The 1,110,906-nt window shown below is 43.0% G+C and overlaps 3 protein-coding genes, 2 long non-coding RNA genes, 1 other non-coding gene and 1 pseudogene across 10 annotated transcripts; 4 read left to right on the top strand and 3 right to left on the bottom strand.

Annotated features, from left to right (window-relative positions):
• The first annotated feature begins 18,144 nt into the window (after window positions 1-18,144).
• LOC132663345 (proteasome subunit alpha type-7-like) lies at window positions 18,145-24,995 on the top strand (annotated as a pseudogene).
• A 49,817-nt stretch (window positions 24,996-74,812) lies between these two features.
• LOC132675658 (AP-2 complex subunit beta) lies at window positions 74,813-78,075 on the bottom strand. Its single transcript, XM_060627940.3, is given in 2 exon segments — window positions 74,813-77,788; window positions 77,791-78,075. Coding segments are annotated over 2 exon segments (2,808 nt in total). The 5' UTR covers window positions 77,999-78,075; the 3' UTR covers window positions 74,813-75,188.
• A 127,048-nt stretch (window positions 78,076-205,123) lies between these two features.
• On the top strand, window positions 205,124-720,059 carry LOC132663107 (uncharacterized). 3 transcript variants are annotated; one of them, XM_078436607.1, is made up of 7 exons: window positions 205,124-205,338; window positions 349,074-349,129; window positions 370,738-370,835; window positions 541,679-541,775; window positions 641,518-641,701; window positions 675,318-675,408; window positions 719,846-720,059. In XM_078436607.1, the coding sequence occupies exons 2-5, from the start codon at window positions 349,100-349,102 to the stop codon at window positions 641,554-641,556; spliced, it is 264 nt and encodes an 87-aa protein (XP_078292733.1). In that variant the 5' UTR covers window positions 205,124-205,338; window positions 349,074-349,099; the 3' UTR covers window positions 641,557-641,701; window positions 675,318-675,408; window positions 719,846-720,059. The 3 variants fall into 3 exon arrangements, with proteins under 3 accessions (XP_078292733.1, XP_078292731.1, XP_078292732.1); XM_078436605.1 differs by lacking the exons at window positions 205,124-205,338; window positions 349,074-349,129; window positions 370,738-370,835 and adding exons at window positions 475,886-476,264; window positions 481,334-481,433; XM_078436606.1 differs by lacking the exons at window positions 205,124-205,338; window positions 349,074-349,129; window positions 370,738-370,835 and adding an exon at window positions 480,931-481,433.
• On the bottom strand, window positions 382,343-404,693 carry LOC132663106 (uncharacterized). 2 transcript variants are annotated; one of them, XR_009602899.3, is made up of 4 exons: window positions 404,293-404,693; window positions 388,704-388,889; window positions 383,958-383,999; window positions 382,343-382,442 (listed from the first exon to the last, which is right to left on the bottom strand). It is a non-coding gene; the product is annotated as an uncharacterized LOC132663106 (long non-coding RNA). The 2 variants fall into 2 exon arrangements; XR_009602898.3 differs by lacking the exon at window positions 388,704-388,889 and having other exon boundaries at window positions 404,293-404,687.
• Window positions 720,060-1,043,596: 323,537 nt separating the features above from the next.
• LOC144614140 (uncharacterized) lies at window positions 1,043,597-1,047,315 on the bottom strand. Its single transcript, XR_013551704.2, has 2 exons — window positions 1,047,152-1,047,315; window positions 1,043,597-1,044,377 (listed from the first exon to the last, which is right to left on the bottom strand). It is a non-coding gene; the product is annotated as an uncharacterized LOC144614140 (long non-coding RNA).
• Window positions 1,047,316-1,047,506: 191 nt separating this feature from the next.
• Window positions 1,047,507-1,052,828, top strand: KLF4 (KLF transcription factor 4). 2 transcript variants are annotated; one of them, XM_060609110.3, is made up of 5 exons: window positions 1,047,513-1,048,175; window positions 1,048,293-1,048,413; window positions 1,049,085-1,050,075; window positions 1,050,175-1,050,339; window positions 1,051,752-1,052,828. In XM_060609110.3, the coding sequence occupies exons 1-5, from the start codon at window positions 1,048,171-1,048,173 to the stop codon at window positions 1,051,925-1,051,927; spliced, it is 1,458 nt and encodes a 485-aa protein (XP_060465093.1). In that variant the 5' UTR covers window positions 1,047,513-1,048,170; the 3' UTR covers window positions 1,051,928-1,052,828. The 2 variants fall into 2 exon arrangements, with proteins under 2 accessions (XP_060465091.1, XP_060465093.1); XM_060609108.3 differs by having other exon boundaries at window positions 1,047,507-1,048,175; window positions 1,049,085-1,050,339.
• Window positions 1,052,829-1,059,501: 6,673 nt separating this feature from the next.
• On the top strand, window positions 1,059,502-1,059,608 carry LOC132663936 (U6 spliceosomal RNA). Its single transcript, XR_009603327.1, has one exon. It is a non-coding gene; the product is annotated as a U6 spliceosomal RNA (small nuclear RNA).
• Window positions 1,059,609-1,110,906: the final 51,298 nt, after the last annotated feature.

The following is a 1,110,906-nucleotide window of genomic DNA, read 5'->3' as shown; positions in this document are numbered from 1 at the left end:
GTGCTCTCGGAAGAAAATCCTGTAAGGAGGTGAGGCTAACGGAATAAGGCAGAGATGGAGCCAATCAAAGAGGGTCTTTCACCTGAATTCTTGCCTCGGTCTGATCCCACAGGCAGCTCTGGGCATGAAGAGCACCCCTGAAGCAAGGGGCCAGCCTTTTCTACTTTGAATCAGGCATTGACTGGGGGTTGGTGCTGGTTTTTGGGGGGGGGGGGGAGGGGCTCTGTCTCAGGCTCTGTCAGGCCACGCGACTTCTGTCTGCTGCAGGTAGTTCTCTGGAGAGTGTGAGCCTGTGAGTCCTTACCAGCTAACACAGCAGCTGGAGGGTGGGCATGTGGATCAGGCCAAGGTTTGCTGGGCTGGAGGCTCCAACAGCGTCACCTCTAAAGACTAAGCTCAAATATCGTCTCCTTTGTGACTCACTGGGCAGGGCTTTAAAAATTACTGCTTTTTACTGTTACAAATACAGAACTTGCTGCCTTGTTCAACATGTGAGTTACTTACCGGTCATGGAATAAACTGAGGCTTTGGAGTCAGACACATCCGGGATTCAAATCTAGCTCTGCCCCTTGCTTCTTGGGCATCTTGAACATTGCTTTACCTGTTTGAATTGTTTCAACCTCAGAGAATTGTTGCAGCTCCACATGAGCAATGAACACATAGCACCAGACCCACAGGAGGCTCAAAAGCGTGGACCCAATCATTATGTGAATGAGCAGACTTGGAATGAATTTTATGCCTTTCAAAGAGCCGTCAGTCCCCACCACTGTTATTATCCCCACTACATGGATGAAGAAACAGAGTTGAGAGATCTGGTCAATTGCAGAAGGTAGCAGTCAATAAATGGCTGGGCTGGGTCTTATATTAGAGCTCCATTAAGCAGCACAAGTGAGTTTTGCTGTATTTTTCCATATAGCTGTTACTTTTAGCTCTGAGGAAACCCTTGTATAATTAGACTGATGGGGAAGGTAGATTGAAAATAGAACTAATATTTATAAGATACTTACTATCTGCCAAGCACTGTGGAATGAATTTTTCTCCCTAAACTCTTTTCATTCTTATAACCAGGTGGGAAATTTTACCCCCCATTTAATAGATGAGGAAAGTGCGCTAGTTGTTCAAGTATTTATTATGTGGAGCATCACACTCTCTTTAGACCTGGGCTGCCTTCTTCCAGGAAGAAGTGCTGACTCCTGCGTTTGTCCTCTGCTGTGGTTTGGTCTGACAGTGGTGTCTTATTCAACCCTCATCACGTGCCACCTCCTCCCTTGGTGTATCTCCAGCCCTGCCCACTGTGGCTGGGGATGGTATTTTTATTGCTGTGGGCACAGAGCTAGAATTTTCCCGGGCCAGTGCCATTTGTCTGCCCAGTGGACACTGGAGGCTCTTTCTAGCACATGCTGTCCAGGGGCACATTCCACACAGTGCTGAAAGGCACCATTGTGTGGGTCCACGTGTGTGTACTTGCCCAGGCATCTCAGTCCCCAGGTGAGGCCCCTGGGATCAGACAGTCTCTCAGTATGCCTCTCAGGAAAGACGTTGGCAGGATTGCCCCTGTTGTCTGTCCACAAATGTCCCTGGTGCTTGGAACCTGGGTGCTCCCTCAGTGTGCATGGAGATGGGGAAGCTTCAGTATTACAGCCATTGCCATTCGTTCATTGGTCTGTCTACTCATGCATTCCACCCCCACTTACTGAGCATCTACTGTGTGTCACTCAATCAGTGGGGAAACACAGAAGGTAAAAGACCATTATAATTTGTACAGAGATGAAAAGTTGTCCAAAATTTACTGTAGAGGCTGCTGCCTTCTCAGGAAAGCAGAGTAATCCTTATCAGGGAAACCCCTTATGTTCCAGCCTTTCCTTTTTCATGGATTCTTCCCTGATGGGTTCAAGCAAGATTAGCCACTCACTCTTCTGTGCACAGCCCCTTGTAGTCACACCCCTGGTCGCCCCAGTGTCACTTCTTCTGTCTACTTGTTGCTGTGAACTCCTTGAGAGGTTAAATATTGTCTGGTCCTTTTTGGCTTTGGAAGTATGGCTTTGGAATCAGAGAAACCTGGATTTGAATCTCAAAGCTGCTGGTTACTAATTTAGGGTCAGGACAAGAGTGAGGAGAGTGAGGCACTCACCTTAGGTTTAAATTTAAAGGGGCATCAACAAACTCAGTAATCAGGATAAATAATATTTTAATGCAATATTTAAAAAAATCAACATTAATGCAAAAAATCCATGATGTACAAAATTTGAAATAAAGACAGGATCTGACTCAGAACTTGCATGACTTACTTCAACTGCCTCTCTCTGATACTGGCCCTGTCATACTAAGTTTTCATTAATTTGGCTTAATTTCAGCATTAATTTTGACTTAAAAAATATTGCCCTTAAGGAGCTCACATTCTTCTTGGAGAGGCAGATATGTACACAAATAACCATAACACAGTACATAACGGCCCAGTCCATCTCCCAGGGTTGCTGCTGCTGGTTAGTGGGATGGGTGTTGGGAAATTGTAGGAGAAGTGGTGACCTTTGACTGGGGTCTTGAAGGGTAAGAGAGTTCAACAGCTGGTTGGCAGGTAGATGGTGGAAGGGAAGCAGAGGGGGATTTGCCTGAGAAGCAGAAAAGCATGAGAGTGCTGACATGTCTGGGGCATGCATACAGGTTGGGTGTTAGGTTTAGTGAGAACTATTTAGCTGATAAGAGCAATGGTTATTTCCATTGTTGGTGTGTTTCTGAGAATATTCAAGTGAAGTTTCCCTGCAGGAGGTTAGAGATGCTGGAAGTGAGGCTCTGAAGAGGGATTTTGAAGTCAGAGGTAGTTAGAGGTAGGATGTAAAGGCATAAAAGAATGTTTCTCAAGGGAATGATGTGGGCTATCTGGCTCTGTACAGAAAAAGTTAGCTGACCCCTCGTCTATTACAGAGCAGGTGTGCATCCAGTTGCTTATATAATTATGTCATTCAATTCTCACAACAATCCTGTGTGACAGATTTTATTAGCTTATCTCTCTCTCTCTCTCTCTCTCTTTTTTTTTAAACTAAGCTCTGCCCAATGTGGGGCTTGGACTCATGACCCTGAGATCAAGAGTTGCATGCTCTACCAACCGAGCAAGCCAGGCACACCTATTATCTCTCATTTTAAAGATGAAGGCCTTAGTGAGGTTAAGTAACTTGTCCTAGATTACACAGTATGAGAGTCACTAGAATGTAGCAAAGAGTTTAAGTCATGGGAAATTGTCAAGGGAGACAGTATAGAGGCTGGAGTGTTTATCCTAAACCGCTTTCAAAAAGGTCCCAAGCGTCTTTGGAAATATGATGAAAGCTAAGGACACCCTCCCATCCTGCTCCAAGTATGTATATTATACAATATTCTGCACACAACTTCAGGGAGTTAATGGAACCCCTGAAGTCCCCCGTGATACTGTGATTTACAATAAAAAATATGTATGTGGTCTTTGTCCATGTCTGTGGCATCACCATGCCCATGGTCATCTAGATTTTTTTCCCATGTTACCTTCTAGGAGTTTTATAGTTTTTCATTTTACCTTTAAGTCTATGGTCCATTTTCAGTTGGTTTTTGTGAAGGGTGTACAGGTCTCCTTGTGATTTTAATTTGTATTTATCTGATAACTAACTGTATTAAGTTTCTTTTTTTATGCTTATTTGCCATTTGTATATTTGTTTTTGTGAAATATTTAAGTTTTTTGCTCATTTTAATTGTTTTTTTTTTTTAAGTTTATTTTTAGAGAGAGCGAGAGTGTGAATGCAAGCTGGGAGGGACAGAGAGAAAAGGAGAGAAAGAGAATCCCAAGCGGGCTCAGCGGGTGTGTAGCCTGTGGGGCTCGAACCCATGAACCGTGAGATAATGACCTGAGCCGAAACCAAGAGTCAGATGCTTAGCAGACTGAGCTACCCAGGGCCCCTTTGGGTTGTTTTCTTATTGTTACATTGTAAGGGCTCTTTATATACTCATTTTTTCCTGCATGGATATCCAGTGTGTCAGCACCATTTGTTGAAAAAGACTTTTCTCATTGAATTGATCTGGTACCTTGGTAAAAAAATCAGTTGAGACTCTGTGTGGGTCTATTTCTGAATTCTTTATTTTGTTCCATTGATCTACTTGTTTAATGCCAGTACTACACTATTTTGATTGCGATAACTTTCTAGTGAGCCCTGAAATCAGATAGTGGGAACCTTCCCACTTTGCTTCAGTTTTTAAAGATTGTTTTGGCCATTCTTAGGACTTCTGCCTTCCATATACATTTTATAAAGTTTATTTATTTATTTTGAGAGAGAGAGAGAGAGAGAGAGCGAGTGAGCATGAGCAGGGGAGGGGCAGAGAGAGAAGACAGAGAGAATCCCAAGCAGGCTCTGGGCTGTTAGCACAGAGCACGATGTGGGGCTTGACCTCCCAAACCGTGAGATCATGACCTGAGCCGAAATCAAGAGTGAGATGCTTAACCGACTGAGCCATCCAAGCGCCCCTCCGGATACATTTTAGAATCACCTTGACAGCTAGGATTTTGGTTGGGATTTCTTTTTATTTATACATCAGTTTGGAGGTATGGATACCCAACACAATTGCCTCTTTAAATCCGTGAATCTGATATTCACATATTTAAGGCTTCAGTTATTCTAAGCAGTGCTTTGTAGTTTTCAGTGTGGAGATCTTGTGCGTTTTTCACTAGATTCATTCCTAGATATTTTGACTGCCTCCATTTTTTTGGAAGGCCACTGCTGAGCACTTGGTGAAGTTCTAGAGTGGCTGTGAGGAATGTTCCTCACTTCTTCTGGTCCCACCCTCAGCTGTCAGTAGGTCCCTGCCTTGTACTAGGCAAGTCTCTCTGCTGCTCGAAGGGATCTTTCTCAGAAATTCTGCTATACTTCAAGCCGTTAGAAGCCATCCCCATGCACGTGGGGAAGACTTGGGGCAAGGAACTGGTTGATGGGGTCGGACTTCTCCTGTGACTGACACCCCTGGAATTCTGATCCACTATTGTACTGTACACCTAGACATTAACAGTTCATTAATGTTCAGCTGCTGTCTCTTCTTACCTATAGTAGATCTCTCTCTTCTCCCCCAGGGAAAGTTTGCCACTTTCTGGAATTTAGTTCATTTGGGTTTCTTTATATCATTGGCCCTCTGATGTGTTTCTAAGAAACCATGATTTTGTAGTATACCTGGTTTGGTCTTGTTGTTACGCTGGGTCTGATAGCCTCTTTAGTCTCTCTGCATTCTAACTGGAACTGCTTCAAACTTTTAAACAAATACCCAGAACCTGAGTATTATTATTTTGGTTTGAGATCTGGCTGCAAAGCCTTGCTAAACTTTCAACACCCGTGAGTTCTCACTTATCATCCTCCGCGTCCCCCTCCCCACCCCATCAGTCATGTGGTTGCTGAGTCTTAAATGCTCATAGAACGTGCCAGACTCAGCTTTTGTGTTGGATTCAAAGAGTTCTCTCCTCAGGAAAAATAGCTTGGTTATTAAAGAAAAGAGTTCAGGGAAGCGGATGCTGACGTGATGGTCAGGGCTGGGTGCCCTCTAATTTGTGGGCTTCGTGTTTTGAGAAAGCATGAAAACTTCTAGCCTGTGACACACCCTGCCCAGGACTTGTTACAGCAGCTAATGTTTATCGGCCATAATATTTTTCATGTTCTGTTTTAGGCTGCCTGCAATCTTGTCCCCAATAAGAGGATGGGTCACAGCAGAAGTGGGTAGAATAGGAATAAAACCTATCCTACATGGCTGGTAATGAGGGAATGAGGTAATGTCTATGACATGGATGGCATGTAGCAGGTACTTAAGAAATACAGCCTCTTAATACCTTTAGTTAGAAGAAAAGGGCTCTCAGAATTGAGGATGAGTTTCCTGTTTTCATGTACAGACTGTATGGGGCTGTTCAGAACTTGTGTGGCAAGTAACCCACTAGATCCAAAGCTGGATAGAGAGTTGGGGGGTGTGCGCCACAGTCATCTATTTTCATTATCTACCATGGAGCCTCCTGTATAAAGTTCATCCAAGGGGAGAAGGAGTCAGGTTCATAGCTTGGTCCAGGCCTTGAGGGCAGGGGCGACTCTTATCCTGCTCTCAGTTAGATTTCTCTTCAGCATCAGCCCTTGTGGATTCCTGTAGTGGTCCTGAGAAGAGAGTGCTATGTGTAAGAGTAGTTCTTTTCTCTTTGGTATAAAAATCATTTTGTGTTGGAATCAGGGTCTCAAAGAGACATCCACACTCTCATGTTCACTGCAGCATTATTTATAATAGCCAAGGTATGGAAACAACCCAAATGTCCATTGATGGATGGATAAAGAAGATACGGTGTACCTTTTTAGGTTGAATCCGATAATTCCATTTATGTTAACTGCTGCTTCAGGAGGAATAATGCCACCATTTTCAGGAGAATTGAATAAACCCATCGCAAGAGGGTTCTCTTACAAGTGAAAATAATTCCTACTTACCCCAGGCAAAATTGTCTTGGTCTCCACAGGACCACTGATGTTCACATAAAAGGTGGAGGCTCCAGGTTCTGTCCCACGACTCCATGGGATCTGTAGAATCCTGACTTTCATGCAGAGTAGTCAGTCATGGTATATGCACTGGTGTGTATTAAAACTGATGGTAATTGAACGTTAGGTGAATGAGAAGAATTTACCTTAAGATTTGTAAGCTAGTAACCAGTGCTAAGATTGGGAAACTGGTGGCCATCAGATAACCTCTTAAGTGTGAGGATAAAAAATTAAAATTTTCTTTGATCATAACTGAAGAAAGAAGATGTGGTGAATATATACAATATTATTCAGCCTTAAAAAAGAAGGGAATCCTACCATTTGTGACAAATGGATAAACCCGGAGGACATTATGCTAGGTGAAATGAGCCAGTTCCAGAAGGACAAATACTGTGTGATTCCACTTATATGAGTTATCTACATTAGTCAAAGTCATAGAAGCAGAGAGAAGCAGAGGTGAGTCATTGCTCAATAGGTATAAAGTTTCAGCTCTGCAAGATGAGTAAGTTCTAGAAATCTGTACAGCTTAGTGCCTATACTTTACTGTACCACTTGAACATTTGTTAAGAGGGTAGATCTCATGGTAAGCATTCTTACCACACCCACAGAAAGGAACACAAAGAAACTTTTGGAGGTGATGAATATATTTATTACCTTGATTATGATGATAGCATCACAGGTGTATGCACATGCCCAAACTTATCAAATTATATACATTAAGCATGCAGGTTTTTTAGCATATCAATTATATTTCAGTAAGTCAGTTAAAATAAAATAATTCTATGATGCTAAGTCCAAGGCCATGTAACTTGAGGATCAATGCAATAGTATGTGGCATGAGAGTAGGAGAGAGAGATTCTTTCACTTGGCAGTGGGCAGCACAGGTTGCTGGTTATCTTAGTAAGGGTCTTGGCTCAGTGACTGACATCAGTGGGTAGAGGTAGAGTCTTAAGCTGGAGCACTGTGGTGTCTTTTTAGGGTCTTCCCAACGCAGGGATACCCCTTTTCTCTGGGCCTGACTCTTGTGTTTTGCTGAATGTGGATGGGATGGAAATTTTGGGCCACTGAAGATAGGTTGGTAAAGAGTCTCACTCAGGTTTAATTCACTATCAAATTCAATGCTCAAGCAATACCCTGCTTGACAGTGGAGGGTCTTCAATTGCCTGAGTGGTCCCAGGCCCCAGAGCTGAGCAAGAGAAAGGGGCTGTCCTCATTGCCAAGTCTCTCCTGGCCAAGGCTGCCCTCCAGCAGCAAAGAGAGGGGCCTCCTCTGATCCCCCTCCCTCATTTTAAGTTTATTTATTTATTTTGAGAGAGAGAGAGAGCATGAGCAGGGGTGGGGCAGAGAGAGAGAGAGAGAATCCCAAGCAGGCTCTGCTTTTCCAGCACGGAGCCCGATGAGGGGCTTGAACTCACAGACTGTGAGATCATGACCTGACCCGAAACCAGTCAGATGCTTAACCAGCTGAGCCACCCAGGCACTCCTCTGATGCTTTTTATTATTTGCTTTGGTGTGGAATTTGCAGACTCAAGGTGAAATTCAATTAGACTGTTTTGCCTCATTTGGGACATGGGGACCTGTTTCTCTTTCATCTATTTTGGGAGACTAACATTTCAGAAGAGCAAACAGCATTCTTCTGACACCAGAAGATGTCTTTGTGTGGATTTAGTGGATGGCATCCCCTTTCCTTTTATGTAGACATGCAGATATCTTAAAAGAAGGGGGCTTACCTTGGACTTATTAGTTTCCCCTGTGCCCCTAGGGAGGAAGAATCCTGTTGAGGCTGATACCAGGTGTTCAGGCACCATTGGGTGATTTTCCCGAGGCTCTCCCATGGTAGGTGGCACCAGCAGCTTTGTTAGGTGTCAGCATCAGGGGCTTTAATGGGGGATCACAGTTGCAGAAGTATTTGCAACAGCATTAAGCAGGGCTGGTGGCTTTGGGAGCATCAAGGGACAAAGCCTTTGCCATGATTCACCAGGCCCTTGCTGGTGGATGCTGGCAGTGAGGTGGTAGGAGGCACAGTTATGTGAGTTGCCACTCAACAGAGGCCCAAGCACTGATAGAGGGTGACACAACAGGAGAAGAGGAAACTGGTGGACACTCTATGGTGGTCAGAGTGAAGAACTTGCTTGTGTGCCCTTGTGTGGTCACCCTGCCCTACTGGAACAGAGCGGAAACTTTGAACAGAGTTCCTAGGACTGATGTAACAAATTACCAAACAACTGGATGGCTTAAAGCAATAGAAATGTACTCCCTTACCATTCTGTGAGCCAGAAGTCTGAAATTCAAGTGTTGGCAGGGTTACGCTTCCTCCAAAGGCTCTAGGGACAATTTCTTCTTTGCTGCTTCCAGCTTCTGGTGGCTGTTGTCATACCTTGTAGCTGCCTTACTACAGTCTCTGCCTCTGCCTTCACATTGCCTTCTCTTCTTTATGTTTCAAATCTCCCTTTGCCTTTTTAAAAAAAATATCTATTTATTTTTGAGAGAGAGAGAGAGAGAGGGAGAACAAACATGAGGGGGGAGGGCCAGAGAGAGAGGGGAACAGAGGATCTGAAGCGGGCTCCATGCTGACAGCAGAGAGCCCGATGTGGTGTTGGAACTCACGAACCTTGAGATCATGACCTGAGCTGAAGTTGGATGCTTAACCAACTGAGCCACCCAGGTGGCCCCCGGTCTTTGCGTTTTTCTTATAAGGATACTTGTCATTGGATTTCAGGCCCAGCCACATAATTCAGGATTCTTAGTGTACTTATATCTGCAAAGACCCTTTTCTCAAATAAGACAACATTCACAAGTTTTAGGGAGTTAATGTGGATGTATCTTTTTGGAGACCCAATCCAACACACTGAAGAGGTTCAGGGTCAGAGGCCTAATAATGATCTGGCTGATGGAGTGTAGCTAGAGAGAGTAGAGTCATTGAGACTCCTTCTTTCACCTCATGCTGCTGCATATGGCCTCATGAATTATCCCCATGTTTAGCCATACATGCACTTTGATCCTGAATGCCAGAGCCCCTTCTTGGTCCTGCCCCTTGCACTCCTGCAATCATACACCATCTTCTAAAGCCTTCACATTTTGGTTAAAGAACAATTTGCTGATTTTCACAAAGCCTGAGGCCCCTTCTTTACCAGATGATTAACATATAATGTGTGTGTGTGTGTGTGTGTGTGTGTTCAAAGATTATCCTTTTGCAGCAAATGATTTAGGGGACCAGCACTTTACTCATGTCTATGGGCTCATTGGCATTCTTTTTTTTTTTTTAAATATTTATTGAGAGAGAGAGAGAGAGAGAGAGAGAGAGAGAGAGAGAGAGGATCCCAAGCAGGCTCCATGCCCAGCATAGAGCCTGATGTGAGGCTCGATCTCATGACCTGAGCTGAAATCAAGAGTCATACATTTAACTAAGTTACCCACGTGACCCTGGGCTCATTGGCATTCTTTGCCCAGGCATAATCTGGCAACATTTGCATTTTTGGGTCTAGACTAGTGATCTGGTGATAGAAGGAAAAGAGGACAGCTTTGGAGTCAGACCTGAGTTGAATGCTGGCCTGGCCACTTGGCTCTGCTCTGGGACTCTTGGGCATGTCACTGAGTCTCCATCACTTGTCTAGAGAAAGGGGTTTATAATTCCTATTTTTAGGATTGTGGTGGGGATTAAAGGAAAAACTACACTTGTGGCGCCTGGCACAAGGGAGGTGCTTAATAGGTTAGTACCTTTTATCCTTTATTTCCTCTCATTTGGGTGTCTTGAGAAATCACCTTCCTGTCCCCCAAAGACATAACTCACTTCTAGTACTTCAGCTCTAAAGACAAACACACAACTCGTTCAGCAGCGACCAATTTTGTGCCATGGCAACCTGCTGTTTTTAATTATCCATCTATAGTCTGTAACAGCTGTGGGGCACTTGGCCTGGCCAAATGTAATTGAGTCTTGTGACGTGCTCCAGATGTGGAGGTGTTCTGCCAGGTGTTTATTTTGAGTATATAATGTGGCATTTTAGCACACACAGTCTTTCTTTCCCCCACCCCCTTGTTCCACCCCAAGTGTTCTTTCAGGAAAGGTCCAGGCTCTGGCCCCGAGCTCTAGGCCTGGGCCTTTGAACCAGTGTTGTGAGTTTGGATCTTTTTAACTGGTCTTCCTACCTCTTCTGGAAGTGGGGGCAGGGGAGTTCCTGAGCTCCCCGGAGACTTGCTCTGTTAATTAGGAAAGTCACTGCTACTGCTTTGAGAAGGAGCCACACAGGGCCTTGGGCCTTGCCACCTTCCTTGGTGGTCTGGGTCAAGTCTCCTGGGCTTTCACTTGGCTGAGCCAGGCCTTGCTTAGCAGCTTCCTTTTTTGAGTAGAGGCTTATCTTCCTACATGGGAGGCAGCACTCCCCTTTTGGAATGTGGCTTAAACAATTAAAAATATATGTTATTTAGAATCGAGGAGGCCAGTCTTGAACTTAGTATACTGAGTGGCTCCAGCAGTGCTGGACTGAGAGTGTGTGTTTTCTCACGCTGCAGCTGCCCTGGAGCCCTGCCTGGACCTGGGGTCTGGCTGTCACAGAGCAGAAATGGGGCAGCTGTTGTTAAAGTGCTGCTTTTGGAAGTGGAAATGTGTTTTTGGATTTTTTCCCCCTTTTTCATAATCTTTGTAACTTTGGGAGCAGTCCTTTGTGTTGCTGAAGGTTTTCCCCCGCTTTTGCATTTGACCAAAACCTTTGGGGTAATTTGTTGGCAGTATTGAACAAATCTGGGTGATGGTGGCTGGTACGAAACTGGGTTTAGGTTGTCATTTAATTCAGTTTCACTGTTAATCCAATCTAATCCACTTCATTTATACATTCAACAATTATTTTTTAAGCACCTACCATATGTCAGGCACTCTTCTAAACACTGAGTAAACAACTGTAAGCAAAACAAAGCCCCTGCCCTCAGGGAGCTTATAATCTAGTACAGAACAAAAATAATAAATAAAAGATATATGTTATTATGTTAGGTATGTTAAGTGTTCAATAAAAATAAAGCAGGAGGAGAGGATAGAGAAGGAGGATTTGTCCTTTTAGAAACCCCCTAAAACAATAGATTGAACAAGGTAGAAGTATACAATTTTTTTTTCTCGTGCAAAATCAAAGAGTCCAGCTCTTTATCCCCTTGTTCCACCATCCTCAATATATAGCTTGCACATCGTGGCTTTACATGGCCGCTTCAGCTCCAGCCGTCACATCTGGAGGGAAGGGAAAGAGAAGGACATGGCCCTGTCTTGAAGGTATTTCCTGGAAGTTGTGCACATTATCTCTATTTTCGTTATTTTGGTCAGATATTAGTCACATGGCCACACGTAGCTGCAAGAAAGGCCGAGCAGATGTTTTCTTTATTCCAGACTTCATTCCATGCCTGGATAATACTCAGAGGTCTTTTTCATAGAAAAAATAGAGAGTGGATAATGGGGGATAACCATAGGTTGTGAGCGAAGACCTCTCTGAGGGGCCATCATCTGAATAGAGACCAGGACGACATGCTTTTCATCTAATCCATTTAATTAATCAACTTACCTGAGTGCCTCCTCTGTGCTTGGTATTAGAGATGTAAAGATGAATAATAATGCAAGGTCTTGTCCTCAAAGGCTTGCAATCCAGAGCAGAGGTGGCAAACTGGCAACACAAGGGCAGTATCTAGCCAGCATGTGTGTAATTTGTTTGGCTGACACATGTTTTAACAATTAGGAAATTTCAGATTAGAAATTACACTAACAATTAGAAAAAGTCAGATTTCTAGGTTCTCATAGAACTTGAGAAGATCTGGTAATATAAAATCTGCCTTCCCACACGGCTGAAGTTGAGTAGCAGCTGACCTTTATAAGTTGGTCATGAGCTCTGCAGTTTGCTCCAGTCTCCACCATTCCCAACTGTAACACACTGGTTTGTTTTACTCTTTTCTCTTTACCAGCCTGGTCCTTTAGGCAGTTGAATTTGCAGTTCAAGAGGTAAACGGAAATGATTAAAATAAAACCAGCTTCATGATTTTGCTTCTTTCGCCATTGAGGATCCACATCTACTTGTCTCTTCCTTGAGTGGCCAAGAGAATTACAGGAGTTCTAGTAAAATTTACTCTCAATTTCTGTTTTTCTTGATCACATGATATAGTGGGAAAAACACCACACTTTGAGTCAGAAGACCTGAGTTCAAATTCTGTCCTTTATAGCTGGCTGGATTAGTAATCTTAGAAAACTTCCCTCCCCTCTTTGGGCCTTAGTTTCCCTAACTGCAAAAGAAGAGTGAGGGTAATCATTCCTGGTCTCCTGGTCTTCCGGGATTTGAGGAAGGGCAAACAAGATAATATAGGTGGAAAAGATTTGTAAGGTGAAGGTGCATCATTGTGGCAAGGAGCAAAAAGCTATTCAGACTCTAAGCCCTGAATGAGTCCTGAAGCATGACACAGGAATGGAGCATAGCCTTGCCTGTGAAAATTGGAGCTGGGAACTGGGAAGCTATTAAAAATTGAGGTGGCTTATGCTCTGTTGGTAGGAGTGGAAATTGGTGAAGTCCCTGTGGTATGGAGGCTCCCCCCAAAATGAAAACTAGAACTACCATATGATCCAGCAATTCTACTTCTGGGTATTTATCTGAGGAAAACAAAAACATTAATTGAAAAGGTATATGTGCTCCTATGTTCATTGCAGTATTATTTATGATAGCCAAGATATGGAAGCAATCTAAGTGTCCATGAATAGAATAGATTTAAAAAAAGTTGTACACACACACATACATACAGACACACACACATACACACAATGGAATATTTCTCAGCCATAAAGAAGAATGAAATCTTGTCATTTGTGACAATGTGGATGGACCTAGAGTTATTAGGCTGAGTGAAATAATGCAAAGAAAGACAGATACTATGTGATTTCACTTATAATGGGTATCTAAAAAACAGAACAAATGAATAAACAAAATGAAACAGAAACAGGCGCATAAATACAGAGAACAAACTGGTGATTGCCAGCAGTGGTGGAGGTGGGGGATGGAGTGACAAGTAGACTAGATGACAGGGGTTAAGAGGTACAAACTTCCACTTATAAAATAAGTCACAGGGATATTATGTAAGGTGATATTATGTAGGGGTAGGGTGTATAGTCAATAATATTGTAATAATTTTGAATAGGGACAGGTGGTAACTGGACTTCTCAAGGTGATCATTTCATAATATATAAAAACATAAAATCACTATGTTGTACACCTGAAATTAATACAATGTATGTCAATTATAAGTCAATGAAAGAAGAAGGAATTGAAGTGGCTACTTTCTTTTTCTGGGGCCACATGAGTTATTTTCCTTTTTTTTTTTTCTACCTAAGCCTATCTCCCTCTTCTTTGTAGACTGTTTCTTTTTTCTTCTTCTTATGTACTAGGCAAGAAGTGTAGTTCCAGCTCTAAAGCTACATAACCTTTTAATTTAACTGCTCCTGATCAATTAATGCCAGTCTCTGCATCTTTAATTACAAGTTCTCAAGAGAAAGATTCTTTTTTTAAATTTTTAAATGTTTGTTTATTCTTGAGAGAGAGACAGAGTGCAAGTGGGGGAGGGGTAGAGAGCGAGGGAGACACAGAATCTGAAGCAGGCTCTAGGCTCTGAGCTCTCAGCACAGACCCCAGTGCAGGGATTGAACTTATGAACTGTGAGATCATGACCTGAGCTGAAGTCAGATGCTTAACTGACTGTGTCACCCAGGCGCCCCTCAAGAGAAAGATTCTTAACTAATACATTGGCTTCCCCAGGGTCAAGGGACAAGCTTGAGACCATGGACGCAGGAAGCAGGAATCACACAGTTCAAATATGGCAGCTTAGGCCCAGTCCTTCAGCAGGTACTGAGCATAGCCAGTCCTGGAGCAAGGGATGTTTCTGGACAAGGATGTTAAGCATGTCTTCTGCAACATAAAATACTTAACATTACACCTACAATGATTCTGTCTTGAATGGCTCTGTTGACAGTTCTTCTGGCAAGTGGGGTGGAAGGCTCTTTCTAAAGAGACAAGCCATCTGAGACAACTCTGTAATGAAAACATGATCATTTCCAGGTTATGGACATGTGTACCAAAGTTCTTTGAAAAATTATGCCACCTTGGTCCTCTGTGAAACATATTTAATCTATAGCTGCTGCTAACTTCTGGGCTCCAAAAGAGGGAATGGTGCTCAAAGAGCCTGAGGAAATGAAATGAGGGTTTCCATGGCTACCGGCTTGAGTGTGCATAAGACAAAAGTGTTTGAACTGCAAATCATCAATTCGTCCAAAATATTTTCCCTCTTCTATTTCACTTGTTTACTTGGTAAGCAGAGAAACAGAGCAGAGAATGTTCTGGTACAAATACATAGCCTGAGGGAAATCAGAACCTTTCCAGCTGCCAGGAACATCCCAAACAGAGCTTTGAGTGTTCAACAAATTTTGGGGACACTCAGAACCAGCTTGGGTAAATGTAGAGACCAGGAGTTTGGGTCTCATTCCTGTCAGTCTCTAGCTGGGTGATGTTGGGTGAAAACTTTACCTTTCTGAGTTTAGATGTTCCTCTTTAAAAGATGTATATTCTGGTTGAATGTGGACCCTTAATTGAGGTTAGTGCTAGCTCAACCTAGCTCAGATGAGATTACACTCACCTGCATGTGAAAAAAAAAAAACAAAAACAAAAAACAAACACAAACCCTCAAGTCAAGAATGGCTTCAACACTTAAAGTTTTATCTCTTGAGTAAGAGGCAATGATGATGTGGTGAAGTCATCAGGGACTCAGGCTTCTCCTTCCTGTTTTCTGATCCACCATCTCTAGGGTGTGGCCCTCATCCTCACCAGCCAAGGTGACTGGCAGAATCTAGCTATTATATCTATGTTCCAGGCAAGAGGATGGAGGGTGGTGCATTTCTGTAATTCCCTTCCCTTTAGTATGGGCTGGATCTACTGAATAGAATACTGCAAAAGTGATATGAGGTCATTCCTCAGATTAGGTTATAAACAGACTTGGGGTGCCTGAATGGCTCAGTCTGTTGAGCATCTGACTCTTGATTTCAGCTCAGAACGTGATCCCAGAGTCATAGGATCGAGCTCCACATTGGGCTCTGAGCTGACTGAGGAGCCTGCTTAAGAGTCTCTCTCTTTCCCTCTGTCACCTGCTCGTCTCTCACTTCACTCTCTTTCTCTAAAACAAAAATAAAAAACAAAAAAACAAAACAAAAAAAACCCAACCCAAACCCAAAAAGACCGTATCCACTCTTCTCTCCCTCCCACCCCCCTCCCTTTTCTCCTTTTTCCCTCTCCTGTCCCGCACCCCGCTGCCAGCTTCCCTGGTGCTGGGGGAAGTGAGCTGCCATGTTATGAGGCAGCCCAATGGAGAGGCCCATTTGGCAAAGAACCGAAGCATGCCAACAGCCATGTGGGTGAACTTAAAAGCAGATTCTCTAGTCCCAGTTACACTCTGAGACAACTGCAGCCCTGGCTGACAGCTTAGCAGCAACTTCATGAGCAACCTTGAACTCCAAGTGTCCTGCTAAAGCTGTGCTCAAGATTCCTGACCCACAGAAACTTTGAGATATGAAATGCTTGTCATTTTTAGCTGCTAAATTTTTGGGTAACTTATTGTGCTGTAATAGAAAATGAATTCACCCTGCAACTGCTTTAGTTCAGTGAACTTTGGATAAATATAGAGACCACCAGAGACAGCCTAAAGGGAAACTGGACTCAGAGCCTCCTGGTTCTCCCAGGTGGTACATGAACAAGCATTTGGGCTGAGGCTTTGCTCAATTTCCTATCATTTGGATATTTTCCTAAAATTTGTTTAGAGGAAAAGAATGAAACCACTGTGAGCACTCCATCCATAGAGCAGAACTGACTTAGCACCCATTCTCAGAGCCTGTTCTTCGCATGCTGTGGTTTGACCCTGTGCTCTGGGGCATGGGGCATAGATCTGGCACAGACGGGGCAGATGGATGGCGCCGACTGTGCTTGCCCTTGCTGGCTCCAGTGTTGTCAGAAGCAGGCTCTCTGGATCCAGGGTCTGCATGGCTAGAGTCAACCCTACACAGACACCAGCGCACGCAGTGCCATTATGGAAATCACACAAGGGCCCCCTTCCCTGGATGTTGTAGCTGTGCCAGGGGGCTCGCCTGGAGCAGGTGATTGAAGCTCTCATGTGTTCCCCTGGCCTCTGGATTGGAGCAGGCTGGCTTGCAGCTCTCATGTGTTCCCCTGGCCTCTGTGCAGGACCAAGGGCCCTATGGGTGATGATGCTGCCTCTGAGGACCAGTTGCATAAGCCATCAAGAGGATGATAAGTAAACCACCTGGTTCTTCTCACAGGGCTGATCTAAGCTCAGAAGAATGGCCTCCTGAAAATAAAATTCTCTTGATTTTTCACCAGGTATAACTTGAGTGAAAAGAATAGATCACAAGACAGCATGAAGAGTATGATCCCATTTATTAATAATTATATGCACACATATAAACACAAACAGATTTCTTGTATTAGCATTAAGGTGCTAATCTCTGGATAATGGAATGGATAATGTTTATTTTCCTCATGTTTTTCTTTCTGTAGTATTTTATTATTTTTTAACATAAGAATGTCTTTTAAGTAGAAAATAACAATAAATCCTCTTTTCACTTTGTAAAAACACCCTTTTCTCTTTCATTTGCATAGTGCTTTGCAGTTAAGAAAATTATCTTCAATTCACAGATTTAGTAACTGAAACTCAGAGAGGAGAAGTTGATTGGCTTACTCATGGAGACCATCCTCCACTCACCTTTTCTCTCTGTCTCCCTGCCCATCCCCCAGGGGTCACCCATCTAGAATTTCATCTGATATCATCAAGCTTATATAACTTGGATTAGTCCTTTCCCCTTTCAGTTTTCTCATGAGGCTAGTAATAAATAGCACCTACCTCAGAGGGACATTGTGAGATTAAATGTGCTAATGTGTGTGAAGCACTTAGCATAGCCCCTAGCATTAATATCTGTTAGTGTTGGTTATTCTTGTGTGACTTTAGAAAAGTCATTTCCCCTGTCTGGGTCTATTTCTTCAAATTCAAAATGCATGGATTGGACTTGATAACTATTGAAAATTCTGCATTTCAATTCTCTGGTTCCAAAATTTCGTTGCTAACATATGAAACAAAGTTGATTTCAAGAAGATGGATTGCAGGAAGAAGTTGTTATTCATTACTCTGTTGAATTAGCTCAAAAATGATTTGAATTTATGAACACCTAAAAAGAATCTGGGGGAAGGGTGTTCCTGGCAGAGGAATAGCATGTGTATACACCCTGGCAAGGGCTAGGCAACCTGGTGGGAATGATAGGAGAAGCCTGGTGCCAGGGGTGTGGGCTGACAGCTCTTTCCAGAACCAGGTTCATAGCTACAGTCAAGGGAGTGGTGTCCTGCTTCCCAGTGAGCCCTCCACAGCAGGTTGCCAGACAGCTGAGGTGTTTTTAAAGGTGTAGCATATTCTCTTAGCACCAGCTTTACATATCTGCTTTTGCTCATTTGTGTTGGACTCAAGAACATGAGAAGAGTGTTCAGTTCATGCCACATCGTAAATCAGAGGCCTGGATATGGCTTTTCTGTCTTCAACAAGCCCACTAGGACATCTGTGGGGATTCCCTGCCCTGATGGAGCAGATGGTGGGAGCAGATATGGTGAGCTAGGAAGCTGCTGGGACAGAGACATTCTGGAAGTCCCTCTTCAAAGCTGATTCGGGATGTGCAGCTGCATAGCTGGGAGCTTGGGAGCATGTGGGTCATGGGGAAGTTGAACAAGGTGCCAACCATTGACATGATCTGGCTGGGGAACAGTGTCCTGGCCTTTGTTAAGTAGCTGAAGATGACACGCCCCTTACCATGGTGTCATTGTGCTCATCTCGTGTAAGGGGATTGGTCAGTAACATTGTTGGCAAGCGAAAAGAGTCATTTTTACTCAGCTTTTTGAGGATGGGAATGGAGTTAGAAGACAAACAAAAAAACCCCAAACAGGATGGAGGATGCTGGCCTCTGTCCCATCCATTTTTCTTTCCTATTTTTCACCTCTCTGATAAAACACTGATGAACTACTTTCTGTTTGGACGGTGTTGGAACACTGCCAACCAACTTTCAGTGCATACTCCGCTCATCCAAGTCTTCAGGGCACTCTGCGAACATAGTGACCTGGTCGTATTGTTCCCCTTTCATGGCTCCCCACTGGGTGGAGCAAAAATGCCCTAGCATGGTGTGCAAGGCTCTTTGTGATCTCATGTCAACCCTCCATTCCAGCCTCTTCGTGAAGCAATCCCGTTCCCTCCATCTGAAACCATAGACTGTTAGAACTAGAATGGGTTTGGAAATCACGTAGTTTTTTTTTTTTCTTAAGAAACATGAAAGATTTTTCTTAACAGAATCTTATCTGGATCATCAAAAGGGCAGAGATTGTCTAGCTGAAGGCATTATAATGGTAGTGGTGGGAACTCGAGGCTCAGTCTTACTTGCACTCCTTATCTTTCCTCCCAAACCTGCAACGGCTTCTGAATTTATAGAGGGACTGTAGGGCCAGGTGGCGAAACTTGAAAATCATTGATCTGATTCAGTTCTCCCCAGTTACATAGAGGGTGGGTTACTTGCCCAGGGTTTCTGAGCTGGTATATTGAAGAGTCTGTTCTCCAAGATCCAGGGCAGTGGCCTGGCCTATGTGTCTTCCCATTCTCACCTGCACTGTTCCTGCTCTGATGTAGACTGTAAGCTCCTTTGAGATGTTATACAATTGCATTTGCAGGCAAAGTTCTTTCCACAAGGTGCAACTAAAAGTAAGGTGCTAAGTATCTTTGGCCATGTATTCCTTTCCCAATTATTGGGTCTTTAGGATCTTGAGGGTGTGGCCACACCATATTGCTTTGCAAAGTCATCCAGACTCACAAAGTCCCAACAAGGAGCCTCTTTTTTTGAAGGTTTACTGATGAGCCCTTTGAAACATCCTTCGGCTCTTAGGGAATATTTTCCTCCCAAATAAACTTCTTGGCACTGGATCAGATTACCTTAAAAATTTCATCTTTGCTGATTATTTAGTTTCACATCATTCTGAGGAATCCTGTTCTAGCATCCAGGAATTCATAAAGCTGGAGAATGTGCTTCTTTTTCCTCATCTCACATGATGTCCTTCTACTCTTTGGCCTATCCAGTTTCTGGTAAAATTTGGTCAGAACTGACTTTATCTGTTCCATTTACCATGCTGGATGGGAAGACTCATATCCTGGGTAGTAATTGCAAGCATTTGAATTCATGACCAGCTGATTATTTTTGGTGTAATAAATAGGACGGGGAGGCTGAAGTTGACTGGGAGTAAATTTAATGTTCAACTTGAAACTCTGAAAATGGCCTTCCTGACTCGATGATGGTGATGATGTAGTGATGATGGGGATAATAGCATCTGATGTTAATTTTGCATTGACTTTGTGCCACGCTCCATGCTGAGTAGTTTACATATGTGATCTTTTTTCTTTTAAATCCCCATGAAAATCTCATGGGGCAGATTCATTTTAAAGGTGAAAAAAAAAAAAAAAAAAAAAAAGGAAGGTCAGAGGGGCTAGGTCATTGCTTGTGGTTATATACCAGAAAACGGTGCAGCCACCAAGGAAAGGCACTTATTACAACTCTGTGTATGATACCACTTCCATGTTAAAGTCAAGAGAATAGCACACACAATGAAAGAGCATGACAGCTGAAGGTTAAGTTGCTTCAGAGCCTGTTAAAGAATGTGGTTTTCTGAGAACCCTACTTCACCTCCATTCTTTGGGAATGGCCTCTGGGGACAGACTGGACAGCCATATTAGTACAAGATAACCCTTACCCCTGGCCAGAGCTGATTGGTCCAGGGATAGATACCTGACTATCAGGCAGTCAATTCATCGCCTAATCAGCAACTTATCAGACTCTCCATGCAAATATAAATGAGACATGGGAACTAGAGTAAGTTGGTATTGGGCCTTTGGCCCAAATGATGAGTCAGAGTGGAAAAGAAAACTGAAGTTGGCTTCCCTATGTGCTTATTTTCACTTATCCAGAGTGTTCTCTTGTTATGAGAGCTGTATGGTAGATGCAAAGTGGAACAGGCTTTGAAACAGAGAAGAGAGATTGGTGAACTTGTACCCCATCCAAGGGTCGCAGTGGTTTTGCGGGGCGGCCTCAGAGAGACTAAGAAATCCAAAGCCAGGGAAGCTGTGTATTGGCTTCCCAACCAGTGGGTGGCAGCAGTGGGCCTTAAGAGGTTCCCAGCCAGGGGAGAGGGAAGCTAGGAAAGGAGAGGGAAGGTTGTGTTTCACATTTGCATCAGGCATTTAGAAAGGAACAATCTGCTTCAAAGAGATAAGCCTGGATTATGTATTGCCCTGATCACATAAAAAAAACTTATTAAATCCACTCTAAATGCGAGTATTTCATAGTAATCATTACATTTCTGTCCTTTTTACCCATAGGGGTAGGGATATGCATGTTTGGGTTTATAAGCAAATGTATCATGTTTCTTAGGAGTTCAGGAAGGTATCTCTCTCTGAAAACTGGGGTGGAAAAGAAAAAAAAGGACACAAGGATAAAACAATGATTTCAAGCTGAGCTGAGATTCCCTCCATGGGTTGGTGGTTTTGCTTTGTTTTGTTTTTGGCATGAGATGCACATAAACCCTGAGAAATGTACTTTGTCCAGTTAGAAGTTATTTTTCTCCGTCATTGATGATGTTGGATACTAGCAACTCTGTTTATAATGCACTGTGGGATTAGTTACTCTCTCTCTGTAACACAATCATCATTAAACAAGGGCTTCAGGAAAGCTGGAATCCTTGTTTTGATTGTGGTTACCGTGGCGACCAGTGGCCCATTGGTCCTGAGTCTCTCCTGTGACGCTCACAGTGTTTCCTTGTTCTTTTGTTACATCGTTACATGCAAGTAGCAAGTTACGTTTCCAGTAACTCACGTCAGAGTTTTAACATGCCCAGGCATAAGCAGGGAAAGGCTATGAGGGAGAGGAGAGCCTCCTCAAGGAGAGGGAAAGGGGTGAGGTTGGATGGCTGCTGTCATCAGGCCTAGAAAGTCCTGTGAGGCCAAATAGACCCTGTCCCTGCCTTGCCTCTGCTTTGTTACCTTCTCCCACGCTATACTCATTGACTTTCCTTCTTTCAACTGGCCTCTGCCCAGGCCTTAGATCCCTTTGGACCCGAGTAAACACCCTCAGCCCCTTGGATATTCTTTTTGTGTTGTATATTCTGGATCAAATGAGCTGTCTGGTCATATAAGCCTGTTGCAAGGTCTAGAGCCTTGATCTGGCCTGGGACCCAGTTGCCTCCTGGGGACAGGGATGTGATGACCTCTCATTGCCACTTCTGCCATATAGTATCAACCACTAAAGCCTGGGCTTTCAAGTGTCCCCTGACCCTTGTCACACTCTGCCTCTTCCTAACCATACCATATGTATGTTCCTCTAGGACTCCCACCGTTTACTGAGCCTTACTCCTTTGGACCCTATGCTTATGCCTTACCTACCTGCTAGAATGCCCATTGTCGTATTAGCTTTACCCTCCAGAATTTTCCCTTGTCTTTATAGACTTGGCTGGAACCCAGCTCTGGCTTTTCTCTGCCACTGGTCTTTCATCCAGCTTCACATACAACTTGTTCATCTTTTCTGAAATATGACAATAGGCGAGTGGAACAACTTTTATGTAACTTTCTGGCCTGGGGGGTAGCTGTGAAAATTTGTTTCATTGGAACTTTTTGCTGGATTTTAAAAGACGTACAAATAATGCAGGCCCAGCCACGAGTGAGAGCCACAGAGAGGCACATCCCTGTTCCTCTTCTGTCTTAGGGTCCTGTGATCCTTTCTCTGATTTTGGAGAATCAAGCCTTTGCTCAGAAAGCATTACTGCTTCCTTTTGGTTTGCAAAATGAAGTTCAACACCTACACAGATGTATCCTCAGCTTGCCTCTGCAGCCTGTGGAACTGGTTTATAGGATGACTGAATGCAGTAGGGTACTATCAGGTTTTATTTATCTCTCTCACCAGTGCCTCTGAAGGTGCTCCATCACACCCCTTCTCCGACCCCGTGTACCAACTCGGAACAGATCCTGTCACTTGCTTGTCACTTCTATCAGTGAAAGAGATCTAATTTTCAATTAACAGCCCATTCCAAACCTAAATCTTAATCCACATTCAGTTCAAAACTCTGTTCCCACCGTCACCAGCTCAGGCTTGGCCTGTGGCTTGGGGACCCACTTTGTGGCGTTCTGGCCACATGACCATAGATTCAGGAACTCACCAGCCAAGTTTCCTTTCAGAGCCTGTTCTTAGCTGTCTCTGCCCGGACTGATCCTCAGAGCTCGTCGTGTGGGTGGCTGTGTCTCAGGCTTTGGCTCTCAGCTTCAGTGTCCCACCTTAAAAGGACTGATCCTGTCTGAGCTGTGCCCTTGCTCCACTTCCTAGCACGTAATTCCTCTCAGCTTTTTCACTATTTTAATTGGTTCGTTAATTTTTTTTTTTTTTTTGGTTAGCTGAACTATATCTGCTTTTTCCCATAGTAATATTAACTCCAAGATGGCAGAAACTGTGTTTGTCTCGCTTAGAGTTACATCCCCACGGCTTAATTCCATGTCTGTCACACTGAAGGCACTCAAAAATTTTTGTTTAATCAATATGAATTCCTATTTGAAATTCACCAAATGGCCAAATAATAGATTGAAAGATAGGAAATTGCTGACACTTGATTTTTGGGGGGGGTGGAATGGGGGCTGGAAAATGGCAATTTCATATGCTTTATCCTAATATTTGAAGCATTCCTATTAACATTAACAGCAAGGTATTAAGATGGTTGCTGTCACTAATATATTACATTTTCCTGAAAATTCAATTCTGTTCAACATAATAAAATGGGAAAAAACCAGACATAATATTGGAAATACTAGTTGCAAAGGATCAGATTACCTACCTGCAGAGTCAATAACAATCACCTGAAAAATTAAGAGTCTTAGAAAAATCAAGAGTCCTAATGAGTTTAGTTAAGTTGGACATACAAAATACAGCCAACTAGAAAATAATTATGAATAAGATGATAGAAAATATCTTATAATAACAACAATAAGACTATAATAATACTATAAGACTACCCCTTACCCCCAAGCCCTGGAAATTAAGAAATACATGTATATGTATATGTATATGTATATGTATATGTATATGTATATCATATGAAGAAAACTATAAAACTTCACAGGGAATTCCTAAAGACAACTAGATAAATGGGTTGATGAAGATGTTTCAGGGTGGAAAGACTCAATATTATAAAAATTCCATTTCTCTCCATAATTAATGTCAACATTTATTTCTATTACAACCAAACCACAGTTTGGGGGGAGGGCAGCCTGACAAAAACAAAGGCAAAGATCATCTGAGAGAAAAAAATTCCAATCAGCCAAGAGTCTTCTCAGAGGCATTGTGAACCTCGGGCCGTGTGGCCGTGAGTGTGCGCTTTGCCCAGGCCCGCCTCCAAGCCGCCAACCTGAGCTACGACCATGTCATCACCGTCTTCTCATCCCACTGTCACCTCTTCCAAGTGGAGTATGCACAGGAGGCCATGAAGAGGGGCTCGACTGCGGTTGGCCTGTGAGGAAAGGACGTTGTTGTTCTGGGCATGGAGAAGAAATCAGTGGCCAAAGTGTAGGATGAGAGAACCATGTGCAAGATCTGTGCGTTGGATGACAGCGTCTGCGTGGTACTTGCAGGGTTCACTGCCGATCTGAGGATGGTCATCAACAGGGCCGGGGTGGAATGCCAGAGTCACCGGCTGACTGACCATGGAGGACCCAGTCACCGTGGAGTACAATGACCTGCTACATGGCCAGCCTGAAGCAACACTGCACACAGAGCAATGGGCACAGGCCTTTTGGCATCTCTGCTCTTATTGTGGGTTTCAACTTTGGTGGCATCTTCAGGCTGTATCAGACTGACCCGCAGGGACATACCATGCCTGGAAAGCCAATGCCATAGGTTGGGGTTCCAAGTCCATATGTGAGTTTCTTTTTCTTTTTTAAATGTTTATTTATTTATTTTGAGAGAGAAAGAGAGAAAGAGAGAAAGAGAATGAATCCCAAGTAGGATCTGTACTGACAGCAGAGAGCCTGAAGGGGGTGGGGGGGGGCTTGAACCTAGGAACTGTGAGATAAGGACCTGACTGGAAATCAAGAGTCCAATAGTTAACCGACTGAGCCACCCAGGTGCCCCCTGCGTGAGTTTCTAGAGACCAATTACACTGATGAAGCCATAGAGAGGGATGACCTGATCATTATATTGGTTATCAGGGCTTTCCTGAAAGTGGTTCAGTCTGGTGACAAAAACATTGAACTGGTTGTCATGAGATGAGATCAACCCTCAAGATTTTAAATCCTGAAGAAATTGAGAAGTATGAAATTGAAAAAGAGAAAAAAAAAACAAAAAGAAGAAATAAAAAGAAAGCATGATGGGGTGCCTGGGTGGCTCAGTTGGTTGAGTGTCCAACTTTGGCTCAGGTCATGATCTTGCTGTTTGTGGGTTCCAGTCCCGTGTCAGGCTCTATGCTGACAGCTCAGAACCTGGAGCCTTCTTGGGATTCTGTGTTTCTCTCTCTCTCTCTCTCTCTCTCTCTCTCTCTCTCTGTGTGTGGCTCCCCCACTTGTGCTCTCTCTCTTTCTCTCAAAAATAAATGTTAAAAAAAATTAAAAAAAAAGAGAGAAAGCATCATGATGTTGACAATCTTGTAGTGATTTTTAAATTCAGATCATGGATGATGATTCTCAAAATGATATGTAGGTATTTCTATTCCATTCATCTAATGTCTCAGTGTCCTACAGTAAGCTTCTATATTTGTTAACCTTTTTTTTTTTTTTTTTTTTTTTAAAGAGTCTTCTCAAAAAGAAGAGATATGTGTAGGGAATTTCCATGCCTTGTAGCAAACAAACTATCATGCTACAACAATGAAAATAGTGACAGTGGCCCATGAATAGGCTGACAGATGAAAGAAATGGAATGGGAGCTCAAGAGGCTAAATTCACTGGGGCGCCTGGGTGGCTCAGTCAGTTAAGTGTCTGACTTTGGCTCAGGTTGTGATCTCGTGCTCTGTGAGTTTGGGCCCCGAGTCAGGCTCTGTGCTGACAGATTGGAGCCTGGATGGAGCCTGCTTTGGATTCTGTGTCTCCCTCTCTCTCTGCCCCTCCCCTGCTCAGGCTCTGTCTCTCTCTTTTTCTCTCTCAAAAATAAATAAAAAGATTTAAAAAACTAAAAAAAAAAAAAAAAAAAGAGGCTAAACACTTTACATAGTAATTTAGTGTATATATTGGTGACCATGAATTCCAGAGGAGAAAGGGAATGTACCCTAAAAGGTGTTTTGGGATAACTAGCTACCGTTTAGGAAATAAATAAATAAATAAATTCCTGTCTTACACTTAGCACCAAAATAAATTTCAGATGGACTTAAATATTTCTATGTTATTAAACCATGAATATTTTAGAAGAAAATATAAGAGTTATTCAGTCTTAGGAAAGGGCTTTCTAAACAAATAAACTAAATATACAACTCTGACGAAAACAGATTGATAACTTTATAATATATGAACAAAAGTATGAACTTCTGTATATCAAAAATATCACAAAGTTGAAAAGGAGCTATCAAAGTGGGAAAATGTTTTCAACATGTGTGATAGCAAAAATAGTTGAAATTCTTAATATATAAAGGACTTTTACAAATCAAAAGAAAAAGTCAAATATCACAATTGAATGGATACAGGACATAAATAGGCAAGTGATGAACTGAGAAAGATAGATGATGAGCCTGTATATAAATGTCAAATTAACCAATAAAGGAGTTGCTTCAACTCAGTTATTCTTGCTGTGTGAAATAATGCACATTTAAGTTATTTTGAGTGGCGCTCTTCTTTTGTTTTTGTTTTTATTGTTGTTGTTATTTGCAACCCTTTCTGATCCATAATTTGGTACCAGGAGTGGACTGTAAGTGACTTAAAATGTAGAAATGGCCAAATCATGGAGAAAGAGTCTTGGGCTAAGATGACCCAATTTTTTCTGGTTGAGAAGTTGGTGACTCTTGTTATATCACCACAAAGCTTTTTCTTAACCTCTTAACCTCTCACTTTAGAATCTTGACTGTATGCCTTCAGAGATATAGTACGGGGCAGGGGCGGTGTGATAGGAGTAACTCAGGTGTTAACATGGGTGGCATAATTCTGTCTTCAGTAGGATTCTACAAGAAAGGGACAAGTTGAGCTGAAGGTGGCCCATCTGAATGCAGAAAGGGAGGAAAATATAGCTTTGTTAAGAGAAGTTCTTTTTGCCTGTGGCCTTTGATATAGCCCCATTATTTGGAGTCTTTGCAATTAAAAAAGTTGAATGTTGTATTCCAAGGGTAATATAATCCATACAGGGAGGTGGGAGAATTAACAGGAGACAATTGACAAGATTTGTTCCTTTTTCCACTGAAGCGTTCTTTTTTCCCCAACCTATTTCCTTTATTTAAAAAAAATATTTTGATTTGGATTGTTTATGTCCCTTGGAGTTGAAAATATCCTAAATGATTTAAAAAAACAGCAAAATAGTGGAAACAAGATGTCTAAAAATGGAGGATTGGTTAAACTATGGAAACTTCAGAGTGCCTGGACGGCTCAGTCAGTTGAGTGTCTGACTTTGGCTCAGGAGCTATGGAACCTACACACAATGGGATACCATGCAATGCTCTTGATACTTAAAATGAAAAAATTTGGTGACAAAATTGTTACTAGAATGGGGTGGGGATTGGAGAATGATCTTTTGGTATAATCAATGTCATGGTCGCTGCCCTTTAATGAATAGTAGCTAAATATTAGTTATGGTGCTAGGGGATTTACTGGCATTATTTTTATTCCATCTGCCCAACTGCATTCTGAGGCACTGCTCTTACTCCTTTTACAGATGAGGGAACTGAAACTGAAATTTTATAACTTGCTCAGTAAATGTTGGAACAAATAATTCAAACTCAGGTCTGCTTCATTCCAAAGTGTGTACTTAAAACTCTGAGTTATTTTTTGTTTTCTCTGTCTCCCTTGCCATGGTATCTAAGTCAATTTTCAAAGTCTGTCAGTTCTTCTCTTTAAAGTTTATTTATGGGGTATCAGGGTGGCTCAGTCAGCTGAGTGTCCGACTCTTGGTTTCAGCTAGGGTCATGATTTCACGGTTCCTGAGACTGAGCACTGCGTTGGGCTCTGTGCTGGCAGTGTAGAGCCTGCTTGGGATTCTCTCTCTCTCTCTCTCTCTCTCTCTCTCTCTCTCACTCTCACAATACATAAATAGACCTTAAAAAAATTAAGTTTATTTTATTTCCATTCTTTCCTCTTATGTCCAATTACACCAGCCCCATTCAGGCCCTTTTTATTCTTAGCTTGGACTTTTGCAGTAGTCACTTAACTTCTTTCCTTCTTCCATTTTTCCCGTTCTCACACCTTGAATTAATTTTATCTGTCATTACCAGATTAATCTTCCAAGCATTTCACTCTGATTGTGATTAAAATGTTCCTCTCTCCGTCAAATACCTGCTCAAAAAAATCTCTGGGAACTTCTGAATGTTCACCAAAGAAAGTCTAAATTCATTGACATTTTGGATTATTACAATCCCAACCTGCCTTTTCAACTATACCTTCCATGATTCCTCTAAATAGAGATCAACAAACTAAGTCCTGGGCCTGTTTTTGTAAATAAAGTTTTACTGGAACCGAGTCATTCTCATTCATTTACGTGTTATCTATGGTGACTTTTGTGCAGCAGAACTGAATAGTTGTTACAGAGACTGTATGGTCCACAAAATTCGAAATATTTACTGTTTGACCTTTTATGAAACATTTGCTAACCTCTGCTTTAGATGAACCCCTTCTTCTAACCAAATGGATCTACTCTTTGTCCCTGTCTTAAATAATTTTTGGAACAAGATAGAATAAGTTTAAAAATGTTCATTGTTTCCTGAATACTACTCGAACTCTCTTACCATCCATGTCTTTTAAAAAATTTTCAAATTTTTAATTGAAATATAATAAGATACACTGTATTAGTTTCAGGTGTACAATATGATGATTCAACAATTCTATACATCACTCAGTGCTCATCACATTGAGTGTACTCTTAATGCTCTGTATCTATTTCACCCATCCTCCTACCCATCTCCCCACTGTCAACCTCCAATTTGTTTTCAGTATTTAAGAGGCTGTTTTTTTTTTGTTTTTTTTTGTTTTTTTTTGCCTGTCTCTTTTTTCCTTTGTTTTGTTTTGTTTGGTTTTTTAAATTCCACATGTGAGTGAAACTTGACATCAACATACAAAAGAATGAAACTAGACCACTTTGTTACACTATACACAAAAATTAACTCAAAATGGATTAAAGACCTGAATATGAGACCTAAAGCCATGTTTAAAAAAAATGGTGTCTCATGCAATGAGCAAATGGTTAAATTCCATGGCACATTTATCTATACTGTGAATAATATTTAACAATAAAAAGAAACAAACGAACACATCAGTGGCTAAAATTGTATGTCTATGTGCTCATGTATGAAAACCTTTTTGGTTAATGTGGAGAAATTCATCTTTGAACTCTTCCTCTGAATTTCTAGGATATAGACATTTGTAGGTCATTTTTCCATTACATTCCCCTAGCAAACCAGTGAGGGTAGGCAGTGATGGGCTTATAATTGCCATTTTTTGATGGAAGAAGCTAAGTTCCTGAGGTTCTTTGATTGGCCAGTTGTCACAAGGCTGGTCTTCGGAATCTAAATCTAGTGTTGGTCCTCTTTGCCATCTCCCTGAGAAGAGCAGTCAGGCAGCGTGCACATTTATATTGCTAGTACAGTTGTGGCATTGGGAAGTTGTCAGTGACCCATGGATCAGTAGTTGTCCAAGTGTGTTGCCTGGACCAGCAGCACCATCATCCCTTGGGAACTGCTAGAAATGCAGATTCTTAGGCCCACCCAAGACCTACCCAGTCACTTTAGGGTGGGGCCTAGCAACACATGTTTTTGACAAGCCCTCCAGGTAATTTTGATGCCCGTTCAAGCTTGAGAAGCTGTGGTCTTCATCGTCATGAGACATACGTCCTGCTGCTCTTCACTCAGTCTGACTTTGGTATTGAATGGTGGGGAGGCAGGGATACACCCGATCCTCTTCTTGATGATGGTCTCTCGTGCACTTAACTGGCGACAAGGATAGCAAGGGAGGTCAGTTCACTAAAATGCTGCAATTGCATGTGCTATACCTGAAATTAAGTTAATGAAGCCTGTGTCTTTCAACATAGGATCAAAGACTAGAAATGCCTTCTTATGTTACCTTGTTTTTACCCCCCAATTAAATAACCTTTACCTTCCCACAGAAGAATGAGGGAATTAGGACCTCAGTAGTGGTGAAATGCATATTATGCTTTTCCACAGATGAAATGAGTGAATGAATGAATGAATTTATCCACTTAAACATCAGCTGTGTCTAGTACTGAGAAGCCACTGGAACAGTCTTTATTAATAGAGGACATAAGCAGGTAGAGTCTTACAATATAATATAATATGGACAGTAGCAGAATCAAGCACAAGATATGAAGTTACATGGAGAAGGGAATAGTGCCCTTATTTGTGTGTGTTTTTGTACATGTGTGCATGCACATGCATGCATATGTGTGTATGCCTGTTGCATGCAGGTGTACATGTTTGCATATGTGCATGTGTCTTGTGGAAGGCAGGGTGGGTTCAGGGAGAGATGTTGTTCGGGACTTTACAAACAAGGACAGTGTTGAGCTGGATTTTAAGATCTATTAGTTCAGCAGGTAGACAAGAAAGATGAGAACTTTCCAGTCATGTTGAACAGAGCATGTAAATGTAAGGAGGCATGAAACAGCATGGTATCCATAGGAAACAATAAGTGTTTTGGTGTTGGTAGAGTCTAGAGTGTTTAGGTACAGCTGACAATGAGGACAGAGAAGGAGTCAGGAGGCAGATCATGGCTGTGAATGTGCTGCTAAGGTCTGCTTTTGACTCATTGCCTGGTGCTTCCCAAAGTGTATCTATCACAGAACATTGGGTCCAGGGGGTTGTGTTTGGTGTTCTTTGGAGAAGAGACTTCTCTGATCAAGCAAATGTGAATGTGAAAAGTTTCATAAAATTAAGTGGATTTTTTTTTTTTTTTTTTTTTTTTTTTGGTGAGAACTCTGAGAGCTTTTAACATGTATATTGAAAATATCCAGGATGGAGATTCAGAGGACACGGGAAGCTTTCTGATGACCCTCCTCAACGTCTTCAGTTCCTCAAGAACAGACTTGGGACAGTGCCACAGTACACAATGGGGAAGGGTTATTTTGTCCTATCCCTGGTAGGATAAAATCCAAGCCCTTATCATGGCCTCGAAGGCCCTGCAAAATCCAGTCCTGCTTACGTTTCTGTCCTTGCCTCCTGCCAACTTTTTTGGGAACATGGTCCACATTCGTTCATTTGCATATTGTCTATGATTGCTCTTAGTCTATATCTACAGAGTAGTTTCTATAGAGCCTAGAATATTTACATTTTGCTCTTAACAGAAAAAAAAACCTTACTGATCCTAGAATTGTAATATTTCTGCAATATTTCCTGTCTGCTCCTCTAGATTTAGAGCTCTTAGATGCTAGGGTTTTATTTGTTATTTTTAACGTATTCGTCATTGTGTCACTGGCACCAAGCATAAGGCTTAGCATATAGAAGGCACCCAGTGAATAATTAATGAAAGAGCAAGTGAAACTGTCATAGTAATCATAATGACTGGTATTTATTTTGCCTGTGGTTTCATTTATACCATCTAATTTAATCTTCATTCCAACCCTCTGAGACGAACAAACAATATCCCTGTTTTACATAAGAGGAAGCAGAGGCTCCGAGAAGCTAAGTGATTTTTCCAAAGTACCACAGCCAAGTTTGAATTGCGGGATGGTCTGCTGCTGCCATATCCCACGTTTGTCCCCTGCCCTTGGATGTCTCACACTGTTGCCCTTACTACCAGATCTTTAGTAGCAGTTTCACAGTGACTCATTTGTCCATTTCATGGTATCCTTCTGTCAGAGGATCTTCCTGTGATGTCCCTTCTCCCTGTCCCAGCTGCCTTCCTCTCCTTCTATTCTCTTATCTCCCTCTCCTTGCTTGCTTCTGCTCTCTCTGCAATCTCTGATTCAGTCACTGAGGGTTTGTATTTCCTAGGAAGTCCATGCACAATGCAGTATGTGGTCATCCATATTTTGGCTAGTTTTTCGCACAATTAGAAGCCAAAGGTCCAGGAGAAGAGATTGATCTTCAGACCATGCCTCACTAGGATGGACAGTATCTTATTCTGTTTAGACTGCTATTGCAGAACACAATAGACTGGGTGGCTTATAAACAACAGAAGTTTTATTTCTCATGGTTCTGGAGGCTGTAAGTCAAGATCAAGGCACCAATAGATTCAGTGTCTGGTGAGAGCCTGCTTCCTGGTTCATAGATGGCTGTCATCTCGCTGTGTTTTAACATGGCAGAAGGGCCAAGGATGTTCTCTGTAGTCTCTTTTATAACGGCACTAATCCAGTTCATGAGGGCTCCACCCTCATAAACTGGTCACCTCCAAAAGGCCTCATCTCCAAGTACTAACACATTGGGTGTTAGGATTTAACATACGGATTTTGGGGGGACACAAACATTCAGTCTGTGGCAGACTGCTCTGCCAACAGATAGGGCGTTGCACTTCAGGGCACTGGGCATTTGCTGCTCTGCTCACAGCGCAGTGCTTGAGGTCTGCAGAGAGATGCATTCTGGCCTCTCCTGTAAGACTCTTGTGAGCTCGCCTAAGGGTACTGTTTGCAGGAAAAATATTATGCTGAGCACCCCCGAGAGAAAATGAAGTCATTGCTTGCCTGAGAGTGATTTATTCGTTCATTAATAACATATTTGCTATCTTTTCCAATGATAAATTAGGTCCTTATGGCAAATGCTTTTGTTCCTAACCTGGCTCAAAGGAGAGGCCTGTGCATCACTAACAGGCTGTCAGTTTTCCTGGTGTTCATGTTTGGTCAACTGACAAATCCCTCAAACTCATCACTAGCTGAATTATGTTTGAACTTTATTCTTGAGCTGTCTAATTGTCACATGATATGAGGCAAACCTCTAGAAGGGGTTACTTTATAACTAGCTATTTGGCCTTTGAAGGAGGTACAATATGCAAAAGAAATTACGTGAGAAAAAAAAATCTAACACCTTCTCTATCGAAGTTACTATACAAGGTCCAGATATAAGTCTTGTAAAATGAAATCTGAGGTCATAAACATGCTTTGCACATCTGGAATCTTGCCTGTGGCAGATATTCTAAAATTGGAGATGCTATATTAAAGCAAGGAAAAGAGCTTTTATTGAATACCTACTACGTGTTAAGCTTTTTCACACTTCACCTTTTTACAGCAGCCTTGTGAGCTGAGGCCATTATTATCATTAGTTTACATGGTAGATAACTTAAAGTTAAAATTTGAATTCAATAATTTGCTGAATGCATCTTCCTGCAACTCCAAGCCAAGTATATTGAACAGTTTACCAGAAGCACCAAATAGTTTCACCTGGGGGAGAGGAAGGATTCTGGTTCCTCAACATCCATGAGTAAAACTATTTGCCCTGTGTGGGTGGAGTGGTGTAGCACTGTGTGCTGAATATGGGGGCTGGTTTTAGAATAATGCTCTGTATGCAGTGGATGCTTTTAAAATGAACATTGACTGACTGGCTGTTTACAACTCAGTTACTGATTTGTTTTCGACCCTCAGTTCTCTTCTGATATCCTTCCTCACTTTTGTGCTAGAAGATGAAGAACCAGGATTTTATTATTTTAAGTCCTGCCATTTAGCAAAGAGAAGCAACCTTCTTTCAAAAAAAAAATTTTTTTTTTATTTTTTAACGTTTATTCATTTTTTTGGTAGAGACAGAGCGTGAGTGGGGGAGGGGCAGAGAGAGAGGGAGACACAGAATCCAAAGCAGGTTCCAGACTCTGAACTGACAGCGCAGAGCCTGACGCGAGGCTCACACTCATGGACTGTGAGATCATGACCTGAGCTGAAGTTGGACGCCCAACCGACTGAGCCATCCAGGCGCCCCTCAAAAAACATTTTTTTTAACGTTTATTTATTTTTGAGACAGAGAGAGACAGAGCATGAGCGGGGGAGGGGCAGAGAGAGGGAGACACAGAATCCGAAACAGGCTCCAGGCCCTGAGCTGCCAGCACAGAGCCCGACACAGGGCTTGAACTCACGGACTGTAAGATCATGACCTGAGCCGAAGTCAGATGCTTAACCGACTGAGCCACCCAGGTGCCCCAAGAGGCAATCTTCTTTCAAATTATTTCACTAATTTGTATTGTTATTAGAAATCAATAAAATGGTCTCTTCTTAGATAGACTTTCCCATTTCTGCCTGCCTTTATCTGTCAAGGTCCTCATTGGGATACCCTTGAGCTCAATAAATTGTGGCACTTTTCCTGTTGTTGAGCACAGGTGTTTTGTAGCCCTGCTGTTCATGAGTGCTGCTCACCATGTCTTTGTGGTTCTCCAGATTCCTGGCCCTGTGGCTGGGTGGGGCATGTGGCCACTTCTGGCCAATGGGTTGCAGCCAGGAGTGATGCATGTCACTTCTATCTCAAAGCACTTAATTGTTGGTGTTTTTTCTTCCTTCTGGAGCAATGACTGAAGATGCTGGCTTCTTGCTGAGCTTCCTGGGCTCAGGTTTCCTGAGTGATTTTTGTTGAGCAGAGAGCTTTTCTGACATCCTCTGATCAACTTGTACTATGAACCAGAAAGAAACATTTATTGTTTTAAGACACTGAGATCCTGAGTTTTTTTTATCATATTATAATCTAGACTACCCTGACAGATTTGAGGATTGTTTATAGAATGAATAAATCCATTCCTACTTTCTATTCTCACCACTGTAAGTCCTGGTAAATCCTACTACATTGTAAAGCCTAAGTCTTTTTAGTTCTTACTCATTTGTATAATTACACTCTCTTTGGTGCCTGCTAACTTTTAGAGCCCTATTTTGTCCACCTTTCACATTTTTTTTTTTTTGCAAATTCATATGCTTATGTAATTTCAACTACTCCCTATATTTATAGCAAAACAGCATGATGTATGTGAAAGAATAATGGATTTGAAGACAGGCTGGTCCTGATTCTACCAGTTCACAGAGGCTTGGGTAAACTGATTAAGACAGTCTCCACTCACTCGTCTGTACAATTGGAGTGATGACTGTCATGTCTGTCTCACCAGGTCACCTGTGGGAATCAGATGAGAGAGCAGCTTTTGTAAATGGTAAAGAATTATTCACGTGGGAAGAAGTGTTTTAGAGAAACTCTGAGCCTCTATCTCAGCAAAGCTTCTGCCCTGAACTTCCTCATGTTCAGGATCTACCTTGTATGGTTGTGTCCTCATTAAGATGACCCACCTCTACATCCATGCACATCTACTTTACTGTGGCTATATTTGCATCACCAGCCTTTTGTCCTTAGGGCCCACCCCACCCTCTCTCCCCACAGGTGACCACATCTTTATTTCTGTGTCACTTTTTCCTGGTGATTCACTTCCAATGGGCTTCCTCAAATTTCACCTGTTCCAACCTGGTAACCATCTGCAGGCTGTGCCCTCAAGATCTTACCCTGCAGTTGACAGCCAAGTTCAGATGAACATCGCCCTCTTTTCAAGTTCTCAATCCTCTGAGCTAACTCACTCTCAGCAGTGAAAACAAATTTCCCTAAGCCTCACTTAGCCTGTGTCACTCCACTTCTTAGAATTAAACACTGGCTTCCAGTTGCCTCTGTAATATACATACAAAATACTTCACACACGATTTTTGTGGTTATTACAAAAGCAACTCATGCTTGATGTGCCTGAATAGCAAAATACAGAAAAGCAAATGGAGAAAAAAACAGATCACCTATTATCCAATCACTTTAAGATAATCACTGTAAGCATATCCATTTTTTTTTCTGTGCTTCTGTATTTTATAAAAATGTTGTCAAACAATGTATACTATTTTGTACCTAGCTTTTTCCTTTAGTAATATATTCTGAACATTTTGTCAGGTAATTATGTAGACTGATTTAATGAATCAGTAGCTTCATTATAGCCCATTGAATACATTTACCATAATTGACTTAATTCCCTATTGTAAAGCACTGATTATTTTCTATTATAAATAATGTTATAAAATATATTCCTGTGCATATGTCCTCTGAGCATGTATTTTATACTTTTTTAGGGGAAAGGAGGAATGAATCTGTACAGGTAGAATTGCTTGGTTGAAGATTAAAGAGTACACCCATTTGAAGATTTCTGATATATATTGCTATTTGCCTCTAAAAGTGTGTATTAATTTGTGTTCTGAGCAGTGTAGAAGAGTGTGAATATCCAAACACCCTCAGTGAGTTATAGTCTTTGATAACTTTATGTGAGGTGTACCCCATCTTGAACTTGTGAGTGGTTTTGAATAATAGTAAAGTTGAACATTTGTTCATATATTTATCAATTGTACTTCTGTTGGAAACTGACTCATATTGTTTCCCCATTTTTATAATGAGGGCTAGTCTTTATATCATTGTGTTATAAAATCTCTTTAATGTATTAAAGTTATTCCTTACCTAACATATATATTTTAAGTTTTGTATTGTATCATTTGATTTTTTTCCCCACTCTATAGTATGAAAGTTCTTTATTTTCAGATGGTTCAATATATCCATATCTCCCTTTAAATTTTCTGACTTTGTTGTTATATTTAAGAGGAATATATGTATATATACATACATATATTTTTCTCTTTATTTTATGATTTAAACACATTAACTCTGGAGTCCAACTCTAGTTTATTTTGGACTATGATGTAAGTAAAATTGTGACTTAATTTGCCTTTACAGAGTTAATGCATTAGTTCAACCAAATATCCCATGGAACATAAATGCTATCTTTGTCATTTAATAAATTCTCGTATAGTTATACTTGGAACCATTCCTGAACTTTCTATTCTGCTTCTTTGATCTATCTTTCTTTTTTGGCACCTGTACAGCAATATTTTATTTGTTGTAGGTTTATAGTATATTTTAAAAGCTGGTAGAGCAAGTTAAGCCACGTTATTCTTCTTTTTCAATATTTTCTCGATGGTTCTCATGCATTTATTTTTCTAGCTGAATTAGAAATTACTTTCTCAAGTTCCAAGAATACCATTGTAATTTTGATTGAAAAAGTAGTAAGTTTGTAAATTAATGTGAAGGCTTACTACCTTTATAAAGTCTGACTTCCCATCTAGGCGTAGGAGATTTCTCTCCATTTACCTGAATCTTTGTCTATGTGTGCCTGATTATAAAATTCTTAAGTTTAAGGAATAACTACTTAAGTGTGTTAGTGATATTTTAATTTTTTTGGTTCCTTATATTGATTGAGATCTTTTTAAAAATCCTCTTTTCTACCTGGTTATTGCTGATCCCTCTGAACTTCTTTTAGTGGTTCTAAAATAAATTTTCTTGATTTTTTCTGGGAGGAAAATCTTAGCATCTGAAAATAATTATAACCTGATTTTCTCCGTCCAACTATTTCTACCTCTTATTTATTTTTCCTGTCTTATTCCATTGATTAAAACTTCTAAAACAAGGTTAAAAATAGGAGTGAGGGTTGGCAGTTATATCTCATTCTGAGTGTTTCCCAGTTAAGTAGATTACTGGCTGGTAGTTTCAGCCAGTTAAAAAAGTAAGTTTTCTCATGTTAAAAAAGTAAGTTTCATTCCCAGTTGGTTGTTGTTGTTGTTGTTGTTGTTTTAAAAATCTTGAATGACTGTTGAATTTTATTAAATGTCTTTTTGGCATCTTTTACAATGATCATATGGTTTTTCTCCTTTGACCTAGAGATGTGATGAATTATGTTAATAGATTTCTTCATATTAAACTATCCTACATTCCTGGAATAAACTCTACTTACTCATTCTGTATTCTTCTTCAAATGCACGGCTGGATTTGATTTGATAATATTTTATTTAGGAGTTTTGCTTCTATGTTTTTGAGATTGGTTTATAGAGTTTTTGAGAGGAGTGTCTGCCAGGTTTTGATTTGAGGGTTTTTTCTAGCTTTCAAAAATATAATGGGATGGTCTTCATCTTGAATCAATTAAGTGACATTCCTAACGTGGACATGTAGGCTCTCAGGATGGTGTGATGGAAAGAACACAAGACTGAGAATTAAAAGATCATGGTTTAATTCCTGCCTCTGTCCCATTCACTCTGTAAGTTTAGGCAAATTAATTTCAACTCCCTAAACTTCGGTTTCCTTGTCCTTGAAATGAGGATTACACCCAGTTTCTGCCCCAACTACTTTGCAAGATTGTTGGGACAATCCTGTGACCTAATGAGAATAGAAACACTTTGCAGAGGAGAGAAACACTTGTTGAGTACCTATTCCATGTAAGGTGCCTTGTGGCATTAAGAAAAATTTTTTTTAATGTTTACTCATTTTTGAGATAGAGAAAGAGAGAGACAGAAGATGAGTGGGGGAGAGGCAGAGAGAGACAGAGATGCAGAATCCAAAGCAGACTTCAGGCTCAGAGTTGTCAGCACAGAGCCTGACACAGGGCTTGAACTCACAGACCACGAGATCGTGACCTGAGCCGAAGTCCGGCGCTTAACCGACTAAGCCACCCAGGTGCCCTGTGGCATTTTACATAAATGATGTCATTACTAAGAATCCTCACTATAATCCTTATATGCTCCAGGCACAATGAGGACTCCTGGGAGCCTTGCAGCAGTGGTCCAGGGAACAACATCACCAGCATTACTTGGGGGCATGGTAGAACTACCAAATCCCCAGTCTCACCCTGTGAACCAGAATGCATTTTCATAAGATATTCAGGGTGATTTACATTCGCCTTAAAGTTTGAGAAGCACTGATGGCTCCCATATCACAGTGGTGCAGGTTCCACAGCATCAGAACAGAAATATAAATGTGGCATTTAGAAATAATTCCAATGATAACTCTCTTTTGTTCATGCTTCTGATATTCTGGATGAGATGGTGGCACTGTTGAGACTATAAATGTCCTTTACAGCAAATATCATGAATATGCACACTAATTTCCAATCCAAAGTTAACTGTCTTTGGAATCTTAGTTGAAATGACCCATCAATTGTGAGTTATTCTCTAACAAGTCCAAAATTAAAAAGTAGTTTTAGTGCCTGCAGATGTACTCTCCTCTAGGGAGACCCAGTCATAGTGTATTCCCATCAGTCAGTCTGAAGGAATTTTTCAGCTGATCCTGTGAGCAACCACAGACCTTTTACTGGGGTAAGGATTACTATGTCATTTTCATCACAAAGATTACACTAGTCACTCCTCAAGCGTGTTTTGGCTTCCACCAAGAGCAAAGGGCAGTATGCATTAAGCTTCATTACACACATTAATATATATACATGCATGCACACACATGCTTAGAGAACACCTAATATCATGGTGAGAACTGAAACCATGGTGACCAAGACATCAACAAAAATTACCTCTGTGGGAGTTCTGCAGGGATGTGTAATGCAATCGAGGTAACTGTTTGTAGGCTGTAGCTGGCAGTTGCCATGGAGACTGGCAGTTTGGTGAGGGAAACCTCCTCAGTGACGTGGTCAACAGCTGTTTTATTCCTCTGGGTGTTGAGCACAAGCAATTCTTTCACACCCTATGTGGGAGGGAGGCACAGGTGTGTCTTTTGCTAAGCTAGGGAAGTATATAGGAGAAAGTCCAATATAAAAATATTCCTAATCATGGCATTCTTCCATGATGGAGAAGCTACTTCTCTTAGAGTTTAAATGGCCATTAAAAAAAAGAGAACATCCATCATGTCAAAGATGCTATCCTTTTAACCCAAAGTGTAGAATTTTCTGTGAATGTGAAACAATTTCACTGTGTTAGAACGTACTTCAGAGTTCAGATGTTGTATTTATAAGGCTTTCTCTAGCTTTCTAGGGCAGAAATAATTGCTTCTATAACTGAACACACTCAGAAATCTGTTTATAGGTCTATTATGACATTTTGCAAATTATATTGTATTTTAGGTATAACCATTATGTTTGTTTAGTTCACTTCCCACTGTCACCACCTAGGACTGGGCCTAATCAAGCTGTTAGGACAACTGTGCCTAGAACAGTGCCTAACTTAAAAGTACGTTTATGACTGTATTAATTAGGTCCTGCTGTGTCACAAATTACCACAAACTTAGTGGTTTAAAAAACATACATTTATTATCTCAAGTGTATGTGGCTTACCTGTCTGACTCTGGCTTATCCAGTTCAGAGTTTTATAAAACTGCAGTCAGAGTTTTTATTGGACTGCATTCTCATTTGGAAGCCCAACTGGGGAAGAATTTGGTAACGAGATCAAGTTGTTGACACAGTTCATTTCCTTGTGGCCTGTAGGAGCTGAGGGCCTTGGTTCTATAGGCTGCCTACAGTTCCCTACCACATGGCCTATTTGGGAGTTTACAACATAGCAGCTTATTTGTTCAGGGCCAGTAGGACAAAAGAGACTCTGGAGAGACAGTTTTATGTAATGCAGTGTAATTGTGGGAGTGACATCTTATCTTTGCTATATTCTATTGGTGAGAAGCAAGTCACAGATCCTGCTCATACTCATGAAGGGGATTATGTATGAGTGTGAACACTAGGAATTGGAGATCACTTTAGGGTCTGTCGGCCATTATGAACCTTTGTAATTTGTCTATTGGCCTGGCCTTTCAAGTGCCTCACAAAACAAGTGTTTCAAAAGATCTCTAAATGTTTTCACTTGATTCTGTACAAAATTACCATGGCAGTTATGAGAATGTACCTCTCTGACTGTAGGGAGTATGACTGATCAGTCCCCCAGCTGCTCTGAAGTTTATCACTGTATTCGGGCCAAAGCCGCTCTTCTCACAGTTACTCTTGGCAAGTGAGGAGCCTGGTAGAGATACTGACAGAGGCCTGTTCCTGTGCAATAGGGTACTCTCTGATAGGCACTTGGCCTGAGGAGTTCCCCCAGTGGCATGATCAAACTTTCCTTAGGGCCGAGTGGCAGTCTGAGATACTTCTATCCCGCTTTCCTTCTTTCCTTCTTTCCCTATCTTCTCCACTCAGGGTCAGGCCGATATCATGGTTAGACAGCTCTCCCTGCCTCCTTGGACTCCCTTGCCATCTTTTTTCCACAGCTGTTTCTCATAATACATTTCTGGGGCATTTGATCCCATCTTGGAACCTACTTCTCAGATGACCCAGACCAATACAATCATTATCATTTACATAAGTCTGTAGCATGAGACAGTGTTATACCTTTGAATAAGGTCCTTTTCTCTCAGCTGACTCCAGGAAAGCCACAGTGATATTGGAAAGGATATTAGACCTGCAAGACCCAAAGTAGAGTTTTTGTATTACTTGGAGGACCTCAGGTGAGTCACAGTCTCTAAGGTGCATTTATCTCATCTGTAAAAGGAGAATAACACTACTACTACTAATACATTTATGACAGGGTTAAAATGAAATTGTGCCTAAAAACATAATGCCTGGAATAGAGCTGGTGCTTAGAAAGTACTGTGTGGAAGTTTTGCAAGACATAGTAAAACAGTGATAACTTTTTACAAACTGGGAGGATGCATTACCAAGAGATGTATCTTTTCATGAATCCCATTAGAGGTAATCTCTCAGAGGTACAAGGGATACAGGGAGCACAGGATGCTTTCCAGGGCATCTCTGTGGATGAAAACATTATAAAAGACCAACTAAATCAACCTCTTCTTGTAACACATGCCCTTGGAAGGCTGGGCCGGGAGGAGGGCAGACAGTGAGTTTTACATTCAAGGTAGTGGGAAGGAGGGCAGATCCTGAGCAAATCTAGCAGGGTGGGGCTTGCTGGCCATTGTCCCCCACTTCTGCTCAGCAGCAGGAGTTGCAGTAGGAGTGATGAGTATGCTTCTCAGAGGGGCTGGAGACAAGCCGCTCCTCGGGTCTTTTCTTTATCCCTTCTTCAGTTTAATCTCTACTGTTCCTTCTACATGGTATTTATGTCTTGATCTAGTGAGATTTCTGTGGTTTCCTTGACCTCTCTCATCCTTTCTCCTCCCCAGTTCTTAATTTACCTAAACTACCTTTACCAGGAAACAGAGTCCTTCCTTCTGCCCTTAGGTATAACCAGCTAAAAATGGAGAGGCCTTTGGGGAAAGCACCTAACCCAGGTCACAGAACCAGTGTGCATCCGTGTGCTGCAGCTGAAAGCTTAAGTTTTGGACTCAAGTTTGGCTTCTACTTCTGCGTCCCTCTCCCTGTGAGACTCTGGGCAAGCTTCTCTGAGTGATTCTCCTCATCTGTAAAATGGGGTAATGGTCTCTTTCTCTAATGTTGTGAGGATGGATGGCCTCTTACAGGGATGGCTTCTTACAGGGGATGGGGCTCAGTAAATTGGCTCCTTCCTTTCCTTATGAACAGCATTGTTTAAAACGGCCTTTCCAGTGATCCTAGTAGCAATTTTGGTTCCCGATAGCAATATAAAAAATTGATGAGGGTTTATGAGTTTTTTGCCCAGGTTGTGGCCATTGAGTTTTGGAAAGTGAGAAGTATAGACGAATCATGTGTCTGACAGCGAAGAGTAAAATGGCCTTGGGCCTAGCTTCAGAAGTTGGTCTAAAGAGAAACACACCACTCTTAAAAAAAACAAGTAGGAAGCAAAAAGCTTTCATATGTATAAATGTTAGGGCCATTCTGCCAGTGTAGGCCAAAAAGCTGTTTTAAGTGGTCACAAGAAAAAAAATTAAGGGGGAAGAGCAAGCAGAAACCTTCTAGCTAGAACCATCCCCTTCCTTCCCTCTCTTACTTTTCCTGGGAAGGGAAGCAAAGTGCTAGGTGTGTGGGATCCCCCACCTCAAGTGAGGGTGGCTTTTGGAAGCAGAGCTAGGGCAGGTGTCTGCAGTATGGCCCTCTGGGTGGTGTCAGAGGAAGAGTGGGAAAGTGGAAAGTTACCAGACACAGAATCTAAAAACCTAGGCTTCCATCTGCAATCTGTTACTTACTACCTGTGTGACTTGGAGCAAGTCACTTCATCTCTCTGAATTTGTTTCATTACTTGTAAAATGGGCGTAACAAAATAAAACATAACATGACGCTGTTATGAGGTTCAAGTGGGATAATGAATGCATGTGGAAGTTCTGGTAAATGACTACGTTGATGTTAGCTATTTATTGGAATGCTATATCCTATTATAACCCACCTGAGTTACAACCTCCCTGTGGCTATTATTGAAAGGTGTCTTTACATCACAAAGTCATGAGAGTCCAGAACAATTGTGTGCATCATACAGTGGATGGTGATGATGAAGAGGAGGAGGATGATTATGACAACATTTGCATAACTCAAAGTGGCAGCTGCTATATATAAGGAATTGAGGAAAGTAATTGGGCTGAAAGTAGATGGTAAGAGACTTGTCTGAAAGCTGTCCTTGCATCACAGAACACTGTTTTTACCTGTATCATGCACTTGTTTGTGTGGAGCAGCTGGGGAAATGTTGGTGAAGGTAGTGGAGAGGGAGGTGGGGCCAAAGGAGGGTTGAGTCTAAATGCTTATATAACTTTTTAATGAGAAATTTTGATCCCCTGTTTAATTTGAGACTTACACCTACTCTTCTGTTTCTTTCCCTATTTTACAAGGAAACTGAAATTCAGAGAGGTTAGTTAACTTGTCTGAGGCCACATAGCTCACAAGTTTGAGCAGGGATTCCATGCCAGGCCTGACTTGATGCCCCTGAGACCATGCATATAGCAGGACTTTGTAAGCAGTACAGGCCCACAGAGATGGACATCATCACTTTTGTTGCATTTAAACAAAGGAGGCAACTGAAGGCTAGAGAAGTGCAATGGGTGGCTTGAGCTCACTCAGCTTAGGAGTGATAGAGGGGCCTAGAAGCTAGGTTTCCTCATTCCCAGAGCATGGCCTGTTTCACTCTGGCTGCTGCCTTAAGTGCTCTTTAGTCTTTCCCCCTGCCCCCTTTTCTTTTTAAAAAATTAATAAAAGGCAGCCAAGCAATGGCTAATGGGCTCATGAGAGGTTAGGAAGCATACTTGTGAGGCAATCACAAGATCGCTTTCAGCGAAACACATGATCTTGGTAACAAAAGGAATACAGAAATAAATTTCTTTGAATGCTCTTCAACCTAATCAGCCCTGATGCTGCTAAACTGTTCCTGACATTCTCTGGTCCCCCCCTCCTTTAAAGCCCCAAATAAAGCATAATGAAATAAGCTATAAGCATTTGGGGGTTATTCAACTCTCTGAAGTGCTTGAGGATGCAATTTGTAGGCAAGATGTTAAGGAATTAAAAAAAAAAACAAAACTGGCTGGTGCCAAGCCGCATTGTACCAATTTCTCCATGGCCCTGTTGCATGTTAGGTATGCATATGGTCCACACATTTCTCAAAAACATACCCCCAGGTGTCAGGGCCTGTTCTTTAGAGCATATCAACTAAATGTGGAGAGACGGGTGTGCTGAGGAAATAAAAAATAAAACCACAGCTGCTCCTTAGAACATTGCTGTAATTTGGAGGCTTGGTATAGGCTGTAGTGTTCTTGTCTAGAGTACTACAAATTCACCCTAAAAGGTGAGTGCCTGGAGGGCAGGATGGACGGCACTGCCTCATTGTCCTTTGGCCCAGCATGGGGCCCAGCACAAAATAGGGGCTTAGAGAGTTTGAGGCAAATAAATGAATAAGTGAGGGAAGCTAGCAATGAAATTGGTACAAGGACAGGAAAGTCCCTTCCAATCAAGCTAATTAAAATAAGACATGATCCCCAGCCCCATTTCCCTCTTAGCCAATTCCTGCCTAAAAACCCACTCCCATTTTAAAGAACGGGCTGCATGTGTGGTGAAAAAGAGACAAGGAATGGTACTGGAAGACATGGGTGTATGACCAACAGGATTGCATTTGAACCCCTTTAAAAAAATTTTTTTTTTAACATTTATTTACTTTTGAGACAGAGACAGAGCATGAGCTGGGGAGGGGCAGAGAGAGAGAGGGGTCAGGGGGAAGGAGGGAGACACAGAATCCGAAGCAGGCCTCAGGCTCCGAGCTGTCAGCACAGAGCCAGATGTCAGGCTCAAACTCATGGACTGTGAAATCATGACCTGAGCTGAAGGTGGACACTTAACCGACTGACCCACCCAGGTGCTCCTGAACCTCTTTCTTTTTAATGAGATAGTTGTACAGCATCTAGGGCAATGTTTGGCACACAAGAGGCATGCATTTCATTCATTCAAAATTTATGCAGTATCCTATAATGTGCCAGAACTAATGTCACAAGCTAGTGGTGGAAAAGTCACTAGGAGCTCAAAATTGAGTGGATGTGAGGGACTTTATTATCATTATTGAATTCTTCACATAAACCCTTTGAATTATTTTTTTCATTGAGTGATAAGGAAGTCAAACTTCAGAGAAGCTCCATGGCCAGCCCCCCTGCAGCCCAAAGAGCTGGCACCTTAAGTGGAACTCAGCACCAGCAATCACCAGTGGGCAGCTCACAGATCGGTTCTGCCTCAACACATGTTTTGTTTGGGCTGCCTATTTTTTGTCAAGAAAGAAGATAGGGAGTGGGAATGCCTGTAGATGGGACATGTGCTTCCCAGTTCACTAGAGTCTCTCTACTCTCAAGGTTTAACCCATGGCCGCTGAGTACGTGATCCTGGTTCAGATTCACTGTTTCCATACCCAGTGCTGTTTCCAGCGGGCTTATAGATATATTGCCTGCCTCTGACAGGGCTGAGACTCACATTACTGATCCCTCTGGGTCTTTTCTGACCCAGTGCTGATGGTCACCACTATCCCTGTTACAGTTAATTCAATCCCAGCGGCTGACTGTCAGTTTGGGATTAAATAGACAGCAAGTACAGATTCTGGTACAGTTTCTGGACTTTTTTTGGGGCGGGGATGATTATGGTGGTGGTGATGGTAGTGGGGACATTATATAGCACAGACTTGGCACGTACTAGACGCTTGGTCAGTGTATCCCAAATAAAAGGAAGATATTCTGAAGCTAGCCTCTTATAAGAACTCCAATTAAAAAGGTGGGTTTTTCCTTCTTTTTAAAGTAAAGAGCATTCCTAGGGCTATATTCTGTTCACTTCTCTCAGTTCTCTAACGGAAAGGGTGGGTAGCTGGCATTATAGCCTCTAAAATGTTTCCATGCTGAGGTCATCTCTTCCATTTAGTGTAGTGTGGGAGCTTTGGGGTCTCCATCAATCACTGGGAAGTGAGCTGGAGAAAACGTAAATCTCCCTCCAGAAAAATCACATTGGCCTTGGATGTCCATGCTAGGCCGCCTGACTTGTACTGCTTTGGGCATGGGCAGAAGGGGAATCTGGTCCAGAAGTGTCCTTGGAGGGGGCAGGGTTTCCCTGGGATCATTAAGAAGTAAAGCCCACTGACTGCTGTAATTGATAGCACAACCGGTTTGTCCTGTTCCCACTTGGGTAACTTAATAAGGAGCTGAGTGAGTTCCAACACTTGTCCAGAACTCACCGAATACAGAAGATGCCCAATGGGCTAAAATCAATCAAGTTGAGGTGGAGTTGTTTGATATGTAAGAATGAGAGTTTAAAGTCTGACTGCCTGAGTTAGAATCCAGTTTCACTGCTTCTGAGCTCTGTGACTTTGGGCATCTAAATGTCTCTGTGCCTCCATTTCCTTACCTGTAAAATGGAGATAATAATAGCACCTACTGCATAGGGTGTTTTGAGGATTTAGTTAGCTATTACACATAGTGGCCTCAAACAGTGCACATTATAAGCACTCGATATGTGTAGCGATTGTTGATCTTTTAAGATCCCCTCAAGCCTACCTCTCAATTAGGTCTGATCCACAGAGAGCAACCAACTTTCACTGACTCGTCTTTGATGTGATTCCTTTAGTTGTTAGCAGCTGATGCAAGAATAGCATTTCTATTCTTTTACACATGGCAGTTGGAGATGGCTTCATTACCCATATAGTGCATTCCCAGAAAAAACACCTACCTCTGTCCGTGGATATGTTTGCTTTCTGTTGCCAAAAAAATGAGTGATGTCTCTGTGTTTTCTTTCTGCCTAAACTGTCAAGAAATCTAGAACATTGCCCAGTGCCTATCTTGAGTGCTCCAAAGCATCTATTTCTTCCATTTTCTTCAAATGGAATATTTATGCTAAGCTAGCGCTTCTTAATTTTTTTTTTCCACAGAACCCCTAAAAATGGCTAAGTATAGTGACTGAGGGGAATTTGGAGATTGTAGTCTTAAGAATCCAGAAGCCTGAATTCCCTTCCAAATTTGTATTTTAACTTGAAAATTTGTACATGTTTTGAACTTCAGCCCATTACATATCTATGTCTGTTTTAATGTTCAGTCAGTGTTTTGAATGATCAGTCTTTCAGTAGAACTGATGTTCTGGGAAGGTGCAGTGCGCCTCTGAATTTATGACTCTTGATGATAGCTACCAGTGCTGTTCATCAACTATTTCTGGTTCTTCTCCCTTCAAGGCATATAGTAGGACTGCACGTCCCTGTCGGAAGTGTGACCAACCATGTGACTAGCTTGACCAAGGACATCTATCAGTAGTGGCCAAGTGTGCAGTTTGCCACATTGCTTTGCTGTGGAGAGGTAGAAGCGTGGGCAAGAAGGAAGGCCTCCATCAGCTAGCTGGGTCACCATATGACTGGTGAGCCAAGTTCTTCTACTGGACTGGGCTGGACAAGCTGGGTAAACAAGAAATAAATCCTGTTGTTAATAGCCAATGAGAGTCATGGCTGTTTGTCATTGTAGCTGTATGACTCAGCCCATCCCAGTTGACATTCTCCTCCTCCCTTTCCGTGCCCATCATGTTTCTGGAGGGGAGCCCACCCTCCATTTTGAAAGTGTGGCCTTGAGCATCTTGTTTAGAATCACACTTTTTGAAAGATGAGGAACACGAGAACTGGAACATTTCAAATACTGGCTCCCTGCCCTCCACTTTCTCAAAAAGATTATTCTTCTTAATCTTTAAAATGCAACAGATAGTATGAGATTTGTGAGTCATTCTCAGATTTAGAATCTCAACAGAGAGATACAAATCAACTTGTCATTTGTTAATTTTTGGAATATCTCACCCTTTTCACAGCTCTTTGTTTACTAAATGCCCAGGACCTCATACTGTTCTGAAAGTGTGAATTGCAAGTTTACCTTGGGTCATCACCCTCTGACTGCTGGATTTTGGTGGCAGTGTTGTGCCTAGAATATAGTGGGTGCTTGGCAAACGGTGAGGTGCATGAGTGTCCCTTCATTAAAATAGTAGTGTAAACCCATAGTCCCTTCACCTGCTGGCACCTCGCTTGAACATTGATTTTGTTTTGTCATTAAAAAAATTTTTTTTAATGTTTATGTACTTTTTGAGAGAGAGAAACAGAGCGTGAGCGGGGAGGGGCAGAGAGAGAGAGACAGACAGACAGACAGACAGGCAGACAGAAAGAGAGAATCTGAAGCAGGCTCCAGGCTCTGAACTATCAGCACAGAGCCCAACATGGGGCTCGAACTCATGAACCATGAGATCATGACCCGAGCCGAAGTTGGACACTTAACCGACTCAGCCACCCAGGTACCCCTGTCATTTTGTTTTAGAGCTTGCTGTTGATATGTTAGTCCCTTTGACTGAAATATTAACCCCTTTATGTGGGAACTAGATCATTATCTCTGAATCTTCCAATGGGAGTAAGCTTAATTTCTGCACACAGCAGGTATTTAACAAATGCTTGCTGAATTGAATTGAATTGAATTGGGTGGTAGATTAGTGTGGTTTGGAAGCCAAGGACACCAGCGTGTGTCCTTATATTATACACAGATTCCCCTTATACTGACTCTAATTCTCAGCCAGAGCTCGCTCTTGTTTCTCCGGCAGAATCTTCGCACCTTGGTCAGTGCTGTCCCTGAGACCTGTCATGTGAGCAGCCTGACTTTTCCTGTCTCCTTTTTCCCAGGGAGAATGTTCCCAGTAAAACAAAAATGGCCCCAGCTCCTCATTTACAAAGTGCTACAGGATTCCCACTGCCCCAAATGGTAGGATCTAAGCAACTAGCAGGGTATCTCTAAAGCATCTGAGGAAACAGCTGACTGACTTTTGTGAGAAGACTTGCCATCCCAGACTTCGGAATAGGAGGAAGAGGAGTGAGAGATGTGGGAAAGGCAGGAGCCACAGAAACATCAGAGTCCAGGTGCTTTCGTGACTTTTGCTGTGCAACAAACCACCCCCTGCCCCCCAAAAACAATATGTTACTGTGTTTCAGTGTGTGGCCTGCCTTTCATTTGGGGTGTCTCATGTGGCTGTCCCCTGAAAGTGGCTGGGGCTGGACTCAACTGAGAGTGGGACTGGGACTTGAGTGGGTTGGCCCTTCAGATTACTTCTGGTACCTGTGCTACATGGCTGGAGTAGTTAGAGGCTGTCGGGATCGCACTCTGTCTACACTAGTTGGGACTTCTGGCGTGGCGGTCTGAGGGGATAGAACTTCTTACACGGCATCTGGCTTCCCTTAGAGCAGGATTTCTCTGACTTGGCACTACTCATTTTGGGCCATTTTGTTGTGGGGTGTTTTCTTCACACTGTAGGATGGTTAGCAACATTCCCAGCCCCTATCCATTAGATGCTAGTAGCAACCCTTCTTCCCCCTGCCAATTTGTGACAATGAAGAATGTCTCTAGACATTGCCAGTTGTCATCTGGGAAGCAAAACTGCCGTGGGCTGAGAACCACTGGCCTAGAGTGAGTATTGTAAGAAACCCACGTGGAAGTTGCCAGGCTTCTTATGACCTAGCCTCGGAAGTTAGACAGAGGTACTGTCTCTGTATTCTGCTAGTCCAAAGTGAGACCCAGGGCCAGCCCAGATTCAAGGGGAAAGGACTATATAAGGGCACGAATACAGGGAGATATGGTTTACTGGGGGAGAAAGGGGAGTCACCTTTGGAAGCTAGAGGTTAGTTAATAGGGCACTCAAGGAAGCGATGTTCCAAGACTCCTTTTATGCTTATTGCCAGCTCCTTTTAATGACTCTCTGCAGTATGGTCACTCTGTCCCCATTTCTGTGAGATGCGCTGATAAAATGAAATGTAAGTCATGGCTTCTGTTTTGGAGGGTCTTGAAGGTTATTTGGGGAGACAGACTCAAAACAAGAGATTTTTCAGTGTGTTGGGGTGTGTGATGGGTTAGAGAACATAAGGTGTGAAAGGAGCATGGGGAAGGGGGTCTTGTTTTGATCTAGGAGCTCACATGATGCTTCTTAAGGAGACGACACCTGAGTTGAGATTTGAGTGATGAGGATCCAGTCCGGCAGGGGCAATGTGGGAAGGGCGTTCCCAGGTGAAAGCACCATGCAAGGAACAGCGGGGCACATATGTACATGCAGTGTCTACAGCCCTAGGAGTGTAAGTGTGGGCTGGGTGAGGTGGGAGCTGATGCTCCCAAAGGGAGCGTTACAAAGGGGGTTACAAAGGGGAGAGAAAGAATACGGCGGCCCTGTGCACCCAGCTAAAGAGCACAGACTTGACGTGTATCATTTTCCTGGTTATCGATACACCAGTCCCCGGTCACTAGGAAATGACACATCACTATCTGGTAAAGCAAATAGTAGTGAGATTTTCCTTTTTTTTTCTTTTTAAATATATATATTTTTAACGTTTATTCCCTTTCTGAGAGACAGAGACAGAGTGTGAGCAGGGCAGGAGCAGAGAGAGAGGGAGGCACAGAATTCAAAGCAGGCTCCAGGTTCTGAGCTGTGTCAGCACAGAGCCCGATGCGGGGCTTGAACTCATGAACCATGAGATCATGACCTGAACCAAAGTCCAGCGCTTAACCGACTGAGCCACCCAGGTGCCCCGAGGTTTTCCTTTTAGGGTTCCTGCAGCCTGAGGTTATGAGAGAAGCAACACCGAGCCCTGTAAATCTGGCATAATGTACTTCTCTACTGGGAGGAGTAGGGAGTCCGAGAGAGGCGTGAAATGTGTTGGTATGTCCTAAGCATCAGACCCCTTGACAGAGGCTTTAGAGATTTCTTGTCTGTCAGTCCCCTAGTAACTATGAGAGTGCATTATTATCATTCATAGATGATGTCACTGAGAGTCATAGACTTTAAGTGACTTGATTGATGTCTCATAGTGAGCTGGAGAGCTAGGATTGTACCCAGGTTTTCTGGTGGCACTCTCTCTCTCCCCCCACATATATACACACATGCACATACACAGATGAGTTTTGTCTAAAAAGTAAAAAGAGAAAAGGGAAACTGAGCATCCTTGCATTTTGTTTTGTTTTGGTTTATGGCTGAAGTGTTAGAGAACACTGATTTGTAATTAATGCCTCAGTGTACTTACTGGGGCTCTTACTGGGACGCCTGGGAGCATTCACATGTCTCTCTGGCTCTTGCTCTCCATCTCTGCTGCTCGCTCTGATTCAGAGGAGCAGCAGCCAGTCAGCAGGGACACTTTTGATACATTTGAAGGATAAGGTGGAGGATTTGGGCCCTCGGTGTAAAGGGGGCCTCTGGGTAAGAGAGATCAGGATGATGGACAGACACTGGGCAGACTTGGATTGAAATCCTGAAGCATTTGCTCCCTGGGCTAGGCCACAAGTTACCAAATGAACGCTTTCGTTGTTAAAGAAAAGCCCCTGCAATTTATTGGAGTCCAAGACATAGTGTTTTTAATTGCGAAAGTATGTCCACATGGATCTACCATGGTGAGCCCACACCAATAAATGTACCCCTTGTTCCTTTGGTGAAGTTCTAGCTGCTTTGCATGGCATACTGAGCATTTCCCAGTTTGAGCCCAGCTTCCTTCTCCAGCCTCATCTTTTGCTGTTAGCAATGCCACACCCATACTGAAATACTTGTCCTTCCCCCAAAGGCCCATGCATTGAGCCTTTTCATCATGGTTCCCTCCTCCTGTAATGCACCTCCTTTCTCTTTTTTTTGTCTAGTGACTCCTACTCATTCTTTGAGATCTTGATTATTTATTTGGCACACATCTATGAGCACCTCTGATGAGCAAAACCCTGTGCTATGCCTGGGGGCTGGGGGGGCACAGTGATGAGTAGGACACAGTCCTTGACCTCAAAGAGACCGCAGATATTACTTTCTCTGTGAAAATATCTTTAATCCCTTTGGTAATTCACAACGCATGCTCTTAGGGTCTCTATTACACCACTGATTACAATATGTTGCAGTTATTTGTGCATTTAACTTCCTCGTCATTGTATGAGGACAGAGACCACACCTGATTTGTTCATTGTTGCTTATGTTCACAATATCTAGTTCATGTCTGGATCACAGTCAATACATATTTTTAAAATAAATGAATAAATGAACGAGTGAATGAGTTAAGTAAATGCAGCTTCTTGGTGCTTAAGCCTATGGGTCTTCACCAGCATGGGTGGGATCCTCACAACGCTGGGTGGGGAGAATAGAATGATTTTCCTACTATGTGGAAGTTTTCTGAAGATTTCTATATGCACATTTCACCTTTGAGATCTCTGAGTGGAAGAACAGGTTTTTGACACACAGCCAGTAAACCCAACAGTCAAGTTGCTTTCTTTAAGAAGATTAATGAACAAGGACTTAAGAGAAGGGATGGGTGGACTGGTTACTAACAAGTAGGAACCAGCCATAAGCTCAACCCTATTTTGGGAACAAACCAAACCAGGATCTTCAAGGTTGAGCTTGGCTTGATTCAATTAATCCTTCTCCTTCTCTTTGTGCCTTCACTGCTCCCACACCCACCACAGCCTCTCACTCATCTCTGTTGAATCATGAATCACGAGCCAGTAGCACCTCCACACTCTGTTCTCTGTTGGGTCTAGCATTTTCCTCACTTTGCTGTCCTATGAGGACAGAGGACTGGGGGTGGAGGAAGAGACTTACATGAAGAAGCCATTTTGAGTCTTTTGGAGGGAAAGAAGATCTGAGTGGGCCTTGTGATTCATGGTGAAAGCAAGATGTGGAGGAGGGAGGAGGCATAGGTTGGATTGGAATCAGAGGGGAAGAAAGGGGGGTGGGGCCATTTTAGGGGATGGGTGGGAAATGTGAGCCAACAGGGTCAGATAAGGAGTGGAAGTTTTGCAGCTGGTGGGGGCGAAGGATTGCAGGCAGAGCGCGGGTGCAGATGGGTACATTTTTACCTCTTCTCCACAGGTGAATTCCTAGTCAACTTTCAGGATCCAAGCTGAATGCCCCTTCCTTCTGAAGCCTTCTCTGACTTTTCCAGTGTGCTCTGAATTGCTGACATCCCTCAGTTCCCTTCCCCACAGCGTTATTTCACACACTGGTCTTTTCTTTCTCTATGTTCTTTCTTCTAGACTGTGAGCACCCAGAGGGCTGCGGTCTGGCATACACTGACACTGACCATTTTTTTCTAACCCCAGATTGAGTCATGTGGCCTGGCACAGTGTGCACCACGTGGTCTGAGCAAGGTACAGAGCATCTGAAATAAGGACCATCTTGGAAAGTCTGGGACACATGGTAAAAATATGCTTAAGACACCCTGTGCACCAAGTCAGTGGAATTTAATAGTATCCATTTTTTGCCTTTCCCCCAAGATTCCTGGGTTTCTGCCTTCCCTAATATGAAGATGCATTTTGCTGAAATGATTCATTTTATAAAGTTCCTGCAGGCCAAACAAGAAAAGGCATGCATTTAGTTCAAATGGAAATGTGTGATCTGGAAATTGGGTTTCGGTTCTAGTCTAGTTTATAGGTTTAGCTAGTTGTTTCCCACCGCTTTTTCTAACCAGAATCTCAGGTAGAAAAGGAGTGCCAACAGACCCAGCATGCAGTTCTTGTGTCTCTATTGTATACCCGACTTTTTGCTTATGTTAGTCCATTTAGAACCATCCTAGGAGACAGGTAGATATCGGTCACATATATTAAGCAGATGTGGAAATTTCTTGGCTCTTTGAGGGGCAGAAGTGAGCTATGGCAGAATCATTCTGAGGCTAACCACCCACATCACAATCCGGATAGTGCATAAAAACTAAAAAGGGCCCTTTTTTGTTGAGAATGTAAGAATGGCAGTTGCTCTTGTTGCCTTTGTAGATGGTCTAGAATCTCTCTTCTGGGACACTGGAGGGCAGTGTGGTATAGTGATTTGAGTTTCGGATTTGGAGTAAGAGGATTTGGGTGTGGGTTTGAAAGCTGTGTGGCCTTGAGTAAATTAAGCAACCTTTCTGTGCCTCAATTTCCTTTTCCCAAAATGGGGATAATCACCGTAACCCATACCTTGTCAGGCTGTTGTAAGTATTGGATGAAAAATGGATGTGGAAAATGCTTTCTGAACTGAAGAGCTGAATGCATGATTCTAATGTCATTTTAAGCACATAATTGGGAGGAGAGGCGGTCCTAAGGCTGTTTCTGACTAAAAATCATTGCCTTCAAAACTGCCTTAATGATCACTCTTCTTGGCTCAGAAGTTTTTTCTCAGGATTCAAATACACCCTGTAGGACACCGTTGCTAAAATAAACCTGTATTCCCTGACATGGAAGTGGGGAGGGGTAGCCCAGGTATAAATGAGGGGCCCAAATATCAGTTTCATCTAGTCTTATAATAAGGAAGCAGGTTGTTCAGGATCCAGGACAGGTTTATTTGGCTGGGTAGGAGGAAGGGAAGGGTGCCAAGACTGGATGTTCTGGGAGGCCAGATGAACACAAGGGATCTGGAGAATCCAGCCTTGGGGCCTGCACTTTGCTGGAAGGAGAAAGGCAGAAATCAAAAGTGATCCCTGGTTGGAGGGTGAGTATGGAATATCAGAGAATCTTGAGGCAGGGAAGAGTTTTCTTGGTCTTTCATCATCAACATTGTTTTCTTGTCTTTAGTCATTCAAAAATTTCGCCGTGCCTTTGTGTTCCCCCTACTGTATTTTGCTTGATGAATTTCTTTACATTAACTAACTTAAGTAAATCCAGCCTCATCCAAATCAAAGATACCTGTGAGATCACCTTGTAACTATTAAAATGAAAAATACCGGTTCATGTACCACCTAAAGTTACCCTGTGGACCACACGTCGTCTATGCACCGACTTTGTTAGAAACTTGAGTTTCACATGACCCATCCTTCTGAAGACAGTCTGTTCTGCAGCATCTTCAACACGCAGTCAGCCCTCATGTGTCTGCATGTCTCTAGTAACAGGGAGCTCCCTCTCTTGGGGCAGCAATGGCAGAACGTTCTTCTGTAGACTGTACCCAAATTTTCTTCCTTGTAATTCCACCCATTGGCTTTAACTCTCGCGTCACATAGACTGTGTCTGTTTTCACTTCGCTGCACGGCTTGTAAGAAATATGAAGCCAGTTCTCAGGTACCCCACACTCCAGCCGGGCTGGACACCCGTAGTTCTACCCAGTGACACGATTTCCATCCAGTTCCATCCAGATAACATGGTTTCAAGTGTTCTTGACATATTCTGTCACTGTTCTTTGACAGGACTCTAATTTTGGAGTTATTATTATTTTTTTTTAAATATAACTTCCAACATGGAACACAGTCCTCCAGGTATAGTCTGGACAAGTAAGGTTGAATGTGACTGTCCCCCTCCCTCATTCTAGATGTGCTACTACTATTAATGCAACTTAAATAACGCCCTCTTAATAATGTACCTATCAAAAGTCAGCAGGTCCTGTGCAGAATAACTTGTTTTTACAACAGTGCAGATGACTTGCTGTGAGTAGCCATACTCTCATCTGCCCACCCCGAAGCCAGTAGAAGGCATTTGTGTGCCAACTGACTGTCATCCGGAGCAGCATTCTTTTTTTTTTTTTTTTATTTTTTTATTTTTATTTAAAAAAAAAAATTTTTTTTTTCAATGTTTTTTATTTATTTTTTTGGGACAGAGAGAGACAGACCATGAACGGGGGAGGGGCAGAGAGAGAGGGAGACACAGAATCGGAAACAGGCTCCAGGCTCCGAGCCATCAGCCCAGAGCCTGATGCGGGGCTCGAACTCACGGACCGCGAGATCGTGACCTGGCTGAAGTCAGACGCTTAACCGACTGCGCCACCCAGGCGCCCCCGGAGCAGCATTCTTTAAACCTTTTTGATTATGTGAGTGCCTCAGTAAAAATATATTGAGCATGCATCTCTGATATGTATGTATTTATTTACTTATAAATTATATAACATATAATTTAGCACATGCAAAAATCAGAAATTTTAAAGCATGAGATAAATCAATCAGAAATAAAAAATTCTTATTTGGATCGTCTTGCACACTACCTGGGGATGTTTACCCCCAGAATTGAGAACACTCTGTGTCCTTCTGCTAAACAAAGCAAATCTCTGTATGAAAGAGCTGAACTCCCAGTTATGATCACCCCCGCACCATGCTTAAATTCACCGTTTTTGAAACTTCCCAGAGAATGACAGTGACATGCTGGGTGTGCACTCAAAAGCAGACTGGAGAAAAAGGGGATCATCTCTACCCACCAGCCCCATTTGTCACCCTTATTTTGCTTTCTCCACACATTTACCCCAACTTTCCTTTTTTCCCCATGGCTGCCTCTGTCTTCTAATCTGTATCCTTTGTGCATTTTATATTAAAAGACCAGAGATGTCTTCGGAATGCACAGAGGTGTGGTGACATGCTGAAGAGGTAATTGTGATTTTCGGTGCCGGAGAAGTAAGGAGAACTCTTTGAAATAAGATTCCTTCCAATGTAAAAACCTCAAGTGATAAACTGGAAGTGATCTGGCCTTGGCATGAGTTCAGAGGAGCATGAACAGAGTGAGGGTGGATATAAAGTCACTCCGTGGGGGGAGGCTAGAGCCACTGCATGGCTTTAACCAGGAGAAGGGGGGTAGGGTATGAGTGCTATCTTCAGATGCTTGAAGAGAGTCCAGCAGAAGTAGCACTAAGTCTTTCTCCTGGGGCACTCAGGGGTAGATTAAGGAAGGTCTCATGGGCTCAAAATAAGGGAGACTTTTTAAGGATCACAGCTGTCTAAAGATTGAATGGATTGTGAGAGCCAGTCTTTCCCATTATTGTAGGATTTTAAGTATGAGCTGGGCAAGCAGCTGATGGAAGGCTGTAGAGGCCTACTAGGCTAGAAGGCTGCCAAGTCCCCCTTGAATCCCAAGATTCTGAGCTCCAAGATAAAGTGGGATATGACTAGGAGGACTCCAGTTCCACCTGATCTGCTGTGACTCCCTCATGGGCCTGGCTCCCCTGCTTGGAGTTCTGACATCGCACTTCTTTCTGCAGGCGTGGGGCTGCCTCCTTTTATGAGGCCCGGCACTGACAGGGTAGATTGATCTGGAGAACCTTTGGATGGCAGAGAGCCCTTGGTGGAGCACCACCTGCCATAGATGAGGCAGATCTAGCTGGGTGTGCACGAGCTTTGAAGGTGAACAGAACTCACGTTATCTTTTGCCTTCTGGGGGCTCCTCAAATCTGGACGTTTTCCTTATGAGTTTCTTCCTCGAATAATTAAGAAAGGGGTGGTATCTGACAACCTGTGGGCACCTCTCTCTTTCGTGAAGGTAGGAAGAAGGCAATGGGCACCGTCCCTCATGGGCCAGTGTCACCTGCTATTGGCAGCCTTATATCCTGTGGAGCCTAGGTCGACACAGTCTGCTAATTTGGCCTGGGGATCCATTCATCCCCTCTGCAGTTTCTCTGTCACCAAGACGGTGATAAGAGCCTCTCATTGTTTGCTCTCCTGGCCTCTAGACTCCTTCCTCAAAGTGAACATCCTGAAAACTGGTCTGATTACATCACCGCCCTGCTTAAGGCCCCAGTGTTCTCTCTGTACAGGGTAATACCCCAAGCTCAGCCATTTGTGATGGACAGCCCCCTCTGCCTCCTCTTCATGTAGGAGCCCCTTCTAGCCACACCCTCCAGATACTCCTGCTGTGGGGACTCCACATCTTTGCTTGTGGGGTTTTGGTTTTTCAGAATGCCCTTATCCATCTTTTCTGCTTGGGAAACTCCTCAAGACCTTTTCAAATGTCACATTTCAGTGAAATCTTCCCTGACTTTCCTAGATAGAGTGAAAGTGGTTTTTTGTTTTTTTGTTTTTTTACCTGGCTGCTTGGAATCCTCTGAGCCAGACAGGGCTGTGTTTCAGTCGCCTGGTGTGAGTCCACCTCCGTGGCTCATGTGTGTGCTCACCAACTGCAAGGACAGAGCTGTGCTTATGGTGGCACTTTGTGTGTGCTCAGGAAATATTAGTCACATGAATGAATAGTCAAATCTCTAGCCTGTAATTCGTTGACCTTCTGTCTCACAAAGAAGCATGATATTAGGCTTGCCCATTGAAAGTCAGCTGAATGGCCTCCCATTTTCTTCAGAACTATTGATCTGTAGCAGAGAGAGCACTGTATTACTTTGCTAAGGGCTATTGTAACAGTATCACCCACTGAGTGGCTTAAGCAACAGAAATGTATTGTCTCACCGTTCTGGAGACTGGAAGTCTGAGATGAAGGTGTCACAAGGTTGGTTTCCCCTAAGGACCGTGAGAGAGAATCTATTGCATGCTCTTACCCGGCTTCTGGTGGTTTGCTGACAACCTTTGGCGTTCTTTGGCCTGTAGAAGCCAATCTCTGACTTTATCTCTACATGGTGTTCTTCCTGTGCTTGGGTCCAAAGTTTCTTTTTTCAGTAGGGCTCTATGCTAGTCATATTCGATTAGGGCCCACCCTAATGATCTCATTTTAACTTGATTAAAATGTGCTCTGTAAAGAACCAAGTGCAGTTGCACTGAGGAAGTGGGGGTTAGGACTTCAATATATGACTTTTTGGGGGTGCAATTCAACTTGTAATAAGTGTCATTTCGTTGGGAACATGACCGTGCCTCTCTGAGTGTCCCTTTCCATGCCTGCAGAATGGGAGACTGGACTAGCTAGATAAACCCTAAGGCCCCATTTCTTTCTTTCTTTCTTTCTTTCTTTCTTTCTTTCTTTCTTTCTTTCTTTCTTTCTTCTTTCTTGCTCTTTCTTTTTCTTTCTTTCTTTTCTTTCTTTCTTTCTTTCTTTCTTTCTTTCTTTCTTTCTTCTTTCTTGCTCTTTCTTTCTTTCTTTCTTTCTCCCTCCCTCCCTCCCTCCCTCCCTCCCTCCCTCCCTCTCTCTCTCCCTCTCTCCCTCCCTCCCTCTCTCTTTCTTTCTTTCTTTCTTTCTTTCTTTCTTTCTTTCTTTCACGTTCATTTTTTTTTTTTTCCAACGTTTTTTATTTATTTTTGGGACAGAGAGAGACAGAGCATGAATTGGGGAGGGGCAGAGAGAGAGGGAGACACAGAATCGGAAACAGGCTCCAGGCTCCGAGCCATCAGCCCAGAGCCTGACGCGGGGCTCGAACTCACAGACCGCGAGATCGTGACCTGGCTGAAGTCGGACACTTAACCGACTGCGCCACCCAGGCGCCCCACGTTCATTTATTTTTGAGAGACAGAACACAAGCAGGGGAGGGACAGAGAGAGGGGGAGACACAGAATCTGAAGCAGGCTGCAGGCTCTGGGCTGTCAGCACAGAGCCCAACATGGGGCTCGAACCCACGAACTGTGCTCTCATGACCTGAGCCAAACTTGGATGCTTAACCGACTGAGTCACCCAGGTGCCCCCCTAAGTCCCCATTTCTAGTACATTCTCTTTCACTTTGGAAAATCCAGTGGTAACTTTATTTTCATTCATTCATTTAACATATACTTATCCAGTGCCTACTCTGTGCCAGGCACAATTTGTGCTCTGTAAGCAGAGTTCTCTCCAATGGTTTGTGCCCTTCCCTGCTGAATGAGACAGAGTGAAGTGCCTGTGATATATCTATGGTCGGCATCTTCAATGGGACCTGTGTCATTTGATTGGGAATCTGCCTCATCAGCTATGTGAATATTGGTTTCACAATCTGAAGAATAGACCTGTGGTTGCCAAGTTTAAATCTTAGGCATAATCTGGTTATGAAATCTGTTTGGAAACACTATGAGTGAGTTACTTTGCTCAGTCACTCTCCAATCCCATATTTCTGGCTTCAGGAGGCTCAGGAACCCTCTATTCATAAAGAAAGTATGGGCCTACTTTGTACAGAACTGATTCTAAATGTGCATAATATTGCCAGGTAGACACAGAGCTGGGATCTGGGACTGGGTGCCTCCAGGGGTGGTAGGTGAGCTTGTTTCCCTGGATCATTCCCTGCAGCCTCCCTCTTCCCTTACCAGAACTGTGTTCATTGTTTAAAAAGCTTCTGTGGGGCCACTGCTCACCTTGTGCTCGGGGCTCTGTTCTAAGCTCCTTGAGTACTTTTTTTCTCTATCTTTCCTACAGCCTTGTGAAGTAGGAACTGTAGCTATGACCATTTTATAATGAGAAAGTGAATTGCTACTTCTTAAACCAACATGCCTGAGGTCTTACGGTTCGTAACGGACAGAGCAGGGGCTCAAATCCAGGTGTGTTTGATCCTAAAATAGGAGCTTTTACTTTCTGTACTCTTGTCATCTCTTAATACATGGATCTGATCATATTGCTGTCTTGCTAAAAGCAATCTACAGCTCCCTATTGTCTACAGCAAGGGTATCTAACCCAAGATGTGAGAACACTGTGATGCTGAATGTAAAATTTTATATTTGTATGTGAGTGTCTTTTCTGGAGAAAGGATTCAGTTTGGCCAGATTCTCAAAGGGTCTCTGACTTCAAAGGCTAATGTACTTAGAGAGGCAGTTAAGACTCATCATTGTTAGACCTCCACATTTGTCACTGGGGTTATTCCCTGCCACTTCCTCCCTGTGTAGTTTTGTTGTCCTGAACTTTTTACAGTTTTCTGGAAGGTTCCTTGCACTCTCATACCTCCAGGCCTGTGTTTATGTGGTTTCCTCTACTGGTACTGCCTGATGTCCTCTTCCCCACCAGGGAAACTCCAGCTCATCTTTCAAGGTCTAGCACAAATGCCACTTACATGAAGCTTTCCTCAACCCTCTCAGGCAACATAGTTTGTTCTCTGCTCTGTGCTAATGTGGGCTTTACTCCAAGTATACATAGAGGGCTCACTGCATCAACTGTGGAAGCAATTGTTGAGCCCCTGAAGAGCCCAGAGTCCTCTTCATTCTTCTGTCCTGCCTGATAGGGGGCCTGACCCAGGCCTGACACAGCAACCATCTTTTGAGCGGAACTTAAAAACCTTTGAGCCATTTATCTTGCTCCGAGTGCAATAATCGAAGGAACACATTTTCAGACTCTAGCCTTGGAGGGTAGTACTAACTCCCACCTTGTAGGTTATACGTGTTCTGCCAGTTCCTACTTTTTGGAAATGTTTGATTTGGGGGAGTGAAATTTGTGAAGTAATAGACTCTGGACAGAATAGAAAGAGAGCTCGACAAACCTGGGAGCAGCCCTGTGCAGTGACTGGTAGTTTTCAGAGTCACACTGGTCAGATTAAACAGTGAGATGTTGGGCTTGCTGCACTTCTCTGTCTGTTTCCTGGCATCCGTCCATCCATCCACCGCATGAAGCGTCTTCCATGTTAAGATTTTCTTTCTTTTTCTTTCCCTTTTCTTTCTCCCATTCTTGTCCCTTCCTATCTTCTTTTTCCTTTTCATATTCTGGAACTAAACTGTTTAGGTTTGAATCTTGGTTCATTTATTAGCTCTAAAACTCGATTTCTTCACGTATAAAATAGGGGACAATAATAATACCTGCACTAGAGGATGTTGTAAGGAGTTAATTAAATGAGTTAAGATATGTGACACTCTTGAAACAGCGTTCAGTCAACCTCAGTGACTCTTGTTTTTACTTTTCTTTTGCCGTTTATCTCCTTTCTTTGGGTCTCATTAACTCTCTTTTTCTCAATCTCAGTCTTTTTTCCTTTTCCTCTCCCTTGGGGTCCCGGTTCTAGGAGTTCACTGTCCCTCCCTGAGTCACTGTATGGGAGGCTGGTGCTGGACAGGCAGAAGCGTCTTAAGTACTTGCTCTGGGCCCATGAGGCCTCTAGGTTGCCTTAGGAGACCCAAGTCCCCCGAGCCTGTAGGAGCTGCCTGGGCCTTGGTGTCATCTCTAGCCTGGCCCGGTGGTTCTTTCTCCCAGAGCGCTCCTGAGCATCCCTGCTGTGAACTCAGACCTGGGACTCCTGTTCCGGGTAGTAGTTAAGGGGGCGGGGGTGGGCTGGGGGACCCTTCCGCCTTTCCTTTCCTCTCCTCATCTTCCATTCTTTCCCTTCCATAAAGCGTTTGCTCATGCTTTGTCTTAGAAACTTCTGCACACTGAGGGTAAGAGTAGGCCTTGCTTGGGCCCCCTGTCATCACACCTGAGCCGTGAGCAAGACTTGTATTAACTTCCGGCCTACTCTTTTAAGCCAGAGGAGAATCCTGCTGTGGCACAAGATGGAAAGCAGAAAGCCCCCTCCATTCAACTGCAGCTCATGGGTGGCATCCACTTTGGAGGCTCTGTCAGCTCTTGGCACCCTCTTATTCTTCTCTCAGAACCCTCCTGTAGCCCCTGAGTATCTTTGCTTTCATTAGGTTTGAAAGCTCCCACTTTCATGTATCATGTTCTTCTTCTAAGAAAGTGGATGATCCAAACCTAAACACACATCCACATACTCAGAGGGGATTTTATTCCTGGAGAGCTGAAAAATGATATGAAACTCTGTTTTTTATCTTGCTTTTGGATAATGCAATTTCAGTGTGAAGAGTATGTTTGAATGTTTTATTCTTCTTCTTCCTAAGTAAATACACAGTTTGGCTTAAGTCCATCAAGTGTCCAAATGAGGCAAAAATCTGCCACTATGAGCTTGCCTAAGGGTATCCAGTTGAATGGAATCTCTGAGATCTGAGCTCCTTACTGTTAGTGTTAACTGGTTTTTGTTCCTGTTTTCCAGGAAGGCTGGGTAGGGAACAGCACTTCTCTGTGTCTTACCCCCCACCCAGGCTTATTTCTAATTTTGCCCTTGGAGCAGCTCCCCAGGGAGACCCATCTCTCCAGCCCTCCCTTTTCAGTCTCCCTTGCAGCTTTCCAGCATAGAGTCAGATGCTTCCAGAGAGATTTGACTTCCTTGAAGGAAGCTCTGCTCCACAACCCTCTAGGTGGGGATCTAGCTTTTAAATAGAATTAGGGTCCTGCTTGCAGAATTTTTGTAGACTTGCAAGTCACTGGTGAGCAAGGGGGCCCTTTCCTAGCTTGGAGGGCAGGCTGCAGGCTGTCTTGGGAGTTCCTAGGGCACAGAGGGCACTGGGCAACCTCCCAGGCTAATTGGGGTTTATTCCTTTCCTCATTCATTCAGCAAATATTGAGTGAGTTCCAGGTACTGTGCTGAGTCCTGGGGAAACCAGAGCGAGTGGCACATTGGCCCATTCTCGAGGGGCTCAGACTCATGTAGGAGAAATAGGAATGTAATAGGCAATGGAGTGCAGAGTAGGCAAGGGGGCTGTAAAAAGGGACAGTAGGGATCACCTAATTCTCATTCGTTGTTTTTGTCATTGTTTTTCATCCAGCATAACTCTGATGCCTACTACATATTTGTTCTGGGTTAGCCTGCTTACGTTTATGATGTGATATGACTACACTTGGATATCTGTCAGGAATAAGAGTTTGTTTTTAATTTCCTTATTGGTTTCTCATCAAAAGTAGCCACCAACTCCCATTGTTCCCCAGGAGAGAATTTAAATTCTGCAAGTGCAAAAACCATTCCAATTTTATTCAGTACTATATACCCAGCATCTAGTTGCAAGGTTATTAAAGGGTAGATATTCAATAAATACTTGTTGAATAAATTAATAAAGGGGCAGGTGAAGGGAAGATGGTCTGTGACATGGGTTCTCAAACTTTGACATAAGAATCATGTAAAGAGCTTGTTGAGATATAGATTCCTACCCCCAAAGACTCTGATTCAGTAGGTCTGGGGTGGAGCCTGAGAATGTACATCTCTAAGAAGCTCCCAGTTGGTTTTGTTGCTGCTGCCGCTGTAAAGACCACACTTTGCATAGCACTGGCCAGTGGGGTCTTTTTCCTATCAGAGATCGATGATAAGAAATGGCTTTGGATCCTGTTCTCATAGGTCTGCCATGGGACTTGGCTCTCCCTACCTTCTTAGTAGGGGCTCAGGGCTATCACACGGGACAGGTCTAAGTGAATAGGGTTCTATACAGGTGTACAATAACATAGCCCTGATACAAGTGTTTAAGCCAACGAGTGGAAGTATGAATGTGTGCCTTTAGCAGTCAGCTCGTTAAGTGAAATATAGGGCTATTAAAATATCTCTGCTTGTGAAACCCTTTTGTCTATCACAAGGATCATGGTTCCTTCTTATGCAATCAGCTTCTTTAAGGAAAAGGACTTGCTCTCGTGCAATTTGGGTTTTTACTTATTCATCATCACTACCCATTCATGCTGAGTAAGTTTTAATTGTCTTTGAAATTGAGCAAAGAGCCCAGTGCAGGTGACTGGGATGTGCTAACGTCTCTTACCAAGCTGCTCAAGAATGCACTGACTCCAGGTAAGGGGCAGCTTTCAACGGACTCACTCTGCAATTCTGAATGAAGAGATCTGACTCAGTCTCAGCAAGACTCTGTGCTTCTTTCCTTTTCCACAAATATTTGGAGGCTGGTGTCCCTGCCTAGACTTACTGCAGACTTTACCCTTCAGAAGTATATCTGCAGTCTCTCTAGAAAGCTGTCTATCATCTGATGAAATAAGCAGTGTGGAGAAGTGGAAAGAGTTTTAGAGGCTTTCAGAATCCCTTTGAATGTCACCTCCCCCACGACCTGAGCTGAGTCGGGTGCCTCACCTCTGCACAAGAACAACTCCTGCACTTTCCTGCCCTTCTACCATGGCCTACAATAGGCATTAGTGAAATTGCCTGTCTCTTTTGCTGGATTTGGAGTTTCTTGAACGCAGGGATCATCTCTTATTTGTGCTTTATCTACAGAGCCCAGAACAGGACCCGCTGTATGGTAGCAGCCCGCTTGATGGCTACTGAGCTTGTGAAGAATCACATGGTTCTGTGTTGGCATCCCAGCTGGGCTGCTTGCTGGCTGTGTGATCTCTCAGTCACTTCTCTGAGCCTCACTCCCCTTTTCTGAAAAATGAGGATGATAAATGTGTATCTTAATGTTGGCTTTCTCTGTGCCAGGCCTGATTATACAAGCTTCATGTGGGACGTCTCATTTAATCTTCTTGACCACTATGTGTGGGTATTAATGCCAACTGTCTTTTTGGTTAAGAACACTGAGGGACATGGGGCACCTGGGTGGCTCAGTCGGTTAAGCATCCGACTTTGGCTCGGGTCATGATCTCACGGTTCGTGGGTTCAAGCCCCACATCGGGCTCGGTGCTGACAGCTCAGAGCCTGGAGTCTGCTTTGGATTCTGTGTCTCCCTCTCTCTCTGCCCCTTCCCTGCTCATGCTCTGTCTCTCTCTGTCTCAAAAATAAATAAACATTAAAAAAAAATTTAAAAAAACACTGAGGGACAGAGAAGCTATGGAATTTTCTCAGGTTACCTGATAAACAGGGAAAGAGTGTTAGGATTTGGATTCTGGCTGTCTGATTCCACAGTGAACAGAATTAGCTACTGTAGTAGTGGTTCTTAACCTTGGGGTGACTGTGCCTCTGAGGGGATGTTTGGCAATGCCTGGAGACAATCTGGGTTGTCACAAGTGGCGAGAAGAAGTGCTACTGGCACCTAGTGCATGGAGGGCACGGATGCTGCTGAGCATCCCAGAGTGCATGAGACAGCCCCCACAACAAAGAATGATCTGGTTCAAAATGCTAGTAGTGTCTTGGTTGAAACACCTTGTACTATACTGTCCGGCCTCAGTGAGTCAAGTGTGCTAAGAGCCAGGCCCAGAGCAGATCCACAACAAACGGCACGTCATTTTTTTTTTAAATGTTTATTTATTTTTGAGACAGAGGGAGACAGAGCGTGAGTGGGGGAGGGGCAGAGAGAGAGGGAGACACAGAATCCGAAACAGGCTCCAGGCACAGAGCTCGATGCGGGGCTTGAACCCACGAACCATGAGATCTTGACCTGAGCTGAAGTCAGATGCTTAACCGACTGAGCCACCCAGGCGCCCCAAATGGGACATCATTCTTAAAGTCTGCAGGTTGCAACCTGGAGAAGAGGAATCACGTAGTTTCCAGTTTCCTTCGGCAGCTCAAGTTTTATTCTTAATGGTTCCCGGCTGCTTGGCATCTGTGTCTCAGGAGTTCCTGTCTCTGTGAGATGTGCTGACAGTTATCAAGAGTCAGGGCAAAACTCTCCTTGGTAGAAGTCCAGCTTCCCTGAGAACCGGCAAGTTCAGGCATTCCACACAGAACACACACTTTCCTGAGAACACTCCTGGCCTCTGACCTCCCGGCATGCACAACTCTGGGGATAGCTGAGTTTTGTGCAATAAGTTTCTCCTTTCTTGGGAACTGACATTTCTCACCCTTTGCATGGAAGGACTTGTGTGGGTGTGGGTGTGTGCCTGCGTGCGCACGTGTGTGTGTTTTGCCACTGTCAATGAGGTCTCAACATGAGCACTGGTGTAGTTCTGGGCCTTGAAAGTGAATGAGCCAAGGAGAAACATGACAGATAACCTGTCAGCTGCAGCAGTGAAAACACCCAGCACCCTGGGCACTTTGGATGGTGAACAGCGAGATCATGACTTTACCACTTACCTTCCAGGTGACCTCGGGCAAGTGCTGGAGCTGACTTCCTTCACTGTCAGTGTGACGGCCTCATTCCTGCCTTATGAAGCTCCTGGGGATGACCTAGGGAAAATGGCACCAGGGATCTTTTTATGTATAAAAGAGAAATAGAAACAGGAAGGGAATGGCAAATTGAAAGGGTGCTGCTATGCATGCCAGAGGCTGCAGTGGTTTAGCATTTGGGGTTTTGTTTCTTTGTAAACTCACAGTATTTCATGCTTCAGCAATATAGAGTGGATTCAATCAGAATAGTGTTTTCAGCAGTAAAGGCTGTTGAATCTTTGTTGAAATCTTGCCCATAGCCTTGCCTGGGTCCTGATACCCAGTACAGTATTTTCTAGCAATGAGCTCAAGGAAGTTTTACTTACAATGTTGGCCAACAGTAGGCAACATAAATCGAATCTGGAGAACCAATGGCAAACAATGAGCTATTATATCTATCCTGGCGTAGGAGCAGATACAATTGGCTTCTCTGCAGTCTAAAGAAAAAATTAATTTCAGTTAGGATGTTACCTGAGATTTATGAGCTGAGGAGAATTTGTTCCTTCTAAAGGCTTACATCATGCGTTTATACTTATCTCCAAACTCATCAAGTTGTATATGTTAAATATGTATGACTTTTTATATGTCAATCATACCTTAATAAAGTGGTTAAAAAAATAAAGCCTGATAGACATAGGGTTCTAGATGGCAGAGTCTGCTACTTCTGTGGGAGTGGGTGAATGAGGGAGTCCTTGAGAGGACTTTTTACTGCTCATGCTTCACACAATATGAGCATACTTGAAGAACTCTGAGGAATTGGCAGTTTTTCATTTCTCCTCGGCACTGACATGGTTCAGAGATTTAATTTCATGAATGGAATTAACAGCTTGGCCAGGGTGTGCTACTAGTGTTGCAGGGTATAATTGCTGCCTCCATGCTGCAAATCTGGAAACTCCTTCAATAAAATGCAAGAAGGTAGTAGAGCCAATGATAAAGTCCTTCCATGGGTCTCCTTTTGACCCAAGTTTACCGCTTCAGCTGGTCTCAAAAAGCCATATTGGTGAGATGGAATCAGTCATGCCCTAGAGATGAAAGGAGCAGCTTCTCACTAAAACACTGACTGTGGGCAGGGAGTGCCTGCCTACCTGCAGGGGTTCAGTAAATGTGGACCCACTGTCTACTTCTCAGTTGCAAAGCCTGCCCCTCACATTCTAGTTACTGAGTTGACATCCAAAGTGCCAAGCTGAAAGGCTGTAGATGTTCAGAAGTAGGATGAAGTGCAGGGCCAGCTAATTGAATTCCTATCATGTTCCATCAGATGAACTTGACTGTTCACAGGATATTGGAGCCTGAGAATGCTAAGGTATTTGGAAGGTTCCAAGTTGGATGCCTCAGGGCACTGTGGGATTTGCAACAGGCCTTATCAGTGTCCTAAAATAAGATAATAAAAGTAGTAGCAATGATAGCACTCATTGTGTACCAGAATCTTACAAAGTCCTTTATTTATAATAGTCTGAGAATTTGATATCATTTGCGTGCTTTTAATGTGAGAAAAATGAGATCTAGGGTGATTAACTGACTGTAGATGATTAATTAGTGGTAAAGCTAGAATTAGGACCTAGATTTGTATGTCTTATAAAAACACACATGCTTTCTGTTTATACCTTCAGGTGAAACCTGTGTAGTTAAGGAAAGGCTAAGCTGTATCACAGTAACCCAAATACACAGTGGATTAAATAAATATGTATTATTTATTTATACTGTCAATATGCTATATTAATTTTAAAAATATTCATATACTGTATTATACTATTAATGCATTATATTTTATTGTATATAGTATGTATAATGTTAATATATTAAATATACTATTAAAATATGTAATATATATTATTAACATACTGTTAAATAAAATAGAAGCTTATTTCTCTTTCATGTAACAGGTCTATTATAGATGGATGGCCCAGGATGGCTAGACAGCTCCATGAGGTCATTCAGAGACCTGGGTTCCTTTTTAATTGTTATTCCACCATCTCCTAGAATGCTGTCTTTATCTTCATAGTCGATTTTTTGCCAACAGCACGTCCATGTTTTAACCTTTGGGAAGGGTGAAAGAATGACAGGAAGGCAAGAAATTTACTGACCTACACACTATTAGGGAAACACAGTCACATGCGTGTACCTAGCTGCAAGGGAGTCTGGGAAATACATTTCTGGTGGATTGTGTATGTATTCTGCTAAACCTCAGAGTAGAGGTGTGTGTGGCATGTATGTGCATGTTCTAATACTAAATAGAAGAAGAAAAGAATGGATTTGGGGGAACATTTGCCAGTTGCTGATACATACTCCTACATAAAATTAAAGACATAACTTTCTGTGGATAAAGTGAAGTGCTTAAAAATTTAATCTAACTGACAAAGCACCCTTGAACTAGTCACGTCTACCCACTGAGTTTGTGCTAGTGCTAATTGTGAGATGAGACTTTGGGGCAATGGCCTGGACTGAGTGAATAAGGCATTAAACATTGCTTCTTGCTGATCTTGCCTGGTAGACGGTCTCAGTAAATCCTGACCTTGGCCAGACTTGTCAGGAGTTGGTCACTGATCACTCTCAGCAAATACTTGGATCATGACCCAAGGATCACTCTAAGTTGAGCACTCTCTTTTTGGAATTCCTACTGTCCCTGGAAAATCCCTTGCTCTGTGGATTGTAGGGTTGGGATGGTAGGATCACCTAAGGAAAATGGTGCTGAGAGTTGACAGGATGTTTTGCTCATGTCATTCTCTCTGCTTTCTCAGTGAAGACAAAGGCATTAAACAATTTCAGTGTCATTCTCTAATGCCTGAATTTAGATATGGGCTCTCTTTAATAATGGAATGACCTGGAATCTCTTCTGGCATTCTATTCTAGGGACAAGCATGCCTGAAGTTGGGGCAGCATATTTGCCATTTACACCCCCTCCTGTTGTACTTTTGTCCTTAACTGTACTGCATAAAAAACGACCTTTGGTTCCAAAATATCTGAATTTGTTTCATGCCACTTTTTCTTTCCATAGGTTGTTCCATATCCTTGGGGACTGTTAACTCACAGAGCCCCTACCCTAGGTTCTCACACACCTTCCAACTTATCTATTAAATCTGATTACAGCCCCTCTTCTTCTGGGGTGCCTTTCCTCACTTCCCAGTCCAATTCAGGAACTTCTTGTCTGTGATCCTTGAGAACCTTTGTACTTCTTTCTCTCTTTGTTATATAGAGCAGTTCTCAAAAATCAAGTCTGAGTCAGGGTTCTCCCCCTTATTAGCTGTACAACTTTGCAGGTTTCTTCCTCTTGCTAGGTCTCAGTTTATCAGTAAAGTTTGATCGTAAAGTACCTGTCTTATAGGACAACTGTGAGGATTAAATGAGGTGTTGCATGTAAGTGGCTTAACCCAGTATCTGGCACATTGGAAGTTCTCAGTAAACATTTGGCTGCCTGGCATCTGAAACCCATCCTTACATTAGGAGGATTTTCTCAGGATGAGTCTCAGGAAGTCTTGCAGATGTATCCATCTGCATCCACCTTTAAAGCTGAAAAGCCAACTGCTGCTTTTTCCTCTCCATTGGGACCCAGGACCTGGGCTTGGTTCGTCAGGTTCCCTAGCCTGATGAGTAGAGTTAGTGCACTGCCTGAGAATTTATCCTGTTGAACTTGGCAGCAGCGTTTTCCAGAGTGGCTGTGGAAACAGGACCAGCCACTGTGTCCTCAGTGGATCTTTCCTATGGTGGGATTTTGGCTGTGGTCCCATTGTGTAGCCTCTCTTAGTTCCTGCTCATTTTCAGCATCTGGTTCTCCAAGTTTCTCAAAAATTCTGTGAGTTAATTCCCCTCCTCCCTCCCAATAAATCATTTTTCTACTTAAATAAGGCAGAGTTGGTATTTGCTGCTTACAATCAGAAGCCTGATCAACAGAGTTAACCATATATATATATATATATATATATATATATATATATATATATAGTGTCAAATTGGATGGAAACCAATTTGACTATATATATATAGTCAAATTGGTTTCCATACGACACCCAGTGTTCATCCCAACAGGTGCCCTCCTCAATGCCCATCACCCACTTTCCCCTCTCTCCCACCCCCCATCAACCCTCAGTTTGTTCTCAGTATTTAAGAGTTTCTTAGGGTTTACCTTCCTCCCTCTAACCTTTTTTTTCCCCCCTTCCACTCCCCCATGGTCTTCTGTTAAGTTTCTCAGGATCCACATTTGAGTGAAAACATATGGTGTCTGTCTTTCTCTGCCATATTTCACTTAGCATAATACCCTCCAGTTCCATCCACATTGCTACAAATAGCCAGATTTCATTCTTTCTCATTGTCAAGTAGTATTCCATTGTATATATAAACCACATCTTTATCCATTCATCAATTGATGGACATTTAGGCTCTTTCCATAATTTGGCTATTGTTGAAAGTGCTGCTATAAACATTGGGGTACAAGTGCCCCTATGCGTCAGCACTCCTGTATCCCTTGGGTAAATTCCTAGCAGTGCTATTGCTGGGTCACAGGGTAGATCTATTTTTAATTTTTTGAGGAACCTCCACACTGTTTTCCAGAATGGCTGCACCAGTTTGTATTCCCACCAATAGTGCAAGAGGGTTCCCGTTTCTCCACATCCTCGCCAGCATCTGTAGTCTCCTGATTTGTTCATTTTAGCCACAGAGTTAACTTTTACAGTTGTTGTTATAGTTGCTATTGCCCTCATCACAGTACAGTGGGATCACTGACTGATCTACTTCCTGCACTGTGAACCCAGCCATTGAACAGTTTCCAGCACAGTACTGGGCTCACAGTAGACTTGTTGAATGAATGTATGATGTCTAATGATGGATGGGAAATTAATGAAAGAATTAGGAGATAAATGAAATATTTGCTCAGTGCTTATGATGATTGTTATAGCACCTAACTTGGCATTGAGGTGCCCAGAGTAGCAGTGCCATAGCAGAGCTCAGATAAGGCATTCCCATTTCTGCTACACATTTTAATATTAGAAGGCCTAAATCATCTGTTTTCTCATGATGAAAAAAATTTATAAATAATTGCTCAGGCTCCCAGATTGACACATATCTTATCCGGGTTGTAGCAGGGCTCCCCAGGAATACTCATGACCCCATATATGATGTTTTGCCCTTTATAATGTGTGTGGATACACATTCTTTTACTTAATCCTTACAAAAATGTTGATTGATAGGTCTTACTATTCTCATTTTACAGATGAGGAAACAGAGTCTCAGAGAGCATAAGTAGCTTATAGAAGATGACTCACCCAGGAAGTAGCAGAGATATGTCTTAAACTAGGTACTAATCTCCAAATATTATGCTTTTGCTGTTTTACTTCTCCACCCAGGGAGTAGTAAACTGTCAATGAGGGTTACTTATTGAGAGTGCTTTTTAAAATGAGGAAGTTGAATTATTTTTGTTGAAGGCACTAATCACATTATCTTGGGCAATATACCAGAAAGATTTGCATATGTCATACCCCAGGAGCTATGCTTGATGTTTTGGAGTTTATTCTGATCATTAGAAAGTCATAGGATTGTAGTACATATTTTGGTTACAATGTAATTAACCAATCCAGAATAAATTTTGATGGTAATAAACTAAGAATCATTAGCCAAGAATCCATATGGGTTTTGTAGGACACTTCCTCAAGATGTTCATGAATAGTGTTTGTCTCCCTCTCATATTGGGAGCTTTTGTCTTGGCCCATGGATCATTTGTCTTTGGCAGGAGAATAAGATGGATGGCAGTATACAGACTCCATTTTATGGCTTTTGTTGTTGGGGATAATATAAAATTTTTTAATATGAAATTTATTGTCAAATCAGTTTCCATACAACGCCCAGTGCTAATCCCAACAGGTGCCCTCCTCAGTGCCCATCACCCACTTTCCCTTCCCTCCCATCTTCCATCAAGCCTCAGTTTATTCTCAGTTTTTAAGAGTCTCTTATGGTTTGGCTCCCTCCCTAACTTTTTTTTTCCTTCCCCTCCCCCATGGTCTTCTGTTAAGTTTCTCAGGATCCACATAAGAGTGAAAACATATGGTATCTGTATTAAAATTTTTAATAGAGTAAATGACAGTTTTGTTTGTTCACTTAGTCGTTGTTCAAATGTCCATTTAAATGTTTTTCAGAGCACCTGTCAATATGTGATAACAGTATTGATGTATGTGTTTAGTTATTTATCAGCTGTCTTCTTCATCTAGAATATGATCTGTGGAAAAAGCAGAGTTCTTCTCTTTTCTGTTTAACACAGTAACTGCAGTACCTGGGACAATCCCTGACATCTGGTAGGGATTCTATAAATGTTACCTAAATGAGCCAATGAAATAAAGTAGATTATTGATTGGGGCTAGGCTATTGATACCCAAACTCGACTTTCTGGTGGAAATATGCTGAAAGAAATACTAAAACAGACTAAGAAAATTATGGAAAGATGATTAGATAGCGAAACAAATTCTAAATCTATTATCATCTTCATCAGATCATGTTTTCTTTTCTGTAAATTGATAATAATGGTAGTTACCTGGCAGGTTTTTAGAAGGATTAAAGTTACTTCATGTACATGTGGGTGGCATGTAGGTAGATGTGTAATGAATGTTAACATAGAGTTCACAGGACAGGTGTGAGGATTATCAATCCATAGACTGAACATGACATTTTCATGGGAATTCTGCTTCCAAGCTTCAGACTGTATTCTAGTTTATATTTGCTTATTTCTTCATAATTCATGGAGCTCTTTCTCTGTACTTTATCTCACCTAATTCTCAGTCACCACAATCTTGCCTCGTGGTTAAAGTTAGTTCTGTTTTATGGATGGGAGTCAGATAGGGCTGGGTTCAAGTTTGGGGAATTCCACACTTTCAGGGGCAGACCCTGGGCTTCCTGAATGTTGTTTTCCCAGTCATGGACACCTCCTCTTGTTTACCTGGCCAGGCTTGCCTCTCGAACCCACTTTTAGTTAATTAATTAGTTACTTAAATTTTTTTAAATGTGAGTATAGTTGACACACAGTGTTACATCAGTGTCAGGTGTACAACATCGTGATTTCACATCTCTATCCATTATGCTCTACTCACCACAAGTGTAATGATCTGTCTTCATGCCATGCTATTACAATGCCACTGACTATATTTTCTAGGATGTACCTTTTATTCTTGTGACTTATTTATTCCATAACTAGAAGCCTGTATCTCCCACTCCCTTTCACCCATTTTTTCCCTCTCCCACCCCCTTGCTTCTGGAAGCCATCAGTTTTTTCTCTATATTTATAGGTCTTCTGCTTTTTATTTATTTATTTTGTTTTTAAGTTTCCACATATGAATGAAATCATATGGTATTTGTCTTTTTCAGTATGGCTTATTTCACTTAGCATAATATCTTCTAGGTCCATCCGTTCTGTCACAAATGGTAAGATCTCATACTTTTTTATGGCTGCGTAATATTCCTCTGTGTGTGTGTGTGTGTGTGTGTGTGTGTGTGTGTGTGTGTGTGTGTCTGTCTGTGTCTGTTTACACACACATATACCACATCTTCTTCATTCATTCATTTATTGATGAACACTTAAGTTTGTCTCCATATCCTGGCAGGTATAAATTATGCTCTCTAGTCCAGGTTTGCACTATTTTTGTATAATTCAGAGCAGGACCCCCTTGAGGGCAAGAACTGTCTCTGTTGTACTATTATTTTGCAGGATCCCACATGCAATCTGACTGCTTATGAATTTATTAGCAACAGGGTTATGCAAAGATATTGCATACCTGGTTTATGTTTGGCTTAAGCAAATACACAGGCATTTTCATTTCCTGCTCCCCCTACTCCATTCCCTGGCCTGCTTCCCTCGCAGTCTGAACACCCTCTGCCTCAGCCATTGGATTCTTCAGGAAAGGAAAGAAGGTAGGGGAGCCTGAGTGGCTCAGTCGTTTAAGCGTCCGACTTTGGCTCAGGTCATGATCTCGTGGTTCGTGGGTTTGAGCCCCGTGTCGGGCTCTGTGCTGACAGCTTGGAGCCTGGAGTTTCTTCAGATTCTGTGTCTCCCTGTGTCTCTGCTCCTCCCCCGCTCATGCTCTGTCTCTCAAAAATAAATAAACATTAAAAAATAAATAAAAAAAAGAAAGCAGGTAGAAGTGAGCTTAAAGGTAGGATGGGAATGTGCTCCATGTCCCCATCTTCTGCCCCTCACCTGGCTTTGTATATCTTCTCTGATCTGTTTCAAAACACCAGATTTAACACCTTGCTTGTGACATGTACAGTTATCAAAAAAACTCAGTACTGTTAATTGTAGATTGAAAATACATGTAGCAATGACTAGGGAAACTTTAGATTGAAAGGGACCAAAGGGGTCCAAAGAGTTGGAACTTCCACTTTTTGTCAGTTTAACCAGAGTTTATTGAACCCTGTAATATGTGAAATACTTGTCCTGCTATTCCCTCTCTCATTTATTGGACTGATGGTCATTCCTGTCATTTCTGGATACTTCTGGTGAGTGGCAGTTTACCCAGGAAGAGAATTTGGGATGGTGGTAAGAGTATGGGTTTTATTTTTTTTTTTATTTTTTTATTCTTTTTATGTTTCAGTGACACTTTTCCTTGCTTTAATATTTTTTGTCTTTTTCTGCTTTTGAAATGAGCTCTCAATTACAAAATATCAAACTACACTCAAAAATGCCAGCCACTGGCACACTATGGAGAAGCTCACAAGTAAGGACAGATAGTGGCGGCGAGTGGCAAGAGGAGGGAAGTGATCGAAGCAGTGGTTACAAATGTTCACAGGAAGCTACAACTATCCAACAGGTTGTGCCCTAATGTTAGCACAGGTTAGACTAGTCACTACCTTGGTGGGTGGCCTCAGTGTGTTTGGGTTCAGATTCTACACGGCAACACAATTTCTTCCAGTTAAGAGTTCTTGGCTTGCACCAATCACAGGATGGCCGGAGGGCGCCGGACCAGTCTATTAGTTTTTCAAAATGCTGTCGTAGACCTGATAGATGTACTGAGAGACTTCAGGAGCTCTACACTTCAGCGACAGCGTATAATTTGGGTTTCCTGGCTGGATACGTAGCTCAGCCAAAATCCAAATGCCATTAGTGAGCTTCAGGGATTGGTACAGCATGTCCTGCCCTTCCACATTCCTCTTGGCGATAGTATAAACGTTGTTGTTTTGCAATTTGCTGGAAACAGTGTCAGCATTTAGATGACATTCCTTAATCTGAAACTGAAGTTCATTTTCGTTGGGAATATCCTTCCATGTTGCGAGGAAGACCTGGCGCTCCATTTTGCCATCTTCTACAAAAAGCACATTGAGTGGGATGAGGCAGCTGAAGTAGAAGACATCAATATTGTTTTTCACAGCCACCTGGAGGTTATTCAGAGGCTCCATTTTCATGACTGGGCCCAAGGTGTTGAGAGGCAGGGAGACATCAATGCTCTGGTTTGGCATCAGTGGTGTATGGATGGCCAGAGGAGTGCTGGGGATGACACCAAAGCTATTCTTGTTAAACTGGATTGCAAATTCTGTCATATGCTGCAGAGCTTTGTTGGTGAAGTTCATTTCCATATAGATGTGTCCTTGGCGGTGAGTAAATGTTCCAGAAATCTCCAACCCTTTAGCTTTTACTGCAGGCAGCCAGACAGCCTTAGGAGCCACATATCCACCAGGTGCCATGCCTATCCCTGTGGAGAGTTCAAACAGGTCATTCAAACCACTGCTGACCACAGCAGGAGTAGGTGAAGGAGCGAAGGTTGCAGGCACTGATGATGGGATGAACGACTGTCCCACCAGACTATCTAGACCTCCTCCCAAGAGATCCACTGCTCCCATCTGCATGGAGGACACCTGTGGCACATTGATGGGGGGACCAAGGTCAAGGTTTAAAAGGTCTCCTAGAAGGTCACCTTGAGAGGGGATAACCTGAGGCTGTTCCAGGTTGGTGGCAGTGGTGGTGCCAACAGGGCTGTCACCCGCATCAGTGCTCCCATGATGTATTGGCAAGTGTTTGCGATGGATTCCATGACTTCCTTCCACAAAAGCATTGGGAGGCTTATGGTATACCGAGGCCAAAGATCCAATGTGGCATATTAGCTCATCCAGCAGAGTTGGCTCAATAAGATCTGTCTCCTCAGAGATCAGTGGCTTCTCAGACAAGACTACTTCTTTGGCTGTGACAGGGTCCGTTGAGAGAAGGCGCCAATAAATATAGCCCCGGTCTCGAAGGTCAGGATTATCAGAATCCTGTGTTGCCAAACTCAAGACTTGCTGTACCAGCTCCTGTGTTTCTGATGGTTTCTTGAGAAACAGCTTCACTATGGCAGTAAGCAGAGTGAGCTGCACCTGGGTGCTTTCATCATGAAAACCTTCCAGGAAGCTCTCCAGTAACTCATCTGCATTGTCAATTCTCTCAGCATATTCTCCCACAATCCAAATCATAGCTGCTCGAGCATCTGGTTCATCCAGCGAGTCTAAGTTCTCACAAAGAGTGGCAATGATGCTTTCATACTTGTTGGGGTATTTCCGAAAGATGTCCCTGATGACAACAATTGCCTCTTGGACCACATAATTTACTTTGGTCTGGATGAGATCAAGCAATGTGCTCACACAGCGCTCTGCAGATTGCTCCACTTTGATGGCACACCGCCCAATGGCCCGCACAGCTTTGCGAACAAAGTCAACATCCACCTCTGTGGCATATTCCTTTAATTCTGCCAGAACCTGAGCAATGTTGGCTTGGGATGCCAAACGAATCATGATGTCCAATTTCTCTAGTTTAACATAGATGGGATCATTGTACTTCACAAAGAAGACTTTGATTTCCTGCTTCAAGATTTCAGGCCTTTTCTGGACAATTAGATTGATATTCCTCAGGGCGACGTACTGCACCTCTGGCTCCCCAGACAGCAAAGTGACAAGCGGAGGGGCCAACTTCTTCAGCAGCATATTGTAGTAGTCAGAGTCCTTGGGTAACAACTCCAGAAACTTCATCAGGACTTTTACTGCTGAAAGCACCACTGCCGAGTTGGCATGAGATAGCCGGGGAGTCACACGCTCACAGATGCTCTGAGCTTCCCGGTCATCTTTAGGGTTGTAATTAGAAAGGCAGTCCAAGATGAAAATCTGGCCCCATTCAGTGCATTCATTCAGGGCTGTCAGCAGCTTATTAATGTTCTGTGGGTTCAGATCGAGTAGGTTGCTGTTTGGGTGAGATTCACTGATTTCAGATAATGCTGCTACAGCATTAGCCACCACCATTGGATTTGAATCTGCTATGAGATCCCGCAAAGAATCCAGAAATCCCTGATCCTCTACCATTTGGGCATTGATATCATGGAGTTTTGCCACACAGACTGCTGCTGTTTTCCGAACATAGGGATCTTCATCCTTCAAACACTTGCGGAGGGGCTCACACAGATATTCTGTAATCTTGTCCACCCGGATGCACCCCATGGTCCTGACTGCCAAGGCCCGAATGAGAGGATTAGGATCTTCACAGTCCTTCACAAAGCTGTTGACAGCCATGATGGCCATGTCTGGCTGACTCTTGGCATAGTTCATCAAAGGTACACGAGCTTCTTTAATTCCAGATTGTCGGTTTGCATACAGTTCACTACATCTGGAAAGAGAGAGCTAACATCCTTCCCCACGGTCATGGCAGCAATCACCTTCTTCACAGCCTCCTTCCTCTTTTCTTTCTTTTCATTGTTGAGTTCAGCCTTCAATTCAAAGATTTCTCCTTTTTTATTGGTTGTGAAGTACTTGGAGTCAGTCATGGTTTTGGATCTTTAATGTGCACCGGAGGCAAGGGCGGGGGTGGCGGCAGCAGCCAGAGAGCACGGCCCGAGTGGTGTTGTCAAGAGTATGGGTTTTAAATACATGGGCTGTGTGACATAGGATGAATGGTCAACCACAGCTAAAGTTACAAAGATAGGGAGTCTGTTCCTCCAAACCATATAATCTGAGATTACAGATTGCACTGAGAAAAAAAATCTCATGTCATATAGATTATTACCTCAAGTGATTAAAGAGTAAATGCTATGTAGTATCCATAGGTGTATATACTTAAACATAAATAAAACTTATTTTGATGACAGGAGAGCATTTAGAAACCAAACCAAACCAAAAGTAAGTTCCTAGTAGAATTAGGAGGATGGTGTAGGTATGTTTCAAAAAATGAAGTACTTTTTGTCAAGAGACTTAATAGAGACTGAGGAAAATTGCAAAATTTTCAAATAATCCAAGGAGGGAATTCACATAATATAAACAATCATTATCAGAGTTATTGATATGAAGGTAACACTGGAGCTGCCACTGCTAATGAGGTAGCTTCAGTTGAAAGTACCTGCTGTCAGCATCTTTTATACGCAAAGAAGTGCTAAAACAGCTCCCACATAATCCATGAGGGAAATTTCTGTTTTAATGCTCAGAAAGGGTCATGGTGATCTGAAGCTGTCAGAAACCTACTTCAACCTGGACAGCTTTGAGAGAATATTTAGTTCAGATGAACTAAATATTTTACAGATGAACAAATTGAGGTTCAGAGAACATGTGTTTTAATGCCAGAAAGATTTGGGTTCAAACCCTCAATCTCTAAATTGATGATACCGTCTCTCGCTGTTTCTAGCTAAATGACCTTGGACAGATTGCATAATTTCTGTAAGCCTCATTCCTACCATCAGGATAAAGCAAAGCCTTCCTTTTTAGTTCCACTGAGGGTTAAACTGAAGTCTCTTCTTAAATTCCTCAGAGGGTTATGTGCATACTGGACGCCCAGTAAAGGATAGATATTCTTACCTCATAGGACTAACGAGTCCATGAAAAAAAAAAGTTTTCATTGTCAGACTATTTTTTGAGCCATAAAATGCTTACGTCTTTTGGTCTAGTAATCTGTAAATGGAGACAATGATACTTCGTCTAAGGGATGACAAAGCTATTAGCATTAAGAAGTTTGTGGCATTGTTGTTTGTAATAAAAATATTTTGGAAATCACTTAAAATGTATTATAACAGAGAATGAGTTAAGTAAATTACTATCTATACTGAGAGATATACTCATTATAATGATACAAGGTGCATCATTACAATAACAAGACCATGAAGTGATATGAATGAAACTTATGTTAGATTTAACATGCTGGATCCAAAATTGAATTTACACCATGCTTATGAAAATGTAAATATATTTATGCATGTGGGCAAGAATTGGTGGGCAAAATAGAAAAGTGAAAAGGAATTTTTGGTGATTGATGAAATTCTAGGTATATTTATTCATTTTCATTTTCATTTTCATTTTCATTACCATTACTCTAAGATTATTTATTCTATAAATAGTCACATAAAATGTTTTTTTTAAGGAAAGAAAATTCTTCCCTTCTCATTAGTAAGGCAGTGACCTCTGACTAGAGTTCCACCCTTTACTATCTGAGGAGCCACATTATATTTTATGCTCTGCAGGACATTGTCTAAATCAGTGGATCTTAACCACAAGATCACTTTAGTTGCTAGAAAACAGATTTGAAAGTTGGCATGGTTGGAATGATTTAGAGCAGAAAGTTTATGATGTCATGTGTTTTCTTCACTTCTGAGTAAAGAAACAAAGAGCAAGGATGAATGAGCAAAGTCCAGTTTTACAGGAGATATGCCTGTGGCCACAAAGGCTTCCCTCCTGTATGGACAAGTTAGTACAAGGCAGCTGACTTGGGTTGTGAGAGGGCTTGAGACCACGTCCCACAAGGACTGGTTGAACTGGATCAGTCGACTGTGAAATGCTTGTGGCCTTAATATTTTTGAAGGTAGGTCAAGCAGAAGAGAGAGTAGACCTGTTCAACCTTAGAACAATGAGTAGTAGATATCAGGTGATAAAGTTCAGCTCAATACGAGGAAGAATTTTTTAATAGTCACAGGTGTCTCAAAGTAGGAGGGTTCAACTCAGGAGGTGGTGAGCTCACTGTTCTTGGAGGTATTGATAACTTCAGAGAGGCTGAAGGCTCAAGTGGGGACACAGTATTGGCTGAGGCTGGTGTCACAAAGGTCGGAGATGGTCTTTGAGGTACCTTCCACCCCTGAGATTCCGTAACTCTTCTTGGAGCTTTATTCCTAGTTGGTGACAGCAAGTCTCTGGGATCCACCCTCACCTCCTTTCTTGTCACCCACCCTGAGGCATTCAAGGGAGTTATTCACTGTCACCATGTCTCAATATCACCATTACCAAAATAAGGAAGTTAATGACCCATTATTAACTATCTCACTTTATTATAGGGATTAACAAAGATTAGTAAAGAAGAATTGTCAAGAGATTAAATTTCCCTGAGGACAAATAATTTGGCTGCAGTTTAGGTGAATCATTTTAGGAGATATAGCCACAGATGACAAAATATTCTAACTCAGTATAAATGATAGCTATTTTACAAACTCATTCATTCTGAAATATTTATTGAAATCATATAAACACTAAGAATTTTTTCTAACGTATGTGGCATATATAAATAACACTGTACAAATACACAAAAAGTAATTAAGCAAAATGTTTTTTTTTTCCATAAAATATTTTGGACTTAATCAGAATTATTCTAAATCTCTTATTCCCCTCCCTCAATTTATAGTCCATTTGGTGTTTTATTTCAGGCTCTCTTTTCAGAGGGATTCTTGGATATGTTCAGAAATTGGAAAGGGACATTAAAGATTATGATCTTGTTTTTACCAAATAAACAGTGACTGTAATGATTTTGCCACTTTTCCAGATTGTGCTAGTTTATGCACATAATTTACAAGTAAGAGGGCGTGAACAGACAGCAGGACACTGACAAATACAGGAAAGAAGGCAGTTTGTCACTTTAGTGGCTGCAAGGGGGCAGTTTTTTCTAAGTGGTGCAGTGGAAGCAATGCAACAGGGAGCTTTACTGAATAACAGGTGGGTCTTGAAGAAAGCTGGGACTAGGAGCTCTTCTTTTCTTCTAAAAGCAGGGAGGTCTTCGTGGGGTTCTGTGTTGAAGAAGAACTGGTTTTCCTACCCTGCAGAGATTTGCATGGATTTAAAGGATGAATAGGAAAGAGCATAATTGAACTCCAGTAATACATAGTGAGTATAAAGGTGACTGGGAGACAGAGAGCAATTTTGGGGAGTGGCTTACTAAGGTAGGTGGCACTGGGAGGGGTCAGCCTCAGAAGCAGGTGACTTGAGGTGTATTACCTATAGAGAATTTTAAAATAGCGATGGGATACTTGGGTGGGCTCAGTTGGTAGAGTGATTCTTGATTCCGGCTCAGGTCATGATCTTATGATTTATGAGATCGAGCCCCACGTTGGGCTCTGGGCTGAATGTGGAGCCTGGTTGAGATTCTTCTGTCTTTCTCTCTCTCTCTTTCTGCCTCTCCCCCTGCCCCCCACCTCTTAAAATAATAACTAAATAAACATTTAAAAAAAACCCAATGATGGAAAGCACTAAAAGTGGGTTTGCTTTTAATCATTACATACTCTCGTGATTGTCAATGATGCCCGTGATAAAATACACTTCGAAAAAATCTTTTGTTCTAAGTTTTAGAATAATTACTAGGGTAACTATTACTAATATACATGTAAGCTTCCCAGAGCTCATTTTTATATTTTATCTTTTAATGAGCATTGTCTTCTACATGGAAGTTAATTCAGAAAACTCCAAGTTATATAAATGGTGCTCACTGAGAACATGTGGACTCAGCTACATGTGTTGGTTCTGAGAATCAGTTCATAGTTGTTTGGAATTTTTACTGCTCCTTTCATGTGCACTTTGCATCTCCAGTGTAGCACATCTAGTCCTGTATTTAAACTGAAGATTTGAAATTAACAGTGATGGCACAGTGATTATGAAGATGAAGAAACAGGATTTAAGTTACATTATTCTGTAGCTTATATGACCACTTAGGGATTTTATATGTGCTTAAAATTTAAAACAGACCACATATGAACTGCGAGGTAAAATATTTTGTTTGGTAAGTGCAAGTTCTTTTTATTAACTTTTTTTTTTATGTTTTTAGTTTTGAGAGAGAGAGACAGACACAGAATGTGAGTGGGGGAGAGGCAGAGAGAGAGGGAGACACAGAATCTGAAGCAGGCTCCAGGCTTTGAGCTGTCAGCACAGAGCTGGACGCGGGGCTTGAACTCACAAACCGTGAGATCATGACCGGAGCTGAAGTGGGACACTTAACTGACTGAGCCACCCAGGCGACCCTGGCAAGTGCAAGTTCTAATGCATATGTGAAATATCCTACAGACCTTGAATAATAAGGTCTAAAATCGAAATGTATTCTTTTGAATGAATTGTTTTAAAACCAAAGACCGAAGAAAATGGTGATTCTTTTGTGGTAATTATTGGAAATAATTTTGTTGTATAGAAGTGGAAGTTTTAAAACATTATCTGCTTTAGATGTTACAACTTCTCAGTCCCCTGCTGGTCTTTGGATTGGGCAGTTTTGGGTCAAGTCCTGTTGAATACTGAATCATTTAACAATTTTTTTAATGTTTATTGATTTCTGAGAGAGAGAGAGAGAGAGAGAGAGACAGACAGATAGACAGATGGACGGAGTGTGAGCGGGGGGAGGGGCAAAGAGAGAGGGAGACAAAGAACCCGAAGCAGGCTCCGGGCTCTGAGCTGCCAGCACAGAGCCAGACGCATGGCTAGAACCCATGAACCGTGAGATCATGACCTGAGCTAAAGTTGGACCCTTAACCAACTGAGCCACCCAGGCGCCCCTGAGTTACTGAATTATTTTAAACCTAAACTTTCTCATGAATGAAAAAGGCATATCCTTTGTAGAGTTATTGTGAGATTAAATGGGATAATGCATGTAAGTAGCTAGAACAATAACAGGAACATAGCAAATGTTCAATAAATGACAGTTTGATGATAATAGAAATAGTTATTGAATTTTATGAAATTCATTGCAGAAAGTCTTCTCATATTAAAGAGATCCAAGCTGAGATACATACAATTATAGGTAAAGACACTGAGACTTCTCTAGATATAGTATGCTATTCTTGTTATGAGGAACTGAATAGTCTCATTTATTCATTTTAAAAAAACACCTTTTGAGGGGAGGTTACAGGCACCATTTTAAGTGACGTGACGTAGATAGCAGTAAATGAGATAGATAAGGTCTTTATTCTCATAGAGCCTATTAGCAAAATTCTGGTGGAATTAAAATTCCCTTTTAGGTGCCACTACATGAACTGGGTAGACTGAAGCCCCATTTCTGATTAACATTGTGGTGCCTAGAGTAAGTGGGGAATAAATGGAATCTCAGATCAGCAGTGTGGTTTATTTGGAAGAGCTTGTATTGTGCAGTCAGACTGGGTTGAACTTCAGCTTCTCTGTGCATGAATTATGTGACATTGAGCAGATCATTTCACATGTCTCTGATTCAGGTTCTTTATCTCTAAGATGATGATAGTAATCCCTACCTCACAGCCTACTTGTGAGAAATAAATATAAACACAAAGCAAAGGATATAGTAGTATCCCTGGCACAAAGAGGTACTCAACAGACGTTAGCCCTTTTCTTTCTTCCCTTATCCAATTGTGCTTGAAGAGAACCTAGCTCTGGGGGACTCATCATTCTTTACACACACATATACATATGTATGTCCATATGGACACATCACATTTGAGGAAATCATAGCTGGAAGGACATTGACTGATGCTTAAGGCATATTATTCAGGGCTGACAATGGCTGTTTGTTCTAGTAATCAGAGTATACTTAGAAGCATGCCAACTGGTAGTTTGTAGTCCCCTGCATCTTTAATAGGGCAACCACCTACTCATTCCAGACTATAGACCTATATGTTTACCAACCAGATGTCCATAATACCTGTTTGCTTCTGACAAAGTGTACATGTGATGTCTTTGACCAGTCTATTACCTGAGGAGTGGGTCAGCTTTAAACACTGTTGACAACATTATATTCTTTACTACCTTGTGGAGAAAATTAGAACAAACTAAGAGTTTTACCTTTCATTGAATTTTTCTTACACTTTTACCTCATGGAGAAAGAATTGCTTGTGGGAGAAAAATCTATGTCCCCAGTGGACTAATACTCCTATAGAATCTAAACCTTAATACTACCATGTAAGTCAGCAGAGATAGGAACTGAAGGAGGAGATGATTTTTCATGGGTAAGTGATATATCCTGCTGCCCCATTTTATTTAAAAAAATTTTTATGTCGGGGCGCCTGGGTGGCTCAGTTGGCTGAGCGTCTGACTTCAGCTCAGGTCATGATCTCATGGCTTGTGAGTTTGAGCCCTGCGTTGGGCTCTGTGCTTGGAGCCTGGAGCCTGCTTCCGATTCTGTGTCTCCCTCTCTCTCTGCCCCTCCCCCGCTCATGCTCTGTCTCTCTCTCTCTCTCAAAAATAAATAATAAACGTTCAAAAAAATTTTTTTAAATTTTTTATGTTTATTTTTAAGACAGAGAGAAACAGAGCATGAGTAGGGGAGGGGCAGAGAGCGAGGGAGACACAGTATCTGAAGCAGGCTGCAGGCTCCAAGCTGTCAGCACAGAGCCCGATGAGGGACTCGAACCCACAAACCATGAGATCATGACCTGAGCCCAAGTTGGATGCTTAACCAACGGAGTCACCCAGGAACCCCTGCTGCCCCATTTTTATAAACCTTATGGTGATAATGTGACATCCCACTTGGGTGACAGGACATATGCTTTCTACTTCCCTTGACAGAGAGAATAACAATATCCTGATTGCATCATGGATTTTTATTCTTTCAAAGTAAGAAAACCTCAACAAGGCAAACTGATGTGTCATCTACAGCTTGCTAGGAAAAGATCACTGAATATCAACTATTCCAAAACCAATTTCCTGAATTTTGATTAAAGTTCTCTGGCATTTGACCACCTTAGAGTTAAGAATTCTATACAATTGTCATCTTATTGTTTACCTTCACTTACCTTGTAATTGGTAAATTGCATCTAGTTTACCTTGGAGGTAGTGAGCAAGGAAATGACATTTCTTAGTACCTGATATATACAGAGGCCCTGTTGATTCTTTTATGATCATAGTTGGCATTTAGAAACAACTTTGAATTTTTTCCTGGATAAAATGAGCATAATCATGTATGTGATGTAGAACTTTGGGGTCTCAATCCTTCATTGTCTGTGTACTGGACAGAACACGTGAATGCAGAAAACTTGAATCTGTAATAGGTGTCTATCTGTATTTTCCTCTGACAAGTAGTACACTGGCCTTTAATGCAGGGATAATTTTCTTTAAGCAGATGTGAATTCCCTTTGCAGAATTATATGGTTTCCCTTATCCACTCTTCCATTCTTCCTGGAAGTAATATTATTCTCCTTGAGTTTTAGGCAGATATGAGTCTGCCCAAGGAAATTTCACTCCCAGTCTCCTTTGCACCTAGGTTTGTCCATATCACTAAATTTTGGTCAATGGGATGCAAACAGAATTGATATGTGGAACTTTTAGATCACATTTTTATAGGGAAGCTGCTAGCCTTCTACTCTCTTCATTTCTTTCCTTTGGCTTTAAAATGGTGACAACCAGAGAAGCAGCCCTGGATTAAGAGAAAGCTGCTTGTTGAAGATGGTAGGGGCATACTCCCAGCCTGGGTCTCTACATAACTCTGTGGAGCAAAGCTGCCCACTTACCTTGGATGATCCCTCTGTACCTAGACTACTGTTACCTCACAGAGAAATAAACTTTAGTATTATCTAAGTCACTGTATATTGGAGCCTCTTTGTTACAGCAGCTGAACCTACACTCTAGCTAATATATACTTCCAAAGGTCATCTGACTGATAAATCCTATGGAACTCTCCATAGTTCCACAATGTTGACTGCGATCTGGATGCTTGTCACTTCCAATTCACTATTACTTATTATTTATTAGAAGTTTTCCCATGAGAAGTAAAATTCAAAGAACCCAGCATATGAAGAGTGTGTAGTTAAATGATTCCTCCAGAATCTCCAGATGTCCTTTTTGGATTAAGACCATTGGAGAATTGCACACCTGGCCTGTCTTGATTTGGCTTCTTGGAGAATTGCTGCATGGATCTGAGCTTTGGCCTTGTGCCATCAGCCCACACTGAGAAATGCTAGCAAACAACCTTGTGAGCCCCACTGCTGTATGTCAAAGAGGATGTATTTGAGGATGTGGTTTGCTACCCTTTGTGAGGACTCAAGGGAGAAGTTTCTTTCAGTCCTTATACCAGAAATAGTTGTGCTTTGCCTGAGCAACTGGCTTGTTTTGTTTTTGTGGACACTCTAAATTGTGTAACTCTATGTGTCTTTCAAAGCCATCTCAAATCCTTTGGGAACGAGACAGGGTATAAAATAAAGATAGTTGGAGTTAAGACCAATATCCTTGTTTAACTCATTATATTGCTTTTGGAAAAGTCACTTTACTTGGCTTTATTTCCTTTGCTTATAAGTTAGAGATAATGAGTTCTTCCTGTGAATAAAGTATAAGTTAATATTTATAAAACACTTAGGGCTCCCGCAACATAAGTAATTATGGAAACTAACAGTAATATTTCATTTTTTATAAATCTCTCCTATTTTTAAAAAATATTTAATTTTTTTATGTAATCTCTACACCCAGTGTGGGGCTTGAACCCACAATCCCGAGATCAAGAGTCACATGCTCCACCGACTGAACCAGTCAGGTACCCCAAAACTCTGCTATTTTGTAAATCCCTGTCCTTTTATGTGCTTTCTGAACTTTTCCTATTCATTCATTTATTCAACAACTTTGAAGATATACTAGTGCACCTAACGTCCTGGAAGGATACAATTTAATAAGCCTGGATCCTTGCTCTCAAGTAGCCTGAGGAGTTGAGGATGTGATTTCACCAAATTCAAGATTTAAATAAGAAACAAATCAATGAATAAATAAATACCCTTAATTATAAAATTCTGAAATAGCAATGAAGAAAATGATTAGGAAACAGTGGGAGAAGATAATGATAATTCTAGAGGTAGAGATGGAAAGTACCTGTAAGAAGGCAGCATTCAAACAAAGATTGGGAGGATAAAAAGGAACAACTCTGCTGGCACTGAGGAAATAAGTGTGAATGCATGAAAGAATTTGGTACAGTAATGGATCTGAACACAGATGGTGGTATGACAGCAAACAAGGGCAAGAGGGGGAGTTAGGAGAGGTCAGGACCATGCCATATGGTGGCTGAGCTGAGTTGTTGAAGAATGAGTAAGAGTTAGCTGGAGAAAGAGTAGGAAGGGTGAACTAGACAGTGAACTGCATGGCCGAATGTACAGAGGTGTGTAACTGCATGCTTTGGAGGCTGTTGTAGTTAAGGGTCAAGTGAAAGAGAGTATGAGGGGAGATGAAGCCGGAGAAGAGGCTAAGAATTGGATCATGGAGAACTTGAGTGACTAATGCTTTCTTCCCCATCAAATGGCTGGTAGGTGGGAAGGAGCTGGGTTCAATCTCCTAATGATTTTAGGATAGTTACTTGGGAAAATATTTGCTAGCAGTTTCTTGAATAAAAACTTGCTCCCTGCTCCATACTTTCTTTGAAATAGGGCCCTTGAGTAGAGATGGTCAGAAATGACTGTTTTGAAACCTGAGATAAAGCTGTTGAGAGAAGGTTAATCATCCTCACCTTTGCCTGTACCTTGTCAGCTCCTATCACCACCTGCTCCTTTCCTAGCTCTTGTCTTGTCTAGACCTCTGCAGGGAGAATTACCACTGGGTGCCCATCCCACTTCCTAATGCATATAGATGTACTTAGTAAAATGCTCCACAGATATGAGGTATTATTATTTGTGCTAATAGCACTAGATTTAGATTCAGGGGCTCGTCCTGGGTCCTCTACTAAATAGGTGAGTGACACTGAGCAGAGATTACTTCCTGGAGCTGTTTCCTCACATGTGTAAAGGGAAAAGTACCTACCTCCTTGAGTTGTAAGGATTAAATGAATAGTGGAATATGTGTGAAACACTTACATAATATCTGCTTAATAAATTATGGGTGCTTTTGTTTAAGTAGGAAAATAATCAAAAGGGAAAGCAAATTCCAAATCCTTTTCTGAAAGTCCTTTCTTTTCAGCAAATAGAGAATCTACTGAAAAAAATGAGGTAATTGATCTTGGTCAAGTCACTTAACCCATTTCTTCATCCAAACAGTGGGGACTACAATTTCCCTTTTGTGTAATTTATTGGATGTTTATAAGGAATAGATGTGATTTAGATGCAAAAGTTCTCTGAAAACTATTGTTTTGTTTTGTTTACAATGCTAGTCTGGAGCCTCTAAGAAAGATTCCAAGGGCTTTATTAGGTAAAAAACTTGTGAGACAAAATGGGGTGGGAGCTATAGAAGTGGACAGAGCTGTCAGATGGCGATGGAGGTCTGACGTGAGGGAAGTAGAGAGGTGGGGTCATTTGGTGGAAGCTGTGCCATTCAAGGAAGGTTTGGCAATGGGGGACAACCTTGAACCAAAGTCGGTCAATTAGAGGAATCCTGCATGTCTGTCTTTTTTTTTTTTTTTTTTTTTTTTTTTTTAAGTCAGATACTGTGTTTATAAAAAACAATGAGGTATTGTTTTTTTTTTTTATTTTTTAATATATGAAATTTACTGTCAAATTGGTTTCCATACAACACCCAGTGCTCATCCCAAAAGGTGCCCTCCTCAATACCCATCACCCACCCCCCATCAACCCTCAGTTTGTTCTCAGTTTTTAACAGTCACAATGAGGTATTGTTATGTTAGTTATGATGTTGGTTCCAGGGCACTGTCACAAATAAAAAGCATTGACTTTAAATAACTAGGTAGGTATAATCAGCTGATTGTTGAAAATAAAATCTTAAAATTGAAGTACTTTTAAGACTATCTGTACTCATATGCCAACATTACACCATTGTTAGTAATCTTTGGAAAAATACCTTATTCTTTTCTGTTCAACTCCAACCAGATTTCATTAAATTAAACAAAGCAATTTTTAGAAAAAAAGTATACTGCCTACACTAACTTTCTGGCCTTTCTATTTCTTTTTTTTTTTCCTCTATGCTTAATGCTTATTTTATTTTTTATTTATTTTATTTTTTAAATTTACATCCTAATTAGTTAACATATAGTGCAACAATGATTTCAGGAGTAGATTCCTTAGTGCCCCTTACCCATTTACCATTTAGCCCATCCCCCCTCCTGCACCCCCTCCAGTAACCCTCTGTTTGTTCTCCATATTTATGAGTATCTTATGTTTTGTCCCCCTCCCTGTTTTTATATTATTTTTGTTTCCCTTCCCTTATGTTCATCTGTTTTGTCTCTTAAAGCCCTCATATGAATGAATCTCAAGATATTTGTCTTTCTCTGACTAATTTCACTTAGCATAATACCCTCCAGTTCCATCCACATAGTTGCAAATGGCAAGATTTCATTCTTTTTGATTGCTGAGTAATACTCCATTGTATATATATACCACATCTTCTTTATCCATTCATCCATCAATGGACATTTGGGCTCTTTCCATACTTTGGCTATTGTTGATAGTGCTGCTATAAACATGGGGGGTGCAGGTGTCCCTTTGAAACAGCACACCTGTATCCCTTGGATAAGTACCTGGTAGTGCAATTGCTGGTTGTAAGGTAGTTCTGTTTTTAGTTTTTTGAGGACCCTCCATCCTGTTTTCCAGAGTGGCTGCACCAGCTTGCATTCCTACCAACAATGCAAAAGAGATCCTCTTTCTCTGCATCCTTGCCAACATCTGTTGTTGCCTGAGTTGCTAATGTTAGCCATTCTGACAGGTGTGAGGTGGTATCTCATTGTGGTTTTGATGTGTATTTCCCTGATGTTGAGTGATGTTGAGCATGTTTTCATGTGTCGGTTGGCCATCTGGATGTCTTCTTTGGAGAAGTGTCTATGCATGTCTTTGCCCATTTCTTCACTGGATTATTTGTTTTTTGGGTGTTGAGTTTGATAAGTTCTTTATAGATTTTGGATACTAACCCTTTATCTGATATGTCGTTTGCAAATATCTTCTCCCATTCTGTCAGTTGCCTTTTAGTTTTGCTGATTGTTTCCTTCACTGTGCAGAAGCTTTTTATTTTGATGAGGTCCCAGTAGTTTATTTTTGCTTTTGTTTCCCTTGTCTCTGGAGACGTGTTGAGTAAGAAGTTGCTGCGGCCAAAATCAAAGAGATTTCTGCCTACTTTCTCCTCAAGGATTGATGGCTTCCTGCTTTACATTTAGGTTTTTCATCCATTTTGAGTTTATGTTTGTGTATGGTGTAAGAAACTGGTCCAGGTTCATTCTTCTGCGTGTCGCTGTCCAGTTTTCCCAGCACCACTTGCTGAAGAGACTGTCTTTATTCCATTGGATATTCTTTCCCGCTTTGTCAAAGATTAGTTGGCCATACGTTTGTGGGTCTATGTCTGGGTTCATTTTTGTGTTCCATTGATCTGAGTGTCTGTTCTTGTGCCAGTACCATACTGTCTTGATGACTACAGCTTTGTAGTATAGCTTGAAATCTGGGATTGTGATGCCTCCTGCTTAGTTTTTCTTTTTCAAGATCGCTTTGGCCATTCCAGGTCTTTTCTGGTTCCATACTAATTTTAGGATTGTTTGATCTGGCTCTGTGAAGAATGCTGGGGTTATTTTGATAGGGATTGCATTGAATATGTAGATTGCTTTGGGTAGTATTGACATTTTAACAATATTTGTTCTTCCTATCCAGGAGCATGGAATCTTTTTCCATTTTTTTGTGTCTTCCTCAGTTTCTTTCATAAGCTTCCTATAGTTTTCAGTGTATAGATTTTTCACCTCTTTGGTTAGATTTATTCCTAGGTATTTTATGGTTTTTGGTGCAATTGTAAATGGGATCGATTCCTTGATTTCTCTTTCTGTTGCTTCATTGTTGGTGTATAGGAACTGCCTGTCTTTCTGAATGCGGTAGCCAAGCTCTCCCTGTTGAGCTCAGTGATTGCCTGGGAGGAGCTTGTGGGACGTGTGGCCTTAGCACAAAGAAGTGATGGATTTCAGTGTGGAGCTGAGGCCGTTAGTCATTCTTTTCCCTGTAGCTGGTACATTCTCACAGCCAAAGCATTTGCCATGATGAAGAATGTGTTTTCTAAATAGGAGAATAGACTGTTTGCAAATAAAACTGTTTATTCTGATACTTCTTAATATGTAAGAGAACTCTTTCTAACAAGTCCCATGCAGCTGGTCTTTCAGTGAAAGTAAAAAATAGCATGTGGCACTCTGATAATGAACTAAAGGAACTTGTGAGCATGGATACTGGTTTTATCTTAAGTGGATCCTTGAAAGAGCTAATGGGGATGAGGTTAGTGTTCTCTCTTAGAGCCGGTACCTTTTCTTTCTTGATATACAATAGAATTTATTGATAGCAACCTCTGCATCCATTGACTTTAGAGAGAAATGAAAACGTTCTTTTTTAAAGAATTTAAAAAAATATTTTAAAAATGTTTATTTTTGAGAGAGGAGAGAGAGAGAAAGAGAGAGAGTGCATGTGGGGGAGGGGTAGAGAGAGGGGGAGACAGAAGATCTGAAGCAGGCTTTGCGCTGTTAGCACAGAGCTGGATGTTGGGCTCGAGCCCAAGAACAATGAGATCATGACCTGAGCTGAAGTTGGACCCTTAACCGATTGAGCCAGCCAGGTGCTCCATGCACTCTGTCTTTGAACAATTGCTTATGCTTGTGAAGCACTTCACATTTTACACACTTAATATGTTCATCTTCTCATGTGATTGTCACAAAAATCTTGAAGAGTAAGAATCCCAGTTTAGAGGGATCAAAATAGGGATCAGAAAGGTTAAACAATGTGTGTAAAGCATAGGGCTTATAAGTGGCTAAGTGGGGACTTGAACCCGTGCCATAGTTATTTCCAGATTTTGTCACTGCAGGGCAGAGTTTGCACACACCTCTAATTTGATGAAGAAGAAACATTCAAAGTTTGTCTTATCATTGCTCCCAGTTTGAATGTCCTCATTTTATAAATAATAGGAAAAATCTGGTGAGGCTCCACAGAATAGCATCAGACATTTTTAAATGGGCCCTTGGAGGAGCACTGAAGGGAGTTGGAGTCACTCATTTTGGAAAAGAGAAAGCTGAGGATTGATTTCATTACTCGCTTTACAGCCACGAGGGGTTATTATGAGGTAGGGATGGACAAATTGCTCTCCGTCTCCAGAAACATCAGAATGTCAGGAAATAGGGCTTAATGTGGAGGCAGAAGAACTTTCTGGGTTGTCAGGGTAATTAAACAAATAAACCTCCAAGACCATGAGGAAAGGTTTGAATAGGTTTACAAATAAGAATAAATACAACTGTCTGGCTCGTTTCCTACTTGCCTACATGGAGAAGGGAAGGAACTGGTGACCTTCTCTGTACCTTGTGGAACCTGTAATTCTTTGACCTCAGAAGAGACACTTCTGCATCTACTGGTTAGCATCATAACGTGATGACTTCAGTCATGTGATAACCCTGACCTAGCTCAGCCCTTATGTTGGTGTTACAGAAAGCTTACTGTCATTTTGTTTATTCATTCATACAACAAATATTTATTGAGTGACTACTACTACTTTTCAGGCTCTATTCTAGGTGCTAAGGATCTAGGTAGTGGTGAGTAGACAAGGCCCCTGCCTTTATTGCTTTTATGTCATAGTGAGTGGGAGACCACTTAATTAATAAACAAATAAATAACAAATTCCTTTAGTCATAAGTGCTGTGGAAACAATAGAAGAGTGTCATGTGATGGGGAGACTCTGGCTACTTTAGACTCAGTGGTCTGGGGAAGTTTCTCTAAAGAAACCATTTGATCTGAGGCCTCAGAAATGAGAAGGACTAAGCCCTGCAAACATTTAGAGGAAGAACATTCCTGGCAGAGGTAACATCAGTGTAAGGTAATGTTTGGGCTGAACCTTGAATATAGAGATATAGTGGAAGGAGTTTAGCGGGGAGACAGAAAACCAAGAGTGAAGATTTATTGGGAAGCACTTTGTGCAAATGGTGTAGATTTATTGGGAAGCACTTTGTGCAAATGGTGGGTGCACTTTGTGCAAATGGTGTAGCTGGAGGTAGAGATGGTGTAGAGCCATCATTCTCAAACTTGAGTATGCTTCAAAATCACCAGTAGAGCATGTTAAGACTCAGCCGCTGGACCCCACACCCAGAGTTTCTGATTTAGTTGGTCTGCTGTGAATCCTGAACATTTGCATTTCTGTAAGTTACCAGGTGATACTCATGCTGCTGGTTTGGGGACCATGCTTAGAGAACCCCTGGAAAGATTGATTACCATCTAATTAACATATTCATATTAGCAAGAAAAACTAACATTTGCTAAGCCATCACTTTATGTAAGGTACTGCATGGACTTTCTTACGGAATCTATATAACTGCTCCACAAAATAGGAATGATGACTGTCCATTTTACAGTAGTGGAAATAAGCATGGAGAGATCAAATAATTTTCTAAAGCTTATAAAGCTTCACGAAGGAAGAAAGAGGCAGAACCAGAGGGTGAACCATGACCTTGGGATTCCAGAGTTGTTCACCACCATACTATAATTCAACTATAAAACCCAGAAAGGTAGAGAGTCAGCAGCTGACTGGGTAATTTACTCAACATGGAATGAAGGGATCATGTAAGGAAAATGCAGCATGGGTATATTAGATCCAGTTGGTTTGTGCCTCTTGTTTTTCAGAGAATCCTGATTTTGTTTAGTTTCCACTTTCCCAGCTCAGGGGGTAAAACAATTACTCTGAGTCTAGGTCTATCAGCACACAGCATTTTCCCGGCAACTGTTATTGGTTCTGGGTAGAATGTGTGTCTTAAATTGGCCACAACAGACTAAATGGAAGCTTTCTATTCCATGACTGGGAGACCAACCCTCTCCTTCTCTTTCTTTGGGTATGCACATGGAAATGTGCCTGGTTGCTGTTGGCAGCCAGTTTTCAACCATGCAGTCAGGCAATCTCTGCACAAATTTGATATGCTGAGGCTCCAGAGTAGGGAGACGAAGGAAGCTTTTGATGGCACAGACCTGGCATTGAATCATGGAGCCCAGAAGTCTGCATGACTTCTGGACTTTGTTATGTGAGATACCCAATTTCCATATTGCTTGAGCCAGTTTGAGTCAGGGTACAGGCAGCTAAAAGCTTCATAACTTATCAAATGGGTACTGCCATATAAAGGAGAATGTTTGGGATATGTAAACTTTTAATATAAAAATGAGAAGTAGATGTTCTAAGTCTTTAGGGTGTTGGGGGACAGAATGTTGTCCGTTTAAATTGGGATGCTGTCTGGAAAGGGGTGGGTGGAGGTGGGGGGTGTGAGATTGTGGAAACTTCTCTGTAATGGCCATGGTCCCTCACATCCTCAGTAAATTCAGATGGCTTTAAAGAAACAGTCATCTCAACACATCTCTATTCTTTCCCTCTCTGAGCCCTTTGTCCAGTCTCCAGTTTCCTCCTCAAAATGAGTGTGTAACTCATACTTCAGAATTCTGGATGATATAGTTAAAAACATTTTGCCAAATCAGTTTGGTGTAGAAGACTTTGCCAGTATGATGAGGTAGCTGCAATGATGATTTAATAAAAAATGAAAATTTTACAATCATAATTTTTTCAAAGAAGTCTAATATTGGTGCACAAGGAGATGATTTTGTACTTCCCATGCTTCTCTGTGACAAAGAAGAGCTGAAATAACCTGTGTGTATGATAATAGGTGGTTCATTGGAAAAATGAAGTAACCAGTAATAGAGGATTAGTTGGAAGAACGTAAGTGGCAAAAATAGGTTAGTTGAAATGAATTAAACACACTTTACACTGTTCAAAAAATAAAATCATAGCCAAACATAGATCTTTTCTGGAGAAAAATACCAACAAGTACATAAATGTTATTTGGAAAACTTCTAACATACAAACATATGTACATACAAGTATATAAACACTTTTCTAAGTAATATATGTGTACATGTTGGTATTTTTCTCCACAAAGGATTTATGCTATGTTTGGCACAAAGCAAAAAATGTTTGGAATTTGGATGATAAGTTTTTAAGTGTTTCATCACATTGGCCATTAAAGTGGCTCCAAAATTTCTCTCCTAAATCTTGGAAGGAAAGGTGTAATATTTAAAAATGAAATGGAATAAACCTGTGGGATATTTCAAAAAAAAAAAAAAGATAAATATGCTTAAAGACATTTGAAATGTTTGCCAAACTGTCATATTATGCATTCAAGTAGCAATACTTGGAGAATCAGTGATTGGGGATATTCAGTTTGAACATGATTGTGATTAATCTTTTGCCTTGATCATCTTTTTAAATCCTCTCATAGCTGGGGCTAATTGTTAGGGTGAACCAGAAGTGACATGGCATTCAACCAGAAAGTGCTAGATAGACTAACATCCTCATGTACATGAGACTGTCTAGTGTGTGTGTGTGTGTGTGTGTGTATGTATATATTTATAAACATTTTAGAGAGTGAGAGAGAGCATGAGTAGGGGAGAGGGGCAAAGGGAGAGAGAGAATCCTAAACAGGCTCTAAGCTGAGGCTCAACATGGGGCTTGATCCCATGACCCTGGGATCATGACCTGAGCTGAAATCAACACTCAACAGACTGAGCCACCCAGGCACCCCAAGGGACTGTCTAGTTTTAAAACTAAAAGTCCTGTAGCAGGAGTATAGACTAATTTAAATGTTGAACTTTGGGTGACTCAAAGTAGAACAACAAAGGCCCAGCCTTTTGTTACAGCTCTACTCCTATGTCCTTGGTTCTCTACTCTTTTTGAGCCCATTTACCGTCTTGGGGATTTAGAGGTTTCCTGAGCCGTCCTAGAGCCAAGAAGCTCAGAAATCAACCGGAGGTCGATAAGGACAATTAGCTGGAGAAGGAAGCAGTATAAGACCTCTGAAGGAGTAGGGTGCAGGAAAAGGAGAGCTGAGATCATAGGATTAATAGAGTGGCCGATATTTCCACTCCTCTGTGCAAAAGAGATTTCATATTAATACAATTAAGACATCATTATTGGGGTGCTAGGGTGGTTCATTTGGTTGAGCGTCCAGATCTTGATTTCAGCTCAGGTGATGATCTCATGGTTTGTGGGATCAAGTCCCTCCTCAGGCTTCATGCTGACATCGAGGGAGCCTGCATGGGATTCCTCTGTCTTTCTGTCTCTCTCTCTCTGCCCCTCCCCTGCTCATGTGTGCATGCTCTTTCCCAAAATAAATAAAATTAAAAAAAAAAAAACAACACATCATTACTGTTCAAATAGAGCCAGAACACAAGCAAAGGTAGGACAATAAAAAAATATTTTCTGAGTAAAAACCTGAAAGGAAAAACAGAACAAAACCAAAAACCAAGGAGCACAAAACTCACCCTTACAATCAGTCTTAGAAATGGTTATTCTCTGCCAAGGAGAGGGAACACCCAGGAGAAGCACAAAAAGCATCTCAAAGAATGAGGAGGAGGCGGAGGAGGGATAGGTTAGATAATCACACAGTGTGTGATTACATTTTGGACTTGGTGAGGATGTTTGTGACTTTCTTTGGTTGGAAAAGATGGTTGAATGTTGGCTGTCAGCTGGAGCACAACAGACTTAAGGATGATTTACTTTGTTAAACAAGTGATGCTTTGTTGTGTTTAAGAAGGAAGTTGTTTTCAAGCAAGAAAGGACCTAGTAGTTATTTGCCCAAATTAATATCAAAATATGTTCTAAAGATATCTTGGCAAGTTTATCTGATCTCAGTTCTATCTGTCCGCTCGTCCGTCTGTCAATCAATCAAACGTGTAGTTTATTTGTTTAGTTTTATCTTGTTTGAGATTTGATTTTTAAAGTAAACACAGGACTTTTGCTTCTCATCAAGGTGGAGGAAAAAGTCTAGCTACATCTTCCCTAAATAACCATCCCAAACCAGATTTGTCTGAAACAACAAATGTCTGAAACAACAGTTTCAAGATACTGGACATTAGGCAATGAAGTATCTTTGATCCCTAAGAGATGAGGAACAAATGAGGTGAACCCTGTGAATGTCCCAGTTTACTGCCTGGAGAAATTTCCAGGCTGTGGTTCGGGGAGGGATTGATATAGAGGAGCCCAGAAAATGTTATGACAGAATTACTGAGTTACTAAAAAGAAAGAAGGAAAGAGAGCACATGCACGAGAGAAAGACTAAACCGCATACCACTGCAGACAGGAGACAGAGTTTTCTGTAAGGTCTCTGTCAGCTCTCCTGTAAGGAGGTAGACTCTCTGGAAGTATACCAGCATGGGGCAAAGAGGGAGGTCAGCAGATGAAAAGGTGCAGAACTCAACAGAAGTGGAGGAGCAAAGCCAGGGCTAGATAAGGACTCCATCAATTTTTTAATAAGGAGAGATTGATAGTTAATACTAGAGCCACAGTGTGGCTTGCCTGGTAAATTATTTGCAGCTTGTTTTCTGGTATATATGCTTAAGGACATAATGAACAGTCCACAATTTATTTTATAGGATGAGGTGCCTTTCTCTTGAGTTCCCATTTGTTTTTAAAAGTCCTAAGTAAAGTCTTCCTTAACTTATGAGGAAGGAGTCTGAGTGTGACACAATCATCATTTGTCGCCCCTTATCCCCGGTACCCTCCTGCCCTCTCTAGGGAAGGAGCCTAAGGAGGACTCATTCTTATTTGAGTGTAGCTTGACCTCCACATTTCTACTGATAAGAGTTAAGGAAGCAAAAGTGAGTTTGTGAAAGAGAAAATGTTAAAAAAAAAAAAAGATAAAATGAAATTCATAGAAGGGTGTGTGTGCGTGTGTGTGTGTGTGTGTGTGTGTGTGTGTGTGTGTGTGTGTGTGTGTGTTCTTTCCTCAAATGAGGTGGGATTTTCTGGAAGATTTTATATCAGAGGTTTCCTAGCACTTTAGATTAATTTTATATTTATATGTAATAAAAATACGGTATATGTAATCTTCTAACTAGGTTAACTTTTTAATCTTTATATTATTTCTCAAGTAAAAAACTTATAAGCAAATAATGTGAGTTGAACTCCTACTGTGCACATATCATAGAGATGGCAAAAGGTGACTTCCTCCTCTGAGGGCTCTTGTGGTCTGAGAGTGTGGGGTTGGGGCAGAACGGTGGGTGGGGACAGAGCGGAGGGAAGCCAACAGGCAGGTAAACGCATACCAGATGGAATGTGGTAACTAGAGTCAGAATTGTTCTTTAGAGATTCTGTGAGTGAGACAGTTTTCTGACTTTTAGAAAGCAAAGAAGACCTTATATGGATTTATACTCAAGTGAAAAAGCATACCCACAAATCACATGGGAGTCTGTAGGTATGTGAGCTGCCCAGCACATGAAATGTCTTCTGCAGCTTCAGTTTAAAAACAAAGTCAAACACGAAGGTGTAGGACAGACATTTTGTGAAATGTCACTTACTACACCTCACCATAAATAGCTGGGAACATCATAAAATTATTTTGGTGTCTTATGTGTGATGTTAGTGATTAGGCCTGAGTAAAAAGTCACGTTCCTGGAGTTGGTACGTCAGACCAACACCCCAAATTCCCATCAAGTTTGGTCCTGTGGCAGGAGAAGTTTGCTTTAGAATTTGGATTGAGTCACTCTCATGATGACTCTCCATCCAAGAACTGTGGCATTTTCTGGGGGGAGCCCCAGAATCAGAAGCAAGTGTCAACTGGTTATTTGTGAGATTTTCCAACTAGAAACAGTGCTGAGGTGGGTAAATAGAGAAGGGAGGGGATTTGAACTAGAGATAGCATTGAATGTGATGGCAAACACCTTGCTAAGCTGTGTTCTGAAAGTAAAATGGCAGCCCTTGAATAGGGGTCAGAAGAGGGTTAATGGGTAGGTTTTGTTAGAGAAAAATATTTAAAAAACTGTAAAAGTCAAAAGGTAGCCTTGCAGAAAGCGTCAGCTTTGTGATTAAGGTATCAAGGTACTAATTATTCATGGGAAGTTTGTCTGTTTGTCCAGACTTACGTGTTAGAGGCAGCTCTGTGAGTCACAGGATATTTGGTTGTTACAACCCGAAAAACTAGAATGGGCTTAGGAGCAGGATCCTTTAGGATTAGCAGAGACCCTATGAAATATTTCAAACATCCAAGGTTTTTTTTTTAAATGTTTATTTATTTTTGAGAGAGAGAGAGAGCGAGAGAGCGAGAGCATGAGTGGGGGAGGGGCAGAGAGAGAGGGAGACACAGAATCCAAAGCAGTCTCCAGGCTCTGAGCTGTCAGCACAGAGCCCAACACAGGGCTGGAATTCATGAACCGCGAGATCATAACCTGAGCCCAAGTCAGATGCTTAACTGACTGAGCCCCCCAGGCGCCCCTTAAGTTTTATTTTAATGTTTATTTATTTTTGAGAGGCAGAGAGAGACAGAGCATGAGTGGGGGAGGGGCAGAGAGCGAGAAAGACACAAAATCTGAAGCAGGTTCCAGGCTGTCAGCACAGAGTCTGACGCAGGCCTCAAACCCACAAACTGCGAGATCATGGCCTGAGCCAAAGTCGGACGCTTACTGACTGAGCCACCCAGGTGCCCCGTTAAGGGTTTATTTTCTTGCATAAATGAAGTCTGGGAGTATGTTGCCCAGTGATGGTATGGCAGCCGCACAGAGTCCTCAGGAGTTTGGACTATTCCAGCTTACAGCATGTCCATCCCAACCCTTGTATTTACAGTCCAAGATTGTGGCTGGAGCTCCACCTGTTATATTCCAAAAGCGGGAAGGAGGGAGGACAGAAGGACTTTTCTTCTTCCTTTTGAGGAAACTTGCTGAAGTACCACACAGTTCTTAAGTTTTATTGGTCAGCCTTAGTCACAAGGCCATATCTACCTTTAAGGAAGTCTGGGAAATAAATTCTTTAACGGACTCTATGGTTGCTCTGAATAAGTTCAGGAATTCAGGGTTTTGCATTTACTGAGGAGATGGGAGGAGAACAGATTTTAGGAAGTGATTGCCATCTTTGCCAAGGAAGTTGCAATTGATTTTGAAAATGGACAGAAGTAGGGGCACCTGGCTGGCTTAGTTGGTTAAGTGCCCGATTCTCGGTTTCGGCTCAGGGCTTCATCTCACAGTTCACGAGTTTGAGCCCTGCGTCCAGCTCTGTGCTGACAGTACGAGTCTGCTTGGGATTCTCAATCTCGCACAGATTCCTAGAGATCTTTGTCTCTCTTGAAAGGCAAAAGCATGCCCTTTAATTAGAACAGTCTTTTGTGAAGCATTTGGGAAAGAGACCATCTGCATGCAGGCTTATACTGTGTCTTTGCATTGATTCTTAGTGCCTCTTATGCTTGCAGAAGAGTTTTAAGTTTTCCTTTTGAAGTAATCAGATTTTTCTGTTAATGCTAATGAACAAAATTACTCATAAGGTCATAACTTGTAGATGAAGGATGATTTTTCTCAGAAAACTTTCAGGGCAGCTGAATACCAGGAAGTCCTCTGTTACAGTGAGTCACCTTTTATATCACCCTCATCCTTACTCTCAACCCCAACCCCGAACTTTTATCCATCCAATTTTAGTTGTCTTTTGAGAACTACCTAAAACTATTCCTGTTCTATCCTCTCCTCTGCTTGCCATCTTTCTGTTCTTTTCTGAGGATTCATTTTTCCGGACTGAAAAGCCCTTATACTACTTCAGCTGTTTCCCAAATAACATGATTTGGGGAAAGAAATAAGGAGGAAAATAACATTTTTGTGGGGGCTTATTATGTGCTGGATACAATGCTAGGAATTTTATATGCATTATCTTATTTCAACCTTCACAACAACCCTGTGTGGAGGCTGATATGCTTTATATTCTGCAAGTAAGGAATCAGGTTTATGGAGGTCGCCTATACAGGTCATCTCTCTAAGTTCCTACTTTGAACCAAAGTGCAGGCAGAATTTGGTCTTGGTATGTTGGGGGACAAGACTGTACTCTTCCACCATACCTTGCTGGTCAATCTTCTTGGTCACTCCATTCTGAAGATGCTTGGTTTCCTCAGCTACAAAATAGGACTCATTCCCTAACTACCTCAGGAAGAGACTTCAGGTAAGAGTGATGTACCTGAAATTGACCTTCCCCTACCCCAGACTTAGGGTAGGTGGGCTGGTTTTGCCAATTCTCTGCATGGGTGAGCAGGCAGACGTGGAGCCAGAGTCTGCAGAACAGTAGAGAGGGCCATAGTGGGTCTTAGCCCATGAATAGGAATGCCAGTGGGAATATCTTGAAGGGCGGTTCAGTCAAGTACTATTACCAGCAGCTTTATGGAGACTTGAAGGCTGGGGAAACTCTTCTTCCAGTGGGGATGATGAAACTGAGCTTCCTGCATCATACAGCTGCCTTCACATAGCTGGGTTATTGTATTCTTTGTTGACACTAATGGAACTTATGCCCCTTGCCTGTGTCTGTACTATTTCTGTTGTTGTTGTTGATCATCATTGCACTTTTCAAAATGCTCTCTCTACTGACCAAGTAGTTCATAAGAATTAATAGCAATTAATAGGAAATATGTAGGAAACTTCTTCATTAGCATGATGAAGCTAGATGGCAATGTTATTGGTTTGTATGATTTAATCTTCAAAAACCAGTCTACCACAGGGACGCCTGGGTGGCTCAGTCGGTTAAGCATCTGACTTCGGCTCATGTCATGATCTCACGGCTTGTGAGTTTGAGCCCCACGTTGGGCTCTGTGCTGACAGCTCGGAGCCTGGAGCCCACTTTGGATTCTGTGTTTCCCTCTCTCTCTGCCCCTCCCCAGCTCACGCTGTGTCTCTCTCTCTCTCCTTCAAAAATAAATAAAACATCAAAAAAAAAAAAAAAACAAACAAACCCCAAACCAAACCAAAACCAGTAACAAACCAGCATGCCACAGGCAGAAGCAGTTAACATTTCTCTGGAATTTTATAGAAGAAGGAAATTGAGGCGTAGAAGAGGACCATGTAGCTAGCTTTCAGATCCTTTGGGGGAAATTTGCTTCGGAGCCCCAAATTTGAACATTTCACTGTAGGCACAGTGTGGGTTTTAGAGACAGTTCAGTTATCAGTAAAGCATAGTATGTAAGAGTGCCCACCATCCATACAACCTTGGGTGAGTTATTTTTAGATTCTTTATTATTAAAAAACCCTTTTAAAAAATGTTTATTTTTGAGAGAGAAAGTATGAGCAGGAGAGGGGCAGAGAGAAAGGGAGACAGAGAATCCAAAGCAGGTTCCATGCTGTCAGTGCAGAGCCTGATGTGAGGCTCGAACTCATGAACTGTGAGATCATGTCCTGAGTTGAAATCAAGAGTCGAATGCTTAACCAACTGAGCCACCCAGGTGTCCCCTTAGCTTCTTCAAGGTTCTGTTTCTTCATCTCAAAATGGAGATGGTAAAAGGACCTACCCTCAAAGGTTTATTTTGAAGACCAGAGAGATTATTATTATGAGCCACTAGGATGATGACTGGCACATGTTGACTGGCATATGAATGTTTGTTTAGAAAATAAAAATTAGCTTTTGCTACAAGAGAAAATGACCCATGAGACTGTGAGATTGGAATTTCCTTATTCCTTACCCTATTTTTGTCCCCAATGACAGCATTTTATAGGGCCTTGATATTTTATAGCTTATTGTATAATTTCATGTGCATTATATAATTTTGCCTGCACAGAATTCTGTGGGCTAGGTTCTGTTAGCTCCTTTTGAAGTTAAACATGCTGAGGGTAGGAGACGCAGAGTAATTTGTTTCATCTCATACACCTAGAAAGTGACTACTTTCCTACTAGTACTATTGATTGTTATCATTTGTATGGCACTTCCCTTGTGCCAAGAAGCCTGTTTTTTTTTTTTTTTTTTTTTTGTAATGTTAACTCTAACTCTCTTAACAAGCCTGTAAGGTATTAAACCCATTTTACAGGTGGCAAAAGTGAGGTGTAGAGGGGTTAAATAACTTGCTTCAACACCCATGACTAAGTAATGGAGTTATCAGAATTCAGAACCAGGTCTGCTTGAGACCAAAACCCTTGTTGCTCCAATGTACTGACTCTTACCTGCCAAAAGAAAAGATGGATTTTTGGTTCTTTGGCTGTAAAGGCTCTGGTAACAAGGATTATGTCTTTTCATCTTTATATTCCCCAATCACAGTGCCTGATACCAAGCCCAGTGTCTGGTGTGATGAATACAAGCTGATCTAAATGGAGTTGGTTGGCCCCATGTTCGCCATCTCTCCTCCTTCTAGCTAGGTAAGATAAGTGGCTAGAAACCTGGACCTTGGTTCAGCTGCAGCTTGGTGCCAGGTCTTGACTGAATGTAGTTTCTGAAGTTCTTTAGTTTCTTCTCAATCACTGGATGTCATCAGATATTACTTCCTTTGCCTTTTTTTTTGGCTCTTCATTGGGAAACTGCTCAATGTTATGATTTCCCTCATCCATAGCAGAACAAGGGCTCAGTAATGCAACGATAATTGAATTGTTAAAGAAAACATGCTTTGATGAAATGGAAACCTTAGTTCTTAGCCAATTGAGAACATTCAGAACTGGGGCTGTGGGGAGCACAATGGGTGGATTCAGCTGTGCTATCAATAATTAAAAAGAATTGTAGGGAGAAGTGAGATGGACAGTGTTTAGAGGGGAATGAGGCTCCAAAGTAAACAGTCCTTGGACACTCAGTAGGCAAATTGGTCCTCAAAGGCCATGACTCAGGTGGATTGTACCCAAAGGTTGGGTTGAACTTACTCCCTCTTAATTCTCACTTGCACAGTGGAGGATTCTGAGACTTGGATATGGCAGTGGCTAATAAAATCATAAATTGGTAGCAAGTCCTAGGCTGGGACCCAGACTCTTTCATTCTCCTTGAGGGGTTCTTTTCATACAAGATTTGTGATTGATGGCTGTGGGGGGTGATGAGAACACTCTAAGGATAACCCCCATGCCTCTGACTGTAATGCTGAAGGAAGGAGAAAAAGAAGTAAGTGAGAGTATTGTATTTGACAAGTTTATTCATGCTGCTAGTGAGGTATTGGTTTTTATTGTCAAACTGTGTTTCAATGATGATGTTTCAGTGGAGTCTTTAAGGTAGCCATATTGTAATGCTTTGGAGATGAATGATAATTGAGCTAGTAGACAGAACTAATGTAAATTACAATGTCAATAGATTTGGTGAAGGGAATAATCAAGAGGCAAGATGGGTACCAGAAGGAGCAAATGAGAGTTTGTTTGTTTGTTTTTAGGGATCTCTAAGACATATGCTTATTTGTAGGCTGAGGAGAAGAAGCCAGAGTGGAAGTAATTGAGAACAGGTATTAGAGGGGATGGCAGATGGAGCACAGTCCTGGAAGAATTCTGGTCCAGAGGGCAATGGGCTAGCTCTGGAGGTGAGGAGATGGACAAACAGGCAAAGGAAATAAGAAAGCATGAGTACTTTGTTTTCTATTTTTATTTTGGAGAGAGAGAGTGCACACATGCACTTGTATGAGTGGGAGGAGGGGGACAGAGAGAGAGAGAGAGAGAGAGAATCTTAAACAGCCTCCACACTCAGTGTGTGAGCCTGGTGCAGGGCTCAATCCCACAACTCTGAGATCATGACCTGAGCGAAATCAACAGTCCAACACTCAGTCAACTGAGCCACCAGGCACCCCAGCATGAGTACTCTTATATTTAAATTTAGAGGAGGAGGGGCATATGGCACTAGTGTTGAAAGTCTTTCCTCTTCTCTGTGAAGTAGGAAATATTCATTGATAAATTGGGTTGGACTTTAATAAGGTTTGTACCACTCATGGGAATTAAGATCAGACAAATGTTCACATAAGAACATAAAGATAAGGAATAATATATGAGTTAGACAAATTCTCATTTGTCTTTTGGAAGTGAAGTGTGAACAGAAGGGATAATACCTGGCTTTTCTAATTGTTTTGTCTCATTTGGGAACAGAAGTGAGCAGTTGGTCTTGAGCCAGGATGCTTATGGATGTGTACACGTAACTGATGTTTTTGCATGCTTGTTAAACCTACCAGAAAACTGCCTCCTGCCAAATTATTACCATTCTCTGATCAATCTTGGGCTCCTAATCTGTCTAGACCAGTGGGGGTGTATTCCCACCCTCTGCTACAATGCAGCCACCTCTGAGATGTAGCGTGACATCTTATGACAGAGCCAGGAAATTCTCCTTCTGGAAAGGATGAGGCTGATGAAACCAGTGTTTCTGGGCTGGAATCTCGGTCTCCCCTAGGACTGAGAAGAGTGTGGATATCTGGTTGTCCTTTTCTGAGCCCTCTGCCCATTGTGCCTTGATTTCAGCCACATGTCACAAGGTGCCCAGTCAGATTTGATCTGTGACGCTTATAAAGCCTGAGTGTTGCAGTAGAAAGAGTTTCAGTTTGGAGACAGATATGCCTGGGTGTAAGTCCTGGCTGCATCGTGAAAGACCTGAGGCTCTAGTGGAGACTCATTTGACCTGTGTGTCAGCATGCTTCCCAGTGAAAGGTGATGATGGTGTCTCCTTTGGTTAGTACAAAGGTTCATTGAGCAGATTATATAGGTCCGTGAATAGAAAAAATGATATGTAAGATAAAGTGCTTTTATTAAGAAGTGGGGGAGGGAGCAGTTGTTTCCCGACTGCCATTTGTGTGCCAGACGTCACACTATGTGCTTCACTTTCATGGTCACATTTCATCTTGTGGGAAAAACTCTGAGTTAGTTTTATTATCCCAACTTCATAGGCGATGAAACATACCCAAGTGTGGGGTGATCCTTTGTCCTTTTTGCTTGGGACAGTCCCGGGTCATACCTATTGTCTCAGAATAATCATTAATAAACCTTTCTTTCACTGTCAGAAACTTGGGATACAGATTATATGGTCACCCTGTGTGAGGGTGAGGTCCTGAGGTCAGATAAAATCCTGCTTTTCTTCCTTTGCAGGTGTAGGTGGGAAGGATTTCCTTGGCACAACTTTGTGTTCTCGCTCTGCCCTGCAGTCAGGCTGTACTCCTCTGCCTCAAGGGCAGGAGAGAGAGTTTCTCCTAATCTGCTTAGCCCTGCCTTGTATACTCTTAGCAAGGTCAGTTCATCCAAGAGTAAACGTCAAGAAATGAAGCTATAGTAGGAGAGAACCATTAGTTAGACATTTGTTGGATTGATTGATTGATTGGTTGATTGAATTGATTCATTCATTCATTTTCTCATTTACTGACTGCTTACTATTTGTAAGACCCAGTGGCAGATACAACAGAAGATAAGAAGCTGAACACCACACAAATCCTGTCCTCAAGAAGCTTGCAGGGTGTGTGTGTGTGTGTGTGTGTGTGTACGTGCATGTGCACCTGTCTGGCTTAGTTGGTGGAGCATGTGACTCTTTTTTTTTTTTTTTAAGTTTATTTATTTATTTTGGGAGAGAGAGTGTGCACACAAGTGGGGGAGGGGCAGAGAGAGGAGAGAGAGCATCCCAAGCAGGCTCTGCAATGTCAGTGTGGAGTTCGATGCGGGGCTCGAACTCACAAGCCGATGAGATCATGACCTGAGCCGAAGTCAGATGCTTAGCTTAACTGACTGAGCCACCCAGGCACCCCTGGAGCATGTGACTCAGTCCCAGGATCATGAGCTGAAGTCCTACATTGGGCGTAGAGCCTACTTTAAAAAAATAAATAAATAAAAAACAACAAAGATATTTGTATGTTAACTAACTGGAATTCAAATAAAAACTTGAACAAAAATTAAAAGAAGCTTGCAGTCCAAAGGACAGATGCAGTGAATTGAGATGCCAGGCTAAAAGTGCAGAGTTTAGGGGACTGGTCAGGGATTGCATCATTAGGAGTTGACAAGAAAGACTACTTCCTGCTTACAATAATTTGGATAAGTTTCTTATAGGAGTTAGCCTTAAGACTAACTTTGAAGATTTGGTAGGATGGGAGCCCACACACAACAGGGGAAAGGGCTCTCAGATGGATCACCAAAAGCAAGGCAGGAAGGACATCTTAAAATCAGGTGCTAGGAGCAGTTCAATTTTATTAAAATAAAGATAATTATTATTTTATTAAAATTTATAATTTTATTAAAATTAATATAAGTAGTCTTTATTTACTTTCCCTAGTAAAGTGAGTAAAGTGAGATTAGTAAAGTAAGAATGGGGAAAGTTAAGTGAGAATATTTGATTGGGTTTACATCATGGATGCATGAATTCTGGACTAAAAAAACTTAAACTTTAATCTGTTTATAGCAGATACACATATAAAATACATTACTTAACTTATCTATTTCTATTGTTTTAAGTTTATTTATTTTGAGAGAGACAGACAGAGTGAGCGAGTGAGCAGAGAGAAAGGGAGAGAGACAGAATCCCAGGTAGCCTCCGCACTTTCAGTGCCGAGGCCAATGTGGGGTTTGAACTCATGAACTGTGAAATCTGAGCCGAAGTTGAGTGCTTAACTGATTGACCCACCCAGGAACCCCTTATCTACTTCTATTTGTAGCAGGAGAGCGAAATGATCAAATATGGTAGTTTAGTGGGGATGGTCTCAGGTCAAAGGAGACTAAAGGCGTGGAGAGTATTGCTGAGTGTGTTGTTTCAATAAGAAAATCTGTCTATGAAAAGACAATAGTAAAATTAATCTCAATTAAAAATTTTTCAGGGTATGGCAATTTTTGTTTATATACACACAGACCATGAGATACAGAGTATGGTGTTCTTAAGTGTAATGGCTGTTGAAGAGATATTTAATGGTGTGACCCAGGAAATATTATGGAGCTGTAAATGAGGATTTTTTTTAAAATTTAGACTCTGAGTAGGAAAGGAATTTTTGAAGCAAAAGAGGATTGAGCTCCCACACCATCCACAGTGTAGAGAACACTGGTGAGGACGGAGAGATGGCAGCTGCTAAAAGGACAAGAATATAGAATTCCCAGGTCAGAGAGACACAGAGCTGGCTATAGCTTCCCTCAGCCATTCTGATTAACAAGCTTAGCAGTGGTCCTCAAAAACTTTGCTTGACATCAACAGTAAATCTTCATGAAAATAGTCAAAATGGTAACAGTGCAATCGGTTTCTCAAGAACCTAACAGCGGAAATAAAACCTAATAGCCGTTCTATACATCTGTTAGTTAGAATAAGAGCAGAGGGAACTGAAGACCATATTTGACCTAAGACCCCAATGATAAAGCTTTGGGAACAATGCATTCTTTCTGAAAATTGCTAGAATTCCAGTCATTGGAGATTGTACACAGACAATAAGAGCTTTGTATTTTGTGGAAATAGCCAGACTTCTTTGGTAACCGCTGAACTGAAGAGTTCAGTAATGTATTAATTTAGTAACGTATTAATTAGTAATGTATTAATTTAAAGCCCAATTTTAGTAATCTTTCATAGCTCAGTAAGTAACTAGGACGTAGTCCTTAGATATGTGTGGATATGAAAACCTATGGAATAGTTTAATATTTGCCAAGTAGAAACAGTTCATTCATTGCTCATTAGGGGCCACTTTGGAGTGAAACATGCTGCCAGCATTTCTTACAGCAATTTAGAGGGAACTGCTGCCATCATAGAAATCAATTGTAAAGAATCAGTAATTTGATCAAGAGTATTAGCAATAAGATTTAGAAATGATGGTCCTAGAGATTAAAAAAAAAAAAAAAAAACAACACTTCTCCAACCTAGGTCAAATCAAGTGAAAGAAACAATCAATGTCAGCCAGAGAGCTGACACCAAAGAGCATCTAGACCTGCAGGGCACAGTGATCTAGACACTGTGATGTCCCTGGAGCCAGTCTGGGTGGGGATTTTCCCCAGCCACATGCAAGGGCCTTGGGGACTGAAATCAGGACCTATTATATGTCCCATAATAGAGCAACCAAATGTAGCTCATTTCAGAGCATAGGCTTGGCCATACTCAACAAAAATCTTGCCTCTTCATAAAACTATAATCTGAAAAAACAAAATGAAACAAAACAGCTCTGCTCTTGTAATACAGTAGAAGCCCTCTTATCAGATGTGATTGGGACCAGCAGTTGATTGGTGTTTTTGACAAGTTGGTTAAAGTGGGGATAAAATGATACATGTATACCATAAACACTTTATTTTAATGTAGACAACATACATGTACATGCCTTTGCCAGTCTTTTGATGTTGGGCCAGAACTTTTTTTGGGGGGGGGGGTGGTTCACTGACTGTAGTCATTTTTCTTCCATAAACCATAGCCATGATGCACAATCTATAATTGGACTTCTGCTTTCTTTAATGTGGAGTAAGAACTTAAAAACATTTGTGAAGCAACTTGGGTGTAATACCTTTCTAGACTTTATGATTTTTACTCCAATTATTGTTATCTTCCCCACACCTATTTCCAAAGCCATTTACTTAGTGACTCATCCATATTGAGTCTTTTCAAAGTATTCAAATAGTTTTTCATAAAAGTAGCTCTTTTTCAAAGTTTTATTTAAATTCTAGTTAACATACAGTGCAATATTGGTTTCAGTAGAATTTAGTGATTCATCACTTACATATAGCACCCAGTGCTCATCATAACAAGTGCCCTCCTTAATACCCATCACCCATCTAGCCACCCACCTCCCTCCATCAACCCTCAGTTTATTCTCTATCTGTAAGAGTCTCTCTTGGTTTGTTTCCCTCTCTCTTTTTCCCCATCCCATATGTTCATCTGTTTGGTTTCTTAAATTCCAGATATGAGTGAAATCATATGGTATTTGTCTTTCTCTGCTGACTTATTTCACTTAACATAATACACTCTAGCTCCATCCATGTCATTGCAAATAGCAAGACTTTGTTTTTTTTGAGGGCTGAGTAATATTCCAATGTATATGTATACCATATCTTCTTTATCTATTCATCAATCAATGGATATTTGGGCTCCTCTATAGCTTGGCTATTGTTGATAGCGCTGCTATAAACATTGGGTTGCATGTGCCCCTTCGAATCTGTATTTTTGTATCTATTGGGTAAATACCTAGCAGTGCAATTGCTGGATCATGGAGTAGTTCCATTTTTAACTTTTTGAGGAACCTCTATGCTGTTCTCCAGAGTGGCTGCACCAGTTTGCATTCCCACCAATAGTGCAAGAGGGTTCCCCTTTCTCTGCATCCTTGCCAACACCTCTTGTTTCTTGTGTTGTTAATTTTAGCCATTCTGACAGGTGTGAGGTGGTATCTCATTGTGGTTTTGATTTGCATTTCCCTGATGATGACTGTTGTTGGGCATTTTTTCATGTGTCAGCCACCTGGATGTCTTCTTTGGAAAAGTGTCTATTCAGGTCTTCTGCCAATTTTTCACCAGGATTATTTGTTTTTTTTGGTATTGAGTTTGGTAAGTTCTTTATAGATTTTGGAAACTAACTTTTTATCCAGTATGTCATTTGTAAATATCTTCTCCCATTCCTCAGGCTGCCTTTTAGTTTTGTTGATAGTTTCCTTCAATAAAAGCAACTCTTTATACATTCAGATTTTATTAGATTCCAAAAATAATTAAATTATGTCATTTTACTGGTAAGTACAATTGGCATAAACGCACTTGGATGCATATCCAGATGACTCTTTGTAAGCCAACATCAGACTGGTGGAGGGCTTGGGGGAGTAGTCTGCTGTCTATTCTGTGTGCTTTAGGTGTCTGTCCATATGTTTTACAGAAAGATTGGATAGTATGATTAACTTAGCAAGGAGGCTAAATGGAGGGCATCAGACAAGTATAGGTCCCTGTACTTGTTATGTGTCTCTGCCTAAAACCTTAAAGATCCTAGTGCCAGGAGTGGGCAACCTGGATGAGTACCCCTTACTGCTTTACTGAAGTTTGGGAAAGACTATTATTCCTGTCTGGGTGAGTGGCATGTTATAAACGTTGTGATTTTTAACTGCTAAGTGGAAAGTTTCTTGAGGTCTTCATATTCCTTTAATATCCTTAGGTCTTGGCTGAGGGCTCTGTAAATTATAAGTGCTTGGCATGTGTTGTTTTGATGATTGAGTGACTTCCAAATACCTCCCACTTAAAAGTAAATTTTCAGAACTTTTTTTTTTTTAATACCTTTAAGAATTGAAGTGATGATCTCATTATCCCCATGTTATGGGTGAAATAACAGAGGCCAAAATGTCAAGGGATTTAGCCATGATCACCAGGCAGGGTAAGTGGAGGAGGTGGGAATGCCTTCAGTTTGACTTGCCTCACCAGTTATGTAACAGCAGTGCCTCTCAGTAGCAGAAGTCACACATGGCCTACCCTGGGTTTGAGCCTGACATTGTCGGTTACTTGCTGTGTGACTGTGGACAAATAACATGATATCCAGTGTTTCTGAGCTTCACCTTATTTACAGATGAGCTAGGGATAAGAAGACTTAGCTTGCAGAGTATTAGGAGGACTACATGGGATACTGTAGGCAAAGTACTCGGCATACTGCCTTGACACAGAGTTGATGCTTAATAAAGGGTGGTAGGTTTTTTTTGTTGTTTGTTTTTGTAATTGATAAATAACAATGTTTCAGTGCTGATCTAAAAGTGACTATCCAGTCTTCCTGAGACTTCAGTGGATCATAGACCATTGTCCTGTTCCCTTACTTTCCCAGGTCATTCCAGAGTTGTGCTATTTTTGACTGAACCTTGCATAAATTTCTTTAATTTCTACACATTGCAAAGAGCTGGAACACTTTATTTCTCAGCAGCTGGAGCCTTTTTGGTGGCTCCTGGCAGGTCTGCAAGCATGATAGTGCCTACTGGAAAAATGAGGTTCATGCGTAGCCTGGAAAGGATAGGTTGAAGTAGTTGTTTGTGACAAGTAAAGAGACTACAGCTGAATTAAACTTAACTTTGCTATTTATGTTTTTCTGGGGCATTGTGAAAATAGAAACCAAAAATGTTGTGCAATGAGAAAATACAAGCATGAAGCCCAAGCAGGAAGTTAAAGACAATGAAAACACCAGTTCTTGTTCCATCCCTGGGAAAACAAACAAGCAACAAGCAAATCAACCACCACTGGAAAGCTTTAGAGTATACCCAAGAGAAATGTTTGCTTATGGACAAAGCCCACACTCCTCGGAACTATACATCATGCCCTTTGTGATTTGGCCCCATCCCAGTCATATCCCATGATTAGCCCTCCCTTCTCACTCTCTCTTCCCCAAGTATGTGGTGATTCAACCAAAGCAAGCCATTATCCTAAAAACCCATTGTATGCTTTCAAGCTTCTATGAGGTTGTGACTTCTATCCCAAAGGCTCCTCCTTTTTTTTTTTTTAAGGCTCCTTCTCCTTATTTCTATCTGGTGAACACCCCTTACTCTTCAAATGAAATCTTCACTCTTCATCTTCTTCTAAACACCTTCACTCCTACCCTCAAATATTTCAGTGAAAAGTTAGTCATCCCATGATTGATAATCAGTAGCCTATTATACTCTTATACTCTGCATACTCTATTCTTTATCATTTTCCTCCTCCTTCTCCTCCTCTTTCTTTCTCCTCTCCTTCTTCTTCTTTTTCTTCTTCTAGTATCTGTTTTTATTCTAGAACTGGTAGCTACCAGACATATGTGACTCTTTACATTTAAAACTAAATTAATTAAAATTCAATAAAATTTCCATTCCCCAGCCACATTTTAAATGTTCAATAACTACATTTGGCTATAATGTTTACTGTGTTGGATAGTGCAGATATTGAATATTTCCGTTATTGCACAAAGTTCCAATGAGTGAAGCTGTGCTAGAGTATAAGCTCCTTGAAGTTTGGGGCCATGTCAAAATTACTTCTCCACCTGTAGAAACGAACCACATGTCTTGAGGTTAATGAAAGCTTGGGAGAATGAATGAAACTTAGCTAAGATTGTGGACTCTGATAGGAGGCTTGAATTCCCAATGTCTACGCTTTTCGAGAAAAGTGCCAACTATTCCCTTCAAATGTTCCAAAGCGTATCAAATGTAAAAATTTCCAGGATAGAAGCAGAAAAAGATGATTTTGGTAGGCTCTTGCATTCCTACTTTAATAATACTTTTCAAATGCATTTTCCAAAGGTGGTAGTGTCTTGAACAAAATAAGAGCGAATGGAAGGGAAAACAAAGGCAGGTTTTTACCTTAGATGGATGTCATTTATAATCCCACATCTGTTCTAAGAGGCTCATTTGTGGGGAGAAGCTTTTGAAATCCTGAAACCTTGTTTTGACAGTTGGTCACTGAGGTGGCTGAATTTATCTTTGCCAAAATTCTCATAATTTTTGAGGGAAGCAAAATATGCCTCCATTCTATGAAGGAGACAAAACATTAAATGGATTCATTCTAAGGTTTTGAGACAAGGGCTTTTGAATCCTTTGCAGAGGTAGTGAAATTAGGATCAATATAGCATATGATATCATTAAGAATCAGCTTCCATGCCAATTCATGTTAGGCCATTTAAAAATATCGCTCCTCTTTCCAAGATGATACTAATGTCATGGGACCTAGAAAGATCACATGGGTCCTAGAGCTAATTAGCCATCAACTCTGACTAGAACCTCAGTTTTCTAACTTCAAGCTCAGAGCTCTTTTCATTATGCAAGAATTTTCTTACTTACCTGAATCACTTGGATGCTCTTATTAAAAATAGCCAGACTTGATGAATCAAAATCTACAGATTGGGAGTCTGAGAATTTGTATTTTTACCAAGTGTCCAAGGTGGTTTACTATATATTAAGATAAAAGGTTAAAAATTAAATTCCCTTTGGGGTTAAAAATCTCATTTTAATATATGTGGATCTTGCATATAAAATATCTTACCATTCAGTCACCTGGTTGGTTATATAATTTTATTATTTAATCTTAAAGATCTTACTGTTTAATCACCTGGGATTTAGAGTTGGGTCTGATTATTTCACACAGGTACAAAGTCACAGGCTCTGAGTTAAAAGAGATGTTGAAATCATTTCCTCTCATTCTCACTGGACACAGGACTTATTACTATACCATCCCTGGCAGAGGGTCAAGTAACTATTAATTGATTAGCTTCATTCCTCTATGCAGAAACTTCTTGCATTGCTGGGTTGTTTCTCTTATTAGAAAGCACTTTGTTCTGTTGAGCTAAAATCTACCTCCATCTTGGTCTGATTAGGACTTCCAGCACAATAAGGAATGTGATTTAGTGTCCTAAGAAGTTGGCTCTCCTGGCTGGAGGGAACTTAGAGATCACATGGTTGAATCTTCTCATTGTTCAGATAAGGAAACTGACATACATTTTTTTCAACGTTCATTTAACAAATAATTTGTTGTGTGCTTATTCTTTGGCAAGCCCCAGACCATGGGGACCCAGGAATAAAAGTGGACTTGGACGTTGCTGTCCTGGAGGTTACAGCCTGTGAGGAAGACAGACAGATACTGGTTAAATTATCACAGCAGTATGTCATTTAGCAACACCCTGATAAATGCTATGGAGGAAATAAAGAGTAGACAGTGAAGATATCTAATGGGGGCCTGTCTGATTTGGGGGTCAGGGAAAGCATCCCGAGTGAAGCTATCCCTAAGATGGTCAAAAGAGTGGAGAGCGGATGAGGGCAGGGAGGAGCCTTTTAGGTTGAGGAACAGCATCTGCAAAGGCTGTGAATAAGGAGGGCAGGAGTTTGAGACAATGAAAGGCTGGAGCTCAGGGAACAGTGGGGAGATAGGTGGGATGAAACTTGAGTAGGGGCCAGAGTCTTTTGTGCCATGGTAAGGATTTGGTCTTTATCTGAGGGCTAAATGGGGAGCCATGATAAGCTTGTGTTTTTAAGGGTCAATTGGGCTATAGTGCAATTCTTGAATTGGAGGCCAGTCTGAGTGGGTGTGGACACCAGTGATGAATGAAGAACTTACTGCACACATTTAGGTGAGAGACAAGGGTGAGAGGATTAAGGTTTTGGTAGTGGATGGAGAGGAGTGGTCAGATTTGAGACACACTCAGGAGGTAGAAGTAAAACTTGTGATAGATTGCATTTCTGCGGTAAGAGAGGGTTTTTATTTTTATTTTATTTTTTTATTTTTATTTTTTTAAAATATAATTTATTGTCAAATTGGTTTCCATACAACACCCAGTGCTCATCCCAACAAGTGCCCTCCTCAATGCCCATCACCCACTCTCCCCTCTCCCACACCCCGACCAACCCTCAGTCCGTTCTCAAGGAGAGGGTTTTAAGAAAGGAGGGGTCAAGAGATCCAGATAGAGGGGAAATGACTTATCTAAGACCAGCTAATTACAAAGCAGAAAAAAGGGGTGAAGACTAATGATCTTAACATCAGGATGTGGGTCAGGATGCTACATAGTGTGAAGGGATTGGACTTTGGCAGTAGGCACCCAGCTTTGAATGCTGGCCATGCTACTGGTAAACTGATTTTGAGTAATTTCTTCTACCTCTCTGAGATGGGGATGAGGTTGATAAACATATTGCTTTCACAAGGGACTTGTAGAATATTAAATGAGATGTTCCTGAAGTAGCTAGTATGGTGCCCAACACATACCAGACACCCAAATAAATGGTAACCTACCTGAGGTTATTGTTTGTATTACTAATAGCTTTTATATCTTCCTTGAGTGTTCTTTAGGCCCACTTTCTTTGCCTCTTTTTTATATGTCATATTTCCAAAATCCTTTCACTTCCCCAAATACTAATGGAATGTAGTATTTGTATCAGGCATTCCACAGGCCTTCAGTTACACAATATTAAAAACTGTGGCACTTACAACAAACAGAATAAATACAATACTGAATTGTGTAATAGTTGCGTATCGTGTAGATTTTGCCTCCGATGACCAGGAAGGACTTCCTAAGCTGATGTTTAGGTCAGCCTTGAAGGATGAATATATATTTTTCAGTTCGAGAAGAAGCAGAAGATGGTAGTGGTGTAGGAGGTGATGGTGAGGCATTTTATTGAGAAGGAACACCAAGTAGAAAAACACAGAGGCATGAGAAAGCCTCTTCTTTCCTGAAGCCCTGCAAGATCAGCATGGCTGAAGATTTCTTATGGCTGAGTGGCAGAATGTGTCATTGAAAAGATAGACAGGGATTTGACTGTAGAAGAATTTGTAGGTCAAGTTAATATCTTGAACTGTATTCTGTAGATACTCGAGAGACACTGAAGCTTTTTAAGCTGAGTGGCATAATCAGAGTTGTGTTTAAAGGAGGTCATTCAAGAGATTATTTGTGTTTTTGTTTTTTTCCCCTGTAGTGAGTCATTGTGAGTAGTCTCTCTAGAAGGGTTGATACTACAATTACTAGAGAAATACGACTTAGAGATAGGTAGCCTTCCTCACAAGGCTGTCTAGGAATAAGGAATGTAATATGATTTTGTGTGGTTTTTGAGTGTTTACATGAAAAGCCTGCCCAGTCTTCTGGGGTTGATCACTGGGAAAGAAAGGGAATGATGGGTATGGATCCCTATGGTGGTAGGTGTGGGACTAGTACTAACCAGTGCAGATGGAGCTCAAACAATTAACTGGGGACATAAACATGTGATCACACTTGTGCCCAGGTTTGTGGATAAGTGCACATAGGGGTACTTGTATTTGTCAAGACCAAGATCATCTGGTTGTATTTCCCGGCAATCTAGAAAGAATAGAGGAGAGAATGTGTTCTTCTAACTGCTCATAGCATCTGGAAGAAGGGATGTTTATCTCTTGATTTTCCCTCTTGAAACAGAATTTATTTAACTAATTTACAAATAAGAGTCTTAAGAGATTTATAATGAGTGTTCTTTATCTGGTTTTACTCTTTTCTGAGCACCGGAATCTCAGTGATCTTAGCCAGGTGTGTCCTGCTCAAGTATCTGTATATAAAAGATACTCAGAGTGGTGCTTTATGAAGAAGACAAAAAGGCTTGTTGACAGTGCTTTAACTTTCATTCTAAAATAAGGACAGTACATAAATACCCAGTACAACCAATATACTTCAAAGAACCCAGAGGTTCCAATATGCATTTGATTCTTTTGCCCTGAAGTTGCTTAGGAGATCATTCTGGTTTCATCTGAATTTTCCTCCAACATGTCCCAGATTGATTAGTTTCACCAACCTAGTCTGTACCATTTGGGTTCAGAGTCATTTTATCTTTTTTTAAAAAAGTTTTTATTTAAATTCCAGTTAGTTAACATACAGTGTAATATTAATTTCAGGTGTACAAAATAGTGATTCAGCACTTCCGTACAGCTTTCCATGCTCCTCACAACAAGTGCTCTCCTTAATCCCCATCGTCTGTGTAATCCACCCCCTCAACCCCCTCCCTTTCATCTTGTTAACCTTGAATGTCTTCATGAAGTTTGCTTTTGCCTTTCCACCCTCAATTTTTTTCCCCCTTTGGTGGCTGGATTCTCTCTGTTCTGATCACATTGACGTCTTAAAATTCCTTTGGTTAAACTTTCTTTCTGTGATGTTGGAACTGAATATGCATTTTCCTATTTGCACAACACCCTGACAGTTCCCTCATAATGCTTTAAGCATCCCCCAGACAATGTGAATTTACCATCACTATTTTTAAATTACTTCATTCCCAGTTTAGGGTAGGGTATACTTTTGTTCATGTTTAGTATTGATTCAGGGGTCTGTCTCATTGAACTCAGTAAATTATTGTCATAAATTGGGTATAACCATCCTTGCTATCCAACCTTCAAATGCTGGAGCTAATAATCTCCATCACTGCCTCATCTCTTTAGGAACTTACCAAAAGTTTCTTTCAATGGTAGTTAAACATTTCTTTTTAAGCAACAATGCTGGAATTGGCATTTCCTAAATAAAGTATAGTGGTAAAGGGCATTGCCTAACAATGCCTTTTGTGAGAAAAGGGTTGTTTCTCAGTACATTCGGCAAGCCTGAGTTTTGTTGTTGTTTGTACAAGTTGACCTTTGAGAAGCATCCTGGGAAGGATGGTCAAATACCCATCAGTGTTTGGAGCGATATTTTGGAGTCCTTTTTGCTGTCATTTCCATTTGCTTTCTCTATGATCCATTGTCTTTGGCCTTAAACTCTTGCTATTTCTTTATAATCTTAGTCATACACTTTTAGATTTGATGTTTATATATGGTCTATGATTATCAGGTTTGATTCACAAGTTTGGGCATATATTCTTTCTGGGGCCCTCCCTTGTTTGCATCTCTTCTATAGTTTACTTTCCTCAACCAGTCCCCATGGAGCCTAATTTCTGGGAATTTAATCCCAATTTTGGGAGCAGAAGGGACCAAAATAGGATTTTTTAAAATGTTTGTTTATTTTTGACAGAGAGAGAGAGACAGACAGACTGTGAGCGGGGGAGGGGCAGAAAGAGAGGGAGACACAGAATCTGAAGCAGGCTCCAGGCTCTGAGCTGTCGGCACAGAGCCTGACGCAGGGCTTGAACTCATGAACCATGAGATCGTGACCCGAGCCAAAGTCGGACACCCAACCGACTGAGCCACCCAGGTGCCCCAAAATAGGATTTAAGAAAGAGAGAAATTTGGGAATTTGGTCAGTGGAGGATGGGTAGCTGAAACAAACAGGAGCAATATTTGAAGTGAGATGAAATGAAACACAAAAATCTAAAAATATTGGCTGACAATAACCTTCAGTTAACTGAAAGATCAATTAACCAGACTTTCCATCCCTCAAACATTTCCATTAACTTTGAAAAAATTCTAAACAAAATCATTAAAAAAAACAAAACAGATGGATGAGGTCTGGGACTTCAAAAGAGGCGAAGTTTAATACAAGATTTTAATGGGACCCACCTGACAAAACAAAGACAGGACTTGAACGTGTACTGTTGGAAATAAAGAGACAAAGAAATAGAGGCACACAGTACAATGTCTGTTGGGCTGCAAGAGCTTAAACTAACCTCTAATGCAATTTATAAAGTACCAAACCATGCACAGGACCTAGAAGACCTGCTTGGAATTAACTTCTGATGTTGCTGACTTCAAAGGCAATCAGGATGTAGACCCCAAGGAGGCAAATCTTCCTATAATAATATAGGAGGCATATTTCATGGCCAAGGAACCAGGAAAAGAGTTCATTGCTGTAGATCAGACAAGAAAAATGAAGTATTTTTCTGCATTGGGGAAGATAGTTTTCCAAATTACTTGCCAGGTCCTAAAGCAGAACCTTCAAACCCCATTTGCTGAACCTGAGGGTTAGAGGCCATATAAGGGAGGTGATGTCATTACCAAAAGTCAGCAGCCAAAACCTGGATTTTTACTGTCTTTTCTCACAGTAAACCTTAGGGTTTAACCAGTTATTGCACAATCAACTACAAGACATAATGGGACCTCAGTGGGAAGAAGATTCAGGCTCTGTTGGGCTATGTCTAGAATCATAACCAGACTGTAGGACTGACCCCAAACACATTACCTAAAAATAATTTAAACTTGCTTCCATCTGGGCTAAACTTACAGCCAAAGGTATTCAATCTGACAGCAGAGCGTGACAGCAAGTATTTGTAGCAAGTAGTGATTTTACTCAGTTCATGGGCACAGCTATGGTTATAGATGGTCTGTTGATTTTGGGACAGGACATCAGCCAACTGCTTAGAAAGGAAGCAGGCACCAGCCTCCAGGAAGATGATGCTGGCCAAAATTAGGCAGAACGTCAAGGCCACAGACCAGTAGCCAGTGTTTTGTTTTTTCTTTATTCCAAAAATTTTTAATATAATTTATTGTCAAATTGGTTTCCATATAACACCCAGTGCTCATCCCAACAAGTGCCCTCCTCAATGCCCATCACCCACTTTCCCCTCTCCGCCCCCCCCCATCAACCCTCAGTTTGTTCTCTGTATTCAAGAATCTCTTATGGTTTGCCTCCCTCCTTCTCTGTTTGTAACTTTTTTTCCCTTCCCCTCCCCCATGGTCTTCTGTTAAGTTACTCAGGATCCACATAAGAGTAAAAACATATGGTATCTGTCTTTCTCTGACTGACTTATTTCATTTAGCATAATACCCTCCAGTTCCATCCACGTTGCTGCAAATGCCAGATTTCATTCTTTCTCATTGCCAAGTAGTATTCCATTGTATATATAAACCACATCTTCTTTACCCATTCGTCAGTTGATGGACATTTAGGTTCTTTCCATAATTTGGCTATTGTTGAAAATGCTGCTGTAAACATTGGGGTACATGTGCACCTATGCACCAGCACTCCTGTATTCCTTAGGTAAATTCCTAGCAATGCTATTGCTGGGTCATAGGGTAGTTCCGTTTTTAATTTTTTGAGGAACTTCCACACTGTTTTCCAGAGCCCCGTAGCCAGTGTTAAGAGAAGGGCTCCACTCTGTAACAGAATATTAACTAAAAATTGGGACCCAGGCAAGAAGCTCAGTCATATCAACTTATTAATTGTGTAATAATTGTGTAATTGTGATAGGGATCGCCCATAGATGCATTGTATAAATGACGTAGGCAGCAAGCTTAATTCCAGAACTTCCTGAATGTGCTAATATACTGGCTGTCCCAGTAAACTCTGGCTCAGGGACCAAGTAGTAGAAGGCTCCTCAGAGGTAAGGGGCACTAAGGAATCTACTCCTGAAATCATTGTTGCACTATATGCTAACTAATTTGAATGTAAGTTAAAAAAAAAAAAGTAAAATTAAAAATACATAACGAACTAACCAACTAACTAACTCACTGGAAACTTCCCCTGGACTTTACCTCCCCCAACTCCACAGTATATAGTCTCTCCTCATGGTTCCGAGGTTGCTCTCCCTGCCCACGATCCCATTCCCCTGCTTCAATAAAAACACCTTTTTGCACACACAAAAAAAGGCTCCTCAGAGGATGCAGCAGAATAAAGTTTGGAGGAGGGGTTGACCCAGTCCTAGACTTGACACAAACATAGACAAGCTGGGCTGCTCTGTAGCCATCTGGAACTCAGAGAGTGAAACTTCAGAGGTACTGGCCACATAGCCTCTATTTTAAACCTTCATAGGACTCATGTCTCTAACTTAGAAAGGGATAAGCAAAAATGTTTAGCTGGATATTCTCTGTTTGTCTCTCTGATTACGTCCAACACCTTTCTCACCCTGCTCTCTGCCCAGGGAGGTTGAACTCAATGGATGACATCAACTCAGCTCCTTAGCCCTCTGTCTGCTTGCTGGATTCTGCTCTTGGGAAGCCAAGGCAGTCAGAGAGCAAGTGGAAAGAGGGTAGTAGGCTACCCTCCGTGTTCCATCCCTCCTGGGACATGGTTTGGGAGTGGCTGCCTTCCTCACCCAAGGCAACATCCCCTGTCCTGTGGCTCTTCATCCTGCTGCAGACCTAACTGGGTTCTAGTAGCTCCAGAACACCCTCTCCCGTCTTTGCTTATTTAAGCCTGACTAGTGGTGGCTTCCCCATTGTGTCTTGGCTCTGTGCCTTTTTGCCTCACCATCTTTGTTGGTTTCCCTTAAACCCACCAATTACTTTATAAATATTCTTGTCATAAAACTCCCTTTGCATCTGCCATCATGTCTGCATCCAACCAATACAGGAGCATAACCATATTTAAGGAGGAGGATTTTTTAAATTTTGTTATTTATACCAACAAAAAACTGGAAACAAACCAAATTTCCATTCCTGAAAAGTCGGTTACATTAGTTATGATATACTCCTATCATAAGGTGTTATTTAGCCAATAAAAATCATGTTATTAAAATATTTACTATCATGGGATAATATTCAATATATAATGCTAAGAAGAAAAAATGGTATAAAATGTTATGTACAGAATGGTGTCATATACCCCCAAGTACATATGTTTATAATGAGTAGAAATCAACAGGGAGGAAATACAGCCAATTCTTAAAAGTGGTTATCTCTGGTATGGTTGAAGGTGATTTTTGTTTTCTTGTTGTTCTTTTTACATTTGCCAAACATGACACAATGGACATATATTACTTTATAATCAGAAGAAACATCATAAAAAGCAAAATAGAACCATCTGTGATCTGGAAAGATATTCATCACTTGTGGGCATTCTGTTGTATTTTCAGGGTTGTCCTGGTATACTTGGTGTATATTCAGGTGAGTTGTCATGGTTGGTAAAGGTCATTGGTCCTTTATACAAAGTAACTGAATGGATGTCCCTTATCCTACCAAATCCCATGGAGATGTGTTACCTTTTTATAATATTTACTTTGTTTAGCCCTTTAAGGACAAGGTGAGTCTGTGTCACATGCCTAAAATTTTCCAGGGAGGACGCTTGCTCCAACTCAGAAGTCTTTGTGCTGCAATCCAAAGGAGTAAACTTACTACATCTGATGACAAATGACACATATAACAGCAAGGAAGCAGGAATCAAGTAGCACATTCACACATGAAAGCAGAGAGAAGTTTGTCATCTCTAATTTTTGACTGTGTTCTTTGTGTTTCTACTGTTTAAAATGTTGGTAATCAGTTGTCTATGGGATTGGGATGCGTCCCACCTGGAAATGTCTTGTAGGTGTCTCAGGTTCAGCAGGTCTTATATTAAACTCATTAATTTTTGTTTCCCCCTCTCCTTTTTACTCTTTATCTTGGTGAGTGTTACTATTATCAACAAAGTCACAGTGTTTACAGGATGATATGTAGAGTTAAAGATTCAAATCTGGTTATTTAAAATTCCAGGATCAGCTAATGATATGATCTATTGAGCTATTGCAGTAGAGCTTCTAAGACTGAAATTCATGTCTGTGCACTTCTTGGGTGGCTAGCAGCCTTGACATATCATGAAGACATCTACGATGAGAAGATGGTACCCCAAATCTTGTGGGTTAAGGATATCAATGTGGTCTTCTGACATGCCATTAAATCCCATGTGAATTGCATTTTCCTTAAATTACATTGTTATCCATCCGATCAGTTCTTTCTAACAGGTCTCGACTTTGGTCCAAGAAGAGTCCCAAGTGATTAAATAAACACTGAGTAAAACTGACAAGTGCATTTTCCTTCATTGCAATGGACATAAATAATCTCATGTTTACTTACGAATTTGTGTTTTCATTAAATAGAAGGTAGTAAAATGGCAGGCATCTATTGATGTTCATATGAATGATATCTGTTCTTCCTTGTATCTTTCTTCTCACTGTGGTCACAGTATTGTCTCTGAGAAGATTGTTGGGCTGTCTTGAAACTTTCTGCTAGGACTTCCTTGGGCCCTTTTAAACCTCCTCCAGGTCCTCCACTGGAATTCACACTTTGTTGCTTTCCAAGTGAGGCTCATCTATAACATTTTAATGAGTGGGGCAATTACTCATGTGCATGAGAAAATCTCTTATAATGCTCACTTGAGCCCTGTCCAAGTTTGAGGTAAGAGATAATTGTGCCTCTGGTTGGGAACTCCATACTCTGTTTATGGTATTTGGGCTTTGTTTGTCTTTCAGTAACTGTGCGATTTCCCTCCCTCCTTGCTGGCTTTTATGGAAATGATCTTCCTGCTGCCTGAAGTGTGTCATTCTGCATCTTGCCAAGAAGAAAACGTCTCCATAGAGAAAATGACCCATCTCTTCCCCTCTGCAACCAGCTGACTTAATTGTGCACTGCACTTGGCCCCTGGAGAGCCCAGTGAAGAACATGAGGAAGTCCTGGCTTGATCGCCAAGCCCTAGGGTCTTTGTCAATTATCATCTGGCACCCACGAGTCTGGCCAAATTTACAGGCATGTCTGTCTCTCAAAACATGTCAGGCCTGAAGAGTGAATCATTTTTTTTTGGAGCCGCTATAAGTAGAACAATCTTTTCCATTAAAACTCACTTTACTGTCTTCTCAACACCCCAGAGCCTCTTGAACACACCTTCCACTCCACGTGTGATGCCTAGGAGACTGTAGTTGAATAACATTACTCCTTTCCCAGGACTCATGGCACGCATGGAGGCGTTGCAGTCTAGAGGACAGGACATGGGCTGACAGAGGTGAATTTGAGAGAACCATTCTTCTTTCGGCTACCTGCGAGCCCTTAAGAGAGCCACTTAACCTCTCTGACCCTCCATTTTCTTACCAGTGCAATGGAAATAATAAGATCTGTCTCTTAGGGTTGTTGTAAGGCAAAGTTAAGATAATGAATTCAAAAGTAATTTGAAAATTAAAACAATAAAATATTAATGAATGTAATGAATAAGAGCAGCATAACTTATCAACCATAGTCTTTATCCTTTCCCACTCTGCTCTCTAAAGGAAAAAGAAAATAGCTTTGTTCTCATCTCTTTTTTATTAGGATTTTTGTACCATAGAATATTTAAGGATCCTATCAAAGGCATGTTTTCCTAACAAGTTTTGAGGCCCAGAGTTGCAGTGTTGTGCACAAATATCATACCTTCCAAGATGCTTCTTTTGATGCTGACCTCCAATGTTTCAAACAAACAAATGATTTCCCCACACTGTATTGAATGTTTCTGTCTTTTTGAAGGGGCAGTAGCACAACTCTCTTCATCCCAGTGCTTGTCATACTCCCTTGGGAATATTTGCCAGTCTTTTCCACTAGGTTTTAAGACAAGACAGGGTGTGAGTTTTATTCCTCTCAGTACCCCCAGTTCCCAGCATAGGGGCTAGTGCAAAGGAGGAGGTCAGGATGTGACTGTTGGGGGAGGAAAGAAGGAAGGAAGGAAAGCAAGAGAAAAAGGAAAGGAAGGAAGAAATCCAGACTCGATATTCTTAGAAGTATAATCAAGGGGCACTTGTAACTCTCTATGGAAGCAGTCTTACTAGGAAAACCTATTATTACACCCTGGCTTCAAGTGTTTTTTTCAACATATTTGGGACGAAATACATTATTTGTGTTTTGGATTAGCCCCATCAATCTGGTCTGTCTCTTCCTGTCCCAGACTTCCTCTGGAGTTGTGTGGGCAGAATGAGGAGGTCCCTGGTTTGAATTGGTAACTAAAAGCTAATGAATGTTTTCCTGCTCAGAGCCAGCGACTTGTAGTTGTTGATGAGGAGATCGGGGTAGAGGAAAAGCCCTCCAAGTCGGAATTCTTGGGCTTCTGCCTTCCTCAGCACTGCATGTAGCTGCCTGTATTATGGGAAGACTGGGAGTCTGAAGATGACAGCCAACAACGCTCTGAGTTCAGATATTTACAAAAATATTATGTCAATCAGGAGTTATGTTGATTTGATGTCAAATATCTGTTTTTGATGCATTTCCCCATTGAAGTGAAAGAGTTGAGCTGTTTATCTTAATTTTCATACATGTCACAAAGGCCGCTTCTTCCTGTCTTAAATAATCTTAGCTAAAATCTGCAACTGGACCAGACACATGACAATGTCAGGAAAAGAACATTGGTTTTAGTGTCAGAGGAACTAGGTTTTAATTCCAGCTCTGCCACTTACTGGCTATGCTACTCTAAGCAACCTACTAAACCTCTCTGAGGCTCAGTCCTTTTCTAAAGTGGGGACAACAGTACCTACTTTTCTAGCTTGTTGTAAGGTTTAAATGATTTGATGTACATAAATCATAGTGTCTGGCCCACGCCAAATCCTCAGTCTGAGTTGGGGATGGGGTGGGAGGAATGATGACTTCTTTGCCATCTTTTAAGGGCTATAGGTGGCCTTGAGAATTGGCATGGGCTGCAGGTTTCTAATCCTTTAGAAGGGACAATAATGCCAGCTATACCAGAAACATGTGGAGCTTCTCCAGATGGCTAAAGACCACGAGCAGCTTCAGGTGGACTCTAGATTAATTGGCTAATGGATATAGTCATCTCATGTTTTGTAAATGCATGCACATCAATAGTGATGGTTTTTCTTTTCCCCTCAAATGGAAATAAACAAACAAAATAAGCTTAAAATCTCTCCATCCTGGTAAATAACCTGACCGCATGTTTTTAAGTTCCCTCCCAACCCTGATCCACATGCAGACACTTATATACATTGGTAGAACCAGAATTCAGAAGCTTTTAAACATTCTTCTTTCTAAAGTAACTTGTCTGCTGAACTGAGTGATAGCCTAAAGTCTAGCAGAGCAGGTGCCAGGGGGCTGGCTACTCTTAGAGCTGGACCCTCCATGCATTGTTCATGGAGTAAGAGCTGAGGCAGCGAATGTCTCTCTAGAGCAGTAGTTCTCAATTGGGACAGTTTTGCCCCCTACCCTGCCCCCCCACCCCCCCCAGGGAACATTTAACATTGTCTGGAGACGTTTTTGGTTGTCACAACTGGTGGGGTGTAGGCTACTTGCATATAGTGTGTAGAGGCTGGGGACACTGCTAAGCATCCTAGAATAGACAGGACAGATCCCCAAACAGAGCTTTACTTAATCTAAAGTGCTAGTATTGCTGAGGTTGACAAGCCCTGCTCTAGGGAAAAAGAACTGAAGGTGATGCAGTCAAAGAACCCCCTGAAAGCATATACAAAATTTGTATGTACAGTAAAAGCTTGGTTTGCAAGCATAATTCGTTCAGGAAAATGCTTGTAATCCAAAGCACTCGTATATCAAAGCGAATTTCAAGAACCATTGGCTCAGTTGTGATCACGTGACATCCTCTGTCACATACTACTTGTATTGCAAGACAACGCTCATTTATCAAGTTAAAATATATTTGCTTGTCTTATGGAACACTCGCAGAAGGAGTTACTTGCAATCCAAGGTTTTACTGTATATGGATGTCAGAGAGAGTCTGAAGCTTTTATGAGATTCTCAAAGAGCAAGAATGGTTCAGAAGTCTGCCCCAGTGTGAGTGAACGTCTCTGAGGTCTGTTGAACCTGATCGTAACCAAATGAATGGCATATTGCATTTACGTGCCCCTCAGAAGAGGTGGTGGTCAGCGTGGGACATAGAAAAACTGAGTCGGGGATGGAAACGGGCTCTCTCTCCAGAGGAGTCTGTGCTCTGACAAACAACTCTGTACAGTCTCCCTGCCAGATCTGTATCTATGGTTAGAGACCAATATCTGTATCTGTCAGAGCCTCATGTTATTATGTGTTCAAATCATGTTAACTAGACTGGCTGTGGGTCTGTGCTCAATAAGAATTTTAATTTCTTTTCAATCTATATTTGTCTATGGTGTTACCATAAATTCATCACCAGGCCCCTATGGGGAGGGGCTGGGTATTATTAATTTGTATCCATATTGCTTAACTGCCATGCGTGTTAATAGTCAATAATTGTGTGCTATAGTGAGCAAAAGAATTGAACTAATTTTGTCAATACAAGCATGCTGCTGCTCCACATTACAGGGATATTCTTATATATAGGCGTATTAGTTTTTAGGTTTATGCTTCAAGCTTCTATAAGCTTGGTTAGTGTGAGTTGTCCTCCTGAAATCGGACTACTTTTAGTAAGATGATGCAAGATTGAATTTCAGAGTCTGCAGGGCTGGAAGGCAGATATAGGTATGTTGTGTATACATTGTCGTGTAGGACACTTTGGGAGAGAGTCATTTAGCATTTTCTTGGTAACACCCTTACAATTCTGTATGCCTTTATTCAGCCTTAATACTGGGTACCAAAGGGAGCCTCAATGAGGCTGAAATGCCAATCCTTGGATTGTTTGCTCTCACATCTACTCCTTGCCCTTCCCTGCTTTGCTCCATATTATAGGGTGGCTGACCCTAAAGTCTGTGTTTCCCAGGCTTGCATGCAAGTTGGCTCGTGGCTGAGTTTGGCCAATGGGAAGTACTGGCAGGATATTGGAAAGTGGACAGAAAGGAAAATCTAGGGGGTTTCTCCCCATCTCAGCCTTGGGCAGCATCTCTAGTGGTGGTAATATTTCCCCCATGGTTTGTGGAGGATCTAGGTTTTGTGAAGACTGAAGTTTATACAATTTGGGGGACCCTTTTAAGGAAAAAGAATACAAAATTAGATCTAGAGCCTTAGAAGGGATGCAGGAGGGCAAGAAGTCCCAAAGCATAAGCCTCGTTAGCTTCATGATAAATCTGCACCTGCCAAGGCTCCAGCTTCTGCTAGATGACTGGCCCCAGTTCCCCTTTGTTAGTCTAGCCTGGAAGTGGTAGCAACTTCTTGCTTCCTGGCTCACCTCACCTCATCTGCTTAAATGTCTCAATTTCTCCATCATTTGGATTATTAAAGAATCAATTACTTTAATTGGATTCTGTCTGTAGAGTGTAGAGTAAGTAGAGTGATTTCTTATTTCTTCAGTTTGGACCCTGGCTGTTGAAACAAGTTAAAGTAAAAAAAAAAATTTTTTTTTCATGAAAATTATTTTTATTTTCCACAATACACAATGAGAAGAGTTTTTCTTTTTTCCTGATATGGATAAATAACCAATTCTAAGCAGCTCAATGCTATAGAAAGTTAAGGTAGGGCATTCAGCACTCCTAAAAAATTTGGGATACTTGGGTATACTTTACATAACTTCTCGGAAGGAATTCTTAATCCTAAAAGAATCAGAGAAGGATATTTTGATTTTAGAGAGCAAGGCTGGATAAGCCGGGAATACTGACAGCCTGACAATTCATTCATTTCTCCTAGTGTGTATTGAGCATCTACTGTGGCTCAGGCTGTTTGGCACTCAACCACGAAGGAGCACTTGTGGCCATTGAGGAATTTATGATCTAGTAGGAGAGAGAAACCCCAAATGTATGTTCTTACTATATTGTGGAGGCGTGTTGGGTCCCATGCTAAGGAGATGGTGTGGCAGTGGGTGCAGTGAGGGTTTTTGCCCCGAAGGTAATATTCTCTGTGCTTTATAAAGATGGCAGTGAGGAGGAACCTCTGGACAGGAAGAAGAAGGAAGCAGGAAGACTGGTTATGAAGTGAAGGCAAAAGCCCAGACAGGAGTTCTTGGCCAGGGGCTGGGGCAGTTAGGAAGGAGGGAAAGGACTGATGCAGCTCAGTAACAGTGGAATAAAATAGAAGGAGAAGTCAAGAGTGCCTGAGCTTTCTTTCTTGGCTGGAGAGGATGGTGGTGCCATCAACAAGGCCACAAGCATCAGCAGATGAGGGAAGTTTCGATTTGGACAGCAATATTTGAGGCCAATGTAGGACAAACAGGTCCTACAGGGATTCCATGATGGGGTTGGCTTTGCTGTTTTTGACTCAGGAGAGAGAGAGTTGAGCTAGAGTCAAAGAAGATTCTGTATTCTATCGAAGTAGGAAGCATCTGGAACCATGGTGGGCTGCTGTGGTATCTCCTAGGAGGAGGGGGATATGGAAAGAGAAGGGGCCCTGGGAAAAAACTCAGAAAGCCCGCACTCAGAGTTGGGCAGAGGAAGAAGAGTCAGCCAATGTGAGCTGGGGGGTGGGTGGTGGGAGGGAGGGAGTGGCGTGGGGGTGGGCAGGAGAGTGGGAGGAGTGCTAGGTAGCCAAAAGAGGGACAGCTTTTCACAAGTGTCCAGTGGTTACAGTGGAGAATGCTGAAGTGGGCCAAGTAGAATGAGATCCTGTTGGATTTGTAAAGGTCACTAGTGACTTGCCCAGAACATTTCAGTTTCATGGGGAAGGCAGAAAGGCGTTTCCAGAGGCTGAAGGGTGACTACCAGGTGAGATGCAGCAGTGGGTGTGGGGTACTTTGAGCAACATACAGTGGTAGATGGAAGGAGACAGTTCAGAAATGGGAGCATGCAAAGTTTCCAGAGTGTTTGCAAGTGAGAAGACAAGAGTCAAAGGATAGGAGAGATCATAATTGACAATGAGCAATATCTTCATCCATGAATGCCCTTATTTTCCAAGCAAGAGGTTTGGAGCAGGAATCTCAGTACTGTCTGAACTGGGAATATCAGAATATCTGCAACCATGAGCCATAATTCTAGAACCAAAACTGTTCCTGGATGGTAAATTAGCTGTGCTAATTGTGGAAGCTATGTTCAGAGCTTTGGGCCATGAAGGTGGTGCTTTTGCTCTCTAGAAGAAGTAATTTAGCCTCTAGGTGAGATAGGAAATCAAGGAATGATGCATATGTGCTTAAAACAAATACTGATGCCTCCATTCTGCACCATAACTACCCTCTTAGAGAGAGAGAGATTATCGAATAATCCCTGGGCCTGGTAGATTCTGACTGCAAGCTGGGCACTGGGCCAGTACAGCTTGTCAAACCAGGTTACACGGGAATGTGCCCAGGGCTGCTGAGAATAGGCAGCTCTGATCAGTGTGTATGGGCTTGTTAGACTCAGGCTGGTTTTTGCTTTCCTTTGAAAGGGACACCTGAGCCTCTTGTGTAGGTAAGAACTCTGTGTTCGTCCCCACTGCTCTGTTTGCTTTGGTTACTGGTGCTCAGCAGAAGAAGCCTCTGTCTTGGTGAATGGATCTTTTCTGAGAATAATCTTGGGCAAAGGCTTTTCCACTGTAATAATGGCAGCTACTACTTACAGAAGACCTGCTCTGTGCCTGATGCTCTGCCAGGGACCTTGTGTGCATCTAGCTCACAACCGACTGGCCAGGTTGGTATTATGATTGCCGTCTTACACATGAGGAACCTTTGGCTCCATGAAGTTTGCTGAGTTTCCCAGTGTTTTACAACTGATAAGTTGTAGAACTGGGTTTTTTATTGGATCTTTCTCCCTCTAACACCACCATTCTGTACTGCTGGCCTCCCACATGCTACTGTGTCCTGACTCTTCAATGTGTCTGCTCATCTGGTGCTAAACAGCCCTCACAGTAGCCCACGTGGAAAGTTATTAAGCCACATGACTTAGTCCTCTATTGTTGCTTTCAGAACAGATGTTCCACACAAAAATAGCAATAAAACTCCTCCTAACTTGCCTCCTTGCCTTTAGTATCTCCCCCAACAATCTGTCTTTACAGTATCCCAGAAGGAGCTCTGTTAAAGCCCATGTCTGAAAGCTCTCAATGGCTCCCCATGGCTATTGGACAAAGGCCAAGCTCCTTGCCTTGGCACACAGGGTGGCCCTTTATGACTTGGATCTTGCCAACATCTCTAGTTGCATCCTCCACAGTCTTTGCCTCCAGACGACTCACTGTTTTTTCAAGCAAGAAACTGAACAGGTTCCCATGCTCCTTTACCCCTCTGAGCCTTTGCTCAAGATATTCCTTTTGTTTGAGATGTTCTTACTCCCTTCTCTGCTTGATATCCCAAATGGCACCCCTTCTGTAACCCTGTCTCTGACTGCTTCAGATGGAATTGTTCTAGAATATTCCTTACTGAATTTTCCTTAATTGTATATCTGACTTCTCTAAAGTTGGTGAGCACAGGTGTGGATACCATGCTCTGCTTGAGTTCAGCTTTGGGCCTGACGTGCAGCTTGGAACTCAGTAAATGTAGTTCCACTGGGACTCAGTGTATTTGCATTTGGCATTGAGCTTGATGATCTTGGAGGCTCATGAGTCCCAGTGGGTTTCCCATCTTCATCATGGTGTTTAAAACAGAAACTGGTTGGAAATAGAGGTGGTGAGAGGGCGTCTGTCTAACCTTTAAGCTAGACTAGATTTAACCTATTCATGAAGAACTACAATACCTTTTCTATTTCTCTTCTAATTCCAAAGATGCCTTAGGAATCATATTGAGAAAGTTTATACAGGGAGCATTTTATGGTCCCCTGAAGAAAGACTGCAGGCACTTAATTATATGACCTTAATTAAGTCTCTGTAATTTTAGGGTTGATCATTGTCCTCATGGAAATGGGGCCCCTATATCATTTATCCCTTCACCCTTGGATTTTATCATGATGTTATACATGTATCACATCAAAAAGCATACTCTGCATTTCAGGGAGATGCTTCCTAAAACTTAATTCAACTAAAAAGCTCTATTACCATGAAACAGGGAGTATCCTTATTCCCAGTTTACAGATGAAGAAACTGAAGTTCAATTCAATTTTTGAAGATTTTATCCTTTGTAAATAAAAAAGCATTCTTCATTTTTCCGCACTGACTTTTATCATAGCCAGAGGTCCATAAGAAAATGACCATTTTTAGGTCTACTCTACTGTGTCACTTTTAATACCTTCATGAAGGATGAATGGCCTCCTTCTTATTCTTTATGATCTCTGACCTTTATCTTAGGGACTATGTACCTATCTGTGGGAGCTGGGGGTTGTGTTGATTCCTCTTGGTTTCCATTTATGAGTGTCAACATTTGGTGCTTGATGCTGTGACCCTTTTTTCCAGAGATGCTTTACCTGCTCCTTTGTTGGATTTCTAATTAAAAAAATTTTTTTGGAGGGGAGAGCCTGGCTGGTTCAGTCAATAGAGCATGAGCCTCCTGATCTCAGGGTTGTGAGTTCAAGCCCCATGTTAGGCAAAGAGCTTACTTAAAACACATTCCCCCCACCCCCCTCCAAATTTAGCTTCTGGGATTTTAAATATGTTCATGACTGGGCTTAGAAAAATCTTTCAATTAGGCATTCTGATAGCTATTTTGAACAAGGAGGAGAAAGCACATTCCGTAGTGAATAAAACATTCCAAAGTGGCAATGCGCTCCTAGTGGTTCCAATGCCTCCTGTTCTCCTTTCTCACTATTATGCAAATTGGGGAGATATACTGTTACTTCTTGGCCCATCCACTACCGTACTGATGATCTCCACATGGATGGTCTTTTGGCACCATCTGACTTGTCAGCACTGCTCAGCTCCCAGAGTCCTGTGGTGGACATCAAGTTGTTTCATCCACTCACAGAGTATCAGATCTAAGAGGGCCCCTAGAGCCCATCTGGTCCACTGCTCCCTCATTTTCCAGAGATCACTCGGTGAGGTCTAGTGGGGAGGAGACTCTGACAAGGTACACGGGACTTAGAGCACAGCCATGAGTGGACACCCCAACCCTTAACTGATGCTGTTAGTATTCTTTTTACTTTCCTTAAATTTAGGTTTGTTACTCTTCCTTTGTTAATGTCAACCCACAGTTAGCAAGTATCCCTATCAGAGTTTTATCAGTTCATTTTCTGGAGCACACAAGAGCTGGAATTCTTGTGTATGTCCAGCTCCCTCATTAACATCTCTTCGTGTCTTTGATTCTGCCAACGAGAAAATGTGATTTCCTTCAGGCATGGGGCCTGGGGAAGGGATACTGGTGTGATGGGAGAGGGTGATCTCCTCTTCTAAATGGTAAGGAAATTAAACTGCAGATACACGGTTTGTTTGAGGGATGTTGAAAAATCTTGATGCTTATTGCAGTATATATTCAGATGGCTGCCTCTTTCACGTGGTTGTGTTGGTACCAACATTAAAGCAGAGGACATTGATGAAAACCAAAAACTTTGTTTTTTCTCAGCTCTAGCAAGACTTGTATGGATATATCTTTCCAAAGAACATAACCAGATAATTAGTCACAAGAATCACTGTGATGATAAGATATTACCTGCAAAAGGAGCTCTTGGGTTTCAAAAATGTGGCCAGCATGGGGCAGGAGGAGCCCCTACTAAATCAAAGCATGGGAAAAAGGTTTGCAGAGCTAAAACTTGATCCCAAGCTTTGACTGAAAGATTTTTTTTTTAAATCCTACTAAAGGAATAAGAAAAAATGAAAAGATTTGATTGACTCTTGTTTTTCATTATTTTTCCATTTTACTCATTTCTATACTTCTGGCTTCCAACTGTGACTAGGGAAGGTGCCAAAGTATCAGACGAGGTAGTCCCCCTGGAATTTAAGTCTGACCAAAGGCTGAAAATATGAAAACTCCACCAAATGAAAGAATCTAAATTCCAGGCCTGTTGTGTATGCCATGAGTTTAGGGGCATTTTCCTCAGACTTTTTAGGACTATTACATTTTTATGTTTTACAAAACTAGTGTTTGAACATTTTCTAGTTCACTGACAAGTCTTAAAGTAGAGAAATTGGCAATCAAAAGAAGAGGTGTGGGGAGGTATAAGGAATGACCACTTTTTTAGCCCTTATTATATTCTACATATATTATTTCATAGAATTCATATAAAAGTTCTATGAGAATTCATTTTACAAGTGGGGAAATTGAGTGTAAGTTTACTTAGTGAGTGTGAGTTTCCTATGGTTATATAGCTATTTGGAGGCAGGATTGGGATTCAAAATGGTTTGATTCCAAAACCCATGCCCTTATCCACTTCCTATTTTCTGGTCACCTTTTTGAAAAGAACACAAAATGGCAGTCCTCTTTCTGTCTGTTTTTGCTGATTTTGGTAATCCCAGATCTCTGGTTGACTGAGTTTGTTTTCTTAAAGTAGTAGTAATTAATTTACTCTAGTAAACTGGAAACATTGGCCAAGACATGAGATTGTTAAGGATATTTAGATGCTAAACTGGGGCCAGGACTATACTATTTATGTCTTTATGAATTAACAGTGATTTATGGTACCATGACTTCTCTTTAAGATCATGATGTCAGACATTCTGGAACCACCTTAACCTAGGCAGACTGTTGTGAGTGGGTAAACACTAAATGTATTTACGGTCAGGAAATTGATGCTTAAATTTCAGTTTGGCTACTAACTTGTTTGGTGATCTTGGGGGGAATTTCTTTCTCCTGTCTGGATCTGAATTTCCATATCTAAACAATGAAAGAGTTGAACTGTATTATCTGTAAGGTAATTTCTGACTCTAACATTATGGAATTTTGTCACACCTGACTTAAATGAAAGTTTCATGAAGGTGGGGGCTTTGTTTACTCACTGAAGTATCCCCAGGACCCAGAACATGTGCTAGCACATAGTTGGCATTTAGTATACACTTACTAAGTACATGAATGAATCTGCTTCCTTTATAAACTCAGTGCCAAATAGTCAACTGTTATTTGTTGAGTACCTCTTATGTGCCAGGCACTGTGCAGGGCACCAGACAACCTTGAGTCTGTTGCTAACATCATATACTAGTAAGCATAACTTCCCCTCCCCCCCCCCCCATTTTCTGCAGTTTTTTGGGGGGTCATAAAATGGTCTTAAAATTTTCACTGCTCAGATTCAGTATTGAGCATCTACTAAGGATAAGTCAGGGATGTAGTTAGTCAGTTTTAGTAAATCATGCTCCCAGGGTTTACTTCCCAAGAGCTCTCCAGTACTGTCCTCACCTACATTTGAAAGTCCTAGAAAAGTAAGCCAAATGGTGGATGTCTCCAGTATTACCGCCTCTATTAGGTTTCAAAGCCAGGAAGAGGTGAAATTAGTGAAAGTGGTAGTGGAAGCAAACTCCACACTGCTAAGATAGTTCTAATATTGTCACTACTTTTCAAGATGTTCTGATGATTTCTTTTGGTAAGATGAAGGAGAGGCAAAGACTAATAAATGGCTTACTCTCAGTTCCACTGGGGAGGGTCACACAAGAAGCTCCCATCAAACTCTTTCCCCTTGAGTGGTACTTCTAAAACATAAATATGACCATGTTCCTCTCCTGTTTACATTCTTCTTTGTCTCTCCATCGTCAGGGTAAAATTTATACTCCCTCTGTAGAAAGAAAAACAGGAAGGCATATATGATATATATACATACATACACACACACATATATATCACAGGCATTGCATAAGAATATATATATATATATATATATATGTAAGAACATGTGTGTGTGTGTGTGTGTGTATATATATATATATATATATATGTATATATATATATATATATATACACACATATATATATATTCTTATGCATTGCCTGTGAGTGATAACAAGGTATGGTGCCATTTGCTAGGGGGAAGCCATTGCTACTTGAATCATGGCACAATGGAGGGCCAGCCTTCTCATTTACTTATGTACTTATTAATTTTTCTGATTCTTCATTTGTTCTTTTACTCTTTCACCTCATCTATTCCCTTCTTTTATCATCTACCCATTCATCCACTCATTTGTTCATTCAGTGATTGGCTAGAGTAGGTCCTCAGTGAAGTCACCCAGCCCAGACCTATCCTATTTGCATACCAAGGGGTCAGTAAGGAGTGGCCATGGCAAGAAGTGGGAGGTGGAAGAGCTGGATCTTTATCTAGAACCTGAGTTTCTTTTCTAAACTTGAAAGGATAGACTAAATTAGCTTTTATCAAATTGGCCTTATACTGAATATTCTCTGAGATTTATAGATATTCAGCACAAAAGTTCTGTAGTAACAACAATTAAAAACTTGGAAAACATTGGGCTAATTAAAAATAAACATCTGATTAATAATTTTAAAAGTTGTCTGAACTGTGAGCCTCTTCTTAGAGCCTCTAATATGCTAATACAAATGATTGTCTCTAAGGAGCTGCAGCATGAAAAGGCTTAGACATCTTGAGAGTCTATGAGCATTCAGAGCAGTTGGGTGTCCTTCAATTTATATAGCTCTTAAAGTTTTCAAAGAATGAGAGGTCCCTGGGTGGCTCAGTCGGTTAAGTGGCCAACTTCGGCTCAGGTCATGATCTCACGGTTTAAGCCCCTCATCGAGCTCTGTGCTAACAGCTCAGAACCTGGAGCTGCTTTGAATTCTCTGTGTCGCCCTCTGTCTCTTCCTCTCCCCTGCTCATGCTCTGTCTCGCTCAAAAATAAATAAACAAAAAAAAAAAGTTTTCAAAGAATGAGCTGGGCGGTAGACTTGGTCCTTCTAGATCTGAAACTGTTGAATTCAGTAAAACGCAGTGGTTCTACTGGAGAATAAATGATGTCATTAAACCTTTAAATTTCTGTGGTATGAAATTTGATATACTGAAACCCAGCAGTGTCAGTGGAGGGGTGGTTGGGTAGGCCTTGGTGATTGAGTTGAAGGGGTCACTAAGCCTTTGACCATCCCCTTTGCATCATTTGCCTCTTACAAATTACAAGAAATTTATGATGTGGAGCCACATATTTCTAGAGGGCAAGTCACCTACCTACTCAGTCTCTCCATCTGCAAAGTGGATAAGAGGAGTCCACAATTATTTTCCAGCTCAAATGGTTGGTGATTTTGTGATTTTCTCTCTGGTTACTCATCAAGAGCAGGCCCAACCTTGAAGCATATGGGAATTAATCATGTCATGGGGAAATGAAACAATATTTGTTTTGATTATGCCACTAATTAGGTAAGGTTCACCCTGACCCTGACTGAATGGTGCGGGCAGGGGCTTGTAACGTGAGAAATGGATCCAAATGAGAACGCGTTACTTGAGCAGGGAGTAGGAAGCACTTACGTTCAGATCTCTTGAATTGGGATGTGATGAGGATGGCTTCGGGAAGGGTGAGACCAACTCTGGTGAAGTACATGTCTGCTAAGCTGGTACTTGTATATTCTTATTTATATCATGGTCTTTGCTGTCCACTTTTATTTAATGCAATGCAAATAATAAAACTAATATAACTGCTGTCACTTAGGGAACACCTACTAAGTGCCATGTGTTCTCCCAAGAATTTTACAAATAGTACTTTATTTACACTTCACAACAATCCAGTAGAGAGCTATCATTTCTGTTGAAGATGTGAGGAAAGTAAGGCTCAGAGAAGTTAAGTAATTTTCTTGAGATCCCACTTGATTGCATGAGGATTCAGACTCACGCCTATCTGACTTCAAAGCAGTGATGTGCAGGCAAATGTTTAACGACCAGCTCTCTGTGGGGAAAAACAAAGCCTTGATTTCTTGTGTTTGCTGACTTTTGTGGTGTGAGCATCCCCGTCGTGGCCAGTTTCCAGCTACCAAGGTAATTACAGAGTTGGGAAGAGATGTGCACAAGTGGTTCTATGGAGCTAATACGCCCCACTGACAACATATCACTGCAACGGCTCTGCTTTTACCCATCTGCTCATATTCAGGGTCACTGAGGAGTTCTGCTCAGTTTCTGGGTTTATAACTGAACAGGTAGGGACATCCTGCCAACTTTGGACTTATCAGAGGCAGGAGTCTGGAGTTTTCTTCTATGGACAAGAAAATAGTGCCTAGACATTAACATGATAATGAGAATGTTGTTCATGAGGATCATGATGATGATACATAGCCTTAGCAGTAGTTAAAATAGTAATTTTTTTTTTTGAAGAGTGTACTATGTGCTAGATAGTGCTCTAAGCATGCAGAGAAGCGATAGAATGGAGTGTTTAAGGGCTTAGCTCTGGAGTTAGGTCTGCCTGTGTTTAAATCCCACTCCATTTGTACTTGTTAGCTCTGTGATTTGGGGCACGGGATAGTATTAGTACCTACCTAATAAGATTGGTGGTGTTTAGAACAGAAGATTTTATGAGATCAGGAATGTAATATAATGGTAACTAAATGTTCCATAAGTGCTAGCTACCATTATGTTACATTTCTGATCTCGTATGATCCTCATGCTAGCTTTCTGAAAATGTCTTGTTCCCATTTCACCTAAGAGAAAACTAAGAAGTTGAGTGGTTAAGGAAGAGTTTGGGCAAGACTGAAACTGTGGTCAGTGTAACTATAAAACCCATGCTTTTATCTTGTAGGCCACATGGGATGTGTTTTACAGATGAAGAAGGTGAGGCTCACAAGGATTGTTTGTTAAAGGTCAAATAGCTATAAGGAGCAACGTCAGGGTTTGAACACAGGAGACCTCAGAACTGTACTTTTTAAAAAAAGTATTACAGTATCATCTTTTGTGGAGGTCTCATTGGAGACAGACCCTGACACTGAACTTTTCTCAGTCTTTCCCACAAATTGCCTAGGCCTCCAACACCTGCTAGGAATCTATATTTGTCTCTGTGAATATATAGCAAACATGCATTTGAATTTGGACTGTCTTATATGCAGGTAGCAACTCATGTTTATGCATAGTGACATTTTCACCTCAGGTTGACTGAGGCAATGGACAGAAATTTATAATAGCCCCAGTAGCAAAGGCCCAAAAGAAAGAGGAACATCTGGGTCAGAATTTGCAAAGAAGTAGACCTCCTCCTCCTCCTTCTTCTTAATGTTTATTTATCTTTGAAGGAGAGTGAGACAGAGTGTGAGTGGGTGAGGGGCAGAGAGAGAGGGAGACACAGGATCTGAGCAGGCTCTAGGCTCCAAGCTGTCAGCACAGAGCCCAATGCAGGACTCAAACTCACGGACTGCGAGATCATGACCTGAGCCAAAGTCGGTTGCCCGACCGACTGAGCACCCAGGCGCCCTAGAAATAGACCTTCTTTACGTGATTGCCTCTTTGTCTCCTCCCTGACCCTACATTTTTTTCTTTTCTTCTTTTCTCTGCATACTAGTGTAATGCAGAGGAAGTGCTTCGCCTATGGAATATCACTTATTCATTTAACCAATGTATATTAAATACCTAGGATATACCAGGAAGTGCTCCAGGCAGTGAAAGAAAGAGCTACAAGTGAAAACTGGCAGTCTCACTGTTCTTGCAAATTTTTCATTTTGTTAGTAGGAGACAAATAATAAATGAGTCTAAAATATGTTAGGTGGTGGTAAATGCTTAGAAGAAAAACAAAGCTTGGTAAGAGACAGCAATGGGGTGCTATTTTAAATAAATTCATCAGGGAAGCTCTCTCTGATGTTTGAGCAGAGCTTTAAATCCATGTGGATATCCAGAGGAAGTACATGCCACATACAGGGAAAGCAGGTGTGAAGAACCACAGGTAGTAATGTGTTTGGCATGTCAGAAGAATAGTAAGTAGGTCTGTGTGACTGGAGTGGAGAGAGCAAGGGAGGGAATGGTAGGAAAGTATGTTCCCGGTAGCTATGGCTGTGCAGCAAGCTATACCATGGTGGGCTAAAACAATCGTTACTATCTGTGATCATTCCGTAGGTTGACTGGGTGTTTTTTCCTTAGAGTCGCTCATGTGGTTACACTCAAATAGCATTTGGGGATGAAAACATATGAAGGCTTGACTGGGCTGGGAGAACAAGATGGCTTGCTTACATAGCTGCAGTTGATGTTGTTTCCCAGGATCTCAGTTGCAGGTGTTGACTACAGTGCCTACCCAGAGCCTTGCTGCTATCATATTGTCTGGGTTTCCAACAGCATGGTGGCCTGAGGGCAATGAACTTCTAACATGGTGGCTCAGGACTTTCAGATGCCTTGCAGGCAGTCAAAGCTACTAGTCCTCATAAAGACTGGGCCTGGAACTGATATAGGGTCACTTCCATTATGCTCTTTGTCTTAATGTACTCTGATTCAAGGGGAGGGACAATAGATTCTACCTTCTCAATGACAAGTGGCCAATTTTCATCCATCACGGAGGAGATTAGAAAAGTAGTGAGGCGTCAGGTCCTATGGGGCATTTCAAGGCATGGAGAAAACTTTGGAGTATGTTTTTCCGAGTACAATAAGAAGTCATTGAAGGGTTTTGAATGACGAATGGCATGACTTAGTTTATGTTTTACAAAGGTCACATTGACTACAATGCAGAGAGAGAGAGATCAGACTATAGAGTGATGAAGGTGGAAACAGAGACCAGTTAGGGGGCTTTTGTAAAAGTTCAGTGAGAGATGATGATGGCTTGGGCCAGTGTATAGTGGGATCATGAGATGTGTTCCAATTCAGCATATAATCTGAAGGGAGGAACCTCAGGATCTGCTGATGGATGAGATGTGAGCTGTGAGATAAGTAGAGGAAGTAAAAAATACCTCCTCTCCGATTATTTTGGTCTTTATGCAGGAAGGCATAGAACTGCTATTTCCTAAGATTAAGAAGGCACATGAAGGATTAGTGTTTTTGGGGGGGTGGGTGTAGAGATCAGGGTTCAATACTCGACATAGTAGGTTCAGGTTGCTTATTGAATTTCCAAGTGAAGGAGGCAAGTACTTGGTTAGATGTGCTAGTCTGGAGTTCAGAGGAGAGGTTGGACCTGGAGATATACATTTTGGAATCATCAGGGGCACCTGGGTGGCTCAGTTGGTTAAGCGTCCGACTCTTGATTTCAGCACAAGTCATGATCTCATGGTTTGTGAGATCGAGCCCCGCATCAGGCTCTGCACTGTCAGTGCTCAATTCTCTCTCTCCTACTCTCCTTAACCCTCCCTGTCACGCTCTTTCTCTCTCTCTCAAAATAAATAAAAAACATTTAAAAAATCTTTAAAAAATTGAGAATCATTAGTAATTAGCTGGTATTTAAAAACTCAAGGACAGAATACAATAATCTAGGAAGTGAGTGTATAAAGAAGAGAGTGGGTCTGAGGCGGAAGCTCTGGACCCATTGCATGTTTACAGGTTGGGAAGATGAGATTCCAGCCAGTATGTGGCTGGTGAGATAGGAGATAGCAAAGAGAGACCAAAGGAAGAAACTATTTCAACGAGGAGGGAGTGATCTGCTGTGTCCATTACTACTGAGAATTGACCATTAGTTTTTGTCAACATGGTCCCAGAGCTTGTCTGCATCCCAACTCTGTATGGCCTTGGGCAAGTTATTTCTCTTCCTCTGCTCCTTAGCTTTCTCTTCTGAAAATGAAAATAATAAACTACTCTTACAGAGTTGTGATAATCATTAAATTAAATGAGATAGCATATATATGTGTTATATGTATGTGCATGTGTATTTTTTTTTACTTAGCATGGTTCCACATAATAGTGGTTACGAAGTGTCAATCAGTGTCCGTATCATCCTCCCTTTTTATAAAATGCCTAAATGGCATTTGATTAGGCCACAGGAAATTGCCAATTTTGAACCATTTAAAATATTTATTTATTTATTTTGAGAGTGGGGGGTAGGAGGGAGAGAGAGAGAGAGAGAGAGAGAGAGAGAGAGAAGGAGGGAGAGAGAGAAAGAATTCCAAGCATGTTCCTTGCTCACCGCAGAGTCTGACTCGGGGCTTGATCTCACCACTGTGAGATTGTGACCTGAGCTAGTAACAGGAGCAGGACGCTAACTGACTGAGCCACCCAGGTGCCCCTGAACCATTTTTAACCTATGAAATGGCAATTTTGTATGGTTCACTTTAGTAACTGAATTCCAAAACGGGCATGCTTTTACTAGCCTCTTCTCTCATATTAAGATTTCTAATTGCACATTTCCCACTTAATAAATTCTCCAGAAGAAAGTTAGTTTCTAAACTGCTCTTCAGTTCTGTCCTTGTTGCATATGCATTTTCATGTTGGCACTGCATCAAGGCCCTCCACAAGGACCCAACTTCATCCACATATACCACTCAGCGTTTAGAACACAGATGCATGAACTCAATTCTTCTGATCTACTTCCTGAGGGCTTGCTGTGATGCTCCTACTTTCTGGGAAGCTCTGGTCATTCCCTATCAATTACTCTGCCTGCAATTTGGGGAAGCTGCCACCAAGTGGGCTGTGGTGTCAACTCAAGCAAGGGGTAACCACATGCACCAAACTTTTATTCTATGGAAGTGTTTTCTTCTTCGACATCCATGGGCTTCCCTAGTTATTAACACTCACAGATCTGACTAACTATCTGCCCAGTTTCTTTCCACATCTTAGCTCAGGGGAAACATAGCCAACCAAAATATAACAAAATGAAATTATCTTCTATTATCCAAAATTTGGCAGAAACTGGAAGAGAAAGTGATTAAGGTCTATCAACAGCATGATTTCCCAATGATGTGCTTTTTCCAGAGGCATTTTTAAACCACCTGGCTACCTCTCTTTAGCTTAGCTCCTTGCCCTGGAAACTTGAATTTACTAATTAGCTTACATACTTAAGCTAACTCATTAAGGCCTGAGTTGGCCCCTGGCCTTTCCTCTCACTCTGAAAGACCCCCTTTAAATGGGCTATACTCCCATTTCCACAAAACAGCATGTGAATCCATTTTAAAAACAAGCCCAAGGGGTTCAGTGAAAAAACAAGTTTTCTTATTTTTTTTCTCCACCATTCTGGCAATAGGAAAGATTTTTAAGATGTCAGTAAGTAAGAGTGAAGAATTTTAAATAAAATTGTCCTATTTGGTGTATATGTTTACCTAGAATTCTGGGAAGGAATATATTTTGAAAAAGAAGACCTTGCAAATGCATTCTGAGCTTCCTATTCTTCATGGGAGAGGAGGGAAAAACAGCTAATAATTACTGCACATTTTCTATGAACCAGCCTGTGACCCTGTTTATGTCTCAGGCAATCCAGAGGGCAGGTAACAGCTACAGCTTACAGATAAAGAAGGTGAGGCTCACAAGGGTTAACTGTCTCGTTAAGTCAAACAGCTGGTAAGTAGCAAAGTCAGAATTCAAATACAGGTCTGTGGGACCCCAGAACCCTGCTACTTTCTTGAAAGTCTCAAAACAATGAAAATCTGAAGAAAGATTCTAGTGGTTCTTTGGACACCTCCCCCCCCCCCACCCCTTTTTAAAATAAGAGCTGCATTGTGATGAAAGAAGTGTTTTGATTTTCAAGAACCTGCCTGCAAATGACACAAGTCTCCAAGAGAGCCAGAGAGAAGCAACATTTGTCACTGTCTACCTAAGACAGAATAGCACAATATTTAAGAGCATAGACTCTGAAATGGAGCTGAATTTCTATCCAGAGTACACTTGAATAAATCATTTAACTTCTCTGATTTTCAGTTTCCTCATCTGTGAAATGAGGGATGCCAATTAGTACCTACTTCATAGGGTTGGTTTTGAGTATTAACTGAATGTGTAGGACATTTGATTCTAGTACCAGGCAGTAGTCAGCCTGTTATTGGTGTGGTCTGTAGTTAAGATACTACCATCGCCTAGCTCTGATTATGCATAGGGAGCAAGGGAGAGAGCATTGTCTCCTACACAATTGTTAGACAAGTTTTAATGTTGACATGTGTCTTTTGGTCTCCTTTTGCTTCAGGAATGCAGGGTAAGTAAGTGCTTTAGGAAGCAAATCTTTTAAGTAACTTTTAGCCTACTCAGCTTAACACACCTAATAGGAAAATCCCCATATATCCATAGACTCTCCAATTCATCTCCAATGCTACAAAATATATCAGGACATCTGTCTTTACTGTCCACTTTATCTTCCTTACCAGTGCGCATTAATGAGAAAAGCCCTAGACCAGGGTAGTGGGCGTTTGTTGATTTGCCTCTTCAGCTTCTGTTGTCCCCTTATTCCTTCTCAAGGGCTCCTGGTTTCCCACAGGGTTTCATATAGTTCCATAGAAGCTGCCTGAATCTCTTCCCTTGGCCTCTATGATTGGTTTGGGGAGATATATAACCTAAGTTATTCAGTGAATAACTATTCAGGGTGAATCTAGGGATTTTTCCAGGGGCTTTGGGGCAAAAACTTTCTTGCTGGTTATGGATGAAGAAACACAAGACTTTTAGAATTATAGACATCTGTCTGGCAACTATGATGGGGGGTGGTTTAGGGTAAAGTGGACCTGGCACAAGGCAGAGGGAAAAGAGGGGGAAAAGTCAGGTTCTTGGCCATATCATTGACCTGATCAAGCTTCTTTGAATCTGGCACCATTTCTTGACTTTTCTGTTACAAAGTCAAAAACTTACTTTTAATGTTAAAGCTTCGCAGTTGAGAAAGTCCCAACTAACATAATCAGAGGCAGGCAGCCTGTGTTGCTGGGCTGGTTCTACAAGATTTAACATCTCAACTTCCAAATCTGTAAATTGGAAGTTAAATGAGTTTATGGAAGTGAAAGCATTTTTTGTTTACACTCTAAAGTAATTGTAAATGTAAGTCATTATTATGATAATTAGTATTATATGTTGACATCCTAATAGATTATTCTGTGTTTCTCTCATATCAAAGCCTTGCACTGGCAGCTATAGGCAGGCTCCCATGACTGGCATTTGTTGCATTTCATCCTTGCAGATTTTGGTTGGTGATATGGGTTTCACAGAGAACCTGATGGTTTGTCAAGTCACCATGAAGAGGTTTACTCTAGATAATAAATGTGATAATCATCAAGCAGGTGGTTTCCTATCCTTTAATTTTCCTTCATCTAGATTTTGAGTTTTTAAGTCAAAGCTCTCTTTACCAGAGGGTTAAGGCAATGTAATGACAGCAATGATAAGGTTACAAAGCATCCAAATAACTCAGAAGAACACAAAATATATCATATATAGGATTATTTCTCCAAAGCTTCAATCATCCCTGCTAAGAATATTCCCAATTTGAACATACATGGTGTTATTAGGATGTAGTAAGTTACATGGAATATTGTGACATGTTATAACACATTAGTTAGATGAAAAGATACATGTACCTATGGACGCAAGAGATATGAGTTTATTTCATTTATTTATAAAACTACACTCATGCCAAGCCTTTGGGAAGTTTGAAAAATAAAAGAAAACATAAAACAACAACAGAATACAGAAAGGCAAAACTTAGATTTTGTTAGTGGTAAGAACTTCTAATCCTGATACCAGACTAATTAAATGGCTACTCCTTCAATTATGTGCTCTTATTCTAGGATAATTTCCAAAGAGTTGGGACTTTTCATTCTAGTGTTCTAGATCAGTGAAATGCAAAAGAAATACAATGCAAGCCACAAACATAACTTAAAAATTTCCAGTAGCCACATTAAAACAAAACAAAACAAAACAAAACGGGTGCTTGGGTGGCTCAGTCAGTTGAGCGTCCAACTTCAGCTCAGTTCATGATCTCACAGTTCGTGGGTTCAAGCCCCACGTCGGGCTCTGTGCTGACAGCTCAGAGCCTGAAGCCTGTTTTAGATTCTGTGTCTCCCTCTCTCTCTGCCCCTCCCCTGCTCATGCTCTGGCTCTCTGTCTCTCTCTCTCTCTCTCTCTCTCTCTCTCTCTCTCTCAAAAACAAACAAAAACAACAACAAAAAAACCCAAACAGGTGAAACTAACATTTTACTTACCTGAATGTACCAAAAATGTTATCATTTTAGCATGTAGTCAACATGAAACTTTTAATGAAATACTTTGCATTCTTTTTTTTAACTAAGCATTCAAAATCTGGTGTGTATTTTTACCTTCACATCACATGTCAATTCAAACAGCCACATTTCACATGTACAATAGGTGATGTGGCAAATGCCTCTTGTGTTCAACAGTACAGCTCTGGATTTCAATGAGGGTGATTTTTGGAATTAGGAAGGCCTGGGTTTGAATGCCTACTCTATTATTTCTTTCCTTTGAGCAAATTACTATCTTAGAGTGTGGCCATGAGACTTCTGAGATGAGTCACATGAAAACACACCTCTCTCAGGATATGGCCCGTAGTAGGTAGTCAATATATGTTAGTTCTCTTCCTACCTTTCCAAAATGGAGGTGCAGGATGGAGTAGGAGAAACCCAGAGGCATTAGCAGCAGGAAACCTGGATGAATCTTCCCACACGAGGAAAAGCTAAGCATGGATGCACAGACTGAGAGGTCAGAGATGGGGTGGAGGTGCTGGACTGAGGAAACAGATGGAGACCAGACAGGCATTTCCAGATTAGTGCTACATGATTTCTACACAGCTACTCTAAAAGCTGAAGCACCTGTCTTCTCTATGCTGGTTTAGAATAAATCATGTAACCCTGTTCAAAGGAGAGCTATCAGGGATGATGAAATGACTCAAAATCATGCCCTAGAAGGACTGATTGAAGAGAGTGATTGATATGTTTCCTTTAGAGAGTATGAGCATGATTGAGAGAGCGTGGGGGAGGACGCCATTTTTATGTTCAAATGAACCAGCTTTGTGTGACCCTAAGAGGAAGAACTAATGTGGAAGCTACAGGAAGAAAGATTCTAGCTCAGCAAGAAAGGACTTTTTAACAGAGATGTTTTGGGGAGGGGTGCTTTTCCTGTATCCCCCCCCCCCCCCCCCGTCTCCGTCCTCCCTCCGCCTGCAAAAGTGGCTCCCTGCCCACCACTGGGTTCTCTCTTCCTAAGTTCACCTCTCCGTGCCAGGTACCTGCTGAATTCTGTGGTTCAGGTTGTGCAGATTGTTGTGTTAGTCTTCCAATCAGTTTTCTAGGTGTGTAGGATGGTTTAGTGTTGGTCTGGCTATATTTCATGGACATGAGATACACAAAAAACTTCCATGCTGTTTCGCCATCTTGGTTCCTCTGAACAGAGATGTTTTGAAGATGGAATGGGTTGTCTTATGGCATGGAGGGAGAAAAGCCTAGAAAATCTTTGGATTTCTAGCTTCTAGGCTTTTCTCCTTCCATGCCATTATTCCAAACACACAACAGAAATTTTTCTAAAATTAAAATGTAGGGGCGCCTGGGTGGCTCAGTCGGTTAAGCGGCCCACTTCGGCTCAGGTCATGATCTCTTAGTCTGTGAGTTCGAGCCCTGTGGCGGGCTCTGTGCTGACAGCTCAGAGCCTGGAGCCTGTTTCAGATTTTGTGTCTCCCTCTCTCTGACCCTCCCCTGTTCATGCTCTGTCTCTCCCTGTCTCAAAAATAAATAAAACGTTAAAAAAAAATAAAATAAAAATGTAATCATGTCATTTCAAAGTTAAAAATGTTTCTCTTTTTTCAGTTTCTTTTATTTATTTAAAAAAAATTTTTTTTTAAAGTTTATTTGTTTTGAGACACAGAGAGACAGAGCATGAATGGGGGAGGGTCAGAGAGAAGGAGACACAGAATCTGAAACAGGCTCCAGGCTTCGAGCTGTCAGCACAGAGCCCGACGCGGGGCTCGAACTCACAGACTGAGAGATCATGACCTGAGCCGAAGTGGGCCGCTTAACCGACTGAGCCACCCAGCCGCCCCTATTTATTTTTTTAATATGAAATTTATTGTCAAATTGGTTTCCATACAACACCCAGTGCTCATCCCAACAGGTGCCCTCCTCAATGCCCATCACCCACTTTCTCCTCCCTCCCACCCTCCATCAACCCTCAGTTTATTCTCAGTTTTTAAGAGTCTCTTATGGTTTGCCTCCCTCCCTCTCTAACTTTTTTTTCCCCCCTTCCCCTCCCCCATGGTCTTCTGTTAAGTTTCTCAGGATCCACATAAGAGTAAAAACATATGGTATCCGTTTTTCTCTGTATGACTTATTTCACTTAGCATCACACTCTCCAGTTCCATCCACGTTGCTACAAAAGGCCATATTTCATTCTTTCTCATTGCCAAGTAGTATTCCATTGTGTATATAAACCATAATTTCTTTATCCATTCATCAGTTGATGGACATTTAGGCTTTTTCCATAGTTTGGCTATTGTTGAAAGTGCTGCTATAAACATTGGGGTACAAGTGCCCCTACGCATCTGCACTCCTGTATCCCTTGGGTAAATTCCTAGCAGTTCTATTGCTGGGTCATAGGGTAGATCTATTTTTGATTTTTTGAGGAACCTCCACACTGTTTTTCAGAGTGGCTGCACCAGTTTACATTCCCACCAACAGTGCAAGAAACCCCCGTTTCTCCACATCCTCGCCAGCATCTGTAGTCTCCTGATTTGTTCATAAAATGTTTCTTGAATCCCCATTGCCTACAGGATAAATGTCAGCTTCCGTATTGGGGCTTTCATGATATGATCCTTGCCTGTCCCTTTACCTTTCTCTACTACTGTCCCCTTCCTCTCATAGTCCGATGATTTTCCCATTCTCCCAAGAAAACTCAAGCCTTTGATCTCACAGCTTCCTCTCTGGGTATTCATCCCAGCTGCCAGCTCTCTGGTAAATGCCAACTTCTGTTTCTCTTTTTTCTTTTTCTCTTTCTATTTATTACTATTATTTATGTTTTTACTTTAACCACCCAGTGCTCATCACTATAAGTGCCCTCCTTAATCCCCATCACCTATTTTAATCTCTCTGGTAACCCCCTGGTAACCATCAGTTTGTTCTCTTGTTTGTATATAGTTAAGAGTCTGTTTCTTGGTTTGTTTCTTTCTATTTTCCTTTTCTTGTTTTATTTCTTAAATTCTACATATGTGTGAAATCATATGGTATTTGTCTTTTTCTCTGACTTATTTCACTTAGCTAGCTTATTTTTTTTTAATATTTTTTAATTTTTTTTAACGTTTATTTTTGAGAGAGCACCAGTGGGGGAGAGGCAGACAGAGAGGGAGACAGAATCTGAAGCAGGTTTCAGACTCTGTGCTGTCAGCACAGAGCCTGATGTGGGGCTCGAACTCACAAACCATGAGATCACGACCTGAGCTGAAGTCAGATGTTCAACCGACTGAGCCACCCAGGCACCCCTGGCTAGCTTCTTTTTTAATGTTTATTTATTTTTGAGAGGGAGACTGAGACACAGTGTGAGTGGGGGAGGGGCAGAGAGAGAGGGAGACACAGAATACTAAGCAAGCTCCAGGCTCTGAGCTGTCAGCACAGAGCCCAAAGCAGGGCTCAAACTCATGAACTGTGAGATGATGACCTGAGCTGAAGTTGGACACTTAATCAACTAAGCCACCCAGGCGTCCCATAACCAGTTTCTCTTTTAAGACTTGGTTTAAGAATCATCTCTCTCTGAAGCTTTCCTGATTACACGCAGAAATAGCTGTTTCTATCTTCTGTTCCCATTCTCCATATTGCATACAAGTACCTGTAATGTGTAGTACTCTGGATGCTTTACTTGTCTCTCTCCCCCGTTGCATCATGAACAGGAAACATGGCTATCTTGGTTATATTTGTATGCCTAGTGGCCAGCAAAGTATTTGGCTTGTAGTAGGTGTTCAGTAAATATTGACTAAAAGAAAATTGGAACCTAAGGTTTAGTTACATCATAGGAGTGAAACTGCACAGATGGGCTAGCGCTAAGTCCCTTGTGGGAGGCTATAAGTGACATTTTTCCATAATCTTTTTCGTTTTAGAAATATAATGTATGGCCACCAGTGAATATTCTGATGGCTCTGCGTTAGTTTATAAATGCATTTTTTTCTGCAAACCTAATACAGTCAAGTCAGCTTCTGTCTAGTCTCTTTGGATTTGATTTTTGTATAACATCTTTTATACATAATGATGATAAAAAGGTTACTTTTTAAAATTTTATTTTTTATTTTTTAAAATTTACATCCAAATTAGTTAGCATATAGTGCAACAATGATTTCAGGAGTAGATTCCTTAGTGCCCCTTACTCATTTAGCCCATTCCCCCTCCCACAACCTCTCCAGTAACCCTCAGTTCTCCATATTTATGAGTCTCTTCTGTTTTGTCTCCCTCCCTGTTTTTATATTATTTTTGTTTCCCTTCCCTTATGTTCATCTGTTTTGTGTCTTAAAGTCCTCATATGAGTGAGGTCATATGATTTTTTGTCTTTCTCTGACTGACTAATTTCACTTAGCATAATACCCTCCAGTTCCATCCACGTAGTTGCAAATGGTAAGATTTCATTCTTTTTGATTGCCAAATAATACTCTATTTTTTATATATATATATATATATATATATATATATATATATATATATATATGTATGTATATATATACATGTATTTATATATATATACACATATATATATATATGTATATATATACATACACACACACACATACACACACATACACACACACACACCCCATACCTTCTTTATCCATTCATCCATCAATGGATATTTGGGCTCTTTCCATACTTTGGCTATTGTTGATAGTGCTGTTATAAACATGGGGGTGCAGGTGTCCCTTCGAAACAGCATACCTGTATCCCTTGGATAAATGCCTATAGTGCAATTGCTGGGTTGTAGGGTATTTCTGTTTTTAGTTTTTTGAGGAGTCTCCATCCTGTTTTCCAGAGTGGCTGCACCAGCTTGCATTCCCAACAACAATGCAAAAGAGATCCTCTTTCTCTGCATCCTTGCCAACATCTGTTGTTGCCTGAGTTGCTAATGTTAGCCATTCTGACAGGTGTGAGGTGGTATCTCATTGTGGTTTTGATGTGTATTTCCCTGATGATGAGTGATGTGGAGCATATTTTCATGTGTCGGTTGGCCATCTGGATGTCTTCTTTGGAGAAGTGTCTATTCATGTCTTTTGCCCATTTCTTCACTGGATTATTTGTTTTTTGGGTATTGAGTTTGATAAGTTCTTTATAGATTTTGGATACTAACCCTTTATCTGATATGTCGTTTGCAAATATCTTCTCCCATTCTGTCAGTTTCCTTTTAGTTTTGCCGATTGTCTCGTTATGCAGAAGCTTTTTATTTTGATGAGGTCCCGGTAGTTCATTTTTGCTTTTGTTTCCCTTGTCTCTGGAGACGTGTTGAGTAAGAAGTTGCTGTGGCCAAGATCAAAGAGGTTTTTGCCTGCTTTTTACTCGAGGATTTTGATGGCTTCCTCCCTTACATTGGGGTCTTTCATCCATTTTGAGTTTATGTTTGTGTATGATGTAAAAAAAAGTGGTCCAGGTTCATTTTTCTGCATGTCACTGTCCAGTTTTCCCAGCACCACTTGCTGAAGAGACTGTCTTTATTCCATTGGATATTCTTTCCTGCTTTGTCAAAGATTAGTTGGCCATACGTTTGTGGGTTCATTTCTGGGTTCTCTATTCTGTTCCATTGATCTGAGTGTCTGTTCTTGTGCCAGTACCATACTGTCTTGATGACTACAGCTTTGTAGTATAGCTTGAAGTCTGGGATTGTGATGCCTCCTGCTTTGTTTTTCTTTTTCAAGATCACTTTGGCTATTCTAGGTCTTTTCTGGTTCCATACAAATTTTAGGATTATTTGTTCTAGCTCTGTGAAGAATGCTGGTGTTATTTTGATAAGGATTGCATTGAATGTGTAGTTTGCTTTGAGTAGTATTGACATTTTAACAATATTTGTTCTTCCTATCCAGGAGCATGAAATCTTTTTCCATTTTTTTGCGTCTTCTTCAATTTCTTTCATAAGGTTTCTATAGTTTTCAGTGTATAGATTTTTTACCTCTTTGGTTAGATTTATTCCTAGGTATTTTATGGTTTTTGGTGCAATTGTAAATGGGATCGATTCTTTGATTTCTCTTTCTGTTGCTTCATTGTTGGTGTATAGGAATGCAACTGATTTCTGTGCATTGATTTTATATCCTGCAACTTTGCTGAATGCATGAATCAATTCTAGCAGTTTTTTGGTGGAATCTTTTGGGTTTTCCATATAGAGTATCATGTCATCTGTGAAGAGTGAAAGTTTGACTTCCTCCTGGCCAATTTGGATGACTTTCATTTTTTTGTGTTGTCTGATTGCAGAGGCTAAGACTCCATACTGTATTGAATAACAGTGGCGGGAGTGGACATCCCTGTCTTGTCGCTGACCTTAGGGGAAAAGCTCTCAGTTTTTCCCTATTGAGGATGATATTAGCATTGGGTCGTTTGTATATGGCTTTTATGATCTCGAGGTATGTTCCTTCTATCCCTACATTCTTGAGGGTTTTTTTCAAGAAAGGATGCTGTATTTTGTCAAATGCTTTCTCCACATCTATTGAGAGGATCATATAGTTCTTGTCCTTTCTTTTACTGATGTGATGAATCACGTTGTTTTGTGGATATTGAACTAGCCCTGCATCCCAGGTATAAATCCCACTTGGTCATGGTGAATAATTTTTTTAATGTATTGTTGGAGCCAGTTGGCTAATATCTTGTTGAGGATTTTTGCATCCATGTTCATCAGGGAAATTGGTCTGAAGTTCTCCTTTTTAGTGGGGTCTCTGTCTGGTTTTGGAATCAAGATAATGCTGGCTTCATAGAAAGAGTTTGGAAGTTTTCCTTCCATTTCTTTTTTTTGGAACACCTTCAAGAGAATAGGTGTTAACTCTTCCTTAAATGTTTGGTAGAATTCCCCTCGAAAGCTATCTGGCCCTGGACTCTTGTTTTTTTGGCCGATTTTTGATTACTAATTTGATTTCGTTGCTGGTTATAGTCCTGTTCAAATTTTCTATTTCTTCCTGTTTCAGTTTTGGTAGTGTATATGTTTCTAGCAATTTGTCCATTTCTTCCAGATTGCCCATTTTATTGGCATATAATTGCTGATAATATTCTCTTGTTTTTATTTCTGCTGAGTTGGTTGTGATCTCTTTCACTCTTGATTTTATTTATTTGAGTCCTTTCCTTTTTCTTTTTGATCAAACTGGCTAGTGGTTTATCAATTTTGTTAATTCTTTCAAAGAACCAACTTCTGGTTTCATTGGTTTGTTCTACTGTGTTTTTTTTGGTTTTGATTGCATTAATTTCTGTTCTAATTTTTTATTATAATTAAATTATATTTATTATAAATTATTTATATTCATATAAATATATTTATATTATTATTTATTATAAATTAATTTATTATAATTAAATTATTATAATTAAAATTTAAATTATAATGTTTTATTATTTCCTGTCTTCTGCTGGTTTTGGGTTTTACTAGCTGTTATTTTTCTAGCTCCTTAAGGTATAAGGTTAGGTTGTGTATCTGAGATCTTTCTTCCTTCTTTAGGAAAGCCTGGATTGCTATATACTTTTCCTTTTATGACCACCTTTGCTGTGTCCCAGAGGTTTTGGGCTGTGGTGTTATCATTTTCATTGACTTCCATTTACTTTTTAATTTCCTCTTTAACTGCTTGGTTAGCCCATTCATTCTTTAGTAGGATGTTCTTTAGTCTCCAAGTATTTGTTACTTTCCAAATTTTTTCTTGTGGTTGATTTTGAGTTTCATAGTGTTGTGGTCTGAAAATATGCACGGTATGATCTTGATCTTTTTGTACTTACTTAGGGCTGATTTGTGTCCCAGTATATGGTCTCTTCTGGAGAACGTTCCATATGCACTGGAGAAGAATGTATATTCTGCTGCTTTAGGATGAAATGTTCTGAATATGTCTGTTAAGTCCATCTGGTCCAGTGTGTCATTCAAAGACACTGTTTCCTTGTTGATTTTTTGAGTAGATGATCTGTCTATTGCTGAGAGTGGGGTGTTGAAGTCTCCTATTATGGTATTGCTATCGATGAGTTTCTTTATGTTTGTGATTAATTGATTTATATATTTAGGTGCTCTCACATTTGGTGCATAAATGTTTACAATTGTTAGGTCTTCTTGGTGGATAGACCCCTTGATTATGATATAATGTCCTTCTGCATCTCTTGATACAGTCTTTATTTTAAAGTCTAGATTGTCTGATATAAGTATGGCTACTCTGGCTTTCTTTTGTTGACCATTAGCATGATAGATGGTTCTCTATCCCCTTATTTTTAATCTGACGGTGTCTTTAGGTCTAAAGTGGGTCTCTTGTAAACAGCATATAGATGTTTTCTTTTCCATTCTGTTACCCTGTGTCTTTCGATTGGAATATTGAGTCCATTGACGTTTAGAGTGAGTACTGAAAGATATGAATTTATTGCCATTATGATGCTTATAGAGTTGGAGTTTCTGATGGTGTTCTCTGGTCCTTTCTAATCTTTGTTGCTTTTGGTATGTGTGTGTTTATGTATATGTATATGTGTATGTGTATGTATGTGTGTGTATATATATATATATTTTTTTTTTTCATCTTTTCTCCCCTCAGAGAGTCCCCCTTAAAATTTCTTGCAGGGCTGTTTCAGTGGTCACAAACTCCTTTAATTTTTGTTTGTCTGGGAAACTTTTCATCTCTCCTTCTATTTTGAATGACAGCCTTGCTGGATAAAGAATTCTTGGCTGCATATTTTTCTGATTCAGCACACTGAATATATCCTGCCACTCCTCTCTGGCCTGCCAAGTTTCTGTGGATAGGTCTGCTGCAAACCTGATCTGTCTTCCCTTGTAGGTCAAGGACTTTTTTTCCCTTGCTGCTTTCATGATTCTCTCCTTGCCTGAGTATTTTTTGAATTTGACTATGATATGCCTTGTTGATGGTTGGTTTTTGTTGAATCTAACGGGAGTCCTCTGTGCTTCCTGGATTTTGATGTCTGTGTCTTTCCCCAGGTTAGGAAAGTTTTCTGCTATGATTTGCTCACATAACCCTTTTACCCCTGTTTCTCTCTCTTCCTCTTCTGGGACCCCTATGATTCTGATGTTGTTCCTTTTTAATGAATCACTGATTTCTCTAATTCTTAAATCGTGCTCCTTTGCCTTAATCTTCCTCTTTTTTTCTGCTTCATTATTCTCTATAATTTTGTCCTCTATATCGCTGATTTTCTGTTCTGCCTCATCCATCCTTGACGCCGCTGCATCCATCTGTGATTGCAGCTCAGTTATAGTATTTTTAATTTCATTCTGGCTATTTTTTCTTCTTTTATCTCCGCAGAAAGGGATTCTAATCTATTTTCGACTCCAGCTAGTATTATTATTATCGTGATTCTAAATTCTGATTCAGACATCTTGCTTGTATCTGTGTTGGTTAAATCCCTGGCTGTCGTTTCTTCATGCTCTTTCTTTTGGGGTGAATTCCTGCTGAATTCTGTGGTTCAGGTTGTGCATATTGTTGTGTTAATCCTCCAGTTAGTTTTCTAGGTGTTGAGGATGGTTTAGTGTTGGTCTGGCTTTATTTCATGGATGCGAGACACACAAAAAACTTCCATGTTGTTCCACCATCTTGGCTCCTCCCTAAAAAGGTTATTTGTACTAAACTTTGTAGTTAACAAACTGTTTTACTTCCATTATCTTATGTGATAGTGAAGACAACTCCCTCAGTTGAGCAGGATAGATATCACTCCCATTTTATAGACAAATGGAACCAGGTGCTCAGATATCACATGACTTGCCCAAAGTCACACAGCTGATAGTTAATAGAGCCAGATGTTAAAGTCTTTTTATTTCAAGGTCAGTTGATTATTCGTATCTATTTAAGGGTCCCACTGTCACTAAACGAATACCCTCTTATTTCCTTGAACATAATAAATAGGTCATTGGGGTAAAAAAAAAAAAAATCCTTGTTGACACACTTGTCTAAGAGTTGGTCATGCAGAGAATGGGGTTTTCCACCATCTTATTTAGTTGCTCCCCCATTCTTTCCCTCAAGGCTTCCCCATGTCAGGTTGCCAAGTCTCTGCAATGGCCACCACAATTTGTTGACAAATAACAAAGATGCTCCTTGTCTTACTGTCAATTTTACATCCTCTGGGCTTGCCAAGTGAGCCTGACATGCCAGGAAGGGCTTTGTTGTGGTCTGTGACTCACTTACTTCACTCACTCCTCTGCCGCTCCCTGGGTGCAGGCGATTACAATCTGCCTATTGCACAACTTCAGAACATCTCTGGGTGAATCGTCAGAGGATGAAAAAAAAAATCCAGCAGACCAAGGATTCAGTCACTACTACATGAATCAAAAAGCATACTACCATAGGAGAGTTACTCTAATCTCATCTGCAAATTGCTTCTGTCATCATCCAGAGATTTAGTGGAGGCATTTACTACTGGAGGGAAATGCTTTCTCCTAGGTGGTTCTATCAGCAAATTCTTGGATTGTCCTTTGGAATAAAGGATGTCAGTAAGCGAAAGAGCCCTTCTCACTTATTTAGAAGTAGTTCAGTTCACATCCTGTTGATGAGAAGTGTTGTTTGTATGGCTTGTTCAGAGATTACCCCATGCACTTATGGTTCAGGTTCTTCTTAAGAGCACCTCAGAGTGTCATTTTATTTTTTAGAGGGTCACTTTATTGAACTAAAATGAAATAGTCCAGTTTCCCCATGGAAATGTGTTTGTAATAAATCACAAGTTGTATATAGGTAGGACTAGAGTTTACTTCAGTTGAAAATTTTAATTGCTATTTTGCCTTCAAAAGGTCTCCTGTAAAACTCTTAGGCTGGAGAGGTAAAGGAAGTTGGTGTCTGGGTCTGGTGGGTATCCTCTCCTTCTGTTGTCATCTGTTTCATGAATTTACAACTCTTTAGGCATTGGCTAAGGTCTTGCCCTATGCCATACTCTGTGGTGGATGCCTGGGGTCCACAGTGATGAATATAGTCCATGTTTGCTTCTTGAGACCTAGGAAAAGATAATTTTACATAATACACTGGGCTAAATGCAGAGTTTGATATACCCACAACACAAGGCACTTTGAAAATAGGGAGGGACAGTTCCTAGCTTGGAGAATCTGGGTAAGCTTCTTAGAGGAGATGATGATACTTGAAATGAGTCTTAAGCAGAAATTCCCTTAGATTTGCAGAAGGAGGATGCTTGCCCTGAGTTCCAAGCTTTGGAGGGCCTCATTCTGCCTCTTTTTCAGCTCTCCATGGATACACTGAACACAATTTTTTCTGCTCAAATAACTCAGAGCCTGCTTCCAGATCCTGCCTAGGCCTCTTTGCCAGGTCTGTCTTCCTTGGGCTCACTGCATCAAGAGGTAAACTCCTCAGGTTGAAGGGTGGTCAAAGAGTGGTTGTTTGGGGATCGTGTAGATGGTGTTTGAACAACCACTTGTGCTCATGGGAGGGCCCTCAAACTGCAAATAATAACTGATTCAGGGAAGGAGGTGTGCTGGGGGCTTGGTCAAGAGTCTATTTTCCCTCAGTCTCCCAGTTCTAGTGCTGATCTCTGAGTAGTCCTAGAAGTCTATACTTGAACCTGACCTTCCAGAATGTTGAGGGTATATATTTCAAGGTAGGAAGAAGAGCATATTTTATTTAACAGGGGGCTGGCTTGACTTGTAACTTTCTAGTAGTTGAGATACCTGCTATTTGGACCTCTGTTTGAATTCTTGATCTGGGACATGCAAATGTTAGGTGCTGGTCTGATCTTCATTTGAGTGTGGTATCTCTAGGCTCTGCATTGATTTAGGTTCTTAGGGATGAATGAGACCCTAAGCCTCAAAGGGCTCTGTTTATTGGGGCCACAAGCAAATGTCCAATCACAGTAATATATGTACTGAAAATTATAATAACCAATGCTGAAAGTGAGGTCTGTACAGGGCATATAGAGAAAAGAGAGATCTGCTCTATTAGAGGGATGGGAAAGAGGAACATTGTGATCTGAGCCTTAAAAGATAAATATATGAGTCTGGTGTGAGAGTGAGAGAAGAAATTTTGGATAGAAGAAACAGAGACCTAATATAGCATGATGCTTTAGGGAGAAATATATAGTTCAGCTCAGTGAGAGTATAGAGTATAAGCAGGAAGAGGAAGGCAAGGGCTGGATCATGAGAGGTCTTATAAGTTAGGCTAAGGAGGCTTTTATTCTATAGGCCATGGGGACCAAGAGTTCTATACAGGGAGTGTGGTGATGAAAATTTCCCTTTTAGAAAGACCCCTCCAGCAACTAAGTGGAAGTGGATTAGAGGGTCCAAACTTGGGTGTTAGCCTCTCTGTGCAAAGATGCCCAAAGCCTGTTCTTTTTCTATGCACAGATTTCATCCATCAGACTTTGTTGCACCCGCACAGTGGTTCGTATCCCAGCTATTCATTAGAATCACTTGGGAGGATCTTTGAAAAAAACACCAATTCCCAGTTGTGGTCTTCAGCCAGTTAAATTAAAATATTTGGAGCTTGGTTGTCTATAATTTTGAGATGCATCTCAGGTGATTCTGATGCACCCTAAGGACTGATAACCACTGTGAACTATTTCTGTGTATCACCACACAGATTGGTGAACTAATTATATTTAGGAGGTAAGCGCTAACCCCATCATTCTCCCAATATGCAAATTCTTTGTTCCTTATTTCTTGCACTTTGGTGATTGGAGGGATATTACAAATATCCCTGACTTTATTGGAGGAAAACCAACTTCTGGTTTGAGGACTACATGGGATACCCTCCATCACAGCCCAGAAGCTCTTTTCTTAATGGTTACTTCCTGTCTCTTACTTGCAAATGTCTCCTTGGGCTGGAGAAGCTGGGAGTGAAAATTACCTACTTGGTATCCTTTCGGGATTTTGCAATTTAACTGTTTCATGCCCACACAGATAGGTTCCCTTTAAAATTGGTTGCCTCCTTTCTCAAAGGACTCCTTTGCCCTTTGGGCTTAATGGAATGTCTTTGCGTGCCAAAGCCCATGGAAACACTGTGGTGGCCAACTCTCTTCCACCTACCTGTGCAGGAGTGAGTAATGTGTGAGGTTGGTCACTAGGGAGTGTCCCAATCCCATCTGAACTAAGCTGGAACTTAAAGGAAGTTGAATGGTTTCCCGCACACAACCAGGGTGTCATGGGCTTGACTGCTGTGTCAGATGCTCCCATGGGCACTGTGGTCCTCTATAGAATACACTTGTATCATAATTGCCCTTAGGTCCTAAGTTGTGGGAGAAGGCTCTCCTAGACAAACTTCCTACTCTCTCCCACACCTGAGTAGAAATAAGTACTGTGGAGGGGAAACAGAGGAGCCAGAGTTTGGAGAAGATGAAGGTAGGGACTGAGTTCACCATATCTAATACTTTTGTGTATTATTAGAAAGGTAAATGATTGGAAGACATATCCAGGGAACTGGGCCCCCTCAAAGGAACAGGCAGTCCCATTAGTGCACAACACCATCTACTTTCCCTTCCTATCCTAAAGGATATTGACCAGTGAAGGACCGGGTCAGCATTTCTCATGTAGCTGGAGTAACAGGGGCCTCTGCAAGATCAGAGTTCAACTAAAGGATTTAATTACGTAACCTAGAAAATCTCTTCCTGTTTCAAGATTCTAGAGCTCTCTGAGTATGCATCAGGCTCCTACACCTCCCCTCCCACTTTTATTGAATGTCACTGTGCCCAAGGAGACTATGACATGTGCTCTTGTCTATTAATGCCAAGAGTCTTCTCCTTGTGTCCTCTCCGCTCTGTTGAATCTACTTCTTCCAACATGGGGATGGGCTAATTCCTTTTTTATTTCAAACATGTTTCTTTCAAAACATGTAATTTTATGATTATAAACTAGTGAATATTGAATATGGAAAACAGTAGTTAACAAGGAAAGTATGAAGAAGAAAGTAAAAATCATCTATTAAACCCATCAACAGATAATTCCATTATTTACACTTCCTTCCAGTCATTTTCTATGCATATTTAAATATATACTAAAAATAAAAATTCACATGAAATTTAAATTTACTATAATGTCCTATGCCATATTTTCCCATGTCATCAGTTATTTTTTTTTAATGTTTATTTATTCATTTTGAGAGAGAGAGTGTGCGCATGCAGAGAGAGAGGGAAAGAGAGAATCCCAACCAGGCCCCACACTGTCAGCACAGAGCCCAACTCAGAACTATCCCAGGACCATGATATCATGACCTGAGCTGAAATCAAGAGTCAGATGATTGAGCCACCAGGTGCCCCTCATCAGTTATTTTTGAAGTGATTAAAATATATTAATTCCATAATTAATGCATGTTAACCATAGAAAACTAGGGAAATATATAAAATCATGGTCTCAATAGCCAGTGGTAATTGCTGTTAGCTTTTTGGGCTCTATCCTTATATATGTATACATACATACATATACATATTATATATATATATATATATATATATATATATATATATATACGCGCTATATATATATATATATATATATACACACATACACATACTATATATATATACACACACATACTGTATACATACTATATATAATATATATATATATATAATATGGTAGTATATGTATAGTAATAAAAACATAGTAACAATTGCATATAGGAGAAATTAAAGCACTACAGAAAGTTAGAAATGATGAGTCTCCCTTTCCATTCCTCTGAGCTAGGCTTCCACCTCTGTAATTAACCATTGTTTATAGATTTTGATATCCTTTGAAGATATATCTATATCATCTATATCTGTATCTCTATGTCTATCTCTATATGAACATATATCTATGTATCTATATCTATACATATGTATACATATAGACACATATATATACATGTATATACATATATCTATGTATAAAATCTATATGTAGATGATATATAATCATAGTATGTCTGTAACTAAGTCTTTTTGTTTCTATAAATGAGAGCATATTCTTCATGCTGTATTCTACCTTTTTTTTTTTTTTCCTAAATATCTCAGAAATCTTTCCCTATCAGCATATATAGATATACCCCTTTCTTTTTAGTGCTTGTATGGTATAGCTATATCATAGGTCACTTAATCAGTCTGCTGTGTTTGAAATATGGGTTTCAAGTTTTAGTTTTTGCTATTATCACAATGCAATAATAGAAATCCTGTACACATATTTGTATATGGGATTACTTTGAAAATGATCTTTTCAGGGTTTTTTTTTTTTTTTTTTACATCAGTAATACATGACCATTTTTTCTTGTATAAATTTACTTCTATAATGTCTTTTAAGTGATTACATTGTATCGCATTACAGACATACCATAATTTATTCAACCAATTCCCTATTGTTGGACATTTGGATGTATCTCTTCCTCCATCCTTGCCTTTCTTCCCTGTCTTTCTTCCTTAATTTACTTACTTTCCTTCCTCCTTCCCTCTGTCCTTCCCTTCTCTTGCCTTCCCTACCCTTCCCTTCCCTTCCCTTCCTACATTTATTTTCACAAGTTCAATTTCTGAAACTAGATTTTCCAGGTCAAACTATTTTTAATTAAAAAAAAATAATTGCATTTGAGAAAAATCATACTAACTTAAATGTCTGCCATTGGTATCTAAGGATACCAATTTCTCTATATCCTCACAGATCCAGGTTTATTGCTCTTTATTTTTATCATTTATTTATCTACATATCTATTTTTATTTTTGACAGAGAGAACATGTGCACCTGTGAGCGAGTTGGGGTGGGGAGAGGGAGACACACATACAGAGAGAGAGAGAGAGGGAGAGAGGGAGGGAGGGAGAGGATCTTAAGTAGGCTCTATGCTCAGCTCACAGCCTGATGTGGGGCTCGATCCCACAACTCTGCTGGGATCATGACTTGAGCCAAAATCAAGAGTTGGATGCTTAACCTACTAAGCCACCCATGTGCCCCTAATGCTCTTTAATATTTTCTAATTTATAGCTGATAAAGTGTTTATATTGTATTTGTTTAATTAATAGTGATAAGCTTTTTTTGTGTATTTCTTGTTTTAGTCTTGTTTGCTCTTCTCTGCCCATCTTAAAACTTAGAAGGTTTATTTTCCTACTGATTTGTAAGATTTATATTGTGTGGATATTTATGATGTCATGTATATTGTGTGTATTTTATCTGAGGCATCAATTATCATTTAAGTTTGTAGAGGTTGGGATGCACCAGAAATTTAAAAATTTTAGATCAGTTTTATTCTTCAGGTTGTGTTTTAAGTGCTGTGTTTAGGGGTATCCTCCCCTCTCTAAAATAATACACATTAATATAGGTTTTATTCACATTTAAATCTTTTATCTATCCATTAATTATTTGTGTACATTTTCCCCATGTATTTTCCAATTAATGCCATTAAATTTTTTCCACTTTTGATTTTAAAGGCTACTTGATAGTCATGATCGAAAATAAACTTGAATTTGGTTTTGAACTGTCTTTTTCTTTCTATTAATCTGCTTTTTTTTTTTTTTCTGCATCAGTACCATCCATTTGTTTTCTCGGTGGAGAACAATTTAATGTCTCATTGGGCAAGTTCCCTTCTCAGTTCTTTTCTGTATGTGGACCTAAGAGGTGAAATTATAATCCATGAGTGGGAGCTGCAGGAAGATAGCTTAGGCTCATTATGAAAATAACTGAATTGTTGAAAGAGAGAGTCTAGTTGCAAAGGGGAAAATAGGAGGGGTGATTGTAAAAAATTTAAAGAGCCATGAAAGACACACTAGCACCAAACTGTGACTTCTTGAATAATTAAAAGCACTGAAAGGATTTGAAAAGGAGTAATATTCTCCCTCTGTAAGAAAATGGTATGCAATTTAAAGGTTCTGCCTAGAATTGTCTCACACTGCTGGTGCTACCTGCTCCTCACCTTGGTAGACTGTGTGCCTCATAGAGTTATTGTGAAGATTAATGAAGATTAATTACTTATGTGACCTTCTGGCTCATTACTAGTGCTCAGTATATGGTAATTATTAAAAATGAATAAGCAAATTCAGAGGGAAACAATTTTTCTTCCCTGGTGATGTAACAAGAGCATAGTAGGGGAGTTCTTTCTCAGACTTGGACATGCCCAGAAATCACCTGGGGTTCTTGTTAAAGCAGGTTTTTTTTAAAAAAAAAATATTTTTAATGTTTATTAATTTTTGAGAGAGAGAGAGAGAATGCGAGCAGAGAAGGGGCAGAGAGAGAGGGAGACATAGAATCTGAAGCGGACTCCAGGCTCTGAGCTGTTAGCACAGAGCCTGAGGTGGGGCTTGAACCCATGAACCATGAGATCATGACCTGAGCCAAAGTTGGACACTTAACTGACTGAGCCACCCAGGTGCTCCATTAAAGCAGTTTTTGATTCAGTAGATCTAGGGTGGGGCCTGGGGTTCTGCATTTCGAACAAGCTCCCAGGTGATACTGCTGCTGCTGGTCTGCAGACCACATTTTTAGTTACATGATTGTGGGGGAAATTTAAGAGTTTTAGTGGAGGTTGGGCTAGATGATATGGTGTGGGACCCCTGTAGTCTCCAGAGTTTTGTTTTGTTTTGTTTTGTTTTTCCTTCAGTCTCCAGATCTTTTGAATCTGTGCCTGGACAGATCATTCACAATTCCACAAATTGGAAGCATACCAGTTGGGGGGGTGGGTAGGGTTAGGGTGGGTGGTACATATTTTAAAAGTTACACTGGTACTTTTTTTTAAATTGGTTGTGCTTATGCTACAAAATTTAAAAGTCACATAAGGGTACTCAATGAAAAATAAATTTTCCTCTCACTCTTGTGTCCTAAGCCACCCTGATCCTTTCTATAGAAATACTATTACCTGTTTTTATGTGTGTGTATATTTTATGCATGTACAAACACGTGTTTTATTATTTTATTATTTTGTATACCTTGCTTTTTTCACCTGAAAATATATCCTATAAATGATTTTATATTAGTACAACTAAAACAACTGCATATAGATATATTATAATTTAATATAGTTATATATGGTATAATTATGCTATGCTATCAATTGGTAATCATTTCCAAAATTTTGCTAGCACAAGAAAAACATTGCTGTGAAATGCTTCATTTCAAACATGTAGGATAAATTTTTAGAAACAGAATGGCAGGATCACAAGACATAGATTTAAAGTTCTGGCAGATAGTACATTATTCTCCATAGGTGTTGTGGCAGTCTGAAGTCCCACGAGCCACATATGGGATGCTGTTTTTCCCCCGACACTGGTCCATATCCTATGTTACCAAACACTTTGATCTTAGCCAAAATGATAGGTGATAAATGATAGCTCATTGTGGTTTTAATTTGCATTTTGTATTATGAGTGATACTGAGATATCTTAGTCATTGTTTAGGAGGCAGGCACATTTCCTCTCCAAGAACTATTTGTTCATCTTCTTTCTTATTGATTGGTAGTTCTTTATAAATTAAAGGAAATTAGTCATGTGTCTGTGATGTGAGTTGCAAGCCTCTTCCCCACATTGTTTTACTTTTGTCTTAAAATGTCAGACAATCATTTTTATGTAGTTACATTTATCAGTGTTTTTGTGTGTGTGTTTTCTGTTATACGTAGAATCACCTGGTCCCCCACTTTGAAATATAAAGAAGAGTTCCCTTCTATTTACTTCTAGTATTTTTTCATTTTTATTTTTCATGGTGAAATCTTTGGCATATCTAGAATTTATCTTCATGTAAGATGTGAGGTATAAATCCAGCTTTTCTTTCTGAATGGCTACCCAGTTGACAAAACATCATTTATTAAATAATTCTCCTCCTACCCATTGACTTAAAATGCTACCTGTTCCTACATATATTCTAGCATATAATTGTGTCTATTTCTGGACTTGCTACTCTGTTCCATTGGTCTAGCTGTTCTTGAGCATCTCTAACAGTATTTTAACTTCTAATAGCTTTTAAAACATTAAATACCTGGTAGGGCTGGTCCCCACTGATTATTCTTCTCTCTTTTTTCCCCTCAGACATTTTTTTTTTTTGGATTACTCTTGTTTATTTCATATCTGAACCTTAGAATGTGCTTCTCTATGCTTGCCTGAGTAAAGAAAACCCCATTGGTATTTTTATTGGAAGTGTGCTAAATTTATAGATTGATTTAAGATAACTGATTTTTTAATGATATGGAGTGTTCTTATCAAAGAACACAGCATGCCCTCCATTTGTTTGCTTCCTTTTGTCTCTGAGTAGCATTTTAAAGTTTTCTTTATGTAGATCTTGCTTATTCCTAGGTGTTTTATCTTTTTTGTCACTATTGTAAATGAGATTTTCCCTTTTATTATACCTTCTAATTGACTAGTGTTTGCATATATTAAAGCTATTTGTTTCAGTATATTAATTTTGTATCTATCAACCTTAATGAATTCTCTCCTTGTTTTTAAAACATTTGCCATTTGCTTTTCTTGAATTTTCTAAGGAAATAATATTTTCAGGTATTCATAGCTTTATATATCTTTTCCAGTTTTTATGTTTCTTACTTCTTTGTGTTATCTATTTTGTTGGTTAGTAGCTTCAGAATAAGTGTAAGTATTATTGGTGGCAAAGAACTTTGTTGTCTTCTGACTTTAATAAAATGCTTTTTCTAGTGTTTTCCTGATAAGCATGATGGGTTTTGGTTGAGATATATATTTTCTAGTGTTGAATCAGCAGCCCTCTGTACTTACTTTTACGTATTTTTTTTTTTAAATCAGGAATGAGTTTTGAATTTTTCAACTTCTCCAGTGTTTATTGGGATCAGCATATGATCTTTCTCTTTGAGCTATTATTGTGATGAATTATATTAAACTGAATATTTGAAATCATCTTCTGATATCTATCTAGTATGCGAAGGATTTCCTCTATAATCCTCAGTGTCATTTTCATTACACTACCAGCTAAAGGCCCAGGAGGCAGATTATTCAGGGTATTATGCATTTGTGGTTTTGTTTTGTTTTTTTTCTCTTTCTTTTCTGAGATTCTCTAAAGCCCCTAAATAGGGCCCTTAGTTCAAGCCACCTGAGTAGTTTTTCCATTCAAGTCTGATTTCTCCTTCTAGAGAAACTCATTTTCTGCAGCCCTTGGCAAACCTTTTACTCTTTAATGCTCAGCTAGAAAGAGGTGGAGGGTGAAGAGCCATTTCTTGAATTTGTATTTCTGACAACCCAGCACTGCTGAGTTCCTTCCTGACTTTCCTTCTTATCAGTCTTTTAGTTGCTTCGCCATTGAGCAGTCATTAGCAGACAGCCTCCCCACACTGCCCAGGGCATGACTGGCACTCATTGATTCACCGAACCACAGCCTGGAGGTGTGGGTTCAGCCAGGCTGGTCTGACATGCATCCTCAGCAATTTCCCCAAGCGCCAAGTCAGCCCAGGTGTTGGTCACATGAGGCCTGTGATCCTCTACTATGGAGTCGTGTCTCCTCAAGATCTCTATCTCCCCATCTCCTGCAGAGCTTGGAGCCATGATGCTTTTCCAGAGGCAGCAAAGATTTCACTCTGGAGAATGTCATTCTTGCAGTGCGAGGAAGTGTCAATTCAGTATAATTCAGCAAATAGTCATTAGCTTCTTTTTTAAAAAAAATTTTTTTTAACGTTTATTTATTTTTGAGACAGAGAGAGAACAGAGCATGAACGGGGAAGGGTCAGAGAGACAGAGACACAGAATCTGAAACAGGCTCCAGGCTCTGAGCTGTCAGCACAGAGCCCGACGCAGGGCTCAAACTCATGGACTGTGAGATCATGACCTGAGCTGAAGTCGGCCGCTTAACCGACTGAGCCACCCAGGCGCCCCAGTCATTAGCTTCTGTATATCAGCTCAGTGTTGGGTGCAGAGGAGAGAACAGAAAGATGAATATGGCCACCATTACTTTTGAGGAGTTCTCAGTTAAAAGGGAGATGTGATTATATAACTGGAACAAACAAGTATGTGGTAAATACTATGGACTAACCTTCCTGCCAATCAGTCTCCCCCTTTAATCCTTTCTTCACCCACCTTTGAGAGAGATCTTTCTAACAGAAACCGAATAATGCTAATGCTGTGAAATATCTCCTCTTTGCTCTCCGGATATAATTCAGAGTTAACCTGACACACAGGGCCCTTCAGAGTCTGGTTTCAATCACATGGACCTGCTTCATCTTCCTCTGTCCCTCTTTTATAAATAACAATACCCTATTTATTTGAACACAGCATGCTGTCTCTCACCTCTGTGTCTTTGGACAAGCTGTCTTCCTTGTATAGAATGCCCTCTCCTCTTTCTTTGCCTGATGATCTCCTACTCCTTTTTCAAGACTCAGATCAAATATCTTTCCTCTAATATCCCCTTCTTGCATTTGGTCCCTCTTTTCTCTCTCAGCCATGTTCACTTTTCGTCTTAACGCTTTCTTCAACATCCTATAAACCTTCTAGTCCAGTAGTTTCCAGAGATGGATATGGGAAAAATGAAATAGAACTTCCATCTTTTTTTTTTTTTTGGTGTGCCATATGCCTAATATGTAGGTACAGTGGTACATATATATACTTCATGATTAATAAATATGCCTGTCTTGTGATTATGTGTTCACAAGTTGTTTTACTGATAGGGATTAATAATCTGAAAAGTTGGAGGGTCATTGCTCTAGTAGTTACATCCTGGAAGGCATGAACCCTATCTTATTTGTAAGAACTTAATAAAAATTAGTTGGATAAGTGAATGGCCTCTATATGAATAAAATTATAACAGATACTTTAAATGAGATAGAAACAAGATGCCAAGAGTTGAAACAGGATTATGCATTAGTTCAGGAGTCAGAGAACCTGGCTTCAAATTATTTTTTTTAGGAAGGATTCGAAATGCCTGCTGGACTGTCTTAGGTGTGTTACTCATCTTTCTAAACCCGGGTCAGCAAACTTTTTCTGTAAAGAGGCAGGTAGTAAATATTCAGTTTTCCAGGCCATATAGTTTCTGCAGTTATTCAACTACTCAACTCTGCTGCAGCCAAAGACAATATGTAAAAAGTTAGGTGTGCCTGTGTTCCAATAAAACTTTATTTACAAAAACAGGTGCCTGTCTGGTTGGCCTGGGGGCTATATTGTGCCAACTTCTGTTCTAGATGATGATTCCTAGCTTGTGCAATCATTGTATTATATAAGGTACCTTTGCAACATAACTAGTCCATGACTAGTTGTTAAAAAATTACTTAAAAATCTCAACAATTGTTCTTATTTGGTCTTATAAGAAAATAGATGTTTGAGTTTAGTCCTTAGATCTGAGTCTCACAGACAGTGGAAGCAGGTGGGGTTGGAGACTAGAAGGGGAATACTCGGTCTAGGAAAGAACATATGTGAAGGTCTTGATGATCTGTTGAGGGGACCACGGAAACTGCTGCAGCATTCCTTGGGTAGCTGCATTGCAGGAATAGCAAGGGGTAAACTCTTTCTACCTTAATGGTGAAATGGAGACAATAGCAACCTTCCATCCCATAGTGAGAATCAGAGAAATTACGTGTCAAACATCCAGTGCTAGACTGTGTCCTGTGACCTGCTGGTTGACATCTTTTGATACTGACCTTCACCTACTGTCTGATGTCTAAACTATTGGCTACTCTGTTTTGCTGAGCTGGATTTTCTTCTAGTCTACATGTTTAGGGCAATTTGCTTCCCATTCTGAGTTTAACCTACTTCTTGCCCCACTTCACTGGCTAAAAATCAGTGGCCCTCTAATACCTGGAGCCTGGAAGAAAAGGAGCTTCTTGACTGGGATTTCTCAGGGTACAGTCTATGGAGCACCTGGACAGAATCACCTGGAAGTATCTGTTAAAAATGGATATTCCTGGCTCCCATCCAGAATTCTGGAGTTAGGATCTCTTCTGTGAGGCCCATTTTAAACTAGCTTTCAGGTGTTCTTACAAATTCCAGAGTCGAAGAGTTGCTGCTGTTCCAACTAAAGCATTGAAACAGTTTTTTTTTTTCATGTCTCCCCCTTGAGTTGCCTTAAGCAGACTCTTATCTCTTAGAATCCACTGTAATCGCTCAAAGATGGACAATTAGGCCAACCACTAACTTGTCACAAAAATAATAAATTGTGCAATGAATAAGTTTGCATTCCTGTGGGTCTCAAAATTGCAGGACTTTGCTGAGGTGCCCCTGATCAAGCAGCCCAGTGTCCAGGTAGAACCAGCACACAGAAATTCCCTGGTTAGAATGCTCTTGCAGGACTTCTCTCTTGGGATGAAGATTTCACCTTGGCTTTTCCTCATTAGAATTGTCCCACCCGGGTTTCCTGATTCACGTCCTCTCACAGGTCTTCCCCAGTAATCTCCCTAAATTGACAATGGGGTTACGGAGCCTCTGATGGATGACCTCATCTCAGGGGTTCTCTGCTTTGGTGATATTTCAGTCAAGCAAATATGGCTTCACTAAAATTCAATGGCATGTGAATTTTATCCAATATATAAAAAAAGTAATAGTCACCCATTGGAAAGATAATTTTGTCATTCTCAAGATCATAAGATTAGCTCCCAGATATTTAATCAATAAATTGTTATTGATTGTGTTTTCATATGTGTCAAAACCTGCATAACAATTATCTACTTATCAGTGTGTGTGTGCGCATTTATTTATTTTAATGATTATGGATATTTGCAACAAATTTATGGATTAGTGACCTCATTAATTGTAAAATGTTTTTGGCCATGTAGAAAGAAGAGTTATTCTTTCTGTCTTTCAAATGAGCAAACTGAAGCATAGAGAATGAAATGATGTTTCCAAGGCCACATGACCTGCACATTGTTGAGCCAGGGCTCAGCTATAGATTCTTGAACTTGCAAAGCTCTCATCCTGCTTCTTAGTTTAACAATTCCAGCCTGGGCTTTCTATCCAAATACAACAAAGGACATCTCCTATGAGAAGATATCATGGAACACTTTGAAAACAAAAAGTGTTCAAATAATAAAATGGCTTGGGGTTCTGGCACCCCATGAAATGTCTCAGTTACAGCTGAGGCATCATTATGTCTTTTTGAGACACAGAAAAGCCAAAGAAACCACTAGATGGCAGTGTGTGAACATTAACAGAGAAAAGGATCCTTCTCTTGATTTTGAGTACCTTGGGACTGAGTGCCATGGTAAAAGCCTTGGCAAGGACATCCCATTGGAGCTAACCTTCCAAGGACAGTGAATTTGGAAATCATTGTGACTTTGAGCTCCAGCATGAAGCAGGATGGCTATGCTTTGGTTCTCTGAGAAGTTCGAGCATTGGTTCTCAGCCCCAATTGACAGAGTCATTTGGTATTCTAACTTCACTTGGTCTGGGGTGAGGTCCAGGCATCAGTATTTTTTGTTAAAGCTTCCCAGGAGCTCCAGTGTACTCCCAGTGTCAATAATCTGTGCTAGGTGGAGGCCATCAGCCCCCAGGGTTGCAAGAACCCACTCAAAACAACACAACGTGAGTTCCTAAAGATGTTCCAGGCACTGAGGCTGCAGAAATGAATGAGACATTAAGACATGATCTCTGTACTCCAGAAGTCACAGTTTCAAGGGAGCTGAGATTTAAAATTCCAAACGGGGTCCTAGTTATGCTGTGAAGTATTCCTGTAGTGCAGTCCCTGATCTACCTTGCATGATTTCGAGTAAGTTGCGTGACCACTCCATGACATACTTTCTTCAGTGGGTTTTGATGGAATTCTTCACTGGAAAAACAAGGACGTTGAGCTAGATGTCTCCAATGATCCATTTAGCTGTGTGTGTTCCTAAGAGCAGCATCTTTCCTCAGTCAAGTTCCTTGTGTACCCAGGAGCAATCTGGCTGTTTGGGGAAGGGATGGACTCTCTTGGGCTGGCATTGGCTCAGCACTTCAGGCAGGACACAGGGGTCCTTGCTGCTCCTTTGAGGTCTGGCTCTCCTCATTTGCCAATGGTAGCATTTAGTTCGTTATAGAGAAAATTAGTTGTTGGTGGTTCAGCCTTTAAGAACACACACAAATTCCATGTGCTTATTTTCCAGATATGTATTCCAGAGTAGCAGTGACTGGAGATAGAGTAGGGCATCTCCAGACCACAGATAACCCTCCTCCCCCTCAAGCCCCATTCCTACTTCCATCTCTCCATTCCTAGCTGCAACACAATGTTGGATTTTTTCCTAGGCTAGGATGACCTCTAGAAGGTTGTTTTCGTAATCTCTCCCTTTAATGTGGGGGTTGATGGGGCATATTCTGGAATAGGGAAGTATCAACAATGATATCTTGCGAGTCCTGATCTATAGTTTATGCTTAAGAAAGAACCTTAATAGCACAGACTAGATCTTACTCATTTCACTCATTTTAATACCTGCCACAAGTCCTGGTAGAGAGTAGGTGTGAGTAAATGTTTGTTGAATTAAGGTTTCTGTAGTTTGAGGTATTCAACTATGTCAAGCCAATTTTAAGTATTCAGGTTTCAGCATCAGAAATAGTTTTGATGCTACCTGTGTCTTATAGACATAGAAAATTATGAAATAGATTGTGTCTCCTTCTTTGCATTGGCTGCTAGGAAGCTCAGAGATAACATAGTGGCCCATCTGTAGCAAATAACTAAGAAAGATCTTATGCTAAATATGTCATTATATAATCAAATGATTATATGTGATTGTGTATAATCAATTGAATGATTATATGTGATAATTAAATGATTTTATGCTTGATTTTACTTTATTTTTCTCAGATTTTATATTTATTGTACCGAATTATTATTGCAAGCTGCTTCAAGTTCTCTTTGTAACAAGGAACGGAAAAACATTAAATCTGAGGCAATGTCTGGGACAGTTCCTAGTACATAGTAGGAGCTTATAATAATTTTGAGTAAATGAGTAAATGGTATTTTTATCTAAATCATAAGATTGAATTTGATGTTTAAACAAATCTATCAGTCAACCTGAAAGTTATAGTCTCTTAAAACACACTGGAATCAATGAAAAGATCTTCTGAGACATAGACTCAGAGAAGCAGAGTGACCTGTCCAGGATGGCATAAAGATCCAGTGGCTTTCAGGTAAGCCCAGTTACGTTTTACTCTTGATCTACAGTACATTCTATCATTCCAAAACCACTTCTTTTGATCTTCCAAGAGAGGGAACTGTCCTCAAATACTTTCAAAAGTGAAATATAAAGAAAAGTACACTTGTCCAGTTGCCTGTCAGGTGAAGTTGGTGATAAAATGAGAGCAGTGCCCCCTGTGTTTGATGGAATTGATTGTTCTGTTTATCATTTTCCCCTTGACCAAGTCAATGACAGCTCATTTGGTGACCTGTGATGTAATTTCCTTTCTTAAGGAGAAAAAGTTGGGGAATTCTGGTCGCCCCATTCAGCAATCTCCTGGGAGGTTGGAAAGGGATAGTTTTACTGACAGTGTTCATCCTGCATAGAAGCCAGTGGGCCTGTCAGCTTAAAGCATGAGCCGCTTAAAGCAAGATGCATGAGCATCTTGTCAAACATCTTTGTCCAAAATGTGGTCAAAGAAGAAGTGAGGCAGCTGAATTTTGATGGAAATTTATCTTTCATGTATTTATTTAGTGTTCCTGTAGAGAGCAAAAGAAGTCATATTCCTGTTTAATAGCCTGACTTGTCTACTTTTCTAGCATTTTCTAAACCACTCCTCTTCAACTCCACTATTTTACTTCTTTACATCCAAAGTGAAAGTCTCTGTCCAACAAGCATTTTTTTTAAATATTACATAACCAAGAGAATAAGGTTTATCCTTTCTTATTCACTTCCCTTGTGTATTTTTATGGTTGTGGATAAATATATATAATTTGCTCTAAAGTCAAATTTACATGTTCTTCAGGCCAGTCTGTTTTCACTGGTATTCCATCAATGGAAGGCATTAGGTCTACTTATCAAAAACACTTAAAAAAAAAAAACAAACACTTTTTAGTTTTGGGATCATCATCTGTGGAAGTTTTATTTTTATTTAGTTCCATAAATGAACTTCAAGTCCCTTATTACTCGGTAACAAATGTCTTGCCTCCATGTCTTTCTTTATGTTTTTCCCTTTGACTAGCATACTTTTTCTTTTTGGACCAACCTGGGAGCTCTAGCTCAGATGACATAATGTCCATGAGAACTCCCCATGAATAATACACTGCTCTCTTATCTGTGTTCCTGCAATGGACTCACCCTCATGATGGCATCACCACCTTATGTTACTCTAATGAGATTATCTGCTTTTTTGAATGGACTGTGGTCTTCTCAAGGGTAGCGGCCATCACTCCTTCATCTGTGAGTCTCCTGAGCCTACTGAGTGTCAAGGGTGTAGTAGGTGCGCATGTGCATATTTACTCATCCTATTGTTGATTCATTGTGGTTGCTGCTGCTGTCTTACTCAGATTTCTTGCCTTCCCTGCGAGGAGCGAACTCTGCAGAAATCCTGGCCAGAAAGCAATCTGATGTGCTAGTCAGAGCAGCTCACCTGTTGGCTCACTATATGAATGTGATGCGTTGATCATGCAGCCCAGAGGTCTGGGCTTTGTTCACAGGCACAGAAATGTCTTCTGAGTCATGCTCAGCCAGCTATTGCCTGAGTCTTAGTCCAGGGATGGAGAAGACCTGGCTCCTGCCTGAAGTCTCTTCTGGAGATTTCAGCTTCTGTTTTTAACTCCTGACCTTAGCCTTCTTTGGGGATATTTTGAATTGGGTTTGGTTGAGATGAGATTGTTGAGGTAGATACCTTAAGGGAAGAATTTGTCCTTTGGGAGTCTGTATTTAAGCCAAGGTGAGATTATGAATGCTCAGCTGCAGCCCAGACCTACCAGGCAAGCCTAAGATCTTTCTCAGATCAGAAGTATAGTGGATTATGGAAACATAACTCGTCACCATGGAGGAGACAAATTGTGTCTGGGACTAAGTCCTAAGACAGGGGAATCAGAGAAGCAAGCTAGGGATAGTTACCATTTGCTTATTTTTCTTTCAAGAGAACAGAGAGGAATATTTTTGATTTAGTAAAAGTGAATGCCTTCCAATGACTCTATTTGGAAAAATGCCATTGGCATTTGAAGGTTGGCATTGGGCATCTATTGTTCTTAAAGTTTTGGGCTCTTTAAAATTCAGATACATCCCCTCAGCACCTTTATACTAATCTTTATATTTATTAGTGGACTCATTAAACCCAGGGCCATCCCCTGGCTCCCTCTTACTTGAATTTTCCCAGTGAAGTGGTTCTCCAGACTGTTTGGACACTTTTTTTGACAGGCAACCCCCAACCTCTCCCACCTCCCCTTTCCAGTCTAGGAAGCCCATTCTTTTTTACACAACACTGTTAGTTAAAAAAAAACAAAAACATTTTTTCCCTAATATTGAGCAGATTTTGGTCCCTGCTGTCGTTTCTACAGATTGTTTCAATTCTGCCTCTCAGGGCCACATATAACAAAAAAGTCCCTTTAGCCCCTATTCCCAAGGCTATGCTCTTTTCACTAAATAGTCCATTTCTTTAAGCTTTCCTTCCCACAACACCATTTCAGGACTTTTACCAGTTGAGCCATTCTTCTTTGAACACTTTCCAGTTCGCCCTCTTGAAATACGTGTAACCCAGTTAGAGCAGGAGGGCTCATGTCACACTCAAAGAAGCACTTGTCACCAACCAGAAGTGATTGAGAAGAAATTGAGATCTTTAATGAAATTATTTGAAAACCCCAAAAGGTTCATTTCCTGACTCACCACCAGATATGAAATTCACATTTTCCATCTCTTTCTATTTTTCTCTGCTTCCACTTTAGTCTTTTTTCTTCCTCTGTTGAAATTCTGAGAGCTTCCTAAACCAGCCCAACCAGACTCTCTTAATGTCTCCTCTTCTCTCCCATCTTAGGCTCAATTCTTTGTTATTGGGGCAGAGGGAAGGTGAGGTGGGTAGGAGGGATTGCAGACACATAATTAAAAAAAAATCTTTGTTTTGTATGGATTTATAATTCATCAGAGTGAATGACTGGAAGTGAAGCCTGATCCATGCAAAGCAGAGCAAACCCATTTACCTCCCTTCTTCTTAGCATGACTTCTAGTAACAGAGTTTCAAATATCATTGACGATTGGTCAGACCAATTTCCTGGTATCTCCTATTAAACTTTCCACAAACTCAAAAGCATTATGGAACTTATCCAGGATCTGGGGTTGAGGTGGGCACAGATTCTACGATTCGCAGATTCCATGGATTCCTGACTGAAGCTTTTTGGAAAAGGTATCAGGGAAAACGGAAGAAAAGGTTAGATTCTTATTGTTCTCTTATGTTAAATCTGAGGTCCAGTTACTTGGAAGTTGAAAGATAACTTTTTTGCTTAGTGTTTTTGTCTTTCTTGTGTGTGGTTGAAGGGCAGAAATAACTCTGGTGACTCCCAACAGACCTCCTCCAACCCCCCAAACTCAGTCCCAACCCACCTGGGCTATTCCCACAAGTCAGTTTTGGGTTTGAGGTTGGCCCTTAAATCCATTCTGCATCCTAACCTACTGGGGGGTCTCCTGCCCCTGTTGCCCAGCGTGTGGGACTGCCTTGGGGGTGCTGTTATAGGCCCTATGGTCTCCTTTACTTGTTTCAGGTGGTGGGCTGATCAGCAGTTTCCTCAAATGGCCCTATGTGCCCTACATTTGGCAGTAATTCCTCTTATAATTTGATCAATTAATGGCACGATTTCTGTGATATTTTCTTTCTGTTTAAAATGTCTTTGGTCGTTTTAAGCAGGAGTTTGGGAATGAGAAGAATTAAATCCACGGACACAAATGCATATCTTGAACTAGAGCTCAAGAAAGCAAAATTTTAACCACCCTGGGTGAAGCAGGATGGAAAGGAGTCGTGTGCTGTGTTGGGGCTGGTTGTTTGATGGTCAGTGTTGGTTTCTGCACGTCCAGAGCATTTCCACACACATTATTTAATTTGAGTTTTACAACAGATTTGATCGGAAGAGTTGTAATTATTACCTGTGCCGTGCTAATTCATAGCACAATATTCAAAGAAGTTTAGTAACTTACTTAAAAGTAGAGGACTCATGAACCCCCAGATCTTATGCCATCTAGGACCATCCTCTCTAGATAGCTAGGTATTGGATGCCATCATCTCTTTTGCAATACTCAGAAGTACCTGTAATAATATTTCCTTCTTGTGTTTTTGGAAACTCATTTGTTAACTTAAGTAAATATATTTAACAAGGAAATTTTATATCACTACATTAAATTAAAAACAAACACCATTTTCTATAATTGGAAAGTAACTGTTAAAAGAAAAAAAATGTGAATGAAGCAATGTCCTTATATTTTAGCTAAATTTTGATTCCCGTTGAAGTCTCTAAGCCTAAGTTCTGCTCTCTCTTTTAAAAAGGGAAATTTTAGCATATTTTTAGAGAGGTGTTGAAGTCCTATGGCATCAAACTGAGACTTTCTCCTATATGTCATCCGAAGGACTAAAACAGAATTGGAAAAGGAATAACTTTTCCAACATGCAAATCAGTTTTACTCAATATTGTGTCCGTGTAGAATTCTTTCACACATAATTTAAAAATTCTTAGGTTCTTTCTCTGGGAAACACTATAGAATCCCATAGTTACATAACTAAGGAGTAAACATTGACTGTAAGTTGGGTAGTTCTGGTGGACTACATAGATGTCAGTAGTAGTTGGGCTAGCTAGTTCTGTTCCATAAATCAATATGTATCTGTTCGGCTACTCAGTGACATTTAATGAATACCTACTATGTGCTGGCCATGCAAAGATGAATACGACACTTCCTGAAGGGAGTTTGTGGTCTCATTAATATCATCAATGGTGTGAACTTCTAAGTTGCCCACTGTGAGGTATATATCATCAACCTTGCTTGAGGATGAAGGAGGGAAATGCTCCAAATATGTGGTGCTGCCCTGGCTGGCTATTAAAGGATAAGGGTTTATAATTGTGGATCTCCCAGGATGAGTACAGCTTCTACAAAGTAACGATGGTAGGAAAAGGCATGGTTCTCTTGAGGAACAACTAGTTTTTTGATTTGGCTAAAGTGTAGAGCCAAAAGGGAGAGAGATGGTTAGGGTAGGGAGGTGTCAGAAAAGGAGGCAGAGGTGGTAGACCCACGCCAGTTTGAGAAGAGTTTTGAATCCCTTGCCAGGGAGTTTGGACGGATCCTGTAGACAGTAGGGAGCCATCCAGAATATATAAGCGGGGGAATGACATGCTCAGACATGCCTTTTAGAGAGGTCACTCTGGTAATAGTGAGAAGAGATGAGAGGAGAGAGTAAGATGTCAACACAGATGTCTGCTTGGGATGCCAATATTAGCTTAAGTTATTCCATGCAAATTCTATTCATTAGCTCTCCTTGCCCATGTAAAGAGTTTTGGTAGCTGCCACTCTGGCCAGAGTGGATGAGGTCTGAATGGAGAGGCTTTGCTTTGGCCTTGGCGGAGTTGCTGTGAGATTTTTACTGTTGTAAAACTGCTTTCTAAAAGTGGTCTAGTCCATGTGGGCTGTTTTAAGGCAACTTAGAAAAAAACAACAACATCCATTTCACAACCAAACATTAATAAGGAATTTAGCCTCCTTTTGACTGAATAACTTGAATGATTAGGGACTGTGTGTGTATGTGTGTGTGTTTACGTGTTTGCAATTCCCTGTACTCGCTGATGCTCAGATGCTTTGAGGATAGGTGGTACTATTTCCCCCATACCATTTACCCTGTGATTTAACAATTTAGCTTTCCTTTAGTATATTACATTATTCCTTTCCTTGTATTTTATTTTTTTTAATGTTTATTTTTTTAAATTTTTTTACATTTATTTATTTTTGAGAAGCAGTGAGACAAAGCGTGAGTGGGAGAGGGGCCAAGAGAGAGGGAGACACAGAATCCGAAGCAGGCTCCAGGCTCTGAGCCATCAGCACAGAGCCCCACATAGGGCTTGAGCACACGAACCATGAGATCATGACCTGAGCCGAAGCTGGACGCTTAACCGACTGAGCCACCCAGGCGCCCCCTGTGTATTTTAAAAAGAAATATAATTTTAACTGAATAGATTGCAAAGTAAACTCATTCTAAAGTCTACTACATTCTAGAGTCTTTGTAACATAGAGTGCTATACGTTGGTAATGAGTGGTACATTTTAAAGTGAACCGGGCACTTAATTAGAAATCAGAATTCAAGACTTGGCTTGGCCAATTGTTACACGTGTCACCTGGGACAATTCATTTTATCTGTCTGAGACTCATTTTCCCCATCAGTGAAACGGATGGGGTTGACAGAGATTGCCCAGAGTGATAGTTCTTGGCCTCATAAGGAGTCTTTTGAGGCTCTTTCTTCCTAGTTACCCCATCCCCATACAATTCTAATGCTACACATATACTGTATATCTGTTTATGTACTGTGACCCTTTGGAAGGCAACAAACCATTGTAATATCTAAAAAAATTTTTTTTTCCTAGAACCAGGTTTTGGCTTCTTGGTTGCTGTATTGCCTGGTTGAAAATGTATGGTCCAGAAGACTCTGCTGATAGGGATTGTGCTGCTATGCTACAGTCATGTTTAGCAAGAAAGAGGGATGAATGATTGTCTGCCACAGTCATGGGAAAGGGGATCATCAGGGTGTGAGCTTTGTATTGAGCTAGATGGTCTGTGTAACTTTTACCACTTGAACATTCTGAGACTGTCTGTTTAGTATGTATACAAACTGTATCTATCAAGCTGAAAGTAATTATTGTTTTTAATAGTTAATCTATTGGGTGTTAATTACATGTTGATATGACTCCCAAATCTGCAAAAAATCTCAAACGTAATCAATTAAACAGTAGTAAGAAGATAGGCTGTATTTGTGGAATATTTTATTTGTAATCCTTAATACCTTCTGGGTAATTAAGATGTCCTAAGATATGCTTATATGCCATTTGATGCATTAGAAATTATTCACTTTTAATCTTACAGATTTCTAAGATAAGTTTTGGAGGCAGAAGTATCTGTTTCACAACAGAATACCTATCAGATGGTTTGTCCAAAGAACTTCCAGTGCTTACATAAGCCCCTGAGCTTGATTGAGCGGGGGCTGCTTTGTAATGCGAATGCTTGGGAATAACCCTCACATCTTTCTGTTGGAAAAATTTTTTGTATTCAAATCCTACCTTGAGTCAGGAATTGTAATGGTGGGGTGCGTTCTTGAGGAGCTTGCATTTGTGTGGAGGCTGTCAGCAGAAGTAACTAGTGCAATCGAGCCACATCAACCTGGCTGTAAAATGAGGTCACATCCCTTTAACACCTGTTGCTATTGGTTTGAACCTTTGTCAGCTTTGATGGCCAACACGTCTCTCTTCCTTGAAACAGTCTCAGTTGGTTCTCACAACTCTTTTGGACACTTAGACCCGTTATGACCTTTTTGCTCTTTGCTGTGGAACTTCTGTTGTTGCCACTCACTGCTCTGTTGGGCATGGCCATCTCAGCTCTTCACTGGTCTCAGGAGAGGGTCCTACTCTCCTCTTTATCATTTCACCCATGTATGCAGTAATTTCTTCTCCTAATTTATTTCCACACATTTGAACCTAGGTTGTAAATTTTGAATACAATTTTATTGAATGTTGGGGATTCTAGGAGATAAGTACAAGCAGAAAATACACAAAAATTGTTGCTATGTCTGCTTTCAAGGACCATAGGTCTAGACTCACCCCCATAGGCCTCTGAATGATCATTGCCCATCCTACCTATCTCAGAGAGACCCTTTTACTTTCTCTATGGGAGTCTCTCTGGCCTACAATAGATTTCCATCTTCAGATTCTAGACTTCAATTTATGAAGGCCCAGAGTGAGAAAAGAGTTTTATTCCCCTGTCCCCCTCTCACCAGTATTGCCTCCTTAGTCCTCATATCTTGTCCTTCTTTAGAGGATAACGTGCCACCAGGACATCCAGTCTTTTACAGAGGAACTCTGCCCTTGGGCTTGTGGTCCTTAAAAGACCATCATATCAAAATGCAACATTTCATCATTATTTCACAATGCCTAGGCTATTGTTTATTTATTTTATTTTATTTTATTTTATTTTTTATTTTATTTATTTTAATTCACATCCAAGTTAGTTAGCATATAGTACAATAATGATTTCAGGAGTAGATTCCTTAATGCCCTTTACCCATTTAGCTCATCCCATCTCCCACAGCCCCTCCAGTAACCTTCTGTTTGTTCTCCACATTTTATGTTTTTGTCCATGTTTTTATATTATTTTTGCTTCTCTTCCCTTATGTTCATCTGTTTTGTATCTTAAAGTCCTCATATGAGTGAAGTCATATGATATTTGTCTTTCCCTGACTAATTTCACTTAGCATACTACCCTCTAGTTCCATCCATGTAGTTGCAAATGGCAAGATTTCATTCTTTTTGATTTAGGCTATTGTTTATCTTGAATAACATCACATTCAAGTTCAAGATTACTTAAACATAGCCAACTAATCTCAACTGTGGCTTAAAATAAAGACAATGTCTTCCCCATTTTTCCTGCAGTTTTTTTAGGTCTGTATACCCAATCTCATGTGAAAAAATTCCAGAACACACACACACACACACACACACACACACACACACACACACTCTCACACACATTCTCTCTCTCTCTCCGAGAATAAGCAATAATATACAATCATAGGAAAGATTAAAACTAAAGAAATGTTTTCTCTAAAGAAGCTATGGAGTCTGCAGAGATACAGCTATGTTAAAATAAACATCTAACTTATATACCAAAGAGAATTCTTTACTTCTTAGTGTAAACATTTACATTCAGATTAATGGTGACTTCATTTTTCCTCAAATATAATAGCAGGGTATATTGCTTTACATCTGGGTAATTAAAGGGCCCACTGGATTCATTTGTAAAGAACAAACGACAAAGGGGAGTGTGACCCAAAGGTAAATTCAATCCTTTAGCTCCTAAAAGATAAAAACTACTGAGAACTTTTAGGAGATTTTGTTTTTTCAGCAGCAAGACCTATAAAAAAATCCTAGTGTTCAGTTCAGCAAGAGAATCCCATTACCTTAGAGCAGGTGTTGACAAACATTTTCTGTAAAGGGCCAGATAGTAAATATTTTAGGTTTTGCAGGTCATATAGTCCCTGCCAAAATGACTCAGCTCTGCCATGGTGGTGCAAAAGTGACCATAGACGAATAAATGGCCATAGAAAAATAAATGAACATGGCTATATTCTAAAAAAAAATTATTTAGAAACACTGAAATTTGAATTTTTTATAGTTCTCACATAGTACAAAATAGTGTTATTATTTCCATTTTTAAAACTATTTAAAAATGTAAAAACCAGTTTTAACTTGCAGGTCATACATCAGTAGGTGGCCAGTCAGATTTGGTCCTCAGGCTCTGGTTTGCTGACCCGTGCACTAGGGCCCTGTATCCCATTATGAAATGATATATTCACACTACAGTAAATATTAAATGGAGGAAAACACAGAGCACTTTGGGACCATGCAGAACGAATAAACCCAACTTGGAAGAATCTCCAACTTTTTTAGACTATGTGTGTGAATCTAAACACATCTAGTTCCTTCCAATAGCATCCCGGAATCTTTTGTGATTTCAGTGTGTTTCCCCTTGGAAAAGGACAACTTCCTACACACCCAAAGGAGAAAAAAAAAAAAAGATGTTGGAAGGCTTCTGGATATCTGAACTCAAATGTAAAATATAATTTTGGTGAACTAGGCAGAAATAAGGCAGAATGGGTGTCTCCATATAGTTTAAATTGTATTCAACAGAGACCTGTGTTTCAGTCTTGCTGTTTTGAGAAGTGTGACCAGTTGTCCTAATGTCTAGTGGGAACTTCTGGGGCTGAGCCCACAGAAACCTAGTTGAGTTAGTGCGTGTGTGTGCAAAAGGACATTCTGAATATGATAACCTGTGTGTGTATGTGTGTGTGTGTGTGCGTGCACACTCACGTACATATATGTGCATGCCATGGTGAGACAACAAACTCTCGTTAATCATTGACTTTTGGCTAAATATTTTTCCTTCACTTTCATCTGTTGAAGCTCATTTCTTCCTGAAAGTTTAAATCAAATGCCATGTCCTTTGAGAAACCAGCCTCAGTGTCCAGCTATCTTCCTCCTTTCCCATTCCTTTGTCAGAATTAACACTTTCTTTGTTCTCTCCTACAAGTCCAACTTGGATGATAGATGAATCTCACAAGATTGTCAGCTCTTGAGGCAAGAATAATTTATTTTTTCTCCTTTATAGTCTCTTTGCCTCATCATGTCCTTGGTACAGGGCGGGCACTAAAAAACAATTTGCTGAATGTAGCAAAATGACCTGAATTCATTAGTGACCATGACTAAATGATAATACTTTAATTTTAAATACCTAAGCTGTGCCCAAGAAGGTTCCTTTGACATTTGCACATTTCCCTGTTTGAGGGGTGGGTTCCCCTTGAGTTCACAAAGTCTTATCCTTCCCATTTGAGAGCTTAAAGAGAACCCTGGTTCCTGGTTGTGCTAACTGTTCTTCCCTTTGGTAGACAGTCCCCAGGCTTGTGTTTTTAGCAGTAACTCATGTGTACACCTACCTACCCGCCTAGCTTGACATATGACTCACCGGGGCTCAGGCCAAGGTGCTGTCAGGCTAAGGGCCCATTTCTGTAAATACAGATTCACGTTTGGGGTGGGAAATGGGGACGTAGAAAGCCTTCCAATGCAGGCTTTGGAGGCTGGCTGGCTAGATGAACTGGGGGCAAGACCCTGAATCAGATATCATCAGAGATCATCTGGTCCAACCTTTTCATTGTTCAAGTGAGAAGGCCAAGGCCCAGGGGGAAGTACCTGGCTCAAGTCCATGTGCTTATTACTATAAGAGCCGGCTTCCAACTAGCCCCTTTGTTCCCAGTCTAAGATTCTTTAAAATTATCCAATTAATTGATTAATTAACTAACTAACCAACCAAAGATCACTGAGGCCATCCATGCATCCGGGCTTCTGCTGGCCACTGGGGGACCCAGATGACTCAGGCATGCTCTCTGTCTTCTTAGATCCTACAATCTAGGATCCTGAGGCAGAATGTAGCAGTAATGGTGCTAGCTTGATTTAGGTGTGAGCTGCATTTCTGTCCCTTTCTGATTGTGGAACTAGAAAAAGGAAATGCATATGTCTACCTCATAAAGCTGTTGTGAAGATTTAATAAGACAGTTCATGTAAAACCCTAAACATGATGCATACTACCTGGAAAATGCTCAGTAATTTTCAGCTGTTAGTATTCTAATGGAGACATTTAGCCCTTAGACAAATCAGCTGCCTCAGTAAGCATATTTGAAAATTGCAGGAGTTCAGGCAAAATATTTGGAGAAAATTTGACCTCAAAAAAAAAAAAAAATAGTGCAAGATTAGTGCCCTTGCCTCAGATAAGGTTGATTCTAGTGTTTCTACTGAAAAGGCCATTTTCTGCCTCTATGTAGAACTGGGGGCGAGGATACAAGAGAGATTGCCAGGATCAGATGAAAAAGAATTTCATCCATGTGGAGATAGTTGTGTTCATTGTTTCCCTGGCAGGTTTAGGCTGTGTGTAAATCCTGCCACATTTGCTTCTTACTTTTCACACTGAGACATCATTTCTTTCATAAATAGAGACTGGATTCACGTGACCCAGCTCACTGCTGTCCCAGCCCTGCCCTGGATTGGCCACCTCTGGGGCTCCCCCAGTGCTGGGCAACGGCTCCAGGCTGCTCACTGTTGACTGGCTGGCAGAAGCGGGTCACTGCCTCGGAGGCGCTTTTCCGATCTCGTTTGTGGCCGGAGTCCCATGGGGTGCAACTCACCCTGGTTTCATGTGGTGTTGCAATCGAAACTATTGAATCTCAAAATGGAATATAATTAAGGCTGGGTTAATAAAGCGTGTTCCACTCGTAGCCAGTAAAGGGTGTCATGTTTCTCCTTGCAGCTTTAGGCAAGGAAACTTAATCTCCAGCTTTGTCAGGGCAGACTGAATCAGAGGTGTGTCATCGAGTGGAAAGCCTCTTGTTTTACTTGTTGCAGTCACTACATGGCCAGCCTCATCTGGGTAGATTTGTACTGAGCACACAGAACCCAGCCCATGGCGGGTGTCCTGAAGGAGAGGCCCTTGGATAGGAGAAATTAGGGGACTTTTGCTCTATGCTGGGCCCTGGAAAAGATCCAGGAGAAGGCACGTCTGAAGCACAGGAGTCTTCAGGGGAACAAAAATGGAGGATAATGTTTTATAACACCAGGTCTCCAGAGAAGCTTCCAGTGAAGGCTTCTCGGCCTTGGTCCCATCTTTCTTGCTGATTTGAGTCCTTTTCCTTTCCTTGTCTCCTCTAGCAACATTCTACTCCTCATTCTTCAGGACTTAGTACCACAGGCCTCCCTGATGTCCCCAGCAGGGATTATAATGCTAATTCATGCTTCCTTAGCACCAGAGACTACTGTAATCAGCAATATTTAGCAATTATAGCCATTTACTTTGTTTATTATGATCTAGGTTCCATGCTGAGCACTTGTGTCTGTTATCTAGTCCAATTCTCTTAACAGCTCCTACATTATAGATGAGGAAACTGAGGCTTAGAGAGGGTAATAAGAACATTTCCCAGGCATATAGAGTGAATTCATTCATTCAGAAGATATTTTTTTAACACCTATTATATGCAGACACTGTTTTAGGTCCTGAGACACATTTCTGAATAAGCAGCCAAAAAATCCCTGTCCTCATAAAATTTATATTCTAGTGTTGTGTGTGTGTGTGTGTGTGTGTGTGTGTGTGTATGCACACAAGCAAGGTAAATTATATAATACGTTAGAAGGAGATAAGTGCTATGGAAAAAATGCAAATGTAAGGCTGAGCAGGAATTTGAGCCCAGATCTCCCTTAGGCCTGGCATGTTCTTAACCATTTACTTATGTTGCCTGTAGTTCTGGGATCTTGGAATTATCTCTTTACTTCTCAGACTCTTCTCCTAGACTGTAAGTTTCTCTGGGGCAGGACTTTTCCTTAATTGGCTCCCTCCCCTGGCACATAGCTTAGCACCTGGCATGGAGTCAGCATTCAATGAATGTTTGCCCAGCATGTGAACAAGTGAGTGACCATATGATGACACAAGAGCCTACCGGAAGCACTAATTTCCCAGGAGGCTGGCCAGTCCTGGAGGCTGAGCTCTGCCACAAATGGGTCCTTTTACAAGTGTTGGATCCCATAAAATCTGCAGAATGGGAAAAAAATAATGACTGTTTTTGACTTCCTTACAGATATGTCATGAGGATTAATGAGACAGTATGTGCTAAAAGACTTTAGTTTCTTTGAAGACAGAGACTTATATTTTTCTCAGTAGTATGCTCATGGTTCAAAATTCCAGTAAGGATCTGGCATGGTGTTTTCATGGTATTTCCCAGAGAAATAAAGTTTGTTTAAGTGACAAGGTTTCTAAGCAGGTTTTACAAGCTGCCTCTTTTAGGCTGTGGGCCTGTGTCAGGGTTTGCTACCATTCGGAGCAATTGTGAAAACACATTTTCCCCCTTTGCCAAAGTGGGCTCTCAATCAGTTCAAACCCAAGTTTACATGGATGCTTGTCTCTCATTGTGGAAGTAAATATTCTGATTTTTATTTGACTGAAATCCCATTTGTTGGTTCTAAAAGAGCAGTTATCAGAATGCTTGTTGGCCAAATGCCAAATACAAGCCACCAAGAAAAGTATGCTTAGATCCATGTTCCCTGGGAGAGAAGGGCTTTGCCATTGGCTGGTGGAATAGAAAATGGGAAATCTCGTGTCAAAATAGCATGAAGGCTAAAAAAGAAGGCTTGGTTGTATTCTCTTTTGTTGCTGACAAGTCAGCATCCAAACCTGTTCTGTGTCACTCCCACACACAGAATGCAAGAGGAGGCCCTCTTGGTATTTTCCTGTTCACCTGACACTGTGTCCTTAAGCATAATGAACTCGGTTAACTGAAAGCATTGCCAAGATTCTATTTGACATTGGCACATAGATCATCACTGTAGCGTTTGCTTGATATGGACAATATGCATTCTCAGGAGAGCTGTTTCCTGGTAGGGAAAATACCCTAGTATTACTCAGCAAAGGGAGGTGATAATAGTTTGGATTTCACGAGTGTCTCTTGTCTAAGAGTTCAAAGGTCTCTCATCTACTTTATCTTGGTTATCTCTAGAACTCTGTTGTGAAAGCAGAAGCAGGTGTTATCATCCCTATTGGGGAAAGGAAAGCCGAGGCACATTTTGGTGAGTTGACCCACTTGATGTTGATGTTGCTTGGCTCAAGTTGAAATCTCCTACCTGATAACAATACTCGTTAACCAATTTAGAGTAGGCACTGCAGACCTATTATCTACCAAGCAGGCTCATGCTAGGTGCTACATATGTAGTAGATAATGTATTTCACCCAACAAATAATCCTACAAGAAAAGCATTATTATTGCCATTTACTAGTTTAAAGAGATTATATTCAAATTGGCTTGCCATGTCACTACTTACACAATGTTGTATCCAAATTCAGTGTCTTTGTTTACATCAAAATGCCTCCTTTTACCTGTGCAAGGACAGAATTGGTTCTGATTCTGTCATTGTGCCCAAGCTTGTGTTGAGATGTGGGTGCGTCAGGCAATTAATTTGTCATTTGCTTGTGTCAGTGTTTAAAATACATTTGCTCGTTATTTGTTTTAGGGGGAGAGGAGAGAAACTGATTTTCTATTAAGTTGAATTCCTTTTTCCTTATGTTTAAATGTAAAACGAGGAATTCATTACATGCATTGACGCTAATGTAATGTTTTAATGTCTTTGGCCTAGCCGTCCAGTTCACAGTTTTCCCATCACTCATAATTGGCTGTGTAAGTCACTCACACTCAGAAGGATCAAGGTAACTTCCAAGAATATAGTTGCACAGTCCCAATTAAAAAGGAGTTTAAAAATTGCTTTTCCTGGTTTGCTTTTGGCAAAAGTTTCCTGCTTTTCTGTTTCTCCTTTTCATTCTGTCTTCAGCTTTTTTTGCATGATTTTCTGAACCAGACCTCTTCTTGGGAAGCCCATTAGAGGGATTAAAATTTAAACATTACACAAAGTCACTTGTTGCCAGTAAATGGCATGACCCCAGGTATTTTTTGGTTGCAGATTTTCTTCTGGCTTCCAGGAACTGTCAGCTGGCTGGTCTCAAACTTGATGCCCGGACTGTTGTTATGCTGAACAACCTCCATAATAAAGCTAGCCAATAAAGATAGGGTGACCCTGGTGAGCAGTGGTTATAAATTTCCAATTGAGGGTGTTCTTTTTCAATGAGGGTAGAACTAAGTTCATTTGTATCAGTCTGTGTAAGTGGAAACCTGAGGTAAAGGCCACTATATTTTGACTTACCCCGTGATGTTTAAAATTTTGTGGTGGAGACTTCTGGTGGTATTTACTCTCATCTTCTGTCCGTCATGAGCAACACAGAGGGCCTCACACCCCAGTTTTCTTGCAGTTAGAGGGATTACTGACTAGTTCTGGCCAATGGGCACTGAGTGTAAGTGATACATGTCATTTCTGGCCAAGGGGTTTAAAAGCGAATTCTCCCTCCCTCCCCTGGCAGTGCTGAACCCTGAAGCCCTGAGTTCACATAGTAGTGTTATAACATGATGGCCTGCTCTACTGCTAGACTGGGTCCCTGAACGACTAGATGGAGATGGAGTCTCTGCCAACCTGCATTAGACATGTGCCATGACCAAGAAGGAATCTTTTGTGGTGTTCTGTCCCTGAGATTTGGGAGATCTATTTGGCATCCTAACACCATACAGTTGGTGTCCTGGGAACTACCTGGCTGGGCCATTCCTTTCTCTGACTGGATCTTGTATCCCTTTTATGACTTAATCCCATGTTCCTCTGTTCTCTGTTCGTAACCTAAGGCGCTTCATGGCCAGTCTCGGTTTGGCTCAGTTCTCACTGAACTCTCCAGAGGGATGCTGTGAGAATTCTGGGCTGATGAGTGCTGCCAACAACCCATATAATATTCGTCTCCCTTGCTGATCTTCCAGTTTGGGGCTTTGAGGATAGGAAGTAGAGGGGGAAGTAAAGGTTAAAAAGAGGAGTGGGAAGGAGAGGACAGAATAGGACACTGTGGGAATGACAAATGTTCTAAAGTAATTGTTTTCCACTCTGGTCTTAGCAAACATGGTCATTCGTAGGATCAATCAACCATATCTTCATTGATTCACTCCTGTCTCCCTGCTAATGTCATTTGTCCATTCCATATACAATAAGATCTGTTCTGGGCCAGATCCTGGGCTATAGAGAAAAGGAAGGGCACATGCATTGGCCACCAATAGTTGATATTCTCATAGGGGTAGCGTTCACAGAGAAGGACATTTGCAGTTCATGGGAGCCAAGAAAGCAATGTAGAACTTGCAAAGGCCAATTGACTGGGAATGAGGGGCTGTGTGGTGGGGTGGAAGTTACTGCTAGGATAGTAATGTCACTGGGGACTGACCCAAGGCCTCAGGGTCCAAGAACATTATCTAGTCACTGTCCCTAGACCTTAGCAAGTTCACTCTGATGCTGAGTGATCTCTTACCTCTCATAGTCATATAGAAGCTAAATGTCAACAACTGAATTTATAAGATAGAAAAAATAACTTCCAGATGCTGTATCAGGGAAGTAACAATAGAAATACATCACTGATAATAATTGCTGTCTCTTGAAGGCTAGTACATGTCACGCACTGTGCACTTCTTGTGCACTATGCCATCTAATCTCAAATCTCACAACCACCTCGGGATGTTGGTAATTACCTCCGTGTTACAATTTCAGAGATGAGGAAACTGGGCCTCCAAGAGCTTCTATTAGTTGTCTAAGGTCTTTAAGGAAATGGTGATGTTGGGTTTGAATCCTGCAGATTTTGATATCATAGGCCATGCTTCTTCTCACTCTCTTGTTCTGCTAGTCTAGCAAGGAGAGGAAATTAATCCTCAAAGTACATTGGTGAACATGGAAGCAAAGCAGGTGGAGTTGAATGATTTGGAGCCATGGTAACCCCTGCTCCACAGTAGAGCTTCCTCTCCAGTGACCAGAAGGCTATTGTCACCTAGGGTCAGTGTTGGCTACCTGGGCAGTGATGCACAAGCTCTGACGAATTCTTCTTTTAGGGTTGTCTTTGCTAGACTCATACAGGTTCTTCAGATATGAGTACTGGTTCAGATTCAGAGTGTCAGAATGTTAACTTACAATACTGACATGGAACTATAGCAATTATACTTTCACAGACTTGAGGGTGAATGATACGGCATGGGATGCTTTGAATTACAAAAGAATACAGACCCCCTCCTTCTCTTAACCAGCTTCTCTTCCACAATGATTACTTACATGGATTGGTGTATATCTTTCCTCATCATTGCATCGTTGTGTTCTGTTCCCCCAGCTTTGAGTTGGAAGGTAAGTTAAATTGACTTGGGAAGATGGCAGTCTCTTCATGCTGTAGGGACTTTTCCTGATTCTTCCCCCACCCCCGCCCCCCAAGGATAGGGCTCTGAATAATGAGCTCCTCTACATAGACTGCAGAGCACAGAGCCAAAGCAGAGGCCAGGGCACTACAAGGAGGGACTCAGAGGGGCTTTGCAGCCATACTGTCCCTGGGGGTCCTGGGCCATCCTATACCTGAGATGAGCCATATGGCTGGACTTGCAAAATTGAGCAAGAATTTTCCAGGGTAAGAACATGGGGAAGAGGTTTCTCAGGGGAGGGAATGGCATGCACAAAGGATGGCACCCTGAGAGACTCAAATGATCAGGGAAATAGTTAGCAGATTCATGTGGCTGGAAGTCAGGATGCTGGGGGAGAGCAGAAGCTGCCAGAGGCCAAAGGCTCCGTCCTCTCTGTGGGAGCCAGCAAGGGCTGAACCCAAGTGAACGTTCAGTCATAATTTGTTGCAAAATTTGTTGGTGGTAGGATGAATGAAGGAAAGCAAGCAAGCATGGAAAGTCTTAATGCCCTGAATAGCTCACTTTAATCAGTTCTCTGTTAGATTGTAATGGGGCTGGGGCTACTGATGCCAGCTCTTTGCTTTTCATCTGTTGACTTAGACATATTCTTAATAGAGAAGGACCTTTTCCTTCACTTTCTCTCCTTTTTGTAGTTCTTTCTGTTTATAATTCCAACATAATCCACCCTTCTTTTTTCCTTTTGGTTTCTTTGTCTCTCTGGTTTTAATGGAAGAAGATCTAGCTTAGGAGTTGGAAGCCTAGGGCTCTAATCCAACCTTCCACTATTTCCTGGTGAGGTGAACTTTTGCAACTCACTTGATCCATTGATGCTTTGATTTCATCATCTATAAAATGAGAATCATAATGCTTATCTCACAGGGATACTATGAGGCTCAAATGTACCATGCTAGTGTTTCTCACTGTATATTCTATAGATTTTTGATACGTGTTATTAGAAGGTGAGAGAAACATCTATCCTGTGGCTACATGAGTGTAGGAAAGTTTAGGTTGGGCATAATATATGAAATTCTCAAACCTTCAATATGTTAAAATATCTTATGATCACCCAAAAGGGAGGGTTGTGGGTAGAGTGTATAAGATGCAGGATTTTGGTGGCAGGCACTGTTTATTGCCTACCTATAAGAACCTCCTCTTCTTGTGGCATCACATATGCCCAGCCACTTGGCAGCTAATCTCTGGCATTTCAGGGCTTGGTGTTGTAGCTTAGGTAGCTTGGTTTATGTGGACTGCATGACAGGAAGTGCTGTTTGAGGGGGGCCTTGTGGTCTGAGTAGGAGCTTCCATGAAGCCCAGAAGCGGAGGTAGGGCCCTCTACACAGAATGCACAAGACCCAAAACAGCTCATCATGTCATGGCTTGTGTGTGAGTGGGGCCCCAGCTTTCTTAGACCTTTGTCTTGGGTCTGAGTAATGGGGCTCTGTGAAAGTACAGGGTTAGAGGGAAATGACATAAATCATTAGCTTCCCATTCTCCATTGACAGCGTTATTTGCTCACAAGATCATGCCCTGTGACCTCCCTCTGTTATAATTGCGTGCTGTGTTTGGGGAAATGGGGCATTCCCCAGGCCGACCTTAAGGCACACCCTAATCCTCTTTGCCCAACTGACACAGGGAGCAGCTGGGAGGAGAAGCTCTCCAACAATAGCGGAGGCGTTCTTTGGACTTGACTCTTTCACTCAGACACTCCTAGGTACCTCCCCTGGGACGTGGCATGAGTATCTCCTAGTTAGTGTCTCCCTGGGAGCTCAAGCCTGATGTTAGCCACCACCTCCACTGCCTTCAATCCCTGTAGCTAAAACCTGACTGCCTTGCAGAAAAAATACCAACACAGTAAGCAAGTGGGGATGACAAGTGTCCCTGTGAAGACAAGATTATGCCAAATAGTTCTCACAGGCTGCTGGCTCCTGGGGTGGAAAGGAAAGGTGAACTTGGGCACTGTGGAGCAAATGAAAGGTGATTCACTCTGCTTCTGTGGGGTGTATCAGATTCCAGTCATCAGATCTTTTTTGGAGGGAATTTGTCCTGGATCACCCCAATCTGGGTCAGGTGTCCTCCCCTAGGTTTAACCCATATTGTAGCACATGCTGTTGTCACCTCTTGCTCCATTCTTCAGGTCCCTTTACACTAGGGCCTCAGTTTCCATTTACCACCCCAAAGAAGTGCCAGATGAATGAAGGATGGCATTTACCTAAAACAGTTCAGCAGAATTGAGGCTCAACTTCCTAGGTTTGGCATCATCATCACACTTATTACTTTACCTTGTTGTTCGTGTCTGTCAGGCCCTACATTGGAGAAGGTATACTACAAAGGCATTTCACTTACCAGGTTCCCACGTGGTCCTCACAATAATCCTCAGGCCAAGAAGAGACCATCATTCTGTTTTTAGACAAGGTACCTGAGGCCTATGGAGCCTGGCCACCTGCTCTGCTCAGCATTACAGGTGCGTGGACCGCTGAAACTTGCCTTCTCCCTTTCCTAAGGCCGGTTCAGTTGGCTCCATTTTGCTGCCGCACCCAAGCCCAGGGTAGTTACTGCACATTTATTCATTTAACAATAAATGTGACTAATTCCTAATTTTCCCTTTCTTGATGGTTATTATTCTTTAACAGGCAAATAAGCTGCTTTACAGAAATGCACCAAAAGGAAAGTTATTGCTATCCTTTAAACTAAAGAGGAAGTGATTATTATAGTAATGGTGGTGATGTGGTCAGGCTCTCTTCCATTCCCTCAGTGATGCTTGATGCCTCACTGTTCTTATGTCTTCAAATGTTCTTCCCAAGTCTTCCTGCATTAGGTAATGCTGCTGACAGCCTTGGAATCTCAGCGGGAGGATATGGTATGAAAATAACATTTAAAAGTATTTCCTTCTCAAAATTCAGAAGATTGGGAGGAAGGAAAGATCAAATACTTGAGTAAACATGGCAGAGCAAAATAGTTATAACACATTATAATTCCGGGATTTTTTTTTTCTTTCAGCATTTGTCAGATTCCTTATTTCATGCTCATGCTTGTTACTGAACATTATTGCCTCTGAATGTCCTGATCACATGCTGAAACCGTCCTGACCACCCAGCATGAAATTTTTACCTGGGATTCAAGACATGAGGTGAAGCCCCTTTCAGAGTTCCTTGCCAATTTCTGCACTGGCTTTGGGGTGACAAATATGGAAGCAGCAGTTAATAAGCCATTTCCCATTTTCACTCCCCTCAAGGACTAGCCTCCACCTTTATCTCAAGGGGTCGAGAAGCTTTAGAGATGGCCTCTGATGCTATTTTTTATATGCTGTTTTCTGGGTGAAACCAGGGGTAAGCACTTTCTAAATCCCATAGAAGCTGTAGGGTCCCCTATTCCTCCTCAGGACTCTGGACTGTCAGCTCCTAAGTGAGAGCTCAAAGGAATATGCAGGTTGAGGTCATTTCTGCTTTCAAGCCTGATTTCTGTTGAAGGAGAGGAGAAAGAAGTCCTCTTGGGCCCAAGCTGACAGCCAAGCTGGGGAACAATGAGGCCCCTCTCCCCTCAGGCAGCCTCTTGTGGATGGAGGGCCTGAGCCCCACCACGGAGCCGGCAGTCACTCCCCAGACCTCCCTGGCAGTTCAAGGCATCCGTCAGCAGCCAAGCACAGAGTGCAGTGGGAACCCTCCCAGCAGCTTTGATCCTAAACCATGTGTGTTCTTGGACTGGCTTGCAGTGGAAGGAACAGAATAAAAGTAGCAAGGCCCAAAGCATCCAGGGGGAATGGGAATCCTTTATCTCTTGGAGCCAAGGGTGAGAAATCTCAAGGCCGAGAGAAGCCTTGATGGCTGTCCAGTCTGGCCTCCCCTAGCCTGCCATGTGGCATCTGGCTTACATACCTCTAGTGCTCTGCTTGATCCTTCCAGGCTTACCCATCCTAGCCTATCAGCAGCCTGATTTTCTGAAAGCTCTCCATGCAATTCAATGAAATCCAACAGACTTGTACTGACTATCTACTCTGGGCCAGGCAATGTGCTAAGCACTGAGAACATGGCACTGTACTTCCAAGACATCTACCCATTGGTGTCCCGAATGCAACCATTCTATTTCCTCCTCCCTTCTATAGCTATGCTAATATTTGAAAACAGGGATCATGCCCATTGGCCCAGGTCATCTTTGCTGGAGACTTAACATCCTATGTCTGGTGCTCTGTTCATGTTCCTCTTTGTCCATATTGCTTCCAGAAGGCAACACACATGAGTAGCCCGTTATGAAAGAGGTGTTATTGAACTTCATAGTGTAACTTTACAGTGAGACCGTGCCTTGGCCTAACATAGCTCAGAATGTGGATCACAGTATTGATTAGAGATGGAACTGGATTTGGGGTACATGTGGAAAATATCAGAAAGAAATTTTTGGAATGCTTGGGTGACTCGGTTAAGTGTCCACCTTTGGCTCAGGTCATGATCTCATGGATTGTGAGTTTGAGCCCCGGGTTGAGCTCTGTGCTGATGGCTAAGAGCCTGGAGCCTGCTTCGGATTCTGTGTCTCCCTGTCTCTCTGCCCCTCTCCTGCTTGCACGCACTCTTTCTCTCAAATAAACAAACAAACATTAAAAGAAAACAAAACAATTTTTACCCCCTCCCACCAGTCTGACACCTCACAATTCCCAACTCCTTTGAGACCTTTTATGATTTATGTAGTAGAAAAGTCAGTGATCAGTCTCCAAGGGAATTTTTGAGCATGCTCTGGGTTCCTACTGGGACTTTCTCCCCAGGCTAGGATCATGAGTTACAGATTTCTTTGCTATAGGCCCCAAATGCCTCATCCACAATGTTCTCCAATTTACCTTGCCCTAGTATCTGGTCTGTCTTCCTAACAAGCACCTCCTAAGTGCATGCAGGGTTGGGACTGCAGGGAGGGGTGAATGGAGTGGCATTTGTTCCATCTCTCTCTCCAGATAGAGGATTCCTGAGCACCTGAACACTCCTACCCTTCCTGGCTGCAGCTGTACCAAGCATTCACTGGACTAATAGCTCTGTTCTTTGGCTTCCTGCCTCTATAGAGGGAGAGGATTCTTTCTGAGACTTTTCTCTGCCTTGGGTGGTCTGGCAAGGAGTGGGATGGTATACGTAGTGTGGTGGGGTGTTGTTGTCAAGGTTCCATATCTAATTCCTCCCAAGCATAAAATACAGTGCTCAGCACACAGTAGGTGCTCAGTAGATCTTAGCTAAACAAATGAATGAGGAATGAACAAGTATTAAGCAACTGATATTGACCCTGAGGAAGCTGGCATTCTCTCTTAGGTCTCTCTGGTCACTCCATTTTTTTTAAAAATCAATATCCTGCTTTGATATTTTTTTTAAAAATTGAAGTATTGTCGACACACAATGTTACATTAGTTTCAGATGTACAATATAGTGATTTGACATGTTCCCTGGTCACCTCTCATCTTCTGGTCTGGACCAAGTGTTAGAGGAGAGCCTTTCTTCCTCAGCAGGGAAGGGAATGTGAGGATATTTATCGGACATTTGCTGTGTGCCAGGCACTTTACATATATTACTGTAGGCAGTCCTCGTATAAACCCTATGAAGGAAGTATGAGGAATTTTACAGATGAGGAAACTAAGGTTCTTATTGATAAATCACTTGCCCAAGGACATAAGCTGGTGGGTGGCATGGAGGGATTTGGAACAGTTCAGTCCACCTGGCTCCGAAGACTTGGTCATCTGTATGCTGCACCAAGGTGGCCTCTTGACAGGGTTATGGTGAGAACTGACTCAGGCTTCTGTGCCGGGCCTACAGTTCTCCCCAGGGACACACACCTGAGCAGCTTCTTGGTGCCTGGTCCTTAGCACCCACTTAGTACCAGGTCATCTGCCTGGGCTGTCTTAAACGTGTGGAGACCTGAGAGCTGTTGCTTATCATGGTCTAGGCAGCAGATCAACCTTGGCCAGTCATATTCTGGTCCTCTGGGTGTTCAGTTTGATTTTCCAGGCTGGTGACTGTGTGAATGAGAATGGGCATCAGGTCCTTGGCATGGAGACCTATCTATCCTTCTGTGACTGTAGAAGGCAGGTAAAAACATCTTCTGAATGCTCCTGAGGACATCTGTCTTCCACAACTGAGTGACCTGGGGACACTCCTTGCCCTTCTCACTTCTCACTTTAGAGCGGTTTGAAGATCAAAGAATTCTGGAAACACTTTAGGCACATATTGTCCCAGTTTACCTGTGTGTACTCAGGCATCTTTGTGCTGAAATTCCTGGCTTTTCTGGGAGGTGCTCAGCATTGAATCCTGGATATGGCCTGTAGAACCCAAGTAGACTTGCGTTCAGATGCTCCAGAGAGATGCTAGTACCAGTGTTTACCAGCTGCCTCAATTTCCTCTTCTGAAAAGTAGGAGTTAAGATACCAGATTTATAGTTTTGGATCACATTAAGTGGTTAATAAATGTGATAATGTTGAATTGGAGCTGGAAGGTCCTTTAGACGTCAGTTTATGATCTGACTAAAGTGTTTTCCAGCTCATCTTGATGTACTATTTCTTTTCTTTAAATATGTATTTGTTCTTTAAATTTATTTTAGAGAGAGAGTACATGAGGTGGGAGAGAGGCAGAGGAAGGGGGAGAGAGAATCTCAGGGAGGCTCCATGCTCAGCAAAGAGCCCAACACGGGGCTGGAGCTCATGACCCTGGAATCATGACTTGAGTTGAAATCAAGAGTCGGACGCTCAACTGACTGAGCCACCCAGGCGCCCCTATAGCATTTCTTTATAATAGAGTTAAAGAAACACTTCTGAGTCTAATATCTCACTTAATCTTTTCAATAATCTCATAAGGTGGGTATTATTGGTATTATTGTTAATTGTATATCTTATGGGAAAATAAAGTCTTAACAGAGGTTCAGTGAGTTACTCACCATCTTCCCTGTGGTGCAGAAGAGCAGAGTGGTAAGGAATGGTAAGACTCTGCAGTCCCTTCTGCTTACCTTGAACAAGTTGCCATCTCTGTGCCTCAGTTTATTCACCTGTAAAATGGGATAATTCTCCCCATGAAGCATTTGGAATAGGTGCAAAGTGAGCACTCAGTCAAGCCTAACTTGGAAGGACAGATAGTTGGTAAGTAGAAGGCTGGGACTCAAAGCCAGATTTAAGTCCACACACCATGCACTTTCTGCTGTCCCAGACCATCCCTCACCCAAATGCTAGTTTCATAATGAAAAATTGGCATATTCCAGACACTGTGGGCCTCCTATCATTCTCCTTTCTACCCTCGTTCTCTACTCCCCCCACTTTATTTGTTTTTAACAGATGAGGAAACCCAGAAAGGTTAAGTAACTAAGTCTTAAGCTAGTTTGTGGCAACCCAGGATTACCATCTAGGGCTCCTGACTGCTAGACTGTTACTCCTTTGGTGAACCCAATATCTAAAAATTAAGAAAGGCATGAGATAAACCCACACTCAGAGAAAAACAGCATATCTTGAGTTTCATTCTGGCCTCCAGCTAACACTCACAACTCTTGTGATCAGTAATTCATTCCAACAGTTCTGATTTCTCCAAGTGCGGTTCAACATATATTAATAGTGGCAAGTAGACAGAGTCTGGAGTCTCCATGGGAGAAGCACTTTTTTAGAAGTTCTGCATGACTGAGCTGCTGCATATTGCTCCTCCTAGATGGTGCCCAGAATTCCGGATTACATTCGTTCAGTTTCACATCCTCTTCTCTGCCTCCCAAAGGGTAGGACAAGTGCACGCTGGGGTGGAGAGATCCACGTGTCAGATAGAGTCCCAATGGCTCCCTGGAGGGTGTGCTGAAGAGGGCTGGCTCATGTGCTGGAATTCTCGAATAAAAACAAACAAACAAAAGCTATCATCACATTGGTGTAGAGTTCTTGTTTCTCAAGAATTGGATTTCCTGGAGCCTGTCTCCTCCTGCTACAGCACACAGTGTTCCCATGAGTAGGAATTCCAAGTGCCAAGAGAAGCCATATGGATAAGCTTGGGAACTAACTTTGGCAATTAATATGGCCCCCTAGTATTTAACCTCAGCCTACCTTTGTGATTTTCCTTGGATGATGTCCCTTTATGCACCCGGTGTTCCAGCCAAAGCGAACTGCTCATCCCATCTGGGTTCCGGTGGCCTCCCTGCCTTTGCTCAAACAGGTCTCTTTCCCTGGAATATTTCTCTGGAATACTTGAACTCTTCATCTCCACTAGTCTGCTCCTATCTGCTCTTCAAAGATGCAACTCACATGCTACCTCCTGACATCATATCTGATCTCTGGAAGTGATGCTCCTTCTTATGGCCTCTCAAAGGCCTGTCTCATTATTCACTGAACAAATATTAATTGAGTTCTTCCCATGAATGAGGCACTATTATAGATATTTGGGGTACCTAAGTGGACAAAGATCCCTGACTTTGGAGAGTTTACTTTCTGGTGTCTCCCATAGTTTATTACTAATGCTGGACATATCTAGTTCTCCTGACAGATATCATGCTACTCAAGGTCAGACTGATGTCATGTCTGATACCTCTATTCACCCTTTCAGTGGCTTCTGATTGCTTTTGGTATAAGGACATTAATGCTGAGCATTCCCTATTGGATTTTCTATGGATCTCATCTCCCTTCATATCATTTTCCTCCTAGCATTCTCTGTTCAGCTTTCTTTCCTCTACTTATCCTGCTACAATGCCTTTGCATATGCTTTCCTTCTGCAAGGAATGCTGTCCCTGCCTGTTTCCACTTGGTTACCTTCAAATTTCAGCTGGAGCATTACTTCCTTGACCTCCCTGACTAAATTAAATACCTTGACACTTCATGATATCATAGCTGCCATGTCACTTGTCACAGTTGCCAATTTACTTGTGTCTGTGTCTGTTTTCCAATCCAGATGGTAAGTAAATCAAGGGCAGGAGTGGTGTCTATTTTCATCATTTGAAGCCCTAGCACATAGTAGGGAATCAATAAATATTTGTTGAATGAATCAATGAAGAAATGTCTCCTAGCCATCATGTATGTCAGATTATCCTCAATGGGCTTTATTTCATGCATTCTGGTTTTGCTTATACATTTTTAGTTGTCTGGACATTTGTCCTAATTTGAGTTTCAGAAAATACAGGCACCTGACTGTAGCAATGTTCTGTGCATAGAGAAGGCACTCAATCAATTTCTCGTTTGCTAACTGAATAAATAAATGAATTCAAAGTTTGGTAGAATGGGCAATTTGGATGGAAGTGAGAATCACGTATCAGAGGAAATTTTGTTCTAACCAAAGCTGACAGTGGTATGTCTCTAATAATACTAATGTACACATTTCAGAAAGGCTCATCAAAGGAGGCTTAGGCTGCTGGTGGTCTGTTCATGTTGTGTCAGCAAAGGATAAGGTGATTCTTCCTTGAATTGTCACTCAAGGTATACAGAGTTTTGTCTAAGGACCTTGTGGGCAGTGTAGAAGACTAGTCAAAATGGAAAACAAGGTTTTCTTTTAAGTGAAAGAAAAAAGTAGCATTGGGTAGTGATTCTTTCGTCTTTTGCTATTTGCTCTATTTTAAAAAAGAAATATTACCTTGAGTTTACTGAATAAAGAAAATCAACTGTTAGTTTACAAAGCGAGTTTACATATACTAGTTTATTTTAATTGTTATATTACTCCAGAGAGGAGAGTGGTATCATTTTTCCTGCCTTTTTTTTTTTTTTTTTTTTTTTTTTTTTTTACAGATGAGGAAATTGAGGCTTGCATTTCTATGCCCAAGGACACATGGCTATTATATCAACCAAGATTGTCTAGATTATACTGCAGTAGTAAGAATTACCAAATTCTCTGTGCACAACAAAGCTTTATTTCTTGCTCATGCGATTTGTCCATGGTGCATTTACTAGAGGACTCTGCACCATGCCTCATTCAAACATACAATGTTTTCTGCTACCTGTGAGCTTTTCCACATGCTGTTCCCTTTACCTGTCATTCTAGTCTTCCTTCTCTATCTGGTAAGCTTCTGCTTGTTCTTCAAGACTTAGATCAAACTTCACCTTTTCTTAAAAACCTTTCCCCAATTTGGCAGAAGATGGTTCTGAGCCTGATGTCCACAGATTCTCTGAATTTACACCATCAGACTACCCTGGAGTTGATGGTTTTCTTGATTGTACCCCAAGCAGACTTTGTGCTTCTTGGAGGAAAGGACAGTGCCTTGGTTATTTCTGGGTTCTCAGTGCCATTCATGGAGTCTGACTCCAAACAAGTGCTAATTGCCCAGAGAAGAATGACCGAAGCATGGTTGAGAGTTTATCTTGGGAAAAAGCTGGGAGTGATGGGTTATCCACCACATTCATTCAAATGTAGCACTGTGGTTCCAGTATGGTGTTTAATTTTGAGAAACCGGACCCTGTGAGGCAAGTCAGGTTGATTTCTCTACAAATCGTATTCCAGGGTAGGTGAGGCATATTAAGTATATTAAGACTGATCATTTAAACCCTGATGAAAACTTACCAAGTATAACAACTGTTTTTCAGACTAATTCATACAAAGCTTCTTGCCCCTGGCAATAGTGGATCATCAGAACTAACCACATCTCAAGACCATTCCATCTAAATAAATCTCAGTAAAATTTAGCCTGTCAATTTTCTCAAAAGTTAGTTGTATCTTTTTTGTTGCTTTTGGATGGCCAGCTAAATTGTTATTTTTCTTTCCTGTCATAGCTCTGGATTTTGACAGGTCATTGTTTATACTTTGGCAAGTCTCATTGGTAATATACCTGTCGAATGATTAATTACAAAGGTTTAAAATATGAACTCTCAGCGAATGGGGAGCAGGGATTGTTCTATGAATTTTCTCATTGCTTCTCATTAGCATCATATCCAGAATTGGAGCAGTTGTTACAAAAACAATAGACATATGTTCCAGGCTCTCTCCAAAACTTGTGTGGGCATTTGGAGTTTAGAGAGGCCTCTGTGTGATTTAAGTGGGGAACTGCAGGTATGGTGGAGCTGGACACTCTTGTGTGGACACACCCAGAATACGAAATGTGTTCAGAGAAGCAGGCCTTCCCTTTTGAACCACAGACTGAATAGAGCTGTAGGGTACTAGAATATCCACAGTGTTTAGAGGTCCTGTCATTCTGTCTCAGGTTGCTGGAGTAGGACAAAGAGTCTGATCTTGGGGTTAGAACACCAGAGTCCACATACCGTTGCTGATTTGTCTTGTTCAAAGATAGATCATGCGAGAGGCACCTTTGCTTTCCTGTTGGCCAACAGCCTGAAGGAATGGTTTTCAACTGAAGTGAATTTTGCCGTGCAAATGTTCCTGCTGTGTCGTCCTCTGTGATTCCGGGCTGGTTGCTTACATCCTCTGAAAATTCGGCTCCTCATTTGGTAAAAGGAAGCGGATAACGTTTACCTTACCGGGAGCAGCGTTTGGAAAGCATCTGGTTGTAACGGTGCTCACTGGTGGTCAGCTCCCTTGCAGTTAGTTCTTCTCCAGCATTTGGCTTTTTGATTACAAAACCACAGGATTATGAAAATCAGTGTTTAAACACATTTGAGAATCTTTTGAAAGAAACTGGTAATGGAGTATGAGGGCAAAATCACTCTCAAAAACTTGAAAAATTAAATACCCCTTTCTTAAAAATGAAGTTTGAAAAAAAGCAGTGATAACTTTGTTACGAGAAATTTGTGAAGATTCAAAGCTTGATAGCTTTTTAGAAGCTAGCTCTTGTAAGAGGCTCATCTCTGCCAGAATTGCGCAGTGAACAGAGACAGTGTTCAAAATATGAATTCCTGGCCCCAGTCTGAGATTTACTAAGATTCCTCAGGGGATACATCTCCTCAGGTTGTGTGTGTGTGTGTTGGGGGAGGGGGTGAACTTTAACATGCTCCCAAGGACTTTGGATGTGGCTTTGAGTCTCAGAATTACTCGTGGGGGGAGATCATGGTATGGACGGGGATCTCAGGTCTGCCTCAAGCCAGTACCTTTGCTGATTCTGTTGTAGAAGGCTTCTCATGCTGGCATCTCTCAGGCACCATTGTGCATCTTTTAGAACCGTATGATCCTTTTATAAAATTACTCCATTGAGGGGAAGTGAGCTGCACGATTATCCCAGGGGCCCAATGTTGGCTGTGTCTGAATTAAACCTCCTCATTTTTTTAAACTGCTTGTGTGCTTGTCTACCCTCCAGGGAACTCTCACTACGGGGAGTAAAAACCACTAACTAACAAGTACAAACTTTCTGGGAAACAAGCTGGCTTTGCAGGATAAAAGACCTTAAAACTAATCAAATCCTTTGAGTCCCTTTTTTCCAGTTTTTTTTTTTCAATCTGATCTAACAAAAACCAATAATCAGAACTGTGTATGGGCGCCTGGGTGGCTCAGTCCATTGAGTGTCCGACTCTTGGATTTTGGCTCAGGCCATGATCTCAGGGTTGTGGGATCGAGCCCTGAGTCTGGGCTCTGCACTGAGTGTGGAGCCTGCTTCAGATTTTCTCTGTCTCTCTGTCTCTCTCTCTCTCCCCTCTGTCTCTCTCTCTGCCCACCCCCTGCTTATGCACCATCTCTCTCTCTCTCTCTCTCTAAAAAAAAAAAAAGAAAAAAGAAAAAGAAACTCTGTATACTCATTTTTTTTTTACAAAATTATTCTTGGCAGTGTTTGTTAAAATTGTTTTTTTAAAGCAACATAAATATTAAAAAATAGGGGAATGATTCAATGTTAGTAATATCAATAGGATGAAGTCCTTATGGTATCTACAATGTTTAATGATGTAGGAATATAATTACTGGGTGCTCACTTTGTTCCAGGAGTTTCTTGTCTTCTTTTTCAAATTTTCTATGATGAACATTTATTAACTTTATGATCATAGAAGTCCCATAAATTTTTATCTTTTGAAGTTTTTCTGTTTTCTACAAAAAGCGTATTAACTATATCTTGAGGGTTAACCAGGTGACCGTGACTGATGTTTGACTAAGAGACCAATTCTGTTAAGAAATTTAGCACCTACCATTTACAGGTCATCTGACAATTTGCTAAATGCAAATGAGAAAGCTTTTTATTATTTCATAGGTCTGACCTCTGCCTGGCAATGCTTTAGCGGTTCTGATTACTTTATTCATTTTGAAACTAGAGACTTATTTTTCAGTTGTAAATTCAAATTATGCTCCTTTTTACTTCCCTTCAGTCTCCTTCACCTAATCTGTCTCTATCAATAATGCTTTAATTTCTTTTACCTGCATGTAACATGTTTTCAAGAGCTAACCAATTTATTAGCTGGAGGGAATTTCCACACCAGAGAGAATTTCTTCGGGGGTCCAATTCCCACAACCATACATTCTCACAAATGTAGAGAGTTTGTGCTGATGGCTTTACCCAACACTGCAGACCAGGGTTGGAGTTTTTCCAGGGGAGTTTGATGGAGAGAGGCAAGGGAGTATAAGGGACAAGGGGGCAATTATGAAATACATCATAGAAATTCACCTGGAGGTGAAAAAAGTGAGAATATGATGGAGGTGAAGGATGGTGACAAATTTGTGGACCCAGTGGATTAAAGTTCTAAATTAGGCCAAAGAATTATCGATGTGGATGTGGTAGAGGATGTGAACTAGTAGGATAGAAGGTGGGCGTCTAAGAGTAGAGTGTTCAGAAGAGAAATTTCAGCCTGGTATGTATTGGTTGATAAGGTGTAATTAAGGATGACGGTGAGAAGTCAGGCAATGGATGAGTGATCTACATGGATGATGAAGTTACCAGGACAGATGCTAAGGGAAGTGGTGGGAAAAAAAGAGTCACCATGTTCTAAACTCTTGTGAATGAGGACACCGACAGTGAGGGAGTTCTAATGGCACACCCTTCGGTGAAGCTGGGATTTTGTTTGTTTTGGAGTGGGAATTCAGGAGTAGGGAGGAGAAATGATGTGGAAACAACAAAGTGGATCAAGGAGGACATTACCCCATGAGATAAAACATAACTTGGGGCACCTGGGTGTCTTAGTCGGTTAAGTGTCTGACTCTTGATTTCGGCTCAGGTCATGATCCCAGAGTTGTGGGTTCAAGCCCCGCGTTGGGCAAGTTTTCTCCTTAGGTCTCATTTATACTTCTTATCTTTCCACTCTACTTAGTTTACAGCTGGACCTTTTTTGTGTACATGTCTGTGTGTCTGTTTCTCCCCTGGATTCTAAATTCCCCTATGCACAAGGCCCCTATGTCTGCCTAGCATAAATGCTTAATGAAGGTCAGATATAGAAGTCATTTGATTGAAATTTGCTTGGGGAGCTTTTAGGATTTTGGTTCTCCACAAATTGGTGTACCAATTTTCTTTAGAGACCTATGCCCTGGGAACCTCAAATGGCCTCATCAAAAACGTCTGGACTTTGAGTCTTATACTAAGTTTGACTTGGAATTCCTCATGTGGACACCTACCTTTCTATGAACATTTTCTTTTCCTAAAACAACTTCTCTCATATACCCTCCACCAATACCTGGTTTCTGGTATTCTTCAGGGAAAGGTTCAGGCTTCCTCTTCTGTACCAGCTCACTCTCCACTTGTGTAGGCTCACTCATCTTCTGAAATGCACACGCAAGTGATGTGTAACAGGCTTCTGTCCGATGGAATCTGATTTTGAGTCCTGGCTCTGTCAGGACCTAGCTGTGAGATTTATAGAAACTCATTAATACATGAAGAAATTACAGATCAAAAAAGTTGAATAACTGGCTCAAGATCTTATAACTCAGTAAGTATTAAATCGCCGGGTATTGGGATTATAGAATTTGGGCTTTCTCCATTATCCTAAATACTTCTCAAATGTTTTCTTTCAACTGGTTTTTCTTGGTGGGAAGGGAAATTTTCTCTTAATTTTAACAAAGTAAGTGTGGGCCTCAGTTCATTATTTCCATTTTTTTCAACTCAAATGGAACTTGGGTAAGAATGACAGTTGAAATCAACCCCTGTGCATCAGTAACCTGCACATCTTCCTGTTAATAGAACGTGACTTTAAATTATATGACTGCTGTTTTATCTTGGGCCAGCCCCTCACATTATTTCCATCATAAACAATGTTCCAAATAATCAGTATTTGTGAGGAAACACCTTTCCTGTATGGCTTGGTCATGAGATGATGGGCGATTAGGATAACTGTGACTTCACCACAATCATGAGTTAGGCAACTAGAAGGTCATATGTGGGGCATAGGGTGACCTGTCTAGTACAAACCATTTTCCATAAGCTACTCCTCTGTAGAAACTAGGGATTTTCAAGTAGTAAACCTATACTGTATGTCACAGCACTACCCAGTGGGGCAGAAAAAGGGAGGTAGCTCATTTAAAGCAGAAAGGGCATGAATCTTGGAATAAAAAACAAGGGTTGGAATCCCGGCCCTGAAAGTGTCTGCCTATGGAGCATTGGGCAGATCACCTCATCACCCTTAGCTTCAGAATCCTCTTCAATAAAACATGGTTCTGATATTCCTTTCATAGGTCAACAGTGGAAAACATATGGAAGCGCTCATATGTAGACTCCAAAAATATTACTTGTATAAAAAAAATTTTAGGACTTAAAATTTGTCTCAGCAGTGGCTTCGTGCAGATACCATTTTGAATTATAACTTACTTTCTGATACAATATGTTTAATATATGAAGAAAAGACTGATCTGGCTAGTTGAATGAAGATGTTTTCCCTCCTATTTTAATAACGTGTTTTTGTAGGGTTCTAGGTGTTGAGTTCAGTTTTTCAACAAAGGAAAACAATCATGTTCCTAACATGGTTTTGTGTATCTTAACACAGCAGGCAAGAACAGGCCTTTGGAGTAAGTAAGTGTTCTTAAGAAATTAGAGAATAATTACACATTGTTTTCTTACTGTTACTCATATAACAATAACAACTCCTTACAAGAGGCATAAAGGACTCTCGGGTCCATTAACTACTTAGAATGAAATCTGAAACACTCCTGAGAGGCATGAGGATTAGTGTTTAGTATTGGCCTAAACTTTGACCTGAGATGTGAAGTACTAATCTCTAATTAAAATGTATTTTAAAATGTATTCTCTTTTCACCAATTCGTTTTAAAATCCAATTTTTGGCCTATTTTGTAGACAAAATGGATCACATTTATTTGTATCTTCATTATAATTCTGTTTCTCCTTGCTAATTTTCAACTTGCCCTCTGCATATGTATTTATAAATCGCATCCATCAACTCGAAATAATAGTGTGTATGCTGCTTGGAGTGGGCGGTGTGTTTAGATGGAGAGCTAACAAGTGCCCTGTCATCCTCTGCAATGCCACCAAACAACTGTCAAAATAACAGTATTGCTCAGCCTGGGACGTCCAAAGGCAAGTTCTTGTTTTGTGAAAGGGGAACTACAACAAAAAGAAAACAAGCTATGGCGTTCACCTGTTCCAGGCTGCGCCCATCCTGTTTATTATTTGCAGAGTGCTCATGTTATTTCAGCCATGTTGTCCTTTTGAATGTGCTGCTGCAGTGATGATGCTGTGGCCATCAAAATCCTTGCCATTGCTTTGGGACTGATAATGTCCCAGGAATGGGCTTCCTGGCTGTTGCTGGTGACATATATCTAGGAGATGAAGAGCCTCCTGATTAGTGGTATGTGTGCATGTGTGTGTGTATGCATGTATGTGGTTGGTTGGTTACAGGGAGGGGAGGCCATGGCATTAGTTATTTATAGTTTCAGGTAATCAGTTTCACAGTCTCGTTGTTGGAGGAGTATTTAAATGCCACCAAGACCAATCAACCTGTATTCATTTATTTTAGCCTCAAAATATTATATAAACTATATGTTGACTTTTAAAAATATATATATACACATATACATATATAAACAATATACACATATAAACAAAACGGAAACAACTATAATTTCGCCAGTCAGGAATAAGTATAGTTAGGAATTAGGTACATAACTGTTCAGTCTCTTCTCTGAATGAGATTGTATTATACTTGTTTTTACTTAGCAAAATATTATGAACTTTTTTCCATATATTTTTATTAAAAAAATTTTTTTTAACGTTTATTTATTTTTGAGACAGAGAGAGACAGAGCATGAACGGGGGAGGGTCAGAGAGAGGGAGACACAGAATCCGAAACAGGCTCCAGGCTCCGAGCTGTCAGCACAGAGCCCAATGCGGGGCTCGAACTCACAGACCGCGAGATCTGAAGATCCGAAGTCGGCCACTCAACCGACTGAGCCACCCAGGCACCCCCATATATTTTTATTTTTTATTAAATTTTTTTTTGAGAGAGAGAGAGCACACATGAGTGAATGTGAGTGGGGGAGGGGCAGCGGGAGAGAATTGCAAGCAGGCTTCACACCCAGCGTGGAGCCCCACGCAGGGCTTGATCTCACGACCATGAGGTCCCGACTGTGAGATCGTGACCTGAGCCAAAATCAAGAGTCAGATGCTTAACCGACTGAGCCATGCAGGAACCCTGAACATTTATTCCATATAAATAAATACATAGCTACGTCTGATTTTTATAGTGTTCCATTGTGTGAGTTTACCATAGTTTTTGTAACTGATTCCCTATTGTTGGATTTCAGTTTATTTGTATCTTTCCTATAATAAATGGTGTTAAGGAGCATCCTTATATATACATCTTTCCCCACCTGACTGATGTTTGAAAACTTCCAGTATTGGGAAACAGCCCCCTGCCCCTGACCAACCTACAGCAAATCTCACTAGGGCATGGTTTCTGGAAATGAGACCCTTAATCTGTATGATATAGGGTCTCTGTAGCATGGTTCCTGTCATATGTGTTGCCATGGCTCTTCTGTTCCCTTTATATTCTCTAAAGTCACCAACCACATGGTTCCAGTTATGGCTTCCTCCATCAGACTGCGGTTACTTAGTCCTCCCAGGCTGCAGGATCATTTGTGATGTTAACAATGCCACACAGTATCAAAGGTCTTCCACCAATCTCTAATTGACAGCTTGCCATCTTTTTCCCAACCACAAATTTATTGCTTTTATCAATGATTATGTCCATGTAAGTGAAAATAAAAAGCAATGCAAAAAAAAAAAAAAAAAAAAGCTTACTTATAAACTTAACTATGTAAGAAAAAGCACTAAGCCACTGATAGGTAGATGCTCCCAGCAGGTGGCAAGCTGAACATAGCCTTTGAGAACTTCTCTGAACATTCAGAAGATGCCTTGCCAAGGAAGTCAGGGGGCAGGATCTTGAGTGAGAGCTAGAAAATGTAAGGAGTTCCCATAGCTGGGCTATCTGGCAGGGCTATGGTATAGGTAAGATTCTGGACATTTGGCCGGAAAGTGGTCAGAGCAGTGAACTACTCTGTATTTCCTGTGTCTGAGTTCACCCTGGACACCTTCCAGCTTGGAAGAGTTGGCCCACATAGATCACTTCTCTGGGACAAAAGGAGTGACCTTGGCTGAATCAAGTAGTAAGGCATGGAGAGGAGAGCAGGAATTTCCTCAATCAGCATGTAGCACAGGCAAACTAAATACAGAGATAATTTGGTAAGCCCTCCTGATTATCTGCTTATCTTCATCTTTGGTTTTGTCATCCATTTTTTAAAAGAAATCTTAAGATGTGGTAAAATTTACAATTTAGTTGTCGTAACAACCAACACGAAAAGTAAATCTGCAAAGTCCAGATCTGTTGTTAAATAGCTTTTGAATTCCACTGTGGGTCAAAATTTTTGTCAGTGTGCACATGTGTGGGCACACATACATAGAAGCATTAAAAAAGGCCACGATGGATAAACGATACCCATTACAGAGTGCACTCATTTCAAGATTGACAGTAGAGTTCCCTTTGATACAGCCTGCCTTGATAGCTCGTGTTGGCTGAAAACATATAACAGCACGTAGAGCATATTAAGAAAATACATACACCCAGGGCACTTTTAGATAGTTACACATTTATTTTTAGAAAATATGTCAGAGACAAAAAGTTTTATTACATTGGCACCGTTTAGGAATAGCATAAAATGGACTGGTATGTGTTATGTTAAAACTATTCTCCTGCAACTAATTGGTCCTAGTTCTCTCTGCTTGGGGCTACTCAGAATATGTCTCCATGATTGATTGTCAAGGATTAGAAATGGTTCCTAGGTCTTCTCATGTACCAGGCAATAGCTGCATTTTAGTTTCAGTCAATAATGTATTTCAAATGTCATATGTAAGTGTGTAGTTCTCTATATCCTGGTTTTGATAAGGGCAGCATAGAGGGGACTGACATTCTGAAATGGTTCGTGTGGGGGTGGGAGGTGGTATAAAAAGAACAATGAAGAAGGAAGGTATTTGACAAGAGGAAACTGTCCTAAGCTGGGACCCTCAATTAGCTGTTTTTTTTCATTTCATCTGCTTCGGGAATGGTCCAAAGAAGAGGAAGGAGGAAGCCAAGTCATCTGTCATTTGGTGGCATTTTGGTGCCCATACTTGGGCAGCCCAGCCTTTCTCGTTACAGGATTTCACACGCAGGTATGTTAGGAAGCCCACAAGCCAAACTCAATAGCTAGAATGAGAGATTTATCATTAACAATGATGGTATCTCTGGATCATTCATTTTATAGATGAGAAATCTGAGCCCCAGAGAGGAGATGGGATGTGCTTGAGGCCATTCGGTGAAGTAAGTGCAGAACTGAGAGTAGCACTCACTTCCCGCGTTTACCAGGTTGATGCCCCTCTCAAGGTAACACGGTTGGGAACAATGTTAAATGAAGCAATTCATGTTAGCAGCTGCCTTTTTTGACTAGTGTAATTCCAAAAATCATCCTAAACAAGAAACAGCTTAGATAATTGTACAGAAGATGTATGGCACATTGAAATTTCATTATTCTAAAAAACTCCACATTGTTTTTTTGTGGCTTTGCCATTTAAATTTATGGTTTGTTACTGGTCTGGCAGGCAGCATGATGTATGGTTGTTTTACTAGGTTGTTAAATATGTCTTTTACTTCCTTCTGAAGAGATTTTTCTGCTATTTCTCTGTGGGTTTTTTTTTTTTTTTTTTTTGTCATTTGTTACCAAAAGCAGGTACACAAAATCATAGAATTGCAAGCAAACCTTCTGGTCCCATCGACATTTGAGTAACAACGCCTTTACATTCCTGTAAGTCATGGCTTACCAGGGGATTTCACGCTGCTCCTATTATGCTGTAGGAAATGGTTCTTATGATCCCCACTTCAAGGCTATGGAAACTACAGCTCAGGAAGGGAATTCTGTGTAAGTCAAGTTTCAGAGAGGCAGCAATAGGACTGGGGACTCCCACCTTCCTCCACCTACTATGTTCTCATCTGGAGCCCCCATTTTGGGCCCATCCAGGTTTTCCTTTGTCTCCTTCAGTTTGGCAAACCTAATCACTTCACCTTCCCCTGCACTCAACAATAGTTGTCCAGATATGTTGAGACCTTAGGTTTTCTCCAGGTTTGATCACCCTCATTTCATATTTTCATAAGATAAATGCAGGTAATTAGGGCCTTAGTATTCTGTGGTTTGTATCATCTGTTAGAAGAGTTTATTTTGTTGGTTATTTGTTCCTTATTTACTTTTGAGAGAGCATGAGGAGGGGAGGGGCAGAAAGAGAGAGGGAGAGAGAGGATCTGAAGCGGGCTCTGCACTGACAGCGGAGAGCGCCATGTGGGACTCAAACTCATGAACCATGATGTCATGACCTGTGTCAAAGTTGGATGCTTAGCTGACTGAGCAACCCAGGGGCCCCCTTGTTCGTTATTTGTACTTTCCCCATTAGTATTTGAGTTGAATTTTTCTCCTATTTTATTCCCATTTTATTACACTTTCATTATTCTGTCACTTAAGAAATAAAACTGTTTGAGTCAGTGTTTAAGACATGATATCTGAGATTGAAAGACATGATTTAGTTCCCAGTTCTTCTTCTCTACAGATTTGTGACATTGGTTAAGCCTAGTCCCCCTCTGGGCTTCAATTTATTCACCTGTAATATTAGGGTGTCAGACTAGATGACGTGTAAGGGCTCTTCCTGGTCTGAAATGCTCTCCTTGCATTTTGGTCTAGGAATGTTTAGCAGGATTTGATTATCTTGTTTCAGATAAGGGACTGTGGGAACCAGGAGGGTCTGGCCAAGATGATCTCAGTTTGGGATAGTTTTTATATGGTGTCCGGGTTTCTCAGAAATTGTCCAGGCAAAACCCTCTCCACTCCAGATCCCTGTAGACATTGTGTCAGTTGCTGTGGCTCTTACATTGCTCAGTGTATGATTTGACAGGCTGGGAATATGGATGCTTTCAGTGTATCAAACCCTTAGCAAACTGTCAACAGGTAGACTTGCAGACTCTAACTGGTTGTTTCTTAAAATCAACAACAACAACAAAACATAAAAACATGCCTCATGGCTTCATAGATGGTGAACTCTGAGGAAAGCTTCATATCCTTGGATGGTCTTGAGGTCCAGAGAATGAGTGTGAGAGCTCTGATGGCTTGATTCCATCCCCATTTGAAACCTGCCATTTTAGCATAAGTTTATGGAGTTAATGCCAAGACTCTGTAAACCACATGGGTGTCTCCCCCCTGTGTTAGAGTCAGAGGCAGAATTCAAATTAAGTTCCTGTTAATCCAAGAAGTGCCATTGCTCTTCTCAGACATTCTTGCTTCACACCAGGCTCCATTTGAGGGAAGCCACTTTACCTCAGGTGCCATAGAGTCATTTTGCCATTGTCCCACAGAAGAATATCCAATATCCAAATCCATAGCATGGCATTCAAGGCTGTTCAAACTTTAGTTATAACCTGTTTGCTTTAAACTTGTTTAAGCCTGTTTGGCTTATGCTTGTAAGTCTTCCAGTCTGTTCTTGATCTGCTGTGATTTACTCTGGTATCCAAATGACACTTGACTCTGTGTCCAGTAATTAATCCCACCCTAACATCTCATACTCAACATGAGTACTCAATATCCCCAGTTTGGACTGTTTATTACCTTTGTCTCAAGGACTTGATGGGGTTTACTTCATGTTCTTTAGCTTCTCTCCTGGAGACAGATACCGTGTCAGCCTCTTGGAACTTACTCTCTGGTTCCAGGTTGCTCATCTGGAACTGTGTGGCTGCCCTTCCATTTTACCTGTTGGGACAGGTCAGGAGAAGGGAATTCAGGACAAATACGGTGTATTCCCTGAGTGGCTCCACTGTGCCATGCCTTGGGTTAAGCTGGGAATGTGCAGACGGATTCGATACTCTCCTGCCCTAAAGGAACCTATGATCTAGTGGAGAAGAAAATTGTCTAAATAAATAAAGGTAGTACTGTATTGTGGGTACACTGAAAGAAATTCATAGGGAGTGAGAGAAGGGCATAGAGAGGAGACAATTCATTTGCACCAGGGTTGTGGGGATTGTTGGGGAAGGCTTCAGAGATAAGTTGCTGAGTCTTCACATCCTATGTGAAGAAAGTATGTCTCCTACAGAACCAAATGTCCTCCCTGAGACTGGGAAATAGATTCTCTGAAAAGGAGAGGTCAATGGTTTTTTAATTATGCCTTTGCAGACAGAGTAATGTGAAAAAGATATCAGAGCGTTGTGGGTGGAAATCTTTGACATTTGGGATCCAGAGTGCTCCGTGGTCAGGCAGCCTGGCTGAGGATCTAATTTGGTCTTCAGAGAGGGGAAATTCCCAGCAGCGGCTGCAGTGGAAATGCTAAATGTAGAAGGCCAACAGAACAGACTCTTATTTTATGTGACTGAAATGAGGGGGGAAATGGTTCTTGATATGACCTTTCTTCCATGGAGGGTTGCCTTTCAGACTTGGAAAAACTGGCTCAGAAACAAAATTCCAGTTGAACTGATGTGTCCAGAACATCAGTGGATAGTAGTTTCCCCAAGACCATTCTTCTTCATGTGTGTTATATGAGAGAGGCATGGTCATGTTTCCAGCCCTCGGCAATGATGCACACGATGATCTGGGTGTGAGATGAGTGGGGACTGTTTGGTACCCTTCAGCTTGTTGCAGAGCTGGGAAGGAGAGGCACAGAGCAGAGAAGAGAGGGATGGGGCTGCGTGCTGGTCCTGTCCCACCCCTACAGATGCAGAGGATGTTGAATTCCCTGGATCATTGAGAGAGGTGTTTCACCGGACACATTTTTCCATGGTGACATTGACAGTAGTGCCCAGTGTCCCTGCAGGAAGTGGAGTGGTGAGAGGAATGGAAAAAACAATGTTTTCAGCAGGACCATTACATTATGGAAACCCTGACACTGATTTGCAAATGTCTCTTTTCTCTGACTACCTGGGGCTTTTATTAACATTGGACACCATGGTATTTATGATTCAGAGTTGATGAAATAACTCTACCTTCAATTAAAATACACATGGGTTAACCTCAGGATCACACTGTTGAGTGGAAAAACAAAGCCAGGGAAGAATACAGACAGTATGATTTCATTTATACAAAACTCAAAAAATATACAACTAAATCACACACACACACATACACACACACACACACACACACACACACACACGTGTGTAGTATAAAGATGAAAACATGTATATTTGTATGCAATTAAGCAAGGAAATGAAAAACACAAAATTTGAGAAGATAATTACTAATTTTGAGAGGGAGGGAATGTTTGAGATAGGTTGGGACACCCACAGGGGATTTCAAAGTAATGATAATGTTCTTTTTTTTTTTTTTTTTACTTTTTTTAATGTTTTTATTTTATTTTTGAGAGAGAGAGAGACACAGTGAGAGTGGGGGTGGGGCAGAGAGAGATGGAGACAGAATCTGAAGCAGGCTCCAGACTCTGAGCTGTCAGTGTAGAGCCTGACGTGAGGCTTGAACTCACAGATTGCAAGATCATGACCTGAGCCGAAGTCAGACGCCCAAATGACTGAGCCACCCAGGCGCCCCGATAATGTTCTCTTTTAAAAAATGGGCAGTGAGAACAGAGGTATTCATTTTATGGTAATCATTTATATGTTACAAGTATTTTATGAATATTACTTATATCTACTATGTTTAATAAAACAAACTGAACTCTTCTAACTAGCAGGGGTAGGATTTGTGTAGGGAGGGAAGTGTATGTCTGATGCTTATACATTTGAAGGAAGGACATTTGATTGCCACCTTACTGTCAGTCACTATGACTCTGGTCTCCTTGTATCAGCAATTGATTTATATTTTGTGATTAAACTCAGGTGTGCAAATTGACCCCACCTGCCACTGTTGAATCAAATGGTTATTTCTCTTCCTGACATGGGAAATAGGAATGAAATAATGTAAAGTGAAAAAAAATTAAGACATTCTGATATTCATATTCATTCTGATATTGTTAAAACATTTTGTTTATGTGCATACATTAAAAAGATTTGAGAAGTGTCTATTACAGTATTTAAAAGGGGTTATCTCTTGAATCATTTGTTTTCAGAAGAGAATATAGGTTTTACAAGCCACTGTCCTGTTGGTTTATTTCATTTCCCCCCATTTCTGGCAAGGTTGATTCATCCTCTGTTACTCTGTGCTGCCCTGTGAGAGCACCGCTTTCTTCTCTTTGTGTCTTAGTTGTCTCTGGAAGACTCTCCTTTCTGTTTTCCAAAAAATGATGAAAATTTAATTCGGTCACTGGAGCATTTTGGTAAATCCAGAAGCCAGGAGACCAGCCAGGAGTTAGGGAAAACACAGGAAATATGTGGCCCGATGGGTCTACAACTGGGCAGAGGATTTTCACGGAAAGTCCGAGCTGTGTGGTCCCAGCAGGCACAGCACAAGCCAAAAGGATCTCACCCCCTGCTTCTTTTCTCTTTCCTTTTCAATCGACTTCACTGTCCTAGGTTAGGTTTCCTGGAAGGCAGACTGAGACTTCGGTTAGTGTACAAGAGGTGTACTGAAGAGTGTTCTTGGGACCACCGTTTGGGGAAGGGAAGGGAAGGAAGAGAAGGGGGAAAGAGTGGAGGAAAGAGGAGGGGAGGAAAGGAAGAACTAGGGAGAACTGGGTCTAGGGAGAACTCAGGCTGGGATGCAGGCTCAGTAGAAGCCTCAGCAGACCTGCAGAGAGTTGTCAAGATGAGAGAATAACCCTTCAGAGCTGTTCCAAGTTAGGGTGATAGGGCTGGACCTTTATACCGTACATCACTCAGATGCTGGAAGCTGGCCACCTCAGGGAAAGGGCATGACTATGGGTGAGGGGATATCTTTTCACCTGAGTTGTCCCAGAAAGGAGCTGATAGTATTCCCAGAAATTTCTCTCTCTCTCTCTCTGTCTCTCTCTCTTGAGCATGCTTGAGAGAGCGAGTGTGAGCAGGGGAGGTGGAGATGGAGGGAGAGACAGAATCTTGAGCAGACTCCACACCCAACGTGGAGCCCGACATGGGGCTGGGTCTCACTACCGCGAGATCATGACCTGAGCTGAGATCAAGAATCAAATGCCCAACTGACTGAACCACCCAGGCGCCCCTCAAGTCCTTCACTCTTAAAGTGGGATCTGGGTGGCACATTACCTCCATTCTACAGTCAGATTATTTTTTATTAAAAAATGAATTTAAGAATGTCACTTGCTTCTGAAAACCCTTCTGTGGCTCTCCACTGCCTATAGGAAAAGGATCAAACCCTTACTTTGGCATTCAAGGCCTTTTGCTATCTGATCCCCATTTTCATTCTTTCTTTCTGGCAATGTTTCTCACGTTTGTCCATGACCTAATAAAACACACTATATTCCAGCTATACCCAAACATTTTCCATGACAAATGTACACCTTTCTATCCTGTTTACTCTGTTTGGAATATCTTACTCTCTCAAACTTCCACTCAGACTTCAAAACAAAGCTCAAATAATGATGACACCCGGTGATGTATGAAAGCACTGAATCACTATATTGTACACCTGAAACTAATATAACACTGTATGCTAACTAACTGGAATTAAAATAAAAAAGATGAAACAAAACCAAGCTCAGGTGTCCCCTCGTCGGTAATGTCTCTAGGCACAGTATATCCTTTCTGTGGGTTCTCCCGTCCCATTTTTCTTGCATTCTTCTTACTCCTCTCATACTATTTTCCCTTTCCTTCTCTTCGCTCTTTACTCCTAACCAAATCTCCCCCACCCCCATTTTCTCTGATTCTCTTTTTTCTCTTTGTGGCACATTTTCTTTTCAGGCAGTCTCCCATGAAAAGCTGGAGGCTGGGGCTCTGCTTGTGTTGGCTGTTGTGAGGAAACTCTGTGCTGGTGGCAGGTTAGTGGACACTGCTCCCACAGCTCTTTCTGCTGTATTCTGCTGCTTATCCTGACATGCTCTAATTGCTTGACTAAGAGCTGGCACGTCAACATCAGCGTCCCAGGACTTCCTGCTTATCAGGCAAGTTATGCAGCCTCTCTTGGAAGTACTATCAGAGTTGCTCCAAACAGCTTCCACCCCAAGTAAGAGGTGACTTCCTTGTAGCTATTGGCATATGTATCTGACTCCTCCAGTAGACTGAGAGCAGTTTAAGGCCAGAGGCTCTGTCTGCCATCTGGGTGGACCCTATGCCTAGCACAGGCCAGCTGTAAGGGAGGGCTTCATTCAGTGTCTTGTTGAATGAATAAATATTGCTACATGTTTTGTTTTTCATTTGAGAAAAGGGTTGAGGGCAAAATGAAAGTGAATTCCTCTGTAAGAGAATCAGCAAAGTAATGATAATAAGTGACCACATTCCTTCCTAATGTGCTCAGCTTTTCATTGCTGAGTTGGTGCCACTCATGAATTAATTTGTAATGGATTATTAATTGCAGCTGTGAAGACTTCCGCTTATTTCCATCTGTCCCTTTACACATCAGTAGTAGACACTGACTGAGGTCCTACCATGTGCCATGCTCTGCATTCATTTTTTTCTAATCCTCAGAATAATTTCATGAGATACGTATTGATATACCCATTTTGCTGGTGGAGCAAGCAAGGCTTAGAAGGCTTAAACTAAGTTATCTTAGGTGATACACTTTCACATGACAGACCAGGATTTGCACCTGAGCAGCCTCATTCCAGAGCTCTCCCTCTTCCTATTACTCCCTACTGCTGAAAGTCAGTGTACTAATACTTTCTACACATACAGGTGATGGGAGATACTTACCTGTTAGAAGTGGAGGACATTTTTGGAAGCAGTTATATTATCTTTTGAAAGAAAGGCCATGTAATTCATCTGTTAAAACAAGAAGAATCACTAGTTTCATGTTGACATTCTGTCTAGAAGTGGCAACCTCAACTGTGTTTTCTGTATAATTTCTTCAACTAGGGAACAGAGAGAGAGTGGGTGAGCGATTGTGAAAAAGAATAGTCTTGAAGTACTCTGAAACATGAGAATGTGATGAAACAGTCCTATGTTATCACTCTATGTTATTATTACCAGGAAAATCCATTCGATAGTGGTGCTGCTAACTCATTACACCGATTTCTCCATGCCAGGCACTATGCCAATTACTTTCTATGTATCATCCCATTTAATCCCCACAACAACGTTGTGAGGTAGATGTGATTATCGAAGATACTGTGTGACCCAGCACTCTTGCTCTTACATATTTCCATGAGGGAAATCAAACATACTTGCATAAGAGTATTAGCTTCATTCATAATAGCAAAACTGAAAACATTCCCGATATCCATTGATAGGAGAGTAGATAAATAAACTATGGCATATTGGAATATTACTGAGCAATAAAAAGGTAGGAGCCCTTATATGTGCAACAACGTGGATGAATCTCTAAATCATGCTGAATGAAGAGTGTATACTTTCATAAGAGTACATACTCTGTTATTCCATTAAATGGAGCTCTAGAACAGGCTTGTGTTGGTAGAAAAACATAAGAACGGTGGTTACCTTTGGGATTGATGACTTGAAAAGCATAAGGGGATTTTCTGGGGTGATAGAAATGTTCTATGTCATGATAGGGGCTTAAGCTACACAGGGAAATGCATTTGTCAAAACTCATTGAAAACTGCATTTAAGGCTTGTACATTTCATTGTGTGTAAATTTTACCTAAGAATTGCAAACAGATATTGAACTCTGGTTAATTATATGCCCGTTGAAGTGTTTAGAAGTAAAATGTACTTACCTGTACTTTTCTTAAAAAGTCTGTAAGTTTTCTTAAAATGCATCAGAAATAAAAGACTTGATGGATAGACAGGCATAGGTGGTTAGGTATGTAAGGAAGCTAGTGTAGTAAAAGCCAGTGGAGAATCTGAGTAGTGGATATCATGGGTACGTGTGATGGATCTCTTTCAAGTTTCATGTACAGTTCAAAAATTTCATTAAAAATATTGGGAAGTGAATAGACACACAAAGAGGGGATGTAATTAGAACAGAATAAACAGAAGTGCCCTTATTTAGTCCTTGTTCTGATACAAAATAAGCTCTTTCACCAAAAAGGCTCAGAGGAATCTCTTTTGCCTATACCCTGGAGTCAACTTTATCCGGTTTGAGCCTATTACTTCTTGGTCCTACCTGATGCGCCAATTCATTTCCTGCCACTCTTGGACAGATCTTACCCACTATGACTTCTTGAAGCGAAGTGGCTTATTCCTCCCTGCATTCTCCATGTACTTATAGGCTTCTGTACCTTTGCTTTATCTGATTTCCTGTGCATGAAAAGTCTCCATCCCTGTAAAATCTTTCCTTAGCCTCGTGGGTCCACTCATGTGTTCCTCATTGCCAATTTCCTATTACGTCACTGATCACATGAAGGTTGTTTCCTTCTTTCTCCCCCTCATGACTTAAAGGCCCTCTAGGACAAGCAGAGTCCGCATTGTACCTAAGTCTTCTGTGCTCAGGGCCTGGCACAGAGCATGGTGCAGAAAACACACTCAAGAAATATTGGCACAGGCAGCAAGGATAAGAGATGTTGGGTAGATGAATTAGAAAAGAACTGACATTGAGAAGTTCTAGTACTATTCATTTGCCACTTTGGTCTCAGATCTTTTTCTCATTCTTTCTTTGCTCTGTTGTGTGTAACTGAGGCCCAACCCCTGCAAACAACATTTCTCAAGAACCCTTACCATCTGGTTTCTGGTTAGATCAGCCACTAAGAGGCACTGGTGAGAGATTGGAGGGAGGGGAAGGAGGGAAGCCAGGGTGTGTCTCTCCCCCCTTCTCTGCTTCTGGAAGTGTCGCCAACAGGAAGTAGCCAAGTCTCCTGCATAGTTCTCGCTGCCATCAGATAACCTCTCCATATCATGGTCCCCACTTTCGCCAAGCAGCTCTGCCTTTTTTGCAACCTTTTTTTTTTTTTTTTTGCCTCCGTCTCCTTCCTTTGTTTCTCTAGCTCTTGGGATGGTGGGGGGCTTTTAGCTATTGATAATCTTTAGCTTGACTTTTTATCCTGTACTTGGCTTTTAGGCTCTTCTGAAAACTTTGTGACTGATTTCTTGTAGAGCTACACTAGGCTTTATTTTCCTGACTAGATCCTGACAGATGCAGTCCCTTATTTTGTACCCCAGTTTCTGTAATTTCAAAACGAGGTGAGTGAGATACAAGATCACCAATTTTCTCCTTGCTAAAATTCAGATTAAGGGGAAGAGAGTGTTTAGAATGCCATCAACTGTTGGCCCAGTTTGAATCTCAAAAAGAGAGAGAGAGAAAGAACTCCTAACACTTCCACCTAGTACCTTCTATGCTTCCTAATGCAGTAATCACTTTGTTCAGCCAGGGCTCATCACCAGGGGAGAGACGTGAGAGTCCTGCCTGGCTTGGTGACTGAAATGCTGCCAAGAGGCAGTGATCACATAGTGGCCAGAGTCAATGAGAAGCAGAGCCTGGTGTGGCAATGAGAAAGGATCAGTGCTCACCCCCCACCAGCTCTGGTACTTCTTTGAAGACAAACCTGGGACCCTGGGCTTAGTGTGGGGCTGGAAGGAAACCCAGAAAGGATGAGCCACTTCTCTGCTAGTTCATGTTCATCAGTCATCAGCTAACATTTTATCTACCCATCTACTAATTCCTACCTTATCAGGCTGTATATTGCATCATGCATTATTTTATATGTGAAAAAAAAGACGAAAGCAGATAATATCAAATCCCTTTTTTCCATGCACTCGCAATCAAGTGGGGGATATTAGACACATGTGTGACTTTCATTCATAAAAATAATTCTAACACAGCACGGTTTGTAGTATATACTATGATGAGTGCAAATAACATATTTGGGAAAACCATGAGGAAGAAAGGATTACAAGAGGAGTGTTTTGGAAAGAATTGATGGAAGGGTGTTATTTTGAACTAGGCCCTGGCAAACGATGGCCAGATTTAAGCATGAGGGAAAAGACATTGTTGGCAGAGGTAAGAGCCTGAGCAGAGGCAGAGGGCAAGAAAGTGCAGGACCCATGAGGAATACCTGAAATGATGGCAGTGGTTGGGAACAGAAGGGAAGAAGGCAGGGGTCATGTTCTGAATCAATATGGTATGAGAAGTGTGGAATGTATTCTTATGCAACTAGGAGTCACTAAAGGTTTCTGAGCAGGGATATCAGATCAGATCTGAATGGGCAAAGAGAAGGAATGAAAAGAGCCCATTTAGGAAGCAATTGCAGTAACCAATTCTACAAACTGCTTAGCTGCCCCCTCAGAGGCCATGGCCTCCTTCGGGCAATCAAGACAGAACAAACTATTTGAGCATCATCTTAGGACTGTTTACAGACCTCAAGAAGATTGGGAAGAATGACCAATATCTGGGCTTACATTTGCCAGGGCTCATGGAGTGGCTGTGGGGGTCAAGCAATTGGAGAAGTCACGAGAGTGCAGCTGAAATCCGGGACCATGAAGCCCGTAAAACCAGAGAGGGGTTAGCTAGAGGTCGTATAGAAGAAGCAGCTGTCCCAATGCAAGCAGCCCTCAGCTATAGCATCTGTGAGGGGGTAAGGACAGACTATGTGATTAGTGGCACCGAAAAGGAGTTCATAGGTGCCCAGTAATCACTTCTTATACTCTTATCTCCTGCATCAGTAATGGGAATTGGTCTTCACTATTTTGTCCTTCCAAACACACCTGGAGGCCAAGGGGATAACATAAAGTCTAGAATAGATAGGTAGGGTGAGTCGCAGATCTATACTTACTAATCCTGTCACCTCTGAAGCAGCTCTTAACCACACTGTGCCCCCTTCTGCTACTCCTAGAAAAGCAATCTGGTAAGTGGTTGACACGGAGGGTCTGGAGCTGGTGCAGCCTTGTGTAGGGCCTTATGCAAGTGACTTAACTTTTCAGTGTCTCAGTTTCCTCCTTGGTTAAGCAGATATACTAGCTTTGCCCACCACTAGGAGTTAGGAGAATTAAATGAGATAATGCAAGCTAAGCTTTTAGCACAAGGCATGGAATATAGGAACTAATTAATAATTTAATGTAATTGCCATATTGTATTGTTAATGCATAGTCATAATTATTACTAACAACTGTAAAATGGGGGTAAAAATCTGTAGCTCTGAGAGCTTCTGTGACGATCCAATAATGCACACAAAAGTGTTTTAAAACTGGAAAACATTGTACAGATGTAAGATATTAATTATGATGATAACAATGACCCATTCAAAACTGAGATGCTCCCCAGGCACGCATATATAGCCAGTGTTGCGTGATTGCTGAGGGAGCAGCTCATTCCTCTGAGATGGTTGGCCTGATCTGTCTGTTCTGGCTTCTCTCACTGCCTGGAATTAGCTGATAAATGCTCTTCCTCCCCTGCTGCCCCAAGTGGGGCATTTGGTCTGCTCTCTTGGCAGTTGATGACAAAGATGATGTTGCAATAAGCATGCAATGGATGAAGCCATCGCTCACTGTGAAGGCAATCTTGGGTAGTCACAGAAGCCGTCACTACCCGGCCTCTTATGATGGAGAATACAAAGCCCATTTGCATTTAGAGTCTTAGCATCCACAGACCCATTAAGAAACTTGCCCAAGGTCATGAAGCTGAGAGGTGAAGGCTTGGTTTTGGAGTCCTGTACTATCTGATTCAAAGCTTTTGTTCTTTTTGTTTTGCATTCTTTGTGCCTCTCATTGCTTTCTTTGGGGCTGAAGGAAAGGGGTTAGTTATGTTGGGATGGGGTAAGATGGCAGAAATATGGTGATAAGCTTGACAGCCCCTTGGCTACTGATATTAGAGCTGGTCAGTGAAGGAATTGGTAACAGACCTATCCTAAGAGCAGTCCTAAGTATTATCTATTTGGAAAAAAAAAAAAAAAAAGTCGGTTACCATTCCCAGCAGTCATAGCAAAATCTGATGTTCAGCTCTGGTAATCTATCCAAGTAATGATGAGCCCCAGGCCAGAATGACCCAAAGAAAAATGATCTTTCCCCTCCCAATTTTTTTTGCTTCCAATTTTAATAAGAAGTACAAAATTCCTTCTATTCACTGTTCTAAAGCTCAGAGTCATCCTGATTCTTCCTTATACTTCTTCTTCCATTGCCAGTCAATTGTTAACTCTGTTGATTTTTTCCTTCTTAAAGTATCTGTCTTGCAGTCCTTCTATCCCCATCTTGGTCAGGGTCCCTCAGGTCTTCTCAGAATATGGTGGCAGCTCCCTAACCAGCCTTCCTGCTCCATCTCTCTGTGTCCCATTCACCCTGTGCATAGGCACCAGTGTGAGCTTTCAGAAGCAAAGCTCTTTTCACATCATATCCCTTCTCAAAGTACTTGACAATGTGTCCACAGTGTATGGAATGAGGCCCAAGTTCGTGAGCATGGTGTTCCAGAACCTTCAAGTCAGGCACCTTTGTCGTCACTCATGCTGGCCAGCAACAGCTTCCTCACTTTCTCATATATACCCTTCTAGGCTGGGCTTAAAAATCACCTTTGTCACAAATGTTTTCTTGACTCTCTTAATCAGGAAGAGTCAGTCCTTTCTTTGCATTCCTACAGTCCTGGTGTGGGAGTACTTATTTCATGCTGTTTTATTTTCTGACTTACCCAAGTGTCCATCTTCCTGCCAAGATAACAGGCTGCATATTAGCACTGCCCAGGCTGTGTGCACCTCAGTATCCCTGAGAGCACCCATTGTTGACCCCGGCGGTAGGCCACTGAAGAGACTGAAGGGTAAGTTAACACTTACCTTTGCCCCTGTCTGACTATAAGTTGACATGGTCTTCTTTCCATGGTCAAAAGGCACATGAAAAGATGCTCAACATCACTAATCATCAAGGAAATGAAAATTAAAACCATAACGAGATATCATTATGCACCTATCAGAATGGCTAGAATCAGAGAGACAATAATAACAAGTCCTGGTGAGGATGTGGAGAAAAAGGAACCCTTGTGCACTGCTATGGAAAACAGTATGGAGGTTCCTTAAAAAATTAAGAATAGAATTATCATATGGTCCAACAATTCCCCTACTGGATATTTACCAAAAGAAAATGAAAACACTACTTGAAAAATATGTATGTGCCCCTATGTTTACTGCAGCATTATTTACAATAGCCGAGATAAATGGAAGCAACACAAGTGTCCATCCGTAGATGAATCGATAAAGAAGATATGATATATGTATACAATGGAATATTCCTCAGCCATAAAAAAAATAATTTTTTCCATCTGCAATAACATAGATGGATCTAGAGGATATAACGCTAAGTGCAATGAGTCAGACAGAGAAAGACAAAACCATATGATTTCACTCCTATGTGGAGTTTAATAAATAAAGGAACAAAGAAAATAGAGACAAACAAACAAAATCCAAACTCTTTTTTTTTCCAATATATGAAATTTACTGTCAAATTGGTTTCCATACAACACCCAGTGCTCATCCCAAAAGGTGCCCTCCTCAATACCCATCCACCACCCTCCCCTCCCTCCCACCCCCCATCAACCCTCAGTTTGTTCTCAGTTTTTAAGAGTCTCTTATGCTTTGACTCTCTTCCACTCTAACCTCTTTTTTTTTTCTTCCCCTCCCCCATGGGTTCCTGTTAAGTTTCTCAGGATCCACATAAGAGTGAAACCATATGGTATCTGTCTTTCTCTGTATGGCTTATTTCACTTAGCATCACACTCTCCAGTTCCATCCACGTTGCTACAAAGGGCCATATCTCATTCTTTCTCATTGCCACGTAGTATTCCATTGTGTATATAAACCACAATTTCTTTATCCATTCATCAGTTGATGGCCATTTAGGCTCTTTCCATAATTTGGCTATTGTTGAGAGTGCTGCTATAAACATTGGGGTACAAGTGCCCCTATGCATCAGTACTCCTGTATCCCTTGGGTAAATTCCTAGCAGTGCTATTGCTGGGTCGTAGGGTAGGTCTATTTTTAATTTTCTGAAGAACCTCCACACTGCTTTCCAGAGCGGCTGCACCAATTTGCATTCCCACCAACAGTGCAAGAGGGAGAGGATGTGGAGAAAAATCCAAACTCTTAAATTCAGAGAATAGACTGGTGGCTGCCAGAGGGGAGGTCGATGGTGGGGGGTGGGGGATAAGTGAAATAGATAAAGGGGATTAAGAATACACCTATCATGATGAACACTAAGTAATCTATAGAATTGCTTAAAATCATTATATTGTGCACATGAAAGTAATATAACACTGTATGTTAATTATACTTTAATTATAAAAAAAGGCAGCACTTCAATTTCAGAGTTAAGAAGATACCTTTTATTTACTATTTTCCTGAGATTTTTCTCTAAAGATCAACATTTTCCTCTTTTTATTCCACCTCTCAGTATGGAGAGGATTAGTTCCTGTGCACTAATGTCGTTACGGGGAAGAATTTCCCATCAATAGAAGCAAACTCTTCTACCTTGCAATATTTGGGGATTGAAAGGTAACCAAGCCAGCTGTGGTTTGAACATGTGGCCAGAAACCAAGTACCTTAAATGTCATTTAAGTTTTAATTTTTCCAGGAATTTCCTAATTTTCCATTCAAGAAATTACTCCCCTGCTTCCCAATGCCTGGTCTGGAAGGGATCACTTTACTGTAATATGGTATTTATAAACACATCAAGGTATTTCATTGCAAAAGAATTTTCAAATTGCAGAATCTAAGAAAAGTCTTTTGAGATCTTTAAGGCATTTAATGCCTCTTGCTCTCCATGTAAGATTACAGGTACTATGATAAAATCAATGTAATTGCTCAACCCTCCTGTTTCAGTTGCTTATAAATTTTCAAGATTCAGTCAGCAATCCTTGAATGTGCTGACAGATTCTTCAGGTTTTGGTTTCTGCGGTTAGAAAACATCTAGGAAGCTGTAAATAATTGTCTCCCTGCCTTTGCTGAAACTGTTTCCCTCCTCCTGAAAAATCTTCCCCTTTCCTCATTGTCATATCTATCCTGCCTCCTCTAATCCTTCCTAATACTGTTTCAAGGCCTCACTCCTGGGGAAAATCCCTCCTTTTTATTGTATTCATAATGAGGTAGAGATATTCGGAGAACCCTAGGCATTCCCCGCCCCATGCCAACATGGCCAGCTGTGACCCCATTCTTCTCTGACCTCCTGCCCATTGCATTTTCTGTACCTTTCTCAGCATATTGGATGGACACATGTCTGCCTTGAGTGCTATAGTTTCCCTTGCCTTGTTCCTTTCTTCCTTCTTAGTATCTTAATCTATACTCTGTTCACTTCTGCATTCCATCAGCACAGCCTCACACAGTGAGGAGTGCAAAGGGTCCGTGTGCACAGATGGATGCATGCATGCTTATAGACACAGACTGTCTATGAGTTTTGAAGTGACTCTTCCTTTGCTCACATGCTTGCCTTTGCAGTATGCACCAGGTGCCACAGAGATGAAACATTTTGGTATCGAGTCTTGTTCTTCACCTTAGCTTCTGAACCGCCAGTTTGGCTCTTCTTCCTAACTTCTCAATTCTTTCTCTCTGATCCATCTTACTGCTTAGTCCCCCATTAAAACTTGCCCCCAATACTCACAACTGATTTTTCCTGGATAATAATTCAGCTTGTCTCTTGACCATGACTTCTTCTAACCGTGGCTTCTCTGTTGTGACCACAGACTCTTGGCTTACCTTGGAAAGACACTTAGGAGCTCAATCCATTCTCCAGAACTCTCCTTCCCATTTCCCACTGATGGGCCTGTCTTGCTTTTATTAACTTTTTACCTTATTGACAGTAACTCAGGAAAGAACTAAATGCCAGAAACATTATAATCCCTCTCAAGAGACACAGATTTAGAGAAAGGTACATGGCAGCCCCAGTTTATTTACCCATCAGGTTTCATGGAAACTTCGTTTTAGGGTGTAGAACAAGTACCTGTGCTTTGTAGGCTCATTTCCTAAATATTCATAGTTTTGGGAACCCCAGATCCATTTTTGTACAGTAACATCTGTCTCACATTGATAATTTTGTTGATGATATAATTTAAAAGACATCACTATAATAATCTAGATTACTGAATGTCAGAGTTCAAAGGCCCTTAAAGACCAGCTAACTAGTCTGGTGTTTTCCTAAGTGAGGGATTGTATCCCTGGTGGCACCTGGGTCATTTTGGTCAGGCATACAGTGCTAAGTACTAGGACTCTTGTTGTGAGAGGCATTCCCTTTTTTAATTCTTCAGACTTCTGATTAGCCAAGAAGGCTACAATTTTGAGCCAAAATGTCCTTATCACCCCTCCATTTCTTACTGATCATCTTTATTCATTTGTTTATAAATGAAGCAAAAGCAAAGCCAAGACAAAAAAAAGCAACTCTTCTGTAGATAACCCTATGAAATTAATTTCATAATGCCTCTATTGTCACTGTGTTTATTTTTCATGGTTCACGTCTACACATGGCAGGGATATTTATTTTCTTTTTTTAAAGTTTATTCATTTTTGAAAGAGAGGGAGAGAGAGAGAGAATGCAGGGGGAGGGCAGAAAGGGAGGGAGAGAGAGAATCCCAAACAGTCTCCACGCTGTCAGTGCAGGGCCTGACGTGGGGCTCGAACTCACAAATTGTGAGATCATGACCTACGCTGAAATCAAGAGTCGGACGCTTAACCGACTGAGTCACCTAGGGTCCCCGAAGGGTATTTATTTTCTATTTAAGACGGTACTATAAGGTTTTCATGTGTAAACACTTATATAAGTAAAAGTATGAATTAATTAAAAGGAAAATGATAAATAACATTTGTTGAGACCCAAAGATTCTCAGGACCTGGGAAATCCATGGTGAAAAATAAAGAGGCAGTCCTTACTCTCTTCATAATTAAGTCAGTTTTATTGAACCTCATAGTCTTTGTGTCTCACCTTTGTGTCTCTAATTTGAAGCTTCCAGAATTATTTCTACCAAGTATCTGACATAATTTTCCTTGTGGCAAGGAACTCCTCAAGAACAGTGTATGTGATGCAGTGGGACGCCATTGAGGTGGGGGTGTGTCAAGGCATTCCAGGTTGGGGTCACTCCTGCAGGCAACAGGCCTCATACAAGATTCTCTCCATCTCATAAGGCAATTTAGCGCATGGCTAATCGGGGAAAGAGTTAATGAACCAAATGCTTCCGTGGCTTCTGTCAGAAGATGGCTGGATGTTGCTCTTGAAACCTCTCAGGATGTCATGTAATCCCCTTCCCCCAGCAGAAGGTGGACTGTTGCCACATCTGAAAAGTGATTGGTGATGTTGTCTTCAGGAGACACTTCCCCTCAGTTGTCATCTTAGCCTTCACTTCTCCAAATCAAGTTGGGGGGGGAAAAGATATTGGGGTCTGGTGAACATCTGGGTAGCATATTGGTCAAAGGAATCTGTTTCTCTTTTCCTCTTATAGCAAGAAAACTATCCTCCATTCCTAGGAAAAATGATTAATGATAGCACACAGAAGCCAAAAGCATATGAGGTTTTACTTTACTTTCTTTTGTTTCCTCCTACCTGTGGACAGATAGGCTTTTCCTGTGCGTTTTGCCTTGAGTCATTCAAAATTCCAGGAATCTCCCCGGCTCTGTTTCTTGAAGGGGCTGTGGATTTTGCTGATTACTTCTTTTTTGGTGTTCTTGAGCAATTACCTGCTGTATGTGGCCCAGAAATTTCTGAAGCGTGAGATCCTGCTGCCTTTGTCTTCCACTTCAGTTTCTCTCAATCTCTGTCAAGTGAAGGCAAACTATAGCCCAGACAGACAGGAAGGCGCGTTCACAAGTGTGTGGTGACCTGAAAGAGTTGGCTGACTCATGATTGCGGTCAGGGTCACCTCCTGTGGCCACCTGACTTTAGACACCACAGAGAGAAGACAGACGTGGCCCCAAGCCCCCAGTTCACCCTTTCCTGCAGTGGCTTGAGGTCTCACAGCTCCCTCTAAAGGTCACAAGAGCTGGGAAGCATAGTCTGATTCTCCGCATATGTAGGAATGTAGGAAATAGGGGTCCTTGTGCCTTTTGCAGCCTCATGACACCAATGCAGGATCTTCTGTCTCCTGTAAGGCCCTCCCTCTAGAATCCTCAATCCTACCTTTATTTTTCACAACTTGAAACATCGCTCAGATTCCAGGTTTCTCCATAGTTCTTCCTGTTTTTCACTCCTGAGCACACAGGCAGCCTCTCTGTGTGATCGGTGTCTGTAAGGCCATTTCTTTTCTGTCCTTATGCCTCCAGATTTGTCCCCTCACAGTGGCTGTTAACCCCTCATGCCACTTCTTTTCATGTTTCCTTCACACACTGAGGCCAGGACAGGTCTGTGGAGGGGCCTCAAACTGCCACCAGCACCGAGTCATGCTTTTCACCGGGAGGGCCTTCCCCCCCTCCAGCCAGCTTCCCGCCCACCCTTGGATCTTTGGGGACTTGGTCTTAATTGTGGCCCATTCGTCCCCCTCACAGGTCTGTACATTGAGGCTAAATAAAGGAGACCTGAGAACCTGACACTTTTTGAAACCCATCTGTGCCTCCCTCCTCACCCTTGGCCTCTGTTTATGGCTCCCAGGTCTGTTCTTTCATTCACTCTAGGTCCAGCTCTTCAAGCCTCTGCTCTCATACCTAACGGCCTGTTTCCTGGCTGTGTTAGTGCTCACCTCAGAGCACAGGGCCTTTGCTCACCTCTTTCATCCTCTCTCTTACTGATGTATCTGTGAGTCCCTTGAAGGCAGAGAGCATGCCTGACTCACGTTTGTTTTCTCCCTCATTCACAGTCCATGGCCCCCAGCACATAGAAATCATTCCATGTGCTGACTGAAAGTGGAAAGAGATGGTTAGGACATGCCTCCATGGTATGATGTAGGGATACAAAAGAGCCTCGCTTATATGATCCTGAACATCACTTTCCCCTAAGGACACCTGAAATGAAAGCAGAAACCAGTGAGTAGGAGACACACAACACCATTTTTTCCACTCCAGTCTCTATATTCAGAGTGCTTTTTCTATGCTGAGCTGAGGAGGCGAGAAAGATAAGATATTCTGAGCTTGTTTCCTAGAGGAATAGATAGATGTATGCCTTATGTAAACTAGTTTAACTTATTAAAAATGAGTTCCAGTTATGAATATTGAATTAGAAATGGGAACAGAAAATTACATAACATGTAGGAATGACAGAAATGATAAAATTCAGGGAAATTTAGCAAGAGAGTTGCATAATATGTATGAAGAAAATAATTCAGTTTTATTTTAGTGTATTTTTATTCGAAAAAACGAATGGTGCCCCATCCTTCCAAGACCTCATAACCTAGGAGCGATCTGATTACATCTGTAGCACAGTGGTCATTCCATATTGTGGCAATGTGCCTCTCCATCTGTGATGCCTGGTCATTACACTACATGTCTCTAGATTGCTCGTATCCTTACATGAGCCTGTGTTATTTACATGACTAAGTAAAGCGCTTATAATAAAAAAGAAACATTTAATCAATAGCATAAAATATCTGTAATGGAAAGTGGTTAACAAGCTTATTAACAAAGTTAATAAGCCCATTAATAAAGTCAGTATGTTTATGTTCATCAGGTTAACCACTTGATGACATTAGCAGTGTTTGTTCTAGAGCAGAAGGGCATCTAGTGATTAGATCCAAGTATACTCTGAATTATTAGTTTCTTTTCATTTCAGAGACATAGAGATCTATTTTGAACTAGAAAAAAACCTGTCTCTCAGATGAGAATTATTGAGAAATAAAGTACATGCCATTTCAGTGTCTCTGTATGTGTCCCTTATTAGCTTATAAAGAGGCTATAAAAATAAAATGACCTATTTTATATTACTGCTGTTATGGCATTTGTATAATTTCTTTCTTTTTTAAATATATTTTTAAATTTATTTATTTATTTTGAGAGAGAATGTGGCAGGGGAGGGGCAGAGAGAGAGAGAATCCCAGGTGGGCTCCACACTGTCAGTGCAGAGCCCGATGCAGGGCTGGAACCCACAAACTGTGAGATCATGACCTAAACTGAAATCAAGAGTCAGACACTTAGCCAGTTGAGCCACGCAGGTGCCCCTATGATTTCTTTTTTAAATCTTTATGAATAAAAATGATATATATTTAAGTTGTGCAACACGATGATTTGAGGTACATACACATAGTGAAATGATTTCTAAAGTCAAACTAATTAACATATCTTCTCACATAATTACCATTTTTTGTGTGTGTGTGTGTGTAATTAGAATGCCTGAAATCTACACTCAGCAAACTTCCAGTATTCCATATGGTATTATTTAGTACTATGGTAAGGTATTTTCCACTTTCATCTGTACAGTTAAGTAGAGCATTATTAAAATAGAATTTATAAGTATGAAAATTTACTATAAATTAACTGATACATAGTTAAATATCAGTAACATGCTGCTTTAGATCTTAATATCAACATATCCCAAAGATCATATCTTTTCCCATTAGTTAGTTTTATCTATAATCTACCAATAACAGTAATAACAAAATAGCCTAATAATGCCTGCTTGAGGACCTATCACAGAACCATACATTCTGAAGTATCCATTTCTTTTGTGTATATATATATATATATATATATATATATATATATATATATGTATTTTAAATGTTTATTTATTTTTGAGAGAGAGAACACGCACACATGTGAGTGGAGGAGGGGCAGCAAGAGAGGGAGACCGAGGATCTGAAGTGGGCTCTGTGCCAACAGCAGCAAGTCCGTCGCAGGGCTTGAACTCACGAACCGTGAGATCATGATCTGAGCTGAAATAAGATGCTCAACTGACTGAGTCACCCAGGTCCCCCTCAGCCTTCAAAATACATTGATGAGAAGTCCAAATTGTTTCAGAAATGTCTAGTGACTTCTAAATTATTTTAGACATGGTCTGTGGATTAGAACTTTGAACATAGGCCATCCATTTTTCTGGACTTTGGAACAGACCAAAAAACATTTTTCAAGGAGAATCCTGGCCCAGTCCCTAGGCAGCCGTCTCTTGAGAGGTGGGGTGGGTATGTGTGTGTGTTGGGGGATGGCGACTGACCTTATGCATTGGTACTTGTCAGGAATCCAGAGACCACTAAGAACAGTGATTTTCAAATGGGTTTGCAACTCATTAGTAGATCATAAAATTAGTTTACTGCCCTGTTGTCTAGTAGAAATATAATGCAAGCCACATATGTAATTTAAAATTTTCTGTTAGCTATAGTAACAAAACAATTGATGTTAATTTTAATAATTTATTTGATCCATTATATAAAATCTTTGTGATGTGTAATTAATATAAAATTATTAATGAGATCATGCACGTTCATTTTTTTTTTTGTACCGAGTTTTCAAAATCTGGTATTTATTTTACACTTTAGCATACCTCCATTTGGAGTAGCCACATTTCACATGTGGCTAGTGGCTACTGTATTAAACAGTCAAGTTTAGTGCTTACAAGTTTTATACATTGAAATAGAATAGAATAGAATAGATTGGAAAATTTCAGAGGGTGTAGCTAATAGTAAATAATTTTTCAGGGGATATAAAATATGTTTCTGGGTAGGGATCATGGTTAAAAAAAAGTTTGAAAGTTGATGTGTTAAAGCATGTGGACCCTTACCCCCATTTAAGTGCCTATAGAGATGTCCTGAAGATTGCTCTCTTAGCAACATAAAAGAGTTCCAAGAGCACTTGCCAGACCACACACTGACCCTTAGGCTCACCACTTCTTGGTATCTATTCAAGGCTTAGATATCCATCAAGTAAGACAATGGACGGTTGCTTGGAGGGCATGCAGCTTATCAGTCTGCATATATGCTAAAACCTTTCTCAGCCAAGCAAGATTAGCAGAGAGATGGGGGCCCTAGACCCTAATCAGGTTGGTTTTTTTTCTTTTCTTTTCTTTTCTTTTCTTTTCTTTTCTCTTTTCTTTTGGTTTTTCTTTTCTTCTCTTTTGGTTTTTCTTTTCTTTTCTTTTGGTTTTTCTTTTCTTTTCTTTTCTTTTCTTTTCTTTTCTTTAATGTTTATTTTTGAGACAGAGTGAGAGACAGAGTGCAAGCAGGGGAGGGGGAGACAGAGGGAGACACAGAATCTGAAGCAGGCTCCAGGCTCTGAGCTGTCAGCACAGAGCCCGATGCGGGGCTTGAACTCATGAACTGTGAGATCATGACCTGAGCTGAAGCCGGACGCTTAACTGACTGAGCCACTCAGGTGCCCCAGGTTGGTTTTTTCTATTTGACTTTGGTGTGACATTATCATAATAGGGTTCAAAGTTGCTTTAAAAAATAGTGTTACCAGCATGAAGTGGGCATTCTAATGCATCGCTGGGGGAATGCGTGTTGGTACAATATTTCTGGTGGGTAATTTAGTGATACATATCAAAGAATTTAAAAATGTGTCTGCCCTGAGACCCAGTACCTCCAGTAGTTTATTTTTCCACTTCCAGGCATAAATGGGAGTGATAAATATGTGCATAAAAATTCAGCTATGCTAAATGCAATGTGTTATGTTGGATTGGATCCTGGAACAGAAAAAGGACATTGGTGGAAAACTAATAAAATCTGAATAAACTGTGGCGCTTAGTTAATAATAATGTACCAACGTTGGTTTCTTAGTTACGAAAAGTGTACCATGGTAATCTAAGATGTTCACTGGGTGTGGAGTACATGGAAACTCTCTGTGCTGTTTTCTGTAAACATAAAATTATTCTAAAATAAAATGTGTATTAAAATATTTTAATTGAAAGTGTAAACATTTATTAAAATGTAATTTTTACTAATAATAAGGATTTTTATTACAGTACTACTGTGAAATCAAAAGTTGGAAACAGCCCAAATATCCAACTGTTGAGGATTGCTTAAATGATTTTGATGCCTCATAGAATGAAATATCAGGCAGTCACTTGTGGTATTTTAGAATTAAATTTATTAACACATAAAGATGTTGACAATATATTTAATGAAAAAGTAACTTCCAAAATATTGTTTTATTAAGATATGTGTGTAAAGAGAATTGGCAGAATGCTCACCAAAATATGGTTATCTCTAAGCCAATGGGATTAGAGAAGATTTAAGAAATATATATATTATTGCGTATATGCGTCTTCTAGTTTTTCCATATGGTGCTTATATTATTTTTTTTTAATAAGAAATTTTTAAAGGTTTTTTGTTTCTTTTTTCTTTTTTTTTTTTGTAAGAGCAGATTGGATGAGTCAGAGTGCCCTGACATGGGGTGATAGTGATGAGTGTGCTCTCACCACAGACTTGGAAACAAGGGAATCAGATTGCCCTCTGAGAATTATACTCAGGAATCAACATTGAAAGTGTTAGTGTTGAGTGGGGTGAAGTGTCTTTAAAGTATCAGGATGATTCACAGGCAAGAATTAGTCCTGGCTACAACCAAACTTGACATTGAGAAATACAATTCAGAAGTGCATCAGTCACAAAGGAGTTGGCTGAGATGGGATGTATCTAGAGGAAATCACAGAGGTGGCCAGTGCCCATCTCAGCAGGCCAAGAATGGTGTGCCCTGTCAGGCTTGCCTCCATTTTTCTTTCTCCATCATAGGTCCACCCCATGGTGAACTGGAAGCGTTGTCCTGTTATCCTGGCCCAACACCGTTAAGCATTTAGATCCCTGGTCAGTTCCCTGACTCTCATCAGGGTTAGGCCCATGAAAGAGCCTGCCAGTCACCTGGTTCTCTATGTAGCCTGTCCATAGCTAGGCAGGCTGACACAAGCATCCTATCCACTTGACAATGAGTTTCCTCATTGTGAATTAGCAGACTTGGCAGCTAATTTGATGAATGTGTCTGTAAGCATTGTTACAGTGAGTCAGTGCTCTGGGTCCAGTCAAATCTGTGGCTTTGACAGTAAGAATTTATGAACATGAGCAGGGAAGGGCTAGACCATGGACCCTGTGAATTGACCAAGATAACGGTCCTCTTGGGGCCTCATCAGGAATCCTCTCAGCCTCTTCTTCTTGATGCTATGAGTCACATTTCCCCTGGCATGTGGCAGCTCACTTACTTCTTTTTCAGAGCCTTGCCCATCCATCTGGCATTGAGCAAACCAGTCTCATCCCCTCGGGTAGGGAGGCAGAGCCCAGCAAGGCAAGCACTGTAGGCATGTGGCCAAAGAACTCTGAGAGACACAGGAAGTTGACAAATTTGTACTGAAGAGTGGAGTAGTTCCAGGCGTCAGCCCGAGCTTGGTGGAGGTCACTCATGTCATTGCACCATGGCTCTGTTGTGGAAAGAGGAACGTAGGTATACTAGAGTTAGCAAGCTCTGCCTCTGTGGTTTTGGGCTAACTATCTGGGTGATCTTGTACAAGCCCTTTTTGGGTCTTTGACCATAAAATTAAGGATGACAATACCTACCACATGGCATTGTTATAAGTTTAGTTATGATGGATGGGAAAGCATACTACAAACCAGAAAGAACTTTACAAAGTGATGTTATTTCTTTACTTGTGAGCCATGTTGGAATTTTTGTATGAGAGTGATTTTTGAAAAAAAATTGAAATATTTTATGTCCTAGAAAGTTGAGAGCCAATTCATGTAATGTATGGAAACCCATCAATTACAAAAGAGAAAGCCAGCAATGCCCTAGCTTGCTCAAAGCTTCAAAAGTGAATATTTAGCTCCTATTAAAAATCCAGTAACTGGGTTTTGTTCTAAATGATTGCTTTGCATCTAGATTAGGTTTCTATTTACTATTTTTTAAGATACAGTTTCATAAAGAAGATTCCTTTGCTGCCAAAATTCCAAAACCCTGGTGGAACTTCTGTAACCTAGAAGCCCCTGGAATTCTTAGGGGTAATTTTCTGTGAACTTACAGTCCCACCACCCTGATTTTCTTGTCTGGCCTGTGCCCTACTTCTTAGATGAAGTTCACTTGTAGCCTTTTGTAGCTACACAGGGTACAGCTGGGGAAAGACCCCTGAACTACATTCAGAAGATATTCATGGTGTGGCTTCCGGCTATGTCAGTTTACCTCTCAGTGCCTCAGAGTCCTTTAATAAAATGGGGAAAGACCATGAAAGGTGTAGTTTCAGTGGAACACTGAAGGTGGAATTGCTTTGTAAACTATTTGAAGTCCTATGATTGTTATTATTTTGTTTGTTCAGTAAAACAGTAATGTTGAACATTCTCAACTTACTTTTGAGACTGGGACATAGACACATAGAGCAGGGCAGGCTGACCTCCTCACCCAGACCACTTGATGGTTGGAAACCATCCTGCTGGATCTTCAGGGCTTGGCTATGTCCATTGATAGAATACTTCCTACTGGTTGAAGTCAACTACTCTTCTAGGAGAGCTCTACTTCAGTAATTCTTTCTATAAATAGAAATCTGCCTATTTCCCATTGTTCTTAGTTCTTCCTACTGCAGTGACAATAGAACAAACTTATGCCCTTTTCTGTCATAATACAGATTTCAAAGACAGCTGCCATGTTCCCCACACCATATTTCTCTTTTCTATACTCTGTCCTCTCTGCTGTTTTTTGTCTGAAATATTTTCTAAACTCTTCAACATCTTGGCTGAGCTTCCCCAGATATATGGCACTGGTCACCCAAATCTGTCACTTGAATTGTAGATATAAATGGCTAATACTGATGGAACACTTACTCTGTCGTAGCACTAATATATTTGATATATATATCCATATATAAGCTCATTTAATCATCATAACAACCCTATGAAGAAGGTACTCTTATTCTCCTCCTTTTTAGAGAAAAGAAAACAGAGGCATAGATAGTAATGCACTCACCCAGGTAATAAGTGGAAAATCTGGGGTATGAACATTGGCCTCTGCTGGTACCATATGGCCCTGTATGAAAAAGAACATTTGTCCCTGTGTTTAGACTATGAGCATAGGAGAATGTTAAACGTCATCCATTCATTAGTAGGCCCTGTTATTGGCTCATCTACTGCACCAGCCCAATGGTTTCTTCCTAGATCTTGGTTTTCTCACATGTCATCTGAAAGGGTTTGATGAGGTGGTTTCAAAGACACCTTTGCAGTAGTGATATTCAATAATTTCATGGATCAGGAATTTACAGCAATGGCAACTTAAAATATCTGGCCTAGTTCCTGTGCCAGAATATATGCTAATTTACTCATGATTTAGACTTTCTAAAGTTAGTTGAAAGCAATCTTCTAAGAAAATACTTTTCTGATCTTGGTAATTGTTTCTATACAGTGGGAATATTTTATTTTATTTTATTTTATTTTTTTTTTTTTTTTAATTTTTTTTTCAACGTTTTTTATTTATTTTTGGGACAGAGAGAGACAGAGCATGAACGGGGGAGGGGCAGAGAGAGAGGGAGACACAGAATCGGAAACAGGCTCCAGGCTCCGAGCCATCAGCCCAGAGCCTGACGCGGGGCTCGAACTCACAGACCGCGAGATCGTGACCTGGCTGAAGTCGGACGCTTAACCGACTGCGCCACCCAGGCGCCCCTACAGTGGGAATATTTTAAAGAAAACTGATTCTGATGAAAACTGGTCAGATTTGTTTTAAATCTGGTCTGTAGTTCTCTCTATTCTCATCTAGCCCACAGGACACTGACATCTGATTGATCTTCTTTAAAGCCCAGATCTGGTAGTTTAGGCCACTAGTCCAAAATTATGACACCCCAGGGTTTACTGAATGGGGGGTTGAACTTGGTAGCATACTATTGACCCTCGATTCATGTTCTAGTCTTTTTCTCCATTGTGAATCTTTTTTTTAGTTTATTTATTTATTTATTTTTGTTTATTTTGAGAGAGAAGGTATGAGCAGGGGAGGGGCAGAGAGAGAGGGAGAGACAGAGAATCCCAAGCAGGTTCCACACTGGAGCCAGATGTGGGGCTCAAACTCACAAACTGTGAAATCATGACCAGAGCCAAAATCAAGAGTTGCGTTAACTGAGCCATCCAGGCTTCTCTTTCCATTGTGTATCTTTACCCATAATTGGCTTATTTGGCTGATACTTCTCTCTTAATTTGGAATTTGTTTAACCCCTTTGTCCTGTTGAAATTCTACCTGTTTTCAGGGTCAGCATAGATGACCCTTTTGTTTGAAGCCATCCATTCTTAGTCCGAAGACCTACCGACTCCCAAATCCTACAGCGTGTAAACTGTGCTTCTCTCACTGCATTTACTCTAATTTAATTGTCATTACAGTTACTTCTGTATAGGCAAAATGTTCCTATTCATGTAATAGAGCTTTCTTTTTGAGAAGTATGAAGATGCATAAAAGTTTGTGTAGGTATTTGCTCTGGTGACCCTGGATTATTTTTGAATGAGACAATCATAAGAAAATAGATATCTATAAAGAAAGTCTATTTGAAGGAGAGACTGAGCTGTTAAAACTATTTTAGCAATGATAAAGTAGGATCCATCCTAGGAAGTCTGCCTCAGGAAGAAAATTTGAGGCCCATTTCTTTTTTCCAGGTTATTAGCTTTCTAGAATGTGGACAAAGCACATGTTGAAGATACAGCTTTGTTGAGCCATTTTGTTTTCTATAGGTGGCAATAGGATACTGTGGCTAGAAGATAGTTTTTGGAGCTTGGCTTCGGTGAACTGTGGCTCCACCTCTTAAATTTCTGCCCCTACATGTCTTATTTGTTATGATGAATAAAAGGGAATTTGCCTCATTTGTAAGTGCTCAGCAACTTTGAATACACTTCTTATGTTTGGGGAACATTTTATGCTACAAATTCTCCTTCCTCAAGGTAGAAACTAGAATTTTCAGGGCATGGGCATGTGACCATGGGCTGCACCAATCAGAACTATTGATCTGAGACTTCATTTCAGTTGGAGCCACCCGAGAATCAGCTGCCATGAGTACTCTATCTTTTGGTGAGAATGCTGGTGCAGCACCTGTTTTGGGGGTCAACTATAGCTGACCCTCTGCATCCAGGCCCCAAGGTTGGTGACACAAACCATGATGTCTATGTGCAGAAGCAGGGACTGAGGTAGTTTTACTGGAGCATTTGGGCGGTTGGGCTTGGTTTTCATTATCTTTCTGACGTTCTACATTGACAAAGTTCCCCGTAGGTGTTATTGTAGATAGTGATCTAGAATGAATGGATCCCAAGTCTTGCTGTAAAAATTTTGGTATCTGAATGAGAGAAATAATGGAACTACTTTCCCTTTTCCCCTGTTATCCTCCCTGATGCTACACTCCCCCCGCCCCCAAACATGCACGCATTGACTTTGGAAATTCTGAGGAAATCAGGCAAGTATCTGTCTGTGTTTGTCCTGAGTTCTTGACTCCCCTAACTCAGTGCCTGGCATATGGTAAATGCTACTTTCCTCGAAAACACCCATTGTGTTTGATATCAGTTTTTGTATCAGTAGCTGACAGCATTTTAGCAGTCTAAAATGATTAATGCTCGTGACTGTCTGGCGTCCAGTAATGTTATACCCCATTTTCACTGAGGCTGGCAAGGACAGAGATATTACATTTGTCTTACAAATTTGCTGGAGCAGAGCCAGAGTAAACATTTTGACTGGAGTTTCCATTTAAGGACAACTCATTTGAATTTGAAACAATTTGTAAGAATAATCTCAATTAGCACAGCTCATTAGACTCTAATTAGTCTTTAAGCCCTTCTTTTAACCTGGTAGCCTTGGTGGGACTCCCGAGGATGTGTTGCCGGGGGTGGATGTCTACATGGTTGTGTACCTGTGGATGTGCCAAAGAGTTAATTTTCCCACAGCAGGGTGGAGTAATCCAAAGAAAACAAACAAGGAATCACAGTGGCTTGACAGAAGCACTATATGATTGTAACAGGAAACAAGACCCAGCCTTTGCGAGAGTGAGAGAGAGAGAGAGAGAGAGAGAGAGACTGACTTCTTTTTCTCTCTCTTATCACAGCCCAAAGATGCTGCAGTTGCTAATCTCTGCTCAAGATGGGTTGAGAAAAATGTTTTTAGAGAACAGCCACCACTGTCTCTTTCCAGGCCAGCCTTAGGTAACCTTAGGATGATTTACTTCATGTTAAGCCAAAAATCTGTCCTGGCCTTAGTCCTAGCTAGTACCTGTCATGCGCCAGCAGCGGTGTCTTGGGTGACTGTTCATTCAGGAAGGCATTTGTAAAATGTTCAACCTGTGTTCTTCCAGTTAACTCTTTGTAGATGCCGGTGCTCCCCCACCCTCTTACCATCCTTGAAGTTGGGAAACCTTTGAAATATGTTGATTCTGGTTGTGAAATATATCACATCAAGACTCAAGACACCCACTATATCTTCATGTGTTTGATTTCAGGAGTTCTTGGACTTGGAAGAGAACCCAGGAGTCCCACCCAGCAGAATTCTCAATTTGCAATAGCATGCATACATGTACCTTGCTTCCACTTCCAGTGACAGGGGCCCGTCCTGTCTTCCTGTCTTCCACCCACCTAAGTCTCTTGATATCCAGAGCCACACTGACTATGCTGAATCCAGCTCCCACATGACGGCCTTTCCAATATGAATCCCTGAGTCTGCTCTTCAGGCAAGGAATTAGGTCCTCCCTCATTTCCTCAAGTGGTACCATTTTGAGATCTTTCTTCTTCATGGCCTAGAACCGTCCTCAGCTTGTTCCCTTTTTCACTTACAGTGGAGAGCTTAAAACAAAGAACATCCTTTCCCCTGTGTCCTACCCTCAACATTGGCATAGAATGAATTTCATCTTCTTTGTTGAGGCCTTTATACTTCTGTTGATATAGCCAGCACATGGTAGCTTTAACTTTATTTGGTGATCTTATCAGAACTGTGGCTCATACCAAACGTCACGTCCACTAACCTCTCACACCCTGGCTTTTCCATGTGGCACCTCAGTTGTGTCTGTCAGTGCTCTGACACCACCCCCAACTCACATCCCCACCAAAACCAAGAGTTGTATTGACCCCATTTAACTTTGTCTTGTTGGATCTGGATAGTCTTTCTGACTAGTCCACTCAAGAATCAAGAAATATGGACTCTCCTAAGCTGTTCTTGAGGTCAGGTACAGTCCCTCTTATCCACCTATTGCAGCATATTGACTTATACCTAAAAAAATCCAATATATGATTTTTTTAAACCAAAAATTACCAACCCACTAAATTCCATATTCTGACCTATTTTCTGCTCACACAAGCAGTGGCTTGGAAGTGAAGACCATGGTGGAGAGGGTCAGAAACAGAGGAATTCTTCAGTTCCTTTTCTTTCTTTTTAGGAGTTTAATAATTTTTTCTCAGGAATCTAGTTATAGTCTTTAAAATTTAAAATGTAATTTATTTTTCTTTTTAATTATTTTTGAGAGAGAGAGAGACGGAGAGAGAGAAAGAGAAAATCTTAAGCTAGCTCCATGCTCAGTGCAGAGCCTGACGTGGGGCTTGATCCCACAACCCTAGAATCATGACCTGAGCCGAAATCAAGAGTTGAACACTTAACGACTGAGCCACTCAGGTGCCCCATAATTTATTTTTCTATCACTTACTATCTAATGGAAGCTGAGAATGCAGAAGAGGAGCAGGAAGTCAGTGTGTAATATAGGGCATTGGATTAGAAGCTAGGCTGGCTTTATGGGCATGCTACCTGTGCAGATATACTGGGCCCTGTGCCTGGATTAATGTTTTGTTGTTGCCATCTTGAAATTCTTAGTTTTTGAACAAGGGGACTCACATTTCTGTGTTGCAGTGGACCTAACCAATCTTGCAGTTGATCCATCCTGACTAGAAGTATCTTTCCTCCCCCTTCTCCTCAATCTTGGCATATTGCTTCACCTCATATCCCCTGTAAGTAAAATGAGGGTGTTTCCATCTCAGGAAGTCTATGAGTCTAAAACAAAAAAAGGTAGAAAAAGGGACCAATGAGCTCTGTCAAGAATTATGGATGGAACCGAAGCTTCACATAAGGTCTTTATAAGCTTTCTGGCCCAGGTCTCTCATTTTATATTGGAGGAAACTCAGTTCTTAAAAGGGAAGTGGTCTCCTCAAGTCCCATAACACATTGAATAGAGTTGTCTATGGGTGAATCTCCTCCCTAGAGGAGCCCACCAGGAAGGTGATGGCTGTAGGTAAGGAAGTGGCCAATGATGGGGCGGGGAGAGTGAAATCAGACGATTTCTTCCTGACTCTAGCGCCTGCCTTCTCCTACTCCCTGAAACACACATACTTATTTGGTATAGAATTAAGTGTTTTTGGTGCGAAGTTCCAGTGATAAATCCAAGCCATCCAGAGTCCTAGGTAGAAAATTGAGCACAGTGTTATAGAGGAGCATGCAGACCGCTGCCCAGGCTGCACATGCTTTGGGGACTCCCAGGGCCATCCTGCCCTTTGAAAAAGTATCATGTGGGCCCTCTCTCCTCTTAATGCTGTTTCTGTCTTCCACCTCCTGGTAGTCCTCTGCCTTTCCCATGATTCTCAAATGCCTATCTCCATCTGTCTCCTTCTTTTCCCATGATGACTCTTCCTTTGGAAACTTAAAGCCCCCACTCCTCTCTAGTGTCATGAAAATATTCGTGGCTCTTGGCCTCTGCTCTGAGTGCAAGCTTTTCCTCAACCAACTTTCTCTGCTGCGGGGGTGACATGTGGGGCTAAGGTCAAAGGGAAGAAAGATATGAAGGTATGAGGAGGGGACCACTCCACAGTTTACTTTTTCCTCCAGCTATCTTGAAAATACAATTTCACATAGCAAAGCCTTGTTTCCTGCTTGAAACCCTCCTTAGATCTACCAGTTTCACATTCCTCCTGCTAGAGAGATTTGACTATGTAATTCTAAAAGACCCTTCTCCCTTCCCACAAACCCTTAGTCATCCTCCTTCATTCCATCACTGGGCCCTCATCAAGGCATGCGAGCTGACCTCTTCCCTTGGACCAGGCTCCTCAACTCTTATTGGAGGTGCTCCAACTTAGCTGCTCTTCTAGTTTCTGGAATGTACCCTGCATTTTCAGCATAAGGCTTATGCACCGAACAATTCCCACCTCACCTTTTCCCCAATGCAGTTCCTCATTGAAGGCTTCTTTGACCATCAGATTAATTTAAGTGTCCCTGGTGTTTATTCTCACTGTTGTACTACTTATGGCTCACTTCTAATCATGCTTGTGTCCAATATAATTGTGACTGTTTTGTCTGATGTTTATGTTCCTCACAAAACTCAAACACAACGGGCTAAAATTTACTGAGAGTTTACTATATCCCAGGGGCTTTAGGTATGTTATTTAATGTTTAAAATAACTGTAAGAAGTAGATAATATTATCATTTCCACTCACAGATGAGAACACCGAGGCATAGAAAGATTAATTCATTTATTCAAAGTGATGTGACTAGGTGTCATATTGGCAGTCACATCAGACAGGTGGTTTGGCTCTGGAGCTGACACTCTTTATCACTGGTTATCTGCCGTGTCAGTAGGGGATGCAGTTGTGCTGCTTACTGTGGTACCCTCCATGCCTAACTCCTGGCATACAGCACGTCTTCAATAAACACATGTTGACTTGTGGAAGTTGACCAATTACTTTTTCTTAATTTTAGGGCTTCTCAGTTCCTTGTTGGAGGGAGAAAGGAAGGGGACAGATACACATACACAATAATGCCAGTGGTCAAAACTCTGCCTTCAGAGTATCCGGTGCCTTGATTGGCAGGCCACAGGAGCATTGGAAGAATAGAGCTGACGACAGGACTGTGAATTCAGACCTGGTGCTGTAGCCTTACTGCTTGCCTTCTAGTTATTGTGGATTGTCCTGACTATGCTCCACTTCTGTGTCAATGGAAAACAGCCCCACAATGCTTCCGGTGAAACCTGGCCCAAAAATCATGGAAAGAGATGATGGGTGGAGAGCCCAGTGGACATTCTCCATTTAAGATGTGGTTAAGGGCAGAGTTCCTTCTCAGTGTGTCCTGAGCTCAGGCCCTATGGTGTGACTAAGGAGGATGAATCATCAGCCATCATCCTATTTTCACTATTAAAACAATTCTAAACCAAACCAGTTTCCATTTCATGGAGGACAAACCTCAGCCACATTCAGTTTGTTAATGTTTAAAGCAGAGGTTGGAGGGGATGGAGAACATAAAGGTAGTCAGTCCCTCAGCGAACACACAGCATGATTTATGGTCCAATGCAGCAGTTAGGACAGAGGGTTCTAATCACACCCTGTTTTATTTCATTCAATTACATAAAAAGTGTCCGAGGCCAGGCTCTATGGTAGTTTCTGTGGATACAGAGAAGAATAAGACAAAGTCACCTTCCTGTGTGCATGTGGAGAGTGTACATTTACATCCACTGTAATACCCAACTGACTGTGTTGGATTAATCCAGTTATCTGTGTCAAAATCCAGGAAGATTCTTTTTTTTAAATTTTTTTTTTTAACGTTTATTTATTTTTGACACAGAGAGAGACAGAGCATGAACGGGGGAAGGGCAGAGAGAGAGGGAGACACAGAATTGGAAGCAGGCTCCAGGCTCTGAGCCATCAGCCCAGAGCCTGACGTGGGGCTCGAACTCCCGGACCGCGAGATCGTGACCTGAGCTGAAGTCAGCCGCTCAACCGACTGAGCCACCCAGGCGCCCCTCAAAATCCAGGAAGATTCTTAAAAGAAATGCCAATGATCTTTGCTTAGGAGTATCTAGAAGACTGACAAGAAGAGATGGTGGAAGGATATTCCCTATGAGTGGGGTGGAATCAATAGGGGTCTGAAAGATGAAGGTGTTTTTGAGGCACCGGAAGCTGTGGGTTTGGATGGACGGATGACCTATCAGGTATTCATGAGGTGGAGAAAGCACACCATAGAGAGATGTCATACTTTAGCTAATGGAGGAGAAGTGGTAGCAGCGGAATGGAGGAAAGGTCTTCTATCCACCTCTCCTTTCTCCCATCTCTCATAACCCACGGTGAAAATTCAGCTTTCAGATAAGAAGACTGAAGGTGGAGAAGCCACTGTCCAGATGGCTCCTTCTTAAAAAGACCTGATCCCGTCTCCTTCCTGAGGGTTTAATCAACAAATGCTTATTCTGTATCATCCTTCCAACACCTTCTACCTGTTCGTCCACCAGTCTATATATCAATGCTTTATCGAACCATAACTGAACTCCTCCCATTTCAAGGCATGCTGTTAGATGTTGAGAAGAGACACAAAGTGAATAGGCAAGTAGGCTTTCTGTGCCAAGTTTCTACTATGTGTTGACAATAATTCTATGAGTTTGGTATAGATGATAAACTCAGGCTTTAAAAGGTTGAGTAGCTTGTCCACCATCATGTAGATAGTGAGTAGTTGAGCTAGAGTCAAACCCTGGAGGATCCCTGTACCTCAGTTTCCTAGTTTGTTATGCAAGGAGACTATAATGTCAATGCCTCCTGAAAGGGCTGACGATTAAATGAGATAATGTAAGTAAAGCCCCATCCCAGTGCATCAAGCTACTGTTATTTATTGCTTTCCACATGTTCTTTTTGTATCTCCGAACTATCTCCCTGCAAGATGATACAGCTTCTCAGTGTAAAACCTGAAAGTATAAATAGACTAGAGAAGAAAGTGGCAGCAAAGCCATGCTGGAAAAGTGATTAACAAAGTAGATGACTAGCCTGATGTACGTGTCATTCCGCCATTCTTCAGAATTCACTAAGCTGTAGCCAAGGATCGAGTCCAGTTCCAGTGAAAACTGTCATCCAGTGACTGTCTGGCTTTAGCTCCGGTGGCCTGCCTTCAGATGACAGCAGCATGACTTTGTGCTCTTTGCTTCTATAGCACTTGCCACATCCAAAAAGTCTTTGGAACTTGGCAGACTTAGCTTTACATCCCAGTTCCAACACTTGTGTGCTCTCTGATCACGGGCTAGCTACTTAACTTCTTTCAGTTTCAATTTCCTCCACTGTCAAGTGGGAATAATAATACCTAGAAACAGCGTTATTGTAAGGTTATGTGAAAATAAAAATTATATATAGCACTTAGCACTGCATCTGACTAACAGAAGCTCTCAATGAGTGGTAGCTTTTATTACAAGAAAGTTTTACATCTTTTGTAAGAAGGTTGTTGATGAGTCTTGGATAATAATCCACGAGATAGATATACTTTTATAAATGCTTCTTTGGAAGAGAGAGGCATTTTTCCCAGTCTGGCCCTTTCTGTGACACTATACACACAAATGTGCACGAAGCCAGAGGGAAGCCCAGGAGGGATTTGCTGCCAGCCCAAATTTCATTTTAAACAAACCCACTGTGTGGAAGCCTGCACTTACATGAAGATAAATCACAAAGCAGTTACTCCTGTCATGAGGGACTTGGAAAGAGTACATGAAATCTCTCTGAAAGCAGTTTGGAAAGGCTTAGATGTAAAATAAAGAATAAATTTTATATTAGGAATTTGGGTGATTATTTAGAGTTTATTTTTCACTTTATCACATTGTTTTCTAGGAAAAGATATAAAACAAGTAAAAAATTGTAAAGGAGATTAAATATTTTTAAAATGGTCTTTCCCCCCAGATTTCTGGGAGCATGTAATTTTTTTAAGTGCAGCACATATATATTCCATTTCTCCTATTGTCTCCTTTTTTCTGCCCATTTTTAATGTCCATTGTTATATTTTCACCTCACCTCCACTATTCCTTATTCTCTTTCTGCCCTCTCCTTTTGTATTTTTAGGTTATGTCTTTTGGAGGCAAAACAGCTGCTTCATCTGGTCAGGTAGTCAAATAATTGTTAATTCAATTATAGGGGAAAAAATTCAAAACCACAAAACAAAACCTAAACAAACAAACAAAAAACCCAGCCCATCACCACCACTAACCACAACCATGAAACTTAACATCCAGACTTTGTCTTAGGCACCGAGCAGATAACTTCAAAGAGCTGACGGTGCCGTTCAGTTTTTGTTGGCACTGGTGGTGAAGCCACTCTTTTTTTGCTTACAGAGTCAGCTAAACCAATCCCTCATTTATTTATTTCCCTGTATAGTTTGGAGTTGAGTGTATTTTCATGGTATTTGTTTATTCCCCAGTTGTTTCTTTCAAACAGTGAAGAATTGATTTTTTAATCCTAACCTCATCATTTAGGATCTAGTCACGGTGTCAGTCTAGGATTCTGTTTCCTTATCTGTAAAATGGGGAACTACTATGAGGGGCAAATTAGGTAAGAGGTACGTGAGCCCTTTTTTAAGGGCAATATGATATACACATGCAGGGGATTTTTATCCCTTGTTGAAATCCGACCGTAAAATTATTTTTCCCAAAGAGGTGAAAAGTTACCTTTAAGAGTCCATGGCAGTCGTTCGAGACTGGAAATATAAATATCAACTTCTACTTATTTAGAGATATTCTAATCCTTTATTTAAAAAAAAATGTTTATTTTGAGAGAGAGAGCATGTGCAAGAGAGCACGGGGGGGTGGGGGGGTGGGAGGGGCAGAGAGAGAGGGAGAGAGAGAATCTCAAGCATGCTCCACGCCTAGTATAGAGCCCACTGTGGGACTCCATCCCATGAACCCTGAGATCATGACCTGTGCCGAAATGAAGAGTTAGACACTTAACTGACTGAGCCACCCAGGTGCCCCTTATTCTTTCTTAAATGGTAAATTATGTCTGAAAAACATTTTTAAAATTCTCACTTAACTGGATTTAAAAGCATAGATTCTATAGATTTCCTGAAAACTCTTAGCCTCCAAAATTCTTATTCTTGAAACAGTTTGGAGCCACTTCCTCTGTTCTTACAAGTTACATATCTGAGCTCCCAGAATTTAAAGACTTGGAACATCATACTACCATATCTATTGCTTTTACAAATTTGTGTGAAAGAATATCAATCCAGTCTGATTTAATCCACCCCAATTCAATGAACGTCGGTAGCCTTCCATTGGGTGCTGGGTACCAGGGAAGAGACTGGAGAATAAAAAGTTGAACATGGGTTGTAGAGGATAATGTAAAACTATGTAAGTTAGCTTGCTTGAAATATTTTTCTCCTAATGTCATGAGAAAACAATAATTTAACATTTGTGTTACAAAACTTCATGGTTTATAAAGTGCCTCACTTAGCTGTTATTTTGTTAATAATAATCATATGCAATAGATATTCACTGTTTCTTTATTATAGGTGAGAACCCTGAGATTTAGGATGGTTAAATTCACTTAAGAGTGAATCCCCCAACTAGTTTTTGGCAAAGCCAAGATTCATACACAAAGCCTCCATCTAAATTCCGTGTTTTCTTTCCTTCTTACACCAGACTGCATTCATCCTATAAAAGATAATACATTCATCAAAAAAATTATAGTCTCATTTTTGTGTTTTAATTTGGCCCAAATAACACCTTTTTCTTCTTGCCAAGTTCACTACTACTCATCTGTCTGTTCTTATGACATCCTAGAGCTTTGAACTTCTTGGAAGAAAGGGACTGTCTAAATTCAAGGTATTATTATTGCTGTTACTATTAGCCAAGACAAATGAAAAGCGAATAGAGCATCTCTTGTCTTACTACAACCCTTTAATTAAGGAAATTGGTTATTTTCATTCCCTGTAGCTATGTAATGATTAATGCAACATGGCACAATACATTCAGAATGTAAGACATATCTCACTGAGACCAATCAACAAGTATACTTCTCTAAAGAAAAAAGAATGGAGGCCAGATTGGACCCAGTGCTGACATCTGATTTCTGTAGTGAAATATCATACCAGGGTTGCAAATTCGAGAGAACTATTTTTTTTTTTCAGTCTAGGGACCATGAAATTATCTAGTGGAGCTAATTTTGAATAAATTTATTTTACTGGTAGAAGTAAAAAAGTGAAAAAAAATTGGAAATAATCATTTTGGCCTCCTAGAGCAGTGAGAAGATACTATAGGGTAGAAAAATAATTAATGCTTTACCATACAACATTTCTTATAGGGATATAAAAAGGACAGTGCATAGTTTTCAATATAATGTAGACAAAGTAGAATTGCAATAAGAACAGTTAAATAATTTACTTTGTCTCAGTTACCAACCTTACAGCAGCTGGTGGGTGCTGGGGTGGATATATTCAATTAACTACCTTCGTGCCTCAGAGAGACTAGGCTGCTATTTAATACGCTGTGTGATCTTGGACAATTTATCTAAAATCTCAGAGGTTCAGTCTCCTCATCTGCAAAATGGAAGAAACAATACCCGTTTCATAGGTTTCTGTGTATGAAGCATGTCTTTGAGTGCAAGGCCCAGATTGAGTAAGTGAATAATGAATTTTAGTAAAGATGCTGATGCGGACAAAGGTACTCTGGCACAAGCTTTCACCACCTTCCTGACTAGGCCAAGAAAGCATTTCTCAACCACTTGCCTTTGGATTCCCCTGGCAGGCGTTGGGTCTCAGCCACACCTCTGGCTCACTTCTTAGGAATTTGGCTATGGCCTATCGTCTCACATCCACTCATTTTCTTCTGCCCCAAGTCTCTAGCATGGCCTATGCTGGGCAAGAGACAATGAGAGCACTTGAAGAAGGCATCCTGTTGTTCTCTGTCCTTTGGGCATTTGAATGCCAATCACCCGGTCTTTGGGCACACAGCGTCTCAGGCCTCTTGTTCTCTTTGGTTCCTGGTAGAGTGTGTGTGAAACTATCACCATCTGTGGCACCACAGCTGGCAGTATGAGAGTCAGGGTCTTGATTAAACTCACTTCTGTGCTGCTGAGTTTTGATCGTCAGCCCTGGGCTAAGGACTTCTCTTGAGCTCTAGATAGCATCATGGGAAGAATCACTGATGATTGTGGATCCCTACAGAGCATAGCAGTCTTACATCACAGTTAATGAGACTTCACTGTATCTTCCCCGCTGTCTAGAGCTTAGGTCTCTCAAGGCAGTATGTGCATTTCACTCTTTGCTTTGTCCCAGTGCCTGACCCATTGTGCCCATTGTGGTATAGCTTCTCAGTGAACTTTTGGTGAATTAAACTTTCTGATTTTGGTCTTCAGCACTGTACTCAAAGCTAATATTGCTGAAGATGAATATGATAAGGATAATAGTAGTGGTAGAGAAAGAGAAATGGCAGAATTAGAATTTGTGTAGCTTATAGGACAGAAGCTATACTTCAGCTGTTGGATGTTCAGGAGGGACAGAGTATATTATACTGTCAACTAGAGAAAATGACAAGAGACTTGAATCAGAAGACTTTACTTCCATGATCCATACAACAGCATGAAATTCATAAGAGTTAACATTTGTTGGGTACTTATAGTGTGCTAGTCACTATTCTAAGTACCTTCATCTATTATCTCATTTAAGCCTTCTAACAATATTATGAAGAAGTACTAATGTTATTATCTCCAATTTATGGATGAGAAAACAAAGCATAGCAATGTTAAGCAGTTTGCTCAAGATCACACAGCTTGTAATCAGCAGAACCAGGAGTTGAATCCAGGCATTGTGACTCTAGAGCTATCTTCTTAACCACTACGATTGCCCTTGGACACAAGGCAGTAAAGTTATAGGGTTCTAGCTGCAAGGTGAAGTGTAATCATTTTGGAAAACTGGACATTACAAACTCGACTTTGATTGTATTCTCTATTCTTTGACCAATTAAAATTAAAAAATCAATATTCAGCTAAAGCCAAAAATCAGTGGATCAAAAAATCCAGAGGGGAAAGGTAGAATAAGATTATGCTTAAAGCAGATTGACAGATGCACAGAGTTAAGATGTTTCCCAGAAGCAAGGAGCCAGATAAAGACACAACATCTCCTGAGTGACTAGGAAGACTGAGGCTTCAAGGCTGGAACCAGAGAATGACTGCCCTCCCAGATACAATTATTATTTAAACTTAAATAAAACTTAAAGGGCCAAGTGGTGGCACCAATACTCAGTGGACTAGTAAACAGAAACAAAGATTTGACTTTTAAAATGTTTATTCATTTATTTTTGAGAGTGGTGGAGGGACAGACAGAGAGTGAGAGACAAAGAATCCAAAGTAGGCTCCAGCCTCCGAGCTGTCAACACAGAGCCCGATGTAGGGCTTGAACCCACTAACTGTGAGATCATGACCTGAGCCAAAGTTGGACGCCTAACTGATTGAGCCACCCAGGTGCCTCCAAAGACTTGATTTTGGGTCTCTCTCTCATATGACCCCAATACCCATGTCCTTCCTTTTTGTGTAGACTTAACTAAGATGTTCTTTCTTGAATATCTTCATTCTTTTATAGGACAAGTTTTGTTTCTTTTTTCTGCATAAGAAGGTAACATACTTTCTCAGTAAGGCACAGTACCCTACAGAAATTTATTATTAATCATTAGTTGTGAACACAATCATTTAATATTATTGCATAGTGGTTCTCTACATCTTGAAAGGTTAAGGATAGGTAGGTGTTAATATATGTTAGTCACATTTATAAAATTATGTGAAATTCACATGAAGGCTTTTGATCTTGAAAGTTGTGTAGTGCGGTCTTAAACTCAGTATTAAAAACACTTTGAGGCCAAAAGATAATAAAAAAAAAATATTCCCTTATCTCCCCCCTGCTTTAGAGGGGCACTTAGAAATCCCGTTAACTTTGATGCCTCTCCATGCTTCCCTTTAATCACCTCTGCCTTCCACCACCAGGGTCTCGGCTCAGTCTTACCACTGCCCTTTGTAGCCACGCCTAGAGACAACCTGATGCTTTCCTGGCTCTATATATACATACATACATATATTTTTTTAAATTATTTTTTTTAGCACAGGGCCTTTATAGGCAAACTTTCCTTGTAGTATTGATACCTTCTCAGAACAAAACTCTGACATGTTATTATTTCCTTACTGTAGGGGAGGGTGTTAGAAAGGAGCTCACAGAGTATGAAAAGTTCCTATAATGGACAGAAGCTCCATCATGCTGCAGTCTTTTGAAATAGTGTCCTAATGTTATGACTCTGGGCATTTAAACACCTTATTAGTAGGCAACATGACCTGTTGGACAGTTCTTGAACAAGAGATGGGGAGGCACTTATTGGAGACCAGGCACTGTTACCCACCCCCTATATGATCTTTGGCAACTCATGCGTGTTTTTGAGTTTCAGTATTTTCATTCGTAACGTGAGAGAGTTGGACTGATTCAATTATTTGAAACCCTTTTTAAAAAAAAAATACTTATAAATGTTTTCTTTAAATACATTTTCTTGGGATCATAAGTCAAACATTAAAGTTCTGGGGTTCAGAGTCTTGCCTATGTATACACCTTCCTGCAGCCCATGGTGACCCCCTGGGGTCCTGTGGTTAACAGTTCTAACACCACTGAAATAGATGATATTTCTGGCTCTAAAATTCTATATGGCAATCTCAAGCAAAGGCAATAACTTAACAGAGTCAGTATATTCACACAATCCATGTTAATCTTTTTTTTAAAAATAATTTCTTGAAAAAATGAGAACAAAAGCTAATAGTTCCTTAATATGTTTCAGCCCAAAGTAGGATTATTCTTTAGGTACAGCTAAACAACTTGGAGTAATGTTAGAGACAATAGACTTCAAAGGAAGTCAGTAGTTGAGTTTGGCAACAGAAATCATATTTCATTCCTATTTTCCATATCTCTTGTGAAGCATCGATGCTTGTAAATCAGTTGATTGAACATCATTGGATTTGTGATTCTGAAAAGCAGTCACACCATATGCATATCTCACAGTGTAGTATTTCCATGTAATTCTGTTCCCCTCAGCAGATTTATATCAGATCCCTAAGTGCTTTGGTATATTGAATATATGGTAGCCTTGAGGGTTTGGGGTTATTCTGCCAGAACTATGAGTGGCTCTGGTTTGCCATCTATTTGGTTAATTGGTATTCTGCATTACCTGATTCATAGTTGGACCTCAAAAATATCTCTTGAGTGAATGGTGAATTCAGTAAGATGAATTGGGTCGCTGAAGGGTCTTGGTGGCCACTCAAGCCAAGACTTAATGAGACATAGCCCAACAGTTGACACAGACGTTTAAAGACTTGGCCAGTTATTGTTCTGACACACATGTGAACATGGGAACATAAGCCTATAGAAATGTTTTATGAGCTTAGATCATAACTCCACAAAATGAGAGGGGAGTACTCAGGGCCTTTGTTTGATGTCCACAGGAAGAAATAATAGCTGGAAATCAGGTGCTCAAGGATGTTTTTCAAAATAAATCGATAATCTGATTCATTAAATGAGAAGTAGAAATATGTTTATCAGATGTCATGCTGCGTAGGCATCCTTGCTGGTGTTTAGAAACCCTCTAGTTTAGAATTGACAATAAATTATATTAAAAACAAACAAATAAATAAAACATTTCCAAAAAATTGACTAATCCACTGTATCTACTTTGAATCAGGGTTTTGGCTTACCATATATAGGCAAAGGCAGGAAAAAAATATCCCATTGACAGAATCCTAATTTTTTTTCTCTATTTTTCTCTAGTTTTCCTAGTTTTTATACTCACTGGGTTAAACCAGTTTCTCCCCCCTTTTTTTTTTTTTTTTTTTTTTTTTTTGGTGATTTCAAACAACATGGAATATATTTATAATCTGAATCCAGTTTTTGAGTTAGGAATGTTTGCTAAATTCTTGTACTACAGTATTGTAAAGTTTATGGAGCACCAAGGGCAGCATTTCTCTTGTGTGTTCAAAGGAAGATTTGACTTCTGAGATGCTCCCTGACAAAAGGGTTTTGAGGTCAAATAAATTTTACTTAAATGATGCATCAGAATCAATACTGGGTTAAAGATTATTTTTAGATACTTTTATTTAAAAAAAATTTTTTTAAACGTTTATTTATTTTTGAGACAGAGAGAGACAGAGCATGAACGGGGGAGGGTCAGAGAGAGAGGGAGACACAGAATCTGAAACAGGCCCCAGGCTCTGAGCGGTCAGCACAGAGCCCGACGCGGGGCTCGAACTCACAGACTGCGAGATCATGACCTGAGCCGAAGTCGGACACTTAACCGACTGAGCCACCCAGGCGCCCCATATTTTTAGCTACTTTTAAAAATTTCATCATTAAAAAAATGTTTTTATTTATTTTTGAGAGAGAGAGAGGGAGAGAGAGATAACGAGTGGAGGAGGGGCAAAGAGAGAGGGAAACAGGATCTGAAGTAGGCTCTGCGTTGACAGCCGAGAGCCTGATGCAGGACTCAGACTCACAAATTGTGAGATCATGATCTCAGCCGAAGTCAGACGCTTAACCAAACAAGCCACCCAGGCACCCCTTTAGCTATTTATAAATGAGCATGAAAGATATCTAAGACTTTGTATTACTTAAAATCTTATTCCAATTAAATATAATCTTTAAATAGTACTGGTTAATATTGAAGAAAGTACCTTCTCTGACAATTGAAGAAATGAGCAGCTTAAATAAAATTCTACAAAAAACATTTACATTTAAAGTGAAAAATAATTTTAGTGTACATATTTGATGGAAAATGATCAAAACAAATTAATTCTATGCTTTCTTGAGGAGTAGATAGTAAATACAGTAGTTTTCCCCTCATACCTCAGGGCTCTCACTGTGAATATTGGGCAGTATTGGGCCCCTGGGTAGCTCAGTCGGTTGAATGTCCAAATCTTGATTTTGGCTCAGGTCATGATCCCAGGGTCCTGGGATTGAGACCCACATTGGGCTGCACTGAGTGGAGCCCCCTTGCTGTCTCTCTCTCTAAAATAAAAAGAAAATATATTGTGCAGTATTGTAGAACCCTGAGGCCTTCACAACTATATGTGTGGTTTCTTTGTCCCCCAACCTTTGAATTCTTTGAGTTCTTTTTCATGCTTTTTACTGACAGTGTTCATCATCCCCTTCTCTGAAATTCTTACCTGTCACTTGTTATTTCTCTCTGCACTCTGATGTCCATCAAATTTTTTCTGATGCGTCAACTAAGCTAATGCAGTTTTTAGAACTATGTGTAAAATAAATACATTCTAAGAGGTATAACTTTAGCAAAGTGTATGAGTATTTAATAATTTTAGGGGACATTTATTTTTACTGTTCTTTCATTTTTGCTTATTCCTGGATATGAATAATTGCTATTTCAATGTACCGTATTTCTACTTCTTAACATATATAGTTTTTTTTAATGTTTATTTATTTCTGAGAGAGAGACAGAGCACAGGTGGGGGAGGGCACAGAATCCGAAGTAGGCTCCAGGCTCTGAGCTGTCTGCACAGAGTTTGATGTGGGGCTCAAACTCATGAACCATGAGATCATGACCTGAAAACTTTCTTTTATTTAAAAAAAAAAATTCACGTATTAAACTATAAAAGAGCATTGATCTCATTCTCAATTAACCATCTGTAGATTGCCTGACAATCCTATCTATCACTAAGGTACTTCCATTCACCCAGTAGCAGTGTATTATAATTGCAAGCAAATTAAATAGGGATGGAAGGCTTATTAAGTTTCGTGATTACAAGCACAAATTTTATAAAAGAAATGAATGCCATAACACATAGACATCTCAATCACACCAAATGGAAGATTTCCAAATGACCCTGAAGTGACCAAATAAGAAATCTATCACTTTCACTGAAAGCCACTGGTTCAGTGGTATTTCTACTATTGATAAAACTGAGCTGCCTGGTCACACTGTACCAGACTTCTGCATTTGTTCACATCTCTATGGAAAGGAGTCACATAAAAATCTTTGAAATTGCATTTTTCCTGGAAATCAACTTCCTTTCAGATGCTCCCATAATGTTCATAAGTAATATAGAGAATAAAGCAAGTCTTTTTATACCTAAAGCTCTAGCTATTGAAATATATCAGAAACAATCTAGTTTGCTAGGCCTCATATTAGGCTAGAAATAATAATAATAAAAAAAATCCCTACAAAGTCTAAATGCCTGAAGCAGCATGATACAAGGAATAGAACTCTGGACTTGATATCTGGAGGCCCACAGGAGTCTAGATCCAGAAGAATGTGTGTCTTACCATGAACTAGCCTTGAGCCCATGGACAAGTCCCTTGTTCTCTCAGAACTCTACTTACCCTGTAAAAAATGAGGAGTTTGAATGACATGCCCCAAAGTCTTTACCAGCTCTGAAACTGGTTGTATCATCTCAACACAGTAGGGGAATAATGATGTCCTACTTTGCAAAGGGAGTGGAGAGAGGGCCCACCATGGCTACTTTATTCATGAGGCATGGAATGTGGTGCCAGGGCTATTCTCCCCTTTTCTCTTTCCTAGGCTCAAGGCTACTTCTGCCTTTTCAGAGCCCCCCTCAACGGTGGGTATTTTTTCAAGCAAGAAATTAACCATGAGAAGCTTTTTGAGTTTTCCTCTTTCTTCCTCATAAATAATTATGTACACCTTGACCTAGTAATATCTGGCTCTCTGCCTCTTGGGGTGCAAGAGTTACCTCTTCTGACTGATGTTCTGTGTCCAAAAAGTTGGAACTGATAAGGCCCTTCCCTGGTCCATCTGTCATCTGCTCTCTTGGCAATACTCTGAACTGTGTCTCTTTCTTATTTATGATACTGTCAGGGCAAGAATACCAAAATCCGAAAGAGATGATAAATTACAAATAGTGGGCACAGTGAGTAACTATAAAAACTATATATATAATACATAAGCATTTTATGTAAATAATATAGTTATATAATTATATACTACATTTTTTTATGTATATTATATATTATGTATATTATATATTATATATAACCATAAATGTTATATGTATTATATATTATATAATTATATAAATACATAACTATATAATAAATTTATATAATATATAACGTATAATATATAAATTATATGCATTTGCATATATGTATGTATATATGTATATATAACTGATCTCTTTATATATAAGTAATAATTAGAAAATATTCTAAGAAGAAACATTTAATTTGTAATAACAGGAAAAAGGTATAAACTAGCTAACTTATAAAGAATATTATAGGATCTCTGTGAAGAAACCTGGAGATCTCTGTGAAGAACCTCTTGACAAAGGAATACTTGAATAAATGAAGAAACACACCTATTTCTGGTTAGGAAAATTCAATTTTAGAAAATATAGATTCTCCCTAAATTAATGCATAATACCAATGAATTGCCAGTTAATATCACAACCAAATTTTGGGAAATGAATAAAATTATTCTAAAAATTAACCTAGATGAATAAAGAGGTAATTGATAGAAAATTAGGAAAAAAGGTCTAATAAGAAAAACCATATCAGTTATTAAAATATTTTAGGGAGTGACAAAAATTAAAACAATGTGATATTACTGGTGGAGAAACTAGTTAATAGGTGAGGAGATCAGTATAGAAGCAGTCTTAGGTTTGTGGAAAATTCTGTATGTGATGAAGGTAGCTTTTATATTAGTTGGGAGAAATTTTTGATAAATAATATTGGGAGATAGGGATACAATGCTGTGGCTCTATCTTGCTTCTTGTCCCAAAGTCATCTTAAATGGATCAAATGTTTAAATTATAAATAAGTTTAAAAAATAATTGGACGTTGGGGCGCCTGGGTGGCTCAGTCGGTTAAGTGTCCGACTTCGGCTCATGTCATGATCTCCTGGTTTGTGAGTTCGAGCCCTGAGTCGGGCTCTGTGCTGGTAGCTTAGAGCCTGGAGCCTGCTTCAGATTCTGTGTCTCCTCCTCTCTTTGCCCCTCCCATGCTCATTCTCTGTCTCTCAATAATAAATAAACGTTACATTTTTTTTAATTTGACCTTGAGAATGACTTGAATATATCACAAAAATAGAAACCACAAGTGAAAAATATGGTAAATTTGATGACATTAAAGAAAAACCTCTAAGACCTTTATCTTTTAGAAATACATAATGAAGTATTTGTAGGTGAAATAATAGGATGTCTGGGATTTGCTGCAAAAGAATACAGGGTTGGAGGAAAGAGGGTTTAAAACTGAAACAAGGCTGTCTGTGAATTAATTATTGAAGCTGGGTGACAAGCACATGGGGTTCATTTATACTTTTCTCTTTTTCCCCATCTCTCTTTTTTTGTGATGTTTGAAACTTTTAATAATAAAAAATATTTTATGTGGCTAAAAACAATCATAAAAGGTTGAAAACTCCACACTGGAAAAACATTTGTTGCTCCTATAGATAGCACAAGAGGTAATATTTCTCAAATACAAAGAACTATTAACCAATGTGGGAAAAAATGTTTATACAAACAAAAAAGAAATGTCAAAGAACATGAACAATTTGCAAATGGAGAAATACTAATAGTCAGTAAATATATATGAAGAATTTTAACCTCATTGATAGAGAAAAGTTAATGAAAACAAAACTCACCTATCCAATTGGCAAAGAGTAAATAGGTTCAGGAAAAAAAAGAAAAAAGGATGTAAATTCCTATATGGTCTCTGGAATGGTGAACTGGCACAAACTTTAGGAATGTAGCTTGACAATATGTTTCAAAATATAGTATGAACACGTAGATTGACATCTGCATTCTACTTATGGAAATTTATTTGAAGGAGATATTGGCACAAATGAAAAAAAGTGAGCATTAGGGTATTCTTATTAATGTAGAAAAATAGAATACAATGCTCATCAATAAGAAGCTGGTTAAGTTTATTATAGTACAGAGAAATAATAGAAAGTTTTACAGCAATTAAAATGATGATATAAATTCATATTTATTGCCGAGAGGGAGATCCATGAAATTCTTTTGTGGAAAAAAGCAGTATTTAAATGTCTGTATTTTCCAATTTACAGAAAATACATGGAGTTTATGTAGATGCATAGAGGAATGTTTGGAAGAATATTCACCAACTTGTTAAGTATGATAGTCTCTGGTCAGTTGGATTTCTGGTGAGTTTTGTGTTCATTGTATTTTTGTGTGTTGTATAAATTGGTACTAATTAAGAAGTACAATTTATTAAGAGCCAACTTGTTAAAAATAATTCATTTCATACGCTTGCCTTGCCCACTAATTATTGAGATGTTAAGGGGTTGTAAGAGTGTAGTTTCATTTTTGTGTTTCTAACTCCTACTGCTGCCTAGTAGGTGCTCAGTGAATATTATTGGGATTAAATTGAACTTTATCTACTGTCTTTCTTAGACATCCATTCAGGTAGATGTTCAGAGCAAATCATCCATTCCTGTGTGTGTGTGTGTGTGTGTGTGTGTGTGTGTATTCTGCCTATATTTACTCAGCATTTTTAGAGAAGCACAGAGTGTTAGGACTGGATGAAACCTCTTTCTCTTTACACCAAAATTCTTATTTTGTAGATGAGGAAAATGAAACTCAGAAAGTTAAAATGACTTATTCAGGATCATACAGCTATTAGTTTTCTAAATGTGGGCTCCATGAGAGCAAGTGTTTTCATCTGTTTTGTTTATTTCTATACCCCCTACACTTAGAATCTGGCACATATTCAGCAGCAAGTAAGTATTTCCTGAATGAATGAATTTTCTCACCACTCTGGGTTGGACAGTTTGTCCATTTTTTTTCCTCTATGAGTCTTTTTTTGCTTGAGGTAGCTTTTCAAAGTTCTTAGTGTAAAAAAAAATAAAAAATCCTTCCCTTCATCATTGAAAATAAAGATTATCTTTTGAGGGGCTTATGATTGACCAAAATGCTGAATATCATAATTTTTGGCAGTGAAATAAAGCAATGAAAACAATTATAAGGAAGGCTTGTTTCCTTCATCATTGATAATTCACCATTGTAGGTCAGGATGGCTCAGACCTGATGCATTATGGGTCAAGCTTGGTGACACAAGGCAATGGAGAAGGGAAGGAGCCAGAGGTGGACAAAGACACAGTCTTCAGGGCTGAAGGTAGACTGAGGTGTTTAGCTGGCTTTAGAGAGGTCAGTGAACAGTCCTGGAAGAATGCCTCTGTATTCCAGTATCCCAGGGATATTTCTGGAAGCATTTGATACTGGATCATCTCATCTGGGTCATCCAGGGCCTGGGAATCCAGGAAGTGACCATCATTTAGGGGTAAGGCTGGAGAGTAGCAAAATAACAGCTCCTTAAAGTTTGGGGAACCCAGACAGGGATACAGTCCCATGAAAATGACCCAAGCAGGATCATGTAGGGGCCCAGCGTCTCACCAGATGGAGTGAGACCTGGGTTGGGCAACTCTGGCTCCATCGGGTCAAACCATATGACCACAGATGGATGACAAGAAATGAATGAGCAGTCCTTAGGATGGGGCTAACCTAAAGTGATGGATACTGAGAGTGAGAATATAGAGCACACAGGAGCTCTGGAATGAGGGAGCTGGAACTTCAATTTCATTAGAAACCCACATTTATCAACTCAAGTTGGAAGTGTGGCCTAATTCCAAATCCCCAAAGACTGTGATAAAGTGGGAGGTGTGATAGGGAAGCAGCTGATATGTTGACTACTTAGCTGGTGCTAGCTTAGACAACGAGGGCAGGAATAACTGTTCAGGAAGAGAACACTTCTGGGAAGTTCTAGGGCAATCCGTGGTAGAGGCTGACATCATCTATTTTCCATCACTTATAATGAGGTTGGTTCATGCTACTCATTTGTTGCTTCGTGTAGTTTCAGTGTATCTAGTTCGTGTTTACGTCTAATCAACTAACCCTCGCATAATCCTTCGGACAAGAAATACTGGCAGATAGTCAAAGGAAAATATTGTGACACGGTTTTAAATATATAGGACAGATAATTTTCATGCAATCTAAACATAGCCTAAAAGTCTTGTTCCTTCATCTCAGGTTTTTGCATCTATTCAAAGTAAGGCTAACATTTCTTTTGAAATTTCTGTTCCTGAGCAATACTATAATCTGTTTATCGAGGACAATAAAATAAAGTCAATGAAAGGTGTGTATGAGGGAGGAGACTGGAAATATTGCTTCATTTTATGACATTCTTAAAGGCAAGTTTTGATCCTGTTTTGTTTCTAGGACTTCTTCTTTCCCTGTTGTGGGATCCCCTGGGGCTTTTTAACTTTTCCTGATATGGAGTCAGCTAGTGCCTGGACAAAGGCGCTGAAATGTGGTTCAGTATGATTTCACAGAACTCTGGGTAATGACTTTAAGTGAATTCTGCCCACACTGTGGGCACTGAAATTGGGGACTGTCAGAAAAGCAGATAAGTCAATTTTAAGGATTCTCTAGGGGAGCTGCGAAGAGTTCCTCTCACTGTTGATGGCATGTCCTGTTCACAGCTTCAGCCTCTAGAAATGCTTTGATTCAGCAGCAACTTGGGGCTTTTAAACACTCCAATGGGCCTTTGTTGGCAACTGCTCTGCCTGCATGCACAGAGGGCTCATTCTTCCGTGAAGGGCCAGACGGCCTGCTGATGGGCCAAACCAGTTTACACTGATGTTGCTCGTGGGAGGGAGAAGAAAGCAAGCAAGCATGGATCAGCGTGGCCTATAAAGGCACCATTTATTCCTTTCCAGCTCAGTATTCTCTTCCCCAAGTGCATGCCACCTTCAGTATGCCTCTTATTTTATAGCCTTTGAGCTGCAATTCCTACAGACTGAATACCTCTGACACTCCCCTAAAATAAATTCCTGAATATACAACAGAGGCTGTTACAAGGTGCCGTCCCCAGTGTCCCTTGGGGGAAATGCTTTGTGGAGAAAGTAATGTCATCACACGCCCCTACACACGCCCACCTTTCCCTTTGATCTTAGTGTTTACCTGTGGCTTATTGGTACCGAGGCAAACTGGGTATTGAGCATTTGACTTTGAAATAGGTCTCGTTCTCCAATAGGCATTCTTTGAAGTCAGATCCATTATGCATTGTTTATTGCCCTTTCAAACATACCCACATGTATTTCTAAGACCAAGGCTCTTCTTTACTCATTCAAAAGGAGCACTGGAGTTTGTTGCCATGTTGGCTATCCTTTGATATTTTTAAAATGAGAGAAATAATATCTCTGGAGTCCATTTTGTCCACTTACAAATTATTTTAACGATATATGTTAAGGGCAATTTTACATTCTCTCTATCCCATTACTATCTTCCAAAACACAATTATGTGTCAATTGAATGACTCAGAACTTCTTCTGCCCAAGTAATAAATCATAAGTGTAATGGGTAAAAAGAATTTGTCATTGTTCAGCATGTATACAGAGTTATGTGGCATATAACCTCAAATTTCTTTCAGATCATATATAAATACATAATAAAATAATAATACTCATTAGTCAACACCAAATATAAGTTCCAGATGTCTGAACATCAAAGTATTTATAGGCCTATAGGAACCGCCTTGAGACAGGAACAGTTCTTCAGAAATGGTACTGCAAGAAAGCAGGCTACAAAAACCTCCCAAATTCTCTGAAACAAAAGCTATTCTTGTTTATACATAAATTATGAATGACTTTTTAAAGGCTGACTCATTGGCCTGTGCATGTGCCTACAAATCCGGTTTCACAAGAGAATGGGAGCTGACTGGACTAACAGGAATTCTACAACAAATCATTTTTCCCAGCTTGCCTCTAAAGCGAGTCGGTTTGTCCGGGTTTCAGCCACCGCTCTTGTCCAGGCACAGTGGGGCCTGTTGCTCCTACCGGGAGTTGTGGCTCTCCTCCATTGCCACTCACATCACCTAGCAGAAGCTGCCTGCTTCAAGCAACTGTGGAGTGGCCCTCGTCTGCCAAGAAGCTTTTGGAGCCCTGGTACTCTCACAACTATTCCTTAGAAGGAGGGACTTAACAGCCCCCTCAAGTTGTAGGGTTCATGTGGCAGCACGTGGACCCCTTGCCCAAAGCCACTCACCGCAAGTAACTGCAATGCCCAAGTCTTTCTCAGGATGTTGGCCTCGTGTCCAGAGATACTGCCCTGGTAGTCAAGAGTGTCAGTTCTACTCCCAACTGTGTCGTTTATTCACAGCCTGGCTTTAAAGGAGTGAGTTGACTTTCCTCAGGTTTTCTCATCCATAAAATGAGATATCATTCAGAATAACCTTTCAGGTCCTGTACAGCTCTGATGAGTTATGATTTGGTTTTCCTCTACACAAAATGAAATAAGTGAATGTATTACTTAGTTCATCAATGTGATGTATTGGATCCAGATGACCAGGATTGCTAATAAATGGCTTAATTAATTGTGACTCAACGTAAGATTTCACCAGTAACCCAGGCCTTCCAAGACTTGAAACATTTCTCTTCTTGCATGGAGGAGAGGAAGCAGGATATTATTTTTTTCCTGAGAGTTTAAGTATGAAAAGGTAAAGTCCAGACAACTTGTTGGCAACATGAAAAAAAAGTTCTGTTATCGTTTTCTTCTTCAGAGCTTCCTCTTACAGAAATTTCTTACAGGAAGAATGGAAAAGAAAGAATACACCTTTGAATGCACTTTTGAATTCAAACACTCCAATGACCAATAGTGTATGAATGTCAAGAATTTTGAACATGAGTTTTCCACCCTAATGTTTCTACCCCAAATGCTTTTGGTTGATTTCTTTAACCATGAAACAAATGTCTCTAAGAAAGAAGTATTTGATTGTTGAAGTATTGAATAGGGAGATGAGTATTTGGATTTGAGCTCCTTTGGACCTCTCTGGGAAGCTGTTTTAAGTGGAGGTAACCACATTTCTTTTCCTCCTTCTCCCAGAAGGAATTTGTTTTTAATGGCACACTTGTCCATATAAGGATAAGTCCTCCTCTGATAACAAAATTTGATCATGACAAGGTGGTAATGGTGTTCACTGATCAGTTTTCATTAATAAATAAATGACTGTAAACTTTACAGTCACCATGGAATAAAAGTCAACATGGAAGAGAGATTACTTAAAACTTGAAGCTTCAGTGTTGCACAATTAACAATAAATCCATTATTACTTGATGTATTTTCTCAAACAAAAAACACATGTAACGGGGAATTTAAAAACTGAACAGGCATTGGCAAATGTTTTCCAAATATAATACACCATCCTGACAGCTAATGCATCAGCAATGTTTACTTCAGCAAATGTTTCCAATTTGGAGGGAGAAAAAATGAGTGTCTAATAATAATCTTTTACATTTAAACATATGTATGGTGCTTTACAGTTTACAAAGCACTTTCAATATATACATCCATTCAATGAATCCTTGAAACCACCATGGGAGGCAGACAGGACACATGGTATCTTCCAACAATTTGTACTTGGCCACTTTTGTCATGCTGTTTCATGTCTTTGTGATTTCACACGTGCTCTTCCGGAGTCCTGGAACACCCTCTTCCCCCTCCTCCGTCCCATTTTTCATCTAGTTAATTCCCAATCAACTTTAAAAATTGATGCAATTGCCGCCTTTTTTTTTTTTTTTTCAAATCCTCTGCAGTCCTCCATTCTGACTTAGATGTCTCCCTTCTGTACTTCTTCTGTACCATATGCAGTGTAGCAGTGATCACGTTTTACTGTAGTTGTTTGCTTTCCTGTCTGTCACTAGGCTGTGCACTAACTCGCTTGCATGGATCTCATTTACTTGACACTGCCCCTGTCACATAATAAGGACTCGGTCAATATCTATTGAAAAAGTGAATGCTCAGGAATTTAAGTGTCTTGTTCAAGGTCACAGAGCTAGTGAGGGGCACAGGTTGAACTTTAACTTGTGATGTTGGTCTCCAAGTCCAGTAGTCTTTCCTGGATATCATGCAGCTCGGTGTTACTGAAACACATTAAACAATCACGGACATAGCGTAACAGCATCTCCAGGGGATTTCTGCAGCACAAATAAGAAACCATTGGAAAGGAAATATGCTAACTTCCTTTCTTAGCTCTTTATGCATTTATTATTTTTTGGTTCTCTATTTACTTCCTATTTTCTTCCAACAAGAACTTGAGTTAGCTTAAAATAAAGTTTATGTAAAACAAGGAAAAAAAGACAGAGAAAGTAAGGAGGCAACATGTTATATTAGAAATATTAGGGTAAGGAGAATGAATAAATGAGCTTAAAACTTGTTTTGAACTTTCTAGAATCTAGGTAAACAAGGGAAACATAATGTGCTATGTTGTTGTTGTTATTATGTAAAGAGAGAGAGAACATCATGGGAATGAATTTTTTTTCTTAGCACTAAAGTCTAAGAGGAATTTATTGCATAGATGTTTATATGAGCCTACGAAAAACTTAATGGAAGATGCCTTCATATGCAGCTCACAAAAGAGAAATTTCTTCAGCAGTTATTGAACATCTTCTATATGTTAGGCACTATATTGGGACAAAGATTTAAAGATGAGTAAAATATGATCCTGCCTTCAAAAGACCTCAGAGTCGGCTAGCAGACAAAAGTAAGATACAAATAACTAGACATAGAGGGCAAAAACCTTTGAAAGAATATAAATATTTAGGCATATTGTCAATGTTTGATGAGTGGAAGGATTAATACCTTATTTGTTTCTATTTGTATTTTTCTTTGTAAAATTGCTGTTCAGTATAAGAATGTATTACTTTAAAAGCTTATAAACTGAATCCTTACATGGAGGCATCTTTTTCAACAGTAGCCCACTGGGAAGTAAACCTAATAATAAATTGTCTGGACTCTGAAAACATGGTTAGAGTGAAAAGTCCACATTTTGTTCCTGTAATTTGTAACGCTCTCTGAGAATCCTGAGGCTGGCTCAGAACCAGCTGACGACCGACCCCTCCAGCTCTGGGCTCATAATGGGGAGCCTATTTTTCTTTTATTACTGGTAACTGGAAAAGCCTAGCAACTATTTTCCATTGACATTCCCTCCAGGATGGAGAGCTTGTTTTTCCTAGATTTTCGTATATTTTTAGGCGGTCATCTTGGGCAGTCTGGCTTTGTATCAAAAGTGTTTTTAATTGAAGAGGTTCTCCCTTGGGCTATGGGTAGAAAAATACATTCTCTGTATCTCCATGTCTATTTTGGGGGTCACGGCTGGGTTCCAGTTCCCCATCTTTTCCAAAGTGGCTGCTGTTTCATCTTATCTCCACAGTGTGCCTGGAAAAAGGAAAAGGGAAGGAAGGAAGGAAGGAACAGAGTCTGTGATCAGTCTTCTAAATGGCTGGCTTAGAAGTGGCAAAAAATGGGTCATGTACTCCATTTTCTCAAACTTAGGAAAATGTAAAAAATGTTGATGGAGAAGTAGGAGTGTTGATTACTGGGTGATAGGAAGATGGTGGTCTCCACCTCCAGAATTGCTGTTGGAGGGGCTTATGGGAGTTTGTTTGTTTGTTTGTTCGTTCGTTCGTTCCATCCTTCCAGAGAGAGAGAGAGAGAAAGTGCAAGTGAGTGAGGGACAGAGAGGGAGAGAATCCCATGAAGGGCAGAGAGAGAGAGAAGAAGAGAGAGAGAGGGCAAGAGAGAGAAAAGCAGGAATCACCTGAAGAGGGGCTCGTGCTCACCTGAAGTAGGGTGCGAACTCATGAACTGTGAGATCATGACCTGAGCCAAAGTCAGATGCTGAACTGACTGAGCCACCCAGGGGCCCTGGGAGTTTCTACTTACACTGAACTCCGCCTCCATCTCGAATTGTCCACTTGCATAGTGCTCATTTTCTTAGAGACAGAACATGCTTAAGCTCAGTTTTGGGTTCATGAAACATTTTTTAAAGTCCTGTGGCACACATGTGGCTTTTGCTTCACTTGCTTCCTGTTTGGTATGAAGCACACTTAGTTATTGAGGAGTGTCATGCTTGGTATTTTATCATTTTGGAACACTGTTTAGCAATCTGGAAAGTACCAGGCAAGAAGCCTGGCTTCCCACTTGTGTCTAGTACAGGGAAGGTGGGAAGTGAAATAACAGGGATCCATAGGCTTTAGGTCACTGGTTTTATGGTATTTTAGTACATTATCTCATGTAGTTCTCCCAGCCAGGGTGTAAGGAAGGAATGCTTATCCCATTTTGTAAATTGCAGAATTACAGATTTCAGAGGTTGGCTAACTTGTGAAAGTCACACAGTTGGTAGTGGTGGAACAGGGATGGCTTGAAGTTGATATGACTCCAAAATCATTGTTTCTTTGTGTTGATCAGGCAGCTCCCATGGATGCCCTGTGTACCCAGCACAGCATGATACATCTTTAGGAGAATTAGGGATATTGACACGTTCCCTTAACGGTTTTCCTTAAAGGACTTTTTCCACAGGGTAGGATTATCCGTAGAGCAGTTTTAGGCTGTAACCCCACATGCATCTTCTGAGGAAAACACTGATTCACCCAATTATATTATTCAGAGGAGACAAAAAATATGAAGCGTCAACATACAGTGAAATTCCTTTCCAGTGAAGCCAGAGATATCAGAGAAAAAGCAATGAATGACATTTCATAATACTTTATATACAGTGTGCTTATCTGATTCTCAGGTTCCCTTGCCCTGGTTAAGAGGACAGGAAAAAGGGTGCAACACCCACACAGTTTCGCTTGAAAGAGAGGGACACATGCTAAAGTCAAACCTTTGAAGTATTCACTGATATGGTTTGTTAGGAGCTATTTTTCTTTTCATTAGAGGCCATTGTGGTCCAGGTATGGAATCTAGAGGCCTAAAATTGGCTTCTGAGGGTTTCACTGTTGCACTCTATAGAAAGTCCTTTTACTGAAAGGTGTTCCACTTGATGCTGGTTGTTGTTGTTGTTTTTCTGTGATAACTTGCTTTCATTGATAATAAAAAAAAAATCCTGAAACTCTAATCATAACTAAAATTTTGTTTTTTGTTAAGCTTCTAGGGTATCCTGAATTATTAAACCAGCATGTATATATTCTGGGGTTATGTTCAAAATATTTAACTTCTGTCTTGGTGTGGTCACTGGCCAGTAGTGTGGATTCAGGCTCAGATTTGGGGCTGGGTCAGGGAGGAGTCCTCATTGTAGGCTCTAACCTTTCAGAAGCTGGATTATAACAAGGTCTGGGTTGGAGGGAGGGTCCCAAGGGAGACACCAAGAACAGCAGGGAGGGTCTTGGGCTATTTACCAACTGATAGAAAACTAACGTTTTAATGATGTTTACTGCCATGCCAGTGTGTTTGAGCTGAGTATTAGGTCTGTGTGCATTACGATCAATCTAAAATAGTAATTAAAGTTTTACATACACTAAGTGCTATGGGGCTAACTAAGGGAAACCCTAAAGCCAATGTGAAACTCCTTTTATGGAGTCTTTTCTAGGATTCTTGACATCTAACACTGGATGAAGGATATAATTGAATATTTAAGACCTGGAGTCAGGCTTCCTGGATGTAATAGTTTCCTATTGCTACTGTAGCAAGTTATCACAAATTTAGTGGCTTAAAATAATGGACATTTTTTCTCTTACAGTTCTGGAGGTGAGAAGTGTAATATCAAGGTGTTAGTAGGGCTGCATTCCTTCTGGAGGCTTCAGGGAAGAATTAGTTTTCTTAACTTTTTGGCTTCTAGAGGCCATCTGCATTCCTTGGCTCATGGTCCTTTCCTTATACCAATCCAACCCCTTGCTTCCAACATTGGGCCCACTTGGATAATCTTGGAAATCTTCCCATCTCAAGATCCTTAATTTAATCCTATTAGGAAAGTCCCTTTTGCCATGCAAGGTAACGTATTCACAGGTTCTGGGGATTAGGTCAGGGACATCTTGGGAGGAGGGGGGGATCATTATTCTGTTTACTATAATGGAGTCCCATGCTAGCTCGGCCACTTCCTAACTTTGTGACCTAGTGACTAGCTATGAAGCTCTGTGCCTCAGTTTCCTAGTCTGGAAAATGGGGATAATAGTAGTACTTTCTTTCTGTGAAGAATAAATGAGTTATTATAGGTAAAAGGCTTGGAACCATTCCTAGCCCCTAGCATGAGTGCCACCTATTGTGACAAGGATATCAGGGCTCTTCTGGTGAATCTACTCCTCAACGGACTGCAGAGCTGATGTCCTTGTCAGGCCTTCTAAAGGAGTCAGTGCCTTTTGTCCTTCATGAATCTATCATGGTACAGCGACCTGTTCTCCTGTCTCTGCAACCACTCCTTCACTTTAGTCAGGGAGCTTCTTGAATTCTTCCTGCAGCATAAACCTGGCTATAATTCTGGGACAGGAGAAGAAGAAGGAGAGACTAGCTTTAAGAAATTGTAGCTCAATATTCCAGAACTTACCACAAATCCATGCCCCTAGTCTACCAATTCCTTGTTTCAGTGGCCATCCTTGTAGAATTTTCCAAAATGGAGTTTCATCCTGCTCTGAACCGTCCTCCTAGCACAGGGTTGCTCCCTCCCACCTGACGGAGCCCCCAACATTACCATCTCCTGATCTTTCAGCCTCACTGTCCCCACATCCTCCAAAGCTTGTGGCAACCTAGCCTCAGCATGTGCTTCCCTCTGGAAGGGGTTTCAATCCTGCCTTCATATCCAACGTGGGGAATGAAAGTCTGTTCCTTTTATAGAGTAAATTGGATTTGGACTTGCAGGCACCTGCTGTCTGAAGGTTGTCATGAAAGAAGGAAGTGCCATGTGTATCAGAGGGTAAAACAGATGGGCCTTTCTAACTTGGGGGATCTATGAATTCAGTGGAAACACTATAGGGAAAATTCTAAGATACTCTCCTGGCATGATCAAATCCAGAGGGACTGTATTTCTCCAGAGTATTATTACAATTTATTCCATTTCTGTAGTGTCCAGGTTTGCCTTTTTTTTTTTTTTTTTTTTTTTACATCCCCACTTGTGGAAATTTCCCATCTGCAAAAACATATGCAGATAAGTAAAATATATTCTCTGACACTAAAAATCTATCTGTTTAAACCACTGATTTCTTCTACTCCCCCCTCCCCCGCCCCATTACTACCACTTTGTTTTTCTTTAAAGAATTTCATTTTGTGGCATTACTTTGGAACTTCTATTGCTTCTAAACTAGACTGTACTATTTTGAAAAACAAAAAAGTATTTTACCCAGACCTATTTTCTTTGTCAACTGCCTTTGCCACAAAAGACTAAATTCGTCTCTATTATAAATAGAGCTCAGTCGCAGAGAAGTTTTACTGGCTACCATAAAAGAAGCATGGTTATTTTAATGAGCAGAATAATCTTCAAGTGTTGTTGTCTTCATTTTCTAGTGTTGTTTATAAAATTAAAAAAATCCTTCATTAAAAGAAAAAAATTCTTCATTTCTATAACATAAAAACTTTATGGCTCTTCAATATTACACATCCAACAAGTAAGATACGGACACCCAAATAAGCTTTTAGTCTGATTTAGTGGAAAGAGCGCTTGATTGGAAGTCAGAAAGCCTGGGTACTAGTTCTTAGTTACTAGTTATTAAGTTAAGACTTGCATTCTTTGTGCCTCAGCTCTTCATATGTAAAACATGGATAGTAATTCTTCACCTCATAAACTTGTAACAGGGCTCAAGGGAAATAATCTGACAAATTGCATTGGGTAGTACAAACAGACATTTTAAAATGTGAAATGCCAGCAGAATATAGTAGAAAAAGCACAGGTTTGCAGTCACACAGTGCAGTAAACATGGGTTCTGTTGAGTAACAAGCTGTGTGACTTGCCCAAGTTAGCTAACCTCTCTGAGCTTTGAATTTCTCATCTGTAAACATAAAACCCTTCTGGATGATTGTAAGGATGGAAAGAGACCACAAAACAAGAGTTCAAGGGTAGTAGGCCTTATTTTCTCCACTGAGCAAGGCATTCCTGTCTGTATGTCCAAGTTATAAATATACTTAGAGGTTTCCCAGGACCAGATGCTCTTGGAACATTTGACTCAATAGCTTCTCTCTCTCTCTCTCTCTCTCTCTCCCTCCCTCTCTCTCCCCCCCTCTCTATTTTTTAATGAAAAGTTGATAGTGTGGACAAACCTGTGGTTCTCCATGCCATTAAATTCAGAAATAAGTGTGCTCGAACATAAGCTCCCATCTTGTCTCAGGTTTTCTGTCTGCATGTGGGTCAAGTGTGTCCTTGCCTGTGAGGAGCATCCCTGTTCCTTGGGACGGGGCTCAGCCCAGGTGGCTCAGGCGTGAATGGCTTTCAGTGTACTGTATCTAAGAATTTTCTCACTTTCCCAGAAAGGCCCAGTGTTGTTTGTGGCTCCATGTAGCACAGTCTTAATCATGGAGTGCAGACTTGAGCGAGGGCAGGATTAATCTCTGTAGACAATACAGTTGGCCCACAGACCAACAGGGCATGTCCTCTGTATGTAGTGCCAGCGTGTGGTCCTCTAGTAATGCTGTGGGTCAAGGAGATATTACCTTTGTCCATGCAAACTTCGGTCACTTAGAATCATAATCACCTTTAAATCACCTTTGAAGATTTTAGTTCTGAAATTATCCAGTATCTTTTCTGTTTTATTTTTGATGTTTATTTATTTATTTTGAGAATGAGAGTGAGTGGGGGATGAGCAGAGAGAGAATCCCAAGCAGGCTCTGCGCTGACAGCTTGATCTCACAAACCAAAACGTGAGATCATGACCTGAGCTGAAATCAAGATTTGGATGCTTAACCAACTGAGCAACCCAGGTGCTCCATCTTTTCTGTTTTTGACTGAATAATTAAAAAAAAAAAAAAAAAAAAAAAACTTAAGAAAATGTAGTCCTCTTTGACCATTATCTCTTCGTAAAAATTACAGTTTTCAAACCATAATCAAATAAGACCAGAGTACTTCAGAATAGGATGGGTACCCCATCTATGCATCCAGACTCCCAGAACCAGTCAATTTTTGGAATGGGACCGAGAGGTCTTAGCCCAGACTTGATTTCCATCAGCAGCAAGTTCTTTTGACTTAAAGACCCATCTAAGAACAACAATTTACACGTTGCAAATCCCTTTGGAGTAGAGCCCTGGGGCATCTATGGAAAGAAGCAGCTTTCTTACTACGCTCCCTCCACCCCCTTAGCTTCGGCAGAAGGGAGGAGGCTCACTCCTCTAGAATATTGGGGGGTTGGGTGGGGAGAAGTGCAGCTCACAGCCAACTCCTTGTTTAGAACACCATTGCTGGAAGGGAAATTGGACTCCTGGAAATACTCTAATTCAATGGCTTTCACACTGTGCAGTGAGGTCTTCAGAGGAGCTTGGGGATCTTCCAGAGGCCTTTTAAATGACACTGTAAAGCTTACTATAGAGTATTGGTATTGTATGTTAGAGATTATTTGAGAGAAGGGTTCTATTAATTAAAGTAAGAATACCCCACTGGTCTCATTTGGACGTTTAGTTGGAGAACCAGCCTGGTGTCTAAATTTCCCAAGGATATGCCACTGATGGAATTTAAGCCAGTCCAGCCCCTCACTCTGTAGTGTCTAAGCCCTTTCCTGCACTCAGCATTCACATCATCTACCTCTTTTAGCACCTGAACTATCTCTTTTCAAAGGGGCTGGAGACATTTTCAACTGATTCCTAAAAGATAAAGTAGTTTGAACTGTTTTTTTTTTAAATAAATTTGGGCAATTTTGACATTTTTGACAAAGGCCGAGCTGCCATCAGTTAGCACACCAGCCATATACCATTTAGACTCAGATTTCTTCGGCTGATGGGACCCTGGTCACCACCAGTCTTTGTTCCTGGCCTCAATCCATGAGGACTGTGGTCAGTTGGAAGGATTGGAGGTTAGTATATTCTAGTAGCATGCTGATAAATGTGAAAGTACTATGCTTCCTGGGGATGGGTAGCCTTGATTCGTAGCATTTCCCAATTTCCCTTGTTAAACACTCCCACCACAGCCAATTCCAAGTTACGAAATGAGATATCACTGAGAAAGGAGTTGGGAAGATACGCACACAATTGGCTGTCCAGTGGTACCAGCTGGCTCGGGATGCTACTGCGCTGTCTCTTTCCAGTTAGGAATTCTTTGGCCCTTAACTTAGCACCAGTTTGCGCCTTCACAGCCAGTCTTTGTCAGTCTTCCTTCACTCCAACATTTCTCTCCCTATGATGCCAAACCAACACCTTGCGATTGTCACTGCATCAAATGACTGACGGAATCAAAAGCATTCTGCATTCTCTAGGAGTTACTGAATGGATTTCAGGTAAAACTATAGGCAATTTTTTTCTCATTCCATCTTTTAAAAATCTCCACATCTTTCACTGATTTATGTTTTTAACCATTTCTCAGTTTTGTTTTTCAAAAACCTAAGCATTCTAAGTTATTTCACTAGATGGTGCTGTATATAGTTCAGAGTTAGGACAATTGTCAACTCAAGAATCTGCATCCTCTGAAGAAAGTATTTCTTCTTATGACCAGAAGTTGTCATCAAATTGAAATTGGGATATTCCAACTGACTTTATTTTTTTTCCTTTCCTTTGTCTATGGGAGTGGTGAAAGCTACTCACCAGGACAAATGGTCAGTTGTCACTTACTTTAAGCATTATTTTCCCCAGTGGTAGAAGGTGCTTTAAATTTTCTCTGGTGATAGAGATCTAGCCATGTCTTTTGCACCCGGGAGCTCTGTGACAGATCACACTTTACTTGGAAGGTGTCTCTATCCTCTACCCTGTGACTACTTCATAGTCTTTCTCTTTGGATGCCAACATTCTTTGTCACTATAGCCTCATTTCTGAGCTGCAGGGTATGTTGCTGAATCATTGTCAAGATGGTTCATATTGGTTTGTGTTCTATAAATTTCCTTCAGTACTTATAATTTGTTGGAAAATATTCATTAGCTCTGCTACATATTTCATTTTGTTTTATTCATTAAGTACAGGAATTTAATTTTTTAACCCAATTTTTACTGTCTTTCCATTCTCCATTGTCAAGAGACACAGAAAGGTAAAGAATCTCTCTAAAGATAAAACCCTTAATTCATCTGCATTGCACCACCTATGAAATAATCATTATTTAACCATGATGCTATATAGATTGCATTATTAATTTAAAAATTTTAAATTCCGTCTTAAGAAAAGAAATGACTAATAGACTCTTTTTTTTTTTTTTTAAGAGAGAGAGGGCACAAGTACGGGAGAGGGGCAGAAGTAGAGAGAGAGAATCTTTTAAGTTTATTTATTTTGAGAGAAAGAGAGAGTGCACACATGTGCATGGGGGAGACAGTGCAGAGAGAGAAGGAGAGAAAGAATCCCAAGCAGGTTCCATGCTGAGAATGTGGAGCCTGATGCCAGGCTCAATCTCATGAACTGTGAGATCATGGCCTGAGCCGAAATAAAGAGTAGGATGCTTAACTGACTGAGCCACCCAGGTACCCCAACAGACTACTAATCATTGTTGAAAGTGTCTTTCCAACAACTCTGTTACCTCCATGAAGGAGTTATGTTTTGCTTACAATCGTATCCTGAGTAGAGTACTAGGTATACAGTCAGTGATCAATAAATACCCACTACATTGATGCCTAGTCTATACGCTTTGGGATGCTATCTAAATAATTCCTTGCAATACTAGAAGAAAGTAATATTATTCCCATAGCATCTCACAGAATGAAAAAGTGGATTCTCAGAGACTTGTCCAAGTTCCCACAGGTAATGTAAACAAAAGAGCTGGAACTTTCTCCTAGGCCTGATTCCAAAAGCCACCATTTTATTGATTTTGTGAAGATGAAGTGTTAGGTAAGCTAGAATTCTTTCAGATCCTGAAACCTGGGAGAGAATTACAAAATACTTACTGGCTTTTTTGCGGGTAGTGGGAGAACAAAATAAACAAATGTATAGCAATTAGGAACAGTATAGGACTTAATTTTGATGCCCATATCTTTGTGTGTTTCACATAAATATTCTCCCTACCTAGAAGGGCAAAGCATTTTATATCATATCTTGGAAATCTTAACAACTGACCATAGAAGAATTCTTAAAAAGGGAAATATTGAGGAGTATTTGATAAATCAGATATACTGATTTAGTTAATAATTCTTTTCTTTTTACATGCTGTAAGTTCATATAATCTATTCTTTTTCTTTTTAATGTTTATTTTTTGAGAGAGAGACAGCACGAGTGGGGGAGGGGCAGAGAGTGAGGGAGACACAGGATCCAAAGTAGGCTCCAGGCTCTGAGCTGTCAGCACAGAGCTCGACATGGGGCTTGAACCCACATACTGTGAGATCATGACCTGAGCCAAAGTCGGACGCTTAACTGACTGAGCCACCCAGGCACTCTGAGATATCTCTTTATTCTTGAGCCAGTTTTGATAGTTATGTTTTTTCCTAGGAATTTGACCATTTCATGTAGATTATCTCATTTGTTGGCATGTTGTTGTTTATAGTATTCCTTTATAATCCTTTTATTTCTTTAAATTCAGTAGTAATCCTCTCTTTCATTCCTGATTTTAGTAATTTGAGTCATCTTTTTTTTCTTGGTCACTCTGGCTTAAGATTTGTCAGTTTTGTTCATCTTTTCAAGGAACCAAATTTTGATTTCATTAATTTTCTCTATTTTACTTATCTTGGCTTTAATATTTATTGTATTCTTTCTTCTGCTTGATTTGGGTTTAGTTTGCTTATCTTATCTTTAGTTTCCTAAGATAGAAAATTAAGTTATTGATTTGAGAACTTTCTTCTTCCTCTTCTTCTTTTCCTTTTTGAAGTATCCATGGGGCACCTGGATGGCTCAGTTGGTAAAGTGCCCGACTTTGGCTCAGGTCATGATCTCGTGGTTTGTGGGTTTGAGCCCCACCTCAGGCTCTGTGCTGACAGCTCAGAGCCTGGAGCCTGCTTCAGATTCTGGGTCTCCCTCTGTCTCTGCCCCTCCCCTGCTTGTGCGCCCACTCTCTCTCTCTCTCTCTCTCTCTCTCTCTCAAAAATAAATAATAAAACATTAAAAAAATAAAACAATAATAAAGCTAGGTGATCCAGCTATAAGTTTCTCTCTAAGCACAGATTTCATGGCATCATTGCTATGCTGTGTTTTAGTATTCTTTCATTCCTTCATCTCAAAGTATTGTTTGACTTATCTTTTGATTTCTTCTTCAACCCACTGGCTAAAGGTGATATGCACATAGCAAGTTAAGTATATAAAGGGATGCTCAACATCATATGTCATTAGGAAATTACAGATTAAAACAACTAAATGCCACTGTACACCTACTAGAATGGCTAAAATCCAAAACACTGACAGCCCCAAATGCTGGTAAGGATATGGTACAACAGGAACTCTTGTTCATTGCTGATGGGAATGCAAATGGTAAAGACATTTTGGAAGATACTTTGGCAGTTTCTTATACATCTAAATACACTCTTAACATATAATCCAGCAGTCATCCTCCTAGGTATTTACCAAAATGAAATGAAAACTGAAATCCGCAGAAAAACCTGCACATAAATTTTTATAGCAGCTTTATTCATTATTTCCGGAAATTAAAAGCAATAAAAATGTCCTAAAAATGAACGATGATACATCCAGAAAATAGAATATTATTCAGCAATGAGAAGTGAGATAGCAAGCCCTGAAAAGACATGGAGAACCTTACATACACATTGCTAAGAGAAGTCAGTTTGAACTTTACAACACACCCTAAAATAAACTGGAACATTGTTAGTAGTGATGTATCAATATCAGTTCATCATTTGTAACAAATGTACCATACAAATGCAAGATGTTAATAACAGGAGGGGCTGTGGGAGGGGGAGCAGGGTAATCTGGGAAATTCTGTACTTTCTGCTCAATTTTCCTACCTAGAAGGGCAAACCCAAAACTGCAGTGAGAAGTAAAGTGCATCAATTTTAATTCTAAAAAAAGGATGTAAGCTTGTGTGTCACATACATAAACTAGCCATATTTTGAATTTTCAATGAAAAACATTTTAGATGATTTTATGTACTGGAAGTTTTAGGAAGAAGGGGATTCATATGAGACTTTATTTCTTATATTTTTAAAATTATTATTACAATTGAGAAGGAGAAAAAAAGGGGGAGGGAGGGGGGAGAGAGAGAGAGGGAGGGAGGGAGGGAGGGAGGGAGGGGGAGAGAGAGAGACTCTTAAGCAGGCCCCACATTCAGCACAGAGCCCAGTGCAGGGGCTTGATCCCAGGAAACTGGGATCATGATCTGAGCTGAATTGAAGAGTCAGACACTTAACTGACTGAGCCACCATGTGCCCTGAGACATTTTTTCTTGAAGCACATGAGGGAACAAGTATGTAGAATTGTTCTTTCTGTTATAATTTGGCCTGGAAAAAAGGTTAAACTTTGCAACTTTTATTTTTTGTGACTGGGTGCAAATAACATGCTTCCAAAGGCCAATCTTAAAGTCATAATAGTACACTTGTCTATGAATGCCTGAATAGTTCCCTAATCTCAACCCTTTTGAGCATCCTCTCACCTTTGCTGCCAGGGAAAGCAAAGGTAACAAAACAAGTAACAACAAAGAAAAACTGTACTCACAATCATTTAGTAGATTCCCTTTCTCCATAGGAGAAAATAAAATACATTAGCCTAGCATATAAAGCTATGCATAATCACCTTTAAATTACCTTTGAAGATTTTAGTTCTGAAATTATCCAGTATCTTTTCTGTTTTATTTTTGATGTTTATTTATTTTGAGAATGAGAGTGAGTGGGGGATGAGCAGAGAGAGAATCCCAAGCAGGCTCTGCGCTGACAGCTTGATCTCACAAACCAAAACGTGAGATCATGACCTGTAGTCTCATTTCTTGCTTAAGAATGAATGGACCAATAAGCATATTTAATGAGCACCTGCTTAAAAAGGTCTTTCTGCAGCATAGGAGGGGCCGGACATCAGGAACACAGATGTATTTTCTACTGCCATTTTTTATAGCTAAGAGTCTAGCACTTTGTATCCTGCAACAGAATACATTTTAGACTATCCAAACCCTCTGTGCTCTTTCCCACTTCCATGCCTCTGTGACCACTAGTCCTTCTGGCTAGAATGCCCTCACCAAATCCTCCCTCCACCTTTGTCCTTCTGCACAGTGTCTGCTCACCGCTGCCTCCCCCTGCCGCCCCCCGTTCAGTTTACTTTAACTCCTTTGTGGCACTTCCTCCCATTGCATAACTTACCTGCCTCCTTTGTAGCAACTTTCTGCTTGTAGAAACCAGAAACTTGCTTTTATTATTTAGAACAATTTTTTTTTAATTTTTTTTAACGTTTATTTATTTTTGAGACAGAGAGAGACAGAGCATGAACAGGGGAGGAGCAGAGAGAGAGGGAGACACAGAATTGGAAGCAGGCTCCAGGCTCTGAGCCGTCGGCCCAGAGCCCGATGCGGGGCTCGAACTCACGGACCGCGAGATCGTGACCTGAGCTGAAGTCGGATGCTTAACGACTGAGCCACCCAGGCGCCCCAGAACAATTTTTTAAAACCTATATCCCTACTGGACTGTGAGCCCTGTGAGGGCTGTAGTATCCACCTCTAAATCCCTAGCACCTGGAACACAGCCTTACAAGAAAACATGGGTGAATGAGTGGATTTCTTCATGTATTCAGCAAATATTTACTGATTGCTTTCTCTAAGGCTGGCTGGGTGTTGGGTGCTGAGGACTCACATTCCAGCAAGGGGAGAGAAATAACAAAATGACTTGAAAAAGTCCTTAGTGCTCTGCGGAAAATGAGCAAGAAGAGGTGGTGATAGAGAATGAATGGATGCATGAAGAGGGCAGGGTTCACTTTAGGCAGGTGTTTGGGGAAGGTGACATTCAAGGTAATCAGGAAGAAAGACAACGGGCTACTGGAAGGGATCTGAGAAAGATGAAGTAACAGGGCTGAGGGATGTTAACATGAAAAAGGCTTGCTATATTCAAGGGAGAGAAACTTGGGAGATAGTGCTGGAGGGTGGAAGGTACAGATGAGGTTGAAGAGTTAGTGGGGCCAATTAAGTAAAGTCTGAAGATGAGGACCCTGGGTTTTATCGTCAGTGCAAAGTTTGGAGTGTTTAAAAAATGTGAGTAACATCATCTGATACGTTTCAAAAATGTCAGTCTGACTACTATGAGAGGATGAATTTAAAGGGGCGAGAGGAGTCCGGTTAGAAGGCTACTGTAATTGTTCACCAGAGAGATCGTGGTGGCTTGGCCCAGGAGAGGGTAGTGGTGGAAGCAGGGATTGTCTACAGCGCCTGGTTTCCAATGAGAGCTCTCTCCCTATTACTAAAAAGGCTACCTGCTGAGGTCAGAGGGCAGGTTGGCTTTAGATCAATATGGCACGGGGAAGGAGGGAGGGATGGATAGATAGGTGGAAGGAGGGTGAGTTGGTGGGCAGGTGTGCTCCATGCCTTATACTTTCATATTATTACTCTTTTTGTCATGGGATTTTAGAATGGCATGGCAAAATGCCCAGATTTGCATTTTGGTGAACTTTGGTGCTCCAGGGGATTATATTACCACCATATTGTACCTACATTATGCACAAGTAGCCCAAGAATTTATGTCCGTGCATTTGTGTGGCTTGTTTTAGACTTTGTTTTTAAACTGAATGCTATTGTAAAATGGTCTGAGGACATTATCTTGCTACTGATTTTTCATCAGGATGCCTTGCATATAGTATAGTATTCCATAAATATTTGTTGAATTTTAAGTAATTGGATCTGGTAGAAAACTAGCTTCACCTGGTGTGCTTTGAAACACAAAGTGATTAATGCCTTTTTTTTCTTACCTCTCTCTCCCTCCCACCCCCCCCTTCTTCTCTCCCTCTTTTCTTTCTTCCCTCCCTCCTTCTCTTTCCTTCCTTGCTTCCTTGCTTGCTTTGTTCTTCCCTCCTTGCTTTCCTTCCTCTCTTTCATATTTCTTTGACTTCCTCTTTCTTCTTTCTTCCCGGTATTAGCAGTCTAGCATCTAACTGATATTCCAGTGTTTTGTTAGCTGTTGGTGAGTCAGGAGACCTTTAAGTTTTGGGCAAGGAATATTTTTACAAGAACCTATAAATATGTAAAAATCCTCAGAGTTACATACTCAGCTATTCTCTGCTATGTTGAGATGTCATCATGCAGGCTACTGTTGGGTTGAAGAGATCCACAAACGAATTAAACTTTTTTCCCCCAATGCTCTTGAAATAGAAAAAAACCATCAGTCCAGGTGCTAGTGGAGAATATACCACTTGTATATGATTTCAGAATTCTTAAATGAGTCTCCGAGCTATGACATAAATCTTTTTGAAAAATAAATATAGTTTTTAATTTGAAGTGGAACCCTTTCAATCATAGGCTCAATTTGATCCTGAAGAGGTTTCTGAGCATCAGTTTGTACATTTTAATGTCCAGACTTCAAATCCAACTTAGAAATGAGACCATTGCTGTGACTGTTACCACACACACAGAAGGGTCTCCAGCTGACAAGCTCCAGAGACATCATTTGCACTTTGAACATGCCCTCGCCCCCTGCATACAGACACAGGTCTCTCCTGATCTTTCCTAAAAAAAGTGATGTGAAGAATTTGAAGGAAAGTCCAGGGTCCCTTCTCACCTATATTTCCCATTTAAATTATAGTGCTGCTAAACATGTGAGACTGGGCCTGGGGCAGGTGTCAGATTGGGCCTGCCCAGTATCAGACTTGGACCTGACCAGGGGTTGGGAGGACTCTGGCTTCCTTGCGCACGTCTGAGTAGGCAGCATCTTTATGAACCGGGGCAAGGGCATGCGAGTTCAGTGAGCAAAGGTAATTTGGGGCCCCCTTCCTATCCTTACCTCACATATCACTTACATAGGGAGGAGGAAACGCTTTTTTTTTTTTAATTTTCTGGTAATGAGGAATTGTTGACCTATCCTAATGAGTTATATGAAGTGTTTCGGATAATAAAGGAAGGTGGAGGAAATGAGATAAGATTTACCTAAATATGGGAAAACAGTTATTGTCCCTTTATTCATTTTGGCAACAGTACTTTACAATTGTCCATCTCTTCATAACGGAAACATTTCAAGGCTCATTGTAAATTGCTTGGAAAATGCCCTACAAGATAACCAGGCAAAGGTAAAACAAACAAACATACATACACAAGTTAGAAGGGCATTAAAGATTGTGTTTCTCTCCAGAGAGCTAAAGAAAGAGAATGATGGTGATTAAGAGAGATGTTTAAAACCAAAACAATACTTAAGTTACCTGGATGCTTCATCCTAAAGGATCTGGGTCATGCCTCGCATTCCCCCAAGTGCACAGCATGGGATGTGCACTTAAACTTGGTGGGGCCTTTCAAGAGGAGCTCTCCAAGGATGTCCTCTTGGTCCAGGCCAGAAGCGGGTTATAAGGCTCCCCTCCTCTCCCATGTTCGTTTCTCCCCTGCAATGCCAGCTCCCCCCATCAAGAGCATTTCGCAGCACACAGAGGGAGGTGTGCCAACAAAGCCCTCACAGTGTTTATGATGCCAGCTGCTTCCTTGGCATCCAACGAAGTTTCATCAGCTTTTGTTTGGGATTTTCTTGGAGCTCATGCTAATTTCTTTAAGATCGTAAAAGGATGAGGTATTTCCACATCTGCAACCACCAATGCTTGCTCAGTGGAAAATGATGAGAAATTGTTTGGTTGCCTCTGTAGGAAGCCAAAGGCATGGGTCTATAGCACTTTACAATGTGTTCTCACACCCCATGTTTCACTGCAGTCTCTTGGCAAGCCTGAGACGTAAATATCACTTGTACCAGCAGTTTACAAGGCCTAATAAGTTGACTAGCCCAGGGCATCTTAACTAGTAAGTAGCAGAGTCAGAACTAAAACATAGGATTTTTTTTTTAATTAATAAACTTTATTTCTTAGAGTAATTTTGGGCTCATAGCAAAATTGAACAGAAAATACAGAAATTTCTCATATTGTCCCTCTTCTCACACATGCACAGTGTCCCCCACTGTCGGCATCCTTGGTTGTATCAGAGTGGCACATTTGTTACAATTGATGAACCTCCCTTGACACATCATTATCACCCAAAGTCCACAGTTTACATTAGGGTTCGCTCTTGGTGTTGTACATTCTTTGGTTTTGGCAAGTACCTGATATGTATCCATCATTGTAATAGCATACAGAATAGTCTTGCTGCTCAAAGAAATCCTGTGTTCTGCCTATTCATTCTTCCCTCTCCCCTCAACCCTGGAAGCCACTAATACTTTTGCTATTTCCATAGTTTTTTCTTTCCCAGAATGTCATAACTTGCAAACCATATAGTATGTAGCCTTTTCAGATCTGCGTCTTTCACTTAGTAATATGCATTTAAGTTTCCTATATGTCTTTTTAAAGAGTTGGATAGCTCATTTGTTTTTAATGCTGAATAATATTCACTTGTCAGGATGTACCAGTTTATTTATCCACTAAACAATAATCTCGGTTGCTTCCAAGTTTTGGCAATTATGAATGTAGCTGCTATAAGCGTTCTTGGGCTTCTTTCAACTTCTTTGGGTAAATACCAAAAAATATGATTGCTGCATCATGGGGTAAGAATATGTTGAGTTTTTAAAGAAACCACCAAACTGCTTTCCAGAGTGGCTGTGCCATTTTGCATTACCACCAGCAATGAGTGAGAGTTCCTGTTGCTCCGTATTCTTACCAGCCTTTGATGGTACCAGTGTTACAGATTTTAGCCATTCTAATAGGCCTGTAATGGTATCTCTTGTTGTTTTAATTTGCTGTTTCCTAATAACTCATAATATTGCACATCTTTTGATATGCTTGCTTGCCATCTGTATATCTCCTTTGTTGAGGTGTCCAGATCTTTTGCCCTGTTTTTAGTCAGGCTGTTCATTTTCTTATTAAGTTCTAATAGTTGTTTGTATATTTTGGGTAACAGTCCTTTATCAGATGTGTCCTTAGTAACTATTTTATCTCAGTTTGTGGCTTATCTGCTCGTTCACTTGACATTGTCTTTTGTGTGGCAGAAGTCTAGCCTGTCAATTTTTTCTTTCACGGATTGTGCCTCTGGTGTTGTATCTAAAAAGTCATTGCCATACCTGAGGCCATCTAGGTTTTCTCCTTTGGTATCTTCTAGGAATTTATACTTTTGCATTTTATATTTAGGCCTATGCTCCATTTTGCATTGATTGCTATGAAAGGTATAAAGTCTGTATCTAGATTCAGTTTTTTTTACATGCTCATACCCGGTTGTTCCAGTACCATTTGTTGAAAAGGTTATTTTTGCTCCATTGTGTTGCCTTTGCTCCTTTGTCAAAGATAACTTGACTGTATTTATGAAGGTCTATTTCTGGGCTCTCTAATCTATTCCCTTTATCTGTCCCATCTTTCACCAATACCACAGTGTCTTCATTACTGTAACTTTATAGTAAGTGTTAAAGTCAGAATAATGCCAGTCTTCCAATTGTTCTTCAATATTGAGTTGCATATTCTGGGGTTTTTCCTTCTGTATATAAGCTTTAGAATTCATTTGTTGACATCCACAAAATAACTTGCTAGGATTTTAATCGGAGTGCATTAAATCTATAGATCACATTGGGAAGACCTGACATCTTCACAATATTGAATCTTCCTATCCACAAATATGAAATGTCTCTCCATTTATTTAGTTCTCCTCTGATACCTATCACTAGAGTTTTATAGTTTTCCTCATATAGATCTTGTACATATTTTGTTATGGTTATACCTAAGTATATCCTTTTTCATGCTGTAAATGTTAATGTGTTTTTAATTTCAAATCCGCTTGTTCATTGCTGTTATATGGAAAGGGATTGACTTTTGTATATTAACCTTGCATTCTGCAAACTTGTTATAACTTGTTAATTCCAAGAGGTTTTTTTTTGGTAAATTCTTTTTGATTTTTTTACATAGATGATCATGTTGCTTGTGAACAAATATAGTTTTCTTTTATTTATTTATTCATTCATTCATTCATTCATTTTAATGTTTATTTATTTTTGAGTGACACAGAGAGACAGAGCATGAACAGGGGAGGGGCAGAGAGAGGGAGACACAGAATCTGAAGCAGGCTCTAGGCTCTGAGCTGTCAGTACAGAGTCTGACGTGGGGCTTGAACTCACAAACCATGAGATCATGACCTGAGCCTAAGTCGGATTCTTAACTGACTGAGCCACCCAGGCACCCCATATAGTTTTATTTTTTTCCTTCCCACTTGTATACCTTTTATTTTTCCTTATAGTCTCATTGCATTAGCTAAAACTTCTAGTATCATGTTGAAAAGCAGTGGTAAGAGAAGATATCCTTGCCTTATTTTTGTTCTTTGTGGGAAAGCTCACCATTAAGTACAATGTTAGTTGTATGTTATTGTAGATGCTCTTTACCAAGTTGAGGAGGTTCCATTCCTTTCTTTTTTTAAAAATTTATTTATTTATTTTGAGAGAGAGAGAGAGAGCACGCACAAGTGGGGAGGGTCAGAGAGAGAGGGAGAGAATCCCTGGCAGGCTCCACGCTGTTAGCACAGAGCCCAAAGTGGGGCTCAATCCCATGAATCGTGAGATCATGACCTGAGCTGAAATCAAGTCAGACACTTAACTGACTGAGCCACCCAGGTGCCTCGAGGAAGTTGCCTTCTATTCTTAGTTTGCTGAGATTTTTTTTTTTTTTTTAATATTGGGTGAGTATTAGATTTTTTTCAAATGCTTTGCCTGCATCTACTGGTATGATCATGTGACTTTTTTTTTTTTAGCCTGTTGATGTGATGGATTATATTAATTGATTTTCAAATGTTGAACCAGCCTTGCATGCTTAGGTTGAATCCCACTTGATTATGGTGTATAGCTCTTTTTATAAAATATTTGGTTTTGATTTGCTAATATTTCTTTGAGGATTTTTGCATTTATGTTTATGAGAATTATAGGTCTATCATTTCTTTTCTTGTAATGTCTTTGTCTGGTTTTGGTACTAGAATAGTGCTGTCCTTATAGAATGAGTTAAAAAGTATTACCTCTGCTTCTATTTTCTGGAAGAGATTGTAGAGAATTGTTATATTTTCCTTAAGTGTTTGGTAGAATTCACCAGTGGACACATATGGGCCTAAGAGCTATCATTTTGAGGAGATTATGAATTATTCATTCAGTTTCTTTAATAGATACAAGATTATTCAGATTTTCTATATTTTTTTTTGCATGAATTTTAGCTGTTTGTATCTTTAAACAAATTGGTCCATTTCCCCTCTTTCTGCCAGAGTCATGAGTAGATTTTTCTCTAATATTCACTGTGAAACCTGGTAGATCTCCAGGAGGTAAAACTCACTAAAGTGTTGAGGCCTCCCTGTGACTATGTCTTCTTGGTGTTTTAACTCTCAGAGTTGTCCTCACTGAGCCTCCAGCAATTCCTCAATTCATCAGATCTTCCTACCCTGGCACTGGTTTCTGAGCAGGTTTCTGTTCATAAGGTTCTGTTCTGGTAAGCTGTGGGATACTCTGTCTCCGTCTGGCTGTCTCTAATTTTGGGGACAGTAGTTTGCTCTGCCACCTCTCCTTTCTGATTGATCTCAGAAGAGTTGATGGGTTTTCAGTTTTTCAGCTCTTTACTTGTTAGGATAGAGTGGCAACTTTCAAGCTCCTTATGTGCTAGACCAGAAACTGGAAGGAACCTACGGCTTTTGATCTGAAGTTGGCGTCTTTCCTCCATACTACAGTGTCTCATATGAGCTGAATTTTGTAGAGTATAACTGTGACTCTGCCCTATTTTATATTATCATTCGTCTTGTGTGGGCTAGTAGCCTTACTCAGTACTTTGGGATTAGTACTCATGAACAGTCTTGTTACATGTCATCTCACTGTTTCCTGCCTTGTTTAAACAACATGTGGAGCTATGCTAATTTCTTTAAACTCATAATAGAATGATATGCATGCAGTTTTAAACAAAAGTTTTAGTTTTCGACAAAAACAGAATGTGTGTGTGTGTATGTGTATGTGTGTATATACACATATGTAGTCTGCTTAGGAAGAGACTATGGATTATTCTTTACCAGGTGAGTTATTCACCTTTCACATTTTAATAAAAAGTACAAGCTTTGTATAGTTTTTTTTTCTGATCATAAAAATACACATCAATTTGCTCAATACATTTGTTTATAAAATGCTGTGTACACAGCATTATTTTACAAATATATATTGAGTGAAAAGCATATCTCTTTTAGGGAAACCCAAGGAGAATAGTAATTAAGAATGTGGGCAACATGGGAATTTTTGTTACGAGCAAGAATCCAAATTGACAACTAAATGTTAGAATCTGCAAAGAGATGAAAATAGGATAATGTAAACAATAGGTATTTATTTTCCAAGTATTGTGGGTCAACCGAATAGTATTTATTTGTGATTAAACAACCCAATGAAACTGCCTGGGATAATGCAAAATAATTGAGCATAAAATAAAGATTCTTAGAGGCCCAGGAGACATAATTCTGCAGGCCCACTCCCAAAACTGTTCTTAGCAATTTAGGAAGGAAATGATAATGTGGCCCATTCTTCTCAAATATTTCCTGAGTGCAGATTGGGTGTGTGACATCATGATGCGGTCCCGGGAGTAGTGCCTATGGGTTAAACAAGGAGACAAACTCTCAGCCTCCTGGAAGTTTAATCTGAGAGGAGGCAGTGAAACAGGTATGCAAGGTGGGGACATTAAGAATGAAGTCAACCAAGGCTCAAATTGAAAGTGTCACTACCTTGTCTAGGGAGAGGGGAGATGCCTCCTAGAAGGCTGGGAAAAGATGGGGCTCCCTTTCCTAGTTGGGTTCAAAGACTCTTCCTTGGATCCAGTTCACCCCCAAATTAATGTAACCACTAGTGAATGGCACTGGCCCCCTGACATGTGGGCTTTGTTAGCAAGTAATTCTCAGCATGGGCTCAATTCTCAGCCCTCCCTCAACTCTGTTTATTTTAAGCTCAAGCTTATTTATTTTTCCACTTGTGCTTTCAGGTCTCTTAAGGCAGGTAGAGTCCCTTAAGCTTGCTCAACTCCGCTCCCCCTTTTCCAAGTACGCCTGGAAACATGTTCCAACTCACATAGGTTAGTAGGCTATTTTCTTTAGGAAAAAAAATCTTTTTGTGTGTTTAAGCATTTCAAGTTGTGGCCTGTCACATTTATCTGTGAGACAATGCTTGATACAATTAACAGTTTTAAAACTTACCATTTTAAAATAAGTTTCATTTCGAGCTCTCCCCCTCCCCCCTTGTTTAAGTGTAAAAGCATTTCTGAAGAAATCAACATGCATATTAACTTGACAACATCTGGGCTAATTCAATATTCTCAATTTGCCTTTTAAATTTTAATTTAGATGCACATGAACAAAAATGTTTTCCAGCCATGCCTCCAAGTACCAACTTTAGTACGCACTGTCACAGGCTGTGTGCACAAAAGGAATGAGAGGGTTAGGTGCAGAGCATATTCATTCTATACGTACGTAAATTGCCCCACACCAGAAACCCAAACCTGCATCCCAGAATGCACTTGGATACACAGAAGCTTCAAAGGGAAATCTTTCCCTGGAGGGAATTGGTAAAATTGGACTTGGGTGAACCTCAAAGGAGTCTCGATTCGCAAACATTGCTTATGTTTGGATTTGGAATTGAATTTGGCTCCGGCGGTTGGCATCTCCACACTGTGCTGTGAACTACCCCAGCCACAGAGAAGGGGGAGGAAGAGGAGGAGAGGAAGACTGGAATTGCAGGAGTAGAATTTCCAAAACACACAATAGTGCAATGTTGATGCAATTAAGAAAATTAGAAAATGGAGTTTAAATTGAAAAAGTCCGTCTTTATCTTTTGCTTCCTTTGTGATACCCTTTCAGCCCCATATCCTCTGTCTTCTTTGATCTCATTTGCCTTCCACTTTTCCTTCCTTTTCTTTTTCTTGTAAGATTGCTATTCAAGCCCGGTCCTCCCTTTCTTCCAGAGTTTGCCTCAAGGGCCTAAGTTATGAATTTCAGAGCTTAAAAAGTCCTGGCAGGTTACTCAACAGTATGTTCAGTATGAGCTAACTTTTGAAAAGGGAAACTGCATTTATTTACATGCATGTATGTGTGCACACAGACAAGAGATTAGAGGAGTACTTATAAAATTTCAACAGTGCTTTTTCCCTCAGCTGTGGGAGGTTTTCACATTCTTCTTACTTTTTTTTTTCATTTTTGCTTTTCATATTCTTTGTAATGTAATGTATTTTCTCTTTTTTCTGCAAAGAACACGTATACTCTAGTGAGTGCAAAACATGGTCTTATTACTGGTTTTTAGGAACCTATGTTCTTTCCTGTGTCCTTTTATTTTATTTATGATCACAATTTAGTTTTAGGAAAATTCTTATCTTCTGCCTGTTGCATTTCAGTTCTAAGAGGATATTTCACTTGTTGTTTGAACGTATGTGTGAATAAATGGTATACTCACTTTTAGACTGAGGAGGGTTTCTGATATGCTCTATGTAAATGATGGTTTAACAAATAAATTCTATTTAGAAGGCTTTAAAGAAACATGCTCTTCTTGCAAAAACAACAAAAACAATTCCTTTGGGAAAGGAAATAATGTCACAACAATATACTTCTTGTAAGTTTCATAGACCAGCTTTTCACTATAAAATAGGTAGAAATATGGCTCAAGTAAATAAAGAATAATCAAAGAGAACAGAAAGATAGAAATCACATATAATTTGGTCAAAGAAATGAATTATTTAGCTATCTGTGAACACATAATGTGTGTCCATATATACATTTGAATAGAAAGGATTGTAAAAAGTAGACCTTAGATACTTCAGAAAAGACTCAAAGTAATCTATGTTAAAAATACTGCTAAATAAGAATTATTGAAAGGATTGAGCATCCTCACAAAGCTAAATCAGATGTGTAAACTGGTAAAGATCTTGACGGTCTTTAGCTGTGTTCTCTACTAAAAACTAGAGTGAATCATTGTTAAAGGGAAATAGAAACATAGCTCTTCTCTAAATCGTGGTTAATACCTGCATTTTAGATCTTCAGTAAATCACTGTCCTTGGGGTCTTAGCTGGGAGATTTCCTTTAAGAAGACAACATTCTCTTATCTGGAAATAGTTTTGTATTTTACTCTCTTTGTTGGAGTCCAAGAGATATGCTTTCACCTAATTATTATGATATATGTGTATCTTGATAGGTTCTGGGAAGATCACTTATTAATTAATTTTCCTACTTATCTAAGAAACACTCATTAAACTCCTTTTATGGGCCAGGCATCATGCTAGAGGCCAGGAATGAGAGCCACTATGCCTTCTGTTGAGGTAGATTAGAGTTTATAGATGGGAAAACATTTTAGTCATTTCATTTAATTTTCAGTGTAGGGAATCCCCTGAAGAATGCCTGTGAGGGCCGCTCCCTTCCGGATGGGCTGAATGGCACAGGAGAACTGAATGCTTGGCTACTTCAGTTGGTGTCTGGGTTCTCAGCAAACAGCTCAGATCTAGAGAAGAGCCACAGGGAGCCATTACTGCTCCAAACTGACATTATTGCACTTGGAGGGAGGGCCTTATCAGGGCGACCTAGGTCATGAAGAAACACTGACTCAGACCTTTTCAACTTCCTAAACGCAAAATCTTCAGTGAAACTCCGTTTTCACGGGCCATAACATAAAGCAAAGCTTCTTTAAATATAGCTTCTTTAAATGTTTCAAGAATCTGAAAGGAAGAGCAGTCTTGATTGATAAAAGTCTGCATTATAGAATATGCCTGAAAGGATGAGAGTTTGAGTATCTAAAAAAGATGGGAGTAAATGGCCCATTTACTGTAACTAGCCACAGGGTTTTCAAGGAGAGATGCCATAAATTCTGCTTTGCAGAGACTTATTTTATCATGCATTCTCCCATGGTGGGTGGGAGAATGAGCTCTTGGGCCAGTCTGGATTCAGTCACAGCTCGACATCTTACTAGGTAAGCCTGAGGCTTTGGAATCATTACTTAGCTTCTTTGTGCTTCAGTTTGCTCATTTGTAGAACAAAATACTACTTCTTCCTTCATACAGTTGCTGTGAGAATTTAGTTAGTACATGTCCATGTTTTTAGAAGAGGGCCCAGCCATATCCAGTTAGCTATCATATAAGTAGCTTTTATTACTATTTCAGTGGGGGCAGTTTGATACACGAAGATGGCTATTGGAATGGCGGCACCATGTGATAGTTAAGATGGTAGGTTTCAGAGCCTGACTGTCTGGGTTTAAATTCCCATGTATCTCTTATGGGATGAGCATCTTTGGCCAAGTTACTTAACCATGCCGTGCCTCAGTCTCCTCATATGTAGGACTGCTGATTGTAGTAGCTACCTCACAGGGTTTTTATAAAGATGTAAAGGTTATTGTACATAATTAACACATGTAAGACACTTAGAACCCTTTATGGCACATGGCATTTGATTAATATTGTTGGCATGATTATTACCAGCTATTTAACCCAGTTTCAGAACTCACTTATTCGATCCTGCTTTTTGAGTTTTGGGGGTAAAGTGAAAATGAGAACTTTCAGGCAGCCCAGTCATCCTCCAAAACTGCTTTATATATCAGAGGACCGGTTATTGTCTCTCACCTTCAAACCCACCCTTCCGTGCTTCACTCTCTGCAACTGGGGGAGGGTACTGGGGGAGGTGGTGGGAAGGGGGACTGCAAACTCATTTCTGCTTATTAGCCAGCTGGCTCCATGACCGATTCTGCCCACAGGGAGCGCTAATGGAGAGGGTCTCCCTCCTTGCTGTCTATCTCCAGCTCCTGTGAGCCTTGAGGGTCTTCACCCCTGCAGTGACTGTGCCTCACGCAGAGCTGGTCACAGACACCAACAGTGGTGACAGAAACCTCTCCTCAGGAGCACATCTCCATGGGGCTTCAACGTTGTAATCTTCCAAACTCGTCCGTTGTTTCCTCAGCCTGAGGAGTGCTTGCTGCTTCCTGAAATTGCTACCTCTGTGACACCTTTGACTCGTCTTTTTACTCTTTTCACTTACCTGGTTAACAGCTTTGTGCCTATTTAATTTGTGTTAAATTATCTCTGTTCAAACAACTGGTATGGTGTTTGTCTCCTAATTGGATTGAGGGATAAATTAGGAAATTTCACACTTGTTCAGGAAGCAGAGCACCTGGAGATTATTGTAGGTGAAGCAGACTCTTCGGAAAGATTGACATGTTTCACCTCCATCATACTCTCTTCAGCAGCTGGTATCATCTTAACTTACTACCAACAATTAATAACAGGCCAAAGATGTGATCTACGTTCATGGGAGAAAAAATGGAAAATTGGGAAACTTTCCTCTACCACCTTTTTTTCTCAAGTACCCAGTTGCTGCAATTTCATTTTGGCAGTGAATCATTTTGATTCAGCTCCGAAGAAATCAGTGTACCTCAGTAGCAAAGTTAAGACCCTTTATCCTATCCTCTTTATTCTTCTGTTTTAAGAGATCATAATCCACCCACTGCCTCTACCGCACACATAATGGGAAGGTAAACTGCAACTCAAACAATTATCTCAGATTCTGTGCCTTCCACTTGTGAAGTTTAAATTTAAAAGAGCTTGCTGTGTTCCGAAACATCTTGGAAAAACAAGAAGGCTGCTTGGAGAGAGGCGATAGTGTGTTCTGAGACCAATGTGGAACTGAATTCAAACCTTGTTTTCCGGCTCAATCTTTTTAATTGTGGCAAATTGTGACTTCCTGTTTTTTTCCGGGGCAGGGACATGGCTAATGAAAAGGCCCCATAAGGATACTTGGACATCAAATGACTCTTACAAAAGAGCATTTTGATGATTTAAGTATAAATAAATTCAAAACATACTGCAGTATTTGATGTCTTTTAAAATCCCCAGGAGGTTAAAAATGGAGAGCCAGCAAAGAACTTGAGAAAATGAGAAACTTAGTGACATGAATTGTCTGACATGAATAGTCTTAGATTATTTGATGGGTTCCCAAATACAGGCTGATGTGCATATTCTTAACTTGATAGTGAAAGTATCTCAGGTTAATCCTGACCATCACATAAAGCAAGTGCAATTACTTGCTAATTAGAATCTGATTGGAATTAATTAGAATCTGTTTCAGCAAATGAGAATGTATGTCTTTTCATAAGTAAGTCATCCTATGCTAATTAATAACTTTTAAGTTATAGGTAATGTTTCCTATAATTCCTAAAGGAAGTGTCTTGGGGGAAAAGTGAAAGCATTTTTCTGTAATATGAGGCTTGGACAAGAGGAAGGGGAAAAGAAAAAAGAAGTGATTATATTTGCTGGTTCCCAAAAGTTTTTGGATAGTGGAAGCATTTGTTTCAATGGATCCACTTCTAAGTTAAAACAAAGTAAATTATGAAGAACATTTCCTGTTACATTTGTTAGCTTTGACGTCAGTATTTCTCATTCTATTAACACTTCTTCCCTGATTTCATAGAGATCAATAAAAGCAAGTCTCTTATTCTCTTCTTCTCCAGAAATCCTGTCAATAAAATTCTTTGGCTCTACACTGAAGGTGGAAAATTAAGAGAGCACTGTATTTTCACAACACCTGGAGAAGATTTATGACATTGGCCATTTTCTTTCCCTTTCTGCATCTTTGTGTCCTGTTCTGTAAGATGGCAGCCTGGGAGTCCCTCAACTTTGAGACCCCCAACCTCTAGCATCTTGGGAGTTAAACATTTTACACTAAGAATTTAACACCCTTTACTTTCTCCGTAATTTCCTTTCCTCCCCATACATGGACTTTATTAATAGAATCATAGGCTTGGTTACCAGATTAAAAGTATTAATAGTTTTGCCTTGTACTTGTTATCTTTAAACAACTTTTACAGCTGATTTGTTTTATAGCCATATTTACAACCTTTAACTGAGCTCTGTGTTTGCCAGATTTCAGTAGTTAGGACTGGTCCTTTTATATACCCTGATGTCTTCACTCTTGGGTTCTTATTTTTCTGTTGGTTGGTGTAGATCTTCAGCAAATATTTTGAAAAGTACATATTTTCTGAGAATGTACAACATCTATCTCTCATCTGTTCACAAATGGATGAAATTTTGACTTGGTGTAAAAATTCTTGATCTAAATTTTTGGCCTCTCAGTGTACTTGTAGACATTTTCTATTGTTTTCTGTAATTTAATGATGTGTAGAAGTCTGAGATAAGCTTATATATTTATCAATCTAAGTATTTTTTTACTTTAACCTATTAATTCTACCTGACTGTTTGAGTATTTTCTTTGTAGTTAGAATTTTAAAACAGCTGTCAGAGTGTCTAGAAACAAGTGCCTTAATTTTACTTTGGCCTAATATGAGGCAACTGGCTTGATTTCTACTCAGAATAAATGTGTGTTTGTGTGTGTGTGTGGGGTGTGTGTGTGTGTGTGTGGTGGGGGGGGAGAGAGAGAGAGAGAGAGAGAGAGAGAATGTGTTTTAATTGTTTTCTCTGATTATTCTAGTGTCCTTTTGAGGAAAACCTAAACTCCTTAGTGTAGATCCTATGTTCTTCATATCTTTTGCCTAATATCTTACTATTTTTCTTTTTTAATTTGTAGTTTTACTTTTCTCATGTTTTTCTCCACAAGACAGATTATGTACAATGTGCATACGTGTCCAAGTTATGACCTCTTTTTGCTCCTAGTGTGTTTGTTAAAAAATTCTGTCTTATTTCTTTGGCTCATCCTCTTCTTCTTTCATCTTGTTCTTTTCTCTTTTCATCTCATCCTGTTCTCTACTTATAGGCTTCACCCTCCTGCCCCCCCACCCCCTTCCCATTTTAAAACAATCTTTTTTTTATTCCTATAAAAGATACCAAGTAGCTTTTAAAATTCTTCTGGTTCCTGTCATAAATCATTTTAAGGAAGCAATCTATTTTCTGAGTTACATGGTTAATATTCTTTTGGAGTTGTTCTGTAGAATTTTTCAATAGGACTAGGTTGACTTTTCCTTTGAATTCTCATAAGGAAGCCTCCACATGGATACAGCCTCTAATGAGAGTGATTCTGCTGGGCTGGGGTATAACGCTCTCCTCCCTCACCTCCTGGTCATTTGGCACTTGGAACTGATGGGTGACCTGGCATTCTAGGGCCCAGCATGCATTGCTGTCTGGCTCTTCCTCTTGCCGACCCTGCCCACAGCACCCACTGTCTTGGCGAGGGCACTTCACCTCCCAGGTGCACCATGCCACTAATAGACCCGCTCTCATGTTCTGACATATCTGATTGCTTAGATTTTTAGTCCTCAAATAGGTACAACCAGCATTTTGATTACTTCAAAAAGCAACACCCATGCTACAGAGTGGGATTTCCAAGTCTTCTGGATGTTCCTGTCAGGCTTAATTTTCAGTGTTGATGGAGGTTTTCCTCTTTTTCTCTGACTTCATGTGCATTTTAATGGCAGCAGCTCTGGCTGCGGCTGCTAGCCAGATGCCATTACAAAGCAGAAATAAAATTATTGGGCCAAAGACTCTGTACACTTAAAACTCTCCACACATATTGCTGAAGAGCATTCCAGAAATGTTGTACTGGTCTGCTCCTCTGTCAGCCAGAAGTGATTTTTCCCAGGGTTGCTTCTGGATCTATATGACTAATATTTCACAGAAATCACTCTTTTGGGCAAGCACTTTTATTATCATCTGCCTATAGTTAATCATGGTTGGTATTTGTGTCTTTATTTTATTTATTTATTTTTTTTTTTAATTTTTCTTTTTCAACGTTTTTTATTTATTTTTGGGACAGAGAGAGACAGAGCATGAACGGGGGAAGGGCAGAGAGAGAGGGAGACACAGAATCGGAAACAGGCTCCAGGCTCCGAGCCATCAGCCCGGAGCCTGACGCGGGGCTCGAACTCACGGACCGCGAGATCGTGACCTGGCTGAAGTCGGACGCTTAACCGACTGCGTCACCCAGGCGCCCCGGTATTTGTGTCTTTAAAGCATCTAACTAACAAACTTGTCTTTTGTCTTTCTTAAATATAGCATCAGTAAAACAACAACAAACAAACAAACAACAACAACAACAACAAAACCAGGGTTTGTTGTCGGGAGTTTAAGCCTTGGTTTCCCCATTTACCTGCTGTGTGATCGGGACAAGTTGTTCAAGTTTTCTGTGCCTGTTTACAAAGTGCTGACTGACATTCCCACATGTACCCTTGTGAGGAGCACATGAATAGAGGGCTGGGAAGGTGCCTTGTACCTGTAAATTCTGTAGGAATGTCTGCAGAGTGGTTGAATGAGCAGATTCTCCACTCAGAAAGGTTATCATCACCTCGGCAGATTTCTAACCATCCTGAGGTATGTTCTCTTCATCTGTAAAAAAGGTGAATAAAGCATGTGCATGGTGATAAGAACGTGATAAAATGGTTTTAAAAACATATCCATGCCCGTGGAGCTGCTGTATGAATTGTTAAATTAATTAAACAAAAAGACCATTAGACTGATGTGGCCCTAATGCCTTGGTGGCCTATGTAAGCAAACCAAAATCTAAGCCAGTAAATGCCTCGGGGATACAAATTCAGAACACTAAGGACAACCAGTCACAAACCGCCAGCTGGGCTCAAAGCTGTAGCCATTCAAATTATTGCCTTTCTTTGGTTCCTGAACTAAATATAAGTTTTTCCCCTGGCTCCTGCCTGAGGAGAGCTCCTAACTACTTCCAGTTTGGCTCTGCCCGAGTCCAAATTTTTGCTCAAATAAACTCTTAAAATTTTTAATATACCTCAGTTTATTTTCTAACAGGATTAAATGAGGAAATGAACGTAAAGGTCTCAGCAGAGTAAATGGCACAAAATAAGTGCTCAGTAATGTTAGTCATTGTAATAATCATTAAATTCGATGGCAAGACACGGTACACGTCACCCACATGCACATACATCTGCGGGGTCAGAAATCTAAGTAAAATGGTGTTTAGCCATTTTATGTACTTATTTCTTTTCTGCCTTAACTATAGCTCCAAAGCTATTCTGAAACACTGCCTCGGTTCCTTTTCTTTTTTCTTTCTTGTCTTTTTCCCCCCTTTTGTTCTATTTTGTTTTGTTTCAGGGAAAGCCATCTGACACTTTGCAGCCATTTATTTGCAAAAGGTTTGCTTCGTTTTCCTCCTCTTGCTCTCACAAACAGTAAAACCAAAAAATTCCCCCAAGAAAAACCCAAAACCTCCCACCCCCTTTCTTCTACACAAGATTCAAAATCATTCTTTAAAAAATTATCCCACAACATTGTTTTTGTTGGGTTCTCTCTTTTTATCCTTTTGTCATGTGGTCACAGCAAGATTGTTTCTTACTGATTTTACGAATTTACTTCTCAAGTCATTAAGAATCTGGTGTGTTGAATGGAAATGATATATGGGATTTTGGGGGGCTGGATTAAACAAAGCACAGTATGAAACATGTCTTAACAGACATGGAGGGAGCTTACCCTGGTATGTGGCTTTGCTTTGTATGTATCCATGAACAGAGCACAGGTGATGTGTCGCTCTGGACACCAAGGAATCAGCTAAAGCCTTTGTTGTGATGTCATTGCAGCCCACGTTTTCCCCCTGCTCAGTGCTACTTCCTCTCCTCCACCATGGGCATTGAGCATTCTGGCATTCTCCAGTAATCTCCCTGCATATAAATCTCTGTCCCTGAGCTGGCTTTCAGGGAACCCCACCCACAATACAATACCCTCCTACATAAAATCCTAGATAGACTTTCTCTTGATTCCATGTATGAAGTTCAAGTTCTTTAGCATGTCTTTCAAGGCCCTTCTCAAGTCGAATCCCAAACTGCAGTAAAACCTTGGATTAAGAGTAACTTGTTCTGTGAGTGTTCCGCAAGATTGGCAAACATTTCTAATAAATTTTAACTTGATAAATGAGCCATGTCTTGTAATATGAGTAGTACGTGACACTGAATGTCATGTGATCACACCTGAACCAATGGTTCTCTCTCTCTCTCTCTCTCTCTCTCTCTCACACACACATGTGAGCTGCGTGATTGTGGGTGATCTTCATTGCAGTGTCAAAGTTCTGTGAGATCTTTAAGAGGAGGCAAAAGCAAGTGTCATTAGACAGGTTCCTTGTTAAAATTGCACAAAAAGAAAAAGATTCCACTGAGCCATTAGATAGCAGTGATTCTGTTTGTGAGAGTAAAAGTCGTCCTACACAATAACCCTCCCCTCTCTTGTCTCCCTCAAACCAGCCACGAAGGTTTAAAGGTAAGCACAGGTTAATTTGTTAATTTGTTTATTTTTATATTATAGTATTGTAGTCATTTTTATATAAATATCTTTGGGTTGTGGAACATCATCTGAGTTTCCATTATTTCTTATGGGGAAATTCACTTTGATATACAAGTGCTTTGAATTACAAGCATGTGTCCGGAACGAATTATGCTCGCAAACCAAGGTTTTACTGGTTTCTTCTTCCCAAATTGAATACCCTGTCCTGTCTCTTTGCCTAATTACATACTTTTCTTCTGCTGCTAGCTGTTCATCTTTTATCTACCTGATAAATTCTTAATTGAAGTATCACTTTTGAACTTCAGGCTTTACCATTGTTCCACTAGAGTATTGTATACTCGCTTAATGCCAGGGGATGGACTCAGAGAACCATGACCATAATCTACCAGTAACTTGCCCACCTTGCTGTGTAAGCCAAAGAAATACTGTCCATGGAATTTAGTAATTGCTTATCTAACATCGTCATTCCCTTGTCCTAGTCCTCGCCAGTCCTGCCAGTTCTGATCATGAAATTGTCCTAGGCTTTTGGTTTCTCTTGGCCTGTGCTTAGTCAGTCTTGAGGATTCTTTTATCTCAGATTCGGTCCTTGACCTTCATTCATTCACAGCAACTGCTTGACTCAAGGTTTTAGTTTCTTTCTACCTCTTTAGTATCTATGACTTTTCTTTATAATTTTTAGCTTTCCCAACTTTACTCTGTCTTTACTGACAGACAATTGAAATAAACCCCATCGCCATTCTGTGTCTCTTATTGAGAATAAGGGGCATTTTTATTGTCTTGATTTCCATGTGGTTGTAGACTCCCTGAGTGGAAGGACTCTGATATATCTTTGAATCCCCATTTCCTAGCTCAGGGCCTGCACTGAGGAGGTGCCAGTATGACATGTTTGTGGGGTGGAAGATCATCAGATTGTGGAAGCTCTTCATTAGCTGTGCTAAAGTGAGAACCTGACATAAAGACATTTATGGTGCTCACATAACTGAATTGTTTGGAATCTGATATTCTCTCTACAAGGTGGGCTAGTGTCATTGTTATGATGCAAGGGATGTTCAGGGAAATTGGCAGTAAATGGTTCTGTGAGAAGGATGTCCTGTATTTCAGACACTGGGCCGAGTGCTGTGATGATTTAACAATAACACCTACAGGGCTTATATGCCCAGTATGCTCACAATCTTATGGGGCTGACAAGAAATACCCAGGAAACTGGTTAGAAACCTGTAAGTTTTGAGAGAAAGCTATTGGTCATAGAACCTGGGAGCTGCAAGAAAGGAGAAAAGATGGGGATCCAGGAGGAAATGGGATCAGGACTGAATTTTAGTTCATCACCAGACTCACTGCACTGTGCTTCTCCAAGGCAAAACATGTCTTATTTATATTTATACTGGCAGTGCCCACTTGCACACCTCCAGCTAATCCCTAGTAGAAAGCCTGCCGTATGGTCAAGTTATCATAGATATTGGATGAAGGACCATTCAAAGGCTAGAGAATCAAGCTCAGAGGATGGGCAGAAGTGCTGGAGGACTGCCATTGGGAACAGCCATGGGAGTAGTCTCCTTAGGCCTCTATTACTGGCACGAGTGGCCCTGGAATTTCAGGTCTGTGCCTCTGGTTTATTGGTGCTCTTGCCTCCCTTGTGAATAATTTCCCAAGTGATGCTGCATGTTTGCATCACCTCCCTGAGATTCAGACTCCTAGAGAGGCGTATTTCATCCTCTGGTTGGCAAGGGCAAGCCTAGGTCACTGTTGATGTCCCAGAATGTGGGGATGGCAGATAGGAAGCGATGTTGATTTCATAGTGGAAGGAAATTCCTGCCTCTTCTGGGGACTCACCCTACGATGATTCCCTCCCCTACTCCTCACACCTATATAGAAAGGTTATGTAGATGCTGCCTAGCCAAAGATGACAAGTATTCATCGAGGGATGACAAGTTATGAGCTTAGGCTTTTGGGCAACTTGTGTAAATTTGCTAATTCTGCCAGTCGACAATGGGCTGCACCCACAGAAAAAGGCTTAGAAGTGGATAATTAGTCTCTCACATCTTCACCAGGGCTCTGACAGTTGGCAATATTTAACCACTCTTAAAAGAATGATCCATGAAACTTGTCTGGATCTTTTTCAGATATGAAAACTAAATCCAGCTTTCTCCTGTTTGCCTGCACATCTGTGATATGTATTGTACAACCACAGAGATACCTTTGTAGTATGAGGAGGTTTCCTCAAGGGAGAAACACACACATGGGAAACAAGTGAAATAGCCAACACTGAGTGGGCAAGACAGTTGAAATTTGGCTTCATGACCACCCTACACCTTCTGAATCATTGAAAGAGTCAGCTTGTAGTGGTAACAGACATGGTAAGCTGGTTATATCAGCCATATAATGTACCTTTTGTATGGGATTAAGCATTTCTTCATGTTAATGCTTATGCCATGTTTTTTTTGGAGTACAAACTAAGCCTGGTGGATTTTTGTGTCTCAAGTGAAACACGAACCATTTTCAAAGATCAGGAAATGGGTTATTTCTCTGGGAGCTGATCACTGTGTGCAAAGATTCATTAATGAGCATTATGGACAATTTCAGATTTTGCTCATTATTTTGTAAATCCTCCTGAGCAAGGACTGTATTTTTATTTTAACTTCTCATACTGGCTCACATAGTGAGGTTGGCTCATTTTGTCGTTCACATCTGAAGAGAGTCCTACTATTTATTCATCTCTAACAGCCATTTATTTGGTTCTCATGATGAAGCCCTGAAGCAGGGGAAGTGCTATCCCATTTTACAGGTGGTGAAACTAAGCCTCATAGAACTTAAAGGTTTCATTAAGGTCACACTGTTGGTAAGGGATGGGTTTAGGTCTAAATCCTAGATTTCTTATCTTCAAGTTCATAGCTTTTATAACTAACGTTGTAATGAAGCCAAATGAAGCAAATGGTCATAAAATGATGTTTGAATTGACACCTCCTATTTTACATTCTTAAAAGGACTTAATGGTATCTTTTAACAAAGGGTATTTTTTGAGAGCTCTTGGTGGAGTTTCAACAGAAATAGACTGGATAACTCTACTCCTTCCCTTTGATGAATAGTGGAATTGGTCAAGTTTAAGACTTTTCATACTCCATCACTAGGATGTAGCAAGAAAGAACTTGGTTTTATCTTGTTTTACTATAGAGGAAGCAGAGGCATGTTGGTGATCCTAGTATCAGGTATGCAAAGAAAGTTTAGGAGGCCCCTAAACCACCCCTAAACCCCTGGATTAATATTTATATAATTTCACACTTAATAATGGAATATTAAACACATCTTACCATATAGGTCACTTGAGATACAAAGAATAATCTCATTAATTCATTCTTCTGTTGTTCTTGACAAAGTCACAAATATTATTCCATGACTGATATAAATTTAATTAACCATGAACAGATTCAGCCAAGTTAGTTCTTTTGACTAACTCAGACTTACATAAAATTGTAATAAGTACATTTATGCACTGAATTACAATAAAAATATATGACATATATCTGTTACCTGCTGTAGAAACTGAAACTTATTCTTTTTTTTTTTTTTTTTTTTTTTATTTATTTTTAATTTTTTTATTTTTTAATATATGAAATTTACTGTCAAATTGGTTTCCATACAACACCCAGTGCTCATCCCAAAAGGTGCCCTCCTCAATACCCATCACCCACCCTGCCCTCCCTCCCACCCCCCATCAACCCTCAATTTGTTCTCAGTTTTTAACAGTCTCTTATGCTTTGGCTCTCTCCCACTCTAACCTCTTTTTTTTTTTTTTTTTTTTTTTTTCCTTCCCCTCCCCCATGGGTTTCTGTTATGTTTCTCAGGATCCACATAAGAGTGAAACCATATGGTATCTGTCTTTCTCTGTATGGCTTATTTCACTTAGCATCACACTCTCCAGTTCCATCCATGTTGCTACAAAAGGCCATATTTCATTTTTTCTCATTGCCACGTAGTATTCCATTGTGTATATAAACCACAATTTCTTTATCCATTCATCAGTTGATGGACATTTAGGCTCTTTCCATAATTTGGCTATTGTTGAGAGTGCCGCTATAAACATTGGGGTACAGGTGCCCCTATGCATCAGTACTCCTGTATCCCTTGGATAAATTCCTAGCAGTGCTATTGCTGGGTCATAGGGTAGGTCTATTTTTAATTTTCTGAGGAACCTCCACACTGCTTTCCAGAGCGGCTGCACCAATTTGCATTCCCACCAACAGTGCAAGAGGGTTCCTGTTTCTCCACATCCTCTCCAGCATCTATAGTCTCCTGATTTCTTCATTTTGGCCACTCTGACTGGCGTGAGGTGATATCTGAGTGTGGTTTTGATTTGTATTTCCCTGATAAGGAGCGATGTTGAACATCTTTTCATGTGCCTGTTGGCCATCCGGATGTCTTCTTTAGAGAAGTGTCTATTCATGTTTTCTGCCCATTTCTTCACTGGGTTATTTGTTTTTCGGGTGTGGAGTTTGATGAGCTCTTTATAGATTTTGGATACTAGCCCTTTGTCCGATGTGTCATTTGCAAATATCTTTTCCCATTCCGTTGGTTGCCTTTTAGTTTTGTTGGTTGTTTCCTTTGCTGTGCAGAAGCTTTTTATCTTCATAAGGTCCCAGTAATTCACTTTTGCTTTTAATTCCCTTGCCTTTGGGGATGTGCCGAGTAAGAGATTGCTACGGCTGAGGTCAGAGAGGTCTTTTCCTGCTTTCTCCTCTAAGGTTTTGATGGTTTCCTGTCTCACATTCAGGTCCTTTATCCATTTTGAGTTTATTTTTGTGAATGGTGTGAGAAAGTGGTCTAGTTTCAACCTTCTGCATGTTGCTGTCCAGTTCTCCCAGCACCATTTGTTAAAGAGACTGTCTTTTTTCCATTGGATGTTCTTTCCTGCTTTGTCAAAGATGAGTTGGCCATACGTTTGTGGGTCTAGTTCTGGGGTTTCTATTCTATTCCATTGGTCTATGTGTCTGTTTTTATGCCAATACCATGCTGACTTGATGATGACAGCTTTGTAGTAGAGGCTAAAGTCTGGGATTGTGATGCCTCCTGCTTTGGTCTTCTTCTTCAAAATTACTTTGGCTATTCGGGGCCTTTTGTGGTTCCATATGAATTTTAGGATTGCTTGTTCTAGTTTCGAGAAGAATGCTGGTGCAATTTTGATTGGGATTGCATTGAATGTGTAGATAGCTTTGGGTAGTATTGACATTTTGACAATATTTATTCTTCCAATCCATGAGCAGGGAATGTCTTTCCATTTCTTTATATCTTCTTCAATTACCTGCATAAGCTTTCTATAGTTTTCAGCATACAGATCTTTTACATCTTTGGTTAGATTTATTCCTAGGTATTTTATGCTTCTTGGTGCAATTGTGAATGCAATCAGTTTCTTCATTTGTCTTTCTGTTGCTTCATTGTTAGTGTATAAGAATGCAACTGATTTCTGCACATTGATTTTGTATCCTGCAACTTTGCTGAATTCATGTATCAGTTCTAGCAGACTTTTGGTGGAGTCTATCAGATTTTCCATGTATAATATCATGTCATCTGCAAAAAGCGAAAGCTTGACTTCATCTTTGCCAATTTTGATGCCTTTGATTTCCTTTTGTTGTCTGATTGCTGATGCTAGAACTTCCAGCACTATATTAAACAACAGCGGTGACAGTGGGCATCCCTGTCGTGTTCCTGATCTCAGGGAAAAAGCTCTCAGTTTTTCCCCGTTGAGGATGATGTTAGCTGTGGGCTTTTCATAAATGGCCTTTATGATCTTTAAGTATGTTCCTTCTATCCCGACTTTCTCAAGGGTTTTTATTAAGAAAGGGTGCTGGATTTTGTCAAAGGCCTTTTCTGCATCGATTGACAGGATCATATGGTTCTTCTCTTTTTTTTTGTTAATGTGATGTATCACGTTGATCGATTTGCGAATGTTGAACCAGCCCTGCATCCCAGGAATGAATCCCACTTGATCATGGTGAATAATTTTTTTTATATGCTGTTGAATTCGATTTGCTAGTATCTTATTAAGAATTTTTGCATCCATATTCATCAGGGATATTGGCCTGTAGTTCTCTTTTTTTACTGGGTCTCTGTCTGGTTTAGGAATCAAAGTAATACTGGCTTCATAGAATGAGTCTGGAAGTTTTCCTTCCCTTTCTATTTCTTGGAATAGCTTGAGAAGGATAGGTATTATCTCTGCTTTAAATGTCTGGTAGAACTCCCCTGGGAAGCCATCTGGTCCTGGACTCTTATTTGTTGGGAGATTTTTGATAACCGATTCAATTTCTTCGCTGGTTATGGGTCTGTTCAAGCTTTCTATTTCCTCCTGATTGAGTTTTGGAAGAGTGTGGGTGTTTAGAAATTTGTCCATTTCTTCCAGGTTGTCCAATTTGCTGGCATATAATTTTTCATAGTATTCCCTGATAATTGTTTGTATCTCTGAGGGATTGGTTGTAATCATTCCATTTTCATTCATGATTTTATCTATTTGGGTCATCTCCCTTTTCTTTTTGAGAAGCCTGGCTAGAGGTTTGTCAATTTTGTTTATTTTTTCAAAAAACCAACTCTTGGTTTCGTTGATCTGCTCTACAGTTTTTTTAGATTCTATATTGTTTATTTCTGCTCTGATCTTTATTATTTCTCTTCTTCTGCTGGGTTTAGGCTGCCTTTGCTGTTCTGCTTCTATTTCCTTTAGGTGTGCTGTTAGATTTTGTATTTGGGATTTTTCTTGTTTCTTGAGATAGGCCTGGATTGCAATGTATTTTCCTCTCAGGACTGCCTTCGCTGCGTCCCAAAGCGTTTGGGTTGTTGTATTTTCATTTTCGTTTGTTTCCATGTATATTTTAATTTCTTCTCTAATTGCCTGGTTGACCCACTCATTCGTTAGTAGGGTGTTCTTTAACCTCCATGCTTTTGGAGGTTTTCCAGACTTTTTCCTGTGGTTGATTTCAAGCTTCATAGCATTGTGGTCTGAAAGTATGCATGGTATAATTTCAATTCTTGTAAACTTATGAAGGGCTGTTTTGTGACCCAGTATATGATCTATCTTGGAGAATGTTCCATGTGCACTCGAGAAGAAAGTATATTCTGTTGCTTTGGGATGCAGAGTTCTAAATATATCTGTCAAGTCCATCTGATCCAATGTATCATTCAGGGCCCTTGTTTCTTTATTGACTGTGTGTCTAGATGATCTATCCATTTCTGTAAGTGGGGTGTTAAAGTCCCCTGCAATGACCACATTCTTATCAATAAGGTTGCTTATGTTTATGAGTAATTGTTTTATATATCTGGGGGCTCGGGTATTTGGCGCATAGACATTTATAATAGTTAGCTCTTCCTGGTGGATAGACCCTGTGATTATTATATAATGCCCTTCTTCATCTCTTGTTACAGCCTTTATTTATTTTTTTTTTTTTTTTACATTTTTTATTTATTTTTGGGACAGAGAGAGACAGAGCATGAACGGGGGAGGGGCAGAGAGAGAGGGAGACACAGAATCGGAAACAGGCTCCAGGCTCCGAGCCATCGGCCCAGAGCCCGACGCGGGGCTCGAACCCACGGACCGCGAGATCGTGACCTGGCTGAAGTCGGACGCTTAACCGACTGCGCCACCCAGGCGCCCCTCTTGTTACAGCCTTTAATTTAAAGTCTAGTTTGTCTGATATAAGTATGGCTACTCCAGCTTTCTTTTGGCTTCCAGGAGCATGATAAATAGTTCTCCATCCCCTCACTCTCAATCTAAAGGTGTCCTCAGATCTAAAATGAGTCTCTTGTAGACAGCAAATAGATGGGTCTTGTTTTTTTATCCATTCTGATACCCTATGTCTTTTAGTTGGCGCATTTAATCCATTTACATTCAGTGTTATTATAGAAAGATATGGGTTTAGAGTCATTGTGATGTCTGTATGTTTTATGCTTGTAGTGATGTCTCTGGTACTTTGTCTCACAGGATCCCCCTTAGGATCTCTTGTAGGGCTGGTTTCGTGGTGACAAATTCCTTCAGTTTTTGTTTGTTTGGGAAGACCTTTATCTCTCCTTCTATTCTAAATGACAGACTTGCTGGATAAAGGATTCTCGGCTGCATATTTTTTCTGTTTAGCACACTGTAGATATCGTGCCAAGCCTTTCTGGCCTGCCAAGTTTCAAAGGAGAGATCAGTCACGAGTCTTATAGGTCTCCCTTTATATGTGAGGGCACGTTTATCCCTTGCTGCTTTCAGAATTTTTCTCTTTATCCTTGTATTTTGCCAGTTTCACTATGATATGTCGTGCAGAAGATCGATTCAAGTTACATCTGAAGGGAGTTCTCTGTGCCTCTTGGATTTCAATGCCTTTTTCCTTCCCCAGTTCAGGGAAGTTCTCAGCTATAATTTGTTCAAGTACCCCTTCAGCACCCTTCCCTCTCTCTTCCTCCTCTGGGATACCAATTATGCGTATATTATTTTTTTTTAGTGTATCACTTAGTTCTCTAATTTTCCCCTCATACTCCTGGATTTTTTTATCTCTCTTTCTCTCAGCTTCCTCTTTTTCCATAACTTTATCTTCTAGTTCACCTATTCTCTCCTCTGCCTCTTCAATCCGAGCTGTCGTCGTTTCCATTTTGTTTTGCATTTCATTTAAAGCGCTTTTCAGCTCCTCGTGACTGTTCCTTAGTCCCTTGATCTCTGTAGCAAGAGATTCTCTGCTGTCCTCTGTACTGTTTTCAAGCCCAGCGATTAATTTTATGACTATTATTCTAAATTCACTTTCTGTTATATTATTTAAATCCTTTTTGATCAGTTCATTAGCTGTTGTTATTTCCTGGAGATTCTTCTGAGGGGAATTCTTCCGTTTGGTCATTTTGGAGAGTCCCTGGCGTGGTGAGGACCTGCAGGGCACTTCCCCTGTGCTGTGGTGTATAACTGGAGTTAGTGGGCGGGGCCGCAGTCCGACCCGATGTCTGCCCCCAGCCCACTGCTGGGGCCACAGTCAGACTGGTGTGTGCCTTCTCTTCCCCTCTCCTAGGGGCGGGATTCACTGTGGGGTGGCGTGTCCCATCTGGGCTACTTGCACACTGCCAGGCTTGTGTTGCTGGGGATCTGGCGTATTAGCTGGGTGGGTAGGCAAGGTGCACGGGGGCTGGAGGGGCAGGCTTAGCTCGCTTCTCCTTAGGTGATCCACTTCAGGAGGAGCCCTGTGGCAGCGGGAGGGAGTCAGATCCGCTGCCGGAGGTTTGGCTCCGCAGAAGCACAGAGTTGGGTGTTTGCGCGGAGCGAGCAAGTTCCCTGGCAGGAACTGGTTCCCTTTGGGATTTTGGCTGGGGGATGGGCGGGGGAGATGACGCTGGCGCCTTTGTTCCCCGCCAAGCTGAGCTCTGCCGTCCGGGGGCTCAGCAGCTCTCCCTCCCTTTGTCCTCCAGCCTTCCCGCTTTCCGAGCAGAGCTGTTAACTTATGACCTCCCAGACGCTAAGTCGCGCTTGCTGTCGGAACACAGTCTGTCCGGCCCCTCCGCTTTTGCCAGCCAGACTCGGGGGCTCTGCTTGGCCGGCGAGCCGCCCCTCCGCCCCGGCTCCCTCCCGCCGGTCCGTGGAGCGCGCACCGCCTCGCCGCCCTTCCTACCCTCTTCCGTGGGCCTCTAGTCTGCGCTTGACTCCGGAGACTCCCTTCTGCTAATCCTCTGGCGGTTTTCTGGGTTCTTTAGGCAGGTGTAGGTGGAATCTAAGTGATCGGCAGGACGCGTTGTGAGCCCCGTGTCCTCCTACGCCGCCATCTTCCGGAACCCCCCTGAAACTTATTCTTAAAAATTAAGTTACTATTCAGAAATTATACAGTGCATACAGTTATCATGACCTGCCTGTCACCTGTCATTGTAAGCATTTATAAATCAACAGATATGTATTTTTTCCTCTGATCAGTAAATGTTTGTGTGCTCATTAACTGAAGTGATTCTGTGAAGCTACATTCAGCTGAACCTTAGCTGCTGAACACAAAGACTGGAAAACTCAACTTAGAAGGAATCCTTCTCAAGCATTTTATATAAAGAGAGGCCCTGCTTTAAATATGAAAACATTTAAATTGTTAGAAATATGAGTGTCTCCTTCCTTCCTTCCTTCCTTCCTTCCTTCCTTTTTAAGAGAGATGGACAGAGTGCAAGTGGGGGAGGGGCAGAAAGAGAGGAAGACACAGAATCTTAAAGCAGGTTCCAGGCTCTGAACCGTCAGCACAGAGCCCAATGCAGGGCTTGAACACACGAACCGTGAGATCATGACCTGAGCTGAAGTTGGACGCTCAATGGACTGAGCCACCCAGGAGCCCTTCTTCTTCCTTTCTTTAAAACATCATCACTTTTTTTCAATAGCTATTAGATATAGAAATAGATTTTCATAGATATATAGATAGATGATATGCAAATCTTAGTACACTGCTGGTAGACTACTAGATTTTTTTTATGAGATTTTCCTGGCTCTGTAGGAGTATGACTTGATTTGGAACTTTATGGCTGTCCCTCAAAACACAAAACAACCAAAAATCCGTGGATTAGTCACTGATGTGAATGATTTGGGTTTTATTTCCTACCCAGGTTCTCCTAGTGCTCAGTAACACTGATTCAGGTGATTACAACATATGTTGCTTTCCAGCTGTCTTAGATGATTGATCATTCATTGACTAAAAAAGTATTTGAGTGCTTACCATGTTCACTGTGTTGGAGGCACTGGGAACATGACAAGGCCTCTACCCTCAATAGAATATATATTCCTTTTAGTTGGAAAATATCTTAAAATACAGTTAATATATCAGGGGGTGAAAATTCCATGGGGGAAAGTAAATCAGTATAAGGAGTGCCAGATAGAAGAAGGTGAAGTGACCAGGGGTGAAAATGTCAGGAAGATGCTGCTTGTCATGGGCCTGAAGGATATGAGAGAATGAGCAAAAGTGAGTATCTGGGGGAGGAGTGTTCCAGGCAGAGGGAATACCCAGTATAAAAGACCTTGAGGTAACATTTTTTTTTTCTTGGTTCTTCAAGGAATATAGAAAACAGGCTAGAGTGGCACTACAGACAAATAAGGTTATGCACACCAACAGCATGGTTCAAATTTTAGTTACCAAGATATATTAATTGCTAGTAATTGCATGAAGTGTAGACTTTACTGCTAGCTTTTCATTCCACAAATCTCTACATAAGTAACAGATTAATGTCATGATCAGCAACCAATCACATCACTTCTTTCAAAGGCTGTCCATGATTGGACGCCATGAATATGTTATTTAGTTCACATGCAGACAACAAGGTGTGCAGTTATGCTGTTTTCTTGTTTCCCAGTGATAAAACCACCCACATCCTACCATAAAAATTTCATGAAAATACAGGAAAATGCACAAATACTCAGTAGCATTGGAAGTTAAGGGTATTAATCTTCAATGTAGATGGGTGGTTTTGGGAAATGATCTGGGGCTGATTCATGTCTAGAAATAGAACAACTCCACCAGGCAGAAAGGAACTAGAAATTTTCCACCCACTTGAGTTGTATACCTCAGATGTGGAGACAGTGTCAGATTGGAAAATCTCACAGTCACTCCCAGATTTGGAGGGAGTTGACTTTTGGGGCAGCCACAGTTAATATCCCCTTCCCTACCCTGCTGGCTGCTAAGGGAATTACTGTAGTTGGTCAACCCTCCTTAATCTATGCTACAACCACAACCCTGAGATAAATGTCATTAATCCTTTTAAATTCAGAGTTTATGGGGCACCTGGGTGGCCTACTTGGTTAAGCGTCCAACTCGATTTTGGCTCAGGTCATGAACTCTCGGTTTGTGAGATTGAGCCCTCTGTTGGGCTCTGTGCTGACAGTGTGGAGCCTGGTTGGGATCCTCTTTCTCTCCCTCTCCCTCTCCCTCTCCCTCTCCCTCTCCCTCTCCCTCTCCCTCTCCCTCTCCCTCTCCCTCTCCCTCTCCCTCTCCCTCTCCCTCTCCCTCTCCCCCTGCCCTGTGTTCTCTCTCTCTCTCAAAATAAATAAATAAACTTTTAAAAAAGTTTAGAGGGTTTGGGAACAAACTTAGTAAACCTTTTCATTTCTTTGTTCATTTTAAAATCTTTAACCCCCTAAAATCTTTAACCCCCTATATGTTATGAAAATAAGTGTTAGTATTTTATTTTTCCTCAACATTAAAATGAAAAATGTTATATAAAAAGTTGAAACAATAATATAATAGATACCCATATATTCTTTATCATGGCCATTCTGTTAACATGCCATTCTATTTACTCTCTCTTTCTTGCTCCATAAAATTTTCTGTACCATTTGAAAGTACATCATGACATTTTCATCTCTAAATACTTCGAAACAGACATCTGAAGATATGGACAATTTCCTACATAATCATAATACTATTATGAGTCATAAGAAAATTAATAATAATTTCATAGTATCATCTAATATCCAGGCCAGATTTAAATTTTTCCAATTGTTTCAAAAAATTTTTTTGGAGCTTTTAAAATTGTTTTTGGAAACAGAATCCAATTTAGGATCCCACAGTGCTCTTGGTTGTTATTTCTCTTAGACCCTTTTAATCTGGAATAATCACACTCCACACCCCACCTCCCCACACTGTCTTTTTTCTTTTTCTTTTCTTTTCTTTTCTTTCTTTTCTTTTGTTTTTTTAACTCCCTGACATTTTACATTATGGTGAGCCCAGGCTAGTTGTCTTATAGACTCTATTGCATTCTGGATTTCGCTGATTATTTTCAATTGATATCATTTAACTCCTTCCTGTATACCTTTTATTTCCTATAAATTGGAAACTATGTCTAAAGGTTTAATTAGATGCAGGGCAAACATTTTTAACAAGAGTAGAACATTAAGTAATGTTGTATATGTCATACTGCATCACATCAGGGGGCACAAAATACCAGCTTGTCTCACTATTAGTGGTGCTAATTTTGATTAATTGATTAGGTTGATCACTGCCAGATCAGACCAATGCTAAAGTTGAAAATATAGTACAAAGAATTCTCATATACCCTTCACTTGGATTCCCCAAATGTTGATATTTTAAAATATTTGCTTTATCATTTTATTCTCTCTTTATGTCTCTGTCTATATATGTAATTTATAGATATAAAAAATAGATAATTTTTTTCCAAACCATTTGAGATAAGTTACAGACAACAGTGCCCCTTTATTGCTATATGCTTCAATGTGTGTTTCCTAAATTCAAAGGCATTATTTTACATAACCACAGTATAATGGTCACAATTAGAAAACTAACATTGATAGAGTATTATTATCTAGCCTACAAACCTTGTAATTTTACCAATTGTCCTACTAATATCCATTAGAACAAAAGCATGTATTTTTTTGGTCTAGGATCCAATCTTGAATCACACTGAGTTTGGTTGTCATGACTCTATAGTCTCCTTTAATCTGAAACAGTTGTACAGTGTTTCTTTTTAGGGATGGCCTTGACATTTTTTTTTGAAGTTTAGTTATTTATTTTGACAGAGGGGGGCAAAGAGAGAGGGAGAGAGAGAATTCCAAGCAGGTTCTGTGCTGTGAGCGTGGATCTCAATCTGGGGTGTGATGTGGGAGCTTGACCCCACAAACCATGAGATCATGACCTGAGCCAAAATCAAGAGCTGGATGCTTAACTAGCCCAGGTGCCCTGACCTTGATATTTTTGAAGAGACCTGGTCAGTTGTTTTGTAGAAGGCCCCTCAATTTGAGTTTCTCTATTATTTCTTCATTATGGGATTCAGGTTATGCATTTTTGATAGGAGCACCACAGAAGATATTTTCGTGTCCTTCTCAGGAAGTGCCTCATTATCAGGAGGCATATGCTATCTACTCTTCCAATTACTAGAAATGTTGTCTGTGATCCCTTGATTAATGAAAGCAGATTCTGTTAGCCTTCTTCAGTGTAAAAATCCTGCAGCCAGAGTACAGTCATGCACTGATTGGCTAAGGCCTAGCATACATTCTCTTTCCCAAAAGCGGGTATTGATTCAGCTCTTTCCAACTAATTATTTTATTTATTTATTTATTTATTCATTCATTCATTCATTCATTCATTCTTTTTATTAGCACATTTTTTTTAACGTTTATTCATTTTTGAGAGACAGAGACAGAGCGTGAGCAGGGGAGGGGCAGAGAGAGAGGGAGACACAGAATCCGAAGCAGGCTCCAGGCTCTGAGCTGTCAGCACAGAGCCCCATGCGGGGCTCGAACTCACGGATCACGAGATCATGACCTGAGCTGAAGTTGGATGCTTAGCCAGCTGAGCCACCCAGGCACCCCCCAACTAATTATTTTAAATTAATATGCATCTTGTGGGGAAAGTACTTGAGACTATATAAATATATTGTTTCTCTTCAAACTGTCACCTACCAGTTTTAGCATTCATCGATGATTTTTGTGTGAACAATTATTACCTTGGTGTTTGTGAAGTCCTGATTTTATAATTCACTTTTTCCTTTCTGTATATGTTTTTAATTTTAGATAAATAGAGAGAGAGAGAGAGAGCATGCGCATGAGAGGGGCAGGGGCAAAGGGGGAGAGAGAAAGAATCTTAAGCATGTGGGGCTCAATCCCATGACCTTGGGATAATGACTTGAGTGGAAATCAAGAGCTGGATGCCCAACCCACTGAGCCACCCAGGAGCTCCAATTATCTTTTTCCTTTTAAAGTTTTATTTCATCATGCACTTTATGTAAAAAAAACAAAAAACAAAAAACAAAAAAAACCTTTTCTGTTGTTATTGTAATGTGAAAAGGCCCAAAGTGTTATTTTTATAAGAAGCAAATTGCTGGAGTAATGTCAAAATTTGTGCTTTACTAACTTATTTTAATATAGTCTCCCTAAACTGTAAGCTCAGTCAGGGCAGAAATTTTTGTCTTACTCACTGCTGGATTCTCAAGGGGTCAAACATAGAGCAGGTGCTCAATAAATGTTTTTAAATGTAATTTTATAATTAAGGAACTGGAGACTTAAGGTGATAAAGTAACTGTAAAAAAGAAATAAAATTAAAAAAAAATGGCAGATCCAGGATTCCAACCAAGCTGGCACGCTTTCCTTGACCTCATTACTACAACAAATGGGTGATGTTTATTTTTCATGTGTTTTCTGAGTTTGAAGAAGCCATTACCTTGCGTTTTGTTTTAAATGGCTTTCTGGTTCTTCTAGACTACACCGGGAATAAAAATTAATGAGATAGAGTCGGTGGTAGTACTGTATGACCACCTCTATTCAATCATGTCACTAAAAAATGAAAGCAAGACTCTTATGTAATCCAGTGGTGTATTATCCCCATTGTATTTCATGATGCCTGTAAAAGCAGCTACTACAGGGGGCTTCTGCGTGGCGGAGACCCTTCAGAGCTGGGGTGTGCTTTCTGAGCACTAAATGTGCCTTATTGAAGAAACAAACTCATGAGTGCAACATATTCCTGATTTCTTTCTCAGTACAGTTGAGGCATTGCTGTGATCTAAGGCAAAAGAAAGAAGATCTGAAGAAATCGGGGGGATCCACAGAGTATATCTATAGCATTTACCAGTGGTGTGCACTGAGTTGAAATGGTTTCAGCTTAAATGATGTGACCTCAGAGGAAACTCCTTGCTTATATTCACTTAAATCTGTGTTGGGAAGGGCACAGCTCTCATGGACAGATGCCCATGTTCTAGGGCAAGACACAGTGACTGACTGAAGAGTGGATTTCAGGTGGATGTGACAGCCTGTCCATTGACTTGGACATCTTGGTTCTCTGCCTCCCATTGGTCTTCAGAGGAATGAGAATTAAGTTTGGGACATAAGAACAGTCTTTAAATTTAGAATCTTGAGGCCATAATAAAATACTTTGGGAGTCGTAGTATTCAGAAGCTGGTTAAATTTACACATGTTTTATGCCTCCAGCCACAAAACAATAGTTGGCCAAATTACAATCTATTTTTACTGCTTTAAAAAAATGAAAAATCAAGCCATAGAAGTATTTTTTGTGAATTATTTTTTTCAGGGCACTAAAGCTTATTGCTATACATGACAAAACATTTCTGATTTTAAATACTCTTGATGGAAATTTTTTTCTAAAGGGTGTTATATCGAATAGTTCATGGGATACACAGAATAATTTTGGCTAGCAATGTGAGGACACACAATTTATCAGTCTGTTTGCTTTTTCTTACCATAGGTAGATCCAACTTTTGCTCTTTCAAACCTCGCTAATTAAGATATATTCTCTAGGGGAGCTCCTGGGTGGCTCAGTCTGACTCTTGGTTTTAGCTCAGGTCACCATCTCATAGTTTTGTGAGTTTGAGCCCCACGTTGAGCACAGAGTCTGCTTGGGATCCTCTCTCTTTGCCCGTCCCCCGCTTGTGCCTTTATGTCTCTCTGAAAATAAATAAAAGAACTTAAAAAAATATTTAATATTTTTAAATATTTAAAATTTAAAAATTGACAGCCTCCTTAATAAGTATTTGCTTGCTGTGCAAGGAATTTGAGATAGAACTTGGACTTGTGTGGAACACATCAAGCGTAGGATTTATATCAGTTAGGACTTTTTAGTTGCAAATGATAGAAAAATTTCGTTAAACTGGACAGAGCAAAAAAGGAAATTTATTTATTCACATAATGGAGAAACCTAAGAGTACATGTAGCCTTAGACAAGACTAGATATAGGAACTCAAGGATATTGCAAACCAGTCTCTCCCTATCTTTCCTCTGGCTTTCCTGTGCTGATTTCATTCCCAGTATCTCCCTCGTAGTGACAAAATGGCTGCCACGATCTCTCAGCCTGTATCTATAAAATTCTGAATCTTCAGAAGATGAATCCTTTTCTAAAATAGTTTGAAGGAAAATTTCTGGGCCTGGTTTTCACTGGCTCATATTTGGTAACATTTTTATTCTTGAACCAATTCCTGTGTCCAGAGTCCTGTAATACACTGATCGGCTAAGGCCTGTGATACCTTCCCTTTCCTGAAAAATGGGTATTGATTCAGTTCTTTCCAAATCACATTATGTAAGAATGGGAGAGGAGCTGATTCCCCCAAGTAAAACAGGTCAACAAAAGAAAGAGGGATAGATGAGGGATGGCCAATAAACATTAAATATCTGTATCAGGTTGAACCCAAATAATAACACAAATAATTGTTTGGTATGAAACTTCACATTTTTTGGAAATGCTTTTACAGACATTATTTCATTTAACCTTCAAGAAAATTTCATAGGGGAAGTAGGAGGGATTGTTAGTCCCATTGTACAGAAAAATGGTTTGTTTGGGAGCATGTAAGGGTCCCTTCCTGCCTGCAGCTGCCCAGTTAAGCCAAATTAAGATCTCCTCTGATTAAATCCCTCCCTGTCTGCCAGAAGGCAGTGCTGTTTAGAGCAAAGCTTCTGCTGGTTCTATTTTGGTAAGAGGGCATTTGCAATCTTTGGCCTCCTCAGTGAGCCTGAACTTCTGGTTTCAGTTTTTGTAACAACCACAATACCTCAAAGAGGAATTTTTACTGGAATATGGGAAAGGGAAGAAATTCTCATTTGTGTTATTGTTTTATTATTCCTCCATGGATTAAGAGCAGCAAAACTGTCTTTATTAAATTAAGTAAATACGATGAATACCATAGAACTGCTGAAGGCTCTAGCAGAAGGAATCATTAAAAATCATTTAGCCCTCCCACTCCCATTTTGCAGATGTGGAGACTGAGGACCTCAGGGAAGGTCCTGAGGACATAATTCAGGACATAAATGGCCTATTTCCACAGATCTAGTTAGAAATAGTGCTGGCACTAAAGTTAGACTTTCTGGACTCCAAACCATTGTTTTCCCTCCTATTTAACACTGCTTCTCTTACCAGGTATGTACCATGTGGAAAAATTATCGTTCATTTATAGGACTAACCTGTTTCATTCTATTCGCAATGATATATACAACAAAACGAAAAACAAAACAAATAAAAGAATGTGAAATATTTTACCTCCTGAATTTAGCCCCATCCTGCTGACCCCCAGCAACTCTCAAAAGACCAAGCTTTCTAGCCCTTGCTCCCTCACTTTAGGGTGGGATTGTCAAATCTAGTAAAAAGATAGAAGGCCCAATTCAATTTGAACTTCAGATAAACAATGATAAGTTTTTTAGTATGTCCCCTCTAATATTTAGAACATACCTCTGCTAAAAAATTATTTGTTGTTTATCTGAAACTCAAATTGAATGTGGCATCCTGTATTTTATCCAGCAAGATACTTTGGGGACCTACCAGAAGAACTTGACTTTGTTGGGAGAGGAGAACAGTTAATAATTGTTGATTGATGATTGGAAAGAAAGAAAGAAAGGATGGATTGGGCTCAGGAAGACTCTCCTCTGCTCTCTCTCAAGCTTAAAGCTTTGAAGGAGAGTCCAAATTACCAGAAAACCAGGAGTGGGGTTAAGTCATGATCTTTCAAAAGGAAGTGCAAATTGCAATCTGAGTCAAGATAAACTGACTCAGGCAGTGAGCATTCACCATATTTGGGGGCGGGAGGATGGGGGCAGCCAGGTCTCCTTGCTCTGCTGTGATGATCATATTCTAGAGCACAGCTGGTGTCTACAGAATGTTGGTGAGTACATTCGTCCATCTGCTCACCCACAAGCTCACCTTGTCTTATTAAAATCAGTGGTTGCACAGTTTATTAATTTATTTCTTTAACCATTTTTCTGATTAAGAAAATCCCTCAGAATCAGGGATTCAGGACAAAGAAGGAAGGGGTTAGTTCATAAATCTGACACCTAAGAAATACTGACTATGTGCCAGATGGTCATGCCAGCTGCTTGAAAGTTAAACCCCTCCTTTCTTTTTTCCCTTTCCTCCTTCAGCCTCTCATTTCTCTCTCCCTCTTTTCCTTCTTTCCTTCCTTCCTCCACTCTCCTTTTTCTCCTCTCCCATAAGAATCCATCCAAATGTGCTTTTTGTGTATCCTTTTGTCTATGTTTTTGTAAAATGCTCATTATATTTTTGTATGTATGCTTTTAAAATTTACACAAATACCAGTGCTCTATACACCTCATTCTTTTTAAATTAACTCCCTGACATGTATTTTAAGATCTGTTTATGTTGCTGTGCCTACACTGGTGAGGAAATTGGTTGGTTACTTTTAACTGCTTTTTTTCTTTTCTTTTTCTTTTTCTTTTTTTTTTTTTACTTTATCTACAGTATGTACCTTGAAAGCCAAACCCATTATTAATATTAGAATCTACAATGCCAAGTTTAGAGGCTCCCACTTAAAAAGCGCTTAAGCAATTTGTATTGAGGATTGAAAATATGATTATGAATAGTGGTGCTCAATTAAAATTTTGTTGACTTGAGAGGAATGAGATGCCAATGAAGAAAGCAGCCACTTTTATAGATACTTAGGATTCTCTGAGGAAGAGTTTCCATGTTGTCAAAATCTTTGACAATCATTAGTTAGCGTTTCTAACTTCAACTTAATACCAATGAGCCATAGTCATAAGAACGATTACCTTGGGACTTCTGAGTATAGTTGAAAAGGTTTTAACATAGTCTTATGTAAAAGCACAGCTTTAGGAAAACAAAAGTGATACACCCAGAGTGTAAATTCCAACTCAACTCACAACTGGGGTAGAATTCGCCTTTAATGGAAATCAGGTAATAGCATTGCTCAGGTCCTGTCAGTTCTTACGAAATGCAGATCCTTGCCTGCCTCGAATCAAATGAAATGTAGAAAATTCTACTTTCATTTCCCTCAAGTAGGGTACCTGAAAAAAATTTTTTTGAGGTGAAAAATACCAACAATATTAGTGGATTCACGTCTTATTCTTCTACTTTCAAATGCTCTTTACTGAGGGAGCCCCAACATCCATTTGGCTGGGAAGCCATTTGAGCTGTGTGTTGCGGAAAAAACCCACAATGTGACTGAACAGGGCTCAGTGGGACCTCTTGGAAGCAGGGCCCTGGAAGCCAGTCGCTCTCCCACCATCCCCCGCTTCCACCTCAAGAGAGGACATATATTCAAAGGCCCTTAGCTTGTGCTCTGGCATTCAGGGCACTGGCTGGGGGCTGTTGAAGCGACACGCAGCAGCTGGTATGTAGGGATTCCAGGGCAAGTTTTCTCTTGGGCTTCTGTGCTTTCAGAAAGAAGCCGTCTTATGAAAAAAAGATTATCATAAATTCCTTCTCAACTTTACAGTATTGTGCAATCATTGAAATCATGGCTTTTGGAGCCAGACCACCCTGGTTTTGCAGACCAGGTCTTCCACAGAGGAGCTGAAGGACCTCGGCCAAGTGGCAGAACCTCCAGGAGCCTCAGTTTTGTCATCCAAACAACAAGGCTACACAGGTGCCTTTCCAGCAGAACTTCTTAGGGGCTTTCGTACGGCAATGTCCACTGTGAGTCTCCAACGGATTGTCAGAGTAATGTAGGACTTCCCATAAGTGTTCGCCATGGAGTACTTCTTTCACAAAACATCTCAGAGGGCTAACTTTGTGAGCCACACGTTTGGCGAATGCTGCTCTATGAGGATGTTCTAGATACTTTTTAGGTCGTGACTAAACAGTAACTATTGATTAATAGATTGCTGAGAACTTACTACAGCTCAGGCACCATTCTACGCACTTTGCATGTATTATATTTATTTCTATACCTCACCCGTATAAGATAGGTGCTATTATTATCCCTCTTTTGCAAATGACAACACCAAGGCACAGAGAGTTAATTAACTAGCCCAGGGTCACCCGGCTCTCCTCAACTGTCTAATTTGCCTCCAACCTAGATCTCGAGTTTTTTGTTTCAAATGACCACATTTTTCATTTGTACAAGTTCTATTTGGTTCTTTTTCAGATCCATCCATTCTTTTTATCACTGTCCTGTTTTTTTCATTATAGTTTCCATTCCTTTTTTTTAGCTCTTCAATGATTTAAAGCATTTATTTTGTAGTATCTGAGTTTGCTGTATAATTTCTGATTCTTGGAGTGCAAATTATTCCATTTGCTGCATCTATTATCTATCACAGTGGCTCATTTCCTTGGGTAATTTAAACGTTTTTGCCAGTGAGTTTATGTCCAGGATACATGGTTGTTTGCTAATTGCTGCTGTTTCTCTCTGGGGCTGCGGTGTTGCCAAATTTAGCAAATAAAATACAGAATACCCAGTTAAATTTGAATTTCAGAAAAATAATGACTATACCTTTAGTATAAGTATGCCCTCAAATTTCAACTTAAAAAATTATTTAACTTAAATTCAACTTTAACTGGACGAACTGCATTTTATCTGACAACTCTGTCTGGGGGAGTCCTCAGTACCCTGCTTTTTGGAAGTCTGTCTGTACAGTGATTGTACCATTGAGTACAGTTGAATCCATAGGTATTGCCAAGGGTCAAACCAGTTTTTGCACACTTTCTTGGCTTGGGGTTGCTATAAATGTGGGTTATGTAAATTTGGTTGCTGGATGGTCATACTTGCAGGTTGACCTTGGACAGAAGGATTGTCTGAGATATAGGATGTTCAGGGCTAAAACCAGAAGAGTTTAGCAAACGGATGAGCCAGTCATCTAATGCACACCCGTGTGTAGTATGGACTGGGAGTCTCGACTTCTTACAGAGACTACCCCTCTTTCCTTTTATTCCTTTTCTACTTTCTGGGCCTATCTATCTGAGGACTATTGCTCAGGATTTATCTAATTCTCTTTTCATATAAAGGGCAGCCTTTTGAGGGTCCAAGTTAATACCTGTACATACCTCTTCAACTGGCCATGTCCCCTGTCCTAATATGGATGTTAAATTTCCAATCTCTTGGCCCATCTGGCCTATCTTTGGGCTTAATACTCGTGGGATATCAAGTTGCTCACTGAACTTTACTGGTCAGGCTTTGAGTTTCCCTTTTGTTTCTTGGATTTTCTTTCTTTTTTTCTCCGAAACTTGGCTGTTTGTGTTTTTGTTTTTGTTTTTAGTTGTTATATTTAATGCAACATGTTTATGCATTTGTAGAGAGAGAGAGAACCTCATTAGCTGGCCACCATCTTGGCAGGGTGATAAACATCTCCGTATTAATTGTATTTTCTCTAACATGCATATAAATAAAGAATTAATAATATGAACAATGGAATGATGCTGAAACACTCATCTGATGGAGGGTATGTCAATAGGCACAGCCTTTTGAGAACATAACATGAGAAGAATTACCAAGAGCCTTAAAAATGTTTATGTGTCCTAACACAGGAGTCAATACTAAGGAAATAATCCAAAATACAGGAAAAGTTTGAAGCAAAAATATACTTTTTATAATGTTGTTTATGATAAACAACAGTTGGAAACAACCTGAACATCCATAAGTAGGAGAATGGTATGTTATAGTACTTTCATATCCTGGAATCTCATATAAAATTTTGTTTACAAACATTTTTACTGAAATGGAAAATTGTGTTCTGTATTTGTAGTGCGTATTATATGTGCCAGAAACTGTGCTGAATACTTTATACTAATATAATCTCCATAATTTCTGAAGTAGATATTATTATCTCCATCATACAAACTGAGTGTCAAGTTTTCTGACCCAGGTTACCTGACTCCAAAGCTTATTTTCAGAACCACCAAACTCAGAACAATTGTGTTTAAGTTTTAGAGTAAGAGGCCCCTGGGTGGCTCAGTCGGTTGAATGACCCACTTCATCTCAGGTCATGATCTCCTGGTTCGTGAGTCCGATCTCCAAATTAGGCTCCCTACGTCAGCACGGAGCCTGCTTCAGATCCTCTGCCCCCTCTCTCTCTGTGCCTTCCCCAATCTCTCTTTCTCAAAAATGAGGAAACATTTTAAAAAAGAAAATAAAAATTAATTTAGCGTAAAAATCAAAAGTAAATAAAGCAAAATATTAATGGTGGTTGCCTCTGGTAGAGTGAAACTGTAGAAATTCTGCTTTCTTTTTTATCCTTTTTCACAGTTTCAACATTTTCTTCATTAACATGTTCTTACTATCAGAAAATAAGTTCTAAATTAAAGAAAAAAGTATGTTGATTCCATGTTTCTTTCTTAGACAAGTTCCAACTAATTACAATGGTTTCCTTTTTATACTTATTTGACAGGAGTTTCAAAAAAGCCAAACAATATTTAAAAAGATAACTCTCACCAGGGGTGTCTGGGTGGCTCAGTAGGTTGAGCACTAGACTCTTGATTTTGGCTCAGGTCATGACCCCAGGGTTGTGGTATTGAGTCCCATGTAGGGCTCTGTGCGGAGTTTGGAGCCTGCTTAATATTCTGTCTCCCTCCACTAGGTGTGCTTTGATTTGTTCCTTGAAGTAGCCCTGGAAAAGAAAACAAACAAACAAACAAACAAACAAAACAAACAAAAACAAAAACAAAAAATCCCCAAACTCCCTACCCCTCGCCCCTGCTCACACTTTCTCTCCCTTAAAAAAAAGAAAAAAAGATAACTCTTCCCTTAAGAACCTTTATAACTTGAAACATTTTTTAAAGGTATGATTCATCTTTTTTTTTTTTTATTGTACACTTCTACTAGTTTTGAAAAATGTGTATAGTATATAACCACCATGTTAATCAAAATGTAGTGAGGCTCCATCACCCTGCCTAAATTCTCTCTTGTCCTTTTGTGGTCGTCTCTTCCCCTGACCTCCAGCCCCTGGTTACCCCTGATCTGACTTGTGTTCCTGTAAGTTTTCCTTTCCCTGAGTGTCATATAAATGGAATCATAGAGAGTAAATTGCCTTTTTTTAAACTACCTTTTGAGTCTGGCTTCTTTAACTTGGAATAATACACTTGTGATTCACCATATTGTTGCATGTATCAGTATTTTTTTTTTTTTTCTGAGAGGTATTCCACCTAGGAATGTGCCACAGTTTATTTATCCAGTCATTGGTTTAAGGACTTTAAGGTTGCTTACAGTTTTTGAGTGCTTATAAATAAATCTACCATCACCATTAATGCTCAGGTTTTTTTGTGAACATAGTTTTCATTTGTCTTGGATAAACACCAAGGAGTGGGATTACTGGGTTGTACAAGAATTGTACAAAGTTTTTAACTTTGTAAGAAACTGCCAAATTGTTTTTCAAAGCGACTGTTAGAAATTTGCATTCTCACCAGCGAAGTATGAGGATTCCCACTGTTTGCATTTGTATCAGCACTTCCAGCAGTTGGTATTGTCTGAGTAGGGTCTTTGTTTTCTTTCTTCCTATTCTTCCTTCCTTCTCTTCCCACTTCCCTCCTGCTCCTCCTCCTCCTTCACTCTAATAATTGTACAATGGCTAGCTCACTGTGATTTTAACTTTCATTTTCCTTGTGACATTGAGTGTCTTTTTATATTTTTGCCATTTGTCTTTCTTGTTCGACAAAGTATCTTCACGTTTTTGCTTATTTTTTAAAAGTTGGGTTGCCTATTTGTTATTGTTAAAGTTTGAAAGTTCTTTATATATTCTGGAAACAAGTACTTTACCAGCTGGGTGTTTTGCCAATATTTTCTCTCAGTCTGTGGTTTGTCGTTTCATTTTCCTAATAGTGTTTTTTGAAGAAAAGAAGTTTTTGATTTTATTGGGGTCCAGTTTACTGATCTTTTCTGGATTATGTTTTGTTATTGTCTGTAAGATATCTTTGCCTAACAAAAGGTCACAAAGATTTTGTCCTATTTTCTTTCAGAATTTTTATAGTTTTAGGCTTTACTTTTATTTTTTTTAGTTCTGTGATTCATTTTGAATTAACTTCCAACTTTTATATGTTGTGCATAGTATGTGTTCTGGTTTACTTTATACATGTGAATTTCCAAGTTTTCTATATTCTTTGTTGAAAAGGTACTTTCATGTTTGCTAGAAGTCAGATGTATGAGTCTACTTCTGGACTCTATTTTGTTCCATTGATCTGTGTCTCTGTCCTTTTGCTAGTGCTACACTGTCATGATTAGTATAACTTTCTATAGTCAGTCTGCAAATCTGGTCGTGTGAGTCCTCTAACATTGTTCTTCTTTTCCAAGTTGTTTTGGTTATTCTTATTCCTTTGCTTTTCCACTGCATTGAATCTATAGACCAATTCAAGTAGAATGATCATCCTAACTATATAGAGTTTTCCAATGAACGTACTGTCTCCATTTACTTAGCCTTTCTTTGATTTTTTAATATGCATTTTGTTTTAATCTATATCTATATCTACATATATAGATAGATATGTATAGATCTTATTTGTTAAACTTCTAAATACTTTGTGTTTTAATTTATAATTGTTCATTGCTAATATATAAAAATAAATTGATTTCTGTTATATTAACCTTATATCCTGTAATCTTACTAAACTCACTTATTAGTTCTAGTAGCTTCTTAAAAGATTCCTTGGGACTTTTTACATAGACAAACATGTAGTCTATGAAGAGAATCAGTTTTATTTATTTTTTAATAATCTGTATTCCTTTTGTTTCTTTTTCTTTATTGCGCTGACTGGGACCTCCAATACAACGCTGCATAGGAGTAGAGACAGTGGACTATACAGTGGGTTTTATGGAATTACAACGTTTGAAATTAGAATAAAATTCATATGTGTGTCATATGGGTGTGTGTTAGGGTAACTAAATGATTTTTGGTTTTCTCAAGACTTTCCGAGTCTTATCAATGGAAGTCTTGTGTCTGGAGAACCCTCTCTGTCTTTGCCAGGTGCTTAGTCATGCTAGCTTGTGCTGTGTGTTTGTGACAGTGCATGTGTGTGGGAGTGTGTGTGTTAGAGCGGGTGATTTAAAGGTGGAGAATAGGGGATAAAATGACTTATTCTCTTTCTAGACCCACCTTTAAATTACATAGTTACTTGTATTAATACTTTATTTTATTATAAGAGATATGCATATAAGAAGAGGATGAGGCTGGGGGAAAAAAAGAGAAAGATTTAACTATCATTCAGTGTGTTTGGGCACTAACCAGTAATTATAATCAAACAAAAATAAATATTATCTATGAGTGTGTGTTCTGAATTGGGCACTGCTTAATTGAGAGTAAGATTAATGAAGATTTAGAAAAAAATTTTCTCTGACTGCACCTTATATTTCATAAATAAATAAACTCTGCTTTTCCAATTTGGTTAAAATGCATTTTTATCTTTATGTTTTCTGAACAAGTAGTCATAAGAGGAAAATTCATGTAGCCACGTATGGCTTATGCCAAAAAGAAAAAAAAAACACCCAACCAATCCTGTAAACTTTTCCAATTTAGAATTTTGTGTTTCCAATTTAAAATTATGTCCCAATGAATAAAATTCATAATTATTCATCCTAATATATGCTTTAGTACCTTGTCACATGCAAAAAAAAAAAAGTAGTTTTGGCATAATCTTCCATAATAATCCTTAAGACGTTCATGAGAAACATACTGAAGTATTGTCTGAGTCATTTAGGTTTTGAATATGATTTGTGGAGTGGAGTTAAAATAAATCTTAAATGAAGAAGCCCTTAGTTATATTGACTGCAAACATTATCATAGTAATTCATCTTTCTTTCTTTCTTTTTTTTTTTTTTTTTTTGGTCTTTGCATGAATCATGGGAAGTCATGCAAGCATCCAAGGAGAGCAGACACAAATGTGGCTAAGCAAGAGTAGTTTAATCCACCCAGTTTTTCTGAGTCTAAAAAGCAGACTCTGATATATTTTATAGTATCTCTAATAGAGCCTCAGTCCTCTTGTTCACACCATTTGGCCAGGTGTTTCCTACCTTTTCCTCCCTATGCCAGCAACCCACTCTCTACCATCAACTTTACAGTGTTCTTCTGACCGTCATTTTAATAACATGTCCATACTAAATATGGCAGTCATGCATTGTTATTTTTCAATGACACAGATACATCTCATATGTAATATGCAATTACGGTTGGTTTGGAGAAATGAAATTGAGAGTTGTCCAGGTCTTCCTGTTCTTTTGAAATATTCAACTTTATACTTTGGCTTCCAGATTATGAGTCAGGAGTGCCTTCTCTGAGCCAGAGATTGTTTTATAAACTATACCACACCACCTCATAATTTGCAGGATTTAAAGAAGTTTCTTTTCCTTCCCTCACCTCCTTTCCTATTTCCTTCCCTTCCCTGTGCTTGCCTGCTCTGAATCCTTCCTTCCTTCCTTCCTTCCTTCCTTCCTTCCTTCCTTCCTTCCTTCCTTCTTCCTTCCTTCCTTCCATTTCTAATGCACATAGAGAAAGTCTAATAGCCTACCCATCTTATTTTTAATGCAAAGCTTGAAGAACAATAAACTATATTAATTTCATTTTTAAAGTATGACTTCCTCTTTCCTCATCATCTCTTCCTTGTATAGTCACAGTTTCATTTAATGACCCAGACAGAAACCACAAAACCATCTTTGATGTTCTTGTCTTATTTCCTCCTCAATCAACAAGTGACTATTTTCTGTCCATTTTCACTTTACTTCATTTCTTCAGTCTGGCCTCTCCTCCCTGTCCATGTGGCTTCATCTTAATTCAGGAGATGTTTTCTCTCCTAGACCAGAGTAGTAACCACTTGATTAATCTCCCTGTGTGTTTCTTTGGGCCATGATAACAAACGATCACAAACTTGTTGGCTTACAACAACAGAATTTTTTTTTCAGTTTATTTATTTATTTGGGGGTGGGGGGTTGTGAGAGTTGGGGAGGGGCAGAGACAGAGGGAGAGAGAGAATCCCAAGCAGGCTCCACGCTGTCAGTGCAGAGCCCGACGCAGGGCTTGAACTCACAAACTGTGAGATCATGACCTGAGCCAAAATCAGGAGTTGGTTTCTTAACCTACTGAGCCACCCAGCTACCCCAAAACAATAGAATTTTTTAATCTCACTGTTCAGGAGGCCAGAAGTCTGAAATCAAGGTGTCATCAGGGTTAGTTCCTTCTGGAGGCTCCGAAGGAAAAGCCATTCCATGCCTCTCTCCTAGCTTTTGGCTTTGCCAGCAATTGTTGGCGTTACTTGTCTTGTAGGTGCATTGCTCCAATCTCTTCCTTCATGTTCATGTCACCTTGTTCTTTCTGTCCTTTTCTGTCTTTTATAAAGAGCTTCTCATTAGATTTCGGGACCACTCTAATCCAATATGATCTCATCTCAGTCCTTACCTTAATTACATATGCCAAGACCTCATTTCCAAATAAGATCATATTCTGAAGTTCCAGGTAGACCTGAATTTTTGGCAGGTACTGTTCAACTACTTTATACACCCTGATCTCATGTCTCTTTACTCCATGGTTTTTACTCCACACAACACAGGAGAATTTTTTTTTTTTTAAACACAAATTTTATCATGCCATAATCCATGCCTGAAACTCTTCTTTAATTGCCTATCAGCCAAAGAGTAATCCTTTAACTTGGAAATTGAGGATCTTCATGATCTGGATGCAAACTGCCTTTAAAGTTTTGTTTCTTTCTACCCCCTTCCAACTTTAAGCGTCATACACTTTTGCCACATGGGAACACTTTATGTGCCTTGGCTCCTGGTAATCCATCTGCTTAACTCTCTGCAGAATTCCCCTTCTCCTTGCACAAAAGTACCTCAGCCATCTTCCAGGCACAGATCAAATGCCACCTTCTGGATGAAATCCCCCAAGCTTTCCTTTCTGTTCCACCCCCTTTACCAGCATTTTGTGCATCTCCACTATATGTCACACTAGACATTGTAATGAGATTACTCGTTTATTATATGATGAGGTTTTAATGACTGTCCTCATTCTTCTCTTCCCACTGAGGGAAATCACAGTTGACATGTAGGAGTTGCTCTAGCATAGTGATTGAGTGCTTGGGCTGTAGACCAAAATCATCTGGGTCTGAGCTTCTGCTCTACTGCTCTCTCTGTGACTTTGACAAGTTACTTATTTAAGTTTCCATTTTCTCATCTATGCAATGGGTGGAATCAGAGTGCACACCTAACTGGGTTGTTATGGAGATTTAATGAGTTACTTCATCAAAAGTGCGTAGCACAATCTTTCACATGTAAATATTCAACAAATGCTATCTCTTATTGTAAGAGTTGATCAGGTTGTTTTCATTAAGGGAGGATGAGGTGAGTGGAGGGGATAAATGAGGGAATGGATGAGGGGAATGAATAAATGAATGAATACACACAGGTTGATTTCTCCTTTTCTGACTTTATTTCTGTTAGTAGTTAGTAGTTTGTTAGCTTCTTCCATTTTTTCCAGGCTTCAGAGATCAGGCGTCTCCTCCTTCCCTTGCCACTCATATTCATCTGTATCTGCATGAATGCCTCCAAACATGTGTTCATTTATTGATTCATTCTGCAAGTATTAGTGACTGACTAAAAGTTCTTGGAAACATCTTAGCCTCTCCTCTGGAAATTAAAGGGCCAATTCTCATCTCACAGCTTCTTAGTCTAGCAGATAAGGGTATGCTTGATCAAAATAGAAGGTATGGAAATGAGATAAGGGCAAATAAAGTACCATCAGCCTCTGGGGAAGAAGGTAGATATAGAGAGTATCTTCATGTGGGAATGTCTGGAAAGGCTAGTGGGGGAAGGTGGAATGTGAGGTTTACTTCTTCATCTCATAAAGTTTAAAATGGGTGTTCCTGGTCACTGTGTGGCTCTCTCATGGCAGACCATCAGGGATTTAGTCCCATCTTGTGACTTTACCACCTTCATTATGTGACTTCTAAGGTTGCCAAGCATGTCTGCTTCAAGAGGGCAGGAGGGAAAGCACATAGAAGATTGATTACATGTGAGAGATTTTGCTGAGTTATATTTGGAAATGGCATCCATCACTTCTACTCATATTACATTGTCTCTAACCCAGTCTCATGTCCATGTCTAACTGCAAGGGAGGCTAGGAATGGTAATCTCACAGTGTGCCCTCCCCAGTCTCTGTCTTAGTGCATGAAGAATACAGAATGGCCTGTGTGTGCCATTCATATTCTGCGTGAGAATATGCATGTAATAGTTCAAAATAGCCAGCCTCTTGCTAAACAGGAGCTGTTGTCATCAGGAAAATGCTGTTGCAGAAACACCCATGAGGAACAGAAAAAAGTGGGGTTTACTCAGAGGCAAGCACCAATGTTAAAGGGATAATTCACTTTGTGTGTCAGTTCTAGGCAGTGTATTTTCAAAAAGACAGCAAGAACAAGCTCCCTTTTTATTTTCATGAAGCTCTCATACAAATCTTTCTTCCTTTTTTTAAAAGCTTGCTTGTTTGTTTGTTTGTTTATTTATTTATTTATTTATTTATTTATTTATTTAGAGCAAGCAAGTTGGGGAGGGGTGGAGAGAGAGGGAGAGATAGGATCCCAAGCAGGGAGCCCTATGCATGGCTTGATCCCATGAAGTGTGAGCCAAAATCAAGGGTTGGACGCTTAACCGACCTAGCTACCCTGGCACTCCTACAAATTTTTCTTCTGAGCAACCAATTCATTTAATTAAATGTCTATTAGATACTGTTACTTTGGCATTTCAAACACATCTCAAATTCATAATACCAAAAATTGAACTCATTATTCTTTCCTTCCATTGTTTCCCATACATAAGATTCTTCGTTTCATTTATCAAAATACAGGCAAGAAAAATCTAGCTATAAATCCCAGCTATAGATTTTTAAAATCTTTTTCTTGAATCTTAATATACACATATTACCAGTACCTAGCTCAATGACTTTTCACAAATGACACATACTCATGTAACCAGCACTCATGTCAAGAAGGAGAACCTGAGAAGCATTCTAGAAGCTACCCCACATCTGACTTCCAGTCACTATTTTCTAGGTCCTCCCCAGTCTCCTAGTTACTATCCTTACTTTTAACAGCTTACTTTTTTTAACTTTTAGGATTAGATTGACTTGTTTTTTATACTTCATATAAATGGAATAGTGCAGGATATACTCATTTGTGTCTGACTTCTTTTGCTTCACATTATGATTGTGAGATTTATCCATATTGTTTTGTGTAATTGCAGATCATTCATCTGTTGATCCATTATATTTCTGATAGATATTTGGGTAATTTCCTGCTTTTGGCTTTACTAATAATACTGCTATGAACACGCTAGTACATGCCTTTTGGTGACCACCAATGTGCTTTTCTTTTAAGGATCTACCTGAGAATGAAGTTGCTGGTCATAAGGTATTAGGCAATCTTTTTAATCTACAGAACCAGTTTCAGATAATTTTATGTATCTGGTTTTGTTCTCTGCATCATCTGACCTCCCCCAATCTTCCCACCCGTTGTCTTACAGTTCTATCATATTTATGGATAGGAGAAACTAGTTGTTTCTCAGCCTCCTTGGCTTGGGGTGATAGACTTTCAGGTATCTCTGGAGTATCTTCTCACTCAGTCGGGAACAAGAATTGGGAAGGAGAAGATACATGACTAGCTGATGATAGTGAGGTCCCAGTGAGGAATGGGATGTAATAAACTCTTTAGAGGACTAATAGCTTTTCAAAAGCATCCATCCATTGGTTTCCCAGGTCCAAAGTCAATAATTGTTTAATATATGAGTATACATCATGGAAGAGAAAGTTGTTGGGGGCATATTTAGAGGTTCAGGAAGGGGACAGGTTATTCCAGTCTCTTCTCAAGACCAAGCATCTTTCCTTGAATACTCATCCCAGCAAAGCCTGGCCAAGCTAAAAATGCTGGAAAGGTGCCAATCCCCCACCGGGAAGATGTTTAATCCTAGGATGTTCCATCTCCATTTGCACCTTTCAACCTCACTGGTCCATCAATCGCAAACTTTCTATGCATGAGTGAGTCTGTGGAAAGAGTGGGAGTTTTCTATCTCTGTAGCTTATGGTGTAATACAATAATTAATAGAATAAAGAGTTTATTTAAGTGGGAAGTCAGGGGATCATGGCTGTTAAAATTATTCTTTATGGCTGTAATCTTTCAGAGTTGCATTTAATAGGAGACATTCCTATTATTCAAAGAGAAGCTATTAAAGTAGCTTATATCCCCCACCTTATGTACACTACAAATAAGAAAAAAATTAAACTGATAATATTAGCTGTACTCACAGTAAAAGCTTTAGTTCTGAACTCATACTTGTCTCCATTATGTCTTTAAGACACAGACCCAATCAGCTCATTTTTGGCACTTTGTACATAGCAAATATTTAAACTCCTTCTGAATTCAGGGAGAAAAAAAAAGAACAGACATATATTTTCAATGGATACCAGATTGCACTCTTTTATTTTTCCTTTCCCTCTCTCTCCTTGTCTCTCTGTCCCCTCCTCCTCTCTCTGCCTACATGATGACTATATCTTATTTTGCAATTTAGAACTGTTTTATTTTTCATGTTTTCAGGACTGGAATAAAAGCCTTCACTAAGTCTGAGAAAGGACTTGAAGTGAAATGCAGGCCACCTAATGAAACAACCTTGTTTATGGTTTCAGTCTCCCTGTTGGTCTTGCAGTCTTCAGTGTATCCTGGGTCCTAAGGCAAAAGATTAATTATACTATAAAACCAGGAACTTCATCAGCACACAGGTTGTCCTTCCAGAAAAAAAAAAAAAAGCAGAAGGAGGACAGAGATTTACATGCTGTTTGACACTGAGTAGATCTTTCCTTGTAAATGCTGCACAAATAAAAATAGGGCAGTAATGTGATGGGTGGGTTCCCAAGACTTTTGGATTCTGTGCTTTCATTCCTAACACAACTAGCTGAGAATAATGGGCTCTTGTGCCTGAATATCATGTGTCACTGTTGTGATAACCTCTTGTCTTGGTCCTTCTTCTTAATTCTCCATATTGCTTCCAGAGATGGCCTCAGAATAAATGATTTCCCTGTATTCTTCATTTAAAAACCTTTAAGGCTCACTGCCTACCCACAGGAAACCTACTCAGCCTCTTCTTCTGGCATTCAGGGGCCCCAAATGTCAGGCCCCAGTATTCCTCTCCTGGAAGTAAACATGCTAGCTTGATATTGTAGTTGAATTTGAGGCCCAAGAAACAAGTGACTTCCTCAGGGTCACACAGATAGCAATAGAATTGAGGTTTAGCCGTCTGACTCCTGACCAAGTTCTCTTTCTACCACACTGCATTGTCTTCGTACTTAGCCTTTGCTGCTTCATCTGCAAAATGGGATTCATGATAATAACTTACCTGAAATCAGGGGATAACCCTCCATAATGGCCTAGCTAGCCTCCATATGGCCCATATTAGCTTCCCCTCCTGGTTTTTGTGCTCTATGTAGTCTCTTCCTACATTGGGTAGGGCTGGCCTTGGTAAGCCAATAGAATACTATGGAAATGATAGTATCTCACTTTCAAGGCTAGGAAAACTTAGTCTGGAGGAAGTGTGTTGAGGCCACTGAAGCATCTTTATGGAGAGGCCACATGGCAAGAAACTGAGGTCTCCTGCCAACAGTCAGAAAGGAACTTACACGTGTAGCCAATAGCCCTGCAAATGAGCCATCTTGGATGTGGATCCACCATTATCCAGGCTGCATCATGGATGACATTATGATTGCAACTTTCTGAACTAAAACCACCCAGCTAAGCTGCTTCTGAATATCTGACCAATAGCAATTAATGAGATAATAAGTATTTGTTGTTTAAAGCCACTATGTGTTGGGGTAATTGGTAATGCAGCAATAAACAATTAATGCAGAAGTTAAAAAACAATTACCTTTTGAAATCCTTTTTAACCCTTAGATCTGAGATTTTATGAGAAAATTTGCCTTTCTTACACAGATAGAAGTCAATCTTACAGCTAAATAAAAAGGCTGCTCAGTGGCTGATGATTGATTTTTTATTCTAGTGACTATAATTAATTTATCAAATTATCCTCATTTGAAAATAGAGGTATTCATGGAGAAAAAAGAGTCTTTCCAAAATTCTCCTTTCACTCCTGCTCCACCCAGTGGTACTGATATCAGTGGCTTCTGTCCCCTAGAGTTCTTGTCTCTGTCCCTTTCCCTCATCTCACAACCAGAGCCAGTGTTGAGGCTTTTGTTGTGTCCTTACCTCTTGCCTGAACTATTCCAATGACTTTCAAAGTCTCTACATCTTACTCACCTTCCATACTACTGCCATGGCCATTCCCAAACCCAGATCTGGTGATGTAACTGCCCTATTTGAAAAGACTCTCTATCATCCATATGCCCCTCAGCCAGTGGCACAAAGCCCATGATGACCTAGCTCTTGCTGGCTTCTCCTTTCTCCCTTCTCTGGCCATAGGCTTTACCCTTATTGTATTATTACCTACATTACTGTAGTTCCTACACACTTCTTCATCCTTGCTCATGCTGTTTCTTCTATCTGGACTATCCTTCTGTAATGCCTAAATGCTCTTCTCTCTTTCCTGCCTGACAGTAGGCAGGTAGCCCCTTCTCATATTAAAGAGTTAGTCCCTGGAGAAATCTCCCATGGTGTACCTCAGAGTTGTTTGCTTTCTCTCCTGGGCCTCCAGGCAGCTTGTGTCCCCTTCTATTGAAGCACTTAACACTAATACACTAGGTAGAAATGCTTTGTTCACAGACCTAACTCTCCACACTAGACTGGAAATTCCTAAAGGACAAGTCACTGTTTCATTATTCATCTCAGTGTCCCCAGAACTTTGTTTTGGGTCTAGTGTAGAACAGATACAAGGTAAATTTCTTTTGAGTGGAAATATGAATGAAATAATTAAAAATGCTGTAGTTTCTGGGATGCTGGGTGGCTCAGTTGGTTAAGTCTCTGACTCTTGATTTTGGCTCAGGTCAGGTCATGAGATCAAACCCCGCCTAGGGCTCTGTGCTGACAGCATGGAGCCAGCTTGGGATTCTGTCTGTCTGTCTGTCTGTCTCTCTCTGTCTCTCTCTCTCAAAGTATATAAATGAATAAGCATTAAAAACTACTTTAGTTTCCCCCAGGAAATATCATATCCTTAGTTGTTTAGAGTACATCTGGGCTGTTGAATTATTTTTTTAAAGTTGATCTACCTCTTTTATTCCCCGAAGCCTTTTGAGCATTTTAAATTTAGCTTTAATTCGTGAAAGCTGCAAAGACCCTAAGTCCTGAAGAGCTATTCAAGAAAAGGCTGGGCAGGTTTTACGTCTGGGTTGGGTTTAGCTCAGGGTCTGGTTTGATGAGGAGTCTGGTGTGTGCCTTAGACTGGCCAAGTGGGGTGAGGCAGGAGTTAGGGATGTTCTCAAGGATTCCCACAGTGGTCAGCAGAATGAGATATGGAAAGAAAAAGACAAAAATGGAAACAGGGTGTGGGAGCGGGTAGAACCTAGAGACACAGGGGTCCAGATAGGTAGATGATTAGAGTGATACAGAATGAGAATCTGGATCAAGTGATGTCTGGAAATGCAGCTGGACAGGGATATCTATTTGAACAGAGCAAATGTGGCCAAATCATCTAACTTTTCCCTCACTTTCTTTATAAAAAGGGAAAAATAATAACATTTACCTGATAGGATTATTCTAAGGATTCAGAATTAAGGATTCTTACATAAGTACATAAGGATTAAGTACATTAAGTACATAAATAACTATTAGAACAGGGCCTGCTACAGAGTAAGCATTCAGTAGATAATCTTCATACTCATATTACTATGTAATTAACATTACATAGTAATTAATGTATGTCCCCCATAGTAATTAATGCAAGGTCTTCAGGATGCCAATTCTTGGGGACCGAGTCAGGAGGTCTGATGGGCTAAAAGAAAGGTGGAAGCCTACGCCCAGGACCCAGTTCAGGCACACAGAAGACAGAGGCCCAATACTAGACCTGGGGGACAAAGTCAAAATTGGGTATGGGGAATATGGCAGAGGGGTTATTCTAATGAATAAAGCAAAGCAAAACAAAACAAAACAAAAAGCAAAAGAGAATACAAAAAACCTTTTGCTGAAGCCTGCTTGTATTTCAGGCTCTACAAAGTCCCCTTAAAAAGGTATTGATAAAAGCATATAAAATCACTGTATGGATCAGTAATGGAATATTGGTGATTTTATATAGTTTAACCATTTCCTTCACACACTGTACCTGAATAGTTTAGAGTATGATCTATGGAGTCCTCTATTTATTAGCTAGCTGTGTGCCTTTGGGTGAGTTATTTATCTTTTTTGCCTCAATTTCCCCATTTGTAAAAATAGAGGAAGATGATATATGTTACCCCTTTGGGGGGTTATTGTGAGGATTAAAGAAAGTCAGAAGGGTACTGTAAAGATTCAGCCTATTTAGAAGCAAGAACTGTTGTGAAATAATTTATTATACAACAGATAGACACAAGGAAACTTTTGGAATTTACCACCTGGGTTGCGGTGATGATAACATGAGTGTGCACATATGTCCAAACTCGCCAAATTGTATGCATTACTTATGTGCAGTTTTTTTGGTATACCAATTATACCCCGATAAATCTGAAAAAAATAGAAGAAACGACTTGTTTAGAAATGTACCCAGCTCATAGTAAGTGCTCAATAATATTAACTATTGTTAGTCCAGATTGCAGAAAATAGTGCCCAGTATATGGTAGGTAGTCAATAAAGATGCGTCAAATGAAAGAATGAATAAATCCGTGTAACGAGCTGTGCACAGAGCCTGGCTCATTTTATACCCTGTTAGCTACTATAATTATGTTTTCTCATTAAATCTTACAGTGGTTCTATGAGATAACTATTGTTGTCTTTGCTTTACTAGGTGAGATAAACTAAGTTATAAAAAGGTGAGGTAACTTTTCACAGAACGTACAGTAAAAACAAGCAAAGCCAGCATTGAAACCACGTTTGTCTGATTCTAACATGACAATGGGCTCCAAGTCAAGGCTTGGAGAGGCCAGAGGGTATTTGATGTTTCCTATTTTTGAGCTGGGGCTGATTAAATCCCTCTTGCTTCGAATCAGGACAGGCCCCTGATTCCGGGGGCAGGGTCACAGAACCCCAGGAAAGCACTTTGCTTACTATTACAGAATTATTGTAAAGGATACAACTCAGGCACAGCCAAATGGAAGAGATGCACAGAGTGAGGTGTTATGTGGGAAGAGGTACAGAGATTCCATGCCGTCTCCAGGCATACCCTCCTCCCAGCACCTCCATGTGTTCACCAACCCAGAAGTCCTCTGAACCTATCTTTCAGGAAGTTTTCTAGAAACTTCATTATGTAGACATGGGTGATGGAATCACTGGGCATTGGTGATGGAACTCGATCTCCAGCCGCCTTTTCCCTCCTGGTAAGTGAGGGTGATGGCTGAAAGTTCCAATCCTCTAATCATGGCTTGGCCTTTCCAGTGACCATCTTCCATCCTGAAGATTATCTGGGGGCCTCTAGAGAGTCACCTCATTAACATAAACCCAGGTTTCATCTGAAGTGGCTTGTTATAAATAACAAAAGGCACTCCTATCAATTCTATCCTCAGGAAATTCCTAGTGTTTTAGGATCTCTGTGTCAGGATGCAGCAACAAAGCCCAAATATATATATTTTCCATTATACTACATGTGTAAAGGTAAATTTAGAGGTGCTGCATAGTAATGAAAGTTTTTGCATGTTCCTTTGCTGTTTAGAAGGTACTTCCCATATTTTAGTTTCTTTGCTCCTCACCAAATCCTATTCAATGTGTGTGGAGTAGCATTAGCCCCATGGGTTTGTCAGTAACATCCATAGTTCGGATATCTTGCTCAGTTGCCATAGTTGTGAATTTTAAAACGCGCACACCACACAACCAAGTTTCATACGCACCCCATTCATTATGAGGAATTGCATTTCTTTAGAAAGAAATGAGGGTGGAGATAAAGTAATGAAGTGTGAAGTTGACTGAGATTGGCTTAGCCAAATCTTACAGTGCTGGCCAGCACCCTTCCCTCGCCTGAGCTGGGGCTGGGAGTGCAAGGGCGGCAACAGAGCCAAAGGGACTTCAGGAGCTCAGAGAAGTCAGATCCTAGACGGAAGAGAGGAGACCTGGCAAAGCTTTTCATCAAGGGCTCATCCAGAGCTGCTAATTAATGGTTTTGGTCAAAAGCCAAAAAATGTTCTTACCTTTATCTAACAAATCTCAATTCGGGGCATTTATTTTAAGGGAAAACTATACTTCCATGTTATTTATTGCAGCTTTTTTTTTTTTTTTTTTTTGAAATAAGTTAGAATTGGAAACAAATGCAGTGTCCAAATTACCAGAGGCCTAAGTAAGTTACGGTGTTTGATGAACTATGCAGCCAGAAAAATTATAGATTTGTATACGAAAAAATGAAATAAAAACACAACAATTATATATCAACATGGAAAATATTTGCAATTGAGAGTGAAGCAGAGCAGCAGATTATAAAAAATTATGTGTTCTATGATTGCAATTATGTAAACTAAAGATAGGAATGGGGATATAGTAAAAATAAATTTTTTTTTTGATGAAGTGTTGGGATTAAGGATGACTTTTCTTTAAAATGTCCTTTAGTGTTGCCACTGCTTTTATAATAAAAAAAAATGTAAGAGTCTTGGGAATCCAAGAGCCCTGTATCACTAAGTACAATGCTATGTCCTCACGATTCATAATGAGGAGGACAAAAACTGTGAACAAACTTTATTAACCTAGTATTATCTGTGTGAATAAAATTAATTTTCTGGGTTCTTTCCTTCCTCTACATATGCCCTTTGAAGATGACAGAATAAATTGTCAAATTTAAAACGATCTCTGGGTAGATCCGACTCAAAATCTAGGCTATGTTACATTCATGACCTTCTCTTGGAGAGGTCCTAGTGTGGTCCCTCATAGAACCAGGTAGTCACAGTCCAGGGTTGTTAAGCTGTGGACAGAGAAGACAAATAATTTCAATGTGAGCCCTGGTCAATAGTCACTTGACAGATACTTCAAACTATAGGCATTGATTACGATGGGACTTCTCGCAGGTACAATTCTATGTGTAAAACTGACCGTGAATTTGAGCGAGTACTTATATACTTAATGGTAGAAAAAGAATTGTGCCAGTAACACCTGAGTGCCGGCTAGTTACCTAATAATTTAAAATATCTTACATACCAAAAAATGTTTTGATATCACAATTAAAAATAAAAAGCCAAAAAATGCTTCCATGCTTCTTATCATTGTACGTGCCCTAAAATATGGGCAATTATGAAGAAATAAAATTTTGTTTTTACTTGTGTAGTTTCTTTCATTTACTCAGTTGATGCTGTTGGAAGGGGGATCAACTCAATATTTCTCAACTGCTCTGTCCTACCACCTAGGCCAGAATATCAAGTGATATTATAGGCACTAACACAAGTGATAGACCAGAATAGACCTAGATAGAATAGACCAGATAGACCAGATAGACCCAGGCCAGAATATCAAGTGATATGTCAAGGCACTAACACAAGCTTAGCAGAATGTGCCAGCTTGTTAGAGGCTCCCATCACATGCAGGAGTCTGTCCAATACCATTGCAATCAAGCAGGGATTCAAGGACTGGATTCTGCCTGCCAGGGACCTCCTGGTAGATCTCCATGACTTTCTGCCCAGCATTACTCTCCCATTGGTCCAAACCGACCATGTGACTCCATTCCCAAAGCCTCATCTTAGATTGCTTCCCTCTGCAGCCTCTCTTGTTACCATTACTAATTGTGTAGCAAGCAGTTTGCTGGTCCTATAAAAGACCTACGAATTGACTTTCAGAAAATGAGATTATGTGTCAAATCAACAAAGGCATTTGCATTTCCTTTACCTCTTCCTCAGTGAGTAAGGGTGATTCTGAAAGTATAGAAAATGAAGATGATTACAATATAGCTCTCTGGAGAGGTATTACTGATGGAGGAAAGAGTTTTAAAAGAAGATCCTAGACAAGCTTACAACACTAAATTATTCGCTTTTAGTTGCTGCACAAGTTAGGGCATCTTGAAACTATTTTCAAAGGATCATTTAACCTCAGCATCAAAATTTAGCACTCAAAACCTCTAAACAAACAGCTGGGATGAAATTACAGCAATATATTTACCAGTGAAGGATTGGGGGTCATCTGTGAAGTAGAAGTAGATGCATCATGCTGAACAGGAGTGGGGTTCTTCCCGCACCATCTAGAGGTGTTACCAGATGGACAGGATAAACTGTCTTTACACACACTATACCCTCATCTTTGTATTCCTCTTTTCCCTGTTTTGATTATCTGGCTGACACACCCATTTGACTTGGAATACTCAGCTTAACTCTGGTTGGAGAAAACTTGAATTCTTAAGTTTTCTTTCTCAAGGTCACAGAGCTATGAAGCGGCTGGGTTAGCTCTGACTCCAAAACCCATGCTTTTAAGGTCTGTGCTTTACCACCTTTTACTTCAACTGTAAATCCTGTGGATTTCTGTGTAACTCCTATCATTTCTGTTCTCTAGGAAATGGGGAACATATTCCAAACTCCTGTGGGAAAGAAGGATTGGGGTCCTCTGTCAGCATGACTCATCTCTCTCTCTCTCCCTCCCTCTGCTACTTCTAATGAAAATGAAAATAGAAGTGGAAAAAATTGGACAGTGTATCACTAAATGTAATGTTTAAACTAATGGCTCTCAAACAGTTTCTTAGAATTGTCATCTGGAATTTCCCTGCCTGGAAGACAGTGTCAGGGGTAGGTTTTCAGTTCGTTATCCCTTAGAACTTCTGCCTGATCTCTTTCAGAAATGCACACCCAACTCCATCTATCCAGACTCCTCCCTGGTAGTAGCAGAACCTTTAGTATCACTTGATTGAGAAAGTTTGGGATGGTGCTTAAAACTGTTGTCTTTAATATCCTCTAAGACTTGGCTTTGAATCTCTGCTTCCAAGGCGTGTTACACTGGATGAGTTATGTAACCTTTCCGAGACTCAGTTTCCTCAACTGTAAAGTGAGGGTAACACTCTTCATAGGGAATTGAATTTCAATGAGATAATATGCTGTAAGGGTTACAGAGAGGTTATGCACTTGACTAACTTGATTTAGGCCTCAGCCTATAAGTGGTGGACCCAGGGTTTGAACCCAAGCAGTCTGGTGCTACAGGCTCCCTTATAACCACCTTGCTGTGCAATTTGATGAGGGATATAATGGGTCATTGTATGGCTTAGTGGGAAAACACAAGAAAGACCTTTAACCCAGCCGAGAGGAAAGGGGTCAGGGAAACTTTTTAGGGCTGATGATATCCAAGCTAGAGGCTGTAAGAGTTAACCAAAGAAAGGGAGGTGAGTTGGTGGTCAGAGGGTGGGATATTGGGCGGTGTGGATGGGGTGGAAGATAATGTTTAAACAGAAGGAACAGTATGTATGGAGGCCAGAAGACAAGAGAGACTATGACACCCGATTGCTAATCATAGATAGCTAATCAATATGAAAACATTGCTTTGCAGGGTTACTGTATGGAAGAATCTGTTTTGGGGGCAAAGAGGATCCCAGGCTCTATGGTGCATGGTCTATGTGACTGCCTGTGGTTGCCTTACATGTTCTGTGTGATTTCAGTATGATTACAAGCACCATCAGGGCAGGGCCCAGTTTTGGGGCTTAGTTCCTTCTCCAGAACAAAGCACGTGCCAAGATCTCCAAACATACTGGGCAAGATCTGCTGGTATAAATTTATCTACGAATGCCTTAGTAAAGCTACTTTGTTATCAACAGAAAACCTCAATTAGTACGTTCTCCAAGGATCCAAGGATATGGAGTGGTGGTCAGAATTTGTTTTTATTCTCAGGGAACACCAAAGCCACATGGCTTGTGTGGACAGTCAGTACTGACATGGACTCATGAAGCAGACAATTGACAGGCACTGCCCAGTCAGATGGCAAATTCAGAGAAGAGGACTTGTTTTCCTTTGGGATGGGCAGGCCAGTGTAAATAATGACTATGTAAATAAAGCTTTGTCATGAAGCTGATGGTTCCAGCCATCAGGGAAATTGTTATTGTCTTTTCTCATTAGAATCAGGACCCTTAGCATGGCCTGATCTGACCATTTTCCTTTTCATATCCAGAAATGTAACTTTTAGCTTTTTTGCTTTTTTAAAGGAAACACGTGTGACTTAATGATTTTGCTGACTTCAATAGGTATCAATTTTCTCATTGCAAATTTTAGGATAATAGGAAATTTTTTTTGTTATGAAAGATCATAACAAAATGGGTGAATGGCAACACTCCCAGAAGGGATAGTGCCAGCTCAAAATTAAGAATGAACGTTAAGTTGGGAGGCCTTCTGAGGTGACCCTGCTCATTGCTTTCAGTATTGAGATTTTGGTTCTGTAGTAAATATGCATGAAGGATGTCATGACTGTATTTTTGTAGATGTTCTTAAAATGCCCTCTTTTGCTTTTGAATGGAGAGTGGTTATAATTTTGTGGTGTTGGTGGTAATCATTTGCATAGCTTAATCTTTTTTTTTTAAATTTTTTATTTGGAAGAATTGCAAACTTACAAAAATAGAGCAAAGAACATTCTTATAGCCTATACCTAGCTTCATCTGTTGTTAACATTTTGCCCTATTTGTTTTATCTATCTGTATAATTTTTTTGTGACCAAATTAAGAGTAAGTTGCATGTTGTGTTCATTTATCCTTAAATACTCTGCTGTTCTTTTCCTAGGAATAAAGATATTCGCTTCCATGAGCACCGTACAGAAATCAACCTCAATGAGTTTAACAGTGACACAATAGGTTTATCCAGCATATGGTGTATATTTCAATTATCCGTCGGCACTAGCATGTCCTTTCCAGCCTCTCCTCTAGTGCAGTTCCATCTGGTCACGCGTTTAGTTGGCTTGTCTCCAGTCTCCTCTCATCAAAAACAGTTCCTCATCATTTCTTGATCTTTGATCACACTGATGTTTTCGGAGGATATAATTTGTTTGCTCTCTTAAAATTAAAACTTTTCTCACTTGGGATACATTTTATGTTTCCTTCTAGTTAGATTCATGTTATTCATCTTCCACTGGATACGTGACTTTTGAAAGAGACACTGTCACATATATAGTAATCTAATGGGTCACCTGGTCCCAAACTGGGGCTGTGTGTCACCAGTCTGGAGCCTGAGTTGTAGGCTCAGCTCTGCCATTTGATTCACTGTGCCGTCCTGGGCTAGTTACCCTTCTGGGACTCCCTTTCCTCATTTATAACAGGAAGAGATGGATTTCGATGACCTATAATAGCCCTCTGGATTAGACAATTCATGATTCTTTATGAATCCATGATAACAAATAGTTGTGTTCAGAGGCAGTTAGTGCCCTTATTAAATGTGAAAATTACAATAGCAACTCTCTTAGTTGCCTAGAATTTTGGAGAGCTTGGTCTGGATTTGTAAGCAAAGCTGAAATTTTAAACTAGAAGAGTCCACTGTATCTTGATTAGTGAGGGGAAAGATTATGTCTTGGCCTGGGCACAAAACGCAGCTTATCTCATGCAGATAAACTGACACATTAACACTGAGGTTCCAAGATGCTCACATATTTCAAAACCTATACCTAGGATCTAAAGCCTTCTTTCTGGCTGATAACAAGATTCCTGTAATAACACGCATTTAGGGTATTTTCCAAATACCCAAAGGCACGCATGACTGTAAAGAACACATGTGCATTTCATTGCAGTAACCCACTTTTGTGCTTAATTAAATTCCATTTGGCAGAAGTGGCGATTTGAATTCGATACACTATTATCGCATCGCATTACCAATACGCCTTTCAGGCTCCAGCCCTGGACACCCCTGATATGAAGCACTCTGCAGCAGAAAGAAGGAGTCTGTGAAGCTGCCAAAAGGCAGACTGAGCATTCCCCAGGGCAGCACCAAAGACTAAAAAAGAGGAACATGAGAGCTCATAGGAGGCATAGGCTCATGGTGCCTTGGAAGGCTGCTCAAGTACTCCTTGCCCCATTGGGAAGCTCTTTATTCAATACTAGCAAATGGTGAAAGACCCTTTCCGACATTTGTGCTTGGGCACTCAGTTGAGCTCTCAGACATCTGTGTTGGAAGCAGTGTTCATGCAGAGACAGAGAGCTGTATGACAGTCTACAAAGCATTTGTGCTTATATTCCATGGGAGGCAGCCTGGAGAAAAGGAAGGCAGTAGGGAGCAACTTATGGAATAGAGACCCTCTGTTCGAAATCTGACTTTAATACTTCTTTATGAAATGACCTCAGGAAAGTTACATAGTCTCTTTGAACCTTCTTAGTCTACAAAATAGACTTTATAGTGTGTGCTCTTGTGAAGATTAAATATGATATAGATATATAAGCTGCCTGCCTGGTACAAAATCGGCACTTAAAATGTATTTCTCTTTTTCCTCTTTATTTTCAAATAGGTAGGCAGGACAAGTGTTTTAGAGGGGAGAAATATGAAGGCTCATAGAGTTTTAAGGTTATTCTACTGGTAAGGTCCCAGGATGGATTTGAAGTTGTGATTTTTCACTAGCCCATTAATGTTTCTCTCCCTTGCACATATATCTGTTGAAAGTTGATTATAACACTGAGCTAGTTTCAAAAGGCTGGCAGCAATTTGTTTTTAATATCTTTTAAAGAAATGTTTATTTATTTATTTTGAGAGAGAGCACGAGCAGGAGAGAGGGGCAGAGAGAGAGAGAATTCCAAGCAGGCTCCATACTCAGCATGGAGCCTGACACGGGGCTTGATCCCATGACAGTGAGTGAGATCATGACCTGAGCTGAAATCAAGAGTCGGACACTTAACTGACTGAGACGCTCAGGAGCCCCACAATTTCTTTTTTAATAAATGTATTTTTTTTAAATTTAGAATAGTTTTAAATTTACAGAAAAGTTATAAAAATATCACAGAGAGTTCTATGTTGTCCTCATCCAGTTTCCCTGATTGTTTACATCACTATGGTACACTTGTTGTAACTAAGAAACCAACATTGGCACATTACTATTAGCTATTAATTACTATATTTCTTTTAGCTAAACTCTACATTTACTTTGATTTCACTAGGTTTTCCCTAATATCCTTACTGTTCCAGGATCCCATCCAGGATCCGATGTTACATTTAATTGTCATGTCTCTTTTGCCTCCTTTGGTGTGTGATAATTTCTCAGACTTCCATTGTTTTTGATGACCTTGACAGTTTCAAGGAGTACAGGTTAGGTAGAATATCCCTCATTGGTCTGATGTTTTTCTCATGCTTAGATTGGGGTTATGGGTTGTGGGGAGGGTTTTCTGCCCTGAAAATGTTTTTATTGTTCATTTCTATCACCTTAACTGGGATCAATGTTACTAAGATTTTTATCTTACTAAGCACAGAACACAACTCTAAGGTAAAACCTCACGACCAGCTCTGGACTGCTCAAAAGATTCCCTCACATGCTATTTAATTGTATCTCTGGATTGACTTTCTATTTGGTTTGCATGCATTTACTCACCGGATTACTCTGACTGAAATCTTCTGTGACGGTTCCCTTTCTTACCGAAATGCCAAAAGGTGACTCAAATAAAATTTCTAAATTATTTACAGTGTTTAACAATAAGTTCCATTTTCCCATTAGGTTCAGATAGTGCCTTTTCTGTACAGCCTTCCTTGATCCTCCTGTTTGTTTTTCTCTATATTTTAGACCTTTAACATGTTTATTTTAGTGTCTATAGGATGCATCTTAAGCTAAAGACTATATGCATATGATAGCTGCCTGGGTAGGTCAGCATTGCTCATTCGGCATGTCTTGTCACCCAGATGTACCAGATGTAACATCTCAGATGTTATGTCAAATTTCAATCACTGTGTACATTCAATTTTACTTCAGCTGTGACTATATACTGTTTCAGACAAGTGGTACAGAGAAAATCGGGCAATATTAAAGTATGATTTTGTGTTGGTTGGAACACACATAGTGCTTTGCCTGAGAGAGATAGGAGAGGACAATCAGAATAGTAAAAACTCTCAAAAGATGCTGAAAAGTGATCAAGTGAAAGGCAATCACCATAAATGTAATTTAATTCCAATAGGGTGCCATGAGATTTTTGCCACCAAAATGTATTTGCACACATAGTCTAAAAATTAATGTGGGTATTAGCTGTCCTAATGAAGGACCAGTTTGTTAAGGATAGGCTTTGAATAACCCTTCGGTGCATTCCTTGTGGCAATTAGCCCAGTGCTCTGAACACAGTATATGACCATTTGATGAATATTTTTTTGATTCCTACTCTTTTGCAGGCACCGTGATAATTGCTGGGGTGATAAGTAAATATAAAACATGGTCTCCTGTTTTGAAGAGCTCACAGTCCAATGGGGTAGATGGATAAGGAATCCGATAACTAGGTTTTGGTGCTATCCCAGTTCTAATGCAAGAAACACATGACTAGCTCTACCTGAAAAGATCTTGATGCTTCCCAGGGTCGTGAAGTATGAGTAGGAGATCTGGAAAAAAGGCACAAGAGTAATCCTTGTGAAGCAACAGCTTGTCCTGTTGAGAAATGAGTCATGAAGTGTTGTGGTAGCAGAAACAATGGGTGTCAGATGGAGAGTGTCAGGCCGGTAGGTTGAGGCCAGACTTTCAAGCACCTGTCTATCTACCATGTTGACGAGTCGGTACTTCCTTCTGTAGGTAACATTCAAGTGTTGTAAGCAGTGGGGGCTGTGTGTGTGACATGATGAAATTTGTATTTTAGAAAGATCGCTTTGAGATGATGCTTTGGAGGTGGAAAGGAAGCAGAGAAACTGGTCAAGAGACTCTTGGAACAGTCCAGTCAAGAGATGATGTGGGTGTGAATTCAGCATTAACCAGCATCTGTTGCATCTACTTACTGTCTCATTTGCTTGGTAAAACACCTAGCTCATGTTATGCATCCATAAATACTATCAAATTTAGTTCTGAATGACAAATAATCTCATTTTCTTAGATCAATAAAGAAGCACATAAGTGACAGCAATAGGGAAGTGTTTACTTGAGATGCAAAGTAGGGGAGTGCCCAAGAAATGAGGTAGATCTTGTGTGATGTCGACCTCAGGAATCCAGAATGGGGCCCTCCAGAGTAGCCAGAACTGGTGCCTGTCAGAATTACAAGTTCATATTTGCATTTCCCCTTCCTTTGCTTCCTGATCCCCACTCCTCTTGTTGATTCTGCTGTCTGCAACATGCACGGACGCAAAGAACTAACCTGAAGGATTGTCTAATAATGTAGTTATGCCTTTAGCAATCTACATTAACCTTATTTGACAAACCGTCAGGGTATAGAGACAAAGAGAGATCTTTATATTACAGGTTTTAATGTTAAATCCTGTCATAAACTGTTCAGGTATACTTCATAGAAGGAAAAATAGATTTGGTGAACAATGGAGTCAAGTTAAAACAAGAAAAAGAACATGTTCTGTTCTTTGGTAAATGTTTCTCTGTCAAGTATAGAAGTTCCTCTGTTTTTAGGACCAATACAAGTAGGGGCTTAAAGGGCCAAGAGCTGCATGCAGGGTCACCCTGGTGGATAAACAAAATTCATGGAGTGGGTGGTGGTCAGAAGGTGGCGGGTGATTGTAGAACATGACTCAAAGAACACTTAGAATTAGCTCTCTTTGGGGGTATGTCTGGTGGTTTCCATTCCTGTAAATGTAGCAGTAATCAGAACAGCAAGAGGCCTCAAGAACAGGCAAGTCTTCAACTGAGGTGGGAGATTTGAGTTCAGGTTTAGCCTCCAACCCTAATCCCAGTGAGACCTTGGCAAGTCGCTTCAGCCATCTGAGTGTTATTTTCTCCATCAGTAAATTGAGATGACTTAGCTCATCTCTGAGTTCCCTTTCACTCTGACAAATCCTTTACTCCATGATGTCTGATCTGTGAAATGTTACCAACAGCTTGCATATAGTAGTAAGGGCTCAGTGTGCTTCTCTGTAAAATAGGGGTAAGATGATCTACCTCACAAAGATGGTGTGAGGATTACATTTAAAGTGAGATCATGGGTGAAAGTCTTTAGCACCGAACCTATCAAATAGTAGGTTCTCAAGAAATCCCAGTGTCCTTTATCAGGTCTTCCATCTGTTAAAAATGTTTATTGAGCACTTACTATGTGAAAAGCTGTGTTCTAGAAGCTGGGTCCATAATAGTGAATAAAAGATACAAATTCACTACCTGTGTGGAACTTTCAATAAACAGACCAATGAATGCATGCTGGCACATCATTTCTCCCCTTCTTTCCTCCTTGACTTTCTCTTCCCTCCTCCTCTTCAACCCATTTTCTCTCAGCTCCTGGTGCAGATCCTGGCTGATGAGAATCTAACCCCAGAAACGATAGGTCAAAGGCTGGAGGACTAGTGTGTGAGACTTTGAATATTTTTACGCAGGGCTTAGGAAGTGGTGTGGATAAATGAGCTTGAATGGTGACAAAAGTAGGAACAGAGTTAATCAAAGTAAGTGGATACCAGGGCTGAACTTGAGTATTCTCCACATCTGAGAATGTTGACAACACTAAGCTGCTTACTTCTTTAGATGAAACACCTGGAAAGTCATATACACAGAGTATGCAAAGATAATTAAAACAACAACAACAACAACAACAACAACAACAACTTATGACTCTACAATCAACTCACTTCACTTAACACCATCTGGAGCAGGCCAGGCAAGGCATTGTTCTCCTAGAGGTGAATAATACTTAATTTCTGCCCTTAAGGAGCATGTGTTTTCCTGAGGGAGGCAGACATGAATCCCAATATACTGTGCTCAGTGCTTTTATAGATGTAGAAATATAAGAAACTGTCCAATGTAAGGCAAAATATTTTGACTGCATTCCTTTGATGTTGCTATTTTAATCCTACTGAGGTAAAATGAAAAGTTCTTCTTAAGTTCAAGAATTAAAAAATATTAATTTTGTTTTTAAGTCATGACATCACAACTAAGTATTACACATAGAGATGGTCAACATAAAGTAATATTTATAACAAAAAATATACATATATTTAAGCTTATTGATTAAAAATTGATAAGAGATTAATGTGGTGTTTTAGGCTAAATTTTTAGCGTTTTAAAAAAATGGACTTGGGGGGCGCCTGGGTGGCTCGGTCGGTTAAGCATCCGACTTCGGCTCAGGTCATGATCTCACGGTCCGTGGGTTCGAGCCCCGCGTCGGGCTCTGTGCTGACAGCTCAGAGCCTGGAGCCTGTTTCAGATTCTGTGTCTCCCTCTCTCTGTGACCCTCCCCCGTTCATGCTCTGTCTCTCTCTGTCTCAAAAATAAATAAACGTTAAAAAAAATTAAAAAAAAAATGGACTTGGTGAAATAATCTCAACAACAACAGATTGCAATGGTAGAAGGTATAATTTATAAAATTTAATACAACAGAAAACCTGAAAAATTAAGAAATATCTCTATTGTGATGCATACGGAAAAGACCCTGTGGACATGATTTATGAAAATACTGAAATAGAAAAATGTGTATGCTGTCACTTTGCTAGGAGAATATCGATCAAGGAATTCAAATGGTAGAGTGGTCTGTCTATAGAAAACACATCTGGAGGAAAAGTCATCAGTTGAAGTCCACTAAAGGTGAACTTTGTGCATCACGGGGAAGAGTGGAATAAGTGAATGACAGATCCGGAGGGGCAACAGAAGATATCTGGCACTTGCATTGTCTCTCTAATAAATCGAGAAAGACTTTGCACACACAATTTTATCCCATTCACTTTTAATTTTAATTGTAGTTCATATACAGTGTTATTTTAGTTTCAGGTGTACAATATAACGGCTCAGCAATTCTCTACATTACTAAGTGCTCATGGCGATAAGTATACTTTTAATCCCCTTCACCTATTTCACGCATCCCTCACTCACCTCCCTTCTGGTAACCACCAGTTTGTTCTCTAAAGTTAAGAGGCTGTTTTTTTATTTGACTCTCTCTCTCTTTTTTTCCCTTTTTTCATTTGTTTTGTTTTTTAAATTCTACAGCTGAGTGAAATCATGTAGTATTTGTCTTTCTCTGACTTATTTTGCTTAGCATTATACTCTCTAGATCCATCCATGTTGTTGCAAATGACAAGATTTTGTTCTTTTTTATGGCTGAATAATATTCCATTGTAGATATATATACCACATTCTTTATCCATTCATCTATTGGTGGACACTTGGCCTGCTTTCATAGTTTGGCTATTGTAAATAATGCTGCAGTAAACATAAGGGTGCATGTATCCTTTTGAATTAGCATTTTTGTATTCTTCAGGTCAATACCCAGTAGAACGATTATTGGACTATATGGTAACTCTATTTTTAATTTTTTGGGGAACCTCCTGTCTTCCACAGTGGCCGCACAATTTGCATTCCTACCAACAATGCAACAGGGTTCCACTTTGTCCATATCCTTGCCAGCACTTGTTTCCTGAGTTTTTGACTTTAGCCATTCTGACAGGTGTAAGGTGATATCTCATTGTGGTTTTGATTTGCATTTCTCTGATAATAAGTGATGTTGAGCATCTTTTCATGTGTCTGTTGGCCATCTGTATATCTTTGGAGAAATGTCTGTTTATGTCTTCTGCCTATTTTTTAATTGGATTATTTGCGGTTTTTTGGTGTTGAGTTGTATAATTTCTTACTATTTTTTGGGTATTAACCCTTTGTTGGATGTGTCATTTGCAAGTATGTTCTCCCATTCAGTAGATTGTCTTTCAGTTTTGTCGATTATTTCCTTTGTTGGGCAGAAGCTTCTTATTTTGTGTAGTCCTAATCATTTTTTAAAATTTTGATTTTAATTTTTAAATTTACATCCAGAATAGTTGCGTATAGTGCAACAATGATTTCAGGAGTGGATTCCTTGATGCCCTTTACCCATTTAGCCCATCCCCCACCCCCCACAATCCCTCCAGTAACCCTCTGTTCTCCATATTTAAGAGTCTCTTATGTTTTGTCCCCCTCCCTGCTTTTATATTATTTTTTCTTCCCTTCCCTTGTGTTCATCTGTTCTGTGTCTTAAAATCCTCATATGAGTGAAGTCATAATCATTTTTTTTTTTTGCTTTTGTTTCCCTTACCTCAGGAGATATATCTAGAAAGGTGTTGCTATGACCAATGTCAGAGAAATTATTGCCTCTCCTCTCTTCTAGGGTTTTTATAGTTTTAGGTCTCACATTTAGGTGAGACCTAATCCATTTTGTTTATTTTTGTGTATGGTGTAAGAAAGTGGTCCAGGATCATTCTTTTGCATATAGCTGTCCAGTTTCCCCATACCATTTGTTGAAGAGACTACCAATTCATTTTTGTGGACCCCAGAGTAATGAATAGCACATTACATACTCTGGTTACTTGGTAAATGTTTGCTGAGCGAATGAAGAATGAATAAACAAATGAGAATAGAAAGGATAATATAGCACTGACCCTCAAAGCAACACTAATCCACCTTTCGACAGTAATACCTTCTATCACTTCGTACTGTAATAATCTGTTTTTATTACCACTCCCATCAGAGAGTGACTTTCTGAAGGGCAGGGACAATGTTTTTCATCCATATGTTTATACCCAGCGCTTGTAATTTAGCAGGCATTCAGAGAACGTTTGCTGAATAAATGAATGACAAAATTTTATATTAAGGGTGAGGAGTCTTAGTCTAAGAAAACAGAGATGTTTTCTTTTTATTTCATTTTTATCACAATAGAGGTTTAGAGGAAAGCCACGGGTACATGGTTTGGGGGCTTCTAACCCATGTAGAATCAGAGTCTGATTAGGAAATATACTTTGCAAGGGCACCACCTATACCATTTGGAGGAAAATATGAAATAAGACGATGTCTATTGAGGGCTCTCCCCAGAGCTGATTTTTACTCTGCTATTTCCCTGGGGACCTCTGGCGCAGTTTGCTCTGTTCCTAGCAAAGCTTTTGGCCTCAGCCCTGACAGCAGCTTGGAGGCAGATAGGAACATTGTTTCATGAAGTAATTTAGATACGATTTAAAAAAAAATCTCATCTTGGCACAAACCTTGCAAGAGCTTGGATTTAACCTGTTGTTATGACATTGCAAGGAATAATAAGTAAGCTGCAAACTGGAAAACTGCAGAAGCTTGGGAAGAAAGAACTTAGATTGCAATTTGCACACAAGCCGCTCAACATAAAATAAAAGGGTGCTCAAAAGAATAAAGTACTCGAGTTAGTTTAGAGTGCTCATTTCCGCATATAATCACAGAGAAAGCGCTTGAAGAATTCCCTCTCTGTTTTAATTTCCAGAAAGGATAGATACTTGGAATTTCACGGTGATAAATAAAGCCTATAGCCAGGGACGGTTGGAATTGATATTAGGCCAGAGATTTGAGGGTCCGATTTTGGTTTATATTCCAAGGCCCCTTTAGAGCTCCCACATCTGATTAGGTCTCAGAGATCCACTTCATTACCTAGCTCCGGAAGGATGCGGAAGTGGGGCTGTCTGCTGATCCAACCATAGAAGGAGAGCTAGAGCTTCAAGAGATGAGAGATACAGGGTCCAGCTTTGTTGTAATACAGAGGAGAGGCAAATCATTCAACTTCTCTAAGCCCAATTTCTTCATCTGTAAATGGTGATCGAATGAGGGAAAGCATGTAAAGCAGGGCCAGGCACACTGCGTGTATGCCCCGAGGCCGTAGTTAGGAGCGCTCAGGCTCAGAGAGGGGAAGTCACCAACTCCAGGTCGCGAGCACACTCATATCCACTTTCTAATCCGACATTGTTTCTATGTTTGTTTGTTTGTTTTTACATAACTTAGTGAGGTGACATTCACATTACAGTGAATTAACCATTTTAATGGAACAATTCAGTGGCTTTTTATACATTCACAACGTTGTGCAGCCAACCACCTCTGGTCTAGTTCCAAAACATTTCCATCACACCAAAGTAAAACCTGTACCCATAAAGCAGTCTCTCCTTTTCTCTTTTTTCCCAGCCCCTGGCAATCACTAATCTGAGTTATGGCTATGGAATTACCTATTCTGGGTGTTTCATGTAAATGTAGTTATTCATTATGTGACCTTTTGTGTCTGGCTTCTTTTACTGAGCCTAATGTTTTAGAGGAATCTTTAAAAAAAAATCTAGCAATCTGTTTTTTTTTTTTTTTAAGGTAAAATTTGCCTTCAATAAAATGCACAGATTTTAAGTATAGAGTTTAAAGAGTCTTAACAAATGTAAATACTTATAAATCAAAATGTAGAACATTTCTTTCACCCCCAAAATTTCTCTTTTTAAAATGAATTTAATTCTATGTATTTTATGTGTTTGTTGCTATTGTAAATTTTTAATTGCTTGTTGTCAGTATTTAGAAATATTAATTATTTTTATATATCAACCTGATATCCTGTCACCATGGTAAATTATTTCTTTGTTCTAGTAGTTTTTTTTTTTTTTAATAGATTCCTTAAAATTCCCTAGTTAGACAATCATGGCTTCTGTAAATAAAAGGCAATTTGACTTCTTTTTCCAATTTGCAGAACTTTTACTTCTTTTTCTTGCCTTATTGCTCTGGCTAGGACCATCAGTGCATGAGACTGGAAGCAGGAACGTGGACACCTTGCCAAAATAAGTCTGGGAATGAAGCCCAAGGGGTTTGCCATGCTAGTGGCATGAGAGAGGCAAAAGGAAATAGAAAAGGAGACAGAAGTGGAGGGCTACAGAGTCAGAAATGCCCCCTGATAACTCTCATCAGCACAGGCAGAAGACAAACCCTTGCCATGAAGTATCCTCAAGTCCCTAATCTTGTCTTTTTGGATCTACAACGGACCAAGGCAGGACCTAGATTAGTGAATTCCTGCAAGGTTTTTTGAGCAGTTTTTAGGTACTTAGTCTCTGCTTCCCACATGTGTTGTTTCTAATTATAAAATCATCATGGACACAATTTAGGAACATTTGCTGCCCAGGAATTATGATTTATACCATGTGGTATGTGTTGCAGCTGAGTTTCATAAACTGATTTACCAATGTGATAGAATCAAATGCACTCAAAGACTGGCAATTTTTACTGAGCTGGAGGTTATCCAGTTTTTTCACTCACAGGATTTTATTTTCCTCAGGCTTTAAGGCATCCTCCAAAAGTTGAGAGTTTACCTGGACTTTTCATGTGCATAATTCATTTTTGTTCCTCGTAGAGACCCAAGTAAGCAAATCCAAGGGCATTTTCTTTTCTAGCTGAGGAAATGGAGGCTCAGAAAGACAAATGACTTACCCAAGATCACACACAGCACAAATAGCAAGGCTGGGACTGGCACCTAAGTTCACTCTCCAAACCTATATATTTTCTTTGACCTGCTATTGTCCCCTTACAGAGATAATGCAGAAACCCAGGCCCTGCATCCAGATTTACGAAAGACTGGGAGTTTGGGATTGGATAGGTTTCCAAACAAAATGTAGGGGACTGTTACTCTAATGATCAATGTGTTAATACTGCATAACATTAACCATACTTTTCAATTGACTAGTACAAATGGGTAAGACTCAGTCAAAATTTTCACCTCAGCAAAAGAGAAGCTGGAAGGTGTTTATGAATTTTTTTTGCTCAGGATATTTCCAAACTATAAAAGAAGAGATTAGGGAAGTATCAAGTCAGAAGAGAGATAAGACTAAGTAATCGATGGTATGAAAAGTGACCTTGAGAAAAGATGGCTGATTGGGTGACAGGAGTCTGATTAAGTCTTCATAGACTGAAGTTCTAAGACATCTTTTTGGGGATGGAAACTATCTATACTGAATGGTCAGAATATGAAATCATGTGCAGTTTCTCAACTATAACCTGCTTTTCTGCCCCCACAACTTTTCCTCGTGTTTTTCTCTCTTCCTAGATTTCCTTTTCTTCTGTTAACCAGTGATGAACTCCCACTCATCCACCAAGCCCCAGGTAAGATCACATGTTCAAGGAAGGCCCCAGTAGGTCCCAGAGAATTCTCTGCTCCTCTTCTTTATGAGATCTCCCTCTACCTTGACCATATTTCTAAGAAGTGAAGTACAATAATATCCAAGTGTATTCAAATTATTTCTCCATATCTAACCACTTAAATCTACAGTTCTTGAGACAGGAGACTGTGTCTTCTTCATCTGTTTACTGCAGGACCTGCATAAATGCTAACACACAGTAGACTGTCAAAGGCTTTCTCAGCAAACAGTGAAAAAAACTTGCAACACTGAAAAATTCTTTTATTAAACATACCTTATATAGCTAAAAAACTCATACACATTTGCATATTGTCTCTAGGTTAGATGCCCTACGAAAAAGAAATAAATGTCAACATTTAATGAGATTTCTCTGCTTACAATCATGCTGTGGGAAGAGAACATTGCCACTGCTTACAGAATTTATTGACATCCAAGATTACATGTTGCTTTTGGAATGCACACCATGAAATAGGAAGAGAATGGCTAGGAAAATGTGAAAATGTGGACATGTTGGTAAAAAAAAATAATCTTAAAATTATATTTGAGTATATTTTTATTCAAGTTAACTATCATAAATCACGTAACTAAGTTACACATTCATCTAGAGGACAACCTAGATCCAGATATAAGTCTCGAGACCTATTTGCTGTGTGAGCTCCTGAGCTTTTTTGAACCTTGTGTGTCTGTTAAATGGAGGCAATGTATATTTTTGGAAAATGTAAACTATTTGTCATTAAAATTTTTTGATGTAAAGAGGCTAATTACCCCTAAGCCCATAGCTTCAACCCATTTCCAATTAAAAGTCCAATGGAATTATTTTTAGAATTTGGTGAGATATTTTCAAGTTCATCTAGAAAAATATCAGGGTAGTGTGAGTCAAGAACACCTTGGAAAAGAGGAATGATGAAGGCCTGCTACTACAGATACATGAAAGCATGTTAGAAAGTTACAGAGTAATTTAAAAATTGTTGGTACAGGGATAGGGCCAGACAGATGGATAGTATACTAGATTTTAGTAAGTGATAAAAATGAGATTTCAAATTAGGAATAAGAGCAGAGATTATTTAGTGAATGGATTGGCACAATTGGCTTGTCATCTGGAAAAAATGGTAGCTAGTGCTATGTGTTAGGCATAGCTCTCCATATTTTATACCAATTAACATTTTTAATTTTCACAGGAATTCCATAAGTAGATACTATCATTATCACTATTTTACAGATGAGGAAATTGAGATACAAACAAGCTAAGTAGTTCATCCAAGATCATACAAGTAGTCAGAAGTAGAGCTAGAATTGGAACCCAGGCAGCCTAGACTCTGGGTTCATTGCTATTAACCATTATGTTTTACTTTCTCACAGCCTCATGACTTGCACCCAAATACATTTCAAACAGATTGAAGTTTTTAAAGTACATTTAAAACCAAAATATAAAAAAATCTTTCTATAATTTTGGGATATGTAAGGTGTTTTTAAATGACATTAAAATCAGAAATTATAAAAGAAAAAAAGATTTGACTGTATAAAAATTAAAAATATTTTAGCAAAACCAAACCAATCCAACAAAATACAAAATATTACAAATTAAACTAGATCAACCAAGCAATAACAGAGAAAATCCACAGAAAACACCGTCAGATGACACACTGGCACGCATGTAAGCAATGTGGTTAAATATTAATAGATCAATGAATAAAGAAGGAGTTCAATAGAGGATTTGTGAATTAACTCCTGGTATATTCATGCACCGTAGAAAATCACTGTTTTTGGAGACAGTAGTGTAGCTTGTCATTCACTGCATGGAAATATGCCTGTGATACATTAGTCAATGAATAGAAAATTAAAAACTTACACTATGACTCTATTTTGTGTGGGGGGGGAGAAAGCATGTGGGTGCTTGCGTGAGTGTGTGTGTGTGTGTGTGTGTGTGTGTGTGTGTGTGTGTGTAGGAAAAAGCCTGAAGTGGTTATATCTCAAAAATATCTCAGGGTGGTGTGCTTATGGATGATTTTTACTTTCCTTTTTTATTTCACTTTTATTGATTGTCAAAATTCCTTACAATATACATGTATTTCTTCAACTTTGAAGTGGACTAAGCCTTGAATTACCCTTTTCCATAAAGTTAGAAGAGGAATATTCTAAGAACATGATAAATTTATGTATTCCTAGATGACAGTAGTTTCTATGATGTTTTGGTGGAAAGCTTTAGAAAGGTTTAGAGAGAGTGGCTTATAGTGAAAAGCCAGTGACACCATATAAGTTACTAATTTCTACATTTCAATTTCAGTGTGCTCTGAGAACATGACCTATATATACAATTTCTACTTTTGGGAATTTATCTTGCCTTTATTTTTGTAGCCAAATATATGACCTACATATGTAAGTGTTCCTTAAGGTCTTATAATGAAGGTATATTCTCTTTTCTTCCCCTGAAATCACTATGTATATATTAACTTATTAACTTTGTTATTCAGATTGTCTATATCTTTGGTTGGTTTTTATCTACTTGAATGGCCAAAGTTGGGTTGGTATTTTAGTCTCTAATAGTTGTGTTTCTGAACATTTTACCTAGTATTTCTAATTTATATGCATTTTTATTCTTGAAATTTCTGTGTACTGTGTTTTTTGTCAATATGCAAGGATATTCCCAGTCCTGTTTAATACTACTTGCTGCATATTCTCTTTTGTCTGAAATTTTTATTGTGAGTCCTAATTCCTATTTGATTGGACTTGCTAAAACATAAGAATGCTTTCCCTTTCTTTGTATGTTTAATCTTTTAAAATAATTTAATACTTTGGATTTATAGGTGTCTCTTCCAGTTATGTTTTGATTTCTGACCATTTGTGTTTACTGTCACAGCTGATACATTTGGTCTCATTTCTATTATCTTCTTTCTATTATGCTCCCATACTGATTTATTTTATTAGAGTTTTATTCTCCAGAGTGGGATGCATATGTCCCAGCTTGTGTATAAGATCATTCATTGGAAAGTCAGAAGAAAATATTTTTTTATTGAAAAATAAGAAAGATATTAAGCTTTACTAATATTTAATATGCTTTGATACCGGTATTTTGCTCAGGTCCACATGTAAGGCAGACCCACTCTGGTTATTCACAGTGAGTGAGGTAGAAGAGAGTGATTTCTAGAGTCAGGGTGAATGATGGTGACACTTTTACATTTTGCTCAGTTTTCTTGATTCACTGGAATTTAAGTGTGCTCAGGTAAGTGGTTTTAAAGGTTATTTCTTTTACTTTTATCTATGCTAATTCACAAAATTGGCAAGAATCTTAAAAATAATTCCTGGAAAAAAAAAAAAGAAAGAAAGGCAGGTTAAAAGTAACGTCCATTGTGCAAACACAAACACAAGAGAACAATAATAACAACTCTCTCCCTTCCACCACCACCACCACCCCCCAAAAAGTAGACTAGGTAATACTTTCCCTTTTCCTGGCAGGAATTCACCATCAGCCACATTATGAGGTAATAGAGAACGTTTTCAAAACGGATGTTTGGAAATGTTTCCTGGTGTTTCCATTGCTATCTGATACATTGCTGAAATCAATATAAATGTTACACTTATAAAAAATAGTCTCTCATATCAACATACTTTAAAAACTTGAAATAGAATTTTTATCCTATTTAAAAGCTTTAGAGAATTTTAAAACCATTTGTTGAAGAATAAAAATATAAGACATACTGATACCTTTTCAAGAACAATTGAAAGTGGAAATTTACTACCACATTTCAACAATAACAATGACATAATTGGTGGAGGGGGAAATAGAACACAAGTGTCATGATTTTTAAGTGTAGCCAATGACATGTTTCTTTGCCTTGAGTTTGTCTAATCTCCATGAAAGATCTTATTTAGTTATTAGTCATGAAAACCAAGTTTGAAATAAAAACGGACCCAGAATTGCACCTTTGAATTGCTACATTGCAAGATATGGAACCAAGATTTTCAAAAACATTGCAAGCAAATTTAATCATTCTTCTCTCAATAAAAGTTATTATTTTAGTGAAACTAAAAAGTTGTTTGTATTATTAGTAGAACTTGTTTTAAATTAATGTTAATTTCAGGTTATATCTCATGCTTTTCATGATTCTGTTACTGTATGTTCTATAATGAATGTACATATACATGTACATACAATGGTACATGTATTTATATATAATTTATTAATAATTCTGGAGTGCCTGGATGGCTCAGTTGGTTAAGCATCTGACTCTTGACGGCAACTTAGGTCATGATCTCACGGTTTGTGCTCTTTCTCTCTCTCTCTCTCACAATAAACAAACTTAAAAAAAAATCATTGGAGCGGAGATATATTGCTCGAAGTCTCACTGATAAAAATAAGAAGGGCAGTTTTTAAATTTGGCTTATATATTTTTCCTTTAATTAAAAAAATTTGAATGTATTTTCTCTAATTATTGATGTTGAGAATTAAACTATGTTTATTTCCATTGCATAAGAAAGTTAACATACTTGCATATATTTTTTCCCTCATGTCCTAATTTTTATTGAAAATAAGTTTTGATTTTGACCCAAATTATTATCATTTTCATCATGTAGCTTCCTTTCTGAGAATTATTATTAATGTCTATATTAGGTTTTAAAACCATATTTATAATTATTTAAACAACTTTAATTATATCACTGAAGCTTTTCTACAACTTCCACATTCTTGAATTGTAAAAATTTTGGTTTATGTCTTGATTAAATCACTAATTGATTTTTTTTTTTTAGCTTCATATACAGACTCAATTGCTTAGTTATAGAATTCTTTGTCACAATATTTTCCCCTCAAAATGCTGTAGACAGCACTCTGTTGTTTCTGGAAATTTGCAATACAAAGATGTCTGTTTTATCTCTACTGTATTTTTTAATGTTATTTTTTTTTCTTCATTTTGATTTCTGTGATTCTTCTACTGGTTTCTCCTGGACTCACTCCCATGGCTATTGTCTTTATCTTCTCACCTGGCACTAGAGGGTCTAAGATAGCCTCAGATGGTTTCATGCAGTCTGGGGCCTTGGTATTGGCTGTTACAGGGGTCTTTCTCCAACCTCTGTCTCTAATGACCCAGGCCACATTACATGGTGATGAGGATGTCCCAATAGGTGAAGACAGAGCTCAAGGCCTAGGCTCTAGAACTTGCCCACGTTACTTCTGACACTTCCTGTTAGTCTAGACAAGTCACAAGGCCAGCCAGATTCTATCCACCTCTGGATAGAGGGTGTGGCATTGTGATTGATAATGAGAAATATACATTTGATCTTTATCCCTGTTCTGAAGCTAAAACCTGTGGAATCTCCACAGTGACATATCTTTTGGATGCTAATGAGAAGGTGGTGGCTGGGGGCTTCTGAATAGACTCAAGGGAATCAACCACATGATTAGGGGGTTGGAACTTTCAGGCCTACCTTCCAATCCCTGGGGAGGGGAGAGGGACTAGTGCTTGACTTAATCAGTGATGGCCAATGACTTAATCATACCTACATAGTGAAGCCTCTATAAAAATCCTAACTGAAGGGGTTTGGAGAAGTTCACTTTGCCAAACACATGGAGGTACTGGGAGGGTGGCATGCCAGAGAGAGCGTGGAACCTCATGTCCCTTTCCCAACACCTTGCCCTGTGCGTCTCTTACACCTAACTGTTCCTGTGTCGTATTCTTTTATAATAAACTGATAATGCGGTTCGTAAATTGTTTTCCTGAGTTCTATGAGCCATTCTAACACATTGTTGAGCCAAAGGAGGGATTCATGGGACCCCCAATTTATTGCCAGTCGGTGAGAAGCACAGATAAAAACCTGAACTTGTGATTGGCATCTGAAGTGGGGGTAGTCTTGTGGAACTGAGCCCTTAACCTGTGGGATCTGATGTGAACTCCGGGTAGCTAGAATACCCAGCTGTCCACAGAGAATTGAAGAATTGCTTAGTATGGAAAAATACTCACACATCTGTTGTCAGAAGTGAAGTATTAGTATTAGTGTGAGCATAGTAGAGTATGGAAAAACAGAGTTTTCCTTTAGTTGGTAAAGACAGTATAGAGAAGAAGTAGAATTTTTCCTTTCCCAATGATGCAGGCTAGGTCCAAGGAATTAGAGGGGATTCCACAGTTTTAGCCAAGAGGGTCCTTGGCTTTGTGCAGCCTAGAAATCAAATGCAAGTGTAAGGAAAGCGAGAACAGAGTTTATTGAAGACCTAGAGAGAGTGCGGAGTGTCTGGGAGACTGGGAAAAGAAAGAAGAGTGAATCTTGTCTTTACCTGGGCTCTGGGGTTGTATTGAGACTTGTGCTCTGGTGTACATGTCTCCTCAGGTGTCCAGGAGCAAAGAAAGGTGAGTATTTAGGTGTCTTCTGTAAGCCACTTGTGCCCTAGAGCCAGGGGTCTTGGTGAGTTAGTGGCCTGGAAAATGCACATGATAACTCCTCCTTGTCACTCATTAGATGTTGTCTATTGTGCTAGAAGGCTCCAAGGAAATCAACTCCTTGGCCTTTACAAGGAGGACAAACATTATCTGTACTATAAGGTGTGGGTAAGGCAGGGATGCAGATCCTAACAAGAATGGAAGCAGGAAAAGGAGCAAAAAAGCAGTCCTTTATGGAGTTTCTTTAGTTTCCCTATCTCACCAAGGCATTGCAGTCACATTGCAACAGGGCATGGATGCTGGGAAAGTAGGAATTTGCAGCCATTAAACAATTTGCATGAATTAAACTGCAACATTCTTAACAATAGAAGTTTATTCTCTACCCTCCTCCACCCCTTGATGATCCAGAGTCCTAGTTTTCTTCCATTCCTGAGGACCTTTCTGCCAAAGCAGGCAGATTTGACAGAGAAGACATACTGGTTTCTCAAAAGACTTAGTCGAACTTCACTTTTACTCATATTCCTTTGGCAAGAACTGTTCTTATGGCTCTACCGTAATGTGAAGTGGAAGGTATCTTCCAAGAATAACAATGGAAGGGAGACCATGAATCTTTGGTGGACAGTCAGTCATCTATGCCACATCCAACAGTTGTTTTGTATTGTTTTGTTTTGTTTTTACTTCCACTCCTGACTCTGTTATCAGAGACTCATTCAGAAGCCCTCCAGAGTCTTTCTGAGAAACAAATTAGTATATTTGTGTTATTTCTTAGAGTACATGTTTCAAAAGAAGCATTTTATGTCTTCAAGGTGATTTTCTTATTCGTACGTGCAGCTTCTTTTCAGGACCTAGGACCAACCCGCTGTTTGGCATGGCCTCCTACTTGACGTGGCCTTTTGCTTCTGTTGTGAGCAGTTTCTTCTTGAGATGGGTCCTGGCTTAAGGAGAAAGGCTAGCAGCAGAACTAGCATTTTGATGGTTGGGTTTTCCCATCCCAAGATCTCTTTTCACCCCTGCAAATTACTCTTCTAGGGATTGTCTTGGTCCCTCTACTTCCTTTCTACTCCTTCTCTATCATAGGGACAATCATGAATAGAGCCTAAATGGTGCCTTGGGTTCATTACCATTAGCCTATATGAAATATACATCCCCTAACGTGTTGGGCATATGTATGGCATCCTTCCTATTTTCCAACGCTGATGCTGGTTTTTCCCTAATTTTATATCCGTTGGTCATCCCATTTGACTGAGGGTGGAGGGCTGAGTGTTGGATGCCTGCACTTACATCACCATCAGATGCAGAGGAATTACACAGTCTTACATTGAAATGCTTGTGGAAATTATATGGCGTGTGATATCAGTTTCTTTAAAACACCTTGTAAACTTTTACTCTTGCAGAACTATCATAAATCTGTTTAATTCAACAGTTTACACTAAGTATTCCAGTATTCCACTTCGAAATAAAGCATGTTTCTGCTTGATTGAAACTTTGCACTGTTGGAAGTTGTTAAGAATACCATTTGTTGCAGCCAAACTTCTCCATATCTGATAAGCAAAAATCGTGATAGATAACTCAGTGTGTATTTGTTCAGTGGGGAGTTGCTGAGACCGCACAGCTGTGCCAGAAGTGGTACTCAGCACTGGGCTGCAGGCATCAGGAATGGCGCTTCTGCCCTCATGCTGCTCACAGTTGTTGAGGAGCAGACGGTAATTGAATCAGTGGGATGATGTTTTGGAATATGAACCTCTCCCCCCTTGCACGTAACCTTTCCTTGGCGGCTTTCACGCTGACTCTGGGGAAACAGGACTGAAAGGGTAAGACACAGAGAGGTTTTCCTTTCTTGTTTTTTTTTAACCTTCAGCACAGGCTTTCTTTTTCTTGGTTTTCTTTTTCTTGTTTTTTTTTTTTTTTTAACCTTCAGCACAGGCTTTTGAGACGCAAAGGGCAGGCTGGAGGGAAGCAGGGTGTGAACTTTTATGCCAACACAGGAAATCTGAGAAGAGTTGTCTCACTTGTGGTTTCGGCGTGGTTTGGGAGGAGGAGGAGAAGTGACCTTGTGCAGCTGGGGCATGTGAGGTGGAGGGGAAGACCTGGGTGTCCATGTGGTAGGGTGGCAGGGTCCACACAGTGGTCCTCTACAGCTTCTTCAGCCCAGGATCTCGCTGAGGTGCAAGAAGTTTTTCCATGGCTTGGGACAATTATAAACCCTCCTCAAAAAAAAAGAAAGAAAGAAAAGAAAAGAAAAGAAAAGAAAAGAAAAGAAAAAAAGAAAAGAAGATGCTGAGCACCATGACACCCAAAGAAGCAGCTGATGATAGAGAGGAGGAAGCCTCTGGGTTGGTTTTATGGCAGTAATGGGCAAGGGCAAAACCCACTCCCTTTCATTGATACCTATAATGTGAGATTCTGAAAGAGATTTCTATGGAGATGGCTGCTGAGCAAAGAGAAAAGGGGATGGTGCTGAGAAGGGTCAGCAGGATGGGCTTCACTAGGGTGTCAGTTCGACACCCTCAACCCATGTCCTTCCGGGTCAGGTGTCTGATAACACGGGTGGCGTGAAGGTGATTGTGGGGTTTTAATAACATAGATTTTGAACTCAGTGTGAAAACACCATCCAGCAAGACTGCCAAATGTATTTATATGAAAAAATTTTTGAAGGCATATGAACCACATCATGTGCAACCATATGTTCAATAAAGACCACCATAATTAAAAAAAAATACATAAAATCATGATCACCCTGGAAAACCCTAATCTCCAAGCACAGAGTAGGGAGTAGATTATGAACATCCTAAAATGAAGCATGAAATATCTATTACATATGTAATATATAAACGTATTTATTCCTATAGGAAAATTATCATGGTTTGTGGGATTATGGAAGAGTTTTCTTTCTCATTTTTCAAGTTTCAAATAATGAACATGTATTTTATAATTAGAGAAATTGTGATTATGATTCTTCTGAAAATAGGAAATTGGGACTCTGTTCTCACAAACAAAGATTTTTTTCCATATATTTTTCACTATAAATTATCTTCGTGTGTCTATCAAAATAACAATTAATATGGAAACTTGAAATTAAGATTGTGTTAAAAATTATTTTGATAAGTTTTGTTTTAAGGGGGAGATTGTTTTGTTTTGTCCAGCATCTTTTGAAGCTATAACTGTACCATAAAAATTTGGCATTTTCAGCATAACTAATAGCTTCTCAATACTGTTGCTTTGAGAAGAGAAAGAAATGTGGTTCTTTGTTCTTGAAACCAAAGACAAAGGATCATATGGCCCCGTTTCCTCTAACTTACTTCATTGGGTTTGACTTATTTTGACATCAATTCCATGTCCTGTTTCCGTAATCTGCTTGACATTGATCTCAACATTTCATTAGGAATTCATGGTGGAAAGAAATTACTCTGAACATTTGTACCTTGTTCTTACAGTAAATGAAGTGTCATTTACATTTTATATCTTTTCCTGCTAACCTGTAACCCTGGAAGACTTTGGTACTTTTCCATTATTAGCTCAAAGATATTTATTATCATTTCCCCTCTTGATTTATGCTGAGGCCTCAGTGATTGAGCCGTGATTCTCAGGGTCATTATATAAAATTGCGTAAGTGATCCATGAACAAAAAAACTCTTTAAATTTCTTGACAACAAACTGAAGGAGGAGTTGGTTTCCTAAGTTTTCCTTTTATAAAAGGGCTGTGTTATTATAATGGCACAGTTTTAGCTACTGTGGTTTGATCTTCTGGGTGTGAAAAGGTACAAATTTAAATTCTAGAAACGACATTTTATAGCAGAAAGAGCACCAGCTTTAGAAATGACAGACCTGAGTTCTCATTTAGCACTCAGATAATTACTTGCCGTGTGTTCTTAGACAAGTTACTAAGTTCTCTGAGCCTCTATTTTCTCATCTTAAACAAATCAAAAAACAAAACAAAATTATCGGGATTATTACGAGGGTGAGAGAGTGCCTTATTGGTAGTAAATGCTCAATAAATGATGGTAACAATGTGTTCGTATCTTTGCTTTCTGCTCTGTCAATTTCTGTATTGGTGGAATGGCTGGCACATACTAAACGACTTACCAACTGTGGCTCTGAACTTGGGCATTTAGAAAGGCGTGGTTTGGAATGTAGGAGGTTATCTGTCTAGTGGCTTTGAAAACTCAGTTGAGAGTGCTCAGTCCCACATTTGCAGTGACGAGATCAAACAGGCACCATCAGCGACATTGTGACTACTCTGAAATACACCCCCAAATCAGAAGGTTGCCTAATCATCTTAACTGTGAAGCTCATTTTATGTATTTATGTACTTATTTCAATACCTGTTCATTGAGCACCTACCAAGTACCTGGATACAGAGTAAAAAGGGCAGACAGGGCCCCTGGTTGTATGGAAATGTCTTTTGAGGCTGGAGAGAGTTAAGAAGAAAACCGGATGAGTGAATAAATAAAATAACGGGAGCTTGTTAGAAATGTTGGGGACTCGGTCAGAGAGTAACAGAAGACGTATTGAGATAGAGGGGTCCTACTCCTGGAAGGCCTCAGGCTACGGCTGACATTCAAGCTTCAAAGAGAAGCAGCAACTTCTGCAGAGAATGGGGCCAAGACCAGTCCAAGAAGCCAGAAAAGCATGTGCAAAGCCCTAAGTCTGGGAACACGGAACATTTGATGAATATCCAGGTTGTTGTCAGGGCCACGGCAAGTTTTTCTTCTATCATTCCACTTGTTGAATGAGAATTGATGAAGTGGAACTTATAACCTGAGACCCTTGTTAGTCAGGTATTAAAATATTCTGGAATAGAATAGTCCAGAAGATTATATATAGATAGGCAGGCATCATTTCTAGTAAGATAGATTTACAGGCCACGAAATAAAAGCTATCCAGCCCTCTTGTTTGTTTTTATAAATAACAATGATGATATAATAATAATACCACTATTACTCTATTGTACACTTGTAATTCACAGAAAGCCAACTAAATATTAGAATGTTGCTATTTCTTGGTTTGCAAAAACTTTTAAAAGTACTCATGTTGATTTCCCATTCTGGTAGATGAGGATTTACCCCTATCCACAGTGCGCATTTCCACACTTTCAAAATAATTATGTGACCGTATAAAGATGATTCATAGCTGGGCACGCAGTATTGCACGATTCCTTTTCTCGCACAATATTTCATTGTCCTTGGAGTTAATCTTGTTTTTGTCCTTTGTTTAGGTTTCTATGTTCTCTTCAGTTCATCCCCAAATTTACTCCCAGTTGTGTAAAATCAAAAATATATTAGATAGTTTATTAATCTCATCTCCTTGAAGAACTTTCTTCTGTATTCTTTTAACCTGCTCCCACCTGAGATGGTGTGGTGAACATGGAGATGTGTTGCCCAGAAGCCCTTTCAAGGGCGGGATCTTTTTTTGTTCCAGCTGCTGTCAGCTCCCTCGTCTTCTGCCTCCCCTGCAGAGAGCTGGCCCTCCCAAGGGCATGGCCTTCCCAAGGTGGCCTGTATCCAAAGATCAATATGGAGAGGGAATAAAAGGCACTTCAGCCCACTGTGGGATAACTTCAACGTGCTGTAATATTCCACAGCTTCCCGAGGGGGTGGCCAAGGTATTATTTTATCTGCATCACAATGCAGTTCTCCAGTCTGCTCAGTCTTGCCTCTGTCTTGTCCTCTTGTCCTCTTGTCCTCTCCTTTCTTCCTATAATCTGAGAAGTATTGATCGCTAATAAATGTTCTGCATGCGAAACCCTTCAGTGCCTGCTTCTCAAACTAGTTACTCTCTAGAGAGAGTTTTCTTGCAATTTCCCTTCACTATTATCCTGGAGATTCCCTTTGATACATGTTAGATTCTCTATTTTTAGGATCTCAAGCCTTCTTCTCTTTGCTTTACTCTCTAGTAGTTTCCCAAGAAGAGTTACAAGGAAATTATCTTTTTAAAACCTGTGTGTCTGAACATTTATTCCTATCACATATAGCTGATAGCTTAGTTGGGCATAGTCTTCAGGGAAAGAAATAATTTCCCTCAGAATTCTGAAGGCATTGTTCAATTTTCTTTTGTTTCCACGTTTTGTGTTAGGAAGTATGATGCCAGTACAACTCTTAAACCTTTACATGAAAGCTGTATTTCTTCTCTGCAAATCTGTAGGATCCTCTTTGTTCCCATTGTTTTGAAATTACATCTTTCTCCAGTTTAGGATTCTGGTAGTTTATTACTACTCATCCAGTTACTTTCCACCTTCCCAAATTTTCTTTCTCTTAGCTCCTCTGTTTTCTTTGTCCTTCTATATCTATACTTTAAAGCAAACAGACGGGCAGACAAACAAACAATAATAACACATTATAGTGCCTTTTGGGAAGGAGGGAGCAAGGGGTTAAGTATGTATGTTTAGCCCAACATTTTTAAGCAGAGATTAAATTCGATGTTTTCAAGGAAAAGTTTATCTGGGGAAGCTGCTATATCTTTCTTTCCTCTCCTCCTCCCTTTGAGTTTTTTTTATTCTTTCCCATAAGCGCTAACTGCATAACTATGCCAAATGAGAAGTTGTGTCTATAAAAGTCATTGTTTTGGTGCCTTTTATTCTACATATCCATGGCTAGGATATAGAGATAGCTCCGCTGTCTTCCAATTCCAGTCCTGTGTAGACTGTGCTAAGAGCCAACAAACTGCTGTTGACAAGGAGGAGAAGTCATATTTATGCATTCTAGTTAAGTTGGTCACCTGTGAATTTCCGTAAGACTCAACCTAAGGAGTGTCCATTTTCAATAAATGCAGAGAGCTGCAGGTTTCTTGAGAAAATTGAATTAGTGAAATAGATCCTTAAGTCCACTACTGAAAACTCTTACCCACCAGTACTTTTTTGGTGGGAGTGACTGACACGGTGCAAACAGAACCCCTCGGCTGAAATTAATGAATAATTAGTTGAGAGACAAGAGAGAGAAAATGGATCCCAATAAATCAGTTCCCTAATTCTTTACAACCTTTAGAATTAGATATGCTCTAAATATGAGATGCAACTGTTTACCATTATGTGCTAAATAATATAAACTCCTAGAACATAATTCTTATGGTCATTAGTTGAGAAAGTGAGAAAATTGGAAGCCCTTAACTTCTTGTTCTATCTGTTCTAGTGAAAGAGCACTAGCAGAACAGATATCCCAACCCCACTTAAAAAAAATTCAGCCACTATATTTAATATCTTTGTGACTTTGGGTAAGTTACTTTGGGTAACTTTGGGTTACTTTGGGTAAGTACTTTGGGTACTTTGGGTAAGATATACGTTCTGTGTTTGTAATTTGGAGAAAATCTTAATTTCTTCATAGGGTTGTTGTTAATGAATTAATGTACGTAAAGCTTTGAGCATGACAATGTTTATATATGGTAGGTTTTCAATCAATATAGTTTTCTTCCCTCTTGTCATCTGTGTTCGGCCAAGAACATTGTAATTTGTATGTGCAATAAAATTTGGGGGCCACACTATTAATACTCTTTTGAAGAATCTACTAGATAAGGAGGTTTCATCTATATTAACTGAACGGTGAATTCAGGTGGGTCTTAATCCCCTCCATACACGTTCCATCCTCAAATGTAGGCCAATTTGAGGTGGCATGAGGGCCTCAGAATGAGGGAAGATTTCATAGCTAGAGTTAACTGCAGCAAAGAAAATTGGGGTCTGTAAATAAGAACTGACAGCTAAAGCAAAGATTAATCTTAATGGCACGCATTAACAATATGCAATTTGAGATTGGCAGTGGAGAATTCTCCCTGAGAACTGGCCGTATGGCCGTATGGCAGTAAGGCAGTATGGGTCTTGACAAGAGAATTCACATGGGCAAGCACATTCATTCAATACGTCTTTTCTGTCCCAGAGACATTAGCATACCCAGAGACCCACAAGATCAGGGAAAGTGGCCTCCTTATTCACATCAAATCATTGTATGTACAGACCGTTTCCATTTAATGTAATTGTCATTCGGCAGTAAAAACTCACTTGTATAACTTAGAAGTGACAAGGAAATTGGATGGAGCTTCACATGGTTGACTCTCGGAGAAGAATGAAGCAGTGACTAGAAAGCTTGAAATTAAACCCTAGTGTCTGTAAAGGTTTAGGGGGGTTGTGTTCACATACAAAGCGATGGCAGAAAGGAGCCCAGTTGGGTTATTTAGGACTTTCACCAGACTTGTTTCATAGGATACTTCTCTTGGGTCGGATTCTGGACTGAAGGGTACCACTGTGACCACCAACTCCTCTTCATGCTTGAGGGTGGTGAAGAGCCAAAGGGCCTAGGGACCATGAAGTGCCTGGATATTGCTTCCTTCAGAGTGTTCAAACTATTGTTGACTCTCTGGGCCAGTCAGGCAACATAACTTTTTTTTTTTTTTTTTAATGCCTCATTTGAGTAGATCCAGTTACAACTGCATTTATCCTTCCTGATGAGAATCTTATAAATATTAGTGGAAGTTATCTGAAAGTTTTAGAAAAGGGAATATACAAAAATATTAAGCTTTTACATTTCAAAGGATATATTTAAGTTGTAAACTGATAAAAAGCTTACTTTGTTAACTGTGCTTTCTTAACAGCTGAAAGATAAATATCTTTTCTAAATTTATATTTTCTAAAAATATGCATTTCCCCATTTATTAAAAGTGCTCTTTTATTCTTCAAGTACACAGTAGGTTTTTGTTGTACGGAAAATTATACTTTCTAACACTACATATTCTCTATTTGGTATGTCATTACAGAAAATGCAGATATGTGATAGTGGTTATTGAATAATCAGGTATTTGCTAGATGGGCAGAATCCTGAGAACCAAAGGTGATTTGCTAGATGGGCAGAATCCTGAGAACGAAAGGTGAGATGGTATTTTTATTGTAGAAGGCAGGGAAGGTATACCTGCAGAGTTATGACAAGATTTGAGAAACTTATACATGTCCCAAGAACTACATATAGATTGAATCAGTATTACATGTTGCATGTACACATGGGATATCGAAATAGCACATGAACATTTTTCGCTTCAAAATGTCTTCACGTTTGAGAACTTGTGGAGCCACTTTTCTGTTCTGAATTTTCAGATATGATCTGTCTGCTATCTTGCGTGGCACAGACTGTCATGGGTGGGAAAGAAGGCTAAGGAATGTACATGGAACATCTCCATGGTCCAAATAGTGACCTCAAGCTCAGGGAGGCACTGTAATATGGTCAAGGCCATGCAGGTAGCTAGAGATATAGCCAGCTTTAAAACCCAAATTGGTCTGATTTTAAAGTTTTTTTTTAATGTTTATTTATTTTTGAGAGAGAGAGAGAGAGAGGGGGAGTGCGAGTGGGGGGAGGGGCAGAGAGAGAGGGAGACACAGAATCTGAAGCAGGCTCCAGGCTCTGAGGTGTCAGCACAGAGTCTGATGCAGGGCTCGAACCCACACACTGCAAGATCATGACCTGAGCCGAGGTCGGATGCTTAACCGACTGAGCCCCCCAGGCGCCCCAAGTTGGTCTGATTTTAAAGCCTAAACCCTTTTAACTCTATCACATTGCCTTTCAACTGAACATATTTGTTTTTTTATACCATACTTTAAAAGATTCAGTTCCTAGGAGGAAATAGAAGAATATGTGTGCACAGGGATGTGGAACTGTTTATACATGTTGCTTTGAGTCTCAGTAATCAACCATTTAATACAATAAAAGAGAGAGGGTTAAGGGGTGCCCCACATGGAATAGCAGTAGAAAATGGTCCTGAGCTAGTAAGGAACCCTGGAAGAGTGGACAAGTTCTGCCTGGGGAGTTAGGAGGCATCCCTTCTCACCGCATCCCAGCCATCAACCTTCCGTGAGACTAGGGAGACACCCCTACCCTATTGTGCCCTCTGTTCTTTCATTTGTAGAATGAAAAGGAGAAAGGTAGCCTGAAAAACAAACTGGATATCTGCTCTGGCTTCCTAATCCAAATGTGCAACACAGCCAGGCTATGGAATAAAATTCGAGTCAAGTCTTCATTGTTATCACTGGCTGTATTTCTTGAGTAAATAATTAAACTTCATCTATTTTAAACCAATCCATTTTTCACCAAAACTATATTGATGAAGAAATCACAACAAATATCATTCTTTCATTTACTTTGCCAAGAGTCAAGTAGTGCTATAAACCCTATTTCTCACTCCTTAACATCATACTGACTTTATTGTCAAAAAAGAACAGTGGGAATATGTGCACAGAAAAAATTACTTTCTTTCTTCACAATTCAAAAATATTATGAAATAGCCACAGGAGAAGCCATGTTAAGTCAAATGGACCCCAAGGGCAGACCATCAGTTTTATATACATCATTCACCATAGAATTATTTTTTAATTAAAAAAATTTTTCATGTTTATTTATTTTTGAGAGAGAGAGAGAGGCAGAGAGAGAGGGAGACATAGAATCTGAAGCAGGCTCCAGGCTCTGAGCTGTCAGCACAGAGCCCGATGGGGGCTTGAACTCAGGAACCACGAGATCATGACCCGAACTGAAGTCAGATGCTTTACTGACTGAGCCACCCAAGCAACCCACCATAGAATTCTTAATGAGACTTTAAAGAAGACTTATAGACAAATGAATGTACTGTATTTTATAAGCATAACCAACTCAGAAGTATATTAAACAAGGACACAGCAGCACAGACATCGCTAGAACTCATTGGTACCACCACGGAGGGTGGTGCCAGGGAAGCATCCTTAGGTTTCTGACTCTCAGGGGGTGCATAAACATTGAGGAGTCTGCCCTGGAGCGACCCTCAACTCCCAAGGCCATTGTGATGAAGGGGCAGAAGAGCTTTCTGGGGCCCAGCTCTCCAGTCCCTGCAGCAGTGGAGGCCTCTTAGGACCCAATACAGCCGTCTTCATTTTGAACTGTAGAGAAAAAAGAATAACGTGTAGATGTTATTTTTTTCCTAAATTACCTGAGAGTAAAAAGGTTGCTTAGCACTGACATAAAGGAACACAAACTTTTGAATTAGAACATCTTATAGTTGGAAAGAAATCCTAGTGCCATGAAGTTTTACAACCATAGGAAATGGATAAAGGCTGCAAAATGTGTGACTTTATGGTTTCTATAGTGAGGAAAAAATTAGGGAGGGGATGGAGGCAGAGCAGGGCCATGTAGATGGTAAATTTCTTGTCATTATAAGGTTTTGGTAAAGAAGCCAGAAAAACAAACGTTTGAATTAGGAATTGAGAGATTGAGAGTGAGCCCAGGACGACAACAACCACCACTATCAATCAATCAACCAATCAATCAATAAGAAGAATGTTAACAACAAAAACAGCAATAATAGCAATGATTCTTGGCTTTTTTTAGACACACAGCATTGCTTTGAGATGGACAAAAAACCATAAGAGTTCAGGAAGATGGTCTTGATGTGTATCCTCTTCCCATTGTGCCTGCATACAAAGGGGACCTTTCATCTTATAAATAAAATCCAAATTTGATGGAGTTCCTCTGCATTATGAAGCTATTGCCCTACAGCAGTTTGAAAAAGGAGAGACTCATTTGGCTTAAAATTGCAGCATGTAAGTGTGTGGCAGTGAGAACCAGGGCCACACTGTCTGATCCCGCAGGACATGCAAGGAGAAAACTGCTGGAGTAGTCAGGCAGTCTCCCTCTGTCAGAGTCCTCATTTGTCAGAGAGAGGTCATTGGTATTATCTGCGTCATCTGACCTAAAGGGCTTTTAGGGGGGTGAAGGGAGACCAAGGGTGCCAGGCAGCCCACAGAATATCTGCTTTTCAGTACTTGAGCCAAAGAATCAGTTCTGTCCGAACATAATGGAGGCAAGAATTGCTAAATCTGGGCTGTACATTTCAAGGAAGCAGTGAAAGAAGAGAGGCTGCATCCCATCTGATAAAACAGGGCCTGACTTGGCTGACCTGTAGGGAGGAGCGATAGGCCGGGCCACCATGACCCCTCACATCTTTCCCTGAACTACTTCCTCCCTCTTTGGAAGCCTAACCCTCTGAACAGATTGAGTAGTGATTCTTTGGCTGCACATCTGAGTTTCTTCACGTTGCCAGCCAGCCTGGCAACTCCTTATCACACATGTAATCCGGAGAGATGGCTTGAGCTGGTTTCTGGAGACCTAGGTTCTTGCTCCAGTGGCCATGGTCCTGCCCGACATCCATGTTGTTTTGGGCCTTTATTGGCCAGTCACCTGGTGATATGTCCTGGTGAACCTGCAAACTGCAAAATAAAAATCACATCCTTTTTGAGAATGTGGACTTGAGAGGAAGACCAGATTTATTGGTCCACTCCTCCTGATTCACCCCACAGAAGCAAGGGTGGAGAAGATCTCCTTTTCCAGGTAGTCGACCCCAGGGAGGAAGCTTGCTGAAGAACTTGCCTGCCCGTGGGAGTTGTTTGGAGCCCCCAGCACCACCATCCGTCTCCTCTGTCAGAAGGAGATGTGAGAATATGATCTGGTTGCTTGGTGATGATGAGCTGGTTCACTTTGGACCCCCAAGAAATGCTTCTTTGTGTTGTAGGGCAAAGCTTTGTGATGGCCATATGTCTTTTATGCAAGCACTGTTCATTCAATTATGATCTTCTGGGGTCTAAGGTTCTCTTGTGTATCAATGTTGAAGTTCCAAACAGTGGGAGAGAGCAAAGGTGTTTCAGAGGCCTTAACATCTTTATCTGAAATTATGCCATCTTTGGTAACTGAACAGTTTACTGAGTATTCATCTTTTCTCCAGCTACCATTTGTTCATCTAGCTTCCGTCGGCTTTAAGAAACCATAATCATAGGGGCACCTGGGTGGCATAGTCGGTTAAGCATCCAACTCTTGATTTCAGCTCAGGTCATGATCTCACCGTTCCTGAGGTCCAGCCCTGTGTCAGGCTTTGCACTGACAGCGAGGAGCCTGCTTGGGATTCTCTCTCTCCCTCTCTCTCTACCCCTCCCCTGCTTGTGCTTTTTCTCTCTCTCAAAATAAATTAAAAATTAAAAAAAAAAGAAGCCATAATCATAAAAGCCCTTGGCGTGGACAGACTAGTAGAAGAAAACCCATGTGGAAAGGACATATCATTTTGGTTCCCCAACCAGCACTCAAGAGCTTTGCTATGTCTCTCAAGGCCAGTGGGCAGATATGAGACAAATGTTTCTGAACCTTAGTCTTCTCATGTATAAAATAGGGGCAATAAGAACAGCTTGGGGCAAAGCAGGTACATGCTGTGGTGTTCTGAGGTTCAAACAAGGTAATATGTTTAACTTCCCAGCACAGTGTCTAATTAATTCCATTCTCTCCTCTTTCCATTTTTGAATTAGAACCAATCCAGATTCACAATGGAATCAACCTCCACATCCACATCTTCTAATCCTCTCCTCTCTTGGGGAAAACAAGAGAACCCCACACTTTTTTCTCCCATATAATTGGAGTTCTACATGACCAGGCCTGGCTGATCTCTCCAACCTTATCGCCATCTTACGTCCCATCCAGCCCACCATTCCTGCCCCAAGCACCACTGCATTAATCACACCTTCCCTTGGGCCACTTCTGACCACTGCAGTCTTACACTGTATGAATCACACTGCAGTGTAATGAGTCATGTCTGCTTCCCTCCCAGACTGTGAACTTCTTTTTTTTTTTTTTTTTTCTCCAGACTGTGAACTTCTTAAGGGGAGTGACCCCTTCTTGTTTGTATTTGATATCTAGTGCCTAGTAGGTAACCAATAAACTTTTAGTTAATAAACATTAAGCCTGACTTCAGGGGGTTGTAAAGAGGGCCCGAATATTTTAGAGGGATCCTTTTGGTTTCTTTGAAGACTTCCCACCAAATAAATACATATGATTTCATTTTAGAAGAAGGATAATTGGTTTTTCTCTGTGAACAAGGAAGACACTTCCTTTTTTGCTTCTTACTGATGTGTGGTGAAGGACATAAATTGTACAGGAAACAGGACACAGAGACATAAACCTGCTTAATCCAATTATATGTCTCAATCAACAGACAAGGTCCCAAGAGAGGAGAGGAAGATGCACAGGATGGAGACCACTGCAGGGGAGCTAGGAAGCTGTGCTCTCACTGGTTTCTTTGTTTGCTTGTTTGTTTTGTTTTTGTTTTGCTTTGTTTTGGAAAGAGAGAGAGGCAAAAAGAGGAGAAGGAAATCTAGTGACTGCCATAGGAAATGAGAATCAGTGTTTAGTCTTTGGAATGCTGTTGAACAGTGGACACATTAATGATTTTTTGAAGACAAATGAAGCAAAAAACAAAACAAAAGAAAACAAACAAACAAAAAACAGAAGAAGAAGAAAGAAAGCACACAAACAAAACAAAACAAAACAAGAAACCAAAGTGAGGAATACAAGAACCAGACTCTTAAAAGGAAAGGCTCTAATTACAGTCATTGGAGAAAAGTCATGCTTGTAGCCTGTTGCAGACAACACACAACTTCTGATTCTCACGAACGGAGGCCTGAAGAAGGCTACTGGGGTGCGGGAGACAGGGATAGCGCAGCACTGACAGTTAATGAACATGGGACCAAGCACTTTGACTTCACATAATATACCGTATTTAGCCCTTGCTACAACAATTCTATACAGCAACTTTGTCATTTGCATTTGCAAATAAACTGATGTTCATCTATTAGCTGTTTCAACTGTTTCAAAGGTTTTTGTTCAGCTGGTTAGTAATGGTAGAGCTGAGATTTGAACCCACATCTCCTTGAGTCACTTTCTGTCTCTCCTGCACTGTATCATGCTCTTTCCACAATGGGATGTGACTTGTAAAACCCTATTTCCTTGGCTTCAGGCTTTAGGCTCATTTGTACTGTTGGATTTGAACTCCAGAGCAGGGCCTCAGAGTTCCCCTTACTGTTTTATTCCTAATTAAATGTCCATTCCTTACACTTGTAGTTGAACCTCTCTTTTGCATACAACCTTTACCCTGTTCGTAGCACTGAGCTCTTGAGTTCTTACCTGGGACCCAGACTGATGGAATGATTATCACCTAAATCCTTGCCTATCAGCATGGGAGGGGATAGAGAGTGTCCTGGAGAGTCTCAAACCAGCGATCACATACTCCAGTCAGAAGCGATTCCACCTACCACTCATTTGCTAGAGCCACACACACAGAAAGCTGAGCACAGAAAATATTTGGTAAACAGCCTCAATGACTACTGAAGCATTTGTTTCAAATACTAGATATTTTATATCTTTACCATGTTTATTATCTGTCTCCTGTCCAGAATGTTTGCTCCATGAAGACAGAGGTCTTAGTCTTGTTCCCAGATGTATCTTCAGTGCCCAGAACAGTGCTTGGCAAAAGCACTCAACAAACAGCTGAGTGAGTGACCAATATTATTAATTCTACCTTCATTTGCTGAGTGGTCTTGGGCAACTCTTTTATATTCTCTGAGCCTCCAAATTTCCTTTTAGAAAATGAGGATAAACGGATAATCTCTGATAGCATTGCAGTGAGAATCGATGAGATAAGCAGGCAAAGTGACAAGTGTAAGACCTAACCCATGAAAAGCTCAGGATAAATTTTGGTTTCTTTTCACCTCCAGGGGCCATATTAGCCCTCTGACTTTTAATGCAATTCTCAAGCAAATCTGAATTTAAAAAAATAGAGCAACTGCATAGTTTGAATACATTCTGTAACTTTTCTGTTTCTCTCCCAGTGTGCGGAACAATACTGAAATTTTCCCCTTGCAATAGTTGGAAAACTGTGTAAGTGGAGGCTCTTTGACTCGGGGTGGGAGTGAAGCTGAGTACAGCCACTGGCCAAGCCTTTCAAACAGTGTAACAAATGATGTGTGGGCACAACTGGGGAAAATGCACACATTCTTCATTGGTCTGGTGAAATCATGTTTGGCCCCCAGGTGCACTTTACCTGTTAACAGCATTTAGACAGATTTATCAGCTGTAAATTTTGCACCATGAAAAAAAAAAGGAACATTTTTTTCCCTCTTTCTAAAGATAAAGCAGAAAGATTTGTCAGCAACAGAGCGAATCAAACAAATTAAGTGCAGGGCTTCATTCTCTCTGCCCCTCAATGGCCTGGTTGTGACACATGGACTCTAGGCATCAAATTCACAGAAACCTGGGGAGTTACTGGGGGAGAAAGCGTGGTGGGTATGGGATGAGTACTTTAGCTGGGGCTGATGAGCTCTCGTTTAAGAGCCAGAACTGAGTAAAACAGGGACAGTGCATCCTTAATTAACACCATAAGAAAGAGGGAAAAAAAGAAAGAAAGCACATACCAAAAAATTAAAAAGAAAAAGAAAGAGGCATACAAAACTTTCCAGAACTTTTTGTGGTTCTCTTCTCTATGTATTTTCATGAGATCGTCTGCTTGGAAATGTATTGTTTGAAAAACTAGATGGAATTAGTTTTAAAATGCCCCAGATCAAACTGATTGCAATGGGTTAGAATATTATAAGCCGGATGTTATGAAACATCTTTTGTGACATGGTTGGGGGGTGGGGAAGAGAACGGGATTAGATTCAAGTGAGTCCACACTCCACAGTCAACTGGCTGTGTGACTCTGGCTAAATCTCTAACTCTCTAGATAGCAGTTTCTTCACATGTAGTATTCAGATTACAAAGCCCAATTTGGGAGACTGTTGTGTGAATTTCACGAGCTAATGTGTTTGTGAAATTGTGTTATTAATTTTAAAGTGTAATGGTGCCATTCATAATTTTTCTGGAGGATTATAAACAATTCAAACAAAGTTTTCATATTTGTCCTTGGATAGGAGGTAAAGACTCATCACCCCCTTTAACCTCCCTCAATTTTCCTATAGAGTCAATGAGTGTGTGTGTGCATTATATGTTATACATCTTAATATATAATTAGTATTCCATATACTATATATATAATATTAGTATATATTATTATATGTTTAGTATATATGTATATCTCTGTATAAAGAGTATATATAGAGAGATGTATAAACTTTCTATACATCTATGTTTATATCTCTATGTAGAGAACATCCCTTCTTTAGCATTTCTGCTGTCACTTATAATGCCTTTCTTAGATGGTTGCAATAGCCACATTGCTATTTGTCTTTGTCTTCTTTCTAATCTGAAACAATCGAAATTTAATGCATATTTGGCCATATCGCCTTACCTTAGGAACCTTTAACCCAGCACAAAGTGCGAAGTCCTTAATTTAGTCCACTGGTTCTCAACTAGGAGATTTTGCCCTTGAGGGACATTTGACAATGTCTAGAGATGATTTTGGTCATCAGAGTGGGGAAGGGGATGTGTACATGCTGCTGGCATCTGGAGGGTGGAGGCTAGGGATACTATTAAATATCCTACAATGCATGGGCAGCCCCACAACAAACAACCATCCTGCCCCAAAATGGAGGTAGTGGCGAGGTTGAGAAACCCAAATTCAGCTCATGGGATCTCCCTGAGATCTCTTCTACTTACATCAAGCTCCAGCTTCATCACTACCTTCATATCCTGGCCTCTAGCTGAGGTGAATTACTCCCATATCTCTAAGTCATTCCAATAGTTTCCAAAGTGCGTGGCATCTCTGGGCCCTTGTACTGGCTGGACTTACGGCTTTGAACCTGCTTCCTTTGCCTTCTTCAGCTGGTGATCTCTGCCAATTCATTCTTTTGTGTCTACCCCAAATCTCTGCCCTTTAGGAAGACTTCCACACACCCTCGGCCCTTGCTCTGTGCATCCACAGCAACCCTGCCTCCCTCTTTCACTTAACTTATCACACTGTAATGAGACAGATATTATTCTTCCGTGACATCTATTTGGATCTGACTCGCCCGCCCATCAGTGAATTTAACAAAACTGGATTAAGCAGGGACCATTCCTTCTTCATCTTTGTAGCCTCAGAGCCAGGCGTTAGGTGGGCACATAATTTCGGTAAATATATGATGATTAACACAGAGAACAAACCCAAGTCAGTGACCATCTTATAGCTGAGGCTATAGAGTTGTTTTGTAGTGTTATGAGGTGAGCCACTTGAGCAAAGATTGTGTTCTGGTCAGTCCTGTGGCTACTCTGCACCCAGATTGTTAAGGAGACTCCCACTTCACTAATGGTACTTAAAACTCACTGATTGTACTGTGTGCCAGGAGCTTGCAAGGATTCTACACTAAATTCGAATTCTACTGTATCTTTACTATTACACATCCTCTCGTTATTCCCATTTTACAGATGTAGAAAGCGAGGCTCGTAGTCACACGAGTGATAGAGCCAAGGTTGAATCCAGGCATTCAGACCCCAGAGAATGTCGTATCAGTTCACTGTCAAGTCCACTGTACTGATTTGTGGTCCTCTGGGAACATAGTCTCAGTGGGTCTGCATTTTCAAGATGAAGAAATAGAATTTGTAGGAGACTGTCACCAGTGACACATCCATATAATGACCAGGCCAGAAATGGGTTTGAAGTCTTTCTATACAAGTGTAATCTCAAGGATCCTGTGATCGTCTCAACTCAGCCTATATTTCTCAAAATTTGCCCATCTGCTGGGTCAAAGAAGCCTGCATTTGCAGGTCTTATATGAGAGCAGATCTTAGGAGTCTTAGGATCCACCTTGGGGACCTGCTACAAATAGATCTTTGGTAATTATTTAAGCCCCTAGAAATCGTTAGCAGATCTGGGAGAGCTTTGATTCCTGTCTGGGACAAGTTCTACATCCTGGGAGGTCTTTGTGCTGAGTCCCATTTGCCAAAGATCTCTAAAAGCTTCCAGGCTGCTTAACTCTTCCCAAACTTTTTGGTTTAAAAATGCATTCCTAATCAGTGGGTCTGGGTGCATTCTTTGTGCCTAGAGAATGCCTTTCTCTTCAACTTTGGAGCAGGCCAGCACACAACACCGACCAAAATATGTAACACTCCATTTCCAGACTGAGTGGGCTGAGAGCACAATGTAGGTGGAAGGGGTTCCCACACAACTCTGAGAAGGCTTTGCTTTTCCAGGGTGGTCCAGTGGTCTTGGGCTGCAGTCGGCCCCATTTGCTGGGATCCTTTGGGAAATCTCACAGAAAGCTTATTGCTGAAATTCTCACTGTTGCTTTCTTTCCTCTAAGGACTATCTTTTCCAGGGCCCGTAGCCTCCTTCAAAGGTATGCAGTTGTCACTCATCATTCCTGACTTGCTGTCGTTCTTTTCATGTGTTTGTTCTACAAATGCTCCCTGAGTGCCCCTTAGATGCCAGACACCCTGGTAGATGCTGGAGGCACAGGAATTCAAATGTAGTCTCACTCTCCAAGTACTCACCTTCTTTGAAAAAGGATATAAGAAAGCCCATTAATGGCTAATCAGTAATCAGGCCTGTAATGGAAGCTTACAGATTCAGGGATACAGAGAAGATGGGTCCTGAATAGCCCTGGCAATCAGAGATAATTTTCCAAGTGATGGCTAAACTGATTCATGAAGAATAGAAAAGATGAGCTTTGAAGGAAATGGGAGACAAGAATTGGAGGAAATAGCAATAGGGTATGCAAAGTCCCTGAGGTAAGAAGGAGTATAGCCCATTTGGGAAGTGTAGGTAGTTCAATCTGGTTGGAAGGTAGAGGAGGGCTGGTTGGGGCAGGTGGAGGTGCAGATTGGAGAGAGCGGAAGGTAGGTTGCTATAAATTGTATCCTGTGGGATTTTGCAGGCCATGCTAGGGATTTTGGACTTTGTTTTGAGGAAAAATGAAGCGGACTTTAATCAAGAGCATAACATGGTCAGGTTTGCCTTTTTAAAAGTCCAGTTAGGAAAGAATTCAGCAGAAAGGCCTGGAGGCTTTGTGACTGAGTTTTTATCAGAACAGACCTGCCCCTCTCATCTGAGCCAGCTACAGGGAACATGGGCAGGTTGATGACAGAGAGTTGAGGTCTCTGGGCAGCTGGGCAGACTCAGCAGGCCCAGAAGCAAGGAGTGGATAGTATTAAGCCTGGGGTGCAGGAAGAAAGCAAGACCCCGGAAGAGAGAGATGTAAGGAGCTGAGAAGAATCTGCTAGCAGATTCCATTCCCTGGACATAGATGGGGTTCCAGGCAAGTTTGTACAGCCAAGACTGAAGTTTAGAGATTCACAACAAAGTTGAAGCCTAAGGTTCCAGATGCGTTACTCAAAGGAGGAGAGAGTCAAGCAATTATGTAGTGCCAGGCACTGACAAATATCTGCCTTATCATCAGTGCCACGAAATACGTGCCATTATCACATCTGCCAGCCGAGGTGAGGGAGGCTCAGAGAAGTAACCCACCCAAGATTGCACAGTGCAAGTACAGAGTCAGGATCTTAACGTACTATTCTCTAGCTTTAAATTCATTTTTTACCAAGTGTTAGATTTGGCACTTAACCCCAAATATATAATAATAATCCATTATGTTTTGATGCCTCTTTCATTTTCTTCTTTAAAAGCAAAATGGGTCTACATAAGCTATTTGTCAACATGAAAACTTCATGCCACAATACTTTGCATCTAGGACTCTGTGATTCCAGGTCTCTAACCAAAAACATCATCTCACACCAGCAAGTACTGCCTGCATGATCATGCTCAAGTCTCCCCTGCTTTTTCATATCAATATTCAACCATTGAGGTGATCAGCACAGGTGCCCTCACAGTGACACCCCTCTTTCCTTTGGAGCTCAGTGTCCACTAGGTTAAGAGAAGCATTGGCACTCACAGGATCCTTCAGGTATGGAACACATCATCTCAATCCTGAAGTTCATTTGACCTTAGCTTAATCTCCAAAGGACAACTCCCTGCCAGCTCCCTTGGGTAAATTTAGTTGCCAAAAAGAAACTGCTCCATTTAGCTTAAACATGGAGCCAGTGTGGTGCTGTGTATGGGAAGAGCTGCACCTCTGAGTCCATCAGATCTGTGTCCCCAGCTCTGCCATTTACTAGCTGTGTGAACTTGGGAAAGTCCCTTAACTTCACTGAGGCTCATTGTCCTCATCTGTGAATAGAGAGCATAATAATACCTGCTTCCCAGAACTGTTTTCAGAATTGCTTGACCAGAGCTTGCCACAATGTCTGGCACACGACAGGACCTGATAAGTAAATAATAAATCAATATAGCCATTATTATTATAAGCACTCCCTCTACCTCCCTGAAAATCTAGGTGATGCTCCATCCGAAACAGCTTTTATAATTTGTGTGAGTGGGGCAGTGGGGGTGTTCATCTCACTCTTCCAGGGGGTGTTGGGATAAAACCTATGCTCAAGTGAGACACTGTAGCTCATAAACAGACTGTGATTTTGTAATTTTTTCACAAGAGAAGCTTGTAGTATGTTTACTTCACAAGGTGGTGATAGGGATTAAGAAGTTCAACCCAACAATGAAATGCCTTTGTAAACTGTACTGTGCAAGTTTCTGTTTATCTTATGATCTTTATTTTTTTAATGTTTACTTATTTATTTTGAGAGAGAGTGTGTGTGTTCATGGAAGTGGGGGAGGGGCGGAGAAAGAGGGAGAGAGAGAATCCCAAGCAGGCTCCACACTGTCAGCACAGAGCCCGACGTGAAGCTCATACTCAAGAACTGTGAGATAATGATCTGAGCCAAAATCAAGAGTCAGATGCTTAACTGACTGAGCCACCCGGGCGCTCCTATAATTTTTATTTTTTATATCAAATTTCTTCCAGAGTAATTGAAATTTCAAGTGGATACTTTGATGAGTTTGACAAATGTATACACAAGAGTAACCACCAATTCAATATTATGTAGAACATTTCTATCACTCCAGAAACTTCTCTCATGGCCCTTTGCATTTCATCCCCGCACCCCCCTCCCCGCCAATAATCTTTGCCTCATGCAAACATTTATCTGATTTCCATCACCATTAGTTAGTTTTGCATGATCAAGGAGTTAATATAATTAGAGTCATTTTGGATATACTGTTTTGTGTTTGGTTTCTTTCACTCAGCAGAATGTTGTAGATTCATTCATCTATCTGTAGTTGCATCTATCTGTAGTTAATTCCTTTTTATTGTTGAGTAGTATTCCATTGTTTGAATATACAATAGTTCAGTTATCTGTTCACCAACTGATGAACATTTGTATTATTTCCAGTTTGGAGCTATTACGAATAAAGCCGCTTTAAATATTCACATAAAATCTTTTTGTGAATATACATTTTCATTTCTTTTAGGCAACTGCTATGATTAAAATCATTGAGTAGTATGCTAAGTGTATGATTCACTTTAGAGGAAACCACAGAGTGGTTGTGCCATTTTACCATCCATAACACTGTATGAGTTGCCCCCCAATCCTTGTCAACACTTGGTATTTTTGGTCTTTTAATTCTAGCCATTCTTGTATTTGCATAATGATTAAAGATGTTTACTATATTTTCATGCACTTATGACTAATTGAATATCTTCTTTTATCAAGTGTCTATTTAAATCTTTCGTGCATTTTTTGGTTTATTTTTATTTTTTTTCTTATTGAGTTGGCAGAGTTTTTATAGTCTAGTACTTTGTTATACGTCTGCATTGTGAATATTTTTTTCCTGTCAGTGGCTTACATTTTCAATTTCCTAACTATCTTTTGAAGAGCAGAATATTTTACTTTTGATGAAGATAGATTTATCACTTTTTTATTCCTTTATGGTATGTACTTGTTGTGTCTTGTTTAAGAAATCTTTGCCTACACAAAGGTTATAAAGATTTTGTCTTACGTTTTCTTCTCAAATTTTTATAATTTTACCTTTTTATGTCTGTGATTTATTTTAAATTAAATTTGTGTATGGCATGAAACAGGAGCTGAAATTCTGGTGTTGTGTTGTGTGCGTGTGTGTGTGTGCGCGCATTTTGGCTTGTGGAGGTCCATCTATTTCAGAAGCCTATGTTGAAAAGATTCTCCTTTCCCATTAAATTATGTTGGTGCATTTTTCAAAAATCAGTTGGCCATATATTTTCGGGTTTACATCTGGACTGTCTAGTCCTTCTTGTTGATTTATATCTGTATTTTTAGCCAACAGGATGATGTCTTGCTTAATGAAGTTTGTAATAAATCTTTGCATTAGGTGGTGTAATTCGCCCAGTCTTTGTTCCTTTTTAATACTGTTTTTGCATTCTTGCCATTTTGTATTTACATAAAATTTTTTGAATCGTCTTGTCTTCTAGAAATTTGGTTGAGATTGCATTAAGTCTACGGGTTAATTTGTATAGGATGGACATATTAACAATATTGAGTTTTCTGATCCATAAACATAGTATACCTATGCATTTATTTAGTTTTTAAAGGCCTTTCCCATCTTTCATTAATTTATTTCTAAGAATTTTGTGTTTGTGATGTTATTGCAAATACTATTTTTAAATTTCACTTCCTAATGATTTGTTTCTAGTTTTAAGGTTTATAGTAGGAGAACTAGTCTGATACCAGATATTCTATCATAGGCCAGAGGCAAGATTTGTTTTTTAATAATAACCATGAGAAAGTTGAAGTATCTCCTTATGAACTGAGATTTTTCTTCTTTTTAAAATGTTTCCAGGACACTATACAAAATAGACATTTTTTGAGTCTCAGATTCCAAAGTATTAAACAGATGGGAAGCCTGTGTGTGTGTGTGTGTGTGTGTGTGTGTGTGTGTGTTGCCGCTACTTGGATCGCATAAATTTTCTTCTGGAGAAATTTACCACTCTCACTTTTAAAAAAAATTTGGCACTAGTAAACTAAGCTCAGTTTGTGAGCATAGCAGGTACAATGCTATGTTTGGTTCATTCACAGGCCTGGGAAGCATCTCAAGCTTCCTTATGGCCGGTTTAGAGGCCCTGCTAAAATATTAGCTGAATGACGAAGTTGAAATTAGAAAGCACATAAAAGGGTAAATATTGACTTTTTCAACAAAGTTGTTGTGTTTGCATTCAAGGCACTCTTGGAGCTTGAAGAAGCCAGTTTACAAGAAAAATGAATCAGGCTGAAAATAGCCTATTTACATAAATTCTTAGACAGGAGGATTATAAGCTATTAATAATGACATGTTTTTGTATCCTACTTTCTACTTTTTAAAGCCTTTTCAGATTCCACATTGAACAGATGTTCCCATGCACATGTGTTTGTTCTGCTCCCTCTGCCTAGAACACCACTCCTTTCTGTCTCTGCAGTTTGAGTCATTCTTCAGCAATAATCTCAGTTTGCTCCCAACCTCCCATGTCTACCTCCACACTTGGTACAACTGCTCTCACAGAATCCCTCCTGCTGACCTAGTCCACACCCTCTCGATGGCCCTTTTGCATTTAGTTCCATCTGTGCTGTGGTTCTGCTCAAAGTAGAGTGTCGCTGAAACCTGTCAGGCATTCTCAAACACCCAAAGGGGCATTTGGAGATGTTTTTCTTCTTTTCTCTGAGTGTAATCCTGTCAGCATTTAGGATTTATTTTATGTATCTTCTTTTACCGCATTTAAGGAATAAGAATTATCCCTAAATACATGGGCAGAGGTGGCAAGGTATGCCTGAGATCACATGGTGATTTCTGAAACAAAACTAATTCAGGGGCAGCACTGGGATTAGGGGTGGAAGGAGCTCAAGGTCAAAGGTCCTGGATCCTGGTCCTGACTTTGTCAACAACCAACTCTGTAGCCAGCCCAATGCTTGCCACACAACAGGTATTCATTGATGAGTGAATGAACTTGAAGAAATCACTTAATCTCTGTTGGCCTCAGTTTCTACATCTTACTTAGCATAAAGGAATTGGAGTTGATAGTCTCTAATTTCATTTCAGCTGTATAATTTATGAATTTCCATGATCCTTCAGCACCAACATTAATCACTGTAGTAAAGCTTACTTTTAGATTAAGTGGGAAAGGAGATTGGGAAGGACACTTGGGGAGTACCTACTATGTAGTAGATATTTTGACTATGTTTGCAGATGTGTAATAAATCATACTGATCCTATCCTGTCCTTCCTGTAGGTTCTGGTATTCTCATTCATCTTCCTAATTTATCTAAATCAACTTTCAAAGTGAGCAGGGGTTAAGAACCGCTCTTTAGGATGAGAGAGAAAGGGAGGGAGCTGGACTATGATGAGAGATGAACACCTCACGCTTTGGTACAATCATTATTTACATGAAGATGCATATTTCTAAGGTTCTTGAAGCCGCTCTAAGTAAATATACCACTTCCTTGAAGTTGATCGATTGATTTCTTCATCACCTCATTTGTACTTTGTATAAAGATAAACTTTAGTATAACTTTTTTCACAAAACTCAAGTAAGTGGAAGGTTTGAACTAATGAGCTCTTACAATATATGCCAGGACTATAACGTATAGACTAAAGGATATTTGATAGGACAGATATTTTCTCGGGCAAGATAGTCTTTGGATATAGGTTGCTCTATGACATGTGACCCAGCTCCATGACATGTGACTCTGCTCCATGCCTGCCAAAAAGAAATCCACCTGGCTGCAAGGTCGCCATTCTTCCTTTCCATTGCTTGTGAGATTGAATACCTTGGCTTGTGCTTCATCCACAGGGAAACTGGTCAGATTTGATCATGTCCCGTGACAAAAAGCACAAAGCCTCTTGCACCCTTTGGGTGCTAGGTTTTATAATCAAAATCAAGATCCATGTTGCTTTCTACATCACCCTATGGATGGGTTTTCTAGGGATACCATAAGAAAATACCACAGACCACGTGGCTTAAACAACAGAAATTAATTTTCTCACAGTTCTGGAGGCTAGAAGTGTAAGATCAAAGTTTGGCGGGTTTGGGTTCTCCTGAGGCCTCTCTCCGTGGTGTGCAGACAGCTGCCTTCTCTCTATTCCTTGCATGGCTTATTCTCTGTGTGCACATCCCTGGCATCGTTCCCTCCTTTTTTAAGGATGCCAGTCATATTAGATTAAGACCCTAGCCTCATGACCTCATTTAACCTTAATTATCTCTATAAAGACCCTGTCTCCAAATATAGTAACATTTTAAGGTATGGAAGCTTCAACATGTGAATTTGGGGTTGGGAACACAATTCAGTTCCTAACACCCTATGAGGACCTGAGCATCTGAACTGATCCAATAACAGATCTATTTTCTCCTGTCTCCCACAGCAGCAGGAAGTTTCAGGCAGATTATGTGTGGTTACTGTTAAGCCAGACCCCTGGATTACTGAGAATAAGAGAGATTCATGTCTCCTATGAGAGGAAACACAGAAAAAAAATGGCCATTTACCTGCCTTTAGACCCTAACACGTCATAGAGGTGAAATACAGAAGCTCTCCTGAAAGAGGGTTTTGGAAAAAGAAAGTAGACTGGTAACTGTGTTTAGAGATAGCTCTAGAATTTTGGAGGATGTACAGCAACCTGTAAAAAAGAACTTCTATGAAGGGAGTGGTCCTGGGTCCATAGGGAGGGGAGCAATGAATAATTCACACCCATCCTGCTCTGTTTGCAAGCATGTGCCTGACTCTGTCCCAAGCCAGAATCTCCCTTCAGTGTTCTGTGGCGTGTGTGTGTTGAGACATAAATCCATTATATTTGCACCAGAGAGGCGGTCAGAGTCATCCTAGGTCTGCTGCTGTTAGATGTGGAACTGGCAGGAGGACCCATTGGAGACTGATGGACTGTATTCAGAAAGCTGCAGCTGTACAGCCAGAGGAGTGAGCGTGTGAAGTTAATAAAACCCGTATTCCCCAAAGGTGAAGCTTGAGTGACTTTGTTCTGCTCTGACACCTACCTGTCATCAGAGGCAGGAACTCTGATGGATCTGGGAGGCTCCCTCCCCTGGGTCAAGCAGCATGCTCTGGTTTCATACAGGGTGGTACCAAAGGTGGCCATAGTGCTAGAAGGTAAGAGGCCCATGTGATGGTGATAGCAAGAATGTCGGATAGGAATATGGCTGGCCTCCGTGACTAACTGACATTTTAGGCAGTTTATTTAACTTCCTATAGTCTCAGTTTATTCCTCTGTAAAATTGAATACAAGATCTCAATGGCTCCTTGTAGCTCCAAAATGCACATTGTTCAGGCAGTCGTTTTCATAAAGCACCTGCAAATTTTGGAACAAATGGACTCATCAGGACCCAAAATCACATAAACAAAGTCGTATTACTAGATGGGAGTTTGTTTTTAAAGTACTCTGATTTTGACAAATCTTAAAAAAAAAAAAATAGTGCTTTGGTTTTAGGATAATATTCAAGTGGTATAATAGGGAAATAAATCATTCCTTTTTTAAAAGCTAAGTTTTTAATAGGGCAAATTATTGGCACTTAATTTCTAATTAGAGTGCTTACTCATATAATGACATTTGGAAGTTGTTTATGTAGTAGACATTCTCTGGGTTTGGAAAGACAAATGAAGAAGTTAGAAGAGTACACACATGTACATATAAGCTAATTATTTTAACACATCAGCTATTATTGGTCTGGAATACAGGAAGGGGACAAAGCCCTGTCACCTTTAGGGAAAAGATCAGCTGAGCTTCCTTTTTATCATCACTAAAAACTGAGGATTTCATTCTAGTATTTAAAATATAGGTCATGAAAGCAGTTTGTATTTTACCTGTAATGCTAATAAAAATAAGTTAACAGAACAGTCATTGTGGCATGAAAATGCCATCTTCTTATGAATTTATCATTAATAATTAAATAACAACATTAAGAATTACATTAATTTAATCAAGGTGAGTGCTTCTTGTCAATATAAATCTTCTAAATATTTCCTTCATTCCCGCAAACTGATTTGTCAGTGAGTGAGAATGCCTTTTAAAATAATCTCCTCCAGGGGTACTCTGGACCAGGCAGTAAAGCATGTGACTCTTGATCTTGGAGTCATAAGTTCAAGCCCCGCTTTGCGGGTAGTTTACTTAAAAAAGAAAAATCACAAAGCCTCATTCCAAATCTATGTACTCTGTACCACCCCATGGTGGCTACACCAAGAGGGGTTTAAAAAAAAAAATTCTCCCAGAGGTATCTCTACTGTGAGTTTCAAGTCCATGTTTTCAAAGCAGTGCTTTTCCTGTCGTATTAGCACAGATCAGGCTCACCTCTGCAGTTTCCTCCTGGTCACTGGGATGGCCACTCAGTCACTCACGCTCATCATTTCCCAGACACCCCTAACACTTCCCTTTCCTTTTGCCAAATTAAACTGGCTCTGCTCAAATGCACCCTCTCCTTGCTGTTTGCACTGCTATTGCCCTGCATTGGGCTCTCCTTAACATTGCTTAGTTGAATCTCTTGCCACTTACAGGTTGAACTTCCTAAAGAATAAGTCTGGTCATCCTACTGTGTTCAGCATCTTCAACAATTGTCCAGCGATGTGGAGTAAAATCCATATTCCTCAATTTGTGAACTCTAGGGCCTCTGTGATCTGATTCCCCCTAGATTGCCAATCAACTCTCCAGTATATTCCCTAATGACTTCTGAGACACAGCTCCATTGATTGCCCTGGTCACTTTTTTTCCACTTTGGACTGTGGCCATGCTGTCATCTCTACCTAGATTGATTATTTATTCATTAATTTATTCATTTTTTAATTTATTAATTTATTATTATTATTTTTTTACCTATTAAGAATCTTCTGGCTCTTCAACTCCTGAGTGTCCAGTCTGTAAAACAGAAACCACAGCTGGTAGTTAAATGCAGGATATTTAACCTGGGGAATGAGTCAAAAACCCATTGGGCAGAGCTGAAAAGCCCAACAGAGGATGGCGAGACAATTATGAGATGAGCCACCACGGGAAGCTGCTGCACTGCTATTGCCAGGGCTGGAGGAACAGCAGGAGGAGGTGGTCCTAGAGATAAGGAGTGGGGGCCACCCAGTGGATGCTGAAGCATGACAGAGATTCAGCCACAGCCATTGATGCTACCTTAAGCATAGAGAGACACAGAAATACTTGGCCTTCTGCCTTCCTCCAGTCTCCTGCCTGAGTCTCTCACTGACTGAATCTAGCTAGTTGGCAAAGGAGCCTGGGAAATGTAGTTTTCAGGGATCAACCCTCCGGTGATAAAATGCAGAGCAGGGAAGAGAGTGAGGAATGAATCGCAGAGCAAAGAGACAAATAAATAGCAGAGGTCCCCTCTGTGAAATCATTCCTCTTTTATTGGAATTACACTGAGCTCTAATCTCTCCTTTGTGCTGCCTGAACCTGACAGTCTCTAGTATTAACTTGCTGTATAAGAGATTTACTTCTTTTGCATGTGCTTAGCTGTGCCACCAGATTGGAAGTGAGTTGAAGGCAAGGACTCTGTTTTATTAACCGTTGCAACCCCAGAACTCTGTACACTCTTTGGAGTTTTGTAGGAACTCAGGAATGTTCCAGACTGAATTAGACAGGAAACAGCAAGAAAGATCCAGGGATGATTGGTTAAGGAATATCCCATGCTCTGAGGAAAGAGATATGAGAAAAAGCAAGAAGAGTCAAAGAACTCGTAAGAGCAGAGTAGAAATGAGTAGTAAAGAACCGGTAATCACCTCAATCTCACGGCTTATGAGAATATCACAATGGTCTAGAATATCAGTCTCTTTACATTTCAGTTTTTCTCTGAGTGGAATCCTTTGGTATGACATCCACACTGGGAGATTCTGTGCAAGTCTGCAAAACGCTACATGTAATTATGCTCTGTAGCACTCTTCATGGCTTGTCCAGAGGAGGAAGCACTTATTAACTCTTCTTAATTACTAAAGGACAGTCTGTAGAGGGGAATTGAAGGCAGAGAAGGAAGTGTGTGTCACCTCTATGAGCTTTCATAGGAATGAGTCAAGTTGGGCTTCTTATGCCTTTTATAGGTTAAGGATAAGCTCAGATCTAAACTGCGAACTTTGGTCTAGCTATCCCTTCTCTGAGTCAGCAACTTGTCTGCTTTACATATATGTTTCCTGTTTTATAAAATGAAAGGATCAAGGAAAAATAGACTTGTGTTTTTAAGAAAAGAACCTCTTTTTTCTAATTATAAAATTAACACATTTGCTGTATCGTATTTGCAGAATGCAGAAAACTATATAAAGTACATAGAAAAGTTCCACCATCAATGATAATCACTGTAAATAATTTGGAATATATACCTCCAGTCTTATTTTCTCTTTAAAAATGGAGTCATAGTCTATATGTGGTGTCATAAACTACTTTTTTATTTAAAATTATACACATTTTTATGTTTCAATAAATATGAACCAATACTTTTTAAAAGGCTGCATTGTATTCTATAATTTATTTATTTAATTCCTGATTGTTGGATATTTTGACTGCCAACATTTCTGTATACTATGTTATGTGTTGTGTTAGTTTTTTATTGCTGCAGTAACAAATTGCCACAAACTGACTGACTTAAAACAACACAAGTTTATTCTCTGACAGTTCTAGAAACCATAAATTCAAAATCAGTTTCACTGGGCTAAAGTCAAGGTATTGATGGAGCTGGTTCCTTTTGGAAGTTCATATATATATAATTTATTGTCAAATTGGTTTCCATACAACACCCAGTGCTCATCCCAACAGGTGCCCTCCTCAATGCCCATCACCCACTTTCCCCTCCCTCCCACCCCCCATCAACCCTCAGTTTGTTCTCAGTATTTAAGAGTCTCTTATGGTTTGCCTCCCTCCCTCTCTGTAACTCCCCCCCATCCCCTCCCCCATGGTCTTCTGTTAAGTTTCTCAGGCTCCTAGAGAAGAATCTTTTTCCTTCCCTTTTCCGGTTTTGAGAAGCTGTCCATATTCCTTGCCTTATGGCCCCTTCCTTCCTCCATCTCCCGAGTGCATCAGTACAGTTACTGCTTCTGTTATCACATGGCCTTCCCTCTGCCCCTGACTCCTCTAGCCTCCCTATGATGAGGACTATTGTGATTATATCAGGCCCACTGGGATGATTCAGAATACTCTCCCTCTCCCAAGATCTTTAACTTAATCACATGTGCAGAGTCCCTTTTTTAAAAATCGAAGGTAACATTCAGTGGTTCCAGGGATGAGGCATCTTTGGGAACCATCATTCAGACTACCTCACTGCTATAAACAGTACTGTAGGAACTTTTCAGACCTATCCCAGATCTGTAATTTTATGATGCGTCTTTATGAGGGACAACTGAAATTATTGTAGCCTCAGAAAGATTTACGAGATCAAGTAGAATAGTAAACAGGAAAACTGAGAGTCAGGACACGGGGGTGGCCCTGGATCTACCACTGACTTGCTGTCTGTATTGGGGATCATTTGGCCTTTTTTCTGCTGTAAGTAACATCCTTGGTGCCTTCATCTGTAAGGTGAAGGAATTGGACATGCCTTTCAAACTGCATTTTCCATGATTCTTTGAATTAAAGCACTGCAAATTGTATAAATTAAAAACAACAAAGGTGTGTTAATAAAAAAGATTGATGGAGTATCCTTGGGCTAGATGTACCTTTTTCATAAAGCACGTAAGCATGTTTTAATCATTATAAGTCTTAGAAGAAAGCATCACCTCAACCTTAATTAATTAACCATTTATTAAGCATGCACTGTGTACAAGATGTTTTATATAAATCATCAGTAAAAATCTTATAAGTTAAGGACACTCTGCATACTTTTCAGGCTGTTTAAGTAATCTGTTCAAGGCTCCACATTAACAGAATTGTCATATCCATTTGGATGCACGTATAGGCTCTTTCCCTTAGATCCCGCTTCCTGTGTGCAAACTGTATAGAATTAATTGCAGCAGTGGTATTAAATCATCTACTTGACATTTCTAGAATAATTGGTAACACCCCATCATTAGGTCTGGGCATTTTTGATTCAGTGCAGCAGTTAGTTCTTTGTGAACCTGCCCAGCAGGGCAGAAGAGCACTCTATTTCTCTCGAAAGCAACTTTTCCTGCCCTAGACTGTGCAGAGGAACTGAGGGAAATTTCTTCATTCCCTTTGGCTCCTTTTACTGGTACTCGTGGTCAGGATGTGCACGTGCTACAGTTACGTGGCCAGCCATTCGCCAAGTTCCCTTGCCTTATGGAAACCAGATGGAAGCTGGAGTCGAAGTTCTCTGCCACAGAAGTGAGGCTGGGCTGCTCTCTGGATGGAATCTCTGAATTCAGGAGGCATAATCCTCCGTCCTCCGCCTCTCCCTGCCCCACTGTGCCTTCCAAAAACCAAGAGTCAATTTCAGAGATACAGCCTTTCTCTGTGTGTTGCCCAGATACTTTTCTTTTTTTAATTTGTAATTGCAACTTTGTTTGTAGCAAAAGCTCTATTTGGTTGTCATAAATTGTAACCAAGAGGAATAATATCCACAAAGCAGTCAGTACTAGCATATGCTTTGAATAGCCTAGACTGATAATATGAGGTCTTGCACAACTTTGCTAACCTCAACTGGCATTTTGGGAGAATTCAACAAAGGCACAGTAAAACAAACAAGTAAAAAACAAAAACAAAAACAAACAAAAAAACAGGGAGAGTAGGGAGGGGAAATTTCAAAAGTGTTCCTCACTAGTGAAATTCAACAAGGTTAATTATGAGCTTTATTTAGGAGTTTTCAGGGAATCTCATTTTAAGAGTAGGAGAGGTCTTAAAGCTCACACAGTTAATTTCATCTAGCTCTTCCGTATTGGAAGAGCCTAGAAAAGCCCAGTTGTAGTTCTGTTGTGAAATATGATTGTCATAAAAATTCCTGTTTGCTAGTCACTAATTTTTGTAGCAGAAGGAGTGATGATAATTATAAAAGTAAAGCAATTGGTGGAATGTAAGTTACGAAGGGTTGAGAATTTCAGTGAAATAGGCAGCCACGCGTTACATGCTTTAGGGAAAGTCCAGTGCTGGGGTAAGAGCACAGCATATGAGTCAGAAAGACACTGGACTTTCTTACTTATTGGCTGTGTGGCCTTGGGTAAGGTATTTAATAGTCTCTCTGAGTTTGCATTTTGGCATAAGGAGCAAAGTTAGAATGAGTTTAAAATGTGATGTAGCCCAGTGCTGGGCATGTGGTATGTGCTTAGGGATTGGTAGCTTCTACATTTGTTGTACTTGTTCCCTAAATTCTCTGTGTACCTATGTCTGTGTACCTATGTGTACCTTGAGGTAAGCTTGAAGTAGAGGACTACAGGGAAATTTATCTTTGGACCTAACCCCTGTCTTCCACCTAGAGCCCCTGCCCTTTTCCAGAAGGTCATGATCCTCTCTGGAGGAGTCTCAGTATGGTGAAAATTGGAGTAAGATAGGCTTGAGCACAATCCCTGAGCTGTGCATCCCGAGACAAATCACTTAGAAGAGGGCCAGGCACACCATAGATGCTAAATAAATCTTAGTTGAGTAAATGAAGAAGGAAATGAATTGCACTTTTCTACACCTTTTTACCTGATGTATTTTTGTCTTTACTCATTCTTCAAGGCTTCATTTGTATTACTCTTCTGGAGACTTCCACCAAAACAGGGACAGACCTGTATTATAGCACTGGTCACAGGCTGTCCACCTCAGTGACAGATAAATAAGCTTCTCAATGGCAGGACTGTGACTTTGCAGTCTCTCAATGTAGCATGGCTTCTGCAAATTGATTGTCAAAGAAATAAATTAAATGAAAATGAAATGGGGGGGGCATCTGGGTGGCTTAGTTGGTTAAGTGTCCAACTCTTGATTTTGGCTTAGGTCATTATCTCACGGTTCGTAAGTTTGAGCCCTGTGTTGGGCTCTGTGCTGACAGTGCGGAGCTTGCTTAGAATTCTCTCTCCCTCTCTCCCTGTTCCTACCCAACTCGTGCTCTCTCTCTGAAAATAAATAAATAAACTTCAAAAAAAAAAAAAAGAAAGAAAGAAACAAGATGGGTAATGGTAAAATGAAAAAAAAATGTAAATGAAAAACATCCTAAAGAGAGAATCCCAACTTCTGCCGCCACACCCCCTCACTTCTGGGCTTCTTCTGTGGTTCCCATACTCGGGTCCTTTAAGAGAATTAGTTGCATATTGCTTACATCCTGCTCACTGTACAGTCACAGTAGTTTACTGCCAGTTCTTACGCTTATCTTGTCAGGAAGGTGACCCAGAATATTTCCCAAGTAGAAGCAGAAATCCATTGCCAAGGTGTGTCGCAGAGCTTTGCAGCATCCAAGACAGATTGACTGATTAGGCAAACATGATTTTGGTGGAGCATTTTTAAGACGTTGGACCACTAAGAAATTCTGTGTCACTCAGCAGATTCAGAGCTTGATATACTCCAACCCAAATGATTCTTTCCTCTTAATTTCTTTTCAAGGAAGTATCTAGCTTTCAGTCAACTCAAAAACCCATCTCCTCTCTTTCTTCCTCTGAACATTATATCCATTATCAGATTCCATTATTTCTGTTTTGTTAACTGATAGGGATTTGCAGTCTTGTTCCAGTACTTACTAAGTTTTTCAGGCTAAGTCATTTGTATTCTCTGAGTTTTTTCATAAATGGGAGGGTGACCGAGTCTGCCTTCCTCCCACAGTGGTTGCCAGAATGAGATCTGATCACAGAAGGGAAACAGCTCTGGCACCTGTAAAACACTGGCCCTGTTAGTTGCCACTGTTTCTATGATGACCCTCTAGAGTGACCAACCGAATTTGCCACGGGCGATCCTGCTTTAGCACTGCAAGTTCCACGTCCTGGGAAAACACTCAACTCTGTGAAAACCAGAACATTCTCCCCCTTATCTCTGTTTCCCTTGCCTCCTTCCTGGTTCAGTTCCTTCCTACTGTGCATTTGTGCTTTTCCAGGATGTCTCAGGTCTGTCTCCACCCAACTCCACCCACCTGTTACCACTGGCAAGATTTCTCTGAAGTGCCATGTAGATAGAGTTACTTCTGTACAGTAAAGCAAAGGAACTGCCCCACAGGAAGAGAGAAAAGGAGGGAGACAACACATGCATGATCAAAAGGATGATGGATGTTCTCCCTGGCAGCTGGTGGGGAGTCCCAGAGGTGCTGCAGCGGGCTGACAAGTTCCTATCTGGACTTCTGGCGTGTGGCTGGCTCAAGCCCTCTGACCTCACACTCTGTTTCACATGATCCCTAACTTTGTGGGACATTATAGGGAACAAAGGCTTTAAGGTCATTCTGGTTTGGATTCCTGGCAGAGCCGCTTCATAGTTGGCAAAGCCCGTGGAAAGAGAAAATGTGATGCCCCAGCTGTGAAAGTCTGTCTCCCCTCCCCATAGGATCATGGTCCCAATGGCTGATGGGCAGCCCCTAAGGGACTGCAATCTCTGTGCAGGGACATTGTCAGTAACTGGATGGGACTGAGTAAGGGGGCCCCACTGAGTTGCTTGCTGGACGGAATATGGCACTGCCAGCCCATGGCAAGAACAACCACTGCCTTGCCCCATCTAGAGATGCTTGACATTAACTGTCCCCATGGCCACAGGCCTTTACTGGGGTAGAGGGCAAGGGCAGAAGACAGAGCTCTTTCTGCCAATAAGACCCAACTGCTGTCCTGGGTGGAAGGCCCAGTGTAGTAGGCGGGGAGGGAAAGGTTGGGCAGCCGAGAGTCAGAATCAGGGATTAGGAGGCCTAGAACCCATCCAGACAGGCAGGGAAGTGGTGGGAGAGGAGAGTGTACCCTGAGTTGGGGGCTCTAAGTTCCTAGAATGTGCGCCATTGTCCTATGAGGCTTCACTTATAAACTCAAATTCAGAGATAAAATTATTAAAAGATGAATTATTCATAATAATGATAATAAAATATGACTTGAAATGATCGTTTCAAGATGGCGACAACTGGGGCCTTTTGAGCAGCAGGCCCTGTGCAACTGCGTCCACGACACCAGCTGGTTGCAGGTCTAGTTCACCTACCCCGTTACTTAGAGCAAGTCACATCTCCTTTCTGACCTCAGTCTCCTCACTTGTGAAATGGGCCACCATGAGAGGTAGATGGTATTTCACTACAGCATGTAGAATAGAAACTCAATATGCATTGGTTTCCTTTCCTTTCCCATTGGCATACAGTTTAATAATGATTTCTAGCTGACTTTGTTCAGACTGAGTTCACTGAGAGGGCGGTTCTCTTTGGGACAAGAACAAGGTCTAGTGCAGTTGCAGAATCCTCAGAGCCAAGCACTGCAGCACATAGTATGTATACAACAGCACATAGTGTGTCCACGGAAATTGGGTTAATGAGTGAGCAACTTTATTTCATCTATTTTAATATAGATCTTTTCCTTTTTTATTTTTCTAAGAAAAGCTTACTTAATTTGTTATCTATTACTTCATCTTGTCCTGTTATCCTTGAGTTGTACAAGGGAGTTCAGGAAGCCCTAGCTGAGGATACTGTAATACAGTATAAATTAAAATAAAGTGTATAAGTTGTAGAATGGAGCAGGCCCTCCAAAATAAAAAGCACTAGAAAATTATAAAGAGAAAAACTAGTTTATGTGACTCTAAACTATAGGAAATTTAACTATATGATCTATTTGTTAGATGTAATAACATATGAGAAGAAAGAAGACCAGACGGAGGTTTACCAAAATTGCCACAGTAGTCATCTCTAGAAATGAGAATTGGAGTTTATTTTTCTTTTCTTAACACTTACTAAATTTTCCAGATTTTGTGTAGCTAATATGTATAATAATGGTATATCATTTACATTATTTTTCCAATATAGAAAGCATCCCTTAAGGCCTAGGATAAATAATATTTCTTCCATACAACAATCATGTTCTTTTTCCATCTTTGCTAACTTTATATACACCACAACCCCGTAAGGTGAATATTCTTATTATCCTCATTTTGCAGATGAAAATACTAACGTTTGGGGAGCCTGGGTAGCTCGGTTGGTTAAGCGACCCACTCTTGATTTTGGCTCCAGTCATGATCTCACGGTCATGAGACTGAGCCCTGCGTTGAGCCCCATGTCAGGCTCTGCACTGGGCATGGAACCTACCTGAAATTCTTTCCTTCCCTCTCCCTCTGCTCCTCCCCTGCTTTCATGCATGTTCTCTCTCTCTCTCTCTCTCTCTCTCTCTCTCTCTCTCTGTGTGTCAAGTAAAAATAATAACAAACTTAAAAAAAGAAAACACTAATGTTAAATGACAGTAAAAACTTGAGCAGGGTCACATTGCTAGGAATGGCAGGTCCAGGGTCCTTACCCACTACACTCCCTTCCAAGTGCCTTGTACCTTGCTTAGTACACTCTGCTCTGCTGTTTAGCTATCCCTCATTTTAGACTGGAAGTGATGTGTGTTTACTAACTGTGGTTTGCCTGTCCTTGGATTCCCCACAGAACCTCACAGGCAGGGTTCAATAGGAACCAAGTACTGGTCGAATGAATGCTTGACAACGAACGAAGGTAGATGCCACCCAATATGCCAGTGAGATTTGTGGCCAGTACCAACTCTGCTTTTTACTGCAGCCACCTCCTGGGAAGACTCAGATCATCTGCTACAGTTCTGACTGTGGCTGCCAGCATCTCAAAGCAAAAGTAGTTATATACTTTTAAAAGTACTTTTTAATACCAAAGCAACAGATATTAAACTGGAGGCTATGCGCCCCAAAGTCAAGGTTGTTCTCTTTTGTTTTGACCCAGTCTGCTCCAAAATGGATTGACAAGTGCTTTTAATTCATTGGTTCCAGAGGCATTGTGACAGGTCTTAATAATTTAGGTGTTGTTGGATTGTGAAAGGAGAGATTATATTTACAAACAATAATTTACGGTCTTAAGTCAATGGCCTTGAAAAGCCCTTATAGCTTTCAGGAGGTGTTTATAGGGCAGAACAAGGGCTTGTTTGAATCTACAAGTTACAGGAGTAAGATTCCAGTACATTCTAACCAGACAGTTCTTTTTATGGACTTCTGCAATTTGTGCTAAGCTGTCCTCATTGGATAAGCCACAATTTTGGCATCTTTGGCCTAAAAACTGAACATAGCGCAAAACGGTGTTGCATCAGATATTTTAGAAATTTTGGTGCATTGTGTTTTTTAGGATGAAAGGATTTCTTTCCTCTCTCTCCTCCCTCGGCTATTTCTCTTTTAAAAGTTTAAAACTGACTCCCGTGGATTCTTTGTATTCTCCCAAGAAATCTAGCTAATCACATGAAAGGTATCTATTGATGTTAATGTCTTATTGTAGAGAAAAACAACATGGAATAGGAAAATAATTTTTGGTCTTCTTGAGAACAAATTTGAGGCTGCACATGTTGAGTTTCAGAATATTGATTTGTGTTTGCATGGAGTGACTGCCACTTACCGGTTGTAGCGGACAATTCACCACCTGGCCACAGCTGATCAGACCAGGGATAGATGCTTAATCCAATCAGATTCTCTACCCTGAAATGTTTGAATTGTAACTAAGAGATTAATTTCAGTCTGGGATATTTGTTTGAATTTGGGTAAAGAACTGTTAGGAGCTTGAGAGAGGCAGAGAAAGCTAGTCAGCAGGGAGAGAAGAATAAAGGAGACACAAAGAAAGAGTGATAGCATGAGAGAGGCTGTGTCTAAAGTCCTCCAGTCTGCTCCCAAAATATGACTTTGAATTTAATGGAATATTTTTTCACCTGCCTGCAAATTCTCAGTCTTCATCAAGCTGCTTCAGATTGGTTTCTGACACTTGCAAACTGGAGAACCTTGTGTATATGTCTATCACCACCCTAATCACTTTGTTTTAACCCAGTCTGTGGGTCACTTTTCCCCATTAAATTGAAAATTTCTCAAATTCACAGACCTATTTCTTCCTATGCCCCACACTTAGCATATGTCTGGCACAGAAAGAAGTTGAGTGACTATTCAATGAATGGATGAGGGAATAGAGATGATGCCCTGTCAGCTTCATTCATTGAGGAGACCTTCATATTAGAACAGTATACATAGGTGCCAGTAATTTTTAGAAGGTAGGTTCACACACACACACACACACACACACACACACACACACACCCAGGATTCTGGGAAACCACTGTGGCAATAAGAAGAGGAAATCATTTGTCAACTGCAAAGTAGATTTTAGAGAGGTAAATGTAGTAAATTGGGATGCATATCTAGAAGGGTTGTTTCTTGAAAGGGAATAGAACAGAATAGAACAGAGAAATTGGCTTGGAGGTAGATGAAATAGGAATGACCTAAGGCCTAAATTGAGAAGACTTTATTTCCCAGAACTACCTCTGAGAGGACTCCCGCATCCTCTGCATTTGGTATGTGACATCGATAAGTCCTCCGACACCCAAGGGGGTGCCCTGTGCACGGGGAGAGTTCCATACGTTCACGTGTTTCCCTTGGGAGAGATGGAAGGTAGTCAGGAGCTGATTACCATGCCCAGGCACACTCATGTGAGTCTGCCAAACTTAATAGCTAAAGAGGCCTTGACATGTTTCCATTTCTGATTCTGCCCTTATAAAATGTGTTGCTAATTAAAATAACTGCCAGCTCAGACTCCTGCAAGGAAACCCATCCACGTGCTCAGAGTCTGTTGTTTTCCATGTTTCTAGCTCTGGTTAAATAAATAAAAACTACAAAACCAGCAGCAGAACCCAACTATCTGGGACAACTTAAGGGGGACCCTGCCTCATATGTAAGTAATTAGGCAATGCATTAATTCAATCTTCTCTGCACTAGAGAAGGAAAGGGTTAAGTAGCAGATTATGCTACTTCTACACAGTGCTATAGGCATGTTTGATTTGGCAAGTAGAAAAAGAAGCACAAAAACACATGTCCTGACAAAGTCAAGAATTATCAAATCGAATTCAATACACTTACCAAATTGAATTTGGAGTGTGTGTCTTTCTTCTTCGTTTGAGACATGGTTTGTGCAATCGCTTAAAAATTCATATCTACTCATTTCACTCCTTGCCATATCTCCTTCATTGGCTTTCCATTATATTTTGCATAAAGTTTAAGCTCCTTTATATGACTAGAAGACTCACATCTCATGTACCTTCCTAGCTTCTGGTCTCATCGTTCACTCTTTAGCCACACTAAGCTACTTGCAGTGCCCTGAAAGTGCTATATTCTCGCCTTTCTCCATGCCTTTGCATATGCTGTTCCATCTGTCTAGAATGCCCACCCTCTCTATTCTTATTCCTCTGGCCAACTCATAAAGAGTTGTACTACCTAGGTCAGGAGTCTGCTTATTTAGGAAGTCTCCTCTGTTATCTCCACTTCCCACTTCCCCTACAGCAAATCTGTAGAGTTATTGCCTTTGGGCTTTCCTAGCTCTTGCTCTATCCTTTACTATTACACCTGCCCCCTGGTAGTTGACATGAATGAAGAAGGAATGTTCTGCTCTGCAGTATGTTTACGGCCCAAATGTTAGGGCACCCAAGACCCTAATGTTGTAGAATCCTGATCGATAAAGGAGGGTTTGCAAAGCTGACACTGTATGGAGGACTGAGGACCAAAACCACTAACCAGTCTTAGAAATGATATGTGAGTAGAAGCATGAAACAACTTCATTCATTCATTCATTCATTCATTCTTCATTCATACTTTGAGCTATTTTTTATTAAGCACCTACCTTGTGCTAGATCTATACAGAGTGCTGGGGATTATAGGTGGTTCCTTATAGATAGGCACTTAACAGGTTAGTTAGAAAGACATATGTACAAACATGCATGCAATTATATATAAGCAGTAATTTAATCACAAACTTGATTAGACCTACAAATTAAAAGCAAGGCATTAAATGAAGACTGTAATAGGGAGATCTAACCCAATCTGAAAGTCCAAGAAAGCACCCTGGAAAAAGTGCTATTCAAGGTGAAATAGTCAGGATGTCTGTGCTATAAAGCAGAGTAGGAGGCAGAGGATACCAGACAAGAGGAACAGCATGTGGATAGGCTCAGAAGTAGGAGAGAGATGGATGTGTTCAAGGAAGAAGGCAAGACAAATGGAGGTAGAACGATGTAACGAAAAGGCATAGAGAAAGAGAGGAGCCTGGAGAAGTAGATGGGATACATCATGCAGAGCCTTGTCAGACAAGGCAAGACTCTTGAGTCTTACTCTAAGTGTAAACTACTGAGAGGGTTTAAGCCTCTTTTCGATCCAACTCACAATGTTAAGATTATTTTGGCAGCAGTGTGGCAAATGGATTGGAAAGGGGTACGTGTGGAGGAGAGTAGACCAATTGGGAGGTTGCTGCAGTATTTTCAGGAGAGATGGTGGCTCACCGTAAGGCATTTGGAGGAATGATGTGGAAGAGTGCATGGAATCAGGAGATACTGAAGAACTACCATCAGTGGCCTTGGGATTGATTAGCTGTCAGGGTTGAGGCAGAATGAGTGCTAAACACTGGACACAAATAGGTTCATTCAATGAACAAATAGCTATTAACTGCCTATTATGTGCCAGATCAGCTCATTGAGCTCCTTACACATATCTCTGACTGCCTTCTCTCAAACGCTGTAACACAAGTCTGTTTGTAACAGAGCATTAAAAAGTTTACTTTAATGCCTAATTGACTGTAATATAAGCTTTCAAAAGAAAGTTTCCCACTAAGCATTTATCAGCTCATATGTTGAGCTGGTCACAACTCATCGTCTTATTCCCACCCACTGCCATTGAAGACAGTTCTCTTTCCATGAGCATTTCTTGTAGGCTTGCATCTGGGCCCTGTCATATAGTCCTAGTTGTCTGCTTACGATATTTTGAGAATCTGTCCCTCAGCCCCTCCCTCTCTGACTTGCTTGGGCAGGTAACACATTGAATTCCACCTCAATCTCTTACTAATTGCATTATGTTAGGTACATTACTAATCTCCCTAACTTTAGAGTTCTCCTCCCTAAGTAGGGTCAGTTAAATTGATGTCAGTATCACTAATATCTTTATGATAAATTGGGTTAAGTGTGCTTCCTAGTGTGATTTAATATGAAGTAAAGAGACTCACCTATGATGTATTCTTGCCACAGACTTTTAACTAGAATATAACTAAACCTATAGATGCAACTTCCAGCTTACTAGAAGGAATAGGACATAGGAATGTCAATAGGACAAAAAGAATAGACATCATGAGGAAACAACACAGCAAGAGAACAAGTCCTGAAAGTGGACAGTCTACATAACAACTGGCCTGGCTTCTTCACTGGGCCAAGGAAATGGGGATTGTTCTGTATTTTCAAAAGATTTAAGAGAAGGGGCATAATAACTAAATGCAGTACATTGTCTTTGATTGGGACAAGCTTGAAGGTCCAACTCGGAAAATTTGGAATGTAATTGGGAAAATTTGGGTATGAAAATTGTAGTAGATGATGTTACAGAGTTACTGTGGTTTTTTTCTGTTAATTTTATTAGGTATTTGAAGGAACTTGTTCTCATCATTTAGAAATGCAAAGTCAAGTATTTAAGGGAGAAATATCCTGATATCTGTGTTTTGCTTTGGAAATTGTGTATGTGTACATACATGTGCATACACACATGAACTAAAATGTAGTGAAATGTTATTGCTATGTAAGTCCAGGTGATTTATAGGTGTTTATTGCACTTTTTCTCTCTACTTTTCTATACTTAATAATAAAAAGTGAAATAGAATCATAACTATATCACAATGTTATGATGACGAGGGACAATGTGTCTCAAAAGACCTCATTTGTCTTAAATGCCATTAAGTAAATGAGTATTCTCTTTCACAATTTTCTTCCAGTCAGTGCATCGGAACCTCACTCAAATCCAGAATCGCATTGCATGCCCCAGCCATGCCTCAGCAGAGCTTACTCAGAAATCACTAGAACCCCATGGAGGGTAATAGGGATGTGAGCTGGCAGACTGGCATCATGCTTGGTGGGATAAACTCTTTCAATTTCTGGCCCGTTCACTACCATACACAAAAATGCCACAGTCCTTTTCCCACTTGAAAAGCAAAACTCAGATAACATATTCATGTTTGCAAGTACACACTTGTTAAAGAGTAGAAAGATCTTTGCCAAGCTGGCCACATGGTCTTTACATACAAGGTGTGATACTGGCCTCAACACAGTTCTAAAACTCACATTTATGAGGGAGTTTTACTGGACTCCTAGTCACAAGCCATTTGTCTGACCTCCTCTGTTTCTCCCAGGTCTGCGCTAGATACGGAAGAGTGATGTGTGTGCAACACGTGGTGGGGGTGGGAAAGCCTGCCTGAGGACGGAGTCGGGAGGCATCGGCTTGCCATGGCCTGTGGATGCACAGTACACAGACATATCCTACTTTGCTCTCGCTGCTCTGACAAGTAGAGATAGCACCTCCTTTCACCCCCAAAAGTGTCCCGCTTCAATGATAAATTATTCACTCCTCCCAAATATACACCCTGTTTCTCTCCTGGGTCCTATGAACTGGCCCTCGACCCATTCCTAGTCAGTCCCTGTCCTGCCACCCCTCTCCGCACTGTCACCTCCACCCTGCAGTGAGCCGTCTGTGTCAGTCTACTTGAAGGTACACCCGTGAGCAATGCTCTCTCTCACCTTTACAGGTGTGCACTTGGCTGACAGTCTGCCAAGGATGCCCTCACATCCTTCCCTACCCTTACCTTTCTCTGCCTGGCCAACTCCTTCCCTTCTCAGAGGCTTGAGTTCAAAGTCATCTGCTCCAGGAAACTTCCTAGACTCTGTAGAGAGGCGTTGCATCTTTCTGCTGTGTTTCTCCCAGGGCCAGGGCAAAGGTACTAAGGACGTGCGTTGGGTGCAAAAGTTAAACAGGCTTCCATTATCAGGGTGGTATTAGTGCTGACTCTGCATATCCCGGGGTCCTGACAGCGAGTGGCTCCTTCAGTTTTGCCCCATAGGTGCCTCGCTTGCCTCACCCCTGTCCTGACCCTGGATTCAACATTTCCTACAACCCGTCATCATGATTACACTGTAGAATTTTATTTGTTGGTCTGTCTTCCTGGTTGGAATGTGAACGCCTTTAGCTGAGGGGTCATGTCTTATTCCTTCCTAACCTCAGTCCGTAGCACTGTGCCCGGCACACAGGAAGCGTTTCTAAATGATGAAGAAGTCAAATGTGGGAAGCGCATGTGGAATTAGAGACTTCTCAAACTATCGGGGACCAATTGGCATCTGCTAGAGAGCTAGGGGAGGATTCAGAGATGGAAAAATTGGATAACATGTAAAATTTGTCATTTGAAATATTCCTGGTAGCCATATATTAGCAAACTGCTTAACAATACTATCTGCCCTCTAGGGAAACCTGAAGAAAGTTGCCTAGGTACAAGGTCTGAAACATCAGCAAAGCTTTGAGTAGGATGAAATTAGATTAAATCAAACTAAAACCGTGTTTCTTCCAAATAAGGAACCTCCCTTAATCTCCTCCATCCTTCACTCTATTCACATAGTGTGTCCCTGGTACCAGTTCAGAAGGAATGGCCTGGGCTGGACTTTAGGAAGCCTCTTTCATGAGTCCATCGCTGTGCCATGCCCCTCACAGAGTTTATAGTATTTAATCACCACAATGATCAGTGAGACAAGAGCTCATGTCCCTGCTCTATGGAAGGGAAAAGTGAGAGATGGGTTACCTTTCCTGAAGCCACACAGCTAGCAGATGGATAAAGAAGAATACCTCCTGTGTTCAGGGCAATTAAAACTTGTCATGCTTGCTATAGCCCTATTCCCTAACCCACACAACAGTGGTCACTGATTAAAAATATAAATAGGTTAATGGAACGCTTACATTTATTCATGGAAATATTTGAGCACCTACCGTGTACTGTACTGTGGGTGTAAAATCCATGTAGGAAAACTTTGTTGGGGTTGGGGGGAAGGGAAGAGAGGGAAGATAGATACTAAACAAGTCATAGGTGGATTTAGAAAAGTAAACATAGTCTTATAGAATGTTCTTCAGGAAAGAAGGCATAAAAATTGAAGTAGTGTGTTTGCAATAAGGCCAAAAGCTGTAAGACCAAAGAACCCCAACCACAAAACTGTCCTCTCAAACTTCTGCAAAGACAAACACCTTCTGTGCGTCATGTAACTAACCACAAGTCAGGTGTTTAGTTGTGGGTGAAGGCAGAGAAGGAGACAATCGTGCAGGGAATTTTTAGGACAAGTATCTGGTGATTGTTTTTTGGTGCACTTTTTGGAGTGGGGGCAAGAAGCATACTTTTGGGGATCAGGAGCTAAAATCTCAACTTCATTTTTATAGTGTAAACAGAGGCTGAACCTTCACCGAGCAGACCCACTGAGGCATGACTTCAAGCCCCACAATTTGGCCTGTTTGATTTATGTGTTTCCTGGACAAACTACTGTTGTGTGGGAGCCCTGTGAAAACTTCAAAAAGGTCATTAAGGCTGAAAGGCTTCTTAATTCATTTTCAAATTACTCACTCCTCCTTTCCAAAAGCCAGCGACAGGAGAGCTCAAGTGATCTCAGTCAAGTTTTCCCAACTGAAGCTTTACTTTCTATGACAGAGTTACAAATACTTTCGGCTCCATTTTGCATACATTCTAGAGAGCTTCTTGGCAGGGTCTGCACAGTGTGTTTTCATATTCTTTGGATCTCATCTTTGTAGCATGGCCTCATGAAAAACATCACATTCCAAGTGTGACTGGGAAGCTTCATTCACCACAGAGTTTGCCAATAACATGTGGGGAGTGTATTGTCCCTCCGGCCAGCTCATCATATCCAAACAAAATGTGTTCTCTTCGATTTCAGCTGACTCATTTCCATAAGATACAAGTTGATGCTATTTACTAGATACCCAAAGACCCAATTTGAGAATCTAAACTGTGGTAGAATTAAATATACAACAGTTTTTAACTCATTATATATCATTAGAATCTTAGCAGGAGACTAATGGCACACTCCAAGGGTTTAGCTGAATATAATTTTGTGAAGAGAGTATTTATGAGGCATGGGCACCATGAAGGGAATACGCAAGGCATGGTGTATTCCAGGAGTTGTCAACATCAGGAAGGACTTACTGCCCCAGGCGGAAAGGGATGGGAGGTAGGCTTTGGACTCTAGACCCCTCGAAGAGGAGTGGACCAACACAGGCCCCATAGCTGTTGGAATTCAGCGTGACTCAGGAAAGCAAGGCTGGGTAGAAACAGGAGAAGAGATGCCTGACCTCTCTCTCCTTGCACCCTCTAATCTCCTGCTGGTGCTGCCCATTTGCCAAGCCCAGGGAGTACTCATCAATGAGGTCAGCCTGCTGGGAGTCCATGATAGAGAAGGGCAGAGACTTGTTTGGGGTCTCTATGTACCCCAAATCTGAAATACCAACCCATTTCTGATTTTACTCTGAGAGACAGAGTGGCATAACTGAATGAACAGAGGTTTTCATGTAAGGAAGATCAAGACCCAAATTCCACCTACTAATGGTCATATCTTGGGGTCTTTTCTGGAGAAAACCTGTTGGACTGCTTCACGTGAGTTCTAACTTACCCTCTCTGAATTTCAGTGTCTTCCTCCAGCAAAATGGAAATAATAGCTTCCTACTTACCTACCTGCTTGAATTGTTGTGAATATTAAACAAGTTGCCCAAGGAGAAGAGCCTGACATAATGTTTGACACTTAGAACGTATTTGGCATTTGTTGATTTCCTCCAATTAGTTATCCCTTATACGGTGAGATGCCTGCCCTGTGGAGGTGGGAGAACCAGTCTGACCATTTATTTCTTTTTTACTGGGAGTCCCCTGTTGACTCATAGCTGGAAAGGTGGGTGGGACTTGTTTAAAAACTTGTTTACTGGGGTCCCCTTATCAGTAAAGAACTGACCGTTTTCCTAGTGTCACTTTTTAAAGAAAACCTGTCTGGACATCTTTAGGAAAACTCCGATTTTATTTCTCCACAGGGGCATTGGTGCTTAGGGAGCTGGTCCCTGCATTGCTGTATGAGTTTTCACCATTTCTTTGGCAACTTTCATTCCACATTCATAGGCTAATGCTCAAAAAGTTTGTCCTTCCTCCTGTTGTGCGTTAGCTGTTGACAAGACATTGGCTGCTTTTGCAAGAACTTGGTCAATTCAGTTCCTGATAGTAGGGCCATTTCCTTCCTACTTGAAGTCACTAGGGAGGTTTCTGTTTGCTGTATGTTGTTATTTGCTCATTTGGGAACAGGTGGGAATGTTTGGTTCATTGTGAATTTTGGCTGGACCCTTGGAAAGCTTACTGGTGATTGAAAAATAAAAAGCCACAGTAGTCATTCACTTACTGTTCATTGGTTCAAACTAGGAGTTATGTACTGGGCATAATCCCTAATTCTCATAACCACCATGGAAGGTAGTATCTTATTTTCATTTGAGGAAACGGAGGCTCATCAGATTAGATGGGGGGTGGGGGGGGAGCATGTCCAGCTTCTAAGAGGTAGAACTAGAGATCATGGCTCTATCTGAATCAAAGCACAGAACTCTGTTTATCTTTAAGAGGGTTACAGAGAATCAACTGCAATATTTTCATCCAGCTGTGGCCATTTAAAAATAAAAATCACAAGGCTGCGAGTTTCTTCATGACAAGGCATAAGTTTTATTCACCTCTCTCTTCTCACTGCTGACCACTGCCCCTACCATAAATTGGGTGCCTGATTAATGTTGGTTGAATGAAAAAATGATTGACTGAATGAATCTTCTATACAAAGATATTTTTGTCTATGTGTAGCATTTTTTCTAATGCATATTTATATTTCATTTGACAGTGTTTGCAAATTGCATAATATTCCCCTTCAGTATAACTTGCAGTGTGGAAATGCTTCCATATGCTGGATGTTTCCCCTCATTTGACTGAGGGAGAAAAAAAGCTAAGAGAAACATCACATAGTGGGTAAGCATCCATATAAACACGAATTGTAGAATATACTGCTCACGAATGGTGTATTTTGGCAGGGTAATTTTGCAAAAAGATTGAAGTAGACATTCAATTTGGATTGATATAGGTGATAAAATGTTCTTGTGCAGCTAACTATAGTTTTATATTAATTCATTATGTTGTAAGAGGTATAGAGTAGGGGAGAAGAGCATGGGTCCTGGAGCAGCTGACAGTATACGTATCCAGCCTCCATTAGTTAATAGCTATGTGACTTGGGCAGCTTAGTAAATCTATGTCTTAGTTTAACTCCTTCACAAAATAGGGATAGGAATACTACCTCCCTCATGAGATGATTAAGAGCATTAAGTGAGTTAATACAAGAGGAGTTCTTAAATTTGTGCCTGATTCAGTGGCAAGGCTCAATAAATGTTATTATCCCCAGTGCATGGAGTCTAGTTCAGAAAAGTTCTCTTTTTTGTCTCTATCCCCATTATCCCTACCTTATTTTAGGAAGTCATCAAGTTTTGCCTGACTTACTTTACTATCTAGCTCATCCTTCACATTGTCAGTGGAGTGAATCCTTGAAGACTCGCATTAAACCAGGCCCCTTACCTTCTCCAAACAATGCCACTATTCCTAATCAACTTCAGGACTAAGTACAATCCCCTAGCATTACAGTCAGGGTCCTTCATAAACTCAATCCTTTCTCCTCTTTTGGTCTCATCTCTTGTCACTCCCACATGTATGCTATACTACAAATACCAACAAATGCCCAAAGTGGAAAAGTTATACTGGCTGGATGGATAAGTAATACTTCAGTAAGAGGAATGAGCAGGTAATTTTGCTGATGGGCTCATGGAAGCCTTCAAAGAAAAGATATTTAAGTTGTATCTTGAAGAATAAGTTGATATTGGCCAAGGAAGGTAGGGCAGTACATGATTAGGTGGATTATCTAGATCGAGTGAAGGATTTGTGCCCTGAAACAGAAAAACAAGGTGTATTCATGGCTTGAGAACTTGTCTAATGCTGAGAGGGATGAATTGAGGGATGCTTCAATGTGGGATTGAAGGAAAAGGGAGTGTGAAAAAGAGCCCTTATATCTGGCATGAATGCCTGAATGGAATAGTGTGATGTTGTTAATGAAGGTGAGGAAAATACAAGAAAAATGTATGGTGTGTGTGTGTGTGTGTGTGTGTGTGTGTGTGTGTGTATAAGTATCTGGTCTGTTTTGTACACATGTGTACAAAAGCCATTTGGGAATATTTAATATTAAGCTCCTGATCTTGTCCCCAGTCTTACCTTCAGACTTGTATCCTGGCAAATTTCCCCTTCTTAGCAAATGGCAGCTCTGTTCTTTAGAGTCCTCCATGATTCCTCTCTCTTAAATCCTATTTTTGATCCTTCAGCAAATTCAGTTTTCCTTTTCTTCAAAATATATCCAGCAATTGATCGTTTCTTACCATATTTGTGGCTACCGCTCCCTTCAAAGTCACCATCATCTTTTATGGGATTATTGAACATTGTCATTTTTTTTTCAGAGACAGTAGGGAGGAAGGGGCAGAGGGAGAGAGAGAGGGAGAGGGAGAGGGAGAGGGAGAGGGAGAGGGAGAGAGAGAGAGAGAGAGAGAGAGAGAGAGAATCTTAAGCAGGTTCCACACTGATTGTGGCTCCAATGCAGAGCTCAGTCTCACGACTGTGAGATCATAACCTGAGCTGAAATCAAGAGTTGGACACTTAACCAATGAAGCCACTCAGGCACCCCTAGGATTATTGAAATAGTCCCCTAAACTGTCAGAGTCAGAGTGGTCCTCTCTCTTTTTTTTTTTTTTTTTTACTTTAAGTTCATTTAAAGTAAAGGTTTTTACTTTAAGTTTATTTATTTATTTTGAGAGAGAGACAGAGAGACAACCAGGGGTGGGGCAGAGAGAGAGAGAGAGAGAGAGAGAGAGAGAGAGAGAATCCCAAGCAGGCTCCATACTGTCAGCATATAACCCAATGTGGGGCTGAAACCCACCAACCATGAGATCATGACTTGAGCTGAAACCAAGAGTCAGATGCTTAACTGAGCCACCCAGGCACCCCCAGAGTGGTCCTCATAAAAAGAAGTCAGGTCATGACTACACTGTTCACAGCTTCTATATCCTTCCCATCTTGCTTAGACCAAAATCCCAAAGTATTTACAGTGATGGTTTGCAAGATGCAGCCCTCAGAGCTCCTGGCTCTAATGCTATTTAGACTCCTATTCCCATCCTCTTTGGCATCTCTCTGCCCTAGTGGGTTCTTTACTGTTCCTGAGACATGTGTGACATCCTTCTTCCTATTAGCATTTCCAATGACTATTCCCCTGCCTAGAATGGCTTCTCCTCAGATGCTCACCTAATCATCTCCCTCGCCTCCTCCGGTCTTCACTCCAATGTCATCTACTCAGTGAGGCCTTCTCTGACTGCCTTACTAAAATCGGCAGGTCCCTCTTACCTCTGATTTCCCAGTGCATCCCTTGCTTTTCTGCATTTTTTTCTTTAGCACATATCACCATCTATCATACTCTTATTTACCATTAGCTTTTATCTATTATTTATCTCCCCCCACCCTCTTGCATCTATCTCTAATCCATGTGTCATGATGGCCCTGATTCCTGTACTGTTCCCCTCTCTGTTCCCTATACCTCGAATAGTGCCTGACCACAAGTTGTTCAACAGATATCCGCTGAATGAAAGAATTAATTCAAGTGGGGACCATAGCAGTGTGTTGCTGCAAGGAGCTGGTACTCAGCAGGTAGATCTAGGTTAAAGATAGATTTGGAATCCTTTGCAATGAGGTCACAGATGTGTGGGAGTAGCTAAGACAGACCAAGGAAAAGATATTGAGTGAGATTTGAAAAAAAGAGAAGGCCAACATAAAACTTGGAAAAAAATAGTAATAATTAAAGACTGTACAGATGAAGTGGCAGAGTTGAAAGCAAGGGCTCTGGAATTACAGACTCGAGTTAAAAACCTTTGTTCCACCATTTACCAGCTTTATGACCATGGAGAAGTGACTGGATGATTCTTGGCCTCCATATCCTCAAGGGTAATTAGAAAAAAGATCTCCACGTCAGAGGGCTGTTAAGAGAATTAACCAATAATGTGCATAGAAATCAGCAGACAGTAACAAAGAATATAGGTAGTAGTCGTTGTTACTAACATCACTGTTATCATCAAAATCCAGGAAGGACTCCTGAAAAGTCGAAAAAGTAGGGGAGTGTAATGGAAGATAAGTGAGGAGAGGTCTTCAAGAAAGGGAACAGTAAACTCTGTAGATGTTGCTCTGTGGTCAGGGCTAAGTATCCTGAGGAGTAGATTATGCTCCAGGGTGGAGCTATTTGAGAGAATCGTTTCATTTGCATCAAAAAGTCATAATCCCATATTTTAAAATGAGTGAGTGTTTTGTGGAAAATCACAATAATTGTCTTAGAAAAAAATCAAATAAAAACAAAACAAAACAAAATAAAACAACACTGGGCCCTCAATTGTATCCAGCTGCCAAGTGTAGGAACATGGTGACCCAAAAATTTGCTTCTCTCTGGTCTTTGGGAGATTTACTTGCTCGCTAGTCAGAACTAGTTTGCTGGTTTTATGAGGTTAAGCTATTGTGCAATAGTATTCAGCTGGCTCTGTGGGTGTTTATTTACAGATGGCTGCCATCTTGATTTATTGTCTGTCAAATTATAATTATTAACGATGGAGTTAATTGTCATTTCAACCACCTGGTAATTACCCACTGTGCTTTGATGTGGTGACAAATCTGTCCTTCAGATCAAAATTGGTAGGTTCATAAGATATTTCGCTTCCACGTTCATCTCCATTCATGGCTTATTCAAAATAAATGATTAGGGAAAATTATTGATTCTTTTTAGTGTAATTTGTGGGCCTTCAGGTAAAAGAATTGTCAATTGTTGTAAACTTTTTTTGAGTAGTAGGGCTGGTATAACAAGAATCCAGTGATGTGAGTTATAGTACTTGAAATTAAAACAACAAGGCATGCTCTTTCAAAGACTGGTCTAATAAAAAATTTAACAATGCTCTCAGTATATTCTACGGTGCATCACCTAGAATGATGGTTTATAACCCTCATTATTTGTTTGCCCCATTGTTTACTAAGCCACTTTATCCTTATGCCCTTTTGAACTTTTAGGATAGAATTCAGCACAGTTAGTGAGGTTACCTTAGTCTTATAAGGCCTCAATCACTTTCAGAACTATGAATGGGATTGTCTGCTTGGTCACTCTCTAGGGAGACACCTGATAGAACCAACGGGATTAAAGAGGAGGGGATGTATACATGTCATGAGAGCTACATCTCTACTCCCATCTTTGGTGTTGGAACCCTTATTTGTGTGCTTTTTCCTTTTCAGCATTTCCCAGTGGTTTTCAGAAAGGCACACATAATTTACTAAATTAGCCAGCAGTGGATCAAATGGAAGATTTCCCACCAAAGCATAGTCTTGAGATGCTACTGTGGACTTACCATCTCTTTCCTCTCAGGAAGCCCATTAAGCAATCATTCTGTGTCCAGCTTCCTCTGGCTTTTAGCCTCGGGGCATGGAGAGAAGAAGGCTATGTTCCTGGCTTCTCAATATTTCCTTGCAGAGTCACCTTCTAATTGACAGTTGCCATATTACAGTCCTGTTGACCATGAGGTCTCACCTTGGCATTTGTTGTGCAGCGAGACTCAACCTAGGCTGATTTCTACTAATACTCCTTCCAAGTCAGAGAGTTGTACATCCGTTGGACCCAGAGAAAACCTATGAGCAGTATCTGCTTTCTTTCACTTGAAGGATTGTGAATCAGTTCGTTAAGGAAGGAAAGCTCAGGGACTAGAGATGGGTGTCTAAAACCGCCCTACTGCAGTTTGTTACCGGGCTTGGGCATTTCCCGATCTCTCCTATGAAATGCTGACCTGCTGTATAGGATTTCCACTCCTTGGGAAATTATCTGTGGTCGAGCGTCCTGACATGGTTTCCCCTGCTCTCCCTTCCTCTCTTCTATTCTATGAGGCCATGGCAAAGACCTTTTCTTACCTATAATATCTTATCTCTAATGCCTGACCCCTTCAGTTTACCCTTCATATCGCTGCCTGAAAGAGTTCTCAGAATCCTTTGGGGGCTTCTTCTGTGAGTCTAAAATGTGCACCATGATATTCAGTGGCCTTTATCATTGGCCCTTTACCTATACCTCCAATCTAATGTTCCCTCTGTTGGATGACAGTTCAAGGCCTTTATGTTGAAGGTTCCAATTGGCTGTCGTGTGCTTTCCCTTTCCAGGTCATTCATCTGGAGCATTCCTAATTATTCTTCAGAAGTCACAAGTCAGCAGTTACCTCCTGAATGTAATCTTCTATAATCACCCCCCTACTTCCCTGACAATTCTTTCTCTTTTTGTTTTATTTTTATAACTTATACTCCTTTATAGTGCTATGTCACATCATATTAATTTCCCCCCTTATCTGTCCATTTCCCTTCTGGGGTCCTCAAGAGCAGGATCTAGAATGGGAACATTTTTGTCATCATAGAGCAGGAGCTAAATAATATTGAATAACTGTTTGTTCAATTCTTTGTATATCTCCCATTGCCTAGGACAGTGCTGAGTATTCAGTGGATACTAAACACATAGTTGCTGATGGATCCTTATTAAATATAGCTAAAATCTTCACTATTATTCTTGGTACCAACATTAGAGTAGACACCTGTCTTTATGGGGAAAAAAAAAAACTAGCTTTAGGGAGAAGAAGTTGACCCTTTATCCAAGATGCATGTGGCAGCTGCTGATTGAAATAAGACAGTTAATCATATCTAAATGGAAAGAGAAGAAGTCTTTGGTTCTGGTTAAAAGAAAATATTTTTTACTAAATAGTAAGGAAATGGGATATGAATTTCTTTTTGTACGGTCAATGTATATTTTCTTTTGTATGAGAAATTTCTGTGGAATTCAAAGGTTGTCCTTTCCTTCCTTCTCTCCCTTTTGCCCTCTCTTCTTTCCCTCCTCCCTCCCTCCCTCTGTGCCTGCTTGCCTTCCTTCCTTCCTTCCTTCCTATAAAGATAGGCAACCTTAGGCAAACACATGGCGCTGCTAGCTTCTATAGAGAAAAGGTGCAAAGTCTGTTCTTAGGTCATTGCAATTATTCTGATGGCAGATAAACCCATCTCATCCTCATCCCAAGATTTTAAGTGAGGCACGCATGTCTGTGAAACTCTTCTCATACTCAGTGTCAACCTGAGGGTCATTGGCTTTACTTGGCCCATCAGGAAGACTGGTTCCATGAACGTCTGGGGAATTTTCTTTCTTAACTGAAATTGAACAAGAACTGTTTTCTAAGATCAAAAAAGGTCCATATGAAACTTGAACGGTTCTAATTGTGCTTTGTTCTGTTCTGATGTCACTGGGAACTTTCTGAGGCAAAGTAGACAACTGAGTTTTAGAGTGGTTTGAAAATTGTATTAATAGAGCAGACGACTCCTCAAGGCCTTGTCATTTTCTAGGAACCATTAATTACTGTCATGATGGTTTATGTGCATACTGCTATCTTCATATCAGAAAAGTGCTGCTTAGTTTGTGCTTCACAGTCTCGTGAGAAAAGTTGTAGTCTTGGTACCTCCTACAGGAAACAGTTGAGTGAAAAGTGTTTCCAGAACAGGTGCAGGGACAGAACTGTGTTGGTTGGCTTTAGATTCTCCCTCGGTCTTTCTGAAATTGAACCACGTTCTTGAACACAAAGCCTCTTTTTCTATCCTGCTAGTCACTATGTCAACACAGAAGTTAAAGGAAGAAGTGAACAGAATAGCGCATTTAAATTTCTCAGTAGGAAACAAACTTTATCTATCACATTTCCTTTCCTCAAAGTGATAGGTCCTAAAATCTTGAGAAAGTAACATTACTATGCCTGGTAGGAAAACTTTACTTTTCATTATGGCCAAGGGGTGGTAGGAAGAAGACTGATCTGAAAGTCAGTGGACCTGGGGCCCCGTCCTTATCTGGCACTGACTGGTCATATCACCTTGGACAAGCCATTTCTTTTCTATAACCTCAGTTTCCCTCTTGATATAATGAGGTAGTTGCTAAGGCTTCTCCCAGGTCTGTATTCTCTTAAGAAGCTGAAAGCTGCAGGAGAATGGGTGAATCACTTGGTGAACCTCTAAGTCTTGCGCACACACACCCAACCAAGTATCTGCCAAGAAGTCTCTTCTTATCACCACCATCAAAACTTACTCTCAGCACTATATAGCTATTTGTACCCATTGAATTAGTAATTCCACTCCTAGAACTTTCATCTAAAGAAATGAATTCCTTAAGAAAGAGGAAAAGTTACATTAACAACGAAAAAAGTTGTTCATCGCATAATTCAAAATTTGATGTAAGCTCATTGTCCAACAGTAAGAGAAAGGATCAGGGCAACTGATAGGCTGTTTCAAAGTCCTGAGAACTACATGGAGAAATGCTTTTGATAAGCAGGAAAGCAAAATGTATTTGTCCTGTGGACTGCAAATATGTTTATGAACAAGAGAAAGGTAAGAGGAGTTGGTGATTATGGTCTACTCTCATTGGGCCATGTGCTACACTAGGCATTTAGTTACTTTAATCATCTAACTTATTCTTTTGAACAGCTATGAGGATAGGCACTATTATGATCAACTGACAGTTAGGAATCTAAGGCTCAGAGAGTCATAGTCACCCACTAGATCATCACGGCTTTTAATGGGTTAGCACTCAAAATTCAAACCCATCTACAAATGATTTTCATTATTCATGATAGCTATAAAGTGCCTGTGGACACTGAATTAAGCAATATGAACATTGCTTCTAGGGGAAATATAGGGTTAGGCTCCTGTGAGCCTCTGGTCAGAACATTTTCATCAGGAGATTCAATACGTAACCTTGTTTCACGTGTATTTCTGTTTAAGGACATTATTTAATATTGTTGATTCATTAATACTGAATTCATGGTTGACAGCACTATAATTCATGCCTGGATGACACTTATCTAACACATGTATTTTCTCTGTAAGGTCGATCATAGACTTATTGCATTTAGGATCATTAGACAGCACTTTAGCACTGTGCTTGGACCATTTTAAACGGTGAAATCACTGACAAAAAGCACAAAGGTGTGAAAAACGTGCCACCAGATAGACTGCAAACAAAAGAGAGCTGAAATAAGAAGGCAGAGCATCACTTTGCTCAACTTCAACTGGGGACAGGTGTGTTAGGCAAATCAAATGTTTCACCCCTCCGCACAAGTCTGTGAATGACCATGAAATGGCCATAAACATTGATTTTGGGGGTTACAAATAAATTTTAGGGACAAGGCAAATTCACAAACATGGAATCTGCAAATAATGAGGACGGTAGATTCAGTCATCTGGCAGGTATTAATAGTGTATCTGTCATCTGCCAGACACTGTTCCAGGCACTGGGGATTTAGAGGTCAACAAAACAAAGCTCCTGTGCTCATGGATCTAATGTTTGAGAAAGGGTAAAATGCAGGTAAATACATCAATCTGATGGTGACAGTCTGACAGACCAAACCGGGAGGGGGCTAAGGAGGGATGTGTGGAGGGTTGCTATTCATACAGAGCTGTCAGAGGCAAGCCTGGGACGTAACATCTGAACAGACCCTCAAAGGAATCAGGTCACAGGGACATGTGTGTGAAGAGTGATCGGGAAGTGGGGGCAAGAGGTAAACAGATGCTGAGCAGGAAGCAGGGGCTGCAACGGGAGAGGAAATCAGCATGGGCTGGCAAGTGATGTTGAACTCTAACTTCAAAACCTGGACTCTCGAGAGGAAGGCGGCTTGAGGATGCCGAGCACCAGGACTCGGATGCTTCCTAAGTTGTCATAATGTTGGCAGAGGAAAACATTGTGCATCTTCCCTTGTGAACAGCTCAGGTAAGAGCCAAAGGGAAGATCTCTGCCAAGTTCCTCCAGGTCTCCGCTCCATCTGAGGCTTGGTTGCTGGGTTTAAGGAAGTGACTGGAAGTTAGCTTGGACTCGGGTGAGATTCCCTGGGAGAGAACGTGGCCCAAGGCTGCAATATCAAGGACGACTTGTAGTGCATCTGAGGAGAGCCACAACAAACAAAGCATCCCCAGGACAACAGGAGGAGTGGAGGCGAGAAACAAGTCCTCACAGTGAGAATTGCTGTGTGGAAAACGCTCCTCCCCCAGTGCCGAGCTCAGCTTGCCGTGCCTGTGAGAATATCAGTGCTGTGGCCCATGTTGGAGCCAGCTGCAAAAGTCATTTGGACTCAGAGGTCCTCAGACTCCATCCTCACTGCTGACAGACAGGGACACTGAGGCCCAGAGAGGGACAAGCATAGGCTTCCAATCAAACACCGAGGGAGTGGCCGAGCCAGGACTGGAATTTAGCCTTGTCACCAAACTGTCATTCTAGACAGTTATTATTAGAATTTAGGAGGAGGAGAAATGTGACAGAATCTTCAAGTTTGCAGAAAGCTGTTGATCGTACCCGCTGCTGTTTTTGTGCCTATACCAGGAGCACTGCAGCCTCTACAGTTCAGTTCAGTGAACTCCCCTCCTCCCTCTGGGCCCCCAACTTGGTCATTCGGCATCTGGCTCTGGAAGTGGCCTGTGGAAATCAGTCCCAAGAGAAATGGTCTCAGTCAGCAAAGGTGGTCACTATAGATGAAAAGAGTCAAGGGGAATTAAAATCCTGTTCCATATTCTTTACATCTACCTAGCACAAATCCTTCTTCTGTAGCTTTTGTATGGAGGTCTGTGGTTTGCAGGGGTCCCCGGCTACAGGTTTCTGTCAATCCCCTGTGAATCACTGAATCCCAAAAGAGGCCAAATGTGATTGGCCAGGAACAGCGGTGAGCTGGTAAATTAGCTCTCTGGAGGATGGGGAAGGGCAGCCATGATTTGTCGTGTTTGCCAATATCTACGGTGTAACTACTGTCACCATGGTAGATTTCAAGCTACCAGTGATTTAAAAACCAACTCACGGAATTGCTGGAAACCTCACAGTTCTCCTGAGGCTGCTCCAGCCCTGGCCAGCACACCTCTGCAGCTGTCTGAAGAGAGGGGCCTGAAGGTGGGGCTGAGGTCCATCCTACTTAGTTTTGTGAGGTCGGACCTCGCCTGAGGGGGTGTCTAATTTCAAAGCCAGGATTCTAAGAGGAACATTGACAAACTGAAAATTGCTCAGGGAGGGGGGGTGCGGAAGGAAGAATTTGATTTAAAAAACAAAAACAAAAACACTTTTGGGAGGGAGAACTGTGGACAGGATGAGAATCCAGGAGCAGGAAAACACAGGGTATATACCTCGTTCCTGTTTCCCAGTCTCTGTGGGGCTGTGAGTTACTGTTCCTGAGCCTGAGGGGAGGTGTCTACAACAGGGAAGCTGATTTCAGCTCAACATAAGAACTTGTGGATGCAGCTGCCCAAAGGATTGCAGGACTGCTGGGCGTTATAAGGAGTGTTACGGCACCAAAGGGATGGAAGAAGATGTGGGGCAACCACTAGGGGGGGCTGTGCAGCGGGGCTCTGGGGCCCCTTCTAGCCTCTGGGAGCTGATCCTGAAGTGGAGTCTTCTTCTCTTTCTCTCATTTAATCACTTTCATCTTCTCACTTTTTGTTCCTTTTTCCCCTCTTCCTCCTCTCTCCCCTGGCTCACTTGCTCAGTTGCCTTTTGCGGCTTTACCTGGTTCTGCTCCCTCCTCCGGCAATGACCTCCATATCTTTCTAAGAAGTCCAAGCCTCTTAGCTTTCTCCTGACTGCTTACATCCCAGGAGGAAAGCACAAGCCCTCCTTTTCTCGTTTTTCTTTGCTTTCTCTCCTCTCTTCCAGTATTTTCAGCTCCACATTTGTGACTGAAGAAGGGCAAATAAACAAATTGAAACTGAAACTGAGCGTTGGCCATAAAGTGAGGACATCTGGGAGGCTTGCAAGGAAATTAACATGCTTGTCGGGTTTCAGGTTACATATTTTGCGTTGCCTGGTAACTAGCCCTACAGTTTCCTTTCATGCTTTATTCTCCCCATCCCTTGTTTATAGTGTAATTACCACTGTGACATCATAATCCCCCATTGAACAGCTGTCAGGGGGGCCCAACTGCTGAGTAAACAGGGCTTTACAATCTCTCCTCCCACAGGCTGGTTTACTAAATAGATCAATATTTGGTTTGTAGGCACAGGGATTAGGAGGTGGAAGTGTCTTTTGAAAAAGTCCTCTCTCTTCCCAGGGCCTCCAGTGCACCTGAGAATGCTGGAAAGAAAAGCCAGGTTCATGGACAAAAAATAATCACCCAAACTGCCTTCACCTGCCTGTGATTTCCCAAGGAGCAGCTTGCCTTTAAGAAGTGATACCTATTTGAGAATTAGTAATGTCTTAGGTTCTTTATTTTAATGCTTAGAGAATTCCACTTTCTTCTCTCTCTGCCTCTGTCTTAGCTCCCTTTTCTCTGTCCCCAATCCTGTTTGATTTAATCTTTCTAAATGGATATTATAACCCCAGGGACTAGAAGAATGACACGTGGATAAACAGGAACTAAGCTCCTGAAGATCTCCCTCTACCCCCCCGCCCCCCACCTCACTCTGGGATTAGAAGCTCCACAAAGAAAGCACCCTAGGAGAATTCTTTGTTAAACTAGAGACTCCTAGGTGATAGTTTGGGAAAGGATGATTTAGATCTTGCCTCTCCTGAGTCTGGAGAGTGTGATTGAAACAGACATGGGAGCAGAGATCTTGGAGCCTGAGCACTGGGAGCTGTGAGTTGAACCCTGGTGCTTCCTGTAATTTGTTATGTGACCCTGGACAAGTCCCTTGTGGCTACAGCATTGGGATTGGGTGACAAAGACCTTCAAGGCCTCTCCCAGGGAGACCATGTGCAGCATCAGACTGAGACAGGCTCAAAAGCTAGTCCTGACTGCAGAGCCCCCTAAACCACAGGTAACTCCTTGGAGTTGCATTTGCTTAGCTCTAAAAAAAAAGGGGGAGAATTAACCAATCATTGTGTGGATTAAATGAGATAGTGTATGGGACGCATGTAGCTGTGGGCATGACACTTAGTGGGTGTCTTTTTAAAGCTAACATTGTGTAATTGCCATGAAAACTAAAACCATGGTAAAGAAAAGCTTGGAGGTAAAAATTAGAAGGAAAGAGGAGAAGAGGAATAACAACAGCCAACACTTACATAACATGTTCACAGCACACTAAGTGCCTCTCACATACAATCTCAGGTAGTCTTTACAACAACCCCCCGGGAAGGGAGAGGTACCACATGTACTGATCTCTTAGAGTGGACCAGTCATTATCCTGGACTTTTCATAAACATCATCTCCTTCCATCCTCACAAAAATGGCAGGTTCTTATTTTCCCTATTTCACAGATAAGTGGGGTTCAGAGAAGTGAAATGACCTACCCAAGGTCACCCAGCTGGTGAATGTTGGAGCTGCCGGGGTCCATCCCATTCTAAACCCCTTGTGTTTCCCCCTGATGCCATAGAAGTGGGCAGATCACCGTGGAAAGGGAGGCAGCCAAAGAATGAGGTGCTAAAAGTTAATGACCTGGGTGAGAGAAAAGAATATTTATACCACATCCAATGCTTCCTTCGCAGTCATCAAGCCACACCATAGTGCTTTGTGATTCAGTCATTTTGAGGGGTAATTACAGTCTTTGTCTAAAAAATAAAACACCGCAACTGGCTGCTGTATCTTGGACTTTATGTTACTTCCTTTTGACAGGTGATTACAAAAGTCCTACACATCTAGAAGTGTCCCCTGAAGGCTGCATCCAACCCAGACTGGATGGGAATGCAGGCTATGGCAATGCAGGGGGATGAGGCTGACCTGAGACAATCCATAGAAACCCAGTTCCTGAATTTTCTAGGCAAGGGGTAGCACAGGCATCCTGTAGCTCCTTTGCTGTCTCTGGCTGGTGGCTTTCTCTTGGAAGACTGTATGGTTTCAGTTCAGTTTCATATAGACCTGTGTGTAGATGTATACAGTGATAACATTCCTCCCTGCTAAGTCTCTCCAAGATAACTAATCTGATTCCAAGTTCTAATTTTGTACGTGGGAATCTTGTCTTGTCCTGATTTCCAGACCCATAGGCAGGCTTGGCAGGCTGTGGCCAGAGGAGGTCCCAGGTTTGCCCTCATGCCCTGAGCAAGGCTTCCTCCTCTCCCCTGTTAGGCAGAAGCACCTGTCTTGCAACAGGAGGCACTGTTTTTGCTGGCAGAACTCAGTCTCCCTGAAGGGGAAGTACCTTAAGACTGAAGGCCCCTTGGATATGTCAAAGCCCTTGTTTATTTGCCAATAAATAAAATGCTATTTTCAAGAACTCCTTCTTATATCAACCTCTGTGAATTATATCCTGGAGAAAAAAAAAGAGCTACAGCCCTCCGGGAACCTCCATAAACCAGTAATTCTCCAACTGTGTTGGATCACCTGGAGGGTCTGTTAAAGCACAGATGATTGAGCTGCACACCCAGAGTTTCTGATTTAGCAGTTCTGGAGGGGCACCTGAAGATCTGCATTTCTAACCAGCTCCCCAGAGATGCTGCCGATTGGGGGACCACACTTAGGGAACCACTGGTCTAAACCATCTGCTCCAGCTGCTTCAGTGTAAGGAGCTGCCGGTAGCCGATTTTTTAAGATCATTTTTCACATTCTTTCAGGTGGCCATTGTTCTGATCTTTCCTTCCATCAAAGAATTTTGGGAGCGGCTTGCTCCTCTGAAGCAGGAATGCAAGTCAGGTTGCCCTCTCTGGCATCGTTTTCCATATCGTCTTGCAGCCTACATCATTTCCGCTCTTAGATATGGAAAAGTCCCAAGCCTGCTTTTGCTGTCACATCCCTCATCTTTGGACATGCTGTTAGTTCTCTGGGCTAGACTTCCCTTGCCTGGTGGATTCTGAATTGTGTGTCAAAGTGGAACTCATGCATGGCCCCTATAGAGTCCTCCCTGAACAATCTACCCAAGCAGAGAAAGTTTTCCTTATCTGTATTTAGTCTTACAGCTGCAAGTACAAACTTGTACCCTAGTCCTTGGCACATTCTAATGTAAGGATCTATTTGCAAGTTTCCTCTGCCTACTAGAAGGAGGTACTAAAGGCAGAGACTAGGAATGACTCCACTCAAGGTTCCCTGAAGTACCAAGTATTTTTGTAGGATCTGCCATGTACCTAGACACACTAGTAAACAATAACAGATGTTGTCCTGCTCTCATGAAGATTTCCACCTAGTGGGTGAGACAAACTGATCACTCAAAAAATGTCAAAACGCGCTCCTGGTAAATGTCATGAAGGAGAGTGATTTACTCAGGGAAAGGGACACAGTTTTGGAGTTTGAAATAAGGGAGGGTTTGACTAAGTTTTAGAGATCAAGGATGGTTCATTGGAAGAGGTCCACTGACTGGAGAAGGGAAGGATGAGATGTTCACTGCGCAAAGGGGAAAAGGCAGAGCGTCTGAGGCACAGGAGGCTATGGGAGGCAGCCAGAACATTTACCCCATGGCTCTGGGTTCACCTCACCATAGCCTCTCTCTTCACTGCTCTCTTGAGGCAGGAAGTGGGCTCCACAGAAATGGAAGTTGTATGTGTGTGCGCACACACGCACAAATGCGCATACATACAGATGCTAGCACACGCTTGCATAAACATGCATCACACACACAGAGGCACACACATGCTATTCTCTTGTCCAGATTAGAGTGGGACTTTCTGCTTTGAGCTGAGCCTAAAATGTTGATACCCAAGGGCCCCTTTCTCTAGGAGGCACAGAACAAGTTTTAAATGAGATTTTCTCACCAGCTGTCCAGAGTCTCTGACACGGTGTGACCCTATCATAGCAGGTGGGTGAGGTGTGGGGAACCCGGACAGCCAACAGATGGGAGCTGAGAGTCACAGTACCCAGAACTATGGGGTACGCTCACCCTCACCCAGTCTCAGCTAAGCTTTTACTTTTCGTGATTTAGGAAGGCTGGAGGAGGGGTTGGGGTGACCGGCCACTTTGTCCCAAGCCTTTCCATTTGCAGCTGCAAAGGCTCTTTCTTGTTACATCATTTTCTCCTTTATTGAAAAACTTATCTTTAAGTGGTGGGGGAAACCCTTTTGTTTTACATAGTACATAGTTGATACCAATTAACTCGGCCTTTAAGCATTGCTACCAGTAAGAGCCTGTGGATATCCAAAGGGGAAACTGTTCATTCATGCTTGTCCAGCTAAAACACAGTCTCTCCTCAACTTTCTATTGTGTGACTGCCTCCCTGTTTTTTTGGCAGTGTATTCCGCGAAAACAAATTGAGTCAAGAAGTAAAAGTAGTTAAGGGCTGTGCACATCTCGGTCTTTCAGAAATAACAAAAAGTGATGAAAGTGATTCAGTAAGATAAGGATGGCTGAAACAATCCTGCTGTGTAGAGTAGGCTTGGTTAAACAATAACAGTTACCATTTCTTAAATACTTGTTAGGTGTTAAATAAATGCATCATGTACTTTACTGGTATTATCTTGGGCAATTCCCACAAAAACACCAATTTTATGCAAGAAACTAAAGTTCAGAGAAGTTAAGTAACTACCCCCAGGTCACACAGCTAGTATATGGGATTCGAATCCACCTGATTCTGAAGCTCATGATACTTTCCAATGTTATAATCACTTGGGTCCTTTGTACCTCTGCCTTCTCGTCTGTAAAATGGGTAATGTAATATTCATCCCTTTATAGGCCTTTCAGTGATGGTGGAATAATAGCTGTTATTAGCAATAAAAATACTTTCAGTTCATGTAGTCCTTCAGTTTCCAAAGTGCTTTTGTATCCTCATTCCCATTTGAGCAATAAAACAACCTTGTGACATAGGTATTACCATACCCATCTTCCAGATGAGGAAGGTGATCTTCCCAAGGTCACAGCTCTAAGAATGGTATGGTAGCACCAGAAAATTGATACCAAGGCTAGTGCATAGTCTATCTAACAGCAGCTGCCTCTTTAATTAACCAGATAATTGGAGCAGACTCACGGTTCCCCATGAAAAGGAAGGACTTATGGTATAATATTATGTAGGGGGCTATTATCATTGTTGCCATACTTGTTATTAGTTGCCAAAGGACAATTGTGATGTGTTTGGTCCTCTTTACCCTCAGCAGATCACCGTCTCCCTCCTGCTAGTCAAACCTTTCCTTCCTTTCTCTCTTGATCCTTGAGACCACAGTACTCATTTCTAGAATTGCTCATGTGCTCCTGTGGCTCCCAGAAATTAGGGTCTGAATTCGATCAGGTGCTTGGTGGCTATTCAAGGGCTCTTTTCTCCTTTGAGTGAATTGGAGGAAGTTGGGGTATTTGGCAATTTAATTAACATCTTTGATACATGAATGGAGCTATCCTCATTAAATTGGCCTCTTATATAAATTGGCATGACAGTAAGCCCTTGGGAAAGCTGGGCTACAATTAGGAATGTTCTTGACCCTGGGGGTTGGCCAAATGGGTAGGTGAAGACCATTGGGGGAAGTACAGCATAGTCACTTAGGAGAGAGAAATAAACTATTTACTGAATAAGAAAGAAGTACTCAGTCACAATAAATCACAAGTGTCGGCATCAGACAGTGTGCAGAAAGTTTTTCCATTGTTGGAAAACCTAGTTCCCATATGGTTGATCTTAGCCATAGCGGTTATTTTTGAGGATCCTTTGACTTAAAAATATGGAATTTAGAGAAGATCTAGGGATAAGGTGACAAAAACAATCACTGATTCTAAAAAAGAGAATGTGAGGAAGAAGAAATCTGGCATAGTGCAAATAAGCCTTGGCTCAGTAGGAGGCCATGTGCTCTGTTATACTCTGGGGGAATAACACATGAGGGGCCCGGGATTTACTAAGACAGGATAAAGGCACCAGGACAACCAGAGCAGTGTCCCCATCTTCCTGCCAGCCCATAACATAGGAACTTCTTCCCATTTAAAAGCATTGCTCTGCTTCTTGGCTCCTGACTCTGGTGAGAAAGTAAAAGTCTACTTTGGTAGAGAGTTCTCTTTTGGATAAGATAAACAATGCTATTCATGAGTGGCCTTTGTGTCTTGGCTTTTCTATACTCAATAAGGCAAGTGACGATGCTCGTGTAGCTGGAAGCTGCCAGACCCGACTTGCTTCAAGTCTTGTCTCAAGATCTAGAACTTAGGAAAAAAGAATAGAAGTTCATCTAAACCTCTCATCTCACATTTTCCAATACCACTTTTCCATCAGTAACACTAATATTTAGACTTTTGTTTGACCCCAGTGTTTCTTTCTTAAATAGATTCAGAACTCAAATGGGAGAGGTGTGTTTATTGGTTCCCTACTCAGCCTCCAAAGAACTCCGCAAGCAGAATTGTTGCTTTGTATTGGAGAAAGCTTTCCTCTCATGATTGTGAGATACAGGAGAAATAGATCACTCCGGAGAAGAATCTTCTTTTGAGACAAAAAATTTGAACTAAAACGAATGACTGTTGGAAGGATTTTTAAATGCTGCACTGAAGATAGACTCTCCCAAGGCCTCTTAAGATTCTGTTATTTGACAGGTAATTAAATTCAAAGCAAAAGCCCATGAAGAGATTTGTGTACATGTCTTACTTCCAGGAAGACTGTGAGGAGCAGGCTTTCCTCATAGGACCATAGAAATATCTTGAATGTCTGTACCCTTCCAGGTTGAAGGGACCCTCAGAGCTAAAGCAATATGGAGGAACTCTCACTGGCCTAAGAATTGCACCTGTCGTCACCAATATGCAAGTGGCAAAAACCACCTATAGGGAAAGCCATTATAGAGACAGATGGGTAATCAGCTTCTCTGTTTCCATTCTCTCACTTCTCTCCAGAGCTGTAATCCAACTAGATTGGTTATGACACTCTGAGAATGTATAACTATCTTGCATCACATGGAAGAAAAGGAACTAGCATGCCAGGTACTTACCTATATTATGTTACTTAATCCTTGAGCAGGGAGATCTATTCCTGGCTTACAGAAGGGAATATCAAATTTTAGAATATGTAAATTGCTCAAGACTAAAGAATTTGTAAGTGTAAGAGATGGGTTCAAATATAAATCTAACTGATTCTAAATTCCATTTCCAAATACTCTACCTCTGAAAACTAAAAAAGAGTTAGATACTTGTCTTCTCTGTGTCTCTGCTTATTCTTTTCTCTTTACGTGGAAGGTCATTCATTCATTTATTCATTCACTCAGTAAATATTTGTAGAACACTGAGATGTGCCTGGGAATTGGCTCAGCTCTGGGAAAACAGATCAACAAGAACATGCTGCTATCTTCCAGGAGCATAAAATCTAGGGAGAGACAGGTATAGACAAGAAGAAATAAACGTGTTAAGTTTTGTGGGTGAAAACCAGACAACACTCTTTGAAATCATAGGTAGTTAGGCAATAAACTCCATTAGGAGATGGCAAGATGGATGGAAGGAAATGGAGGAGGTGGAGAAAAGAAAATCCTTGAGAGGGCATTTTTGAGATTACATAAATGAAAATGTTTACCATGGTATCTGACAAGTCTAAAACACTAAAAAAATTCACTTGCTAACTTTTTAAAAATTAATCTAGTGGATACTTATTAAGAGGACTCTCTATGCCAGGTACCATTTCAGGCATTGAGGATCAAGCAAGAACTGAAGTCCTTGGCCTCATGAAGATTATATTCTAAGTGGAAGAGTCAGATGCAAAATAACAAAAAGCTTTGGAACATCACGCCAGGTAGTGATTAAAGTGATAATAAAGAAGGAAGCCAGACCCAGAGATGGAGGGAAAACAGCTACTATTGTAGGTAGCCTTGCCAGGGAAGACCTTGCTGAGCGCTTGGGGATAGGAGGATGGAGCTATGTGGATCTCCTGGAGAGTGATACAGGCTGAGGAAGAGGTGAGGGTCTGAAGTCAGGTCATGCTACCTGATGCTGTAGTTATAGCAAGAAGGCTAGTGTGGCTGCTCAGAGCAAGAGAAGGTAAGATTGACAATAGAGGAGGTTGGGGAGGAAGCCAGGGGCCAGATCAAGTAGGGCTTTGTAGACTATGGAGAGACTTGGGAAGTCACTGCATTGATTCATTTAATTACCACTTCTTATATAAACCTATTACTGGGGTTTCTTATTCAGAATAACAGGACACCATAGACTGGGCTGCTTATACACAACAACAATTTATTTCTCACAGTTCTGGAGGCTGGAAGTCTGAGATCAGGGTGAGAACTCTCTTCCTGACTGCAGATGGGCCAGTTTTTTTGTTGTAGCCTCACATGGAACAGAGGGGTAAGAGAGCTCTGGGGTGTCTTTTATAAGAGCAAAGGTCCCATTCATGAGAGTTCTGCCTTCATGATCTAATTACTCCCAAAGGCCTCACCTCCTAATTTTGTCACAATAGGGGTTAGGATTTCAATGTATGCATTTGTGGGGAACATAAGCATTCAATCCATGATGCTGGGTACAAGGTTGTTCAACAGACATTTAAAATACCATTACTGTTGCAAATCTAATGTCAAATACATTTTAAGCATGTATTTTATTGGGCTGGCTCACCCCATTCTCAGTTTCATCAAAACTGATATTCCTAATTCCTGGTTGATATTAGTTTTAGAGCCACTCATAGGTAGGATGTCTATTATCTGAAGCATAGGAAAATTGTCTTTCAAAGGAACATTTACAGGTGGGGAATTATGCAACAAAAATTTCAGACAAACTAGTTGGAAAACTACCACATGGATCGAGCCCAGAAACGATTTTCATCTGGTCATTTTAGTTTGGTTCCTTTCCAGGTCCACTCAGTAAATCCTATGGCATTTTCACAGATATTCTGGACTGGGGGCTGGTTGTAGAAGCCCAGGACTAAAGGAAAAGCCCAGAACCAAAGGCATCAGAGTCTAGTGTTCAAGTTCTCATAGGCTAAGTGGAAAGTTCATAGGAACTCTCATAGGAAAGTTCTCAGTTCTAGCTAAGGCCACCTTCTCTTGTTCTGGAATGTTCACAACTAGGCTTCCCCGTGTGAACACAGACCATGGAGGTGGCTCTGGGGTTACTTGTGGATCTGGAGAGGCCTGATTTACAGCTCCCACGAAGGGGGTGGGCATCTAAGCCTGCCACCCACCATGAGAACTATGTATTGTTCCTCAGTCCTGGCTCTGCTTCCTGGCAGTTCTGGAGACCTGGACATCAAGATCCTCGACTCCCTGCTGTTACTGAGGAGACCGAGCCATGAGGGAGGAGTGGGAGAGGCTGAGTCAGTCACTTGAGATATATTAAAGCAAACCTTCGTGGAGTAGGAATCAGAAGGGGGAGAATGGAGGGCAAACCCTGTCATCTTCCCATTGTGTTTACTCCCCTAAGGAGCTCTCATGTACGCCTCTTTCACCAAACTCAAACTTGCGCTGGTGCCTGCCATTCTCCCACCTAGGTTTGCACCAGTGTGTCTTCCTGATTTTGGCAGATGGCTTGTTGGGGATCTAGAAGTCTTCCATAAGCCAGGCTCCTCTCCTGTTGTTATTGGGGCTTGGAGGTAGGAAGCTAGAGCTTAGTAAGCGAGAGTCAGGTTTTGGGGCCAGTGGATGAGTCCAAACCTTCACTGGTCTGAATTATTCACCATGAACCTGCCCAGGTCCCAGATGTTTCTCAGATGTGTTGGCGACGCACCTTTCCTCTGATTGGTGACACCTCTCTTCTTTGCCCAGGAATGTGACTCCTGCTCCCTTCATGATGCCTGCTTTCACCTCCACAGTCTTCTCCAATTTTGCTGGTGCTGGGAGTTGCTCCCACATTTCATTAATACTCAGATTAAGCTCTGCCCTGGCCTTCACAACACTCGCCACCATGCCCGCCACCACAGTTGAGGTAATTGAGCCAGAAACAAGAAATGGTTTAAGTCCCAGACCTATTCCTCTCCTCTCTTCATTTTTGGAGGGGCTATTGTACAGAAGAAGATTATAAACCAAAATTCTTCTACAGTTATTTTCCTATCAACGCCTTGAAGGACTTGTAATACGATGGTTTTCTCTTACGTCCTCATGGATAAAACACCCAAACCAGGTGGCTTTCCTTTCCCCAGGGACCTCATATTCCCTCATCCTCACTTATCAGGGAAAGAAACACTTGAGCAACCACTGTGGACATGAGCATTTGGAGGTCTAAAAACAGATGTTGAAATGTTTCAACCGAAAAGGCAGCTTTTGGAAATTGATCTTGCTTGGTTATCTTAAATCGGGATTTTCATTAAACGTTTTAGGACCATTCAGGCTGTGTAATCTTGGTAAAGATTTTAAATGACTTCTGACTCATTTTCTTAAAATTAGACAAATAGACATGATAGGCACACACACACACACACACACACACACACACATCCCTCAGACACTCACACGTCTCTCATTCCATGTGCTAGATTTAATTTTATTTTTCAGTTCATGACCTTGTAATTAAGAAGTAAATGTTTTTTTGGAATAGGCAGTTACAGTTATAGATGGCACTGGGCAGGAAGCTCACGAACATTCCCTGGTATTAATCAGAGGCCATTTGCATTACCATGTGGAAATCTTGCTGAAGTTTCAGAATAGAAAGTGAGGATGCTTAAGAAGTGCCAAGAACACTTCTCTGCTTGAAGCCGTAATTATCAAAGAATTGGTATGTCACCACAAGTGTTCAGGATAGATCCCCTCTCCTCTGTCTCTACCTCCACCTCTGATTTATGTAATCATAGGGTGTCTGAGCTACAACTCCAAGTGTACAAACGTTGCATCTAACCCCCGCCCCCCACTATACACATAGGGCAGTCAAGTCCTCAAGAAGGAAAATGACTTACCAATGTTGCACAAGGAATTGGATATAGAGTTGGGCCAGGGCCCTGTGGACTCCTGAATCTCAGTCTAGATTGTTCCATCACTCAGGCTGCTCCTTTCCAACCTGAAGTTAGAGACAGTTTTTCAAAAGGATGCTTCCTAAACCCAATTAATCTAAATAGGGGAAGGCTAGACAGTGGGACAAGTAGATACAGGCAAAGCTAGGCATGGCTGGAGGCAAGAATACTTCAGTCTATTATATAGGAGAAATGGCTGAAGGAATAGGTGACGTTCAGAAGAGCAGGTCTCTACCCCTTGAAAGCAGAACCCATGCTGTTTTTATTTTGGTAAATACGATATTCAGATTAGTGCCAAGACAGAGGAACTAACATTTAATGAGTCCCTATTATGTCACTGTTTCCCCTATTTTATAAGTGAGAAAACTGAGGCTCAGAAAAAATTATGCCTTGCAGAAAGTCACTTAATAGCTCAAACACTGGCCTTGACTGCTCCAACGCTTATGTTCTGTCCATCTTACTCCACTGTGTTTGCTAAACCAGGGCAGTAGATGGAAACAATGATTTCAGTTAGATTTCAGTTAGATTAACTCAAGCATGTAAGAACTGTCCCAGATGTCTGAAAGTCAAGCTGGCTGCATTGGATAAGGGCAAGTGCCCTGTACCTGGAAATGTAAGACAAAGCTGTGTATATCTGTGGCCGGGATGTTACGAAGGATCTGATCACTGGAGGAGATGCACAGCTAATTGGTTAGGGAGCAGGTTTTGTCTCTGCAATCTACAGGGCTTCTTTTTGAACTCAACATAAGGCAGCTTCCTATATGGTTGGATTATTTGTTAGTTTGTGTGTCGGGCAGGGGGGAGTGTGCAATGTGCAGTGGAACTTTCTCTGGTTTTCCTGCAGGTCTCCATGCCTGTGCCTTTGTTTCTCTACAGATCATTCTTGACACAATGGCCTGAGTAAAATGGAATTTCCCAGCACTCTCAACTCCCTGGCCTTGTTTTATTATTTTCCATAGTGTTTATCACAGTCTAGCCAAACTAATTTACTCATTATGCTTATTTTTTTTTGTCCATCTCCCCATCCCTCTCCCCCAACAGAACTTAAGCTCCACCAGGAAATGGATTTTTGTCTGTTTACTGAAGTAACCAAATACTTAGAACTATTTCTTGGTGCATAATAAGCTTTCCCTAAATGTTTGTTGGGTCAGTGAAGGGATGGGTTGGGGCCATCTGCAGAAAAGGTCTCCTATTTTTTGTTTCTGAATACTTGACTGACACCGCCCTGCTCTGACATCTAGTAAGGGTGTCTAAGACAGAGAAATGTATTTATAGGTGAGAATTTCAGACCCTGGACTATGACAGTCCACCAGAAATTTCAAAAAAGGAATAAAATAGAGACTTTTAAGGTTCAGTTCTGGGGATTTGGGCTATTTCACATAAAGGTGTACAGTGTTCTGAGGTATAAAGGATGCTGGACTGGGAACTGGAAATGAGAATACTTGAATCTAAGCCTGCAATTCTCTTTTCACATCTGCACGTCATTTATCTGTCCATCTACCCACCCCCCTACCTTTTCACCTACCTTACCACACATCCCTTCATCCCTCCATCCATCCATCCTCTCATCGACCCCCCATCCCCCAACCACCCATTCTCTCCCATCTCATCATCCATCCATCTAACAAATATTTTTATAAGAAACTGCTGTGCCTCAAGCGTTATTTTAGGAAGTAGGAACATAGCAGTGAACTTAATTGTATGGGCCCAGCTTTCATGGAACTTATAATCTAATGACTGAGATAGAAAAAGAGCCTGGAAACGTTAAACTTATATACTTTGAATTCATGATAAATACTCTGAAGAAAATAAAGCAGGAAAAAAAATAGACACTGTTGAGTTGCATGATTTCAAAATCTCCTTCTTGCTCTGGTATTTGTAGACTCAATGCAGTTAATTCTTCCTTTGGAAAAAACACCCCACAGTTAAGCCATCCAAATAACACCAAATAGCATTCAGAAAATATTATGCCTCAAAACTCTTCAAGTATATTTTAAAAAGTACTATCTCTTACTTAGGGTATGATAATTATGCTTTGACATTTTTTCATATTAGTTTCATTGAATTCAAGCAGTCATCTTATATAATTATAGGCATGTAATATATATTAACTTTAAAAGCTTCTTGTTTTGACTCAATAAATTCTCATTGAGAACCTTCTATCTGGTAGACACGATGCTAGGTGCCCTTTCTTAGGAGACTGAACATCTCCTGGGCCACGCACACAAATAAGGACAGGACACCCAGCCAAGAGGGTAAGGTTTTTTTGTTTTTTTTTTTAAAGATAAAGTTTGCATGAAGTCCTGAGAGAGTCCCGAGGAGAAAGTGACTGTCAGGGAGTGGTAGGGTAAGGTCAGGGAAAGTTGCAACGAGGACTTGACTTTTAAGCTTTGTCTTAGGGAATGAAAAGCCCTTGCGTGTACCTACCGTTCATCTGCATTTGAACTAAGTTAGGATGATGCAAGGGGAACATTAATCACTCCATGAAGGTTCTTGATATGGGAATAGATTGGCCTGACTTGCAAAGAACAGCATGGTCATTTTGGCAGCAGCAAGCCACAACATGAGAATGAAACTTCAGCAGTTCTGAAAACATACAAGGAATGTGAGCAGCTTCAGCTGCTTCATCAAAGTTTAAAAAGAAAGGAAAAAATGCAATAGAATCAACTTTTAGGAAAACTTCGAAAAGTTCATACATGTTTAACAAATGCCCTAATACGTTTCCCCCGAGGGAAAATTAAGAGAACTTGCAAGCGGTGGCCTGCTAGAGTCCTAGCTCCGTCTGCTATGGTAACTCCTCCACTGCGTGCTCTAGTGAATGTGTGGGAGGACGCAGCGCAGCCCAGCAGCTCTGTAATAGCTAGAGAAAGGAATCAGTCAATGAGCCTTGAGCAGACATGAGTTCCTTCTAATTGAAGCCCATAGCTCAAACTCAGAGTGAATAAGATTGGGCCCCTAGTTTAAACTAGCATAGAGATTCCGGGTCATTTAGCTCTCACAGTGCCCTGCAAAGTAAGGTCATTTTCTCTTCCAGGTATTTCTAGGGGGCTGACAAAAGGGCCAGTGAAGTAACTTGGCCCATTGTGGAGTTAGAAGGTAGTAAAACAGAGGGTCTAAATCAGGTCTTCTGAGGATCAAAAGAGTAACTTTGGAAATTATTGAAAATAAGGAATTTTAGACATGTTTTTTGCAACAAAATGGCAGAGTAGACATGCAGAGAAGCACCCCTAGTAGAGGTAACCTAGAGACTTAGATCAAGTCATTTCGTAAAAGCATGACCGAGCTTGTGATAAAGTAAGAAAAACAGAGGAGAAAAATACAAGAAAGTGCGATGCCAGAGGTGTAAATAAGTGCAGATTGCCCTGAAAGACTCTGCAGATATTAGGTCCTTGGTTTTAACAGGTCAGGAAAGCAGACCATAGGAGACAAAGTCTAGGACTTGAACATTGTGAGAAGTAATTATAGAAATTATTGCAAAGAAATAGGAATACACCAAGATGTGCTACATGTGTAATATAAGTAAAACCTGCTCTGCAGAGGGAGAGAGCAGTACCCTTGGCCTTTTTGGCCTTGACTCTAGGTGGAGTGGCTAGGCAGAGAGTTGGAGGGACGGGGGTGTATGTTTCCCTTGAGAATGTCTAACCACAAGTCTGCCTATACCCACGTGTCCAGAATTTGCTCTACCTCTGTGGCCCAAAACCCCCAGAGTATAAATTTAATTTAATGTGGCACCTGGCTAGCAGTATAGTATTCGACATATGTTTAATTGAGGTTCTAGAACGAGAGAACAGTGACAAAGTTGAAGAGAGAATACCTGAGAATTTTCCAAAATTGGTGGAAAAAAACAACAACTATTTCAGTGTCAGTGTCAGATTCAATAAATTTCAAGCAAGATCAAGTAAAGTAAAAAAATATCTGCACCTAAATTTTGAGAGTAGAGAGAACATGAAGAAAATATCTTAAAAGCAGTTTCAAAGAGATCATCAACCAAGAATTGACAGATTGATAACTGACTTCTCAGCAGCCTCTTCCTGCTATTGATCAATATAAACTACTTCTGTAAGTGTGGTGACTTCTTTCCTCATTTGCTGTTCTCTTGGTATGGGCATCTTAAAGTGACCAGATGGTAGCCAGAGCTTAAAGTTCAGTGGGATTTCCATTGTGTTCCCAAGTGGAAGTGTTTATCCTATGAGAAGTAGGATCTCTAGACCTGTAGAGCCTAAGACTTCAGAGACAAGAAGTATAAATCCTCCAAGTGGGTCATAGGGGATCATGGCAATTGAGTCCACTTTAGATTCCATCCCTTGGTTTCTAGATCCATATATTCTATCTACTGAGGATATATCAGGGCTGGTTTCCTGAAAATAGACTCTGAGAGAAGAGTTGATTGGCGCATGCTCTCAGGAGTTGTACTTGTAATCACACAGCGAGGCAGGCAGGATTGGGAAGAGGGAGGAACTGCCCCTCGATATGGTTGCCAGTGACTCCTCAGCTGGTCCTAGGGAATTTCTGGAGCTAGGATGGCTCTTCAGAGTTATTCCAAACTGAGGCAAGGACCTGGGCATTTGTACCCTTGCAGTGGAGCAGACCAACGGGAGAGGATGTAGCCATACCAGAGGCAGTTTCCTGAAACCGAGGGCACTGCCCAGTGAGGGGTGCAGCTGACACCCCCATCTTCCAGGGAGTGGTGTTTGGCTGTGCACTACCCACCCACAGCATTTCCCTGTGTCTATCCATCCAAACTGCTGCACAAGGTGCAGAGGAGACATTTGCTCCACAAATTCCATTAAAAAAAACAAAACAAAACAAAACAAAACAAAACAAAACTAGACTTATTTATTATCCATTTATTTCAGTTATGCTTCCCAGGACGTATAACAATTACACAAGTTCAGCTGTCTCTTGGTATGTGTATCTAGTCCTTTAAGGAGCAAACCTTTTCTGTTGTTCCTCATGGCTCTGTTTGGAATTTAGAATGAATCCCCATACCAGTCAGATTTGTGTTAATGCGGGACTGAAACGAATTTGCAGCAAGAATGTTTAATGCTTAGCAAGCCACAAAATCCATGTGACATTCATTTGTAACATTTGTTAGTAGTATATTTAGCACCTTAATTTTGCAAATAGGAAAGTTTTTTCTTTATATGTATCAGGGTTGAGGGTAATCGTAATGTTTAAGAATATAAGAGTTGTGGATTTTTTTACATACAGGAATAGAAAAAGCAGAAAGAGATTTACTCTGAAGCTGCTAAAATTTAAGCTTCAAGGCTGTTCACTTGCTCAAGCCTCTTTCACATGGTCATATGATTTTATAATATTTGCAAAGAAAGATTTTCTATTTTTTTATAATTTCATTTCTCATTCTGAATAAATCCCTGCTTTTATAATGTATGTTGTATTCATAATACAATGCTATTTTTTAAAAGAGTGCCCCTCTAATCGTATAAAAATAACAATGGAATCGACCCCTAGACAAAAATGAGCAGAAAGTTGCTCCTTGCGTAGTTATAAATATTTGAAGGACAGACAAGTTGGTGTTTATTGGCCTGAGACTGCCTAGGCTGAATTTTTGAATATTTAAATGTTTCCAGGCTCTGGCTGACCATGCTTATATAATGACTTGTCCTTTGAATCAAAAGTGTGTTACTAACAACTTACATATGAACAGTATAAATCCCTACGTCATTACAGTTTGAGTCTCTGAATAACTTACAAGTTAGGTATTACAGATGAGGAAACCAAGAATTAGAGCACTTGAACAACTTGCCAGATGTCATGGGGTTAGGAAATAGCCAGTTGTAACTCGAAATTAGCCTCTGGTTCCTCACCCGTAGGGATTACAGCTTTGCTACAGTATCCTCTCCATGGAACACTTACCTAGATCTCTGTGACAATGCTTTTTTTTTTCCTTATTAAAATGTCAAGAAAAAAAAGTCTCAAGCACATCTAAAGATTTATATATTTTCATCTCAGGGCTTAGTACTGGAATCGAAGACTATGTAGGCATCTACCTGAGCAGGAAAGGTTCAGATGGCACAGAGAAAGTGGGTGTGGAGAGGAGTAATGGAGGGAGATTTAGGAGATGGAGTTTGTAGAATTTGGTGGTGACTTAGATGTGAGGGGTGGGGTGAACAAAACGTCAGAGATGACTGCAGGTTACTAGCTTGGACGACTAGATTAAGAATAGTGTCATTGCTGAAAAAGCAAGCACAGATGGAGTGCTAACTAGAATAATGCTTCCCTCCCCCATGATATGCATGTCCTAATCCCACAAACCTGTGAATTTTACCTTACATGGCAAATAGGACTTTGTGGATGTGATTAAATTAAAGACTTTGAGACAGGGAGATTATTCTGGTTTCTCTAGGTAGGCCCCATGTAGTCACAAGTTTCTTTGTAAGAGGGACACAGGAGTGTCACAGAGAAGAAGATGTGATGACAGGCATGGAGGTCGGAGAGAGGGAGAGACAGATTTAAAGATGATGTACTGCTGGCCTTGAAGTTGGAGGAAAGGGGCCATGAGCCAAGGAATGCAAGCAACCTCTAGAAGCTGAAGGGGCAAGGAAACATTCTCTCCAGGAATTTCCAGAACAAATGAAACCTGGCCAACATCTTGATTTTAGGACTTGTAATCTTCAGAACTGTCAGATGACAAATCTGTTATATTTAGGCCATCACACTTGTGGTAATTTGTTATAGCAACAATAGGAAACCAATACAGATGATAAAGAAGGCTTGGAGACAGGGGAAGAATGCAGAGTTAAGTTTGGTCATGTTGAGTTTGAGAGGCCTAAAGGATGTCTGGCTGAAATATCTGCTAGAGCATTAGACAACTAACTAGGGGCTTATATGCAGATATAACTTTCATGGTTATAGGCTCGTAGTTAGGTAATAGCTGAAGCCATCAAAGGAAATGAGATATCAACAGGGAAGAAGGAGTAGAGAGTCTTCTCCTTTGGGCTCTGGTATCCACCAATCCTAAGGAATGGGCAGAAGAAGAATGTTGAAAAAGCCAGAAAGGAACAACTCAGGCGGAAAGTTAAAACATGGAGAAATGGTATCGCCCAAACCCATAATTAAAGTAGTTTCTTAAAAGAATCGATAGTCAGCAGTGTTAATAAGCAAATGCAGTTCTGAAATGTGCCCATGTGGTTGACAGTTACTGCACATGGAAACCCCAGTGAGTGCAGTGTCAGATGCAGGATGGGAATAAAAAACCATTCAGGCTGAGGAATGAATGAGATGTCAGTAAGTAGAGGTGATGAGTGTAGATTATTCTTTCATGAACGCTCACTGGAAATCCATGGTGACCAAAGTGTCCATAACTCGAAAAGGCTGCAGTTTCCTGGTAGAGAGTTGATTGAGCTGCAGGAAATGACACTTGCAAAGGTGAAGGGCTTGTGAGTTCTGTCAGGAGTCTCAGGAAAGAAGAAAGCTCGTGTCTGGTCGTTCTCCATTATTGTGGCCTTGTCACATTTTATTATTGCCACTTCTCTCCTCATGGTTGACTACACTAACAAATTCAACTGTAGGCTCAGCTTTAATTAAAAATTCCCCTGTTTATTTTGCCTGCATGCCATATCTCTATCTGTAGGTGTTTTGGGATATATTTCCAACATACATTTCCAATATATATCCAATTGGGATATATTTCCAATTTTCAGTGGGGTATCTCCACTAGATGACCCAGGGATACACAGCCAGATAGTCACAAGAAGTCAGGATTCATATGGCTATTGACTATTTACTTATATTCCTTCTTTGAATCCCTATTCTCTGCATACAAAAAAAAAAAAAATGGAGATAGTATGGGGCTCTGGAGCATTTTTTAATGAGGATTAAATAATGATAAGTTTTTAAAAAATTCCTTAGCATATCATGTCCAGCAAATAACAGGATCCCTTCTACCCCTCTGACCATCGGTATCCTTATCTACCAGTGAAGATATGAACGATAGTTTTATAGTGCTGTTACAGGATTTGAACAGATCATATATGAGAAATATCTATCACAGAGACTAGCAAAATGATAGCAATTAGTGATACCTCTTAGTTCACTTATCCATTCATTTATTTATTCAATAATGTATAATTGAACCATTGCATTTACCCAAAAGCAAGCAAATTTCATGTTTGTCTTCTCAAAAGAAAATCTGGCTTCTAAGTTGCATGCATCAGCCCTGGCATGAGTGACATGGGACTGAGCAATGTCTCTGTTCTTTATGTCTTCTCAGCAATCCATCCTAGCCCTTGGCACCCTTGTTTTGGTCACATGTACCCTGATGTTCTGAGCCTTTTTCATCTCCATTCTTGTAGGCTGGAAACAGTAACTCAGATTCCAAAGGGCAGTTTATCTCTCATCACAAACAGTTTTCCCGTTTCCTTCTTAATACAAAGAACTTAATGAGCATGGAAGTAGTTTAGTTCCCCTGAGAACACCAGACAAGGGTTCAAGGCTGTGACTATTCCCTCCAGATTAGGAAGAGGAAAGGGGAGAGGGAGAGAATGTACTCACTTTTGATGACCCAATTGAACAGCATATCTTGTTAGCTTTTTGGTCCTGATGGGCAGTTATGAGGTCACGATTAAGTGATCCAAGCCCAGAACAACAGTGGTTCTTGGTCTGTGGTTTCTAAGCCCCTAAGGGCTGACCTACAAATCCTTTTCAGACTTCAAAATGACTGCCCAGAATTGTGTGCTTTCCCATACTTAGAAGGGGAATTTATCAGTTCAGTAGTTCTGAATTTTTTGTATGATGTTAGTAAGAGGAAGATGAATTTTTACATATTTATTTCACTGGTAGAGGAAATCATTCAAAGCATTATCATGCTATGGGGACAAGTGAGCCAAGTCTTGGGTATTAGCAACAATTGATGGAGTGGAATGGGAGAATCACACACTGGGCAGCAGCAGAGCCTTGAACATGATAGCTACTCAATAAATGTTCGTTAAATAGATGGGATATTTCTCTTGGATCCATATCTATCTCTGAGTACCTAAGTGCCCAGACTTCAGTACAATTTTCAGTTGAATGCATTAGATAATACCAGAAATGGCACATCCAAATATGCACAGGGGCCAGATGGGTAGGATAATATAGGATAGTAGTCAACATGGTGACTTTGATAATATATTCACAGGTTCTGGGAATTAGGGCATAGATATCTGGGAGCAGTATGGTGGTGGTGGTGGTGGTGGTGGTGGTGGTAAGCATTATTCTACCTAGTATACCTGGGTAGCTAATATTTTGGCAGTCCAGACAGGTGCTAGGCTGTGAGGTCACTGAAAGCAGGGACTCTGTTTACATTCACTTTTCTTACCTGCATTTGGTTGATGTTCAGTCAGTGTTGATTTTTTGAACTGTTTCAATACAGGATATCATAGTAACAGCTGAGTAATCATCTCAGTAATCTAGTCCAAGGCACTCATTGTACAGGTGAGAAAACAGAGGCCCAGAGAGGTGGAAGATTGTAATTGGGCTCTCCACCTATGGCCTACTGTATTATATCCAGGTTTTCTTTTCTTTTTTTTAATTTTTTAAAATTATTTTTGAGAGAGGGTTAAATTATTTTGAGAGCGAGAGAGAGCATGAGCATGGAAGGGGCAGAGAGAGAGGGAGACACAGAATCCGAAGCAGGCTCCAGGCTCTGTGCTGTTAGCACAGAGCCCGACTCAGGCCTTGAACTCAGGAACCACTCAATCATGACTTGAGCCAAAGTCCAACACTTAACTGACTAAGCCACCCAGGTGCCCCTATATCCAGGTTTTCTGAGACCACTAGTAACTGTAGTAATGTTCCTGTGTAATGAGAAAACAATCGACCGTGGCCATATTTAGAAAAGGCTTGTTGGAGGGGTGCCTGAGTGGCTCAGTCGGTTAAGGGTCTAACTTTGGCTCAGGTCATGATCTTGCAGTCTGTGAGTTTGAGCCCCGCATCAGGCTCTGTGCTGACAGCTGAGAGCGGGGAGCCTGTTTCAGATTCTGTGTCTCCCCATCTCTCTCTGCTCCTCCCCTGCTCATGCTCTTGCTCTCAAAAATAAATAAAACATAAAAAATTTTTTTTTAGAAAAGGCTTATTTGAAAGTAGCTCATCCTTGAGGGATTAAAGGAGGACATGGGGCAATAGTGAGGTGTCCTGAATGAATCTGGAAAGAAGAGAAGCTTCCAGAAAGTTGAACTTTAAATAAACACACAATGCATTAGACTAGAGCATGGGTTGGCAAGCATTTTCTGTAAAGGGCCAGATAGTAAATATTTTAGACTTTGCAAGCCATATGGTCTCTGTTGCAGCTACTCAACTCTGCCACTGTAGTACAAAAGCAGCCTTAGACAATACACAAATGAATGGGCATGGCTGTGTTCCAATGATCGTTTATTTATGAACATTGAAATTTGAATTTCATATCATTTTCATATGTCATGAAATATGTTCTTTTAATTTTTTAACTATTTAAAAAAAAGCAAAAACCATTCTTACTTCATGGACTGTACAAAACAAACACATAAAGCTCTAATTTGCTGACCCCTGAAATAGAGGTGTGTTGTTCACCAGAAAGAAATAAAATATCTCTCAGTCCATAAGACCTTATAGTGATCTAACTGAAAGTACTATCACCATGTAGTGAAAAACGTATGTGCCTGTCTGAAGAGGATCTGGTCAAAGGAAACAAAGGAGTCTCATGAGGCATTCAGGGACAGTGCTCATTCCTAAGTGACTCAGGAAAGGGCAATCTTGGCCAGTGAAGATCACATATTGGAACTTAATTTTTTGAAGCTCATTTTGTAATGGGAAAGGATATTTCAAGCTATGTTAGTTGAAGGTCCCTTTTTTATTAAAAAATGTATATATGCATGTATACATATGTGTATGCATGCATGTATATGTATGTGTATAAACATCCATGTATAGTGTGTGTGTGTGTGTGTGTGTGTGTGTATCATTATATTGTTGATACTTAACCACTTGCTAGCTTTCTGACCTTGGTTAAATTTCTTTACTTTTCTGAGCTTGTCTTCATCTGTAAAATGGGGGAGATAATGGTGCCCATGTTAATGGGTTATTGTGAGAAGAAATGATATAATGCATATGAAACATCTAGCAAAAGGAAGTGCTTACTACAGAAAGTACTACATAACTCTCATATTTGATGTTTATATTATATCAAAATATACATACATATATACACGTATATCTTATATATGTGTATATATGCATATACCCATATATGCATATATATACATATATATGCATATATATATATCTCATATGTCCACATACACCAAGGAAATATATATCACACTAAAGATCATTGTATATGTGCTGTTTTGAAATTTGCATTTTTCCCCTTAATATGTCATGGCTAGCCAGGTAATAATATAGGGCAGGGGTTATTAAGAGTTTGGTTCCTGCCCTCTGAATTCTTGGGCTTGAGTCCTGGTTGCATTATTATACAAACTTGGTTAAGTTACTTGAGTTCTCTAGGTCATGGTGTCTTTTCTTGTAGGATGATTTTAAGAACAGTACCTTCCATGCACAGAGGTGCTAGGATGATTAAATGAGAAAACATATGCAAAAGTCACCTGAAACCAAATAACTAACTAAATAAAAGATATTAGTACAAATCCCAGCTTATATATAGTAAATAACCAAGTATCATTTTAAAAAATGAAAGTCTAGTATTTAAGAAAGTATTATAATGATTTGGCATTCAGCTTTCTCACTAAATTCTTAGCATGGCAGCAAGGGAGGACACATGGGGAAAATCTGTTTGAGGGGAAAAAGAACTATTAAAATTTCTTCCTACAGCAAGGACAATAGAACATCTACAAAAAGAGACTGGCACTTAATAGGCTAATGCTTTGCATTTTTTGTGCAGCATCGTAAATGAAACAGTTTTCAGAGGTAGCACCTTTTCAGTGACATTACTAAGTAGAAGCCTGAATCATTTCCAGATAACTGTGATAATTTAGGCAGTGGATATGTTTTGAAAAGTTAACTCAAGACCTATTTTAGCCATAAATTATTCACTTTAAAAAGATCTCTCTGATCTTTTTAGATCAGAAAGAACGTAGAACGTTCTTTAAGACAAAGTCTTTAACTTCCCATATGATATATAGAATCTCTCTTAAAGTACAAGATTTGGTGGGTTGATTTATTGCAGCTTTCATTTTTACTAGAATTTACTTTGTGATTTCAGCAACAAGAGTTAATCTCTGAAAATGTGAGAGTCTAGAGGTGCAACAAAAAGGAAGTGTGTCAATGTCTCTTGAAAGGCTTTGTCAAAAAGTAAAAATTTCAATCACCGATCATGTTTTATGTATGTGTCTGCAACATCAGGGAGTTATTGTGACCAGATTTTTGTTGAAATCATTTAATCAGCTAATGCTACAGAGACACTAAATGAGATGAGAGGCAGCTCCCTTAAAATAGGTGCTCCATTAATGTAACAACTTATGCCAGGTCCTGAAGTGTTTGCCATGTACCAGCTGTCTCCAGTTCCTGTCTTCTGTAATTTAGTTTATTAACTTATTTTTTATTATTTTTTTAAATAATTTATTGTCAAGTTAGCTAACATAGACTCCCGTAGTCTTGGCTGCGGGAGTAGATTCCTGTGATTCATCACTTATATACAACACCCAGTGCTCATTCCAACAAGTGCCTTCTTCAATGCCCATCACCCATTTGCCCAATCACCTCCACATCCCCACACCCATCAACCCTCAGTTTGTTCTGTGTCTTTAAGAGTCTCTTATTGTTTCTGTAATTTAAATCTACACAACCCTATGGGGGTAGCAAAGCCATCATTTTACAAATAAGGACTTTGAAACTCAAAACTTTCACTCAGAGATCACACAGACTGACATGAATTGGATGAATTCTGCTATTTACTTCATGAGTCATCTTCCTTCGTTCTTGTTTTAAAAAAAGATTTTCCCTCCTTTTTGTTTCCTTTTTCTTCCTTCCCTTTCCTCCTTTCTCCTTCCCTTCCTGTCTCTCTTCCTTCTTCCCTCAACAAGTGAACCATGCTATTACAGATAAAATTCAAGGACTTGGTCTTTTAATATTTGAGTATGTGCCTGTGTGAATGCTTCTGTATGGAGGTATATGTTCTTTTTCAGTGAAAATACCAACCCCATAATAAAGCTGATGAGTAAATTAATCTCTATGAAAAGTATTTTGAATTACTTATTCATTTTCTTCAAAGAGAAATGATGAGAGGGAATTATGTGTAAACTTCACTGAACGCTTCTTACATCAAAGATGGTTTTCAAACTATAATGCTTATGAGAGGGAATTACATGTAAACTTCACTGAGTGCCATATTGTTTATGTCAAAGATGTATTTCAAGTTGTAATGCTCATTAGAATCTGCCATATATTATAGTAATTTCTTCATGCATTTGCTTGTTGAATGAGGAATTAATTCCTTAATGTCCAAAACCATACTTCAATCCCTTTTACCAATTCTAGTATTAAGTTGAAATGAAAGGAACTTTAAAAATATGATGGTTTTATTGATAATTCACTGGTTTCCAACTCCACCGAATACACTATTTTTCAGTTTCTCTGTGGCCGTATACACTTCCGTGCCTTGCTAAGATTGAAGAGAACACTCATTCAGTGAGAAAAATGCCTCTACCATGAGAAGGAAGTGTGAGCATTTGGGGTAGGGATTGTTGAAGAGGAAACGTCTCGTCCACATGAAATAGGGCAAAATTTCATACAAGTTGAGGTGGGAGAAAGCACTGTCCTGAAGCTAGGAAGCTAAGATTTTATCAACCCTATTGCTGTTTAGTTATGGAACTTTATTTAGACTAATGCCCAGTGTGATGGTGTTAGAAGTACGCCCTACCAACGCCTTGATTTCAGACTTCCAGCCTCCAGAACTGGGGGAGAATAAATGTCTTAAGCCACTCAGTTTGTGGTACTTTGTTATGGCAGCCCTAAGAAGCGAATACAGCCTGCAATGAGTATATTCATGCCCGTAAGCATTGTTTTACTTGACCGTAATTTATAATCCTCCAGCCTACGTCATAACAGTTATCCAAAGGCATATTTTCATAGAAACCCAATTAAAATTGTTTTCAAAAATCATGCCATGAATCATTTTCCAGATTGGGGAGATAATATGGCTGCAAAATCAAGCGATGGGAGGATGTCATGTGCTTCGAAGATTGGGGACCATAATTAATTGTCATCAAAATTCTGTAACTTGACTGGCAGCCCTAGTAGCAGTGTATAATCTCATAATGCATGTGCATCTAATAGCAGTCTATTGTAAAATTCTGTCCTTTGACTTATTTATAGTTAAAAAATAATTTATTGAACCTTTATTAGGTTCTTGACACCTAACAAATTAGGCAAAGGTCCTGCTTTGGAGGAAGTTGTCATATTTTAGGGAAGTTAAGATATCCAGCTAAAAACTATTTTACACGATAGGACAAAAAGGAGGAGAAGCACAGATAAATCATACAGAAATTCAAATGAAAGAGAAATCACGTTCAGCAGGGATGAGCATGGAAGACATTGAAGGAAAAATAAGTTTGTCCTTAAAGAAGCTGGACACAAGAGGAAAACCATCTCAGTAGAAGGTACAACATAAACCCGAAGACAGAACCGGTAATCAAAGATATATTTGAGCGTTCCCGGGGGGGCTCCGTCCATTGAGTGTCTGACTCTTGATTTAGGCTCAGGTCATGACCCCAGGGTTGTGGGATCAAGCGCTGCATCAGGCTCTGCACTGAGCCTCTTGAATGAGGAATTAAGATTCTCTCTCTCTCTCTCTCTAATTAAAAAAAAAAAAAAGATACTTGAAGAACAACAAGTCGAACTACTCATAAAATGTTTGCAGCCACTCTGTTCCATTAAAACATCCATTAAAACTGAGTAAAATCAGTGAGTTGGCTGCATAATACCTTTATCAGGATCAAGGCCTCCAAAGTTATAAAATAGTTGGTAGGGTGGATTTAAGTAGAAAATTCACTTTTATGACTCATGAGATGATGCTTGGGGAAAGAGTTGGGATGGTATGTGTGTGATGGGGCCATGTGGCAAGTCTGAACTGGAGAGAGCCAAAGAGCAGACAGTTGGGACGTTGCTGGTGGCCAGGAGAGCACAGTTTCACTGGGCACAGTGCCACGGCACCATGTGTCAGTGTATCTCTGGAATGGTTGCTAAAGAAGATCATCAACTTCCGAAGACACACACAACTGGAATAGGGGCTCCTTCCTCGAGATACTGCAGCAAGAAAATATTTAAATTTCTTTTCAAGATTATTCAAGATCTTCTAGCAGAATTAGCCATTGTGTGGTGGAGGAGCTCTGGAATTGGAATTGGAAGGTGTTAGCAATGCTTATTTATTTGGTTTTTGTCTGTTTCACACTCACTCTACTTTCAAAACAGACTTGGAGCACTTTACAGTAGAAAGCTCAGATACCGTAAAACAGAAAATCATTCATACTCAGATATTGTGAATAAATGAGATACTGTTGTGGGCTAAGATTAGGGTTTGTTTGTTTACTTGTTTATTTGTTTGTTTGGGTTTGTTCTTTGCTTTTTTCCACCTATTGAAAAGGAAAAACCCAACAGCAGTCTAAATAAAGTGGAGGATGAGGGGATGACGGAGGGTATTTTTTTTTTCCTTTTACAACTTGGGCAGTAAGCAAACAAACAAAACCTTGGAAGCAATGATGAAGAGGCACAGATGAGTATTTTTAAAATTCCAAGTCTGAGAAGTTCTTTCCATTAGTGAACTTTCCTGGTATTCTATTTCTTAGAACAATGGGCATACTTTCTTAAACTGATCATAAAGAATCATCTTATAGGTATAGGTATGACCTAATTCATTGTAGTTTTACTGTTTTCAGTACCACTTAAAATTTTTGCCACCAGGAAAAAAAAAATTTGACTTGCAAAAAGAGTTGAACAGATTTAAAAGAGATGTTCCTTGCTGCTGTGCCTGACTGCAGGAAAGAGGGATAAGACCGTTTGTAGCCAATATTTTTTTACAATTTTTTAAATGTTCATTTATTTTTGAGAGAGAGAGAACAGAGTACGACTGGTGTGGGGGGCGGGGGTATCAGAGAGAGAAGGACACACAGAATCTGAAACAGGCTGAAGGCTCTGAGCTTCAGCACAGAGCCTGACACGGGGCTTGAACTCATGAGCTGTGAGATGGTGACCTGAGCCGAAGTCAGACGCTTAACTGACTGAGCCACCCAGGCACCCCGCCAATACTTTTTTAAATGAAAATCAATCAATCAATCATTAAGCATCTACCATTATTTTCAAACTTAAGATCAAATCTGCAGCAAAACTTAAAGACATGCAAACAGCAAGGTTAAAATCAAATATCTTCTTTCACCAAGTTCAACTGCTATTAGCCAGCATTTTGGGTTTCCTTTCTCCTCTAGGGAAACTTCCAACTCCCAGTGCTCCTAAGCGTGTGAAAACCAGAAGACCGAAGTACCAATGTTCTTTTTCATCAACTGTTTGTGGTTTGGCACTTGGAGTCCTTGCAGTTATGGCTGTGTTACTTAGAGTTCTTTATGGTCTGGCTTCTTCATGCTAATACTCAGATCTGGTGAATTGGCTTGTCCCATTTCTGCCTGTATGCACATGCAAATTTGCACATAGGTATTGGTCAGGGGCAGGGGCCGGCCAAAAAAGTTGCATAGTCCTTCTATATAGACCTTCTTACTTGGTTAGTAAAAGAATCAGACTGTATCCTAGGCCTAGGCAATCAGTTTTCAATAAAGGAAAAGTTATCCTTACCAATTCAGTTCCTTGAATATATTTTATAGGAGAAACAACGGCTTTGGTTTTTTGCGGAGTCTGATAGCTGAATATATGACTGGCAGACCAAACTATTTCTTAAAGGCATAACCTTTCTTTTTCTTTTTAAGCCTAGGGTATTAAATACATGCATGGCAGGAGCATCGGCACCATGACCAGTGACTATGATTTCCAGACATTAAGAGTAGATCATGACGCTCTTTCCCCTCCTAACCTGCATCTGGTCTCAGACTCTTTTGGGCATGGAGCTCCAGAAATCTCATTAACAACTGATCAGTATTATGCAAATTGAAAACGGTTTTCTATTCTTGCTTTTAAATCTGATCAATATTTAAAGCTAGCTGTCTAGTTTTGCAGTGTGTTTATTCTACTGGGATTTTTTCCCCCTCTGTGCGTGATACATAAGGCCCTTCGTGAGTTGGCATCCAAAGATTTTATTTGCTTTTCTCTGTTTTTGCTCACACCTCTCATTGTGAAGCTTCCCTTTCAAGACTTTTAGAATTGTTGACAGAAAACCAGATTTGGCAGTACTTGACTTAAACTCCATAGGGCTAAATATTGTTCCTCTCTTTAAACAAATGACTATTGAACAACGATTACACAGCCGTGTATTCTCTATATAGAAAGTAGAAGACAGAGTTCCTGCCTCAAAACTTTACATTTTGAACTAAGGAAAGATGTTTTAGGGAACCATTTATTCTGTTTTCAGGAGGGCCGTTTGGGTTTCGAAAGGCCTTTACAAACTTTTGTGGAAAACCAACAGTCTCAGACACAAACTCTGTGTGTAGCATTCTTCTGACACAGTGGAGCTCGTTGGCAGTGTCTGTGATCAACACCAACTGCTCTGAAGCTTTGAAGAAAGGCATGAGCATGTGTATGCTGTGTACAATACAGGAATGCCACTGAAATCCAACTTAATCCATTAACTCATAAAACAGATTCAGTGTTTGTTTAGTGCTTGGCAATACATTTTCTCCAATTTCAAAATTCATGGGAAATCCCACCCACATTTGAACATGTTTTTTTCTTCTAAAATTCTTCAAAGTAATCTTTGCAGAATAGTAACACCAAACAGCTCATATAATAAGTTGAAATTCCTATTGACATCTGACAACCCGGTACACTGGAAAGAGCATGGTTTTTGATGTCAGAAAGGCCTTCCAGTCTCTTTTATGTGAGCCTTGGCAAGTTAGGTGACATCTTTGAGCCTCATTTCTTCATCTCTTGAGTGGGGATAATGACATGTACCTGCCAAGACCATTATAAGGATTAAAGGGATAATACATATTAAAGTCTTGGCACATACGAGGCACTTTGTAAAAATTAGCTGTTGTTACCATTCTTCTTATTATCAGTAGTAATTCTGTTAAGGGATCTAAGTTAAGCTTACGCTCATCACTCATTTGTTCATTCAGTTAGTGTTTACTGCACAATGTCTGCTGTGTTGGGTACTCTAGGGTGTGGGTGGGAGTGATATCAGCACATACATTTTGCCTTCAATGGTCTTATTTTCTAGTTGAAAAAAATATGTACATAAATCATTAGAAGAGAAAGTGCCAAAGAGAGGCAGACTAAATAGCAGAAGGCTTAGATGGAAGGAAAAGTCCAATTTTATTAGGAATGGGAGTGAAAGATGAAGTACAGAAAGGCTTCCTAGAGAAAATACAACTCTGTTTTCCCTCCTCACTGGGTAAGTGGGTCCTTCCGGGTCCATTAGCGCAAACCAAAACCACCCCTCCCCCCTTCCTCTGAAGCCTCTGACGGTCTTGTCTCAGCCGTGTTTCTGATGGCTGTTAGTGGCTCTACTTCTAGTGGTCCCTCATTTTGGCTTAGCAGATCTGAAAGGGACATTGAAGATCAACTCCTTAATTCCGCTGAAGGAACCCATCAGTTAAAAAAAAAGTCTATTTTAAAAAGCAACTATTTGCTTTCTTTGTGAGGCATGAAGCAACTGTATACCTATCTCTCACCAGCCCGTGAGCATCTTTATTTTGGTTTCACATGGTAAGCCGTGGGGCAATGAAGGTCCAGGTTTTCCACAAAGTTACGTGCTCTTTGTTCAGTTTCATGACAATTATTTTGCTCACCTTAAGCAGTTTTTATGTCATCATTTATTTTTTTAGAAAGTACACTGAAGCTGTTTTTATAATACATGGCTAAACTTGAGATTATTGGAGATTTGGCTTATAGAATTAAAGATTGGTTCTTCCCCGTTATAGGCAATGATACAACAAAAATACGATGCAATACTAAAATTATTCCCACATTTTTGCTTAGAAACTGCCTGCCAAATGCAAAACCTAGCTGTAAGAAGTACTTTCTTGATAGATACTTGAAAGGCACTTAACGATTTTTATCCATTGCTCTTTGTTAAAATCTAGAATGAACCAAATTAAGATGCTATTTCCTCCATATGATAAGCATTCATATACATACATGTTCACACATGTACAAACATATATTCACACACAAAGTCACACATGTCTGCTATCACCACAGTTATTTCACACTGTTTTGGAAAAATAAGCCACACAAGTAGTTAAGAAAATAAGAGAAATAAATTCAGAAAAAAGTCAAATTTCTAATTTCAAAAAACCCTAGAAACTGACTAAAAACTTACATATGAAAAGAAAAACTAAAAGAGAGAGAGAGAGAGAGGGAGGGAGGGTAAGAGAGAGAAACCAATAATATAGCTGGTTAAAAACTTAGTTTACAAGACTCTTATGTAACAAGAAGGTGCAGATAGGAAATACAATGGTGAGTATTCTGATACAAAATATAGCTTGATACATAAAATATTTAGAAATAAATTGAAAAAATAAAGATTCAGAACTTACATGAAAAGCTATAAAAGTCCATCAAATATCATAATAAGGGGAGAATAAATGAAAAGTTACACTTGGTTCTTGTGTGAATAATGATGCCATCATTCACTGAACAAACCCATATGTTTAACACAATCTCGATAAAAACAGTTTTTTATTAAATTATTTTAATGTTCATCCAAAAATAAGTTAGCATAGTAAAAATTTTCTGAAAAGAACTAGCATGGGTGGGAGGAGCACTGAGCTACCAGATTTCAAATGCAATAAATGCAAGATGGCCCATGAGCATTTGAATAGATGTCATACTACACTAATAATTAAAGAAATACAAATTAAAATAAAAGTGGGAGTTTCACTTTTGCTTTTTTAGGCAGATGTTAAAAATTATTAAGATACCTAGTGTTTGTTACTATAGGGATCAAAAACTCAGATACTTTTAAGGTAAGTGAGTATAATTTTCTTGACAAAAATTTGAGAATGCATTTCACATTTTTAAGTGTGCATGCTCTAAGGGTTATGCACCCAGGTATGTAGGTATGGATGATGTGTGATGCATCAGTTGTTTTGTCTAGGAATTTTTCCTATGTAGATGATTAGATGAGTGATTCAAGATATATGAACAAGGATTTTCACTGCAACTTTTTTTATAAGCAAAAATAATATAGATAAAAAGAAAAAGACTAAGATTTCATTTATGAAGAATTGAGTTGATCATATATGATCATCTATTTAATGCAAGAGCAAGAGTCTTTAATGGTTAAGTGAAAAAAGCAGAAAACAGAAGTACATGTCATTAAAAAGAATATTTTATATACATACATATACATACACATACACACACACACATATAGAAAAACAGTATAGATATATAGTGAGCAAGTGAGGTTTGGGCAGGATATACACCAAAATGTTAATAATTTTAATCTCCCAGTGGACTGATTATTAATAACATTCATTTCTATTTTATTCCTTCTTTACTGTCAGGGTATTTAAAAATCAGCAGTTAACCGTTCACACTCTGTCTCTCTCTCTCTCTCAAAAATAAAGAAACATTAAAAAATTGAAAAACAATTAACAGTTAAGCTTTTTGGTATCTTTGACTCTTACAATAACTATGGTTACCCAGCTTCCTTTCCTGTGAGCCCCGAGAAGATATCTCTGCTACCTCAGAACAACAGCCATCTTCTTTCTGGCTCTTATCAGTGGATTTCCACTAAACTCTGGCTTTTCTTGATGATTATGAAGCCACAAGAGGTTATTTTCCCACTGCAAGGACTGGAATCCTCTTTGAGAATGCTGATATCTGAGTTGTTACCTGGTGTTCCCAAAGCTGCCCATGCCAGCGGGGTTGCATTCTCTGTAATGTGTTAACTGGCCACCAACCTGATTTCTTCCCTTCGGGAGCACCCAGCAAGACTGTCCTTCCCAGGATTCCCACAGTTTGATTTGGCCATTTGGCCGATTTCAAACTAGTGGATGTGAGTGGATGTGTGGATGTAAGGGCCGTCACTTTCAGGCCTGGTTCATTGAACTTTTCCTGGGTGATTCTCTCTGTTCTTCTCGTCCTCTGGTTAGATGGTGGTGCCTGAGACGATGTTAAAAACTATGTGTTGAAAGTTAAAGAGCCTAGATCTTCAAATGATTCGTGACCAGAGTCATTCTGCCAGCCTAGACCGCCAGCATTTTACGCGTGCTCACACACACACAGACACAGACACACACACACACACACACACACCAAAAATATAAATAAAACCAAAAGCAAGCAAACAAGAAACACTTCTATGCTTGAGCCCTTGCAGTTTTTAAATGTTTTAAATTTTTTTATTTTAAAAACAATTTTTTATGTATTTTTGAGAGAGAGAGAGACAGAGACAGAGTGTGAGTGAGAGGCAGAGAGAGGGAGACACAGAATCTGAAGCAGACTCCAGGCTCTGAGCTGTCAGCACAGAGCTGGATGTGGGGCTCGAACCCACAAACTGCAAGATCATGACCTGAGCCAAAGTTGGGCCCTTAACCCACTGAGCCACCCAGGCACCCTGAGCCATTATGCTTTTTTGAGTCTATTTGTTAGTTGCAGATAATTGACCCCACCTGATCCTCAAACCATATAATTTTCTGTGCGGTGCTAGGTCAGGGTGCATTATCCAGCTCTACATTTTGTACTCTGTCCAGCCCAGCCAGTATTCATGTATCAGAGCCCTTCATGAGAAGAGCTCCTTCAGCTGGTGTCCCAGTGTCTCTCCAGGGGGCTTAGACATGAGTTCCTGGGGCCCGGCAGAGAACATTCCGAGATACCTTGTCTGTGGTATTCTCCCTTCCTCTGCCTTCCCTTTAGATACATATATTCTGAACCTTCTGTCTTTTTAACCAAATCTTTCATGACATCTGACTCATAGAGAAAACTCTTAATGTACTTTCTTCCTGACTGATTGGCTCTACTGGGATAGCTTGAAGCTGAACTGGAATTCCTGTTATACCTGCGAGACACAGTCTGATTTCACAGGATGTCTGTAAGCTACCAAACCTGAAATAAATGAATCCAGAGCCTCACGCATCACAGCATCAACAAGGAAGTGGGGTGTAGCATCAGACAGACCGGGGTTCAAGTCCTTATTCTGCTTATCAACTATGTTGACCTCTCTGGCTCTGAATTTCCTCAGCAGGAGAATAGAAAAGAAAGTAATTTCTACATTATAAGTGTATTCTAAAATATAACTGATCTTTGTAAATCACCTGGTACTACTTACATCATGAAAACGAACACAGATTTGTAGATGGAGAATAACAACTGTGATAGAAAAAATTATGAAAAAAGTTCATTGGGTTGAAATTCTACAGGATTCAGAGAGAAGGACTGAAAGAAAGAGAGAAACTTGAATATTCAAAGGGTAAATACTGACCCTGACCAAATTAAGTTGAAGCCAATGGCATTTTAATATTACATGTGACTCACAGTTATTAAATACAGCTTTAAACCTAGTGTGGTGTTAGTATCAACTTGGTCTGCCATATCAGATGCTCATTCTCTCTCCTCCCTCAAATTTCCATTGTCCTCCTTTGCCATATTTTATGTGAATGTAGATATTTTCAGCGGGTTATTATGCTCCATTGAGATATTAGCACCTTCTAGAGTACTTCATGATTTCATCTCCTGGGTATGTATTCCCATGGAAACTGCATATAGTATAACACAACTGAGAGGGGGCCCCATATGCCTTTCCTGTGTATATCTTCAAGAACGACATTAACTAGAGGAATGAAGCTGGGAGTATGGGGTTTATTGTGGATTTTCACAGTGATTCCCTTTGCATCCCGTGAAGAGTTCTGTTTTTAATAAACTTTACTAGAAATGTAACATTACCAAAAAGTATAATCAAGCACATTGTATATGTATGAATCATAATAAATGAGGATTAGATAATGTTTTTGCTTACATAAATAGGCTGTTTCACAGTTGATATTTATTTTTTAGTGGAAAATTTGTTTGGGTGAAGCAAAGGACTCTGGGTGAAAGGCTTTAGAATGGGGTTGACTTATATTCAAGTAAAATTTATGAATACACATGAAGTTGACCACAATGTTCCCTCTTTCAGCTTACAGTTAACTTTACCCCATGCTGCACTCAAGCATGAGCTGAATTGGTGAGCTGTATAGGCTCTACGGATAGCAGCCATCTGAATCATCATGAAGGACTATCTTCATGATAAGTTCTTAAATTTGGGGCCTTGTGCATTTAATTTTGCTGTGTTTTAATTTTGGTTTTCTCATTTGTAAAATACAGCTGCTGAAAAGTGGTGAGCCTAGCACATCTGACACATAAAGATGGGGTTTTGGAATACCCCCCTCCTCTAAGCAACCAAGTGATCTTCAGTAATAACCTTAAAGTGCATGTAATAATAGCAGCAAGAAAAGAAATACAGACAATAAATTTTTTCTATGAACACACACACACATACACACACACACACATACACACATATATAATCATGCCAATAAAAATACATTATAAAAAAGGAAAAAAAATTATAAGATTAATACTTTTAAATTACATTAATGTGCTTTTTTAAGGGAAAAAGTTACACCTACATTTATGTAATAATAATAGAGTTTCTGTTTTTGTACCTTGTGCAGATATGTCAATGACTTTATCATTTGGTCTTCCTTGTTTGTTTACGTTCAATAGACAGTATGGCCAACTTATCAATCTATGTTCTCACGTAATTGATCAAGATTTCTTTATTTTAATTTAATTTCAAAAATTGTCTTTCATAAGAACCAATAGGTATACAAATAGTTAAGAAAATATTATGCATAGAATAAATTTGGCAGATTCATAAAACCCCATTTCACAATAAATTCCAGAAATTGTTACACAGATTATGTATCTTTGGAATCGAAGCAACCACTTTTAAAATCTCCTATGAAATTAAAAAAGAAAATCCACTAAAATAACTTTACCAGAAAATTTATGAAAACCATCTTACATTTTATAAGATCTTATAGAAAACTCAGAGAAAATGACTACATAATAACTAATATTGACATTATTCCATGTCAACTCATTATTCAATCAGGTGCTTTAGAACAAGTTCCTTGAGAAAATGATTGAGGCAGACATTCTTTTGTCCTTTTGATTTGTCCTAGCAATGTCCAATCAACATCTTTTATTGCTTCTTCTGCATTCTTCTTTGAAATTTGACTCATGCAAAATATAAATTTCCTTGTTGTATAGTTAATGGCCCTTTCCACAATTGCTTTGTGCTGAACTTCAGGGACGAATTTTAAAGTATGGTGTTTTAAGGTATATTGATCAGGCTGATTCTGGCTCTTTGTAAGTAGTATTTTTGGTGTCTAATTAACCTCAGGAAAATTCAAATTCAGAACAGTATTCCATTAATGAGCTCAAATTTGCACTTACTAGCCAGTAACATAACATCCTATACCTTCGCTCTGTTTTAAGTTTTAAATGCAAAATAATTCTCCCAACTGGTCACCCAGAATGTCAGATATGTGATAACTTTAGTTTTGTTTCTTCACCAGTTTCAATCACTATGTTGTTGATGTTCATTCAGAATCGCCCATTTAAATATAAGGATAGGTAATACCACAAGGGCTAGAGATGTGAACTGGAATCGTTCTAAACTGTCACAAACATAATCTTGACATGCATGCCCATAGCCTGTTGGGTGCTGCCGGTATAGCTGGGAGTTCTCTGAATTCACTTCTGTGTAGAATATGTTTATTGAAGGATGAGTAATAAAAAAGTGTTAATTTAAACCTTACATACATATTATTAAAACTCACAAGTAATCACAACAATTGTTTAGAATTTAGACTAACAAAACATTTTTCTTAGGGAGGAGTATTTTATCACAGACATTCTTTAGGATTTCTGGCTCATGGTGATAATAAAGAGCAGACCAATTAGCGGCATTGTTTTAAAGTACCTTACGGATAGTGCCCCCCTTACTGCCTGCACCCAGGGTAGACAGCTCATACCATCTTGTCCTTGGTACCATACTGCTTTGGGAAATCCACTATGATAAGGGCTGGCTTGTGTTAGGTTCTCAACAAATGCTAGATTTTCAAGTTTAGTCATGCCCATCCAAACTTTACTCTGCAATTTATTTGTCTATGTAGGTTTATATGTATTTATGCTTCACGCATTTAGTGAGTATCCACACAATGGCAGACCCTGACCTACGCCTTGGGAATATAAGAATGAAAGGCCTAACAATCTCTGCTTTTGGGGAATGTACTAGTCCATTAATGAATAAATTAGTTTTCAAGGTTTTAGCCATCATTGGAATTTGCCTTTATATATATATTTAAAATAAGGGGAGCGGCAAGTGACAATATTAAGGGCTCAAACTGTAAGGCCACTTGCTGTTGGATTAGCACACTACCTAGAGATGTGAGGACCCAGATTTGGTTGCCAGCTAAACAATACTATCAAGGATTTTAGTTCCTTTGGTCCTTTGTCTCTACCATCTTCAGTTTGTATGCAGTGTCTCCTCTTGTGGTCGCAAGATAGGTGCTGCAGCTCTGAGTCATGAAGTCCCCAGTGACTTCTCTTTATGTCTCATTGGCCAGAACTGGGTTGTCTGCTCAACTCTAAGCAAATCACTGATGACATGAAACGGGATTGGCATGACTGGATCATGCCAATTATGATTGATTATCTGGACCTGTGCATATGTCCACATGAATAAAATCAGAGTTTTGTTCCCCAGGGAAGAAGTAAGGGATGGCAGTTGAATTAGGTAGTGAACGATGTCTGAATCCCTGAGTTAGGAGAACTGTATGCAAACCCTGTGAGGGCACAATTTATCAAATTATTGCCTCTGTTACTTCTTTGTGTAAATAATAATTTCACCTCGCCCATACTTAGCCTGAACAAATTCTTAAACCAGAGACTCAAACTTTGGATAAGAGAAGTTCTAAATTCTACCTGTTTCTTATAACCATGAGAGAAGACCCTCTTCAGCCCTTAGCCTCCTTCAATTCAGAGGTGTTGAGGATTAAATGAACTTCCAAGTTCCTTCTTCTTCAGACACTATATGAAATAGTTCACGGGTGCCTGGAATGTATCAATGATAACAGTCTCAGCTTTCCTATGACCTTGTCACCATTCAGACAAGATTGTCTTATGGCTTTGCTCCATGCCTCTGTCAAGAGAGGCATCCAAGCCGATTGTTCAGCCATTTCATGCCTAATCGTGAACCTCCCTGCTCCATGGGTATGCCAGTTAGAGAGAAGCAATATTGCTTGCCTCTGGATTATTTCAGTCCAGCTACTGTCAAAATAGCATAAACATGTGACAAATCTTCCCAGCTATGTGAAGAATCAAGGCACTGGATGTAATACAGACAGTATAAGTCACTACAGCAGTTCAAGTACTTCCCCTAAGGCACTCCAGCCATATATATGCAATCTAGTTACATAAAACCCTTTGAAGATTGGAGAAGACAAAGATCCATGGGGATCTTTTTCTCAAGATCCTGTTTTCTCAAGAACAAAGTTTGCTACAAGTCATGTTTAAAGGACATGTCAAGATGTTTAAGGATACTTCAAGGTACTTGAAAGATGAGTTTCTCTCAGGAGACATGAATGATCCTTAACATTGATTTGTTCTCCCGAAACGATATAACAGAAAAAAAAAATAGAATCAAACATTGCTGGTTTAAATGCTTTCTTTCATTATTTATTATCTGCATAGTCATAGGCAAGGTATTCACCCCTCTCTTCTGCCATTTTTGAGACAAGTATGTTAAAGATGGTAGAGTAGATCTCCCCACATGAAGGCTGGACATCAAAAGACAAGGCATTGTAGTTGCATTGCCTGCCCCTAACTGTGTGGTCTTGGTGAAGTCCCTTCCCCTTTTTTGGATTTAAGGTTCCACGTACGTGCAGTGAGGGGTTGCACCCCGCTCAGGTAACCTGCAAGTCAATGTAGCGGTTGTCATATAAATGATCACAAGAAAAGGCCACATATCAAAGAAAAGGAGGAACAGAGAGGGCCTATGGCCAAGGTTCACTAAGCCAGGTTTAGAGACTCTTCAGGAGATAATAACAAGGTCAATGACAACTTGAGACAACCCCTGTATAGCTGCAGGGCTATCAAAAGCATAGGTCATTTCATCTTGACTTTTTACCTTTTGATGTTTCCCTTTAATCATCACGGAAGTCAGCCAGTGGTCTCACTATAGTGTAACTACGTGGCAGCAACTTTGGCAGTCACCTTGCTTATCTTCACCATTCTATTGGCCACTTCTTCATGGTGAAAGTGGGAAGACCAGGGGATTTAAAGTGATAGGGGATGGTTTCTAGCTACTGCTCCAAAATAATGAAGTTGAATTCTGCTTATCTCCTTTATCCTGCTTCAACATGCAGCCAGTAGAGTGAAGAAGGAAGTCTCCCAGGTGTCAGTCTCTTGTCTCTACATTCATGCCTTTATGCTTTCTTCCCTCACTCCCTACTCAGCTGTCTTCTCTGATTCCCCAGAATATACCAAAGAGTCTTGCTTCAAGTGGCATTCAAACCAATAGGGACAGAATTTGGGGTCCTCATCAACTTTGGATGTTCCCAAATCGCTTTCATATGACACATCTGGAAAAGTATTTGCTTCTTTATTGACCTGGTGATTTCTGTTCTCCCCATGTCAAATCTTGTTATGCCTTCTCCATTAGTCTCTATTCTGTCTTACCTACTTTTATACATACCTTTATCATAGCCCATCCTACTATGGGCTTCTTCACTTCACCCTTCTTCACTTCAGCAGACTTTGAGCTCTTTGATGCCAAGATGTAAGTCTGACCATCCTTTCAGGACAGTGCCTGGTACAGGACATGGCAGAGGAAGAAGGTGCTGGATTCAGTGACTGGTGAATGAATGTATAGTCTGTGAGTCTGACCCCATTTGTTGACTGATGGTTAGGCAATCTCCCTGACACCTGATGATTTCTGCACCCTCCAGAGGCTCCAGTTCTGGAACTGGAACTCATCTAGTTTGTGAGGAAGCACTTTCTCCATTAGATAGAAATCCCCATCTGGACCACAGTCCATTGCCTCAAATGTCAATAAATAATTCAGGAGGCAATAAGTTGACTGGATGAAAACTCAAAGTGAGGAATCTAAAAGCAAATAGAAGATGAGATAAGCCACTGTATCACATGTACACACACACACACACACACACACACACACACACACACACACCCATCCCAAATCAAACCATACTGAAGCACTGAAAGAAGCTTCTCCAGATGGGACAGGAGGCTGACTACTAGGCAAAGCAAAAGCCAAGCAAGTTTCATGGGGTAGAAGAAAGGAACATCCCTTTTCATCCTCTTGGCTCTAGAGAATTCAAGTAATTCAGCTTTGAAGCAGCACAAGAGGCTAGACTTGAGTTAGTTAACTAAACCCACAAACAGTGCTCACTAAATACCCATTCTGCCTTTATTTCTGAAAATATAGACATGAAATTAAAAGGAACTTCTTGTATTGAAGAGACAGCTCGTTATAGTGTGTGTAAGTGCTATAGTGAAGAGAAGTGCATAGCATGATGTGGGAGACGTAGTACAGCCTGGGGAGTCAGGAAAGGAAGGGTCACAATATGGGTGGAATTTTGAGGAGTGAATAAACAATGGTCAGATAAAGTGGTGGAATAGGGTGGAAAGTGTTCTGTGGAGGAAGACAGCCTGGGCAAAGGCATGAGAAAGTCTAGAAAATTGGGAGAATGGTAAATCATCCCATATGGCAGAGATAGGCAGAAAGAATAAATGGTAGATGAGGAGAACAACCGTGGCAAGAGATAAGGATGGAATGTTAGGTGAGAGCTAAGTCATAAAATACCTTGGAAGTCCTGATGAGAAACTTCCAGTCTTTCCAGGAAGCATCAAGAAGCCACAGGGAAATTCTTTGGGTATGTCATTTATCTGGGTGGCAGAGACAGAGACATTCATTCATGTTGTTGCTCTTTCAATGCAGCTCAGAGAAAGAAAGGAACAGATAGGCCTTTAGCATTCTTTTTTTTTTTTTAATGTTTATTTATCTTTGAGAGAGACAGAGCATGAGCTGGTGAAGGGCAGAGAGAGAGGGGGATAGAGGATATGAAGCAGGCTCTGGGCTGACAGCAGAGAGCCCGATGGAGGGCTTGAACTCACAAACCATGAGATCACGACCTGAGCCAAAGCTGGATGCTTAACTGACTGAGCCATGCAGGTGCCCCAGGCCTTTAGCATTCTAAGGCCAGGATTGCAATTTCTTAAGGAATATAATCAAAGTCATGTTAATAAAAGGACCATCCAAGGCTCATGTCGACTAGACAAGGTGATTTACAGAAGGAATTCAACCTTCACAGTTATATATTGTATTTAACATAAAGGAATTTGGAGAAAAAGAGCCACAGACCAAAAGGAAAACATCCCTCACACCCAGCCCCCATCTTCTCCCCATCTGTTGATCTAGCAGGAACTGAGTGGCCAAAGAATTGCAGAGTTTAAAAGACATAAAAAGGAAACATTTCATCACATTCTGAGAAAGGGGGTGGAAAGAAGCAGCAGATAGAGAAGGTCATGAAGGGAAGGATGGTAATGAGAAAGGAAGTGAGAAATAGAAGAGAAAATCTCTGTGGAGCATCCTGCCAAGACCCACATAGCAGGGACTTGTTCCTTTGTGATATAGGAGGTGAATTTAAATAACTCAAAAGCACAGCTTTTGGCCCTTAATTAGAACTCTTTAATAAATAACTGGTCAAACTTCTCTCAGGATACACTGTGTAATTATTCCATGTTAAGATGTAATGGACATTATTTAGAATGGTGAAGGGAGCTCCGTAGTTTCTGATAGTCACAGGCCTATACCCCATTTGGAGTACAAAACAGGTAAGGCTATTATTCAAAAGAAACTACCAACTGGAGAGCTAGAAGGCTTATTCTATTAATTTTTTCCTCTTTTGATCCTATCTAGAGACATATCTTGTGGGGCAAAAAGATGGGATTAGAAGTGGGAGTCTGCCATAGGGATTCATTATCATTTATTGGGAACATTCTATGTGCCAGGGGCTGAGCTAAGTGCTTTATGTACATGATCTCATTTAATTCCTACATTAATCCTGTGTTATCAATACTATTTATCTTTATCCTCATTTTAGAGATGAGGATAAAGAGACAATTTATAAATGTCAAGAGTTGACATGATAACTTAGATATCCTGAAGATCCTTATGGTACAAAATCCATGAAACTTCTGGGTAAAATATTGACAAAGGAATAGGAGGAGGAGGGGGAGGGGGAGGGGGAGGAGGAATATTCCTTTAAATTAGTGCATTTGTGTTTTGAAACTGCAGGCCTTGTCCTATCGATGTATAGGAAAATCAGTTTAGTGGGTTGTGACCAGCATCTTAAAAATGCAGTGGAATGGGATGGAACAGGAAAGAAAATGTCAGAGTGGACTGTAGGTGGTAAGGGGAAGTATTGTTCCATGAATGTAAGTTTTTTGTGGGTATTGGTTTACAATGTAAATGTATATCTCTCTGTGAGTCACTCTTAAAATTTGAAACCCACTGTTTAAATGCATAGTTGAACTTATTAGAAAATTAGGGAGGTCTTTAGAAGTCAAAACAGAGCAGGATCTGTCACTCTATTTAAAGGTATAACATGGATCTGCTAAATAAAGAACTGGCTGGAAGTTTATGATCTTTTTAAATTAAAAATTTAAATCTATTGGTAATTTTCAGCATGGTTGCAAAATATTGAGAATACAGAAAGTGCATGTAAGCTAGACTTTCTGTCGGAGGTAAATGGTTGTTGGTGGGTGTTGGAACATTATTTTTAATCCAAATATTCTTTAAAAGAGTTACTTTTATGTTTAAAATGCATCCTGAATACACATAAATTTAGGGGATTGGGATAAAGTAACTGGTGAGTTATAGAAGAAGATTTCATTTCAAAGACAGTTTTACAAAAACGTATTATAATGATTCTTGCAAACTGTTGAATAGAAAGATTCAATCTTTATTTTTTCCTTTTGAGACAACTCCCGAAGAGCAGCATTTTCTCACCCCTGGTTCCACAAGAAGGTATAGTTCTCATTTCTGTGATTCCATCTAAAATCTCGAAAGGACACACCGAGGGAATATGCTTAGTAGTTGGCAGGCAGGCTTAGCATCTCAGAGAGGAAATCGATTACCATTTCAGGACTTCCATACAGTCGCTGTCCAAACCACAGCGAGCAAGATAAACCATAAGTTAAACTGACCTCCTGCTGATATGCCTGGGACACCATCAGAATCTATTTCCAAATATCACAGAGGGGACCATGTGGAATCCTCTGACTTCTGGAGCGTTAGATTGAATGGGGAGCCTGCTTTTTATTATGGCTGGGAATAAAAAAAAAATGTTTAACTATTCCATGACTTTAATGGAACACAGATTTGGTTTGTCTTGGAAATGACTGTTCGGCATTATAATTACAATTTGCTTGCAGCATCAGTGAAGGCACACGGTAGAGTTGGCTTCCAAACCACGGAGGCAAAGAAGAGAGAGGACAAGCACTACGATACATGTGTGCGTACACACGTACACACATGCACATATACATCATCCACTGGTTCATTTGCAATTCATGACACTTTGGAACAGGGGAGATTTTTTTTTTTTCAAAAGGCAACATCCGTTCCCTGACAAACTCATAAATCATTTTATTTTTCTGCTATAAAGCAAAAATCATTTTTAAAACCAGTGCGATCTTTTGAGTCTCTGCTCATTTGGCAAATGCATCTCATGCTGAAATAAGCCTGCTGTCAAGTTTGACAAGCAGTCTGCATTCCCTGAATGTGTGTACTTTGCAATGTTCATTCAGAGGCACGCCATTTTGGGTAATGCCCTCATTGAGCTGCTCTTGCCAGAGTGCTCAGCATTTACACTCATCCACTGGGGCCCTGCCAATGTAGCCCTTTCACCACTTTTGAGGGCTTTCAAGTTTCACCCAAAGCTTAAGTGTGATAGTAGAGTATGGAAAGAATCCAAATGAGACCAAAGAAATGAAGCAGATCACAGCTAATAAGATTCTACAAAGCACCATGTGTTAATTCTGGGGTTTTAACTGTTTTCTCTTAGAAACCATAATCCTAGACTGAGTGCATGCTAGAGGAGGGATGGGGTTATTGGCTGTAAATTATTCAGTGCCCAGTGTTTCATCAGCTGGACCTTTGTACTTGCTGTTCTCTCTCCCTGAAGTAGGCGTTCTCCAAGTCTTTGCATGGCCAGCTCCTTCTCATCCTTTAGGACTCAGATCATTTAATTCTGATAATCGTTCATTGAGTTCAGTGTTATTAGCACCTCTTAAAAGATAAAGAAACTAGGGCTCAAAGGGTCTAGGTAATTTGTCTACTGGCTAGTAACTAGCCAACTAAGATTCCAACCCCACCATTCTAGATTCAGAGCCCATATTCTTAAAGATTGCATTATGCTGCTTAGTCCTCTGCTCTAAAAAGGATCTCCGACTAGTCCAGAAAAAAGTTTGTTCTTGCTAACTAGTTCCAGAATGGAGGTGCTCGTGGGATGTTGTAGGAACCTGGGAACTCATGGAAGGATTCCTGAAAAATAGCAAACTTGAGCTGGGTTTTGAGTTGAAAGAATACTGGAAGAGGAAAATATATTCTGTGTAGAGGAACATCAGGCAAAATGGCCTATCATCGTGAAATAGCAAGAATTAGAGAGAAAGCTACTCTAAGGAGATAAGCATTGCTTGAGTATTATTGTAGTAAAGAGAGTGGTAGGAACTAAGGCTGGAGAATCTAGTAGGAATACATATAAGGTCTAAAATGCCAAGTTACATGGCCCCCAATCTTGAAAGGAGTGTAGAACAATCATAAGCAGCAGAGTGGCATGGTCAGACTTGCCTGTTAGGAACATCATCATAGCTGTCCTGAGGAGGATGGATTGGGGAAGGACAAGCCTAGGAGATGGAAGACGGTCTAGGAATGCATGCAATAGGGCAGGTAAAAGGTGCTGTGAGCCTAAAGCAGGACGGTGACAGTAGACGAAGAGAGGATGGGTCTAATTCATGAAGAATTGGAAGTTAAGATCAGAAAGCCTTGGATTTGAGAGATGGGGAGAGTGACAGATGAGTTTGGGTATTCTCCCGGGTTTCTGACTCATGTTCCCTGGGTAGATGATGGTGCCGTTCTTGGAGAGCAGGAACCATCATCAGTGAAGAAAAGGATAAACTCCCTTGATTTAGTACCTGACAGGACATGGCGGCACAAGTGTCGATCCTGCTGGAGAGATGGCAGAACTAGGATGTTGGCTGAGAACACACAAGCATATGAGATGTTGTGAAAACCGTTGCTTCAATGAAGTGTGTGAGGAGGGAAGAATAGAGTCCTTAGACCCATGTGGCACACCAGTGGTTACAGGGTGCTAGACAAGAGGAGCTCACAAGAGAAACTTGAACTCTGAAGGAGGCAGGGCCCGGAGACTCAGTCACCTAGCTAGCCTGTAGTTGCTCTGTCTTCTAGGAAATGAAATCAGCTTCTCTTAGGGGATGAAACCAGTAGTCAGGGAGACCTGAGAAAATGATTGTAAATCCATCATTTATCTGAGTGTGCTGAGGCTAAGTGGGCTGACTATGGAGGATATTAAAGTATTCTGAAAAGTTAAAATTGTTTCTAAAGAGGTACACATTTTTCAGACGTTTTTCTTAGCAAAATCCAGAGAATTAGAGTTTAATTTAAATGACATGAACATTGTGAATGCAATAACTTTAAAAATAATAATAATAACTATTATTATTATTATTAATAATAAATCTGGCTCTGTTTCTACAGCAGTAACTTTCACAAAGTCCTGGCCCTTAATTGTGTCAGTATGCCCAGTGTTAAATAGAAAACAGAAAAAAAAATTTTTATTTTCACCATTAAGCATTCAAAGGTTTGGTTTATGTAATCATTTTCTAATTAGACTTCATTTGTGGCTAGCCATTCCCATTCATATGGAGATTCAACAAACTTTTAATGCTAGCCTGCTATCTGCCTGGAGCTATGCTAGGTACTTTGATGCTTCATTTAAATGTTTCCCTGAAACCTTACCACTGGGCCAGAGTGAGGTCAGAATGATTATTTTGTCCATTTGACAGATAATGAAACTGAGGCTCTCAGAGGTGAAGTGATTTGAGTTTACTCAGCCAGTTAGAGGAGACGAAATATTTGAGCACATGTGTTCACACATATATACATACGCACACACGTGTTAAATTCTAAGTCAGGGGTGGGTTTTTTTTTTTTCCTTTTAATACAACTGCTGTTTCTAATTCTAAAATGTGGTTCACATCTTGCTGATTTTTCTAACTGAATAAATCTTTTCTCATCTTTTCTTAACTCCTGAGCATCCCAATCCCATTGGACAAATGCATAAAAAACAGGGGTAAGTGAAATTGTGACCTTTATAAAATAACTGTTCCTAGATCATCTGTGCATATTCTTTGGGTCTACATATGTGATAGTTTTGATTTGGTAGTGGATGAAATTCAATGTCATTGGCGTTTCTCATCAAATTCCTTGAGGCTAGCGGGCTGTGGTGAGTTACATAAACTTACAGGGCTAGTTAGTGTCAGATTGACTATGTGACCTTCTAAATCTTTAACTGTGTCTGAATTACCTTTGAGGTTTAAAAAAAGGTGACTAGGCCCAGCATGTCTCCAGTGACACAGTCCTGTGTGGCTGTAGAAATGAATCGTGGCTAGCACAGTCCTGTGTGGCTTCAGCGTCTGAGTAAACTCCCACACTTAGCTGAACAAAATAAACATAATGGTCATTATTGGTGTTCACCTTTTTGTCTTCTTTTATTTCATTTTCATAAGAAACTGAGTAGATCATGAATCTGTATATGGGAAGCAAACTCTTGTGTGTTTCAAACGGATTTGCCAGGATGTAAGAGAAGACTATAGGAAAAGCAAAACACAAAAATGTGTGTTGCTACGTATATCCAGTACATTGACAAATTCTATAAACCAAAGTTTTTGGTCAACATACCAACGTTTAGAAAATCAAGCTGAGATTGTGTAAGAAGAGTAAAAAGCCACCATGTTTTTTCAGTTCTTTCATTAATTTGGCAAACATCTGAGCACCTACTCTAAGCGAGGCCCTTTGTGAGACACTGGGGACATGAAAATAAACAGGATCGATATGGTTTCTCCTGCTACTCTTGAAGATCCTAAGGAGGTCTTTGTGAGCGCCTACTGTGTGCTATATATATTTTCTGTGGAGACATCAGTAGCGCCTATCTATGTTAGCAGAAGGCCAGATGTCCGCTGATTGATCCCTCAGAAGAATCTCTGCATAGGAAACCAAGCACATAATTTAGATGGAGCCTTTCTTTGCTTTAGGGCTTAACTATTGGTTATACCTCTGCTATAAGATCTAACAAATAGAGGAGGAAAAAGAGATTGAGATAGAGAACCAGAGTATGAATGTTAAAATTTTTTTTAATGTTTATTTATTTCTGAGATAGAGAGAGACACAGCATGAGTGGGGGAGGGCAGAGAGAGAGGGAGACACAGAATCCGAAGCAGGCTGCAGGCTCTGAGCTGTCAGCACAGAGCTCAACGTGGGGCTCGAGCTCACAGACCGTGAGATCATGATCTGAGCTGAAGTCGGACGCTCCACTCACTGAGCCACCCAGGCGCCCCCAAAGTATGAATGTTTAGACTTATCTGATGCCTCTAAGGAATGGAGAGGAACTGCCAAATGACGAGGATTGCTGAGAAGGTCTTGATCCAGAAATTTTACTCACCTATGCACAGGTCCCTGAGGTGCCATCTTTATTAGTAAACATCATGCAAATTTTCTAGCAAAATCTTGCAAATTGGCAAATGGCTAGTATCAGTTGAGTGTCCATTATCTGCCAGGTTCTGTCCCAGTTATTCTGCAAACACAACCTCATTTAATCCAAAGGGCACTCCTGTAGGTGTACATTGTTATCACAGCAGCCACGGGAAACAGGATCCAAGACGTGAAATGGCTGGACTCGGGTCATGTAACTACTATGTGCTGCCTGCACTGTGCTCTTGCTGGCCTGAAGTCTGTGCTGTACCTATGTTTTAGGCTCCCCACCATCATATACTGCCTGGCATTATTAAGACATTTTCCTCTGGTCACCTTTCACTGTTTTTTCCACTTTTACATTTCAACTGACAGAGAAGGCAAAGACATTACATGCATTATCTTATTTAAGCTGCCCCACAATACTATGGTATGGGCATCATCCCTAATTTATTCACGTAAATAATGAGTTTCGAGGGTTTTAGTAATTTCCCAAAGTCCACATGGCTTTTAAGGAATCAGAAAAAGGGAAAGGCGCTTGTGCTTTGAAGTTGGAAATTTGGATTTAAACCTCATCTCTCTATCTCACCACCTATACTAGTTATCCATTGCTGCGTAACAAATTACCCCTTAACTTCACAGCTTACAATAACATACATTTATTAGCTCATGGTTTTTGTGGCTCGGGAATCCTGGCAGGGCTTTGCTGGATCTTCCGGCTCAGGGTCTCTCTTTAGACTACAGTCAAGGTGTTGGCCACGGCCATAGTCATCACAGGGTCTAGCTGAGGTGAGATCCTCTACACGCTCATTCAAAAGGCACTGTCAGGATTTAGCTCCTTATGGGATGTTTACCAGAGGCTGCCTTCTGTTCCCTGCCAGAAGAGTTTCTCCATAGAATGGCTCACAACACGGCATCTGGCTCCATCAAAGTGAGCAAGCAAAAGAGAGTATAAACAAGATGGAAGTCAGTCCTTCTATAATCTCATCTTGGAAGACACAGCACATTTCATTTGCTGTGTTCTGTTCACTAGTGGCAAGTCACTAGACCTGGCCCCCACGTAAGGGGAGAAGATTAGACAAGGAGGCGACACCGACTTCCACACTACCTGTTTGAGATGGCTAACTTCACTTAGCTTCTTTTCACCTTTGTTCTCCCATGTGTAAAGAAAGAATAAGATCCGCTTTGGTCCACTGATGTGGGAATTAAACAAAATAGACTATATAAAGCCCCTAGCCCATAGTAACTGCTCACTAAATTATAACTACAACGATTGTTGCTTTGTTGATGATTGTAAGTAGGAGAGCCAAAATTTAAACCCAGGTATGTGTAATTCCTATCCATGCTGGCTCACATTGCCTCTATACAGCATTGCTTTTGGTCTGAGGTAATCTGAGATGGGGTCTCATTTTCTGAGATAATTTGATTAAAATAGTCCAAGAAGAGCCATCTATCCTAGTGTCATGTGCAAAGGGAGAGGCAAGGTGGATTTCTTTTTTCCTTAACAACTATAAAATATGAGGAAGCCTTCGTAGGAGAGGTTTTCTTTGTTCAAGTCTTTAGCTAGTCTCATAAGACATTTTAATGTTGATAGAGCTCCCAGAGGGATAATATAATTGATACAATACTCTTCCAAAGCTGTTCTAAACATTACAGTCACCCGAGTGTAGCAATATATCTTCCCAATGTCAGAAAATGCAGAGTGGTTACTGAACTCTGATTTGCTTGACTCTGGGATGGTTTCTTTGAAGAAGGATCTTAATGGGGAGGCTGACTTTGGAGCCATGGGAACAAGACTGATGAATGTGCTGGAAGTGCTACAGTGGCCTTTCAGATGCCTGAACGTCACTGGGGGAAATAAAAATGCTAAGGAGAATTAATGTGATAAGCAAGTGCTGTCAGTGAGCCATCTCAGAATCACGGACTTTGGATTTTAGCAAAACCGCATAGTGCGGTGGAAAGACCGTGGACTTTGGAGTCAGCTAGACAAAGCTGGGTTTGAGTCCAAGTTCTGCCTCTTTCTCGCTGGGTGGGACCTTAAGCAAATAATTTAACTTCTTATGACTTCCAGCTACTTATGCTGCAAAGTTGGGTGATAATAACTATATCACAAGGTTGCATGGGTGTCAAGGACCACACCAAAGGTGCTTAATAAATTTGCGACCTCGTCTTCCTTTTAAAGCTTGCTTCTAATCCAGTGGTGGTAAATATTTAACAACAGGCTCTCCAGAGGGTAGGAGGGAAAGACCTGATATGTAGCATTTGCCTATTTCTGTAGTGTAAAAACTTCCACCATGCTGATTTCTAGTTGCCAACCTGGTCACTGAATATGGAGCCAGGAAGGGAATATTTGTATTCCACTCTTGGGAGTTTTCTCTTTCTTTCTGTCTCTGTCCAACTTTCTTTCTTTTATGCTGATTTATGTGATTTATGCCTTCTGCCAGGACTATGACCATTTGGGGGAAAAAAAAAAAAGATGGCTTTCCTCTCCTCCAATCCCCGACCCCCTTCTTCAATTAAAAATTACCAGGCATGCAAATAAGCTTCCCTTCACCGTTTATCTGGTTCCCCCACATCACAGGCTGGAGGGTAAGTTGATGTGAGTGTTTATGTCCAGTCGATTGATAAAGTAGTCAGAGGACTACGCAGTTTCTGGTCTGCGTGCAAAGTATGACCGTAGCCAGGTACCAAAGCCTGGAGAATAGAGCAAAAGTCTGCTCCTTTACTAACTTTCTGGCAAAGCTGCTGTGTCAAAACTATGATAATTACCATAACAGTGTTTGAACGCAGAGCTCCCGTGTACCCTGTATCTTCTTCTTGCCTTTCTCTCTTTGGAAATTTCAGGGGCTGTCATGGATTTCCTCCACTTATTTGCTTTCTCAGACATGGGACTGACAAGTTAGTTCTCATTAACTTCCTTTCAGTCTTTGGTCTCATTTAGCAGAGGTCCCTATTATAGAGGGATCGTTCCCTAGGATGCACAAGTACAGACTTTTACTAATTTTTATAAAATGATCTGGTGACAATTCAATAAGGACGTAAGAAAAGAGAAGTTAAATCCTGTTCTCAAGTCACCATCTTATATGGATATCTTTGGCTAATATTTGTATTTTAAGACGGTGCTAAGTGCTATAAGGGAATAAAGACAAAGTAGTGTGCATTTCCATCTACCGATGAAAAACATTTTGGGGAGATCAGGAAGGACTTTAGAGCTTTTCAGAGTCTCTCTATCCCTAAGTTTAGTACCAACAATAAATAGAGGAAACCATTTAAATATCATCTCTGTCGTAGCTAAATTGTTTTATTCTAGTGGACTCTGAAAAAAACAAGAAGGAGTGAGCAAGATTATTAAAATTACTTAAGAAGAGTTGTCCCACACTATTCCAGGGAAAACAAGCCTTGTCCCCTTCTTGTAGTACAAGCAGTGCAACAAAGGGGACAGGAAAGCCTCACGTGTATGCGTGGAATTGGCTGGTGTGCCATATAATCCATCTTCCAAGGACCCTTCTCCCTTGGAACCATCTCCAAGGAACCATCTCCCTATAACAAAGAGGACTTCAGGAGAATTGTAGAGCCAAAAATTCCACATGGACAAAACCCTTTGGATGAGAGAGTGTTAAATTGATATTTTTTACATAATTCACTATGACTGTCCCAGCGTGCTTTGAGAAAAACCAACTCTACTCTTGGACACAGCCGACTGGACAGGTGAAATGGAGGGAGGCTGGCTACCTCTGAGATGTCTCGGTGGGAACTTTGACCAACATAGACGTTCCATACTGAGTGACAGCGAATTGAGCCACTTAAATTTTCTTTGGGGAGAAGAAAGTTATAGGCGTTGTTTCCGATTCTGTGTCTCCCTCTCTCTCTGCCCCTCCCCCTTTCATGCTCTGTCTCTCTCTGTCCCAAAAATAAATAAAAAACATTGAAAAAAAAAAAAATTTAAAAGAAAGTTATAGGCGCTAAGTTAATTAGAGAAAGGGTAGTAACTTCAGCTCAGGCTGCTGCCTCAAGGAAACTGAGCAAACTTTTCAGTTTCTGTGAATCCCATTGTCCACCCCAGATTCAGAAGTATGAGACCCAAGGATCTTATGCCTGGCTCATGGCACAATTTTCAGCATGTATCTTTTCTTTGCACCACCACTGAGTGGAACATGACTGTTAAGTGCAATGTTTTAGTGGCTAAAAAAGAGAGTTTTACATACCTTTCAAATAGTAGTGTTGATCTTGAAAAGAGCAGTCCAGTGCAAATGTTTTATTTCTTCTGGAAAGAAGGGCTGAAGAAGATTCCTCCCCCTTCCACCCACATTATCCTCCAAAGAACTCTATGCTCTCTTGTAATGGGAGAAAAATTAGGTTCTACTGGTACAAAACCTAGGCAAATGTGCCCTTTGACTTGTTTTATGGGATTATCCCTCATAGTATCTTGAGAGCTGCCCCTAGTTCAGATGAAGACAGTTTAGAAAGTTGGACAGGGTTTTTGTTGACAGTATTAACTTGGCGCTAGATGCCTTATTACACATCCAAGCATTGGAATATCATTTTATGACTAACATTTGGGTTAAATCTGTAAACATTGTTTATCTTTGACATTATTTCCCTTAAAAAAAAAAGGCAATAACAGCAACATTTTTCCTCCTGTCATTTTGGCCTGCACCAGGGGAAGAAGGTTGGTGGAATGAGGGTGAGGAAGGCAATGATGACAAGATGTTGAGATGCTATCTCTCCTTATATCTCCCAGCTTTGCTGGTGGGGGGACAATGTTGACATGGCATAGAAGGTGCCTCAGGGAGTCCCACGAGTGAAAACTGATGGAAGTTCACCACCAAATCCCTTTCTTTAAGGGATGTTATCATGTCACATTTATGAAAATACAGAATGCACCCTGGATAATATTTTTACATATGCTGATAAACTCAGCTGCCAAGAAAAGCATGCTTTAAAAAAAAAAAAGAGGGGCGCCTGGGTGGCGCAGTCGGTTAAGCGTCCGACTTCAGCCAGGTCACGATCTCGTGGTCTGTGAGTTCGAGCCCCGCGTCGGGCTCTGGGCTGATGGCTCGGAGCCTGGAGCCTGTTTCCGATTCTGTGTCTCCCTCTCTCTCTGCCCCTCCCCCGTTCATGCTCTGTCTCTCTCTGTCCCAAAAATAAATAAAAAACGTTGAAAAAAAAAAATTTAAAAAAAAAAAAAAAAGAAAACTCAAGAGATGTTGAGGGTTGTGAACAGAATTTATATTTTCATGGACGTTTTTGATTCTCTCAGTGATATTAAGCTTTACCTATTCCCCTCACTGCTTATTTCCACCATAACCTTGTCCAGAACAGGAAGAGTAGAAATAATTAAAGCTTGATTCTTAATTTTCTAATAATGCATGGTGATGGAGATAGAAAACTGGCCCATCTGGAGTAAAAAAGCACACACAGTGCCAAACCAAACCAAAATGAGAAGCAATTTAAAAAGTGGGAAATAAAATCATCCTTAGGACATCCATAATACAACATCATACTATTTTGATTTTTTATTTTCTAGTCTTCAGTTTATATATTTTACATCAATGCAGTCATTTTAAATTCCACCCTCCAAGTTTCATCGGGGAAACTGAGCCAATTTGGCCAAAGTCATGATTATCATTTTTTATGTCTCCAGAGTAATCAGTGGAAAAGGTATTCTAATGTTTTAACTGGGTGTTTCTCCATTTTTGCACAACTAGGTTGTTTTCAATTTAACCCATTTAGAATTGCAATTATCATCTTTATTTCTTAGTTCTTTTATTTTTCTTTTGATTGAAACACTATTTAGGAAAAAAAATGTAAGCATTTCAAATATTGGCTGTTAATATTTTTAGCACTTTTGCCAAATTATTTTCCAAAAGTTTTGCCAAGGGTTCCATCGGTATTATTCCTTGTATCTTTAATTTCACATAGCAGGGCAGTTTTACATAGGCATTAGGGCTTTTTTTTTTTTTAATTAAAAAAATGTTTTTAATGATGTAACATGGTGTTATATTAGTTTCAGGTGTACAACATGATGATTTGACAACTCAATACATTAAGGCATCAGGGCTTCTGTGAAATGCTCATAAAGCGAACATGTGTGGAATCTCAGGTGGTCACGTGAAGGAAATAAGCGTACCTGGTTATTCTGATGCAAGGTCAATGGATGAGACTTTGAAAAACATCCAATAACCAATTGCTTTTCTCTTTGCATTGTCTCCTATGCATAAAACACGTAGCCTATCCTTATCAGAATATAGATTCATATCTTAGATTTCACAGATTAATCTTGCCTCTGGCTTCATTTTATTTTTATATGCTCTTACTTTTTCCTTAATCCCAATTTCTTTTTTTTTTAATCCATCTTTCTCTGATTATTGCTATAAGATTATCTTTTGAACCAGATCAGAATAATTTCAAAAGACAGTTCTACTAGGAAAATACTCTGATGTAGCATATGTTCATTGAGTAATCACTGAATAAATAAGTGAATACAATGTTTATAAGGATCTTGAATGTTAAAAGCATTTTTTTTCATATTCACATATTCACAAATAAAGCTAGGCAGTATAGGGGTGCCTTTGTGGATCAATTAACTGATATCAGCTCAGGTCATGATCTCACGTTCATGGGATTGAGCCCTGCGTTGTGCTCTGTACCGAGTATGATGCCTACTTGGGATTATCTCTCTCCCTCTCTCTCTCTGCTCCCCACCTGTATCAAAATAAATAAATAAAAACTCAAAAAAAAAAAAAAAAGCTGAGCAATATAAATCCTGGTGTACTATTTAGGTTCCTGCAAATTTAAATTATTTTTGTCATGCCACTTTATACTTTAAAAAGTGATTTCACAGGGCACCTGGGTGGCTCAGTCAGTTAAGCATCCTACTACAGCTCAGGTCATGATCTCATGGTTCGTGGGTTCGAGCCCCCCATTGGGCTCTGTGCTGACAGCTCAGAGCCTGGAGCCTGCTTCTCTCTCTGTCCCTCCCCAACTTGTGCTTACTCTCTCTCAGAAATAAACATTTTTTTAAAAGTGATTTCACTAACATTATCTTATTTGATACCCACAAGAATCCTGTAAGTTGTAAAAGACTGGCAGCATTTCTCCATTTTATAGAAAAGTGAACAGCAACCCAGAAAAAAAAAGAAAGGTGAAGGTCTTACTATAGATTATGCCCATTCCAGAGGCTTTACTGTATTAAATTGTGGCAGGTATTATTATCCTGATTTTACCAAAAAGAAATGGAATTTCAGGGGAATTAAGCAGCTTGCCTAGGAACAGGGAGAGCATTCAGGCCAGTTGGATCCCAAGGCACATGGTACACTTTTACATCGCTTACCCATTGAGCACTCCAGCCACGCTTTGGTGAGCTATGATTCCTCTTCTTCTTTCCTCAGAAGCAACTGAGGCTCAGAAGTGGTTTTGACTTGCCAAAGCTCATGCACCTCAAAATAGAGCAGACAGAATGTAGATAATATTGTAAAAAAAAAAAAAAAAAAAACCAAAAACATCTGCTCTGCTTACCACTTGAGTGGAAATACAGAAGGTAGGTATCTGAAGTTACCTTTGAGGTCATCTGGAATAACCACAATAACAAATGAAAAAGCTGATATACTGAGTGCATATTATGTGTCAAGCATCATGTTAACGTGCACCTGCCCCCATACACGTGCAGTTCTTACAACAACCCTATGAGGAAGGTATATTATTAACTATCGCTTCTCCTTTTCTAGATGATAAAACTGAGGCCCAGAAATGTTAAGTAACTTGCCCATGGCCACACAGTTAGTAAGGACAGAGCAGATCTTGTGCTCCATGTATGAATTACCCGACACAGCTCATAAAGCATTCTCTGAAGCCCTGTTCTTCCAGAGACAAGGGGTCTACATCTGATGAGGCATTCCACCTGCTGGGAAATTCTTCTGACATATGACTCCCTGAGACCTCTCTCCTGGGTCCAGAAGAGTGCTTGGCACCTAATTAGCACAATGTTTGTGAAATAAATGCATATATTTCTTTTAAAGTCTTGCTATGTAGGTCTGTTTTCTCTTCCCTGCCAGGCCCGTTCTGAGACTGGGGTGCTGAGATCATGTGTCTCTTCTTCAGAATGCATGTGCTCATCTCGCTTCTTCCAAGCATTTTCTACCTGTCGAGTTTTTTTAATGCCTTCATTTATTCTTCTCAAACCTTGAATATATGAATACCAGAAGGCCAATTTTATCTTCCGTTGTGTTACAGAAAACCACCCTACTTCTAAAAAATACATGTTCTTGGTTGAGTAACAAATATGGGTACATTTCCCATTTTATGACCTCCCATTCCCAGTTTGAACCCCTGGAATAAGGAGCTAAGAGAATTGTCACAGTAAAGGAAAGCCGCTGTCCTCTTGATAAAATAGGCACAGTGACATTATGATGTCTTTTCTTTTTATGATAAATTCCTACAGTAAGCTTCAGTCATCTGACCATTTGGGCTTCATAGTATATTTACCTCCATTAAAGTAAAGTGCCTTTTTTTAAAATCAAAGATACTATCATATTATATTCGTTATATTAGAATGCTTTCCATATCTATCAAAGTTGAAGATAAGAATAACCATATCTCCAGAAATCTCTGTCCTAAGTGTAAACCATAGAGAAGTATGTGCATATATGTACTAGGAAATTCCAACACAGATATTTATATCAGCATTGGTCCAAATTGCCAATAATTGGAAACAGTGTAAATATTCACTAAGCAGTAGAATGGATCAATATGTCACAGAGTAGCTACATAATGGGATATTATGTAGCAATAAAGAAGAAATGAACTACAGATCCGTACAACACCATGCATGAATCTGAAAAATATAATGTAGGATAAAAGAAGTTGCACTCAAAAGAATACACACAACAAATCCATTTATGTGATGTTTTAAAACAGCTGAAGAGTATATTGTTTCAGGAGTATATTGTTTCAGGAGGTATAGAAAAATGTAAACAGGAAAGATAAACAAAACTATTACCATAAGAGTCAGGAGGGTGGGGACCATGGGAGATGGGAGGGGGTATGGGCATCATGAATAGGAAGGGCATCTTCTCAGGTGCTGGTGACCATGTCTTCAAATGGGTAGTGGTAAATGGGTATTCAACAACATTTTGTAAACTCTGTGTCTGTGGGTTTAACTCCTTTATCTGCATGTGTCCATTTCACAGTAGAAAGTATCTCAGAAGAATAGTGGTTCGGAGAACAAATAAATTGCCACATGCTTACTGCTCAAGTACACTACTGAAAACAACTCCGTGTATTTCCTTGCAGTGAAGAAAATATGCTTCTAGGGGCACCTGAGTGGCTCAGTCAGTTGAGTGTCTGATTCATGATTTAGGCTCAGGTCATGATCTCACGGCTCCTGGGTTCGAGCCCCACCTCGGGCTCTGCTGTCAGTGCGCAGCCTGCTTCAGGTCCTCTGTCTCCCTCTCTCTCTGCTGCTCCCCTGCTTGCACACTCTCAAAAAAAAAAAAAAAAAAAAAACACACAAAGCAAAGAAAATCTCCTTGTAGCCCCTTGTCTGCTTCACTTATGGCTCCCATTAAAGCACAACTGAACGGGTGAGGAGGAGAATGAGGATCTCCTTTGTTTGGTTGCCTTTTAGACTTTTCCCCCTGTCTGTGAGTGAGCCACATTGAATAAACAATGAGTTGATGGAGAAATATGTGTCTAATTAAGCTGTTGCCTCTCTGATGCATTTCAGGTCCCTAACATTTACCACATTAAAGATAATGAAATGCTAGTTCGGCCACGTACTGCTCTCCTTCGGTGAGACCTCATGTTGTGAGGCGGTAAACACACTGCCAGGCTGTGGATTTTATTAGAGGCAGTAAGTAGTGGCGGGAATAATAAGCAGTGCCAAAGTGATCCATGCTCATGCCTGTCAGTCTCCCTCTCCTCTGTGAGGAAGCCAAGGGCCTCATTTCCACTGTGTTATATAAGCTGAGAAACGGAATCGTGATGCTTTGATGGGCTGCACACAGTTCCCGGCTGTCTTCTTGCCAAATCCTTCAAGACATCCAGCTTCTCCCTTCAACAATTCCCCAGGCGGGCATTTGGTATGCACTCTATATGCTCCTTCAGTGACCCACACATACATCACAAAACATTTTTGTTTTATTTGGATTGCAACATTGCCTAAATATTTGTCCTTATTTTTCTAAGATGCATGGAAACCGGATCAGGCCGAATGTGAAGCAAACCAGGCCTGTCTAATTCATCCAGGCCACTCATTAACGTCCTCCCATTCACTCAGATCTGGGGCTCATTTGGGGTCCTCCTCATGGTGACTATGAGTGGAGCTCACAACACCAATGGCTGCCAGGCCGTACATCTCCACAAGGTCGTTAGAGCGAGGCAGAACACAGCTCCACGATTTGGGGTGATTAACAGGCTGACATGACGCGTCTGTCTTCCAGACTTCACGATGTGCTCTTTTGAAGGAGACGATGACTTCACCAGAGCAGAGCAGATATATCTGTGCCCGATGAGATTTATTCAGGGCCACGTTTACTGAGCAGCCTCTGGGTACCAAGCCAGAGGTGCTGGAGCTCAGAGGGAAAAGAAGTTTCCCGATTGACACGCGACCGAACGCATCTCAATCAAGTGAGAGAAATGCACTGTCAGCGTGTTATGGGACACTGAACAAGGAATCGCTAATAATACCAAGAAGGGCAAGGGCAGAGAAAGCTTCTCAAGAGACTGGTATGCACATGAAGGAAGGGAGATTCATTGGAGCCCCACCAAAGCAATTTTGAAAAAGTACAACGAAATCTTCTCTGGGAAAAGTGAGGGGCCTAATTATGAAATGCCACAAAGAACACTCCTAGTTAAGAGATGAAGAGCAGTCGGTAGTAAGGAGCGCAATTCCACTGTCCGTTCAAGGCGATTGACATAAAACAAAAACAAACAACAATAAAAAAAACCCCAAGATTCTTCAAAATGGAAAAGCTGCATAGTAAATATTACTCTTGGACTTACTCAACTTTGTATTCTCAGTACCCCGTGTGTCTCAGTAAATTGCATATGGCGGAATACATGAATGAATGATTTGTTATACAACCTGAAAATACATATACATACACACACACACACACACACACACACACACACGTGTAGAATGTGTGTGGAAGCAGGTGGCATGTGTAGAGTATGTGAAAACAGACACACTTGCAGACAGGGCCGCTCTAACTGGCACAGCTTTTGGAGACATGGTGCTAATAACAGCCTGGTTTCAGCACTGGAAACCAAGTGTAACCTGAAGAGTATACTCCAACCACCCCAGCCACCTGCAGAAGAGTTTCTCCTATCATTGCTTGAAAAGGAGATTGGGTGAGAGAGAAGAGACACATAGATGGTTTCCGTTTACTTTCTTCCATAAGGTCTGCCACATTAGGAACAGTGTCATGGCACATAAGAAGCAAGTGTTGGCGAGGATGTGGAGAGAAAAGGAAGCTTTATACACCGTTGGTGGAAATGCAAGCTGGTGCAGCCACCGTGAAAAACAGTAGGGAGTTTCCTCCAAAAATTAAAAATAGAATTATCCTATGATCCAGTAATCTCACTCTTGGGTATTTACCCAAAGAATACAAAAACACTAGTTCAAAAGGATATGTACACCCCTATATTTATTGCCACATTATCTGCAATTGTCAAATTATGGAAGCAGCCCAAATGTCCATTGATAGATGAATGGGTAAAGAAGTGGTGTAGCTATACAACGGAATATTATTCAGTCAGAAAAAAAGAATTAAATCTTGGCATTTACAAGATGTATGGGGCTGGAGTATAATGCTGAGTGAAATAAGTCAGAGAAGTACGAATACCATATGATCTCACTTGTGGAATTGAAGACAAAACAAGCAAAGGAAAAAGAGAGAGAGAGAAACCAAGAAACAGACTTTAACTATAGAGAGCAAACTGATGGTCGCTAGAAGGGAGGTGGGGGGGATGGGCGAGATAGGGGGAAAGGATTAAGAGTGGATTTATCACGACGAACACTGGGTAATGCACACAATTGCTGAATCACTATATCATACACATGAAACTAATATAACACTATATGTTAAGTATACTGGAATTAAAAACTTAGTAATTTTTTTAATAAAAAAAAAAAAAAAAACAGTGTCATGGCACCTAACAGAGAAACACTCAAAGAGCAAACTAAAGCCAGAAGTTGCATTTCTGAGCCATCCTTCCATTGCCCACTCCTCTGTCTTTCTTTGGCCACCCCACTCAGCTTTCACCGTTTCTCCAGAATAAGCTGGCTAAATGTGTTCTAAATAGTAACTCCAGGAGCTTTTCCCATCATGCTGTGTTTGAGTAGGATGTGCTCTCTCCTTCCTTGGAGTGGCATTTGATCATGGATCTGGAGACAGGTGGGATGACTCCTAGGATGGGTCTGAGCACAAGGATCTATAGAAACAACGAGGAGGCACCACCCCAGCCTGTGGTAGAAAGTAAAGGTGAAGGGAAGAAATAGCATGAGTCTTCTAGAAGGGAAATCATCTGGAGTGAACCTTGAACGAGGAATATGTGTTAGCTGGGCTAAGAAATGGAGAGTGGAATTGGAGGCAGAGAGAACAGGATGTTCATAACATGGAGGAAAGGCCAAGCAAGGGTGATTGGCACCTACAAGTGTTTGGTTTCAAAGGATCAAAGGATTCATGGAGGGAGAGGGCCAGAGCAAGGCTTTGGAGCTGCACTGGGCCAGAACTTGAAATACCTTGTATGGGTGCTAATGAGTTAATGCTTTATCCTTAAAGGTGGTGAGGATAGCACAGAGCTCTCAGTGCATTTTGGAGAAGGACCTGGAGGAAAACAGAACCCTTTGGGATGCTCTCCTTGTAGTCAAGGGGTGAGGAGGGGAAGGAGCCAGGGCTTCTTCACCCCATGACAGCACTTGTCTCAGATTGCCTTGTTTTCACGTTAATTCTACAAATAAATGATCTTTCCAGCAGAGGTCATGTCTTTTTTTTTTTTTCCCCCTCCCAGCCCAAAGTGTATTTATTTACATCACGATCTGTGTGAATGCTTAGGAATGTGATGAGCGGGCTGAATTTCTGCAGGTCCAATCCACTGGCAGGTAGTCGCTAGTCTAGCATAATCTTTCTTCTTCCTGCTTTATGTTTGCCTTTGGCCTATTTCAGTTTCCAGGACCTCCATCAGGTGAGGAGGCGATAATGTTTAAATTGTATTTTTCTTTCTCGTACTCTGAAAATTAAGACTAAAAAAATAGAAGGGATCTTCAAATGCATTGTTAAAATTCAGCTATACTCTGACCACTTAGTAGCTATATACTGACAGGAAATTTCTTAGAAAAACAGAGGTCCTTGTGGAGCTATGCTTGGGGGAACTTCGTCACCATCAGAAGACCCTCTTTAGCTAGGAAAGTCTTCATTTTCTTTTTTGTTTGCCAGAGGTGTTCTATTTTTTATGTATCATTATCTAAAGTGTTGGGAATACATTGTTTATCAATAATTTTACAGAATATCCTAAGACAGCCGGAGGAGAAATGAAAATGGCTCACGAATGGGAATGGTCGTGTCTTAACAAACGTTATTGAACATGTACACTGGATTGGGAACCATCCTAAGCCCTGGGGACTCTGCTGTGAACAAGCTAAGCCAGATCCATATTCTCATGGAGATATTTATTCAGAGGGGTTGTGGAGGGGAGGCAAACATAAAAAATAGACAAGCAAGCCACATTCAGCGAGAGGGAAGTGCTGTGAAGAAAATAAAACAGAGTCGTGTGGTAGAAGGAGTGAGTGGAAGGAGGAAAAGCTCTCTCAGGGGACGTGGTTCTAGCTGAGGCAATGAGGAGGTGTCAGCCATACAAAGGTCTGGGGAAAGGTCATTCTAGGGAGAAGGAGCAGTGATTGCAGAATTGCTCAGGTGAGAACTGAACCGGCTTGGGTGATCAAGGTGGAGAGAACTGCCCAGTGCAGTTGAGGCCTAGAGCTTTCGGGGACAGTGTTGCATCAGGAGCAGGTAGTGACCGGGTCCTGTGGGGCTTTGTCACCCATGGTGAGGAGTTTGGAGTTTATTCTAGGTAATTTGGGAGGCCATTAGAAGGTATTAAACAAATGAACATTACAATATGGTTTAAATTGTACAAAGTTTGCTCGGCCACTGTGCGGAAAATGGATTGAAAGATGATGAGTGGAATTAGGAAAGGTTGAAGTCCACTGAAAGGCATGATTGCGTGAGTGGTCATCAGCCAGGGCTGGAGCAGTGGATGGAGAGAAAGTAAGAGATCATGGCTCTGTGTTGGACTTGCTTATGAAGTGTGTGTGTGTGTGTGTGTGTGTGTGTGTGTGTGTGTGTGTGTGTGTGTGAGAGAGAGAGAGAGAGAGAGAGAGAGAGAAAGAGAGAGAGAGAATGGCTAATGGAAGAAATCAAGGGTATTGTGGTCACCTCAAGACCTGGCATGTAAGCAGCCCTAAATGAATGTTTGATGCATTGAAAACATGTTTCTCTTTATTTAAAAATTATCATCCCTCTGAATAATGATTTAATAACTGCACAGCCTGTGCATTATGTGAGCTTAATGAAAGTGTTCTGAGAGGTTTTTCAACAAAATTGCATTTAGAAGTAAATATTTACTTGAATACAACTCATTTGTGAAATTAAGTCATTTTTATGAGGCATACTCAATTATTTTTGTGACTAGTGAGCAGCATAAGTATCTATGGAATTATACAATGTGAAGCTTTTCTACCTAATTATCTTACTTGAGAAACATAAACACAGACTTTTTTTTTCCCACCCAGTACAGTTACAGACAAAACAAGTTTCTTAGTACCTCGAAAACATCTAGAAGTAGATGTGCAGCACCTTCCCGGGTACGTTTAGAAGTCTTGGAAAAACAGGAAGCCATGACTTCTGTGTCTTTTCCCAGTTGCAAAAGCAATTCAGGGTCCTGAAATAAAATTCCGTCATGCCCGTCTATCATGTCTGCGTGTGGTACTTTCCAGACCTGCTAGGGACATTCAGAGGAAGGAGAACCAGTCTCTGTCCTAGGTTCCTAGGTCAGTGGAGAGAGAGAGAGAGAGAGAGAGAGAGAGAGAGAGAGAGAGAGAAACCAATGACCAATAATGGTTTTGGTAAGTGTGAAAGGTAGATACAAACTCAGGATGCTGCTCTCAGAGCCCAGAGGGCAGCAGGTAAGGGGGAGGCAAGCATTCCGGGGAAGACTTCCTTGGCTGTGAGAGACATGACTAGAATCCTTCAGGGTGAGCAGGAGCTGTGTGGACAAAGACAGGGGAAAGGCAGAGAAGGGCCAGGGTTGGGAGGTGAGAAAGAGCTCAGTGGAGGGATTGTGAAGGAGGTGAGGAGAGTCATAGCAACAGGTGAGGTGGGATCTGCTGGGTCACAGAGGGCCTTGCCCGCCATGCCATGCTGAGGACTTCCTTCTGAGGACCGTGGGGAGCGCTTGAAGCTAACAAGCAGTAAGAAGAGGGAACAGATGGACCTTTCACAAAGATCTATTATTAGTGTGGAGGGTAGGCTGAAGGCCAGCGTCTGAGGCAGAGAGAGAGAGTGGGAGACTTCTGGGCCCCCAGACAGGCACATTGAGGCTCTGGGATTGGGAAAGAGGGAATCAGGAAGTAGAATAAACCCCGGGGATGTGAAAAGTAGCTAAAGAAGGAAGCGAGGCTGGATTAAATTTAGGCTGAACCTGGATTATTTTATATTTTAACAAAAAAGCAAGGAAGCAGGTCACCAAAGCGAAGGCTCTCAAGCCTTAAATAACTACAAAGCATAACAGCATTACATCTCCAGGCTAAGATTTTTTTTTTCTGATTTAACTCCTTTATTTCATAGGTGAGGTCTAGGACCTGTGCATGTAATTATATATTTATTAGTGTTGTTTGATGCTAGTTTGTGTTTTTAAATCTATATATATATATAAAATTATATTTGTGTCGCCCCCTAAGCAATTTGCCTTATCAAGGCATTGAACAAGAATCATGAGATTCTTGATTGGGGCAGAGAGGCATGCTAACTAAAGGAGCTGGTTACCAGAAACATCTGGGGGTCAGGCTCACAAGCCACTTTCCCCTCACTGGGCTGCCTTTTACTTGTCTGTAACTGGGGTGGTAAAAACTATTTTGACACCCTTTGAGTTATAAGGTGGTATTTATTAATTTGAGTTGTTTATTTGTTTATATATTTTAACTTACTGTATTCCTCAAACCCTCCTATGAGGTAGATCGTCCATTATTAATCCTATTTTACAGATGAGGAAATTAAGGCACAAAGCATTTCAATAACTTGCCCATGATCATGCTGCAAATAAATGGAAAATAGGAGACTTGAAATGGATAGGCTGGCTCCAGGGTCTTTACCCTTGACCACTGAACTCTGTAGCTGCATTCCTTGCCTTGCTTTAATTTTCCATTCAGCTCTTAGGTGGCTTTTTAACTTGTTTTTCTTTTCTTTTCTTTTCTTTTTTTTTTTTGCAAATACAAACACTAGTTCATTAAACATGCTTCTATGGAACTCCTTGGTTTCACGCACAAGTTCCTTCCACAGACAATTGTTAAATTAATTAACTAAGGAGGCCATTAGACTGAGGTGGTTTTAAAGCCTTGGTAGCCTCCATAACCAAACCGCAACCTAAGCCTGTAAATGACTCAAGTTTAAGAAATCAAAACCTAAGGATAACCAATCACAATCAGCCAACTACGCTTTCCCAAATATGGCAAACCCTTAAGCTCTAGCCAATCGTATGATCGCCTTCCTTTGCCTCTGCGTCTTCTCTATAGAAGTCTTTCCCCAGCTCCTGTGGGTAGAGCGCTCCTAACATTACTTGGGTGTTGCCTGATTCAAACAGATTTTTGCTCAAATACATTTTTAGCATGACTCAGTTTATCTTTTAATGCTATGAATGTCATTGCTGAGTCCTAGAGTACTCATTCAATCTCTAGGCCACTGCGTGCTGGTTTCTGCCCCCATCACTTAACCAAAACTGCTCCTTTACAACTTGTCAGAAGCCCCCATGCTGCCTTACCCAGAATGTGTCAGCCTTTGGTCTAACTTGCCAGCTCAGCAGCATTCAATGACCCCTCTGATCATTGCCCCCTTCCTCAGACAGTTCTCTTTTGTCTGCAGCTGTACTTCATTCCAAAGGATTTTCCCTCTCCCTCTTTTCTTAGTCCCCTGGTCCACATCTCTAAATCTTTCTACCCCTTCCCCATTGGAGATCCTCAGGACTCAGGATCCTTTGCCCTCCTTTCATCTTGGGCTCCCTAAACATCTTATTCCAGTATGTGGATCTTGAAAGATCATTTACCCACTGGCAACTCTGAAATTTCATCTCCATCCCAGACCTCTTTGGAGCTCTGGAAGTATACATCAAACTGCCTCTAAGACAGCTCTGCTTGAGTATCTCAGAAGGATCTCAAACCTAACAGATTCAAAACCACGCTAGCCCTGCTTCTCTTCCAATTTTCCTGATCTTAGTAACTGGTACTTCCAGTAACCCAGATGATTATCCAAGAAATGCCAGTCTTGGAAATCATGTTTCTGGTGGTCCTACACAAATACGTTGCCCATTGATTCTGCTTTCCCCATATATCTGATTCCTTCTGGTTTTCTCCATCTCGACTGTGAATACCCTAATCCCGGCCTCCACCTATCTTACCAGAGTATCGAAAGTCCTCGCAGTTGTTTCCCTACTCTTGATCTCCATACAGCATCCTAGTGATCACCAAAAAATGAAACTCTAATATTGCCCTGCCTACAGCTTAAAAATGTTCGATGCCCTTCCATTAGGAGGAAATTGAAACACCTCATCCTGTTCTAAAATGTTCATCTTGTTCTCAGAGGTGGTTCAAGTGGTTCTCAGCTTTGGTTGTACATTAGAATCACTGGGGGAGCTATTTAAAAATTCTTTTGTCCTGGGGAGCCTGGGTGACTCAGTCAATTGAGTGTCCCACTCTTGATTTCAGCTCAGATCATGATCCCATGGTCGTGGGATCAAACCTCAAGTCAGTCTCTGCATTGAGTGTGGAGCCTGCTTGAAGTTGTCTCTTTCTCTCCCTCTGCCCCTATGCCCCTGCACGCTCACTCGCTCTCTCTCTCTCTCTCTCTCTCTGTCTCAAATAAATAAATAAATAAATAAATAAATAAATATTCTTTTGTCCAGAGCCTACTTAAGACCAAATATTATGATCTCTGCTGTGGAACATGTGTACTGGCACTTTTTCAAACTTTCCCTAGTAATTCTTAGAAGAAGCCAAGGTTGAGGACCATTGAGCTACCCCTTATTTAATTCTGCAACTAATCTAACATTCACCCCTCATTGAAAAAACACACGCTTAAAAAAAAAAAAAGAATAAAAGAAAAAACACATTCTGACCACAGTAAGTCCTTGCAGTTTTATACTTTATGGCTTTCAAATATTCTCTTCTGTGTGCCTGGAATGCTTCATTCTGGGTCGGGCTAAATTACACTCACACTTCAAATCTCAGCCCATACTTGCCTTCAGCAGAAAGGCCTTCTCCTGCATTTCAGTTTTCTGCCCTCTGGTTTACTCTCCAGGAGACTTACTTATTTTATTTCATTGTCTCATTTAACATGCTGTGTAATTACATATTTAGCCGCATAGTTGTTTACTCAATGTCTTTCTTCCCCAACTGATCCATGAAGGTAGGAACCCAGTTCGTTTGGCTGACATCACTCTCTCAGCACATATCACGAGGCCTATCCCACAGTAGGTCCTCTGTGGGTACCAGGGTCATAAAGAACAGCAGTTGGTCCGATAGCAGTTAGCTATGCCATTTACTAGCCTGTTGATAATTGGAAAATCATGGCTCTCCCAGAATCTTAGTATGAAACCTGGACTATCTTGCCCACTTTAGAGTCATTTGAGATTGAAGTAGGAGGATAGGTCTGGATGTGCCGTGTGTATCATAGGCCTTACATAAATATTAGTAAAATTGCCAATGTTTTTCAGTAATTATCAGCTCAATCCATCTGTCAATATAGTCTTTCTTTTTAGATATCAGGAAAATGGTTCAGGGAGTTTAAATCATTTGCCTCAGTCTCCAAATGTGCCAGCCTATGAGCAGAGAGTAACCAGATCCTAGCACAGCCCTATCTCTTCTCCTCTGTGTGCTTTCCCTCTTCTCTCCTTCTCTCCTCCTCTTGGCTCCCCATTGTCTCAACCACCACCTCTGTCTTGAAACATAATTACTTTCTAACACCAATAATCCTCATTGACCTCATTCTCAAAACTTTGATGCACCAAGGGACCATTTCCTACAAACCACTGCTCAGCAAATTATTTAATAGTACCCAGGGTGCTGCTGAGAGCCAAAGCAATTCCCCAAAATGACGATAGAAACTAGGGGCCCCGGGGCCCCTTCATAGCTGCAAATCATTCAATTGTCCTCTTCTTAAACTGGAAGAGCAAGGAGTGATAAAGCAGCAGAGGACTCAATTCACGTATGGGATTTGTTTTAAGATCCTGATGTGTTTTTTAATGGGAGAGCAAGGAAATACAAAAACAACATTCGTTCAATAGACACTTAGTGAGCATTCACTGCAGTAAGAGCTAGGTTTTTTTTTTTTTTATTTATTTTGAGAGAGAGGCTCTTCCTATTGACCACCATTTCTTGGAAGAGCTCTGCTTCTTCTGAGCACTGTCCCTTCCCTGGAAGTTCTACACACAGGCTGAGCCCCTCTGTCTTCCCTTCTGCTGCCTCCTTCGTGCTCCTGTTGCTGCATCTGTCAGTCATTCCATGTCCCTTCCTCTCTCTGGAGGGTGTTCATGTGAGTATGGACCTTCCAGTTGGTTGGAACGTACAGATTCTGGTTGTGCATCCCTTGTCTTCCTCCTGCTCTGTCTCCATAGGCCGTTTCTCTCAATTTCACATCATCCCCTGGAAATCAACCCAGGGGTGGATGCTCTTCACTCTCAACATGTCCCTTCCCAAAGCCCTGACTGCTCAGGGATCCATCCCAACCAGAGCTGCCAAATATAATACAGGAGGCCTAATTAAACATGAATTTCATATACATCGGGAATATTTTTTTGGTAAAAGCATGTCCCAAATATTGCTTGTATATTGCATATACAAAAATGTATTTGTTGTTTATTTGAAATCCAAATTGAACTTGGCCTCCTGTTTTGATTTTTGCTAAATCTGGCAACCCTAATCCCAGCTCTTCCCTTTCCCAGGGGCCCAGGCAGTGGGAAGAAGCAGGGAAGCGAGGTTGAGAGGGATAAGCCACAGGATCCTGCTCCAGTCCTGGCTCTTCTGTGCACTCATGGTGACCTTGGTGGAGTCTTTGTCCCTCTCAGTGATTCAGTTTCCCCATGTGCACAAGGAGGGTTAAATCAGGTGGTCTCTGAGGATGTTACTGGATCTCATCCTCTGGCATAGGAGAGAGGTTTTATATTTTCTCTATGCCTACCACCTTGTTCAGATGGTAGGAGGGATGGTTAATTACAAACCATGTTCCCACTAGATAGAACTGTCTGGTTTCAAAGATTGTTTTTTATTCACAGGCACTATGGTATTATAGGGAAAATCAAAACGAAACAAAACAAGATTTTGACATCGTGAGTTGAAGACTTGGCAATACCATTTACAAATTACCTAGCCTGTGTAAGTCTTAGTTTCTTCATCCTTATTACAATTGGAGGATTGATGTAAGCTCCTAGAACCCTCTCTAGCGCATAGCAAGCACTTAATAAGTGGTAACCATTATCGGTGAGTCTGGCAAGCAAGGGTTATGACTCAGGATTTGCGCTCTAATTATTAGATGGAAAAAAAAAGATGTAAACACACACACACACACACACACACACACACACACGCGCGCGCGCGTGCGTATTTGGAAAGCTAAACTTCAAAGATTAGCTGGCCATTAGCACCGAGGAAAGCCTGGAACCTTCCTCCTTGTAGAGAAGACTACAGTAGACCTGCATCTCTTCAGCTTCATGAGAAGGCAGTTGCCTTAGATCCCAGCTCTTAGACTCTTAGAGCAAGTTCACAGACAGCTTGCAAGGATGGGTATAGCCTGGAGTCCTTTTTCAGGCTTGGCAAATCAGCTCAGACTAATGGATCTTCCAGCAGACTTCTTGCAACTGTCAGAGCCTGGCTCTAGTGCACAAACTCCAGGCTCAGGATGTCTGGCCAGCTCCCAGGCAGTTGGAAGCATCCAGTGCATTCTTGGCCACGGCACATAATATGTAGATGAGGAAGTGGGAAGCATAATTTATTCTTTGGGCAAACTGGGGGCTGATGAATGGGTATGTTGACCCAACTTTCTCATTGGAGTGCCAGCTGCAGAAGATAGATTAAGTCCTGAACTGGGGTTGCTGACAGTGAGTCCAGGAAGTCTAGAAGAGTAGAGGAAGTTGAGAAAGATGGGGAAAACTGGCATCCAAGACAGCAGGTGCCCAGGTATGCAGGGGTATCTGTGCTGCCTGAAGGGAGAGCAGAGAGGCAGTCTGGGGGGTTGGAGGGAGACTCTCATCTTTTAGTGGAATTAGTCTACTCAGAATAGAGTTCAGGCCCCTAGGAAGCACCATGTCATTATTAATGACAATATTAACAGCTAACATTTATTGAGCACTTACTGTATGCCAGGAATTATACTAGGAACTTGACATGGATTGTGGAATCCAAACATCATGATTCCTCTCCATGGTATTTACTAATAGCAGGGCTCATATTTTAGCTGGTACATTTGGGTGTTAAAATATTGGAGTAGTTCAAATCCAGTTCGTAAATAGCCACTGACCTGATCTCCCTGAGTGGCTCTCCACCCTCTGGATGCCTCTGTTCCTCCCACGAGACAGGAAAGCAGGGGGCCATTCTGAGGGGTCTGTGCCACAATATACTGCTAAGTATATATTTTTAATGTTGTACAGTAGACTGAGTAATGGCGCCTAAAGGTATCTAAGTTCCAGCTTGGAACTTGAATGTTACCTTGGAATCTATGAATGTTACCTTATACGGCCAAAGAGACTTTGCAGATGTGATTTAATTAAGGACTTTGAGATAGGGAGATCATCCTGGTGGGCCCTGAGCGCAATCAGAAGTGTCCTTATAAGTGAGAGGCCAAGGGAGATTTGGCACGGAAGCCTGAAGGTGATATAATGATGTAAGCTGAGGGAGATTTGAAGATGCCATGCCACTGGATTTTAAGATGGACGGGGTCTGGGGCGCCTGGGTGGCGCAGTCGGTTAAGTGTACGACTTCAGCCAGGTCACGATCTCGCGGTCCGTGAGTTCAAGCCCCGCGTCAGGCTCTGGGCTGATGGCTCGGAGCCTGGAGCCTGTTTCCGATTCTGTGTCTCCCTCTCTCTCTGCCCCTCCCCCGTTCATGCTCTGTCTCTCTCTGTCCCAAAAAAATAAATAAAAAACATTGGAAAAAAAAAAATTAAAAAAAAAAAAGATGGACGGGGTAGCCACCGTCCATGGGATGAAACTCTTGAGGCTGAAAAGGAACAGGAAATGGGTTCCTCCCTAGAGCTCTGGGGGGAGTACCTTGGTTTTGGCACAGTGAGACTGACTTCAGACTTCTGGCCTCCAGAACTATAAGCAAATAGATTTATGTTCTTGAAGCCACTGAGTTTGTGATAATTTGTTAGAGCAGCCATAGGAAACTAGTCCAGTTGTCCTAGTAACAGCCTCAGTGGAGGAGATGAAAACTTGATGGGGTAAGTGATGTGCTCCAAGTTGATGATTTGCTTTTGAATTTTGGCTGGCTTACTTCAGAACCCATGTTCATAACCACTAAGCTGCCTTCCAATAATGCTGCAAAGAAATGGCCATTAAACCCATTTCAACATGAGATGGATCATAGAAACATAGAGATTTACATGACTTTGTCTGAGGTCAGAGCTTTGCCTAAAGGACAGAGCTGGGATTCAGAACCCAGGGTCATCCCGTTTTGATGATTTCTATATTACAAAGTCCCCCTGCCCTGTAACCTGGGCTAAATAATGCTGTAACTTGGAGATTTGTGGGTATCTAGGATTCAACCCGGGTCACCAATTGGACTCCCAAGGGACAGCAAGCCACCCCTTCCAGTCCTGGAGGCAAGACTGAAGGCATTCGTCTTGGCCAAATGGAGTGGCTTAGGAATGTGGGTGGGGAAGCAGCCTGGATGTGCCAGTTGGGCTGCTACAGGGAGCTGTGAATACCAGGGTGGGGAAAGGAAGTGGGCCTGAGTCAGCCAAGCCGCACGCTGCTCTTGAAGAGCCTGCTTTCTGGACTCGGCAATATCCAGAGAGAGCAGTGGGAGGATGCCTGTTGATTGGCAGGCAGGCTGAGGGGCCCATGGGGTGTCTGTTAGCCAGGCTTTCCTGGCCAGCTGTGGTCAGTTTTTGCCAGTGCCTCCATTCAACCCTGGATTCTGTGAAAGGCTTCCTTGAGCCAGGTCACCATGCAGAATTTGGGGTCAGGCCAAAGAATAAATGCAGAAACTCAACAGTCTATGAGAGGCTATGTAAATAGTATCTTGGGCTCAGATTAATGTTTTATTCTCCCTGCACAGACCATTTCTCTTGGGCATTTTCTCCAAATTATGAGGCACATTTTCTCCACGTCTATGAAGCAATATAAGATGAGTACCAGAAGATGGAGACTGGTTCCTGGGAGGGCAGAGAAAGGAAGGGCCCCATCTGGTTGGGGCATCAGGGAACATTCCCCATGGATGTTAGACTGAGCCTTGGAGAATGAAGCGTACCTGGGGTGGATTGAATTGTGTCTTCCAAAAAGAGACACCAACCCCAAGTACCTGTGAATGTGACTGTATTTGGAAATAGGGTCTTTGAAGTTGTAATCAAGTTAAGATGAGGTCCTTAGGGTGAGCCCTTAATCCAGTATGACCGGTGTCCTTATAAGAAGAGAAGGATGCCATATGAAAGCCCAGAGACATGCAGGCATGAAGGGAAGGATGCCATGTGATGACAGAGGCAGAGATTCAGTGATACAGCTATAAGCCAAAGAACACCAAGGACTTCTGGCCACCACCAGAAGCCAGGAAGAAGCAGGGAGGGTTTACCTATTGGAGAAAGCACAGCCCTGCTAACACCTTGATTTCAAACCCCTTGATTCCAGAACTGTGAGAGGATAAATTTCAAGTCACCCAGTTTGCTGTACTTTGTTCTGGCAGTGCTGGGAAACTAATGCAGGACCAGAGGGTTTGTGCCTTGAGATACCTCATTCCTTTTCATGTCTCCTGCAGACCTGGTTCACAGAGGTTCGTGCTCAGGCTGAAAGTGTAGCTGTGGGAAGACCCATACGAGTAAAGGCCTAGTGGCTGAAAGGTTTGGATCACGTCTGAGGGAAAAAATGAATTTGGCCACAGAGCGGCCAGCCATGGTGAATGGGGCTGGATAGGCAGACCGGGGCCAGATTGTGACAGGCCTCGTTCCCAAGCCAAATACAATATTTTCAGCCTTGGACTCCCTCTTTCTCAGAGGGATAAAGCATGTGAGTCTCACATAAATTACCACAGGACAAAATATCAGAGACAACCTCCCCCTTCTCTACACCTTCCAGAGATACACTGTAAGTTTTGTTTTGAAAATTCCCACTTCTCTGTTCTGAGACGTCAACAACCTCCCTAATTTCCACCTCCAATGGGAACCAATTGGAAGACAGATGTAAGAGTCAGCACAATGAATACCAAGAGATGACTTTCAATATGGTAAAACCTCTTATAGTGTGTGTTTCCGTGTTAGAGCCAAATATGCCTGACTTGGGGATAGTTAAACCATAAGAAGGCTGGAATCTGCAGAGCAGACCCACTGAGCCATAATCACTGGGTGGGAGAGGAGAATGCCCAGTCCCAGGATTTTTGATGAAGATGTACATAGGGAGCCATGCAGCAAGAGCCATCTGCACCAACCAAGGGACTGACTGCACCTCTGAAGAAAGAGTCAGGGCAGGGCGGGAGGCCAAAGTACTCAAGGAAATTCAGAGGTGTGGACAATAAGCTTTCCACCCCCTTAGAACCCAAATATTTTGCCTGCATGTGTCTATGTGACAGCTTCCTGGGTTGGGGGGGCACTCAAGTGCAATGTGGGAAGGAGAAAGGAACACCCTTCAAATCAAGACAGTGAAGGCCTATGGAACTTTGATGGGAAACTGGGTGGGAGGGAACACTGGGATTGGAATCAGAAGACGTGGGATATTTTTGGCTTTGCCATAAACTTGGTGACCTTCTTGCAAGCTCCTTTTCCTTCTGGGCGTCAGTTTGTCAGTTGGACCGAGACAAAGTACATACACATTTGTGTGTATATGTATTTATATATGCTATACATCACTTATACATAGAATTGTATGTATGTTATATTTATATATGGTCCCTCTAAGCCCAGAGCTAAAGTGATGATCCTGGGGAGAGAGGCCTGACTGAAATGTCTCTGGATGAAACGTATGGACAGTTCCTTAAGTGAACATCGGTAGAACAAATGACCACCGAGATTACTTTGCCCAGATGAAAAGAGAGAAAGCTGGTTCATCACTTCAGGCTTCCAAGCATCTCACAGAGCAGTTCACTTTTCATCCTGGCATTTGGCATCCCTTTGGCATGGACTGAGAACAATGCTTGTGGTGATAAACAGAAAATGATTAGCCCTCTCAGCATGGGAATGATGGTGTCCCTAGAGCTGGGAGGCAGAGAGGGCTCCCCTGAGCCCCAAACCCCACTTTGTCTTGGTGGTAGAGGGTGGAGAAAGCAGGACATCAGGCTTCTGGGTAGAAAGTGGCCTTCCCGAAAGCTCTGGGCTCCTCATGCCTCTGTCTGCCCCTAACTGAGCTCTGGGGGGTTCCCAGAGCTTCATCTTCAGTCCACAGCCCTTCTCTTGATGTATATTCTCCCCTGCTGCTTTAACTGCCTCCTTTAACATGCTGAGGACTCCTAGATCTGTGTCTCCCCGCTGCCCCAGGCTCGGTTATCCTATTGTCTAGAGGACATCTCCACCTAGATGTTCCAGAAGAGCCTCAAACCCAGCATGTGCAAACTCTATCTTTTTTCCTTGTCCACAAATCTATTTTCCTTTCTCAGTGAATGATGCGACCTCTACCTGGTGACCCAAGAGAGAAACAGTGGTCCAAACACCCTTTCTCTCTCCCCCGCCAAATACTGAGTCCTGACAATTCTGTTCCCTCACTATCTCCTGATCTGCTCTGCTCCTTCCTTTTCATCCTCACTCTACTTGTTCCTAGCAGGCTCCCAATTAGTCTCCTTGTCTCTGATCTCACTTTCTTCCCGCCACCTTCCTCCAGACCAGGGCTTAGCTTTTTTTTTTTTTTTTTTTTCTTTTCTGTAAAAGGATGGGTGGTGAATATTTTTGGCTTTATGAGCTCAATGGTCTCCACTGCAACTACTCAACACTGCAGTTGCAATGCAAAAGCAGCCATAGACAATACACAAATGAATGACGTGGCTGTATTCCAACAAAAATTATTTACAAAAACAGGTGGAGGGCCAGATTCGTCCCATAGGCCAGCCTTGGCTAACCTCTGCTCTATACTGGGCTCAATGAGATCTCTCTAAAAAGTAAGTAGGATCATGTTTGCTGTCTTGCTTAAAAACCTTCAATGCTTCCCCATCACCTCCAAGCTCTTCCCAAAGCACAGCGGATCTGGCCTCTTGCTACCTATTACACTGGAGATCGCATTATTCCCTCTGCATTGTTTGTAGCTCTGTCTTGTTTGTAGTTCCCAGAACATATGGTTCTATTTGTCAGTTTCATACCTTTGCTTGCCTGTCCCCTCAGCCTAGAAGGCTGTTTATCTTCCTACCACCAAGCTTCTGGGGATGCTGCTTATCTTTGTACACAACCCATATACTGTCTTTTCTTGACTTCATTCGTTCATTTGTGTATTCATTAAGCATTTATTTATAAGCCAATTGGTGAGCAGCATTTATGCTCCAGGAAAGGCCTATACCAAGCATGGTGAAAATGGGGAGTGGGACCTGGGGACTGTTTGGCATGGGTCTCATCAGAATAGGTTGGGGTTTGAGGCATTTTCTCCAAATGAGATGACCTATAGGATTAAGAAAAGGCATTTATCATGTAATTTAAAATTTGTACCCCCAAAACATCTCAAATTCAGTTCAAGATACATTATTATTAAATTTAAAAAAATACTTGAATTGGGGCACCTGGGTGGCTCAGTCGGTTGAGTGTCTGACTTTGGCTCAGGTCACGATGTCACAGCTTGTGAGTTTAAGCCCCGCATCAGGCTCTGTGCTGACATCTCAGAGCCTAGAGCCTGCTTCAGATTCTGTGTCTCACTCTGTCTCTGCCCCTCCCCTGCTTGCATTCTGCCTCTCTTTCTCTCTTAAAAAATTTTTTTTTAATTTAAAAAAATACTTGAATTATTCTGTGACTAAGAGAATAACATTGCTTTCTGTTTAGAGAAGAGAGGGAAACAAACCACAAGAGACTCAACTGAGTTTGTTAGAAAACAAACTGAGGGTTGATAGAAGGAGGTGGGTGGGAGATGGGTTAGATGGGTGATGGGTACTAAGGAGGGCACTTATGATGAGCACTGGGTGTTGTATGTAAGTGATGAATCACTGAATTCTACTCATGAAGTCAATATTGCACTGCATGTTAACTAACTAAAATTTAAATTAAGGAAACAACAACTTTCACTTATTACATGTGAGCATTTTAAATTTTTTTTTTTTCAACGTTTTTTATTTATTTTTGGGACAGAGAGACACAGAGCATGAACGGGGGAGGGGCAGAGAGAGAGGGAGACACAGAATCGGAAACAGCATGTGAGCATTTTAAAAGCAGCATAATTTTTGTAATTTCTTTCTGGCATTGCTTAATTTTTAATTATATTGGAAGTTTAAAATAAATATATATGGGCCCCTCTGGAGTTCTAAGAGGCTATGAGACAGTGATTATCACAAGGGGGCAGCTGGGAGAGGGGTATCTTGAGTTACTTTTCCCAAATCTCTAATAGTCTCCCCACCAAAGCCATGCCAAGCATACTTGAGATCACTGTAACAAGCAGTATAGGGCCTGATGGAAAATGGAGCTTTGGCCCTACTTTCATTCCGTGTAGGTTGCTGTCCCTAAACAGCTTCTGGGTAGAAATTCCATAGGTGCCACTGCGCAGATGCTGGACATACAGTGGTGACTGAGACAGACAGGGTGTCCTCAGTCCCAGACGCTCCATCACCATGTAAATCGCAAGTGAATAAACAAGATGGCGTGAGCTACGTACAAAGGTGATAAGACAGACAGGGACAGATGGAGGTAGGAGAGAAAGCTCTGGCAGAGCCACCAGGCATTTCCACTTTAGATGGAGTGGCCACAAGAATATTTCCCGAGTTGTACAATCTCTGGCTGTGGTCTCACTGCACTTGGCTAGTGTGGTATTTAACCCTGCCACACTTTATTTATTCATTTATTTACTCATCTGGTGCTCCCTGTGGACTGTGAGCTCCTCATCAGCAGAAACCTCACTGAGTGCTCCCCGTCTCTCTTGTGCCTGGAACCCGGTAGCTGCTTCATTAGAATTTGCTGAATGAGTACATCCAGCTGCACCCTCCAAACGCTGCCTGCATTTCTGCCACCAACCACAGGAAGCCATTTAGGGAGACCAAGGCAGTGTCAGTGTAAATCTTGAAGTTTAAGCTCAGTGGCAAGCCCACTTCAAAGGCAGATGACTGAAGAGAGACAATAATATATGTGCCTTAAATTTACCTTCGAGATTAAGAGCCAATATCTTCCAGACAAGCGCCACTGGGGTTTCACCAATCACCTAGATGTCTGAAAACCAGCCCAAGACATTGAACACACACAAAATGTGGCTGAGTTGAGCTGGTTGTGGTGATGCCTCTAGATAAAAATAGCCACTCCACGGCCTGATCCTATAGCAGAGGCAAAGCCCTCTCAGTTCTGATGGGGGAGAGCATCGCTATTTAAATCTTGCTTTTCAAACAGTTTTTAAAACATATTCCTTATTTCCCAGTCATGAAAAAAATACTTGCTTACTGCAGAACATTTGAAAAGTACAGAAAATTGCAAAGCCCCTCATCAAATGCTTTGGCACATTTCCTGCCAGCCTCGCTCAACACAACTCATATGCTGATAGCAGTTAGGAGTAAGTAGAATAAGAGGGAAAATACCATTTATTTATCTCTTTGTATTGTGGCAAAATATACATAACACAAAATTTATCGTCTTAACTATTTTTAAGTATACAATTTAGTGGCATTAAAGTACATTCATAATGTTGTTCTAGCATCAACAATATCAATTTCCAGAAGTTTTCATCATCCCAAACTGAAACTCTTACCCATTTGGCAATAACTACCCATTTCCCCTTCCCGTCAGCCCCCGATAACCTCTTTTGCTATCCTCTGTCTCTATGAATTTGCCTACTTTGGGTGCCTCATGTAAATGGAATCCTAGAGTATTTGTCCTTTTGTGCCTGGCTTTCATTTAATGTAATGTTTTTGATGCTTATCCATTTTGTATTTTGTGTCAGAATGTTCCTCCTTTTTAAAGGTGTTAAGTGGATGAAACAAGGAAGCCAGTAGACTGAGGTAGCTCTAACACCTTAGCAGTCTGTGTCGGCCAACCAAAATCTAGGCCCTATAAATGCCTCAAGGTTAAGAAATCAGAACCCACGGAAAACCAATCAGAGACAGCCAACTGGACTTTCTCAAATAAAGCGAACCCTCAAGCAACAGCCATTCACATGATTTCCTTGCTTTTCTTTGTCACTTTCTCTATAAATCTTCGTCCTGGCTCCTGTCGGTGGAGCGCTCCTAACCATTTCCTGTTGGGCACTGCCTGATTCATAATGATTTTTGCTTAAATTCTCAAAGTTTTTAATATGCCTCAGTTGATCTGTTAATAGGGGTAAATAATATTCCACTGTATGTATACACCACACTTTGGTTATCCACTCACCCATCGATGGGCTTTAGGGGGTTTTCTACCTTTTGGGTATTGTGAATAATGCTGCTTTCAATATGGGTGGGGCAAGTATCTATTTGAGATCCTGTTTTCAGTTCTTGGGGGTACATACCTAAGAGTGGAATTGCTGAATCACATGAAGATTCTCTGTTTAACTTTTTAAGGAAAAAACTGTTTTCCACACTTGTGGCACCATTTTACATTACTACCAGCAGTGTGCAAGGAAGGGTTCCAATTCTCCTCACACTGATCAACACATTCTTTTCTTTTTTTTTTTAAGTTTATTTATTTATTTTGAGGGGGGAGGGGCAGAAAGAGAGGATCCCAAACAGGCTCTATGCTCAGTCTGGAGCCTGACACGGGGCTTCATCTCATGACCATGAGCCACCCAGGTGCCCCTCTTCTCCATTTTTTTTTTATTGTAGCATCCTAATGGCTGTGAATTGATATCTCATCATGGTTTTGATTTGCATCTCTAATGTTTGTCTCTTTAGAGGAGGAGACTAAGTCACAGCAAAACAGTAACTTCTCCAGATCACACTGCTGTTAAGTAGTAGGCACAGGATTCAAATCCAGTTTCCACTGACCGTAGCATCCAAACTTTTAATTGCCTCACTTGTTTGCCACCCTTCAGATTAGAAATGCTTAAAGTGGGTAGTGATACAGATCAGAGATGGTTCTCAGCAAGAAGCTGTCCCTTAAGTGATAGATTTACTCAGTTATCCAGACCTACATCAAAGCATTCATTTAAAAGACACTAAAAGATGGTCCTCACTTTTGAAGATCTCGCAAACTTTGGGACAGTGCTTTTCAAACTTCGGACAAAGAATCCGTTTTATTTCTTTAATTCACAACCCGTTACACACTGCTATTTTTGTAAGGCACATTAAAAATGAGTTACTAGAAAAATAAAATAAAAGACATATACAGTACATCCCTAAATACCTTGTTATTTGATTTGCTGCAAAAAATTACTCCATTCCATAGCTATAAATATTTACTCACTTTAGATTTCTGTATTTGTCTCATCATGGATCGGTGACCATGCACAGACAGCATGGTCCACAAGTTACATGTTGAGGAAGAAGCTCAGTCTTAAAGGAAGGAGACACATTGAATTTTGAAGAACAAATGTGAGTTGGACACTGTTGATATGAAATTCCTGGGCACCCATTGTTTTCACCTCTTTTCTTGAGGAACTAGATCCCAGAGTACATGGCAAATTCCAGGGGCATTAAAATTTGGCTCCAAAGAATTGGTATGTAAGATTAAAATATACTCTTGAGTCAGGCAGATCTGGGGTTAAATTCTCACAACTGTGTGTCCCAGCTGGGTGACCTTGAGCAAGTCATTTTTTCTCTCTGAACGTTATTATCATCATCCTAAAAAATGAGGCAAGAAAGTCCTATCTTACAAGGATGCTGTTAAGATGAAATGTCACCAAGTATGTAAATCACTTAGCACAGTGCCTGGTCTGTCATAGCTACTCAACCAATAGATGCTAGTCCCTTCCCTTTTTTCTTGGCAAAGCTCTGACAGCTTTCAAAAGCTGCCAGCAGAGTACCAGACCACAGCAGTCTAAAAATGCATCCTCTCTTAATTACCGTTTGGTTTGGAAGGAGACTGACTCATCTTTAGCCTCAGCAGCAGCAGGTTCTGGTCAGGAAAGAGGCGATACTGGGTCACTGGACATGCCTTGGCGTTCTGCCTCTTCCCAGCATGCTCTGGGAGGCTGCCACATTGGGGCCATTCAGATTCAGGAAAGCAAAAATGCTTTTAGCATGCCATTTTATTTGAAAAAGCTGGACTTTAGAAGAGCCAAACAAGGGGATTCTAACAAAGCAAATTCAGTGTTCCCATTACCCTGGCTTTACTTCAAAAGGACCACATACCCTACTGAAGACTCTAGCAGCATCTTTGAAAATCTGTGAAACCCTGATATCCCAGGATGCTGGCAAATAAGTCATGCTCCCAAACCTACCCCCTTTCCTTTTGGCAGGAACTGTCCTTTGTTGAACATAAAGCATGGTAGATATTTGGTTTGGGGATTTGGGTTTAAAATTCTAAATCCATGATGCCAGCTGTGTGATCTTGGAAGAATCATGTATAAAATGGGTTTTTAATTATCATTATAAGGCTACAATTTTCTGTCTTTGAAAGGAATGGGTAGGATTGTGAATGTGAGGCTGTCACACAATTCCCTTCCCTTTTCCATTTCCTCTCCCTAAGTGGTAAAGGGCAAATTGGTATTAGTTTTTAATTTTACTTTTTAAAAATGTTTATTTTTGAGAGAGAGGATGGGCGAGGGGAGGGGCAGAGAGAGGGGGGGACAGAGGATCTGAAGCAGGCTCTGCACTGACAACACAGAGCCCAGTGTGGGGCTTGGACCCACGAACTGTGAGATCGTGACCTGAGCCAAAGTTGGACCCTCAACCAACTGAGCCACCCAGGTGCCCCAGGGCAAATAGGTATTAGGTTAACCAAATGTTTTGGGGCCCACAGCTCAAGGAATAGACCATCAGGGATGTTCTACTTCCAACCTAGAATCCAGGTTACCTCTGGGTCGGTGGAGTATAAATTTTTACTGTTTAGAAGGCATACATTAGGGGCACATGGGTGGCTCAGTTAGTTAAGCATCCAACTCTTGATTTTGGCTCAGGTCATGATCTCACAGTTCATAAGTTTGAGCCCCTCATCGGGCTCCACTCTGGCAGTGCAGAGCCTGCTTGGAATACTCTCTCTCCCTCTCCCTCTCCCTCTTCCTTTCTCTGTCCCACCCCTTCTTGTTTTATCAATCAATCAATCAATCAATCAATAAACTTTAAAAAAAGGAAGACATCAAAGCCTAGTTGCACTGCCTGCACACCTTGTAATGTGAGCACAACTGCTGAGTTTGGTGTAGCTGAACAAGGAAATAATTTGTTCATCATTTTTAAAAGGAGCTCTGAACCTATACCAATAACAAGGGTACTGTGTTTATCTGGAATCTTCTCTAAAAAAATGTATAGCTCAGCATAGGCCTGGAAAAGAGGGACAAGAAGTGATGAGGACCACATGGCCCTAAGAATGCAGCTGACTTCATGCTTACTACATATAGGGTGTGTTTTCCCTAGTTCCTGAGTGGAAAGCTGGACTGACCTTTCAGTGTGCCTTCAGGAGAGGCCATTTATCCACCTGGATCCTAGAGGGTGGTCACCTAAGCAGAATGCGTTCAGTAGTACCAGCATTATGCCATTGCCCTGTGGAGCTCAGCAAAGTGCTTTTACCCTGGCATCATCCTCATCAGCAATTCATACCTTGCACATATCTATGATTTCACTACATGCTGTGCTATTCTCTGCCTGTCCTGATGCCCAAAGACCTTTTGACTTCTTGGTGAAAACCCTGATAACCTGGCCAAGCTGCCTTAGGCTGCCTTGTGTAACATCCCTCCTACTTTGACCTTGGCTTTAGGATTCTTTCCACTCCAAAGTCATCCTTATAAGCTTCTCTCCACTTCAAATTACCCATGTCCAGCATAACCTGTTCGTATTGAGTATACATTGAATTGGTGGGACTGGAGATAGAACATCTCTCTTGGAACTCCATCAGTGGATATATTTGGAAGCCTGAGTGTGGTTGTGAGAGGATATTTATGGAAAGGAACAGTCCCTTCTGTTTTCACATTAACCATAGGACTAACCATAGACATGTCTTGAGTTCTCTATTTATGCTGTTACTGACCTTTAGCTTTTTAAAGAAATGAGCCCCTGGAAATACCCTCTCTTAAAATAATAAGGAGAGAGCTTACTTTCCATTTTCGGTGCTAAAGAAGGAACATAGGCATGGGTAATCCAGAAGGTCTTATAGCCCCCAAGTCCTTGATATTTATATTTTGAATGTATTATAATAATGGCACAACTGGCAGAACATGCACCTCTGGAAAAATGCAAAATAGTCTTTGTGGGATGAAGGGCTTTCATAAGCATTATTAAGGATCTGTAGGCAAATTTACTCCCATAATTCATGCAATATTTTTTATCACCTTGGAACTCGGGGAAACTGAACAACCAACATTAAAATCCTTCTGTAGAAATGTAGGCTTTCACTCCAGATCCAGCTGTCCTGCCAGGGTGGCCCCAGTACAAAGTGCCTCTGGACCTTCTGTTGGGCACTTGCTCCAGCTCCAGCCAACCTGCCAAGGTGGATCCTAGGCAGATACCCAGGGGCCCCCATGGCCTATACCCTCTCCAGCTCCAGCTGGGCAGCCAAAGCTGCCAGGCCCATGCAGTCTGCCAGGCCCATGCAATCCTTCAAGATTGGCAGAGGTAGCTTTTCCACCTAATTCATAGAAACAAACACAGATAATCCAACAAAATGAGGACAAAGGAATATGTTTCAAACAAAAGAACAAGATAAAACTTCGGGGGAAAAAACCCTAATGAAATGGAGATAAGCAACTTGACTGATAAAGAGTTCAAAGTAATGGTCATAAAGAAGCTCACTGAACTCAAGAGAAGAATTGGAGGGACACAATGAGAATTTCAACAAAGGGTTATAAACTATGAGAAAACACAGAACTGAAGAATATAAAGACTGAATTGAAAAATACACTAGAGGGAATCAATAGCAGACAGGATACAGAAGAACAGGTCAGTAATCTGGAAGATAGAATAGTAAAAAATCACCCAGTCAGAAGAGCAAAAAGAAAAAAGAATTTTTTAAAAATGAGGGTAGTATAAGGGACCTCTGGGACCAATTCAGGCATACCAACATTCACATTATAGGGGTCCTAGAAGAAGAAGAGAGAACAAAGGGAACAGAAAACTTATTTGAATAAATAATGGCTGAAACTTCCCTTATCTGGGGAAGGAAGGAGATATTCAGGTCCAGGAAGCCTAGAGTGTTCCAAACAAGATGAACCCAAAGAGATCCACACCAAGACATATAATTAAAATGGCAAAAGTTAAAGATAAAGGGTAAATCTTAAAAGAAGCAAGAGAAAAACAAATAATTCCTTACAAGAAAACCTTGTAAGACTATCAACTGATTTTTTAGCAGAAACTTTGCAGGCTGGAAGGGAGTGACAGGATATATTTAAAGCACTAAAAGAGAAAATTTACAGTCATGAGTACTCCACACAGCAAGGTTATTGTTCAGAATTAAAGGAGCAATCAAGAGTTTCCTAGACAAGGAAGACTAAAAGAGTTCATTGCCAACATTTCTTGACCCTACAAGAAGTGTTAAAGGGTCTTCTATAAGTGAAAAGGCCATACCTGGAAAAAGAAAATATATTAAAGAGAAAAATCTCACTGGCAAAGGTAAACATGCAGTAAAGGCAGTGGATCAGCCACTTAAAAGAAGGTTATGGGGCACCTGGCTGGCTCAGTCAGTACAGCATGTGACTCTTGATCTCAGGGTTGTGAGTTTGAGCCCTGTGTTGAATATAGAGATTACTTTAAAAATCTTAAAAAAAAAAAAAAAAAGAAAGAAAGATAGTATGAAGGTTAAAAGACAAAAATAGATCAACTATAGCTACAATAAGTTATTAAGGGATACCCAAAATAAAAATGTGTAAAATATGATGTCAAAAGCATAAAACATGGCAAGAGGGAGTAAAAATGTAGTTCTTTTAGAATGTGTTTGAACTTAATGACTATCAGCTTAAAATAGATTGCTATATATGTAGGTTGATATATATGAACCTCAAGATAACCACAAACCAGAAACCTACAATAGATATACAAAACATAGAGAGGGGAACCCAAACATAACACTAAAGAAAACCATCAAACCACAAGGGAAGAGACCAAGAGAAGAAGAAAGGAACAGGAAAGAACTACAAAAACAACCAGAAAACAATGAAAAAAATGGCAATAATTACATACTTATCAATAATGACTTTAAATATAAGTAGACTATATGCTCCAGTCAAAAGATACAGAGTGGCTGACTGGATGGGGAAACAAGACCCACCTATATGGTGCCTATAAGAGATTTGCTTCATATCTAAAGACACATATACCAGAAATGAAGGGATGGAAAAAGATATTTCATGTAAATGGACATGAAAAGAAAACCAGTGTAATGATACTCATATTAGAAAAAATAAACTTTAAAACAAAGAATGTAACAAGAGATAAAGAAGGGCATTACATAATGATAAATGGATCCATCCAAAAAGAGGATATAACATTTGGAGATATTTATGCACCCAACATAGAAGCACCTAAATATATAAAGCAAATATTAACAGACAAAATGGGACAAAATTGACAGTAATACCATAATAGTAGAGGACTTTAATATCCCACTACATCAATGATAGATCATCCAGACAGCAAATCAATAAGAAAACATTGGCCTTCAATGACACAGTAGACCAGATGGACTTAATAGATACATGCAGAACATTTCATCCAAAAACTGCAGAATTCTTTTCAAGTGTGCATGGAGCATTCTCCAGGATAGATCACATGTTAGACCACAAAACAAGTCTCAATAAATTCAAGAAGGCTGAAAAGTGAGCTTGATGCTTAGAGGGCTAAACAGTTCAGGGGAAGAGAATAGATTTGGACTTAACCTTTTTACATGCAGTAAGACAAAAGGGATGAAAGTTCATTTTTTTTTTTTTAACGTTTATTTATTTTTGAGACAGAGAGAGACAGAGCATGAACGGGGGAGGGTCAGAGAGAGAGGGAGACACAGAATCCGAAACAGGCTCCAGGCTCTGAGCTGTCAGCACAGAGCCTGACGCGGGGCTCGAACTCATGGACTGCGAGATCGTGACCTGAGCCGAAGTCGGCCGCTCAACCGACTGAGCCACCCAGGCGCCCCTGAAAGTTCATTTTTAAAGAACTGTGACTATTTATATATTTTAGCAGAGTTCATCACCTTTGAAGGAATATTGATGTTTTGTTATAAAAATATTTTGACAATGCCACTAGTTATTCAAATATAAAGCACTGGATGTAGAATAGAGGGGAGATGTTAAGACAAAGGGAAGATCAGTTTCTCTGTGTGTAACATAATCTCTTTAGGAAGAGAGATTGAGAGTTAACCATATATTATAGCCTCTGGGGGCAGAGAATCTAGAAATGTAGAGTCTGGGGCTCTAAAAGAGCGAAGAGAAGACTCGGAGGAGGAACTCAGGTGTCATAGGAGTGGACCTGGCAACATGGTGGCAGGTAGGTGATGGGAGAGGTAGAGGAGGAAGAGAAGCATGGCTGGGGCTCAGACATGGCTCCACACCAGTGCTGGGCAATTCTCTACCACTTCTCCATCTTTATTCCAACCTAGATTATGCTGAGAGAGGGAGGAAAGAAAAGAGAGGAGGAGAAAACCTTAGGGTAACCAAATTTTTATTTTGAATTGGCCAAATTTAGATAAAGAAACTATTAAATTTTCCATGATTTTAATTAAATGTCATTCAAATAAAGTTACAACTTTGTCCCTCTTTGAGTGAAATTGCCATGAAATTTACACCCATTTGTGTAATTCTATTTGTGGAATCTGCTGAGTTTTCATATAAACCTTGTGATTTCTGTGGTCGTTTTGTTCTTGGCAGTTGATAACATGCTGGAATGGCTTTCTGCCTCCATAGCTCCTGGTTCTTCGCCATCACCATCCCTTTCACATTTCTGTTTATTTACTTTCTTCTTCTTCACCTCTGTGAGGTCAGAAATTCTGGAGAGCACTTTCATGGTTGTATCCCCATTTCTTAGTAGAGTGCTTGGTACATAGTAAGTGCTAAATAATTTTTTGTTGAATGAATACCTAAAAAAAGGAAGAGGGAATGGCCAGGAGAGGAGAAATGGTCAGAATGGGAGCAAAAGAAGGGCTAGTCAATAGGTCCTGATTGGGTCACTAAAATTGGGTGCCCAGGAAGACAGCAGCATGGCTGTAGGATATGAAGACAAGAACTTTCAGGGTAGAATGGAGAGGACACAAAGGAAATGACTACAGTTCCATGTCAAGCATTCAGCAAGCTGGCAAAAAATGCTGATTCCCTCTCAATATTTACTGGCCTGGTGAAAGGTTGTAGGGTCGGGATAGAGCAGACTGGTGTTGGTTCAAGTTGTTCAAAGTCTTTTAAACTCTCACTGGAGAACAGCCGTAATGCCAGCTCTCTGACTCTATGCACAATGCTCTTCTCCTGAGCAGCTGTGATGGCTTTCTTATCCTTTACAGCTCCCCTTTAGAATGTTCTACCAGCATGTGAAGCCAGAAGTTCAGGGGGAGCCTAAAACCCTCTGCCACAAATCCTAAAACACCACTTGGATTATGTTATTCCCTGTTCCATCACCTTCAATGGTTTCTTCTTGCCTTCAAGATTTATTTTAAATAGATGGGGCTTGTTCAAAACTTCTCACACAATAGTTACAAGGAGTATTTGATGCCCTTCCAACAGAATAAACCCTCTTGAATAGGAAGGTTGAGATCCCCCCCCCCCCCCGCCCCTGCCTTGCAGATTCTGTTAGGGAAGAAAAATGAACCTGAGAATAGAAGCCCTGGAGCCAAATTCTTGGTGGATGGGAGACAGTGGGATACCATTACAGGGCAGAGACTCAAGTAGGCTATGTGGTGGTGAAAGCAAGTGGTGAGAGCTGACACATCTCTTGACAGCATCCTCCCTCTTCCTTCTATCCTCCTCTTCCTTCTATCCTCCTCTTCCTGTCCAGGCCCTCTGACTGGAGCTTTTTTGTTGCTGTCTATTCCATCATGAGTTAATAAATATGAAAATCCTTAGAGCAGTTGCTGGCTCACTGTTAGCACTGAATAAATGTTTGCTACTTTTTTTTGAGAGAGAGAGAGAGAGAGAGAAATAATGAGCAGGGAAGAGGGGCAGAGGGAGAGAATCTTAAGCAAGTTCGAGTGTGAAGCCTGACACGAGGCTCAATCCCACGACCCTGGGGTCATGACCTGAGCCGAAATCAAGAGTCAGATGCTCAGCAACTGAGCCACCCAGACACCCCAATGGTTGCTACTTTTTGCACTTTTTATTGTATTCTATTCTTTGTGTTTCTTGCCGCTCATGTTTTTTGCTACGTCTAAACAGGGTTTGAGTCAGCATGCAGTATGCCAAGGTGAATGGTAGCCAGGAGGTTTGGTGAGGAGATTATCCCTGCATGAGTCTGGAGGGAAGTGAGTGTAGAGTAGCTGTTGGGAGCATCCAACATGAAAATCAGATGAAAATGGCTCACTTTTGCTGCAGGGCTTGGGTCAGAAAATGTCAGGTAAACGACTGTTAAACATTTGCTGAACAAAATGCATGGTGGTATTTGACTAGGCTTTGAAGTATGAGTGGAATTATCTGCCAATCAGAGAAAAGATGCTCAAGGTGACAGTTTCTCTGTTGCAGAACTTAAAAAGCTGCAGAGAGAAGTAACTCTATGACTATAATAATAAAAGAATGTGAACCAAATGGAAAAAAAAAAAAGAACAAAAGTGTGAGCAGAAGCATGGGAGAATTTTGCCTTCCAGATTTTTGAATAAGCTTTCCTCGTGCCATGGGGCTTAGAAAACTCCCCATGGTAGTCAGATGTGTGTGCATTGCCACCAGGCGGGTGGTCTTCCTGCCCAGAGACATCATGCCCACCCACCAGCACAAGAAGGCAGCTGAGCATGGCTCCTGGGAACACTAATAGATTGTGCTGAGTCATTCCTGTTTGCTCTGAAGCTACATTCCTAAAAATAATGTTGCACAGGATGGCTCCCTGACCTATTGCCTATAAGATAAGCCCAGGCTGTTTAGCTTAGCAACGTATCCCCTGCTGCTTTCACCACTGCATACCTCGTCCACCCCGACGCATGTGTAATCCTGCGTCACAGGGATGCTGGTGGGCGCCCAAACCGTCTTGTTTTCCATCTCTAGACTATGTGCATATCACTTCCCTTATCTGTTGGAGGTTGAAATAAAGTGTTGATGTCATGAGCCACCATCATTCTAGCAGACCTTATATGACCTGCTGGGCTGTATACACCCCTACTGGGAGGAATGCTGACCACCAAAATCCTGCCTTGCTGCCTGTTTCTGTCCTGTTGTCAGCCTCAAACCAAGTTTAGGGTTTTTCTAAAAGTACTCTGTACCAATTTCAAGGACAACTGTCAAAATGGGGTTTGGGGAATAAATAGGCAGCCATGTAATCACATTCTCTCTCTCTCTCTTTTTGAGAAATATATTAAGCTCCCATTTTGATTTGATAATGAGTCATTTTGTCCATGCATTTCCAGGCTCTTGGCTATAATTAGAACATTTCTATAAAGGGTGACTATAGAGTACAGACAATAGGATTGTTTTTTTTTCTACCCTACAAATTTGTAGGTAGATACCAAAATGATAGCCAGCCCGCTTGAGATGGTCTCCTTCCAGAGCATCATGTACTAGAAAGAGCTGGAAGTACTAGGCATCAATTTCTAGCTCTACTATTTACCAAAGGGTGACATTAGGCAAATCACCCATCTTATGGAGATAAGGCTTTTTTACAGGAAGATTCTAAGGTTTAAAGGAGGCAATGTAGATAGAGATCTTGGCACATAGAAGATAGTTAATTTGTATGAATTTTCTGGGTTTCTTTGGAAATCATGTGTTTTTGTACTAATGTTGCCTTTGGAACCTGTCATTGAAAATGACTAACAGATCATATGTAAAGTGGCAATATTGCAGCTACCATTTGTTGATGATCTTGATACTTCTATCAATCTGTAGGATTTGCTGGAAACCACTGGTGATTCATTCTCTACTCTTCTGTCATTGTGCCCTTAGAGCCTACATCTTTAAGGAGCATTTGTCTGGCCAATGGCCTCCTTCCCACTGCTCCATGTAGAGATGGAAGGAGAAAGAGACAATCTAAAAATTTTAAGATAATTGAGAGAATCTACTCCACTGGTTGAGATTACTGGTTGTGCACTACCAACAAGGTAATTTGCCTCACCTCCATTAGATATGGTGAAAGCTAGGTCAAGGGCCAAGAGATGTGGAAAGGGGTGGACTGTGACAGCTGGGCACCAACGAAAGCCAGACTGTAGCTGTCATGGAAGTTGTTGGCTTTCTCCCCACCCTAAACAGGATCCTTTTACTATAGCCAACCCACACCCTTGCCCAGAAAGGCAATGAGCACTCTGAAGCTGCTCATTCTGTTCTGGTGTTACCTCTGGCTTTTTCTTGTACCTGGTTTCCTTCTGTCTCCCCAGCTTGTACTGGTTCTATGGTTTGGCTCTTAATGGAGCTTTTGAACCATCCTCAGGTTTATGCTTTTGCAGATGGACCATTCCTAGTCCACCCCTTTTCAGGGCCAATAACTGTACCCCCCCCCCCCGCCATGCCAGTGAAGAAGAGATTAATGACTGGTGAATCTGGTTGAATTTCCACCAAGACTCTGAAGAGCCTGAATAACAATAGAGACTTTCAGAGTGACCTGGCCTCACTCAGTGCCTATCTAGAGACCTGGATCAGAAAGAAAGAGAAACCCCTTCCCAAACTGCAAAGTAAATGCTACGTTCTGCCCCCTTCCAGGGAGCTTCTGTGAAGACTGCCCTTGGGTATATGATTTCTGTTACTGTTTAAAATGAAAAAGAAAATGTCCCAAGTCCCCGGGGTACTAAAAGCAGAGCAAAGTAATTTCTTCAGTTATTCAGAATTGTTATTTTCCAGGAAGAAGAGTCAGCAATTAGAAAGAAAAAAATGGCAATTCATATAGTGATTTAAAAACAAAACTCTGCATTTTCTATTATTGAAGTGTCAACCTATAATGATATTCCTTATGTTTTCTTTGACCCCTATTTTAAGCAGATAGCAAGTTTTAATTAATTCCACATTTCATGAAATTTTGCAATGTAGAAAATAGCCTCTTGCTAAAGCCTAACTGAAAGCATTATGCTAAGTGTGCTTGAGAGAAGAGATGGAAATGTGAACAGAGGAGTGGGTAAGGCATCTCAGAGATGAAGAAAGGCTATGGGTACAATGATTACCTCAGTCTCCTGCCCTGCCCTGTTTTGTTCTCTAGGAAGTTGATCAAACCTGAGCATGGTTGGCTTCTTGGTGTATGTAGAAGGCAGGATTCTGGGCACTAGAGTGGTGAAGAGTTCCACACATATGACATGGATGCAGCTGGACTTCAAAGGGCTGCTTCAGGGGATGCCCAGGTCGTTCAGTCAGTTACACGTCTGAATTCAGCTCAGGTCATGATCTCATGGTTCATGGGTTCAGACCCTATGTCAGGTTCTGTGCTGACAGCTCAGAGCCTGGATCCTGCTTCGGATACTGTGTCTCCCTTTCTCTTTGCCCCTCCCCTGTTTGTGCTCTGTCTCTCGGGAAAAATAAACAGTAAAAAAAATCAAAGGGCTGCTTCAGGCTTAGTGAAGATTTTCATGATGACCATGATGGACTGGGAATTAGAGATCCCTCCTCTTTTGAGGGCACTAAAGAATGCTCTTAGATTTTGATGTGGCCTTGTGGGAAGAAAGGGTTACCCCTCATAACTGACTTCTATGCTACCCCTCATAACGTCTTGCTGCTCTGGTAGAATGACCACTTAAAGTTATATTCAATTTGATTTAAAAAGAAGACAGAAGTGTGGTATTTCTTATACACCTGGAGATGAAAATTGACAACCACACACTTCCACACATAAAAATAAGCTGGATTTTTAGTGTTAGGTACTTTCAGCAGAGCCCTCAATAGGAGTGTTGCAAATTGGTAGTTTTATCCTTAAAAAATAAAAATTTGGTTTTTATCTTGTTTTAGCTGACATGCCCTTTCTTCAGAATTCTTTTAAAAAAATTTTTTTAGCCTTTATTTTTTTTATTTTTTGTAATCTTTATTTTTGAGAGAGAGAGACAGAGTACAAGCTGGGGAGGAACAGAGAGAAAGGGAGACACAGAATCCAAAGCAGGCTCCAGGCTCTGAACTGTCAGCACAAAGCCTGCCATGGAGCTCCAACTCACGAATGGTGAGATCATGACCTGAGCCGAAGTCGGATACTTAACTGACTGAGCCCCCCAGGTGCCCCTAAAAAAATTTTTTTAATGTTTATTCATTTTTGAGAGAGAGAGAGAGAGAGAGAGAGAGAGAGAGAGACAGAGCGTGAGTGGGGGAGGAGCAGAGAGAGAGGGAGACACAGAATCTGAAGCAGGATCCAGGCTCTGAGCTGTCAGCACAGAGCCTGATGCAGGGCTCGAACTCATGAACCATGAGATCATGACCTGAGCTGAAGTCGGATGCTCAACCGAGACATTTAGGCACCCCGGAAGAATGCTCATGTAACATATCAGTATACAATTCAGGTGAATCTGGAAGTGTCCTGATTGGAGTTGGTGGGACCCAGGACCCTACCACTGGCCTATTCCTCACACTGACTGGCCCGTAAGTGACATCTGTAAAGTCCCAGGGCTCTCAGGCTCAGCTTGGAGCCATGCTATAGGTTGCAGACTTGCTCTGATAAGTAGGTGGCTGAGACAACAAGTAGCAAGTAACTTCCGGATCATGCCAACATTCCTTAATTTTATTTTAGGTCCTAAGGAATGTGGCCCCTTCTCCTTCCCAGCCCCATTCCTTGCTGCTTGCAACTATCTTTGTATTCTGAGGGAAGGTCCTAGTGCCCACTTCAGTGCCTGGTGTAGATAAGCACTAAACAAATGTCAAATAAACAATGGGATAAGTGTCATTTGAGGAAAGTCATCTTGCAACTGAAATGGTGGAAGGAAATAGAATAAAATTTTTGGCATTACAGAGGAAAAGAGAACAAATGAAGCTTTACTTTTATATTCTCTCTCTTAGTTTAGAATGACGTCTATGAAGTTCTACCCACAGTTGGGGTCTAATACATGGAAACTAGTTGCATCTTTCACTATACCTCTTCCAACCTCACCGGGCATGTGCACAAGCGCACGTGTGCGCACGCGCGTGTGCACACACACACACACGCATAGTGTGTTTGAAACCAGTTGAGAGATAGAGAAGTCAGAAAGATGGAGATAAAAATAACTGGTTTTGGGGTGCCTGGGTGGCTCACTTGGTTGAGCGTCCGACTTCAGCTCAGGTCATGATCTCATGGTTTGTGAGTTTGAACCCCACATCAGGCTCTGTGCTGACAGCTCAGAGCCTGGAGCCTGCTTCAGATTCTGTGTCTCCCTCTCTCTCTGCCCCTCCTCGGCTCATGCTCTGTCTCTGTCTCAAAAATAAATAAAAACATTTGAAAAAATTTAAAAAATAACTGGTTTTGCTAGTAATGCTGGATCAGAGAATGTGGTTTAAACAAGTTGCCTCCTCCTTTTCCACAAATCTTGACTCTGGAAAGAGTTACCTTAGTTCAGTGAGCAAGCTTACTTAACCAACCAGCCTGGGGTAGGGAATATGACAACTGTGCACTTGAAAGGCTTAAAAATAAGAACAGAGAGACTTGGGTCTCCAGAGACAACTATGGGCTCTGATCCAGATATATGTCCACTTGGAAAGATATGTAAAGTACAACACACACATATATACACACACACAGTGAAAAGAAGGGTAAAAGCTGAGCCTGCCCGGAGAAGTCTTTCCTACTCCATTGGGTTGTGGCTAGAGGTGGGAGGTATAGAGTAAAGGGTAGAGGAGCTACTTCCTAATACTCATGAATGAATAGAGGTCCCAGTATATAGAACAGGGTAGAAAATTTAGATAATGTCCCTAAGAGTCATTTTTCACTACATTAAAACCAGTTGCATTCGTGAAAGGCTCCACTTGGATCATCATGTCAATCAGACATTTTGAACTGTGGTTTTTATGTTTATTGACTAAGACAAGCCCTATGTTCACTTCTGGCAGGGTGATTATACTTGGTGGATACCACATGACGGCCGAATTCGACAAAAATGAGAGAAAACCGACCCCCAAATTATGAGCCCTGTGTTTTCAAATGTATAGCAAAATTATACGATAAATACCCTAAAAGAATTTAGCTTTAGCCTTAGTGTACACAGTTAAACCCTAGTATACACTAAACGGTGCAGATAGTAGAAATTAAGCAGCATAAACAGATGAGCAGAGACAAAACACAGCAGTGCAAGTGAAGAGACATGGGGCCAAGCAGCCTATTAAGTCTACAGAAAGCACAAACACAGTTAAAGATCAACATATAAAGCTAATTATCCTGTTCAACACCCACCCCTTACGTCTCAGGCACGGCCCTTGTCACCAACAATTTTCAAGGGGAGAGGCCAATGGAGACTGAAATCTGAGACCTGGCTGGGGATGATATAAAGAGAATCTGAGTTAGACCGGATCCACAGAGAATGAAGACACAGGTGTTAGGAGTGGTTCAAGGAGGAAAATGGTATGCCAACCAGACTTGTTGTTTGCAAGGAATAGCACCCAAATCCCTTGGGATAAGAGAATTTTAGTAACTCATGGGAACTTGAAGAGGTAGGGTTGGCAGACAAATAAGATTCAGAGTCTGGAAGCCAGATGACAATAGCAGTGTGACGAGGGCCACACCACCGCTCTTAGAGCGTGCTTCACTCTGTGGGTCACCACGAGTCATCACGGCCACTGCTGGACACTGACCTCGGACACCATGGCTGCTGCATGGCACCCCAGGCACTTCCAACTTTGCTTCTTTTTGGCATCTCTCAGTTCTGATTCTAATCTCCAATTAGGAATGTATCTTTGCCTCAGTCTAGGATGTGCCTGTGCCCTGGCTGTTGATGGGTGAGGGCAGATTGCCTTCATTTACCATCAAGAAAACATACACTGGGAAACCTCCCCTCCATCTTCCAGTGGAAGGAGGGTTGAATAAGGATAGCCTAAATACAGTCACATATAAAAATAATGGATGCATCAAACATGTCCCTTGAGATGTAACATTCAAATTTCAAAATTAAATGGTCATCTGAAAGTATTAAGTGTCACAAAACCAACAAAAGCATTTCTTCATCACAAACTGGTATTTATGTAGTTTCATGATCATTTAAAAAACTAAAAATCAAGTTATATGTCTACTTATTGACAAATTACAAACCTCCTTGTCCACACCTCCCCTATTATTTCTTATCCTCCTTCTGTACCTATTTGCCCTTGCAACTTACAACAGTGTGTACATTATACGAGGAGCAGGGCACTGCCAAATGAGAGTCAGTAGATTGCACTACCTGGCTAACAGGTAGATTGCGCTAGTTATTCTTGCTAAGTGAAATTCCTGAGATAATAATAATAGGTAGTATTTATTGAGTGTTTACTATGTGTCAGATGCTTTGCGTACATTATCTTGTTTAATCATCATGGCAGCCTGGTTGGAATGAACACCATTTTGCAAAAGAAGAAAGGAAGGCTCGGAGAACATGACTGACTTTGGTGAAGGTTGTAAAACCAAGCAACGGGCTGAACGGAGATCTTAAACTTCCTCTCTGTGTAACCTAAAGCGTCCTTCCACCAATGGCACACCTCCTCTGAGTGTTAGCACATCTGAATAGACCCGGGTCCGTGAGACTCTGATGGGGCGCTGGCTTCCTGCACAGGCACATTCCTCCAAAGATAAAAGCATTGCTCTCACAGGTTTCTTGGCAGAGAGAATGGGAACCTCAGCTCCAAAATGAAACTGAGGATTTGTTTCAGGAAGTGGGGATTGGCAGAAAAGGGAAAAAGGGGGTCTTGAATTGCAAGAGGCAAGCACAGGCTGAACAAGACTGCCTGGAAAAGCAGTGCCCTGTGAGGATGTCTTGGCCAGTGAAATTGCTTTTGGCCAGAGTTGCCTTCTTCGTAACAGATGGAAAGTAATGGTCAGCCCAGGATAACACGACACAAATTTGCTTTTCTTTGATGGTTCCTTCTGCCTATGTGATGTTTCCCAGGCTGCGTTTTCTATAAGCATTGGCTTTATAAGTGAAAAAGAAAGAAGTTGTTACACATCCTGTAAATCATGACCATTTTGCCTTGACTTTGGATTTTAAAAAATACTCAAACTGCATTGCAATTACACCACAATTTATTTACAAACTCATGAAAGTCAATATGCATTCTCTTCCCAAAACACCAAATGCATAGAAAACCCGATAGGTCTGTACTACTTTACATATAGTACTAAAAATTTTTCCTCCCTAGAGGGAAAAAAAAACCCATAAGCTTTGAATGAGGTGGAAAAAAGAGCAAATTGAATGTAAAGCTAGGATGATGTGTCTCTTCTCAGATGTTTTCTAACCTATGGAGGTTTAGTTCTGGGATATTCAATAAGATAAGCCTGTCAACAATCAACAAATGAATAAAAGAAAAAAAAAGATCACTAATTATCTCACCGTTTTAGTGAATCAAGTATATTAATTGTTCCTTTTTCACATAGAATCATGGTATATCTGGCTTTCTTCCCCTAACCCTATGTCACATATTTCCTGTGAATATGTCTTATTTTCAAAGACAGTTTTATTTGCTGCATCAAGTTCAGTCAGGGGGATAGGCTTGAAAGTTGTTTCTAATTTTTCACTATGATGGAAGTCACCGCAATAAACTCAGTTTTGTATTTAGTTTCTTCCACCCCTACCCTTTTAGAGAACCAGTTCCTTAAAATAAATTTCCTGGAGCTGAGTCATGAGGTCTAATGAAATGAGCTATTTTGCTGTTCTTGGTAGATATTGTAAAATCGCTTTCCAAAAAAGTTTTTATCAATTTACACTACCACCAGCAGTGTTTGCATAAGCCGTTTTTCACTACAAACTTAGTGGTGTAAGTTGTTTTATGTCTTTTAAATTGAAGTTCTTAAGGGAAGGTTTCTCTCAATTGAAGTGTGGCTAAAAACTTGCCACTCAGCTATTGTGTGAACTCTTAGAGACTAACTATGAAATCATAGCAATAAAAATTGGAGATGTCAGAGGCCTTTTTAGTTTGCTCTGTCCCTCTGTGGCAGGTGTTGGATTGTTACCCACATGCCAGTACTTTGGGGACACAAATGAGTGGAATATGTTTGTCAAACACGTCAGTTAGAGTTCCCATAAGACTTGGCCACAAAACATCGACAAAGCTGGAATACAAAGGCCTGGCTCTTTGCCTGCCATCCCCTGCAAGGCTTGGGAGCCCATGAAAGGAAGGGCATCTCCTGGGTATGCTATAGAGCCTTTCTGGGTTCCAGAACTTTGCTTGGACACCTGGAATTCAAATTTCCACCACTGCTGAACCGGAATAAACAAATGTACCCCAGGGCTGCCTTCTACGATTTCATTCCCTGAATGTGTCGTTTGTAATGTTGAAATGTATTCTGCTAGAATGCCATTGGACTGCAAGTTGCCAGGGCATTGGGAACCATCTAGTCCAACCCCCTTATTCAAAGAAGAGGAAACTGACACCGCGTGAGTGGAAAGTTCTAAAGCCTAGGTTTCTTCATTCTCAGCATAGTGGTGGCACCCATTGCCTCCACACATTATTTCTCAGTGATGAAATGTCTTTCATAAAAGCTAGTTCAGGACTGTCTTGCTAAATTTAACTATCAGTGGGATCTTCCTTATTACTGGTGGTTGTTCCTGGTGTATCAGGCAATAATTGCAAAACATGCACAAAGAAGTTGTAGGCATAAATCTCAGAATTTTTGTGTAAATTACAATCATTAATTAACATGTATTTAGTGTTCATCATGTCAGACACTGTTCCAAGTAATTTTCATAAATGAACTCATTTACTCCAACACTTTTCTAAAACATATTTTTCATCATCCTCCTTTTACAGAGAGGTAAACTGAGAATGGTTTTTAAAAATAGCATATTAAACAGTATAACCTAAATTATACTGCAGTAACAAATAACCCCAGATCTCACTAACTTACAACAGTGAAGCTTTATTTCCCTCTTGTGTTTGCATTGTAATTTAATGTTAGTTCTTTTTTGGGGGAAACCACATTGAAAGGGTAGCCCTCATCTGCAATCTAGCTGTGTCCTGGCAGATGGAATATTGTGAAGTACAACACACAATGGCTCTTAAAGCTACAGACTGAGAAGGAACACATGCTCCTTCCTTTTAACTTCGTTGACCAAACAAATGACGCAGCTAAGCCCAGCGTTAATGACACAGGTAGTAAGATACTCCAGCAGGGAAGGCCCAGTGAATATATTGAACGAATATAGTCTATCACTGACAGTAACTTACTCAAGTTCCCACATCAAGTAAATTTTGGAGGCAGGATTTGAACTCAGTGTTGTTCCAAAGTCAACACAATTATCTGTTTTATGCTCTCTCAATGATCAGATGGTAGGAAATGTCCCTGGAACCCAGGTTGAAAACTTACAATCTATTCTTTTGCTTCCATGAAAAATGCCACTGTGAGCATTAGCATGTGCTCACACTTTTCCAGCCAACACAAAATTTCGCAATATTCACTGAATGAATGCTTCCTCTATCGGAGCACTAGCACGTTATTAGTTTGCATGCTATTTCTTTCTGGGTGAAAGAGATCTGTACAGTCACGCAATGCTGCCATACATAAAGATTTCTCCAAAGACCTCATAGAGTCTTGGGGGCAATCAGGGCCTCAAGGGACTACAAGGCCAGCCCCCTGCCAAGGATGGCATCCCTGTTATGGAGTTCTACCAGGAAGCCACGCAGCCTGTCATGGGCAACTCTGTCTAACACCTCCCAACCAAGGAAGGCCAGGCCATTTATGGATAGCTATCACTGTGGAAGGGTCTACCTTGAGTTGTATCTCCTTTCCAGAGCTTTCATTCTTGAGGCTACAACTTAAGGTAAATGTAATCCTATATATGTACGCATGTATGTATATGTAACCCATGTACATGTATATGTGCGTGTAAATATGAAATATATAAGCATACATATCTTTTATTATACTCAATTTTTATACTATTTATAATTATATGTTTATAGATATTTATGTGTTATATATTGTATATTACATATAATACTATATATCAAATATCAAACTCTATATCTATCTATCCACATGTGTCCATCTATCCCAGATTTTTATTTTAATGCAGAAATTACGCTTCCCCCTGTTATTACCTTCTGTAGCCCCAAATGACCCAATTTCCTCTTAATGTGATATAACTTTGCATCTCAAAACATCCTAGTTGCCATTTTTGAAGGTACTCTAGTCTATCTGCAATAAAAAATGGGGTTTGTATAAGATTATTTACCCCTCCCCTTGTATTTATACTACTGGAGTTGTAACTCCCCAAATGGGAATGTATTTTAGATTTAACATAACGCATGATCTTTTCTATGATAAATTAAATTTATTCATCAATTTCCATCAATACAAACCATGTTTGATATTTAGAATACTCAGAAATGCTGACAGGTGAGGTGAGAATATCCCCAAATCCTTTAATACATGCTTCAGAAATTATTACAGGATGGGGCGCCTGGGTGGCTCAGTCGGTTGAGCCTCCGACTTCAGCTCAGGTCATGATCTCCTGGTTCGTGAGTTTGAGCCCCGCGTCGGGCTCTGTGCTGACAGCTCAGAGCCTGGAGCCTGCTTTCGATTCTGTGTGTGTCTCTCTCTCTGCCCTTCCCCCGTTCATGCTCTGTCTCTATCTCAAAGATAAATAAACATTTAAAAAAATTTTTTAAATAAAAAAAGAAATTATTACAGGATAAGAAGTACCTTATTTCTTCAATAAGTAAGATAGTTTTGCTTTCATACTTATTTACTTTAAACAACTGGTGTATATTCAAATATAGAAAATATATACAATCGATCCTTGAACAACATGGGTTTGAACTGAATGGGTCCACTTATAAGTGGATTTTTTCCCATAAATACAGTGCAGGACTGCAAATATATTTTCTCTTCCTTATGATTTTCTTAATAATGGTTTCTTTTCTCTAGCTTACTTTATAGTAAGTATGCAGTATATAATGCCTATAACATAAAAATATGTGTTAATCGACTATTTGTTATCAATAAGGTTTCTAGTCAACAGTAGGCTATTAGTAGTTAAGTTTGGGAGGAGTCAAAAGTTATATGCAAGTTTTTGACTACCCATGGGTGGGGTTCGGTGCCCCTAATCGCTCACATTGTTCAAGGGTCAACTGTAGTTTATTTCTCTTCAGTAAATGTTTGACAAATTCTCTTTTTAAATTGGCTTTTAAATGGGAGAACTTTTGTGGCACTCGGGTGACTCAGTCAGTTGAGCATCCTACTTCGACTCAGATCATGATCTCGTGGTTTGTGAGTTGGAGCCCCACATCGGGCTTTCTGCTGTCAGCCTGTCAGCACAGAGCCCTCTTCGGATCCCCTGTCCCTCTCTCTCTGCCCCTCCCCTGCTTGCATTCTCCCCAAAATAAATAAATATTAAAAATGAATAAATAAGGGGAAACGTTCTGATATGTAGACAAAATCAGGCGACTTTCAGTAATTGTCTGGAGTATTTTATACTCTTTAAATGATATATCTTCTACTTTGTGGAAGCTCTGTGAGGGGGAAGGGCCATGTTTTTTCTCATTCTTCACTCACCCCTGAGCAGTTGTTGTTGAGTTAAAAAGTAAAAACAGTGAAGAACATAGGTTAGTGGCCATATATAATGCTTTGATTTTGCCCATAGCAGTTGGTTGTGCTCAAAAGAGCACAAATTACCATAATTGACCTAAAAGGCATTAGTGGTAGAGTGGAAGAAAAGAGATTTGATACATTTTTTAGAGGCACAGACCAGCAAGATAGTGAATGATTGGAAGATGCAAAAGAATGGGGGAAACAAGGAACCTAGAATAACTTAGGAATTTCCAGTTTGAGTGACTATGAATGGGTGGTTCATGGACTGTTCCAAAAAGTCTATACCTTGTTTATTTTAATAAAGCTTTATTGGAATTCAGCCATACACATTCATTTACACATGGTCTGTGGTTCCTTTCACACTACAATGGCAGAGTCAGGGAGTTGTGGCAAAGACCATATGGCCTACAAAGACAAAAATTTGACTATCTGACACTTTACAGAAAAATGTTGGCTGAATCTTGCTCTACAGAAAATAGATTTTTGTTGTTGTTGTTGTTGGGGGAGGATTTTGGGGCAGATAGCTTCCGTCTGTTAATATGCTGAGTCTGTGGTGATTGCAGAACATTCCAGTGAAGATGTTCAACAGGAAGTTGTAGATACAAGCTCGGAACTCAGGCCTGAAATTGTGGCTGAACAGATAGATTTAGTAGTTTGTGGTCAAGTTGTGGCTTTGGCGGCCATGTTAAGGCAACATGGTGGCTAAGCATCTAAAATGAAAGATACTCTTGGTGATGTACAGTACTCAGTGAGATCTAGCTTAAGAGGTGAATCAGCAATGTTTGACTTCATCTTGTGTAAGCACAAGAAGAAGGATAGGGGTACGTAGGGTGCCTTGGCTTCATCTTCTAGAATGTGGAGCAGGGGTTCCACTGAGCACAAGGCCCACAGTCCTTCAGCCACCATCACCCATTTGTTTCAGAGTGACCAGTGTTGCTGCAAGTCCTCACAGTAGGCCCCCAGCTGAAATCAGAAGCACCCCTTTCAGCTTTACTATGCAGTTTTGCCAGCCCAACCACAGAACATCTCATATTGGTTGATTAAGGGGAGGAAAAACTAAATGTTGATTATGGTTCTAAAATGATGCCAGTCCTAGGATCGTGAACTTCTGCTGTAGCCATCAGGGTTAAGCCTAACAAGGCAACTCATGTACTTTCCAGGCTGTTTTCCAGCTGGTAAGTGAATATTTCTGTACTGCACGTGGTACAGAGAGCTCAGCCCAGTGCAAGGACAGTTTGTTCCAACAGAGTTTCTAGGCCAGTTCCCACATGCCTTTGAATCCTCTTACTTCCAGAGTGAATCACTTCCATTTCCCATTTTGCCAAGTAGGGAAATGGCAGCTCCCCTTTCTCATCCTTGGTAAACATTGTAAGGACAAACATTTTGAATGACATGGGGAGTGTGCAACCATATGGATAGTGAGCTCCTGGTAGGAAGAACTGCAGTTTCCACAGTGGAGACCAACAAAGAGTAGATGCCCAGGATATTGAATAAGTAGGTCCTCAAAGGATAATTTACTCCAAATGTAGTTATATAGACTTTCTAACGTGGTGACCCGTACAACAGACACCGACTGTCTTAAGCAAGACTGTTGGCAATTGTGCCAGGATCTTCCCTCTTTTTACCTTTTTCATTAGCCACTGGAGAGAATGAACTTCATGCATGAATTTGGTTTTTTATTTTTCTGATGGATTTACCTTATTAGATGGGAAACCCTGCTAATAGCCCTGAACTAACTCCAATACACATTCTGAGTTGTATTTCTGGAAATGCAGTTTCAGAGCATAAGTGTTTGAATTTTTCCAGTTTCATCAGAGGCTATTATGCTAAATACTGCAAAGTACATTGAAAAATGGGTGGAACCAAAGGGGGAAAAGGAACACTTAAAGCTATGATCAGATTTTTCCTCAGATCACGTTTTTTTATTTTATTTTTTTTACCTCAGTAGGAAATTGTTGGATTTTATTTTTAACATTGAACTTCCATAGTCCCTTTTGAATTTCTTGTGTATGCTACCAGGTGGCCATTGTGTGTGTATGTTGATATGTCAGAATGTGTGTGTGTGTGTGTGTGTGTGTGTGTGTGTGTGTGTAGGCAGATGAGTGTGGGTGTATTTTCCTTGTGAGTGCGCTAGTCCGACAGAAGGAGCTCTTAGATACCACAAGAGCCACATGTCTATCAGGAGGGATCTTTGTTACATTTTTCAGCACATGCCTTTGTAGAATTAAAGAGTGGAACATCAGGATAACCACACAACCCTCTGTGAACTATTCTGGGTCTCCCCAAAGACCTTTAATTTACTATCATATTTAAAGACAGCACACGGCCTTACAGAGTTGTATCTAAATGCTCATCTGCTCAGTGGCCTTGGAAAACAGACCATCACCTAGTGGGGGTCAGCTCAGAGGCTTAACTGGTTTCTGCTGAACCTTAGTTGAGGAATACATTTTGCTAGAGAGTTTTTGTTTGTCTGTTTGTTTTCTTCCTGGCTCGCTCTTGGCCTGGACTCAAGATAAACTTTGCTGCTTTTCTGCCTGCTGTGCTTAATTTTCTGTGGTACCTAAAATGCTGGATTTGTAGCCTTTTTCGTTTGGCTGCGGTTTGGCTTCTCCTTTCCAATTCAACGTTCAAGTTTCCTCCGTATGCAGGACTCAGAAATGTTTCACTTGAGAGTTTAAGTTTCATGATTTTAATTATTCACATCGTCTAAACTTGGCTTTGAAATCAACCATATCAGGCATGACAATTCACCCAAGAGTCTGAAATGGAATAAAGAAAGCAGAGATGAGGAGACATCTGGTGCCAAACCACCCCAGTGAGGTGCCCATATGTTTTGGAAGGGGGCTGGGAAGGAGGAGGAGACTTGGGGAGAGAAGAGAGCTAACTTTTATGAAGCACCTACATTAAGATAAGCCCTGGGTTTGAGACACTTATATACTTTACCATCCCAAGAATTCTTTTGGAGGTAGGGATTTCCCAATTTTTTTTCAGCTCCTGCTTGCATTCCTACACATTTGTGCCCTAAGGTGGATGCTGTAGTTGCAGTGGGGTGAATACAAAATGTTACTCTAACACTCTGGCTTAACTTAGAGGATTCTCTCTTTGTCCCTCTCTGCTACCCAGAAGTTCTCGTCTCTCTTGGTGTTTTCTGTATCCCATTAACAAATGCCACCCTGGTTTTATGAACTGAAGCTAAAAACTGCCAGCTCATTTTTTTGGCCACCAGTATTGTATTGTTCAATTGTTTCCTGCCCACTATGTGTGGGTTCTTTCTATAATGAAGTACCAGTCTAGTAGTCAAGGATTCTACAAAGCCAGGTATAGAAAGTTCCTGTAAACACACTGAACTGAAACTGTGATACTTAGGAATAAAGAAGCTCCTCTAGTCCCTCGACGGCCAAGACTTTTTCATTTTGGAACTCTCCTTTCATAAAGTCTTATGCTATGTAGGCATCAAGAATGGGATGTCTTGCATGGGAGGGTAGATGCATATAAAATTTATTCATCGAATTATAAAGGTATAAAAATATTAGAAGGGGGAGACAATAGAAAATAAAGCTCAAGCATCACCAAACCAACCCAAAAGAACTCTACTAACATTTTAGTGTCTTTCCTTTCCTTTCCTTTCCTTTCCTTTCCTTTCCTTTCCTTTCCTTTCCCTTCCTTTCCTTCCCTTCCCTTCCCTTCCCTTCCCTTCCCTTCCCTTCCCTTCCCTTCCCTTCCCTTCCCTTCCCTTCCCTTCATTTCCCTTCCCTTCCCTTCCCTTCATTTCCCTTCCCTTCCCTTCCCTTCCCTTCCCTTCCCTTCCCTTCCCTTCCCTTCCCTTCCCTTCCTTTCCTTTCCTTTCCTTCTTCCCTTTTTCCCTCCCTCCCTCCCTCCTTCCCTCCCTCCCTCCCTCCCTCCTTCCTTCCTGTCTCTTTTCTTTCTATGTATTTTTAGAAACATACCGTAGCCAGTCTCTTAGAATAACTCTTGAGATACAATCACAAAACAAAATTATTTCATCTTTTTCATTGTCTTTTAAAAATTAATGAGAAGGAATCATTCTTCCTTTGCCCTAAAATGAGACACTGGGCAGCCTCTTGACTCTTCTGATCATGCCTTCATGAAACGGATGGTTCCTTTTTCAACAAGCACAGTCACCATTCAGAAATTGCAATTCTCAGTCCCTTATAGTAATCCAAACTTTGGTTTGAAATAGTCTTCTGCACTTTCCCAGCTGGGCTGGCTGCCAAAACCTGAAGAAGGCCAAGAGGGTGTGGTCTGTTTCCACTCTCAGTTTTTGCCCTCCACCCCCACTTCTGTCCATTTCTGATCCCTCCAGGGTTGGAGTCCAGGGAAGAGCCAGAAGTTTCTTATGTGACTGGCACTGTCCAAGGCAGGCTTCCCACTTCCTGGACCAGGCAGATGTCTAAAGTCAGTGCTCTCGTTGGCCTATAATGTGTCCTTCAAGACACTCTTGCCTCCACAAGAGCTTTTATCTTCAGTTCTCTTGATGTTGGTGATCCACTCTTCTCGTACAGCTCACGTTCACTCCTTTCTCAGCCCCTCCTTAATTCAGCACGACTTCAGCTTTTCTGTAGTGGGGACTCTCTACCCTCCAGGAGTCCTGTTGGATAGGACTTGTGAGATAACAGAAAAAAAAAAGTGTGTATTGCTCTCTGCCCCAGTTCCTGGCACAGAGGTCCTAAAACCCTCGTAATTTTCCTAAGTGATAAAAGTGCCAGGAACATCTCTTATTCTAATAATTGGTCTTTGAGTCCATCCCTGACACAGGGCTCCGGAAACGCTTGTAAATTCCTAAGTGATAAGAGAACTAGGAGCATCTTTTGTTATGATGAGGTGACTCTGGGTAAGCTCCCAGATGGCTCCTGGATGGGGGCTGGTCGCTAGAAAGAGCAAGCCATGAGTAGAAGCTTGGAATTTTCAGCTTACCCCTCATCCTCCAGAGAGGGGCATGAGCTAGAAATGGACTTAATAATTGACCATATCTATGTGAGGAAGCCTTCATAAAAATCCTGACAATGTGGAGTTCAGAGACCTTTCAAGTTGGAGAACACATATTCCGCATATGGGAAGGGTAATGTACCCTAAATCCATGGGGACAGAAGCTACTGCATTCAAGACCCTCCCAGACTTCACCCTATGTATCTCTTCATCTGGCTGTTCATCTGTGTCTTTTGTGGTATCCTTTAATAAACTGATAAATGTAAATAAGCATTTCTCTGTGTTCTGTGAGCTGCCATAGCAAATTAATGGAACCTGAGGAGGAGTCATGGGAATCTCTGATTTATAACCGATTGGCAAAAGCACACGGGCAACCTGGACTTGAGACTGGCATCTGAGGTTGACGGAGGGGCAGCCCCATGGGGTTGAGCCCTTAACCGGTAGGATCTGAAGTTATCTCCAGGTAGATGGTATCAGAATTGAGTTAAACTGTGGGACACCCAGCTGGTATTGCAGGATTGCTTGATGTGGGAAAAACGCACACACAGCCAGTATGAGAAGTGTTGTGAGTGTGGCAGCAGTGTGAAAGTATAGGAGACACACGGGAGGAGAAAGACAGGTTTTCTTCCTCAAGACAAGCCCCATGCTGGTTCTCTCTCACTCGCCCTTTGTGTCTGCTCCATGGGAAACACACAGCTTTTGTTCCTGCAGGGGTGCTTGCCATCCACCCCAACATCTCTTCTCCCCTGCCCCCACCAGAAGGGTTGGCTAAGCTGGCTCTCTTCACTGAGATGTTCCACTCTATGATGCCCCCGTGCAGACACTGACCAAGTTTCTGGGTAGTCCTGTTGAATCTCTTCTCAGGTGGTCTGAGATGAGGTTCAGGCCCCACCCCTAAAACATATACACACACTTAAACACTTTGTGTTTACGGCAGGTACTCACAACCACAGTGACCGTTCTCTTCAAACACCCCCTTCTTTACTTCCAAAATGGGATCTTTTCATCCTCCAGAGGTGGGCAAGAGATTAGAGAGTCACGTAACTTTTTCGTATCCATTTCCTTTAGAAATTTGCATCTTACACCTCACTTTGAAATGTCATGTTTGTTGAATCTTGGTGATAGTCGAAACTTACAACTTAATATTTATACTAGCTTTTATAATCAGTGTTTTCAAATAGTATTTATCCTGATACGGATCCTATATCATCATTTATTTTAGAAAATATGATTTTAATGGCGTTTTAGTACTAAAATTAGTTTCCTATTGCCACTATTACAAATTACCACAGCCTTTGTGGCTGAAAACAACAGATTTATTGTCTTGTAGTTCTGGAGGTCAGAAGCCCTAAATCAGTCTCGGAGGGCTGAAATCAAAGAAAGCAGGGCTGTGCTCCTTCTGAAAGCTTTAGGGGACAATCTGTTTCTTCGCCTTTTCCAGCGGCCCGCATTCTTTGGCTTATGACCCTACATGGCTCCAACCTCTGTTTCCATTGTAATATTGCTTCCCCTCCCTCTGCTTTCACCATCATATTGCCCGCTCTGACTCTGACCCTCTTGCCTCCCTCTTATAATGCCCCTGGTGATTACATTGTACCCACTCTCATAATCCAGGATACTCTCTCCATCTCTCGATCCGTGATTTACTCGTTTCTGCAAGTTCACATTCACCATGTAAGGTACCATATTCAACAGTTCTGAGGATTAGGACCTGGATGTTTGGTGGCAGGGAGGGGCTGCGAGGGCGTTATGCTGCTTCCTACACCCATTTCTTGAATGTTTCACAATTTAACAAATTTTACTTTCCATTCTTTATTTTAAATATTGTAAACAGTAGTGTAATGACTTTTCTTACAAATGAAAACATCTTTATGAGTTTCTATGATGATTTCTCAGTGTAAATTCCTAGAAGGGGAGTTATTCGGTAAGAACATATTGAAGACTTTTGATTTTTCTTGCCAAATTCCCTTCCAGAAAGATTTCATAAAATTTTGACCCCACAAGCTATAAGGAGTCTATCCTTACAGCACTAGGTGTTCTTCATATGATTTCTCATTTTGGGGTCAATTTAATAGCTAAAAATGATATCTCTTACATGTTTTTGATTACTAGCGGGCTGGATATTTATCATACGTTTATTGGCCAAATGTATTTCTTCCTCTCTGAAATAGGTGTTAAATTGCCTTTGGCCACTTTTATGCAGAGTCATGTTGGGATCTTTAAAGACAAATGTGTCTGGTTTTGATTCCCCCTCCCAAGTTAGCTGTGTGTGACCTGTGCATATCACACAACTACCCTTTGTCTCAATATTCTCACTTTGTACACGTGAATAAAAGCCCCAGCTCTCCAGAGTGAGGTTTGGATGACAGATGCAAAGCATCTAGATGAATGTTTGCACTTGGTGAAAACGGACCGTTGTGTTGCTGCTATTGTGATATACTAACGCGTGTTAGAGAAACAGGATTTGTAAAATGCATTCTTACGTATTTTTTAAAAAATAGTAAAACCCTTGATAAAAGGCACAGCACGGAGAATATAGTCAATGTTATTGTAGTAGTATTGTCTGGTGACAGATGGTAGCTGCTCTTGGGAGCACAGAGGTACAGACTTGTTGAATCACTATGTTGTGGACATGAAACTTATGTAACATTGCGTGTCAACTATACTTCAATAAAAAAAAAGCATTAAAAGATTAAGCCCTTGTTGTTCATAAGTGTTGAAATTGCTTTTCCAATTTCTTATTTCTCATCTACTTTTGTATTTATATTGTGTAAAGACGTCTAATATCTTGTGATCGGTGTGTTGTCATTTGTGATTTCTTCCCTTTGTTTTATATTGAGAAGCTATGACCCATTTTCAAGATAGTGTAAATATTTACCGTTGTTTTCATTTTTTTAAACAATGGTTTGCCTCGTTTGCACACACATCTGTAAAGCAGATGAAATTTGAATTGTTGGATATGTGAGAAGAGGCTCAGGTAAAAGTTTATTTCCCCTCCCTATTTTAGCCACACTCCCCAATATAATTTGGTGAATATTATACTTTTTCTTCACTGAATTTTGCTGCTTCCATTATTATCATATATTAAGCTCAATAGTATTTTAAGATTGTTATTGAACTTTCTGTCATGTTCTACTGATACAGCTGTCTAGTCTTTTGACAACATGATTCTATTTTAATGATAGCAGTATTTATGTTTTGGTCGGCAAACTTCTCTCATTTCTCTTGTTTCAAACTTGTTCTTAGCAATCTCACTCATTTCTTCATCCTCTGCTGAATAATTTTGCAACCATTTTCTTCATGTAAGAACCCCACTATTATCATGATTAGCTTGCTTATTAATTTTGGAACATCTGGCATCCTCGTTCATTTATCTCATCTGGGAACTTGAAATCTCCCTTGATTTTGTAAGATTTCTTTTGAGTCCCTATAAAATTTTGAGGTTTCATTTCCATAGAGCCAATTTTCTCTAGGCATATATTTTGATGAGTGTGACCAATCTTTCCCCACTATGTTTTTTCAATGGATGTTGCTGTTGTAAAGAAAGTTATTGATTTTATTCTTAATCTTATTTGGCTGAATTACTGATCTCTCTTATTAGAGTCTTGTCAGCCTTTTTTCCTTAGTTTTAGACTACATAATCAATTGTTTTAAAAAATAGCAATTTTATATCCTTTCACTGGAATTTTTGCTTCATTTTTCTGACTCTTGCTTTATTGTATTGGTAAGATGTCCAGAAAGATAAGTATATTAATGTCACTGGTGGCTACCATTATCTTTTTCTTTATATTAGTTGTAATGCTTCTGGCATTTCACCAAAAAGCAGGGCAAACTAGGTTTTCTCATGGAGTTACTCAGAGATTGTTCTTTTTTTTTTAATTTTTTTTTTTTAACGTTTATTTATTTTTGAGACAGAGAGAGACAGAGCATGAACGGGGGAGGATCAGAGAGAGAGGGAGACACAGAATCCGAAACAGGCTCCAGGCTCTGAGCTGTCAGCACAGAGCCCGATGCGGGGCTGGAACTCACGGACCGCGAGATCATGACCTGAGCCGAAGTTGGCCACGTAACCGACTGAGCCACCCAGGCGCCCCTCTCAGAGATTGTTCTAATTGCCTCCCCTGAATATCTTCGTTACAATTATTAGGAAAAAACGCATGCCAATAACTCAGAAATTTAACAGACACTTTGTATGTCGTTTGAGTGGCATTTTAGTACAATGAAAAGAACATACACTTTGGAATCAGGGACACTCAGGAGACTCAGTCCTGACACAGTTGGGACACTCAGTTTTCATTTCATCTTAAAATGTAAGCAATAATATTCCTTTGTAAGACTGTATTATAGATTCAAGAAGATATGGGGAAAATACCTAGGACAGTGCCTGGTAGATAGTAGGCACCAGTCAGGAAAGACGTTCTATCCCCATCAGTTGTCCACTGAAAAGCCTGCAGAACGAATTTTAATTACAAAAATGCTAGGCCTTGCTAATGACCTCTGTGGAGTTCAATTTCTTTCTCTATGTGCAAACTAAATGGTTAGGACAGTCTCTCCAAATCCGGAACATTCTGAAAATTCTGGGACTCTCTAATCACAGCCACCGGAGCACCCATTTCTCAGATTCTGGTGCAGGCAGCCCTTGCCCAGTGGGATTGCGGCAGAGGGAAGGGGGAGCGGCCGCGAGGAGCCTGGCAGCCGCTGCGTTTTCCTCCCCAGCCCCTCCTCGGGGAGCCGCGCGTGTTGTTGCCGTTGTACTGTACTGTTCTACCGCCTGGATTCATAGTTAACATTTTTCTTCCAGGCACATTTAAAACATTTGGCTCGCGTCCTCCCTGAGCTGTTTTATAAAGGCAGTAACCGAGGCCAGGGTGTGCTCTTGTCAGCAGGCAAAGCACGCAGCAGAGGCTGCCAAAGAGTTTCCTGCTCGGGGGCCACCCATCCTTGGCCGCAGGACACACGGCTGGAGCTCATGGCAACTTGCACAGAGCGAGCGCTGGGACTTTCTGTTCTCTGGGCTCACGGTTTGGATTCCATCCTTCAGTCCTGCCGCACTGATCAGTGGAGGCTGTTGTGTTTGCGCTTGTTTGGGACTCGTTCAGAACACGTGTCGCAGCAGCAGTTCAAGGCCTCGCTGTAAGGCTTGGAGCTGGGAAAATGCTCTCTAAAGACTAGCAAGCTGTTCTTCCCTCCTGTTGATGCAGACACAGAGTTCCCACGAATCAGCTGCAGGGGAGGCAGGCTTTCCCCTCGTCCCGCTCCCGGTGAACTAACTTCTGGAAAGGGCGGGCAGCACCGGCGCCAAGTGGAGGGTTCCGACGTTGTGACTCCACCCTCTTTGAAGTCCACCTTGGCATAAGCCGACATCTTTTCATGTATTATTTATTGCCAAGGACTATGACGGGGAGAATGCACAGTAGATCCCTCAAGCTGTTTTTTCAGGATTTCCTTTGATTGGAAGCTGTTGGCTGTGCCTTCTGCAGCTGGCTCCATCACAGAGCAGAGGGCTCAGTGTGTCTCCCAAGTGACAGCTGCCATGCCAGCACAAAAGAGGCTCTGGCTGTGAAAGTGCCTGGCTGCTCTTGAGAACTCCACCAGCGGATGGGGTATTGTTGCTGCTTCACTCACCAGGAGGGAGGCCGTGCGATGCTACGAGTGGAAAGAACACAGGCCCAGGCCCAAGAGCTGCAAGGGGGTGTGTGGGCTTCTCCTTGGACTCGCAGTGTGACCTTGACCTCAGTCTTTGCACCTGCAAAATGGCAGGGAAGAGATTCACTCCCAAACAAATGTGTGGCAGAGGATCGATGAGAACAATGCAGAATTCCAAATTCCAAATCTAGCCTGGAAATTTCAAAGCAGTATGGATGACCACTAAATACTCTCTCCGTATCTTCTTCATTTATCCATCATTCAGTCAGTCTGCATTTAATAAAAACATTTCAAAACATTTCAGTAACTTTACTATTTTAGGTAGTATACTTACTAGGTGCTAGGAGTAAAGAAACACATGTTCAGGACACGGCCCCATCCTTGTCTGTCTCACAGATGAAAAAAATTAAGTGATCAAATATGCAGGGTCTTATGGTGGCGGGTGGAAGATTCAGGAAGTGAGGGGTACAGCCAGGTAGGCTTTTCACACCAGTTTACGAAATGACAGAAGGTCTTGCAGAAGAAGGGGCATGGATCCAAGGGGTGATGTCAGCATATGGAAGACAGCATAAAATATTCCCAGAACTTAGAGACGGGGGCCCTTTGAAGTGTGACCGGACTGACCTGCCCTTAGAGGTGGAGAGGCCATAGGCTGCCATGGAAGGAGTGAAAAGTGTCAAGTCTTGTCAAAGAATTCAGCTTGTGGTGGCCTGTAGCTGCATTCAGCGAGACCTTACTCAACAGGACCGCAGCTGACCGTCAGGGGCAAGGATAGGCCCTGCCCATCATGGGCTGCCTGGAAGCCAGGATTCAGAGCGGAATGTGGAAGGATAGACGTTTGCCTCCTTATCCTATTTCTCTCAGAACTTCCTCTGCTTCTGATTCTCCTCAGCTATTTCGTTACTGCTTCTACCTAAGCTTTTACTTGATAAAAGAGTTCCTGGGTAAAGACTTTGTGAACCACTGCAGCATATTATGTAGGAAGACAGCTCTTGGAAAACGAGTTTCATAGCTGAAGACAGGAAGCACATTGTGCTTTACAAATTTCCTCTTCAGTGCCTTTCCCCAGAGGATCTGAAGATACCTGTTTTCCCAAGAGACTGTGGGCTTCTTGAGAGCAGGAGCTCTGGCTACTCATCATTTTACCCTGAATGCTTAGTGGAATACTGGGCAAGCAGTTGCTACTCGTGTACTACTCAATACTGCCACCCAAATGATCATTTTAAGATTTTTTTTTAATGTTTATTTGAGACAGAGGGAAAGAGAAAGAGAGAGAGAGAGAGAGAGAGAGAGAGAGAGAGAGAGAGAGAATGGGGGAGGGGCAGAGAGGGAGGGAGACAAAGAAGCCAAAGCAGGATCCAGGCTCAGACCTGGCAGCACAGAGCCCGACGTGGGGCTCGAACTCATGAACCGTGAGATCATGACCTGAGCTGAAGTCGGACATGTAACTGACTGAGCCACCCAGGCGCCCCCCAATGATCATTTTAATATGTAAACCTGAACTACTACTTACCCAATGCTCCTCAGTATTCTTCAGTGAAAGATTATAAAGGGTCAAGCACAGAGAGGGGAGAGGAAAAATATCAAACACAACCTGTGAGAAGTAAAAAGAAACATCTCCTTTCCTTATTATGCAATTTGGAGTTTAACCCTAAAGGAATTGGCCAGACAGCGTGTGGAAGGAGTGTGCCAGGAAGAGGAGAGATGAGTGATGGACAACGAGTCTAAATAGATAACAGACTTGTACTTCTCTTGCTTCTGCCATCCCACCCCCAGAACTTGTGTATTTCCCTCTCAGATCTCCTGAAAAATATTCTGGGAGGATAAAGAGGTTTGAATATTCGTCCTTCCTCATAGTAAATAATCCTTTTTTCAAAGTACTCTATTGGGACCAGGATAATCCTAGAATATCTACTTTAATAACACCTTTACTAGGAAACACTCTCATGAACTTAGACTAGACAGAATGACCAAACCAGATAGATATGTGAAATCACAAGGCCACATTTTATGGGCAAGGAAACAAACTCAGAGTGAGGAAATGAGGTGACCATATTCTCACAGAGGTTAATGTTTGGGGCCTGGGCCCAGACTTTAAGGCTCCTTGCTCAGTGGCTTTTGTACTAAGATCATGTGTGAAAAGGGGTCTTTTGTCTAAGTCAAAACTGAGATGTGTTGAGGCTAATTTAATCTTTAATTAGGGAGGAAAAATAACATGTGTTAAACGCCTTTACTATATGCCAACCATATCCTCACTGATCATCACAATATTGTAGTAGACGCAATTTATCCAGTTTTCAAATGAGGGACCTGAGACCTGTGGACTCTGAGGTCCTCCACCTTCAAGCTCACTTAGGATCAATTCATTCCAAGCTTTCACCTTGAGTCAGTGTCTCATAGTCATTCCTTTAGGGGTAGGACAAGGGATAATGTGACAATCTTCATCTCACTGATGTTCCTTCATAGCATCTCATGAAATAACCTCCACCTCTCCATGTTGTACAAACTGTGCATGGCATCAGTCATAGCAATTGGCATTAATCCTCTGGCTGATAGAGTCCTGAAATTATATTGGGAGAAATACAACTCAATCTCTTCTTGGATATTCATCTTAATATATAATTTCTCTAGATTTAAATACGTAAATACATATAAGTATATTATCCATGTGTATTAATCTTAATTATTCGAAATTGAATGAAAAAACCTGTTCAGAAAGACTATTCCCTTTATAATTTATAATACATGCAGTTTTTACCAATTATTACTTCGCTGCAACCTAATGAGAAAATTACCTACAAATTTACATTATGTGTGTGTGTGTGTATGGGTGTATTGTCTGATCAATATCATCCACCAAAATAAACACTTAGTCTTAGAAGACATCATGTATGCCGTAGAAAGTGATTTTGAAAGTTAATTTTTTGTGTGATTATTATTTGTCATCGGTGGATTTGTTCACCTGGATGCCATATCTTATAAACAATAAAACTAGGCAGAGCTGGATGAGTATTGAGGAAATGTGATAGCTTGATTATTCCCAGTATCTGTAGGTATGAGATGCTGGAGAGTGAGAGAGTAAATATGTACAGGACCATGTTTATGAAAAAAAAAATAACAAGTCAAATAAAAGGAAAAAATTCTGTGCTAGGTGGCCAAGGTGAGGTCAGTATCAATATTGGCATTGGCATTGCCAGGTCCATGTTTTGCATGATGATAATCCAATCATGATATGTTGGTGACAAAAGGCTTATCAAACCTAGAATGTTTTATTACAGGTTGGTTTGTTTGACAAAGTGGCACCCATCTTCTTTCACAAAGCTACTGCGAAATTCATATCCGGCCTTGCAAAATGTTATGTTGACAGCAAAGACTGTGGAGGTATAAATGTATTGAATATTTGACATGCTTATTATTCATCATTAAAAAGAAAGGTGTTTTGTTTCTTTTCTTAGGAAACAGGGATGTTTATTTTTTACCCCCCAGAAGCAAAACATATAACACAAATTATATCTATAACTTGGATGTTCATATATACTTATTGAATCTGACAGTATTTTTATACATTAAGAAAAGTGCAGCTATTGTTTTCTTATTTTACTAATTGGAAAACTAAGATAAAATAAATTTGAAATATTTATCAACCTTTTCTATATCAACCTTCTCAGGCAACTGTAATAGGCAAGTCAGGTAAAAGCTATCTAACATTAAACTTGGAGTTCTGAGAGGCAAGCTCGTAGTACATTTGATACGTAAATTTATCCGTTTAGTATTTACTTGATGTATCTATTCATTCAGTTTCTTCCGAATTTACAGTAGGAGTTTGCTGCCTTTTGGTAGCCTTTGGAAAAGAGGGAAAAAAATGAATAATTTTAACAAAATTCTGTTCACATGCAATTTCTACAGGCAAGGACCAAATTGAACTGAGTTTTTTGGTAGCCAAGGCGTTAAAAAAAAAAAAAAAAAGAGGAAGCAGAATGTAGCCTTACTGTCAGGATCAGAATAAGAGGAAGCGTACAAGTTTCATAGGTAGAGGCAAAATTTCCCCAAGCAGTGAGCTAAGAGAGAAATTCATCCACTGTGTTCTGTACACACACACACATACACACACACGCACACACACGCACCACTTATGTAACAGTCATCATTGTCAACACAACCATGAAAACCACCTGTGACACAAATGAGAAGAGCAATGGCGTTCCTTCATGCATTACTCACAGAACTTCCAAGGGTAGTGACTGGCTACAGGGAAGTGGAGGTCATTTGTGCTTCATTCCCAGGCCTTCTAAATGGTGAACTCTCCATGTTAAAGGAGATCATGCTCCCTAAATGAATTTCCCTTCCCTGAAGAAGTTTCCAAGCATATCTCGGTATGACTGAGAAAACACAAAGTGTACTTCCAACCGTATTCAACACTTCGGGTGCATATACCTCCGCTCCCCAAACACCAGCAACCTGATTTGCTGAACTCTTCATCATGTAGAAGGTCTGTTTTAATAGAGCCATGGCTGCTTCCTTGGAGATTCCACTCATTCGTTGAAACTGTAAATCTGGGCCATACCAGCCAATTCCTTTTCTTCCCGCAAACCATAGCCTTTCAACTGTTTGAAGATGACTGTCCTAAGAGGCAGCTCTAGAATTTCTGTGTAGGAGGAGTTGAGGGGTAGCATTCTGGCTGCTTCAGGGACTGGAAGGCTGGCTTTTTAAAATTTATGTATTTATTTTTAAATCCAAGTTAATTAATATGTAGTGTAGTAATGGTTTCAGGAGTAGAATTTAGTGATTCATCAGTTACATATAACACCCAGTGTTCATGCCACACGTGCCCTCCTTAATACCCATCACCCACTTAGCCCATCCCCCTAACCATCCAGCAACCTTCAGTTTGTGCTCTGAACTTAAGAGTCTCTTATGGTTTGTGGAGGACTGGTTTTAATGCTACCTTTCTGTACCAAGCATGCTGTTCTGACGTCGTCTTGGCATTTATTTGTGTTGACTTAGAGGAAGATGTGTTGTAGAGGTTATGGAACTAATCTTTAGGCATTCCAAACCACGGCCATCCTGTGATGCCATCATATTACCAAGGGGGCTTGGAAATATACAGGCCATGCCCACTAGTCTAGGGGCCCACCTATCTATGAGCAACCAAATTAGGATATCTCTACTCCCAACTCCCCATAACTTAGCTACCTGAAGAAAATACCTAGAAAGACACCTCTGCCTGATGCCCACTGTGAGGACAACACCTCTGTAAACTCATATTGTATCCTAGAGAAATAAACCACTCAAGGATTCAAGGGCCCCAGGTTTGAAACCAGCTATTAAAGATTGATTAAGCAAAGGGAATGGATAAGCTGGCAAATAAGATCCTCACGACTCACATGTGCCTCCCGGAGACATCTTACATGGTGGGACACCATCAGAAAACACACCTTTGAGTATAGTGCAATCTTTTTGTACTGTTGGGGATGAAAGGAAGAGCTGATTTGATCTTTGTTGTGATGGCTCCGGAACATTGATGGATTCCTGAGCTTGTTGCTCATTATAAGCTCATCCTAAAAGCTGTTGTAGTCTCTGAAAGGATGGCGTGATTCCAGTTAGATTCCTTGTGATCTCCAGATATCTTCCCTGATAGAAATACCAAAATCTATGATCATAACACTGATAGTGGCAATGACAATAACAATCATTAATATTTGTCTTATTGGCAGTGTATAAGGGACCTTGACATTGTTTCTCACAGCGTCCCTCAAGTGGTGATGTTGAAAGCTCTGTCTTTTACAGCGTAAGCAACTGTGTCAAATAGGTGGTATGGTTTGCTGTACAGCCAGCGGTAGCCCTGGGAAAGCTGAAACTCCCCCACTTAAAAGGGGGTCCTTTACAGTGGGTAAAGTTCAAAGGTAGTATTTGGTCATAGTGCTTGAGTGGAGGACTGTCTCTGTGAATGAGAAAAGAGATTTAAGTGTGAGGCCAGAAAGGGAAGGTGAGGCAAGAAGAGGCAGAGAGGCTGTTGTTCCAGACAGTGATCTAGCCTCTGTCTTGGCTCACTCTTGACTTTCTCATCCTTTCTTTTACAAAAGATATAAGGTTAGAAGCTCTTGTTGTCCTGTTTTAAGAAGGTCTAGGCCAGTAGACCTAGATCAGCTCTGCTCCAGGCTTTGGGAAAAGCTCTTTGCATTTGCACCAGGCAGCTGTCTCTTCCTGGACTGACTTTTCCTTTGCAAAGGATAGTAAGATTCAGAGGGCACATGGGTGGCTCAATCTGTTAAGTATCTGACTCTTGATCTCAGGTCATGATCTCAGGGTCATGAGATATAGGCCCACGTCACTGACAGTATGGAGCCTGCTTGGGATTCTCTCTCTCTGCCCCTCCCCACCATGGTCGGTCTCTCTCTCTCTCTCTCTCTCTCAAAATAAATAAATAAACATGAAAAAAAAGAATGGTAAATTTCAGGGAACTAAGGTATTGGTTTAGGCAGTGATGTGCTACTAAAAGTTTAGCGATAACAAAGGGAAAAAAGGAAGAGAAAAGAAAAGAAAAAGAAGTCCTTATTTGTAGCATTTGCCAAATTCTGCAGTGTAAATACTCCCACCATGGCCCATTTCAAGCAACCAACTTGACATCAGCTGGCTCACAGAATTCCTGAAAATTTAGCTATCAGCTCTCACAAGCCAATACAAGCTTCTCCAGCACAACAAACTGGTAAAAAAAAATGGCCAGAAGAGAATAGGCAACAGCTTTGTCTTTTCCAGGCAGTAGGCGTTTTCCACACCACTCAGCCTAGATCACCAGGGACTACATTAATATGTAGAACAAAGCTGCACAGTTACAAAGACAGCACATGGATTGGACTTATTCATGGTACGTTTTTTTTCCCTTATAAACTACAAAGGAACATGAGTGATAGATTAAAATAGGATGTCCAGAATCTTCTAGTATTCTTATATTTATCTCTCTCTCTCTCTTAACAAACATGTGTGTATGTATCCGTATTTAAAATATAAAACCCCCCAGTGGATCAACAACATTTGTAAGCCTTACACCACCTAAGTAGTGTAAATGTTAAAATATTGGGCTTTATAATGAAATAAACATAAATTTGATTCCCAGCCCTTTCACTTAGGCACAATGCTTAAACGCTTGTGTCAGTTTCCTTATCTGTAAATTAGGAATACTAATAAGTACCTGATAGGGTTGGTCTAGGGATTAAATAAGATACTAAAGGTATAATACTTGTTAACATCCAATAAATGTGTTGAAGTTTTCATTTTCCCTGTACACGCCTCAATTAATTCTCAGTGCTATCAACACCTTTCCTCCCTGTCCTCTGTGGACACTCAGGAATAAGCTGCAAAGTACATGATGGCTGAGTGACATTTATTTGGTTCCTGTTTAAACTGAGTGATAGGGGTGTTGAAAATCTTGTGCATTTTCTATTTAAATCATTTTCCCACATGTTCAAATAATATACTTGTCACCCCTTACAGGCCTGGGAACAGATCTTATCTGCTTTGCCACAAAATGGTACCTGCCTGAGTAAACACAAATACAGAAAGGAGAGGCAAAGTCTTTGCTCAGCATTTGTAACCTAATTCACTAAGGCAAACAGAAAATATGGCCACCAGGCTTGGCCTTCCAGAGCAATTTTAATCACAAAAGCAACGATTTATAAGTCTCTAAGATGCAAATAAAACATTGTTAAATTGTCCCAAGGGTTATCTTAAATCCTTAAAGAAAGAGCAAGAGCATTGGGGAATACAAATATTTAGAAATTAAAATGGTCCCTGAGAACCTAGGGTAGAGGTTAATGTCTTACCTTTTTTTTATAACTTGATCTATTCATTAACAAAAATGTAGTTTTCATTTTTATCATTGTGATTAACATACATAGCTTAAGAATCAAATAATTTTACTTGCAATTATGTACACTCATTATTTTAGCTAATTTTTGTTATATTTGCTTCCATGTTCTCTAAATAACATGTTTATAATGATACTCCTTAATTTTTATGTTAGTTTATGAATTTTAAATTAATTTCCCATTTTGGGAAATGAGGGTTTAGCTCTCTTTCACCTTCTGTTCCATTTAACCCAGACACATTTTGATTCCCTACTTGGCTGAAGATAACCACCCTTTACTTGTGGTTTGGTCAATTTTCAGTATTTACATTAAATGATTATATAAATGCCATTCACAATTGATCCATGTTGTATTTTTCTTTTCCTGCACAATCTTTTGGTTTCCTTAGATTTTTCTTTTTGCTTAGTTTCTCACATACATGTCACTAATTTATCCCCAAACCCTTCCCAACTTATGTTATATCTTTAAGACATTCAAATATGGTAGGTAATACTAATTTCATCTTGAAAAAATACCCGAGTCCTCTGAACTTCTCTTATGTAGATACATTGTCCTCCCGTATGACTGATACCTTGGGCTCTCTTTCGCCATTATCTTGGGCGTTCCTCTTTGCCCGTCTCTTGTGTTGGATTCACTGTTTACTAATTAAACTTCTTTATTATTTGTCTCTCTCTTGGTTCTGTCTATTCTTAAATGGCTTTCTAGATGAGGGTATATCATCAGTCACTTTTTGAGGCCTTTTAAGTTTGGAAATATCTTTATTATCTCACTTAATGTATAGTTTGGGTAGGTATAATAACATTCTCAGTCAAAAATCAGTTTTGAATGCATTGCTCAGTTTTCTTCTAGCTTTTAGATATGTGTGGAAAAGTCTGTTTCTTCCTGATTCTTGATTCTTTCTATGAAAACATTTTTCTCTCTCTGAAGGAATTTAAACATTCTCTTTGTTCCCAGTGATCTAAAATTTTGTGATGATGTGTTTTGATGTGGATTTATTTTCATCCATTGTGCTGCACCCACTCAACCTGAAAATTTTATCCTTCATTTCTGAAGTTTTTTCTTGAATTATTTCTGTAATGATATTTAACCTTCTGCTTTAGATCTTTTTTTTTTCTTCCTGAATCCCAGTTTTTCAGATGTTATACCTTCTGGAACGATTCATTTATTTTCCTCTTCTATTTTCCATCTCTCTTCATTATATTTCTTTCTGGATGATTTCCTCAGATTGCCTTGAAACACTCTCATTTAATACTTTTGTTTATGCTCTCATTTAACTTTTTTTTCCTATGTGTTTTGTGTTCTCATTTCTTATATACTGTTCTTGTCCACTGATGCAAATATTTCTTTCCTCTCTGGGAAGATATTAATGACAATTTCCTAAAATTATCATGTCCCTGTTTAGGCCATATTAGTTGTTTGCTTATTTATTTTGGTCTCTATATTTCATATTAACTGCTTTCCCCAGATGTGTCATATTTAAATGTGGGACACTAAAAAGCTGTGTATACATGGAGGGATGTTCAATGGGTTTCAGTATGGAGTTATCTGGTTGGCCCATTTCATACCTCAATGTTAGAATTTACAGGTTTCTGTCTCTCAGATTCCCCAGAAAAGTTCCCTCTTGCATCCTGCCTGGAGAGTGTAAGTCTAGATCCCTCATCCTAGAAGCTGTGTGAGGGTAAAGTCTGAATAACATGCGATACGTACTTTTATTCAATAACTCCTTTTCAGTATGACACCCACTTTTCAACTCTGTTCAATGTTCTCTATTCTTGAGATGTGTTGTTTTACCCTCTTAAAAGAAAAAAAGCCTCCAGTATTCTGCCAGGAATGATAGTAGCAGTTTCTTAGCTATGTGATGAAAGGTAGGGGGTCTCACTAATTTTTAGATATACTTTCAACCAGTCCTCTTATTTCAGCCCCCATTTCTAGAGATAGCTAATGGTACCAAACCTGGGGATTTTGCAGCTTTCTCTATTGCTGATTTATAATTCGGCTTTACTGGGTCTGTTAATTCAGTTACATCTGCTTTTCATCTTCAGAAAAACTGTTTTTGTTCTCTTTTGTATTCTTTATCCTCCTGGATTTCCTTCTTTATTTCTTAGTCCTTAAACTATTGTTCCAATAGAGTTTTGAGACAGAAGTAGAGGGAAATGCACAATGTATGTACAATTAATAATCTTTACTAGAAGTCCATGTTTACTTTTCGGAGTAAATTTTTCTCAGTTGTATTCACTGAATTTCTTGCCATCTTATTTTAATCATCTCTGTCCACTATATCATTGTCTTAGAGTCTGATTCCACATGACGTATAAAGGAGCTACTAGGAGTCAGGCACTATACTGATTGTCATGGATACACAAATACAAGATTAAAATTCCCCTTGAGGCACTTTGGTGATTATAATAAAAAAGTCATAAAGTTTACTCTGAAACAGACATTCTTCTGAAGTTAAATTCATCTTCTTGCTTCTTCTCAATTTTCCTATCTTCCTTTTGGTTAATCTAAAATTGACAAAATGTTTATAATTTTTCTGTGTCTTCCAGTGCCAACAACATGAAGATAAGGTCCTTTGCTTTTATATTCTATATATTCTTGTATTTGCCTCCAACATTTATCAGCCTCTGTGCCGTGTTTTGTGTGTCTTTACTTCATCCCTACCATTGACTACACTTAGTGCATCTTCTTGCTGCTTTTTTTTTTCACATGACATGCAGCAGCCATGCATACAACATTTAAGAAAAGTCTATTCTTTTCATCTTTACATCTGCAATCCCTTTGTTGCAAACAGATTTTGAAAAGAGATGGTCCCTACTTGATGGAAGTACTTGCTTTAGTAGAGAGATAGATATGTAACCAAAAATTTCAAGATAGCATAACATGTGCACTAACAGATGCAATTAGAAATTAATTACTCATTCTTCTGATGAAGGAAAATTTCATGGGGATGATGGCAGCTGAGCTGTTTTGAAGGATGATTAGGATTTGACCAGGTGCTTTCTATAATAGATAATCTGGTTATAAGTTACTTCCTCACGGGGCACCTGGGGGGCTCAGTCAGTTAAGCGTCCGACCTCGATTCAGGGCATGATCTCACAGTTTGTGGGTTTGAGCCCTGTGTTAGGCTCTGTGCTGACAGCATGGAGCCTGGAGTCTGCCACAGATTCTGTTTCTCCCTCTCTCTCTGCCCCTCCCTCCCCGACTCATACTCTGTCTCTTCTCTCAAAAATAAATAAACATTAAAGACATTTTTCTAAGTTACTTCCTCACTGTGTTGTAAGCATATTAATGCAGGGCCAGTATTTGAATATTTAGTGCTGAGAGCAGTGCCTGGCACATGGTAGAAGGTCAGCAAATGCTGAATGATGTAAAGATTTAGAAGGAGCCGAAATTTGAGTTACATCTATATTGCACTCAGCAATTTCCCTGAATTAAACAAATAAGTAAATACAACGAATACCTGACTTTCCCCCAACAATTTCACTTAACTAGCTGTAGCTATTTACTGCCTTATTCTTTTCTAAAGAAACAACATATACTTTAAAACCATCTTTACTTTCCAAAATTACCTGGCATGTGTTCACTAGTTTGATTGGAGGATACTTTACTTGATAAAACCCTGTAAGACATTCAACCATTTCTCCTCCTCCAAAATAATTCAGTTATGGTCAGCACACAGAACAGTTTAGGGCTTTAACCCAAGATACAGTTGACCTCAGTGGGAAGGCTTAAAAATAACTCTAGAAGTCCCCATTCTCTGGGTTTGTTTGCAGTGACTCAGGAAGAAACAGAGTTGGAAACCCTGGTTTCTTAGCTAACATAAGACATACAGGCAGAAAAAACCTGCTGAGGTTACTCGTTTATAAAGGGAATTGTTGATCTGGAATGAAGCTCATTTATATCCACATTTGTACGTTGTATTTTATGAAGACAACGGAAGGATTACTGAATGTAGAGGTTGGACTCAGAATTGATGTATGTTACTATCTTATTAATTTAAATATAAATGTCTAGAGCAAATGATCATTATCAGTCAATGGCATTCTGATGTCAACTTCTAATTCCTCCTAGGAATTTTGAAGCACTCCATTAAGTGTGCTTGAGAAAAATAGGTCTATTCAAGCTTTGTCAGGATTTCTGTGTTTTGTGCCATCAGGCCCTGATGAGCCTCTTTTGAAAAGGTCAAACAAGTGAGTACAGGCTCATAGGTGCCCCCTGTGGATGAGACATGCCGTTTTGACTTCATCGCATGGCTCCCCTGCTTTGCCCCTCAGTCCCCCAAAGCATTTCACCTTTCTCTCTTTTATCATTGTATAATCTGCTCTCTATGTTTGTATGTTCTTCAGGATATCTAATAATGGCTCAAATTTTTAACATAAATGCGTTTAATGCCAAATTGTGTCGTTGGTCCTCCACGTACAGCTCAGCATCGCATGTTCTGCATAGCATGGCAGCACGGGTCCTGGGTTTGCAGCCCAGCTTCACACATTCATGCTGAGGTTTAGGAGGTGGGTCCCTCGGCCTCTCTGAGCCCAACTCTGCCATCTAAGTTAGAAATAACAACAGTGTGCACCTAACTTGTTCTAAAAACAAAAAGAGATGATCCACGGAAGGACCTAGCACATCGATGGTAAATAGGAGTTCCTTTTCACTCTTTTTCCTCTTTCTCCTGTTGTAATCATAATTATTCTCATTATTCTTATGTTGTTTTGTAGATGTTTTGTCCTAGGGTTTAAAAGAAACAAACAAATTGAACAAGACAAGATTGTCAACCGTAGAGAACTCACAGTCCAGTAATAAAGAGATGCAAACAATACAATGAGCACAATAAGAGATGCATTTCCAGGGCATAGAAAAGGAGACTTAGAGGAAAAGAGAGAGGAAAAGGGCGGAGCATCGAAGGAGCCCTCACTTAGACAGTATCCCAGAGTTGGCATCCTTGTTTTGGCAAACTGAGTAGGGTGTCTGTGTTAGCGTGGATATCATGCTTTAAAGGTGTGCTTAATTTAGTCTTCCTGTGAGCTCACCGTTGTATTTGCATTTCTTTACTAATTCTTTATCTCAACATTTAAAAAGTAATATGTTATATTAATAATGTTTAGGAAAAGATATAGAAGTAAAAGGAAGAGAAAAATAAAATGTTCGCAATTCTTATGCTTTTACTGTGTTTCTTTTCAGTTATTTTCTCTGCACCTGGTGTTTTTTGATTTGGTTAGGTCCATACTTTACAAAAGATATGATTCATAGCCACCATTTCAGTTCAGGGCTGGTTATCATAAGATGACTTCTCCCCTTGTGACGTTTCTGAGTTGCCAGTTGACTGGGAGGAGGTGCTTTAGTGAAATATTAACAGTGCCCCACTCCTGTTTTTTGCCCAAGATGCCCTTAAACAAACCAAGAATGCATATGGCACACCAATGGACAGTGAGCAGAGATGAACGGGACCGTGAGTGCTGTGAAGTGCCTTTGCCATAGTGTCAAGGGTTTGCCTCCAGATGTAGGAGCCCAAGTGCTACTGTGTCTTCCTCCCCTGTTGGTCTTGACGCACAGGCCTAGAGTAATTTAAGAGAGGGAGAGAGAAGGACAAGAAAGAGTATTCTGCTAGTGATGCAACCAACCTGAAAATATAGACTAATTCCTACCTCTATAATTTTAAAACACTTTTGAAAAGAACTTGTGTTTTTACCTGAAATATTAATAACCTCAAAGATGCAAGAACAACAGAAGAGATTACTCACTGAGCAGTCTCTACAGCCTGTTCTTGTGCTGGCGCATCCACATTCTACCTCCTATGATCCTCGGGGCCCCCTGAAAGGCAGATGGGGAAATGGAAGTTTAATTCCTTGACAAGTTGATGTAATTAGAAAGTGGCAGGACTGTGATTCAATACCCTCCCCCCTCAGAAAAGGTCAAATTTCCCTAACAAACGTTCTTATAGCTGTCATACTTCCGCATATTCCACCTGCCATATTAAGTGCCATTTCATTGTCATCGACTATGTTTGACTAATAATCGATTAGTTGGACTAATCTCTACCTTCCCGAATAGAACAGTTCCCTGAGGTCCTCCACTCAGATTTGAGGTAACTATTGTATCCCCAGCACAGATCACAGGGTATGACAAAAAGTTAAAGATATGTAAGTATTTGTTGAATACATGAATGAATGAATGAATGAATGCACGCCAGGCATCCCTCTAATTTCTGAATCAGATCTGAAAGATTTCCAAATCCTGCTAGCCTGCACTTTGTTGGTTCTTTGGAAACTGTTTAAGGCCACGAGGGGCACAGTGTTGCTCCAAAACAAAGGAATATTAAAGTTCAAACAATTTACCTTTCCTCCTCACTTAAGCTAAGAAACTGTAACATTTCCCCCATTGAAATTACAGGAAGTAGAATTTATGACCAAAAAAAAAAAGGAAGATTTAAAACATAAAATCTGGGTAAGAGTGAAGGCAACCCTTGAATATTTTTCCCTAAAATGTTAAAATGTGATTATGAAAGGAACTTCCAAATGTATCATTTACATTTTTAACAGTCTTTACCTTCTGGTATAGAGCAGAGGGAGAGGAACTAAAGACAGATACCGGATGGAAAATATCAAGTCCCGGCCTAGGAGATCTGAAGATTTGTGGGAATAGCTTTTAGAAGTGTCTTACTTTGACAAAAGCAGTGCCATGTGGAGTGCACACTTTTACATGAATCCTACATTTCAATAGAAGGCAAAGGAGCCTCCGCTCTCAGTGTTCTCATCGAAACTCTCCAGCAGGCAGTAAGTGATGCTCTGGAGGGGGGCCCAGTTACAGATGTGAAGGCGTCGTTTTTCACCCAGTGGTGGTTGTGAGTGCTAGGGTCCTCCTCGCAGAGCACACAGAGCACCAGAGAAATGCCCAGAAAGGAAATGACCACAGGGCTCTGTTGGCCACACATGGTGCTCTCAACGTCCTGGAGATTTCCTTCCCCCATTTTCCATACTCTCCTTCCTCAACAAAACTATATGTCAGCATGTAGTAAGATGGTCTAGTTTATATTGCCCTTGGAGCAGTCCTTATCTTTTGTTGGTATTATCTGCCATGAACCTTCCTTTTAATTGTTATTAAGCATATACTTGAGCCAAATTCTGTGCGAAGTACTTTGGATTATTATTAACCTTTCATCCAATGAAACAGTTGCACTATATTATCTCCATTTTGCAGAAGAGGAGACTGAGATTACAGGAGTAAATTACAGGACTAAAATTACAGGAGTGATTTTACATGAGTTAGAAACTGAAGTCATCCCTAGAGAGTGTGACACAGGGCCCCATATTTTAAAGCCATGTGCTATATTCTGTCTCAGGGACTATTTCTTACCTGGACAATTGCAACATCCTTCTGGCTGGCCTTCTTGAATCCAGTCCAGTTCCAAATATTCCACCCTCCATAGCAACCTCCAGATGAGCTTTTACAAAACTTGACTTAGTGTTCTTTAAATATATGCAAACATGGGGGCACCTGGGTGGTTCAGTTGGTTAAGCGTCAGGTCGGTTCACCTCAGGTCACAGTCTCGTGGTTTGTGAGTTTGAGCCCTGCGTCAGGCTCTGTGCTGACAGCTCAGAGCCTGGAACTTGCTTGAGATTCTGTGTCTCCCTCTCTCTCTGCCCCTCCCCTGCTCACACTGTGTCTCTCTATCTCTCTCAAATATAAACATAAAAAAATACATATATGCAATCATAAAAGTAGTTAAAAACTCCTTGCATTTGTAGCTCATTTGAAACTAACAAACTATGGAAGCAATACAATTGAAACCAATAACTTGGATGTAATGAGATAGAAGATGTGTTAAAAATGAATAATTGAGTTTACTTTCCCCAGCAAATTTCAGAGGAGTACATTTCACTCACTGTTGGGTTGATTATTTCGATGTTGAACTTGACAAACCAAAATGATTGCTTCATCTCAGATCTGACCACCATCCTCCATATCTGGACTCTGACTCCTACTTCAGCCCCATGCCCTAGCCCCTGCCCACTTCTTACACTTGGTACTCTAGTCATAACACATGGTAGGGAGTCCCACAACATGCCTTTGGCTATCCACTGTTTCTTATGCCTTTAGTGTTCATCCATCATGTACACATGATGAACTGGTAAAAAAAAAAAAAAATACTCTGCTAAAGTGTCTCCTCCTCTGGGAAGCCCTCCCTGGGACTCCCAGAAACTCTCATCCCTTAGACTAATTGTGCACTTTGTATCTTATATTGTGATGGGTTTGGAGCATCTGTCCTTCCAACAAACTGTGAACTTCTAAAGGGCAGAACAATGTGAGAAGAATGGTCATTTTTATCCCTCTATCACAGATTCAGAGAGGTAGAGTAACTTGCCCAAAGGCACACAGCTGGGTCTCCTGGTGTGATAAAGGGTCCAACCCAACTATTTGGTTTTCTGAGACTGGGGTTTCAGATGGTGGCTTGTTTCTTTCACCAACTTTTTCCTTTGGTGACTCAGCAGCTGAAGGGAGAATCTCAAAAGGCCCTGGATTCTCGCCTTTTTACTGGTTGCTGTATGTGAGACCTTCAGCTAGTCCCTCCTTCTCTCTGGGCCTCAGTTTTCTCATCTGTCAGTGAGGGTGTTGGGCCAGATGTCATGAAGCCTCCTTTGATTAGGTCCAGTGTGTACGTGTGGCTCACAATGCCTGGGTGACCTTGTCATGTCAACAACCCAAGCTTTGCCAAAAGGGCAGAGCCAGGCTTTGCAAATGGCAGAGGAAAGAATGGCTCCTTCACGTGGGCCGTTTGTGTGGGGGTAGCTGGCATTATCGCCAGAGGAAATTGACTCAAGGAGATAGCACTGTGGTATCAGAGAAAGCCAGGCTATTGGTGGGCAGCCCCCGTGAGCCCAGCTCTCCTTGCCAAGGGTGCCTGAGCAGCTGGCCTTCCTGACACATGCCAGAGGCGGTGCCAGGCGCAGGACAGGCCACTGTGGGAAAGCGCAGACCAGAGTCAGACCTTGGTGATTCTGAGAGCTCTGGCAGGCATGGGTCGCTTCCTGTGCCCCACCATGACAACCAGATCCCCACCCCCCCTCCCCCCAGCTCTGCCATTTCTTAGTTACTGTGACAGAGAAGGGCAGTATTTCCCCCAAGAAAAACTCTGCTAAACCTATAGGTTCTCTGTCCTGTCCAGACCTTACCTGGACCGCTGTCCTTATACCCTGGACACTTCATTGCTGAGCCAGGGGCCACCCCATACTCACTCCGTTCTGCCTTCCATTTCTCAGAATCAGGGAGCATGGGATAGAAAGCGTGGAAGCAGCTTTAGCCCATCATCAGGTGCTGGATCAGGTTTCCCCAGGTCTTCCCATCACCTTTGCTGGGCCAGCTTCACCTGAAGCTTCAAACTTTAGCTCACAGGTACACCTCCTCCAGGAAGCCTCCCCTGACTTTCCATAGTCTGGGCTGGGCACCGAGCCTGGTTCTTCCTTCTACCTTGACGTCATCACTCTGTTTATTTCCTGGGTTCTGAGAACCTTGAGAAAAGAAATTATTTTTTCCCGTCACTCATCTGTGCAACAATTAAGCAAATATTCTTGTGTGCTTATTCCCTGAGAGACACAAAATATTGAAGAAAACAACCCCAGAAATTGTCCTCAGTGTCATGGTATATACAGCCCAGTATCTGACATCCCTTATCTGATATGGGAGGAACTCAAACCCACAGGGTCTAGGAACAACAGCTACGCGACCACTCGGCACACGGAATGGCAGGAGACTTTGATACAGTCAGGGAGGGCAGTGGAAGCCTCCCTAGAGAAGAGCTGACAGAGCTGAGGATGAGCTGCAGGTACAGGGCAAAGACCAAGGAGGATCACCCATGTCTCATTTATCCTTGTATCCCTGAGATATCTCCATAAACGTTTATAAATACCGAGGCTGTATTTTCTACGGTTGGCTCTGAGGCCAGGATCTAGTCCCCACCTTGGTCCATTCGCCTTGTAACTGTTCCAGCAAATATTTTTATGTCACTGTCATTCTGGGAAGTTTCCCTGTCTTGCTCGTAGTACTTTCCCTCAAGATCCACAGTCTTTGATCTAACCCTGGCCAGGAGCCTGCTGCCAGATCACCTGCTGCAGACTTTCACCTGTCCTCTCCCTGTGGGGTCTCCCCAAATTACCCCACCTTGCTCTCTTTCCCCAGGGGACCCACGTGGATCTCTACCTCTTCTGGTCTTTCATGCCCATGCAGCCAGTTTGCCCAAGCTAGCTGACCTCTTCGACCACCACAATTTCAGCTATTGCAATGTTAATCTTGCCAGTTGGGCTCCTCTGAGCCTGCTTCCTGTTTCTCTCAGTGCCTCCCAGGCTCCAGGGGACAGGATTAGTTCTGGGACCCCGATGTCCTTGATTCATGCAGCAGACCAGCCATGCCCAGCACACGCCTAAGACGCTACCCAAACTTTCCTAGTATTGGGTTTATCACAGCCAAAAACACATTTGGTTAATCAACCTTTTTTTTCTAAACTGGAGCCACTCTGATCAAGATTGAAAATGTGCCCCCATTGTAAGTGGCTACTGTTTCCAATTACACATGCTTCTCCCAGCCACCATGCAATCTGTTCACTTCATGCTGGTTTGCAAGAGCTGTTCACACCAAACCATTGACAGCCACTATCTAAACTGAAACCATCTGCTTAGCCATTTGCCATGCACGGCTGGGTCTTGCAGACTTACTGAGTTGAGGCCCCGTGGAGCAGTCCATAAAACAAGCATGAATTAATGCAGCCTGTTTTTATTAAATGTCTTGCAACTGATGGGAAGATGGACAAGGCTGTCTGGCAAGGATAAAGGCCAATCTTCAGAGAATCTGAAGTCTTGGATAAACTCCAGTAGCACCCTGCATCTCAAGACCATCGAATGTTTCAGGAGTGCCGCCGTGCTTAGAAACCCTTTGTCTGTAAAAGCTTTTTAAAGATTTTATGGTTTCTCCTCTTTCTTGTGAAATAGTTTATTGGTGAGCCCCTTAGCCAAATCTTATACTCCTTCTCTTCTCCTTGATATTGCTTAGGTGGAAACTCAGAGAGAAGCAAATAACAGTAACCAGGAGCTTCAGTGGAGCATGGGTATCCTCTATTGCTATTACCAACTCTGGAAGATTGGGGCAGGTAGGTTTTCTATTACTCATAAAAAAGGCCTACATAGGTGGCCTATTAAGTGCCTATTAAGTGATCTGGAATAATCCCCATGCACTTTGTCCAAAAACCTTGGCCTGAGAAGTGAGGCTCCAAGGGAGAGGATATCTTGACCCAGTCATACGAGCCACGTCTTCGTGGCTGGAAGTTTTCTAATGCATTGGAGGGGAACATCAGCAGTCAAACCCAAAGGCACTGCCAATAAATTAGAAAATTCAGCAAACTGTACCTACTCTGATTCCAGAGTCATTGGGCAGTTTTCTGGTATTCTGACTGCCCAGGTAGGAGAGCTGTCTGTATAGACATCGGGCTGTTAGACAAACACAAGCCTCCATCCCACTTGATAATGTATCTCACACTATAAAGCAGTATAGTGGCATCATACAGTGGCATTCAAGGTTTCTATTATGCAAGTTTTTCTTTTTTTTTTTTTTTTTTTTTTTTTTTAATTTATTTTTGGGACAGAGAGAGACAGAGCATGAACGGGGGAGGGGCAGAGAGAGAGGGAGACACAGAATCGGAAACAGGCTCCAGGCTCCGAGCCATCAGCCCAGAGCCTGACGCGGGGCTCGAACTCACGGACCGCGAGATCATGACCTGGCTGAAGTCGGACGCTTAACCGACTGCGCCACCCAGGCGCCCCTTATGCAAGTTTTTCAAGTGAAAGAAGTGAATTCAAGAAGAGTTCACGCAAAGAGTGGTGTGCCCCTTCCCCATTGCAGGGGTATTCAGAACATTGAACATCCATCAGTGACTCCCAGTGGACTCTGATTGAAAGCAAGAAGGTCTGCCATACTGGCGGGTTCAGTCTGAATATTGGTACTGCCTCTAGTATATTCTACATTTTATTCATTCAAAACTAGATGGATGGATCTCTGTAAACTTAGGTCACATCCCTTACCTTCCTCAGTTTGCTCTTTGGGACCCCATGCTGTGATTTTACAAACATTGTTACTAGCATTGTCTGTATGAAATTTGCTTTGTATTCATGGTAAGACTACAGTCACCAGTCTGTGATCAGCAGTCCTCTGTTTTGCTTATCCTCAGAGCCAGCAACCCCTCTGGCCTCCAGGAATCTAAAGACGAGGAATAATGTGGTCCCTTCCCCCAAAAGCTCACACTCCAAGTGTGAGAAGCTATCCATTCTGTTCTTCAGTGCTCCTTACACGAAGTTCTAAATAAGGTGTTTCTTTAAAAATGCAACCCTTGGGGAAAAGGGACAAGGAAGATTAAGAAACAAAAACAAAAACAAAAAAGCAGAACTACCACAATTCCCAAAACAAACCCTTTTATCTTCCTTAAGCAACTTTTATGCTTTTTTGCTGCTCAGATTAAAAGAGTTACAGAATTTCATATTTCTGTATTCCCTGCTGTTGGGAGATGCAGATCCCAGTGTGATGCCTCGCCATGTTCAAGTGCATTATGTTATCCCTTAAAGTTCCCAAACTTTCCTTTCCCCTCCTGCTTTTGGCTCAACTTTAGTGTTCATTTTTTAGTGAATTTCCATATGTCTGGCCCTTATTGTAAATGGACTCAAATCCTTATTGTATAGAGCCTAAAATGATATAAATGTATAAATGCATTTTTTAAGACTTGAGTTTTTTAGAGGCAGTTTTCGGTTCACAGCGAAATTGACAGGAAGGTGCAGAGATTTCCCGTATACCCCCTGCCTCTAGACATGATAGCCAACCCCATCATCAACACCCCCCACCAGAATGGTACATTTGTCACAGTCGATGAACCTACATGACATCGTAATCACCCAAAGTCCATAGTTTCCACTAGGGTTCAGCCTTGGTGTTGTGCATTCTTTGAGTTTAGACGAATGTATAGTGGCATGTATCTATCAAGAAGGTATCATACACAGTATTTTCACTGTCCTAAAAATCCTCTATTTTCTACCTACTCATCTCTCTACCCTTACCCCCCAGCCCCTGCGTTTTTTAAATAAAAATATTTGGCTTATTGTCATGGCTTTTGTTTGGCCCAAGGAAAAGAAATTCTGGTTCTTGTATCTTTGAGAAATGGAGTCTTCTTTGTTCATTTCTGTCTTCTTCTCTGACCTCTTCCTTCCTTTTTTCCACACTGTTTTATGAGCTAAGACTTCGTTGACTGGAGAATATTAATGTATTGGAAGAGTCACCTGGCCCATTTCGGGGCCAAAAAAATTATGGCTTATTGTTTATTGGACCTACCGTACAAAGAGACAAGAAATGTTTATTTCATTTCATAAATAAATAAATAAGAACTGGGAGGACCTCTAGAATAATGAGATTTTCTTTTTACTTTCTTATCCATTTCTATCTGCAGTTGCCAGCATAGAGCATGACGTTGAGTAAGTGCTCAGTAAAGTGATGCTGAATAATGGAATGCACAAATGAATAATCAAATAACTTAGTTCCTACTCAGACAGTCACGTTTTGTCTTAAATTCTTGCTCTTGTAACATACAGTGACTACTGTAAAGCACATAGTTGAAAAATGAAGACAGCTCAACCATGACAGGCATTTTTATATTCTGACACATGTCTGTGGATAGATGAATATATATGTATACATGTGAATATACAATATGCAATTGTTTGCTTTTTCCTGGGTTTAGCTGGGCTCCTTTCTGTGTAAGTGCTGCCAGAGAAAACACAAAGCCACCTCCAATAGACCCTTGGTTTTTAATTATTAACCTCGAATGTACCTTATTCCTGACGCACCCTCCTCCTGGACATGTTTAATGCAGAAGCAACTCAGTGTGGAAGAAAGACAACAGCTGGTGATGCCAGGACACCCAGCGTGAGTCCTGGCTTTGCTCTGCACTCACCATGACCCGGGTAGCCTCTTAAAGCCTGGGACTTCTTATTTGCAAAAGATGAACCGTGCAGGACCAACTAAGAAAGGACACTTCAATAATACAGAAGTGCAAATGGTTTGTGAGGTAGGCGAATATTAACCAGTTGGTCTAATTCTGCCACCACATTTACCTGGATACCCAGGGCACTAGGTATCTTGGCACACCACTCATGCCTTGTGTCCGCTTCCCCATCATGTGCGCCAACCCTACATTTCCTTATCCTTCCTCTCTTTTGCATAAGCTGTTAAGGATCAAAATGGGTTCAGTTCCCTTTGTTAGATTCCCCATTAGGTGCCAGGCTGTGTGCAGACACATTCACACGTGTACCATCCGAAGACAAGCACCAGATAGTTAGTATTATCCCTGCTTTGCAGAAAAAAGAAAGAGACTCCATGAGATTAAATGCAGCTCTTAATGAAGAGGGATATTTATAACACTTCAAAGCCAGTGGCTTCTCTAATGTATCACAAAGAGTTAAGCCATGGATAGGCTCACTATCAGCAAACCTCAAGACAGTGGAAGAAAGAAATCATGGAAGAAAATGGGGATAGTAACAGGGGCATGGATGAAATTCCTTCTTATTAAGGTAATAAGGTGGACTTTCAAGTGCTTGCTCCTTTGAAAATGGCATAAAAAACAGCAGTAAGGCCTTGGCCTGGGCTCCTCTGGCTTGGCCTAGTTTTCACTCTGCACCATCTCGGGAGACCAAGAACTTGGGCATATCTTTACAAAGAGTAAAGGGAGGCTCCCAGAAGCAGACTTACTCCCTGGTGTATTTGAGCATTCCTCCTTACCTGGTGAAAGGAAACTTGGCCAAGTCTGAATTTCCATTTTTGGAGATCTTCAAACCTGGAATTTATCTCTTTAGTCTGGCTCAGTTCACATGCTTTTGTCCCTGTATTCATTATTATCTGGGGGAAGTGACAACTGTGAAGGCCCACAAGATCTAATTTAACCAGCACTAACTGTGGGCTGAGCATTGGGTTAAGTATATTTTATATCAGTATTTCTTCTAACACTCCCATATGGTAGGAACTATTCATATTCTAATTTGAGGACATTTAGGTTTGCTCCTTTTTTGGGGGGGAGGGTGGGGGGGGGGGTTCTGGTTTGTTTTTGCCAGTATAGGTAAAGCTGAAATGATTAGTTTTGCCCACATTGCAGATAATTGCCTTAAGACGACTTCCAGGAAATGAGACCAGTTACTCAGTCAATTCTTCTGACCATTTTTAAGGCCCTTGATGTATATTGCAAAAGTGCTTTCTAGAAGTTTGGTACCAGTGTACCTGAGGACTAGTGCACGTGCTTGCTGGTGTCTCAGAGCCTTGCTAATACAGTGATGCACAGCCAAGAGGGTATCAGAAGCTCATCTTTTCAGTGAACCTGAAAACAAGCCAGAAAAACCCTGGCCTGAGATTAGAAACCTGGTCCCCGCTCTGCTGTTGGCCCTATGTGGCACGGGGGCAGTGCTCACCTCTCTCTGGGTCTTAGTTTTCTCAAGTGTGAAATGTAGGGGCAGAACAGATGATCGTGTTGGCTTTTTCAATCCTAGTTTTCCTTGACACTCTGGGAGAATATAAAACCTCTTTAGGCAGTAGGTGGCTCAGAACATAAATTAGAGAAGTTTACACATGAGATCTCCAGTTACATATGGAAGGAGATGGGAAATCTCCTTTAAGAGGTCAGCTTGGGTGTTAATCCTATCTTTACTATTTACTGTATGGGAGGTCATGCAGAATCATTTCTCTTTTCTGAGCTCTGGTTTCCTCCTCCACAGAAGGTAGATATTGATGTGACAGGGGTTTTTTAAAGGTCCAGTGAGGTAACATATATAAAACATAGTGCAAAGTAGGAGCTCAATAAATAGTAGTTCTCTTTACAGAGGAAAATGCAATGCTTCCCTTCCTCTCATCTTTTTTTAAGTATATGATTATATATATATATATATATATGATTATATATACATATATATATGATTATATATATATATGATTATATATACATATATATGATTATATATATATGATTATATATACATATATATGATTATATATACACATATATGATTATATATATATATATATATATACACACACACACACACATATATCTATAGTTGATTGAGATATAATTGAAATACAAAAAATTGTACACATTTCATGTATACATACATCTTGATGAATTTGAACATATATATATACACCTATGATATCATCACCACAGTCTAGGTACTAAATATATCCATCACCTCCAAAAATTTCCTTGTGTTCTTTTTATGTGTGCTGTGAGAGCATTTACCAAGATCTGTCCTTTTAATATATTTTATAGTGCACAATACGATGCTGTTAACTCTAGCTGTCTGTTACAACAGATCCTCCTCCCATTCTTTAGTAAAGAATAATGAGTTATTTTTTGTTTATTTGTGATACTGCACATACAAGTGAGATCATGCAGGATTGTCTTTCTGTGTCTGGCTTCTTAAAGCAGCTCTAAATAATTGTTCAAAGATCCTGAGTACCCAGGGGCCTGAAGATTCTTGTTTCTTACCATAGGCGTCTGCAGTTTCCAACATCTTCCAGTTTAACCTCCCCGCCCTGAGCACCATCCACCCAAGCCCAAGTGTTTTCAGATTTAAAGTGGATTTGAGAGTTCTGTGCTGACCCTTCACATAACTAGAGGCACCGTTTCACGGATACAAATCTGTCCCTGATATCACGGTTGGCCCCAGCGGCTTTGATGTTCCAACAGTTTACTAATGTCTCTGTCAGTTCAGGGAGCTCTTTGAGCTAAACGCTGATTGATTAAATGATGAATTCATTCTGTGGGTTTGCATCTGTTCACCACACATTTAGCACCGTGGCTTCCCTGGGTGATAGGGTTACTGGGATGAAGAAGAGTTAGTCCCTGCCCTTTGGAGTTCCCAGACTAGTGGATGAGAGGCCCCAGTAAATACATAATTACAAGACAATGTGATAGGTACTATAGTAGAAGCAGATACGGTGAGCTTTGGGAGCACAGGGGAGGGAGGGACTCATTATATCAGGGAGGAGAAGTTGAGACAGGCTTCCCAGAGGATGTGGCATTTAACTAATTATTTAATTTTTGTAAAGAAATTTTTTTTATTGTTTATTTACTGTTGAGAGAGAGCGGGGTAGGGGCAGAGACAGAGGGGGACAGAAGAACTAAAGATTTGAGGCTGGAACTTACAAACTGTGAGATCATGACCTGAGCTGAAGTCAGATGCTTAACCAACTGAGCCATCCAGGCAACTCTGTGGCATTTAATTTAGATCTTGAAACCTGAATAGAAATGTGTTAAGGAAATGTTGAAGAAAAGGATTCTCAAATAGAGGGAATAGCTAGGCTTAAAATAAACAGTCTAGATTATTTTGGGGGGAAAATCAGATAGGAATCGTGATAGGAAATGGGATGGGTAATGGTGATTGGGGCTAGATCATTAAGGGCTTTCAATGCCGGGCTAAGAAGCTTGGACACCATCCTACAGATTTACAATGTCTATTATGGTAGCCACTAGACATGTGTATCTCTTTAAATATAAATTAGTGAAAACTAAACAAAATTAAAAATTCAGTTCCTCAATTGTACTAATGATATTTCTTTTGTTTTTTAACCCGAGTATAGTTGATGCACAATGTTACATTAGTTTCGGGTGTTTAAGGTAGTGATTCCACAAGTTGTTTTTTTTTTTAATGTTTATTTATTTACTTTTGAGAGAGAGGGAGAGAGAGCACAAGTGGGGGAGGGGCAGAGAGGGTGGGGGGAGAGGGGGAGACACAGAATCTGAAGCAGGCTCCAGGCTCCAAGCTGTCAGCGCAGAGCTTGACACGGGGCTTGAACCCACAAACTGTGAGATTGTGACCTGAGCTGAAGTCAGTCGTTTAACTAACCGAGCCACCCAGGTACCCCGTGATTCGACAAGTTTATATGTTATGCTACGTTCACCACAAATGTAGCTACTATCTGCCCCCATTACATCACTATTACAATATCATTGACTATATTCCTTATGCTGTGCTTTTTATTCCTGTGACTTACTCATTCCGTAACTGGAAGCCTGTATCTCCCTCTCCCCTTCACCCATTTTGTCCAACACCCCATTCCCCTCCCTGCTGGCAACCATCAGTCCGTTCTCTGTATTTACAGGTCTGACTCTCACTTTTATTTTTATTCTTGTTTTAAAAGATTTATTTCACTTATAAGTAAAATCATATGGTAGTTGTCTTTCTCAGTCTGACTTATTTCTCTTAGCATAATGCCTTCTTAGACCACCCATGTTGTCTCAAATGGCAAGATCTCATCCTTTCATGGCTGTGTAATATTCCATTCTGCTAACTATATTTCAATGCTCAATAGGTTCACATGGCTGGTGGCTGCCACATTGGACAGCACTGATGCAGAGCATTTCCATTATGACAGAAAAGTCTATGGATAGTGCTATTACATATGATGTAAAGGAGTGATGGATTTCAAGAGTATGGTCATGGGTAGATTTGTCTGTAATGTGTGTAGAATAGATTTGGGGTGGGTAATGCAGAGACAGGGAAAATTGTGAGGAGGTTATTGTGATATTCTAGAAAGAGATGATGAGAATCAGAACTGGAGCATGGACTGTCACTGTGCAGGAGGGAACCAAGACATTCTTGTAGCTCATGAAGACCAAAGATCATGGTTATCAAGCAATTTTTCCCTTGTGATCTAATGGGAGTTGGGGAAAAAAATCAGTCTCACCTCCAGTTATGAGCACCGTTGGGCTTAAAACCTCAATCCTCAAGCCTCTCCCCTGGCTCTGAGGGTGTGAGCAAATCCCCAAGTGCATGTGAGCTCTCTGTAGTCTCCCTGCCCCTGCCAGCCTGTTTTGTCATGCCATTAGGGCTCAATCAGATGTATATCTCATTTGGCCCCTTCTCCACGCATGGCAACTGAAATATGGAAAAGGAGGATTATATGGCCAGCCCACTCATCTGTTTTGCTCCCAGTGTCTGGGTTCTATGGGTATAACAGGGTTGTAGATACCGCAGAAAGGCAGTGGCAGATTGGATGATAGGATGTGGTTCCTTGTCTCCTCCCTGCCTGATAGGATCTCTGCTAACCATAAACAAATTACTTCCATTCACAATTGACAGGAGGAAGAGCTGCACTCTGCAGGGGGAGTTGCTGAGTACACTGTGGTGAGGAATGTAGACTATTTCTTAGGAATGTAACAATGCTCTCAGAGACAGTCTAGTGCTATAGAAAGTTTACTCACACCCCAGAATTCAGGGCTTCAATATGGACTCTTCTCAGCCATGTTACCCGGTCCAGCTTCTTACATCAGAAACGGTTCTGGCAATCCTTTCCCTTTCCCATGAGAAATGTTGTAGAGCAATTGGGACAAATGCAATGCCTAGAAAAAGAAAGAAATTCTCTGACAGCGAAACGTTAGTTTTTTGATGCTATGCATCCTTCAAGGCCTACCTCAACCATTAATTGCTCTGTGAAACCTTCAGATACCGACCTATTCCTGCTCAAATGGATTCTTCCTACAAACCTGTTTGGCACCCACCAATGGTAGTAGGATTATACTCCTGCCTGCTTCCCTGCATAATGAGCGTTTCTTTATTTTTTTTAATTTAATTTTGTTTTTTGAGAGAGAGAGAACAAGCACACATGTGTACGCAAGCAGGGGTGGGGGAGAGAGAGAGAGAGAGAGAGAGAGAGAGAGAATCTGAATGAATGAATCCCAAGCAGGCTCCACTCTGTCAGTGCAGAACCCAACGTGGGCCTCAATCTCATGAACTGTGAGATCATGACCTGAGCCAAAATCAAGAGTTGGACCCTTAACCGACTGAGTCACCCAGACACCCCCATAATGAGCATATCTGAGTAGGATTTCTGAGCAGGATTTGGCCTAAGTCAGGTTTGCACCAAAGGACCTGCCCAAAATTCCATTCTATAAAGTTTCACTAAATTGTACAAATTATGATTCCTAGTCTTCTGTACATCTGGGGTAAAGCAAATCAGAAAAGGTCTAGGAAAGACTTCAAATAAGAATCTAAGGAAGAAAGTATCCATTTATTTTAGGTGTTTATGTTTTATCATTTCTTCATACATTTATCCGGTCATGTGTTCGTTCCATTACTGCACAGACATTTACTGAGTCCCTACTGATGGCCAAGCAATGTTGAAGACAGAGAGAGATTGGTAAAGTTAAGAGTTTGGAAACGGTGCGGTAGTCAAGGCTTTAAGTAAATAATGACAGTCCACTGTGGGAACTGCCCTGCTGGAAGGCTGTACCGGGTGTAAGTGAAGGAAATCAGGGAGAGCCTTTGCTCTGTTATGTGAGAAGCACAGACACTGGAGTTCAGACCCTGGCTCCACTATCGCTAGCCGGTGGGCCTCGGGTAATTTGTCTCTTTAAAAATGACAGAGCTTTTGGGGGGGAGCGGGGTGGGAAATGGGATAGTATTTACAAAAGTGGTGGTGCAGCGTCTGGAACAGAGTAAGTGCTCCATGGATGTTATTGTTCAGGCCTTCGTATTTGTCAACATAAATGATCAGGACTGCTTCCAACTCCTCTTTGTTGGAGGTGAATGTGACTGAGTGCTTTGAAGAACGTGCAGCCACTGCAGGTGGTGAGATGTCTCCAATAACATATTTTAGATGATGCAGCCTTTGACCAGAGACCTTTCTATTGCATGTTCTCCTAGATTTGGCTTCCAGAAGATCAAACAAGTTCAGTCTGTCTTTCCCTTTTCTGTAAGACAAAAATACATGAGGCGTGAGAGAATTGTAACTGTTTGGGGCTAGAATTGGTGAACCATTTTTTTTACAAGCTTTCATTGTAAACAGATTCATGAAGACACAAAATTCTACAGGGGCCATAGAAATGTATTGAAAACAGTATGTCGATACTCTCCATGGAAAGCACATGTCTACCCAGATCATGGTTATGAATATTTTTGTCATCATTAAGCGAATAGGGAGTTAGTGTTATTCTGACTGCAGAAGGTGGTTACTGATGTTTAAAGTGTTGGTCAAAACAGGGAAGAGATACTGCTGCCGCAAAGAAACTGTATCTTTAGAGGGACAGACGATAAAACGCAGAGACATTAACCAGTAAAGTAATATCATTATCTTTTCTCCTATGGAGTGAAGAAAGGACTGGTTGGTTTCTATGCTCACTGACTGTGTCCTTCACTCAGAATGAAAACCCAGGAGAGTCCAATCAAGTTTTGATACCCGTCTCAAAGAGGCAGAACAGGCCCACTTGTGGCAGGAGAGAGGGAAAATTCCTCACTGGCCTTCTGCCTGCAGCTCTCCTTGCTCCTTGTTGATTAAGAAGAATCAATGGACAATCAATAATGTCTCTGTTAAGAAAGTCTGACTTCTAAACCAATCAACCTTTCTCAAACACACTCAGGAATTGCTAGCCCTCCAACTAGCTGCTTATAGGGAAAAGGAAGGGAAACAATATTTTGGACCCTTCTCTTCAACAAATGGATTATGTTTATATTTCATTCAAGAAATCAAAAGATGTTTTTTAAAAATGGTATGTTGGGGGGGGGCGCCTGGGTGGCTCAGTCGGTTAAGTGTCCCACTTCGGCTCAGGTCATGATCTCGCGGTCCGTGAGTTCAAGCCCCGCGTCGGGCTCGGTGCTGACAGCTCAGAGCCTGGAGCCTGTTTCAGATTCTGTGTCTCCCTCTCTCTCTGGCCCTCCCCTGTTCATGCTCTGTCTCTCCCTGTCTCAAAAATAAATAAACGTTAAAAAAAAAAATTAAAAATGGCATGTTGGGGAAAGTAATGGTAGGTGCTCTTCTTAGCCCGTATTGTCTTGACTTTAAGTCACAGAAATCTAAAGAGTTTAAGTGAAAGACTTTCTTGGCTTATATAATCATGAGGAAGAGATGACTTAGGAATGGCTTGAAAGTATAGAATATATTTTCTTTTCCTATTTATCCCTAGTATCTTCCAAAGTGTGTTGAGCTGAACTGGGCTAATAGAGCAGGATATTATTGAAACTCTGTGAATTAATCTGTATTTGTAGAACAACCACCTTTATGTTTCCATCAGCTCCTGGGATGTTTTCAGTCCCATGTCTCTAGACAATGAGTACACCTGCTATGACCGATGATTGAGTCTCTCAATATTTTGGCCAAGGTTTCCACCCCTCTGCCTGAGCATTTGCTTTGTCAAAAACAAACAAACAAACAAACAAAAAACAAAACTCATTTCCTTCCAATATTCCTGACATATTTGTTAGGGCCCCTTTATTCCATCAGCCCAATCAGTCCCTTTTCTTCAATAGTACTATCATGCATCATTCAGATCATTCAGACTAGGCCTTTCAATATGAAGTTTATTCTGATTCATTTTGATTTGATTCAGCCAAAATTTGCTGAGTACCTCCTGAGTATGTGGAATTCAGCTGGGTTCTGGGGACACAGAACTGAGTATAATATAGTCAAGGCTCTCATGATTTTATGCTATAGATTGTGGCAAGGATGTAATTTTTTAAAAATCATATGTGCTTTGGAATAAAACAGAAATGCATATGAAGTATGAGGGAGGTAGTGGTCAGGTGTTCTTCTAGGTATGGGCAATACAGGAATGAAAAATATTACCATTGTTCTCAGGGAGCTCCAGGACTAGAAGGGAGCATAAAATTAGTTTAATATTATCACTATATTCTTAACAATATTAACATATTATTATATAAAATATAACATCAAGATAAAATTTTGTAATAAAATTATTGGTTATTGAGAATATAACATATATTATTTGTATTGATAAATTTATTATGTAAGTATAATATTTATATCTCTAATAAATGTATTCATATAAAACTGCATGTACATGATAAAGGAAGGGAATGATTGGTTCCACCATGGTGAAAGGGAAAGAGGGCTTCACAAAGTCCTGCAAGGTCTGTCATTTCTCCTTTCAAACATTCTTCCACCCTTATCCCTGCCACCACCTCCAATTCCTCCCCACATTCTGTACCTTGCTTCTTCTAGCTGACTCCTCTTTGCTGAGTTAGGAGAAAAGAAAAAGAAAAAGCCCTAGGATGAGCTGGTAGCATGAGTTGTGATATGACCTGTGTGCCAAATATAAATGTATGCACTTCCCCTGAGCTATTTGTCCAGGAGTCAAATACATGCAGGGGGCAGCCTCTCTCCTGGGCAGAGGGAGTGCTGTCCAGCTTGAAGCCTTTCTTCTGGGAGCTGGAATCTCTGAGGCTGCCCGTGCATGAGCCAGAGGGGTGGGTCTTCTCTGTCTGGACCATTTGGCCTGGATTTTACATTCCCTAGGAGTTTAGTATCACAGGACTGGACAGGGTTGAGAAAGGCCATCAGGACAACATTCTCTTGTTTTCTTTTAATTACCCCAGAGGCAAAGGATCTACAACTTTCTTCAAAACATTTTCTAGTCTCTCAACATTTAAAGCAGGCAGTTCTTCCTAAGTGGTGCAGATAGCACTTGGGACAGAACCATTTTCTTGTCATAATGGACTCTCCCTTGATTGCCAGTGTGTTGATCCTTCTTGCTCCCTGCCGCTGTTGTGAGTGGCACCACTACCAGTCATGAGATGACCAGGAATGCCACACACTTTCCTAAATACCCACCCACAAGGCAACAGTTCCATCCCCAATTGAGAACCATTGGATGATGTCACCGGTTTGGTTTTGAGTCTCAATTATTGATTCATTCATGTAAACCTTACAAAAACAAAGCGTAAATCGTATCGTGCACCTTTAAGTGTCCACATGCTGTGAAGGCTTCAGAGAAGAATAAGACACCTACTGAGATCTTATTCCAAGTACAAAGAAAAGATGAGCATTACTGTTGTAATGTTTGTCCATTCATTTGAAAATATGTTTACCCTGTTTACCCTGCCCTGGGGCCTATGACTCAAGACACAGTCCCATGTATATAAGACAGAATGGAGTGCAAATACCATGTGAGCACAGAGGGAAAGGACATCTTTCCTTGTGGGGATCTGGAAGTTTCCTGGAAGTAATGTTTCAGGTGATACTTGGAAGGATTTGGGTAGCTAGGGATTGGTGATGCCTAGGGTAGAACAACCCAGGTGGAGAAGTGAGATGGCAGGTGACCCACCTTGACTGGGGTGACAAGGGAGAACACGGGAATGTGGGAAAGATAATCTGGAAACATGAGGATAAAGGACTTGCACTCTTGAGAAGTTTAGTTTCCATTCTGTTGGCTATTGAGAGGATCTCCGAGGGCATATTTATCCAGATCTAGAGGCTGCCCCATCCTTGAAACCATTTCTCAGGTTTCTCCCCGCCACCCCCCACTCCTGTTCTCCACACAGAAGCACACACTTGCACACACACACACACACACACACACACACACACACACACATTCACACACTTCTCCCCTTCCCTTTCCCAAGTACATTATCCTTTGCTCACTTATTCTCATGGGAACCATTTTCCAGTTCAAGGGGAGAACTTAAAGACTTCCAGGTAGATTTTATTTAGCTACCACTGTGACTCATTTAAATTAAATTTGTGAATAGATCAAGCAGGTCCCCTGCCAGAGGCCCTACCACTTCCTAATGTCACCATTGTCTCTTTTATTTGGCACTTTTGGGAGTGAAACTCCTCTGCCTGACCTTCAAGCCCTCTTTTTATCAAACCTCCACCTCCTTCCTAGCCTCATCTTTTGAAGGTGCCTTCATGCACCTTCACCACAACCATCCTGAGCTGCACCATTTAGTTTTGCTTCTCTCTGCCTGACCTTCACCACGAATTCCTGGCTATTCGAGTCCAATTCACAAACCACCTCCTCTGGGAAGTCCTCCCTGAGTCTCCAATAGAAATTACAGGTCATTTACCTATCACTCCCCATTCCCATCCCAATTTCTTTCAATCCACACCCAAGCCCATATCTTGATACTCTTTTAAACTACTTCAACCCTTTTTCTCTTTTTAACATTTATTGTTGGAATTATTCATCTGGCTGCATAGCACACATGGTTGTTACAATCACTTTCTTTTCTATATATCTACATCTTACACATACCCCCCGTGGCTCTCTAACCATGCTGACCATCTTCCAGTTCCTTCCTGCCCCACGGCCTTTGTGCCTTCTTTTCCCTGTTTTCAGAATGCAATTCCTAACCACCTCTGCCACTCAACCGTTCTCCTGCTCTCCCTGCACCAGATCACCCCCTACTATTCTTCTAGATCTCAGCTAAATGATCATTATCTCTGAAAGCCAGGCTTCTCTGATTTATATAGATCAATTCTATGCATTGTTGGTTTCATGGCATCAGTTTCTGCTCCTTTATGTATATTTGGGTAGCTTTGGGGGGATACCTTTTTGATTAGGTATAACTGCTCCAATACATTATAAGCTCAAGAAGGCAAGATACTGTGCTTGGTTTTCCTCACCATCACTGCTGCTCCTGCATTCAGGATGTAGCTGTCCCAGGGGCTTAGTGGCTATCGGTTGCTAAATATATACATGAATGAATAGGTTGGGTTCATACCAGTGTGATTCCTCATATGTCATGCCATGGGGGTTACGTGATCTCTACCTGCAATGATTGAAAAATGACAAGAAATATTGAGTACATTAGCATTTTAACTCCAACCTATCCTTAGCCTAGAAAGTTCTGGTCATGAAAAAAAAAATAGTAATATTTTTTTAGGCTAGAAATCGAAAATGGAGGTTTTGAGGGAATTTTGTTTTTCTTCAGTGTTGAGATTTATTGCATGCATGAGACCTTACACACAGAGTTGGCTCTCAAAGGATGCTATCACTGACTCATCCAGGAGAGATTTAAAAATGTGGTTTCTAATTGAATCATCTGTGGAGCTATCTATCAGGTGCTTCCTATGAATTTGGTGGTAATTAAGATTCTACCATGAGATACTGGTCATTAGTAGCTTTTCTCGTAATCCTGTCAGTTCTCCTGGAAATAGAAAGTGTCTTAAGTCATCAGGCAGCTACACTGATTTATTAAAACCTAATGACCTGGGGCCACAATTAGGATTCCATACTGATGAAATGCTTTCTGCTAAGTCTTTTTCTCTGGAGACCAGAGAATGAATTTTCAGTTATTAAGACCAGGTCTGGTTGTACAGATTTCCAAACTTGAAAGCAAAATGCAGTATCAGCCAAAAAAACTAGCAGCATACCAAGGGCCCCACCTCTCTGTAAAGTCCCTTAAAGGTCCTGGGCCAGAGGAAGAAGTGAAAAATTTAGGAAGCCAGGGTTCAATTCTCCACTCAGGCTGCTGAGCAAACCCTTATCATTGACCATCTCATCTTTGCAAAGAGCAGAGGAGGCTAGACGGGGGCTGCGGCCTTCAACCAAGACCAGAGGATTCTGGCCAGAAGGAGGGGCACAGCGACTACCCTCCTGCCAGCAAAGCAGCAGGAAGAGGGCCCAGGGAAATGCCAAACTCAGAACAAATAAGCAGACTGATGAAGAGCAGTTCCTCCTCATGCCACAAAGACCCAGGATAACATCTTCTGTATCTCTCCTGCCCATCTGCTGCCCCTGGGCCCTTCCTATCTCTTACCTCACAGCAGTATCCTCCTGGACATTGTCTTCCTCCTGATTAAAGCCCACAGACTTGGCTGTGTACATTCTCCAATATTCGTCAGGATCAAACATCCTGTGCATTCTTCCCTGCCACCCCTGTTGCCTCCCCCAACCCCCACATACCCACAACCATGCAAAGAATCCTCCTCATTAGATTTGATTTCTAGAGACATTCCTCATCCATAACAGATGGGTGTTAAAGGGAGAGGAGACACCCATTGTGCTGTAACAGATTGAAGGACTAGACCTTCCAGGCCGATGCTATTGAGTATACCCTCCAAACCAACCTCATGACAGAGTGATCTTTCTGAAATACGTCTCCTACTTTGTACCCCTACCCTTTCCCTTTTAACAGCTTTAGATGTCATCACAATGTATAAATAACAAGGCCTAAACTCTTAAAGCCAGCATTCATTGACCTTCATCCTTTCTTCCCAGTGTCACCTTCTGTCATTCTCTCCAACCCTCCTGTCTTATACTCCCACACATCAATTGTCTTCCCGGCTCCTGTTATGACAACCTTTTCTACGCCTCTCTACGCTTTGCCAATGCTGTTCCATCTGCCTTAAGTAAACTTACACTCATACATCTCCACCTGGAAAATACTTCTGCCTTCAAGACACAGGTCTTGGGCCATTTACCTTCCTCTCTTCCCCGCCCTCTTCACTCCCAGATGTAAGAACGGTTTTCTATGCTCTCTTAGCTTCTGATTCCACCTCTGTTGAGTTTCTAAATTTTCATTAGTGACAAGGACATCCTGAGGTATCAGATACAGGTAGGGAGTCTGAAAGCCAAAATTAAGTCACCAGGATAGGCAGAGGAGACAAACCAAAGTGTATGGTCACAGCAGCCACTGAGTATGGATGACATGGAGGTGTGAAGGACAGCACCCAGACTCAAAGTTGTATTTAAGGTAAGGGCAAAAGGTTCAATCTAAATAGGCAGGAGCCCCAGACATCCTGGAACTAGACAAGAAGAGGGAGCTGTACCAAATACTATGGGAATCCAGGTGAGGAGGAAATAATTCTATTTGTAGGGGGTGGTCAAGGTCAGCTTTTTCTGAGGAGATGAAACTTGAACTGACTTTTGATGAATGTGTACTTGTCAGTCTCCAAAGGAAAACAGGGTATCCCCAAGCCCTTGTCATCAGCGTTCCTAGCAGCCAAGGAGATGAATGATCACACCAGAGGGTGAGGGAGTAGCAGCCTTGTTCATTTTCCGTGGAAATGTTATCACTACAATTTGCAATTTTGATCATCATTTGCAATTTGTCAGCAAATTATATGGAAATAATGATAACATTAGCTAGGTATTTCTTGAAGCTGATTCATACTCATGCTCACAGATTCAGGGAAATTCATAAACTCTGATTCCAAAATCATAATGAGGAACCTATTGGATCATTCTGTTATAATGATAGCATCTTACTATTTATACAGAGATTTAGTTTGTTATGAGAATAACAGCTGTCACTTTTCGTGTATTTTGTGAGTGTTCTCCTTGCATTATCTTATTTAATCCTCATAGAAAATCTATAGCTAAGTCACACTATCACCCATATTTTATAGATAATGAAGCTGAGGCATAGAGAAAATAAGTAACTCCCCCAAGACCATTTGGCACAATCATTTGATTTTAGGCAAATTGACACTAAGAGCCCAAACTGTTGTTTGTCTTAGTTCAGTCCCCTCAACCACTTTGGAATATGAGTGGGTGGATTTTGTTAAGAGAATTCTTTGGTGAGAACTGTCTAGTGCTAAGATAAGGGCAGAGGGTTCAATCCAACAGGGCCATAAAGCCAGGCAAAAACCAGATACCCTGGAGCTAGACCAGAAGAAGACACAAATGATAGAACATCAGTAGGGCCACTTGGAGAACCTTTAAGCGTAGTACCTGTGGTTGGTTGATGCAGAAATCAGTGTCTCTAGGGAAAAGAGCGACCAAGAGCTTTGGGACCAAAGCCAGGAGAGCATGTTTGCTTTGACATCAGTCTGCTTTCCTGGGTTGTTGGAGTAAGGTATTTGTGGGTATTTTCCATGCCCCAGTTGTGGGCCATGTGGGAAGGAAAACTCTGTAGTGTGTGTGAATGGCGGTGGGGAGGGGGGTGGTTAGCAGTGGCATGTATCTTTCCATCTACTGAGTGGTGTCATTTTGAGTGGCTGAAGAAACTGGTGATGGTGGCTGGGAGACTGGGATCACTAGAATCCTAGGACTGAGAAAAGACCTGAAACAGCCCAGCTAGAAGTGTGCTACGTCCATTCCTGTCTAGAAACAGAAAAATAGAGGGGCCCAAGAAGGACCCTCTTAAAGATCTATGGAAATGTAGACATCTACCTGGTCCAGAGAGCCCAGAGATAGCTATAAGTAACAACTTACTTGTCCTCTTTTTTTTTTTTTTTAACGTTTATTTATTTTTGAGAGAGAGACACAGCATGAACGGGGGAGGGGCAGAGAGAGAGGGAGACACAGAATCGGAAGCAGGCTCCAGGCTCTGAGCCATCAGCCCAGAGCCTGACGCGGGGCTCAAACCTGCGGACCGCGAGATCGTGACCTGAGCTGAAGTCGGACGCTTAACCGACTGAGCCACCCAGAAGTCCCGCAACTTACTTGTCCTCTTATCTCTCCTTCCTGTTCCTCCTCAACCTGGGATCTTGATAAAAAGCAAAGGGAGAGGGAGAGCGAGCGAGAGAGGAGACCGATGGATGGCAGGGGTAGAGGTCCGGGACTGTTGGAGAAGTATAAGGCAGAGACATGAGGAGGCCAACATGCCCTTCATTCCACTGCAGGCGTCAGGCCCAAATGGCTCAAAACGGGGCAGGGAGAAGGTGTGACATGGAAATTTAACATCAAGACCCATTTCTGAAAGTGGACACGTTAGGATTTTGGAGTTGAGATTGTGATTTCAAAATAAGGGCCCATTGCGCTCTGACCCACAAGGAAGTGAACAGTGAGGGCCTACTGGGCCTTTGATGCCAGAGCAGAGAAGACATTATCCCACCAGCACTCTTAAGAGTAGGGTAGGAAACAAAAATCAAGGAACAAAATCTCTGCAGCAGCCTCAAGAGTTCTAGTCCACAAAACCTCATTTTCAAAACACTTCTGGTATAAATTCCCACATAAGGACAGAAAATAAATTCAGGGGGTGCCCGGGTCGCTCAGTGGGTTAAGCATCTGACTTTGGCTCAGGTCATGATCTTGTAGTTCGTGAGTTCAAGCTCTGTGCTGACAACTCAGAGCCTGGAGCCTACTTCAGATTCTGTCCCTCTATCTCTGTCCCTCACCTGCTCATGCTCTGTCTCTCTCTCTGTCTCACTCAAAAATAAATAAAACATTAAAAAAAATCAATTCAGAGGTATGGAATGGAAGAACAATCAAGTTACTTAATAAAGTTGTCGTTTAAAAAAAATTGAGAATTACAGTTTTAGACAATGAATTACAACTGATATGAGGGTAAGAGTAGTGGATAGGGACAAAATTAACATAAGAATGTGCTAGGCAATCTTTCTCCTTCATGGAAGGCATAAATACTAATTCACCAAAGATACTATCAATGTAATAAAGTACTGATATTAACCTAGTGAAAACTGGAAAAGAGAAAAGAAAAAAAGAACCAAGTTATTTTTCTATTGGATAAATCAAATTTTATATACTGATTTATGAGTTTCAGTTACAATTTTAATAAACAATTTTAATAAATGGAAAGCACAATAAAATGGCAAGAAAGTATTAACATAATAGTAGATATAAATGGCTAAACTCACTAACTAGAAGAGCCTTGGTTTAGATTTTAAAAAATACAAATTGTGTTGTCAATATACACCCTTAAATAGAAAGAGATTTTCAAAATCTTGTGATGGAAAAAGATATATCAGGCAAATATAAACCAAATGAAATATGGAAAAACAGTCTTAAATTTTTTTTTTAATTTTTTGTAATGTTTATTTATTTTTGAGACACAGAGAGAGACAGAGCGTGAGCAGGGGAGGGGCAGAGAGAGAGGAAGATACAGAATCCGAAGCAGGCTCCAAGGCTCTGAGCTGTCAGTACAGAGCCCAACGCAGGTCTCGAACTCAAGAACCGTGAGATCCAAAGTCGGACGCTCAACCAACTGAGCCACCCAGAGCCCCTAAAAAAAAATTTTTTTTAACATTTATTCACTTTTGAAATGCAGAGACAGAGTGTGAGCAGGGGAGAGGCAGAGAGAGACACACACACAGATTCCAAAGCAGGCTTCAGGCTCTGAGCTGTCAGCACAGAGCCCAACACAGGGCTTGAACCCACAAACTGTGAGATCATGACCTGAGCTGAAGTTGGATGCTTAACCAACTGAGCCACCCAGGTGCCCCTGGAAAAGCAGTCTTGAAAACTGAAGGATTCTTTTTGAGATGATGGCAAAGTTCTAGAGATGGTTAGTGATGATGGTTGTTCAGCATTATGAATGTGTTTAATACACTGAATCATATTCTTGAACATAGTTAAAATGGTAAGTTTTATGTTATCTGTATTTTGCCACAGTAAAAAAAAAAAACAAGTATTTTTTTAAGCTGCAGGAAACAGCATCTCAGAGGAAATAGAGGGATATCATATTCTAGAACAACAGAGCAAGAAGAAAGACACATCATAAGCACATGTCCCCTAACAATATGGCCTCCAAATATTTACCACAGCAGCTTATAAAACTGTAGTGAAAAGTAGATACATCAGCAATTATAATTATAGACTTTTTAACACATCCTGTCAAAACAGAACAGATAATAAATGATCTGAATGATACAAATCAAATGTGGGTTAAAAAATATATTTTACAATTAAGTAAGGCTTTGGGGGAATGGAAACAAGTCTCCCCATTATTATGTATATAATTTATCCATATTAATAGACCAAAGAAAAATTTTGTACCATTACCTCATGGACGAAGAATTACAGTTATTTCTTCAAAAATCATTTGGTGAAGTCCGGTGTCTGCTTATGATAACAAAACAAGAGAAAACAAAAAAAAACCCAACTCTTAGCAAACCAGGGACTGGAGGATTATACCAGAAATCAACTGTAAATATTACACATAATGGAGAAACTTTAGATACATTATCTCAAAAATGAGCTGTAGATCCAGAATATTTACTCTTCCTTGTTACTGTTTCAGACAGAATAGAACTTCAGAACAGAGGCGGGGCCTTCTTAGAAATGGTCTGCTGATTTTCAGAAAGCATTCTTTTTTTCCTTAATTTTTTTTTCTACTTCCCTGTTTCTCAAGCTGCTATTTATTATTCAAATACTGGCAATTCTATTTCCAATTTCCACATCCTTTAGCTTTTCTTTTATGGTTCCCCACCTCCCCTTGGTGACTTATTTTAAAGGGAATCTAATCCTCACATCCTCTAAATCCTTCTTCTCCTATATCATTCTGGTATTTTCCCCCAGTAGATTTGTCCCATATCTTACTTTCTTTATTTTAGCTATTATATTTTTTATTCCTAAAATTATTACTTGGAATTTTTTAACTTATTTGTATTTTGTGTTATCAACATTCTTTTTATCTTTTAGGGTATTTTAATGCATATTTTATTTTTTTGATAGGCTATCATAGCATTACCTTTATTTTATTTATTTATTTATTTATTTATTTATTTATTTTTAATTTATTGTCAAGTTAGCTAACATACAGTGTAGTCTTGGCTTCAGGAGTAGATTCCTGATTCCTCACTTACATATAACACCCAGTGCTAATCCCCACAAATGCCCTCCTCAATGCCTATCACCCACCTCCCCCACCCCTCACCCCTTACCCCCATCAACTTCATTTGGTTCTCTGTATTTAAGAATCTCTTATGGTTTGCCTCCCTCTCTGTTTGTAACTTATTTTTCCTTCCCTTCCCCTATGGTCTTCTGTTAAGTTTCTCAAATTCCACATGTGAGTGGAATCATATGATATCTGTCTTTCTCTGGCTGACTTATTTCACTTAACATAATACCCTCCAATTCTTGTCCTTTCTGCATTTCTACTTGACGTATAATGAATGTTGTCTTTCTTTCATACTGCTTATACCTGTCTAGTTACTTTGGCCTGTGTGTTCATGTTCCCCTAGATAATCACTAGTCAGTCTGACATGGTGTTTTGAGGGGATAGTTGAGACCTCCATCCAAATGGGTGTCCCTCCTGGTGAGTTAAAGAAAGGAGTGGTTGGGGCCCTTGGGTGGCTCAGTCGGTTAAGTGTCCGACTTCAGCTCAGGTCATGGTCTCGCGGTTTGTGAGTTCGAGCCCCATGTCGGGCTCTGGGCTGACAGCTCAGAACCTGGACCTGCTTCAGATTCCGTGTCTCCCTCTCTCTCTGCCCTCCCCAGCTCATGCTCTGTCTGTCTGTCTGTCTCTCAAAAATAAATAAACATAAAAAGATTTTTAAAAAAGAAAAGAAAAAAAGAAAGAAAGGAGTGGTTGACCTCCAGGGCAGATTGTCTGTGTTTGCTCCAAGCACCTCCTTCGATTAAGCACTTTCTTCCTTTATTTGATTTATTTTTTGCCAAAGGAGCAGTGGGAGAAGACCGCTTCTTTAAATTGCAGTACAGAGGCCCTGCAGAGAGAGGAGATAGGGGAGGGAGGACAGGATAACTGGTTATCTGGTCTACTTCAGTCTCTCCCCTCCTGAGACTGCTCCTTCATATCATCACTGTGGCTCTGCCATGTTCCTTTAAGTGACAGGCCTCTTCCAGCTGCTGTGGGTGAGTTGTAGGCCTCAGATGGTGCTCTAACTTATGAGAGGAGGGAAAGACTGACAGCATCTGGCCCAGGGTGCAGAGGCTTTGCATAGCAATCCTTGGTAAATGAAGTACAGAGACTCAGAAATGAGTTCCAACCAAGAGACTAGTCTCCTACGTGTAAATGGTTAGAAAGTTAATCAATAGCTTCGAAACCATTGCTCCGTGGTTACTATTAGTTGTTAGACTTCGGCCAGGTCATTTACATCTCCGAGTCAGAGCCTCCTCATCTGTCAGGTGGGGGGAGAAGAACAGCCTTCCCAGGCCGCCATGTGTGTTTACCGGTGAGGCCGCAGTGAGACCGGGTGAGAGGGTGCTCAGGAAGAGGCCCGCACGATGCGGGCTGCGCTTTCAGTCTCTCGGCCTAGTACGCCGCCATATCTTCCTGCCCTTGCTTCCCTGATTCTTCACTTGGCCGGTTGAATGGCAGGCCTACCCCTGTAGCAGCACCAGAGCTGTCGTCATGACCCGTGAGTGTAGCGAGTCCCAGTCCCAGGAACAGGTGCCACACCCTCAGGTCTGCATCTTGTCCTTACCTGCTCTCGGGACCCTGAGGCCTGGCGATGCAGGTTCTTTGCTGGCTGGAGGCCCATGCTGCTTACACACACCGCCCTCATTCACCATACCGCATCTCAGCAGGCCCTCGACAGAAAGCATTTGCCTACTATTGATTACTGGGAGTCTGCAGGCTGAGAGCTTTTATCCACATGCCCTCTTCTCCCTGGGTTTGTATGTGTGGCAGGTAGTTAAGTGGCGAAATGGGGAGAAGGTTCAAGCAAAACGCACCAGCTGCCACCTGTGGTGCTGCAAAATGAAAACAACTCCCTAAGGCAATCCTATCAGCACTGCAGGGATCTGTGCGCTACCCTGGTTGTGCTCTGGGAGATGCTGGGCCTCTGAACCACTGACAGTCACAGTCAAGAGAACCCTAAGGAAACTGCTGTGTGCTCATGCAGAAGTTGCTCTAAAGGGTAAAAATAACAAAATTGTCTCATCTTCTTTTTTAAAAAAAATAATAATAAGAGTTACTTGCTGCTATTGCAGCACAAGAGAACTAATGAGAATAGACTTTCTGGTCAGAAGTCCTGGGTTTGAATCCTGACTTCATCACTGAGTAGCTATTTGCCCTTAAACAAATCATGCGATCTTCCTCATGGTCCTTACTTGGAAAGTGTGACAATAATAATTAATATGCCAGAGAGTTGTTAGGATAAACATAGGATGACAGAAAATTAAAACTAGGTGATAAAAAAAATAAAATTAAAAAAAAAAAGTGGTACGTCTGGGTGGCTCAGTCAGTTAAACGTCTGTCCAACTCTTGGTTTTGCTCAGGTCATGATCTCACGGTTCATGAGTTTGAGCCCTGTGTCAGGTTTCACACAGCCGGTGTGGAGCCTGCTTAGGATTCTCTCTCTCTGCCCCTCCCTCCCCTGCTCGTGCTTGCTCTCCCTCTCAAAATAAATAAACTTAAATAAAACAACTGGGTGTTAAGTGTAAATAAATGTTGGAGACTATGAGGAGCTTTGCATATAGATATTGGCTGTCACCAATATCACTGGCTTAATCCTCAGCAGAATGTTAGCTGTAGTAACTAGGTTTCTTTGAAGCTAATTGTTCTGGGGTGACTGCTCAACTCTGGGTTGCTGAATGTATTCTTCAAGTCCCAGAACTTATAATATATCTTCCCTCGAATCCACAAAGTAGAACTAATGCTTTCTGAGAGACAACCACATACCAGGCACATGAAGCCCTCCACTACAACTATATATGGGAGCTGTTATACTCAGCCTCCAAGATGGCCCCCCAGGGTCCTGTCACCTGCTATTCCCATCCTTTTGTAGCCTCATCCCACACTATGCCAGCATTGCTCTCTGTGACCAACAGAATATGGTGGAAGTGATGGTATGTCACTTCCCAATTAGATTATAAAAGACCCTGTGGCTGCCATCTTGGGTGCTCTTTATTCCTCTCAGATCTTGTGCTTTGGGAGGAATCAGCTGCCATGCCGAGAGGCTGACACAGAGGAACTGAGACTCCTTCCAACAACCATGTGAGTGAACTTGGAAGTGGATCTTCCAGCTCTGGTCAAGCCTTGAGATGACTCCAGCCCCAGGATATGACTTGATTGCAACCTCAAGAGAGCTCTTGAACTAGAACCATACAGCTAAGCTACTCCTAGAGTCCTGATTCTCAGAAATTATGTGAGAGAATACATGTTGGTTGTCTTTAGCTACAACGTTTTGAGATAATTTGTTGTGCAACAATAGATAACAAGTATAGGAGGTATGATCATTCCTCTTTGATAGATGAGAAATCCACAAATCAGAGAAGCTACATTCCTGCCCCACGCCCCCCCCCACCCCAAGGTCAGACCGTTGAAAATACTAGATTTGAACTAGATCTTTTTTACTTCAAAACTATCATGATCTTACACTGAATAAGCTGCCTTCCCATGATAGAAATGTACTCTTTTCTTAAAGAGGAAAAAATAAACATAAAAATTAGGCTTTTTAGGGAAGACATACTTTTCATATATAATTCGTAGGATTACTCTCACTGAGGCCTCAAAGAATTATTTTGAGCAAAGAGGACCCTAAACTGAACATAAAACACACTTAGTCGAGAGGAAAGGAAGAATCAATTCCTTTTATACAAATGTCTTGCAATCTACTAAATGCCAGGTTCTGTGGATAAAACTGAAGATAACCGGCATGGTTCCTGTTCCCATGGAGCTTACAATCTCCCGTGGAAGGTAGTTCAGTAAGACATTATAACTGATAAGACAGTCAGAATAATAATTGAGAGCTCTGGAGTCTGGCTGAATTTGGTAAGAATCCACTGGACTTAGCATGTGTGTGATCTCAGGCAGATGACCAATTGCTTACTATGCAGAGGACTGTGCAAACTTCTTCAAATTCATCTTCTCTTCCAGAACTAAGCTCTTTACATGCATTATCCAATTTAATCCTCACAACAATCCTTTGAGTAAGTAGTATTACCCCAATTGAATAGATTAGCACCTATCTCATTGGGTTGCTAAGAGAATTAAAACATATAATCCCCAATAAAGAGCTTGACCCAGCGTCCAGCTCATGGTAAGTGCTGACTTAGTGTGGGTTACTCCAAAATCAGACCTTGAGACAAGATTACATGTGCAAGCACTTTATTTGGGAAAGAGTGCAAGACACTGTGAGAGGATAGTGGAGTATAAAGCTAATGACTGAGCAGGTTACTTTCTGCGTGATACCGGTACTCATTTGCACTGGGGACTCTGAGATGCAGTGGAGAGCACCTCAAGATTTTCCCAATAGAGCTATGAGGACTTATCTACCAACTCATATGCCTCTGTGACTGAGGTCATCCTTGCAGAGCTTCCAGCCTACCCTGGGCATGGATCAAACGGGCTCTGTGACCAAAGAACATTTTTAGATAGAGGCACAAGGAGCTCTTGAATAAGGGAAATGTCTGCAAATGGCTCAGAGGCAGGCCCAGACAGCTGTTACAAGTAGCTATTATTAACATTATTTGTTAAATGAGTTAACAATATTACAGAATGATTAATACCATGAAAGGGATATGTTATAGCTTGTCTTAGAATACAGTGAGGGTCATCTTTCACATTTGGACAAGTAAGTTTGGACAGGCTTATCAGAGATAGGGGGTCAATGGGAGATAAATAAAGATTTGGGGAGAAAAAACAAATGAGTAATTCAGGCAGAGAGTAGCTTGTGTGAGAGATACAACCAAGGAAGGCTTATTCTATTTAAAAAAAGAAAGGAAGGGAGGGAAGGAGGAAGGGAGGCAAAGAAGAAGGGAGAGAGGGAGAGAGGAAGGAAGGAAGGAAGGAAGGAAGGAAAAGAAAGAAAGAAAAGAAAAAAGAAAGAAAGAAAAGAAAGAAAAGAAACAGTCTTGAGAGGTTAGTCTGGAAGTGTTGGACGATGTAAGATCTTGCAGGCCCTATAGGCCATATTGAGGATTCTGAACTTTATCCTGAGAACAGTGGGAAATCCTTTGGGGGGTTTCACAAGATTCATGTTTTGACATGAATCCTCAGGTCCCTGTAAGGAAAGTGAATTTGGGAAAAGAAAGGTAGTTGAAAGCAAAGTGGCACATTAGAGAATCAGCTACTGTAGTTTAGACAAGAGTTAACATGGACAGGACAAAAGTAGCGATAATGAAGCCTTAATAATAAACATCCACATCTCACATAGTTCTTGTGGGTCGAGAATTCAGGAACAGCATATCTGGAGGTTCTGGCTCAGGGTTTCTCATGAGCTTGTCACGGGAAGTTGACGAGGACTGCTGTCATCTGAAGGCTTGACTGGGCTGCAGGTTCTTCCAACATGGCTCATTCACATGGCTGTTGGCAGGAGGTCTCAATTTCCTGGCATGTGCACCTCTCCACAGGCTGTTGATGCCCTTGTGACACGGCATCTGGCTTCCTCCAGAGTGAGTGATCCAAGAGAGAGGTGGGGGAGAGAGAATAAAACACAAGATTCTGTATTACAACCTAGCCTCAAAAGTCACACTCCATCATTTCTGAAATATCCTATTGGGCATGCAGTCCTATCCAATGGAGCAGGAGGTCATACTATACAAGAATATAAATACCAGAAGGCTGGGATCCTTGAAGGCTATCTTGGAGTCTGGCGATGACAATCTGACCTCAGTCCCCTCAGTCCCCAATGGTTCACGTCCTTCACACATGAAAAATATACTTACCCTTCCCTGAGGCTCTCCCAAATCTCTTTCTATTACAACATCAGATTGGAGTCCAGAATCTAATCATCTAAATCTGGTTTAGGTGGAGATAAAAGTCTTGGGTATATTCCTTAAGGGAATCTCCAGGGAGTGCAGGTCCTCTTGATCTGTACCCCTATCGAACTAAAGAGACAAATTATCTGCCCCTGACTCAAGGGTGGGACAGGCATAGGGTAACTGTTGTAGATATTCTTATTCAAAAAAGATCACCAGAGAAATTCTGAAATCTAGCTGGTTAAATCTTGGAATTTCCTTTATTAGTACTCAGTCTTACTCATGCCAAGGAATAGTTCTTGACTCTCCATGGTTCTTGGATCTGCCCTACTGCCTTGCATTGGGCATGTAACCCAAACAGAAATTAAATGTATGTTGCTGGATTTTAAGGGTTGCTTTTTAGTGCAGTGTAACCTAGCCCATCCTGACCAGGAGAGTTATCAGGCAGGGGAAAGGAATTTAAAGGGAAGGCAGAGAAACCTGCAATGGAAACTGACAGGTAGCCAGCGAGTTAGAAGGAACACTAACCAACTTAAAATTAAAGAGAGTCTTCCAAGAAGTGTGGAGTAATCAACAGTGAAAAATACCTTTGAGAGGTCAAATTATGGGAGCAATTAGACTTTTAGATTAAGAGAAAGATGGTTTAGGGAAACCATGGGAAGGAGAACAGAAAGATCAGAAGCAGATTAAAATGGGTGGAGACATAGATAGGAAGAAAAGAATTACAGACAGAAAGTATTGGCTGTGAAGAGTGGCAGCTGGAGGGGAACGTGGGTATTGAGAAGTTTTGTTAAAGTGAGAGAGTGAGCCTTTTTAGACTTATAGAAAGGAACAAGTGAAAAAGGAAGAAATCAGAGACAAGATGAAGTGTCTAAGAAAGCAAAGGAGGATGGGATTCAATGTCAGAGAGAAGGAAGGGTACTTAACAGCCGAGGAGGAAAGGATGGGCCTTTCCCCAGAAGTGTCTGGCATAGAACGGGAAGGCTGGGCAGGGCTGGGTGTATTCTGGTTATAGTGAGAGGTTCTCCTGGCTGGCAGATTGGCTGGAAGAAGATGAGGGAGGAGAATGGAAGAGTAGGAAAGGCAGGGAGGGGCTCACACTTGAAGGGCCTGGAATGATGGGTTGAGTCCATATCTGGTGTACAACGGAGATTCGTCCAGGGGTTTCAAGTGGCAGGATGGGACTTTCCTTTCAGACTGGATTGTGACCGATTGACCGATTGCCCACGAGAGCTGAGGGAAGAGAATGGCACTGACAATCTAGTGTCCTGGAAGGCTGTGGGATGTTGATGCCACTGATGCCATTGACCTACGTAGGGACTACATGGGGGGAAACAAGATTTAACATTTATTTGGGCAACCCTGGAAGGTCTTCAGTTTGCTGCTGAGCTGGAAGAACTGAGCTCCATATCACTGAGGTGAAGTGGACCCAGCTGTCCTGGGTTTCAGAGCCAGGGCCTGTCAGAACCTCCAAGGCCAAATTTAACACCAAGCAAAATGTTGATGCTGAAAATGACTTTCTACAGCAACAGGAAGGAGATGCTTAAAAGTGCTTGAAAGCGAACCTTTTATGCATCCAGCTGGTGTCCAAGGGACACATGAAATAAAGGCAAAATTTTCGGTTTATAAAGACAGAACCACTGAGTATCAGAATTGGAAGTCATCACAAAGCTGTTCTAGCCCTGGCGGCAGTGGAAGCGTGGGTCCAGCTATATAACCTTGGGCACATCACTAGCTACCTGAGCCTCAGATTCCTCATGTGAAAGGGTGGTGGGAACGGCTATTTGAACAGGTTGCTGAAAAGACTAGTGATCCTTCTGTTTTCATGATGTATATAGTGTTTACAATGCTGCAGGCACTTGGCTAAACACTTTACAAATGTTAACTAATTCAACCCTTATAACTGTTATGTGGGTAACCATTATTATCTACATTTTAAAAATGGGAAAGGTGAGGCCCCAAGGCGGGGAGGGACTTGGCCAAAGCCACCTTTGTCTTCAAAGGTAGAGCCAGGATGAGCACCCAGGCCTCGGGACCTGCGGACCTGTGTTTTCCGTGCTTTCAACTGAATAAACGCTGCATCTTCACGTACGTTTACACGGCTTGTTTCCAGGACGTGACTGACGCCTGAGCAAATGCTGCTAGAACATGTCTCTTAAGGTTTCAGGAATATGGTCTCCCCAGGTCCTCGGCCCGCTGTGTGCTAATGCTGTTAGCGCCACCCAGGGAGGAGCTAGACACCCCAGAGGCCAGTGGGCCCTTGCAGCAGCTGGGTCAGGAGGATTGGCCAAGATTGTGGGGCCCCATGTTCTGGGGGAACCACTACCCAGAGTGCACTCTTTCTGGCTTTGTTACTCTTAAAAGGAGCCACGCTGCCCATCTCTGCATTGTTTGCCATTCCCTCTGCTCATGTATTCATTCATCCACTTCAGAGAACGTCCCCAGCTTCAAGAAATCCTGACAGAATTTGAAGCAATCGATATTCTCCTGTTTATGTCTCAGATAGTAGGTACAAGAATGTACACTCTACATTCATCTCCTGCAGAAATGGGGGAAAAAATGGTTAGTGACCTTAGCCTTTAGGTATAAACATGAAGAATGCTAGAACCATCAGGTCAGAAAATCTCTGTGTCCCAGAGTCATTATAATCAACTAAGCACATATTGCCAGGGTTGTTAGGACCCTTAAACCCCATCTGGTCCAAGTGCCCATTCGATGCTTGGAGCTCGTCCTCCAACCCTCTGTGGAATGGCCATGAACATGCAGTGTGCTTGACATCTCCAGAGACAAGCCCTTCACTCCCTTAGCAATTGGTCAAATCGCCATCCAGAAATTTTTGAATGCTAGAATCTCATCACTCTGAGTCCAAAGATTTCTTTCCATACTTTCTACCTTTGGGCCTAGTCCCAGGTGACTAAAAGAGTGGTTCTGTAGAATCCCTAACTAGTATCCTGGACAATGGAGCCTGGGCTATTACCTTCTTACAGAAATCTGTCCTGCTGTTTCCTTGTTTAAAATGGAAATAGCTGTCTTTTCTTTCACCATCAAAGTCCTTTCTTCCCCAAACTTCAAATAAAGTACTTTCATGATTTCAAAGCTTTTCATATTCTAAATGACCTAATTGTTTTATCGAAAGAGAAAAGAATGGAGCCACCCAAACCCTTCCACATGCAGATATTTGGGGAACACCTGGTACCTGGGAAGTATTAAACCAGGTCCTGGTCACAGGAGGAAATGATTTGGATAATCACGTCTGGTGCTGGACACCATCATTCTGCTGTTCTGTGTGGACCCAGGAACCAGCCCGTGTCTCAGATCAAAGGAGCAGTCCGGGCCGCAGGGGAGCTGCTGGGGAATCGCTTGAAGGGCGGCAGCCAGAGAGTGACAGGGAATGGGCAGGAAAGTGGGTTTCCCAGGAACGACTGGCTACATAATTTGCGGGGCTGGGTGCAAAAGGAAAATGTGAGCCACTTGTTAAAATTATTAAGAGTTTTAAGATGGCGTCAGCAGAGCGTTCTACCACGTGCGGGCCCTGGGCAAATGTAAGAGCTACACCAAGCCTCAGGCTGTATGGTCAGTCCTGTTTGTTCTGCTAGGGGGAACCCCAAGCTGTGTAGGGCAGGAAGTGCAGGGAAACACCTTTCCTCATGCCCACTATGGAAAAGTAAAGGGACCAGGTCTCCTGGCTTTCTCTTTAGTGCACTTCTTACTCCAAATTGCATTATTTTCTCATTTCAAGGCAAGAAGGCATTTACTTACACAGATTAGATGAAACGTCCTTTCCGAGTGTCTTAGAAGGGGGCGATATACATGGTAGGGGGAGAATAGCGTCTGTCATCCAATTCCACGGTCTGTGTCCCTCTAGCCACTGACTAGGATGCCACCTAATATCTCTGGGCCACATTTCCCTCAACTCTAGAGTGGGAATAAGAGAGTGGGGTCGTCTTCACATCATAGGCAACACTGGATAAAAAAAACACGTAAAGGGTTTAGCACAAAACCTGGCACACTAGAGTCAGAGTATTTCATTAGCAGTTTGTTGGGAAGAGACTATGGAAGAGGGGTGTGAGGAAGGTGAGGAAAGGAGGGAGGGAAAGTAGAAAAAAGGACAGAACACTCTTTTCCCCTTATCCCTGGGAAGGATTATCCCCTAGGTTCCAGCTCCAGTGTCATTTCTTCCAGGGAAGGAGCTGTCTTCTGAAACCACGTGTTCCCTTCCTCTGGGCTTTCCTCTGTCATGGACCTCAGGATGGGGACCGTGAGCATCTGCTTTCTTTTCCGCCACTAGGCTCAGTGCTCCTGGTGGGCACTCCTCTAAAGCCACACCCACCGCCATGTCCCCAGGGACTGGCCCCATGCTGGAACAGAGGATGTGCTCTGTTTACAATGAAAGAGGGAAGGAGGAAGACAGGAGAAATAGAGAAAATGAAATTGAGTGACTGCAGATAGGGAAGACTTGATAAGGTGCTGAGTCTACCAGGCAATTGGTTCACTGTGGAGTTGCCTCTTACAGTGACGCCAACTTTTCAACACCTTAAATCACCCAGGCCCATCAAGGATCTTCACTGTTTCTCCGCAAGCCTCAGCCTGTAGCCCCGACTAACCACAAGGTCTTCCTCCGAAAGGTGCAAAGGGAAAAACGGGGAAGGGGGTGGTGAGAAAGGTCGGGGCAAGAAGTGAAAGAGAGGGCTATCCTTTTCCTGCCCAGGGCCTCTCCACCATCCACCAAACCCCAACCATGGGCCCCACATAGTGGAAGGCTCAGGGCGTCCCCGGACGTGGAAGTAGAACAAGAGGGAGAGGCAGAGTCAGGAGAGAAGGCTGAAGGGACAGAGGTGGAGGCGGACTCTCAAAGGGGTTTGTGCAAACGACCTGTGGTGAGGGGGAGGAGTGGAGGCTGAGATCTGAGGATGGAGTCCAGGGCTGGAGAACAACTCCCCCCGACACTTAGGAAGATGTGGAGAGGGCTGGTGAGGGCAAAGCTGAGCTGTGGGTTGGCATACCAGCTGCAGTCCTTTCAGTCGATGGTCAGACCAGGCTTTCTGGAACATGCAAACTGAGATTCTCCTCCTTAGGCACCTGAAATGGCCCACCCAGCCTGGAGGGAGCTTACATTCTTACGACCGGTGGCTCCAAACGTGACCTACCTCATCTCCCCTGCACCTTTTCTACTTCCCCAGACTCGCACCTCCTCCTGAAGCCCTCATCCCAACCAGAAGTGTCAGCCTCATCCTTTACTCCCACCTGCCTCACCCTCCCACGGACAGTTCCCTTTCCTCAGCTCTACCTGCTCATTCCCCAGGCACTGTTCCATTCAGGCCGCCACCATCTTGAACTTAGAGTATTGTGGCAGCTTCTCTCCTTCTGTCCTTCCCTTGGCCTCCCCTCATCAGTCTCCTGGGCGGCAGCAGGTGACTTACCTACAGTACTGTTCTGTGTTCTCTCCCAACTAAACCTGGCCATGCCTCCTTTGGTGTTTATAGGAACAACTCCTTGGCCTGACTTTCAAGGCACTGTGTGATCTGCCCCAGCCTCCCTCTCTGGCCTCATGCCTTCTTCTTCTCTCCACATAGCTCAAGCACCAGCCACGTGTCAAATATCTGTGCCTTTTACATTTCCATGTCTTTGTTCAAATTGTGTCCTCTGCCAAGAATGCTGTCCTCCTCTGTGTCTACCTGATCATTTCTTCCATGTCCCATTCGAAAAGCCCAGCTAAAATGTCATCCTCACCCATGCCTCTGACGGAGTCCTTAGCCCACAGCCTGTTCCCAGGACTGGTTTGGAGCCCTCATCACCTTCCATGCTAATTAGTGGCCCATGCCTGTCATGTCCGTAGAGGCTGAGTGCCCCTCAAAAGTTAATTCTGCCTCATTCATTTCAGTTCAGTGGATGGTTGTTGGTCTGAACTACTTTGCAATATGTCTGGCACCTGGTGCTGGCCATGACTGGGGTGCAATTGCCTAATTAAAACACGCTAGAGACACTCTGTCTCTCCTTGTATCAAATCTGCCTTGGCAGATCCTCTGGAGGTAGAGAAAATATCAGCATGGACAAGTACATTACTGTAAGTGGCACATCAGAGACTTGTAATTAGGAGATAAACATCTGGAGCACATGCATTTCAGCAGTTCTGGTCTATACTGAGAGCCTGCCGACAGTCACAGAAATGGGTTTCAGGTCACAGGGCTGTTTGTCAATGCAGTTATATGATGTCTGCATGCTTGTCTGAGGGACTGCAGACAAGCAGGCAAGGAGCTCGGGCATCATCTTCTGGCCTAAGCCTCAGAGATGCGAGTTCCAGAAAGAGCAACCGACTCAAGAGGAGGTCAAGATGGCCAGCTTTGTAAAGGACTGTCCAACTGTGTAGAGACATTGGGGAAATAATTCCAGCTGCTTCTTACAGGATGCCAGCAAAACCCCACTCTGCCAGGGGTTACTCTTTGCCTTGGGTTCCTATTCCTGCACTGTCCAGTCATAAAACTGTTTAGTCTCAGGCAACACTTTACAAAGCTCTCTTTCCCACAAGGTCCCATTAAAGGTGAGGTGGGGAGCAATGTGGCCAGAGTTACCCAGCAAATGAGTGGTGAGTGGCAAAGATAAGATCCACAGCCAGTCCTGTCTGTTTATAGCCTCTTCTCTTGTTGAATTGGTCTGTCGTGGGTGGAATAGTGACCACTTCCCAAAAGTTCATTCCACCCTGAATCTCAGAATGTACCTTTTCTTTTTGTATAAGGATCTTTACAGATGCAATTAAGATAAGGATCTCAAAATGAGATTGGGGTGGGGGGGGGCTTAAATCCCATGATGGGTGTCCTTACACAAGACAGAAAAGGAAAAGACACACAGAGAAGTCAGCCCTGGGAAGATGGAGGCAGAGACTGGTTGGCGTGTTGAAGCCAAAGAACGCCAAGGCGTACCAGTCGGCACCAGAAATGAGGACAGGCTCAGAGTGCATTCTCCCTCAGAGCCTCCACAAGGAACCAAACCCTGACAACATCTTGATTTTGGATTTCTGGCCTCTGGAACTGTAAGAGGATACACTTCCGTTGTTTCAAGACAACTAGTTTGTGGTAAGTTTTGTATAGCAGCCCTAGAAAACTAACACGTTGTCTAAGTCACCTTTGCTGTACATGGCAGTGGAAAACCCCTAACACCCACAAACTATTAAAAATTGCTTTTCATTCCATTTCATCCTCATAAGGAAATAAAATCCCCTCCGTGCCTCTCTAGATCACTATCAAGGAGGATAGAGTTTAACAGAGAAGATGGGGAAAAACATTTGGACGATCCACCCTGTGTCATCAATAAGAAAATACTATAGGGGCACCTGGATGACTTGGTTGGTTAAGTGTCTGACTCTCGATCTCAGTTCAGGTCATGATCTCAAGGTTCATGAGATCAAGTGCTGCATCGCTTGGGATTCTCTCTCTCTCCTTCTCTCTCTGCCCCTCCCCTGCTCGTGCTCTCTCTCTAAACAAACAAACTAAAAAAAAAATAAGAAAATACTATATTATCGTACTCACTGAACAATTTAGCATGATTGGTAGCATTTCAACCCTATTTTATAAATGAAGCAAACAAGACTCCAGAGTAGCTGATCTAGGATTGGAACCACACTGACTGATAGCAAATGCTATGTCCTGCAGGACTAAGTCGGTGTTCTTTTGGCTCCTCTCCAAAGGTGTCCCGATCATGGGTCCATAGCCACCCCTGCACACAGGAGCCTGGACCCCAAATTCTCAGACAGCCTCAGCCCTGCTCACTCTGTACCTCACTCCTCTCCCTAATTCTCTTCTCATTCTCCTGCAGTGTTTGCCCGAGTCGTGGGTAAATCTCCTCTCCCCGACGTGAGTGCAGCAGAGACCCCAGGCTCCCCCAAGAGTCTGAGGAGTCTAGTAACCTGAGATCATTCAGTCCAGAGACAGGGTTTGACTTGGGAGTTCACACGTGTTTAGCCCCATGCGAATGGCTGTGCCAGGCTTCCTGCAGAGAGAGAGAGTGTATCTCACTTAACCCCGTTGGGCCTCAATTTCCCTTCGATAAAATGGAAGTAAAATAAGAGTCCCTAATTTGGACTAGGCTCAAATTTTGATGCTGCCATTTACTGCATAAGTCACTTTCCCTCTCTGAGTCTCCCACATCCTCTGTGGGGTCGGAGCACCGGGGAGAGACTGTTCACTGAAAGAGTAGATAAAAGCCACGTGCAGGGAGCTGTGCAGAGGTCAGTGACTATTCTCAACAAATCGAGTCGTATTTGATTTGGACTATTTCTTCAGCTGCCGCGATATTTTTGACAGCCCAGCATAGCACTTAAAAGTATGGCTCTGGAGCCAGACCTCCCGGGTTGAATTCCAGCTCTGTTATTTACTAGCAGTGTGGTCTTGGGCAAGTAACCTAATCTCCACGTCCCTTGGTTTCCTCATCCATAAAGCTGGAAAATGCTCGTACGGATCTTCCTTGACTCACGACGGGGTTATGTCCCACTAGACCCATTGTACATTGAAAATATCGTAAGTCAAAAACGCATCGCATACACCTAGACTGCTGAATGTCATAGCTTATCCTCACCTACTCTAAATGTGCTGAGAACACTTAACGTTCGCCGATACTTGGGCAGAGTCATCTAACACCAAGCCGATTTTATAACAGGGTGATACATTTTTTTAAAATTTATTTGAATTTATTGAATCCTGTAGTGAAAGTGATAAGCAGAATGATTGTGAGTGTGTTGGTTATTTGCCGTTGTGATTGTGTGGCTGGCTGGGAGCCATGGCTAACTGCCACTGCCCAGCCTCAGGAGAAAGGATCGCACCGCATATCATCAGCCTGGGGGAAATTAAACATTCAATGTGTGGTTTCTACTGAATGTGTCTCGCTTTTACATCACTGTGTAGTCAAAAACTCATAAATTAAACCACCATAAGTCAGGGATCGTCTATAGATACCTCATGGGTCTCTTGTGGGGATTAAATGAGTTAGTACATACAATGTGCTTATCGCAGGACCCAGTGCTAGGGAACACTTAATGAGTATTGGCTTTTTAACATTTAACATTTTTGAAGTATATGTTTTAAACCATTTAAAGTTTATTTATTTACTTTGAGGGGGGGTGCGCAGAGAGAAAGAGAGAGAAAGAGAGAATCCCAAACAGGCTCCACACTTAGCGCAGAGCTCAACTCAGGCCTCAGTCTCACAAAGTGTGAGATCATGACCTGAGCCAAAATCAAGAATCAGTTGCTTAGGGGCGCCTGGGTGGCTCAGTCAGTTGAGCCTCTGACTTTGGCTCAGGCCATGATCTCACGGTCTGTGTTTGAGCTCCAAGTCTGGCCGCGTGCTGAGAGCTCAGAGCCTAGAGCTGCTTCAGATTCTGTGTCTCCCTCTCTCCGCACCTCCCCAGCTCGTGCTCTGTGTCTCCCTGTCTCTTAAGAGTGAATAAACGTTGACAAAAGTTTTTTTTAAAAAAAGAATTGTTGGGGCGCCTGGGTGGCTCAATCGGTTAAGCGTCCGACTTCCGCTCAGGTCATGATCTCGCGGTCCGTGAATTTGAGCCCCACGTCGGGCTCTGTGCTGACAGCTCAGAGCCTGGAGCCTGTTTCAGATTCTGTGTCTCCCTCTCTCTGACCCTCCCCCATTCATGCTCTGTCTCTCTCTGTCTCAAAAATAAATAAACGTTAAAAAAAATTAAAAAAAAAAAAAAAAGAATTGTTTGCTCAACTGAGCCACTCAGGCACCCTCAAAAATATATTTGTATACCAGTTACTTTGTGGTTATAGGAAATGACCCAGACCTGGCCTTGCTGTTCTTCTGCTGATATCACTGAACATTTAGACTGGAGCTAAGAATGTGATTCCATAAATTGTAGGTCTGAAACAACAACCCAATGGGATTCTCTTCATGAGAAGTGAAAAAGGAAAATGGACAGGAGCCTTAGCATAGTGAGGTCTTTCCCTTGAGCCAATATGCTCACACAATAGGCAGTGTCCTTCTGGGCAAGTCACTTCTCTTCGTGATATTCTACTTACTAATCTATGAAATGTGCACCCAGGTGTGTGCGTGCATGCATCAACTGGTGGGTGACAGGAGGGGTGGGGGGACACTGAGGTCAGACCTCTCAGCACTTTAAGGTCAGACGTCTGGCACGTAGCAAAAGGTGTGGATTCCCAATGTATCCTTGAACACGTGTCAGGGACACCAACAGAGACTGTCCAGTTCAAGCCCAACATCAAGATAAGGACCAAGTAGCAGGCAGGGTGCCTGGGTGGCTCAGTCAGTTAAGCGTCCGACTTTGGCTCAGGTCATGATCTCGCGGTTGTGAGTTCGAGCCCTGCATCGGGCTCTGTGCTGACAGCTCAGACCCTGGAGCCTACTTCCGATTCTGTGTCTCACCATCTCTCGGGGAAGTGGTCTGCAGGGTCAAGCCAGCTGCTGACACAGCCAGGGCTTCTCAGGGTCCAATGTGGAGGTGAGCAGGAGAGCAGGGAGCAGGACGCTACCCAAGCCATGCTCTTGTCAGGAGCAAAGTGGGGCTCAGAGCAGGTTTGCTCTGAAGGTCACCAGTGTTGGAACCTCAGAACCATACCAGGGCTGCTGCTTGTCATGACACAGCCGTACAGACCCAGACTTTTCTGTAAGTCGAAGCTCTCTTAACCTTTCAAACAACCATCTTGTATAGCCTCAAACCCCAAGATGGCCAACCTATGCAAATAACACCCTTTCCATCCCCTGAGTCCTCAGAGCATGGCATGAAGAAGCATCACAACCACACAATCAACTTGCAATGCTGGAGTTGAAGAGTGTGGGTCATTTCATCTCCTGGCTTCTGTTTCCTCGTCTGTCGAACCAGGAGGATGGATCAATCAATCTTTAAGTCATTTTCCAACTCTGGGACTCTACAATTTTAGTTTTGTTTTTTTTTTACGTGAAACCTCTGTTTTCGTGCTAACAGTCCTAGCTCACACACAATAGAACATATTCCTATAATTTTCTTAATAATTCTAAAGGGAAAGTAAGCTTCTAATAGGTGCCCCTGACCTGAAACCATGTGTATTCACTTGGCTGCTTTGTTCCTAAAGAAACTGGCAAACACTGCTGTACTTGAGGAGCACATGTTCTGGAATTGGAGGACTTGGGCTTGAAAAGCCTCCTGACTTTGGCTGGAGATTCCGTCTATCTGTCCTCAACCTTTTCACACCCCTGTGTGTCCCACCCACCAACCAGCGTGGACATCAGTTTCTTAAGCATTTCTCAACCCTGTGCTCCCAGTACCGTCTTGATTTGAGTCTTCCCAAACCTTTCAGTTTCTGACACCTGCTTCAAGTGTACCTTCTTCCAAGGACCCATTTAGATAGGCATCCTGAGGTACCAGTCTTAACTCTTCAGGCTTGGCTCAACTCCCCCTGCCCCACTACCCTAATTCAAACAGCACGGGCCATTCTGCATAAGAGCCACTCTCACCCAAGGAGCCCTGTAGCCTCCTCCCAACCCCCCTCCCCACTCTCCTCTCAGAGAATGACCTTAGTAGTAACCTCATGTCAATTGGGCATGGTACCACATTACCTGGCAATTATAGAAAAGGGGGCTTTGTAAATGGAGAATAGCCACCAAAGCTTCTCTGGTTTGAGTCCTGGTTCAGAACAGTGTGGAAGGAAGCCGATGTGGCTGGGTTTCGCTGTTGGCCAGTTTTGAACCTGGAAGAAAGCGGTCCCCTCTGCCCCTGCAGTTCTCGCCTTTGGAAAAGGCGGATTTCAGAATGTTCCAGCTCTTTGGCTCAGAGGGGTCATGATGCGGTTCCTCTTAATACAATGGGGAATTCAAACCATACAGTACGGCATAAAATATCAATCCAGCCCAGACCCTGAGTGTTGTCGCATGTTGGAGAGGAAAGAGGGAAGTGGTGGGAGGGGTGTAATTTGTGTGGAGGAATGACAGATGTGGTTGATCCACTTTGGATTTATCTGCCCATCTGGACTTTCAAAAGAAAAGAAAGTGGTGTGGTAACAATTTCATAGCAAAGGCCACAGGCTGGTTAATCTTCAGGGATTTTTTTGAGCTAACTTCTGAAAACGTCGATTTGGCCTATTGATTTCCTATTAATTGGCTCTGACTGGTTGGAGCACTGCCAGAGAGATCCCTGCACGCTGCACACTGCGGTCGTCAATCTCACCTCCTTCAGCACTCTCTGGGGTGCAGTGTGGCTGGGTGGCTTCTGCCACGGCACGTGGGCACTTTCCCAGGAAGCCCGTTGGGCCAGACTCAGGGATTCTGAAATGGAAGGGGAGTTGATGATGAGGGAGAAAAATTAACCCTCGATGTGCAATATTAGCCATCCTACTAACTGAGCCCATTTTGTCTGGGACGTGGGCCAAGCTGCTGAGCTTCAAAAAGAGAGAGTGTCAGTGGCGGGAAGGGAGGTAGAGAGAAAAAGAGAACAGAGGCAGAGATGGAGTCAGAGAAAGAACGGGGAGCAAACGGAGAAAAGGGGGAAAGAAAATGAAAAACCAAGAGGTACAGAGAGAAGTGTGAGACAGAGACAGAAACTCAGAGACAGAAAGAGACAAAGTCAGAGATACACAAAGAGAGAATCAGAAATAAAAAGAAGCAGAGAGAGACACAGCTAGAGATACAGAGAGCGAATACAGAGAGGGCAGTAACTTAGACGCAGAGAAGGGAAGAGCAAGAGAGATGCAGAGATGGTGACACATATTCAGAGGGACAAAGACAGAGGTTGAGGGATGAGGGACCCATCTTGCCAGGAGAGAAAGCACAGAAGCACTGGGTGGCGGCCAGATTGCAGAGGTGAAGGGATGAGAGTGAGGGGAACCCTAGCAGGGTCAGCTCCAGGGAACCCCAGGGGCCTGAGAACAGCCTCACTCTAGGGCTGCCCAAGCCCGAGCCCCTGCATCCCCCTCCCCCAGCCAGCCAGCCCTTTGGGGCCATGCCCTAGGACCTCTGCCTGCAGCCCCCCAGGAAAGCAAGCAGGGCCTCCGTGCAGCTCCCATCCCGGACCCTGCAGAACCAGTTAGTGTGTCGTGTGATGGAACAATGACTGAATCGAGAACAACCGAAAACGACATAGGAGAACTAAGTAAGGAAGAAGAAACTCACAGTAATGTTTTGGATTCCTAATTTCCTACGTGCAGTTGCTAAGCAGTTTCCTGCTGTGTGTGCTTCTTGTGGTCTTGAGAAGTCCAAGGACTATGAGAAAAGCAGGTGGCAGGGAGGTCTGCTGTGTGGTCTCTGAGTACTCCGGAGTGGAGGGGCTCTTCTTCTCGGGGGGCCAGGAGAAATGCAGCTCTCCTGAGAAACAAAACAAAAAGGCATTGACTTCTGAGCCTTCATAGACCAATTCTCTTCCAACCACCCACCACAGGGGAGAAAAGGTGGCCCATTAATATCTCAGGGACATACTGTCACCTGAGTCAGGAAACAGGGTCATGTGGGCTTCTCCCCCTATGTTACTCAGTAGGTCACTGGAGCCCTCTATGCCTCCATGGCTCACTATAGCCCTGATTATTCCATGCCAGGGCATCAGCCTGGGCTGTTTTCCTCAGACACTTTTCTAACCATGTCACCTGAGGGCAAGAGGGCATCCTACCCGTCTCTCTGGGCCAGTTCCTAGCACAGAGAAGGTGCTCAGTTTGGAGTTACTGAATAAATGAGAACAGCAGCATGGTGACATCATACATTTTTTCAGGATTTGTCCACCTGGCCCATTTCCATCATACCCCAGCTGAGTGAGCTCAGAAACAAATTGAGGGAAGATATACAAGTTCCCAGTTTGTGCTCATTCGATAACAGAAAAAGGTCTTGGTCATCTGTAACCCAAAGTTTTACAGTATTTTCAGGTTTATTCTCAACTCCCCATGTCACTGACTTTGGTTTGTTGTAGCTCAACGGGGATATGCCATTCCTAGGTGCACTGGGACCTGCCCAGGGATGCCAGTGGTCTGTGCCTACAGCCCCCTGCCTCAGCAGGCAAGGTTTTCATCCACTTAGGATTCTACCAGTTAGACTAGAACGATAGGCCAACTGGGTAACTTGAGAAGACCAAACCAAAAAAGAATTTATTGGAAAAGTATTAAGTGACTTCACAGGAAGGATAGTCAGTCCATAGATAAACCAGGATCCAGGGCGAGGTTTCAGGAACCTGTGGATGGGCAGCTCACGTCTCGGCCTGTGGGATGAGCTAGCACTGATCGATTCCCCTCGTGGAACTGTGTTCGGATCTCAGGCCAGAGAGTCTGAGTGACGGAGGGGGGTCCGGGGTCTCCCTTTAGCCGAGAGAGGGGAGAAGCTCTTGGTTAAAAATCCCACTAAGACTGACTCTTAGCCCCACAAATACAACATGACAAGAAAGAGCAGAAGTTCCCCAATGAGGAATTTGAGTGACATTATGAAAAAGGAGAGAAGGGGCACAAGGGAGACAGCAACCCCCACTCTGGGAATTGTGTGGCTCTTCTTCATCTTCCAGGAGGGTGAGATGAAATCTTGTTGGTAGGTCATTCATATGCAGTGGCAAGTAGGCAAGGACCACCCCGGCCCCAAGGTAGAAGGATAAAGAGGAATATGTGATAGGGGTCTGGCTTTTTCTTTGCTTTGATTGTCTGGAGAGCCCAGTTCTGTATAGGCCAACATGCTTCCTTGCCTCAACCTTATGTGAGAAAATAGGGCATTTTCAAAAAATAAGTCCCAGCCATTCAACCAAGTGAGCTTACCCTTTGAAACAGTGATCAGGTTCCCAGGTCTGAAATGGATCAGGGTGGACAGGATGGGGTCCTTCAATGTCTCAGTGAACACCCTCTGCTCACCGTCCCCTACTACCTTGTCCCCAGCTCCTTCTCATAATAGAATACACTGTGAATGGCTTGGTGATTCCATTGTGCTTCCCATTTATAATATTCCAAAGTCCTAGTTGAAAAAACAAAACATTCTGCCTAGAAACCCAGATACCACTCGCGATTATAAGCATCAAGTTTGAAACTTGGCGGATCTTCAGGCTGAACACCTGGGCCATTCTGGCTGCTGCCAGTGGCTCAAGGAATGTGCCTCTATTTCAGTACAGCCCACACAATAATTAAAAGGACAATTTGCTTCTACATAAAGAATCACAGAATGCAGCCCCAAACCACATAAAAGCTGTTTCTGCTCTCACTGCAGTTTGGCTCTCCCCGGCCACAGTCTGTCCTAGGAATAGTGGCTGCTTTGTCTAGTGACTTCAGGAGGCAGCAAAGTGGTGGGAAAATCCCTAGGTCCTGTCCCTTACCTTGCCCCATCATTCCCATAGATCCACTCAGAACTACAGGTTTCCCATCTGCAAAATGGAAATAAGAGTATGAACTCTGCCCTTCTCAGGGTTGTGGTACAGATCAAAATGAAGAACCGGCTGTGAAATCACTTCAAACAATAGAAAGGCTTTGTACAAACAAACAATCTATTGCTTTGACTTCTGTGAACCTAACACTAGGATTTCTCCAGAAGTACACACAAAGAGCAGATGGGGTGGAATTCAAAGGCACCTTGGGAGGAGGAGAAAAGAATATAATTCAGAAAGCACCAGCAAAATCGTGAATTCCACACTTGAATGCAACCTTAAGTTAGGGGTGTGTTGGTAAATATTTAACAACAAGCACCCTGGAAGGAAAGAAGAGGTCTCAGTTGCAGCAGTGACCAATTTTCAGGGGGTGAGTACTGCCAACCATTGCCAATGTCAAGATATCAGCATGATATCAACTGGTTAGTGAAATTCCTGGGAATTTAGCAATTCTCTCTGTCTGTGTCTCTCTCTGTCTCACTCTCCCTCCAGTATGAGCTGGCTCTGGCACACCACCATCTTAAGTCAATACCAAGGTTTTCTTCCATCCCAGCAACTTTACCCAGACCTTCTCACGTGCTGGATTTCAAACAGAGCACCCGGATTGACTAAAGCAGTAAGGGATACCCCGAGAGAGTAATCCTCCCCTGTGCTGTGCGTGTGAGGGAATCTGCAGGAACGAGCAAGTCCCTTTTCCACAGTGATGTTGATATGGGAGGGCCTTCCGCAGGGAAGGACAGCTGAATCTCCACTGACAAAGTCTGATGAGAACAACAGTCTGCCCGCTTGCCCCCCTGGACTAGGAAACAGGAGGGTCTCTTCACATTTGTATGTTTCCTTTGCTCATTCCTCCAGTCTGTCTTTATCTAAAGCACTTAAAACACCCACCCTTTCCTGGCACTGTGGCTCAAAGGATCTGTAAGTTATGTTGTTTTCCTTCGGGGTGGGGGCGGGGGCAGACAATGATAATGCAGTGAGAACAGTGCTCTGATGGAGGGGCACACAGAACATTCTAGAATAGGTTCACCCAGGCTGGGGAGCTCAGGAAAGACATTCCAGTTTTGGCATGATAGAAAAAGCACTCCTACTGCTAACGAACAGCATGGGTAGGACACTGGAGCTTATGGCCTCCAGTGTGAATCTGTCACCTTGTTCAATGCACACCGCAGCCTGGGAAGCACATTCAGCGAGGACCCTCACTTTCCTCCTGCCATACGTTTCCCCACAGGCCAAGAGGCGGGCAACCGACAACCGTGAGTGGGAGAAGAGATAACAAGAATGCCTTGTCTTGTGGATGCTTTACCAACTGATGATAAAATATTGAGAGTGTTGTTTGAGCTTTTGTATCAGTTATTGCTAAAATTAAGAAAAATGCTTCAGGTCTACTCCTGATTGGCATCGGGCAGCTTACTCCGGAGGATGCCTCTAACTATGGCAATGGAGCACATTTAGAAATAGCCACAAATTGGGTGTTCTTTCACAATTTCTGCAAACAATAAGGGATTTTCTAAAATATGCAGCACACTTTTTGCCAAGGGGTATAAACTGGAGTCATTTCAATGTTCCAGCCTTCGGTGGCTTTGGGAGCTAAAAATATGAAGCAAGTTTTATTTTGCTTAGTTTTGACTTCCCGGTCAGTATTGGAGGCGTGGGGACGCCATGCCCTCCTTCTGAGGACGCATGACGTCAGTGACACCAGGTAAACACGCAAGTGACTGGCCTGTGCCTGCACAGTTAGCTGCAGACCTCCCCCCGCAGCTCCTCTTTCTCTGGCAACTTGGTTTTTCTGCACCAACTGTCAGCGTTTATTGATGACTGTGGAGTCAGGCACTCAGTCATCTTTCTTCTTTATCAGTGTCCACCTGGCAAATCTCTCCTCGAGGATTGCCTCAGAGGCAGCTGGAGTGTCATTGATTCCCTCACCTGTCAGACCTGGCTTTCTAGGTGGGCTGTGGCATGGGGACACGGGGAAGCTGGGCATCTCTCAGATCTGAATGTTTCCTCTGCAGGATCTACTGTCAGCAAACAGCTAATCGGGCGGGTGTTCAGGACTCCCCAAAGGGATGGATTGTCTCTGTCTCTGTCTCTGTCTCTGTCTCTCTCTTTTGGCTAATGCATGACCCAGAGAGCCAGCCCAAAACCACCAGTAGTTAGAACTGGAAAAAGAAGTACTTCTCAGGGCCCTAGGAATTCCTGCTCATTGGTCTTACCGAAAAGAAGTCTGTGGTTTTGGGCATGCAAAGCTGGGGCTTAGGGAAGAAAGCCCTGATCTGCTCTACCATGCCAGACACAGATATATCCCAGGAAAGCCCCTGGGCAGCTCTAAATGGGAGGGGATTTGAGTCCCAGAGTCCAGCCAGGGAAGGAGTTACTGCAGAAAAGGTATTCTTCCTGTCATGCAAATAAAGAATGACTGTGTCCATCAGTTTTCGGGAACTTTTGTCAACAAATGGGTCTAGGACCTTGCTTCACTTGCCTTCCAGTTGCATCAATGCAGTTTGGCACTTTTCATTTTCCAAGAGCAATGATGACACCTGTCTGCTGAGTGATGTTTCCTGTCTCATTTGCGTTGAGAGTAAAAGTCCCTCAACATGCCTGTATATAAACAAAATGCACAATGCATTGCCTGAAGCATGGGATGACATTGCCAGGGAGACGGTGTCAGAATTGAGTTGAAGTTTAGGACACCCGGCTGGTGTCGGAGAATTGCTCAGTATGGAGAGAAACCCACACCAGGGAATTGGGAGTAGAAATAGAGCGTCTCCAGCAGTTTTTACAGATAGGGCATGTGGCAGAAAACCAGAGGCGTGATGTCCACAGGAGACTGGAGTAGTGAGAGCTGTTGAACAGGTGTGCCTCAGAGCTCATCTGTGTAGCCCAGATTTTCAAACAGTGGCCTCTGGCAAGCTCTTGGAGAAGATGGTATTGAGTAAAGGGTTCTGGCAAATGCCCGGTAGCATCACTTGGTACAGGCTGGAACTCACTGGCAGAAGGCTCAGCAAGCTGCACGAATGCCCAGTGCAGAGGTGATCTGGACAGGGACACAGTTAAACATACCGTGGAATTGCATTCCAACAGAGTAATTAGATCACTGGCCCCAGGTGATTGGACCCAACCTCCACTGTTCCCCTCTGTTACAGGGTCAGAGGGAGCGTACCCTTACAAGACGAGGGACAGTGTGTCCAAGTCTGGGCACCAGCTGCCCGGGAAAGGTGTGGGCCAGTGCTGGGAACCTCCCTTGGAGATGTGGTGAATAACAGAGTTGGTGCACAGGTCTTCTGGCTGGAGGGAGGCACTGAGATGATCAGGGCCATCGCTGTTTGTTTCCCCACAGATGTCCTACCTGGATATCTGGGAGGAAATGTGAGGAAAGCAGATGAGAATTCCAACGTACTAAGCACCTACTGTGTGTCAGGCTGTGCCAGTGGCTTCCCGTATTTGATGGCATTTAATTCTTCTGCAAACTCTGTAAGAGAAGTATTAAACGACAATTTAGAGATGAAGGTCTGAAGCTCAGGAAGACTGAACAACTTCCTCAAGTTACTTGAAGGAGAGAGAAAGAAATCTAACCTGTGTTTCTGATTCGAAAGGCATAGTGTTTCTTCGTGAAGGTAAAAGACCTCTCACAGGCTTAGAGAGGTGGTTTCCTGATCATAGAGAATATTGGAATCACCTGGGGAGTAGGACATTTAAAAAGTATCCACACTCAGGACCCCTGGGTGGCTTAGTTGGTTAAGCGTCTGGCTTTGATGGAGATCATGATCTCACCATTCTTGGGTTCGAGCCCTATGTTGGGCTCTGTGCTGAGAGCTCAGAGCCTTGGAGCCTGCTTTGGATTCTGTGTCTCCCTCCCTTTCTGCCCCTCCTCTGCTCGTGCTCTGTCTCTCCCTGTCTCTCAAAAATAAATAAATGTTAAAAAAATAAAAAGTAACCATACTCAAGCCCCACCCCTAACGGCTCTGTTTTCATGGGTCTGGAATGGGGCGTGGGCACTGAAATACCTTAAAATCTCCAGATGATTCTAAGATGGATCCTATTTATTTGGTTTGGTTTTGTTACAGTGTTCAGAGGAGTTCCTAGTTCATCTGGAGCTAGCATAAAGTCTGCTTCCAGAAGGATTCATTCATTCATTTATTCACTTACTCATTGAAAGTACCACTGAGCAGACAAGGGTCAGAAGCAAGTGGAAGACCCTTGACCTGTGGTATTTCGTCTGCACATGTGGCATGATGGATGTCCAAATAGGACATCTAATGGGGCCCACTAGATAAGAAAATGATACTGCTTCTTTAAAAAATATTTTTAGTGTTTATTTATTTTGAGAGAAAGTGAGAGAGAGAAAGAGAGAGCCAGGGAGGGGCAGAGCAAGAGGGGGACAGAATCCCAAGGAGGATCCGTGTTGTCAGTGCAAGCCCCAAAGCGGGGCTCGAACCCACAAACCGCAAGATCGTGACCTGAGCAGAAATCAAGAGCCAGACGCCCAACTGACTGAGCCACCCAGGTGCCCCAATACTGCTCCTTTTAAAATAATCTAACGGTGTTGCAATATATATCTGCAGACATTTTTGTCTTTAAGAATTAAGTGTGCTGGCGCGTGCACACACACACACACACACACACACACACACACACACACTCCAACTGCCTGAGTGACAGGAAGTGTGGACAAAGGAAGCAGTTCCTGATTCTTGTCAAAAAGCAGGAAGGACAGAGGTCCTGGGAGTTGTGAAATAAACAGCAAATTTCACTGGAAATATCTGCAGCAGATTTGTCTATCCTTGAGAAATATCTCTCTGGCCCTGTTTCATTTTCCTCAACTCCCTTTTTCTCCCGTAGCTTTTGCTAGTTTCCTCTCTGCTCATGGGTTGCTGACTCTCAAGGATCTACAATAAACACACAGAGAGTGCGCACAAATAATACGGAAATGAAGGTCTGATTTCTCTCCCCTGCACTCCCCAAGCCTCAGTTCTAATGGTCTGTTGCCTGCCTAAACCCCTCCGGGCCTCTGTCCTGCCCCTTAGGGTGCTGTGTTTAGGGAGGCGGCTGGAACCCGGGTTTGAATCCTAGCTTGGCCCTGCGGTATTGTGTTGGCTTGAGTGAGACATTAGCCTTCTCGATGACTCGGTTTCGGACAGATAATGATAGTCACTGTGTTATAGGATGGTTTTGAGTTTTAGAGTTAATACACGTAACATTGGACGTGTGTGTGGCACGCATCAGGTGCCCAACCAACGTTCCCATAACTATGTTGTTGCTGCTATTTGTTACTGCTGCTGTTATCACCAAGGGTCTGATTCTTCCCAGCCCCTCTCCTGTCTTTTCCCCCTACATACAGTTTGCATTCAAGCCGTGTGGACTACTTGGAGTTGTTGGAAGTTACCGTTCTCTCGTGTGCCTCTGGGCAGTTGATCAGGCTTCCATTTTGGTAAACCTTCCCCATTTTGTGAGTTTTCTATTGTTGTAACAAATTCCCACAAGCTTAGTGGGTGGAAAAAACACAAATGTATTACGTTATAGCTCTGGAGGTCAGAAGTCCAACATAGGGCCGCGTTCCTTTCTGGGGGCTCTAGGGCACAATCCTTCCTTACCTTTTTCCTAGGCCATCTGCATTCCTTGGCTCGCAGCCCCTTCCTCCATCTTCAGAGGCAGCAGCAGTGGCTTTGAGTCCTCACACCGCATCCTTCTGACCATACTTCTTTCATCGCATCTCCCCCGGACAGTATCGAGGAAAAGGAGGTTCCCCATTTTTAAGGACTCCCGTGACTAGACAGCGTTCACCCGGGCAATCCAGGCCAATCTCCCCACCTGGGGTCCTTAATCATAGTCACAGTGCAAATTCCCTTTTCTTCTATGTGAGGTTAGGGATTAGGACATGAACATCTTTTGCGGGGGGGGAGAGCATTATTCTGCCTCCAACCCCTATTAAATCCTCACATTTTCAGGCCTCATCTCAAACATCACCTCTCTGAGCATTTTCCAATTTCTCAGGCAGAACAAGGGCTTTGTTTGTGCTCCTAGTACTTTGAAAATATGCTGCTTTTGTAGGCTTTACCACAATATTTTGCAGTAATTGGCTTAGATAATTGCTGAGCCCACAGAATTTTAAGAGCAGAGACTGGGTTTTGTTCACACTGTTTTGTTCCCAATGCCTGATAGGAGCCTTGGTAATGCTTGTTGAATCGAAGGACCTTCAGTCTTAAGACCTAGTGCGTCTCTGCCCATGGAAATACTACCCAAACTTGAAGCATACGATCTGGTTTACTATTTCGTGACAGTAACTCATAAGTTTCCTCTGTCAGACTTTTCATATCCATCCTTGTCTTCGTCTTTACTACAGCCCTGCAAAGAAGGCAAATAGGTTGCCACTTAGCCGTTAAGAAGACTGAACCTCAGAGAGGTCAAATACCTCGTCCAAAGGCTTTCATACAGCTGTTTATTGGCAAAGTGGAGAATCTTCAAATCTAAATTATAAACCACGTCGGGTTTTTTTAGGCAGGTAAATACTCCTGAGGTATTTATAGCAGGAGACACTTTGCAATCGGAACCTCTTCTGGCTAAAGACCCATTAATTTGGAGCAATTGGATGACGGGGGTAGTAAAGTAATAATAATAATAATAATAATAATAATAATAAATAACTGAAAGAGTAAAAATTTACAGTAATTACAAAAATAATGGGTCTGTTTCAGAGAGCTCTATGTATGAAAAATTGTTAAATTATAGAATAACTTAAAGCTCTAGCACAGCCAAACCAGATCTAAGTTCTTCTCTATTAGAAATCATAGGAGAATAGAAAAGTTCAGATGCATTTGAGCATCTACAGCCCAAGGTAGTGTGTGATGTGCCATAATGAGGCATGATGTGGGTCTGTGCATGCTTAAATGACTATGCAAGTCTAGCTGCAGGAACTAGAATACATGTTATAAAAAGTCTTTCGTGTACCAACTTCAGGAGTGGATAAGAAGTGAAAGGGAATAAATTTTTTTTTGTCTAATTATTTGGAAATAGTTCCTTTGGCCATTCAAAAAGCTTCTTCCCTCAATCAGATGGAAGAACAATCTAATAATTGTGCATGTTATCATTATTTGCTTCTTCATAATTTTTCTCATAGATAAGGCAAAATAAAATCTTCAGTCACTGACTGTAACAGGAAATTTCAAAACAGTGGCCCTCAAATGAACGATGTTTTGCAAACATTGTTTCCTCTGTGTTCTAATGACTACCTTTCAGTGATCACCTAAGTGATCTGCTTAATATAAAACTGTAACTGGGCCTGAAGAACAATATTCTGAAAACCCATGTGGCAGTGTATATGGAGGATGTTTATTTAAAGACTAAACATTTTTTTGTAAAGAATTTTTTTTTAATTTTTATTTATTTTTGAGAGAAATGGAGCATGAGTGGGGGAGGGGCAGAGAGAGGGAGACACCGAATCCCAAGCAGGCTCCAGGCTCTGAGCTGTCAGCACACTCACGGACCGTGAGATCATGACCTGAGCCCAAGTCGGAAGCCCAACCGACTGAGCCACCCAGGTGCCCCTAAAAACTCAACATTTTCAGCCCACCAATTTATAGACACTGTTAAGTGAAGATGTGCTCTTATGTAAGGAAGGAATGAAGCATTGAAGCAAAGCACTCACACAGTGCTGAGCATAACAGTGACAATCTCATAATAAAGAATAGGACAGGGAAAACCATCACAGGTGCACGTAAAGCCCCCTGACTCCCTCTCTGCATCTCACACAGTGACAGGCAAGTCCTCTGAGCTCATTCACTTTCAAGGATCTTTGCCTTTCCTCAACTGTTACTTCCTCTGTAAAGCCTTCTTGGTAGCCTCGGTGAAATAAACTGCTTTTATCTTATAGTCCTGAGCTCATTTCAATCGCATTGTTAGCTCTTTTTGAATCTGTCTTCCCCACTAGACAGAGAGTTTCTCAAAGGCAGAATGCCCTTCTCATTTTTGAATCCTCTGATGGTGGCAATAGAGCATGACATAAAGAAGGTGTGGTGTTTTTTTTTAAGTTATTTTTGAGAGAGAGAGTGCACACACACCTGCACACGTGAGCAGGAGAGGGGCTGCGAAAGGGAGACAGAGGATCTGAAGTGGGCTCCAGCTGAGGGCAGAGAGCTCAGTGTGGGGCTCGAACCCACGAATCGTGAGATCATGACCTGAGCCAGTCAGACACATAACCGACAGTCATCCAGGCACCCAAAGAAGGTGTTTAATAGATGTTTGCTCAAATGACTTATATTGTAGTTTAACATTATCATTCCAAAGGCCTGCCCTGAACCCTGCTTACCTTCAATGACTGTTTGTATAAACACAAATTCGCACTTATATCTCCCACTGTGTCATGGAATTTCATCAAGTCATCATTAATGAGACACAAATATACAATGTATAAAACATGCAGGATGGACAATCTTGAAGTCAGGGAGGTACCACACCCCTCTCCATGTCGTTGACACAAAGCTACCCTTTGTGGGCACATTTGGGTCATATCTGTAACTTTTACCAGTGTGCTTTATAGCTTAGGATTCAGTTATCTTTGTAATAAAAGAGTAGTGACCCTTGCCTCACTAAATCAGAATTGGGCTGGACTCCAGGAGTTCATTTTCTGGTTATTTTTTTGAAACTCAAACCCAAAGAAACTTTTCAAATGAGTAGCTTCCCAAACTTTCCTGTGAAAATCTATTTAACTCCTTTATTCTCACCAGGGCTTTTAGGGACACACGTTCAGTGGCACTGAGTAGCTGATGGAAACATGCTTGCTAATATAGAAATGGCAGCAGGGTGGAAAAAGAAGCAGAGACGGAGCAGGTTTATTCCTTGACTTAATTCAAGTGTCAACTCATCCAGGAGATATTTCCTCATACCTCCCAGGATGGGTTATGGACCTCATTGGTGGACCCCTTCAGCTTCTTGAGGTGGTTTTTCTCATCAGTCTAGGATCCTTGGGTGCTATATCCCCACTGCCAAGAACAGAACCTAATATCTCTCAGATTCTGGATGAATGAATGACCAATTCCAGGCACTAGTAACTTATAAATCCTCTTGTATTAAATTCTTTGGTAAGATGCTATGGAAAACAACTGAGGCCACCCTAAGTCAAACATGAGATTTATTGGAATGAGAGAATTTCTCAGAGAACTGCAATTGGGTGACTTTGAGAGACTCCAGGGAACAGGCTAGATAACTAGATAGCCTGGTCAAGTCACTGTCTTTTGGGTGACTCTTAACCTCTTTATTCAGTCCTTTGGTGACTCTGCTTAAGATTCAAATTCCAGGGAAAATGAAGGATTGGCCTCATGGACTTTAGGAGACGTGGGGACATCTTGATAGACTTACCAGGACTGCAGCCAGTGGAGTAAAAGTAGTTCCCCAAACAAAAAAGGAAAGTGGACAGAGGACTGCTAGGCAGGAAAAAGCAAAGCAGCTTTTTACACCAGCTCATTTTCATGAGAAAGTATATCCCACTGTTCTATTTATATAGACTTCGGACACCTGGAGGTATTCTGCAAGGTCATGCTTCAGTTTTCATACAGCATCTTTGACCAAGATAGGATTTCTCCAGTAACAGGGATTGCCTTCCTTACCCAGTCAGCCCAGCCTTTTCATTTTTTCTCCATATCCTCTGGATGTTAAAAATACCTATCTATCTATGTATCTATGTATCTATCTATGTATCTATGTATCTTATCTATCTATCTATCTATCTATCTATCTGTCTATCTATCATCATCTATCCATCCATCTGTCCATCTAGCAATCTATTCTTCATCTATCTGTTCTTTTTATAGAATTGAAATCTGCCTTCCAAAAGCTTTTACCCGTTTCAACTCCCCTCCCCATCCTGGAACAAGTTAGTTTCTTCCATAGGACATCTCTGAGCCTTGACTTGATGCCTTTCAAACTACCTGACCCATCTCTCCCCACCACGTGGCCACTACAGGTACAATGCCTCTCACTGGGCAGGACTCACACTGCTGCCCACACATACCCCTACACTTGTGGCTTTTTGGTGCTTTCTAAGGTTTGTACCTGTATTTCTCCCTGGCTCTCCCACCCTTGACTGGTTCATGTACTTCAGCCCACCTCTCCCAATACTGCTGCCAGGGCACCCTTCTCCCCAAATACTCTCATTCTTTCTTTCATCGTGGCTGTTGGCTTTGCCATTAGATAGATCTTGTTCCAACCTGGCTCCAAGGCTTACTCTTCATGTTTCCAGGGAGCAAATGCTTTAACTCTCTGAAACTCAGTTTCTTGATCCACAATATGACATAATGCCTACCTTTAGCAGGCTGCTTATAAATTGCATGGTATAATGGGTTTAAGAAAATTGTCATGATACTTTGAACTAGGTGATTGACAGATGGTAGCTGTTGTAATTGTCTTTTTAAGTATTGATTTTATCATTTACAAAATTACAAAAGTTATACTTTATCTAGTTATGTATATGCATATAAAATTCTGAATGATTCGCTCCTAGGATGATATTGCTAGACCAGAGTCTCCACATTTTACATTGTAGTAAATCTTAATAAATTACTGTTTATTGAAAATAAGAATTATCAATTATATTCATATCCATGGTATATGAGTTTGCTACTTCTCCACACCCTTACCATAACTTGATGTGATTAGCCTTTTACATGTTTTGCAAACCATATGGACTAAAAGAGGATGTCGTAGGTGGTTTTCTGTTTTGTTAATTACTAGTGAGGATCACTATCTTTTCTTGTGTTCAGTAGCCATTTGTCTTTTCTAGTCTGTGAAGTAACTACCTTCTTATGTCATTTACCTGTTATTTTGATTGGAACATTTTTTATTCATCGAACTATTGAAGCTCTTTATATATAACTCATACTAACCCTTTGTGTCCTGAGCAACAAATATTTTTTTTTTTACCAGTGTGTCTCCTATCTTTTAATCTTATTCAGGTTCTTTTTCAAATGAAAATTTTTTTTATTTTAAATTAAGTCACATTTGTCATTTTTCCCCTTTTCCTTTTTGTTTTTTGGGTTTTTTTTTTTTTTTTTTGTACTTTAAGGCTTACCTATCCCAAGAATATATTTTCCTAAATATTATTATAGCAGTTTTTAAATACTTGGGCTGCCAATCCATCTGAATTTAGTTTTGAACCAGTAGAAAGTGCTGTACACATTTAATAAATAGTCAGTTGCTGATTTAAAATGTCCCTCTTACTATATACTAAATTCTTACTAGATTCTACACTCGAGTTATTTTTTGGTTCTCTTTTCTCTTCCATTGAGTTAAATAGATGTTCTTGCATCAGTACCAAAAACTATCTTAATTACTATAACATATGTGATATATTGTATAATATTATACATATATTACATATTATATATTTCACATGTAATCCACATACCTGAACACACATTCAAATTTGGAGGTACTGAGAAAAGGTGATGGGATTTCAGAGGTAAAAGAATTTATTTGTAGTTTGGGAAATCAGAGAACAATTTGATGAGGAGGTGGCATTTGAGCTGGTCTTGAGGTAGCATTGGTCATGAATGACAAATCAGAGTGCATTCCAAGAAAAAAGAATTGCTTTAGCCAAATGACAGAGACAAGAAAATACAGGTTATGACTCATCCATCGCCAACCCATAAGAGTAAGTGTTGTAACTTGATCAGAATATAAAGAATGTTTGAGGGGCACCTGGATGGCTCCGTCGGTTAGGCGTCTGACTTCAGCTCAGGTCATGATCTCATGGATCATGGGTTTGATCCCCGCGTCAGGCTCTGTGCTGACAGCCCAGAGCCTGGAGCCTGCTTCAGATTCTGTATCTCCCTGTTTCTTTCCCCCCTCTCCTGCTCATGCTCTTTCTCTGTCTCTCAAAAATAAATAAGTGTTAAAAAAACTTTTTAATAAAGAACAGTTGGAAAGGAAAGATAATGGAATAACGTTGAGAGAATCAGATTGGGTCAGCATCATAGAATCCCCAAATGTTGGGTTAGCCAGGATGGACTATCTTGATTCTGGGCCTAGAAAGGAGCCCTGGAAGGCATTAGCCATGGCATGACCTTGCCTGGATTTTAGAAAGATGATGGGTGGGGAGTTGATTCCAGGGAAGCCAGACAGGGAGAGAGGGAGAACAGTCAAGTCACTGTGGCAGAGATTTTCAGCAGAAGATTAATAGGCATAGGGAGGTTGTAGTCGAAGGAAAGCTTCAGAACTATTTTGGTCAGCATCTTCTCTTTTGTTCCTAATACACTATATTACAAGGAATGTATTGGGGGATTGCAGGGCCAAAAGTCTTCTATTTATGCAACAAACAAAGAACAAAAGGCAACTCTCCCACTTGTTTCTCCCATGAGAGGCCTCCAAGTGCTGCAAGTGCTATAATTTGTGCAGTCTGAGTGTTCTTGCAACAGACAGTCTTCTAAAGAGGAGAGTAGTGCTGGCCATGGCCTCTGTCTTATTCAGGGTTCTCAGCGTTGGCACTATTGACATCTGGGGCCAGATAGTTCTTGGTTGTGGAGGCTGTCCTGTGCAATGATGTAGAGTAGCATCCCTGGCCTCCATGAACTAGATGTCACTAGCATCCTCCAACCAGTTGTGACACCAAACATGTTTTCAGATACTACTAAGAATATCTGAGAATCCCTGGAGAATCCCTTGTCTAGTGGGCCCTTGAGCCAAGCTCTCTCTCTCTCAGTGGACTGGTGGCAGGCCCGAGAGGCTAGTGATGTTGAGATGGTGGACAGCTCTTGGACTTCAGCGTTGGGCAGCAACCCAGCCCCGCTACTTAGTAGCTTCAGACCCTTGGACAAATCACATACAAGCTTGCTCAGCGTCAGTGTCCTTTCCAAGAAAATGAAGGTAATGATGACTACTTCATAGGATTGTTTTGGAGATTAGATGAGATAACATGTGTGTGAGAAGACAAATGCAGTGCTTGGCACGCTACAGTTGCTGAATAAATATGTGGGGACTTAGATGTAAGTATCCTCATCGCTCCAATGTAGTTTTTCTCGGTTCAAAGAGAGGCTTTTATCTGTGCAGAAAAATGCTTTAAAATGCCCACTCTTCAGCTCAACCTAAATTCTAGGACTTAGCATCTTGCTCCTTTTTTTTTTTTTTTTTTTTTGTATGAGTCACATGAAGGATGTTAAGCTGATAGCCAGTAACCTCGGGTACAAGCTCATCACCAGTCCACTTGAGAGAGCCACGTCCACATCAGCATCTGAAATGATATTGTTCTGAGAAATGCCACAGTGACCCAGAATAAACCCTGGACGGGCTGCTGTGGCAATTCTGTCAAGATTAGAGCCTCTGGAGTATTCAGGATGAGAAGGTAAAGAGCTGAAAACATTGGGCCTTCATTCTACCTATGGAGATTCCAGATGGGAATTTCCTGTAACATTTTATATGTCTGTAACTCTTTTCCCATCATTTGCTCTTCCTTCTACCTCTTTTTCTTTCTTTACTACGAGTTGATTCTGTCTGCTCAAGCTGAACCCTCTTCCCTTCACCATCTACAGAAAATTTAGCTCTTTTATTATGGATTCCACTCCCTGCTTTCCTTTCAACTCCTCTCTGGATCGTGGTCGTCTTCTCTACCTCTCCATAGGTCTCTCTTAACTTCTCAGTACATATCTAATATTCACTTTTTTTTTTTTAAACATTATGTTCCCTATTAATTTTCAAAGCAGAAGACCTGAACACTTAATTAAATGTCTTTTTATATTTTAATTGTTTTAGTTATACATAAATTTTAAAATTTTCCTAACCCCTAAGAAGAAGGATTTCCAGCACACCGACTCATTCTCCAACTTCTTGTCTTTCCCTCATTGGTGCCCTCACAGATTATCTGTTGGGGTTGTGCTAAGTTTTTCTTAGCAGCTTGTTTAGGCAGAGCTGGGGGGGGGGGGGTGGCGGGAATTCATGTGCAAGTATGTGAAAAACACTGGCTATTTAGATAGCACTGTTGTTTCAAGAATCTCTGGAGAGATTGGTTATTCTTAACAAGACTAGAAATAGAAGCATTAACACTCACCGCAGCTGAATTCCTGGTAAAAGAGAAACAGTCATCACCCAACCCCAACACAACTGCCCTTTCCTTCTACTTCCTCATTCCTTGTGCTCCCTCTCCAAGCATGGTGGGACCCACTGTCTCCTTGACAATTGTCCTTCAGCTGCTGGTGGATGGAGTGCTGGAAATTGAGAGCTGATAATTACCTTGGACAGGAGCCCTGGAAAACCACCTTTTGCACATAGTAGGCACTCATTATGGGATTGAATGGAGGCCATAGTTGCTCCATACCTGGGGGTGGAATTTGTATCCTGAAACAACTCCCCATGATTTAATCTTTAGTACCTTGTAGAACATGTATGCACACCAAACAAACACAACACAGAAGGATTTCAAAGAGGCACTGGTGTTTACTTTTTTGTAGGTTGATCAAACAAGGGTGGAAAATAAGCCAGGGCGATGGTTTAGTGAAGTTTTCTCTGGAAAGTGCCCACCAGTTTCTTGGGAAATTTTACCGGTCTGGGCCAGGGCCAGGACTTGGGCATTTTCATAGGGACACCCCCACACCTAAAACACAGGCAAGTGAATGGGCACACATAGGCACGTTCCCACTCTGCTTTTGGAATCCAGGAGGCACATCATGCTGTCGGTGAGGCTTCCTTACTGCTCAGAGAAGGCCACTTGGCTTCCTCCCTTTGATCTCACCGCATTTCCTATGCACCTTGTTTATTTCTCTTAGTATACCACATTGTAATGATCCCTTTTCTTATCGCTCCCCATTCCTTGAAGGCAAAGACAAAAAGTTTATCTTTCTCTGTATCTATTCAGAGTCTAGCACAGACCAGCCCAGACAAAAACTGCTTTTTTTGAAACACAATTTATTGTCAAATTGGCTAACATACAGTGTATACACTGTGCTGTTGGTCTTGGGGGTAGATTCCCGTGGTTCATCCCTTACATACGACACCCAGTGGTCATCTCAACAAGTGCCCTCCTCAATGCCCATCACCCATTTTCCCCCAAAGTAAAATAAAATAAAGTCCCTGTGGAGGGCTGAATCCCTTCCGCTCCTTTTGTAAATAAAGTTTTATTGGTATGCAGTCATGCTCGTTTGTTTATGTATCATCTATGGCTGCTTTCCTGCTACAAGGGCAGAGTTGAGTAGTTGCAAGAGAGAACATATGACCCTCAAAACCTAAAGTATTCACTATCTGGCCCTCGACAGAAAACTTTTACCTGCCCTGCACTGTGACACCCAGCCAGTTTAACAAAGTCAGTCAAAATGTTGCCACATGAATGTTAACTAGAATTAGGCAGCCCAGTCTGTCACTGAAATGAGAGAGTCCCTTCTTCTGTCTTCTCTCATAAAGACCTTATTATCTTTTGCTTCAAAAACCTGGAACTCATCTAACCTTTTCTTTTCCCACATTTGGTTTTTATCCTCATTTTTCACCTCTCCAAAGTATTTCTTCAATATTTTTTTCTTCCATTCTAGTAACAGAGTATGATTTATCCACTAAACATTACTTTTGAAGCATGTTTTCTATCACAGTAAATAATACTAATAACACCAAGTAAAAAAAGCATAAACACAAATTCACATACAGTCTAATTCCAGCTAGTGTTTTTGAAAAGCAACATTCAGGGACAGAAAGGAAAAAAATACATTGCAATGTCACAAGTGATTGCTTCTAGATAACGAAATTGGGGTGATTTTCACTCTTTTCTTTATAGGTGGATGTATTTACAATAGCAATGAATTTATCCCGTCTGCCATGTGTCTGTGACTTAAGCAGTTGTGATTTCAGTGCTTCTGTTATGACATAGACACAGTCTCTAATAGGCCTCCCACATTGCTACATGTTGGACTCACTCGTAAATTCTACCTATGATTCATCTACATTGTGTTTATGCAACTGCTTTGGATAAGTCACTGTGTATGCGGAATATATTGTTAGCTCTGTTTTTGCATCTTCATAAAGAAAAAAAAAAAAAACCCTCAGGTCATCCCCAAAGTCTAATTTGTGATGTTAGTTCTACTAATGAGGTCTGTCCATGAAGACAATTTCACGTTTTCAGTTGCTTCCTTTTCGTAGGTTCTTTCTAATCCAGACTCCTCACTTCTGCCACAGAAAAGAGAAAGTAGCATCTACAGTCTTGGTAAAGTGGAAAGATATTGGGCACTGTGCCTCCAAAGGCGGTCGCCAGCTCTAGCTTTGTTGCATCTTAACCATGTGGCCTTGGAAAAGTCACACCAGCTCAGAGCCTCAGTTTCTTCTTCTACAAACTGGGATTGGTTACAAATAACTCACTGGGTTACTGGGATTAAAGAGAACGCTTTCCGGGGTGCCTGGGTGGCTCAGTCAGTCAAGCATCCAACTTCGGCTCAGCTCATGATCTCATGGTTCATGAGTTCGAGCCCTGCGTTGGGTTCTGTGCTGACAGCTCAGAGCCTGGAACCTGCTTCAGATTCTGTGTCTCCTTCTCCCTCTGCCCCTTCCCCACTCATGCTCTGTCTGTCTGTCTCTCAAAAATACATAAACATTAAACAATTAAAAAAGAGAGAGAGAGAACACTTTTCACACAAGCATCTACATCAGTCTAGTGCTCAACAGATGTGTGATAAATAGTCTTTTAGTTTAAAAAGGCATGCTTTTAAAACCAGTGAAAGTGCTTGTCAGGGAAGGAAATGCAAGGTGCTTCCAGTGGAAGAGCCCCAGGAGGAAATAGTACTTCCTGTCTCTCTGACTCAGCCAGAAGCAGGAAGAACATTCATTCACATGCTCTACCAGCTACATTCTGTAACCTATCTGAAAGAACACTGAAGGATGAGTCAGGGGACCCAGGCCTGCCTTTGCCTCAAATTTGCTGTGCAATTTAAATGGGTGCCCATTTGTCCATCTGTGACAGGAAGGGTTTAGAAGAGAATCTTTGTGAGATTTTAAATTCCTAGTACAAAGGTGCTGTGGATTCAAAAGATTGCAGAAGCGTGTCATATCATCCAAATAAGCCAATAAAATTTGTAAAAGTGTCACCTCTAGAAATGAACACATGCAACGTGAGTATAGCATGTTACAGTTTACCACAAGCTTTCATATCCATGATCCTCAGAATAGTCCTGGGAGGTGGGGAAGGCAAGTATTATGATCCCATGTCACAGAGAAGGAGAACAGTCCCATGGTCACACAGCTAGCCAGTGATTGGACGTGCACATGAACCCAGGTCTTCTTAACATCTACTTTTGCTAACTGTCTACTCCACCAAGAAGAATACATTTCAATGCTCTGGTTGCTGACCTTTGAAGACTGTAAGTTTCTAGTGAATCCTTAACTAAATTACCCACATATTTTCTGTTTGATTAGTTCTTCCTTGTTCTGCTCTAAGATTTACCAGCATGGAAGATTCACTTGCACAGGATCATCTTAACAATATCCCCTGTCTAGCCTTTATTGAAGGAGAAGAGAGAGACACCGTTATGGAATGCAGCTGGTAACGTCACCAACAACAAGCCAAGCAAAAGCTCTGCATCCCGGGACCTCAGCAGGAAGCTGGAAAAGAATCAGTTCAGACAGAACTCCCACTGGCTCCATGCATGGGCGAGGCAGCTACCTTGGTACAAAGCAGCCTGGACTGAAGGCCGACTTTAGCTGGCCACCTCCGGGCAAGCCACCTAAATCTCAGTGTCCCCATGGGCACATCTGTAAAGTAAGGCCTGACAAACTTAGCCTTGACTTTAACCTGTCAGCGTGTCTTCCCCTTCTTCAACCAATCTTCTCCTCTAAGAAATCCTCCCTGCCTCTTCCAAACAGGGTCATGGACCTTGCTCTGTATCCCTACATCATAGGCTTTATTGACTGCATTATCTGCTTATCTCATGGATTGTTACTATTATATTTTTACTTCTCTATCTCTCCTACTCGACTTCTTGAAGGCAGGGACGGACTGTAGGATTTTTTTTGTCTCTAATTTTCTGTCTGAGCTATTCAAGTCCCCTAGGCATTCAGACTTAGTGTTTGCAACATTGTACCTTAACGGTATCTTCATAATGGTCTCAAAGACGTGGCAGGACCTCCCTTGCTCCCTCACCTCTCTGAGTCTCCCTCCTCTCTCCACATCACTCATTCCATGGTAGCCCCGTAGGCTTCCCCTCCATTCCAGCACACACAGACCACAATTCCTGGCCTGGCTCTTTGAAGGAACTCTTCTCCTTTTCTGGAATGCTCCTCCTGCGGAAGCCTGTAGGCTAACTTCATCACCTCCTTCTTGTCTTTGCTCCGATCTCACCATCTTAATGACTCCACATTGACCACCTGCTTAATTTTGCAGCCTACGTCTGAGCCCTGCCGATACTCCTACCCGTGCTCACCATTTCTTCTCTCCCACAGCGCTATCAACTTAGAGCACACTGTTCATGACTGTGACGTTCATTTATTGTCTGTCTCCTTCCCTAGAATGTAAGCGGCATGAGAGAAGGGCTCTATGTTCTGGTCACTGGTGTACCCCGTGTTCCTTGATAAATGGCAGGCACATAATAAATGTTCACATACAGTTGCTTAATTGAATTACATCTATCGACTTTTTTTTTTTTTTTTTTTTTTTTTTTGCTGCTGCTTGAACTATTTGAAGTCCCTCAGGACAGTCAGGCTGAGTTCTTCCAATGTTTTGGACCTAAACATTCAGCTGATCACTTTGACTCTCCCCGGATCTAATGACATAGAGTCCTGAGGCATAGCTTTGCTCACAGGAAGTGCTGAGTCCTTTAATAATGCATATCTCATCCAGCCATTCTACAGCAATGGCTTTTGACCTAAAATATATACTATATTTATATGGTTTCTCCTTATACAATAGTTTCAGAACTGAAATTTCGAAATGGGTGAAGGTGTCATAGACCCCTGAAAGGTGAGATGAGCTCCCCTTATATGGAGAGTGTGGGACTGGAGCAGAAACCCCTTTCTGGGCTCACCTTCCCACTTGCATTGTCTTCTGCCTCTACGAGTCATTAACTGTGCTAATCACTACTAAAACAAAGCTAATAATTGCTTCTTGGAACGTTGTGTAATGCTGTGGAATGTTGCCACGGGCCTCTGAGAATCAGCCCCTCACTCTGCTCAGAGTAATTTCTCAGGGATTTTAACTCGGCTCGTCTTGAAGCTGAATGTTTATCATTTTCCATTTTATTGTTTCTGGCCCCTCCCCTGCCTTTGAAGTTCCTGAAATCTTTAAGCACTTGGCTGGTCTCTATACACCACAGGTCTTCTCCCTCAAAGAGGGCACCTGGCCAAGAGACAGGAATCGGAGCTCCCCTCTTGGCTGTGCCTATAAAACAATCAGATCGCTCCGCAGCCTGCCATTTGAAACGTGAGCTGTGCTGAGAGTACAGATAATGCAGCATGTTCCAAGGAGATTAGAATATCCCAGTGGGATTTTGGGTGAATGGAGAGGGAAAGCAGTGAGTCCTCTGCACACAGTGTAACCCTCTCTTCTCCAGACCGCATTGTCTACGCAGGAAGGTCAAGGGCATGGACCCGTCTTTTTCTCCTTCCTGTAACCACCCTGTTTTGTGAAAAGTTACCGCAGTTTAGAGCTGGGCATTTTCCATGAAACTATTTGCTTGCTCTCTCCTGGACCATTTATCACCTCCGTCAAGAGTATCCTTTTCTTGGGGTGCCTGGGTGGCTCAGTCGGTTAAGCCTCCGACTTCGGCTTAGGTCATGATCTTATAGTTTGTGGGTTCGAGCCCCATGTTGGGCTCCAGCTCAGAGCCTGGAGCCTGCTTGGGTTTCTATGTCCCCTTCTCTCTTTGCCCCTCCCCCCTCCCCCAAAACAAACATTTGTAAAAAATTAAAGAAAGAGTTATCCTTTCTTCAATTTGGACAGTACTAGCCAAGTGAGGAGCGATGTCTTCCCTACCTTCCACCTCTCCTTGAGTTCTTAGCTTTTTTGGCAATTTCCAAAAGAAAGAACGGGTCCCAGTCACTACACTATGAGGAGGCACCAGATACCTCAGCTCAGAGCCCAGAGTGAGCATTCATATTAAAAGAAAATGAATCATGTATGTGAAGTTTCATTTTCTTGAATAAGATCTGGGCCCAAATAGGCATTCTTCTTTCAAAGATTCAGTCATCAATCGGGGAGTTAAAAAAGTGAGGGAGGGGACTGGACCACCTCATTGATTCCCCCTGTCACCCCGTTGACACTGGAATCCCAGCTATAATGTGCCTATCGGCTGCTCTTTCCATCTCTGTTTTGGGGGTTTCCACTGATAGTGAGCCCCTGACTCCCAGAGGCAGCTGAGTCTATAGACATATGCATGATATTCCTTTGGACCATTTGTATTATTAGAAACCTGTGATGATATGGCCTGAATGCCTTTTGAGCTGGTAGCTGTCTCTCGGAAAATATCAGGATCTCATGGTCCCCGTTATTTCCTCAGAATTCCCAAGGAAAACTGTATGCTCCACACGTTTGTGAAGGTAGACATGTGTGAATTCTTCCATCCATCACTGCTTGAAACAGTAACTGCTGTCGGGGTCTCAGGACACTTTACATCACCTGTGCTACTCCACCCTGCTGGCGTGCTCGCACACGCTCTCGCTCTCTCTCTTTCAAAATCTCTCTCTCTCTCTCTCTCTCTCTCTCTCTCCTGATTCACTGTGAGTCAAAGTACCACCTTCTTCATAGCTCCTAGTAGAGATTATTCTCAGCACCCACAGTCCGTAATCCCATTCTAGGGATCTCTGTCTCACTCCCAACATATGGATGGCAAGAATAAACTTTTTCCTTCATGGGGGAGCCATAACATCCCCCTACCAGCCAGACCCCTTTTATGCCAGGAGAAGAACTTAAAAGAGTTAAAATTGCACACTCGGACACATACAGACACATCATTTCAACATGAAGCATTTGGATTAATAAATTGCCTTAAGTCAGTTTGCCTAGATGCAGATGCACAATTCAAATGTAAGTGATTTATCAGGGAAATGTCCCCAGAAGAACCTAAAGAAAACGGAGTGAGTGAAGGGGAAGAAGGCAAACAAGGGTACGATTCCAGGGAAAGTCCAATGTCAGCCTGATCTCACAGGAGGCTCTGAAGTAGAAATGACACCTGAGTTCACTCAGATTCAAGGCAATGGAGCTAAGTGTTCAAATTCTTCACTACAATTCATCATTGGCAGAGGGCCACCCAGCACATTGTAAAATCCTGAGTATATCCAGTTCTCTGTGCTGTTGGGCAGAATGGCTCCAGTATCCCAAGGGTGCCATCTGTTAGAAACAAAGGCACCAGAAGCCAGAGAAAGTGCGTAGAAACGTAAAAGGAATCTGAGGGGATCTGGACAGAGCATCAACATGTCCACTCATTCATTCATGTCACCACCAGTGAGTTTGATTGGCCCTAGGCTTTATGTATGTCTAATGTGGTATCTCTACGGTGAGAAAATGCTCAACAAACTTTTAATGGAGTTCTCAGGGTAGGGTGGGACTGAAAAAGTTCTGCCTCATCATACACCCCACTGAGTAGATATAATGCAGTCTAGGTCCACACGGGTTCTTTGGCATGCATTCACATTTTGATGGACACTGCTCAAATAAATCTTTTGAAGCCGCTTTATAGAGGCTGTTGCAAAGCCATGTTTGCTGAGCCTCTGTGTGCATATGAGCTTGGTCTTGTCCCCTTTTTCACTAGAATTTCTATCCAGCTGCCCATCAAGTCCAGTTGAATCACTTCCCAAAAGACGATAAAGACTTTTATGAGCAAACCAAAGCTTGTCTCCCAGTTGTGCAGATGCTGACATTTCTTGGAAGGCAGTGCATGTGTATATGCAAAATCACCCACATAAAACTCCTTACAAAGCCAAATACAAACTCAAATCAAGCTGCTTTTACTTTCTTTACCGTAAACAAACCAAAATCTAGAGAACTATCACATCAGGTCTTTATCTTTGTGGATATATTTTTATTTAATTTTCCAATAATAACTACTAGACCCCTGGTACTCCATCATTTTATACCCAAGAACCTATTAACATGACAAGGAAATCTCAACGCACCACGATTTCAGTTTTTACCAGAGTTTTAATGGCCCAACATTAGTTTCTGTTTTCTCTCTCTCCCTTTTTTTCCCCTTCTCAAGTAAATAAAAGCATATGTTCCTTTGCCCTTCTCTCTACATCACCTAAAAAAGCAGGAGACAGAAAACCCCAAAGAGCAAAGCTCTTAAGTCAAACCAGTCTGCACAAGTTAGACTCTCATGTCTTTTAACAGAACTTATCCTGTTTCGTCTGACACCCACTCTAATCCCTGGCGCATGGTGGCAGTCATTCAGTACGGGTGTGCTGCTGGTTCCTCCCTCCTTCCCCTCCTGTAACTCTGGCTCTACCAAATTCCCTCCCATCCCATAGGCTCTGTAGCAGCCCCTATGTCTTGACTTGAGACGCAGTTTCACTATTTATCCGGTTGTCCCCTCCTCCCACAGAGACAAAGAAATGAATAAAACCACATACCTGAGCACTTCCTATATACCAGGCACTTTCCATCCATCCTCACAGGGCTCCCCGTGAAGTAAAATTAGTTTCCTCATTTTAGATACAAGGAAACTGAGGTACAAAGAAGTCCAGTGACCCTTCTAAGATCACACAGCCGGGACAGGAGCAGAACTTGACAGTGAACTCGTGTTGGGCTGTATCTAATCATTTCTGTCCTGCCTCAGTTCCTGTTCTCTAGAATATGCTTCGGGTCTTTAACTCCCACGCGAACACTTCAGAATGTCAAGTATTTCTGAGACCCCACACTGGTGATCCAACTATGGGAAAACTCTGATTTTAAGCACACAAAGTCTATGAAAAGAATCAACAGCATTTACTTGGAAAACAGAAGTGACACCTTCCTTCATTCAGAAATGTCTGTAACAGACCAGTAGTATCGTTGGTCTTGAACGAGACTGAAAGAGCCTTTGTTTATGGTTTCCACAGAATGATTTTGTAATACAAGTTTTTAGAAACATTTTTAATATATTATTCAATCGAATGACCATCCCTATGGCTTGAAACTCAAAATGTCATGGTGGTGAAATACTCATTAGTCACCTGCTATAAGTTCAGTGGAATGTGCTGGAACACAGAGTCTCCAAAAGCAAATATAGTCTTGTTAAGCTGTCAGGTCACATAATGTACAGGCTAACACTACGACACTGTCATCAGGAGACAGGCTCAGATTGTGTGCTTCGCAAACCGAGAAACTGGTTTCTGGAAGCCCAAATTTTCATTGAACGCTCTTTAAAGCTGAGTTAATGTGTTTCCTACTGTTATAACAACGACATGTGAGTCACATATGTGGTTTCAAGATTCCTAAACTGGATCTGTGCAGCTGCTGATGTAATCAGAAATAACCTCTGGGTCTTTGAGACCAGAAGGTTCAGGAGGAACACTGCCCAGCTGATGCAATTGCTGATATTCATGAGTGCCCTCACTGGTATTCCAGCCCTCCCTGTATGCAAATCTCCTTGGGAAATCATTCATTAATACTCTACTTGCATTTGGAAAAAGTCTTTGCTACCAAGGCAAAATACTCCTGGGATTCAGCCCACAGACTTACCTTGTCTTACCGTCAGGAGGTAGTTTGTCATGGGGGCAAAAAACCTGAGGTCGAGTGTCTGGCAGATTCGCATTTGAATTCCAGCTCTGCCACTTACCAGCTGTGTGATTTCAGATAGGTTGCTCAACCTCTCTGTCTCTCCGTTCTCTAATCTGGAAAACTTGGCAGATTATTCCTACCTTACAATGTTGTGAGAATCAAGCTAGCTATAGCATAGCATCCGGTAAAACAGTAGGGTACGGAGCCTGGCTTGCCGAAGCCTCTGGGTCTTGAGCTCTGTGTGGCCCAGACAGGAACCTGCTCTAGTTCTGGGTCCTCTGGGCCGTGCTCCTCTCCCGAACCCCTTAACCTGAAGATTGATTCAAACACCCAGGGCCTCACAGGAAGCGAGAGGAAAATGAAAAAAAGGTAGGGAAGGGAGGTGGCTCTGGGGTTCCAGCCAGCTCTTGCAAGAACAGTCTTCCCTATGGGAATGCCATTTGTAAGTCATTAAGATTGCAAAGCAGCAGGACTGTGTGACTGAAGATTCTGACCTTCAGAATTTCTGTGAGCAGTCCCTTTGCATTAGAAAGAAGGGAGATGTCAGCTATTAGGAAGCTGTCATGAAAATGCTACCATTTCCCCCTGGGCAGAGACCACGGTAGAAAGAGAAATCATGTTTTCTGAGGGCTGTGGAAGATTCAGTGAGTAGGAAAGAGGAGGGTCCTTAGGGGGTGTTTCAACCAGCAGGGACCCAGAAGGAGGGAGCAGGAGGGGTTTGCCCCAAGGACAGCATCATAGCACTTACATCAGTCTTCTACCGGTTAAAGAGCTTTTCCATACAGAAGGTATATTCTGAGCCACTCCCTAACACTGTGAATCAGGGATCCCCATTTGAGAGATGAGACTTGGGGCGCAGAAACCAGGTATGACCTAGGGATTCTCTGTGAGATCACGCTGGAAAACAGCCACGTGCTGTCTCAGTGTGATAGGTGTCCCCTGGTTTACACTTCTTTCTTAATTGCATCACAAACTTGGATTATATCCTGAAGATCTGGGGAAAGGCAGAGGATGTTGTCCACTTTGTAAAGTCCTTGCATGTTTTCATGGTTCTATTCCAAAAGAATAAAAATGCAAAAAAATGACACGCTGCATTGAAACTCAGAAGTATGAGGTGGCTATGTTCTTAAAGTACATATTTTAAATTTTTTTTTTATTTTTTATTATATTTGATATATTTTTTTATTTTAATTTTATTTTTGAGAGAGAGAGAGGAAGGGAGGGAGGGAGGGAGGGAAAATGAGCAGGTACAGGGACAGAGAGAGAGCAGGAAGGAGAGAATCCCAAGAAGGCTCCATGCTCAGCATGGAGCTCCAGGCAGGGCTTGATCCCACAACACTGGGATCATGACCTGAGCTGAAATCAAAAGTCGTTGCTTAACTGACTGAGCTACCTGGGTGCCCCTGAAAGTGTATATATATTAATGTTTATTTTTGAGAGAGAGAGAGAGAGAGAGAGAAGGAGAGAGAGCACAAGTACGGGAGGGGCAGAGAGCAAGGGACACACAGAATCTGAGGCAGGCTCCAGGCTCTGAGCAGTCAGCACAGAGCAGTCAGCACAGAGCAGGCCTTGAACTCAGGAACCATGAGATCATGACCTGAGCCAAAGTAGGACGCTTAACCAACTGAGCCACCCAGGCGCCCCTGAAAGTATATATTTTTTTCAAGAAAAATCCTTAGAAACAATAAGCATCTTTATCGTATCAAAAGCTGATCTGCAAATGAAAATTGCTTCTTTTTCCAATAGAGGTAGTAATAATAATAATATTAATAATAATAATATGTTTGTCATAGTCTAGGCAGCATGTTAACTACTTTGCATTAATTATCCCTTCAACCCCATGGAGCGATATCACTGTCCTCTTTTTAAAGATGAAGAAGAGGAGACAGAAAAGTGAAATAGCCAGCCCAAGGACACTCAGCTGATAAGCGGCCAAGCACATGCTGATACCAGAGCATGGGCTCTTACCCTTAAGTGCCACTTCCCAGAGACGGTACTGGCAGATGACACACATTTTGTCACCCAATTATTTAAAAAGGGGGGGGGGGGCGGTGGGGGCCTCATGAGGTAGGAATTATTACGTTCAACTCTCTGATAAGGAAATTGAAGTTTAAAATCTTTCCGTGACTTCTCCATGGCCCCCCAGCTGGTCAGAGGAAGAGTCAAGATTCAGGCCCAGAACTTTTGATTCTGCGCCTAGGACTGTTTCTCCTTTCATACCTCACATTATAATTCTTGATGAGAAAGAAATTGTGGGTTCATGAGGAATTTATTCCTACACAAGTAGAAATTGTTAATTTATAAAAAGACTTACATTAAGTGGGGTCAACCCCACTCACTGCCAACATACTCATTCACTCAGTGACCGACCAATATTGATAGCATATCAAGTACACCCCGGGCATTGTCAGGTCCCTTGGAGGGCAGCATGAGCAGAGCGAATCATGGGTCTGTATCCTCAGGGTGGTTATTGTTGTCTCCCAGATGCCTTCTTTCCCAGTGGTGTTCTACTGCTTTTCTCCTGGAACCCCCCTTTGCCTTTGACATAGTACGGCTGCCTTTTTGGGGTGCCTCAGAGCTCTCACCCCAATGAGGCTGACTGTAGTAACTCTTTCACAGACACTTTAGACCCCTCCCTCACTACCCAGGATTGACCGCTTGTCCTGAGCGACTCACTGTAGCCAACACTAAGCAGCAACCTCAGAGCATAGACGTGTGCCTTGATGTCATCCTGAGTGCAGACACCTGCGGAGCAAGTCTCTTTAGACCTTCGTCGTGACGGCTTGATTTCTACTGGAAGATCACCTTCTGGGCCCTGTGGATGGACTGCATACATCGGATCTTCAGCACCTCTGCTGTTTGGAAAGGCCGCCAAGAGGAGATTCCTCGGTGTGGTGATGAGAGCGCATCTTGCTGTCTGTCTTCGTTGAATGCAGGGAAGGACTGGAAAGAAGCGATCAGAAGGGGTGCCGGACCACGAGCAGTTTCCAGCTGACTTTGCCAGGCCCAAAGAACTATGACCTAACCTCTGCTTCAGGGAGACTGCAAACAAATGTAAACAATCAGTTTCCAAGGCCGGTGTCCAACTCCCGGTGTCTTGGTCCCCTCTGCATTGTAATGTATGTCTCAGTATCCTGGTAACTGCTGAGAGAGGCTCTCAGTCAAGATGAGCAACACAGGCTGCAATCTCGATAGAAGGCGAGGTCCACGTGTGCACATCTTTTTACAGTTAACAAGATCTGCTATTTCCAATACCTCACTCAGTGCCCATAATAATCATGGAAAGGCAAGTTTTGCTATTCTCACGTTCATAAATGAAGAAACTAGAGTGCAGAGTCAGCAGCAGGACTGGAGCTGGACACTACCAGCATGATTCTCCACCTTTTGCCTTATGATAAGATGAGATGATTAATATAATAGGAAGACCTTCTTGTAGGGATTGGAGATTATATACATTAATTAATCAATGTAGATATTTATATATCCATTTATGGGTATGTACTCTAGGTACATAGATATGGCATTTAGCATTTTGCTGGCACAAAGTAGTCCCTTCAGTAAGAAATATCTTTTTTTTTTAAAGTAAGGCAAACTAGTGTAATTATTGAGCCATGGTTTCTGAACTCCGGACAACTTAAAATAATATCAGGACCTTAGGCAAGTGACTTAACCTCTCTGGGTATTAGTTTCTTTACTTGCAAATGGGAATAATGATTTTTTTTTTTAAACCCAAAATACTTCCTGAGGTTTGAATGAGAGTTGTATAGATAGAAGACAGGAATTTTCTCCCCAACACTGAGTTGAAAGAAGCAAGCCACTACTATGGTAAGCTGGAATTGGGGGGGATCTCTTAGCTTCTTTCTAGGCAATGTATAAAGATTGAGGGGTCTTTCATGGGACCTGAAAAATGGCAGAATGTCCTCTGTTCTCAACTCTATAGCTCTTCACCGAGATGTAAAAATGAAAATGTATCCATTTTCAAACAGGAGACTCTCTGCCATCATGCTAAGCATGAGCACTGGGCTGTTTGGCGAGGATCCCAAGGTGTTAACTCTCAGTGGTCAATTCTGTGGCATCCATGCACCGCCCCATCAGAGACTCTGGCACTTCTCAGGATGCCACATGTGATGCCACAGCATCTCCCCCATCCCCCCAACTCGGAGATGATAACCTTTGTTCACCTTGTGGGGCTAGTTCTAGTTCTGCCTCCTTCTCCACCCCAAATATTAACTTCCCTCAATAAGTATCTCAAACAAAGCCTTGAGGGTGTGAATAGATATGAGGGTATCTTTTAGAAGCCCTCTCTCTGCAGAGATGCAACACAAAAGCTTTTAATAAATTTGCCAAGGTGAAGGAATGTGTACTTCAGACAGGTTTCCAATCTCCTGTCAAATAGAAAACACAAATTGATGTGACAATGTGTTTTCCTGCCAAAAATAAGAATAAGAAGGTGAAGGGGAAAGGGAGAAGGAGAGGAAAGAAGAAGAAGAAGAAGGGTGGGGGAGAATAAAGAGAGGAAGAAATAATATATACAGTATCAAGTACAGGATGACATGTTGAAAAATCTTAATAAATGGTAGCATAACTATTGAGCAATTGCACTTTTATGTTACTGAGACTGTCCTGGGATGTTTCGGCCCTTTTCTTTCTGTGCTTTATTAAAATAGGGGCAGAACCTTGGAGTGAGAAACTGTGATATAGAACAAGCACTTTGTCAGATGGGCAATGACTAGGTTATCCAAAATGAATAGAAATGAGATCTTGAAATCTCATCTAGGCCTTTTCTTGGTAACCTCCCCCCTTACTTTCTTAATGTTGTTTGGCTTGGCTCAAGAAAGGGAAATTGGCATTGATTCATGTTGAACAATATCATTTGTACAAGTATAATAAATAAAATGTGAGTAGATTCAAACCAGCAGTATCTCAAAAAAAATAACACATCTGACCAAGCAAGATTCAGTCCAGAAATGCAAGGATGGTTTGATACTGGAAAAAAAAAAATGTTGGGGGCACCTGGGTGGCTCAGTTGGTTAAGCATCTGACTTTAGCTCAGGTCATGATCTCACTGCTCATGAGTTCCAGCCCTGCATCAGGCTCTGTGCTGACAGCTCGGAGCCAAAAGCCTGCTTCACATTCTCTCATCTCTCTGCTCCTCCCCTGCTTGACATTAAAATATGTTGATAACCACATTACATCATTATAACAGATTAAAGGAGAAAAAAACATGGTCATAAAGGAGAAAAAATGTGGTCATCTTGATGACATTTACCATACTGTCCTGATTAAACTAGAAATAGTACAGAAGGAATAGAAGGATAGTTCTTACATGGTAAAGAATGTGAGAAGTCAATTTAAAAGTTAATAATGAAACAGCAGGTGCATTATCATTAAATTCAAGAACAAAACAGACATTTACTATCTCGTCTGTTATGATTTAACACTGTTGTGGAAGTTTGAGTCTGTGAAATAACATAGAAAGAGATATATTATTAAAAAAGATATTTAAGGGGCACCTGCGTGGCTCAGTCAGTTAAGTGTCCCACTCTTGATTTTGGCTGAGGTCATGATCTCATGGTTTGTGAGACTGAATCCCTGTCATTGCTGTCAGTGTGGAGCCTGCTTGGGATTCTCTCCTCTCTCTCTCTCTCTCTCTCTCTTTCTCTCTCTCTCTCTCTCTCACTGCCCCTCACCCCCTCAAAATAAATAAAGAAAAACTTAAAAAAAAGAAAAAAGGATATTTAAAACCCAGTTATTATTTTCTGTTTCTTAACCCCAAAAGAAAAAAAAACTAAACACTTTATTAATAGAGTTTAGAAAGGTTACTGCTTGCAAATAAATATATAAAAATCAATACATTTTCTATATAACTGCTATAGGCAATTGAAATATTAATAGGAAAAAATTCATTTTATAAATCAAATGAAAGAAACAATCGAAAATAAATTCAATAGCACCATATACAAAATATAACTCAGCATTTATATATACCTAAATTTAAGAGCTATAACTATATAACTCTTGGAAGACATTATGATAATAAATTTTAATTACCATGGGTTAGGCAAAGTCTTATATATGATGCCAAAATGTAAGTAACAGAAGAAAATAAAAATAATTTGAACGATCAAAATTTAAAACTTTTGTACTTCAAAGAACACTATCAAGAAAGTGATAAAATAACCCACAGATAAGGGGAACATTTTCACAATTCATGTATCTGACAAGGGACTTGTATCCAGAATATATGAATAATTCTTACAACTCAATAATAAAAGGACAACCAGTGAAATAATGACATTTCTCAGTGAATAGACATTTCTCTGAATAAACTCTACATGTAGCCAATAAGCACATGCAAATGTGCCTAACCTCATTAGCCGTTACAGAACATGTGAATCAAAACCACGATGAAATACTGCTTTACGCCCATCAGGATGATGGTGTATGAAAACTAATTATTCAATTACCATATCAGGATAATGGCAGCGAATCATGTTGAGCTCAACGGAAGTCTCAAAATGTTAGGTTAAAAAACAGCATACAAATTTTACTTAGAAACATATACTTAAAACCAGTCAAACTAGTTGAAATGTCTGAATATGGCATCAGAACCGGTAGATAGGGACAGAGAGAAAAGTGACTACCATTCTTTGTTATAAGACATTTAGTAGTATTCATTTTTTTAAAAAACTATATTCATACATTATCTAGTTGAAAAAATGAAAATTGATTTTAAAAAAGGAAAATAAAAACATGTATCTCAAGCTTTGTAGAAATTGAGATTCAAAAACACAAACAATTCAACTTTAAGAGATTTAAGAGATAGAAAAGTTAATTCCTTACTTCCTGGGTGTAATGACCTGAAACTAGTCATTCCAATGTCTCTGAACCCTGACCTAAACGTAACACTCTGTGACCTGTATATCTTTGCCAGATTATGCTGAAGATCAAATGAGTGTATGAGTGTGAAGATGCTTTTTGAATCACAATGTTCACTACAAATGTTAGCTAATACAACCCAAGAATAGACTCTAAACATTAACATGTCTATGCGGATAATAACTGTTCCGTTTCCTGCAATTCAGGCCAACAGTTCTCCATTGCCTAGCACAGTGCCTGGTGCATAATAGGGGTTTTATTAATATTCTTATGAATGCTTAGGAATTTCTTGAACATACGTCATTTTCCAAGCATATTCAGTGCAAAGGGGAAGGGATGTGGAATTAGGGAAAGAGGCAGTATTTATCTTCAAGCTTGAATGATTGGTATGATTTTCATACTTATCCCTAGGAAAAATATCTAGGGATGGAATAAGCTAAAGAATAGGGATGAGGAAGAGCAGACAGAGTATAGGGATCAGTAACCAGTAGTTTTGATGGGCTGAATCAGAAAGGTTGGAGATTGAGAGTATCTCACATGCCAGACCTCAAAACTGGACAAGATGTGATTAGCAAGAGACAGCCCTTCTAGATCTGAGCGCAAAGCTGAGACATGAACCGAGTCAGACTTTGGGAGGATCACCTTGGCTTCCATGTTGGAAGATGGACTAGAGCTGAGACACCCTGGAGCAGGTAGAACAACTAGACAGTTATTACTTAATCCATGGCTGGTGGAGCCAACCAAGAGGAGAGATGCGGTCAACAGAATTTTATGCTTCAAAGAGATCAAGAACTCTCAGTTGCACCACGGATTGGACAACTGTGTTGTGGTGATGACATTCCAAATACACAGAGTAGTAAGGTACAACAGAAAATTGGTTAGCGTATTCTTAACACCCTCTTTAAATAAAAGGTTCACCTTGAAGTCCTGCTTCTCCACCTTTTGATGGAATAAGTACATAACATTTACATTCAAATGTAATTTATAAACCAGAATGATCCCTGGGCAGTGTGCTTCAATAGAACAATACCCTTTGGATGTTCAAGTCCCATCTCTGACATTCATTAGCGTCATGAGTTCAGATGAGCCACTTCACAACTGTGGGCATCAGTTTCCATTTCACTAAAGTAGAGATAATAACCTCTACTGTGTAGGACCACAGTGTGGATGAGAGATAAGATATAGAAAGAGCCTGGCTCAGATTGTCCAGTCAATGAATGTGGTGTTGTATCCCATTCTTCAGAGACGCATCCCAACCTGCAATCTTCCTCTGGTCCTCCATGTGAATCCTCATGCTCTCTGCAGTTGAAATCTGCTGCTTTGTCTACAAAGCAGGAAAGATTTGTCAAGAAAGATTATAAGATAGTTATCATGGCCTTTTCCCAACATATCACTCCATAAATACATAACATTCATCTCTGCCTGTCTCTTGACATTCTGCCTTATTTAATTATGTATTTAGCAAACTGAACTCATGGCTTCTCTAACCCACAGGATACCTCCATAAGCTCAGAGGCATTTCTAAAATAAGAATCCCCTGCTGCCATGGGGTGCCAGCCAGCTGACGTTGCTGAATCCTTCCCTCTGATTGTGTCCATACTGTCCTCAAGAAGTGGCTTCAGTGACAGATTCACATGTTCAGTGTCCAAGACTCCCCTTTTAGAGTCTGTCTATCACTGCAAGCATGGGCAGTAGATGATCAAGAGTGGCTTTCTACCAGATGCCAGCCAGCCCTATGAATGTCCCTCTTAGTTTAAGAAAAAAACAGGCTGAGCACAGCATGGTTCCTGGCAGACAACAGGGAGATGAGTCAAGGCAAAAAGCAGAACTGAGCCATGGTGAACTTTAGTCACCAGAATGGCATTTGCCATCCAACAAACATTTATTTATCAAGCTATGCTGTGGGCTATTTTCTCACATGTCATCCCACCAAATCCTCAGTTACCTCATGAATAGGCATCCTCTCCTCATTCTACAGATGAGAAAACAGACACAGAGGTGTTGGGTAGCCCTCTGTTAGGCCCCCCAGCTAGTAACTGCCAAAGGCAGGATTTGAACCAGTGTCTCCAGATAAAAAATTGGTTTTTTCCCATGTCACAGCTACTTCTACTTCAAGCACGAAGTGTATTAATGAATCCTGCCTACGATTACCCGAGAAGGTCTCACACTGGAGAGTATTATAATATTTGGAATTTTAGATTTATGCTTTTCTTAGGACAGCAATCCCAGCCCTAAATGATTTATTCATAAATTCAGCAGTGATTTATTGAGTACCTCCCATGTACCATGCACCATGCTGGATGCTGGAAATAGAGAGAAGAATGGGACAGGTCTTTACCAGTACCGCAGCTTAGAGAAGAGCAGAGAATATATCTAGCCAGAGTCTGCACCAAATGGATAAACCCAAGTGCAGCTGTTAGCTCCTGCCCTCCCAGGCCAACTCTCCAACAACCCATGAAGCTTCAGCTTTATCCCTATCCTGCCTTAGTCAACTTAGCAGTAGTATTCATAATTGAGCATGGTACAACAAGTGCTGACACCCCTCTCCAAGAGCAATGATCTGCCACTGGTCACTGCCAACAGTGTCTCATGTCTGGTGAGCCTGACTGTAGCCATTGGGCATCTCTGTGCCCATGGGCTGCTTAGAGCACACCCCCATCTAGGATACCCACTGATATCGCAGGCATCCCTCTCACTCCTGACATGAATCCCATCTCCTGCTTGGACAAATTTCTGCTCTGACATCTTAGACCTATCAGCTGGGGTCCTAAGAGCCTATGTCTTTCATATTGACCTCTTTCTGAGTCCTGGGACCTCCCCACCACCCCAGGACTCTGTCAATGGATGGGGATATTTCCTCAGCCAGGTGAACCCAGAGTGAATCATGAAGGCAGATTGGGGGGATGAAGATACCTGGCCCAGGGCTCTCATCTGCAGACCTTCTCTATAGAACTCAGTGTAGGTGTTCCCCAAGCCTGAAACAGAACACGTAGACAGGTGTCTCTTTTAGGTTGCAAATAACAAAAATCCAGGTTGCCTCAGGTACAGAGGTTTTGTGGAAAGATACTCAGGGAAGTAAGGAAGTCCCAGAAACTGGCAGTTGCTCTGCCAGGCTTCAAGAAGAATGACTCTCACAATGCCCTGTGGCATAAGAAACAATAACATCCTGGAATTTTTGTCTTTAGAAGCAGTCATTGGACTCCCTGTTCTGGTACTCCTCTTCCAGGGCTTCCTCTCTGTCTCTTTCTTTACGTTTCTGCCTCTACTCATAGGTTACTCTGCTATTTCTACTCTTTTTCACTGATTTTTCTCTATGTGTCATATTCATAATTTTGCTGGAGAGAACCTAATCATGTCCCTTTATCAGCATATAATATGGATTATTCCTGGAGGGTAGGTGGTCAAGCCAGATTCTCAAGGCTGCTGCTCATTACCTGATATCTAGACTCTAGCCAGAGAGTGAATCTTGGTCTCATCAGTTGTCTCTGGAGCAGGGTAGTCACAGTGCAAAGAGCATGACAAGTTATACCCAAAGCACTAGATACTCAGATGGGTACTTACAATCCCCTGCATTCATCTGTGCCATACTTCATCAAGGATTGACCTTATCTCACCTCTTGGTTAGTTACCCAGCCGAAAGATCTCAAAGGATCCCAAAAGATCACTGAGATCCCAGCATGCCTTGCAGCCCAGCCCAGTTAAATGATCATAATATCATTCATATGAAGCAGTTCCCTATTTGTTGTGGGATGGACCTAACGCTAAGAAAAAGAAGAAACCATCTGGCTTTTTTCAATTACTGCCCTTCTTTCTGGTTCATCAGGATCCCGGTTTCCTGTTTTTTCACCATATTTTTCATCCATCTCTTATAAAGAAACAAACCTGATTTCTCATGAACTCATTTAGAGTCTTGGCTTCAATTGCTTTCCTGAGTAACTCACTCCACATGTTTGTCCCTCTTGCCTGATTCACTTCTCCTGGAGGATCTGGCTTTATTTGTTCTTCAACAAACATTACTTAGCTTGATCTACAAGCCAGGTGCTGCACTGGGTTCTGAGAGTGATAGATCTCCAGCCTCAGCCCCGTCAACATCATTATCACCAGCATCACTGCCGATTACTTAACATTTCCTAGGGGGCAGGCACCAGGACAGGTGCCTTCCAGCCATGCATTGTCTAATCTGCATAACCCTAGCACAACCACTCTGGGAGGCAGTTGCTATTATGTCTCCACTTATCGTTGAAAAGTTGGGACTCGGAGAAATTGAGTGAAGTTAAGAAATTAAGATCATCTTGAGCCCTTTGGAATTTCCAGGTGACGTACTAAGTGAGGATGGCAGACTGCCCTTTGGCGTGAAACTTCCCTGTTGATCTGAATATGTTCTGAATGCTTTTCTATGCCAACCTCTATTCGGAAACTACAACATGGTTCCTTCCATAACAATAAACACAGTTACTTTACAAGGTTCTGTTCAATCCCTGCTGCCCAAACAGCAATGCACACAGCCCATGTGAGCACACAAGCTAACTCTTCAGGGCCTGTTTTCTAAACCCATGGGAATAATGGTCCATATTTGTCTGGCACCTCATACTTTGTTCTGCTCTCACTCATCTTGTATCTTTACCACGATAGATCTGCAAGCTCGTTAAGGGCGGCTATCATTATCCCCATTTGTTGCTTCACTGATTTTTATATTTATCTATTGCTGCACTAATTCAATGAATATTTACTGATTACCTAGCCCGTGCCACGCTCTGTACTAATCAACAGAGGAACATGATATGCATAAGGCTTGTCTAACTGTCAAGAGGCACGGGCTAGTGATGGGTACAACTCCCCAAAGAGGCAGTGACTTCCTGGGTACTGAGTGCTCTCACCATAGAACTATAACTGAGAGGGCAGGGCACTGTGCCCAGAGTGGTCAGGATTGTTTCAAAAGTGAAGGCAAAATTCAGGGGGGCTGGAGTACACATGGGATACCTCCACGTCAGGGTGAGGGATCCGGACTTTATCCTAGGGGCTGTGAGACCAAGGCAGGGAGCAATTAGAGAAGCAGGGAGTCTCTATCCCATTTTTGTCCTTTTATAAAGGGACAAAATGATCCAGAAAATCCTCCAGAATGCACTGGCCAGAGGAGGTAGGAGAACAGCATGGTTTGATGTAAGAGATCACCTGAGAAGGAAGAGGAAAACAGCATGTAAGGGTACCCGCTATGCACTAGTGTGCTTCCTATATGCACATGATTTTGACCCCATGTTAGAACTGAGGGAAGATCCAGGAAGAGACCTGGTTTCAGGCCTAGGTCTCACCTCTGCCCATGAGACTTTGGGGGAAACTGCTTTATTTTCTTCCTGGATGAAACAAGGAGAGAACTGGGGCTTGAGAAAGGTAATAAGTGGGAAATGGCGCTGGCCATGCTAAAGGGTGTACACAGGCAAAGCTTTTCATTTGTGTGCTTATTTCAGTGAGCGATGCTGACCCGAAGCCTCAGACTGTCCCTTGGCTCATTCTAAGATGAGAAAGCTGACAGCATACAAAAACGGGGTCCAGGGGAGGTACAGAGGAGAGGCACAGGAACAGGAATTGGGTCTGGGTTACAGTTGGCATTTTGATACACAGGTATATCTCTTCATCGTGGCCAGCTTCATCATGCGTAAAAAACCAAGGTCTCTCCAGCTTCAAGTGTCTATAAGTCTACAAGGCAGGGAAGCTCTAAGTCTACAAGAAGGTGAAAGCTCTGTAGATGCAAGAGAAAGTGGTGAAGAAAAGAAATCAATACCAAGCCCTGGGCAAACACCCCTGCCCCAGCCCCATTAGCTGGATTTTGGCATTGTGTTCTGATTCATGCAGGTAGAGGCTCATAGGAAAGCTGAGGACTCATTGTCTCTTCATCTGGCAAAGGGGAAACCCCTGCCCCATTTCAAACAAATGAAGAAACCTCCTCCCCCTTTTCATTTCCTTATTTGGGTGGGGAGCATCGCCATTTATCTAGCAGCCCCAGCTGGAAGCCTGGCTATCTCCCAGTCACCATCTCTCCCTCATCTTGCATGTCCAGACCAAGCACTGTGGATTCTGCCTCCAAGCACTCTCCAAAACAGTGCCCCCCCACCCCGTCCCTTCCACTCCGAGTGATTTGGTTTCCTTCCTCACTGGTGTTCACCTGCTCTGTCACCTCTCCTAACTCTCCTCTCTGCACACCTGTGCTGTGGGACAGATCCTGCATTCACATTGCTTGTGTCCCAACTCATGACCTTCCCACCCACCTTTCACTGCAGCCATTGCTGGTGGGGTCCCCCACCTATACCGCCACCTCTCTCGCTTGCCACCCTAGGGTTTCTCTAATGTCGTGAAGTAGGACATCCATGGGTTCCTGCTCAGCACTTAATGCTTGGGCAAATCTGAAAAGGGGGTTAACATCCCCCTTAACCAATGGGGAAGGGAAGCAGTTGGATTCCTGTGACCCCATTTTCATCCTCAGACAGTTATGCTCTACCTGCTGTGTACTGGGATCTATGCTAGGAAGCATATAGGAAGCATATACTTCCTATATGCTCTTCAGAGGGCAGATTCCAGTCCCCACTGCCCATAGTGATGGTCAGCTATATACAGCACACTTGTATTGCCTTGTTTTCTTCCTCGTGCCCCTGCTTTCCAGCCCCCTTACTAATTTTCCCTGAGATTATGTCCAAAAAACAACTACCTGCCCAAGCTCTGCTTTCCTAGAGGGTGACCCACACTATGACAGCTCCCTAGCCATTTTTCAAACAGAGTAATTCCACCACATTCTGTTCTTTATATTGGGCTTCTGTGTAAGATTGCTTTTAAACAAAGGATTCCATGCCAAAAGGAAAAAGGAGAGAGAGCTGGAAAGAAGGAGGCAACAGGCAGGCAAGAAGGAAGGAGGAAAGGAAGAGAGGGAAGAAGGAGGCAGGAAAGAAGGGAGGGTGGGAGGAGGAGGAAGAGGGATGGAGAACTGAAAACCACAGGCCAACAAGACAAAAGCTTTACTACTTCCGTTGGCATTCAAGGTCCTTGAAACCCATGAAGTGACTCCTTAACTTTCCAACTATCTCTAAACATTCCACTAACACTCCACTCCCTTCCAAGAATGTCGTGTCATCTCATACCTTCTGTGTCTTTTTCCTATTGGTTTTTCTGTCTTTTGGACTCTTAATCATCTCTCATGCCCCAACCCAAATATCCCCATCCCTGTGATGCTTCCAAGTGCACCCCCGTGCCCATCACATATCCACCCACTTACTGAGCTCTTACAATGGGCCAGGAGCTCTAATAACTACTTTGCATCAACTGTTTTCTTTCTTTCTTTTTTTGTTTGTTTGTTTGTTTGTTTGTTTGTTTAGAGAGAAAGATACAGGGTGCAAGCAGGGAGGGGCAGAGAGAGAGGGAGACACAGAATCCGAAGCGAGCTCCAGGCTCTGAGCTGTCAGCACAGATCACAAGGCGGAGCTCGAACTCATGCACTGTGAGATCATGACCTGAGCTGAAGTTGGAAGTTGGACGCTTAACCGACTGAGCCACCCAGGCGCCCCTGTCTTATTTCATCCTCACAAAAGCCTTGTAGGATAAGCATAATTATGATACCAAGGATATGGGTTCAGCTGGGGCAACAAGCTATGGGAGGTTCAGGAGCTTGTGATGCTGGAGAGTGCTCCTGCAGGGTTCACACGGTCGTGTGTTTATTCATGTGTCCTCTTTCTCACCAGACCTAAGAGCTTTTGGAGGGCAGGGATCGAGTCTTACACATCTCTGGCATCTCCTCAAAGCAGAACCTAGCATAGATCCCAGCACACAGCAGGCAGAACTAAGTATTTTTTTTATGTGACGAGGCTATACACCAGCCTAGAAGAAGAAGGCTCCCTGGTCTCAATCAACATGTCTTACAGAATCCCCACCACACACGGTCCCACCCCCAAGGCAGAACTCTAAAGCACTAAAGTTTTTGTAAGAATAATTGTTAACTTTTTTCAAGGACTTGCTACAACTAATTTAATCCTCAAATGAGCTGATGAGCTTTTGTTGTCATCACAGCTTGATCATATTGCATTATGCAATAGTCTCTACACTTTTCTTGTGAGCCCCTGAGGGTCTCCAGGACAGGGTCCTTGCTGGCTTTGCCTCTACCTCCCCAGCCTCCTGCCCCAGGCTGGGCGCAGAGGAGAAGTGCTGTCACAGTGCAAGTTGGGACAGGCCCATTAGGTGTGGTGGCCTGGTGTTTTCCCCAGCTGGGCCCGGGCCCTGTGGTCCTGTGGTCAGCCTCAGGGCTGACCTTCACTTCTCAGACCTGCCTTTGGATCGGGCTTCTCCCAGGAGCCCAGCTTTATAAACAAAAAACAAACAGAGCAAATAAAAACATGATCTCATTGGTGCTTGAGTCAGCTGCTCCAGATGCTTGGGGAGATGGGGAGGGGGTGCTGCAGAGCCAGCAGGAGAGTGGAGCTGCAGCAGGGTACACAGGGGGTAGGAACAACTCCTCAGGTTTGAGAGTCTGCAGCCAGTGGGGCCACATTCACCCGCATCCCCACCCCCACCCCTGCCCTGCCTCTACCCGTGGGCCATGATGGATGCCCGCCACCTCCTGGGCGTCTGGCTGCCACCCCTGAATCCCCAGAGGAGGCACAGGGTGGCTTCTCAGTTTGCTAAATAGAGCTGTTGAATTAGGTACCTTAGTAACCATCATCTCATTTATCTCAGAAATTGTCTATGAGATCAGGTTTCCCACCCCACTTCCCAGATGAAAAGCGGAAGCCCAGAAAGTGAAATGATGTTCCCAGGAAGGAGCAAACAAGTGGAAGAACCAGGACTTGACCCAACGTCGTTTACCCCTAGCTTCTGAGTTTGTCCGGACCACCCCGCCCAGACAGTGTGGCCACATCAGAGCTGAGAGCCAACGGGGCTCAGCTCTCCTCTCTTCTGGGGACAAGGAGCTTGTGATGCCGGAGACTGCTCCCGCAGGGCTCACACAGTCGTGTACCACATCCTCCTTTGTGAGGATAGAAGGGGAAACACTTTAAAAAGAAAGTCAGCTTGTGTTTCCCTGAACCCACATCCCTCTGTGAGCTTCAGCAGAAAAGGCACTTGCCAGGAACCAAGGAAAGTGGGTTCAAGGCCCAGAATCCCTTGCTACTAACATGCTGTGTGCACTCAGAAAAGTCACCTCCCCTCTGTGGGCTGTGGTTCCTCTGATCATAAGTGAGTGTGTTTGAGATGAGCCCTGACCCCAAGCAAAACCTACCTGGCTGTAACTTCCCATCCCATATCAGGTGTTCCACATTTTAAAAGCATCTTCAACCCTTTTACTTCTTTTGAACCATCCACAGACACGAAACTTCAGTCAACACCGCACATTCATGCAGCGCGACCCAGAGCAAGGGGAGGCTTAGCAAAGCAGCGTCCTGGCTCTGCCCGGCCACATGAATTGTTCCCCCTCCCAATCATGTTCCGAAGGCGCTGACACTCTGGGAGGACTGTGCTCCATTCTCCTATTTTTCTCATGTGTTTCAGGACTTGGCTCTCTCTCACGTTTCATTCTCCAGACATGATTCAGAGCAGAAGTTGCATTACATCTTGACATTTTCCACCCAGTCTGAAAGTCCTGCATATGGGCCTATCCTGAGGCTCTCTTGCTGTTTGTTCAGTAACTAATTAGTGCTGGTAGAAGGACAAGTATAGCCTCCAGGTTGTTGCCAAGACGAATGGCATCCAATTCCACTGGAGGTAAGAGGGGGTGGGACAGAGTCCAAAGTCTGGCAGAGGCCAACAGAGCAAGGACATGTTGTGGCAGGGAGGGGAGAAAAGGTTGCTAGATGGGTTGTGGAGGCACCAGGCATGGGGGGAATGGGGTGGTTTTCAGGGGAGAAGTCTAGCTAGACTTAGAAGAGAATGCAAGAAGATAACCTCTCGTCCCCTCCCTTCCATTTGCTGACATCACGTCTTGGCTTAATCCCCACTTCTAACACATCTGAGAACTTGGGGGGGCAGCTGTCACTGTGGGTCAGGCCCAATCAATGGAATACCTCTATTGACACAAAAATCCATTGTGATCATTCAATTTACATTTGCCAAATGAGCCCTTTTCTGTCTAGGATGCAATGATGTAGGAGTGAATGACCCATGGTCCCAGGTGTTCAAGAACTGACCAGCCAGGGGCGCCTGGGTGGCGCAGTCGGTTAAGCGTCCGACTTCAGCCAGGTCACGATCTCGCGGTCTGTGAGTTTGAGCCCCGCGTCAGGCTCTGGGCTGATGGCTCGGAGCCTGGAGCCTGTTTCCGATTCTGTGTCTCCCTCTCTCTCTGCCCCTCCCCCGTTCATGCTCTGTCTCTCTCTGTCCCAAAAATAAATAAAAAATGTTGAAAAGAAAAAAATTTAAAAAAAAAAAAAAAAAAGAACTGACCAGCCAGAAGAGAGGCAGATAGGAAAACAGGGGGCTTGGTGTCAGAAGAAAAATGGCCAAGTTTTGTGTAAGCTTTGGTGACCTGGATGGGAAGGGACCCAGCTCTGGCTGGGGATGCTGGGAAAGGCTCTCTGGTGGGGGAGGCGTTTGAGAGGGGGGTTGAAGATCAAGTGGGGACTGATGGAGAAGGGAAGGCACTGAAGGACTTTCCCAACTCTGCATTTCACGACATTGAGAGTGAGTGCCTGGCTTTTCTTGCCCTAGTCCCAGTGCTGTGCAAAAGCATGGAGGCCCAAACTAGCTCCGCTGAATCACGACACTACAAGCAGCTGCAGGTGAAGGATGGGGGATCGGAACACTCTAGGCTGAGTGAGAAGGCAATGCCCAGGTCAGAAGTGGCCCCATTATCAATCTAAGGATGTAGGGTTTCATCCTCTAGACCTAGATTGTCCAATGTGGTACTTACTAGCCACATGAGGCTCTTTAAATAAGTTTAAATCAAATACAATTAAAAATTCAATTCCTTGACGGCACAGGTAATATTTCAGGTGCTCAATAATCACATGTCTAGTGGCTATTATATTGGGCAGGGCAGATACAGGCCATCTCTGTCATCTCAAAAAGTTCCATTGGACAGCACTGCTGTAGACAATAGGAACTATCGAAGGTTTGTAACCTGAGAAGGACGAGGGTCAGATTTATGTTTCAAGTGACACGTGAGGGTCCGGCTGTGTGGGAAGAGATCATAGATAAGTCATTTGGGAGGCCTTTCTGTTAACCCTTCTGAACCTTGGTAAGGACGCAGAAGAGGAGGGGATGGGGCATGAGTGCTCTCCTTCTGTTACTCCAGCTGAGTTTTGATGATGATGGAGGAGGAGGGGCATATTAGCTCTGCCTTCATTAGTCTGGATGAGCCCTGATGGTGATGGAGAAGAACAGAGAAATGTAGATAAGTGCTATCTTTGAACCAGAAGACCAAGTCTTTTCAAAGGCTGCTGCCTCCTGGGGGCTGATGGGCTTGAGTGCCCTTCGCTGGTTCATTAGGGCCCAGTGTCTTCCCAATGTCCATTCTCTCTGGCACTGCGGAACCCCGAGGCTCAGCCACATCAGCAGGGACTCAGATCCAGACAGTCTGGGTTTAAATCCTTCTGTGGCACGTGCTGGCTCTATGATTTTGTGAAAGTTTTGAAGCTGCTCTTTGCCTCTGTTTCACATGTAAAGTGGGATGACAATGGCACCTATGTCTTAGGGGTTTTGAGTGTTAAATGAGATAATATTTGTCATATGCCTAATACAGGCTGTGGCTCATAATAAGCCTCCAAAGAAGTATAATTTCATGTCATGACCAAGAAGCAGTGGTGTTTTGTGATTTAGAGCATAGACTCTGGATCATTCTTTCTGTGCTTGGAACGAAGCTTGGTCACTTTCTAGCCAATGGCCTGGGAGAATATATTTAAAAATCTGTATTTTCATTCCCTCATCTCCAAAATGGGGCTAGTACTAGTACTAGAAGTGAGAGTTCAATGTCTCCTGTATGGAGTGGACTTAGACCACCACCTGGCCCTCGTGACGTGCCCATAGGCAAGCCCATCTCTTTGCTATTAATGTTACTGTCAGTGCTGTTCCCATCATTATCAAGGAAATAAGGCGATGTTCTGACTCTCTCATACTGGAATATTTTATCCCTCTCCCCAGTGTTGACTCCCTCAAAAGGAGCAGGTAGTAAGAACACTGACTTGGAGACCTTGTTCTGACTTCTCCACGAACCCTCCAGTGGAATCATTTCTTCTTCCTCTTTGTGTTCTCAGGAACCTATCCCACCCTATCTTCCAAGTTGCTCAGGGTAATGCAGTAGAAGTGGCCCTTGATAAATAAGGAAGCTTCGGGGATTTTAAAGTCTTTTTTATTCTCTTCTCAACAAAATCTGGATTCTAAGACTCTTGACTTACTGCAACCAAGGGGAAGAAGTCGGGTACAATGCTGTTCTTCTCTTTGGATTGTTGCTCAAAAATGGTTTAATTCTTTCCCAGGGAAATGGATGCCAGGGTTTTAGGTCCAAAAGCTGAACCCAGGAAGAGTCAACGCAGGCTCTTTGCTCTTCACAGGTTTGTGATGGGACATCCCTTTACACAGGGCTTCTCAGTGACCCCTCTGAATTTCCCCTGGGCCTTTCCCAAAAGGACAGTCTCAAGAAGACATCAAGAGCATATCAGAACCCCCTAGCAGATAGCCCACATGCATGGGGAACTGTTGACTGATGGAAGTGACACCCATGTTTTTTAAAGCCTTTTAATTCCTGTCGCTAATCCCCCACATTCTTTCTTGCATGTTCATGACTATAAATCAGATATGAGTATGCCATTCACCACTCTGCTTCTCTGAATCACCCTGACATTGATTCTAGGACACCTCCTCATTGTGTCTGCACCAAGGAGAGCCTAGGGGATCCTTGGGATTCATTTGAAGTTACTGACTTGAGTTGGTTAAGACAGGAGAGAGGGTGAGAGCTGGCTTCTGCCTGCCAGGCAGGAGGCCAGACCCCTGGCATTTAATGTGGACTCTCTCACTCACTCCAGGCCATGGCTCAGTGAGATGGGCATTACAATGGTTGGTTTGTAGGAAAGGACACCCAAGTTTGGAGACCCAAAGGCTATGCAGCTTGTCAGATGGAGCTCAAATTTGAATCTGTATCTCCATCCCTCCAAGGCTCTGTGCTTTGTTCAATGTCCCATTGGCACCTAGTGGGTATTGTAAACTTAGCAAATTGGAAGGCCTTGATGGGTCAATTTGTATCCCCAGCCTCGCTTTGAGACCCTATTCATCCCTAAAATCCAAGGAGAACATACAATTTATCATCCTTACTGGAGATTTCTGAAAGGAAAATGTTGAATTGTATATTAATAATTACACCTGTGCAGCAGGTAAAAGTTGGGACATATGGTAGTCCTACAAAAATCAGCCTGGAGAGTGAATATCGGATTTGCCCTAGTAGCTGACAATCCAAAGCTCTCTGTATTGGTCAAGGGTTGAGAATTAGATGTGGGAGTGAGCCTTTATTAGCAGGAGAGGAATGGGAATCAAGGAGTGAACAAAGTGGAGATCTGGTAGGGGTGAGCTCTTTTTTAATTAAATAATTCCTGGTTATTAAATATGTTTGTTGGAGAAGATGTGGAAGAGGCAAAGAATACAGAAATAAAGAAAAGGAACAATTCTGATGATCCCAGAATAGTCCTTTTCTTTTTCTTTTTTTTTAATGTTTTATTATTTACTTTTGAGAGAGAGAGAGAGAGAGAGAGAGAGAGAGAGAGAGAGAGAGAGAAAGTGCAAGTGGGGGTGGGGCAGAGAGAGAGAGGGAGACACAGAATCCAAAGCAGGCTCCAGGCTCTGAGCTGTCACCCCAGAGCCTGATGTGGAATTCGAACTCACAAGCTATGAGATCACCACCTTAGCCGAAGTCAAATGCTTAACCAACTGAGCCACTCAGGTGCCCCTACAATAGTCCTTTTCGATCTTCTTTCTATATACCTATTTTTAAATACGTAATTGAAACCATATACTTCATGTCCTGCTTTTTTTCACTTAAAAATTTAAATGAGCATTTTCCAATATCTCTAAGGACTCTTTAAAAATATTTTATTGTCCGCCTAATTTTTTATTGTAAAGATGTTATAACATGTCTAAGCAGTCCCTTTCTCTTTGGGCATTAAATTTGTTTCTAGTTACTTCATTTCATACATGGTGCCACAGTGGATCATACTATAGGTCAATCTCTGTTCATATTTCTTTTAGCTTGTGTAGAAATATTAAAGTTTCTGATAAAAGGGGTATATGCTGTCCCTCTTCCCTTCCCCCTCTCTTGAAAAAATTGTGATATCTGGAGCTATTGCAGCCATTTTTTGACTATGAGGTGCTGAGAATGAATTAAAGGCCAGAGGAACTGCATGAACCCTGGTCTTGACATTGATGAAACATTGAACCAATTCCAAAAGCCAGACTTAACATATGTGAGAAAATCACCCTCTGAGTATTTAAGCCACTGTGTTTCAATATCAGTTTCCTGCAGCTGAACACTTCCGGGCATGGTATAAACTGGGAAAAGAGAAGAAGCTGAATAGGGAAAGAATCGCCTTTAATGGGCCGAGTAAAAGGGAAAGAAAGTAGGATGGTGAACATTTATAATTCTCTTCTTTTCCTTGTGGTCCCTAATATCTTTTTGCATCACCTACTATATGTAAAGCAATAGCAAACACCTTGACTTCTGCTCTCCCAGCTGCTTACCTCCCTTATCCATTTTTACTACCAGTTCCTTTTTCATGTGGTTTATCATAGATACATTCTGTACACTGAAGTCTAGAGTCCCATAAGTGCTCAAATCTTACTCGTACGTAATCTTGTGTATATGAGAACTGTGTAGTAGAGCAACTCATCTTAGAGGCAAAATTCCTAGTCCGTTTACTCAATCATATATCTACGGAAGACTGACACAGAACAAGAAGGAAGCATGCAGATGGCCTGTACTTGGGCCCCACCGTGGGTCTGAGGTCACATACACCAGGCCAGTACCCCTGTCTCAGAGAGCTCTCCTGGTTTGTCTGTGTAACGGACACTGGAACGCTGGCCTCTATCTACGCTAAGGGAACCTTAGGAAACAACATCCATTAAATCTACCCCTCCATTTGTCAATGGAAGTGCTAATATTAGGGCATTGTGTATGGGATGGAGCAAAGGGAGGGAAGTAATTGATTTAAATCTACTGTATGTACGGCAATGTGCTAGGCATTGTATTCTCCAGTTGTTTTTAGGTATCTCTTGTTTGAGTGATTTTTATTTCCAAAGTGACACGTGCTTCACTGACATCAGTCATTATTGCACTGATATTCAGTGAAGACTAGAGGGTTGAGATCACCACAGCAATTGCGAACGTAGAACCTGGAGTCGAATCCTCACTCCATCAGTAATGAGTTACGTGAGCTTGGATAAATTACTTCATTAGTTTCTTCGACTCTACGCCCAAAATATATGCACCCGTGTCACAGAGTAGTGGTAAGGATCAAATGAAATGATCCATGTGAAAATCTGACGTACGGTGCCCAGCACATGGGAAGTTAGTTTTCCTTACCAGTTTTTTCTCCCTCAGTATTCTTCAAAGAACCTCAGCTCTCTTCCCTCCACAGCCTCCTCATCCCTGAGTCCCAGGCACGGGAGAAAGGACCTAAGTGGGGAAGGTGAGCAGAGTCTGTTGTCACGTCTGTAACCAGAAACAGTATATTAGGAGAGCTACTTTAGTTTGTTTTTAAACAAAAAGGAATCTTGAAAAAGGGAGTGTGAATGGCTTCATTTACTGGCTGGTGGAATTTGCTTGTCATCTGGAAGCCACCCTCATTTTCCTTGTATTCCACATCTTCCCTTTAGTGAACAGGGAGCCTTTTCCAAGTGCTCCTTGACTCAACGCCTGCACCACAACCTCCCGGGAGGGGGAGTAAAATGCCTCTTCCTGTAAACCCCTTGTACAATCCTCCCTGTTCTTAGGTTTCTCACTTTGAAGTTCAATTATTACTTGGAACTTAGACTTCTACACAATTATTTGCATTTTTGTGTGTTATCTCTATCTATCCCTATAGTCTTATGAGTTTTCTCTTCAAGACACTCTGAACTGACAAGTTCAGTTGTCCAGTCATTGTCTCCAAAACTTTATTGTCACATTGTCATTGTCTTTTTGCTGTATCCATTTGATCCATTATCTAAAGAAGTTCCCCACCCACTCTTAGCCCACTGAGCTAGTTACCCTTTGTGTCTGTCTATCGTTGTTGCTGGACATTCCTTCTGCATTGATTGGCCTTTATATTTACACTTGAAGAAAACTTTGTTTGAAATATGTCCCAGAAAGGAAAGTCCCAAGATGGTAAACTAGGGACTGCTTCATCCTATCTCTTCAGTTGCCTTTCTTTCTTTACTTCCTCCTTCCTCCCTCCTTTCCTTTCCCTTCCCTTCCCTTCCCTTCCCTTCCCTTCCCTTCCCTTCCCTTCCCTTCCCTTCCTTTCCTTTCCTTTCCTTTCCTTTCCTTTCCTTTCCTCTTCTTTCTCTCTCTCTCTTTCTTTCAACTAGCACTAGTCTGACATCCACATGTGTCAGGTTAGCTGCAGGGCACTCATAGGTTAGTGGAAATGAATCAAACCCCTGCTCACTCCATTCCCCATCTTAAAACTCACTGCAGCTCTTTTGGTAGCTTTACTTATACTATATTCATCTCTGCCTCCTCCTCAGCCAGTTCCTTAGTGCATCTGGCATCTTCAGCCTTCCCTGGAGCAACAAGATCTCTTTCGAATCCACCCCCCACCCCCAAGCCCCTCAGCTTCCTGCTCCTACTTTTAGTATTCAATTTGTAGAAATAGAACATGTCATCCATCTGCTGAAACTGCCTCTTCAGTTGTTACTGATTAGAATATCTGGGCTTAGACTGAATCGTGGGATATTTAGAATCAATAGGTGTGTGTTACAAGCAGAAATAAGAGACCGAGATGATCACTATCAAATTGTCAAAAAATCAGGATTGAAATCTAGAGTCTAGTTTTACCTCCATAGTCTTAAGTAAGAGACTTAACTTCTTTAAGGTTTAATTTATTCCTCTGTGAAATGAAGACAATCATGTCAAATTCATTGGAAGACACACAGGAGATGATATAAGAGAGAAATTTCTCTACACGTGTTTGGTACTATGAAGGTTATTATTATACAAATATCTTAAAAGGAATTTTTTCTGAACATTTCTGGATGCCCCTGACTTATAATTGTAGCCCTTGATTTTGTTAGCCCATAAACCCTATAAAAACAAAAGGATCCAATCTGTGTCACCTGATTTCTGCTCATGGTCATATAGACCAGTGGACCTGCAATCCTGTCACTGGTCCTCATCCAAGCTCTGGAAATGGCCTCAGGGAGAAGTAAGATGTTTTCCCTGTTAGAAGGGAAGATAACAGATCTTGGATCATTGAGTCTCCCCCTTTTTCTTTAGTGTTTCCAATCTTTTTATATACTCTATTCTGGGTCCTACACTTTTAGTCCTGGTTAACCTAGAGGCTAAGGAGTTACTCACAGAGGACAGAGGAGGCTCATAAGGGATAGTTATATGTCCCAAAGGAGGCTCATAAGGGATAGTTTGGCTCCCCAAATGGTGCCAAAGTGCTCTGAACACAGTAGCTCACTGGTCATGGAAAGCCCATTTCTTAGACCCTGTTCTTACCAATGGAACCTGCTGAGTGTGAACAATGATCGACCATGACTTTGCTTCTTGGAGGCCACTTTTCTCAAATAAAAAGAGTCCTGAGCCACACTGAAGACACTGTTTCTGGTACCAGCTCTGCCAATATCTCCCTATGGATCCAGCCTATGGTAGTCACTACCACTCTCTGGGCCTCCAACTCCCTTAACTACTGATTTTCTGGGATGTAATACTGCCTATCTTCTCTATACCCTTGACAACAATCCTAAAGCACTTTCTGCCCTCCACTTCTCTCAGCTTTGAATGTGTTACATACCTGAGCTAGATTTCCAGAGCCATTGTCTGACATCCTTGCACCGTTCCAGGCAGAGCTGACATGAGTTTATGACTCTTGTTCATGGTACTGGGTGGGGGGAAGGAGCGGCAATAAAGAGGTTTATGTTGGTACACGGAATGGATCTGCATGTTAAACTGCTTCCAAAGACAGCATAGATGGTAAATTATTGCTCCCAATCCAGGTTTCCATTTCACTCTCTGCAAAGCAAGACCCAGGACACTTGGAAGGTCATGCTAAGGATTTAGTTGATTAGTACTCTAGGGAAGCAGTATAGAAAAGGCATTTGGAGTCTGATCTAACTGAATTTGTCTCCATTCCTACTAGCTGTACGACCTTGGGAATATAATGTAACTCCTCTGACTCTCAGTTTCCCATTTAGAGTGCTGTGACAATTAATCAATGGTGGACCTTATTTAGAGCACCACTTAGTAAATCAAAGCATAATTACAGGTTAAAAAACAAATTGCAACTGCTGGTAGTGATTTCCTTCCAGGGTGCAGAGTATGGAAAAGGGGGAAAAAAATAACTTTACAATGGAGAAACCTTTCAGATACTACCTCAGTGATGTAATCAAGGTCAGTATCAATGGTAATAAATCATGTTGATAGTATGTACCCTTGATATTTTGTGATGATGTGATGTGGCACTGTACGTGTGTAAGACCTTCCTCTTACTAACACATCACCCCAGTCTAATCATGAGAAAAACATTTAATTACAATAAAAGTATATTCTATAAGATACCTGAGCAGTACTCCTCAAAACTGTCAAGGTCATCAAAAGCCAAGTCTGAAACTGTTACGGCCAAGAAGAGCCTAAGGAGACACAACTGCTAAATGTAATGCGGTGCCCTAGATGGGATCCTGGAACAACAAAAACTACAAATGAGGTAAAAGCTAAGGAAATCTGAACAAAACATGGACTATAGTTAATATCAAGACATCAATTTTGGTTCATTAATTGAAGCAAATGTACCATACCAATGTGAGATGTTAATAACGGGGGTGCAGAATATACGGAAACTGTACAATCTTTTTAATTTTTCTGTAAATTTAGGCTGTTCTCGAAAAAATAAAGTCTATTTTAAAAAGTGGATTATAATAGCCATTTTCTGCAAAAAGTCATTATTTAACGCCCTTGTGTGGAGTGCACTCTCAGTCCTAGGCCTTGTGTCGGGTGCTGGGTTGCAGACAGGAATGAGGCCTGGCCCTGGCCTCCCAAAGAGCTTGGAGCCTATTGGGAAGCCAGCCAAGTGCTCAGGCATCGCACGCCCTCCTTTACATGCTACAGCAGACACGGGACCAATAGGCCACGGGGACGGAAACTAGGCTATGCTTCCATTGGAAGGCTGTGTCACAGTCTCAAAGAACTAGTTAGGGTTTGCCGAGTGGAGAAGGGGCTGGCGGCATCTGGGCAGAGCGAGCTGCATGTGTAAAGGAACTGAGGAGGGAGGGGATGGTGGGGAGAGGAGCGTGGCAGACGTGAAATGTGGAGGGACCTGGGGAGTGACATGAAGCCAGAAAAGTCAGAACTTACTTACTCCACGGGTAGGGCTGCTGTAGCAAATTAGCACATACTTGATGGCTTCAAAAGAACAGAAGCGTCAGCAGGACTGCACTCTCGAGTCTCCAGAGGGTAATCGTCCCTTGCTTCATCCAGCTTCTGGTGGCTATCAGCATTTCTTGGCTTGGACCTGCATTACTCCAGTCCCTGCCTTCGTCTTCATATCGCCTTCTCTCTGTGTGTCTCCACATTCTCTCCTCTTCTTATAAGGACTAAGGACACCTGTCATCGGAGTTAGGGCCCACCCTAAATACAGGATGATGTCATCCCAAGATCCTGAATTTAATTAAATCTGCAAAGACCCTTTTTCCAAATAGGGTCACCTTCACAGTTTCTAGGTATTGGGATATGCACATATTTGGGGGTAGGGGAAGGGTCACTATTCAACCCAATGGAGTGGCCAAGGAAGGACTTTCTGAGATGGGGACATTTATGTGGGAAACAGACTTGCAAAGAACAGGGGATGAGTGTTCCAGGTGAAGAGAATAACATGCTCAAAGACCTGGAATTGGGAAAAAGCTGTGTGTGTCTGAGAAGCCAAAAGGACACAGCGGATCTGGAACCTGGTCGGCAAGGGGGAGTGGAGCCCAGAAGACCTTGGAAGTCCTGGTAGGAAGGTCTCAAATCACAGCTTATCAGCGTGGAAGGGGTCTTATAATGACTGGCCCCTGCCTCCAGACTCAGTCTCTTCTCCAGAGCTCTCCTTTTCACCTCCCCACCGCTCTGGAGGGCTTGTGCACAGGGCATTACCGTAACTCCTGGCCCTTCATAAGATGACATACAACACCTGTGGGAAGAAGCCCTTTGTTGACATCCATTTGATGTCATCCAGCTAGAGTGGCAGCAGCTTTATAGTGGCATAGTGAGCCTGGGTCTCAATGCCAACTTCCAGTTTCGATGAAACAAGCCCCATCAGGCCCTGCTGTAAGCTACTAGCTTTATGTCTTTGAACAAGCTTTGCCTGGTTTTGTTTCAGGCCACTCAGGCAACTGTGGTGTTGGGGCATGAGCTCCAGGCTGAAGTTTCTTACTAGCCAGAGAGCCTTGGAAAGCCATCTAGCTCCTCAAAGCTTCACCTCTAAGATAGAAATGAAAAACCCAATCTCGAAGCAAGGCTGTAAGACTCCGTGAGATCATGCGTTCGAGAACGTTTTGTGAGTGAGAGGGTGTTTTACACACCGGAGGAGGTGCTGTCTGAAGCTCTGGGTGTCTCTAACCATCTTTCTGGAGGCAGGAGGTGCTCAGGATCCACCACACCCCGCCATCTGCTCGTGTCCTTGGCGCTGACAGCTGCGTGTCATTGTCACTCCCCAAGGGGTTAACGTGCATCATGTCCCATCTAGATATCATCCTGGAGCGAGTTCCCAAGATGGAAAGAAACAAAACTCGCATTTGTCTCTCTATAAAAAGCGGCCTGTCTTTGAAACTTGACCCTGTCGAAAACCTCCTGAATTGAGCATGGAGGAAAAGGAGAAGGAAAAAAAAACTATCTGTGTAATTAATCAGCATTTTGTCCAACCCAATTTGGTTTTAAAGGACATTCATGAAGACCAACGTACCTGTCCAGGCCAATCCTGGGGGCCCTGTGAGCGGCCACGTGGACTTGACCTCCCCGTTGTCTGCAGTCCACTCATTTGCAAACTGGTTTCAATGAAGGTAACAGTTTGTGGTAATGGGAACCATATGTGCTGGTGGCTGCTGTCAGTAAAAATAGCCAACATGGCCTGTGTGGCCAGACACAACATCAAGCTAAGAGCAGGAAGACAAAAGCTGTGTGAAGGAAGGAAAAAGTTGTTTCAGAAGCCTAGAGACAGGAGCCTGCCTGACAGGGGGATGAGGTGTCGGGCACTGGGACATGAAGCCAAGGGACTTGTCAACGTTTGCATGAAAGCCCAGCCCTCCCCAGCCTGGTTTTCTACGCTCTGATGGTCCAGTTGAGAAGGGACAGAGAAGACTCTGTCTGGGAACAGAGCCAAGGCTCAGCACACATACAGATCTCTGTAGGATGTGTGCTGGGGCACAGAATCCTTTCTTACCTAAACATCCTGATAGATGCTGGAGCCTGAAGGAACTATACACAAGGAGGTAAGGCCAGAAATTAAAAAAAAAAAAATAAGCATAAATTTTAGGATGCTTTTCAAATCTTTTCTGCTTTATAACATAATAGAAAGAGCATGGATTGAAAGTTGTGAGACCTGATTTAATCTGTCCATGCACACACTCTTTGTATAAACATAAGCAAGCTGTTTTATCTCTTCAGAGCTTCCATTCATTAGTCTGTAAATGGAAGATAATGTACCCAGTGGTTGTTTTTAAGAGTACATGAACTGGAACACCTGGGTGGCTCAGTCAGTTAAGTGTCAGACTCTTGGTTTTGGCTCAGGTCACGATCTCACGGTTTGTGAGTTCCAGCCCCACGTCGGGCCCTGTGCTGACAGCACGGAGACCGCTTGGGATTTTCTCTCTCTCCCTCTCTCTCTGCCCCTCCCCCACTCATGCTTGCTCTCTCTCAAAAATAAACTTAAAATTTTTTTCTTAAAACAGAGTACATGAACTGATGCTCCTTACCTTTATTTACAGGATAGAATACACTGTTCAGTCATTCAACAAATATTTATTAAGTACCTATGAGGGCCAGGCATGGTTCAGAGGAATAAATCAGTGACTAAAAAACAAAACAACCTGTTCTCATAGAGTTTTCACTCTAGCTGTAAGTAAAACATAGAATGTTGGGAGGTCAAAAGTGTTATGGATACAAAAAAAAACATAGGGAAGGGGTTCAGGAGGGCCAGTACTGGGGTGCAGTTTTAAACGGGGTAGTCAGGAAAGGCTTTGCTGAGAAGGTGACATTTGAACAAAAGCTGAAGGAAGTGAGAGAGTGAGACATGGAACTATTTGGGAGGCTAGTACTGAAAGCAGAAAAAAACCACTGGAGTGCAGACACTGAGCAGGAGAGAGCCTAGAGTACTCAGGGCAGCAAAGAGACTAGTGTAGCTGGACTGGAAGGAGCCAGAAGTCAGAGAGGCATGGGGGGCTATGGTAAAACTTTGGCTTGACTCTGTACAAGTGGAGCATCTTGGCAAGGTTTTGGACAGAAGAGTGACAAGATTGGACGTTAGTTAGTTAGTTAGTTAGTTAGTTGTTCTTAGGTAGGATGGCACTGGCCGTCACGTTGAGAAGAGTTTCTATTTTTGCAAGTACAGAAGCAGAGACTAGTCAGGGGACTGTTGCAAGAATCCTGGTGAAGGCAAATGGTGTCTTGGACCAGAATGATAAGAGGAGAGGTGATTAGAAGTGGTGGGGTTCTGGAATGTATTATGAAAATAAAGAGAGCCCCCAGGATTTGCTGATAGTTTGAATGTGGATTTCAGAGAGAGGAGTCAAGAGAGATTCCAAGGTTCTGAGTATAAACAACTGGAAGAAGCGACCACGAGCAGAGATGGGGATAATTCTAGATGAAGCAGGTTAAGTTTGAGAGGCTTGTTAGACATTCAGGGGGAGGTGCAGAGTATCCAGGTAGATGAGAATCACAAACATGTAGACGGTATTTGAGACCATGAAACACTAGATCACCATGGGAGTGAGTGATGGCAGAGAAGATAGAGATGTTTCTCCACGGGGCCTCAAAGATGTATAGAGCTTTAGTAAAGCGTTCAACATAATGTCATCTTCCAAGAGCATGAACTACAAGAGCAGGTACACTGAGAGCTGATGTGGATGTGAAACCTTATAAGATAGATAGATAGATAGATAGATAGATAGATAGATAGATAGATGATAGATAGATAGATAGACAGACAAAATATTATTTTAGGTACAAAAAGTAAGAACCAGAGTGGTGAATTAATCTGCACACTGTCAAATAGCTAATGAAAAGCAGCACAGGAATTCAAACCCAGGTGTCCTGACCCCAGGGTCTTTTCCACGACAGCTGTCTGCCAGTGCTGTCCTTACTTCTAAGGTAGACATACATCTTTTGTCCTCAACGTATTTGTCAAGCTTCTCCAAGTTTGAAATCTAAACCAGGTCATCCTAACAGTTAAGTACTTTCATTTCCCAAGCTGGAGGTCTTACCAGCCTTAAAAAACAAAAACACATCATGAAAAACTGGCCTTGGCAAAGAATAACAATAACAAAAGGAATGAGAGATAGAGAATGACAAAAAAATCTTGCCTTCCATTTTCCCAAAGGTACTCACTTTCTCCTAGACTCTAAATCATCTTCTCTGTCTTTGGAGGAAGTAGATATAAGGCAGAGACAATATCGCTTGTCTTCTAAATCAGGCATGAGGGACAGATAGAAAGACAAAGTGATCCATGTGGGGTCACCAAGCAATTCATGAATGTGACTTGGAGGAGGTCTTGGTTCTTATGCATGCCTCCTTTTCCCTCGGTAGGAATACGGCCTATCAAACACTGCCTTACCCCATGTGTACACAAGCTGGTGGAAATGAAATAATGTTTGGTAATTTTGGAGCACTCTTACCCACTATTGATAAAACACTTTTTGAGAAGCTACTATGTTTATTAACATTCATCGTGAAGTTGAATAAATGTGGCTTGAAAATATGAAATAATTTGACCAAGGTTACTATAAAACAAAAAGACATAATTTTTAAAAAGTTATTATAATCCCTAGAAAGTAAACATAAATCTATTTTTAAAAGCATGACACTTGGCGTCTATAGGACTTAGGACAATCAGGTCCAGTTCTGTCTGGAGTCACTGTGTTCTGCACTGTGACTGAGTCATAACAGCATCTGCTTTCCCCCTTTCCCGTTTGGTTAACATCATTCCTTCTTGAGAAACACCTAATGTTGATTTCTTGAAGATATGGCCTGGACCTTCTCCATCCTGTTATCCCCAAAGCCTTTCTGTTCTCCTGACACAGTGCAGGATATGGTAGATGTTGGCTCGGCTGCACTGAGCTGAAGTTGGTAAGCCGAAGGGGAAGAGGAATAAAGATTGTAACTGTAAGTTAGGGTGAGACTACAAAGAGCCTTGAATGCCAAGGTAAGCTGTATGCATATCTGTCTATAATTAGTGGGTTGCCAGGGCCACCGCCTTGAGTAGCCCCTAGGTTCTGAATGTCCACTGAGGGTTGTCTTACAGAAGGAAGGAGCTTCCTGAGTAAATAAAGTGGTGGTGAACACGTCTTCCTCATAAACCTCAGAAAAACCCATCCCAACACTTCTTACTGTTTTTCAGATTTGAAAACTTTTATTTTTTTTTTCTTCCTACTCACACCTCAGGTCTTTTCAGGACTCCAGACAAAGACAACTAATTCCTACAGGGCCATTTCAGGCTTGTGCTGAGTCCAAAGTAGGGAAATAGCAAGTAGGAGATGACATTTGATGTGTTGAAATTTCCTGTTCAAATTTATAGCCCAGGCATTCTATGTGGGTTGGGTGAACTAGGGAGAACTCTTTAATTCTGTTCAACTCATCGTATATTTATTAGCTGTGCTAATAAGAGAAAGACATTAGCTCTTGCTCTCGTGCATCTGTCTGATCAATGGGAAGGGAAGAAAGGGAAATATGCAGATAAGCACACAGTAAAGCAGACTGTGATGCTAGGAAGTGATGCTCATGTCTCTATGGACTTACAGATCACATGCAGTTAGGGGAGGCCGGACTGGACAGAGGCTTCCTTTGGCAATGATATTCGAAATTGGCCCTCCAGAACATTTAAGATTTTGACATAGAAAGATGGAATGGGAAAGAGGTCATTCTAGTTAGAAAGAACAGAGAGGTTAAATGAAGGAGGCAAAAGATCCCAAGGAAGTAGATTCAGAGAACAGTTGCTATTTTTATTTAACATGAGCTATTTAGGGACCTCTGGTGATGTTTTTAAGCCTTATATTAAAAGAAATGAAGCCTGGTTGATTCTAAATACACTGGGTTTGGGAGTTAGGGATAAATCACGCGCGCGTGTGTGTGTGTGTGTGTGTGTGTGTGTAAATGCATATATTATAAATGTATATATTATTGTGTGTATATATGGAATTGGCTCATGTAATGATTATGGAGATTGACAAATCCCAGGATCAAGCAGGGTGAGTCAGCAAGCTGGAAAACCAGGGGTGGCTGATGGTTTAGTTCTAGTCTCAGTCCAAAGTCCTGAAAACCAGGAAAGCTGATGGTTTGTTCTAGTCTGAAGGCAGGTAGTCTCAAGACCCAGGAAGAGCTAATGCTTTAGTTCAAGTCCAAAGTCAGCAAAAAAGCCAATATCCAAGTTTGAAAGTAGTCAGGTGGGAAAAATTCTCCTTACTCTGGGGATGGCCAACCTTCTTTTTTCTATGCAGGTGGGCCTTCAATTGATTGAATGAGGCCCACCCCTATCATGGAAGGCAGGCAATTTGCTTTATTCAGTCTACTGATTTAAATGTTAATTTCATCCCCCAAACACCTAGAATAGTGTTCAACCAAATATCTGGGCACCCTGTGGCCCAGGCAAGTTGACACAAAATTAACCATCACAATCATGTATTTTATTTAATAGTTTTAAATATACCCCCTTTCTTTAGGAATATAATGCATAAATTCTTTCTAAAATTGTTTTCAGGCTTTTTTTTTTTTTTGGTATTTCAGGGACAGGGAAATATTTTTTTTTAAGAGGGAAATCATCATGAGGTTATTAACCTTTTATTCTTCCAAGTAATTCAATTAAAACTAATTTAAAATAAAAATAAAACATCTCCCATCAGTTGTGACATCATTTCATAAAAGGATGATAGTTTTAACACCCTACCCCCTCAAAAGAGAAAGGCATAATCTTGGAAAGAAAAACCATCTTTTCCAGGAAAGGACAGTTGGCCATCTAACACTTTCATTTTAAAGGACATTTTTTAAAACTTTAAAATAAAAATACAATGTAAAGTTGCATTTAATTATCTATGCTGCAGATAATATTTTTCTTGACACAAGTTGTCAATCACGGTAAGTATATATGGGCTACACTGCAATACAAAGTGAGCTTGAGTCTCCCCAGCCCTTTTTGTCACTTCATTATTAATACTGTCATCAAAAATAAAATCGCCAAGAGGTTTATTGATGGAAAGCATACATTCTCGCTACTTCATTCAATTTGTAATATCCTGAGCACACTCAGAGAAATGTGTGAGCAACTCCGCTTACCATATTTTCCGCAACTTCTCTTTTCTTCCCCCAGAGCACGGAACAAAACTCATGACGGTGGCCCAGGAGTCTGACTGCTGAGGCTGGCAGGGAAGGACCTGCCAGGCTGTTTTCGTTTTTGTTTTTGTTTTCTGCCTGGCTACCCACAGTTAGGAGCACTTTATCTGTAGCCTAACGTGGAGCCATTGGAATGTATCTGAGTGGAGTGCCACGGACTTGACTTTGACACAGACAGCACTTTTCCAGACGTGCATATCTGAAACCACTAATCTAGTCCAATCCTCTTACTTTTCAGATGAGGAAGCTGGGGTCCAGGGCCCAGAGATCAACTTGAATCAAAGTGGATTGAGGATGCTCCAGTCAGAATTATGGAAATCAGGCCCACATCTCCCTGACTGCCAATATAGCTCTGACTTTTACCCTCATTCAGATATGTTCTCATGCCTGAGGCACTGTGCCCGCCGTGGAGCGCCATTCTGGTAAGTGAGTGACTGCCTCTCTCATGTGTTAAATGTGTTAAATGCCCCAGGGATTCCAAAGCTGGATCCTTCCACAATCTTGAACTTTATTGCACTTGAACACACACACACACACACACACACACACACACACACACACGCATGCACGCACGCACGCACACACACACACCCAGAGCAGAAAGGCATAATTACTGAAAGAAAAATCATCTTTTCCTGAAACTTATCTGAAGACTAAAGGCCTCACCCTAAACCTAAGTCTAAGGGACCTGGGGTCCTACTGCCTATTGTAGATGTCTCTGGATCTATCTGGATAGTAAATAGTATGTGCTATTTAATACCACTTTCAGGCTAGGCCCTGTGTCTAGCGTTCTACATACATGACCTCATTCATTACTCACAAGACCTTATGAAATTGAGATGAATGCACCCATTCTATAAGGACATCGAAGCCTAGCAAGCTTCTATGACTTTCCCAGAGTCACACAACAGATGAATGGCAGAATGTAAGTGCAAGTCCTTCTGCCAGATCCCAATGTATCCTAGACCAACATTCCATGTTGTCCAGGACCGGCTGTATGGCAGGTGCACAGGGAGAATTGAGAATTGTTCAGATGAAGAAATACAAAAGTAGCCTCCTTCTCCATCTGAAGATGCTGTTCCCCAATCAGGCTACCTCCAAAGTGATTCAGGAAATGTCCCATTAAATGTGAGCCACAGCTCTGACCATAATCTTCACACAGACTAAGGGTGTGCTAGCTTGTTACACTTTTAATTTAAATACTTGGTGTAAGTTCGATTTGAGACCTGGGGAAGTCCCTAGATCTCTCCCTTATGGCCGGGGGCTGGGCCGGGCTCCCTTCTGTTCTCTCACAATTGATTGTTCGAAGGGAAATGCTGGCCCTCACATGGACCCCTGCTGCACTTCATCTCACTGGATTTGGCTCATCGTTCCAGCCAACTGAGATCATTTAGAAGTTTGATTTTGTCATCAATCATTTTTTTCTATCCCTCCCAGCTGCGTGTCAGCCACAGATGTGATAAGCGGACTTTATATGTCTTTGTCCAAATCACTGGTACCAAATATTAAACAGGGCTAAGCACTGTTCTCTGGGGCCTACCTCTGCCATGATCCCAGGGCATTTGCATGAACCTTTATTCCAGAATATGTCCCATGACCTTATCGTGGTTTGGTTTTTTTTTTTTATGCTATATGCAAGCACATCAAGAGTTGAGCCTTGATATTATATGCCTTTTAATCCTCTTTGGGCACAATGCTGGCCACTGCAAAAAAGACCCCGTGTTTGCTGGGCGGGGTAATAAACAGAGCCATTGATTTGGTGTCGGAAGACTGAGGTTCAAGTCCAGCGGCTGCATGTAAGCTTGTTATCCTTCCAGGCCTCAGTTTCTCTGTCTATAAAGTAGGGATAAGGATCCCTACAGACAGCCTCATTCAGATGTGGTGGAGCTCAATGAATAATGGGCACGAACGTGCTTGTTCACCCACCCCTACCTAGTTGTGCTTTTATGACACATTTCTTCAATCTGAAATTTATTTCTCCTTCTTTATCTCATCAACACCACCCTCACCCTGCTCCCCTCCTTCTGTTTTTCTGGGAACCCTTCCTTGGCACCCTCTGGGAACCCTACCCTACCCTAGGTAGGCCATCACCACATCCTCTGAGCTCCCACAGCATCTGCCGACTTCACTGGGGCCCTTATCCCTTGTATGTCCCCAACTGTCTGGTTACTTGTCCATCTTCCCGTCCAGCAGATGGTCTTAAAAGTCAAGAGCTACACCTTATGTATCTTTGTCCCTGGCACCAGTGCAGGGACCTGGGACACAGAGGACACTCTATTATGGAACAAATATGAATGATCGTAAGCTGCAAAGTCAGCCCTGTTCTTGCATTAATTATGACTGCAGGGAGAGGTGTGGCGGCAAGGGTTTTTGCTCTCGGGCCAATGGCAAGTGTCACCATGAGCACACCTATAATGGGGCTGGATGTTCTTGGTTTATCCTTGGGGAGAAACGAAGGCGGATCTGATGACAAAGCCAGCTTCGAAGCTCTGTGAGAACAGGTAGCATGTCTGTTTTGTTACCACTGTCACAGGTTGGGACCCCCAGCAAGTAGACTCTGAGATGGAGATGGCCATGCAAGGACTTTACTGGGGAGCGTCTTTGGGATCAAGCCCTCTGGGATCATGGGGGGAGCAGGTCTGGGCCGATGGAGAAGCCGAATTGCAATGCACTAGCAACAAAGGACTCAGCTGGTCCTGTGGAAACTGTGAGCTGGGGAAGGCCCTTCAGAGTTGCCTTGTCTGAGACAAGACCCTCCCATCGACCTGTCTTGGATGAAGGCTGCCTCAGGGAGGGAGTGAAACCTGGGGCCAGGCACTTCTCTCCAGCCGAGGACATTCCCAGAGAGGGACACAGCTGAGGGTCTGCCAACACTCACAGCTGCTGGAAGCACAACAGCCTAGGTGCCAGAACAGGGAGTGTCTGTGTGCCATGTCGCTGTGCCCGATCGTGTCTGGCCTACCGTGGCCCTCGGTGAACACACAGCGAGTGAATGAAAGAATCTGCAGCCAGTCTCTGGTGGAATCCTGTATGTTCCCTGTGGCACTTCCAACACCCATGCAGTCCATGCACCTCTAGAACGTATGACCCCCTGGCCAAGGCTGTGTGGGTGCTTGGCTCAGGGATGAGTCGGACGTGTTCTCTCCCCTTGAGAAGAAAAGCAGACGCATAACCAGTCCTACCTCCCGGGGAGGACTTTATTTATTTATTTAAAAAAATTTTTTGGGGGGGCGCCTGGGTGGCTCAGTCGGTTAAGCGGCCGACTTCGGCTCAGGTCATGATCTCACGGTCCATGGGTTCAAGCCCCGCGTTGGGCTCTGTGCTGACAGTTCAGAGCCTGGAGCCTGTTTTGGATGCTGTGTCTCCCTCTTTCTCTGACCCTCCCCTGTTCATGCTGTCTCTCTCTCTGTCTCAAAAATAAATAAAGGTTAAAAAAAAATTAAAAAAACTTTTTTTTAAGTTCACCTATTTTGAGAGAGAAAGAGAGGCAGAGAGAGGGAGAGAGAGAATCCCAAGCAGGCTCCGCACTGTCAGCACAGAGCCCCACGCAGGGTTTGAACTCACAAACCGTGAGATCATGAGCTGAACAGAGATCAGGAGTCAGACACTGAAGCAACTCAGCCAACCAGGCGTCCCCCAGCAGCGGAATTTAAGGTGACTGAGCTCAGAAGGCTGTGATAGCACAGACAAGGCAGACAGCTTCTTGAAGAAGGAGACATTGGAACAGAGGCCGGAAGGACAAGAAACAGGAAGACTAGGCAAACGCACAGTGGAAACCAACAGCGCTGGCCTGACAGCCCACGTGGACCCTGTGGTGGAGGCAGGTAGGCCAGCTCTCAGGGCCTTATGTGCCAGACCGCAGAGCCTGCACCAAGGCAGCGAGGAAGGGTTTAGGCAGAGGGCCGACAGCCCGGTTTTCTCCGAGGGACATGGGGTTCCGTTCCTCATGTCATTTTCTCTCCAGGAGTTCCATAGGAACCAGCCACCTAAGCACATACCATACCCATGGCCTCCACCCAGAGCACAGTGTGAACTGTCCCCACTGCTGAGTCCCCTGACAGGTTGTGGGAGCCACTGCCCCTCAGAAGGAAGGGTGTGTTCTTGCCTTGACATGCAGGCCAGGAGCTCCTGAGGGTATGACCTCAATGAAAGGAAACCCAGTCAACACAGAGAAGTCGAGGCGACTCTTCCTACACCAAAGGAGCAGTATCACACAGCAGGGAGTCAACTGCTCAGGGAGTCCGTGTGGGCTGGCTTACATCCACTCTGGGCTGCTTACTGGATCCCTGGTAGGGGCAAGTCACGAACCCTCAATCCCCTCATCTGTAAAACGAGAAAAAGCGTTGAACCACACTAATAAGGACACTCCAGGTAACCCGATGATGAGATATGGTTTTATGTGTATCAGATTGACAAAGCTTTTTAAAAGATAATGATCAGGGGCGCCTGGGTGGCTCAGTCGGTTGAGCGTCCAACGTCAGCTCAGGTCATGATCTCGCAGCTTGTGAGTCTGAGCCCCGCGTCCAGCTCTGTGCTGACAGCTGGGAGCCTGGAGCCTGCTTCAGATTCTGTGCCTCCCTCTCTCTCTGCCCCAACTCACTCACGTTCTGTCTCTGTCTCTCTCAAAAATAAATAAACATCAAAATAAATAAATACATACATACATACATACATACATAAATACATAAATAAAAGATAATGATCAGTGCTGATGAAGGTAGATAATAGAAGCTGGCTCATTGACTGTGGGTGGGTGTGGTGGATTGAAGTCAACAATTAAGCATCAAGTCTTTGAAATTCACATATCCTTTTACCCAGAGATTACACTTCTAGGAATTGACTGTAAGAAAATAATTGAGACATAAACGGCAGGAAAATGTATGTTAAATGGTGTTTAGCAAAGCTTATTTATGAAAGCAAAAATTTCCATGTATGGAAATAACCTACATGTCCCTCAACATCTATTAGCAGATAATTGTGTTAATAAATTACAGCACACCCTTGCGTTTGGATATGTTTGGCTACTATGCAGCAATGCAAAATTAGACTTGCAAATTTGATTTACTAACATTAAAAAGGGTTGCAATCTAATGCTAAGAAAAAAGAATAAAACTTATTTATATTCCAATCCCAATTTTATAACCACAATAAAAACTAGAAAAATCTCTTTTGTTGTTATTGTTATAAAATTGTGATTGAAATGTCATTTTGTATGTTTTCACTGAATGTTGTGTTATAAGCAACTGGTTACCAACAAATGCACTCATTATTAATCTGGGGGAATAGGGCAATTCTAATTTCCTCCTCTTTTGTAAAACTATTTTAAGCATTCCACCATTATTGCTTCCATAATTTTTAAAAAATGTTTATTTATTTTGAAAGAGAAACAGCGAGCAGGGGAGGAGCAGAGAGAGAGTGAGAGAGAGAGAGAGAGAGAGAGAATCCCAAGCAGACTCCTCACTGTCAGCACAGAGCCTGACGCAGGGCTCAAACTCACCAACCATGAGATTGTGACCTGGGCTGAAATCAAGAGTCAGACGCTGAACTGACTGAGGCACTCAGGCACCCCTCTGTAATTTTTTTTATGATCAGAAAAATCAGAACATAATTTTAAATACATTACTAATAACGTATGCCTCTCAGGACTCCTGTAATGACGAATAAGATAGTACACACGAAGGAGCACTATAAACAGTAAACCCTGTATGTACATGAGAATGTATTCCTTTCTGAACCTCTGCATTTCCTTGTATGAAGTCATCTTGCAGTAAGAAGGATGTCCATGTTGAGGTCCTGGTGCCCTGGAAAGTTTTTGGTAGGCTACAGAGGATTTATTAACAGTCTCTGAAGGATGCCTCTTGGTTATCTATCTCCCTGGTCCTTCCTGTCTCTCCAGTCCCACTGTCCTGTCCTGTCCTGGTTCCGATCACCATCACCCCCTTCCTGTACCACCACATCAGCCCTGTTTTTGCTCCTTTTCTCTCCTGGATCCTGGTCTCCTTCAGCCCTCACGCTGCAGCCACAGGGATTGTTCCACTGTGTGCCTCTGACCGTGTTATTCCCATGCTGTTGCCAAGGGGGAAAGTCCAAGCTTCTTGGTGTGGTGCATGAGGCCGTGAGTAATCTAGCCTCCATCCAGTTCTCCAGGGACATCTCCTACTTCCCCACCATGCCTGAAAACACAACGTTGGTTCCAGCCAAGCTCTATTACATTAGTTACCCCCAAACACTCCATTCTTTTTTAATTCTTCCATCTTCCCACAATGCTTTTTCTCCCTTGTTCATCCTGAAGACTCCCGTTCAGCCTTTCCAGGCATTCTCTGTTGTCTTTTCTCTACTCCCCAGCTTATGCCCAAAGATGTCACTTGTGAGACATTCACAATGCTAATGAAGGTAATTCTTTACATGTCTGTAAATTACATGTCCTCCATTGGACCACGAGCTCCTTAAAAAGGTATCCTATTCACCTTTGAAACATTGCCACCTAGCACATGACCACTATAGTCCAGGGATTCGTTAGCATTTTCTCAAATAAACTTTGTCAGAATTGTACCCCATGGCATAAAGGAAATCATACCTACATTTGCCCTGGCTGCTCTGTAATTCTGACTTCACTAAGTCCCCAGCCACCCAAGTGATCTCTCATAGTTGTCATCTGGAGGACAGGGGAGCATTAGGGGAAAAGCAGAGCCCCTCAATTACCAATTCTGACAATCCTCATTTTAGCTCAGGTCTCCCCATGCAAACAGACAGTCGACATGTGATTGGAGAAGAAATAGAAGTATGTTTCTATTAAAACCATGTTCCTTAGGTTGTCACTCTGAATTTATATCCCTCTGGCCCTTGCCAAGTTGGCTCTTGGCTATACTGTGTCCTGAAATGAGAGCATTCTTCTTATAGCCCCAGGAGATGCCTACAATGCCTGAAGATTGAAAACAGACCTTGCAACATAGATTTGGGAATTTGTAGAGTCCAAAGCACCACTGTCCTATATAACCTGCCCCAGATAACATAGCATCCCTTTGTACCTCTGATTAGAGCTTTGTTGGGTAGAAGAATTCACTGCTTGAAAGATGCTCCTGTTACCCAAGAGGAGGGGCAAGAAATACAGCTGGGATGGTGACAGTCAATCAGCTCAGGGTACAGGAAAATGCCACCCAGAGTTTCTGGGTTTTGGCCTTTGGACAGAACCAACCATGGGGTATATGCGCATCTAGATGTTTAAATCAATAAAAGAAAACTATTTTCGGGTGCCTACTATTTATAGGGTCCCTTGCTGAATCTGGTGGGGAATGAAGAGTTGAGCAAGAAGGTCATTGCCCCCAAACTGTTCATTTCTACTGGAGAGGAAAAGTCTAGATCTTAATAGCCATGACTTACAGGAGAATAGGAAACATAGAAAGTGCTATGTGTGTGCCAATGGGTGATACGGGATGGTGAAAGGAGCACAGAGTTAGCAGCCGAACAGATTTCAGGCTCAAATACAAGTTTAGCCTGTTGCCTTTAGGCAAAGTCCTGCACCTCTCAGAGCCTCAGTTTCCTCCACTGTAAGATGGGCTCCCACAGCCACTTCGTAAAGGAAGAGTTAGGAGGAAATTGAGTGAGACAGAGCAAGCGAGGACCTGAACTGTAGTAATCCCTGGCTTCTCTCCCTTTCACTGCTCTGACCAGCAGTGACTCCATATGGACCTGGTGACTCCATAGATAACCCTGGGCAAGCACAGGTCCCAGGGGATGGCAGGAAGGGAGAGCAGAGTCTGAGGTGAAAGCCTTTGCCCTATGCTTCCATTTTTCAGAAAAAATGTCTTCCTGTTCGATGACCTTCAGCCTGCATGTCTTTGGACTTAGCAAATGCTATGTCAGACAGGTTAAATGCTTTTGGTTCACTTGGATTACAATTTCTGGCAGCCTGAGAAACTGAGCCGGGCTCACTTAGACCAGGAGCTTAGGCGTCAGGCAAGCAAACCATCCCCTGCCTGGTGAATTAGATGAACGCCTGTCCTAAAGAGGAGAGTGATGGGGTCATCCCTAGGGATCTTCCTGTCCAGAAGCAAGATATTCGTGACCTGAGCCCAGCCTCCCAGATGAGTTGCCCCTTGATCTATGAAACAGCGAGATCCATGAGAGCAGGCGGCCATCCGATCCAGCCAACATCCCATTTCTAGGTCAAATATTGAGTCCTCAGGAATCTGGCTTTCCATGCTTGTGTCAGAAAAAAGTCTTCACTATTAACTCTTAGCTTACCCACAACTTGCCTGTGGAGGCTCCTTTTCTACCACCTCCCCTTATGGATGGAAGGATAAATGAACGAAGGGACACAAATGTGCTTGCAGACCTCGTCCTGAAATCATCAAAGAGGTGCAACAGGGAGCTCACTGGGATATGTGGCACTATTATTTCTCTCTTTCTAGTGGGGAGGTTTTATGAATTGACTGTATCCCCCAAAATTCATATGTTGAAGTCCTAACTCCAAAGTGATGGAGATACGGCCTTTGGGAAGTAATTAGGGTGAGATGAGATCTTGAGTAATTAGGGTGCGATGAGAGCTTGTTCTCTGTCTTTCTGTAAGCACACATTGAGGAAAGGTGATGTGGGCATACAGTGAGAAGGCAGCCATCTGCAGACCAGAAAGGAAGCCCTCATCAGAAACCAACCATACTGCCTCCTTGACCTTGGACTTGCCACCTCCAGGGCTGTGAGAAAATAAATTACAGTTGCCTACCCTCCCATTCTAGGGACTTTTGGTATGGCGGCCTGAGCTGCCTAACACAGGAGGGAAAGACGATTCTTCTCTAGCGTTGACACCATCATCCACCCACATGTCCCAGCCAGAGCCCCGAGAGTCGTCCTTGACGCCCCTCTTCCTTCTACCTGCCTCACCTAATCAACCACAGTGTCTTAAAAAAACACATTTTTCCAACCTGCCTGGTTCTCTGCTGGAGCTCCACCAGAGGACTCACCAGGTCCTCTGCACGCCCTGGACCTGTGCACTAGTTCCTACCCCTAGCATTTCTCCCTAGGACTGCAGCAGCAGCCTCTCGATGGTCTCCTGCCTTTGCTCTTACCATCCCAATCCAGCCTCCAAGTGACCAGTTACAAAACCTGAGCTGGCACTGCCCTGCGTAATGCCCCTCGTGGGTTCCCGTTCATCCAAGCTTGGCCCGTTACCTGGACCCAACAAGGCTTCAGATAACCTGCCTCTGCCTACCTCAAAGCCTCATTTGTCGCCTCCGCATGACGCTCCCCATCCCCTGAACCACCGTACAGGCTCAGCAGGCCATCCTCTCTCACATTTCTGCACCTTCACATTCCCTAGTCTTCTTTCCTGACTTCCACTCTCCCTCTTCCCCCAGCAAATTCCTCCTTCTCCAAGGCTTCTCCAAAGCTCAGCTTAAGTCTTTCCTCTCCATGGAGTCTTCTCTGCCAGCCTCCCAAGCCCTCTCTCCAGGGTTGGAGACTTCCTTTGGGCTCCCATGAACCCTAGCTCATGACCATCCTGATGTTTATTGTGGGGTATTTTCATCGGCCAATTCCTTACTGGTCTGTCTCCCTTTTAGAACCAGGGTACAGAGTTTGTTGGGGCTGCCATAACAGAGCGCCATAAGCTGGGTGGCTTAAAACCACATGAATTTATTTTCTCACAGTTCTGGAGACTGGAAGTCCACAATCAAGGTGTTAGCGGGCTTGGTTTCTTCTGAGGCCTCTTCCTGGCTTTTGTAGACGGTCATCTTCTCCTCCGTGCGTGTCCACATGGCCTTCTCTCTGTGAGCTACATCCTCTTCCTGCAAGGACACCGGTTGTGTTGGATCAGGGCCCACCCTAATGACCTCGTTTTCACTTAATTACTTTTTAAAGTCCTATCTCCAAATAAATAAAATAAAAGTCCTATCTCTAAGTACACTAGGGTTTAAGACTTCAACATATGAATTCTGGATGGGGATACAATTCGGCTCCTAACAACCAGCCCTGGGCTTCTTGAGAACAGGCCCTATGTCTCCTTCATGCTACATCATCAGATCTGGCCCAGAGCATGGGTCATGGCAGATGTCTCAGGAATTATCTGTGGAATGAAGATACTCCAGGGAATTCTGAGCCAGTCAGAGAGACCTGTTCTCTCTTTTCCATGGAGGCCAACTCCAGGGACCCCCTCCTCAAGTCCCATTCATTGTTTGAATCAGACAAACCAATCAAATGCTTAAAAGTTGCCAAGACAGTGACAGAGAACATACGATACTGGGAAGATTGTTTTGCTGGGGACAACCGGCCTGGACTCCAATCCAGGGTCCGTAGTAGCTGACTGTCCTCAAGGACAGTTAACTTCTCTGAGCTTTCATGGCTTCAAATGAAAAATGAACCCCTGGAAGAGAGCCAGTGGTTTTCATTCCTGGCTGTCCATTAAAGCCTTCTGTGGAAAGGCTTGAGCATTGATACTTCTTAAAGGTCCCCTAGGTGATCTGATGGCCAGAGTTGAGCGCATCTAAGATCGAAGACAGACATGGTGACCTGTATCAGCTGTTGTGAGGAGCCCCTGATCTTACTAATGAACTTTGCTGGGAGGAGGAGCAGTATTTGTCCTGGTTTAGGCAACAATGGGAAGAGTTTCAAAAGTTCCCCATCTCTGAGCGGTTTCAAGTTCTTGGCAGATGGTAGAAAGGAAGAAGAAAAGCACAGATGTATTAACTCATTCGCCGCGCCGGGCACTGCGTTAGGTATGCAATGTCACAGAGTCACCACCACCCTGGGAATGTTCTGCCTGTGTCACAGCAAGGAGACCTGGACTCGGAGAAGGCAGATGACCTGCCTAGTGTGGCGTGCTTGTGGGAGGAGGGACTAATGCTGAGGTGAGTACCGTCCGCACATCCCATCCTTGTGGCGTTATAACGTGCAGAGTGGTGACCTTCCGGAGCCTGGGCCCAGGACGGTGGCATCCAGCAGGTGCTCCACAAAGATTTGCCAGGGGAAGGACAGGAAACAGCACTTACTGAGCGCCCCCATGTGCTGTGCTGTTTGTGTACGCTCTCACCTCATCTGAGTTTGGTAGCATTACCTGATGGTACAGACAGCTGGAGAGGGTAAGTAACTTTCTCAATATGCTTCAGCAAAAACAAGGAAAAAAAAAAAGACAAAGCTAACTCTTCCTAAGGATTAGTAAAGGTCAGACAGCTCGTGTGTGGCTGGATCAGAGATTCCCAACCCAGGTTTCTCCGACTCCAGAGTTCACGCCTCCCCTCCCCACACTCCACTCCCCGACACATTCAGGACTTTGCCGGGCGTCTTCCTGGAGGCACTGACACGAGCTCACGGACACTTCCTCTTTTTCCACGTGACGGGGTCTGTCGGAAAGGGGGCTGTGGCTGCACGTCAAATGCTGCCCACGCTCTCCGCTGCGTGGAGCCCCGGAGTCCTGGGTCCAGAGTGGAGTCTTAGGACAGAAGCGGCGTGTGCCGGTACGGAACCCTGTGCCCTGGGTAGGCTGCCCTTCTTAGGGTTACGTAACCAAAACTCGGAAGCTCGAAAAAGCTCCCTTGGCTCCACACAATTTCCAAGTCCAGACCAGACCCAGAGGGGGATTCCCTCTCGAATGCCAGGTATAAGTTCTGAGTGAGTATGAACTGAGCATGTCTGGGGACAAGAGGTAGGGGTGATGGTGGCTGTTGAGCTGAGGCTTTAGCACTCCCAGAGATGAGGAACTTCCCCCAGTAGAAGCTGGCTCAGAGGACAAGCGTGCTCCGTGCTCCCCTTCTGCCCGCTAGAGGCTCGCCTGGACTTTGAGTGAGGCTGCAGGCACCAGGGGGGTTTTCCCTAGGAAGCCAGAATAACCAAGGCTTGCAAAGTTAAAAATAAGAGCTTAGATGTGGAAGGCATAGCTCAGCCCTCCAACTGAGTGATTCATAGCATGGAGGTGGGGCTGGCTCTGCCCTTTCATTTTCAGCTTCCTTCAAGAGGTTCCGAGGGAGATGTCTCTTCTGAATTGAAAGCAGGAGAAGAGTATCTGAATTATCTTAGTCTTTTGTCCTGTGGTACAAGCCCAACCATAAGACAGAGGCCTATTTTATAAATGACAGCTCCCTTCGCTAGCAGAAGGGGCTGCTGTCATTTAAATCATGGCACTTGTGACCATTGGGAAGCACACAAATGTTGTGGCTATGGCACCAACTTTCGAGCTGATGTTTTCTGAGTTCAACCCTGACTCCATGCCCCGTGCTGGGTAACATTGGGCAAATTCCTTTACCTCTCTGAGCCTCAGCTTCTTCACCTGCAAGACAGAAGCCATAACAATAGAAGCTAAAATGTATTGAGTGCTTCAATGTTGCCAGGCACTTTGAGTGTTAGGAGGGATTTAAACTCAGCCATGCAGCCTCCTTACCAAACCATCCCCCCACCCTCCCGCCCATGGTACTAAGTGTGTCAAAGCAGCTGTCGGCAGCTTCGATGGCTGATGTGGCATTTGTATTTCAGAGCTGTTGTTTAACTTTTGCTCAGTGAGGCAGACCCAATAGGAATGATGTTCCCGTTTTAAAATGAAGAAATGATGCTCAGAGAGTTTGAGTGGCTTTTCCGAAATGGCAAAGATGGGTCTGAGCCCAAGGCATAATCACAGTGCTAATGTGCCAGGCGGATGCCTTCCAGATGTCTCCATAGAGTAGTGGTTCTCAACCAGGGGTGATTTTCCCCTCCGGGGACATGTGGCAATGCCCGGAGATGGTTTGGTTCTCACAACGAGGGAAGGAGGAACTGTTGTTTCTGGTGTAGAGACTACTAGACTCTTAAACCTCCTGCAAGGCTCAAGACAGCCCCCACAACAAGGAATTAACCTGCTGTCAAAGGTCACTAAGGCCAAAGCTGATACAGACTAAAGCAGTAAGTCAAAGTGTTTCTATTTTACAGCTGATAAAGCTGAGGCTTAGAGGTTAAGTAACTTCCCCAGGGTCACATGGATAGGACATGGTAAAGAGGGCGTAAAAGCCAGACAGTTTGAATTTATACCTGGCTTGGTAACCACTAAGTGCTTACAAACATTATTTATTTTTTAAATAAAGTATTTGATAAACACAAAAATATATATCTGTAAGTATGAAAGCTAATGATATAAGGAGCCATTAAAAAAAACAACATTAATTGGGGCACCTGGGTGGCTCAGTCGGTTAAGCGTCCATCTTTGGCTCAGGTCACGATCTCACCGTTCGTGAGTTTGAGCCCTGCGTCGGGCTCTGTGCAGACAGCTCAGACCCTGGAGCCTGCTTCGGATTCTGTGTCTCCCCCTCTCTCAGTGGCCCACCCTCGCTCGCACTCTGTCTCTCTTTCTCCGTCAAAAAAAAAAAAAAAAAAAAAAAAAACAAACCCAGAAACATTTTAAAAAGTAAATAAGACATTAAAAAAAAACATTAATTGTAATCCTCACCACAACTCCGCTGAAAGATAAATATTATTGTCCTTTCTTTACAAATGAGGAAAGTGAGGCATGGAGAGTATAAGTCACCATCTGAGGCCACACAACACATGATGCCATTTTAGGCGATTAATATTTGCTTGAGTGGCTTAGATTAGCATGCTTCAAAATCTACAGATATCAGAGCAACACAGTCATCAAAGAACTGAAAAACACCTGCTACAAATACAAAAGGAAATATTTATATAGATCTGATTGACATCAGGAAAAACTACGTTTAAAATCTGGGAAATTGTGTCCTATCCCACTACACCTTCTTTAAAAGAAGAAAGGGGTAAGAAGAGAGGAGGAAGAGGAGGAAGAGAGCTCGTGGAGGCCTGAGATGAACTGCAATGTAAGCTGAAATTCTATCCATGATGTTCTCAACTCATAATGCCAAAAGAAGTTAGATGAAAATAATAAAGCTACTGAATTCTGATCATACGGGAATTTTTTTCTAATCTAAAATCATTCATGTCTGAGTGAGCAATCCCAGAACATGAACGGTAGTTTTTATGACAAAGGACACTGACCACAGTGGCCCCACTTCCTTTTGTCTGACAGAACCCTGACCTGCTTTGCGGTCATCAGAGACACAACTGGCCTTCACGTAGGGGTGGGGCCTTCACTAGAAGGTAAGAAGACAGAATTTCTCCTCCAAAGCCCATTAGTTCCCTTTCCACAGGCCCCATAGAGTGGGAAGGCAGGACTGGGTGTAGCCTTTGCCTGGGAGGCTGTCAGATTGAGATGACCAAGAAAAAGTGAGGGGGCAGTTGGAGGAAATAAGTTTGGATTGAAACTTTGTGTTAGGGGAGGACCACAGAGATGTCAGGAAGTTTCACATTTTGACCTGATCAGTTCATTACAGTAGGAAGGGAGAGGGGTTGTAGGCACCAGACAAAACTGAGTGTTCTCCGTTCAAATAGAACCAGAGTCCTGAGTATACACTGAATCTTCCAGGGAAATTTAAGCATGACTCTGGTATCATGGAGGGTAGAGTATGTCCAGCGGGGACCCAACAGGTCTAGAAACGTGACCAATAAGCAAAGCATGCCAAAATCCACGGGGTGGCGAGAAGTAATGTTCCTGAATGTCACTAACAACCTAACTCAGAGGACAGTACAGTGTGTCTACAAAAAAGTTATCTCCCTTTCCTTTCTCATGGAGGGTGGCCAAGGCAATAGTGGAAAGAAAAATTATTGCTTGAAATATCGTCAATGAAAAGCAAACAAAAATGTGATTCAAATCTATCCCTCAGTGATTTGGAAAAGAAATAATAAACCAGATGTCATCTGAAATAACAGTGGAAACAAAATAATTAAACATTAGTATCAGTAAACTAGATGAAAAACTGGTGCATATATTGTGGAGGCTGGACTTGGCAAGTCCCAGATCTACAGGATAGACCTTCAGGCTGGAGACCCAGGGAAGAGTTGCAGTTCAAAGTCAAACGCTAGCTACTGAAAGAATTCATTCTTGCTCTGGGGAGGTCAGTGTTTGTTCTATTAAGGCTTTCAATTAATTGGATGAGGCCCACCCATATTACGGAGGGTAATTTGCTTTGCTCAGAAGTCCACTGATTTATGTTAATGAATTCCAAAGCTCACTTTTACAGAAACATCCAGGATAACGTCTCGACCAAATACCTGAACACGATGGCCCAGCCAATCTGACACATAAAGCAAACCATCACAACTAATTTATGGCAGTAGTCTTTGTGTAGTGCTTTGTAATTTCAGTGCAAATTTTTAGCCTTTATTTATTCTTTCTTTTAATCCACTCCATACATTTTTTTGTGGATTAGCAAATTGAGGTCGAAATGCTGAGTAACCCCCCAGACACAACTAGGAAGCGTCTTGACCAGGTTCTCTGACCCATTTCACAGTGGTGCCAACACAGCCAGACTCCAGAGCTGTGCCCCTTCCCTGGGGTCAGACTCGTCTTTGAAAATAATAATCCAAAAAGAAAGACTGATGTGAACCTATCAGCCAAAAGAATTTATTATTGTGGGTGCCAAAGAGGAGGGCATAAGACTGAGGAATACCTCTCATATTCTTCGTTTGTAATGTTACCTATGAGCAATGGTTTTACTAATACCCTCTTTTCCTTATTAGAGAAGATCTGGTCCAACCTTGAAGGTATTTTCTTTAAAACAGATGTCTTTTTAGGGGCACCTGGGTAGCTTCATCAGTTAAGCATCTGACTTGATTTCAGCTCAGGTCATGATCTCCTGGTTCATGAGATCAAGCCCCACGTTGGACTCTGCACTGTTAGTGTGGGAGCCTGCTTGGGATTCTCTCTCTCCCTTTCTCTCTGCCCCTCCCCTGCTCACTCTCTCTCTCTCACTCTCTCCAAATAAAAAAATAAATAAAGTTAAAAAAACCAGATGTCCTTTTAAAAATCAGTTTCATACATGAAGCTTTTATATATTCATTCCAGTGACTTGTTTGTTCAGTGTCCCTCATATGCCAAGGAAGAAGGTAAATCCCCAGTAGTAAAGCACTGGACACGAGACACAAAAGTGTACATGCTGTATGATTCCATTTAGATGAAGTTCAAGAACAGATAGAATATTCAAGAAACTCAGAATAGTGAGTACCTTTGGTGGGCAGGCTGGAGACACACAGGAGGCTTCTGGGTGTTGGAAATGGTCCGTATCTTGATCAGAATAGTTGTTAACACAGACGTATATGTAAGCGAAAAATCACCGAGCTTGTACACCTGAGATTTGTGAGCTTTATTGCCTGTATGGTATATCTAAATTGTATTAATTTGTAATGTTTATTTATTTTTGAGAGAGAGAGAGACACACACAGAGTGCGAGCGGGGGAGGGGCAGAGAGAGAGGGAGACACAGAATCTGAAGCAGGCTCCAGGCTCGGAGCTGTCAGCACAGCTTTTTAAATTTTAAAAAGAAATGTTATCTTAGAAGAAAAACAGAAGAATAGTTGGGGCAGGGGGACAAAAAACAAATCAGCATCGGGAAGTGCTCATTTCCAGCATTGCGCTGGTAAGTGGAACCATGAGCAAAATAAGAACATAACAGGGACACAGGGGTGGCTTAGTTGGTTGAGCGTCCAGCTTTGGCTCAGGTCATGATCTCACGATTCAGAAGTTCGTGCCCCACATCGGGCTGTCTGCCATCAGCACCAAAGCTGCCAGGGCAGAGCCTGCTCAGATCCTCTGTCCCCTTCTCTCTCTGCCCCTCCCCCACACGTGCTCTCTCCCTCTCTCTCTCTCTCTCTCTCTCTCTCTGTCTGTCTCTCTTTCTTCTCTCTCTTTAAAAAATAAATAAACATTAAAAAGGGGGTGGGGGGACATACCAGGTGGACATTTGTGGCAGAGTCAAGGGAGGCAGCAAGACCATAGGACTAGCACCTTTTTCAGTAGAAGCTTGCAGAGCAAAGCCCAACTCCGGGATGGGATGGAAGGAAGAAAGGAAGTTGGGAAATTCTGCTTAACACAATGAAATCACAAATATGCTATCTCCCGAGCATCTTGGGGAAGGGGTGAATGCAAAGCCCCACATTTTCTTAGGAGATTTACAAGTCAAAGAATGAAGTGAAACATGACCTATTGTACTAGCAAGGTTTGGAAAAGCGAAACTGCTTTTTACTCTAAAGCATGATTTCCAAAAATCTGGAGCCATCACGTGTGGATGAGTAGGTCATATCTCCTGTGGGATCCTCGAGGAAATGGTATGTGGTCTGGTGGTGGGCCAAAGGAGTTACCTAACATTTTGGTAGAAAGCTCTGGTATGATGAAACCTCCTGGGTGAATGTTTTATGTCCCTGACCATGAAGACCCTTCCAGGGTAGGTGCAGATTTCTCTTTACATCCAGGAATAAAAGCTCTATAGAGTGGCATTGTTCTCTTCCTAACCCATGCTCCCCAGAGACTGTTCTCAGATGACAAACAAACAAGCAAACAGCTGCAGGCATGGATTTCTGGATTTTTTGATGGTTTCTAAGAATTGTTTGGGGATTTGGTGAAAAGAGAATTCTCCCGAATAGAATCATCTTGGATTTTCCAATTACATGCTCTAATTGCAACAAAGACCCAGGGCTCTAAGTCAGTCTGCAGCCTGTGTGCTTGACTCATTGGAAGCAGAGGGAGCTGGCCAAGACCAGTGTGGCCGCGGCCTGGCAATTGCCTTTGATTGGACTCTGCTGCCAGACTGAGTGTGAAGGATCCGGGCCATGTCCCCCAATGCTTTTGACTAAGAATTCCACACTTCGTTTCTGAAGAAGCGTGCTCTGAGCCATTGTGGCCGCCGAGTTGAGGGGCTAGCAGGGACTTCACTGGGCTTCTTACAAGCAATGCTTGTGGGGCTGGATCCATCCTGGTGGAAGATTCCTAGATGCCAAACCCTCCTGGTAAGGAATGTGCCAGCTGCCAACCATCTTCTAACCACCATCACAGCCTAGGGGCAGTGACCATATCTCCAAAATCCGAGACATATGAGTGTAAGAGGAGCATAGTGATCTGGGCAGGATTAATCTAGCAGTCATCTTGCCAAATGTTTATTACTCTTCCAGAATGGTCTCTGTTCCTTCACCTTTTAGCCACTTCCCTTCTCCTCCTCTTCCTCCTCCTCCTCTTCCTCCTCCTCCTCCTCCTCCTCCTCCTCCTCCTCCTCCTCCTCTTCCTCCTCTCTCTACTTTTCTGTCTCTCTCCTGTGTGTTCAATCATAACCTTTATTTCCCTTCTTTTCTAAACTTTCTAAATCTTGACATTTTAGCTGAGGACTTCCTTTTAGATATGGAAATTGATTTCAAGGAAAAACTAAGAAAAATCCTTGACACTATAAAACACTGGAACAGGGGAAATGAACGCTCAAGTGATCACGTGGTGAGCCATGCAACATGACATCATTTCCGTTCAGCCATATCTATCGCCTCTGCCAGGCATTGTGCCAGATGCTTCAGAAGATCAAGGTGGGACGGAAGGATACAAAATGGATGCACTGATAATAGCCAGCGCTTAACAAGCATTCTCTTCATGTCACTTTCTGTGCTAAGCTTTTTCTATTTATTCACTCATTTAATCCTTTCAAAACTTTATGAGGAGGGCTCTGTTGGCCCTCTATTACAGAAGGGGAACCTGAGGCTTAGAAGTTAAATACCTTGACAGGAATGACCAGCTAGTTAGTGGGGAGGCTGTCTGATCCCAGAGCACTAAGCTGTGTGCAGAGCCCTTCATTCACATTGTCTTACTCTGTTGTCACAACTAACTTGCAAAGTAGGCTGTGTCATCCCTGTTTCAGAGATGATGAAACCGAGTCAGAAAGGTTAAGTAGCTTATTTAATATCCCACAGCTAACCAGTGACATGAAAATTTGAACACAAGCTTGTTTATCTCTAGAGCGTATATTCTTTCCACCAACTCATGTGGCCACAGTCTCCAAAATTAAGGATCCCTTCATTTACTAAGAATATTAAGACATATAAACAGCTATGGAGCGTCTTCAGGAAGACAAGGTGTGGAGGAAGAGAGGCCATCTCTGGTTGAAGGTAAAGAAAGGCCTCCTGGGGAGGGAAGCACTGGGAGGGGCTGAGAGGGATTAAAAACCATGGCCCAACAACTGTTCCACATCTCCAAGCAGCAATGATGGCCTTAGCCTGGCTTGCTGTGTGGGGGTCTTAGTTCTCAATCTCTCTCTCTCTCTCTCTCTCTTTTGGTTCAGAAATCTTCTGGCAGAAATCTTTGGCAGAAGGATATCCAAATAGAAAAAGTAGAAGGAATTATTATGGAATGGTTATAGTTTTCCAAGAATATTACACAATGTTTTGCATACTATCAAAAAACCCACCTTTGATTAGTAATAATGACTACTTCGAGCTCTGGTGGCATCTTTCACCCAAACGCCTACCTCACAATCAAGGCAGCCTCATCATCAATAAGGAGACTGCCTCCCTGTCCTGATTACTATCTTAAAGTGGGGAAATGTTTCCAGGGCAGCCAAGATGGGATCTGTAAGTGGGTCACTAAGCCTCATAGAGAAGAGTCCCAGGATCCTCCCTCCCTCTCTGAGCTTGCTTTCTTGGCCCCCAGAAATGGCACATTTGTGTTGAGTGCCCGCTTTGGGTCAGGGACTGTGCTGAGGCTGGGAGATGTGATGGCCTCCGTGGAAATGAGGCAGAGGTGCTGCTATACCAGAAATGCCTCCAAATCTCTGCTCACGGTGAGGTCCTCCTGCCTGTTGCATAATGCAAATCTTACATAACTCCCTTTGAGCAACCTAGAATCTTGCTTCAAATCAAAGGTTTCACAACTGCATAGTTGATTTCCAGCATCCCATATTGCACTTAGTGTAATTATCAGAGACTAGAGAAGAAACCAGGTCAACTCCAAGAATTTGAGAAAACAATAATCAGTTCTTACGAACTCACTAAATGGGCCAAGTCCTGGGATTTGAAGCCAGGTCTGTTGGTGGAGTGGAGAGAGGGTGAGAATCAGGGCTGTCTTCACAGAGGGACTCTTGAATTAGGTTTTAAAGGCTTAACAGAAATGGATAGGCAGACACAGGTGAAATAGGCCCTCCACACAAAGTGAAAACATGTGCAAAAGTATGGGGGTATGAAACCGATGAGTTCATAAAACTATGGTAGTTTGGCATAACAAACTGGTGAGATCTACTATATCCTTTTAGTACAGGAGGATTCCTGCAAGCTCACTGAAAACTCTGGAACATCTGAGATACTCTCCAAGAGTATGTTGGCATGAGAATTCCATAGCCTCTTGAAGGAAAATGCAAAGCTGACCTTCCTGACTGGCTCACGTCTCCAGGACTATCAGGATTAAAATGCTAGTTTGCAGAGATCACGAATGTTCTTCAAGTGGGTCCTCACTCGAGCCTGGAATTCATCTTGGAATATAAGACCCAAGAGAAATTGGCCTCCGATTGGAATGCACTGGTTGACTACTGGTGAGGGGGACCAGTTTCTGAGAATGATATACACTTGTGTTTCTTAAATGCTTTCCCCTCAATCCTTGAAATGGAGAGGGAGCGAGTCAACTGAGAGGGAGAGCAAGTGGGAGCCACAGTGGATGTGAAGCACTACCAACAGAGCTCATGGGCTCTTTGGAAAAGCCATTCCCAAGCTTTCTCCCTGCGCCATGGTCTGTGCTGCTGTTACTCAGAAGAAAGTCGCAGTCCTTGGATCTGCTCCTAATTAGGTCAAGGCTTTATTTACAAACCCTTCCAGTGATGGGATGTCATTCTAATGCCTGTGAAATGTGTTGACGTCACTGCTGTAGTATCTCAGTCCAGAACACCAGCCCCAAAGGCACCACATGGCAGAGGCTGTCGTAGCTGGTGTTTTCTCATTAATAATAATGAAAGTACTCCATAGTAACCAACACGTGGGTATCACTTTGCCCTGAAACAAGCCATTTTCATATATAAGATTTCCTTTATCACCTATTACATAAGCCTCAGGTAAGCATCTCTAACGATAACTCTAGTTTACAAATGGGGAAATTTAGCTTCGAAGAGATGATACAGATTTCATGATGTCGTACAGATAGTGAAGGACAACGCAAAGATTTGGGGGCCAGCTCTTTATGGCTCCAAAGCCCATTGCCTTTTCAACGTGTTTGCTATCAAAGCCTTTTGAGGCTCCATAAACTAATACACTTAAGTCCTAGTGCTCCTAAATGTCCTGTAGTTAGGCTGTCCTTTTACTCAAATGCAACCACTCAGTTTGGGGTGGGAGAAAAGTACGGCAACCTTGTGTACTCAATGACCAGGCACCAAGCCACATGCACGCTGAATATATCAGGATACAGCAACCTCCCTTGAAAGTTGCCTGTCTCGGGGTGGGGCGATTACGTTTTTCTTGTTCACCACTATATCCCCAGCACAGTGCCTGACACTTGGAAGACATTCAGTTGAACTGAGATGCTCATCTTTATCCCCATTTCTTAAAGAAGGAGCCCGAGACTCTGAGGAGCTAGCCAGCACACTTGAGATTATAGGGCCTGTGAGTAGCAGAGCAGGAGCTCAGACATAGGCTGCTGGTGGCCACAGATCCCAGTCTGTCCTCTGCCTGGAGCTGAAGCTGCCCGGCAGCCTTTCCAGCTACCAACTCTTTCTCTGAACTAAAGAGAGTTAACGAAATTGCCCTTGCATTTATTTGCCCAACTTGGATGTCCAAAGGGGGTGTGTATGTCAGCATGCACACGTGCTTGTACATGCTTGGGTGTTCGGGGAGGATTTATAGAGTATATGGCAGTCCTTTCTACTTCATTTGCTTTTAGTCAGGAGACTCTAAATTTCTGAGAATCCATTGCTAGGAGCATTTCTAGGAGACTGCTCATTTTGCCAAGTTTCTAGATAAAACATTCTGCACGTTCTTTCATTCTTACCTTAGATTTAATTCAGACTATCTCTCTTATGTTTCTTTTCCTTTTTCTACAAACTAGACCATCCTTGAATGCCAAGCAAAGTTAATCTTAGTGCACGAAAGACCCAGCCCACTAGGATTGCCATGTGAAAAACACAGATTTTACCACAGTGATGGGTCTTTCATCCTTGGGGGTAAGAACTGGGGTGGGGGGGTTGCCTCCTTCATCTCAGAGGCCGCAGACATCTATGATTAACTATACAAAAGTGCCAGTTTGATGATAAAAGCTGTACTTAACATTGATTCCTCTGCTATAGCAGGAGTCTGGGGGGGTGCAGCATTTTTTTTTTAATGGAAGCTTTTGTTAACATCAGATATCTAATTAACTTAGGTTTTAAAACGACTGAGGTGCTGTGTCCTCAAGAGAGATGGTTATCAGAATAGTTTCATCTCACACAATTACGCTACACCTACTCTAGAAGAAAGAATTAAAATGTTTCTTTCCTAAAGAAAGCCAATGTATCGAATAACAAGGAAGCATTCTGTGGTGGGATCCCTGTCCATGCAGTTGAGGCTAGATCAACTTACTAACAAGCATAATCATCATATCCAGAGTTCGCCTCAGGAAATGCCTTCCAGAATTAAAAAACAAAAACAAAAACAAAAACAAAAAAACACAGCGTCTGTGCCCACAAGGATGATTTGGCTCCCCCGACGATGAAAGGCTCCAGCTGCTCTGCACTTATAATCAAACTGACTCCCCCCTCAGTCTCCCCCTGCTCATCCATCACACGGTAATAACAGACTTGCTGTGGCTGCCGATCTCCAAAATGGTGTTTAGGGCATCAAATGCTTCCACTACCACCTCCTTGCATGATGACTCCCAAGTGTGTGTCTTCAACCCAGGTCTTCCTCTCCCATTCCCCTAGACTCCGAATCAAGCTCCTCAGCTGCTGTTGGACATGCAGACTTGCTACCAATACTCTCCAGGACAATGTCTCCAAAACCAAGCTCACCCTCTTCCCCTCTTCGCCTCCCAGCACAAACGCGCTCCTTCGCTCAGATTCCCCGCCTGACCAGCCCCACTATCCTGACAGTCGCTCACGACCCTTATTGTAAGGGTTAACATTATTATTTTTTGGTAGACTGTATGTTTGAGAACAGTTTTGGATTTACGGAAAAATTGGGAAGATAGTGCAGAGAGTGCCTATATATATACCTCATAGTTAGTTTCCTTGTGAGCATCTTATATTAGCGTGGTTCATTTGTTACATGTCATAAACCAGTATTGGTGCATTGTTAACTAAGGTCCGTACCTTATTCAGATTTTACCTCAAATATCCATTTTTAGGCCATTTGGGTGGCTCAGTTGGTTAAGCATCTGACTCTTGATTTCAGCTCAGGTCATGATTTTGTAAGATTGATCCCTGCATCAGGCTCTGCACTTACAATGTGGAGTCTGCTTGGGATTCTCTCTCTCCCTTTTTCTCTACCCCTTCCCCCCCCTCTCTCTCTCCCTCCCTCTCTCTCTCTCTCTAGCCCTCTCCCTTTCAAGTAAATAAATGTTAAAAAATAAAATAAAATAAAATAAAATAAAATAAAATAAAATAAAATATCCATTTTCTGTCCAGGACCCCATCCAGGACACCACATTACATTTTGTAATCATGTCTCCTTAGTTTCCTCTCGGCTGTGAATCCCTCAGGCTTTCTTTGTTTTTAATTAGCTTAATAGGTTAGACTACTGGTGGTCAGGTATATTCTATAATATCCTACTGAAATTTGCTGATGTTTTCTCATACTAAAATAGGGTTATAGGTTATTAGGATAAACACTACAGAAGTTAAGTACTGACATTATTTGTAAAGCATTGTTTGGACATGGGACAGGGTTGGTCACTGCCTTCGTTTAATAGAGGAAAGGTTAATACTAATTCTGATATTGCAGTTATTAAACCGAATCATAGTTGTTGTTTTTTTTCCTCTTCCCTTCTAGTCTGTAAACTCTTTGAGGATAGAGACTGAGTCTGATTCATCTCTTTATCTTCAGAATCTAGCACTGGGCATGAGCCCAAGTCTATGACTGAGACTTGAAAAATGGGCTTGAGAAATGTTTGAAGCTTTGGTTTATTGCCTCATCTGTAGAGTGGGATAATAGAATATATTTCTAAGGATTTTTTATGATGAAATTAAAATATTAAGATCCTCGGCACGGGGCCTTGCACACAGAACAAGTACTCAAATATGTTACCTGTTACCACTTCTATCACCGTCATTAGGATCTGTGTGTTATGCAAGATACACTGGAGACCCAAAGACTTCACTATGTTCTGCTCCATATCCAAAGTAGTAAATTTAGTGATTCAATGGGAACGGAAGGGCCAAGCTCAGCTTTACGCTTTATAGAATTCTCTTCTGTAAAATTCATGCTGCATTTGGTGCACTCTGATAGGACTACTTTGACAAGACTCCTTAACAATGGTCCAGATGCAAAAGAAACATAAGGCATCTACTATCAAGGCCTTATGAATTGACTGCCACTAATAATACAGGGCAGCATTTGATGAGAAGCCAACCAGAGGCAGTGTGGATGTGGGACGTTCTGAGAAGGGGCTGTGTCTGTGTGGGCTCTATTGTTACAAAGACCTGATAAGTGGGCATTGAAGGATAGGCCACATTTTGATAGGCAGAGAAAAAGGCTATAAAGTCATAAGCAGGGATCTGGAAAGAGTGAGTACACAAAAATTCAGTGCCTGAGAGGACCCCTACCTGCCTGGCCCCAGGATCTAGGCCGACAAGAGTAGGAGGTGACATTGGACAGGACATTAGAGCAAGATAACAGGATGGGGGTGGCTTGAAAGCTGGCCTGTAGAGTAAAGGAGAGACACTTATATTTTTGAGCAAGAAATAAATGGGTAAAGATGGAATTTTCAGGAGGTAGCTTTGCCTGCAGTGGGCATGACTAGCTGGAGAGGGAAAGACTAATGGTGAAAAGATTAAGTTCATTCATTCATTTATTGATCCATTGGTCACATATGTACTTGGCAGATACTTACCGAGCTCCTTTCAGACTCTGGGCATATGCAGGCATATAGGTCTTAGTCCCTGCCCTAAGGGTCTTATAGACTAGAGAGAAGGGAAGATTAAAGAAGTCTCTGCTCTTCACCAGACTAGATCACAGCAAAGCCAGAGAGAAAAGATGGGAATAATATGTGGGAGATAGATAGATCAATGGATAAATTAGATAACATATCTCTTATAAAAGCAAATGAAACAAGTTATGGTTCAAGAAGTAGGAGGAGAATCTAAGAGGACAGAGGTTTAAGAAGGGGGTAATCAGTGATGTCAAACACTACTGGTACAAGATACAGAACTTGCCCAGGGACAATGACACCTAACAGCAACAATGACAATAAACAACGACGACAACAACAATAATACCACTTTTAAACAATTGCTGTGTTCCAGAACCTGAAACCATTCTTTTTTTTAATGTTTACTTATTTATTTTTGGAGAGAGAGAGAGAGAGCGAGAGCGAGCACAGAGCCCAATGCAGGGCTCGAACTCACGAACCATGAGATCACAACCTGGACCGAGATCAAGAGTGGGACACTCAACCAACTGAGCCAGCTAGGCTCCTCAGAACCTGAAACTATTCGAAGGCACTTCATATATGTTTTCTCATTTTTCTTTGTGCCTAATGCAGCATAAGGTACGCAGTACTTCTCAATAAATGACTCATATTCTAGGCCAAACTTGAGCACTCTTAGGAATCTGGATGTTTGAATAATATGGCTGGTGCTGGAATGTCAGAAATAGGGTTTATAGGTTGATAGAGTAGTAGTTTCTTTCCTTTGGTCACACTGTCTGGGTTAAATCATTGGTTTCCTCCTAAATGGTAAAATCTGGTCTGATAACATACCTTCCCTTTGTCCTGTATGAGAATGCATTTCTTACTATGTGGGGTTGGGTGGAGCCCAGAATGTTCTTCAACCTAAACTCTCTGGCAAATAGGACCACTGAGTAATAGCCTGGACCTTTGGGAGATCAGTTATTCTTTTCCTAAAGCATTGATGTTCCAAAGCACATTCTAAAAAAAAAGAGAGCGTGTGTTCTGAGCATAGACTCGATTCAGACAAGGAATCTGGGGAGGTGGGCAGATGGAGATGGACTGTACTTTCAAGAAAAGTGGTTGATGGCCTTGTTGTCTCCATGGCATCTCAGAACTGCTTGATATTCATCCAGAAACTGATCATATTTTAGAACAACAGGAGATTTCTGCTGAGTAACTGTTTGGGGAACCAAGTCTCTCTCAGAATGCAAGGGGTGACATCATATAAAAAAAATTATTATCATTGGTGTGCCTTCCATTTAGGCTAGGACTCACTAACTGTCAACTGCATGAAGTGGCTTTCCACATATATATGAGTTACCCATCCAACAATCTCTTTATAAAGAGCTTTCAGAGATACAGTGGAGTACATTATAAAGTTACAGAATACAAATAAGAAAAACAAACACGTTTTTAAAACTCAACATGTTTAAAGGGGGAAGAGGAATTCGGGTGCTAAAATAAAGCTTAGCAAGCATCTCCTTTAAGCCAGCAAGGCTACATCCTGCTCATAAGGCCTGCCCTAATAAAAGACAGGCCTATAATGCCCTCTGCATCATGGACTTAGTTCTAAACTCTTCTTGCCCTGATGTTCACTCCACTTCTAGGAGGGCATAGAGCATGACATAGGTATTTTTTAGGGTGGAAGATTTCACCCACGATCACTCATGTAGGGAATCCAGGATTCAAACCTTGTTCTTCCATCTGCTCCCAATTTCTTCCTGTCCATCCGGTGGCCTTCCAAAGGCTGACATTGACCCCATGATCAATTAAAAGTTACAGGCAAAATCAGGTTCCTTCAGAAAGCATGAACCAGTCTGGAAGAAAGAAGTGGGACAGCGATTGTGAGAATAAAGGGTTAGGTGACAGGAATCAACATTAGTGGGTAGCTTAGTTATGATAAAGAAAAAAAAAAAACAACTAGTCACTACAGTTACCTGCCTTGTCCTTTCCAAGACCCTTTTGCTCTTTACCCTGTGTTTCCTGTAAGTACATCCTCTTGTACATGGTATTTTGAAATCATATGTCTACCAAGTACATGATTTAAGTTTTGCTTTTCAAATATGTATGAGGACTTGTGTTATATAGGAAAGCTGGTCAGAGGCCATGCCTGTGGTGGCAGTAAAGCAAGCCCGGTGGGTTGTTCTGTCCCAGCTATTAAAACATTTAACTTCACAATTCGTAAAATATTTCAATACTGGAGGGAGGGAGATGTGAGGATGGGCTGCCGCACAGGGGAGAGAATGGAATCCTATGTGGTCAGGAAGAAGCCAGACAGCCCCCACAATGCTGCCCTCAGGGCATAAGGGGGGCTCCAGGGTTTGGCCACCTGCTCCCAGGAAGAATGCATCACAGGTGAGATATGTGCCTTGTTCAACCTGGACCTGGCCTCATTTACTTTTAATTCTGTGTCTCCATGAAAACTTCCAGTGAATGGTAGAGATGGAATGGGAATGGAGTCCCATCAGCAGCAGGTCCTCATGGACGGGAATCCCAAATCCTTTTAACTTGCTTGGTAGCACTGTGGAATTTCCATAACTAGACACACACACACACACACACACACACACACACACACACACACACACATTTTCCTGAACTTTACCCCTCTGTCTAAAATCCATTGTTCCTAAAATCATAGCAGATTTGTCAACATTTGACTTGGGATGGATGGGAAGAAAAATAAAGCAGGGTACAGTAATTCAATTTGACAAAACTCAATGTTTATTCAACTTAGCTCAAATGTTTGTTTAACACCCTACTAGACCATGGTGTGGGGAACCAGACAGGGTTTCTGCCCCAAAGAATCCCAACCAAATCGGTACACTCCAGGCTCATGTTTCTTTCAGGGCAGCACTCACGTGACCAGGCTTAGTTTCACCTCACGAGTTTATGAAAATTCAATTCTTTGGCCACCTGCTGGCTTACAAAATTATGATATCTAGTGTGGTAGGACCCAGGAATCTGTGTTCTTAAAAAGCCATCACAGGTGACTCTGACACATTGTAACTTTGAGATTATCTGCCTTACTTTGGCTCCTAACCAACTATGGTGTTTTATTTCTGGACCTCAAACACAACTTGGTGGCCCACCTGGTGATGGGGGCCACCACACCACATTTGCAGCACACATTTCTTGAGCCTCTAACATGCAGGAAATTGCAACTGACTTCACCCGGGACTCCGGAACAAAAATATCTTGGCCCAACCAAAAGCTCTTCTTGGCCCATATGTCACAAGAACAAACCATAGAGAAAAAGATACAACCATAACTTGAGGAGTAGAATGGAATTCAGTGCCCAGACTTTAAGTTCAAATGTACACATTAGACTGGCTCCCTTCCACCACCTGGTCCCCAGCACTAACCTTTGAAGTGGGTACTTTGACCATCTGTGTTTCACAAAATGAGGGTGTCAGCTCAACAATTCTGAGTGGCCTGTCCATGCTACAGAAATTTTAATCCAGCTCCCCTAACTCCAAGTCCAAGGTTATTAGAAGCTTCCACTTTGGGAAGAACATTTCTATAAGGTCCATATCCAAGGGTATAATACTTCAACAGGAAATGGGGCAGATGTAGGTCAACCACAGCCACTGCGAACAGGCTGAGATATGCTGTTATAGGTCATTGACCTAAGCCTTGGATCATAGGTTGGGTCATAGGCCTGCCTTTGCTGCTTACTAACTAGGTGACCTCTGATATGTTACCACCATCCATGCAGTTGTCCAAACGCAAAGCCCATGGCTTGTCCTCAACACCTCCCTCTCACTCTTCATGTAATCCACCCTTACAGATTTTGCCTTCTGAATATCTTCAAGTTTGCACACTCTTCATCCCCACCGATATCACCTTAGAAGTCACAGCATGTCAGTCCCTTACTTAAAACCCTTCAACAGCTCCAATTTATCTTGGGATAAAATGGAATCTCTTGCTACGGCCTCCAGGGTCCAGCATACCTCCACAGACTCATCCTGAGCCACTTGTTGCTTTGCTGTCTGGGCTCCGGTCACACTGGTGTTTCTATCTTTCAAATACTCCATGTTTCTTTCTGCTCTGAAGCCTTGAGAGACTTTGGTCCTCCCCAGGGAATACTTCTCACATCCTAATTCACCCACTGAACTCAACTCATGCTTCAGATCTTAGCTCATTATCTTTGCCCTTGAGGGCCTTCCTCATTCCTCCTGCCCCCTCTTCCCTACCACTAACTCAGTTCCTCCTGTTACACACTCTCCTAGTTCGCTGCACTTACCATAGTTTGCAATTATGCAGCCTGTGGTGACTTCCTACCTCATCTATAGAGTGTGAACTCACTCTTAGTACCTGATTACAGAAATGGGACATTGTAAAAACAGTAACAGTGGAGCTGGTGCTGGTGCAGCTTATACCAGTAGCTAATGTCATTGTGTGAAGCATGTGCCAGTCTTGCTCTTAAGTGCTTTCTTGAACCGGTTCTCTTAAACCTGAACAACCTGGGATGAATTAATGTACCTAATTTCTCTGAGCATCATTTTCCTTATAGACAAAATGGAGAAAGTAACATGTGAGAAAATCACAACCAAATTTGAAGTACTTTGTATTTTCTTTAACGATTCACAAATGAAAGGATTTAATATTTTATTTTATTGCTATTTACTTAAATTCGAGTTAGTTAATATACAGTATAGTCTTGGCTTCAGGAGTAGAACCCAGTGATTCATCTCTGACGTATGACGTCCAGTGCTCATCCCGAGAAGCGCCCTCCTTAATGCCCATCACCCATTTAACTCCTCCAGCAACCCTCAGTTTGTTCTCTGTATTTAAGAGTCTCTTAGGGTTTGCCTCCCTCTCTGTTTTTATCTTATTTTTCCTTCCCTTCACCTGTGTTCCATCTGTTGAGTTGCTCAAATTCCACATATGAGTGATATCATATGATATCTGTCTTTCTCCGATGACTTATTTCACTTAGCATAATACCCTCTAGTTACATCCACATTGTTGCAAATGGCAAGACTTCATTCTTTTTCATCACTGAGTAGTATTCCATTATATGTATATACCACATCTTTATCCACTCATCAGTCAACGGACATTTGGTCTCTTTCTGTAATTTGGCTGTTGATAGTGCTGCTATAAACATTGGGATGCATATGCCCCTTTGAATAAACATTTTTTTTGTATCCTTTGGATAAATTCCTAGTGGTGCAATTGCTGGGTCATAGCATAGTTCTATTTTTTTTTAATTTTTCCATGGGTTTTAAAAATTATAAGCATGTGTATATAAAGCCACTTTTACTTTATTTTTTAATTTTTTTTAATTTTTTAAGTTTATTTATTTATTTAGAGAGAGGGAGAAAGAGAGGGAGGGGCAGGGAGAAGGAGAGACAGAATCCCAAGCAGGCTCCATGCTGCCAGTACAGAGCCCGATGCTGGGCTTGAAACCGTAAATCCCGAGACCATGACCTAAGCCAAGGTCAAGAGTCAGACGCTTAACTGAATGAACCACCCCAGGTGCCCCACCCTTTACTTTATTCTAAATCATCATTTCTCCACTTAAAACAAAAATTATCACCACCAATCCCCAACAAAGAGAAAACATAAATTAAGATGTAAATTTTCCCTAATGAGAAAAATTCTTAAGATTTCTTTGGGTAGAGTAGAGCTTTGGGGGGCCACAAACCATGGGAATACCTAAGTTCTTTTTTTTTTTTTTCTTTCACATCCAAGATGCAATTTTTATCCCTTTGGCAGTAATATCCTCCATTCAAGAACAAATGTCCTAAAAGAAATGAAAGAGGAAAGGAGAAAGGGAAGAAGAAAGGGAGGGAGGGAAGGAAGAGTAAATTGGAGGAGCTGTAGAGATGCCTTAATGGAAGATGATGGCGGGAGAAGCCGATGAAGCCAAGCCACCAGTTGTCAGCATTGTGATGGGGCCACCTCTGCTCCTCATATTCCTCTCTGTTCCTCTCTGTATGAATGTCTGTTCCCTTCTCATTTCTTCCACTTCTCCCTCCTCAACTGCCATCCTGAAACATGCCAGATGAGGCTCAATGGTGTGTGATCCGAGTGTGAGCATCCGGGCCCAGGTGCCGTCCTCAAGGACGTACAACTTGCTGATGACAGAATTCCACCCAGAGAAGAGTTGAGAAAGGCATAACCCCTTTGGGAGAATCTGGAGAGGCTGCAGAAAGTAAAGTAGCCTTTGGATTTGGGCTGGAAAGAGGGACAGGGCTTTGATAGGCAGTGATAGGAAGGGTGAGGCTGAGGGGAGGAAAATAAAGGCATCAAGAGTAGAGGATGCGGCCAGGGGAATATCTGGTGTGATGGTGTCTGCTGTGACGGGAAGGAGTGGCAAGTAAGACTAGAACTCTTGGAGATTCTTGAATGACAGGATTAAAGATTTACTAGGAGTCATGGACTGGTCATTCACTGGTGGAGTGATCCGTACTGGCAGCTGAATGGAGAGTGAAGCAGGAGCAGGTAGAAGGAACCCAAGGAGCAAAGTTTTCTCATAGACCAGGACCACATTTCCCAACCACACTTTTGACTGTTGGAGCTCAATGTTGGGGGGGAGGGGCAGTCCTGTGCATTGTAAGATGTTTAGTGGCATCTCTGACCTCTACCTACTAGATGCCAACTGGGACAACCAAAAATGTCTCCAGACATTGCCAGTGTTCCTTGGGGGACAAAATTGCCCGTTTGAGAACAACTGAGCTAAACAAGGACTAAAGAGGGACTGACCCAGGGTGGCCACAAAGGAAAAGGAGGACAGCCACCAGACAGCTGATGTTTTAAACTTTACAAATGTGAGGATAAGGCAAATGTGTTTCAAGTATGAATGGTTGGGAAAACGGCAGTAAAATTCATGGAGAATGAGCATAGAGAGAGGGGGAGAGAAAATCCTAAGTAGGCTCTGCCCTGTCAGCACAGAGCTTGACATGGGGCTTGAACTCACAAGCCATGAGATCATGACCTGAGCTGAAATCAAGAGTCAGGTGTTTAACCGAACGAGCCAACCAGGCTCCCCAAGGAATTTCATTTTTTAAATGCTTTGCTTGCTATTTCTGGACACATGTAGAGATAGAGATGTCCTATAAGTTAATAGATGTACAGAAAAACTCTCATGGAGCAAAGAATAGGTGGATCGGTGGCATCTGTCGAAAGAGAATGGAAGCTAGAGACAGAATCATGGTGATGAACAGAATCACGACAAGAAAATCTAGAGATGAGAGCCGAGTTTAGAACCCTACGTAGTGGTTCTTGCAATGAAGAGTAACAAGGTACAAGCAAAGCATATTTTCCATGGTGTAGCCCGGTTGGTAAAGAAGAATAAACTGAGCTCCTTGGGAATCCAGATGCTCGGCTCAAAGCTATCTCAAAAAGCAGTTTTCATTGCAATTGCAAGTTTCATCTTTAAAATTCTTTTGAAATATGTAGCTTAGCACGTATTATGGGTTGGTTTGCTTTGCCATGAAAATATTTTAAAGTATTTACTTTCTCCCCACAATGCTTAAGCAGTATAGTCTAGTAGATTCAATTTTACTGGCCAACAGTTTTGCCCGCCCCCTCATCCAGGGCACTCATACCCTTGTTTGAGATACAGGAGTAGAGAAAATAATACAGAATTGGGAATTTGACAAATACAAATGCAGTTTCTTATCCTGCCACTCATTAGCTGTGTGACCTTAAGCAGGTATCTTGAGCTCTCTGAACTTTGGTTTCTCAACACTAAAATTGGGCCACTACTGCCAACCTCCATTGTGAAGGTCAAATGAGATAAAATATATAAAGGGAATAACAGATGTTTAATAGGCAGCTCGTTTATTGTTTGGATGAGGGAGAAAGAAGGTGGGATGTATAGAAGCAGAGAAGGGATGGCTGAGATACTAAGAAAAGGTAGGTTAATATCCTAACAGCTTGAGGAAGACACCATTCCCAGAGTTAAATCGTTTTGTAGCATTATCAACTGGCTCAGAAAGGTAAAGGCACCTGAAAAGAATCTTTGGAATTGGCATCTCAGCTTCTTTTCTGTGGAACAAGAGAGCAGTGATAGGGACCTGCTGGATGGTGCAGTGCAATTAACTAGCAAGTAGAAGGTGACTAGGAGGAAAAAACCTAGAACATTCTTCCCACCAATTTGATGAGGAAGGAAAATGCCGCGGTATGGGAGGTAGCGAGACTGGACAAGGTCATGAAGATGAACTTACAAGGGACTACCTGAGCTTTGAAAAATCCATCAGAAAAAGAGCTAATAGGCAGCACAACCTGAGTGGAACATCCACACGTAGGACAGTACGTCAGTTGTGGGCTTGCATCTTGCATTTTTTTAGGCAAACATTAGAAAATCATTCATTGCAGATTTCTTGCACTGTTACACATACACACATATGCACCATGGCTCTATGGTTATTACAAGTATAAGCAAATGCCATGTTTAAAGAAAATCAGACAGAACAGTTTATTATGAGTCTCTAAGACAAAATAAAAATTATGTACCATATCTCCAAGTTAGTACATAATGGAATTTTTTTTTCCTTAAAATATCTCCTACAGCTTGTGTTTCAAACTTTTTAAAGGTTTTTAAAAGTTCTGCCCTAAACAATTCCAACCGTAGTTTAATCTATTGTAACAGTTCCTCGGCACAATGAGTCCTCCAGCATCGTAGCTCACACCCTTCCCTAATGTGGTAAGATCAGTGGAAGCCCCAGGCTGGTAAAAGATACCTAAGTCTGAAAACATCTGCAGCTCTCTGCAGGCATGTGTTATGGAGGCTGAATCACAAAATATACCGAGTCACAAAAACAACAAGTTGATGACCGTGAGATTTTGTTAAAATCACCGTATCAATAGCAACTAGATTTTTAGGCATTGGGATTAGGTATTGACATAAAGCTAATAAATATCCCGTCTTCTTATATAAAGAAGTATTGGGGCGCCTGGGTGGCGCAGTCGGTTAAGCATCCGACTTCAGCCAGGTCACGATCTCACGGTCTGTGAGTTCGAGCCCCGCGTCAGGCTCTGAGCTGATGGCTCGGAGCCTGGAGCCTGTTTCCGATTCTGTGTCTCCCTCTCTCACTGCCCCTCCCCCGTTCATGCTCTGTCTCTCTCTGTCCCAAAAATAAAAAATTAAAAAAAAAAAAAAAAAAAAAAAGAAGTATCATTTCTTTAAAACTAACAGGGTATCCTGGGAGCAAATCACCATCAGCCACTCCTCTAAACTCCTGGATGTTGTTCTGAGACATCTCACCGTGACAGCACCTGCGACACAGGTAAGCTTCGTGGAAATGCTCAGGTGAAGAGGGGCGAGGGGAAGTTGACGGAAGGACAATTTTCACTGATGGCAGGACAAGCGATGAGGAAATAGCTTGGTCACAGCTGGCTCCAATCAAGTCTTTACCACAGAGAACAACTCTCACACTGGGAAGGTCAGTGGAATTCTTTATATTTAGGAGTTCTTTCTTATAAAAAAATTCATCGTGGCCAGTTTAATAGTGTAAACTTGAGAGGCAGAAATAGCTCCATAAAAACAAAATTAAAACCCAAAACCCTTCTTCCTACTAATTTTGAGTACTATGGGAAAAATCTCTAGCTACTGTTCTTGCTGAGGGGCGTAGTGTGGTCTGCAGAGGTCTGTGGATACTGACATGTTCTTCTCTGGTCATTTCCATGTATCAACTGTAGAGAGAGATCATGGTAATTCCAATGCTTTCTTGTCTAAATACCAAAAGAACTCATCCCCCATAACCAAACACAGGAATGACAAAACTATAATAATCTCCCAAACACGTTAACACATTCTGTGTGACCTCAGCATGTCTGTAAAACCTGTTGTGAAAGAACAGTGACAGACAGGCAGGACAAAAACGCATTGACATCACTTCTGCACTGGGCTGAGGTGCGGCCATTACTGAGAAGACAGTAGCCTTTTCCTAGCAGGTCCTGAAGCCACAACGGGGCCCAGGAGGCAATGTCCCCAGAGCCCTTGCAACAGCTGGCTAGAGTCAGAGGGTGGGGCAGCTGAGCCAGGGGCCAGTGAGACTTTGGAGAGATGGCCCACACATGCCTTAGGCAAGCACATTTAGCTTACCCAGGCAGCTGTTCTTTTCCTCTCCTTCCACATGGAGCATCAGACACCCCCTTCTTCCCTGAGACTTAGGGGCCACGATGTCCCGCAGGCCCCCTGCATCTGCTGCCTGGACCGCTGCGAGCACTTCCTAGTCTCTCTACTGTCTTCTCCGCTTCTCCCATCCACCCTTGGCATGAACCCTGCAGCGTTTCTAAAAGCAGACTTAGAATGTGCAATTCACTGGCCTGGCAGTCTCCACTTGGTCCCCATCGCCAAGGCTGTAAAACTTCTTCTCCTTAGCCTGCAGTAGAAGGAGCCTCTCATCCTGGCCCCTGCATTTCTCTCCGGTTTTACCTGCCATCCCTTCCCGACTGCTCACTATGTGCCAGCTGCACAAAATTCCACCAGACTTCTGAGACAGTCTGGTCCTTCCCAACTTGGTGGCTTTGCACAAGCTGTGCTGTCTACCTCACATTCTCCCTTGTGGGAACCCCCTCCCTCCTTCAAGAGCCAAACGCAAATGTCATCTCCACAGTGAAGCCTTCACTGCATCTCCCTTGCCACCAAGGATAGAGGGAATAATTCCTTATGCTCCTGCGAAGTTTTCCACACACCTCCATGAGAGAAGCACTATGGCATAGTGGCCACAAAGATGCACTCCATAGTAGATCGCCAGGGTTCAAAGCCCGGCTCAGTACATGCTACCTCTCTGACCTTGAGCAAAGTACCTCACCCATGCCTCAGTTTCATCAGCTGTAAAACGTGGGAGTAATAATAGTAAATACCACATAGGATTGCTGTCGGAAATAAGTGTGTTAAGCACTTAAAACTTTCAGAAGAGTATCCATTCATAATAAATGCTCAGTGCGTGCTCGCTATTATCCTGTCCACTAAAAATTGAGTACTGTCATCATCTGCTTAGGTGTCTCCTTGTCTAGAAAAGAGGGTGGGGACTGTGTCTTACTCATGGCTATATTCCTGATGCCTGACAGTTCCATGTAATAGGCCCGCAATAAATGTTTATTGAACAAGTAGATTATTTTCTGGGCAGTAAAATATCCCCATGACTCCAGAGATTTTATCTCAGGGAACTTTATTTATTTCTTTGTTTTGCTCCACGGAAAAGAAGACATTACATAAATCTGTAAAGCACTCTGTCCTGCACAGAGCCACTTGAAGTCCGTCTCATGAGTCCCTCCATGAAGCGGGAGTATGGCATCCTGATCAGAGTCTTTGTTCTACCAGGGACTGTGTGTCCTTGAACAAGTCACTTTCATTCGTTTGCTCAAAATGTTCCTGTCGAACGTGAGTTATGTGCCAGTTCTAGGGACCAGAGAGAAAGCATTGCGCAAGACAGGCAAGGTTCCTATTCGCGAGGACCCCGAGTAGAGGGAAACAGTGTATCAAGTAATGAATAAGAGAAAGAAAAAAAAGTTGGATAGTTTTAAGTGCTATGATTGAAATAAAATAAGAAAACATGTGAGAAAGTGCCTGGAAAGGCTACATTTAAAAAGTAGGTCAAGGAAGGCTTTTCTGAAGGCCAACAGTAACATTTAGACTTGAGGTTGAGGCCTAGGGGAAGAAGAGTCCAAGCAGAGGGGGAAGCTGCTGCAAGGGTCTGATGTAAAATTGAACTCGGAGTGCTCCAGGGATCAGAAGAAATTCCGTGTGCCTGGAACTTGGGAGGGTAAGAGTAATACCACCTGAAGTCATTAAGAAAGGCAGGGGCCCCACAGGCGGGGGAAAGAAACTGGATTTTATACTAAGTGCAACAGGTGGTCACTGGAAGGTTTTGAGCCGGACAGTAATATGGTTTGATATCCGCTTTTAGAAGAGCCTAAAGGAGAATGGATTACGAGATAAGCAGAGGCGGGAGAATGAGCCGTGAGACCAGATAAGAGGCTATTCCTATAACGGGGGTGAATAGCACACAAGCTCAGGTGGTGTCTGTGGAGTAGGACTTGGTGAACCAGAGTCCTGATGCTGACGGATTGAATGTAGGGGTAAAGACAGAGGAGAATCAAGAACGGTTCCTAAGTTTTTGCCCGTGGTGTTTGAGGAAATCCTGTGGGCAATACATTCCGCACCTAGGAATACTACTCCAGTTCACCTTCCAGGTGGCATACAAGGCTCCCAGTCATTGGATGGGGACAGCTGGGCAAGTACAGAATAGAGGTAGGAGATTCAAGACATCTGTCTTCAAAATGTTAAATTTGAGATGCCTGGTAGATATCCAAATGGAAAAGACATGAAGTTACGTACCCAAGTCTTGAGTTCAGGGGAAGAGGTCAGAACTGCGGATAGGTAAGTAGGAATCACTGGCCTCACATAGCGTTTACAGCTACGGGGGCAGGTGTGATCACCTAGGACGAGTATATAGTCGAAGAAGGATCCCGGAGCAGAACCCTGGAAAGGGCAGTATTTGAAGGTGGCATACTGCGGTCCAGCAAAATATACCAAAGGGAAGCAGCCAGTATCAAAGCATGAACTCCAGGAGAGATGTTCTTGGAAGCCAAGAGAAGAAAATGTTTCAAAACAAAGGGATTGGTAAACTGGGTCAAATGCTGCCAAGAGATGAATTAGGAAGAGGGTTAGATTTGGTAACATGGAAATCCTTTGGTGACCTTTCAGCTTCATATCTCATCTCTTGGACTCCGTGTGTCGAAAGAAAAAGGGAGGAAGGAAGGAAGGAAGGAAGGAAGGAAGGAAGGAAGGAAAGGGGAAGAAAGGGAGGAAGGAAGGAAAAGAATGGTTTTCAAACATTTTAAAAGCAGAAGTACTCTTTTCTTTTTTCTTTTTTTTATTATTTTAAATAATTTTTTTTAACCTTTATTGACTTTTGAGACAGAGAGAGAGAGAGCATGAATGGGGGAGGTTCAGAGAGAGAGGGAGACACAGAATCTGAAACAGGCTCCAGGCTCTGAGCTGCCAGCACAGAGCCTGACGTGGGGCTCGAACTCACGGACTGTGAGATCATGACCTGAGCCGAAGTCGGACGCTCAACCGACTGAGCTACCCAGGCGCCCCAGAAGTACTCTTTTCTTAACTCACTAAAAGAACCCCAAGACATGAAACAAAACAAAATCAGAGCTGCTATAGCTGAAGCAGAAACTTCAAGAATGATCTCATCCCATCTCCTTGCTCCTACAATTGACCTAAAGGCAACTCTGAGAAACTCTGGGGCTCCTTGGAGCCTGAAACTGCTGGTGGGGAGCTCTGTAAGGGGCTCTTTGGCTAGGAGAATCTAAGTGGAAAGGTGTGAGTAACTCTCAGTCTGGTGAGCAACAGGCCGTTCACTGGCTAGGAACCTCTTTCCATGTGTTGGAAAGAAGACAGCATCCCAGGATTATGGGTAGGAATGCTTTAGGTCGTCTGTAATCATAGCTCGTTCTGGTTTCTGTACCCAGTTCCTTCCAGAGTAGGCCATTGGCTGCTTCGGGGCACACCCATTCAACTGGTTTGCCCAGATCCTGCCACTCAGCCACACCTCCCCAAAGCATCCAAAGCCCTTCCTTTGTTGCAAAATGATTCAGTGTCGTTTCCATAAAACATGGGACCCGAGCATATGTTCACACACGCAATCTGTGTATACTGAGAGATTTAAAGGGAGACTTCCTTTAAGGGAACAGCCCTGGCAGGTAAATTCCTGGTTGTCTTAAAGGAACCACCAGGGCATAGCATAATTTGCACAGCCGGTGGTCTCTCAAAAGTGAGCTGTAGCGTTCTCTCGGGGTGGGGGTGGGGGGTGAATCACAAAAGGAGTGTTTAAGTGTGTTTAGAAGAATAAAACATAATGTGAAGGATCTTTTGGAATACCCAATAAACTGACAGAATGAGAGAAAATTCTTAGTTCACAGGGTACCTACTTTGTGTCAGTCACTCTATCAGGCCTGGGGAGAGGTGGGGATAGATGCAAAGAGATAATTTCCTCGGGGAAATCCCGTTTGCTTATCTGAAGTGAGTCATCTTCCTTCAGTTAGTTCTAAGACAGCTTACAACCAGGCTGTCCATTAGAGTTCAGGGTTTTCTCAAGGAGCCCACTCGTTCGGGCCGCCGAAGTAGGAGAGCAAGACTGCTGACCTCACGTGGTATAACAGCCCCCCCAGACAGCTATCTGCACAGACACCTGACAGTTTATAAAGCTCTTAACTTGTCCACTAAAAGGTGGGGCATTCCCTACACTTTTGTTCCGTATAGCTTTTACATTTTCCTATCATTTTCTCATTACACTCTGCTAACTTCCATTCCGTTAGCCTTTTGGGGCTTCTCTCATTGTCGTGGTCTGTTTCTCAGCCTCAGAAACAAAAGCCTGACATGGGAAAGTGTCACTGTAGGTCAGGCACAAGGCTGGTATTCCAGGATCCTTTGTAATGTCGCTGATGCCCGTTGGCCACTGGTTGATGTCTGGCCTAAAGGAAACTAGAGCAATCAGGGAAGCATTTCGCAGGGCATGTGGCTGAAGTGCACAAATAATTTGATCTAGATAGCAAAAGGCAAGGAATCTACTTTGGGGAAAGAACCTTAGAGTGTTCACAATCTGAGCTTCTCACATTATCACCCCTTCCCCTTCAGAGGAGCCCAAATTCCAGGCTAGACCACATTCCCCAGGCAAGCCCATCAGCATGGTCAGAACTCCATTCAAGTTAACCTGAGTGATAGATTCTGGAAAGGAGGAAATCCCACTGCACTCTCCTGGGAGCCAGGAGATGGGGCAGAGGTGACAGGGGGCTTCTAATTATGTGTGGTGTGTTTGTTTACCCTCCACTACCTTTGCTCTGAGCTCACAGACAGCTCCCGTCTGTGAGACACCTTCCTTTCAATTTATGCTTAATGGTTACAGAAATATCGCTGTATCCCAACCAGCCTACGAGGAATGGATATATACTTTTTCAATTTATTATTTGTTTGTTTTTGAGAGAGATAGAGAGAGCACAAGCGAGAGAGAGGCTAAGGGAGAGGGAGACATAGAATCCGAAGCAGGATCCAGGCCCTGAGCTGCCAGCACAAAGCCTGACACGGGACTCGAACCCAGGAACCATGAGATCATGACGTGAGCGGAAGTCAGACGCTTAACTGACCAAGCAATCCAGGCCCCCCCAGGGTGGATGTATTAATGTTCTTGTTTTACAGAGAAATTAGGTTATGTGAGCTAGGTCATAGAGCACTTAACAGAACCCAAACATTTACCTGTTTCTAAATCCTGTGGTCCTAACTGCCCCACCATTCAGGTGATACATGAAACAGGAACAGGGTGGAGATTCGAACCTAGATCTCCTCTCCTAAAGGACTAAAAGCAGCCACCTGACATTGTTGCCATGTGTTTAGATCTTGGGTTCATGCCTGGGGTTTTTATGTTTGAGCACCCCCCTCCCCCACTTTCTTTCATCTTTTACAGATTTTGTTGTGAAGATATTCCTCTTGGAAAGTATCTTGTTTGGCAAGTTCCCATGGCCACTGGGGATTCAACTTGAAGGGAAGCGTTAGGAAAATATTTTTGATGACTCTGGAGTAGAGGCAAAGTACACCATTCTGGCTAAATTCCATCCAGAAAAGCCTTCCCCAGGTTTTGTGTGGGGGTAGGGGGCAGGAGTGGTGCACAGAGCCTCCCGGGGTGGGCGGTGAAATGCCATGTGTCTATTTGAGGTTACCTCTGGTCACTTGTAGCCTGAGATTAATGGACCACAGATCCTAATGCAGCGATGATAGAAATCACACCCCGATTTGCATCTTAATCCTTGAAGTTGAGCAAACATCAAAAAGCTCAGCAGGTTGGTTCAGATCATTATGATAATGATTAATAACAGGCTTGTTTACAGAGCGTCCATCTTCATAGCTCGTCATTGCCTTTATGCAGGAGACTCTGTTGTGTTAAGATAAAAACAACAACATTGAGAGCTGAATGAGTTTCCCCCAAATAAATCCATTTTCCCGTAAGCTTTGATTCCAGCTGTCATTCGGACACCTCTATAATGTAATTTCCTTTTACTCGACTGATTCAAAAGTCATTTTGTCCGTGTAAAGGGAACATTTTGTAGGATAATAGATTATATAAATTTCTGATACAACATACACATTATGTCAGCAGTATCTGTATCTGCCTCTCCCCCTAGATCCAGAAAACTCAGAAGATAAGACCACTTATGATTCACCTTTTTATTTCTAGCACTTAGCACAGTGTCCCCAAAAATGTAGATGCTCAATAAATGTTTGCTGTGTTATTAAACTTAAGATTTCCTAACTATTGGAAGCTTTCTGCCACAACCCTTTACCTTACAGAGAAGACAGCTGAAGTCCAGAGAGTGGACATGAACGATGCAAGGTCACTGAGCTACTGACTGGAATAGACTGAGTCTAGAAACATTGTCCTTTGATGAATCTCTCACTGCCCTTTCCCCACTAGATACTAAAGCCTGGAAACGACAGGCAAATCCAAGATACCCGCTTCCCAGGAAATCTGCTATCAGAAAGTCTGAATGGTATGACCGAGTGTAACCTTGTTGCTAAATCTCCAGGCCTCTCTGATAACCTCCCGAGGAAGAGCTCAGCACCATTGGTTTATTCCTGGGATGGGAATGTTAGTTAGGCTTTTAAACTGTTGAGCCAGAAGGAGCAAGAACATATTCTCCTTGTATTGCAACTCACTTAGGATTGAAATGGAGAGAAATCAAAGGAAAGCTCATTGTTTTTGTGTTTGTTTTTGTTTTTGTTTTTGTTTTCTCATTGCCAAGGAATCAAACTGGCTCAAAACAAGGACAGATTACTCATGACCTTAGGAAGTAATGAGCAAGGCACCAGCTAATTATTGCCATTGTTCATTCAGTAACCAAAAGAAAGTCTCAAATGGAAAAAAAGGAATTCTGGGCAATTATTTATTCACTTGAACAGCTTAAAGAAAAACTCTCATCCATCCAACATGATCAAACCAAAAATATCTCTGGTTGTTCCTGACCCAGAGGGGCAAAGGACTACCTATCAAGCTTTACTTTGGAAGCCTTGAGCCTTGAGGACTGTCCAGATGCTCAGATCATTAGGCCTGTACAGGACACTGAGATCCAAGCTCAGAATGATTATTTCTAATGATGGATGGATTTAGGTACAACACACTGTCCAGCCTCTCTTGCAGTCTGGCAAGAGAAGAATATGGTGAAGCTAATAGATCAAGAGAAGATCAGGCTCATGAAGTTGGCCTCTTTAGCCCCAATACCTCCTCAGCTGAGGATCCACAGCATGTCCCCTTTCTAAATGTTGCTGTGTATCCGTTAACATGACAAACAGTATGGCTCAGGACCAGTGGCAGACATGTCGGCTGGTTTAAACATGTCTCATTTGGGTTCTTCTGGAAGGAATGCAATGGGCAATGGCACATACCTACTGTTCTGCAATTCTTATGGGCCATGGCTCAACCAGGCCCACGGCTGACTTTGACAAAATCAAATCATTAATTTAATGAAATATTGAATGATTTACTTAAATGATTTATTTGATGAGAAAAACAATGTAATTATCTTCCTCCACTTTTATCAGAAGAGAAAGCAAGGTTTTATTGTGAGAGGCCAGCTATAGGGATCAGACTGCCTTAGGTCCCCATGCTTGATTCACTATCTGGGTGACTTTGCTTAATCATTTAATCTCTCTGAGCCTCCGTGTCTTCATTTTCAAAATAGGAATTGGAATTTCTCCACCACAAGTGTTGCTCTGATTATTAGATTTTAAAAAATAGTAAGAGCATGGCACATCAAGAGTATGTAATAAATGTCTCTTTTCTTCTCCTTCTCCCAGTATCTTTGGTTTCATGTTCTTAAACAACAAAAATCAAAAGTCCTGAGCTAAATGGATTCAAATGTGTGCTTTCTTTTTGGTGCCTTGGACAAATTGAAGGCTGACTCAATTGTTAATGAAAACAGGTGATTATAAGCAACAAGCACATTCATCAGCTAGGCACCCTATCAGCTAGTATGATTGATCACTCTGCTCCTTTTATGGGAAAACTTTCTTTGCTGCTAATGAACCCCAGATCAGACTTGGTCGTAAGATGAGGGTGTGTCCCCGAGAGCACTCGGGTCATTTTCTGTATGTGTAAAAGTGTACTCTCCATTTGGTTGCTACCACACCCAGCAGAAGCACCTGTGTGCTTTGTGGGGGCGAGGCGGTTACGTCTATGTGTGTGGTGTGTGTCAGGGTCTGAATCTGTGCAGTCTGCTTGATTGCCACCATATTTTTGCGTAATTTCCTCAAAATATAGCACTTGAGAGAAGGCTTAGAATAACCCTCATATGACCAATAAGACTCATCCTATTACTAGCTCCTTCGTCCCTCTCCTGGGCCTCTTCACAGCCTCTATCCAAGTGCCTGTGTGTACAGGCCTGTATGTGTACATATTATTTTTTAAAAATCTCAGTGAACCATTTATAGCTTCTTGAAATAGGTAGAGTTCTTCAACTCTGTCACATCTCATATGACAGAGGTGGTCCCTCTGCCTGAGATACCCTATAGCCTGTCATGCCCACACATCCTTCTAGAACCAGCTCAGGTGGTAGCTCCCCGTGGAATCTTATCTGACTTCTTCAAGATTGGCTGGGGCATTCCTTTTTCTCTTCCTCCTGAATATTTTTATTACTACAGAACTTCTACATTGTGGGCTAATCGCTTGTTTATGAACCTAACTTTCCCATGTTTCATCTACTTGTCTCAGCATCTGGAGTGCCTGGCACGGGACGTGGCATACTGTGAATCTCAGTACATATTGAATGAATGAATGAATGTGTGGTTATAGCCAAGAAAGACTGAAAGCGCTGTAAGGCAGGGTGGGATCTTGCTCCCCAACCCCTGTAGCATTAGGATTTCAGAGAGGAAACATCTCCCTAAGGCAGGTGCTCTGGCTTGTATAATATGTGATAGTTGAATGGCTAATAGATAAGTAATTTGTCCACTTTCCTGGAGTGAAGTTTTCAGCCTGGGCTCACCTCAACTCAGAAAGCTGAGTGCATGATGCTGCACGCCTCTTTCAGTGGAGTTAAATTAGGCTTAATATCTTATGACTCAAGAGTTTGCACACCAAGGCTTGGCACTTAATATTGTAATTACCCCTCTTGATTAGAACTGCCTTTCATAAGCAAATCGACGCAGTGATTTGAAAAGCTTGAGGAATTGTGTTTGGAGCTCACCCTACGAGTTCCACAGGGAACTATAATCATAGTAATTACTATTGAAGCTAGATTCCAGTTCTCGATGTACTGGGAGGTAAGTGAGTAAGAGTCACACGCTGCATGCTTTCCCATCTCAGAATAGGCGGTGGGGCTGAAAATAAGGAATGAAGGTGGAAGTAAAAACAGTACGATCACCAGTCGAACCACAGGCTGCGGTATTTCTCTTGACAGGTCTGAGCCTCTGGAGATTCAGTACATTGAAAAGGATTCTTTAGCTCTGTGTGTGTGTGTGTGTGTGTGTGTGTGTGTGTGTGTGTGTGTATGTGTGTGTGTTTTCCAAGTCAACACGTACTTGCTTGTGTTGACACTTCTGTCTACGCTTGTTGCGTCTACACTTCCGGTCTGTGCTAACTTTCGGGAATACGTAGACAGGCAGACACGAATCCAAAGGCTTTGTCCTTTGAGGGGCTCGCACACTAAGGCTAGGATGAATGTAGAAACTAAAGCTAGTTAGAAGCAGAGTTTGTAGTGACCCAGCCCGGGGAGGCTCAGAATCATTGGCATGCCAGTCAATTTGTAGACAAAATGTTCCCTGAAGGATGAATTCAGAGACCTACTGGAGGGGTTCAGAGCATTCTGGGCTGGTTTTTAAAGGACAAATGCCTCATCAGGGACAGGAGCCTTATTCCAAACCACAACGGAGCTTTGCAGCCACAAAAGCTTCAGCTTACACATGAGTGACGCTGCCCTTCTGTTCCATGGGCTTCCCTGGAAGGCTGAAACAAGTTCCAAATGAGAAAAAAGACCGTTTCCCAATGGGACTCAAGGGGGCTCTGGGAAATGGTTATTTCTTCTCTTTTTCTTAGAGAATTTGTTTATGTTGGGGGGCTCCCTACTCTCTGGAAACACGATCCCTTGTGCATAAACCCCACAATTACGGCTCCCCACTGTCCGTATTTTATGGATTCCCTCCCCTCACCCACTGCTTTTCCCTCCATCATCCGCAGCCTGAAAATTTATTTAAAAATTAACAGCACAAGAAGGAAAATGCCACAAGACCCAGATTGCTAGCAGATGCTTGAAGGGTGCTGGCAAGAGAAAACCCAAGTGGAATAAGGCAGTTTGCGGCCAGGGTTCCCTTCCCTGCCTTTTTTTAAAAGGCTAGACAGAACCAGGTGAGGCAGAATACACCTCCACGCACTTACTCACTCATTCATTCTTTCGATAAATACCCTTTGAATAATAGAGTGTGCCAAGCGCGCTGCTGGTTTCTAGAGACTCAACAGTAATAATTACCATTTATTGAGTACTTACTACATGCAAGGCACCATTCTAAATATTTCATATTTTAATAGCATGCTAACTTAGTTTGCATAACAACCCTATTTTTAATCCTCAGGTGAGGAAACGAAGACACAGACAGGTTAAGAATTTTGCCCAACGTCACATAAGAAGTAGGAAGAGGGGTCAGGATTTGATCCCAGGCATTCTGATTCCATGGCCTGAGCCAGGAATCTACACACGTTTTCTGTAAAGGGCCAGATAGGAAAGAGCTTAGGCTTGGTCAGCCATCTGTTCTCTGTCTCAGATGCTCAGCTCTGCTATTGTAGCATAAAAGTGCCCATAGATAATATGAAAACAAATAAGCATGGCCGTGTTCCAATAAAATTATCTTTTTGGACGCTGAAATTTGAATTTTATAGAATGTGTATGTGTCACAAAATATTTTGTTAATTTTTTTAACCATTTAAAAAATATAAAACCATTCCTACCTCATAAACCATATAATAAATGGTGTTGGGCCATCATTTGTTGACCTCTGGCCTAAGCCACGCTATGCTCTTTCCATTAGTGAATAAGGAGGAATTGTTATCCTAATGGCGACATATGCAAACAGGGTAAAAGACATGTAAACCTGAAACCCTTTCAAGAACCCTGTCATCGATGCCCATGCTGCTGCTTTGCCTGAATTCCTCTACTTCTCATCCCCCATCCACCTCTGGCCAAATCCCGTGTGTTTTTCACACCTCAGCTTCGCGTGAACCTCTCTCAGGAAGCTTTCCTTCACCTCCACCCTATGCCCAGCTCCTCCTCTGTTTTTGCCAACAGTCTGTCCTATCCTCTGTTGTGGAATTCTTACAGTTATCTGGTTACAACTTGGCTCTTGGAGGACAGCAAGTCCCACTCGCTCCTGCTTCCCTGGGTTCTGATCGGGTCCCTGGCACTGGTACATACACGGTGCATGTTACGGAAATAACTACTCGGTGGGAGAATCTTAAGAAGGGTAAATGGAGATGGGAAATTACAAACTTTGGGTTGACTACAAGAGTTCTCTAAGCCAATAAGATGAGAAAGAGTATTCTGCGAGGAAAGAAGGAATGGCGCATGACAAGACAAGAAGCAGGGATGAGGAAAAAATAGGGCAGGTTCACGAAATCATTGGCAGGAATGCCAGTAGCAAGAGATGAGGCAGACAACATCTGTATCGAAAACTTCTGATTCCTGCAGGTAATGGAAGGATAGTTGAAGGGCATTGGACATAGAAGTGACATGCCCAGATTTGTGCTTTAGAACAGGGGTCAGGAAACCAGAATCTGTGGACCATTTCCAGTCTGTGATCACACAGTTACAAAGGGAAGGGGCTGGGGGTGGAACTGAGGGTGGTGTGAGCCTATGTGTGTGTTCTTTCCCTCCACCATGTTGCTTTCCCCAGTCTGGGATCTAGACCTGTGCTGGGACTGGCTGAATACCTTTGGGGACCCTATCAGCCTAGAGCCAGTCTCAGTTCATAGGCATGTCATTGACCTTGCAGGAGGAGTGAGGGGCAGGCCGTATGAGCCTCTCCAGGCTTGCTCCTGAATGCATGGGAATGGGCAACTCAAGGCTCATGGCCCCTATGCTCATCTTGCCACTAGTCTCTGGGTTTTTTGTCCCCTTTTGTCCCCATCTATGCAAAGAAGAGTTGGGCTAGATGCTATCTCGAAGGGCCCTTATCGAGATAGGATTCTGAACATTATAAGGATTCTATGTGCCATATTAAAATACCTGTGGCTCAAGGATTTATAAGCAGTGAGAGTCCTAGAAATAGAGTGAACAGAAGAGAAATCACTCTCACCTTCAAGATACAGAGGTGAGCAATTCTCCAAGGCTTTAAGAAGGAAAAGGAGGATCCACCCCAGATTAGCTCTGAGGGGAGGGAGCTTGTTAAGGGGATTTAAAGTCTACCCTCTTAATAACCCTTTGTAGTTATTTGGCGCCTGGCTTTTCTTGAAGCTCAAAGTGTTTTGCAAACATTAGCTCATTAATCCTGCCAGCAGCCTTGTTAAGTGGGAAGGTGTAGATGTCTATCCTCATTTGGGAACTTAGGATTTAAGGGGAAAAGGGGCTCTAGCTGGTGACTAGTATGGGGTGGGAGGGGAGGCCCCAGGGCTGGACTAAATTGTAGACTCATTTTTCTCATTATTTTACCAGAGGAGCAGTGGATGGTGAGGAAAGCATGAGCCTGGAACGAGCCAAATCTGGACACCAGGTCTAGCTTGGCTTCTATAGCTATGTGAATTTGGGCAAGTCCCTTAACTTTGGTGAAATTCAGTTTTCCCTTTGGAAAGGAGGGTGACGATACCTACCACCTCCATAACTTATAGTCTGAGAAATGTAAATATAATACACACGTCAAAGTCATTTGATTATTCGAAGTTTCGATAAGTATACTTAAGAGGTTTTAATGAAACTCACCAGGCATTTGGCACAAAGTTATATGGGTTTTGCATCCTGGTGGGTGAAGCTGAGTGCATTGAGCTCAGGTACGGACCCATGGGGATGGCTCTCCAGGGTGGGAGAGACGGAACAGGAACCAAGTGCTGGAGAATGTACTGTCTCGCCTTATTCAGGGAAACCAACTAACCAGCCTGTGTAACTTTGTCTTGAGACAAAGCCGAAGAGGGGCTCATATCCCACTACCTGGGAAAGCAGTTAGGTAGATGATGAGAAGTCCATTTCACCTAAGAGCTTCAGAAGGCTCTAGCAGGGAACCAACCCGGTGAGATCTGCAATGTGGAGATCGCTCTGGCATCAGCACAGAGAGCCAAGCAAGAGCAAAAGTCTTGGCAGCTGGTAAGGCAGCTGGCAGGTGAGATAATCTATCTACTGGTATGGAAAGAAAATTTTATAACATCTCCTTAAACATAGGAGCGTACATGGGAAATCTCTGTATCTTCTGCTCAATTTTGCTGTGAACTTAAAACTGATCTAAGAATAGTCTATTAAGAAAAAAAGATGGTGGGCAGCCACAAATATAACAAACATCCACTATTAAAATATCTATATGTTAACTACACTGGAATTAAAATTTTTAAAATTAGTGCCCAATGGGAAAAAATGTATATTAAAATTAACTCTAAAAACCAAATATATCTAGATAGATAGATAGATAGATAGATAGATAGATATTAGTATATATATGTATAATTATATATACATAATAGAATTTCAAAATAAAACTTAATAGAACTTGATTGTTTCAATAGTCCACCTAAGAGGATTTGTTTTTAAATTCTAGAAGTAAAAAGCAGCTATATAGCATAAAAAGAGTGGGTAGATGGGTGAGCTGGAATGACCACAGGAGTTGGAACCCACCAGACATGGGTTATTAGTTTAGACACAACTGTTATCCTGATTCCCATGTTTTCATAATTTTTTTTTTAAAATATGCTGTTATTACAATTTTCCTTATATTGAGCTTATTCGTTTTAGATGCCCTCTTGTTGCTTATGGAAGTTTTATAAACTCAACGATAGGACGATTGTATAGAAAAACGCAAGAAGAAAATATTGTAAAATGTTTGGAAACAATGGTTGTTTCTGGTTTGCAAAGCATAAAAACACTTCCTGCTTCTTTCTACTTTGATGATCTTCCATTTTGTTTTGTTCTTTCTAAATAGTGAGAGCGTATTACTTTTAAAAGCAGATACAAATAAATACTCAAAGAAAACAAAGTGAAGATGAAAGTTCCCTGAGCCTAGCATAGAGAAGAACCAGCAACTGTTTCTCCATTAAGTAGCCACATTACCTGATGTGCAAAGTGAACCCTAACTAGTAGCTTGCAAGTTGTCTCATGGGCCACCAGCTCGGGGTCTGGCACTAGACATCTCCTGATCTACTCAGTCTGTCATGGTATTCCATATACCACTTCTGCTTAGAAAATGGGGGAACTGTTCACATTTTTCCAGAAAACTGTAGGATTCAATAAGCAAACCTTCCAGGATGTGTTTCTCAGTGCCTGGGGTCCAAGTCCCACATTACTCTTGGGTTATTTAAAGCAGGACAGTAACTCTAATTTCCTGATTCTTTAACAAGTATCTTTAACATTCTCCTACCTCTTCAAGGAACTCCTTTACCAAAGGTATTAATAACCAATAGATGTGCTAGATCTTTCAGGGGCTCCCAGTAATGGTGATACAACTCTCCTGATTGCACGTTCTGTATCTTTCTAATACTCAGTACTTTCTTTGTTTCTGATGGCCTCATTGGTAAGCCTTCTTATATTAAATGATGACTGCTCTGATATTTTGTTAATATCTGAGAGTGGCAAGGACCCAGACACGGAAGGCTAAAGCATTGGCAGCCCAAATTATTCAAGTAGCCTTAAAGATGAAAACATTGCACCACAACAGAATGGGAAAATAATTTGGTATGTCTCTATCTGACTCGTACGTAGTTTCTCAGAAATACATGCTTGATGTGTTTGGCAGTGGCATTGACTTTCTTACTTTCTTCTCTTAGGTCTCTATTTGCTTTAAGAATCACACTGTCTAGCATGCCAGTTAAAGCCTTTTATGTTAGGACCTTACTGGCTTCTCTAACTCTATCTCCTGCTTCCTCTTGGTCTCATTCCGACTGTGATCCAGCCACATCAAATTTTAGGCTTTTTCTAAATATACATATTCATTTTTATCTCCTTACCCATGGGCATAGCTCCCTCTGCACTAAATTCTCTTTCCTTCTTCTTTACCCTAAGGCCCACCCAACCCCAACTATTTCTGGAAGACTTCCTGACTCCTCCAGGAAGAAGCAGAGGCGTTCTCCTATTTGTTCGCAAAGCACAGTGGCTGCATTGAATAGTCAATCCACAAACATTTGCTGAACGCCTAGTATACACTCTGCACTATGCTCCCATAATCCCCTGCACTTACATCTATTACAGCAAGTGTCACTCTGGGTATCATTGTTTGTTTACCTGTCTGGAAGGTGCAGCCTGGCGACAGAGAGCCATGTGGAATGTTTGGTTAAGACAGTGGCACCATTTCCTCTTTATCCACACCCATCCAGCTAGAATGACCTGTGTCCTCTGTCTCTGAGTCCAGTCTACAACAAGGGAAGAATCGGATCTAGCCTCAGAGAACCCTGGGGAAGATCATATACTTCCATGCCCACTGCCTGCCAGTCCTGGGCCTCATCCCTTGTGCATTAATTCAGTCCATATGACTGGGTTTCTGTCTCAGTTTCCCTGCCAAGCACTCTTTTTTGCTATTGCCTTGGAGTTCACCCTGCTGTGTAGATCCTTCCAATCTACCTGCTCATGCCAGACTCTCACTCCAAAGGCTAGACTTGTTCCAGGGAACCCCAATGGTGACTGGGGTTCTGGTTGCTACATGTTAGGGACCAGAAACCTCCCAACTGATGTTGTATTGGCTGTTCCAAGGGCTCTTTCACCTATGTGCTCAATGAAGCATCATACCTGAGCATCCTTAGCCCTCCTTCCCTACTTGCTAAATTGAACTTCTCTCCTGGAATAGCATGCCCCTTTGGACTGTGGACACTCACTCCCTTCAATATTTCCTCCAACTAGGAAGGTAGGCCTCTCCTCCGTATTGCCCAAGAAGCCTCTTTCTCTCCCAAGAAGCCTTACTCAATGAGGACAAATAGAAAGTTTTGAGCTGAAGATTTGCCATGCCCTAGGGAGAAGCCAAGATAACGGGGGAAATGGGTGATTAAATTAGCCACAGAGAAAGACTTTGATGGAGTTCCATTAAAAGGATAGGGGAAACATAAGAAGAAAGAAACCTGTAATTGGGTATGCAAAGTCTAAGAAACCAAGATATCACGGTTGTTGAATGTTTAAATCTAAAAAAAAAAAAGAAAAGGAAAGAAAGGATTGTACACTCCAGTAAACATTTCATGGGAAATAATAAATTAGCTAGTATTTCTTGAGTGTTTAGAACGTGCCAAAATTCTGCTGTTTTACATGTGTATTCTTATTTAGTTCTTAAAACAGCCTTATCAAACAAGTTCTATTAGTAACCCCACTTTTTAGAAGAAGATATGGCTTAGAGAATTGAAGTAATTTGCCTTGAAGCTAGAAGCTAAGAATGCTCATCAGTAGGTAAATGGCTGAGTAAATTATGATTTCTCTTAACCATGAGCTAATTGTCATCACAAAGAACAAATTCAAACTATATCAGTTGACTTAGGAAAGGCTTTTTCTAGAGGTCATGTTGAGAGACAAAAGCCAGATGCAGATAAGTGTCTATAATATGATCCCATATTTTTTCCAATGAAACAAACCTCTTAGCTGTATATGTGGGTATATATTTATGTATATACTTATGTATATACTTATGCTTATACTTATGATAAGCATAGTATGTTTCTATTTCAGGGAAAAAATAGAGCCCTATGTATGTGTCTTTATGATTGATTATGCATGCATGAAAAAAGAGGAAATGGTGGAAGGATAGTTTGTGGACCTTGGCTGTGTGGGATGGGGTAGAGGGAGTGGGGTGGGGAAAGAGCTTTGGGGTTCTGTACCTTTGCATCACTGGTCTTATTACGACAAGGATGTATTGCTCTCATAATTTGAAAGCACCAAATGAAGCAAGCGACTCATGCTAAAGAAATATTTTGCCCAAAGTTACTTACTCTCCACCTCAGTGCTAGATAGTGAAAAAGGAAAGAGTGGTCTGTGTGCTGAAGCCCCCACCCCTGCCCACCGCCCCTTTCTCAGGCACTATAGTTTGGATCCATAAAGGTCTTTCAGGACCATCTGCTTCTGGGATATCGTCAGCTTCATTGTCATGTAAGGTCAATTCTATTTTAATTACAATGTTTCTAGACACTATAGGTCACATGTTTAAGGCCACACAGCAAGCACTAAGAGAGAATCCAAATGGCAGCCCAGAATTTTGGACTCCAAGTACAGTGCTCTCATGAGGGTACAAAATTGTATAATGTAGAAATACATTTTAAAATACCAAAATTTAAAACTGTGGAAGAATCAATCTAGCTAATACACTGAAAACTTCTGGAAGTATAAAATATCATTAGTATAATTATCCCTTAGCTTCCTTTTTGCCTATCATTAGGGTCAGATGTCATCAGCTACATGAGTGATGGGTCTTTGATTATAGCCTCATGCATTCATTCAACAAACATTTATTGAGCACTGAATATGTGCCCAGCACTCAGGTGCTGGGTCAGCCTTGTAATCTGAACAAACAAGCTTCCCACCGGCACTAGGCCAAGAGTGATTAGTACATACCTCTAACATTGTCCTTTTAAAATTAAAGAGGCTATTTTATTAAACATGAAAGTTTAGTAAACATTAAAGACCTTTTATTTCAGAAAGACTCTGAATCAGAAAATACTTAAAAGAAATAAGCATCATTTAGAGAAATATAGACTATAAATAAGTCCGGCATGAATGAGCATGAGAGTTGGTGAATGGAACTAGCATTTTGAGTGCATACTATTGCCAGACATTTTATATGTATCATTATAATAAGTGCTCACAATAACCCTACATGGAGGGGACTGTTATTATTCAGTTTGCCAGTGAGGAGACTATATAGCTCAGGGAGATGTGAAAGAATTTTCCCAAGGTCATAGAGAAAGTTGTGGAGCCAGGATTTGAGTATAGACTTGTCTCACTACAGAAGTCATGGATTTATTTTACCTTCTTCCCCTGCTTGCACAGGAGACTGTTGTCCTAAAGAGCATATCAGGTTTGCATGGCCAAGAAACGGTGGTTGAGGATCTCCATCACCGGGGCCATGAGCACCAAGCAGAGGTCTCTCACTAACACTGTAATAGAAACACTAACATTTGCGGATGTTCCATCACCTGCTGGTCACTGTTCCCGACGTTGTTGTTTGCAACCCTACCTGGTGGAGTGACCTCCTTGCTGGTTCACTCATCAGCCCTATGGCCTCCTTCAACGTTGTGATCAGAGGAGCCTTCTTAAAGTTCGAGCCAGATCGGTTCTGTCTTCTGCTCACAATGCTCTTATAGATTCTGCCCCCACCCCCTCGACCCCATACCTCTCTTCTCTCCCCTTGCTGCCCTGTCTCTGCCTTTTTATTGCATAAAGTTGGGTACCCTAACTATATGCAAATAAAGTTTCAAATTTAACTTACAAAATTTTTTTTTCAGTTTTGTTGTTGTTGTTGTTGTTGTTGTTAGATAATTGTCCACTGGGCAACTGTAAGCCTCCTTGTAGCTTTACAAATTAGGCACCCCCCCCCCCAGACCCATGGCTTTTGAACTTATCTTCCCTTCTACCTGGAATGCCTTCCCGCAGGTATCCCAATGGCTCACCTCCTTATAACTTGCAGGCTTGGCTTTACTGTCATCTCAGTGAGCCCTCCTGTCATTGAGCACTTGGTTTAATGCCACACACCCCTCCTCCCAGCACCAGGTGTCTCTGCTGACATAATTTTCGCCAACAGCACCTATCGTCTTGTTCATTGCCTGTCTCCCTTTTCTAGAATGTAAAGACCATGAAAGCAGAAATTTCTGTTTGATTTATTCCCTGATGCATTCCTGTGACTTAGAGCAGTGCCTGGCATGCAGCTGGAAGTTAGTAGAGCCTTGCAGAATTAATGAATAAAGCTTCTCCCCAACCCTGTAAAAATGACTCTTACTGTCCCCATTGTAAAGCTTCAAAAACTCAAGATCAGACTTCTATGCACCAAGTCAACAGCTAGAGATCCTAGCAGGGGCTAGATTCTGGCAGAGCTGGGATTCAAAACTTCAGTGTTTGCTCAGGGGGGAAGAGGGGATAGAGGAGGAGGCAGAGGCTGCTTCTCCCTTACTCGACTCTCCTGGATCCACGCTCCCCACCAGCAACCACAACCAGCATGGCCTATGTCTTCTGTGACGTTGGAAAAATGTAGACGTTCCCAAAGAGGCATCCTTTGCCATTGCTGTCGGTCCCTGACAACAGTCTCTAGGAACCCAAGCTGGGAGCCAGGCTGTGATTCTCTTTTAGGGAAGGAAATAAAAGAGATGCTAATGAACACAAGAGTGTTAGAGGTGAGCGCAAAAGCCAGAGCACTTCAGGTCCCTCATGTCAAAGGTCCTTTATACACACCTGATGACCAGTATGAAAATTAACAGGTGTGATAAGATAGCATCAGCTCTGCTGGAAATGTTCCTGTTTGCCCGACGCAAAATACTTACAATTGTAACTGCCTCTCTCTCTCTCTCCTCGCTCTCTCTATCTCTCTCCTCTCTCTCTGTCTCCTCTCTCTCTCTCTCTCTCACACACACACACACACACACACACACACACACACACACAGCCCTGTCTCCCTCTGACATCAAACACTGCCTGGACAATGAGGACTGAGTGTTGAGCATGCCGAGGAGAAAAGTCAGCATGGCCTCCAGGAGGCCATGCATGTGCTTATCATTTATTAATTTATTTTTAAACATAGATGGCATGACTGTTCTTTTCTTAGCTGTGGACTAGGTCCTGAGGACACTGCTTTAAGCAGACTACTGCTCTCAGGGCATTGGCATTCCAACAGGGAGACAGGCACATGGGCAACGACAGTGACAGCCATGTGAGCTTGGCTGGAGAGAGACGAGAGCGCACAGCTGGTGGACCCCAGCTCTAGAAGGCTTCTGGAGAGGAACACCTTTGAGTCAGTGATGTTCTCTTTGGAGCACATGAGTTGGCAAGACTTAAGAGTGTTAAATTAGGCCTCCAAAGAGGAAATGGGGAGGTTCCTACCCTACATGTACCTGGAGTGAGTCCCCAAGAAGCAAGTGGCCTAGAGGCATCTGCTGTAAACTAGAGGTTAATGATTAACGAGAGCCAGAGTGTCTGCTCTGCCCTCTCCTAAGCTCAAAGAATTCCTAACAACCACAACCACACTATCCATCATTCATTGAACTATGGGACAAGCCTTGTGCTACATACTTTTCATTTGTTATAAAATTTATTAAAATAACGATTTCACAAATTAAGAACCCCAGGCTCACAGAAGTGCAAGTCTTCATGTAAGGCCTCAGAGTTGGAGGCAGTATGAGAATCCAGAATTCAGAGATCAAGATGCAGTGTTCTTTCCACAGCACAGGATCCTCTCTCTCTCCACTTTGTGCCGAAATTGCTCATAGACCTGCTGGCAGCCTCAGCTTTGGAATCAATGTCTTGGAGAAGCGGGAGCAGCACCTGCTACTATGGGGCAGAAAGGAGACGGACAGAGTTCTGTGGTTGAAGTGACTCAGGTCCAAAGTTCAGCTCTCATTAAATCCACTCACAAACTCAGGGCTGTTGCTTTACTCTCCTGCAGCCTTACATCTTTCTCCTGGAAAATGGACATCACTGTGTTGTGAGGCTTCCATGGAATGAAGTCCATGAGTTTCCTGAACTTCTTTAACAGTCAACACAAGTGAGTGGTCAGTGCCTTTCTTCTGGAGACCACTGCTAAGCCTTTCTGCCAAGGTTCCGCTTCGGGAGACAAGAGGGGTAGACAGTTACTGTATGCCAAGGACTTGTCATCATGTCCTTCTTGAGTTAATTTTTTTTTTTTTGCAATAAATAGCGAAATTAAGCACTAGCTTAGACCTAATATTATTGAAACAAACTACACATTTATTGCTAGAACATTCGTCACAGTTTTCCCAGATATTTTGCTAATGGTCATGGTAGACTTAAGGGGCTGTGGGCCCCTGCCCAATCCTTCCTCCAAATTAAGCTGAGTTCTTTATTTCTTGACAGTTTGTCAGCTATCAATTGCAAACCCTCCACTGCCAAAGGTGTTTGGCCCTGAGTAATTACTAAGGGAATGTGGTGATTTCCGGCATGGGAAATACAGTGTGAGTCCCACTGTAATTACTAGGGAACCCATGAGGTATAATTACCAAACAGGCTGCACAAATGACATCTGCTGGCACTGTCGAATCAGTCTGTGTACTTGTTGTCAAGCAGCAGCTGTGAAGCCCTTTTATTGCATGAACTTAAGTATCCTAATTGATCTTGAACTCTTTTTTTTTTTCATTTTGAAGGATTGTAGATTCGTATGAGTTGGAAGAAATAATACAGAGAGATCTCCATCCAGTGTACCTTCTGCCCGGTTTTCCCCATGGCAAATCGTGAAAAACGATAGCCCAGTATCACAACTAGGGTATTGACATGGATACAGTCAAGATACGGAACGTTTCTACCACAAGAAGGATCCCTCCTGTCACCCTTTTATAGCCACACTTACTTCCTTCTTGCCCCCACCCACTCCTCAACCCCTGCCAACCACTATTCTGTTCACCATTTCTATAGTTTTGTTTGTTCAAAAATGTTAGGTAAATGGAACTAAACAGTATGTAACCTTTGGGAATTGGCTTTTTTTACGCAGTAGGGCACTCTGGAGACTCATCCACCTTGTTGCATGTATCAGAGCTTGTTCCTTTTTGTTGCTGGGTAGTGTTCCATGGTATAGATATTTCATAGTTTGTCTAACCAATCACCTGTTGAAGAGCAAATGGGTTATTTCCAGTTTGGAGCTTTTGTGAATAAAGCTGCTGTAAACATTCATCTACAGGTTTTTGTGTGAGTGTAAGTCTTCATTTCTCTGGGAAAAATGCCCAGGAGTGCAGGATTATAGGGTATTGGCATATTTGATTTTTAAGAAACTGCCAAATCATTTTTCAGTGTCTGTACCATTTACATTCCTACCAGCAATATATGAGTGATCATATAATTCTCCATGTAGTCTATGTGTATGCTTTTCATTCCTCATACTGGTACCTTTTCCTTCCTTCCTTCCTTCCTTCCTTCCTTCCTCCCTCCCTCTCTCCCCACCTTCTTTCCTTCCTTTCCCCCTCTCCCCACCTTCCTTCCTTCCTTTCCTCCTTCCTTCCTTCCTTCCTTCCTTCCTTCCTTCCTTCCTCCCTCCCCACCTTCTTTCCTTCCTTTCCCCCTCTCCCCACCTTCCTTCCTTCCTTTCCTCCCTCCTTCCTTCCTTCCTTCCTTCCTTCCTTCCTTCCCTCCCACCATTCTTTCCTCTGTCCTTCATTCCCTTCTTCTCTCCCCTTTCCTTCCCTCCTTCCTTTATTCTTTCTTTCTTTTTTTCTTTTTCTTTCTTTCTTTCTTTCTTTCTTTCTTTCTTTCTTTCTTTCTCTGTTGTGCTGGCTAGAACTTCCAGCAGTATGTATATTTTATAAAATGAATTGGGAAGTACTCCTTCCTGTTTTTTCCGGAAGATGTTGTGTACAACTGGTGTTAATTTTTTTTAATGTTTGGTAAAAGTATTTAATGAAACCATTCAGGCCTGGAGGGTATTTTTTTTCTTTTTAGTTTTTCAGTGATAAATTCAATTTCCTTAATAGTTATGAGGCTACCGAACTTATCTTTCATATTGAGTGAGTTGTGGTACTTAGTATTTTTCAAGTAATTGGTCCATTTCATCCAAGTTGTCAGATGTATGTGTGTCACTTATAGTTTTCCCTTATTGTTTTTTGATTATTTTCAAGATCTGTAATGTTACGCCTGTTTTATTCCTAATACTGATAACTTGGATCTCCTCTTTTCTGTCTCTATTTTCCATTTTGCCAGTGTTGCTAAAATTTTGTCAATTTTATTGATCTTTAAAAAAAAGAATTAGTTCTTTGTTTCATTTATTTCCTCTATAATTTTTCTGTTTTCAATTTCACTAATTTATGCAACTGTCTTTGTTATGTACTTCCTTATGCTTGTTTTGGATTTATTTTGCTTTTTTTCCCCCTTAAGTTCTTGAGGTGGGAGCTTAGATTACTGATTTGAGCCTTTTCCTCTTCTCTAACTGATACATCAGTACTATAAATTTCCATTTCACACTGTGTTAGCTGTGCGCCACAAATTTTGAGAAGTTGGATTTCCATTTGCATTCAGTTCAATGTGTTTTATTTTGTTTTGTTTTTTCAAATTTCCCTTGAGAGTCCTTTCTTCTTTGACCCTCAGATTATCTACACATATGTGGTTTAGTTTCCCAGTATTTGGAGATTTTTCTCTTATCTGTCTTTAATTTCTACTTTGCTTCCATTGTGGTAAGAGCACATATTCCATATGATTTCTCTTTTCATTTTTTGGAAGGTTGGTTTATAACCCAGGATATATTTTGTGTATGTTCTTTGGGCTCTTGAAAGGAATATGTATTCTGCTGCTGTTGGGTTGAGTGTTCTCTAAATGTCAGCTGCATCATGTTGGTTGGTGGATATTTTCAGAGGGTGCAGGGTTTTATACTGACAGTTCTCTTCTGCTCTAGAACTCCAATGACATGAATGTTACCTCTTTTGTTATAATCTCACAAGTCCCTGAGCTCTTTGTTTTTTTTTCAGTCTATTTTCCCTCTGTTATTTAGAACAGAGATTATTTTACTTCCTCCTATCCAACGTGGATGCCTTTTATTTCTTTTTCTTGCCTAATTGCTCTAGCTAAGACTTCCAATGCATGAGATGTTAAGAAATAAAAGAATATAGGGGTACCTGGGTGGCTCAGAAGGTCAGAAGGGGCATCTGACTCTTGGTTTTGGCTCAGGTCATGATCTCACAGTTTGTGGGATCGATCCCTGTGTCAGGCTCCATGCTGACATTGCAGAGGCTGCTTGGGATTCTCTCTCCCACTCTCTCAGCCCCTCCCCCCACTTGTGCGTGCACTCTCTCAAAATAAATAAATAAACTTAAAAAAGAAAGAAAGAAAAGAATATTCACATGAGGGAATGAATCAAGGTGGAACCTCATAGAGGCTGGTAGAGCCCTGAAGACAATTTGTACTTCAATGGCATTTGCCAAGCCTGATAAATAGAAGTATTTTTTTTTCTCTTGCCTTGTGGTGAATGAGTGACAAAAGATAAGCCTAAGGAAACTCACAAAGCTAGGCTCTCAGATGTCTACACCCTCAATGCAATGGTGAGCTAGAGGTTAACATGGCCCCCATTGCCTCTAAGAAGATACAAGGAAACTGCACAGCTCACTTGCTGGTGGTATAAGGTAGAGGGGAGATCTCCGTTGAGAATTTATAACCACACACTACCTTCTTATGAGTTGTATCCTTATGTGGACCATTTTCTACATGGAATGATATTCAGTAACAGCTTTAACTCAAAAGGCCTTAGGAATTAATACTGATCTGTACTCTAGGTGTTCTCAAATGAGTCAATGCAAGGACTGGGAAGAATCCAACAAATACAGACAAAATCTTCTTTAGATATTATTTTCTTTTCTTCATCTCTCTCATTGTCTTCCCTTCATTCCCTACCTAGGTATCTCAGTGCCATCCTGTTTTAACCCTTTCATGGTTTCCTTCACCATTGGGCCATCTCATCGTGCTTCTTAATCAGCAGTGACCACCATACATAGGTTGTGCTGAGCTGATCCAGGAGACCTAGAGAGTCCCATGCCTCCTTGCTCCTGATTGCTCCTCTTTCTCCTTCCATATATATAAAGGGAAGATCTCAGAGCTCCCAGGGAAGTGAATTCTTCTTTATGGTTCTTAAATTTTTATTACTTTGTCATATAGCAAAATATAAGCTACTATGTCAGTGAAATAACCCACACAAACCAATAGACAGACAGATGGAACCACATTAACTGTAGACAGAATTATATTGCCTCCAATGCTGAAGACCATTCGTGCACAGCCCTGAGCAGTCCATCAAGGGAACATAGGAACCATGAAGGACAGGGACATTTTTACCAGGGTTCTTGCGTGGGAGGAAGAAACAACGTATCATTGTGAAATGCTTTGCTGCATAAAGTATCCCATGAAATGCAAATGAAAAATGTCCTAGCCATTGCCACTTGGTGAGAATTCCAGAGTACCAGGAAATGTCATGTCCAGGAATACCTGCAATTACAAGGGTTAGTAATTATCCCTGCAATAGTCACCAGATGTTTCATCCTCAGAATTACAAAAGTTCTTATTGCTGTAATTAATTAGCTTCACAATGACATGGATGCCCTCCCTCATGTGCTTCCTTTTTCTGGGGTCACTGGTACACTAAGATGACCTAACACAAAAATGTCATTTTGTCATAAAAACATCACACAGAATGGGACCTAAATAAATAGCAGACTCAAGTTCAGCCACATGCATGGGGCGCCTACTCATAAACAAACCTCACAACAGCCATATGAATTGGCTGTATTTGATACATTTTACAAATCAATAAATTAGTGTTCCAACAAGCTAGTAAATTGCCCCAAATTAGATATCCATCGATGTCGTACTCAAGATCTTAAACCCTGTTTCTCTAAGTACTGTGCTCTTTGAACTAACCAACTTGGGAATTAAGGCTGGAGCGATTAAATAGCTCCCCTCCCCCAACAAATGGGGACATTTTGTAGTGTCAGTAGAACTACACCATTGTGGCTGAGGTTTTAGACCTGGTTGGAGGCAGTTAGCTTTTCTCTGTCTTAATGTCCTAAACTCTCAATCCTGCCAGCGTTTAGCCAAATTGGTCACAACAGCAAGTGAGTAAGAATTCGTGGATGACTAACAAAAGTGATTTCTCACCTGTATGTGATATTTCTGCATTTAAACTTCCCTATATATTTATTATCCACACTTCACCTCCAAAATAGGATAGGATGGGTTTTACCTTCCTCACTCTACAGATAAGGAAACTGAGGCTCTGAGAAAGAGTGTGCTATGACTGTCCAGGACCACAGCACCAGTAAATGAAGGAGGCTGGAACTGGAACCCAGGGTCGCTGACTCTGTGCTCAGTGCTCTTCTTGTAGCCCCAAATGCTCAAATACTGTCCTAAAGCCCACTGCTTCTCAAGGGACAGTGGCAGCATATGGCGGGAGGTCAGGGCTGGGGGTAGTGGCGGTAGTGGGAAGGCATGCATTCATATCTTCCCAGCTGAGTCCATGCTGTCCTTGGTCACCCTGGCACTCACCTAGCTTCTCAGACTCTCTTTTCCCTAAAGTAAATGCCAAAGAGTAATGCCAAATGCCTGATCTCCCAGGTCCATTTCCCCAGGCACTTATCCATGTAAGATCGCCTATGTAAAGGCTGGAGCCTCACCCATGCAGCGTATGTGGACATTTGGCCAGTTGTCTCCAACGCCTGGCACATACCTGTAACTCAGTAAACGGCAACTCTAGCCAAGACAGTTCTAGCTATGACTCTGCACCTAACCAGCCAAGTAATCCAAGTAAGTCATTCACCTTCTCTGGGCCTCTGAGTCTTCATCTATGATCTTTTGAGACCATTAGTTGGTCTTTAAAGCCCTCAATCAACTCCTAGATCTCGTTATTTTGTGCATTGTCTTTCTACAAACTAGCGTGAATTAAACCAGAAACCCACCATCAGGCCCTGCCACATGTTTCCAAGCCAGTCTTGGAGGAATAACGTACTGGTATTTCATACCAGCCTGTGCTCTTGGCTGTGATAACAAGCAGGGCTCTGAGATGACTAACACTTGGTCACCACTGAGCAGATTCCAAGTAGCAGGTCAGATTTGGGAAGCTGGCTGAATAAATATTAGCCTTTATCTCAACTCAAACAACCCCAACTGCCAAACCAAAGAGTTCTGGAGGAGGAATTCTATTCCCCCTTCCGCTTTAGAGCACAAGAAATCATAATGCAGTTTTGTCACACCGCCCAGCAGATAACTGTCTTTTCCAGATATTAAATAAAAGTGGGCACCACCCTATGTGTTTAAAGATACTGCATACCTAAGCTCACTCTCCCTTCGAGTAAAGAGGAGCAGGGTTGGATCAGCAAGAGGCACAGCCAAGAAACTGGAGGTGGGTTTTGCCTCTAGCCAACCTGAGAACTCTCATCATGAAAAGGCCAGTCTGGAGAATCTAAAGAATGATGAAAAGATATTACAAAAAGTCACATTTCCAATGTCATACTCATGGCAGAATTCCTTTCCAAATTTCAAAAGTTACGTCCACAAAGCATGAGAGTTGGAGAGTTGAGGTAATCATCTGGGTAACTGAAGTCAAAATGTCTCCCCCAAATTACTCAACTGAGAAAAGAGAACTTCCCTTTTGAACTGCCTCGACAACCATCTTAACCTTCATATCTCATATTTGTACAGTTCTTTACAATGTTCAAAGTACAGCCCAGAAGGACTCTTGTTCAGAGGGCAGAACATGATGACAGAGATGAATCCTAACACCATACTGGCATCATGGGTTCCAGAAAGTCTGCAGCCTAATAGGAGCTTGTGTCTAGGTTTTATTGAGAGAGAAAGAGAGTGAGGGAAACGTGTGTCTGTGTATGTACATATATGTGACACAAACTTACTTCAGGCCCAGCGTGTCTAATAATCCTTTTGGATGGCAGTCAGCTTTGGGCCATAAATCACCAGGGCCATCATCTCTTTAGGGAGATATTTGCAACAAGCCTTGGGTTGGAAAGAATATAAATTTTCTGGAAGCCTGAAAAAGATGAACAAGCATTTCTTTTCTGGTTGTTCACGCAGGGTACATAGCTCTCTCTCCTGAAAGAAAACAGGACCGTCAACCTCCCATGCTAAACTCTAGGTTTCTGGAAAATATAACATGTCAGGGCCCAGGAGATATGCCTCTCCCTGTAGGGTTGATGACAAGCAACCATCCTAGAGTGGACATTGTCAGGCACAGAGGAACAGTTGGATCCAAGCGGGAAGCCATGCATCTCTAGCCAGGACATAGTGAGGCTGAGAGAGGCATGTCCTCAAAACAGTCACTGGACTAGGGGACTCCAGAGAGCTCTGCTGCTGCTTGCTCTGAGACTTCAGGCCAGTTACTTCTGTCTGTGTTCACAAGTCCTCATATGAAATACACATTTTTTTTTTTAAATGGGGGAGGCACCTGGGTGGCCCAGTTGGTTGAGCATCCCACTTTGGCTCTGGTCATGATCTCGTGGTTCGTGAGTTCAAGCCCCGCATGGGGCACTCTGCTGACAGCAGAGAGCCTGCTTCAGATCCTCTGTCTCCCTCTCTCTGCCCCTCCCCCGCTTGGATTCTCTCAAAAATACATAAACTTAAAAAAAATTTTTTTTTAATGTTTATGTATTTTTGAGAGAGAAAGAGAGAGAGAGAGAGAGAGAGAGAGAGAAACAGAGCACAAGCAAGGGAGGGAGGGCAGAGAGGGAGACACAGAATCTGAAACAGGCTCCAGGCTCAGAGCTGTCAGCACAGCGCCTGATGCGGGGCTTGAACTCACGGACTGCGAGATCATGACTTGAGCTAAAGTCAGATGCCTAACTGACTGAGCCACCCAGGTGCCCCAATAAACTTTTTTTTTTTTAAGTCTTAATAGGTACGATGACAAGGTGGATTGAGCTCAGCAAGCTAGGCCATCTATAATCAATAAATCAATCAATTCAATCCGTTGCACAGTGAACATTCCCAAGTATCGGGCCCCGGACTGAACTAGAGTTACGCGTGGGCATTACGCTCAGCGTGTGTCCCCCATGCGCTCCCGTTTAGTGCCTGACACAGACCAAATAATGACCTGCAGGTGGAAAAAAATGCCAACAGTGTACAGAAAAGGGAGGAGATGGAGGGGAAGGAGTGATTAAACTGTAGTGTGACAGGAAGAGGTCTGGGGAAGTTTTCCGGGGAAGAAAGATATCAACTAGGACCAGGCAGAATGGCCAGCGTGAATAAAGCCTGCCGGGAGAAATGTGTTGAATGCGTGAAATGCCCTGCTGTGGCTGGAGAATCCGAAGAGGGCCCCCCACCCCCATGGCTTCGTCTCCTCTCGGGTCCCTGTCCTGTGTATATTCACAGTGACCTTTCCTGCCTCTCAGCTGTGGTGAGAGCCAGGAGGAGGAGCCCGTGGAGCTTCCTGCTCTGAGCCTGGGGAAGGGCACATGGGGCAAACAGCAGCGAGCACAGAGCTAAGCTCCTCACAGCACCACTGCTGTGAAGAAGGACTGGGGGCAGGGGAAATGTTTTCTGTTTTTATTTTCTCTTTTTATTAAATTTTATTAAATTTATTTATTTTACTAAATTTTATTTAATTTCATCCTACATATACTCACGCATATGCATAAATGTACTTGACTCCATAAGTGTGTCTTTTCTCTTTTCCCTCTTAGCCTGGCTCCCCATCTCCCCCTCCTCTGCCTCCGTCGCTTCTGCCATCCCCCGCAGACACACTATGTTCACGGCCGTGTGAGGCAGGGTCCTTGCAGGGAACAGATGGCACCCTCATGCTGAGTATTCAGGGGGGTTTTAATAAAGGGACCCAGTGTTAGCTGGGTTGAGAAAAACTAGCAAAAGACGGTGAAGAGAGAGCAGATAGGCCTCTCAGCTTCGAGAGTCCAAGATAAGGATTAGAAAACAAAGAGAATGGTTATATGGAGGCCCCCACCAGGGAAGATGGTCTTCGGAAAAGTGATGGCACCTGTATGCAGCCACGACCACTGGCAGGAATGGAACCAGGACACGATACCCTGACCTCGCTTCCTCGCCGCTTCCCACCCTCTGTTGGTACCTCCCATTTGCCAAACCAACCAGAAGCCCAGGGGTACAGTGGACCACAGACACAGCCCATACAGGTCAGGCTGTGGGGCGCACCACTGGTCGAGGAAGGATGCGGAAGGGATTTGGAGGTAAACAGAAAATACCCATCACAGCCTGATGTGTGCTCTTCCAAAGATTTTTCTGCAGACATATAATTCTCTAGATATCTATATATTCATATACATCATACATGAGATTTTTCATCATTGCTTTACAAAAGAAGGCATCATACTGCACATGCTTTGCTGATCTTGCTTTTCTCATTCAACAATAGCTCACAGACAAATCTGTCATCTCATAGGGCTGCATTCATTCTTTTTATTCTCTTTAAATAGCTGCAAAATATTCCATAAGATGGATGTGTGATCAGTTACTCAGTAATTCTCTTACTGAGTATGATGTTTGGGAGAGACAGCAGAGGACAAGAGACTGAACATGCTCCCAACAGTAACAAGTGACATTAGAGAACACCAGTTGGGAGAGGGGGTTCTCATGGAGCCAGGGTGTCTAGTGGGGGTGATGGGTGTGCTTGGGGGTAGGGTGTGCTGGTTGAGAGGGATGGTTTACTAGAAGTGGCTAGAGGTAAGAAAGTCAGAATCAGGTCATCCAGGGGAACCAAAGACACAGCCAGGGAAGGAAGACCCAGCTCTAGCCCAGGGTTTCTCAACCTTAGCACATTTCACACTTCTGCCTGTAACCTCATCTTAGAAGTGATACCCCTTCAGGTTTGCCGTATTCCATTTGTTAGAAGCAACTCACTACATCTAGGGGAGGGGTTTACACAGGCAAGAATACCAGGGGGGGGGGGGATCTGGGGGAGCCATTTCAAAAGCTGCCTACCCCAAGGGGTTATCAGAACACCTTGATTTTCACAACCATTCCCACCAGGAAAATTTTACTCCCATGTCAAGGTGTGGCCTGTGTGGGCAACCAGAGCAGACCGGCTGTTCAAAGAAGACTTACAAAGTCTGGTTCCTCCAATGTTATCTGCCCCAGTTTCCAGGTTTAGCTGCATGCCTTCACTCTCTCAGGCTTATCCCCCTTCACAGCATTTATGTTAATGCTCTGTCTCTCATACTCAACAGTATCTCAGGGCCTGGGACAGAGCTAGTGCTGAGTCTGTTGTCAATGAATCTAAACTTACACTTGCCATCTATTGTTCTAGCAAGGGGACAGGCATACCACTTTTCCCATTAGACTCAACTTTCTTTGATGAGAAAACTTCCCACTGGGTTGGAGTGGTATTAAACACCAGCTGGGTGGGGCTTACGTAGGGAAAGGCCCTGAGCCCAGGGTTGGGCACAGTTGGCTTGGCCTTTCCTGAATGGGACAAAGAGAACATAAATACTGAGCAGGAGTGCCTCCATTATTGAGATGGCTTCTATTCTCAAAGGAATAAACATTGAATGTCTAAATGGTTTTGTTTGGTTTTGCTTTGCTTTGCTTTTTTTGGGAGGAAGTTCTATCCTTGGAGTTGTCAAGTAGTGCTGGAAAAGCACCTCTTTGAAGAATTACTCACCTCTTTGTGGTAGATACTTGGATTGACATCTCAACCTCCATGTCACCCTTCTTATACCTGAAGAGGTTGGAAAGCCAATTAGATGCACTCATATGACTTGAAAGAAAGAAGTGAAGTAGAGGTCCTTTCCTTGGCTTCTGGTTGTCACTACTGCTTAGGATAGTTGAGACTTTCTTGCAGTGGGTCACAGTGTTCCTTCTCCAGGGTTCTGAGGACCGGCAAATAGTGGTGATTGCGCCAGTTTCTTGATAGGACTTGCTGATTCCTGGACTTCTATGGGCAGCCGTCCTCCAGTCTCCTGCTATGGCCGTGGCTCCCCCTCAACGTGCACTTAGCAGCAATGGCTCCCTCTGAAGCAGTAGCTTCCCCCTTGGGTCAGTGCTGTATTGCTTGGAAGTCATCCAAAAAGCTCAGCCTAGAACCTGCTCCTTCAGCCTTCACAACTATTTTGTAAGCACTCAGTTGTTCCTATTAAATCCTATCCTGCTTCAAATAACTAGAGTGATTTCTGATTCCTGTACTTAAACTAACTGATACCTATTTTTGTCATCTGAAGTCCACCATGGTAAAGGCTTCCTTGTGGAACTCTAAGCTATGAATATGCCCTGGTCTCCTACATACACAAAACGGGAAGCATCCAGGAAATACGGGGCTTCTGGTGACTGCTCCCCCCGGAGCTAACTTTCTGCCCTGGGACCTGCCCACCCGACTTGTGAAATGATTCTCTTATACTCTCTAGCTGTGAACTCTTGTACTAGACTATCCATATCTCAAAGGCAGCGCAGAAACCGTGATGCACTCCAAACTTCAGGAGCCTTCTTCCATGGAGGGTCTCCACCCCACGTCCCAGGGGGCACACTGGCTACTTACTCCCTCTGCCCACGCGCAGGACGGCGTGCGGCGCCACCTTCGGGCACAGGAGGGAATGTCTAACCCCGTTTAGACAAAACCAGCAAAATCAATCAGGGAGAGCGACTGAATCTCCACATTTTTCCCTGAAAACAAAGCTGTGTCGCAAGTTTCTTGGAACACTTAAAAATACTAAGAATGGACATGACAATTTAATTGTCTTAGGGAGTCTTTGAGTCTTAGAGAAACGGCCAGCCAGACCCGAGTCTCAGCCCAGATACTACTACTTAGAAGAGACGCAACGTCGCACATGGCGCTCGGCCTCTTTGGGCCTCAGTTCCTCATCTATAAAATGGAGCACCCACTTTGCAGAGTTAGTGCAAGGATCAAATAAAATCATCCGATTCCTAATAAACGTTGAATGGTAGTTCCTTTCTCTCCAGTGCATCCTATTAGAATGGAGCTGATCCCGAAACCTGGTTCTGATAACATGCGAGAGGTGGAAGGACCCCATGTGGTGACGGGCAGGGAGATGGCAGGCAACAAATGTTTGCTGAGCTAATGGATTAATTGGTGAAGAATGTAATTTAATAATTTTACAACCCCCATGAAACTCAAAAACTTGGGGCAACGTGCCAAAGTCACATAACTAATTGGTGACAGGAGGAGGAATCAACATATAAAGCTCGCTTCCCAATCTGCCCGGACTCATTTTTTATAAAGCCGTATACAGTTCTCAAAATGATTTGTAGGCAAAACAGCACTGATTTATGGAAAGCAAATCGTAAATTATTCTCAAATACTCATTTCTCAGCATCTGAGACTCATTTTACATGAAGCAGGAATTCAGATTTCCTATTGAAAATCACTTCAGGGACCAAGGATTACAGAGCCTGTTTCCCCAAAGCAAATGTCCCCCCACCTCTCCTCATCAGACTGGAAACAAGATGCGGAGGGCGAGCAGAGCAGAGGAAAGCCCTGTGTGCTGGAATGTGCTGGGGAGGGAGGGAGGCCTCTGCACTGTGTGCTCTAACAATCGTTCAGAAACTTTCTCCTTTCGGGAAGTGAGAGGAGGGAACTTGAGGTCTGAACCAGGACATCCTTAGCGATACAAAAATATTATGAGCCGGCAACCTGAACTCTTGTGATTCACAGCAGCAAGTCCCATTCAGTGAATGAAGTCACCGAGAGTGGCAGAAGGGACATCCGCAGATGAGAAGAAACAAACACCCCGAAAGTGGGAATCACGAGGTTCAGAGAACGGGCAACTCTAGAGAAAATTGTCATTGATTGTAAGTGAAAACAGTCCAGAAGTTTAGAAATAATGGGATCACTGGACTGGCTTTTTCTCAACCGTAGTCCACATCTCTCTTCTCCCTGCAACTCCCAGGGCAGATTCTTCTTGTGGAGGAATTAGGCCGGGTGAAGAGAACAGGATTCTTGCCCATAATTTTTTCAACATATCTAGTTGATTTATCTGTTGATACCACTGTGTTATGGCAGTTAAAACACTGCAACATTAGAACAAGCTGGAACAGACTTCGGGCATTCATAAAAGCCATATGAAAACCACATGTAGGAGACGTGGGAGAACCGGTCCAGATAAGAAAGGGGATGCAAACATTTGCAGTCCTTTGCTTAAAGCTGAAGTAAGCGGAGTACTTGGCCGCGGAATTGTAAACACCGTAATGGAATTCAGGCATCATCACCTTGTAGAATCCTGGAGATGGAGGTGGCTGTGCTTTGGGACAGGTGGATAGTCAAAGCTGGTGAGATAAACACCTTTTCTTGCTCCTACTAGGAGGACCCTACTGCCCAACAGGAAGTTTCTAACACTCCTCTTTTCCAATCCCACCCACTTTGAATCTGTGCCCCTCTAAATCTTTTTAGGGAGAAATTGGAGCCTTTTAGTCATTCCCTGGCTAGAAAACCAGATATTTCATTTTCTTAGGAGGTAGCCTGGATATTCAGTGTCAGATTGGAGGTAAACTTCTGTTGGTTCCTAGGTCTGTGACCTTGGGTACAAATGTACACCTCTCTTCAGAGTCCTGACCTGCAAAATGACTGTGATACTCACTCACTCCCATACTTTAAGGAGAGAATGAGGAAATGTTTCCACAACTTGACAAGGAGGCTGGGACTCACAGTGCAGAGTTCCTGAAACTTGGGTAATATATAAACTTTTGTACATGGGGGGGGGGGGGGACCATCTGCATAGAACCCTAAGAAAATTACCTCGGGGGGCACATGGGTGGCTCTGTAGTTTGAGCGTCTGACTCTTGATTTCAGCTAAGGTCATGATCCCAGGGTAGAAGGATTGAGCCCCACACTGGGCTCTGTGCTGAGCAAGGAGCCTGCTTAGAATTCTGTCTCTCTCTTTCTCTCTCTAAAATTAAAAAGAAAGAAAGAAAGAAAGAAAGAAAGAAAGAAAGAAAGAAAGAAAAGAAAGGAGGAAATAAAGAAAGAAAAGAAAGGAAGAAAGAAAGAAGAAAAGAAAGAAAGAAAGAAAGAAAGAAAGAAAGGAAGAAAATGACCTTGGACATGGGACACAGTCTCAACTTTGAGATCTACAAACTGAGCAATGAATGACTTATTTTATATATTAAAAAGAGATGCTTCCATCTCAAATGATTACTAAAATTGTTTACAGTAGTTTTTAATGTAAATAGGTGAAATGAGATTATTTTAAAGGTCTTATCAAAGCAAAAAATGCAAAATGTTTAAAACTGTGTAACCCTGGGCTCCCCAAGTATGAACCACAAATCAGTCCTCGTTTGAGAAACACTGGCAGGGCAGTTAGGAAGTCAGAAGTCATATTTTAATCCTAGCTCTGCCATTTACTAGCTGTGTGATTTGGGGCAGGGAACGTAATCTCTCTAAAGCCTCAATTTCCTCATTTTAGATTACTGGGCCCAAAAGTACTGATTAAAGGTGAGAAAACCTCCTGGAATCCTACTCTACAAACGGAATCGTAAGGGAAAGAAATTCTAGCCGAGGGGTCATAAAGCAGAGGGTCAGGGCCAGCTGTGCAAGCTCGAGCACACCCCTTACCCTCTCTGAGCCTCAGTCCTCTCTTGGAGGCCAGAGGGCCATAATCTCTACATAAGCTCTACCTTGCAGAGCTGTTGGGAGGGTGAATGCATTTGCATGAAGGAGTCTGCCCTGCAAACAGGGAAGCACCACACAGAACAGAACTTCTGGAAACAGGACGCTTCGACGTTGCTCAAGGCTTAGAAACCACCATCCATATCTGGAAAATCGAATCCATCTTGAGGTTAGAGCTCTGGTTTATGATCCTTTGCTTCTCGTGCCAGCAATGAGCTCAGCCGAAAGTGCCATTAACTACCCGCTGCTGGGGTGGGTTCCCTGTCAAGATCCTTTTTATCAGTCAGCTGGCTGTGAAAAGCCAGATAGTGCTTAAACACAGCCATTACCCAGAGAGCACAGCAGCTCTGCTTCCCAAGGCTCTGTCACAGCTCAGCCCTCTCAAGACCAGGGTAAAACGCTGATAACGTCCTGAGGGATTCTATCCCCCCTCCCCAGCTGCTCTGCAAATGACTGTACCCAGAGGGAATAAATGAGAGGCAAGGGGCATCCCTTGATCCAGAACTGAGTCTCACTACCTAATCCACCTGGCCGGTAGTAGCTGTCTGCCAGTTGTTGTCTGTCATATGTATGGAACAGACGTCCCACCAGATGAACTTACTGACCTAAATAAGTGATACCATTAAGTCCAGGGAAGAGATTCTTCTGAGAACCCATACTTGCTTCTTTGCTCATCCTCTTGTAAATTTCCAATGGCAGGCAGAATTTTACCCAGGTAAAGGACACAGTTTTACTTTCAGATCCTTGGACTTAAAGTTTTGATTGTGATTCCAAGTTCCACATGTTCTTTTGGTATTCTATATTTGGGGGTTTTTTTTGTTTTTTTTTTTTAATTTTTTTTAACGTTTATTTATTTTTGAGGCAGAGAGAGACAGAGCATGAACGGGGAAGGGTCAGAGAGAGGGAGACACAGAATCTGAAACAGGCTGCAGGCTCTGAGCTGTCAGCACAGAGCCCGACACGGGGCTCGAACTCATGGACCTCGAGATCATGACCTGAGCTGAAGTCGGCCGCTTAACCGACTGAGCCACCCAGGCGCACCCCATTGGTATTCTATATTTGGTTCATTCAAATGTTTGAGCACAAAATTAGCGAGTGAAAACAAACGGGTTAGAGGATCTTAAGAGAAGGATAAAGTCCTGTAGGAAAACAGATGAAAAAAACAAAACACAGGAGATGAGGAATGATAGGACAGCATTTAAGATGGAACCTTGAAAAACAGGTAGAATTTGGAAGTATAGAAATGGAAAGGAAGTATATTCTAGGGCCAGTGGAACAACATAAACAAAGACATAGGCGCAGAATACTCACAGGGTTTTAAAGAGTAAGGAGTTTGGTGTATATGGACTATGCAGTACACCTTACATACAAACAACCTTCTTGCTGCACCCTTGTTCACAGAAGGCAGCCCCTTTATGCTGGAGATTGCGTGGAGAACAAGAGTCCTGCAGAGACTTCTGGTGCTCACCCTTATTTAGCGTTCTTTATCTTCAAGACACAGGGAGGATTTTACTTCCCCACCACCCCTGTAGTTTGTAGTCAGGCAGGGCCATCTGACTAATTCTGGCCAATGCATTGTGTGTAGAAGTGGTAAGTGTCACTTCCTGGCCAAAGCAATTGCCAATGCAATAATGTCTAGCACCCCTTCCCCTGCCATATCAACTGAAAAGGTATTTTCCGAATAGTATGTCTATAGAACAATGGAGGCTGCTTACATATGGATCACTGGACTGTTACATAGTCAGTGACTTAGAAAGCCTCCTAGTTCTTAAAAACATTTTTTTTAATGTTTACTTATTGAGAGAGAGAGAGAGAGAGAGAGAGAGAGAGAGGGAGAGAGAGTGGGGGAGGGGCAGAGAGAGAAGGAGACATAGAATCTGATGCAGGTTCCAGGCTCTGAGCCGTCAGCACAGAGCCTGACACAGGGCTCGAACTCACAAACTGTGAGATCATGACATGAGCCGAAGTCGGATGCTTAATGGACTGAGCCACCCAGGCACCCCTGAAAATCTCCTAGTTCTTAAGTGAACTTTTAATAAGCAACAAATAACCCCCTGTTAAGCCACTAAGACTTTAGGAGTATTTGTTATGATTAGCATAACCTAGTTTATTCTGACTAATATAAAGTGTTTCTAAAAAGATGCTATGAATCTTATGAACACCACCCTGGCCCTAATATGTTCACTTGCTTCTCTGAGGATACTGGTCCTAAGCATCCTTATGGCCAGAGAAAGAGATTCCATTTGTTCCAGAATTTTGGCACACATAGATGCCTTCCTAGTTCTAGAAAGGATTTGTTCAAGGTAGTAGCACTACCAAGGGCTTTGTGGCTTTATTTTGAAGCAATGATGAGGGAAGATATTGTTGATAATCCCTAAAGCTATACTGAGATTTGGATAACTTGAAGAATGACCTCACAGTATATTTGCATAGTAATAATTATGACCATTTAGTAAATTACTGAGATTCCAGTGTGTTAGTGGATACCTTATGGTGTTGGCCAACTTCACCCTTACACTAATCCTGTAACATTTAGACTATTATCCCCAATTTTCAGACAAGAAAGTAGACTCAGAAAAGGGACATGACTTGCCCAAGTTCACCTAAGTTGGTTAGAGGAGAGCTAAGATCCAAATCCAGATATGTCGGACTCTGAACCCAAGCTCTTTCCATGGGGCTATCTTGTCTATTAAAGCCCATAGGAAGGGTAGATGAAAATAGGATCTTACCCAGAATTTTACATCTTTAACAGGGGGAAAAGTGAAATTTCGTAGAGACAGATAGTACCTACTGAGTATTCATTTCCCACCCTTCCCTGTAATTAGTCTGGGGCCACGTGACTAGTTTTGGTCAATGAATTTTGAGCAGAAGTGACACATGTTATTTGTAGACTGAGATAATCAAAAGCAATGGGTTCTTCTATCTTTCTCTGCCCCTGTTTACCTAGGAAGCCACATAATCCAGCTGGTGTGGCAACAAGATGGACCTTCATGAGATTTTACGTACATGACATATAAGCCTTACTATGTAAAGCCAGGGGCATCTGCCTTTTTGAGATGTGTTTTGGACCATAGGTAAATATAATTGAATCAACCCTAATGGTTCATGACACATTTTGATCATTGGTCCTTGCATGGCCCACTTTTATTTTGTTTTCTATTTAACTAGTTATTTTAAATAATGTATGCATTCCTGAAACCAGCTCTCAGAACTTTAAGTCCTTGATAATAACCTTCCTCTGACTACAGGGTCCTTCTACCAACTTCTTCCTCTGTCTTCCCTCACACATAGTACCATCACCCTAAATCCTGTATTCTTCATTCTTTTACTTTCCTTAACATACAGTTTTATTGTATCTATGTATATTCCTGAAAACTGTGTGTATGTGTGTGTGTGTGTGTGTGTACACAGTTTCTGTTCTCCCATTTGCAAGACATAGTTATTATGAAAATTAAATCAGACCATGTAAGTTGGGTGCTCAGAACAGGCACTGCAGTAAAGTGGGCACTCATTTAAATGCTAGTTTTCTTTTTCTTTCTCTTTCCTCAGTAGTCAGTTTTCTCAGAGACATTTTGGTAAAGGAACAGTGTCACAGTATGATTTGAAGTATCTAGGAAACATTATATAACTTATCAAAGCAATATCACTAAAGGAACAGTGTCACAGTATGATTTGAAGTATCTAAGAAACATTATATAACTTATCAAAGCAATATCACTAAGAAAATTGCAGAATCCATATCAGAAGGGGAAAAAAAAAACCCTTTGCATCTGAGAAAGATTTTCACTTTCTAGATGTTTGTTTTAGCAAAAGCAAAAATATAACTTCCTGCCTACTTAGAGAGCAGAAGCTCACAGGATAACTAATTCCGCATCTCCTTCTGGATGGCCAGGGGAGCCGATCAGTGACAGCAGGGAGACAAGACCTTGGCGGAAAGTGGACCTTGTCAGATTACCCCTCATGATACTCCAAGAAGAGAAATCAGCTGCAGATTGAAAAGAGACACATTTTTAAATGTGGGTGAGGAAATGCTGCAAGAGAAGATAGCTCAGAAGGGTGGGAAGGTTCCCTGAGATATACTCCAGATAATAATAAATAATAAGTTATTCCAAGGAGGAATATACATGTTGGGAGCAGCTGAGGAAGCCAACTACTTGCCCAGTGGATTGTCCAATTATCCTATTCTTTAAAAGAAAGATATAAGACAATTGTCAAATATGAGAGACTAGATTAGATCGGTGGCCCCACACAAAGAATACTTAAGACTAGGATTTCAAGCCCAGGATCCCCACCACCATCAATGGGATGACCCGGATGAGTTTCAGTGACTTTGATGAGGGGAAAATCAGGTCAGTGATAGAGGGCTTTCAGTCCGGGAGCAGATCAGGCTAGGGCTGGCCACTGTCTAATATGGAAGCCATCTCCACATTCACCGGGGCATCTTCTTAGTCATTGCCTATAGTGAAGCAAATAATTTTGATATCTTTTATTATTGTCACTGATGAGATCAACATGATAGGGTATCTGTGTATCATAATTATTCCAGCTTGTTTAATTCCTCTCTGCATGCAAAGAAATGACAACCCAGCCTTGTAAAGAATTTTTCACAGCATCGTTACCATAGGAGCCATTTGCACATACCTGCCATTGCTACCAAATGCCCATCCCCCCTTCAGAGACATCCACAATCATCCAGCTGGATAATGGTAGAGCCTGAAGGGGCTCGAAGTCTAATGTACTCAGAGCGCTTCAATCCTCAAGAGATAAATCCGGGGATCAGAGTTATCAGCCAATGAGGGCCAGAGCAAGGATCAGATGCCATGTTGTCTTCGTCTATCTGGGCTGCAGTGACAAACTACCACAGACTAGGTGGCTTATCAACAACACAAATTTACTGCTCACGGTTTTGGAGGCCGGAGGTCTGACATCAGAGTGCCTGCCTGGTTGGGTAAGCACCCTCCTCCGGGCTTCAGATTTCTCATCGTATACTCGCGTGGCAGAAGGGGTGAGGGAGCTCTCTGGGGTCTCTTTCATAAGGGCGCTGATCCCATTCATGGGGGCTCCACTCTCATGACTTCAGCACCTCCCAGAGGCCCATCTCCAAATACCATCGGACTGGAGGTTAAGACTTCAAAATAGGGACTGGGGGTCGAGGGGGGACACAAACATTCAAACCTTAGCACATGCCTAACCCTCCTGCCAATCTTCCATATCCTGGTCCTAATGTTAGAAGAACACAAGGATTTGCATGAAGATTCCTCCTTCTCACACTCAAAATCAGATAAGAATGAGGAGAAAACAGAAGTCCTAGAGCCAACCGGCCACCAAAGTCAGCATCCTCAGTGGGACTGTCCAAGGCCTGTTTTTTCAGTCCAACTCGACAAATTTCTCTTGGGGGCCCTGTGTGTGCAAGCCATTGCACTAGATATGGCTGCTGCCTGTGAAGATCTTAAAATCTGGTAAAACTAGAAATACACAAATGCTTAAGAAAATGTCTCGCATCTCCTCACTTTACATTCATACCAGGTTCTGTTTTGAGTCTGAGTTTTCGAGTGTTTTGATTCTGTGGGCTGGTAGGAATCTAGGAAAACATGTTTCCATTTTGCATTAGTTTTTGACATCAGAGTACAAGTTATTGCAGAGATATCTCGAGAGCAGAAAGGGCATTCTGGTTCCTGGCAATTATTAGCTATATAGCCTTGGGTCAGTTGCTTCGTTTCCAGGGTTGCCAAATTTAGCAAATAAGACTACATAGGGTCCAGTGAAATTTGAATTTCAGATAAGCAATGAATAATTTTTAATATAGGTATGTCTCAAATATTTCCTGAAACGTACTTATGTTAAAAATTATTCATTGATGGGGCACCTGAGTGGCTCAGTCAGTTAAGCATCGGACTCTTGGTTTCAGCTCAGGTCATGATCTCATAGTTCATGTGTTTGAGCCCCACATCAGGCCCTGTGCTCATGGCTTGGGATTCTCTCTCTCCCTCTCTTTCTGCCCCTCTCACACACTCTCTCTCTCTCAAAATAAATAAATAAACTTAAAAAAATTAAAAATAAATAAATAAAATTTATTCATTGTTTATCTGACAAACGAATTCAATGGGTATCTTGTATTTTATCTGGCAACTCTGTTCATTGTTTTGAGACTGTTTCTTCGGCTGCAAAATGAGGATTAAAAAAAAAACCCACCTTGACTGTATAATGAGGATTAAGATAGATAGGGTATGAGAAACCTTGGCATACAGTAGGTCCTCAATAAATGATAGCCCTCCTCCACCTTCCTACATCCTTGTGACAGACACTGAATAGTAAATGGGACTCGGACAAATGTATACCACCCTGGCTTTCTGGAACCTAGATTAGGCAGATTTTGAAAAGAAAACAGAGAGCCTTTGGTCCAGCAAGACCACGCATGTAGGATTCCTTAATAGAATCTGTGTGTTTAAATTTTTTTTTTTCAACGTTTTTTTTATTTATTTTTGGGACAGAGAGAGACAGAGCATGAACGGGGGAGGGGCAGAGAGAGAGGGAGACACAGAATCGGAAACAGGCTCCAGGCTCCGAGCCATCAGCCCAGAGCCTGACGCGGGGCTCGAACTCACGGACCGCGAGATCGTGACCTGGCTGAAGTCGGACGCTTAACCGACTGCGCCACCCAGGCGCCCCAGAATCTGTGTGTTTAGAAATGAACGTCAGAGGCCCTGGGTGGCTCAGCAGGTTAAGTGTCTGACCTCGGCTCGGGTCATGATCTCATGGTTCATGAGTTCAAGCCTCGCATCGGTCTAGCTGTTGTCAGCACAGAGCTCTCTTCGGATCCTCTTTCCCCCTCCCTTTCTGCCCCTCCCCAACTCTCTCTCTCTTTCTCAAAAGCAAATTAAAAATTTTTAATATATATTTTAAAAAAAGGGAATGAATGTCGAGGGTTATGCTAACAGTCGCTATGTGCCTGCCCATATGTGAGCCTGGAGAAGAGACTTCTGTGTTAAAAGAAAAAGAACTTAAACAACAGGTGATCAACATGCTGTTGGCTCTTAAAATTGACTCTCTGGCAAGTTAATGACATAAAAAGATCAGAAATGCAGGTGGGCGTGGTAAGGGGGTCAAAAATGAGAAACGAAAAACTGTAGGTTCTGGAAATTCTATAGAGATGAGCAATGGGCCCAGGGATTGAGATCTGTTCCCAAAGGAAAACATCTGGGTTGTTCCCTGTTCCGACTGTGCCCAAAAAACTCTGCTCAGCAAAGCCCACAAAAACCGTGTGGCTTTTGCCCATCTGGGGAGGTGGAGGGGATGTGGTGGAAGAACCAGAGCTTCAGAGGAGAGGAGAGCTGCTGACCTCCTGCCCCTGAGACACTTTGCTTCTGCGTGCTCATTGCGCGAAGTCAGGATATGCACAAGTTGGCACTGGAGCTTACCCTGAGTCACCAGGGAAAATAAGGCTGCCCTCCCATGTTCCGGGAGCACCCCACCACTTCAGGCTGGGGCAGAGGAGAATTCCATTTTGTCAGGCCCGTGGTGTCACCGTAAGGGTCATGTTGTTGTTAATCATGGGCATCAATTTGTCACTCTCAGGTATCCGCGGCTACATGTGACTGGAAGCCAGAAGGCTGGCTTTAATACTGTTCTGAGTAACATTCAACGCAGGTTCTGCCTGAAAGACATCAGGCTTGGAATCTGTAATGATAAACCAAGTTAGAGAAATGAGGCGTGTGGAGGAGGAAGGGGAATAGCGTGTGCATCCATTCTGGAACAAGCTTAAAGTTGTAAGAATCATGATTTAAGGCGGCAGTTCCCCAAATGTGTCCTGGAGACCCCCAAGGTGCCTGAGACACTTTCAGAGAGTGCCTAAGGTCAAAATTATTTTCAGAATAATTCTGGGGTGTTATCTACCTTTTAAAACCCTCTCACAGGTGTGCAATGATTTCTAGAGGTTACATGACATATCCACAGTTATCTAAAAAGGCTATTAAAATATTCCCCCTTTTCCCACTAAATATCTACGTGAAGCCAGATTTTCTTTACACACTTTAACCAAAACAATAGATGGCAACAGACTGCACGAAGAAGCAGATGTGAGAACACCACTGTCTTCTATTAAGCTAGGTATTGTAGGGATTTGCCAAAAATGTAAAACAAAGCCATTCTTCCCACTAAACATTTTTGGGACTCCACAGTTATTTTTCGTAAAGATATTTGCTTATGTTAATATACAGTAGGCTTATTTTTGTTCTTAAGTGAACTAATATCTCTGTACATTTCTTGGTTTTCATTTTTTAATATTTATTTATTTTTAGGAGAATGCAAGCGGGGGAGGCGCAGAGAGAAGGGTACAGAGGATCCGAAGCGGGCTGTGCACTGACAGGCTGACAGCAGTGAGCCTGATGTGGGAATCGAACCCACCAACTGCAAGATCATGACGTGAGCCGAAGTTGGACGCTCCGACTGAGCCACCCAGGTACCCCGGTTTTAATTTTTAATAGTTACACTATTGGTAGCAATATATCTGCATAAAGCAAAGCCACTTGGGTCCTTCCATAGTTTTTAAAAGTGCAAAGGTGTTTGGAGACTAAAATGCTGGCATGGGGGAAACAAAATAGGTGAAGAATTATGAAAGTACATGTAACTTATAAAAAAAATTAGATTAGTGCATTTGGAGTTAGAGACCACATTTGTTGGATTTGTTATTAGGGTACTCAAGGGATGTAAATAAGACCCAGAAGTAAAAGCCCAACAAGTGAATTTCAACCCAAGAAGAACTTTTCAGTGCCCTGAGCAATGCTGAAACAAAAGGGATAGCCTTGACAAGGAGTGAGCTCCCCATCCCTGGAAGGATATAGACAGAGCCTGGCAAATCACCTGGCAAGGATGTTGCAGACAGCAAGTCAAGTGACAGAGGAAGGTGGGGTGAGGGGGGTAGGGGAATGTGATATCTAAAAGCCTTTAAAGATGCCTTACAACCTGAGCATCAGGCTTTAGGAAAGACCTAAAATGATTCTCATAACAGTCAAAAGACTTTTGGCCCATCGCTAACCGTGGAGTTGCTCCCTAGTCGATACAGGGCACCAAAAGGGAATGATTCTCCCAAATTGCCGTGTAATAACCCCTCACATTTGCACTGGGCTTTGTAGTTGAAACCCAGGGAAGCCAGGGCGATGTTCCTGCGAGCGTAGAGGAGTCTTTTACCCCTAGTCCCACCCCCTCCCCTGCAAATTCCTTCCTAGGGAAACACTGGACTCTTGAGAAGCCTGAATTGTTCAAGTCTCCTGGGCTCGCTAATGAGTTGTTCTAAGCTGTGTGTGAGTTTCACGTGCAGGAAACTCAGGAGCCGAGCGATCACAGCCCAGGCATACGGCCGTGAGGTGCCGCCCATCTCTGCTCAGCCTGCCCTCCGCTCAGATGTTACCACCTCTTTTGAGTGGCACTTCCACCCGCCTGCAGCCATCCTTCCGTGGGCAGGCATCCCATCAAGATTTTACAAGCCAGACAGGGTCAGGCCTGGTAAAAACGTGAATGGGAATGCCCAGAACAACAAAGGCAGCAGGCGGTTTCCCTCACGAGACCGTGAGCCAAGCCACGTGCTGGCAGTCGCGGGGCACCCAGGGGAAAGCAATGAGGAGGACAGTAGCCGACCCCGGGAAGGCGGACTAACTGGGAGCAGACCCACAGGATCAGCCCGGGGCTTTAAAGACAATTTTTGAAGAGAGACTTTAGTGTTTGATGGTTTTTAAATAGCTACATGACCAAGATGCAGGCTTGTGAGTTGTGGCAATTTCTAGAGCAGGGATGGGCACATTTTTTTTTTCTGTAAGGGGCCAAATAGTAAATATTTTAGGCTTTGTGGGGCTAATGGTCTCATAGACAACTCATAGATGAATGAGGCGGCTGTGTCCCAACAGCATTTTATGTCTGGACACTGAAATGTGAATCTCATGTAATTTTCACATGTCATGGAATGCTCTTCTTTTGATTTTTAAAACCCTTAAAAATCCATGAACCATTCTTAGCTTCATGGTCTGTAGAAAACAGATGGGCTGGGTTTGGCCTGTGGGCTGTAGTTTCCCAACCTCTGTTCTGTGGCAACACTTCTCAAACTGTATATGGTAAATGACCAATTTTTTTTTTTAATTTCCAAGTTTTCTCAGATACTTTTGTAAATTTATATCCAAATGGGAAGCTATAAAAAGGAAAAAGAAAAGTTACAAAATACAAGTCTGCTGAAAATTGACACCAATGTTTCTAATGCCTACTCTCCTGTCTGAACTTAATCTAACCGGGGACTGGCCCAAATGGGTGTGACCCACACAATGGGGGAACCCTATAAATCCAAAGCAATTGCTTTGTTGGTCTAAAATCAATTAATGCATCAGTTATTTAAATTACCAGCTAGTGTTTTTGAAGTGCTTAAAATTTATGGTTTTCATCCATAGGGCAAACCACCCACTTCTCAGTCTTGTTTGCTGTCCCTCACGAATCTTGTTCTGCCCCATCCTGGGTTGGCAAAGGTATGCTTATCTAGGAGCTAAATATCTACCACGGTATTTCACTGGCTCTGCCCTTAGCCTCTAGGACCCCTTCAAATTCCCACCAACCATCTGGGAGTCCCTACTGGTGAGTCTCTCCCGTGACCTGTGGTCTGCGGTCCACCTCCTTGCCTGCTCTGGAGCCTAGGTTCAGACATCTGTCACAGCCTCTACTGTTACCACACCTACAACAGCATGATTGCTGTTCTTCCTTCCTCTCAGGAGACGGCCATTCTGTTCTGTCTTCAAGTGGCCATGTCTACCTTGCTTTGGACCATTCCTAACTTACTCCTCCACCTTCCCAAGCAAAGACCAATGCCCTATAACCCATTCTGGCAGAAGAATCACAGAAGCGAGGCTTTGACATTCCCACCTGCTCTATCTCCCTAGGCTGCACCAGAGATGGTCTGACTGGCAGCGGCTGAGCTGTGATCAGAACCCCCCCAAACCCTTCTCTCCAGACAAATCAAATTGTACCAAGTTTGGAGATCTACTCTCTCCTTCCCGAGGCATCCATTTTAAGTGGATAGTTTGATGAGTTTTGACAAAATGCTCACACCCAGGCAGCATCAACCCCAATCAAGATGAAGAACGTTTCCACTGACCCAGCAAGTTCCCTCGTGTCCCTTTGGCATCAGTTTCCACCTCCACCTCCAGTCCCAGAAACTACTGATCTGCTTCCTGTTGTACCAGCCCTACAGTATAAGGTACATGGAATCATGCGGTATATATTCTGCTATGTAAGGTCTGTTTTACTCAGCATGATGGTTTTGAGATTCTCCCATGGTTTTGCTTGCATCCAGAGCTTGTTTCTTTTCATTACAGAGTAGAGCTCCACTGTATGGGCATATCACAGCTGGTTTACTCATTCACCAGTCAATTGGAGTTTGTATGGTTTGCAATTTTGAAGGTGTGTGAGTAAAACTTCTATGAACACTCATTTACAAGGCCAGGGTAAAAATAGTGTTTTTATTTCTTTTGAGGGAGTGCCTAGGAGTGAAATTGCGGAAATGTATAGCAAATGTATGTTTGAATTTGTAAAAAGCTGGGAGAGTTCTCCAATGTTGTTCCACCATTTTGCACTCCCACCAGCACTGTACAAGAATTCCAGGGGTCTCCAAAACCTCACCAACACTTAATATAATTGATCTTTTTAATTTTAGTGACTGTGTAGTAGTATCTCATTGAAGCTTTAATTTGCATTTCTCTGATGAATAGTATCATTATGTGCTTATTGGATATTCCTATACTATCTTCTGTAGTTGGTGAAAAGCTCCTGCACATTTTTTTTTAATTGTGGCTGTTTGTCTTATTATTGAGTTGTGAGATACATGGATGGATAGATGGATGGAGAGAGACAGACAAATATCCTGGATATAAGTCCTTTGTCAGATACATGTTGTACAATTTTTTTTCCAATGTGTGTCTTGCCTTTTCATTCTCTAAATGGTGTCTTATAAAGAATAAAAAGGTTTAACCTTTGTTTTGACTAGTTTTGACACACAATGCTACATTAGTTTCAAGTGTACAACATAGTGATTCAACTTGTTTATACATTATGCTCTGCTCAAGACAAGTGTCACTACCATCTGTCACCATGCAGTCCTCTGACAATACAATTGACTATATTTGCTATGCTGTGCCTTTCATCCCCGTGACCTACTCACTCTACTAGTGGACCCTGTATCTCCCATTCCCCCTCACCTGTTTTGCCCATCCCTCCCCCCACTCCCCTCGAGCTTTTGTTGAAATATAACCTTTCCATTTTTTCCTTTATGGTTAATGCTTTTTTGATCCTAAGACATTTTTTACCTACACCAATAATGAAAAGGTTTTCTTTTATTTGTTTTTCTAGAAGATTTAAAGTTTTAGCTCATGTAAAGGTCTATGATCCATTTCAAATTAATTTTTGATTATTGTGTGGAGGTAAGGATCAAGGTCACTAAATGTGGCTACCCAACTATTCTGGTGCCATTTATTACAAAGATTATCCTCTCCCCATTTCCATGGCCCCTTTGTTGACAATCAGTCAAAACAACCATATATTCTGTATTGCTTAGTCCATTCAATTGATCTATTTGTCTATCCTTATGCCAATACCATACTGTATCGATTATAGTTTTATATTAAGTACAAGGCAGTATGTGTTCCTCAACTTTGTTCTTTCTCAAAATTGTTTTGGCATTTTCATATAAATCTTAGGGTTTATAAAATTAATCCTGGCATTTTTATTGTAGTTACATTTAAGCAATAGATCGGTTTTGGGAAAATTGAAATCCTCTATCAATTCTTCCAATGAGCATGGTATATCTCTTGATTTTTAAAGTCTTCCTTAATTTCTATCAATAATGCTTGGTAGTTTTCATGTAGAGGTTATATTTACTGCTGTCTTTATGGTTAGAGTTATTTGTTACATATTTATAAAAGACTATCTGTACAGGTTTGAGCAGTAGTGGTCATAGCCTTGTTCCCGATCTTAGAAGATAATACAGCTAATCTTTCACCATTGATTATGATGTAAGTGGCAGGTTTTTGTACATGGTCATTATCAAATTGAGGAAGTTATCTTCTCTTTCTAATTTGCTGAGAATTTTTAAAATCATAAATGAGTGCTACATTTTGTCAAATGGTTTTTCTGCACCTATTGAGAAAATCATATGCTTTTCTTATTCTTTATGGGTTACATGTTGGTTTTTAAATGCCAAGCTAATCCCACATTCCTGAAATAAGCCCCACTGGGACATATTATACTACATTTATAACATATTGCTGACTTCAGTATTGGAATACTTTGCTAAGGATTTTTGTGTCTGTGTTTATTGCAGATATTGTGTAGTGTGCCTGCTGCTTGAGGAGTTTCCTGGGGTATGGAATTTTCAATGCTAAAACTGGGACAGATCCAGGCAAACCCAGATTGTTAGTTACCCTAGATATTTGTCTCTAGATACTAGTCTGTTTTCTCTTAATATCTTGTCTGGTTACTATCTTTATCTTAATATCAAGGCAATGCTGGGGTTATAAAATAAGAAGTATTCTTTCCACCTCTCTTTTATGAGATATTTTGTAAAAATAGTATCTTTTCCTTAATTGTTGGATAGAATTCACTAGAAAAGCCATTTATGCTCAAACTTTTCTCTGTGAACAGGTTTTTAGTCACTAATTCTTTTTTATTTTCCTTTCTTTTTCTTTTCTTTCTTCCTTTTTTTTTTTCTTTTTTGGAAATGTAGGGCTATTTATATTTTCTATTTCTTCTGGTTCCATTTCTTCATGTTCCATCCACGTGTGAATGGTAGGCAGAACAATGGCTTCCCACAGATGTTAACATCGAAATTCCAGTGCCTGTGAGCATGTTATGTTACAGAGCAAAGGGCAGTAAAGTTGCAGATGAAATTAGGGTTGCTAACAAACTGACCTTGAGATAGCAAAGTAAGCTTAAATTATCTGGATGCACCCAGTACATTCACAAGGGTCCTTATAAGTGGAAGAGGGAGACAGAGTAGAAAGAACCAGAGAGATAGCAGCATGAAAAGAACTTGGTCCGATATTGCTGGCTTTGAAGATGGAACAGTTGGGCTGTGAGTCAAGGAATGTAGGTAGCCTCTGGAAACTGGAAAAGACAAATATATGGATTCTTCTCTTAGAGCCTCCAAAAGGAATGCAACTCTGTTGATACCCTGATGTTAGCCCAGTGAGACACATTTCAGACCTCTTACCTCCAGAATTTTAAGATGACAAATTTGTGTGTTGTTTTAAGCAATTAAGTTTGTAATAACTTGTCACAGTGGCAATTAAAAGCTGATATAATGTGCTCTTAATTTTATCTAAGATGTCAAATTTATTTCCATAAAATTATTTATAATATAAATAATAGCACTTTAATGCTATTTAAAGTGCTTTTTAGCACTTTAATGTTCACTGGATCTGCACAGACAGATCCTCTTTATTGTTGATACTGATAATTTCCACCTTCTTTCCTTTTATCTTGATCACTTAAATTTGAAGTTTATTGATTCTACTGACCTTTTCAAAGAACAAGCCTTTAATTTATTTTTTGCAGATTTGAAAAAATCTGCTTCTATTTCATTTACTTCTATTCTAACCTTTATTATTTCCTTCCTTCAACTTATTTTTGGCTTAAATATGCACTTCTTTTTTATTTAGATAATTTAGACGATTGGTTTAGACCCTGTTGAAGACAATTCTCCATGGGTATCTCTGCATATCTTGTAAATAGAAGCACTAACTGCCTTGGTTCTGGACCATCTTTTTCCAGTGTGTTTGTAGGGCAAACAATTATGGAGAATGTAGTGTCTCCTGCCAAAGCAGAAGACAGGTGTGTTTGCTTATCAATATAATAAATACAGTGTCTCCCTCTGGGACAAAGGTCATACAGGCTTCTATCCATTATCAAAGATCCAGATTTCCTAAGCTTGGGATTCTTCTCCTGTAATGCAGCTCGCTGCATATTCAGGTGTCATCTGGCCCTTTCTTCATCACCATGTGGGAATTGGGACTCAGGGATTCCTCTCAAATGCTGATACTCTGGCTTCACTATTGTTGTATAAAACGAAGTCCTTTGTTTCTGACCCAAGAGAATCGTGTCTTCCGCCAGTATTCAGCAAACTGTGGCCACTAATTCGCTAGCTTGCAATTAGGGGAAAAAATCTCAGACCAGTCACAGAACTTATGGACATTCCTCTTTTTAAATATAAACATTTAAAACTATTAATTGTCTTATAAGTATTGTTTTAACGACATCCCACAAATAGTGAATTTTTGAAATTGTAATTCAGTTTAGTATGTTGTTTGGTTTTCCTTAATAGTCTGTTAGTGACCCATGAGTTATCTAGAAGTATGTTGTATTTGAAAAATATTATATCATTTCATGTTTATTGTAATAACTCTACAATAGCATATTTCCATTTCTTCCTTCCTGTCTCTGGTTCCTATGCTGAGAAGTGACCTTTCTAGGGTCTCTACTAAATGTCCTGGGTATTCAGTGAGGTCTCTTCACTGTGACTGGCTGAAACAGGAATGTCTCCCACTCAGTGTGGATTCCCACTCCCATCAGTGTGGATTCTGAGATGGTTCAGTTCATACTCCTAGATAGTTTTTCTTTGCCTGGCCTCATGCAGGTTCACTTTTTCCATATATAGATTTATATTTAGGCAAATGTTAGAGGAAATATCTCTGTAGCTTTAGGATAAAGAAGTTACCACTCAGTAACCAAAATTACATCTTCAGTGGATTTGAATGTCTTTTGGATGAAAAATACATCAAATAATAGGCTGCTGCTACAGAAACTATTTAGGTTCTAGGGGGCCTTTTTTGGTGGAGTTTGTATTGAGTCTCAGGACCCAGAATGCAATGGAAATTTATAAGTCTGCTTTTAGTTGGGAGACTCAGGCTTGGCCACCCAAGGATGAATCTAGAAATCATATCAACCAACAGTCATTGAGCTCATGCTATGACCCAGCCTCTCTACTAAGTGCCACGGGTACCTTATTGAATAAAGCATAGTCTGCCCTGACTAGAGGGAGAAGTGGATACCTAAAATAATAAACATACCAATGAGATTCTGTGATCATGGCTACTAGATGGGGTATTAATAAAGCCTTAGGAAAATACAAATCTCTTAACCTTCTGTTTTGATTAAACAGGAGAGTCAAGGAAACAGGAAGCATCTGAGGAAGGATTTGTTAAATAAACAAAAGTTCTCAAAGGACAAGGGCAAAAGTCATTTCCAAAACAAGAAACAGCCCGAAAAGGGGCACATAGACATGAGAGTAGGTGAGCTTTTCTGTCTCTACATCCAAATATAAGTTATGGAGTAGAAGTGCTCAAAAAGATGAGATGAAAAGTGGGGGAAGGGGCTTGACCAAGGAAGCTAAGGGCTTGAACTTCATTTTGGAGTGGTAGAAAGATCTTTCCATGGAAGCATGACTTAACCAGGTTAGCACTTTGGAATGATGATTCTCAAATCTAGGCAGTGTGGCAGAGGAATCCTCAGTGGAGGACGTCATCTCTCTGGGTTAGGAAGCACATGCAGAGGCGTTTTGGGAAGCGAGAGGAAATAGGACAATCCCCAGGAAGAGCCTGGGTGCCTAGCATTGATTGTACAGGGCGTGTGAGACTCTTTCAACAAGGGCCAATCCATACTTAGGCCATAGTCCTGACAAGGATCAGGAGCAAGCTGGCATCCAGAGTTACCCTTTCTACTTAGAGGAACTAGTGTGATAACCACTCTGTTTTTCTGTGACTTTGGAATACAGATGAAATAGATATGCCTAATTCTCACATTTTCTCTTGACAAAAAAATTAATAAAAATCAAGAAGTATAGCAATTCATACTTTGCTAAGTTAAGATGAAAGAGCACAGATTTTGCAGACATATAGACCTGTACTCAGTCTCTCATCCCATCTCTCACCCCAGTGAGTCTCAGGGGAAAAACTGGAAAGAGCAACATCTATCTCTCAGGAGTATGGTACACATGAGATGAGACAATTCATGCTTCAGACTTATTGCATGGCCCAATCCTGCCTGTCCCCCAGCAAAAGCTAACATCATACACACGGTCACAAAGCACCCCCCCAAACCCCCACTGCCACCATCTGTCACACCGTCCCCTAATACTGCCTCCTTCTCCCCCTCCTAGAGCAGGGGCCAGGCATCAGCTTAGCTTATACTGTGCCCACCCTAATAAGAGCCACTGTAGCTGCAGCTCCCAGGACTAACTTGACCTGACCCATGAAGCTTCTGGCCTTTCCCAGTGACTGCCCAGAGAGGTTAAGTAACACAGCCCAGAAATGTGGAAGAGTTAATGCCCTCGGGATGGATTTTGTACATCATTACACTCAGGACACAGAAAAGAATGGGCCAAGTCACAGTGATTCCATAAGCCTTTCGGAGATTTCCCACTTGGCCAAGCAACCTATGCTGCTTTCTTGAGAAGCAGTAGCCAGCTCAATAAAGTGTCATCTTATATTTTCTTCTTCTTTTTTTGTCTCATTTCCCTTTTTTTCTTCACTTCTGCTTCCCTGGATTACACTTCTCAATGAAACATCACCATATGAGCTTTGCCTCTGACTCAACATTCTAGGAAATCCAACTTGTATTGATATGTACGACCTATTCTGGGTACATAGTAGGTACTCTGTTAATGTCCTCTCTCTTCCCTCTTAGCCACGTATTTCCTTCTTGGATCTCATAGTTTTTGGTGGGGATCAGTTGAGATAATACACGAAGAAGTATTTTGTGAATTCTTTTTGTGAACAGCAATTATGTGATACAGTATAAAGCGTCATTACAAAGTAATTGAGACAACCGGGCTAACTAACCAGTCAAGTGGCTTTGCTTTCTTGCGGTGGATGGGTGCACTTTTTCTTACTCATCGTGGAAGAATGATTGGTGTCTCTCATCGTGTTAATAGCTGGGCTACCTTGGGAAAGTGGCTTCTCTTCTCTGAGCCCAGTTTCCTCATCTCTAAAATGGGGATAACAATATCTAACTTGTCCATCATTATGAGGTTTTAATAAAATCATAGGTATAAACTTGCTTTGTAAGCTCTCAAGTGCTGTGGAAATTAAAAGGGTTATTATTACCACCACAGAGGTAGCAGCCCAATAAATCCTTGTCAAATGAATGATTGCTTGTAAAATATAGAAAAATACTTCTAGAAAATACAGATTCAAATAGCACCCAAGGATTGACGTAAGTTAGGCATGCATCCTGGTCCTCAGTTTATAAATCTCCCTGAGCATCTGCAGCAAGATAACGGGAATATGAGGCTTTATTGTTGGTGAGTGCATTCAGCATTGCTTCTCTGGATATTGCAAATGCAGTCCAAATGTAAGGCAGCACGGTGTTTTGGGAGTGGTAACACATAATAGAGCCATTTATTTGGTAGACATAAGAGTAAGTTGGCAACCACGCCAGGGATTTATACTTATCATAACCTACATATTTTGTTTGTATATTTTCTATATTACTTATATCAGTATACTGTTTAATCTTCCCCAACCATTCTATGAGGTAGGTAGGAATTTCTCCATTTTCAGGTAAAGAAACTAAGATTTACAGAAGTTTGGCAACTTGCCTCAAATACCAAAGCTAATAGTTTTGGGGAACCAATATTTGAAACAAGATCGGTCTCATTTCCATATCTGTACTTGTTCCTCTACGCCAGGCTGTTTTCTGAAAGTACTGTCCTCCTTTTTTGCAACTTTCTTATTCCTTTCCAAATTGTGCCCTCCAAAATCTATTTGACACCAGAAATGAATTTATAGAACCCCAAGGAGAACTGAAAACCAAAAAAAAACCCCAAAAAACAAAAAAAAAACCACATCAACTCCACAACAACCAGTAGCTCTCAAGAAAAAACACTAACATTGTTGCTTAGCATTTGCCAGTTTCCATGGTATAAATATTCCCACCATGGCGGATTTAAGCTACCAACTTGAGGTCACTGAATGCAAGGTGAGAAGGAGATGTACACAACTCGCCATCACCAGCAGGCACACAATGGACCCAGCACGCAGCCACCTTCAGCTGGGATCTGTGTCCCGACACAGCACTGTGGGATAAGGAAAAATAACAGTCCCTGTCTGCAAAAGTGTTTCTTCATTGTTCATTTACAATTTATTTGGAAGATAAAAATGTGTAGTTAGTGGAACCCCCCATCATCTCTTTTTATGGCTGATGCAGACACCCAGCTAGGAAAAAGTTAGAGGCGAACAGATGAAATCTCAAGTCAGTAGCAGTATATATAGGTGCAACTCTTTGGGAAATAAATATCAAGTTGTAAAGATGGCCATAGTTTTGACCAGTAATCCCTCCATCATTTATCTAAGAGGCTAGTCTATGGAAACAAAATAGAAATGGCAGGAGCATTCATTGCAGTGGTATCTACAAAGTAAACAGAGAAATAATAAAACACCTACAAACCCTCTCGATATCCAGCACTAGGTAATGCTTACCTTACATGTGTGGTAAACAGAATAATGACACCCCCCCCCCCCCCGCAAAACACCCACATCCTCATCCCTGGAGCCTATGCATACAGTACATGACATGAAAAAAGGGACCTACTTTGCAGGTATAATTAAGGTTGCAGATTGTACAATATAGAGATTATCCTGGATTATCTAGATGGATTTAGGGCCATATGAGCCCTTAAAGGCAGAGAACTTTCTGTAACTGGAACAGATGAATGTGGCAGAAGAGAAGTCAGAGAGATTCCAAGGACAAAAAGGATTTGATGCACCATTGCAGGCTCTGAATGGCAAGAACCAGAAGGAAGCCTCTGGATGGTAAGGGTTGGACTCAGCTAACAACTGGCTAGCACATGGGACCTCCGCCCTGTAAGGACAAGCAATCGAAGTCTGCTAATAACCTGGATGAACTTGGGAGCAAATTCTCCCTCAAGGCCTCCTAATAAGAGTCCAAGCCACTGACACTTGATTTCAGCCTGTGAGGCCCAGAGTTCTGACCTATACAACTGTGAAATAATTCATTTATATTGTTTTAAGCTGTTAAATTCGCAGTAATGTTTGTGGCAGCAATAGAAACCTAATACAGTACAGTTCATCTGTATGAAGTAATATTATATTCATATTTTAAAGTGATCATCATAAAGATCTTGTAGGAACACAGAGAGCTCTTTGTGGGATGACATAATTGAAAAAACAAAGATCGCTGCATGAATTCCTTATGACCTCTCACATTAAAAAGTATGTAAATGAAGGTCAGAACAGAAAGAGAATATGTGAAGACAAATAATTCGGGCTTGGAGAGGGACAGTTCTTCCTTTAAGGATCTAGGTGTCACTTCTTGGAGAAACTTGCAGGATCTCCCTTGACCAGAAAGTCCTCACTTTTTCCAGAGAACTGATTCCTCGGGGGACCCAGGTACTCAAGGGCTGCCACTGAATCACTGACACCTTTTCTTCACTACAGACACAAGGAAGTCAAGGTGTGGAGTCTTACCAATGCTAAATTCTTCTGTCATCTTTACTTTTGTTTTTTTTCTTTTTGAGAAAGAGAGAGAGAGAGAGAGAGAGAATATGCACAAGTGGGGGAGGAACAGAGAGAAAGGGAGAGAGAATCCCAGGCAGGCTCCATGCTCAGCACAGAGACCAACCTGGGGCTCTATCCCATGAGGGTGAGTTCATGACCTGAGCCAAAATCAAGAGTCAGGCGTTTAACCAACTGAGCCACCCAGGTGCCCCATCTTCTGTCATCTTTTTCATCTTAAAGCTATGGTACCCGCTACTACCTGGCAAACGCTCAGTGGTGCCAGATACACATACAAATAGAAATAACTAGAAATGGAAACCTTGGATGAGGATGATCATGTTCCCTTCACCTATGGTTGATTTTTCTGTGGCCTGTTGTTAGTACTGTCACGTCTGGAACTCATCCTTGCCTCAGTTGATAGAATTAAGCACTCTCTCCCTTCCCAGGAGGAGAGCCTGACCCAGCACCTCATCTGCAATCCTGCTTGCCACACAAACACTGGTAACTGTCCCCATCCCACCCAATGGCTTCCGAAAGGGAAAAGGGGAGGGTGGATGCAAACTGTGCTGGGAATATTCTGTTCTACGGGGAACAGAATTAAGTCTAACAAAAGGGAAACTTCTACTTAGAAATGGTTCTATGAATAGAGTAGTTGAAAGATCACTTGTGCCCCACACCCCTGCCAGCTAGGGGCTAGGACAGGGAGCATGTGATGCTGTAGACCAAAACCACCCCAGACTGCTAGTTGTTGGAGTAATATGTCCAAAATGGCAGAGGCAAGTGGTGTCCACTACTGGGCTCCAGTGTAGGCTTCCTGGAATTGGCCACTTTGGCCTCTAAGTAACACTTCAAGAGTGATGTAGGCAAGCCATCTATGTCCAGAAGAGCATCATCAGGAAATCAAGGATCGCCAATCTCCTGTGGGCCCGGCACTGTGCTTAGCGCTTATCTCATTGATCCCCCCACCATGCAGATGAAAAGTCTAAGACACAGAGGCAGACAGGTGGCTTGGCCAGAGTCACACGGCTTGCCCCGCACAGCTCTGTCTCTTCCGACATTTCCATCACATCACGTTACCTTTCAGACACCGAGAAAATGAGGGGTCAGGAAACTGAGTCACTTAAGACGTGACTTAGACACTGGGGATGTCTACTCTGGAGAAGGAACACCAAAAAGTCACTCAAAGTGGCCCCAGCTTTCAGGGGAGCTACCACAAGGGAGAAACAAGCAGGGCTCTTCTAGGTGGCTCTGGAAAATGAATGGGGTTTGACAGTAGGACTGGGGGAGCAATAGGGGACAGAAATAGGGGACCTCCAGCAATGACAGCTCATCACAGGTGCAGGGGGAATGGTGGCCTGCTTCCAGTCAGTGGAGGGAGACCAATCCCTGCCCCTGCAGGTCTCAGGGGCCCACCGAGGGGGTAGGTTTCTGTGTCAGGTGAGAAGAGGGCACTTTGCACCTTGAAAATGCCATGAACTTGTGAGTCCTGATTCTCCATTGTGTCTACAGTGAAAGGGAAAGGAAACTAGCGTTTCTGAAGCCTTCCTCTGTACCAGCAAATTCGCGTGGACTTCCTCACATCTCCTCACACTTAATATTCACATCACTTCTCTCACCTTGCCTGTTGGACAGCCAGCAGACCTCACCTGTCTCTATATCTACACGTACAGGTTCAAGCGCATTGCAATCAAAATTTGCCATGCCTGTTTCGGGGGCAAGCGCCAGACAAAGGAGGGCTGGGAATTGAAGCCATGGTCCTGGCCTCCAGCTCTCCTAAAATGACCTGTCTCCTGGCTTGTGCACACACACACACAAAAAGCCATTCTCACTGCTAGGAGAACATCAGCTAAATACAGGAAGCAAGGAAAGAGCAGGGGGTGGGGAGCCAAAACGTGAGGATGGTTTTTCCCAGCCTGGGGGAGGGAGATGGTGAAGCTCTGCTTTTCTTTTCATTTTTAATATTTGTATTTTATTTGTGTGTGTGTCACTTAGTTGATTGAGTGCCCAGGATAGCAGGATATTCCCCCATAGACAGGTGGTACTCCAGCTAAAGTGGACACAGAAGGATACAGAGGCATGGGTTTCCTGAGACAGTTCGTCCCTCCCAGGGGGGCTGGCATCCCCTCCCCCTGGCTCTCCTTCCTGTCTTCGTTCCTGCCTCTCCTCTGGCAGCTGGTCTAGTGGCAGCCAGGAGATGCAGCCGGATGGCCAAGGAGAATGGGAGGCAAGTGTCTATGTGCCCAGAACGGGGAGACAGGGAAAGAGGAAAGAAGTGGAAAGGGACAGAAAGCACCCAGAGGAGGGATGCATGAGAGGCGTTGGGGAGGAGGGGAGGGCAGCAGGGGAGGAAAACACAGACCAACCAAGAGGGGCGCCAGACCAGACAGGCTGGGGCAGGGGGATCAAGGTAAGGGGAGCCCCCTACAGGAGAGAGGGAGAGGGGGAGTGTTTGAAGGGAGCTAGGCCTCTGGAAGACCAAGGGAAGCACTGTAGAAAATTGAGAAGGTAGACAAAGAAGAGAAAATGGAGAAAAAGGAGAGCAATCTCATTTCATCCTCACAATAGCCCCACGTGGGAGAGAAAGCCGGGCACAGAGATGTTAAGTCCCTTGCTCAAAATCACACAGCACAGCTGGGACACCAGCCAGGCAGGTAGTTGGAATTGCAAGCCCACACCCTTTGCCACTGCACTATACTGCCCCCAGGCAGTCAGCCAAGGAGTGGAGCCCACAGAGGAACCTTAGCTCAAGGGGTCCGTGTCTCAGCCCGCCGCCCTGCCCCAGCACTCCAGGCCTCCCCGCTTGGACCAGGTGGGCCTGCCACGAAAGCAGGTGTAAACGGGTCCTCCACAATTAGGAGCCGTGCTCTCATGTCTACTTGTTTTCCACAAAAGCTCTCCCAGAGCACCGAGCACAGCAGCCAGGGTGACTTCCCCGTTTAAACCTGGACCCTGGTGAGAAAGAAGACTGTTAGCAGGGAGCAGTGGTTCAGAATGCATGTTGTAGTTTGCACATGAGCCGTCTACTGATGTTTAGTCACCATGACAAGCACTGCTGATCGTCGAGCTTCGTCCTGAACTTGGTAAGTCATTGTGTCTCAGCTGGGGGGCCCCCTTGCCCATGCAAGGAGGTGAGGTCACTGTTCAGCTTCCTTGTTTTATTGAGTACCTACTAAGTGCCTGGCTCGGTCTCATTTAAAATACGCAGAAGGTGCTCATGAAGTATTCACTATCATCATCCACACCATCACTGGGAAATTAAAGCTCAGAGAGTTCAGATTACCTGCCCGGATGTTTCATAATCATCCAGAAGGAGCACTCCCTCCTTTGTTCAGCACCATGCTGAACAAAGCTGTACCGGGTCACTGTTTTACTTGTTGAGCAGATCCTGATGTGTACAACAGCAAACCATTATTCTTTCCCACCACTTTCCATTAACAAGGCCTCAGTGAGAAGTTCTTTACTTGCCTTCCCGGCTGGCAAGGGGCATGGGGGGGGGGGGGTAATCAGATGGGTCTCCTAACCTTTCAGGCATTCCTGCATAATAAATCTTCCAGTTACCTTAATTCACAAGAATGCTCTCATTTTAATAATTAGGAGGAAAAAAAACCTGTTCAGAAAATAACACTGCAACTGAGTCTAGTTAAAAACCTCTCCCTGTACCTGTAGCAGGTCTGCTTCTGGGGTGTGGGCGCCTCCAGTGGGAGAGGGGCCACTCTGGCACCAGCCAGGGGCTTTCAGTCATATCATTTCTACACCGGTGGAAGTCAAATACCAGCCTCCCATTCTAGAGAACACATGCTAAGCCCTGTTAGCGCGTCCCTCCTGGATGGCGCCTGGCTTTACGACCTGGAGATACTTGGTGCTCACCCAAGTACCCAGCACAGACACTGAAGGATCCTGCTTTCACTTCTGTTGAAGCACTGACAAGTCCTGGACGAGCTCCAGTTTTATGGACAGGATACAACTGTAATAATGTAAACCCCACCCACTGGGCAAGTGTTCGTTTACTCTGCTTCATTTAAATTAGAGATCCTGGCTGAAAAAGAGCTGGCATGTACCTTCATAGAAAGATGGGTCACTTGATAAAAGCATTGATTCAACACTCAGAGGCTCAAAATAAGTTTCTCATTAACTCTTAGTCACAGAAATGTGTATTACAGCACTTTCTAGAAAACAAAAGTGGGGGGGTGCATTCCAGCTAATAGATTTCAAAGGTTGTGGTCCCACTCTCTGGGCCAGCCACATCGGGGTCTGGGTGGGGTCAGTGCATTGAGCTATCTTAGCTGAGGAAGCTATCCTCAAGTCACCCTTCCAGCCACCCTTATCAAGTCAAGATTATTGACTTCTCCATTACCTTCCAAAACAGCAGTCACCAATGTGGCTGACAGAAAGAACTCGCAAGGGCACAGAGTGTGTTTCATTCACTGTGCCAACTGAGGGAGGCTGGAACTAGATTTCCCAGAATCCCCTTCGCTGTATGATTCTAGTACAAATTGGCCCAAAGAGGAACTTGCGTGGGATGTGGAAGACCAAAGAAAAGCAGCAGCTATTGCTTTCAGAAGTCAGTCACGAGCAGGTATGATGACTGACAGGCACGGAGGTGCCCCCTGGGTCCCCAGTGGTCCCCAACTCTCCTTGGCTCTGCACATACCTGCTCCTCTGCACGCTGTGGCCCCAGGGTCACCACTGGTGCTTGGCTCCAGAACCAAGAAAGTGATGGCTGTCCAGAGGGAACGGCCGTGCGTGGAAGACAGACACAGTCAGCAGAGATACGGAATGTCATGACTGAAGAAAAGCATCAAGTTCCAAGGTTGTGAAAACACAAAGAAAACCCATTATTTTAGTAGCATGGAGTAGGTATTTTTTAGAGTAATTGGAGAAAACAGATCTTAGGAATACTATTGACAACTGATGTGGTATTTAGAGTAATCTGCGGGCAGATTAGCAGACTTCCCATTTTCTTTTCTCTCTTTTTTTTAAATATAAATTTATTGTCAAGTTGGCTAACATACAGTCTATACAATGTGCTGTTGGTTTGGGGGGTAGATTCCCGTGGTTCATCGCTTACATACAACACCCAGTGTTCATCCCAAAAGTGCCCTCCTCAATGCCCATCACCCATTTTCCCCTCTCCCTCACCCAGCCCCCATCAACCCTTAGTTTGTTTTCTGTATTTAAGAGTCTCTTATGTTTGCCTCCCTCCATCTCTGTTTGTAACTTGTTTTTCCCCTTCCCTTCCCCCATGGTCTTCTGTTAAGTTTCTCAAGTTCCACATATGAGTGAAAACATATGATATCTGTCTTTCTCTGGTTGACTTATTTCACTTAGCACAATAGCTTCCAGTTCCATCCACGTTGCTGCAAATGGCATGATTTCATTCTTTCTCATTGCCAAGTAGTATTCCATTGTATATATAAACTAGATCCTCTTTATCCATTTGTCAGTTGATGGACATTTAGGCTCTTTCCATAATTTGGCTATTGTTGAAGGTACTGCTATAAACATTGGGGTGCATGTGTCCCTATGAATCAACACTCCTATATTCTTTGGATAAATTCCTAGTAGTGCTATTGTTGGGTCTTAGGGTAGTTCTATTTTTAATTTTTTGAGGAACCTCCACACCGTTTTCCAGAGTAGCTGCACCAATTTGCATTCCCACCAACTGTGCAAGAGGGTTCCCGTTTCTCCACATCTGCACCAGCATCTGTTGTTTCCTGAGTTGTTGATTTTAGCCACTCTGACTGGTGTGAGGTGGTATCTCAGTTGGTTTTGATTTGTATTTCCCTGATGATGAGTGATGTCGAGCATGTTTTCATGTGTCTGTTGGCCATCTGGATGTCTTCTTTGGAAAAGTGTCTATTCATGCCTTCTTCCCATTTCTTCACTAGATTATTTGTTTTTGGAGTGTTGAGTTTGGTAAGTTCTTTATGGATTTTGGATACTAACCCTTTATCCGATATGTCATTTGCGAATATCTTTTCCCATTCCGTCAGTTGCCTTTTAGTTTTGTGGATTGTTTCCTTTGCAGTGCAGAAGCTTTTTATCTTCATGAGGTCCCAATGGTTCATTTTTGCTTTCAATTCCCTTGCCTTTGGAGATGTGTCGAGCAAGAACCTGTGGCTGAGATCAAAGAGGTTGTTGCCTGCTTTCTCCTCTAGGGTTTTGATGATTTCCTGTCTCACATTTAGGTCTTCCACCCATTTTGAGTTTATTTTTGTGTATGGTGCAAGGAAGTGGTCTAGTTTCATTCTTCTGTCCAGTTGCTGTCCAGTTCTCCCAGAACCATTTGCTAAAGAGACTGTCTTTTTTCCACTGGATACTCTTTCCTGCTTTGTCAAAGATTAGTTGACCATACTTTTGTGGGTCCAATTCTGGAGTCTCTATTCTATTCCATTGGTCTATGTGTCTGTTTTTATGCCAATACCATGCTGTCTTGATGATTACAGCTTTGTAGTAGAGGCTAAAGTCTGGGACTGTGATGCCTCCCACTTTGGTTTTCCTTTTCAACATTACTTTGGCTATTTGAGGTCTTTTGTGGTTCCATACAAATTTTAGGATTGTTTGTTCTAGCTTTGAGAAGAATGCCGGTGAAATTTTGATTGGGATTGCATTGAATATGTAGATTGCTTTGGGTAGTATGGACATTGTAACAATATTTATTCTTCCAATCCATGAGCATGGAATGTTTTTCCATTTCGTTATGTCTTCTTCAATTTCCTTCATAAGTTTTCTGTAGTTTTCAGCATACAGATCTTTTACATCTTTGGTTAGGTTTATTCCTAGGTATTTTACGGTTCTTGGCACAATTGTAAATGGGATTGATTTCTTGATTTCTCTTTCTGTTGCTTCATTATTGGTGTATAGGAATGCAACCGATTTCTGTACATTGATTTTGTATCCTGCGACTTTGCTGAATTCATGTATCATTTCTAGCAGCCTTTTGGTGGAGTCTTTCAGGTTTTACGTGTAGAGTATCATGTCAGCTGACTTCCCATTTTCAGAATCTAATAATAAAGAGGCTCACATAAAAGGAGTGGGGATCCCACGGAGTAAGAATGATGAGGCCCTGAGAAGGGTCAACCAACCAACTTTGTACAAGAAGGAAAAGTGGCCCAGGACCTGCATAAATTCTAAACACCCAGGCTTACCTAGCTAAGTATTATTATCAGTTCCCTCCAGTATGAGGGGGTGGAACTTGGAAAATAGTACCTAAATTCCGTTTTAAAACTATATTAAGTATCCATGACTACTGTGGCTATGAGGAAGCATGGTATAGTCACTGACAACTGCATGGATGCTGGGGCAGTTTTCCTGGGTTCAAATCCTGTCTCTGCCACTTAACAAGTGGGTGAGCTCCAACTCCCTGTTCCTCAGTTTCCTCATCTGTAGGAGGAACGTGCTAATAGAACATATCTTACAAAGATGTTTTGAAAATTCAATGAATTAATCTTTGTAAAGCACTTCGAAGAGTTCTCAGCCCATAGCAAATACTATACAGGTGTTTGTTATAGAAGATCATACTTAGTTTTTACCCCACGGTGTGAATTCAGACTTCCTAGCAAAACCTTTCTGCTGGCTTCCTAATTCTAGATAGAGGTCCTCTCTCCACACCCACACCTAAAGAACTGCTATAATCGGTATCGCTCTCCTGGCAATCGCATGTAGGGGTGTGGTGCAGAGGGTGAGCAAACCCAGAAGAGCCACCTTCCTACAAAATTCTGCTTTGCAAAGACTGGTTTGAGGCCTTCCTCACTGGAGTTAAATTCTTAAGTGGGACCACTGAGTATCTCCAAATAATTTCTCTGGATGTTCTGCCAGATCCTGGTTTGAAAGACCTCTTCTCTCACCCCTGCCCGATGGGTCCTGACTCTGGGTCTGGCACAGCTGGCAGGAACTTCAGGCTCCTTACTCCCACTCGCTATCACTCATGTCCCAACTGCCTCTCCTGGAAACATTAGCAAATCAGTCAACTTCCCCTGCCCTGCTGTGGGGTAAAGACTGGCTGCTCCTCTTGGCTCAGGAGTGTTTTCACTCTAGGATTCCTTCCTTGCTTCTGTCACATTTTTTCTCAGCCACCATGTCAAAGCCGGGAGTCCATCTTCCCAAACAGCACGAATGCCCACTAACCCCCTTCCTCTGCTTGTTCTGCGTTAGGTCCTGGGGAAAGTGCAGAGGTGATTAAGCAGTAGTGAACATGAATCCAGAGAGGCCGTCTTGCTCTGGGCTCACTGTCTCCCTGGCAAGCCATCCACCATCGACCTGGGTCCCCCCGTGGCATTTGGAAAGGCGTGGGGTAGAGGGAGGAATGCAGGCCACGTTTTGTGAGCCTCCTTGTCACAGAGAAGCAGCTGAAAGTTGTCACTGTTCACATGTGACAACTTTCATTTCACAAATTTCCTTAAGTTCACACACTGGCACGTGCTCCTTGGGAAGTATAAGATCCCTCCCCGTGGCACCGTCTTCTTTTCAGGGGCCCTAATCAGTGGAGATGCTTTGCCTCAGAAGAATTCACTGAGCACACAGTCGGCCAAGCCTTGAGGAGGTGGAAGTCGATCAGACGTGGCAACTGCCTTCTAGGTGCTGACAGTCGTATGGAGACACGTGCAAACAGATGAACCGTAGGACAGGCCGGTGCGCGCTCAAGGGGGTTACCCAGTATGATGGCAAGTGGAGGAACCTCCATCTCTGCTAGGGGGCGGGGGGCGGTCAGAAGAGGCTTCCCCGTGGAGGCGAAGGTGCCTAAGGGGCTTCCAAGCAGAGATTTCCAGGAGGCCGACGGATACCTTGGCCTGCTGCTTCTCTGGAGCCCGCCGCTTCTCTGGCAGGTCTTGGCCAGAGATGTGGATGGAGCCCTCTGCATGGTGATGATAACCAGGATCAGAGGAATTGAAGACCTGACCCAGGGCCGGTGGGAATGGGAAGAGGCCTTTAGTCCAAACACAGACTAGGGCTCCAGATGTCCATGGACTGACTACCAGTGTGCTTGAGAATGGATGCGGTGTGAGCTCGCGGGGGAGGCCAAGACCCTGCAGGGTGTTTCATCACTTTCTGGGAGACCGGCCCCGGGCCAGGAAACAGCCTGTTCTCCCTTCTGCCAGTCCTCTCCAGGGACGGTGACAAGGGCTCTGGATCAGCCACTCCTACACGTCTCTCCCGTCCCCTTTCAGATCCTCCACCATTTACCAATGTGCTATCAAGCACACAGGGGGACTTGTCTCAGGCTCCCCTGCGACCGGAACTGTGTGCCACACCCCCTGGGGGTCTCAGTGGAGCTCAGAGCCCAGCTGCTCCCAGAGCTTCAAGAATAAGAACTACTCCTCCATTCCAAACAGCCTCCTGAAACCTAATTCCTTGTCACAGGAAAAATGAAGAACAGGCTACAGGTCCCTCAGGGTCTGTCCTCCCTCAGGGTCTGTCCCCTCACGGCCTCTGCCAGCCTGCGGGCCCCTCGGGGTAAGAAACTTAGCCTTCCGTCCTTGGATGCCCAGTGTCTAATGGGAGATGTTTAATGGATGTGGGCCCTTTTCTTCTGGCACCAAGAGTCACAGTAATGCTGTGAATTCTGCACTTCAACAGACAAGAGCATGTGGGAAGTTGAGAATTGTGCCCCCTCCCAAAAGAAAGATCTTTTTCTGGGGTGACTTTGGAGATACAGCATTTGCAGTGTGCGATACTTAAAACAGAACACTCAAAAGAGTAGGAATATAAACACCCACCTGCTTTTCCAAGGACATAAAATAGCTTTTAGAATGACACAATGCCTCCTTTTTGTGCATATTTCACTCCATAGGGCACTTCCTAAATGAGTTGATGAATCTGGATCCAGAAATTCTATCATGTGACTTAACTAGCTGCTTTTTTTTTTTTTTTTCCATCCACCCTGATTGAAGCTGAAACATTCCAGGGGAAAATCACTTTCCAAAACTTACACTTCTCCAGAGAGGCAGAAAATAGCTTTCTTTCAAATCCACTGTAAAGATTTCACTTAAAAAAAATAAAATAAAATAAAATGAAATGGAACCAAACACTCCTGGCATCTAATCTGACTACAAATTGAAAACTATACTAGTGTTTACATGGTTTGGGGTTTTATTAGGAAAGAGCTGCCCAGCGTTAATAATATGATGTTTGGCTGGGATGGAGTCCCAGCTCTCCCTCTTTCCAGACTCTGGGGAAATGAGAACACCCCGTCCATGCTCCAGGCCTCCACGGGCTTCCTCAGGGAGGACATGCTTGATTTAGGGTGCAAATCAGAATGGCAGTCGCTGTACATCTGACATCACAGATGTCCATATGTAAGACCTAGGCGGTTTCTCGCATCCCTGGTACATGGATGTCATCAAGCCCACTGTATGGATGAGGAAACTGAGGCTCAGATGGATTAAGTTCCTTGCCTAAGACCACACAGGCTACACATTTGCATCTGAATTTGTCTTTATCCATTTGTCAGATGCCTTGATTCATCCGACTGACTCAGTGTGTGTGTGTGTGTGAGAGAGAGAGAGAGACAGACAGACAGATTGCTTCTGCCTCCTCAGAGATATTTGCCCATGTTTGGAGACATTTTTGGTTGTCACAACCAGGGAGTGCTAATAGCATCATATGAGATGCAACTAAATATCTTACAATGCACAGAACCCCCCCCCCAACAAAGAATGATCTGACCCCAATATCGACAGTACTGAGATCAGAAACACTGAGCTGACTCTAAGCGCCAGATGAATACTTGAGCACGTGATGGTTTTAAAGGACACATGCACATGCTTGTTCTAACAGTCACACCAAGAAAAATGAGAATTCCTTGATAATTGACAAGTTCTGTCATCAATAGAAAAGAATACCTACATTTTTCACGAAAGTTATCTCAGGGTAAGGTGGTTAATTTTGGTTGAAATATTTGGGAGACAAATAAGTGAGCAATTTCCTTTTCCTTTTTCTGAGTCACAATGGAAACTTATTATTCTGGGGACATTATAGAAGAAGTCATAGAGCCAAGCCCCAAAGGCATTACTCCCTTTTGGAAATGTTCTCGGTAGACCCCGAAGAGGCAGTGGGAAATCCGGACCATGGGCTCACCATGCAGCACTGACACCTTCTGCGACAGGGTGTGGGTTGGAAGTTTGAACTATCTCTTTGGGGGATTACCCTTCAGAAGCCCCCAAAGCCAGAGCAAAAGGAGTCGGGGTACTTAGTGAGTGGGCATCACAAATTGGGGAAAAAAAAAAAAGGAACACTATAGAATCATTAGAACCACATGCATCAAGATTCTGGAAATGGGAGCAAAGGAGAAGAGGAGAGCTCAGGACTAATAAATCATGGAAGCAGGTAAAAAGGGGAAAACAGGCAAGAACAAACAAGGGCTTGTTGTGAACATGGTCAGGGGTTGTCTTGGGGGTCTCCAGCTGCTCCTTTTAGGGGTACCGGGTGAGCTAAGAATCGGGTGACTCTGGAGAAGTATCTAGCTCGCCTCCCTGAAGCCCCGGCTTCTTCTGTCATCTCAGGGAAAGAATAGCTCCCCAGTTTGAGGTGGAGATCACAGCATTGCCCCGCTGCCCCGCAGGCCGGGCAAGGCCTTTCCAGGGAGAAACGCCCCCGTGTGCTCCCACTCGGCCCCCGCCAGCCCTCGTGAGCACTGGAGCTCTGAGAAGGCCAGTCTAGTGCTTTGTGCCTGTGTGTGTGGGGACGATGGCCTGGAAGCAAGACCGAGAAGACGTGATGTGTCTGAGGCCACGTATGCACACTCAAGGCGGACGCATTCCAACCCATGCGGGGCCCGCAGAGCCTGGGCAGAAGCCGGCCTGTGCCATACCGTACTTAGCCCGGGCTCTCCAATTTCATCATTTCTGGCTCAAAATGGGCCTGCAATTTTCATTTCTTTATGGGCTTAAGTAATCTATTGCAAATGTCACCAGCAGGCTGTAATGCATTCTTGCCGAGGAAACTGCTCTTTCTCTTCAGTAACTTTCTGGTGGAAGATTTACAGGCCGGGTAACTGTTTTACATTAGCTATAATGGTGTTTACATTAGATGCACCGATGTTTAAATCACTGGACGTATTTGTCATGAGTAGGGAGGCAGTGGCATTGTTTAGTCCGAGTATCTGGGTTGGGGGGTGGGGAGGGGGTGCTTCTATTAGTATTGATAATATTTTACAAGAGACCTTGCAGAGATGTTTATAATAATAGCAGTGCTGTTTATCTTACTAGGATTATGTTGAAGCAACTTTAATTGTATTCATATTAAACATATCAATGTTAGAACTGATGTAATATGTTTAGCATTAATATGAAGGTTGCTAAGTTGGGGGCTTTTGAGATAGAATTAAAGAGCTAGGAAGACAATGGGACATATGGAAAGCATTTGGGGGGTTTCTGTTCTTGTCTAACAAGAAGGATTAGTGCGTTTGCCGAAATACAGTGTAAGATGTACAGTGGGTTGTAGCCGCATCTGTTTCCCTTACGACGGAGTTCTCTTGGCTTGTGTGTGCGCAAGATTGCTCTCCGGCCCTTATGTTCTCACAGGCTCCACCAAAGCCCAAATGTCAGGGATACTTCAGATGCTTTGCAGCTGGCTGTCGCACCCAGAGATGTTTCAAAATGGATTTTGTAATGGCTTATAAAAGTCCCACATTGTGCACGGGCGGTTATTGAGTGTGATATAGTGTGCACAAGAATGTTCCAAATTCCCTCCGCGCTGTATCCATCAATCTGGCTCTATTAGGGTTGGCAGGATAATGGCTGGAGTGCGGCTCTGGACTTTATCTCCAGCTGAAAGAAGAGTCCTAATTATCCACTCATCAGAGCTACCCCACTCCTGGCTCAGGGAGACCACTGCCAGCTCAGGCCCAGGAATTCCAAATTCTCAGTCACCGGCCAGGCCCACAAAGGCCGAGATACAAGACCATGTCCAGTCCCGGCTGGGGAGTCAACGGTCCCGAGAAATCAATAAATCCTGGTGATCCGTCTTGACTCCCCAGCTGGATGTGCCGTCCGGTCAACCCATCAAGGCTCAGTTTCCCTCTCCTCCTTCCCATCCTGCCCGGGTCCCTGGGCCCAGACGACTTCCTGAGATGGAGACTCGGATCCAGATCAGGCCAGAGCTCTAATTTTCTGCAGTGAGAGGACAATAGCTGCATTTCCCTGCTGAGGCTTTTGGGAGGATTAAATGAGGGAACGGGTAATAGCACCTAGCAGAGTAACTGAGCACATCATGCATTTGTTATTGGTTCAACTAGAAAACCTAGCGGAGCATTAGGGCTTTAGGGGAAATGAACGGTTTGCTTGATGGAGACACGTCTGCTTTCTAGCAGGATACTCAAAGGCTGTCTATAAAGAAATTTCTTCTTCACACGATACTGCTCACAAATGTTATTCCATAAGATATTATTATTATCATCATCATTATGTTCATCCCCATTTTACTGATGGGGAAACTAAGGCTCAGAGAGATGAGATGAGTTGCTCACTAAGTTGCTCACTGATTATTTCCTGAACTCCTTCCCATGTGCTGGCCACTCAGACCGTAGAGATAAGGGTCCATTTCCCACTGTGGTTAACAAGTGGCTGAGAATGGAGTGAACACATGGGTTCACCAGCTCTTTCCCTTCCTAAGCCACCATGCTGCCTTCCTTCCAGAAAATTCCCTGGAGGTCTGCAAATATGAGAAGGGCCTGGGATGGAGTACATGAATAAGTAACCATAATGTACGGTGCAAAGAACTTTGGAGCCATGAGAGATGGTGTGGTGGGATTTGAGAAAAGGAATGGGCAGGGACTGGAGGGGTGCAAAGGCCTCAGGGAGCTGGGCCTGGGAAATCAATAGGATTTAAACATGCAAAGGGAAAGAAGGATACTCGAGGTGGAGGGGACAGGGCGAGCAAAAGTATGGGGCAGGAAAGCAGGAGCAACATGTGGGGAATAGCAGGTAGTTTCCTTCGATTTCCAGTGATGGGTTTAGAAAGGGATGCTGGTAGGTCCTGCTGAGCGCTGATGTGTAGATCAAAGCGAGCAGAGGAGCTAGGCTTTTCCTTTAAGAAATGGGGAGCCATAGGAGGTTTTAGAGCAGCAGTATGACATACGTGATCAGAGCTATGTTTTTCAGAAGGTTAAACTGGAAGCTTTAGATAAAATGTGCGGGAGGAGGAGGGGCAGGCTGATCAATGGCACAGTTACCCAGGCAAGGGTGGTGGGGAGGGGGGCAATGACAGTGGTAGAAAGGGGCAGAGAGTGGGGCGCCTGGGTGGCGCAGTCGGTTGAGCATCCGACTTCAGCCAGGTCACGATCTCACGGTCTGTGAGTTCGAGCCCCGCGTCAGGCTCTGGGCTGATGGCTCGGAGCCTGGAGCCTGTTTCCGATTCTGTGTCTCCCTCTCTCACTGCCCCTCCCCCGTTCATGCTCTGTCTCTCTCTGTCCCAAAAATAAATAATAAAAAAAAAAAAAAAAAAAAAAAAGAAAGGGGCAGAGAATGTGCATGCCAGAAGTAGAAATGTGACCACCTACGACTGTTTTCTCTATTTGCTCCTTAGAGGGGCACTGACAGCAGCTCAAATGTGCCAGCAAGATTCAGCCAGGTTGTGTATCCCGAGCACGGGTGAGTGGTGTCTCTGTATCTCACCTTGAATATATACTTTGGAGGATTGTTAGGGCTTCCATAACAAAGAAGTCCCAGAGTCTGGGTGGCTTAAACGACAGAAATTCATTTTCTCACAGTTCTGGAGGCTGGAAGTCTAAGAACGAGGCATCAACAGGGTTCGTTTCTTCTGAGGCATCTGTCCTTGGTTTGTGGATGGCCATCCTCTCTACGTCTTCACACAGTCTTCTCTCGGCACCTGCCCGTGTCCAGACTTCCTCTTCTTATAAGCACACCGGTCACATTGGACCCATGCTAATGGCCTCATTTTAACTTAAATTACCTCCTTAAATACTATCTCCAAATACAGTCACATTCTGAGATGCTGAGGGTTAGGACCTCACCAGATAAATGGGGGAGGGGGACATGATTCAGCCTGTATCCGAGAGAGACATTGCAGTTCCCCCCACCTGCTTAGAGTCATGCAAACCCACCCCAACTCATAAAGCAATTCTCAGGTTCTGCTCAACCGTTCTAAGGACTCATCTCCCACAGGAGCAGACAGAACCAGGAGCGGGCAGGGGGTGGGCTCTAGCCAGCCTGCCCAGTTCAAACCACAGCTCTGCCACCTACTAGCTGCATGACGTTGCAAAGATTATGTAGTCTCTCTGTGCCCTAATTTTCTCATTTATAAAGTGGAGTTCACAGTAATCTCTGATAGGCTTATTTGGGAGGTTAACTGGGTGAACATACATAAAGATCTTATATGGTGCCTGGTGCCTAATAAGTGTCCAACACATGTTAATTATGGCATGTGTTCTGGGTCCTGGCTGGGAGGGAGGTGGTAGACAGTTGAAGGCCACAGGTCAAGAAGGGCTTTGCCAAGGAGAAATAACCTCTAGAGGCTTTTATTAGCATTTTACAAGCCCACAGGCATGTGTGCATTTTTTTTTTCCCTCTGAAAGGCTGTGCAGGCTAAAAAGGTCCACATCCTTGCCTTCAGGTCATTCTTCAACCTGTAGCACGGACCAGGAAGTGGGTGGAGGAGGGGACTGGGCACAAACCAGGGCTATAGGGGGTGGGGTGGGGGGAGTCTGTGTAAACCACTGGAGCACAGAGGGCCTGGGGCCTGACTGTGCAGTTTACTAATACAACCCGCACTGACCTGGGGATGGGGGAACAGGGAGGGTGAGAAGGGACGCAGGCAGTGAGTGGCTATTGCATATCAAGTCAAATCGTCACAGGGCCAGGACTTGGATAAGACAAGTAGAAGGACTGGCCTCAGGCATGAAATTTAGGGGGAAGGGTGTCAAAACTCACTAATAAAGATAAAACTAGCATCTTAATAAAGTCCCTTTAAAACTCAAAGTTAATGCAAAACAATAAATCCATGAACAAAATATCAAAATTTTAAATGAAGATAGGATCTGACCCTGCACTCTGCCTGATGGCCTAGCTCGCCGCACCCTAGTCCTATACCTGGATCCCCCGATTTCTTCCTGAGGCCAGCCTCACACTCTCACCTGCTCTGGGGGTAAAATCATCTCACTGTTTCTGAGCTGTGGAACTTGGGGCATATGTAAAATACATCTAGCATCACCTACACTCCACGTGATTTTAAGGCTGAAGATAAAAGAACCTGAATGTGCTGTTCGGTGCCTGGAACATAGTACTCAAGAGATGCTGATTGGAGCTAGAGAAATCATTTTAGGTCACCTTTAATGATGTTCTCACATCGCCGTGCGTGGACATTGAGTGGGGAAACTGAAGTCCAAAATCAGTGGGACATCTTCACGAACGGTAGAGTGTAATTGAAATGTAAGCATTAAACTACCACCTTAGGAGGAGAAAAGATGTCTTGTCTAAAACAGGTCTAAATGGCTCCTCCAGAGCCAACAAACCTCTATAAAACTGGAATACTGCTTTATGGAGGAGACAGAGGAAGATCTGAGACGCTTATACCCCGACCAATGTTGTACAATCAGAATTATCAAGCAGAGCTTGTGACGGTGGCCAAAGCAGAAGCCTGGGCATTATATCTGAGCATCAGAGCCATGCCTGGGTCTTCACAGAAGTCACGTGGTGCTCTGTGCAGGGTTGGTGATCATTCTAGGTGCTGGTATGGGATGGAGCCACAGAGGGAGAGCGCGCCAGGTGGGGTGTGGCCCCAGGCTGTAGAGGGCCAACACCACCGACCCAGCTGCAACCTCTTCAGAGTATGGCTAGCGTGGCCACGCCTCCTGGATGGGCAGGAGAGTCCTGATGTATGCCTGGTGTTCTGGAATAACTGTTAGTAGCTCATGCTTTTACTATCAAACATGTCCTGGTCTGGATATAAACCTAAAGAATTGCCCTAAATATTGCATCTCTTAAGCGGAAGACGTTGAAATGTGGATTTTTCTCCTCCACCAGCCTGACTGAAAGCTTCCCAAGGGCCAGGTCTGTGTCCCCAGCGGCTGGTCCATGGCCCAGCTCACAGCAGGCACACCGGAAATATTTGCTAAATGGAACTAAATTGGGTAAGCCAGACAACGCATCTTCTCTGCTGCAGGGTCTGCCTTCCCTGTGCTCCCCATAAAGGCATTCATTCCCGGGCTCTGACTCCTACGAGGAAGGGACGACTGTCTTGGAGCCACCGTGCTGGGCGTGAGTCAGAGTGGAAAGCAGAAGTGCAAGCAAGCCAGAAAGCAAAGACGCCCTCCCTGGCTTGCACTTGGCATGGAACAAGTGCAGAAGGCACGTCCTGTGCAATCGAGACAGGGGCTCTGCTCTTTCCACTGCGAGGGGAGACCCTAGCCCTGTTGCCCAGACCCCTGCAGCAGCCCAGAGCCCTCGAGCCAGGGGGGAGATGAGGTACCTTATTGTGTCACATCCCGAGTCAGCCATTTAGCTGAGGGCACTGCTCTAGGTGTGAGGAACGTGGGACAGAAAGGCAATGGCAGCCCCTGGATTGGGAAGAGGACCTGTTTGGCATCACTCTGTGCCTAAGTCTGACCTTCCTGGATCCTGCCTTTGTTTCCCTCAAATTTTCCCCTTGTGCGTGAAGTCTGTCCTCAGAGAAAGTCCATCCTGGTTGCTGCCGTTGCTCCTCTCCCCCCACCCCACCCCCTCCAGTCTCTGAAGGTGGCCTTAGTCCCTGGGCCACCATGATGTGGCTTTCCTCCTCAGGGCCTCTTGAAGGCTACCTTTCCTGGGATCGGTGGTTCTTAGACTTCAGTGCATCAGAAGCCCTGGGGGGACTGACAATACAGCTCGCCGGGTCTCCCCACCCCCAGAGTTTCTGATTCAGTAGGTCTGGAGTAGAGCCCAAGAATCTGCATTTCTAACAAGTCCCCAGGTGACACCGATGCTGCTGGTCTGGGGAATGCGCTTTGAGAACCACTGATCATTGATCTTCTTTGGGAAAAGGCCTGCTTCCCGGCAATTGGACTGTTCTCTAAAGCAGGAATTCTCCATCTGGCTGCACAATATAATCAGCTGGGGAGCTTGTAAAAGATCCCACACCTCAGTCCACACCCTGGACCAATTACATTCAGATCTGGCAGTGGGACCCAGGCCATGAGCATTTTTTAAGTCCGCTCAGGTGATCCCAGAGTGCAATCAAGGTTAAGAAACACTGCTCTCAAGCCGGTTTTCCACAAACCTGATTTTTCTTGGCCCTTCTGCCAATCACAGCTGCCCTTCCAGTGCGAACTGAGCTGGTCCCCTTTCTCCTCCAGGTATTCTTGGCACGATTTTTTCCACCTCATGGCAAAGTCCTCTCAGATTTAATCCATCTTCCTGCAGTGGTGCATGGGGGCTGGCGGGATCAAACTTTGTGACCGTTTAAAACAATATTCTTTAAATACTCGTTCAGCATTCATTTAATGGAGACGGTGAGAAATTTATTTTCTCTCAATATGGATTACATTCAGAAACGGGTTCTCCTAAGAATTCACCCCCATGGCCAAAGGACATTCAAAAGAGACATTTCGCATTTTTCTGTGGTTCTGAAACTCCCTTCACTTGTCTTTAGCGATTTTCTGAATCGAACTAACGTCTTGGGAGGACTAATAAAGGTTTACATTTGGAGAGTAAAATGAATCGCTAGCAAAGAATACACCTACATACTCTTCAGTTTCAGAGTCTCGGCTGACAGGTCTTGCCTGAGCAGGCCACAGAAACAGGCAGCTAAACTAGGCAATTGCTAGCAAGGCTTTTTTTTTTTTTTTTTTTTTTTTTTTTAACTTCCACTCAAAGGCGTTTTGTACTTGGGTGAGAGAGGGACCAATTTACATTTTGCCAATTATGTAGTGTTACCCAGAGTTTCTAAATAAACTGGCACCATATTCCCATTCATTCCCAGGAAATTTGGCCTGCAATGGATTGGTGCCCCTGGAGGTGGTCCAGCTGGCCTGCCCTTCCATCCACTTGGGCTTCCAAGTTATTCTTTCCATTACAAGCATTCATGGAGGTGGGTATGATAACCATTCTGCTCACAGGAAGAGTTGGCTCTTACAAAAATCAAGGCAGAGAGACATTTTCAGTCTGGAGGACGTTATCACCAATGCCCAAGGCAACGGAGAGGCCAAGTAAGGTGAGGCTCAAAGGCAAGGAGAGGAGACATCCATTGATTTGGAGAGTGAATGTCACATGAGAGAGTGGAACCAGTGGGTTTGGAAAGCTCTTTTGAAAGTCTGGCTTAGGAGAGGAAGAGGGAGATGAGAGAGAAGGCTGGAAAGAAGGCAGAGCCAAAGAAGGATTTTGTTTGTTTGTCTGTTCTTGAAGATGAAGGAAATTTGAATTCATACTTAACAGGCTGCAAGAGGATTGGTTCAGACTAAGAGATGAATATATAGTCAAGAGTGTACAAGTAACACATGGGGCTTTGTCGTGCAAGAGGCAGAGAGGGTGAGGTGCTGAGTGAACGTTGCCAAAAGTTTGCTTCACTTTGCTGCCTTTCTGTTCAGTTACTGGCTGTTTTGTTCTCAGCAGCCCAGAAGTACTTTGTCTTTAACCAACTCCCATAGAAGGTACACATTACTGGGTGACTGGAGGGTCTGTCATAGGGAAAGGGATTTCTTGGAACCAGACTGGGTCACAATGGCACACATTACAACCTGATTTTCTAGATTTCTCTTTAGAGTTTCTTTTTAACATTTTGTTAGTTTTGTTTTACTTTTTTATTAAGTTCAAACATTCGGTAAGTATACTAATCTCACTGTACAGCCCATTGAATCTTTACATATGTATACACCCACATAACTACCATCAGGTCAAGACATAGAACACTCCCATGCCCCCTAGAATGTTCTCTTACACTCTCTTCTAGTCGGTGCGCCACCCCCGTAACCACTGCTCAGACTTCAATCACTACAAATAGAGTCTCTTGTTCTTGGACTTCGTATAAATGAAATGACATATAAATGGCCTCTTTTGCTCAACGTAATGTCTGTGAGATTCATCCATTTGCTGCTGAGTATCATTACTTTATTCACTTTTTTATTGCCATGAAGTACTCTGTTTTATGGAAATATTGCAAGATGTGTAGCCATTCTTCTGATAGACATTTGACTGCTTCTAGTTTGGGGCTTATATGAATGAAGGTGCTGTGAACATTCTAGAACTTGTCTTTGGTGGACATGTGCACTTTTTTCTCTTGGTCGTGTATCTGAGAGGTCCTAGGTTGGTATATGCTCAGCTGTAGGAAATAAGAGCAGGGGTGTTTTGAGGTTTGGGGGCTTCCCATGACCCACAGGATAAGCCCAGCCCTTTATAATACATGGTGCCTTCCATTCTACACCCTTGTCTACCTCTCTGAGCTTCTCTTTCACCACGGCCCTCTGACAATCTGCTCAGGAGCCATCTGAACACCACCAGGTCAAGACATAGAAAACTCCCAGGCGCCCTAGAATGTTCTCTTATGGTCTCTCCTAGTCAGTACACCACCCCCATAACCACTTCTCAGACTTCATTCATTGCAAATTAAGTCTCCGACTTTGTACTGTAAATACCAAACACTCAGATACAAAGCTTTTTCGGTTTCTGTGTGTTTTTGGCAAACGGTCCAGATGTTTCCACATTTCCCTCGGTGTTCTTCACTGACTGGCGCCTCCACCAGTGCTGCTGCCATCTCCCCTGCCTGGGACGCCTTCTTCCCCTTTCTCTGTTGGAGAGCTCCTTCCACCCCTGAAGGCTCTAGGCAAAAATTACTCCACCTCTGAATCTTTCCCCCACTTTCCCCTTCTCACCTGCCCAAAACGTTCTTGTCTGCCCACTCTAAGCCTTCTGCACACACCTTTATTAGCTACAACCAATCACAGTGTTGAGATCACTTGGTTATGGGACCACGGGCTCCTGTAAGGACTGCATCCTGGCCATCCCTCTGTTCTTAAGTCATGCACAGGACCTCAGACTAAGAAGGGCCTTGGCGGGGGGGGGGGGGGGGGGGGGGGGGGGGGTGCCTGGATGACTGTTGGTTAAGTGTCCGACTTTGTCTCAGGTCATGATCTTACAGTTCATGAGTCCGAGCCCCACATCTAGGCTCTGAGCTGAAGCTCACAGAATGTGCTTCACATTCTGTGTCTCCCTCTCTCTCTGCCCCTCCCCCACTCACACTCTGTCTCTCTCTCTCTCTTCCTCTCTCTCTCTCTCAAAAATAAACATAAAAAAAAAAAGAAGGGCCTTAATTCAGGTAGAATCAATGAACTGGATTTTAAATAAACAGAGAAGATATCCTTTTCTCTTTCTTCTCAGAGATCTAAGTCTAGGAGGTGAACCATCCAGTTCCATAATATTCCAGGAGTACTTCCTTATCGTATCCGCACAAACAGTGAAGATGAAAGTGGAAAAGAGGCAGAAGTAGGGTTTCTGGGTGACAATTCCTTCTCTTCTCAAAGGAATGTATTTTTCAAACTCTAAAAGACATGCTGATGATTCAGACTTTGTCTCTGTACCATAATACCAAACACTCAGATACAAAGTTTTTTGTTTTTTGTGTGTTTTTTTGGCAAACTGTCCAGATGTTTCCAAATATCCAGATGTTCTCCCTGATATAACCCAAACAGCTCTGTGTCTTTGTCATATTTTATTAAGATATTTGGTATCATGGAAACAGAGCATGGATAAAGCTGAAAATTCAGTAAAGACAGAGCCAAGGGCAGGAATTTTGGCCCTACTCACTGTACTCTAGAGGCTGCCTGCGAGATGGGGCCCAGAGATGAATCCAGAAGGTATATCTGAGATGAGCAAGGTTATCAAGACCCACCCATTCCAGAGAGTTCCCTGGTCAGTGTGCTTCTGTTGGTCACACACACTTGCATGAAGGAGGATTCCACCTCCCTGTTCCAATCCTTCTCGGCCATTCTGGACAACCACAGCCTTTCCCCGAACCAAGCACTGCAAACCTCTCACCTGCACTTACGCTCACTCCTTTGTCTGAAATGCCTCTTCTCCCCATTCTTACCCAGCCCAAACTTCCCACCCCAGGCCCCAGTGCCCCCAGCTGGAAGCGAGCTTTTGCTCTCTTCTCTCAATCCCCCCTCTGTCCAGATCCTTCAAGAGTTGGCTCGAGTGCCTGCTCCCTACAGAAAGTGATCTCATGTTACCCAGATACAAGACCTCCCAACAAATTTCTGCTCCTTTTGGGGGGCCACTTGGCATTTTCTACATTCTAGCCTAACTTTCTCTGCATTCGTTACTGCCATCCACACATGTAAGTGCTTTAAGGGCATGGTCTTTATCTGCTATCTATTTGTGTCCCACCAAGAAAATGATAGCCAAGTAAGAATATACATTAATTGTGGCAATTTCGGTTTATGACTTGGGACCGTAATCTGGATGTCCTAAAATCAAGGCAACGGTGGAAACAGCTCTAGATTAGGAGTCAGGCTGACGTGAGTCCCACCCTGGATCTGCTGCCACCAGTTCTGTATCTCTAGATAGATCGCCTCGTCCCTCTGGGCTTCAGTTTCTCCCTCGGTAAAGCAACAGTGTCTCCAAAACCGCTGTGACAGGATAGCTGATAAGGCAGAGTTAAATGGGGGTGCCCGATTAGGTCAACACTTCTCTCTCCTGTCTGGGGTTAAAAATGAGAGATTGTTTTGGGACATACCTTCTTTGTTCCGGCCTAGGTCAATGTCCGGTGAATGAATGAGGTTTTATGCAGCTGAGACTCAGAAGAAAGGCAAGGATATTGTTCCCAGAACTGGGGGCAGGGAAGGAGGCTGGCCTATTAGAACTGAAGCATTCAATCAGAGAATATCTATCAGCCAGATTAAAAGGCTGAATCTCGGGGCGCCTGGATGGCTCAGTCAGTTCAGCATCCAACTCTTGATTTCTGCTCAGGTCATGATCTCACGGTTTGTGAGTTCAAGCACCGCCTTAGGCTCTGCACTGACGGTTCAGAGCCTGCATGGAATTCTGTCTCTCCCTCTCTCTCTCTGTCCCTCCCCCTGCTCTCTCTCTCGAAATAATTAAATAAGTTTTAAAAACAGTAAATAAAAATAAAAGGCTGAGTCTCTGGAGAAGTAGGTTTGGGCTTCTTAAATCATGTTCTGTCTCAAATTAGGATTCCTCCTTGAGCCTGGGGTCGGACTAAGCCTCTGACTGGGAGTCAAGTAGCTCCACCGTTAGGAAAGGAGGACTGTGCCCTTTCCAGAGTCTGACAACATCTGACTGGGTCCCTTTTTAAAAAAAAATTTTTTTTAATGTTTATTTATGTTTGAGAGAGAGAGTGTGTGTGAGCAGGTGAGGGGCAGAGACAGAGGGAGACACAGGATCCGAAGCAGGCTCCAGGCTCTGAGCTGTCAGCACAGAGCCGACCTGGGGCTCAAACTCATGAATCACAAGATCATGACCTGAGCTGAAGTTGGACACTTAACCGACTGAGCCTCCCAGGTGCCCCTGACCGGGTCCCTCTTGAGGGCAGGTCACCTGCGTACTTCCTGTGGGCCCTCTGGCTCCAAGCTTCCCTAGTTGTCTGCCTATCTGCTGAGGGCAGCTTCCTGACCTCTCCGCCCTCCTCCCTTCTCTCTCCCCTCTTTCTCCTTTACCTCCTTGATCATACAATGGCGGGGTGCACAAAAGCCGCAAATTCCAAGCTATATGTAGTAGAGAGCGGCTGTTTGTCCCAAAATACCGCGCCGCTGACTACAGCAAACACAAATTACAAGCTTTATCTAATCACAGTTATGTGACCAGTCATTTTTGGTTTCCAAAAATGGCGGTGAGTGACGTGCTTCTGCAGCTGGTGGTGGCACCGGCTTGGGTTTCAGATCTCAAGAGCACACAGATGCGCGTGGAGACGAGCATCCCAAGTGACCCATCCAGAAAGGGAAATAGGAGAGGGAGAGAGAGGAAGTACAACTCACCAGACAAACAAATTCCGCTGGTGCGGACCTCAGAAATAAATTATTTTAAAATCATCAAGTGGCATCGCCGCTGCCCCAGAGGCTCTCAGCGTTCATCTCCCTGGTGCACAGTTTGACACCAAAGTCATCGTCCGGTGGCTGCACCAGGGGCTGGAGAAAATGAAACTTGCCTGGAGGCCACTGATTTCGTTTGGGGGTTGGGTTTCTATGACCCCCCTACCTTTTCAAGAAGAGTAGATGGCCGTCTTGAGCCATCTCAAGACGCAGAGACTCTGCATCAAGGAAAAAGCACTGGGCTTGGAGTCAGGAACCTGAGCTGGCTATCACTGTGACCTTGACGTCAGCCCCCTTGTGCATAAGGTGAGGCCGATAACACCACAACACTCATCCCCGCCGGCAGGAGGGTTAGATGGGAAGTGCCAGACATACATTTGGCACTAATCAGCCTGGATGAAAAGGACTTTGCTGCTTGCTGGGAGCTGGATTCCCTTTCTGCATCAGTTCATCATAACCATTTTGACTGCTCCTTTCTTCCCTGTGTGTGGGCTTTCGCTCGCTAGGAATAGGTAGTGGAGGGGCCCAGCCTCTTTCATCACATCTTGCAGCTTCGGTTGCCTGCATAGTGGACGCGTGGCCCGTGATTCAGAGTGTCAAATGCGGCCACTCCAAATACGCTGGTGCTCCACGGAGATTCCGGGGCACCCGTGCGCACTCAGGAGGTGCTCCTCTGAAGCTTTAGGTGGCCTCGAGATGCGCCTGATCCTCCCTTGTTAAAGCATGCAAGCACGTAGGAAAGCACAGCCCTATAAATATCTACACCCTCCACACCAGCAAGAAATTGCACAAGGTCACCATTTCCAGAGGATGTGAGCTGTAACAATGAGCCTCTCGGACAGCACAGGCCTGACTTTCCAGGCCCAGCAGGGCAGAGAAGGATGGGACATCGTACCAGCCACTGGAAGTAATGACAATGAACTGAACGGTCCAAACTCAAGTGGACTCTCACTTCCCCAAACTATAAATAAAATGGCATTTTTTTTTTCTTTACTCGTATTCCATGTTGGTCCTTCTCATGAATGAGCCCTTTAAGAGAAAGAACTAGAATTAAAGCATCAAAGTCTAGCTGGGTAATGCTGGGAAGTTCAACCTTTCCCACTCCAACTCTGAGAAGAGAGGGTGTCGGATGAGCCATCGAGGTTCCTGGGAGCTCTAGCAGCCTATTCTGATGCACCTTGGGGAGCGGATTGGAGTAAGGATCTTGGCACAAAGGAAGATCATTACTTTTAGTTGCCGTCACATCTGTTGCAAGCAGAGACGCCCCCCTCCCACTCCACCCACCAGATCAGTACTGTAGTCAGCTAGAGATCATCATTTCTCAGCCTCAACCGTGTCGGAAAAGGGATAATAAAACTCTGGAGCTGAGTCAGTTGAAGCAACCAGCTACAGTACCAAAGTCGATGGATCTCTGACTTACAAGTGGAAGCTCTGGGGAAAACTCCTCGTAAGAATAAAAACTAGCATTTGCAGAGCCTATACTGTGCGTTACACATTCAACTTAAGGGTCTCGCATCCTCATTTTATGTCATCCTCAGAACAATCCTCTGGTGTAGGTGTTTTTATTTCCATTTTATCAACAACGAAGCTGAGATTTAGAGATAGAGTAACTTGCCCAGAGATTCCTGTTTCTTCTGATGACAGGGAAGCTCAAGGTTAAATTTGGTCAAATACAAGTGCACAGGGGTTTGTTATTTGTGGTTTCCCAGCTCCGCTTTTTCTCCAGCCCTGACTTTCCTGCTTTCTTTCTCCTCTGCTTGTAATTTATTTCTGCGTATTTCCTATAGTAGAAAGCAACTTCAAATCCTATTTGGGAGAGAGAGAGAGGTGTAAGTAAATGAAAAAGCAATAGTCAGGTAGCAGCACAGCCAAGAAGAGAGCTCAGGTCCCAGGTGCCTGAGCCAGCCGCCACCTCAGTTTCTCTGCTCCGGGGCCTGTTGGCCTGGAAACATGCTTTTGCAAAGGTGGAAAGTCCACAGGAAGGCAAAAGGAGATTCCCAATCTGAAACACCACAGGCTTCTTGGGTTCTGGCTGAGAACAGGGTGGGCGGTGCCGAGGGGGAGCTCAGACCTGGAATCTTCCTAGGGAAGAACGTAGTTCTTTTGGTCGAGCGGGTCAGAGAGTAGAGACCCAAAATGCAGGCCTTGCAGGAATAAAGCAAGAGCAGCTCCTGAGTATAGGCAGGGGCAGTCTCAGCATGGCTCAAGGAACTGAAGCATTCTAGCATCTCTTTAGGGACATGGCTGTGGCTTTCAGAAGCTATAAGGCACAGGGTAGCACTATGTCTACCTGAAAAGTCCACAAGATCCTGAAAGGAACCATCCATAGTGATACAAGAGCCTCACAGAGGGATGGGGCACCAGATGAAAGGGCAATATCTTTAGGGTCCTTGCATGTCAACAAGAAACAGTTGTGAACGTGTAACGGGAGAAAGGAATCCATTTATGATACATAAAAATCGGGGGCAAGTTTGAGAAGGTCAGATGAAGTTACAAATTGTGATTGAGATTGAATAAAAAGGCAATGAAAGTCAAATGCCCACATTTGGCAGGAATCGTACCGAGTGTTTCACATCCCTTCTCTCTTTTAATTAGAATGGCACCCTTCTGAGGTAGGCCTTGTTATCTCTGTGTGGTTAAGTGGGGAATAAGTGTCAGGGTGGTTAATCACCTGGACAAGCTAGCATGTGGCAGGACAGGACTCATACTGAGGGATGGTCCAGTTGGAAAGCCCAGCTCTTTCCACTCAGCTACCCCTCTTAATCAGAAATGACTCAAGTTCAGCCTATCCTGACCTACCCAATAATGGATGTATATCTTAAGTGCCCACCTGCCCAAATATCAAAGAGTCTTCTTTCAGAACATGGCAAATGAATCTAAAGCTCATTTAACTGCATGAGAACACACACAAAAAAGAAAATGCTAGAAAAATATGGGGCACCTGTATGGCTCAATCAGTTAAGCCTCTGACTCTTGATTTTGGCTCAGGTCATGATCTCATGGTTCATGAGATCCAGCCCCGCATTGAACTCTGGGCTGACAGTATGGAGCTGGCTTCGGTTTCTCTCTCTCCTTCTCTCTCTACCCTTCCCCTGCTCGCAAGAGCACACATGAGCTCTCTCTCTCTCTCTCTCTCTCAAAAATGAAGAAACTTAAAAAAAGAAAGAAAGGAAATGCTGGAAAATGAGCAAAAATAGAAGAAGCAAGGCCTACTAGGAGTTAAACCGAATCACAAAGTAGCAATAATAAAAAATTAAAATACTCAAAAAGTAAAGAACATGAATTTTTATAACAGAAAAGGTACATAAGATTATTTGATATATAATCAAGTAATCATCAAAAATTATTTAATCAGTTATTTTATGTAACTGGATCACAATTTATACATAATTTAGATTATACCTTATGTGATATGAAAAAATAAACACCAAATGGATAAAAAAGTAAACTATTAAAATGAGCCATAGAAATAACAGAAGTAAAACAGAATACTCAATCACAATTTTGGAAGAACATTTATTTGATAAATAGTAAATAATATTATAACTTCCAATAAAAGAAAAAATTCAGGGGTGCCTGGGTGGCTCAGTCAGTTAAGTGTCCGACTCTTGGTTTCAGCTCAGGTCATGATCTTACGGTTTCATTGGTTTGAGCCCTGCATCAGGCCCTGTGCTGGCAGCACGAAACCTGCTTGGGATTCTCTGTCTCCCTCTCTCTCTCTGTCTCCCCCACTCACTCTGTCTCTCAAAATAAATAAATAAACTTAAAATTTTTTAATAAAAAAAAGGAAAAAGTTCAAGTCTATAACAACTTCTCTTCAATGAAATGTAACTCTCTTCAATAAAAACAAATACTCTTAGTATGTCTTCTGTGGAAAAATGCCACTTTAGGTCCTCTGCCCATTGTTTAATTGAATAATCCAGATGGCCAACAGACACATGAAAAGATGCTCAACATCACTCATCATCAGGGAAATGCAAATCAAAACCACAATGAGATACCACCTCATACCTATCAGAACGGCTAGCATTAAAAATACAAGAGGTAGCAAAGTATTGGCAAGGATGTGGAGAAAAAGGAACCCTTGTGCGCCATTGACGGAAATGTAAATTGGTGCACCCATTCTGGAAAACAGCATGGAGGCTCCTCAAAAATCTAAAAAAATAAGTAGCATACAATCCAATAATGTACACGTGGGTATTTGCCCAAAGAAAATGAAAACACAATTTGAAAAGATACATGCACCCCTAGGTTTATTGCGGCCTTATTTATAATAGCCAAATTACGGAAGCAACCTAAGTGCCCACTGATATATGAATGGATAGAGAAGATGTGGTGTGTATACGTACACAATGGAATATTATTTAGTCGTAAAAAAGAATGAAACCCTGCCATCTGCAACTACATGGATGGATCCGGAGGGTACAGTGTTAAGTGAAATCAGTCAGAGGAAGACAAATACCATGTGATTTCACTTACGTGTGGGATCTAAAAAACAAAACAAACAGCAACAACAAAAAAGAGAGAAACAGACTCACACATATGGAGAACACACTAGTGGTTGCCAGAGGGGAGGGCGGGGGGAGGCAGGCAGAATAGGTTAAAGGGATAAAGAGGTACAAACTTCCAGTTATAAGCTAAGTCGCAAGGATGAAAAGTGCAGCATTGGGAATATGGCCAATAGCACCGTAATAACTGTTTTGTAACTGCATATGTCATGGTGAACATTTCATAAAGTATACGATTGTTGCATCACTATGTTGTACACCTGAAACTAAAATGATATTTTATGCCAACTACACTTCAGATAAAAAATAATACTTGATTAATTGAGTTTAAAAATGCAAATTTCATTATAATAAAAGGAAAGCTATTTCCAAAAATAGATAGCCAGTACAATTAGGTCCCAATACAGCAGCGGGTAAATACACGAGGACAATCCCACAGCAGAAATAAATGCATTTTCAACCTCAGAAAGTAAAAATGTAATGAAGCACCATTTGGTTGGTACTTTCTGACAGCCCTGCATTTTGATTTTGCCCTTTTAGAAAACAGTAAAATAATATATGACAAAATCCTTAACCCTGTACGTAGTCTTTGAGCCAGTAAATCTATCCTAGAAACTTATTCAAAGGAGATAATCCAAAAGAATCAAAATTGATAAAACCCATTTCTTTTCATTGTATCTGTAGGAGAATACAGAAGTCCGCGGAAGCCATCGTGGTCATTGCATAACACGTGGAAATCAAACCATCGTGCTGGACACCTTAAACTTAGGCAGTGACATCAGTCAATTATTTCGCAATAAACCTGGAGAAAAAATATAAACACAAAGATGTTCTTTGCAATGTTATCTGAGTGAGTAAAAAAAGAAGAAAAAAACCTTCAAATTAATGACCAACAGGAGCGAAATGGTGAAATGATTGTGGTATAACAACCGGATGAAATATGAGGCCGACACTGTCATAGGATGTAACAACACCGGCTGGGGGACAAAGGGCTGCTCGCAAGGATGCACGTGACCTGAGGCTGCAAGCACATACCCATGACTGCAAATGGAAGCGTGCCGGCAAGGGCCATGAAAAAGGGAAAGTTTTATGAAGAAGGGACATGGTGAATATTTTCTGTAGTTTGAATTCCCCTCAGTCTTCTCCTTTTTTTTTTCTTTAAGTTTCATTTATTTTATTTATTTTGAGACAGAATGAGCATGTGTGCATGTGCATGAATGTAGGAGGGGCAGAGGGAGAGGGAGAGAGAATATCCCAAGCAGGCTCCATGTTCAGCATGGAGTCTGACATGGGGCTTGACCCCATGACCGTGACATCATGACCTGAGCAGAAACCAAGAGTCGGCGCTCAACCGACTGACCCACCCAGACACCCCTCCCCCATGTCTTGGTTCTAATGACTCTTTAACCATAACTTAATCTGGTTCTAACAAGGCATTATCGAGGCATTAGTGAGGACCCACGGGATACCTAGCAACATGCTAACAGATACTTCAGAATGCCCCATTATTTAATTTTTTTAAGTGTATTTGTTTATTTTTGAGAAGCGGGGGACAGAGAGAGAGGAAGAGAGAGGACCCCAAGCAGGCTCTGCACTATCAGCGCAGAGCCTGACACAGGGCTCAAACCCACGAACCGTGAGATCGTGACCTGAGCTGAAATCAAGAGTCGGATGCCCAACCAACTGAGCCACCCAGGCACCCCCTCCCCAGTCTTGTTCTGATGAATCTTTAACCATCGCTTAATCTGGTTCAAACAAGGCATTATTGAACACCCACAGGACACCTAGTGACATGCTAACAGATACTTCAGAATGCCCCTTTACAGACCACTGGCCTTCTTGTCCAGGAGATGCAGTCCGCCTCTCACACAAGCAAGAGCACTGCTCCCGGGGCAAGAAGATCGGAAGACTCTGAGTCTCCAACAGCAATATGTGTCCACATTAGTTACCTATGGCTACTTTGAGTGCCATAAACTCAGTGGCTTTACCAGTGGAAATTTATTCTCTGCTAGTTCTGGTGGGTAGAAAGCTAAAATCCAGGTGTGAGAAGGACCAGGACTCTCTGGACTCTGGGTAGAATCCTTCCTTGTCTCTTCCCATATTCTGGAGGCAGCCAGCAACCCTCGGTGCTCCTTGGCTTTCATCTTCCTCACTCCAGTCCCTGCCTCTGTCCTCACATGGCGACATTCTCTTTGTATCTTCACATTATCTTCTTGTAAGGACACCAGTCATATTGCATTAAGGGTCCACTCTAATGCAGTATGACTTTATCTAAACTTGACCGATTGCATCCACAACAACCCTATTTTCAAATAAGGTCACATTCTGTAAGGTACTGGGAGTAAGGACTTCAACACACGTTTTGGGGGGACATAGTCCAGTAGTGTCTAAGCCCATCAACTTCCAAATCTGACTTACCAATCTCCAAAACACCCAGATGCTTATGAGCCTTATTCCTGTGATCCTCTCAATTTCTCCAATGTATGAGATAGGTAGGAAGTAGGGCAATAAAACTTAAATGTCATGGTAGTCATTTGGGGGTCACCATATTGCACCGAACCATAAACACTTCTTGCTGGAATTGCCTTGGATGGGAGATCTGAGAATTGACTTAAGTAATGACCTCAAGGAAGGTTTCCAAAAAAGCTATCTGACTCCATCAGGGGTCGAGAGCTATTGAGGCCATAGTGTGGGGCAATCACAATGTGGTCTAGCACCAGCAGAGGGAGAAGCAAAGTGGGGGGCACAGCCAGCTTTGGAAAGCCTGGAGGTGTTCAGCAGAAATACAGAATTATTTGTGGATGACTTAAATAAATATTAGAGACAATTCAAAATGTTCCAGATAAGATTTACAAGGCTTCTAGGAGATTCTTGAGCTCTGATGGAAATAAAGCATACATCATAATCCGTGTAGTTTCACTGATAAGATCAAACACAAACACTACTGCATGCCCTCCTGACTTGTCCTCAACCAACCTCTCCAGCCTCACATTTTACTCAAACCTAGGTGCTAGCTTATCTCCTAAACAGACCTATGACTTAGCACATCCATCGCTCTGTACACGTGCTCCTTCCTAGTGGGATGCCTTTCTGGTTTCTATGGCAGGAAAAGGGTACTGCGGGAGCCTTGAGAGTCTGTGACCCCAGCTCAAATGCCAATCTAAAAGCCCCCCACTACACCTGACTATGATCACTTTCTATGTTTTCTCCATTCATTTATTATGTCCATTCAGCATGCAGTCTGCATCGATTATTTGTTTATGTTTGTTTATTTTATTTTGCCATGCCCCCTCTGAAAACTCTGGGTAAGAATTGCTTCCTTTCTCTTCCTAGCTTGGTGGCTACAGGTAATGCTTGGCATTCTTTGACCTATAGCTGCATCACTCCAATCTCTGCCTCTGATGTCCGTGGCTTTGTCTTCTTCCCTTTCTGTATGTCTCCATGTCCGTGTGTCTCTGTGTCCAGTCTCCCTCTCCTTTCTTTCTCTTATAAAGATACCAGTCACTGAGTTGGGGGCTACCCTAATTCAGTATGATTTCATCATAGCTTCTTTTTTTTTTTTTTTTAAACTGGGGTATAACTGACACACTATTGAATATTTACTGACTGCTGACAATGTGCCAGGGACTGTGTGTAACATATGAGGGATGGATGGATGGATGGATGGATGGATGGATGGATGGATTATGCTGTGAGCTCTCAGGCAGGAGAAGAGTTTGGACTTGTGGATAAAGAGTTGGAGGTTGTAGAACTGGAGAAATCTTTGGAATTGAAATGAGGGATGATTACAGACACCACACCCATCCCACGATAGGGGGGTATCTGGGAGCCCCGTGTCAAGACGGTAGTATGGCTCTTTGTTCCCAGGCCAGCCTTTCCCCTCCACGTGGGCTGCTGTAGCCTTGATATGAGACGTACATTTGAATGGGAGTTCTCACACCTCGATGGGGAGTCTGGGAACAGAAGGCATTCATGGGCCCAGCCTGTCCCCATCTGTGGCAGTAGCCAAACCAGGTGGCCTGAAGAGGAACACAAAACCTCTGAGAGAAGCCTCCCCCTCCTCCCATGGGAAGCCCTGAATATTCTTTCCTGAAGGATACAGAAGCACCCAGTGCTTTGCCTTGGACATCTAGGAAGTGGCCCTTCTTGACTGAGGAGGAAGGTTCCATTTCCTGAGCCTGGTTCTACAGTGGAGAAATACGCCAGCTTCAGAGGCACCAGGGAAAGTTACTCATCCCTGGTCCTTGTCAGGCCCCTCTTGTGCTTCTGTTAGATGAGAACTTTTATTTCCTCCTCGCTCCTCTATTTTTGATAGCATATACTTCCTCTATTTGCTGTCCCAAAGGTCCGAGCCACCCACTACATATCACTTCCATAAGAGAAATAAGCAGAGGTAAATGAACCACTTCTTCCTCTGTTCTCCCTCAGGGTTCTGCCCTTCCCTCCACCCCTGCAAAGGCCACAGTGTATGGGATTGCTGGTCTCCCAGGTTATCTTCCCCCTTGGACCATCAGCTTCCCAGTGCGGGGACCCTGCCTGCTTCATCTCTGTCCCCTGAGCAGAGTCTGGTGCTTAGTATATATAAGTATTCACTGTATGGATAGAATAAAATGAAAGTTGGTTAAGCCTGTGTATTTTGATACTTATCTTGATTTCTCATGTCAAGTCTCTCTGGGTGAATTGAAAAGGGAAAAGTATGTGTCACAGTCTGTTGCTGTTCTCCTCAAGCTGCAGAATTTACTATTTCCAGACCTGTGTTTAGATGAGTAAACTGTTGCACAGTGAACGAATGAATGGATGGATGAATGAATCACAAAAAGGCAGGACTGGAACATCTCTCAGAGATCAGCTCAACCGATCCTCAATGACCAGATGAGCCCCGAGACCCCGACCTGAGTCTGCCAGCTTGTCAAGAAGAAAATGCAAGTCTTCAGATTCCCAGACATGGCACCTTCCTCCACACAGCACCTCTTCATTCAAATCTCTTTGCAAAGATGTCAGAGGGTCGGCCTTGAGGGGCCATCTTCCGGCCGGACTCTCAGCTAGCTTCTCTCTGACTTCCCACCTATGAGTTTGGCAGTTCCCAGATGTGCCATGGGTTCTATCCAGGATGCATGCAATTTCCCAATGGGACCAAATCATGTTTTCAAAGGATACTTAGAAAATGGCAGGAACACATGGAGAAAGTAGGGAGCTCTGTCTTGCCAGCCTCTGCCACCCCAAGTTGGTGCTTCCTCCTGCACGAGGAGACAGAGAGAAACTTGAAGTTCCTGTGGGGAGTTGGACCACAATGCAGGGGGAACACTTTCCTCACCGATATTTCAAGACTATTTCACAATCGCCAAACCACCAGCCACATGCAATCACTGGCTGAAAAGCAAAAAGTGCACGTTTGGAGTGAGTGTGTGTGTGTGTGTGTGTGTGTGTGTGTGTGTGTGTATTTGTGTTGGGGGGAGAGGGAGAGAGAGAGAGAAAATTAAAACACAAATAATAAAGTCTGAAGGAAACTCGGACAGCCAGCAGAATTCCTTGTAATGGTGTGGGTTTGGGCCAAAAGAACATGTTTGGGACAGAGAGAAGATAGGCTTATTCAAGTCAAGAGTCATTAGATACAGAAAAAAAAAAAAATCTCTCGAGACAATCACAAAATGTGGCATACAGACACAGAATTGTGTTTCCTAAACTCAAATAAGTAAATAAATGTTAAATTAAAAAAAAAACTGGATACAGTATTATTTTTACCTTCTGTATTTAATATTTTTTGGGGTGCCATGATGTCACAAGTTGAAAGATCAAAAAGGAAGATTTCACCCAGATAACAAGACCAAAAATTAACAAGTTTTTTTTTTGTTTGTTCATTTGCTTGTTTATTTGCTTTTTGGGGTTTTCCCCCCAGTTCTTTGCTAAAGGGATAGAGAGGACAATATTCCTTCAAAGTAGTATTACCAAAAATGCAGGATATTCAGATAAATTTGAATTTCAGATACACAACATTCTTTTTAGTGTAATCATGTCCCAAATATGGAACACACTTCTACTGAAAAGTATTTGTTGTATATCTGAAATTGAAATTTAACAGGGTGGCCTACATTTTACCTTGCTAAATCTGGGAACCCGACTGCCAGGCCTCCAGCCAGCAAGCACAGGTACTATATTTCAGAAGACTGTAACCATCTCCATGCCTCCTCACCCTTTCTCCCAATATCAGGCCTAGAAGCTGATCCAGTCGAATAAGGAAAGTGAGGTCAGAGAGAAGTGACTTGCTCAAGGTCACACAAAGATTCAGTAGGACAACCAGGACGCAGTCCCAGTCTCAGGGCCCAGAGCTGGTTTGCCATGAATAACGGAGGCACCTTACCACAGGGATATCTGCAAAAACTGATCCAAAGCTCCAACCACTCAAGGATCCAGTGGATAGGAAAATAATCTAAGGTCCTTGGGCCTATTCACTTGGAAATGTTAGATTAAAAGGTGAAGAGTCATGAATTTCAGGACTTTTTAAATGTCCAGAACCTTTGACTCAAATGAAATTGTACATGAAATCCAGCGTATAACATACATTAAAACTAAAACTCCTGTAATTAAATCAAGGTTAGGGTGGTGTCCTTCAGGGCTCCGCCTTTCTCTACTGAAGTGTCCCAAAATCACATTGATGATTCTCTTGAACTGCATCAGGTGCCATGGAATGACCACTGCTGTGATGGACCACGCACAGGCTTTGGATTCAGAAAATTTAACACCGTTATCCTTGGGCCAAACACTAACTCCTGAGAGTCTCAAATAGAGAAAATAATGATTACTCATACCAAGATGGCGTTGGACACCCCAGCATGTATGTGAATACACCGGGTGCTGTAGGCACTGGACCAGCAGGAGCTCATCCAAGAATTTGCTCTTAGGTAAATGAAAGAAGAATTACTAGAAAACTGGGTGGACTGCCTGTTAGCTCTATTTTTACTCTACTTAGCAATCCGTTCTCTTGCAATCTCTTGAGATTTTGAGGGTGGATTCTTTTTTTTTTTTTTCTTAATGCGTGAATTTTATTTATTATTTGGAGGATAGTTGACACACAATGTTACATAGGTTTCCATTATAGGGATGGATTCTCACAGGTCTGCTGTAGCTCTTGATAATGGATTCTAAAGTGCCCAGCAATCAGATTATGACCACAGTGTCTGTGAAAGCTGGTCAGGGAAACAAAAGCCACTGGAAAATCTTAAGACTTTCCAGGCCAGAAACCTCAGTGGCTATAACCTCTCGACCTTCCAGTATCTCAGATGAGTTTCTGAGAAGTCCAAAGCTCTTGATTTCCGGCAAGACGTTGGGTGTCCTAAGAACATCTGGCACATACATAACCCAAAGTCCGAGTCATGCAGAAGACTCCCCTCTGACCAGTCTGTCAAGAGTGGACCTGCCCACAGCCATGCCCAATGGTGCTGTGCTTGCTGTATTACATTCCCTCCCCGGACCACCATCTGGCCTTGCACTTTCTGCATTGTTTCATGTTGAGGGCTCTTGGATCTTATCCTTCTCTGTTTCAATTCAACATCTACCATCTAGGACCTTGTTTCCTAGGAACACAACTCCTGGCCTTAGGGAAATCCTGAGGAGCAAGAACCCAGGTGAGTTGGCTTGAACTAGGTCAGTAAACTATTTGTGTCTCCTCAGGCAACACAAGGCTTTTCCTTGTGCTTTGTCTTCTACAAACAAGCACAGACTTGCCTGCCCTACCAGGAGACTGGGAAAACTTAAAAATGGGCATTTGCAGAGTGACCCATACAGCACTATTCAGATGTCAGATTTTGTATTTCTACTGGTGGTGTGGAGCGATAATCGACTCTAGGTTCTCTGATTTTAATGCTTATTAGAAAATAATTGATCAGTAAATACTTGGTCGCATTAAAGTGAACCCCCATACTAGTCAGATTAAAATATTTGCTGAAATACACAAATGGCTTGACATTTCAAGTATTCTGCCTCTTGGATGCTTTGAATAATGAGGTCTACCCTTTCTGCAATAATCTAGTGGTCATGTTCTTCTAAATGAAAGGTCTACTTGGTCAGAGTTTCTTCTGTGGTGCCAGTTTTCTAGTGCAGGTAAGAAACACACAAAGGACTGTATTTCATTTGGCAGCAGAAGTGGTGGGATAAGGCCAAGATGGCTCAGTCACTGGGAGGAGATACAAACGTGCATGCATTTCTTTCTCCTTGGCGGATCAATCAGCCAGGACCTCCTCAGGCCGCGACTGAAAAGACATAAATCTAGAAGTCTCTACTGAAAATCCACCACCCTGACCCCTGAAGTCTTAAATTTCTTACAGACCCATCCCTTACAAAAGAGGCATCCTTGAGTATTTTTTTCTCGGAGGAACATTTACGTTTGCGGGTAAGTATAAATAAGACTACAGCGGCATTCAGAATTTTCCAGTGCACCAAGGGACCCAAAGATCACAGATGTACTGGAAGATGTGGAATGGGAGAAAACTTTGTGGCAGGGGCCACAGGAGATGACTGTTTGCAAATTCCTCGAATTTTGAGTTTGAGGAACTGGCCTCACAGAAATGTCGCTCCTTTAGCAGAGGGTAAAGGGGCACGTGTGAGAGTAAGTTGTGAAAGGCAGGGAGAAATAAAGAACATGGAGAAACCTTGGTCTTGTGTAAGCATTTCCATCTCAGATTCTTAAACTGTGCTAACGGGGTCTGTATCCCAGGACCTAGTTCCCCCGCAGTCCTGTCTGATTGTCACCCCATTCTCACCAGAGAACAAAAGGACACGGGCTTCTAGAGCTGCAAGCCTGCCCAGGACGACCATTGGCCATGGAGCCTCCTTACATTGGACATTTGGAGCTTGGAAAGAGTTCTCCCACCCGTGGTCTCAGTTGTTCCTCTCTGGCACCCTGGGAATAAACACGCTGTCATACCCATATCCCAGATAAGAAAGCCAGCCCTAGCCTGCCTGCCCAAGAAGAGAAAAGCCCATTTGCTGTTATGAAATAATATTTAAACTACTTAGGGATACACGGAGTGAAGAAATTTCCTGTCACACTTATGCTTTTGGAAAACAGCATTTCCAGAGAGTAAGCAGAACCAAAACTAAGTATTAACAGCCTAATAACCAGTTTTAAATGGATGGAATTTTATGAGATGCCTGAATTGGGCACGCCACGATTCTAGGCGAAAGGACTAAAAATTGTCATTTTGATGTGTTTTCCTCAATAAATTCTAGTCCTTTCATTAATCTTTATTAACGGGATGGGTAGAAATGGAAAGCATAGCCAAAAGGATGCTTAAATTCCTCAGAATTAGAGTAATGTGACACGTAAATAAAAGTTCCCCCACTACAAACCCCAGCCCCTACCAAAGTCTGTCTTGTTTAGGGAATAAAGTCATTTTTCTCCATTAAGCCAGCTCTATCGAAGATGTCAGCATCGAATTGGAGCCACTGTAGGCAAGACTGCACTGCAAGTGTTTTTGCAAGACTGCAAATCAATTGCTTTGACCTGAAGCACTTCTAGTAGAACAGAACGGAGAGGCTGTGCTGGTTGCTGGACACTGCGTGGGGACACACAGGTGGCAAAGACGGCCCCAGAACTCTGGACTAAGTCAAGTGCTTATCCACCCCCTAGTTTTGCAGCTGAGGACATGAGGCTAGAGCTGGTGTAGGCCTTAACTGTCCCGGGAGCTTGGGGACCAGGATCAGGGCGGCATTTCCAGAGCAGCCTGTGCCATGGTGGGGGGGGGGGGGGGGGTGCCGCAGCTGGAGAAGTGTCTTCTGTCTGGAAGGTGAAACCCAACTGGGTCTCAAATGTAAGCAGGAGTTACAAAGGCAGGACAGAGTGAGGGATGATAGATTTACTGAAAGCGGGAATTTCCGGGTGTGGAAAGGATTGAGCGAAGTCCGGTCTGTCTGTGGAGTGGAAGTGGGTGGAGGTTGGCAGAGAGAAGGGCAGGAGCCAGATCAAAGACCCTGTCTCCATTCTAACAACCTCTACCTGCTCCGGGCCCGCAGCTGGCTGCTGGAGTGCGGGCAAATCCCCACCAGCCGTCCACTCCCACGCTGGGGACCCGCACCTACTCTCTGCGCACCAGTACCCCCTCAGATCTCGGTTTCCATCCAGACCAGAGCTCCCCCTTGAAGTCCCCACCCACCTCTCTCCATCTGCTCTTCCACAGGAGTAGAAGGACATGCTACCAGACATCTAAGGGAGAGAGAGGGATGGAGGCACTGAGGAGACGGCAGTAAGAGAAGAAAGGCCGCGCATTCTTACCCGTTAAGAGAGTCACACACTCTCCTGTTCCCTTCAACGCTTTAGTCACAGTCCCAGAAGGGCGGAAGCTGAGGAGACCGCTTGAGCTTCAGGCCTGCCGCGAATGCCTTATGGAGCAAGGTTGAAGCGTGTGGGGTTCCTTTCCGGGGCTTGTCTCCTGCTACTACTACCCAGCCCTGCAACAATGCTGTCTTCCACCCCAACCCCAACATGCCATGCCGAGGCATCAGTATTTGGTGCCTGTGTCATGGGCGCTGCATTACTGGCGAAAGACACAACGAGTTGTCTGGAGATGATGACCATCACCTCTCCAGAATGGTGCCCCTTTAAAGGAACTGGTCTTCACAAATAGACTTGTCCTTCTGACTTGGGGAACAGCAGCACTGCTTTTGCTTACTGTCTTTGATAATTTGAAAATGTGGCGGGGGTCGGGGGGAGCATTTGACTGCTTTGGGGAAAACAAAGCATCACAAAAATTCTGTACTTGCATTGGCTTCATCTATTGCTGGAGTCGGCTAGTACTGCCTCACGAGAGCAGAAGATGCATATCCCTTCTCAACCCCTTGGTCAATGACGTCAACTTGGCGGTTTAAGGACAGCCATGGAGGGACTATTTGCACCACAGATAGTGGCAGATACTTCAAATAATCACTGATTCCATCTCATTCCCGGGAAGAACCACAAAAAGCCAACACTCAGAGCAGGAAACGAACTTCCTTGTACAGATGATGTGCAGAATTCCAGTAGGTGGGAATGACCTGAAAAGCTACACAGGCAGGAATGTGACACCTTTCACAAGCACTCTCCCAACACCCTTGGAACACACATCACTTTTTTTTCCCTCCAGAACAGGTATTCTTCACAGAGTACGATGACGAGAGACCTCAACGTGGAATCAGAAGACACGGGTTTCTCCATGCCTCCCCATTAATTGGATACATATGCTCCCGAGTTAGTCTTCGAGCCTCAGTTTCTACATGTCTGCGATGGGGCTGACAAACTACTTCCCCTTCTGATCATGAGGACTGAACAAAATAGCAGCCATTAAATATAGAGCAAACAGCAGATAGTAAGAAGAATAACAGACTCGATCTAGAAAACGTGGGAACTGTCTTCCCAGTCGTATGGAGAGTTCCTCCCCTCCTTCAAGGGCAATTCCATACCTCCAGGTGGATCTACCATTGCTCCAGTGTTAAGCTGGCACTTCCACCTGCCCGAGCCATTGCGATCCGTGCCCATTCAGAAGAGCTGCGAGGAAGAAGGTCCAATCGCAGGCCCTCTCTGCTAGAGGTGCTGGTGGTGACTCCCTCCGGAGCTGTCACAGCCAGATGCCGGCAAGCACAACAGCTCTAGAAACTTTTCCAGCTGTAACACCTTTGATCACGGGGGATTCTCTAGACCCGTGAAGAAACAAATCCTATTAACTGTGCTGCAAGCCTGCTTTCTTCCTCTAAGATCTCTGGAGACAGACTTGTCTGTTGCTGGGAGTCTTAAAAGACAAGTCATAGCCGAAGGTCCGAGGGCAGGGCTCTGCTTATTGTTCCTTCATAACAAATCACTCCAACACGTAGTGGCTTAAAATAACCATGCTAGTATACTCACACGTTTTGTGGATTGGAGATTTGGAGAGGGAGCAGGCTCGACTCTGTTCCCCAGTATCTGAAGACTGAAATGGGAAAATTCAGAGGCCGGGGGTGACTCAGCAGCTAGGGACCGGAATCATCTGGAAGCATCTCCACTCACATGTCTGGCTGTCGGCAAAGACCTCAGCTGGTGTTGTCAGCCAGAGACCCTGCACGTGTCCTGTCCTTGTGGCCTGGGCTTCCCCACAGCATGGTAGCCGCACGTTTCTTAAATGTCAGCTAAGGACTCCAGAGGCAAACGTCCCAGTTTCAAAGACAGAAATCCATCTCGCTCTCCAGCGCCGACCTTTATTGCCCTGGCCGCAGAAGTCACTCAGCCACACTTCTGCAGCATTCTGTCCTTTCTGAGCAAGCTGGGTGCCCTGCCCAGATTCAAACAGAGGGGAATCAGAGTCCCTGTCGATGGGAAAGTGGTAAGGTTCTGGAAAAGCATGTGAATGGGAAGTATTATCACTTTCATCCTTAGAAAATCCGGTCTGTCGCAGGGGCAGCAGGTATTTATCACGCAGGGCCTTCACCTTCCATCTGTAGAATGTGCAGAGCTACAGCTTTGACATCTGCCCTTGGCCTCTCTAAGAGGCCGCTTCTCTCTGAGCCCAAGGCTGGGTCACATCCATCATTCCTTCACTGTGTCCCCATTAAAAGGATTTTGCAAGCAGCTTGGGAGCCAAAGCCGTGACTTGTTCATCTGGAATCTCCCATCCACATGCTGCTCCTGGCACAGAACAGAGCCCAGAAGTGGCTATTGAGCTGGAATTCTTATGGAATATATAATAATTTTAATAAACATGTAATAGGGCTTCTTCCATGCCAGGTACTGCTTCTCAAACTGCTAAACACTTTAGCGATATTAACTCATTTCATTCTTCAGGGTGTTTTAGGAGGTAGGGACAAGTGTCATCCCCATTTTACAGACAAGAAAGCTGAGGCACAGGCAGGCTTAATGACTCGCCCGAGGTCACTCGGCTAACAAGCGACAAAGCCAAGATTTGAACTCGAAAGCCTGATGGCTAGAGTTTGTACACTTAACCCCTATACCATCCTGCCTCCCAGGGTATGGGAAGCCCTTTTCGACGAAACAGGCTGTTCGAGTTCCCGTGCTGACTCTGCCACCTCCTTGCACAAATGCCAGTTCTCACCCCTTTCCCGGTGTCCACACCTTCATCAGGTAACACGAAGAGACTAGATTTCTAACGGCCTTCCAGGCCCACGATATATGTTGTATCTTCATGAATGGACTGAGCTGGAGGCCGAACCTTTTATAATACACGTTTCTATGTTCCTCTAGAAAGAGCTTAATGGGACTTTTCAAAGGTTATTGAGGACCCAAAGTCCTGGGATAAAAAGCTGTAAAGCAGAATCCAGCATTCATTTCAAGTCGTGCATCCTGGGAATCGACGCTGAGCGCCAGCTGGTGCCGGGGCCACGTTAGCCCGTGGTATCACAGGGAGTCAAGATACGCAGCCCCCCCCCCCCCCCTTAAGGAGCTAATGGCTCGGAGGGCAGTGGGGGAGGTAAAGTGACCAGAACACAGAACCAGGAGTTACGAGGCAACAGGGAGATGAGAGCGATAGCGGCGATGCCATGAGCAAGCACAGCCGCGGGATGCAGCTTTGAGAGGGAGATAAAAAACTGCATGATTCTCATTTTGTGATCTTGGCCAGCTGAGACTGTTCTCCGGGACTGCCCAGAGCTCTGCAGGCGAGGCAGTCTGCTGAGACGCGATGTTCCAGTCCACACTGTCTTTTCTTGACATCAAATGCTTGCCTGATCTCCACTCGTTGCGCTAGCAGGCTTTTGGAGCTCCTACTAGGCCAACGAAAAGAATGAGGGCAGGTGACCCCGGAGTGACATTTTGATCCCCTTTTAATTCTGATCTTGAAAAAGCCCAGCATGACAAGAAAGAACGTGACAGATGGATGGCCACGTTTCCCCACTCGGCACGGCCACCGCCAGGTGCCTTTCCGCTTGAAAGGGGCCGGAGGGAGGAGCGTGAGGCCTGGCGAGGTGGGCCTGCAGTAAGGAAGCAACAGGCCAGGAAGAGCCTACAAATTGGATCCCGCCAGCCCGGGCTGCCTGTGGCCGGCTCTGAGGCCTGAACTGACGGGCCCGTCAAAAGCTGGCACGGGGGGAGGACTGGTGAAAGGTAAATGCCTTCCATTTGTTCTGCTCGGCAGGACTGGGAGTAGCACACGGAAAGAATTTGGGTGTCAGATTTTTATCCCGAAAGCCTCACTTAGATAGCGGGCTGTTTTGCTTCCATAGCAATCTGCTTCTGATAGGATTTCCCTCCCGTTTTTAAAACTCCCTTGCTTCGCGCCTCCCGAGAGCAAAGCTTCGGCTTCTTTTTCTTCATCCTTTCTCTCCCCCACCTTCACAACAAGGACAGCGGCTGTGCTCTGACTCCTACTAGGTGGAGGCCCCTCCCCGCCCTTGGGACTAACTGGAGACCCTTCTGAGACCACTATCACCATTGGCCTTCGCAAACGGGGCCGTCAGGCTCAGAGAAGCGAAGTCACCGACCCGGGCTCCCGCCGCTGGACAGTGGCAGGCTCACCCACCCCACCCTGCTGCGAGTTCCCGGGACCTGGTGTCCCCTGAGCTTCTCCAGCTTATCATTCCTACTCACTGCACGCGTGTCAACACTGGCTCGGGGACGTTTGCAAGCAGTTTTGTCGCTTTAATAAAACATTTTGAAGGCACCTGCGTGGCTGAGTCGGTTGAGGGTCCGACTTCGGCTCAGGTCATGATCTCACGGTCTGTGAGTTCGAGCCCTGCACCCAGCTGTGTGCTGACAGCTCAGAGCCTGGAGGCTGCTTCGGATTCGGTGTCTCCCTCTCTCTCTGCCCCTCCCCCCACTCTCCTCTCTATCTCCCCAAAATAAATAAACACTTAAAAAATTAAAAAAAAAAAAAAAACATTTTGAATTTTCCCTGAAAAGGGCATTTTTCTAGGTTTAACATGGAGTTGGGGTTCTGCTGTTATTTAATAAGTAGCAGAGGTTCTGATTACCCTCTTGTTGTCTTATTTGGTATCACTGAGAGCTTGCTACATCTACTTCAAGGGAATAAAATGATACCAGAATAGATTTATGGAAAATGAAAACAGGAACTGGCAAAGTCAACGCTATTTCACAATTATTTGCTAAAGGAGTTTGCAACACTTGGATTTAGTTGCTTTTCTCTCTCTCTCTCTTGTGCTGTTTCAAATGAATTAGCCTGAATTTAAAACATCTTGAACTTGCCAGAATGCCACGTGCCTAGCCCGGAGGAGGAGGAGGAGGAGGAGGAGGAAGAGGAGGAGGAGAAGGAGGACTCTATGAAAACTCCCAAGTATTGATTTTCATTTCACATGCTCTGCTCCAATTTCCCCTAAATCGGGAAGCTGATTTCTCTGTAACCTCAAATGAGCTTGAGCTGCCTCTTTAGAGAACAGAAAGAACAATATCCCCTTTTAAAGAGAAGCCGCTCCTGCTGTGGTGTAGGGGCCACCCGTCTGCTCTATGGTCCAAGGACAGACTGGCGAGGCTTCAAAACATCTCTGAACCTCGGCATCACCATTTCTGAGTCCACACCACGTGCTCCAGAAAGGCTGTTTAGAGGCTAATCTATCCCCTGTCAGTGAGACACGTTTGTGCAAGAGATTTAATTCTGCACAAGTTAGTGAATGGGGCGATCCCGGGAGCCATCATCACAGTCATGATCCAGAATAGAACTCAACAATGTACAGGCACAACCTAACTGCACCTCCCATGCTTAAATGAAATAGATTCAACAGGACTACCTCTGATCTGGTTCCGGCAAACGTGTAATCTATGGTAAGACTGCATGTTTATGAGTAATTCCAGGAGTTCGTGATGACTCAGCCAAGGGCCTGGCTTAAACTGACCTTTGGTACTAAAGGGGGGGGGGGGGGGCGAAAAAGATTCTTAGTCATTCACTCATTCATTCAACAAACCTTGGGTGCCTTTTACAAGGAAGCTCAAACAGAAGCCTTAGATAAGGGGAAGGTAAGCATTTTAAAAGCACAATTGACACAGGCTTACCACATGTTAAATATTCATTTACCAAAGATGGGTGGGAAATTGCTCCTCAACTTTCTGAGGTCATAGAGAGGTAAGCCACTCACTTTAGATATCATTTTGGCCTCTTACTTAAAGCAGGTCCCAGAGCTTCCTCTCATTTCCTGTTGGACCATCTGATGTAGGTCTGTGTGAAAAGTGGAAAATGGTCAAACATATTCTAAATCTATGCACTACATTCATCTGTAACTTACCTATTTCCAGGTAGATTTTCTCCAGTTCTCTCGAAGTAAGAAGATTCTACAATGAAAAGACATGGAGTGGAGGGCAGGACATGAAACACATATACGGCCCTTTCCGGTGAGGGTAACGGGTAACAGGAGGCCTATAACTCGCCTCCTTTGCAATGGCCTGAGGTACCCGGAGAGTCTCAGCCGGTCCTTCTGCGCTTGAATCTTAAAAGATTAGGTTCTACCAGCCTACCACCCTGACTTGTGCAAGCCAGGCCTTTTTAGGGGATATTTGATTGGTTTCTTGGGCCACAGGAGAATTTCTTTCCTGGCCTGGGCTTCTCCCCACTCCTGTTTCCTAGGTGAGGGTGGAAATGCACAGGAGGAACTTCCTGGCAAGCGAGTGTGGAGGTGTCCTGTTCATTAGACACAGGTACCCCAGCATTTGAGGGAAAGCTCTTCCCTGAAAGGATGCTGAGAACTGGGATACCCAGGGCCTAAAGAGGGTGCAGTTTTCTAAGTTTTAGCAGGAGCCAGCGGGGTTCAGAAGAAAAAGAGCATATGCTCTTTGGGGTTATAAAGCAGGGTGCTTTTACTAAGCTTCTCATTTTGGTTCAAGCCGCTCAACTTCTGACTCCTCATCTGTAAAATGGGGATGATAATAACCCTTAAAGTTTTCCCGGGAAGACTATATAAAGAAACTACTGTCTGTAAAGTAACAAGCCTTGTCTCTGTGCAGAATAGCAGGCCTGGAAATAGTTAACACCATGGCCCTGAAGGGGCACAACATTTTCCCTCAGACCCTTCTAGATTCTTTGGGCTCATCTAGTCATCAAAATGACATAAGACAGATAGGAGAAAAAACATTTTCATACATATAGGAGCCCTATAAAAACATGAGATCCAAAGGGCAGCCAGGGAACTGAGGCTTATATAACATCCTAAGCCAAGGGAAAGGGTACTGGTCTGGGTCTGGGTCTGGGGTCAAAGGGGAGGAAGGCCATTCGTTCACAGGAAGGGAGAGATGTTTGGAAAACAAAGTTGCCTTGTGGTGCAGATAAGTTTCTTAGGTTTAAAAGAAAAAAAGGGGTATCTCTAGTAATCGTTCTCTTCTTGGCACAGGCCCCCTTTCCAATGCAAATTTAGGCGGTTGATGGGGAGGAAAAGACCTTTTCCTGAATCTGCTGCGTTTTAACTGCCTTTAGCTCAAAAAAGCCTTATGTCAAAGAGACATATTTTGGGGTAGCAAAATCTGCTCCCTTTTAGCCCACTGTAGTCTGTCATAAATACTAATGCAAGCGGCAGGCATCATAAGCTGCCAGTGTCTCCCAAAGCCGTGGGGACAATGGGAGACCAGCCCACTGCCCCTCAAGCCTCCTGCTCTGGCCTTTTTCTGCCTGTTTCTTTTCTTTTTCACCTCCTGCTTTCCCAACTCCAAAGCTTGTTCTAGGCACTATCCGCCTCTCCCACCGAGGATCTTCTCTCAGTCTTCATTCTGGCATGCCTACCAAGTCCATGTCCAAAGGTTATGAGACAAGTGCCTCCACCATTGTTCTCAGTGAGCCATCCTCACGTCTCCCCCCATGTGCCCAGACCCATGTCAGCTCCCTCCTGTGCTACAATGCTGGCCTCCCTGCCTCCTGGCCTCCCTGCCTCTGATCCTTCTCCCTGCTGCAACCCCCATCTCTACAACCCACAGACCTTAACAAGCCTCTTAGGTATAACCTCTGGAACGACGTGCACATACACCTGTGGGTGCTCAAGCTGACCCACTGAGCACAGAGAGACAAACGTCAGCACTTTATGTTATATCTCATTCATTTTAACTTCTATTTGTGAATGTTTTCAAGCTAACATTTACTGAGCACTTACTCTGCTAAGCCCCATCACAGCAGCTCTGGGGCACCATCATATTTTAGAGGCAGGGAAACTGAGGCACAGCTATGTACAGTAACTTGCCTGTGGTCACACAGCCAAGAAGTGGCCAAACTCATGCTCATAGAAGTATTCGGGTACTATAACGTATGTGCCTAATTTATGAATAAAGGTACACAAATTAGGGCTGAATGCTTGAAATATATGCATATATATGAATATATGTATGTGTATATATATATATATACACACGTATTGTATATATATGTATGTATATATATACATATTGCATATATACTTATGTGTGTGTGTATATATATATATATATACACGTATTGCATATATATTTATGTATATATACGTATGTATATATATTTGCTATGATTATATATAATTAAAAGTTTTAGATTAAATCCATACTTTTTATCTTGGCCTTCCAGATGTATTCTGTCTGGCTACCGCCTACCTCTACACTCTTCTTTCTAGGGACTTCCCTCCCATTACAGAAACACAGGGCTTCGAGTCTCCAGGTGTTGGAGAGTGCTCTTCTCTCTGACCATGATGCCCCTACCTCAGGTCCTGTCCTCACAGGTGAGAGTTGAACCGCAGGGGAAAATTTGTGCTTTAATGGGAAACTGTATTGTCCAGAAGACACCTTCCAGGTGATCTGGTTCTGATTCCAGGGGAGCTATTTTACAACTCTGGAATTGTAGATAACTGATAGCAACGCAAAATAATCCTTGTTTATAGACATGTAAATCCTGTCCTATCTACAGAGGTTCAACGGGCTTTTCTCCTGACCGTGAAAGAAGCAGACTTTGCCTCCATTTGCACATTCATTTCAATATTCCTCATCTAGACGTGTGCCAGCTCTTTGGATTCTTCCGGTTTTAAGATCTGCCCAGTTCCCTCACTGACTAATGAGGTACATGAAATTTGGAGCACATGGCTATTTTCTCTCTGTATGGGAGTCATAATACTATCCTTATTTGAAAATGATCATTAGCGAAAGTGAGTTTTGACCAGAGCCCATGCTCTTTGCTCTCATCCTGTTCATCAACCAACCATCACTGAACACCTACTTAGTTCCAGGCCCCCGTGTTGGGTGCTGGGGGCCAACGATGAGTAAAACATGGTTCCTACCATCCAGCGACTCCAGGTCACAATACTAAGACAGGCGGAACACACATAGAAGCTGTGGGAGCAAAGTGAGGAGTCCCTAGCCCCCACTTGGAACATGGAGAAAGTTTCCTGAGAATCCAGTAATAATTAAAATAATAAGATAATCGCATTACAACAGATACTAAACTTCAATCCAAAAACATTGGACAAAATATGATTTTATGGTGACTGGTACTTAAACGAAGTGAGGTAAACCTTGGCAACATCTGGTTTCTTATGAGATATGTTAGTAATGACACTTGGCCTATGCTACATTTTAAATAGCAAACGTACCCTTTTCCAAAGAATATAGATCAATGCTTCCAAATCCCGTGTACATAACTGATTAGTTGGCCTCGTTCAAACAATAATCATCAAACAGCCATCCCTATGGGAAAAAAAAAAAAAAGTACATAGCTACACAACAACGGGACCAGGCCAAAGGAAATGCAAGTATGTGGGGATTTGAAATTAAAACTAAGACACACATATATCTAACTGAGCTCAGGACCAGTTATCCCCATGCAAGCTCGTCTCTTCACCAGGTCAACTGATTTTATTCATCTTTGTATTCCAAGTGCCATGCCCAATTCATTTATTCATTTATTCATCCATTATCTGCTGACCCCTCATTCATTCTAAAATCTGAATGCCCATTTGGGTCGATAGATGCTTGAGGGGGTATATAATGAAAGAAGACTCAATTCTTGTCTTCAAAAGGCTCACAGCCTTGTGGATAGGGATGGGGGGCAAGGTCTACATGTAAATACCCCATAAGGCAAAGTAGTTGTGTTCTACTCTAGGTTATATTTAGAGGGAAGTAAGAGCAGAGTAGACAGTGATAACTTGGGTGTGAGTAGGCAGAGAAGTTCCTACCAAAGCGAGGATGCAAGGTGAGGCTGGGCCAGACAAATCTGACATGGAAGCTCATTCCCATTTTCAAAAGCATGTGTGTCAAGAACATCGTTAAAGTATAATGTTTGCAAAGCTAAAAGCTTGCCTTTCCTACACATATAAAACAGTGTCAAAGATTTCATTCATCTCCTTAATTAACAAGATGTTAAAACTAGTTCAAATGAGAAATTAATGTAAGAGTAAGATTCAAGATTGGATACAAACCTGGTTAACGTCTCACAGGCCAAAAAAACAGTGATCTTCCAGTTATTTAGAGAGGATCCTGACCATGCTGCACTTACCTGTAGGTTCAGCGAGCTGGGCTAAACACCCTACTCAACATCCACCTGCCTTGGGGTTGGGTGAACCCCTCCAGTCGAGCTCGCAATGATCCTGGCAGGGAAACTGATTGGATGACAAAAGGTCTCAACTATCCTTGTTCTCTGTGTCCCTTTTTCCTAGGTTTTACTTGAAAGATATAATGAAAGTTTATAGGAAAGAAGTATTTAGGCATTTGGTATTTAGTAAAGGGAAATACGTCATATTTTAAGGTCCATGGTGTCATAAAAATTAACTATAATTTGGAAATAGGTGTTAGATCATACTGGGTGTTCTCCCAGTGCAGTTCTGGGCTTTGAGCCTTGATTGGCTTCCTAGTGACTGGGCTATTACTTTAAATTCTGTAAGGGCTGAAGTTAACTTGCAGTTTTCCTTTCCTTTCCTTTCCTTTCTTTATTTTTCTTTTCCTTTATTTATTTATTTTTTATTTTATTTTATTTTTGGTAGAGATGCAAAATTTCTGACCGTATTGAGCTCACATGGTTCGCACTACAATGACCTCAATGGTATTTCAATGGCAGTGAGTTTACCCAGTTTGGGGCTTTTCCATGTCAAAAGTAGTGGTGGGAACAGCACAATGAGTTGATTTGCCAAATCTCACTCTCCCTCCCCAGAGCTTTGAGAAGATTCAACCAGCACCGAATAAGAGAGGGACTGGTGTTTTTAAGAAATAACTTGTTATGACTGACCAGTTATTTGGGGCATGGGGGCAATGGGGCAAAGTGGTATGAACAAGTTGTGACTTGTGTTCATGAGCGTGCAGATTCTGAATCCTGGACCTGAATGAAAGGCAAGGGATTACCCCCAGGCGGGGGTGGGGAGGTGTTAACCAGAGTGAGGTGTAGTCCATTGTGCATGTTAGCAGGACTGCTCTGAAAGATTGGGGGCATGACACTCACCTGGGGGGGATGGGGATTATTCTCAGGTGGATGATAAGGGCTTGAGTATTTTAGAGAAATATTGAAATGGCAGAATTCACAGAGTTGGTAACAATTCATTTGCGGAGGGAAAGAAAAGCTGAGAATCTCTCGTAGTTTTTAAATTTGATTATCTGAGAGGAAAGTGGTGTCCTTTAAAAAAAAAGAAATTAAAAGCAGGTTTAGGAAAATGGGTTGAAGATGACAATTTTGGTCCCAGACATAGGCACTGGTAAAGGTTGAGACATGTCAGTGAACTGGAGAGAATCAGAGGGCCTATTGGGTCTTTGTTTTCCACGATGGGCCTGCCTTGGAATAACATAGCCCTTGTAAGTCTTTATAGAGGCAACACAATCTGAGGCTCGCGTCGCAGTTCTGGAAGAACGTGAAGCTTCCACGGTCCTTTGGCCAATTATTTATGAGGATTTGAGTACCTGCCGTGTGTCAGGCATGTGCTAGGGACTACTCAAACATTGTCTCTGTCCTTTGAAAGTTCAGAGTATCTGAGAAGTTAGCAAGAGCAGGTAAGAGTGGGGGGCCAGGAGGGGGCAGGAGCGTCACAGAGAGGAGCCCACCCTTCTCCTGGCTGTGGGCATTCACTCTCTCCAGGGGCACAAGGTCAGCTGGCCACAGGGTTTATGTGCCGCCTTCCTCTGATACAAGAAGTCACTTGCAGGAGGAAGGGGAGAAAGTAACTAAAAATAAAGTGGTTTCTGATTTGAGTGCGTTGTGACAGTCTTTAGGTCATTTTAAGGAACAAGTCTCTGTGTTCATGCAGGAAGAACTTGGAAATCAGCAGCCATAGATGATTTGAGTCACAAAATGTTCAAGGCCTGAACCAGGCTTCTAGACATCCTTCAGACATTGCTTCCCCGTAAGGGGAAGAGAGAACCTAATTTCCATTCTCTCTTCTCTCCCCTAGTCTCCCTCTCTCTTCTCTCTCACCCACCCTGGCACCCTGCCTCCTTCCCTCCCACCTTCCCACCACCTCCTTCTTTCTGGAACGTGGGTGCTAAGAAATAAACTGATTTAATCCCCTTACTCCCCAGTCCATATAGCATAATATCACCAAAAGTTCAGGTTTAGGTACAAGGTCTGAAGCCTTTTGAAGGCTGCATATCTTTTCCAGCAGCCCTTATTGGAGGGAGGTGAGGCTTTCCAACTACCCATCTCAGTCTCCCAAAGACTACCCTGTCTGTGAAGCCTCAGCCCAATTAGAAACGACCCTCTGTCCTTGAAGCTCGCATCACACTTGACCTGCATCTCTCTTTCTTTTCTGTTTCTCATAAGAACAACCTGCATACAGCAAAGGAAACAACCAACAAAACTAAAAGGCAACCAACGGAATGGGAAAAGATATTTGCAAATGACACATCGGACAAAGGGCTAGTATCCAAAATCTATAAAGAGCTCATCAAACTCCACACCCGAAAAACAAATAACCCAGTGAAGAAATGGGCAGAAAACATGAATAGACACTTCTCTAAAGAAGACATCCGGATGGCCAACAGGCACATGAAAAGATGTTCAACGTCGCTCCTTATCAGGGAAATACAAATCAAAACCACACTCAGATACCACCTCACGCCAGTCAGAGTGGCCAAAATGAAGAAATCAGGAGACTATAGATGCTGGAGAGGATGTGGAGAAACAGGAACCCTCTTGCACTGTTGGTGGGAATGCAAATTGGTGCGGCCGCTCTGGAAAGCAGTGTGGAGGTTCCTCAGAAAATTAAAAATAGACCTACCCTATGACCCAGCAATAGCACTGCTAGGAATTTATCCAAGGGATACAGGAGTACTGATGCATAGGGGCACCTGTACCCCAATGTTTATAGCGGCACTCTCAACAATAGCCAAATTATGGAAAGAGCCTAAATGTCCATCAACTGATGAATGGATAAAGAAATTGTGGTTTATATACACAATGGAATACTACGTGGCAATGAGAAAAAATGAAATATGGCCTTTTGTAGCAACGTGGATGGAACTGGAGAGTGTGATGCTAAGTGAAATAAGCCATACAGAGAAAGACAGATACCATATGGTTTCACTCTTATGTGGATCCTGAGAAACATAACAGAAACCCATGGGGGAGGGGAAGGAAAAAAAAAAAAAAAAAAAAAAGAGGTTAGAGTGGGAGAGAGCCAAAGCATTAGAGACTGTTAAAAACTGAGAACAAACTGAGGGTTGATGGGGGGTGGGAGGGAGGGCAGGGTGGGTGATGGGTATTGAGGAGGGCACCTTTTGGGATGAGCACTGGGTGTTGTATGGAAACCAATTTGACAGTAAATTTCATATATTAAAAAATAAAATAAAAAAAAAAAAATAAAAAAAAAAAGAACAACCTGCATAGATAGTGAGTTTCACTGTGGCATCCCTAGTGCCTGGCATAATACCAGGAACACAGCAGGTGCTCATAGTCTTTGATGGATGAGGGAATTTACCACTGACTCCTCAACACCTATCACAGTGCTGACCACCTACGAGGCTCTCCGTGGTTACTGAATGAATGCATAAACATAAACTCGGCTTTTCTCTCTAACAGATATTAGAGACTGGGTGAGTGGTTACCGTATGGTTACTCCTTCCCCACTCCACTCCCATCCCTGAGCCCAGGTTAGCACTTTGTTAGCACTGGGCACAGACTGAAAAACACTATTTTGATGAGGAACTCTCTGTACTTGGCAACTTTCATATAATTCTAAAATTATTCCACAATATGAATTAATTACAAAACTTAATTTTTTCTTCCTTTGGAAATTTTCTTCTACCGGTTAACCACCAGAATACTTGGGAAGTTCTGTTTTATAGCTCTTTTCATTGAGAACCCTGCTTTTTATTTAACAATTTACATGTATTTATGTGAAAAACCATTTATATAGCATTCATCCTGTGCCAAGAACCATTCTGGGTTCTTTATAAATATAACTCACTGAATCCTCGTAAGAGTCCTGTGGTAGTGATATTCTCTTCTTACAAATGAAAAATTGAGGCATAGAGGAGTTACATAATAGGCATCAGGAGGCACCAGGCAGCATAACGGCTGGTCATCTTAGGATGTCGTTCTTTTCCTGGGACTTCTTTTCTCGTGTGCTGAGACACAGTCTCTGTCCATTCAGCCTGAATAACGCAGTGTACGAGCTTCTGTCACGGCATAACTCCTGAACAAAGGCAGTATCACACAGCTCAGAAAGAAAGGCCACCACGTTTGATTGTCCCTGCACACTTCATGGAAGAAAGAATGATCTCTCTCTCTCTCCATCAGTCTGCACACGAAGCCAACTTCATGTCCATTCTCAGCTACTGAGTCCTGGCCAAAGGCTAGCCTGGCTGACCTTGTATATTGTGTGCTTTTCTAACTCTCTGAGTCAGCTCATCCATTCCCAAATTTTTTAACTGTTCCTTTTATGCTGACCACTCTCCCCAAATTCTGTCTGCAAACATCTCCTCTGAGATCTGGTCCTGTGTGTCCCCTTCCCTGTTGTGCAGCTAAGATTGCCATCCCTTGGGTCACCCAAGCTGCCTTTGTGACCTCATCTTCCACCTCCTGTGCTGATCTGCTCCCCTACCACAACCTCCCACCTGCAGGTTCAGATGCTTCTAACTCTTTTCAATCCATGGCCCTGGCTCTTCCTTTCTCTCTTCCTGAAATAAACTCTAATCCCTGGTCCATCTGGTAGATTCCTATCTATATTTCATAACTCATCCCAAATGTCTTCTTCTCTTAGAAACTTCTCTTGATGTTTCTAGGTTGCAGAGGAGTTGTTTCTGGGGCTCTACTGACTGTCAATGGTATGAATTCCCCATGCCACCAGCTCCCAAGTCTGGCCTAAAATGATTCTGTACAATGTTTCTCAGGATTTTCATTTTTTGTTTAATTGACAAACATAAGCTGAACTACACAGACCTTAGATGAGTTTTAACAAACACCGACACTCACAAAATAAACACATCAATTAAGAATGAGAACATTATCAGCAGCCTGGACTACTCCCTCAGCTCTACCAGCCAATTCTCGTCTCTAGCCCCATAGACAACCATCGTCCCATACCTTTCGGCAAAGATTCAACCTGTGATTTTCAATTTCATATAAGCAGAATCTTACAGTATCTCTTTCTTTTTGTCTGGCTTCTTTCATTTGACATGTTTTTGAGATTAATCCTTGTTGTTTCATATATCAGTAGTTTAGTTTTTATTACTGAGTAATATTCCATTGTATGAAGATACCATAGTTTGTCCATTCTCCCGTTGATGGACATTTGGGTTGTTCCCAGTTCTGTGCCACTATAAATAAAGCCACTGAAAACATTCTTCTACAAGTCTTTTGTGAACATATGTTTTTACTTCTCTTAGATAAATAGCCTTTCAAAGTGTCTGATCTTGCTACTACCAACTTACCAAACTCATTTTCCATCTTAAATATTTTCGACGTCTTTCCTTGACTTAAAGGCCCAGTCCAAGTTTTTAAGGACCACTCCCACAATAAATCTATGAAAGAGCCATAATTAACCCCCAAACTCAGAGGAGCTAAGAGGCTTGTCCAAGGTTGTTGCCCAAGGGATAACACAGAACTAGAAGATAGTTTCCAGTCCCAAGGCCCCACCTCTTTCCTTTCTGAGAATAATGCCACCAGTGCCACCAGTGGTATGTGTATTTGGAAACATTACTACCCCAGTCCCCTTCCTGGAAGCTCCCTCAAGTTAGCCCCCTTTTCCTCCAGCCAGTGTTTCCTTCAGGCTTGCCCAAAAGTCGAGGGCCCACAAAGGGTAGGCACCCCAAGTCCAGTATCCATTTTCCTACCTTATTCTCTTGCTAACCTTGACAAATAAATATCAACAAGCCAGCTACAGATATTTTAATATTCCCTGATAACCCTATCATGGAGGAGAGGGTATAGATAGTCGAGCCATCAAAATATAACTCACCTAGGGCCAAATTCAGCTAAAAGAAAACCTTTGCGTGTTTATTTCACACCAGATGCAGGGCATACAAAGATGACTAAGGGCCAGTCTTAAGTTTCACGGAATTCACAGCCTAATGAGGGCAGATAGATTCGTAAATATTGCATACAAGAGAGGCCTTCGCATCAGCTGTCAGTGGTGGGGGAAGACTCCCTTTCTGGAGGAGCTGTGACTGGAAGTTTTCTTGGAGGTGACAGTACTCGCGATAATCCTTGAAAGCTGATTTGTTAGATTTCTACATGGGGAATAGTGTGAGCCAAGTACCAGAGGCAGGGAGTGTAGTTAAGATAATGAAGGCAACGACCAGGACAGTGTGGCTGGGGTTTCCATTCAGGGCAATGGTGAAAGACAGGGTGGTGAGGTTGGCTGGCTGGGACTCCAATGCCACGCTCCATAGGTTGCGACCTCCCCTGATGGGAATCAGAAAGCAGGCGTATGTTTAGGAAGATGCTGGAAAGCTGAGAAGATGGACCAAGGAGGAGAAAAGAACAGCGAGAAGCCCAAAAGTCTCATCAAATGAAAGAAGTCGCAGGCCTTGAGGTAGAGCAGGGACAGTTGGCAGGAAAGGCACAAAAGTGAGAAGCCCGGCAGAGAAGTGATGACTTCAAGGACAAATTAGCCGAGCAGAAGAAAGGGGCTCTAAGGCCAGACCCTGTAGATGGCAGCCCCAGGGACAGAAGTGCTCACCGTGGAAAGTGAGGGCACAGGACAAGCCTGAGATGAGCGGTGATGGTCATGGAGCCAAGGCCTGCTTTGGGGAACCGAGCCCCAAAGCAAGCAGGCCTGACAAGGTCAGCCAAGATGTTGCTTGTTCTATTTGTTCGGGTTTGGCTTGGTTTTGTTTAGGTCTGGGTTGGGCAAATGCTACTACAGACTCCTGGGAGCACAGGGAATCTCTCTCTGGATTGAACCAAGCACTGAATAGAAATTAAAGTTGAGAATACACGTCCCTCCCCTCCTCAGAGACCCTCTTAGAGCAGAAAGGGTGCCAGCTGGGGAACAGGGAGACCTGAGTTCTGGCATTGCCACTTAACTATGAAGCCTTGAGTCACTTCCCACACACCCTGTGGTCCTCGGCTTCTTTCATCACCATCGTAGCACCTGCCTCAACCATCCTTGTGGCTTGTGATGAAGGCCAAAGGATCATGCAAACGAATGAAGTTTCAGGAGGCATAGAGTGCCATTCAAAGAGAAGATAGTCTTGCTAACACTATCATTGCTGTTACCGTAGGCTGCCTGCCAGGAAGGGAGAGTTACTGATGGGATCAGCCCTTTGCACTGGCACCTAGAAAAGGTAAAACTGTCACTGGCAACATCTTGTTTGGCCCAAGAAAATTTAAATGCTCTGTGTCTGTTGACCCAAAAGTATGACACATTTTATGGCATGCTTGTAAGTAGCAATGTTCCATGAAAAAGAACAATGTCCCTTGGCTTGAGGGTTTTTAGCAAGAGTTACTTATTCTTTTCCCCGGTCAAAGAACTTCTAAAGATTTCTGGAAACACCAAATCACCCTTGAATCCTTTAATTTCCTACTAATTATTCACAAAAGTACTTCTGACTAATATAATAGAGTCTAACATCCTGAAGAACATCCAACATTTATCGGGACAAACTGCGAGACTTAGAGCAGGGAAAGTGAAGCAAAAGGGAATTCACAGGCCCCGCGTCTCGCCCTGATGTAAGGGGCTCGCACCTAAAGGGATGCTCTGATGGAAAGAGGATTTTTTACAAAAGGGGCAAACTCCTCATGGAGAAAGAAAACTAGACCCTGTGCCAGCAATGGAAAGTTCTTCGTTGTGTTTGGAACGCACACCTGTTGAGCATACACACTCGCCCCCATCACCACCCCTGAGAAGACCTCGTGGTCCATTCACATGGGAAGTAATCGAGGGCCCTATATTCTAAGAGTTTCCAGAGTTTCCTGGGTTATTGCAAAGCAAGCTGTTGACCATTTATCTCTGCTCAAAAGAGACTTAGCTGTGGGAGCTGCCTGTTCAATTTCATTTTCAGTCACCAAAAGTGTGGCTTCATTACTTCAGGGTCAATTCAATAAGATTATTCTACCACTTTGTGCCAGACACATTGTCCCAGGCCTGGAGTTAGGTGGCCTCTGCCTCATGGTGCTTACAACCCAGGGTATTAAATTGATTGGTGTCAAGAGCAAGAGGAGATCATTGAGAATCCTTTCTGTCTGCAAATGTCACACTCCTTGAGTGCTGCTATCTGATGTTTGTTTGTTGGTTGGTTTTTAGTCTTCTGCCAACCCAGAATGAAATAAAGAATTCAAAAAGAATCAGGTTAACTAGACCCGTGTAGACGAAAGCTGCACATTTAGAACTCCCCAGATCTGCATAGGAGCCAGGATGCTCTTTCTGTTCAGCTGCCTATAGTGGTCAGATTAACCTAAACCCATTAGAAATCTTACCTGTCCTCAGCCAACTCAGCAAAGGCTTCAGGTTGCAACGTACGGGAAGACAGAGCTAAGAATAACACTGTGATTAAAAAAAAAGAAAAGTCGGTGAAAGAGAAGAAAAAAACATTCTAAGTGAGGATTGGGCAAAGTCTTGCAAAGCAATACGAAGGATACACAGGGGAATCCTTCTCAAGGTTGAATTGGTGACTAGACCAATTTGCCCTCCCTTAAAAACACTGGCATTGATTAGCGAGTGTGACTTTATGGGCTATTTGCAGCTTTAGTTTTCATTCCAAGAAACTGGCAGCGTCCCTCACCACTGATCTCCCCAAATTGATGGATGGTAGCAATTATCTAGAGTTATTTATGTAATGTGTTGTAATAGCAACACAAGTTAGCTGTCACTTTGACCCAGACACCCCCTCGCCCAATTATAAAGAAACCCCATCACAAAGCTGCCTTCAAACCCAGGGCTGGGGAAAGAAACAAAACTAAACAAAACAAAACTCTTCACTCCATCTCTTAAGGAAATAGGAACTTTGAAAGCCTTAGAGAAACCCATGCCTCTTCGGTAGAACTACTTAACAGTATTGCCAATATTAACTTGTCTTTATGATTTATCAGCCCATCCAGGCACTTATTCCTGCCTATTCTCATAATAAACAAAGATTATTATTTTAAAGATTAAATTCTATTTTTTCACCAAGCAGATGGATGTTTAACGATTGTGTATTAAGTGCAAGGCATTGGTCTTGTCTCTGGGGGGATGCAAAGGTGAGTCAGAGCTCCTGTGCTCGGGAAGCAAGGTGCCTCATCGTTAAGACGAGAACAGGGATAATGACCATCATAACCACCGTTCTCATTTATTGAGCACCTGTTGTATACCAGGCATTGCACTAGGTACTTTGACACACTGTCCCTTACAACTCATGGATGAGACTGTCTTCTCTCTTGCCCTCTGGCCTTTAGTCATTGATTTGTCTACCCTTCCACGAGCACAGGGTGTGCTTGTGCCTCAGGGTCTTGGACTGTTTCCTCTACCTGGACTTTTCTGTGCCTAGATGTCCATGTCCCATTCCCGCACCTCATTTAAGTTTCTGCTCAAATATCCCTTTGTCCAGCAGGCCTGTCCTGACCACTGCAGGTAGACCAGCAGCACACTCACCCTCACCCCACTTGTTTCTCTTCGGAGCATTTATCACTCCTGACAAATTATATATCCACTTGACTGGGATTCAGACAGCTATGACAGCTGCACAACACTGTGATGTACTAAAAACCAAGGGTGAATTTTTAAAAATATTTTTTAATGCTTATTTATTTAGAGAGAGAGCACAAGTCAGGGAAGGGCAGAGAGGGAGGGAGGGAGAGAGAGAATCCTTCGCAGGTTCCATGCTGTCAGCATAGAGCCTGATGCAGGGCTCAAACTCACAAACTGTGAGATCATGACCCGAGCTGACACCAAGAGTCAGGGGCTTAACCAACTGAGCCATCCAGGTCCCCCACCATGGATAAGTTTTATACGTGAATTGTGTCTTAATACAGCTGTGCAATCAAATAATAGAATGAAAACAGTGTATTGTCTCTTTCTCCCCACCTAGGAGGCAAGCTGGACTTCGTTCTCTTTTCAGTTGTATTCGGGGCCTAGAGAACCAGGGGGCACAGAGGAACCATTCAATAAATATTTGCTGAATGAGGGAACATGTGAGAAGGAACCTTAAAAACTGAACCAGCATTGATCAGCCACAACAATGTCAGTATTTTTCATTCTGTCAATAATGATCAGTTTTTCCTAGAAATTGAATAGATTAACTCCTGGCACAGTTTGTCTGCTTCTTAAAGAATTAGTTGGAATCCTTTTTTTCCTTCTTCTCCCTCTCCCTCTCCCTCTCCCCCCTCCCCTCTCCTCCTCCCCCTCCTCCTTTTTCTTCTTCTTCTTCTTCTTTCTTTCTTCTTCTTCTTCTTCTTCTTCTTCTTCTTCTTCTTCCTTCTGTCAACTGCAATGTCATCAAACTAAGAAGTAAAAAGAATACTTAACCGATAGACATTTCTAGATTCACACATTGGCTCTGTCAATTACAGTGTATGACCTCAATGAAATAACTCATTCTTTTGAACCTCAGTTTGTACAGCTGTAAAATGGGGGATCGTAATAGCTTACTGAGTTTTTATGAGAATTATACAACAGGATACACATGGAATATTCTAACAGCATCTAAACGTATATTAAGTGGCCAAGAAATGTTTTTACACCTGCCAAAACACCAGTGAGAGAGCTTGAGGATACTCAAATTTCATCTACAGGTACAACAAAACAAACAAACCCTGTTTGCCAGATGTGTGAACCCAGATTTCAAAGCAACTAGAAAATGCCGTGACTGCCCTTCCACTGGATGTCTAGTTACATCCCCACTTCACTTCCCATCTTCATGAATATGGACCTCCTTGCTTCCACACTGTGGGCATTGATCAGCACAGCAGAGTAGAGAGAGTGCTGGCTTTCCTTCTTCTCAGACAGACCTAGGTTTGAAACTGAGACCTGCCCAGCTGTGACCTGGAGGGAGGAGCTTGAACACTATGATCCTCTGCTTCCTTTTCCATTCAGTAGGAATCACATGCATATCACTTTCTCCCTCTCTCTCCCTCTCTCTCTAGTTGAGTCAAAGTGGAATGAAATAAAGACATGCAAACACAGTGCACATTCCTATTAACAGAAGTGCCTTCTATTCCCCTCATGGGGTGTCATCTTTAAGGGACATTAAGAAAAGCTTTCTTTCACTTACTATCCAATCATTCAATATTTAATGAGTGCCTACCCTGTGCCAGATGCTGGGCTTTGAGGAAACATGAGTTTATAACACAGATATGATCATTCAATCCTTCCACTTGCAGAGTGTGGAGTCTGCACGTCCCCAGGCAGAAGCACCCTCTACTCTGCCCTTGAGCCACATTCCAAGAGGTCAGTAAGACGCGGGATCAGTAGGAGAAAGCAGCCCACTAATCCCTCCTCTTCTGTTCTTTCATCATTCCAGAAATCCAGGCATCTGAATTCCTGGAAGTAGGAATCTTCAGTTACTCCTCCTGACCACACAAATAAACAAAGGCAAACCATCTCTCTAGCTCCTGAGAGTTCTGGGTCCTTTAAAAAGATGAAATACAATTCTGCACCTCAAAGGCCAATGGTACAAGAAGTGGGGCCACCATTAGGACCTCAATCTTAGGCAGCACTAAAGGAACATCAGATTAATCATCCACACTTGAAAATAGTATCCACCTATTATTGGGATGATTCAAAACAAAACAAAACATGAATGTACCATTTTAGTGAATTTTCTCTGCAAGACTGAGGTTTTCTTTTTCTTTCCTTTTTTTTTTTTTTTTTTTTTTGAGAGAGGGAGGGAGAGAGAGAGAGAGTGGAGGGGGCGCAGAGGGAGAGGGACACAGAGAATCTTAAGCAGGTTCCATGCCCAGCTCAGAGCCCGACACAGGGCTCGGTCTCACAACCATGAGATCATTACCTGAGCAGAAATCAAGAGTCAGATACTTGGCCAACTGAGCCACCCAGGCACCCCAGGACTGAAGTTTTTATTTCAAAAGGGGAGTTTTTCCTTATTCCATGGACTGAATAGCCTCATTGGAAACAGAGGCATTAATGCTAACGGGTAATAATTTAAAGCTTTGAGTAGAATGCAAGTCAACTTGACTCCCAGACGCTCCTTGTAAAAAGCCCGTGCAAATACCAGGGTACTTTCATTGCTTGCCTTTAGTCACAGTTGGGTGGAAAGAGCACATCTTCCTTCCAGAAGATGCAGCCTATACTTTCTCATGCTTGGGAAAGAAAGAAACAGAGTCCACTCTCTCCTTGTCATCAGCTCTGACCTTTTGGTCTTGAAAGATGACCTTCCAGGTTGTCTTAAGTCATGGCTAGGTAACAGTGTGTGTCTATAAATTTATATATTAGATCTGTTTTCAAGGTTTGCACTGGCTGAATATAACATTTATTACATGGATCAGATTCTCTCTTAAAGATATCAGAGTCTTTCATATCTAATACGAAATTATTTTATAACACATCTCTACATGCATTATCTCATTTAATTTTTACAACAATCCTGTGAGGTCGGTATAATCCTTTTTATAGGGGAAGAAACCAAGACTTAGTGATTTTGTAAGTAACCAAATCAAGACCCAAATGCAGGTCTTCAGATTTTCAATCCAGTATTTTTCATCTGTTCCACAACTGTCTTGCAAGATTTTCCTGGAGCCCTCTTGGAAATTATATACATAATATTATTTATGTATATATATATAATTGCTCTTAAGGTCAGTAATGAGAAACCAAAGTACAGGTTAGCCATAAGGCAGCAGAGAATGAAACTCCCTCCTTTTTTCTGCCGAGCCCTTTTTCCATAATCCTGAACACTTAAAGTAGTTTTAATGAATTGAACTTTCTTTAGAATTCTCAGTCTCCACCTGAAGAATCACTATGGATTCTGTTTTCTGTATTTGTAAGTGAACCACTGCAAATCCCAGAGAGCTCTCTGGTCAGGGAGATGTTCTGGGGCTCCCAACCACAGCCAGAATCACTTTCCAAGGGCGATTTTTCTTGAGGAGTGCCCATAGAGCCAGCCAAGTTCCACTGTGACATAAGAGTACATACACATACATTTCTTTCTTCATGGTTTTGGGAAATAGATAAGTTCCCAAGAGTGGCATGAAATCACATGTCCCTCATGTCATTCAATAAGTAGTTGTAACAGATAATCTCTTTGGGGGATATATAATCTGTTTTTCTCCCCTTTGCACCTCACACTTCTTCATTCATGATTTTCCCACTCTTTATATCTGTTCCCGTTCTGAAATACCTTTCTTTACCTATTGGCTTCTGAATTTCTTAAAATGCATACTATAGAAGAATAAAACCAAGGATTTTTAAGGTATCTCATTTCTGGATATGTATTCAGGAGGCCACTGTTTGTGCGCTCTACCAAGATTCAGCCCAGAGCAAAGCATCACCCCAGAGCTCAGAGCTGATGGGCAGCAGAGCTCAGGAGCCCCAGAATCTGACCTTATAACCCAAATTGCAAAGGATCTGGAAAAGTCTGGAGAAATCTTCTGGAGAATGGGCTTATCAACTGCTTTTCTTCCTACTTCCCAAAGACACCATAGTCAAGGCTCAGGAGCAAGGACTAGGAAGATAATTTCAAGGTGGAGAAGAAAATGCCATGCCCTTGGCTACCCCAGTGCCTCATCTTATTTATTGCTCAGGAGCATAACCGCTGTCCAACATGCACAGCAGCAATTACTGCAGGGGCGTGGTTGGCCTACTGTTGGCTTCCTTTTCAACTCCATTCCCCCAATCCTACTTTACTGAAAAGTGAATGTAGCTTTCTCCACTTTGCAACCTGGAACTATAATCACTTAATTTTCCTTAGATAGTCCAGGACCATGGTAAGTAAAAACAAAATTCAATAACACTACCTTTCTTTTTACCAAGAAACACAACAAAATTCAACATATACACTCCCCCATCGTGTATCTGAAATCTGCGAACGCTTTTCTTGGTCAATATTTAAAAACAGCTTTCACTGCCACTGTCAAAATGAGGTAAAATATGGAAATAGCTTCAACCAACAACATATCCTCTCAAAATGTGTTTCTTATATAGCAAAGTGTAGCAAAAAGAACATGAAGTGAAAATCAAAAGACATGGGTTTTCCAGATCATTGTTGCCTCTACGATTTGCTATGGGATGTTGGGTAAGGAACTTTCTCTCTCTGGAGCTCAGCTTTATCATTTCAAAACAAGGGGTCTCAATTTTAGAAACCTTCCTTCCTTCCTTCCTTCCTTCCTTCCTTCCTTCTTCTCCTTTCCCTTCTCTTTCTCTCTCTCTTTTTCTTTCTTTCAAGCAGTAAAAGCCCTCCCCCAAATGAAAGCCTAATTCAGTTAGCCAACATATTAACCATGAAGATGAAGCCACTCTTTATGTGGCTCTCCCCACTGGTCTTCTCCTTGCCTTCAGGAACATGTATGGCAGCCAACCAGCAACATAGATCTCCTTAGAACCCAGTTTGTTGAAGGAGAAGGAGAAGGAGAAGGAGAAAAGGAGAAGAAGGAGACGAAGGAAAACAAGGAGGGGGAGGGCCAGGGGGAGAAGGGAGTAGGAAAAGGAGAAAAAGACGACATTGAACTACAGGATGAGAATCCAAACTGTATAGTGCAAAGTTGGGCACTTTGGAGTCAGACCTCAGTCCAACTCTCTACTCATGTCTGCTTTAACCAGGACATGACTGAAGAGCCATTTTACATGAGTTTCTTGAGCCTTCATCTCTTCATCTATAAAATGGGAATAACAATATCTATTAAATAAAGTTACTCTGAGGATTAAATAGAAGGATTATTAAATGATGACTTAAATCCCTAGCATACAGTAGGAGCTCAATAAATATAATCTTTTTTTTTTTTTTTCTGAGAAGACCAAGTGTCCTACGTATAGTCCTGGCGTAATTATTGATAGTATATCCTTTCACTCTTAAGAAGTCCTCGTTTGGACACGAATTATGTGACTATTTATTACCATCCCCTAAAGCCACCTCTCCAGTTTTGGTTCTGGGGCTCTCAAAACATGCAGAAGTCTACTGGTTGATTCTTAAAATCCTACGAGGAGTCACAGACAACCTTTCATTGTCAAGGCACAAGAATGTGTTTGGCGCCACTCCAGAGGCAGGCAGGCCGCTCACAAACATAGAGGAAACATTTGTTTAATGGTTTTATACTTCACCAGAGGAGAGGTCCCCTTGACCTAATAACTGGCAAATTCCATGGGCATGCATTTGGAGTCAGAGTGGGAAAAAGCGAGGAAAGCCAGCATTTGGTCACGTTACGAGGATATGCGTGTGGAATAAGCAATCTCTCATTCATTTCATGTCTCCTGCAATCCCGGTGTTTCCTTTCCTTGTTGAACACAGGTATGGGCAATTCACTCATGTAGCTGGAAAATGAAACACTTGAATTGTAAGCTCAGAGCTGAGCATAAGAGAACACTGATCTTAAGAGTGTATGCTGATACAAAGAAATGTGTGCGTCTGAGTAGGTATTGTGTGTGTTTCTGTGTGCCTTGTGGTTATAATCAAGCAAATCCTTTATGAGCCAACAAGCATTTGTGGACTTTTAGTGTTAGCGATTCTGTTTCCAAACCATTGGCATATTTGTAGACCTGACTAGTCTCTTCATTAAAAGCTAACCACTTCAAAATTGTGTTTTAAGCTTCTGAACATCAGCCTTGAGAACGAGAGTAAATACCAGCATCACTTATCACTTTGGCAGGCTCAACAAACGGCATTTTGGAGCATTAACAGCCCTTAATGGGGACTCTCACTGCTATTAGTTAAGCAAACAGGCATTAGGTTGAGGAAGGCAATCAGCGGCCCATCTCCACAGTGACTGATTGTTGCCTGTGTTGGCCTCAGCTGATTTGGTGCACATTCCTGCCCCAGCACCTTCTGAGGGAACTGGTGGTGACCATGCCATTTCAGGGTTAAATCTATGCTCCAAGCTGGGCTGCCATCACCTCCGTTTTAAATAACCTGGAGTTTGAACAGTAGTGACTAGAAACGTCTGCTCTCCCCTTTTGGTCCACAGCTGATAAAAACCCCACCCATTTTCTCAGGTCCACTTCAAATACCACTCACCTACTCTAGGAAGTTTTTTCCTCACTCCACTGTCCTCTGACTCCAGTGGGAAATGATCTTTTCTCCCGTGCATCCCCACAATACAAAGCTCAGCTGCGTATGAGTCACTTCAGTGGCTTGTAACCAATGCAGGTATTTCTACCCCAACGATTGCAAATCCAGACTACATATCTGAATCCCTGGGGACCATTTTTAAAAATGCTTCACAGGTGATTCTTCTATGCAGCCAGCGTTGAGAACCATGACTTTTCTCCAGAGAGATTCTGTTTCTGTTTATCTGGGGTAGGGTCCAGGAATTTTAATTCTCAACCAGCATCATGGGGTAAGGGCTCCCAGTACACTTGAGAAATACCACGATAGCCCTTGGGCTCTGAATGGGGCCTGATAAACAGATTAATACTGCTTTATAAGAGGGCACATCCCGGAAACTGGGACCTTTTTGTTATGTTCTGTTATGATGTCATTTACATAGAAAAGATTAGAGGTAAAACTGAGGCAGAGATGAAGAGTTCTACTTCACAAAAGAGAAAGGGATGAGCGTGTGGGGGGGGGGGGGAAGGGAGCAGGTATTGAGATGGAGGAAACTGGGACCAACAAGGCTGGGGAAAAGGGAAAGAGAAAACCCATGACCCCAGCATATGGCCACATACCAGAACCAACATGGAGGAATGAAAATATTTCAGGAGAATGTTGTAACTTGTTTGCTCCGATATGTGCAAAGCAATCTCCCTCCTCCATCTCCCCTTAGGAATCCTGAGTAAAGAGGTGCCGGAAGCCTTCTTCACATTGGCAGGGGGGAAACCTGAGAGGACTGGAAGAAGCAGAGTAAGAAAACGAAGGACGATGCACATCTGGCTTACACGTGTGCGCTTCATCTCCTAAGCCTATTACACAAAACAGGTGTTCAACGAGCAGTTGTCAAACAAATGAAATATTAGGAAAAAGCTCCTAAGGAAGACCTTGGTTCCTGCCACCACAGAGGGCTGGCAAGGGTAGAAAAGAAACATAATGGCCTTTTCCTTATTGGCTTGCAAAAGCCAATCCCAACCTGCCCAACTTCATGCTAACACAGCACACGACTGTCGGCCAAGAAAGAGCAGGCAAGGTGAAAGCTCATAGGGCCAAAGATCTATTCATGTGACATTGGCTTGGCTTTGGGTGTTTGGCTATTGTCATTGTTTTGGAAAGTTTTAGCAAAACCAATAAAGAGTGCGTTCAAAATAAGAGAGAAGGCATCCCGCATACCACCCATCCTGATGTGCGTGGCACTGGTCTAAAAACAAGCAGAGCAAAGGACACCCATATGATACCCAGCTGGTTGAGTGAAATTTTGCCCTGAGCTCCACGTGTTCTAAACCAAAGTGACAGACATAGCCTGGGGGGTTCTACTTACAGTTCAGATTTGCACAACTCAGCTTCTCCCCTTCCCTCAGCTCCTCCCTCAGTTATTGTACTTTGCTTGGAAGATATATTTATTTATTTTTTTTTTTAATTTTTTTTTTAACGTTTATTTATTTTTGAGACAGAGAGAGACAGAGCATGAATGGGGGAGGGTCAGAGAGAGGGAGACACAGAATCTGAAACAGGCTCCGGGCTCTGAGCTGTCAGCACAGGGGCCCCATGCGGGGCTCGAACTCACGGACCGCGAGATCGTGACCTGAGCCGAAGTCGGCGCCCAACCGACTGAGCCACCCAGGCGCCCCGAAGATATATTTATTTCTAAACCAACAGCGTTCACTTTAACAACTTTAGAAACAACCGGCCCCGGGACTAACACTGACTCATAGTGAGACGTAAGGAAGAAGCAGGAGCGAGTACTTGCTTCCTCTAGTGCTCTTGGGGTGGATAGCCTTTTTTTCTCATCTGCCCAGCACCCTCCCTGCCTTTGGTAGTGCTCCCTTCTTCGTTCTTTGTCACCTCATTAGAGTTACCATCTCCACCTCTGCCAGCATCTCCTTCCTGATCACAGGGCTGGTCATGTGACTCTAGATCAGCCAATCTCAGGGCTCTGTGCCTTTAGCACCAGTGATTGGTCCAGGGTATTTGTCTAATCTAAGCAAGGCCAAACAAATTCTTGCCTCGAACGATACATGAGCATTGGAAGTTAATAAACTAGAAAACATGTGAATCTGGAGTCTCGGTGTCCAGATCCTGTCCATAGGATAGAATCAATACCCAGAAGGGCACTGAGTTAAGGGGTAAAGAGACGCTGAGCTCTGATGTCACCGCTGCAACCCCTGAAACCAGCCCTGAGGTAGATCATCCTTGAACTTGCCAGATACATAAAATTTCACTTGTTTGTTCATTTATGCTTAGGCTAGTTTGAAGTTGGATTTCTGCAACTTCGAGTGCAAAATGTTGTGATGAATATAAGTGAATACAATAAAATGCTTATATTCAAGTAATCTTCACGCAGTGAAATGGAACTATCATCGCAACCATTGATTGAACACCCACTCACAGTCAGAACCTGTACCAAGACAAGAAGTGTGTATCTCATGTGAAGGTCCCACTGAACAAGAGCACCTGAGACTCAAAGACGTTACTCGACTTGGACAAAAATCACAGAGCTGATCCATGGAGGGGGGGGATCCACCCTCCATCTCGGGGTTTACTCTACGCGCTCCCAGAGGAAGAGTACATACAGCAGCTTCATGTGGAATCAGCAACTCTTTCGTGCTTGTTTAGTTAATAAGATGCCAGCCCTTCACTGTGAGGCTTAGGCCCTCAGTACAGTTCCATTCGTCCTATACAAGGCTCTAAGCTTCCAAGCCAGGCTCTCGAGGGAGGCAGAGCCCAGCTGGGAAACAGGTGGTGAGGCCTCCATACTGGTCTGTCGGGCTGCCTGTGCCACATGCCAGGTAATCAGGAGAGGCTTTAGCCATGAGCACTTCTGCCATTAGCACTTGCTGGCTGAAAGTGGGAGGTGGGGCAAACACTAAGATGGTGAGTTCATCCAGCACCAGCCACTTTCTTGGTCCAAAGTGAGTTCAACCAGGGTGCGCTGAAGTGAGGAAGCTCAGTGGTGGGATGGCTCTGAATATACTGGAATCAGGACATGAGTGTATCCAAGCTCATCCCCAAACCCCAGGTTTGACTAACTCTGCCCATCCTTCCTACCCCTTCCCCTCCCTCCATCTCAGAAGGGACAGGGGAATAAAAGCCTATGGAATACATTCCAGAGTCTCATTGATGATGTTTTCTTTCATTTGAATGTCAGTTCCCACTCCTGGTTGTGAAAAGTGCATGGTTTCCCTGATTTAAATTCCCACGCCAAGTTTTGAAGAATGCATGAATGTAGCCCTGCACTACCATTCATTGCCTCTGTGACTTTGGTCAAGTTACGTAGTCTCTCCAAGCCTCAGTTCGCTCTGCTGAAAATGGGAATGATGCTGTCTACCCAAAGGTATCATGAGAATGTCACAAGGGTTGTGCCATCACTCCTCCCGGAGCTTGGCATGTGCCAGATGCTCCACGATGGGAAATATCGTCAGAACTTCCCGCGTGTTCATGGGAACGAACTTAATGCGTGCCTGGCCCCTCTGCCTAATCTTCAGTTGGTGCCTATTAAATAGCCAACTTCTTTCAAATGGGACAGGAAGTGAGTGATGGCTGTTTCCATTTTCCATATTTTATGACTCTAGAATCCCCACAGACGATCTCTGTCCACAGTTGGACAGAGGGGGCAGAGTTATCCTACGGTCATGGAATCCCTACTCCAGCCTAATAATTGTGTGGACAACTTTGATGCTAAGGTTAATGGTGGGTTAATTGTGGGTGCTGCGGTGATATGAGAAGTATCTGGAAAGCACGTGGAGAGGTCTCGGGTTTCGGATACTGCTGCTCCAACATCAGCTGAAGCCCTGTGGCCACAAGCTGGGTGCAGCGGATAAAAAGGGGATAAGGGGCCCCCAAACACTTTCTAAGGTGGCAGCCTTTTTGTGGCACCTCCCATTCTGTCAGGGCCAAGGGTATACCCCACGTATCCGGTGTGGCGGGATAACCCAGGCTGTACGCAATCACAGAGGCACTGAAGCTCAAGACAAAGCCTGCTCTGAGACTGCCCCGCTGTTCCTTGTGTGGACTAGGAAGACGGGGGTCCTGGGAAGAGGAGGGGCCTCCATAAATGTTTATGCCAGGGTGGAAGCGTCAGTAGCGTGATTTTCAATCCTGAGTGTATGCTATCGATCACCTGGGGATCTTGCCAAAGTGCAGATTCCCACTCAGTGGGCCTGGGGTGAGCCCTGAGATTCTGCATTTTTAACAAACTCCCGGGCCACGTTGAGGCTTCCAGCCTGGGAACCACATTTTGAAACTAGCAAGGCTCTAGGACCTAAGAAGTTCATAGTAAATGTTTGCTAACTCATTACTCATAGATACGTTGATGCATGAACATACAAATGAATAATACAGGCGGGCAAGTAGACCATAATGAAAATTCTAATATCCAAGGCTAGACTGGGGTTAAAGACTGTACTTTCCAGACTTTCAGACTTGACATTTACCCCTCCCCGCGCCCGTATGTTCCTTTGTTTAGTTCTTTTTGCTTTATTTCTTTCTGTCTTCAGTGACAGGGCAGTAGAAAGAGCAAAGTCACTATCTCTGCTATAATCCCTGAGTCTCAGTGCCCAGATCTATAAAATGGGAATACCATCTATCTCACGGTGTTGCAAGAACAAAGTGCCTCAGGAAAAGGAGTTCAAGAAATGGTGGCTACTGACTACCATTTAATTAATTCATTTGGAGAGATCACAGATTTCTCTCCTCCACGTAGAGGGAACAAGGGGGGGAAATATTAGCTGTATGTATGTGCTAGCCTGTCCTGAAGCATTTGAGGTCCATCGTGTCAATTTCACAGACAGGGAAACTGAGCCTCAGAAAGAACAGGCGACTTTTATCCAGGGTCACAAAGCTGAGTAAGCGGCAGGGAGCAGTTGTGTCTGATTCCAAAGCCGCATTCTTTCCCCACCATCCTGCCTCTCCCCCGTGTCCTGGTTGTGGGCAATGTGCCCCATTTGAACACAGTACTCCACAGTCAAAGGCTGTGGGCATTAGCTGTCAAGTCTCCAATTCCGACCCACGTCCGGGCTCATTCCTTGGCTGTGAAGCAGACAGCTTGTTTACACAACACAGGTCTGGGATGGCAACGTCCTCAGTGCCTGTCTGTCTGCTTTTGCCTTCTCCTCTCACTCGGACCTTCAGTGACTCAGTTATGGTCAAATCCAAGGACAGTCTGTGCTGAGTGCACTCCAACTTACCGGGAAGGTGTCTGAAGCCCTGAAGGTCACTGGGTGAAAGTGTCAAAGCAGACAGACAGATGACCTCTCACATCCTTGTGGGAGGGAGTTGTTTGCTGAGCACAGGGTTCAAGGACATCCTCTCCGAGTCCCAAACAGGCCTGAATCACTGCTTTCCAACCACAGATGTTTTCTTGCTCACAGCCAGGTTCCAAATGGGGCAGGATCTGCCAGAATGAGCTCTACAAGACACTAAGAGGAAAGAAATGTGAATCTGACACGTTTCCACCTCTGTAAACCCGGCCTCTAGGTCCACAGCCCAATCCTGCCTCAGTATTCCCCCTCCTGCGGTAGCAACAACTAATTTCACTGTTCCCCAGGGATTCCTGCTTCCCTTCTGTAGCACGGACCTTCCTCGGGACATGGCTGCCATGTTAGTGATCCCGCTTGCACACACCCCCAGCTTCTCGTGGGGGCCACGGGACTGCTTCCCACCAATGAGCGGAAGTGATGTGTCTCCCTCCTGGGCCAAGGCATGCCTCCTCCATCCCCTCTTCTTTCCCCGCCTAGAGAAAGAAGTCACAGGTGGAAGGAGTTTGTGTCTCTGACTCACCATGTGGAAGGCTTGCTGACGACCAGGAACACCCACGGAGACAGCTTGGTGAGTGAGGAATAAAGCTTTATTATTCTGAAGCTACTGAAAACTTTCAGAATTGTTAGAGCAAGGAACATTACCGCAGTACCCCCCCCCCCACCCCCCACCCAGGGCTGGGAGAGCAGCATAGACTCTGGACCTTTGGTATGGTGTATGGCCCACCGTGCTCAGAACTTCATCACTGGGATCTCACAGAACCCTCGTGTGATTCTGACGGAAAAATTCCATCCCCATTTTAAACCATAGAAACTTTGGTTCTGGGATAGTAAATCATTTGTTCCAGATCAGATGGCAAGGAAGCAGCAGCTATAGGATTCAGACAAGTTTCTGTCTGACAACAGATACGAGAAGCCTTCCCTTTAGCAGAAAGAGTATCTCTCTACAGTCATCGCTGGGCAAGAGTGCGTGATCTGAACTCCTTCACTGGCTTATAGGACCCCTCCTGGGATCTGGGGAAGATGAGGACGGGAAAGAAGAGTGGAAGCTGATTCCTCATCACTCTTATCTGTCCAGCCATGGGACAAAGAGAGTCCTTGCAGGGATAGGTAGATCTTTCCTAAACCCTCCCCTAGGTCTGGTACAGACCCCGAAGAGGTAGCAGCAAGTTTGGATGAAGTCCCTTTGGAGTGAAATGTAGTTTTTCAAAGTGAGTCTTAAACTTGCTGTTGGCAGGCCACAGTGAAATAGAGTTTTGATAAACTTCCTGATCGAGGTGACTCAAAACTATTTACTTATTTTAATTTTGTTTATTGTTTATTTATTTTTAGGAGAGAGAGATAGACACAGGGTGAGCAGAAGAGGGACAGAGAGAGAGGGAGACACAGAATCTGAAACAGGCTCCAGGCTCTGAGCTGTCAGCACAAAGCGCGACGCGGGGCTTGAACTCACAGACCGTGAGATCATGACCTGAGCCGAAGTCGGACACTTAACCGACTGAGCCACCCAGGCGCCCCTAAAACTATTTAAATTCAAATGTGCAATGGTGGCCAAATCGTAAGGTATAAGTTATGCTGTACTTAGTTCGATGCAGGCTCACCAAGGACAGCCCTAGGGGATGCCCGTGATACTGATACTGCAGTAACATTGTACCAAAGTGGATCTTGGGGTAAGAAGCTGGAGGTCTAAGACCTGACTCCCTGGCTTAATGTCTTAAGCAAGATACACCTTTCAGAGCCTGAGTTCCTCATTTCTGAAGAGGGGATGAGGGTGGGGAAGATGGGACCCTCTCTTCCTTGCAGGGTTTGCAGGAGACTTCTCTTTTTAATCTTTGTGCTCAGCATCTCGTACCTGAACTGCGCAGCAGGAGAGGGGAAAGAGTGGTTCCAGGACCTTCTGCTTCTGCTCCCCCCTCACTGTGCCCAGTGAGAGAGCTCTCCTGCTTAACCCACCAAGAGTTCCCCGGCATCCTCAGGAAAAACTCCAAGCTCTTCAGACTGCTGTTCAAAGTGTTCCATGATCTAACCCTGACCTGCCTTCCTACCATTCATTCCTTTACACAATCTTCCATCCGACACTTGGTCCCAAATGCAGGTCTCACACTTCCCTGTGCGCCTTCCTGCTGTTCCCTCCTTTTAACTTCCCTGATGTGCTCTTCCCTATCCTAATGGTTACAAGTTCAGACCTTATCCATCTTTCAAGGCTGATGTCAATGCAATCACTTCCAGAAATTCTTTTTCTGAGGTCCACAGCTGGGACTTCCATCCCCCCTTCCAAGCTGAGGCAGCAAACTTCTTAGGCCCTGACACTTTGTTGACTCCTTATGCGACCCCATTTCTTATCTCCCCTCCCAGCCCTAGAGAAAGAACTCTCCCTGCTTCATCAATGCATTCTCCAGTACCTAGAGGTATACCCGGTACAAAGTTGGTATGTGGCAAGTTTACTAAGTTAATTCAAAATCCTAAGCCAAGGAAAGAGTCAGAAAAGACAGTCGATAAGAGAGAATTAGACTAAGCCCTGCTGTGGTAACAAGTAAACTCTGACACTGAAGACGTAACGCAGTAACAGGTGACCTCTCACTCTACCCGCAGTCCCTCAGGGTCAGGCAGCTGCGCAGAGCAGAACTCCTTCAGTCAATGAGGCAGCAATCCTGTCTCCTTCTATCCCTTATGAATCTCAGCATCTTGAGTGCTTCGCTTCCAGCTGCGTGGATATGGCTATGAGATCGTGGAAGTGTTCATGGGACCCTTCATGGCCAGGCTGGAATTAGTGTCTATTCCTAACACTTGACGTATTGTCTATGAAACTAGCAGCACTGGCATCACCTGAGAGTTCAATGACATGAAGAATCATGGGCCCCCACCCCAAACCTACTGAATCTGAGTCTGCATGTTAACAAGATCTCTGGGTGATGTATGCGCACATCACAGCATGAAAAGCATTCATGGACATCCTTTCTGGCCAACCCTCCAGCCAGAACTGAACCCCAGAGCCCAAACTAATTGAAGACACCTAGAAAAATGTATCTACCCTGACACCTAGAACAGAGAAATGGGTTGTGCTAGCCATAGACACCGCTACAAGCAGCATGTAAGATGAAATGGATCCATTCCTACCTCCAGGTCGATCAAGTCATGTAGAAACCCTGACCTCAGTCACCTGCTGTGCAATAGCAGTGGGTGGATGGAGTGTCTACTCCTGGCTCAGTGAGGAACAGGCCGTTTCAAGATGGTGGAATCCAGCAGGAGGGCAGGGAATTCCAATATATCCGCAGAGAGGTAGAAGCCAGGTGAAAAGGCACATTAAACCCTTTCAGCCAATGAAGTTGAAAGAACGTGTCAATGGTTGAGTGGGCTCTGAAGAAAAGAGCTCCCCATTGCTCCCACCAATGGTCATTCAGCCAGTGCAAAGGCCATCAGCAGCCACAGTAGCAAAGCTGGAATAATCCATTGTTCATTTTCTGTGAAGTTTTGACCTGTTAGACCCAGCTGTTTTCACTATTTCCATTGGTCATTGTTTCTGGTTCTCATTAGTGAAATTTATTTTAATTATTCTGTGGCTCTATTTTTTCCAGAACACAAGGATTTGAGGTTCACATACTTTCATCTTTTATTTATGATTGGTTAATTAACCAGCACTGTGTGGAGGAGTGCAGGAACTTTGAAAAAATCCTTTTTTCATGTAAATGTGTAGACTACTTAACAAGAAGACTCAGATCCTTTGTAATATTTGTTCTTGATGGTGTTTTACTTGGGAAATAGTGGTAAGCCAGCTCTGATCTTACATTTTAAAGCATTTCATTAAAATAAAAAAAAAGAAAACATAATATTTCACAATACGAACTTGCTTCATTTTGGATGTGCCAAACACAGAAAAAAAAAAAATCAACCCTGAAGCAATCAAAATTTTCCCATCAACCTTGAGCATATAATTTTTATAGCAGAACATCCCTTGTCCAAATATATTGTACTTTTGTTTTTAAACCAGGGGAAAATAAATTATGTAGAAACTCAACAGGAAAAGAAAATAAATCCTTAAAAAGTATATATCACCGAAAGCATTTTCTAGTACTAAGTATGAATTGACATTTCACATCCATGAATATGATTCCATATTAGGAGTCAATATGGTGTTACACAACTCACTTGTGAGCTGCAAGGGTGAATGGGTAATGTGCATATGTATGCCATCAGTCATGGGATAATTTCTGCATTGTTAAACGGCCATATATTTTTTCTCTTCCTTTTGCTTTCATATGAGGCCACACCACCACTCTTGATGAGCCATCTCTCTCTTGGCTTCAACAAATGGGTTCATGACTTCCAAGTCTTTCTCTCCAGAATCCACCTTGCTCTTGAACTTCATACTTGAATAACCAAGTCATTGTTGAACACTATTATGTCCAGAAGGACCCTAAATTTGCCCATCCTAAAAGTAGCCCGCCATCTTCTCCTAAAACTTCTTATCCCTTCTTGTATTTTCTAAGAAAGTACTCAAATATTTGCTGAATTACTGAGGGACATAGAGATTCATTCTGCATTTTCCTCGTTTTTACTTCCACAGAATTAATATGATCCTTTATATACATTTATGTTAGCCCTGCCCATTTCCTGCCTTCCCCCAAAATAACCTGAAGTGACGTAAAAGAATCTACAAGATAATACAAAAGAAATCATCAAAGAAATCATGAGAATAGCAAAATAGCTAGCAAAGTTGAAAGAAGACCCAGGAAGACTGATTCCCAGCCCTGCATAGCAGGAAGTCAGGATACAAATTATGTTCTGAGTTTTCCAAAGGCTAAAAGCAAAGTGGGAAACACTTATCAAGGATGTATGATTCATAGTGTCTGTCAGATTAGAGGAAATACCAGCTGCTCAAGAGGAGCATGATTTTATTATATGACAAAAGCAATGCCAGCCAGTGTGGGTGGTTTGCACTCCGATGTGAGATGACTTAGGCCTAATGAGACCTCTTTGGTTGCCTACCTTGCCTATTTAACAATTAGGTGAGTGAAAATGGACTTAGGTAAGCACCATAGTGAATATTGAAATTAACCTTTCCTTGAAGACTGTCAGAAAAAGAGTGGAAGTGGGCAAAGAATTACCTAACCTTTATGATCTTTTCTACTTCGCTGAGTACGTGATTCTAGTGAGCATCCTAAAATGAAATGTGAGTCCCATGTAGGCTCCCCCACCCCCCAAAAGTAGAACATTCCTATGAAAGCTTTCCTAAGCCAAAATGAGGTAAAGCTAAGAATCAATTGCCATCGATTTATAAGGAAATTTTTTTAGCATTCCCAGACCCAAAAAATAACCCTCTTAGGCTTTTCTGGTACTTTAGGACACATCTTGCTAACAGTGAACAGAATAACTCAAGATAAAGCACAGATGCTCACAGATGCAGCTCAGAGCTCTGGAGGCTTGATGCTGAGATGCTGAGTGTACTTCCCAGGGAAGGGGCTTGGTGGGGCCACACTTGCTGCTGGGGATGTGCACTATATAAAGGCTCACTGCAATACAAATGTAAAATCCTCTTCCGTTTTCTAGCAAATACAGGTCCTCATGTGGGTAATTCTTTTAGAAAAGTAAAGTGGTGTTACACAAACTTTTGAAAAGCTAGAGATGCGTATATAAAGTATATTTAAGTGAATCAAGGTCTTTTGTGGTCTGGCTTCAATTTCAGCTTTTGCCATGTAAACTTCCACACTGCAAAGCTTACTGTTCCTCCAATAAATGGCATGCTCACCCCACTTGACCTTGGTACTGTGTCCCCTGCAAAGCACACTCTCATTGAGAATCTGTCTCCTATTGCTGTCCATCCCATACAACCCAAACCCCAATTTCTTCCATGAACTTTTCCCCGGCTCCAGAATCGGGAGCTCCTCCTGTACCAGATGCACGCTCCTCAGCTGTAGGATTTAGCCACAGCATATCAAGCTTTCCTGTTCAGGGGTTGCTCCCACATATCACTAATATTTAGTGAGCACTTACCATGTGTTAAGCACCGAGCTAGATGCTTTAATATATATTGTTCTCTTTGATTCTTATGGTAGTTTTCTGTTGCTGAATAACAAATCAATCTTACACAAGTAGTTTATCATGGGTCAGTCTCCAAGGGCCAGGAATGTGGATGTGGCTCAGCTGGGTGCCACTGACCCAAGGCCTCCCGACGGGCCAAGCTGGCCTGGGCTGTAGTGTCATCTGAAAGCTGGAAATTTGGTAATGGATACACGGGGATTCATTTTACCATGCCTTTTTACTTTTGTGTATATTTGAAATTTTTCATAATACAAAGGTAAAATAAAATCCCCAGATACATAAAATTTCTAAGTCGGGTCAGGGGGGAAGAAGAAAATATGGAAAAAATATCTCAACGAATCCCCACAATACCTCTTTGAAGGAGGTTTTAACATCCCAGTTTGCAGATAAGGAAACCGAGGCTCACTGAGATTAGAAGGTTCTAGAGCTGGGATTTGTAGCCATGTCCATTTGGCTCCCAAGCCAACATTTTTTCCACTATACCACACAAACATATACAAATGCTATCTCTGCATCTAAAATCCTCGGGTTGCACTTGATCCTGGGGATACATGAGGTTACATTAATGCCCACCTTATAATGACTTCATCACCCCCACCTTAGGTCTCCCCCAGCTACCTGGGTATCTCACCTGAATTGAGCACTTAATGTGCACTGGGTACTGGCCCTTAATACCAGTTTTTCTTCACAATACTCCTGATAGGTAGGTATTATTACTCTCCTTTTCCAGAGAAGGGGTTGCCCCTTAGAGAGATGAAGTCATATCTCAAGTCACATAGCTAGACGAGGTGGAGTTCAGATTTAAATCTAGGGCTGTTGGATTCAAAATGATTGCTCTGTTTATAGAACATTTAGAATGGTGACTTAGTAACAGAAAAAAAAAAAAAAAATCCAGACTAGCAGTGGAGTGGCCTTAGTGTAAACCACTTTTCCTGCTGCTTAACAATGAGATCTTTCTCAGATTGCCTTCCCTCTCCTGCCCATAGTTTTCATGTTATAGAAGAGAAGCTGTTCTCAATCTCCTGTCCCTTAAGGTGGGGTTTTCAAACCATAGTTCAGACCCATGAGCAAGTATTCAAATCAACAGGGTCACCACAAACATTTAAAAAAAGAAAGAAAAAAAGAGATGAAAGAAAAAAGGAAGGAAGGAAAGAAAGAAGGAGGGAAGAAAAGAAGGAAAGAAGAAGGGAAGGAAGGAAGGAAAGAAAGAAGGAAGGAAAGAAGGAAAGAAGGAGGGAAGAAAGGAAGGAAGGAAGAAGGGAAGGAAAGAAGGAAGGAAGGAAGGAAGGAAGGAAGGAAAGAAGGAAGGAAAAGATCCCATTAAAGGTGAGTTGTTCCACAAAAATGCATACACATACATATGCACACACACAAACATGTATAGTTATGTTGCCTGTGTGCGTGCGTGCGTGTGTGTGTGTGTGTATGCATTGGGCCATGATGTTAGATCAATTTGTCCCTGTGGTTGCAGTCAAGAGTTTAAAAGTTATGCTTTAATGCATCTTTCAGATGAAGGACTTCAGACTGAGTTGCATCTGACAACTTGTGAACGCAAACCATTAGTTTCCTGGAGACTCTGTAGACCAATAGAAAAAGGAGAACTTTAGAATCGGACAGCTTTGGATTTGAATCTCAACTTTCCTACTTCTGACTGTATGCCCTTGGGCAAGTCATTTCACCTCTTGGGGCTACAGTTTCATCATCCATAAGATTCAAGCAAGATTGCCCATCTTATGGGATAATAATGAGGCTTGAATGAGAAAACAAACACTTAGCAAAGCTCATAGTGCATAGTAATGCTCCAAAAATGTTAATTATAATCATTATTATTAATTTTAATATTTCTCTTATGATTAGCATCATTATTTTCAAATTGCATTGAAATTATTTGTTTATATGTCTCTTCCACAACTAGACTCACAAAGAAATTTAAGGTATTCTTTGTTCCAAAACACATTTTATTCAATGCAAATTGATTATGCTAGAAGCACCTCCAAAGTTAGAGCCTGGACCAGAAGGTATAAAGACTATTCCATGCACCCCCGACAAATTTATAAAAGGACTTTCATTCAATTAAGAGCTCTTTGAAGAGCATTCACTGTCTTGAAAAGGAATAATGAAGACGAAGCACCATGAGGCACTTTATCATTACAAGGTGAGGCCACCACGTTACTTTGTCCAATCTCACCACCACACTGCAAGGGAAGTATTATTCTCATGCACCAAATTACAGATGCGGAAACTAAAGCTCAAAGATGTAAAATGACTTGCCCATGCCATAAAACCAAGCTCTTCTGTCTCTTGCATCAGTGATTCTGAAAAATATTAGGTTGTGTGCAAGAATAACCAGGGATCCATTGTGCAAGTGATTCTGATTCAGGGGGAACAGAAAAAGGGTACTCCTCTCACCCATTTGGTCTCTTAGAGATGCTCAACCACAAGCAAGGACCTCATTTTATAGCCTGACTAACCCATTAGCACATTTGCAAAGGCTGTCCTCAGTTACAATGGGCATGTAGGGAGATGGAATCTGGAAAACTCAGTTTCATTTTGCCTCTTGACCAAACCTTAGGCCCTAATGCTGACAGTGGTAAGAGCAGCATCTTTAGATTGCCTGACCGGCCAACCATGCACGGCCAGGGTGGGGCCAGCCTTGATCTACGCTACATTGTGGTGGTGACGGTGAAGGTGCCAGAGCTCTAAAGGAATGTGGGAGAGTGAAGTTCTGTCCTCAGAGAGGCCATCCTCGACGCCTTCAGCCAGAGGTGGTGCCCCCAACCACAGCTCCCACATTCTTTGTATACAGAGTGGTGTAATTGTTGGTTTAAAGGCTGCCTACCAGAAAACAAAGGTGCAGGAGATGGTGGGCAGAGGAATCACACCTTATTCATCTTTCTGTCCCCAGTACCCAGGCCCAGGCACTCCCACTGAGTGTGTGAGTAAATGAAAGAATGAATGAATACACAACAAACAGAATCACGACTTACTCTGCTTATGATGTTTAGTAAAAGTTTCCTAGATGCTTCTGTCTTTTTCTAGTCATTAGATTTGACCACTTGTAGAATTCAAAGGAGAAGATCCTTTTTTTCTTTTTTTTTTTTTTTACCATGACAGAAACTTCTTTTATTTTTCTTGGAATACTTCAAAAACAAACAAACAAACAAAAAACACTTCATGGAAAGCTATAAATATGAACAATAAGCTCTGTGGTTTTGAGACATGAAAGACCATAAACTGTTTTGAAAAGATAATTTTACTGGAAACAATATATTTGGAAACTAATTTGCCATCCCAATTGCCAAACTTTGGCCTGCTAATCCCCTAGAGGAATATGGGATATGGGGCTTTGGGGTGCAACCAACAACCAACACTTCACAGAGTGATTGCCCCAGGACAGGTCCTGGGCACACAGCATCCAGTTCAATGTCCTAACGGTTCAATGTCCTAACAGCACACCCTCTGATCGACGGGCACATCCTCATCCTACAGCTGCAGTAACTGAGGTTCAGAAGTCACACAGCTAGTAAGAGGTGACACTGGCTACAGACCCAGGTCCTTCTGAGTCTCCAGCCCATGGATTTCATGTATCACCCAGGCTTCTCTCAGTTCAGAGCGGACATCATCAATCACTTTCAATTTACTCTAATGCAGATCAGTGAAAATCCACACCCCAAACAGACAAAAAATAAAAACCAACCAACAAACAACAACAAACTTCCCTCCTCAAAGAACCCTCTTAACCTCTTCCTCAGTCTCCCTTGCCAAGTGTTTTAATAGGAACCATGCTCTTTTGAGGAAAAGGCAAAGAATGGCATACACCATGAGCTGTATAAAACACACAAAATTGCCTGCTAGCCCTTGCGTCATTACCTCGAAGCCCTAAAGTCGTGCGGACTTCCAGAAAAATCAGGCTGCAACAAAACATAATTAAAGAATAAATGTTCATCAAATAAAGTTTGGAAGGAATGGAAAGTAGAATAAAGAAAGTGCCCATAATCTACCACCCAGAGACTAAAGTATTTGGGTAACATTTGTACTTGGAGATATATATGGGGATACATCAGAGCATGTAGCAGATGTCATATTATATCATTTTGTTTTTCCATTTAACGCTTAAGCAGACACATTTTCCCCCTGCATTAAAATCCATGGATTTTACTGGCTGCAAAATACTCCATCAAAGAAATGCCCATTAATTAACCATTCTTTCCTGCTGCTGTTACGTATTTCGGTTATACCTACTTGTTAATTGTTCTATGTAATTCTGTCATGAGAGGCTTTGTAAATAATGCTTTTTAGAAAACATTATGATCGTGGGGCGCCTGGGTGGCTCAGTCGGTTAAGCTTCTGACTTCGGCTCAGGTCATGATCTCGCGGTTTGTGGGTTCAAGCCCCGTGTTGGGCTCTGTGCTGACAGCTCAGAGCTTGGATTCTGCTTCGGATTCTGTGTCTCCCTCTCTCTCTGCCCCTCCCCTCTCATGTTCTGTCTCTCTTTGTTTCAAAAATAAATAAAAACTAAAAAAAAAATTTTTTTTTAAAGAAAACACTATGATCGTAACCTTAGGATACATGCCCAGATATGGAATTAGCATATTAGGTATGAATAGCACATCACCTGCGTGACACTCTCTGAAAGGTTGTCCCACACTGTCCTTCATCACAGTACATTTCCCTCCACTATGCCAAGGGCCACCTTCTCAGGGTGCCATCTGTGCAGTTGCGTGGAGCCCCGCACTCAGAAAGGCTCCGCATTTGGTTGAATGCCCTGTTGGCACCATCTTGAAATGGTTAATAATTTGATCTTTGAACATATGTTTGGAAGCAAAGTCTGAGGGGACACAGGATCAAGCAGGTGAGCGGAGAGATACAAGTACGGTGTGTGTCCACCATTCCTCGCCGCTCATTCTCTCGTAGCGTCGGCCGCGCGTCCCAAGTACAACATTCCAGTGACCCCCAATGCGTGGAGTTCAGTGAAGCTCAAAGCAACTGGGCTCCTCATACAACTGAATACGCCGGGAGGACCAGGACCCTGGCTGTACCGAGAGGCCATGCTTCTCATTAAAACCAGAACTTGCTTCGCGTGACCAGCCAGCGCTACCATGGGTTTTAGCCAACCACTGAGTTCACTTTCCTTTTCGTCCGCCTGACCCCTCAGCGAGCCAAGGGTAGAGAGTGTTGGTAGAATGCGCACGTGTCAGGAAGTGAATTTAAGAAGTTGAGTTTGCTTCGTGCGGCATTTACGCTGCTCTGCTGAGGATGAAATGTGTGTGCGTGTGCCAACTATGGAGTGCAAATCCTGAATGTAACACAAATACAGAACATAATTTCGGGGATTCCACGTGGGAGTTTGCCTCCTCTTTCTAAATGAATCCAGTCACTTCGAGGGAGTCAGAGCAGGATTTTACTAGGAGCAATCTTCCTTCTTCCTCCTCCCCTTCCTTCCCCAACTACCTTCTGGTTCAACAGCCGGCTGATGGTGTTTTGCACAATCTAATCAGGGACAGCCCGCCCAGGCCAACTTTTCCAGATAGCGCTGGATTAATAGCAGTGTTGGTGTGGGGGCTAGTATTTGGTAAAAGGCAACGGGCTAGCATTTCTTTATTACCATGTGCTTCATAGCGCTTAGATCCTTTATTTACTTGCTTGCTGGTAAATTTTTACAGCCTCATTCTGCCAAATATTGCTCTCCCTTAGGTCGGGCCCTCATTTCTGAAATATAACTTTTGAACTTTGGCCTGCAGTAAAGCCACTCTTGCTCTTACGCGTTGATCCTTCTTTGTAAAATTGCCAAGTTTTCCTTCTAAAGAAATTATTATAGCAAAGTCGTTTTATACATATTATAGCCAGGGTGCAAAACTCCCCTCAGGCTGATAACCCACAGTCTGGAGAAGAACAAACCTAACCTCGAAGACAGCTGTTTTCAAAGGAGGCTGCATGTTAAAGGGACATGAGGCACTTTGCAAAGTAGGAATGCCTGACTCTCGCTTCCCACGGTTCTGACTCCGTTGGTCAGGCGTGAGCTGGACATTGAGACTTAGAAGCTTCCCAGAGGGGATTCTGTATGCAGCTCTGGTTCCGAAACTGCTTAGAGTCACTGCTCTCAGATCCCATTTGTTTAAATTCAGAGGAAGAAATCCACACAGCCAGCTCAGTGAGAACATCAGCCTCCGTATCAGTAGGATTCAGCAAATAATCACGGAGCCCTAACTGACAGACCCAATATTGGGCCCTTTGAGAACGGCAAAGATGAGTAAGACAAACTCCTAGCCCAGAGGAACTTCCAGAATGAGGGACAAGTAAGAGTGTCAGCAAGGTAGTGTCAAGAGTGTGTCAAAAGTATCTAGAACCGAGATATAATCAGGAGCTGATAGGATCTCGTACGTGTACGTTGTCTCCAAAAGGACTTCCTGGACGCCGTGCCCATGGTGCATCAATAGGAAAAGCAAAAAGGGTTCCAGAGCAGACCACGGCAGGGAAGGGGCATGGTTCTGTTTGACTTTGTGTCCCAAGTGACCGACACAATACTGGCACGTGGTAGGTGGTCATCAACAAATGGTTTAAAGAATAAATGAATGACCTGATTTGCAGCATAAGATGTTTTAAAGGACCAAAACAAAAAAGGGAAGCTATGTCTGAGCCAGATCACACAGGCCTGGAAAGTTCTTGAGCTGGCAGTTCCATCACCTGAGCTGTTCATGGGGAAATAAATCTGGCAGTAGTCCCGCGTGCTGCTTTGGTTGGAGAATAAAGTGGGAGATGATTCAGGAGACAAAGGCCCAGGAGGGGGCTCCTGAAGACCTGTACTAGGCCAGCAGAAATGGGGATAAAGTGGCGAGTAATGCAGAGAGATTGTTCACGGATGTGCTTAGGACAGAAGCCTTACTTTAGGGTACGTCTCCCCTATCCTCTCCTACCCTGACACCCAGAGAAACTCAAATGCTGCCATTGTCACCTAATCGGACTCGGATGGACACAGAGACCAGCACCTGCGCCCTAGTCCTTTCCCAGCAGCCCCCTCTGCATTCCCAGAGCCCTCCTCTGGTTGTAACAGGAGGGGTCATTCATTCCACTACAAGCATCATTTCATGTCGCTGTTCTAACCTATAGCGAGGGTCTCATCTTTAGAAATAGCCAGTAATATATGGAAAGTTGCCCTGCCTTACTAGTTATCTGGGAGTACTAATTAAAATGACAGCAAGATTTCATTTTTCACTCATCAGAGGGGCAAAAATTAAAAGGCTTTCATAATATCTGGTGTCAGTGAGGGAGAGGGAAAAGTGTGCTCTTAAATTCTGCTTGCAGAAATGCACGTTGGTGGACTGTTCCGAGGGCAATTTGGCAGTATCTATAAAAGTGTTAAGGGTGCATTCTCTTTGATCAAGCGGTTTTAGTTCTTGATACTTACCCCCGGGAAATACTTTCGCATGAGTACAAAGACATAAACACTGCATTTATTGGTAGCAATGAAACACTGGTAGCACCATATCACCCACTCGTAGGGAATTAAAAAGACCATGGTGCATCCAGGGGCACCTGGGTGGCTCGGATGGTTTAGCGTCCGACTCTTGGTTTCGCTCAGGTCACGATCTCGCAGTTTGTGAGATCAAGCCCTGCGTCAGGCTCTGCGCTGACAGTGTGGAGCCTATTTGGGATTCTCTCTCTCCTCCTCTCTGTCTCCGCCTCTCTCTGTTTCAATAAATACATAAACTTTAAAAAAAAAAAAAAGACCACGGTGCATCCAAACTGCGGCATCCATGAAACCATCCAAAAGAATGTGGCTGATTCGTATATTCTGGCATAGAACATTTTATTCTAGCAAATTGTTTATGAGACCAAAAAGACACCATAATGTCTATACTATATGTCTCTCTCTCTCCATATATATATATATATATATATATATATATATATATGTATATATGTAATTTCATAAAAAATCAAGGACAAATACACATGAGGGAAAGGGGGCACAAACTGGCACTTTCGCTCAGCTCAGGTATTGATTGAGATTTCACAGTCAGAATGCATTCATGTTATTGTGTATAATAAATAAAAACACAAATAAAAGCCTGGGAAAGAAGGGGTTCTCCTTCACCATATTTCCTTTTTCCTTCCTCTAAGAAAAATCTCGTGGGGAGGACAGAGTAGGTCTGCCCCAACATTCTAAATGGGAAATCAGGCAATCTGAGTGGAGAAGCTTGTCTGAGGTCGCAGGATGACTTAGGGACAAAGGACGAGAATCTAGGTCCTTTGACCCCGTCCCAGGGCTTCACGCACGACACTGCCAGCGGCATTCAGCTTCCACATCTTCACGCCATCTTGCCCAGGATCAAAGGGAGCCCTTGACCCAGTCTTTCAAGAGAAACTCTGACTCTTGCAGACTTAAAACTTCTCAAAAATTTTCTCTCCCTTTTCTGTTTTTATGGGGGCCAGACTCCTCCGAATCTCTACGTGAAACCTGCAGGTTCAGTATTGCGAACAACACGTCTGATGTTCCGTCGGATTTCCATCCAAATAAATCTCATTTTGCTGATGTCTGTAAAGTCTGACTTTATAGCAGAGAGCTCTGCTAGGACTCTGTCTTTAATAAAAGGGGAAAGAAGTGGAACTACTAATTTAGTTTCTTTAAAAGGCATGTATTTTCATGCACATTAAGTCCATCTGTTGGTGAAATGGATGCCTTTGCACAGTGTATAATTTGATAAAACCCAAACGAACTCAGAGCTCCCAGCTTGAAGCAGAAATAGAGAAAGTGGCTGGGAACCTGACTAAAGTGGATAAATCCACCAACCACTATTTTTAGAACTAAAAACTGATTTAAAAAAAAATTGCCATCATGGAGAAAGATTAGTGTTCTTAGTGTAAGAGATTCTCAGCACATTTGAACTGCTTCAGGGACCAAGACCGAAGGGCCCACGGTCTCTGCAGTTCATTTGCTGGAGATATCTTTTTTCACAGTGCTGTGTAGTATCTGAACACCTCGCTTCCTACCCTCACACCATCTGATGGCTCCCCTCTGGCTGCAGAGAGCTTACAAGCTAGCAGTCATGCCTTATTTGTCAGTGCAAAGTGTTTTAAAATTTGAAATGTTGACACCATTTAAACCTTGGCATTTCACATTAAACCATCAGAAATTTCACAGAAAGAAAAATCGGAAATCAGGATTCTGATGTCTCTTGAAAAATCAGAAGATCTGGCTGTATTGGGTCCGAGTTCCTGCAGAACGTTAACGGGCTGGTGCGGAATAGCGAAGGCATAATATAAACAGCATTCACCTCCTGGTTTGCACAGCCCCCACCTATACCTGCCCGGCCCCCATGGTAACACTTAAAGTTACAACACCTGGTCTTGAGGATTAAAGTCTAAACTTCACAGAAGGACATTCAAGGTCCTGCACTGTTGGCTTCTGGCCAACTCCCCCATCTTCATTCTTTCCTGTTTTTTCACCGATTTATTTAGCCAATAAACCCTCACTGATAGCTAGCATATCCCAGGCCATGTGCTAGATAGTACGGAGACAAATAAAATGCATGCATCAGACAGGGTCCCAGCAGATGGCATACATAAACCAGGACAATCCAAACAGGATTGGTTGAATAGTCAGAGAACCACAAGGATAGTGCATTTCCTTGAGGCAAGAAGCTTCGAGACTGTGTACTCTGAGTCCCGAAGTGAGAGTCGCTTAGCTGGAGAGATGCTATGACCTTCTGCAGGGAATGTGGCCAGCCCAAGACAACCCTGCAGAGCAAGGGCTACGTGAAATATCACCTGCCTTCACTCTCCTCTCTCCTGCCAGGCTTCTGAGGGGACCCCTCTACTGTCCAGAGCCAGAAACAGAGCGCCAGGAGGCCTCTTGATGCAGTCCACAGAGGTCAGCTTCCCTGGACAGAGAAAGTGCAGAGTGGATCAGACACAAACAGAAGACACTGAGCCAAACCCATCTGTCCTTCAAGGAATTCACAGTCTAAAGAGGAGAAAGGCAAACTCAGCAAACAATGGCAGTGCAGTGGGGGCAGTACTGTGTGCAACGAGAATCATGCCAGGCTTCAGGAGCTCGGAGGAGAGAACTAGCCAGGCAGAGGCAGTCAGGAAGCTTCCCAGGAAACAGTGACCTCCAAGCTGAGATTCAAATGATAAAGAACAAGGAGTTAGCCAGAGAGAGGTGAGGGGGGAGAGGCGGGCTGTCCCAGGAGAGGGAGCATTCCATTGCTCAGGATTCATGGGCACCATATGCTCAATTTCCCAGGTGTCTCAGCGTCCCCCAATGTCTCTTGCTTTTTTGGCACCTCATGCTTGGGCACAGACCCTTCCTCTGCTGGAGGGGCTTCCCCCAGCGTTTTGGGGCAGTTTTATCATCCCCATCCTCTCCAAGCAATTCCAGTCCTGAATGTACCCAGCAGGAATGTGAACATGCATGCACCGAATGACACACAATGGGATCCTCGCAACAGCACTATGCATAGTAACCGAATGTGCATCAACAGACTGGGTCAGTGGATTATGATACATCCAGAATAGAAAACTATACAGCAATGAGAATGTGCGATCTACAATATCGCAAATACAATACTGAGTGAAAGAAACCAAGCACAAAAGAGTATATCCCAGAGATTCCATTGAAAAAAAAGTTCAGAAACAAGCAAAATCAATCTATGATGTTAGAATTCAGGATAGTAGTTACCCCTCAGGGAAGTGGTAGTTACTACAACACAGCGCAAGATATGGGGTCTGTGCTGTTAGTCACGTCCTGTTTCATGAAGTGGGTGCTGGTCGCATGGGCTCCTGAAAACTCATTGAGCTGTATGTGTATACTTCTTCATGTGACACTTTAAGGCACCCTCCAGGAAGCCTTCCCGGGTTATTGAATGACAAGAGCTCAGAAAACCCTTCCAAAAACCCACCCACAATGTCTGAAAACCATTATGGATGGGACAACAGCTCAGGACCGCAGACCTGCCTCGATTTCCCTGGAGATCCTGGGCAAATCCTGTCCACTCTCTCAGCTCCCTCTACTGCTTTAAAATGATGCAGTAGAGCAGAGGTGGATCTAGTTTTTTCCAGTGATCAGGGGGTTTATAGGTCAATGGGTCCTCCAGCATTTTCTGAACTTGCTTGCCAGTCCTAACAGCCTCTGGTCACAAAATAACTGAAGTGGCTCTGGCTCCTGGGTGAGTGGCACCCAACTTTCTCATCAAGGAGGGACACTGTCACTACTTTTCTCCCATGAGCTCCACATAATGGATGCATATTTTTTATTTATTTTTTTATTTAAAAAAAAATTTTTTTTTAACGTTTATTTATTTTTGAGACAGAGAGAGACAGAGCGTGAACGGGGGAGGGTCAGAGAGAGGGAGACACAGAATCTGAAACAGGCTCCAGGCTCCGAGCTGTCAGCACAGAGCCCGACATGGGGCTCGAACTCACGGACCGTGAGATCATGACCTGAGCCGAAGTCGGCCACCCAACCGACTGAGCCACCCAGGCGCCCCAAGGATGCATATATTTTTTAAAAAAGATGTTTTTTGTGTAGTGATCCATCTGTTTCAGTCAAGACATTTACATATAGTAGCCAACCTGACCTTGTGACCAGGGAATGAGGCAACCAACATCCCTTCAGTGGGTTGGATAATTCCCATTCAAAGCGGAGAAATAGGACAGTTCAGTTCCCCCCAGGAAGATCGATAGCAGGGACTCAATGTAGGATTTCCACTCTTAGTTTTATGATATAGGAACCCTTATTTTTTTTTTCAAACGTTTCACGATGGCACCCCAAGGCCATGGCCCGTATATTAGTTTTTCATCCCACATACCAAAGAGACTCCGGGCTTCGTCCTCAGATATTTCTTAGTACTACTTTCCTAACTTCTTTTCAATCACGATCTCAGAAGGATGCAGCAGCTTTTGTGATGTTACATAACCCAACTGAAGTGAAACACAACTATTTCTTTTTTATTTAAAAATAAACTTTTCAACCTTTATTTATTTTTGAGAGACAGAGAGACAGAGTGGAGGAAGGGCAGAGAGAGAGGAAGAAGACACAGGAATCCAAAGCAGGCTCCAGGCTCTGAGCTGTCTGATATGGGGCTCAAACCCATGAACCGAGAGATGATGACCAGAGCCGAAGTCAGACGCTTAACCGACTGAGCCACCCAGGCGCCCTGAAATGTTTATTTCAATCATCCCAATATTGGCTGCCCCTTATGCTGCACCTCTAACACACGTGGCTGCTATCCCAGTCCCCCTGTATGGGTTTACACGGGCTGTGCAGTCAGATAGCATGGGTTCAGGTCCCACTTCCGCTCCTTCCTGGCTCAGTGGTCTAAGTGAGTAGGTACGTAACCTCCAGGAGTCCTCACATCCTTATCTATAGAAGGAGACTCCTACCGTAGTTCGGTCAGTGAGTTACAGGGAAGACCAAATGAGTATCATCCACGAAAGCGCATGGCCCAGTGTTTGGCGCAGAGGAAGGGCTCGAACACATTAGCTCTTCATAGTAATTCAATTTTCTTCACAACAACCCTTTCAAGAAAGCGTCGGTATCCCCATTTTGTCAAGAAAACCTGAGGCTCAGAGACTTGCCTAGGATTACACAGCGACTGAATGGCAGAACCGGGATTTTCGATCCTATTTGTGCTTAACACCAAATCTTGACCGCTTTTCCCTGGTCGGTCCTTCTGCCTCTGGAGGCTGTAGTTGGAAGCCTCCACGGTTGCTACTATTTCTTCGTAAACATAATCATTTTTTTTTTAATTTTTTTTTCAACGTTTTTTATTTATTTTTGGGACAGAGAGAGACAGAGCATGAACGGTGGAGGGGCAGAGAGAGAGGGAGACACAGAATCGGAAGCAGGCTCCAGGCTCCGAGCCATCAGCCCAGAGCCTGATGCGGGGCTCGAACTCATGGACCGCGAGATCGTGACCTGAGCTGAAGTCGGACGCTTAACCGACTGTGCCACCCAGGCGCCCCAAACATAATCATTTTTGAGAGAAAGAACATTTTCTTCCTTTATTTTTTTTTTTGCTTGATTACTTAAAAGAAAAAAAATAAAATGACTAGGTAAAACTTTTACTCCCGTCATAAAAACCTAATTTTTCTCAAGTTCATTGTTTTATGTCCCCATTCAAGATTGTCAGCCCCAATTTCGTGACCGTAGCAAAAGGTTCAAAGAACCCCAGCCAAGCTGCGTGACCTTGGGAACCTCCTTGCCCTCTCAAATGGGCCTCAGTTTCTCCTTACGTAGAACAAGGGAATGGAGAGAGACTCGCCCAGCGCTTACAGCCTTGACACAGAAGCCTCTCTTCTGACATTATTTCAGGGCCCTTTACACACGTGAGCAACTGGGCTTCAAACGTTTGATTCCTGCCCCTGTCTTCCTGAACTGTGTCAGAGGAGGAAAACAAAACAAAAAAAAAAAAGAAAAGAAAAGAAAAAAAAAAAAAAAGATTCCAACATCTGTTTTCACACCATGGCTGGGAATTCATTCCTAAAACATTTTTCATACTTGACCAGAAGGGCATTTCGTCACGAGTAATAGGATCCGTCCCCTTGCTCTCTGGCCTCCTTTGCACTTTGCTGATAAGACAGTAATGAATGTGCTGATGTGCATTTCCAGGAATCAAAGCTTCTCCCTGGCCCAGGCCAGCACGGCTGCCTTCTCAGGGGCAGGTGACAGAGCCCAGTGCCCTTCCCAGGCAAGCCGGCCAAGTCACTGTCCTTGGGGCTCTCTTTCCTCCTCAATAGCACCTCCCTGGGGACCCCGGGGGGGTAGGGACTGGTCACTGGAGCCGTCCCAATCAACTATCCTTCTCCCTGGCTTCCTGGTCCTGGGGCCATGCGGGGGAGAAGGACCCTCCCCTTTCAAGACTCCAAGCACCCTCAGAGGTACACATGAAGAATTAGAACCCCTCTCCCGTGGTTGGCATGATAACCAAATCAGTGTGAGTCAAAGTGTGTGAAAACACCTTGTGAATGCACGATCTGTGAAGACGTGCACAAACACAGAGTGCTGTGTGAGCGCAGCAAAAACGACGATATTTAACTCGAATCTGATCCTGACACACCTTCGATGAAGCAACTTTGTCTGTGTTGTTTTCAGCTGAATGTTAAACTCTACCCTTAAAATAGAGGCCACTTCAAAGAAAGTCTATAAGTCAATATATATATTCTTTGAAGGCTACGTGGTGTTTTTGTCCTTTCTCTGAAAGCAGAACCACAAATTCAAAAGAGCAGCTGTGATCTCTTCAAGTCAAAACCGTGGTGATTCAGAGCTTGTTTTTGCTCATCTTGGTTTATCTTTTAAAACCACGCCTTCTCGTGAGGCGTACTGGAGTGTTGGTAGAGGGCACTGGGTCCATCACGGCTCACCCACTGATTCTCGGTGAGCTTTGACCAGGTTTCTTCTCTTGCTTGGGCCACACTTTCCCATCTATGAAATGGGGGGGGGGGGGGGGGGGCGGAGAGATGGTGGGAGACCGGATGTATCGATATTTCTCAAAGGGTAGGCACTACAATTATCCCTATGGGGAATAATTTTAGGAATCGCAAGCCTAAAAGAGAATAACTGGATAAAAAAAAAGGTAATCACTTCTCAATTCTCCTTTTATTCTTCGGATTACACACCAAAGAGAAATTCTCCTGTTGGTACTTGTATGTCAACAGCTCCCTACACTTGCTTCTTTCCTCCTTGACTGAGGACATATCTCGGGACTAAGCAGGAGTCCCTAGAATTTAATTTCCTTATTTTGTGATCACTGTGCCTGTCTTGGTTCACTTCTACTTTAGCAAGCAACTATGTTTTGGTTTTCATTTATTGTAGTGATGTGAAGTTTCCTTTGCAAATAAATTCACTTTATTTTTAAAAAGTGAATTATCGGGGCGCCTGGGTGGCTCAGTTGGTTAAGCGTCCGACTTCGGCTCAGGTCACGATCTCGCGGTATGTGAGTTCGAGCCCCGCGTCGGGCTCTGTGCTGACTGCTCAGAGCCTGGAGCCCGTTTCAGATTCTGTGTCTCCCTCTCTCTCTGACCCTCCCCCGTTCATGCTCTGTCTCTCTCTGTCTCAAAAATAAATAAATGTTAAAAAAAAAAAAATTTAAAAAGTGAATTATCAGGGGCACCTGGGTGGCTCAGTCAGTTGAGCATCAGCCTTCGGCTCAGGTCACGATCTCCCAGTTTGTGAGATCAAGCCCCACATCGGGCTCTCTGCTGTCAGCGTAAAGCCCACAGATCTTCTGTCCCCCCTCTCTCTGCCCCTCCCCCACTTGTTCTCTCTCACAAATACAATATTGAAAAAAAAATGTAAGTGAATTATCAAAACGTGCAGCAGATGTTACAGGAAGCACACAGCTATGGCAACCACCATGGCCCTGCCACCCCAGTTAGGGAACTCTGGGACTGGTGTCTGAGGTTACTTCCCTCACTCATGTGAACGGCTCGGTCACGGGATGTTCTCACTGCCCTCCATTCCTCTGGCTCCCTGGGTGCTGAAGTTGTGTTAAATGGACTCTGGGTCAGGGGTAGAGAGGACCAGGTGGCCGGGGGATTTTGTTCTGCCACAGGCGGAAGAAGAGCAGACACACCCTCCAGGAATCATCTTACAGCCAGGGGACAGCTCTGGCTGTGGTTTCAGCTATATGCTGAAGAAATTGCCATAGTCATGAGTTCTGGATGGTGTAAGAGTTGGCAACATACTATGCACGTCTCAATTAGGTATTTATTATTTCTGACTTCATCATGCGGGTGAGGAAACAGGCTCGGAAGCTAACGTGACTTGAAAAGCCACACACCTAGAAAGAGATGGAATGAGAACTTTAATTATTTTTCTTTTAAATTTTATTTTTTTTAACGTCTACTCACTTTTGAGAACAGAGAGAGACAGAGCGTGAGCAGGGAAGGGGCAGAGACAATGGGAGACACAGGATCTGAAGGAGGTTCCAGTGAGCTTCAGACAGAGCTTGACACAGACTCAAACCCATGAACAGTGAGATCATGACCTGAACCGAAGTTGGATGCCTGATGGACTGAGCCACCCAGGCACCCTGGAATGAAAACTTTAAATAGGCATCTTTTATCACCAAAGTTCACGTTCTTTCAACTGCATATGATGCTAAAGAAGGTTTAGAAATAAACCAGGAAGATGAACAGATATTTTATGGCTATAATATCCCATTCTATGAATATACTATATAAATAGCTTCCTACTTTGGAACAGTTTATATCCAATAGATGAACAGTCTTATGGCTACTTTGTGTACATCTATGATATGTCTATATGATAAAAGTCTAGAGGTGCCTAGGTGGCTCAGTCAGTTGAGGGTCCGACTTGTTATTTTTGCTCAGGTCATGATCTCAGGGTCATGGGATTGAGCCCCACATTAGGCTCCATGCTGAGGGTGGAGCCTGCTTAAGATTCTCCCTCTCTCCAAATATCATATGACTTCATTCATATGAGGACTTTAAGACACGGAACAGATGAACACAAGGGAAGGGAAGCAAAAATAATATAAAAACAGGGAGGGGGACAAAACAGAAGAGACTCATAAATATGGAGAACAAACTGAGGGTTACAGGAGGAGTCGTGGGAGGGGGGATGGGCTAAATGGGTAAGGGGCATTAAGAAATCTACTCCTGAAATCATTGTGGCACTATATGCTAACTAACTCGGATGTAAATTTAAAAAATAAAATAAAGTAAAAAAAAAAAAAAAAAAGATTCTCCCTCTCTCTCTACCTCCCTCTGCCCTCTTCTCCTGTTTGCACATGTTCTCTTGCTCGCTCGCTCTCTCATACATATATAAATTTCTAGAGAAACAAAACTGGAGGTATCACAATTCCAGATTTCAAGTTATACTACAAAGCGATAGCAATTAAAACAGTGTGGTACTGGCATAAAAATAAATTTATTTTTCAAAAAAATAAATCAGTGGAGTAGAATAGAAAACCCAGAAATAACCCACAGTTATATGATCAATTAATCTTCAACAAAGGAGGAATGAATATACAATGGAAAAAAGACGGTCTCTTCAACAAATGGTATTGGGAACATTGGTCAGCTACACGCAAAAGAATGGAACTAGACCACTTTCTTTCACCATATACAAAAGTAAACTTAAAATGTATGAAAGGCCTAAATTTGAGACCTGAAACCATCCTTGAAGAGAGTACAGGCCATAATTTCTCTGACATTGGCTGTAGCAACATTTTTCTAGAAACAAGGGAATTAAAAGCAAAAGTAAACTATTGGGACTACATCAAAATAAAGTTTCTGTACAGCAAAGGAAACAATCAACAAAACTAAGAGGCAATCTACTGAATGGGAGAATATATTTGCAAATGACATATCTGATAAAAGGTTAGTATCCAAAATATATAAAGAACTTACACAACTTAACACCCAAAAAACAAACAATCCAATTAAAAATTTGGCAGAAGACACGAACAGACATTTCTCCAAAGAAGACATCCAGATGGCCAACCGACACATGAAAAGATGCTCAACATCACTCCTCATTACAAATCAAAGCCACAATGAAATATCACCTCACACCTGTCAGAATGGCTAAAATCAAAAACACAAGAAACAACAACTGTTGGCAAAGATGTGAAGCAAAAGGAACCCTCTTGAACTGTTGCTGGGAATGCAAACCTGTGCAGCCACTGTGTAAACAGTATGGAAGCTCCTCAAGAAGTTAAAAATATAACCACCCTATGATCCAGGAATTGCATTACTGGGTATTTATAAAAAAAAAAGAAAGAAAGAAAGAAAGAAAGAAAGAAAGAAAGAAAGAAAGAAAGAAAGAAAGAAAGAAAAGTACTAAATCAAAGGGATACACTCGCCCCTATGTGTATAGCAGCATTATCTACAATAGCCAAGGTATGGAAGCAGCCCAAGTGTCCATGCATAGATGAATGGATAAAGAAGATGTGATATGTATACACACATATATAAACATACGTATACATATGTGTACATATATGTATATGTATACATACACACACACACACACAATGTAATATTACTCAGTAAAGGAATGAAATCTTGCCATTTGCAACAACATGGATGGACCTGGAGAGTAAAATGCTAAGCAAAATAAGTCAGAGAAAAACAAATACTGTATGATTTCATTCATATGTGGAATGTAAGAAACAAAACAAATGAGCCAAGGAAAAAAAAAGAGAGAGACAAACCAGAAACAGACTCTTAACTATAGAGAACAAAGTGATGGTTACTAGAGGAGATGTGGGCAGAGGGATGGGGGGAAATAAGGGATGTGGATTAAAGAGTACCCTTATAAATATGAAAAAAAAAAAAAAAGACAAACTTATAAAATTCTAACTGCTGTGTCAAAAACAGTATGCTCATCTTTAAGGCTCTTGACACATATTGACATATATTGCCAAAATGCCCTTCAGAAAGGTTGCATCAATCAATCAATTCATGTGATCCCAGTATGAACAAGAGTGCCCGTTCTCTCACATGTCCCCTAATTCTGAGTATTTTAATTAAATTCTTTAAAATAGGAAAGAGACGGCCCTCCAGGGTTTTAATTAGCATTTCTTTGATTATCAGTGAAGTTAAAGATCTTTCCATTTGCTCACTGACCATTTGGATTTGGATGTGGAAACTTTATGGTCAAGTCCATTGTTTACTAGTTCAATATGTTATACATTCAGGATTCAGGATAAGTGACAAGTTCCCAGAAACTCTCTGGGCCCCAGTCTTCCTAACTGTGAAATGGGTTTCAGAGGGAACTTTTTCGAGACCTCTTCAACTGTAACCTTAGCTGGACGGGGCAGCATCAAGGTCACTGGAAGCCTGGGCACATCTTCTAGACTGGAGTCCCCACCAGCCCCTTCCCACTTGTCCCCAGTTAATATGGTCCAAGCTGCCAAATGGGCTGGACCACCTCTGCCAGCATCAACACCATAACTCTGCTTCTCCACATGGACACCCCACCCATGACCATTTACTGAGGCTGTGACTATCTTTTGCACCTATGTAATTTAAGAAGTGATTCGGGTTTGGTTACTTTCATTGTTAATAACCTGACCCTCTAAGGAGGAGGATGGAAGCCACTGCCACCAACCCCACTAGCACATCCTATGCCTGATCATCTCCACGACAACCTGAGGTGACATTCCTGACATGTTTGTAAAAGAACATATCCCTAGCCTATAAGAAGAAAACTGCAAAGACTTAGGAGAAAATCATACCTGTCTTTCCAAAAACTAACTGGAAAGATTGATTTCTTACTGTAGACTTCCTTTCATGATGATTGCCATTAAGTTAGAAAAAAAGGTTTCATTTTTATCTTGGGTGGGTGACTGGCTGAGATGAATTTCATTTAGTTGAAAATGCAGAGAGCTGAAATCCCTTCAAACTGATCATGGCTTGAAAATGAATACATAAGCACAGCATGAGAAAAGTATTGGAAGTGCCTATCTTAACACCCCAGGGAGGCTTGTATAATGTTTTATTTTACATGTCTTCCAGGAAAAGGAGCCATACATTTTAACCCTGGCTTCCCTCTTTGTTCCATGTCCCATTCCTTTGGCTGAACTGACTCCCCACCCCATCACCCACCACACTCACAATGGTCCGTGAACGTGAGCTGCAAACAGAGCAGATCCACAATTCATGGAGTGGTCCCCATGCTTTGCTGCTTTGCTCCCTCTCTTTCTGAACTCCTGACTCCATTCACTGCTCTTTTCTGCTGCCTGTCACACTTGCCATGCCCTTCCTGACTGTCTACCGTATCGTTTCTAGTTTCGCCAGTCCTCGCGTTCTGGTTGCTCTCGATGCCCCAGTCTCCCTAATCCCCAGCCCCATCCCCTGGCCTCCGAAACTCTTAGTGGAGCCAGGAAGGGTAGATGTCAACACATTCCTGGTTCCTTCTTGGAGGAGAGAAAATCTGGCAGAGTTCCATCTTGGAGGAGAGGAAATCTGGGTGCTTTACTAAGTCCTAGTGCGTCTAACTCCAGAGCTCAAGCCTACCATTCACAGGCCCAAGTGAGACATTCCTCAGTCTCTTGCTCCATCAGGGGGCTCTGAGGGATTATGGGATTTGGTCTGCCCATGGGGCTCCATTCCCTCTCTCCATGGATGTGAGGCTGTGTGACAGGTGCAAGTTCTGTGAGAGGAACCTGCTGTAGCCAAGGTGTGCTGAGTGGCAGTTCCCACAGGAGGAAGGCAAGCGGGAGCCGAGCGTCTCCTATCCCTTTGCCTTCCTCCCACAATTCAACTGTTAGCTTTACCCACCCCAGGATCAGGGCGGGAAAGAAGATGCTGGAACTTGGTACATCCTTCTGTGCTGGTCCTGCAGGGAGAGCTAGTAAGAGATATTGTTTGAACCCCGAGTGCATGCCATCTGGGCACCTCCTGAGTGTAAGAATTCATTGCTGCCATTGAAACCACCGGGGGCCATCGGATGAAAGCCTCAAATTCAAAGTCCTTCTAAGAAAATCCTCCCTTTAACACACTGACAAAGAAGCTGGTGGAAAGAGAACAGAGAGGGGAAAAAGAATGAGATGATGTTCTTTTAAAACTAAAAATCCCTCAGGAATTTTTTCCCAGGCTTCCAGTTCCAGTCCCATGGAAATCACTCACTGTTATCTTGGGGGAGTGACTTGACCTTTCTCAGGTGACCTCTTCTATAAAAGCGTGTTAATAATACCCGTCACCGGGTGTGGCAGGCTTAACACAACACCCAGCATACAGTGGAGCTCTGGATATGGTAGCTCCTCTGTGGAAACAAGGCCTAACTGGAGAGAAGTGGCGAGCCTAATGGAAACACTAAGGATGGGCAAGTTGGAACCAAAAGAAGGCCCGGTGAGCAGGAGCCTCGTGGGCCCTGTAGTCATGGCGGCGGTAAGCACGGGAAAGATGATAAAGCCATGATCATCACAAAACAGCAGGAACAAGGAGCTCAGCATCCCTGATCCAGCATCCTAGCTGGGAAGGCTTCCGGCCTGGTCCCCCAGAAGTGGCTCTCGCACCTGATGACCTTTGTTACCTGTTGCACTCAATGAGATAGAGCGGTCGCCCAGGTGACAGGAGGGGCTGATATGGAGAATGCGCCCCCCCCCCCCCACCAGCCCCAGCCCACAGAGTAGCAGGTAAGAGGGAGACTCGGGAGTCAGCCCATGTTCCAGCCCCTGCTCTTCGGTTTCTCAAGGTATGACCCTGATAACCTCAGGCAAGTCTCTGTGTCCCAGATCCCCATCTCTAAAGTGGGCACGATGATGATCGGTACCTCCAAATGTCACTGAGACGGTTGCACTGGATGAGAAAATTAAGTAAAGTGCTGAGTATTGTACCCTTTGCTCAGAAAGCACTCAGAGGTTGCCCTGTGGCCCTTGTTCTTATGAGTTTATCTTAAGGATTATTATAGGGCTCCTGTGAAGTTCTGACTTTTATGCAACTCTTTTCACACTGTTTGGAAAGTGTCTCTGACAGAACCCTGCATTGTAGCTCAGATCAAGTTAATGCTGTCAAATATCCAGGCTGGGGTTGATGCTATTCCGCTCAAGGGACCACTCTGAGCCTCTGTGTCCTCATCTGGAACTCAGCGTCATCTGGACACTGCAGAGTGACTGACAGGACCCCCTGAGGCACTGGGTGGAACATGGCCAGCAGCGGGCTTGGCACAGAGGGAGGCTCAAGGGATAGGAGTTCCCTTTCTTTTCCTGCTCCCCCTGGGAAAGTGCAGAGAGCCAGGGCGAGGACCTCCTGGGGCTCCTCTGGCCGCCTGACCTACCTGAGGGAGTGCCAAGGGAGAGCCCAGGGTGGAGAGCAGGAAGAGGGGCTGTGGTGCGGAGCGAGCCAGCCTCTTTCCCTCTGTGACCCAGCAGTTTGGAAACATCCTCCCCGTCTGCTGTGCCGTTCCCCCGCCATCCAGCCCGCGGTGGCCAGAACAATGGCAGGATACAGGCCCCTGCTCACCAGCAGTGGTGTGCCTGCCTTTGGGTCAGGCTGAGCAGGCTGGCCTCCGGCACACAGAAGGCCGACAACCTCAGCCTCAGGTGAGGGAGCCCCTGGTACAGCCCTGGAATTTTCGCCTGCTGGATCCCCTGGGAGCCTTGGCCGAGAGACAGACAAGGAGGCTCCCTGCAGCATTGATTGGAAGGGCCTCACATTCACAGCTTTCCTCTCCCCCTCACTCTGTGCATGAGCTGATATTTGGATTCCTGGTGTCCCCTAAGAGGGGTTTATGCTGTTTCTGATTATAATATAATAAGCTGTCTTTTTTTTTTCAACTGAGCACCTACTGTGTGCCCGGCCTAATGGGACATATAGTCAGTCCTCATCATTCCTGGATTCTGAGACTGCACACTCACCTACTCCTCTCAGATTTATCTGGAAGCCCCAAATCAATACTGGAGGCATGCTTTGTACATTCACAGCTATTCACAGACGTGAGCAGGGTCGTCCAACGCACCCGTTCGTAGCTGAGGTCGAACAAGGCGACACTCTGCCTTTTTGTTCCAGATCTCATGCCATATGCAAGTATCCTTTTGTGGTCTGTTTAGTGCCATGGTTTTCACCTTTGGGGGATTTTTGCTGAAATGGCCCCCAGGCATAGAGTTAAACTGTTGTCTGGCGTTCCCAAGCCTGAGAAGGCTGTGCTGTGCCTTGCAGAGAAAATACATATATTCGATGAGCTTCTTTCAGGCATGAGTCATGGTGCTATTACCACGAGTTCAATGTTGATAAATCAACAATATGTATTAAATAAGACATAGCTAAACAGAAATACATGGGCAAGTGTATGCATTGATCAACTGATGAAAATGTTGGGACAGGAGGCTCACAGGAGAAACTAACGTTCTATATCCCCTAGGACCAATGGCTCAGTATTTGCTAATTAAGTGTTTTTGGTGACATTATGAAGATAACTACTATGAAAAATGGCAACCGACTGCATTTCTTATCTTATGTAGCCTTCTAAATAAGCACAGGGATCAATACTTTTATCCCCATTTTATGGGTGTATCCGCATTTTATCGGTGTGGAGATCAAGGCAGAGAAAAGGGGACTTTCCTAAGGTCACCCTGCTCACAGTTGACCACCTTGGGATCACACCTGACTGCCTCCACGCTTGCATCCTCTTGACCACACTGGGCTGAGCCATTGTCTACTTCCCAGTGGCCAGTGCAACTCTCACACCCACTGGAACAGAACCAGACCGCTGACATACAGCCTTGTCCTCACTTTATGGGAAACCTGAAGTCTGGAGAGGACAAGTGAGCCCCAGGGCATATGGCAGTGAAGGCAAATGAAGGAATAGGGGCCCAAGGCAACATATGCATTCCTTATGTTTTCCCCACCCTCTGAGAAGTAGTCTGGGCTCCTGATACCTCCTTTTGTAAGTTTCTCATCAAGCTTTCTTTGGGGAAAATACTGATTTTTGTGAAAAGGAAACTAATATATGTCATGCACCTGCCAAGTGCAAGGCACTACACCATTTATTCTCACACGTCTGAGTATTACTACAGAGTATGACTCCTGGAATTGTCTTTATGGAAGCCCTGCCCATACACCCTTAGCATTAACCTCTGCACCCCAAGCCTGCTTAATGTGATGTGACCACGTGGCTTTCTTTTTTTCTGGCCATTGGAGTACACTTGGCCCAAGTGAAGGGCAAGACACGGGGCCAAAGAGTCAATGCCCCTGGGAGAAGCCCTCAGACAGTAAATGTGCTGTGGATAAACAGCCCAGGCTCTTAGCCTCTTGGTTGGGACCGTGTCCAGTCATGTTCCGCACTCTCACCCAGGGTTCCCCAGCGGGACTGAGCTCTCGTCACCCATAATGGTATGTGGCTTGATGATAATATTTTCTTCCCTCCCTGTCTCAGATCTCCTCCCAAATAAACTACCTGCGCTAAATAACGGCTTTCCATTTAAATGAACAACATGCTCGGAACATGGAGGCAGGTGATAAACATGGTTAACTCAGCTTCACATGGATCAACACCTATTGCTATGTTTCTTTTCTTCAACACACTGCTGCCTCTGGAGAGCAAGGACCAATATGAGGCACATTGGAGCAAGGGGGGCCAGGATGATGAATTTACCACCATCGAGTGATAAGCAGTGAGTGGTGGCTGTGTGCCATACCACATAACAGGTGCTCCAAAACTGGGATTCTGTGCGAAAGATTAAAATGGAGAAAACAACACTTTGGTGCAGATCTCCTGTGTTCTGGTCATCCTGCTAAATGACTTCAACAAGACCCATAGACATTATTTCTTTGAATCCTCTTGGTATGTCCAAGTAGATTACCGCTGTATTACACGTGTGTCTCAGAAAGGCAAACACAAGTAACATTGCATGGTAGCGTCATGATTTGTTACCAAGCCTATCTGACTCGGAGCTGTTACTCCTCCCCTTATCTGCCCCACTTCTAAGACCCTAAAAGGTTTACTCTGTAATAGCCAACATGCAATGAAGAGCTATTAGGGGCGGAGGCACATGGTAGGGCAGCACTGTGTCTCGAATTCTACTTTATGGGCAGCTGCCGATGCTACATTGGTCTCACATTTTCTATGGGCCTGGAGTCCCAGCATGACAGCTCTGTTCAGGGTCTCACAGGCTGCAATCAAGGGGGCATCTGGGCTACATTCTCCTCTGGAAGACCTCCTGGAGAAGACTGTGCTTCTAAGCTCATTCAGGTTGTTGGCAGAATTCATCTCTTTGCGGATGTGTGACTGAGGACCCCAGCTTTCCATGGCTGTCGCCTGGAGACCAACCACAGGTTCTAGAAGCTACCCACAGTTCCCTGACACATGGCCTGTCCGTAGGTAGCTCAAAACATGACAGTTTGCTTCCCCTATCTTTCCAGTCCACTAAGACGAGAGCATACATAATGCAAGATAATCGTGGGAACAACCTCCCATCTCCTTTGAGGTATGATGGATTGATTTGTTATTTGTATGACTGTCGCCATCATCATTTGTAATTAACTTTATTATTTTTCATAATTATTATCAATTCAGTATTCTGAAATATAACACTAAGATCTCATTTACCTTCTGCAGAGAAACCTTCCATAGTTGCCAATGCCTCTGAAATAAAATCCAAGTTCCCAAGCCTGGCATTCATGCCTCCCAACATCTTCTGGTTTTATCTTTGCCTCCCCCTGGCTCTTCCCCAGTCATGCCCAGCTCATCGTCTTCTTTTGGCACATGCAGCACTTCTTCCTGGCCTGCCTTTACTTCTCATTTGGTCAAGTTCATGTGCACATCTTTGCTAACCCATCAGGACTCTCCCAGGGTCACTCAGTCTCTCCCGTCTCTGGGCCCCAAAGCCCTGCACATGTGCTTCTTCAGTGCTGGCCACACAGCATCACGCAATCTCACCGGGGAGTTCCAGTTCAACCCTGAATTCTGGGACTCGGCATACATACGATCTCGATAAATCATACTAAATGAATACATAATCAATATGATTAACAGCAACTTCTCTTTTATGGCCACTTGAGGTTTGCAAAGTATATTAAGCCGACACGGACAAGTCTGGAGTGGAGACATTGGGCCAAAGACCAAGAGATCCAGCTGGATGACCTGGCGGGCCCAGAACCCATGTTCTCTTCTTATTGACTGACAGGCTCCGGAAAGAAACCGTGGCTCTGCTGAAGTGCCTTGGGCTCAGCACTTCCCATATTCGCTACTGCTATTCTTGGTGCCCCAAAGCCTACTTGCAGATTTTCAGGTCTCTGGATGTTGCAGCCAAACCACTGTTGTACTTCTGAAAGCAGAACCAAAACCCACCACCTGCCACTGTCCTTGCTGACTTCCTGCTCCCGGAGGCTCCAATCCCAGCCTCCCCGCTCCACCTGCTCTCGGGTCCCTTGCTTGGGAGCCACGGCCACTTTCCACACACAGGCCCCACTCGCGACCCGGGCTCCTCCAGCCTCCGTCCTCCACGGTTCCTCCTCCAGCCTGGCTCCCTGAGACCTCCGCCTGCTCTTAGGAACCCTGCTCCTCACCACTCTCTTCCTTGTTGAACCACTTCCCCATTTGAATCCTTTGTGTCCCTCCTCCGTTTATTCTGGGGAAGCCTGCTCCAAAACCCGGTTGTAACTTCTGTGGGTTAAAGACCGGGATTAAAAATAAGAAGAAGTTACCACTTCTGGCACCCGCGCTCCTCAGCCAGGAAGGAGCTACAAAGGTAGTGTGCCTTGACCAGGCACAGAGGCGGCTAGAAATGCCCATGCCAGGCAGGTCCCTGGGAAAGGAGGCTGGGAAAAAAACAAGGCCCACCAGTGGAGTCATGGAAGGGTTCCAGTTTCTCCTGAAACCCCAGGTGTATTAAATATGCCCATTTCATAGATGATTGTTCTCAATTCTGAAACTGAAATCCACAGAGGCAAGTCTGGAAGCAGGGAAAGGGAGGAGCAAGCCCATGACCCAAGAAGAGAAGCCACATAAAACATTTGTGAGGCCAAGTTTCTCATAAAAATGAGAAAGATTAGATCCCTCACTTAGGATGACTGAGAATCAAATGAGATAACACTTTGAGTGACTAGCACAGTGTGGAGCATGTAGAAGTCTTGCCAAACAAAGCCAATTACCTTCCCCTTTAAAATTGCTGCTGTTGCCCTCCATGGAGGGCCTCTGGGGGCCTGTCGGCTCTCTAGAGCCGCTGTGGCTGGAATGCATTTGGTACCTGCAGGGCACTGCCGTCAGAGGCCTCACGCAGGCCTGCCGCCAGTCCAGCTGGGGTGGCGGGTGGCCCTGAGCCAGCGTCCTCGGCAACTTCAGGAGCTGCTCACAGGGGTGACTTTGATGTGAAGCCAAAGGAGGACGCGTTACAATTATCTAAATTATTCAAGGCCCCCACAACATTCAGAGAGCTACAGGTTGCTTGCAAATTTGATTCCCTGCCTACTACTGTGCCCCATCCCACCAGCCCAATTTTCGGTTCCCCATCAAGTGCTGCCGTCTCATACCTTGGTGCCTTTGCACGTGCCTAAGTCTCTGCCTAGAATTCCCTTCCCTCCTCTCTGTAGCTGCCAAAATTCCCCTCATACTGCAGATCTCAGCTCCACCACCCCTCTTCTAGTCATCTCTGCCTGTCCCTCCCCATTGCTCTGCACATGTAGCATCTATCACTGTCTGCTACAATCGCCCATGTATGCGCCTTGGTCCCCGATGCACTGAGGGCTCATGAAGGGCAGGGAGCAAGCTTTACTCGTGTTCATGCCTGCTACTCACCCCAGCCCGCCACGGAGAGGTTCTCAACATGTGTCCACTGAAATGCACTTCTACAATTTCGTGGTAGTGGAAAGAACCAAAGTTTTAAAACTCAAAGACCTCTCTCTTTGAATTCTAGCTTCTTCACAAAATAGCCTGTGACATTGGTTTGATTCTTAGCCTCTGTGCACCTGAGTTTCCATTTTGTGAAAGAAGATGATGAGATGAATCTCAAAGAATGACTTTGAGGAAACACATACAAACACACACACACACACACACACACACACACACACACGCCAGGAACCAGAGTTCCACACTTAGAGAGACGTGGAGAATGAGCCATTTACACTGACACTCCAAGCAAAAGCCAGATTGCCCATGGCAGAAACAGGTGTTTCTTGGATGCCTTGGTCTCAGACTCTTGAATATACAGGTGCTAAGTCCTGAGAGTTGTTGGCTCAGCAGAGAGACCAGGCTTTAGGAAGCCTCCTGAGCTTCCCTCTCAAGAACAGACATGCCTCAACCCTGGCCAAGGTCAGAGCCCTACTCACAGACTTCAGCCAGATCTCACCTCCCTGTAGAGAGTCCACAACAACCCTCAAAGGGGTACTTCCAGTGGATCCTCTCTTGGGCCAGATTGGACAATGGCCCTGACTCCTAGATTCAGATTCTGGCTGTCACACTGAGAATCAGAAGGGCAGCAGAAACCTCAAAAGAGGACTCATTTTCCCAGCACATGAGCTGGCATTCAGGCCAGGACCCTCTTCCTGACTTTAAGAAGATTTACTCCAGGGGTAGAGTATTAGTTAGGATAGACAAGGTACAGTTCAGTAACAAACCAGCCCCCAAATCTCAGTGGCTTGCTACAGTTACAAAGGTTTCTTGCTCCCAGGTTTTATGGGTCCTAAAGTCTTCCCAGGCAGCTGCTGTCTACGTAATGGCTCAGAATGGCAACCACACCAGCATGGCCAAGGAAGAACGAGCACCAGACTGTCACTCAGCAGTGATACACTCCACCCAGACATGGATGTGCCTGTTAACTTGATGTCTATTCACCCTCTTTGGCCATAGGCTCCTTCTGGATGTCAAGCTAAGGAGTTTGAGTTTTATCCCATAGGAGAAGGAAGGCTTTGTGGGTTCTTCAGGAAAGGATTCATGAAATCTCTTATGAAGATCTGTAAGAGCACACTGCCTGAGTTGACCGAGAACACCTAGAAGCCTGGGACTGGTTAAATGCTTTCACAGTAGACTGAACCTGTCCGGTATCTCTGAAAGGTAGGAGTTCAGGTCCCGGTTCTGCAGCAAGAATGTCCTCTGATGTCAACAGATAATCTCTTATTTATATGCTTACATGTGAATACATATACACATCACAGGATATATAAGGCATTTTGATATTGATTTATGTATAAAAAGTCTCTGAAGAAGGCAATTAGTAAAAATGAGATTATCTTCGTATTAAAATTACAGATGACAATGGTCACTTTTTCTACAGAAAGCTAGAAGTGTCAGGGTTCATGACCCAGTGCCTAGGTGCACAGAGTCTGGCACACAGATCTCTTAATGACATCTGATGCTTTCTATTTCTGTGAGGAAATATAACAGGAGATATCAAATGTGCCATGCCAATGTCAAAATGAGATGACCTCTTAAGTTCCTCCCTGCTCTGGCGTCTATAAAACTCAGGTGTGTAGGATCTAAATGACCCACCCAAGGTTGTACTGCAGAGTTATCAGAAGCATGAGACCGTGACATATGGTGCAAAACATGCGAAGTTGATCAGTTTCTTTTTGCCATCACGAGCTACATCTCGGAAATCCATGTATAGGGCCATATTGATAATTTTATAGCAAAATAACTAGTTATTTATATAGAAATAATATTTTTCAAATTATTAATATAAAAGTTCTTTTAGGAAGTATTTTATTGATTTTATTTATAAAAGAGCAAAACATGAGACCATCACTGTGAGTCCAGTGCTGGTCCCTGTTCGATCTAAGTCAGAGAGAATGCTGAGTCAGATTGAACGGTTAGGAGGGTGGATGACCGTGGAGGATGACTCAATTCTGACTCCCAATTACATCATAGAGAGCTACTTTCAGCCATGGTTTTAGTCAGATCATGAAAGAAGATAGACTTTTACAGAAGCAGGTGAGGGCTAACCAGGGTCCAGAGTCTGGTTACAGAATTCAATAATCTCTGGAACTCTCATGGTAAACTTTTCCTGAGGAGCCATTGGGATGGTTTTCAGCTGCACTCCTCTTACAATTGAGTCAGGCTGAGCAGGGGCAGGTCCTTAATAATCAGACCCACAGTCTACTCCAAGGACATTGTAGAACCTTAGGATAAGCTGGCCTCTAATCTGAAATCTGTGAATTTCTTCTGGATTTTTAAATTTCACTTATACTGTATGTATCAAATAGGGCTCTTCAGAAAAACAAAAGCAATAGCACATATCTATTTATCTATCTATGTACCCATCAATCCATCTAAAACTCATGAATCCACCTATCTCTAGGTGTGTGTAAACACATATGTATATATACATATATATATACTTAGGGATATGTGTACATAGTCTAAAATCCATGAAGCAGGCTGGAAACTCAGGCAGAAATCACTGCTGCAGTCTTGAGTCAGAATGTCTTCTTCAGGAAACCTTACTTTTTGCTCTTAAGGCCTTCGATCAATTGGATGAGGCCCCCCCCCCCACATTCTCAAGAGCAGCCTCCTATATTTAAAGTCAACTGTTCATAGATGTGAACCACATCTACAAAACTCTTCACAGTAGCACCTTGATTAGTGTTTGACGAAGTAATTGGGTACTACAGCCAAGTTGACAGGAAGCTAACCATCACACTGAGTTCCTGCCACTTTTTGAAACCTGTGATTCCACTGGCCTTGGGGCAAGTTAGCTACAGGACACCCATGCTTCTTTTTCCACTTGCCATCAGTTCAATCTATCGGTATGAATCACCCACAATCTTGTTTGGTTTTGTTTTTTCCTCGTAATTTGAGTTCAGTGTGTCCACATGTTTTGTCACATCAGTTAGGAAGCAAACTTGTGAGTTCACAGAGGGTCTGGCAAGATGAAGTTTTCAATCCCCTGATCAGGTTTTTATGACCCAACTATCTGGTTGCCCTAAAATAAACCTAATTGCCATGCCGTGCTTCACCTTCTTCCAAATGCCCCGTGGCCTGGGAATGACTTCAGGGCCCAAGAATGAAGAAAACAGTCAGAGTCTCAATCACTTCCTCCATCACACCTTCAGTGAGCCTGACTTACAAAGCAGAAACTCTCCAGATGCACGAGGAGAGTGGAAGCTGAGCCCAGCAACCTCCTTTTGGGATGGGAATGAATGGTCGTAACATTCTTTTCCATTTGGGTCAAGGGAAACTCATTTTCTCTGCTTTTAGCTTTTAGCCTGCGTGTCTCAGATGCCACACTGGCAGGTGGACAGCCCTGCTATTTCTTATGTGCTAGAAAGTTGTATGAATTCTCGAACACAAAATGAAACAGACAGTAAATAGAAAACTCTCAGGAGAATGTGGAGGGGCCATCAAGCACAGCTGATAAGAGTATAAATTAGTAAAACCACTTTGGAACCCAGCATGGTGATGGCTGGGAGTCTCCAGTGGTTCTTCTCCTGGGTTTACAGCCAACAGAAATGCACACGTGGGAATGCTCACTCATAATAGCCCAAAGCTGGAAACAACACAAATGTCTATCAACAGTAGAATGAATAAATAAATATATTCACACAATGGAATACAGCGACAAGAATGATGATCTGTAGCTACATGCAACATCGGGGAAGAATGTCATAAACATAATATTGAGCCAAAGAGACGAGACACACAAAAAAGGACATGTATAATTATAGACAGAACCAGTCTATAGTGTAGGAAGTCTGGATTACGGTTATCATTGGAGGAACACTGTGACAGGAAAGTATCACCAGGGGCTTTCTACAGTGATTAATAATGTTTGATTATCTATTGCTCCCTAATAAATTACCCCAAAACTTAAGGCTTTAAAACAACAACCATTTCTTGATATCTCATGAGTTTTTAGGTCAGGAATTCAGGCAAGGCTCAGCGGGGTGATTTTTCTCCATGTGGTTTTGATGGAGAAACTCAGTGCTCTTCAGCTGGCGGATGACTGGTGGTCTCCAGGGCCCAAGAAAGCTGTCCTAGCAAGTTCCATGCTTTGGCAGAGATCACCAGAAGTCTGGGCCCCACTGGAACTGTTGACAGGAGTGTCTCTATGTGGCCTCCCTGATGCTGTAGTTTCAAGGTAGTTGGACATCTTACATGCTATTTCAGAGCCCCCAGAGAGCCTTTCCAAGACACCCAAAAGGAAGCTCCAAGATATCTTATAACCTAGCCTTGGCATCACTTTCACTTCATTCTGTTGATCAAAGAAGTCAGTAAAGCCAGTCTAAATTCAACGAGAAAAGAGGAAGGGATTCCGCTTCTCTGGGGAAATGGCATACAATGTACCTAGAGAAAAGGACTTAACGGCAGCCATCTTGGAGACAAGCTACCATGGGTAATGCTGTTTCTCAATTTGGGTCTTGCTGCAGGCTATATTCAGTTTGTGAACATTTACCAAGCTACATACTCATGTCATGTGCCCTTTCCTATATATGTACGTGCTGTAGACTGAAGCAACAGTGTGTGTCACCCCAAAATTCGCATGTTGAACCCTAATCCCTAAAGTGATGATATTTAGAGGCAGGGCCTTTGAGAGGTGAGTGGGGTGAGTTCCCTTGTAAAAAAGACCCCAGAGAGCTTCCTCACCCCTTTCTCTATATGAGGGTGCAGTGAGAAGATGGCCATCTGTGAACCAGGCACTCACCAGACACAGTATCTGCTGGTGCCTTGATCTTGGACTTCCCAGCCTCAAAGTCTGTCCTAACAGCCAGAAAGGACTAAAACAATATGGTTTTAAGTAAAAGTTTACTTTAAAAATTTTTTTTAATGTTTTATTTATTTTTGAGAGATAGAGAGAGAGAGACAGAGCATGAGCAGGGGAGGGGCAGAGAGAGACGGAGACACAGAACCTGAAACAGGCTCCAGGCTCCGAGCTGTCAGCACAGAGCCCGACGCAGGGCTCAAACTCACAAACTATGGGATCATGACCTGAGCCGAAGTCAAACGCTTAACCAACTGAGCCACCCAGGCGCCCCAATTTTAAGTAAAAGTTTACTTTTAAAAAGAACCATTAAGCAGCGTGACCCTGGGAAGAGGCTGGTCCCATATGGGCACTCCTGTGGCCTGAGGATACTCTGGCTTCAGGACTTTTACCAGCCCTGTGTCTTGGGCCATATGGGTGAGAACTCTCAGGCCCCTTTCCCCGTGAAGCCCTCAGTTTTAATGAGGAAAGAAAGCAACAATTGCCCCCTGGATTACTGTGAGGGAGGAGAATGAGAGGGTCCAAGACAGAACTCCCGGCATATCCTGGCTTCTCAGTAAATAAACTTCATTTCACTTCGAACACAGCCTCAGACCCCCACCAGTCAGCTGCAGAGGAAGTCAGCAGCTATGACTTCCTAGAAGGCCTGATGGGGTCCAGAGAGAGCTTTCCACCCCCTCCCCTTGTGAAAAGAGAAAGGGGTACATTCTCAATTCTCAGGCACCTGTGCCTTCATGGGGGGAGGCGGTCCCCGGGGCAGAAGCCAATGAAAACACTCTGCAGCCACCAGAACAAGACCAAAGTCCCCAAGCAGAGTGACAAGTGAATCACCTCCACTCATGCTTAGTCACTGCAAGGTACTTTCCACATGGACACATGGAGATGGTTACCAAAGAAATGTCTGCTGGCTGTGCTCACATCAGCTCAAAGAAAATGTTGTTGTAACCTTTACTTTGGAGGGGGAAAAAATAGCATCACTTTCCCTTTTCCTTTCCTTTTCTTTTTGGAGAGAGATCTGTTGGCAAAATAGCCAAAGTGGTTGTTTTTGTTTACCCTGGAGAAAGTTTCCAGATAGCTCTGAATCCCGAGCCTTGTGTATGTGGCAGGCCCTTCAAGTCTTAAGCACTTAATGTCTAAGTGTGTAAACAACCCCCTCAGAGGGGACTGTTGCAGGCCTCCCAGATCACGGGGCCTCCCATCATGCCCTCTGGTCACCGCAGAGTCCTCCATGCTCTGAGAAGCCACAGGGCCAGGGGTTCAAATCCTCACTCTGACTTGTACTATCAGTGCAAACTAGGGCACGGTATTGCAACTTCCTGAGCTCCTTCCTTCCTCACTAATAATGACAACGGCTAGGAACGTTCACCACGGAGTGGTTATGACAATTTAGTGAGGTGATGTGTGGAACGTCACACACAATGCTTGACACTCGCGTAGTAGTTGATTAGTTTACAATGAGTTCATCCCTTCCTCCCTGTCTCCTGATCCTTGCTTCCTTATTCCCCTCTTTGCCTTTCTCTTCTTAAATTCCCTCTCTGCCTTTCCCTTCCCTGCGCTCCAAACTTAATCAACCCCCAATTCTCTCCTCCTCCTCTGTCGTCGGTGTTTTTCTTTTTTTTCTTTGCCTTGTTTTCAGGTCTCAAACCCCCTCTGCACTCACAGCCATCCCTCTGGCTGGTACAGCCTTGGCGGGGTGTCTGTTTAAAGCCAGCCAAATTCTGGTTAAAAACACTGCAATTCTTGGCCAGACTTTCTCTCCCTACAAACGAGGGTGATGTTTCAGGCATGGGCACTCTTCCCATCCATTTCGTCCCCAGGGGAAAAAATAGCAATGCCTCAGTGTGTGGCCTTAGGTGGACAGCGATGTGAGGCTCTGGGTATTGACAGAAATAAATCTGGTGTTTCTGAAAATTGTGAAACATGCGCACTGGATGTGTCATCCCAGCAAAAGTGAGTCAGTGCTCAGGCCAGGGCCCAAATCTGGCTGTGTTCGCTTTCTAAATAGAAAGTATATTCCTGGCCAGCCTAACATTAGCAAATTGGCGGTCAATGAGTGCGGAAAGAAAGAGGCCGAAGAGGAGACATGCAAATCTATATTTGCAATAAGTTTTACTGGAAAAATGAAGTTTTCCTTCGGTGATTTTTTATGAAGGCTTTCCTTTTCCCTCCTTTCTCTTTCTCTCTCTCCTACTGTCTGTGTCAGACTTTTCCTTCCATCATTACCTTAGCACAGACTTCTAGAATGGGCTTTGAAAATAGGACCACAACATCAATGGATGAATGGGTAAAAATGTGCTACGTATCTGTGCCGAGTGGAATACTACTCAGCCACAAAAAAGAAGGGAATCTTGCCATTTGTGGCCACATGGATGAATCTTGAGGACACTGCTATGTGAAATAGGTCAGACGGTTCAAATGCTGCATGAACTCACTTACAGGTGGAATCTTAAAAATAAATAAATGTAGGGGCGCCTCGGTGGCTCAGTCGGTTAAGCGTCCGACTTCGGCTCAGGTCACGATCTTGCGGTCGCGAGTCCGAGCCTCACGTCGGGCTCTGGGCTGATGGCTCAGAGCCTGGAGCTTGCTTCCGATTCTGTGTCTCCCTCTCTCTCTCTGCCCCTCCCCCGTTCATGCTGTGTCTCTCTCTGTCTCAAAAATAAATAAACGTTAAAAAATTTTTAAAATAAATAAATAAATACATCCATACATCCATACATGAGGAACCAGCTCACAGAAAGAGAGAAGAGATTGGTGGTTGCCAGAGAGGGGGAATGGATGAAGGGGCCAAGAGGTACCAATGTCCAGACATAAAATAAGTCATGGGGATACAATGTACAGCAAGGCAACTATAGTTAATAATACCGTACTGCGTATTTGAAAATTGTTAAGGGAATAAATCTCAAAAGTTCTCATCACACACACAAATGTATAACTACGTGACGTAATGGATGTTAGCTAGGCTTATTGTGGTGATCATTTTGCAGCATACACAAATATCGAATCATTCTGTTGTACACTTGAAACTAGTGTTATGTTTCACTTACATCTCAATTTAAAAATGTTTTTAAATTATTGCCTATTGAAGATTTTGAAAAGTGAAAGGAAGAAAACAGGATCACAAAATTGCACTGAGGCAGCCTGTAGTAATAGGATGCTATAACCTTTGGAGTAAGACAGGCCTGGGTTCAAATTCTGGTCCCACCTCCAACTAGCTGTGGAATGTGTGTGTGTGTGTGTGTGTGTGTGTGTGTGAGAGAGAGAGAGAGAGAGAGAGAGAGAGAGACAGAGGGAGAGAGAAAACTGAGAAATTTCTAACCTCTTTTGAGTATCACTTCAACCAGGGGGAACATTCTGCCTCTTCCCCTGTGAAGATCAGGCTCTGCTGATGTTAATCAGCAGAGCCTGACCCATGGCAGGTGCCATCTCATCTGAGCCACCTTCCTCCTCCTTTCCCTGGGAAGGTTAAGAGTCTGGAACACCAACACCCTTTCATTCCCTGGGTCTCTGTGCCCACGGGCTGCCCCTTCTGGAGGGCATGAGCACCGAACCTTCGAGAGCAGCAGTAAGAGCACTAGCTGCCACTACACCAGCTTCACCTCTCTACTCCAAACCCAGATTCTGGAGAAAAGAAGCAACCCCGGGCCAGGGGCCTCCCGCGCCAGCATCCCCGGCTAGCGCGGATGCCTGAATCACGTGGTCTCCGTGGTGCCAGAGGAAGTGATGCAACCCCCCTCAAGCTTTGGGTCAGCCAGGAGGAAAAGTGTCCTGTTACAGCGTGGGTGTGGCTGGCTTCAGGGCTCCAGGCCTGCCCCCTGTCCCAAACCCACAGCAAAGAGGCAGCAGGAGATCCTGTCTTTGCGCACACGGTCTGCTGTTTACCCTGCTTTGTGCACCACCATCCGGGCCCCACAAAGGGCCACGCTGAACAAGTCGTCCCTGGCCCTTGGCTTCTCCTTTCCCCTCGCTCCGGCTTATAAACTGCCCTCACTACAAACACCTGTTTCCTTTTGCTTAGACCCTGAGGGGAACAGCTATTCTATTGACTTCATATGCATAGCAGGAACATAATTGAATTCAATTATAATAACTATACTCATTAAAAACCTATGTAATGTTCATTAAGCAGCCTAGGTAATATGCAATTAATAGCATTAACATATGAATTGTGCATTGGGTCACTAATATGCACATTATGTATAATATGTATACATTATGTATAAATGTATGTATTAATTACACCACATGCCTGGAAAACACAGCATTCAAAGCTGCAGGCCTGTCCCAGTTATAAACCCTTTGATCTCACCCAAATCCCTTTTATGGAATAGCTTTTTCGTTAATTGGAATATTTGCTTTTCAGCCCTTTCCACAAAGATGGCCATTAGAGAGAAAGGACTCTCAGGAGCTGGTTGGTGCCGGAGTTGAGTAAACCTGAGAAGCCTGTATTGGAGTTTATCCTGGCGAAGGGCCATGACCTTGAGAGAGCAGAGTTCAGACTTCTGTCTGGGTTCTGTCTTAGCCTCTGCTGAGACCTACCTATCACTGCCACCTCCAATGGGACATCCATTATCTGGGAAATGGGCATAATAGCCCTTGACGTCACTAGGACATTGAGTAGATGATCTCATTAGGGGAGACTAACGTGCTTTGGAAATGCAGAACGGCGATGGCATTGAACAGTGCCAGGAAGTTCCCAGTGGGAACCTTCTCCATGAAGGAAAAGTACCTGCTCCAACACACCCAGCTTGCCCTTGACATAAGTAGAGTTGTCCAATGGTACTCAACCATGATGAGCAGGCATCAGTAATGGCCGCCCTTTATGTGGGGTTCTCTCATAGTTTCTCCTCAAAGTACATTCTGGGCATTGCCTGGTGCCTGGAGTTACTGTCTCCATTTTATAGGATTTGGAAGGTGAGCTCCTGGTGAAAGAAGCAGGTGGTCACATGGTCACATGGTCAACTTGGAAGGCCTCCCTGGCATGAAGGAGATGATTAAAGATAGATAGATAGATAGATAGAGCAAAGAGCTCCCTACGACTGGTTTCTGGCTCTGCACCGAGCCTTCATCTCCTTGGCTGAAATGAGCCAGTCTCTGAACACTCACACCCACCTACTCATTCTTCTCCCTATTTGTTGCTGCCTATCAGGAAAGCTCTGGGGACCCCACCTCTATGTTCTCTTCCAACATTCCTTGAGTATTCCCTGACCACCTGCTGGACCACAGGCTCTGTGCTGGACTAAAAACATAAGCAGGTCATGGCTCCACCTTTAAAGAGTTTGGCAACACAGTCTTAGTTCAGATCTTGGCTCCCTGTTCCTCAACTATAGATGACCTACTAGGTGCTTTGCTTTGAATATTACCTCCTTCCAAAGCAGCCTTCTCGCAGCCATCGGAATGTGCTTTCTAAGTTGCAAAGCTGGCCCTGTACTCACTCCCCTGCTTGAATCCCTTCATGGACTCCTATCTCTTACAGAATAAAGTTGGAACCCATTTACTGGGCATTCAAGGTCCATCAGGATGTGCTTCTCTCTCCTCCTCTCTACCACCTGCCATATGCACCAACATCACTGGACCTCCCACCCACAGATTCTTCCCATTCCTGCAGGGCGACCTGCAGCTCTTTCCACTAAGAAGTGAAACCGATTTCTCTGCTCCTTGTGTCTTAGTTGGCCATGTAACTGTTCGGAGGCAATAAGACATGAACAAGCAAAGGTTTGAAAAAAAGCACAGCTTACCCTCTTCTGCTGCGGGCCTCTTGGGCCACCACGCTCCCAGGGCCCAGCCAGACCCCTTGAGGATGAGGCCCACATACCAGGGGACCCCACCGGAGAATGAGACACGTAGGCAATAGCATCCTAACTATCCAACTATAGCTAAGCTGGTTTAGATCAGAAGAATAGTTCCACCACCCCACAAAATGTCTTTAAAAATGATAAACGTTGGTTGTTTTAGGTCACTAAGTTTTGGGCTGGTTTGTTATACGGCAAAAGCTAACTGATGCCACTTCACAAATGTACGTTCTTTGTGCTCCCGTGTTCTACCACGTACATTCCCTTTGACTGGAGTGCAGTGCATCATCTTCCTGTGCCTGAACACACTTCCATGCTGCTCCCTGAGTGATAGGATTTCACCAGGCAGAGAAAGAGAGAGAGACTCCCAAGAAGAGGATAAACCAAAGTTTTCATCGGATATGCATGTTGCTCTCAGTATTCGTCACCTCTCTTAGACTCCTTCTCCTGGGTGGGCAAAGAGCTCTTAATGGTATATGTCCTTTCCTTTCTCAGTACCAGTGAAACGCTGGGTATCTCTCAGAACACAGACTAAAACCGACCTAACACCAAGGCTGGGCCTGCACCTGACTTGCCTTCCTCAGCCCCCTCATCCTCCACCCTACCTTCGTTTCCCTCAGTAACCTAGGAGAGTACTTTGGCTGGCATGGGTGCTTGGCTCCTCACTAAGTTTCTTGAAAAGACGCAAATCAGAGCCCCCTCCTCCTCAAAGCCTTCCGCAGCACCCCAAGCAAAGTTGCTTCCTCTCCCCACCCAGCCCTCCAGATCCTTCTGTGCTTATGGTACTTCATACAGGCAATCTGTTTCCCTATCTATCCTCCACCACTCCCCCTCCCAGCACACAAACAGCAAAAGCCACCAGTGTGAGTCTTCTTTATCTTGGTGTCCCCCTCCAATAGAGTCACAAAGAATTGGTTGAACTAACTCATTAGCTCGAGGGAGGGAGTCATGCAGAAGGAAACAAGCAGTTTGCAGTCAGACAGATGGGAACTTAATCCCTGCTTTTACATTTCAGGTAGAATGTCCTTGGGCAAGCCACTTAACCCTTTATATCCTCAGTTGCTGAGTCGGTGGGTGAGGGAGCCAGGCAATGCTATCTAACGTGAAGGTCATAATCCTTTCTTCACAGGCACGTCTTGAGGATTCATGACTATTGCACCTAAAACACCTGGCGACTGCTAGAGCCTCGAGCCAAATTCTGGTCATGTGTTTCTCTCCAGCTATCCATGAGTTCCGGCCACTCTGGGAAGACAGCGGGACAGGGCCTCTAAGGGCCAAATGGGCTCTGGGCCCTGGCTGCCTTTTGGATCATAGGACTGTCTCTCCCACACCACGTGGGTGTCCTGAGCTGGAAGGAAACGCAGCCTCACGTTTGCCCAACACCCACTTTGCGTTTGCTGCTTACCTACCTTATCTCACCTCCCTTCTCCTTTATGAAGGGAAATGAGATGGTACCTGCTAGTGTGGTTTGTGAACTGTAAATCAAGATGCAAATTTTCAGGATTACCTTTCTGAGGGGAAACAAAGGCATCAGCTAAAGAGTTCAGGGCTCGCCCCTGGTCCCCTCCCAGAGCCTGCACCTGCAGATGGCAAAAGGCCCTGGCCAGGTTTTATATTGGAAATGGTGTTGGGAGAGGAGGGCTGATTCATACTCATTCATTCTTTCCCTCACTCGCTCATTTACTCACACACACACTCCCCACTGATTCACTCATTTGTTTATTTGTTCTCTAAAAAGGGGTCCAGTGCATGTTCTGTGCCAGGCTCTGTGCTGGGAGCAGAGCGAAGAGACAAATAGGACTGAGTCAGCCGCTGCTCTAGAGCAGCTGAGGTCTCTGCTGTGCTGTGTGCACGTGTGTTCAGGGGTAGGCATGAAAGCAGGTGGTCACCATGAGCCATGTGCCTTATAAGCCCACCACAGGGACTCCAAAGATGGGTGTAGCCTTTGTGTGAGGCTGGAGGGGGTGAGGTGGGCGGCACGATGTGTAGATAACAGGCTGAGGGCAGAGAGGACATGGAATTGTGGGGATCTAGACGCCCCCCCTTCTAAGAGTTATTTTCTGCCCCCTGGCAAACATTAGCTACTGAAAGTCCTAGAACAAAGAACTGACTAGTTCTGGCTGCAATTCAGAGCCAGTTCGATCTGCCGTCTCCACTGAAGATCCCCCCGGGGACTAGAGTCAAAGTAACTGGAGTCTCAGTGCCACCAAGCATTCCCTGGTATAACTTGGGCAAATCACTTTATTTCTTTGAACCTCAAATTGGGAAATGCCAGCCTTATTGACTCTTCCTCACCAAATGGTTGAGCCATTAAAGCAGTTATATATAGTTCAGTGGTCAAGCGGGCAGCACAGGGATCAGACAACATGGCAATTCAGTTATTTGGGTTCTACTAAACCCCTTGGATCCTCAGTCTTCCCAGCTGTAAAGTGGGCATGATCACATTTCCTTCGTGGTTGCGTGACTCAAAAGGGAGAATGCTTGCACACAGTAAGCACACAATACCTGATCTTATCATTTTATATCTTTACTAATCTCTATAGGATTATTGCCTGAGACCTGGGGCTCTACCAGAGCGACAGCTCATTCCACGTTTTTTGCCTCACACGCTCCCTAAGAGCTCAGGCCAAACTCTGCTTCCAGGCCCATGCAGTGCCCCCTCCCAGAGTTTGCAGTGCACATTTGGAGAAGGAAAGAACTGCCAAAGAAAATCCAGCGTCATGGTTTTCCTATCGCAGAAAACTAAAAAATGCAGAACACTTGCTGGAACACAGCGGTCTGCGTCCAGGGACTTCCTATAAGTCAGAGGGCCTTTCCACAGCTCTCCCAGCCCATGCTTGCCACCAGGATCTCCCAGCAGACATCGCTGGTGCCCCCGGCCAGGCTCCGAGGAGAAGGCAAGGGAAGGCCCTGCCAGGCAGACATGCCCTGGGCCGAGCTGCGCTCACCCTCCCAGCCTTGCTGGCCTGGAGGGATGTGGAGCAGGCTTTGGGCTGCATCCAGAGTTCTGAGGAAGAAGACCTGTTCACATCCAGAACAGGGCAGGCAGGGTTCTCCCAGCACCCTGGCCGCCTGCCGCCCCGGTCCTCTGGAGAGAGAAATGCCCATCCTTGACCCTCCCATTTGGGCAGGGCTGAGACTTGACCCCAAGCCCTCCCTTGTGCCCCGGGGAAGGGCATCTAACCCTCACAATGCAGAAGGGTGGGGATGCCGGATACACCCCGGGAGTTCCCCGAGAGCAGGAACTGCTCAGATTCATCACCGTGTCCTGGCAGCTGCTGACACATCTCCTGGCACACAGTAGGTCGTCCAAATTTGGTAAATAGCAAAGCGACTGATCGTGTTCTTGAGCGAGTATGGCATGGGGGAGTGGGGACAGAAGAGACTAGCCCTCAATGAGTACCAGTGGCTCTAGGTGCTCTATCAGCTCATGTAATCCCCACGACACCCCTGCAGAGTAGATCTTCTTAGCCCCATTTTGCAGGCAGTTTGTAGAACAGAGGCTCAGAAAGGCTAAATAAGCTGACTTCCCTGGGACCGGAACCAGGTCCATCTGACTCCAAGGCTCTTTGCCACTGCAAACCCTGCCTCTCAGAAAGGAGGAATGTGGATCTCCCAGTTGGCAAGACTTCGGCCTCCAGCCCAGCCCACATGATGCTGCCCCACTGCTCCAGGCAGGAGGACAGAGACAGGCTGGGTCACTCCTGACCAAGGCCCTGCATCCTGATCAGGAAGACAGTCACAGAGGAGATGCAGAACAAGGATAAAGGAGGTGGCACAGACGGTGATCCAGGTGTGAGGAGGGCCAGAGGGCACACTGTGAGTATTAGCAGTGAGTCAGCACAAAAGGGCTTTGAACATCCAGGGCTATACAAATGTAGGTCCCCGGTACTCCCGTCTAGGGGCGTAGGTCAGGAAGACTCCGTGCAGGAAGAGTGTCTGAAATCCTGATCCAGGGAGTAAAAGCAATCACAATAAAAATGAGAACTGCCACTTATAATCGCCTATGCTGTCCAGCTACTCTGCTAGTAATTGTATTAACCCTGCTAAGTAATTGTATTTGGTCTTCACAGCAACTCCAAGAGGTGAGAGCTATGATCCCATTTTACAGATGAGAAAACTGAGGCTCAGCTCAGGTAAACTCACCACGTAGCTGGTGAGGGGCACAGTCAGAATTTGCACCTGCATCTGACTGACCACAATGCCAGGTCTGTTTCATAAGCCCCAAAGGCTGCAGGTGCCAAGCAGTTTCCACAAACTAGGAGAGTACGATAGACATGACGGGAAGTGGTGGAAAATACAGAAAGAAAGCTGGAGAGTTCACGCTCTGCTTAAAGGGGCAGCTGTTCCTCAGCCTCAGCCAAGTCTTGCCATTTGAGAATGTGCACCCAGCATGGCCAGATCTTCTCATTTCAAGATCAGCCAGATGTAATTTCTACTTCTGGGTGTAAGATCCAATATTTAAATGTCGGGGATTAATTTTGTAAAACCTTAGTCACTTGGCAGTCTCAACAAAGCCTGTCTGAAAGACAGATGGCCTGCAGGTCATCATTTTGCAATCTCTGTACTACAGCATGGAGTGGTAGAGAGCACCCCGTCACGAGAGGTGTTCAAGCACATTCTGTGCAACTGACCCAAGTGCTGGTGAAGAAGCAGTTACAGGGGGGAGCTGCTGAGGGTGGGCCCTTAGGCTTGCGAGTCTGACACTGCACGAGCCATGAACTGGCAGAGTGGAAATGGGTGGGTGCCCTAAGCCAGGTGTGGAGCCAGGAACAGCCCCTTTATCTCCTTGAACCCCCAACTCCAAAACCTTCCATGGTTCCCCATTGTCCCCTTACCCTGGCATTCAGGGATAGCTCCGCCCTGCATCTCTGGCTAACCAACTGTTGCCATGGCTCTAGGGAAGGCCCCTCCAGCACTTCCAGGACCACCTGCCCTGGCCTTGCCTCTCCTCTCCAGGCCACTTCTGCAAACGCTCATCCCCTAGAGGGCCACAGGGGATGGCTGCCTGTCATTGGTCTCTTCCCCCCCAGCTAGGTCATAAAACCCTGATACTCATTCCCCACGTGTTCATGTCACCCTACAACTGCACACGGAGCTCTGTGCTAGGCATTCAACACACCGGCCACGGATGAGATATGTGGTCCCTTCTGCACTCCGTTCCGGAGACACCACACCATTGTCCAGTCCTGGCCGTGTGGGACATACGCAGCGAAGACTTGCTGAGTGGAAACAGATGTTGACGAAACGGAGATAACTTTGATCCCCGCCCCCCCGTCCTCTCCCCGAGCCCCTGCACCTCCTCTGCCCCACAAACACCCCACCCTGTTGCTTCTTCCTCAATATCTCTCACTGGCACTGGAAGAGACACAGCGGAAAAAAGCCCTGGGAACCTATAAAGAAAGCAGTCAAAAGGTGGTGTCTTTTTATTTTTTTATGTTCTCACTCCCCCAACAACCCATGGCAAAGGCCCACTTGCAGACACACTCCTCATGAAATTGGAAGCTGGCCTTGCCTCTGCTGTGGCAGGCAGCCCTGAGTTGGCTGCTGGAGCCTGGGGGTGGAGTACAAATCGCCCCATCCCCCGCCTCAAGGAGACCAAGAGCCAACAGCTCACCCCCCGGGCACCCAGCCAGGTTCCCTTCAAGCCAGGGCCTGAGCACACGGACCCTAATCAACTGAAATCCCCCACCCTTCCTTCTGCAAACACCCTCGTGGCCAGCCACAGGGCAGGCCAAGGGGCAGAGCTGGTCTCCTTGACCTCCCTGTCCGGCTCCACACCTAAGGAGCCGCTGGCCCAGGACTCTCACTCCGGCCAGCATCAGCTGGGTCATCTGAGAAGTGCCATCGGCCGCCCTCAGGACAAGGAAAGGAGCTCCCCATCAGAGGAGGGTGCGGACTCTGCTGGACCCCTGCCCTTACTTCCTCCAGTTCTCTGTTCAAATGCCACCCCGCCACCGGGAAGCCTGCCCTCACCTCCTGCAGTAAAGCACACAGCCCCCACCCCACCCCTTCCAATGCTTTCTCTTCCTTTATAGGAATTTTTTAGCATTTGCTACAGCATGATGTATCTTAATGGGAAGTCCTGTGAGGACAGGGCCTTTTTGTTCCATTCACCACTATTTCTAGTTCCCAGCAGGCACGCAATAATTGTTTGAGGAGGGAGGGAGGGAAGGAAAGAGGGTCTCTGGAGAGGGTAGGCCCTGGGTAGCCTCCTTCTCTCCCCAGCTGGCATCTCTTCTTCAGAGCTACCCTCAGACCCGTGGCGCTATGGCCTTCCAAAAGAAACGACTGTGGGTACGACTTTTTAAACTATGGTTACCCAGAGCCGTCTCTGCGTTGGGCAGTACAGATGTGTGATCTCACTGACCTCGTCAACAACCACTCTGGACCCACATCGTTGCTTTGACTCAAGCTTTCTCAAGCTTGGCACCACTGACATTTGGGGTCAGAGAAGCCTTTGTCGCGGGGCCCTCCAAGTGGCCTAGGATGTTTCGCAGTGACCCTGGCTTCTCCCCACCAGATGCCAATAGTACCTCCTTTCCAGGCCGTGACAAGCAAAAATGTCTCCAGACGTGGCCACGCGTTCCCAGGGGGCAAAACCATCCTGTTGGAGAACCTCTGTGTTAACTCTGCAAATGAGGACTTGGAGAAACCAGGTGTGCTGCCCAGCGCTTTTCCAAGCCACCTTCCCCCTGGCAGGGAACTGCTCCTGGGCAGACCCAGAGGCCTCTGCTGGTGTCCCAGCCGAGGGCAGAGCGAGGCCTGACGTGCGAGCAGAGCCTTCCCAGGCAGCCTGAAAAACACTTACTCACACTCTGGCTGTGCCCGGGGAAACATCGTCAATGATAAATCATATCTCTTAATTATCTGCGATTTCTGAGGCCAGCCAAGATTTCCTCTTCATGACAAATATTTGAGATTCCTTCCCCCCTGAAAAGGAGAAACAACACTACAGGAGAGCCCTGGGGCTGGTCTCCCAAGCATAAGCCGGAACATCTCTGGTCAGCCCTCCCTCCCACCCAGCCCGTCCAGAGCTGGGTTCTTGCCCGGGCATGCCTCTTCTCTCCATGCTTCGGGGAGTGACAACCCCTGGTTTCTGTTTTGGTTTAGTTTTTGGTTTTTGTTTTCGCAGAAGGGTTTCTGAATTGGAGATGTTCACTCATTCAGATGAGTGTTTGAAATCACTGGGAGGGAGAAAGGAAGACGGAAAATGAAAGGGCACGGGATCAGAGGTGAAAAGGGCAGGATTCAAGTCAACTTGAACCTGCTACGGAAGTTACTCCCCCCACCCCCCCACCTCAGGTCCCCCTGCACTACAAGGAGAGTGTCTAGGCTTCTCAGCCTCCATAACTTTGAGCTCTTCACCCTCTGGGGCACCATCTTCCTTAGCTCCCCCCTAGGTGCCAGTCATACTGAATTCATTTACTAGTTTCTAAACATGATTTTGCATGTTACCGTCTTTATAGTCAATGCTTTTCCTTCTTCTCTTCGCAGAAAACTCCTACTCATGCTCTGAAACCCAATGTAAGTATCCCATCCTTCTCCCATCCCCTTCCCCAACCCAGTCCAAGTTCATCCCTCCCTCTCCAGGATTCCTCAGCAGCTTGTACAGACATCACTGCCTTAGAGACGTTTGTGTAACAGGAGTCCGGGGGGAAGGCTGAGTCAGCAACCAGAGCAAACAGAGATTATAGCAGAGATGTGAAAAGACTTTCAGGCTATTTTTCTCCAGGGCTTTCCTTTCTACCCAGCATGGCTTTCCTCGGTCCACTAATATACATGACTTTCTTGCGTGAATCTTCTAGATGAACTTGCAAGGAAGTTTTCCAACACTGAAAGACCCTCACCCTATTTTGTTCTAGTTTCGGAAGTAGGTGACATGGGCACCACTTTCTATGAGATCAATTCTGGGGTCTCTGGTCACAGCGGGGTTCCATCAGCGTGGAGCAAGGCTCACTGAAGACCACTGATGATGATCATTCCCTTCCTCCTGGTGTCCAAAGGTAGAGGGTGACAGAGTGGAATGCCTGGTCCAGGCTGGCAGAGAAAGTAGAGAGCTCGGGGCCACCTGGGCAGATAGCCTCAAACCAGAAATCCTCACCTCCCCCACAGAACACCTGCACACCTGGGTAGGACGCAGGGGCACTCCTCTTCTGCTTTGGTCTTGGTGAAGGGAAGAGCAAGTCAAAAGGCCTCAGGGGGCCTAGAACTTGCTGCCTGTCTTTTAATGAACTCCACCTTCAGAGAGTACCCCACGCCTCCCTGACCTTGTGCTAAGGGGTGAATGAAGTCCCCTCCACGGGCTGGGTTTCCAGATCTGTAGCACTCTGCTTACCAAGCACACGGCTGGCAGGCTGGGGACAATGCGGAGGACTGTCCTGCTCCTTTACCTCCCCGAAGTCCCAAGTTTATGAAATAAAGTATATTTGGAATGTTGCTCTGTTTTATTTATTCAGATGGTGGCCGCTAGGCCCCACTTGGGAGCTGCTGGGCTGTCATGGACTAGAAAACCCAGCAACTTGTATTTGATGGTAGAGAATGGAACTAAGGATGAGGGTAAGTTACTTAAGAACAGATGGCGTTAGGTAGTGAATGAAATTAATTAACCTAATTGAATTCAATGAAATTGAATGAAACGGGTATTGAAATTCAGAAGTTTGGTCCGAATTCTTTTCTTTTTTAATGTTTATTGATTTTGAGAGAGAGTGTGTGTGTATGCACAAGCAGGGGAGAGGCAGAGAGAGAGAGGAAGAGAGAGAATCCCAAGCAGGCTCCATGCTGTCAGCACAGAGCCCAACATGGGGCTTAATCCCACAAACCTTAAGATCACGACCCCAGCCCAAATCGAGAGTCGGACGCTCAACTGACTGAGCCAACCACATATCCTAATCATAATTCCTTAGAAAGAATTACACCCAATTCCTTGCAGCTAGAGGAGGGGCATGATTCTAGCCTGGACTCAGACAGCTTGCCCCAGCCACGAGTGGAGGAGAGGCCAAAGGGCAGAGCCAGGATCTAAGAAACAAGATGGGGGAGAATTACTGAGAACATGGACCAGTGTAGGAACTGTAGAAATGAGGAGGAAGGGACTGATTTGAAAAGCATGAAATCAATCAAATCACCAGACTTGGTGGTTTATTAGATTGGGTGGCTGAAGAGGGGAGTCATCGAGGTGGGTGCCTTAGCTTTAGTGACTAGGTGGGTGGTGGTGCCATTAACCAAGACAAGGACCAGAGTAGGAGGGGCTTATTGGGAGGCTAGGGAGGTGGAGACAGAGGCTTTGGTGAGGATCTGCTGAGCCAGAGGTACCTAGGCAACATCCAAATGCGTATGGCTATGCGCGCCTAAACCTCAGGGCAGAAGTCAGCATATGTTGGAAATACAGCATAGGCACTGTTGCTAAATCTATAGTTCAAGAAGAATGGAGAAAGAAAAGAGGATCCCTAGGGGAGAGCCCAGGCTTACAGCCTGTAAGGGAAAGTCAAGAGAAGAGAGATGTGTGCAACAAGAGAGCGTTCAGCAAGGTCAGAGAGAGCGAGGAGGTGAGGGTGACGGGACCAGGAGGACGAAGACTGGCACAGTCCAGCACCTGGTGCCTAGAAGGTGTCAATCTCGACAAGTTTCTACCTGCCAGCAATAATGAAAACAGCAAGAGCTGTCACGGAGGTACTGAGCTCTTACCAGACTACTTGCTAAGCACTTTCTCTAGATAGCTTAGGTGTTCTTCTCAGCCACAGGGAAGTAGGTATCATTACTATTCCCATTCTCAAGATAAGGGGGATGAAGCACAAAGAGAATAAGTGTGGGTAATACCCTCAGTTTGCAGATGGGCAAACTGAGCTCAGAACTGCAAGACAGAGTCTGTCTTAGGAAAGCGGGCACCTGAGCCATTAATAAAGAAGTTAACACAGTCCCTGGTCCCAAAAATCTGCTCCACCTCCCAGTTGCTGCTACCCTGCAGACCGACGCATGCCAGCTACGGAGTCCAGAGCATGCAGCACCACACAGCACACAAGGTCTTGACTCCACGTCAAAGGGCCAGGGAAAAAAAAAAGCCTCCAAGGTCCCCTGGCTGCCAAACTATAAAATACCTTCAGATGATTCAATTGGAAGTGAATCTGAAACATCCTGACTGAATTTCTCTTGAACTACACATTAAAATTTTCATTTAACAACAAACAAAGGGTAGGCTCTGTTGAAAAATTGTGAAGAAGAAAAACAAGGTGGTAATTATGCGAGGCTCAAAGGGCATGAAAAGCAGAGAGCTGGTAGAGAGAGAACGCTTTCCACATCGCCCAAGTGCAAAGCAAGGGAGAGATTTGACAAAGCGCCGTGAATTTCTTCCACCTCTCCTGTGGGGCAGGGGATGCAGACCTCCTGAAAGGATAGCCAGTGTGGGGTGACCAATGACTGCTGAGGAGTGTGGCAGCTTGGGAAAGGGGAGACCATATATACAAGGTTCACTGTGTGCATGTGTGTGTGTGTTTGTGTGCGCAAGTAACTGCTTAGGAAGGAGTATATATATCACACACACACATACGTACCTGACCTCCTTCTCTTTATATAACTATAGCTATAGCTATAAATATATATATATATATATATAATTTAAATGATTAAAAAACATTCTATGTATTTAAAAAATAAAGAACCATTCTATATATAAAATTAAAATTTAATTTCTTTCTATGTATCATTTAAATTTTATAGAGATTTCTTTCTTTCCCAAGCAGTTACTTGGATGTATATATAGAGACAGCATATATAGTACATATAATACACACACACACACACACACACACACACTATATATGTATACACACATATACACACACATACACACACATACACACACACATACAGTATATACGCACACATACAGTATATACGCACACACACTATATATACACACATACAGTATATACGCACACACACTATATATATATACACATATAGTATACGTACACACACACTATATATATATAGTAATAGATTTATAAAGAGAAGATGGCTAATATATATGTGTATATGTATACATATATATGATACAAATATATACACATATATAAATAAAATATGTATATTTGTATATGCTGTATACAAAGAATGTAAAATATTAATATTTCAAATATGTTCTAAACATATATTCCAAAAACATGTAGTTAAATATATATATTCTGAATATATTTTTTAAAAACATACATATGTATGCACATGTATATTCTCAACAAGGCACAGAAACCTGTAGGCAAGCAGGAGGATCTTGCTAAACCTGACCCAGATCCCAGTCTCAACCCCCAGGAAGCTGGGAAGGGTCAGGGATAGCTGTTGGGATTTTAGGAGCTGGGCTTCCGACGGCCTCTGAACTGGTCTAAGAAGCTGGCTCCATCAGGTGGGCTGAGTCAGACACACGGGGAGGGAGCCATTCATCATGCAGAACAAGGAGCTCCTATCCCGGGACCTAGCGGTGCCCAGCATCATCACACCTGTCTTCTTCCGCGTCTATTTCCAAGCCATCTGCTGTGTACAACCTCACACTTACTGGCTGAGACCTTCCAGAGAGGTGAAGAGAATCCCCCCCCCCGACCTAGATAAAAACAAAAATCACCTTTGCCAGAGAGAGACCACCAGCTCCGAAACTCCGGTCTCAAATTACCAGAAGCCCAGAGCTACAGTCTGGGCTTTTTAATGGTAGCGGCAGGTGGTGGTGGTGGTTTATCTCTTGTTTTTCCTCCCCAGTAAATTCCACGATCCTGTGCCGTTTTATTTTCTCTCCTAACCCGCTGCTGTTAGGAAATAGTGCAGGGAAACACTTGTTCAAAACACAGCAGCAAGGAATCGGGTTAGCAGCCGGTATGTTTTTCAAGAGGACTCTTTCGGCGCACCGAAGCAGATGACCGCGCTGGTACAAACTTGGACTGCAGGGTTACAGATGTCAGAATTGTGGGCATTCACGAGTAGGCACAACCACCGGAATCGCCACCAGCACGCCTGGCCCTATCGACATTGCAAAACGCTGGCAAAGAGGAAGCAGACCATTCAGGCACAGGCTTTCCCCTTAGCCAAGGTGGGCCCAGGCAAGCTTCCCTGCGTCACCGGCAAGGACTGGAAATTCCTTGACTCAACCTGAATAAACTGGACCCTTCTGTGCATGTCTCTGTCGAAAATGACTTTCTTTGAGGAGAGCCCTGTCAGCAAAAGGGTATGGGAATCTTTGCCAAGCCTGCAAAAGGATGGATGTAAGCTCTGCCAGGAATCTGCCAGTTCTTCTGGCACAAGGCAAGAGTTAACCCTTGACAGCGTACAGAAAGTAAGATAATCCACTGCTGGCATCCAGAGCCCTGACTCAGGAGCCAGCCTGTATCAGCTCAAACTTCGGCTCTAAAACTTGTTACCTTTGGACAAGTGACTTAACCTCTCTATGCCTCAGTTGTCCCACCTGTAAAATGGGCATAATAATTATAACTATATCGTAAGGACAGTATGAGAATTAATGGTGACAAACAAGGACTTAGCACAATGCCTGATGCATACTGAGTCCTCAGTGGATGTTAGGTATCATTTTTGTTGCTTTGTTGGTGGTGGTGGTTTCACTGAAATAAACAGGAACAAATGAAAATTTACTAAGAACCATGTACATGAACCTCTTCTGTTAAGCACCAGAGGGATATTTCTTAACTATGAAGACTCCACCTGAAATCACACTACACTCATTTCATCTACTTACGAATCCACTGATTGATTCATTCCTACATTCACGTAACACCAGAGCTGAGCTATAGTGATTTGAATAAAATGCGGTTCCCACTATAACAGGATTCAACGCTAATTAAGGAGATAAAGGTGGACAGAATGATGTCACAATGCACAGACACCCACATTCTAAATAAGAGGAACCATATATGGCAGAAGGAGGAATGGGGAGTTCTGACAGGAGGAATCTGGGAAGGCGTCATGGTGCGGCAGCTCCGAGTTCAGGCTTAAGGATGAGCAGGATACCAATCATTACAGAGGAAAGGCACTCTCTGCAAGGAAAGAGGGCAGAACAGAGGTTCAGAGGCGTAAGAGAGCCTCACAAGCTTAGCAGAAAGCAAGTGGTCAGAGCCCTTGGACCATGCGGTTTTGCCATAAGCTGTATGAGAGCTGAGGCCAGAGACTGAAACAGGAGACAGAGGAAGGAAGAGCCAAATGTCCTGCTCAGGACGTGGCAGTCCTTCCTGGGGTCAAAAGGGCAGAAATAAGGGTCAACTTGATTCCTACTCATCAATTTGGGCTCCACTCAGACATCACCTGTCACAGAGCACGTTCCCTGACGCTTCCTCCCGTCCTCAAGCTGTGACGACCTTATCTCCTTTAGCATTCAGGCAGACCCATCAGCCACTTGTCTTCTCCACTAGATCAGATTCTCCTCGAAGGCAGGATTGACACCAGTCTTGTACATCATCGTACCCCCAGGGCTAGCATGTGGTCGCCATTCAGAGGATGAATATGTGAATGGATGAGAGAGTGAAGGAAACAATCCATCATTAAGGGAAGGTGAATTGAAGACACTAATTCTGAATTATCAGGAAGATCCCTGTTGGGAGGGGGGCAGCTATGTTGGCCTGGGGTAATTTCCTTGAACCAGACTAATCTGAGTATAGCAGAAAAACAACTGTGTAAGCACATCAGCGAGTCTGTCTTCATCATGAAGATATGTGTCAGTGCTGAGGTCTGAGGATCCCCAGGGTGAGCTGGCACTCTTTCTGCCAGAGATCCACGGAGCTAAGGGTCAGTGTGTACCATGTCAGAGTGACAAGTATATTGATGTGGTAACATAGTGTCCATTAGGACACTTGCATCAGGAAACTTGCATAAGCATGACCCATAGAAAGTTGCCTCTTAACCTTGTTTTTAGAACACAACCTGTCAGCAAGCAGGGACCCAAAACAGAACAATAAGGGAAAGGAATGCTGATTAGGATTCTATGGTAATCCATGTGCTAAGTCTTCTATATACAGCCTTAAAAGACAAGTAGTGGTATTTCTGTTTTCTAGCTAGGGATCCTGAGGCTCAGGGAGGGTAAGCAACTTGTCCAAAGCCACACAGCTACTAAGAGTCACGGGTGGGAACCGAACCCAGGTTTGCTGACCCCAAAGCCCGTACTCTGGCTTTTGAATCACACTGTCCCTCTTGTCTCTCATGCTGTCATGGGGTCACTCCAGCTCCCAACATAAGGCATCCATTTCTCAAAGGAAATCTTAAACTGCTTTTTTCATTTTAATTGGCAACTGCCCACAGTTCTTCAGGGAAACTGGGGAACCCAGGATGAAAATCCTGCCAACGGATTATCTTAAATTACTTGCATTTCCTTGAAGAATGCCTGGAAATGCCAACAGCTCTGGTCTGGTTTCCAGCAGTGGCCGGGGGCCTCGTTCAGCCAGGAGGCTCTCAGAATCAATTGGCTGTGGTCTCCCTGATGCCTGATGCCAACAGATGCTATGAGTCACAGCTGCCATCTGTCCATGACACTCAGCTTTATGGAGGCTTCCAGAGCTCTCCAGCCTCAAGAATCAGCCCCAGCCCCATTAAGACGCTGCCATGGCAAATCCTAGGCACCAGTGGAATGCCGGCCTTCCAGTGGGAAAACCTTGGCAGGCTTTGGGGTCCAGGGCATGCTCAACCACAGATTGGAAGACAAAGGGGATACAGTGCTCTTCTGGAGACTAAAGGCATTGCGTCCCCCAAAAGATACTAAATGCATAGGAAAAGGGGGAATAGGCAGGTTGCTCAAAGAAGAGAGTTAGCAAAAAAAAAAAACAAACCCAGCTTTGACGTCACTTAGAAGAATAGGGAAACAGGGACTCTGTGTCCTGACCGTACTATGTACCACACCTAGAGTGGAAAAGACGCTGGATTTGAGACTGGGGACTGGATTCACCCCCTGGCCTCCTCACTTACAAGGTGGACTACCTAGGCAATCATGTATTTTCATTGTACCTCAGCGTCTGCATCTATGACATGGGAAAAGCGCCAAGTTAATCCAGAGTTCCAGTAAGAATTAAACAAGATAATGATGCAAAACACCTAGCGTGGAGCTTGGCAACTTACAGGCACACAGTAAATACAAGTGCCATACAGGTCTCACCTCTTCCTCTGTAGTGAAGTTACATCACTCTTATCAAGTGTTTTCTTCTGATTCAGCTCTTAATCAGAAAAACACTTGAAATAAAATCCTAAACCAAATAAACACCCGTGAAGAGGTATTCCTTTTGCAGGCAACAGTGAATGCCCGCTAGTCTATGAACACCCTTCCAGAAAACAATTCCAGCCTTGGTCATACATACTAGCTTTCTCATTCTCTTGCTCCTGACTCTCAATCTGGTTTCTCTCTGGTAAGTAACATCTGCCTTGGCCTGACTTCTTTGTTGCTATATGTGCAACCACAGAAAACACTATTAATGCCAAAGCATTCTAAGCTCTTTCCCAGTGCCATTAAGCAAAGACAAGTATTTCTTCCAAACTCAAGGGTCATCTCATAACTGATGAGTCAACAGGATCTTACATTCCTCAGACTTACATTGTACTGTCAAGATTCCTGTGCTTGTGTGTGTATAAATGAATTTGCTAGAAACAGTTCTCCAATTACCTTGGACTTCTATAAGTCAAACAAATCGTTTTAGGGCTTTCACGATTGCCTGAGGTGAGCTGTAATCCCAAAAGACTTCTAAACTGTCTTCAGTTTGCTCATGTTAAAGGTATTCATGGTCATCCAAAGGTGGAATTTCTCAGGGTGCCTGGCGGGCTCAGTTAAGCCTCTGACTTGGTTTCGGCTTGGGTCGTGATCCCACGTTTCGTGGGACTGAGCCCTGCGTTGGGCTCTGCACTGACAGCACAGAGCCTGCTTGGGATTCTCTGTCTCTCCCTCTCTCTCTGCCCTCCCCGCCGTCCTCTCTCTCTCAAAATAAATAAATAAACTCTTTCAAAAGAATTTCTTATGGGGATGTTAGTAATCCGGACACCATCTAATGAATGTGACAAAATTTTTGAACCAAAGTAGATACTAGACAATATTGTTGATTTGGTTTGCTCTGACTTGATATGAAGACAAACGATGATGCATGTGATGCACATATGTGCTTATTATAGAGTCTGGTTTTAAGCCTTTCAGCTACAAGATACTCGTGGACAGAGTGTCCATAACTTTGACTCAAAAGAGTTAATCCTCTGGGAAATCTGGCCAAATCTACCTGCCTTATCGCAGCTGCCTTCATGCCCACTTCTAACCACCCCACATCCTAAACACGTTTGCAAATCTGCCATGGCCGTCCATGCTCCTTAGACTGGCATTCATGGTCCTTCTTAGCCTGGCCCTAGCCTTCCTCTTCAGTCTCAACCCCAATTTCTTTTCCCTCCCTGGGAGGTGCACCTATTCTGCAGGTGCATTGATTAACCAGGTTAGAACAACTTCAGAAGCAAACAACCCCAAAATGTCAGTGATGTAACCAACAGATTATTTTGTAGTTCACATTAAAGCCCATTGGATGGTTGACTCTGTCCATGTTCCCAACACTCATTCAGGAACCCTGGCTCTATCCATCAGATGGTTCTATTATCCTCTTGGCCCTTGGAGTTCTCTTCATTAAGCCAGAGGAATAAGAAACAAAGAAGGTAGAAGACTGTACACATTTCTTTGGCCAGAACTTAGTCGCAAGGTGCTGCTTAACTGCAAGGGAGGCTGGGAAGTGTAGTCTAGCTGTGTGTCTAAGAGAAAAGGGACAGGGAGGGTGGAGGGGTTGGTGAACACACACATTGTCCCTGCCACACACATTAGGTAGTTTGGTATTACCAAACATCTCTGTTATATGTTGCTATATAGTTTGCAAGCACTGTACCCTTGGCCTCATCCCTACATTTTCCCACCCCTGACCCAGGTCGATACCATTTTTCAGCATGAGAACTCCCACTCATCCTTCTCGAAGAAGGTCACAGTATCCTTCTATTCCTTGGGTGATCTGTTGTCTCCTCCTCTGCCCCATCATCATTACACCGCCAACAACCATCATTGTGGTCCACTACAGCTATCTGTGGATGCCTCTACCTCTTGACTACATACTGAACTCTGTAAGAGCAGACACCATGCCTATTCACATCCGCACCCCCAGCCTCCAGTACTGTGCCTGAGGCATGCATGGCATTCTGTAAATATTAGCTAAATCGTGGAAAGAGACCAAAAGATATGGTTTGCCAGCACTGCATGAAATGGAGTCCACAAGGATGGACCCTCCATTCTGAGACCTTTTCAGAATAACCTCAAAGAATGACTTCTTTAACGAAGGCCTCTGAAAAAGTGTCTGGAAAAGGAAGTGGGGAAAACCAAACATCACGACATTGGGCCAAGTATGCTGTGAGGGGCCACAGGCTGGAGTGCCCAGAGGGCAATCTTGAGCAGACCCCAAGAGTCTGAGGAGATCAGCAGTACTCAATGGAAAGCCACAAAGTCACCAACTGGAAGGTGACATGAGGAACTGGTTCTGTGAAAGACTATGAGAAACTCCCCCAACACATACACACACACACACACACACACACACACACACACACACACACATCCAGGGGAATTAAAAAGAAGGATCATGTGGCACTCCCCTAGGAGCACTGAAGATATGGATCTTGGTGGGGTTCAAACTCAGGCAAGAGTGAAAGAGCACGATACACTTTACACAATTCAACCTAACGTTGATCCTGAGCTCCCTCCTACTAGAATGGAAGATAGTCAATCTCACTTTTCTTCAGGATCCCTTCATTTCCTGAGGCCGTATCAGTGATTCTAGAATCTCATTTGGTACCAAGATATTATGGAGGACCTTCTGTGATTATAATGGTTTGTCCAGAGCACTTCCTCCTAAGATACCCACACCTTCCCCACCATCGTCTAATCTGCATGGTCCCTTTGCGTCTAACACCCTGCTGTGTGACAACAGGTTATCTGGATAGGGAAGCCCCTAGTATACTGCCAGCCTCCTGGGTGTACTATGAAGAGATCCCCTCTAAGGTCTTGTCATATGCTTAGGGTACTTCAGGGGTCAGGGTGAAGATCCCTCTGCTCAAAGAATCCACACTGACACCCCTCTCTACCCATAGCCTGGGTGAATTTCTCTTTCATTTGGGGAACCCTTCTCTCCTCAACCCCTGGATCCCTTGGCCACACCAGAGGCCTACCTACAACTGTCAGGATGGGTTTTATCCAACAGAATATCAACCTGCACCTGTCTTTAAAAAACTAAGTCAAATTAATTGCAAAATGTTAAGTCAGGAGATTTTATACAGAGATCCAGAATTGTCTCTTCTTTGAAAAGTTTGAAGATCTGGCATCTCTCAGATCAGAAATGTAGCTAATTACCCCATTCTGTCAGAGCATGAATTCTTGATTTTGTCCCAACCCCTCCACCATTGCTGATTACATTTATGCCCTGCCAGTTTCCTCTGTGTTTTGCTCTTATTTCACCTACATGAACCCTGAAGGAGTTTGGTTTTTCAACACTTAGCTTAGGCCAAAAACCTCCAGTCAAGAGGCTCCTGTTATAAACTTCTGAGATAAGGAATCACAGACTTTCTACCACTTCGAATGGGGGAAAGTGAAAGAGAAAGGAAAAGAGGAAAATCCAGGGAGATAAAAACAAATTAATATTCTAAATTACCCTGCCTGAGAAGTATTAACCGGGATCACGCTAGGAGCACAGAAGCACACCTCAGGGCTTCTCAAATCCCTCAATCCCCATCTCCCTTGTCATCGAGGGAGTGAGGAAAACATTCATATCATAGGCCACCAGTCTGCCAGTGAGACAAAAGGGCCGATGATCTAAAAGTGCCTGAGGAAACACTAAGTGGCCCGGGTGTTGGCCATAGAGGTGCCTATGAAGTGCTAGGAAGGGCCTGGCACACTCTGAGCATCCCGTCAATGGGGGTCCTCATTAATTTAAAATTCAAAACACCATACCTGTATTTATTCCCACAATAACCTTCGTGACCAACGTAGATGCCCCTGTGTAACAGGTGGAAATATTGTGGCTTCAGGAAGCCTCAAAGCTTGTGAGGGGCAGAGAGGACTTTAGTCAGTTCCATTATCTCCATTGAGTGAAAAAATCAATGACTCCAAGGGACTTGGTGGTCCCAGATATTCCGAGTGGGGGGAGGGAGCTTTGGCACCAGCCAGGGAACCCTCGGGCACCAGCCAGGGAACCCTTGGCATCAGCAAAGAGAGCATCCAAAGAAGAGAAACAGCTGGCAAGCAGCCAGCTCACACAGACTGCAGCTGGAAGGCTTGGGTTTAAATCCCCATTCTGCCTCTTTCTACCTGTGCGAGTTACTTAACTTGTAGGTGCCTCAGTTCCCCAGTGACAGTTTCCCCATCTATGAAATGGGGAGAGAGACAGGACCATTCTCCTAGTATGTATGGTGTATGCCCAGGATCTGGTAAGTGCTGTACAAGCGACTGTTGACCGTGTGTCCTCACGTCACGGCATCAGGAAAGGCGGCACCTCGCACCTGGGCAGGGTTGCCTGTGCGGTTATTGTGCCTTCCCTCGGATCTCAGGCACGGATGCCGCCTCTGCGGTGTTTCCCTCTGCAACACCCCTCCCCCGACGTGGCCACGGCGCTCCTTCACCACCCTCTCCTACACTCTCCGGCCTGGCCGGGAGGTCATCTCTGCCCCAGGATGGAGCTGTGCTTGGCGTGGGGATACAAGCAATAAAAGCAAAAGCAAAGGAGACTCCACCACCGGGTGCTGAAGCCGAAAGTCTCATCACTAGTGACCAGTGGACGCATGGCTTGAAATCACACCAGTCCAGCTCTAAATCCCATGTTCTAAGCTCTTTCCTTACAGCCTCTGGAGAATTTGATGAGCTCCGTGCATCTGAAAAGCCTCCGTGCTTAATACATTTTTTTTTTCTTTTTGAGTATCAAATACTTATTGAGCATTATGATGTGCCAAGCATTAGTCTCTCATCCCCCCGGGAGAGATGCACCTAGCGCGCCATTTTGCAGGGGAGAAAACTTACCGGCCAGGCGTGAGAAGTTGTTTCCCCGGCGAAGACCTCTCCCGGTGTGGACCACAAGCAGTTCTGTGACCCCAAGAAGGAGAAAGAAGATCAAAGACCGAGCTTATCTACAACACACATGTGTTTTCACTCTTTCTCTCCAGCTGGTCTTATCTGCCCACCGTGCTCAAGTCCTGTCTGCAGGCAGAAGCACCTTCGAGAAAGTCTTTCATCTGCCTCCTCCAAATCTTCCACACGCGATCATTCTTGCAGCGTCGCAAAAGTTATGTACTGTCCTCCCATTTTTCCAGACGGAGCAACTGAGATGAAGGGCTGAGTCTGAGCCCACACGGGGAGCAAAGCCCACAGGCTCCAGGGAGGGGCTTGGAATTCCAGACTCACCATGAGCCCCTCTGTCTCCCTCACTCGCGCCCTCCTACACTAGACCCCACTGCTTGCGAGACAAGCGGATAAGCACTTTCACTTACCACAGCGATGCACGTGGACACCGCTTCGGCGAAGCTGCCGTCCTTTCTTGGACAGTTCAGATCATGACCTGTAGGGCTGTGTCAGGTAAGGCTGAAGTTTAGACTGGAATGCCCAGGAAGCTTGCTGAGCTGAGTGAGGGCACAGTGGCTCCCTCTTGTCCACCTAAAGAAAGACGTCGACCTTCATAAGTGAATGAAGCTCCTTATTTGGCAAGAGTGAACCTTGCCCAACTTAAATCTAACCAAGAAATTCCTTTCCTTAAAAACTGTGAGCGCTCCAACCCACCCTAGTTGCCATCAGGATTATGACCAAGCAGCTTAACCAGGTGTCAGGAGCTGGCCTTGGCCCACCTCCCCAGCCTCACCTTCCTCCACACAAATACCGAGTTTCTGTCAGGTCAAGCAACTTGCCCACCCCCATGTGCCCCATGTTGCGCAGTGACTCGGTGTTTTTGCCGTTGCTCAGTATTTTTGTTGTATTTTGTTGTCGGAAACTTATAGCCTCCTTTGTATAACTGGACCATATGCCCTCAAGCTTCAAGACCGATGCTTGAACTTCCCCTCATCCCATGACACCATCCCCGATGCGCCCCACAACCACCAATTGACAACCTGACAAAATCCACACCTATTGCCCTTGAGGTTGCCCTGCCTCCCAACACACACACACGCGCACACAAGTCTCCATGCTCTGGCATTTAACACTGACATTGTTTCTGCATTTGCCTATCTCCCCACTGGGTGAGCCCTCAGGGGCAGGGGCTGGGTCCCCTCAAACTCTTGCCCAGTATCAGGACACGTCCTGGCTGTGAGCTCCACTTTGTGAGTCTGCTAAATGGTTGGGCCAAGAGTCCTTCTCTCGTGGGCTGGCTGAGACCAAGGACATTTTCTTCCTGCAGAAACTTCAGAACGTGTGTTGAGAGAGAGAGGAAGAGAAGCAAGCAATGTGCCTTGGATAGAGTGGTCCTTTTGCTTGGGATAAGATTCCTGATGTCTGGCATGAAACTACCATGTTCTGGTCAAAGGGCAGAAGTGACTCCATTTTACCACTGTCTAAAATGACTCCCTTTTCTGGTCTGTTCTGAAACCCACCCCATATCCAATTTTTCACCAAGTCCTATGGGGTCCCCTGATAGAACACATCTTGAACCCAAACACTTCTCCCTATGTCCAATGCTTCCACACTGGTCCAGACCACCATGTCCCTCACATGGTTTGTTGCTATTGCCACCAAATCGTTCTTCCTGCCCCAACTTTGTCCTCCTACAGCCATACTCCTCCTGGCAGCCAGAGGATGGTTTTTCACAAACTGAAAATCAGATCATGTTTTTCTTCTGCCTCAAACTTTCCAGTAACTTCCACTCCCATTTATAATAAGATCCAAACCTTCCCCCACAGCCTTCGAGGCCTTCGTAATCCAGCTCTGCCTCCAGTCTGACTTCATGTTCCTCTCTCTCTCTCTCTCTCTCACTCACTCTGATCCAGATACACTGGCCTCCCTGACATCCAAATCATGCTCAACGTATTCCTGACTTGGCAGCTTTGTGATTGCTCTCCTCCTGGCACAGAGTTGTTCTTCCCCCAGAAATCCAATGTCCCCTACTCCTCATTAGTTGAGATGTCTCAAATTTCACTTCCTTAGAGCAGGCTTCCTTGGTTACCCTGACTAAAGTAACATGACCCATCCTTCCATCCCTTTCCTCTATTTTTCTTCAGAACAATTGTCCTCACCTGAAATTACATTATAATTATATACATGTAATTATAATATGGATTTTCATATTCATGGTCTGACTCTCACACTTGAATGACAACTCCATGAGAGGCAGTGAATTGGTTTATCTTTTCACTGCTGAAATCCTAGTCCCTGGAATAGTGCTTAGAGAACACAGTAGGCATTCAATAAATGTTTGTGGAATGAATACACAAATGAAAAATTAAGAATATGAATGTGATATGCATTTTTGGACAAACTTCTGAACCTGAACTTCACTACTTACTGACTGGATGACACTTGACAAGTGACATAACGCTCTGAGATTTGTTGTCTCATGTGTCTCATGTGGATTGAGAAAGAGTACTGGGAGAATGAGAGGAGGGTGTAGTTATACAGGGGATCCTTATGGAGCTATGTGTGTTGAAATTAGCAGTAAATATACAAACTACACATGCAATTAAAATGCATAGAACTACACACACACACACACACACACACACACACACACACGAGTACCAGTAAAACTAGAGAAATGTGAATACAACTGATAGATAGTATCAATGTCAATATTGCAGTTGTGATTGCATACCATAGATTTTCAAGGTGATACCACTGGTAAAAACTGAGTGTGTGAAGTCTCTCTGTGTCTTTTTACAACTATACGTGAATCTACAATTATCTCAAAAATTCCAGTTAAACATTAAATTGCATTAAATTACATTAATTAAAGAGAGTGGTCTGTGCATTGAAGCACTTAGCTCACAGCCTGGCACACAGAATTTACTAAATGTGAGTCCCTTCTCCTAAATCATATTTAACCTGCTATTGACTTCTTTCATGTTCTATCACTAAAAATGATTTATGTCTAGCTGCTAGTCCATGCTGGCCCAGCCCATAGTCCTGAGTACGAGAGATAGCTTCAGGCTCCACTGTGCCCTGGTAGAACATTTCTCATACAGATGTACATTACACCAGCAGGCATGCTAGTGTGTGTACGGGTGTGTGTGTGTGTGTGTGTGTGTGTGTGTGTGTGTGTGAGAGAGAGAGAGAGAGAGAGAAAAGGAGAGAAAGAGAGAGAGAGAGAGGGAGAGAATGACAGACAGAGAGAACGTTTGGGAGGTGTATCGAGTTAGGTGGGGAATTAGGAATCTATACCTGCTGAACAGTTAAGGACCCCTGGCCATCCCTGTCCCTTTTCCCAATCATTGCCTAGTTGTCGCAACCATTTCGAGGGACATCTGCCTCAGAGTTTCTGTCTTAACAGTGGGGATCTTGACACAGAATTCATCATGGCTAGCCAGGCTCTGCTATCCTGCAAAGTCCTGACATATTTCTCCTCTGGGAGTAAGAGCCTTGTGCCCCCAACACAGTCTAGAGCCCCACACCCAGAATCTTAACCTGACTCCATACCTCCCCACCAAAACACAGGACCCTTGGATTTGGGGACTGCATCCTTCTTGGAAAGCTTAATTACAGCAAGTTTGCATTTACCAGTTTTCTTTTTTAGTTGTATTAGCTCAATTTGACACTGATTCTGGGGAGTGCTGTATTCCACAGTGAGGCCCAATCATAAAAGCTCCAGTTCTACCCGTTTCCATCTCTTCTCCTTCCCCATGACCTCAAACTGAGATTTCAACATGCCCTGAGGTTAAAGTCCCAAAGCTTTCCCTACTGACTGTGTGTCCGGTTATCTGAGAAGTGTTGAGAGCACAGTGAGACACATTTCCTTCACTTGAGCTCATACAGGTTCATGCAGGAGAGGGAAGAGAGAATAGATGATTTCAAACACTGGATATGGAGGTGTACATGATGCTTTGAGAGAATAAGAGAAGAAACTAGTCTGACTTAAGATGTCAGGGAAGGGAGTCTTAGAGCTGAGACTTGTAAGATGTGCGAGGATGAGGCAGGGAGATGAAGTGGCGAAGGGCTTTTTCAGAAGGATCAACAAGTGCAAAGGCCTGGGTTGGCACAGCTGTTCAGTAAACCCAGGTTGCTGGTAGGGCTGGAGCGTGGGCTGCAAAGGATGAGAAACCAGGGATGCAGCTGAGAGAAAGCCAGGCAAGGGCAAGGTCATGGTCAAACTGGGAGTGCCTCCGTCAGGTGCTTTGATTTCTAACTTGAAAACTAATGAGGAGGAGGACTTCATTGTGTAACTCTTAGATTCAAAAAAAATAAATAAATAATTTAGAAACAGGTTATCTGGAGATGTTAGTAAATTGGTCTACGTGATCCCATAAACAGCTGAATTTTACTTCGGTGTTGATTAACATGAGTCACATGACTTCCAGCAAACTCCATGTTACTGGGAAGATATTATTTATCAGAATTGCTCTTCTCACTTGCTGGGGCATAAAAAGGTAGGAGCTGCAGGTGAATCTCTATGCCTCCTTAGCCAAACTCTCGCAAAGGGAACAGCAGAGTGACTCATGGTGAAAGCACTCTGCGATGGAGTGCTTTTTCAAGATTGCCATCATCTCCAAGAAAAAGCCATATCCTCCTGGCATTCGGCCAGCGTATCCGGGCATCTGTTCAGCAGATGCTCTTTCCAAAGGCTGCATACAATTGGCTTCATCGCTTCCTGGTTCACTGGGCGTAGAGGAGAAAACCCACTGCCAGCGCTGGGGTCGGGCAAATCTGTGTTCACAACCCATGTCTACCACTTACCAACTGTGCCAGTGGGGGCAAGGGACTCCCAAGCCTGGTTCCCCTTCTGTAACACGGAAATAATCATCCTTGCCTCAGAGTGTTGTGAAATAATATAAAGCAAGGAGAGCACTGGGAAAATAAGAGTTTCTCAAAGAGACAGAAGGATATTATTATTGTTGGAGGTCAAGCCCTCCGATCTGGAGAGCGAGGCACCAAGGACCTCAGAGAGCCAAGCTCTCTCCCAGCCACGTAGCCGCACGTCACCCCAGGGCATGCAGTGGCCCGGCCCGGGAGGAGCTGCCAAGTGCCTGGTCTTCTTGGCCTGAGCACCTGCCTTCCTCTGGCCGTCTGGCTCACCATCCAGTGTGGGGATGACTGCCCATCCTCTAAATGACACTTTTATCACTGCCAAGGAGCTTGCCAAGGGATCTGAGTTGGGAGGTTTGAAGGGCAATCCTGGGAAGAAAATATTTGCGCAGATCCATTTAGGAGTCCGAAGTTCCAATGCTGTCATTTCAATGAGGCACAGAAGCAAATACGTCCCACATTAACTGCAATGGACTCGACCCAGCAAGCAAACGCAGGGGAATAGAAGTTAAAAGACATCAAGCAGCTACTGTATGTCAGTGTGGCCCACCCATAATCTTGGGCAGGGATTGACTAAACGGCCTTAGCTCAAGTTAAACGTAAGTCCTGGTGTCGGGGAATAGCAAACGTGTTATGCGGGAGGAGCAGCGAGCTGCAGTGATATCCTGCCCATACCTCAGCAGGGAGTGACTCTTCCAGCCAACCGGGACTCAAATGCTCTTCCGAGAGTCACAGCAGAGAATAGCCACCCTGATGCAGGATGTATCCTTCCAGACAGAGTGTAGACAGGAGTGTTAACGTTAGAAAAAGAAAGCTCCCCACATCCATCGTCGGCAAGTGGAGGACAGGGGCGGTAGTTTAGATGGAGTGTTAGAGAGGAGCTTCCGCCGAAATCAGTGAGGAAGCATTTCCAGAATCTCCTTGAGGAAGTCTTTCAGCAAAGACGAAGAACTGTCTGATTAGTGATAAAGTCTCTGAAGGAAGAGGCAGGTGTCTCAGCGTCCATTGCCTGGGATAAGATGCCATGGAACACGCCAGAAGACCCCTGAGAGAAGAATCAACATGGAATCAGAGCCGACTTCTCACCTGCACTGGGTAAGCTCCACTTCCTGGAGAATACAAAAGAGACCCTCATACTAGCACCCAACGTATAGCCTTTATGATCGGTTGACACTACACTCATGTAGAAACCACATCACCTTCATCATTGCTATTGCCATTATCTTCACAGAGTATAGATTCCATCACCGACTCATTCTCAGCCAATCCTCTGTCACATTCATAAAGGGCTAAGTCAAAGAACTACTCCAGGTACTGGCGTGAAAAGATTCCTAGCTTAAAAAGACCCTACCTGACTCTCATAATCAAGATCCTGGTGCTCAGAGTGGAGAAGACCAGGTAAGCCATTCTCTTAGAGATATGGGCTGTAGGCATGCTTATTTCTCTCCAGGTGTGTTACATGTTACACCAAGGCCTTCCAAACTGGGACAGATGTGGAGGGGCATTGCTCGGGTCTCCCTTCAAGAAGGAGCTTGACATTCAGCTGTGAGGAGAGAAGCCAGCTAATAGCTTCCAACCATAACACTTTAGGTTGTGCCTCGGCTTTCAAAGGAACCCTCTAGCCAATGACTGGGCGTGGTGGGCCACTTCTACCCAAAATGGGACTCCTTGGACAGGTAATCTTTGCTCCAAAGTAGCCAATTGGGTTAGCAGAGACTCAGTGAGATCTGAATCATTCTCTGAGGCTCTCCTTGTCTTGCCGTTCCTTTTCCTTTCATAGATGTCAGATGTGCATCATGGTCTAAAGGGTTTTTCTGTCCAGTTCTGCTCCCTCCCCCTCTTATCTGTCATAAGCAATACCTCCCCAATAAACTGCATATACTCCTAACTCCATCTCATGGGCTATTTCCCAGAGGATCCAATTGAAAAATACATATCACCTTGTTTAACATTACTACCACCTTGCAAAGTAGATGGTAATATCCCTATTTTACAAACGAGGAATTTGAGGGCCACAGAGATAGAAGGGGGAGCTGTAATTCAAACCCCGGTCTGCTTATAATTTAAACCCCACTTCCTATTCAAATTGTTAGTAGAAAGGAAAGTTTTGCTAGTGTTATCCTAGTCCGAGTGAAGACAAGAACCCAAAGTGAGATCAGGGTTCTTTTGCCCCTTTGGAGATTTGGCTGAGCCAAGGAATGTTCTGTGTAGAGCTCTGGTCCCTGAGGCTTCTGAGACACAGCTGCTACCATCATGAAGAGCATGAATTTCTGTGCATGAACCTTTTGGCGATCTGGTGACACCTACAGATCCCTTCTCAGAGTAATACATTTTAATGCAAAAAATAAAAAAGGGAAGATTGCAAGGGAAACCAATTATATTAAAATAAAGTTATGAAAATATATTTAAAAATCTGCACTATACTAACATATGGCTTCTCTATTAACGTATTAAATAACAAGATCTAGCAGCAGGTCTTATAAGTACCATCATTTTGAAGTAGTTCTGAACTTCAAAGATACTTGGAGAGGTCTAGAACAACTCCAATGTGGTATGAAAAATCTATGGTTTACATTGGTGACAAAGTCACAGATCATGCTCACGTTACTGGGATTTGCTGCTAGCATTCGTAACTGAAAAACATGCCAAATTTCAGCTAGAGATTAGTGAAAATAAAGAGGTAATTGATTCCCACGCAAGTTCATGAACCCTAGATTAAGAAGCCTTTCAATAAATTCCGGTAATACCTGACAAACCATGTAGCAAATTCTAACTCACTCAAAACTTTACGATCATTCTCAAAAATGCAGTATATGAACCTTCAGAGAGGGACCAATGAGTTCTAGAAGCCATTAAAGGATCCCCAAGAATAAATTATAGCAAGTAACCCTACTTGTTTTGTGATAAGATCACAGACTAACAGACAGGGAAGCCCAATGTGTAGCCATATTATATTTGAAAGTCCCTTGACCCAAGTCCTCATATCTTTTATCTAAGATAAAGAGATATGTGCTGGACAATCATGCAGTTGGTTGACTTCCTGGCCACTTCAGCCACAGTCTCCAAAGGGTCAAAGTCAAGCTAGACAATATGTTCTAATCACATCTTTGAGGACTCAGCCCTCAGCCCTGGCTGCTCCAACAGTTTTTTTTTGTTTTGTTTTGTTTTGTTTTTGGTTTTTGTTTTTTTTTTTTTTTTTTTTTTTTTTTTTGCAGGGACTTGCCTGATGACTAAGAAAACCAACTGAGCCAATTCTCAAAAGACGTGAAGCCCGGAGGCCTGATAAATACTCTGGATTAGCAGAGTCAAAATCCAAAGTGATTCTAGAGAGCCAGGAAAAAAAAAATGAACAAAATTTCTCAAGAAGAAATTTAGTAAGGATGGATGCAAAGTCAGACATTGAAACTAACAAGTATGACTGCAGGCACAGAGGATGGCAGTGTGGGGGGGAAGAGCTTACTAGCAGCATACCCGGTGCTAGAGACTTAGGGACACTACATTTGTCACGTACGTAAGCCGGTGCTACCGTAGGCTGCACGCTATTGTCCAGAGTAAGGGAGGTGAGACTCTTCTCTAAGCTGGATGGCCCAAATCCAGGGGTGGGGGTGAGTTGGGGTGTGCGCTGTACTAGGAGTCATACTCAAAGGACTTGAAATAAACAGGCTCGTACTCGGAGGAGAGCTGAAGGATCCAAACTCTATGACATAGGAGTAGTGATTGAAGCCACCAATAGCATTTGGTCTGACAAAGAATACTTTTGAAAGGAAAGGGACGAAAAGATCTGATTGTTTTTCCCAAAGGCCATTATGGAGAACCCGGGTCAGCAAACATTTTCTGCAAAAGGCCAGATAGTAAGTTTTCTGCTTTGCTGACCTGCAGCACATCGGATTCTGTGGCAGCTACACACTGTGCCATTGTATGCAAAAACAGCCCTCACCGGTACATGAAGGAGTGCTGCTGTGTTTTAAAAATAACCTTATAGGGGCGCCTGGGTGGCTCAGTCGGTTAAGCGGCCGACTTCAGCTCAGGTCATGATCTAGCGGTCTGTGAGTTCGAGCCCCGCGTCAGGCTCTGTGCTGACAGCTCAGAGCCTGGAGCCTGTTTCAGGTTCTGTGTCTCCCTCTCTCTCTGCCCCTCCCCCGTTCATGCTCTGTCTCTCTCTGTCTCAAAAATAAATAAATAAATGTTAAAAAAAAATAAAAATAAAAATAAAAACAACCTTATTTACAAAAACCGGTGGAGGGTCAGATTTAGCCTAGAGGACATAGTGTGTTGACCCCTGATGCAGAAGGAGGAAAGTAACATTTACTTCGAGTATACTCTGTGTCCCACATCTGCACATCATCTCATTGATTCCCCACAGAACTCCTTCAGGGTAGGTCCTATCTTCCCAATTTACAGATGGGAAAACTGAGGCTCCACATATTGTCATACTTGTATACTTCCTATCCAAGTTACTAAGAAAATCTGCCTCAAGCCCCACAGCTATCCTATGATAGCCCTAGAATTCTAACAACGGTCCATCACAGCACTCCCTTGAGAATGGGAAAGGGGTCTACCTCTGACATGATTCATCACCCTAGCGACAGCAAAAAGCACATCTGTGAGGGCCACCGAGCCCCAGGAGCATCCTGAGAAAAACAAAGACCATGATTCCAGTCATGAGGGGGCGACCTGGGTCACTGTGGCTGAAAGCCGTGATGAAGTGATCTGTGGTGCCTGCTCATATTTTTGGGAACAAACCAGCTAAGGGTTTTTCTCATTGTTTTAAGCACTTTTTTTTTTTTTTTAATTAGATGATTCATTAGCCACAGGGGTATTTTCCATAGCACCACTCACCACAGCACCTCCTGCCAAGACCAAGGTCGCAGGCAAGGGTCTCTGCGTAGTCGCAGCATCACGGTTAAAGCAATGCAGTAACATCTCCCCGTGTCCAGGCAAAAGAACTGCTCTCCCCTCTCTCTGCCTCCTCTCCCTCCTCCCTCCCCATCCCCTCCCCTGCCCCACCTCTACCCCCTCAGCAGAGCCCTTGGAAGCTTCCTGCAGCTCCAGCCAGCCTCCACCTAGTGCTTCCCTCCTCTGTCCTCTTCCACACTGCCAAAATCACACCTATTATCACACTTGTTTCTTAGAAGGCCATCCCAAAGGCACGAGCTGCACATCACTTGTCACTGCGTCCTGGTGCTCAGACAGTACCTGATACACAGACTCGCTCAATAAGTCTTTAATTCAGCTTCCCTTAAAAACGTCTCATCCAAATGCATTCACCTACATTTCCCATTACCTTCTATGGCAATCACTGAACAAGTTATTCTGTCTTACCTTATGGATGGAAGAAACTGAGGCTCTAAAAGGTGCCTAGACTGAGGGAGGCAGTGCCTAGATCGAGGCAGAGGGAACTGACAGTGTCTTCTAGAAGTCAGGCCTGTTCCTCCTAGGATGGTGTTCTGTGTCATTCCTCCACCTCAGGCCACATCAGCCATGTTGCTGACCTGCACAGCTTTTCTTTAGTGATTCCTGAAGGAGACTGATTTTTTTTTCTTCTGTTTCGAATCAATGTCTAAGAGCACCTGGGTGGTTCAGTCAGTTGAGCACCTAACTCTTGATTTTGGCTTAAGTCATGATCCCAAGATCATGGGATCGAGCCCCAAGTTGGGCTCCATGCTGAGTGTGGAGCCTGCTTGAGATTCGCTCTCTCTCTCTTTCTCTCTCTCTCTCTCCCTCTGCCCCTCTCCCGCACTTGTGTGTGTTTTTTTTTTCTCTCTCTCTCTCCTCACTCTCTCTCTCTCAAAAAAAATCAATATCGAAAGGCCACTTCTAGAGCAAACAGAGTAAACTAACTGGATAGCCAATCTTACTCTGGACCCACTCTGCCATTGTATTACTAGGATTGCCTTCCTCATGGGTAGCTTCCTAGACCCAACACAATATCAAGAAGAAAGCAAGGCTCCAGAAGTCAGACAGACCGGAGATTTCATCCTGGCTCTGCCATTTATCAGCTGTGTGACCTTAAGCATATTGCTTAATCTCCCAGGGCCTTGATTTCCTCAACAGTAAAATGGGATTAAGGATGCCTATTTTGTAGGCAGTGACATTAAGAAAAATAATGCGCCCACAAAAAGAAGTTGTAAAATGTTTACATAGATGAGATAGATGATACACTGACAAATGATAGATCCTGATAGATACAATATAGACGATGACAGATGATAGATAACAGATTAGGTCAGTAGGTGGATAGATCACAGCATTAATATTAAGCTTATTTTGTAACTTGAAGAAATTGAACGTTAAAAGTTTAGGTAAAGGAGGAGTAATGACATTCTCATTTTGGATGAGGGGCCTGAGACTCAGAGATAGGTGATAACTTGCCTAATGGCAATTATTAGCACACAGCTAATAATTGAGCCCATCCTGTCACACACCCTGCACTTATATGGTTCCCAGCATGTACTTGGCACTCAATGAGCACTTGCAGGTGAATTAACTAAGGAATGGTAGGATGTGGTCTAAAAACACGCAGCATAATCCAGGAGTATGGCTCTCTGGTCTTCAGGCAGGATCATCCTGGTTGCATCACTGGGATCAATAGTCCTACGTGAGTTTTAATGACGCCAACAACTTTCGCAAAGCAGAGAGGCTGGAGCTCAAGAACACAGGAATTTTAACTGCTCTCATCTAGTGTTTATGACTATTCTCAAACAAGTAAGGTCAAGTTCTCTTGCCCTGAGAATATTACAGAAATAGAATTCCACTTAGCGATATTCAATACACCATCAGTTCTCATGTGTTTTAATGTTATAGAACCTGGCCGAGTTCCATAAACACAGAGAGCCATGATGGTATCATGGAAAGAGAACTGGACACAGTGTAAGGAGACATGGCTTCAAATCTCAGTCTCTGTGAACTCTAGGAATGAATATTAGCCCCTTTGCCCCTATTTCTCTATGTGTAAAATGGAAAAATAATACTTGCCCTTATCCATTTCAATTAAGGATTAAGTGGGATCATGTATATTAAAGCGTCTGTCTTGATGCTTGGCACATAGAAGGTGTTTACTAAATCTTTGTCCATTTGATGGGAGGCACATGCAGTGTCTAGTATAATTTACATGCTTAATAAGATGCTATCCAGTCAGTTCCATCCTACCATTATACCTGGGTCCCTAGAAGGGACTTAATAAATGTGTGTTCACTCAATGGAATATTTAACCAATGACTGGCATAGTAGTTGCTTAATGAATGTTCATTCATTCAGTGGATTCCTGGCAGAGTGCATAGCACTTAGTCGACACTCGATAAATGTCGGTTGAATTCAAGTAAGGAAAATGGGACCTTATTCACTCAATGAGATTTTGCAATCCCATAAATATTGCATGTCGTTGCCAGTGCTTTACAAAGTGAATCAACCATTGCTGAAATGTTAACAACTGTTAACAAACCATTGTCAACTATTTTCCAAACATACAGCATTCCATGAATGTGCCATAATAACACTGGTAGCACTAAACGCCCCCTGGACCCTAAACAAGCGGCAGGGGAGTGCAGCATATGAATTAATTTGGAAGTCGACAAAAATCCATCTTCACAGGAAAAAATGCAGCTGCACAATCCTTCCTATGCTTCCTGCCCAGAGCTAAGCTTGACAATTGTTCTGGCAGATCACAGAGACACCGGATCCCGAGGAAGAATTCCCAAGGGTAGGCAGTGACCATCAGGAATTAGAAATGCGTATATGCAAATGTGTGCGTATGTGAGAGTGCATGTATCCATAAAATCTTTTAAAGGACTCGTCTTTGAACGTTTTGCTTTATTTAAGTTCTTTGTAACAATAAAGCAATTCCCTTAAGGAAAAGGGGGGTGGCTTTTCACAGTGTAATTTCTCCTTTTAGAGACCACATTCTCTAGAATGACCAGCGAGCAGAGACCTCAAAGAAAGGAGGGAGAGATGCCTTCACCAGACATTTGTTTTTCCAGTTAATCAGAAGTCCGGGAGGAAGAGACAAACTGTACAGGGTTCCTTTGCAGAGAAGGTGAGTGACAGTGTAGTTCAGTCCTGAAGAATGTGCATGAGTTCTCTGGGCAGCAAAGGTGGAAAAAGAGCTTTTCAGGTCTGAAAGGGAAAGTGGCATTTAAGGTACAGCAAGGAGTTCCGTACGGCTGGGGATCAAGTGTGTAGGACCAAGAGGCAAGTAGCAGGAAGGGACACTGAAGAGGTTAGTAGCAGGAAGGGACACTGATGAGGGGGCAGGCTAGGAGACTTTGGAGCCACGGTTCATGATCTGTGAGGAATGCTATGCTTCTATCTCTCTGATAACGCTTACCTCCATCGGTCTTATTTTAGACTTGGTTGTTTAATATGGATTTTTTTTTCCACTTCCTTCTTCCAGTCTGTTATCCCTTGAGACCAGGATGTGTGTGTGTGTGTGTGTGTGTGTGTGTGTGTGTGTGTTACCTTTATTCGTATTTGCAAGTCTGGCTTAGCACATTACCCTTAATAAGCACAAAACAAGTCCCAGAGTAAATAAGAAGCAAAGACACCCTCCCAGAAGCGAATATCTGCTGCCCACTATCATCGCCCTTTATACACAAAGTCAGTTTTCCTTGTTAACACAGGAAAAAGTTCCTTCGGGCATTTTAAACTGAAGGGCATTTTAACACTGGGAATGAGGTGCTCATATAATCCCTTGGAAAGCTAGAGGAGCCACTCCGGGGGGTTACTGACTCAAGTGCACACCTCCGAAGCTAAGATTCAGAAGTCAGCCCACTGCTGCTTCCGACTTAAACTTCCAACACGTCTCATTCTCAGAGAGCCAGTGACCACAGCACATGCCATAATCTGAGTCAACCCCCAGACACACATGTGTCTATGACCCCACTTACTGACAGCAATGACAACAGGACTGTGGATTCCAAGTCCCTTCCAACTTGTAAGTCTCCTGGAATTTCATCTCCCTGGTGGGACTTCATTTGCTTCCAAAACACCTCACTGCAAGGGAGTCAGGGAAATGGACTGTCTAGTCTCCCAGCCCCTGTGGCAAAGAAAGGTCCCTAAGAAGGGGGTGGGAATAGTCACCTGGTTCTAACAGAAAATAGCCAGCACAGTCCAAGATAATTCAAATTACTCCCCGCTTAATACATGAAGTATGTTCAAAACGAAAACAACCCCAAAACAAAGCAAAAAGCAGACACCTCCTTCTAGCTTGGATAAAATTTTCTAGGAAATAAAAAGATTATTTCTAGTACATTTATTTTTTTATCTAAACTGCGAAACACCTGCTTTTTTTCCCTTCTCTTTCCTCTTCCTCTTGCTTTCTCTTCCTTTCTCTTCCCTTTCCTCTCTGAATTCAGTGTGAACCCAGTAGTGGGGACAAAACGGGTCTGGCTGAGGTGGCAAAGTCGTGGCAGTTAAGAGTAGGATGTCAGAGCGCAGCCTACACGGGGGCAGCCCGGCATACGGCCGTGAGCTTCTGAGCGGGATCAGGAGGGATCCCTGTGGGGACAGAGCCCAGCGTGAGGTGTCAGATCCTGTGCAAGGAGAAAACAGCATCCGTGGGGGGGGGGGGGGGGGGGGGGGGATGGTCAAAAAGGGGGGGTTAAAACCCAAGAAAGGTGAGGGGAATATCTATGTGGGGTGATATCCCCATGCAGGGCGTCAGCCTGAGAGAAGGCATCCACACAGGGGGAGGGGACAGGGACAGAAACAGAAGACAGGTAACACATGGAGCTAATCATCAGGAAATATGTAAGGAATGGTGGAAGCCAGCTTTTTCACTATGGGAGAAGGGAGTCACAGTACACAAAAGGAGAAAACTAAAACAAATCCTGTGGCATTAGTCTGGAATAGAACTATGAGTGTAAACTCGTTATTGTCAATATGTATGTAAATAGATACAGAAAAAAATGTACGTGTAAATGTGAATTTGTGTGTGTGTGTGTGTGCCTTAGCTGTGTCCACCAAGGACCTATGAACAGTGACACCTCAATGAGCACAATTAGCACCCACATCCTGGATTTCAAATAACATCGCGCACTAATAGGAACCAGAGTTCCTTGAACAAATGACTGATTCCAGGACCGGGACAGGGAAAGCACAAGATGAGCCTGAAACATCCCGTTGTGCCAGAAAATAAGGAAAGACTTGAAGAATGATGGGGACCTGTTAAAAGGACACAGAAGCCAGAGTAAAAGGACTCCCACTGGCCAAATCTGGGACACTTTGAACATCAAAATAAACAATGAGAGCAAAGGATGATAACTGAATAAAATCGAAAACAGGGAGTCTGCTGATGAACACCTTAAAAAGGAAACATTTGACCAAGAACAGAGTATTTACATAGTTGCAGAGCATCTCCCCACAAGATTATGGAGAGAAGGAAGAGGGGAACTTGACATCCCTGGTGAATCACGCTGTAGGAAGTCATCTTACTAAATGGTCACCCACGGCGGAACAAGCCGGGACCGCGCACCGGGTGCCGGAATGCAGCGAGGAGAACAGCATCACCTGTGATACTCCTGCCAGAGAGACACAACTCGGATGACCTCAGGGAGAAACATCAGACCAACTCAGTGCAAAGGGCGGACACTCATGAAATAGCTGGCCTGTAATCCTCACGAGTGTCAAGGTCAGGGAAATAAGGAAAGACTGAGAAACTGTTCCATGCTAAAGGAGGAAAAAGAGATGTGACAACTACAGACTATGATTCCAAAGTGGAGTTTTTTAGAAGGACTCACAGGGCATTTTGGGTACAACTGGTGCAATTTGAGTGGAGTCTGAAGGTTTGTAGGAAATACCTTCTTGAGTGTTCTGGGGTTGTAGGACACCGGATTGATAACCTATTTCCAAATAATCCAGAAGGGCTAAAAAAAAAAAAAAAAATGATTTTTTGTGTTGTACTTGTAACTCTTCCATAGGCTTGTGGATATTTCAAAATAAAATTTACTTTTTAAAAATTGTAAGTACCCAAGTTCCAGGGAATCTAAGTTTATGAAATCAATAAATCCTCACCTGTCTTACAGTTTCAAAAACACACTCCATTTAAACTATCCAAACAAATAAGAGCCCTTTGTTTTTCCACGCCAGACGTGGGAAATATAAAATGAAACTCTACTGATGAGTTTTCTGGAACATGCGGTACTCCTGGAGGCTGCATGAGATACAGACCCGCCTCTAACCTTCCAGTGTCTATTATAATGTGTGGAAAGAAGACTTGGTTAAGAGTAAGACGACCCGGAGTCTGAATGTCATTTTTGCCACTTCCTAAATATGCTACTTTGAGCAACTGCTTACCCTCCCTAAGCTTTGGCTTCCTTAACTATAAAATGGAGATAATAATATTTACTTCACGGTATTGTTGGAAGAATTAAATACAATAATGGGTGTGAACCTGCGTACAGAATGATTGGCATAGGAGCACCAGAATTTCGTTGTGTTAATTGCACAACAATTTAATCTTATATAACCCAACAAAGTTCCTTTGACCCTGGTATAACTTCTCCTGCTGAAAGCTGGATGCATTTGCCATTTATGCACTCATTTCTTGCTCAGCTGTGCACTTACTGCTTGATAAATACTTACTGGGCATCTACTATAACAGGCACTATGTCTCCAGTCAGAAGAATAAACCCCAAGTTACCATTTTTTTTTCCCTACAGAAAGGAAGATACAATGGGAAACAATGCTTTACATACAGCTGTGGATTGTGAATTTAAATCAGTTTAATAATCCAACCCAGGGTGTGTTTGCATTTTATTCCCTCTCTTTTATTGTAGCTATCGAACCCACCCACTTCTCCATCACATACATATTTATTTTCCAATGAGTTCTGAAAGACTTCCAAGGTAGAACAAGAGACAGGGAATGCAGCTGACGTCTGCCTCCCCCTGGGAATTATGTCACTCCTTGACTTAATTCCTCCTGACATTTTCCCCATTGTACTTTCTGCTCTTCATCAAAATACATCCCTCTGAAAACAAATGTACTTATTGGCTGCCCAGGACAATCTTGGAAACAGTTGCAACTGGGCATGTGTAGAGTTAAAAAAAAAAAAAAAAAAAAAAAAGGCAGCAAAATGTGGAGACCCGTTCGGAAGGTCCACAGAGCACAAAAGGGTTGATTTGGATCTCCAGAGTCCTGGGTTTTCTCTGCAAACCCCACTCAGTCAAGATAGAGGGATTTATTTTTCATTTTTAGGCCACTGACAATTTTGTTTGCTTAAGCTTAATTGTTCCCGGATATTGAGAGAGTACAGAAGGTGACTGTATATTTGATTTTAATGACTCTTTTTGGCCTTGATTTAACATCCTCAGTGAAAAAAATTACCAACGCACATGCAAATAGGGCTTTTCTTGTTGTTTTTCGGTTTTCTTTTTCCTGAAGAAGTTCTCAAGGAGGTGAAATGTGGATAAAATCCAGCTGTGCAGCCCAAGCCCCTTCTGTAAGGGGACAGTTCTTTGTCACTGAACTGGACGTCACAAGCACAGAGGCTGGAGAGTGAGAGAACAGAGAGGACGGTGGCTGTGTCCTCAGCCAGCTACAGGGGAATCCACACGCCTCCCCACTCCCGCATCTCCCACTTGCCCCTCTACCCCCTGCAACCCGACTTTCGTCTGCCTGCACCGTTTCTTCCAAAACGTATCAGTGGCACCATCCTGGGGTCACCCCCCTTCCCTGACTGCCCAAGAACAATTTTAACTGCCAGAAATACGGCAGGACTTTCAGAAGAGCATGAAATCAGAGACATCAATTGTGAAATAACTGTTGTGTGACACCATCATATGGTGCAGTCAAGGGCCCCTTGAGGTGGGGAGGCCACCCCTACCCCTCCCACTCACCAGCATCTGGTCTCGGGCTAGGTGCAGCATGAGTACCCCACAGGCTGCCCTGCTGGCCTCGCATCATCCGACAACACCTGGTGAATGTGGCCCACCCTAGAAACCCTTTCCTCCCGGGACTTGGCCCCCTCCGCCGCCCCTCCCCCTGCGCCTCTCCAGCCAGGCCCCTCTGGTGGTCCTCCTCAGACTCCAGTCTTTTCTCGGTCCTCCCTTTGAATTTGGTGTAACCCAGGCCTCGAGACCGGGAGGAAGAGCAAACTGCCAGCCATTACAGAAACTCGGAGATAGAGTAAATAGATTTTGAAAAAGTATACTCAGTGGTATTGCTTAATATGTAATAAAGGAAATAGATGTCTTTTTTTTTTTTTTAAATACAAATCCTTAAAGGTAATGTTCAGTAAAACTCCTAGGTTGGGAAGGCACGAGAATGATGCAGTGATTCTTAGCTGTACCCATGACCCGCAGAATTCTATCAGTTTGTTTTTCTAGGTTCTTTTTGTGTGGTGTGTATATGGTGAGGGGGTATGTTTACCCAAACAATAGGGGCGCTACGTTGAAGGTTGAGAAATGCTGTTCTCAATAACCTCATCCACACCCACGGCTTCGATTATACCTAAAAGTGACAACTCCCAAAGCTCTATCTCCATCCAGATCTCTCCATGGAACCTCCGATCCATGTATGGCCTGCCAGCTGGATGTTTCTGCTGGTGAGTCTCCAACCCAGCAGGTCTGAAGGGGAGCCCGCCATCTTCCCCGCACCCTGCTCCCTGTCTCTGCAAGTGGCACCGCTGTCGGCCCCATTACCCAGGCCAGGGGCTGGGGATGCCGCCCTTGTCCTTGCTCTTCCCATGCAAGGGTCACCTCTAAAACATCTCATATACCCATCTTTTCCTCTCCATCATGGCAGACACTGCCTCCATGCTGGCCCTCTCTCCAGTGCTTCTTAGGAGAGTAAGTCTCCAAACTGGGTTCCTTGGCTTTGAATCCTCCTTCTTGGCTATCCCCCACACGGTTGGAAAATGCCCATTTAAAATATGAGTCCAGGGGTGCCTGGGTGGCTCAGTCGGTTGAGCGTCTGACTGTTGATTTCAGCTCAGGTCATGATCTCATGGTCCTGGGATTGAGCTCCATGCTGGGTGTGAAGATTACTCAAGATTCTCTCTCTCTGTCTCTCTCCGCCCCTTCCCTGCTCATTCTCTCCCTCTCAAAATTAAAATAAAATAAAATAAAATAAAATAAAATAAAATAAAATACAGGTCTAAACAGTTCACTCACTCACTTGCTAAACATAATCTGGTGGCTCATTGTTGCTTACATAGTAAACTTTACTATTCTCAAAACAACTGTGGAAGGGCTCATGGCAGGAGGGCTCCATCCTACCCTCCCTGCTTCCTTTCCTGCCAGCCCTCCTTCAAATTCTACTTTCCAACTACTTTATTTCCCCATCCCCCACAGTCCTTCTCACCTGCAGACTTTTACGCACACAGTTACCTCTGCTAGAATTCCTGCTCCCCACCTGGCTACACATAGCAAACTCTGTTACTTCTTACAGAACCTAACTGAGGGTCACCTTCTTATGGAGCCTTTCCAAACTCCTCCAGGTAAAAATAATTGTTCCCTCCACAGTTTTCCTGCTGTACTACCCACAGGCTTCTTTAAGCCTTTGTCAAGTTTGTAAATTTGATTATTTTATTAGTGTCTATCTTCCCCTGAATATCATGTACTCTTTGAGTATAGAAGCTTAAACAACATATACATCTGTTTCCCCAGAAATTAACACAGAGCCTGACACAGAGTAGGAAATGAATGAATGAATGAATGAATGAATGAGGAACTGCAAGTGACTACCACCTTTTCCCAGGATTATTGTCTTCTCAAGTCCTCTGGGACATAATAGGGCCAGACAGGGTCATGAAGGATTACAATTTCTTTTCATTAGCTCTCTAATGGTGCATAACAAATTATCCCACACTTAGTGGCTTAAAAATCAATCATCATTTATGATTTCCCTGTGGATAGGGAATTTGGACAGGGCACTTCTCCCTTCCTCGAGGATAAGTCTGAGACCTTTTCTAGAAGACTGAAGGGCTGGAGGCTGGGATTATCTGAAGGCTCATTTCCTCACATGCTGACATTGACTGTCGGCTGAGGTTTAGCTAAGGCCAGAACACTTCCATGTGGTTTCTCCACGTGGCTTGAGTGTCCTCACAACTGGGTGAATGGATTTCAAGGACAAATGTCCTAAAAGTGAGAAGAGAAGAGAAGAGAAGAGAAGAGAAGAGAAGAAGAAAGAAAGAAAGAGAAAGGGAACAGGTGGAAACCATTTTGCTTTTTTATTACATAGCTTTGGAAGTCCTGCAACATCACTTCTGCCACATTCCTTGACTGAGGCAATTACAAAGGTCCATTCAGGTCCAAGTGAAGAGGACATGGACCCCACTTAGTGATAGAAGAATGTTAATATCACATTTAATAGGAACATCCAGGATGACATATACATTGGTGTGGCCATACTCGGAAAATATTTGCCATGATCTTCAAGGAACACCGCCCTCTGCTATTATGGGCTAGTGTGGGCACTACCTTAATCTCATGAGGCGCTGGGAGCACATTAACGTATAACCCAAAATGGCTACCCAACTTTGTCATGAACATTTGTGTTCTGAATATCAGATGAGAGCTTTCCATTCCATTAGCAAGAGCCCTTTGTTACTCAAGGACATGCTACTCTGCTAGGAAGATTGAAGGGAATGATGTAGGATCCATTTATTGAATTCACTCACAGAACACCAGGCTGTGTAGATGAATCAGGCATGTCCCCTAGAAGCAAATATACTCAGAACCACTTCTTGCTACACTGCACTATCATCCTTGAACCAAGTTAGTACACTTCTACTGTCTTTTCCCCTCGAGATAGAAACGTGGTTCCAGATGCAAAATGGACCCTGCAGATATGTTAGGTCATGTCCAAGCCCAGGTACAAATACAATTTTGGGTCCCAAGCTGAGGCTCTCTTTTGCACAAGGAAGAATGGAAAAACCACCATAAAGATAAAACATATAATATTATTAATCATTGAAATGTGTAGATACCATAGGACTCAGTTTCCTTGTGTGAAAAAAAACTACAATCCTGGGGCCAAACCCTGTCAGCGGGCAGTTTTTGTAAATAAAGTTTTATTGGAACACAGCCATGCCCATTGATTTAAGACTGGTTTATGGTTTCTTTCTTGTGGCAGAGTCGGATTGTTGCAACAGAGACTGTCTGAACCCACAAAACGAAAAATATTTACTATCTGGCCCTATACAGAAACAAGTTTGCTGACCTTGCTCTGGAGACAAGACTAAATCTGAGTACCTGCTCGCATTAATCACAGCAGCTGTCATTTATCATGTATTACCTATATGCCAGGTCCTGTGCTGGGAATAATACTTCTGCATGTTATCTTTAAACTTTACATAGAGCCACCAGGGAAATATTATTATCATCATCGTGCAGGCAGAGAAACTCGAGACTTAAGGAGGTAAAAATGTATAAAGCCAGTGGTGGAATTCAAACCCAGGTCAGCACGATGCCAAAGGCCATGCTCTTCTCTTCTCTTCACACCTGTCAATAAAAGCATGGGGGTAGACCCTGCTGCTTGCTGGCGATCTACGTGAGAAACGACTGATATTCCTGCTGGAATCTGGACGCTGCCATGCATGATCATCGGCCTGAGGAATCTGCACTCGAGCAGAACCACTTTTCCCAGATGACTGCTTGCAGTGGGGAGGATTCAATCATCCGGGGAGGTGGGGATCCCAGACGTTGCCCCTCGATGCCCTTGGAATGAACAGAGAGAGACAGGCCCCTGGAGCCCACAGCACACACTTCCTCCCAGCAGAGACAGGGGATTGGAGCTACGTACAGATGTGTACGGGGACCTGGGGACACACCACCGCCTCCCTCCAGAGCTCCTCGACTTGGGGGGTTGTATAGGCCATCTGGAGCATCAGTCACGTCAGGTGGCTTTTATTCGGACAGCAGCCACTACCGTGATGACACTCCCGTCAACACCTGCCAAATTCCAAATTAGCGGGGAGCTGTGCCCCTCAGTAGAAGTGTGCATTCCCCAGCTCCAGAGGGTTAGACTCCCTACGAGGTGGGAGAGAGAGACGGTTGGAGGTACGCACCCACAAGGCCATGGGCATCTGCTAGATGTTCCCTGAAAACTCGCCTATCACATCCTCATTGGCATCGAGACCCAAGTCTCGGCTCTGCTAAAGAAAAAGAGGGCTCTGTGCACCGCGTCCTGAGGCAGCTTTCGGTTATAGCTAATTTTTCTTAATTCTCTCTTTTGTTACACACGTTGTTGCCAAGTATGCACTATGTGTCGGTTCTAGGCATTAAGGATAAGCAATAAGTAAAAGAGAAAACATTCCCTGCCCTTAATAATAATTATGGTGTGCTTAGTATATGCCAGAACTCTTCTAAAACCTGTATGGGTAGTAATATTTGTAAAACTCACAGCAACACTATGAGGTAGGTACCAGTGTTGTCTCATGTCATAAAAGAAGAAACTGAGGCACGGGCATATTCATTCATTCAGCAAATACATCACACACACATGCACACATACATACATCCTGTGTTAATATTCACAGCAACTGGCATGTATACAGCTAGAGCCCCAAAGTTTAAAAAAAAGTATTTTGTTTTGGGGGGGGGGGGCTCAGTCAGTTGAACGTCTGACTCTTGATTTCAGCTCAGGTCATGATTTCACAGTTTGTGAGTTCGAGACCCATGTTGGGCTCTGCACGGATAGCACGGAGCCTGCTTGGGATTCTCTCTCTCTCTCTCTCTCTCTCTCTCTCTCTCTCTCTCTCTCTCTTCCCCTCCCCCATCTCAAAATAAATAAATAAACTTAAACAAAATCCTTAACCATACATATTTGCACATGTTCTTCTCATTGCACCTTCCCTGCTAAGAAGGCCATTTTATGGATGGTAAAGTCCTGAGAGGCTTACGGGGCACAAGATCACCTCGCTGGGTGGGGCACCAGTGTCAGGCCAACGCTATTCCGTGGATGGACTGGACGAAGAGACGCTATGGGCTCCTCTCGGCTTTACAACCTGAGGGATAATTCCCGCGTGGCTTGCCCTCCCACCCTGCCCTGTGTCCCCTCGAGAGTCTTCCTGCCACACCCCGCAGAAATTAAATGTCACTCGGCAAGTGCAAGGTACACCTAGAACCCCATCCCCCAACCAGGAGGTAAAGAGGCTGGGAACCGGCCCCTTGGCTTCCGACTCCTACCCGGAACAGCTCTGCTTTCACCGTCAGGACAGAACTTCCCCACCCAAATCGAGCCAGCGGGGCAGCCAAGTGCTCCCATGGGAGGGTCCCAAAGCCTCCACTACGCCACTTCTGCCTCCTCCCTGAAAGGCTGTGAGGACCTCTGACTGTCTGAGGGGCACAGTGGGAGCAAGCCATCACCCACAGGGAGGAAGAAAGATGGCCTTTGAGAGAGCTAGAAGCAATGTGGGAGTGAAGACAAGGTGTGTGGGGAGCTAGGATAAGATAAAGGAAGGGAGCCTGAAAAGCAGCAGGTGTAGCTTCTTTCTTGTAAGTTCTCGTAAGTTTCTTTCTGTGAGTTCTGTGAGGCTCTCAGAATCACTGAGGTCAGCTTCCTGGGGGGCCTGAGAACTATCTCCCAACACCAGCCCTTCCACTGGGTTTTACTGCCCTGGGTTGGACAATGGTAATCCCTGCAGTGCAAAAACAACCTTATTAATGCCAGACACCAAGAGCTGAGTGTGCCGTCCCAGTGTGAGAATCAGTGGCACCCACAGTGCAGATGGGTTGTAAAGACAAAATGGATTCAGCTGATGATCTCAATATGGGTTTGTTCAATCACTGATTGATTCAGGAAATATTTCTGGAGTACAAAGTGTCAAGCACCATTCTTTGTTGTTAGGGAGACAAAGGGGGACAAGGCAATAAGGCATATCCCCGCTTGTTCTGTGGAACAAACCAGCAAGTACACAATGTACCACAGTGTGATGTGATGAGGGCTGGAGCTGAGGGATGGGCAGGAGAGAGAGAAGCACTCACTCTGATGAGACCAGGAATGGGCTGATAAGACTCTCAGTACGGGCAAACACTTAACCATACTCAGGAACTTACTTCACCTCCTCATGCCTCAGTTCCTTGCCTACAAAATGGAAATAAACTAGTTCTTTCCTTGCAAATGTGTTGTGGGGATTCAATGTTAATATACATAAAGTTCTTTTTCTAAAAGAAAAAAAATGTTTAATGCTTATTCATTTTTGAGAGACAGAGCGCAAGTGGGGGTAGGGCAAAGAGAGAGGGAGACACAGAATCCGAAGCAGGCTGTTAGCACAGAGCCCGACGCAGGGCTCGAACTCGTGAACTGCGAGATGGTGACCTGAGCCAAAGTTGGACACTTAACTGATTGAGCCACCCAGGCGTCCCTCTATACATAAAGTTCTTAAAGCAGCCCCTGGCACATCCTAAGGATCATTTATGAGCTGTCACTATTGTGTCACTATTAAATGTTCATTATGCACTAGGTCCTGTTCTGAGGGTTTTGTATGAATCAACAACCAACATGGGGGAGACTCTTGTCGACCCCGGGAGGCACAAGGAGGTTGGGTGATGCAGTTGCATGGCTTATTAGTGCTGGAGCTGAGATTTGAACCCAGGCGGTCAGGTTCCCAAGTCTGTGCTCTTGACCTAATACTGTTCCGCCTGTCTGTGCCCTGACCCAGCACAGAATGGTCGGGGGTGAGTGGGAAGCTGTTCCAGAAGACATAACCTTGGAGCTGGTTTTTGATGACAGTTGGTTTTTTTTGTTTGTTTTTTTGTTTTGTTTTTTTAAATTTTTTTTAACATTTATTTTTGAGACAGAGAGAGACAGAGCATGAACGGGGGAGGGGCAGAGAGAGAGGGGAGACACAGAATCTGAAACAGGCTCCAGGCTCTGAGTGGTCAGCACAGAGCCCGACGCAGGACTCGAGCTCGCATACCGCGAGATCGTGACCTGAGCCGAAGTCGGACGCTTAACCGACTGAGCCACCCAGGCGCCCCTGATGACAGTTGTTCTTTACAAGGAGGTGGGGGGTGGAACAGTGATGTGTCAAGGGCATTCGTTCAAGGGCACTGGTTTGGAAGTAAGAATCCCCAGCCCACCATTTGCCCGCAGCACAACCTCCAGAGTTGCAGGGTATCTCAGTTTCCTCATGTGTAAAATGGGGATCACTCGTCCTACCTTGAAAGGCTGTCGCATGGAAGAAATGAACTCACAGATGTGAACAATGTAGGGTGCTACCTGACACGGGACAAGTGCGCAATAAACAGAGACCGTTTCCTCCCAGCCTTGCTCACCTCCAGCTGCCTCACCTTTCTCTTCCACTCTTTCTCCCTCCTGCCCCTCACTACCACCCACCCATTCTTTTTATGGAACACTGGTGGTCAGTTTCACTTCATCTGGCTTAATATGTCCAAAAAACACTCTTTCAGTTTTCCTCCTCCCCTCTGGGACCTCTTTCCCCTTTTCCTTCCCAGGCTTCTCTCTCTCTGTCCATCCCTGAACACCACTGTTTTTGGGGTTCCCACTGTTAGCCATCTCCTCCTCCCCTCTCCACACAGTGTCCCCAGGAATCATGTGGCCACACACTGACAAGTCCCACCTTGATAAGTCCAGAGCAGATCCCCCTTTGGAGCTCTTGGCCCACATCCCCATCTACACCTCCACTGGGATGTCCCAGTGCTATGTGTCCACACTGGAACCAACCTTTTCATCCCCAAACCTGCTCCTCCTCCCGGCACCCCAGTCTCAGTAATCAGTACCACTACCCGCCCGGTTGCCCAAGCTAGAAACTGGGAGTTGTTCTAGAATCTTCTTGCTATTCCACCTCCACATCCAATTAGTCATCGGGTCTTGTTGGTTTCACCTCTTTTGAGACTGTCACCTCTCTCCAGCTCCGCTGCCCCTGCCTAGTTCAGGCTCCTGCCATGGCTCTTATGGATTTGGTATGGCCTAACAAAGCTCCTTCTTGCCAGCCTTTGCCCACCCTGAATCCATCCTTGACATCAGAGGCTGACAAATATTTCCTATGATGGACCAGATAATAATTTTAAGTTTTGAAGCCATAGCATCTCTGTCACAACTAGGCGACTCTGCCATTGTAGTATAAAAGGAATGACAATCCATAAACAAATAAGCATGTGTGTTTACTGTGTCCCAGTAAACTTTTATTTAGACAGACAGGAGCTGGATAGATTTGGCTCATGAGCCACAGTTTGCCAGCCCTCATTCTAGGTTGTCGCCAAAGTGGTCTAATAAAACTAAGCGCCTTAGGTAACACGTGTTCTGGGTCCACTTAACCCCTGAAACGCTGCCCTACAAATGAGGGCCAGGCAGGCCACATTCAGCATAGCAGCCCATGAAGAATAGTAGCCAAAATATAAATAAATCTCAAAACACACGACACCAAACTCCTACGAAATAGAGTTATGGACTTACAATTACCAATTCAACAAAGATTAACTGTGCACCTGTTATGTGCCACACATGCTGGGGCCTGAAGTTCTAGAAGCTCTGGCCTCTGCCTGCAACGTGCTCACCATGTAACAGAAGAGAGATAATAGGGCAGGACTATCTATCGGTGAGACCCCTGGACATGTCAGAAAGCGACTCTTTCAGGAATTTGCTCTAAGCTGTTTGCCATAATTATACACAGACATTCCCAGGCTGGTGCCTACTATTCTAGCCTCATTCTTCCTCACTTCCCCAGTGCTTCCTGAACTCCAGCCACACAGAATCCCTCCCTTTTCAGGGCCTTTCACAAATCTCTCTGTCTGTTCATGATCCTTCCTCTGCTGGAATTGCAAGTTTTCTCTGGCTCATCATGTATCACTCACACGCAGCTCATAGGTGAGTGTCCCTGACAGCTAACAAGTCCTTAATAAATCTCAGTGAATACTGAAACTAATATGACACTGGATGTTAACTAACCAGAATTAAAATAGAAACTTAAAAAAAAAATCTGAATGAATTATTTAAAGGCCCAACTCAATTGTCTACCCTTCCGTGAAGCCCTCCCTGCTTTTGAGCAGAATTAGTCGGCTGCCTTCTCCACAATCCCACATCGCTGTGATCACCGCTTCATCAAAGTATGTGGTACACCGTACTAAAATTATTGATTTATGCGTCTCGTGGTCCAATTATCAGTTCCTTAAGGGGAAAGACAGTATCTTAGACACATCAGTGTCCATCACTCACTTCCCTAACCGGTGTCCCCTTTCCCCAGAATTATCACTACTTGACATATACTTTCTGCTCAAGCTGACGGATAAAGCAATAACTATAAAAAGGAATGAATGAATGAATGAATGATGGACATGAAGTATAATAATGGAAATAAATACTCCATATCATGCAGGCACAAAGAAGAGAGGATTCATCCTTACTAAGCATATCAGGAAAAGCTACACAGAGAAGATGGCATGAAAACTGAGCCCTGACGAATTATTAGAAGTATGCCTAGCTTAGGGGCACCTGGGGGGCTCAGTCAGTTGAGCGTCTGACTTCGGTTCAGGTCATGATCTCGCAGTCTGTGAGTTCGAGCCCCGTGTTGGGCTCTGTGCGGACAGCTCAGAGCCTGGAGCCAGCTTCAGATTCTGTGTCACCTCCTCTCTCTGCCCCTCCCCTGCTCATGCTCTGTCTCTCTGTCTCTTAATAATAAATAAATGTTAAAAAAATTTAAAAAAAAAGAAGTATGTCTAGCTTAAACAGGAGAGGGTAAGGCACACCAGGAGAGGCAAGTGTGAGCAAAATTAAGGTAGAATGAAGGAACGTGGCAGATATGGGGAGTGATGACACATAGACAAGGCTGGAGCTACAGAGGAGTGGACAGAATGGGGGTGACCCCACTGAGGGCGATAGATTTTATCATGGGGCTGGTGGACAGCCACCGCAGGGGGGTGACATGGTCAGATGCACATCCCAGAAAGATAAGCATGGGCTAATGATTGGCAAGGGATCAGGCACCAAGAGACCCCTCCAAGGCCACTGCCCTTATCTTTGCCTGACACACTGATGGATAGGACACGGCCTAAGACAGTGAGTGCGGAGGTGGGGCGGGGGGGGAGGAACGGCTCCATAGATCTTTAAGAAATGACTCAACAAGAGCTCTAATTTTGCAGAAAAAGCTCAGACACACAAGGAGAGGAACCCATAAGCACATGAACTAAAAGATGTGGAGTCAGATCAGGCGATCTGAACTGCCAAGGGACCAGCCTGCTAGCAAACCCCCGGAGGCAAGGAGGTGTTATGGCGAACAGGAAAATCAACCAAGGAGCCATTCCCTCTGTGCTTTACAGGAGCTGCAAGAGTGGCGAGGAAAGCCGGGTGCCTGGCGGGGGTTCCTACCGCACTGATGATCCAGAACAACACGTGCGTGACTAACAGCCCTGTAACAGGCCCTTCCTTACGCGCTGTAATGGGAGCCGCGCCGACAGATGTGGCCAGTGTTCCCAGCAATCCTCAGGGAGGGACAACTGCAGGGCTCACTTAGGAAAACAGGTGAGACTCATTCTTGAAACATCCTGGCTGTTGTCGTGCGAGAACGCTGGACACCCCAAGCATCCCGAAGGCTTCTTCTGCCCCTTAGAGAGGGGGGCGATCCCAGTATCTCCCTAGCCACGACCCTGCGAGAGCTCACTGTCCTTATCTGTAAAATAGAGATCACTGTACAGGCTACTGTGAAAGGTGGTTGTGAGCAACGATGAGAAAAGGGATGTGAAACTAGCTTCTCAGTGAACTAAGAAGCACTAATAAATGTTGGGGATTAGTATTATTAGTTTATGAGCCACGAACTCTACCTGACATTTATCTCTCCGTATTTCTGAGAAAAATGTGGTTTGTTTCTGTATGATTTGTGCAAACTATCCAAAGTGTTAGCGACTTTTTTTTTTCCTGATCGAAAATAATTTCTTCTCTTAAGAGGGAAGCGGTGCCTTGCTAATGGCAAATACTCCAGAAAGTTTGAGTGTGGTCTTCCTGATGCCATTCAGAGACAGAGGTCAGCCCACCAGCATCTGCAGTGCTCTGAGTGGGCAGAAGGCAGATGGAGCTGACCATAAAGCAAGGAGAGAAGACTTCTGTAGCACATTTCTCAGAAGGTTCCAGGGGCACCTGGGTGGCTCAGTCATTAAGCATCCGACTTCGGCTGATTTCACGATCATGCAGCCTGAGGGTTTCAGCCCCGCGTCGGGCTCTGTGCTGACAGTTCAGAGCCTGGAGCCTGCTTTGGAGTCCCTGTCTCTGTCTCTCTCTGCCCATCCCCCCACCTCTCTCTCTCTCCCCCTCTCAAAAATAAATACAACATTAAAAAAATTTTTAAAAAGGAAGTTCCCCAGTGGCTTGCCACACCTCCGCCACCGCTTGGAAACTAAGAGAAAGAATAGCTCAACATCTTAAAATGTGCCACTTCTGATTAAAAATTGATATCTACAGGGGAAGAAGGGAGGCTAGAGAGAGCTAAAGAAACTTTGTGTACTAGTTGTAATTACTTACCAGGTTGTTTTTCTTCGTGACAGTATCTTATGTCCGTGGGTTTGTTTAGAAAGCACTTCAGCTCTTACCATTCTGCATAGTTCACAGCTAAGCCACGAAGATGAGCATCCCTGTAACTGTTATGGTTCACGCGTAAGAGCCAGAGACACGGAGGCTCAGAGTGGCACGCAATCAGTACCCAGACTGTGATGCCAGACTCCCAGCTCGCCACTCCTCACGTCCCCAGCAAGACGGCCGGCTCCCGGAGGCGGGACCCTGCCTTCCGCCTGCTAGTGCCCAACCTACTGCTCCAAGCGGAGACGAGCGAGTGCGTTCTAATTAAGCTACTTGTTGTATTCATTCCGCACACATGTAGTGGGCACCAAACAAATGCCGCTGGGGATTATAAAGAGTTCATATGCAAACTAAACCCTGCTTGAAGCCTGGTGGCAGGGGGTATGAGGAGAAGAGAGAGCAAGAGCCCACAATTATTTTAGGTTGAACCTATAGGAAGAAACACATAAAACAGCACAAACAGCATTTGAAGAGACTGGACTAGTAGCTATTGCCAGTGACAGAAAAATGCTGTTGGGATAACAGAGGTGGCCTTAGTCCACTTCCTGTATGACCGCGGTTCTCCGACTTCAGTGGGTGGCAGGGTAACCTGGAGGGTGACTGAAGAATGCAGAGGCACAGGTTCCTTGAAGGAGGATACGGCCTGGGCCTTAGCATTTTACCAGAGTTCCCCAGGTGATGCTGATACTGGCTAAAGTTTGAGGACCATTATTCCAAGCAGATATTTTTTTTTTTATCTTCTAGAGAGAGAGAGAGAGTGCTCATGCATGTGAGCAAGTAGAGAAGAGGCAGAGAGAGAGAGACAGAGAGGGAGAGACAGAGAGAATCCCGAGCAGGCTCCACACTCAGCACAGAGCCCAACACAGGGCTGGATCTCTCGACTGTGAGATCATGACCTGAGCCGAAATCATGAATACGATGCTTAACTGACTAAGCCACCCAGGTGCCCCTAAGCAGACTTTTCTTAGGGAGAAACTTCAATGGCCAGTGGCTCTGAATGTTCCTTCTTCTTGCCTGGCGTAATAAAGAAAATGAGGCTTCCAGTGGAGGTCAGTGGTTGACCTCTGCCCATTAGGGCACTGCCTGGGCACGAACCCATAGGACTCAGCCAGTCTCTAGCTTAGGACTTGCGGAGGGGGGAGCTGGCATGGGTGAATCTCTCTGGGGTGCTCCACCACTGCTGAGAAGGATATTATTCCAGCTACGTTTCATGCCACCTTCCTTAGCACACACTTTGGCTCTTTAAACAATGTTTTTTCACTACCAAGACCTGGGTCAGCTCCAGAGGTGCATCAGGCAAGTTCCTACCTTTAAGGGCCTCCCAGGCTGGTGGAAGAGACCAGAGACCCAAGGAGTAACGTTGTAAATGCTGTTGGAAAGATGTGAGCCAGTGGAGGGAAGACTAACCCAAACTGGGCCAGGGAAAGGCTCCTAGAGGAAGTGACGTTTGAAAAGTACAAACACACCAGGCAGAGAAGAGGAAGCAAGCTGTTGGTAGAGAAAGCAGCTGGTGGCAAGGCCAGAGGGCTGCCCTGGACAGAGCTCAGCTAATAGACTGGTGTGGCTGAGAAGAAGAGTATGCAGGTCAGAGAGGAGGGAGGTGGGACTGGATGTGAAGGTCCCTGAATGCCGCGCAAGGGTTAAGGCTTAATCTTTAACAATTGTTAACAATTCCTTTCCTCTTACCTTCCCAGCCCGCTTGTTCTCCTCTCTGCTTCTCTGGTCTCCCCTTCAGGAGGCTAGAGAAGAGAGAAAAGCAAAGGAGGAAGGGAGGGTGTTCAAAGGGAGAAGGGAGAAAGGAGGAGAGGAAGAGAGACATTCCAGTTCCCTTTTTTTTTTTTTTTTTTTTGGCCCCACCTTGAAATGCTGTTGTTTATGTTTTATAAGAAATTAGCAATTTAATGATTTCGGGCTTCACAAGAGACATAAGTGCTGAACTTCAACCCAGTCTGGGGCAGGGCTCAGCTTTGAGGTGGAACCAGTACAGCCTAGGGTAATAGTTCCCAACCTCTTGACCTCAAGGGCCAACCCATGCCTGGTTTTATTTAGGCTTGTAACAGCTATCGATTGAGAAAATATAAAAAGGGGCGAAAAAATCTACTGTTAATTCAAAAGCACTCTAGAGTAAATTTATGTTCATTCTATACCACAGTATCCACACACTTGAAAATTCATTAGTGCACAATAACCCACATCAAAAAATAAATAACAGACACGGACAAGTATCTGTAACATATGTGATAGGCCAAGGGCTAATGCCTTAATATATACTAGTGCCGTATTGTCTTGATGATCATAGCTTTATAATATAGCTTGAAGTCTGGAATTTGATGTCTCCAGGCTTGGTTTTCTTTTTCAACACTACTTTGGCTATTTGGGGTCTTTTCTGGTTAATGCCTTAATATATAAAGAGTTCTTACAAATTAATAACAAAAAAAGACCAACACAACAGGAGAAAAATGGATAGAAAAGGGCACGTGCAATGGTATTCACAGAAAAAGAAATACAAATACCTTAACTTCTCTCATAATGGAAATATTTCTATATATATTGAATACATGCAATACCATTTTTTTAACCTGATAGAGTAGCAAAGACAAAAATGTTTGGTACTCATGGATTAGATAAGAGGCGTTGGGAAAACACCACGTTCATGCATCACTGGGAAAATGTAAATGGGAATAAGTTATTTGGAGGGCAATTTGACTACATCCATTAATTTTTTTCTTTTCCTTTTCACAGTTATTAAAATTTTTTAAAAATTTTTTATACTGTTTATGTATTTTTGAGAGAGACAGAGACAGAGCGCAAGTAGGAGAGGGGAAGAGAGAGAAGGAGACCCAGAATCTGAAGAGGCTCCAGGCTCTGAGCTGTCAGCACGGAGACCGATGCAGGCATCACAAACAGTGAGATCATGATCTGAGCCAAAGTCAGATGCTTAACTGACTGAGCCACCAGGTGCCCCAACGTTTATTAAAATTTTCAATACACTCTTGTTTGTACAGAAATTCCATTTCTAGAAATCTATGCTATATATAAAATCACACAGGGTCACAAAGGATGTCAAGTAAGCTGGACTCAGTAAGGAGCAATTATAATGCAATTTTATTTTAGGTTTTCACCCTACGAACTAACGTACTTGCTCCTTTAATTCACAAAACAAATCTCCGCGATTTCAAAGCATACTCCAGTATATTTAACCAAACTCTGAATAAATTACATTTGAAAGTTTTTCCTTCCTCAGCTCAAGTCTGCTTCAAGGTTGAATGCCAGTGTGGGAGAGGGAGGCAAGATTGTCTTCTCTCTCCCACATCTCCTCTTCTCCCTCACTACCTCCCCAGGACAGGACCCAGATGAAGAGGACAGAGGATAGGGGGCGGGGCTTCACATGGCCAGCACTGCTGCTCTCTGGGCTGGGTGGCTTGGGTGGGCTTCCCACACATCCCACCTTGGGAACTTCTCCTAGCAATTCCCTAGATGCTGGGGAGGCTCCTCCCTCCCACCGCTTAAGCCCTGGGCTTCCAACCCTCCCCTTTTCTGTTCTTTTGGAAAGCCCTAATGGGAAGAGTCTCTCTCAGGGTGGCTCTCGTCTGTCTCTCTCCTGCTGGCCCATTTCTAGATCCATGGAACACCGGTTCTTTTGCTTGCCTCTGTGGGTGGAAGGTCCCTGGCCCCCGGCAGTGTTCTCTCTCTCTCTCTCTCTCTCTCTCCCACCTCAGGCCAGCCCAGCCTCTCCTTACTGCCCTATGCTACCAAATTCAGGTCCCAGCAACCGATGCCATGCTCTTCAAAGGTTCCATCTAAGGCTTTCTCCATTGCTTTAATCCAACCTACCCTCAGGGGAGATGGGAGTGAGGAAGGATAAGAGGCACACCGACACTATCCACAGAAACTCTTCCTTCCCGACCTCTCCAATCTCTGTCACCTCCTCAACACTGGAGTCAGGTGATGGTCCATGCTGGTAAAACGGGCTATGCAGTCTCAGTAGGGCCTGTCCAGATGGGCTAGAACCTCCTTTAAGATCGGGGAGGGAGATATTCAGTACTGACTTTATTGTTTCTAGAGATTTGGAGCCTTGGCCAGAAACTGAGACTAAGAATCCCGTTTTAACATGCTGTTATATACATATACCACATACATCATTTACAGAATTGCTTACAATAGGAAAAAATAACCTAAATGTCTAGTGAGTAGTAAGTAAATTATGGAACAACCATATGATCATCTGTATATGTCATTATAAGAAAAACTCTACATGATATATTATTAAGTTAAGAAAAAAAAAAAGCCGAGTGCAGAATCCATAGGATCCCATTTGTGAGTGTTTTAAGGGGACATTTTGTTACATACATGATTTTGTCTGCACAGAAATTCTGAAGAGTGAAATAGTGACCAGACCTATTATTCACTGCATAATTTTTTAAATAATTTTTGAATTTTTACCATGATGCATTAGTTTTATCATTTTAAAACCTATTATTAGGAGAAAAATAAAAACATGCATAGTGCATAGTGTTCCTTTTTAGAAATCTTGCTTTCCTTTGAAAAATTAATATGCCTTCATTCAAATAATACAGAAACCCAAAAAGAGAAAAAGGAAGATACCTACAGAAAATATCTATAAAGAAAACACATATCTCATAAAATTTTAAAAAATCTGTCTCCTACCCTCTCCACCCTGCAAGTTTATCACTTGTTTTTTTTTATTTTTGAATGTTTATTTATTCTTGAGAGAGAGAGAGAGTGTAAGTTGAGGAGGGGCAGAGAGAGAGAGGGAGACACAGAATCCAAAGGAGGCACCAGGCTCTGAGCTATCAGCACAGAGCCTTATGTGGGACTCGAACTCACGAACTACGAGATCATGACCTAAGCCTAAGTCGGACCCTTAACCAACTGAGCCACCCAGGTGCCCAAGTTTATCACTTTTAACAGTCAAGTGTGTATCTTCTTCCCGTTGTGTCTGTGTGGTTTTACAACATGTGTCATTTCTTTTAAACTAAAAATAGAATCACACCATACAGAATGTTCTTAAGCCTGATTTTTTTTCACCTTGAAATACACCTTGGACCACCTTCCATGCCAGTACACAGAGTACACTCTACTCTTCCTCATCTTTGAAGTAGTTTACCTCTGTGTGTCCCAATCCGCACACAGTTTACTTGACCATAACTTGAGATGGCCGCTCTTTTAAGCAAAACTGTAGTGGCCAGCCTTATACGCTCACACTGTAACAACATTCCCATCCATTAGGCCCCTTAGGTAAGATTGCTGGGACATTTAACATACAGACACTGCCAAAATTCCACACACCTCCTCTCCCTGCCAGCCCCTCACCACACCCCCCTCTTGGACAATGGCTATAGCTATGTAAGCCACCTTCTTGACACAGTGATAAGCCACACCAAGAGATCCAACACCCACAGCCTGGGACCTGTGGACCTCATTAGAGCCTGTCCATCAAGGCGTGACCATCTGTGCAGCTATGTGGCAGAAGAAGATGGGAGAACGAAAAGGAGTGTTGTATTTCTATTATACAACCACAGATTATGTTTGCCATGAAAAGACAGTCTGCATCATCATCACTAAGGTAAAACACAAATCACCCATAAAATGTCTCCCTTGCACTCAGCAACTTTGAGCTATGCCTCAGACCCCTTGTGGTATCACTGTCTACTCTCTCCTGCCCTTAGATAGCCCTATAGAAACCCTCCAACCTTATGGAAAAGTGGAGTCCAATAACCGGGCCCATGAAGATTCTGGACACCAGGTGAGAAAGGAATGAAAGCCACTCGGTCTAGAGAAGAAAACAGCCTGGGAGTCAAGAGCGTCGTCATCAAAAATTTCAAGGGCTGCCTCGAGGACAGAGGAGCAGACTAAGTAGAGAGCAGGAGCAGAAGTGAGGAGCAACCGGCAGGCTGATTTTCAGGCTAGACTACAGAGAATTTTCTAACCATTAAAACTGTCCTGAGCTTCAAAGGGAGGCATTCAAAGCAGCCAGGACTAGAGTCAATGACATCTTTGAAGGCCAAGGGGAGACAGAAGGCAATGTGCGTGGCAGCATGGATAGTATTGTCTGAAGAAGCCCAACTGGCTATCCCCAAGGAGCCACAACACTCTACATTTATTGTATTATTTTTGTGAAATCCTCCTATGCCAAGATTCAGCCTATGCCTTTCCATCTCAGATGCCTGATTTGGTTAGAACACGAAGAATAGGTTAGTCTCTCACAAAGATTTGTATCAGCCAAGCACAAAGCGACGGATGTACCAACCAGAGTGCCAGCACATTCATTTTCAAGGAGAGACAGCCATCAGGTAGGCCAGAAACTCATGTCTGATGTTCCTCATCAAACATCCTCTTCTCCTTGGCAGATGGACTCAGAGGGGATAGTTGTGTCCATGAAATTGTAATTCTCAAAGTCTATCAGTCAAGACTGGCTTGGACGATGCCAAGATGGGCTCTGCTATGACTCTCCTTAATCCTCATTTGCATGGATAGTGAAACCCCTTTCAGAATGTTCTGCTCCTTCCTCTCATACTGAAATACCTCAATCCTGTCATTGAGAAGTCTTGCTATTCTAGGAGACTCTTTTTAAAGGGACTTTATAAATTTCCACTCTTATTTATTGCTTTTGAGTTTCATGTTTCAAATCTGATAGGACTGATCTTTTTCTGGGAAGAAAATACCACTTGCGTCAGGAGAGTAAAGGGAATTCTCCTGAGCAGGCTTACCACATATTGTAGTGAGAGGCAGTATGAAGTAGCTGAGAGCACAGACTCTCCAGAGTGAATCCCAGTTCATCACTTACTAGGTGACCTTGGGCAAGTTACATAATCTTCCTTGCTTCAGTTTCCTCTTCTGCAAAGTGGAGATAATGATATGTGCTCATGGGGTTTGTGGTGAGGATAAAGTGAGTTAAAAACTAAAGTCCTCAGAGCCGTGCCAGCACCAAGCATGTCCATAGAATGGTTTGCTACGATGATTACCGAGCCCTGATATAAACCTTACCTACGCAATCCTCACCATGAGACAAGTCGTATTCCTGTCTCCACTTTACCAATGAGAAAACAGAAGCTCAGCAATTCCAGACAGAAAGCTGGAATGGAAACTCAGGTCTCTCTCACCGTGAAGCCAGAATCCACTCCACCACCCTCATCGCACCGTATCACTTCCGCAGATGGTGGAACCACTTTTCTCTTCGTTAGGTCAAGGGGCGGGGGTGGGGGGTGGGTTGGGGGCAGGCGGGAGTCTATTTTCATCACCGCAGCTCATCCTTGAGCAGGAAAAATGGTCATGTCCTCTGCCTACGGTAAGGCCCAAGCTAGCTGGTGAGAAGTGTAAGTTGTGCAAGGCGAGCAGCTGCCTTGGCAGATGTGTCCATGGCTAAACACAACAGAAGTTTCATTTCCAGAGTCGAGAAAAAAATACCTATCCCAAAACATTCTCCATGACCTCCCCAGAGGTGGATGGGCTGACACAACGGGCATTCTCTGCTGTAAAAATTGGCTCTAAGTACAATTCTGCCAGCTCCCCATGCAGCCACTGGCTCTGATCAAGGGCCCCTGGTGTCCCTGGGTTTACTCAACGTTTGAACACTGCTCACTGAGTAGTCACCTATACAAGGCAAAGTAATATGAGAAAGGGGGGGCCAATGACCTTGAGACTGAAGGCTCCAGAGGGAACTCTCATATCCATTGAAAGCAGAGTGCTACAGGAGGAAGGTTGGGTAGCTGGACAGGTCTGAATTTCAAGCCATCCTTAAGAGTTGTATGGCTTTAAGCACGGCACTCAAACTTTCTAATTTCTATTTCCTCTTTTTTAGAATGGAAAATATTTCTACCTTGCAGGTTTGTTGTGAGGAAAGGTAAATGTACCTAGAATGCTGGGACTATAATTATACAGATATAAAGAACCTCCATTAACCTAGGATAATCAAAGACTAGAATGGATGGAAATATTTTTTAAGAGACCGAGAAAGCAAAACACTGAAATTTTCACATATGTAAATCAACTGCAAAGGGAAGAGAGAAAAGGAACAAATATTTTTAGTGCCTATATTGGCCAGATATCTCATTAGGCCCTTTACTTACACTAAATCTCACAAATCCCATGTGACAGGTTTTATTACCCTCATTTCACAGACAATGAAAGTGATCATAGAGGAGTCTTTACAAGACCACATAGCTCGTCTGTGGTATGGTGAGGCTGGGAACCAAGGGCTTTCTGACCCCATCCAGACCTCTTTCTGAAGCATCATTCTACATCTGCCTCCAAAGTGAAAATACCAGGAACTCCCTGGAGGAGAATAATGCTTGACATTCATTGAGTCACCCAGAGCAGTGCTTCTCAAAGTATCTTTGGGGAGAACCCATTTCGTTTTGTTTTGTTTTGTTTTAATTCGCTAATCTATCACAGACTGTGACATTTGTAAAACATAATAAAACACGAGAAACGTAAAATTTTAAAGGACACACAAAAGACACACTCGATCTTTTTTCATTAGATTCAGCACACACAACATTACTCTGTCAAACGCTTATAAAATCTCCCAAGCATTTGCTCTCAGTTTTGTATATCGTCATGGACCAGTCCTGTGGATCGCAAGTAGCATCATCCTAGAGCTAAAGCTATCCACATATCCTAGAGAGAGATCTCAAAAAGTCACCTGGGTTTGCCCCCTGCTTCCAGGCAGGACTCCCAAAGTTGCTGGGCTCTTTCTTTCTTGAGAACATCTGTTGAGAGCCTCACACCCAGCAGTATGGGGATAGGTCATCCTTACCTCCCGGTAGCTTCTGTCCAGTCTGGATCAGAACGTTGGATCCCCAGGTTTATCTGAAGCTTTCTGGTTCCGACCTCATCCCTTCTTCCCTTGGGTCCACCCTCCCCCTCACCCCAACCCGCATCCATGATGTTTTCCTGTCTTTGTCTTCTCTCCTCTATAAACACCTGGCCACGGTCAAATCTCCTCCAGCCACGCAGAGGCAGGAGGTAGGGCATCATTGAACAGGTGAGGGAGGTAGGACAGGGGAGAAGAATAAGTCACCACTTATTTGGTGTTGTCAGGTGTCTGCCTTGCATATATTATCTTTCATTATCTTCGTAACCATCCTATGAGGTGAGAATCTCCCAATTTTATAGATAAGATTTGAAGATCAGACAAATGTCAGAGCAGAGACTGGGACTCAGATCTGAGACTTGCCAGCCTAAGCCCTTAACTCCTCCTGTGCGAGGCCTAGGGGATGGAAATGAAGAGCTCTCAAGGGACTGCCAAGACCAGTCTCAAGCTCTATGCTCTCCTGGGTGAGCAAGCCAAACCTACAAGGCCCATTGTGCCTATTTGCTCTTGCATGGTCAGATGGCAACACATAGGCCAATAGCACTTCCTCTAACACCCAGCAGGAAATGTGAAAGCTGTCCTCCCTCAGACCACTGGCTCCATATGGCATAACTAAAGCACAGGCCCAGAGGAATATTTGCATCTCCCCTTAGCCTGCTCACCCAAGTCTCTCTTCAGGGCTCCTCCAGCTCCTCAGTCCCACACAGAGACCACCCTGACCCCTTTCCTTCGGACTGGACAGGACACCCTCCTCTGCAACAATGATAGCAACCATTTGCTGTGGGCCTGCTCTATGGCAGATTCTAGATGTATCTTACCTCACTTCATTTTCTCGATAGCCCTTTGAGGAAAGGTTCATCACCCATGTTCTCCACAAAAGGCAATCAAGACTCAGAGAAATTAAGTAACTTACATAAAGTCCAAGAGATAGCAAGGAACAGAGATGGGATTGAAACAGAGGTCTCCCCATCACAGGGCACTGCCACCTATCACGATATATTCGCAAAGACTTCAGCACATGCAAAGTTTCAATAAATGATTCCATGACACCAACCAAAATCAGAAGCAGTGGGTAAAACAGGAAATGGGTTAACATTTTTATGGCATATCCAGATAATGGGGTACTGCTCAACCACGCAAAATAATATTGTAGAGTAGCTACTGACATAGAAAGATGTTCTGGCTGTTGAATGAGTAAGGCAGGCCACAGAAAAGAAAGTACAATCTAATCCTATTCAATACACCTATCATCTAGCCATATAGATAGGTATGGATTGACACGGACACACGGACAGACACACACACACACACACACACACACACACACACTCATGCACTCATACAACCCTCAAAGGAAAAGACAACAAATGTCAACAACGGACAAGTCTGTACTAAGATCAGGAGTGGCCTATGTGTTATTATTTTTGTCTATCTACTTTTTCTAAAGTTTCCATGCTAGTTACGGCCTCCCTAACCTTGAAGGATCATAGCTGAACACAACTGGAGAGACCACTGGGAGAGAGAGAGTGAGTGACAATAAGGAGAACAGGTTGTTTCATTTTGCCTTTTTTTAAAAATGTCCTGTGAGTGACTTAAGCATATCTAGGCCTTTCATCACCACCCATCTGGAATACACTATTTTTTTCCAAAAGAGTCCAGTGATGGAAATGTGGAAGGAATTATGGTTTCCCAAAGCCCAAATTTTTAGTGATTCAAACTTAATTTGCTCAATGTCACTCATTGTTTATTTCTGTTAGATGCTCCCTGGGCCTGTTTGTTTATGATGAATCTGTTTTCCTGATTAGCTGATAATGTGGGGAAAGCAGAGAAAACAACCACTAGCTCTGTGCATTTTTATTACACTCGATGTCACTACTGTGAAAGGCTTTGGGGTCCACAGGTGCACAGTTGTCTCAGACCCCAAGCTGAAGTGAAGGAGTTGTTCACTTGAGTTTAAAAGAGACGCTGGGAGCACCTGGGTGGCTCAGTCTGTTAAGTGTCCAACTCTTGATCTCAGCTCAAGTCTTAATCTCAGCCCTGCGTTGGGTTCTACACTGGGCATGAAGCCTACTTTGGAAAAAGAGAGAGGGGTGCCTGGATGGCTCAGTCAGTTGAGCATCTGGCTCTTGATTTCGGCTCAGGCCATGATCTCATGGTTCATGAGTTCAAACCCTGCTTCGGGCTCTGTGCTGACAGTGCGGAGCCTGCTTGGGATTCTCTCTCTGCCTGCCCACCCCTGACTTGTTCCCTCCCTCTCTCAAAATAAATAAATAAACATTTTTTAAAAAGAGAGAGAGGGGGGCACATGGGTGGCTCAGTCAGTTAAGCATCCGACTTCGGCTCAGGTCATGATCTCACAGTTCGTAGGTTCAAGCCCTGCGTCGGGCTCTGCGCTGACAGCTGGGAGCCTGGAGCCTGCTTCTGATTCTGTGTCTCCCTCTCTCTCTGCCCCTCCCCCACTTGTGCTCTATCTCTCTCTCTCCCTCTCAAAAATAAACATTTTTTAAAAAGAGAAAGAGAGAGAGAGAGAGAGACCCCTAAGCCTGCATGGTTGACCTCCCCACCAGACCTTTCCACCAAGCTCTGTTATCACCAGATGCGGACTTGCAGAAGGTCCCATGCTGAGCTTATTGAGGTTATTACATGGTAATCATGTTTTCCAAACCCCAAACTGGCCATCAGGAAAGCAGAATATTGAGAAAAATATAGACACTGGCATCAGAAACACCTGGACTCACATTCCACTCTCACTTACTAGCTGTGTGACTATAGACCAACCTCTTGTCATCTTCTGACTTTCATGTCCTCCCTGTAAAATGGGGATGATGCTGGGTTGTTCAGACCACTAACTCAGATAAGCTATGCAAGGTGCTATGGTCTTCCCCAGCTGAGTGTGGTTATCAGTAGGTTTTCAATACACATAAGCTATTGTGAGATGAGCTAAGGTTGGAAATGCCATTGGAATTTTTATTAACTCACTTATTGACAAGCTGGAGGTTGTACTGATAGGTGAAGATGCCGTGGCTTCTGCCAAAATTACGGGACAGCTCTCAAACTGAAGCCAGTTTTGAGCTGTATGTATCTTCCACCTCTTCGCTGACCAGGTAAAACTCAACTCTTGTACTCTGCTTTACTCAGTCAACATCAAAAACATCTTTCCACGTTGGTAACTCCGGTAACATCATTTTGCACGGATAAGACGGAATTCAGTCACTCACAAGACATTAAAGAAAGACAGAGGAAAAACAGAACAGCCTCGCTGCATGAGGACCCTCCGATGGCGCTTCAGGGAGAGCCTTCCGAGACTAGACAGGCTAGATGTAGTACAAACACCCTGAGACAACACCCGCTCTGCTGCAAGCCCACCCCTCAGCCCGAGCCCTTCCTTGGGCCAGCTCCTGGAACATACTTTGGCCAAAGTTAGAGGTCGCCTGGGAGCCCACTGTGAGGAGTAGGCTGCGAGATGGAGTGAAATCATGTTCTAAAATACGGCGGGTTTTTAAGGAACGACCAGGCAGGGCGGGGGGGCTGGGAGATGGGCTGGTCAGGAAATGCCAGTTTAAAGTTAGCTCTGACCTATTAATCAGCAGCGGGGACAATGATGCAGGAGGGGCGGGAAGGCCGGACATGTGCTCGCGCCAGATTTATGGGCCCAGAACAAAGGGTGGCCTGCTCGTTTAGAGAGTCTCTTTCCCTTTTCCTCTGGCAAAACGAGGACATTGTTTGAAAAGCCAAAAAGAACAAATATTCTAAAGACTGAGGTCATTTCCAGAGATGCAACAGGTCCTGATGGGGATCCATACCCTTGCTGGAGGAAGAGGACTGTGCAGGAGAGCTCTGAGCAGCAGGTGGGATGCATAGTGAAGCAGAGACCACAGACCCCTCACCTGTGCTCTTAGAGGAGCCGGGACCCCCTACCTGATGCTGTTCCAAAGGCAGCTGATGAGCCCATCTGAAGCCCCTCAGGATAATTCGGGAAGACTTTTGGAAGGCCTTCTGTTCAGGCTGAAAACGATCTGTCTCCTTCCTTCTCTGTTCCACAAAATTTTCTGGAAGGCTTTCCCCAGTGTGGGCTGCATAGGATGCCATTGCTGTCAGCTGCCCTTCCATCTAGGAGATGGTCTTGTTTCGGTGGCCTGCTGCATTTCATCACACCAGGAGAGAAGAGTCAAATCAGAAGAGTAGGGATCATGACAAAAACAGGCAACCCGATAGAGAGGGAATGATGACTGATTCTCCCAGGCTTTCAGGGTTTGAGGACCAGCCAGCTGAGCCCTCACAGCCTCTCCCTCCCCATGGCCATCACCTTTGGTCAGGGTCTGCTGGCCTCTTACCTGGAGCCATGAGAAGGGTCTCCATGACTCTTGTCTTGCTGTCCTCCCAGCTAACCTGTGTACAACGGTCAGGATGAACTTCCTAAGCGATACACATGACCATCTCTTTCCTAGCCAAAACACATTTGGTTCCTCTGCATTTTCTTCAGAAAAGAGGCTCAGCCTGGTGACAAGATCCTTCATGTTATGGCCCTTGCCTTTCTAGCTCACCTCCCATCTCTGTCCAAGCCCCACCATGTCCTTTACTCCACAGAATTATTTTCTGTTCCTGAACATGACATGTCCCTCCTGGAAAAATTCTAGTCATTCTTTAAGACCTTAGCTCCCTCCACAAAGGTAACCTCTCTTATGCCTAGACCCTACATCATGTACTGGTGGGATTAACCACTTCTTTGTCTGGGGTCTTTTGCAAGTGTTCACAATGATGATGATGATAACTTTGAAAAGAATACTCTGCTTAACTGGGGGTCACGTGAAGGCTTAAATTCCATTAAATGAGTACTAAGTGTTGTATGGAAACCAATTTGACAATAAATTTCATACTAAAAAAAAAAAACTCCATTCAATGACTGCCTGAATGAATGAATGATGGCCTACTAGACAAGGTTGGGGGTCACGTGAAGGCTTAAATTCCATTAAATGAGCACTAAGTGTTGTATGGAAACCAATTTGACAATAAATTTCATACTAAAAAAAAACTCCATTCAATGACTGCCTGAATGAATGAATGATGGCCTACTAGACAAGGTTACCCCTAGAATATGTGGAAGCCCATGCAAATATTTTTGTGGGCACTCTATATCCATAAACAATTTGAGTCACTTAAAATCAGTGTTTCAGCAATATTCTGACAGCCCAATTTCATGTGATTCAGCAAAAGAAATATACTCTGGCCAGCAGAAAAGATTCTCTGACCAAGCAGCCCTCTTAGAACTGGGGCCTAGTCATGAATTCCTGGAACAGCCCATATACACACATTCTGGAGCTCCTCTGGGATACCTGGTTGACCCCATGCACTAGCTAGAGGACTGCAAAGCATGTCAAAGGGAAGAAATGAGGACCAGGGCTGAAGTGGGTTCAAGGTGGGTCCAGAGCACTTGTGTGGATGGCACAGCTGGCCCTGGCCAATCCTGATCACTGGAGGGGCTTAGGAAATGTTGGGGATGGCATTCCAAAGTTCAGGGGCCCCTGAGGCCCAGACCCAGGCAGATTCCATACTTGCCCAGGTGGTACTGTTCCTAGGTAACCATGTGATTCTACTTTTTGTCATTCATCAAGTATTTACTGAGCATCTACTATGTAGTAGGCACTTCATTAGAAGCTGAAGTTACATATTCATCTTTATCGTTACCTATTACTTGAGTTAGCAAGTTATCGCTGTCAAGAAGCAAACTTAATAATAATACGCCAAGACCTGCAGAGTGTGGGAGCATAGCTATCATTCTGCTGATTAGGAAACTGAGCAGGAAAGAGCCGTCATATATTCCATGGAAGTCCAGCCATGCGCTCTACTCCTGGGTGTGGTTAGAAAAGCAGCAGAGAGGTTCCTGAAAGAAAGCAAAGGGCAATCCATTGATCTCACTTCCAAAAATAAATCAAAACGTGAGGAGAGAGAGAGTACAATGATGACTTAGAGCCTATTCTAAGGTTCAACGGAGGATGGAAATAATGACTAAAATACGTGCGAATGGCTCCACAGTGTGCTCTCAGAAACTGTAGTGGCTAACTCAGCTGGTAGAGCCTCTCAGAGCAGAGCAGTGGCAAATGCAGTGACCTGAGGGCCAGGGGACAGCGCCAGCTTCTACTTCTCTCTCTGAGCCTCAGTTTCCTCATTTGTAGACCACGGATTAGTACCCTCACTCGCTGTTGTAAGACTCAAGTGATACTAAAGGTCATGAACAACCTGCGTGCACTGAAAGCACCACCCCTGCATTGCTCATTATTAATAAAGGAGTAGAGCAGTTATTTTGTGACTTTCTCACCTCACCAAACAAAAACACCCACAAAGGGGATTCCCACAACATGGGCTTTTACAAAAAATGAGCTAGTCGAGGAAAGAAACAGATCTCTCCCCAGACTAAACCTGATACCCAAAAGAATGTGATTCTAGGAGCACCTGGGTGGCTCAGTTGGTTAAGCATCTGACTCTTGATTTTGGCTCAGGTCATGATCCCGTGGTTCATGAGTTCGAGTCCCGCTGACAGTGCAGAGCCTGCTTGGGACTCTCTCCCTCTCTCTGTGCCCTTCTGCTCTCTCCCTCTCTCACAATAAATAAATAAACATTAAAAAAAATAAAAGAATGTAATTCCATGTTGTCTTTTCAGTTTTGTACCTGTACACACACACACACACACACACACACACCCTCCATAGCCTATAGCCTGGTCCTTAAACACCCTCCCCCAACCCCCCCACCCCCGTTCCTCCAAGCCACGGTTATTACCCTAGGGGAATTAGCCCCTCCCCACCCCCCCACCCCCGCCCCCTCAGGGAACACTTGGCCTGTGTCAGGAGGCCTTTGAGGTTGTTACACCGCAGATGGGGACAGGATGGTTGGTTACTGGGCTCTAGTGGGTAGAGGCCAGGGACACTGCTAAATATCCTACAATGCCCAGGACAGCCCTCACAATAAACAATTAATCCAGCCAAAAATATCAATAATGTCAAGGTTAAGAAACTCCACTGCATGGCTTTGTTTAAGCTACCTCTCCTATTGTTAAGTGTTCTCTTTCCTCTTCTCTGCTTACTTAAATCCTACCCCTCCAGGGAGAGGAAAGGCCTGATCACGTGCTGATGGAGGTTTTAAGCCAATATAACCTTTTTGGTAATTTGGCCAGAACCAACAGAAATGTAAACACCCATAGGCTTGGAACAAGCCATTTCATTGCCTAATCACACAAAGTCCTATGCACAAGGATGTTTATTGCAGCACTGTTTGTGATAAGGAAAGAGTAAACACAACCTAACTGATCCCCTCAGGAGGAATCAGTAGCTTTAAATTATAAAACTTTGGTAAAAATCATTTACCTGCAGCCCTTAAAAGGAGTAAGGTCATTTCCAAAAAAAAAAAAAAAAAAAAGGCTGATAGGGGAAGGGGAAGGTCACTGAGCCACATTGTTAAGTAAAGCAGCAATGTTCAGGACAGCTTTATTTATATGTCCCATTTGGTAAATAAGTAAAAAGGATGTTTGTAAATATAGTGATGTGTATGGAAAATATCTATAAGCACGTATAAGAAAGTGCTAATAATGGTTGCCTTTGAGGAGGAGGACTTGGTCAGAGCCATTAGAAGATTCACTTGCCATTTCATTATCCTTCAGACTGGATTTTTTAACCACATACAAGCATTTCTTTATTATTTAGGAAAAAAACAGTTATTAAAAAATTCTTAATTGGTGAATCTAAGTGAAGGACACACATGAATTCATTGCACTATTCTTGCAACTTTTCTGCTAGTTTGAAAATATTTCAAAATAAAAATTTAATGAAAGCTTCTAGAAAAAAAATAGGAGAACATCTTCACTACTTTGGAGGAGGTAAAGATTTCTTAAACAGCACACAAAAAACTTAACCTTAAAAGGAAAAAAAATTGACATACTGCTTTTCATTAAAATTGAGAACTTCTTTCATCAAAAGAGACCATGAATATAAAAACAGGGAGGGGGTCAAAACAGAAGAGACTCATAAATATGGAGAACTGAGGGTTACTGGAGGGGTTGTGGGAGGGGGTATGGGCTAAATGGGTAAGGGGCACTAAGGAATCTACTCCTGAAATCATTGTTTCACTATATGCTAACTAATTTGGATGTAAATTTAAAAAAAAAAAGAAAACTAAATTAAAAAAAAAAGAGAGACCATGAAGAGGAAGAAGGCAAGTTACAGAGTGGGAAAAGAGAATTACAGTATGTATATCCAAAAAAAGACTTGTATCCTTAATACATAAAGAACTGCTCCACATTGATGAGAACAAGTCAACATTTTTTAAATGAGAAAGTGAGTTGAACAGGCACTTAACAAATAGGATATTCAAATGGCTAATAATCATAGGGAAAGATGATCAGGGTGCCTGGGTAGCTTAATCAGTTAAGCATCCGACTTCAGCTCAGGTCATGACCTTGTGGTCCATGGGTTCAAGCCCCATGTTGGGCTCTGTGCTGACAGCTCAGAACCTGGAGCCTGCTTCTGATTCTGTGTCTCCCTCTCTCTCTGCCCTTCACCCATTCACACTCCATCCCTCTTTCCCTTTCTCAAAAAGGAAATAAAAATTTAAAAAATTTTTTTAATTAAAAAAAAAAGATGATGAAAAATCATTAGTCATTAGGAAAATGCAAAATAAAACCACAATGGAATAGCACTGCTCCACCACCAGAACTGCTAAAAGACTGTCAATATCAAGTAAGGATGTGGCATTACTGGAATTCTTACACTTCACAGGTGAGAGCATAAAAGGGTACAATCACTTTGAAACTTCTTTGGCCACATCTACAAAAGCTGAACACTCCAATCTTACCTCCCTGACCTACCAAATTTTCCTCCCCATAATCCTGATCTGTATCATGAGTTTACTACTCTTTCAATTCTTTCCTAAGCTCTCAAACTTTATTTAGTTCTGTCTAACCAGTATTTGCTGAACACCTACTTAGTGAAGCACTTGGAAATCTTATCACTGGGAATAAGGAGATGACCAATGTTATAGATCCTGTTTTATATGCCTTGCAAGAGTCCATGGACCAGATGGAGGTGGAGACAGACAGACATCGTGGAAGACAGACACCACTTTAGACTAACCTTCTCTTCCCAACTAAATTCCAACTTTAGATCCCTGCCTCACACTTTCTTCATATTTTCACAGTGTCTTAATCCACAATGACCCAAAGCAGGAACTGAGAAAGTCAAAGCTTGCTGAACTGATGCAGTTGACATGTGTCCACAACAGCAAGAATGATTTGGGCTAGGTAAAGGGAACAGATTTTGGTCACTGACCGCTTTGATAAGATATATTTTTAAAAATTTTTTTAATGTTACTTATTTTAGAGACAGAGAGACAGAATGTGAGTGGGGGAGGGGCAGAGAGAGAGGGAGACAGAGAATTTGAAGCAGGCTCCAGGGCAGAGCCCAACCCAGGGTTCGAACTCACAAACCATGAGATCATGACCTGAGCCGGAGTTGGACGTTTAACCGACTGAGACACCCGGGAGCCCCTGCTTCAATAAGATATTTAAAACCTAGTGCCATGCTGGTCAGTTTTATGTCCATTAGCTCATGCCATCCTCAGAACAATCCTGTGAAGTATTATTACCACCATTTGGCAGGTGAGATAACTGAGGTTAAGCCAGATTATGTTATTTGTCAAGGTCATGTAGCCAGGAACTGGCAGGGCTGAGAGCCAAACACCTGATCCATTATTTTAAATTTGGTTCTTCCTCTTACATCACATGCATCAGAAGCAGTCTTATACAACTCCGGAAACATGTAAATCTAAATATGTCTCTGGCTTTGGTCCCTTGCACATGTTTCTCCTTGCCTTGGAAATACTATACAGCCGCCATCTTTTTCTTCTCTTCCCATCTTGCCTCCTCATGACTAATTCCTCCTCCTTCTTCAGATCTCTACTTTAGTCTTTCCAGAAGGCCTTTCCTAATATTCTGGACAAGTTTTGATGTCATGGCCATGAGTGACCCAAGTTCCCTATACCTCAGACCTTCCAAGACCCTATATGTCATTACTAGTTTCAAGCTGTCTTCCCCTCCAGGCTCTGAGCTGCTGTGTTTCCTATTCGTTGCAGAATTTCCAATGCTTGCACACAGTAGGGCATTACTACATATCATTAAGTCAATGAATGAATGGAAGGTGAGAGCATTCTTCAAGGTCAAGTGTAAACCTAACCGGTCCTCCTCAATCCTGTCTACCAAAACCCAGTATGGTAAGATCAAAAAGGAAAGACCCTACGTGCCAGATGGATCGAGAAGGTACAGATTCTCGTCCTGTTCTTAGACTTACCGCCTGGGATATGCCCCCCTCCTCCTGTAACTTGGTTTTGCCAGTTGTACAATAGCATGATATCCCAGCCAAGAAGTATTTCTATAACCTTGCCTGGTCCCGTTGCTCTGGCACTTTCACAGGACTTGGCCAGGCCCAGGCTCGACCTGTGCCAGGAAGTCAGCTCTGCCGACACTCATCTGCATTCCCATCTGTGGGAGATCAGCTACTAGGCCTTCATCTGGTTTTGTGGAAATTTCTGTGGCCGCAAGGTGATGCACGGTGATGAAATAAAACTCATAATGGCAGGACGCGACTCCTACCATTCCCCTGGGATGCTTTCTTATAATAACCAGTGGCTCTGAACTAGTTTAATTTAGCGCTGCCAGGTCTGCCACATCAACTTGGGTCCAGTTGCTCTTGGAAAGCCCAAATTTTAGATGGTGTCATGGTTCTGAGAAAAATTCTCTGGGGAAAAGAAAAAATGAGTCGAATTAAATTATTGTTACCCCATTCAAAATCTGCCTCGCAATAACTAAGGATGCCAGAAGCAATCTAGCCTCACCGTGTACAGCATCACTGTTAGGTGGCCATGCACCCCATCTCCAAAGTCCCTAATTATGAGCAATCTCACTACCTTCGAGGCAGCACTTTCCACATTTGACAGTACTAATCGGAAGAAACTTGTTTATTACATTTAGCTGGAATATGCCACGCCGCAGCTTTTCTCACATTGGGCTGGTTCTGTCTTTTTCATGCACTGAGTAAATGTTTAAGCCTCTTCCATATGACAACCATTAAAAACATGGAGACAGAGGGCACGAACAGAATCGGCCACAGAAAAATTTTCAAAGCGAGTTAGCAAAACAACCGACAAAAAACAAGCAAACCACCATAAAGAAGTTTAATTGGTTTAACTGGGGTAGAAAATATGTGTGTGACAAGAATAAGAGTTAAGGTGTTACGTTACACATACAAAGAAATCTTATAAATTCAGTCAAAGGAAACGTGAGCAAAAGATATTAACGAGCAATTCATAAATTAAGAAGTGCAGCGGCAATAAACATCTGAACAAATATTCCAACGCACCAGAGTATTCTAGGAAACGCAAGTAAAAACAAGATAATCGCAGAGCACAAATTGGTTCAATCTCTCTGGAGGACAATATAATAATATCAAAATTTTCAACTGTACAAATATTCTGACCCAGAAATTGTACTTCTAGGAACTTATCCTAAGAAGATAATTAGCCAAATGGACAATCGTGTAATTCGAGGATATTGATTAAAATGAGTGCTTATAGGAGCACCTAGACGGCTTAGTTGGTTGAGCATCCAACTCTCCATGATCTTGCAATCTGTGAGTTCACTCTGCACTGACAGTGAGGAGCCTGCCTGGGATTCTGTCTCCACCCCCTCTCTGCTTCTCCTCCACTCTCTCTCTTTCTCTCAAAATAAGTAAATAAACTTTAAGAAAAATGAGTGCTTATAACAGCAAAAATATTTAACAAACTAAATTTCTACCAGTAAAAAATTGTGGTAAGACCACATAAAATATGCTAAAACCATACCATGAAACACTAAACAGCCATTAAATCTTATGACCTAGTTGACAGAAATATGCCCATTACATAGTGCTGAGTGATAAGAAGATTACTGATACCTGTTATGTAAAACTATATGGGAAAAAGTATGATTAGTTCAAACTCTCTATAAGAAAAAGATATACAGGAAAAGAGAAATGTTTGAAAGGACAGCTTTCAAGGTCTCAAGAGGTTATTTCTAAATCATGAGAGTACAGGTAACCTTCCTTCTTTTATTATGCTTTTCTATAGTGCCTACATTTTCTCTACTGATCACTTGCCATTCTTTAATAACTAGGGTATCAATAATATTTATCTGGGGATTCTTAAAATATGTGCTTCTCTGCCTGTTTGCAAATGATGATTTATACTTAAAACCCCATTTACTGTTATATCCTACATTAATTTTTTCTGTAAAGAGTCAGATAGCAAATACCTTAGGTTTTGTAGGCTGGACAGTCTTAATTATAACTACTTAACTCTCAGGGGAACTTGGGTGGCTCTGTTGGTTAAATGTTCCACTTCAGCTCAGGTCATGATCTCACAGTTCATGGGTTCAAGCCCCAAGTTGGGCTCTGTGCTGTCAGCCTGGAGCCTGCTTCAGATTCTGTGTCTCCCTCTCTCTCTGCCCCTCCCCTGCTTGTTCTCTCTCTCTCTCAATCTCTCCCTCAAAAGTAAATAAACATTTAAAAAGAAATTTTTTAAAGAAATAACTACTTAACTCTTTTGTAGAACAAAAGCAGTTATAGACCCTGTGTAAACAAATGAGTTTGTCTGTATTCCATTAAAACTTTATTTACAAAAACAGGTTGTAGGCTGGGTTTGGCTCACAGGCAGCAGCTTGCCAACCTCCGTTCTAGACCTACATCAATAGTGCATTTTCCCTTTCCTACTTGGTGTTTGCAATCTGTTGCATAGCCCTTGTATCAGTCAGTTTTTGCTGCATAACAAATCATCCGAAAACTTTAGCCACTAAAAACAAAAACCATTTATTCATTTAGGATTCTAAGCGTCAAAGGTTTGGACAGCCAAGCTCTGCTCCATCTGGGATCAGCTGGGTCCACTCACATGTCTGAGGTCAGCTGCCCATCAACAGCCTCACACATGTCTGGCTGGCTGTCAGCACGGGTGATGGAAGTAACTGAGCCATATGTCTCTCGTCATCTAACATGTTGCCTAGGCTTATTCATATGGGGGTGCTTGTGGTTTAACCAAGAGCAGCCAGAGAGGGCTATCCCTAATGTGAAGAATTTTTCAAACCTCTGACTACACTACGCAGGCTAGTATCTTACTAACCAAACAAGTCCCATGGTCAAGTCCAGATTCTAGGGTTGGAGTTCCCCCATCCTGATGACAGGAATTGCAGTCACATGCAAAGGGATATGCATACAGGGTGGGGAGTAAGTTGTGACCATTTTTTGCCAGCTGACAGAGTCCTTCAACAGTCTTACCTCGGGTCCTATTGCCTTCCAAAGCTCTTCCAGGCATCTCCCACTCAGGTAGTGGCTGTCCTACAGAGATCTCCTCTACTTCTCCTTGAGTAAACCCATTCCTATATCTTTGGGTCAAGAAACACAATCTCCAGCATCTTTTCCAAAATCAGGACTGTAATTCTTCTCACCTGCAGTCACTTGTAACTCATCCTGGAAAAGTGAGTTGAGCAGCTATTTATAAATCTGCTCAAATATTTCTCCATTCTGATTTCCCACTTCAAAACGTATATATAAATCATTAGCCTGCATCCTTTCCCATTCACTGAATTTTCCCTGCTTTCCATGTGTTCATATTCTGTCCTTTGAAAACTGAAGATTATAAAACTGGGACAGTTCCCATGGTGACACATTGGCTTCTTTGATCCTCTTACTGTCACATGGCGAGTGAACCACCCAGACAGCTGAGGCTCATTATAATCCTTTCTGTAAAGAGGAATCATGCCTTCTTCATTCACCCGACTTCCCCCAACAGCATATACAACACTGCCGGCAACGTTTAAAAGAAAAAGACTTTTAAATCTTGCTCAATGCTGATGGTGATACTAAGCGACAGTCGAGATGTGCAGGAAACAGCACTAAACATGGAGGCAGAAGATCCAACTGGGTTCACAGCCAGCCTCCACCACCGTTGGCGTGGCCTGGGACGAGTAATTTTCCTTTTTCTCATGTGAAAGCACCCAGCATAATATAGAGAACAAACAGAGTGCTCAATAAATGTTTGCTCATTCGTGTTTGCCCACAGTTGTGTGCAAAGCATTACGGGAAAGGACCACAAAAAGTTCAGAGATCAGTAAGACCCAGTCAGTGCGTGGCAGGGAGCTCACAGTACGGTGGTGAGTGCAGGCTCACAGCCCAAAGCTTCCATTGTTTCCTATTCTCAATAAAAAGATGACAAAGGAAGAAAATACTTTTAAGCATTTGTCAGCTTCTGAGCTTAATAAGGAGAAAATGCATGATGATAATGGCCTTCAGACTCATTTTGTCATCCAGGTCCTCCTCATCTTCGGCCCCAAGCCCTGATTTGTTTCCTTATTTCCAGATCAGCCCACTGTCCGTGCAGCTTTGGCATAGCCCATCCAGGATAGGCGGCACCTCAGATAGGGTTTAGAAAGCTCGATTCATCCAAGGAGCAGAGAGAAGCGGGTAACGAGGTTATGCAGTCGCAGATGACAACTGCTTTGGCAAGAGAACTTCTGGATAGAAAAGAATACATGCAAACAGCAAAGGCAGCTATCTTTTTACAAGAAATAAAAGTGATTTCATTTTGGCTTATACCACTCGGTTGTTGATTTTCATTCTTACAAAATGACGAGAGAAAACTGAAAATAAAGATTCAGTTTATTGCAAATCCAATCTGTTATTTGGGTGACCGTGAGAAAATTACTTAAAACTCTCTGAACCTTAGAATGTTCATCTATAAAATAAGGGTAATTATCCTTATAATCTCTGGTAACAACAACATCGAGTAGAGAGCACTCCAAAAATAAACAAATAAATGACAAATACACTCCTCACGATTTGGCCTTTGGTACCTCCAAAGCGGTCTTTAGGAGAGAAAGAGAGAGAGAATTTTGCACCTAACATGTGCCAAACGCTTTCTATTCAATAACCCCATCCTCAGCAACATTTATCTTCAGTTTTACAAATCAGGCTCAGAGAAGTTGGGCAACTGGACCAAGATCACAGAGCTACTAAGAGGCAGGTGCTCCTAACTCCAGAATGAATACTCCTTCTAAACCACTGCCCAAATAGCGCTCACCATGGCCATAAACCAGAACAGAATGAGGCTTTGGTAACCCATCGGGAATGTTTCTCCCACAGAAACACCTGGATTAGAGCTTGGCGGAGGGGAGGGGTGCCTGGAGAAGGGTGGAAGCGTCTGGAGGCACTCTGGGGAGCCGTGTTCGGCCTGGCCTCATGCACAGTCTGCACCAATGAGCAGGAAGAGGGTGTAGCTCTGGTTCTAATGAACTTCACAGATGCTGGAGACATGCTGTAAACACCAGTGGGTGTGGGTGACCAGGAGGGTGGAGGGGCCACAATGGGCAGCTCCAGCAGCTCAGAGCCGGTGGAAATATGGGCAAGAGGTAATGAAGGAAACTCCGTCCACTGGGGCTTGTTCGGGAACAGAAGGCAGGCCAGTGACATTCTCTGCACAAGAGGCAAACGATGTCTGTGGAAGTAAGAGCGGCCCTAACTCCAGAGGGAGAGCTCCCAGGAAAGATGATAAAAAGACCCCAGGGCCCTGAACTGAGGGCCTTCATCACCAGCAAGTGTTGGCCGAGCGCCTCCTGGCACTCAACTCTGCAGTGAAGGCCTGAGTCTAAGACTTGGTCACTGCTCAGCAAATAATAGTGCAATTAACATTCATTAATTTGAATCCTGCCTCCCCCTCGTATTGGCTGGGTGACTTGGCAAATCGCTAGCAACTTTAAGCTCTACTTTTCTCACCTGCAAAATGGGTATAATAATTAGTACCTTCTACATGCAGTCATTGTGAGAATTAACTGACATAATGCATGGGAAAAAAACCATACTTGGCACAATGCCGAGCCCAAGCTAAACCCTGAGTAAAGAGTGGCTTCTAATGTTATTATTAAGCCTCTCATATGTGCCCAGGTACTAGGCTTGACGTTGAATGTCTATTGGAACAGGAAAACATGACATACTCACCTGGGACACTTAAAATAAATTTTATTAAAAGGACTATTTGGGGGTGCCTGGGTGGCTCAGTCAGTTATGCGTCCGACTTCAGCTCAGGTCATGATCTCCCAGTCCCTGAGTTCGAGCCCCACGTCAGGCTCTGTGCTGACAGCTCAGAGCCTGGAGCCTGCTTCAGATTCTATGTCTCCCTCTCTCTGCCTCTTCCCTGTTCGTTCTCTCTCTCTCTCTCTCTCAAAAATAAATAAACATTAAAAAAATAAATTTTTTTAAAAAAGGACTATTTGTTGAGGTCTGGGGAGGATTAGGAAGAATAACACTGGATTTGGAGACACCCAGCAAATAACAACACTAAAGACCTAACTTCCCCACCCCTGCCCCGGCTCCTCCTGCCCAGCCTTTGTTAAAAGCTAGAGTCCAAGGACATTGGCCACCACCAATAAGAGCTGGAGTTGTAGTGTGAATAGGGATATGCTATTGGCCAAGAACCAAGCAAAAGCAGGGGCAGTAGTTAAGGGAACCTCCCTCTCTCTCCACATGCCCTTCAATCTTCTGTCACTACCTCCCACTGGCTGAGCTCCACGGGAAGGCAGAGGACCAAGAGTGCTGTCTCAGTCAGCCTCCTGGGCACCAATGAAGCAGGACAGAGGATGGTGGAGCACGGATCTGGGGGGAGCAAACAGAACCACAGCCCAGCCTCACAAACTCTTTCAGTGGCCTCATTAACCCTAAAACAGTTGGTGTCTGGATCTTTTTTCAGATGATGGAATTTGCCATAGTGAAGTATAGTAACTCATTAGACACTCAGCTAAAAAAAAATAGCGGAGCCCCCACTGGAATACAAATCCAACTCACCACGCTACCTCAATGGCCTCAGTCATGCCAACCATCAAGAGAATCGATCTGGAGGCCCTTTGTTGTCCAAAAGGATTGAGTGGGAGGGTTTTCCCACATGAAATCAAAAGGTGGCAAAGGATTTTAAGTAAGTTTGGGTTAAGGGGTTGTCTATAAAGATAGGCTGACTTTAAAAATGGAGCCCCGTGTGCCCATTTGGGTTAGCAGTTCATCATCCCTTCAACAGACATGTCCTTAAGCACTGGCAGTGCTCCCTGCAGGACCGGAAGGGGGATGACAGCCAGCAGGCACAGCTTTCACTTACATAGCACGTCCAAGTGCCAACACTATTCCAAGTACTTCGTGTGTGTTTACACGCATTAATAGTAGATTTAATTCACTTAATCATCAGTAAATCATTAATCAAACACGGACACTGCCCTCGAAAAACTGACACGGTCCAGTATAAGAGATTTATTTACAGACGATTTCGGCAATGTGATCATTGCTAAGTCAGAGGGGCAACCAGATGTCTGAGAGCAGAGAGAAAAGTCCAGAAACCAATGGTGTGCTGGAGGTAGCTCTTACCAGTTTCCCAGAGTCATCCCTTCCTAATGAAGCATTCAGTGACCACACTGCTCACTTGAAATCAACCAGCAATGGTAGGAGTCATTGGTAATCACTATCAATGAAGGTGGTTGCTATGGGGTGTTTATCTGTTTCTGAGGGACTACTATTAAACATATACCCACATATCATTGCCCGGAGGACTTCCCAGAAGAGGAAGTACTTGGAGTAGACTTCCTCATAAGGATATGGAAAGGTACCCTCCTCCCCTTCTACTTCCTTTCCTCATCTCTTGTTCCAGCCTCATTGAGTTAATCAAGGCACATCCCCACTCAACCCCTGTAAGCTGTCCTGCCCTCGGCCCTCTGCTGGGAAGACTCTTTTCCTCTTATCTACAAGAGATGCTCTTATTCCTGGTGAGTCTCTTTGCAGATGTTATACATACAAACACCTGCCCAAGACCCAATGCCAGCTGAATGACCTTGGCCCATCTTTGCCATCTTGGAGCCCTGTTTTCCTAGGCTGTAAGATGGAGGAAATATGAGCTGCCCTGTCTACTCCACAGAGTTGTGGAAATAGAATAAGATGGGCCAAGGGCCACACAGGAGAGGTGAGCGTCAACAAAGGCATTCAACAAAATGCCGGACGTCAATGCTGCGAGCAAGCTCAGAAACCATTGAAACCAATCTTCTCAATTTACAATTGAGAAAACCAAGGCGCTTTTAGCTAGCGTGTTCCTTGGCTGGGTTACTTAGGGCAGTGGAAAAACATGATCCTGTGAGTGTCCCACAGGAGATCTCTCCTGGGTGCCCACCATGGACTTGTGGGCACCAGCAGGCCAGACCTCCCAGGAATGGGATTCTGGAATCAGTGCAGAAGCAACAACTGCCCAGAACATTCTAGGCAGCAGGCCAGGGAGAGGAGGGGTGCATCTTGAGGGAAGAGAGAACCAGGTGGGCCAGTACTGTGCGGAGACCCGGCAGGGCCCCTTGGAGTGTTACCTGGTATGGCAGTGTGGCTCACACTGTCACTCCTTACTCCAGCAGGACAGGAAGGAAGCAAGGGGAAATGAACTACTATAACACAGGGTGTCTCTCACCCTGTGAGGCTCCGGGGGCAGCTCTGCTCAGAGTCGGGAGAGATGAGACATCACCAGCCACAAGTGTAATGCTGAGGTCAGGGTCAGGCCCAGGCCAGGCCAAGTTTTGGAGAAGAGTCTCAGGGAAGTCATAGGTGCAGAGCAAGCGAGCATCACCAGGGCCCCAAGAAGACGAGAGGTGGACACCAAGGGGCTGAAGAGCTGGGGGACACTGCCCGTGTCCTGGAGGAAAGGCAGATGGGGTGAGGGCTGCAGTTCTGGACTGTCTCCTCAGAGGAGTTCTGAGTAGGGGTTTGGTTGTGTTTCTAATGATGTTCTTATTACACAAGTACCGCGTCAGTACATTCTCAGTGCAAACCATTCAAACATGACAGACAAAGCAGAAACCTCCCTTGATAGCTACCCCGTCCTACCGCTCTCCCCAGAGGCCCATTTTGATGTATATCCTTCCAAGCCTTTGTCTTTGAGTTTACATTCATAATACGTTCACGGAGGAAACAGGCGGCTGTGTGCGTGTGTGTGGTTTTGTATTAAAGGAATCAACCATGCACACTTATCCGAATCTTACTGTTTGACACGGCTGCACATGGCAGAGCCACCCAGCTTCTAACCACCCCCTCCCCCTACAATTCCATGGTCTGGGGGAGCGAGGGATTATCTAATGAAGCCCTCGTCCAGGGACACTGCACACTGTTTCCAGTTTCCCGTTTTCAAGCAAGGCTCCAACGAGCACCCCTTCATAAACCTGTCACCAGCAAGCAAAGAAAATTGTATTTCATATACTAAATAATTTTTTATTTCATATATATATATATATATACACACACACACACACACACATATATATGTAAACATGAAAAATATACGGCGTACACATTAGGGAAAAACTTATTTTCAGATGTGAGAATCACCCAGGAAAAGTGTGTACCTCAACGCCTGATTGATGCCCACCCTGATTTCAAACCAGTCTAGACAAAGAGCTTGCGAGAGTATCATCAGGAACTGTGACTACGTGAGTCCAAGATGGGACCAAAGAGTTTCATAAGTCATTACCGCCTCTACTTGTGAGGACTCTGCATATTTCGTGTCCCCTTAGTCACCATTTGGGTGAGTTCTACATATTTATGCTTGTTCTTTTTTTCATCTGTCCTCATAAATCAATCCCTGCAGTCCCCTAATCAAAGCCAGCTTTTCAAACGAAACTGTAGCCGGGTGTTTAACTAACTAAATATTGTTTTTCCCCCAGCACTGACAGAGAGGGGGTGGGATGCGGCCTCCATAATTGTCCTCCCTTCCTCGGCGACCCCAGGAAACCGCGTGCGGCCCCAGCAGTTACTGACAGAGCCCCAGGTGGGCGGCAGCCGTGGGTTTGGAAGCAGTGCAGTTGCGAGGCTGTTCCTTTGCTCTCTGGGTTTTGCTCCCTGTATCCCCGGGATCCCCAGGAAGTAGGCCACCCTTACTAGAGGAAGACCAAGTGTGGAGCTGCCCAGAGGGCCACCCAGCCGGCTACGCTGCCCTCCGAGCTAGCGAGCAAGCAAGCCTCCTGCACTCTCCTTCCCCAGGCCCTCCAGCCTTCAGGCTGCCGCTGTCCTTGGAGGACAGACATCATCTCCTGATACTTGGCTTCCAACAGTCTCCTACTCGGGTCTCGGGTGGCTACTGGTGTGACCTCAAAGGCAACGAGACTTTGTACATTTTCCCCTGAAAATCATCGTGAAACTGTCCTCAATTCTCCAATTGTCTGCCCACCCCAGCCCGCCATCTATACCAGTGGTTCTCAAAGTGTGGTCTGTGGACCAGCAGCAGCAGCTTTCGGGAACTCATCCGAAATGCAAATTCTCAGGTAACCCTAGACCTACTGGATCGGAATCTCTGGGGGTGCGGCCCAGCCACGTGTGTTCTAAAGAGCCTCCGAATGATTTTGACACAGGCTCAAGTTTGAGAACCACAGAGTTACAGGACAATGTCCAAGCTCCCGACTCAGCCACCCGAGCCCCCAAGGCCCTGCCAACCCCTCTAGCCCCATCCCCCATTGCTTTCCCTACGGAATTCCGCAGCAAATGGAACAAACACACTCGGTGGGTCCTCTTCTCGTCTCTGTACTCGCTGTCCCTCCGCCTGGCATGACCTGCCCACCTGCCTCCAGGTATCAAATGCCTACCCCCATCTTTTGAATCCCAGCTCAGTATCCTCTAGAAAGCCTTCCCTGCCCTCTCCAAGAAGAAATAAAAATTGCTAACATCTATGGGGCTCATACTCTATGCCGAGCACTGTTCCAAGAACTTATTTAATAAAATTTAAACCTCTCGCTAACTCTACAGGGAAGGTATGACTGTTGATCCCATTCCACAGAAGAAGAAAATGAAGAAACAGAGGCCCAGAAAGCTTGAATAACCTGACCGAGTTAGTAACAGGTGGAAGTGGCACTTGGACCCCTGCCTCTGGAGGGGTTCTTCCTTTGTTCTGTCGCCTCCTGTGGCCTATCCAGCCCAATGGTTTTAGTGCCTCACCTAAGGCCCCCTCAGAACCCACCTGCTCCCCCTGCCTCTTGAAAGCCCTTTGGGTGTATGAAGAGGGCTGTCGAGTGCTGCCCAGGCCACTCTTCTGCACTGTTCGCTCGACTGGCTTCCATGTGACTTGGCTCCACACCCGCAGCTGCCAGCCCCACCTCCACAGCTGGCTTCCGAACGGAGGAGGCCTCCACGCTGCCCTCTCATTGGCTGCCTTTGATTTCTCCGATTTCCTGTTTCAGATTGCAGGGCCTGAGCCTTCGCATCAGAATGATGGCATGACATGCTTTCTGAAAAATCTCATTTTCGGAAGGCATTTCCTATTGATTTCCTTCCTTACAGAGGCCCCTCCCAGCTGGGCTTGTGTTTGAAAAGAAAGAAAAAGGGGAGAAAAAGCAATCTGTGTTTTTCCGAGCTCAGACCGCCAGGCAAGCCCCCCACCCCACCCTCCCCACCCCGGATGAGCTGCCAGTGCTTCCCAAACCCACGGGCTTCAGGGCCATCTCTGAAAATGAGAACCCAAACTCCCCTTAAATCCCTCCCTTTACCGCCTGGGTGGGATTCATGGCAGAGTCGTTTCTCAGGGAATTCTCTGGCTGGAAAGATCTGCCTCGGAACTGAGAGGACCACTTCCCATCTCTTCTCAGCTTAGGAAGTTGGATTTGCTCATCTTGGGAGGCCTACTGCTGTGCCCCTGACACACCCACTTCTCTCTCAAAGGAGGTCCGAGTACCGGCTTTGGAGTCCGATGAGCCCACACCTGAACCGAGGTTCCTTGTTAGCTGGACAGCTTTGAAGAAGGCCTTAACCTCTCTCAGAATTCTCATCCAATATCCTCATTTATAAAATGGGGCAAAGATACTGCTATGAGTTTTCCAAGGCTGCTGTGACCAATGAACACGAGCCGGTGGCTTGCAACACACAAATATGTCCTCTCGTGGTTCCAGAGGCCAAGAGCCCCAAATCAAGTTAGTAGGCTCACACTCCCGCTAAAGGCTCTAGGAGGGCATCCTTCCTTGCCTCCTCTTCCAGCTTCTGGTGACTCCAGGTGTCCCTTGGCTTACCTGCCTCATTCCAATCTCTGCCTCTGTCTTCACACAGCCTTCTTCTCTTCTCACCATGGGTCTCTTATGAGGACATCACTGGTGTTTGGCTTTAGGACCCACCTGATGATCAAGATGCTCTCATCTCAATGTCCTCAACTTAGTGACATCTGCAAAGACCTTCCTTCCAAGTAAGGTTACATTCACAGGATCCCAGGCTGAGACATAGGCATATCTTTTGGGGGCCACCACTGAATGCACTACAAATACGTACGTCGTAAGGTCACGGTGCAGTTGAAATAAGGGCATGAATAGAAGGTACCTGGTGGAGTGCCAGACACAGTGTGCCCAGCAAGTGCATACACATAGCTTCCTTCTCCTCTGCCTCTATCACCACCTGCCCCACTTCCTGTCCTGAGAATCTGGCCTGAGCTGGCTGCTTCCAGCAGGCCCAAGGTGAGTAATGGTCACATAAACAACCTGTATGTAATCGTGGCTCACAAAGCCTTCCTTCATATACAGACCCATCTGACTCATATCAAAAGCCTGGTGAAGTAAGCGTGGCAGGTTCTTCCTTTATCCCCCTTTTACAGATGGGTCCATGGAGGCTCAGAGAGGTGACATCACTTGCGAGACCCACTCGGCTAGCAACTGGCATATCAAGTGAGGCTATTCGATTTCCCTAAGTTCTAAGGTGTGAGCAGAGGGTCGCCCTGATGGTGATGCTCAGCCACCAGTCATCTGGAGGTGACAAGGATGCAGAGGGATGCCCAAGAAATGTCATTCCTGCCAAAGGTCAAAATCCACTCTGTCTTTGGTGTTAGCCAGATGATAAGTACAGACAATACAGCAATCCCTGGACTTGTGTCAGGCACCTGCCCGCTTCACCCCTCCATCAACGTCTGAATGAACTCAAAGTGGAAGTTCTTGTTTCAGAGTCTTGCTGTGGCCAAAAGGGTCAAGAAGGAAATGATCTCAAAACCATAAATGCCTGGCCGAGTACAGGCACCACAATGAACTCTTTGCAGGAGGAAGGGAAGGAGAAGGTTTGCCCTAGATTGGAGGCCCAGCTCAGATGCTCACTCACGGGCTGTGTGATGTTAGGCACATACCAAGCCCTCTCTGTGCTTCAACCCAGTCACATGTCGGCAAAGCAGGCCCAGCCTTTCCACGCCAGCTGTTCCAGGAACCCTGGGCATTAGCATCTCTGCGCCATCAGGCTTTTCTGAAATGGTGCAAGGAGATGGAATAAAGTCTTCTCATTCCTGTTGCTTCGGGCTGGGTCTCGTCGCTGGCCATGTCAGTAAGATGGCAGTTAGGATGTGTATTTCCTTCTTAGCTTTTCCTGATGAACTGTGTGACCTTGGGCAAAAGTCATCTAACCTCTCTGAGCCTCAGTTCTCTCACGTACACAGGAGAATAACAGCAATCCTGTATTATTGGGTAACCATGAGGGCAAAATAGAGTATTATGTATGCAGAGCCCATGACAGAGTGCCAGGTACATGCAAACATCCAAACAATTATTTCATTACCAGAATCTCTTAGCTTTGGGTTTATTCCACATGAATTGCAGCTCAAATATAGTTCCACCAAATCTTTCCACAGGTTTGTGCTGGTCTCTTCCGTCTCCTTCCTCAGTCTTCGGGGCTGACCTAGCCACTCTGCTGCCTTTCTCCTTGGGCTGCAGCTGAGGCCAGAAGATGCTCTAACTCCAAGCCAAGAGCTGAACCCTGGACAATTAACCAAACCAACTCTAACTGCCATAAGGGAACATTCTGGCAAGGCCCTTCTAGAAGTGGTTGCTAGCATTAACCTCTATAAAAAGATAACCTCCAGATCTCTGCATGTGTGTGTGTGGGCACACATCTATGAGTCTGGTGGGGTTGGGGGCTCTTCGTGTCCAAGCTGACCTAAGCCCAGCCCTCCCACTCCTGGCTCTAAAACCTCTGCTAGCTGTTTCCTCTCCCCCAGCCTCCACCACCCTATGGTGAGCCGGGAGAATAATGGTAGAATGACTCAGTGATGTAAAGCGACAGGGAACACAAGGTTATATGAATAACTACATTCTGTCTTCTCATTAGGGTCAGGGAAGGAGTCCCAGAAGCTGGGGGCCGGGGGCATGTCTGAGGCCCCAGAGCACCCCACAATCCTATCAGAAGGGCTGTGGTTTTCCTAAAGGATGGGCTATTGCTTCATTCATTCTCTTACTCATTCAACAAATGTGGATCCCACTCCGTAAGTCGAGGGCCATGCATGTCACTGGGACACAAAGACAAACAGGATTTGGGCCCTGCTGGAGGAGGCCCCTGACCAATGGGAGAAGCGGGCACATCCACAGATCACTGCCTGAAGCCCCAAGAACACCACTGTTAAGTCTGAGCAGAGAGTGGAGCACAGAGAAGGGAGGCAGCTGGCTCTGAGAGAAAAAGCAGGAAAGGCCTCAGAGAAGAGCAAGGTTTGCCTCTGGGCCTCAAGGGGGAGAAGCTCACAAGGCAGTGAAGAAAGGGAAGGAACATTCCAGAAGAGGGGCAACTCCAACTACAAGGGGACCTGGAGGGCTGGGGGTTGTCAACAGAGCAAATGGGGAGAAGTCTGGTGCGAGAAGGCTAGAGAGGTGAGTTGCACCAGGAGAAAAAAGGGCCACATGGGCCCGGCCAAGGAGCATGGACAAAGGGAGCCAGAGACAGAAGCTGACCTGAATTGTCCACGCTGCGTTTTAGTGTGGTCCACAGGCCAGCAGCAGCAGCAACAATACCAGGAGCTTGTGGGGAATGCGATGCTCAGGCCCCACCCTCCAGCCAGGGTGGTTCCCAGGAATCTGTGTTGTACCAAGCCTGCTGAGGATTCTGCAGCAAGGCAGAACCTGAGAAGCACTGGCATGGAGTATAGCAATGAACGACTCCTGTTTATGGAGCACCTATCCTGTGGCAGGCACTGGGCTTAGTCCTTTACATGCCCTATCTGATTCAATCTTCACAATAAGCCTGTGAGATGGGTCTGTCATCACCCCTACTTTATAGGTGACAAAACTGGGGCTCTGAGAGGCAAAGTAACCAGCCTCAGGTTGCAAAGCTACTGAATAGCAAATCTGGGATTTAAACTCAAATTGTGAGACCCCCAGGCCCATGCACCCAGCAGAAGCCATCTGCCTGTTTTTCACTCCAGGAGATGCAGAGGAGAGTCAGATTTTCTGGGGATAAACGGCAGGATCTGCTGACCTTGAAATGTGTGAGGAGGAACCAAGAATAGATAAGGAAGACCCCACGCTTCCTGGGTTAAGAAATAGAGGGTGTGGAGGGGCGCCTGGGTGGCGCAGTCGGTTAAGCGTCCGACTTCAGCCAGGTCACGATCTCGCGGTCCGTGAGTACGAGCCCCGCGTCAGGCTCTGGGCTGATGGCTCAGAGCCTGGAGCCTGTTTCCGATTCTGTGTCTCCCTCTCTCTCTGCCCCTCCCCCGTTCATGCTTTGTCTCTCTCTGTCCCAAAAATAAAAAAAAAAAAAAAAAAAAAGCTCTAAAAAAAAAAGAAATAGAGGGTGTGGAGACCCCATTATCTTACACAAGGACAATAGGAGAAGACTGGGAAGGAGAGATGAGGCTTCCCATTAGGATGTGCAGAGCATAAGGGGAACATCAAAGGTGGAAAATGAGCCCATGAGAACTGGAAAACAGGGCTGTTATCTACCTCTTGGTGGGTGGTATAGTCACAGGGGTGTTGGATCAGACCAAAAAAGTACACTTGGGTCAAATTACTACAGCTTAGAAGCATCAAGCATTAGGGGGGCTAAATCACAAGATTTATGACTGCGTGGGGAAGGGGTTGGGGTTGCACAATGCTGTTCTCACCATGAGCAGCGGTGAGGGGAACCCAAGACTTTGGAACCAGTCCAATTCCTCCAAAGGTGTACAAACTTGACCTCGATGTGACTTTTTTCTGTATCTCAGAAAGAGAAGGGGGGCAGGGAACCTGCCCTCCTGGTAGAGGGTGACAGAGCTATTAATAAGGCTGATTCTGAAGCTTCTGAAATGCCCCAAAGCAAGGACCCTGGTGTTGAATTCATCTGCTCTAAAGAGAAAATAGAAAACCCTCTTTTGGTTCCTATTTGGGTAAAGCCGGACATAAATCATTCTTTGAAAAGGTGTCGTGGGTGCCTCTGGTTGTAGGGGTTCAGGCCCTTTCCAAACATCACCTCATTAATCCTGGCAAACACCAGGAGAGGAAGCCCCGACAGGCCAGGCAGAGGCACCTTTTGTGTCACTGAACAGATGAGAATTGGCCTCCAGCTTAAAGATGCAGGAAGGTTCCAGGTGGACCTGACAGGGGACCCTGCTCACTGGCTGTTAGCTACAGCCGCCCTGGGACCTGGCAAGAGCAGGGAGAGCAAGGAGTGTGTGTGAGCATGATTGTGTGAGTGTATGTTGTGCATATGTGTGCTCTGTGTGCTCTTTGTCTTAATGCTGTCATCTCATGAAAAGAAAGTGAGCCCACAAATGGGGGAGTTACTTGCTGGGTGGCTGGGCGACTTGTTACTGGGAAATCTACATTCTCCTCGAAACTGCCAGATTCTTGCAAGGATTTAATCCCATTTTCTTGGTAACTTGTCCTTGATAAATGCGTCTTGTGTATTCCTAGCCCTCCCACATGTTGGTGCGTTATTGTGACCAGCAGTGCTGACCCAAAAAAGGGGATGGGGACTAAAACTGAGAAGAGAAAGAGCAAACTCAGCGGACCGCGGGAGACAATCAATGTCATTGCCCCTTTGGGGGGTGGGAGGGAGGGGGTAAGGTGAGTCCGGTTTGGTGTCTCAAAGTAAGGAAAAGACATAAAAGTACCAGGTGTCTTATAAATGGAGGCCATTGGATGTGGTCTCTCTTTTTTAATAAAAAAGGGAGAGGAAATAAAAGAGAAAAGAAGAGAGGGGGGAAAGAAGAAAAAGAGAAAGGAGAAGAAGGGGAGGAGGGGAGACGGAGACAGAGACAGAGACAGAGAAAGAGACGAGAGGAGTCCGGCAAAATCCGGCTTCCTACCCGGAGAGCCCAGCGCTTTTCCGCAGCAGCCACGGGCTCGGAGCTTTTAAGGGTTTCTAATCCTGGAAGGCTGTCTGACATCACCCCGTTTCTTGTCGGCTGATGTTTCGTACAAGCCTCTCATTTCCTCAGTGTTTTCGGAGCCACCAATTACTGCAACAATCTCGTGTTTATGTTTTCGCTCTCCTGCCTCGCTGGCCCTTGGCCTGCAGCCTGTGCTTCTCCCGACGCACGGAGCCCAAGGGGGCTGGGTGGGGGGAGCGGGCGCGGGTGGGGTGGGGGTCTGGATCGGGCATCGCAGAAAAAGGGAGGGGTCCCCCTTAATTTTTTTTCATTGACTTCAGCACCATGTGATCAGGAAGTCTGGCCTCCCTCCATTTCCCCTCCCGACTAAAGGGAAACATTGTGTAGCAGCCGCCGCGGCCACTGGTGGGATGGCCTTCGCCGCCTGACGTAGGGAGATAAAAATAACCGGCATATTTAAGGCCGGAGCAGGAATCCCGGCGCTCACACGCGGCCCGGTCAGTTCCCGAGGCCGGCGGGCGGCGCGCTCCTGCGCGCACAGGGGCGCGGGCGGGTGCCAGCTCCGGCGACCTTGGGCCCCGGGCCCAGCACCCAGGCCGCCGCCGCCGCCGCCGAACCTCGCGGAGCCACGGGGAGGTCCCGGCAAGGCTAGTCGTCCTTAGCCTGGCTGCAGCGCGCTGGGCCCGGCCTGGGTTCTGCGTCCTGCCTCCCTGGAGATGAGGAGGAAGTTATGGGGCGGCAGAGGGAGGGTGGCCCGGAGCCTGATGCTGGGCAGGGGAAGAAGGCACACACCAAACTGCCACTTAAAAAAAAAAAAAAAAAGCTGCCACCGGTAAGGCCCCTTGTCTACACCCCCAGGCCCACACTCAAATCAAGCTTCCCAGCTCCATCCCCTTTATCCCTTGGAATTGACTGCACATTGCAAAGATTTGTGAGCATGTGGCAGGACTGGATACACGAACAAGGTCATCAAAGAAAATAGGGGGGGGGGGAGAAAATTGGGGGGGAAATCCTCACAAAGATCTGGCAATTTCAAAGGAGAATGTAGATTTCCCAGTAGCTGCCCTCCAGCCACCTACATGTTTCCTCCCAACCCCTGCCACCACCTCTGGTCTATCTAGAGACCCAGGACATAGAAAACGAGGAAGTGTCTCTGTCCCCTGGATGAGTCCACATCCCTGGTCTCGGGAGCGCAAACCACGGTGAAGAATACCGTACCCCTTACCACACTCACAGGTTTCCATTTTCTTGCTCTCATTTAAACGTCAAACTGCCCCACACTGTAGTTCTATTCTAGTTTTATGTGGAGGGAAACTGAGGCTCACAGAGATGAAATGATTGCCCAAGTCCACACTTGAGCAATCTTCCCTACCACATCAGTTGCCCCCCTTGCCTGCATTTACATGGCCACATTGATTTATCATTCTGGAAACCACCTTCCTTCTGTTCCTCCTACTCCCTGAATAAAATTAATACCAAGCAAAAACAGTGTTGGTGAGCTTTCTGCTGACCTGTGAAATCATAATTTTGCCCTTGCTCTGGACCACGAAGAAGTTTTTACTTCCAATTAATAATGGGAAACCTCCCAGCCTTCTGATGTTTAAAGTAACAAGATATTTCAAAATTTCTGGCTGAGTTTTCACCTAAAAGCCAGATGTGCTGACGAAAAATGAATCAACACTCACCCCTAATTTTTTTGGCATTACAGAGATAACAAATAGCTATTTATCTGGCTGGAAGAGGCAAAGAACTTCCATTTAGAGAGATTTAGGAATTTAACCGCCTATATGAATGGAGACCCCAGGGTCTGGCATAGTCACGGCTAAATCCCAGCATAGTGCCTGACGTGGAAAGTGCTCAACATAGAATTGTGGGAATGGATGAACAACGCGTTGTGAGAAAGCGAGGGGCAGCACTCAGTGACACGTTCAAGTAATATGAGCTGGTCTGCGTTCGGTGATGGAAGAAGCATGATCACAATAGTCCTTATTGCAGAAGCCACCCTAAGAGATAGACATCGCTACTATCCCTGCCTTGCATATAAGGAAACTACAGCACAGGGAGTTACGTGCCCAAAGTAACACAGCTTAGGGAGCACTAGCACTAGAACTTGAACCCAGGCCGGCTAGCTCCAAAAGCCAAGCCCTTAACAGTTAGGCTAAATCCAAAGAAATGCCCCAGAAGACATCAGATAAAAGGAACTCATCATTTACCACGGACCCCCTCTGACTCAGGTTCCATGCTTGCTGTTAGAGAGGTGGGTCAGGCCCTCACACAGGTGAGTCAGGAGGCAAGACTGCACTGGAGGCTCCTCAGTGGCAGCCCCTTGCTTTCCCTGCCTGCTCTGCCCCTGGGCTGGGAGCACGCTGAGGGCAAAATCAAGATCTGGTTCAGCTCTGTATTTCCATTAAAGACTCTGGGACGTGGCGGCCCCTCACTAAACGTTTACTAAATAGTGAATGAGTATGTATTAGACATCCACTAGCCTCCCTACCGATACAGGCCCCTCTATCACAACCACACCTGCTTTTCTCTCTCAGCACCCATCCTGTTGTCCCTAGAATTTGTTTCCATCCCGAATCCCATAGACCCATGAGCTCAGGAGCCACATCTATTTCCCCACCATAGCATTCCCAACATCTACTAAAGGGCCACACACATTGTAGGTACTTACTAAACACTTATAAATTAAATGAGTAAGTCAATGAATGAATGAATGAATCAATCAATCAATCAATCGACACTTCTTGGAACAATTCTTACCTTTCCATTTACAATAAGTTTATTCTGAAGTCAATCATAACTGAGCCAAAACCGCTTGAAATAATGTCACAACCCAGATTGTATTCATGAAGTAAGTGCTGTCTGTTTGGTGACCACTTCAAATCCAAGTCTCATCCATATTGATGATAAGAAAGACTTAAAAGGGGGCTATTGAATAAGGCCCTTCTTCTCATACAATGTGGGCTCCAGTGACCATTATAGTTGGAGCTCCACACAGACTTCCTTTATGCCCCTCTGTTTTCATTAGCTCGGGTAACTTGCCAAAGAGTGATCCTTTTGGGCTGAAATTTTCCATGCTGGGTCTTGGCAAAAGGTGAATTTTGGGGGAAAGTTTGAATAAAATCCCTTCAGCCATTTTTTAGTTTGATGAGCATGAAAAAAAAAAAAAATACATTTTTTTCTTGCTTTTAATTGAAGACATTTTTAGGACACAGGAAACTCCAAACCAGTTGAACTTTGAAAACTTGAAACTCATGTCTAATCCCATCTAAGGAAACTGTGGAGATCACTTGGAGCTCCCCAAAATTTTTTTAATTAAAAAAAAAAAGAGGTAATTGAAAAATCTCTTTGCAGCCTTAGCAATCAAGGCAATTTTTCCCCCCACGTGGGCTACATTAAGTCTTTCTGTGATTCTAGCAAATCATAAAAGCCCAGAGCTGTTTAGGAGGGATTATAAAACTTGGATTTCAACTCCTATATCATAACTGATGATATTATTTCCCTCCTTCTTTTATCTCAGGAATCATCCCTCAACATCATACCAGGAATATATGATTTAAACCATAGCCTCAGAAAACAAAAAACTAAAGTTCCTGGAATATGAAAAGACCACTCCTTCAAAGCCAAATATACAACTTGCTTTCAAAGCTTTCTTAGACAAACGCTAACCAAAATATTTTATCTTACGCTGGATTTTCTCAATACTCCAGTCAGTATCAGATTCTTGCTTTCTTATTCACTGGAAACTACCTTAGACTAGCCATGTTATAGTTCTTGCCACAGGATTATTTTCCAAAAGCAGTGCTGAGCTGAAAGTCAGAAAGACCTGAGTTTGACTTTCTGCTCTGATATTTACCAAGCAAATACCTTAACCTCTCTAAGACTCAGCTTATATACCTGTAAAATGGGATAAGAATATTTACTCAGCAGTTGTGAGAATTACTTTAGGCCAAGTACCCCCAACAGTGCCTGGTACAAAATAAGTGCCCAATAAATGACAGTATCTTTCTGCCCCTCCTCTGTCAGCCATTTATTCACATTTCTCCTGTCTTTTTCCTCCCTAATTGGCACTTCATGTCTTCTGGTTTTTAGTTCCTCACAGTATCTGGTACAGTCTGACCTGCAGAGACATGCAGAGCAGAATGAAGAGAGCGCTGGCCATGTTGTAGATTTCCGGTGACAACAGCAAATGTCTTATCTTTACCTTTGTACTTGTCTTTCTCTCCTACTAGAAGGATCATTTTCACCTTTGTAAACCCAGTACATACCGGGTAAATGAGTGGATGGATGCACAAACCACTAAGGCCTCCTGTTCCCTTATAGGATCTGCAGGATCCTACTGGCTCGATTTTCAAACAGTTTTATTTTAGCTCAGGTATTGCCTGACAGCCAGAGCTTGTTTGAATTCTCACTTACCTTGGTTATATATTCAAGATCGACCCCAACTCAAATGATCCTTATATATGGTTTTATTTTTATCAGTAATCAGACAGGGGACCTTCAACCAAAGTCCTTTGCTAGGGCAAAAACCGTCCCTATTCGAATTTCCCACTGCACAGACATAGAACCACCCCCCCAAGAGGAAGACACTACAGGAACTTGAAAAGAAAAGGAAAGGAGGGAGGGAGAGAAGGAAAAAAGGAAGGAGGAAAGATCCAGCATACTTCCATCCACCCTGAATAATCTATATCTAATCATTTGTTTGTTTGTTCATTTCCTTCTGCAAAGTTGGCTGATCTTGCCTCCTCTTTAAATAGTTTTTTAAAAATTGTTTTTTAATTAAAGATGATTGAGTTCCGGGGCACCTGTGTGGTTCAGTCAGTTAAGCGTCCAGCTTCAGCTAAGGTCATGATCTCATGGTTTGCAGGTTCGAGCCCCACGTGGGGCAGTTCAGAGCCTGAAGCCTGATTCAGATTCTGTGTCTCCCTCTCTCTCTCTCTGCTGCTACCCCACTCACTCTTGGTCTTCAAAAATGAATAAATGTTTAAAAAAATGTATAAAGAGGATTGAATTCCAACTGCATGCCACTTCTTTTGGCCCATATCACATCATTGCATCCTCTTCTCGTTTTACAGATGGTAAGCAGGCTCAGAGAGGTTAGGCAGCTCACCTCCCATCACACACCTAGAAGGTGTCACTGTGCATTTTAAAAGTATTTCTGATTCACAGGATTTCTCCAGCCTTCCTACCACCTCACCTCCTCTCCTTATAACCCCACCCAACACAGTGCTTGTGTGCACTTATGTTTTACAGAAAGATCTAAGACTAGAAGCAGCCGATCTACTGAAACAAACAGGGGCTGTGTATCAGCATGGAAGGATAAACCCCAACTCACCATGGGGGTAGCTGCAGGGATATGCAGGGGGTACGGTCAGGAAAGAGCATACAGAAAGTTCCAACGGCATTTTGGAAGTTTCATCTCTTCAGCTGGGTGGTATTTATAGGGCTGTTTTTATGTGGGCTTTCTACGTGTTCATTTGTCTTACATGTGTCATAATACATTTTTCGGAGATTTAGCAGCATTGCCTGGTGCTTACTCCTAATTCTTGCCATTTACACACACACATCCTTTTTTTAAATGTTTTTTTATTTATTTTGAGAGAGAGAGAGAGAGAGAAAGAGAGAGAGAGAGAATCCCAAGCAGGCTCCGTGTCGTCAGCACAGAGCCCAGTGAGGGGCTTGATCTCACGAACTGCAAGATCATGACCTGAGCTGAGATCAAGAGTTGGACACTTAACCAACTGAGCCACCCAGGCAGCCCCCCCACACACACACACATCCTTAAACACACACACACAGGGCCACACTCAGTACACACCCACTGACAGGTACACTCAAGCACTGATACACACACACACACACACACACACACACACACACATACATACACACTGTCCGCCATCCCCAGTCTCTACCCACCACTCCTCTCTCAGGCTCACATACAGGGGCCCTGAAGCTGGGGCACAGAAATGACACCAGCTGAGCAATGGGGCCACGTGGAAGAGGGGACAGTGGGGATGCATAGGCCATTCCCCGCGGGGCCAGCGTGTGGCCCTGGCCCCTGGGGAAGATGTTCTCCCACCCCAGGCTCATCTGAGAAGGGACGAGTTAAAGAGCAGAAGGAAGGCGCAGTCTTTCACAGTTCAGGGTGGGAAGCAGAACTTGTGTGGGGAACAACCTCCTCAGTAACCATAGCAACACCCATGTGGCGGCTCTGGGCTCTGGATTGGCCCCCGACCAGACATTTATTAAGCAGCCTCATAAGCTGTGGTCTCCAGAAGAACAATACCAAACTGATCAAATGTTAATGGCTTCAATCTGTTCCTCCTCACAGAACTCCCGCCCCATCCCCCTCTCTCCACACACTGCCTTTCTGCTTCCCAGCCTCAGCAGCAAACGGCCTCTGCCGCTACCCCAGAGCCCAAGTTCAAGGCCAGAACCATGAAGCGCAGGTGACTTAGGGTACAGAGATGGAAGGCAGGTCAAACCTGGAGACCCTTGAAGGCCAAACAGGGACATTCTTGGGTCAAACTGCCTGAGATGAAAAGTCTCCGAGATGATCTGACCAAGTAGTTCTCAATCTGGCTGCATTTAAGAATTACCTGGAGAGCTTTAAAAAAAAAAAAAAAAAATGCCAGTATGTAGGTTCCACCCTAGTCCAATTAAATCTGAACCTCCAGGGGGTGGAGGCTTGATCATTTGTATTTTTTAAAGCTCTCCAGATAATTCTCCTATGCAGCCAGGGCTGAGCACCACGGAATTAATTCAACTGGCTGTAGAAATGGGGCTGGGGGTGCAGGAGGATCCCAGAGAGTGACAAGGGACTTGCCCAATGTCCTAGAGTTGGTGAGGTACCATAATGAGAGTCAAACACAGATATCCTAACCACAAGCCCAGGGTTCTGCTCACTTACCTGGGCTACAAAACTCCATATAAGTCTTTTAAAAATGTATCCTTCTCTTTGACTCACCGGGAGTCCCCCTCTTTTCTACCAGGGGCTAGGAAGTAGGGGTGGGAGTGGGGGGGGGATTAAATGGATCCAAGCCCAAGGAAATGTAGTTTTAACAAAAATACGGGGACCAGGCATTTGAGAAATCACAACGACCACACTAACTGATTCCCAGGGTTTACTATGGTCACAACAAAATATATCATGGCTAACCATGTGACCTTCACCCAGATACCCAACCCCTCAAGCCTCCAAGCCCAAAACCTGGGAGACGTCTTCAGCTCTTCCAGCTTCCTCACTGCCCATATGCGGCTGGTTGGTCTCTAAGCAGTTTAGAGTAGACCTCATAAGGCTACAGTGGATAGCTCACTGGCTCTTGCCCAAAACGTCCCAAGAGCCTCCTAACCAGTTTCCCTAAATGGGTAGATGTTCTCCAACCCATCCTCCATAAAGCCACCAAAATATTCTCTCTAGAATCCACATCTGCCAATGGTTGTGCCAGAGCTTGACAAATAGACCTCTGCCTATGCGTCCAGATGTACCCAGGTGACATGTTCTTCGCATATTGACCATACGCTATGCTACGGCCAGAGACTTTGGTGGGAAAGAAGATAAATACAGCCCCTACTGATGTGCAACTTACATTCTTGATGAGAAAAGAGCTATTGATGAATCGTGTGATCATTACTAGGATGGAGTTAAGAGAAAAGTACTAGGAGAATGTAAATGAGCAGCCTGATCCATTCCGGGATTGTCAAGAGTGGCTTCTCCAAGCAAAGGATGGGATATTGGTAAGGGAGTTAAGCAAAAGGGGAGGAGTGTTCTAGACACAGGGAACAATGGAATGCACAAATGCTCTCTGAGTATGAAGGGAAACAGTCTGGAATCCCAAGAGCAAGGAGAGAGGAGGGCAAGAGAAGGCTGGTCAAGAATCAGATTATCCAAGGCCTTTTAAGTCATGATAGAGACTTTGTATTTAGCCTTCGGACTTTAGTCGAGTTACCAACCATCCCAGTGTACCCAGGACTGATGGGTTTCCTAGGGTGCAGGATTTCCAGTGCTAAGATGGGGGGGTGGAGAGTAATGAAGAAGAGTGACCAAGGTTGGCAGGTCTGTGACCTGCACTGCTAGTGGCCAACGGAGCCACTCCTCCTCCTGGAGAAGACCAGGGTAGGAGGGAGGGTGACAAATTCAGTTGTTGAGTTTGGGAAGTTGGGGCCATATTCAAGTGGAGATGCTAGCTGGGCTCCTGGTTCTATGGTCTGAAGCTAGAGGTCTCCACTCTAGCTTCAGAAGAGATAGTTCAGAAAGAGATAGTTTGGGGAGATATCAGCAGAAATATGGTAATTGAATTATGGGAGCAGTTAGGCAGCCTAGAGATAAGAAGAAAGCTGACAGAAAGACCTACATCCCAGCCTTGAGGAGTTCCAGTGTTTAAAAATCTGGTAGGCAAGAGCAAAACCCAACAAAGGAGTCAGAGAGAGCGGTCAAGGCTGTAGGAGGAAGGTGTGTCAAGCAGGAGAGAGTGGTCCACCGTGTCCAATGCTGCTGGAAAACCAAGTAAAACGCCTGGGCAATGCCTACTGACTTAGCAACGTAGAGGTCATGATGACCTTCTCAAAAGTGTTTGAGCGAAGCAGGGAGGGGAGAGGTAGACTGAGGAGAAAGTGGGAGGGAAGGAAATGCATAGCACAGAAAATCTATTTGGGGAATGTGGCTGGGAAGGAAACTGATGGTGCAGGAGCTGGAGAGAGGCAAGAGGTAGAGAGAGGTTGTGCTCTAAGGTGAGACACCTGAACATGGCAACATGCCGATGGGGAGGATCCGATAGAGAGGGAGAAGGAAGAGACAGGAAAGGGAAAGGCTCATCCCCGCTGCCCACAGTCCACCTCCCCCTGTACCTCATCCTGCAGTGCCTGCACACTGCCCCGCCAAGCTCGCCCTGCTCTTGGTGGGCTAGGTGTGTTCCCTCTGTCCACAGTAACCCCTCCTGGGAGCAAAGGACCACCAGTGCACTCAAAGCTGGCTGGTTTCTTTGTTGTCTCTCCCTCTAAACAGGGAGCGCTTCAAAGGTTAGACCCTCCTCTCAATTCTTACCCGAAGCATTAGCTGGCCCCCAGTACGCGCTCAGGAAACATTTGTGGAATGAATGAATGAATGAATGATGATTTCGAAGGCACCCATAGGTAGCTGTGAGGACTGTCTGAGCTGGCATGAGGAGGGGTCTGTGTTCTCCAGAAGCTCAGCCCTCAGAGAACTAGGTTTCTGTGGTTCCCATTAGGGGCAGGGAGGCAGGGTGGGGTGGACTCCTCACTGAGCTCGCATTCTTCCCTTCCATTGTTCCTGACAGCTGCGCATGGAAAGTACAACATCCACCAAGGCCCATGTGTTCCCCCTCCTCCCCTCCCTCAGCAGGGAGGGAACAGATGGGCGTAATTTATGCCCAAACCCCTCCCTTGCAGCCCTGGCACTGGAGAGAGGAGATGTAGGGGCAGAGATCCACCCAGGTTCCACAAGCTTCTCTCAGCATCTAGGCAAGAGAGCCACAGTGGGGGCCGACCAGGGTCGGGAGCAGGAGAGGACAGACGGAGGGTGGGGAGAGGAGCAAAGAAGGGACGTGCCCGTTGTGTGTGACCCCAGCATTCCAACCCATGTGCCATCGGGGTGCACGCATTATCTCAGCACAATTCTGCAAGGAAGAGACTCTTGCACCTGTTTCAAACCCAAGGAAACTGAGGCTCAGAGAGATAAAGGGCCTGCTCCAGGGCCACCCAGCTGCTGACTGGCTGCAGAGCCAGGATTCCGGTCCAGGTCTGTCAGGCTCCAGAGCCTGTGATCTCTCCACCAGACCCCACTGAGGGAGGAAGTCATATCTTCAGGCCTCCCTCCTCCCTCTCGTGGGTCATCTAGGGTGACAGGCAAAGGAGGCCTGAGGCCCAGGCACCTCTGCTGAAGGGGACCGGGCACTAATGCCAGGGCTGTAGAAAGTGCACAGACGAGCAGAAGGCTGTACAGGAGGGAAACGTGAAGGGGCAGCCCGGAGGGGCAAGGACCTGGGTCCTTTTGGGGTGGGCGTTCCTTTGACTGGCTGCACGGTCCTCTACAGGGGTGGTCCCAAAGACAACCCTCAAAGCTGAGCTGTCTGTCAGGGTCAAGGTGAGATTCTGAGGGTTTCTGACCACCGAGTCACCACAACATACCTCCCAGGCCACCCCTTGCCTCTTCAACCAATTGCGGTTGAGGCTTCTGGCACAGAACCCACACCCAGGGTCTCTATGCGCTAGCTGTGTGCCCACGGGCAAGCCGCTCTGCCTCCCTGGCTCTGGCATCTTCACCCATAGAACACGCTTGTATGAAGTGGGTGGCTGAACCCACACCTGCAAGTGTCTATTCAGCCTATTCGGTGTCTTGGTTTGTCTTCTTTTTACCCTGTCGGATCTATGGTTACTTGTAAAAGTTGGGAGACTACACCTAAAAGTACAAATTTCCAACTTCTTTGAATAAGGTCTGCAACTTGGTCCTCCATGGCCCATGGTTACAATTTAGAGGGACATGCATGCTCCCGCTTCCCACTGTCCCCACCACTCCCTCTCTCTCTCTCATCGACGCCACTGGCCCATGAGATGTGGCATTTGCTACCCCTGCTGTACAAATGGTTTGGGCCATAGCCCTGAATCTCTGAGTACTTCGAGAAAAGTGAACCTAACCCGTTGTAGTTCATCGGCATCTCCCCAGCACCCAGAGCAAGGCCTGGCACCCAGGCAGTGGTCGGACATTCACTCGTTTAACAAACACATGTATACGTTGAGTCCCTACTCTGCACAGGCGCCTGACGAGAGGCTAGAGACGGAGCAACGAACAAGCCAAAAATTCACAGTACGCTCACAACAATCCAGTAGAACACTTCTATCATTATCCCTATGGAACAGACAAGAGAGGAAAACCGAGGCACCAAGAAAGGGAGGACCTTGCCCACGATTCCAAAAGGAGAGGCAGAGGTAAGATCCGAACACAGGCCAGCTGATTCAAACCAATCGATGTTCTGAATCAGGGGTCTGCGAACTGCGGCCGACGGGCCAAATCTTGCCCACCACCTGTTTTTATAAATAGTTTTATTAGAGCCCAGCCACGCCCGTTTGTTTACATGGCCTGTAGCTGCTTCCACACACAGTGGCAGAGTTGAGTGGCGACAACAGAGACTGTGTGGCCCCTCAAAGCCTAAATATTTACTATCTAGCCCTTTACGGAACAAGCTTGCTCTGAGCCACTATTCTAAGTGTCCTGCCTTCACAAGAGGTCACTGCTCTCATAAAATGATACTGGCGGGAGGGGCCAGCAAATAAAATAAATGCATAGAAAAGGCACATACTGCAGGAGAGACGGCCTAGGTGGCTCCTACGCTGAGTGGCCAGGGAAGGCCATTCAGCTGAGATCTGACTGACAGGGGCCAGTTACTTAAAGACTGGGGAGAAGAGCCTTCTGTGCGGGAGAGAAGGGAGGGCAGCTAGGCAAAGGCCCCAGGGCATCACCAAGCACTGCCGGGCAACAGGAGCACAGAGAAAGCCAGGACGCCTAGTGCCCAGTAGATGAGGAGGTGGGTGCATGGTCAGAAAAGGGTCTGGCTGGAAGGACTTCCTGAAAATGTTGAGCAGATGAGCTAAGCAGGGTCTGGAGGAGACCGGAAACCCCCTCCTGGCATGTGCTGGCCTTCTGGATCCAGACCCTTCCTTTACACTGGCAGGGCCTCCTCTCCCTGGGCTATAAAATGAGTTCTCATTATGAACCGCCCTTCTGGGACTGGCGTGGGTCAGAGGCAATAAAAGACATGACGGAAAAGTCCTTTGTAACCATGCACGGCATTCCCGAGACCTGATGGCTGCCCCTGACGTGCACGCTGAAGTGCGCTGGGCAGGTTCATCGCCCCCTGAGAGCTGGAGACCCCTGAGGTCCAGCCTAACAGCCTGACGCTTTCCACTTCCCTCGCAAGCAGGCTGACTCATGGTGCAGCCTCATCCATCCCCTGAGACTGGGGCCACGTTCCCTTTGTTCCCTTCTTAACAGCCCTTAGCTAAGGGGGAAGGTTTGAGAAGATTTGACAAAAGAAAAGGTAGCTAGCTGGCAGAGAGAGGAGCCTGAGGGCCTGGGGTGAGAGCCCTGAAAACGTCTCTGCATGGATTGACTGAGCTTGCAAAACAGAGCAGAAAGCTGGGACGCTGAACAGAAAGTGTGTGTGTGTGTGTGTGTGTGTGTGTGTGTGTGTGCGCGCGCGCGCGCGTGTTGGCACTGGAGGGTGGGGGCCAAAGAGGGAGGTGCCTGAATCACACGTGACCAAGGCAAACCAGGTTTTCTGTCATTTAGCTTTGCTGCCGTGAGTCCTGAGCACCTGCTTGAACGACTGACTGGTCAAATCTGGAAGGCTTTGAAAAGTGAGTGAATGAATGTGAATGATGCACAGATGAAAGATTTGGGAGACTAACAAGACAGGGTCAGCTTCCTAAGCCAAATGACCTTTGCAAAATGACACTGCTGTTCGGAGTCTCAGTCTCCTCACCTATAAAGTGGGAACACCACCTCCTAAAAAAGTTAGCACTTAGCTAAGTGCACAGTTCACAGTAGCTCTCAACCATATTGGCACCTTTCCCCTCTTAGATTCTCAGGGTCTAGCAGGGTACCTGGCCCTGCTGGGCTGAATGGGATTCTGGACAGCAAGGGAGGGACTGGATTTCTGAAGCCTCTGTGTGCCTGATGAATGCAGAATGGGCTGGCTCTTCAGGACACATAGATAAGAGTCCTGAGACAGCCCAGGGTAACAATGGGTCCTGTGATTTAGACTAATTAATTAATTAATTAATTCACTCAACAAAAATTTGGGGGGGGGGGGGGGGGGGTTGCCCGTATTGCTGGGCCCTGCAGGATGCAGGACATACAGAGAGGAGTAAGAAAGTACAAGATTACAAGATTGGAGGACAAGTGCCACATAGTGGGCCCACAAATACACAATGGCTGAACGAGCACAGAGCTGATGGTAATTTTCGTATATTTGTTGGACATTGACACAGCTCAAACACAGATAGAGCGGTCCTTCCTGTTCATAGGAAAATGTCACCTCATTCCAAAAGCAGAACAAGTGAACAACTCGTGTTTTATATTCTAGATGGGTCTGGATTCAAATCCCAGTTCCAGTGATACCCAACTCTGTGACCTGGGGAAGCCATCCAGTCCTCTGTATCCCCAGGTCCCTAAAACTAAATTAGCGATAATACCTGCGCACTCAGGCCCAGAGGTTTGGAAGCTCACATCACGGGACTGACTCGAGTCACCCTCCAATATCAGCTCTCTCCTTCTCTCTTGGTATTAGAACCCCTCGATATTAGCTAAGTACACAGCCAAAATAAATTACAGCCTTTCTTGCTGTTATATTTGGCCCGATGACTAAGTTCTGATCAATGGGATATAATTGGAAAAGGTATCTGCAATTTTCAGGGAGTGTGCTTAAAGTGTGCTTGACCTTACCTCTCTGCCTTTCTTCCACCTGCTCTCTTGAATGCAGATATAATGGCTAAAGCTCCAGATGGCATCTTGGACCAGGAGGTGATTTTGAGAATAGCAATAAGACAGGAGCCTGGGCCCCTGAACACTATGCCACATACCAACCCTGGACTGGACTAACTCTGACTTATTACAGGAAAACAAAAAACAAAAAAACAAAAACAAAAAACAGGGGCTCCTGGATGGCTCAGTCAGTTGAGTGTCTGCCTTTTGATTTCAGCTCAGGTGATGATCCCAGGGTCATGGGATCGAGCCCCACATTGGGCTCTGTGCTGAGTGTGGAGCCTGCTTGGGATTCTCTCTCTCTCTCTCTCTCTCTCTCTCTGTCCCTGTTCCCCACTCATGGGCTTTCTCTCTCTCTCTCCTTCACTCTCTCTCTCTCTTTCTCTCAAATAAAAATAAAAAATTCAATAAAAAATTAAAACACAAAAACAAAAACAAAACAGAAATCTCTTTTCTGCTAATGTCATACTTGGTGAAGGATTTGGAGGAAAGGTGATGTTTTAAATGCCTCCAACTGAATTCAGTTCTTACTAACCAATTTTCTCTAATATCAGCAAAACACATTCAGAGGCTAGAGAGATCTCCTGTGGCATGAATTACTCTACAGGCCATGGTCTCCATTTCCTCCTGTCTGAGGACCCATCCTCCCTGACTGAAATGCCTCCCACACCCCGGCCCCACCCTCGTGCCCAGTCCTCCTTCAGTGAGGTCATATGCCTCGTAGGACGCCCTCAGTGTGCCGAGTTCATTCATAGATAACAATGGCTCTGCTGCAGGGGCCAGGTGGTTACAAGATCTAAAATATGGGGAACATGTTTATAAATGCACAAAGATGAGAGCGCTTCCAAAAGCAGGGCTCAAATTTATATGCAGACCAAGTCCAGCTGGTTGATTCAGCACCAGCTGCCTAAAAAGAAATCCATGTATGCACTTGTTCAGTATGTACCCATGGAATGCCTTCTCCAGCCAAGGCACCGTGCCAAGCCCTGCAGGGCAGAGGGAAGGAGAAAGCCCCATCTCTGAGAACCAGGAGCTAAAGTGCAAATGAGGAACTAACATGTTCACACAGAGCAACACACAATGCAGTTCATTCAGTCAGTCGGCAGCTATTTATTGAGCACCTACTGTGTACTAGGAAGAGGGCCAAGGGATAAAGGAATACCTAGGTAAGGAAAGGAATCAGGAATTCAGCCTGGGGCTGCCAGTTGAACCTGAAGACACCTACCCTCACCCCCTCAGTCCCAAAGAAGCCACATGTGCCCCCAAACTCCCTCGTTTTGAAGTCCAAATATTCCTAACAGTGAAAGGTGGCACTGGGCTTAAAAATGGACTTGAAGTTTTAGGAACTGACCACAGGTAGAAGGGTCAGTAGTACCAGGAAAAGACCTGCAGTTTCCTATGTTGTCACGGTGGATCCGAGTCCAGGACCGGCCGCTTTCTGAGGTGGTACCCATGACTCTCTCCCCAAGCCTCCTTGTGCTCATCTTTCAAATGCTATCGTGATTAAGAGAAAGCTCTGTCATCAGGCTCACCTGATGGAATCCTGACTCGGCCACCACACCGCCACCAGCCTGTTTCTGTTATGGGGAATGTATGTCTATAATGTTTCTGTAAAATGGGAACAAGAGACTACCAACCTCATTTGGTACTGGGAGGATAAACACTATGGGGAGAAAAAAGAGCAGGAGGGGCACAATGAGGGGAGAAGAGTCTAAAGGCTCCCATCCGGCATAAAGCCCTTGCCCTGTGCCTTATCTGTTCGTGTTTTAATCTTCTCTTTTATTGTCATAAAATATGCATACTATAACAGTGCCTTCCCCTCTCTGGGCCTCAGTCTCCCCATTTAAAAAGTGAAGGGTTGGCCTAGAAGGAATTTGCTGCTTCGCTTCTATTCAAATGCAGCTGACCATAACATTGGGGGATTTTCTGGACTTCTCTTAAGTGTGACTTAGCAGCAGTTTGTTTGTTTTTTTTTTTTTATGTGCAGAGCATTTCAACAGCCAGACATCTGAGAGCAATATCCAGGTACGCATCGTATCAGGAAGGTAAAAGGAGGGGTGCGCAGGGGACACAGGCTGAGGCCAGGAGGGGACAGACCAGGCAGGGAGCACAGCACGGCAGGAGCTGCACAGGCTGCATTCCAACCTGGAGCACCAGGGAAGCCAATCGTATGGCTCCCACTGTATCCAGAAGTCTCGTTAAGTTCATTTTATAAGTCTTTTTTGACAAGTGAGGCCTTTAAAACATGTTTCCTCATTGTGCAGAGGGTGAAGTTCAATCCAAACATTTGTCTACAGAAGAAACTGGGCGGATCCGACTGCCAGGGGGGCCATCATAAACTCTTCTCACACTCTGGGGCTCCAGGAAGGGGTGCTCCTTCAGGATGCCCTGATGGTGGTTCTGCTAAGAATGATAATGCAATACAAAGAACTAAAAACCTGCTGTCCAAAACCTCCTGGCTGTTTACACCTTCTATGATCTATAACTCTGCAAAAATCCATATTTTTTAAAAAAAATTTTTTTTAACGTTTATTTATTTTTGAGACAGGGAGAGACAGAGCATGAACAGAGGAGGGCCAGAGAGAGAGGGAGACACAGAATCCGAAGCGGGCTCCAGGCTCTGAGCTGTCAGCCCAGAGCCCGACACGGGGCTCGAACTCACAGACCGTGAGATCACCACCTGAGCCGAAGTCGGATGCTTAGCCTACAGAGCCACTCAGCACCCCCAAAAATCTGTATTTTTATCCTAGCTTCCCTTCCAAAGCACACAGCTAGACAGGGCTAAACCAGCATCCCAATTCTGGTTCCTCTGGTGCCAAAGACTTAAAACTCTTTCTATCCCACCAGCTACCTGCTGATGCAAACGGGCAAGATAGTGGTCCTGGGAGTGAATTGCCTAATAGGGCCGCTTTGTATGAAGCGTTTCCAAGAGCCGAAATTACTACACTTTTTCTTGGGCCCCCAGGGAAGCCCAGTGTTCTCTACAGCCTTGTCTTGGCATCACGTGTGGTTGGGAAAGCTGAGCCAAAGTTGAATCCTCCATGGAGATGGGGTAGCTCTGCTGGAAGGAGACTCACCTTGCAACAACTGGAAGCCAGATGTTAAAGGCCTTGCTTACAAAGTATCTTAGGAACAGATCAGGTAAGACCGGCCACTTGAGTGACTCCTGAGTCCCGCTAGAATCACAACCGCGCGCTTGTGAAGAGAAGGTCAAGGGGAGAGTCAGACCCTCAGGGAGCAGGGCGACAGGACAGGTCTTGGGAAAGTCCACTTCCCAACAGCCTCCTGAAGAGAGACTTCTCAAGTCACCTGAGTGCGTCCTCAATGCCTGTCTTAGACAGCAAAGTCAGGCTGCTCAAAGCAGGACACACAAGGACTTTAAGGACCGGCCTGTCCTCCCAGGCAGCCGTCTCCCGCCCACTCCTTCCAACCTACACAAGGCCAGTCCTCAGCCATGGAAAGGTGAGTGCCTCCTGCACCTCAGACCCCTCCACTGACACACAGCACGGGCTCCTGCCTCCCTTTGCAGTGTCTGTTCCGCCCCTGGGCAACGTCTACTCATCCCTTGGGACCTTTCTAGGTCCCTTGGTCCCTCCTTCTGCCTAGCACTGTTTGTCCCTACATGAACTACTTAACCAGCTGCCGGCTCAGCTCCCGCCTGTGTAAATTAGATAATGATAGTACCTTCCTCATAGGGTTGATGTGAGGATTCAATGAGATGAAACAAGTCAGTGCTTAAATAGGACTTGGTGCTTTTAGCCGTCCTCATCCTCTTACCAGGCCCGGATTCCAAGGGAACTGGTAGAGAATCTGTTGGCAGGAACTTTGGCCACACGGCTCAGCCCTCACCTTCGGCAGATGGGGGGAGTGGGTCCTCCTTTTTTCTTTCAGGGTTCAACTCAAGCTTCTGTGCTGTGAAGACCTCCTTGGCTACCCCAGCAGAGAAGCCTCCCTCCACTGGGGCCCCCATTTGGCTGTGCACGTGCCACCATGCAGGCCCCTGGTCTCCTGCATGGGAGCTGTCTGTCTGCCTGCCCCTCTCCCACCAACCAGACTGAGACGGGACCGTTTCTGAATTCTGGCTGCCTCCGTGAGGAAAGAATGCCAAGGGGAAAACCGTCTTCTTCACAGATCCCTAGAGAACTCCCCTATATGCCAAGCAAGACGCCGGTTAGAGGAGAGAGGCAACCGTCACAAATAAGACCTGCATTATCTGCCATGGGCTGTTGTCCATGGACACGGGAAAGGTAAGGATTTTTTATGACCATTTACCTCACTTTGATCTCAGATTTTCCAAGATTTGCAGCATCACATTTTGGGCAAAAACCTGAAGGACTCTCTAGTCAAACCCCACCAGGTACTTGAATCGTCATTCCAAGAACACACGTCCAGTGACAGGGTGCTCACTATCTATGACGGTAACCTCTTCCATCTGTAGTATTGTGAATATCTGACTATTGTAGGGTTTCCCTTGTAGTGACCTACAGCTTCTCCCATTGGTAGTGCTTCTGCTTCCTGAGCCTCATAAAATCCATCTTCCGCCTATCCCCAGGAGAGAGATTTCATGACCGGGCCTCTTCCATCTCCAGCCCATTCCTTTCTCCAATGAAACACCCCAGTTTCCTTGGCCAAGTCTTCACGGCCGTCCCCATCTACTTCCATGTCTGTGGACTGCCGCCTGTGGTCCTTCTCCTGGTACAGGACCCAGAGATAACAGGCAGAACTTCCGGTTGGCTCCAACCAGCACAAAACAGCAATTTAGACTCTCAGAGCCAGAGGTTCTTAGAGATCATCCTAGGAAATTTAGCTCCCCCACCTTCCAGATGAGACCAAAGGCCACAGACATGTTCTGATTCCCAGTACAGCAGAATCACGTTTGTTGACAACAGAAAACAATATCATCATTGTTGTTATTGTTTTCACCGGCAGCCATATGGCAGATGAACTCCTATTAGACTTTGGTCTTAGAATTCTGATATTCTCCTCAATGATGTCAACATTAATCTTGGAATTCCCCCTGGTAAACAACTCAGTAAAAGACATTAGATAGATAGATAGATAGATAGATAGATAGATAGATAGATAGATAGATAGACAGGTAAAGGAAATCCTTAGAAACAGAAAGTAGATTAATGGTTGCCAAAGAGGCTGCAGGGAGGAGGGAATGGGGAGTGATTGCTAATGGGTATGAAGTTTCTTTGGGGGGTGATAAAAATGTTCTGGAATTTGATAGTGATGGTTGCACAACTCAGTGAACATATTAAAAGCCACTGGATTGTGCACTTACAAAGGGTGAATCATATGGTATGTGAATTATAGCTCAGTAAAACTATAATTCTTGAAAAATAAAGGAATAGCTGACTCTCTCCAACTTTCTTCAACTCAGCAGCCTTTCCTTGGTGCCCTCAGTCAATAGACCCTCAAAAGGATCCTAGGATTTAAACCATTGATGTCACCGGTCAGAACAAACCGTGGAGATTCTTTATTGGATGCTTTCTAAACTTCTTATTCCAAGTCAGCATTCCAAGAAATGGACTCCATCACAGTTTGTTTTGGTCTAAGATGTGAACTCCCAGGCTACAAGTTAGGAACACTGTGTGTCACACGCCCGAAGTAATAACCTTGCTTAGTCTTCCCAGAAATCCTTAAGGCAAGCGTCCTCAAACTTGAGTGAGCACCAACAGCACCTGGAGGCCTTGTTAGCACAGAGATTGCTGGACTCCACCCTTAGTTTCTGGTTCAGGAGGTCTGGGGTGGGACACGGGTTTCCAGAGGATGCTACTGCTGCGGGTGTGGGAATCACATACCACGCTTATTCTTCTGCTTCACAAATGAGGAAACTGGAGCTCCGATCGATTCAGTAAATTGCCTAGAATCATATGGTGTGGCAGATACTATGGTGAGCTGACCCAGCGCCATTTCTCAAACCTCTTCTCTGTCACCACACTCAAGAATAAAGGTTGGAAATGCTCGTAATCCTTTTCCGACATCCTTTGCATCTACGGAGGGCCGGGCAACATGATTCCAACTAGTGACCCCTTCTTCCCGCTTCAAATGTTGACAGGATGCTGGAAGACGTGTTAGCCACCCCATGAGAGCTACATGCTGTACAGATGTTGAGGAGGAGGACAAAGTGACCCTGGGTCCTTGATGACTGGCAGTTCAGCCCAGGATCTCAATGCTACCATGAGACTTCTTGTTATGCATGAAAAATAAACCTTTACTGGCTTAGGCCACTGTTAGTCAGTCATTCTCTTATAGCTGATATCGTCCCACATGATCCGCAGGAATGATCAACATTGGAGCCAGGATTTATATCTGAGTCTATCTAACTTGGTCTTACTTAATCAGAATCTATATATTATCAAGATCCCCAGGAGCTTCATATGCACGTGAAAGTTGGAGAAGTCCAAGTTCTAGTTCAATGGTACCCAAGACTGACCATCAGAATCACCTGGAAATCTGAAACCAAATACACAAACCAAACAACAGAGTCCTGGGCCTCGCCCCAGACCTCCTGAATCAAAACTCTGCTGAAGTAGGAACTAGAAACCACATCCTTAGTTCTTTACATTATTTTGCTCAGGGACCTTTTTAAGAAATTGATTAAAGTTGTGGCCCTTCTCCCAGAGAACTGCACCTATACACATGCATACATTTTACATCCAATTTCAGCAATTCAGGGAAGTCCACCCAGAATGCTCCTGGGACGTGTGAACTCCAGGAAAGGAGTTCTCTGCATGTCTGGGCAGTCACAGAAACGCACTCAGGATCCTAATGAGAAGAGGCAGCCTAGCTCCTGTCAGGGGGGCCAGCCCTGGTTAGTTCTCACCTGAAGATGGTTTATGTAACCAACCAGAGCCCAAGGTCACAATTCAATTAGCAGCTTCTGCAGCAAGTACAGCTTTGTGCTCCCTGGGCTCTCCCATCACCCCAGATTACGGAGCTTTTCATTTCACTTTCACCAAATTAACCTAATTCACATGGAGGATGACTTCCTGCTCAACCACTGCCCACAAGGATGCCACAGAGGCAGGTGCCTCATTCAATTAGGAGGAGATTTTGAAAAATACACACAGAACACGCTCTTCAAAACAAGGTATTCAACACATAGGGCAGAGTATCACTGCCTCCCCCAACCAACTGAGATTACTCTCCCTCCACCTACAGTTTCTACTCCCATACTTTTTTCAGCATGTTATCATACAACCGATTACTGGTTTTTGCAGACCACAGACTTCTGGAGGCAGATGACAGGCTTCCGTCACTATAGTACTATGCCTAGACTTAGCACGGGACCTGGTAAAAAGTAGGCACTGAAAATATGATGAGCGGATAGATGGGTAGGTGGATGGATGGATGGATGGATGGACGGATGGATGGAAATATGGAGGATTCTGTTCTTTAAATATAGTAAAGGAAGTTAAAGTCTAGAAAATTAAAGTGCAAGGTCTACCTTGCACTAAACAGCCCTGAGGTCTCAGCCAAGGCATTTAAGCTGCAGTCTTGGTTTACCTCACTAAGAACACATACCTGAATTTCTAGATATTATGACAATTAAATTAGAGAATACATGTCAACATATTTTAATATAAAGCATCCCTCAGATTGTGGAAAGGAATGGGTCCCCAAACCTGGCAGAGCTGGGCTCTAAGTCTGGCTTCACAATTGCCAGCTGTTTGACCTTGGGCAAGTGCCATAAACTCTCTGCACTTGCTTCCTCATTTGAGTACCAGGGATGGCAATAACTCCCCTCCCAGGGGCCATGAAGGAGGCACTGAGACAACAGCCAGTGTGGGTGCTGGCCAGACACGCATCCCCCTTCCCTTAGCCTCTCGCCCCCCTATTGCTGGATGCTGTATATAAGTTTGTGAGACTGACAATAAGAAGAGATTGGATAAGAAAAATTGTTATTTCAACACATCTGATTAGATTGTGTGGGAAAGCATGACCCAACAACCAGATCTCTAATTAGAGGCTGGGGGGGAGTGGGTGTGCTGTGAGATTTCTCACTCTGCAGGACTCACATCTCCGAGCTCGATAGAACATAGAGCTTTCAAAGCCAAGTTTCACAATTTTCCACCACATGAGCAAACTTCATTTGCCTTGATGAAGCAATAACTGTGTGCATTTCTTTATGTATTTCCCCTTTCCTCCCCTCCCTGGCCTTCCTCACTAACCCACTCTGCCTTCTTCGCACCCCCATGCTTTCAGTGTTTTTCCCTCTCAGCAAGCTTCTGAGGTGGCAAGGTTGTTCAGGGTTTGGGGCGAGGGTCCTGTGTTCAAATCCCAACTGCCACTTCTTGGCTGCAGAGCCTTGCACAAGTCAGCTCCCTTTGTGTCTGGGGTTACCCACTCCAGCCTGGGGGTGAGGGCTGCTCTCAGGAGCTAATATGGTAGCATAGTTTCTCTCTCTCTCTCTTCTGCGAATGTCAGGGGATCCAGCTAGAAGAAGCTCAAATGGATATGATTCATTTGTTCAGGAAGAAAGGGAAGTGAGAAATCCCCAGACTCAAACCAGTTTTGATGGAAGTCAGGCGGTGGGAAAAGCCCTTATGGCAAATGCCTGCAGAAACATCCTGGTATTTTACAATCCTCTGGCACCTTCCGCCAAGGCTATAAGGTTTAATTGGCTAGAAGGGCCAGCAGCTGTCCTCTTGATGGCCCTTTGGTTCTCCCCGTCTTCTGCCTGCCTTCCTGCCTGTCTGTCCAGAGATGCGTAGAAATCAGCTGCAGAGAAGGTGACACCCTTTTCCCAGAAAGATTCTCTTAGAACCGCCAACTCAATTCAACCCAAATGGTGGGAAAGACTGTAATTAGAAAGAGCTTTAACCCCAGATGAGCAGTAGGGAGGCTTATCATGGGGCTCTTATTAAGCCACCAAAACCCAGTTCCACGGACCAGTGTCCAGCTGCCCATTCACGTGGTGTGGGCCCTCCCACATTTCAGGGCTCACGCAGCTCACATCGTGCCCAGGCTCTAATGCACTGGGGCTCCTGCCCCTTCAGTTCTTCTCAGGACAGGGGAGGAGGAGGAACTGCTACATGGCCCTGAGTAGCCTCCTAAGAGCCTGAGCATGGTCTGTGCAGCTCAGTTCTCTGCATTTGACATGCTGGGCTCTTCACAGGCATTCTCTCATCACCTCTCCCCTACGAAGCAAACCTTGCTGGACCCATTTTACAGATGAAGACACTAAGGCCCAGGGAGATGCAAAGTGCCCAAATAAACTCAGCTGGACCATAGCAGACCCAGGTTTCAGATATGTGTCTGGTTGATGTCCTATGCGGTGGCCTTTCCACCCCCTGGAGCTCATACACCCACCTCCATGGTCTGTAAGTTTTCATTCCTTCTCCACCCAAGTTCCTAGGGTCTTGGGCAAATAGAAGAAAGGACAAAGGTCCCAAGCAGCAGAATACACCTGCTGGTGGGTGAATCGAGCTTTCCTTGCTGCACAGTCATGGGGCAGAAGAACTAACCAAGGCTCCCAGAACAAGGCACATAGCAGCCCCATCAACACCTGAGATGCCCAGAAGCTCCATAGTTCACTAGTTGTCATTGATGCAGCCTTAGATCTAGGAACTACCCATCATACAGCCAACTTGGGCCGAAAAAGTACCTCTCAAAGGCCGCACTTCCGGCAGATAAAAAAGACCGATCGGACAAATGTGGCTTGAGCCTCTAGGCCAAAACGTCAATGTTAAATAACAGGTTAGGGAGAAAAAAGAAATAATCTATCAGTACAATGATAGGAAGTCCATGGGTAAAACCAGAACCGCATTTTCTCACCATGCAGAGTGGATGTGTAACTCCCCCCCCTTTCTCTGGAAATAAGGGGCTAGTGCTATCAGTGAAATAATTTACAAGCCAATGTGCTCCGTTGTAAATGGCTGCTATGTTTACTGGCTATAAAAACATCTCTGAACACACTGACCTTCAGCAGGTGAGCCCTTGAGTTTATAGCACCGAGGAATTGTTTTACTGCTCAGCACAAGCAATAGGTATGCTGGACACCTGTTGGGGGTGAGAGGTGGGGGATGGAGGCCTCTGGAATTTCAGCCAAATATGAAACCCTCAGGAGGGCAAGGTGCCCCCAGTGTGAGCCAACCAGAAAAAACAAACCACCAAGTGCCTCACCACTTGGTGCCTTGGTCCGTGGTAGGCATCTAAGTCTAGGATGAGCTGACTAAACAAGGCCAGGCTAAGTATTGAGGCCTGAAGTTCAAAAGGATGGAGTCCAAGACAAGTGCCAAGGGAATGCCAAGGACCAAGCTTGAATAACCTAAGTAAATATATATAATTATAAGGGGCAGGGGAAAGAAAAAAGAGCCATTGGTATATAAGTCAAGGTCTCCAAGGAAAGAGAACCAATAGGATGTACAAAGATATATATAAGGAGAGATCTATTAGTGAAATGACTCTTGCAGTTGTGGAGGCAGAGAAATTCCTCAATCTGCCATCTTCAAACTAGAGGAGCAGGAAAGCTGGTGGTATAGGTCGGTCCGAGTCAGATCGTCTGAAACTTGGGTGCCAATGGCATAAATCCCTGTCTGAATCTAAATGCCTGAGAACCAGAAGCACTGATGTCCAAGGACAGGATAAGATGGGTGTCTTCACTTAAGCAGAGAGAGAGAATTTGTCCCTCCTCCACCGTTTTGTTCTATTCAGGCCCCCAGAGGATTTGAAGGTGCCCATCAGCACTGATGAGGGCCACCGTTTTACTCAGTCTACTCATTCAAATGCTCATCTCTTCTGTAGACACCCTCACAAACACGCTCAGAAATAATGACTTACCAGCTGTCTGGGCATCCCGAAGGCCAGTCAAGTTGACACAGAAAATTAAACATCCCAAATGGGAGCTGCAAAGGCCCAATATTGAACAAATCGAGAACAGAGACAAAGCAAGAAACGTTCTGGAAGGTGTTCATTAATCAAAGAAGCAGACAGTATGGCAGGTGCCAAATGATGTACGGGTGAATCTACCTGACGGAAAGAAATAGGTTTAGTAAATAAAGATATTCTTTCTTCTTCACTCTTCAACTTTCTCTGAGGAGGTATTACTTTTCCCATCAATGACTTAGTGTGGAGATTTCAGAGAGGCCCCAAAGCAGAGCTCACTTCCCCAAAAGCCAACCTATCCATGAGGATATCTGTGTTGGCCTCGGCTAGGCATACATTCTTTGAGCCTTCACCAGAAAGCTAAGGTGACATCTGACAACACCTCATGAGTTTTGAACCACATTATCAGGCCCAGACCCTTGGAGAACAGACAGAAGTGTACAAAAGGATGAAGAATGCCCAGCTAAAACACACTTGGAGATTTCTGAGCTCTCAAAGGCAGTGATGAAATCAAGACTGGTGTACAATGTGTCCACGTGAAGAGTCCTGAAAGGAGGCTCAGCCAGTGTCCTGGCCAAATGAGGAAGATCCGAATGGGTTGGCCAGCAGTTGCCCAATACCCTGGGCCTCTGGGGAGAAATAAGGAGGAAGCAAGCTATTGTGTCCAGACCAAGTTAGAAACCTAGTGATTTCCATTGCTGGTGTTTTTAATTCTGTGCCTTTGAAGGTCATTTTCATTTTTTAATTGAAAAAAAATATTATGGTTGATGACCTGCCAGTTCTTCACACATAAAATTATCATTGAAAGCCAGAAGCCCCCACCTTTTTGTAAACAAACAGGCAGAACAATCTCTGGGAAGACCTGAACTTGGTGGGGGGTGAAGGGAGAACCTTCATTCCTGTCCCTGCTCTTCCCGGTATACACATCACATGCGTGTGTGTGTGTGCACACACACACACACACACACACACACACACACACGCATACCTATAATCCTCAAACAAGACTTGTTCACCACCATAACCCAACACCCAGCACTGAAGCTGGGATAGTACAGCTACTCAGTGACTATTTGGCAAATAAATTGGTCAATAAATAAGAATATAAATGAGAGTTATGAACCAGACACACAAGGAAGAGAAGGAAGAAAGGTTTCAGAGCAGATGTGGCTTGGACTCCTGCACCCAGAGAGCTCAGAGAGCTATTGGCAATAACAAGCCCTGGTGTTTGCATAACACTTTTCAGATTACAAAGCCCCTCCACATCCCACATCACTTTTGATTCTCACCTGCCCCTCTCCTCCAAAAGGTAAGAAAGGGTCTTTGTGCAAAGTTATAAAAGAAGAAACTAAAGCCTAGAAAGGTTTAATGTCTTGTTGAAGTAGAAAGAAGCAGAGCTAGGAACTGATGCTTTTGAAATCAAAGCCTGAACTCTGGTGGCTACTAGTCTATGGGTTTGGGACCCCTGGTCTAAATCTACACTAATTAAGCCAGTGACTCCATCACAACCCAGGAAGAGTGGAGAAACTAACAACATCCATCCATTCATGTCTTCACCCAACACATATGTATGTAGTGGGCACCTCTTATGTTCCAGGCTGTGTTTGAGGAGCTGGACACACAGCAATAAATAATACAGACAGAGTCTCTGTCCTCCCCACACTCACATACTGGTGAGAGAGATAGAGACCAAAGGGGTAAACAAGGAGATAAACAAGGTGATTAATTATAGATTGTGAGGAGTACTATGAAACAGAGAAATGAGGTGATGGAATAGAAAATAACTGGGGGAGTCCACCTGGATGGATAGCCAGGGAGGCTTTGGAAAAAGTCACTTGAGCTAAAAGCTGAAGGAGGAGAATGATCTAGTCTTTCCAGGAGCATTCCAGGCAGAGGGAGGGAGCATGTGCCAAGTGTTGGAGGCAGTAAAGAGTTCAGGGGTTCCAGGCTGAGGAAGGAGGGCAATGCAGCTGGAGGATCATGAGTAAGGGAGAAGGACCCTTCCATGGATGCAAAAGTCAATGTAGATATAGACGCAGACATAGATGTAAATCATTTTGCTTTTGCCTGCCCAGCATATCACTTCCTCCTGGCAACAGAAGGTCATTTGCCTCTGAATCATTAATTACCCTTCCACTCTATTCATCTCATGAGACTTTGGGGGTACTGACCCCCCCCTCCCCAGCACCAGAAATGGGCACATGATCCACATCTGGATAATCATTCCCTGCCTCAGTGTACCCCTCAGCATTCCAAACAACTCACCCACCCCACCCCCAAGCCACCTGGCCACCGGGTAGCTCAACCGGGCCGGTAAACAAGCCTTTAGCCAGACACGTTGGTGAAGATGTGACACCTGCTGCCGGGGACCATCTTCCCACAACCAAGAGGAGAGCATGCCTAAGAATAAAGCCAGCCCAGAGCAAAGCAGAGCAGAGCAGTCCTGCAGCTATTGTTTGAGCCCCAGGACCCAGCTGAACCTGGGTCTTCATCTATGTGAGCCACTAAATGCTTCTTTTTCTTTTTTTGCTCAACCAAGTTTGATGCAGATGGAGTTTCTGGAACTTGCAAGTCATGCGTGATCTATGCTTGTGGTTACTCTCGCTGCTGAGTGGCAGAAAGACGGAGGAGGAACAAAACCAGGAACAGAGAAACCCATGAGGAGGCTACCAAAGGAGTTGGAGAGCAGTATTGAAGAGTTCCACCAAAGGGGATCCAGGTGACTACGCTGTAAGGTGTGGCCATTTGTATACTGTATACTGCTCACATGTCAAGCTCACTGGACATGCCGAGGGGCCCACACCCTGCATGTACCCCATCACTCTCATTCTCCGGGTCTCAGCTCACATGACCCTGTCTCAGAGAGGCTTCCAGGAAATCTATTCAATTATTTTCTATCCCATCGCTTTACTTATCCCTGCATAGCACTGTCCCAGTCCATAGCTCTCTTGCTTATTTATTTGCTTCTCTTAGGTCTCTCTCCCCCATGGGATGTAAGCTTGCAAGGACAGGGACTGTGTCTGTTCTAGTCACAGTTGTGCCTCTAGCTCCTAAGCACAGCCTGGAACACAACAGTGCTCAATAAACACGCATGCTACCAATAACCCCTCTGCTAGCAATTATTCCCAAAAGGCAACTCAAAAAAAATCCTTCAAATGACTTAGAGACAAGGGCGCCTGGGTGGCTCAGTCAGTTGGGCGTCCGACTTCAGCTCAGGTCATGATCTCACGGTTTGTGGGTTTGAGCCCCGCGTGGGGCTCCTTGCTGATGGCTCAGAGCCTGGAGCCTGCTTCAGATTCTGCCTTTCCCTCTCTCTGCCCCTCCCCCGCTCACACTCTGTTTCTCTCTCTCAAAAATAAATAAAACTTTTTTTTTTTTTTTTTTTTAATTTTTAATGGGCTCCTTGGTGGTTCAGTCGGTTAAGCATCTGACTGTGGTTCAGGTCATGATCTCACGGTTCGTGAGTTCGAGCCCTATGTCGGGCTCTGTGCTGACAACTCAGAGCCTGGAGCCTGCTTTGGATTCTGTGTCTCCCTCTCTCTCTCTGCCCCTCCTCTGCTCATGCTCTGTCTCTCTCTTTCCTCTCTCTCAAAAATAAATAAACATTAAAAAAAATTTTTTTTAAGTTTCATTATTTAGAGACAGATAGTCATTGCAAACCAAACTGTTCAAAAAATTCAGTTTCACTTGTGTGGATCCTGAGAAACTTAACAGAAACCCATGGGAGAGGGGAAGAAAAAAAAAAAGAGGTTAGAGTGGGAGAGAGCGAAAGCATAAGAGACTCTTAAAAACTGAGAACAAACTGAGGGTTGATGGGGGGTGGGAGGGCGGGGAGAGTGGGTGATGAGTATTGAAGAGGGCATCTTTTGGGATGAGCACTGGGTGTTGTATGGAAACCAATTTGACAATAAATTTCATATATTAAAAAAAAATTCAGTTTCAGTGAATAATGACATATCCACTAGGTGGTTACTATAATCAAAGAAAATTATCATTACAAAGATTTAGAAATATGTCCTCAAACAATGTCAAGTGATAAAGGCAGGATAAAATACTTTATGAATTGCACCCATATTAGAAACGAATATGTACTTATAATCAAAATCTAAACACACGGATAAGTACAGGAAAGGAGGGTGCAAAAATAAACAGGTGATGTGGAAAGTGTATATGCATCCAGGTGTTTGGGGTTTTTTTTACAATGCTTTTTATTCCCTTACAAGTGGATTTAACAATAAATAGGCAACACGGAGTTGTGCACAACGACCAGGTTCAGAGTAAAATGCTGTAGAACACTGGGCTATAGGAGTAATGCCAACCTCAGAGAGCTGTCGTGAAATTTAAACGAGGTCTTGGATTTCGAAGTGCCCAGCATAGGTCTGGCGTAAATGTTTGTTCTGTAAAATGTAATAATAATGACAACAACTACTACAAAAAAAAAAAAAAAAAAAAGCCTAATGCTGATAAACACCATATTCTAAGGATAGGAGGATGGGCTTTGCCACTACCTACGTGACCTTAAGAAACTGTGCAATGAGCCTAAGCCTCAGGCATAAAACCTGCCAAGTGATTCCTTTCATTTATAGGCCGAAGTCCATCCTCTAGATACATCCATGCCAGGTTCTCCATGGTACAACATGAACTGCTCTTCCAGCCTCCCTCTTGCTACCCTTATCACTCGGACACTCTGTTCTGCTCACACCGAACACCTAGCTGTGCCCCCAAACATCATAGTCTTTCACGGCTGGGCTAGGGACCTCATCTCTGTGCTCCAGGCACCTGTGTGTCTTGCTGGGGAACATTTCACTACTGAGCTTTCAGGATGCATCTATCCTTCAGACTCCCTGACTGGTTCACGAGTCCCACGCAGACTAGCGTCTGATTCGTTTCAGTGTCCCTTATACCTCTCGCTAATCCCAGCTCAATAAACATGGGTTGTATTGAATGGAAATATAATGAACTGCCCATTATGTGATAGAAACAATACTAGTAAAAGGTACAAAGAAGGGGGTGAGCACCTGTCAAGGGGCCTAGAACACGAGCTCTGCACTTCCCAAGAATCCCTGCTCATCGCAGCCAAGTCGAGTCTGCGGCTTTTCCCTCCACGGGTGCCCCCACAATGAGCACAGACACACCTCGTGCCGTCTCTCTACCTGCCTGATCTTCCTCACCAGAGCTTGAAGGAAAGCCGAAGGAACAGTGTATCTGCACACGGCCAGAATCACCGTGCCCCGCACTCCCAAAGCCCTTCTTGCCCCCTCCCGGTTCAACTACTCTTTCTGAGGTTCAACATGCAGTGATAGAGGTGAGGGATGACCAATAAGGACTAGACCTTAATTTCAGCTCTCCTCTGAGAAGAAAGAGCGCAAGTTCCAGAAAGACGGAAATGAAGACCCACGTCCTGGAAGTCACTGCTTTCACGGTGATGCTAGTTGCTAGTTCGTGATATACAAACAGATGGACTCCCCCCAAGACACATCTGCATTTCCCCCCAGAGATCACAAGCTCGGAGCCTCCCAAGTTCAAAGCCCTGGCAGCTTGATACGATATCCCTGTCCACCTGCAAAGACATTGTCCTGCCGACTAGATTTATTTGTTCTCTTCTACAATGCTTTGCAGATAAGATGAATGAGCCGGTACATTGAAACACGTACAAAAGAATCGAGGATTAGCCTCATCATCACTAGGGTGGATCCTAAAGCTGAACAGCTGCCCAGTTGAAGACCAACGATGATCTGAGACCCAGATACATCATGTATGACTACTGCATACCCCAAATGGGAGTATTTATAATTTCTTTAACTATGTAAAGAAGACAAGTGGCTGTGACATTTCCCACTATGATGCTCTTGCTGGCTAACTCAATGGGCACATTTATTGAAACCAGGCATACACAAACCTAGATTTTCTAACAATAGCTGAAATAAATCTCTCTTTCCCTGACACATCCCAGATGAATCAAAAATCCTGCAGTGGCAGGGGCGCCTGGGTGGCTCAGTCGGTTAGGCATCTGACTAGGGCTCAGATCATGATCTTACAGTTCATGGGTTCAAGCCCCTGCATTGGGCTCTATGCCGTCAACACAGAGCCTGCTTCAGTTTCTGTGTCTCCCTCTCTCTCTGCCCCTCCCCATTCACACTCTGTCTCTCTCTGTCTCTGTCTCTCAAAAATAAATAAACGTTAAAAAAATTTTTTTAAAGCAGCGCCTGGGTGGCTCAGTTGGTTAAGCATCCGACTTCAGCTCAGGTCATGATCTTGCACTTTGTGAGTTCAAGCCCCACGTCGGGCTCTGTGCTGACAGCTAGGCCTGGAGCCTTCTTAGGATTCTGTGTCTCCTTCTCTCTCTGTCCCTCCCCCGCTCGTGATCTGTTTCTCTCTATCTCTTAAAAATAAATAAACATCAAAAAAAAATTTTTTTTTAGTTTTTTTAAAAAGAAATCTATTATCTCAAACACAGCAACTACAGGGGTTTCTGGTGAGTAACAGAGGAGGCTCCTCCCACCCACCCCCAGTCCTACACACACATACCCTTTATAGTAAGTCCCCAGTTTAACTGTCATAAAGTACAGAATTTGGAAACCCCAGAGTGGCCACATAAGGCAGGTGCTGATCAGAACACATGTCTTCGCAAGGTTTCTCCAGAGCTTCTGATGACATTCAAAAGGCTATGTCACTGCCCTTTCTAACTCATGGCTTACATCACCAAGCTACAAGAATTTACCCTAACATCTATGGTTTCTGTTTAAGGATGTGTTTAAGCATAGCATGAATGAGTCCATTTCCTCACCTGCAGGAAGAAAGGAGTCCATGCCCAGAAATCTGCAAACATGACTCTGCCTTCAGCATCGTAGAGAAAACCCATTTCCTCACACTTTACTTGAGAATTTAAGTCTATTTACTTATTTTGAGAGAGTGGGTGAGGGCCAGAGAGAGAAGGAGAGAGAGAATCCCAAGCAGGCTCTGAATTATCAGCACAGGGCCCAATGCAGTGCTCAATCCCATAAACCATGAGATGGTGACCTGAGCCAAAATCAGGAGTCAGACACTTAACTGACTGAGCCACCCAGGCACCCATTTACTTGAGAATTTAGATACAGAACGCTAGCACAATGATTACAGATCCATTTTCCCTAATTCAGGTCACACAAAAGCTAGACGTAGGGTAACTTCACGGTTGATTTGACAGCTTCATCACCCATCCAGATTTTTTTCCATTTCTCAGTATATCAACTTTGTTCCCAGACCGGCTCCCCTCGTAGTCACAAGAGGGCTGCCACCATTCCGGGCATCCCATCTGGACAGGAAAACATCCAGAGGCAGAAAAGGAACTGAATCTGCCAGTTTCTTCTTTTGAAGAGTTGAAGAAACCATTTCTACATGCCTGACGCATGCACCCTAAGGTCCACTGCTGATTACTGTTACTGGTTAAACTATGCACAATTTACCTGTGAGCTGAAAATAGAGACGCCTCCCATAACCAAACCAGGGTTTTATTAATAGAGAAGGAAGGAGCAGGGCAAAGGGTAGGCAACTAACAGCACCTGTACAAAGTGGTCCACTGTCAACAGGGACCTTTCAGGGTTCTTTGCTGTCTGGGTTCCAGTGGTCCCTTCAGGCGGAGGCTGTGGAAGAGAAGGGCTTTGGCACCTGGGTCACCCATGGGTTTTCTTCTGGCTCCTCCTGGGGCCTTAGCAAAGCCTGTGGGGAATGTGCTGACATGATGATCTGTAGCACTGCTGTCACCACTGGTTATTTGCCTGCCTGTGCTACTTCCGGAGACTACAAAATCTCAGAGGATGCAAGAGGAAAAAAATATAGTCAGGGTACAAGGGCAAAGGAAATTACTTTATTGGATACCTACCAGACCCACGACATTTTTTTTATATGCTAGATCATTTCGTTCTCATGATAACTGCCAGCTAAATGTCACTGGCACTCTGTCATAAATGAAGACGCTGAGCCATCATGAAACACCTTGCCCAGCTAGAAAGCGGCAGAACCAAGACTCAAGTTCAAAGCTGCCTGACGCTAAAACCTGCAGCCTCTGTCTGCAGACATGTCACCTTTCAGGGCAGAACAGAGCATCCAGCCACAAGTAATGAGAAAGGGAGACTCCAGAAAACATTAAGACACTGTAGGAATGTAGTCAGAAAAGGTGAAGAAAGAGTTAATAACGTTCAGGAAACTGGAAATCACACCACATTTTGAACCCGTAAACACGGATCCCATGCACAAGATACAGATAAAGCACCTTCTGCTCCCAAAGTCGTAGCCGTGGGTTGCTACGATTTGATGTCCTAAGACTCCTAAACCACTGTTACTCCAAGTACGGTCCACGGACCAATGCTGGTCGGCAAACCATTTCCAGGTCACGATAAACACAGACAGGAGAGTGAATGGCTGGAAACCCATATAGCACTTTGACATTACTGCAACATTCAAGCATGGAATTAGTGGACTTCCACTGGAATTCCATGGACTAATTCCATGGAATTAGTGGCTCAAGGAACAGGGTGTTGCTGAACTCAGGCTACATACAGCACAAGTTGCATTCTAGTATTGGTCTACAACAGACTGGAAAATTTTTAAATTAAGATAACTTACTATCTTTTTTAACCTTGGTACTTCACAGAAAGTTGGAAAAGGACCACTCTGGAGTTTGGCTGGTTACATGGAATCACTCCCATTTTTACAGGTGGAAAGAATGAGCCTCAAAGAAACTGAGACACTTGACCAAGGTCAATACCACAGGTAAAAAATTTCTCAGCTCCTGATAAAGAGTGGTGGCCAAAATGGGCTGTAAAAAGGTGGATGCTTGTAAAGTAAATAAAATAAAATAAAATAAAATAAAATAAAATAAAATAACAAAATAAAATAAAATAAAAACATTTCCTCTGGCTCTACTGTTGCAAAAAGTTCAGCTGAGATAAGATGCCTCCAGTGAAAATGTTCTATAAAGAGAAGCCAAGAATAAAAGGGAAATGGATGAGTTCACTCCTGACAAAGGCCAATCTTTTCACAACCTGATTTACAAATCGACTTCCTAATTGTTACTGCAATTTCACCTCCACGGATCATGAAGGACTCTTTTTGAAGCCCTCCCAGTCTGCCTCTAGAACTCACCAGCCCCGTCATTGACTCTAGGCCCAACCAGACTGAACATCCCACCTCCTCAGAGCTTGATTCTTTCTAGAATGTTCTACCATTACCTCTTCCCTTTCCCCATCTGGAAAAGCCCTGCTGTGCCTAAAAACAATTTTGGAACAGAGTTTGTTATAGACAAGACTCTGGGTTTCAAGAACCAAAACTCATTCAGGCTCATTTTTAAAGGGAGGTTATATAGTAGGGCTGTTCAATGGCCTCCCACAGACATCCCAAGACAGGAGCAGAAGTGAAGGACCAGACTGAGGACTGAAAACTGCTGCCACCTGAGGAACCTCTTGCTCTCTCCCAGAAGCCACTCTTGTCTCTCATACTCCTGACAGCTCAGCTTCTCTCTGCCTATCCGGCCCAGTCTCTGTTTTCTCCAATGCTTCCTCTCTTTATTTGTTGCTTTACCCCTCTGTGCCTTCACTCACACACACTCATCGTGGCCTCCCAACCTCAACACCACCTTGCGACTTGGCGAATGTGGCACCAGCACCAACCAGATGCTCCTCCCTGTTCCTACATCTGACTTCCTGAAAAAGGAAACTGATTAGCTAAGGTCATCTTTGCAAGCCTGGCCATTAATCAGTGGTCACCAGCCTACCTAAGAATCAGCTTTCCTGAGGTCCAAGGTCAATCTCTGATCTCAGCAGCGATTGCCAAAAAAGGCCAGGTATGCAATCTAGAGAATGTCTGCTTTGATCAAGAAGACTGTAAACAGGCAGGCTGATACCACTAACATCGTCTGTCCAGGATAAATGAGACAAATAAACTCCTATTTATCCTTCATTTCCCAACTCTGGTGACACCTTCTCTGGGAGGTCTTCCATTTCTCCAGGTTGGCTTTTATTCCTGGTATTCTTATAGCGCACCGTGAATCCCTCTACAGGAATGCTCTCCATGTTGCCTGGAAACTGTTTGCTTGCATTTCTGCCTTTCCACGAGACAGTGAGGACTTTGACGACTTGGACCACACCACAATCACCTCTGTATTTACAGTGTGTAGCACAGAGCCTGGTGCTGGGCATAGAAGGAGCTCTATAAATGAGCAGGGAGTGAATGACTGAATGATCAACTGAATGAAAGGCTGAGTGGCACATTGTGCTATTCAATTTGACCAAGTTAAGCCCCTCTGCGTCCACTCTAGATGAACTAAGGAGAGTGTTAGGGGAGAGGAATGGAGAGAAGGGGCAGTCGAGGTAGATTCTCCGAAGAAAAAGAAAAAGGAAGAAAACTAGTCCCCAAAAGAAGAGATAAAGAAGTAGATGAAGTGCTGAGTCTACCGTAGCATTGTTCACCTCCGGGTGTTTCTTTTGGTATTTTTGGATTCCTTGCTACAGCAGGTGGGAAGAAGGGATCAAGGCTTGGATTCAGCGTCCCCATCTATAAAATGGAGACAGTACCAGCTGCATTGCCGGGTGGCTGAGAGGATAAAAACAGGTAACAGATGAAAAGTGCCCAGCAGGGCATCTGGAGGCAGACAAAAGAAGGTCGCGGATTATGGGAAATAGTTTTAGAACTGCCCAGGACGTGCCAGACAGGCTGGACGGCAGAAGGTGGTATATACAGGGACTTTCACAGGGAAGCACTGAATCCTTAGGAAACTATTCTTCATCCAGGGGCAAAGCACGAGAGAGCCAGCAGCAGGGGTGACAGCGGGAAGCTTGTGCAGGCCCCATAACAATGTTATGATGTTAATCATTAAAATACTGTGTCAGTTTTTGTCTGGGGACAAGGCATTTTGATCTTTGTTCTCCCTCTATAAAGATGAAAGGTAGGTGCTACCAAAGGGGCAATTCCAGGTCAAGAGGATGTCATGCCTGCCTGGCCACCTGGACGGAAAGGCTCCAGCTCCCCCAGGCCCCGGCTGGGCAGTCCCTGGAGGGTCAAGCCTGAGCAGAGGCAGGTAGAAAGGGAGCAAAGCAGATTAGCTCCTCCCAGGAGGCCAGGCCCCACCCATTCAAGTGAGAGTCCTGTGTAACCAACTGGCAAAAGAAAATTAAAAGGCAAAGTGAAGGTCTATACCCAAGAGAAATGAAAACATATGTCCATATAGAAACTTGTACACGGGGGCACCTGAGTGGCTTAGTCGGTTAAGCATCTGACTTCGGCTCAGGTCACGATCGCGAGGTTCGTGAGATTGAGGCCCGCGTCGGGCTCTGTGCTGACAGCTCAGAACCTGGACCTGCTTCAGATTCTGTGTCTCCCTCTCTCTCTGCCCACCCCCCCACCCCCGCTTGTGCTCTGTCTCTCTCTGTCTCTCAAAAATAAATATATGTTAAAAAAAATTGTTCTAATTAAAAAAAATAAAGAAAGAAAAAAAGCTGTACACGATGTTCGAGTAGCATTATTCCTAACAGCCCATTTGGAGGCAACCAAATGCCTGTCAACTGATGAACAGAAAAACCAAAGGCACTATGTTCACACAACGGACTGGAGCACTGATACACCAAGGATGACGCTTAAAAACATGATATTAAGTGCAAGAAGCCAGTCACAGAAGACCACGTATGATTCCATTTACATGAAATGTTCAGAATGGGTAAATCCATAGAAACAGAAAGTACACGAGGGTTGCCAGGGGCCGGAGGACAAGGGAATGGGGAGTGACTGTTAATGATCAGGGGGGTTTCTTTTTGGGGTGATGAAAATGTTCTACTCTGCAATCTACTAAAAACCATCGAATTGTACACTTTCAACAGGTGAATTGAACGGCATGGGAATTAGAGCTTAATAAAGCTGTTACAATAACAAAAAAATAGAAGTATGGAATAGCAGTTCACGCCTGAACGTGGGGTCAGATTCTTAGCTCTCATATTTTCATTGAGAAAAACCCTGAGCACCCTACTAAGTGCCAAACACCGTTCTAGGTACTGAGTCTGCAACAACGAATACGACAAACAATGCCCGCTCTCTTAGCACTTACGTTTTACCGGAGAAACCCACGCCCCAAATGGTAAAATGTAAAAAGGCAAATGAGCAAGTAAGGGCAAGTGTGCTGAGACCATGAAGCAAATAAAGAGCTAATGAAAGAATCCCTTAGAATGTGGAAATATGCACGGGGAAAATTCTGGGCAGAGGGGCCAGTGTGGACAAAGGTCACAGGGTAGAAAAGGACCTAGTGCGTGAGAGGCACGGAGTTAAGACCAGAAGGGCTGGAACGGTCACGTTCCACTTCTTCGTGCAGACCTTAGACCAAGCCCTTCCACTACGAGCTCTTATACCGCTCCGAGCTCCGAGCGGTATGATGGGGGGAGCAACAGTACCGGCTCACACCTGGGTGCACCTGGCTCTGTGCTGGGCAGACCCAAATATTCCTCTCCCTCTGCATCCCCAACTCACGTGCTGGCTGTGATCTATTCCTCCAGCCTGGACTGTGTGTTCTTCCCCTCTCTCCCTGTAGAAGCACAGACATTCACTGGAAGAGTCAAGAAAAGGAGAAAACGTGCCGCATAACCCTTCCTGAGGTGGGAGCCTGACACATTTTCCCTGCCTGGCTGCACCACCTAGGCCACAAGAATCAGGCTGTGATGGTTTGTGAACTGTTTATCGTTGAACAGCATAAGCTGTTAGGTCCCTATTGCCCAGTGTCCTTAGAGTGGTCACCATTGCTGTCTTTTCTCCTCAACAGCCTGTCAGTAAGCTGTAGGCTCAGTCTGAAACTGGTCTGAGTCAGAAACTCAGCAAAGGGAGAGAATGTGATGCTGTTGGTAAGGGCAGAGGCTTCAGACCCAAGCATATCTGGATTCCAGACAGTCTTAGTTCTGCTTCCTCCTGGCTAAGTGTCCTGGGGTCAGGGACTCCCCTCTCTGGCCATTTTTCTCCAGCAGTATCAGCCTCCATTACCATCCACAACATTCAAGTAGCTACTTAAATCCTCACCGTCACCCATGAAATTTGGCATTACTGTCATTCCAACTTCACAGAAGAGTAAACTGAAGCTCAGATAGCTGAAGTCAAGTACAAGGTCATACAGCTAGTTGATGAAATAACCTGGATTTGAACCCATGAAGTCTGTCTCCAGAGCCTATGATCTGTACAACCACACTCTATAACAACCCTCAACTGTGCAGTGGGACAATCATATGCACGGTGAGGTTTGCATGAGGACTGACTGAGCTCACGTAAGGTAAAGCATCCTGGTGCTGGGATCAAAGAGCGTGTACAATTGAATTGCACCTAGTGTGCTGCCCCTATGCCCCTGGAGTGTAAGGGGGACTCTGCTGTTGGGAGGGATTTTTTTCAAACTTCCAAATGAGGTGTGCCCGGAAAGAAACTGACAACACCAAATGACCTCCCGTGGAGCTCTCCAGCAGTCACTGACGTTTCCAGACAGACCCAAGAGAGGTGATTTGAGTTTACAAGGGAACCTGCTGGTGTCAGCTGCAGGGAGGCTAGAGACTAACAACAGCTCTGAGCAGAGGCTTCAGTGGTTAAGTGGGGCAATCAGTAGGGTGACCAGGAGATGGGCTGGGGGATCCGGTCCACTTGACTCTGTCAGCATCAACGGCTATCCAAGTCAACTCCAAGAGTCTCCAGAGTTGCTGAGGCAGAAGGAGACTTTCAGCGAGGACCTTTCCAAGGAGTCTTGGACTCCAGCTTGTCAGTGAATGAGAGAGCACCACAATCACAAGGAAAGCTGCATTTTTTCCACCATGGAGTCAAGAAAGCAACAGAGGGAAGTGGAAGGAGCCTGACCTCACTTCTAGCACTTACTAAAAGGGAGTTCCTAACCTTTCCAAGGCCCTGTTTCTCCATTGCAAAATGAAGCAAAGAGCATCTACCTTACAGAGGGTCATCAGAGTTAATATACGGCAAGCACCTGGCACAGGGGCTGGCACGCATTTTTATTGAAAAATGATAATAATCAAAGCTCTTATTTACTGTGCTAAACGTCATGCATGCGTTTGATATTCTCATCAAATCCCAGCAAACACCCTGTGAGTAGAGATTTTTAAGAGTCCCGTTTCCCAGATGAGAAAACTGAGGCTTAGAGCATTACGAGATTGCATGTTCAAGGTCATACAGCTTGTGAGTGAGTGACAGTTCAAGGACAGATAGCCTATGAGTGGTCAAGCAGGGCTCTGAATCCAGTCAGTGAGATCTCAGAGCGTGCAACTGAATTGATTCCACTCTCCAGAGACCTTCCCTGCCCTTTCTCAGGAATGCATACTGTCAACCCAACTCTGATTCATGTTTATGGAGCCATTCATGGTAAGTGGGACAGTTTGGAGGAGTGACTAAGACCAAGCACGGGCTTTAGACAAGACCAGCTCCTCCTTCATAGACGTGTGTGGCACTATCTCCTTGAATCCTTGTGACAGCCCCATGAGAGACAGAATAGGTGAAGTTCATCATGCAGATGAGAAAACGGAGGCAGAGGGATGGAATGAATCATCCAAAGTTATGGTGAGGCAGTAAGAAGGGGAATTAGAGCCCACTTCAGCCCTGGGCTGGGTTCCAGGGAAATAGCTGCTGGGTAATAAGTTATCTCGCCTCTGAGAGGCCAGGCAGTCTTGTGTCCACACAGGAAAACAAAGGTAGATAAATGCAGGAATTCACAGCCCTATAAAAAATGAATTAAGATAAAATACATACCCTTACTACTTAATGAGGGAGGTTTATGAACACAAATGCATGACAATGACTCAGAGGAGCCTAATTATCTTATCATAAGTTGAAGGCAATAGATTTTCATTTCTAAGTAAATATCGTATTTCCTCCATCCTAAAGCACACCTATTTTTGTTCATGTTTGGTCACTTCTGAAGTCCAGGTATAACTTACCACGGATGTATACACTGAGGATGTCTTTCTTACCACCACCACCCCCCCGCACCCCATAAAGGTTTGTATTGAATTGTGAATGTGTCAGACAAGGGATGTTGCCTTGGAACTGATGTCCCTGCTTCTTATCTCTGTCCAAGGTAAAAAGCCCCCACCCCACCCTGGTCCTCCTTCCCTTCTTTCAAGTCAGAAGAGGAAAACGGGTACACAGCTTATTAGGAGAGAAGAGATAGCCAACACTCTCTTTCAGGACTTGGCGAAGAATTAACTGACGGAGGGAAAAGTGATCCTCTCTCCCCCAGCCCAGGACTAGCTCTATTCTCTGATCTCTAATGCGAGGACATGGGAATGGGTGACTGAGCCTGGATCCTTGTGTCCCAGGCTGGAGGGAGGGATGTGGCCAGTGGAGAGCTGGTCTTTGTGCGGCAGACATGTGAGTCCAGACAAGAAGAGGTTCACTGCAGACCACTTAGCAACTCCATGGTAGAGCCTAGTCATAAGCCCAAGGCCCTGGCTTCCTGGAAGGAACGCTTCTCACTCTCCAATGCCTCCAATGTGTTCTCTAGAACTCCCTGCCAGGAAGGAGCCTCAACTGGCTAATGAGAGGTGCTGCTGCCTTCGTGGAAGCAGCACTATGTGCCCTGGGAAAGTCACCTCATCTCCCCTCCTGCCACTCAAACTCCCTCAGCTCATTCTGCCCCAGACTCCTTCTCGGGATAAAAAAAATGGGCCTCCTTCAAGGGCTTTCATTCTTCTACGTATAGCCATCATAGGCCGTTGAGGGCCTCTTTCTCTCCCCTGAAATTTTAAAACTAGAGTTAAAATGTAGAAGGGACAAAAAGGTCAAGAGGAAAGCACCCAGTCAGGAATCAGAAACGCTGGGTTGCAGTCCTGACCTTCACCCCTCCTGTCTGTGAAATGGGCACAACACTTTCCTATCTCTGAACTTGGTTTCCCAGCCCCCTTTCAGCCTGGCTCCCATTGCTCCTGAGGGGCTCAGGGGAGAACCTTGGTAGTAAAGCCTCTGCACGCTAAGCTCTGTGGGGGGCAGCCTCTGGCTTGCCTTGTTAATGGCCGCTGAATTGAATCCCTCAGAAGCCATGCTCTGTCCACCTGTGAAATGGCAGACAACAAGACAGATAAAACTTCAGTTTTAGCCTCCTTAACAAAACTTTGGCCTAAGGTGGTCTGCCTCCACCCCCAGGTGCAGAACAAGAAAGCAGAGCCAAGTCCCAGCCAGAGGTGTATGGGAGGGAGAGTGGAGGAAAAGGAAGGGAGACTAAGGGAGTGGATGAAAACCCCAAGATGGCCCAAGCATGAGTCTCATCAAGGCAAAAGGCAAGCAGCTCCCGAATTAGCTGAGAACCACTGAGCCCACTAGTGCGCAGCAAACATATATCTCCCCAAGGTAGTGGGGTACTGGTTAAGAACCAGACTGCTGGATTCATGACCCTAGCTCAGCCACCTAACAACTTGTCTGACGTTGGGCCACAACTTAACCTACCTGTAAAATGGGAGGAAATAGTGGCTACCCCCTAAGGTCATAGAATGGCCAGAACAATGCCTACCACAGAGCTGATCCTAGGGTATTGTTTACTGGTATTACCTACCCAGAGGTTGATACACGTTGTTATCTCACAGAATCTTCCTAAGAAGCCTGGGAAGAAATAATTATTTTCCAGAAGAAAAACCCGAGGCTCAAGTCACACTGCTGATTTGTAACAAGGTTGGGATTAAAAGGTTCTCTATTCTTTCTAACCTCAAGTTCCACTGAAGCAGGCTCCCTCCTAGAGGGAGGGGACAGAAAAGCACAACATCATGGGGCAAGGGAAGAAAGGAAGACAGTGCTCAAAGAAAAGAGGCTGGCTGGTGGGGCAGACGGACGGAGCATCCCTTCTTCCCATGCCCTTTCTAGACGGTGCTTTACAGGGAGGATGCTGGCTGCAGGCCAAGGGCCCGCTGGGGGCTCCCAGTCTTTCCCAGCAGCGCTGCATTCTCTGAAACTCAAGAGAAATCGTGCTGTAGACCACACCACACATCAGCGGCCATGAGGGCAGAAGAAGAAAGGGCAGGCCAGACTGGGCAGCTTTGGGTCAGGACCCTGCAGAGGCTGTGGGGCTCTAGGATGACCACAGGCCAGGAGAGCCCAGGGACACCCCATCATTCCCAGGCTCCTCGGGTCCTAGGCATCCCATTCTGACAAAGGGAATGAGGAGGCTGGGCTCAGAATGGGCAGAGCCACAACTGGCAGGCAGGCAGGCCATACCCCCATCCACCCCAGCAGGCAGTAGGGCAGGCCAGTGGGGAGGCGGGCAGGAGCCCAGAGGGCCAGCAGCTGTGACCACAGGCCAGGCATATTTCTGGCTACAAGCGTTGGCAAAAAGAGACGAGACTGCCTTCTCAGACTGGAAAGAAGAGTCTCTTTAGCTCTGAGAAATTCCTGTCCAGCGCCACTCTCCCACTGGAGAGAGTTGGGGCAGCAACGGGGCTTCTCAGGGTCAGCCAACAGGACCTTCTTATTCTGTAGTGGGCAAAATAAGGTCACCCAAAGTTGGGAGCTGTAAACGGGACAAGAACTTGGGTGCCCTGACACCAACACCTGGTCCCATGGTCTTTTGGGGACGCATTCACGACTCAGTCAGGTCTCTATGGCTCTGCCTCTGGATCTGCTCCCAGCTAGCAATCTGTACTATTCCAGTGGGTTCCTTCAGCCTGTGGATTCTATAGCTCTGAGATTCAGAGTGGCACATATGCATCGTGTGTGTGAGCATGTCCATTCATTCAACAGCAAATATTTATCGAGTGGCTTGGGCCAGGCTCCATTCTCGGCCCTGGAGATAAAGCAGTTCACAAAAGAGATGAAGCCCTCCTCTGGTGGGGCTTGCATTCCAGTAGAAAGACCTCTGGTCCTTGCAAAAGTCTATGTAAAAGGATCCTTGTGTATCATTTGTGCCCAGACTCTGATAGGTGGGGAATGTCCTGTCAATTCCAGGGGAGAACCACAGTCCTTCTCCGGGCCTACTTGTGCTTAAAGGGGTCTTGGACAAATCAGGTGGAAGCATCTGCTAAGCCCACCCCCAGCCCCCAGTTCCTTGCTCCCACCCGCACCCCAGGTGCTGCTTCTGGCATTCCATGCCCTGCCTCACAATCACTGATTGTGTTCTCTGATTCCTGAGCAACCCAAATGTGGACAGCGTCCCTGTCTCCTCCTCTAACTGAATAAAGGGCTGATGGAGCCAAGCCTTTGATTCCGAGCTCCATTTGCTCATCTGTACAGTGGAGGCACGAAGGATCTGGACGACTCCTGATGGTCCCGCAGATCAGATGAGACTATGAGATGAAAGGGCCGTTCTTCCAGCGATAGTCCTTGTCACACACGCCCCACTAAAATGGCACCAGTGAAGTGCCTCTCTCTGGGAAAGGACTCGGCCGTGGAGATCCTCAGCTGGGCTCGCGTGCTTGTACAGGAATGCGGGAGGGAGCGCGGGTGCACGTGCTGGCCTGGAGAGCCAGACCGGCCCCGAAAGAGGCTCTGTCGTTCCAAGGAGGCTGCAGGGAGCAGGGACACACGGCTGCCCGGGCCAGCAGGGCACCAGATGAGTCAGCCCACAGCAGAAGGCAAAGGGGAGGAGAGGAGAGAAGACGCCCTGGAGTCCCCGTGTCCATCAATCTATCCGTCTGTCTGTCTGCTGCAACCAGTGGCTCGCCAGGCAGGACGGAAGCACTGCCCGGCCATAAATGAATGCTGGCTCCAGGCTGGCCGCCCGCCCCGGCCGCCTGCACGGAAGGCCGGACTTTACCCAGCAAATCGGGAAGGAACTGGAATCTCTGAACTTGGGACTTGGGCTCTGTCGATAAGGTCTATGGACAAACAGAGGGCAGGGGCTGAGGCTCCCCTTTATACACACAGAAGCCCGGCTCCAGGCTGATACTGCGGAGATCTTTGCCCTTTGGTTCAAACAGGAAATCTTAAAATGGAAAATGAGCTGCCTGAGGAAGGGGTGCGGCCACCAGCCTACAGGGAAGCAGGTTGTTCACAGCAGAGCGTTTGGGCTTCTTGGTGCGTGCGGGAGGAACACAGCCAGCCCGGGGTGTTTGGGAGGGGGCAGGAGCCGCCTGGGGAAGGCAGAAGGCAGCCAGAGGGCCGTGGAGAATCAGAGGGCTGGCTCTCACCCACAGTTATACCACTTATTTGTCGTGTGGCTTGTGGGGAGTGACCACACCCATAGGAACTTTAGTTTTCCCATCTGTAAATGGGGCTGACAACACCATCCACGTCAGAGAGCACTCAAGAGGACCCGAATGAAGTCATGGATGTGAAAGTGGCCTGCAAATCACCAAGGGCTTGACTGGCAAACCTGCATCCTTGTCAAGACCCCCTCAAAAAAGGCATTTCACAATCCAGAGGGGAAATCCAAAATAACACCTCCATGCCACCCCCATACTCCCCCGTGCTGGCAGTTCAAAGAGGAGAAAATTGGGAGAAGATAAATAATTAGAGAACCCCAGCAGTCTCCCTGCTGAGGTTTCCAGGTAATTATTCACCTGACAATTACCCCCTCACGTTAATTCTACCTCCAGATCCTTCTGACAAGGTAAATTCATTTATGTACATCCCTAACTATCCTGCTTTGGTAAACATTCCAACAAGCTTGGATGGCCCATTAAAGAAAACAAACAAACAAAAAAAAAAAAAATGAAGAAGTGAGGCAGGCAGGCAGGAGAGAGAGAAATTAACTCTTGGTCATTACTGGCACTTACAGAATTAACCTTCGAGGATAATTAATGAGGAATCAAAGCCAAGGCAAACCTTATCCGGAGCCAAAAGGGAGCCAGTCACAGCAGGGTGGGAACCACAGGAGGCCCCTTCTCCACAAAGCTCACACCTCCCACCAGTTGGAGCTCAGAGATTACTGGAAGGTTCCAGAACCTTCTGCCGGGGGTGGTGGTGTGGGCTGCACTTTCACTTTCAGGAAGAACCCTCTTTGTCTGGTGAAATCACTCTTGACTTGCCTTTCCCACTGACAGACCCACAACCCTGCCAAGCCACCCTCCAACCAAGGCCTGGCCATTTCTGGGCCTAGCACATCTTAGGCATCAATCAATGGCTGCTATATGAATGAATCAGTGCACTAATTCATTCAGTGTCTTAAAGTCTCCCCAGTTCGTCAAACTCCACAGTGTCCCCCCCCTAGGATTAAGGCTAGTGTCATCTTTTTGCCTCGACCAGAGCCTCCGATTGTTCTCTCTGTTTCCGATCTCTTTCCCGCGCATCCTCTACACAGACTTATTTTCCTAAAAGACCAACTGCAAAAGGGATCGAGGTAACACTTCAGCTTTGGCCACCGAGGGAAAAGTCATGGTTAAGACAATGGCCGCTGGAGTCAGACAGCCTGGGGTAAGTCGGCCTTGGGTAAGTTACTTGCCGTCTCTGAACCTTAGCTTCCTCATGTATAAAATGAGGCTCATAATAGAAGGTACCAGCCTTCCAGTGGTTGTATGCATTATGAGTTAGTGAAGAAATGCTTGGCACTTAATCAACATTAGCTATTCTCAGCAGCATGGTTATCATTGTCAACATCAGCTTCATTGCTTAAAATACCTTCACTGCCTTCCACTGTCCTCAAATTCAAAGCCAAGTTCTCTAACATGGCGCATGACACCTGGGCCTTGCTTGCCTCTCACCTCTCTCCTGCCCTCCCTAGTCCAGCCACAAATGTCCTTACAGTTCCCCAAATGCTCCATTCTCTCTTCACCTCAGCTCTTTGCACAAGTGGCTTTCTCTGTCTTCCAGGAACTGTATCCCAGGACCCGGGCACGCACACCCAGGGAAGTAAGGCCCATCCCGATTTGGGCAGAGAACAGGTGTGAGGCTCACAGGGGACCCCACAGCCAGCCTTTCTAAGTTCATGTATCTTCTAAAAAGAGCTCTCCACTTGCTTTTAAACATTCAATGATCTGTTGAAAAGCACAGGTAGGTATGAGTCTCCCCAGTTTTACAATAAGGAACTATGTCCATTGAAGACCAGTGACTGGCCCATGGTCACCACTCAGTAGCAGCAGGAACAGGATCTTGGGCCTTCCCAGACCACAGAATGGGGCAAAAGAACCACCACTCAGAGGTGGACCTGAGCCTCCATCCCTGGCCAAGACCCGGGGCAAATCTTCACCTCCCTAAGCTCCTGGCCTCTGCATCTATAAAGTCGAGGTAACAATGACTTTCTCGCAAGGTGGTTTAGGAAGATGAGTTGAACTGTACGAAAAAGTGCCAAGGCACTGCCTGGCCCTGGCAGTGAAGAGCAAAGGGGGGGAATGGGTGGAGAGTGCTGCACTGAGGCAGGGGGCAAGAATCTGGAAGTGGCATGGGAAAGCAGAAGAATGCATCCCTGCCTCCATCCTGAACTTAAGGACCTTCACAGCCTTCACCCTCCAAGACCAAGGGCAACTGGTGTCCTTGGCAGAGAGACACCGGTCAATTAAGACAGGAAATAGAGCCAAGGTTGGGGCTGGAGACACAGACCTGAGAGATTCCACATTCACAAGGAAGCCGCAATGATGGGATTAAGAGAAACTTCCCAGGGAAAGAGCTAAGGATGGAAACCAGAGGTGTACCCAAAACCAGGAGGCGGGGAAGAAGACTTGGGAAGGGCATGTACCTAAAATAAACAATGATTATAGAATCATCACCACAGCAATCAGCTCAGAAATAGCAACTCTATTCAACATTTTCCTCTGAGAGTTCTCTAAGAGATATTTTTATACTTCACTAAAAGAACAAGTGACCCCACAATGCTAAGAATCGTGTTAGGAGAGGGGAACCCAAGTTTCTTCACTTTCCAATGAGAACATGGACTTCTCAAGGTCAAGATATAGACCCAGAAAGCTCAGCCCGGATCCCACCAGGGCGGCCTCAACACTGTGAACGGATGGAGAAATTAACGAAGAGCTAGCACTAAGAGAGGAAGGGAAAATACCCAGATAGCCTTTAAGTTCACATTTTCCTAGTATGAATATTATATTTATATAATAATAATCTGACTTTATTATTATTTGATCTTATTTTCCAAATGACTAAGCTATTATATGAGTAGAAAAAAAAAGCGTTTTGAGTTAAACTAACCTGAATTTTCTCTTGCCGCCTCCACTCACTTCAGTTTCCTCAACTGTTAAATAAACGTGATTTTCTGTTGGAATCTCTGTTGGGAGAAGTCAAGATAGTGTATAAAAAGTGCTACCCGTGTGGCTTTCACTTATGATACGAAATCTTGTCTTCCAGACCATAAAGCGAGTCCAGAAAGATTCAGAATCAAAGCATATACACCGCATTCTCTGACCACAAAGCAATTCAGTTAGAAATAAAGAACAAAAAGACAACGAAGGGCATCTTATGGTTTTGAAAACCTATGAGTGTGCTTCTACGTAAGACAAAGATCAAAGAAAGAACTAGGGGCACCTGGGTGACTTAGTCGCTTAGGTGTCCCACCTTGGCTCAGGTCGTGATCTCACGGTTCATGAGTTTGAGCCCCGCGTCAGGCTCTGTGCTGATAGCTCTCAGCCTGGAGCTTCTTCAGATTCTGTGTCTCCCTCTTTCTCTGCCCCTCCCCCATTCACACTCTGTCTCTCTCTGTCTCTCAAAAATAAATAAATGTTCAAAAATAAAAAAAAAAAAAACAACGAAAGAACTAAAGTGGAAATTAGAATATACATAGAGCTGAATATCAGTGAAAATGCTGCACATCAAAATTATTGAACACAGCTAAAACCTCCTTGAGGAGGAATATATGGCTTTAAGTGCCTAGATCAGAAAAGAAGAAAGGTTGAAATATGGTGAGCTAAATATCCAACTTAAGGAATTAGAAAATAACCACAGAATAAATCCAAACAGAGTAGACACAAGAAAGAAATAAAAATGAGAACAGGGGCACCTGGGTGACTCAGTCAGTTAAGTGTCTGACTTGACTCTTAATTTTGGCTCAGGTCATGATCTCTCAGTTCATGAGTTCAAGCCTCACATTGAGCTCTGCACTGACAGTGTGGGGCCTGCTTGGGATTCTCTCTCTCTCTCTCTCTCTCTCTCTCTCCCCCTCCCCCACTTGCACGTGCACTCTCTCTCTCAAAATAAACTTAAATTTTTTTTTTGATTTTTTTTTTTAAAAATGAGAGCAGAAATTAGGAAAATAGAAAATGAAAATATAATAGCTTTAACGAAGTTGAAAATTGGTTTTTTTCAAAGACTAATAAAATTGACAAACATTCAGTGAGAATTATCAGCAAAAAATAAATGACCAAAGGCTCAAATAAATAATATTAGGAATAATAAAATGGATGAAAAATTACAGGTAGGGCAGAGATTAATTAAAAAGAGTAAAAAACACTAGGAACTTCATGCCAATAAATTTTAAAACTCAGGTAGAATGGGAAGATTACTAGAAAAGTATAATCTACCAAAACTGACTAAAAAAGAATTCGAAAACCTGGCTTTTCCTTTAACCATTAAAAAAATTAAATCTATAATTTAAAACCATCCCATAAAAAAGCTCACAGGCTCAGTGGTTACAAAAGCAAGTTCTAACTAAATGTCAAGAACAGGTAATTGCAGATGATTCAAACTCTTGCAGAGAACCAGAAAGGAAAATGACTCGGCCATTCATTTGATGAGAAAAGTACACCTTTGATATCAAAATGAGGCAGATATAACATAAAAAGGGGAAATCACTATCCCATAAAATCACTAGCCACATGAACCTCAACGCAAAGTCTCCTCACAAAAGTTTAGCAACTCAGATCCAGAAATACATAAAGCTGAATGATATAAAGAAAGATACTGCATATAACCAAAATTTGATTTATCCAAGAAATGCCATGTTGACTTAAATTAGGTATTTATTTTTACTATTAATCATAACCTATTAAGATGAATCACAAAATCATATGAGTAGTTACACAAAGCTCCTTAAAAAGTCAACATTAATAAATGGTTTTTTTAAAAAAGGCTTAGCAAACTAGAAATAGAAAGAAATTTCCTAAACTTGAAAAAGGACACTTATAAAAATCCAAAGTAAATATCATACTTAATGATGAATAATTAGAAGAATTTTCTTTACAGTCAGCAAAAATGTTGCTATCCTGATTTAAAAATTTGACATTTTTGTGGAGGTCTACCTCATGCAATTAGACAATCCAAATAAGAAAAAGGTATAAAAATTACCTTTAGTCACAAATTATATGATTGTCCACAGAAAAATATCAATAGAAACTATAAATTATTGGAAAGAACAAGAAAATTAACAAAATTTTGAGTACGCAAAACTCAAAAAAAAAAAAACACTACATTTAAAAAAACATTACATTTCTATAACCCAACACCCATCAGTTTAAAATACAATTTTAAAATGCAGTTTACCGGGGTGCCTGGGTGGCTCAGTCAGGTAAGTGTCTGACTCTTGATTTCAGCTCAGGTCATGATCTCACGGTCCTGAGATTGAGTCCCGAGTCAAGATTCTCTTTCCTTCTCCATTTGCCCCTCCCCCTCTCGTTCTCTCTCTCTCTCTCTCTCTCTGTCTCTAAAAATATATTTTTTGAAAAAATATGGAATATATTGATGATTCCATGATAGAGGAGTTCTTAAATAAGACACCAAAAAGCATAAAACCTTATCAAATTGATAAATTAAAAAACCTCTGTTCATCAAAATATAATTTTTAAAAAAGTGAAAAGGTGAAAACTGGGAGAAAATATTGACAACACTGACCAAGGAACAATAGAGTATAAAAAGAATTCTCACACAGAAAGGAAAGAAAGAAGCAAAGAAAGAAGAGAAAAAACGAGCCATATGTATTACTAGCCATTTCAAAGAAGAAGATAACTTTGAAAGCAGTCAACCTAATTAGAAATCAAGAAAATCCAAATTAAAATCACAATGTGATTACTTTCATCTACCAGGATGCCAAGAATAGAAGAGCCCAACAATACCCAGCATTGCCAAGAGTCTGGGGTAGCAGGAACCCTTATAACACTTTTGCCACAGGAGTTTAAATCGAATGTGTAATCATTTAACAAAATAATTTCATAGGACACATGTCGAAAAATGTTCATAAATGGCATTGTTTGGAATAGCCAGGCACCAGAAACAACCCAAATGTCTGTCCGCAGGATAATGAATAAGTACTATAACTTAGGATACACTCATTCAAGGAAATACTAGACAGCAGTAAAAATGAACAAACTAGAAATAAACACATCATCATATCACAAACATAGGAGGAATCAAAACTAAAAGCAAAGGCTTCCTAACCTTCTTTTATGTCTTGACTCATCTAGAAAGGCATAATACTTCCATCTACACCACACACCAGGTGATCCACCCAGAGTCGCCAGGTGACCAGTCCCCATAAGATTCTTGGCACTTCTGAGCTTGAACGTACACTATGCTGGCATTTATACAGATCAAAACTTGCAAAATTAAACAATATCTTATTTAGTGATGCCTAAATATGTGGAAAACAACGAAGAGAAGCAAGAGAATGATGAAAAGACTTCCCTCTGGGGAGAGAAAGAGGGAGACGTAACCACAAAGGGACACACAGTGTATTCTGCTATGTGTTGAAATATTTCATTACAACTGTGGGATATGATACTATATGTATCCCATGAACTTAACTATTTAAAAGGAGCAGAGAAAAAAAGACCAGAGGGGCATCTGGGTGGCTCAGTCGGTTAAGTGTCTGATTCTTGGTTTGGGCCCAGGTCACAAGCTCACTGTTCATGAGTTTGAGCCCCACATTGAGCCCCAAGTTCAGGCTCTCTCTCTCTCAAAATAAATAAAACTTAGAAAGAAAGAAAGAAAGAAAGAAAGAAAGAAAGAAAGAAAGAAAGAAAGAGAGAGAAAAAGACCACAAGAAAACATATTGAAGCATTAACCATGGTTATCTTTGAGTGACAGATGTCTTTTTTTCATTTGTTTTTGTTTGTTTGTTTGTTTTTTTGGTAGTTTCTAATTTTCTACAATGAACATGTATTTCTTTTATAATCAAGGAAAGAAAGAAAAAAATACTTTGTTTCACAAGACAAACCCCCTAATTGTGAGGATAAATACCAGGCAGTTGAAAGGAGAAGAAAGAAAGCAAGAAAAAAAAAAAAAAAAAACCACTAGGTATAAAAATAACTTTCTCCCATTTGGATCTTCAGGCAATAAGCTACAATCTCAGGAACTCTTTCCACTGAGCTTTTCTGGGTCCAACACAACAAAATAAGGCAAAAAAAATGTCTGTTGACTTATATTGTCCCCTAGTCAGGTTAAGAAAGAAAGAAAGAGAGAGAGAGAAAGAAAGAAAGAAAGAAAGAAAGAAAGAAAGAAAGAAAGAAAGAAAAGAGAAAGAAAGAAAGAAAGAAAGAAAGAAAGAAAGAAAAAAAGAAGGGAGGGAGGGAGGAAGGAAGGAAGGAAAGAAAGAAAGAAAGAAAGAAAGAAAGAAAGAAAGAAAGAAAGAAAGAAAGAAAGAAACCTTTTGGGCATTTAAGGACAAACTTAAATAAAGGTGCACTGGTCCTCCCTTGGCCTTATTTTTAGATTTACTGTTTTGGGTCTCTTAAAGGCTCTGCAGCCAAGTGGATGGAGATGATTTCTTTTTCCTTCTTAAAGACTCATCTGTCTCTGTGTGCTGTGGAGGTGAGCTCAGAGCAGTCCCCCTACAGGCAGGGACCTCCCTTCAGATTAGCGTGTTCCATGGCATTCGTCTGATTTGGCCTCAGCCCCTTGCTGGCCTTGGCAGCTGCTACATGACGTCCAGGGAGGGGATCAGGAACATGAGCAGGGACAGAATAATAGTAGCGGTGATGGTCAGCTGGGACTACAGTCCCCCTGGTGCAGATGTCGAAACCGAGTCACCAGAAGGTGATGACCCACCCTTTGTGGCAGGGAACCCGGTCAGTGTCAGACTGAAGGCCACAGGTGGGCTGTGGCCAGCTCTGCCTTGCGCCTTACCCTGCCACCCTCAGGTCCCGCCTTTTAGCCCCACAGTGATGCCCTACCTACCTAGAGGCCAAGAGCCAGCTTAATGGTTCCACCTAGGAACCCTCAAAAATCTTTCTGTGGGCAATTACAAGAGAAGGAAAGAAGAAAGGAGAGGCTAGAGGAAAAGGACCTTCACAATAACAGTTAGTATGTCTTTGGTGCTTGCCATTATCCCAGACAATTTACACTATATGACATCATTTGACCCTCAAAACAACACAATGAATTTGGTGATTTTTTTTTTTTTTTTGGTCTGTTTTTTCAGGGAAAGAAACTGAGCTTCAAAGTGGTTAAGCAAATGGTCCAGAGTCTTGTGCTAGGATTTGTGCTAGGATCCTCATCATATGGCTTTGCAGCTTGAATCTTAACATGATTATTCCTGTGGACTCCCTCAACCACCCATCATTGGACCCTGAGGAGTCGAGTTTTGCCCCCAAAATTTAAAAAAAAAAAAGCTCCATGTGGCCCATCTGCCTCCCAAACATTCAGGGGCTCCCTATTTTCAGAATTCTACCTCTAGCCCTGCAATCAATCTCTCCCCATCAAGACCCCCACCCACCTACCCCAATCCCAAGTTTGTGCGAATGCCTGGGCCCCTCCCCCCAGGCCTCCACCCCTTTGGGTTCAAAGCTGTCTCTGGTTTTAACCGCCAGGCTGCTCCTCTCCTTGCACCAGGGTCCTGGAATGTCTTCTTTTCAGCCCAGTAAGTCAAGCTCCACCTTCTCCGAGAAGCCTTCCCCGGTCTCATTAAATTCATCAATCTCATTCATCCGAGCTACCAATGTTATTTAAGCACTGCCAGTGACAGGCCCAGTGAAATAAATAATCAATAGACATATGACTGAAATTTATCAAGGAGGTCAAGAGAGGCTTTTCTAAAGACTCATTCAGTCACCGCTCAGAAATTTGAAAGATGAGCAAGATAAATTCACTGGAAAACCTGGAGGCGGGGCGTTGCTCACAGGTGCAGACGGATGGAGCACTAAGAACCAACACACAGGCCAGGGGCAAAGCACAGCCCGGCCCTGAGCTGGCTGTGGGGACATGGGCACGTCCCCCCACCGGCCTTTCTGACACTGTCACTAAACAAAGCCGACAGCAATGCTTGTATCGCTGTCAGAATATGATGGCATCACGTGTGTAAAGCCCCTGGCGTGAAGAAATAGCATATCACAGAAATAGCATATCCTTTCTCACAGAAAACTTCTCTCGGGGAGTAGAAGTAATCTTGGACGTCAAAACGTTGTAAGCTTTACAGGCATCAGAGTTTTAAGGCAAATGGTAGGATACTATTATCATCAGATCGACACCAGATGCCTGAGTTCACCACTGTCTGTTATTCGCGCCCAGGTTTGAAGCTCCACGATAAAGACTTCACTTCTCTTGCTCACGACTGTCCCCAGTGCTGATGCAGAGCATGCGGCCAAGTGCTAAGCTGGGAATGTTTGTTGAATGAATGTCTGTGGCTATACTCATCTAGTGGACCAATGGTTCTTATACTGATTCTCTAAGCAGCAGTGGCTCAGAGCTTGCTGGAAATGCTAATTCTTTTTTTTTTTTTAATTTAAGTTTATTCATTTATTACTTCAGAGAGGGAGAGAGAGCGCACAAGCAGGGGAGGGGCAGAGAGAGAGACACACAATCTGAAGTAGGCTCCAGGCTCTGAGCTGTCAGCATAGAGCCCCACACGGGGCTTGAACCCATGAACCATGAGATCATGACCTGAGCCGAAGTCGGACACTTAACCGACTGAGCCACCCAGGCACCTTTGGAAATGCAAATCCTCAGGCCCCACTCCAGGCCTACAAAATCAGAGACTCTGGGGTGAGACACAAAACTGGTGTTTTCACAAGCTCTCAGGGACTCTGATGCCCACCTGAGTTTAAGAAGCACTGGTCTAGGGGCACGTGGGTGGCTCAGTCAGTTAAGCGTCGGACTCTTGGTTTCGGTTCAGGTCATGATCTTATGGCTTCGTGGACTCCAGCCCCGCATTGGGCTCTAAGCTGACAGTGTGAAGCCTGCTTGGGATGGATTCTCTCTTTCCCTCTCTCTGCCCACTCCCCTACTCGTCTCTGTCTCTCTCAAAATAAATAAACAAACAAACAAAAAAAAAGAAGCACTGGTCTAGAGATGAGCTCCTAGAGCACAGGGATTGGCTTACTCTGTTTTAAGTACCCAGCCCTGAGCAAACTCATGAGGACTGAAAACTGTCCCTTCTGGGACTCAAGTCTCACTGCAAAACTCAAGCCATACTGGCTCAGGAATAGAGCCTTCCCCTTTCACTAGCCCCAGATAGGTGCCCCTACTTTTGCCAAGGATGCCCTTCACTTCTACATGCAATCAAGTCCCAACTCAAAAATCCCCTCCTCTGGAAAGCCTTTAGAAGTGATTCCCAATGAAATGCTTCTTCCTTGTGTTCCCAGGGCATTGGCTTTCCTTACGGCCCATACCCCATGGTGGTATATGAATTAATTTAGAAACAACTCTCCCTAGATATATGCCATCCAATATGGTAGCCACTAACTACATGTGGCTATCAACACCAATGATGCTAGGAAAAATTAAGATATGTTGTAAGCATAAAATCCACACTAAGTTTCCCAAAAAATGTCACATGCCTAAAATAATGTAAAATATTTCATTAACTATAGTCTCACTGGTTACATGTTGAAATGGTAACATTTGGGATATATTGTATTAAATAAATATATTATCAAATTAATTTCACCTGTTTCAGTTTTCTGTTGTGGCTACTAAACAAGTTAAAATTGCATATGTGGCTCACATTCTAGTTCTACTGGCCAACACTCTCTAGACATTCAGAAATCCACCATAGTGGAGGCCAGGGTTCACTCCATTTTGGATCCTGACACCCATCCCCTCTCTTGCATATAACAGATAATCAAGAAATGAGTATAGAAAAGTAAAAGAATTCACAAATACCTCAAGGGCTACAAAGAAGTGTTATCTTCTTAAATATAGATGCACTGATATCAACATCTGGGACCAATTCAGTTTGTCCCAACTCGAAAGTCAAAGAAAGAGGACAAGTTTGAGGGGAGGAAGGTGTTTAAAGTCCTTGATTCTGATGCTAACCCCTAAACAGCCAGATGATCTCATGCAACTCAATCTCCCTCTCCAATAATAGCTGGCGTGCCCACCTCACAGGCTCTGTTGGGAACTAAATGAGAAAATTAAAAGGAGCCTATTGCAGAGACAATTAGCACTGAAGGAGTGTGAGAAATTGTCCTCCTTTCTCCCACTCCATCCCCTCCAGCTGTCTGGCTTAGGTTTTCTAGAAAGCGACAGAGTGTGCAGACACTGAGTTCTCAGAATTTATAGCTCATTTTATAATGTTTTGGGTGAGGCCAGAAACTTTACATGCAGTATTGTTTCCCTTGTCTTTAGACTAAATAGGATCTCACTCAAAGAATTTAAGTAAGAGGGAGTTGGAGGAAGTGATTGAGAGTAAGAACGCCCCTCCCCCCTTTCTCTTAGCTGCCCAGACGATGCATCTAGTTCCATGTCTAGGGAACTGGAGGAAAAGTTATTTTCTTTTCTTTTTATGTTTTTTTATTTATTTCTGGGACAGAGAGAGAGTGCAAGAGGGGGAGGGGCAGAGAGAAGTGGACAGAGGATCCGAAGAGGGCCCACACTGATGGCCGCAAGCCTGATGTGGGGCTTGAGCTCACCAACCTCGAGATCTGCGAGATCGTGACCTGAGCCTCAGTCGGTCGCTCAATCAACTGAGCCACACAGGCACCCCCGGAAAGCTACCTTCTTAGAGTTAGATGTTTATCTCAGACCAGCCTTGCAAGTATCAAGACTTCAGGGGCACCTGGAGGGTTTAACAGTCAGTTAAGCATCTGACTCTTGATTTTGGCTCAGGTCATGATCTCAGGGTTTGTGAGATGGAGCTTCACATTGGGCTCTGCGCTGACACCGCAGGGCCTGCTTGGGATTCTCTCTCCCTCTCTCTCTGCCCCTCCCTCACTCCCACTCTCACTCTCTCAAAATAAATAAACATTTTTTAAAAATTCAACAGTCCCCTCAGCTGCCGTTGATGCAGTTACGGTCAATCCTCGCTATTCCCAAATTATTATTTCATATTTGCAGATCTGCCTGCTTGCTAAAATTTATTTGTAATCCCAAAATCAGTACAATAACTCTCCCTTATCTGTGGGTAATACATTCTGAGATACCTCCCCAGTGGAGGATGTCTGAAACCGTGGACAGTACTGAACCCTACAAACACGATGCTTTTTCCTACATAAACATACTTACGATAAAGTTTAAGTTCTAAATTAGGCCTAGTAAGACATTAACAATAAGAGTGATAATAAAATAGAACAATTATAACAATATATTGTAATAAAAGTTATGTGAACGTCGTTTCTCTCTCTCAAAATGCCTTATCAGCTGTACTCACCCTTCTCTGTGTGATGATGTGAGATGATAACATGCCCACATGATGAGATGAAATGGAGTGAGTGGCTCAGCGTCGTGAGGAGATGTGAGGCTACTAGTGACCTTCTGATACTACGTCAGAAGGGGAATCACCTGCTTCTGGACCACAGTTGACTGTGGGTAACTGAAACATCAGAAAAATAAAAGTGTGGATAAGTGGGGCTACTGTACTCACAATGCTTTTGAGGTTGTTTATAAACCTAACCTGCACACGGCAGTAAAAAATTGAGTCCCCTGACACCCACCGCTGTGGGTTGAATCGTGTGATCTCCAAAATCCACATGTACCTCAGAATGTGACTTACTTGGAGACTGGGCTTTATATTAAAATGAGGCCATGAGAATGGTTCCTAATCCAACCTGACTGATGTCCTTAGAAGAAGAGATCAGGACACACAAAACATCAGGAAAGACCACATGCAGACACAGAGAGAAGGCAGCCATCCACCCAGCAAGAAGAGGGGCATTGGGAGTGCCCAAACTTACTGACCACTTCATCTCAGACTTCCAGTCTCCACAACTGTGACACAACTAATTCCCGTTAAGACACCCAGTCCGTGGTGTTTTATTATGGCAGCTCTAACGAACTATTACGCACCTGTTGCCTTGAGGGTTGAATAAGTCAATGCTGCCTTCTTGTTTCAGCTCTCATACTGGAAACAAGTATCCTTTTCATGGTCTTTTTAGTGCCACATCTTTCATATCTTTTTTTTTACTTAATGTAGGTGATTTCCCTGTTAAAAACGGCCCCCAAGTACAGTCCGGAAGTCCTGTCTATTGTTCCTAAGCACTAAAAGGCAGTGATATGCCTTACAGAGAAAGTATGTGTTGTATAAGCTTTGTTGAGGCCTGAGTTATAGTGCTGTTGGCTATGGGTTCAATGTTGATGAATCAAGAACATATATTAAACAGAAACACACCTACAACAAGGTTATGTGTTGATCAGTTGATGAAGACACTGTGACAGGAGGCTTTCAGGAACCTAACCCTGTATTTCCCCCTAGGAACAATGGTGCAATATTCACTAATTCAGTTTTCATGGTGACTTTATAGACCATCACTGCAGCATATAATGAAAATCAACCGGGTCCAGCAATTCCACTTCTGGGTATTTATCCAAAGGAAATAACATCACTATCTGAAAAAGTTATCTGCACTCCATGTTCATTGCAGCACTATTTACAATAGCCAAGACGTGGAAACAACCTAAGTGTCCACTGACAGAAGAATGGATAAAGAAAATGTGAAATGCACACACACACACACACACACACACACTGGAATATTAGAGCCATAAAAAAGAAGGAAATCTTGCCATTTTTGACCACATGGATGAAACTAGAGGGCATTGCTAAGTAAAATAAGTCAGACAAAGAAAGACAAACATTGTATGATCTCACTCATATGTGGAATCTTAAAAAAAATAAATTTGTAGAAACAGAAAACAGATTGGTACCTGCCAGAGGCAGGAGGTGGTGGGTAAGAGAAACAAGTGAGGTTAATCAAAGGTATAAACTTCCAATGGTAAGATATAATGTACTACAAGAAGACCACTGTTAACAATATGCTATTGTGTATTTGAAACTTGCTAAAAGATCTTAGAAGTTCCCATCACAAGAAAAAAAAAATTGTAACTATGCATGATGATGGATAGTAACTAAACTTATTGTGGCGATCATTCTGCGATATACACATTTATCAAATCATTATTATGTTGTACACCTAAAACTAATACAATGTTATATGCCAATTATATGTCAATAATAAAAAAAAAACATATTTTAAAAGTCAACTGCAGGGGCACCTGGGTGGCTCAGTCGGTTAAACATCCAACTTTGGTTTAAGTCATGATCTCACAGTTTGTGGGTTTGAGCCCCATGCAAGGCTCTGTGCTGACAGCTCAGAGCCTGGAGTCTGCTTCCGATTCTGTGTCTCCCTCTCTCTGCTCCTCCCCCACTCATGCTCTATCTCTCAAAAATAAATAAATGTTAAAAAATTTTTTCTTTAAGTCAACTGTAAATGTTTTCAAATAAATGAGTTAGGAGTTTTTCCCTTTGTTACGTTGCTCTATCCATGTATCAGCCTCCCTGAGCTTGGCCCTCTCTCCTCACTTCTGAATTGGCAATTGCCAGCCTGCAGCCCAGTGAGGCTCAGCAGATGTGCTCAAGAAACACAAGAGAGGGAAGAGCTGGTCATTCTTCAGTGCACATTACTAGGAAGGCATCCTGATTGGCCTCATATTGTTTTAAGGAGGGGTTATGTTAGGCACAGGCATCAGCATGTGGACTAAGAAATAGAAATTAAACCCTTAATTGGGCAGACAGGTTCCAAATGTCCTGTTATTAAAATTGTTTTCCATGCCACGCCCTTCACCAATTTACTGGCACATGGAATCCAGCACAGAAGATCCCTAGACAATAAACGAAACGGGCAACCTTTATTAGCTACCCGGCATGAAAGGAGACCTGCCTCAGAAGAGGGAAACCTTTGACCCTACTTCCTGAGTCACTCATCTGGCGCCTCTCCTGCCCCGTGGAAAGGTCAGGGATTGTGGAGTCAAACAGACATAGGTTAAAACTCCAGCCTCAGTTTCTTCATCTGTAAATTGGATGTAAGGGTACCTATTTCATGCATTTTTGAAAGGATCGAGGGAAACTAAGTCTGTTGATTGCAATCCCTGGCACATACTGGATTTTTCAGGTTCTTTGATGTCAGTGTCTTATTTTGCTAGCATCCGTTTATTTGTGAATATCATCTCTTGGCAACCACTTCTCCTGGAGAAGAAAGGGCGCTGTGTCAACCTTTCAGTCCCTTAGCAAAATTCATTGTGCATCTCCCACTTACCAAGCCCTGTGTGAACGAGAGAAGTAGAAATGCAGAACTCCTACAACCTCATTCTGAAGGAACTCTCTCTAGTGTCGATGATCATATCTTCATATCTTAAATAATAATGTGTAAGTATCTTATATATCCCTAATGTAACAAACAGAGTAAGAAGACACTTAATGAGGGGCGCCTGGGTGGCTCAGTGGGTTAAGCATCTGACTTCAGCTCAGGTCATGATCTCGCGGTCCATGAGTTCAAACCCCAAGTTGGGCTCTGTGCTGACAGCTTGGAGCCTGGAGCCTGCTTCAGATTGTGTGTGTGTGTGTGTGTCTCTCTCTCTGCCCCTCTCCTAGTCACACCCTATCTTTCTCTGTCTCTCAAAAATGAATAGATGTTTAAAAAAAAAAGAAGAGACTTAATGAATCAGGTCTAGAGCTGCTCAAATTCTTCAAAAGATATTATTTGCATGTTTGTGGGGGTAGGGAAATCTGAGAACACTTCCTAGAAGAAGTGATACTCCATCTAGACCTTGAATAAGACCTAAATTCAGAGAAGTACAAATAGGGTGAGAAAGGAGGTGGGTGGGAGAAAAAGTGAGCAGCTTGGTTTTCACAAAAGCATACATCTGAACACCGAGGCCTGAGTGGAAAATCACACCCTGAAACATATTGGGTTAAATTTCTTTCAACACCTCCCATGCAAAAGCCAGTCTTTCTTCTTCTCTCGTTTTTTCTTTTATGAAGTTGGAGTTTTTAATTTATTTCATAAATTATACAAATATTGTCTCTGTCTCGAAAATAAATAAACATTAAAAAATTTTTAAAAAAAGGGGGGGCGCCTGGGTGGCTCAGTTGGTTAAGTGTCCGACTTCGGCTCAGGTCATGATCTCGCGGCCCGTGAGTTCAAGCCCCGCGTCGGGCTCTGTGCTGACCGCTCAGAGCCTGGAGCCTGTTTCCGATTCTGTGTCTCCCTCTCTCTCTGACCCTCCCCCGTTCATGCTCTGTCTCAGATCTCGAAAATGAATAAACGTTAAAAAAAATTGTTTTAAATAAATTATACAAATATTGAATGTTCAATCAGCAAACTTCGAAAATTCAGACAAATGAGAATCTCGTTCAAATCACCCACACTCCCACTCCCTAGCAGTAACCACTATTAACATTTTGGTGAATTCCTTTCTGGACTATGATGTGAGAGTGTGCATGCATGTGTGTGTTTGGGTGAGTGTGTATTATACTGAACATGATATTTACAAACTAGGATCATAGTGTCCATGTTTTGAGGCTTACTTTTTGTCACTTGATTAACATGTTGCAGACATGTTTTCAGTATCAATAAATATGGAGCTCTAGAGGCGCCTGGGTGGCTCAGTTAGCTAAGCGTCCAACTCTTGGTTTTGGCCCAGGTCATGATCTCACAGCTTCGTGGGTTCGAGCCCTGCCTCAGGCTCTGCCCCAGCAGTAGGGAGCTTGCTTGGGATTCTCTCTCTCCTCTCTCTCCCTCTCTCCCCCACTCACGCTGTCTTTGCCTCTCTCAAAATAAATAAATAAACTTAAAAAAAAAAAAAATCCATCCTTCTTGAAAAACTCATTATGTGCCTGTGTGGAGTTATGGGGATTTTCTTGTTTTGTTTTGTTTTTAACCATGTGATCTTTATTTTTTTATTGAGGTATAACTGACATAACATTATATTAAAGGTGAACAATGTAATGATTCCATATTTGCATAAACTACAAAATGATCACCATAATAAGTCCATACACAGTTACAAAACTTCCTTTCTTGTGATGAGAACTTGCAAGATCATCCACTCTCTTGGCTACTTTCAAAGATGCAGTACATTATTATTTACTATATTCACCATGCTTTATATTATATCCCCATGACTTACTCATTTTATAATGTGCCTGTGTGTTTTAAAGACTGTTCTAATTATTATAAAATAAATATTTAGTCAGATAGAACATTTGGAAAACATAGAAATGTAGAGATTTTCTATTTTAACTTGCTCCTAAAAAATAATTTTGAATCCATACAAATTATCTAGAATAAAAGATGTTTATATCAATATAAATTATCTAGTCACTGAACTGGTTTCACTCTATATCCAAGACATGCAAGAAATTCAAGACGTGGTATTAATGCCCGTTTGATAATGTGCATAACCAGTGCCAAGTTTTCCCAATAGCTGACTTCATCCTCCTCTTTTTCTCTTATAAAGAAAAATCCAGATACTATAATTCTGATAACCCCAAAGTTGCATTATGTAGAATTTAAACTAAGGATACATGTATGTTTTATACAAAAAGCAAACAAGTTCTACAAGACAAAAAAAAAAAATGTGTACAACTGCTTCAAAAATCATTTGGTCTGATATCCTCACAGTCAATTAATTTGGGAAATATATGTTTTAGACACAGGCAAGGAGAATAATTAACAAAGGTGAGCTTTCTTCATTATATATTTCTTTAATGCTTGCAATTTTATTCACTAATGTGTGTTCATTTATCTGGACAAAATTAACTTTTTTTTAAGACACAAGAAATCAAAAGAAAAAAATGAAATCTCTCCTGTCCCCCCCACCCACTGTTAACACCATGCTATGTTTCCCTGCAAACTTTTTCTAGCCATACTTAGTAGGCTATTTTTACACAGCTGGGATCATAGCATAAATATAATTTTACATCCTGCTTATTTCAATCATAATGTAAGCATTTTCCATTTATAAATGCTTCATAAACATTTTTAATGACTGTATAATATTCCATTGAGCAGCTACGTAACCTTTTACATAACGCTTCCCCTATGTTTAAACATTTAGGTTGTTTCAATTTTTTCTCTATTGTCCATAAAGTTTTGAACTTGGTGCATAAATCTGGGTCTGCACTTTAGATTACTTCCTTATGAGAGATTCCCAGAAGTGGAATGACTAGCTCGAAGGCAATGAACATTTTTCAGGCCTGTGATACACGTTGCCAAAAAGCTCTCCCAAAAGGGTTGTACCATTTCACACTCCCACTAACAGTGTTGCTCATTCCACTTTTAATAGCATCATGTGACTGAAACGGCCAATGGCAAGGCTTGAATAAATGACCATCCATCTCGCCAGTGAATTATACAGCCCATGAACTTGACTACAAGGCCCGCATACCAGCATGGAGAAATAGCTATGCGGCGATGTCAGACAGAAAACAGAATTGAATGTAATTGCTGCTGCAAACAACAACGACAAAAAAAATAAGCTGCATAATGATGTGGAACTGGAAAAAAAATAGCATTGACACGTGAGAAGTACGGCAGGGCGAGGACTTCAAGATTTCTCACTGCCCCTCTGGTTTTAATAATTCTCATTCTCTGTGTTAATTTCACCTTATCTCGCCATAGCGCATATTTAATATTACAAAAACTTTAAACATGGGCAAAACGCTCAGGCTACAAAACTGCATACTACAAGATTTTTCAAAAGCTGCTACTGCATAATTCTAGCATTTCCAAGGCTGGCCCAGGCATTTTCGTGGCTAAATGATCATGGTGGTCTTTTCTGAATTCCCAGAAATAATTAAGTCAATGAATGGAATTTTCTCAAATGTAAATTCTCCCATGATTTTTTTTTTTTTCCTCAAACCTCTGGCAACTGCCAGCACTCTTCTGCTAGCAGATGACAAGAATGAAGACTTCACAAATAGTAACAGAAAACCACTGAAACAGCTGGTCACATTCTATGGGTCCTGCACTTGTGGTTGTACTGATTTACCCAGCATGGGCGACAGTCATGCTTTCTGTGAGCAAGACTATTCCAAGTCCTGTGCCTTAGGACGATCCCCCAAGAGCACTGCGGCATCAGTTGCTGAAACTCACCGTCTGAAGAGACTCGAGCAAAGCTGAGTTCTGACCCTTCCTGTCTCTGCCCTGCTCCAGGTGGGAGAAACACGGAGGATGACATAACCTAGGGCGGATAGGATCTGATTCCCAAAGCTGATGGGAGAAACAACAGCCTCCTTGAACAACACCCCCCCCCCCCACACACACACACACACACGCACCAGTGTCTGCTTTGGTGTTTTCCTGCCTCTGGTCTCTCCCCTCATCAGTGCACACTGATCTGAAGTATAGCTACTTAAATTCCACTTCAAGTGTGTTCCAGGAACCAGCAGCAGCATAGACTTGGCAACTTGTTAGGAATGCAGAATGCCAGGCCCACCCCAGATATATGGAGTCAGAATCCACATTTTAACAAGATGCCCAGGTGATTCACGTGCACAATACATTTGCAAAGCACTAGGTTAAACAACATGGTTGAGGGGCGTCTGGGTGGCTCAGTTGGTTAAGTGTCCAACTCTTGGTTTCAGCTCAGGTCATGATCTCATGGTTCATGAGTTCGAGCCCAACGTGGGGCTCTTTGCTAGGAGGAGCCTGCCTAGGATCCTGTCTCCCTCTCTCTCTGCCCCTTCCTCGCTCACGCTCTCTCTCAAAAATAAATAAATAAACATTAAAACAACAACCACAACACAGTTCATGCCATTCTTCTGCCCAGACACTTTCAGTGGCTCCTTGTGACCTGAAGGAAACCATCCAAACTCAGCATGGGCGACAGTCATGCTTTGCTCAAGTCTCATCCCAGCCTGGCTGCCCAGACTCTTCTCAATTAATCCACATGTATGTAACATATCCCGAATACACTAGGCTTCTCAAGTTCAGCAATGTATGACTTTGTATGTGCAACCCCCTCTGCAAGAATGCCTTTCTATAAATGGTGAAATCATACTCAACCTCAACCTTCAAAACCCAGCCCAAGACCTCCTCCAGGAAGCCTGCCAGGACTCCTTCTCCCAACACACTCCCCACTGCTTCTCCCTCTGACTGCCGCAGCCCTCATATGTTAAGTAGTCCACGTGCATTCGTGTGTGTGTGTGTGTGTGTGTGTGTGTGTGTGTCTGTGTGTGTGTACCCTACTTGGTGGCAGTTTCTAGGTGGATGCCTCTGCAGACATTTAATCCATGTTTGCTAAACAAAAATGAATGAATGAATGACTAGTGCTACTTCTGGCTCTGTCACATAATCACTGATGAGAGTTTCTTCTTTGAAAAATGTCCTATCTCGTGGCATTGTGAAAATCAGATAAGTTTGGTATATGGGAAAGTACTTCGCAGACCGCAAAGATCTGTAAGATTGAGATTAGCCCCAGCCCTTCCCAAGGGCCATTCCTGGACCTGCCTGGGGTTGGCCTCGTGATAATGACCTGAAGGGATACTGATACCCACTGATTCCAAGGCCCCACCCGCAGACATTCTGATTCAGGAGGAATTCTGCATTTCAGGTGGTTTCAGTATGAAGCCCAATCCAGAAACAGCGGGCCTGTGAGTCATCTTGTAGTCCTCTGTGACCCAGGGCCCAGACTAGGGTAAGGGAAGAAAGGTACTCAGGTACAAAATTTAAGGGCCCCCACTCTCAAGGGTGTACAAACGCAGGCTCTGCAACCTGAGAGGGGCCTTGTTAAAAACCATGCCCCCAGACACCTCTCTTGCCACCCCCTTGTGCTGGTCCTGACTTGACCACCCCAGCAAAGCAGGCCCAGGCCCACGGCACTCACTCAGCTGCACCCGGCTGCTGCTGCAAAGCCCTCCACGCCAACCGTCCTGAGAACCTGGCCAGCGCCTGCTGCATGGGGAGCTCCCAGCCCTCCGCCACAGGCAGGCCCAGGTGAGCTGAGGACAGGGTGTCCTCAGGGCCTTGGAATTCCAGGCCCCACCACCGCAGCCCCATTAACGGTCTGTCTTCCCTTAAGTGGGGAAGAGGCAGACTCATCCTAACCTCATGCCCCACGAAGTCTGACCACCTCAGGGCACCGGGGTCCTTTGAAGAACCTCGTGCCTGGCACCCAAGTGAGCAAGATTTCCTCAGTTCTTCAGACCCTGAATGCCAGCCTGAGCAATCCTGGTGGCCAGCACCCCATCAGGCTCGTGGGGGCTCTCCCAGGCTGCACGTGCACGAGGGCAGGTGAAGACCCACTTTCAAAGCTGCTAGCCATCCCTCCTACTCCCCAGAAGGGACGAAGCTCACTCCTTGAGCCCCCTCTTTCCACTGATTTCTGACTGCCGTGGCCGTGTGCCTATAATGTACACCAAGCTCACAATGTGGAAGATACATTGTATATATTCTTTCTTTTCTGTCACTATTACGACCCCGGCAAGGTAGGTACTATCATCACCATTTCACAGGTCGAGAGACTGAAGCCCGGAGGCTAGGGAATTTGCCCCAAATCATGGAGCAAGTCCATGGTAGATCTGGGATTTAAGCCCAAAGCCCTCCCTGCTCCTCCTTCGGCCTCCAAGTTTGTTTTTTCATATTTTATCCCCATTGCTTTGCATTCCGAAGTCCCTCCCTCTGTTTTCCTGAAGCTTCTGTAGACAACAGCAGCCAGCAGCCAGCAGCCTAGGGCTCTGGCAGCTTCCTCTGAGGGTATTTCCTGGAATCTAAGGCTGGATTCTTTAGAGGCTGTGGGTTTTGTGTGAGTGTGTGTATCTATGTGTGCATATGCGTGTATGTGTGCACATTTGTACTAGGGATCTATTTAGCAGTCTCTGAATCTTCTCAAAATAATGTGCTTACATGCATACAATAAAGTAAATAAAATACATAGGATTCCCCAAAAAAGCATTTGTGTAAAGTCCGGGTTATCAAAATACTAAACAGCAAAATTGTAATAAAACAATATGGGCATCTTTATTAACGCATTCAATAAGATCTAGTGGTGAGTCTAATTTCTTTTTTTTTTTTTTAAGTAGGCTCCACACCCGCATGGAGCTCAACACAGGGCTTGAACTCACAACCCTGAGATCAAGACCTGAGCTAAAGTCAAAAGTCTGATGCTTAATCAGCTGAGCTACCCAGGCACCTCGGTGTGAGTCTACTTTCAAAGAAGTGATGAGCATCAATGATTTTTTAGCAATTTGTAATAACTGGCATTTGATATGAAAATATCTATAGTTTCCAGACACAGCACATACATATATATGCACATTCACACATGATTATCACACATCAGCAAAGGCCAGATGGAATGGAACCTACCGCCTTCAAGAAGGCTAATGGCAATCAATGCAAACGGGCTGTCTTGGGTATAGCACAGCCCCTGCCTACTGACATTTCTTTAAGGCTTTTTCTTCTACAGTGCTTGCATAGAAATTCTCATAGGGTCTCCAGGATGGCCCAGAGAAAGGGTAGTATGCCCTTCTTGAAAAGGTGGGAAACAGAGGTTCTCATTCAAGGCCGCAGCCAGTGAAAGAAGGAACCAGTGGATCCAAAGACCTCCTCTGCCCTTTCTAACACCCCATGAACTTTATCAGCCCCAAGCTGATAAGTGTGTTTGGATGGGGAGGAGGAGAATATGTGTGTAAGTATCACTGCATTATACATTCTGATTCTCCCCTAATTTTGCAGAGGCTGCCAGAATCACTCAAGCAGTCCACATCACATGAAATACTAACCTCTAGCAGAAACAGAATAGGAATGAATCATTAAATAATCCAAGGTATGGCAGTGGAAGACAGGAATGCCCAAAGTCAGCAGGGTGGCCAGCATGGGTTGTCAGCAAGGAAAAGAGTATGGAATGTCTCTGATTCATGGGAAATGGGGAGCCACCAAAGGTTTTGTAGGAGAGGAAAAACCCATCAAGAACTGTGCTTCAAGGTCATAAGGCTCAGCTCGGGGCCACAAACACCTGCTGGTTTGTTCCCCATGGGTCCTGTGGATCAGGGTTGGGGAGAGTCAGGTAGGGGGCTGGGGATGGTAAGAGAGAGAAAGAGAACAAAGTTCCTATCTCCAGAGAACAAACAATCCCCACAGCACGACCAGTATCAAGACAGAAAGAGGCTCCAAGAAGGCTTATTGGGGGAGATGAGGCCTGAATAAAGGCTGCATGACAAATAGGAGTGAGCCTGATAAGGGGCAGGGGGGCTACAAGGGCATTTACAGCAACAAGAATAGCTTTGGAGAAGAGAGAGGACACAGGTAGGTAGGGCAGGGGTGCTGAACATCTCTCTGACCCCCCAGATCCACACCTTTATGGACTACATCAGTGATAATCTTGCCCCTGACTTCTGGTCAGGTTCAGCATATGGGAGGCACTGGCAGGAGATGGGAGGAAACCAGGAGAGAGGTTGTTATATTGGTCCACTGCCTGTCTTCCCTTGACCCTTCAGGCCCCAGGGGAGTGGGAAAGATGCCTGCTATTACTAGTCTCAAAGTACTGCCCAAATGCTTTTTGGTTTCCCCAAACCCCACCCACCCCTTTGTAAAAGTCACTTTATTAAATACCCCCAGATGTACCATCTGTGTTCTGCTACAACCATGACTGATATGGCAGGCATGACAGTCACCTAAACTAGAGGAGGAGAGGGGACGCTACCTTACGGATGTGCAGCACTGTACAGTTAGTAAAGACTTCTCACAGGCATGGACTTACTCACAGCTCACAACTACCCTGTAAGCGTTAGGCAAGTCAGAGCTATCAACAGCATCTCATAGACAGGATGGCAGAGGCCAAGAGGCACATCTGGTCAGTGAGAGAACCAGGGCCTACAGCCTGATTTTTTTTTTAATGCTAATCCAGTCTCTTTCTACCAACACAACTCTAAGTAAGCCTAAAATGGAGAAAGAGATTCAAGAGGTCTTTCAGGCACAAATACACATACTTTCAACAAGAATTAGTGATTCATTCAACAAACATTTATTGAGCTCCAAGAGGGTTTGCCAACCTGTATTAAAAGCTGACAAATGAAGAAGATTAGATATGGGGCGAAGGAGAATGAGTCAGACGAGAAGGGGTGGCCATGTAGGGTGGTGGATGGAGAGCAGGATCAGGAGACCTGGCTCCCAGGTCAAGTCTATGAATGCTGGCTCTGCTCTGGTTTTAGACAAAATAGTCAAGTCAATGTCAGGTGCAACTAGCAAGTTGAAATTCCTTTAACAGTTCTAGGCATTGTAACATGACATCCAAGATGCTTCATCACCTAGCCCTTGCTTATCTTTCCAGTCTCACTGCTAGAGGCTCTGTGACTCCCACCGGGCTACCCTGGCGTTGGGAGCGACTACCTACAGTTCCGCAAACGCTGCACTTCCTCCCTTACCTGAAAACCTTTGCACTAGCTGTTCCTTATGGCTGAAAGTCTTTTCCCCACTCCTCAGCCCACTTTCTTTAGCTGGAATATTCAATCTTCAAGATTCAATTCAGGCTCATTACTGCATCCTCAGTAGTAACTAGCACAACACCAGGCATGAGGAAAGCCCCTAAATTTTTGGAATTAATGATTCAACGAATTTACTACTACTAATAATAAAATAGCTAGGATATGGTGAGTATATTCTGTGTCCATGGGATAGTAACAAAAATACCAAACAAACTATCTGGATACTAGGAACTTGAACTTGGTTGGAGAGTAAGTGAGTGGATGGTTGGATGAGTGGGTGGTGGATGGAAAATGGATGGATGGATGGATGGATGGATGGATGAATTGAAAAAAGGGTGAATGAGAGTAGCTGGGTAGAGGGGAAATTAGATGGATGAGTGACTTCATGAATGGATAGTTGCATGAACTTGATCAAAAGGAATTTGAGGGGAGCACCTGGGTGGCTCAGTCGGTTAAGCATCTGACTTCAGCTCAGGTCATGATCTCGCAGTTCATGAGTTCAAGCCCCACATCGGGCTCTGTGCTGACAGCTGAGCCTGGAGGCTGTTTGGAATTCTGTGTCTCCCTCTCTCTCTGTCTGCCCCTCCCCTGCTTGCACTCTGTCTCTGCCTCTCTCAAAAACAAATAAACATTTAAAAAAAATTTTTTTTTAAAAGGAATTTGAGGGCCCAATCTCAAGATGGTGAGAAAAACAGATTTCTAACTGGTGACTTTCGACTGGAACTTGGTATTAAAAGACCATCAGGAATAGCAAATGTAAGGTCTGCTTGTGGACTCATAACCATTAGCACAAAGCCCTCAGTAGATCAAATCTGCTGCTTCAGGGGTATCCCCGAGGATAATGCCAGCCATGAATGTCTGTTGACTGACAGGACCATATATGATGGAAGCCCATCGAGGTTAGGTCTAGATATAGAAATCTGACCTTTGGGCTTATGGGAGCTGACAAAAACAACCATGATTCCTGTGATGAAACAAAAAATGAAGTAGATGGGAGATGAGGGAGGGGTATACGAGCTGCTGTTAAAACAAGGTAGAAATTCCTCTCCTAGTATCCAGAGCTTCTACACGCGATTTCTGTACAGGGAGCAACAGGTCCTAAACTAGCATGCCTCCCCCTTGGATTCTTCAGCATGATCCCCTGCAGCAGGCTTTCTTGAATCCCGAAGTGTTCTGATGGACAAGTCCCACGCTGCAATGCTCCTTGGGAACCCATGCTCCACTTCAGTCCCTGTGGTCCTCCCCATATAGAGACTATTTCATGCTTGTCAAATCTGTGCCTTCCAGAGCTTCCAGAGGGCTGGAGCGAGCCGCTGGAGACCAGACCAATGCTGCTGAGCCCAGAATTATGAGGGTGGGGCTGAGTGCACTTTGGAGCCAAAGAGGAAGCATCCACAAGAGTCTGCTTTCTACAATGGCCTGTGCTGAAAGGGGATCCTTTTTTTTTTTTTTTCCTTAAGTACAAGACATACTTTTGATATTTTTTTTAATGTTTATTTTTGAGAGAGAGAGAGAGAGAGAGCAAGCAGGGAAGGGGCAGAGAGAGAGGGAGACACAGAATCTGAAGCAGGCTCTGGTCTCTGAGCTGTCAGCACAGAGCACAATGTGGGGCTCCAACCCACGAACCATGAGATCATGACCTAAGCCAAGTCGGACACTTAACCGACTGAGCCACCCAGGTGACCCAAGCCATACTTTTTTTTTTTAAAGTTAAAGAGAGAGAGAGACAATTTAGAGCTAGTGAAGAAAACGAAGAGAAGTTTCAGAAGTACCTTAGCATTGATCAAGCCTTTTCATATCGTTTCTATTTTGACCTCTGAAAGATCCTTCTAAGAAGGACGTTCTCTGCTTTGAATCACCTGGAGAGTTATTTAAACTCCTGATGCCTTGGTGAGATCCCAGAACACGTACTTAAGAACCTCAGGGATGGAGTGCTTCCAGACCACGGTTAATTCCAATGTCAGCCCAGGTAAGGACAAGTATTCTGGGTACTACCCCCATTCACCAAGGCTTGGGAGCCTCCAGAGGGGTGAAGTAAGTTGGTCCCAAGTGTCACAGCCCATAGAGGTGACTTTCAAAGCCAGGTCTTCTGTTCACTCTCGGACCCATCACTCTCTGTGTTCTCTCAGGTGTGGATCCCATGGCCACATGGGAAAAACGGTTACTAACGTACTGAGAGCTCACTGCATGCAAACACCGTGGCCAGCACTTTACATGTGTTAGCTCATTTCATCCTGCACTTAACACTCAGGTAGTTCTAGGTTTCCCTGCTATCTGATAGTTTGCTTGAAACCATTTCACTTCTTTTTTTTTTTATGTTTATTTATTTATTTGGGGGGGGGGGGAAGAGAGAGAATCTTAAGCAGGCTCTGCACTGTCAACACAGAGCCCAATGTCGGGCTCGATCTCATGAGCGACATCATGACCTGAGCCGCAATCAAGAGTTGGGCGCTTGGGGTGCCTGGGTGGCTCAGTCAGTTAAGCACCCACTCTTGGTTTGGGTTCAGGTTATGATCTCATGGTTCATGAGTTTGAGCCCCACATCGAGCCCTTTCCCTCTCTCTCTGCCCAACCCCCCCAAAAATAAATAAGTAAACTTAAAAAAACAAAAGAGTCAGACCTTAACTGATTGAGCCAACCAGATGCCCCTACACAACTTCACTTCTACAAAAGATCTACGTTAATACCTGTTTTCGCTAAGAGAAAGAAATCCAAAGAGGGATTTTGCCGTTACGAAATGGTAATTGTTTCTTTCCTTTATACATTTTCAGCTTACATATAGAGGAGGACAGGGGAGACATCTGTACCACAAATATCCCTAATTTACAGATAAAGAAACTGAGGCACAGAGAGTTCAGGCCCTTACCTAACACCACACAGAGCTGCCATTTCAGGATCTCCTCTGGCCAGCAACCAGTGTCCCTCTTTCCCAGGACTTTGTCCTAGGCCCTCCTCTCATAATCTGCACCCCTGGAGATCTTATGTCCTCCATGGCTGTCTTCTTACTGGGCATCTCCAAATCGTTGTTCTTCAGCTCATATTTCTCTCCTGAGCTCCAACCCTTTATATCCAACCACCATTTGCATATATCCTTTGAGCGCCACAAAACAGGTGCAAAAATTTTATCACGTTTCCCCAAATCCTTGTTCTCCACCTGCCACCACTCTCAGAGAACCGGACCACCAACCACTTCTTTGTTCAAGTTAGAAATAACTGTCGCCTTTCAATCTATCAGTTCCTTCATTCCCCATAACCAATTAGTAGACTTTCCTCTGCACTCCTTCCTCCTGACCACTGTCCCGCTCATGCCTTCATCCCTGTACCACACACAGGAGTGTTGTCCCACATGGCTACCTTGCCTTAGTCTCTCCTCACCCTCTCTAAGCTGACTCTAAAACACAATTCTGCTCATGAAACGCCTATAGTTGTCTCCAGTGGCTTCCAAGAGGACAATTACCCAAACCTTGGTTTTCAAGGTATGTTAAACCTTCCTGGATACAAAGAACTTCAGTTCTTTGGCCAATGGTCGAGAAGAGACAAGAGTCTGAATATAAGAGGATGATATCACTCGTAGAAAGAGGGACTGTGCTGGAAGTGGAACTATTACCAAATTGCCATCTGCACTAGCGTTCTCAAGGCCTCCTTCTCCATGGAACAGCAGCAACAGCTCCCGTGAAGCCCGTAGACTTAAAGATTGAGGTTCCAAGGCTCCAGCCTCATTTTCCAGCCCCTGATCCCTCCGCTCACACCACACAGACTCTTTTTGTTTCCTTTTTGTGTCCTACTGCTTCCCCGGTACGGCACTTGGATGCCTGTTGTTCCTTTGGCTTGGAATGCCTTTCCTCTCTTCCCTTCCTGGGACACTTACTCAAGCTTGTCCCTCTGGATCTCAGAAACACCTGCTGCTGCCTTGCACCGGGTCATCTGGCACACTGCTACTCCTCTACCTGCCGCATCTCCCACGAGACTGACTTTGCATCTGGTGCCACAACCGCTCCCTACCCTGGGCCTGGCACATAGTAGATGCGACGTGTTCTGTAATGCTTGCTTAATGAATAGTTTTGAATAAAGGAAGAATTCTTTCACTACAGAAAATCACTGTTGATCACGGAGAAGCTTCTCGGGGACCTTTTAAAATATTCTCCAGGTTTCCCTAACTAAATCAATTATTCCTGGAGTGTGGAAAGTTCACAAAAGTCCTGTTGGAATCTGTAAAATGTGGGCTGTAGCATCACACGCAGCCTGCATAAAACATGTAACCCTTCGGTCCTCTGATCTCCGGTAGAGATTCTGGAGAACATGTGCCTGCAGTTTCAACTTGGTATTTTTAAGAACTGTCCTTTAGTATCAGGACAAAGCCTCAGGAATGATCCATTATACATAATGAGACATAAAAATAATCATAACGAAAATAGGCAGTATGAAAGTCTTTAAATTTTCTAGTTGCTGTCAAACACCATTAAAGTCATGCAGTGGGGAAGATGAACTTTCTTCAATCAACATATTAGTTGCTCGTCTGATTTTTTTGTTTTTTAGTGTTTTTCTTCCACCACATTTTTGCCTATTCCAGCAACATTAAGTTATCTGATCGGGGGGGGGGGGGGGGGGGGGGGGAAGGGGGGTGCCTGGGTGGCTCAGTCAGTTGGGTGTCCGACTTCAGCTCAGGTCATGATCTCACGATTTGTGGGTTCAAGCCCTTGGAGCGTGCTTTGGATTCTGTGTCTCCCTGTCTCTGCCCTTACCCCACTCATGCTCTCTGTCTCTCTCAAAAATAAATAAACATTAAAAAAATAATTTTAAAAAAGTTAAAAAAAAAAAGATATCCAATCTATAATTGGATCTACAATTTTCTGCTTGCTGCCCTTGCCAAAAGCCCAGTTGAGATGATTGATACTTGAAAGCAAATAATCTTAAGACAATGCAAACACTTCATTTCCCTGGAGTCTCCTCAAGCTGTTCCAATATACAGAGCACCAGAAAGCCTCATAACTTGACTGTGATGCTCCATTTCATCGTTTAAATGTATCTGTACCTGTCATTTCTTGGTGTAGGAGACAGGCACACAAAGAACATTCCTGTTTTTTGGTAACATTTTTTTTTTTTTAGAGGTACTTTTCTTTTTTTTTTTTTTTTTTTTTTTTTTTTTTTTTTTTTTTTTTTTTTGAGGTACTTTTCATTTCAGTGTATGTTAAAGTTGTCTCTCACAACGTCTCTTAGAGTTTATCATTCAAAGAAAAAGAAAGTGACTATTGATGCACTGGTTCACTTTCATTTACTATGTAATATAACGTTTAATTCATCATTTTCCATTTCCCCTTGACTGCTAGGAATCTCAGTTCTAAGTTTTGTGCATTACTGCAATAGATATTCTTACACTATGTATCTGGCTCAACTAACTTTCTTATATTTCATGGCCTTTGATCTGTCTTCCTTATCTTGACAGTTTTATTTTACACCACCTCAAATCTTTTTTGGGGGAAAAAAAGCAGAGCATAATAATTAGTAATAAAGAAGATACCAGTGCCCACCTCTTTTCTTCAAATGTAATCGCTTTGCCTTCTGAATTTAATAGAGCTTCCAAAATTAACTGCTGATTTAGAGCATCTGAAATTTGACAGAAGGCTATGAGAACAGAATAAGTGCTTTACTTACATTAGAGGTATGATCTCCTACAAACATTCTCTCATTCAAAACTTTATAGAGCTTAGCACAATGCCTGACATAGGATAGGAACTCCATAAATATTTGTTGCATAAACGAAGGCATAAACAAATATCATTCATGGTCATCAAAGAAACTTCAGGGGCAGCTAGGTGGCTCAGTCAGTTAAGCATCTGACTCTTGGTTACAGCTCAGGTGGTGATCTCACAGTTTCGTGAGTTTGAGCCCCATATGGGGCTTGGGATTCTCTCTCTCCCTCTCTTTCTCACCGCCCCCTCCCCTGCTCATGCTGTCTCTGTCTCTCTCAAAAATAAATACACTTTAAAAAAATTTTTTTAAATAACAATAAAGACTACTTAAAAAAAAAGAAACTTCAGTTAACAGAAAACTTGAAATAATAAAAATCTTCCCCCAAAAGATGGTGATGATAACGGTGAGCAGATTGCGTGAAGGCACTCTTACCAGCAACACCCCCATATTGCACAAAACAGCCATGTATTAGGAATCCATGAAGCCTGTATTATTATACGCATTTCACAGATCAAGAAGGAGAGGCTCAGAGCAGCAAGGCACTGGTAGGAAGCGCTTGGGTTTGGACTCTCGTCTGTCTGTTGCTACAGTCCATGTTCTCCATCACCAAGTTGTACTTCCTCAGATATTTCTGAATATTTAATACCATCTCTACAACTTGGTCATGTATTCAGGACATGAGACTTGTAAAAGGTCATTTAAATATGTTTTGTTTTGTTTTTTTACCTTGCTGATTCCTGAGATAGCTTCTTCCATCTGGAACCACAAAATAAGAGGAGGAGCTATGCTATAGAGGGGAGGATATACATGCATAGGATCTATGATACACATGAACGCATATATTGCATACAGCACCGAACTCCTCATTCAGTCATAAATTCCTCCTCCTGCCCAGTGTACCAAGTGATTTTCCACATCTGTTGTGTCATTTAACTCTAAAAGCCTATCAAGTAGATTGTAGTACCTCTGCCTTCCAGGTAAGGAAACTCAGCCCAGATGGATCAAATGATACAAACATCTCTGGTGATGGCACCTGGTTGGCCAAAGCCCACCTGTTTCGAGAGAGCACACTCTACGCCCTCTTTCGCTGTACAACCACGACCTCCACGTGCCCTCAGCCTGGTGCCACCTAATGAGATGTGTTTTCACCAGGAAAGATAATTATTCATGCATATTCCAAAGTGCATACCTCTACACATATCTGGGGTAGAAATAGACGGTGTAGCTATACAGAGGTCAGGAATATTTTAGGATAGGGATGAACCCGAAGGAGTGGGGCTGCTGGCTGATACGGGTTGAACGCTGAGCCTATGGAAGGAAAGGCTTACACCTGAATAGCAACTGTGTTTGGACTCAAAGAAAAGGACTACTTTTTGTTTATACAGTATTAACCTTCCAGCTAAATGTGCAGTCAGCTGAAACCAAAAGTTTTTTCACAGCAAGTACAGCTGAGCCCTCTTTCTTCTCATTCACGTGTTTGGCCTTAAGCAGTGGAGTTTCGGATCTGACATGTGCATGGACCCACTTCTATGTTACCCAGTCTCCTGGTCTCTCTTTCAACACCTCCAATTCCTCATCTCCCTGTCTCCTCTTAATCGCCATTTCAGGGAGGCCTTGAAAAGAGTGGAACAGAACCCAATGGACTCACAGCTGCTGGCCATCCTTCAGGAAGTCCATGTAGGGATGGAGGCCATGTCAGGCCCTGCCCCTATAGACATCCTGCCAGGTCTCTGAACAGACCGCTGCTCTGTGCCCCTATGCTGTTCCCTCTGCCTTGAAAGCCTCTCTTTGCTCCTCAGCCTGCAATTTGCCCTCTCGAAAGTCAGCTCAGTTCACATGGGATCCCACCCCAAAACTAGAGCGCACCTTCCCCAGTCCACACAGCACTTAGCGCATTCTCCTGAAATCACTGCTTCCCGCCTCCCTCACTATGCTGGGCATTTTCCAGGCCAGAGATTCACATCTTATTGTTTTGTATCCCAAGTGCATACCTAGCATGGAGTCTCACACGCTGGGCAATATCAGAAGTCTACAGAATTGGGGTACCTGTGACTTCACTCATATGAGGACTTTAAGAGACAAAACAGATGAACATAAGGGAAGGGAAACAAAAATAATATAAAAACAGGGAGGGGGACAAAACATAAGAGACTCTTAAATATGGAGAACAAACAGAGGGTTACTGGTGGGGTCATGGGAGGGGGGATGGGCTAAACGGGTAAGAGGCACTAAGGAATCTACTCTTGAAATCATTGTTGCACTATATGCTAATTAACTTGGATGTAAATTTTAAAAAATAAAAAATAAAATTAGAAAAAAAAAAAGAATCGGGGTACCTGGCTGGCTCAGTCGGAGGAGGGTGTGGCCCTTGATCTCAGGGTTGCGAGTTTGAGCCCCATGTGGGGTGTAGCGATTACTGAAATAAATAAAACTTAAGTGTGCAGAATAAATGAATGTGGCCCACACTTCAATTCTTGCAAGTTTATACCTGTCTGAAGCATCTACTTACGAGAATTATTGCCTGTAATCGGTGCCAGAACTTTCAGGAAACTTCAAATTACATACCTTCTGAGATCCTCAGAACACCTCTAAGATATGGGTATCATCATGACCCATCTCAGATGGAGAAACTGAGGCTCAGAGACTGCCAATGGCCCAAAGTCACACTGCGAGAAGCAGTAGGACTGGGACCTGGCCGGGCCTTCTGGTCCTTCCCTCTCCCCCATACTGCTAGCCCCTCAAGGGGCAATCACCAAGTCTACGCTATCTCTGATTTTTCACGTGTTGCCACGCACACCACAAGGCCAAGTCTAGATAACATGCACAGTGTACTCTTACTGGAACAGCTCTGCCCTCCTGCTGCTATTTCTGATTTGCTGTCACCAATAAACTCCTTTCCTGGACCGTGGTCATCCTGCTCTCCTTCCACTCAAGCCCAAAGCAAGTCCTGGGGAGGGGAAGAACAAAGATCTATCTGCTAGAGAAGGAAGATCCCAGTTCAGAAAAACGCCTTCCCACCCACGTTCAGGTGTAAGAACCCACCCTAATCTTAGGCTGCCTCCCAAGGAAGTGGCTCAGGCCCATGTTCATCCTGCCCAGGAGGTGTTCCCAGAACTGTGTTGGTGGACACTAAATTCCTACTTGGAACCTTGGTGTCTAGAGGAACCCTGTTGGCCATTATTAGCCAAAGCGAAAAGCGTAACTAACCCCAGGGTAAGTCATTCATACCCACTAGGTTTGCTTAAAAAAAGGTCCACCAAGATCAGAGTTCTTTGAAAAAATGATCTTTCCAGGCTCCCCACTGCCTGGCATTGGAGCCTTACATCCTCACTCTGCTTTCCTTTGCTCCGAAAACGTGTGTGTGGACATGAGGTCCCAGCTGCAAGCTGAGAAGGGACTTTGGACCCTCTGTGAGTTGCTGCCTCGGAGAAGAGACACAGGGCTGGTGATAAATAGGGAAAGAAAGATGTGTACAGATTTCCAAATGGCTCTGTTTCTAGCATCACTTCCGTGACTCCTCCTCCTAACTGCATCACTGATGGCAGAGAGAGGTCGCGTCCTTACCCTGACTGGCCCTCACAATTCTGTTGCCGGGGTTGGCGGGTCCTGCTGGGTCTGAAACACAGATTCAGGAAGACTATTCCTCCACCCCGACAGAGGATGCCCCCCACCCCGCGCCCCCGCCTTCCTTTCAGCAGCTGCTTCCAAACCACCTCCTTCTCAAACTAAGAGCTGCACCCACCCCAAACTGGCTCGCTCAATCCCAGCAAGGAAGACTTGGATCCTGCACGTTTGGCTTCCAACCACACTCCGGTGCCGCCTCTCTTCTCCACCTGAGCCCCAGGGGCCCACTCTGTCCTAGGCTCCTGTGCCGGCTCACATTCTACCATGGTCACACCTCTCACACTGCAAGAGAAGGAGCACAAACCCCTTCCATCCTACTTCACCTCCAGCTACTGCCTTGCTGTCACCGCACCAGCCTCAAGCCTCTTCCTCTGTGGCCCAGCACAGCCCACGCTAGCCTCAGGCCCCTTCCCCTACTGGAAGGGTCTCCCCAAGGTCACAGTGGTCTTTTGTTGGCCAAACCCAGTGTTTGTTTGGTCTGAGTGCCCATTCCCCCGTCCCCAACTCCTACCCTCCCCCCCACCACTGCCCACTCCATCACCCTCCCTAACACTTCATCCCCAAAACCCAATGCTCCCACAGGTTCCTGGCCTCAGCCGCATCCCCACCCCCCACTTCCTCCCTCCCCCCCCCCCCCAGGCAAAACCAGCACTTGTCCTCTTTATCAGCGGACCTGCCCAAGGACAGATACCTTCAAAGAATCTGGGAGGGTTGCAGGTACAGTCATGTGGCCTCAAAGGCTAGCAGGTTTGAGCATTCATCTCCACTAACCGGTGACAGAGGACATCTCCCAGGTCTAGTGCCAAGAACCCATCAGCCTCTGCAGCTCTGCAGCTCCTGTTTTCCAAGGTTCCGGGAATGGCCTGGTCCCCTTTAGATTGACACAATCCTTCAAAGCTCCAGATAGCCTTGCTCAGGCCAGTTGTCCCACCCCTTTCTGGCTTTGCAGACCTCTGGTCTCATCTCTGCTTTGCTAGTTTATAGCTGGCCCCTTAGCCTACCTCATTTACAAGCAGCAAACACACTGACACGCCGTTGCTCTGGGTATCTCCAACAAGGATCCTGTGACTGGCATGAGATCATCCCCCAAGTTAGCGATCTTTCCACCTACAAACTCCCTGTTCCCCCCTCACCCCTGCCCCAGCCCCCTCCTTCAGTTCTCCTCAAAGGCCTCCTGAATTCCCTTCCTGCAAGCCCCAGCCCCATCATCCTGTGTGCAGACAGAACCAATGGGTACCCTCCTGGGTTCCCTCCCACAACCATAAATTTACCATACCAAAGTACTGATTATTCTTGACATTCTATTAGAGCCATTTGGGGCTGACAGTCACATTTATTTTCATTTTTAAACAATGTTAAAAAGGCCTGATTATAACTGCCTGATACCTACACAAACACCGGGCAGGCGCTATTATATCAAGAAGCTGGTAAATGTTTTACTTGCTAGTTTCCATCTGCCATGGGGAGAGATCCTACCATTTGCCAGATGCTCAGATGCTGCCTGGAGAACATATCTATAATGTGCATTATCCGCAGGGGGTGAGGTGGGGCAGGAGTGTTGCAGTAAATAAACCTTAGGGCTGCTGAACGTTTCATACCTACTTTTTAAGTTTATTTACTTTATTTTGAGAGAGAGAGAGAGAGAGAGAGAGAGAACGAACGAGTGGGAGAGAGGGGCAGAGAGAGAGGGAGAGAGAGGCTCCCAAGCAGGCTCCGCACTGTCAGCACAGAGCCTGATGCGGGGCTCAAACTCAAGAAAGGCAAGATCACTACCTGAGCCGAAATCAAGAGTCAGGCAGACACTCAACAGACTAAGCCACCCAGGCGCTCCCTATTTTTTTTTTTTTAATATCAAAAGGAAGGCATGTAGTGGAAAAAGCATAGAAAAACTTGCATTCATCTTAGACAAAACTGGACTCTAGTCCTGACAGTGCCACTTACTAAGCTTTGTACTCTCTGGGACTCGGTTTCTTCATCTCTAAAATGGGCACAAATGGCAGTAAGACTACCCGCCCCTCAGAGAATGGCTGGGATAACAGATCTGAGAGCCCTTGGAGAGCTGTAAACTGTTACTCAAATGGGCAACAGAGTGGTTTTTGCCAGCAGCATTGATGTTTTGGTGCTAGAAAGAAAACTGATGATTGCAATGAATCGAGCAGCCCACTTTTGCCTTGACCCAGCTGGGTCACTTTGGACATAAGATGCCTGAATTACCTCACAGGATTCTTTGGGAGTTCGAGATAAAGGAAATGGTAAATAGCTTCAGAAGTCAAGAGTCTGGGGTAAGTCTTGAGGCACTTGATAGCATTAACCCTTTTTGCAGGAGCAAATTATGAACATTTATTCCCCACCCCCTCTCCGGTGGTAATATCTGCCACAGGGAGATTCACTGACAAGGAAACAAGAACTTCAGTAGATACCCATAATATGAGCCACCAGCCATTCCCCGCCCACCTTTGTCCTCCAGGTCTGGCCGCAAAGAGACCTCCAACAAGGATGACCTTGGGCTGGTCACTTCAGCCCCCTGTCCTCCCTCCCTCCCCATCTGTTAACTGGGCAGAGAGCCCTCGCCATGGGGTTACTGTGCGAGCATCAAATGAGGTCATATATTTGAAAGACTCGGGTAAGCATTTAATTGGTTACCAAGCTGTACACATGTGAATGATCAGCATTATTTATAGTAAGTATGTGAGCTACATATGAAGGAAACCTAATGACAGTCCACTTCTCAGCCCAGCTGGGCAGAAGTTTCTTTTAAAAGAACCTGGTTTGGTGAAGGCTCCTTGTAATTAACGGAGCCTCAAGGAGAGGGTGTAGATCAGGACCAAGAGCACAGTAGCTTTGGGATTTGTAGGTTTAAAGCTTGCCTGTGTCCAGAGAGGTGCCAATTTGCATAATCTTGGCAATTTATTTAATCTTTGTGAGTCTCCAGGTTTTTCTCTGAAAAAAGGAATAATAACAGCACTTACCTCACAGCGCTGTTACGTTGAATATTCAAGATAATGTGCTTAAAACAATTCACACAACAGCTGGGTGCGATGGTTGCAGTGTCAGTTTCAGTAGGTAGGTGTACTAGAGAAAGGAAGACAGAAGGCAGTGGAATGTATTAACTGGTAAATATCATTCTCCTCTTATGAAATACACAAAAAGTATACATATTGGCAAGAACTGGACCCTGAAAGATGAGAATTGTATTGCTAAGGATGCCGGAGAGATGGGGAGGTGGCTGCTTTTCCTTTATCTCTTCTTATAATGTTGCTTGCACAAAGGATACAATTTTGTTGTATTTTGGGGGGAGTATAAAAAGAAAAAACAAACCTCGCCCTGAAGGGTAGTAGCAACTGGCTCTGAGGATGCCTTCCAGACCACAAGTCTTAGGCAGGTGGAATCGGAAGTCTGCAGGCTTCAGGAAGAAAGGTGAGAAAGGTATTAAAGTGACAGATCCCCATTAAATTTGAAAAAAATCCACATTCCTTCTTGGAGCCGGAAGTACCTCCCTGAATATAGGCCGTTTGCAAGGTCAACCTGGCTTTCTCCTCACACTATCTCCTCCAACATGGGGCTAGCCACCTTCTTCTGCCTCTCACACCCCCAGGCTCCTTTCACCTGATCCAAATACTTGCCTGATTGCAAGTCAGGTCTCTGGTCAATGTTATCTCTTCCCAGCGCCCAGCCCAAATCATTCCATTCCATCATCCTTTTTCTTTCCTTTTCTTCAAATACCTACACACTATCTAAAATTACCTCATTTGTTTACATGTTTATTGTATGCCTTTCTTTCTCTGGAACATAAACACCACAAGATCAGGAAACTTATCTGTCTCACTTGGGCCACAAGATCTCCAGCAATGGATCACGGTCAAGGCACTCAATTAAGTATTTAAGAAAGAGAACAAACTGAGGGTTGCTGGAGGGGAGGTGGGTGGAGGAAGGGGCTGAATGAGTGATGGGCATTATGGAGGGCACTTGATGGGATGAGCACTGGGTGTTATATGGAAATGATGAATCCCTGGGTTCCCTGTAACCAATACTACACTGTATGTTAACAAACTGGAATTTGAATAAATATTTTTAAAAAGATAAAGGAACAAGTGAATACTGCCAATTGCTAATGATGAGGGGATGAATAAGGGGCAAGTCAGCTGTGCCCCACCTCCCAGCTGACTGATTCGTGCAGGCACACATACCTGGGCAGAGTTTCAGGCATTTTGGCCAACGAGCAGACAGCAGCCACGGCCAAGGAATAGGTAGCAAATGGCACATGAGACGCCTACCATGGCAGAAATCTGTACATGTGACTTCAGCAACATCAGCCTTGTGCATCTTTAGGCATACACCTGCTGGTTAGACATGGCCAGTTAGATGTCTGGGCTTTACTGCAGCCATAAATATAAGGCCAAATAGTCTGTGTCCTTCCCTGAATAAAAAACAAAAGACAAAATCTAGCTCAAGTGAAACACATTCTTGGGGAAAAGCGCAGCCCACATTTACTGGGCCAGGTCCTACATCAGGATGACAAGATCCAGAGCTGCATCTCCTAGCAGAGAATGACTACAGTGGGAAAAACAGAGCCGAATGAGGAAAGAATAATGAAATGACGTGAAATTCTAAGTTTCCCTCCTCTGAGTTAGCACAGAGGAGGGATTCAGAAGCCCCTGCTAAAATGAAGCCAGGCATTCCGTTCCCGCAGAGGTGAAAAGTGCAACAGATAGACAAATCCGCAGCAAAACCACCCTAGAGACTCCCCAGTCTTCCCTGCTCTCACCACAGAGATGCCCGGTAAGGTCTGACATCTTCCCATCCTTTCTGTGGCTCTGCAAACAGGTGCAGGCCTGGAGGCAGGTTGACAAACTGCTCTTACTGTTTGCGGAAAGTAGGACAAGATCTGGAACCACTCAGTTCCTCAAGAACAGCTAGTTCTTCTGACCACAGCTTGGGCAGTTCTAGGGACTACCTGGAAGCAGGTGAAGGCCGGGCTCTGAGCTCCAGGAGAAGATATTCTAGTGCCTCCTTTCAGCAATGAGTCTGTTCCAGGAAAGGTTGTACCTAGGGGCCTTGTGGACTCTTTTATTTTTAGTTTTTTAATTTTTTTATGTTTTGTGTAGACTCTTTTATAATAAAAGAGAAAGAAAATAAGAAAGAAAGAAAGAGGAAGGAAGGAAAGAAAGGAAGAGAAAGAAAGAAAGAAAGAAAGAAAGAAAAAGAAAGAAAGAAAGAAAGAAAGAAAGAAAGAAAGAAAGAAAGAAAGAAACTGCCCCTCCCAGCCTGTCATGTTAGGAGTGCCCCTGTTTATACACCTGGGGTGCATCTCCATGCAGTGGTTTGTGGAAATAGCCAGAGCTTTGGGGTCCATGTTTCTGGCTTCAGTCCTGTACCACGTGGCACTTTCCCTAAGCAACTCCTTTTCCCCTCTCTGTGCCTCCATTTCCTCATCTTCAATTTGAGGAACAGGATGACAACTAGGAGTTTTGACCCATTCATAGGCAAAAAAAAAAAAAAATCAATATAGGGGATTGCAATCAACATATTTTAAAAAGTGAAATAGAAGAGTTTAGAATATAGACTATCTGGGTGCATTGCAGTTAATAGAGAAGTATTACCTTTTGAAACTAATTTCATCTATAAACACATATGTACTGAAATCAGTAAAAATATATTTCTCACTGTAGGTCATTGCTTTTTTTAAGTTCAAAACATATTACATGGAGTTTTCAAGGCTAGTAGCAGAGATAGACCAACCAGTAAGTGCCCACTGCTCCCTGCCTAATTGACAATTTCCCATTGTTTGCCTGAGGGCTGAGCCTGGCTCCAGGTGAAGGTAGGATTAGGCTCATGAATATATTCAAAGAGAATAGATCCAGAGTAAAAGACAATGCACCCAGAGGGCCTGCACCGTGACCCCTCCTCCCCAAAGGACATGACTTTCCTGATTTCCAACCCGTCCATTAGCTTTGCTTGTTTTCTGAACTCTGTCTAAACGGAATGACGGTGCGAACTCTAACTGTGGACACAGTGACCTAGAAAAGGAGATGTTCAATACTGCGTTTATTGTCCGGCATGACATCGGCCAGAAAGCATTGCAAAAATAATATTATGATTATTGAGCAAAGGCCTGTTATGTACCAAGCTCTGTGCTAAGGGATTTAAAAGTAGTTGAGTTCATTTTCACAAGGTGAATGTGATTCAAGGTGGAAGTCATTATCTTGATTTTCCAGGAAGGGAAACTGAGGCAACAGAGAAGTTGTGCCGGGGGCATTCCAAGGTCACAGATCCTGTGAATGGCCAGGGTGGGGTTGGAATCCTTATCTGTCCGCCTCCAGAGTCCTTTCCATCATAGACTTTTTTGCAGGGGGCGGAGATCCTCTGCAACAAAGTAGCTGTGAAATAGCAGTTGGTTCCATCTTTGCAGGACCAGTCTGCATTGTACAACCTTGCCTGGCTTTCACCCAGGAATTGAGCTGGTTTCTGTTTCTCAGGAAGCACTCAAACTACCCTTGGTGAAGCTAGAATATTCCAGAAGGCCCGAATTACACTGAGAAGTCTAATTTATGGGGACGTTCTTACTACACAAAATTTCTTCCAGAACATTTGGTCCTTTGGGATTTCCCCCAAATTGCCAATGATCAGACAGAAAATTACATCTCCCTCTCCCTGGTTCCTTCATTGTATGCAGTGTTTTCCCTGAACCTTACCTATCAGTATATTTCCCTGGACTCCCTCGGCAACTCTTCACTATCCAGAGAAATTTGAGATTTTTTGTTTTTGTTTTTCTATTAAATATAACTACATCTCATAACTTGATTGATGAAGCCACATCGCATCAATGATGTTGGCCAGTAACTTGTTCAGTGTACCCAAGAATAGAGGATAAAGGGACCCATGTATCAATTTTCTTCCTATTCAAGATTTTGGAGCTTTTACAGTCACCATCCAGATTACAACATACCTACTACACCAGAGTTCCAAGGAAATTAGTCAGGCCTTAAATTAAACTTTAACCTTGTTTCAAATTAAAAATACAATTTACCACATTAGTTTCATATGTTTCTATTTCCTGGCCTCAAAAACACTAACAGCTCCTTGACTACAGTAGTTGAAATCCTACTTAGCACTCAATAAGGAAACAACTTCCCAACCCCCTAGGCAAGGCTAATTGAGTGATCCTTTTGCTCCCATAATGCTTTGTAAAGTTTTCCGGCTTGTTCCTCCATCCCTTACCAGCCCCCAAACCCTGAACTCCCCCCAGGGCAGTATTTATTCCTTTCTGTCCTGATACTTACCCCCAACATGGGCAGGACAAAGCTCCCTGCACACAGTAAGCCTTCAGTATTCATTGTTGCATTGAATTAGTTTCTAAATAAGCTTTTCACTGAAGTATGATGTGCATACAAAAAGGTGCAGGGTTGTGTCTGCATGTTCACAAAGTGAAAGAGAATATACCCAAAAGGCCTGCACCATGATCCCTCCTCCCCAAATGACATGACTTTCCTACTTCTAACTCTATACGTTAGCTTTGCATGGGTTTTGAACTTTGTATAAATGGAATCACAACATGAACTCTCTAGGTTTTGGCTTACTGTATTAAACACCATGCTTGTGAGATTTACCCACACCATTTTGTGTAGAACTGGTTCATTTATTCTCAGTTGCTACATAGCATTCCATTCTGTGCAGTTATTTATTTAACCATTCTACTGATGATGGACATTTGGGTTGTTTGAATTGGGAGCTCTTATGATCAGACTTGCTACAAACATTCTTGGATATTTCTTTTTCTTAAGTATTTACCTAAGAGTATAGTTGTTCAACTTAGTGGATACTGCCCAAAAGTTTTTATGGTGGTTGTGAAAATTGACAAGCTGATTCAAGAATTTATATGGGGGCGCCTAGGTGACTTAAGTCAGTTAAGCATCCGACTTCGACTCAGGCAGGTCATGATCTCGCGATTCACAAATTCAAGCCCTGCGTTGGGCTCTGTGCTGACAGCTCAGAACCTGAAGCCTGCTTTGGATTCTGTGTCTCCCTCCCTCTCTCTCTGCCCCTCCCCTACTCACATTCTCTCTCTCTCTCTCTCTCTCTCTGTCTCTCTCTCCCTCAAAAATAAACATTAAAAAAAAAAGAATTTATATGAAAATATAAAAGACCAAAAAATATCCCAAGACAATCTTGAAGAACAAAGCTGGAGGTCTCACACCTTATTATTAAACTTATTTTAAACTTATTATTATACTTATTATTAAACTACAGTAACTAAGACAGTGTGGTTTGAACACAAAGACCAATGGATTAGAAGAGAGAATTCAGAAACAGATTCACAAATATAGGTTATTTGAAGTATTAAATAGGTGACATTGCAATCCAGAGGGGAGAGAATGATGCTTTCAATAAATGGTGCCAGATCAACTGGATAAACACATGAATAAAATTTAACCACACATTGAAATCAAATCCAGATGGATTATAAATCTCAATGTTAAAAGTAAAACAATAAGACTTTGTAAAAAAAAATAAAAATAAAAATACACACACACAGAGAAAACAATATGACTTGGGATAGGCAAAAAAAATCATACAAATAGGACATAAAAAGCATTAACCATAGGGGTACCTGGGTGGATCAGTGAACTGAGTGCCCAACTGGTCATTTCGGCTCAGGCCATGATCCCATCCATAGTCATTGGATTGAATTCCATGTCAGTCTCCACACTCAGCATGGAGCCTGCTTAAGATTCTCTCTCTCTATCTCTGCACTTCTCCCCAACTTGTGCACGCTCTCTATAAATACATACATACATACATACATACATACATACATACATACATAAATTTAAATTAAAAAAATAATAAAAAGCATTAACCATAAAGAAAAAATAAGATAGGGGCGCCTGGGTGGCTCAGTCTGTTAAACGTCCTGCCTCCGCTCAGGTCGCCATCTTGCGGTCCCTGAGTTTGAGGACCACGTGGGGCTCTGTGCTGACAGCTCAGAGCCTGGAGGCTGCTGCGGATTCTGTGTCTCCCCCTCTCTCTGCCGATTTCCAGCTAGCGCGTGTGCTCTCTCTCTCATTCTCTCAAAAATAAATATTGAGAAAAAAAAAAAAAAAGAACTGGCCTTCTACATAATTCTTTTTAAAAAAGTAAGAAGTTATCCAGAAGATACCATTAAAGGCTTGAAACAGAGCACAAATTGAGAAAAGATATTTGCAAAAATGTATCTAACAAAGGCCCTGTAAACGAAATGTACACAGAACTGCTACACGTGAATTACAAACTGATAGAAAAACGGCACATAGAAGGGAAGGCTAGGGGCGCCTGGCTGGCTCCGTTGAGCGACAGACTTCTGCGACTTCTGCTCGGGTCGTGACCTCCTGGTGGACCCGAGCCACTGTGGATGCAGAGCCGCTTCAGATCCTCTGTTCCCTCGCTCTCCGCCCCTCCCCCACTCCCTCTCGCTCTGTAAATAAAGTAAAAACATTAAAAGAAAAGGTGAGAGGGGAAGACTATTTTCCACTTGGCCCTTAGCGAGAGCCTGTGCACACCCCTGGGAATAAGATTCATTTCTGACCGGGCTGGGTTCACAAGCTCCGGGAGAAACAGACAGGCACATACTCTAAACAACATGGAATTCTCCTCTCATCCGAAGACCTGAAGCTGACTATGCCTAAGCACGCTCCCAAAACGAATTCCTAGAATTCGAAGTCATGCTCATTTTTATTTCTCTACAGGTTCGAGTTGCAAAACCCTCTTCCTGAAAGGCTAATGGTATACTTCCACCAGGGATATACACATGCCCTGTTTGTTCAAATGGTTGGTGAAAAATAGTATCTTGTTTTACTTGTGCCTTTGATCTCCAGGGAAATTACGTTTTTTAAACGCACTTGTTGGTGATTTTTATTTCTTCTTTTATAATTGGGGAGTTTGCACATTTTGCCCACTGAATTTTTCTTATAATTTTAAAAGGTGGCTGTATGTAGCAAGGTTATTAACTATTCACTTGTTATATACATTGCAAATATTTCCCCAGTATTTATGTTTTCCCCTTTAATTTTATTTGTGGTGGGTTTTCCCCTATATATATGAACCTTAAGTATTTACATAGTAAAATCTGTCCATCTGTTGTAACTTCTGTATTTTTTAAAATTTTTTTTTTTTTCAACGTTTTTTATTTATTTTTGGGACAGAGAGAGACAGAGCATGAACGGGGGAGGGGCAGAGAGAGAGGGAGACACAGAATCGGAAACAGGCTCCAGGCTCCGAGCCATCAGCCCAGAGCCTGACGCGGGGCTCGAACTCACGGACCGCGAGATCGTGACCTGGCTGAAGTCGGACGCTCAACCGACTGCGCCACCCAGGCGCCCCTAAAATTTTTTTTAAGTTTATTTATTCTTGAGAGATAGAAAGAGACAGAGCATGAGCAGGGGAGGGGCAGAGAAAGAGGAGGAGACACAGAATCTGAAGCAGGCTCCAGGCTCTGAGCTGTCAGCACAGAGCCCCACGCAGGGCTCGAACTCACAAACTGTGAGATCATGACCTGAGCCGAAGCTGGACGCTTAACTGACTGAACCACCCAGGTGCCCCGTAACTTCTGTATTTTTACAAAATACTTAGGAATGCTCTTTCCATTTCGACATAAAAATGGTTATATACATACATTTATATAGACATATATATGTTATCTTTATATATTTAAATTGCTTGGAGTTTATTTTACATGAGGTGTGAGGTAACGCCAATGGTGTGTGTGTGTGTGTGTGTGTGTGTGTGTGTGTGTAACCTTTTTTCTGAACACTGGCCTGTCGTTTCAGCACCAGTTTACTAAAGAATGTGCACTTCTCCTACTCATTTGTGTGTGTTTGGATGATATAGTTCAATAGGGAAATTTGGGAGTGAAAGGATCTTCTTGGCCATTTGCGAGGACAGATTGATCTGAAGTGGCCAGAGTAGAGCTGTGGACCAGGAGGCTCATTGTCCCAACTGTGTGGGAGAAAGGGTGACTGCCTGAATTACAACAGGCACATGAAAGGTAAGGAGAGAGGACCTTTGTCCTTCCCCCTCTAATCCCCGTATCCCTCACCTCGCTCCCTTTCCCCAGTCTTCAAGCTTCATCCACCATCAGGGGAGGGAATAAAGCCCAGTAGCTAATCTCGAGAATCTGGAATCAGATTACTGCATTTAAATCCTGACCTCACCATTCATACTGGTCTTGTGATCTCATGCCAGTGTGTAGATATTTCTGGTCCTCAGTTTTCCCACTTGTGGAGATAACGGGAACACCTATTGCAGAGCCTATCAAGAAGGATTTAAGGAGCTAATGCATATGAGGCCCTTTTCCTAGTGCCTGGCACAGACTAATCTCTACTAGTCAATAATGTTAACGGTTCATTTTTAAGGAAAAACGTGGCCATCACTTTTCTCAATGGAACAAAACTTCAGTCCTATCTTCAGATGGGTGTAGAGATCTGAGCCTGAAACAGAGCAGGTACAGGAGCAAGTGGAAGATGCAAGGTGGTGGAAAGGAGTCCAAGTCAAATGGTTGAAGGCATTGGTCTAGCAAATGCTTTGTTTGGGAGGCGTCTATTCATTAAGGTATACTTACAATAAGACCTAAGAACTAAGGACTACCATTAGTAAAATAAATTAGTATGTTAATTAACGATGGGCTCCACACACACACACACACACACACACACCCTATTTTTAAACACAACTGTTTGTTTATGTAAAACTTTGGTCAGAAGGGGCGCCCCAGGTGCCTTTCTTTCTTTCTTTCTTTCTTTCTCTTCTTCTCCTATTTTTTGGAGAATGAAGATAACAGCTACAGTTGATTGACTCCATCAGGGGCACAGTACTAAGCCCTTTAACAATTATCTCCTGTAACACGCCCTCTGTAATAACTCTGAGGTTATTACCGTCTGCAGTAGACAGATCAGGAAAGGGAGTTTCCTAGAAATGAAGAAGTGATTTGCATGTGGCCGCCATTACTGAGGACAGAGATTCAATCCCAGGTCTCAGCGACTCCAACCCCCAAGCTCTAAAGCCAACAAAGAACACATGACAGTTGAAATGGAATTTTGGAGGCTGGGAAGTCCAACTTGACAGATGGGAGAAATTCCTTTCTGAAGGATTTAGTGCCTGCTATTTATGTATAAACTGGTCGAGTCTGGAAGGACTTTGGAAGTCAATTAATTCAGCTTCCTCCTTGTACAGATAGAGAACCTAGAACCCAGAACAAAGAGATGTGGCCCCAGCCAACTGTACGCTGACTGCTTCACTGGAGTCCTGGGTCTCTTCACTCTATGCAGTGCTTGTAATCTCCACATGGCCTCAAGATCAAAGCCCTAGAGGTGGAAGAGATGGAGTGTGGAAGCATGCTTCATGCCGCACAGACTACACAGGGAAAACCACACAGTCCTGGCCCAAAGAAGTTTGCAAATCAGCAAGGGAGATGATTTGAGCCTGCAAACAGCAAACACAGTGAGTGAGTGGGGGAAAAAAACTGAAGTCTTGAAAGGGTCCCATCCCTCTGGCCAGAATCTGGAAGACTTAGTGGAGGAGGTTGCATTAGAGCTGAGTCTGCAGCACAAATGACAGGAAGGGCATTCCAGATGGAGAAAAGCACACCTAGAAGGGATTACTAATAATGAAAGCTCACATTAATTAAGTGGAAATGTGCCGATTCCATGCTAAATGCTTTGTATGTATTAACTCCTTGAAACCCCACATCTTGAAACCCCACATCGACACTATAAGGTGGGACAATAATTATCCCCATTTCAGAGAAAGGGAAATTGAGACACAAAGGATAGAGAAGTGACTTGCTCAAGAACATACAGCTGGGAAGTAACAGGTTCCAGAATGGCAATGCCAGCTGGAGTGACTCCTGCATTCTAGACAACCTGAGGGAGGACCCAGGGGTCAGAAATGGGGACAGGATGTAGGATGAGGGAGTAGGGGACAGATTTTTTTCTAGGACAAGTCAACTTTCAATTGACCCCAGGCCCTTCCCTGGCCATCTTGGGCCTCCTAAGGTAGGCAGGGAGTACTCAGTTAGTGAGGGTCAGGACCCAGACCCACTGGCCTCTAGGTCTGCCACGAGACCTTCCAGAGGCCACCAGGACTGAGCTGAAGGCCCCAGATGAAGGGCCACAGAAGCCATCTGGCTCACTCTGAGACCACAACGTCCAGGAACCCACCCTGACTGATCTTACACCAACCCCAGGGGTTCTATGGGGCCAGGGCTTGGACGTTAGTCCCAAATTTGGCAAATATTTTCCAAATGCCAACCATAGCTGTGGCTTAGCCCCCCTGGGGACAGTGGACTTGGAGGTGAGAGCAGAGGGTGCTGCGGCAACCCAAGTCTGGCTCTAAGAGCTGTGTGACCTGGGGCCAGCTCTGACCCTCTCTGGACTTCAGGGAGCACCTAAAGGGATCATCCTGATCTGTGTGCTTAGGAATCTGTGAAAACAGATGGATGAGGGCCAGCACAATGCCTGGGCCCACAAGTGCTTAATAAATGCTAAATTCTTGCACTTGACCTTGAGAAACTCTTCTTCTTTTTGAAGCAGGCTGAGAGTAGATAGACCCAGTGCAGTCCTTGGACCCTTATCTTTCCTAAAAACATATCAAAGGGCCCTTTGAGTGTTGAGAATGGTACTGCTGAGCAGTGCTAGAAACAGGAGACAGCAGGAACCCCATAGGGAGTGACCAAGTTCTCAGAACCAATATAAATTCACTCACCTGGGGAGCACCTGGGTGGCTCAGTCAGATGAGTGTCCAACTTCAGCTCAAGTCATGGTCTCATGATTGGTGAGTTTGAGCCTTCCATGGGGCTCGTTGCTGTTGGCAAGCAGCCTGTGCCCCATCCCTCTCTCTCTGCCCCTCCCCCCCACTTGTGTGCTCTCTTTCAAAAATAAATAAACGTTAAAAAAAAATTTTTTTTTTTAAATAAATTCACTCCAGCACTTGGCTGGATCAGTCGGAAGACCGTGTAACTCTTGATCTCAAGGCCATGCATGAGTTTGAGCTCCATGTTGGGTGTAGAGATTACTTAAAGAAAGAAAGAAAGAAGGGTACCTGGGTGGCTCAGTCAGTTAAGTGTCCAACTCTCGATTTCAGCTCGGGTCAAGAGCTCATGGTTCTGTGAGTTCAAGCCCTGAGTCAGGCTCTATGCTGATAACATGGAGCCTGCTTGGGATTCTCTTTCTCCCTCTCTCTTTGTCTTTCTCTTTCTCTCTCTCTCTCTCAAAATAAATAAATAAACCGAGAGAAAGAAAGAAAAGAAAGAAAGAAAAGAAAGAAAGAAAGAAAGAAAGAAAAGAAAGGAAAGAAAGAAGAAAAAAAGAAAGAAAGAAAGAAAAAGAAAGAAAGAGAAATTTTTAAAAATAGGCTTCACACCTAGTGCCAGACACTTAATCGATCGACCGAGCCACCCAGGAGCCTCCCCAAATGTTTTTTTTTTAATAAATAAATTCACTCATCAGCTTCCTTCTGCTCTGAAGTGGTGGCAGCCTTCCTGGGACTGTACCCACTCCTTCAAGGGGGGGGGGGGGTACTTTCTTCGGTTCTCCTCACCCCAGACTTTCTCAAGGTGCCATCGTTCATCAATTAACTGCTGTTGGAACTCTTATCCAGAATTCTGGATGCAAGATAACTCAACAGCAAGTGGGAAAACAGCCTAAGTATCCATTGATAAATGACAGGTAAACAAAATATGGTACAGAAATACAATGGAATATTATTCAGCCTTAGAAAGGAATGCCATTCTAGCACCGGCTACATCACGAATAGACCTTGAAGACATTAGACTAAAATAAGCCTGCCACAAGAGGACAGATATTGTATGATTCCACTCCCGCAGGGTATACAGAGCAGCCAAATTTCTACAGAAAGGAAAGTAGAGGTCACCAGGGGGTGGGAGCAGGAGGAAATAGAGGGTTAGTGTTTAATGGGTGTGGAGTTTCGGTTTGGGAAAATGAAAAAGTTTTGGAGATGGATGGCGGTGAAGGTTGCACAACAATGTGAACAGACGTTATAACACTGACCTGTACAGCTAATAGTGCCTAAAATGGTAAATTTTATGTTATGTGCATTTTTACCACAATTTTGAAAAAAAAAATTATGTCTTTTAGTAGCTGATTGGATCAACTGAGGTTGATATCCAGACAATGGAACGTTATTCAAACGACACAAAAAATGAAGCTATCAAGCCAGGAAAAGACATGGAGGAGCCTTGAATGGATATTCGTGAGCATAAGAAGCCAATTGGGAAAGGCTACATATTATATGACTCCAACACCTGACATTCTGGAAAAGGCAAAAGTATGGAGACAGTAAAAAGATCAGTGGTTGCCAGAAGTCAGGGGAGGGGAGAGGGACAAAGCAGGCTGAGCACACAGGATCTTTAGGGCACTGAATATACTCTGTGTGGTGCTATAATGGTGGATACATGTCATTATACATTTGTCTAAATTCATAGAATGTACAACACTGAGGGTGACCTGTAATGTAAACTATGGACTTTGGATAATTATGTGTCAATGTAGGTTGATCAGTTGTTACAAATGTGCCACTCGGATGGGTAATGTTGATAACAGGAGAGGCTGTGCATATGTGGGGCCAGGGATGAGAAACCAAAAAAAAATTTTTCTTGAGAGACAGAGAGAGAGAGAGAGCGTGTACACACAATTTGGGGGGTGGGGGGAGGATGGATGGGCAGAGGGAGAGGGAGACACAGAATCTGAAGCAGGCTCCAGGCTCTGAGCTGTCAGCACAGTGCCCAAAGCGGGGCTCAAACTCAAAAACAGTGAGATCATGACTTAGCCGAAATCAGATGCCTAACCGGCTGAGCCACCCAGGTGCCCCTAAAAACAAAATTCTTTAAAAAAATGTGGTGGGACAGGGATGCAAACAGGAGCTTTCCTGCTCCCAGAGATCTCCCTGTCTAGTTGAGGAGACAGATAAACTGGCAGTTACTGAGCCATGATCTCATTTAATGGGTGGCTGTAGGTGTCTCAGACTGGCCTTTCTCCAGCCCAGAGGGCAGAAGGTTTTCTGGAGGCAGGGAGTCCCTTCCATGTGGGGAGGCCTGCAACCTGGGTGTGGCCTTCTATCTCTGTGCATACCCCTGACGTCACTGGAGAAGTCCCTTCCAATAAGACTGGTAAGCCGACGCCAACCTTTCCTGCCCTCACAGACCGTGGTAGCTATCAGCTCTTCCATTGGAATTCACGTCTGTGAAGCACGCTTGACCTTAACAGAAACGAATGTCATTGAACTGGACACTCCCTCACACACTCTCCAATGACCTGCTCCTGAGTTTCTCAGACAATGGCCCCGCTTCCTCTTTTCATGCAACCTCCTCCTACTTTCTTTCCAAAACTCTCAAATCTGTCTTGACCTTTTCTTATCCTCTTCCAGGGCCTTAGGCGGAGAGGGCTGCCTGGGCATTCAGTTCACCCAGGCCAGACCCGGGGCTGGAGTCAGAAGTGAGAGTAAGATGCCCTGAAGCTTTAGGGACGAGATATGCAAAACCAAAAAGAGAAAGGATGGCTGTTCCAGAGCAAAATTAAATTTGACTCAGGATTAAGATAATCTAAAGAAGGAATGTGCCCAACAGAAGTGGCTGGGGGCAAGAAGGAAAAGAGTGTCAGCCTGGGATTTACCGTAAGAACAGATTGATTCATTCATTTAACAAACAGTTACTAAACCCTTCACCAAATGCCAAGCCCTGTCTTAGGGAGGAGGACATTGAATGAATCAAACAGACTGGAGTCCTGCTCTTACGGAGCTTGTATTCTAGGGAAGGAGTCAGGCAATTAAAAAAAAAAAAAAAAAAAAAAAAAAAAAACTAAGAAAAATAAATGATATGTCAGATGATGACAAGTGATGTGGAGAAAACGAAGTCAGCAAGAGGAATGGAGATTTCCAGGTGTGGAAGGTGGGGATTGCAATATTTTATAGGCCTGTTGGGCCAAGAAGCTGGTACCTGAGCAAAGATGGGAAATGGGGAGAATCTGCCATTTGGATGCCTGGGGAAAAGCGTCCTAAGGCGAGGAAACTGCAGACGCAAAAGAGGAAAGGTGGGAGAACATGGGGAATTTGGAGGAACACAAGGGGGTGGGTGCCAGAAGGGAGTCTGCAGGTGGCGGGCAGGGGTTGGGGTCCCAAAGCAGGGAGCTAGGTTGTCTAGAGCCTTGCAGACCACAGCAAAAAGACTTGGTGAGACTCAGAGGTAGATCCCAGCACTGTTCAGGGACAGGTCCACACACTGGTGGATTTTGAGCCTTCCCCTCCTGGGAGTGGGATGGGTATACCAGGCTGGTGGGGGCTGATACCTTCAAAGACTAAAGGCCCATAATTGACCTCCTGCTTGGATTTTAGACCTAGGAGGTAACCTTCAAGTCATACCCTGCCTGCCCATGGACAGGTCCTCCAGAGGGAGAGAATGCCAGCAACTAGGATGTTGTTCTTACTGTGACATTTGTGCTTCTCACTGTAAATCAATTTTTAATATGGCATGGCATGGTATAAACCAATATGATGTAACACAACATAAGTATTCCATATCCCAGAACCTGGATAATGTGATTCTACTTCCAAGAGTTGAAGCAGCCCTAAACAGATGGCCTAATCCAATCTCTAAATCTGCCATGACCCTGGGCTAGACCCCCCAGGCCACAGTGTCCTCTCCACAATTAGGCCACTTTGTGAGGCCACTCAACAGGCAGTCAGCTGCGTGTCTCACACACCGTATTTCATCAAATTTAGTCTGCCAACAAATTTTTATTTACTTATATATATTTTTAAGATTCTATTTATTTTTTTAAAGTTTTATTTATTTAAATAATCTCTACACTCAACATGGGGCTTGAACGCAGGACCCCGAGATCAAGAGTCACACGCTCCCCTGATGGAGCAAGTCAGGTGCTCCTAAGATTTTATTTTTAAGTAATCTCTATACCCAACGTGGGGCTCGAACTTACAACCCTGAGATCAAGATTTGTGTGCTCCACCGACTGAGCCAGCCAGGTGTTCCCAGCAAATTTTTAGTGTTACCATTATTTTGGGTACCACTAAGAAAGAAAAAATGTTGCTAACTACATCATGACACATTGCCTTCTTATCAGTGGGAATTTAAATTTTATACTTAGTGAAAGAGTTCTTCTGAACTTACTTAGAAATACATTTTGAGGGGCACCTGGGTGGCTCAGTTAGTTGAGCATTGGGCTCTTGATTTTGGCTCAGGTCATGATCTCACGGGTTTGTGGGTTTTAGCCCTGCATCGGGCTCTGTGCTGACAGCTCTGAGCCTACTTGGGATTCTCTCTCTCTCTCTCTCTCTCTCTCTCTCTCTGCCCCTCCCCCCACTCTCTCTCTCTCTCTCAAAATAAATAAACTTTTTAAAAAATAGATTTTGATATCACTTATCACTCTTGTGCGTATTATACATATTTATATATAAAATCAATTGATTAAGGCATTAACACATCATGACTAGCACCTGTCCAGTAGCAATTGTAAAAGCCATTGATTGTAATGCCTATCCCAGTTTTAAAGATGTTAAAGTATGAAAAACAAAAACAACAACAATAAAAAAAACTGTGTTGTAAAATCAAGATAACACAAGCTATCCCTTTCTCACAGACTAGTGCCTGGCACACAGTGCCTATTCCATCAATGTTTATAGGCTTGCCATTGGTTTATGACATGCTCCAGGCCAGTATAGAGTGACAGTGGTCATTTCTGTATTGCCCTGGACTTCTCACATGTGTTCAAGGCTTCCAGAAGGACAGGTTGGCACCAAGGCCATCTACGGAAGGCCTGGGGCCTCAGAGAAGGTCCTGGTTTCCTGGTGAACAAGAGGTCCAGGAATGAGATGGTTCCAAGGCAGATAGGAGGTGGACGTGAAGTTCTTCAAATCCCCAGACGTTCAGCAGAGTCCAGCTGAAGGATGGGCTTCAGAGCACAAAACCTTAGCACTTGGAAGTATGTTTTTGGTTATGTGTAAATTTTGGAGCCCACGTCCAGAAACGGCAACGATTATTGTGCTCTGTGCTCTGTCTCCTACTCCCTCTCAGTTAAGTGTAAGTTAAGGACTAGTTTTTGGATAGTGAGAGACAGCGAAACGGTTATAACCTAAGGGAAATAATTATGCGTTCGGGCCAGAAATGACCCACTGTGTCTCCGTGTGAATGTAATGTTTGAATGAGCTGAACTAAATCCAATTTGGCTGATCTTGAATTTGCAACACTCTCTTGGCTATCCTGAGCCTTACTCTGTGCATGGAGGAGTTTGCCAAACTCAGGTGGGTTCCGCCAGCCCAGATACCTGCCATCGTATACTAGAGGCGGGAGAAGGAGGCTTAACTGTGTCCTGGGAAGAGTCCTGGATTCACAGGCAGGGGCAGCGTAAGCCTGCTGGGGCTCCCTGTGTAAAATGGGGACTGGAAAAAACCTCCCGAGGGACCGGGGTGACAGTGCACCATCATTTAGCAACCCTTCGAGCAGGGGGACCCCACAGTGGCTGAGTTAACCCTTTAGGTGTTGGATCATAGGAAGGGATTCCGGGGGAGAAACCAGTGTGGTAAGGAGTACTCAGGACAGTTGCTATTTATTTACCAACTGCTACAATATTAATATAATATGAATGGCACCCTGTCTACGGACTTCAAAGATCAGATGAGATTGTGCAGGTGAATGCACTGGTGACTGAATAAGAGAATGGGCATCTTGGGCTGTGCTCATGAGGCAAGAATACTGTCATCCAGTAAGTATTTACTGAACATCTACAACGAGCCCCCTTGGGACAGTAAGTGATGGATGGGAAGGGCCTCCCCACTGCAGGGGACTTTGTGAGCAAAGACACAGAAGCAAAACAAGAGAAAGCAAAAGCAAGCTACAAAAACAAAAGCAAAAACAAGACAAAAAACAACAAAACAAAACAAAACACACACACAGGCAAGCAAACAAAAAGCAGCTTACCTTGCTCTCGAAGCTACAAGCTGTCATTTTGGTCAGCATAAAGTTTGAGGCTGGAAGTGGCAAGACGCGGAGTGCACGGGGGCATAAGTGACGGCGGGCCTAGCGCTGCTCCATGGCGGAGGGAAGGATGGACAGTGGCAGGTTATATTCACGTTCCGATAGTCACTCCGGCAGGAGTGTGAGAAGGGGACTAAGAGTGGAGGCCCTGAGGCCATTTAGGGAGCGGTTGCAATAATCCAGGCAATAATGATACAGCCAACTCTAAATTGGTAGAATAAGTAAAAAAAGATGAATTGTTTTGGTTGTGTGGTTTTTTTGAAATGGAAGAGTGACAGAGAAAGGAGACCAAAACTGGAGCAGGGAACCTAGGGCTCGAGAGAAAGCGATATATTAAAGAAATACTTGGAGGTGAGGTTAGGAGGATGGGGAGACTATGGAAGAAGGGTAAGGGAGGGGGGCGCCAGGGTGGCTCAGTCGGTTAAGTGTCCAACTCTTGGTCTTGGCTCAGGTCATGATCTCACAGTTCGTGGGTTCGAGCCTCATGTCACGCTCTGTGCTGGCAGCACAAGTCTGCTTGGGATTCTCTGTCTCCCTCTCTTTCTGCCTCTCTCTCTCAATCTCTCTCTTTCAAAATAAATAAATAAACATTTAAAAAAGAAGAAAAAGAGTAAGGGAGAGAGAGTAGTCAAGGGGAACTCCCAGGTTTCTGGGCTGAGTGACCAGAGGCGACAGTGTTACCAAGATCAGGAACGAGAAATCCCTGGACATCCAGGTGGGAAAGCCTTTCTCCCCAGAAAGTCCCACTGGCCTTCCCAAGATTTGCTTTGGGTCCCACTCTCTGAGCCGTGAGCCAAGAAAGATAATTCCAGGGATTCCAATTACTTTACCGCGATCTTTGTTTTAATGAGTTCAGTTTGTGGTTTCGAAAGTTGATAAGGACTCTGCCCAGCATGTCATTTTTTCCCGTTAGCACTGAGGGGTAGCCTACGTACAGAAAAGTGCATGAATCCTACATGTCTAGCCAAAAAAGCATGCCGTTCTGATGGTATTAAAGACCTTCACAATATAACAGGTGTGCACGTGCACGCACACACATACATACACACACGCGTGCAACATACGAATATAGAAGCCAGGCTCCTCTCCGTGAACCCTCATTTCAAGAGGATGGACTTTGAGCAGGCCTGAGTGTGACAACACCATGAAGCCCAATCACCCTCCTTCACATGGACCTTAAGACCCTTTGGGATTTGCCCCCTGCCCCCTTCTCCCTCATCTATTGCCAGCACCACCACCCCCATCCCAAACCCAGCCCTGGCCTCACTCAGCTCAGCGCCCTTGATCCCAACTGCTCACCGATCTCTCCACACCTGCCACACACCCCATGCCTACCCCTACTCCCTCACAGATCCATCCAGTAGATTCTCTGTAGGCCTGTTTGAGGCTTCCTCCTCCTCCGTGAAGCCCTCCTCCTCTATTCTCCTATACCCCACCCCACCCCAACACACACACACACACACACACACACACACACACACCCCTATTGTGTCTCATTTTCTTTCTAAGCTCTATAATAGCACGGTTACACTGCAGTGTCTCCACACCGAGTGTGAATATACCTTAACTGCCATTGAGCCACCACTGATCATCCAACAAATGTCTGTCTAGGAAGGAAGAAGGGAGGCGATGGAGAAAGGGAAGAAGGAAAGAAGGAAGGGAAGAAGGGAGTGAGGGAGGAATATGTGAAAGAATCCTCTTTTAAAAATATTTTGAATGTTTATTTTTGAGAGAAAGAGAGAGCGGGGGAGGGGCAGAGAGAGCAGGACAGAGGATCTGAAGCAGGCTCTGTGTTGTCAGCACTGCTTGATGCAGGGCCGGAGTCCCAAGAACCGTGAGATCGTGACCTGAGCCACGGTCACGATCTCACCTTCGTGTCATGAAGTTGGACACTTAACCGACTGAGCCACCCAGGCACCCCGAGAGAATCCACTTGGACTCTCAGTTCCTGAGCCTAACACAAGTGTGCGAGCTAAAAAAGGACAGGCACAGGAGGCCAGGTCTGAGTCTGAAGTCTTACGACTGACCAACTGAGGATCACGGACAAAATCCGTTAACTTCTCTGAGCCTCAGATTCCTCCCATTCTTCAAGTGTCCATGATCCTCAAGCCAAGAATTTAGAATCATAATAAATAGTACGTTAGAGACCTTGTTCTTCTATTTCCGCCACCTCTCATTCGGTCTCCACTCATGTGAATAGAGACTGATGCAAAACACATTTCTTTTCATTCTTTACACGCTGAAATGTAAAACTGAGAGACAGAGGAAGGAAAGAAACAAGAGATGCTGAGTTTTTTCTGCACATGATACAATAAAGTTCAATAATATGGGGTTTTAATTGTTCTACACAAGAGCTGTGTCAATAGCCCGGTTAGCATTCATTTCAATGCCCATTGGCCCATTCTCTTTTTCTACAAGGTCATGAGATGTGCGCACTCTCTCGAGGGTAAACCGAGCTAACCACCCTGCATCAGTCACTCTTTTCAATGAGGCTCCCCCATTCAGACCCCATTTTCTTGTACACAATTCATTTTATTAAACGGCTGCAGCTGCAATTAGGAGTGGGAGGATCCAGGCATGTGTTTGGGTTCGAGATGCGTCTCGTGTGATTTTTCAAATACTTTGGGTTTGGCAAGAGCCAAGACAACATTCTGTCAAGTTCTTTTTCCCCTTCGTTTAAACCCGTGTGCATTCAAGAGAAATGTGGTCCATCTGACCCTCGTTCATTTTTGCTTAACTCAACAAAAAGTTGTCTCAGAAGAGCTAGAAAATGTCCAAGCAGCAAATCCAGCCTCTTTAATGGAAGTCTTATTAGAATCTCCTTCTCTCGACCCCTGACAGTTTGACATTCTCCACACAAGCCAAGTGGTTTCATTTCTTCGTGCCATTGCACTTGCTCCCTAAACTGGAACGTCCTTCCCTTTTGCCCCCTTCTCTGCCTAGTGACGCTACTCCTCCAAGCCCAGTGCAACCTTTTTCTCATTTGTGAAGGCTTTCTCCCTTGCCTAACTTGCAAATAATCGCATGGTCCTCTGAGCTCCTGCTATACTCGTAGCCCTAACCAGCCCTTTATTCATCCTGCTTGGTATTTACAGTCTGTTGTTAGGCCGGGTGAGGCAAGCCCTCACTGATGTCTGCTTCAGTGTAAAGCCCTTGACCTTAATTAAAAGTCTTCACAAGAAACGGCAGGCAGAAATTGGCATTTGTGGTTAAAGCTATCGCCCAAAACATTAAGTATTATGTCTGATAATGTCCCTATGTGGGCTTCCAGGTGAGAAGTAAACTTGAAGCTTGGAGACCCGAAACAACAATAGGCTTCTTCCTTGGTGATAATGAGAGGTTTGGACCTTGGCTTGTTCCCTTTTCGCCTTGGCTACCAGGAAGCTAAGAAGCAGATCCGATGTTCAGTCATAGCAACTGCATTGCATACTGGCTTCCTTCTTTTTTCGTAGACTTGGTTTTCTATTTCTATATTAACGTTATAAAGGAAAAGAAAGCATATTGTTCTCCGTGAGTCACTTCAAAGTCTTTGTAGAGCGGCAGAGAAAAGTAAAAAGTAAAAACAATAAGAAGCAATTCGTGATGGTTTCATCTATAGAACAGATCTTGTATTTAGGAGTAATAGGAAAAGGTTTTGTTTTCAATCTTAGATGTTTTTCATAAACGATTTGAATCTTTTACCATGTGCATGTTTTAGTCGATACTCAATTTTTTAAACTTAATAATTAATTAAACTTGATTGTTAAAACATAATTCTGACTCCCCAGGAGCACAGCCCAAGCCATTCATATTCTTCTCTGAATCTCCCTTACTACAGCAGCATTTTGTACATAACTAGCATTAGCAAATGTCTGTTAAGTGGATGAAGAACAAAGTTCACCCAAGTAAATTTAGAAGCCAAAGAGAGAGCCCCAGGCTCTGGATCTCTAGACCATTTTGAATACAAAGCCCGGCTCCAGCTGGCCGCATAGCCCTGAGGCCAGCCATTACTCAGATCCTTCCAAACCCCAGTTTCCCCATCTGTAAAATGAAGCTTTAACTACTACTGTTTCAGGGTCGTTTTGAGGATTGATTCAAAGAGGAGATGCTTAATTAGGGCAAATTCCCTTTTACTTATGAGTATTCATGGGCAGAAAATACACTCTATATTTAAAATAGGCAACTGACCACCAAAAGCTTTGCCTCTGGGGAGCACAAGAGGAGGTATGTGGGTGCCCTATCATTGGATGGGCAGGCATGCTCTTCAGAACTAGATAAATGGGAGAAACTGAGCTTTTAAAAGAGGGAGAATCCAAGCCCCAAAGCGGAAGGATGAAATGGCTTTGAACTGCTAGTCACAGAAACCAGTTTAGATAGAAAAGATTCTGCTCAGGTGCTGAATGTAACACAAGTGATAGAGAAGAAATCAGTAAGCTTTGGTTTTTAGCATCTAAATTGCCCTGGGGGGTGCCTGGGTGGCTCAGTCGGTTAAGGGTCTGACTCTGAGTTTAGGCTCAGGTCAGGATCTCACAGATTCACGAGTTCAAGCCCCAGGTCATGATCTCAGTTTCATGGGTTCGAGCCCTGTGCTGGGCTCTGGGCTGGCAGCACAGAGCCTGCTTGGGATTCTCTCTCTCTCCCTCACTCTCTGTATCTCCCCTGCTCATGCTGTCTCTGTCTCTTTCAAAATAAATAAGTAATTTTTTAAATAAATAAACAGCTCTAGAGTTATGGTAGGATAGTTTTTACAAAAATGGAATATGAGTACCACTTACAGTACTCAAGAAGACTTTCTTTAAATGGCACATGGAGAAACAGTGATTTTTTTTTTTTAAACCCTCAGAAAGTTTTACATTTCTTTATTGTTTTGAGAGACAGAGACGGAGCGCAAGTCGGGGAGGGGCAGAGAGAGAAGGAGACCCAGAATCCGAAGCAGGCTCCAGGCTCTGAGCTGTCAGCACAGAGCCCGACACGGGGCTCGAACTCACGGACCGCGAGATCATGAACCTGAGCTGAAGTCGGACGCTCAACCGACTGAGCCACCCAGGAGCCCCGAAACACTGATTATTTTAATTTTGCATTTATTGTGTCATAATATTGTGTCATTTATTGTGTCATACAATGTGTTATACAATGTGTCATACAATGTGTACTAGGTTATATTGGCCTAGTACATCCAAATTGGGATATCACACATATTACTATTAAATATGTTTTTAAAGTTTTAAAAATGAGTGGGTTTAAAGAAAATATGAATCATATTATGACTGGTAGAATAAATCTATGACAAAAAATTTAACATAGCTCTTGGATCACTGAAAGTGTGGGAAGTACAACTTCAACATGTGGGTCTTGAGTAACTATTTGATTTAAGGAAAGCCCTGACACTGGGCCCCTCAATTTTTGTCCCCAGATGACTTTCCCAAAGATCACCAATCCTGCCTGTATACTCTACTTTGAGCCCCCTGGATCTCACCCTGTTCCACCTACACACCCCGCACCCTCCTACCATCGTGTTCTGCTCTGCCTGAACCCCACTCCGAGAAGTGGGGCGCCCTCCCTGCCAGAATCAACCCTTCTCTCTTCTGGGCTCCCGGGCAACCTTGGGTATCCTGCCTGCTCTGATGACACCTGACACCTTGTATTACAATTTCTTTCCGGGGTATGTCTCCCAGGCAATGTCCTATCTCTGTGTCTGGAGTCCCTACCTTGGGGCATTAAATAACTTAAAATATTAAATAATCCAAAAATACCATTGAGGCCATGCTAGTTTTAGAAATTTAAGGCATAAATACTTGGCCTTAATCGTTCATCAGGGATCATCTTGCACAAGGACGACATGACTTTCATCTTTCCACTGCGCTCCTTATACACCCCAGCCAGACCAGCTGCCCCTATTAGATTTCCTACACCATGCATCCTCTTTCCTAGCAGTTTTCTGCAGTTTTCTTTTGCCTTTGTGATTATTTGATGAGTGTATTTCTCCTAGCAATAGACTGTAAGCTTGCTGTGAGTAGGGTCACATCTATCTTTTTTTTTTAATGGTTATTTATTTTGAGAGAGAGAGAGAGAGAGAGAGAGAGAGAGAGTAGGGGTGGGGGAGAGAGACAGAAAGAGAGAGAGAGAGAGAGAGAGAGAGAGAGAGAATCCCAAGCAGACTCCATGCTCAGCACAGAGCCTGATGCAGGGCTCAAACCCACAAACTGTGAGATGATGACTAGAGCCAAAATCAAGAATCAGACTCTTAACTGACTGAGCCACCCAGAGACCGCTGGGTCACATCTATCTTTGTTCCCTGCTAAAGTTCCCAGTGCCCAGTGCTGAGCCCGACACATGGCGGGTGCTCCCTAAATATCAGCGGTATAAAGGAGTGAATGAATTTCTTCCCCTACATGCACACACACACACACACACACACACACACACACACACACAGTTGGTCTTCTAGCACTTACATTGTTGTAGAGATCATTGAGTGGGCAGATGGTTGGCACAGAGACCAGTGTAAACTCTCCTGTTTGTTTTTCAGGCAGATTACAGCGGAAACATGATGCTTGCCAATTAGAAGGGGAGAAATTCAAAATGGTAAACGGAGCAGTCTCCTCACAGGGCTCCATGAGGGCTTGACAAACAACACAGAGCCAAAATAAATTTTTTAAAAGTATACTCCAGCAAAAGAGTATTGACCCTGTCCTTTCAAGAATTTTCCCAGCCATCCAGAAGAAAAACTTTAAGGACTGGAACTTTAGAACGACTAGGGCAACCAGGGAATACGTTCTACCAGCTGACAGCTTCTCCGAACTGGGTGAATATTGGGACAGCAGAGAGAAAGGAGAAAAAAACAAATCAGTGTTACATTAAAATGAAGGTAAAGCCACTCTAAGAACTGCTTTGGTCCTGGTCAGACAGCAGGGGTTTGAAAGGATCAAAGTTACTTTTTAGCAGAGCTGCAGGGAGAGTGAAGAAATGTCTCCACCTTGACAACTAGCAGGTTCCTCCCTTCTTTCATTTCTTAACATTGCAAATATGGAGGCCAAGGCCATCCAAAGTCAAGAGCAGATGGATCCAACCAGCCAGGTTAATCCTGATGCTTCTGAGCCACAAGGGACTTGTTCCTTCCCACCTTCCTGCTACAGCAGAAGAGGCTGACACACAGACTGAGTGAATGGCTGACCCAAGCTCACATGTGTGGTAGCCAAGCCTTCCAGCTGCGTGGTCCAGGCTCGCATCCCTGCCCACCCTGCCCCATGGCTACACGAGACAGAAAGTCAAGTCTCAGCCAGTATGCTACATAAAGCGGACTGGCCGCATGATGGCTTTGCTTTTGGGTCAGCAGTTTTAGTACGATGTTTTAGCTCATCTATGGTCTATTATCTCTCCATGGTTTTTCTATCCCTCAGGCATTCCCGAAGCAACTGGAAATGGCGCCAATTAGGAAAACAAGCCTTGAGTCTCCTGGTGTTATCTTTTCTTAAATACCTACTAGTTTCCGGCAACCTGAACTGAGTCCGGCCCGGTGGTCTTGAATCCCAGACAAGGACATTTTGGCTGGTCCCTGAGCTCTTTGAGGGCAGGAACCACTTTTCATTTATGTGTGGAACCCCAATGCCAAGGCTACCATCTGGCTTACAGTAAAACAGCAAAATGGGAGGTTGTCCGAAAAAAAAAAAAAAAAATTGTGCAGAGTCTGAAATCAAAGCCAGAAAGAACTGTGGTTGAACCCTTGGCAAGAAGCTTCCACAGGTGCCTGGCTCTGGGGGCCTCAGCATTCTCACCCGCAAAATAACACAGATACCAGCCACCCTACAGAAATGCTGTGAGGACAGAATGAGATAGGACACCAAGCACAGGAGACACCCTGTCAATCGCAGCCCCCCATCAATGTGGAGGCAAGGAAAGGATGAAGTCAGTTAGCATTTCAAACTGGTCCTTTTCTAGGAGACAAGAAAGGAACGAAGAAAAGGTGACAGCGGATGCAATTGCCCAGCCTGTGAGCGGTCAGACTTTCCTTTGCTATTTATTGTCAGAGCTTCGAGCCCTGTTTGAAAGCCGGCCCTGCCTCATCCCGACTTCTGCTTCATCTCCCAGTAAAGTCATAACGCTGGGCTTACTTCTCTGTCTATTGACACACAGAGCCTGTGAGTCACAAATTCAACAGAATGACTTTGCTGCAGTGTGATTGACTGGAAAATGTTCCCTCATCTGAAAAATTTTTTTTTGAAGCAAATGGACATGCTTATTTTTGCAACACGGAGTGCAGGCTCTTTATTTATTTGACGTTGGTCTCTGTGACATTCCAGCAGGCCAAGGGAGGGCTCACACGTTCACGAATTGCCCTATGAAGTGACATATGTTCTCCTCCCTCCCTCTCCTGCTCCCTTCCTGCTGACTATTATATCTAAAGCAAACAGTCCCAGCACAATAGTTAGATTGCACTTGAATTTGGTGTTTACTTGACATTTACACACTGGCCATGCTGGACAGTTCAGTCGTTCCAGAACAGAGGCTCAGCCAGCAAGCATTGTGCTGGACTTGTGCTCAACCCTGAGCAACATGGGATCCCAAAACAGCGAGACGCCGCCTTGAGAGTCGATAGTGCTGCCAGTTTTTACTCTTAGCCTGAATTAGCACTTGCTAGGGGGGAGAAAGTACCAGAAGGTCTTCCCAGGAAACATCTCCCTTGCCCACGCAGGGCAGGCTGGCCTTGCTGATACCACTCTTCCTCCCTTTAAATCCAACTCCCAGGCTGCCACACTATTCACTCTAGCTAATCTCATCTAGTCCGGGAGCTAAATCGCCCTGGTGGGTGCAGATTACTAATTTGATTAGCTGAAATCTCCAGGTTTTGCATTTCCCCCTCGTGTAATGGAATTAGTAATAGCTACCTAATGGGATTATGTGGGCATAGCATAGTACCTAGGGCAGGGGAAGGTTCTCAGAAGGTGCCCGGAAAGTGCTTGTTCTCATCCCTCTCCTGAGGTGCGTGCTTCTGGCTTCAGGGGGCTCAGGGAAGGGCAGGTTATGGGGCTCCTGTGTCTGTTCAGTCTGATGCAGGGAACACTTGGACTTGGCTGCGAGTCAGGACACGTGTTCCGGGTTGTGGCATGGGCTAGTCACCTCTGATCCCCAGGCCTCTGTTTCCACATGTGCAAAGTGGAAGCCTCCGATTACATTCTAACACTACGATTTCCAAACCGTCAGAGTCTGGAGGAGGCCCGAACTTCCAAAAGAGGTTGACTAGCCCAAAAGCTGATATTCGTCGATACCAGTATTTAAAAGGGGTAGCAAAGGAACAAGATGATAACACTCAGTGCTGCACAGCATGTAAGGAAGCAGTACCCTGATACTTTGCAGATGGGAACATATACTGCTGATGGGAATGTACATTTTTTCAGGAACAACTTGATGATATCTGATGACGTTAACCTAACGAAACGACTTCTCTAAATTGAGCCTAAGGAAATAAGCGAGTGTATCTAAGGGGGCACGTAGGAGTTTTGTAATAGTGAAAAGTGGAAATGATCTAAATGTCCATCAAAACGGATTGATTAATACCAATATCAGGAAAACTATGATGTGTTTAAAAGTGTAAGGTATATTTATGTATTAACATGAATAGATATCTATGGTATATTGCTCAGTGAAAATAAAAGCAAATTTACAAAGCGGTGTGCAAATGATAAGCCATGTTTGAAAAATAAATTTTAGTATTTTTATATATACATAAAAATTCTGAAAATTTATACACCAAACTGGTAATCATAGTCATATCTGGATTGGTAGGATGTGGATTCCTTTTTACTTGAAACACACATTTATTGACTTTTTTAAAAAATAGGAAGCATTTGTTTTTGAAATTAGAAAAAAAAAGTAACTTTAAAAAGTAAAATAATAAGAGGAGGAAGGGATTTTTGGTTAAGCATGGTGCATTAAACATGTTTTCTGACACTCTTTCCAAGACCCCATTCAGAGACAGTAAAGGGATTGAAAAGACAAAATCAACCAGGACAGAGAGTGGGAACTGAGAAGAAAATGGCCAAATGGCCACAAATTTAGATCAGAGAAAGTGGAAAATAAAGCAGACTGATTTCAAGGTACAAGAACCTTGGAAGGCTCAGGAAGCAGAGACACCAAGTTACTCAGAAAGTAAAGTGCATATGGGAATAAAAGCAGATTTATTGCCTGAAAGCCAATATAATAAGCAGCAGTTGGAAAATCCATCCATCTACCCATCCTTCCATCTATCCAAACAGTTAGGCCCTAAGATTCCTCCCTAACTCCATGTGACGGGCTAACTGCTTTTCCCCCAACTCGGGCAGAAGATTAGGGGTTTACTCTCTGGAGAAGTGAGGACTCTGGATTCAGGGAAGCTCCACACAGCTGAAGACAGGAACAAACAAGGATGACTAAGGGACAGACTGCATGCAGGGTCCTAATGTCACAGACCTCACTCCCTGTGTGGGCTCTAAGACCACTGACTATCTCCAGTCATTGAACCACTCTACACGGCACTTTTCAAAATTGAAAACTGGGGTTCACTTATTAAGCACATATGTACTGAGCACCTATTACATGCCAGTAAGCTGCATTATGTTCTAAAATTAGAGTAAGTCAGGCTGGGTCCTCGCCCCTGCAAGCCTACAGACCTGGGTACCAGTGGCATCACCAACATCACAGGGGTGGTCTGACGGGGACACGACTTGCTGCATATAAAGGGCTCAGCACAGTACTTGGTACAGTGTCTCATAGTCATGATGTTATTAATTTGAAATTGGCTACTCCCTCCGAACCTTGAAGGGAGAACACAGCAAATCTTTCTAGTACTCCTCCAGGAACAAGGTTAGAATTTTGCCAACACGGGGGGTGCCTGGGTGGTGCAGTCAGTTAAGCATCTGGCTCTTGCTTTCAGCTCAGGTCATGATGTCACAGTTTGTGAGATCAATCCCCACATTGGGCTCTGCACTGACAATGGGGAGCCTGCCTGAGATTCTCTCTCTCTCTCCCTCTCTCTCCCTCTCTGCCCCTCCCCTGCTTGCTAGCCTTCTCTCTCAAAAATAAGTAAACATTAAAAAAATTTTTTTTGCCAACCTTATCAACCTTACAATCAATTACGAACTTCACCTTGACACTCCCTCTGTCCAATCTAGCTCTTGACTGGCTTATGAAGGGTCAATAGTCATTGTCTTTCTAGATTCGACAAGAGCAAAAGAGCCCATTGTAAGACATGATGTGAACTCGTGTTAATTTATACATGGCCCTACTCAAAACAGCGTCTTTGTGAGATTTCAGGTGAGGATGGTCCTTAGTTGTTGCATCTGTGGTGATGCTGGAATATTTGGAGGGAAATAAGAAACCATGAAAAAGCATTTTAGTTTCCTTTTTTATTTTTAAGTAATCTCTATGCCCAATGAGGGGCTCAAACTCACGACCCTGAGGTCAAGAGTTGCCCGCTGCACCCACTGAGCCAGCCTGGCGCCCCAGCACTTGAGTTTTCAAACCAAGATACCGCATCATCTGCTAGTGGTAGGTATCGCAGAACCGATTTCAAGTTCATCGAATTGGGAGAACTGTGTCAGGTTTTGCTGCCAGAGGGGAAAAACAAACATTCATGACAGCCTTTGCAACCAACATCTCACTGAATCCTCCCAACGGCTTTGTGAGGCAGGTACTTTCATAGCCCCTTTTTACAGACAAGGAAAGTAGAGTGTCGCTGCATGGCACAACTTGCCCAAGGTCATGGGCAGTAAGAGGCCTGGAATCCAAATTCTTGGGTGGCAGCCCCAGCCATCTCTCCTAGAGTAGCTTCACTTCCCACTTGCAATTCAAGCCCTTCCTTCCTCTCCCGTCACACTGTAAATTCTGCCCTCCTTCACTGACAGCAAGAAGGCGGCACAGAGAATGCAACTCAGATAATGACACTGTAATCTGCACCCAGATAACCCAGAGATAGTGGCTAGTCCCTAAAGAAGCTCAATTGACTTGTTATTTTAATGGAAAGCCTAGTTTGCTGAATGAAACACAGAACATCGAAATTCAACAGTTCAGTGTTTCCCATAAACACTTGGCTCTGAGAGCTTTGTTGGGTAAATGTAGCAACCAGAAAAATTCATCAGTAACTGACAACATAGACTGAAGGCAGTCTGAATAGATTACCTTCTTGAATCTCTATTAAAATGCTGGGAATTCCTCTAAGGTTAGGTAACTATTCTAGGGTTTCCTCTTTCAAAAAAGCTTCTGGTCGTCCCTTGACATGAGAGCATGTGTCTACATTTGAGTTATCAGACTTTGAAAAATGCATCAAGCACAATGAGATATTTAGTGCTGCCAGAAATTAATTTTGGTCTTTTTTTTTTTTCTTTAGCATTGGCACTGGCCATCTTCCTAGCACTATCCCCACTAGCCAGTACATTAAAATTGATTAACAAACACAATGTTTGTGGAAAAAAAGTCAACCGCAGGGTAATCAAATGCATTGTTATTATTATTTTTTCAAAAATCATTTCCTTGGCTCAAAGTACATAATGTCAAATTGGCAAAAATAACCTATCCTCTTGTCCGGCCCACAAACTGAAAAGAAAATTAAACACAGAATTGTTTGTTTCTTGTTTGCACTTCTCAGGGTGTGAAGCATTCACTTGTGAACCCTCAAAATCCCTACACTTTCCATAATGCAAAATTTTTACCTCCATTCTGATTTAAACCATGGAACCATGTTTTCTTCAGAAAAACAACATTGTCCTATGCTAAGGATCTGAAGTACTGAGGCTTTCAAATTAAGAAAATAGAATCTGAGAATATGTCTTATTTCTTTCAATGCTAATTCTCCCCAGGAAAGAGTTTAACAAGCCAGGGAAATTTGGTGGACCAAGTCAAGGAGAAAATTCCAGCAATAGGTTTTTTTTTTTTTTCTGCTGATTTGCCTTGTTTTGCTTTTGTTTTGCTAGTTCTTTTACTTTTAAATGCTAATTTATGCACGTGGTATCAGAAGATTCTCCTTGTGGCCTTAAAAACAATCATGCTAGTCGAAGATGGTAAAAGATGTTAGACCCTAATTTTTTTGTTAAATGTTACTACTATGTATCCTACTCTTAAAAGATATTACTCTGTACTTAAACAGAAACAACCTAAAAAGAGGGGGATTTTTTTTGGTTTATTTTTGTATCTTCTTAACATCTCAGAACAAGATGAAAACACTGAAAAGTCGAATTTAACAAATGCTGGCAGTTCAGACATCTTTAAGGTTTAGAATTTCTTTTTGAACATCTTTAAAGTTTAGAATTTTTTTAAATGTCTTAAAGAAGGTACGTCACTTAAAATTGGGGGGCTGCAAATGTAAGTTAAGTGATCAAACTTAAAGGTTCATGAAAGAGATTTTCAGTTTCTCAGAATTGATTTTTAAATGTGACTCATTCTCTGCTCTAAAAACTTCAATACCCAATGTTCGGGTTTTGAAAGGCAATGGATTTGGCTACAGAAAAGAGGTGATTCGTTCTCCATTTGGTTTTGGTTTGGCTTTTGGTTATTTTTGTTTGTGTTTTCTAGTTTGTTTTATTACAATGCCTTGGCCAGGGCTGTTCTCTCACTGTTTGTCTGTTTTGTGAGGGCGGAGTTATGAAGGACTTTATTTTCTGTCTCCTTCATAGCACTTTTCTTTTTTCTTTTCTTTTAATGTTCTATTTTATTTTTGAGAGACACAGAGACAGACCGTGAGCAGGGGAGGGGCAGAGACAGAGAGGGAGACACAGAATCCGAAGCAGGTTCCTGGCTCCGAGCTGTCAGCACAGAGCCTGATGTGGGGCTCGAACCCTCGAAGGTGAGATCAGGACCTGAGCTGACCCAATGAGCCACCCAGGAGCTCCCATAGCACTTTTCAATGAATGAAAAGAAGCCGGTGGAGGGAAAAGAGGGATTGGAAAACAGAGAACCGAGCCAGTGATCTCTGAAGCAGAAGAAATGTTGTTGACAAGATAGGAAAGAGCAGGGCTTCCAGATGAGTCGCCTTACCAAAGCAGCTTTGCTCCCTTCTTTCTAAAATGCATACTCCTTGGGCATTTGTCCTAAAGGATGCCACAGTGGAACAGGAGCTACAAACAAGTAGCCAGATCAGAGAGTCCACTGGGTAGATGCCACAACAGTCACCACACAGCTTTATTGGAGCTCAGAGGGAAGAGCACTAGCCTTGATGAGGAGGATTAACAGGCTACGGGGCTCTGAAGCTTGAGGAAGATGAGGGCTCCAAGGGGAGAAAAAGTATTTCGACTAGCCAATGGAAACACACACACACACACACACACACACACACACACACACACACACACACACTCATGTATTCAGACTTGAGAGAACATCCAGTTAAAGCTTAGGGAGGGTGGGGTCAGTCTCTAGAGATGATCCTGCAAAGTTTTCAAGGGCCATAGTAGGAAGAGTGTCGTCCGTTAGGCTAAGAAGTGATTTGTGAGCAAAAGTGGATCGTATCTAGCAGGGAAATTCCAGTGGGACTATGGGGGAGGCGGCAGAGAAAGAGGAGGAGGAACACAACAGTTTGGAAGCCACAGCAATAACTAAAAGCTATAAATGAGAAGAGCCAAGGCAGCTCAACTCTCGCAGAAGTAGTGGAGACACTTAGGAATGAAAATGGCTGAGCTCTGTGGATGCCTAAATGCCCAGGCCCAAGAAAATAAGGGAAGAATTGAGGGGAACCTAGGTTTCTATCTTGGGAAGCCGGGTGCGAACGATCAAACAAGGGAGGAAAAATTAGGGTCAGGGTCTGGGTGGATTGAAGCTCTTGACAAAAAAACGGGACTAATGCACCTCCAATGGGGAGCTGAAAAGGAAAGACCACCTTCCTGCTGAAGTACATTATTCATTTACTCAACAAACGCAGAGATTACTGTGTACCAGGCAGGCACTGTACTAGGACTTGGGGTTACAGCAGTGAGGAAGGCAATAGCTCTTGTCCTCGTGAAGCCTATGGTGCCCTGGAAGATACTGGTGATGGTCAGACATATCATACATAATCCCAAGGCCTATGATAAATACCTTATCTGGATAATCCCACTTGTAATCCTCATCAATTTAACAAGTAGGTACCGTGACTATCCCCACTTTAAAGAAGAAACAGGCAAAGTGAGGTCAAATAACCTGCCCAGCTAAGAGCAGCAGAGTCAGAACACAAACCCAGGAGACTGAGCACTAATGCCCACTTTCTTAACCTCCACACACGACCGAGGTGAAAAACAGGCTGGCGTTTCCAAGCAGATGAAAGCGGAGGCTACGAAAACCTTTGCGACTCCGTGAAACCTATAAGCCCCTCTTCTCTCAGTTATCAGTACAGACTTCATTTCAAAGCAATTTGGATACTTAAAATCATCTCTTGCTTTCTCTTTCGGAAAAAGCAGCTTTTCCTGAGTTTTGTGGCAGTTTTACAGACACCGCAGGCCAGGGTGCAGCCAGGCTCCCTGGGAAACTCTATCTGCCCAGATCTGGTGCTCACTTCTAGGTGCAGAGTCCTTCATTTGAAACATGTTGAGCCTCTTCGATCTATCACACACACTCTGTCAAAGTTCCAGGTCATCAACCCCCTAACACTGATGGTTTCCATCGCATCTTCTGCCAATGAATGCAGTTTGTGCTGGAAAAAAAAAAAAAAAAGTCTATTTTATAACTCCAAGGACATTAATAATTAACTTCCATACCACAAAACTTGTAATATCAGTTTGCTGAAATAAAGTCACCAGTAAGTATGTAATTCTTCTTTAAAGGGTGTCTTCTATTATTATTATTTAGAGTGCAATTTAGTCATCAAAGGTTTACTCAGCCTCATGTTTATAAATTGTACAGGGCAGGGATTTAACTCTTCTGGACCTACCTGTTCTGAAAAGAGGGAGGGTCATAACCCTGTTGCCACACCAGGCACCTGCCTTGAAAGGAGATGAGGTGTAAACTTGGAAGTTCTTTCCCACTTTTTAAAAAAAAATTTTAATGTTTATTTTTGAGAAAGAGAGACAGAGACACAGCACAAGCAGGGGAGAGACAGAGAGAGAGGGAGACATAGAATCTAAAGCACTCTCCAGGCTCAGAGCTGTCAGCACAGAGCCCAATACAGAGCTTGAACTCACAAACCTCGAGATCATGACCTGAGCCGAAGTGGGATGCTTAACTGACTGAGCCACCCAGTTCCTTACCACTTTTAGAAATCCATGGCAAATACAGAGATTTCCCTTTATGATGCAATCATTGGAATAACCAGATAGTTGCCTGCCACAAAGAGGCACTGGCTTTACCTAACCTCCTGAAGTCTGTTTGGAAACTATAAGTTCATTCAAAAAAATTTTTTTAATGTTTATTTATTTTTGAAAGAGACAGAGACAGAGAACAAGCAGGGGAGGGGCAGAGAGAAAGGGAGACACAGAATCTGAAGCAGGCTCCAGGCTCCCAACTGTCAGCACAGAGCCCGACCCGGGCTCCAACTTTCGAACTGAGATCATGACCTGAGCTGAAGTCAGAGGCTTAACCCACTGAGCCACCCAGGTGCCCCACAAGTTCATCTTTTTAACTGAGTTTCAGAATCCTGTCTTGATTATATGATGTAATAATAGTATGTTTCCAGTTCACCTGTGCCATATTGTTTTTTCATTATGGTAGCTGCTCTTGCTGAAGGGGAAAGGTTACTGCTTTAGATAAATGAGAGCAAAGTAGAAAAAACTTCCCGCACCGGCTACCTAAGTTAGAAATTCCAAGTCCTTGATTTACATGTTTACATGTGATCAAGGGTTCATCTAAGTTCATTAGGGTTTAGAAACCTAGGCCTTGATAGAAAAGTGGGTAACTTTTCCATTCAATCCTGGAGTTCTAGCATTCCAAGAAATGTTTGCCATCCAAAGGAAAGGAGTGGGGGGAGGGGTAGCAGGTGTTTTCTTTTCTTGGTTCCTCCGTTTGAAAAGGGCAATGTTTTCAAAGTTAAAGTAACTGGCTTGTTCCTATGGGGTGAGATTGAACCCTTCCAAGCCACGGGAGGGTCGGGCTTTCCCTGCCAAAGCATGCCCTTCTCCCCAGCTGCAGGAGTTGGCCAAAGGATGGAAGTCATCTTCAAATGCGTCCAACCCACTGGACCTAGAGGGATTCCTGTCGTTGGCAGAGAGGGCCGAGTGGATTCATTCGGATGAGATGCATTCCAAGAATGCTTCTGTGGTCGGCAAGAAGTGGAAAAATCAGGGATAACAACTATTCTTTGGAAACCTAATAGGTACCAGAATCGCAGAACTCAAACAAACAGGTGACAACGACTTAAAATATGAGGCAACTGGAGCTCGGTGAGGGTGAGAGTGAGCGCACACTCTGCCCTGTTCTGGGGCTTCGATACTTTTCCCAGTCCTCCTCCTCCCCTTGTCTTTCCTGGGATCGACAGCGTTTACTGGTGAGGAGGCTCCGTGGAGAGGGCGGGTTGAGATCGGCTCTGCGCGGCTCAATCCAAACCAAACACCTCGCAAGCCTACGTTCAGCAGGCGATACCGAGCACCACACTCACGTTTGGGGAAGAAAAAAAAAAAGCCACTGTTTGCAGAGATGAGGGCGAAAACATTTCCCGGCTGGAAAATTACTGATCACAAACTTAGGGGAGTGTGGGGGTGGGAAGGCAAAGTTATAAGGCTGAAATAACGATCGCCGTTTCCTCTTCTCTTCCCGGTGGGCAGGAACGGCTGCCGCGAGCTCCTCGTGCCCTTTTCGGGAACGGGGTCCCACCGCACCGCTCCACTTCCTGGCACGTGTCCACTTTCCCAGCTAAGTTCCTTTCGGTGGGCTTGACCGCTCGGAGCCTGAGCCAAGGGAGCGAGCTGCCGTCTGACCTTTACCTCGCCATTTCACCTCTTTATGACTCAGTTTGCTCATCCATAAAGTGGAAAGGAGGGTGCGTGGCTTGTAAAGTGCTTTGAGATCCCCTGGTTGAAAGGTGTCTCCGCGCTTCACAGGCCCTCTGCCCACCCCCCACCCCCAAAGTCTTGAGCCCTTTCACTCCCTTCCTTGCTCCCTTAAATATCAAAACCATTATCGCCCGTTTCCCGCTGCGGCCTCTTTCAGCCTTTTCCAGGCGAGAAGCACCACCCCGGCCCTCCCAAGCTCCCAGTCCCGCCATAGTTCTGGGTACCCACCTCCCCTCGCCTCCCACCCCCATCCCCACCCCACCCCACCCCACCGGCAGGAAAGCCCGCGAGGAACCTCGCGAGGTCAGGCCAAGAGACCGCACTGGCGCTCCGGGACCAGCGCCCGGCTGCTGCGTGCGCAGGGAAGGGACGGAGGGCTGGATGAGTCACGCGGATAATCGCGCTTTTCTCTAGCGCGCAGACTGAGCGGCGAGCGCGGACCGGAGCGGGGGTGGGGGCGCTGTACCGACCCCTCAGCCCCTACCAGACTCCTCGGCCACGGGCTTCGAACTCGGGGAGCGGACCATGGCGACGCAGACTGCCCTAGTCGCGCGGCTACCTGACTTGCGCCGGGTGCCCAGCGCCCTGCGCCCGGGCCGCCGCCGACGCCGCCGCCGCCGCCGGCGTCAGCACGGCTCCTGCCCGCCAGCTGCCGAGCTGGCGTCACTGCTCCGCCGGGCCCCGCCCGCGCCCCTCCTTCCCCCCCGCCCCCACGTGCGCCGAGTTTGTTTATTTAGCTGCCATGGCAACTCGCGGGGGGGCCACAGGAGGGAGGGGAGAAGAAAGGGAGGGGGCGGGGCCTGGCGGCCGGCTGTGGCGTACGGCGGGTAGGAGGCGGGGGTAGGGCGGGAGCCGAGAAGTTAAGTAAGGAGCGCGCGCCGGCCGCCGGCAGTTCCCCGGCCCGAGAGAGCGAGCGCGGCTGCGGGCGCGCGGGGAGCAGAGGCGGTGGCGGGCGGCGGCGGCACCGGGAGCCGCCAAGTGCCCCTCCCCGCCCCTCCGGCCCCCCACCCAGCCACCCACCCGCCCGCGGCCAGCGCCCATGGCCGCGCGCGCCCCGCGCAGCCCCCTGGACTCCGCGCCCTGCGCCGCCGCCCAGTCCGCAGATCCGCGCCACCGCGGCCAGTCTCACCTGGCGGCACCGCCCGCCCGCCACCCCGGCCACAGCCCCAGCGCCCACGGCAACAGCCGCGGCGACTGCGACAGTGGTGGAGGACACTGCTGAATCGAAGAGAGCGCAGCGCGGCTACCGGACTTACTCGCCTTGCTGATTGTCTTTTTTTTAGGAGTTTACAACTTTTCTAAGAACTTTTGTATACAAAGGAACTTTTTTAAAAAGGCATCTCCCATTTATATTTAATCCAAAGAAGAAGGATCTCGGGCAATTTGGGGTTTTTGGTTTTTGCTTCGATTCTAAGTCCTTTTTTCCCCCCCTCTTCGTTGACTTTGGGGCTAGTGTACCCCCACTGCTTCGGGCTCCCGAGGACCTTCTGGGCCCCCACATTAATGAGGTAGGTGCAGCGCGGGGCGCAGGGAGGGGTGAAGGCCAGAGGCCGGTGGGACGCGCCCGAGCGGCGGTCGCGAGTGGCCCCCCTGACTCCTGCCTCTGCGCCCCACCCGGCCCTCAGGCAGCCACCTGGTGAGTCTGACATGGCTGTCAGCGACGCACTACTCCCGTCCTTCTCCACGTTCGCGTCCGGCCCGGCGGGAAGGGAGAAGACACTGCGTCCAGCAGGTGCCCCGAATAACGTGAGTATTGCCCCGAAAGGTCGGGATCGTCCGGTGGGCTTCTGTGGGTAGGGTGGGGACGGGTGGAGCCCAGGGATCACCGAGAACCACCCGGCGAAGGGAAGGAGAGGCCACCGCACCGGCCCCGCAGTCTTCCTAGGATGGCTTCAGCGTCCTTGGCTCAGTTGTAGATGCGTGTGGTCCCTACACTGCGGAGCCGCCGGGGGCGCACCCCAGGTCCGCATACGTCCCCTAGCGCGCAGGCGGCAAAGCTGGCGCGAGGGCCACCGGCGGGAGGTGGCTGTGTCCCTAGACACTGGCTGGGCCCCAGTGAGCTTGGCGCGTAGGCGTACCCGTGGCGGGTGCGCACAGGGAGATCTTCAGTGCCCCAATTCCAGGGTTGGCGGGAGCGTCCCCGGGATCTGGCTGGGGCAGGACCCGGGCTGCCGAGCCACAGCGCTTGCTCACACGCAGTCGGGCAGACACGACATAACATCTTCCAAACCGACGCACCGCCTCTCCTCGGGCCCGGCGGTGGGCCGAGATTGCCGCGCTAACGCCCGGAGGCCCCGGGCGCTTCGTGCCTGCCCAGTCCCGGTGCCTGGGCGGTATCGGCGTGGCCGGCCCGCCAGTATGTAGTGTAGCAGCAGGGGACCAACACCGACGGTCTCTCTCCCCTCCTGTTCCTGCAGCGCTGGCGGGAGGAGCTCTCCCACATGAAGCGACTTCCCCCCGTGCTTCCCGGCCGCCCCTACGACCTGGCGGCGGCGACCGTGGCCACCGACCTGGAAAGTGGCGGAGTCGGTGCGGCTTGCGGCGGCAACAACCCAGCTCTCCTACCCCGGAGGGAGACGGAGGAGTTCAACGATCTCCTGGACCTGGACTTTATCCTCTCCAACTCACTGTCCCATCAGGAGTCAGTGGCCGCCACCGTGTCCTCGTCGGCATCAGCCTCATCCTCGTCCTCGCCGTCGAGCAGCGGTCCTGCCAGTGCGCCCTCCACCTGCAGCTTCAGCTATCCGATCCGGGCTGGAGGCGACCCGGGCGTGGCGCCAGGCAGCACGGGCGGCGGCCTCCTCTATGGCCGGGAGTCTGTGCCTCCTCCCACAGCTCCCTTCAACCTGGCGGACATCAACGACGTGAGCCCCTCGGGCGGCTTCGTGGCTGAGCTCCTTCGGCCTGAATTGGACCCAGTGTATATTCCGCCGCAGCAGCCGCAGCCGCCAGGTGGCGGGCTGATGGGCAAGTTTGTGTTGAAGGCGTCGCTGAGTGCCCCTGGCAGCGAGTACGGCAGCCCGTCGGTCATCAGTGTTAGCAAAGGCAGTCCGGATGGCAGCCACCCGGTCGTAGTGGCGCCCTACAGTGGCGGGCCACCGCGCATGTGCCCCAAGATCAAGCAGGAGGCGGTCTCGTCATGCACCGTCGGTCGGCCCCTAGAGGCCCACATGGGCACTGGACCCCCTCTCAGCAATGGCCACCGGCCGCCAGCCCACGACTTCCCCCTGGGGCGGCAGCTCCCCAGCAGGACTACCCCGACCCTGGGTGCCGAGGAACTGCTGAGCAGCAGGGACTGTCATCCTGCCCTACCGCTCCCCCCGGGTTTCCATCCCCACCCTGGGCCCAACTACCCACCCTTTTTGCCTGACCAGATGCAGCCACAGGTGCCACCGCTCCATTACCAAGGTCAGTCCCGGGGATTCATAGTTTGGGCTGGGGAGCCCTGCGAGTGCCCGCCCTCCCGGGCTCAGGGGATGATGCTGACCCCACCTTCTTCACCCCTAGAGCTCATGCCACCTGGTTCCTGCATGCCGGAGGAGCAGAAACCAAAGAGGGGGAGAAGGTCATGGCCGCGGAAAAGGACAGCCACTCACACTTGTGACTATGCGGGCTGCGGCAAAACCTACACGAAGAGTTCTCATCTCAAGGCACACCTGCGAACCCACACAGGTAGGAGAATAGAAGCTGCTGAAAGGAGGGAGGGTGGTGTCCAGCCCCACTGGCTAACTGTGGACACTTCTCAGGGCCTCCCTTGGGATGTGAGGCACAGTCTATCTCCTCCATCTCTTGGATCACAGGGGAGAACAGCAAGCTGGCGCCTCCTTTTTTGCCCAAGAGCCTTTTGCTTGATGGATAGTATCAGTGCTTGAATGTGCAGTTCTCTTAGGCTTTTGAAAGGCAGGAGGGAGGTTCCAGGCTGCAGGTGGGCCTCTCCTAGTCCGAGCAAAGCATTGCCCTTGTAATCAAGAAATTACACTTTGGGGGTGCCTGACTGGCTCGGTCGCTGGTGCATGAAACTCTTGATCTCGAGGTTGTGGGTTCGGGCCCCACACTGAGTGTAGAGATTAAAAGAAACAACACCCTAAATTATCAGGGCGCCTGGGTGGCTCAGACACTTAAGCGTCCGACTTCAGGTCATGATCTCCCCTCCCGGTTCGTGGGTTTGAGCCCCGTGTTGGGCTCTGTGCTGTCAGCTCAGAGCCTGGAGCCTGCTTGGGATTCTGTGTCTCCCTCTCTCTCTGGGGCTACCCCACTTGCACTGTCTCAAAAATAAACGTTAAAAAAAATGAAAAACTATGAAAACTTATTAGTTTTTAATTTTCTAGACAATTTTCACTGGTTGTTCGCTCCCCACATTTACGCTCTTTTGCTATTTTTAGGTCTACTCTTCATAAGTAAGTTCTATTTTCAGAACTTTCAAGAATTCTATTTCGGAAACTTTCAAGAATTGAATGTTATGATTACTAAGATTGTAGTTTAAGATGGTCAGTGCAGGGAAATTCCATGTCATGTAAGCGCAGGTACATAAGGTCAGTTAGGTGTAGTAGTCATTAAAAGAACAGAAATGCACACTATGTGTTAAGTTGGATTTAAATGTTAAAAAATCTTAAAAAATAACAAATTCTGAAGCAGAAAAAGTAGCCGCTTGTGGCTCTTTGAACGCATTTGTAGTGGGACAGGATATTAATTGCTTGGTTTGGGCAGGGGAGATAGACCAGCAGATTTCATTTCCAAATTCACTTCCACCACTATGGTACTTTGAGTCAAGAATGAAAACATTAGCAATGTAGAAGTGTAGGTTGACGTTGTATGTGTGTATTTTCATTACTTAAATGTCTGTTCCTCACCCCACCCCCCCCCACACACACACCAGAAAAAAAGCGAAAGGAATACTTAGAAGCTTAATATTCCTATTTGTGATCTGAAATTTAGCATGGCCTTGAAGTGGTCTAAAAACATTCCTGGCTTCTTTCAGAGTAGGGTGCTTGGGGAGTCGGTTTAACATTTGGCCTCCGGTTTTTAAAGCGGCCAATTCTGCATGATGTAGCAATGGCTTCAACGGGTTTCTTTTCCTCTGGCAGGTGAGAAGCCTTACCACTGTGACTGGGATGGCTGCGGGTGGAAATTTGCCCGCTCTGACGAACTGACCAGGCATTACCGGAAACACACCGGGCACCGCCCCTTTCAGTGCCAGAAGTGCGACCGGGCCTTCTCCAGGTCGGACCACCTCGCCTTACACATGAAGAGGCACTTTTAAATCCCAAGACAGTGGCTATGACCCACACTGCCAAGAAGAGAATTCAGTATTTTTTACTTTTCACACTGTCTTCCCCGGGGAGGGGAGGAACCCAGCCGGAGAGCACTACAATCATGGTCAAGTTCCCAGCAAGCCAACTTGTGAATGGATAATCAGGAGACACGAGGAAACCAGAAGACAAATCAAAGAACAGATGGGGTCTGTGACTGGATCTTCTATCATTCCAATTCTCAGTCCAACTTGAATATTCCTGGACTTACAAAACACCAAGGGGGTGACTGGAAGGTGTGGATATCAGGGTATAAATTAGATCCATGAGTTGGGGGGAGGGAAGACCAGAATTCCCTTGAATTGTGTTCGATGCAATATAAGTGTAAAGATCACCTTGTATTCTCTTTGCCTTCTAAAAGCCATTATTATGATACTAGAAGAGGAGGAAGAAATTCAGGTACAGAAAATGTGTTTTAATAACCTAAACGATGGTGCTTGGTGAGTCTTGGTTCTAAAGGTACCAAATGAGGAAGCCAAAGTTCTCAAACTGCTGCATACGTTGACAAGGAAAATCTATTTTTGTCTTCCGATCTACATTTATGACCTAAGTCAGGTAAATACACCTGGTTTACTTTAACATTTTTATGCAGACAGTCTGTTATGCACTGTGGTTTCAGATGTGCAATAATTTGTACAATGGTTTATTCCCAAGTATGCCTTAAGCAGAACAAATGTTTTTTTCTATATAGTTCCTTGCCTTAATAAATATGTAATATAAATTTAAGCAAACTTCTATTTTGTATATTTGTAAACTACAAAGTAAAAAAAAATGAACATTTTGTGGAGTTTGTATTTTGCATACTCAAGGTGAGAATTAAGTTTTAAATAAACCTATAATATTTTATCTGAACACTGTTTTTGTTTTGTTTTTCCCCTGGAAAAGCATGTTACAGGAATTTCAGTTTAAACACAGTCGGGAGGGCAGGTGAAAAGGCCAAACTTTACCTCCACAGAGATTAAAAGAAGACACTTTTAAGGCTGGGTTTACAGTAAGTACTATCAAAGTCTAAGGCTTAAAGCTGAATATTGGAGATCATAGAATTAAACCTGGTTTGGGTGGCTCTTTCCAAATGTACGGAAAAGTACATGAATGCAATTTCCTTACCTGAATATGAATTTCCAGGTACAAACCGGCTCAATTATTCTTCAATATGCTCAGTTTAATAGGAAAGTATTCATAAAATACATACATTCCAGTTTCATATTTTAAAAGGTCCTTATGGTTTCTCTTTAAAATTAAATGAAAATATAAAAATCTTTCTCAGAGGCCCGGCCTTGCCCTCAGAACAATTTGAGGAACAAAAGAAACCTTCCTACAGCGGAGAAACCCTAAGAACATAGTTCCACAGTGCCCTCCTGAGGATTAAAGGGTTCATTTATGCTTAGTGGGTGTTACAGATACATTCTAGTTCGAGTCCTAAAGAGGTTAGTACCAAATTTTCTGGCAGAAAGTTTTAACACTCCATCAGTCCTCTGTAGATTCAGCAGACTGAACTAAGAGTTAATTAAAACATACTTTCGCAAAACTAAGTGTAGAGCAAAACTTTTTAAATGGTGTTTTTGTAAGCTTGGAGCATATTTCCGAAATTACTCAACTTTAAAAGGGCACTGATGCTTTTTTGAGGCGGGCACGCAAGGTTTGAACTTCATTTGTGGCAGTCACAAATTGGAAAGAGCATTTGTGACTCTTGTTGACACTTCGTACATTTGTAATGGTGATGCAGGGTGACCCAAGCAGACAAGCTCCCTGGCATCTTTAGACTGCTTATTAACTCTCCATTGTACGTAGTGTCCAGAAGTGTGGGTGCATCTTATAAATAGAAGAAAACAAATTCATAAGAGCCTGATGGTGGATCAACACAAAGTATTTTCCTTGGCTTTTGGGAGTCCAGCATGACTGGAAAACATGGCATGTGTCTTAGCTTAAAAGAAAACAGGTGCATCACTAGGATGGAATTTTATGTGGCCAAGAACATATTCAAAGCATATTTAATGACATGGAAAAATGCTCATGGTATGTTAAGTGGAAAAAGCAGGATCTAAGACTATAAACACTATGATTCCAGTTGCATAAGTTTGTGTGTGTGCATTGAAGGAGAGAGAGAAGCAACAAAGTTTAAGAGGAAGGCCTGGAAGGAAATGCGAAAATATCCATGATGGTTTTCTCCATGTAGATTTTCTAGTTTCCAAATATGTATCTATTTAACTTTTTAAGAATGCAGGTGCAAATATTTAGGCTTTTATTTTTATTTTTTATTATTTTTAAAAGTTTTAATGTTTATTTATTTTTGAGAGAGAGAGAAAGAGAGAGAGGAGTGGCAGAGAGAGGGAGACACAATCTGATGCAGGTTCCCAGCTGTCAGCACAGAGTCCGACACGGGGCTCGAACTCACAAACTGTGAGATCATGACCTGAGCCGAAGTCAGAGGCCCAACTGACTGAGCCACCCAGGTGCCCCTAGGCTTTTATTTTTGAAAGATCAGTTAAAGCTATTTAAACAAGAAGCCTTTTCTTGTGTGTTACATTGTGGTGGTTGCTCTTGTAATCCACCTTTCTCTCATACAGAGACTTCTGGCACGCGGTTGTGTATGAAAAGTATTTACTGAATGGCTGATAACATCTTCGTGTTTGCTAAGTGCCTATTACCTCAAAAGAAACGTCTCAAAATAGCCGAGCACACTAAAAATTTTCTGATGTAGGGAAACGTCACTTGCATGAACTTTTTCTAATCTGAAAAAGTTTCAGTATCAACAGCAAATAAGGAAGATTTCCCAAAAATGTCACAGGGCAAAACTTCTCAACACGAGTAAATAGCTAAAACTACTCTCGTTCCTATCCCGTTCTGAGTGCCGAGATGTCCTGTCATTACTGCATTATGGAGCCGTTTACACTGTATAATAAACAGCACCTAACATTCGAGATGCCTACTTATTACCTTTTCCCTATGATATTTAATTTTATATGTCCTAGATTTTAACTTGTGCACACAACACACACACATACACACACACACACAAGATAAACAGTAGTGTTTCCTACACATCAACAGATTTCTTCAGTCTATCTCTCGCCCAGCAAAATGTCTTTTCCAGCAAAATAGTCTTCCTACCTGAAAACCTGCTTAGTGCCTACAATTAATTCTGTTTCGGTTTGTTAAACAGGAACCTTCACCATCTCATGTAGAATGGTCGGGGGAAGAATTTTCTTCCATTCAAAAACTGTTCTAATTTTTAGAAACACGCGATGTTATTTCATATTTGAAGATTAACCTTTCTTACATATAATTTTACATATAAGAAAGCCCATGGGAGGTGGTCCTTATGCCAAGGAAGCAAGTCCACAGGGAAAATATTTAAAACAAGCAGTGATGGTGCCTGTCATATTTTGATATATGGCAGTATCTAAATTCAGCAGCCTATGTCAGCCACCTGTTCTATTGTATGTTCTGGCTTCTGAAGCTCTGTTCAGCACACCAGCACACACACATCCAGTCCTCCACCTTTTTAGCTTATGTATTCCATTCTTCTATCGTGTTATCATGTATTTTATTTTATGTGTTTCATTTCTTCATATTTTCTTAGCACCTTCTAGAGTATAGTGACATGTTTTTACAGTGCTAAACTGAAGCCACGTCTGCTTCCTAAAGTTCATTTATGAAATTATCATTCATTGTTCACATGCAGAGCCATTCAATAATATTTCACATAAAACCACCAAGAACGCTCTACATAATGAATGCTGTGGAACATATCCCGGAGTTTTCTACTTGTGAAAATGCAAAGGAGCGACTGTTCACAATCAGAATGCTGTATGAAAAGAAGGTTTTCTCCTATTAAGTGAAACTAAAATGAAAGTTGGAGACAAACAAGCTTAGGAAGCCTTTACCTTAAAACAAAAAAGTAAATCTTGAGTAAATTTCTTACCATCTTCTGAAAAACTAATAAATTCTTAAATCCTAATGAAGGTACCTAAGAATTTCAATGCCCGGGTTGCAGTCAAAACACAGAAGAAACCAACTGCTGTCATGTTAGCCTAAACACAGAAAATCTTGCAGGCTGATATCTAGGCTACCAGAGCCAGTTAGCTTAGTCGGGCAGGAGGAGGGTGCACAGGGTTGGAGCATCAATTAAACTGCTTCTCTGGAATCACATACACTGGGAGTCCACCTTTTTTTTTGTTTTAATTTTTTTTTTTAATGTTTGTTTATTTTTGAGACAGAGAGAGAAACAGACCATGAGCAAGGGAGGGGCAGAGAGAGTGAGACACAGAATCCAAAGCAGGCTCCAGGCTCCAAGCCGTCAGCACAGAGCCCGATGCAGGGCTCGAACCCACAAACCATGATATCATGACCTGAACAGAAGTCGGACGCTTAACCGACTGAGGCACCCAGGCACCCCTAGGAGTCCACCTTTTTAAGTGTTTTCCATAATACCATTGATGTAATACTTTTTCCAATCGCTCCGGTCTTCTCCGGCACCGGCACCGAGAGGAGTCAGCATGTTGCAACCTGCCCTCCCAAGTCCTTCTCCACTTGTTCTTAAAGGAGAAGGAGGAAATAAATATAAACACAATTTCAGAACAAAAAGGAAATACACATTTCCAGGATCCTTTTGACATCTGATTATACCTAGCAGAGCATTTTCCACTGATACAACACAATAATTATAATGGTACCCTAAAGTATGAGGACCATTTGTCATCCTTTTATGTTTCTTTTCATGTCCACAGTACATGATATCATCTAAACAAAGCAAGAGACAGGAGAAATAGCTCTTTATGGAGACATAGGCAGGTAGGTAGGTAGTAGGTAGGTAGACAAATGAAGCCTCAGGTAGAGGTTTGGCAATGATATAAAATCAAACAGGCAAACCTGTCCAGGCCAGGGGGTGTTGAGGGGGATTATAATACCTATGTCACCTATAATATTTGAATATGTACTGACTGGCATTGGATCAACATGTTACTGAACGGTGGCCATATCAACACAACACTCAGATGCTGTATCTGCATACCCACTTAAAAGCTAAAATTGGCAAAAATAACTTTACAGAGATACTGAAAGAACTCTAGATACACTCGCTGAAAGCTAGAGAGATTAGTGAATCAATGTAAACCACAAAGCAGAGTCTCTTAGGCATGATAGATGGGATTTTTTCAGTAAGCACAAGAGTGCCTCTTCTCTGATCCGGTCACTTTTTGCTGGTGTATAATAACACCTCACTTCCGCACAAAGCCATGAGATCTATGAAGCATTTACACTCTCCATTACTGTAACAGATCCTCACAATGAAGACAGGGGTGGGATCTCCCTCTCCATCCCCATTTTATGGAACGGGAAACTGAGTTTCCCTTTACAAGTTAGCGTTTGGGTTTTTTTTTCATTCATTCAAAGCATTTTTCTCCTAAGACTTCTGTCTTCAGTCTGCTGGGCAGGGAAGGTCACATGCAAAATGGATACACACCAAATTCAGAAGGATTTGCTAATATCCAGGTCCTTCCAACAAAGCCAGTAAAAAGTCAAAAGCCCCCCAAGTTCTGTCTCCCAACCAAAGTGCTATTTAAAGGTAGACCGACAGGGAAGCCCGAGTTTCCCATAGATGTTTTTTGAGCTGGTCACTATGCCATGAGCGTATCCACACTTTCAGTTCGAGGTGGAAGAAAAAGCTCCTGTTTTTATCCCCAGCTCTGGCCCAACACACAGTTCTCCTGATCAAACAGATCTGGTCAAGCCCCACCCCTACTCATTAACTTCCCATGGTCCCCAGTGCCTAGTAGATAAATATTTAACATGGTCAGTCCTTCAACGGTAGCTCCCACCTAGCATCCAGTATTCTCTCCTTAAATATCCAATCATCCTTAATTGTACCAGCCATGCTAAACTTCTCTTGACCCTCAATGCACCATGCCTATTTCAGCCTCTGAACCTTTGCTTAGAGATGTGGGTCTCTCCTGCTTCTGGAAAAACCCACATTCCCCTGACAAGCTCCTATATATCCTTCGAAGCCCAGTTTTTATTAAAAGTCTCCCACGTTTCAGTCAATCTAGATCTTTCATCAAACTCTTATCCTCACATGCTACAAGGTTTTGTGGGTCTGGCTCCTCCAACAGACACGAGTCCCTGGAAGGCACTGGAAGCTTCCCTTATTTGCCCTTGAATACCCACAGTTACTGCATTTAATGGAGTAAAGTTAATTACTTATTGAATAGTTACCCCCAAATCCTAGCATCTCTTTTCAGAGGATGCTTTCTTGCCAGGGGATTCTCTGCATTGATTCTAGAAAGAATTTTGTTCATTTGGAGGGTTTGCTGTGTATTGGGGGAGGCAGATGGATGTCAGGTGACCCACAGGAAGCAGTTAGGGGACCACTGGGCATGGCCTTCAGGAAGTCAGAATTTGGAAAAAGGCCCAAAAAAGACACTATTTTATCCTTATCCTTGGATAATCCATTGTGCCTCTTTACAAGGGCAAAATTATAAGTGTCCTGTATACAGATGACAATGAAGGTTAAAAAAAAAAATCACACTTTAAAAGCTAACGAAGGCACTTTACGCTGTAGGATCCTGGGTGAGCCAGTTTGCCCGAATGAGGAAGGCTCATCCATCCATCGGTGGCTGTGAAGTCACCACCCACCTGCTTTGCGGTTCTTCAAGTTTGAAACTCTCCTAGCTGCTTGCATGACAGTAGTTTTCTGACTTCTGAACATGTCCAAATGAGCTGAATCTAGAAAACAGTGCATGAAGTTAACAAATCCCCCTGCCTTTGAGCCCCTGTTAGTGCTTCACAGAGGAATGGGGAACAGACTGCAAGTTCTAAAGCTGTGAAATTACATAGACCCTGTCCGTGAGGAAGGAAGGAAGGAAGGAAATATACATAGACGTTGTAAATAAATAAATAAATACTACATAAGCTTTGTAAATAAATAAACAAATAAATAAATGATAAATATTACATAGACTTTGTAAAGAAATAAATATCACAATAAACTTTGTAAATAAATAAATAAATAAATAAATAAAAATTACACAGACTTTCTGAGCAGGAAAGTATCTTCAAGACCATCTAACTCAAGGAGAAAATGGAGGCCCACCTAAAAGACTGGGCTTGCCCAAGGTCACGTCAAGTCTGGATCAGAACACCAACCAGCACCTTGAGCTCATTCAGCAGGCCAGCAGCTGACTGCTGTATCCTGAGAACCCAAGGGAAATTTAGAGGGGAATAAAGAATTTAAACAACAAAAAGGATGGTTTTAGTTATTTTTTTATTCTCTCCTCTTTATTCGTTTTTTTTAAGAGCGAGAGAGAGAGAGAGAGAGAGAGAGAGAGAGAGAGAGAAAGTGTGATCGGGGGAGAGAGGCAGAGGAAGAGAGAGAATCTTAAGAGGCTCTGTGTTCAGCATAGAGCCCAACTCTGGCTGGATCCCAAGACCCTGGGGTCATGACCTGAGCCAAAATGAAAAGTCAGACGCTCAACCGACTGAGCCACCCAGGTACCCCCAAAAGGATGATTTTAAAAGGAAGGTGCTAGTGCTCACTTTGGCAGCACGTATACTAAAATTGGAACAATACAGGGGAGACTAGCACGGCTTATGCCTAAGGATGGCACGCAAATTCATGAAGCGTTCCATATACAAAAAAAAAAAAAAGAGGGAATAAAAAACAGGACAGTTCTAAATTCAATGTAACATCCTGTCAGCTGATGTCCAAAAAAGCATTTTACTGTTCTCTACAGTGCTTCTTTTGGTGTTCTGCTACCAGCCAGCTAAAACAGGCACTATAACACTCACCACTGTTCCCTTCTTTGGAGAACATAGGAGCCATTCCATAAGAGTGTTAATATAAAATATAATTCAGGCTTCGTTCTGCTTCTTTCTCTTCCCATGCAATTCCATTCAAACATATATAATCCGCTCAAAGACCTACTTTACCAGCCACTGTGCAAAGGGTAGGGGAAACAAAGGTCAAGAAGAATACATAAATATGCACGTCTGCAGCTATTTTTTCCTGGTACAATGGCTCCACGAGGGGTATAAAGTGTAACTTAAATGAAAATCAGCAATCTAGCCAGTAGAAATTGTTTGCCTCTCTTAGAAAGTGATTGTATAGTTCTTTGACAGACTCAACCACGTTAACTACAGCAACATATACCATTTTTTCCCCTACAATTTTCTTGACTGCTTATTATTTTAGATACATCCAACTTGTTGATCAGGTGCATGCTAAAGCATGTTAAAACGTGTTATTCTGGTTTGGCACGAAGGTTTCAACCTTATTCAACAAAATATTTCAAACTTCTGCTGGAATTAATGATTCAGGCAAAATGGAACTTAATCTGTGATCCAAGACACCTTTCTATGGTTTGGAGATTGCATATCTAGACCAGGAGGACAACCTGACTTTGTTTCAGGCACAATTAACTTCATAGCTAGGGAGCATAACTGACTTCGTAAGGCTCTTTTGGTGCCAAAGCTTGTAGAAACAGAGGAGGCTTTGCCTAAGGGATTCTTTGCATTAAAGACTTTGTTAGGCAAAGCCACTCTGGCTTGGGAGTCTGATTTGCAATTTGGGCCTTTGTAAAAGGATTAGAAGATCCCTATTGTTTAATGTTTGGATCTCAATTTGCATTTGGAAATGCATGACCTCTTCCAGGTTTAGCGTTCTTTATTTTCAGTTTCTCCTCCTGATATACAATCAATACGGTATGTTAAAAAATTGATAAAACTGCTCGGCCGAATGTTTGCACTGATTAAGGGGAATGTGATAGATTGATTTTCTCCCTGAATGGTGGAGTCTACTTAGGCTCCAGCAATACCGATCCAGTCATCTCTTTAGGAACTGACAAATAGCTCCTAGGTTTGGGTACACACACATTTCATTTATTTCCTTAATCGGAATGCATGGGCACTTTGTTTAAAAACAGACACTGGGTCTACAAAAGAAACTGGCAAGAAAAGAAATCCTCCGACCGACCACCTCAGGACACATTCGAATACTTTTGTCCAACATCTCCCTTTAAACATAAAGGTTTGAGAAAAATTATTTCAGGTTTGTGATAACAATACCCTCGGCTGTACACAATATTCAACTACCTGTCCCTTGGTCAACAACTTTTAACTAATATTTGCTTTGACAATATTCCCAGATTGGCAACATAAGGCCAAGAATAGAAACTTCGTGAGGAGGCACAATTTCTTAGATTGTGAGTTTAAAACGCGTGATTTATTTGTTTGTCTGTTGCCTTCGGTTTCTAGCTTCTCTATCATCACTGACCACAGGAAAACATGTCTTGTGTGTCGGGATGAATGTGCCTGGTACCTGGATTTGGAGTTGTCGGTTGAATGGGCTGGAAGTGGATGGAAAACACTCACATTCATTGAGCACCTACGATGTGTCCAGAATTTTACTAGGTGTTTAAGAGTTTGTTATTATACCCATTTTGTAGTGGAGAAGACCGAGGCCCAGAAGAGTCAAGTGACTTGCCCAAGGTCACACCCTCCCTAATGATCAGAACCCGAGTCTACCCGGCTCCTAACCCCAGGCTCTTTCTGTCATGTCACAACCGCCTCACAGATAAAGTAAAGCTAATTTCATTTGGAGGATTATCTGCTCTTCACCTCCTTGGAATGTGCTTATTTTTTAATCTAAACAGGGGATGTGTTTGGTGCACAGGAAGCTGTGTGGACAAAATTGACCTAACCCATCCCTCTCGCTAATAGAAACAAGTAATCTTATCTGTCATTCTATTAAAAATACACCACATTCCTCTATGATCCAGTTTGGAAAATGACTCAAGAAAGGACAATCTGTTTCTGCATCACAGCACCCCAAGGCCTCTCTAGGATCAGCAAGAGTAAATAAGCCATTGCTTTTCTCAAATATTTCATTCACTGATTCCAAAGCACTTTTACGTGTAATTAAGTAGAATAAAGAGCAGCAGCCCTCTCGATAGTTGGGCCAGAGGTAAGCCCAAGAAAGTCTCCGTTGCTGAAGATCACACATTCTGAGGCCCCCTTCAGTGGAGAACAGCGATGCGGAAGTTAGCTGAAGTAGCCGAAAGAGGTGCGCTGTGCTCTGAGCCCAAGATCTCAGCCTCGGCCCATGGGAGACACTCCCTCTCCGCCATCTTCCAAAGTGCTCTGCCGACATTCTCCTGATGCTCCCAATATCTAAAGATAATCCCTTTTCCCCTAAACAGGATCTCAACCTAAAATAGATCTGAGTATGTGCCACAGGGCTTGAACAAATGACTCAGAGGGCCATTTCAGATCTCGGAAGCAGGGAAGGCTCTTCAGAACACAGGAGCACAGTCTGGGAGCTAGTTAGTACTCAAGGAACAAGCAAATGACAGCTGGAAGGAAGGAGTTCCAAAGAACATGTCACCTGAAGGTTCCTTTGCACACATGAGGCAGCTGAGGCCTAAGTACCCCACAGTTATGTCACTGTGGAACCTCATTCCAGCCTGATTTTCCAGGCCCTCATTCTCAGGCTGCACAGGAGGCCATATATTGACCATAAATTAACAGATAAGGCCCAGGGGCGCCCTAACCTAGGCATAGGTGGCAAATGGACAGGTTTTTAATGTGTGGATGTGGTTCAGCATCAAGGATGTCAGAAGGGAGTCTCTCTTAGAAAACGTGTTGATTTGGCATTTTCTCCATTTGGATTTTGTGTGGTTACTGTCTTATGTTTCTCCTTCCTTTCACATCATCTGAGTTTGGTTTGTGTTCAACTCTTTGTGTCCAACAGTAGGGCAGTGGTTAAGTAGGTCCTAATAAGTCCTCAGAACAGACTACCACCCTCCATTTAGATTATCTGGTAAACAGTAAGAAGAGCTAACATTTATTGAGCTTTACTACATGCTGTTTCCACACTCAGCATTTGACACACATTTTTCTCCTGTAGTTCCCACAAGAACCCTATGAGGTAGGCAGTATTAGTCTCCTCGTGTTAAGGTTGAGGAAACTGAGGCAAAGAGAGCTTACAATCAAATGACTGAACGGTGAAACTGGGATTTAAACCTGATTCTACCGGCTCCCATGTCCTTGAGCCATATATTATTCTACACACAGAGAAGAATGCTCAGAAGTCAACGAGACAGGGAGAAAAGCTATATAGTGGGTTCCAGCTTGGTAAAATAGACCTATGCTTATGTGTTTGGAGGTACATCTCCACTGAGAAAATTCTAGAAGGACCACTCCAACGTCAGTTCCTTGGAGCAGTGTTCTCTGACCATACTAAAAGCCATCCCACCCTGCCCCTGTTATTCTGTATTTCTTTCACATATTTGATTTTTTTTTTTTCATGGCCCTTATCATTACTTGAGATGTAACATATGCTGGAGCCATTTATTGTCTAGCTGGCTTCTAGAATGAGGGGCGGGACAATTTCTAAGAAAATGCCTGGCATGTTGTAGGTGTTTAATAAATATCTGTTGACTTGAATAAGTGTGCTAAACTCTTCGTGTTGGTGGTTTTCTCCTCTCTCACTGTCAAAGAGGAACAATTTGGATTCTTGATACTTAAATGGATTAGACTCTTTTTTATGTTTCATTTGAAATCCTCTGAGTAGAAAAGGAAAAAAAAATTCATCCCACTTAAAGATCAAGAAGTGAAAATGGCCTACTTAGGAATGTAAAAAGTGGATCTCCACGGTGGACCTGTACCTTCTCAGGAGAGAAGGTTCTCTCAGTTGCAGAAGAGGAGGCCACTGGAAATCTACTGAGATAAACTTGCTTTGAGTCAAAAGAGACTCATTAATGTTTCAACTGCTAATCCATTTAGTGTCCTATTCACCTAGATGTCTTTTCTGAGCAACCCCCTGGTGGTTTTAGAAAGATAAATTTCCAGTCACCAGGCTCAATTGACCAAAAGCAAAAGACAATTGACTGCAGAGGAAGGGACTGACTCAGTTTTTGAGATGAATGAATGGCCTCCTATCTGGCCAATGTGAAAATGAAAGGGACACTTGGAATGAACTGATACCAGCTGGTTACATGTTATCCCAATTATAAGCTCTCCTTTCTCCTCTAAAAAGGATTAGGCCCCCTGTGAAGGGGAATCTTGTCTTCAAGTCCTGTGGCCTTGACCTTGCTTTGTACTTTAAACCAGGCATGGCAGTTATTTGAGATTTTTCCTCAGCCATCTCCTTCTGAAGGGTGAGTCTTGCCCCATCAGCAGCCCCACGAACCATCTAGAAGTCAGGAGCAAAATATCCTTGCATTCCGGGCAGAGGAGGGGGCTGGCTGCTTTGGCCAGCTTCCTTCTCCCTTCCCCAAACAGACCCAAGCTCCTATATAAAATTCATAAATTCTTGGCAGGAAAGAAATCCTCCCATTGGAAGGAACAGATGTTCTACGAGTAACTTTTGCCATTATACTCTGTTCCTAATATCATAGTTTTAAAGTGTGGGGGGATGTTAACTTTTTTTAAAATGTCAACATGTTCTGGGCAGCTTTTCCATCGCCATCTGTGGCATACACATCACCAATCCTCCTGCCGCCCCTTTTTAAATTTCCAGAGACTGGTTGGGAATTGGAAAGATATTAAAAAGTTGAAAGCGGAAAATTCACTTGAACAAGTATGCTAATGTATAACCTAATGCAGAAAGTAATATGATGTTTCCCTCTCAGTTGTAAATCTCAGAAACTTTCTTTCCCTTGTCCTCTTAGAACTTGGAGGGGTCTAGGAGACTTTTAACAAGGTAATTATGACCAATTAACATTCAGGGGTTATTACTGGTAACAGAGTTCCATGGGAGTAACCTATTCATAAAATTCCCTTTCTAAAGAAAGCCTCAATCCGGCTTCAAATTCAAGAGGCTACCAGGCCATTTTCACTTCGTTATCACCTCGTTAAACTGCCCACCTTAAATGCCAGGGTCCCAGGTGACCGCGGGGAAGGGTCAAGGTCAGTGGATGATGCCTCCTAACTCGCCTGGGAGTAACTTCAGAAAACGTGACCTCACTTTGGTTGGTCCAAGGTGGGGTCCTCTCCCCAGGGACAGCGATGCTGTTTTGCAGGGATTTTGGTGAGGGTTCAAAGTCAGAATTCGGTGCTCGGGCGGCATGGGGTGTGGACTCCGCAGAACAGAAAAGAGAGGAGGGGACAGCGTGGACGGGGTGGGGTGGGGTGGGGAAGCAGCGGACCGACATTCAAATACGCAGGGGATCCTCCGGGAGTCCCGGCTCTTTGCCGGGGTTTCCCCTCCTCCGCCCGGTGGGAGCCGGACGTCTCTAAATCCCCAGATGCCACGCAGGGCCCAGTGCCGGGAGCGCCACGTCCACCCCGGAAGACCCCGTCCCTGGAGCCTTTCGGTGTCCAAGTGGAGATGTGCTCGATGAGCGCATGCAGGGCGGGGCGCAGGGGGCACCCACGTGTGGCGCTGGCCCGAACTCGGGGTCCGGGGGTGGCGGAGGCGGGGTGGGGGCCAGAACGGCGCACGCGGTCGCCAGAGCCCCTGGGCGCCAGGAGCCAGAGGCGGGCGCAGAGGCGAGCGCGGTCTGCAGTGCCCCCCTCCGGACGGCCGGGAGCAGGACGGCTCCCCGCGCCCCGCCGCTGCGTGGGAGACCCGCGCCCCTCCGCCGCTGCAGAGGCTGACCCCCTGTTAAGGAATTTAAAGTCAAGTCCAAGTGGATTCTCCTTCTGGCTCTGTCGCTTACTGGCTTTCCGCTCGCGGGAACTCGCGATTGCTGCCTCCCTTTGACTAATGTGAATACTAACCCGGACAAAATTAATGAAATAATTAAGTGAGACAATGCAATGGTAAGTGTTCACTAAGTGGCTGGTCTTTTATTATTATTATTATTAGCTGGCTAGACCTTGGATGAGGGGGGGTGGTTCTCACTCCAGTCTGCTCTTCTATGGTGGGTTTGGGGGAGGACAGGGAGGGATGGTTTCTCCTCTCAAGTGGAGAAGGAACCTGAGCACTCAGCAGGGGATCCAGCCTTCCTGTGCCACTAACTCCACCTATAACTGTGGACTCGGCATCCCCTCTTTGAACCTAATATCCTCATTGCAAAATATGAATAATCACACCCAACTCACAGAGTTTCTGTGCGATAAGAACTGCAGAACGCCTGGCCCATGGTGGATACTCGTGGCAAACCTCACTCCTAGCTGGCAGCCAGCAGATCCCAGAACACCTGTACTTATAGCACATGGCAGGTACAGTGCAAAACCCTTGTCCCTATATACACAAGCAGTGAACACACCCAGGGTCTCTTTTCTCACAACACGTGGTAGGTGCTGGGTGCAAGCTCCCCCGCCCCCCACCCACCCCAGTCAGTCAGCATGCCATTTATTGACTACTTACTATGTACCTGTCTGACTCAGGCAGCTGGGGCTGCAGGAGCCTCACACTGCTGGGGTCCCTCTACTTCATCTCCCCTGGAAACCCCCTTCCCAAGATGCCTCATATCTGTTTTGGAAACTAGTAGCGTCAGGAACAACAAGAATGCACACTCCTGACCACGGAGTAATAGAATGTACTGTCAGAGGACCTGGCTGTCAAGGGCTGCCCTTACTGGTTCCTGGCTGTCTATCCTGCAACCTCCCTGAACCTCAATTACCTCATCTGTAAAAACTGAGGCAATAACACTTTCTGGAATGGACCAGTGTGAGGACGAGCAGATACATGTGTACGAAAGTACTAAACACATAATAGGTGTTCAGTAAATATTAATGTATTATTACTTGTTTCCAGCATGAAGCAGGTGCCCAATGAGTACTCATCGGATTGAACTGGGCTTTCCCTCCTTACAGAGGTCTGTACTTGGGAAAGCTTCCCTTCAGGTGCCCTCCCTGTCGTCAGCTTTGCCAAATGCCAAGCCCTGTGACCTGCCTCTCCCACCCTCTTTCTAGAGTTTGCTACCTTGCATGTAGGAAGAGTGATGGATCTTTCCACAGTTGAAAGCCTGGTTATTACTGCCTCTCTCAGACCTGCTCTGAAACCCATTGTGTCCCATTTGGAAAACGGGAAAAAACAAAAACACCGTGTCCAATCTTTATATGGGCCTTGGCAGTCACGTTGCACTGTTGTGTCTGTTCTATTACTTAATCTTCAGTACTTAATCTTCATCTGGAAAATCTTCATTTTCCAGATGAACCTCACGGAGGCAGAGCGGCTGACACAGTGCTCGTTTCCATGATACACAGTTGCTGCTTGTGCTGCCACATTTTCGAGCTGCTCTCTTGGGCTGTGACATGGGGCTTCTCTCTGGCCATCGGAGCAAGCCTTCCTAGCGACTCTTTCGAAATGATAGGACATGGACTTTGCTAATACATAGCATTAGGCAAATTAGAGCTTTCCCATAATGTGACAAGGTGTGTGAAAGCTGTTACTGGGCCCAAACTATTCATTATGGGGCCGTTTGTTTAAAGGCTGTCCTGGCGGCTTGGGGACAGTGTCTTTGGCTCTCTGACTCACAGGAAGCAAAAATAAGTTACTATCAGGTGATGGTCATGCTTAGAAGCCAAACTAAAAATGAGAAGGTTTGTCATCTTTGAGAGTAGGGCAGTGGCTGCTCTTTCAAACTAGTAAGTGCCAGGCTGCTCAAAATGTAAGCTTTTCTTTGTGCCATGCATTTTTAAAATGTTATTTATTTATTTGGAAGAGAGAGAGAGAGAGAGAGCACACACAAGCAGGGGAGGGGCAGAGAGAGACACACACACACAGAATCCAAAGCAGCCTCCAGACTCTGAGAGCAGAGCCCAATGCGGGGCTCAAACCCACGAACCGTGAGATCATGACCTGAGCTGAAGTTGGACGCTTAACTGACTGAGCCACCCAGGCGCCCCTGTGTCACGCATTTAAAAAAATAAAAAAAATCTATTTACCAAGCAGTTGATCACTAATTATGGTGTGTCAATTTCTATGCTGGGCAACACACAAAGGGACTTACATGGTTTCTGTCAGCCAGCATTTCAGTCTAGTAGGAGAGATGTGTTTCTTAAGTGAGCCAATAGTCTCTCTGCAAAGTAACCACTTGGTGGGGGCTTGAGGCCAGGCCAAGGAAGGCGCAGGTGAGAAGCAGTTGCTAAAGGGCCCCACCCAAGACAGGCTCTCGCATAGTGTCGTTAACCTCATTTTCAGACAGAGAAATGGAGGCTCTGAGAGGGGAGGATATTTGCTGGTTCATGGGGGATTCAGTTCAAAACAATTTCATATGTCGTCTTCCAGCCCAGGGCAAGTCACTGCCACTGTTGAAGAGACTTGTCTTTAATTGGGATCTGTGTACAGTGGGAATTAAAGTTTGCCCAGGTGCATACTAGCTCTTTGGCTTTCCAGGTTTCTAAACCGTGTCAGATGCAACCCCCTCTTGCCTGTGTTTCAATTTTCCACAGAGTTCTATGGGAAAAGAAGTATGACTTCCGGTCTCTGTGTTTACACTGGAAGTTGAATGAAACCATTTCTCTTACTTGCTCCCAAAAGGATTGGTTTTATTTAGCAAACAAATACATCAGGTATCTCAAGCTTTTGGGGGAGGAAACAAGTTTTTGTTGTTGTTTCTTATTCAGTTTTACTGATATGTAATTGTGCACCCAAAACTGCATATATTTAATGTATAAAATTTAGTGAGTTCGGACAGATGCATACACCCATGATTCTATCACCATTGTCAAGGTAATAAACATATCCATCACCTTCAAAAGTTTCCTTGTGCCCCTTTGTGTGTGCGTGTGCATGCGTGTGTGTGTGTGTGTACGTGTGTGTGTTGTTGCTTTTGTGACAGGAATAGTTAACATGAGATTTACCCTGTTCACAAATTTTTGAGTGTATGACACTGAATTGCTAACTGTAGGCACTAGGTTGTACAGCAGATCTCTAGAACTTACTCATCTTGCATAACTGAAACTTTATACCCATTGAGCAACAACTCCATTTTCTCCTCTCCCAGCTGTTGGCAACCACACTCTATTTTCTTAATTTTTTAAAAAATTTATTTGTTTATTTTGAGAGAGAGAGAGAGAGTGCACATGTGTGCACACAAGCAAGGGGAGGGTCAGAGAGAGAGAGAGAGAGAATCCCGGCTGTCAGCACAGAGCCTGACAGGGAGCTCCATCCCACAAACTGTGAGATCATGACCGGAACCGAAGTCAAGAGTCAGTCGCTTAACCGACTGAGCCACCCAGGCGCCCCATTTTCTGCTTCTCCGTTTGCCTAATTTAGATACCTCATATAAGTGGAATCATGCAGTATTTGTCCCTCTGTGACTGGCTTATTTCACTCAGTAAGACGTCCTCCAGGTTTGTCCATTTTGTCACAATTGTTATAATTTCCTTCTTTTTTTAAGGCTGAATAATATCCCACTGTATTCATGTAACACATTTACTTTATTCAGCTGTTGATAAACATTGGGTTGTTTCCATATCTTGGCTATTGGGAAGAGTGCTACAATGAAAATGCGAGTGCAGATACCTCTTGGAGATCCTGATTTCAAATATTTTGGATATATATCCAGAAGTAGGATCGCTGGACCATATGGTAGTTCTATTTTTAATTTTTTGAGGAATGTCTATAGTGGCTGCACCATTCTATATTTCTCTCAACAGTAAACAAGGGTTTCAGTTTCTCCACGTCCTTGCCAACGCTTGTTATCTTTAGTTTAGTTTAGTTGTGTTGTCGGTAATAACCATCCTACCTACCAGGTAGGTAATAACCAACCTGTCTCATTGTGATTTTGATTTTATTTCTCTGATGATTAGTGATGTTGAGCACCTTTTCATATATCGAGTGGACATTTGTATATCTTTGGAAAAATGTCTATTCTAGTCCTTTAGCCATTTTAAAAATTGGACTATTTGTTTTTTGTTTGTTTTTTGCTATTGAGTTGTATGAATTCCTTGTGTGTTTTGGACATTAACTTCTTATCAGATAAGTGGCTTGCAAATATTTTCTCTTTTTTCATTCTGCTGATTGTTTACAATTCAGAAGCTTTTTCTTTTAAGTTTATTATTATTATTATTATTATTATTATTTGAGAGAGAGAGAGAGAGAGAGAGACAGAAAATCTGAAGTGGGCTCCGTGCTGATAGCAGAGAGCCTGAAGTGGGGCTGAACTCACCAACTGTGAGATCATGACCTGAGCTGAAGCTGGATGCCCAACTGACTGAGCCACCCAGGGGCCCCTGTACAGACACTGTTTATGATGTAGTCATGATGAAGTCTCATGTATCTATTTTTTGTTGCCGGGGCTTTTGGTGTCATATTTAGAAAATCATTGCCAAAACCAACGTCAAGAAACTTTCCTTCTGTGTTTTCTTCTAGGAATTTATAAGTTGCAGATCTCAAAGACTTAAGAAGTCTTTGATCTGTTTTTGTGCCTGGTGTAATATAGGGGACCAAAATTGCGTGTGGATATCCAATTTTCCAAACATTGTTTGGAAAGAGGTGATCCTTTCCCCATTGTGTATTCTGCACACCCTTGTTGAAGACCAGTTAACCATATATGCTTGGATTTATTTCTGGGCTCTTTATTCTATTCTATTGGTCTGTTTGCCTTAATGCTAGGACCATGCTGTGTTTTTGTTTTGATTTTTAAGTAGGCCCTACAGCCAGCATGGAGCCCAACGTGGGGCTTGAACTCATGACCCTGAGAAGAGACCTGAGCTGAGATCAACAGTCAGATGCTTAACTGACTGAGCCACCCAGGCACCCTACCATGCTGTTTTAATTACTATAGCTTTGTAAAATTTTAGAAGTCAAAAAGTGTGATGATTCCAGCTTTGTTCTTTTTTTCTCAAGATCACCTTGGCTACTCTGGGTCTTTTGTGGCTCCATATAAATTTTAGGATTGTGTTTTCTATTTCTGTAAAACAAAATGAAAACAAAACCGCCATTGGGATTTTGATGGGGATAGCTTTGAATCTGTAGATCACTTTGAGCAGCATCGTCATTTTAATAATATTAAATCTTCCAATCCATTAACATGGGTAATCATTTCATTTATTTTTGTTTTCATTAATTTCTTTCATTAATTTTTTATAGTTTTTGGTGTATAAGTCTTTCACCTCCTTGGGTAAGTTAGCTCCTAAAGATTTTTTTTCTTTTCGATGCTATTGTAAGTAGAATTGTTTTCTTAATTTTTTTTTCAAATGTTTGTTATTGTGTAGAACACAGGTGGTTTCATATGCTGATTTTGTATCCTGCAACTTTACTAAATTCATTTATTAGTTCCAACAGTTTTTTCATGGAGTTTAAAGAATTTCTACTTACAAGATCGTGTTATCTGCAAACAGACATTTGATTTCTTCTTTTCAGATTTAAATTTTTTATGCTTATTTATTTATTTATTTTTAAATTTTTTAACATTTACTCTATTTTGAAAGATGAAGAGAGAACAAGAGCAGGGGTGGGGCAGAGAGAGAGAGGGAGACATAGGATCCAAAGCAGGACCCAGACTCTGAGCTGTCAGTACAGAGCCCGACGCAGGGCTCGAACTCACAGACCAAGAGATCATGACCTGAGCTGAAGTCAGACGCTTAACTGACTGAGCCACCCAGGTGACCCTATGCTCATTTATTTTTGAGAGAGAGACAGAGACAGAGCAGGCTCCAAGCTCCAAGCTGTCAATACAGAGTCTGACACAGGGCTCGAACCCATGAACTGTGAGATCATGACCTGAGTCAAAGTCAGACGCTTAACTGACTGAGCCACCCTGGCACCCCTCTTCCTTTCAGATTTAGATGCTTTTTATTCCCTTTTCTTGCCTAATCGCTCTGGCTAAGACTTCCAGTAGTATGTTTAATAGATATGACAAGAGTGGTCATCCTTGTCTTGTTCCTGATCTTAGAGGAAAAGTTTTTAGTTTTTCCTTATTGAGTATGACGTTAGGGGTAGGCTTGTCATATACACCTTTATTATGTTGAGGTGTATTCCTTCTATACCTAGTTTGCTAAGTGTTTTGTATCATGAAAGAGTGTTGAATTTTGTTAAATGCTTCTGCATCTATTAAGGCGATTTTATTCTTTTTTACCCCTCATTCTGTTACTGTGATATATCACATTTATTGGTTTGCATATATCAAACTATCTTTGCTTCCCACTGAAGAATGGTGAATGATCCTTCTAAAAAGCTGTTGAATTTGGTTTGCTAGTATTTCGCTGTGAATTTTTGCATCATTGTTCATCAGGGATATTGGCCTAGGATTTTCTTTTCTCGTAGTGTCCTTGACTGTCTCTGGTATCAGGGTAATACTTGTAAAATGAGTCTGGGAGTGTTCTCTACTTTTCATTTTTTTGGAAATGTTTGAAAAGGATTGGCATTAATTCTTTAAATGTTTTATAGAATTTGCCAGGGAAGCTATCTGGTCCTGGGCTTTTCTTTGTTAGGGGGGTTTTGATTACTGCTTCAGACTCTTTACTTGTTATTGATCTGATCAAATTTTCTATTTCTTCATGATTCAGTCTTGGTAGATTGTATGTTACTAGGAATTTATCCATTTCTTCAAGGTTATCCAATTGTTGGCATATAATTGATCATCGTAGCCTCTTACGGTCCTTTATATTTGTGTCATCAGTTGTCGTATCTTCTATTTTATTTCTACTCTTTTATTTGAGTCTTCTCTTTTTTCTTATTCTAGCTGAAAGTTTGTCAATTTTATCTTTTCAGAAAACTGACTCTTAGTTTTATGGATCATTTCTTTTCTTTTTTTAATTCTCAGTTTCCTATATTTCTGCTCTTATTTTTGCTAATTGGGGGCTTTCATTGTTCTTCTTTTTCTGGTCCCTGAGGCATAAAATTACGTTGTTTATTTGAGATGTTTCTTCTTTCTTAATGTCAGCGTTTATTGCCGTACACTTGCCTCTTACTACCTTTGCTGTATTCCATATGTTCTGGTATGTTGTGTTTTCGTTTGTACTTATCTCAAGATATCTTTTTATTTCCCTTTTGATTTCTTCTTTGACCCACTGGTTGTTAGGATTGTATTGTTTGATTTCCACATATTTTCAAATTTTCGAATTTTCCTCCTGTTATTTTCTTAATTTTATTTTATTTTTTAATCCTCCTGTTATTTTCTAATTTCATACCATTGTGGTTAGAAAAGATACATGGAAAAGATGATTTTAATCCTCTTAGATTTTTAAGACTTTTGTGTCCTAACATGTGACACATCCTAGAGAACAGTACATGTGCACTTGAGAAGAATGTGTATCCTGCTGCTGATGGATGGAATGTTCTATATATGTCTTATGTTACTCTCAACAAGTACATATATGTGCATATAAAAAGAAGACCTCTTAGTACTGTCCTTTTGTGTGTGTGTGTGTGTGTGTGTGTGTGTGTGTGTAAGGGGGGGAGAGGGTCAGAGGAAGAAAGAAAGAATCTTAAGCAGGCTCCACCCTCAGCGGGGAGCCCTACACGGGGCTTGATTCCACAACACTGGGATCATGATCTGAGCAGAAGTTAAGAGTCAGACACTCAACTGACTGAGCCACCCAGGTACCCCATGAAGACCTCTTACTAACTACTGTCCTTTAAAGGCATAGGCTCAAAAAGTATTCTTGGAGAACATTAATAAAGAAACATCAATATAAATGGAAGGTCTTTTATCATTCAGTTCTCACTAGTCCTGGGATAGGAGGTATTATCTCTATCTTAGAACTCAGGGAGCTGAAGCTTAGCTAGCAGAGCAAGCCTGATATTCCAATCTCTGCTTTGTAGCAGAATTATGTGGGAATTCTAAACAATCATGGACCCCAAGCTTGCCTGGTGACCCATGGCATGATCTTTCATGTGTTCTGTTGTTTTGCTGGCCAACCTCTACCAGTCCCTTGCAGTCACTGAGGCTCAGGTTTTACGCCCCTACCTTCCAGTTATTAATGTCATGAAGAGAGAAGATAAAGAAGATAAATGGAAAAATTAATGGCATTACTACTCTTATCTCTATTTGCTTTTTGCAGTTGTGTGAGTTTGGCATTTCATAAACTCAAACATAAGAGAGTTGCATGCCATGACCTTGTTTCATTACTCTATCAGCATCTAGAATGAATGGTGCCTGGCGTGTAATAGATGCTTAATACATATTTGGAAGGAGTGGGCAAATGACTAAGGACACCAGTATGGGAGAATCAGGTGTCTCAGCAGGTTCTCACTTTGAACTCAGTCCTCTTGTGAGTGTGCCCCAGACCAGCCCACCCCGAGAAAGCTATTCCTCCCTAATAGTGGCCCCAGCTGCTGACTGTTGCTAATGGTCACAGCTAATGAATGAAGAGGTGATCTGTTAAAGGTGAGATGATCTGAAAACTTCAGGACTTGGGAACGGTAGTAACCATTGTCTTGTTCTGCCATTTAGGAAGTAGTTTTTAGAATGGCAAGGGGCTTTCAAGTTTGTCCAGGTAACAAAGCTATTCTGACTTTCTTTACAAAACACCATGCATCCTGAAATCCCTAAATATATTCTTTTATCTTATCATCTGCCTGCTGGGGTAACAGGATTTTATTTTATTTTTTTTAAGTGTATTTATTTATTGAGAGAGAGGGGGGGGAAAGAGAACAAGCAGTGGAGGGTCAGAGAGAGAGGCAGACAGAGGATCCAAAGCAGACTCTGTGCTGACAGCCGAGAGCCCAATGTGGGGCTCTAACTCATGAACCATGAGATCATGATTTGAACCGAAGTTGGACATTTAACCGATTGAGCCACCCAGCTGCCCCTGGGGTAGCAGATTTTTTAAAATGGCAGGCCTGGGTCAAATCTCCACTTAGAATAGCCAGGGGGCCTTGTAGAATTCACAGAACCACTTTGAACCTTATGTTCATCCTTTTTCCAATGGGCAGTTGGAGGGACAAAAGGAAACAACCAATGGGAAGTGTCTGTACACAGCTGGCTGTTACGAATATGAGTTCTGGAGCATATTTGAGAAGCCCGACCTGACCTTCTCCAGCTCCTCCAAAGCACTGACCCTTCAAGTCCCCTGGTGCTCACTCCCTTCCCCATGAAACTGTGGTTAAAGAAACTTGAGGCTGGAAGCCTAGAAACCACTGCTGACATACCTACTTTTTTTTTTTATTTAAAAAAAATTTTTTTTAACGTTTATTTATTTTTGAGACAGAGAGCGACACAACATGAACGGGGGAGGGTCAGAGAGAGAGGGAGACACAGACTCTGAAACTGGCTCCAGGCTCTGGGCTGTCAGCACAGAGCCCAACGCGGGGCTCGAACTCACGGACCCGCGAAATCATGACCTGAGATGAAGTCCGGCACTTAACCGACTGAGCCACCCAGGAGTCCCTGACAAACCTACTTTGTAAGGGCAGGAACCTGGTTAGGTTACATAACCTGGCTGAGCCTCAGTTGCATCATCTGTAAAATGGGGAAGACAATAGGGCTTGTTAACAGTAAGACTGTTAATAAGAATTAAGTGGGTAATGCATAGTAAAGTGTCTAACGTAGTGTCTGCCTCAGAGTAAGCATTCCATAAATGTTGCCTATTTTTATCAGTATAATTGTGAACTGGATCAAATTTCTTGGGTGTTAGGGAAAGGAATGCAGGCTGATGTTCAGTCACTAATGCTGATAACGCCATCTCTTAGAAGAGCCTGTCAGAGTGAAGCTTATCAGGCTCCTGGTGTTTGATGGTTTTTGGCTCTGGCTCATGTGCCCATTTGCTCCATGCCCTTTGGGTCTAAGACACCCCCTCCCCCATCTTGACGCCTTAGCCTTCCCCTCTCCTCTCTGGTCGTTTGAAGGAACTGGTCTAGGTCTCCAACGGCACTGGATGTGCCCTTTGCTACAAGTTGGAGGAGCTCATCAAAAAGGTCACTTTTCTTCTATCCTATTTTAATTCCTTGCCCTGAAAGCAAAAGAGAGTACAGATTAATTTTACTCACCATAGCTGTGCGTTGTGACTCTCAAGGGCCAAGTCTGGTACCTTGAGACAAGACTCCATGCGGTCAAAACCTCTTACAAATTGACTGACAAAACTTGGAATATGGATGGTACGGAAGACAAAAGTGTCAGTGTAAATAGATGAAGTCAGTCACTGAAGTTCAATGGAGCTGAATGTACTTAATATGTGCTGACGTACTTAGGAGTAAAAAGCCATCAAGCATGTAACTCGCATGTAACTCACTCTGAAACAGAGTAAAACCTTTTTTTTTTAACATTTATTCATTTTTGAGAGTGAGAGAGACAGAGCATGAGCAGGGGAAGGGCAGAGAGAGAGAGAGAGACATAGAATCCGAAGCAGGCTCCAGGCTCCAAGCTGTCAGCACAGGGCCCAACGCGGGGCTTGAACTCACAGACGGCGAGATCATGACCCGAGCTGAAGTTGGACACTTAACCAACTGAGCCACCCAGGCGCCCCAAAACAGAGTAAAATCTTAACAGTAGGTGAATCTGGGTAAAGGGTATGTAAGGTGATTAATTTATACTTTTTTTTTCTGTAAGTTGGAAATTATTTCCAAATAAAGATTTAAAAATAAAAACCTAGGGAGGCCCGTGGGTGGCTCAGTGGCTTAAGCATCCGACTTCGGCTCAGGTCATGATCTCATGGTTCATGAGTTTGAGCCCTGAGTCTGGCTCTGTGCTGACAGCTCAGAGCCTGGAGCCTGTTTCAGATTCTGTGTCTCCTTTCTGCCCTTTCCCTGCTCGTGCTATCTCAAACATAAATAAACATTAAAAAAAATTAAAAAACAAACAAGCAAAAAACCTAGGGGCTCCTGGGTGGTTCAGTCAGTTAAGCGTCTGACTCTTGGTTTCCCCTCAGGTCATGATCTCGTGGTTTGTGGGTTTGAGCCCTGCATCGGGCTCTATGCTGACAGCGGGGAGCCTGCTTGAGATTCTCTGTCTCTGTCTGTCTCTGTGTCTCTCTGCCCCTCCCCTGCTCAAGTTCTCTCTCTTTCAAAATGAATAAACTTGAAAAAAAATTTTTTTAATGTTTTTATTTTTGAAAGAGAGAGAGAGAGAGACAGTGTGAGTGGAGGAGGGGCAGAGAGAGAGGGAGACACAGAATCCGAAGCAGGCTCCAGGCTCCGAGCTGTCAGCACAGAGCCCAACACGGGGCTCAAACTCAACAAACGGCGAGATCATGACCTGAGCGAAAGTTGGACGCTGAACCGGCTGAGCCACCCAGGCGCCCCAACTTAAAAAATTAAAACTAAAAACCTAATAAAGAACAAGAAACCCATGACTGTTTTGTTAATCCCTACCTGCTAACATGAGTGCTATAAAGCAGATAGATGAAGTTCTGGAGTAAAGGCTTCCAAGCAAATCCTCCATTATAAATTCCTGAGTTTCCAGGAGTATGCAAATCCTTTTCAAGCCAGTCACCCAATGGGTTTTTCTGCAGTGTCTTCTGTTTCTGCTGCTAATAGTTGCCAGGTACGGTTGAAGTAACCTCTAGAGGCTCACACACTAAATGGCTTGCTCAAGGTCACGCAGTCAGCATGTGGTAGACCCTGGCTTCGGGTCTGGAGACGTCCGTCTTCAAACCCCGTGCTGTCTTCCCCCTCCCCGACCATGTGCCAACATGGGCCCCGCCCTGTGGGAATTTACTAAGATTCCAGGGGACAGTACATACTTACATAAAAAAGAGACCAGATCTTGCATATAAATCATATATGGGATTGTAGAAACAGCTGTAAAAATAATGGCATCACCACAGAAGGATTAAAATGGAGTGCATTTCGGTCACAGAACAGGCTTTGTGAGATTTTAGCAGGAACTCTGCAGACCGTATCTACAATTAAAAGGAAACCCGTAGATGTTTTATAAGCGATGTGTTTCAAAACCATATACACAGGAGGAAAGAAATATGTTACATCTGCTACCACACTTAGCATTTTACATCTCATCTTCCAAACGGTGGGACATTGTCATTGTTTTGCCCGATCCTTCATTTCCAGCAAACTTGCTGGGCATTTGCAGATGATCCCTACCAGTGTTGGCCAACAATTGATTCCAAGTTCCCCTTTACTGGGAGTCTAGACCTCCCCTGGACAAATGATAAACGGGCCCTCTTAATCCTGTTTGGCCATCCAGCTGAAGTGAGGGTAGAGCTGATTTCTAGAGACTGCGACAGAAATGACACTGCCCATTCAGTTCCCCTCACCAGAAGCTTTTAAACAGGATCATCTGCATTTCATAAGACTAAATCTCTGACACAAAAGCAAATAAAATGTCTTCTGAGGAACTTTTTTTTTTTTGGTTTAATTTTTTTTTTTTAAGTAGGTTTCACACCCAACGCGGAGTCCAATGCAGGGCCTGAACTTAGGACCCTGAGATCAAGAACTGAACTGAGATCAAGAGTTGGATGCTTAACCAAATGAGCCACCCAGGTGCCCCTCTAAGGAAGTTCTTCTGGGCAAATTCTCTAAGCCTCAGTTTCCCCTCTGCATAAGCTGTGGCTAATATGCAGATGGCCGATTTCCAGCAAAGACTCAGTGAGGTAACGTATGTGAGAGAAGCCACACCGGAATAATAATAATCTTTTTCTCGAGCACTTACTCTGTGCCGGGTACTGTGCAGAGCATCTGACACACCACGTTAGGGAGATACTACAGAAAAGCATGGCTGAATGTGGCTTCTAGAGTTAGCCTGGCTCTCAATACTGGATCTGTCACTTACTAGCTATGATCTGGAACAAAGAATTTAACCCACCTCTACCTTGGCTTCCTGTTTGTAAAATGGGGATAGTAACGGTACTTCCTGAGCAGCATGCTGGGATAACCCATGTAAAGTACTTAGTACAGCGACAGGTGCTTTATAAGAGTATGGGAGTTATTTGCTACTGTTAGCTCATTTGATTACCCCAGCAACCCCTGGAGATCAGGATTGTTACTACTTTCAGTCTCAGATGAGACACCCAACAGTCGTGGAGACAACCTCTCTGCCCAGAGGGTCACGGCAAGTCCCCCACAGAACCCCAACCCGACCTCAACACTGGCCAGCTCCAAATTCCCTGCATGTTCTCGACCACCTCAGCTGCCCCTGGCTATGCAGAACGCCGGGGGTCATTATTACATTCCGTGTACCCCTACGGGATCCGGCACCGCCGTGCTTCTTCGGATGAGCAGCCTGAACTAGTAATGAGCATCTTCCTGAAAACAAGATGCGGGTGATGACTCTAGCTCAGAGCACCAATGTCCTTCCTCTTCTCATTGCTCCCCAACAGGTGAAAATGTTAAGGCACTCTCCGCATTGTATACTCAAACTTGTATTTATATTGGAAGCCCATACGTGCGTTTACATATAGCCAGGTGTGCACGGGGCCATATGTAGAGTGTATGCCCATATGGGTATTTGTAAATTATATACATCAGCTACTGTAGTAATATAGCATGCGCATTATAAAATGCATAGACATTATTAAAGAATGGCATGATAGTAAGCAGAAATTGGGAGTTCAATTCTTTTGTTCAGCCCCACAGGGCGTCAGGCCAGCCTCCAGAATCGCTGCTCCAAAGCGGTAAGGTACCGTGCAGCAGGCAGGAGAGCCAGCACTCGGATCACCCGAGGGGGCTCGTTACGGATGTCTGCGACCACCACCCCCCATCGGGATCTCTGTAGAGGGACCGGGAGTGAGCATCTAAAAGATGCTCCCAGGTGATTCTGAGGTTTAGGATGTTTGAGTAGATTTCCAAGGCCTTAGATCTAACACAGGCATATGAATCCCAGCCCACGTATCTTCTTGAAGCCTCAGTTTGTTCATCTGTAAATGAGAACAATCCTCATTCTCAAGGGAGGTGAAGTAAAGATGCCTAACAGTGCCTGCACTGATTTTCAAACCTTAAAAAATGTGGTCTCTGGTAAGGAATACATTTTGCGTCACAACTGGTACACACACGTATGCAGATTTGTGTCTTGCTTGTGTGTTAAGTGCAACAGAGACCAGGGAACCATACTCTCACCCTTGCTACAGGCAGCATCTCTGGAGAGTTTCTGATGGAGTTGATTCTGATTTCATTTAAGAAACAATACCGGTAGGGGCGCCTGGATGACTCAGTCAGTTGAGCGTCAGACTCTTGATTTCAGCTCAGGTCATGATCTCAGGATTGTGGGCTAGACCCCCGTGCTGAGCGTGAAGCCTGCTTGGGATCCTCCCTCTCTCTCTCTCTCTCTCCCTCCACCCATCTTCCCCACTCATGACCGCTCTCTCTCTCTCTCTAAAATAAAACATTTAAAAATTTAAAAAAAGAAATAGAGGTAGAGCTCCTGGATGGCTGTTCTGGTTGAGAGTTGCCCTTCATAAAGTTCTGCGCGCACGATTTCAGCATAGCCTGGATGTTCACAACAATCCTGGGAGGTGAGAAGTAGGTTGGTACCGAGGAAGCTGGAGAAGAAGGGACTAACAGATTTGGGTCTAGGGGCTTCCCTTCAACCCACGTGACTCTACACCGTCCTGTGTCACCTCAGCCTAGCCTCCCAGATGGTCCCCACAAGACTTTTTGGACACTGAGGCTGAGGTCACTCTCACTTTTGAGGGTCCTGGTTTATTTTGAAAGATGAAGAAGTGCCAAAAGAAGAGAACTATCATCTTTAACAAACCAATGCCCTGGACATACAAACACATCAACAGCAATGACTGTTGTACCCTTATTTGGGTCATTGTACCCAATGACCATGTATACCCTTATTTGGAGATTATATTAGAAGCCTAAGTTTGAGACCATTCATGATGTGGGACCCTATTCAAATAACCTTCCCATGCCTCTCCCCCTTGACAGGGGAGAGGTCCCCATCGCCAAACTCATTTCACATGAATTTCCTCTGATGGAGGTTGGTGGTGACCTTGCTGGGACAGGTTCCCTGCAGGGTGGGGATGGGAGCCAGCCATTAGTGAGCCAAGGAATGAGAGGAGCCAAAGTCATGGACAAAGTGAGTAAAAGTACTTTCCCAAGGCACAGCTCTAACAGGCAGGAGTGAACCAGGATAGTAACTGAAGCACGGGTTTCTTGAAGGAGTATTGATATGAGATGAGAGAGATTGAGCTCGTGGAAAAATGACAGGAGGATCTATCTAATGGCCAGGTTGAATTTGAAGACACAAAAGGAGAAATTACAGTGGGGAAAGGTGGGGAAATATGCAGATGCAGACTGGGAGGAATCAGCCTTTTGTGAAAAGTCACCTCCAGGGGCACCTGAGTGGCTGGCTCAGTTAGTTGAGTGTCCGACTTCGGCTCAGGTCATGATCTCACCGTCTGTGAGTTCGAGCCCTGCGTCGGGCTCTGTACTGACAGCTCAGAGCCTGGAGCCTGCTTCGGATTCTGTGTCTCCCTGTCTCTGTCCCTCCCCTGCTGGCTCTCTGTCTCTCTGTCAAAATAAATAAACATTAAAAAAAAATAAAATAAATAAATAAAAAGGTACCTCCTTCCCCTCCAGAATCAAACGCGATAGGTAACCCGCATCACCATGCAACCAAACAACAGATGAAGGCAAGTGTCTCCTTATAGGATTTTCCAAACGACATATACAAATAAAATGCTGGAATTAGAATATCACCATCTTGCAAACCCTTGTTGGATTAATGGATGTAGACATTGAGCATCAATTGCTGCTCACATCAAAAAAGAAGTGAAAACAAGACATTCTGTGTCCCCTGATGAAAGAATGCGGTGGCCCCTATAAGGTTGCCGAAGGGATCACGTCTGTATCTGACGAAGACTTTGGGTCCAGCTACCACTTTGTAAGGAATACAGGGGATGGAGGGAAATGTTGAGCTTCGTCAAGAACACGCAACCAGCAAAATTCAAACTGTGAGAAACCACTGGTCAGTCTCTAGAGTTCTTCAAAATCTAAAGTGTGTGGAAAGGAAAAGGATGAAGGGGAAACCCACAGAGGGCAAGAGATGTAAAAGATACATTCATTTTTTAAAAACAAAAATTCTTATAATGTTTAAAAAAAATTTTTAATGTTTATTGATTTTTGGAGAGACAGAGCATGCGCAGGGGAGGGGCAGAGAGAGAGGAAGACACAGAAACTGAAGCAGGCTCCGGGCTCAGCTCAGAGCTCACACAGACGCTTAAATATGCCTAATTAGATGATAAATTCAAGGAAGTAGCAATTTTTAGGGAGGGTCGGGACTGTGACTAGGAAAAGGCACGTAGAGAGCTTTTGGGGTGGGGGGAAACCAGAGTTCTGTTTCTTGACTGGTGGAATTTTTAAAAACATGTGTGTCTTATTTGAGCCTTGAAAAAATTGAAATACAATTTCTAAGGCCTCAGGTGCTAACAATACAGATAACAAAGGGATTGTGTTAATAAAGAGAGGCCAGTGTCTGGGATTTGCCTGACAATAACACAGAAGAGGGGTCAGAGGATGAAGGTACGGAAGGGCCATGACTGGCCGCGGGGTGGTGATTCTTGGGGTCACTTGATGGGTCCATGGGTGTCCATTATTACACCATTTTGTCTGCCTCTGTGAATGTTTTAAACTCTCTAAAATTAAAATTAGAATGAAAAAAAAAAGAGAGATGTGTGTCTTATAATAGTTCACTAAGCTACACGATGTATTTGTGTCGTTTTCTGTACCTGAGCTTTATTTTACAAGGTTAAAAATATCCGAGGCAGCGTCTTCCAGTTTTACATGCCTGTGGCTTTCAGCTCTGGCTCCCAATGCAGCACTTAAGGCGCCAATGACTGTGGTTCTTCAAAACCCTCCCAGTTCAGCAGCTGTCTTCCTTCTCCCGGCACCACCAAGAGCGAGAACTTGTAGCTCGACACAAGAGAAATAACAGAGGATCTGGCATTAGAGAGACCTGGACCAAAGCCTCCCGTCTACACGTGTCACTTGCTGCCTTCTACCTAATAGTTGCACAGTGTTGTGTAAGGTCCCTGATCCCAGGGAGCTTCAATTTCCTCATGTATCAAATAGGAATAATGCATTGTCGTGAGGATTAGGTAAGTGTGTGCAATGGTATACCATAGATGTTCAAGTGATACTATTACTATAATTATTTTTATGAGTCAAAGAACAGGCTGACCAGGTTCTGGGACCTGGAAAGCGTGTGAGTCCACCACCATGTTGGGGAGTCATTCTGATTGTTCCCATAGCTGCCCTAAGCCCACTGGTCTTTTCTCTTCCTGACTTCTGCTTTCTCATGAGGACAGGCCCAAGCAGGGAGGAATGGAGTCATACCTTTGAGGGCTGGGAGCACGTGACGCTCTTTGGGGTGTCTTTCCCTGAGGATGTTATATAAGGAATCGATGAGTCACCCTTTCAGTAACAAAGCCAATGTCAAAAAAAAAAAAACAAAAAACAAACCCACCTTCATTGACTTTCCCATCGGGGGTTCTACTCTTGGGAGGTACGGGCTCGTCCACAGGAAGCCACCTAGTCCCCCATGTTCCGCCAACACTGCTGAGGCCACCAGGACCTGTCTGACACTCCACCTCTTTGAAGATAAATCTAGGTAACATCTTTCTCCTCCAGGGGACGTTTGGCAGTTTCTGGAGACTTTTGGTTGTCAAAGCTGGGAAGATACTACTGGCATCTACTGGGTAGAGACTAGGCAGGATGCTGCTGAACATTCTGCATCACGCAAGACAGATCCTCACAGCAAAGAACTATCGGGCCCCAAATGTCCATAATGCCACGGTTGAGACACCCTCATCTAGAGGGAAGTGGGCAAAGAGGATTGTGGCCTGCAACCTCCAGGTCCTGCCCCAGGCACGCCAGCCTGTGCCCAGTTTACAGACGGAACACTCGAGGCCGTGAGAGGTTCTATGGCTTGCCCAAAGCCACCGAGCTGTCGGAGATATGGTTTCCTGAGGCTCATTCTCTGTTAGAGATCACATCCTCAAGATTTCCTGATAATTGAGATTTATGGCACCTCTTTCAAATATGACCTTCCAAGGACACCCTGAACCACAAGAAGGAAGTGGTGGTTTCCCCCGACCTTAGGAGTTGCTCGTAGAACAAACTCACTCGTTTCCCTGACTCTGAGATGGTCCAGCCCAGCTCCCAAGCGAGGCACACGAGCCCTTTCAGGCTCGGGTCCCTTTCGTTGCTGTAGCTTCGGTCACACCTCTCTGGGCTCACGCTTCTCTCCCAGGGCTTCCTCCACGCCCCACGGCCTTACAGCCACGTCTTTGTTCACTGTTTGCCAAATTGGTACCCATTCCTCCTGAGGATACCAGGTTATTTTAGGGAGATAAAAGAATGACTGCTTTTCACTTGAATACTTAGGTATTTGTTTTCATGTGTATCAGGAGAAAAGAAACTAGCAAGCAGTGCCATGATATAGATCCGAAGCAGGCTCTGTGCTGACAGCAGAGAGCTGGACACAGGGCTCAAACCCACAAACCATGAGATCGTGACCTGAGCCGAAGTCAGACACTTAACTGACCGAGCCACCCAGGCGGCCCTGAAGTGTGTCTTTACACTTTCTCCTGCCTGCTCTCCTTCCTGTGTCCCCCGCTTGCCTCCCTGCCTCCTCACCCAGTGCACCCCTCACCCAGCTCCGGCCTATTCAGGCTGGAAAACCCCACAGAGGCTTCCGTTCCTCCAGAAGCTTTTCTGACCCCCATCCCGCTTCTAGCCCAGGCTGGGTCAAGTGTTTCCTCTGTGAACTCCGGGAGGCAGGACATACAGCTAAATTGTGTCTCAAGTAACACTGCCTACCTAGCACAGCCCCCGACTGAGTGGAGCGGGCTCTGGGCAATTGTTGAAGAGCAGGGACAAAGCACTGCTTTTTACTGTGGGGCTCCGGTCCCCAGCTCAGCCGGAAACGAGCTCCTGACCAGAACCTCAGCCACAAGCCGGGGCTTAGGAGCATTTCAACTTCATCTCCGCGATCATCTGAATAAGGACCGAGTACCGTGTGGCCTTGCACCCCAACCACGTGTACACAGCCTGTTGCCGTGTGCCCGAGAGTCTCTGAACTCCAGCCTGGGGGACCTGCTTCGGTTTGCATTTAGCCAGATCAGTTTTTCCCCCTCTGAGCTTCAGTGTCCCCAGCCCTAAAATGGGATGGGGGAGGAATACCCACCTCCCAAGGTTTCCGTGAGTTTTGATCTGAGTGCGTGGCTGTGGAAGCATTTTGCAAAGCATAAACACTTTTGAATGAATGGAAGGGGTTGTTATTTTTAAGCTCATAAATGAGGACAGCCTGGTGCTCTGGGGTTTTTTCAGTGTGATGCTGTGTAACTAGAATAACCGGATTGCATGTTCGTGCATCTATACATGCACGCGTGCACACACCCTGCTTACAGAATGTGGTTTTGAGGCCTCTCCAAGATCCAGCAAACGCAAGCAGCTCGGAGAAGGCAACTAGGACACGATAGCTCAGAAGGGCGAAGTCTGAGAGGAGACGTAGACGAGCAAAATCCAGAAACAGTTTCTTCCCTTCAGACATTTACCAGCACTTGCTTGAGTAGCTCCTCTAAGACGTGGGGTTAAAGGATGTGTCTCCGCCCTCGACAACAGTCTATTTCATCAGGGAGACCCGCGTGTGAAGGAGAGCTACCATGCTGAGTGGTGACCACTGGGACTCACGACACTTGGGGGACTGCAGGAATTCCCAGATGTGGCCCCAGATCCTGGGGAGTCAAGGTCCACTGCAAGACAGATGAGAAAGAGGCTGTTTTAAGATGAAAGAAATGAGGGGTGGCTGGGTGGCTCAGACGGTTGAGCGTCCGACTTAGCTCGGGTCATGATCTCACGGTTTGTGGGTTTGAGTCCCGCTCTGTGCTGACAGCTCGGAGCCTGGAGTCTGCTTCGGATTCTGTGTCTCCTTCTCTCTCTGCCCCCTCCCCCGTTTGCACTCTGTCTGTCTCTGTCTCTCAAAAATAAACATTAAGAAAAAATTTAAGATGAAAGAAATGGAATACTACTTTACTAATCATCCTCCACATGATTCCCCAGGAAAATATAATGTCTTTATTTTTCAGAGGTGTTTTTCAATTGTTTGCAAAGAGGAACAGATTGGCATAGAGAGGCACAGTTTCATCCTGAGCCCCCAGGAGGCCTGCGGCTGCGGCGTCTGGTACTTCCCAGCGTTGCCCCAGTGTCGAGCAGACAATGGCACAACAACCGAAGCTGCTGATAAATCCAAGTATGACATCAACGCACAGTGAGGGCCAGCAAACACTGCCTGACCAAGTCCTGTGCAGGGCCTGGGGGCCGGAGAAGAACAGGAGGGTGCACGCTGGCTATACCCCAGCAAGTCAGGCAACAAAGGGGGGGAACAGTGTGATGATGCCTGATGCCCAGACGGCCTCTGCCTGAGCTGAGGGTGACAGCTGCCTGCTCAGAGGATGACATCCATGCCTGTGATGAAATCTGCTCCTTTCCTGCCCGGCATGGCTTCCACGGCCACCGTCTGGGGTCCGGACGAGCCAGGACCTGATGCCACAACTTTGTGGGTCCCTCCAGTTCATACCCTCCCAACTTCGGGCTCCTCTAGACCAAGGACCAGTGCGTTCGCTCCAAATCCCTGGCACAGTGTAGGGACTTGGAGAATGTTTGCTGAGTGAATGAAAGATTGGAAGAGCATTGCAGATTTCTCGAAGAACCGTGGCAGAGAAGATCATGTGCCCTGAAACCTTGCATTCTCAAAGATTACAAGTGGCTCTGATTTAGAGCTCACTGATTCAACTTATCTGAGCATTTCCATTATGCACCTCTGCCTTTTCTTGTTAAAAACACTAATAGTATTCGGGCACCGGGGCGGTCAGTCGGCTAAGCATCCGATTCTTGATTTCAGCTCAGATCATGATCTCCTGGTTCATGAGTTTGAGCCCCACATTGGGCTCTGCGCTGACAGCACAGAGCCTGCTTAGGATCCTCTCTCTCCCTCTCTCCCTGCCCCTCCCCTGCTTATACTTGCTCTCTCAAAATAAATAAATAAACATTAAAAAAACACAAACAGTATTAGGAAGATATATATAGTATATATGTCAATTATGAAATATAACTTAAAAATGAACACCCTTAAACCACCAGCCACCTCTAGAACTGGCACGTTTCCAGTCCTAATGCGTTCACTGGGGCACAGCCTCTCCTAACTCATTCCCCGGCAGACCCTCGCAGACCATCTCTTAGAGCCACTTTCCTGAACTTTCTGTTGGTTATGCCGTTTACTATTTAATGGCTTCGCTCCAAATGTATACAGAAATTTACTTAGTTTGTTTTGTTTCACTTGTTTTGAGCTTCATAAGGAGGAATAACACTCAACCAAATCTTAGGCACCTTGCTTCCTTTGCTCATTAGTTCCATGCTATTGCATGTGGCCGTACTTCGTTCATGCTCACCAGTGAATAGCATTCTGTTGTATAAATATACCACCATCCATTCATTCATTCACCTGCTGATGGACTGTATGCTTGTTTCTAGCTGTCTGCCATTATTTACAATGCTGCCATGAACACTCTGCACGTATTTTCTAGTGCACACGATTAGGGCTTTGTCTCGGGTATATATCACGAAGCAGATGCTGGGTTGTAAAGTTTCGAAATGTTCAGGAGCTGGCGAAGTATATTCGCGGCCGGAAATTCAGAGCTGTCTGAGACCAGGCCCAGGGTACCCTCCAGCCTTGCTCCAACCACCCCCGCCATGCCCACTCTATGCGCCATTCCCAGAATGCTGATGGGCCCTGCACTGCCTCTGCTCTAGGACTTTGACCATGCCCCTAGCACCTTTCGTGCCCCTCCTCCATCTCCTCTCTTCTCTCAAAGTTCAGGTCAAACCCCACCTCCCTGCCTGGGAGCCGGTCTCCTCTGCTGTACTCTTTGCCTGGGTTCAGGGAGGAAACATCCACTGTTAAGCCCCAGCTCTACTTTATCATGAATGTTGTGATTTTAGAAAGTTTTCCGTCTCTGAACCTCAGATCCACATCCCTAAAACAGAGGGGAAATGCCATGACTATTGAATGTTTACGGAGGCCAGGCCAACTTTTTTTTACGTGCATTCCTCAATTAACACAATGTGGTAGCATGTTGTCCTTAGGATCATACGCTTTGGAGTTAGATCATCCTGGGCTTGAGGATTAAGTGAGTCAACAAATATAAAAGACTTAGCACAATGCCTGGCACATAGAAAACGTGCAGTAATTTCTAGCCTGTGGTTAATCCTCACGCCCTCATAAAGGAGTCGCTTATGAAGGAGTCACTGTTTTTATTCCCAATTTACAGAACAGGAAACTGAGGCACACAGAGATTATATAGCTTGCCGGAGGTAAATAGTCAAGTTAGGATTTGAACCTTAACAACAAGAGTAAGCTCCTAATGACTTTCCATAACTATAGTTTGAAGATGAGAGGCTAAAAAGAAAGTATTAAAATCAGAAAGTGTTTTCTCCTTTTCTGCCTATGGAATATTTGGCCAAACTCCTTTGGCTGGTGCTCAAGTCTATATTTTCTGTCTTTAAAAACGAAAGACTTCCAGACAGAAAAACCTGGCTATTTTTGCATCTAGCGCCTTCCTGGTTTAGCCAGGGCAAAAGGATGGCTTTAAACAGTCACAATGGTTCATTCAGGGGGAACCTCCTTGCTGGAGTCACTGTTGCTTTCTGTCTTTCTCTCACCTAAAAAAAAAAAAAAAAAAAAAAAAAAAAAAAGAGTTTATGAAGCAATAAGCCAACGCTATAAACATGTTTTCCAATTCACTACCAGCTGTCTGGTGAATCATAAAGCTCCTTGAAATGAGTGTGAATCAGGACTATCCCAACAGTGAAAAGATTAGGAGACTTTAGGGGTGCCTGGCTGGCTCATTTGATAGAGCGTGCAACGCTCGATCTCGAGGTTGTGAGTTCAAGCCCCACATTGGGCACAGAGACTACTTAAAAGAAAAAAAAAAAAAAGATTAAGAGACTTCAGGTTTTAAAGTGGTAAATAATCTGATAACCAGAAGCCTTCCGACCATTTAGGTCTTTTAAAGGTTAAACACTCTGCCCAAGGCTTCCCTGGCCTTTTCATCCAGGTACTCCAAGTACTTGTCAAGAGGATTTGGTGTTTGGGGGGTTTCTCACCACAGACAGGTGTAGGGGAGGGGAGGGGAGGTACAAAGTGCCTCCTCTCAGAATTCTGACCTCCCTGTGCCTCCCTGTAGGGTAAGGCCAGGCTGAGGAAGTACTGGAGAACACAGCTGGGAAGGGGCCCCCAAAGAGCAGACCAAGGACGGAGGAGGCACACCTAGGTTCCACGTCCAGCAGAACTTTCTAACAAGCCGGATTGTTCAGTCGTGGAGGGGGAGTGGCAGGGGGCCCCCGGTGCCCGGAAGAGGGTCAGCAGTCTGCTGAGAGGACTCAGACGGCCGGGCCAGCAGCCTGCATTCATACTCCACGAGGACTTGGTCCACGGGGCAGTGAGACCCTGACCCTACAGCTTGACCGAGAAAAGCCTGGGTCCTTTGACCTCAAGCTCAGGTCTCTGTGCCGAACTATGCTGTGCCTTAGCTCCCAACTTCCAGCTTTCACTCTCTAAGAGGCAAGGATTTTTTTTTTTTTTAACTGTGATAAAATACACATAACATAAAAGTTACCATCTTGACCAGTTTTAAGTGTACAACTCAGTGGCATTAAGTACATTCACATTATCATGCAGCCATCGCCACCACCCGTCTCCAGAACTCCCTGTCTTCTCGTACCGAAGTCTACACCCATGAAACCTGACCTTCCCATGTCCCCTTCCTCCCAGCCCCTCGTCACCACTCTTCCACTTTCTGTTCCTAGGAGTGTAACTACTCTAGGTGCCTCAGACATGTGAAATCACATAGGCTTTTTCTTTTCTGTGGCTGGCTTCCTTCACTTAGCATGATGCCCACAGGTTCATCGACGTGGTACCGTATGTCAGAATTCGCTTCCTTCCTAAAGGCTGAATAATATCCCACTGTATAGATAGTCCACGTTTTGCTTATCCGCTCATCCACTGTTGGGTACTTAGGTTGCTCCCGTGTTTGGGCTACCATGAAGAGCGATGCTATGAACATGGGTGCACCGTATCTATTTGAGACTGGATTTCAATTCTTTGAGGTATATACCCAGAACTGGGATTGCTGGATCATATGGCGAACCTATGTTTCATTCTTTTGAAGGACCACCATACTGTTTTTCATAATGGCCATACCACTTTACATTCTTACTAACAGTGCACAAGTGTTCTAATTTTTTCAGATCCTCATAAACACTTCTGTTTTTGTTTGTTATAGTAGCCATCTTGATGGGTGTGGGGTGGTATCTCACTGTGGTCTTTTTATTTTTTACTTTTTTTAAAAAAGTTTATTTATTTATTTTGAGAGGGAGAGAGAGAGCACGAGATGGGGAGTGACAGAGGGAATCTCAAGCAGGCTCTGCGCTGTCAGCACAGAGCCCGACGCAGGGCCCGAACCCATGAACTGTGAGATCACGACCTGAGCCGAAATCAAGAGTAGGACACTCAACCGACTGAGCCACGCAGGCGCCCCTCATTGTGGTCTTGAAGACACTAAGTCACCTCTAGGGTCAGTCCAGGCCCTCTACCAACGGGAGATGGGATTAAACATGGAGGGATTTTATTAGGAGGGAAAACCAGGAGGGAGCAGTGTGGGGCTTGGTGGTGGGGGTGGGGGGGGAGGGCGGTTAGGGTGGGAAGGGGAACAGAGTGCATCTGTAGAGTCATCTCGAGAGGCAGAACAAGGGTGGCTGCAAGTCTGACCCCAAGTGAGGAAGACAAGGAAGGAAGCTGGGCAGAAGCATCCCAGACCGCCATCCAATCTCAGGAAGGTTCAGCAAGGTTGTTGGGGAGACCTTGAGCCAGTGTCACCTACGGAGGAGTCCGGCATCTCCCAGGAACAGGGCTGCCTTGGTACGCCTGCTACACTCAGTCAATGGCTGGGGGCAGCCCGTGAGAAGTGCGGCCAGCACAAACACAGTGAAGGATTTCAGAGCAGCTCTGGGTCAGTTACGGTCAATGACTGTCTCCATCGTTGCAAGTCTAAGTTAAATAAGGTCATACTAGAGGAGGGTGGGCCCCTAATCCAACATGACCAGCGTTTTTATAAAGTGGGGGAATTTGGACACAGACTCACTCACAGACAGGGCCAGCGCCGTGTGAAGATGAAGGCAGAGAGGGGAGACGCTTCTTCCAGCCAAAGAATGTCAGAGATTACTAGCAAACCACCAGAAGCAAGGCGGGAGACATGGAACAGATTCTCCCTCAAAGCCCTCAGAAGGAACCAGTCTTGCCGACACCTCGGTCTCAGACTTCTAGACTCCAGAACCATGAGATGGTCAAGTTCTGTTGTACAGGACACTTAGTTTGCAGTAATTTGTGTGGCAGGCCCAGCAGATCAATAGAGAAGAAGAGGAAGAAACCCGGTTACAAGGGTAATCACATTGGACATTGAATTTTGAAGGAGCTCTACCCTACTGTATGATGACATTAAAGAAAATTATGTTACTAGAAAAAAAAAATAATTGCTTATCAGGAGATTATTCTGATGTGGCAATACACAAATGTTTTCAAACAGCTGGTACCTTGTAAAAGGAGGCTCTTGTAAACAGGATATTCCTGTTGGCATGGGACTGCATATTTGCTTAAAAAAACAGTGCCCTGTTTCTGCAACAGTGAACCAATGCAAACAAGGAAATATAGCTGGAAAAATTAGAAAATGCATACATCGTAGAAAATCCCCTGGACGTGAATGCAGACAAGACCAGCTGAAGAGTGACAAAAGATATGTGGCAAACACAGAAACTTGCCCTTTGAAACGTTTGACATTTTTCTGGAAAAGTCACACTCGGGTATATTGAAAAGAAAAAGCATAGAATGTCAAAGCGGGAAGGGAGCTTAGAGATCATCCCATCTATCTACAAAATTTTCCTGGTTGAAGGAACTGAAGCCCAGAGAGGGGAAGGGACTTGCCCCAGGTCGCACAGCCGGCAAGTGGCTGCTGGGACTCCTGAACCCGGCTTTTCTGACTCCAGGTGAGGGAGTCCTTCCCTCTCGGCCATCCTTTCCTCTTTCATTCATCCGCCTCTCCCTCTGTGCCTGTTCCTGAGTTAAATCCATGAGCGAAAAAGATCACTTTCTACCTGGCAGGTGAGCTCTCCTCACTGTTCCCATTGTCCCTGGGTGTTGGCAGGGCCGGTTCAATGCTTTCACCCACTAAACCGGGAGCTTCGGAGAATTATTCCGAGGTATGTCCGTGGACCTGATGCACAGGGTGACACCCTTCTCTCCCAGTGCCTGATTTATTGCCCCAGTAGAAAAAAACCCAGTGCTCAGCAGATTCCTCCCTCCCTGGCGCGCTTCATCCCCGTAAGGACCTACCTTGTTGCAACAGGGACAGGAGGGGATTGGCAGGCAACTACATCACAGTGTCCAGCACTTACAACACAACACGCTCGCAAGACACACAGCCGCGAAGCCCCTGGAGGACCGAGGCAGGCTCCTAAAAAATGCAGACGTGGGGAAAAGTGGAGTGGTAGAAAGAGAAGGGGCTTCACCTTCGGGTTTGAGTCTGGTTCTGTCCTACCCTTAGGCAGGCTTCTGAACTCAGCTTCCACCGTGGCATCTGACCACAGGCTGTCAGGAGGATTTGATGAGACGATGCTCGCCACTCGGCGAGAGCTTGTCCGTGGCGCTGTTTTTACACGAACTGCTGCTTGTCGGGGTTTCTGAGGACTTTCTGCTGCCGGGACCCTGGGTGCCAGTAAGACCAAGGCTCACGGGATCTGACAGGCTGGTTGTAACAGCCTGTAAACTAGTCCCTCTGCCTCCTTTCCCTCCTCCCCACTCCACCTGCCCTCCAAAGTGATCTTGCTGAAGTGCCAATCCCTTCATGTTCTTCCCTCTGCAAGAACCTCCTTTGGCTGCCCTTCACTTCCAGGATCGAGTCCAAACGCGGAGGCTTGGCACACGAGTCTATCATCATTTGCACCTGGCAGCCCCCCATGCTTGAGCCTCACAGATTTGCTCTTCACTCTCTAAACATCTGTTACTTTTCACCCCTCGAGTCCCTGCGCGGGTTCCCTTGCCTCCTGCCACGCTCTTTCTCCTCTTCTTGATCTAGCTCAGTGGTTCTCAAAGTGTGGTCCCTGGACCACAGTGGCTACACCTCCAGGGGGCTTGTTAGGAATGCCAATTCTTGGGTCTTACCCTTGACCTCCTGAATCAGATACGCTGGGCATGGGGACCAGCATTCTGAGTTTTGACAAGTCCTCCAGGGAATATGAACCCATGCTTCAGTTTGGGAACCACTGTTTCTCTGTCTAGTGAAAATGTACTCAACCAAGCTCAGGTGTTACCTTTTTTTTTTAAGCTCTTTTTTTTTTTAAGTTTATTTATTTTGAGAGAGAGAGAAAATATGAGTGGGGGAGGGGCAGAGAGAATGGGAGAGAGAGAGAGAGAGAGAGAAATTGAGAATCCCAAGCAAGCTCCACACTGCCAGCACAGAGCCCGACGTGGGGCTCGAACCCATGACCGGAGCCAAAGTCGGGCACTTAACCGACTGAGCCACCCAGGTGCCCCTGTGTTGCCTTTTTATGAGGCCCTTCCCAACTCTGCTGCCCTTTGCAGAGGGAGTGTTTCCTTCTTCAAAGCTCCTCGAAGTGTCCGTAGAACTCTGAATGCACCTCATAGCACTTAGCAAATTCTGTGGTTTTTACTGTCACCTCTTCACATTTTTATTCCCACCATTGGCCAGGAAAGCCTGGAGGCCAGCAACCTCACACTTCAGTCTGTGCCTGCCCCAGCACCCAGCAGAGAACCTGAAATGTGTCTGATGAATGTGCAATGAATATTCATGTCCTGAAGACGTGTAGAACTGAGATTTGCCTGTCTTTACAAAGTGCATCAAACTCTGTAACCCTGGACCAAGTTCAGGTGCAGGGGCCCACAAGGCCTCTAGGAGAGTTTCTCACGCCAGTCAAACTGTGATTTGCGACCTCTGCCTCTTTGCTTTCCTCACATTCAATTTTTACCCCCACCCCAACCCTCCCCACAAATGGCTAGAAATTCCTTGAAATCTCATTTCCTTTATTCACGTACTTTTGCATTCCGTTCCTTAACGTACCTGTGCCAGTTTTCTTTTAATTGTATTTTTCAATTTTGGTGAAATACACATAACATAAAATTTACCATCTTAACCATTTTCGAGTGTACAGTCTGGTGGTGTCGAATATTTTCACTGTATGACAGTTTTAATGGGGAACAAAATAATGATTCGGGTTACTTGAAAACCAGCAAAACTGGCGATCCAAAAATTTTCCATCACACCCACACGGAGATTTGGAAGTCTCCAAGAGGTAGGCTTGCCCCACTTTGAGAATCGTAGTCCACAGCCAACGTTTGTTGAATGCTTACTAGGTCCCAGACACCACGCTAAGTGCTTTCCAACATATTTTGTTCAATATGTACACCAGCTCTTGGAGGTGGATATTACTATGCTCACCATGTCACAGGAGAAGAAACTAATGCACAGAGAAATAGAATAACTTGCTAAGGAGCTGTGGGACCCTGGGTTCAGATGTCAGACCGCCCAAAGCTTAGGTCCTAGCATTCGAGAGATATCATTGGTTCCTTTTGCCTTCCGGATCTATTCTCCATTGGTCGGCCTTTTCATCAGTGCCGGATATGAGCCACACAATCTTCTCGTCCAGCATGCCATGTCACTGTCAGCCAGGTTCAGCCTCTGCTCAGTCTCATGGGATCCCAGTCTCCTCCTTGAACCTGGACCAGGGCTGGACCCCTCCATCTGCTTTGGCACCTCTGCGGCCTAAGACAATTTGCTTCAGCGTTCTCATTTGTAAAATGGGAATAATCCAGGGTCACGATCTCCTACCGCAAAACCCTCCAGGCCAGGTGTCTGAGAATTCAGACACTTAAGAATTAGTGTTTTAAGTTTTACGAACTTAACACTGAGAATGTTTCAGATTTCAGAAAGGTAACAAGCACCCATACTGTGTGTAACATAAAACCCCATTGGAGTCTGAGAGGACACCCCCCAAAACTGAACACATGGCTATTTTTGCAGCAAAGTATAAATATTCACACTGAGTGAGGTGAAGCCTCCTGTTATTTCAAATTAACTTTTACTGTCAAATATGTTACAAAAGTGTTTTCATTCTGGGTGGGCTCTCTGGAATTTGGAATTGAGATTATGGATTTGTACTTGCCTCAGAGGGTTACCTTGAAGACTAAATACACTCAGAGTACATGCAGACGCTCTTGAATGCATGCTCTGGCCCCGCTGAGGAACCGAGGCACTGAACTTGAGGCAGCCCCTGTCCTCCTCCCCACTGTCCAAACCCTACGGTCTCTGCAGGCCCCTTCCAAACTGTCTTCTTTGACTTTCCCGTTCGTGACCCCGTGTGTTCTTCCCAGCCCAAGACTTGCTTTCTTTTCATCTTGCTAACTGGAGCCTCTCCAGATATGTACAGTCATTGGGTCTCATCTTCTACCTTGGAAATGTCCAATTGTAAGCTCCTCTGTGAGCTGGCCTTTGTCTATTTATTAGAGCCGTTTGAAGGAAGCTACTCCTAGAGTCGAGTGCGTCCTCACAAAAGCACGGTCACACGCAATCCAAGTCTTTCTGGAAGTATGAGAAGGACCACTGCCCTACAGGAAAGCCTACCCCAAACAGCCCTCTCTGGCTGAGGGAGGGTAACCCAGAGGTGATGAAGCAGTCTTCTAGGGATCAGCCAAGTCCAGGTCCCTCTAAGGTCTAGCACTTCTCAGTAGTCAGGGAGTTCCCCTACCATGTTTCAGGAATGCCACTGGAGTGCACAGAAATGCAGAGAGGGCAGAAGCAAGGCTTTCATTGTGTACCTACGTCAGCTTGGAGAGTGCTGTTGTTGCCATTATGACGATATTGCACCATGGAATGGGAAAGGCTCTTCCTTGATCTAAGCCATTATTATGTGGGTCCTATTCTGGCCACAGACACCACGTGGGTAGTCAGGCCTCTGCTGTTATTTCAGCCTCGGGGGTGAAAACATCCGAACAGTGGAATCTTTTTTGTTCCTGGCTCCAGCTCGGAATGCACAGACTTTGGATTCACCGTTGTTTGTCTCCACCTATCACCACACCAAACATACGGGCCTCCTGACGCACATCTACTCTCCTTCCTAAGGCTGGCCTGTTCTCAGTGGCATCCTAGCCACCGTCTTGGCAGAGGCCCAAGACCTAGAAAATTAACCAACCCAGACAACCACTGCGGGCACAGTCCGGCTAGGTTAGGGGTGAGACTGGCAGAAGGAACATCGTGGTGGAAAGTGGGGTCTCAGCTGGGCTAACCAGCGTGGGGCCCAGGTTTGGAAGCAGGGAAGTCCAGGTGGCCAGGGACCTGGGGAACAGCTAGTACCGGCCTTATCTGCTTGCGCCCCTCGTGGCGCTCGCAGGAACTGCAGGTCGATGTCCTGGCTTACTGTTCTTGTTGATTTCGCCCGCTTTGATGAGGCCCGGGAGGGAGAAAGAAGGCTTCTTCAGAGGAATGTAGACCTGTCTGTACCCGAAAACCAAAACCGAGTCCAAGAGGCGTGGCCGGGCGGCTGGCGGAGAAGCCCCACCTTACCTGGGCGGACACTGGCATCTGGAATGAGGCCTGGCCAAGCGGGCCCGGGAGGTGGCTCCAGGCCCAGGGCCAGCCGTGCTGGTTTCCCATGCATGCAGGTGTTGGCTTCCCCAAGACCAGATTGGGGGGGGGGGGGGGGGCAGGCAGAGAAGGAGCCTCCCAGGAGAGGAAAGCTGGGGGCTTTCCCCTCTGTGTGCACCGACCTGCACCAGCTTCGGAGGCAGCTCTCCGAAGAGCCGGAATGGGGCCTTTGGCAGGGATTCTGAGGATTAGTCCTGGGATATTCAGAATCCTTAGAGCCCCTCAACTCTGATCCCAGGCTTAAAGCCCTAATGAGGCTCCTATCAGCAGGCACTGGCCTGTCCAATACTAGCCGGAAGGTGCATATGGCATTGGGCACCTGATCTGTGCTCATAATCCACACCAGATTTCAGAGATTTAGTACGAGAAAGAGAATGTAAGTATCTTATTAATAAAATGTTTTGCATATTGAGTTAAATAACATATTAAAATTAATTTTACCTGTTTATCATGTTTTAAAAATTAGCCACTAAAGGGGTGCCTGGGTGGCTCAGTCGGTTGAGCATCCAACTTCGACTCAGGTTGTGATCTCACAGCTTGTGGGTTCGAGCCCCACATTGGGCTCTGAGGGGCTCTGCACTGATAGCTCAGAGTCTGAAGCCTGGTATGGATTCTGTGTCTCCCCCTCTTTCCGCCCCTCCCCTGCTCATACTCTGTCTCTCTCTCTCAAAATAAATAAACATAATAATAAAAAAAAATTTTTTAAAGTAGCTACTAGAAAATTTGAAGTTACACACTGTGCTCACATTGTATTTCTATTGCAAGCCCAACACACCAAGCTTCTTTCTGGCCCCAGAGCCTTTATACTTGTCTTTCTCTCTCAACATGACTCTTTTTTCTTTCTATATTCCAATTTCAATTCCAGTTTCCCAGTTTTGCCAAATGGTCCCCTCCACCTCCCTTCATCAGATGATCCAGTTTTACTGTCTTCATAGCACTTAATACTCTTTTATGTATCCTGTTCAGTGACCCCCACCCCACCCCACCCCAGTCTCTCTCATCTTTAGAGCATAAACTCCTTGAAAGCTGAGACCTTGAACATCCTGGTCACTGTGGTGCTCACAGTCAATATTTGTGGAATGAATATTGAGAGGCCCCTATGATGTGGGCGCGGGGATCCTTCAAATGCCTTTGTTTGGCTTCAGGATGGCCCAAGTCGAAATACTAGTCTGTGTGCTTCACACAGACATTCTCACGGAGCCTTTGTTTTGCCTTTTCTGCTTACTTGTCCTGGGAAATGGGAAAGCAAATGTGAATTTGCATTACTGTAACAGTCCTTCCTTTTGGTTGGTTGCAACTGAGCTTCGAGGTTAGGAGTTCAGTCTTTAGACACAAAATGTTCTGGTCTCAATTCTGCCCAATCAGTCCTGTGACTCTGGCCCGGTCACTGCCTTCTTGGAGCCCTTGTGCCCTCGAAGTCCTGATCTCTAGGGGCTCCTCTTGCCCAAAGGTGAGCATTTGGGTGTTTGGACTTAGGCACCCGCCAAGGGCAGTTCACCCTGTTGTGAACTCCAAAGTCACTTGGCTGGCAAGGTCTCCATCAACCAACTAGCCAGAATGCTTAGGGCAAGAGGTGTCCTTAACTTCCTGGCTAAGGGTCAACTAACTAGAACATCCTTACTGAAAATATAAATAGTATATGAATCCATTTTCCAGCTCTAGAACGTCATGTCACCACATACAATTACATATTCTTAGAAAGTATAGTAAGGTGGCATTGCTGTTGTCCTCTCAGAATTAAAACTGAGTGCCGGGGCTGAGTCAGAGAGACCATTTGGGGGTCACCGGCTCTGTTAAGCACAGCTGTGTGACTTCAGGCAAGACAAGGCCCTAACCTTCAGGGTATCCTTTCCTTGTGGGAGAAATGGAGGTGACATTATCCAGCCCCCAGGGCAGGTGTGAGATGAGAGTAGGTGACACATGTAAAGTGCTTAGCACGGTGCCTGGTGTGCAGCGAGGGCTTAATATTTATTAGTATTGTTTGCACTGTGGCTGGCCACTGCAATGCACTGAGCCACATATATAATCAAAGGTGGGCAAGTGCCAGGACAGAGTTGGCCTCCAGTCCTGGCCTGGCTGTAAGACACTCCAGGGCCCTGGGCAGCCTCCACCACTCCCTGCCCTGGGCTTCCTCTCAGGTAAGATGACGTGGTCTGGTTAGTTTCTGATTGTCATGCCCATGCTAGAAGCTGCCAGGCTCGGGAAGCCTTGGGGTCTTTTCTTCTGTCAAGCTTGTGTCTCAGCCTGGCTCTGGAAGGATGACCCCTCCTCTCCTGGCCCGACTGGCTCCTTCCAGGGACCTCCCCAGGTTCTGGCTTCCAGCCCAGCCAAAATGCTGTTGTCAACCCCTGTCTGAGGCAGTGGTGAGCGCACTGGCCCCCACCCTGGAAAAGCTGTCCTGTGACGCCCTCTGGAGGAGGCAGGGCTTACTTCCCTCTGCCACCAGGTGTTCAACCTTGAATCCTGGGCCCCAGGCCCCAGGTCCCTGCTGGAGAAACCAGAAAACAAAAAGCAAAAAACAAACAAAAAAACCCCCACAACACATTAAACCTGCAAATGCATGCCTACTGGGAGCAGAGGTAAACTGTTCTTGGTAATCTCGCCTCTCTCTAATCTAGCCCCTGCAGGGCCTCCTTTCTGGGCTCCCTGCCTCCATATTCTCCCTCTAACACATTCCTAGTCTGTCAACCAGCCCCTGATTTTTTTTTTTTTTCCAACCAGCCCCTGATTAAAGCCCTGAAGGCTTCTTAGACCAAGCTCCCCCAGAGCAACCAAGACCTACTGGGATGACAGCTCACAGGCGTTTCTAGGTGTATTTCTTTCAGGGACCCACTCTCCAGGACTGATTTATCAATTAGGTATTGGACTTGTAGCTACAAAAAAGATTTCTTTCCAGACTGTCTCTTTCTTTATGGGTGTATATTCTCCAAATATTTTAAAACAAGAAGGCTGCCCAGTCTAATACATGCAAAATGAAATGTCTACAACAGGTAATATTCTGTCAACTGTCTTTGTAGCTGGCCTCAACTGTTACACTGCTATATATTACTCATATTTAATATGCGATGTGGGTGAATTTTCATATGCATGATATGATGTGGGGGTGGGGCCATGGAAAATAACAGTGCCTGGGGCCTCTGAGGTCTAAAGCCATCCCTGCCCTTCACACCCTCTGCCGCAGCCATTCGGAAACGCTGTTCCTCCCACACACTCACTTTCCCAAGATTCCAGGCCTTGGCACCTGCATTTCCCCTGCTCCGAACGCATGCCCTCTCCTTTCTTTCCCCACCCTTCACTTCTCCACCTTGCCTGGCTAATTCTGATCAATGTCTCAACAGACATCTCAGGAGCCACTGCCTTGGAGAGGCTTTCTGGCACTTGCTTCCCTAGCTCATGTCTGTGAGAAGAGCCTGGCAGGAGGGCCCAATACCAGCATCTTTTGCCTCCCTGATTGTATGTACATTGGTCCTGACCTCCTCAAAAGACAAAAGCTGAGTCTGATTCACCTCTATGCCTCTAGCACTTGGCTCAGTGCCTAGTGAATGGCTGGTGGATGGCCAAAGAAAAGGGTGATGGATGGATGGATGGATGGATGGATGCATAGGCAGATGGATGGGTGAATGGATGAAAAGGTCTAGCATCAGAGTGATGTAGGAAGGGAGTCCCACAATCTGCTGTCTGCATTTCCTCTTCTGGACACCTCTGCCAATCAGCAGTTTAGGCTCGGCTGGGTGTCTTCAGAGGGTAGGAAACTTCTGGCTCCACCACTCAGTCTGTGATACTGACCATGCTGCTTTCCTTCTCTAAGCTTGGTTTTTCCTTTATAAAAGGGTTTCATAATACCTAGACCGTAGCATCACATGGGTTGAATAACACAACATATGTAAATTGTAAAGTCATCTGACACATGGATTTTTATTATTGTGCTTGTTCAAATTTCATTGCTGAGTGGAAGCTATAAGAAGCTTTTCCTCGGGGCGCCTGGGTGGCGCAGTCGGTTAAGCGTCCGACTTCAGCCAGGTCACGATCTCACGGTCCGTGAGTTCGAGCCCCGCGTCAGGCTCTGGGCTGATGGCTCAGAGCCTGGAGCCTGTTTCCGATTCTGTGTCTCCCTCTCTCTCTGTCCCTCCCCCGTTCATGCTCTGTCTCTCTCTGTCCCAAAAATAAATAAACGTTGAAAAAAAAAAAAATTTAAAAGAAGCTTTTCCTCAAGTTGACTTACACTTTTCTTTCTTTTTTAAATGTTTATTTATTTTTAGAGAAAGAGAGGCAGCTCATGCGCATGGGAGCTGTGGTGGGGCAGAGAGAGAGGGAGACAGAGGGTCCAAAGCAGGCTCTGTGCTGATAGTGGAGAGCCCAACTCGGAGCTCAAACTCACAAACCTCAAGATCATGACCTGAGCCAAAGTTGGACGCTTAACTGACTGAGCGGCTCAGGTGCCCTTTCCTCAAGTTGATTTAAAACCTTCTTCCCCACACTGTGCCTACTCACTGGTCACTCTGCTCTCTGGAGTCCCATGTGCCGAGGATGGCCAGCCCACTTTGGTGGCAAACCTGGTCAGGGCGCTGATGCAAAGAGGGGCAGAAAAGACAACAGCATTGCCCATTTCCTTGAGCTGATTGGCCCCTCCTGCCTGAGCACTGGATGTCCATGCTGGACCAAAGGCAACAAGGAACCAGCCTCTGAGTTTAGTGACATCTTGGGGTTGCAATCAACAATCTCCAGAATGTGGCTGACTCTAGATAATAGGACAATACTTGCAAGGGAAAAACAACAAACAAATTGCAAGAGGAAGCAAAAGATGCAGAAGGAAATTTTAGACTGGAAAAGGCATAGCAACTAACTGCTATGTGTGGATTTTGTTTGCATCTTGATTGGAATAAACCAACCATTTAAAATGATAATGATACAAACAGGAAAAGGTGCACACTATCAATAAAAAATAATAAAATTATTTTTAATTTTTAGGTGTGATTATGGTATTGTGTTGTTATGCCCAGAATTCATGATCCCCAAAGACCACCAGGGAGCCGAGTCCGATGCAAAAGCAAAGAGCCTTTACTCGAGCTAGCTCGAGCTCAATCCCCTACCTGCACCAATGCGGCAGTGAGATACCGGAGAGAGAGAGAGAGTGGGTTTCAAAAGCACAAAGGTTTTATAGGGATCATGGCCTTAGCCGATTGGCTGGGGAAGGGTCGTGGCCTCAGCCGATTGGCTGGGGAAGGATAGAACAATGGCTGCAAGGTGTGGTCCCAGATCAGCAATTATCAACATCACCTGGATCTTGTTAAAAATGCAAATGTTGGGTCTGGTGGTTACAGACCCACTGAATCAGAAACTCTGGGGGTGGGGCTCAGCAATCTGTGTTTGAACAAGTCTTCCAGGAGATTCTGATGCACCTGAAGTTTAAGAACCACTGGGTCTGAGGGTCTGTAACATGTTTGGCCTCAGTGTATACAGAACGTTTCTCACTGGTCACCTATTAACCATTGGCTGTCAGCCTTGCTGTGCTATATAAATACCTAGCACCAAACACCATCCCCAGAGACTCTGATTAATTGGTTTGGGGAGGGGTAAAATGCTCCCAGGTCATTCTAAGCCTGGACAGGGTTGAGGGCTCCTGCCTCTGGCCCCTACCTGAGAGAAGCCCTCCCTCTTCTACTCACACTTTCCACGCCTCTCACACTCCCCTTCCTCCCACCTCAGACTTCAGAAGAATGCATCAATCGGTAGCCTGCTTTCTTAGAAAACATAAGTTACTCAAGGGGAGGAGGCGTGTTCTGAGTTTTGAGCAGGAACTTCTTTCTGTGGCCATGTTGGGGACATAGTCACTAGTCAGCTGGCCTAGGTCTGCTCTTTCAGTGTGTGTGTGTGTGTGTGTGTGTGTGTGTGTGTGTGTGTGTTTATTCTTATCTTTTGGAGATATCTACTGAAATATTTATCAGTGAAATGATTTGAGATTTTGTTCAAAATGATCCTGTAGGTATGGGGAGCGGTGCATAGGGAATGCGTGGAGGCAGAGATGAAATAAATTTGCCCCTGAATTTGCCCAGCTATAGCATGGGTCTGTGAAGGTTTATTATACCATTCTTTCTGGTTTTGTGTATGTTTGAGATTTTCCATAAGAAATATATATTTTTTTAACTTCAGGAACTGTTCTGATTCCTGGAGACACCTTGAATGTTTTGGTGTGAGTGACTAGATAATCCTTCTTGGAGAGTGAGAGATGGGAAGAGTCACAGCCTGAGGAAGTGGGGACCTGGAGGGGGTGGGCAGAAAGGAGAGCATGTGCTTGAGCAGTGTGTCTGTCGCTGGACAGGCCACCACTCTGGATCTGCTGCAACATGCCGGCCACAGTCCAAAGCACTCTCCGTTCGATCATCTCAATTCATCTTGTGGGGAAGGTGTTTTCCTCACAGATGAGAAAGCTGAGGGTCGAGGAGTTCAGATAACCTGCCCCAATTCACAAAACTCGGAAGTGTCCACATTGTACAAGCACGGTGAGGGGACAAAAAGGAAATGGAATAGCAAAACGGAGGAGAAACAGAAAAAGACATGGGAATCCATGAACAGAACAATCAACCCGGGAAAGCAGAGGAAGAAATCCCAGATAATGATGGGTTTGAAGAGGTAAGACCAGATTGGTGCAGAATGGAAAATCCCAAAAGAGAGGTTTCTGGAAACACCCGAAGGAACACATGAGTACATACAGAGGTTGGACAAACTTGATGTTATATGTCTTGTGAAATGTGTAAAAAATAATAAGTTTAAAAGCTAGGAAAAAAACCCACAAATGTTCTAGAATAAACTATGAAATAAGATTTTTTTTCTTTTTTTCCTTTTTTTTTAAAGTTTATTTATTTATTTTGAGAGAGAGAGAGAGAGAGCCAGACATGGGCATAGAGAGAGAGAGAGAGGAAGAGAGAGAATCCCAAGCAGACTCCACACTGTCAGTGCAGAGCCCGATGTGGGGCTCGAAGCCACGAACTGTGAGATCATGACCTGAGCTGAAATCAGACACTTAACTGACTGAGCCACTCAGACACCCCAAGATAACATTTAAAAAATTTTTTTTTAATTTTTTTTAACGTTTATTCATTTTGAGAGACAAAGAGACAGAGCGTGAGCAGGGGAGGGGCAGAGAGAGAGGGAGACACAGAATCTGAAGTAGGCTCCAGGCTCTGAGCTGTCAGCACAAAGCCTGACGTGGGGCTTGAACCCACAAACTGTGAGATCATGACCTGAGCTGAAGTCAGATGCTTAAGCAACTGAGCCACCCGGGCGCCACCCCCCACAAAATTTTTTAATGTTTGTGTTTATTTTTGAGAGAGAGAGAGAGACAGAGTATGAGTGGGGGAGAGGCAGAGAAAGAGGGAGACACAGAATCCAAAGCAGGCTCCAGGCCCTGAGCTGTCAGCACAGAGCCGGATGCAGGGCTTGAACTCGTGAACTACAAGATCATGACCTAAGCCAAAGTTGGACGCTTAACCAACTGAGCCACCCAGGTGCCCTGATAACATTTTTTATAAATCTCAGAGTTAGGAAGGTACAGGTTCACAAAATCAAAATATCATTTTTTTTAAAAAGGAGGTTTGATAGATCCAATTCCATGAAAACTAATTTTTTCCCCTCCATGGCAAAGGTTATCATAACAAAATTAGAACCCAAGTTGTACGTCGGAAAAATTATTTTAACACATAAATCAATAAATGGCTCATTTTAGAAATATATATATAATGTAAAAGTTTTTTAAATGTAATAAGGAATAAGATCAACAATTCAATAGAAAAGTAGGCAAAAAACTTGGATAGACAATGGACTTGGATAGACAATCCACAGAAAAGGAACATGTGCTTAGAAGTTTATGAAAAGATGCTCACCCTTACCCATAAGAAATGCTAATCAAAACTACAAGGTGAGGTGCCTGTGTGGTTCAGTTTAGCATCTAACTCTTGATCTCAGCTCAGGTCTTGATCTCAGGGTCATGAGTTCAAGCCCTGTGTTGGGCTCTGTGCTGGGCGTAAAACCTATTTTAAAAAAAAAAAGAGGGGCACCTGGGTGGCTCAGTCGGTTGAGCGTCTGACGTCGGCTCAGGTCATGATCTCACAGTCTGTGAGTTCGAGCCCCGTGTCAGGCTCTGTGCTGACAGCTCAGAGCCTGGAACCTGCTTCGGATTCTGTGTCTCCCTCTCTGCCTGACCCTCCCCTGCTCATGCTCTGTCTCTCTCTGTCTCAAAAATAAATAAAAACATTAAAAAAAAAAAAGAAAGAAAAGAAAAGAATTATAAGACACAGTGAGATTCATGAGAACTAAAGCATTCGATCATACCCCTGTTGGCCAAGGTGTGGGGCAAGAGGCACTCTTTGGCATTGTTGTAGGGACTGTAAATTGCCCCAAACTCCATAGAGGCTTTCTTTGACAACATCTATCAAAATTAAAAATGCATAGCCTTTTAACCTAAAAACTCCACTTGTAGGAATTTACCCCATAGATACACTCAAACATGTATGAAACAATTATGTACATAAGTATTCATTACAACATAGGTTATAACAGTAAAAGCCTGGAGACAACAAATCTCCACAGAGAGAACTTGCTAAATAAGAGTATGGGCATTTGTACACTGGAATAAAATGCAGCTGTTCAAAAACAAAGGAGGGGGTTAAATGTGCTGATATAAGATTATCCTCAAGATTAAATTTTTTTTTAAATTTTTTAAAACATTTTTACTTATTTTTGAGACACTGAGAGAGACAGAGCGTGAGTGGGGGGAGGGCAGGGAGAGAGGGGGAGACACAGGATCCGAAGCAGGCTCCAGGCTCTGAGCTGTCAGCACAGAGCCCGATGCGGGGCTCGAACCCACACACTGCGAGATCATTACCAGAGCAGAAGTCAAATGCTTAACCGACTGAGCCACGCAGGTGCCCCAAGATTAAAAAAATGTTTTAAAGCAAGAGGAAAAGGATACAGAAAGGAGACTAGTGTAGGTACTATGCAGAGGTGAAAGGTACATCATCTTTCATTACAGACTTTTTTGTACTTAAAAAATTGTATTCCAGGGGCGCCTGGGTGGCTCAGTTGGTTAGGTGACGACTTCAGCTCAGGTCATGATCTCACAGTTTGTGGGTTCGAGCCCCATGTCGGGCTCTGTGCTGACAGCTCAGAGCCTGGAACCTACTTCAGATTCTGTGTCTCCCCTTATCTCTACCCCTCCCCTGCTCACGCTCTATGTCTCTCTGTCTCTCAATAATAAATAAACATTAAAAACAATTTTTTAGGGGTGCCTGGGTGGCTCAGTCGGTTGAGTGTCTGACTTTGGCTCAGGTCATGATCTCGCGGTCTGTGAGTTCGAGCCCCGCGTCGGGCTCTGTGCTGACAGCTCAGAGCCTGGAGCCTGTTTCAGATTCTGTGTCTCCCTCTCTCTGACCCTCCCCCGTTCATGCTCTGTCTCTCTCTGTCTCAAAAATAAATAAACGTTGGGGCGCCTGGGTGGCGCAGTCGGTTAAGCGTCCGACTTCAGCCAGGTCACGATCTCGCGGTCCGTGAGTTCGAGCCCCGCGTCAGGCTCTGGGCTGATGGCTCGGAGCCTGGAGCCTGTTTCCGATTCTGTGTCTCCCTCTCTCTCTGCCCCTCCCCCGTTCATGCTCTGTCTCTCTCTGTCCCAAAAATAAATTAAAAACGTTGAAAAAATAAATAAATAAATAAAATAAATAAACGTTAAAAAAAAATTAAAAAAAAATTTTTTTAATTGTATTCCATATGTTGTTACCTTTTATAAAATTAACCAATTTAATTGGAAAGGCAGCCTGAAGCCACAGGAAATCTTTTAAAAACTGTTAAAGACAGGAAATGACATCGAAGAGATCACTAGCTTGGCATCAGGCAATGTTTATATAGCTACTATATTGTAAATCCTCTGTATTGATTTTTTAAAATATAGTTTTAGATTTTATTTTTTTAAATGAGATTAATTCATATATCATCAAAGTTATCTCTTTAAAGTATCCAGTTCAGTGGTTTTTAATACATTCACAGAGTTATGCAACTCTCACCACTATCTACTTCCAGAATATTTTCGTCAGCCCTAAAAGAAACCCTGCACTAATTTGTAGTCACTCCCCCATCCCTTTTCTTCAGTCTCTGACAACCACTCATCTATTTTCTGCCCCTATGAGTTTACCTACGCAGGGCATTTCCTGTCAGTGGGATCATAATAAATGTGGTTGGAGTCTCTGACGTCAGGGAAGATCTGGGCCCCTTTTCAAAGGCTTATCTGATGAGGCCAAGCCCAACTAGGAAATGATCCTTTTTGATTAACTCAAAGTCAACTTACTAGGGACCTTAATTGTATCTGCAAGCTCCTGTCCCCTTTGGCACACAATACAAAGTGATGAAGGAGGGCTAGCCTATCACCTTTACCATATTCTCTTGGCTGGCAGCCAGTCACAGGTCCTACCATACTCAAGAAGTGGGGGTTCTACAGGGCAGAACTCCAGAGGGAGGAGATCATGGGCAGGTCTTAGAATTCTAGCCACACTGTTCCTGTCAAGGATAACTCTGGCTGTGGTCAGAATTCCTATACTTGCAAATTTACAATGTAACGTGTCAGTGAGGATCAATAAGCTGCTTGGGACCCTCAATTTTTATATACTTAAGAACAGGTACTTACTACCTTGAACCTGAGCCAAGGAAACGTGGTTCTGATCCCAGGTTCACCACTAACTCGTTGCAGCAATTTAGATGAATTCCTTCCTCTCTCTAAGCTGACTTTGTTTTGTTTGAAGTGTATTTATTTATTTTGAAAGAGACAGAGACAGCACGAGTAGGGGAGGGGCAGAGAGAGAGAATTCCAAGCAGGCTCTGTGCTGCCAGGGCAGAGCCTGGCGCGGGGCTCGAACTCACAAAACCATGAGATCATGACCCTGAGCCAAAAACAAGTGTTGGACGCTTAACGGACTGAGCCTCCCAGGCGCCCCAAACTGACTTTCGTATCTGACTTATGGGGATGGCCGACCATCATGCCTATCTCCCAGAGTTGGTGTGGGAGTTTCTGGGTGAGAGCCCTCATAAACACACACCACTCCCCCTCCCCACCACTTTGGCCCTCACACCCCACTCTTCTGAGCCATACAGCGGTCTCAACCCACATGCCCCTCTCACAGAGCCACATGACAGGCCTCTACCGTCACACTCCTTCCTTCAAACCCCCCAACGGCCTTGGCTCTCATGTCCCTGCCACCCAGCCAGCCTCCCCCATGCCCCCACAGCAGGCCTGCCAGCCATTTGCAATTCCACCTCTGCATTAACGTGGGCACGTGGATTTAACATGTGGTTGTCCCCTAAGAACTGGGGGAAAAGCACAAGAGAAAAGCAGGACCTTCTAAGGGGAAATGAGCACACCATACACCTGTCAAGTTGAACGTGAATTCCAGCCACTAGAGCAAGAACAAAGAACTGCACTCAGCCCAACTAAAGGTATCATTAACTTTGATTCCCTCTGGATTTATGATGACGTTTGGTCCAGAGTGGCACTGAACCAGCTTTAATGCCTGCTGTAAAACTTTGTTCACACAAGCCTGTCCATTAAAATGTGGCTGAAGCCAGGACGGCACCAGATGAAAGCCCAGGGTCTTTTGGGTGATTCTGGTTCCCTCCGCCACATCACTAGGCCACCACAGTGGCCGTCTCTGCCCGGAGTAACACCTCACTTCCTTTTTTCTTTTTAAACAAGTTACAGTAAAATGTACGACATAAAGTTTACCATGTAACCATTTTTTTTTTTTAATATTTTTTTTTCAACGTTTTTTATTTATTTTTGGGACAGAGAGAGACATAGCATGAACGGGGAAGGGGCAGAGAGAGAGGGAGACACAGAATCGGAAACAGGCTCCAGGCTCTGAGCCATCAGCCCAGAGCCTGACGCGGGGCTCGAACTCACGGACCGCGAGATCGTGACCTGGCTGAAGTCGGACGCTTAACCGACTGCGCCACCCAGGCGCCCCAATGTAACCATTTTTAAGTGTATAGTGGCATTAAGTACATTCATACGGTTGTGTAACCATCACAATATTCATCTCCAGAACTTTTTCATTTTCCCAAACTGAAACTTAGTACCCATTATAAGCGATACTTTCTGTCTTTCTGAATGTAACTATTTAAGGGACCTCCTACGTTGTCTATCCTTCTGTGTCTGGTTTGTTTCACTCAGCATTATGGCTTCAAGAGTCATTCATGTTGTGGCAGGTTCCAAATTTCGTTTCTTTTTTTAAGGCTGTATAATATTCCGCCGCATGTAGAGACCACATTTTGTTGATCTATTATCTCTCGATGGACAGATACGTTGCTTCTACCTTTTGGCTCTTGCTATGGACATGGTATACAAAACGCTGGTATGTAAATGCCTGTTTGATTCTCTGCTTTCAATTCATTTGGAAACATGGCCAGAGGCGGAATTTCTGGGTCATATGGTAACTCTGTGTGTAATTTTTTGAGGACCCACCATACTGTTTTCCACAGAGGCTGTACCATTTTATATTTCCACCGGCAGTGCACGAGGCGTCCAATTTCTCCACACTCTCGTCAACACTTATTATTTTCTGGTTTAGTTTGGTTTGTTTGTTGTTGTTTATAATAGCCATCCTAATGGGTGTGAAGTCATATCTCCTTGTGCTTTTGATTTGTGTTTATATCGCCCCTCTTGACTCGATCAAAATCCGATCCTTCTGCTTTGACTGAGCCACTTCTCCACTGGGCTTGTCCCGGCCTGCCAGGGACCCAGGCCATCCTTGAGATAGCAGGTCACCCCTGGCCCAGAGAGTCTGCAAGTTTACGAGCATCACTTGTCTCTTCTGCCAATTAACCTCAGAGACCAAGCCTCGGTCTTGCCTTGGACGGCTTGGATCAGAGGCTCCTGCCAGATGTGGAAATGCCCCAGCCAGCACCATCCTGGGCCTGCCTCACTCGGAGCCAGGCCATCTGTCTAGAGGTGGAGGTGCTGGCAGCGGCCAGAGGTTCAGAGCTCAGCCTCCGAAGAAATGGGAAGGCCGGCAGGCGGCACAGCCTGCAGAGCAATGCCCTGAGAGCTATTTTCATCTGGGCTGCCATTACCCCCTTTGGAGCTGAGATGGAACCCTTGGATGAATTTCCCTCCTGCTCTGAGCCCACAAGAATTTATGCTGGTCAGAAGTGATACATTACAGAGCCCTGTTGGGGGACCTGGAGGCTTCCAGGGTATATTTTTGGTAAATTGGATGTATCCTCGATATGTAGTTGCTTCGAAACAGCAATTTGTATGAGGCATACAGTGACTGTGTTTTCCAAACCTAAAATCAGAAGACTAAGACTGGCAAGAATGAGTGTATTTATAGGAAGACAGCACGTTTAAAATTGGAACTCTACCACAAAAACCCATAGGTATGGACTCCTTAGAAGCCCATGGCATACTAACTAAGCTTGCAAGCAGAATATGATTCAGGGTGATTGATTCCTCCACATTCAGTCTTGATCTTAGGAACATGCTTCTGCACAGAGCAGGGACTGTACTTTTCATTTGATTTTAAGAGCCCAAACAATATATAAGTACACTCTTACTTGAAAAAAAGAAAATTAGGGGCACCTGGGTAGCTCAGTTAGTTGAGCATCCGACTTTGGCTCAGGTCATGATCTCACGGTTCGTGAGTTCGAGCCCCGCATCGGGCTCTGTGCTGACGGCTCGGAGCCTGGAGCCTGCTTCAGATTCTGTGTCTCCCTCTCTCTCTGCCCCTCCCCTACTTGCGCTCTATCTCTCTTTCTCAAAAAATTAAATAAACATTAAAAATGTTTTTAAAGAATAAAAAATAAAACAATACTAATAAAGCCAATGTCTTCTTAGACTATTGTTCTCAAAGCCGGTCTTATTTCAGCAGTAATGACTGTGATAAGTTTGATGCATTGCCTTCTTGAGTCTTTCCTATCTATTTACAGACATATATCTATTTGTAAATATGTTATTTGTACTGTAAACATAAGTACATCATATTTTTATATTATCTTGCAACTTACTCTTTCCACTTAACATCTATTCGAGATTTCTAAAAGTCTGAACATCTAGTGCTATCTTATTATGACCATGATTGATTCTATGGCTGCATAGTACTCTATGACATGGCATTTATGTCATTCAGCTATTCGTTAGTATAAGAAATGAAATATTTAATCATGCTCCCTAGGACACACGTGAAAGTGCTTCTTTAGGATAAATGTTCAAAAGTGGCACTCAAAAACGATGAAGAAAGTCAAGTTGCCTACTGGGAACGCGTTTTACCTTGGTCCTGGCTGAAAATGAACCGTTTACATCCAAGAAAGGCCCCACGGAATGGAGCACAGGAGGCAAGCCCGAAGGCCCAGAGAGACCAGGGATTAAATATAAATGAGGCAAGCCAGATGAGTG

Source organism: Panthera onca, chromosome D4, assembly GCF_046562875.1.
Source record: "Panthera onca isolate mPanOnc1 chromosome D4, mPanOnc1 haplotype 2, whole genome shotgun sequence".
Classification (NCBI taxonomy): Eukaryota; Metazoa; Chordata; class Mammalia; order Carnivora; family Felidae; genus Panthera; species Panthera onca.
Note: the sequence above shows the minus strand (reverse complement) of the source record. Positions and strands in the feature narration are given on the sequence as shown.

What these genes read in the sequence shown, in the direction of transcription:
- LOC132663107 (XM_078436605.1), top strand. Translation starts at nt 541,730, where the DNA reads ATGGGTATCCTCTATTGCTATTACCAACTCTGGAAGATTGGGGCAG. An exon ending in ACTCTGGAAGATTGGGGCAG is followed by an intron (nt 541,776 to 641,517) that starts GTAGGTTTTCTA and finishes CTTACTTTTCAG; the next exon opens with ATGAGGAAGCTGGGGTCCAG. An exon ending in CGCCGTGGAGCGCCATTCTG is followed by an intron (nt 641,702 to 675,317) that starts GTAAGTGAGTGA and finishes TAAAACTAACAG; the next exon opens with GGTATCCTGGGAGCAAATCA.
- KLF4 (XM_060609108.3), top strand. An exon ending in CAGCAGGTGCCCCGAATAAC is followed by an intron (nt 1,048,414 to 1,049,084) that starts GTGAGTATTGCC and finishes CTGTTCCTGCAG; the next exon opens with CGCTGGCGGGAGGAGCTCTC. An exon ending in ACACCTGCGAACCCACACAG is followed by an intron (nt 1,050,340 to 1,051,751) that starts GTAGGAGAATAG and finishes TTCCTCTGGCAG; the next exon opens with GTGAGAAGCCTTACCACTGT.